The sequence below is a fragment of the Mastigoproctus giganteus genome, chromosome 14 (assembly GCF_048544385.1).
Source record: "Mastigoproctus giganteus isolate SK-2022 chromosome 14, ASM4854438v1, whole genome shotgun sequence".
In the NCBI taxonomy this organism is placed as follows: Eukaryota; Metazoa; Arthropoda; class Arachnida; order Uropygi; family Thelyphonidae; genus Mastigoproctus; species Mastigoproctus giganteus.
In genome coordinates, this window is record NC_143588.1 from 14,331,681 (window position 1) to 15,485,113 (window position 1,153,433).

The 1,153,433-nt window shown below is 38.1% G+C and overlaps 5 protein-coding genes across 8 annotated transcripts in view; 1 reads left to right on the top strand and 4 right to left on the bottom strand.

The window, feature by feature from the left end:
* Positions 1-72,009, bottom strand: part of Mical (Molecule interacting with CasL) — a 624,164-nt gene extending 552,155 nt beyond the window's left edge. Inside the window, exons 1-2 of the mRNA XM_090389022.1 lie at positions 71,963-72,009; positions 62,896-63,247 (exon numbers count right to left, since the gene is read on the bottom strand). Coding sequence (XP_090245148.1) covers positions 62,896-63,207 — 312 coding nt within the window. The 5' untranslated portion in view covers positions 63,208-63,247; positions 71,963-72,009. The remainder of the gene's footprint in view (positions 1-62,895; positions 63,248-71,962) is intronic.
* A 44,251-nt stretch (positions 72,010-116,260) lies between these two features.
* Positions 116,261-161,382, bottom strand: LOC150074987 (synaptotagmin-12-like). Of its 2 annotated transcripts, none has more exons than XM_090388727.1 (10): positions 161,154-161,382; positions 154,129-154,215; positions 140,151-140,375; positions 138,546-138,756; positions 138,243-138,381; positions 133,643-133,772; positions 131,469-131,678; positions 120,345-120,465; positions 119,999-120,132; positions 116,261-116,842 (listed from the first exon to the last, which is right to left on the bottom strand). In XM_090388727.1, the coding sequence occupies exons 3-10, from the start codon at positions 140,328-140,330 to the stop codon at positions 116,663-116,665; spliced, it is 1,305 nt and encodes a 434-aa protein (XP_090244853.1). In that variant the 5' UTR covers positions 140,331-140,375; positions 154,129-154,215; positions 161,154-161,382; the 3' UTR covers positions 116,261-116,662. The 2 variants fall into 2 exon arrangements, with proteins under 2 accessions (XP_090244853.1, XP_090244854.1); XM_090388728.1 differs by having other exon boundaries at positions 140,151-140,423.
* A 23,280-nt stretch (positions 161,383-184,662) lies between these two features.
* Sytbeta (Synaptotagmin beta) lies at positions 184,663-369,091 on the bottom strand. The gene is made up of 7 exons (XM_090389319.1): positions 368,991-369,091; positions 282,189-282,393; positions 238,290-238,851; positions 219,472-219,618; positions 209,664-209,974; positions 206,282-206,402; positions 184,663-186,016 (listed from the first exon to the last, which is right to left on the bottom strand). Coding segments are annotated over exons 1-7 (1,650 nt in total). The 5' UTR covers positions 368,993-369,091; the 3' UTR covers positions 184,663-185,714.
* A 50,725-nt stretch (positions 369,092-419,816) lies between these two features.
* Positions 419,817-906,450, top strand: LOC150074989 (ubiquitin carboxyl-terminal hydrolase 47-like). Of its 3 annotated transcripts, none has more exons than XM_090388947.1 (36): positions 419,817-420,124; positions 469,415-469,477; positions 470,759-470,890; positions 512,212-512,331; positions 556,536-556,713; positions 563,274-563,370; positions 568,640-568,718; positions 573,199-573,265; positions 601,301-601,440; positions 617,300-617,389; positions 621,512-621,705; positions 630,689-630,743; positions 639,931-640,158; positions 642,921-643,000; positions 672,851-672,902; positions 679,268-679,341; positions 691,010-691,065; positions 723,478-723,590; positions 742,240-742,344; positions 761,964-762,171; positions 772,489-772,604; positions 789,085-789,204; positions 805,768-805,894; positions 814,427-814,534; positions 816,166-816,861; positions 838,885-838,976; positions 851,284-851,367; positions 856,342-856,422; positions 866,841-866,956; positions 874,076-874,191; positions 887,631-887,761; positions 889,177-889,224; positions 893,526-893,656; positions 898,307-898,378; positions 898,783-898,940; positions 906,230-906,450. In XM_090388947.1, exons 1-35 carry the CDS (start codon positions 420,086-420,088, stop codon positions 898,931-898,933), a joined length of 4,359 nt encoding a protein of 1,452 aa, XP_090245073.1. In that variant the 5' UTR covers positions 419,817-420,085; the 3' UTR covers positions 898,934-898,940; positions 906,230-906,450. The 3 variants fall into 3 exon arrangements, with proteins under 3 accessions (XP_090245073.1, XP_090245071.1, XP_090245072.1); XM_090388945.1 differs by having other exon boundaries at positions 470,753-470,890; positions 906,230-906,449; XM_090388946.1 differs by having other exon boundaries at positions 470,753-470,890; positions 816,169-816,861; positions 906,230-906,449.
* A 38,196-nt stretch (positions 906,451-944,646) lies between these two features.
* LOC150074990 (neuromedin-U receptor 2-like) lies at positions 944,647-1,041,803 on the bottom strand. The gene is made up of 4 exons (XM_090388859.1): positions 1,041,172-1,041,803; positions 960,402-960,953; positions 948,594-948,728; positions 944,647-945,739 (listed from the first exon to the last, which is right to left on the bottom strand). Exons 1-4 carry the CDS (start codon positions 1,041,482-1,041,484, stop codon positions 945,024-945,026), a joined length of 1,716 nt encoding a protein of 571 aa, XP_090244985.1. The 5' UTR covers positions 1,041,485-1,041,803; the 3' UTR covers positions 944,647-945,023.
* Positions 1,041,804-1,153,433: the final 111,630 nt, after the last annotated feature.

Genomic DNA, 1,153,433 nt, shown 5'->3' on the forward strand with positions numbered 1-1,153,433 from the left:
AAGCCAATTACGATATGCAAAATTCTTCTCTTGGACAGCCTTAGCACATTTATTGGAAAACCAAGGTTTAGATAAAGGACGAGATTTTAAAGTGGAGTGTGGGATAAAGGATTCCATTCCTGCAAGAATAATTTCACTGACACGATCTGAGCAAACGTTGACATCAGAAGTTTTGAAACAGTAATCAGACCAGGGAAAAGAAGAAAAGAAGTCTCGCAGGTCATCCCATTTTGCATTCTTGTAATGCCAAACAATACGAGGTTGGGAATAGCCATGAGATAAAGGTTCCATTGGAGAAGAGACAATCACCAAGTTGTGATCTGAAGTGCCTAAAGGACCTCTCACTTCAACCTTGTACTTAGAAGGGTTGTTAGTGAGAAAAAGATCAAGCGTATTGGCTGTATGATTAGGATTGTCCGGTATTCTTGTAGGTAAATGAACAATCTGTGCTAGGTCATTAGTAATTGCAAAAGCCTCAGCATCTCGACCTGCTGGGTCGGTGTGACTAGAAAACGGAAGCCAGCTGGAGTTGTGAACGTTAAAATCACCAAGGAAAATTACCTCACTGTTAGGAAAGTTGGACTGGAGAAAGTCAAGTTGCAAAGAGAGGAAGTCAAAGAGCTCCAAGTGATTAGTGGAGTTGGGAGAACGGTAAAGACAACAGATGAATTTTACACAATGAGGTAGAGAGATTTTAAGCCAGAGAAGATCAAAGAGAGGAGATTCCAAATTGCCAAGTCTCTGACAGGGAATATCAGAACGGACATATGCACAAGTACCACCTTTGAGGCGAAAGGAATCATACAGCAAATAATTTGGACATCTGAGATGAGCAGTAGTTGAATCAACTGATAACTGAGATTCAGTCAGAAAAAGTACATGGGGTTTGGAAGACTGCAAGTGGAAATGGACATCGTTGAGATTAGAATTGAGACCACGTATATTTGTGAAATGAATTAGGAAGTCCTTGGGAGGTTTAGATCTTTTCTGCTCTCAAACATTAAATAGAGGGGCCACTCAAGCACCCAGCACAATGCTAAAGACTACGCTCAGGCAACACAACAAGATCCTTCATTTCAGAATGGGCTGGTCCCAGAGGCCATAGCTGTTGTTAATGGCTCTGCTTTGTAAAAAGGACAGGCAAAATAGGACCAAGGTACATGTGCCTGGAACAAAAATTGATGACACTGAAGACAGTGATCATCTTTTATGGATTTAAAAAAAGAAAAAAAAATGATATTATTTACACACAGGCCGAATAAAATATGTACCTTTATTCAGTATCAGACTGAGCCACATTTGTTTCGAACAACAACAAGTACTGTATGTAGCACAGCATGGATTCTATAAGTTGTTTTAGTGCATTTTGGTCTAATTGTAACCATTCTTCCAGCAAAATATTGCATAGTTGTAACAAAGTTGAAGGAAAAGGACGTTGTTGCTGAATAGCTCTCTCCAACATATTCCATACATTCTCAATAGATTGAGATCAGGTGAATGTGGGGACCAGGGAAGATGGTGGAAATCTTGTCATGTTTTCTGAACTATTTTTGCATGATTCTGGCACGATGTTCTGTTGCATTGCCATTCATAAAGTGGCCATCACCTTTGGAATAAAAGTGTAACATTGCAGGACACAGTAAATCTGATACAAAATTCAGGTACTGCCTGGATGACATTGGACTTTCCACTGGTAGCAGCTAAACCAGTCTGTGTTGTTAGCATTAGCATAGGCACATGATGCAAGAAAGCAAGCTTATATAGCATCAGCCAAAAAAAAAAAAAAAACCCCTTATTTCACCCATCCACTCGCTCAAAATGTTTGTCAAGTTCTGCTTTGAATCTATTTAAGCTATCAACTTCTATAAAGTATTTAAGGGCAAAGGCCTCATGCTACGAGGTAGAATGACTAACATGCAGGTTAGTGCAAATGCATCATTTTAACATAGCTATCTACCAAAGTAGTTAAATTAATTAATTAAATTGGATTGTTTTGGTTATATCTCATATTGTGACTGCCTTCACAATGAGTTGCCATGGTACTGTACTACCTCGAATAAATAACACTTCACCAGTGGGGAAGACTATTGTCATTTATTCTCAGCGGATATCACCACCTAGATGGCACCGTTTTGAAATATGGTATGGTATGGGATAAAGTTCTTGGTTATCCTCATACTATCCCTATTAGACTTAGAAAAGAGATAAAGATGTAGAAACGGCACTGTTTTAAAGCTTGTTGGCTTCTCTTCGGTGGGTGGGCAGTTACCCTAGTGTTGCAATAGTGACAACCCAGTTATGAAGTATAACTTCACAATATGAGCGATGCCTGATGGTGTGTAGTGATATAGACTATAAAGTATTTAAGGGCAAAGGCCTCATGCTACGAGGAAGAATGACTAATATGTAAGTTAGTGCAAATGCATTATTTTAGTATAGCTATCTACCAAAATAGTTAAATGCCATACCATGTATGGTATTTAACTACTTTGGTACCTTCAAGAGTTGCCATGGTAGTACAATACCATGGCAACTCGTTGTGAAGGCAGTCACAATATGAGATATAACCAAAACGATGCCAATTTAATTAATTAATTTAACTAGTACTTCACATTTGTTAATGTTAAACTTCATTTGCCACCTCTCAGCCCATCTGCTCAACTTTTCTAGATCTTGTTGCAGCAATGTACTGTCATTAGTGTCATTAACAACCCTGCCAACCTTCTTATCGTCTGCAAACTTGGACGTTAAGCTTGATATACAATCATCAATATCATTTATAAATACAGAAAACAACAATGGACAAAACACTGAACTCTGAGGGTCTCCACTAATAAGAGTAGTCCACAATGAGCAATGTCCACTGATTACGACTCTCTGTCTTCTCCCACTCAACCATCCCTTTATCCATAGCAGCAATTTGCCTCCAATGCCACACTGCTCCAATTTGTGCAGCACTCGTCCATGTGCAACGGTATCAAAGGCTTTTCTAAGATCGAAATATATGATATCAAAGTTATTTTTGCATCCAGTTCCTTTGTGACTACATCATAGTATCCAATCAAATTAGTCAGACAAGACTTCCCCTTAACAAACCCATGTCCGAGCTATAACTGAAGTCTTGTCTAGATGATCCTGCAATGCTTCTTTAACCAGTACCTCAATTAATTTCCCTGGAACAGAAGTTAAACTAACAAGTCTGTAATTACCCGTGTCTCCCTTTGATCCTCCTTTGTGGATTGGGGTCACATTTGCACATCTCCAGTCCATGGGTACCTCCTCTGAGTCCAGGGAAGCTCTCATAATTATGGCTAAGGGTTTGCTTAATTCCTTTGCCACCTCCTTTAACATAACTGGATAGATTCCGTCCACCCCACGTGCCTTTCTTGTGTTTATCTTCAACAATTTCTCCTCCACTTTACTCTCAGTTATTACAAGATTATCTAGCTTACTGCCAGAGTTCAATACACCTCTGGCATTCCCTTCCCTGAATAACTCCTCAAGTATGAATGTCGATGCAAAATATTCATTTAGTTTGTTAGCTACCGGAGCAGGATCAACAACAGTTGAACCATCGATATCAAGTGGACCAATCTGATTCATCCCCTTCCTTCTAGAGTTTACATAAGTTAAGAGCTCTTTGCTGTTTTTCTTTGCATCCCTTGCCAAAGATTTCTTGTAATCTGCCTTTGCCTGCCTAACCTCCTTTGTAACTTGGTTACAGACCAGCTTATATCTATCACAGACTTCTATGTCACATGTTAATTTATATATATCCCATGCATTTTTCTTCTCTGTCACACGTCTAATTAGTTCATCTGACATCCATTTAGGCCTAAATCTTGAACAATATTTCTTTGTTGATATGAAAATCATCAGTTGGTTCCACCGTACAGAATTTAAATACTGTCTCGGACCACCGTAGTCACCTTTACGAGAGCAAAAATCCTTCCCTTTACCCCTGATGATAGTTACATCTTTGTGTAAATCCCACTTCAGCACACTGTGATCACTGCCACCTAGTGGTTCCTTTATCTGCAGATTCTTGATGCATGAAGAATCACTACTGATAATCAGATCAAGAATATTACTCCCTCTAGTTGCCTCCCAAGCATGCTGCTGTAGAAAACAATCATCCAAGAAATCCACAAAAGCCTTGCTAGTGTGTAAGTGACCAACCAACAAATTCCAGTCAATATCCGGGAAATTAAAATTCCCCATTATGTTGTTGAGTTTTAGCAGCATTGGCAACTAATGCCAAGTTGCTAAGTGTGCTCTGAGGTCAATTTTCCATTTTTTCTGGACGAAAAACCAGAGTTTGGGAGAAAAAACCATGCTACCCTTGCCTGAGACCGACTAACTCAGCCACATTGTGAAAAAGACCCATAAAAATTCCTCTTGTCATTGACGGATTTGAACTCAGGTCTTTTCAACCCAGTGTGAGGAGGATGGCGATCCTACCAACTGTGCTATCCACGAGGGCAAAGTCCGTGCCAAAAAACATTGCCCCATACCATGATACCACCTGCAGATGTTTGTATTTTCTTAACACGGCAAGCAGGCGCCACCATTTCGTGAGGTTCTCTCCACACTCTCTACCTACAATTAGTGCAAAACAAAGTGTATCATGATTTGTCTGATCACATGACTTTCAATGTTCCACTGTCTAATCATGAGATTCTCAGCACACTACAAACAGGTTTTCTGCTTTTCTCTGAAAAAAAAAGTGATGTCCAAATAGGCAGGAGACTACCAATACTCCATTTCCTCAATTCTCTGTACATGGTATGGTTGAAATAGGGCAGTTCTGGGGCTTGCTTGAATTCAGATATTTGCTGCACACTGGATGTGCTATTTTTCCATACAGTTCTTCTTAGAGTAAAAAGGCCTCGTTACTGAAGTATTGTTTTTCTGCCACCTTTGAGATGTGGAAGAACCACTTACTTTCCAGTCATTACAAACCTTTAAGATGGGTGCTTTTGAGTAACCAGTTATATCTTTTGTTTATTGAATCGTGGCTCATGCTAAATGTGCACCACAATGACCTTTTCAAAGTCTGATAGATCATGCTTTTCCCCATTCTAACTTCAGATTATTGCAACCAAACAGCCTATGCAGTCTCTATACTCAATGAGGTAACATGTCACCACCTCACAACACAGTTCTATGCATTTATTCTGTCTTAATACAGAGATTTATATATTTTTTGGGATATCGTAGGTATGTCTATATTAAGAGTAGATCTGAAGGTTTACTCAACAAGAAAAAGCAAGGTTGTGAAAAAGTGCCTCAAGTCAGGAATAATTTGAAAGCGTGTGTCTCCAACTCTGCTCTATAAAATAGGAAGGAGTACATGATGAAACCCTTATCAATTGATTCAACCTGGAGACACTGGATAAGGCTCATGGGATAGAATTTTTCTCAACATGGTCTGTGCTTATTAACAGGAGATTATTTTTACAGGGATGGGATACACTTAAATAGGAATGCAAGAATATTTGCTGATACAGTTTAACCCCAGGGGCTCATATCTGGTGAGTATGGGCTTGGTACACCCAGGGTCCTGAGCTGGATATCATCATTCTTCTCTTTCTTGGTGATTCCCATCTACTTTTCTCTCTCGCTCTCTCTCAGGGTAACTCGGGAATTTTTTTTTTTTTTTTGGTTGGTGCAGCATAAGCCTCAGGCTTCCTTGCACCACATAGCTAATAATAATACAATACAATACAATTTATTTTTATCAAGAGAATTTGTTTACAATAAATGAACTTGTTAAGAAAAGTAAATTTCTTGACAAGTTGTAATTCTTCATTTACAACAGTTTTTGCATACAAATTTGTTATCTAACAGAAAAGATAATGAAATCACAACATATAGTACATTCCACACTGCAAACAGAGGTAGCAATTTATCTGAATAACAATTCTAATATACTGTATCATTGAGTATCAAAACTTTTCTTGTTAAGAATTTTAATTTGGAGCTAGAATAACTTCTCCTGAACCTGAAACCTACACTAGCCAACAAGTTGTTTATTATATTCATTGTGTGCCTATCTCCAAATCTATTTAGTACCCTAGAGTGAGGCAAAACAATTGCTTTTGGGTTCCTTAAATTATGTGAGACATTCCTTTGCAGATTCGACTCTTCAAAAATAGTGTTAAGATTTTTCAAGATTAAATTTAACTTCAGTTTTTGAACTGGATAAAGTATTTTATATTTCAACAAAAATTGCCTTCTCTTATTCAGGTCATTCCAAGAGTTTGTCCCCATTAAAAGTTTCAAAATCCTGTTAATAAGTTGTTTATTACCCTTATTTCAATTATGTTTGCTCGTGCCCATACATTTACTAAATAATTGAGTTGGGAGTCCACTAATATAAGGTAACTTTTGTTCTAAGATTTAACTTATTCTTAATGTAGTAAAAAAAGTACACAAGATTTAATTTTATTGTATAAATTTGTTATATGCATTGCCCAACTTAAACTGTAGTCAATCCATAACCCAAGGTAACAATGATTTGAAACTTCCTCCACAGTTGGACATTTGCAATTCTGATCATGCAGGCATTCATGTTTATGTAATTTAATAAGGGATGAATGTCCAAGGTTTGATGAGGAGGTCTAATTTCCAAAAATTTTGTTTTTTCAAAGCTGAGTGCTAATTTATTATCATGCAACCAAGTTTGTAAATGTATTACATCCTGCTGTAAATCTTTAGCTGTTTTTGTCAGGTTCTTTCCAATTGTATATAAGATTATATCATCTGCATAAATTTTTATAAAGGAGTTCTTTATTACTTCTAATATGTCATTTATATAGATGTTGAATATTACTGGCCCTGCATGAGTGCCCTGAGGTACTCCTCTCTTTACATTATGTGATTTCGCCTTTGTATTTTCTACTTCACAACTGTTATTTTTCTTTCGGTTAAATAACATGCTAAGAGATGATTGATTCTTCCCCTTATACCATATTTCAGTAATTTTTGTTGCAATATTGGGATATCAATTAAGTCATATGCTTTGGTCAAATCTATAAATAAAATCATTATGAAGTTATTGTTTAAATGTAAGTTAAAAGTCTACTAAATCCTCTAATAATGTCTGTGTGCTCTTGCATATAATAATAATACAATACAATACAATACATTACAGATAATAATCTCATCTAATACAAAGTTCAATGTGAAATTTTAGGTCCTAAATTTTCACATTTCGTAATAACGTGGTTTGTAGTAACAAGGTTCCCCGACAGCGTCAAAAGTATACCTTTTTTTTTTTTTTTTTTGGCACATACCATATATCTAAGAATAATAATAAATAATAATAATAATATCAAAAAAATTAATAAAATAATAAAAACAAAATCCTTGTGTAACAATACACTAATAGGAATAACACACTTTTTAAAGATTTTATTTTATTTTATTTGTAAGATAAACTAAGAGAAAAGCAATTAACAGAAATGAAAATATTATACAGTATATATTATGATATATGCAATATTTAATATCACAGTAAAAAGGATTAATCTTAATATAAAAGGAGACATACAATCCATTAACTTTTTGATAAATTAATCTAATTTAAAGAAAGAATCCAATGTTCTTTGCACAGTTTTTGTCCTATATGCATTTTTAACTACAGCACAGACATTATCAAATACAATAGTTGTTTCTTTATCAACGTTACTGCAGGGAAACACATTCTCTATTATGTTCAATGCATTTTGGGCATCTTTTTTAGATGGCAATGCTTGTGCTTCTTCACTTTTGCTCTCGCTGGTAACAAAAACATCATTGTTTTACTTGGTGCTTAGCAGTTCTTCTGGTGTTGCATTGCTGTGGTAGAAACTACATCATGTACCTTCACAAACTCTTCAAATTTGCCAACAAAATCCACATGCTCCTCCAAATTCCCCAGTTTCTCAATTTTGCTATCACATTTGTCTGCTGGACCATGTTTTCAATGATATTCTCTCCAAAGCCACTCTCTCTAAAGCAGCTGATTATTACACTTGATGTAATACTGTCCTAAGCAATAACAAGATTATGTATAGCATCCAAGACATTCCAATTAAGCCACAAATTGGGTCCTCTCTTCTATGTTGAGGATCAAGTACCTTATCAGACAGGCTCTATATGTTCTCTTGTGGTTATAAATAATGCCTTGATTTAGTGGCTGCATAAAACTGGTGGTAATGGGAGGTTAAAAACAAGAACCTTATATTTGTAAACTTAAGTGTCTCAGTAGAATGTGCTGTATAGTGATCTAGAATCATCAAAATGTTCCTTTTTTCTGAAGCCATTTTTCTGTCAACTTTTGATAACCAGGATTGAAATATTTTGACCGTAAGCCAAGCACTTCTATTGGCCACATAATCACAGGGAAGTTGGTTAACTTCTTTAAAACATCTTGTCCTGGAAAACTTGCAATCACTCATGGGGATAGTTTTGTACTGCCATTTGAACTGCAGCATAACAGAACAGTGAGTCTTTGTTGATTTAATTTTCTACCATGAAAAGACTCCTTGAATGCCAAATGTTTTTTTTTTTGGCAGCAAATTATAAAATAAACCTATGTTGTCAAGATTAAAAATATCCTTTGCTTCATATTTTGCAAGAAAGGACCATACAGAACACAACAAGTCTGTAGCCTTTTCTTTGTCAACTAACCAAGACTCACTGCAAACATTTTGCGAAACCAAGCTATTCCTCTCTTTAAATCTTTGGACCAGCCACTGCAACATTTGAAGTCGCTAATTCCATTGCTGAGTTAGATAATTTGCCTTTTCTTGCAAAATCCGAACCTAATATTGGCAAATTACACCGAAAGGAGAGAATTCATGGGATACCTGGTTCCTGGGCAATGCGATGCTGTCACCCCTCTCGCTAGGGAATGAACCCACCACTTAGCAGGTATATAGGTACACTGCATCACTGCATTCACATAGATGGTAATTCAATGTCAGTATGGATAAACATCATGAGTTAACTGACTTGGAAAGAGGGATGATAATGAGTGCTTGACGCATGGGTCACTATCGTGGAGGCAGTACAGAAACAATGTTATTAGTGGAGTCCCACATAATCACAGGGAAGTTGGTTAACTTCTTGTTGGTTAACAAGAAGTTAACCAACCTTCGGTTGGTTAACCAACCGAACCCACAGGGTTCGGTTGGATCCACTGTTGTTTTGTATATTTATCAATGATATTGATGAAGGTATATCAGGCTTAGTATCAAAGTTTGCAGATGATACAAAGGTTGGCAGGGTTGTTAATGACAGTACTGGCAGTGTGTTACTGCAACAGGATCTAGATAATTTGAGCAGATGGGCTGAGAAGTGGCAACTGAAGTTTAACATTGAAAAATGCAAAGTACTGCATATGGGTAGAAGTAACCTCAGAGAAACATACCAACTGTGTAGTACTACACTTAAGGAGGTAGAAAATGAAAAAGACCTGGGAGTAATTGTGCAGTCAGATATGAAGTTTTCTGAGCAATGCAGGCAGGCTGCCAGGGCAGATCATGGGGTGTTGTGAATAATATACAGTAATTTTGTTAGCAGGGAAAAGGAGGTGATTGTCCCTCTGTATAAGGCAATGGTCAGGCCACGCCTTGAGTACTGCGTGCAGGTCTTGAGGCCTCATTTTAGGAAGAATGTAGATTTGCTTGAGCGTGTACAGAGAAGGGCAACAAGATTGGTGAGGGGAAAGAAAACATCCTCTTACCAGGAGAGGCTTAAGTTCTGCAAATTGCAGCAGCTGGAGACTAGGCACCTGCGAGGTGATCTGATTGAGGTGTATAAGGCCTTGAATGGGTTGAGAACGCTGAATTCTGATTGGATTCTTCCACTTGTACAGATTACAAACATAAGGGGGCATAAATTGAAATTGAGTAAGGACAGATCTGTCGTTGTGGAAGTTGATAGATTAAATAAATTTAAGGAGGAACTGGACAAATATTTAGAGGGGTTTCTTTTGTAATTTTTTTTTTTGGCTGATGCTGAAAAAACTCATACGCTTGCTTTCTTGCATCACATGCCACTACTACTACCTTGGAAATCGTCATCCTACGAAACTGTAACATTGCAAAATCGTTACAAAATCCTACAAGCAAGCTCAGAGGAATTACCACCAAGTGATACAGAGATATATAAAAGAATAAAGCCTCTATAAGCTGTTGAATAAAAAAATCCACTTGGTGATGGTTTTGCTTCTGTGAAAAACTGGTGATGACCAAGACACTATGTCCGGTGCATGTATACAGGTGCATGTATACCTGCATGTACACCAATGCTAGGAGTTTGGTAAATAAATTTGATGAATTTGAGGTATTGCTCAAAACATCAAAGGCAGATATTGTTGGGATATCAGAGACGTGGTGTCACACAGATATAAGTAATGCGGAACTGGAATTTGGGGAATACAATGTATATAGAAAGGATAGACAGGACAGGAGGGGAGGAGGGGTTATGCTATTAATTAAGAAACACATAAAGTCAAAGGAAGTGAAGCCAGTTGACATCGATGGACAGGGCAGTGTCGAGTCAGTTTGGTGTGACATAAGCATAGGGAAATCAAAATTGAGAGTAGGAGTGTGCTATAGGCCTAATGACTCTGATGAGTATAATAATATATTGTACAGGGAAATAGAGTGGGCCAGTAAATCAGAGAGTCTTATAATGGGGGATTTTAATTTCCCAGATATTGACTGGAATTTGTGGGTTGGTCACTCGCACACTAGCAAGGCTTTTGTGGATTTATTGGATGATTGTTTTCTACATCAGCATGTTCGTGAGGCAACAAGAGGGAGCAATACTCTTGATCTGATTATCAGTAGTGATTCTTCATGCATTAAGAACCTGCAGATAAATGAACCACTAGGTGGCAGTGATCACAGTGTGTTGAAGTGGGATTTACTCAAGGAGGTAACTACCATCAGAGGTAAAGGGAAGGGTTTTTGTTTTCGTAAAGGCGACTATGATGGTCTGAGACAGTATTTAAATTCTATACAGTGGGACCAACTGATGATGTTACCAACAGCAAACTCAAAATGGGAAGCATTCAAGGAACTAATCTTGGTGGCTACCAGGCTTTACATACCAACTAAGAAATATTGTTCAAGGTTTAGGCCTAAATGGTTGTCAGATGGACTAATGAGACATGTGGCAGAGAAGAAAAATGCATGGGATACATACAAATCAATGGGTGACATGGAAGCCTATGATAGATATAAGTTGGTCTGTAACCAAGTCACAAAGGAGATTAGGCAGGCAAAGGCAGACTACGAAAAATCCTTGGCAAAGGATGCAAAGAAAAACAGAAAGGAGTTCTTTACATACTTGAACTCGAGAAGGAAAGGGATGAATCAGATTGGTCCACTGGATATTGATGGTTCAACAGTTGAGGATCCTGCTCAGGTGGCTAACAATCTAAACGAGTATTTTGCATCTACATTCACGCATGAGGTGTTATTCAGGAAGGAGAATGATGTAGGTAAAGTAAACATTGGCAGTGAGCTGGATGATTTTGTAATAACTGAGAGGAAAGTGGAGCAGAGATTGTTGAGGATAAACATAAAAAAGGCACCTGGGGTGGATGGGATCTATCCAGTTATATTAAAGGAGGCAGCAAAGGAAGTATGCAAACCCCTAGCCATAATTATGAGAGCTTCTTTGGACTCAGGGGAGGTACCCATAGACTGGAGATGTGCAAATGTAACCCCAATTCACAAAGGAGGATCAAAGGCTGACACAAGTAATTATAGACCTGTTAGTTTAACTTCTGTTCCAGGTAAATTAATGGAGGCACTGGTTAAAGAAGCACTGCAGGATCATCTAGACAAGAATTCAGTTATAGCTCAGACGCAGCATGGTTTTGTTAAGGGCAGGTCTTGCCTGACCAATTTGATTGGATACTATGATGTAGTCACAAAAGAACTGGATGCAGGGAATAACTTTGATATTATATATTTGGATCTTAGAAAGGCTTTTGATACTGTTGCACATGGAAGACTGCTGCACAAATTGGAGCAGTGTGGCATTGGAGGCAAATTGCTGCTATGGATAAGGGGATGGTTGAGTGGCAGAAGACAGAGAGTGGTAATCAATGGACACTGCTCAACGTGGACTAATGTTATTAGTGGAGTTCCTCAAGGTTCAGTGTTGGGTCCATTGTTGTTTTCGGTGTTTATGAATGATATTGATGATGGGATATCAAGTTTAATGTCTAAGTTTGCAGATGATACAAAGGTTGGCAGGGTCGTTAAGGACACTACTGACGCTATGCTGCTGCAACAGGATCTGGAAAGGTTGAACAGATGGGCTGAGAGGTGGCAAATGAAGTTTAACATTGACAAATGTAAAGTACTACATATGGGTAACAGTAACCCCAGAGCAATGTATCAACTCTGCGGTACTACACTGACAGTGGTGGAGAATGAAAAGGACCTGGGGGTAATTGTGCAGGCAGATATGAAGTTCTCTGAACAGTGCAGACGAGCTGCAAGAGTAGCTCATGGTGTCTTGTCAATGATATACAGGAATTTTTCTAGCAGGGATAAGGAGGTGATTATTCCCTTGTATAAGGCAATGGTTAGGCCACATCTTGAGTACTGTATACAGGTCTGGAGGCCTCATTTCAAGAAGGATGTAGAGCTGCTGGAACGGGTACAGAGAAGGGCAACAAGATTAGTAAATGGAACAAAGGGTTGCTCTTACGAAGAAAGGCTTAAGTTTTGCAAATTACAGAGTCTGGAGACTAGGCACCGGCGAGGTGATCTGATAGAGGTGTATAAGGCTTTGAATGGTTTGAGCATGCTCAATGCCAATGGGATTCTTCATCTTTCTCAGAATAATCACCTCAGAGGGCATAAATTCAAATTGAAGAAGGACGGATGTCGGATAGATGTGCGGAAATTTGCCTTTGGCCCGCGGGTGGTTGGTTGGTGGAACCGACTTCCATCACTTGTTGTTGAAGTTGATAGCCTAAACAAATTTAAAGCTCAACTGGACAGGTATTTCAAACGAACGGAGGGGTGAAATGGGAGAGGGTTTTTTTTTTTTTTTTTTTGGCTGATGCTGAATAAGCTTGCTTTCTTGCATCATATGCCTCTACTAATGCTAATGCTAATGCCACTACTACTACCTTGGAAATCGTCATCCTACAAAACTGTAACGTTGCAAAATCGTTACAAAATCCTACAAGCAAGCTCAGAGGAATTACCACCAAGTGATACAGAGATATATAAAAGAATAAAGCCTCTATAAGCTGTTGAATAAAAAAATCCACTTGGTGATGGTTTTGCTTCTGTGAAAAACTGGTGATGACCAAGACACTATGTCCTGGGTTCCTACCATGAACAGAATTCTAGATGTTATCATGAATCAGGAAGAAGGTTGTATTCATCCAAACAAATCGAACTAAAGAGAGGCAATGCTACTTATATATAATCCGATGAAGAACTACCTTTTACAATACAGGAAAGTTATTGTCATTTGTTATTTGGTTTTTTTAGGAACATTAGCAACTAAGGCCATATTGCCCCGGGGATATGCGGTGGTCATTCCCTGCCCTTTCCACATCCTCCGTATTTGGTGGGCACGGGCTCGAACGCCTTGCCTAGTCTCCAGCTGCTGCAATTTGCAGAATCAAGAAGCGAGTGCTACGCACTCGCTTCTTGATTCGAGTGCTACGCACTGCTGCTCCTGCCCACCTGGCTATGGAGGCGCCCACAATATAGAAAAGTGACTTAGCTATTAAGTCCATGTGCTCAGGCAAATGTCCGGGTTTTGACAGTATTGAAGAGATAGTTCTAAGAAGAGTTTGGGAAATCATCCCTAATGTCATATTAACTTTATTTAATTCCTGTCTTTTTCAAGGTATCTTTACCAGAGTATAGAAGATTGTCAACTTAAAAATCTTACTGAAACATCCAGAAAAGTCTGTCTCAGATCCTTATTCTTACAAACCTATTGCCTTGCTCCGTTCTGGGCAAGGCATTAGAAAAGTCATTGCAAGCAGACTCTTAATTGCTTATACTTCATCTTCAACAGAACAATTTGGATTTACATGTGGTAGAAGAACTGAAGGTGCCATTGCCTCTCGTCTAGCATCGTAGAGGGAAACCAAGACTATCTACTCGGCCTCTTTGTGGATTTCGAAGTGGCCTTTGACACGCTTTGGAGGCTGAGGTTTCCAGTACCAGTTATTTCTCTCAGCAGTCTTTGGTTGTGAAAAGTGGAACATTGCAAGTGTCTAGAAATGTTACTAGAGGTTGTCTGCAAGAGTGCATATTGGGGCCCCCTTGTGCCGGAACCCTAGTTTTTGATCCTTGGTTATATAAACAATTTGAAGCCATCTATGGTCACTTATGCAAATGACCTGACCATTTTGGTTCAGGGTGATTCTAAGAAGTCCACTGAGGACACTGCAAATAATATTTTACTTGAGTTCTCTGAGTGGGCAGATGTACATATGCTTCATGTTAGACAATTAAGACTTCGCAGATGTTGCTTAAAGGTATAGGTCGTCCACCCTTTAGCATTAGTAGAGGCATTTGATGCAAGAAAGCAAGCTTATGCAGCATCAACCAAAAAAAAAAAAAAAAAAAAAAACACCCCACTTCCACTTCACCCCTCTGTTCGTTCGAAATACCTGTCCAGCTGAGCCTTAAACTTATTTAGGCTATCAACCTCCACTACAAGGGATGGAAGTCTGTTCCACCAAACAACCACCCGCTGGCTAAAGGCACATTTCCGCACGTCTATCCTACATCTGTCTTTCCTCAATTTGAATTTATGCCCTCTCAGGTGATTATTCTGAGCTAGAGGAAGAATCCCATCAGCATTGAGCATGCTTAAACCATTCAAGGCTTTATACACCTCTATCAGATCACCTCGCTGGTGCCTAGTCTCCAGACACTGTAATTTGCAAAACTTAAGCCTTTCTTCGTAAGAGCACCCCCTTGTTCCATTCACTAATCTTGTTGCCCTTCTCTGTACTCGTTCCAGCAGCTCTACATCCTTCTTGAAATGAGGCCTCCAGACCTGTATACAGGTCTGGAGGCATCAGCCAAAAAATAAATAAATTATGCAGCATCAGCCAAAAAATAAATAAATAAATAAATAAAAAATAACCACTTCCACTTCACCCCTCTGTTCGTTCAAAATACCTGTCCAGCTCAGCCTTAAACTTATTCAGGCTATCAACCTCCACGACAAGGGATGGAAGTCTGTTCCACCAACCAACCAACCACCCGCTGGCTAAAGGCAAATTTCCTCACGTCTATCCTACATCTGTCTTTCCTCAATTTGAATTTATGCCCTCTCAGGTGATTATTCTGAGCAAGAGGAAGAATCCCATCAGCATTGAGCATGCTCAAACCATTCAAGGCTTTATACACCTCTATCAGATCACCTCGCTGGTGCCTAGTCTCCAGACACTGTAATTTGCAAAACTTACGCCTTTCTTCGTAAAAGCACTTCTTTGTTCCATTCACCAATCTTGTTGCCCTACTCTGTACTCGTTCCAGCATCTCTACATCCTTCTTGAAATGAGGCCTCCAGACCTGTATACAGTACTCCAGGTGTGGCCTGACCATTGCCTTATACAAGGGAATAATCACCTCCTTATCCCTGCTAGAAAAATTCCTATATACCATCGACAATACACCATGAGCTACTCTTGCAGCCTGTCTGCACTGCTCAGAAAACTTCATATCTGCCTGCACAACCACCCCCAGGTCCCTTTCATTCTCTACCACTGTCAGTGTAGTACTATAGAGTTGATACGTTGCTCTGGGGTTGCTGTTTCCCATATGTAGTACTTTACATTGGTCAATGTTAAACTTCATTTGCCACCTCTCAGCTCATCTGCTCAACCTTTCCAGATCCTGTTGCAGTAGCATAGTGTCAGTAGTGTCCTTGACAACCTTCGTATCGTTTGCAAACTTGGACATTAAGCTTGATATACCATCATCAATATCATTTATAAATACAGAAAACAATAATGGACCCAATACTGAACCCTGAGGGATTCCACTGATAACATTAGTCCACGATGAGCAGTGTCCATTGATTACCACTCTCTGTCTTCTCCCCCTCAACCACCCCTTTATCCATAGCAGCAATTTGCCTCCAATGCACACTGCTCCAATTTGTGCAGCAGTCCTCCATGTGCAACAGTATCAAAAGCCTTTCTAAGATCCAAGTATATAATATCAAAGTTATTCCTTGAATCCAGTTCCTTTGTGACTGCATCATAGTATCCAATCAAATTGGTCAGGCAAGACTTCCCCTTAACAAAACCATGCTGTGTCTGAGCTCTAACTGAAGTCCTGTCTAGATGATCCTGCAGTGCTTCTTTAACCAGTGCCTCCATTAATTTTCCGGGAACAGAAGTTAAACTAACAGGTCTATAATTACCTGTGTCGCCCTTTGATCCTCCTTTGTGAATTGGGGCCACATTTGCACATCTCCAGTCCATGGGTACTTCCCCTGAGTCCAAGGAAGATCTCATAATTATGGCTAAGGGTTTGCTTACTTCCTTTGCTGCATCCTTTAATATAACTGGATAGATCCCATCCACCCCAGGTGCCTTTCTTGTGTTTATCTTCAACAATTCCACCTCCACTTTACTCTCAGTTATTACAAGATTCTCTAGCTTACTGCCAGAGTTGAATACACCTCTGCCATTTTTTTTTTTTACTTCATTATACAATTCTTTGCTACTTTTATTTGCTTTCTTATCAAAAGTAAGGATGTCACATGAACTAATGAGTCTTGTGGCAAAGAAGAAAAATGAAAGCATATGGTAATGAAACCATGAGTCAGCCATGCGTGTACAAATGACACAAATGGTTCAGAGAGGAATAGGAAGATGTCAACAACAGGAAGATCAAACTTCAGAGACAGAAGAGAATGTTGAAAAAAGTTGAGATGAGCATTCGACTAATTGCAGATAGTTACACAATAACAGAAACAGTAAGAACAATTTTGACATTGAGGTTGGGCATGAGAAAGATACGCATGAGTGCACCATGTCCTGACAGACGATCAGAAGCAGAAATGTGTAGAAGTTTAGAGTGCAAATTTGGAAAATATTTGTGAAACTGCCAACATTTTGGATCTAGTGATAAGAGGAGATGAATTTGGGGTCTTTCGGTATGATCCACAAACCAAGCATCCATGCATACAGTGGCAAACTCCCTCTTCTCCCTGTTTAAAGAAAGCAAGAATGTCTTGATGTTATCAAACAGTCATTAGAAACAGTATATATTCTGAGAGAGCGTTCAAGAACTAACGCTGCAGGGAAAGCTCTGTCCATGCCTGTCATTTTGATTGTTGTAGCGTTGTTCATTATGAATATGACTGGGCAAATCAAACACTCTATATTGAGACTTTAGGAAGACTTCGTGAAAAAATTCAAAAGACGCAGTCCAATTTATGGCTGGACAAATGATTTTTGCATCATGACAATGTGCTCTCTCATTGCTTTGTCACAGTGAGCAAGTTTGTAACAAAATACTTTCTTACTGCAACAAATTGTTCCCAAAAATTAAAATCAACCACAAAGGAAAACGATTTGAGGACTTAGCACACATTCAGAAGAAAACAATGCAGAAATTAAAGGCAGTATCTTATGAAGACTTTTTCTGTAATATTAGACCTGGAAATCGTGAATGGAGAGTACTTTGAAGGGGATAAAGAATGAAATTGTTATATATATAAAATATATAACTGATTTAAAAAATATTTTGTTACTTTTTAGCCACACCTTATATATAAATATTTATAAATAGAAATACATAATTTTTTTAAAATTGTTAATTGTAAACTTAAATTTCAGAAAACTAAAATTCAGATTCTTGGCTATTTCAAATATATCTTTTACATTAAAAACTGGAATTCTGCAGATGATTTAGAGACAACCTTCCATACAATTTAGATTAGATATACACTGAACTATTGGAAGCTATCAAAGAAAAGATAAAAAATTACATCACTATGTTAGCATGCTTTACCCCCAAGGACTGGAGTCTTAAAGGACCAACTCAACACCTTCTATACTCAGCAGTATTTATACCAATTGTCACATATGGAGCTGCAGTATGGTACCACCGAATGACTTTAGTGCATGCTCAACGTAAAATTGAACAAATTCAATGACTTATGCTACTACAAATGACCCGCGCATGTAGAAAGACATCAACTGCCGCCCTACAGCTACTAACAGGCTGCCTCCCCTTGGACCTCCACATCGCTTTTATCGGACTCTCTCATGCCATCAAGAAGAATAAGGAAGCTGAATTCCTCGCTATTCAAACCTGTACTGATACCAACATCAAACAGGAACATAAACGTGTGGCTAGAATTGATAAATCTATGGCAAACCTGCTGGAATAGCTCCACAACAGGTGCAACTACTAAACTTTTCCTCCCCGAGGTAACCTATCTCAACAAACAACGTTCCACTTGGTTCTTCCCAAATGTCTATGCTTCCTTCCTTTTAACTGGCCACAGGTCCTTCAAAAGACGCCTTCTAGAGTTCGGCCTAGTCGAGGATGCCCTCTGTACCTGCGGAGAACCTGAAGACTGGGATCACGTGATGCACTCATGCACCATATACTTAGACCTAAGAATCCAACTACTCCTAGACCTCCACACTACATCACTTTGGCCAGAAACCAAGTTACTGGAATCTAACGATGCTTTCCATGCACTAACCACTTATGCCAACAAGGTCTTTCGTCGTCGCTGGCATCACCTGCAACTCCCGAACACTACTCCTGGATAACCTCCTCCACACAGCAACTAATACCCAGCACCAGAAATTTCCAGTCATGAAATTGAAAATTGAGGCCAGCCCTACCAACGCCACTCCGTGATTCTCCATTGTGACGATCCTGGACTCTAATTTGAACTTTACTTGTTCTCTTCTTCCTACCCACAGTCCTCCGGGACTCCCACAACTGCACCTAGCACTCTTCCTGCTCCTTTTCGCCTGGGAGGATGCCTACGCTCTGTCATCCCCCACTATCTTACCTGTCTTCCACTTTTCTGTCTCTTTTCTGCTTTTTCCTTGGCCTTCCCCACTTTCACTCCTGCAGGAGTGTGGACGACCCGCCAGATGTCTTTTACTCCCTGGTCCGGCTCCTTGTGCCAGTGGACGGATGCTGGGAGGCTCCTTCCTGGTGATCCCAGTAATGAAGAGGCCAGTCACACATAATCCACACACTACTCACACATAATCCACACTGACTGGCTTTGCTATGTTAACAGAGTACTTAACGTGGATTTGTGGGAAACCACAGGAACTGCATAACAATAACACTATGTGCACTATGAACTATTGGAACCATTTTTCTTATAAAACTGATATGCTGAATGATATCAATTTGTTCTTAGTGCCCTCAAAGATATCCATATGCCAATGCTTTAAAATAGTACTGCCTTTCCAGTTCAATTTTGCATCCCTTAATACATTCAAAACAATTAAACCATCTACTGAACAGTAGCAAAAATAAAAATTGATTTTCATGAAATTAAAAACACTACTATTCCACACTGAAGCGATAGTTGCAAATGTTAACTGCATATACAATTAAATGAAAATTAAAATAACAATTTTAAAAAAAAATAAAAAATAATAAAAATGGGAATATTACAGAATTTCCACAGACCCAATGTCTCTTGAAAAGTGGTCACCGTGGTTCCCCTAAACTTTTTTTTAAGGATTATTTTCTCTAGCAGGGTCTATATTCACCCATGGATCAGACAGAGTGGAGGTTTTCCAAAGCTTGTTTCTAGTAGCACTTACACCAACTTTAAGAAAGAAAAAAAACTTTGCTGCTTTAAGTTGGGTGTCTGGACCTATCAAGGCCCAGGTTTTCTGATTTATTTATTTCTGAAATGTTTCCAATTCTTATTTTAAAATTCTTCTAATTCTAATTTTCGGTTATATACAGGTAGCAACCGGCACCTCATCTTAATAACTGGTTACAAGTGTAACTAACTCAAATGTGATAAAATCATTTTTAATTTCAAAAAAAATTAATTGATTACACCAGGTTTGTTTTCAACATTTAATAAAAATATCTGCAGGCTAAGTACAATAACTTACAGGGATTTTATCATTTCACAGATTTGAGAAACACAATTTTAAGAATACAAAGAGGGAACTGATGGACTATTACAATAGGTAAATATTCTAATTTTAAAAAATTAGTAAATTGTATTTTACTAAATTAAAAATGAGTTCTACCAATCACCAAAGTAAAATAACATAATTTCATTAATGTTATGGTATTTTACGGTAACATTAGCACATAGCCTTGGTGCTAAGCCATATTGTTCCTTCTACATAAAGAATATGTTTAAAATAATTAATATTGAATAGACTAAGATTTTAATCTGAAACTGCATCTCTGCACATTAATGAGACTATAAATAACACATACTCTGGAGCAACAATATCCATTCAAAGCCTTAAACAATTCAATCAGATCTTGAAAGTGCCTACTCTCCAGATACTGCAATTTCAGAACTGATCTTTGCAGAACTTGGTGAGGGAATCAAAAGGGTGCTCCTTTTGGAGCAACTTTTGATTCCCTCACTAATATTCTCTGCACCCACAGTGGCAGATCCAAATCTTTCCTACAATGAGGCCTCCAGATCTGTATGCAGTACTCGATGCAGCCTCACCACTGTCCTATACAATGGGATAATCACCACCTTATCCTTGCTAACAAAATTCCAAAATTTCATTAACAAATCCCAATGAGCTGTCCCAGTAGCTTGTCTACACTGCTCAGAGAGCTTCATATCTGACTGCACAATATTGTCTCCAAGTCTTTTTCACTTTCCATTACCCTGTAATATCACACAGCACATTAATCTGATTAAGTATAAAGGTCAATCAATTAAATATAACTCAATGACTAGGTATTTGGGAATAATACTAGATGATGCTTTAAGCTTTATTCCAGACGCAAAGCATGTTAAGAATCAGATTAAGGAGTGGGGTTTGAAGGGACACTCCTTAAGATTGTACGATAATTGTGTATTCCTTTCTATCATCACACATGGTTCTGCCACTTGGAGTTAGAGGGCTACCAAGAAAGCTATAATTAAACAGCTGCAACAGGCTCAGCAGCAGCCCTCTTAATGATGTAGAGGACCTGTAGGACCACTTTAATGGTGGCCTTGCAGGTACTGACTGGAAAAATGCCTACACAGTACGAAGTCCAGTTTCATTACTTGAAGTATCGTATCATATGAAAAAAGCACTTCCTGTCTCCCTAGAACAGTGGTTCCTAAACTACTGAGATTTACGGACTCCTTCAAAAATCAAAAATTTGCGGACCTCTTCAAAATTCAAAACATGTTGCGGACCCCTACATATATGCACGTATGTGTGTGCTTATTAGGTTTTCTGAAAGGAAACATTAAACATTAAAGACAAAGAAAAGAAACATTTCAACATTGGTTTTCTGAAAAGAAAATTCAAAGTTTTATTTGTGAAAAAACTCAACTTTATTCTTATTTATCATCAATTTGCTATACATAGAATGAATAATTTTAAATATGTATATTTAAAATTATTCAATATGATTATATACACTAATTGTATTGAAAATAAGTAATGTTCTAAAATGAAATTCGTTGCGATTCTATCAGTATAATTTTTAATAAAATAAACACATATTACTTGATACCTTCTGAATGTTTCGCAGACTTCTGGAACTGGTCTACGGACTCCCAGGGGTCCGCAAAACTCAGTTTGGGAAACGCTGCCCTAGAAGATGTACAACTAGATTTAAGTGTTTCCATTACATCGGAGAAGAAGTAACTTCATTCCAGTTATATAAGTAAATGGCAAACTGACTGGAATGCTTCGGATTCAGGAAAGCTGACAAAAGAATTTCTTCCTGCTATTAGAGTTTAGGAAGAGAAATATATGTATTTACTGCCCGGTAATGGCAGTATTAACAGTAAATTATATAAGCTGGATCTTTCACCTACTCCAAATGCCTGTGCGGTTATATCAAAGACGTGGACCATATCCTTCTGCATTGTAATTTTTACATAGACTTGAGGAATGAACTTCAGTTAATAACTGGAAATTTCTCTAGAGAAAACAAATCACTACTAATTCAAACTCAAACTGTATTTAATGCTCTTAATACTTTGTTGAGCACATAGAGGTCATCACTGAGAGGTCATTGCCCCAAAAGCCTTCAAGCAGGGAGAGGAATCCAGATCTATTTTGCTGGGTTTAGATCACCACTAGGCACAGCTCTCTTCTATGTTCACAGAATTCTAGCCAGTGATTAATCTTTAATATTATTATGCCATTAGAAATGACCTCTTGTTCCTCATAAGATGATGACTTTATTCTTTTGTGGTGATTTGGATTGACTTAAAGTTGCCTCATTGTGATAACTTTCTCAGTGATGATACCTATGTTTTTAATGACACCTTGTGACTTCCTCGCATGATGGCTTCATTATTTTCTGTGATGACTTTGATTGATTTAAAGTTACTACCTCATTGTGGTAACTTCTACGAACTTATGACTTAATGACACCGAGAAAGTTACCACAATGATGTGGTAACTTTCTCGGTGATGACCTCTATGCGCTCAACAACTTAATATTATCTTTTATGATGACTTCTTTGAGGATAGCTACTCATATTTTGTTCTGGCTTTTACTGTACAAGTGGATTGTTTTTCTGTTTTATGTATGATTACTACACTGGTTCTTCAATTTTGTTTGCTAGGAATCCTTCACATTGTGTCATGAACAGTATTTGAGACAATGTGCTTAAGGAAGATAATCGCTGAATAATACAGTTGTAACTTTGGAATAGTGCAATTGTCTACTACTAAATCGAATACGGAAAAAACTTTTGTATATAGTGTATATAATTGTTTTATAAATCTTGCAGATCTAGTAAATTATGGTAGTTAATTAACCTAAGGCTACTGGTTCGAGTCTAGGCTATTAAATGCCGATGAGACAACAATTTGTTGGGGGACTAATAGAATCAACTGGAAAGTTGGTTTTAAATGTTTTGGACATTTGATTCATAAAATATAAAGAAAATTATTTAGCATAGATTCTGACAAATTATGGAGTCTTCTTTCGAGATGATGGACAGTATTATGATGACTTTATTTGTCTTTCTGGATATCAATAGGCTACGAGTCTCCTTTGGGTTGATGGATTTGTTCAAGGGTTTTGATCTCTGCTGATCCCGTATTGGGAGTGAGTGACTGAATTAACATCAAGCTGATGTTTCTATTGAAGAAGAACTTCAATACTTGCTGATTCATGGGACAAATTAGTCTCATGGCTGAAGACAATTTTCCACTTCTTTCTTCTTTACCTTAATACTTTTATATTTCCAAGGTGGGTCCATCAATCTGACTCCCCCTCTTTACTGCCCATCCTAAACTATTCCTACTTATTCCCCTTCCTTTTCCTTAGTTTGTCTGCTTCAAGGCCTTGTCTTGGCACAGGCTTGAAAAATGATTCCAGATCCTGGCATGCCTCCACATGGATGAGGGGTGGGATGTGGTCACCAGGTGTTGCTACTTCCCACCTGCTAAGTTGCCAGGTGCCGGTCATACAACATAACACCACATAATTCTATCTTGTCAATGATATACAGGAATTTTTATATCAGGGATAAGGAGGTGTTGTATGTGTACAGGTCTGGAGGCCTCATTTCAAGAAGGATATAGAGCTGCTGGAACGAGTACAGAGAAGGGCAACAAGATTAGTGAATGGCACAAAGTGTTGCTCTTACGAAGAAAGGCTTAAGTTTTGCAAATTACAGTGTCTGGAGACTAGACACCGGCGAGGTAATCTGATAGAGGTGTATAAAGCCTTGAATAGTTTGAGTATGCTCAATGCAGATGGGATTCTGCCTCTTGCTCAGAATAATCACCTGAGAGGGCATAAATTCAAATTGAGGAAAGACAGATGTAGGATAGATGTGCGGAAATTTGCCTTTAGCCAGCGGGTAGTTGGTTGGTGGAACAGACTTCCATCCCTTGTTGTGGAAGTTGATAGCCTAAATAAATTTAAGGCTCAGCTGGACAGATATTTCAAACGAACAGAGGGGTGAAATGGAAATGGGTTTTTTTTTTTTTTTTTTGGCTGATGCTGTATAAGCTTGCTCTCTTGCATCATATGCCTCTACTAATGCTAACACAATATATATAACATACATACAACTGGATATGGCGCAAGCCTCAGCCAGTTGTATGTATTCCAGGTCCTCATCCAGAGTCCGCACCAAATACGCAAAGAATACTTGTCCTTTCTGTACACAATTCTACTCCGCAAAATTCAAATTCTGCATTCCTTATATCTTTGTGACACCACATATCTGATATCCCAATAATATCTGCCTCTGATGTCTTGACCAGCAGTTCAAATCATCGAATTTTACTATACTCCTAGCATTAGTGTACATGCAAGTATACATGCACCTGTTCTTACTCTTAGTTACCAGAATACAGCCCATGTATTTACTGAAGATGTTATGAAGAATGTCTGAAGTGCTACAAAGGGTGGTCTATTTTCAAAAAATAATTTATTTTAAATGGATTTTTCACTGTTGCATTCAAAATAGATAGTAAATAAATGTGTCATTCAAAAGTGAACAATTCTGAATATATCTTGCTAACTTTTAATGGGATAACTTTTTTCCAATTTATAGCCATTTAACTGAGTGCACAAATGATATCTAAAAAAAAAAAAAAAAAAAAAAAGCACAAACAATTATATAATCGCAAAGATTTTTTTTTTACTTGTTAACTAAAATAGAACAAGGGGACCAGTAATTAAACTGTTGATCCAAAGAAAAGATAAAAATAAAATGATACTCATCATTAATGTGAACCATTAAGAAAGGAATTTAAATGAAAAACAGAAGGAATAGGAGATTATAAAAAAAAAAAATCATGATCTACCAGTATTATTAGTATTAAAAATTGGCTAAAAGATGCAAGGAAGTAGGCTTTTTTTGCATCTACTAAAAAATAACATCTATTATTCTCATCTTCTCTCAGAACATAAAAGATTAAGGTAGAAACAATGATAAAGCAATTAACAATCAGGAGAATCGTACATGAAATGATGCAGAAATTTAAAAATCTAATATGGATATGATTAAGTATGATGCAAAAGGTGCCCAAACATCATACCACTCTAATCAAAGAAAGTCAAATTAACTTTATAATGTTTAAAACAAATGACAAATTCTTAACCAATCCCAGAAGCTTGGGGTTCTTAAAAGAGAATTAATACAAGAAGGAAGTCAGAGCAGATGTTGACTGATTGTTTAAGGTTTCTGGAGCACCAACTACTTTAATTCTAATGTACCAGCCCATATGACATGCTAATTTCCACATTCTTTATTGAATGTACAGTATGTCTGTAGGGTTGCATATTTATAGGCCCACAGACATGCAGTACAAAAAAAAAAAAATTATTTGTATCTTTAAAAGGCCATCTGTGTGTCAAAGCAGCTGATCATTCCTAAATTCTTGATAAAGCTTGTATTCTAGATGGATGAATTATCTATGAAGTAAACAATGAAAAATGATGGCCTGAGCATATGATAAGGGAAAAAAAAATTGTAATAATTACATATACACTATTCAGTCAAAACATTATGACCACCTACCTAATAGTGGGTATGTCCTCTTACACCAGTACTGCTTCCACAGGGACTACATAAGACCTAGAACCTTCAAAATGTTTGCTGTATCATGTTGTCACAACTGCTATTGCTGGATCAGTTGGTCCATGTAATCCCAGATGTGTTCTTTGGGAATCATATCCAGTGAATTCGTCAGCCAAGATAGCACACCACTTGCAAACAACACTGGCAACGAGGCAGGGTGAATTATCCTGAAGGAACACATCTATGCCATCTGGGAAGATAGCTACCATGAAGGGGTCTGTGAAGGCCTGATCAGTCACAATGGATAGGCAGTTTTAAGCATTTGAAGTGAAGTCTAGGGGTGTGAGGGCTCCAAGGGGTTCTCAGGAAAACATCCTCCAAACCAAAACACTGCTGCTACCCACCTGCCTGTTTCTGTTGGACCAAGACATTGAAGTGATTCTTTGCTGCAGTTTTCCATCTACCATACACATGGCATAGCTGGAATTTATCATAAAAGGCAACTTTCAAATCATCAATAGTCCAATTATGCCGCTTAGATGTAAACTTTAGGCAATGTGTGATGAGTGGCCATAAGTATAGCTACCGTGATTGGTCACCTACTCCAGTAGCCGATACAGGAGAGGGTTCACTGGATCGTGGTCTTAGAAACACTACTGTTGTCCCCTTGTTAAAGTCCATGGACACCCATTCCACTTCATCTTTTGGCTCACACAAGGCGTGACAGCCCACATACATGGCGAGCACCGATGATATCGATGAGGCATAGGTTCCCGCCACTGGCTGGGTAACTGTCGCTCTGTCCACTATCCATCCACTATAGGAACACCTTAATTACAGTTAAGGTGTACATCGAGTGGATGGTTAGAGATCTTAGAGTGGAGTGCAGTCGTTGTCATATACCCTCCACGTGGCATAGCTGGAAACCTGATGTATCAAAAAAAAGCAACTTTTTTTTTTTTTCAGTCGTCAGTATTCCAATTATGCTGCTTAGGCACTGTGCAACGGGTGACTATAAGCGTGAGTATCCTGACTGGGCATCTACTCCGGTAACCCGTACAGGAGAGGGTTCACTGGATCATAGTCTTGGAAATCCTCCCCAGTTGTCTGCTGGGGAAGATTTTATGATAAATCGGCATTCTACATACATACCAGGCACTCATGACCATCGATGAGGCAAGGGTGCCCGCCACTGTCCTGCCGATTTATCATAAAATATCTGCTCTGCCCACTATCCATCCACTCTAGGAAGACCTTAACTATAGAACTCCCCAAATAGACTACAAGATTCAGTCTTTGCAATACTGCCCTTTCAGTCAATACCTGACAATCACTCCTTTTTCAAGTCCATTATGTCATGTCCCTTGCCCATGTTCATCAAATACTTTGTATGGACCACATGCCATGAAACTTCAGTATCACATTTACTGATTCTCACCATGATGTGTGCCACCAGCAGAGTTATAGCCACCACCTAGCAATTGGCTAGGTGGTGGCTATAATGTTTTGATTGGATAGTGTACATATCTGGAATGATTTAAAGGCCAAAATTCTGTGCTTCTAGAGGATGAACCAATGACTGTATCAATCTCAATCAACATAAACTTGCTACTCGACACTAAAAGACTATAACCGAAAATTGTTAAGATTAGCATTAGCACAACATTAGCATTAGTAGGGGCATATGATGCAAGAAAGCAAGCTTATATAGCATCAGCAAAAAAAAAAAAAAAAACACACCCTTCCCATTTCACCCATCCATTCACTCCAAATGTTTGTCTAGTTCTTATATCCGTAGCCAAGTGGGCAGGAGCAGCAGTGCATAGCACACGCTTCTTGATTAGACCGGGGTTCGAGCCCGTGACCACCAAATATGGAGGATGCGGAAAGGTCAGGGAATGACCACCACATATACCCGGAGCAATATGGCCTTAGTTGTTAATGCTCCTAAAAACCAAAATAACAATAACAAGATCTGGTTGAACTTATTTAAGTTACTGACCTCCACTATGGAGGTTTGTTCTATCAACCATCCGCTGGTTAAGGGCAAATTTCTGCACATCCATTCTACAATTGTCTTTCCTCAATTTGAATTTATGCCCTCTCAGGTGAGTAATCTGAGCAAGAGGAAGAATCCCATTAGCATTGAGCTTGCTCGATCCATTCAAGGCCTTATACCTCAATTAGATCACCTTGCAGGTGCCTAGTCTCCAGAAGCTGCAACCTGCAGAATTTAAGCCTTTCTTGGTAACACCAACCCTTTGTTCCCATCACCAATGCCATTGCCCTTCTCTATACTTGTTCCAGCAGCTCTACATCTTTCCTAAAATGAGGCCTCCAGACCTGTATACTGTACTCATGGTGTGGCATGGCCATTGCCTTACACAAGGGGACAATCACCTCCTTATCCCTGCTAACGAAATTTCTGTATATCATTGAAAAGACACCATGAGCTACTCTTGCAGCCTTTTTGGACTGCTCAGAAAACTTCAAATCTGACTGCACAATTACCCCCAGGTCCTTTTCGTTCTCCACTACCCTCAGAGCCAAACGGGCTAGCTAGGTGGATAAAATGCCTGCTTGGCAACCCAAAGGTCACGGGTTCGAATCCTGCCTCGAGCTTGGATCAGAGTAAAATGCAAAAACTTTGGGAGGTTTATTATGGCCACAGAAGCCGACGCACCAACAAAAAAAAAAAAAAAAAAAAAAAAACTATCCTCAGTCTAGTACCACCCAGTTGATACATTACTCTTAGGTTACTATTACCCATATGCAGTACTTTACATTTGTCAATTACTAAACAACTACTAAACAATGCATTCAATTAAGGGAATGTACATATCATAAAAAAATCACTGTCAACAATGATATCTGTTTACTTATTATTAATGATAGTACATATATAGTGATTAAACAAAAATTAGAGAGAAAAGATTTAGTATTAGTAATGGTACAAGGAAGTTTAAGGCTTATGCTGCATTAGCCAAAAAAAAAAAAAAAAAAAGAGTAAAATAATAATAATAAACACTTTAAACAAAATAAATAAAAGAAAAAGAAATAGACAATCTATGTGTTTACCTCTTACCATAGGTAAATATCCAGCTGACCTTTGAATTTTCTCAAACCGTCAGCCTCTACCACCCATGTAGGTAACTTATTCTAGTAATTTATAACTCGCTGGCTAAAATAAAACTTCCTGTAATCCAGTCTAACCATCTCCCCATAACTTGAATTTATGACCTTTGTTCCAGAATCATTTATAACAGTGAAAATTTCATCCTCAATCATTTTACTTTTGCCTCTCACAGCCATAAACACCTCAATCAAGTTTCCTCTAAGGCATCTAGTTTCCAAGCAACTTTCCAGTTCTTTCTGTTTTGTGCAATGGCTATTCATTTACTACCCACAAACTCGTGAAGTTCATCTGTCCATCTCTATCGTTGTCTTGCAAGTTTTCTTCTAGCTCCTCTTGGGTACCATTCTGTTATTTTCATAGTCTATCTGTTGCTATGTTGTCCATCTATATGTCCTGCCCAAGACCATTTTAGTTCTTTAGTTTTGATAAGAATGTCCTTTACTTGGGTTTGCTGCCTAATCCATGTGTTTCTCTTCTTATCTAACAGTATGGTTGGTTGGTTTAAATGGAAGTTTATTGGCACAAGGGCAACTGAGGCCAAATTGTGCCTGTCACAGTAATTGTGCAAATGATTTTTTTTTTTCCAGTCATATGTCAGATTAGTTCGTATAAATGAATTTGTTTTAAAAAAGTAAATAAATCAGATAGATTTGCGTCATCACTGATTATATGGTTCATCTGTAATGGATTGTTTTGGGTTAAAACCGATTTAAAATTTGTTAATCTAGCAGCATGATTGTAAGGACACTCGAGGAGAATGTGCTTCACTGTAAGTAGGGCGGAACAATGACGACAGTGAGGAGGTTCATCCCCTGTCAACAAATGGAGGTGGGTGAGATAGGAATGACCAATGCGTGTCCTTGCAAGGACAACCTCTTCTCGTCTGTTTAATCGTGAACTAGATTTCCAATACTGTGGCTTTTTCTTTATTTGGAAAAGTTTATTTTGGGTCTGTTGTTGCCATACTGATGTCCATTGGTCAATACATAACTGTTTTATGATAAGTCTACAGTCCATATAAGGAATCAAGGCAAGTGAAGATAGGGGGTTGACTGGATTTTTTGCTGCTTGATCTGCTTTCTCATTTCCCTGGATTCCAGCATGCCCAGGAATCCAGCAGAACCTTACCTCTGTGTTATATTTTGCGAGATTGATTAGCTGAGCTCTGATTTCTTTCAGAATAGGATGAGAGTTCGGACATTTACGTTGTATAGAAGTCACTGCACTCAAGGAATCGGTATAGATTATAATTTCTTCGTTAGACCTGTTATTGACGTGTTTGATAGCCATTTGTATTGCATAGAGTTCAGCGGTGTAAATACTGCAACTTGGGAAAAGTTTTTCGGAGATTACACAAGTGGGAAGGACTACTGCAGCACCTACATCTGTATCAGATTTGGATCCATCAGTATATATTTGAAGACAGTGAGTGTTTGCTGATGCATGAGTTGAATGTAGCTGCTATATTATGATGGTCCAACGCCTGTTTTCCCCACTTTTGAAAGTATTCATCGGATAAAGGTTTGAAAGTGGACCATGGAGGCTCAATTTCTCCAGTGTCGGGGTGGATATTGTCTAGTGGGACACTCCAATTCTGTGTAACATCCTTCAATCTGATTCCAGCAGGTTTATTTTCATTTGGTTTATTTCTGTATAAATTTTGGAAAGACGGAGTAAACATGGAAGACCAGATGGGATGTGAGGGCATACTCCAAAGTTTGGCAGCATACGTAAGCAGCAGCATCTGTCTCCGAAACGATAATGGAGGTTCATGTGCATCAATGTAAAGACTCTGGACTGGTGACGTTCGGAAGGCACCTAGAGCTATTCTAAGTGCATTATGTTGAATGGTATTTAGGGACTGTAATGCTGATTTTCTAGCTGAGTCATATACAGGTGCACCATAGTCTAGTCTGGATCGGATTATAGTTTTATACAGGTGAAGAAGAGAGAGTCGATCAGCTCCCCATGACATCGCAGAAAGCACTCTAAGAATATTCATTTTCTTCAAACAAATAGTTCGTACATGCTGAATGTGTTTCAGGAAGTTTAATTTCTTGTCCAATATTAAACCTAGGAATTTAATATTGTCATTGACTGGAATAGCATGATTTCCCAGTCGCAATTCAGGATCAGGGTGCAGTTTTCGCTTCTTGCAGAAGTGTATAGCGACAGTTTTCTCTGCTGACAGTCTGTAACCATTTTGTGACATCCACGTTTGTATTTTATTTATTGATAGTTGGAGTTTCCTTTCAATAGAGTACATATTTTGTGAGTGACTGGATATAGTGAGGTCATCGGCATAAAGATAAGTTTCTACTGAATTCGGTATGATTGTTGTTAGAGTGTGTATTCTAACTGCGAAGAGTGTGGCACTGAGGACTGACCCTTGTGGGACTCCTTCCTCCTGTTTGTAGATTTTGGAGAGAGTACCTCGATAACAGACCTGTAGAGTTCGATATTCGAGAAAGCTCTGAATTAATGCTGGTAAATGTCCTTTTAATCCTAGGGCATGTAGGTCACGAAGGATGCCATGACGCCACGTAGTTTCAAAGGCTTTCTCTATATCTAAGCTCACCATAACCAAATGTTCGTTTTTTATGAATGTATTTCGCACATTTGCCTCAGCCTTTATCATAAGGTCTAAGGTAGATCTGTTTTTACGAAAACCAAACTGATCGTTGTTCACAGTAGTTTGAGTTTCCAGATACCAGGTAAGGCGATGATGTACCATTTTTTCCAGAGTCTTACCTAAGCAACTAGTAAGTGAAATTGGTCTATAATTGTGCGGGTCTGATTGGTCTTTTCCTGGTTTTGGAATGGGTAGAACTACAGAATGGCGCCAGGATAGGGGAAAGTAATTTGCGACAAATATTCGGTTGAAAAGTTTTAGGAGAGAGTGATGAGTTCTCTCATTTAGATTTTTTAACATTAAGTAGTATATGCCGTCTGAACCAGGTGCACTATTGGCTGATTTTTTTAAAGATTCTTCTAATTCATATATGGTAAATGGTTCATTATAAGAGAGGGCTGACTTCGTTCTGAATTTTATTTTATATTTTTCAGCTACTGATTTGGCTTTTAGGAAAGTTGGATCATATGAGGTTGAAGCAGAATGGTGAACAAAAGATTCTGCGAGGATGTTTGCAATATTCTCGGGAAGGGTTACCTCTTGTCCTTTATACACGATGATTGAGGAAGGAATTGATGGAGACTTTCCGGTAAGGCATCTTATTTTCCGCCATATCAGTCCTGCGCTTGAGTCTTTAGTGACAGACGAAGCAAAACGAATCCAAGACTCTTTTTTAGCTTTTCGCCGGATAAATCGGGCCTGGGCTTTAAGTTTCTTGTAGATAATCAGATTGGCAGTGGTTGGATTTTTTCGGAACTGATTCCATGCCTTGTTCTTTTCCCTCTTAGCAGCGTTACATGCCGAATTCCACCAGTAATTTTTGTGTTTGGATCCTTTAATTGTAGTTTTAGGAATGGTAGTAGCAGCTGCCGCCAACATTTGTTCTGTGATGTGTTTAACGGCGTCATCTATAGAGTGATGATGGATAATATCATCATCTAGTGTAACGCTTGATGCATATTTATTCCAGTCAGCTTTTGAGAATTTCCACTTAGTTCGACCACTTACTGGTAAGTTTCTTCTTGTGCAGAGCTTACAGATTATAGGAAAATGGTCACTGTTTAATGGATTTTCTAAAACTCTCCAATCGAAGTCTGGAAACAACATTGGTGAGCATAATGACAGATCTATGGCAGAAGTTGAGCCTGTTGGAAAATGGACATAGGTGTCGGAGCCTGTGTTCAGCAGTGTGATGTTATGCTTTATAAGAAAAGCCTCTATCGTGCGTCCCCGGTTGTCTGTATGTAAAGATCCCCATAATTGGTGATGGGCATTAAAATCGCCCAATATGCAGAAAGGAGAAGGTAGTTGTAAGATAAGATCATCTAGATCAGCTATCGAGCAGTTCTGATTTGGTGAGATATATATGGATACAAGAGTAAGCATTTTGCCAAGCGCGAGGCGTACTGCAACTACTTCTAAAGTGGTTTGTACAGGAATGCATCTGGATGGGATTTTACTGTCAATCATTATCGCTACACCACCATGTGACCCATGGGCAGAGATCCTGTCTTGCCTGAACAATGTATAGTTTTTAACTGAAAGTGTCACTTGTGGAGAGAGATTTGTTTCTTGTAGGCAGATGCCTACTGGATGATGCTGATTTATCAAGTCATGAATATCGTCTATGTTGCTACGGAGGCCTCTACAATTCCATTGAATCAACTGATCCATTATTTAGCTTTTGAAGTAGAAGGTATTTCTGACAGTTTTTTAGAGCCAATCTGTTTATGGCGGTCCAGTTTTATTTTATCTTTTTTCGGGAAAACGGGTCGTGCAGTATCCATGTCTTCCTCAGCATGTATTTCTAAGACGGTTTCATCATTGTTGGGGGTGTTATCGGTTTCCATATCAGCGGTTAAAGTATTTTGAAGTTTCAGATTTCTCAGACTTTCAGTATCTGAACGTGATGGAGTAATAGTTGGTGGTACGGTGACTGGAGTATTATTTGCTTGGTCTTTTACTTGTTCTTTAGGGGACTCCTGCGGATTCGCTAGAACAGCCCGAGCCCAGCTGGAAATGGATGTAGCTGGTGGTATGGACACTTCAGTTTGGGTTCCTTCTGATTTGTATTTTTGTGTTGCAGCTGCATATGAGAGTTTCGGTATTGTGGGCAAAACTTGTTTCCTTGCTTCTTGATAAGTCACTTTGTTTTCTATTTTGTATTTCTGTATCTTCTTTCCAATTTTCCAGGTTTCACAAACTTTTGAGTAAGCTGGATGGCTACCGTTACAGTTTGGACATACTGGTGTTTGTGCTGGGGAGTCTGTCTGAGTGTGTTCCTTGGATCCACAGTTGGGGCACACAGAAACCCCTCTACACACTGTTTGAGCATGGCCAAATTTTTGGCACTTGAAGCACCTGAGAGGGTTAGGGATATAAGGTCGGATATGACAGTTCAGATATCCAGCCTTAACTGTGGCTGGAAGGATTGGCATTGAAAAGGTCAGTATAACACTACGTGTCGGAACCAGTTCACCATCTTTCTTGATTTTAATTCGCTTTGCCTGTATAACTTTTTGATCTTGTAGCTCTTGGACTAACTCCTCTTCAGTAACATTTAATAAGTCCCACTCAGAGAGCACTCCTTTGGATGAGTTTAGGGTGGCATGTGGAGTTACTGTGACAGGAATATTCGCAAATTTTGGGATTCTTAGTAGGGCTTCAGAGTGCCTACTATTCATAGTCTCTATAAGTAGATCTCCGGAACGGAGTCTTTTCACCATTTTAGGTGGTCCGGCAGCATTCTCGAGACATTTCTGGATAAGAAATGGAGAAAGTGCACCTATTGGTTGACTTGTTTGGGAATGTATTATAAGAAACAGAGGTGATTCCTTTTTGGAAACTTCTGTTCTTTGTCTCTTAGGATGGGAGGTGTCAAAATCAGTTTGATCTGTCCTTGGACAGGTTGAGGCACGAGGCTCAACAGATGGATAACTATCTTTGAGATCCATGTCAGCTCCTTTTAGCCCCTGGCAGAGAGCCTTTTCTGCCAAGGTTACCGGCCCCGCCACGGGGAGGCAGGAGCAGTGCCGCTAGAGTGACCAAGCGGTGTAAGTTAGTTTGTTAGTTTAAGGAAAGAAAAAAGAAAGGTGGTTTTCCTTTCTGTAACTTACTTACAATTCGTAAGAGTAAGTTAACAATAAATAGCTTTAAACGTAAGAAAAACTTTCCAAATTAACAAAAACTGTCGCAGTAAGAAAACGCTTTGTAAATAGCTCAGAGAATCGCTCGATCACAATAACGCTTGGCACCCGGGGCCATCTAACAGTATGATTCCTAATATAATTCATTCCATTCTTCACTGTGTAGTTCTGAGCTTTTCTTCCATTCTTTTGGTGAGTGCTCAAGTTTCACTTCCATAAGTCATGGTGGGGAGTATACATTAGTTCATCATTTTACGTTTCAGACAAATTGGTATATTGCTCTTCAATATGCGACCAGTGGTGAGCTATAGTGGGCTCGCATGGGCTTCCAAGAGACCATTGTTATTTTTTTTTGAAAATTTGTGAGCCCATCGTTGAGATGATCATTTATTTCACAAATAAAATCCTGAATCCAATTATTGAGTATCTAGAGCTAAAACTATGGTGGTGTGAGGGAGAGCCCCATTCCCAGCATTTTAATGGCACAATCGATCAGTTATGTATTTTAAAATTGCTGCATTTTTGATTTAATTACAGTCTGACCTCTGTTTAACGAACTTCTTTATAGCGAATTTTTTTGATTCCCCTTGGTACTTACATTTAAAATAGTTTCTGTTGAACAAAGAAAATTTCCATGTAACGAATGGATTAGGAGAGACAATTGTGTATGCCTTGTTCTCACCTGTAGCCTCTAGGCAATTTAGGTAATTAGAAAGTGCAAATTAAGGATAAAAGGGATTACCATTTCACAATGTTAGTGGTGTCCATAAAACCTAAGCAATCACATACCTAGAAGTCGCGCTAGTCAATATGCTTTCCATAGCCAGTCAGAGGATTAAGGAGATTCCTGACAAGGATTATAGCCTCTGGCCAACCTGTGTTGTGGTTCCCCTTTACTGTGACAAAAGGGCATATTTTTTTTGGAAAAGTGAGTAATCCACGCCTTCCAGTAAATTTCTCCTCTCTGTTTACATGGTCACAGCATCTGAATATCTGTGTGATTCTGCCATTTTGCACAGTATTCAAAGAACTAGTGACTGTAGCAATGGAGTGGGGGGGGGGGGATTGAGGCAACTAAGATATTATATAAACTTTACGAAGGTGAAATGTTGGCAGATTTTGAAACTTTGTCGAGCATTACACTGCATAGAAAATGTTCTAAAATATAATGGCATACAGGCAATAATTTAAAAAAAACAAAAAAAAAAAAAAAACTGTATTACCAATCTCCAAAAACGTAGTGCGAATTAAGGATGATTGCTAAAAAACTTGATGGGAAAACTATAAAAATCGGTCGTGTGTTCGGGCCACGACGAGCAGCTTATAGCTTGTGGACAGCAATTGTGGGTTGGAGGAATTATCCCACTTTGTGCAAACATTTTGAACCAGAAGTTAAATATGCCGGATTATTAAATCGACTTTTAAATTTGCAACCATTTAGCATCAATGATCGATGTCCTGCAGGAGCTCTCTTACCTTTCAGAAGCTTTACAGAATCACAATGGTAAAAGCATATAAATTAATTATTCGAACTATCACTGCTATTGCTAATTTTAAAAATTCTGAAGGAAATTATGAAGCGAAAATTGAGAGCATGTTGAAGTGGAAAGAATTTGAAGGAATCAAAATCGAAAGTAAAAAAATTACCTTGTGACAAGTTATTAAATGCATTGTTTTATCCTTAAAGGATTAGTTATTAATGCAACAGGGTGATTTTAAATTAAATAAAGAAAATAACGATACCATTGAAAGAAATTTTAAACATACACTACCCAAAACCGTGGAATATGAAATAACTTTCGTCTCGGTGGCAAGACAGCGAAAACTGAATAAGAAATTTAAGTTTTCTGATAAAATATGAAATAAAAATTAATGATTTTAGAGATTTTGTCGAAGACAGTTTATCTTTAAAATCGAGTGAAATTACCTTTTCAATTCAGAAAGCCAGAAAATATCTTTGAAACCATTGCAATTAGCAATGGTTTCAAAGAAGGCTGAGTGAGCTTTCAGCGTAATGAATAATATTGTGACGATTAAACACATTGCAGATTATGATAACCATACATCTAAATAGAAAACCATTGCTTCAATTTGATCCGGATCGTTACGTCAAATCATTCCTCTGTAATCATCGCTCAGCTATTGAGCAAAGCAGAAGATTGACAACAAATATTAATAAAGAAGTAAATTCTATATGGCAATTTTTACAATCAAGTTTTCTTGAATATTTGTGAAATAATTTTTTTTCATGTAATCTGTGAATTTTTTGTGTACTTCTTCTAGAAAGTTTGTATTTTACGTAATATTTGTTTTTATATTGTGGAATGTTTTGTGATAGTTTTTATGTTATTTGTGATATGGGAAATATTTAATGTAATCTTTTATTCGCAATATTAAAATTTTATTATGAAAAAAATGTATCCATTATATTTCCAAAGTTGTTAAAAAAAAGACAAATAAAAAAGTTGCACTTGTGCCAAGCACGCACGGTAAATGGTTTACGCAAAACATCCTTTGCATTTTTTTTTTTTTTTTTTTTTTTTTTTTTTTTTTAGGTATTTTGCTTGTATATATCGATTACGAAAAAAAAAGAGCTTTTTAATTGTAAATATTTTATTGATCATTCACAGATTTTCTTAATTTTTGGAAGATAAGATACAATGAATTTATGACAACTAAAGTAAGAGAAGTATACTTGCGAGTGCAACGTATCTAAATATCTCTGTAAAATAGCACCAATTGATGTACTGATCTTGCAGCTGAAACGACATATGCAGCTGTTATATGTTATATAGCGAAAATGCGAGATGAAAAAAGATGCCTCGCCTTACAGTTATCATTGTAAGGCGAGGCATGATAACCAGGATAAGTTTTTATTTTGTTTTTAGATAGACCTAGGTACGTTTTACACATTCACTTATATGCATGGTTAAGGGGTCGCATCTGTTCACCCCCTAAATCCGCCCCTGACTTGAGATATCATAACAGTCACGAAAAATGCGTAACACGCTCTAATCACACTACTAGTAGTGCAAGTGTGGGAAGCACCTCTAGCGGAAGCCCCAGATGATGTCACTTCCGTGACAAATCAGATTTACTCGGTATAAAGCCGGAAAAACTGCGAGCCCATTGTTAAAATATTCACAGCTCACCACTGTATGCGACCATATTTCCTGAATGTTATCCATATAAAATTTATTCTTCTCTTGACTTCCAGCCATTTATCATTATTACAGCTAATGACTTGTCCCAGATAAGTATATGAATCCACCTTTTCAATTACTGCTCCTTCAATGATTATATCCCTTTCTGTGGCTACTTGTTCATCATTACTTTTGTTTTAGCCATATTAATCTTTAGTCCGATATCCTTGCTAACTCTGAATAACTAACTAATAGACACGGACTAATAGATTAACAGTAGCTGCTGGCAAAGGTGAAAGTGATTCTTGCACTGCTTCTATTGAAATGCAATTGAGCAGATGCCTGGAAAGCAAGACAATGGGAATTTCCAGGACTGCTGGGAGTCATAATGATACAAGTAAATACATGGGCTGTGTTAGGGTAACTAAGAGCAGAAACAGGTGCATGTATACTTGCATGTACACCAATGCTAGGAGTATAGTTAATAAATTCAATGAGCTTGAAGTGCTAGCCAAAACATCAAAGGCAGATATTGTTGGGATATCAGAGACATCGTGTCACACAGAAATAAGCAGTACAGAATTGGAATTTGGGAAGTACAATGTGTACAGCAAGGATAGATAGGACAGGAAGGGAGGAAGGGTTATGATGTTAGTTAAGAAACACAAAATCTAAGGAAGTGCATTCAAATGATGTTGGTGGACAATGCAATGTTGAGTCTATTTGGTGTGACATAAGCACTGGGAAAGGAAAAATGAGAGTAGGTGTGTGTTATAGGCCTAATGAATCTGATGAGTATAATGAGCAAATGTGCAGAGCAATAGAGTGGACCAGTAAATCAGAGTGTCTTATAATGGGAGATTTTATATATTTGGATCTTAGAAAGGCTTTTGATACTGTTGCACATGGAAGACTGCTGCACAAATTGGAGCAGTGTGGCATTGGAGGCAAATTGCTGCTATGGATAAGGGGATGGTTGAGTGGCAGAAGACAGAGAGTGGTAATCAATGGACACTGCTCAACTTGGACTAATGTTATTAGTGGAGTTCCTCAAGGTTCAGTGTTGGGTCCGTTGTTGTTTTCGGTGTTTATGAATGATATTGATGATGGGATATAAAGTTTAATGTCCAAGTTTGCAGATGATACAAAGGTTGGCAGGGTCGTTAAGGACAATACTGACGCTATGCTGCTGCAACAGGATCTGGAAAGGTTGAACAGATGGGCTGAGAGGTGGCAAATGAGGTTTAACATCGACAAATGTAAAGTGCTGCATATGGGAAACAGTAACCCCAGAGCAACGTATCAACTCTGCGGTACTACACTGACAGTGGTGGAGAATGAAAAGGACCTGGGGGTAATTGTGCAGGCAGATATGAAGTTCTCTGAGCAGTGCAGACGAGCTGCAAGAGTAGCTCATGGTGTCTTGTCAATGATATACAGGAATTTTTCTAGCAGGGATAAGGAGGTGATTATTCCCTTGTATAAGGCAATGGTAAGGCCACATCTTGAGTACTGTATACAGGTCTGGAGGCCTCATTTCAAGAAGGATGTAGAGCTGCTGGAACGGGTACAGAGAAGGGCAACAAGATTAGTAAATGGAACAAAGGGTTGCTCTTACGAAGAAAGGGTTGCTCTTACGAAGAAAGGCTTAAGTTTTGCAAATTACAGAGTTTGGAGACTAGGCACCGGCGAGGTGATCTGATAGAGGTGTATAAGGCTTTGAATGGTTTGAGCATGCTCAATGCCAATGGGATTCTTCATCTTTCTCAGAATAATCACCTCAGAGGGCATAAATTCAAATTGAGGAAGGACGGATGTCGGATAGATGTGCGGAAATTTGCCTTTGGCCAGCGGGTGGTTGGTTGGTGGAACCGACTTCCATCACTTGTTGTTGAAGTTGATAGCCTAAACAAATTTAAAGCTCAACTGGACAGGTATTTCGAACAAACGGAGGGGTGAAATGGGAGTGGGTTTTTTTTTTTTTTTTTTTGGCTGATGCTGAATAAGCTTGCTTTCTTGCTTCATATGCCTCTGCTAATGCTAATGCTAATGCTAATTTTAATTAAGCAGAGAATGACTGGAATTTGTGGTTTGGTCACTCGCACACTACCAAGGCTTTTGTGGATTTATTGATGATTATTTTCTATAGCAACTAGAGGGAGTAATATTCTTGATCTGATAATCAGTAGTGATTCTTCATGCATTAAGCATCTGCAGATAAAGGAACCACTAGGTGGCAGTGATCACAGTGTGCTGAAGTGGGATTTACTGAAAGAGGTAACTACCATCAAGGGTAAACGGAATGGTTTTTGCTTTAGTAAAGTTGATTACGGTGCTCTGAGACAGTATTTCAAATCTATATGTCGAAACTAACTCATAATGTTAGCAACAGAAAATTCAAAATGGGAAGCATTCAAAGAATTAATCTTGGAAGCTACTAAGCTTTTCATACCAATTAAGAAATATAGTATACAATTTAGGCCTAAATGAATGTCAGATGAAATAATTACACATGTGACAGAGAAGAAAAATGCATGGGATACGTATAAAATAACAGGTGACACAGAAGCCTATGATAGATATAAGCTGGTCTGTAACAAGTCACAAAGGAGGTTAGGCAGGCGAAGGCAGATTATGAGAAATCTTTGACAAAGGATGCAAAGAAAAACAGCAAAGAGTTCTTTATTTATGTAAACTCTAGAAGGAATCAGATTGGTCCACTTGATATTGATAGTTGAACTGTTGATGATTCTGCTAAGGTAGCTAACAAACTAAATGAATATTTTGCATCTACATTCACACATGAGGGGTTATTCAGGGAGGGGAATGCCAGTTGTGTAATAAACTCTGGCAATAAGCTAGGTAATTAATACATAATTAATTAAATACTATTAAATTAAATTAAATATATTAAATTAAAATAATAAATTAAATTAAATTAAATACTAGACAAATAATTAATACATAACTTGATATGGAAGTTATATAAAGGGAACTCGTAGATAACACTCAATATTGAAAAATAAATATAGCGTTATAACTGTGTTAGGATACAAGTTTAAGGTTTTAATTTTGTTCTGAAATTGTAATTTTATTGACATTAAATCGAAATCATGACTCAAACCAGAGCAGCAAAGCAAAAGGCTCAAGCTAATGGGAGTGCTGTGGCTCGGGGGAGAACTGAGGGGGGCAGTTGCCCTCTGAATCACAGCCTTTTAAGATGCACTGTTTGCTTGATGTTTGCGGAGCATTCGGGTACGGGACATGATATTGCCATGGGGGATGTCTTTGTGTGTGCACGATGCAAGGAGTGCAAGGAAATTAGGCGACAACTCAGCATTGTTATGTGCCTTTATGAGACCTTGAAGGACAGGGTGGATGCCCTCGAAGGAAATAAATTGAGGGGCCCATCAAGCTCTCAGCTGCCCACATCAACGCCAGAGATTGCACTTGGTCATCTTGCAACACAGAGGCAGCCCCCAAGGCAGAATGCGCTGGTCCCACAGGAACTAGTAGTTGTTGGTAACTCTATTGTCAGGGAAACGAGGAACATGCTTTGTAAAAAGGATAGGTGGAATAGGACCAGGGTATGTCTGCCAGGGGCAAGGGTTGATGACGTTGTAGAGCGGATATCATCTGTTAAGGGCACAAAAGGTGATATAGTTGTACACATTGGCACTAATGATATTACGAGTAGGAGACCAGCGGAATTACTTAACAAGTACAGGTCACTGTTGAAAAAAAGCCGTGAAGTAGGGTTGAATTTGAAAGTGTTTGCAATTCTGCCCAGACACGATAGGAGGGAGTATATGATGAGAGCCTTGTCGATCAATTCGGCCCTGGAAAGATTGTGCAAGGCTCAAGGGGTAGAATTTTTTTCAGCCTGGACTGTACTTGTTAACAGGAGAGATTGCTTCTACAGGGATGGGATACACTTAAATAGAAAGGGTGCAAGAATATTTGCTGATGCTATCGAGGCAGTGTTAGGTGGGTCGGAAAACTGCTAGCTTGGGAGGAGACAAAGACAAATAGATTAACAGTAGCCACTTGCAGAGGTGAAAGAGATTCTTGCACTGCTTCTATTGGAATGAGCAGAAGCCTGAAAAACAATATGCAGGATATTTCAGAGACTGCTGGAAGTCATTGCGGTACAAGTAAACACATGGGTTGTGTTAGGGTAACTAAGAATAGAAACAGGTGCATGTATACTTGCGTGTACACCAATGCTAGGAGTTTAGTAAATAAATTTGATGAATTTGAGGTTTTGCTCAAAACATCAAAGGCAGATATTGTTGGGATATCAGAGACGTGGTGCCACACAGATATAAGGAATGCAGAACTGGAATTTGGGGAGTACAACGTCTACAGAAAGGATAGACAGGATAGGAAGGGAGGAGGGGTTATGCTATTAGTTAAAAAAACACATAAAATCGAAGGAAGTGAAGCCAGTCGACATTGATGGACAGGGCAGTGTCGAGTCAGTTTGGTGACATAAGCATGGGTAAATCAAAATTGAGAGTAGGAGTGTGCTATAGGCCTAATGACTCTGATGAGTATAATAAGATACTATACAGGGAAATAGAATGGGCCAGTAAATCAGAGAGTCTTATAATGGGGGATTTTAATTTCCCAGATATTGACTGGAATTTGTGGGTTGGTCACTCACACACTAGCAAGGCTTTTGTGGATTTATTGGATGATTGTTTTCTACACCAGCATGTTCGGGAGGCAACTAGAGGGAGTAATACTCTTGATCTGATTATCAGTAGTGATTCTTCATACATTAAGAATCTGCAGATAAAGGAACCACTAGGTGGCAGTGATCACAGTGTGCTGAAGTGGGATTTACTCAAGGAGGTAACTACCATTGTTCAAGGTTCAGGCCTAAATGGTTGTCAGATGAACTAATGAGACATATGGCAGAGAAGAAAAATGCATGGGATATATACAAATTAATGGGTGACATGGAAGCCTATGATAGATATAAGTTGGTCTGTAACCAAGTCACAAAGGAGATTAGGCAGGCAAAGGATGCAAAGAAAAACAGAAAAGAGTTCTTTACCTATTTAAACTCAAGAAGGAAAGGGATGAATCAGATTGGTCCACTGGATGTTGATGGTTCAACAGTTGAGAATCCTGCTCACGTGGCTAGCAATCTAAACGAGTATTTTGCATCTACATTCACACATGAGGAGTTATTCAAGAAGGGGAATGTCGTAGGTGAAGTAAACATTGGCAGTGAGCTAGATGATTTTCTAATAACTGAGAGGAAAGTGGAGGAGAAATTGTTGAGGATAAACATAAAAAAGGCACCCGGGGTGGATGGGATCTATCCAGTTATATTAAAGGAGGCAGCAAAGGAAGTAAGCAAACCCCTAGCCATAATTATGAGAGCTTCTTTGGACTCAGGGAAGGTACCCATAAACTGGAGATGTGCAAATGTAACCCCAATTCACAAAGGAGGATCAAAGGCTGACACAAGTAATTATAGACCTGTTAGTTTAACTTCGGTTCCAGGAAAATTAATGGAGACATTGGTTAAAGAAGCACTGCAGGATCATCTGGACAAGAATTCAGTTATAGCTCAGACACAGCATGGTTTTGTTAAGGGCAGGTCTTGTCTGACCAATTTGATTGGATACTATGATGTAGTCACAAAAGAACTGGATGCAGGGAATAACTTTGATATTATATATTTGGATCTTAGAAAGGCTTTTGATACTGTTGAGCATGGAAGACTGCTGCACAAATTGGAGCAGTGTAGCATTGGAGGCAAATTGCTGCTATGGATAAAGGGATGGTTGAGTGGCAGAAGACAGAGTGGTAATCAATGGACACTGCTCAACGTGGACTAATGTTATTAGTGGAGTTCCTCAGGGTTCAGTGTTGGGTCCATTGTTGTTTTCTGTATTTATTAATGATTTATCAAGCTTAATGTCCAAGTTTGCAGACGATACAAAGGTTGGCAGGGTTGTTAAGGACACTACTGATGCTATGCTGCTGCAACAGGATCTGGAAAGGTTGAGCAGATGGGCTGAGAGGTGGCAAATGAAGTTTAACATTGACAAATGTAAAGTACTACATATGGGAAACAGTAACCCCAGATCAACGTATCAACTCTGTGGTACTACACTGACAGTGGTAGAGAATGAAAAGGACCTGAGGGTAATTGTGCAGGCAGATATGAAGTTCTCTGAGCAGTGCAGACGAGCTGCAAGAATAGCTCATGGTGTCTTGTCAATGATATACAGGAATTTTTCTAGTAGGGATAGGGATGTGATTATTCCCTTGTATAAGGCATTGGTCAGGCCACACCTTGAGTACTGTATACAGGTCTGGAGACCTCATTTCAAGAAGGATGTAGAGCTGCTGGAACGAGTACAGAGGAGGGCAACAAGATTAGTAAATGGAACAAAGGGTTGCTCTTACGAAGAAAGGCTTAAGTTTTGCAAATTACAGTCTGGAGACTAGGCATCGGCGAGGTGATCTGATAGAGGTGTACAAGGTTTTAAATGGCTTGAGCATGCTCAATGCCGATGGGATTCTTTCTCTTGCTCAGAATAATCACCTGAGAGAGCATAAATTCAAATTGAGGAAGGACGGATGTCGGATAGATGTGCGGAAATTTGCCTTTAGCCAGCAGGCAGTTGGTTTGTGGAATAGACTTCCATCACTTGTTGTTGAAGTTGATAGCCTAAACAAATTTAAGGCTCAGCTGGACAGGTATTTTGAACGAACGGAGGGGTGAAATGGGAGTAGTGGTTGTGCTTTTTTTTTTTTTTTTTTGGCTGATGCTGAATAAGCTTGCTTTCTTGCATCGTATACCTCTACTAATGCTAATGATCTTGTAATAACTGAGAGTAAAGTGGAGGAGAAATTTTTGAAGAAAAACGTAAGAGAGGCACCTGGGGTTGATGGAATCTATCCAGTTATATTAAAGGAGTGAGAAATTGGACTCAAGGGAGGTACCCTTGGACTGGAGATGGTCAAATGTGACTCCAATCCACAAAGGAGGATCAAAGGGAGACATAGGTAGTTACAGACCTGCTAGTTTAACTTCTTTTTGAGGGAAATTAATGGAGGCACTGGTTAAAGAAGCATTGCAAGATCATCTAGACAAGATTTCAGTTATAGCTCGGACACAGCATGGGTTTGTTAAGGGGAAGTCTTGTCTGACCAATTTGATTGGATACTATGATGTAGTCGCAAAGGAACTGGATGCAAGCAATAATTTTGATATCATATATTTGGAACTTAGAAAGGCCTTTGATACTGTTGCACATGGAAGACTGCTGCACAAATTGGAGCAGTGTGGCATTGGAGGCAAATTGCTACTATGGATAAAGGGATGGTTGAGTGGGAGAAAACAGAGTGGTAATCAATGGACACTGCTCTTCGTGGACTAATGTTATTAATGGAGTCCCTCAGGGTTCAGTGTTGGGTCCATGTTGTTTTATGTATTTAGAAATGATAGTATATCAAGCTTAATGTCCAAGTTTGCAGAAGATACAAAAGTTGGCAGGGTTGTTAATGACACTAATGAGAGTACTCTGCTGCAACAGGATCTAGAAAAGTTGAGCAGATGGGCTGAGAGGTGGCAAATGAGTTTAAACAAAAAAGTTTATTGACAAATGTAAAGTACTACATATGGGAAGCAGTAACCCCAGAGTAAGGTATCAACTCTGTGGTACTACACTAGACTAGTACACTGTGGTACTACTAGTGGTAGAGAATGAAAAGGACCTGAGGGTAATTGTGCAGGTAGATAGTAAGTTTTCTGAGCAGTGCAGACGGTCTGCAAGAGTAGCTCATGGGGTCTTGTCAATGATATACAGGAATTTTTCAAGCAGGGATAAGGAGGTGATTATCCCCTTGTACAAGGCAATGGTGAGGCCACACCTTGGATACTGTATACAGGTCTGGAGGCCTCATTTTAAGAAGGATGTAGAGCTGTTGGAACAAGTACAGAGAAAGGCAACAAGATTAGTGAATGGAACGAAGTGTTGCCCTTACGAAGAAACGCTTAAGTTTTGCAAATTACTGTGTCTGGATACTAGGCACCTGCGAGGGGATCTGATTAAGGTACATAAAGCCTCGAATGGTTTGAGCATGCTGAATGCTGATGGGATTTTTCCTCTTGCTCAAAATAATCGCCTGAGAGGGCAGCGGCAATCTCCAATGCATCACAATCTAAAAAAATGTGCAGCTTGTGAAATGTTTGCCGAACTCTCTGGAACAGAACATGATATAGCCAAGGAGGATGTCTTTGTGTGTGTGCCAGGTGCAGAGAGTGTCTAGAAACTGAGCATTCTACTGGGCATCTATGAGAGCTTGAGGTGTACGGTAGATGCCCTCAAAGAAATTAATATGAGGGGCCCGTCAAGCTCTCAGCTGCCCAACTCTACGCATAGCTCACTCCTGGGCATCAGGCAACACAGCGGCAATCTCCAAGGCAGAATGCGCTGGTCCCAAAGGAACTAGTTATTGTTGGCGACTCTATTGTCAGGGAGACGGGGCATATATATTGTGTAAAAAGGATAGATGGAACAGGACCAGGGGCAAAAGTTGATGTTATTGTAAAGCTTATATCATCTTTTAAGGGCACAAAAGGTGATATTGTTGTACATGTTGGCACCAATGACATTAAGAGTAGGAGATCTGCAGATTTACTTAACAAGTACAGGTCAATGTTGCAAAAAAGTCGAATCAGGGTTAAATTTGAAAGTGTCTGCAATTCTGCACAGACACGATAGGAGGGAATACATGATGAGAGCCTTGTCAATCAATTCGGCCCTGGGGGGAATGTGCAAGGCTCAAGTGGTAGAATTTTTTTTTTAACATGGTTTGTGCTTGTTAACAGGAGAGACTGCTTCTACAGGGATGGGATATACTTAAATAGAAAGGGTGCAAGAATATTTGCTGATGCTATCGAGGCAGTGTTGGGTAGGTCGGAAAACTGCTAGCTTGGGGGGGATTCATAGACAAAAAGGTTAAAAGTAGCCGCAGGCAGAGGTGAAGGTGATTCTTGCACAACTTCTACTAGAAAAAGTAGCGACCTGGAGCGAGGGGTGCTGAGGGATTCAGGGGCTGATGGAAGTCATCGTGAAACAGGTGGGTATGTGGGATGTGTTAGGGTAACTAATAATAAGGATAGGTACATGTACACTTGCATGTATACCAATGCTAGAAGTATAGTAAATAAATTTGATGAATTTCAAGTATTGGTCAAGACATCAAAGGCAGATATTGTTGGGATAGCAGAGACGTGGTGTCACACAGATATAAGGAATGCTGAACTGGAATTTGGGGAGTACAATGTGTACAGAAAGGATAGACAGGATAGGAAGGGAGGAGGTGCTGTTAATAAAGAAAAACATAAAATCAAAAGAAGTACATCCAGTTGATATAGATGAACAGTGCACTGTTGAGCCAGTTTGGTGTGACATAAGCACTGCGAAAGCAAAAATAAGAGTACGAGTGTGTTATAGGCCTAATGACTCGAATGAGTACAATTAACAATTATATAGAGAAATAGAGTGGGCTAGTAAATCAGAATGTCATATAATGGGGGATTTTAACTTCCCACTGGAACTTGTGGATTGGTCACTCATACACTAATAAGACTTTTGTGGATTTATTGGATGATTATTTTTTGCAGCAGCATATTCGATAGGCAACCAAAGAGGGTAATACTATTGATCTGGTTATCAGCAGTGATCATTTGTGTATTAAGAATTTGCAGATAAAGGAACTACTAGGTGGCAGTGATCACAGTGCACTGATGTGGGATTTACTTAAAGATATAATTACCATCAGGGGTAAAGGAAAGGGTTTTTGCTTCCGTAAAGGTGAGCACAGTGGTCTCAGAAAATTTTTAAATTCTGTACAGTGGGATCAACTGACGATGTTACTAAATTCTAACTGACGATGTTATTAAATTCTAAGTGGAAAGCATTCAAGGAATTAATCGTGGATGCTACTAAAAGTTTTATACCTATTAAGAAATACTGTTCAAGGTTTAGGCCTAAATGTTTATCAAATGAACTAATGAAACTCGTGACAGAGAAGAAAAATGCATGGGACGCACATAAATTATCAAACAACTCAGAAGCCTATGGCAGATATAAGCTAGTCTGTAATCAGGTCACAAAGGAGGGTAGGCAGATTACGAGAAATCCTTGGCAAAAGATGCTAAGAAAAACAGCAAGGATTTCTTTACTTAAACTCTAAAGGGAAGGGGATGAATCTGATTGGTTCACTTGATATCGATGGTTCGACTGTTAATGATCCTGCTCAGATAGCAAACAAACTGAACGAGTATTTTTCATCTACATTCACACATAAGGAGTTATTAAGGTTTGAAAATGGCAGGTTATCAAATTGTAGCAGGGTACTTAATGATTTTGTAATAACTGAGAGCAAAGTGGAGGAGAAATTGTTGAAGTTAAACATAAGAAAGGCACCTGCGGTGGATGTGATCTATCCAGTTATATTAAAGGAGGCAGCAAAGCAACTAAGCAAACCCTTAGCCATAATTATGAGAGCATCCTTGGACTCAGGGGAGGTCCCCACGGACTGGAGATGTGCAAATGTATCCCCAATTCACAAAGGGGGAATGAAGGGTGACACGAGTAATTACAGACCAGTTAGTTTAACTTCTGTTCCGGGTAAAATAATGGAGTCACTGGTTAAAGATGCATTGCAGGATCATCTAGAAAAGACTGCAGCAATAAATTAATAGGTGGTAGATGACTTTCATCAACCAATGAAATACCACCACTTTGCTTATTGGAGGCTTGAAGTGGTGAAACCCATGTTTAGTCTCTAGAGCAAAGTTTCCGGCATCCCCCTCCCCCCAAACTTCTCCTTCAACCCATGCATGGTACAAAAGTACTATAGGTTTTGATACCTTTCGTGTTTGGAGTTTTCATAAAAAAAAAAATAATAAAAAAAAAATAATTCAGACACAGAATGGGTTTGATAAGGGAAAGTCTTGTCTGACAAATTTGATAGGATATTATGATGTGGTTACAAAGGAACTGGATGCAAAAAATAATTTTGATTCATATATCGGATTTCAGGAAATCTTTTGACACTGTTGCACATGGAAGACTATTGTACAAATTGGAGTAGAATGGTATTAAGGGTAAGTTGCTACAATGGATAAAAGGATGGTTGAGTGGAAGAAGACAGAGGGTGGTAATTAATGGGTGCTGCTCTTCGTGGACTAATGTTATTGGTGGAGTCCCACAGGGTTCGGTATTGGGTCCTCTGTTGTTTTGTATATATATTTATCAATGATATTGATGAAGGTATATGAGGCTTAGTGTCGAAGTTTGCAGTTGATACAAAGGTTGGCAGGGTTGTTGGCAGTGATGGCAGTGTGCTACTGCAACAGGATCTAGATAATTTGGACAGATGGGCTAAGAAGTGGCAACTGAAGTTTAACCTTGACAAATGCAAAGCACTGCATATGGGTAGAAGTAACCCCAGAAAAACGTACCAACTGTGTGATACTACACTTAAGGTGATAGAAAATGAAAAAGACCTGGGAGTAATTGTGCAGTCAGATATGAAGTTTTCTGAGCAATGCATACAGGCGGCCAGGGCAGGTCAGGGGCTTTTGTCAATGATATATAGGAATTTTGGCAGCAGGGAGAAGGAGGTGATTGTCCCTCTGTATAAAGCAATGGTCAGGCCACGCCTTGGGTACTGCGTACAGGTCTGGAGGCCTCATTTTAGGAAGGATGTAGATTTGCTTGAGTGTGTACAGAGAAGGGCAACAAGATTGGTAAGGAGAATGAAGGGATCCTCTTACCAAGAGAGGCAAGTTCTGCAAACTGCACTGGCTGGAGACTAGTCACCTGCACAGTGATCTGATTGAAATGTATAAGGCCTTGGATTGGTTGAGCACACTAAATTCTGATGGGATCCTTCCACTTATTCAGATTACGAACCTATGGGGGCATAAATTCAAATTAAGAAAAGACAGATGTAGAATAGATGTGTGGAAATTTGCCTTTAGCCAGCGGGTGGTTAATTTCTGGAACAAACTTCCGTCTGTCGTAGTGGAAGTTGATAGGTTGAATAGATTTAAGGAGCTGGGCAGGCATTTGGAGGGAAATGTGTGATTTTTTTTTTTTTTTTTTTTGGCTGATGCTGCATAAGCTCGTACACTTGCTTTCTTGCATCACACGCCACTACTACTACTACTACTAAATTCAAATTGAGGAAAGACAGTTTTAGGATAGATGTGCGGAAGTTTGCCTTTAGCTAGCGGGTGGTTGATTGCTGGAACAAACGTCCATCTGCTGTTGTAGAAGTTGATAGCTTAAATAGATTCAAGGCAGAACTTTAAAAACATTTGGAGCAAGTGGATGGGTGAAATAAGGGTGTTTTTTTTTTCTTGGCTGATGCTATATAAGCTTGCTTTCTTGCATCATGTGCCTTTGCTAATGCTAAATGATTAAGATTTTCCTCTAATTCTTCGTGATCATGGCTTATGATCACAATGCCATCTGAAAATCATAAATGGTTTAGGAACTCTCCATTCCCATTAACTCTTTTCTGTGACCTGTCAAATCTTCTGAAAGCTTCTTCAAGGGCAGCCATAAATAATTTCAGAGATATTGTGCCTCCATGTTGAACTCCTTTCTCAATATTAAATTTACTACTGTCTTTGTCTAGTCTAATAAAGGAGGTAACGTTCTCATATATTTTCTTCAAAAGCACAATGAATGAGATGTCTACGTTTTGTCTTTGCAGTGCCCGAAACATTGTCTTACATTATATGGAGTCAAATATCTCTTCATAAGCCAACCGGGCTAGCAGGGTGGTTAAAGTGTCTGCCTGGCAACCCAAAGGTCGTGGGTTTGAATCCCGCTTCGGGCTTGGATCAAAGTACTGCAAAAACCTTGGGAGGTGCATTATGGCCACAGAAGCAGAACTACCAGAAAAAAAAAAAAAAAAATCTCTTCATAATCCACAAATGCCAGGAATAAAATGGTGTTTTATATTCATTTGCTTTCTCCATTAGCTGTGATATTACGTGTAGGTAATCTATAGTTGAGAATCCTGTCCTAAAGCCAGCTTGTTCTTTCAGTTGATTTTCATCAAGTATTCTTTCTAATCTATTAGTAATGACCCTTCTGAACAACTTGTAGATAGGGGGTAACAAGCTAATTGGTCTATTATTTCCAATTTCTGATTTATCTCCTTTCTTATGCAGCAAATTTATGATTGCATTATTCCACTCCACAAAATAACAAATTACTTCAAAAAATACATTGGGAAAGGCTTCACACACCTTTCCCAATGTATTTTGTGAAGTCTTGCCAGTTTCGTGTCATGTCTCTAGTTTCTAATTTTAACAACTGTACAGTAACTTTATCTTCACCCGTGGCTTTTTGATTCTTCATTTTCTTCAATGCATGGTCTACCTCATCAGGAAGGATATCGGGTGTGTTGTATCTGGCATCCTTCCCTCGCTCCTTTTATAAATCTTTATAGTAGTCTTCTGCTATTTGAATTATGCCTTCTCTGCTATTTTTAAGTACACCATCACTATTCTTCAATTTCAGTATCATTTGTCTTTCTGTATTACTGCTCATAGCTACTGATTGAAGTCCTTTGTTTTTCCCTTAATGCTTGTTCTACGTTTCTTGTGTTAAACCTTCTTATGTCCTCTCTGTTTGTTTGTTTGTTATTTGGTTTTTAGGAGCATTAGCAACTAAGGCCATATTGCTCCGGGATATGCGGTGGTCATTCCTTGACCTTTCTGCATCCTCCATATTTGGTGGTGACGGGCTCGAACCCCGGTCTAATCAAGAAGTGTGTACTACGCACTGCTACTCCTTCCCACCTGGATACGGAGGCGCCATGTCCTCTCTGAGTCACTTTCTAATGGCTTTACATAACTCAGGATACTCAATTTTATCCTTGTCAGTGTTAATCTTGCTCTTCATTTGTCATCTTTGGTTCATCATGACAAGTGTTTCTTGACTAACTTTTTCTTTTTTGGATTTCTTTTTACCTATAGGTTTCTTAGGCTTTATCACTTTCAGAAAGTTGTAGTATTCCTCGTCGATACCTTGGTCCTGAACAGTCTGCAGAAGCTCAAACTTGTTCTTAAGTTGCAGTACGTACTGCTTTTTCTCCTCTTCTGTTATCTCAAAGACCTTCGTATTATTTACTAGAGTCAGTTTTTTCCTTTCTTTTCTTACATCTATATCAAGTGTGCATCTTACCATTTCATGATTGCTTCCAACATTTACCCTGTTTAGAATGGTAACATCATTCACGATATATCTTCTGTTAGTGAAGATGAAGTCGATTTCATCAGTTGTTAATCCATTTGGGCTCTTCCATTTCCACTTGCTGTTCACCCTTTTCTTGAAAAAAAGTGTTCATTACTGACTTTCCTCGAGAATCTGCAAATTCCACAAGTCTTTCACCAATTCTAAAATTTCCTATAGTTTCCCTTTCTGTGCTGTTTTGTCTCTTTCCAAACTTAGCATTGAAGTCCCCAATTCATCATCAATGCTCAATATTGTTGAATATATCATTATAACCTTTAGCTTATACCTCTTAGAAATCCTGAGTAGTAGTCTTGAAACCCGTGGTGATGTACTTCTGAATTCCAAAATGTTGTTTTTTTACATCTTTATGGACCAGAAAGCAAATTCCACCTTCGTTCTTTTCACTTTTTCCATTGGTGTACAGCAGATTTCCACTTGATAAACTTAAAAGTGATTTATTTCTCCTTGTTTCAGTCAAACCAATGATATTCCAATTCATATTTTATAATTTCTTCTAATATCCTATCTTCACCGATGAGCGATCTTACGTTGTAACAGGCCAAATTCAGTTTCCGTGCATGGCAGCCTGGTTGCACCCAGAGATTCTTAGCACCCTCTACTTCCACTCTGATCCTCTTGTTGCTGTAAGAGGAGGGGGGTGAAAGCTGCTGGGGACTGAGGGCCATTTGTTTCATTGTGTTGTCATGTGCTGGAGGGTTTGGTCTTTTCCTCTTCACGCTGACCAGCAGGCATCTTGAAGAGGTTGGTTGGTTGGTTTAATGGAAGTTTATTGGCACAAGGGCAACTAAGGCCAAATTGTGCCTGTCACAGTAATTCTGCAAATGATATATATATATATATATATTTTTTTTTTTTTCAGTCATATATCAGATAAGTTCATATAAATGAATTTGTTTTAAAAATTTAAATAAATCGGATAAATTTGCATCATCACTGAGAATATGGTTCATCTCTAATGAATTGTTTTGAGTTAAAACTGATTTAAAATTTGTTAGTCGAGCAGCATGATTGTAGGGACACTCGAGGAGAATGTGTTTCACTGCAAGTAGGGCGGAACAATGACGACAGTGAGGAGGTTTATCCCCTGTCAACAAATGGAGGTGGGTCAGATGGGAATGGCCAATGCGTGTCCTTGCAAGGACAACCTCTTCTCGTCTGTTTAATCGCGAACTAGATTTCCAGTATTGTGGCTTTTGCTTTATTTGGAAAAGTTTGTTATGGGTCTGTTGCTGCCATACTGATGTCCATTGGTCAATACATAACTGTTTTATGATGCGTTTACAGTCCATATAAACGAGAATATAAAGGAATCGAGGCAAGTGAAGACACTGGACTGATTGGATTTTTTGCTGCTTGATCTGCTTTTTCATTTCCCTGGATTCCAGCATGCCCGGGAATCCAGCAGAATCTTACGTCTGTGTTATGCTCTGTGAGATTAATTAACTCTGCTCTGATTTCTTTCAGGATAGGGTGAGAGTTCGGACATTTATGTTGTAAAGAGGTTACTGCACTTAAGGAATCGGTATAGATTATTATCTCTTCATTAGACCTGTTTTTGACGTCTTCGATAGCCATTTTTATTGCATGAAGTTCAGCGGTGTAAATACTGCAACTTGGGAAAAGTTTTTGAGAGATTTCACAAGTGGGAAGAACTACTGCAGCACCCACATCTGTATCAGATTTGGATCCATCAGTATATATTTGCAGACAGTGTTTGTTCGCTGATGCATGAGATAAATGTAGCTGCTGTATATTTTCATTGTTCAGCGCCTGTTTTCCCCATTTTGAAAAAAGTCATCACATAAAGTTTTAAAAGTAGACCATGGAGGCTCTATTTCTCCGGTATCTTGGTGGATATTATCGAGTGGGACACTCCAATACTGAGCAACATACTTCAATCTGATTCCAGCAGGTTTATTTTCATTTGGTTTATTCCTGTAGAAATTTATGAAAGACGGGTTAAAGAGGTAAGGACAGATAGGATGTGAGGGCATACTCCGAAGTTTTGCAGCGTACGTAAGCAGCAGCATCTGTCTCCTTAAGGATAATGGAGGTTCATGTGCGTCAATATATAGACTATGCACTGGAGATGTTCGGAAGGCACCTAGGGCTATTCTAAGTGCATTATGTTGAATGGTATTTAGGGACTGTAATGCTGACTTTCTAGCCGAGTCATATACAGGGTCTTGAAGAGAACCACTCTACACATTCGTTGCCACCTAAGTGACGTAACAGGGCTTACCATCGAGAAGATGCGTATGAGTGGATTTTAGGGAGGCAGGCCAACCGGACTTCTCCTAAATCCTCTGAAATAGAAAGATATTGGATCCATCAGTGTTTTAGACTCAGTGTCTAATAACACACAGAATGCCTGTTCCCCTCTAAGCCCCCCCCTTCCCCATATGGATGCCCTTTGCTGATCCCACCAGGCAAGTTACCGTCTTTGGGCCCTTTCAAGAAGCTCGATGTCTTTTCTTAGGTGCAGTCTCCATAACTGAACACAGTATTCCCAGTGTGATCTAACAATAGCCTTGTATAACAGGATTATCCATTATATAAATTTCTATACTAAATTATGGGATAATTTAGTACAGAACTTTTTTCTTGCTTGAATGCAGAAAGACATTGTTTCAAAACCTGCTTCCCAACGAGGTTAAAAAAATAACTACGATACTCACCACATCGTAAGCTTCAAAGAGTTGGATATAAATATCAAATACGAAGAAGTACCCCACACACAATTGTTGTTATGAAAGGTTTTTTTTTTTTTTTAATAACTACTGCCATTGCAAAGGTGACATTTTATTTGAATTACTAATACAGTAATAATATTCACTATGTGGTTTTCAGCTGTGCCTGTTCAATCTTGTGTATCCTGAGGTCTTGAAGGGGCAAAATACATATTTTGACGAGACTCATTATATAGTGATTAATGAAAGCTATGGAACATATTATTCAAATATGTTTACTTACCTAAAATAACTATAATAGTTTGATTTCAATACTGTGACACACAGTTTGATTGCATGATCAGAGCATTACAAAATCTAGGTGTCAACATCAACAAAGAAACCCACATAGATGCCCAACTTTTTTGTACACTCAGCCTCTGTAAGTACTGCAGCTTTTGGAAAAATTGTTGACTGAATATGGATACCCTGTTTGTTTTTTCATCATGACTGGGTCAATATGCAATCAAATTGTGTCATATGAACATAAAAATGGAAGTAATGAACTTCTGAGTGCATTTCTTTGCAACTTTAGCGGCAATTTGGAAACACCACATTATTTTCAAAAAATTTAACAAATTTTGCTAACTAACCTCAAAAATATTATGTGCTTGACAAACATGCAATCAAGAAATGCACAGCATGCACACAAAAGGTAAATTACTATTCATTTCATGTTTATATGTTTTATAAATATGAAATGATTAGCTCACTTTTATGTTTATATGAGGTAGATAATATGAACCAGAGCTGTAATGCTCAATATGTTCTACGTTGATATCAATATTTGTAAAATAAGAAGAGAATTTTATCTCAATATAGTACGCAGAACACGTCTGTATGATACTCTCCAGAAATTAAAACGAAAAAATCGAAAAACTTACATTAGAGTAACAAATAATTTAAAAAATAATTAAAAAACTCAATTTAACACAATTAAAAATAAGAAAATTAATTAAAAGAATTTAACGAAAAAAAAAAAAAAAATACCGATAAAGATTACTGATAGTAGTACTATCCAAGACATTTTACATTTGTTTAATAATATTCATTCTAGGCTCAAATTTACATTGGAAAGGGAGGATACGGATACAAAGTCATTAAATTTTCTAAATTTCTCAGGACTCAAATAAAATCCAATTTAACATCTATCGAAAACCTACAAACATCGGTATGCTTCCACATTATAACAGCTATCACCCGTTCACTTACAAAAGATTGATTATCTTTAATCAATTTCTAAATGTCTACAAATATTCAACGACAGAATCTGCTTTGGGCTCAGAAATACAAATATTAACCAGCAGATTCTTAAACAGGGGTTATCCCCTTGCTACAATAAATCGAATTAGGGTACATGCTAAGGATAGGATACAAAATACTACACCAACCAACAACAGTAATATCAAAAAATACTTTTATTTCTCTCCCATATGTTGAACAGTGGCACAAACAGCTTAACAGATTCTTTAAAGATACTGAATTTAAAATTGTGGCCAGGCCAATACGGATATTACACACTATACTGAACAATCGCTCAGTCCTTTCCTCATTCACAACACAAATTAATGACCTGGTATACATTTCTTGCGGTGATTGCGACTCGTCTTACCACAGTGCGACGCATTTTCCTTTGAATATTTCTGTTAGTCAACATGTGGCCTCAGTTCGTGCTTCTCGTTCAGCAGCGTCAGAATTAGCCTTTCATGCCGTTAAAGAAAAACACTTTTTTTTATTTAACGAGGCCAAAATACTTAGTGTCCAACGTAATTATATGCGACTATTAACTGCAGAAACCGTAGAAATTAAATTACGAAAATTCTGTTAATGTTCATCGGCCATATCTCATCACCGATTTGTGGGCTTTTATGCACATGTGCGAAGACAAATAATCCCTATTTAAGTTTCATACTCAGGGGAACAGGTATCCTGTGTGTTATCAGACACTCAGCCTAAAACACTGATGGATCCAATATCTCTCTAATACAGAAGATTTAGGAGAAGTCCGGTTGGCCTGCCTCCCTAAAATCCACTCATGCACACCTTCTCGATGGTAAGCCCTGTTACGTCACTTAGGTGGCAACGAACGTGTAGAGTGGTTCTCTTCAAGACGCCTGGTCAGCGTGAAGAGGAAAAGACCAAACCCTCCAGCAATGAGAGCACAACAGTACAAATGGCCCTCAAGTCCCCAGCAGCTTTCACTCTCCCTCTTACGGCAGCGAGAGGATCAGAGTGGAAGCAGAGGGTGCTAAGAATCTCTGGGTACGACCAGGCTGCCATGCACGGAAATTGAACTTGGCCTGTTATAACGTACGATCACTCATCGGTGAAGACAGGATATTAGAGCTGGAAAAGGAATTAGAAAATGTGAATTGGAATATCATCGGTTTGGCTGAAACAAGAAGAAGAAATGAATCACTTATAAGTTTATCAAGTGGAAATCTGCTGTACACCAATGGAAATAGTGAAAGGAGTGAAGGTGGAGTTGGCTTTCTGGTCCATAAAGATATAAAAAACAACATTTTGGAATTCAAAAGTGCATCACCAAGGGTGTCAAGACTAATATTCAAGATTTCTAAGAGGTATAAGCTAAAGATTATAATGATTTATGCACCAACATCAAGCCATGATGATGAAGAGGTTGAAGAAATGTACACTGAAATTGAGAGTCTTCTAGATGAGCAGAAAACCCACTACACTATTATTATGGGGGACTTCAATGCTAAGGTTGGAAAAAGGCAAAACAGCGCAGAAAGAGGAACTATAGGAAATTTTGGAATTGGTGAAAGAAATAAAAGAGGTGAAAGACTTGTGGAATTTGCAGAATCTCAAGGACTGTCAGTAATGAACACTTTTTTCAAGAAAAGGGCGAACAGAAAGTGGACATGGAAGAGTCCAAATGGATTAACAACTAATGAAATCGACTTCATCCTCACTAACAGAAGATATATTGTGAATGATGTTACCGTCCTGAATAAGGTAAATGTTGGAAGTGATCACAGAATGGTAAGATGTACACTTGATATAGATGTAGGAAAGGAAAGGAAAAAACTGACTCGAGTAAATAATACAAAGGTCTTTGAAATAACAGAGGAGGAGAAAAAGCAGTATGTACTGGAACTTAAGAACAAGTTTGAGCTTCTGCAGACTGCTCAGGACCAAGATATCGACGAGGAATATTACAACTTTCTGAAAGTGATAAAGCCCAAGAAACCTATAGGGAAACAGAAATCCAAAGAAGAAAAAATTAGTTAAGAAACACTTGTCATGATGAACCAAAGACGACAAATGAAGAGCAAGAAAAACACTGACAGGGAGAAAATTGAGTATACTGAGTTATGCAAAGCCATTAGAAAGAGACTCAGAGAGGACATAAGATGATTTAACACAAGAAAAGTAGAACAAGCATTAAGGGAAAACAAAGGATTTCAATCAGCAGCCATGAGCAGTAATACAGAAAGACAAATGATACTGAAACTGAAGAATAGCGATGGTGTACTTATAAACAGCAGAGAAGGCATAATTCAAATAGCAGAAGACTACTATAGAGAATTATACAAGGAGCGAGGGAATGATACCAGCAGTGGGGAACATGGATTGCAAAGTAGCAACACATACGACATACCCGATATTCTTCCTGATGAGGTAGAACATGCATTGAAGAAAATGAAGAATCGGAAAGCCCCGGGGGAAGATGAAGTTACTGTAGAGTTGTTAAAATTGGGAGGAAGAGACATAACACAAAAACTGGCAAGGCTCTTCACAAAGTGCATTAGAAAAGGTGTGATGCCTAAGCAGTGGAATAATGCAATCATAGTTTTGCTGCATAAGAAAGGAGATAAATCAGAAATTGGAAATTATAGACCAATTAGCTTGTTATCCCATATCTACAAGTTGTTCACAAGGGTCATTACTAACAGATTAGAAAGAATACTTGATGAGAATCAACCAAAAGAGCAAGCTGGCTTTAGGACAGGATTCTCAACTATGGATCACCTTCACGTAATATCACAGCTAATGGAGAAAGCGAATGAATATAAAACACCATTATGCCTGGCATTTGTGGATTATGAAAAGGCATTTGACTCCATACAGCATAAGGCAATGTTTCGGGCACTGGAAAGACAAGGCATAGATACTCCATATATTATGATTTTGAAGAAAATATATGAGAGTGCTACCTCCTTTATTAGACTAGACAAAGACAGTAGCAAATTTAAAATCGAGAAAGGAGTTCGACAAGGAGACACAATATCTCCGAAGCTGTTTACTGCTGCCCTTGAGGAAGCTTTCAGAAGATTAGACTGGTCGCAGAAAGGAGTCAATGTGAACGGAGAGTACCTAAACCATTTACGATTTGCAGATGACATTGTGGTCATAAGCCACGATCCCAAAGAATTAGAGGAAAATCTTAACCAGTTATGCACAGTTAGTAAGGATTTTGGACTAAAGATGAATATGGCTAAAACAAAAGTAATGATGAACAAGTATGCCACGGAAAGGGAAATAATGATTGAAAGAGCAGTAATTGAAAAGGTGGAGTCATATACTTATCTGGGACAAGTTATTAGCTGTAATAATGATAAATGGCTGGAAGTCAAGAGAAGAATAAATTTTGGATGGATAGCATTCAGGAAATATAGTCACATACTGAAGAGCAATATCCCAGTTTGTCTGAAACGTAAAATAATGAATCAATGTATACTCCCCACCATGACTTATGGAAGTGAAACTTGGGCACTCACCAAAAGAATGGAAGAGAAGCTAAGAACTACACAGCGAAGAATGGAACGAATTATATTGGGAATCAGACTGTTAGATAAGAAGAGAAACACATGGATTAGGCAGCAAACTCAAGTAAAGGACATTCTTATCAAAACTAAAGAACTAAAATGGTCTTGGGCAGGACACATAGCTCGAAGACATGATGACAGATGGACTAAGAAAATAACAGAATGGTACCCAAGAGGAGCTAGAAGAAAACCTGGAAGACAAAGGCGGAGGTGGATAGATGAAATTCATGAGTTTTTGAGTAGTAAATGGATGGCCAGTGCTCAAAACAGAAGGAACTGGAAAGTTGCTGGAGAGGCCTTCATCCTGCAGTGGATTGAAAATGGCTGATGATGATGATGATGATGACTCACCCCTATTTGGTAATTTTCATTCCTGTGATCACGACATACGGTCGAAAAGCGTTGTCAGCTTCAGGAAGGATAATCGTTTTGCAATTTTTTTTCGTTAATTCTTTTAATTAATTTTCTTATTTTTAATTGCATTAAATTGATTTTTTAATTATTTTTCAAATTATTTGTTACTCTAATTATATAGTATGAATCAGAGCTGTACTACTCAATATGGTCTACGTTGATAATAATATTAGTAAAATAATAAGAGGAGTTTACCTCAATATAGTGCGTAGAACACTTCCGTACGATACCCTCCAGAAATTAAAACGGAAAAAACAAAAAAATCAACAACTTACCGGTACATTAGAGTAAAATATAAATACTTAAATAATCAATATAACACAATTCAAATCAATTTAAAACAATTAAAAATCAAATTAACGCAATTAAAAGAATCTAACGAAAATATTCAAAAACGATTTTCCTTCCTGAAGCTGACAACGCTTTTCGACCGTATGTCGTGATCACAGGAATGAAAATTACCGAATCGGGTTAAACCTGATACTTAAATAGAGATTATTTGTCTTCGCGCATGTGCGTAAAGGTCCACACATCAGAGATCAAATATGGCCGCCGAACATTAACAGAATTCTCGTTTAATTTAATTTCAACGGTTTCTGCAATTAATAGTTGTGTATAATTACGTTGAACGTTAAGTATTTTGGCCTCATTAAATAAAAAAGTATGTTTTTCGTTAATGGCATGAAAGGCTAATTCTGACGCTGCTGAACAAGAAGCACGAACTGAGGCTTCATGTTGATTTACACGAATATTAAGAAAAAATCGGGTCGAACCTTGATAAGACGAGTTGCAATCACTGCAAGAAATGTTGTATACCAGATCATTAATTTGTGTTCCGAACGTTGAAAGAACCGAGCGACTGTTCAGTGTAGTGTGTAACTTCCGTATTGGCCTAGCTACAATTTTAAATTCGGTATCTTTAAAGAATCTGTTAAGCTGTTTGTGCCACTGTTCAACATATGGGACAGAAATAAAGTATTTTTTGATATTACTATTGTTGATTGGTGTAGTATTTTGTATCTTATCCTTAGTTTGTACCCTAATTCGGTTTATTGTGGTAATGGAATAACCCCTGTTTAAAATCTGCTAGTTAATATTTGTATTTCTGAGTCCAAAGCAGATTCCGACGTTGAATATTTGTAGGCATTAAGAATTTGATTAAAGATAATCGATCTTTTATAGGTGAACGGGTGATAGCTATTATAATGTAGAAGCATACCGGTGTTTGTAGGTTTTCGATAGATGCTAAATTGTATTTTATTCGAATCCCGGGTAAGCGTGAAATTTAGAAAGTTTAATGACTTTGTATCCGTATACTCCCTTTCCAATGTAAATTTGAGTCTAGAATGAATATTATTAAATGAATGTAAAATGTCTTGGATAGTATTACTATCGGTAATTACTAGAACATTGTCTAAATTACTAGAACATCGTTCGAAAAGGTGTCAAATGTATCTGTTCAATCGTTGAGAGATAGATCTCTGACATTAAGCCACTCAGGCTCAAACCCATTGGTAATCCAAAAATTTGTTTGTACACCTTGTCTCGAAAGGTGATGTAGTTAGCCTCAACTAACAGTTTAATTAAGTGAAAAATTTCCTTAATAGGTAGCTTCGTATAATTAATCGGTGTCGAGTTTTTATTTAACATATCCCAAATAATATCTAATGTGTATTCAACGTTTACATTCGTATATAATGAGGTAACATCTAGTGAGAATAAATTGTCATTGTCGCCGAGTCTACAATCTTTAAAGCTTGTTAAATAATGTATCGAAGTTCTTAATCCCAAATTGTATTACCTGTCTAAAGGGTTTTATAATGTAATATATATGTGTGGCTAAGGATGAAAATGCCGAGTTCCTGTAGGAAACAATAGGTCGAATAGGAAACCCAGTCTTGTGTAATTTTACCTGACCGAAAAGTGCAGGAATGTTGTATGTTCTGGACTTCAATTCCTTTAACTGAACCATAGTGATGTAGTCGTTTCTTCGATACGTGGTTAACGTTTTATTGTATTGATTGACCAAATTGGTAAACAATGCCAGGTCTACTTCATGATAAGTGGAGGTACCTGACACAACGGAATCTGGAGGGTATCGTACGGAAGTGTTCTACGCACTATATTGAGGTAAACTCCTCTTATGATTTTATTAATTGTTACTCTAATGCAAGTTTTTTGATTTTTTCATTTTAATTTCTGGAGAGTATCATGCAGAAGTGTTCTACGTACTATATTGAGGTAAATTTCTCATATTATTTTACAAATGTTTATATGAGGTACAATAACAATAATCATTATTGTAATTTCAATATACAGAAATGCAAAAAATTGAAAGTTACCCTTCATGACCTTAAATCCGGGGGTTAACATGACTATGGGTATGTAACCATCAATCATAATTAATGATCAAACATTAATGACACCCAAGTAAAGAGAAACATGACACAGTTTGTCTATCATGATGTTTCTCCATACTGACTAATCACACAATCAGCAACAAAGTTCCCTGAAGCTTTAAATAAATGCTTTCTATGGAAAGCATTTATACAATTCTGACAGTGATTCTTAAGCAACTGTGACAACAATTAGTGATAAATTATTAATTTTCTCTTTAATTATGGAATATGTAGCAACAAACCTGAAATTATAAAAGAAATTATCTTTGGTGTTAAACTTCTTTGATACACACTGTTTGTTCAATCTGAGGTTTCATTAAAATCTGAAGGCCTCTCCACATACCAAAAATTAAGTGAAATCAAATTACTTCATTCAAAATGTTTTAAGTTTAATACTTAAAATTAATACAACAGATTCAAATTCTCTATAAATATTAAGTTCTATATGAATTAATCTTCATAAAAATAAATTCCTAGTTACCCTTGCATTTGAACATGCTTTGCCTCTATTGTAACATTTATGGCTTGCTCGCTTGTCCAATTTGGTCCATAGTGATGCTGCCTTCCACGAATGAAGTTTAGCCTTCAATCTTGGATAAAAACTAGGAAATGTACTTGGCTTCAGTCTGAGCACCTCACATAACTGCCTAAAAGTGAACAGTACTGCTTTAAATGTTCCTGCTGAAACAAACTGATCAAACAGCTCGGAAGCCATAGCACTTTCAGGGCTAGCTGTTGAATTAACTGCAGTTGTTTTTCCATGTGTTACTGTGTCTAATGTAACAGTGAACATGATCTTTAAAAAGACACCACACACACATAGGCAAGTGAATCTAAATAAAGAAAAAATGCAAAATTCAGTTGAACTTTCATGGATAACAATTAAATTAAAATTAATATTTATATAAGCACAGTATACTCTAAATAACTCTACTCTCATGTAATTTTTAGTTTTAAATGTTCTGGTTTTATAAAAATTTACATCCCCAAACTGTTTAGAAAACTAAGAAAGAAAATATATATTGTATATATATTTCTGGAATTTACTCCTTTATCAGGCCAATTACATATACTCCTCCAAAAGGAGGAGTATATGTAATTGACTCCAAAATGATAGTTCAGCTAATAAATCTCAAGAAAAGCAATTTTCCCCTTTGTATGGAGGGGTAGATAAGGCTAACATTTTATGCATTCATATCATAATACACTATACTTGTATGAACAGGAATCCTTTATACTTGTCCTTCACCAATTCAGATGCAAACCATATCTGAGTATAAATCTATCAATGAAAATAACCTCCTGAGTTCTCTGTTTCTCCTCAAATTAACAAATTTTACATTATATATGTATTGTATATGTGATAAACATGTGGACATGTGCTTTGTCTAATGCAGGGTGGCTCCTGAGCATCAATTCAACTCTGCCGTAGTATACTGATAAAAATAAATGTGTAAAATGATGAGAAATGCCGTGCTTGTGTGCACGTGTATGTGTGTAAAGTTGTTTCTTGCCACTTTGCTACCAGAAAGGCTGCTACCAGTACCCATACAGAACACAAAGAAGTCCATAAGTGTACACATACTGTCCTTATTGGATTATATCCCATGGACAGTAGCCCCATGGGTGCAAGCAATCCCACACCACTGGGTCCCAAATCAATTCAATGGTACCAACAAAACATCCACCCCTTTGCAACTGAATTAGCAGGATTCAAAAAAAAAAAAAAATACATATATATATATTTTTTAATTGAGTCCCACACATGCCAGGCTAGTCCCAGCAGAAAAAAAGTTTTCTCACACTAGCAAGCCAGTCCAGTAACACAAATAGTGCATAGACACAAATAGTGCATAGTGTTTAGTGTCAAGCAGCACCAGTGGTTTTCTGCAACTCTGCAATCTTTCTCTTGTGTTGAATGATGTGGTATACAGTTTGTGTGGGGCTATGTTATTCATCTGGCCTTTTTCTAGGGGCCATGAATTACCACCGACCTCTAGTTACCATATCAGGCATGGAGAGATGGGCCAAGTAGTAGAAATTATATGCTCTGACAGGGCAAACCCTGACATTGCCTGAACATACCAGAGAGAGGGCTCAAAAAAAAAAATAAATAAATAAATAGTTTTTGTTGGAAGGGTGGATGGAGGAGAGTGTGAGTTAAAGAATATCAGTGAAGGTAGAGATGATGGATGACAGAAAGACCACCAAGAATTTATAAATCAAGAGTATAGAGCAGTGGTTCCCAAATGGTGTGTGTGCCATGAGATTAGGAAAAATTCCATTCAGTTCATTGGCAATCACTATTTCGATGTGTCGTTAATTAACTTAAAGTGTGACTTGAGTTACAAAAGATTGGGAATCACTGGTATACAGAGACATCCCAGTGGAGGCAACCAACCCTGCCAGGGTTGGTACGTCTGCCAGGGGCAAAGGCTGATGACGTTGTAGAGCTTTTTTTTTTTTTTTTTTTTTTTTTTTTTTTTTTGGTAGTTGTTGGCGCATCGGCTTCTGTGGCCATAATGCACCTCCCAAGGTTTTTGCAGTACTTTGATCCAAGCCCGAGGCGGGATTCGAACCCGCTACCATTGGGTTGCTAGGCAGGTACTTTACCCACCCAGCTAGCCCAGTCGGCAACGTTGTAGAGCAGATATCTTTTAAGGGCACAAAGGGTGATATGGTTGTACACGTTGGCACTAATGATATTAAGAGTAGGAGACCGGCAGAATTACTTAACAAGTACAAGACAATGCTGAAAAAAAGCCGAGTTAGGGTTGATGAAAGTGTCTGCAATTCTGCCCAGACACAATAGGAGGAAATGATGAGAGCCTTGTAGATCAATTTGGCCCTGGAGGGGCTCAAGGGGTAGAATTTTTCTCAGCCTGGTCTGTGCTTGTTAACAGGAGAGACTGCTTCTACAGGGATGGGATACACTTAAATAGAAAGGGTGCAAGAATATTTGCAGATGCTATCGAGGCAGAGTTAGGTGGGTCGGAAAATTGCTAGACTGGGGGGGAGACACACGGACTAACTGATTAACAGTAGCCGCTGGCAGAGGTGAAAGTGACTCTTGCACTACTGCTATTGAAATGCAATTGAGCAGCAGCCTGGAAAGTAATGGGGATTTCCAGGACTGATGGGAGTCAGTGATACAAGTAAATACATGGGCTGTGTTAGGGTAACAAAGAGTAGAAACAGGTGTATGTATACTTGTGTGTACACCAAAGCTAGGAGCATAGTTAATAAATTTGATGAGCTTGAAGTGCTAGTCAAGACAACAAAGGCAGATATTGTTGGGATGTCATAGATGTGGTGTCACACAGACATAAGCAGTACAGAATTGGAATTTGGGGAGTACAATGTGTACAGAAAGGATGGACAGAACAGGAAGGGAGGAGGGGTTATGCTGTTAGTTAAGAAATACAATCTAAGGAAGTGCATCCAATTGATGTTGGTGGACAATGCAATGTTGAGTCAGTTTGGTGTGACATAAGCACTGGGAAAGGAAAAATGAGAGTAGGTGTGTGTTATAGGCCTAATGAATCTGATGAGTATAATGAGCAATTGTGCAGAGAAATAGAGTGAGACTGTAAATCAGTGTCTTACAATGGGGGATTTTAATTTTCCAGAAATTGACTGGAATTAGTGGGTTGGTCACTCACACACTAGCAAGGCTTTTGTGGATTTATTTAATGATTGTTTTCTATAGCAGCATGTTCGAGAGGCAACTAGAGGGAGTAATACTCTTGATCTGATTATCAGTAGTGATTCTTCATGCATTAAGAATCTGCAGATAAAGGAACCACTAGGTGGCAGTGATCAGTGTGCTGAAGTGGGATTTACTCAACGAGGTAACTACCATCAGGGGTTAAGCGAAAGGTTCTTGCTTTCGTAAAGTAACTATGGTGGTCTAAGACAGTATTTAAATTCTATTCAGTGGGACCAATTGATGATGTTACCAACAGCAAATTCAAAATGGGAAGCATTCGAAGAAATAATCTTGGAAGCTACTAGGCTTAACGTACCAACTAAGAAATATTGTTCAAGATTTAGGCCTAAATGGATGTCAGATGAACTAATCACACATGTGACAGAGAAGAAAAATCCATGGGATACATATAAATTAATGGGAGTCATGGAAGCCTATGATAGATACAAGCTGGTCTGTAACCAAGTCACAATGGAGGTCAGGCAGGCAAAGGCAAATTACGAGAAATCTTTGGCAAAGGATGCAAAGAAAAACAGCAAAGAGTTCTTTATTTATGTAAACTCTAGAAGGAATCAGATTGGTCCACTTGATATTGATAGTTCAACTGTTGATGATCCTGCTCAGGTAGCTAACAAACTAAATGAATATTTTGCATCTACATTTACACATGAGGAGTTATTCAGGGAGGGGAATGCCAGAGGTGTAATAAACTCTGGCAGTAAGCTAGATAATCTTGTAATTATTGACAGTAAAGTGGAGGAGAAATTGTTGAAGATAAACATAAGAAAGACACCTGTGGTGGATGGAATCTATCCAGTTATATTAAAGGAGGCAGCAAAGAAAGTAAGCAAACCCTTAGCCATAATCAGGACAGCTTCTTTGGACTAAGGGTACCCATGGACTGCAAATATGCAAATGTGACTCCAATCCACAAAGGAGGATCAAAGGGAGACAGGTAATTACAGACCTTTTAGTTTAACTTCTGTTCGAGGGAAATTAATGGAGGCACTGGTAAAACAAGCATTGCAGGATCATCTAGACAAGACTTCAGTTATAGTTTGGACACAATAGTTTTGTTAAGGGAAAGACTTGTCTGACCAATTTGATTGGATACTATGATGTAATATCCAATCAAATGATACTACATAGCATCCAATTGCAAAGAATGAATGCAAAGATTAATCTTTGCATTCAGGTCACAAAGTAATTGAATGCAAAGATTAATCTTTGCATTCAGGTCACAAAGTAATTGAATGCAAAGATTAATCTTTGCATTCAGGTTACAAAGTAATTGAATGCAAAGAATAATTTTGATATCATATATTTGGATCTTAGAAAGGCTTTTGATACTGTTGCACATGGAAGACTGCTGCACAAATTGGGGCAGTGTAGCATTGGAGGCAAATTGCTGCTATGGATAAAGGGATGGTCGAGTGGGAGAAGACAGTGGCAATCAATGGACACTGCTCTTTGTGGACTAATGTTATTAGTGGTGTCTCCCAGGGTTCAGTGTTGGGTTCATTGTTGTTTTCTGTATTCATTAATGATATTGATGATGGTATATCAGGCTTAATGTCCAAATCTGCAGACAATATGAAGGTCGGCAGGGTTGTTAATGACAGTATGCTGCTGCAACAGGATCTCGAAAAGTTGAGTAGATGGGCTGAGAGGTGATAACTGAAGTTTGACATTGACAAATGTAAAGTACTGCATATGAGGAGCAGTAACCCCGAGTAACATATCACCTGTGTGATACTACACTGACAGAGGTAGAGAGTGAGAAGGACCTGGGGATAACTGTGAAAGCAGATATGAAGTTTTCTGAGCAGTGCAGACAGTCTAGGAGAGATAAGGAGGAGATTATCCCCTTAAGTACTGGAGTATTCAGGTCTGGAGGCCTCATTTTAAGAAGGATGTAGAGCTGTTGGAACGAGTACAGAGAAGGGCAACAAGATTAGTGACAAGATAAGCTTGCTTTCTTGCATCATGTGCCCTTGCTAATGCTAAAGCTAACCTTCCACAGGGGGATTGGACTGTTAAGAATAGCAAAAGTATTAGGGCGGTAGGGCCCACCCGGTGAAGTATTTGGGAGGGCAGTGTGTGTGGGGGGGGTGTTATAAGTCCATCTGAACATCGAAAAATCGACCACTGGCCAGACCAGTCAGAACACAAAAACACATCAGTCAGGTCATAACACCTGTCATATGTGTATGTAACACTTTTTTTTTTTTTTTTTTGTTATAACCTTGATATAACATAGGTGTCAGGCAACAGCTTTAATACCCACATTATAAGTGAAGTGCGCTATAGCCAAAAAAATTTTTACAATTTTTTCTTATTTTGTTTTTAAATAAATATACTTCACTCAGTAAATAAATACTGTTATGTACTAATATTTTAGTATTATTAGAGAAATATGATGCAAAAAAGCAAGCTTATACAGCATCATCCAAAAAAAAAAAAAAAAACCCTCCCATTTCACCTATCCATTCGCTCCAAAAGTTTGTCAAATTCTTCCTTGAATTTATTCAAGCCATAAACATTTAGCTTACTCAATCCATTAAAAACCTCAAGCAGATGTCGCCACAGGAGCCTAACCTCAACATTATGCAAATTTTCAGAAATCAAGTCATTCTAGGTAACAGCAACACTTTTTTTCCCTTCACCATTCCAGCAGATCTACATCCATCCTAAAGTGAGGCCCCCAGACCAGTAGATAGTACTCAATATGGGGCCTAACTATGGCCCCTTATACAAAGGGATAATTACCTCCTTATCCCTGCTAGAAACTTTCTGTATTTTTTTTTTTTTTTTTTTTTCTGTATATCATTGACAAAACCACATGAGCTGTCTTTGCAACATGTCTGCACTGCTCAGAGAATTTCATGTCTGACTGCACAATTACCCCAGGTCTTTTTCATTCTCTACTACCCTGAGTTTAGTACAACACAGTTGATAAGTTACCCTGGGGTTACTGCTACCCATATGCAGTACCTTGCATTTGTCAACGTTGAACCTGACCTGCCATTTTTCAACCTAATTTTCCTAGATCTCCTTGCAGTAGTTCATCCTGATGAATCTTGTTAACCACTCTGCCAACCTTTGCATTATCTGCAAATTTAGACATTAAGCCTGATATACCTTCATCAATATCATTGATAAATATTGAAAATAACAATGGGCCCAGCACTGAACCTCTGGGGAATCCACCAATGAGTCCAAGAGAAGTACCCATTGATAACCACTCTTTGTTTTATCTTATCCAGGCATCCATAGCTGTAACTTGCCCTTAATGCTGCATAACTTCAATTTATACAACTGTCTTTTATGTGCAACAGTATCAAAAGCCTTCATGAAATCCAAGCATATGATGTCAAAATTATTTCTTACATCCAGTTCCTTGATCACTGCATCATAGTAACCTATCAGATTGGTTAGTGAAGATCGCCCCTTAGCAAATTGATGCTATGAAAATGATACTGCAGGCAAGATAGTACTGCAACTTCTTTAACCAATGATTCCATTATTTTTCCTCAAATATATGTTAAATTAACAGGTCTGTAATTACTCACGTCACATTTTGATTCCCTTTATAATTTGGGAATACATTTCCCCATCTCCAGTCCACAGGGCCCTCCCCTGAATCTAAGATGATCTGATAATTACAGCTAAGGCTAAGGGTTTGCTTACTTCCTTTGCTGCCTCCCTTAAAATAATTAGATTCCATCCAACCCAGGTACCTTTTTTTTTATGTCCATCTTCAACAATTTCTCCTTCACTTTCCTTTCAGTTATCACAAATGTCATTTAGCCCCTTGTTAGGGTTTCATAAACTTCCTGGCATCCCCTTCCCTAAAGAATTCCTCATGTGTGAATGTAAATACAAAATACCTGTTCAATTTGTCTGCAACCTGAGTAGGGTTGTCAACAGTTAACCCACAGACCTGAAATGTTCCAATGTGATTTCTTCTACTATTAATATAACAATAGATCTCTTTACCATTTTTCTATGCATTCTTTGGCAGAGATTTCTCATAATCTGCCTTCAGTTGCATAACCTCCTTTGTGACTTGATTACAGACTAATTTACATCTACTATAGGCTTCTGTATCACTTGATAACTTACATGCATACCATGCAATTTTTCTTTTCTGCCCTGGGTCTCAATAATTCATCTGACACCCATTTAAATCTAAACCTTGAACAGTATTTCTTCGTTGGTATAAAAAGCCTAGTAGCACCTTTGATTACTTCTCTGAATTCTTCCAATTTGCTGTTGATAACGTCATCAGGTGGTCCCACTATATAGAATTTAAAAACTGTCTGAGACCACTGTAGTGACCATTATGAAAGAAAAACCCTTCTTTTAGCCTTTTAGATAGTTACGTCTTTAAGTAAATACCACATCAAGACACTAATCACTGACACCTAGTTGTTTCTTTATCTTCAAATTCTTAATATATGAATAATCACTGCTGGTAGTCAGATCAAGGGTATTACTGTCTCTTGTTGCCTCTATAATATGCTGCTGTAGAAAACAGTCATCCAATAAATCCACGAAAGTCTTGCTAGTGTGCAATTAACCAAACCACAAGTTCCAGTCAATATCTGAAAAGTTAAAATCCCCGATTATAAGACAATCGATTTGCCGGCCCACTCAATTTCTCTGCACAGTGGCTAATTGTGCACTTCAATATCATTAGGCCTATAACACATTCCTCTTATTTTTGCTTTCTCAATGCTTATGTCACACTAAACTAACTCAACATCGCACTGGTCACACATTTCAACTGGATGCACTGCCTTAGAGTTTAAGTGCTTCTTAACTAAGAGCATAATCCCCCCCCTCCTATCTTGTTTGTCTTTTCTTTACATATGGTAATCCCCATATTCAAATTCTGATAAAGCTTTTCTTGGTAAGAGCACCTCTTTATTCTCCTCACCAATCACATATAAATTTTTGAATAGATGTCAGAAAAATTTCCTTTAGTCTAAGGGTGGTTAGCTGCTGAGTTAACTCCCTGGAGGAGGATGTTAACCTCCTCCTACATGAAGTTAACCACTCTCTTGTGGAGGTGAAATCCTTATCTAAATTCAAAAAGGTAATGCACTTTCCGTGAATCCACATTAAAGAAATATGAAAATTAAAAAGAGGGAAGGAAACTTTTTTTGGTTAATTCTACATAAGCTTGCTTCCTCATATCGTTTTGCCAATATTAATAACCCCCCCCCCACACACAACAGATCCACCCTTAATTGCAGCTGATATAATTTTTTTGGTAGGCAACAACAGATTAGATCCAGACCACCTGCTATCTAATGATATCATAAAATAAGTAGGTTGCCAAAGCATTTTTCACCTTTTATATAACTGACACTTACCTTTCATTTATTTAAAAATGCTATTACTCTATGTAAGCAAATCACAGGCTTTCCCTACATATTGTAGTTTGTTTAGCACAAGTAAGAAGACCAGTACAATATTCATTGCATTTTGGGGGTGCCGACAGAAAAACACAAAACCAAAACAGCAAAAGTTTTTTTCGTGTCAAAAACTATTTCATTTAATTAAAAGTTTTATTTCTGAATGTATTAACTTAACTTGAAGTTTTGTTATTTCGGATTGCGGTAACTTATGACAAGAATCACCACACCCTATTAAAAAATAAAATAATACCCATAAGAACAATTATTACAATTTGAGACACGACAAATCGCTTGTCAGTTTGTCAATGATCAAGCAATGCATGTTGCTTAACTCTTACTTTTAGATGACTCTTACTTTTAGATGTAAACAAATAATCAACCGCAAATCGCTGCTAATTAAAACGCATTCATACCTGTCATCCCAATTATGTGCATTTCATCTGTCTATACATATTTAAAAACATATTAATCAGGGCAAAAATACCATAAACGTGAAAATCACACAGGGGAAAACAAACTATCAAAACACACACACAAAGTATAGAAACATAACTCCCCAGTTAGCCACTCTTGAACTTCACGACTTCAAGAAATAACTCAGCATTGATTCATATGCCAGCCACCTAGTGGCACAACACTAAAACATTCACTGTATCAATTTTTTAGTACAAGATAATGTTGGAGGTTTTGGCACAAGGGGCTACAATAACACATTTGTGCATTTCATTATTATATATACAGGGTGATTCACTACCAGTGCGACAAACTTGCAGGAGGTGTATGGGACACAAAGACGAATCGGAATCACATAGCATTGCAGGGTCCGAAATGCCTTCGTCATGCGGTAGAGGACGAGCCAGGGGCTCACATCTGGTGAGTTTGGGCTTGGCACACACAGGATCCTGAGCAGGATATCATCATTCTTCTCTTTCTTGGTGATTCCCTTCTCTCTCTCTCTCATCTTAAAGATGCATTGCAGGATCATCTAGACAAGACTGCAGCAATAATTCAGACACAGCATGGGTTTGTTAAGGGAAAGTCTTGTCTGACAAATTTGATTGGTTATTATGATGTGGTCACAAAGGAACTGGATGCAAAAAATAATTTTGATATCATATACTTGGATTTCAGGAAAGCTTTTGACACTGTTGCGCATGGAAGACTACTGTACAAATTGGAGCAGAATGGTATTAAGGGTAAGTTGCTACAATGGATAAAAGGATGGTTAAGTGGGAGAAGACAGAGGGTGGTAATCAATGGGTGCTGCTCTTCGTGGACTAATGTTATCAGTGGAGTCCCACAGGGTTCGGTGTTGGGTCCACTGTTGTTTTGTATATTTATCAATGATATTGATGAAGGTATATCAGGCTTAATGTCGAAGTTTGCAGATGACACGAAGGTTGGCAGGGTTGTTAATGACAGTCATGGCAGTGTGCTACTGCAACAGGATCTAGATAATTTGGGCAGATGGGCTAAGAAGTGGCAACTGAAGTTTAACCTTGACAAATGCAAAGTACTGCATATACGTAGAAGTAACCCCAGAGAAACGTACCAACTGTGTGCTACTATACTTAAGGTGGTAGAAAATGAAAAAGACCTGGGAGTAATTGCGCAGTCGGATATGAAGTTTCAGATATGGCCAGGGCAGGTCATGGGGTTTTGTCAATGATATATAGGAATTTTGCTAGCAGGGAAAAGGAGGTGATTGTCCCTCTGTATAAGGCAATGGTCAGGCCACGCCTTGAGTACTGCGTACAGGTCTGGAGGCCTCATTTTAGGAAGGATGTAGATTTGCTTGAGCGTGTACAGAGAAGAGCAACACGATTGGTGAGGGGAATGAAGGGATCCTCTTACCAAGAGAGGCTTAAGTTCTGCAAATTGCAGTGGCTGGAGACTAGGCACCTGCGCGGTGATCTGATTGAGGTCTATAAGGCCTTGAATGGGTTGACCATGCTGAATTCTGATGGGATCCTCCCATTTGTTCAGAATACGAACCTACGGGGACATAAGTTCAAATTAAGAAAGGATAGATGTAGAATAGATGTGCGGAAATTTGCCTTTAGCCAGCGGGTGGTTAATTGCTGGAACAAACTTCCATCTGTCGTTGTGGAAGTTGATAGGTTAAATAAATTTAAGGAGGAACTGGACAGGCATTTGGAGGGTATGGTGTGATTTTTTTTTTTTTTTTTTGGCTTATGCTGCATAAGCTCCTACACTTGCTTTCTTGCATCAAGTGCCACTACTACTACTACTACTACTACTACTACTACTACTACTACTCTCTCTCTCTCTCTCTCTCTCTCTCAGGGTAACTCGGGATTTTTTTTTTTTTTTTTTTTGCTGGTGCAGCATAAGCCTCAGGCTTCCTTGCACCATATAGCTAATAATAATAATAATAATAATAATAATAATAATAATAATAATAATAAGTCGCGCGAACAGCGATCCCGCTGGAAGTCAGCATTTGCGAACCGGTTCCCGAGGCAGTAGGATGGACGAGTATTCAAGCGTTGAACTGGCCGACATGCACCTCGCGTATGGAGCTGCGGACTGTAACGGGCGCGCCGCTCTGCGCTTGTACCAGGAACGATTCCCGCACAGGCGTGCTTCTCATCATACGATTTTCGCACGTGTGCCCAGAAGGTTACGTGAGACTGGTTGTTTCACGAGAGGTACCATGGATCGAGAGCGAACGACGAGGACGCCAGACAATGAGGAGAATGTCCTACGTCTTGCAGAAGGTAATCCGAGTACGAGTACTCGACCGATAGGCCAACGATTGGGTATTTCCCAATCCACTGTATGGAGGATACTATCAACAAACCAAATGAGTTCATACCATCTGCAACGCGTCCAATCATTGGAGCCTGAGGATTATCCACTCCGGAGGACTTTTGCTACTTGGTTTCTTCAACAGAGTGCGGCAGACAGTGCATTTGCTGCGTCCATATTGTTCACGGATGAGGCAAGTTTCACAAGAGAGGGAACCTTCAATCAACATAACGCCCATTTGTGGGCTTTGGAGAACCCCCATGGTACGCGAACACGTGCAACTCAACGCCGTTTCTCTGTCAATGTTTGGGCCGGCATTGTTGGAGACCACCTCATTGAACCGTACCTTCTGCCCCCTCGTCTGGACGGTAGGGCATACATGATCTTTCTACAGCAAGTCCTGCCAGAACTTATTGTATGTATGTATTTAACTGTCGAAGGGTGGCACCCGGACATACATCCATCTCCACCAATTTATCATATAACATATTCTCATAATGGCCTGTTAGTGTAAGTGTGTGTGCATGTGTGTGTAATGTGTTATAAGTCAATCAGGCTACTCTGCCACCAGGTGATAGTCCATTGGGGAATTACCACCTGGTGCCCATCCCTGGCACGAGGAGCTATGCCTGGATCTATTAGCTCTGGCTGTGCATATTGCACCTAAATCCCGCACCCACCAGTAAGGGTGCAAGAGTGGTGGGTGCCAGCAGTCCCGCTCCTGTGGTGCCCACACCCAAGAGCCAGAAAAAAAAAAAAAAAAAAAAAGCACCAACTAGGAGAATACATCTTACTAGTGAGTGCAACAATCCCGCCTCATGGTCATTCCACAAGGCCAGCCAAAAAAAAAAAAAAAAAAAAAAAATTTTCTCCCCGCCTCCAAGACAGAATGCCTATCCATCCAGAGGAAGGGAAAAAAAAAAAAAAAAAAAAAACAGGTCTTTAGTCAGTATTAGTAACAACATGTATACTCCTCCTTTTATTAAATGTCAACCTGCAAAACCGTTGAAATTCTACAAAATTCCTTTCATTAGACAGCCAAATTAATTCAGAACCTCTAATAAAATTAGGTACCAAATTAAATAAGTCTAATCTAAATTCATCATACAAATTGCATTCATATAAGATATGATCCCATGTTTCCAACCTTCCACAAACACAGTAAGGATCTTCCACTAAACTAAACTGATGCAACTTACTTTTTAAAGAACCATGCCCCGTAATCAAATATGAGCATTCCATACTTGGATAAAACCAGCGATGCAATTTGTTATTAAAATTAAATTCAACACTAGGTATAAATAAATAAGTTACTCTACCAGTACTACTGGAATCCCAACGGTCCTGCAATAATTTAATTAATTTCACCAAAATTTCTTTCTTCTGTTTGCTGACTGCAGAAGAAACTTCATTAGTAATCCCCAGAAATGTAATTTGTATTCCTTTTCTTATAAAATAACAAAAAGCTCTATACACGACTGTTAAATCCAAAGGCAATACCCCCGCAATCACCTGTAGAGCATTAGTCGAAACAGTCTTACAAACACGCAAAATAGTTAACAACATTATTCTTTGTATTGATAATAGTTTTTGTTTAAATTTTACATTGACAGTACGAACATACCAAATTGATGCAGCATACGACACAATCGGAATAAAAATAGCTTTATAATATAGATACAAAATGCGTTTACCTAATCCCCAATCTTTTCTGGTAACCCTAACTATAGAAGCAGTGTAATTTTTTATTTTCCTACTTAAATAATTCAAATGTTGGGAAAATAATAACTTGTCATCCAAGATAACCCCTAAATATTTTACCTGGGAAACAAGAGGAATTTGTTTACTGTTTACTAATAATCGAGGTGGTCTGTTGTAGTCTAATTTTCCTTTTAATAACATCATGACAGTTTTAGAAGATGAAATTTTTAGTTTATTTAATGTAGCCCAATCAGTCAAATCCTGAACAATAACCTCCATTCTACTTTCTAATACTGCTCTAGATCTTCCTGTCACGCACAAAACCAAATCATCAGCATAAGCCACCTTATAACAATTAGGGACTGTTCTACTTAACCACTGGTTTAAGACCAGATTCCATAAAATAGAACCCAACACAGATCCTTGTGGACAACCGCGATCAATAATTCTATTAAAAGTTAAATGTTGGGATCTTATAATAATCTGTCTATCCATTAAATAACTTTTAATAATTTGGTATAACAAATTGGGACAATTTAATTCTCTTAATGAAAAAAGCACACTTTGATACCATACAGTATCAAATGCTCCTTCAAAATCTATGAATAATGCTAACACATATTTCTCACCAGAATTTACACTAAAATTAATCAAATCGTGTAGGGCATCCTCTGTTGAACTATTTCTCTTAAAACCATATTGATATTTAAAATGAAGATTTTGTTCGTTGAACAATTTCTCTAGCCTTAACAACAACAATCTTTCCAATATTTTACCCAAATTTGCTAACAAAGAAATGGGTCTATAACCCCTAGGATCAGTCAACAATTTGCCAGGTTTTTGTAATAATTTTAACACAGCAATTTTCCAAAATCCTGGAAAAACTCCTTTCAATAAACACTTATTATACATATTAACCATTATTTCTGGACACAAGTCAACAAACTTTTTAACACAATTATTTTCAATAAGTCCAAACCTGGTGTTTTATTATCCCCAACCTTAGAACATACAAATTTCACTTCATCAATATTAAACAATTCCATCTCAGATGATCCAGTGTATTGTTCATTCCCCTGTCTAATTTGTCGCTGCTGTACACTATCTTCCCCACAATTGTCATTCAAAAATAAAGTGCTAGTAATAGTAGCAATTGTAGAATACCAATCAGTAGACTCAGCATCATTTGAATACACAGTATTAATTAAATTATACTGTGTATTCAAATTAAATCAAGTTAAATTAACATTCAACTTGTTTCTAGTTAATTTAAACAACAATCCCCATGGCTCACTATTTCCAGTAGTACAAATCAATTCTTTCCATGCATTAAATTTGTGTTCAGAGATTGCCTTATGGTATTCTCTCCTCTTAATTTTATACATTTCTTTATACCTTAATGCTTCATTATTACTTCTACTCCTAACCCTCTGAAAAAGCTTCCTCATTCTAAACACTTCCCTCCTTAATACTGATAGCTCCAAAGACCACCAAGGTACTTTATGACCTCTCTGTTTTCTTCTCTTAGCAGCCAAATTTAAAGCATTAAAAATAGAGGATTGAACAAAAAATGCATATTCAGAAGCAGTTAATGAATTTAAATTTTCCCTAGTATAAATTGAAAAACTATCCAACACAGCACCTTTAAATTTATCCCACTTAATATTTTTATAATTAAATCTCAAAGTATCATCTGTTGACATATCTGTATTGCAAATTTCAGATAAATTTATAATTATTACAATAGCTCTGTGATCACTGTTAGTCATATTTGTAACAACATCCCAAGAAATGACTCTTCTATTTTATTGATTATTTACTAAGGTGATATCAATATTGGAAACACCATGAATGTTATCAAAAGTATATGGTTTAAAAGGTTCATTCAAAACACTTAAATTATGACATAAAATGAATTCCTCTAATTGAACACCTCTATAATCAACCATATCACTATACTACAAATGTGATTTTGCATTAGCATCCATTGCTAAAATAAGATTACTAGAAGCTACAAAATTCATTACATTTTCTAAGTATTGCACTGAAATATCAATATTAAATGAAGGTGGACAGTACAGAGATACTAAATAAAATGATATCACATTAGTTGAAACATGAATACAAGTAGCATGTTCAGAGCAAAGACTAGATATAACAGTGATATTAAAACTCTTATTAAAAACTACAATAGCAGTTTTAGGTTTATTTATTAGGTTTAGGCCAGAACTTATTGAAGAAGCACATGTTCCTCAGTCGTTGCGCTGCTCAATGTGGTTCCAGCATGATGGGGCTCCCCCACATTAGACCAATGACGTCCGCCAACACCTAACCGTTACATTTGGACAGCATGGGATAGGTCGTGGTGGTCCGGTTCATTGGCCTGCTAGATCGCCGGACCTATCATGCCTGGACTTCTTCTGCTGGGGTCAAATGAAGACATTGGTGTACGAGACCCCCGTTGATTCAGTTGAAGACCTCGTCGCTCGCATCTCTGTAGCTGCCGGGGAGATTCGAGCTTCCAGAACGTTAGGGATTCCATGCGGCGGCGCTGTGAAGCCTGTGTGACTGCTTCTGGTCGAACTTTCGAACACCTTCTGTAGCATGGCTTTTTGCCAATGTAAAACTTGTCATTAAAATGATTTCTGTTACACTAACCAGTTGCTGTTTCTGTTCTTTTTCCTTTGCTTCTTTGTTCACGCGACCTCCCGCATGACGAAGGTATTTCGGACCCTGCAATGCTATGTTACCCCCAGGGGCTCACATCTGGTGAGTATGGGATTGGCACACCCAGGGTCCTGAGCTGGATATCATCATTCTTCTCTTTCTTGGTGATTCCTTTCTGCTTCTCTCTCTCTCTCTCTCTCTCTCTCTCTCTCTCAGGGTAACTTGGGAATTTTTTTTTGGCTGGTGCAGCTTAAGCCTCAAGCGTCCTTGCACCATATGGCTAATAATAATAATAATAATAAAATGATTCCGATTGGTGTTTGTGCACCCTACACCTCCTGCAAGTTTGTCGCACTGGTAGTGATCACCCTGAATATGCATATATATATTTTTTTTTTTTTCAAATAAGCATGCCAATCAGAAGTGATAGAACATATTTATCTACAAAGGGAAAGGATTCATCTTTATTTTATTCATTATCCAGGACATGTTTCAGTGTTATAGATCTCTGAAAGATAAAATCGTTTCTGATCTTCCCTGCTGATAATAGGCGCAGTCAAATAAAATGTTTCAGTATAACAAAAGTATGACAAGGAGCACAACTGAGAGTGGTATTAAATATAATAATAATCTTAATACAACACAGAAGTTATGGTATCAATAAATTTGAGTGGAAATGTAACTTCTGAGAAAGTAAAAATGAGTATACGATTGGGCCCAAAGCATACTTCTGCTCTTAATTTCCTGGGATTGTCTTAATTTTCAAAATTAAGATTCATCCGGGTTCGAATCCCGTGAATGACGTGAGGAACTTTAATGGACTTTTTTGCACTCTGTGGCTAAGTTAGTCGGTCTCAATGTTTTTCCCCCAGAAACTGTGATTTTTTCCTCCAGCAAAACAGGAAAATCGGCCGGAGAACACACGCAATTTACAGACACAAATACGGGTTTATGTAATCAATTACGGGTAATCCTAATATAATAATTTGATTTTTTTTCTGTTGTTGTTGTTGTTGTAGTAGAGCATGGTAGATAGCGAGTGAAGTGCTAAACAGAACCACGGCGAGCTCAGGGCATCTCCCTGAAAAATTTCTCTCCTGGTTGGGATTGATCTGGTTGTGGTATTCTTGACTTTTTGGAGCTACTCAATTTCGCTACGGTTATATCAGCAGGGTGTATCCACTCTCCCTGGCATGGCTATCTCTCGGATTATACACCACATTTCTACTGACTGGGCATGGCTCCTTTAGAAGAAAGCTACACGAATTTGGTCTCACAGACACCTCATAATGTGCCAGTAGACAAGAAGAATTCTGGAAGCATCTTCCTCCATGAGTGTGACCTCTAAGAGGACCTGCGTGGACAACTATACATGACTATCCACTCACTACTCAGTAATGACGAGCATGTCATTTTACAGGAACAGGACAACTACAGGGCCTTCACCCACTTTGCCCAGCTGCTGTTTACAAGACGAAGAACCCTTTTACCTTCCTAAAGAAAATGAACATCATAATAGGAGTAGGACTTGTTCCCCTTCCCCCCCGCCTCTCCCATTTTCCTTCTGGTGGGGCATGGGCATGCTCCACCCTGCTTGCAGGGACCATCTACTCTATCGACCCCTTACTTCCTTTTCCTCCCCCAACTTACAGTCTCCCTACCCTTCTTCCACTTCACACCGATACCGTCACTCGATACGTCTTCCCCACACGTCCAAATTTATTTAACACCAAAATTCTTGCCCTACCTATTAGGCCTCAAAACTTGATATTTCCAGTGCATAACCCCATCTAGAGAAATATCTAAAGTTATTGGCAGAATAGACCGCGTTCATCTTTTACTTCTTAGGTCCTAGCCACTGAAATCTCAGGAAAGTAGGTGGTAGGACCTACAAGAGTAGATTTGTCTTAATGGTACACCCGGTCGGCCTTCCCGTGGCTGGGTAAGGTAACGCTGGGTCCCACCAGGGGCTCGGCAGCTAACAGACCGGATGAACAATGGACACAACACACTACATATCACATGATCCATACGCTTTTAAAATCTCTGGCTTTGACAGGGTTCTGTCACTCGATACGTAGAAAATACGCGGAGATGGGAGAAATCCCAGGAGCCGTTAGATCCTCAACATACCTATACCTATACCTATTTCGGGACGGTTGCTTCCAGAACGTTTGCCACTGTCGGATTACAGTATTTTGTAAATCTTCAGCGTCTCTATTAGCCAGCTTTGAGGCACGGAGTTGAAGGTCTTGCAGTAATCGATGCAGGCCGTGTAAAGTTTGCAGCGCTTCTTGTAGGCTGCTCTATAACTGCGGAATCAATGGTTAATTGCTTCTTGCATCCATTGCTGACCTGCTTTCGCCTTTTATGCTGTTCAGCCATGATCGACGAGTCTTCATGATGCCCTCTATTGTCCAAATTATGAAGACATTAGATTAGAGTTAGTAAGAAACAGTTTTATTTTTAATGAGGATTCTCTTCCAGAGTTCTTTTTGGATAAAATTTTATATAAATTATTTTATGAGTTAAAACATTATTAAATTACTGTATATTATTAATACAGTATATTAAAACATTATTAAATTATATTATTAATATATTAAAACATTATTAAATTATATTGTTAATATATTAAAACGTTATTTAAAAGTTAAACATTATTAAATAATATTTTTAAAAGATTTTATCTATGAATGGCATACCTCCGCGAGGTCTGGGACGGTAATTGAACGCCTGGGACAGTGCAATGCCTGTTCATTGCCATAGCTCTTCTTTGCTGCTCATGATATGCACTTCATGTTTCAATATTATTATGTAGTTCAGATGGATAGGTTTTATAGTGAATTTTATTCAAAATTTTATTTTTAAATTGAATTATGTATGTTTCATTCAATTTGATTCCATTCAGAAGAGGGCAGTTAGGTTAATTAATGATTCATCTCTAACAGAGTCTCTCCACTCGCTTTCTCATAGACGTACTGTTTCTGCTGGATGCCTTTTCCACAGATACTTCCATGGGCACTGTTCTTCTGAATTGGCTTCTATAATTCCCGCTCTCTCTTTCAAAACAGTCCGAACACGTGCGGCCACCAGCCAACATCCATTTACTGTCCAACTTCAAACCCACAGAACCAACTTTTCATCTTCCTCATTTATTCATTCAACTGCCGTTTTCTGGAACACGGCAGTTCTACAGAAGTTCAAGTCCAATGTCAACAAATATCTTCTTTCGTCTTCTCAACCTCCAACCCAAGCACTGTACTAAGTACTATAGGTTCTAATACCTCTCGTGTTTGGGGTTTACATAAAAAAAAAAAACGATTATGAATGTATGTTATGGCGGGGCAAGAGACTCTCAGAAAACTGGACTTGAGGAAAAGCTTTTTTTATCACAATTTGTTATTTTTGTTATTTTGTATTGGTTTTCCTTTCAAGTCAATGTTATCTGCTATGAGTACTTTTTTTTTTTTTTTATTATATAATTTGCTTATAATTAATCTTTACAATTCCTTTATTATCTCTGCCGTTTGTTAACCCCTGGCATGGTGCCGTGAAGGGTATTGTATGGTTGTGGTACCTGCGTGTACCGGTGAACTGTACAATAAAGATCTTATTTATTTATTTATTTAAATGTTAATAATGTATATAGTTTTTATAATATAAATATTATTTATTATTTTATATATAAAAAAATTTAGTTGCCCCATATATTTCGGTGTGAAACAAAAATTAAACGTGAATATAATTAGCGCATATGGACTTCGGTCTAGGAGGCGCATTTTAGTTAAGTGTCGAACATGAACATGGTCAGCCATGATGTTCTGGCTGTCCAGGTGGTCAGCCAGATCCCGACTAGCTGCATAACCCTTCTTGGTTAAGCAGCTAGTCAGGATCTTGTACATTATTGAGAGACAGGTGATCGGTCTGTATTTTGCTGGGTTTCTTGTATCTTTGTCCTCAGATATGTGATTCCTTGAGTAAGAAACTCTGGGACTGTCTCTGGTTGACTTATAATTTGGGTTAACTGCTCTGCCAGGTATTTGTGTGCAAGTGAGCTTCTTGTACCAGTGGTTGTGGACATTGTCTATTCCTGGGGTGCACTAGTTATGGAACCTCCTAATCGACCGTCGTACTTATTCTTTTTCGATCTCCCATTCTCTCATCTCTTGTACATACTTAGTTTTTTCCGTTCTAGCTCTATGCAGATGGCTCAGCTGTTATTTCTTATTTCAGTTATCCTATGTTGCCCATAGAACTCCTCAATCATCTTCTACTCGAGTGGTCACTTTCCATCTTTCCCATCGATGATTCGGTTGTTTATTTTCCTCTGGGAACTCTCTTTGTATCAGCGTAGGCTCTTGCTGTGTTGTACTTCGATGTGTCTAAGTTTGAGGTTGTACTTCGGTCTGTCTAAGTATTCTCCTATTCACTGATTTTTGGGCTCGTGTTTGCTGTGCACGTTGCCTCTCTTGAGGTATTGACGATGCTCTTCACATTTCCAATCAATTTCTTACTCCTATTACCTCGTTGGTATTGGGTCAATTGGCCATCTTGAATCTTAGTTCTTCCATCTTCTGCTGAAGTCTTCTTTCCCAAACTGGCAGGTTTTTTTTTTTTTTTTGTTGTTGTTGTTGTTCTGCTGCTGCTGGTCTCTATTTTCTCTTCATAACTCCTAGTGGCTGTTATGGCGCACAGTATACATTTGTGTGGATGATGTTTCCACTGTTACACCATTGTTGTCGAGGTAAATCTGGTATTATTTGACGATTGAGGTGGTCCACGATTTTCCACAGGATTCTATTGGATCTCTGCTTCGGTATTATATGGATCTTTGTGGGGTCCATTCCTTCATATTTTATTACGGCCTTCTTCCCCTTGTCTTCTAATCTGGATATCATGGATATCATAACCTCGTCTCTTTCCACTTCACCTGCTCTGTGTTGTACTGTATTTCTTTTTTGCTCTTCCTCCTCTGGTCACATGTCATTATTATTATTAATCGTGATGTTTATTATTATTATTATTATTATTATTATTTTATTCTTTTCTTAATTTATTGCTATTGTTATTATTGTACCGGTCTCCCAGCATGATGGAAACATGCTCACTTCCGGGAAAGTAGGACTCGAGCCCGATTACAACAGGCTAATAGTCCAGTGATGTAACTTCTGGACCTTCGCAATGGCTCATTGTTTGTGGACAATAACAACAATAATAATTATTATTATTATTGCTTTTATATTATTTTTCCCTGACTGGAGGGTTCCACCCCATGACGGGTATTGCTACCAAATACACAGAGTGGTTGTTATGTTTGGTATTACTGTTGGTTAAGAAGCTCTCTGATTATCCTACAGGTGTTCAGGATTGCGAATTTCTGGCGTTCCATGTAGGTGTTCGCTAGGAAACCTATTGCTGCTAGGCTATTATTTAGATCTTTGGCACTGTACTGGTGGTTGACACGGTGATCGGGATGGTCGTTACTTGTTGCATATGCCACATCTGTTTAATCTCTTGTTTTAGATTCATGTACTTCCTGATCTTTTCCTCAAGTGTTTTCTGGAGGTTGCCAGTGTTGGGCACTGCTATGTCAATCAGATAGGTAGCCTTTTCCATCTTTTATGTCCAGTCTGTTGTTTGGGATTCCCTTTTCCGTTATTATGGCTCTGTCAAAGTACAGCTTGTGGGTTGGGGTTTCTCGTACTGCCTGCAGGTCGTACTTTAACGCTGAACAACTGGCTTTCTTTGCAACTGGCTTTATTATTATTATTATTGTTGCTCTTATATTATGTCTCCCTGATTGGGGGTCCACTTCGTGCCGGGTATGGCTACCAAGTATACAGGGTGGTTGTTGTTATGTCTGGTGTTACCGTTGGTCGAGAAACTCTCTGATTATCCTACAGGTGTTCAGGATTGCAACTTTCTGAAGTTCCTTGCAAGTGTTCGCTGGGAGACCTAATGCTGCTAAGCTGTTATGAAGGGTCTTTGGAAAAATACCGGTGGCTGACACGATGATCGCGATGGTGGTTATTTGCTGCATAGTCCACATCTCTTTGATATCCAGTCTTAGGTTCATGTACTTCCTGATTTTTTCCCGCATGGATTTTCTCCAGGTTGCCAGTGTTGGGCAGGGCCGCCGCAAGTGAGTAGGCGAAGTAAGCATCGCTTACGGGCGCCAGTTAAAAAGGGCGCCGAAATTTTTTTTGATATTGTTTTCTGATTGGTAAACGTCTATCAGTATTCAGCATTGAGGGCGGCAAATTTTATTTTGCTTACTGGCGGCACAAAGGAATGTGGCGCTACTTGTGTTGGGTACCACTATATCAATCAGATAGGTAGCCTTTTACTTCTTGTCCACAAGGGTTGTCGATCAATTCGGCCCTGGAAAGATTGTGCAAGGCTCAAGGGGTAGAATTTTTTTCAGCCTGGACTGTACTTGTTAACAGGAGAGATTGCTTCTACAGGGATGGGATACACTTAAATAGAAAGGGTGCAAGAATATTTGCTGATGCTATCGAGGCAGTGTTAGGTGGGTCGGAAAACTGCTAGCTTGGGGGGAGACAAAGACCAATAGATTGACAGTAGCCACTGGCAGAGGTGAAAGAGATTCTTGCACTGCTTCTATTAGAATGAGCAGAAGCCTGAAAAACAAGATGCATGGTATTTCAGAGACTGCTGGGAGCCATTGCGGTACAAGTAAACACATGGGTTGTGTTAGGGTAGCTAAGAATAGAAACAGGTGCAGGTATACTTGCGTGTACACCAATGCTAGGAGTTTAGTAAATAAATTTGATGAATTTGAGGTATTGCTCAAAACATCAAAGGCAGATATTGTTGGGATATCAGAGACGTGGTGTCACACAGATATAAGGGATGCAGAACTGCAATTTGGGGAGTACAACGTCTACAGAAAGGATAGACAGGATAGGAAGGGGGGAGGGGTTATGCTATTAGTTAAGAAACACATAAAAACCAAGGAAGTGAAGCCAGTCGATATCGCTGGACAGTGCAGTGTTGAGTCAGTTTGGTGTGACATAAGCATTGGAAGATCAAAATTGAGAGTAGGAGTGTGCGATAGGCCTAATGACTCTGATGAGTATAAGAAGAAACTGTACAGGGATATAGAGTGGGCTAGTAAATCAGAGAGTCTTATAATGGGAGATTTTAATTTCCCAGATATTGACTGGAATTTGGGGGCTGGTTACTCACACACTAGCAGGGGTTTTGTGGATTTATTGGATGATTGTTTTCTACATCAGCATGTTCGGGAGGCAACTAGAGGGAGTAATACTCTTGATTTGATTATCAGCAGTGATTCTTCATGCATTAAGAATCTGCAGATAAATGAACCACTAGGTGGCAGTGATCACAGTGTGCTGAAGTGGGATTTACTGAAAGACGTAACTACCATTAGGGGTAAAGGGAAGGGTTACTGCTTCCGTAAAGGCGACTACGATGGACTGAGACAGTATTTAAATTCTATACAGTGGGACCAACTGATGATGTTACCAACAGCAAATTCAAAATGGGAAGCATTCAAAGAACTTATCTTGGAAGCTACTAGGCTTTACATACCAACTAAGAAATATTGTTCAAGGTTTAGGCCAAAATGGATGTCAGATGAACTAATGAGGCATATGGCAGAGAAGAAAAATGCATGGGATACTTACAAATTAACACATGACACAGAAGCCTATGATAGATACAAGTTGATATGCAACCAAGTTACAAAGGAGGTTAAGCAGGCGAAGGCAGATTACGAGAAATCCTTGGCAAGGGATGCAAAGAAAAACAGCAAAGAGTTCTTTACTTATGTAAACTCTAGAAGGAAGGGGATGAATCAGATTGGTCCACTTGATATTGATGGGTCAACTGTTGATGATCTTGCTCAGGTAGGTAACAAACTAAATGAATATTTTGCATCGACATTCACACATGAGGAGTTATTCAGCAAGGGGAATGCCAGAGGTGTATTCAACTCTAGCAGTAAGCTACAGAATCTTGAAATAACTGGGAGTAAAGTGGAGGAGAAACTGTTGAAAATAAACACAAGAAAGGCACCCGGGGTGGATGGGATCTATCCAGTTATATTAAAGGAGGCAGCAAAGGAAGTAAGCAAACCCTTAGCCATAATTATGAGAGCTTCCTTGGACTCAGGGGAGGCACCCATAGACTGGAAATGTGCAAATGTGATCCCAATTCACAAAGGAGGATCAAAGGCTGACACAAGTAATTATAGACCTGTGAGCTTAACTTCTGTTCCAGGAAAATTAATGGAGGCACTGGTTAAAGAAGCACTGCAGGATCATTTAGACAAGACTTCAGTTATAGCTCAGACACAGCATGGTTTTGTTAAGGGGAAGTCTTGCCTGACCAACTTGATTGGATACTATGATGCAGTCACAAAAGAACTGGAAGCAGGGAATAACTTTGATATTATATACTTGGATATTAGAAAGGCTTTTGATACTGTTGAACATGGAAGACTGCTACACAAATTGGAACAGTGTGACATTGGAGGCAAATTGCTGCTATGGATAAAGGGGTGGTTGAGGGGGAAAAGACAGAGAGTGGTAATCAATGGACACTGCTCATCGTGGACTAATGTTATTAGTGGAGTCCCTCAGGGCTCAGTGTTGGGTCCATTATTGTTTTCTGTATTTATAAATGATATTGATGATGGTATATCAAGCTTAATGTCCAAGTTTTCAGATGATACAAAGGTTGGCAGGGTTGTCAAGGACAGTACTGACACTATGCTGCTGCAACAGGATCTGGAAAGGTTGAGCAGATGGGCTGAGAGGTGGCAAATGAAGTTTAACATTGACAAATGTAAAGTACTACACATGGGAAACAGCAACCCCAGAGCAACGTATCAACTCTGTGGTACTACACTGACAGTGGTAGAGAATGAAAGGGACTTGGGGGTGATTGTGCAGGCAGATATGAAGTTCTCTGAGCAGTGCAGACGGGCTGCAAGAGTAGCTCATGGAGTATTGTCAATGATATACAGGAATTTTTCCAGCAGGGATAAGGAGGTGATTATTCCATTGTATAAGGCAATGGTCAGGCCACACCTAGAGTACTGTATACAGGTCTGGGGGCCTCATTTCAAGAAGGATGTAGAGCTGCTGGAACGAGTACAGAGAAGGGCAACAAGATTAGTGAATGGAACGAAGGGGTGCTCTTACGAAGAATGGCTTAAGTTTTGCAAATTACAGTGTCTGGAGACTAGGCACCAGCGAGGTGATCTGATAGAGGTGTATAAAGCCTTGAATGGTTTAAGCATGCTCAATGCTGATGGGATTCTTCCTCTAGCTCAGAAAAATCACCTGAGAGGGCATAAATTCAAATTGAGGAAAGACAGATGTAGGATAGACGTGCGGAAATTTGCCTTTAGCCAGCGGGTGGTTGGTTGGTGGAACAGACTGCCATCCCTTGTGGTGGAGGTTGATAGCCTAAATAAGTTTAAGGCTCAGCTGGACAGGTATTTTGAACGAACAGAGGGGTGAAGTGGAAGTGGGTTTTTTTTTTTTTTTTTTTTTTGGCTGATGCTGCATAAGCTTGCTTTCTTGCATCAAATGCCTCTACTAATGCTAATGCTAATGATGTCTATGAGGCCCCTTCCTCCTTTTCAGGCAATTGTCAATCTCTCCAAGGCAGATTTCGGGTGGTGTTGGCAGCTCTTTGTCATCATTGTTCTTGTCTTTCTCATGATATCCTCCAGCTCGGTGTTAGTCATCATTATTCCACTTCAGCTGTTGTGGGTTGTATGTCTTCCTGCTCTTCCTTCTCTGGTTCCGCATTCTTTATCCTTTGTAGTTGATCGCTCACCTCCTGCTTGATTTTTTCCAAGATTGCAGGAGCTATCAGGTTCTTCGTGACGATGGGCATTCTCTGGTCCGCTATTCGCTGTTCGGTGACTTGAATATCCGGGAATCGTTCCGGCCACTTTCTGTTAGTCTCGCCCTGTAAGTTGACACATCGGTCTCCAGCTTCGTTATTTCGTAGTATGCTTGCATGATGTACGTATTCATTTCTTTGCTCCACTTCATGCGTTGGCGTTTTCTCCCTTCCTGGGTGGTCACTATCGCAGGAAGGACTTCCATTTGGCTGGATGGTCTTGCCCTTCTCTTGTGGTAGCCATACGGGGTACAGCGCCATTCTCTCTACTGTCTTCCTCGGGAGACCGTCTCTGATTTTTTCGAACCGACCCCTCTGCCTAAGGCCTGAACGCGAGTGACATTATCCTGCACCACACTCGATGCAGTATGATTAATATTTCTCTGCGACGTCATCCGTCTATGGAGGTGGACCTGTTTAGCTTCGCCTTATGTGTAGTGGTAGTTCTCGGGAGTGACGTCAGATGGTGCCACAATCTTCCTTAGCAGCCACTGCAACCTTGGGGTAGGTAGGTCCCTTGGAGCAACTTTCACCACGTTTATTTATTTATTATTATTATTATTTTATTACTATTAATTTATTTATTAATATTATTCTAATTTATTACTATTATTATACCGGTCTCCCAGAGTGATGGAACTGCGTTCGCTTCTGCCAAGGCGGTACTCGAACCCGGATCCATCAGGCTGGTAGTCCAGTGTCGTAAGTGTCGGTAGTCCAGGCTGGTAGTCCAGTGTATTATTATTATTATTTCTCCCTGATTGGGGGATTCTACTCCGTGACGGGTACTGCTACCAAGTACACAGGGTGGTTGTAATGTCTGGTGTTACTGTTGGTCGAGGAAATCTCTGACTATCCTACAGGTGTTAAGGATTGCGACTTTCTGGAGATCCTTGTAGGTGTTCTCTGGGTGACCTATTGCTGATAGGCTGCTATGTACAGTCTTTAGCAGAGTACCGGTGGTTGACACGATGATCGGGATGATCGATACTTCTTGCATATGCCACATCTCCTTGACCTCGTGTCTCAGGTTCGTGTACTTCCTAATTTTTTCCTCAAGGGTTTCTTCTTCTTCTTCTTCTTCTTCTTCTTATAATAATAATAATAATAATAATAATAATAATAATAATAATAATAATAATAATAATAATAATATCGGTGTCTAGATTCGTTATTTTGTAGTATGTTCGCATGATCTACATATTCATTTCGATGCTCCACTTCATGTGTTGGCGTTTTCTTCCTTCCTGGGTGGTCACCAGTAGAGTGTAGTGTGTGTTTAGTGTCAAACGGCAGCAGGGGTTCCCCTCCCCTCTCCGCGTAGTATATGTCAATCATATGTAGCCTTTTTCTCCTTGTCAACAAGGGTTACGATCTATCTGTTGTGTGGCATTGTCTTGTACGTTATCATTGTAGGTATGAAACAGAACACTGTCAATGCCAGAGGTTTAAAGGTTATGGATTTTGTTTATGTGTACAGTTGTTCCTCTGGTCCTTTAGCCGCTAGGCCCCTAAAGGACCATGCAAGGGAGCGTGGCTAGGAAAGCCTAATGGCAGCAGCTGAGCTGTGCTGGTGGTGTCACACCTGGGACAAAGATCCCATCTTGGCTAGTGTCATCCCACACCATGCCGGCTATGAACAGCGTGGTGGCAGTATGGATGACCTTGGGGTCCATAAGGTTCCCATGGCCATCCGTCTATCTGGTGGAGAGACTGATTAGAATAGGCAAGTAATATCATTCGCTCACACACTATTTTTTTATTCATTTCATATTTTCTAGTTTTTTTGCCGTACATTTCAAGGCCACGTTTTATAATTTCTACATTTAACAAGTTTTTTATACGTTTTCCTTTGTTCCATTCATCTATCATCCTCATTCAACCTAGGGGGTATGCTGTCAATTTAAAAAAAAGCAATAATTAAACAAGTAAATAATTTAAAGGAAGTTTACACTAATTTAAATGACACGCAAATAATCAAATTTACGAGAATATTTATCTACTTATCTAATTGAACAATGAAACAAAAAACACACATTTATATAACAATTATACTAATACTAAAAAAATTGAACTAACTTCATATCATACTTTTACTTTCTGCCTTCGACATTCAACACACACACACTCACTATTCATCGTATTCATTCACTCATCCAGGCACACACTTTTTCACCCTTACATTCACACAGCCCATTCCATTCTTACTCCACGGTCATTCGCTCGACAACACACTCGCACCGATCCTTTACTTTCACACAACTAATGTCACTCAATTTCCACATTTACTCTTTCAGCACTGGTGTTGAAAGAGTAAATTGGGTGGTGTTGCCGGCTCTTTGTCATCATTGTCCTTGTCTTTTTCATGATATCCTTCAACTCGGTGTTAATCCAATCTATGATCCCGAAGGAGTATATTAGCACTGGGATTGCATAGATTGTGTTTGTGGCCTGAACTGCGTTCCCTCCGTTAAGCTTTGCTTTCAGCAGGCAATTGAGTCTCCGATGGTATTTTCGGTCAGGCAGGCCTTGATATCCTTGTGCTGTAACTTCTGAGTCTGCATCATCCCCAGATGTTTGTAGGTCTCTCCCTCTGTCATGGCTTCGATGCCTTTACTAGTCTGCACCTGGTAGTTTTGGCAGATTAATTTCCCCTGATGCAATCCGTGGGTCTTGAATTTGTCTTTTTCTTGCACTTAATAATAATATTATTATTAATGAGTCAAATTGAAAGTATATATCCGGTAATTCCCAGTTCGGGTCTGAGCGAGTTACCCCTGGAATTTGGGAATCGTTACGACCGAGCTAGACACTCAGACACTTCATCCCGTCACGTCTTAGCGTTTTCTCCCTGGCGTTTAGGTATGTGTTCTCTCAAATTTTTGTTCTTCGTCGTATCTTACTCGGTTTTTGTCTGAATAATCGGTTTTACATTTCTATAAACATCTTGCCAGCTTAATCGTTATGGATGCCAATCTGTTCTTCTGCTGTTAAAAACGTCCTGTGCAAATCGATTGAGGGAATTGTACTGTATTCTTATTCTGTGTCTAAAAGGTGATGCTTTTGATTTTTGGCAGATATTTTATCCTGCTCATTAGTTCTTCTTTGTTCTTCGTAGCATTCAAAGTCGGGCATCATATGTTGCCAGGTTTCACATTCCCTGCAGGTGCATGAGGCCTCCCTAGTTATTCTGAGTGCATTGAACTTCACCTTAAAATGACTATGGCCCCTCAGAAGGAAAGTTGTGTTTAGCTCCAGGTAAAACCACGAGGAGGGCTCTTGGGTATGTTTTGGCAACCAGTGGTATGACTCTCCGTGTAATCCATTCAGCCCATCTGTCCTGCCACATCTGCAACATACGAGCTACGATTCTTTGCTTCTCAGTCTTACAGTTGTTGGTTAGATCGAGAGTTAAGCCGTAGTTGGTGGCTGGTGTTCCCTTCGACAGTAGGTACATCAGATCGCAGGGGTCACGTCAAGGTCTAGTGAAGAACGCCTGCCAGGACTTGAAGGGCATGTGTGCTTACCATGTTGCAGTCACGAGTGGTGTAACCTTGGATTGTTTCCAATAGTCTTCTGTTAACGGCGGTTCCCACTTTTTAATAGCATATTAATGATCCGTATGTGATCGCCGGGATTAAAATTGTTTTGTAATGCAGGGACAGGCAGGGTTTCTCCTATTTAGTCCCCAATCCCTGTGTGACACTCTTGCTGCAAGTACTGCATAGTTTCTCAGTTTTTCTTTCAGGTAGGTAAGGTGTGATTTGAAAGATAGGTTGCAGTCGACAATAATGCCAAGGTACCTTATTTGCTTTGCTAATTTATAGACGTTCCTGCTATTTTTATCTGCAGAGTGGCCGTCTAATGTTAGTAAAACAGAGTTAGTTTTTGTTGGTGAGATCTTTAGTGTATGCAACTTCACCCAAGTGGGGGGGATACTATTTATTAGGGTCACCCAGATTGTTAATTAAACTACCCATGTGTATTGTGTCTGTAAATTGCGTGCGTTCTCTGTTTTGCTGGACGAAAACCCCCAGTTTCTGGGGGGGGGGAAACCTCGCTACTGCACCTGAGATGGCAAGTCGGGGCACAGTGTAAAGTATTCATTGTCCCCGATCTCCGCGTTGTATACTCTGTTTGTGTATCACGATACTCTGTGTAGGCCAGAGATTTTAGCCATTGGGCTCTTAGTGGGGCCCGCCGTTGACCACCATTTTGCCACCAGGAAGCAGGTCAGGCACCCAGTAGAGAGTTTAAGTATTCTAGCAGGCCCTGCCATCAAGTTTCCGAAGATTTCAGTGGCAAGGGCCTATATGCTAAAAAAAAAATTCGTTGGCGTTGGGAATAAAGTTACAGCCGAATTTGCCTTTAAGCTGAAGTTTCAGCTTAATAGTGTGAATAGCAGTAAAGCTTAATAGACGGTACTCACCTTGATTGATCTGCTTAGTTACATGCAATTAGGGTGGAAATATAGTTTCGATTGAAGTTGAAAATAAATTAAAATAAGTTGATTGAATGAATACGGAATTGTTAAAATTTTGCTCAAGGAAGTAGAAGTGCACTACCTCGTCCCTGGTTGTCATTTGAAAAATTGAAATTTAAAATAATATGAAGCAAGCAAGGCCAATAGTCACAACGAGTGACTTTGTGTTAAACGTCTTCGGTTGGTAGTGATAAGACAGAAAGAAATCGTGTATTTAAAGAATTTCTATGTGATTCGAAATGTAGATATTTTCCCGTGTGTATTTTTCCTATAGATGTTGGTTCCTAGTTTGGTACCTATTTTATATATTGTGAGGTTAAGAAAGTTGATTTTATTATCGATTTCTATTTCAAGTGTGTATTTTAATCTTTCGTGTATTGTATTGAATTTAATAAAGAGACTGACATTAAAGACATTAAAGAAGCTATATTTTTAAGAGACTCTAGTAAGTTTCAGATGCTCCAGGTATTTGCTAAAGAAGTGTTTGAACTAAGGAAAAGTATGATTCCAGTGATACGAGGTTGATCAAATCCATCTGGCTGGAGGCACAGAAGTGTTTTTATGCTGCCGTTCTTACTGGCTGCAGAACTGGAAGAACTGCAGAACTTTTTGATATATATACGTATGCATGTCAGCGTATATATGCTAAAAACCAATATATATATACTTAGTATATATATATATATATTTTTTTTTCTCTATTTATTTATTTCCTTTTTTTTTTATTAATATTATTATTTTGTTATCTTAGTTAATTATTTTTATTAATTTCTTTCTCTTCCTTTCGGGTTTTTTTTTTTTCCCTCTGGAGTGGGCCCCAGAGAAGGAGAAAAGAAAATAATAATAAAAATAAAAATTTTTTTATTTTTTATTTTTTTTATATATTTTTTATTTTTTATTTTTTTTTTAATTTTATTATTATTATTTTTTTATTTTATTATTATTATTTTATTTATTATTTTTTTTGTCTCATACTCTGAGACCATAAGTGTCCCATCTACTGGAACTGGCCCACCTTCCCGTGGTGTGGACGAGTACCCAGAATCATCTATCCAGGTGACCGATGCTTCTGGGTAGCCAAGCGGTCAGAACATAACAACAGAACACACACATAATACACACAAACCTACGTCACACACACACATCTGGCCCATTTGTAGTGATACTGTTCTTCACAGAGATACGAGGCGGAGTTGAACTGACATTCTAGGAGCCGCCCCTTACATAAACACATGTCCACATGTCCACATATTCTTACACTTTATATCATTAACTATGTACATCAAAGGATACATGGGGCAAGCAGCCACCATGAAACTGCTGTCCCAAAAAAAAAAAAAAAATTGGAGATTTTCGTCTTTGTTAGCAAAGATCAACTAGTCAGTTACCTGTGTGAGGAGGGAAACATAATTCTTATCTACTTGTTTTTTTTTGTCAGTGCAGCAAAAGCCTGTGGCTCCCTTGCACTTAATGGCGAATACCATTACTATTTTATTTTCCGTATTTATATTCTAAGTTCTTTAACTACTTACCTCCTCATTTTTTATGAATGTGTCGTGTTCTTGGACAGAATTATTTTAATGTAGGATTTTGTGGAAAATATTCTGAACTTTATTAATTCTTCTGCTAACAGAATACCAAGTGTGATCCCATAAGGGTTATGTGCATGTATTCCATGAATGGAATACATGCACATACATAGTTTGTCGTTATTATTACCTTTTATAAGAGGTCATTATAATGTTGAAAAAAAGAACAAATAATAAATAAGTAAAAATAGGAAATATAGTATTAAAGATCAGTACATTTTGTGACATCATTTTACAATCCAGACTGGCAGCGCGCAAACTTACAAACGACACATGATAATTAGAGTAAGGAGAAAAACAATTGGCTGCTGAAGGTCATTCACTAGATTTATCTTGCTTACCCATTCATGAAATTGATATGGCTAGTGAATAACTTTGAACTGCCAGTTTTTTATCGTTTTACTTTAGTATGATAACTTCCTTTATATTGGTTATATTCATGAAAAATGAGAAAACCGGTAGACTGGCACATTTTTTTACAATTTTGTGCCCCTTTATTAAAAATTTTGCTTTATTTTTCATAGTTTCAATTGTTTAAGAAAACAGTTTGAATGTAATAACCAACACCTGTACTATAGTTGGTTATAAACTACCTCGGAGTTAAATGTAACGCACGTGGGGTAGGTCGTAACATATATGAATTAACAGCACAGAACATATGTTCATTTTTAAAGACACTACACTACACTAATTCAGTACACCCTGGATTTAACAGCCGTTGATTTAATGGACTTAAGAAATAACGGACAGCGTCCGTACGCGTTTCCGTAACGTAAATGTTTCCCTCAGACACTATTTACCATCATTGATAATATTTTCACAGTAAAGCAGAGTGCCAGACAGCCAGAATTTCTCACCGCCACCTTCAGAAGGTTGTCGAATAGGTCTGACATCAGCGAGGAGTCATCTGAAGCTCCAACTAAAGGACACGAGAGCTCTCCAGACTGAGATATTGAGCACGCTTTATTCAGAGCGATCTCTGCTACCATGGCAAAATATCAAGCTTTTTCTACTCCACGCAACCGGTAAGTGCATAAAAATACAGCGCGCACACATTTAATGTTATTATATTTTATTTCACGGTACAACATTTTTTCTTAAATTCAGAAACCATACTTCTTTCTTTCTTTAAAGTTTAATTGACAATTGGATATCACAGTTAGATCCCCCCTCCCCCCGTTAAACTCGTTAAATCGAAAGATTTTACTGTATTGTATTCAGTGGCTTGGTCAGGGTAGGGTCAGCAGGTACATTGTACCCCTGATACCAAAATCTGGTATTGTAGTTCATTTTTAGAAAAGTAATACTACAATATACATTGTATAACTACTCAAGTATTTATTCAATGTTTTTTTTTTTTAAATATTAACTTTTATATCTATCATCATCAGCCATTTTCAATCCACTGCAGGATGAAGCCCTCTCCAGCAACTTTCCAGTTTCTTCTGTTTTGTGTAATGGCCATCCAGTTACCACCCACGAACTATTGAATTTCATCTGTTCATCTCTGTTGTTGTCTTCCAGGTTTTCTTTTAACTCCTCTTGGGTACTATTCTGTTATTGCTTTAGTCCATCTATCATCATATCTTCGAGCTATGTGTTCTGCCCAAGTCCATTTCAGCTCTTTAGTTTTGATAACAATGTCCTTTACTTGAGTTTTCTGCCTAAACCATGTGTTTCTCTTCTTATTCAACAGTCTGATTCCTAATATAATTCGTTCCATATTTCGCTGTGTAGTTTTCAGCTTCTCATCCATTCTTTTAGTGGGGGGCCCAAGTTTCATTTCCCTAAGTCATGGTGGGGAGTATAGATTGATTCATTATTTTACGTTTCAGACAAATTGGGATATTACTCCTCAGAATGCGATTATATTTCCCATATTTATTTATATTTTATATTGCTCCTCAGTATGTGATTATATTTTATATTGCTCCTCAATATGTGACTACATTTCCTGAATGCTCTCCATCCGAGATTTATTCTTCCAGCCATTTATCATTATTACAGCTAATAACTTGTCCAAGATAAGTATATGAATCCACCTTTTGAAATTCTGCTCCTTCAATGATTATATCCCTTTCTGTGGCATACTTGTTCATCATTACTTTTGTTTTAGCCATATTAATCTTTAATCCGAAATTCTTACTAACCCTTAATAACTGATTAAGATTTGCCTCTAATTCTTCGGGATCGTGGCTTATGATCACAATGCCATCTGAAAATCATAAATGGTTTAGGAACTCTTCATTCCCATTGCTCTTTTCTGCGACCAGTCTAATCTTCTGAAAGCTTCCTCAATGGTAGCAGTATACAACTTCGGAGATATTGTGTCTCCTTGTCGAACTACTTTCTCGATTTTAAATTTCCTGCTGTCGTTGTCTTTGTCTTTGTCTACTAAAGGAGGTAGCACCCTCATATATTTTCTTCAAAATCATAATATATGGGATATCTATGCCTTGTCTTTCCAGTGCCCGAAACATTGCCTTATGCTGTATGGAGTCAAATGCCTTTTCATAATCCACAAATGCCAGGCATAATGGTGTTTTATATTCATTTGCTTTCTCCATTAGCTGTGATATTACGTGAAGGTGATCCATAGTTGAGAATCCTGTCCTAAAGCCAGCTTGCTCTTTCAGTAATGATTGCATTATTCCACTCCTTAGGCGTCACGCTTTCCTAATGTATTTTGTGAAGAGTCTTGCCAGTTTCTGTGTCATCTCTTGCTTCTAATTTTAATAACTGTACAGTAACTTCATCTTCACCTGTGGCTTTTTGATTCTTCATTTTCTTCAATGCATGGTCTACTTCATTAGGAAGGATATCTGGCGTGTCGTATGTTTGCTAATTTGTGATCCATCTTCCCTACTGCTGGCATCATTCCCTTGCTCCGTATATAATACTTATAGTAATCTTATGCTATTTGAATTATGCCTTCTTTGCTAATCAGCAGTCATATTCTACCTTTCTTGTGTTAAATCTTATGTCCTCTCTGAGTCTCTTTCTAATGGTTTTGCATAATTCAGTATACTCAATTTTTCCTTGTCAGTGTTTATCTTGCTCTTCTCTTGCTTTGTTTGTCGTCTTCGGTTTATCATGGCAAGTGTTTTCTTTACTATTTTTTCCTTTGGATTTCTTTTTACTTATAGGTTTCTTGTGCTTTATCACTTTTAGAAAGTTTTTATATTTTATATTTCTTGTCGATATCTTAGTCCTGAAAGGTCTGCAGAAGCTCAAACCTTCTTGAAAAAATGTGTTCTTTACTAATATTCCTCGAGATTCTGCAAATTACACAAGTCTTCCACCTCTTTTATTTCTTTCTTCAATTCCAAAATTTCCTATAGTTTTCATTTCTGTGCTGCTTTGTCTCTTTCTTACCTTAGCATTGAAGTCACCCATAATGATGGTGTAGTGAGTTTTCTATCCATCTAGAAGTCTCTCAATTTTGGTGTGCATTTCTTCAATATCTATCATCATCATGGCTCAATGTTGGTGCATATATCATTATAATCTTTAGTTTGTACCTCTTAGAAATCCTGAGTAGTAGTCTTGACACCCTTCGTGATGTACAGTATTTTTGAATTCTAAAATGTTTTTAATATCTTTATGGACCAAAAAGCCAACTCCACATCCGACTTTTAACTATTTCCATTGGTGTACAGCCGATTTCCATTTGATAAACTTGTGATTCATTTCTTCTTCTTTCAGCCAAGCTGACGATATTCCAATTCACATTTTCTAATTCCTTTTCCAGCTCTAATATCCTAGATGATGAGCGATCTTGCATTGCAGTAGGCCAAATTCGGTTTCCGTGCATGGCAGCCTGGTCGTACCCAGAAATTCTTTGTATCATCTGCTTCCACTCTGGTCCTCTCGCTGCCGTAAGAGGGAGAGTGAAAGCCGCTGGCGACTGAGGGTCATTTGTTTTGTCGTATTGTCATATTTAATAAAGTGCTGGAAGGTTTGGTCTTTTACTCTTCACGCTGGCCAAGCTTCTTGAAGAGAACTACTTCCACGTTCGTCGCCACCAAAGTGACTAACAGGGCTTATCATCGAGAAGATGTGCATGAGTAGATCTTCTAAAATATAAAGATATTGGGTCCATCAGTGTTTTAGACTGAATGTTCGATAGCGCACTGATGCCTGTTCCTCTCTAAACCCTTTTATATCTATACTTTATCGTTAATGTACCAGTTTGTATTTTTTTTGTTTCACATGTTTATTTTCATAATTATATAGATATTGCTTATATTTTATAGATATATGTATGTAATAATTTTATTATTATTATTAGCCATATGGTGCAAGGAAACTTGAGGCTTATGCTCAGGACCCTTTTTATTAAAAAAAACTTAACGTCCTTTTTAAATATATTAATAAAATAATATTTTATAAAATAGCTTGTCGTTATTATTTACATGCTTAATATAATTCTTTCGTAATACAGATATTCAGGTATCTCTTATTTAAAACCAAAATAATAGATAGGTTAGCATTAGGCAATTGGGGTCCTTTTTGTGAATGTACCCACTGACAAAAAATCCTGGCTGCGCTACTGATTGTGTTTAAAATTAAGATTATATTAAAAAGAACTACAACTCTATTATTATGTATATTAAAATCTATAGCCTCTTTAAATTAATACGATCGTCCTTTATTTATAATTTATTTGATTACTCGAGCGTATCTAATCTAATCAGTTATCCATTAAACGTAATTGTAGTTCGAAATTAAATTAAGCGATCCACTCAATCCTACAGGGGGCCAGAAGATATTCACTAGGCAACCAGTTTCAGACATGGCATTTGTGTAACAGTCACTGATCGGTACATACGTACGTGTTCTTTAGTTTGATTCTGTTATTTTTATGCACCTTTATACCAGTAAACGATTAAATCAATCCTCACAATGTATAAATCATATACTGTATTTAGAAGTTCGCGGCAAATGTGAAATTCCTACGTGTGCCATTATCATTATTATTCGGCCTACGTTAAACTGGTATAAAGTGTAGAAACAGCACTATTATCTGAATATTAGAGTAATACTGCCTGCCCAGCAACGGCTTGTACTATTCTCATATTTGCGCTGATGGTGCTGCGCCTAATAATTGTGCAGAGTTAGTAATTGGATTTTTTATAAATTTTTCATTTCTATGACGTTGTTTATATTATTGTGTCTCATTAACTATTCCCTTCCACTTTAGAATGACGAGGGAAGTATTTTTTCCCCTCTCGGCTGATGCTGTATAAGCGTATTTCCTCGCTTCATTTTCTATTACTAATACTACTCATACCACAATTATAATTACCACACACCCACACACAGTTATTTCTGATTGTTCTTTAATCGCCAAACAACGAAAGCTGAGGCGCTGGCATTGTGTCTGTAGTTAGATGTACTCTAGTTTATTTGCCTGTTTTCTGAAAAATTCCAGTTTGCGGGAGTAAAAACCATGTAGCCCTGTCCTGAGACCAATACTCAGCCATTGTGGAAAAAAACACATTTTTCTCGCGTCATTGACGGGATTTGAACCCGAACCTATTCCACCCAGTGCGGAGAGGAACGTATCGGTAATTATCTTTTATTGATATAGCAAAAGGTATTTATTTAATAAAGTGTTCAGTTTCGCAGCCAGTTGGTTCTCTATAATCACTTACTGTAAGCCGGCTAGGGAGGAACAAGCGGGAAACTTGCCCAACCTTAGTTTCCTAAACCAGGGCATCTAAACCAGGGACACAAAAACTTAGGATTTAAAAGTAATATCATGGTATAATGTTAACTCAGATATACTGCAAAATCAGCGAGTACGACTTCATTTTTCAATATTTCATTATTAATGTATATGTTTATTAATGAAGAGATAGAGGATACAAAATTTTTATTTTTCCCAGAGATCAGAAATATCTAGTTACGGCTCTGGTGGGCAATGGTAGATGTCTCTCTATGATTACCATGAAATGGGTCGCCGCTGACCCTTATCACTGCTCCAACAAGAAGTTGTTGTAGTAGGGTTTTAGGAGCATCAGCAACGAAGGCCATTTTGCTCTGTGTATATTATCTGCAACTGCGTGTGTTCTGAGGTCGATTTTCTGTTTTCTGGACAAAAATCCCAATTTCAGGGAGAAAAAAAAAACCATGCCACCCTCGCCTGAGACCGACTAATTCAGCCACGTTTTGAAAAAGGCCCATAAAAATTCCTCCCGTCATCGACTGGACTTGAACGCGGGTCTTTTCCACACGGTGTGGGAAGAATGACATTCCTATCGACTGTGCTACGCACGAGGGCCAACAAAGGGGTGGAAATGGAATTAACAAGGTGTTGAAAAGTGACAAAAAGAAGATTGTTAGACCATTCACTTAACAAAATTGCCCTGAATTCGTAGTTTGACGGTTTGGAGTACAGAGGGAAGGGACATAGAGTGAGCTAGCCCTGACGGATGGTTGAAGCCAACGTTGTGTTCCTCTTTCATATATATGGAGAGGCGAATGTTTGGATTATCCCCTTTAAACTATTCCTGCCACACACGGGGAGAAACATGCAACATTGCTGGGGTAACTGATCGTCATAAATGTCGAGGTATTCTGTGGCATTCAGCGCCCTCCAGCGAGATTGGAGAACCCAAAAGTATGTCACAAAAGTATGGATCACACCAATATACCTCCTCCAGCAGACTATTCTGCCAATATACAACAGGATGATTTCAGTTCCCTCGGATGGTTTCCTCCAGATGAGCACTCCTCCATTGATATTGAGGCTGAAAAGCATAAATTGGGATTTCTGGACATGTATTTTCGGGTTGTGGCTGAGATCAGTGACTTCCGTTAAGTCCTCCTGTACCTGTAGTGCAATCATTGTAGGGTTCGTTGTTTGTTGCAGATGTTGATACCCTGTGATGGTTCTGCCTTAAATACAGAGATCACGCTGGTCTGCATAGATTTTGATATTTAAATTTATGGTGTTTCTGGGTATACTTTTATGTACAGGCAGATGAGATCGTTCTCATCTGCCTGTACATAAAAGTATATATGTACAGGCAGATGAGATCGTTCTCGGATGGCTCTACTATTATAGCTTTTTTGCTCCTCCCCATAAAGTATGCCCTACATGTGTGGAGGGCTTTGCGATTGTGGAAATATGATAAAAAAGAAAGCCGGACATTTGCCATTCCTATGGTACGGAGGGCTCGTAAGGATTGCACAAACGTAACACTACACACATTTCTGGCCTTTTACAGAGATCTGTAATCATCACAGTGCACCAAGGAGGAGTTGAGCTGACATTCAGGTGCCGCCCTACATAAGATACTATACATGTCTACATGCTACTTTTGTTCCGTAAATATAGCAAGTTACATCGCAATAAACAAGCAGTGCATTGTGCACCCCAAGAACATTACTTCAGCCGTAAAGCCAGTTCCCCACAGACTTGAATTACCGTTACAACCTCCTCAGTTCTTTTTAAACTTATGCCATCGAATCGCAGGCCTGACATTTGTGATCCAGAGGATGATATAAACTATTGTGACAAAAAAAAAAAAAAAAAAAAAAAAATCACATTTCTAGACCACAGTTAACTTCACAAAGTGAACTCGACGATCTCGTAAGAGATTTAAATTTATCCAAGGGACCTGCAGAGCTTTTAGGGTCCAAACTGAAATCCAAGAATCTGATAGCCCCGGGAACATCCTTTTCACGGTATAGACATCGTGACAAAGAATTGGTTTCCCATTTTTCCGAAAAAAAGGCTCAATGATATATAGCAACAACATTCCTGTAGTTATGAACTTTTCTTGGGGGGGGGGGGATATTTCCTACCAATCAACAGAGGTATTTATTGATTCATAGAAGCAAGGTCTCAAATGAATTCTTCTTCATAATGGAAACAAGTATGCATCCATTTCTGTAGCACATTCAAAACTACGAAAATGTTAAGCTTCTTTTGGCAAAAACTCAGTACAAGTTCTGCTACTCGGCTCACAACTTGGTTACACAGCAATGCCTTGCTCTCTGTGAGAGTCGAATAGTCGAGCAAGAAGTGAACCCTGGGAAAGGAAGTGAATTGAAAATTCTGAAAGGAAAGTGTTGGCCAGAAAGACAGTTTCGGACACCAGGTTCAAAGAACATTAAAGACTAATCACTAGTAAAATGAAACAATGTAATATTTCTGTTTACTAGTGATTACCTCCTCTGCATAGAAAACTAGGTTTAACGAAACAGTTCGTACAAGTCCTAAATAAAGAAGGAAATTGTTTCAAGTATGCTTGCACTAAATTCCCATCGCTTACCTATGAAAAAAAAAAAAGAAGGAATTCTTGTAGGACCTCAAATCTGCAAGCTGCTAGACTCCGTATCTGATGTACCCATGAATCAAACTGAGAAATACTTGGATTAACTTTAAAAATATAATATCCAATTTTTTGGGAGACAATAAACATCCATATCATGAGACAATTGTGAATGACGTGATGGAGAAATTCAGAGAGCTAAGCTCCAATATGAGTGTTAAGGTGCATTCCTTGCACTGTTATCCTAACTATTTTCCAAAATTCAGTTTAAGTGAAGAGCAGGAAAACGATTCCATCAGGATATAAAAGAATTGGAACAAAAGGTGCTAGAGAGAGATGTAATACCAAATGACGGCCGACTACTGCTGAATGCTAGAAAGGGGGAACAGCCACTGAAACTAACTAACTGACTGAGGAAGTCAGAAAGACACAAGTTTAACCCAATCTAGTAGAATAAATCTAGTTTTCAGCCATTTGCTTGACAGGAGGACCTAGCCTTTAATATTTCTGTTTGCATGTATTTTTTTTATAAAAATAACCTATTTGTAAAATTGTAAAAATACAAAATAAACTAGAAGCACTTCCACCAATATCTGCCGTTTGGCGAAGATTACACTTGATAATCCGCTGTAGACATCCGCATTTCCCTCTATCACCTTACAATTTTGTAATTTTGTAAGGTGACAGAGGGAGATGCTGTGTAGATGGTTGCATCTGTTCAAGAATGCACAGTCTGCGCAGTGGTTGTACTAATCTTTGTCCTCCGATACTGGCTGGAAGAGGTCCGCTTTCGAACACCGTCAATGATGCGAGGAATTTTTATGGACTTTTTTTCATAACGTGGCTGGGTTAGTCAGTCTCAGGCGAGGGAGTGCATGACTCTCTCTTACTAGAAACTCTGGTTTTCGTCCAACGAACAGCAAAACTGCAGAAGAACACACACACACACACACACACACACACACACACACACACACACACACACACACACACACACACACACACAGTTACAGGCATAATATACTGACGCCTCATAGCCACAGTTGCTTTAGCACCCGGATACATCACTAACCACGTGACCTTAGATTCATATATTTTTGCATAGATTAGTCAGGCCATTTAGAGCCTGTATAAAAACGCAATATGACGAGAATAAAGAATAATATAGTCGGATGTTAGGCCTCTTTGTTTACCTGAAATGGATGTTCTTTTAATTAAATTTTTTTTAATAATAAAAGTAGAAATTTTTTAAACGAAGAATTCACATGACGGTGCACAGAGAAAAATCACTACTTTTTGTTGTTGAAATACACGTTTATTTCTGAATACACAAGTGTATGGGAAAACAATACACTTAAGGCAATATTACAGCTCTTACTAATTCTCTGCAGCCACAATGAACATGACAATATGTACGATGAATTTGAGATACTTGAGCAAACAAAATAAAACCACTGTTTTCATTTAGTTGTTTATCGAATTACACCGAGTATGTTAACAGATTTTTTTCTTAAAACAACAGCAATTACAACAAAACACACAATGAACACTCGACCTTTTTGTATTTCTTTCATTTGATTGGAGAAATGCTTTTTATTTGTCTTAAATGTTTACATATACTTTTTTGTACCAGTGTTTTACCCAATTTTGTTGCACACATTTATTCTATACAGTGATATAAATTTACCCGTCATCCACATGCTGCAGAACTCAGAACAGTTATGTTTGCATAAGTGAATTTATCACAATATCCAAGAACTAACATCGAAAATATAGCAAAAGCTCAGTTTCGTTTACTATAGCTCACATTTTTCAAATTTGTATCAAATTTACAATTAAAAAAGAGGGGGAAACTATACTGGATCGCTCTCCTTGGTGAGTAATCCACGGTTAGTGGATTGCAATCGATACAGTCACAATTCCAAAAAATTCCAGTTTTCCTGTAATGAAATATCACAATTTTACCCCTGATGACAACCATCTGACCTTGATTTCACTCTACATGTAAAGACTTTTGCAGATGAATGTAAGCAATCAATTAAACTATATTCTCCTTTATTTATCGTGCAAGTTATGAATTCTTAAATTCGCAGAATATGAAAGTTCACGTAATAAGTAATAACGATTTTGAGTTCCCTCTAACTACTTTATAATTATTTTTATTTGATAATATTATATTTGATCTAATGTAAAGTAAAATATCTCTGTACGTTACATCTTATATTTTTTCCTCTGTATTGTATTAATAACTTTGTATAAGGAGTTAAACTGCAGAATACAATGTTGATATTTTTGGTGTTATTAATACTCAATGTATTATAGTTTTATGAAAGGTCGAAATAAAAATCAAAAGGCGCAGGGTAAAATAATAATTATGAGAAAAAACTGAGTGTGGCTATACGCATTACGGTAGCTAGAATGATAAAAAAAATCCTTACTGAATCACTACACTTTTTTTGGGAGAAGTTTAAAAGTTAAAGTGATATCAAAATACTATAGGAAATATCTCTCTAAAAACTTAAAAGAAAATAAAGTTTTCTATTTCTTATGGACGAGGTACAAATACATAGTCCTGTCACGGGGAAGTTAACAGAAAGACAGGGATGGAAAACTATATGGCAGTCATGACAAACGTTGCACGCTATAAAATTTTGTTCACCAGCTAAAAGTTTGAGGGAATTTTTGAAATGGTCATATTGGCATGAACTCGCAACTAACATCACTCATATAAGTAATCTATTCTGAATATTCTATTTTGTTTTTGTATATTATATTTATGTATTAATAATATATCTGCCTCAACTACTCGTGGCTTTTCCTTGATGAGTCGAAAGACATTACTGTTTCTATGCACTCTCTACCTAAAATTTGTTTTACATTATGGCAAACTGCGTGATGCTTTAGTCACACCAAAAACAAAGGAAGTGGCTTGCAATTCTTCATCTGGTTTTTAATGAAGTTAATATTATAAAATCTTAATAAAATGATGAATCTGTGTAGGTCACATTTAGCCACTAGCAATATAATCTTGTACATTGATTCGTACAAAACTGAAAAGACAAAAACTAACTATTGCAAATATAATGGAACCTAACTTCATTCGTACTTGAATTAATGATAATCTGACTTAAAAGTCTTTATATATAGCCTCTTTCAACAATTTCACACGTTGAATAATGTACAGGTTGTCAAAATATGTCAATGATAATTCCACAAATGGGAAAACAAAAATGGAAAATATGTCTCATATCTCTATGATTAATCCACAAAATAGAAAAAAAAGTTTGGTCAAACAGGGATTCCATGGAATATTTGTAATTATAAATTAAGACAGCCTGTGATGAGCGTTTTTTTTTAATGATGTCGCTGTTTAACTACATCAAAGCGGGGTTTTTTTTTTTTTTTGGTATTTAATGACCCGATGTTTTGGTATTTAATTTTTAGTTTAAAGAATTTCATAAAAAGAGGCGTATAACAAGAGGTTAAATACTTCTTGTATATGCTATTATTGAAGGAAAAAGTAAGCAAAATTTTTAAATTTAATTTTGAACTCAGTCCTTACAATGTTGAGTTCAAAACGTGAATCATTGAAAAGAGGTTCCCAAAGAGGCTAATACCTTGCGTCTCCCCTTAAAATATTTCATAAAATTTCATTGCCCCTTTCCAGAACAAGTACAATAAACAGATTTAACATGAAATTTAGCTATGGGTATACATACTTTTATAAATTAATATATACTCCAATCTCAAGGATTGAATTAAAATTAAAGAATTACGAAAAAAAGGAAATAAAATTGAAATAAATAAAACCAAGGGCCCGCTAGGTGAACTCGCCCCTCACTTTGTGAACCTCTGATATAGAGGAAAGAGTGTGAACCATTACTGTGAAAGATTACAGAAGTTAATATACGTTTTTAGTTTAAATGGCACCTTTATATCCATATCAGTTTATAGTTTAAAATTTATCAACTTGTAAAATATAAAATTTATCAATCTGATTTTAGTGAGTTGGCCATTACTTAATCTGTAAAGCCAAATTAAAACCAAATAAAAAAAAAAGCTTTAAATCTGTAAAGAAATTTTAACCTATTTTTTATAGATTTCGTAGCCATGATTTTATTATATAGGAATTTATTTTTTAATCAATTTGGATCATCGTTTCATCATTGAACAGCAAGGTGCTAGCAGAGTTTACATCATTACAGGTCAATTTATGACGATGTAGGAGTGATTTGTATTTCGTTGAAATTTTACTTTTCTTTAAGTTCTCCAGAATTGGTGACTTCATTCAGTTACTTTTTCATCTTGTGACCTGGTAAATTTAGTAATTCAAAAGGAGTTTTCATCTAGCTCTGCAGAGTGTTCACGTTTAATATACGTATATGGTTTTGAAATTCTACAGTCAAGTGCGATCTGCTAGTTAGAAAATTAGGTGTTAATTCTTATTCACTCATGAAAATTGAACATTAGACTTTCTGCATTCGACAAGCACTTTCTACAAGAGACTTCAAAAATATATGATATCATTTTGAAATTCTGTTTTTAAAAACAGTTTATATTACATGCATTTTCCAAATTTTATATGCAGCCTTAAGACTGCATATAAAATTTGGAATATAAAATTCGCTTTATTTGGAATATAACACTATAAATCTTTCCGAAGAAGTAACCTGCTGTCACGATGACTTTAACATTTAAATATCGTATAAAACTTATAACAAGTATCTGGTTTTATTATAATGTTACACTGATCGTTATCAATTCAAATACGTGTTTCCGATTAACGTAAATACAGTTTAAATTAACGAATGGCGATTTTAAGACTATGCCTTTCACATTTATTTATTTTTTCTTGAAGCACTCCTGCTTTCCTGTTAGTCCCTGGCTTCCTGCCGTAAAGGACATAATGTGCCTTTTCAATCGTTACCTATAGGCTATAGTGAATTCAGTATAGACGTAATTATTTATTTATACTTAACTTCATATGCACTTTCTTATCGCTTATAATAATTCATTGGCAAAAGGCTAAAGTACGTTGCATACACGTGTGTATATCTTTCACATACGAAGACATTGTTCTGTTCTGTTCATGTTTCAATTTGAACAATTTCACTTGTTATTAAGATATAATAAATACGATAGGAATTAATCTAACATGTCGCATTATTTTGAGGCATGAACTCAAACTTTTAAAACGCTCCTCCACTCTTTTCAACCGTTAAAAAAAATTTATTCATTTTCATTCATCCATACCACCCCTTAAATTATACTTAAACATATACTTGAATAATATATAATAGCGCAAAGCATAAAATGCTAATGGTTTTTAACCACAAGAACAAAAAGGCACGACATCAGTAATTCAACGTATACTTATGGTTCTTTTGTACTTCAGGAATTAGCAAAGTACTGTACAATTTCCGAATGCTTTAACTGGATAACTTAAATTAATATTAACGCAGTAGTCGCCATTCTTTTCTTTCTCGAATAACTCTATACATAATAAGTAATATCAATGGTCGCTCAAACTTCATTCATTCTTTCCACTTCTTTCTTTCTTTCTTTTATAAAGGAGTCAAAAACCACGTACACAAGGATTTATTATTAATTATGATAAGTTATTTTACAGTAATCAATGTGGGACGAGCAACTAGTTAAATTAGGTGCTAATTGGTGTCTTATTCATAATAATTTAGACACTAATTAGGTGCTACTTAATGTCTAAATTATTATGAATATTTTGAATTTGATTTTTTATGAAAACAGTTATAAATATTAAATATTATTATACATTATAATTAATAACATTAAAAAAATATTATAGTTCTGATGGGAGTTTAGCGACTGACAAAATGCGAGTACTAGAGTAAGTTTAAGAACGTCGTCCAAGAATCGGGTCTACACGCTATTCTTGTGAAGTTTGCAAATTTCGTGGTACCTTGTTTTTCCAACGAATCTAAAGGTTCCTCAGACCAGCTTGGAGACCGTTGCGTTAGGGAACAGAGGAAACAATCATACAAAACTATCTTTTATTTTTCTTAGTGATTTATAATTAAAACAAAATAAGATTATAATAATTTTCAGGTCATACCACCGTAAATCGAAATTAGGTTTTGTAAGAAATGCTTTCAAGATAGTCTAGCCTTTTTTTTTTTTTTTTTTTGTATAATGATTTTCTGCATTTCACATATTGTATTTATCAAATAAAAGCTAAATTTATTATTAAAATATAAACTGTTACGTAATCATAAAGTTAGTAAGTTTATGATTTATTTTCCTCAATGTTGTTTCGTGTGTATAACGATTATTTAAAGGGATAAAGAAACCGGTCTTTTGGGTGAAATAAGAATAAGCCTCTACTGCCCAATTGAAAGGAAGATACTTTCAATTACGTGGATTTCTTTGAAATTGTTTTATTTCCAGGGAAGTAATGGCATCACCAACTATGAAACAAGAATCCCTCAGATCATGGAACATCAACAATCTGCGTTGTAAAAATAAATGATCGGTGTTAATACACAGAAGTTTCGCTGATGCAAAATTTCTGATTATCTTCGTAAGGGGAAATAATTAAAATTAAGCGGCTATTATCACGGTTGTACGTAAAATGGGCATAGTCTACAATCCTATCATTGAGCAAGGACTGAGGATTCAGGCTATAAGCATTTGTATAGAAAACTACGACAGCGCCCAGTACAGGCATTCATTATGATTCAATAGAAATGGCATTTATTAAAAATGCTATTGTAGTTTTAAAAATCTTTTATTAAAAATGCTACTGTTATTGTAGTTTATCTTAATTATTCATATCAAAGAAGCTGATATGGAATTTTTAATCATCGAAACATCTATTTACTTTCGACTATTTGTTGCCAGTATTTTTTTCTAAGGTGTTTTTAATAGTTGACATTGTCAACTTTATGCTACCTCACTGAGCTTCGTTTGTTCAAATTTGATGGCTCCGTTCTCTCACAAGAAATAAAAACATTTCAACAAGCCCAAGCTTCCTTTCACTTACTATAGATACTCAAGTACGAGTCGACGTCTAGAAATCTTGTACTACCTGTGTGTTGCCATTTGTGAGTATGTTATCAATTACAATGGCCGATTTGTGAAACGTTATTGTGTATTGTTCAGGAACTAATTAGAATGTTTTGAATTCTTAAATATTTCTGGCAAAGTAATAAAATATAAAATAAATCTGGTAGGTTTTAATGCTCATTTATGCATATAAACCTGTAAACAGTAGGTTTATAAGTTTCAGCATAGTAGGATAATCTGAGGAAAAAAAAACTGTGGGAAAAGAAGCCGCGGAAAGAAAATCTCGGATATGAAAATAGGCTGAGGTAAGAAAAGTTGAAACTGAAAATAAAATATCATCACGCCGTCAGCTGAGAAAATAATAGCATTATATTATCGTGCTCTTATTTAAATATCGGAAAAGTGAATGAACCGTTAATGTGGAACAATTTTGAAATTGTCGTGACTTCCTTTACGGACTGTTACATAACAACTTTGTTTGCGCTTATTGGGGACTTCTTTTTGTGGAGGACACGGGTTGTATTGCATCGCTGAGTATTTGAGAAAATATTGTTTTCGAGTTTCGAAAGTATGCAGCTTTTAGTGTGCCAAAAAAAAAAAAAAAAAATTAGGAGAATCACACTTTACTATAGCATTATTTTATTTCGTAATTAAATCTCCATTTGATCCATTCGAGAGAAGTGATAGAACTGTATTCGTAAAACTTTCATTAAAAGTTAGTTATATTGGCTTTTATTATTTAAAATGTTTTATGTATTGCGATCATATATTTAAAAACAGAATATTTTCTTATTTATGGTTTGTAAATATTTATTTTTGTTCCGCAGTTTTTTTCCCTTAGTTACCTCCCGGTATTCAAACTACGTTCAGGGATGGCAAAGAGTTTTTATTATTTTTTCAGTTACACAAAAAAAATAATAATACAAACTTTATTTCCAATAAAAAGGTAGCGTTACCCTTTAAGCAGATCAACAAGTTATCCTTTGCTAAATAACACAGAGTTTAAATAATTGAATCAGTTGCTTCTTCCTACAAAACACATATGCAACATAGGGCAGGAACAGCACAATATTGTAATTCAGTGACATTCCTCGTGAAATGAAGGACAAGCCAATATTATTTCTTATTTTTTGTCATGTAGAGTTAAAAGCCTAATCAAGGTAATTTCTAGATAATTAACCTTCCGAAAAAAAAAAATGTAGCTTCAGAGTACGCGGAGTTTCTTCGTACACCGGGCGTATAGAAAAAGCAAAGAATGGACAGAGTTTCTGTTCATCCTTTACTTCATCTTGCGACCAGGCACGTGATAGGAAACACAGTATCATAAAAATATTTGGATGTAGCAACAGGACACCGTTATCAGAGCTCTTGTACATTGGTTCCACTAAACTACAACCATTAGATAGTCACAATTTGGCTCTGTCAGCCCTTGTGTCGTTAATCCATATAACTACAATCACAAAACTGCACCACTGCAATATCTGCTTATAACCTGGCTTGTTAGTTTTTACAAGCTTCATACATTTGCTACAGACATTTATACTATTATTTTTGAATTTGGATTACAGGATTCCTATTTCTTCCAAATCAGTACGAACCCATGCATCGCCCAGCATCCATCCCTTGGCAGTCTAGAGCAAATTTACTGTTCACTTTTTATTTTTTGGTAGACACTATCTGTAAATGTATCACCTAAAAACTACAACCTACATTAATTCAAGTTGCGTGTTGACGAGTAGTTATGTCAACCGCACACCCTTTCTGCTCAGACCGACTAACTCAGTCATGGGGTCAAAATTTCCAAAATGCTAAAAGGAAGTATTCCTTGGGTTGGTGAGAGAGACAGAGTCCACTTCATTACCGGAAAGGGCTTCTTGAAATCATCATTAAAAAAATGGCTTGTGAAACGAATGGAGAGGGGTCACTCAATAAAATGATATATAGCTCCAGGTATTCTACACGTTTATTTTAGATTATCTCTATATTTAATAATAATAAAATGGCTTTATATTTTATTCCATATAAACATTAAGCATACAAATGGTACATTTTCTTTTCCTGGCGGTTTTCGACTTAACCAAAGAAAAAGAAAGTTTTAAAAATATACATGATAAATGTGAAATTTAAAATGTATGCAACATATTAAAATAGTGTATTTATTTATTTGCTTGAAATCCTTTAGATGATGCATTGCTGAAAGTTATTTGATATTTGGTTATATACCAAACTCTGAATAGTAATCAGAATCGCTCATCTGTTCGATAACGATGTTAAACGTGCAACATGAATTTTTTTCTTCATCATCGCAACGTTTTATCGTTCCAATAAAATTTTACAGCGTGCCCAGTTTGATACGCGTATCTGTTTGCCATCCCTGAAAGAGATTCTGTGTTTGGTTGCGAGTTAGTCCAAGGTACTCGGGGTAGTCGTAAAACATTGTACAGTAGTAGTAAAAGTCTTTGACACCACGTATCTAGTAAACATAAATTTACATTAGTTGCGTTTATGGCCAGAGGAAAGAAAGAGCGAATAGCTAGTGAATGCTTTCAATTAATGTTTTTAAATTCTTTTGAATAAGTACTTATGGCCAGAACTTTGCCACTTTCCCACGTTTGATTGAATTTCCGAAATCAAGCGCATGATGTACGTGAATAGAAATAGTGAATTGGACAAAAACGATGACCGCGTATGGAATTAAAGTGCCGATGCGTTTGGAAATATCGTGTCATATCAGCGGCATATTAGTGACTGTCGTATTTGGCGTGCCAAGCTAGCTGAACACTAGCACTAAAAAATAGCAAAAAAGACTTTTAAAAATTAAAATAAGCATTCCATTTACATGATCAGCTGAGCAGAAGGTAAAGTCCACTTACAATAGTGAAAGAAAAGTCGACCAAAAACTTGTAATCCGAAATTACGTTATCCACCGGCAAATTATAATCCAACTAACACATTTCAAACTGAAACAATAATTGTAAGATATATCAAATCAAAACCAAAAATAAATTAACATTAGACAACTACATTTCCTAATATTAGGAAAAATGAACATGACGATCTGCACAAATGCTTAAGCCTACATGATCCGGCTATTGCATGCTATTACATGATCCGGCGTGCGCAGAACGCCTAAAATTCAGATCTGGTTGTTTTACGGACATATTTCTCAAATTCCAACAAAATTCAGGACTTTTTTTTTTTTTTTTTTTTGCGGCGTTTTGCGCGTGCTGTGGCGGCCGTTGCTGGGTTAACATAAATGACACCAAACTAACGCTGACACAGGATCGGTGCGAAAATAGAAAAATGTACTCTGAATGCCGTCTTCTTAGACATTTAAAAGTACATCCATTAGAAATGGGAGGACACCTCTGAGAAAAAACTGTCTTAAAGGTCAAGGAGGTGAAGCAGCAGAATTATTAATACTGACTGTTGCTACTCACAGTTTGGTCAATCAGCACAATAATTAACTTCCAGAAAATTCTATTCGTGTCTTAAATAGCCAATGGATAACAAGTTTCTGGAGAGGGAAATACTGTATATTAATACGAAATGATCACATATAGCGTACATACACCTATATATATCTATATATCTATCTATATATATATATATATATATATATATATATATTAAACAGTTAGTTTTATGAAATTAATGGAAGACTTTGCACTCTTATCTGTTTACCACTTGATTTTACCTTTATTTCTTTTTCTTGCTTAGCGTTTGCTTACAAAAGTTTTATACAAGGTAAATTGCATTATATATAACATTAGAGAGTTTTATAAAATGCTGTTGGCTCAATAAAAACTTGTGGCAATATTATGGCAGACAACAAATAAGCCTTTTTCACTTGCAATGTTAATGTATGTGTTTTCAAATTTAGACTTTGGTTCATACCTTTGTTATGAATAAGTGTAAACTAAATCATTCTTAATAAATAAAAATCCCCCCATATTGTTCATCTTAGGTTATTTTTCGCAAGTACAATTTGATCATAGTAACAATATGTGTTATAATTTTAAGAAAAACTTTAAAATAAGGAACTACTCACATTTTTAGGAGACTGCAATATGCCGAACGAAACTGAAACTGTTTTAACTGTGCATCTTTACAGATGTATATTAAACTGTACATCCGCTATTCACATGGGCTATTCACATCATCTAAACATTGAAATATTTGCCACTCCAAACAGTTATTGACGCCTTTATTGACGTGAACACCTTTCGAAGTTAATATTTGTTTCATATTTGTACATCTTTATAAGGTCTTTTGCATTATTTTAACCAACATTCAAAATTTCGAAAGTTCTAAAAGTGAACCGATAAACAGAAGAGTCACCTTTGTACATAGATAAATTAAATTTTTACCTACATGGGAAAAGTAATATTCTACTTATTTGTCTATTTTCTTTGTAACTTATCTATTTAATTCACTAATTTTCTTATACTTAATGTTATTTAAATATACTAAGAACCGATAATCGGTTATGGCGGACTGAAAGCAATAGGTTAATATTACATTTCAAAATATAAATGAATTCATCTGGCATTTTAACTATCAGTGGTCTTGTTGAATCGATGGTCGCTATTTATATGGGGTTTAAGGGCTCAACAGGCTGTTATCTTCAGCAAGTACAGTACGTCTTTAATGTAATAAAAGTAGGGCTGACATAACCAGTGTTACGATGTTAAATGTATATATTTTCGCTGCTGAATAAGTTTCGCTTAATGACAGAAGTTGTTTTTAAACATGTACGTGCAAAACATAAAAAATATTTTCCTATTCTTCTTAAGTTCAAATAATTTAAAACAACTTATACGGATTTACTGCTGTAACTCATAATAAAAGAAACTTTTATTATGCAATAAACTTTTATTGCAAAATTTCGAAATGAAAAAGGCGTGAAGAGGGAGGGAAGGTTATAGTTGAATGTAGTTATTTCAGTGACCTGCACTCGTAATATCTTGTATAATTGATAGTTGGGAATCGTGGATTATCCTTCTTTAGGGAAATAAGGAATTTTAACACCTAGCCATTAAACGCGTAAAAAGAAATATTCGAGAAATGAAGCTACTTGCAAAAAGCTATTTATACAAGGTAATTTAAGATTGAGGGGTCGCGTTAATGGTATTTTTATTTCAAAGGAGTATTTTGTGTTTGGATTTTTCTAACGCAACAATTACGCGCAGAAAGAGGGTATAATTTTACAGCACCATTCTGTTATTTCAGCACACATTTCACAATATTTTTCATAGTTGTCTTGTACTATGCATACTGTTGCAATTCTCAGTCTACAAATCCTGATTACTTAAACTCATCAAAAATTCAGTGAGGCTGCATATCGTTCGTATTGTTTTCAGAATTGTTCGAAACTTCAATTAGCCTTGGAAAATATTTGACGTCACTCACAGTGGAATTGAAGAAAAACAAATCCTCAAAATCCTCTCCTCCAATAAGGTGCAGTTAGATACGAAGTTCATAAATGTAAATAACTGATACAGTCATACATAGTTCCCGTGTAAATTTTAGAAAAGCTACCTATAATTTCTCTCTCAATCTAAGTCGTATACAGTTTTCAAAAATCCCAGTAATATGTACTGTTGGGATTTTTGTCCAGAGAACTGGGGAGGAATCTATATATAGTTTCCCAAGAAATAAATATCTAGTTCCCTTGAAATGCATGAATTTTCTATTAGATTACGCTGACTCTAAGAAAGGAAAAGTTTATTCATTAAACAACAATATGTAAAATATTTTCAGGCTAAAAACCCGACTAATGTTAAAAAAATAGAGCAGTTGAAAAAAACGATAAAGTAATAATAAGTGTTGCATTCTTCAGTTTATAAAAATTTCGATGTTAACATATCACGCTTTGCACACTCCACTTCTCTTTTCTGGTCATTTACTCGAGTAGTTATTCTTACAGGTTTGGTGTATCAGGACTCTGTGAAGTCTACATATTTCAGTTCATAGAAGTGAGCGCAGTGTAAAATACCAATTGCGCTTTGTGTAAGCTACCACCGTTTTCGTACACTATCACAGTTTAAATTAGAACAGTACCCTGTTTTAATTACAAACGTATAGTGTTTTTTTATTACTATTTCTTTGCGAGTAAGAACTACATATGCCGAAGATCATTATCGTAACGCTTCTGTCTTTGTTTCATTTATCAGTATGCATTTAGACGTAGAAGAAAGATAGAAAATCTTTTTCCCCTGTAAGGGAACTAGGAAACTAAGATATTTGTCTGAGTGTAGAAATAGTTTTAGTAGGAATCTGCATTCAGCATATCACAGATGACTTATCACTGTGATGAATATCGAAACTAACGTGGTTTGACTAAAGTAATGATATGTGGACGATTTGTGTTAAGGAAGTGGCAAAGATGACTGATATTTAAGGCAACAATATCGTGGAATCTTGTTTTTTTTCCTAAAATGTGTAGCAGTCTTATCCGCTGATTAGAAAAGAAAGCTTAAATGTTGGTTACTTTTTACATCGTGAATTAGACCAATTTGCGTAGAAAGCCTGTTTAGATCATCTCCGTTTTTGCGTTTCACTTTTTTTTTTTGCTAACAGTAGTCTTCAAATTTTAGCAGTATTTTTAGGGGTTGCAGGTGGAGCACAGTTAACAGCAGACTTGATGTCGGCCTGAAGATTTAATTATTAGTCAGATTTTTTTCGTAAAGGATGCCACATTGCAATCGGCTTCCTCAAGGAAGACATCATTTGGTTCCAGTGAGATAAAGATTTCCCTTTACATTGCGGTCCAACAAACACATGACCTATAGATGGAACTTTATCGTCCTCTTGGTGTTCAGCCACAGTCAGGCGTAGCTGGATATTCTGCCAAAGGAAAATAAATTCTTACAAAACCTTTATATTATATTAAGAACTACATCAAATATATACATTGGGTGAGCATTATATTAGGAATACCACCCTAGTTTTACTCAAAGTGTATCGACCCCATAAGATAACAGCAATCTTCTTTCAGAAATGAGCTCAGTGTAAAATAAGATATTCAGCCGTATAGGCTGGGTAGTGTCCCTCACTTCCTGCACAGAAGATGAAAGTCGAAAAGGCCATTTACTTATGGCCTTTATGACTTCCTTAATGTTCTGTTGCTCTGCAACTGCGTTAATCAGGAAAAAAAGTTAGCATATTGCGTTAGTATATTGGCATCAGTGTCATAGCAAGGACAGTGCGACGATGTCCATACACAGGATGGAGTTGACAAGAGGGCACACATAGCGTTGTTTAGCCTCCTCTATTACTGTTACATTTAATCAGCTGGAGATGAGGGAGCGAGATGAGATATTCGATACACGCACTGAGGTGAAAAATTGACTTGTTATAGATCTGTTGAGAATCACTCCACTCCTGCATAATGCGCACCCAATGTACAACGCATTATCCTACTGGAAAGAGTCATTACCAGGAGTTTATCAGTATGGGATGCATCGTCTTTGCGACGATGTTTCGATAGGCTGTACCGTCCAGAAGCTGGTCCAGGACTATTAAACGTTTCATCTTCTTCCACTTATTTACAGTTCCGCTATAGGAGCTGGCAATTTTGACATTAAGCGTTGATTCATTGGTGCTGTTTTCTTCATATCGTAGCTTTGTAATCTATGATGCAAATATCCTGGATTCATCGGACAAGACAGTAATTTTCTAATTTCCAAGTTTCTGGGTCCCATAATCCTTGATCCATCACAGACACTGGCATTTTATTTTATCTTTCGATACTTGAAACTGTAATGGTGTATGTCAAGTCTTCAGCTTCTGTGGTTCAGCTGGACAATGTCCGATGCTGGATGCATCGAACATTGTCTGATGGAACAGCTCATGCTATAGACATATTGCAGTGCAGTTGGTGTATAGCTGCAATTAAATGTAATTTTGAGCTCACCTGGTCTGTGCATCCGTACATCCTGCTCATTATCTGATGCTGGAGAGTGCCGCCTACTAGTTTCTGGATGCTCTTTTTGCGATGCTTATTTGTTTTCTCTACTCTGGGCCTTTCCTAGCGCATTCTTAATACTGTTGCGTCAACGGTCTGCCAGGAACCTTCTGAGTGAACACAGGGTTCTGAGTAAGCGCCATTGAATGACACCCTTCCATTAGGTCTCTATTATGTATGACCAAAAATCAGTTTTATGATATCATGTCGTTCGCCCATTTTTGCCATTGTAAATCTACTGTAAACGATTGCCAGGCATATCTATTAGCTAAAATATCAGGCCACGCGACAACACTAACACAGCAACGCATTCCATTTTCCTGAGAGGAAATGGTGTTTCTAATAAACTGTCTCCATTAAATGTATAAATGTACTGTATTTATTTTTTCACTTTCTATTTGCCTCTGTTTCCAAATATTTGATTACTCGGAATAACATTACATCATCACCAAGGTTCGGTTTATCCTTGAAGGAAGCCACCGTTGATAAGTTTAATTTTCTTCAACCAAAGTAAAGCGCTGAGTAAAATAAACAAATGTATATATGTTTATTGGTACTACTGTATTAGTCAGCTTAATTAGTACTACTGTATTAGTCAGCTTAATTATGAGCAACGTTTGAGAGTTTTAAAAATTTTCGGTTAGAATTTGCACAATTAGACTAATTATATGAAATGCGCCGCATTCTACAGACGCTTGGGTTTACCTCATTGAATCGTAAATCTTACAAAAAAACTTAGCACGTGATAAATCTTGAAGACTAGTTTGTCCTCAGTCATCTTCCATGTATGTGCATATTTGTCTGTTCTTGTTTGCCTAGAGTATTTTGTCCCATCCTCAGGCTTCTCTGTGTCTAAGCTTGAAACTGATGAACTTGGCCACGGTACGAAAAATCCATTGGAAGTAGTATCGAATCTGGTGCCACTTAAACAAACTGAAAAATGCATAAATGTTTAGAAGACGATGCAATTATCCGATCAAAGGAAAGCCTAGATCTCATCTAGGCTTTCCTAGATGTAATCACAAAGCCAGACGCTTTGTGATTAGACCGAATCCAATTCTTTGATCTATCTTTTCGCTTCTCGGAAATTCCTACTGTCTATTTATATTAATTCTTAACTTGTAAATAGCTCTTTTCAAAGGAACCACGGAACAGTCCTTCTTTCATAAGACGGTTTTTACCATCTTGCTATGTATGTTAATTTAGTAACATTAATTATTGTCTTACATTTTTCTCAAAGATATTTATTATCCTAACCAGAAACAAAACTTTTGATTTAATTTCAGGAATAAGCACTTTCTGCGCATCTTAGACGAGAGGTTAATCGATATCAATAATTAGCATTACTAGTTATGCGCATGGACCCTGCTAGAGGTCTTATTTTAAACTGCATTTGTCAGTAGGATGGCACATGTCCTATCGAAGGCTTAAATCATCACTGCTTTGTCTTGCAGCAGCAAATCTGAAGAGTCACAGCACAGAAGGGACGTTGAGACCACATCATGAATGAAGAATGATATGCTTCTCTTTAGGGAAACTCCTTTTATCCGTAATGCAGGGAATAACTCCTTTGACTTTCCATGTGCACAACATGTGGCTTTATGACTTCGTTTTTCTTTTCTGTTTTTTTTTTTTGGCAGGATGCGCGACTATCAAAACTTACTGCGTCCTGAATGTCACATGACGAACACGAGAACAACTCTTGTGTTTCTAAACGTTTCCCGAAAGACTTACGTGCAGGTGGGAAATTCAACTATAGATAACTATTAGAATGACCCGAAGCAATGGACACTTTAACTCCACGTAAAGTTTGAACTTAAATTGAAAATTTATTGGGCACTAAGTCCTGTTCGCTATCAAGTCTTTATGTTGGCCCTTTAGTTCGCGGTTAGCAACGTTTCGGGTAGTGCTGTTTTATTTATTTTCGGTATTTATATTTAATTCATTTTTCATGAACGCTTTTCAGATGAAGATTCCTCGCATACTTAAAAAAAAAAAAAAAAAAAAAAGGGAGGAGGGTGCAAGCGGTTCCCTACCTGTAAGGCATTAGATGGCACTGAAAATATCATCGCTTCATTGAAGATGGGATGCCTTTCGTCTTTTTTCACCGAGGTTTTCTTCTTTGCTATCTTCTTTCCGTTTTTAAGCACGTATACTTTCACAAACGGATCTGACAAATAAATACAATATCAAAAATATTAAAAATAATCATTATGTTATCGAATAATTCAGTAAATTTCTGCGCAGAAGGCGGATTCAGATAAACGGATTTGAACACATAAGAACACGTAGAAAACTATTTTCAAGAAATCTGAACCAGTTGCCAATTGGACAGAAAAACATTAATACAGTTCAATTTGTTAAGAAGAATATATAACTTACCTCCAGTTTCTTTGCTTCCTTTCCACTTAAGGTTCCTTGCTTTGACCACCACTACAGTAAGTCTCTCAGCAGTTGGCAGGTAACTTAGAGAAAACATGATATCGCCAAGGTCTGCTGGGCCCTGAAGAGAAAAAAAGTAGAAGGCTTTTAAAATGTCAATAATAAAATGAACTCGTCACAAAAATTATATCTAATTAAGACAACAAGAACCTCTATTTGGATATTTTAGGACGTATTTGTCCTGTGCGCAATATGTAAATATTGCGCCAGGAAAATTACGAATTGTTCTTCCTGTGGAAACACGAATGACGGTGTGTAGTGTTGACATAAGACAGTAATAATGTTCGAAGCATGATCAAAAATTTCGGGGACTGAAATGATATTGGAAATGATGAACTTGATTAGTTGATCGGATGGAACTCAATCGAAGTTCTCTTTGACACTGCATACACCGATTCTAACACTTCTGTAATTTCTGGAAGCATTAGACTTCTTTTAGAATTGATAAAGGTTCCTATGTCACGGTTTGAAAATTCCTCAGTTCCTTGCAAATCTGTAAGGGAGCTTATGAAACAAAAAAATTAAAAAAAATTATAGTTTTTATAGTTTTCAAAATATGGTGAGCGGTGGATGGAGAATTCAGTGATGAAGTGCTCAAGAAATTCTTGGATGGAAAGAGCCGAGTGTACAGGAAAGAGTTGTCACGATGCAAGCAAATTCAGCGAAGCATACTTCTCCGGCATTTTCCTTCGAACAGCATCGTCCAATCGCTGTAGAACTGTTTTGTAGTATTCCTGGTTCCCTATTTTACAATGCGGAACACATTCATAATAAACAATGCCCTGTGAGTAAAAAAATAATAGGGCATTTGTTTCCGTATCATAGACATGCTCCCATGATTTGTCACCAGCAATGATAGAAGAAATAGTGTCGGTCAGCAGCAGTAGCATTTGACAAAGATCCTGACATGCGAGAACTCGACGCTCTGTGATCATCAGTGAGGATGTGAAGAACAAACTTAGCCGAAACTCGTTCATTTCCAAAACTGAAATTGATTAAAATTGATTGACGTGTCCCATAAGAAACACCACTAATTTCACTAACAACTTTGCGGATAGGTACACGTCGATGACTCCTGATCGTATGAATATGGGCGATTGAATCATTGGATTTTGAAGTTGAAGGGGGCCAGAGAAAGGTTCATCCTCGATGAACAGGCAGCCTCCCCTCTCTTAAACTTTGTGGTCCAAAAAAGTCTTCAAACGACATATGGCATTTCTCTGAATGTTGTTTTTAAAATTTCTGTTTCCCAGTTTCTTAATTTTGAAACAAAATTTGATGCAAATTCGCTGCTCAGTGAAATCTCGTTTTCTTCAGGTAAAAAAAAAAGTTGAAGCATCTCCTCCTGTAAGATGATCTTTATGAATTGTTTCACAAGGATAACGGAAATAACAGTGATATCTGCAGGAAGTCGACATTGACATACAGATCCCGCTGTAAGACCCATTTTTAGGCTGTCCAGTTCAAATTTCCTGAAAAGGTGTGCTGGAAATTGAGTCCTCCGTGACAGAATAGTGGTTTCGTCACTTGCCATTCGTTTGGATAGGTCTGGGTTCGAGTCCTGCTATAACCTGTAAGAATTTCTAAAGACACCTTTAATCGGAGCTGCGCCTTCGTGAGTAACGCAGTTCCTGTTTCTATCACACCCGGTAGAAAGAACAGAGTTCGAATTTTTAGGGCTTTTTCACAACGTGGCTGAATTAGTCGGTCTCAGGTGAAGGTAGCATGGTTTTTTTCTCCCAGAAACTCGAGTTTTTCGTTCAAAAATCAATCATGGAACGTACGTAATTTATAGCCATACAGCATTCTATATGGCCAATATGGTCTAAGTCGCTGATAAAATCCCTACAACAACAACAGTCAGAGCTGCAGTTAGCTGATCTCAGGCCAAGGGAACAGGGATTCCTCCCGCACGAGTTATTTAATTTATTCTGGGTATTTCGGTACTAAAAACATGCAAATCAGCTCGTGAACAAAGACTTTAAAAGATGCATAAAGTCGCTGATGCGCCTAAAACACAACAGCAATGTGTTGGAAATTGGTTGGAATTAACATCGTGATCAATCAAATCAAATTAAATGAGCACACGCAATAGCATCCACTCGCTCTCTGCAACCATTTCTGCCAAGAATATCATGGTGCTGATCCTCCTATTCTATTTCAGAAAGTTTAGTATTCTGCGTGTTTTCTTTTTTATGTCCTAAAATTTAAATTCTCACGAACCTTGTCCATTAATCTATCGTTAAAAATAGGCAAAAAAATTCAGGGAAGTATTATAGGGTCCAAAATAAGAAAAAAAAAAAGGTCTTATAAACATATGTCCATTATTTCTGAGTTGTTTCTGAGATGGTTGATTGTTGATTAACAACAATCAACCATTTTTAACCTGCAACGAAGGGAATAAAGGTGTGAATGTGTCAAAATAATGAAATCTCAAAATGAGGGGGAAACATTATACTGCTTTATTTTTTCTTCTCCTTCACTCTCTAAGAGACCACACATTCCTCTACGTTTCCTCCCTATATCGTGATCAAAGCAATGATTCATTTTCCAACACTGAACACGTAGATATGCATCCCATGTATGGTCGCGCTGGAAGAAATTCACTTGAATCAAGGCGGTTATACCAAGAAAACTAACAGAAGATTGCCAATTATCAAGCATTTGCAAAAACTTGAATATTTGAAGGAAAGCAGTATATTTCTTTCGCTGAAAATCGTCAGGGAGATCGCAATCCTACACAAGACGTCGAAGATGACATTTTTGACATGGTACAAGAAGATCCACGGATAAGTACCCAAAGAATTGGCGCTACTCTATGGCTTCCCCACATATCTGTTTGGAGTATTTTTCGGCGACAGCAATTATATCATCTGCAGTGCAATAACTTTCATCTTTCATATACACTCTACACCACTTTTCTGCTCATAGGGCACGGATCTTTCAATGCAAAATTGGCTGCGTTCGGTATTAAAGAATTACCACTATGCCACTGCGGTGAGGAGCAAACATGCAAGCATTTAATGCACGATTGCCCCCTCTATGAAGACCTCCGTTGCCATCTCATCACGAATATCCATTTAAACCCAAAGGATCGGGAGCACCTCATACTGCTGGAGGAGGACCATTACCGGGCTTTCTCACAATTTGTCCAAGGGATGTTTATAATATTAAGGACCCTACCTCGACCACCCTAGAGCCTACTGTTTAACCCTGAAAAAAGCAAACAGGCACAAGACAAACCACCTGTTATCCACTAGTGAATTTCAAACACCACCAACTCGCAGGACCGAAAACACTGCATCTAACCACACTCACTAATGACTATAAAAGGAACTAAAAAGAAAACACCTACATCAAGAACAAGAAGAACTGGACTAGAAGACAACATCCCAAACTTAGACCTGCATCTCAAGCATGAAAAAATACTGGACTGGACCATGAATGACAGTACAGCTACGCTGCCCAACGCTACTATTGGCGATCTGAACCGGACTCTCCTTGTTGTCTGGTTCCCCTTTTAACTTCCCCTGCCGTCCCCTCCTTTCGCCTGGTGAGGCATGGGCCTGCCTCACTGACTCTCTGGGGTCGCCTTCTCAATCATCCCCGTATTTCTACCTCTTCCCCCACTCTATCTGTATGCCAGCGAACACCCTATACGTCTAAATTTAACTATACCCAAATTGCTTCGCCCACAAAACTTTCGGCCCATCAAATTCTAGCACTGTCCCTACCGCGATCACTCCACGTGTGTGTGTGTGTGCGCGCGCGCTTTTTTTTTTTTTTTGAAGGTCCTAGCCACTGAAATCTCAGGAAATTAGGTGGCAGGACCTGCCAAAATAATCTTAACCTACTCGTGTACGTGGTATACCTCCACGAGGCGAAGTGTGGGCAAGGTCGGACCTCAGCAGGGGTCTGGCAGCTAAATGGCCAGAGGAACAACTGTACACAACACTATATGTAAACAATACCCATGTACTTGTCTGCGTGGTAGCACAGTGGTATCGTCACCGTCCTCCCCACACTTGGTAGAAAAGGCCCGGGTTCGAATCTCGTCGATAACGCGAAGAACTTTAATGGTTTTTTTTTTTTTCACTCCGTGGTTGAGTTAGTCGGTCCCAGGCGTAGATAGCAAGGTGTTTTTTTTTTTCCCTGAGAAACTGGGGTTTTTTCGTCCAGAAAAACAGGCAAATCGACCAGAGAACACAAGCAATTTACAGACATAATACATAAACGGCTATATATGTAATTATTTACGGGAGACCCTAATATAATAATTTGAATACCCATATACTTTTAAATCTCTGGCCTTTACAGTATTTTGTATCACAAGACAATGTATACCACACGGAGAACAGAGAAACCCCTGGTGCCGTTTGACCCTAAACACACTTTACACTTTCATATACAGTGCAATAATTGTAGATGAAAGGGATATAATTGTTACTTCCGTCTTCAAGCCCAAGATCCTTATTTTGTGATTCGAATACTGATGAAGAGAGCTTTCAATGGATTTCCGTTGGTCACAATACACATAACTGCCTATCTTAATGAAAGAACTGAAATATTGAACATTACAACAATGGCAAAACGTGATCCGGAGAGTTCTGGCAATAGCTGTACGCGCCTGGGCGTCATGTGTGTCCATCATCAACAGTGACGTTCGGGTGGAAATGTGATGAAATGGGACTATCTTACGTGGCCTGGGGTTATCGAGGTATGGGCTTACTTTAGACGGTCTGGAGGTATCCAGGAATCTATCTTGTGGAATTCTGGTCAAGTTTTCCTTACCTCATTGTGACAAATCTTTGGAGAGAGAGAGGTAATATGGCAATGCTCCGTATGATAAAGCCTCGATACAACAATAGTTTGAGGAGAGTGAACCTGCCAATTTTAGCCTGGAGCCAGTTCTAAATCCAGGCGAACACCTTTGGGACGATCTGGGAGGACAGTTGACAAAAAACCAAATTATGATATTAGGGTCACCCGTAAAATTACATCTACTCATATATGTATTGTCTGTAAATTGCGTGTGTTCTCTGGTCGTTTTACCTGTTTTTCTGGACGAAAAAACTCCAGTTTCTGGGGGGGGGGGAACCTTGCTGTCTACGCCTGAGACCGACTAACTCAGCTACGGAGTGAAAAAAGCCCATTAAAGTTCCTGGTGTCGTCGACGGGATTCGAACCCGGGCCTTTTCCACCCGGTGTGGGGAGGACGGTGACGATCCCACTATGGTATCCACGCAGACAGAGGAGAGTTGACAGTCGGAACAAGACTTTCTATTTCAAGAAGGGAGCATGTTGTTTTTAGGGTTTTTGGGCGCATCAGCGACTTATACCATATTGCGCGTATATGTTATGTCAGTAAATTGCGTGTGCTCTGTAGTCGCTTGCTGTAGTACAGACCACATTTGCTGTACGAAAAAACTAGTCTGGTCGGGTAGCACAGTGGTATCGTCACCATTCTCCCCCACACTGGGTGGAAAAGGCCCAGGTTCGAATCCCGTCGATGACGCGAGGAACTTTAATGGACTTTTTTCACTCCGTGGCTGAGTTAGTCGGTCTCAGGCGTAGGTAACAAGATTTTTTCCCCAGAAACTATTTTTTTTGTCCAGCAAAACAACAGACAAATCAACCAGAGAACACACGCAATTTACAGACAGAAATACGGGTTTATATATTAACCCTAATATAATAATAATATTTTTTTTTTGTACGAAAAACCAAGCGCAAACAGGAAAACTTATAAAAGTAACAAAATGCTCTTGGGACATTAAACCTTCCACTTTGCGGCGGTATTATAAATGTATTATACCTGTGGTGTGCTATGCAGCGGGCGCATGGGGCCCCATGCATTAATAAATATATTGTTAATAAGTACATAACTCAGGCTCAAAGATTTTTTCTCCTAGCCACCTCGAGATCTTGTCGTACAATCTCAACTGGGGCTCTACAAGTTATTTCAGGTAAAATACCTATAAAATATGAAGTCATTTTTAATTATCTTCAACACTTCAGAAGGCAGGGTGTGCCAAAAAACCTTTGGACACTTCGTTAATCTTGATGTACCTACTAAGAATGACCTAACAAGACTCAGAAATAAATTCATTTTGCCAATCACAGGATAACATTTGGATTTTTGCCTAGGGTAGGTAAATTTGATGAGCATTCCCTTTGGTTTAATCCAGGGCTAAATTTAACCTTTTTTTTTTTTTTTTTTTGCTTTCTGGACACGGCAGTCTAAATTCAAAGTTGCATACTCTGGGTTTGGCTGCCTCTCCGATATGTAAATGTGGTTCTCCAGAGAATATTTGAGTGTAATCACTACGTTGATTATAGGTATGAATTACAGATGTTAACGTATGTTTATGACGAATTTGATCTCCCGTTGAAAATAAAAAAAATTTTGGGGCCCTGGAAAACTTTGCTGAAATGTATTCTATAGAAGGAGGAAGATAATAAATGTTATCTGATTGCTATTTCTAGATTAACGGTTAAATAATTTTCTCATTATAGTAGAATACTTTGGTGTTGACTGCCTACTTTTGTTTTCTCACTTAACAACATCATTAAATTGCTATTTGTACTTATGTTTAATATTTTTTTTGATCTGATGATCTTACAGATTTTATCATCACTCTTTACTGTAAATATTGTGAATAGGTCGAACTTGCCTTTTAGGGTGCATAAAAATTCTGTGTTGCTCCTTGTTCTGGGTCTTGAACAAATTTATTATAATATATTTGATTACTAATTTATTACTTCGTGAACTTGTTCTGCTTGATTTTTTCCTGTCCTAAAAGATTTTAGGCAGAAGTATTTTATTGTGCCAACATAGATTGGAATATTGATATCACTCTTTTGATTGTCTTCATGTGTTAGATCCTCTCTTTGGGATTTGTATACTTGGTATTCTGCATTGAATACTGTAATACTGTAGCATTAGAGTTATACACTGTCCTACCATCAATATCAATGGATGCCCTTCCATGGATGGGAAAACAGGTCCTATGCATGCAATACGTCACCTGCTATAAATATGCACACTGGGCTTCGAACAGACAATTGCAAAAGAGGGCATGCAACATGACACGTAAACAGAATTACCTCAACAGTTCAACAGAATTGATCACCTCAACAAATGCTAGACACCGATTAACGTGGTGTAAGGAGCCCAAATCCTGGACTGTAGAGAAGTGGAAAACAGTCCTATGGACAGACGAGTCGAGGTTCGTACTCTACAATCTGATGGCCGTTACTGGATGTGGTGAATGCCAGGTGAACAGTTCCTTCCTAATTGCATCCTCTCAACTATGAAGTTTGGTGGAGGCAGTGTCATGGTATGGGGCTCCTTTTATGGTTTAGCTTGAGCCCCTTAGTCGTTATCGACAAAACCATGAATGCTGTGCAATACCAGGATAGCCTGGTCAATTATACACTTTTGGCTATGTTTGGCTATGTGTGAGGACCATAAGTATGAACCTCTCTCTTAGAACCTGTTTACTTGATGTACACAATTCCACGTAGGTGTGTAAGTATGACACCTATACTTACACACCTACATACATACACTTGCCAGCCTTGGCCTTTTGCCTTTTCAGAAGCGGTATATAGGAGGAATCATGGAGACCGCAATTAAACAAATACACCTTGGCCTTGTACGAAAAACCAAGGCAGTACAGAACGTGGTTATAATTGCAGGCTTACAGGAAAAGTGGAGCAAGGCTCCAGTCTCCATATACTTCCTTCCAGGAGATATATATAGACTTGATCATCAAATCCTACGGGAGACAGGATTATACTCAATATCGAAAATATATTTTTTCTAACGAAATTTTATTTAGTGTTTTAATACATGCTGGAAGATATAAACAGTCTTGATTCATTAAATAATCAAATATTTTTTTTATTGGCCAATGGCCAGAAAACGTATTCCAGCGTGGTTATAACAGCTCCCCCGTCCCCCAGTCAGTTACAACGGTGTAAGTTTCGTGGTTCATTTAATTTGCATTGTGTATGTGATGTCACGCATAATTATACTTTGTACGTGCATATGTGAATTGTTCTAATTTCCTCCTCCACCTACCTACCCACTCAGGATTCTGTGTTCTGTGTATTAGTTGTGGCGGCAGTTTCGAAGGTGGGTGTCGAGGTCTCATTAAACTGTGTTTCCTACTCTAATTTTTCCACGAAGTAATAGTGCAGCTATTTGTGAATCAGTATTCCGTTTTCGGTGTGTGACAGCAAGTGTCATCGTTGTAATTTTGGAAATCGTTTCAGGGAAAGGCTTGGAGTAGTTGCTGAACTCTTGTGATTAATTTTCCGATGAACTTTTATTTTGTCTCTTATCATAAGCGTTCTATGAAGACCGGAAGTGCTATATCTTTCAGAGGTAAGACAGGTATAATTTTCACTCCTCATTCTCTCGGAGCTTTAATAGAATTGCTAGTGCTTAGTGCTTTTTTCCCCCCATTTTGAATTGAAGTGTAATCTTGCCTTAGTACGCTTTATATGGCTGCGTTAAGAAACGGCCATGCCTTTGGCGAGTCACGATTATTTCGTTCAAATGACAGGTCATCTTTTTACGAGTATATTATGAAAGTTTTGGATGCGATTTGAAATATTGGTAAAAGTGACGTTGATTTTTCTGGCAAAAGTATTTCCTTTTAAAATGAAGTTGAAATGTTTAGAATAATGCACGTGTTGTATAAGATTCAGTTTGCTGTTGTATTTGCATGTTTCGGCTATGTGAACTTCGTCAGATGCATACAAGTGTTAGGGTTTTGGAAAGCAATTGGCTGCAAGGCTCTCCCCTTTGCCTTATTTAACGTCTTCTGGGAGGGCGTTTGATAAGTCCCCTATCAAAAGCCCCTTTAGAAGATTCGTGACTGTTTAAAGTATGCGCGGAACGAAAAGTGGATTATCCCAAGAACTATTTCAACTTTGTGCATGCTCAATAAGTTTATCACAGTCGTACTTCGTGAAATTGTTTATGAATATATTTAAGGGGAAAATGTATTGAAGGGGAAGGAAATTATCTCAAACGCAGATACATCTAAATACACTGAAGCGCTGTATTTGTACAACAGTCATTTGCAAGTCGTTATTTCGTGTTGAGATCTTGTTTGATATAAGGGCTGATACGTTTAAATTTAAAACACTTGTACAGCAAAGATAGGCAAGGAGGGAGGGTGGAATTATTCTTCTTAACGGAAGCTGACTAAATACGGCAAGATTTGGGACAATCTAGGGAAAGCATTGGATCTGTGGGCAGTAGCGCTAAGACCCTATGTGCCACTAGTAGGAGACAAATAAAATTAGCCGCTCTAAATGATGAATACTAATAAACGTCAATCAATTAGAAAGCAATATTAAAAAAAATAGTTTGCACTCTCCTGAACTACCTGTCTGTGCAGGTGTCAAATGGTCAGTTGCAAAGGCCATTTGGGGATTGGGATGTGGTAGAGACCGCATGATGATAACGATCAGTATTATGAATCTCTGTGATGTCATAGGAGTTAGCGACGATTGACCAAGGTGTCTTAAAGTATACAATTACAAGGCAGATTTCGATAATCAAGGACAACGGTTTTCATTGCAAGAAAGGGATTGCTGCGGACTAATGAGTTTCTTAGGCTTAATCAAGTGGAGCAAAATAGAAGGAAAGTCCAATTGAATTATGAGGAACTTTAAAAGCAATCGTCATAGAAGCCACTCGCGCATTTAATTCCATTTAGGTGTAGCGCACAAGGAGAAAGCCAAGTTGGATGAGAAGGAATTTAACTAGATTGATAGGACAGAAGGAGGCAGAGCAGGACAATTACAGAGTGATATAAGTTGTAGTAGGATTTTAGGAGTATTAGCGACTAAGGCCATCTTACTCCGTGTATATTGTCTGTAAATTTCGTGTGCAGGCCCGGCGCTAGGGGTGCGCAATTGAGGCTTTCCATAGGCGCCGCCTAAAATAGGGATGCTAGATAGATTTTCTGTTCGCTGGACGAAAAACCCGACTTTCCGTGAGAAAAACCATGCTACCCTCGCCTGAGACCTACTACCTCAGCCACGTAAAAATTCTTCACGCATGTCATCTACCGGACTCGAACTAAGATCTTTTACACCCGGTATGGAGGAAGCAGCGATTCTACCAACTGTGCTACCCACGAGGGCAGCGAAAGAAGACTAATTGGAAGTTTGTTTAAAAAATAGACAGGCAGCGGCCAATGAATGTGAGAAATCACCAGTCATGAGAGCTAAGAATGAGGAAAGGGAGTCAGCAAACGAAATGAGGTATATTGAGGGTCTAGCGGCTCCTGGGATTTCTCCCATCTCCGCGAATGTTCTATGTATCTCTGGGTTTGACAGTACCCTGTCAAAGCCAGAGATTTAGAAGTGTGTGGGTCATGAGTAGTGTTATGTTGTGCCTATTGTATACACCTGAATCACATAAAGGAGAGAAATTTTTACATTATGATACGGATCAAAATTATTTAATGATACTGGAGCTTGTCGTTCATACCAATGCATGTTGTCTATCATGATCCGATTTGCACTTTGTGTGAAAAAAAATCTGAATATCTGACGGGGAACGCTACTCTCTCCTCCTGAGATCGGCTAATTGTAGCTTTGATTGAAGAGGGCTTTGGAAATTTATTCCAGTCATCGACAAGAATTAAACCCAGATCTCTCAAAGCGAATGACTAATGCCACTGAGGATAGGCGTGAGGAGATAATCAGGTAGGATTATTACCATTATTTAAAAAAAAATTTCCTTATTTTTTAAATACAGAAATAAACTTAAATCACGGCTAATGAATTTTCCAGTTCCTTAGCTGAAAAGTTCAAAGGATAAAAAGGTTTATTTTTTTCAAGGAGATAAGGGACGTGTGATAACCCAATCACAGTTTTATTTATTGGCTGAAATTCTAATGTGTCGATCTAATACACAATGTACGAAGTAATTACACCAATAAAAGCAACTTCAGTCAAAGGAAGACAAAATATCTTTTGAAGCATGAACGTTTTATGAGATTTTTGTTCCAATTTAATGATTGCTGCTTTTTTTACCTGATTTGTGTCGATGACGGGGACCCAAGTCACATGCGGGCCGCGCAAATCGACGTCACAAAGTTTAATTTCTGCTTCCCCGATCATTGTATTGGTGTACTTATCGCATGTGTACACAGTACATAAGACTGATCTTTGCGGAAGTTCCTTCCTGTCGACACCAAAAAGAAACCTTTCCTTGAAAACGGGATCATTACTGCGCCTTTGTATCTGGAATGAAATAACAGAATTAACATCAGTGAAGAATTCGAGGTGAAGTTTTTTTATGGATAACATTTAATGATTGTATTCCTGCTATGAAAAAAATGCTATTAGAAAACGAAATGTGCGTATTTTACCTAGTGTGGCAAAAGATTATACAGAATCAATGTAGGTGTATAGACTGTCTCAAGATTGTAGCAGCAAATTCACTTCAAACGACAGTTCCTTCAAGGTGTCAAGTAATCTTAACGTCATTATCCTTCAGAGTTTCTTTCAAGGTACCAAGATGCTTACTATATCTATGGTAAGCATACGAAGAAAGAAATCAGCCCCAGTTTCTTCAACGAAATCCCCTCACAAATCTCGTAGTTAATCGCTTGTTATATATTGCAGTAATACATCTGCACTGAACCCGCCCTGGACACTAGAACCTTTATTTCGGCCGCAAGTATTGTAATATGAGGTTTAGCACTTTCGTGCTAACACCACTTTATTGTATACTATCAGTATCCTGTTATAAAGCTTCCATTCACCATGTTTCATACATTTAGTAGTTTAAATAATCCATCCTACCAAAAATAATGGGACAGTTATGATCGAAACAAGTACAGATTTGATCAAAAAGTTTGGCGATTTAAAAAATAATTTTTATTCAATTATAAATATTTTCATTATTAATATTCTAATGACGTAAACGATGGGACAAGTGTACGGTTACTTTTGCAACCGTACACTTGTCCCATCGCAACTGCTACTGATCAAAGCATTTTTGGAAGTCGTCTTTCGTGAATATTTTTAGGCAGTCTGTTTGATTGGATTTTTTGAATCGACTCAAATCGTTTTCCATTCGTGTCTTGTTTTAATTTTGAGAATAGCCAAAAGTCATCACGTGGAGCCAAACAGAAGAATAAGATAGGCGCGTCACGACGGAACTGTTTTAACCGGTCAAAAACTGTCAGACGGTGATTTGGATTTTTCGGTCTTATTTATTCTTGAGGTCACAGAGACCTCAAGAATAAATAAGACCCGCACTTTTAGTACAAATCCAGTGGTATTGTACTCCACTCTTTCTCTAAAGCAGCCGTAAGTTACCCAAACCAAGAGTTTGAATTTGTGATCCTGCACATCTCAAAGATGTTGGATTGAGGTCGTGGGTTTGTGCTGGCCACTGCAGTGTTCCGATGTTATTCTCTTCAAGCTGATGCATTAAGATGCATCAGCTTCTGTCAGCTAGTACTTTACACCCTTGTGTTCGTAAACCTTGGATGCTGGTGCATAACGGTCTCAGCTGCCCATGCACCATAAAATTTCAACCAACATACTCGTGGTTGATTCTTGAGTTGAGTGTAATTAGTGGACCTCATTTTCTTCAGTTGTCAGTTTGTCTAATATATGTCTAATTTCAGAGAATATGCAGACAGACGACAACCAACTAGCGTTCCCTCGAAACCCTGTTATCTACTGAAATGAATTTTGAGCTAAGTTGCTGATCACATTTATAGGGCAAAATATTTTCACATTTCGTAAATTTTAAATAGCTGTGGGTAGTTCTCATCGGCGGTGTAGCAACTACTAGAACTTAAATGTTTATTTCAGGCTCTATACCAGTGGACAGTTCTTCGATCCTCACTGATGGCTGAGAATTCTTTTTAAGACATTTTTCCGATCACCATTGAGGAAAAAATTATCCACTGTCATAAACAGAGCGCGGACCCTAAATAATTCAGACAAAGCTGAGAATTTCAAAGTATAATATAGTAAAATATATATTAAATTAGGATTAATAAAACAGAGTAAAAGGAATTTCTTATAAATCAATAAGAGTCTAGAATACTGCAAACAAAAAGAACTTTTTGCAATTATCAGTTAACCTATATGGATATAGCATAAAAAATATTTGAATGCTTTTCAGAAGCAGTCAGAATTTTTGAACATGAAGTATACACGTTGATGAGGATAGAAAAAGAGCTTACCCGAGTCTGCATGTTTGTGGTTTTATCTGGGAGAAGAAATACTCGAACATAACTGTCCACAGGAACGTTTGCATCGATCCCAATTAATTCTTTTGCTTTGTTGACTATCACAATCAAATCTTCTGATTCGCTGTAAGAATGCAGAATAATACACAGAAACTGGTTAAAATTCTAAGAAAGGATAATTATGCAAATGATTTAAGGCATTTTCCGCGGGGTGGAAGGTAACTTAAATCATTTTAGTTTTACAGGGAAAACGTTACCAGAGTGATAATATTCGCATACATTATATAAACTGAGATTAACGCTGTTCTGTTCAAAGGATCTTGAGAATTTGGATTATTTTGAATTAATTAATTAATTAGCATTTGCGGAAGATCTGACAAATTCACGATAGGAGCCAACTAGGACCCGAGGTATTCATTTCATTTCACCTAGTACTTCCAGTGGCATATGCAAACAAAATATTGATAAAAGTAATCAAAATTGGCATCGAAAAAATTGCTATTAATTAGCAAAAAATGAACATACACTGAGTTCTCAAAAGAACCATTCTATAGCAGACCATTTGAGGCTTCCATGGTCAACTAGGATGGAGCGATTGATGTCGCGAAAATATGGAAGATCAGCTGTGAATCGTACCATCGGAACTTCATATGTCAAGAGTGTTATATGCATTGTCCACATAGTATCCACTCATACATTGTCCATAGTAGTTTCACTGGCTTGGATTGGGGGGTAGCTGAGCTCAAAGACTATATTAATGAATGCTAACATGATTTAATGTACGCTAACTGTGACTGCTGTACGTGGGGCAAAGGAAAGAAGTTTTACACAGCGACGATGTTTAGATCTTACAGTAAATTTTAGGTTTTCAGAATTATATCCTTGTGGCTTGAATGGGACATCAGAATGGTCGTAATACTGTGAATCTTCAATGTAATTGTACATATACTTGTACAACTCTATCTACCAATTTTATGAGAGGGAGCTTTTTATGTTCCAACAAAATGCATTCATCATTGATTCTTTAATTCATATTTCCCAGCCATTCCTTCCAAGACTATGGAAGCCTTTGAGAATTACGATGATTCCAAAACAAACTAGTAGTAATAACCGTACAGGCTATCGTCCAATTTCTGTTTCGCCAACAATCACTAAAATTATTGATAAGATCATGCTGCCATATTTTCAGAATGCAGTCTTCGTTAATGCACCTATCAACATGGATTTAGTGCCCAGAGGGTGCTCCACAACAACAAGCCTAGCTGATACCATTGTGGCCATCCAAACTGTGTTTCAAGATAAAGCACAATGCGATGTCTTTTACTTAGACATAAAAGATGATTTCAACAACATTGATCATAAGAAAGCCATTGAAATACTAAAAAATCATTTCCTCATTGACACAATGGTTATATCCTATCTACAAATACAGCCTACATAACAGACATCTCCTCTTCCCAACTAATACCGATAATATTCTCGACACAACCACAACAGGCATTCCTCAAGGATTTTCTCTCTCCAGTACTATATTTTCAGCATCTCTACAACCACTTCTACAAGAAAATTCATATCTGCTGGCTTATTCCGATGATTTAAAGTTGTTTATTATTTCCAAAGTCTGTGATGATATTTGCAAGGTCATGATGCGAATTTACAGATGTGCGGAATCAATTATCTGAAGAATCTCAATCTGACTATAAATGCAAACAAATCTTCTCAAATAACTTATTCCTTACAGAAACAACTGACCCACATGGAAATTAAAAATGCAGATGTTCCAATTCCAAATGTATATGCTCACAAAGACCTAGGAGTTGTTTTTGGCAAAAATGAGTGCAATGAAGTGTGCAGATTTCCCAGGGGGAAGAGGTGATATTTATTAAGAGATTAGTTACAATTGTGAGTGGTCCGCTATCGATAAGTTTGGGGGTTGTTCGTTGGAGGGGTGGCAGATAGCATTTATGCGATACCCACTTCAAGAACTAGTACTCTGATACGAAGGTAGGTTTTTTTTTTTTTAAGGGAGGTGATGCATGCATGTCATGCTCTAATTTCTGATGCATACAATTCATTGGTAGGATATATTACAGTCTGAATTGTGGTCTTGTGGTCCTGAGCTGGAGAGCCAAGCGAGGCTTTCTTTATGTCCATGAACTCATTTATGGACATAAAGAAAGCCTTGCTTGGCTCTCCAGCTCAGGCTCTTGAACACATTAACATGAAAGTGAAAATGCATTGGGTCAGTATGATTCCCAGATCTTTGTTTTTCGATGATGGGGATTAGGCTTTCCTGGCAAGAGCTGAATCTTCTTGGCGCAATTTTTAGAGAAACAATTAGCCACTACGCTGGATAATTTATCCCTGATGTGATAAACAATATTTTTGCAGGTTCAGAACAGGTGGGCCGGTTGTTCAGAGTAGATTTTCAGCATACATGAGGATATCAACCACAGCTGCGAATAATGGCTCAGTAAAACGACACATGAATCCGTCGTGTGTAGTTCCTTTTATTTTTTACACATCTTGAGGTGCACAGTGGTCACCGGCAGAGATTTGAGAGAGGCTAACAGTTCTCCTTCGATACTGAAAAAAATTCAAATAATAATAAAAGGGCATTCTTATCGACGCTATCAAATTCCGCTTCCAGATCCATCCATACAAAAGAGACCTCAGCTCTGACGTCAAGCGCCTTTATTTTGAATTTATCCCTCAGAAGATTTGCTAGAATTGAGTGATGTGGGAAAGCATAAAAATGGTAAGATGGCAATCTTCAAGCACTTAGGCAGAGCCCATAGGCCTAAAGTGTTTTTAGGTAGTGTACAAGTTTGCATTTTTACAGGGGCTTATCATTTATTTATTCCACGGGAAGAAATATTAGAAGAATATTGAGTTGGAGTGATATGAAGGCTAAGTATGCCATTCAAAGCTATTTACCAAATGTGCAAATCTTTAGCTTTTAGTTTAGATACAGACAAATAGTATGGCAAATTTAAATTCTTCCACATACGTTGAAAAAGAAGTCCAGTTTCTAACTTAAAGTCATCCCTGAAACTTTCTATACTTTCGTGTTTCATATTATCAGAAAGTAGCGGCTCGATTACTTTCTTTTAATCCGCCTAGAATTGCATAATATACTCTTATTATACAGGGTGTCTCAAAAATACATGGCATAACTTCAGGAATGAGTTCCTCATATGTAGACAATAAAAATATTTTATATCAACATAGCTCCGGAAATGCTTGGTTTCCGAATTTTGAAGGTCTGTCTATGACATTTAACTGTTCACATCACCTCATAGTAATTGTTCAAAATGTCCACCTTCTGCTGAATACAGGTCTCACATCGACGTCTAATGGACTCGCGAAGACGATACCAAATTCTTGGCATGTTTCTTATTGTCTCACAACCTGCCACAATTCGATTGCGGAGAGTTTCCACATCAGCTACCGGAGTCGAATACACCAATGACTTTAAATGGCCCCACAAGAAGAAATCTAGTGGGTTTAAATCAGTGAGCGTGGAGGCCAGGCAGTTGGTCCACCTCTACCAACCAGGAAACCTTCGATTCAGGTGATTGCAAGCTAGGTGGCTGAAATGTGCGAGAGCGCCATCGTGCATGAAGTGTTCTTGTTGATGTGATCAGTGGCGTGTCATTCAAGAAATCAGGCATGCTGTTTTCCAGAAAGTTTCTGTACGCCTGCCCTGTGAGTTTGTTTGGAAGTACATGGGACCCAAATAACTTATCACCAAAACCTCCCGCCAAGATGTTGAGGATGAACCACTGTTGGTGATGTGATGTGATGGAAGAATTACATGTGGATTTTCCTCAGCCCATACATGCTGATTGTGAAAGTTTTGAATTCCGTCTCGTGTGAATTGTGCTTCATCTGTGAATATCACTAAGGCAGGAAAGTGAGGAGTTGAACCACTGGCAGAACATTACCCGTGCAGGGTAATCTGCTGGTGACAAGGCCTGTACCCGTTGCAGATGGTAAGGATACAGTTGGTGTTCTCGCAACACTCTCCAAATAGTCGAACGTTGAACAGCCAGTTGCATTGCTATTCTGCGTGTGCTGATTCCAGGAATGGCATGCACAACATCCAAAATCTCCTCCTCTACTTCAGGAGTCGTAGATCTTGGTCGTCCTCTGTCGGCAGAACGAGGTGTAAAGATCCCATGTTCCCAAAGGTGGCGATGGATACCTTCAAACGTTTTCCTGTCTGGACATCTTCATTCTGGGAACCTTTCATGGTACAAACGACGAGCCTCCAGAGCATTCCCATCGCCAAGTACATAAAGTGCATATCCGCTTGCTCCTGATTTGAGTACATGGTCGGAATGGAAAACCACCAGATTCTGTCAGTACCTTGTGATGAAGAAAATCACCTACGGGAGATAACTCGGGAACCAATCATTTTCGGAACTATGTTGATATAAAATATTTTTATTGTCTACATATGAGGAACTCATTCCTGAAGTTATGCCGTGTATTTTTGAGACACCATGTATAATTGATTTATTTTATGTTTTAATATATAAAATAAATTGTTTTATATATTAAATATTTTATATAACAAAATATTACTCACTTATCATATTCCAAGCCCACTTCCAGCTCCCCATTATGATGAGGCGAATCAAGAGTATCTAAAACTACTGAGGTATCGGAGCTCACACTCTCACAAGATAAAGCTCTTCGGAGAATTGAACTTCCTGAGTTATCAAATACTGAAAAAAAAAAGAAAAGAAAATGGTACGATAGTAATAACACTTTGAATAACGTTTATTCATTTTTTAAAGAATAAAACTCAATCGGTGTATTTTCAATTGAGAAATCTGAGAGGAGCTCAGAAAACTGGAAAGGGATTGAAAAAAAAAAAATCAAGTCTTACATAATGCATCCGGTAGATCAGTGGAAAGGTCTTCCCTGGAGAGTTGTTTCTTAACAGGCGCTGCTGATACAGATTTGGTCACAGGCGGGCAGTTGTGGTTAGTTGAATCCAACTGCTTCGTTTCTTGAACTAGCCTTACGTCAGTACCAACATTATCGTAATGCCTGTAGTTGCCGCTCACATTTAACCCTATGTCGGATTCCGAATTTACCTAGAATGTTAAAGAAGAAATCGGTCAGTATTTTAAGCTCTCCCATATAGTAAGGCAACAAAAATAAGAAAACAACTTAAAAAATTTTAAAAAGAATACACATTGGTTACCATAAAAGGAAGAAGCTTTGAACGATGACAATCTCCCTGGACAAGCTCACACAGCACTGATCTCAGAAGAAAATGTTGTCTAAGCAGATAGAAACGTCTGCAATGGGAATGCGGTCTCTTACGCAATATTGAAGAAGGAAATAACTTCTTGGATCGTGTTGTGACTGTAGATGAATCAGGTTGTAGGCAGAAATGGAAGGCAAATGACTCGGTATGCTTATCATTTATTTGTTCCACGGGAAGAAATATAAGAAGAATATTGAGTTGGAGTGATATGAAGGCTAAGTGTGAAGGCTAAGATATGAAGGCTAAAAAAATTAGTCATCACCATACGGCCGAAGAAATTCGAGGCTTTGGAATGCATTGAGAAGTTCTACTGACGTTCTTCTATTCGTAGGAACTTCTGTTGTGTTGTTTCATGTGTGGAGTCGATTCTCAAAATTACGCACGAATCTTCAAAAGTGATCAGCAATGTGCTATCAAAAACAAGATCCAGACAGGCGATTTGATGGTGCTTTTTTTTTTCATAACATTGGCGACCACACTCGGCTGAACGCACTGCGGCAACCATCTCGAAAAGTACATTGGCTATCGTCAAAATCTGGATTTTGTCACCTTGCAAATTTCATGATTTTGGAAGATTGAAAGCTGATCTTGCTGGACATCGATTCCACATGTACTATGATTTGAAAAAGCTATCAAACGGTGGTGTAAATAAACCTTAACCAAAAGAATACATCAATAAGCAGGTAACAAAAAATCTGGCGCCTCCGTAGCCAGGAGCAGCAGTGCGTAGCACACGCATCTTGATTAGACCGGGGTTCGAGCCCGTGCCCACCAAATATGGAGGATGCGGAAAGGTCAGGGAATGACCACCGCATATCCTCGGAGCAATATGGCCTTAGTTGCTAATGCTCCTAAAAACCAAACAACAACAACAAATCTTGCGTACAGATGGAATGTGCCTGAACTGCGCTGATGTTTTTGAAAAATAAAATGTCAGTTATGGTTAAAAAAATTCTCTCATTCATTTGACTCACCCCTTACTATTATTAATATTTAAAGTGATTTAATTTAAAAATACAGGGCGTCAATTTTATACTATTTTAACACATTATTTAGGTCCTTCCCTTAATTAGATTAATTGGTTTGTAATTAGCGTCCCGCTAATTAGAAAACCAATATCTTTGACAATGCATGAAAAAAAAAATAACTTTCCATATTTTTACCAAAGGAAAAGGGGATCACAATTCTGAAAACCTTCAGGGTTTCGGTGTAACTTACCATATAGCCATTAGCAGCGAACTGCCCTGTCTTGGTGAGCTGAGCCGTCTCTTCCTTGTTCCCCGCCATCCAGGCACACATCCATGTCCATCCTCCTAACAGTCGACATAAACACAGTAATACGGCTGCTACGAACACGCTGGATCCGATTAGTGTCAGTGCCACAGCCCATTCGTTCATCTCTAAACTTGGGCGAGCTCACCGATTGCCTTGGAGATCCACTTCCTGCGAAGAAGCAACGAAAACTGTTATCTCTTCACTTCTTGCGTACATCTACAAAATAAGTTTAAGATAAAAACCTCTTGTTAGTGAATATTAATTTGTTATTAGTAAACTTAGTACAAATGCAATACTCACCTTGTATTTAAATGGTCCAAATGTACGTAAAATTACACATTTTAACCCAGGGATTCAAAAGGAGGAATTCTTAGGTTAAAGGATTCAAAACTTGAAGTAAAAGAACTAAATAGAATCGAGCACTGATCTTCGTTTAATAGAAACTTCTTCGTCTGAGAAAAGGTATGATAATCATAAAGGTTGAATACTAGGAAGGTTTACTACTAGGAAGCAAAAGTGGGTGAAAACGCACTGATTTAGTAATGGACAGTTTTAGGTGTAGGAATTAAAATAGTGGCTAAATGGAAACCAGTAATTTCGAATAATGTAAGAGAGCTAACAGGGACAGTAGGACTAGGTAGAGGGTGCGATTTGAGAACAGGCGTGAAAGGGTTACTGAAGGCAAGAACAATAGGACCGTAAAATGGGATTATGAAGCCTCCTCTCTTTTGATCTAAGCCACCGTTAGGGAGTAAACAGAAAAAAAGTGGACCTCCAGTGTTCGCGTCAAAAGAAAACGGCGTCAGGGTGGCTGATATTTTGGTAAGCTGGGCATATTTTGAGAGAAAGTGTGAACACGAAACTGGGTGTTTTGGAGGTGACCGGCAAACATGAAAGGGTCATACTGTCTTGTGAAAAAATATAAAAAATTTCTAGAGAAGGGTTGGTTTGTGCGCTAGGGAGACGGCTGTGGTGAGCTGTTTTAGCAAATAGGAAGGAATGAAAAAATTAAATAGTATAAGTTGGTTGGAGTCCTTGGGGAGGCGTTACAAACTTGAGGGAAAGATTAAAGTTCGGGGGGGGGAGTAATTTGAGCAAGTGTCCACTCTGCATCCGACTTCTCTGTGATCTTGGGGAGAAAGTCGTGAGTGCGGGTTGAAGTAAAAGTAGATTTTTTTGTGGTCAGAGTTCACATCTCGTGGTAGCAAGATGAAAAAGAAAAAAAAAAAACGCGCAAGAAAACGCCTTGTCCGGCATCGGAAGGCAGTGGTTAAGTTTAAGGTTAATGTAAACATACAAGAAGAAAGAAAGCCTGGTCTGGCATAGGAAGGCAGTGTACCCAAGAAATGGAAGAAAGCCTGTCTGCCACGAAGGAAGCCTGAACGCAAGAAATTTGGAAGTAGCGGCCAATTCGGAACGTAAGTCTGTTCCTGTTTTTTTTTTTTTTTTCTTTTTTAAACCTCTTACTCAATCTAAACCCTGTAAGAAATTTATTTAGTTCTTTCTAACGAAAATTAAATTTGGAATAGGCAAGTTAGTTACGAAGGTTGAGATAATTGATTTTTAGGGATGGAGTACACTCTGTACTTATTCCATTGGGGTGGGAAATAATGCTTAGTGAGGCATCTATGGAAGCTTACGAATGGCATTCAAGACAGAATCGCCTTTTCCCGCGCCAGAGCCCACTTTAATCGAAAGAAAGCTGTTGCAATCCAAGTAAATCTTAACCGCACTCTGAGAAAGGAAAGTCATTCTATGCTGCCCCACATGATGGATTCAATCACATGCTTGATCCTCAAGAATGGCTCAAATACATCGCCAGGTTTTCACATACAACCACAGTCCCATCTACAGTTAGCCAGCCTGACTATGAAAACCCTTCAGATGTCCTAGGGACTATCCAGATCACGAAACAGGAGCTCATACGTGCCATCAATTCCCTTCCCACAACAGCCACTGTTGGGGAGGATAGAATTCCGCAATTTAAGATCCAATGCTTGAGCACATTCATCATAGAATCTCTTCTCTCAATCTACAATAGATGCCTCACTGAGCATTATTTCCCACCCCAGTGGAATAAGTACAGAGTGTACCCCATCCCTAAAAATCGATTCGCCACAAACGTCAGCCAGTTCAGACCCATATCAGTTGCCTCTTGTCTGTTAAAAACTCTTGAAAAGGCTTTGCTACCCACAATCACTGAACAAATCCTCCAGACGAAACCACCTGAAATCCACTATGCCATCGCAGGAAAATCATCAATCACTAACTTGGCAGCCACCACAGAACGCATCCTCTCAGCATTCGAACAAAGAGATGAGCTAGCAACCACGTATCTCGACATAAGCGCAGCCTTTGATGCCGTGTCGATCCCGGCCTTGCTCCTCCTACTTAAGGAGAAATTTCACATTCGAGATGATATGTTGTGCTTTTTGGAATCTCTTCTCTGTCACAGGGTACTTATTCTCCATCGGCAACAACACACCCTATCCTGCGACATTACTGCTGGTGTACCGCAGGGGGGTATCCTGTTCACAGCTATCATCGTGCCCATTATTGCCTCAACGAATGGTCTCCTATGCTATGCCGATGACCTCAAACTGCTGACTCAAATTAACCCTGGCGACAACCCCGTTCAGCTCAGCAACAGGATCAATTCCCAACTTAAGGATCTGGAATTGTACCTGGCAAACTTCAATCTAAAAATCAACCTACTGAAGTCTGCTCAGGTTATATTCTCCCTTAAATCCATGCCGACAGTACTCAAGGTTTCACTCGCAGGGGTCCGAATACCAAACGTACCTTCGCCCACAGACCTTGGCGTTCTGTTTGACCAAAGATGTCCTTTGTCAACGAGATCGACAAAATCAGTACCAAATTCTCTCGTCTACGGTGGATCTCAAAGCAGCAGCTGCTACACGTCCGACATCTTGTCACTGTTAAAAGGTTCATCACCTCCACCGTCTACCCCGCCATTCTGTATGGTGCAGAAATATGGGCCTCTGCTGCACCTACAAACCTCAAGCGGGTGTACACCGCTGAATACTGGTTACTGAAATGGGCCAATAACAAGCTTCGGCTACCTCCCGCTACCACAACTACCATGATGGCACAAGCACTCGACATCCCGAGGATGAGGTTCCTGGTCGTGGAAAAGAGGCTGGTCTTCACAGCCAAACTCATCACAGGCCAGATATCATTTCCAAATATTTGGAACGCTTGCTCTTGGAGGATTCCACAGCCAAGCCTAAGGTCGGTACCAGCACTCGTGGCTCACCACAACAGGCTTCTACTCACTGACAGATTTCTTCCCAAGCAGATGCTCGCCGCCCTCAACCGTGTGGACGACGACATCGACAGCATAATAAGTAAGAAGAAGGACAGACATAACTTTATCAAAGCCCTTGAACCCTGATATATTGCCAAGTTGTATTTATTTCTGTATTTGTGTCTAGCTCTGTGTTTTTATGCTGTATTTGTATTTCTTTAATGTTCTGCTAACACCCACTTTACACATTCCAGAATTTTCTGTGAATTGCAGTCAGATTTGCGTTTTGTAGGTTTGAGACCTCAGTAGGGTTTAAAATCGAAATTAAATCAAACAAAACAAAAATTAAAACAAAACCCCCACACCGTACACTTATCACTTACTGCTCTTACAGTTTGCGCCGTCTTGAAAGGCAGAACCAGTTATTCTCAAGGTGATGGCAGCTTCTTTTAATTAAATACAAATATATATCTGTTATAGGAAATGCGATACCTGAAGAACTCGTTGAGAAGATGGGCACGCAGGAGGAGAGGCAAAACTAAGACCGCATATTTAAAGGATTCTGTAGTATTCGCAGCCAAGAATCAAATGCTAAAATTGCCCAAAATCCAGAGTTTCACTTTGCCATTAACCTATATTTATTATTTTTTGTAATTGTACCGTTAAATAGTTGAATAAATAGTCGAATTTATTCAATTATTCTTCATAGTTGAATAAATTGAGCAACGCGAATGAGCTGGAAGGAAGGAAGGAAGAAAGAGAATATGAACTAGAGGAAATGAGAATTTCACTTTCTCAACTTCTGCCTTTCGAACTTAAAAGCGATTATCCTGGTTCCGTTAGGTTTTTCGCAATTTCTTGTTAATAGGAAGGGGGACAGTCATTTCGCGTTGCATACTTTAAAATCGAATATATGAAGCTGGGGTGGCGTCAGTTTTTCAGGAGCTTTAGCATATATGAGTCACGCGTCTATTGTTCTTCCCTATTCATCTGCGTGTAATAACTCGGCTTCTATTGGATGGATTTTCCTGAAATTTTATATTCAGCTGTATTAGAAATATTTTTATAGCCATCCAAAATTTCATTAAAATCCAACTAATATAAACCGGGAAATTTATTTATTTCGTGCGCATCGCATAGGCTAACTTATACCGTATATTACAGTAAGGCACTTTATATTGAGTTTGTTGCCACGCACTGATTGGAAGAATGAATGAACAATATGGCGGATGCTACATTGATCATTCAATCTATTTTTTATATGTAAATCATTAATTATTATCGTTTATCATGCCCGAATTGTAACGCACTGCTTATGTTAACCTGCGCTTGTTCTTTGACTCCAACTCACAAATGTGTCCATTGTAGACGATCGCCTAGTTGTCCTAGAGGGACACAGTCGCCTCAATGTCCATTTTAATTATGGTCTTTTTTTTTTTTTTTTTTTTTTTTTTGATTTGGTAGTTGTTGGCGCATCGGCTTCTGTGGCCATATTGCACCTCCCAAGGTTTTTTTTGCAGTACTTTGATCCAAGCCCGAGGCGGGAATCGAACCCGCGACCTTTGGGTTGCCGGGCAGGTACTTTACCCACTCGGCTAGCCCGGTCGGCTTAATTATGGTCTGCAGGAGGTAATACAATTCTAGAGGAAACTTACTTTATATTCCTTTTAAAATAAACAAATTAACTTTAAGACTCAGTTTACAGATGCGGTACAAGATGCTAAAGGAGCAAAACAAAGGAGAAATCTCCAAATGAAATGACTCTCCGAACCAGAAACAATATAATTAAACGTATGTCAAGAAATTTGTAATGACGCGATTCCAATTTTAGCCGAGAGGCTTATTGTCGCTTGTCTACTTGTTTCTTTAGTGTGTCTGACGTCAACGCGAACCTTCTAGATAGTGTCGTAAGAGAGGTGCAGTTGATCGATAGACTCCACAAAGGCAGTTACCACTAGTTCTTTGGTGGGTGTTCAGTGCGATTGGCGAATGAGAGCAACTGCAAACACATCTTAGAACCGTTTTACAGAGCTTTCCATTAGGGACCGGGCACAATGCCGCTCGCTCTGAAAAGAAAACGTGCTAGTACGCGGTGTAGCATTTAAAAAACGTGACATCGAGTGCAGAGAGTACAAGCAGCTCATTATAAGGCAGTGAATTAATGACACGAAACTTTAAAGGGTGTTTAGTTCTAAAAGGCACCTTTGCTGAAGCGGCTTGGAAAGAAGTCGTATCAATGGTGGTAAGAATGAGCACTTTTAACACGGCGAGACTTGGGGACAAAACACACTCTGGTAAAAAACGAATGTGGTTTGCCTTACTGAAAGTGCAGCAACAATATTTCAATGGCTGAACCCCAAGCACTGGATCTCTTGACAATCATCTGTTAATGGAACACGAAACGGGTTCTGTTTTAAGCAGCATAAATTACATTTCCGTTTGGATTAAAATTACGAAGATTAGCGAGGAATCTCCTAGGCAAGGAAAATTCCTCTTTATACTTTCAAAACTTCGGGAAATACTAGATGCTTGAGGTTAAATATCTTTAATATTAGTTTTAATTAGTAAGGCCGAATGATGGAAGGAGGCAGATTTTTTTGCATTAGCCAAAAATAAATAAATACAATAATTTAAAAATTCAAATACAACAGAACATTCACAGTATTTTTCAAATTCTACTTAGTGGGTAAGTTACAGGTATGACCAATATGGTAAGTTACCACGAATAAACATATGCTAGGAACGAACACATGATCTTGAATATTCCATTCTTGTCGAGATGGTCATGAATGACATCCTTAACCACAGACGAATTCAGTGCCGTTCGCGTTAATGTCCTTAACAGGTTGATGCATTCGTATGCAGCCTTTTATAATTACAGCTGAATGTATACCATCCTCCCCTGGTGCCTTACCCTCCTTTAAACTCAGGTTTTCTAACAAACGCTTGTCTGAGATTATTATATTGTCATTTTCATAAAGGAAACTGGTTCCAAACAAATCCAATACACACGAGAATGCAATTTCAATTTAGTGAATAAAATAAACATTTCTCTCTCTCTCTCTAGGTATTCCAGCTCAAATAGAACTTGTAATAAAACTGTTTGAAATCAGAATGGAATTATCGAGTTCAGTTCAGTCGGTCATTTTTGTCTTCTGCCTTCTATTCTCTATGGAATGGTCAATATGAATACGTGCTGGGCTGTAAATAGTTAAAAATTACCATTTACAATCATAGGGCTGGGATCAGAGGAGCTCCACTTTTGATTCCAGTCCTGCTGCTTCATCGTCATCTAAAGATAATAGCATTCTACTTTTCCTCTAACTCTTGCATCAATGAATTTAATAAATCGCCTTCTACTGCATAAAATGCATTCCACTCGATGTCTTCCAAAAGGACCTTAGAATCCTCATTAATCTTGGTGCCAAGGAGTCTCCAGATCTTCATAGCATATCTGAAAACTGCTTCAGAACTTCTGCTGTTTGTTGTCGCCTTTTTACACTTTCTTATTCCATTGGTGTTTTCCTTCTGGATGGACATTTGGATTATATTCAACCATTTCCTGAAAGGATGAGAAAACTTTCCATTTTTTTCACGAGCCATTTTGGGAACTCATTAGGTATTTGCGCAACTGCAATTTTAGATCGAAATTTCTTTCCTACTTTTGTGCATAATTTGGAGTGATGTCTCACGATAGTTTGTTATAATTTAATTGGCGTTCATTTTCCTTCGTTTACATTTCAATTACTTAAAATACCTTATTTGTGAAGACATGTACACCGCTTTAAATATGCCACAGCGCTTGATAATTACTCGACAAAAGCAGATTAAGTATTTGAAAAAAATTACAGCGTGTGAAACAATTCTTTGATAATTAATTTCTGCGATGTATACTTTTCTTTCTTCTCCAAATCATGACTGACAACTCTTATCAATCAATCTGCACGTCACATAGACGTTTTAACCCAAACCATTTTCTTAAACCTTTTAGAATGTGACGCCATCGCTAAGGACATACAGTAAGGGGAAGCAGAGTTCAGTGCCCTTGACAACCAGAAATTCTTAGGGATGACAGAGCGTGGAAATAAACAGTCCATTCGAATGTTGTCTGCAGCTGTTTATAGGCTTGTTCATTAAGGGCTGGCCTTGGCTGAAAAGAGTCGTGCGCAGCTAAGCTTAGAATTCAGAAACACAGTACAAATTTAACGCATTTATGTTTTGCGAGAATTCAATTTAATTGATTAATTTGTGTTTAGTTTCTGTATCCTTTGTAATACATTAAGCTGGAAATTGCAATTGTATAAAACTTTCTATAATTATAGTTAATTCATTTGATCTAATCCTTAAAACGTACACGCATTAAACTTATTTGTAGTATCTGTTGTTCTAATTCTAAGATTAGTTAGCTGTTCCTACGTGATGTCGTTAAGAAGGAATATCAGATCGAGCTCAGTCCAATTAACGTGTCTGGCGACTCTATTATAATACTGCACGCTTGTTAGTCCTAAATTAGTGCGAGAGGACATAGATAACAGACGGCTGGCCCTTAACACGGCCTTGATGAGCAATTAAATTTTACAAAGACAGCGGAAGGGGGATCTGTTGCCCCACCGGCGTAATTTCTTTTTCGTTCTAATAAAGAATAATATCAGTGTTATTAATGATTCACGCGTCACAGTTTGTTACCAATTTTAATTATTTAAATATTTTGAGAAATTTTATTGAAGGAGATTTTATTACTTGCCAATACAACACGAATATTGGAAATTATAGACCAATTAGCTTGTTATCCCACATCTACAAGTTGTTCACAAGGGTCATTACTAACAGATTAGAAAGAATACTTGATGAGAATCAACCGAAAAAGCAAGCTGGCTTTAGGACAGGATTCTCAACTATGGATCACCTTCACGTAATATCACAGCTAACTGAGAAAGTAAATGAATATAAAACACCATTATGCCTGGCATTTGTGGATTATGAAAGGGCATTTGACTCCATACAGCATAAGGCAATGTTTCAGGCACTGGAAAGACAAGGCATAGATACTCCATATATTATGATTTTGAAGAAAATATATGAGAGTGCTACCTCCTTTATTAGACTAGACAAAAACAGCAGGAAATTTAAAATCGAGAAAGGAGTTCGACAAGGAGACACAATATCTCCGAAGCTGTTTACTGCTGCCCTTGAGGAAGCTTTCTGAAGATTAGACTGGTCGCAGAAAGGAGTCAATGTGAACGGAGAGTACCTAAACCATTTACGATTTGCAGATGACATTGTGGTCATAAGCCACAATCCCAAAGGATTAGATGAAAATCTTAATCAGTTATGCACAGTTAGTAAGGATTTTGGACTAAAGATGAATATGGCTAAAACAAAAGTAATGATGAACAAGTATGCCACAGAAAGGGAAATAATGATTGAAGGAGCAGTAATTGAAAAGGTGGAGTCATATACTTATCTGGGACAAGTTATTAGCTGTAATAATGAGAAATGGCTGGAAGTCAAGAGAAGAATAAATTTTGGATTGATAGCATTCAGGAAATATAGTCACATACTGAAGAGCAATATCCCAGTTTGTCTGAAACGTAAAAAAATGAACCAATGTATATTCCCCACCATGACTTATGGAAGTGAAACTTGGGCACTCACCAAAATAATGGAAGAGAAGCTGAGAACTACACAGCGAAGAATGGAACGAATCATATTGGGAATTAGATAAGAAGAGAAACACATGGATTAGGCAGCAAACTCAAGTAAAGGACATTCTTATCAAAACTAAAGAACTAAAATGGTCTTGGGCAGGACACATAGCTCGAAGACATGATGACAGATGGACTAAGAAAATAACAGAATGGTATCCAAGAGGAGCTAGAAGAAAACCTGGAAGACAAAGGCGGAGATGGATAGATGAAATTCATGAGTTTGTGGGTAGTAAATGGATGGCCAGTGCTCAAAAGAGAAGGAACTGGAAAGTTGCTGGAGAGGCCTTCATCCTGCAGTGGATTGAAAATGGCTGATGATGATGCATACAGCACGAATATGCGTGAGGGAAAATTCAAAATGTTTTTACAAAGTATTTCAGCAATATGAATTGTTTGGTAATAAATTCTCTGGAATTTATGTAATCTAGCTATTTGTTATCCAAAATATTTTAAATTAAAGTTTTCTGTGAAGGCAATGGCAAATTTATTAGTTAACTACATTATACAAAATTAACCAAAAGATGGGACCATCCAATCAGTGTTAGTCGTGTTGATATAAATCTGTTGATATAAATTTATATTTATACCAATTGTGTTTTCTGTTACTGGAGTATATAAATTTGTTTTTTTATTGCAACAGTTAGGAATAAAATCACCTTTTATTTTTTGTATTCTTATTTAAAAATGTCGTCTTCTTGGTCTTTGTTTAAAAATCGCTGCTTAGTTCTTCAAGGTCCACTCTGGCGGCTTTTTGTGTTCAATAGATCAATATTATTTGATATACTTTTCTTTCTATAATGTTGAAAAAACAAATAATCGGGACGGAGCCGTGCCTCCTTCATCGGGCCTTCATGGACCATTACGCTTTGCTAATTCTCACATCGTGATAACCTCGCCTCTGTCACATAAACGTAAGAAATTATATAATTAATTTCCAGTGAGAATATACCCCTCCCTCATGGCGTTATACTCCTAAATAAAATCCCCGGAGTCTCGATTAAGGCGTATAAGCAGTTGCTAAGCTTTGCACACTACAGAGAGCTTAGCAACTTGCCACCTGTTTATGCTGCATGTTGAACTTCCTCGCTTTCTGTATTGCAGTATTTCTCATCCTGGGCATCTTTTAATTCCTCTCTGTACATATAATGCCAGATTTGTTGCCCACAACCTTAGCTGCTTTGGCTTCAGCATCTTCATAAACACAATCATCTCTGCGCCATACATTTATACGGAAAACGCTAAAAGGCTTTCCAATATATGGAAACGGTGTGTTAGCCTTATTTGCTCAAATTCTGTTTTGGCATAGCAGTAAAACGTCCCTTAAGATGAGGTTTGAATCACGTGGACTCCAGTAAATTACTTTAGAATTCAACTGGCTGAGACAGTATCAGTTTCTGCCGCGAACTCCTTAGAAATGCAGAACAGAAACAAGCTTTATTGCATGTTTATGGATAGTTTTATGTGAGAGCAGTAATGCAACCATGCCTGCCTCACCTGTGGGAATTTGTAATTCTCCAGGGAAGAATATACTACAGGAAAAGTAGTCGAGCAATGCTTTCTAATACAAAGTTTTTATGCCCGCTGAGGGGAAATGCTTGTTTCCAAGGAGAGGAGAGAATTTCCCACGGGCACTACCCTCAATTCCAAACAGTGAACGAGAGAGAGAGACCAGCTAAACATTCTTAGCAAAACAACAGACTTACCAGCCATTTCTTTTGTGCTGTGAACATTTCATGAATAATCTGTAAGACAGGATGCAAATCCCGGTGTCTGCGATAGTTTCTTTCCATCAACTAGCTTAATCCCCCCCCTAACGTAGCTGCCTTATTCTATGCATCGAATTCCAAAAAATAGCATCCCCGTAGAACCAGAACACTTCAGACCATTTCTTGAAGATTTTCTTTCTTTCTACGGGAATATTTAAACATTCCTATTTAACAGAAAGATGGTGTAGTTCTTCTTAAGCCTGTTTCAATAGGAGTATATCGGGATGGTATCTCATCTTTCCTACTTTCTTCTGTTTATCACTCTCCCACTCTTGGTTCAAAGAATACCTCTTATCGCATTGCTGAGAACTCAATATCTGGTCTGTTCACAAGTCCTTTAGTGGGAGTCATCAATAATAACAATTCAATTTATTTTCATTACGAAAAGATCCTTTCCATCCATCCTTAACAATGTAATTATTCTCAGGATCTCCAATCATTAACATCTAGGACTGGCTTATCAACCAAAGATGATTGATCAACCAAAGCGTCGCTACCACAAATAAGAATATAACTTTTACAGTGGTACATACAATTTTGTATTCTTGAGAATAAATTGAAAAAGCAATTTCTGAAAGAAAGAAAAACTATTTGCTTCCTAAATTAATTTTTAAAATTTTCTTTTCTTAATGCTGATTACTAACCCATCAGACAGTGACCGGTTGTCTAGACATTCTTGTCCTTATGAATTTGTCTGTATTCCATGTCTTACAATCAAGCAATTTTTTAAGACGAGGAAAACAGAAAAAGGTTCCTTTTTTTTTTTTTTTTTTTTTTAAATAAATTCGGCTATCATAAAATTCTTGAACTCGTTATAATTTGCAATATTAAACGCAATGAAATGTTCCTGGCAAAATTTATTGTTAAAACCGAGGTCTGCGCAAAATTTTAATGATGCGGCAAATATGTTCTGATATTTGAAAAGTCAAAGTAAATTTATCTCTGTTGCTCTGCTCTTCAGCTTGCGTCATCCACTGCCATTAAAATTCTTTTGTATTCCCTTTCCGTTCTTACGTCTTCATCGCGGTTGAAAAATGATTACCTTATTTCAAAGGTCACAGAATATCGAGAGCATTTTTCTGCTTTCGGGGGGCGACTCTGGCCAAAACTCTTTAAGCTTCGTGTTCTATCATCACTCATCTGAAATTAAATAACCTTCGGCTCTCTCGCCTCGAGGAACTGCTCTGCGATGCCTTACATCTTTGTCCATATTATGAGGACGCTACGCGCCATTCCAACACCTACTTCTGCATAGTTGCTCGTAATGATTCTCCTCATTAACGCGCATGTTCAGTTGAACAGATGCAATAATTAAACTATTTAAGAACAGAATAAAACGCTACAAATCTTATTTACAAACAGCAGAATAATTAACGAATTAATTATTTAAAAACAAAATTAAAATACGCATTAGTAGCTAGTGCCATCTTTGTTTTTAATCCCTGTGTGTATTAGATTACGGTTTGTGCTAGGATATTTTTAATTCCTCTTGTGCAGGCATTGGTCCGAAAATAAGGACGGCTCTGCTCATGAGATTACACATACGTGCATGCAAATCGCAAGATTGAGCTCGTCACTGCCACACAAAAACAATATGGCCTATAGTTCGTGCAAACCAAACTGTAAGGGTTAATTTATCGCCGACAATTCTGTAATTTAATTTTAACTGCTATAATAGCAGCACTTGACATCCGCAGATCAATAAACAGTTGTCATACATTCGCTTTCAGTCACAACCAGTATTTTATTTGTAATGGACACAACACGCCATTATTCCAACGCAGCCACGTGGACCAACATTTTCCTAATGGGACAAAAAACAAAACAAAACATTTGTTAGTAAAAACGTCATTCAAACTTTTCAATAGAAGAAACTTCACGATCAGAAATGCCTACCCTAACTTCATTATACTGGAAATGATACTTCACTGCATATCTCTGAAGTAGAGCAATGAAGCCATCATTTGGACAAATTTATATTGATACATTTGGAACAGACCTTAATAATCGCCCTTGCAGGCCATCACTCGAACTTCAATATTGTAGGTTGTTTCCATCTTTCTTATAATTTAATACATCTTCCAAGAGGAGAGCAGAACGCTGAGAATTTAGTGCATTTTGGATTAGCAGAGGGTTCCAGCACCACCGAAAGTGGCAAGATTATTTCTACATCACACTTTTCGATTTTCAAATAAGGATCTGTAATGTATCAAAATGTATCAAATAAGAATCCAAATGTTCCAAATGTATCAAATAAGAATCCCCTATTTTTTTGAACTACTTCGTTGACGCATAACCATGAAATCGCGATAATTTGAGTCTTCCTATTTTTAGGCAAGGTCATATCGAAGATATTTCTTTGGCAAATAGATTTCATTATGCTTGATTGGAGCCAGGTCGTAAAAGACCCTCATATATTCCGTACATTATAGAGCGACGATATCATCTAATAATTTAAGAGAGTTATATTCCATCACAGACTTGTCAGACACTTGAGGGGGATAGGTAGTGGCTTTGTCGGACCTCCCACTTTTATTACCATGAACTCCAGATTCAAAGACTTGTTATTTGCATAGTTTGTTATTAATTAATAAATATACATAAAGAAAAAAAAATATAATAATAGTACAGGAAACAAGCGAAGATGAAGAAAATGGAATATCGTTTTTTTGTTAATTTTTTTTTGTAGATCAGCTGATTTTGAACTACCACCACATCTTTTCTTATTTTTGATTTTTTTGAAATATTATAGAAAACTTATCAGTTATTAACTAACTTAAGGATCCACGAGACTCTTTTTCTGGAAACTTAATGTAGGTTTGAAATAAATACCGGAAGCTCTCATTAATTTTTATGAACAGCTTCAACAGACACCTTCATTAGTCTCAGTTTACTTTTTATCAATAATTTAAACATTGATAAAACGCATACTGGGACTAACATTTTTATCAACATTGATTAGAAGTCTTTAAGTTGTGGTTTACAAGTGTAAACTCTTTTAATTTTTGGTCCATTCAGTTTGAGTTTATCTTTCTCACGCACACAAATTCGTATTTATAATTCTTAGAGTTTGAAAGGAACTCCACAACTTTAAATGGTTCCAAATTGTTCTTTGAACAATATTGGCAGCAGAAAATTATTCAGAACAGTTAAATGTTTTTATACATAAAAACACTTACCTTAGTGGTACAGTAGAGACCATCGGTGATTTGATTTGCGGGTCTAGTCTATTTCATTCCCTTTTTTGTGGAGAGTTGAATTTTCTACTGTAAAAGCAAATTAATAACGTATTATTCTCCGCATACTTTTAAATATTAATTATGTGGTCTAATTTTTTAAACCTTATTTATGGGGGCGGTTCAAATATGAAGGAGGTATTTTATTATGAGCTTATTGAGAACTGGGGTTTCGCGTGAACTTTAAAGTATATAAGAACATACAATTTTAACCAATAGAGAAGTTTATCTGAAAGTGAAGATTCCAGACTTTGTGAGCATCCATTTCACCGTGACCTAGAAAAACTATTAATGGGCTTAAAAATAGGAATTAAATGTCTACCACAAAGTGGAGAAAACCCATTTCGATAATAATTCGAATGTTTCTTCTTCAGAAAGTCAATAGCTAGTGTTTTATGATATTAAGTGTCATCTTCACCGATTTTTCTTAGAACGGAAGATTATTAATGAAGGTTACTATTGAAAGTTGTTGCAGGATGAGACAAAGTTATAAATATCGTAAAAAGAATAAATGTATTAGCAACAAACCAATGCACTGATATCTTGGAATCACCCGAGAAGTGTGACGTCCTCTGAGTACTTATTTTTGTGGTGCTACCAGAAGAGGTGAAAGTCTATGGGCACTAAGTTTAGTGAGAAGGAAATGGGTAGTAGCGCTTCAAACAGAATCTCCTGTCATCTCCAGTTTAGAAAAATAAGTACGAGGGCATGCTTTCGATGACGTTTTTCCTTTGATCTTAGACCTGCCATTGACAAAATCCAAAGTTTCCACACTGAACTGAAATTCTAACACCTGCTGGGTTTATTCCTTTCAAACTCAACGAGAAAATAATTAAAAATTATATCCCAGTCGTCAAATGACTGCGGTGAAATCATCACCTTGCACGCATGCTTCTCAAAGATGACATCAGTGGACGGAGCAGCACATGCGCTCAGTGTTGGTTGCAGATCTTAAGAAAACAATGCGCTATTATTTCTTAAAAGATGCATCCTCTTTTGTATTTGCTATAATTTAAAGCGGCCTTGAAGTTTCCGCTTGAATTACTCTCCTCTCTGATGCGCAAGTTAAAGTTACAGACATTTTTTTTAACTTTCTTCTCGTTGAAACATTATCTTCAATGAATTATACTTGGGGCTTTGTTTTCAGTTCTTCATTTGTCTGCCAAGCTGAAAGTTTCTTGAGGAACGATAAATAAATGTTAGGTTAAAAGGATTATACAAAAAATGTATCTAAATTTTTCTAAAAAGGATGTCAGTTGCGGATGAAAATAGTTTTGCTTTCATCAGATACAGAACGATGCTAAGAAATGTGCCATATCCTAAATTCTCACCATTTTGTTTATGCGTGGAATCTCTATGGGCCTATGTTAGCACATTGCCAAATTAGAGTCGTCACTGCCAAGTTTGGTCTCCCTTTTACAACTTTATCTTCGTTGATTTAAATGATATCTTCACCCATTTAGCAGACCGAACTATTACGATGTAGGGTTAATTTTTAAATATATATGTAAGGGGGGAAACTACCTGTACGTGAAAGAATATAGTGTAATTACCTCAAGGACTAAAAGTACATAAATTCTTATTTTAACTGTAATCGAAAGAGAAGAATGATTACTGTGTACGAAATTTAATCAGCTCAAGTTCAAAATGGAATTGAGGGCTTATCTTTCACCACTTTCTTAAAACATTACATTTCTGCTCGCTTATTGCTGAAACAAAAAACGGGAAGCATGTATTTAAAAATAAAACAGATTATTTGTCTTTGCAAAATGTCGATTATCTGAAACTGTGCCAAAAACACGCAGTTAATTCAAGGCAAATCCACGCCAAAACGTATTCATCTAAATGCGTTTTTAGGTCAGGATGTTTCTACGTCTGGGGATGGAGGGAGAAGGTAGTAGGGAAAGAAAAAGAAGTACGCTGTCGTAGCCAAACATAAATTTTAATGCCCAACTAGCTTTGGGATATTTCCTGAAAGCGAAAATAAAATTCCAGTTTAATTTATGTTCTTGTTTTAAACCCAAGAAATTATGGCAAAGCATTCAATGCAATTTTGTTTCATATTTCTGACTTTTAAATGCTGTTTGGTATTTAATATATATTATAATATGTTTTAATTGGTATATCATTTTATTTTTAGCTGCTTAGGTTTAGGGGAAATCACATCCGAATAAGGGATAACCGAAGGTCTTATCTTCACCCCATCGCTTAAAAGGAATCCCTAAATCTGTAAATATTGTGAAAAAACTTTAAATATAAAACTCGTGATTTGCGAGTCAGTTAAATTTACTTCGAAATGGTAGTGATAGGGAATTTTTGGATCTGCAGTTATTTTGGTGGCCAGTGGCAATTCGTTGACATCCAAGATGCCAATTCCACAGCTAACAATATGAATATTCCTGGCCATGATGAGCTGTTTCCAATGGTGGGTGGCATTGAGATTAGAACAGATGATGGACTTGTAAATAGTGAATGGATTCAGTCTGATCCTAATGTGAAACTCTCATTGAACTGATTCATAACTCCCAAATAGTCCTGTGTTATACTTTTGTCCCAAGTACAAGTCGTCCTTCTTGCAGCCTTAATTGAATGCACAACATCTCCAGTAGGATGCCGTAATTTGTTAACACAGAGTTTACATACCAATCCCAGGAATTGTTTCCGTCTTGTTTGCCTCTATTCATTTTCAAAGGCTTGAGTTTCATTCCCTCCCGTACACCTCTCATATTGATGATTCTGTTCAGTTTGCTAACTACATTACAACTACATAACTATTTTCCATTTACATTTCCCCGTGAAGAATTTAGGAATACTTAACAGTATAGTGGTTTCACCAGTTGGCACTCGCTTAAAGAGGACTGGATTCGACTCCCGTAAATGGCTGTAGGAATTTATAAAGGTCTATTAAATTGGGCAGGCTGTATTTAGCCGATCTCAAGAGAAGTACTGTATTTTAGAGAGCACTCTCCCTCTGTGGCACACAAGAGGTATGCAACTTTTGGTAACAGGAAGTCTCTGGGTCAATATATGCCACTCAGAATCAACAAGAGGATGCTTCTAATGTTAAAGTTACTTTTCAGAATCAGAGTGGAATAGAGGCAGTTAAAGGCTAATTTTAATATCGAGAAATATTATGGTAAGCTGATATTTTGTATGAAACGCTGTTGGAGTTTAAACGAGTGGGAGTTTTTAGGAAGTTAGTAACTATTGATCAATTTTGGATAACTATTTGAGTTAAGCAGGTTGATGACTGAAGCCGTCTTGGACAATGCTTGGAAGGAGAGCTGTCAAAGTTCGTAAGGTGAGAACATCCGATTGAAATTGGTCTCTTGAACTGTTAGGACCTTTGGGGGATGATTTTACATAATATTGGCTCAGATGGACAGGAAGTCATAGTTTAGCATATGTTTAAACAGGAGTTAAGATAGGAAGCACCTCCTGGGTCCACTGTAGACTTTTTTTTTATTTGGCCAACCGTTATCAATTCAACAAATCTAGAATTGTTCCAATTGATTATAGAACTGGTTCTCTGGACGCACAAAATGGAAAGAAGCCAAGCCAATATCTCTACCCATTCGTCCATTTCGTCAAGACTACGCTGCTTTTCCAGGATATTTTAAGATCGTTTCGGTTTGATAAATTTGGAAGTGCTATGACGTAAGGTGCGTTTCTTTTCAATCGGAACTGGCTTCTTTTAGGTCAGGAAGTTAGTTTTCTTATCTGAGACATTTCTTGGTTTGTTTCTTAATGGAGGCTACCTTGGCATCATTTGCGGAACCATGGGTTTATCATGGGACAAATTCGAATTTTCTCAAACTATTGTAGATGTGTTTAGCCTGCTTGAAAGGAATTTCTTACAGGAATTTTTTTGCGTCGATTTGGAGTTGAAACAGTTCCAACTTGGTGATTAAGTACTTTCAAGTAAGAATGATATCAGGTTTTAGAAATTTGTTTCAATAACCATAGGAAGCGTCTACTTAGAACCCGAAGTGAATTTGATAGGGTGTGTAGCTCAGAATCCTGGAAAGCAGCGTAGTCTTGACAAAATCGACGAATGGGTAGAGATATTGGCTTCTTTCCATTATTCTGTGCGTCCCAAATACCAGTTCTAGAATCAATTGAAATAATTCTAGATTTATTGAATTGATAACGGTTAGCCAAATAAGTCTACAGCGGACCCAGAGGTGCGTCCTATGGAAACATTATGCCCGTAGGTACCAGTATGGTTGCTTAGATTATGTCTTGAATCTTAAAGGATGCCCATTAGGCCATACTGGTTGTAGCATATCTAAGATAAGACATATTGAAGTCCCCGATAGTTATCACAGGATTAATTGGCCTGAGATGGAAGGCAAGAACGAAAGTGATTATAGCACCACTTCTTCTGTGAACTCTGATACAAACGACAAAAAACTGGAATCAGTAACTGAGATTTAATTGTTGCTTATATGCAACAATTAGGATTCACTCAATAAAAACAGATCGAAGTGGATGTTTGCGATACTCCATAAATTTTGGTTGAAGGTGGCGATTTTCTGTAAAAAACCCCTAATGTAGTAATTGAATTTCGCAGTCAGTGCCAGTTTTGAGCTGTTTATTCGTAGGTTATACTTCCAATCACACGTGTGCGGCAGCATACCATTTGACCATCAAATTCCACTGATAGTTTGTCTTCTTAGATAAACTAGTGAGTTCACTGTGGTTAGAACAATTATTTTACCCACGAACAAGCTCATAGGTAAATGAACTTGGCTGCTGAAAACATAAATGAAGCGAAGAGGTATGTTGAAACACTCAACTTAAATCTTTGCGAGGAGCATTCAGTGTTTCTTCCAGTAAGCATAAATATACTTTGATTAATGTAAATTCACTGGCGCTAATTAGTGTTCCTCCGAATGCATTACTGCTTTAAAAAAATCAGTAATGCATTTTAATTGACCTGCAGGAACGGCTTCCTTTGAAAGGTACTTGTTGCTGTTCTTTGAGAAGGCCCATGTACAATGTACGCTCTCAATAACTTCAAGCTCAGTTCTATGAACTTTCACGTTCATATTGAGAATATTTATGTTCTGTATACAAGATTAGGTGAGGCCATTAAACAGCATGATATGTGTACATTGGTAGATGTAAATATTGTAACGTCCCTCTTTTTGAATGCCATCAGCTGAGCACGAACAAATGTCGCTGTAAGACAAGAACTTCGGAAGAAATTTAGGCAGTTTAGAAAACCAGATACGGAATGAAATTAACTAAGAAAAGAAGAGCAGCTTACTGATAAAAACTCATTGTTTACTGGATGAAAAACAGAGTTTTTCATCCAGTAAATTGGAAAACATTCGCTATTTAGAGAATACTGTGCCTCGTGGCTTTGGCATAAATCTAAAGCTACAACACCACCGGATGAACTATATATATATTTGAAGAATAGATTTATAAGATACATGGAATGTATCTTATAAATATAAAAGATTGTTTTTGGATATTCAAGTTTAAAAAATATTAATTGACTAATGTAATTATTCTAGAGGCAGCGTGATTAGCAATACGAATAATTATGTATTTAATAGTTTCTCATTTTTTGTAGATAAACTTTTATCATAAAATTATTTTTGATAAATGCAAAGGTTTAGAAAATTCAGAACCGCGTTTTCTTTCCTTTCCAACTTTGTGTTTTAGTGCGCTATCTATTATCTCTTATTAAATTTTGTAAGAACGCTATTTATAGCTTCAGCTGCCAGCAGTAAAGGCGATACCGTGCCCTTATCCGTCTAGATCAGCGGTAATCCGTTAAATTTCGTGTATGCCTCCACGGCATTAATCTGAGGTGAACTCAGATAACGTGACCACTTCTTTTTTAATTTTTGTTTGAAGAAAGGAATGTACTTGACACAAAGAACAAAGTTTTCGAAATTTCTGAAATTATAAATAAAAATATGACAATTTAACAATTATAACAATATAAAAACATAACAATTATAATAAACAAAAATATGACAATTTAACAATTATAAAAATATAACAATCATAATAAATAAAAATATGACAATAAATATATAACAATTTTTAAACAAATATATAACAATTTGTTTATAACTTAAATATAAGAAATAGTTGTGGGTTAATAAAATATATGAAATTCAAACATCCGCTTATAAAGTGTTTTCTTTTTTCGTTGGGTTTATCCTCCAGTAATTAAGAAGATTGGTTTGTGGATGAAATAGGAGATTTAACGTACCACGCGATATTTAGTCTGCTTCTACTATTTTTGTGAACCACAATCTACTTGTTTCAGTACAGATAATACGATTTTGGGGCCTCTTTGATATTGTAGTAAATATATGTTGTACTGTACGTTGCCTACGTCAAACAGATACAACATTTTGCCATAACTAGCTTTACAGTAAAGCGGGGAGAAAGTAATGAGCAAAGCAGGAATGCGATCGATATTGGCTCGAAAAGCGCCCACAGCGAACTTTTCTTTTTTTTTTTTTTCACGAAAGAAGCCTCATGTTTTCTTTCATTGGTTCCCGAATTACTGTTGCCTACATTCAAGATTACAACAGCGCGTTATTTACGAATTTATCGAAAAGTCCTCTCTTAATAATGTGTTCAAGAGACCAAGGATTTCGTTTGATTAAAAACAGCTTATCCAGAGAATAATTCAATATTATGGACCCAGTTAGGTTTACAATGAACGTTCGAAAATATTCACTCTGGAGATGGTGTAGAGAGAATTTAAGTAATATCTCAACAACCATTCTGAAGTGCTCTACGAAGTAGTTAACGGATTGGATGAAGCCAATGTTATGGTCAATACAAAGTGATGAAAAGCTGCTGGCTCGAGGTAATTACTATTACGAAGAAAGGCCGAACGGCGGAGAATAATCGCCTGCATTGTGCGTTCCATTATGCGAATCAAAAGCGAAACAAATAAGAAAGTAATATCACGTGATAACGTGGGTGCTTACCTTACGGCGGCGACTGTGGATATTTTCCCAGCAGGAAGCCACGCCGATGAAGCGATTCGTATCCAACTAAGTCTTATATCATGCAGCGAGTGTGCGGGCCATTTTGTCAAGGTGACAGCGTCCCAACATCTTAGCTTGATTGAAACAGCAAGATAGGAAAACCGAGGGCTGCCGTGTTCACTTTAGCGGTCTTTCTAGTCGGCACTCCCATTGCCGTCCATTCCGCGTTCGTGACGCTCAACAAGGCTCTCGACGTGCTCGTTCGGCAATCGATCCAGGCAAGCTACCCTCCAGACTGTAGCACATTCACGCATCACCGTGCAAGTGAAAACATGGCTGCTGCAGACGGACTCGTTCGGAGAGATTCCTCGCTCTGCGGCGAGATATTCCCTCCTGAAATTAAACATCGTTTGAGAGAACACGGCTCTTTGTATGAGTCCACCATTCTTGCTTACAGCAATCGAGGAAGAACACAGTTTACTAGGTACAGGTATATGTGCTAGCTATACAGGTACTCGCTGCAAGGCTACGCATCTATTACGTCTGGGTCAACGAATTTGCACTTCTCTTTGTTTTGATATCTTCGTGCATGTACAATGGACTGAAGGGCTTCTTGGTATTACGAATATTTTGCTTTTCAAACCGATCATCTTAATTTTTATCTTTTCTTTCGCAGTAGATGTTTGGTTTTGTTCAATGAACCACGGAAAATTTTTCTGGGAACTACAAATATTAATTTTAAGACGAGTATACTTCCGTTTGTGTATATCCAGGTTGGGCAAATGTACGGAAATATTCAAAAGACCTCCCTTTTAATTGATTGCATTAATATTTATCAAATGCGGCTTTCTTCCATAAAACTGACTCTATAAACCAATGGTTTTAGTTTTTTTTTTCGTATTTTATTATTATTGTTTTATATTTATGAGCGTTAAGAAAAATAAGTAACGGGGATCGCGTTGTTATTGATTACATTTCATCTCCATAACGTGTGTTAGTCGGGAAATTCTCTCTGCAGAGCAGTTTGTGGTCTCGTGAAGATAAAAATGTAATATGTCCCGTTTCTTTTCAACGTGGACCTGCGGAAATAGCAGTGGTGGAAGATTGACGTTAATGCTGTACATTGACCATTCTGCACAACTTGAAGAACGGTATCCTCACATCAAAGACAACAAGTTAAAGAAATGTTGATTGTTGTCTTTGAGTGTGACAATACCGTTCTTCAAGTTGTGCAGAATGGTCAATCTTCCACCATTGCTATTTCCTTCAGCACCGTCTGCAATGAGGTAGTCCTTGTCAAGCCACCTCTGAACTGGCATGAGTCTATGCGACTTCGACGACATTTTCCCTAAATGATAAAATATCTCATTTTGAGAACAGATGGACGATATTATATAGAAGGAATGCAATCAACGAAAATGAGACAATAAATTGTACTGGCTTCCGTTATCTGGTTTTCACTCCTTTACTCAACCCTCGTATATCAACTTGTTGGTGCTATCAGAACGACTTTGATAATAAATGCACTAAAGTTGACGTTGTTCAGCACTTTCCGCAACCGGATTATGGTTCTTCAAGGCACCTCGGAGATTTCATTCAATAAACCAGACAAACCCACCACGCGCTAGTCTACATTGGATTTCAACTGGAAGGAGCATTACACTCCAAGAAGTTCATTTTGGCTTAATGTCTTAATTTTAAGACTGGCTCATCTTGCTATTTATGACGGAAGAAGTTTACCAAATTATCAGCGATCAAGTTTTGAATTATATTGAAACAATACAGCCGAAGTACTCGTATTTCAGTCAGCATGGACAACTTTTATAGAATTTTCTAGCAGAGTTCAGACAAGTCAGTGACTAACTCTCAATTTAAAGTCAGAGAGATTTTAAATTCTAATCAGTTAACGACTCTGCATTTTAACCGCTTGAATATTTGTCTGATTCAATATCAATAAGTCATCCACCTTTTCCAGACTTTCAAAAAAAACTTGAAATACGGTTACGACTCTTCGCAATTTTTTTTTTAATGGCTCGAACAGAAGTTTCTTTGATAATTGATTAGGACTTTGAAGAAATTGACAGAAGTGCATCAGCAAGAAGCGAGATTATGTAGAAAAGTTAGATGCTGATCTTTCTTACTTTCTGCTTTTAAATATACGTTTTCGATCATCCTTCTTATAAGTAGATGTTCGATCATCCCTTTAAAATATGTAGGTAGCCTACACCATAAACTCAGCACGAATATTTTAATCAATATTATTATTGATATAAATCGGAGGAATTAGTAAATTAATAAGAGGAGTTTACCTCAATATAGTACGTGGAACACTTCCGTATGATACCCTCCAGAAATTAAAACGGAAAAAACGAAAAAATCGACAACTTACCGGTACATTAAAGTAAAATATAAATAATTAAAGTAAATTATAAATAATTAAATAATCAATTTAACACAATTCAAAATCAATTCAAAACAATTAAAATTCAAATTAACGCAATTAAAAGAATCTAACGAAAATATTCAAAACGATTTTCCTTCCTGAAGCTGACAATGCTTTTCGACCGACTGTCGTGATCACAGGAATGAAAATTCAGAAGATCAGAGGAATGAAAATGAAAAATCGGAGGAATATAAGGCAGGCTTCCTGATGGAATTTGCATCTGCTTCTCCTGACACACGATCGGAGCTCTGAACTGTCCAGTCACATCAATAGCAAACACTTAAACAATCCTGGATACGTTTCGGAAACTTACTATTTCCTGGAACAAACTTCATACGTATTTCCTGAAAATTACAATTCACAGAAGTTCAAGTCTAACGTCAACAAGTATCTTCTTTCATCTTTTCACCATCCAACCCATGCAAAATAGGTTTTAATACCTCTCGTGTTTGGGGTTTTTATAAAAAAAATAATAATTCTTTAAGGGTAATTTGATAATATTCGACATAAATGAGTCTTATTTACAATACGTAGTAAGTAATATCTATATCCAATTTACAATAATTACAATATTTTTACCAAAAACATCCATATTAGTTTTCCCAAAACCTAAACCAATGTTGTCGGAAATACTGGATGTCATCAACCTTTTTTTTAGGACAACCCTATTTCACCTACAATGGATTTCTCCTTCGTGCAGATTTCAGGTCTCAGCATGGGCAACTCCCTATCAGCCTTCCTGGCAGAAACCTTTATTGGACCCATTGAAAAAACCTTTCTGGACCAAAAACCCGTTACACGGAATATGTGGATCAGATACGCAGATGACATCCTCTTCCTTTGGAACCAAGGTGTAGACCTCCTCTTCAACTTCCATCATAACCTCAACAGCTTCCACCACAAAATAAAATTTAATACAGAAACTGAAGAAGACAAACAACTCCCGTTCCTGGATATCGTCATTAGAAGAACCTCCAATAATCTGGAAAAGACTGTATATAAGAAGCCCACAGATACAAGATACTTCCTAAACTTCTCAATTAAGAATTTGCAACCAGAATTCCTTCAACCTTCAACAGGCTTTGCAATCATAAAAGTTATAGCTCTGAAGAACCAATATCCTCCAACAACTCTCAAAAATAGTTACAATCCCCGCAGAAGAAATAAGAAAAACCAAAGAACCAGCTCACCATACCATATATTTCAGCAATCAGCAGTATTATAGCAAAAGCAGCAAAACATATATCCTTACATATATCCTATACAGGGACCCAATCCCTAAAAACAAAAGCTTTCGAAGAATCAGCATCGCCCATCCAACTCCAGAGGCTCGATATTATATCCTGTGCTCCTGAAATTCAACTTACTTCTGCGAATCACATAGAATACCAAAGAAAAGGATACGGGAACACAAGAAAGACGACCAACATGGCGGAATCCACAAATCCGAAACGGCCAGCCACGCCTCTTTCCTGTAGGACACTTGGAACTTTACAACACCTTAGTAATTTCGACAGATTTATCATACTCCAGAAGAACATTTAAGAAAGCCTACTTCATAAAATGTTTCAGAAACTCAGCAATAAACAAGAAGTCGCCTTCTGCAGAGCGCTTATTATAATTAATTCGACTCAGAAATCCTGAAAAAGATCACAGTCAAAGAAAGTTCCAACAACCCTAAACAACTAAATCCATAGATTACTCTCATACCTTAACCTCGTCACCAGCCCACCCAGTGGATAAAGATCTCCCGTAATATATCCCGGTGACCAAAAACAGTCTCATAGAAAAATCTCATTGGCCACGCTAAAATCAGCCCTAACTCTTCAAGTACTTTCCAAAAAACTCCATTCCAGGAGTTTTTTTCCCAGAAAATCCTGGAATGGAGTTATATTGTTGATATTAAATTATATCAACAATAACTTAAACCTCTTCAAAACCAGATGGATTATCACCTTTAACAACAAATTCACTACTCATGCATAATCACAAAGAAACCAACCACCCACAAAGCCGCTAATCACACGCACACCACCGACTAACCTACTGCGGCCAACGGCGAAACAGCATTCCAACAAGTACCCCCGCATAGTTTTAGGGTCGGGCTGTGAAGAAATACAGTACTACTGCAAATGCCAGAAAAGTGTTGGGTTCTGTTTGTTGTGTTCTGGAATTTGGCCACAGGGCCCTTGGTGGGACGCCACCAAGGGCGGGCCATCCCGAGGGTGAAAGGAGTGCACTGCACCAGGGCGCCAACGTTCAAGGGGGCCTGAAATCCTAAAACTCATACATATGAAGAAAATTTTAAAGATGAGCGCCAAATTTCGAGTGTCACCCGGGCGCCACATACCTTTGGAACGCCACGTCGTACATACACACACACCGCTAGGAGGTAACCAGGCTGCCCATTGCTCCGTCAGGGTTGCCTGAGCTTCTTTAACGGAGACAAAGGAAAAAATAGCATGTGAGGAGAGAGAATGTACAAAGCAGGTTAGGGTAAAGTGGGAAGTGTCAGAGGATGGCATCCTCTGAAATGAAACTGGTGGTTCCCACCTATAGGCGAGCATGGGAAGGGAGGAAGACCCTCTAGAGGGTGGAAGAAAAATCACACGCAAAAGGGAGACATGTGAGATCGCCATTTGGCGGCGTGTAATTTGTACTGCTACCAAAGCTTGCTCACCTGTAGAATTCTCACCCTAAGAATCAGATTCAGCATCCAGTCCCAGGCAGGCTTGGGACAGCAGAGTACGCAGAAATGCTGTGGGGCAGGCCAGAAGACAATCAGAACTAGTAAGATAGTGAAGAGTGAAGTACCCCTACATTCAATCCTTCAGTCTTTAATTTAAGCAATAGAACCCTCTCATCCACAGAACAAAACCTTTTAGAAAAAAGTCTTCAAAGCCATTGCCACCTCAATCCCAATCTCAGATTTTTTTGGCATACCTCCGCGACAGCCTCAAGAAAATCCCTATCCCTGAAGCCAGAGACCACATCAACATTACGGTCATCAACACTCAAGCAGTTCACGTACCAGGAGAAAATCCAAGAAAGCTCCAACATCTCAAAAAAGAAGCAGCAGCCATCAATGTGATATCTCTATCAATATAGCAAAAATAGACAAGCGTAACGCACAGTCGTTATAAACCAAGAAGACTATCATAAGAAAATCCTAAAGCACCTATCAGACCACGAAACCTACAAGCCCATCAACAAAGATCCCACAAGTTCACTACAAATAAAGATAAAGAAGAAACTCGCCTCCCCAGAAGAACAAGAGAAGATAGAACAGGTCCTCTTCGAACATTCAACCCCAACAACTCAAAAGCTCCCTCGCTCCTCTCACATATCACTGTTCACAAACCAGGGTTCCCCATCAGAACCATTATAAACAGAAGCCTCCACCCTGGAAAACAAATTAGTCTGGCTACTCAGGAACATGTAACCTAGAAGTATCCACAGTCCAAAACTCAGACGAATCCATTCGGAGATTACAACTGTCTAGAGAACCGGAAGACTTTAGTTTCGTCCGATGTAGAATCTATGTACACCACCATTCCGCTCCAAGAAACCAAATCCATCATATACAGTAATCTGGACAAAAACATGGATTGGTTTTCCCAAGCCAATAACGTCGTTGGGCATATTGGAACAAATCGACCTCTCTGCAGGAAAATCCTATTTCTCTTCATCCAGATTTCAGGTCTCAACATGGGCAACTCCCTATCTTCCGTCATGGCACTAATAGTTGTTGTAGGAAGTTTTTTTTAGCGACTAAGGCCATATTGCTCCCTATACAGTATATTTCTGTAAACTTGCACGTGTTCTGTGGTCGATTTTTCTATCTGCTGGACGAAAAATCCGAGTATGTGGGAGAGAAAACCATGCCACTCTCGCGTGCGACCGATTAACGTAGCCACATTATGAAAATGCCCATAAAAATTCCTCGCCCCATTGGTGGGATTCGAAATCGGGTCTTTTCCACCCGGTGTGGGAGGTCGGTGATTATACCAACTGTTCTATCATTAGATGGCATAGTTGGTACAAAAATAGAGGATAGAACAGTTGGTACAACAACGAAGGCGCCTTTTGGATAGAGTATTCTTTATCCAAAAGATAGAGAATTCTCTATCCAAAAGCTAATTCAGCTAAGTCAAGCTTCATTTCTTCCGTATATTTCTGTTCACGGAACAGGGGTCCTCGTTATGTACTCTTAAAGATTTCAAACTTATAATGAATTTAAACGAATTTCTTTTGACTTAAATTCATTTGCAGAAACGGGGGTAATATTTCTTCGCTAAACTAATCAGTTCAGCGAAAATGTAGAATGGTAATTCTACTTTTCCGCCTCTGCCGTTGAAGTGGAGGTTTCCATGCTGCAGGTAAGCCCAATTTTAGGAGAAGTGTGACTTGCGTGACGCCAGGAACGTTGCATTTACAGAATCCAACAATTAGATTCTTTCATCAAAGTAATAACAACCTCAAGAAAGAAAATAAGACAAGCTGGTGGAGAAATGACAGAGTAGGCGGCTAGTAACCCTCTTGCCCATAACCTCAATGAAAGACCATCGTTTACGCCTGAACTATGCACCAACTCATAGGCCACGAGTTTCTCAACAGGAAGTTCTTCAGCATTGCATCATTGACAAATACCATGGCATATGTCAAATGAATGGAGGCTAAGGAGCTCTAACTACAGTTAAAGCTCCTTAGTCCCAAGGTCTTTGTGTGATTTGACCTTTTGCAGCAGTGACTGTCGACCTTAATTTAATTTTTAATCCCCCTTTCTGGTTTAGTTGAATGTTTTCTTTAATCCGTCCATATTAAAGTCTAATATGTTTATATTACACTTTAATGTTATCTTTTGACTTTCTGGAAATGTTTTAATAAATTTCAAGGTGCTCAAATTCTTTTTTCTTTTAAGAAGAATGAAAAAAGTAATCCTTCTGATAGCTGACCTGTCTGTCTTCTTAGAATCTGGGGACAACGATTGATGATCAGACTTGAACATTTTTTCATTGTTAATATATTTTCTGCTTACCATGGATTTGTCCAGAAAGCTCAAGTTTCTTAAATAGAAGAACTCTTTATTGCGTACAAAAGGCACACGCGTACCCTTCTCGGCTACAAGCCAGGGGTTGTAGCCGTGAAAGGTAAATCTACTTTTTTCAGTTGGATTTTATGAAGACCTTAAAGTCCAACAAACCCATCTTATAAATGTCAGAAGATGGGTTGTTGGGGGATAATTATACATTGTTTTATTCTCACATACACGTTCGCAGTCGGCACGCTGGTTCAAAATATTGAGCACGTTGTACGGGAACATCCTTTGGAGAAGTAGGTTTTCACCTAGGAAGAATGGCGAGACGCTGTTTTGTTGGGATTTGTGTGGGATTGAATTATTTCCAGCCGATGGGAGACTAGCCTTGCCTTGCCAGAGTGAAGAGTGTCTTCTTGAGTAAAATTTGCTGGGGCGTCCATCTACGGACGTGTATAGAATACTTTTTTGATTTGGTCAAGGGCCTTCCTAGGGAGCGATTTAGCCAGCAGAGGATCCAGTACTCGATCTCTAGAAAATCGAGTACTGGATCCAGGACTACAGGGGGTGGCAATGTACTGCGTGAGGAGCAATCGATGGTATGAACTCCTGTTTGGTTCATCACTCCTGCGCCTCGCGTTTCCTTTTGGCTGTGGCAATATGCGGTCCGAAGGTTAGTTTGTTGTCTCAAACTACCCCAAGTCGAGATGTTGCTGGACATGTTTTAATAACATGTCCCCTCCAGGAGACTGATGTTTTTCTTCAGCCATTTCTTAGCGAAAGCTATTTGTATTGTCTTTGTTGGGTCAGGTCCACTGCAATAATTTCAGGACCTTGCTAAATTCGAAATGTGGCGTCCGTGAATAATTTTAAAGGTATTTATTGAGTGTTTGAAGTAGGTGAGCACCTTCAAGTCAAACTCAAGTTCTTCGAGTCATCTTTAAGCTTACAGATCCAACTTTTCTTCTTCCTCATTTATTCCTTTAACCTCCGTTTTCTGAAAAAAGCTCCCTTCACATATATTTTCTGAAAATTAAAATCTAAAGAAATTCAAGTTTAATATCAATAAGTATCTTATTTCATCTTTTGTGGAGCACGATACTAAGTACTGTTGTTCTAATACCTTTCGTGTTTTCATATAAAAAAAAACATTAGAAATAAAGTCAATATGCAGGGATATGAAGAGAGCGTCAAGGATAGAAGCGAAGACAAAGGAGGACGGTACCTCATTCTATAGGACGTCCTGTTTAGGCTAATACAGAAAGAATTTAAAAGAATAATAAATAGTTCGGTAGAATGGTCAGAAGACTAGTCTCTGAGCTCCTATTAGAGACTAGTCTTCTCTGATAGGAGCTCGGAAGATGGCTCTGTAGTAGATTTTCAGAATGAACAAGGGGAACCCTTCTAGCCATGTGTTCACTTTATTGGAAGTCGTTTAACTGCTAGGACTGTCCCTTGTTTGATGAGTTTTATGGTGGACAGAGCAGAGCAGGTATTACTTGTGGAGCACTGAATGGAGAGATCGTTATCCAGGCCGTGGAAGGTTTGTTGGGTCCGGTGAACATTGTTGGAAGGAAGAGGGAGGTGTCCTTTTTGAAGAAGCTAGCTTTAGAAGTATAATGTTGTGTAGTGCTTGAGTCTTAACTCAAAGACAGCCCTTACTTTTTATAATTGATTATGTTTTCCGTGTTGTCTACCTCTTATACGCCTTGAATGGTCTTTCTTGGCGTTGAAAAGTGGATTGATCCCTAGTAAGCCTATATATGCCGCTGAATATAACCACTATTTTGTCCAGTGGTACATGTGAACTGGTTGGGCCTTGTGCAGAAGTTTCTCCAAAATGACGGGAGATAACGCAAATGGCTTCTAAGGGACGAGCCTATGGAAGGATACCCCAATCGATGGTCCTGAGTTACTCAAGGAAAGAACTTTCTGGGATGGCTGTAGCTCTTTGAGAATACTGTTCTGGCTAAATATGGAGGAAATTTCTGATATAAGTGGTTGCTGATCAGAAAATTGCATCACAACAATAGAGAGGCCTGTACATTGCGTTAATTTGATGCTTCTAGTATTATGGAAAATAGTCTAAATGTTGAATTCCGTATCCTTTGCCTAAACCCATGGGATGTAAACAGTTGGGCGAACGAAAGGTTTTTTTTTTTTTTTTTTTGCATATCCGCTGGTGTTATATTCACCTGTGATGATCGTTGGGAATCCTTGATGTCCAGTACGAAGGTCGTTCTTTGAATCTGGAGTATTATGTGGTGGGACTTAGATAGCAGCGAGTTATAGATCTGTTTATCTTAGTTTTAGATTTTGGGTATTTGCCATCTAAACCTCTCTTGTCTCACTCGTGCTTAAATTTCTTAATTTGAAGTTGGAATACAGCTGAATGTTACCTTTTAGACTTTACGATTTACACCTTAAAACTTTGCTTAATCAGTTTTTTTTTGTCAATGGAAAAGTTGTTCTCAATCATCTGCTTACTCTAAAAACATTATTGGTGGAACTGTAAAACTAATGCAAACCAATTTCATTCAAGGATGAAACAAAAGAAACCATCTTCTGTACAAAAGCTGGCTTTTATATACAGGATGGTTTCTTTTATTTGGCGAAAAGTTCTTTGGCACTGGTGTGACCTGTGTGAACACTTTTCTAAATGGAATTTAGAACAGTTTCACCAAATCCCCTTTTTTAAAGTAAGTAATGGCGCTATTTTGGGTACGAATAACAAAGTACAGATATACCTCGCTTTTGGGTTAGGTTCCTCGAAAATAAGTCGTTCGGAGAATGGAAATTTTTCCATATACTGTCATGTAACAATGATAGATGCGTTCCTTGAAAAACAAAATAGCATAAGGATGTTATCGTCCTGTGCATCTACGTACTCTTCTTCTCTTTGCACAGGACGATAACATCCTTATGCTATTTTATGTCCCCATTCGTTCCACTGCTCCTTTATATCTTCACCCTTCTATCAGGAGCCGGGGGTTCCAATGCAAGGTAATTTTGGGCACTGGCCATGGTTTACTCCAAGCTCCAGTCACAGTTTATGTCTCTACTATGACTGGAGTCACAGTCGAGACATCAACTTTGGTTCACATTGAACCAAAGGAACCTTACTTGTAATTTTCAAGCGTTGTCATAATGGTTATGATGAAATATGATTGACCTGTATTATGTAAAGGATTGTCAAAGAATATGCACTGTGACCTGTAATTAAAAACTTTCCGAAGTTGCCATTTACCCTACGGATGTACATTATGTCTCTTTGGTAGAGAATGCGTGAGTAATGTCTAATAACATTTACAGATCTGAAGAATAATTTTGTTAGTGAGCGGTAAGTTTATTAAATCATGAAGCAACCATGTTTATGGGCATCAAGTTCTCGGAATGACAGCTGTACACAAAACTTGACAAAACTTCAATATACTTTATTTTTTCAATATCTTTTGATGATTCCATTCGTACATTTTTACACTCCAATCAAAACACTCATGTCTCTAACTCGCTAAAGTCAGACATATGAAAAGGTTTTCGCTCTTGCAAATATTTTAGGAATATGAGAGATCCTGATACCTGTTTAATCTGTACATTCTTACAACATACATATACAAACATTGTAAACCATAACGGCGACATAGAGCACAAAGACTCACAGAGTCATTAAGACTGAGTTAACATCAGTGTAACAATATTTCTTATCAATCTCATATACATTAACAACTGCCATACATAAAAATATATACTTCTTTCCGCTTCCATCAAAAATCTTAGCACACACGGCATATCTTACAGAAGAGTGATTTGGAGGACAACCATTAGGTTAAAAAAATAAACAATGATTACAATGATTTTTAGTAACTTTTAGTGACTACCCTTCTTTGGAGTGTTTTTGTGGCGTAGAAACGTGAGTTAAAAAAATAGGACTGTGTAGCTTATCAGCTTCTGGAGTGGTCGAGGGAATAAAACACACAGATGAAAACACCGCATTCTTTTTGTAGGCAGGAGTTGAATATTCGAAAATCGTATTGGCTACTTTGAATTCTGAAACAAAGGATCGGAATCGAGTGCGAAATGGAGAAAGTTTAGGAATATCGCAATGACTTCAGGATTTCTGAAAAATTACGAAATATTTGTACTTTAAAAAATGCGTTTCATTTTTGAGAAATGACATCACGATGTCGAACTCTTTTCAGGTGTGCAGATTCGTATCGTGACTCTTCCCTTCTCCAACCTTACAGAATCTGTGGAAATGCATATTGATGTCATTCACTTTTAACTGCTCAACTGGCTAAAATGGCAGTCGGAAGAACTTAAATGAAGAAAAAAATAAAAGGCCCATTCTTTGAGAGCGAGGTTAAAAATCTTTTTAAATTCCTTTTAGCGAAGTAATATGTCCGCAAAAGGAAACTGTAAACTCATAATTGAATACAGAAGTGAAATAAACCAATTTATTTTCTCTAAGCAGAATTCGCGGTTTGCGAATTCTGCTTGGAGAAAATTAAATTGTTATAGTAACTTCATACATTCAGCCGAATACTCGAAATATGTTGCATGTTTAGAGACAGAAATACTTACCGAAGTCAAAATATGATTAAAATGGCTTAATAGTTTTGGATTATATCGAAATGTTCTGAACTATTGAAGTAGAAGTGAAATACGGCAGGAACTGTACTTTGAAAGGGTGATTTTTGTTTGAGCAACGTAGCTTGATGAAGCGTGTGCTACTTCCTCAATGGAAAAGGGGATGCTGAAAGAAGAGTTGCGCTGGAAAACAGATGTAAGGTACTCAAAAACAGTACTTTATTCCCCCCTCTTCGAAAAGAACATTGGAATTATAGAACTCAAAGCAAAACAGTTATTCGGCAGTCGAATCTTTTTGCAGTTTAAGCGAGCTTTAAACATTGTCAAATTGTCTAAAACAGCTTCTCAGTGCTGTTGAATGTTTAACTTTTAGCCAGTTAAAGACTAAAATCTGTCTTTTGGTAAATAAAAAAAAAAGATTATTATAATTATGCCACATTAATTTTTTTCATAGGAATACTTATTGTTACTTGGTTTATTTTATGAATCCTGTTTGCCCACAATGGCTGGCCAAGAAGTGGGAATTTCTTGCAGGCTATGCTCATTGAACTCAATAAGAATTGAATTATAGACATTACAAACGGATAATATGCCTAATTTAATGATGTATATACCAATTCTTATGTATATTTCAAATATGTTTAGCCCTTTTCTGGTATTGTAGTAAATGAGGTATAATAAACCTGCCTTTTAGAACCGACAGGTTTATTACACTTATGGATATGGGACATCATATCCATACTATAACATACTGCACTACTTCCATGTTTATCGTACTAGTTCATACTTATACGTGATACATGAGCCTGTATAATATCTTCTCTTGCGATATACCTACCAGTTTATAACTCAAAGTTTTAAAACTGTATTGCAATTTACCTTATCTTACGGTACTTTCAATATAATTTTTTTTTTCAAAGAACATTTGGGAACAAAGAATAAATAACAAAAAATTGTGCATTCCTCATTGCTTAAAAACTGCACCATTACAGGTATAGGATTTGTCTAGCACATATGCGAGATAAATCCGATATCCTCACGGTTGTGGCTTAATTTGGTTAACTAATAATTTTTTTATAAATTATATAGGTGTATTGTCCCATTGACCTTTTATTCGAAGGTAAAGCTTATTTAAATCTCTTGTCCCTTTATATTAAATACCCAATCATTCTTAAGCTGCTTATTATTCTAGAATGGACTGAATTTCATATAAATTCTTAATATCAGAGCCAAAGTTTGTCTAAGGAAACATTGCTGCGGATAAAAAAAAAATAAAGTAACGTAATACGTTTCTTTAAATTTAAGGAAGAAGTTCAATAAGTAGAAAAACTAAGATTTCACAATTACAAGATCAAAAGTGTTGCACTTTCTCCCTATATTATCAACACATATTCAGTCTTAGTTTTCCAGGAATTTTAAGTTGTTTGGTTATCTGATTACCCGGCAGTGTTTACAGATATAGGATTGTCCTCAGTTTTGTTACGTACCACGGCGAAAACAAATAAGAGAAAGCATTAAAGGGAAATTAGCTTTTAGGCGACCTGAATTAAACTCAATATCTGAGAATGAAGTTGTAGAACGAGACAGGGGATGGTTGTTCGTTAAGAAAGTCGTGGAGAATGCAAGCTGAGAAATTTTTTTCTAGGACCTGAAACAAAAAGACGAATTTCGTACCCTTGGTGGATAACTTCGGAGTAGGCAGAAAAGTTACGATATCGTATTAGAGAAGTAACCACTGAAAATGAGGCAAACTCGTGTGATACCGAAGGTGCTGTCAACTTCTGGTTAATTGCAATCAGGCATTGAAAAGTGAACGTGCTGTGATAAGCTTCGAAATGTCAACGAAGCTAACCTGTTTCACAATATGTTATTTATCACGTCTTTGTTAAATCAGCTCCGAACAAAGGAAACCTTGAATTAAGTAAGAACAGAGTCAACGTTTTTCTTTTTAAACAAAGTGAAAATCCTAGTTGTGGGTAAATGATAAGCTGTCATCATTTTTTACCAAGAAAAATAAGAGAGTGAAATATTAAATCGTAAATCTAAAATGCCTATAATGCCTGGGTTGGCCGACTTTCTTGACAGTTTGTTCCGTCTACGGCAGCGCTAGCATTTTCAGAGAAACACCGAGAAAAAAGGCATTTTAGATAATTATCCAGCTGAGAACCTCGTATCCAATGATGAGAAGATAAGAAGTGAGTCTCATAAAAAATACTACAGCATCTAATCTAGTCCCTTGATTGAGGAAAACGCTTTTAAAATAGTTCCAGCAGAATAGAACTATTGTTAACAGTCTATGGAAAGTGAGGTTTACCCCCTTCCCCCACACCAGTAAACTACTAGGAAAATGTGATTTATCATGAAACTAGATGAAGAAGAGAACATTCGAGAGGCAGAAGGTGGCCTTTTTTTCAGTGATAACGGATTTCGAACTTCAAACCAAGGCTTTCCTCATCACGGAAGTAGTGGGTCTGATACCCACAACTAGGAATCGGCGTGCATAATGTTGGCTGGCAGAAATATTGTTAAATATATCTACAAGGAGGTGCCAGAGGGAAGAAACCTATTGGTCACTTCCTTCGATACCTTGTCGATTATTTGAGGATTAATGTGGGGAAGTAACATAAAAGGAGCTATGAATGAAAGGACGTATTCATCGACTAAATACGAAATTAACGGATTTTGCTAATAACATACCCCGCTTCTGAAAAATCAGAAGCCGTGATATTTATATAGCAGTGATTAGTGGAGCTACTGGAGTATCCGATTTTTATGTAGTCTGCTTGATGTTTCATCAGCTGACAGCCTATATGATGTCCGTAGGCTGCCTTTTGATAACAACTAAACGCCGATGCCCGCATTCTACTGATACTGTACGCAGTTTAATTTAGACAAGCCCACTCCTTATTTTTTTAAGATACAACAGCGGTTCCATTTTATATCGTACTGTATAATTTTTGCATTATTTGAACTTAAATTGTCTTTGTTTCGGTAACTATTTAAAATATTGAAATAAGTGAAGAGTAGTAAAGCAGTAACTTGCTCATGAAAAAAGTCTTATGGATGAGATTCGAAAAAGTTTTAAATGTTTACTGTTTTCTTACACTTCACAAAAGTGAACCCAGCAACTAGTGTGAGGTTCGTTTGGGTCATTATCCACCAGAAATGAGGTTTTGAGAACCTCAAAGAAGTTTTGGATTTAATGGATTCTTCAGGAACAATGTCCTTTTCAGTTTTAGGTGCTGCTGAGCATACTGCAAGCAACAGAGCTGAAGGTTCGAATAGAACAGCACAGAGATCGATTTTAAATGAAAGCACATAAATTTTTAAATCAATTAACTTACAGACAGAAGCACTGGGTGATGATTGCTGTTTTGCTGTATAGCTGCATGGAAATCAGATTTAATTACCAGATTTATTTTGAACACAATGTAATACAACACAACTTTCTTTTTTTAAACTGTTTATTACAGTTTTACTAGCTGCCGACTTTGACACAGGAAGAGATATTCGCTGGATGGATTTAAGATCTACTGGGAAGGTGAAACGTTGTTCCGAAGTAAGCATTGCGAACTGCAACAACACAGCACCTGATGCTATAAGAAAAGTATTTGTGGTAAAGAAGGTAAGAGTTCTCCTTCAATAATACTATTTCCAATCGTCGCTAAATCACTCTCTTCATGCACTTCCTCGCCAAAGTTTTGAACCAAAGACGGAAACGTAGGTCAAGGAACTTGATCTGTACAAAGCTTTGTACGATTTCAGAATGCAGATACCCTTTTGTAACGATGTAGTGAATTCTCCGCTTTTCATCCGTTTGAAAAACGACTATGGTTCGATTCTTGTCGAAGACCGGAGGAATTCTCTAAAAAGTATTTTTTCAGTTGTGGGTGTAGTTATCTGGTTTGAAGGAGGGTGCTTCATACCGCTCGAAACTTTCGCATACACGTTATACTGATAAAGGTTATACTGATTCCTAATGTCCTTAGTTATCTCGAAACAAAATTCTGCTCAATAAAGCTTAATTCGAACGAAGAGTTCAGAACCACATCTATACCAAAATAAAAGAAAGAGATAAATACATTTTTTCTTAATTTCCTCCAAGTCTGGAAAAAAGACCGTAGTTGAAAATCACTTCATGCAAGTCACTAGCCAAGTTGACATTTTGTGATCCGAATTAGGAAATATTCACTATCAGCCAACAAAGATCAAAATGGATTAAAGTAAACTTTGCTAACTGAAAACAAAAGTACGGTATATTCTAAGAGCGACAAAGAAAAAAAAATCGGCAAAACACTCAGCACTGTGTATTTGCGTTCTGGAGACTATATTAAGGTGATATTGTTCTGACTGTATATTGTGAAAAAATGTGAAATATGAAAAGTACAGAGTTAAAAAGTAAGAATAATATATTAATACAAAACTGTGCTGATATGAGATAATGCAATTACATGTGATCTTTAGACAAAAGAGTTGCCATGTGTTATACTCGCACCATTTTCCCTCAAAGTGAACAGAGCTAAAATATGTAGTCATTTATTTCTCTCTCTCTCTCTCTCTCTCTCTCTCTCTCTCTCTCTCTCTCTCTCTCTCTCTCTCTCATCATGCGCACTGGTGGATTACTGCCTAACCAGTACGATCTACAAACAAGGTAAAAATGAAGGTATATGTGCTTGAACACTTCTCAGTAAAGGATAATAAAATCAAAGCAAACTGTGCAAGATTCATTTATAAACAAAAATAGCATTGTGAAAGCCATCTGATGAACATGAGTAGATGTCTAACCATAGTTATGCTCAGGTGATTGTGAAAGCAAAAAAAAATCCCAAGGTCTCCACATTCTCCAGTAAATACCTGTGATGTGAAGCTGCATCAGATTTCACTAATTCCACACAGAGTTATTCAAGAAGAAAACTCGGACCTCCAGTCCCACTCATAACTCCTACTGGGTTTACTTTAACAGCTTCTATAAAATCATCTTCGATAATACGACCAATCACTTAGTGTGAAATTTAAGGATCTTATTCTTGGCGAACGACAGAGGAGGCGCATCACGAATTTTCCTTCATCATTGCTATATTATTTACAATGATGGAAATCATTAGGTGCAGTAATCGAAAGGGAACCGAGTCAGCCTGACCACAGCCTAACTGAAATGCGGGAATGGCTGGAAGGAGAGAATTATCCATAGATTGCCATGTAAAATTTTTCAAATATGGAATAAGAGGATCATGGATCATCTTGGTGGAAACAGAACACAAGTTAGACTCCTTAACTTTATGATTGTGATAAAAAGCGTAAAACACACACACACACACACACACACACACACACACACACACACACACACACACACACACACACACACACACACACACACTTTTTACAGGTAAGATAGCTTCATTGGTATTACTCCTTACAAAAACAACAGGCTCAGACTAACGTTTAACATAAACTCACAAAGATACTACTTATTGGTGGAATTTGTGTGAAGTAGACAAATGGTGCCAACAAATCTAAAAAAAACCCTGAGCTACCACCATTAACTTCCAAAAAACTACTCGCTAATAGTTATGAATAGAAGTAAACATAAATCTCTGGTTTAAAACCCGAGTAAACATCCATATATATATATATATATAATGAACGAATAACATCCGAATATTCGTACTCAAATTCTTATGATACAAAAAATTAAAAGCGTACAGAAAATCCACGCAGCTAAACTCCAAGAACACACTACAGCAATACGACAAACTCCGAGATGTGAAAGTAATAATGAAAAAAGGCACCTAGAAACAGTGCCGCACTAATCACATACCTCCCAAAGGAAGAACCTCTAAGTCTCAAAACTTACCCTTTTGAGCTTGCAAAAATGATGCAAACTCAAAAGTCCAGTAGGAGCATGAAGTGGAACACAAACACTTTTCGTGAGACAGGGAGTGTCGACGATAAAACCGATCATCCAGCCAACTATCAGTGCTCAGTAATAAAGTACTGGACAACGTTCATTAAAATTTCTTGAATTGCAAAAAATTACTGGAAAAAAAAACTAATTTAAAAAGCTATTAAAAGTTGCACCCAGAAAATACCAGAGGAGCGTAATTTAGTAATGTGCAATGACAGTGACATTGTTGTAACAGAAAAAAAAAAAAAAGGAGTATGGTTAAATCCAAGATAAAAAAAAAAGCCGTAAATTTATAGAAGCTCAACATAACAGTGGGGCAAGTCATGCCTACATTCCAAATCTGTGTACAAATGGATAAACAACAGAATTGACTGAACCAACGATTGAGCTGAACTGTAGAAACAACTGAGCCGAAAGTCGGACTGTTATACGGTGATCATAAGTCGTATTACCATATTTAATATGGATCATTCCGCATCCAGATGTAATTCAACAAAGCATCTGTGGGGTATTAGTCATCCTCATTTAGCCAGGGTAACCATCACACGTTTGTTGAAATGAGAGGTCGTGATTTGTAATAAATGAAATAAATCGCACACGTACTATCCAAAGTTTAAACTTATTTCTTTGTAACAACCATCTGTTTGGACCTGGCATATTCTTGGAGACGAACTTAGATGACGAAGTGAAGGCGGTGTTCCTGGTCCAGACAGACCGTTGTCACGAAGAAATAAGTTTCTAAATAACGCTTCAGACCCCTGAATTGCGTTTCAAAGATCAATGTGAATAATATATTTTGACTTGTAATGCGTGTGGGGGCACGTAGGGTATATCATAATTGTACGAATAGTGAGTCAGCAGCGGTTTTCTCACAGAACATTTACGTGCCGATATTGCCAACTGCTCGCAGACCACCCTTTTAATTCATATAACATGTAGACTTCGTAAATTTCAATGGATTCCTTGTTCGAAGAATGTTACTGCATGTACAGTAACTTTAGAAGAAAGGGTTAGTGTTATTCACAATTTTTAATTGTTAATAAAAATAATTAATACAGGAATTAAATTTATTATGAAATTAAACAAAGAATTTTAAAACTGACTCGCCATATTGAACATACAGATATAAGAATGGCCAAATCTGATATCGGTAGCGTCATCCATTGGAGGATAGTGATGGAGGTCCTCCGTAACAGTTTGAATTCGGCACTTATCACTAGTTCAGAGCGATTTTATTTGAAGCCCGTTCATGACTGAAAGAATTCTAGGCTGTAATTACGCGATCTTCACTGGAAGGAGAAGGTTTCACTATGAGCTATTCCGAGTTTAAGTAATCGCAAAATACAAAGTAGGCGGTTGGACACAACACGCAATAAATCATATGAACTGATGTAGCACGTAAAGTGGCACACTGTGAAATGATTAATCCGGTTCTACAAGTCTGCATGTTATGCCGAAGAATTGCGGAATAACTGTTAACTCACAAAAGACATTTTTCGCTCATATTCAGAAAAATGGTAAAAAGTGAAGCGGTGCTATGTAAACAGTCGAAAGCATATTGCGTAAAGGAGTTCTTTCTCAACAAGTAAAAGAAAGGAATGTATTCTATCTTTGCGCTGGTTATTTTTTAATGGTCAATTCTGAAAATCCGTGATTCTGAAAAGCATACTGAGAAATCTTTCGTAATGCTTCCTAGATAATATTCGGGTGTTTTGCTCTCAGCGAAGCATCGCGACCGTGAGCATTTTTTGGACTGCTGAACCTTGAACATGCTGCATAACACTGGCCGTGAAAAGAGCGATGACACGCTTAATGGGCATTGCCTTAAAAAACCCATTACGGGAAACTGAAGACACTCCAATTCAAAACAGTAGAATAAAACCAAACGTGGCCTTAAACTTTTTAGTGAAACTAAAAATAAATATATATATTCTTTTTTTCTTTCACAAAGGTAACTGGATTTAATTAGTCGAAATTAATTGCAATCATAGTTCCAGTAGTTTATGAGAAAATGAGATAAGAACTAAAGATATTTTTCCCTGTTACGGCCATCGGCCTTTTTGTATGATAGAATATGCACGCTTATTCTATTATAGAGTAGAATTATATATTAATTAAGTTAACTGGGCAAAATATTTATAACATTTCTAATAATTTAGGTGCTCAGTTTTTTCAACACAGGCTGAAATGATAAAATACTGGAGTATTCCACTCTTTGTATAATGGCTTAAGATAAGAATAGCAAACGTACAGATGCATTGCTGTCTAACCGTTAGAATAACTGGACACGCAGTTTGTTTTAATCTTTTATTTTAAAAGCGTATTTGCCCGTTACCGTTTTGGCAGAAGGCAACTGTTAAGGGATTAAGATAATGCCAGGAAGTTATCGCAACTATACTGCTAGCTGTTAAAATGGAAAAAGGTTTTGAAAAAAAAATTATATTCGTAAAAATAAACACTAATTAAAATAACAGCGTTCTACGATGGATTTATGGATTTGCTTATACAAGAGCGGGTTGTGATATTTTTGTTATTGCTATACTTTTAATAAGAAAAAGGAGGTGACGGAGGACCTAACTTATCTAACAGTATAGCAGTAACAAAAGTAACAGGACCGACTCTTGCATAATGGCTTTAGGCCCTCCGTTTCAGAGTAGTGATTTCGGCATTAAATTCAGAGTGATAGGTGAAATTAGGATAAATTTGTTCAGTTAGGACTACGTCAGACACTTCAGAATATTTCAAAACGTAGCGACAGCTAAAACAACAACCAACTGTGTAATCCGTTGTCATGCCAACCCTGCACGTTTTATTTAGTATCTAATATCGAGGTTTGCATCTGCGCGTTTATGGATGTTTTTATTGACTTTCGGATTTCCTTTAGATTCACCCGCTGACAAATTATGCGTAATTTGATCGGTGGTGATCGTACTTTCAACAGGGAGGGAGGGACGGACGGCGATGAGTTGTTTTTCTATTGTGTCGTTCGTTAAGTTTATTTTGCTATATTATTATTCAGAATGCACGCACACACGCCATCAGCCTTGGATAATAGAGATCTCTATAGTTACACCTGTTGATTACTTAAGGGCCGAATGAGCAATCCACCGAATTTAGAAGCGACCAGAAATTATGAAAAATGTGGGAGGTTCAGCAAGTGAAATCTTAACTTAAAAGTAAGAAGAGTGGCGATCGGATGAGCATGGTCGATGAATGAGCTAGAAAAGAATCGGTTAGGAAGAAGTAACTATATTTAATTTATTGTAATCTGCACTGGTGTCTCATGTTTTGGCATCAAAAGGAACCCCAAAAAGAACTGGAAGATTTCCTTGACATTCTTAGTGGGCGCAGAAAGCTAAAATTAAGCAAAAATATACCAACCCATATACTTTTTCCGAGGATTTACAACTTTGAGAATGTCTCGCTCATAAAAGTGTGAAAATTGGATCGAGAACCAAGTCTATGCTAAAAAATAAATAAATAAATAAATAAAAGCTTAATCATCATTGACGGAATGTCGTCCCTACAAAACATCCTCAGTGGAGGAGTGCATTGTAATATTATCTAACAGTGCTACAGCACCTAGAAACTGGGAGAACATTTCTCTCCCAAAGAGACTTTCTACTGTCTTATGTACAAACATCCAAAATTCGTACCACGTATGCAATGATACAAAAATTTGTTGCAGAAAACGTTTCGGCTTTCTATAATCCATTCTAAGTGAATTACCGTAAGAAAACGACTTTTTTAATCTCTCTCGTTAAGCTACATATTCTGTGCGCAGGATTTCAGTTCGTGAATTGGCATCCTCAACCATAGTTTCAACAACATACTTAGATGTGTTCACGTGACGAACGTAACAGTGATTCTGTTTATGTCTTCTTTTGGAGTCGATAAACGCTTTCCCATTTGCCCCGATGACGAGGTTGACCCTTGTTTATCGCTCAAGTGCCAATAAATACGGGAAAATTGTCTACAACTGTTATTACGGCGCTGTAGATAAGCGAACAATTTTTGAGTGCTTAAGAGGTCATTGTCTTGTTGGGATAAAACGTAAGAAGTGGAAAAATGTAGTTGCACGTCGCCGCAGATTTAGCAGGTAAATATAGCATTTCAAGATTCAATGAGAAGTACCAAGAGATTCATGGGCGGCCCTTCAGGACATAATTCGTGCATTTCATGAATTTCGAATTGCACTCGAATCTTAATTGTGTAATGGTAGGAGAACACGTGTGTGTGCATAGAGCTGACGTCCGGGATATACTGAATGAGTGCAATTAAAATTATTTATGAACTGTGTACACGAGAACGAAAAAAATTCCATCTGATATAAGTTCTCTCACTTAAAGATGGATTTTTTGCTGAAAATTAGTTCGGCCTTGCGGAATATCCCAGTCCTAATCCAAGATCACCCTTTCTTGATATATTTCCGCATAACCCCTATAGGGTTAGACTACTTGGAGCCATTTCCGCGTCTCCAGGGGTAGGGGTGGGTTTAAGGTTCCTGGCTGAGCAACGTCTTTTAAAGTCACTCCACACACAATTTGAAACAATTGAAGATTTTCATTACTTCTCGACTTTCTGGAAGGCAATTTCGTGCATAATACAATTAAAGTTTATAAATAATAAAAAACTGAAATGTCCAAACTGCTCGATTACCTCTTAATCTTTGCAGGAAATTTTACCTCACACTCTTGTATAAAACTCCGGAACTGCCTTTTCCGGTCTTCGCTGAAATGCATTTTTATAACTTTGTTTAAATTTAGCTGCATTTGGAATCAGAAGTCAAACTGTGCAAATGCGTATTTGCGTTTGTCTTGCACTTTAAATGGCTTATTCCGACTTTCAGATCTTTTCATCTGTCCAAACAGCGCCATTTTGTGAGGAAAAACCTGTTAAATATCTGCCAGGATTTGCGTGTTCATTCCTAATAACTGGGAAACATTGTCATTAGCCATGAAATATAAAAATCTTCTTCATAATTTTAAAACTTAATGAACGATTTCTTGCGGATTTTTAAAACCTGTTGACATTACGAAAGTCGAAGATTACTTTCTGTACGCATCCTCTATAAAGTTTGTTTGTACATAAATAAGAAGTTCGTACTCCAAAATGAATAGTGGCAAATGGGAGTTGGCTTAATCGTGTAGAATAATGTGAAATTTCATATTATTATAATTTATACAACTTAAGTAAACATTCCCATCGTGCAGTTCACATGAAAAGAGCGTGCGGATAAAAATGCACTTTCAAAATTACGATCAGCAGCTTCTTAATGATTTGAATTTCGATATAACGTCATTTTAGGGGCCATGTTTCAGGAATGCGCGAGCGAAAAATGGTTTTACAAATGTATATAAAAATCCTGCGTATGGTTGTTTGGAATTTGTCCTCTTCGTGTTAGAGATTCGTACCCTGCATAGATTTAATTAGAAATTACGTCATTAGAAATAGGTATCGAAATTTGATTTATCCAGTAATTGATAAACTCTGCTAGAAAGATCTCAGCTCGTGCTTCGCATACTTGATTGTTCGGACAATTTCAAATATATGCTGTTAATCGCTTAATTTTAAGGCAATTTAAAGGCTAATTTTAAGATTTCTCAGCTGTTAAGGCCTTACGTTAAAAAGGCTAATGATATGTGCGAGTTATGTGATAAGGATGAAGAATCCGTAGTTTTGAATGATTTTAGGCCGGTGCACTCGGCTAATTTAAGAAATACTTTGAGCCGGTTAGTTGCAATTGTGAGGAGAAATCGAAAAATAGGTGCCGCTTAACTGTCAACTGCATAAGACCTTTAGCTATAAAAACAACGGAACTTTTGTTTTCTGCTTCGTTAAAAATGTTATCCAAGTCTGGCAAGGAACGACGAGAGATGAAACAAAATACTTTCGAAAAAAGTATTTCAGTATCAAAACATTATGAGAAAGTACAGCCGCGTTACTTTATAAACTGTTAACACACTGTATAGTAAAGTGGAAGGTTAAGAAATTGAAAGCGGAACAACAGTGCATAGCATCCCTGCAATATTCGGCGTAAAAGATGCCACAGTAAAAGGTGCATTGCCAAGAAAACGCTAAATTTTACCGATAAACTGACGGTGTTTATCACGAGTAGGACTACGAGGTGGAATAATTCGGTGGGGTTGCGAGTGAGGCAAACGGGTACCTTATACGGCGCGTTGGAATTATGTACTATCTATCGCTTTTTGCATTCATATATATAGAGAGAGATTTCGGTCGAAAAGACAACTCAGAATTACTTCTGTGATGTACTGTAGAAACGGAAATTAATCGACAGAATAGGACACGGTCATTTGAAAAGGAAGGGGTCATCATGAGGTACAAAATCTGTAAAAAAGGTTAAGACGCACGGACAGAATCAAAAATGTGAATAACGATAGCTAGTGTAGAAGTGGAAAATCACGGCAAAATGTCGACATATCTACCCAAGACGTAAGCCACACATTGGTATCTTGGCCTCGACACCAGTGCATCGCCAGAATGACGTCACTGACACACGAGTCGAAAGAATTCTCGCAGCTGTTAGCCGTGACCTAACGATACTTGCAGGAGATGCCGCTCTTGTCAGATACGCAATGGGTGCCACATGGCTATAGATTTTCTGGGGTTGTTCATCATGTCGTGCCAGTGGGCGGCCTCTTCGCCGGGGCCTTTCGTTCCCAACACGCATGTTCCGAGGACTGGCGTGTTTCCATGGTGACAATTTACAACGCTAATCACGAGGTGACAGTGCTTCAAATCTTCCTGCGATAAGTCGAAACTTAGCGCTTCGTTCCACACGGGATTGTTGGACGACTTTTTGGTGCTCGTTTTCTTCTTTTTCACTTTTTTGTCTCCATAAGACAGGTACACCTTCACGTAAGGATCTGAAAAGAAGTAAAAAAGCTGCTGTAATATTGTTTGACGTTTACATTATATACTCTATAATTTGTTATAAGAATAATTTTTAAAATGGTAATGTCTAACTTAACTATTAACTAATAATAACTTCGGTGGACCCTCCTGATCGATACCCGATCTCTTGAAAGTGCAGTACTCATCCAAATTACGAAGTATGTACTTAAACACGATAGGGCCGCCGACAGATGAAGCTAAATTCTTAAGACGCCGCTGCGAAAGGCACCCGAACATTCAGCGCTTAATCATAATGAAATTCAGTACATAAAACGAGTGTCATTTCCATGTCTGCCCTCAGACTGCAAAAGTCTATCTTGCATTTGATACCTCAGTAATCTGATGTATCAAATGCCAGTATAAATTTCAACACTCGCTTTGTGTCCAATTCAATTATTTTACGTACCAAGAAAGAACCAAGTTTTCCTTGTGTTTGAAAGAAAATGTTCACGAATTGGTTCTTATATATATATATATTTTTTTTTTTTCTTTATTAAAACGCTGTTACGAATTTATTACATTCTTATTTATAAAGTTTATCGAAGGCCATAAAAATTAACATGCATCGACAATTATTACATTACAATGAGTAGTATAAGCACCTTCAAGAAAGTGGATTTGTGTTTTTTATATAGTTTCTCGATATTAGTAAATTAATAAGAGAAGTATACCTCAATATAGTACGTAGAACACTTCCGTATGATACCCTCCTCTGGGTATCATACGGAAGTGTTCTATGTACTATATTGAGGTATACTCCTCTTATTAATTTACTAATATTATTATCAACGTAGAACATATTGAGTATTACAGCTCTGATTCATACTATATAGTTTCTCGATGTAGTTCATTTCTCGGGTTGCAACTCTTTCATGAGAAGTTCCCTCATGCTGTGTTATATATAAATTGGCCTTCTAATAATTATATTTGCCGTTGTTATTTGTAGATTTTGGGCAACAAGATTTGTGGAGGAAACGAAAGGGTACTCTTACCAAGAAAGGCTTGAGTTCTGCAAATTGTAGCTTCTGGAGACTTGACACCTGTGAGGTGATCTAATTGAGGTGTTTAAGGCCGCGAATGGATTGAGCAAGCTCAGTCCATTCACGGTAAAAAAAAAAAAAAAAAAACACACCAGCATTGAGCAAGCTCAATGATGATGGTTTTTTTCCCCTCTTGCTCAAACAGCACACATGAAGTTGGGGAGGGCATAAATTAAAATTGAGGAAGGATGGTTGTAGAATAGATGTGCGAAGATTTATCTTCCACCAGCGGGTGATTAATTGTTGCAACAAACTTCTATTGTTGTGGAGGTGGGCAGTTTTAATAAATTCAAGGAAGAACTGCCCAAATTATTGGAGGGTATGGACAAGAAGGGTTTTTTTTTTTTTTTTGTTGTTGGCTGATGCTATGTAAACTTGTTTCCTTGCGCTGTTTTCCCACTACTAATACTGTACTAAAAAGTAGGCGTTAATGCTAACTTTTAAACGTTAGCCAATTTCTAATTTCTACCAGTCCGATATGAAACAGTCCACTCTTCCGACTTGAATCTGCGAAACTGAAATCGCATTATTTTAAACTGCTATTGAATAGACCAGCTGTACTAGCAAAATAGGTTCGACAAGTGTTTTATGAACAGTTTTACAATAATTAATAAGCAAAGTGCAGCCATCGAATGATACCTAAAACTAAACTGCAACTGCGAATCCAGTGTTCTTTTAAAATATGTAATAATCGAAATATATTCAAGGAAACTGATATTGCTTTGCACGCACTGTTGAAAATCATTTCGTCTTAAGGTTAAGTAGCATGATGAGATATGCTTGAGAGGGAGTTCGCTATGAAGAAAAAATGTGTCTCAGCTTTCCAAAATTTATCCTTCGTACAACAGACCAATTAAATATAAACAGCAAGGAGTGAAAATACTCGGGTTCAAACTACAGTTTGAATATCATATAATTATTACTAACAAAATATTTCCAGCGCCAGCTGCAGTTTTAAGAAGAAATAACAAACTAATTTATTCAGTAGACGTCTGTAAAGAAGAGATTCATTGATTATGTCACCGCATTTTTTAAAGCTACTATAATTTATTAAGGCTCTCTCTTGTTTTTGGTTTTCTAAATTCTTCTGGCGCACTATGGCCACAGATGCCGATGCGCCTAATACACCCCCAAACAAACAATCTGACTTCTTCAGAACTGTTAAAGTAACTGTTATTGGATAGTTCTTTAGCTGCTTGTGAACTATACCACGAAGTACAGTATGTCGTAATGCTTCGAGTATGCAAAATCCAGTGTCATCTTGGGTCACTAGCCTGTTTCTCTGTCTGGTCTTCATAACGCTAATTAATTAAAGTGTGTTCGCTTAACACCAGACTTGGAATGAGGCAGGGACATTTAAGATCACCGTATTTTCCTTCCTAATTCTCCCACACCTTATCAAGATTCTGTAATTTGTCTACATTTAATAAATTTTGGAAGTTATCAGTTGGAGCAGCGACAGAGGGAAATCCCATTTCCTTTCTGGGTATTGCTTTCACGATGACCAATATTATGGTATTAATAACTGTAGTATGCTAATAGTTTTAGTGACAAGTTTTACACTCAAATGGACATCACTTAAATGTGCGAAATGTTGAATTTTACGACCTAACTGACAAAATAATGTTTTTTGTTTTTTGCATCATGCAAAGTATATTTTTTGAATCGTAGCGAGGGTAAGTTTGGGAGTTCTGTGCGCATAAATTGTGTTCCGACGCCAATTGTGTCATTTAAATCTAGCTTTTGATGAATGATCCCATTGTTCATTCCTGGTTAGTTCAGACTTTCTAAACTGGAATTACACAATACGATGCAAGGCTAACATCCCGCTTACTTTCTTGCAGCTATCCTTTGAATGCTAAAGTATTCCTAAGCATACTGGATCTGTCGGTCATATCAACTGACTATGCTAATAACATCGGGAAAATCACTCTTTTAATATACCTTTTATAACGCATTTTGATATACATTTAATAAGGTCAAAAATATTTTAAACTCCAAATTCATCAAAGTTCTAATGGCGAAATCTACTTCAAATGTATCCTTGGAATTTTCATTATCTCCCTCTCCAAACCGCCATGAGCATGCTTTTTCAGTGGACGAGTTCCATTATCAAAACTGCAATGTCTAAGATTTTTGTAAACCCACACCATTCCAAACTATGGCTGAATAATCAGCTCTCAGATGTTTTTATGGAAAAACTAATTTGTTTGTCGAACTTACAAACGTATCAGTACTTTCATTGAGTTCGTTGAACTCCTATATAGACAAGAATGTTAAACAAGGAAACAGAATTTTTTCAGCTGCTCCATAGTGCAGCCAATGGAATTGGTAGACCACATCCAAAGATTCTCCTCCTCGCACGAAGTAGTGTTAGATTCACCATGGGACGATGGCTCTGTTAATAAGCGGGGGCCTTAATAGGATCAATAATTTCAAGCAAGTAACTAAAATAATCAGTTATCAAACTGTTCTGTCCCTGGGCAGGCCAAGTTACTAGTTATTATTGTACTGACGTCGACTTCTTGGTCTTAATCAATGGAATGTTTTGGATTTTTCCTCCTTGATTTGAATACCGCTAGCGGTGACATTTGCCCAAAAACTGACCCTCAGGCATCACACTCTGATAAGGTTCAGGTTTAAGTGGATCGGCGGGTTAACAAAAATCAAGTGACTAGCGTCCGTGATCCCAACATGGTGACTGTATATTCTATCTTGTATATATTCAGTCATTATTTATGGTGTTGAAACCTGGCATTTGCAGCCCCCAACTGATGTTAAGCGAATCTATACAACAGAATATTGTTTCTTGAGATGGGCCTCATATAAGCTCCGATTTCCCACTGACAATATGACGACACAGATGGCAAATGCACTAAAAATAAGACTACCATCCTTAGTCAAAGAAAAAAAGACGGTGCTGATCACTATTTCAATAAGTTTGTCTTATCTGACCGATCCCCGCCCAACTAAAACACTAACTTGACTACAGAGCATTAATTGTGACTTGAAATTTGCCACCAGTAACAAGTATAAAAGCAACCTGCTTAACCCTTCACCTGCGAGAATGCCTTAAGAACATCGGATGTCATTTGAAAGTATCAAGTAGATGAGCTACACCAACTGAGCAATCTTGAAGCCTCGAAACCTAAGGACAGTGACGAGTTCCGTATCAATAAAGTCCTGTTGTCCTACTTTTAACTAAATGAAATGTATTACTTTCACGTAATTAGTTATATCCGTGTTCCCTTAAAATTGCGTCCTATCTAACGAACGTATATAACCCCTGGCACTGTTGCCTGATAGTCATTGTTATATATACGTTAACCTGTATAATAAAGATTGTTTATTTACAAAGCAATTACCATACCGAAAACATGAAATCCCCCAGTGAGTCCATCGGATTTCAATCTCTTCAAGCCCAAGTGATTATGCCACCTGTGGATAGCGCAGTTTGTATAATCACTGCAGTTTGTATAATCACTGTCTTTCCACACCGGGTGGAAAAACCAGAGTTCGAATCCCGTCCGAGGAATTTTTTCGAAAATGTTTTCACAACGTTGCCGAGGTAGTCGGTCTCAGACGAAGGTAGCACGGTTTTTCTCCGGGAAACTCGGTTTTCTTCCACCAAACACATATCGACCACAGAACACATGCAATTTAGAGACATATTATACGCGGCGCGATATGACCTAAGTGCTAATGCGCCTAAAATCCAACAACAACAATCTCTTCACTCTGATTTAAATTAGAAAAAAAAGTTTTCGTTAATTATCAGCCCATATCTTTAATGAAAAACCAATGCCATTATGGAATGAGAAAGCTGTCTACAATAACATTAGTCAAATTCTAAAAATGTTTCAATCAGATGGGTGTTCATGCCTTGGAATATCGGCCCAAATTGATTCGGTTTCATTTAATTCCAGATTTCTCTACTTTCAACAAGTTCTTTCTAATCAAAGAGCACGTGTTATCTTTTATCAAGATGATTCCTTCAAAGAGAGTACTTCATTTGAAATTTAAGGATCAATTTTTAACTAAGAAGTGAAATTTTCTAAAACGCAAAATATATATATCACTTTTCTCTTCCATTTCTTGTCTAAGGCCCACCTATAAGTGCAGGTGGGCGTTAATTTGTTTCTTGGAATCTTTTTAGACTTCAAACTCTAGACTTTAGACTTCAAAAACTAACGTAGAGCATCTTAGTAAAAGAATGAGAAAAGATTTCTGGCTAGTGAGATTAGAACTCATAAAAATGATGATTATTTTAAAATATATATGTATATATATTCTGGAATTATGCTACCAACCTCTGGACAGCACTGTTGTCTCTAACCTGAAACGCCTCCGATGCTTCTCACCAGGATATGCCGTTTCTGTGTAGTGCAATACCGAGGCACTACATAGAAACAGCATTTTGATATTACGCTGACGCCTAATGAGAGTTAACATCACTTCGCAAAACACGCTTGTTCTCTAACTGAAGCTTCGGGGTGAGAATATTTATAACAAAACGATGCGCGTCCTGTTCCTATTAATATGCTTTCTTGGAAAGATAAATACGTAGACATTTTTCGCACTTATTTTAAAGTTCATCGATGGCACCGTTTATGTCCTAGATACTAGTGGCGCCATCTAACGACTCTCTCGAAATTTACTCTGTCAGCTGCATGCGAAGAAATCTGAAGCTGATAAAAAAAAAAAAAAAAAAAACTGTTCAAAAATTGTAGATTAACATAATGAACAGTGGTGGACATTAGAATAAGAATGAATAATTAATAACGGTATAAATAGATCCAGAGAGGGCATAATCACTTAACAAGCTTCATTAGATACACAACATGATGTGGGGGCAGTCTTGGGTATTGACTTAGCACGTAAAACTAACAAAGCTCAAATAATTACAGAGTACTCTCCTCTTTACTGCATTGTGGATTAATTTATTGCGAACATGAAAGAAAACAAAAGCTAACATAAATTGAAGTTCCCTCAAAAATAAAATGCGCACTTTCCAAATTGAGGTTTCTCATTCGTGATGAAGAAAGATGATGAGAGTAAAATAATATGAACCCAGCAGCTTGAACAAAAATGAGCTTTTGGCATTAGTTACGTGTATTTCAATCGATCAGATTACAGGGTGGAAACCGGGGCAAAACTAATTCTGAAAACGAAGAAATCTAGTCAAAACGCACTCCACAGAAAGAAAATCGGGACACTGTGGGACTCGTATATAAAACCGCGAGTAAAGTAATTTCAATCTTTCTAACTTTTTCAAACACTCCAGTATTAGCAACGCTAATGTTATTTCATAAAGCAGCGCGCGAAAGAGAGTAATTTTAATTTTGGCTCAGTTAAAATTAATCAGATTACTGTAAGAGCAGAAAAATTCTAATCCAGTTAAAATTATTTTATAAATAATAACTAAATGTTCCAGCACGAAAACAGATTAAAAACAATTTTGTAAGGATTTTGATATATTGTCATTAACCGTATTGAGCAAACATGGTCAACTGAAATGCGTGTACTGCTACATTCTCGAATAATCCACCCGGCTTTTTTTATTTTTAACGAAAACACCAAACACAGGTATTAGAAACTATAGAACTTGATACCATGCACAGGTTGAAGGTTGAGAAAACAGAAAATCAGATTTGAATTTCTGTAGCTTGTAATTTTCGGGAAGTACGTGTGAAGGACGGTCGTTCCAGAAAACATGTTGAATGGGAAAGAGAAGTCGAAAGGACAAGCAAGAAGACGAAAATTTAGTTTGGAGTTGGACAGTGAATGAATGTTGACTGATTTTGGGACGTTTTCGGACTAGTTTGGGAGAGACATGGAGGATTAAAGCAAATTCGGGAGGACTGCCCGTGAAAGTATCAATTGAAAAGGCAAGCAGGGGAAACTGAAAGTTTATGAAACAGAGAGTGAATAGACTTGAGATGTGTCATTAAATAGCCCGATTTCCCTCTTTTCAATGGCGTCTAGAAGTTTGGGAGAGATTTTTGGGGCACCTACCCCAGATGTTAGAACAACATCTGGGGTAGGTGCCTCAAACCTGATAGAACAACCCTGATAGGATGGATTTGAGATTTGATTTTACAGAATGAATATTTATTTAGAAAAAAATAAGGCATCAGCATGTGATTTTGTCTAAAATTCGTGTCATTGAAGAAAGGGCAAAGGAACGATAAGCGCTTTTTTCGGACTAAACACACCTTCCGAACATAATGAGATCAGTAGTAACTACCCATCAGTAGTACCGCGCATCAGTAGTAACTACCCAATCTGCCCAGATCGAAAAAGCCATCCCACCAGACTCCAGCGGAAGTTCCACGCCAGAAACTACCAATCAGCAAGTACAAATCACCGAGCCGACAATCATTTCCCCCATAAATGATGGCATAACCTGCACTTTTTCTGTTGCAAGTAGATTCAACTCACATTGAAGGAATCATACATGACGTGGCTACCTCGACCACAAAGTGTCGCCAAAGGATGACAGCTTTGATGGGTGTGGAAAACTTCTCGCAGGTAATCAAACCAGATAACTGAATACTCTTATTAATGTGATTAAACAAATTTAAAGCAAAAAGACTCAAAGAAATACAACTCGAGGCAGATAGAACAGAGCCGTCAAAATGGCCAAGGAGATATCTCAAAAGAATATAGGGTATCAGCATATCTTCATGTTCAAAAAAATCTAAAGCAACTCACTAAATTTCAACCCAGCTATATTAAAGAGAAACAATCTTCCACTAACAGGAAACACAGCAACCAGTCCCCACCTCGATATGACTTATTTTCCTGTATCAGAGGACCCTTGTGAACCAAAATATATCTAAAGCACTCTGATAATCTGGCTTCTCAAATTACTCCCTAACTAGACTTCAGAGTAAGTTCTGATACCAATGACAGTCCTATTTATGTACATATTTGTCTCATAGCAGTCATCTTTCCGACAACAGCGACCTAAATCCCATTTTGATGGGACATCAAATAAAGATAGTGTTGTAAATACAAATGCCCAGATGGCTATTCCCACTCAAGAAACATCCTCGAAGCCAAAACAGTCGATCAATCCAACATACTGGAGACCATATATAACTTAATATCCATCCAAACAATGTCGAGAATATTCATATCGAGACAATCCGCAATATCTAAATTCATTGAGGAACAAATAGGGATCAAGGTGGCTGTGAAACCTTTGAAAACAAATTGTCCCCTATTATGCCTCATTCCTTGTGGCAAACGTGAACTGAAATTATTGGATACCAGAACCTGGCCCAGGAATACTAATAAACATGTATCATTCATAATATAAAAATGAAGAGACCTCATCTTCTTCCTATTGCCTGAGATCGACTACAGTACACGAATAGCAATGAATATCAACTAATGTTCATCTCCTTGACCGAAATCTGGTTATCACATGGAAGGCAACTGGATGTAATAGGTCAGCCTCATGCTTACCCCAGTCTCCATAATTCTGGGGATAGCGGATGCGGCAGAGGTGTTAGTATTAGCATTAGTAGAGGCATATGATGCAAAAAAGCAAACTCATGCAGCATCAGCCAAAGAAAAAAAAAAAAAAAACACGCTCCCATTTCACCCCTTCGTTCGTTCCAAGTACCTGTCCAGCTGAGCCTTAAATTTATTTAGGCTATCAATTTCCACAACAAAGGATAGAAGTCTGTTCCACCAACCAACCACCCGCTTGTTAAAGGCAAATGTGTTAGCATTAGCATTAGCATTAGTAGAGGCATTTGATGCAAGAAAGCAAGCTTATGCAGCATCAGCCAAAAAAAAAAAAAAAAAAAAAAAGTAACATAAATAAATAAAAATAACCACTTCCACTTCACCCCTCTGTTCGTTCGAAATACCTGTCCAGCTGAGCCTTAAACTTATTTAGGCTATCAACTTCCACGACAAGGGATGGAAGTCTGTTCCACCCACCAACCACCCGCTGGCTAAAGGCAAATTTCCGCACATCTATCCTACATCTGTCTTTCCTCAATTTGAATTTATGCCCTCTCAGGTGATTTTTCTGAGCTAGAGGAAGAATCCCATCAGCATTGAGCATGCTCAAACCATTCAAGGCTTTGTACACCTCTATCAGATCACCCCGCTGGTGCCTAGTTTCCAGACACTGTAATTTGCAAAACTTAAGCCTTTCTTCGTAAGAGAACCCCTTTGTCCCATTCACCAATCTAGTTGCCCTTCTCTGTACTCGTTCCAGCAGCTCTACATCCTTCCTGAAATGAGGCCTCCAGGCCTGTATACAGTACTCTAGGTGTGGCCTGACCATTGCCTTATACAAGGGAATAATCACCTCCTTATCCCTGCTAGAAAAATTCCTATATATCATTGACAATACACCATGAGCTACTCTTGCAGCTCGTCTGCACTGCTCAGAGAACTTCATATCTGCCTGCACCACCACCCCCAGGTCCCTTTCATTCTCTACCACTGTCAGTGTAGTACCACAGAGTTGATACGTTGCTCTGGGGTTGCTGTTTCCCATATGTAGTACTTTACATTTGTCAATGTTAAACTTCATTTGCCACCTCGAAGCCCATCTGCTCAACCTTTCCAAATCCTGTTGCAGCAGCATAGTGTCAGTAGTGTCCTTGACAACCCTGCCAACCTTCGTATCGTCTGCAAACTTGGACATTAAGCCTGATATACCATCATCAATATCATTTATAAATACAGAAAACAATAAAGGCCCCAATACTGAACCCTGAGGGACTCCACTAATAACATTAGTCCACGATGAGCAGTGTCCATTGATTACCACTCTCTGTCTTCTCCCCCTCAACCACCCCTTTATCCATAGCAGCAACTTGCCTCCAATGCCACACTGCTCCAATTTGTGCAGCAGTCTTCCATGTGCAACAGTATCAAAAGCCTTTCTAAGATCCAAGTATATAATATCAAAGTTATTCCCTGCATCCAGTTCTTTTGTGACTGCATCATAGTATCCAATCAAATTGGTCAGGCAAGACTTCCCCTTAACAAAACCATGCTGTGTCCTAGCTATAACTGAAGTCTTGTCTAGATGATCCTGCAGTGCTTCTTTCACCAGTGCCTCCATTAATTTTCCGGGAACAGAAGTTAAACTCACAGGTCTATAATTACTTGTGTCAGCCTTTGATCCCCCTTTGTGAATTGGGGTCACATTTGCACATCTCCAGTCAATGGGTACCTCCCCTGAGTCCAAGGAAGCTCTCATAATTATGGCTAAGGGTTTGCTTACCTCCTTTGCTGCCTCCTTTAATATAACTGGATAGATCCCATCCACCCCAGGTGCCTTTCTTGTGTTTATCTTCAACAATTTCTCCTCCACTTTGCTCTCAGTTATTACAAGATTCTCTAGCTTACTGCTAGAGTTGAATACACCTCTGGCATTCCCCTCGCTGAATAACTCCTCATGTGTGAATGTCGATGCAAAATATTCATTTAGTTTGTTAGCTACCCGAGCAGGGTCATCAACAGTTGACCCATCGATCTCAAGTGGACCAATCTGATTCATCCCCTTCCTTCTAGAGTTTACATAAGTAAAGAACTCTTTGCTGTTTTTCTTCGCATCCCTTGGCAAGGATCTCTCGTAATCTGCCTTCGCCTGCCTAACCTCCTTTGTAACTTGGTTACAGATCAACTTGTATCTATCATAGGCGTCCGTGTCACGTGTTAATTTGTATGTATCCCATGCATTTTTCTTCTCTGCCATATGCCTCATTAGTTCATCTGACAACCATTTAGGCCTAAACCTTGAACAATATTTCTTAGTTGGTATGTAAAGCCTAGTAGCTTCCACGATAAGTTCTTTGAATGCTTCCCATTTTGAATTTGCTGTTGGCAATATCATCAGTTGATCCCACTGTATAGAATTTAAATACTGTCTCAGTCCATTGTAGTCGCCTTTACGAAAGCAATACCCCTTCCCTTTACCCCTAATGGTAGTTACCTCTTTGAGTAACTCCCACTTCAGCACACTGTGATCACTGCCACCAAGTGGTTCATTTATCTGCAGATTCTTAATGCATGAAGAATCACTACTGATAATCAAATCAAGAGTATTACTCCCTCTAGTTGCCTCCCGAACATGCTGATGTAGAAAACAATCATCCAATAAATCCACAAAAGCCTTGCTACTGTGTGAGTGACCAGCCCCCAAATTCCAGTCAATATCTGGGAAATTAAAATCCCCCATTATAAGACTCTCTGATTTACTGGCCCACTCTATTTCTCCGAACAGTTTCTTATTATACTCATCAGAGTCATTAGGCCTATAGCACACTCCTACTCTCAATTTTGATCTCCCAATGCTTATGTCACACCAAACTGACTCGACACTGCACTGTCCAGCGATGTCGACTGGCTTCACTTCCTTGGATTTTATGTGTTTTTTAACTAATAGCATAACCCCTCCTCCCTTCCTATCCTGTCTATCCTTTCTGTAGACATTGTACTCCCCAAATTCCAGTTCTGCATTTCTTATATCTGTGTGACACCACGTCTCTGAAATCCCCACAATATCTGCCTTTGATGTTTTGAGCAATGTGTTAATGTTAATGTACTCATCCAGTTACGAACAATCCAGATTCCTGGTGACCAAACCAGATAACCTTGAAGCCCTATGCGTCAAATTCAGAAGAGATGCCATACAACTCCAAATTTGTCTTGTATATCTACCCCCGACCATACAGAAGATTTACGGAGCGAACTCATAGCATGGATAGGAGTTCGCTCCATGAATCAGCCAACCTAACCCCCAATACGCCGACGTTCATTATAGGCGATTTTAACATGCCTACACCGAAGCATGAGGAGGCCACTGAATATCGCATAACAGTTACTAGCTTAGTCCAGCAGATCACACCTCCTACCAGGGGGGAACCAGATGCTGGATCTTCTATTCCACATTCTCCCACACCTTAGTCTGACTGAACATCACAGGTTCCCTTCTGATCACTCTTCCATCTCGATTAAGTTCAACGTTACTAACAATTGAAACGCAGGCGAAGCATTCGGGAATGAAGAAGTGATGACCAAAACAGTATACTCCATAAAGTACTTAACCCAGAAATCATCCTTGCACGTCTCACAAAAGTGAATTGGAAGGTTCAACAACATGAATCAATATACATCGTCACATGCAAACTAGCAAACCAACTAGCTGAAGTTGCCACCCAAGAAGCTTCTAAGCAAATAAAATTCTCTCGAAGATCTAACACATGGTTCAATGCTGAAGTCAGAGAAGCATTCAAGAGGACACAAACTTTCCGAAAAATGGAACAACTATTATAACTCAACTGACTACTACATGTAAAGAAAGAGCGAGCCACCTTCCTTAAATGTAAACGAAATTTCCCTGTTCACGTGTCCTTCTTCATTTCCATGAATAAATAATTCTATTATTAAAGGCAATCCGGAAACTGGTACTCAACTGAATAAACCACTACAAACGTATAACATTCAAATGGAACAAGGATTTTCACATGGAAGAGAACGTATTTGAGGAATGAGCATCTTTGACTTTCATCAGACCAAAGAACCCCCAAACTAGATATGAATAACAGCAAGGTTACTACTTTCAGCCTGTTTAAAATTTTAGTTTGAACTGATTAATAACTGGTTTATACTTGTTGCGAGTTTTCGTGTAGGTAGAAAATAAACCTGGAAATTTGGACACAAGTGAATTGTGATATGCAACGTATGCCCAAGGTTTTGACCATGTAACATCTTTGTTTTTGGTTTAGTCTCCCAAGAATTTATGATTATTTAGCACCATGTATTCTCTGGGGGGGAGGAATATTGGTATGCACCTAGTAAATCTAAATTTTACCTTCGTGACACGAGAATACGCAGAAATCTTCAAGGTTGGGCTTGTTAGAATACGTAGCGAAATACGAGGCTGGCTTCGTAAATCGCTGCCACACCCCAATATTTTGTAATTGTATTATTACAAATTTTCTCAACAGCGCACCTTAATCTAATCTAAGCTGAAACAGTTTTAGGTTAAGTCAGGGGAAAAACATTAACAATATAATCTAAAATACAGTAGGATATATAAGCAGGGCGTATCATAACATATGGGACCCATTTCATGGATGAATTTAGAGCTTTGCTTCCAAGTTACAACCATTTTTGTGTTACAGCAACTATCTGCTTATGTTTACAGAAATGCTCAAAATGACCACCGTGCGGTTGAATACAAACCTGCAAATAGACTTCCTCACCCCTCAAAATTTCTAGGTGTCTGTCGGATTTGCTGTTCTGCTGTGATAGATCCATTACCATCTAAAACCTCCTTTTTCTAAATTAACTAGTTTCCGCAACTCGTTCATCACTCTCTGAATGGGATCTTATTTGGAACATGGTGATTAGGAAAGTTTTCTGCAAACAGACGTCATGCATCGGCTGCCTCACATCCAGCGAGTTCACACATGAGATGCTCTGCCATATCTCGATTTGAATAAGCCTCTATTATCACAGAAAATGCGCAGTGCGAAAATATTAACTAAATGTAGTGCTCTGACAAGGGCACTACATTTAGAGCTTGTTAATATTTTCGTACAAAACAATTTATTTATATAAGTTACATAATTCAGAACAAAACAATTTATTTCCATATGCAGAGTCCATTTATTTCCGTTTGTGAATAACGTGAGGAATAAAGTATGGTCCTACTTGAAGCACAGAAGGAACTTTTCATCATGGCCAACATTGACTTGCCTTGACTTATACTTCGCAGTATATAAGACTTTTTTTGCACTTTGGCTGAAATGAAACTAGACAGCCAAAAACTGCTGTGAAACTGGCTTAAAGTAGAATGTCAAAAATGTAAAGTTGCATTACGTTTATTTCCAATAAGTACAAAGGGTACTAGGAAAGTTTTGCAATACAGCTTTGTTTATTTAATTTTTTCAAAGTAATTTCCTCTACATTCAATACACCTCTCCATCCTCCGAAACCAATCTTTAAACCAGTTCTGCCAAGTTTCACTAGGGAGTAAAGCACACTCGTTGTCCCAAGCCCGTAGAAGGTCCTCATCACTGGAAAACCGCCTCCCTTTTAGCTTCATTTTCACATGCGGGAACAGTGCAAAGTCGCAGGGAGCAAGGTCTGGACTGTAGGGAGGGTTCTCGAGAAGTTTCAGTCCTGTCGTGGTCAAATATTCGGTGCAGGCTTTGGCGCGGTGAGCTGGAGCATTATCGTGATGGAGGTACCAGGTGTCCATTCTTGACTTTGGCCGCAGGTTCTTCATAGATCCAATGACTTTAGGCAGGCATTGTTCAGTATACCACTTAGCTGTGACTGTCTTCTGCGTGTCCAAAAATGACACGTTCCAGAATTCCACTCGATTTGAAAAATACAGCTATCATTTTCTTCTTTACAAATCGGGATTTTCTGACAATTACGGGTGTGTCGTCGTCATCATCAAAGACCCAAACTTTGTTTTGAGCCTTTGTCGGCAGATCGTAATAGTACAGCCAAGTCTCATCACCTGTCACGATGTTGTTCACATACCGAGATTGTCCCTTATCAAACTTTTTTAACATCTCCCGGCACCAAGTCACATGTCGTGTCATCTGGTCTTCAGTCAGTTGATGCGGCACCCAGAGAGAACAAAGTTTCTTCACGTGCAAATGATCTTGCAGAATCGAACGAATTGCTGGTGCATTTAGGCCCAAAGTATCCTCTATCTGTTGGTAGGTCACTCGCCTGTTTTCGTCAAGCATTTTCCTCACAGCAGTAACGTTTTCCTCCGTAACTGACGTTCGTGGCCTTCCCGGCCTCTCAGAATCCTCCAGAGTGAAATTTCCCCTTTGGAATTCTCTATACTACCTGAATATCGTTGTACGATGTGGACAATCATCATCTAGTGCAAGAGTCTTTTCTTCTAAGCCCTGGTCTATGGTTAAACCACGCACAAAATTATACCGCAAAACTGTCCTTATCTCATTTCGTGACCACGATGCCATCACAAACACTTTACACGCTCACTACTAATGAATAACGGAGCCCATCGACTTGGCGCAGCGGCTACTATGCACGTATGAACATGTCTCAACATGCAGCAACAAGCAGCTTCCTGTGATTCATTGTTGCGTCATATTGCAAAACTTTCCTAGTACCCTTTGTAGAAGAAGTATTTCAACATTATGCTTAGCCTTAATTATTGCCTTTAAGTAGAAATTAGTTGACATCTACTGGTTTGCCTTGAATCATGCTACAATCTGAAGTGCACATGTTATCTTTACGTTATTTCTGGGAATTCGGCTTTAATTTTTGAACAGTTTTATGCGAAATTTATTATTATTATTTATTCATGTTTGAGTAATGCGTAGTGAAGCAATTTGTAAGCAGCACAAAGGTACAAGATTCTCTCCTTGTACAGTATAATACACTATAGGAGGGGGGGATGGCGGATTATAATAAAATAAATCATAAAAATCTATACTAAAATGTTCACAGTTTTAATGGCAATTTGCAACTGCATTCAAAAGAACGTGATGTGGAGAGACCTTTGTAATCATCATTGGTACAAAAGTTAATTTGTGAATACAATTAGCGGATGGAGACTTCATTGGTCGGTTCTGCAGCAAAGGAAGGTTTATTTTAATTGACTCGACATATTTTCATTGGCGGCTGCCACTATATGGGTTGGAGTTAAGTATTTCTTGTTGAAAGACAGCAGTCAGTTCAATAGGCCTTATCAGAGCATAATTATGAAATCGGTTTATGATTTCAGTTATATTTGACAGAAACATCCTGTTTAGACTTTTCAAAGAGGTCAGGTTGAAGCGTAGTGGCCCTATTTGCATACCTCCGGAACGTCTCTGACTTCGTGGAAGTGAGTTTATGGCGGAAGGTATTGATTCATCATATATGGATGTCAGTAACTTGGCCAAAATATTTGTTCTAATGGCAAAAAACTTCCACGATATCCATTCCATGTTCGCGTATAAAATTCTTCTTGATTTTATGAAGGGAAACTGAATACCTTATTTGACCAACTAAGTAGACAATATTCTGTGCTTCAAAAGGTTTTCACGTGTTTCCACAGCAGATGACCAAATCACGATGCGACCGGGAAAACTCACCTAAGAATCACTAGATTAGCATCATATACTTCAGCCAGTTCTTGTTTAGAGCTCCAGATGGTGGCTAAACGGCCTCCGTAGCCGAGTGGGCAGGAGCGGGGGTGCAGTAGCACACGCTCTTTGAGTAGACCGGGGTTCAAGCCCCTGACTGCTGAATACGGTCGATCTGCCAACCCGCACTGGACCAGCGTGGCAGATTATGGTCCATTTCCCTCAGCATGAATTGTTGAGGAGGCTTCCATCCTGCAGTGGGTTGATAATGGCTGCACTTTACTTTTTTTACTTTTATGGTGGCTAAAATTTTATTCCTAGTGATGATGAAATCATCTGTGAAGGACAGCTTGTCGTCCCAGGTTACCCCCAGGTCCTTGTGATGTTTGACTTCCAGGGCAGGCTGACCATTGAGGAGTACGGTGATTTCAAATTTCTTTCGCCTTCTGGAGAACGATCTGGGCAGTTTTCAGAGGATGGATTTAATTTAACACCAAACGAACCAAGGAAGTCAGCAATATCGGTTATCTACTCCTCTCTTGTAGGGCAACCTTTTGCCATCAGCATTAGTATTTGACGGAAAGAACATTTTATGGTCACCGCGCAGGAAGGAATGCTATTAGGTTAAAACTGATATTAAAATCTTTAGATTCACAATTCTATGCCCCTCTGTTAATAATTTCTATAGTAGAGAGTAAGTTTCCCGTAATGCGATTGTGAGACTCCAGGATACGGATAAGTGGTTGAATATAAGTATCCTGTCATATAAGTGGCTTGGATGCACAGGAACATCTTTGGAATCTATTTTTACTTTTCCTGTTTAAGGCAGTTTGGATCCTGCAATTTGTCTCTAAAATGTTTATTAGTTATAGTTTATCTGTTTTCTATAGCTGAGTGAAGGTGGAATGGGCGATGACCAAAACGTTGATTATTTATTTGCTTGATGATTGATTTCTCGAAAATTCTTGATAAGTTAGATCCTACGGAAATAAGCCTATAGTATTTCCAGGTTTCGAGTCTGTTAATTTTATTTTACAACGGTCTCTCCACATCACGTTCTTTTGAATGCAGTTGCAAAGTGCCATTAAAACTGTGAACATAATATTATGAAGTGTTTTTATGATTTATCTTTTTTAGATATCGGTTGTACGTTTTCCAGGCTTCGGAGATAGTGGTAGTCTCTATGATTCTATTGAAAGTATGCGATAGGAAGTCTAGCTGGTAAGGATTTCATACCTTAATAATGAAAAGTGGGAATTTCTTTGGGCCAGTGGTGCACTTGTTAAGGAAGCCACTGATGATGGCGGCTAATTCCTTGCTAGAGATAGCTTCTTCTAGAGGAAGGTCCAATGTGTTACCAGGCTTGAAGGTCTTCCGGATCATACGGAAACTTTTTTCTTAGTTGTTAAATAATCTTGCAAGTTTCTCGTAGATCATCTTGTTATGGATGTGTTGAAATAGCTCTTTTCCTCTTGTATGAGACATGGGATTTTGCGATTTCTATTCTTCACCATTCTCAACAAGCTGTCTGCTTGTCGTTGAAGTAGATATTCATTTGACTGGAGAACCAGGGCCTCGTCACTCTCACAGATTTTTCTTTTTGCTGCTCCTGTTTGAGCAATAGTTCAGAGATAATCTACGATGCAGACAATTGCTTGAGGTGGGGGTAGTTTATAGATGTTGTTCCAGTTGATTGATTTCGGTTCTTGAGAATTACTTCTTTCTGAATAAACTTCGCTGAGAAGGAGAGTTTTGTCGTTGATTGTTGCTTTAATCCTGGTTACTGCTTGTAATCGAAGGGCAGTGATGGCAAAAACTATATTCCATAATCCAGTAGGGCAACATTAGTTATATTCAGGCAGATAAGATCCAGTCCTTGTAGATGGGGTCTGTAGAGGGTAAATATCTAATGATGCAAGAAGGTTATTCAATTCTGCTTTTGCCTCTGTATATCGTGGGAGGGCATATTAAGGTCCCCTGTGATAGTGGGGAGGGTTTGTTTTTAATGCAGGATCAGCCACGAGAAAAGTTCTCTCCTTAAATTTATGTTATATTTAGGGGAAGATAAACTTGCATCCATAGACTTGGATGCTTGAAAAATCGTTGCAATAAGTGACATCCACACCTTCGAAGTTGGTAGAGTCACTTCTAAGGGTATGCGATGTGCAGATTTTTGTTCGTTCGAACGAACGTAACCTCCCCCCCCCTCGTTTGTGGGCACACTCTTTTGAAGTGATGTGATTAGCGCTGTTCCCATTGGGAAAGTTCAGTTGCTTGTCGTTGTTAAGCTAGGTTTCCGTAACTCTTCGAAAGTCAAGAAATTCTGTATCTTGTGCAATTTATTGGCGAAGCTTCGGACATTTTACACGAAGAGGGTAAGGGGATCAAAGATCTCGGTACATGAGATGTTTCTTGGTATGCTTTACGATTTGGGCGTAGTCGACAAAGATCTTAACTTTCGCACTTAGAGGCCAGATGTTTGGGTGATCCCAGTTTTATCCTTGATCAATTCTGCTCCGTAGTGGGGAATAGACTAGACTACTATTGTAGTGTAGTTTAGCAGCAAAGAGTCTCAGCTTTCCTAGTGCTGCTTTTATGCAACTTCCTGCATCTGTTCCAATGATTAACTTTGTCTGGACTGTATTTCACTCCGGTGATTTTATGACTTTTCTTGGAGCGTGCATGTGGTTTGACTGAAAGTATCTGTTCTCACAGGGTCGAGGAGCTCGATGCTTACGTTGCATTAAACAATTGGAATGACTTGTGGGGACTGCATCATGCTCATTGTCAGTGGTATTATCATAGGGCAGTTTATATTCGCGTTTATTTCTGACATGAGCGGTACCGTTCACACAAGAGACGGCTACTGATTGCTGACGATTGTGTCCACGACTCATGTTCGTAGAGGGGGGGTATCACTAGTGTAGCTTCATATTAGGAGTAAGATTCTTTCCGACAACTTTGGATACCGGGTTATTACCACCTGCTTTAAGGGTTGTCGTCTTATATTGTGAAACCAGGATACCATGCCTTCTCCCGGAGGGTAGCCTGATTCTAGTAGCAGGGGGGAGGGTTAGGGATGGATTCTAGGTTCGGCAGATTAGGGGTATACTTCCTATCAATCCGATCGTCTGTCAGGTTCTCGAGAAGGTGGCATGCTTCAGTTCTGTTTCCTCCACAAAGTGGCTGTGGATCTTGTTTCTTTCCTGTTGGTTCTCCTTTCTCGGCTGAGCAGTCTTCTGTTTAGAGGCCTGGTGCAACTGAGGCGGTTTGGTTTCAAGTAGAGGCATGCATTGGCTACCTGATGAGGTTGCCTTATCCAGGTAGGTTGGTTCGCTTTGAAAATGATATGTGCCTTACCTTGGTTGGTGTATTTGATTGTTTTTATATCTGCTTCACTTCTGCTCGGCTTGAATTCGATAAAGAATTCACTGTAGCGATCCACCTGGCTGTTTGGACAATAATCGTACGTTGTGGCCTTAAGCCTCCAACTTAGAACACCACAAACATTTTCTGCTGGAGTGCAACACAGTCCTAAAATATACACGTAAACTGTCAGAACAGATACGTGTCAATCGAATGTTTCATCAGGATCTCCAGCTATTTCCAAGTAAACGCTAACTTGACACATTGCAACTTACGAGATCGCATTTTTCTGCTGTCAAGACCATTGCTATTTCTAAACATGCCGTAAGGTTCTGACAAGATGCAAGTTGAGCTGTAATCGATTTATTTTCACAAGTTCAGCTAAAATCTAATTTCAAGTTGTCTATTTTTTAATGCGCAATTGAAAACACTAGCCGACACTAGTGGAATTGAAAACACTAGCCGACACAGCAGTGTTCTGATGTGTGGCATCATTAACTTGGCCACAGTGGCAGACACTGTGGCCAAGTTAATGATGAGCATCAGATGAAGGTCAGATTACATAAATGATTTTGCAGTTTCGCCAAGCAAATAAATCTTTGAATTCGATTTTATATTTAAATTCAACCTGAATCTTGCCGCGTATCTCACAATATATTTAAGTTCCCTGTCAAACCAGCTTGTAGAATAATTGACGGTCGCCCCGTATTAAGGATCTGTGACTTACCAGGTATGTCTTTTGTCTCAGGAGGCATGAGGTTTGAAGCTTTAAGGATTACTACGGTAAGTCTGCCGGCAGAGGGCAGATAACTCAGCGATAGAAGGATTTCTGGGCGATCATGCACAGCCTAGAAGTAATGGAAGATCATCAATGATGTATCATTATTAAAAAAAAAAAAGGCAATTTTTAGTACAGGAAGTCCCCACGTTAAACTCGTTTGCTTTTTTTTTATTTTGGTATTTCTGCAATGCACTGTAATAAAAAAAAAAAAAAAAAAATCCTCCGCAATTTTCAGCCAGTTTCGTTGTAAAAAATAATTGAAAAATTTAAAGAAAAAATACTTATTTGAAAATAAGAAAAATAATGTATCTATCGCTGCATTCTGTACAAATATCTGTATTTTATTTTATTTTATACGCTATTAAATTTCCGAAAATAAATATTTTATTAGCCCTCTACTTGAAACGTATCGATCATTTGCGTTATCCGCGATTTTCCAGGAACACGTCAAGAGCGTTAAGGCGGGGACTTCCGACAGTTATTCAGTCCGGTTAGGTGCTTTCAAATCAATAAATACACTTATATTTTTTTGGAAATGGCTTTCTCCAAAGTACACTACAAAAAGAGTACTTAGAAGTGACCCCACTTATTAAAAGTAAGTGTGGTCTTAGTAACTTTTTTTAAAATTATTATTTTCTTATTAAATTAGACTGGTCACTTTCTCAGGCCCAGCACGTAAAGACAATAATAAATACAAGTGTAAAATATTACTTAAGTACAACAGATAAGAGTACATTTTAAGCTTAGGATAAAGGTGATTGGCAAATCAAGTTATTTAAAAATGGAAATTTTCGGCAAAAAACTGTAAATTAATGTCAAAAGAGATGCAGTCTCTTTAATCATGTCGTTAAACATGACGTTCCACATACCTGTCAAAACGAAAATATGTAAATTAACTTTTATTTTCATTAAAAATGTTTGAAACACCTTTTGGTTCTATAACTTGATAATGTCATTTTATAAAGTCGCGATACATAGCTTTCTGAAGTTACTGTATAGCTGTTTCCTTTCTTCTTAAATAAATAGGCTTTTAATAAACTGAATACATAATCGAATACAGCCGTTAAATACCATTACATATTTGACTGCTTTTTGCCAGAACAAGTTCGAGTTCTTCGCTCTCTCTCGAAATTATACTCTTTCCACGAAAGCCGAACAAAAGGTATCGAGAGAGAGAGAGAGAGAGATTGCATTAGTGCGAAAGCACTCTTATACATCCTCACGGATAAGAAGTATAGTTTTTTGGTGCAAGCAGAGATGTGTAGTGAAATAACCCTGATGAAACAACCAGCGCTTTAGTTGCGAGATGTCAAAGCATCTTCTCCTCTTTAAACGCAGTTCGCTCGATAACTATTCTGTCGCTAACTTTAAAAAAATTAAAGAAACACGACACGAGATCATGGATATTATACCCAATAAAAACTCGCATAGATCCATTGACAACCAAAGCATATTTTAATTTTACAGTGACACAAGCTACACCGTTTTTTCTTTTATATTTATAAACTACGTTTCATTAGTACGAGAAAGATGATCAGACTCATTAAGATCATTCCGAAAGGTGCGATATGCATAAAACTCTCGAAGGAATCGACTTGCGCCATTGAAGTTTTGATGAGAAAGCGCAGATTTTCTTTAAAAAATAGTTGCAAATGACTGAGCAGATTGCCCGCACGGCAAGCGCAGTAGTTACGATCTTGCCCTTCTACACAGTGTGAAAACATTCGAGTTCCGTCTCCACGAGAGGAATTTTAATGGATAATGTTTACACCATGGCCGAGTTAGTCGATTGTTGATGAAGAGTGCACAAGAAGTTTTCAAACACAATACACCTCATAGATTTGGTTGCCTTGACAGAAAATCAAACCAGACAGCCTAAGCGGGCAGAAAAAAAATTACTGTACTTGTTAAAATTCCAGGTGCACGTACAGTGGCAGGGATTAGCTAATTCAAAAATTACTTGAGTCAAATCCAGTTGCTGCAGTTAAGCGCAGAACCAACATCCATATTAACGCTACAGGGAGGTTGGTTCTGCGCTTAACTGCAGCAACTGGATTTGAGCGCAGAACCAACATCCATATTAACGCTACAGGGAGGTCAAAAATCAAATATCCTGCTTCCCCAGGGTATTTAATAATGCAATGCGCTTGGGCCAGCCAGGCAACTTTTTTTTTTTTTTTTCCTTTGAATCACACTCGCAATCAAGCCTCTCCTATACCATTTAAATATTACTCAAAGTCATAACCATTTGAATTAGGCCTTGTATTCTGTTCTGCTTCCGTTCGTTCGTTCTCAATGACATTATAGCGAGTTCGCCAATTGTCATTTGCTTGGAGAAGTCTAGGTTCCAGTTCACTCAACGACTGGAGAAATTGTTAAAGTCCTCTTCAATCGGGGTGTAAGTTAACCAATCTCCGGTAGAGGGAGTAGGCTCCTCTCTGTGACTGTTCAGGGATTTTCAGTTCGCACAACATTCATATCAACTGCACAGGCCAAAATACCGATAAGGCTCGCAACAGAAAACGATGGAACCAAAACAGCCAACCAGTCAAGGAATTTTTGAACAAGCAATGTTCTCTCCTCTTGTATTCCCAGCATAAAAGTGGTAGGAGGCTGTATCTAATTTATTCTATTTAACTGTTAGTTTCTGTCTAATTAATTAAACTTCTGCGATCCTTCTATATAAATTTTCAGGCAAATAATTGGCATTTTCGCCACCTTTTTTCTAAAAGGTGGCGAAAATGCCAATTGCGTTCGAATTCTTGGGTGGCGAGCGTTTATGTAGTGTAAATTAGAAAGTAGAATTTGGAGTTTTCTATGTACTGAGTAATTATTTCATTCGAAAGAGCAAAGTCGTACAGTCTTAGGGAGACAAGTAACAAACCGAAGTTTGTTGAAAGAAAAGACAAAAGTTCTTTTGGTGATCTCTTCTGTATATATTGTGTAATGAATACGTTAAGCTTTCTTAATTATTAATTTGATTCATTTTCTGTGGATAAACAGTTTTTATTCAATTAGGGGAGAGAGAGAGAGAGAGAGGAGAGAGAGAGAGAGAGAGAGATTCATTCCTCCTGCAAAATTTCGATTAAGTAATTTAGGACAATAACACTGAACCTTACTTTCGTTCAGTTTCTATAATTTATTCACATAAATTTAAAGAAAGTGCTAACAGTAGGGCTTGTTTTCAAAAGCAAGTCTGTTTATCAGCACTAGCGTTATACAATTACAGTCGAATAACGACCGACTAGTTGATCAGTCTTGAAGAAAAGTATGTCTCTTCCGATTGTAATGTTAACTAGTAGCAACACTTTCTGCATTGTATACTGACCTTTTCACTTTTGATTATTTCGCTCCAAACTTCGATTTCTGTGGTTACATCTACTTCACTCATCTGAACCCTAACTTCGCCAGTGACGTCATTCCTCGAGAATCTGTCGTAGTCGAACACTTGGAGAATGAGGCTTTTCTCCAACAGATCATCATACGTGACAGGAAACTTGAAGATTTCATTGAAAAACGGATCGGTGCAATTTCTACGAATATCAGTTTGCCTCTGCTTCGTATCTACTTCAGGCAACAGGGCGATCTTCACGTAGGGGTCATTGAATCCACTTTCTGACAGCGTCCCCAGATCCAGAGCTGCAAAACAACACGAGTATCTTATTTCTTGTAATCTGATATATTATGTCAATACGTGAGTATTTTAAATGTGAATTAAAGGATATCACTGCATGGAAACTACGCTCTCATCATACTGATACGAGATTTACAAAATGATAAAAATTCCACAGTTTTTCAACACCCCTTTTTTTAAAAAACAGTCTGGAATATGTTTATATGATCGTGGCTGAAAGCAGTTAATCTTTTAAACTGTGAGGGCTTTGAAAACGTAATCTTCACCCTACCGAGTAAACACCGAATTGTATAACAGAAGGGGGTAAAATCAGTCAGTCAGGATGGCGTGCACCGACTACCGATGAATCAGACGGTAACAGCCGTGAACGAGTTTGAGACAGCGAAGTCTTCAAGTGTACTTAAAAGTGTAAACTTTCAACCACACGCAACTTAGAGCTCGGAAAGGCGTCAAGGATTGTGGTTATCAGGAGACTGACCTAAAACTTCGCAATAAGTTGGTCTTGTGGGAGTGATCCAAACACCCCTCAGAAAAACATGCAGTGAATCACGACAGTATTTATCGATCGCCTGGCAACTGCGTGGGTCTCTCAGAGCCAGTTCTTAGCAGAACGGAGGCGAAATGTCCGCTAAAATGAGTTCAAGGGCAGTCACATAAAACAGCTGGCGCACTGTGGCCAAAGCTGCGAATGCGCTGTAAAATAAATAAAAAAAAAATAATAATAATAAAATAAATAAATAAACAGCTGTCATCGTGTAGCCACTAACTTAAATTTAGGAGAAAAATGACCCATCGTTCATATGCGGAGAGTTAACAGACTGAAAAAATCGTTAAGGCGAAGGAAGAAAGACCTCCGGTACAGGCTCATGAAAGAGAATGTTTTGGTAGGGAACGTTATCGAATTGTACAACCGATGTGCCAATAAGCTGGATTCAGTCATAGGTCTCTGTCTGTACCAGCATCTGTGGCAGACAGCAGTACAAGAAAGTTTGTCGAAGTGGTATGAATGGTGGACCTTTGGCATGGGATTGCACTTAGAATGAAGCGAGGGCAATTACTTCTACGATCGCAACACTGATTGTGCGATAGAAACGTGATGCAGACACTTTAAACCAGAGAGCAATGGACGCAGCATACAGTGGAGATATCATTCGTAAATAAATAATCTAATCATTTATTGGCAAAATTTGAGGGCAAGCACATCATAAGCGTGTAGCGACAGGCATTAATAAAAAATTTCGCACTTGTTATATGGAACAATTGGAGTGTAAATAAACAGCGGCTGGGAAGCCATGTGGCTATTTCCCTTTTCTAGTTGGAAAAAGAGGCGCCATTGTCCCTCTTTACAAGGCGACGGTGATTCGCATTTGGAACAATGTAATCAGGTCTGAAGACAATACCTAAAAATACCTTACCTTAATTTTTTATATTATTATAAAAAATATAAATATAATAAACAAAATTCATCATCATCATCATCATCATCAGCCATTTTCAGTCCACTGCAGGATGAAGGCCTCTCCAGCAACTTTCCAGTTCCTTCTGTTTTGAGCACTGGCCATCCATTTACTACCCACAAACTCATGAATTTCATCTATCCATCTCCGCCTTTGTCTTCCAGGTTTTCTTCTAGCTCCTCTTGGGTACCATTCTGTTATTTTCTTAGTCCATCTGTCATCATGTCTTCGAGCTATGTGTCCTGCCCAAGACCATTTTAGTTCTTTAGTTTTGATAAGAATGTCCTTTACTTGAGTTTGCTGCCTAATCCATGTGTTTCTCTTCTTATCTAACAGTCTGATTCCCAATATAATTCGTTCCATTCTTCGCTGTATATTTCTCAGCTTCTCTTCCATTCTTTTAGTGAGTACCCAAGTTTCACTTCCATGTGTCATGGTGGGGAGTATACATTGGTTCATTATTTTACGTTTCAGACAAACTGGGATATTGCTCTTCAGTATGTGACTATATTTCCTGAATGCTATCCATCTAAAATTTATTCTTCTCTTGACTTCCAGCCATTTATCATTATTACAGCTAATAACTTGTCCCAGATAAGTATATGACTCCACCTTTTCAATTACTGCTCCTTCAATCATTATTTCCCTTTCCGTGGCATACTTGTTCATCATTACTTTTGTTTTAGCCATATTCATCTTTAGTCCAAAATCCTTACTAACTGTGCATAACTGATTAAGATTTTCCTCTAATTCTTTGGGATCGTAGCTTATGACCACAATGTCATCTGCAAATCGTAAATGGTTTAGGTACTCTCCGTTCACATTGACTCCTTTCTGCGACCAGTCTAATCTTCTGAAAGCTTCCTCAAGGGCAGCAGTAAACAGCTTCGGAGATATTGTGTCTCCTTGTCGAACTCCTTTCTCGATTTTAAATTTCCTGCTGTTTTTGTCTAGTCTAATAAAGGAGGTAGCACTCTCATATATTTTCTTCAAAATCATAATATATGGAGTATCTATGCCTTGTCTTTCCAGTGCCCGAAACATTGCCTTATGCTGTATGGAGTGAAATGCCTTTTCATAATCCTCAAATGCCAGGCATAATGGTGTTTTATATTCATTTGCTTTCTCCATTAGCTGTGATATTACGTGAAGGTGATCCATAGTTGAGAATCCTGTCCCAAAGCCAGCTTGCTCTTTCGGTTGAATCTCATCAAGTATTCTTTCTAATCTGTTAGTAATGACCCTTGTGAACAACTTGTAGATGTGGGATAACAAGCTAATTGGTCTATAATTTCCAATTTCTGATTTATCTCCTTTCTTATGCAGCAAAACTATGATTGCATTATTCCACTGCTTAGGCATCACACCTTTTCTAATGCACTTTGTGAAGAGCCTTGCCAGATTTTGTGTTATGTCTCTTCCTCCCAATTTTAACAACTTTACAGTAACTTCATCTTCCCCTGGGGCTTTCCGATTCTTCATTTTCTTCAATGCATGTTCTACCTCATCAAGAAGAATATCGGGTATGTCGTATGTGTTGCTACTTTGCAATCCATCTTCCCCACTGCTGGTATCATTCCCTCGCTCCTTGTATAATTCTCTATAGTAGTCTTCTGCTATTTGAATTATGCCTTCTCTGCTGTTTATAACTACACCATCACTATTCAGTCCCTATATGCATTCATCCCCCAATCTTAACAACTTTTACATATGTAATTCTTAATAGCAGCAAATAGATCGATTAATTAAAGTATAATTATGTTTACTGGCAAACATGATAATTAGACTAGAGGGCGCGCACAACGATCTGTATAATCGGAACGTTGAGCTGCCCTAAGGCTTTTTTTACCGATCAGAGTCCACAAAGGTTACAGGTAAATGCGTATCGCATTTTATATTGATGCATACCCGTTGGGCTTTGGGTCCCAATCCCAATTTACTGTTAACACCAAATATTTTGGATTTCAGAAATTAAAAATATACTTATAATCCGGATACCTAAAACTAAAAACTTAATATGATAAAGATCTAGTAAATCTGTTATTGGGACTACAGAAATGGGTATGCATGAGACATTCATTTAATATTGAATAGCGCAGAGATGACCATGTGAAAGAATGTAATTTTGTTTCCTAACACTCCCTTAATCTTTTTCCTTAAATCACCTTAATTTCTCCTAACTTTCCCTTATTATTATTTCCACTAACCTATTATTGTCTTGTAATAATTCTTTTAGCAATTTAAATTCAACACGAAACAATAGGCTAACCGACAATTGCTAGGTAGACAGTTAAGCCTTAATGACGGAAATGCCTTCCGCCCTAAATAAAAACCATAAATCAAATAAAATTTATGCACTGTATATATATATTATTTATATTATTTTTTATTTATTTATTTTTTTATTGGAAATGTAAATCCTGTTATTTGCATTTTAGTCATTTTAGGACTCTGTTCTCGAGTGAGGGGAAATTTTCTGTGTGGCTTGAGGGACAACAGGCCATATTTCTGCTCCATAAGTAAGGGTCGGATAGATTGTTATCAGGGCCACCCAAATCCGAACTTATACGCCCATGTACATTATGTTCATAACTTGGCGTGTTGTCTCGTTGAATTTGCCTGTTTTGCTGGACGAAAAACGACACCTTCCAAGGGGAAATGCCCTTGTTATCCATGCTTGAGACCGACTAACCCAGCCACAGAGTGAAAAAAGCCCATAAGTTCCTTGTGTCACTGTCAGGATTCAAACCCGAGCCTTTTCAATTCGGTGTGCGAGGACGGTAGTTATAACCACTGTGCTACTGAGTAGGTAGTAAAGGTATATATAGATACAGGAATAGATACATCACTGTATCGACAAAATCCACGCATTTCGAAAGCACAGAGAAGATTATTTTTGATATATTTCTTCGACTCACAAGAGACTGCTACGCATGTGATAGATGGATGTATCACACGAGTAGCGGTGAAACAATCAACTCACAAAATTACGGACGAATCCTAAAAGTTGACCAGCGACTTGCCATCAAAAACTACAAAACCAGGACGGGTGACGGATGATGTGATTTTGTTACACGGCAGTGCTAGGCCATGTCTTGTCACCTCGCGATGTTAATGTTTTTGGAATAGTGAAAAACGATCTTGCGGGGCATCGATTCCACACGGATGGTGAAGTGAAGGCAGCTGTCAAATAAGGGTGCCGACTTAACCAAAACACTTTCGTGAGCAGGCTGTAAAAAATCGGGCGTAGAGATGGGTTAAATATCTTGACTCAGAATGTGCGGTATTTCAGGCCTTTGTATGCATGCAAAACGAAAAACAGGCTCCGGCCCGTCCTATTGTTGAAAAAGAATTCCGCACGATAATACCACTAGTGATGGTTTCCAGTGTCAAGGAATGCATCGGTATATATGAAGTCTGAAATTAGTGTCACGTGAGCTGCTTATCTAAAAAAAAGGTGATTGAGGTCCAGTGCAGTCCTCTTCATCAATTTACATCACCAATGAGATGTCTGCTGAATGGGTACGAATTTCTGAGCTGCAATATCAGTCTGTCCCACAGATGGGAGAACTTAGTGCATCAATAGCGTGAAATTAAAGGTGTCCTTTGTCAGATTATATAAATTTTGTTTTAAAATAAATGGAAGGCTATATGTCAGTTTAAAATGCAGTTTTACTGAGAATTAAATTACTAAAAAAGTTTGAAAGTCAAGGGGTTGCCATTAACATATCCAAGGCCAGATAAGCTTACTAAAACCTTTTTTTGCCAAACACCAACTTACGATTGTGTTTGTTATACACATCTTCTAATCAAGCCCTCCCAGCTTATGGACTGCCAACTGTATTTTTGCAAGTGGATAGCCATTTTTCTCTCTTACTGTAGGTGATGGTCGGCTGCTCTCTTTCTAATAACTTCTCCACTAATGAGGCCCTCGTAGGGTAGCGCAGTGAATATAATCATCGTTCTCCCCACACCGGGTGGTAAAGACCTTCACTGGAATCTCGTCAATGATGGGAGAAATTTTTGTGGCCTTTTTTTTTCATAACATATAATAAATATATTAGTAGCATTCACCAAGTAGATAAGAAAACGCAAATGGTATGCTTCCCTCCTCACACACATAAGTATCCAGTTGACCTTTGAATTTATTCAAACTGTCAATCACAACTATCTGCCAGGCAACTTGTTCCAGCTGTCAACCCCTTTCTGGCTAAAAGAAAACTTCCTGCAATCTAATCTAAATCTCAAGCCCTGTAATTTTAATTTTTGACCCATAGTTTAGAATCTTTAGAACAGTGAGAATTCCTCAATCATGTCACCTCTGAGATCCCTGGTTGCCAAGCTCTGTAGCCCACGTAATCAGAGTCTTTCCTCATATGGTCGTCCTTCCGATCCCACCATTCGTCTTTGGACCCTTCCAAGAAGTTCAATCTCTTCTCTTTTTTTTTTTTTTTTTTTCAGATGAGGTCTCCACAATTGAACATAGTGTTCCAAATATGGTCTTACGATTGCCTTATACAGTAGGATTACGACCTCCCTATTTCTACAGGATACCGTTCGATAAATCATCTGTAGGACACCATGGATTTTCCTGGCTGCCTGTTTACACTGTTCAGAAAACTTCATATCTGTCCGTATTGTAACTCCCAGATCTCTTTCCTTCTCCACTGTTTCTAATTCAATCCCACCAAGTGTATAATTTATTTCTGGGTTGCTATTCTCCAACCTTGCATTTAGCAGCATTAAACATAGCTGCCACTTCTCCCATGGTTTCTCCCGGGAATTCGGGAGAAACTGAATAACCGAAATTTACAGATATAACATACTAAACCCTCATAGCCTTAGATTTGGCGTTTATCGTAACACACAGTCGCACACATTCGACTAATGTTAGGTTCCTCAAGGATCATTTTTCCCCTCCCACTCTTCGTCTTGCATATTAATGAACATGGCTTCTCGGCCATTTGGCTAAGATCAAAGTGCACATTAATTCGTAGTCTTCCACAGACTGCGAATTCTGTCTATAGTTTTACTGATGAGTGTTATCATCGGCAAAACCATCTTCCAGTTAGAGAAACCTTGCCCTGCACAAACAGTTTCAACATATCCAAAATCTGCCACCAATTGTTAAAACGCCAATTTGCAGTGAAGTGAAGAAAATTTAGTTAACTTCAATAATCTTAAAACTCACTCGCTTCTTCTTTTCACAAAAAAATCGTGAACCGCTGCTACGTTCATCTTCGATGATACTCAGATTTCTAAATTTACAGATAAGTTTCCACTCATCTGTAAATTTAGTCATAATCATAAAGTATCTGGAAGATCTCAATGTGGCTATGCAAAATGCAAACAAATCTGCTCAAATAACTTATTCCTTACAGACGTAACCAAACCACATAGAAATTAAAAATGCATATGTCTCAATTCCAAATGTCTATGACTCTATGCTCACAACGACCTAGGAGTTGTCCTTGACAAGAATCTTTCCTTTAATTCCCACTATTTATGTTGCTCAAATAATTCAAAAAGCAAAATAGCTAATCAAACAAGAAACAGCAGCGATTCGAGAAAAAAAAACTCATGAATCATGCTCAAAGATGCATGGATCTTTCTCATTCTATTTTATGCCTCCGAAATGTGGTCTTGTGATCCTCAAGTAACTGTCATGAAATTCCTTGCACTAGAGTATTGGGTTCTTAGATGGCTGAATAGTAAACTTCGTATTTCCCAAAGAATTTTCGGGCAACAGCTTTATGAAAACTTGAACACAAAGCCTGTGCAACAGATGATTAACGAGTCTGAAGTCATGCTTCTTGCAAAGTTAATTACTTCTGCAAGCGATTCCCCAACATAATAGCTGCTCCCAACAGAGAAAATTCAAGAAACCAACAACAATTCATATCCAACCTCTCCAGGCTCAAACAAGTGGGCAGAATATTCCATGTTCCCTTCACCTCATTAATCATCATAACATTAATTGCAAAAGGATACTCAACTCTAAAGCCTACACAAGCCACATTTCCAATCAGACGAAGATAAATAAAACAGCAGCCTCCTTCCAATGTAAGTAATTGCAACTGTGCCAATTTTTTTAAAATTCATTGTTTAATTCCTATTCTTGTTAATGTATATATGAATTCCGCGATGTATTTCCTTTGTGCCAATTTCTGCTGTTAGCTATGAGCTGTGAGGGGGCTTGCTTGATGTTTTTTTTAAATAAATATTTATTTATTTATTTATTAAACAAGATCTCTGTTACCCTGACTTCAAATCTCTCTCTCTCTCTCTCTCTCTCTCTCTCTCTTGGAGTAAGCGCTTCTTAAACATTTGCTTCTGCTGCATCAAAAATAACTAGGGTTTCCCTTTAGGAAGTCTCTCTTTTCCCCATTGATTCAGTTTCTACTGTATGCCTTTTGTATATTGGTACATCCAATATTAAACTCTATTGAATATTTTAAATGAAACAGAACAGCCAGGCCCAATTTTTGCCACAACAGCCCTTGTACCACTCAACCATCATAACAACATCTTCCATGGGCAATGTTCTTCGAATTACCATCTGTAATTCGCCGCTGTCTTCCAAATAAACCCGAACATGTGCATCTACTAGTAGTATCATTCGCTGTCCAACACACAGTACTAACTTTTCCTCTTTATCCTAGCTGAATAGCTTTCCTCCACGTTTTTCTTAAAATTACAACTTAATTGGATAGTATGAATCAGAGCCGTAATACTCAATATGTTCTACGTTGATAATAATATTGTTTTAAATTAATTTGAATTGTGTTAAATTGATTATTTAATTATTTATATTTTACTCTAATGTACCGGTAAGTTGTCGATTTTTTCGTTTTTTCCGTTTTAATTTCTGGAGGGTATCATACGGAAGTGTTCTACGTACTATACTGAGGTAAACTTCTCTTATTATTTTACTAATATTAAAATTACAACCTACAGAAATTCAAGCCAGCCATGCGTGGTAGTAAGCACTGTAGGTTCTACCTTTCCTAATTCATATTTTCATAAAAAATAATAATAAATACAACAATAAAACGACTTCAAGATTTAAATTGCGCGAATTATTTCTTGGTAAACTAACGTACTGCCCACACTTATTATACTGAATTTGCTATGTAAAATTCAATTTATATAAAGTTAAATCCGACAAAATATTAATTCATAATAACAGTAAACGTTATCACAGAAAATTAGCTTCCGAATTTTGGGATTTTGCAGCATATTAATTTATAGATCAACAGGAGAAACTCTAATCCAGTTTATTATAAGTTATTCGGTTTCAGGTTAACTAGTTTGAAGAGCGTTCCTTTAATGAAAACTAAGGCTTTTGTTAATCATATAAGAGCGTTCTGCTGCATTGAGATCCAGTCTACGGACAATTTCGGTACATTTTGGAAGTTGATGAAAATGCTTAGTCCTGAGCGAGGGAGGTGGGGGGAGAAACACGTTCAACTTTTCTGCGTGCAAAAGTAATGCGGGCGGCCACACTACTACCATAACTCAATCTTGAGAGCAACCCCATGTTTTATCATTAACTTAATTATATAATTTACAACTACATTTTTCAAATAATAAAGATTATATGAGATGCCTAACTTGGTACTGTTTATCATCACTCCTACGCAAATAGGCACCTGAATCCCAAACTCCTCAAGAATATCGTGGGAAAAGCCTTTGCAGTTATGTGGGATTATGCTGCAGTGAGTTGACTTATTTTACATACAGAAATGTGAATCGATTTGGACCGCGTCGTAGGCATGACACAGACCAAATTGTTTTACATTAAACTTAGAAATAATAAATTATAATTTATAACACATTCACGCATCAACTGCTAAATACGGTGCTGTTCGTGTGTTCTCTCTAATTTGTAAACCTCTCTGATCGTAGTGTGCCCGTTCCGGAGCATAAAACAGAAAAAAATGTATTATTTATTACATCGAGAATAGATCTTTTTATTTTGTTTTTCTTTTATTGCCTTCATTTTACTGACAGTAACACACTGACACTGCTAGTTCTATCTTTACCTTCTATGATATGTACTATGAAATCAGACCTGTCGAAGTCATATTTCAGCCGAAAATGTAGACGGCCACTTTTATTCCCATCTTGGCTGTCAGAAGACTGGAAAAACACCATATCTTTCTTTTTGTACAGGTCCGGTTGGATTGCCCCTGAAATTGAAATGTTTAAAATTAATCGCAGCCACTTTAATGAAATAATGTAAATACATTAGCAGTAAATCCTAAAGAAGTAATCGTATTTTCAGCTTATCAATATACTCTTATTATACTTGCAAATGAATAAATATGAAAGTACAGTTACTAGTGACCAAAAGCTAAGGGCAGAGTCGAATTTGCATAGTTTACCTTTGTAAATCGAACTGATATTGTGCACAAGGATTAAGAAATAGTGTAAAATTATGGAGGTCCTAAAGTCTTGAAACTTTAGACAGTTGGGCAGACAACTTGAGTAGTCGAGGCCCGCTAATTTAGCGGGTCTAGACTACTCAAGTTGTCTGCCCAACGGATTAAGAAATTGATGCAAATAAACACGTGCGTGAATGCTGACTGCGCGCATCACTCATTTCGATTACGTATGGATACCAAACATGTGTGAGCGATGTTTCATAGTCAAATGGTACAGACATCATATGAGCCATTCATTGCGCTGAAAGCAGGCCAATCACAGGTAGAAATAGTGGTACCCCTGAATATTCACCCAAATTTGATATCTCCGGTTACGGCAGCAAATGACCTATATCTGGCACCTTATTTTAGGCGACTTAGGGAGATGAGGAACAGCAATGCCCTTTCAAGTTTGCAGCTGCCTCGGTGCGACTGTGCTCTACAACCTCTCTCGGTTCTTGAGCTCAGGGAGGCATTACCATTGATGACGACTAGCCCCGGGTCAGATGATGTAACACCAGTTTTCTTGCATAATGTTCCTAATGCGATTCTCCAAACTCTACTGCATCTTTTCTTGTGGATGGACTGTCTCCCGTCAGTCTTGTACGACGCTTATACCATCTTTATTCAGAAGAAAATGCAAGTGAACCATCGGAATTCAGGCCTATAACTGTTGCGTCAGTTATATTAAGGTATTCCACAAGGTTTTAGACGCCTCCGTAGCCAGGTGGGCAGGAGCAGCAGTGCGTAGCACATGCTTCTTGATTAGACCGGGATTCGAGCCCGTGACCACCAAATACGGAGGATGCGGAAAGGTCAGGGAATGACCACCGCATATCTCCGGAGCAATATGGCCTTAGTTGCTAATGCTCCTAAAAACCAAATAACAACAACCACAAGGTTTTATTAAAAAATTTTCCAAAGTTATGACTATTGATCCTCGACAAAGAGCTTTTTGTTACTGGTGGATGGTGTCGCCGAAGATATATTTATCTTGGAGTCGCTTCTTCTAAGTAATCTAAGACTTGAAAATTTTAGATCTTGCCTCCATCAGTTTAAAGAAAGCATTTGACTCTGTATCATTCAAGGCAGTCCATGAGACTCTTGTAAGGAAGCACATTCCTATGTCATTCATTAATTATATTATTTCTATGCATAATAATTGTAGCTCTATGATGATCTATGGGCGAATGCCAGGTAATCAAGCCTCGGAACGGTGTGCGACAGCAAGATCCATTGTCCCCAATATTGTTTAATCTAATGTTATATATGCTGATTAAGGATCTCCCGGCTTACATTGGTTTTGATCTTGGTTCTGTCATGGTTAATTTATTGAATGTTGGCATTCCTGATGATTTCATCCTAGCGGCGTCAACGTCCTCCGGACTTCAGAGTTTATTAATAAATAAATAATAAATAAATATTCATTTATTGCAACTACAGCAAGCCCATCACAGCACTAGGCTAGGGGCATAAATTCAGTACAAAGGAGACAAATATAAAAGCAAAATACATAGCATATTCTATATATATACATTAACAACGAATATGAATTATAATGATCAAAAATATATATTGCAGAACATCACATTTGGCTCTCAGATGCAGTTACTGGGTTGCAGGCAGGCAGCTGTTTGTATTTCTCATAATTTGATTGGAAATGAGACTCCTGTAAGCTTCAGAGTTGAGAAACCTCCTACAATAAATGTGATTTACATTTATTGTAGGAGGTTGCTGTTGCCTGGATATTGTACGGGGAAAACGAAGTTTATTGTTCAGCCATCTAAGAACCCAGTACTCTAGGGCAAGGAATTTTTTTACGTTAACTTGAGGAGCACCAGACCAGATTTCGGAGGCATAAGACAGAATGGGAAAAATGCATCTCTAAACATGGTTTATTGACTGTTTTTCTATCTTGAATCGCTGCTGTTTCATGCTTGATCAGCCATTTTGATTTTTGAATTTTTTTTAGCAACATATACATAGTGAGAATTAAATGAAAGAATTTTGTCAAAAACAACTCCTAGGTCTTTGTGAGCATATAGGTTTGGAATTGAAGCATCTGCAATTTTAATTTCTATGTGGTTTGGTTGTTTCTGTAAGAAGTAAGTTATTTGAGCAGATTTGTTTGCATTTATAGTTAGATTGAGATTCTTCAGATACTTGATGATTCCGCATATCTGTAAATTCGCATCATGACTAACCTTGGAAATAATAAACAACTTTAAATCATCGGCATAAGCCAGCAGATCTGGATTATCTTGTAGAAGTGGTTGTAGAGATGCTGAAAATATAGTACTGGAGAGAACACCTCCTTGAGGAATGCCTGTTGTGGTTGTGACGAGAATATTATCGGTAGTAGTGGGAAAGATGAGATTTCTATGATTTAGGCTGTACTGAAGATAGGATATAACCATTGTGTCAAAGAGGAAATGATTTTTCAGTATTTCAATGGCTTTCTTGTGATCAATGTTGTGGAAAGCACCTTTGATGTCTAAGTAAAAGACATCGCATTGTGCTTTATCCTGAAACGCAGTTTGGATGCGCACAATGGTGTCAGCTAGGCTTGTTGTTGTGGAGCGCCCTGTAGGACCAAAATGCATGTTGACAAGTGCATTAGCGAAGATCGCATCCTGAAGATATGGCAGCATGATCTTATTAATAATTTTAGCGATTATTGACGATACAGCAATTGGACGATAGCTTATATGGTTATTACTACTAGCCTGTTTTGGAATCAGGGTAATTCTAAAAGTCTTCCATAGTCTTGAAAGGAATGGCTGGGAGATGCATCTGGAAATAATATGAACTAAAGAATCAATGATGAATGCACTGGACATTTTAATAATAAAACTAGGGATGCAGTCAGGGCCTTCACTGCTATCAATTCGTAATTGGTTAATAATTTTCTAAACTGTATTCTAATGAGACTCCTGTAAGCTTCAGAGTTGAGAAACCTCCTACAATAAATGTGATTTACATTTATTTATTAATGTTTACAAGTTGGTTGACTAGCAGGGCTTGACTAGGAAACATTTCATGTTAGATCGTTAAGTAGCGCCATTTCCAAATTATAGTTCAAGTTTCTGAAAGCAGTATCTTTATAGAATCCTTCTCTGATCTGTATTTGGGCAAAAAGGTAATTGGGAGATAAAAGCAAGTTACCATTACTCATTCTAAGCATCCTAAATTGGGTTACTGGCAATTTTTCTCGTTAAATCCGTAAAACCAAATTGTTAAAACGTTGTTTAATAATATTTCATACATAGTGGGTCTAAAAGCACACTACTTAATCAGCTAAACGAAATTATCTATAAAAGAGTTTGTTAATCTTGAACAATGGGTTAATGATGTCTGAGTATTTAAATCCCCTCCTTAAATCCCTCCCCCCCTAAAACATTATCCAAATGGTGTATGCAAATACTGTGTCTATCTATAAGGGCACCTCTGATTTCACTTGATGCCTAACTAAAATTATTCCAGTTTAAGTTTCAAACTTCTGCTTTTAAAAAGTAAAGCTTTAACAGTATTTTTTTTTAATAGTTACTATTTTTCATGTACTAAAAATATAGCACCTGATAAATACCTCCAGAGAATTCTACACAGATAAATAAATAGTAATAAAATTAAATTAAACAAGCCAGCTTTACAAAAACTGTTTATTGACAGACCAAATTCGTTTCATTAATGGCTATTATGGAAATTCGACAATCGCAAATCCTCTTCCTCATTACTGGCACTGCTAGCTAAACCGAAAATGTTACATAACGAAGTGCAACTCGATATGATATTTATTGATTTATTCATGTCGCTTAATGTAATAAACGAAGGCAAGCGTATTAAACTTCAGAGGAATTGTCTAAGCGACAGCGAAAGTCTTATGAAATTAATGCAGGTGTTTTACTTCAGCAAACCTTTTTTTTTTTTTTTTTTTGAAACAGATACTTTTCATTTGCAAAACGCCATCAGCGTCCTTATACGCCTTTTTATTGAATTCTAACTCAAATGCATTCTAGCTCACTATTTTATAATAAATCCGTAATAATTTGCCCATTTTCCCTTAAAATTATCGACTGTGAAAAACAAGCTGAAGGATAACAGCTTAGCTTGAAGGATCTAAACTTACCTCAAAATACAAAACTTCCAAGTTTACATCCTTCAAATGAAGCTGTATCCTTCAAGTAAGTAATATGTTCTAGACTTGTGGCTCGGCCCTAAGCACATATAAATACTCTGAAAGTAACAAAACAAACTTCTTCAATTTCTAGATAGAATGGTTGGACAAAAAGAATTAGAACTGCAGCTGAGGGATCAGCGTGTAGATACATAATTACTCACAAAGCCCTCCTTCCCAGAGTATAAACAGAAAATTTATTATAAAGATGCTTTTGAAAGTTACAGATACACGATCCTGATTATAAAATTCCACTATACTCATATATATATATATGAAATGCCAAATATAAACAAGACGTGTCAGTTGATAGATAAAAATAAGGATGCTAGGATTATATGACAGATGCACCTGAACGCGCAAAGCAGCAGTAAAAGATGCAAAAGTATATATATGGATGGAGGAATTAATGGGTCTGATAAATGTTCAGGGATGGAAGTGAAATTTACACAAAATTCCAGAAACTAATAGGGGAAGGATAGCAGAAATAAGAAAAATTGTAGGTGTGAAAAAGAAGGAAAGAATGTGAATATCCAGGGTCCTGAGATGGATATCGTCATAGGAATTTTTTTTTGGCTGGTGCAGCATAAGCCTCAGGCTTCCTTGTACCATACAGCTATTAATAATAATAATATCCTATATGTTATAATGAATTAAGAGAATTATAGGCTGAATTGAAAAGCCAAATTAGAGAGGAGGAAACTTTAAAGTAAAATAATTCATACAAAGTGATTAAACAAATCAAAGATGAACTAGCCAGCATCAGAAATGGTGGTTAAATGTAGGTATAGGTCGAAAAAAGGGATAAAAAAAAATCTAATGTTAGCTATCATAAATATTGATACATGGTCAGATGTTTCATCAGGGAACTACACCTGATCATATACCAAGGACTGTGTTTCTATACCTGTCCATATCAGCGGAAGAGAAGCAAATTAAAGAATAAAACTAAGCGGGATAAAGCAGCAACACTCTCACAAAATATGGACAAGGTAGTACCAACGCAGTGTAAGTTATATAAAAATTAAGGTAAATTAAGATAAAGCTGAAATCAAATTAAAATATACATTAGTGTTTTCAGAGTAGAAAAAAAAAATATCCTGTAATGTAATTTAGAATAAATATTAGCATTGGAATTTAGTGGAAAAAGTACATAAATTTGATAAAAATTTATAGCGATCAAATGGTATAAGGCAAGGGGATTAATTGAGGATAGGGAAGGGATAAAGGTGTAATTAAATAGAGACGAAGATAGCCAGAGATTAAGGATAGTTGAAACGTTCGTATCACCCTCGTATTGCGCTAATATCTTTACGAGCGGGAAAAAGTAGAAGTAGAAAGATAAAAAGTAAAGAAAAAGATATTACACGTACTAGGCTAGCTGGGGTTGTAAAACCCAACCGTTTAGTAAGAGCCCAGACTTTGAAAGTGTGTTAGTATATAAAAAAGGACCAATTCCAAATGCTTGTGAAGAAGAAAGCAAAAATCAAGAGCCAAAAAATATAAGTCGAAACAGAAACCAAAAGTATAATGAGAAAATAAAGTATAAAATCGATACCTGGAATTTTCAAGTTATGCGTAGTGAAAGGAAGCAGGCGAGAAAAATATATACTGCGAATATATTCGGATGAGTTGATAAATATATCTAAAGCCGTACCACATTAAAGACTGTTGTGCTTCAGGCTAAGAATTATTTATAGTAAAAGAACCTACTTAATAGGGAGATGTGAAAAAAAAGAAGTTAGTGACTTCTATAGTCGTTTTGATAAAATATGTGCCTTAGAGATGCATAAGTGGAGCGTTGGCAAAGAGAAAGTATATCTATAACGATAATTATAACGTAAATATGTGGTTAGAACAACTGAATTATGTAGACAAAAAGGCAAAAAATAAACATAGATTAGTCTATAAATAAAAAAAATATATACATAATGAACACAGTAGTGTCTAGTCGAGTAAATCAGAAAGTAAAAAAATGGCTGTTATGGGTAGTGGCAAAAGGTATATAGAATGAATGTAGGTCAGAATTAATAGAAAGTCGACCAAATGGTATGGCTACTATACATCTAAAAAACTTTGGATGTTGTATAAGTAAAGCCTTGTAAAATATATAAAGAAATTTTACAAACCCAGGTATTATTGTTCACATATTAAAATATTTAAATCCAAGATAGGATTGTTAACATGTCAGCATATAAAGTTAGCAACATGCAATAAATAACATGATATCCTAAGATGAAGAAGATAGAAAAGATCTAAGGGATGAATATAGGTCAAGAATAATAGTCTGTAGTCCAAAATGATTATTAAAGATTCCAGGAAGAATTATTTAACTAATTGGAGGTGAACAGATAATGAAGAAAATTTCAGTAATAATAAATAAATCCAATAGTGTAGCATCCAGATGTGAATCCAAAAGCGAACAGGTACTGAAGATAATTACAGTAATAATAATTAAATATATCCAATGGTGAACGAGTGTATTAAAAATCCACAGTTGTCTTGGTGAGGAAATCCGGTGTAAATAATAAAGGCAATATTTAGTTGATTGAAGAAAAATGGTTGACTGAAAAAGTACATATTTATGTACTTTTTACGCTAAATTCCAATACCAATATTTATTCATAATTACATTATAATTTTTTTCTACTCTGAAAATACTTATGTATATTTTAATTTTATTTCACCTTTATCTTAATTTACCTTAATTTTTATAAAACTTACACTGCGTTGGGACTACCTCGTCCATATTTTGCGAGAATGTTTCTGCTTTATCCCACTTAGTTTTATTCTTTAATTTGCTTCTCTTCTGCTGATATGGACAAGTGTAGAAACGCAGTCCTTGATACATTATCAGGTGTAGTCCCCTGATGAACCTGATCATGTATCAATATTTACGTTAGCTGACATCAGATTTTTGCTAACTCCTTTTTTGGACTTATAACTAAATTTGCCCACCCAACTGGCAATCCTCAAGTGGTTAGGATTGCCAATTAATTATTGATTTCATTACTTGATTTCATTTATGACTTCCTTCTTCAGTATCACCACCGCCAATTACGTTATTTGAAATTATGTTACATGACAGAACGTTATTCACACTTAGAACAATTATTAATGTTATGGAATAATCACACGGCCAAATATTTCGAATTGTTGAAGTTTGAACCGCCATTGAAGTTTTTCATTTTTTAGGGAAAATTAAAGAATAACGTTTCTCTAGTTGGAGAAACGCTAAAAATAGCGTGCTTTCTTGGAATGTGACCTTTACAAACGATGCATAGATAATTTCCGTCGCAGCCAGAAACGGCGAGAGGGAAAAGACTACTGGCCTGCCATCGGCCCAATGAGCCTATTGTGATGTCACGTAACGCTGCAAGGTAGGGATGGGGGAGAGCACGTGTCTCATTTTCGCTGTCCTCGCTGTATGCGATGTCAAACATACATCTGGCCGTGGGCGGTAGAAGTGCGAGTAGTTGTCAGCCATGACTACATCAGTCATGCGATCGCTCTTTTCTAAGAACAAAATGAGTAGTGAGAGTGAGATTAAAAGGTGACAAACAGTGTGCGAGGCTGTCATGGTCGTACTAACTATAAGGACATTACAGTTTACAGGTATACACAGAACTATACAATTTCCATGGCCTCTCATATTAATCTGTACACGCAGCAAAAATTTTATTTCGAAATTCACAAAAAATGCGGCAAGAAACCACCCTGGTATTATTCCAGCGAGGCCTTTACAATCGGATTTCCCACATTTCGACAAGAATAAACTTCAAAGAGAAGACTTTTTCAGTGTCTACCTGTAAACTGATCCACAAAAGAAAGACAAACTGAAGTAATAGTTTCCTTAGCCTGCATTTTTTATTCCAATCTGGTTTGTGTTCGTATAAATTCTAACTACATTTTAAACAAATCGGATATTTCAGACTAAGAAAATATCCTTAATACGCTGTGGCGTGAGCCTATTCTCTACAACTCGTAACAGCATCAAAGTAAAAGGCTGAATTTTTTTTTTTTTTTTTTTTTGTGAGTGTGAGAGAGCCGCTAGACGAAGATATTGCACTTCATCTATTTAGGAAAAAAGGTTCATTGATGTCTGATTTCTTACCATTACAGACTATCTTCCTCGCTGTTCCAACTTAGGGTTGGGTCAGGTGAATCAAAGCCTTCCATCTTTTTCTATCTTTCCAAATCTTATCTTCCGTCATTCTCTCCCACTAAATTCCCTTCGTTTCCACATCTTCCCTAATCTGATCTCCCCATCTTTTTTTCTGGGTCTTCCTCTCGGCCTCTTGTCCATTTTCATCTCAAGCATTCTTCTTGGTATTCTGTTCGAGTTCATTCTCTTCATGTGTCCAAACCATCTCAAACGTGATGCAGTTATCTTCTCCGTCAAACTTTCTATTCCCAAGTTCATTCCAATGTCAATATTTCTAATTTTGTCTCTTCTACTTTTAGCTAGCAGTCCTTAAACACCTTCATTTCCATTGCTTGGATTCTGCTGGTATCCTTTTTATTCATCCTCCACGTCTCAGCAGCATCGGTCAATATAGGGACAAAATATATGCTCTATTTATCACCTTTTTACACTTCACTGGAACTTCCCTAACCCATAACATGCTCTTAAGTTACAGAAGAAACTCTGACTAGCTGCCATTCTTCTTGTTATTTCCATATCTAGGCTGCCATCCTTTGTTAATACACTCCCTAGGTGCTTTTTGTTTACCACTTCCAACATTTCATTCCCTAACTTTATCCCTTTTACCCTCGCTTCTCCCACTCTGTCCATCACCATCTCTTTGCTTTTTTGACTACTTATTTTTGGACCATACTCACTGAATACACTTTCCCAATCTGTTAGTTCCTCTTAAAGTCTTCCTCCTTGTTTGCCCAGAGGACAACATCTGCAAACACAGCTGTTTCACTTTTTTTTTTATCATCCAGCGCTACAAGGATATTTTCCGCGACAATAATAAAAAGTAATGGTAACAATACACTGCCCTGTCGAAGTCCATTGGACAATGGAAACCAATCTGAGTCCCCAAATCTTGTCCTCACACAACTTTCACACTTTGAATACCGGTACATATTTTTAATCATCACATCACATCCTAGCGGGTCTCCTCCCTGTCTATTACCATTTTCTCCAGACTTTCCCACATTTTTTTCTCTTTGCACACTATCATATGCTTTTCAAGGTCTGAAAATAACAGAAAGAGGCTCTCGGCAAACTCCCAATGTCTTTCTAGCAATTACCATTCGAGACTATCGCAACGAACTGTTGCTCGAATGATTCACTGTAAATAGAACAGTGAAATTTTAATTAATTGTAACATGCAAATGAAAAATAAATAAATAAATAGAAATATTAAGACGATGCAAATGCATCAACTATTTTTTCACAGAAACAATCATCGTGTTAGATCCATATAAACCTAAAGTAAAGCTACAGTTCGCAGTAAAAATCCTTACTTGTTAGCATAAAATTTTTATAAACTGAACGGTATAATCAAACCAGCTGAAAGTACATTTTTATATTTAAATTTCTTTTCCTGGTAATGTATTCTACTATGACAATGATCTAAAAAGCCATAATTTTCATCACTTGAAATGCAGGCATTCTGTCATCCATTCCACAAGTAAATAGAGTTCTCATGGCAACACAAAATTCAATACGCATTTAGAAATTAAGTATTCCTTCAGTATCTCGCATGACATCATTAAAAATACTAAAAAATCCAACCGCTTTCACCAACGAATAAACTACAGTACATTCAAGCATTGCACTATTTTTCAGATTACGTAACTTAGCGTTTATTAAAAATAAATATTTCCTTTTAAGCTAAAATAACCATATAAAATATAGTAATAAATCATCGAACTCCAGAGTATTTATCCTCATTCATAAAACGAATACCACTGCTGACGTATTTCATTCAATATAAAAGTTTAAAAAATTAAATAAAACATATTTTTCGTAATTAAAAGACGAGTAACGTACTTACGCTGATAGAAAATGAAATGCATATACTTTTACGTTTCACGAGTGGCGATTATAAAATTTAAATGCGTGTACCAAAAGTGTAAGTAAATCAAATTCGTAATATTTACTTCTTGACTCGTGTAAAGGCTTAAGAGTCGAATAAGAAGTGGAAGCAATATAAATCTATCAAAATGTCAGAGCTTAATTACGAACTCACTCACTCACTCTGAATAAATGTATGGTAAGTGTTCCAAATCGTCGCGTGAGGGCGCTTTAATTTTAATGAAAGCGTCTTCACGTGCCCACAAATGTTTAAAATGTAATTATCAGCGTACCAGTTTTAATAATTGCTCTATTTATTTAATAGCATATTAATCTTTTGAATTTAAACGAGTAAAGTAATAACATTTTGAATTATACGAATTACTTTCCCTGTTTCCTGTTTAACGTTAATTTGCTCAATTACATGCTTTTATTTACATCACTAGTAATATGCTTCGGTTTGCGAAAAAAATGGCATTGGAAAAAGATCATTATAAACGGTTTTTAAACCTGTTCTTAGATCTAAGAACAGGTATGAAATTTAATTGAATTTTGATCCAACCTCCCCTCTTCTGATCCTGTTACTCTGACACTGATACCGTTACTGATGTATGCCTAGTCGTACATCCGAAACAGTGACTCAAGATTATATGAAATACACGTTAACATAAGCGAGCACATATGCGGAAAAAGGGCTGTTGCTCAAAGTTTATATATATAAGAAATACCTTAATGGGTTAAAAATACTTTTTAAGTATTTTTATAATGCATACTTCTCTAAAGCTCATTCATCTTTTGTTCTCCAGCACCCCAGGGACTCACATCTAGTGAGTATGGTCTTGGCACACCCAGGTGTGTCAAGCTCATACTCACCAGATGTGAGTGATATCCAGAAAAATGAATTTATCTGCATATCATCCTAAGCTTGGATATCAATGAAAATGATATCTAGCTTAGGGTCTTGAGCTGGATATCATCATCATCTCTCTCTCTCTCTCTCTCTCTCTCTCTCTCTCTCTCTCTCTCTCAGCATTAACTACTCTTCCTCTTGAATACCATTCAGCTCTGGATCCTACAAGCATTGCCACCTAACCGAAGAATTTCAATAGTGTTCACACATTTATAATGCTTATCACTATTGGACCATCTTTGAATTTATTCACCCCCCTGTCTTCCTTGGGTTTATTACTAGTGGAATTATCTTCTATACCTGTCCACTCTCAATATTCAATACAATTCTTACTTACTGTAGTGAGTCCTCCTTTTTTGCTTCCTTCTTATCCTTTCCATTGAGGATTTTGTTGCTCATTACATGTTATAAATTAGTCACTTTGATTTATGTGAACAATTCTAATTTGGATTTTTAAATTTGTTTGTGTACTTTAATCAGGCTGTACTTATATAGCCTCCAAAAGTTTATTAACAATTCACTTTGATATATAAAATGTCATGGTATCTTATAAGGTTTTACTTATGTATTCTCAAAAGTTTTTTTTGTGAACTATAATCTTCACTCAATTAAATACTGTTTTCACCCAACTTTTACTTTGGATTTATTCACTACTCTATCACCTTTGGATTTATTTATTTATTATTACTGGAATTATCCTATGTACCTTTTCACTTCCAATTAGTTAAAAAATTATATTTGGAATCTTCAATATGACTTTTATTTACTGTAGTAAGGCCTCGCTTATATCGTCTTCATAGCTTTCGTTGCAAATAACCCTACCAATTGGAGTACAGACCATTATTCTTGGCCAACGTTTAACACCTAGGTCTTTTCTATCCTTTCCATTTAAGGATTTCATTTATTCATTACATGTTACAAACTGTTCACTTTGATAGATGTGAAACAATTCTAACTTGGATTTTAAATATTTTTGTATACTTTAATAAGGCTGTACAAATGTACAGCCTCCAAAGTGTTTTGATGCATGGTGGCCCTGCCATTTGGTCTTCAGCCTATTAATACTGGCCTATATATATTCTATATGCACATTTTTTATATGCCCGATACCCTTGACAGCCATTTTGTTACTTCTTTATCTCATAAACTTGTCATTACTGTTTCAATTACATATATGGGACATGTATTTTCATTGCCTTTTTCTACTGTTCTAGTTTTATTTTCCATATATCCTTCTACAAAATATATTTATTCCCAAATATATCTTCCAGCCAACTATGTGCATTATTATTTCTTCCTCGCCAACGGTTCGCTATGCTCATGTATTATCAAAAAACGACTCAAGGAGTCGCTAATCTCTTCTTTCCACAGCTCTCTTTTTTCTTCTCTATTCACACTATAAATTATTATGAGTCCAAAGCACTGACTGTAGTATGTTACTGCTTTTGCTACACTAATCAGTTCAACCGAATATTTTCTCACTTTTTTTTTTCTCTCGCCTTTTCTTTCTACTACGCAATACATGTACTTGAATATGTGGGTTGCAGAGTTTGGAAACTAGACACCTTAGAGGAGATTTGATTGAGGTGTTTAAGGCTCAGAGGCATCAGTAAAATGAATGAGGACGAAATTTTCAAGATTATAAATGATGCTAGAACTAGGGGACATAAATTCAAGTTACGGGGGGAAATGTTTAGATTGGACTGCAGGAAGTTTTATTTTAGTCAGCGAGTTATAAATTACTGGAATAAGTAGCCTACATGGGTGGTAGAGGCTGACAGTTTGGGAAAATTCAAAGGTCATCTGGATAGTACCTTCGGGTCATGGAAGCGCATAGGATGATAGGTTTAATTTCTTTTTCTTTTATTAATTTTTATTTTATTTATTTATTTTATTTTATTTTATTTTTGGCTGGTGCAGTATAAGCCATAGGATTTCTTGCACCATGCGGCTAATACTTTTTTTTTTTTTTTTTTTTTTTGATTTGGTAGTTGTTGGCGCATCGGCTTCTGTGGCCATATTGCACCTCCAAAGGTTTTTGCAGTACAGTGGGCGCCTCCGTAGCCAGGTGGGAAGGAGCAGCAGTGCGTAGCACACGTTTCTTGATTAGACCGGGGTTCCAGCCCGTCACCACCAAATACGGACGATGCGGAAAGGTCAGGGAATGACAACCGCATATTCCCGGAGCAATATGGCCTTAGTTGCTAATGCTCCTAAAAAAAAAACCAAACAAACCAAGCAGTACAGTGATCCAAGCCCGAGGCGGGAATCGAACCCGGGACCTTTGGGTTGCCGGGCAGGTACTTTACCCACTCGGCTAGCCCGGTCGGCGCGGCCAATACTAATACTATTTATAATATTACCCGTCTGCAGTGATTTTTCCAAATTCTTATGACCTCAATCCAATTGAATACCTGTGAGATATTTTGGAACGGGAAGTGAAGCGTATGGACACCCAACCATCGTCTATTCCGACACTGTGGAAAGACTTGCAGGCAGCATGGCTGCACATTCCTACGGACGTCTTTAGAGGTCAGTAGGGTTATTGGGGGAGTCAATGTCTACGCTAATAACGGCTATTATCCGTGAAATCGGTGGCCCAACATGGCATTAGTTAGGCGGTCATAATTCAGCGATCACTCAGTGCTAAATATATATGCATGTTTTGTTCAGTTAATTATTTTATTTATTTTATTTTATTTTTTTTTTTTTGGCGGGTGCAGCAAAGGCAATTGGATTGAGGTCAGGAGATTTTGGAAATCACTCAAGACGGGTAAATCTTCATTATATTCCTTCAACCACTTTTGCACAGTGCGGGCTGATGACACGGGGCGTTATCGTCTTGGAAGATCCGGTTTCTCTTGGATTAAAATATGCAACATGGCAGGGTGCATATTCGTTCTAGTTCTTGTCAACAAAACATGCTCCATATTAAGCAATTCTCACCACCTCTTTGGACAGTGGGCACGATGGATACATGGACTTGTGTTGCTTGAGCCACATACAAAAGCGTCCGTTGGCGTGTTCCACGTATTTGTATTCATCAGATGAGCACACTCGTTTCCAGTCCTCCAATGTCCAACCCAACCAGCGTGTTGACACCACAGAATTGGCCATCAACGATTATCAGCGGTTCGGAGAGTGTCTCTCTCTCTCGGGTCGTCGGCTGTGGAAACCAACCTTACGTCTCAGTGTGCAGCCCATCGTCATTTGGGATATTGTTCTTGCATTCTCCTTTATTGTATTGCGATGCCAAGTGTCACACAGTAACCTGCAGTTCAGCTCCTACACTGAAAGGACAGAAATCATGGGAACCTGGTTCCTGGGCAATGCAACCGCGCTGTCACCCGTCTCACTAGTGGACAACCCCACCTCTTGGCAGGTATATAGGTACACTGTACTCACGTAGACGGTAATTCGATGTCAGTATGGATAAACGTCTTGAGTTAACAGACTTTGAAAGAGGGATGATAGTGGGTGCCCGAAGCATAGGTCACTCTATTGGGGAAGTGGTAAAGAAATTGCATTATTCCCGTTCGATAGTATCAAGAGTGTATAGGGAATGCGCCATTTCCGGAATAACTTTTCATCGTGGACAGTGCTGTGGGCGGAGAAAGGTGGTGGATGAATGTGGTCGCCTGTCTCGCATTGTTACTGTCTACCTAAGTAGGAGGAATAAGTAGGGAAGGCCAGTCTAGTTAGCTGAGTGATTTTTGTCCTCTGTCATTTTGTCTCTAAAACAGTGATTTATCGGAATCTGCCAAACTGTCAATGTTCTTCTTCAGCAGTAGTCCAGAGTCCTGAGAAGCTAATAAGATGTTTTTGGATACAAGACTCCAGAGATAAGTATTTTAATTTAAATTTTTTTCTAACTCGCGTGCATAATATATACTCAATGTGTCGCTTCGACTACTACCTGCCGTCGCAACAAGGTGATCGCTGACCGTTGGTCTCTTTGACTGCCTAAGGGCTTTCAAGTATCCTAGAGTCTAAACTATTGTTCTCCTCCTGCTATAAAGTCCCTGCTACCCCTAGCCTTTTGTTTCAAATCCTCGGGAGACACAGCGAAAGCAAAAGCTGACGTTTTTCGCCCAGGAGAAAACAATAAAACCGTATTTCTTGACCTGAATTTTAACTCACACAAAATGCACTGCCTATATCTTAAGAACGACAAGTGTGCACGTCATTTTACTTCTTGCAGTTGGTAAAAAGAAACTGAAATCTGCCCGCTTATCCGAAGTGCCTGTAAATCCGTACTTGTCCATCTATCAAAACTGACAATCTCCACCATGTCAAACAGCGAACCGGAAAATGAGGAAAGAACATTGACTGTCCCCCTAACAATATCCCCGGGTGACTCTGCACTAAATGAATCTGTGGAAGATCAAGAAGAAAATAGACCTGAACTTGCCTGCAAGAAATGCAATGGGGAAACTGCAGCCAAAGCGGATGGCGTTCCCACGATGCCATTAGAGAATAGAGTTTCCACAGATATGACAGCCATATAAAATACCGATAAAACTTACCAATACAATCGTGAATCTGAACACCTGTATGCAGAAACTGTAACTGACGAAGTTTTTTCCCTTAGATCCGGCTTGGAAGCTCTCATGGCCAAGCCGACAAACCGGATTATGTCTGCGACTCGCGGAGATGGAACGCATCCTTTTTGACCTTCACGTCAACAACCAGCGGCCCAAAGCCAAAGTGGAAACCTACCAGGAAGAGCGTGGAAATGAAATGCTACAGTGCACCCGCTCTTATGCAGATGCGCTAAGGAATCCTTCAAAAAAGATTACTGAAGCACAGAAGCCAACTCAGATAAAGAAAACGCTACTAAAGGAGCAACATCTGGTTGTATTAAAACCAACAGAAGACAGCCCTATGGAATCGAGTGAAGCCGTCAAGACGGCCGTTGTACAAAAATTAGCAAGCGACTTAAAGAACACCCGTATCAAATCAATAAGAAAAACCAGGAACATCGGAGTAATAATCGAGACTGCAACGCGACACGAAGCCCAGATAATACTGGACAACCCAAAAATTTCCACCATGGGACTCACAGCTGAGACTCCCAAAAAGAAAGGCCCAGCAATTATTGTTTTAGGCATCAATAAAAACCTCAAACCGGAACAAGTGGCTGAATAAATCTATTGTAGAAACCTTTAAGGTGAAAGCGAATTTACCAGCATCGAAGATGCAATACAACCAAAGTACCAGACCAAAGGAAAATCCTCCCAGAATGTGAACTGGGTCATTGACCTCTCGGCACAAGCTTGGCAAGTAATTAAGCAGCAGGACAGGGTGTACCTCGAGTGGACCAGCCATAGGTTCAAAGAACACTTAGTCGTCCCAAAGTGCTTTCGCTGTTGCAGGTTCGGCCATACTACACACACACACACACACACACACACGTACACAGGTCGATTCCACGTGCGGGCACTGTACCCAGAAAGGGCATTACTTTAACATCTGCCCTAACAAAACTGAAGAACCGGTTTACGCCAACTGAAAACTAGCAAAAATGGATTACAAGCATTCGATAAGGGATAACAAGTGCCCTGTTTATCTGAAAGCAAGAAGCACACAACAACAAAGAATCAACTATGGCCCCATATAAGACATATAACTGTACAATCATGAAATTTATGCAGCTAAATGCTCAGCGACCGCGTGCTGTCGTGGACCAAATAAGAATAAAGGCTGACGAAGACAATACAGACGTCCTGTTCATCCAAGTGCCCTATACAAATGCAAGAAAAGTCTGGGGATATATAATTGTTGGCGCTTACGTACAATAATTTTGTACGTAAGCGCCAACCGAAGAACGACAAATCACCGCCGATTTCAACAAGGGAGCTGCCAGAAACGTCTCCACCAAGACCATCAGGAGATCATGAGCCGCCGACCCGCCAGAGTCCCATTGCTAACACCACGAACACAGGACTCTAAGCCTTAACTGGGCGAAAGCACATCGGCACTGAACATTGGGTGATTGGAGACGGGTCTCCTGGTCCGATGAGTCCAGTTTTTCGAGTGGACGGGAGGGTGTGTATCTGGCGGAAACCGCAGAAAGCTATGCACCCGTCATCAACAAGGAACTGTTCAGGCAGGTGGACGGTCGATAATAGTCTGGAGCCTGTTCAACTGCCACACGTTGGGACCTTTGGTACGTCTAGACGCATCTCTGAACGGTCCAGGTTACGAGTCCATCCTTGCAGACAATCTGCATCCGTTCATGGTCATCGTGCACCCACAGAGTAATGGACTCTTCCAGCAGAACAATATCTCCCCCCACAGAGCCCTAGACTAGAACATGGTTCGAAGAGCATTCCGCATATTTTACCATAATGGAATGGCCTCCCCGTTCACCGGACATGAACCTTGTAGAGCATCTTTGGGATGCTGTCGAAAGGTCTGTTCAAGCTTTGGATCCCACCCACGAATGCGACGGAATTACAGACAGCGGTGCGCAAGCATGGATGGAAATACCTGAGGAACGCTTTCGTGAATTAGTGGACTCAATGCCTTGTCCTTTGACTGCCCTTAGCAGGACGAAAGGTGGTCCCACCCGTTACTAGGTAGGTATACCATGATTTCTCTCCGCTCAGTGTACAATGCGCTGCATCCTTCGCTCACCGTGAATACGCGTAATTTTACATTTTTCTCGGCAGGAAATAGTTTAACCTGTTCCCCACCATTCTTTGAACTATAGTATATAGCTAATACTATAATTAGCTAGATTTGGATGTAATTTTAATGCCTTATTTAGGGAACCTCAGTGTATTATCATGTAAGCTGCTGTTTATAATTCGAATTCTCATCTTTCTGAATACGTGATGTTTAAAACGTTTTTAATTAACACACATTTTAGGACGCAACTTATCAGGCACACCATGAATAGAGTTCAAGTGCCAATTTTATTGGAAGCTGCTAGCATTTCTATAGTGCGACTAATCGTAAAACTGGATTAGTTTAGGAATTAATAACATCACAGAAATGTTGTCTTGAGACAGCATTTATTACCATTTCATAACATTTAAGTTATTTATTTTTGTACGGACATTATGTACTCTACGTCTATAATCATATCGCAGCAAAAAGCTTCTTTGCACCATATGGATCATACTAATTGGAACGCTACGCGAAAATGAATCGATGTATTGTCAATTATACCCAAATCCAGCAACAAACCACAATTCCACACTCCAGCTCTGCCATTTCTAAAGATTTAAGACCAAGCTAGGGCAGGTAGACTCTAACAAAATAGCGTGTCCTATAAATATTAGCTACATTAGAACATAAAAATCAAACAGACTTACCTATTGGACTCGCGGCTCCTGGACTGATGCCACAATCAGATGCCTGAGAGCAAGCTGGAGACAAGAGAGGAGAGAGGGGTGACAGTGACCGTGGTCTTCCTCCCAGAACGGGAGAGGTCGGTCGGTTGGCTAGATCAGGTAGTGGAGGAGTCTCTGGCGAAGGAATACGCAAAAATGGCGACATAGGACTGCGGGTTTCATTACTGGAGCCGGATTGACTGTCTGAGCGGTTGCAGATGGAGAGTCGTGGCATGTGGGGCATTGCCCGCGCATCCATTGAGCGAGCTCGACTCACAACTGGTGATCGTCGTCGCATTGTGGGTAAGGAGTAACTGGAGTGTGACGGGGAGACTTTGTCGTCTGGCAGGTGAACATCTGGGAGGGACAAGCGCACGTGAAGGTGTTCCAGGTTTTGGGTGGATGGGCAGGAGGTGGACGACATTGTCTTGGCGGAGCTTCGAACTACAACGTTTCTGGAAGAAGCAGCTGGTTCTACAACGGGGGGGACAAATGCCGAGGCAGGATGAGTTCGAGGGGGCTGCTCTCTAAAGATGCTGAAGTTCTGAAATTATAATTTTTATATTATTTAAAATGTTATAAAAATTATAATTTTTATAACATTTTTATATTATTTTCTAAGTAAAAAAATGGATTTGTTAATTGTCACTTAGTAGAGAAAAATGAATTAAGGGACTTTTGTGATAACTCTTTACTTTCAGTGTTTCTGCTTTCAAGTTTAGGACAGTCCAAAACAGGAATCGGCAAATGTTCGATAATGGTGCGTGCAAATGAAAATGCAATATAATTTTCAGAAGAATTGGTTTTCTTCGTTTGTGTACCGTGGCCAAAAGGCCAGTCTGTGTTGATGTTAGCTGTGTACCCATTACTAGATAAATTTAAATCACTTCAGAAACGGCTGCATACCATATAGACAAATAAAAGGGACTCAAGTGTCTAGTGACTTACCATGAGCGATCTGACTCGTCCCCCAAAGCAGAACAGTCTCTGCTTCAAGAGGATTTAGTTTTATTAGGAAATTCTATTGTCAGGAAAATGGGTAATATTTTTTGTAATAACCAGATCTATCCTACAACTGTCTTTCCTCAATTTCAGTTTATTCCTCTTCAGGTTGGTAATCCGGACAAGACGAAGGATCTTATCAGCATTGAGCTTGCTCAACTCATTCCAGGCCTTGTACACCTCAATCAGATCATCTTGCAGGTGCCTAGTCTCCAGACGCTGCAATTTGCAGAACTTAAGCCTTTCTTCGTAAGACTAGTGTCTTGTTGCCCTTCTCTTTACTTGTTCTAGCAACTCTATATCTTTCCTAAAATGAGCTCACCAGAACTGTTTACAGTATTCAAGGTATGGCCTGACCATTGCCTTATACAAGAGGATAATCACCTCCTTATCCCTGCTAACAAAATTCCTGTATATCACTGACAAGAGCCCATGACCTGCTCTTGCAGTGTCTGCACTGTCAGAAAACGTCACATCTGCCTGCACAATTACCTCCAGGTCCTTTTCATTCTCTAGCACTGTCAGTGTAGTACTACACAGTTGGTACGTTCCTCTGAGGTTACTTCTACCCATATGCAGTACTTTGAGAAATGCAATGTTAAACCTCAGTTGCCACTTCTCAGCCCATCTACCCAACTTTTCCAGATCGTGTCCACAGCATACTGTCATTATTATTATTAACAGCCCTGCCAACCTTTGTATAATCTGCAAACTTCGACATTAAGCCTGATAGACCGTGATCAATATCATTGATAAATATACAAAACAATGGGTCCAACACCAAACGCTGAGGGACTCCACTAATAGCATTAATACATGAAGAGCAGTCTCCATTGATTACCACTCTGTCTTCTCCAACTCAACCTTCCCGTTATCCATTGTAATAACTTGCCCGAAATGCCATGGAACACTGCTGTACAAATTGGACTGCTCCAATTTGTTCAGCAGTGTTCCATGTGCAACAGTATCAGAAGCTTTCCTGAAATCCATGTATACGATATCAAAATTATTTTTGCATCCAGTTGGTTTGTGAGCACATTGTAGTATCCAATCAAATTAGTCAGACAAGACTTCCCCTTAACAAACCCATGCTGTGTCTGAATTATTACTGCAGTCCTGTCTAGATGATTCTGTAATGCTTAACGAGTGATTCTATTACAGTGGCAGCTCGTGACTGATGTTTGGGGGTGCTGCATCTTAAAGTTACATTAAATTGCCTTGGTTATGAAACATATAGATGGTTATAATAATAATAAACAAGTTAAAAATACTACAAAACATTAACTGAACACTTACCAGTAACATACTTGGGTAATCTTGGAATTTTATTTAAAAATAAAATCCATTCTTCGATTTTTATTTGTTGAAAATGGATTAATAACTTTTTCATTCAAGTTTGGTGCACTGTTCAAATCGGCACTGCTCGCTCCACAGTTCGTTTGACTCATTTTGTCAACTCTAAAAAAAATGCATATTGGCAAATAGGCATTGACTGAATCACCATCGAGAGCAAAATGTGGAACTGTATAGCGCGCAGTTCCGTCTACGGTTAAACTTTAAAGTTGAAAACGATTTCTTGTTGTTATTAATTTATGTCTGTAACATAATTATTGTCTATATGACATGTCTGTAAATTGCGTCTGTTCTGTGGTCGATTTGCTGAGCAGGACGAAAACCCGAGTTTCCGGGAGAAAAAAACCATGCTATTCTTGCCTGAGACCAACTGACTCAACCACGTAGGGAAAAAGACCCATAACAATCCCTTGCGTCATCAACGGGATTCGAACTCAGAGCTTTTCCACCCGGTGTGTGGAGGACCGTGATTATACCAACTGTACTACCACGAGGGCTTGACGTCACAGGCTCACGGTACAGAAACCATTAGAAGGACGGATCAAGCACTCCTCAGTTGGTAGATAAAGGTTTAAACTTCTTCCATAATACATTACAATTATGGAAGAAGTTTAAAGCAGTAGTTGCAGAAATCATGAATGCATACATATCATTAAGAAAAAAGCGTGAGGAGGATGCCAAGATGAATGAATAAATATAGAGCTAATGAGTAAAATATGGTATGGGAAAGGTCACGACATGAGATATTACAAGAACGATGAAAAGTACTAAAGCTAATCTGTAAAAAGCTGATCTATAATAATACCACAGGAAAGTTTAGGTTGACAAAGGCAGAGTATGAGAAACCAGCGTCTAAGAGAGCAAAGAACGGGCATGAGTTTTTCATACATGTAAATAGAAAGAAGAATAAAAGGAATCATACCGAACCCTTGCGTTGTGGGTGTGGAAAGGTCAAGTTAACCCGGCGTTGTTGCAGTGAACCGAACAGATACTTCAAATTGATCTTTACAGAGGAAAGACCCTTCGTATTGAGAAGAAGGTGAGTGTAGAATTAGTGATAATAATATTACAGATGATTGTTTATTAGGAAAACTTTCGAGACTAAAGGCAAGCAAGGCTCCTGGAGCTGATAACATATACCCAGTAATTTTAAAGGAAACAGCGAACCAGGATTATTGAACAATGGAGGTTAATTATGAAGGCATCACGGGAAAGATTTCTGTGGATTGGAAAAGTGTTGAAGTGGAACACTTCGGCAGTGTATCGTCAATACATAAAGGCGGTCAGTCTGACTTCAGTGGTAGGTAAAATCATGGAGTAATGATAGTGTAATCCAGCGACATTTAAATGGAGTTTTGTAGGAGACACATTGACTGTGAAGACAAATCATGTTCAGCTAACCTATTTTGCTAGTTTGACACAGATACTTCATGAAATGAGTTGTGTGTGTCAAACTAGCGAACCATTGCTAATATCCAAATAAACAATGTCCAAATAATTTCGAAATTGTTTATTATGAAGAAGTTACTATATAAGCTGTATCAGGTTCGAATCGTGCGGTAAGAGGCAAGAGGACATAATGATTAATGGTTCCTCTTCAAATTGGTCAACTTCACCAAAAGGATTGGTTCAAAACCTAGTTATCCTAGAACGTCCCAAAAGGACTGGTTCTAGGACAACTATTGTTTCTGATTTTCAAAAATGACATTGATGGAGGAAAGGTGTGATGTAAAAATTTACAGCTGAAGAATGGACGCTGTTTCCCCTCCACAGGCCTGGGTAAGGGGAAGTGAGTTTCCGAAACGTGGCCATAAATAGTTTGTGTTTAGCATTGAGGTAGTTCAATTCCTTTAAATCGTATCATTTCGATAATAAATTACTTCACCTGCCACCCTGATATAGTGTAATGTCTATCTTTATGTTTTTACTAAATACGCAATATATATGCATAGGGTTTACAACTTACAACTAGCGAAAGATTTCCAGTTAAAAGCTATCTCTGTGCACATCAACACATAGGACTAGATTACTTTGGAAAATACATCGTGCGGATCCTTGTTTTTGTGTCAGATTCATTGCGTTGGCAAAATCAAATACACCATAAAAACTGCTTCTATTTCAACTCTGAGAAAATTACGTAGTATTGAAAATGATATTTCAATAAAGAATATTGAAACGTCGGTATGGATTCAAAAGGAAAAGTACTAGTGCGCATTACTAGAAGAAATTGAGTCAGTGGAGGAACGGATGCTTGCCTAGAAACAAATGTGTGGGAACCCGTCCTGGACTCAAATATCTCGTGACCGACCAAGTGATGCACCCCAGATTCGGGTCCAACAACAGAACAGTCAAATGCATGCCGCTCTGGTTAAAGTTGATTTAGTTTCATTGAGAGATTTTGTCAGGGAACGGGTAACTTTTTTTGAAACAAAGATAGATGGACCAAACCAAGATGTGTTTGCAGGAGGCAACAATTGATGAAGCTCCAGCAGAATGTCAGATTTCAAGAAGGGGGTGGTAAAAAGAACATTATTATTCATGTGGGGACTAACGATATTAAACGAACACGACCTGACCATTTATTGGATGAACGATGATAGGACCATGCTGAAAAAATGCTGCGAGTTAAGTCAGCATGTGTATGTGTCTGCAACTTTGCCTGGACACAATATGTGGGATTAAATGCTGAAAGCCTTGTGGATTAACTCAAGACTTGAGGGACTCTGCATAGCTCTAGCAGGGGAAATTTTATCAGCGTGGCCAGCACTTGCAGGAAGAAGGAATCTATTTTGAAGAGTCAGTATTCATTTGAACAAAGGTGGTGCAAGGGTTTATTCCAGTATCATTGAAGATACCTTCTAGTGTTCAGGGAAACTGCTAGTTGGTGGGGAAGAAGAGTAATATAGATCCGCGTTTATATATGGGTCAAAGTAATGCCAACACACACACACACACACACATCTCAACAGTTCTTGTTTATTGCCACAAAAGCCGATGTTTGCAAGACGTTCTGAGGATGGCAACGTTTCAAATTAGTGGGAACATAAAACTACGGGAAACAAACCTAAATAACTTCAAAGGATGGGTCAGGGTAGTAAACTATAGAAGATTTAGTCTTAGCTGTCTACAATAATTAGTTCAGTAGTGATTACGCAGTCGTTTGATGGAAGATGAAGAAAGATGTAGTACGAGTAGTTAAACACGGTTTTAATTTCAGAAGAGGGGACTTTGACAGTTTAGGCTCTATATGGCATCTTATAATTGGGAGGATCTGGTTCATATCAAAATTCTTCCTGGTTGAAATGGTTTATCTTTGTTGATACTAAACTCGAGGCATCTTTGTAGATACTAAACTCGAATCTAAAATTACTTCTCATTTAGCATTTGTGTTTTTGAAAAACATCGCTCTAAAAACAATTTAAATGTTTAAGACTGTTGTAATCGCCTTTACGAAAACTAAATCCCTTCCCTTTACCTTTGACATTTTGCATCTGCAGATGCAAAATGTCAAAGGTAAAAGAAATTTTAGGTGAGAAATACTGAATAACAGTTAAATTACTTTATGATAACCTGAAGGAACTTGCAAGAGAAATTGTTCCAGCTAAAACCAAACAAGGCACCCAGGCCGATGGAATCGTCACTTATGGTAAAAGAAGCAACAAAAGATATAACGAATCTTCAGCTATAATGATGAGAATATCCTTGGATTTTGGGAGAAGTTCTTACAGATTGAAGATGTCCAATGTACCTCCTGGTCAAAAAGATGCTATAACCTGATTCATACAGTGAATAATTCTGACACCATATACTTAGATTTCAGAAAAGCGTTTGATAATGTTGCCCATGAAAGCCTGCTGTACAAATTGCAGCAGTGTTGGGATTACGGGTAAGTTATGGAGTGGAAGAAGACAGAGGGTTGTTATAAATGGATACTGCTGTTCGTGGCTAATGTTATGTGTGAGATAGAATGGGGTTCAGTATTGGACTCCTTACTGTTTAACATTCATTAATGATATTGATGTATATACTGTATATTTTCAGTGTCTTGCCTAAGTTTCTGATGATACAAAAGTGGGCAAGATGGTCAATTACATTATTCAGGATATTACTCTTCAAGGTCTAGATTTCACTTGGCATATAGGCTGACAAATGGCAATTCAGGTATAATATAGTGCTAAGTACTGAAGTTGGGAATCCCACAGTAGCATATCATTTTCGAAACATCACCCTCAAAGTAGTCGATAATGATGAACACTTGGAGGTAATTTTACAGTTCAGCATAAAGTTCTCAATGCACACGGGCTGTCAGGGCAATTTTCGTGGGTACCATACTTGATATATCACCATCCTCCCCACACCAGGTGGCAAAGATCGGAGTTGTAATCCTGCCGATAACGTGAGGAATTTTGGGTCTTTTTCACAACGTGGCTAAATTAGTCTGCCTCTAACGAAGGTGGCAATGTTTTTTTTTTTTACCTTCCCAGAAACTGTGTTTTTTGTCCAGCAAACAGTAAATCGACCACAGAACACAGGCATACTATTTTCTGCGCAGTATAGCCTACTGATGCGCCTCAAATTTTACGACAAAGAACCAACCATGGCAGCTCATGGGATGCTGTGTCATACTGCAACATTGCTAACAAGTAGAAAGAGATGATTAATCCGACTGTATTTGGCAATTAAGTATGAGAAATTAGAGATTAAATTCAAGAGGTCCTTTAATGTACAGTCCATAAAAAGTGGCCTGCAGAAATGGCAGATCAGTTGAACAGATATTTGTGACCGATATTTATCGAAAGAAAACTCTAATCTGCAGGGAATGTTAAGGAGTTAATTTCCCTAAAATAAGTGATATAATGATCTCAGAAGTGTTTGCTAGAACAGCTATCGAGAGTGGAGGAGGGCTAGGCTCTGGGGGAGAATGGCATGTATTCAATTATAATAAAATGACTGCAGTCAGTGTATCAAACCATTCGGAATGTTAATGAGAGCCTCATTAAATTACGGGATGATTCTCCCCCTAGGCTGGAGAAGTGCTAATATCTCCATAAAGTGGAACCGGGTAACTAAGTATTCTTGAATTCTGCAGGGGAGAAGATCACGTAGCTAAGCACATGATTCAGGACCATCTTAACAAGAATGGTATCTTGAAGAGATTCCTGCACGGATTCGTTAAGGGGAAGTCATGCCATCTGGTAAAGAATTCTTATAATAACCAGATCCCTTTCTTCTCCTACGGTTTTTAATCAACATCACCAAGTGTACTATTTACTTAGGGGTTGCTATTCCACGAATAGTAGTGGAATAATATTAGTAATAGCCACATGATGCAAGGAAGTCTATGGCTTATGCTGCACCAGCCAAAAAAAAATATATATATATATATATAACTATATAAAATAATAAGAAGAAAATTTAAAAAAATAATAATTAACTAGGTAATTATCCCGGTGACCTTGAATTTCCCCAAACTGTCAGGCTCTACCATCCATGTAGATAACTTATTCCAGTATATAACTCACTGGTTTAAATAAAACTTCCTGCAATCCAGTCTAACCATCTTCCCCCGTAACTTGAAATTATGGCCCCTTGTTCTAGAATCATTTATAACCGTGAAAATTTCGTCCTTATTCATTTTGTTTATGCTTCTCAGAGCCTTAAACACCTGAATCAAGTCTCCTCTAAAGTGCCACGTTTCCAAGCTCTGCAATCCACATATTCGAAGCCTTGTCTCCCTCATATGGACGCCCTTTTGCCTATCTCGCCAGGCAAGTTACCCATCTGTGGACCCTTTCAAGAAGAACAATGTCTTTCTTTAGGTGCGGTCTCCATACCTGAAAACAATATTCCAAGTGTGGTTTAACAATATAATGGGATTATGACGTCCTTATCTCTGATAGTAATTGTTCGATAAATCATCGATAAGATGGTTTCCTTGCAACCATGGTCCATACAATGCTCGGAGAACTTCATATCTAACCGTATGTAACACCCAAGTCCTTTTTCTCCACTACTGGCTTTAGTTCAACTCCATCAAGTGTATAAGCTATTTTGGGGTTACTGTTCCCCAGGTGCAATACCTTACATTTTGCTGGATTAAAGCATAGCTGCCATTTTTCTGACCATCCCTGAAGTTTCTCTAAATCTTTCTGAAGAAGCTCTGCTTGGCAGCAATCATTAACTACTCTACCAATCTTTACACCATCTCCAAATTTAGACATCGCGCCCTCTATCCCTTCATCGATATCATTTATGAAAATCAAAAACAACAGTGGTCCTAATACTGATCCTTGGGGAACCCCATTTCTTACATCAACCCAATTTGAGGAATAACCATTTACCACAACCCTCTGCCTCCTGCTAGCTATCTATCTATCTATCTAAGGATTTCCCTGTGATTCCAACCTGTTCCTGGGCGCCTCTGTAGCCAGATAGGAAGGAGCAGCAGTGCGTAGCACACGTTTCTTGATTAGACCGGAGTTCGAGCCCGTCACCACCAAATACGGAGGATGCGGAAAGGTCAGGGAATGACCACCGCATATCCCGGAGCAATATGGCCTTGGTTGCTAATGCTCCTAAAAACCAAAAACAACAACAAACAAACCAACCTGTTCCAGCTTATAAAGTAACCACTCATGTGGGACTGAGTCAAATACTTTGCTGAAATCCAAATAAACAACGTCGAACTTATTCCCTAAATCGAGCTAACAAGTGACTCTGTCGAAATGGCTAACCAGGTTAGTTACCCATGATTTTCCCTTTACAGACCAATGCTGAGTATCCTTCAGAATTTCGTTTCTATCCAAATGACCCTGAATTGCACCCTTGATCATTGCCTCCACGATTTTCCTTACTATTAAAGTTAGACTCCTATTCTTTACATTTGGATATGTGAAGAATTCCTTATCCCCACTCTTTGCTCTCTTTGCCAGTCTAACCTTTTCAGTGCCACTATTAGAGATCAACTGCCACCCATGCGGAGTTTCCTTCCCATTTGCTCCAATCAATTAGAGGCAAATTAAAATCACCCACAGTATTTAGGGTAAGGTGCCACCGGTGGTTTCCTACATATGCGCGCTGATCCCCGAATGCAAGACATTTTTCCACTTTTCTGACTGTTCTTGAAGCCTGTTCAAGTCATCCTGAAGAAGCGCGTGTTGTCACTGATCATTAACGACTCTCCCAATCTATCTTTACGTCATCTGAAAATTTTAATATCACGCCCTCCATCCCTTCGTCGATGTTATTTATGAAAATCAGAAACAACGGTGGTCCAAGAACCAATATTGGGAGACCCCACTTCTGTTGTTACAACAAACTGAAGAATATCCATTAGTCACAATCCTCTGCTTTCTGCTCTGCAGCCACTGTGCGATCCATCTTAGAAACTTACCAGAATAATCCCAAATGTTCCCAACTAATACAGTACTCTCTAATGACTGCGCCATATGCTTTATTAAAATCCAAATAAACTCTTATGAAATTGTTCCCTTTCTACACCCATTGTACTCCACAAATTCCAATTCTGCACTGCTTATATCAGGGTGACACCACGTCTCTGATATCCTTTGATTATCTTGACCAACACTTCAAATTCATAAGACTTATTTACTATACTCCTAGTATTGGTGTACATGCAAGTGTACATTCACCTATTCTTATTCTTAGTTACCCTAACACAGCCCATTTATTTATTTGTTTCACTATGACTCCCAGCAACACCTCACTTTCCAGGCTGCTGCTCATTCCAACAGAAGCAGTGCAAGAATCACTTCCACCTCTGCCTATGGCCACTGTTTAGCATTTAAGTGCAGTTGTTGCTGACCCAAGGGTTCTCTCCATTAGCCGCTCTTATACTCCTTGTGGTTGAGGCTTGCGCCAAATCAGGCCATGTGCGCGTAGCGTTTTGTGTGTAAATTGTGCTCTGTTTTATTATGTTTTGTGATCGGCGCCTGGTATCAGGATCAGCAAACAAAGAAAGCTCGTCGGGGACATTCCTGTCTTCTTTAAGGAAAGAGTCCAAATATCATGAACCAATTTTTACTTTATTAATAGGGCAAGATTCAGTATTAACGAAGTACACACTGTACAATCAATAGCAAGTCCAAGTTGGCTTCAACAGTTCATCAGACAATACAAGTCCAAAAGGAAAATCCACTGGAGTATCAAGGATCAAATAGAAGAATCTTTAGAGGCAGTAGAAATCTCAAAGTAGTTTTAATATATCATCCACCGGAGTTCTACGGTGGATGATGACGAGAGAGTGTAAGATCTGAAAATCTTACAAAAATAAAATATTTTTTTTGACTTCTGAAGTTAATTTTCCTTTTTGGATTCTTGCCGTTGGGAGAAATGTTAATAGCGTCAGTTCAATAAACAAGAATTATCCAGTAAGGATTGTAAAACTTAAAAGGTAGGAAGAACGAAAAACAGAAAATTAGCTTTACATCCGTCAAAAACAGAAAACTGACCGAAAATACTATAGCAAGCCCAGCAGGTGGTACGGCGCAACAAGTTTATGAGGGGTCACGCACCGGAAACGCATACGGCAAAACGCACACACTAGTTTCTAAAAATAGACGCTATAGTAGCTAGTGTCACAATTTGTGGTTTGTCTGTAGTGCTATGGAGACAAGCTGTGATGACACAGAAGGAGTTGTTTTGATGCATTCGGCCTACATGAAAGAGCTCAACGGATGTCAACAGGTAGGAAATAAAAAAGGAGAGGGGTATTGTGAATCACGTGCCACAGGGCTGGCTGACCTGCCAACTAATGAAAGGATAAAAATGAAGATAGGAAGGAGGAGATTGGTAGAACACTGTGGAGAGGCGTGACAGACTGGTAAGAAAAATTTGTGGATGGAGACGGACAAAAAAGAGTGTCAGTGAGTTGGGCAATAAGATGAGAGTGGGTCAGTGTCAGTGAGTGGGGCAGTAAGATGAGAGTTGGAGAAGAAAAGAAAGGAATGAGTTTTTTTTAGATAGAGTAGCCGGTGGAGAAAAGTGGCTAAGTTCTAATGTGTAGTGAGTATGAGGGGTAGATAAGCTTTAAGTGAACAGTTAAGTCAGTGATCTAAATAGTTAGTGAGAGAAGCAGTCGAGTAAGTGGGAAGATGAAGTTGGAGCGCAGAAGTCGGTCAGACAGTCAGTCAAAAGTAGACTGAGTTTCGAAGTGAGTGATGAACACGTGCCATAGAAAGGAGGGAAAATTTTTCAAGATCCTTAAAGTAGATGAGAAGGAGTCAATTCCAGTATGAAGGAACGAGATTGCCTGATATTCTGAGAGCAAGTACGCTGGAGCTGATGAAATCCGAAGCCGGACAAAAAGAGTACAGCCATTCTGATCAGATGAAATTAATGCGTCCATAAAGAAATAAAAAGGTACCCAGGAAGGAATCCAGTATCTTATATCGAACTCCCCCAGTGATTGTGAGATGCGACCCAGATAGAAAGAATCCCCTAGTCGCTTAGAGAAGGATGTACCGTGAAGTCTGCCAAGTTATGTAAGTAAGTGATTAGTTTGCTTAAGTACTCTCAACATCACACCGACTATAGGCACTCGATAACCAATTTATCAGAACTTTTGATTGAACACATATGTATAAGTAGTACTTTATTGTAATGAATAAGTTAGTGAATGTTATGGACTGAAGGACATTACCCAGGGCAAGTCAATATACATATAGATAAATTTTGGAAGGGAATAGATATAAAATTTTTGATGTGATTGATACTTGTTAATATTTGGTTAAATAAGTGAATGACTAAGTATGAATTTTGGAAGGGGATAGACGGATGTCAGTAACCCCCGAATGTGCAAGTAGTTAATTGTAGAAATTTGATAGTAATAATAATTACCTAGATTAGAGAAGGTTGTAGGCTATAATCTGTTAGAAAACAGAGTAATGATTTATACTGAAATTAAGAGTATCGGAGCTTTATCAATTTGGAGTAGGAATTGTTTTGTAATGAAAGAAGAATGTTAATAGATTCTTTTGAAAGTCAATTGAACTCAGGAGTAAGGAAGTAGAAACATTTTGTTAGTTTAAAAGAGGAGATAGTTGTTTATGATTTATGTAAAGGAAATAGCCCTCCTTGAGTTTGCTCAATAGGCAAATTACTTTGCTCATTTACATTCTGTTATAAGAAGATGAAATTAAATCTATTTGGTCATGAGTTTAATAAATTTCTTTTGTTTGATGTATCTATGTAAAAGTGTCCAATAAACTGTATTTTATTATACCACATTTGTGTGTCTCTTGTTATTCTGAGAAAAAGCCTATCCAAAGGGAATTAAACACATCAAGGAGATTTTCCCCTAGAACTTGGAATTTTCTGTAAAGAAATTGTCAGATGCGCAAGTGGGGAGTTATTATAAAGGGGAGTTGTTAATAGGGGAAATAATAAAAATATATATAAAATAACATTTTCTAAAATAACCCCCCCCCACAAGAGGTAGCAAAAGGAAAAGGAATGGGTTTTAATTTCAGAAAAGGGAATTACGATGCCTTAAGGTACTACATGGCCTCTATTAACTGGGTAGATATCGTGCAGAGAATGAATACATTTGAACTGTGGTACGCTTTTAAAACATTAATCACAGATGCCTTGAATGCGTAATTACGATTAAAAATACTCCACGAGGAGGGTTCCAAGTTGGATGAATAGTGAAGTTGCCACATTACTTGAGCAGAAAAAGGTGGCATGGAAAGGTTACAGAGCAATAAAAAGTACTGAAGCCTATAACAGCTACAAGGTGATGTGTAATAGAGCCACAGAAAAGGTTCGACAGGCAAAGGCAGTTTATGAGAAATCACTAGCAAACAGAGCAAAGGAGGGGGATAAAGAATTCTTCACATATATAAATGCCAAGAAGAGCAGGACAAACCAGATCGGACCTTTACGTAAGGGAAAGGGGATAGTAATAAATACACCAGCTGCCGTTGCAGATGAACTCAACAGTTATTTTGCATCGATATTTAAAAATGAAAAACCTTTTGTGGCAATGGGAAATTGTGGGAGAGAAAAGTTGAAAAATATGTAATTAATGATATTGAAATTTCGCGAGATTATTTAATGAAAAAACTTTCGAGCCTACAGACCAGTAAGGCTCCTGGATTTGATGGAATATACCCTATAATCTTAAGGGAGGCGGCAAGTGAGTGCATTGAACCATTGAGGCTAATTATGCGAGCATCACTAGACTTTGGGGACATTCCCTTGGATTGGAAAAGTGCCAATGCATCTCCTATACATAAGGGTGGTTCTAAGAGTGAAGTTGGAAATTATCGACCTGTCAGTCTGACTTCAGTGGTAGGGAAAATTATGGAGGCAATGATCAAGGGTGGAATTCAGGATCATTTGGATCGAATTGAAATTCTCAAGGATACTCAGCATGGTTTTGTAAAGGGAAAATCATGTTTAACAAATCTGGTTCGCTATTTTGAAAGGGTCACTCACGAGCTGGATTTATGGAATAATTTCGACATTGTTTATTTAGATTTCAGCAAAACTTTTGACTCAGTCCCACATGAGCGGTTGCTTTATAAGCTGGAACAGGTTGGAATCACTGGGAAAATCCTTAGAAGGATGGCTTCAGGGCAGGAGGCAGAGGGTTGTGATAAATGGCTATTCCTCAGATTGGGTTGATGTAAGAAGTGGGGTTCCCCAAGGATCAGTATTAGGACCACTGTTGTTTTTAATTTTCAAGATTATAAATGATGCTAGAACTAGGGGACATAAATTCAAATTACGGGGGGGAAATGTTTAGATTGGACTGCAGGAAGTTTTATTTTAGCCAGCGAGTTATAAATTACTGGAATAAGTTGCCTACTTTGTTTGGGGAAATTCAAAGGTCATCTGGATATAGTACCTTCGGGTGAGGGAAACGCATAGCATGATAAGTTTAATTTTCTTTTCTCTTATTAATTATTAGTTTGTTTTTTTTTTATCATTGTTTTAGTCGGTTTTTTTTTTTTTTTTTTTTTGGCTGGTGCAGCATAAGCCATAGGCTTTCTTGCACCATGCGGCCATTACTAATACTAAAAGATATTCCCATAGAGATCACCTGCATTCGGTCATGGTGAAAAGCGGGGAGATATATGACCAGCAGGAAAAATACATAATAAATTGGTACAAATATTGGCAGACATGATGGAATAATTCTGGTAAAGAAAGGGGAATCCTCGTATTTTTACCCTCCCACTTGACTGTAAACTATAAGTTAGGATCTTGGCTGCAGTTTGGGTTGTATGCATGCTTTCTACTAATGGGACATGGCTTAAATCCAGGTTGAGTCAGCCCAACTTGATACAATCTTGCCCATATTCGTCGAGTTCTTCGTATGGACTGAATTCCACGAACCTACAGTAATACATTTATCGGTTCTCACCGCATAATGGTCATAATGTTTTTTTGTAGTAGTTTATTCTTCTAGTAACACAATCTAGGCGGTGGTGTGCGCAAATGATATTCAAACCCAATTGTAGATAAAATCCACGTAACTTCCTCATCCACTAAACGGGACAAATATATTTCTGAAAATGAACTGATCCTAAATCCAATCAAATAATTCGTGGTTTTCAAGACATTGAACAAAAACATAGACTTTGACTGCAAATTGAATATAATAGCAATGAACTGGAGGACGCCAGACTGATTCAGTTACATCAGCCTATGGCATTCTGCCATAGAGAACCACAAGCCAAATGAATCAATACTATCTCTAATCGATGTACCCAAGCTATTCTGGGATTTCTTGGAATACATCGGTTAGCATAAATTTCAGTGGGTCAAGGATCCTAAATATACACCAGATGCTACAGAAACCCGAAGCAGTGTTTGTACGCAGCATCACAACAGCTTTGATTTTTCGAAAATGTTCAGGAGTTTCGAAAATGTAAAGCAAAGTAACTTACAACCGGAGAAAAGAAGAGAATCCAAAGATTCAATTGTAAGAAAATCTATGGATAACAAAAGCTTTTAAATTTCGGGAAAGTTTCCTGTTCATATGTTGTTCTCTGGTGGACTAAGAAGATACATTTGTGAAATAAGTCTATTTAAAATTCCCCCTAAGTTGGGACTTTGTTTAAGCTTCAAATGCAAGTCCATTCGAAACTGCAAATGACAAAAATATTAAAGAAAAGTTATACATTTAGTGTTGCTAAATAAACTGAAATAAGACTTATGAAACAAATTTATAAATTAAGAAAATTCATGGGCCTACTCAGGGAATTTCCTTTTCTGTTATTTCTTGTCCAATTATTTAAAGGTAGTATTGAGAAAAAGCAAGGATAAATATATAACGTGGAATTGTTTGTTTGCTACTTCTGAAGACGAAGAGTCTTCCAACATGCCTTCATTGAATTTTTCAATGAAAGCGTTATTTTCGAGTCTCAACTTTCAAATGGGAAGAGTGCAAAGGCAAAAGGGAAAAGAGTGGACAGGAAAAGGCTAGGGTGCAATGCATATGTTGATGTTAACCGCGTGCAGAAAACGCTTAATTTCAAATAAAGTCATTCGCAATCACTTAGCTTAAAATTCAGATAATAGCAGTAAGACAGCATTTATACTCCAAGATTCAAGTTGTTTTTAATGAAACAATTTCTTCTTCTATAATAAATAATGCTCTCTATTTGCATCGTGCCTTAAGAGCTTAGAAATTTGAACGGATCCTTTTTTCTCAAAAGATGATGCACGTTCAACACTTCCACCGTGTTACTGGGTTTTATCAAGAAAATTTCAACAACTGCCCACTGTGGATTCGCTTCCAGAAAGGTTTTGGTGTGCCTTATTCCCAGCAATTTCTGGTCTACCCAGTGCCATGAACAGCTTAATTGAGATTCAGCACTGGAAACCTCGGTGGAGAATATCTCCGTCTTTGTAAGACCTCTTGGGGAGCATAGTGGATAAATAACAGCCCCTCCACACCCGGTACGGAAGGACTGTTATTTTATTCACTTTTTAAGCTTTTAAATTCTACTTAATTTGCTGGAAGAAAGTTATTCGGGTATAAACTAATAAGTAAACAGTTATTCGTGCTGAATGATTTCTTTAACGACTTTCTGTCTTTAATGGTCGATGTAAGATCACATCGACCATTTCGGTTTTTGTTTCTTATGCGTCCTTAATGTAGGTCATCACGCAGGTAACTTACTTTGTTCTTAACGACTCTTCTCCCCTATCTTCATAAAAGAACGGAGAAAGAGAGGGGTAGTTGGATGTCTCCTTGACCTTGAGCAGTTCTTGTACTCAAATACTCCTGTACCCACGGAATATTGAGACTACCTAATGGACTCCTTGTTCATATTATCATAATTAAACACGATATAAGAAATACGTTGGGGTGCCTATTCGAATGAACTTTGAGATTATAGATTTTATTTTTGTTTGTTTTTAATTCCTTATGTAAATCCGGTTGTTTTAGAATATACACCCTGGCACCCTTATAACTGTTTTAACGCGAAGTTAGCAACTTCGAATGAATTAGATAAAAAAAAAAAAAAAAAACAAGTTATTTAATGTGCTCAGTGGGTTGCATTTGAGGCTCGTTAACAAGTAGTAGTAATTCATTAATAATAGATGATGTCATCTATCTAAGGAATAGATGATGGTTACGTGTCCATACGCCTCACACCTCACAGGTGTTCATTTGGATTTAGATCAGGCGAATTTGGAAGTCCAATCAAGATGTGTGGGCACGATGGAAGCCATGGACTCGTGTTGTTGCGCCACTACTGAAGGTGTCCATTGGCATGTTTGACCAGGTATTTGGACTCATTTTTCATGTCCAGTGTCCAACCAGCATGTTTATGATTGGTTGGCTGGGGATTGTTTTTGGCGCATCAGCATCTATGGCCATAGTGTGCCAAGCATGTTGATAACACCATACCATTTTCCTCATATGTCTGAGTGTGCGGCGCATTATGTCATTTTGGATATTGTTTGCCATATTATATTGTGATGTCAACTGTTGCAGACTGACCATGCCGTTGAGCCCATACAATGCACCGCACCCTACATTCACCACCTTGTGCAATCCTTTACAGTTCTACCTCCCTGGGAGGTGGTTTGACTCGTTCAACACTGTCATTTGAACACTTTAACTACAGTGAGCCGTGAACAACCATCAAGACATGTTGTGTCCGACATGGAAGCACCGACGCAGAACCTCACACAATCATGCCCTTTTGAAACTCCTTGATATCATTACGACATCCTATAACTGCTACTTTGTCACTTTGACTTGCAGGACCAGAGTCAAATTACCACTGCTCTAGCATACAAAGCTGTTCAACTTTTTATACTGCAAGCTTTGCGGCATAGTCCATTACAGATGGGGTGGTCACAATTCAGTGATCACTGGATATATATATTCAGAAATCAGGGTAGTTGATTGTGGCAACCAGCATTTTAACAGTAGTTGAAGTTCTCCTTATGCAGATAGCTTGAAGCAGAAGTGGGATTTCAAGTTGAGTGGCACTGCGGTGGTCCATTGTTGGGAAGGAAGGCAATGTTTGCGAGTAGCCCACCTCAGTATTCAGTGTAAGTGGTTGATTCATAGAGAAAATCGTAATTACAGCTTTTTCAGGGTTGGGTTTTAGATTAATATGTTGAAGAGAGAGAGAGAGAGTGTTGTGGGCTTGTTGCTGATGACATTGTGATTTCTCCTGTGTCAGATGATGTCGGTATTTCCGTTAAGAGTTTTATAACATCAGCATAGGTAATTACACTGAGTGGACAGAAATCATGGTATACCTACTTAGTAACGGGTAGTCCCACCTTTCACCCGGATAAGGGCAGTCACACGGCGAGGCATTGAGTCTACTAGTTCATGAAAGCGTTGCACAGGTATTTCCATCCATGCTTGCTGTACCTCTGTCCATAATTCTGTCGCATTCCTGAGTGGAGGATCCAAAGCTCGAACGAACCTTTCCACAGCATCCCAAAAATGCTCCACAAGGTTCATGACCGGTGAACGGGGAGGCCATTGCACGGTGGTAAAATTTGCGGAATGCTTTTTGAACCATGTTGTAGTCACCACGGCTCTGTGGGGGAGACGCATTATCCTGCTGGACGAGTTCGTGGCCCTGTGGGTGCACGATGACAATGAAGGGATGCAGATGGTCTGCAAGGATGGACACGTAACTTGGACAGTTCACATGCATCTAGACGTACCAGAGGTCTCAACTTGTGCCAGTTGAACACGTCCCAGACCATTACCAACCGTCCACCTGCCTGAACAGTTCCTTGTTCACATGATGGTGCATTGCTTCGTGCCTTTACCGCCAAATTCGCACCCACCCTTCCATCCGCTCGAAATAACGGGAAAGGGGACTCATCGGACCAGGAAACCCATCTTCAATTATCCAAGATCCAGTGCCGATGTTTTTTCGCCTAGTTGAAGTCCTGTGTCGTGGTGTTAGCAATGGGACTCTGATGATCGCGGCTCCCATAACCTATTGCTGCTAATGATCGCCTGATGGTCTTGGTGGAGCCATTTCTGGCACCTCCCTCGTCGAAGTCGGCAATGATTTGTGCCATTTTCGCTCCGGTTGGCTGAAACAATGCAAGACAGACATCGTTCTTTCTCCACCACAGCACTGTCCACAATGAGATATTATTCCGGAAATGGGGTATTCCCGATACACTCTTGATACTGTCGAACGAGAGAGAGCAATTTCTGTACCGCCTCTGCGATAGAGTGACCCATGCGTCGGGCACCCCCTATCATTCCTCTTTCCAAGTCTGTTAACTCACGGCGTTTACCCATACTGACATTGAATTACTGTGTACGTGAATGCAGTGTACCTATATACCTGCAAAGCTGTGGGTTCGTCCACTAGCGAAAGGGGTGACAGTGTCGCGTTGCCCAGGAAACAGTTGTCCAATGAATTCTGTACTTTGTGTAGTGTGCAGCTATCTAATTATGTCAAAATCATGGTCTGCGTCGCCAGTTTCAAGACCTCCCCAGGGAATGTGTATGGGGTATCTACTTCAAGGTACTTGTTTGGTTCGATAAGGTAGAAGAGATGATGACCTTCGTTTTCACAGCATTTATTTTCATTGGAGACAAAAGTTGAATTTTGGAAGTTGCAATAGGTGGAGAAGGGGCCGTGCAAAATGAGTTTCCTGTTTGGCATCGAAACTAAAGGAACCAGACAACAGTATGAGGGCACAGCGATTACGACCTCTTCTTGGGCCATAATTTGTGACTCTCAGACCACTAAATGCAATATTGCACTTAATGGCCTCAGTGCAGTATTGGCCATTAGCGACTTGTGGAGATTTTTTGGAGACTTGGTGGTAAGTTAATCTCCATAGATGTACTGGGCCTATTTATTAACTAGGATGTATTATCATTGATTGTCTGATTCCGAGCAGTAGTATTGGAGGTATATAGACTGCAACAAGGTCTAATAAGCGGAGTTAGTTTATCTTGAGCGTTATAATTGTGGAGATATCACCCCCACGTTGGTAGTGAGGGTGCGAAGTAAAGAATGATTTGAAATCATATGCTATGGCAGAGGGAGGTTCAGTTTTGAGGGAGGTTTCAGACAAGCAAATGACAACAGTCATTTGGGACAAGAGCTACTACTCAAGTGCCTCAAGCTTATGTCGCATTTGGGACAAGAGTTACTGCTCAAGTGCCTCAAGCTTATGTAGCATACTGTAAACATTTTGGTTAAAAATCTTGAGTATACGGTGACCTTCAGCAGTGCTGATTTGTAACTGGATTATTTAGGCTTTGTAACACGGTTGGTTATTATTGTTAGCATCAGTTGTGAAGGTGGGGATTATTGTTGAAAATATGACGTTGAGAGGTCGGTCAGAGATTTCATCTGCAAGGTATATATGTAGCTTATTAGTGGGCAGCTTTATTGGTTCCTGGGGTTGGGGCATCTTAGAATGGAGGTGCTAGTCCTGGAGTCATGCTAGGACGGTTGAGTAGCCATGAGTGGACATGGATTGACCTTGGATTTAGTTTCATAGTCAGGCCTAATTAGTGATCCAGACAGCCAAAGAGAGGTGGCCGATATAGAGCTGAAATGCTGGCATCGCACTCGACTCAAAGATGAATGGTGAACTGCTTCCTTAAGGAGTGAGTCAGACACGTTAAGCTGAAGATCTTGCTTTAAGTTGTTCAATTTAGTATAAGCTGGAATTGTATGTGGGGCGAGTCTGGATACAACTAGGCTTCGAAGACGGTGAGCTGACAGTTGCATCACTTGCAGTTTAGACGTGGCCTACGCCCCCATTTTAAATGATCGTCGTCTCTTGGGTGCGATTAGATGCCCCGAATACCTGAGACTTGCGACGGCAATTCTGGGCCCCTGGATGAGAAGATGACGAGACAATCACCGCCCATATGGCGGCATTGTTAGCAGTGAAGAGCCGCATCTGTTTATATCTGGATCCTTCATTTCGATTTTTATAAATATTAGCGGTTTTTTCCTAAAGGAAAATATTTTTGATTTAACTCTCGAATGGATGACATGAAGGGACAAGAGAAAGATTATCATTAAGCAGCAGTTGATCCAATATATTATTTATGGAGTCTGTTCGTATAAGAGTTTCCATGCTGTTCGAGGTAATGGAGTTAAAAATTTCGCCTAAGATGATCCTATTTTCGAAAATTTTATAAATGAACCTCAAGGATTATTATTCGCAGAGGTATGGACCAAATTATGCCAGTTGCATTTTGCTTCAAGAAATCAATTTTACGTATTTTCTTTTGCGAGTTTTATGTTTATCATGTGATCTGTTAACTTCTTAAGCCAAGTACGTTTTTTTTTCCAAGTTTTTCTTTTTAATTTATGCTATTTTCTTCTTTTTTCATTTTCTGCTGTCCTATCTCCAGAGTGAAAGGAAATAATTGTGTGCGCTGGTTGCCGGCACGAGATTCTTTTGACTGGGAACTTGCTTTGGACATTCAATATCTAATAGTCGAGGTTAGTCACGGTACATTTGTAGTTGTGGTCCACCTTTTCGTGGTGCAAACGGGCACTGGACCGACTTTCTAGGTGATCGTCTTCTTGGTGGCAAAGTGTCCAGAAACACCGAATAACAGAACCACTCGCATACTTCACAAACATAACATTACACACATTTCTGTATTCTTCATCGCAGGGTATCAGGGCGAAGTTGAACTGACGTTTTGGGTGCCACCCTCTATAACAAGCTCTACATGTCAAGTCTCAGCGGTGCCAGTCATGAAATGGTGACAAGATGTTGATCTGGTAGACAAGTCGGATGTAATTATAACCACCTGGTTTCCTCTTCTTGGACTATTCATTAAGTTAGAGGCGTGAGTAAGCAGGTCGTACAACAACTTGGGAGATTGGTCATGAGTCTGGAACACTCCACAGCAGGCCATGTCTGGATAAAGGATATATTGGCGCCTTGGGATTATGTTCCGACTGCACCACGGAGTAGACAGATACAGGTGTTAGGAATGCTGGGTCTTGAGCAGGTGGGTTGTGCTGAATGCTGTGAAACACTTTGCTAGTAATGTCTTGCGCAATAGCAACCAAGTTATGGGCAGTGAATGAAGCGACGCGGTCAATAAAAATCAAGAAGAGCTGTTTCTTTATTATGTCGCGAAGTATTTCACTTTTCGCATTCTGTGCTGCATCACACAAAACATTGTGTGGTGTGGTACAGAATGCGATATCCAGTGGAACCTCTTGTGGTCGATTCTGTGACTATGTATTAGTTGTGTCATGATTGCATCGTTGCCTAAGTTAGGAACATCCGGCACGCTTGTGGAATGTGCCTGCTCCGCTTCTTTGGGTGTGAAAATATTGACCTCATATTGCTTACAGTAAATTTTATTGCGGAAAGAATATGATGTCTTTGATAAACGTGAAGTGCTTGAACAGCCAAAGCAGAAAGAACACATGTACCTTTTGCATCTCGCAGTAGCAGCAGCAATCTGTTGGCAGCGACTGGACTTCTGTCTCTGGAGGATCACTAATATCTTGGAGTGAAAGTTATCTTCAAGGTAGACTACAATGTTATGGAGTACGTCCATACATGTTTCATTCGTGGATCCTTTACTTTTCACAGTTCATGTTAATGAAATCCCATTGGTATATATTAATGAGCAGGTAAAATGTCTGATCCATGTGACGAATATCTTTATTTTCAACCGTCATTGGTGTTAACCATTCTAAACGATGCATCTACCATCCGGAATCCATATTTCTCTGCACTAGCGGAAAATGTCAGAAAAGTCTCTAAGGAGATTCATCAAATACCTTTGTTTGAAAACATGCGATATCTTCAAACTCGACTCTCGTTAAAACAGCAGAAAATATATCGACTTATATTTTCTTTACAAACTTATTAACACCAGGGTGAATCGTTCTGAAACACTTGACGCATCAGTTTTAATGCCTCTCACCAGGTACTCGAGATTTCTCAACGATACAGTCCCCAAACTCGTATGATGTAGAGTTTAGCTTCGAAGGTGACGCTTCCTTTTTCAAAGGAAGCCTCAAGTACACAAATATTTTATGGCGCCTCCATAGCCAGGTGGGAAGGAGCAACAGTGCGTAGCACATGCTTCTTGATTAGACCGGAGTTCGAGCCCGTCACCACCAAATACGGAGAATGCAGTAAGGTCAGGGAATGACCACCGCATATTCCCGGAGCAATATGGCCTTAGTTGCTAATGCTCCTAAAATTCAAAGAACAAGAACAAATATTTTATATTATTATTGCCATTTATTAATAGTAATTTTATTCCAAATTCTATATTTGTAATAATTTAATATATATCACGAATGCTCATATTTAAAACCCCATAAAAATCCGTCGCGTCGTTGCCAGGATTCAAACTCTGACCTTTTCTGTCAACATGAGAGGGCGGTGATTATGTATACTTCCACAACGAGAAAATGCGATCTGTTTGAAATGAAACTCAAAGTAAAAACGTGGATGATGATGTATAATGGCTCGATTCAGAATATTATTGAAATTCTGCTTAATAAATTAATTATTGCATCGGATGATCAATATTTCTTTTGCATACTTGCTGAATATGCAGCATTTACTCATATGTTTATAATATGCCAGATGTAAACATGAAATTAACTGATACAAACAAAAAAAAGTATTTTATTATAGATATATGTTGCCCCATTACCATCGAACAACGCTGAAGTCTGCTAAGTTTGTCTGAAATACCATGAAGTTTCTTCGACGAGTGTCTTATCATGAGCACACCTAATTCTAAGAATTAGTAAAAATTCTCCAGAATCTCCAACGCCACTCTAAAGTTGATGTTGCAAACACGTACCGTATACGCGTTTGCAACGTCGAAGGGTACGTGCGGAACAACTTTAAGGGCAACCAGAACAACGAAGACTATTCTGCGCGTGCGCTAATATGGACCGAATTCGAGTATTTCCAATGCGTAACCTAGTATTACGAACTGTAAATCGTATTTGGGTCAGAATAAAACTTACCCGAAGAACTACGTCTTTCCACTTCGCCATCCCATCGCTGGTCGGAGGAGGAGGCGCCATATCTTCGTCTTCATTTGCTACCTTGGCGTCACACTTTACATCCTCGGTTTGTGCAGAACTATCCCATAGCGCGTAGTGGCGGGTGGACTGCGAAGGACGACGGAAACCTTAACCAACGTTCGACACTAGAAGTGGCCGCACCTTTTCCGCCCGCTGCATCATACGGTGATATTTGCGTCCGCACGGCCAGAGGGAGAAGAAGCACCTTGACTGGAAAGAGCCGTTCCCTTTCAGCACACCATTCGGAGCTACCTTCGACCTTACGCAGGTGCGGTGCCGTAAGCCATCGCCAATCGACTAACCTATCAGTTGTGGTGGCCTGATGGACGCGGCAATAGAAGCTAAATATGAGAACGGGGCTCCAGGAGTGATAAGATGAACGAGCAGAACATCGCACTATCCCTTTAAATGTGGACTCGGAGGCTGCTTGGGCGCCTCCCTTTAAATCCGTAGCCACTCCGTCTTCTCGACTGGACGAAACGAATGTTGCACTGCGAGCGCGCGAACTTAGACTAGTGAGAAAAATGAATTCCACTTCGCGAGTAAATAAAAGTTGGAAGACAGAATAACTGGAACGAAAACAAAGCGTTTAAAATGTCTCCTTAAGTTTTGGTCACGTTTAGTCTTAAAATTTTCATACTTCAAATACACGCCTAAAAATTAATCGAATAATTTTTGGGCGTTTAAATTTTAATAAATAAATCGAACAACTTTTAACCGATTTCACGTTTCACCAAAAGTGTAAATTCGATTTCACGAGACCCGATCCAATTCCACTGGTTGCACGTGTTTACCGTTCGCGCTGATCCATTAAAATCGGCAAAAGAAAGCCGATTAATGTTTAAAGTGATGATGAAACTGCAAAGGAAGGAGACTTGCCATTTAGGTTCATCTCACTTAATTTATTATCATCCGCGCAACATAGGATAGTTGAAAAATCGATAAATTGATCGCAAACACGCTCTAAATAGAAAATCATGCCTACGAAAAGGAACTCAGTAAGTAGAAGATGGTTTTGTTGAATACAAACATCACATATTTGATGCGAATCAGTGCTGGAGATGATATAAACAAGGATTTGTAGAAACACGTTCCAAAACCATTCTTTAAAATGTGGTTCCCGACTTCGACCAAGTGTTATTGAAAATGTTTGAAAACATTAAACAGAATAAAAAATACTATTAAATTAATACTACTTTTTCCAACGGAATTAAATTAATTTAATTGAATTCAAATAATTATTATCATGACTGATCTGTTTTAATAAAAGGTATCGTTGAAGTATCATGAGACATAAGGTTTAAATCATGCATGTTTTCCAGACAATTCTATATCATTACTTTACAAAAATTCAAATTTCAGTAACATTTCTCAATCTAACCCCTGTATTTTATATTGAACGTGGTGGGAAAAAGGCCGCAACATTGCTATTCACTTTGATAAATTTCTTTGGTTAAACATTTCTTAGTTTTTTTTGTAGGCTCAGTTCTAAAATGAAAGATCCATCGGAACAAAATGAGAACTCTTTACAAGACCACGTCTATCAAACCATCTGTTAGATAAATATCACGCCAGGTTCACCGAAGAATACTGAAGAGCTGGCCTGCACAAAGATCACTTCAGAAAATAAGCTAAATTTCCAAGTACAGCGATATCTTACAGAATTCATATCTTGTAAAATGAAAGACCAAACAACTACGATAAAATTCCTCTAACCTCTTGGTTTCGGCAAATTCCATCCTTCGATGAGTCCTCTGGATAAAACCTCCTGCACGTGGTGCGAATCCAACTATTCCATTTTCGAAATTTTCTGTACAGAACAGTAAGTTGGTCAAAACACACATGCTGTTGGATTTCTTAGCACTCTATAGACAGACCTTTCTTCAAAATCTAGAGCATGTAGGTGATTGCTTAGATACTGCCGAACTGTAGACTGCTCAAAATCTACTTTGCCTAAAATGGCAAAGTAGATCGCTGATTTCGCAAGGTATTTCAGTTTGTGTGTAATCAAACTTTGGTTTATCTATCCATATTACTTGGGTAGCTAAGAAGCTCGTTGGTAGGGAGATTTTTTATTTTGCTGCAGTGGTCAGTTTCTGGCAGTACCGCCTTACCCTGAGGTTCGCTTTATATCTCCGTCTGACATGCGGTGAACATATCAGACGGAAATACAAAGCAAATTTCCTAGAGAGGGCAATCAGTCGAGTTTGTTAACGTTGTTACATATGGACATTGAGCAAAAACTTCTCACTTCTGATATTTAGGGCATATTGTTGTCATATTAGGGTTACCCGAAAACAATCTCATCGACCCATGTGTACTTTTGTCCCATAAATTTCCTGTATACTCTACTCGGGTTTCTGGAGGGAAAATCCGAATTTCCTGGAGAAAAAACATTAGAGTGAAAAACGGCCATAAAATTTCTTTTTCCATCCGATGTGAGGAGGACGGTGACTCTGCTAACTGCGAAGACGGTATTTAAAACATATCATAGAATGAACACATGTATCATACGTGTATGGTCCTTGAGGTTGTCACAGACGTTCTCTCAGATATGCCAGACAAGCTATACTTGCTACCTGTGAGTCTAAAACGCTGATCGAACTGATATTCGGGTAACACTCAAGTCAAGTGGACCCAATTTCGGCGAGGTCCGGACGGTCTGTGACAGCCAAATCCTCTGCTTGCACCTTCACGATGGTGGAACTTTTGTAATCCTGGGTATAACCTCCATGCACAAGTACATGGCGGGTGACCATCCAGGTGTGAACCAACGTAAGCAGGGGTCGAGGTGTGGCCCCCAAACCACATGGAGGAACGCCGCCCCTCTATGTTACCAGGCAGTACTAGGTGGTAGATGACTCTCATCAACCGGTGCAATACCACCACTTTGCTTATTGGAGGCTTGAAGTAGTGGAACCCATGTTTAGTCTCTAGAGCTAAGTTCCGGTCAACCCTTCCCCATCTCTTCCATCATGCAGTATGATTGATGACTTTTGAGGTTATGATGAACATCGTGGTGAAATCCAATATTCCTTACATTTCGAGGGTACAGCTCTAAAACGGTGTTCGCAGGTCGGCCGCTAGTTAGTACACCAGACCGAACCTATTGGTAACTCTCTAGGAGGATTCCGGATCAGTTAGTGTATAATCCCGTTACCTCTACTCTGCCAGATAGTGACTGGAGGGAGTCCGAGTACTGTGTATGCGGGGAGCATGGGCGAGGCCACGTTATGTCAATGATCTGAGTATATTCTTAATGTGTGTACGCCTTATCCAAAAATTTCATTACTTCATACAGCATGTCCCACCCACTTTTTCTTACTATTGAATACACCATGAATTGTCAAACTAATAGAGCAAGCTTATCTGCGAAAAGATCTAAACCTCCCAAGCACTTCCTAATTCATTTCACAAATATACGTGGTCTCAATTCTAATCTCAACGATGTCCATTTCCACTTGCAGTCTTCCAAACCCCATGTACTTTTTCTGACAGAATCTCAGTTATCGACTACTCTCAGTTATTCAACTACTGCTCATCTCAGATGCCCAAATTATTTGCTGTATGATTCTTTTCGCCTCAAAGGTGGTACTTGTGCATATGTCCGTTCTGATGTTCCCTGTCAGATACTTGGCAATTTGGAATCTCCTCTCTTTGATCTTCTCTGGCTTAAAATCTCTCTACCTCATTGTGCCAAATTCATCTGTTGTCTCTATCGTTCTCCCAACTCCACTAATCACTTGGAGCTCTTTGACGTCCTCTCTTTGCAACTTGACTTTCTAACAGTGAGGTAATTTTCCTTGGTGATTTTGATGTTCACAACTCCAGCCAGCTTCCGTTTTCTAGTCACACCGACCCAGCTGGTCGAGATGCTGAGGCTTTTGCAATTACTAATGATCTTGCACAGATTGTTCATTTACCTACAAGAATACCGGACAATCCTAATCATACAGCCAATACGCTTGATCTTTTTCTCACAAACAACTCTTCTAAGTACACGGTCGAAGTGAGAGGTCCTTTAGGCACTTCAGATCACAACTTGGTGATTGTCTCTTCTCCAATAGAACCTTTATCTCATGGCTATTCCCAACCTCGTGTTGTTCGGCATTACAAGAATGCAAAATGGGATGACCTGCGAGTCTTCTTTTCCTTGGTCGGATTACTGTTTCAAAAGTTCTGATGTCAACGTTTGCTCAGATCGTGTCAGTGAAATTATTCTTGCAGGAATGGAATCCTTTATCCCACACTCCACTTTAAAATCTCCTCCTTTATCTAAACCTTGGTTTTCCAATAAGTGTGCTAAGGCTGTTCAAGAGAAGAATGTTGCATATCGTAATTGGCTTGTTTCTAATTCTTCAGTTTCATTTTCTGCCTACACCAAAACTCGCAACAATTGTAAAGCAATTATTAACCAGTCCAAACAAGAGTTTGAACAGGCTAAGAGTAGAAAACTTGCTTCTTGCCCTAATGGTAGCCGAGCATTCTGGTCTCTTTGGCAAAGCTATTGGCCGCAACTTTTGCCCATCTCTGCTCCCACCTCCAAACCAGACGGTTCTGTTTTTACTTCAGCCAAGGATAAAGCTGACCTGCTAGCATCCCATTTTTCTTTCAACTCATGCATTAACGATCTTGGTAAAACACCTCCCACTATTCCCAGCACGCTCCATTCAATACCTCCTGTGGCCTTCCGTCAAAAGGATGTCAGAAGGATTTTGACGAATCTTGATGCTAAGAAAGCTCCAGGTCCCGATGGTATTTCTCCACTTGTTCTCAAAACCTGTGCTCCTGAACTTACTCCTATTCTTTGCCGCCTTTTTTCATTTTATTATTCCAAAGGTGTTTTTCCTTCTGCTTGGAAATTTGCTCATATCCGGCGAGTTCCTAAAAAGGGTGACAAATCCCTCCCATCCAATTATCGTCCCATTGCAATTACTTCTACTCTTTCTAAAGTAATGGAGAAATCAATTAACCGCCAACTCTTAAACTACCTAGAAACCTTCCGTCTGATCAACGATCGCCAGTATGGATTCCGTTAGTGTCGATCCACTGGTGATATTCTGGCTTATGTTGCCCATTTATGGACTAATTCAATGGAAATGTTCGGTGAAACACAAGTAGTTGCTCTTGACATATCAAAGGCTTTCGTCGTGTTTGGCATAAAGGTCGTCTAAACAAGCTTCTATCTTATAGTTTGCCGGCTATTTTTAGTAATTGGTTATCCAGTTTTCTTTCTGATCGCTCACTGAGGGTGATGGTAGATGGCTCTCTGTCTTATAACTTCTGCACTAATGCCGGTGTCCCCCAAGGTTCAGTTCTTTTCCTCTTGTAAATTAATGACCTTCTTTCATTGACTGGAAATCCTATCCATAGTTTTGCCGATCATAGCCCATTGCATTCCATTTTGAGAAACCTTGTCCTGTTCCATCAGCTTCAACGTCTCGAAAATCTGCTACCAATTCTTTAAATGCCGATCTTCAGGTAATTCTCCAGTGGGGCAAAGACAACTTAGTTGATTTCAACCCTTCTAAAACTCAGTCTTGTCTTATATCTCGCAAAAATGATTCTTCTGCTCCTATGCTTATCTTTAGTGACACTCCGATTTCTAGGCAAAATGATATATCTCTTTTGGGAATTACCCTGACTTCTAATCTCTCTTAGCACAAGCACATTACAAATATTGCTTCCTCTGCATCTAAAAAACTTGGTTTTCTCTTTCGCTCTCAGCGTTACTTTTCTTCCAAACAGCTGCTCACTCTGTATAAATCGCAAATCCGCTCTGGCATGGAATATTGTTCCCATATCTGGTGTGGTGCCCCCAAAACCTCTCTCAGGCTTCTTGATTCCATTCAGAAGAGGGCAGTTAGGTTAATTAATGACTCATCTCTAACATAGTCTCTGCACTCGTTGTCTCATAGACGTACTGTTTCTGCTGCATGCCTCTTCTACAGATACTTCCATGGTCACTGTTCTTCTGAATTAGCTTCTATAATTTCTGCTCTCTCTTTCAAAACAGTCCGAACATGTGCCGCCACCAGCCAACCTCCATTTACTGTCCAACTTCAAACTCACAGAACCAACTTTTCATCTTCCTCATTTATTGTCAACTGCCGTTTTCTGGAACAACCTTCCTTCATACGTATTTCTTGAAAATTACAGTCTACAGAAGTTCAAGTCCAATGTCAACAAATATCTTCTTTCGTCTTCTCAACCTCCAACCCAAGCACAGGCGCCTCCATTGCCAGGTGGAAAGGAACAGAAGTGCGTAGCACACGATTCTTGATTAGATCGGGTTCCAGCCCGTGACCACCAAATACGGAGGATGTGGAAAGGTCAGGGAATGACCACCGCATATCCGGAGCAATATGGCCTTAGTTGCTAATGCTCCCAAATAACAAAAACAAAAAAAAAAAAAAAAAAAAACCCAAGTACTATAGGTTCTAACACCTCTCGTGTTTGGGGTTTACATAAAAAAAAAAAAAAAAAAAAATCTTATGTGCTTGTTTGGTTACAGTGAGTATAAAATATACCGTTTCAGGGTACACCAGCTGTGCCTGAAGAAGCAAAGATTTCTACCACGATATACATATATATAAAGAGTGATGCATTGGACGTCTTGTTAAAGAAGTAACTGAATTTGATGGTGTTGAAATAGAAATCAGCGGTAGAATTGGTTAAAAGTTTCTGATTGTGATTGGCGATGAATATTGTGTCTAGTTAAGGAAAAACGATTTCGAATAAGACAAAACAAGAACTGTTGCAAACAGTTAAGTAAGGACGTCTCCCCGCGAATTTCTGAGAGAACAGTTCGGCGAGAATTGCATAACATGAATATCTTGAGTAGGGTTCCCTTGAAAAAGATCAATGTTAATAGCTGCGCTTGAAAAATACTGGCTAAAATGCATAAAAATTGGATTGTTGATGATGGGAAAGCTGTGATGTGGTATTACGGGACTACCTTGATGGAAAATGAAAACGCAACATCCATAAAACATGAATGAACTGCGGGCTCAATTGTTTTCAGAATGATCTAATATTGATATAAAATATTTTAGAGATCTTGTTGAATCCATAAAACAATAATTCATGAAGTAATTCGTAATAACGGATTACACATTACTAACTGAAAAATTACACAGCGATTAATTCTTTATCTGTTACTTGCATTTGGCGTTGCAAGGTTATTCCAGCACTTTTATGAATCCAAATGGAATCGAGACTGGTCTAAACAGACTCAAAACTGTCGAATTCAAGATGTGGTTGAACTAGATATCTGTTCCATTGGAGTGGAAAACAGAGATTATCAACGCATTAAATACATTGAACAGCAATGATTTTTTTTAAGTTGTGGTGTCAAGTTTTTAGATCGTTTTGCGGTGGTCAGTCTCCTGCTGTTTCTAAACTCTTCTACGCCCAAAACTGAGGTTAATTTTATGTGTTCGTCTGATATGCAGAGAGTCAGTCACTGAAGTTTTTAACTCAAACTCTGGTATACTGCTGACTTGCACACTTATAACTCGCTTTACAAACTATGAAGACACACACGTTAGCACGATTAAACTCGTGCTCCTTTTATAGTTTTTGTTGCCAACTACAGTTGAACGCGCTTTAAAATGTCGGTGCGTTAATTCACAGCTTTAATTGCCTGTGGTGATTACACAATTAAATATCACAGACAGCCTGTAATGCTCCTATTAAAGAAATTATATGAAATTTAGTTTTGCTGCAAATTAGAGGTGAGCCAGACCGAAAGTGGGCTTGTCGTATAAACTGCAGCCGTTATCAACCCACTGCAGGATGGAAGCCTCCTCAACAATTCATGCTGAAGGAAATAGACCATAATCTGCCACGCTGGTCCAGTGAGGGTTGGCAGATCGATTGTATTTAGCAGTCAGGGGCTTGAACCCCGGTCTACTTAAGGAGCTTATGCTACTGCACTCCCGCTCCTGACTACTCGGCTACGGAGGCTTGTCGTATATGCTGCACTAATTGGTTCGAGTCTCGGAGTGTGATTAAAAAAATAAATGTAAATTTCTTCCATGGTGAAGAATGGGTAATTTTGATGATTCACTTTAGTATTAGTAAGGCTGAGTGATGAAAGAAAAAAGCGAACGTTTTCTGCATCAGCCACACATAAAACAGAAAATTCATACTATTCCCATTCTATCTAATTTTGTTTTAAATTTAGTCAGAATCATGCCTTCATCACATTCAGTGGCAATTTATTCAAATATTCGACAACCCGCTGACCACAGATGAACTTCGCGAGATCCAATCTTCTGTTATTCCATGGGGTTTTATATTTCTCTTCTAGTTCTTGTCTCAGCTAGGAGGAAGAAAAGACCTTCCTTATTCATTTTACTCAATCCCTTCATTGCTTCAACTCAGCCAGATATTTCCCTTAGATGTCCGGTTGTCAAACTCTGCAGTCCATACTTTCTAAGCGATTCTTCACTGTTCATCGCTTTGCACTCGTCACCCTTCTCTGAACTCTCTCAAGAAATACTATGCCTTTTCTTAAGTGCGGCCTCCAGATCTGAATACAATATTCCAAATCCTTCTCCCTACTAGTAAAGGCCCTGTAAGTCATAGAGAAGACGCCATATACCTTCCTAGCCGACTGTTTACAGTGCATGGATAATTTCATGTCAGATTGAATCGTAACATCTAAGTCTTTCCTTTATTGAATCCAACTCAACTAAAAATAACTTATTCCTCAGGGACTTATTTGTTATGCTGGTCCACCTTGAAGAATGATCATTTATGAGAAATCTTTGTCTCCTATCTTATGGAATCCATCGTAGAATCTTAGTAGTAACTCCAACTGCTTCCGGTTTATATAGCAGCCTTCCATGAGGGAAGGACCATATCAAAAGCGTTACTAAAGTCTAGATATACAATGTCAACATTTTTCGTGCGTCCAGCTGCTTAATGACTACGTCATAATAATTTACCATACTGGTAAAAGCAGGACCTTACCTTAATGGACCCATTGGGATCTATTCAAGATATTATTCTTGTCTAGACAGTCCTGAACGGTCATCATGTAGTAATCACTCCAATTAATCGAGCCCAAGTCTGGTCGTATTCCATTGTAGTCCTCTCTCTTGAAATTGAATCTCTCTCCTTTACCTTTAACTGCATAAAATTTTGACACAGTTCCTTGAGTGGGCACTGATAGCTATTAGTTTCACCACTGTTAAGTTTTTCATGCAATTAGGGCGCTTAAGGAGAACTAAATTTAGGATATTTGAGCCCCTTGTACACACTTGAATATGTTGGTATCCAGGTTGTTGAGAAACCTGTTACCAGGTTTCTCAACACGTATTTCTGGTACACGTATTCCAGTCTATAAAAGCTAGTTTAAAGCCACTCATAATGTTGACAGCCGCTAGCCCATTTCATTTAAATTGCCTAAAGATCAAAAACTGAAATTTATTTCACAACCCGATACACCCCTTACAGTTAATTAAAAGTGTTTTTCCATTCGATCTTCGAAAAGGCAAAGTAAAGTGTAATTGGATTTTGTCCTATTACACTTTACTTTTTCAGTGTTTTCTTTTCATACAACCACTCTCAGAAAGGGTGCAAATATAATTTTGTCCCTCACCACTGGTTCCTGCTTCGCGAGACGTTTTCAACGTGACCTTATATTTTACTGAATTCATCAGTTTGTTTACGTTTTAATTCATTAGTCCCTACTTGTATTACCATACACCCACAAGTTCCATTAAAAGCTAATAAACTGTTTGCTACATCGTCAATTTTGGCTTCTGGTAGTCAAAATCTGGTTCTGTGCCATCTGTCTTTCTTATAGAATATATTCTCTAACTCTGTAAAAATTTAGTCTTTCATTAAAACTACCTCTTTGGAACCTAGCGCATTATAGCCTTAGTTGCTAATGCGCCAATAAAACCCAAACAACCAACCAACCTCTTAGAACCAATGCATTCTGCAGCCGATTGATACATTCGTGAGGCTAGAGATATCTTCAGTTTCTGACGAGTTCCCCCCCACCTCGAGACTGACTTTTCTCTAGGGCATCAACTCGCTTAATCAGCAATTCAATCACTCCTGACAGTCTGTTTATTTCTGAATTTAATTTGTTGCACTCCTGGTATCTTGCGCAAAGAAATATCTCTCCATCAGCCAGCGAAAGCTCGGCATACATACCACGGTTAAATTTTTTTCTTGTTTATACTCCGGCACGACAACCAAGTCAGTAGAGTTTACAATAAATCGTCAATACAAATATTTATCGTATTTAGTAGTCACGGGCTTGAACCCCGGTCCACTCAAGGAACGCGTGCTGTGCACTCGCGCTCCTGACCACTGGGCTACGTCAGGCCTAATGCAAAAAAAAAAAAAAAAAGGTGGGGGGGAGGCCCCCGCTACGAAATCGTTTGGCAATATAAATAAATAGACTTGCAATATACCTTCCGGAGCAGCTTTTGAGAGAAGGATATCACAAAACAAAAATATATCACCCACTTTTCTGGACGAATCCACAATTTCCTGTAATTTAAAATTACAAAATATTTTGCTATGAATTATTCAGAAACTATTTACACTGAGGGATCAGAGTAGAGTGTAGAGTGTGTTTAGTGTCAAACGGCACCAGGGGTTTCCCCCATCTCCGCGTGCTATACATTGTGGGTGTGAAACAGAACACTGTCAATGCCAGAGGTTTAAAAGTGTATGGATTTTGTACATGTGTAGTGTCGTGTACCGTTGTTCCTCTGGTCATTTAGCCGCTGGGCCCCTAATGGGACCCAACGTTGCCCCACTCCGCCCCGTGGAGGCAGACCAGGTACACTACTTAGTTATTTACTCTGGCAGGTCCTGCCACCTAATTTCCTGAGATTTCAGTGGCAAGGACCTAAAAAAAAAAAAAAAAAAAAACACGCTATAGATAGGGGTCAGCCAAAACACAAAGGGAGTACTAGTCGGGCGATTTGATGTTGTTAAGTTTTTGGATGTAGGGCTCAAACAATTTGGAGTTGATTCAAACACTAGTTGAAAGTTAGAGAAGGGGAGGGAGACTGAAGACTGGGGGGAAAAGACAGAGTTACGGGGTCCATAGGGAAGATGACCCCAAGTCAGTGGAGCAGGCCCATGCCCCACCAGAGTGAAAAAGAGGGGTGGCGAGGGGGAAGGACACCAGGGATGAACTCCCCCTCCCGCCAGGGAGTGGAAGCAAAGGACCACGCAAGGGAGCGTGGCTAGGGAGGCCTAAAGGCAGCAGCTGAGCTGTGCTGGTGTAGGTTCTGTCACTCCTGGGACGAAGGAAGGAAGGAGTTTTTTTTTTTTTTTTTTCCCTTCTCCTGAGAGGACTGTCATATCCAGGAAGTTTCTTACTTTGATCCTCAATGGGTGCTGTTTGGGTGCCTAACCCGTCTAGCAGTGAAGACAGACTGCGCAAACTCTGTAAAGGCGGCGTAGCGCTGCTCGTCCATCATAATCAGGTGTTCACAATTCCGGGGATTTTCTTGCATTTTAGTGGCAAACCTTAGCCGGAACTCGTCATATTCATGGCAATCATACATCACGTGATCCCACGTTTCTTCAGCCCCGCAGTGACACAGCGGATCTTCTTCTATGCCTAGGGATGTTAGCTTCGCTTTAAAGGGTCCGTGGCCTGTAAATAGAAATGTAGTATGGAGGCCTGGTGAGTACCAGGGAGGAGGCTTTGGACTGATGAGGTTCACAGAGGGGATGAACTTTTTGGTTATCAATCCTTTGTTGGTGGTGTCCCATGTCTCTTGCCAGGTCCTGTACATAATTTCAGAGATTCTCTTCCTTTCCTGTTTGGGGTTGTTATCAAGGTTAAGAGTGATGCCTGCTGTTTCGGTGGGAATACTCTTCTTCAATCGTTGATATAATCCTCTTCTTATTACCTCTAGGTGTAGGGGTATACATCCAGCTAGCACCTGCAGAGCTGGGGTGCTTACTGTACGGCACGCCCTTGTTACGGCAAGGAGCATAGAACGCTGTATGGAGTCTAGTTTACGGCGATTTCGGTCGAGGGAGGCCCTAGTACACCATATTGAGGCTCCATAGCAAGCTATTGGCACAAATATGGCATTATAGATGAGGGCCAGAGCCCGGCGCTTTAGGCCCCAGTCTGCACGGCTTATACGGATGATCATGGCCGAGTATTTTTTTATTTTCTGTGACATATATTTCAAGTGAGGATGGAAATTTAGCTTCATATCTAAGACGATTCCTAAATACTTGATTTCAGGGTATAATTTTATGGAGGTGTTGTCAATTTTGATAACCGGTGGTCTTCGTAGTTGGAGCGTTCCCTTGAGCAATATAGATTTGGTTTTCTCTCCCGAGATCTTTAGTCGGTGAATGGCTGTCCAATCCTGGAGCTTAGTTAGTGCACAATTTGCTCTCTCCTCTAAATCAGCTCTTGTGTCACCATGCACCATCAAAACCAAATCGTCAGCAAACGCAAGGGGTTGAGTCATCCCCAAGTCCATCCCAAGGAACTCGTCCAGGACGATGGACCAAAAGAAAGGCCCCAGGACCGAGCCCTGGGGACAGCCTCGGGAGACCTGGCTAGTGACAGACTTGTACCTGGTACTAACATGGACAGTGCGGTGTCTCAGGTACTCCTTGACACAGCTATAAAGGTTGAGCGGTGCTTTGGCTTGTCGGAGTCTTCTGAGAATACTTGGCCACCACAGCCGATCAAACGCTCCAGCAAAGTCAACTGTGATGGCTAGCACATACTTGCCTTGAGTGCTTGAAACCGTAGATATTAATTTCAGAAGAGCATCTTCAGTGCTGCAACCAGCTTTGAAACCGTACTGAAGTGGAGAAATGAGGTTTTCTTTAGAGTAGCATTTTGACAACCTGCTGAGGAGAAGCCTTTCTAAAAGTTTGCCTAGGACTGGCAAGAGAGCAATTGGCCTGTAAGATTTTGGCTCTTCAGGTGGTTTGTCTGGGTTCTTCAAGATGAGTTTAAGGCATGCCTCCTTCCAGATAGCAGGAAAGTGGCCTTCCATTAGGCATCTGTTGAAAGTGGAGTTCAAAGACTGCCCTAAAAGGGAGGAACCAGCAGCTTGTGCAAACTGCAAACGGTCTAAAATACCCCACCTGCACTCCGTCAGGGATGCAAACTGCCCTGTATATATAAAATTTAAGGGAATATACCAAGACAGAACCAATTATGGATAGACGGTCCACCCAACCACCAACACAGAAGAAGCTGAATTTCTTGCAGATTAATGCACAGCATGCCAGAGCAGTGGTTGAACAAATTAAATTAAAAACAGAGGAAGAAAATATTGACATAATTATGCTCCAGGAGCCTTATGCCTACAAGGGTAAGGTCACAGGTTATCCAGCTTCATACAAAATCATTCAAGGTACTACAGATGCACCACGGGCCGCAATCCTAGTCAGTAACACTGAAATCTCTGTAACTAAAGTAGCTCCACTTTGTACATCCTTTAGTGCCTGTGCTCAAGTCCTTACTGCCATGGGATCCTTACATCTGCTCTCACTCTATAGCAGACCTGGTGAAGACATCTCAATTGCGATCGCCATAATACAAACAGCACTTGACCTTCTACCAGGGGGTAAGCTACTCATAGCCATGGACGCGAATTGTCGCTCCCCCCTGTGGCATAGTCAAACACCTGATCGTACGGTCACTCGAAATGGGGAGGAACTTGAAAACTTCATCCTTGCCTCCAGACTACAAGTACTCAACCAGCCTGGAAATCTCCCCACATACAGTAGCACCCTCTGGGAAAGTACCATCGACATCACCCTGACCACGCCGACTATTTCTGGAAAGTTCAGCAAGTGGAAGGTTAATGAAGCATGGACCACTTCTGACCACAGAGCAATCACCTATTCTCTTGGCCGCTCCGTGGATCGTATTCCCCCAATACCAAGGGATGTAGTGCGATTCTGCACAAAGAAAGCTGACTGGCCACGCTTTCAAGCCGAACTTGTAAGAAGACTTCATGAAGATTCTTCACAACTGAATCACATCACCTCTGAGGACTGTGCAGTTTCCCTCTCCAAGACCATTAAAGAGGCCTGTGCTATGGCAATCCCCAAGAGAAGGCCCTTCAAAAACGCAGTCCCTTGGTGGAATGCTGAACTACAAGATATGAGGAAGAGAGTCCACCAAGCTCGTAAAACTTTTCAGAGAGCCCGTGCTCACCTCCCACCCTTAGAGGTCGAAGCCGCAAAAGACAGTTACCGATTCTTAAGGAACAGTTACACTACCATGATTAGACGCTGCAAAAAAGCCTCATGGCAGAATTTGGTCTCGATCACTGGAAATGATAACCCCTGGGGAGTTGTCTATCGTATCGTTGTGAACAAACTCCCTAGAGGTGAAGTCCTCGGTACAACTGTAAAGCCTGATGGTTCTTCCACCTTCACGTGGGAGGACTCTGTCCATAACATGCTAAATGCCCTCTTTCCAACACTGAGGGATCACTGAATTATGACCACCCCTATGAAAACTGCAGACGACCCCTACGGCATTCTCTCCTAACCAAGGTTCATCGGGGTAAAAGACTCGCCTGGTGCAAAGAGCATGCAAGTTGGACATTAGAAGACTGCAAGAAGGTGTGCTGGTCGGATGAGTCACGTTATTTAGTCCACACCGTGGGGTAAATAACGTGAGCTTTGCTAATGCACACAAGAAAAACAAACTTAATTTTTCTTATTGTATCAACAACAAGGCAATCAAAAAAGTTAGTACAGCCAAAAATTTAGGTATCTTTATTAAAGAATCATTTTCCTTTGATGTCCATGTCTCTAACATTGTGAAGGCAGCTAGCAAAATAACTAGGTTTCCTGAAAAGAATTAACCGACACTTCAATCAGTTAGCACTTTTCATCTTTCTTTACAAAATCTATGTTAGACCAGCCCTAGAATTTGCCTCACAGGTCTGGTCCCCACATGTTGCTTACCAAAAATTAGAAATTGAAAATATTCAAAAGAGAGCAATCCAGTACGTTTGCTTTAAAAGTGGCCTTGAATACAATGAGAAATCCTACCAAGAGTTGTGTGTATTCTTTGGACTCAAAACGCTGGAAAAAAGAAGTGATAAAGCTGACTTACTTCTTCTTAACCAGCTGTTAAATGGTACCCTGAATTGCCCTCATCTTGTCTCACAAATAAATTTCAACGCACCGACAAGAGCTTTAAGAAACCATCCACTGCTGAAACCATCCTATGCGACAACAAATTATGGATACAACTTCTACAACAGGACTGCAAGATCAATGAACAAAGCAAATATGGGGATATTTGACACCCCGGACACTTCAAGAGGCAACTGAAATTGCTAACCTCATCCGTTACCTGACTTAAAATGGACTCTTCTTGCAAGTTCTAAGACAATGATTGTGTAATGTGTGTGAAGAAATACCAGTGCTCTGCCTTACTCCTACCTGTTCACTTAAATAGGACGGATGAGTCCTAATTTTATTTATTTAGTTTTATTTTATCTGTACATTTCAATTCAGTAGTCTTCTTATGTACATTTACTTTTCTCTTTACTTTGGGAAATGTATACTCCAAGCTTCTGCTTTGAAGCTGTGTAATAATGCTTTGTAGCTGCACCCTCAGGCACGTTTGTTTGCTGTTTTGTAGCTGTTAACAACAATAATAATAATAACACGACCATCCACGGTAACGACCGTGGATGGTCGTGTACGGATTTGGCGTCAACAACATGAAGCGCTTGATCCATCATGCACGGTATCAAAAATGCAGGCTGGTGGTGGCGGTTGTATGGTGTGGGGCATGTTTCATTGGCAAGAACTTGGACCCCAGGTGCGTATGGAACAACGTATCAGTGGTCTCCGCTATCGTCAACTGCTTGCTGACTGTGTACACCCCGCTACGTTACACTTTTTCCCGAATGGCGATGGTGTCTTCCAAGATGACAATGCGCCGAGCCATCGGACACTTGTTGTGCAGGAATGGTTTGAGGAACACATTCTGACTTCCAGCAAATCGATTGGCCTCCGAACTCCACCATTATCAATCCCACAGAGCACTTGTGGGACACTATAGAAAGGCATATCAGGCGTATGGATACACCAATAACTTCCATACCTGCATTGCTGGCCGCATTATACACAACTTGTTTGGCCATAACCCTCGAAAGCTTCCGACGTCTTGTTCAATCAATGCCACGTCTGATAGCTGCTGTGCTGAGGGAAAAAGGAGGACTTAAAAGTATTCGGTAGGTGGTCATAATTCAGTGATCACGCAGTGTATTTATTACACTTAGAACACTACAAACCTAGGCTTGGAGTATACATTTCCAAAGTAAAGAGAGAAGTAAATGTACATAAGAAGACTACTCAATTGAAATGTACAGATAAAATAAAACTAAATAAATAAAAGTAGGACTCATCCGTCCTATTTAAGTGACCATCCACGGTCGCTATTAGTTTAGCAAACTATAACTGACTGTTACAGTTTGCTAAACTAATTTTCTAGTCTCAAGTCATGAGGTTTCTGACAAAATAGCGATAACAAAGGCTATCAATATCAGAGCATCATCTGATTTATACCGGAAAAATGGAGGCTTTTCATCAGCTTTTTGAAATTAAGTCTAAAAGCTGTTCCACTCCAGAATGGATACAAATACCGATTGGTATACATCTATACCATTCGGTCGTGCTGTCCACATGAAATAATTCTATGAGAACATGAAACCTCTCATAAGAACCCTGGTAGTACGATAAATACAAATGGCACATCTGTGGAGATTTAAAAATTATCGGGATTCTTTCTAAAAGAGTACAATCTGTTTATATGAAATATTGTTTCTTTTAATGCGAATGGAGCAGTCCAGCTATTTAAGGTCCTCATGGGCAACACAGTTGGTATAATCACTGTTCTCCACACACCTGGTGGAAAAGACCAAAGTTTGAATCCCATGAAGGATGCGAGAAATTTTTATGGGTCTTTTTCACAACGTAACAATTTTTTCTTCCTGAAACTCGGGGCTTTCGTCCAGCAAACAGCAAATCGACCTCAGAACACTCAATTCATTAGTATGTACGACGTAAAATGGCCTAAGTTTCTGCTGCGCCTAAACCCTTCAACAAACAAACAAACAACCAACCAACCATTCATTAAGAAACTAAGATTTCGTACCATCACATGAATCGTCTATAAACCACCAGTTGATTGAACAAACATTTTTACCATTACTTCGTAAAACGTTAGGTCTAAGAAAAAATCCGTAAATGCTTTCAATGCTTACAACTAAAGTTTCCATGCATTGGTAATGTCAAAGATAAATTTCTGCCAGCAGATCAGGAAGTCACTGAAAGACAAACATTTGCAACTAGAAACCTTTGCAATATTAATCTTTTGCAACTAGAAACTTAGAAATCTTTCAAGAAAGTTTGTGAATATTTCTGGCCAACAACTAGGGCTCAGAATGGACCGAAGCGAATCTGATCGCCGTTAATGTTCCTCACCGGCATTGACAATTTCATGTACTTGATTATTTAAAAGATAATTTATTAAAAGAGTTTTCGAAAACTTTTCCATTTCTATCCATGGGGGCAACAAAGCAGACAGCTAATCTTGGTTGCAAGGCTCGACATACCTGAGTGGTCAAACGCGAAAATGCAGTAACACACGCGTTTGAGTAGACCATGGTTCAGGTTCGCGTGGCCACTAAATACAGTTAACTAATAATTACCTTCATTATCAAATTTTATATCTCTAAAAACACACTTTCTGCGCTTCCATTTAGACTTTTTCCTGATAAACTTGGATATGATATTGATATTTTTAAACGTAATAATAATTTCAATCAGCTCAATTTAAAATGAACTGATTGAAATTAAAAGTGAAAAATTTCACTTTTAATTTCAATCAGTTTAATTTGGCGTAAAAGTGAAAAGTATTGTCTGCTACACATTTTTGCACACTGCCGTATGTTTTTTCAGTGACGCACAAAACAAAAGGGATCTAGTTTTCCAAAAGCTTCGTGATTACACTTTTTTTTTTTTTTTTTTTTTTTTCAATATACAGTTTCTGCCACATGAAATCTTTTGATTCTTTCTAAACTACTTATTTTTCAATTTTGAAGACCTAAGCAGATTTCCTCTTTCATCTGTTATATTTTCAATTTTATAAGATGTAGCGTAAACAAATGTAAAGAGGAAATGTTTTTCGGATGTGGGGAGAATGAGAACATACGCAGCCAAAGCAAAGCATATAAAATATCCACTGAACCCTGATGCGAACAAGTCAGAAGTTACAACTGTAACTTCTGACTTGTTCCCCGACCACCGCATATCCCCGGATAATGCTCCTAAAAACTAAATAACAACAACAGAAAAGTACAAAAGACTCGACTGTCAGGTATCAGTTACACTGGCCTTAGAACACACGCAATGTGCAAACACTATGAACTGACGCTTCACGGCATGTTTGGTCCATTCTAAGTTGGCATGCGAGATCGTATATTCATGAATAAAAAATATACGCCATTAGAATAAAACATTTGTTCACGCAAACTCCTCCAGATAAAATGGTTTGATAAATTCCAGGCAGAATCATCGAGACATTGATAACTGTCCAAAATTGGTTAAATGAAATTAGTGAACGGCGCATTATTTCTACCACAACGAAACGAATATTGTATTTTACACTTACCGCCTTTTTTATGACGCTGAAGTAGAGCAATAAAATTCTAACGCACCACCCAAAATAATAACAGGGGCAATAATAACGTAATGGCTGCCACAGATTGAAGAATCCCGAGCATCGGCGCTTAACCTCTTAAATATTTGACAGCGATGAACGCGATAGTTAAACGAAGTCAAAAATTCCATTATTTCAATTTATATGAAATGAGATTGATAATGAATTATTTATTATGGCGAATAAATAGAGTACACGCGAAACAAATTGATTGGTCTGAAATGCAGTTGCTGCCACGCGCTGCAATTAAAATGAGCCAAAATAAACAGCGCGTTGGATTAACTATTTTTTGCCATATTGGGGCTCCACCTACTTCGTGATTTATTCATTTATTATTTCTTTTTGATTATTCTTATTTATTCGCTAATATACGTTGCTTTAATAAAAAAACGAAAAGGGTTTGCAAAACAAATGTGAGCCATTTGCGTTATTAAATAAGAAGGTATTTTGAAGATATTTGATGAGAGGAAACGAAGTAATAACGTGTGTTGGAAGTGCGAGTAATTACGAACAACTTTCGACGCGTAATTAGTATTCATTTTGCAATTAAGAATAAAAGCTTTATAATCTTCAGCTCCTTACCTTTGTCTTTCTTGTGTGCGTTTGCTTGGAAGGAGCGGGGAGGGGTTGGGGATGGAAAACCATAATCGGCCACTGCACTTACGGCGAATGTCAAATATGACGCCAATGAAACGAGTTTAGATAAAGCTGGAGTCTCTCGAGAAAACTGTACACACGCAAACCAACCATAAGCATATTATAATACGTTTAATAGGGGAATTACACAAAAGGCTAAATGCAAAGCAAATATTTGTCTTACAAAGAGAACACTAATGCAATACAAGACCCGAATGATACATGCGCCGAGATGCCGATTGCACCAAAGACGCGAATTTCCTGCAGCAAACTGCTCTCTTAGCGATGGTTGCCATAGTCACGGGATGCACTTTGGAAGGATGTTCGTGGCAGCTACAAGATTTTAACGTTAGGCCAGGTGGCGGCCATAAAGGGAACGTCCGCTCCCAAATTATAATGTGCACGTGCATTGAGCGTGAAATATTTATACTCATCTTAGACGAGCTAAGGTCGGGGTTGCCTCTAACCCGCTCTTCTTTCTTCCGCACATTCTCTTGGGGGTGAACACTGTAAGCAATAAAAGTGTCAGGCGACACGAAACAAGAAGGGAGAAAAAGAAGAAGGAAATGGCGAATATATTAGAACATTAGTACTCACATATAAACATGCGTCCATCCGCCCACACATTCGCACACGTACCTGTTGCGGTAATAGTGACATCGCCGCACTTGTCTCCTTCATCACCTGGACCTTGTTGCGCCTGTTGTACCTACTGCTGCTAGATGGCACTGCCAGTTCATCTTTTCTCTGCCTCGTGTAGTAACGATAGATGACGACAGATACTGCAATCACGAGGGCCACACCAACTCCGGTAGCAGCTCCGAGGACAGGAGGTGAAACCATCCTGGAATATTGAGGGAAAAAAATTACCACCAATCGCATCACTTATTTTCTGAACCACTGGTTTTTTATCCCGACTGACGAGCAACAGATGCAACCATAAAATTTATCTATCGGGATTGTTAATTCTAAAAATTCCCTTTAATTTATGGAATCGGGTTAAATATAATTAAAGTTACGCGTGTGTCAAACATAGAAAATAGTGCAGAAGCAGGTTTGCTTCTGCACTATTTTGAAAATGAAGCGACCACATCGAAACTACTCAAACAGCAAAACTGTTTCTTTCCAGTACATTTATGGCTTGTTTTCACCTCGTAAAAAATCTCATTTATTTATTTAGTCCTTCAACAACACAAAGGTTATCAGAAACATAGAATTTTCTAACTGTGTAGTTTCAATCATTATATTAAGAGTTATTTTTAAGAACACTTTTGTATTGCTTTCCTTAAGATATGGATACCATAAACTTCTTAATGGAATAAGAAGTTTACGGTAAGAGACCTGAACTCCACGCCATTTACTGGAGCTTAATTGGGGTTTATCTGAGATATGCACTTATGTTCAAAAGTTAAGAGACAATCGGAGATGTCAAGGAAAAGTATGGTCCTTAGACTGAGTCTGAAGAGAATTTCCTTTGTTTTTGTGAATCATGAGATGATTATTCAGAATTTGAGGGGCTAGTCCTCCATAATCACTCCAACAGCCAAAGAACTGTATGGGCGAGCTCTGCAATTGTCTATAAGGCTATTGAGAATGCCTTGTGGTAAATCTTACTCTTCTAGATGGGCACAACTTAATACACACTTAAGGATATCGATGCTCCCTAATTCGGCAGTGAGTCTAAAGTAACCCAAGTACGCCCACTCACATGTAGGCCAGAATTGACATGCCTGGGATGATGCATCTAGGATGATTCCAACCCCTTCCTCCATCCAAATAATAATATCCTCATTTTGCAGAAGCATTCTAGGAAGCATGTTCCATTAGCTCCATGTGTAAACGCAACAAGAATCAGTTGAGTCTCGATGCAACTGTGAAAAGTACATTGGCAACTTTTCTCAGAAACCGTATTCTGTATTTATACAAGCTCTTATGTAGGAGGGAATAGGCAAAGACAAACCATAGCACATTTCCATGGAATCCCTCTTTCTAGTTTTCTTTGGCAGTTTGCCACGAAACTGTCGTTCCTATAACCTGAGATCTCGAAAGATAATCATCTTCCTTTGGCATATAACTATAGGGACAGACAATGGTCATCGTGGAATGTCCTCCGTGAGAGTATAATGGTCTCTCCGCCTGTCACTTGTTTGGAGAGGTCTGGTCCCCGTGAGTTATTGTGGGGTTTTCACCCCGCGCGACTTACAAATCGGCACTTGAACAGTTGTACAAAAAATACCCAACCACGCAACATGGATTGAGCCACTGGTGTCCTGAAACCACCATAATCACAACATCATGTGATACTGTAGCACTTGGTCGATAATATCAAAAATCTGAGATCGTTAAAATAGAGCGGTTTTTGAATGTATTTGAAATATTTTTATGCACAAAAGGAATCCTTTTACCAGTACTCTTCTTTTTGATTAAGTTAATTCAATAGTTAATTGAATTAAAATGGAATTAAGTTAATTACATTTTACCTTTATTGTTTACATTTTAATAAACGATTTCCGTAGTCAAATTTTTAATCGGTTTTCTGAATGAGAACCACTTCGAAGTTACCAGATTTCACATTATTTTTAATAGAGTACATTAATCAAATTTTAAATTAAAAAATATTTGTTAATAAGCCGTTTGGGACCGCTGAGATCAAAAAATTTTGATCTCAGCGAAATTTTGATGCAAGAAGTTTTATGTACAGGTGTACTATTGTTTTGTATCGTTTGTATTTTCTGTATGACTTTTAATGTACTATATTCGATCATATTTAGTGTCATCGATGACGAGATAGAGAAATATCATGGAACGCTTGGCTTTTTTAAATTTAAACTTGATACGCAGCGCTCCAACTTCCTCTGCAATAAATTTCTTCTTAGCTGAAGAATGCAGCGAAGTGCGTTTTATTCAGATCTTAGTTACTCGAGTTTACTACGCCTTTTAACGTCTGTATGAGGGGGTCTGCGTGTTTTGCATACTTTGAGAAAGTGTAATGAAAGCGAATTAACATATTTTGTCCATTATTTACCTGCCGGTCTGGCGAAGTTAAAGAATCGTATTTCGTCTACGGACTACTCATAATGACGTTGTGGTTGGCTTGCCAACTACGCGTTAGTGGCTTAATCTTCTAAATAGTGCGCGGCTTTTCACGCCAAAGAATCGTGCGCTCTGCTCTGAAACTTAATTGCAAAACACCCTCGAAGAAGAAAAAAAAATCACGATTAACAAGAAGTACTGCGAGATAATTCATTACTTTCCAGAATAAGCTCACATAATTACATCACTCAAGATGTCGCATGTGCTCGTGGTCTGCGCTAACCGCTCGGAAAGAAACAGCCTGCGAAATAAGAACACGCCGCAAATAGTCGCGTTATTAAGACAGATTAATGACTTCCAACTTGCATTTGTACGCACGTGCACAAATTATGCAAAAACTTGCAAATTCTTTCTCTAGAAATGCTCATATGGGAAATCTCACAAAAGGCCTTTTTTTTTTTTTTTCTTTTTTGCGCGCGCTAGTTGTGAGGTTGTGGAGAGGGGTTGAAGCGAATAAAACGACCGTTTTTCCAGCGACTGTTACATTTCCATACACCGCACGTGACAATATTCCGCAGTTGTCAAAATAGAACGATAATACGTAATCGATGACACTTTCAACATGCGGGCATTTTTATTTCCATAGTTTATACGTACGTAATAGAAGTCTGTATTAACATCAATCTAAAACCCTGAAACTTTACACGCATACTGTGGAAACCCGCGGAGTTCATCCGGGGTTATTAGTTAAACGTAATTAACACGAGTTATTGAAAATTTCTATTTTTTTTTATTTATTAGTACTAACAGACATCGTGAGGTAAATGTTGTTTTTTTTAATAAATGAAAATAAACCTTAATTATCTTAATAAATAAATCATAAAAGCGCCTATTAATAAAATTTAAATAAATTCATATCGATGTAATTTTTAACTATCGTTTGAAATCAAAAGAACTAAATAAAACTGCTTGCATATTTTGAGATATCAGTTGTTTTTTGTATATATAACGTACGTATTATAAATGATAGAGGGCGCTATTTTCAATTGACACGAACAAATGTTCCTTGTATATATTCGCCATTTTATTAAAAAAGTAAGTGAAAACTTTAAAATGATTTGCTTGTAAATTTTGAAATATTATTCAGAGCAGTTGCCGCTACTTTAAATAGTAATAAACACATACAGGGCGAGTAGAAATTATGCATAAACAGTGATAGGTTGTATCTTAGAAAGTTTGAGTAAAGATGAACTAAAAAGGGCGTGAATGTTTCGCATACACATAAATAGGATGAATTACGGGAGTTACGTCAGATGTTCAATGTGTCTGCCACACGCACACATACATGAACGGCATCGTTTCTCAACAGCCGACTTATGGGGACGGACCAATCAGCTTAATTTTGCTCGCTTCCTGTGTGTGTGCCTTTATGATTTGCGAGTACATACTGTACTTTATTTTTTACTTATCCCCATGCAATAAAATCGTATAACTGATCAAATTTCACATCAGAATCCACATACATTTGTAGCGATGGTAAAAATTCTGTGCGTGTATACACCGAGTGGACAGAAATCATGGGATACCTACCTAGTAGCGGGTAGGCCCACCTTTCGCCCAGATACGGGCAGTCACACGGCGAGGTATTGAGTTCACTTGTTCACGAAAGCATTCCACAGGTATTTCCATCCATGCACCGCTGTTCATAATTCCGTCGCATTCCTGGGTGGAGGATCAAAGCTCGAACTTTCCACAGCATCCCATAAATGCTCCACAGGGTTCATGTCTGGTAAACGGGAGGCCATTCCATGATGGTAAAATCTTCAGAATGCTCTTCGAACCATGTTCTAGTCACCACAGCTCTGTAGGGGAGGCGTATTGTCCTGCTGGAAGAGTCCATTGCCCTGTTGGTGCACGATGACTATGAAGGGATGCAGATGGTCTCCAAGGATGGACACGTAGCCTGGACCGTTCAGAGATGCGTCTAGACGTACCAGAGGTCCCAATGTGTGCCAGTTGAAATCTCAATGTGTGCCCCAGACCATTACCGACCGTCCTTAACATTTCCTTGTTAAAAACAGTGCATAGCTTCGTGCGGTTTCCGCAAGATACGCACCCTCCCATCCGCTCTAAATAACTGGAAAGGGGGCTCATCGGACCAGGAGACCCGTCTCCAATCTATTTTTTGATATTATATACTTGGATCTTAGAAAGGCTTTTGATACTGTTGCACATGGAAGACTGCTACACAAATTGGAGCAGTGTGACATTGGAGGCAAATTGCTGCTATGGATAAAGGGGTGGTTGAGGGGGAGAAGACAGAGAGTGGTAATCAATGGACACTGCTCATCGTGGACTAATGTTATTAGTGGAGTCCCTCAGGGCTCAGTGTTGGATCCATTATTGTTTTCTGTATTTATAAATGATATTGATGATGGTATATCAAGCTTAATGTCCAAGTTTGCAGACGATACAAAGGTTGGCAGGGTTGCCAAGGACACTACTGACACTATGCTGCTGCAACAGGATCTGGAAAGGTTGAGCAGATGGGCTGAGAGATGGCAAATGAAGTTTAACATTGACAAATGTAAAGTACTACACATGGGAAACAGCAACCCCGGAGCAACGTATCAACTCTGTGGTACTACACTGACAGTGGTAGAGAATGAAAGGGACTTGGGGGTGATTGTACAGGCAGATATGAAGTTCTCTGAGCAGTGCAGACGGGCTGCAAGAGTAGCTCATGGAGTATTGTCAATGATATACAGGAATTTTTCCAGCAGGGATAAGGAGGTGATTATTCCATTGTATAAAACAATGGTCAGGCCACACCTAGAGTACTGTATACAGGTCTGGAGGCCTCATTTCAAGAAGGATGTAGAGCTGCTGGAACGAGTACAGAGAAGGGCAACAAGATTAGTGAATGGAACAAAGGGGTGCTCTTACGAAGACAGGCTTAAGTTTTGCAAATTACAGTGTCTGGAGACTAGGCACCAGCGAGGTGATCTGATAGAGGTGTATAAAGCCTTGAATGGTTTAAGCATGCTCAATGCTGATGGGATTCTTCCTCTAGCTCAGAAAAATCACCTGAGAGGGCATAAATTCAAATTGAGGAAAGAGAGATGTAGGATAGACGTGCGGAAATTTGCCTTTAGCCAGCGGGTGGTTGGTTGGTGGAACAGACTTCCATCCCTTGTGGTGGAGGTTGATAGCCTAAATAAGTTTAAGGCTCATCTGGACAGGCATTTTGAACGAACAGAGGGGTGAAGTGCAAGTGTTTTTTTTTTTTTTTTTTTTTTGGCTGATGCTGCATAAGCTTGCTTTCTTGCATCAAATGCCTCTAGTTTGTACTAATGCTAATGCTAATCATCCAAGGTCTAGTGCCGATGTTCTTTCGCCCAGTTGAGGCGTACAGTCCTATGTCGTAGTATTAGCAATGGGACTATGGTGGGTGGGTGGATCCCATAACCTATTGCCGCTGATGATCTTGGTAGAGATGTTTCTGGCACCTCCCTCGTTGAAGTTGGAGGTGATTTATGCCACCGTCGCTCTCCGGATGGTTGAACAATGCGAGACAGATGTTGACTGCCGCGTTCATCCACTACCTTTCTCCGTCCACAGCGCAGTCCACAATGAGATTTTATTCCGGAAATGGCGTATTCCCGGTACACACACATATATATATATATATTTTTTTTTTCAGAATTATTTATAATATATTTATTTCACTTCTTATATTGTACAAAAGAGTCGAGGCCACGTTGTGTCAAGGAACGGAGTATTTTCTTTCCGTGCTTACGCCACATATATTTATTTATTACTCCGTACATGATGTTCTCCCAAACTTTCGGCGCCTCCGTAGCCAGGTGAGAAGGAGCAGCAGTGCGTAGCACACGCTTCTTGATTAGACCGGGGTTCGAGCCCGTCACCACCAAATACGGAAGATGCGGAAAGGTCAGGGAATGACCACCGTATATCCCGGAGCAATATGGCCTTAGTTGCTAATGCTCCTAAAAATCAAATAACGAACGAACGAACCCAAACTTTCTTATTAGTGAATACATCGTGAATAGTCAAACTAATAGAAAACTTATCTACGAAAAGTTCTAAACCTCTCAAACATATTCTTGTTCACAGCACTATACGTTTTCTCAGTTCCAATTCAATGTCCATTTCTAATTAATCTGGCAAAAGAATCCCAATTATCGTTGATTCAATCACTGATCTACCGTCAGCACTGGTTGAATCAACCTATTTTTCCAATAAAAGTACTAAGGCTGTTCAAGAGAAGAATGTTGCATATCACAGTTGCATCGAAATGTCCAGGTTTATTTTCTGCCTACACCAAATATTGCAACAATTGTAAAAGCAGTTATTAATCAAACCAAACTAGATTTTTAACAGGCTAAAAGTAGAAAACTTGCTTCTTGTCCAAACAGTAGTCGAGCATTCTATTCTCTTGTCAGCGCTATTGGTCGCAACTTTTGCCCATCCGTACTCCTACTTCTGTTAAAACCTGAGGTTCTATATTTACATCTGGGCTAAGGGTAAAGCTGACCCGCTTCCGTTCTACTTTTCTTCTAACTCTTGTATTTGATGATCTTCGCAAACCACTTTCTACCAGTCCCAGCGTACACTCTACTCAATGTCCTTGTAGTCTTCCATCAAAAGGATATCAGAAGAATTTTAAACAACCTTGATGCTAAGAAAGCTATAGATCCTGATGGTATTTCTCCACTTGTTCTCAAAACCCTGCTCCTGAGCTAACTGCTATTCTGTGTCGCCCTTTTACCCTTTCTTATTTCACTGGCGCTTTTCTTTCTTGTTGGACATTTTCTCATATGCAGCCAGCTCCTAAAAAGGGCGACAAATCCCTCCCATCCAATTATCGTCTCATTGTACTTGTACTGTTCCTAAAATATTGGAGACATCTGTTAATTGCCAACTCATAAACTATCTAGAAAACTTTTAAATATGTATATGATCAAATATCGCCAATACGGATTCTGTGTGTCTATGGACAAATTCAATAGAAAAGTTTGGTGAAACTCAATGCGAGACAGCCACGTTAATAATACTTCTGTGCTTATCTTCGATGGTACTTTTATTTCTTGACAAGATCACATATCTTTATTACGGATTACCTTTGGATTGACTTATAATCTCTCTTAGCATCTCATATATTGCTTCATCTGCATCTAAAAAATTGGAGTTTCTCTTTCGGTCTCAGCGTTACTTTTCTTCTAAACAGGTATTTCATAGGTGTTCACTGAATATAAATCTCGAATCCGCCCTGCTATGGAATATTGTTCCCATATCTTGGGCAGTGGCCCCATAACCTATCTCAGACTTCTAGACTCAGTTCAAAAGAGGGCAATTAGGTTGGTTAATTAATGACCCATCTCTTACAAAATCTGTCCAGTCTCTGTATTATAGACGTTCTGTTTCGAAAATCTACTTCAGAACACGACATTTACAAACAATAATGGCCCAATATTGAAATTTGTCTGGTCCAACAGTGGCCTTATTGGGCCAACAGTGGCCCAATAAGGCCACTGTTGGACCAGACAAATTTCCAATGTTCATCCTTAAAATAAGTAGCCCATTTATAATAGATCTATTACTGCACATCTATCAGGAAATCATTAGGTCAGGAGCTTTCCCACAAGCCTTGAAAAATTACATTGTAACCCCAATACCAAAGATTAAACACCCAAAATCGGCTAAGGATTACAGACCAATTTCTGTCAGTTGCACCCTACAGAAGGTATTCGAAAAAGCACTGCTTCCCACCATCAATCAACACTGCTTCAGCCATAGACCACCACATTTGCACTCAGTTATTTCGGGTAGATCAACAATAACAAACTTACTGGAAACCCTTTTTCGCGTGCAGAAAGCACTAAATGAGAAAAAGCAAATTGATATTATTTTTTTGGATATCTCCGCAGCCTACGACAACGTCTCAATTCCAGCGCTCATTGCGATTTTAAAGAATTATTTTAATGTAAGAGGAAATTTGTTAACTATAATAACCAGCCTGCTAGAACATAGAAAACTTATTGTTAAGCACCAAAAGCTACAACCTTGCTTTACCATCTTGCGAGGAGTGCCACAAGGGGGAGTTCTTTCGGCTACTCTCTTCGCGGCCGCCCTAGAGCCGTTTCTTGCACGGTACTACAATTTTATAACATATGCTGACGATGTAAAATTCTTCATCACTTCCAAAGACTATGAATCAGCAGAAGGTATTTGTCAGATGGCAAATAGCACAATCAGAGAATTTGAGAGCTACCTGGATTGCATCGGGCTCCGTATTAATGCGCAGAAGTCTGCCCAAATGACCATAACTTGCAAGCAGAATAAAAATGACATCTCGATCTCTGTGAACGGGTCTAATGTGGTAAAAGTGCACTCTCACCTGGACCTGGGTCTTAAGTGGGATGACAGACTCACCTTTGCTCAACACTTCGCCCATATGAAGACAAAAATATTCGCCGCTTTATGGGCTACCAGACAGGAACTGGTAGGAATTAGGGATCCTCAGCTAGCGACCAAGTACATTTTAATGTGTGTCCTGCCAATTGCAATGTATGCCTCGCAAATCTGGTCTTCAGCTCCAGATTCACATTATAAGTCCGTCCTTGGGATCGAGTACTGGTTCTTGCGATGGCTTAACAGAGTTGCTGGCCACCCTTTTACTATCTCAAGGGCCATTCTCTACTCAAACCTTAACATCACACCCTGGATGCAGCGGACAATTAACAGGAACATACACACTCTCGCACAAATGCTCACAGGCAGAGTGGATGCTCCAGTCCTGGATAATATTCTAGTCAAACCGCGTGCCACTGGTAGACGTTGCGGAGAAGTAAATAATCCACTGCGTTCAGTCCTGAACAATCTTAGTAGCCTGCAAAGATTCTTCCCATCAAATGCAGCGAAAATATTTAACTCACTACACATAGATGCTGAAAACCTGTGTAAGGATGCAACATACCGGAAAGAGATCTTCCAGAATTCGTACAGACTTACCGAAATATGAATCGGCTGCAAAGTACCAAAGAATTTAGAGTAAAAGAGAAACTTTCTGCTTTAAGAACAATAATAATGTGTTGACTGTAAAAATATACCTTCTGTAACAGTTATGTTAATATGTAATTTATAGATGGAATTATTAGTGAATTGTAAATATATCAGTTGTATAATGTATGTACAGAATCATCAATGTGTAAATACTGTATATATTAAACATAAAATGTGTATATAATATTTCGGGACGAGACTACGTGTTCAGTATATGTAACCCACTGCACGTAGTATCTCGTACCCTGATATGTACTTAGCACCCTCCTGGCACTTTGCCGTCCTGGGGTGGTTTCCTTATGGAAATAAACGGATAATAATAATAATAATAATATGTACGGATCAACATGGCCTTAGTCGCCGATGCTTCTAAAACCCAATAACAACTTTCTGTTTCTGCTGCATGCCTTTTCTATAGATACTTCCATTGGCGCTGTTCTTGTGAATTGTCTTCTATAATTCTCTAAATCTCCCTCCGAAACCAGTCCGAACACGTGCCGCAACCAGTCAATATCCTTTTACTCTCAAACTTCAAACTCACAGTACCAAAATTTTCTTCCTCATTTATTTCTTTGACTTCTGTTTTCTGGAACAATCTCGCTTCGCACGTATTTTATTAAAATTATAATCTACAGATAATTGAAGTCTAATGTTACAAGTATCTTCTTTCATCTTCTCAACTTCCTACTCATGCACGGTACAAAGGCACACGATAGCCTTAGATGCTGATGCGCCATTAAACTTCCAATAACCAACTAACCACGGTACAAAGTACTAGTTTATAGTACCCTTCGTGTTTGGGGTTTCATAAAAAAAATGAAATAAAATAAACCGAAAGCAGCTAGTGAGAATTTAGAAAAGGTGAAATGAAAAGGAGAGAATTAAAATATGGAAGAGAAGAACGATTTGATTTATCCTAGTGTATTAGCTGAAAAGATGGTAGCTCCAAAATATTGAAACCCATTGCCTTTCAACAAATAGGACGTTAATATATAAAGGGCCTTTTATGCGCTGAAACGACAGAATTCATGGGATAACTGTAACCTGGGAAACGCGACGCTGTCACCCCCTCTCGCTAGTGCATGAACCCACCACTTCGCAGATATATAAGTACATTGCATCACTGCATTCACGTAGATAGTAATTCGATGTCAGTATGGATAAACGTCGTGAGTTAACCGACTTCGAAAGAAGGATGATAGTGTGTGCCCGACGCATGGGTCACTCTATCGTGGAAGTGGTACAGATTGCACTATCCCCGTTCGACAGTATCAAGAGTGTATGGGAATACGGCATTTCCGGAATAACATCTAAATTAAAATTTCATCTGCTATTTAGCCTTTGTCTCATCTTTTAAATAAATGGAAGATTTTTGTGATGTCATTTTTTAGAAAGTAGTTCAGTTATAGGTGGTAGATGACTTTCATCAACCGGTGAAATACCACCACTTTGCTTATTGGAGGCTTGAAGTGGTGAAACCCATGTTTAGTTTCTAGGGCAAAGTTTCCGGCATCCCCCCTCCCCCCATACTTCTCCTTCAACCCATGCACGGTACTAAGTACTATAGGTTTTGATACCTTTCGTGTTTGGGGTTGTCATAAAAAAAAAAAAAAAACATCTCGTCGTGGATAGCACTGTGGGCGGAGAAAAGTGGTGGATGAACGTGACCGTCGACGTCTGTCTCGCATTGTTTCAGCCAATCAGAGAGAGACAGTGGCACAAATCACCGCCCACTTCAACGAGGGAGGTGCCAGAAACGTCTCCACCAAGACCATCAGGCGATCATTAGTCGTAATAGGTTATTGGAGCCGCCCATAACCTATTGCGCACCCACAAAGTTCCATTGCTAACACCGCGACACAGGACTCTACCTCCACTGGGCAAAAGAACATCGACACTGGATCTTGGATGATTGGAGACCGGTCTCCTGGTCCGATGAACCCCGTTTCCAGTTATTTCGAGCGGATGAGAGAATGCGTATCTGGAGGAAACCGCACGAAGCTCTGTACCTGTCATGTCAACAAGGAACTGTTCAGTCAGGTGGACAGTCTGTTATAGTCTGGGGCGTGTTTGTTCAACTGGCACATATTGGGACCTCTGGCGCGTTCTGAACGGTCCAAGTTACGTGTTCATCCTTGCAAACCATCAGCAGCCTTTCGTGGTCATCGTGCACCCACAGGGCAATGGAATCTTCCAGCAAGCTAATGCGCCTCCCTACAGAGTCGTGGTGATTAGAACATGGTTCGAAGAGCATTCCGCATATATACCACCATGGAATGGCCTCCTCGTTCACCGGACTTGGACCCTGTGGAGCATCATTGGATGCTGTGGAAAGGTCCGTTTGAACTTTGGGTCTTCTACCCAGGAATGAGACGGAATTATGGAGAGCGGTGCAGCAAGCATGGATGGAAATACCTGTGGAACGCTTTCGTGAACTAGTGGATTCAATGCCTCACCGTGTGACTGTCCTTATGCGGGTGAAAGGTGGAGACTTACCCGTTAACGGATACCTGCCCATTACTAGGTAGGTATCCCATGATTTCTGACAACTTAGCGTACGTTATCTGTGGCTGAATGGACTGTAATAACTGAAGTTCGTTCGCAAAATATTGTTTTTGAATGAAGTTTAGAAGACAATTCATGTTGAAATTTCATCAGTATTTTATTAAAACGAAATTGTTGCATTTACAGCAGCACTTTATTTATTTATCGCACATTTTCCATTTTAAATGTGAGGAAACGTGTCAAAATAAAAATGTACAATACTTGAAGAAAATATTCGTCTTTTACGAAACCGAACGGTCTCTGTCTTACTCCGTGAAGTCGCGTTCAACCTTTTTTAATATGCAAATCGGATAAAAAGATAAAGGTATAAAAAGTCTGTTCTGTTGCAATTTTCTTGAAATATTTCAGGAAACGTACGAGAAAAACAAACTTGTAGGACAAATCATATTTCGTGATTTCATTTCAGATACTTTAGTTCCCTTAACCGCTTACTCTCAGCTTTCACTGAATTGTGACCACCCCATCCATAATGGAGTGTGCCGCACAGCTCGAAGTATAAAAAGCAGAATAATTCGTACGCTAGAGCACTGGTAATTTGCATCTGGTCGTGCAAGTCAGAGTGATAAAGTAGCAGTTATGGGACGTAGTAAAGATATCACGGAGTTTCAAAAGGGCATGATTGTGGGAGCTTGTGCGTCGGGTGCTTCCATAAGGGAAACGGCATGTGTTGTTGGTTGCCCACAGATCACAGTGATTAAGGTAACCAAAGTATGGTGTCCAACAGGTAAAACAACCTCCCGCCGACAGAAATTACAGGATTACACAAGGTGGATGTTCGTAGTGAGCTAAGGGTGCCGCGCGCGTTGTATCGGCCCCAATGATAAGTTACGCTACGACAGTTGACATCGCAATACAATATGGGAATGCAAAAACAATTTCCGAAATGACGATGCGCCGCATACTCAGTTGTATGGGGTTCCATGGTACACGACCCAAGAGACACCCTCTCCTCACTGCTGATATAATCGACGGTGAGTGCCGTGGTGTCTACAACGTGCTGATTGGACGCTGGAGAACTGGAAATGAGTGTGCTGGTTGGTTGAGTTTAAATACCTGGTGCAATACGCCGAGGATGTCTTCGCGTATGGTGCATTGGGAATGGTGCCCACCGTCCAGGCAGGTGGTGGTGGCTGTTAATATGGAGCATTATTTGCTAGTAAGAACCAGAACCCTCGATGCGAATGAACCAACGCTTCACTGGTGAATACTGGCAGCCATGTCCACCCGCATGTTGCCTTTTTTTCTCCGACAGTAACGAGATCTTACAAGATGATAATGTCCGTATCATCGGGCCCGCGCTGTGCGCGATTGGTTCGAGGAATACAGTGAAGATATAGCCGTCTTGACTGGCCTCTAAATTCGCCTGATCTCAATCCATTTGAACACCTCTGTGATGTTTTGGAACTGGATTGAGGCGTGTGCCTTGCTTCCAGCATGGTCTCAGATCCCTACAGACTTTTTCAGACATCTACAGAAGTCAATACCGAGGCGAAAAGCGACTGTTGTCCGTGCGAACTGTGGATCAACACAGTATTAGGTAGGTGGTCATTATTCAGTGATCACTAAGTGTATTTATATCTGTAATTCGCGTTTATCCTATGGAATCACTGTCAATGGACATACAGATATCCATGTGTTTTACTGAGGAACCCTGCCGACTGTAAGTTATCTACATGAAGAGCAAGAATTTCAAGTACACAATTTGCACTCAAGAGGTGATAATTTCAAATCACGATTTGCCCAAAAATGTTACTCAGACTTGATTGCCCACTACACTTTGTACAGATACTGAATTTGCTCTCACAGAAAACATAACATAAAGTTTTCAGGTGAATCAATACCATCAGAGGAAGATAAGTTTATCTTCCTCTGATGGTATTGATTCATGCGTTTAAGCATAGCAGTGGGATCCCAGACCTCTGTCCAATAGTGAATATCCAGGCTGCTCTAGCGAGGAGAATTGCTAGTTACAGCTTCCGTTTTAGAAACCTCACTGAGCGTGCGCCACCCCTTTAGCAAGACTCGGAATTATTAATTAACGGCTTTGTTCTCTGTACGAGGAATCAATTTCAAGTCTGTATTATATTACCCACTGTGAGATCACTCACTTTATTGAGATTTCCTGGATTTACTGACATTCAATTTTGGACTCTTGTGACTTCATTTGCATAATTTTCTAATTTCGATCAAAATTTTTATAGTATTTGTGGAAATTAGGCTCGAGTGATACCACAAATATTACGGATAGATAGCAATTAATGACCGCAGTATCCTAAAGTAGGATGACAAAAAAGATTTGGGTAGTTATGGTAATGGAAAGAGTTACAGTGCTTCAAAAACTGCTAATGCGCCAACAAAATTCAAATTGAAACAAAAAACTTTTTCTATAAATTCCTCTGACTCCAAGTAGATTTAGTAAAGACCCTTTACCATGTAAGGAATTTTAATTAGTTTATTGGAAAATAAACTAATTAAAGTTTATTTAATTAGTTTATTAAATAAACCATGAGAGGACCATGATTATAATAGACCCAAGCAATCTCAGCAAGCAAATAAATTTGCTATGTTTCGGATTTCTCTGTTTAAATCCGATTTGGGGCTGCCTGGATTATTAGTTTAGGATGAGTTAATGACTCATCCTAAACTAATAATTCTACCTAAACTAAACCTTCATCCTAATGACTCATCCTAAACTAAATCTTCAGAATTATGCTCCTATCAGAAGCTTTAATTTGTTAGACCTCATATTTGCAAAACAGAACCATCGCCTTTGACAGTCAGCCTGAAACAGTATTCATGTCAGACCATGTACCGATAGCCTTTTCACTTATAGTCACATACAAGGCCAACATCATAAACCGGTCAAGAAAACTATGATAACACCTTCACTTCTCAATCTACAGAAATGTTGTTTGCAGCATCCATTTCCCATTGGAAAGCCCTGAATCACTGCTACCCACAGATCGGGCTGCATTTCCCTGCATTACCTGCTTGATGAATTCCATCGATCGAAATGCAGCTTCAAAAACTGTCACAATCTCTATCCAGAGCGAAGCATTGTGGACCAACCACTCAGCCTGGAGTTTCAGAATAAGAAAAGGCTTCAATGAAACTGGAAAGCCTCATCAGACCCACTAGACATGATCTCATACTGAAGGGCTCGTGCTGAGTTCAAGCGCTACTAGCAATCCTAAATGTCACCTTCCCCACTCGAAGCTTCCCAACAGCGTGGAATCAATATAATGCAACCCATTCCCAAAACACAAGGAGCTACCTCAACGGCACAGTTCAGAACAGTAATGAAAGCCTCATGTATCTTCAAAATAGTCTGCGTGGGTAGACAGTGGTATCGTCACCGTCCTCCCCACACCGGGTGGAAAAGGCCCGAGTTCGAATCTCGTCGATAACGCGAGGAACTTTAATGAACTTTTTCCACTCCGTGGCTGAGTTTAGTCGGTCTCAGGCGTAGATAGCAAGGGTTTCCCCCCTCCCCCCAGAAACTGGGAATTTTTCGTCCAGCAAAACAGGAAAATTGACCAAAGAACACACTCAATTCACAGACATATTACATAAACGGGTATATGTAAGAAATTACGGGTGGCCCTAATATAATAATTTGAATTTGTATCTTCAAAATCATGGAGAAGTGCCTACTAATCTACTGGCATTCATTCTTAGAAGTTCCTCAAGGTAGGACTGAGTTAGCAGCTGTTTACCTCGATATCAAGTTCGCATTTGACTGCATTGATGTCCGTTATCTCCTTCAGATGTGCCAGATCAAGGGTGATATTCTTGAATTCTTAAAGTTGCTGTTTACGACTAGGGCTCTCTACCTGACTGGATAAGAAATCCTTCACACGAACAGTTAACGTAGGTGTTCCACAAGGCGGAGTTCTATCTAGTTCCTCTTTACTGCGGCCATCTATATATCCTGTGCCAGAAAACTAGCTATGCTGATGATGTGAAGCTCCTCTACGCGAGATCAACAGACCAGACTAGACCAGACATCGCATCCCAGTCTATTGTCAACGCAATCTAATATCATACCTCACTAATGATGTTCTCTCCAAAATCACATCCAACTTAGCTGAACCTTGAAATCAATGGAACGCCCATCACACTAGTCATCAAGCATAGAGATCTCTGGGTAGTTTTTGACTTTAAACTCAGCTTCAAACACCATGTTAGAGATATCCATAACAAGGTGTGCAGATCCATATGGCTTGCCAAGCAACATCTTCATGTCACCGAGTATAAGAACGCACTTTAGTATGCATACCGGTTTGTTTAAGCCGTCATCACCTATGGGGCTGAAATATAGGCGTCAGCGACGAAAATCGCGCTAAAAACTATTTATTCTTATGAGTTGATTGTGCACAGGATCCTGTACTTCTTCATTGGATCCTGTAAAGGCATGAACTTCCGCCTTCACACACGTCAGAAATAACGGAACTACCCAAATTTGGAAAGGTTTCGGAGTGAATCTTGGCCCTCCACTTACTCGCAACGATAAAAATGACAACGGGCGAAATAAATAGATTCGGAAGCTGTATCAATGTAGAATCCCTTGATATCCTTAAGAGCCCTCCCATCTCTTCACTCTGTGACATGGAGGCTCAGAAAAGTTGACAGGTTCCTGCCCATGGAAATGCTCCAGAACGTTTATAAGATTTATCGATGCGGACTTCAAGAAGTTTGTTGAGAACAAAACCTACAGAAGACGTGTCATCAGGGAACAATTCTCATCCTAAACTGATTGGTTGCTGCTGTTATTGTTGTTGTAGGGTTTTAGGAGCATTAGCGACTAAAACCCTAAAACCCGAGGGTCCGTGAAGAAAAACCATGGTACGCTCGCCTGACACCGACTAACTTAGCCAAAGTGAAAACGCCCTATAAAATTCCTCACGTCATCGACGAGACTTATTGAACTTTTCCACCCAGAGTGGGGAGGACGGAGATTCTACGAACTGTGCTAACCACGACGGCGAGTTGCTGCTATGCGTTACCAAGAGCAGTGATCCGGCAAAAATAACATCTGATGGCCATCACAGTTAAAAAAAAAAAAATTTATGTAAATAACTATAATGTGTAAAAATAAGAACTCTTGATTGTATACAGAAGGCACATTGCTGTATACAATTCCCTTCTCGGCTACAAGCCAGGGATTTACATGAAAGAAATTATACAACATAATAAACAAAGATGAAAAAAAAAAAAAAAAACATTGACTCCAGAAGAAAGGTTTGAACTCTGGAGCGATGGATCCATGGCAGTGATAGACAGGTCTCGGGAGCATGTTCTAATGTCCTGTGACGTGGTCCTGAGAAGGACTTGGATGGAGTATGTTCTGTCTATATTTCTTATAGACTGCGAACTTGTAGAGGTCGCTGTGGAAGGAGTGTATATCCTGCAGCATTTACACGGGTAAGAACCGATCAGATAACTTTAACCGGTTTGGAATGGCCCTAAAGCTTGAGACCGAGATCCTACATCGGCAGTTAGCCCAGCAATCTGGTACTGAAATAATGCTAACCATCATTTTGATGGCAAAGACGAGTCTTCTCTCGTGAATGATGGCAGGAAGACGTCTAATGTTGAGTTCTGCCGCCATCTGGGTGGTCCTTCCTGCAGGGAGAAGCCGAAATTTCCATATGGCCCACTTCAATAGTCAGAATTCCCCGGCGAAAATCCATCTCAGATGCGTTGTAACAGTTGAAGTCCAGACTTCGACGCCGTAGAGTATGACCGGATAAACACATATCTTAATGTATCTACACCCAACATCCTGGGTAAATAACTTTCTTTGTAATTATCTTTTCAATTTAACGATATGTTAAACCCCTAGCATTTTTGCTGTTATGCGTATTGCATCAATCCTTTGTATAATCCATTCTATTCACTGATATATGCCATGGAAGACCAAAGTGAGCTGCAGGAGATACCAGCTATAGTATCTCCTGCAGCACAGGGTTTTTAGTACCACTAGAGATCCTGTTGCCCTACAGGGTCTCTAGACCCAGCTACGTAATTCTTATGAACCTCAGTATAAATTAAAATCATATTAGCTAACTCGTCAAAAGGAAACACGTTTGTATTGTCACCCATCAGCTTAAGAAATGGAGAAAATAAAGAGGCAATCGTCGTGAAACTCAAGTTAGGTTCATACCAATTGCTCAGTTCTGAGTAATTTCCCGTTTAAAGCCCGTTTGACACAGTTATATTTTTACGACATAAATTTGAACAAAAATGTTTTGTCGTTTTGCGTGAATTTTAAATTTATGATCAATGTTTTAAAAAAATGTAAATGTTAAATTGTAATGTTTTTAAATTAGCAATTAATATATGATGGTATATAGGCTTTTCAGATATGTGTATAGGATAGCAATTTTTCTTATTTTTTATAACATTTGAGTGTAAAAATGTTGTTGTCAAAAAACTTCAAATTTATTTTTGTTAATTACGGTAAGAGGCGAAAAATGTGCTTGTTTTATTGAGCATAACTCTACCACATCGGCAATGGCTTCATCACGAGCTGGTGGGGCCTTGGTGCAATGGAATTTATGTGTAACTTCCTAATTTTCCTTTCGTTCCCCGAGCTGAGGGACCGGGTATGCCACTGCATCGAAATAAGTTTGTTTAATCAGACTCATGTTGAAATTTGTTTCTGCATTTTTTTTTAAGGATATAGTTTTGTGGAGTTGTGAATGTTAAGAGACAAAAAAGATTTCAAAGCTCTCAAATTCAAAATAAGCGTTTAGAATTATAATTTTTTAAAATTTTTAATCATAAATTACTAATTAGTGATAAAATTATTTAAAACTAGTTTAAATGAATTCTTGCATCAAAAAAAACAAAAAAAAAAAAAACATTAATAATCCGACGCATCCGGATTCGAGGTAATGGAACTCCAATCCAACCCCAAACCATCAAACCACTAATAAATAACTACGAGCGAAAGGGGACATTTTGTCAATTTTTAAAACCGAGTGAAACGATTTCGAAAATGTTGATAAAATTTCGATAAAATTTTCTTAACTTCCCAGAATTAAAATTTTACTTATTATATTCAATCATAAATTACGCAAATTTTCTTTCTAGTGGCCATTGGACATCACTACCACCTCTTCTTCATGATAATCTCATCTACGATGCGAAAATGAGATCAACGAGAAAGTTAAAAGTTGAGGTTTAATCTTATGTTTTAACCATTCTTGCCATAAGTGTAAACAACTTATTAATAAATCCAAACTAGATTTTGAAAAGACCAAGAGGAAACTTGCCTCTGTCGGATTTCTAGTCCTTTTACTAAAGACAGTAGGGAAACTTCTCTGCATTATCTACTTTTATCTTTTTTTTACCTTGATGGTTTTGTTTCATCTTCATCAAAAGATAAAGCTGATCGAATAATATACCATTCTCTAATTTTTAGTGGGCAATCTTGTCTGGTTGCTTGAGGAGTTCCTTGTTACTTGCTCACAGTGCGTTTGTTTCTTTAGTACTATATTTCATCCTTACTATTATGTCATGTCCATAATAGTGTGTTAACCAATTGATCTGCATGTTGTGTGGATTCAAAAACTAGAAATAACGCGCAGAAAAGAATATACTCCTTTCTGCTAACTACAGGGTGTTTCAGTTAAACGTTTCAGAACTTCTAAGAGGGGTAGGGTACATCCTGACAACTCGAAATCATATAGCAATGTGGGGTCCGAAATGCTTTCCTGAAGCGGTGTTGTACACAGAAGCACCATAAAGAAAAGAGACCGTAAGTGAGAAATCGTTTTAATAATACATGAAAAGAAGCAAAAGGTACATGGATTAAAGTAAGTGTTCGAAGTTTCTTCCACGGGCTACAATGCACGCCTCACATCTCCGACACATGGACATCCGAACATTCTGGAATACTCCAGGCGAATTTCGAATTTCTTGAACAAGAACGCCAAGTTAGTAGGATGGATGATTACACGAACGCAGAGTTAGCCGATATGCATTTGGCGTACGGGGCTGCAAATTGTAGTGGACCAGCCGCACAGCGTTTGTACGCGGAACGATATCCGACGAGGCGTATTCCCAGTCATAATTTCTTTGCAAGACTGCACCAGAGGTTAGCTGAGAAAGGTTCATTTGAAAGAGCTGACAGGGACAGGGTAAGAACAGCACGGACTCCAGCCGTCGAACAGAATGTGCTGCAGCATGTACAGGGGAATCCAAGAACGAGTACACGAAGTCTAGCAAACGCAGTCGGGGTTTCCCATTGCAGCGTCTGGAGGATTCTCCGAGAACAAGACATGCATCCGTTTCACGTGCAGCGTGTCCAGACACAGCAACCGGAGGATTATGCACCTCGTATTGCTTTCGCACAGTGGTACCTTGGAAAATGTGCTACAAATCCCCTTTTTCCTGCTGAAGTGTTGTTTTCCGATGAGGCATCCTTCACAAGGGAAGGAATTTTCAACACGCATAACGACCATATCTGGGCGGTCGAGAACCCGCATGCAATACGACGTCGTGCAGCACAGATTCGATTTTCGGTCAATGTATGGGCCGGTATTATGGGAGATCACCTCATCGGACCTTACCTGTTACCGTGTCGTCTAACCGGACCTATCTACTTGATCTTTCTGCAGCAAGTATTGCCACAACCTTTGAGAGATGAACAGATTTCTGCATCGACGCAACAGACAATGTGGTTACAACACGATGGAGCCCCTGCCCATCATAGCGGAGATGTTCGTAACTACCTGGATGTCACATTTGGTCAACAGTGGATCGGACGTGGTGGTCCCGTGCGTTGGCCTGCTCGGTCACCCGACCTATCATGTCTTGATTTTTATTTCTGGGGTCATATGAAATCGCTAGTTTATGACACCCCTGTTGACAATGCTGAGGAGCTGGTTGCAAGAATCGCAGTAGCTGCCCAAGAAATTCGAAATTCGCCTGGAGTATTCCAGAATGTTCGGATGTCCATGCGTCGGAGATGTGAGGCGTGCATTGTAGCCCGTGGAAGAAACTTCGAACACTTACTTTAATCCATGTACCTTTTGCTTCTTTTCATGTATTATTAAAACGATTTCTCACTTACGGTCTCTTTTCTTTTTATGGTGCTTCTGTGTACAACACCGCTTCAGGAAAGCATTTCCGACCCCACATTGCTATATGATTTCGAGTTGTCAGGATGTACCCTACCCCTCTTAGAAGTTCTGAAACGTTTAACTGAAACACCCTGTATAGTCCCCAATTGAAGAGCGAGTCGAAATAAAACAGAACTCGGCGGCTGAATTGTAGTCGAAAGGCTGTTACTGTATGCTTCAAAACAGGTAGTTCCAGTGCGCTCAGACATACTTGAGATGGTTGACGGTGAGATTCTACTGAAATTTATGAATTATAACCTTTTGTTTATACCAGACAGTTTAGAAGCATTTTTCATGTTTAGCATGGACACATTGAGAGTAACGTTTCTTCCAATGATCTATCATTTGCTTTTATCCAGTTGGTGGGGGGAAGGCACTCGCCCTTATGGCCGTATGACGGAGGCTCCGTGCCTTCCATCTTCCGTTGGTATTTCCTAAAGTTCTTTAGTCTACATTTTAGGATCCGTAGTCTAGTGGACGTTAAACGGAGCCTTGCACGGCTCTCACCTGCAAGTCGCTTCTCCCCCAAGACTTTAATCGCTCCTCGAGGAAGAAGTCGGAGTTACTTCTCTCATTCACAAAAACTGGAAAGACTCAAATAGACAACGTTTTCTTTAGTTCCTCAGTTTTAGGCCAAGCTGGGGTACTAAACATTTGAGATACTACACTAACGACCATTCGTGACTACGGGCCCTTCATGCTGAGTGACCGGCACTCAGTAGTTGACCAATTTATTTTTTTCTGTTATACATCACTGATTAGAAATTCTGTCTACTTTGGTGATGATAAGTATACTATCTTTCGCTTTCCCATTTGAACAAATTTGCTTTACAAAAAAATCTTAGAAGATCCACCCAAATTTCTTAAATGCTGATCTCCAGGTTTTTCCAATGGGACATGGTGGAGCGGAAACTTTGTCTTGTATATTCCGCAGAAAAGAATTCTAGAAATAAGCACAAATTTCTAGATAAGAGCCTCCGCAGGGTCCTATGAAATGAGGACCCTGAATATTTTGATTCTTAACAAGTAATAGGTCTAAAGCTGAAAGATGGGAATTAATAGAAGATTCAGTATACAAAAAGTATCTAAAACAGTTAAAGGAACATTTGTTGAAACGAATAAAAAAATAAATGAAATCAAGAAAAACGAATTCTAAATATTCATCCCCTAAAGTAAATATCACTGGCTTTCTATTGCCATGCTCCCCCCCTTTGTCCCTCATTCTGTCAAATAAAAAAATGAATATAAAAAACTACAGTATTTAGAATATTGTCGTTTAAGGACTTCATATTTAAGCTGCTTAAGTTTAGAAATAAAGTTTTTTTTTTTTTTTTTAATTTAATTTCAAAATGTTTGTGGGAAAAATAGAATAAAACAAATGTTTTAAGAAATATTGTTTATATAATGGAATTTCTTAACCGGTAACACTGATGTTTTTTTTTTTAATTTATGGAAGGAATTTTTCACAATTTTTATTAATGGAGATCAACTTTTATATTTTCTCATCGTACGTACTTTTTAGTTTGACCGTTACTGCCATCTATGAGACGTTGTTGGAAATGCAGTGTTTATTCAAATACTTATACTAACACCCCCCCCCCCCCACAATAATTATTTATGACAATCGTACTTGAACGCCGAAATTATTCTGAAATAGAGAAGAAGAAATGTGAATGAACGAATGGCCAGAGGACCAATCTTAAAGGAAATAGTTTCAAAATGGTTTCTCATTGGTGGAAACTCGGGAACAATAAAATGCAATAAATAATACTAAAAAATAAAATTCAGTAATGATATTTTAAAACTAATAAATTCCAGAATTCATGATATGCCAGCAGTGTTAATTGAACTAGAAAAAGATCAACGGTAAATTAGCGCCATGCATTTCTATACACTCGAAAAATATTGGCTATCAAAAGCACAAAATATGTTAAAAGTGCATTCTACACTTCTACGAATAACGAGCTGCTTTGAGGTATTTGAACGCTCGCGTTCATACAAAAGCATGGTGCGCCATCTCGCGACTAAAATATGGATATGCACTTTAAGATAACATATTGTTTGATTGGGTGAAAATGGATCGTACCTTATCACTTTCAACTTAAATTTTGTTTTCGACTCTTGTAAATGAGTTAATAAAAGTTATGAAAGACTGTGCACTCATTAAACTTCCAAATCAACTATAATTTGGATTTTAATGAATGCACCGTGAAAGTTTAGATTTCTTTGTTGCTCCCAGTAAACAAAACTAGCGTGATCCCATCTGTGGGATAGGATCCACTTCGGTTTCCATAATAAGATTATCGCTAACGAAATTAATCCCAGTTCATCTCTAATTCTAAGGCCCTCGTGTACAATAACGTCCAATCAACTTAATCCCAGTTAATCTCGAACTAGTCTTAGAAGATCTTGTACTGATAAAGTAATATGATATACTATATTTAAATAATTGAAGTTTATAATTTAATAATAATGGTTGCTTTAAGTTTGTAACTGAAATATCTTTCAGAGAGGGGTCGCTGTTTGAAACTCATAAAATGGTTGGATTACTTTAAAATAAGAAAATTATTAAATTTTTATATACAGAGAGATACAAACGAACAAAAACGTCATTTTATCGATGAAAGAACTAATCACGCAAACATTACAGAGGTATTTAGTTCACAAACTAAAAAAAATTTAATCCGGTGAATAAAATACAAGCGCGCGCGCCATATTGGAACAAAATAGTTCACCAGATGGCAGCACATCATTAGAAACTGTTTCGGAGAGAAAGTTCTTGGAGCATTACGTCATTTGGTTACTATCCATGTAAGGTGTAGGGTTGTGTCAAAACCCTAATTTAGGTTTCTAATTTAGGATCTGTGTTACCATTTTGTAAGCACATCTACAGTTATATTTGGAATACGTGAATAGTACAGTTTCCATCGCAAAAAGCAGATATTTTGCGAATGATTATATTAGTGGTTTCAAAACCGATTTGCAAATATTTTTAGGGCCAACTGTGACTGATAAGCACGAAAATAAAACTGTTTCGTTACGATTGCGTGTTATTGTACATAGTGGAGTTTTGCGTAACCCTTCATTTGCCAGTTAAGTGAAAGCGATTTTTTTTTTTTTTTATGAATAGTGTCGTTGTGAAAAACCGAATATGTATCAAACTGAGTTTATTTTTAATTTCTCCACATATCTTACATTTTAAGTACACAATCGCACGTAATATTTTCTGTTCGTATAATGTTTCTTGTTTAGTAATTTTAATATATTCTTTTGATTATGTTTAGTATTTTTAATAAATTCTTCTGTTACCAAAATAAAAGAAACATTTCTTTAGAAAGAATAAAATAAAAGCTCATTTGTAACAACAATTTGTTATAAAACTGTAAATGTCTGGCCATCTATATTTCTCTTCAAGCTGCTATATATTATCTGGCTCCAAATTATGATACCAAAATCTCATATATATCAAATATCTTATCCAAAAGCAAAAAGAAAACTTTGGCTCCTTGAAAGCTATGAGTATGATAAATCCCTCTCTCACGTGAATAAATGCAGTGTGACCCTCCAAAATCGGAACTAGGGCGTCGCGAACGAGGTCATTTACCCCAGCTTCCAGCTCAAGGGGATGCCAAAATCATAAGAACATTTGATTATAAAATGTCTCGTTAAAAGAAAATCTTTATTTTTTGTTTAGCGGAATAATTAATACTAAAACCATTCAGCAGTTGTTACACAAATTTTTGAGATTTCTACAAAGCAAATGCCATCAGAATAGCATTTTAAAATCTATTTAAAATACTGTTCTGATTGTTCCGGTGTTCTCTTAAATAAATATTGATAATATCCGCTATGTATCCCATATAATGGTTTTATATTTTCAGTTAGACAGAATTCATATAACTGAAATAACTAGTTCCTGCCCCGAAACATTTTTATGTATTTTAATTACCACCGAAATGAAGAATATGGGTTTATTTATTATTATTATTTAATTTAATTATTTATTATTTAATTTAATTATTTAATAAACTTTTTCAAATAAACTTAAATATAAAAATAAATTAAATTTCGTATAGTTAATTAATAATTTCATACGTTTTAAATTCTCTGTCACATTCTCCACACAGCAGTAATTTTGAAGAGGATCGAGTGGCTGTACGTTTACTGTATTAAGTTTATAAAGCGCATGCGTATATGACTTTTGCAAAACTTTATCATAGCAAAATTTTAGCACGCGGTTCAAAATAAATCCATTTGTCACCTAACGAAAGTGACTCAGTCAAACTAGTTTACTGCTTAAAGAAAAAGGAATACAGTTTCGATTTTTTTTTTGGAATGATGGGCATGCAAAGCAATAAAGAAGGAAGGGTTGCTCGGAATACAAAGTACCAGTTGGCAGGGATTATATGCGCGAGAGAAACATCGCAAATATTTAAAACAGTCCAAATACATTCTCGTAAATAAACGCAATACGAGTAAAGCTTAGTTAACCGAGTAGCAGTAGTAATAATGAGTTCAAAATTGTATAAAAAAAATGTATACAAGTACTTATAAAATCAATTTAAAAATAATTGGCAAACTAGTGTTTTTTTTTTTGTTATTATTTTTTTTTTTATCGAATGAAAAGGCTTGACAGGATTTAGTGGTAGGAATGTGTTTAGGTTTAATTTTCAGACATTACAGAATACATTTTTTTACATATTCCACCTATTTTAATTTTTATTGAAATATTAGAAATAATCGTAATTTATTATTATGTAAAAAGTTAAATGTACCAGTATTTCAGATGCGTTAGATTTATTTTTTTTTTCTAAAATTGTCTTTTTTTTTTCATTTTATGTGATTAATAGAAGTGAAAAATAAATGTAGTTATCTCCTTATTTATTAATTAATTACTAAGATTATAATTTTATAGAACGCTTAATAAATCTTTATAGTTTTAACTCTCGAAACACTATTTAATCTTACAACTGTATAAGATTTTTTTATGGGAGAAAAAATGCTGGATTTCTGTTATTTTTAAATTACCCAATATAAATTTCAGAAAAAGCTGATTTGTCCAATAGCAGTCCCTCTGTTACATGTGGGCGGACGGACGGACATGGGAAAGGCAATAGGCGCATATGGAGTCTACACTGCCCTACCACTAATATCTGGACACCTGCTTTTAGACAAAAAAAAAAAAAAAAAAAGCTTTATTATTGTGGCATTAACCTTTAACTCAGCCACCAGTTCTGCCTTGTTCTTTGGGCTATCTTGACGTGCACGTACCCCACGATCCAATACATCCCAAAGACGCTCGAGAGGGTTCAGATCAGTACTCTGGGCTGGCCAATCCAACTTTTCCACCACCCATGTCCTCAAACCACTCTGTTACGACCCGAGCAGTGCGGCATGGCGTGTTTTCTTGCTGACACAAGTATGGGCCTTCCCCGAAGTATTGCCATAATGTTGGAAGTGCATAATTGTCCAGCATGTCCTGGTATTGCCCAGCATTCATGGTTTTGTCGATAACGACTAATGGGCCTAAGCCAAACCATGAAAGGAGCCCCATACCATGACATTGCCTCCACCAAACTTCATTGTTGAGAGGATACAATCAGGAAGGAACTGTTCCCCTGGCATTCACCACACTCAGGAACGGCCAACAAACTGGTAGAGTGCGAAACTCGACTCGTCTGTCCATAGGACTGTTTTCCACTGCCATACAGTCCAAAATTCGCGCTCCTTACACCGCACATCATCTTAAACGGCGTCTAGCATTTGTTGAGGTGATCAATCCTGTTGAACGTGTCATCTTGGATACCCAAGACAATTTGCAATTGTCTGTTCGAAGCCCAGTGTGCATATTTATAGCAGGTTCTGTGATTTGTTGCATGCATAAGACCTGTTTCCCCATCCATGGAGGGGGTGTCCGGATATTAATGGTAGGGCAGTGTATACACTTTAAACAAATAAATACTTTAAAAAAATAAATAATAAAATAAAAGTAGGCTCAGGTCAGTGATCTCTGGTCAATATACAGATGACCTGATAAGTGCTCTCGGACCGCAGTTTGGAAACGCTTCTGAAACAGACTGTACTGTACATCTATGCAGTCCCTTTGACAGATATAAAGCGTACAGCATAACGCTGCTTTTTGTTCGAAAGTAGTTAAACTGACTATTGCCATATTTGTACAAAGTGCGAACCTCCATTATGAAAGTTACAGATTTCTGATGGTACTACATGGTAACCATACAACCGCAGTTCTGTTTCATTATGTAGTCACATCCTACTTCCATATTAGGCGACTAATCCTAATACAGGGCTCGTGTTTTTTTGCCTGTACAACATCATGGGCCAATTGAAATAAATCACGAGAATTTCCTGTTTGAGATCAGCCAGCTAAAGCCCCGATTGATCATTCTTAAAGAATCCTCTAGTTATAGATGGGAACTGAACCCTGGCCTCTCCAAATGAGTGGCAGACGGCGATATGTCGTACTGACTAAGCTGCCCCGGATGACCATTTGTGATACTTGAAACCATTTGAAACTGGAACATGCAACTTCAGTGAAAGAAGATTGTCCGCATTACCACAGCGATTAGGATTGATTGTGGGTCTGCTGGCACTCTTTTGGGGTGGGGCGGCAGGGGAAGGAAGCATCCTTGCTTGAACGACCTCTAACCAGCTAGGGATGACTCACTGATTTATTGAAAAATTAAATAACGCCACTCGTCGAATATTGTTCAAAAGGTTTGAGCAATACTGGAGGGCTACATGATATTGGGTTTGGCTGTAGGATACACAAAAACAGAATGCTGAGCGTGTTCTGTCTTGAGAAATGACAGCAAGGTGTTGGATCGTATTTTCGTTACCTCGGAAAGAGGTGACTCGAGCTCTCTGCAACATCAAAATTAAGAGAGCTTGAAAAATTGTTTAGAGAATCCCACTGGTAAAATGTATCGTTCGAGTTTTGCAATTCTGAAAATGGGAAAGCTTACAATCGTCTAATAAATTAAGAGAGCACAGATCGGGAAATAAAAAATCGAGTATATAAGCACTTGAAATTTTAAGAAGACAGAGAAGGGAATTTTACCTGTTTCAGATTTATTTCTAAAGGGATGGATCATATGAATTTTTGATGATTTCCGTAGCCTATGAAATTTAAAGGGTTTATTGGGGAAATTCTAGCTTTGAACTTGGAAATTTAGTGAGCCAGCCATCAAAAGCTAAAAGAAAAGACACAAAGTACTGGGTAAAGGCAAGGTCTGAGGGCATATTCAAGTTAATAAGGTTTGCGGACAAAGTTTTTTTTTTTTTTTTTTAACTCTGTGAAGATGGCTTGAGAGAATGTTGGATTGTCTTGAGTGGGCAAGGGTTTTATTTAAGTCCTGTAACGTTATCGTTTAAATTTGATTAATCTGGAGAGATTGGAGGGGGGGGATTATGATCTGTATGGGTTGTTTGACATTAAAATAAAGAGGTTTTGAAATGGTATCATGGTCCAAATCGAAACAGACAGTTAAAAGGATATAACAACTATCTCTGACATTAGCGCAAACTTGATTATATATGGATGTTAATTCGTCTAGGGGGAGTAGGCGACTTATTTTTAAAGCTTATTTTCTGATGGAAATCTTTGGTTTGTAACCCTGATGGGATTTGCATTCTGGCATTTACAAACGTTTTGTGTGTTCAATAGAGTTGTTCCAGATAGTCTAGGTTTTTATGGATAAAAGCAAGTTTATTCCACTGAAAAGTCCTAAGATATTCATGAGTGGAATTAGGTAAAATCAATTGTCCACAGATTATAACGGAATTCTAATTATTTAGCGCAGAGATATAATACAGTTGGGTTAGAAAGGATACACACTCAACAACGTCCATAAAATTTTGTTTTTATTTTTAGAAGGACATCAATTTTCACTTACAATTTCAGTGAAGGATTTCTTAAAAATAGAAATCCTCCACCACCTTTCAATTCTTCCACCAGAGTCTGAAACGAAAACTTCTATGTAAGCTGTTGATTTGGCACGATGAAATCTTGCTTCTCTTTTAAAATCAAAGGTTCTCTGAGAAAAATATGGTGAAAGGTTTGTATAACTCCAATTGTTTAGAGGGTCTTTGACCTGTTTTCCTAATGTGTCAGGGTTTTAAAGAAATAAGGAAGGATTATGGAGTGATTTTTCCTGTTGAAGGCAAGTTAAATTCACGAAATAATCTTGGTTAAAAAGGAGACGTTTTCGAATCCAATTTGGGATTCCGTTCAAATATGAATGATGTGCGTTCTTTAGCGATTATATCCTTTTACCATCGACTACAAACAGATGTTTTAAAACTATTATGTGGTACTGCATCTGAAGGAAAATTGGAATAAAATCAGTCCCTGTATCAGGTCTTGGTGGATTTATTTTGACACCTTTTTCCTTCTTTTGAAGATTAATACATCGGGGTATTTTCCCACACGTGATTGTTCAAATATGAATGAAATGTGTTTTACTTTTTTTACGAAAACGTGAATCAGCCAAAAAGAGGGCAGTGGTCCTCAAAAACACTCGCAAAGAAGCAGTTCTGAAATCCCCGATTGTTCTTCTCCCAATTTTTTGTTCTCGTATAGGTTTCCGAATTCGAAAAATAGTTACATTTTAGCATTCGCTTGATCGATGGGGCTAGAGCTTGTGGATTACATGACTGGGCAAACGCAGCAAGAAGATACTGTTTTCAATGGCTTCTTTGCTTCGAGCTGAGATGTTAAAAACATCTCGGCTCGCTCAGTGAATGGGGTCCTGTAATAACTGGAAGGACTGGATTATCTAGCAATAACTGGAAGTGTACTGGATGATATATTTTGCTGCACATTTGCAAATTTCATGATGCTAAACGATCCTGCATTTCATTATGTTTCTTGACATCAAAGATGGAAGTCGTTTCGCCACAGAAACACGAATATACAACATAGGGTATGTGTGTGATTTTAGAAGAAAAATTTCTGATTCTTCTAGACGTTGGATGCATTTTTTAATTTCTTTTATATCCTCCAAGATATCCCAAAGGTTCAAACCCTCTAATTAAATTGCATTTTTTAAAAAAATGTTTTAATTAAATTACATTTTAGTAAAATCTTCAGCTGCTTTCCCAAAGTCGTACTGCGTCCACCAGCTTAGCATTTCTGCTAAAATAAATAACAACATAAGACTAAGTCAGAAATGGCGTTAAGTAAAGTTGAAATATAAAAACGTATTAAAAACTGTTTAATTAAATTTCCATCGAAACGTGAAAAATTGGAAGCATTAATTAAATACTCATTAAATATAAAATAAGTGTGTCGTTGTGTTTAATTAAAGGTGGATCCAATTAAGCATGCGCGACTGGTGCATTGCCACTGGACTAGCGCAATCAAATTGCGTATGATTTTATTTTTGCTAGATTTTTTGATTGAGTCCACCGTCATATTTCTTCTCTTTAAGGCTGTAGCAGGAAAATGTCATAACATCAAATTCACCATAAAAATCAAGGGAAGTGCGGGATTTCATTAAAAAAGCTATTTTGGGCCTCTCGCCTGCACTGGTGAGAGATGCGCATGTGACCGTTGGTAAGTAAAAACAGTCAGTTTTTAAATTATTAATGGTGCAGGGTGTTCATAAGCAACTTAACTTACAAATATTTAAATGTCGTAAACAAATTAATCTGCATACGAGGAAAAATATAATAATAATAACAAGTTTTATTACGGGCTTCAAAGTAAAGGATAAATGTACAAATAACGAACAAATCGATAAATATTATGCAAATTAATGTATGCTTCTCTTACTAAAAGCGCTCCATCAAAGGCTAGATTATATATGAAGAAAGAATGGTAGGGGGAAATCGTAAGTACAAATTTATGCTATCTTTTGAAAAAAAGGCATGTCCGCGCTACCTCTTAATGCCTATAGAAGAGAAAGGATCCTTGCTCAATGGAGATCCACTTAATGTTATAAAATATATCCTACGTAATCGAATATCTTTGTCCATTCAATGTTTGAAAACGTTGTCATTCTGAACTTGAAATCGAGAAGGTGTCGATAGAAGTTTTGAAACAAAGTGGTCACCCGTAGTTCATATTTGAACCCTTCCGGTTGTTGGTTGTGAGTTATCTAAAAGGCTGTCGACAGATATATCCCAGAGATACCTGTAAACTAAAGTAGCGATCCAAATAGAGATTATAAGATCAGAATTTAATTACTCGAATTGGAGCTAATATTGTCTCGGATGGAAGGCATTTAATAATATTTTAGTCACGTAAATTGAGTTTCCCCACTTCAATAAAACCTGGTTATTACGCTTCCTTTTGTGAAAGGTAAAACAAAATAATCAAGTTAAAACAAATTTAAAACTAAACGTAGTATGCGAGTGGCGTTTTGTGATCATTATATTTTGAAGTATCAATGGGTAAAATAATTTTTTTATAGCTTGCTGTCTTTCAATCAATTAATTCAATCTGTTCAAATAAAAATGGTTTCTTCCATCTATTTTGGGCGATTATCTTGAAATAAATGTGGCGGCGTACATGTTCTTTTCTCTTCTGGAAGAAAAGCAATTAGTTGCCATCAGTTGTGCTGCCATCTAATTGTATACAACGAAATTATGGCCGCTGTAGCATCTTTTGCCATTTGATGTCTTCTTCCGACTTGCTATATATATAAAGTTTATAAATATATAAATTATAACCGATGCGAACTTCCACATCCACAGGTTTGTTAAAACTCATTAAAATTACATTTTTGTCATTCGAAAGCTTCATACAAGCAATCGATCTTATAACATTCTATTTTTTATTAAATGCTTGATGTATAAAATCTAAAGCACTAATAAATGAGGTTATATTGCGTGTACTTAATAAAAATCAGGTAGGATAATTGACGCTTTTAGCTACACTCATAAAATTGAGCCGTCTTCAGAGAAAAAATATATAATATAGTACATCTAATTAACGCACGCTATTTCTGTAATTAGGCTTCAACTGAATAGATTTAAAGTGACTACGGACTCTGCACACCCTTCATCAGAAGGAAGAAATGGCGAATTAGTTCGGCATTTAGATAGCTTTCGACAGTGAGTGAGCGTGATAAACGAGATGAATGATGGGCTAAAGAGGATCACTTGATAATTTAAAAATCAAAACCACTTCGCTACCCGTCAGCAGTCTTGAAGAGATGTGAGTCTTAATAGCTGAAGTCGGCCAATACATTCGAGAATGATATTTGCTCGTCAGTTTAGCGTTTCTTCTCAACACTGACTGAAAATATTTACTCAAGGTGTTTTCGGTATCATCAGTCACGTACTAAAAAGCAATACTCCATAAAGGGACTAAAAATAAAAGAGAATCCAAATGAAAGAAACAACTAAGATGATCAAAGAGAGTTTGAGAACTAATTTTACTACATAAAATGTATCACGCCACCCATTAATATCCGGACATCTGCATATCTACAAATAACCTTTATTTATAAGAAATCTAATAAAGTGTGATGGAACATTTTAGCCTTTACGACAGCCTCTGGTCTTCATGGGAAACTCTCCACCAATTTTTTATAGAACCAGTCGATATATTCCACCACTGCCTTCAAAGCAGCAACCAGTTCAGTTGTTTTTTTCTCCTCACACTCACTGGATGATTCGGCTCATTCTAGAGGTTCTCTGTAGGACTCTGATTACCCTAACCATCACAAAGCAAGTAGTATTAAATGGAGCGTTATCCTGTTGATACTGGTATGGGTCTTCCCCGATGTTCTGCTCCAGCGCTTTATTTTCCAAAACGTCTAGATAGACCGCAGCATTCATGGTTCTGAATGCTGACGTCTATGTAGGACCAGGCCAAACCATGATAATAAATAGTCCCAGACAACCATGCTGCCTCCACCAAAAACTCCATTGTCGGGACGATACAGTGCAAACAAAGATACTATACGCACAAAGGAAATGATGAACGGCGAGCCAATAGGAAATTCAAAGTCTGTGTCCTACTGAAGAATACACTAACACAAGAACTTCTACGTAAAGCTTATGGGAAACATTCTGCATCCAGATCCACTGAATGCTGATATTACAATCAATTCAAAGATGGAAGAACCAAAAGCATAAGGACTCTATCTCAGGACGCACGTCAATTTCAATAAATGATTGGTACAGCGTCTGCTGTGGTCCTCGAAGACAAATAAATTACAAGCGGAAAACTTGCAGCGCCTTTGGGAATCAGTGGTGTAATGAACAGTATTCATTTCAACAGTGCAGGATGTTTGGAGAATTAAAAAATTCAGAGAAATGTAGAGTTAAAGTTAGAAAATAATAAATTAGAATAAACAGACAAAATGCATACTAAATAAAATGTTTATTTACAATAGGTGTACCTACTCGTTTTTAATTTTGTTGTGTTAGATAAGGTTGAATTTAGTATTAATGCTAAATTCGTATTAATGTTGAATTTCAGTTAGGTTTGTGTATAACTTCACCTTTTAATAAATTCAAGCTATTCATTTAATTATTACATTTTTCATAAGCGTAGTTTACAAACTACTTAAAGCTACTTGAAACTACAGCTATATAGAACCACAAACAATATGCAACGTTGGTTGATGGATAAACAATATTCCAGTAGAGCAGTTGATGTTAAGAAACTCCTCATTCGCAAAGGAGGGAAGAGTGCTGAAAGGACAAATTGCGATGCACGGTTGTTCTATGGATAAAAGAAAACTACGCTAAACATTCAAGCTTGAAGGGTTTGGCGAAACAAACCAAAAGGATGAAATTTCAAAGAGAAAAAAGTTTACTTTAATAGCAGTGCGTGGTACAGTTGAGGTAACTGCCAAGCGTTCATAAAAGCAAGTGCTGTCAAAGTATTGATAGAAGTAAGTGAATGCCAAGAATGTTATGAGTAGTTCAAGACATGACTAATGGCGGGTTTTGCAAAATCAGAACAAAGAACAGCTTGATGAGTGCCGTTTCAAAGAAGAAAAGATGTTATAAAGGGAAAATTGTTACTTTAGCCCTTTTAAAAGAGAATATTTTTCAAATATGTACAAATTTCAGACTAAAATATGCACGTAATGCCAAATGCCATATGTCGTAACTTAACCAACGGGATGGTGACAGGTTTGGTGGTTGTGTTTCTAGCTAATAAATCGTACTTCTGAGAATTGACATTTAGGTAATAATTATGAAGTTTATTTACGAGATCGCAGAGTTTTTGCTTTAAAATAGAGATCAATAGAAGTTTTGAGAAAGTTCATGTAAACAGCAGAGATGTAAACAGTAACCCGGAATGGATACCACCTAGGAGAAACTCCAGTTGTGATTTACACTACCCTACAAAAAGTATTTGGATAATATCACGTTTTCAGAACATTTTTTTAATGAAAACCCCAAAAACGAATGGTATTAGAACCCATAGTACTTAGTACTGTACTCGGGTTGAAGGTTGAGAAGATTAAAGGAAATACTTGTTGACACTGGACTTGAATTTCTGTAGATTGTAATTTTCAGGAAATACGTGAGAAAGAAGGTTGATCCAGAAAATGGAAGTTGAAGGGAAAAATTAGGAAAAAGAAAAGTTGGTTCTGTGAGTTTGCACTTGGATAATAAAAGGATGATGACTGGTTGAGGCACGAGTTTTGACTGGTTTCGAAGCGAAAAAGAATTATAGAAACCAATTCAGAAGAACAGTGTGCATGGAAGTATCTATAGAAGAGACATGCAGCAGAAACAGAACGTCTACAAGACAAAGTGAAGAGAGAGAGAGAGAGAGAGAGAGAGAGACTTTCCAAGGGATGGGTCATTAATTAACTTAACTGCTGTCTTTCGAAGGGAATCTAAAAGTTTGAGACAGGTTAAGGGGGGGCACCGCTCCAGATGTGGAAACAATATTTCATGGTTGGGCAGATTTGAGATTTGTAACGCTGTAAAGAAACAAAATTGTAAATAAAAGTAACGCTTAGAGCGAAAGAGAAAATCCAGTTTTTTTTTGTGATGTGCTTATGCCAGCAGAGAGAGAGAGATTAGAAGTCAGGGTAATCCCTAATAGAGATATCTGATCTTGTCTAAAAATGTAACTATCCTAGAAGACATAGAAGCAAAAGAATCCTTTTTTCAAGATTCGAGACAGGACTTGCCATCTGAAAACTATGGATAGGATTTCCTGTATATAGAAAGCCATTAATGTACCAGAGGAAAAGAGTGGGAGAAAGAATTGAACCTTGGGGAACACCAACTATAGTGGAGAAGTTAAAAGACAGAGCATCACTAGCAGTGAGCGGTCAGAGAGAAAACTGGATACTCAATTGCAAAAAAAAAAAAAAAAAAAAAACAGTTGGCAAACGATAAGGTGGAAGCTTATTTATAAGACCTTTATGCCAAATATGATTAAAGGTCTTTGAAATTTCAAGAGTATCTGCTTGAGTTTCACCAAACTTTTCCATTGAATTTTTAAATTTTGAATTAAAAATATTTAATTAATTAATTAAATATTTTTCCTTCCTTCCAGCAGACGTTATTTAGAAAAGTAATGTTGGAATCTGTGCACGAGTCCTTGCGCACATTTCAGTTCCTCCCACAGTAGTTCTATTAAGTTCTAAGCATGTTCACTACTATCAAATAATTCTCACATTTTGCAATTTGTGACAGGGGCAATGTTTAAAAACATAAGATCCTGCATCAATAATTGTGGATGCCAAATATCGTGCCACGTGTCGCCCATGACAACCATCAGCATATGGACACATATTGCAATAAAATGGGCTCAGAACTATCTGACTGGCCCCACAGTACTACTTATTATAGTTGGTGCTGTTATGGTTCTACTCGAAACATTCTTCTGGTTGGAACCTTTGAGAAGAAATGCCAAGGAACGTAGAACTGGAGTCTGATTTTCCACCTTATCAACTAAAGAGTTAAATGACTATATCAATCGCAAATCGCGAATATGTTGCAATCGATATTTGAATTTTCGGTTGAAATAAGAAAGAATTATTATTATTATTATTATTATTAACGTAAATAAAAACAACCATTATGGTTGCCTCTTTCTCCCTCCTTTTTTTTTTTTCTGGAAATCCTTAATAATCTGCTTGCCCTGTATGGAGCAGGCTAAGGCTGTTGTAATTCATTTCCCAATTCCAGAATCCTTAAGACACTTACAGCAAGACACAGGAGGTATTTCTGTGTGGGGATGGAAGAGGTGCGAAACTTCTTTTTCATACATCGCATCTAAGATTGGCGTTAAGTAGTGCCGAGTCCAGTTCTCCCTAAAAAAGGCAATTAACGCTATCGTGGCAAAAAGAATTTCTCTGCAAAGCATATGATTCCATTACTCTGTTGCCATGGTCACAAGGTGTCCTCTACGTGCTCGCGTCAACAGCGTATACGTTTAAAGTATTTCTTTGAGCGAACCACAGAAATAAGAACTAAAATTGATATTGTGACCTTTTTGCAATAAACCTCGGTCTAGTTAAGGCGCAAGACTTCCCTCTGCGTGAGTGGGATTGACTTATTTTCAATTTTTTGGAAGGAACTACTCCAATTTTTTGTATTAGCCACAATTAACAAAGACTGGAGTCGTATACGGAATAGTTTCAAGGTCACTACCCAGCAACTTGACTCAGCAGCCGTAGAAAAAGAGCAAGTTTTTGTTGAGCGAAGCTTTAGTAATGCCGCAAGAACGTGCCTACTTTCTGAAGAAAACTGTGAGAGGACAAATGCGCTCTACATTCTGGGAACGAGAAGAGAGCTAGTCGGGGATCTCATGTGATGGAGGCCATTATTTGAATAATTTTCATAGAAAATGATTCGGAACTCCAGGCACTTTATGCGGCGAACAACAGTAATAAAGAAATTCAAAATTTCCTCTCTAAATAGCCTTCGTAGCTATAATTCCCGATCTTCAGCACAGTGAGGCAAAGGCCTGGGTTCGATTTCCCACTGGATTGGGGTAAACTTTTATGGTTATTCATTTATTTCCACATTGGACAAGGTCTTGTGTTGCGGCAGCATGGTTTCTTCTCCCATAGCCTTCGATTTTTCATCCAGGAAAAAAGTAAACCTTCTGGAACACGCGCAATTTACAGTCATAACATTCTGATGCTGCATGTCCTTTACTGTCTTGACGTAAAAAATTAACATGTCTATTCTTATCGAATTACGAATTATCCGATTCTCAGAAATTTCGAATAACCCAGACATCATTAAAGCATAGTCAGTTCCCCTGATAACATTAAAAAATGCAAACATTCCAGAGAAACTTTAGCGATAAAGTTTAACTGTAATCTACAACTTTGGTTTCTCAAAAGAGCTCTTGGTTTTCCTCCAGCTTTCTCACATCTAAAACATATCCTTGAAACACATCTAACGATATAAAAATCACCGTGCTTTTGAAAAGAAGTACAATTTAGTCTTCTTTACAACAGGTACACATTGATGAATGGACCTCTTGTCACCATAATGCTGGATGAAGCCAATGCGTTATCAATTGGAGAACGTGGTACTAAAATTATAGGGAGGCTTTCGGGTGATTGATTGATTCACCAGCGTCATTCTGAGAATAACCTCCAGCAGTCTTCTGATCAACTCTTTCCGGGAGACGGTTCAAACATCGTTATGTTCGGAAGTTTCGCCGTAGTATGAATGGCGTTATTGATAGAGCCTTGACAAGAGTTAATGATAAAGGCATGGTTACCCATAATGACTGCGTCCGTCGATGCTAAAGCAGTCAAGAGAAGGAAATTGTCAATTTTATTAGCTACACCCTAACTAGATTTTTCTGTTTAATATTTTAATAGAAGAGAAGAGTTTATTTTGCGTTTAATAGAGAAATTACATAACAGGGAATGTCTATGCTGCTGTCCAAAAATTAAATAATAAACGGAGTAAAATTTGAATTTGAACTGCCAATCAAAAAAAAAAAAAAACAGCTGACGAGTGTGGTTTCTACTGCCTATAAAATAAGTCCCTCTTTTTAAACAGGACAGAGAGATAAACGCGTCATTGGCTTAAAGTCCAGAACACGTATTTGTGGCATAGTCCACGCTGCAACAGACAGCTTCTAAAATTTCCTTACTCTCATCCTTATAATGAAGTCGAAGTTGACCAGCGAGTTCCTGGAGTAGCATTGCACAAATTGTGGGTGGAAGATATTATTATTATTATTATTATCATCAGTTTATTTCTCTTAGGAGAACACCCGGTTACAGCTACTGGCTAGAGGGTGAAAATACATATACAACTATGTTACAAAAATACATCTATGTTACAATTATAAAATACATAATATCTGATTTATAACTACATTTTATCTGGAAAATACACTATTTCAGTTATTAATTATTCGCAAATACCGTGACAATTGAAGCAAACCTTCTGCTTAAACACACACAAGTGGGAGTTTTACCATATTTACATAAACACAAATATTTACAGCAGCCAAAACGACGTACAGCATATGAAACAACACGAATGACCGTGATACGGCAAAATAAAAATTTTAAAGTTCAATTTTCCAGCAGTCTTCTTCTTCTGTGGGGATTAGAGTTGTGTAGGTAGGTCAATCCTTATGAGGTCGGGTTTCCTAAAGCCCAGTGGCTTGTGCCTGGCCTAACAAGGTGCTGAAACTGTATCCTCACATCTGTATTTGCAAGTAAGAGTTTCTGAGAACTTCCTTTCTGTAGGATTTGCAAGTGCAGAGCTTTTCAGGATTGATGTTGAGGTTGTTGAATAGCTGTATGGTGTTTGCTGGAAAGAATCTTCCGAGGCTATCCAACTGCGTAAATGCCGCTTTCAGTTGTGGTTCTTTATCTGCAACTCGTCTTGATTTTTCGCCGGGTATTTCTATCCACTCTCGGGCTTTCGGTGCATCCAGTCGTCCCGTTAAAAGCTGAGCGACGGTCATTATGTTCCTTGACGTGATTATTTGTCTCCAGGGTGTGACCTCTAAATTGGAGTATAGTATAGCTCTTGAGATGGTAAAAGGTTTAGCTGAAATTCTGTTCAGCCATCTCAAGAGCCAGTATTCGAGTCCTAGAAAGGCTTTGATACTGCATTCGGGAGCTGAAGACCAGATCTGTGCCGCGTATAGGGGAATAGGAGTAACACATCTGTTGATGTATTGCTTCATCAGACCGGGGTCTCTAATACCGGTGAGCTCTTGCCTGGTTGCCCAAAGCGCCGCGTATGTTTTGTTGCGGATGTATGCGAAGTGCGGGCGAAAGGTCAGGCCTTCATCCCACTTGAGACCAAGATCAACGTGTGTCTGTGCCTTTTGGACGAGGATGCCGTTCACAAATATTTCCATTTTGTTTGGCTTTATTTTATTTGTGAAAGTCATATGTGCCGTCTTTTTTCCATTCAACTGCAGCCCGATACAATCTAGGTACTCTTGAAGTTCTTTTATTTTAGTATTAGCCACTTGGTTGTGGTAGTCAGCTGATTTCTGATCTCCTGAGGTAATAAAAAATTTTATATCATCGGCGTATGTGATGAAGTGCTTCTTGTTCTGGGCTAAGAAGGGTTCGAGGGCTATGGCAAAAAGTGTGGCAGACAAAACTCCGCCTTGCGGGACCCCTTTATCCACCTCATACATTGCGCACATGTTTTCGTTTGTCACCGCAATTTGTCTTCGCCGAAGAGTGCTCTTTAATAAATGGAGGACATTTCCTGCAATGTGAAAGTAGTCCCGCAGAATGACTATGAGAGCTGGGATGGATATGTTATCATAGGCGGATGCCACATCTAAAAAGACTACGTCCACCTGCTGCTTGCCGTTTAGTGCTTGTTGGATCCTTAGCAGTGTCCCCATGAGGTTGGTGATGGTCGATCTCTGTGGGAGTACTGAGTGCAGGTATTCTGGCCTGTGCTTGAAGCAATGCTCGATAATTGTGTGCAGGATTGTTTTTTCAAAGATTTTTTGCAGAGAGCATCCGATAGCGATTGGTCCGAAGTCTTTTACAGATTTTGGATTTTTTATTTTGGGGATAGGTTTTACAAAGTAGCTTTTCCACAGCGTCGGGAAGCTCTCCTCCATCAAAATTCTCTGGAAAATGTGTAGTAGTACATCGATGATGTAACAGCTACAGATTTTGATCATAAATAGTGGGAAATTATCTGGCCCAATCGTTGCTTTATTTGGGAGGCTGTTGATTGCACTTTTTAGGTTGTCTCTGCTAATACTGATTTCCTTTAGATGTTCATTGTTAGTGACAATCCGATTACTATTGTTAGATTCCTTATTCTATAGAAATAATAGTTACCTGTATGCTTCAGTCTTCTGTTGGTACCTGTTTCAGAAGCTGGAGAAGAGAGCTACCCACTGATACCAAAACTTTATGTACTGTACGTATCGTATTCCCAGCAAAAACCACTAGGCCTAACTGTCAACAATGCGTGTGTGACTACAGCAAAGCGTTAGCAGAATGCTAAGCCTAAAGGGATTAGGTAGATGACGAGAGAGTACAGACCAGATAACCCTCGTAATAACAAAAATTTTTTACCCACTTAATCCACTTGCGAAGTTCTTTTAGCTGGCACACTTTTCCAGTGGAAGAAAATACTTTAAACACTTTAATATAACTCAACATTCAGGAGCTCCAGAACACGTGGCTACACTGAATGACTGCCATATTACCTTTTTTCTGATTTTTGAGATTGAGATATGTTTGAGGAGTTTAGAATAAATTGTGCTGCCAAAGTGAAGAAGGATATACCACACATTTCTTTTTTTACTTTGTTTTTCCTGTTCTCAAAGGATTAATGTTCTACGATATACTCTAAGAATAAATATATAATCTTTATTCTCCTGAACGAAAGTTACCAGGGGTTTACAAAGAAATGGATATTTCATAGAGAAAATGATACCTGTAGAAAAATAGTACGTAAGAAAAGCAAAACAAAATAACGTATCTTGTAATGAATTTGCATGCAGTGGAAGATTTAAAAGTCCTATGGCGTGCTGTGACAGATGCAGATAGCCATCTCGAGATTATATTTTCTACAGATCTCAAGCTTCAGCTGGAGGTGTTGAAATCAGATGAAAAGCGCCAATTGTCGAATGGATCAGTCCACACATGATGACGAGCTAGCTGGGGAGCTTGCGGTGAGAAGCACGTGATGCCTATCAGCTGCGTTTGTTCTTGGCTAATAGATAGAAGACAGCAACAGTCCGATAAGGCATTTTTGTTGAAAAGAAGAAAATAGCCAATCGGTTGGTAGTAGAAGCGAAAATTAAGAATGGGAAAGGAAATGTGCGCCTATTAATAGTAAATTGGACTGAAAGCGATCAGCGGAATCGTGGATGGTCTTTAAAGACTTGAGAAAACAGAATAAACACAACTCTGGTTTGAAATTAATACCTTTGAAAGACTGGATGAAGTACTATGAAGGACTTTTAAAATAAGATCGGGAAGGGTTGAAGACGGTGGAGGATTTCGGGCTTAAAAGTTTCTGTTAGGGAAGTGGAACTCCTGCTAAAGGAAAGAATGGCAAATCACCTGGACTTGGAGGAACTTCTGAAATATGGAGGAAGAGGAGTGGCTGTTCTGATACAAAAACTGTTAAATGGTATACTGAGAGGAGAATAAATACCGAAAGAAATGACAATAGGATTTATTACATCAATTTATAAGAAGGGGAGATCGGAAAAGCTGTTCAAATCACAGAGGAATGTGTCCTGAACCCGCTATTAAAGATTCTTGGAAAATGAATCAGGAACTATTTAGAAGCCCGAATCGAGGTGTTAAAAGAACAAAGTGGTTTTTCAGCCGGGAAGTCATGTATAGGCCATATCTCAACAGTACGACAGGTCCTTGAAAAATGCCAATCGAAAGGAAAAGAAATCTTTATGATTTTCATTGACCTTGAAAAGGCATATGACAGTGTTCCAAGAAAACTCTTATGGGAAGCACTGAAAGGCAAATATTGATGGACAACTGATTAACGTTATTAAGACAATTTACATGAATAATAGATGCAGAATTAAAGTGAGATCAGCTTTGTCACCTGAATTCCACACTTCAAAAGGTTTATTACAAGGCTATTGCATGTCAGCAACACTTTTCAAAATTTATATCGACATCTGCCTAAGATCCTGGTAAAAAAAATGTAATAAAATGGGATTGCCGATTAATAAGAACACCTATATTCACAATTTACTTTTTGCAGATGATCAGGTGGTGATAGCACAAGACTTAGAAGATGCAAAGTATGCATGTCGTCAATTGTTTGAGGAATGTAAACGATGGGGTCTAAAAATCAATTTTAGCAAAACTGAAATGTCTTCAGGATCAGGACACATTCTAAATATGACAGGTTTTAAAATCGAACAAGTCGATAAATTCAAATATTGGGATCAATTTTACAAAGTGATGGATCATCCCAAGAAGAGATCAATAAGAGAATTGCAGACGGCAAAAATGCTATCGGCATGTTAAATTCTGTTCTATGGAGCAGAAATGTCCTATGTAAAACAAAGAAACTTATTTTAAACGCTTGTACAAAGTCTTCTATTGTATGAAGCAGAAACCTGGACGTTGAATAAACGAGGGGAAAACAAATTGCTCTCCACAGAAATGGATTTTTGGAGACGCTCAGCAAGAACTTCTACAAGAGACAGAAAATAGAATGAAGACATGAGAGAAAACGGAAGTGAAAAAGAATTATTGGCACTATCAAAGAAAAGTGTTTAACATGGTATGGACATGTAAAACGGATGCAAGAAAGCAGATATCCAAAGGCTGTCCTGGAATGGATACCTCCTGTAAGAAGAAGAGGAAGACCTAAGAGGACATGGATGAATGGAGTACGGGAGTGCATTACAGCTCGAGGCTTAACCGACCAAGACACCCGGAACCGCACTTTATGGTGTAAAAAAATTCTTACCAAAAAATAACTTGTAGGCTGAGGAAACCCATTGTAAATGGAAACACTCCTCTTGAAGATTGAAGAAGAAGCTAGGTAGCTACAGCCTGTGTTGGATTATTTTTCAGTGAGAAGATAATGTGGGCCGATTTATATGCGTTAATGGAGAGCCTGAAACACTTAAGATAGTTTTTCGAGGTCGGAGATTTTCAATGATGTTAGCGCTGTCTCTCTATCTCGCTATCACCTTGTCTCCTGGATTGATTCGGGATAAATTATCGGCATAGCATATGGCGTTCGGGCTGTTCTTAATGAAGGGTATGATGATGGCTGTGAATAAAATTCCAGAAAGTACCTCCACCCCTGTGGCACTCCTGCGGTAATGCTTCTTGAGATCGTTAACCGTAAGTATGAATACTGTTAAAATTGCTAAATTAATCGTTAACAATTATGAAAGAAGAGAGAAACATTCTTTTTCGCGCGGCTTATTTGTACAAGTTTAGTCAGTTCTTGCACTTCCTTGCGCCTTCACGACGACACTACAATTACCAACAAAAGTTGTAGATTCGTGACGTTTCAGAATTTTTGCCGAATCCTGTCTTCAGACCATAACAGGGATTGAGGACAAGGGAATGGTGTTCTTGGTGATTCACTAATAGACGATACACTCCTGGCCAAAAGTATTGCACGTTGCTATTCATGTATGTGTTCCTTGTCTATGTTGGCCCCAGACCGATATCCATCTCCACCTATCTGTAATGATTTACAGAACCTCTGTAAACGGGCCTCACGTGTTATGTAGATGTAGGTTTGTGTGTGTGTGTGTACTGTAGTGTTCTATATGTAAGGACAACTGCTTCATGGTGCCTATCCCCCGGAACGTGGAGTCGGGCCTGCGTCCCTGTCTTTTGCAGCGTCCACTGGAGGTAGTGCTAAACCAGTGGATCCTAAATCCCCTGTGAGAAAGTGCCCGTGGATATGGGACAAAACAAAAAATGTTGACCGGTGGACTCGCACTGTCAGTACTAAATACAAAATTAATAAAATTTCACAATATTTTATTACGCCATCGACATGCATATTGCACGTTATTGCATCACCCTTACTTTTGAACTATAAATAGCAGGTTATTAGGCAGCGAAAGTCAGTATTAATGATAAAAGTTTGCAGTAATTCCTGTTCAAATATGAATTAACACCAAGAAAGCGTAAAGCTGTTATAATGATGCACAATGAGGGCATTACTAATGCCCTCAGTGCTAAAATAGCTAACCAATGCCAGTGTTCGGAAGCTACCATTTTCAGATTGTTGAAAACGATTTAGGGAAGAAGGAACCATAAAAAGGAAGGCTAGAAGTGGCCGGCCTAGGATTTCTTCTGTTCAGGAGGACAGAATTCCAAAAAGGTTATGTTATAAGGATCGTTTTCCTACCTGGTCGTTTTGTTACAGCACTTTCAAGTGGTTGGAAATAGTGCACTTCAGTTGATGCAAACAGCAGGACTGTTCGCCGATATAAGTGGGATATAAGAAGAAGAAGGCTCTTTTGTCTAAAGCTATGATGAAAAAACGTCTAAGTTGGGCGAAACACCACAAAAACTAGTCTGTTGATCAATGGAGAAAAGTTATTTTCAGTGAGGAAAATCGCTTTTCTCTGCAGTCGGACGCATCGCAAAAGCAATGACTTTACAATATCTTGTTTCGACCCAAAAACATCCCATTTGAATAATGATACGGAGGCTGTTCGTCACACAAAGGAAGAGGAAGGCTTCATTTTGTTCCAAATACAATGAATGCAAAACAGTACATTGAAGTCCTGAACAGTCAGCTTCTCCATACTGCAAATAACCATATCCCATCATCAGAATGGATTTTCCAGCAAGGCTTAGCATCATACCACACAGCTAAAAAGGTAATTTATCATATTCCTGTTAGCTGTTTTTAATTTTAATCAACATGTCTATAAACAAATTAATATTAGGTAAAGAAGAAATGACAAAAAAATGGCATTACAGTCCTTGGATTCAATCCAGGGGAGAATAAACGCCATTATTACAGCTAAAGGTGGCCTAATAAACTACCAATGTCCAGTTTATAACTTAAATGCATTTCACTTTGATTTTTGTCGTATTCTTACAGTAATGTAGTTTTTTGTATTAATTATCCATTGTGCAATATACTGAGAAGTATAATATTCTTATTTGGTACAATATACGCTCTAAAATGTTATAAAAATTCGCTGTAAGGATAATTCTAAATTTTATAAAATGCATTTTGTATTGCTTCTACCAATTAAAATTTATGATATCTACGCAATTTTACATGAATAATGTTGAGTGAGTACCCTAAAAATAGCTAGAATACTTAATATTTGCCATCTTTCAATATATTTGGGCAGAGGAGTAGGTTGCTATTTCTTGCTCTTAGTCCTCTCCCCTTTATGGTCTCGAGATAGGATTCGGCAAGGTAACTGGGATATATGCTCACAAACGTTTCCAGAGAATTTGAATTCTTTATGGTTTTATTTATTGAAGAGTTTTTGCGTTAAATTATCTTTACCATAATGAATTGTCACTCACTTTAAACGAAAGCCCGCGCACGCAAGCGCGTGCACACACACACACACACACATACGACTTGTTCCACTCGCGCCCGCGCGCACAACATTAAATTCGAAGTATGGAGTTGTGATAAATACCAGCTAATTTTGGATTGTGATATTAAAAGGTTTCTTTCCTGCTGTCCCAGAACAGCTTAGATCGTAATTAACAGGATTAACGCGGTCCCCCTCCACGCAGACCAATCGGTACTTATTATAAACCTTACTCTGCAGATATTGATCTGCCAGGCGACCTCGTTGTGGTATTATATTAAAGATGTTAAATATCTTTAATGTAGATATTAAAGTCAGAAACATTTGCAAACAGGTGATTGACCTATGTCCACCTTTTTTTTGCCAGTGTGTTTCGGGCTTTATGGTTCCAGGTTCTCATCCACATTCGCAAATTTCGAATTATATAAAGGAATCGTCGTCATTGTCCTGTTTGACGAAGTTGGAATGCAATTGAAGTGTCTCTTTCCTAGAAATGACGTGCTCCCTCTCAGGGTAATGGTCCATTAAGAATCAATTTGTATTTTTAGTGTCCATACGTGTGCAAAGAGCATGTGGTTACGTTTGTTGGCATCTAAAATCAGGCACTCCAGTTCAATCAGGCTATCCTTAGCTGAAGATTACCTCCACTCTCTCCAACACCAGGACCTTTTAACGATCAAAGAAACAGAATTAAGAAAATGTGTTGCATTAACCTTACACATTACTAAATTATTGTGAATTGAAGAAATGTTCCCTACATTTGTCCGGATGATTTTAGCAATTAAGCACCAGAGTTGCATTAAGGAAGAATAATCTCGCGCGAGAGAAAAGTAAGCGATGGCACTGTTATAATCAGCTAAGACAGTAATTTTGATTTTCAGAATAAAAGCTAATTGGGCATTTTGTTTAAAAGAAAGAAAGACATGGTTCCAGCTAATTAGAAATAAATTACAAGAATTTTTTGAAAATGAATCTTCTCAATTTTTATTTCTTTATAATTAATAAACACAATTGTGATCGACTTCGAGGTCAAAACAACAAACGTATCCTAAAAACAACAACAGCTCTTCTTCCTTCCTTCCCCTGATTTAGTGAATAGAGCGCTACTGGTTTGGTTAACACACGCACTTTGTTTTCCCTAGAGCAGCTAAGGAATTAATCCGTTCTTGAAGGCGCATGATTACTTTAGAGAATGCCGACACGTTTCGCCAAAACACGTTTGATTCATCCAGATATTTCTTCCCCTTGAGATACAGAATAATGATGACAACAGCAAGAAGGTCATCTCTGACTGTGGAAGCTACGCAGATAAGGAAATACAAAGCTTCTAACCTTACTGCTTCTGTTGCGATATGCAACAGCCTGAAAAGCAAAGCTTGGGCTCTGTTAGGGTTAGCGAGAGATAAGAGTATAGTACATCAATTTGAAGAATTTGAAATATTGGAGTCATCAAGTTTGAAATCATCAGATATAGGAGATGCTTCTTATTCAAGAATCTAATGTGATACGTGATATACTCGGTTGATGTGGGTAGCCAGTTTAATGGTGAAGCTGTTTGGTGTGGTGTAAAACCCTTCCCCTTGACTCCATGGCAAAGGTAAGAAAATGGAGTTTGCTTTCGTAAAGTTGACCATAATGGTCTGCGAGAGTTTTAAATTCTTTAAATTGGGATCGACAGATAATGTCACCAACTACAAATTCTAAATGGGAGATTTTCAGAAAAGTAATCTTAGAAGGTACTAGGATTTTTATACAAACTAAGAGATACTGTTCAAGGTTTAGACCTAAATGGTTGTCAGAAGACCTGAACTGATTAAATTCGCAGCAGAGAAGAAAAACGCACGAGTTGATTACTGTATAACTTATCAAAGGACACAGAAACCTACGCTCAGTACAAACTAGTCTGCACCATCACAAAAGGGGTCAGGAAATCTAAGTGAGATTAAGAGAAATTTTTGGCTAAGAACGCAAAGAAAATTAGTAACTTATTTTTTGTTTATATTAACACTAAAAGGACAGGGATGTGAACCACATTGGTCCCCCAGATATGAATAGCATAACTAATGATAAACCTGTTCAGATTGCTGAGAAACTACATAAATAATTTGCATCTACATTCATTCATGCATGAAAACATTTTTAGGATTGAAGATACCAGAAGTATACCAAATTATAACTGGAAGCTAAAAATGATTTTTAAATAACGGAGATGACAGTGGAAGCGAAATTGTTGAGGCAGTCTATCGCAATCTAAGCCCTGTGGCTGAAGAAGTCTGTCGAATTATATTAAACGAAGCACCAGGAGAGGTAAACAAAAATCTATTAGCCGTCAATGTAAGAATCATCATTGAGCTCCGGAAATGGTCGCTACACACTGGAACGTGATCAAAGAGTGACATGAGTAATTACCTACCCGTAAGCTTGACTTTTTGTTCCAGGGATTATAATGGAATCATTGGCTAAAGACGTAATGCAGGATCATCCTGAGAGGAATGCAGTTATACAGAAATCACAGCATGGAATTATTAAGGAGATGGATAGTATCGTTCTCTTTCTTTGACAACACAATAAGTTGACATAAATTGAAAAAGGATGACTACAGGATACATGCCCGAACTTTTTCTTTTAGCCAGAGATTTACTGATGTTGGTGGTGTGAAAGTGAATAGTTTCAATTAATTTAGGAAGGTATTCGAGAAATTATTAAAAGGACAGGTAGGTTATGTGCTGTTCGTTTGGTTGATGCATCATTTGTTACTACTAATACCAAAGAAATTCTAGATAAAACGCGCTTAGGTAAAATTTTTCTATTATATGTAAAAGAGCTAGCGTAATGCTTCTAATCAGCGTATGTCCACGTACAATGGCAGAAAAAAATTGGATCACCTTAAAAAAAGTAACGTTTGTAGTGAAACATAAGTTATCGTTTTATTACAGTCATTTTGTTTATCGCAAAGCAAAGGTATTGCGTCAGATAACGCCTATATTGCATCAGACAGTAATTGCAAAGTATTGCATCAGCCATTTCTATAAATACGGCGTTGGAAGGGTATACGCGGTCATTAGTATCCTGTTTTTCGGAGGTGTAAGCATGGCTCCATATGTTCAGTTGACACCAAGAAAAAAATGTAGCTGTTGCTCTGTCTCAGGAAGGACTTTCTACACTTACTATCCCTGATAAAATAGGCTGTCACCAGTCAACAGTATCCCGGGTGCAGAAATTAAAGCGTGAAACCGGGGTTGTGAAGAGAAGATCTGGATCAGGCCGTAAGAGAGTGATTACGCCTTCCCAAATCGATATTTGAAAGGACTATGCCTTCGTAATCGCCATGCTAGTGTTCCTGATCTAAAACTGGACTTTGAGATGGCCTCTGGTGTTGAAACAAGTGCACGAACTATCCAAAGACGGAATGTGGTCTGCATACCTATTGGCCAAAGAAGCCTTCTTGGGCCGATAGGCATATTGATCCAACAAATGAGGAAGAAGTGACTTGCTTGGGCTAAAACGCATGTTTCATGGACAAAAGAGCAATGGGGCACCGTCATCTTTTCGGACGAAATGAAATTCGACCTGCATGGCTCGGAAGGGAAGCGATACGTCAGGAGGCGAAAATCGGAGACATGTCATCTTGACTGCATAACACCGACTGTAAAGCTCCCCGCCCGCCGGTCAGATGGTCTGGGGATGCATAACAAGCAAAGGGGTGGGGAGAATTAAGTTTATTAACGGAACGGTGACTGCGGAAACCTACAGTGCTATCTTGGAGGAGTGCCTGAAACCCGTTATTAGGGATCACCATTCAGACGTCCAAAACCGCATTTTTCAACAGGACTCAACATCTTGTCACACAGCAAAATTGGAAAGTTTTATGCTAATAAGATTTAATGATGAGTTTTCTTCTTGTCTAACAACGCTTAAAACATACTTACACCAATGTTTTCCCTCGTTTTTCTCCCTTAAGGTGCAGTCATACCTCAGAAATGCTGGCATTACAATATTGGACTGGCCCGGCAACAGTGAAGATTTGAACCGTATTGAAAATTGCTGGTACATAACGTCGTCTGAAATTGCTCAGAAGAAGCCAATACGCAAGATTCCGCTGCATTGTAAGGATGTGGTACCACGAAATTGGGCAACCGTATATCCAGAAGTTGATTAACTCCATGCCAGATCGTTGCAAGGCTGTAATTGCAGCTCGAGGAGGAACAACAAAATATTAAGGACTTATTTTGCTGATTTATAGTACATATTACGTTAATTTTTCATTTCAGTTTGTAGACCTAAATGCAATAAAATGAATGTTTGTTTGTCATGATTGCCATTTGCATGATTTCTCATATTTCCATCAATTACGCATTTTACCCTTTGGGAAGATATTTATGGCAATTAGGTATATCAGGTGGAGTCTTTTCATTTGATTGTATTCTCAGAGATGTATATATCCCATTGTGGGTTGCAGAAATGCATTTGGAACATTTCTGCAACCCACAATGCAGCGAAAACACATTATTTGCAAAATTCACATGTGATGCAGTTTTTTTTTTTTTTTTGTCTCTCACTGTATGTTTGGCGGTTTTAATGTCTCATGAAAGAAACTGTTCAAAATTTTAACAGTTTGTTTTCTGATCCGGGACTGAAAATATATCAGAAAAATATTCTACAAACGTACACATCATCGTAAGACATAAAAGTCATTTTTAAAATATCACGAAATAGGTATCGTAGTTTTCTATTTCACCCAGTAAAAAGAAATCTGTCGCTTTTTACCAATGTTCACTAATATTAAATGCCCTGAAGTCACCCTACCAGCACAGTAATAATTTTTGGAGTATCCAAATTTATAATATGAACTTAAACACATCAATTGCTTTCACAAATTCAAATTGTTCTTACCAAAATTTTCTATTTGGTTTGCTATACATTATCTGTTTTATATTTCCTCCCTATATCCTTAAAATATTGGTAGTATAATGTATGTTTAGGGAACTGGGGTGGACTGTAAATTAGAAATGTTAAGAGCCAAGTTTGGAATCGCCCATTCCAGCCAATAATTTGTCCAAACCCTTAAATTTATTCAAACTAGCCACTTCCACACAACTAGATGAAAATTTATTCCCACAATCATTTGCTCTTTGGCTGAATAGACATTTCTGTCCATCTGTTTTACAACCAATCTTTCTCGATTTAAATTTATGGCCGCTTGTGCGTGTCATCTCAAGAAAGAGTAAAAATGACATCGATATTTATTTTATTTAACCCTAATTTCGACCTTAAATATGATGATGGCAAATAATGAATTCTTGCTCTTATTAAATAATAATATTTATTTCCATTTCGATTTAATTTAATTCGTTAGGCTTTTAAGTTATCAGTTGGCTTTTCTGGTAATGTTAGTATAACTTACAGAATTTCCAGCATTCTAGTCAATCTGTCCAGTAGATCTATCTGTCTAATCTATATAAGTACCAGATACGGACTTTTGATACTTGCTAATTGTAAATAAATTTACAGCACGTTTGAACACTTTTCTAGACGTATTTGAACCATATCCCTACAAAATCTTCTCACAAAAACTTAAATACTGAAGAACACTTAATAAAAGATTTAAATTTGGAATTTTTCTTTCTTATATTTCGCAGGGGGCGTGTAAGTTTACATTTGAAAGCTTTCGTGTCTTTTGCCATTTGTTGAATAATGCAATTAACAAATTAACTGTTATGTTTAAATGTTAAAATTTAACTTTTTAACAGACTTCGACATATTTTAATTGAAAATTAATGTTTTCCCCGCTTCTATTAAATTTCATTGCATTCTAACAAAGTCTGTAAATCAGAAAAAAAATATTTAAATTAATTGTAATTTGTAGTTCCCCTTTTATTGAATATAATCTGTTTTGTTCATCAGTCCACAAATTTTTCATGATTAAAAGTTCCCTTTCCGTATTGTCATTGCTAATAGGGACTGATAATATGTAAATTTTCAGTATATTAATTAAGTCTCCCTCTTTTTTTTTTTAATAACCAATCCAGATTTATCAACAGGAAAATTAAGGATGATTAAAAACTATCTATTGCTACCCAAAGTTCATATGGACGCTTGTAACCGAGACAGGAATAAACCGGGGGCGAAGCCTTTACTGTCACATTAGTTGTTCACAATTTTCTATTGGGAAACACAGAAATGTGATCACAAGCGGACATTTTGAGAATAAATTTATTATTCAAACAAACTAAAGGCGACAGCGGTCCTTTGGTCTCGTGAGCTGTTTTACTTGCGGCGGTGGCTGCATTCCCCTTTCTCCCGCGATCTTACGCTTTGTTGCTCCAACTCAGTCAGATCCTTATTAGGTCAGCTGGGCATAATACACTTCCATCATCTCCGCCACCCTACTTATTACTCGAATATCCAAATCTCGTTTGCCAATTCCACAATCCGTAATTGAATTTTGGAGACTGGCGAGTTTGTGACTACCGTGATCCACATCGCAGCCCGAATGGCTTTCTCTCATGATGTCTACTCTTTTGCTGTTACCTCTCGGTCAGTCGGTTGGAACAAAGAGTTTCTGCTTGTCGGCACGAAAATGACTTGCATCATGTCATTCAGATCTTCGGTGTTGTGAGCAGGATGGCCAGGCATATTTCCAAAAACAAGCCAGTCCCTGTTGTTGAGTTTTGCTCTTTAAATACGTTTGGTTTTTTTTTGAAGAAGGGTGATGAAAAAGCAAAATTTCGTAATCTAGAATTTAAAATTTTTGTTTTCCAAAGAGACTGCTTGTATTCAGTTTCCTATCAAATGTTGATACAAGTAGTTTGATTGACAGGAACTGTTAATCAAACTACACATCGTATAGACGTTAAAACCAAAGCTTTATATAGTGATGTCATTCACGTGACACTAATTTTAAAACGCCAACTTTCAAAATTGAACATAATCTTTTACAAACAAATGTAGTGCTATTAAATACTCCGAAGAATACCTGTTTGTAAAATAAAATTCAGTACCTAAATTTGAGAGTATTGGTTTATTAAAATTCAGCAATACGTAAGTACCAAAAAAGTTGTATGTTTTGTTAATATAAATACAAAAAAGTTACGAATTAAAAAAAGGCACAGGAGTCTTGTCTTATTTTTAGGTTTAGGCCTTTTTCAATCGGACCTTTTCATCGTATTTGGGCCTGAAATTTTTGAATTTGTTTTTAAAATTGCAGTAAATATCATTTCGATTTCACATTTCTAAATCTAAACTTAGAAATCTTGAAATCTAAACGGGTTCAATTTTTACAATAAATTCAAAAATTTCAGCCCAAATTTAAAAAAAAAGAGAACTGCAAAAGATGAATAGCCTAACCTAAAATTAAGTCAGACAGACCCTGGTGATGCTTTTTTGTAGAAATACCGTGTATAAAAGAAATATCGATGGGTTTCTTTGCTGCTTTCTTCGCGTCAATATTAGACTAGAAATTTATATTCAATCATATGCCACAGTATTATTACATTAGACCAGGTTGGGGAATTTTTTTAAGTGTCTAATATGACGTACACTTTGAATGAATCATCCAATAACATCTTAACATGATTTTTATTGATATCGGCATTAAGAAATGCAAACTTAAGATCGATAAGAAACATATACCCTTAGCTGCGACTAAAGAATCCAATCTAAATTAACCCAATACAGTCCAACTCACTCTTCTCTCTTTATCCCCATCTTCGATGAGTGATTTATCGAATCTTGTCGACTGAATTACTAATAACACACCCAGAGTGATAAATTGTAGCGAATGAACCACACAAACTTTAGCCTTAGATGAAAGAGTAGATTTTTCCCCTTCAGTTATTCAGGGTTTTGAACATTCACAAAACTGGGTTGTTTTATTTAATTATTATTTACACATTTTGCAGTAATTTTCTTTTTGAAAAATGTTAAAAATCATTCTTCAAAATGCTCAAGTGTATAAAGCTCGTAGTTTGAGATTATTGCGTTAATAAAATCTATTACAGGGCACCATTTCTGGAATCGACTGCTTCGAATTGTAATAAGCCTCAGAAACACGTCGTTGTACACCCTACAACAGAAAGCGGACCGAGCATCCTCCTTCCGATTTGTTAGCGCAAGGGTGAGTAACATCTAACCCAATGACCTATAAAGCTTGTTCTTGGCACTGGCGACTGACTTCGCCTGGGGAACTCGGGTTCTCTCTCGTTGAAAAAGCTCTGTTTTCGATGCGTATTTTTAGTCCTCTTAAAATATTCAATTGTTCTACATTTTCTGGTCGGCGAAGAACAACAAAAGGGGCCACGCTGTCCCTAATATTTAACAAAATTAAGTATAATTCGTAATAATATTCATAATACTTGTAGTCGGAGGACAGTTAAGGTGCTAATATTTGTACTAATATATAGGTAATATCTGTACTAATCGATTGAGGGTATACTAACAAATATCGATTTTCTATACAAAGTGCTAGAATTTAAATAGCATCGCAAAGAGCCGCAGAACGCTGTTTACGAGTTGGACACCACCCCGTTAGAATATAAAATTCTTGCTGTCCTGTAAACAATTTATAGAATTTTTAAAACCTTCGAGTGCCAAGCGAGCGATTTCTAAGTGATTTACAAGCGATTTTCTTAGAAAGCGGTTGATAATTATGGTGTTATTCTTCATTTTTTCCAGAGTTATTTAATTTTGCTCTTCTAAAGTAAAGAAGTTAGCGTGCTTAACAGAAAGGAAAGACACCTTTCTTCTTGTCCATAGGACTACCTTACTAACGCACTAACAAATAACCTGACTTTATCGCTTGGTCACTGGTGGCGCCGCTACTGCCTCCACGCGGCGGGGCTGGAAACCTGGGAGAAGAAAGCCACCCTCCCAGGGCTTAAAGGAGCAACGATGGACAAAAATAAACAGTTTCATATAAGTGTCCATCGGTTGTTATCTCTCCTCAGTCGTATTATTTAACAATCTCCTTCAGAGCCTAATATAACTCGAAATTCCCCCTCCCGAGATGTCTACTTGTCAAGCTCTGCAGACTACAATTTTCAAGCCGTTCTTCATAAGGACATCGATTAGAATCCCTCACCAATCTGGTCGCCTTTGTTTGAACTCTCTTCAGAAGACTCGTTTTATTTAGGAGTGGTCTCCAGACCTGAAAACAATATTCCAAATGCGTCTCACCACCGTCTTACCAAAATGACACTGATCCACCGGTACAAGACGATGTGTCCTTCTCTCTATTTGCAAAACCATGTTAATCATATACAGAACGCCATGTTTCTTCTTATCCGCCTGTTTACAATGCCTGGTAAATTTCAAGTCTGATTGTAGCCAACCCTAAGGGTTTTTCTTCATATTGTGAACCACTTTGAACTCCTCCTGACTGAACTAGTTCCTGGATCTCCGTCTAAACAGAATATAAGTCACATATAGCCTAAGTTGTTTTGGATCAAAGATGAACAGAAACAACGTACAGCAAAACAGTATTATTTTGACTGCAACTTGACCAGGGATGGGGCATAGCACTCTGTGGGATTATATTTTAAAATCCTTCGATACAACTTCGATTAATCATAAGTAGCTTTAATAATAAACCTGTCTCTTAAACAATATTTCTCCAACGAAGGCTTGCTATTATAAAAATGCTTTATAGCCATAATCGCCTTTCGCTTATACCTGGAACCATAACACGCAAAGACCACAGTCAGCCCAATGGAATCACAAATTCTGGCCTTCGAGATTGCCTATTGCTATTTTTCCTTTTCCATTTGATTTAACTTCACTTTTTCCCCATCTTTCTTTTACTGACTGAACTCCTACCATTAACTACTGATACTACCTTTCTTTTCTTTACTTGAGGCAAAAGGTCGAACTGGCCTGCATTAGACATGATATGCATACTTTTAAAATTACATCTTCCTGTTCAAAATCAGCCCAAGTCTCTATTTTCGTGGGCAAATTTGCATATAAATATATATAATTTATCTATCGAATATCAAACTCCTTACAAATCGTTCGGGAACTGTCATTACAGATCGGCTGCCCTTTCCTATTCGTCTAAACCTGCAACTTTATGAATATTCACACATTTCTTTGTTTACTGCGTGTTTTGTTTACAGCGGTGTGTGTTAGAAGAGCTGCAGAATGCAGAAGCCTTTGTCATCATAAACTGCCGAAAAATTGTGAGGTTTCGAAATGGATAGAAAGATCATGCCGATGCTGTTATCGTGTTATACGTTGCTCTGTTATTTCTTATTCCAGTCACGTTCGATTCAATACGAAAATCTTCTTCAGACAACCTCACTTCGGAGCATTCTTATAGAACCGTCCGCTGGGAGATGGCCGACCATCGTCCACCTGAACGTTAACTTCCACGTTTTTAGGAACTTAGAATTCAAATTAATCTTTCAGGAAGTCGGCTTCAGACAGACGACCGCTCTTGTTCCTCAAGAGCGCGTGCAGGCAGCAACCGAAATACTTTTACGACCAGGGCATAAAAGAGAGAGAGAGAGAGAGAGAGAGAGAGAGAGAAGTTGTTAAATGTTTACGATGAATACTTGCTGACAATGTACCACAGTTGGGAAAGAAAATAAATCTCGTTTTCATTTTACTGCTGTCGTATTATTTATTTAAATTACAGCGTTTCCTATGGCACGTGCTAGCTCTGCCAGTATCGACATTGTGATTGCTAAAATATTTGCACGAAATTGCGTCGAATTGTAGCAGTACGAAAGCACTGTTGAAGTACATGTGATAATTCACGAAATGTAATGAGTTGCCTCCTTTCTGCACCGAAATAAATAGCACTTCTTTATAAAGGAAAGCGTGATACTGGTTATTTCCAACGAGGGCCATCATTCAGATCATTTTGGGGATTGTTATCTCTCGATTGGTGGAAAACTAACCACCCCTCGATGTAACTTCTCTTGAGGATGTTTTTTTGTGGCAAAATTTGTTCGTGGGGAGATACCGTGATTCTGTAGCATCAACAGTGCTCTGCAGCTAAACTTACCTTCGGTACTTTAATGAAGAAACTGTTTGCTCTTTTTTTGTTCTTCGGAAAGACATTTGAAAATTCCCCGGTAATGCAAATATTTGCGAAGAATATTCTCCGTGTGTGCTCTACAAACTTCCTTGCAGAAGATTTCATGCCAAGTGAATATAAAATGAAGTAAAAAATCGAAGAAAGAACAGTGCTGGAGTACAATACGGTATTTTCACAACGCGTTTGTTAGGGTCTGTTTATTCACCCACTGGTGGATTTGTCGTTGAGTCATTTTGCTTCATAATTAATTAACCGACGTTCTATTATAAATTTTGGTCGCTTTTAACCCCTAGAGCGCTCAACAAAAAAAAAAAAAAGGGAAAAATATAGATCGTAGTGGTCTTACCTGACTTGATGTAGATGTGACCAACAACCCTAATGTCCTTGCGCATGCGCTTAGTGTTTAGAGCAATTTAAGTAAATCACAGGGTAGACAAAATAATGGAAACGCCTCATATGAAATTTAGTTTTTGTAATGGCTGCAAATTTGGCATTAAGTGAGCCATGACCAAAAAAGTGGAGAGGGTAGACCGTAGAATCATTTCTGAGCGGACTCTAACATTTGAAGGTGACGTTAGGGATATACTTAAAAGTAATAAGTTCCTTAGAGGTAGCGGACCAACGCTGCATCAAAAGATTCCAACAGCCTGTTTTTCTTCGCCTTGGAATGAGAAATGACATTGAGAGTAATATCCAGGAAGGTCACAGGGACACCATGTACAGACACAAACCTCGGTATAAAAGGAAGAGATGGAGGGGCAGACAGCCGTTAAGGATCTGCAGGGCAAGCGTAGACATAGTCCTGCAGGCCCTGCACATTGCCAAAAAGCATTTGATGTTGAATGCCATGAAGTTTAGTCTGAACTGAAACCTTCTTAATATTCCAGAACCATGCGGCCGCATCATAGGAACAAATTGGAAAAAATACAGCTTTATAATACAACCACAAGGAGCGAGAATTAAGACCAAGTCTCTTTGGAGCGTCACAGAATTGAGAAAGTAAATTAAATTTTTTGATTTTCTCTTAAAGATGTTCCAAGTGTTTAGTGAATATAGCTTACTATTAATGATCAAACCAAGAAATTTTAGAGAAGAAACCATGACAATGATTTCCTTTGGAGTTCTACAACAGGTGGCTGTTAAATATTAAGCGAACCCTTAACCAACATCATCTTAGTTTTTAGGGGGATTTGGATAATTTATTTATCGTGGACTATTGATAGAGATCTGACAAAATACTAAATTGGCAGTAGTGTCACGAGAGGCACTGGAATTGCCCTAGGTGAGCAGAGTGAGAACATCCCCATAAGCCACTTTGGAAGTAGAAGGAAAAGTTTAAGGAACAGCCATTCGTCAACAATGGTTTAGGCAGCAATGTCTTGTATTCTTTAGGTCCTATCATCACCCTGACCGGGCAAATTACCTCGATCTTTTGAGTTATCAGTTTCCACAAACGATGCCTTTTTCAAGATAATAATGCTCCAACACACACACATGAACGGCCATATGTGTCCAATCTTGGTTTGAGAAGCATAAAACCGAGTCTGAGCATCTTCCATGACCTGCACAATCAGCAAATTGATCCACTGTGGGCATATTTGGACAGGAGAGTGAGAAACACCTTCATCACTCAAGGAGCTTAAACGTTCCTCCATGAAGAATGGTCCAATATTCCTCTTAAGACAGTTCAAGATTTATTTGAATCTATTTCACGTCGAATTCAAACCGTTTTAAAAGCAAAGAGTGGTTAACACCACATTCGTGCATACCTGTAATCCTTATTACAGGTGTTTCTATTATTTTGTCCACAGTTTTGTAACGTGCCACAGGCATTCAAATAGAAGAATAAATACAAAATAATTTTTAAAAAATCCATAAACTGTTATTAGAACGAAAATGGTAGCCGAAAAGTGAAGACGCCTTCAAGTTTTGGTTGTATGGATATTTTTAGGTGCAGTAGAGGCCATAAATTGGTCCCGAAAGAATTCTGATTGTGGCCTTGCTTGTTCTGTTTTCAGTCGTGTTAACTGGGCTTAGACGCAACCGCAAAAATTTTAGTATTTTGAATTCAGGCAGACATTATTGATTTGATATTGTAAGGCTACTGTGGGAACTGTAAGAGAAAGGATCAAAATCTCTAAGAAAAACAGTCGTTTTGAAGATCGTTGAGGGGACAGATACAACTAAGTTACTTCTGTAATTGGGTCTGTTGTACTCCGAGAGTGGTTTTATATCCTCGACCCACTAACACTGACACACGGTATGGACATAAAACGCCCCTAGTTCTTCCACATCTCGATTAAAAAATATCTTTCGCGAGAGCAAATCCGTTTTCATTTACACAGCTCCTAAAAATTTAAATCTACAGAAATTCATGTCCAGGGTCAGAAAACTGAAGGAACGCTGCATTTCATGAAATGGGTCAGTGTACCTAATAAAGTGACGACACAGTGTAAGTAACACTCAGCCACAAGTTCCCTTCTTCATTGAACCTAATATCGATTTTCCATCCGATTCTGCGGCGACATTTTTTAAATTGAAGATGTTTTATTTTGTTGTTGGATTGTCTGTAGTATACTCCCCACACCGGGTAGAAGAGACCTGAGTTCGAATTCCGTCAATGACGCAAGGAATTTTTATGGGCTTTTTTTGCTACGTGGCTCAGTTAGTCTGTCTAAGGCGATGATAGCTGGGTTTTTCATCCAGAAAATTGATTTTCACGCAATTTACAGCTATTACACACAGTGCAGTATGGCCGAAGTTGCTGACGCCTAAAATGTATGTCCTTTTATCTGTCTTGTAAGTGTTGCTGGACGAAAGATTCGCGTTTCCTGGAGACAGAGAGAGACCTTGCTGTCCTAGCATGAGACCAATAACTCAGCCACATAGTAAAAAACACAAAAAACCCATAAAAGTTCCTCATGTCCCACGTAATTGACGGGGTTCGAACCCTGCGTCTTCTCAACGGCAAGAAGGGAGTATCATGATGTGAGCCTGCTTCGCAAGGTTTGTATTGGATCTAAGATCATTGGGCATCAACTAGAGTCACTTTTTTTGGGGTCATCTGCAACTCCCACGTCTATAAAGCACAAAAAAACATCTCTGTAGTGATACGAGCATATTAAAGGAAGGTGTGAACAAAATATGAGCTATTAATTACCATGAATTGGCATAAAATATTTCTATTTCCATCATTATAAGACTGGCCACTTGGAAAGGTGTAAGTAGACTTACACCTTTCCGAGTAAATATTTTCTTAACGTAATCTTTTTCTAATGTTTTGAAAATATTGTATTTAGAATTCAGATCTGTCCAAATATTTGTTGTCGGGTTGGATTGGATTGGGTTGGGTTTTAGGAGCACCAACGACTAAAGCCATATTGCTCCGTGTATATTGATGCAAGTTGAGTGGGTTCTGAGGTCGGCTTTCTGTTTGCTGGATGAAAAACCCGAGTTTGCGGGAGAAAAAAACACGCTGTGCCTCATCTGAGATGCACTAACTCTAGCACATTGTAAAAAGGCCCATAAAAATTCCTCACGTCATTAACGGGACTCGAACTCAGCTCTTTTCCAACCGGCGTGGGGAGGACTGCGATCCTACCAACTGTGGCTACCCACGAGGGCGTCCAGATCTTTCTGAAGACAGCTATATTCGCCCCTCCTCTTCTCATAAGAATGGACTAATCCATGTGGTGTTCTTTTTTGACGCAGCAGTTCTGTATTGGCTATTCCTCTATTAATTTTCCAAGTTTGAACCCGTGAGGAATGTCCGATGATTTGCGAAATAATACGTACATTCTTTAAAATCTGACACTCAGGGGTTGAGAGGTGCGGAATTTTGAAGGGGTGTACGAAGTGGTGAAGCAGTTTTGGAGAAGCACATTTCAGTGAATATTAAACAGAAAAAATTGAACTTATTTACATTTGTAAATATCTATAACTCATACAAGTATAACAAATGAAAGGACTGTCTTATCCTTTCATTTGGTTTGTGGGTAGTTGGATTTAAAGTGCATGAATAATGGTCTTAATTTTCACAGCAGAATAAACTTACCTTTGTAAAGAGTTGCCCCGGTATTGCACTGTTTTGACAGAGAGCTTCAGGTATATTACAACCTTAAAATTAAGTTTAGTACACAGGCTAACCATGGAACGTGCTTTCCCTGTTATATCTGCTATCTGATAAGGGACCAGTTGGTCCTGAAACAGGCTATTATGGCAGTCTTATCTTTTAAACAAATGGCTAATTATCTTTTAGACATGGTATCTGGGAAGTTCTTGTTATGCGTATTTATTTATAAAATAATAAAAAATAAATAATTACGAAGAGCTCGTTGGACTTTTGGAGTTTTTACCAGATCTAAACTAAAGGCTTAAAAGTTTTTAATAAAATAACAAAGTTTCGCTTAGCCTTTTCTGGAAAAAAAAATACTGAGCTTTTAAAAAAAAGGGTCATTTTGTCGGTTCCAACTTCGCTACTTTGCAGACATTCCCATTTCAAAGAATATCCTCTATTCCATTTACTATATCCGCCCACACTTCTTTTTCCCCCGCGTATTGACTTCTGTAAAATCCGAGACGAAAACTTGCTCTTCATTCATTTAATCAATAAAAAACAAAAATGTCAACTGAGCATTGGTGCCCAGCGAGGCAGTTTTGGTTTTTAGATGTGTACAAAGTGAGGTTTATCGGACAGTTTTCAGAGATGCGGTCCATAAAGTTTCATTAAGTGCATTTGAAGCGTCTGTGTGGCTTTCATTGATCCTGCGTGGAATAATTTTTCCTAGTTAGTGTGACAGACATCCAGAGAATGTCTTCTTCAAGCTTCGTGTTGCGGGCGACCTAAGTGAAAAGGTATGTCTGCGAATAACGAGAGGTTTAGCGGCAATTTGGCCGAGCAACTTGGATTAGACTGTTTCGATTAAATGGCTTCACGCGCCCCTTTCGATTTTTAAGATCTGAATAAATTTTAGCTTATTATACTTACTTCGTATAACGAGATAATCATACATCTAGTGATATATACGGTAATTGAAATTTAATATCATACTTTACAAGTAAATTATGAAAATTAAATGCTTCTAAATAGTTGCCGTAAGATTTCGGGGCCATCTTTCCCGAAACTCCGTCTTCTCACCCTGTGTTTTAGTAATTATAGGAGAAGTGCAAGGCTTTCTGACACACACACATACGTGCAAGGTGGGACAGATGCAATTTACAAACATAAACTGTCATCTGTTGATCTTAACGAGTCCAGTCCGAAAATTATGCATTTTTATTTTCAACTGAAATTCGACACTTCACTGAGCAGAAAATTAGAAACTTTCATTATATATAGCGGCCGTTTTTGCCAGAATTACAGTTATATATCTCGTGGCACGGATTCCAGTAGGTATCTAAGGAGGCTAGCTCCAGATTTGATCATTCTTCCATCAAGATATTTGTAGTCGTTATAGAACTGCGAAAATGGGCTGCCTTTTACAGCATAACCCAGAAATTCTTAATTGGATTCTTGGAGAATTAGGCAGTCAGGGTGGATATTGGAAATCATGCGAATGTTCCTCGAAGTATTCAGGTATAATTTTTGCACGATGGATAGTTGCGTTGTCTTCTTGACAGTATCCATTGCAAATCAGGGTGAAAATGAAGTATTGCAGGGTGAAGCTGGTTCGACATTCATTGGAGGTAACACAACCTTTTGAGGTTATGAGCAGATCTAGTCCCAAAAGAACAGAGCATATCGCATACCATGATACCACCTCCAGCCACCTGACTGCTGGACACTAGACAGTCTGGATGCACGTGGTCATAGGATTCACGCCACGCTTTCACTCTGTAATTGAGTTTAAAAAGTTTAAATCGAGACTAGTCAGACCACATGATCTTTTTCCACCGTTCCACAATGCACTTTCCGCATTGACAACACCACTCCAGTCGAATCTTTGAATTTGTTACAGAACTTTCTTATAACCACACGACAACCAATCGATTTTAACCCCCCCCCCCCTAAAATGAGTATTTCCTGCCTAAATTGAAATTTATTCTGGTGTACAATTCGCTTTGAATTCCTTCGGTTTCGTTCTTGGAATACCGACTTCCTGTATTACTGCATTTCTTCCTTTTAAGCAGCATTCTCCTTTCATCTTCCACTCATTCTGTATACTTTTGGGATGGCTGCTTTCGACACACCAGTGATTTCATTTGTTTTTCCCAATGTGTCTCCTGCCAAACGTGCAGTGTTTATCTGATATCAAGGAGCTTGTGATCATACCATATGTTTAATTATCTGTTTCCATTTGGCCATTGAGTGTATTTTCATTTAATTAACTCACTAAATGGCTGTTTATTTTTTAAATATTTGTTAAAATTGGTATTAAAAAACCAAAATCATTACTGGATATCAGAAGAAGAGAAACCTGATTTTACCATAGTGTCTGCCGTTCTCTGAATTAAATGAAGGAAGACAGACAAAAAAAGAAATAATTTCCAAAAATATAGTTAATCCCAAGGCGATCATGTGTAGAGCTCGTCTGAGTTTACGAAAAAGTAATCTAGCGTATTTTTCTTAGCTTAAAGATACCGAGTGCTTGAAAAATGTGTTAGAATAACACAAAGATTTAATCTTATTATAAACTCTAAGTTTATCATTTTTTGCAACTTTGGGCGCTGGCACAGTACACAAGGCAACAGAATACTTTGTGAAAGTCTCGCATTTCATGCTCCCAATTTTCTCTTTTTTTCTTTTCCGGCATCTTAAGTATCTCTTTTGCTCATGAATATACATTATTAAAATATATATGAAATTATTGAAATACATGCATATATTGAAATTGCATTTATTATTTGTTGCTTGCAGGTAATCATAAACATGCGTACCTCTTCTTTTTATGCCAGAGCAACTAATGCTAGCGGATCGGTTGTATTGTCTTTTGCAGGATGAAAAACCTAGTTTCCTATGGGGGTATGCATCCCTTACTGTAACACTGGCTAACCCAGCTACGGCTGGAAAAAAAGTAGTATATTCCCTTTCGTCTTAAGGGATTGGAACCCAGGCCTTTTCTTTGTACTTTTTCCATCTCCACAGCTATTTTTAGTCTTCCAAGAAATTGCACGGCTTTGACTTAAACAGAATTTCAACTGTGTTTGTTTTCTCCTCAATCCTGGTATCGCTGGTGGAAGCAGACACTTTCTTCTTCCACTGAGCGCTTAGGTTACGTGGAAAAATTTCTCTTCTCCCTTCAGTGGCATTTTTATTTGCTGGTTATTATTATTATTTTTTCAGTACTGTGATGTTTCCTCTTCCAACTTGAACAAAATGAAATGCGCGAACTTTGGAAAATACTCTCCAATAGTAGCTATTTGCAGCATTGAAATCGGCATCTTCGGATTCCAGTTCCTTGCCTTTAGCGCACTGTGGTGTGTCTACTACACCATCGCGAAATAAAATGAAATAAATTGAAGGATATTGGTTAGGTCTCCACCATATCTAAAGATAACACAAAGGATGAAAGACAGTATAAATGAAAAAAGAAAGATACAACTTTAAATATGTTTCTGTGCGTCAGTACTTTGTTAAAGCTTAAAAATACCTGGTATGTACGTTTTCGGATAAAACTTAAATGTAATAGGATGGCTGAAAGTTGTTCATTGAGGAAACAAGCATCGTAAAAAAAATAAAACTATGAAAAGTGTTAAAATACTTGTAGTGTGGCGATATCACTCGTGGTCTTATATGACGCCATAGTGGGGTCGCCATCGTGATTCAAATCAGGTCAAATCTGGAGGAATTCTTACAAAAGGTTTCAGTGAAGATGTGTGAATATTACCGAGCAAAATAAACAAGCAGGGACACTAAGTTGCCTCCCGACTGGCTGAAGGAGTCAGTTGAAAGCGGATTTGATGGTTACTTTACGGAATGGAAACCAGTGTGAATATTACGTTTTATTTTATTTAATATTATTGTTGATTTATTTTTATTGGACTGATTCGGAAAAAGTTCTCTTCCTTTCATCATTTGGCCTTTTGTAATACTAACAATTTTCCTCGTAACGTGTCTTTTAATATAACGAACTCCAAGGTCGTTTTCTGGAAATTCTTTCCAGAAAACGACCTTGGAGTACGAGGTCGTGTGAAGTTAATAAAAAGATACGTGGCTAATTTCAAAGGCCTCCTTCTTCAGCACCGCAGAGTACAAAGTTGAAAATATAATATCCCGTTGCCACGGTGAACGTTACGAAGTGGGGCACGTCTATGAAAACCGAGTAGGAGAATATCCTACTCAATTACTGTGCCTCTTCACTAATAGTTTTATTGGTATTTCCTGCGTAATATTAATTAAATGCTTAACTCAACCGACGTCTTTTATGAAATATGGCTTCATTTTATTAAAATTTTTGTACAATCCTTGGTGTATTGTAATAGTAACAAGGTATACATGGGTTCCACGATAAAAAATATTGTTATTTTATTATTTTTATTACAAAAATAATATTAAATTATCCGTATATCAGCGTATACGGATAAAAACAAGTTTTATTGGTAATTTAAGAGAATAATGAAACCATACAAGCTTTTCGACAAAATGTCAGCAATTTACATATATAGAATAAAGGTTCTGCGGATAACTGGAATAAGGACTTATGCGATTGACATTCTCGCTGAAATAGTTAATAGCGTATTGACTTTGACTTTTCGACGGGGTGAATAGAATTTATTTTATCAGCTGTCCATTAAGCTGGTTTCATCACGAACTCGCAAACAGAAACGGGAAAACAAGAGCGAATTTAAAATAATCTCCTTAGAAATGTTTTCCGTAGTCTTGAAAAGAATTGTGTGGCTCCTAACGACTTTCAGCCGCGCAGATTCGCTCTCCCCATGAGGTCTGAAAACTTTCTCTCTAATTCTCTCCGTCAGTCAGTAATTAGTCTTTGTTCAAAAGCAGTCTTGAACAGCAAAAACTGACGCTCACTGCTTTTCACATGTCGAGAGAGAGAGAGAGAGATCTGCAATGCAGCCTTCTAATTTCTTGACGGTCGGTTAATATTATCCTTCATTTAAAGAACTTTCTTTCAGTTTTAGAAAATATTTACATTCGGCTTACTTAGATAATTAACGTATCCAGCTAATATTGATCGGACAGTTAAAAAAAAGTGTGCATACCAATTCCAGTTGCTAATCAATTTGGGACTTAGGAATTCATAAAAGGGCGAACAAATTTCATCCAATACTCTTCGTAATTAAGTTTTAAGTTTCAAAATTACACGAAGCGATAAATGATGGGAAAACATCCAGAGCGGCCTATCGATGGTTAAATTTAAACGCAACTGCATTGGGCAACACGACTAACTCTTACCAGCGCATATCTGAAGAAATTTCGCAACTCCTGTAAGCTTGCCTTCGTATTAGACAGCCTGACCTGCAATCTTCGCATCACGTAACAAGATCAAACATCCTACGGCATTGTACACGAACATGCACGAGTATATTGCTGAACGAAAATAACACCGAACTGCTGATAAGTTCTATGAATGGTTGTGTCATAAAATAATAGACCACTTTATCATATGACAGATTATATTTGTAAAACATTAAACAACAAAGCATTCAGTGAATTTATGGTCAAACTTCCACGGAGAGAAACACTAGATATGGAGAAAGAGCCCGCTTACCTTGTGGCCCCATAATTTTTTTTCCACGGAACTTGTCATACGTCTGCAATTTGTTATAGATGGTTGACACTAGTATAATATTGAAGAACGGTTAGTGGTAAGCATCTGGAAGTGGAAATGGAACTGGAGTAGCGAGTAAACACAGCGAGACGTGAAAATTTCAAAATATGTGCAAACCTCTTTTGGTGATAGAGTCTTTGTTCAATTGGTTTTCTATCCCGAAACCGAGAGCTTATCACGAATCTCTGTTTATATAAAATATTTCATTCTAATCTCAATTTTCTATCTTACATTTACCTGTCCCAGGATTTCAATGTCACTACTAATAGCGGCTATGATATCTTTATACCGCCTCGGCTTTTAAAAGATAACTATTACTTTGCAATACTTTTTAGATCTCGGGTACCTGTTGAATTATCAGCATATATTGCAATCACTCGTTAGTGATTTGCAGCTTTCCTCACATTGATTTATTTTACCTCATCACTCTGTTTCATAACCCTCAACTTTGTTATTAATAGAAATATTTTTCTATTCTTGAAGTTTGTCAAAAAATTTAATTGTTTTGTTTATACTCCAGCACGACTACTAAAGTATGTTTGGAATGTGTCTTGTTAAAACATATTTATTTTGTTAGGTTAGGTAATGTTATGTAATAAATAAACATCTAAATATGAAGGTATAGCGATGAGATCGCACGCTTTTTTTTCAGAAAATATTTTGGAGAGACAATGGCTGGGACTCTTTCAAAGCAATACAAATTGTGTACAGAAGTCGCAGCAAAAATTTGCTGACAAAGTTATTCTACAAAGGTCAGTATTTCCAAAATAGTGATGATACCATGAAGATTACTGATCTTCGATTGAAGGTCATCAGGAAGCCTGTGTTTATTGGACAATCACGATATGCAAAAGGAAGATACTAAAGATATTTAATATCTTCAGCAAACACCAGGACTTTGGTGTGAAAAGTACTTTGCGAGATATTCTGTTCAAAAGTAAGTTTAGCCATTTGGTGGGCATTCCTCTACAGCAGTGTGGATTTGTGTCCTTCCCCAAATTCAGTGGTGTCCAGCCTACTGCCCGCGGGCCTATCCATCCCGTGAATAGTTTTTATACGGCCCGCGCGGAAAGTGGATTAAAACAGCATTTTAGAGCCACACCACTGAGTGTTCACGTATGTAAGCCTCGATCTGGATCTTATCAAACGTGTACATGTAGTCCAGTACAGTCATATGTACGTTAAATATGTTATGTACGTAGCAATCTTTTCATGTGAAATTCTACTTTTTGTTATAACTTCTTCATTGTATTTAATTATTACTAATTTTTATTGAATTAAAAAAATCATCTTTAAAAATGTTCTGAAAGAGGAAAGTCGATTTGACTACTTCTTCACCGAATACGACGAAAAAGCAGTGTTTTATGTGTAAGGAGACTGTGACAGTTTTTAAAGAATACAAAATAATTTACAACGACACTATGATTCCAAGCATAAATCTTATGATCAATACAAAGGAGTGTTGCGAAAAGAAAATTGTTCAAAGTTACAAAATTAATTAAGAAAACAACAAAACACTTTTAAAATGTATCGGTCAAGAAATTTATCCGCTGCATCGCTTTTGAAAGTAAACGGTTCGGTGATGGTAAATTTGTTAAAAGTTGTGGAAGGAATTTGTCCGGAGAAACGAAAACTGATACAAGACATTAATTTGTCTCAACAAACAATTATGCGAAGAGTAGAAAATATTGGAAAGAATTTGTTCCAATAACTTTTGGAAAACAAAACAAATTAAATATTTGTTTTTATGTTTTTGTGGCATGTAATAAATAAACATATAAGTTCTAATGTAAATGACACAGCCCAACTCTATCTTCATACGTGGAATTAATGATAATTTTGTACCAGTTGAAGATTTCGCATGATCTACAGAGCATGCATGGAACAATTGCGGGTGAAAACTTCTTTGAAAATTTTTGCCAATCTATTGAAAAGTTAGGATTAAATATTAAAAACCTTGTAGGAGTCGCAGCTGACAGTGCAAAAGTGTGATTGGTAAAAACATTGGGCTTATGGTAGAATAACCAAGAAAATGATAGATATTGGAGCTGAACCTCCGATTGGAATTCACTGCATTGTGCATTAAGAAGCTCTCTGTGGTAAAGTATTGGATCTCCAACATCTTATGAATGTGATTGTTTTAATTGTAAATTTTTTAAGATCACATGGCCTTAATCAGTTTGTTTCACGGTTTCTCTCAGAAATTAAAGCTGAATACGAATATGTAATTTTACAGAGTGTGGTGAAATCGCTTAGTGGTGGAAAAATGTTATATCATGTCTTTAAACTGCGTCATGAAATTGAAATTTTTATGGCAGAACAAGAGAAACCAACAAGAACAAATAGCGAATGGCTGTTTGATCCTGCAACTCTTTCAGACATTTCTAGTCATTTAAATGCTCTTAATTTAAAACTACAAGGGAAAGGAAAATTGGTCTCATATTTGTATGGTGACATCAAATCGTTTCAGAATAAGTTACTATTTAAATTCCAAATTTAGCGAGACAATTTAGTTCACTTTGAGTGTTGTACCGAGCTAAAGGAGAAGCATAAAGTATTTCCAAAGAATCATTACCTCTCGATATTACAATTACCTTTTGACGAGTTTGAAAGTCGATTTGCTGATATAAGATCCCATGAGAAAGACAAGCTTGTTTTGAGAATCCATTTACTTCTATGGCTGAAAACTACAATCCCAGCTTGCAACTTGAAATTATTGATCTTTAAGCCAAAACCTAGTTCAAAAATAAGCATACGGACTGCAGAAAAAAACTATTCGAATTCTATAATGCTCTCTCATCTGAAGATTTTCCGCTAATAAAAGACAATGCTATCAAAATGGGTACTTTGTTTGGATCAACATATGATTGCGAGCAAATAAATATTTAAGAAACAGAATAATAAGTGAGCATCTTCATTCTGTATTGAGAATTGGCGTCAAAAATTTTCAACCACAATTTGAACAATTATCTAAAAATATCCAGCCTGAATCATCTCGTTAAATGTTAAGTTTTGTTCAGTAATTATTGTGTATTGCACTTAATACTGTTGAAAAAGCACACATCTAATGGTTAAATATATATTTTGTTGTTTTTCTGGAATGATACCTTTGTCAGTCCTTTTACCTGTTAAAGTTTCTTTAATAAAGTTTTCATCTTTCTAATCTGAACAAGAAACAGCCAAATCCATAGAATAAACACCCAGTTCTTGACGTGAGCAGGTCATATTGACCAGAGGAACTTGCATCTGATGGCGTATTCTTTTCAATTCTTGATTTTCTTTCTTCCGTAAAAAATCAAAGAAATTGAAAATAATACTCCACCAATTACTTACAAACAATATATAACTATATAATTTATATAAGTATACTTTATTAATAATATTATAATAATTATAATATTATAAAATAATTTATACAATTATATTTTTTATAATTGTATAAAAAATGGGTTGAATCATTGACTGAACCGTTGCATGAGTACTTTTCCTTACAAAAGCTTAAAGCTCTCCCAGAAATAATTTCCTGTTTTTTTTTTTTTTTTCGAATTCCTTCTTCACCAGCTATATCTTGAGACAGCTGGTGAAGATGGAATTCGAAAAAAATTGTTTTCTCTTTTAAAGAGAAACTGATCTAAAAGCTTGAATGGTATCTACTTCTTCTTGAAATTCGATTAAGTCGTATTGCGGTTTGATTACATCAAATAAGAATGGCGAACTCCTAATCTTCTTTTTCCATTATTTGAAATTTTGTTTCAACTTTTCTCATAATTTACATATATATTTGTGGGATTAATTGTCGAGCTGAAAAGAAATTGAAAATAAACGAATTCTATTTGAAAAAATTTTAAATTATTAATTTGAAAAGAACTTGGCAGCTGCATCGCATCTGAGTCCAGTGCCAAAGGCAAGACTATATTTTATGTTTTGCCAAAATAAAGAAGAATAGTTTTCAAAATTAGAGATTACCAAACAAAATAGTCGTAGTTATTAAAACTGCTTCAGTAGCGAACATAAATAAAAGAAATTGTTCACCTTCTGATTTTTCTTTCTTTTTTTTTTTTGTGCTTTTGACAGTCAGTGTACAATTGGCGCTGTTAGGGAATTTTCAACAAACAAATTTAGTGGTTTTGGTTAAAATATCTCGTGAAACTTTTCAGGCTTAAAGCTCTGAGGGACATCACAATGAACCTTGATAAGATATGAAGGCGTTACAAATCATATAATTTGCACTTTTCTAACCACAGTAAAGTAGCATTTTCCGAGTAATATGCTAGTTAGAGGAGTGCGCTCAATAAAAATAAATATGAAATTGCAAGAGTGCGTGTTTGTGGAAAAGACTTTAGCAGCGGGAACATTGGCTGTGTTGCGCAAAATATCCCACAGGACATGGCGTTGGATTATCCTGTGCGGACAACATGACCGTGTTCACTTTGACATTCAGAACTCTTGAGAATTCTCAATGTTCAATGTCCTTATGCTTGTAACAAATAGCTCGTATATTAAAACGGTAGACCAAATGATGTTGCTGAAAGCTCTTTTACAAAAGCTGAATAATACAGTTGAATAATAAATGTTACATCGTACTGTATAAGTATTATTATAGACGTATTCATGTTCGTTAGTTTATTTTTTAATTTAGCCTGAGATTTTGTAGGTTACTATTCAATATAGGTGGAGCCTTGTATCGTTTGAATCTTGCGGCCATTGTTACAGTTATAGAGTAAGTAGTACGGAATTCTAGTTTTTTAATTGCATTAAATAGAAAGCTTAGAATAGAAAGTTCGAATCACTGAGCTTGGCGTTAGTTGGATAATTTTGTTATATTTTATAATCAACTTACACCTTTCAAGTTTAACGGTATAGCCTAATACATATAACGCAAACTTTGTAGTACTATTGCTACGTAACTGGTGAACTGGAGTAAGGATATTATTGCATTTAACTTTTCATTTAGAATTAGAAGTGTAGGTTACCATCCCTGGATCATAAGAAAAGAGTACAGCACAGTACAGATCAGGGAAAGGGAAGGGGGAGCGGTAATTTCGAATAAAAAATGTAGAACATAATTTTTATTAGCGAAAATATTAAATTTTTATTAGTATTACAAAAATCAAATTATATCACAAATTAAAGTACTTAAATATCTACATTGCAAATTCTTTTGGCAATAAATAACTATCAAAGAGATCAATACTTAAGAGCTTTAACAAAATCTATAATATAAATATAAAGTTTTAATTGAATGAATATTTTGCCTTACTTCGAACTTCGGCTAACATTTTTTGGTTCCCCGTACAATTATTGTAAAATTGTAAGCAATCAAATACTTTGAAATTATACTGAACTATTAACAAATTTTTCACATCTATTTCTTTCACCGGTTCATTGAGCGTTCATCATGCTAAAGACTTTCAACATCGTGCTGTCTTTCAGCCTTAGCATTGTGGCTTGGTATTACAAAAACGAAAGAACATATTTTTAAAAACTTCGAACTCGCAGGTTTATTCACGTTTTTGAAGTAATCTAACCATTTTATCCGATGATTTTTTCATAGAAAATTCGGCATTGGTGTTCACATTATCCAAAAATTTATTTAAGTTAGAAAATTGGTCGGAATAGTAAAGCATCATCGATTTCTATAGTTTTCGATTTTAAATATCTTCTACGCTTTCTAAAATGTCCATGATTTCTATTAAATTATTTTTTTCATTTTCAGTCTTCTCAATATTGCAATTAAAAACGTTCATGAGCGAGTGAACGAACCATAAATAACTTTCGTTTAGCGGATTTTCAAAAAAATAATTTTATTAACACTGGTGGATGTTCCTGCGACAGAAAGTAGCTATGAATTGCCGGGTACATTTGCAACACTCTGTGTATGCGAGTAAATAATGACAGCCCCTGGTCTGGGCATGAGAAAGCAGTTCGATATTCTACCTCAACAAAATCACAGAAGTATTTTAGAGCCTCAGTTCGGATTGATAAATGAAAAATTGATAAATTTTCATGATCAAAGATTCAATATCGATTGGTAGACCATCAAAAGCGTGTTGTACACAGTTGTGCAAGATATGAGCTGGGCATCCAACTGCAATCAATTCTTTTTTAATGGAATTTTGTAGACGGAAGAAAACATGTAATATATGAGGTTGAAGAAAAAAAATGTGATTTTTTTTTTTTTATAATTTAAAAGTTTCAAAAAGAGTACATTCGGCTTTGATAAATGAAAAGTAAGAGTGCGCTGTTTTACCACCCGAAAAAGAGTACGGATGGTAACCCTAAGCGTAGTTATTATTTGTGATTCTCTGATTACGTTGGTGAATGAGTTTGTTGCTTATCGTTTACAATTGCTTAAGGAACTGCATTCGACTTCTACCCTCATTTTTGTATCCATAACAACATTCCAATTTTAATTTTATATAATTAATAACGTAAACTTCATAGCATAACCGGTGCATAGTATTATTATTACTGCATTAGATATGTTAACTTTCAGATTCAATATAATTTTTCAATATAATGAATTTGAACGAAAATCATGCCTCGGAAAACAGCAGCAAAGCAAAGGACTCAAGGTAGTGGGAGTGCAATGGCTCTGGGAAAAAACTGAGGAGGAGGGGGGGGAAGATTGTCCTCCGAATCAGGGTTTATGAAATATTCTGCTTATTTGATGTTTGCAGATCTATCTGGAACAAGAAATGATATTGCCAAGGGGGAGGACTTTGTGTGCATGATGTAAGGAGTGTTAGGATATTACGTGCCAACTCAGCGTTGTTATGGGCCTTTGTGAGAGCATGAGAAATCCATTGGATGCCTTCGAAGGTAGTAAAATTGCGGACCCCGTCAAGCTCTCAGCTGCCCAATTTAAAGCTAGACCTCACACTTGAGTATCAGGCAGCGCAGCAGCAACCCCCCAATGCAGAATTCGCTGGTCCCACACGAGGTAGTTGTTTTTAGTGACTCTATTGTCAGGGATATGAGAGATATATTGCGCAAAAAGGGTAAGTGGAATAGGATCAGAATATGTCTGCCAGGGGGGAAAAGTTGATGACGTTGTAGAACAGATATCTATTTTAATATCACAAAAGTTGATATTGCTGTACACGTTGGTACTAATGACATTAAGAGTAGGAGACCTGCGGTCTTGCTTAACAATAAAGTTCAGTTTTTTTTAAAAAAGAGGTGCGAGTTAGAGCTAAATTTGAAAGTGTCTGCAGTTCTGCCCTGAAAGGAGGAAGTATAGGATGAGAGCCTTGTCAATCAGTTCAGCTCTGGAGAAATTGTGCAAGGCTCGTGGGGGTACAATTTTTTCTCGGCGTGGTCTGTGCTTGTTAACAGGAGAGACTGCTTCTACAGGAATGGGGTACACTTAAATATAAAGGGTGCAATAATATTTGCGATGCCATCGAGGCAATGTTAAGTAGGTCGGAAAACTGCTAGCTTGAGGGATTCACCGACTAAAAGATTAACAATAGCCACAGGCAGATGTGAAACTGATTCTTGCACTGCTTCTATTGGAACGAGAAGCAGCCTTGAAAGCAAGGTGCTGGGGATTTCCAGGATTGCTAAGAGTCATCATAGAACAAATAAATACATGGGGTGTGTTAGGGTAGCGAAGAATAAGAACAGGTGCATGTATACTTACATGTACATAAAAGCTAGAAGTTTAGTAAATAAATTTGATGAATTTTAAGTGCTGGTCAAGACATAAAATGCAAACGTTGGTGGGATACTCTGATAAGTATAATGACCAATTTTGCAGAGAAATAGGGTGGGGCAGTAAATCAGAATGTCTTATAATGGGAGATTTTAACTTTAATCCTGATGGAAGAATGGTCAAATAATAATTGTAGCCCGTGCATGCCACAGACAGGCAGGAAAAAAGGTGGGTCTTTTGATATTAATAAAAGGTTTTCACTGTTTTTTGCCGGTATGTATGTACATTAATTAGGTATATTTGCCATACCATATTTTGGTAAAAACAGCATAAAACGTAGAAGCGAAATGGTTCGGTCGTCGGCTTCGATAGCCCTATTACGAGTTGTGCGTTCTGAAATGCCTCTTTGGTTATTTCTGTTGCAGTGGGGTGCTATTCGACTGACTGTAGCTGGCTGTTTGGTTATTGGACCAATCTCGAGACACAGTCGAAGTCAATTTTCTTTACACCAGCAGGATTGCTTTTCCAAGATACTCATACTGGCGCGTTTGGTGCAGGTTGCATTCAAAGTCACTTAAAGCTTTCCTCTTGCCCATTCTCGCACTGATTTGCAAACGTACAACAGCTTTCATATCTGTCCACCTGTTTTTTATCGCATGGTCAGAAAAAATGTCTCTGACTATCCGCTCCAAAGTGGTTTGCTTTCAAGAGTGTCGTGTTCATATGGTTCATATTTTTAGTGTGCGTGTTGCTCAGTCTCCGAAGAGTATTTAGTGGCCTAAATTTAATTCAGTTATTATAGAGTATTTGGTAGTAAGTTACTAATTAACTTGTTATAAATTCTAATAACTTTCATAATATTGTTAGGCCAAACTGTGGAATCACCGATGGCCTTTAACGGTTACGTGGGTATTCTTCAGCCGATCTCTCAACTAAGCTTTACTGATATTTAACTGATATTACGCAATTTTATTTTTTAGTAAATAGCTCGGTATAAATACAAGACATATTTAGTCAATCAAGCTCATAGCATCTGTCTTCTTACTATTTATTTCTTTGAATAACATTCTTCTTCTTTGTCCTCGCCTTCTTCCCACGTTCATATGGGGTCGGCATTCCCTTCCCTAATTCTCTTCCTCCATTCGTCTAACCAGGGCTTCCTCTCTCCTCCATCCTCTCTCTTTCAAATCCTCTGCCACCTTGTCCTTCCATCTCAACTTAGGTCTCCCACTCTTCCTCTTCCCTATCACCTTCAGCTTTTCACACCTCTTCCCTACATACTCCTCACTTCTTCGTTTCTTTGAATAACATTACGCTTTATAAATGGAGCTGCAGATCTGCATTATCTTTGACTTTATGAGAAATTAATACCTATCTTGCAGCATTATTTCTTACTTCTACTGTTTTAGCTGCGTTCCAACCAGTCACGTTGCCTAGAAGATCCGTAACCTTTGAGAGTGTGGAGGCTTCCTCTCATCACTATATCTTCAACTTACTCTTCTAATTTTTGTTCATTAATACCGATATTACTTCGAATGTCAGTTCTAAAACAGGTGTATGTAGTCAGTCGCTTAGATGATCTGAAGCTAGTCTTTAATGAACTGAATTCCGTCGAGAATGTTGTAACACTGTCAACACTGCATCCAGTAAACAGTTCCAGAGCTTACCAGATCATCTGTTAAAATGTCATCAGAAATGGTATCTGCAACTGTATTATCTAAACTTCCATTGAAGCCTAGAAAGGCGGAACTGGGAAACATCTTTGGATTTCCCATGGCTGATTACACTGTTCAACACACATTTGATCATCACATGAATGTCTATTGCTAATTCGTATGTATTTTCTCTTGCTGAATTCAAAAACGAAAACAAAATTTCGTTTTTGAATTCAGCAAGATCGCATTCAAAGTCACTTAAAGCTTTCCTCTTGCCCATTCTCGCACTGATTTGCAAACGTACAACAGCTTTCATATCTGTCCACCTGTTTTTTAAGGCATGGTCAGAAAAAATGTCTCTGACGATCCGCTCCAAAGTGGTTTGCTTTCAAGAGTGTCGCGTTCATATGGTTCATATTTTTAGTGTGCGTGTTGCTCAGTCTCCGAAGAGTATTTAGTGGCCTAAATTTAATTCAGTTATTATAGAGTATTTAGTAGTAAGTTACTAATTAACTTATTCCAGGAGAAAAATGTTGCAAACGAATCATTGGTTACTCCTGATAAACTTTTATTACCACTATTGCATATTAAACTTGGTTGTTGTTGTAGGGTTATAGGAACATCAGAGAATAAGGCCATATTGCTCTGTGTATACTGTCTGTAAAAATTGTTTTATGGTCGATTTTCTGTTTGCTGGACGAAAACCCAGGGAGAAAAAACCATACTACTATCGCCTCAGACCGATTAACTCAGCCACGTTGTAAAAAAGACCCATAAAAGTTCCTCACGTCATTGACGGGACTCAAATTCAGGTCTTTTCCAGCCGGTGTGGGGAGGATGGTGATCCTGGCAACTGTGCTACCCACGAGGTCTTAAACTTGGTTTAATAAAAATTTTATCTCAACGTAATGGATCGAAATGGAGCAGGGCTTTTTTGTGGGACCCCAAAGAAAAAAAAATTGAAGAACAGTTAAGGTTGTTTTTGGAAAATTTCAAGGCTGAAAATAACCAAGATATAATCAAAACGCTTCTCAAGGCCTACGAAGTTATAGGATATAATACGTCCCTAAAGATCCGTTTCTTGGATTCACACTTGGACTCCTTCCCAGAAATTCTAGAAGCTGCCAGTGGTGAGTACGAAGAACATTTCCATCAAACTGTTTGCACAGCGGAAAAGAGGTACCAGTGCAAATTGGGCCCAAGAATGCTGGCTGATTACCGTTGCACGCTGAGGAGGGATATTCCAAAGGTGAAAATAACAAGAAATCATTAGGAGCTTCAGTTAAAGATAACAAGTTCATCTTTAAAAAAAGTGTTCTAGTGTCACTTACTTTAATATTTGTATAAAACTGAAATCACGTTAAAACTATGGGTGATGGACAAAAACTGATTTAATATTTGAAATCAAAAAATATTTTCAGATTCAAATTTGATATGTGTGGCAGAAACAAAGGTACTCTTTTGTTTATCGGTGTTATCAGTGCGATGCTGATTTTGCCTACTGACGAAGATATAAACTTCAAATGCTAATTAATAAACTGATATTGCTATCATGGTCTAGTAACCAGTATTCGTTGGTCGATGTTTCTAAATGTCAGAGCAGTCGCTTGTATTTCGGTTACGTTTTCAAGTCACATTCTCCTCCTCCAATAAATCATGGAGGCTTCGTTCTTCGCTCTCTCCTGCTTCAGCAAATCCACCAATCGAATTATGTTCACGAGGCCACAACGGCATACTTCTTTTCGAATGGCACCGTTCGGCGTTGTGGTTTTTTCCTTGGCTGTTGTTTTCGTATTCATTCCACGTTGTGAAATTAATATTGGAAAACAGTAAACCTACGTCAGGTTTACTGTTTTCCAATATTGACGTAGCCCAGTGGTTGACGTAGCCCAGTGGTCAGGAGCGAGAGTGCATAGCACGCGTTCCTTGAGTGGACCGGGGTTCAAGCCCGTGACTACTAAATACGATAAATATTTGTATTGACGATTTATTGTAAACTCTACTGACTTGGTTGTCGTGCCGGAGTATAAACAGAAAATTTATTTAAACAACACATTGCTGCATTGCGTATATTAATAGTATCGAACGATAACAAGTGTTACTAAAACTACACGTGATTCTAGTAGTTTGGTACTGAGAAACACTGATTCTCAAAAAGTAAGCAGAAATGTTTTGAAATTCTATCCTTTCCTCCGTAGGTGACAAAATCTTTTAATTGCTGAAATGCTCTTAACTTCAAGTTATCTTTTTGATATTATTTTAATATTAATCGCAATTTTATTTAAGGTTTTTAGCATTCACAGTTTCTTACTTAGCCTGCAGTGCAACACTCGTCTTGCTTGTTGTCCAGAAAGCATTCACGGTTTCTTTTCAAGATATCTTCGGCATACTTTTGAGAATTTCACATCTTAATCTTTGTCTAGGTGCCAATTGCCTATTAACAATCACCTGCGTAGTAGCATATACAATCTATCAATATGTTGTTTACTTTTCCACTTATTAATTTCTTATGAGGTCATTCCTTTTACAGGACACAAATTAAGAAATATTATTCAAGGTTTAGGCCTAAATGGTTGTCAAATGAACTAATGAGACTCATAACAGAGAAGAAAAATGGATGGGATGCATATAAATGGGATGCATATAAATTATCAAGCGACTCAGAAGCCTGTGGCAGATATATGCTAGTCTATAATCAGGTCACAAAGGAGGTTAGGCAGGCGAAGGCAGATTACGAGAAATCTTTGTCAAAAGATGCTAAGAAAAACAGCAAAGATTACTTTACTTATATAAACTCTAAAAGGAAGCGGGTGAATCTGATTGGTCCACTTGACATCGATGATTTGACTATTGATGATCCTGTTCAGATAGCAAACAAACTGAATGAGTATTTTGCATCGACATTCACACATGAGGAATTATTAAGGTTTGAAAATGGCAGAAGGTTATCAAATTGTATCAGGGTGCTTAATGATTTTGTAATAACTGAGACCAAAGTGGAGGAGAAATGGTTGAAGTTAAACATAAGAAAGGCACCTGGGGTGGATGGGATCTATCCAGTTATATTAAAGGATGAGGGAAAGAAACTAAGCAAACCCTTAGCCATAATTATGACAGCATCCTTGGACTCAGAGTAGGTCCCCACGGACTGGAGATGTGCAAATGTATCCTCAATTCACAAAGGGGGATCGAAGGGTGACACGAGTAATTACAGACCAGTTAGTTTAACTTCTGTTCCGAGTAAAATAATGGAGTCACTGGTTAAAGATGCATTGCAGGATCATCTAGACAGGACTGCAGCAATAATTCAGACACAGCATGGGTTTGTTAAGAGAAAGTCTTGTCTGACAAATTTGATAGGATATTATGATGTGGTTACAAAGGAACTGGATGCAAAAAATAATTTTGATATCATATATTTGGATTTCAGGAAAGCTTTTGACACTGTTGCGCGTGGAAGACTATTGAACAAATTGGAGCAGAATGTTATTAAGGGTAAGTTGCTACAATGGATAAAAGGATGGTTGAGTGGGAGAAGACAGAGGGTGGTAATCAATGGGTGCTGCTCTTCGTGTACTAATGTTATTAGTGGAGTCCCACGGGGTTCGGTGTTGGGTCTTCTGTTGTTTTGTATATTTATCAATGATATTGATGAAGGTAAATCAGGCTTAGTGTCGAAGTTTGCAGATGATACAAAGGTTGGCAGGGTTGTTAATGACAGTAATGGCAGTGTGCTACTGCAACAGGATCTAGATAATTTGGGCAGATGGGCTAAGAAGTGAAGTTTAACCTTGAAAAATGCAAAGTACTACATACGGGTAGAAGTTACCCCAGAGAAACGAACCAACTGTGTGGTACTACACTTAAGGTGGTAGAAAATGAAAAAGACCTGGGAGTAATTGTGCAGTCAGATATGAAGTTTTCTGAGCAATGCAGACAGGCTGCCAGGGTAGGTCATGGGGTTTTGTCAATGATATATAGGAATTTTGCTAGTAGGGAAAAGGAGGTGATTGTCCCTCTGTATAAGGCAATGGTCAGCCCACACCTTGAGTGCTGCGTATAGGTCTGGAGGCCTCATTTTTAGGAAGGATGTAGATTTGCTTGAGCGTGTACAGAGAAGGGCAACAAGATTGGTGAGGGGAATGAAGGGATCCTCTTACCAAGAGAGGCTTAAGTTCTGCAAATTGTAGTGGCTGGAGACTAGGCACCTGCGCGGTGATCTGATTGAGGTATATAAGGCCTTGAATGGGTTGAGCACGCTGAATTCTGATGGGATCCTTCCACTTGTTCAGATTACGAACCTAAGGGGGCATAAATTCAAATTAAGAAAAGACAGATGTAGAATAGATGTGCGGAAATTTGCCTTTAGCCAGCGGGTGGTTAATTGCTGGAACAAACTTCCATCTGTCGTTGTGGAAGTTGATAGGTTGAATAAATTTAAGGAGGAACTGGACAGGCATTTGGAGGGAATGGTGTGATTTTTTTTTTTTTTTTTCTAGTTGGCTGATGCTGCATAAGCTCATACACATGCTTTCTTGCATCACATGCCACTACTACTACTCCTCTTACCAAGAGAGGCTTAAGTACAGTAAAGTGTGTTAGTTGTCTGATGGCACCAGGGGTTTCCCCCATCACCGTGTTGTATTTTTTCTGAGTGACTCTGTGGACGCCAGAGATTTAGAAAGTGTGTGGGGAGTGGTCTGTTGTGTAGCGTTATGTTCTGTTGTTTCTCTGACCATTTAGCCGTTAGGCCCCTATTGGGACCCACCGTTGCCCACACTTCTCCACGAGGAGGCAGGTCAGGCACCCAGTAGATTGTTCGAGCCCGTGACCACCAAATACGGAGGATGTGGAAAGGTCAGGGAATGACCACCTCATATCCCCGGAGCAATATGGCCTTAGTTGCTAATGCTCCTAAGAACCAAATAACAACAACAGCATCCCAGTAGATTATTTTAGTACTCTGGCAGGCTCCACCACCTAATTTCCAAGGATTTCAGTGGCAAGGCCTATATTAAAAAAAAAAAAAAAAAAAAGTGGGGGTGAATACTAGAATTTGGCCGAAAAAAGATTTACAAGGAAGTAGTAGATTTTAGACGTTGATTAGAATTTAGCGGCATTGTTATGGGATGTACTCGGTCGATTTAGTCAGGGTTGGGGAAGGGAAGAGAGACTGGAGAGAAACAGGTAGAAGGATGGGGCCGATACAGTAGGTATCCACAAAGAGGTCAGTGGGGACGACCTCCACCAGGCGAAGTATGGGGAGACAGGTAGGGGAGGAGACAGAGACCCGTCTCCTCCCTTCCCTGCCTGGGGATAGGGTTTTAAAGGGAACCGGGTTAGAGTACCCAATTCAGATCGCCAATGGCGTGTCGGCAGCAAAGCGGCAGTATGTCTTCGTTGGTGATGGTTGTCAGGTCCATGTCTTGTTAAATCGGATAAGAAGGTCAAACTGCCCATCCTGCTCTGGAGGTGAGACATGTTAGCTGGCAGTGGGGAACCCACCAGACGAAAGGGTGGGAGAGACTCACATTTACTTCATTCATAATCTGCATTCTCAATCTACTTGCATTCTATTTTTATACTTTTTTCTTATATTTAATAATTTTCCCCCGTTATATATATATTTTTTCGCTCACTCATTCATCTTTTTCACACACACCAGCGGGGGATGCAATGATGTGTAGTGTAAATTTAAATACTAATTAAAACTTGGGCTTACAGGACAATGAGAAATCAGTACGAAAATAATTGTAATGTGAACAACTTTGACATGAAGGATGGATGACATTCAAAAATCAACCAGCAAGCCGCTGTTGGTCACATGATGATAGCAGATATTTCTGGCCTGAGCGCTCCACAATAGATAATCAAACTCGAATAATCGAATACTGATAAAACTCTAGAACCAAGCATTGAGAATGACGCCATTACTACCATGTATTTTCCGCTAACCGCTACCAGGGAAACTTATAAAGTTCTTATTGACCTTCTGTTTAGCGAAGTTACTCGTGCGTAAGTTTTTGGACTCTGAACTTTAAAATCGCCTAAGGGGTTCTATATCCGAAAATCCCGGGCTAAAAAGGGACCCCTCAATCAATAGAAAGAAACTCCTCCTTGCTGTAGTTTTCCCAAACATTTCTCCCACTCGGTCCTCCCCAATTCCCCCGAACTCCTCGGAATGAGTGTGGGAGATAAAGTTATAGTGATATCCGAAATTGAGAAGCCAGAAAAGAAGGCTGCTATCCTGAATTTATTTTGGTCAGATCAGTGATCCATGCAATTTGTAAAATAAGCAGAAGGTCACCTCACTGATTCGTCTTTTACAAATTGCTTTACAAAATCGATCATTTATTCGACGATGCGTAGGATAGATGATTGATTTCTTTGTTTGAATAATCATTGTGAGTTACAGGACTTTTTATTATTGATTAAGAGTTTGTATTTATCGGATATACTTGTGTAGATTACGATACCTTGATTATGGAAAAAGGCGTTCCCAGTTCAGAACAGTCGAAGTTTTGGAACAGAACCCGTTTCAAAGTTTCGTTGCGAACAAAGGATTATGTCGCGTTTCACATTTGCAAAATTTCTGAATAATCAAAAATCCATACAGTTGCCATTTATAAGATCCAAGACCGTGTCATTGAACATCAAGATCAGACAGACAAGGACCACCAAGTGGTGATCCTTGTGGGACACCTGAGGTGAGGTGTAAAAGAGAAGAGCTCATTAACAATAACACTGGCGAACGTAGCAGTAAAGAAAGATAAGGGTTAGCAGGAGAAAGAAAATACCATAATGTTTTAGCTTATGAATTCAAACTGAAAATGGCACCATCATTTTCACGTCCCTTCGCACTGGGGAGTAATCTATACCCAAGAACTCGATATCTGCCATTCTGGGCAGGTTCACATTAAATGTTAGTGCCGATTTCTTTTCTCAGTCCGTCATCGGTTGGTATGCAAATAAATCGTTTGTGAAATGCAAAAAAACATTTTTCAGAATTCGCTGCCCTCGTGGATAGCACGATAGGTAGAATTGTCTTCCCCACACCGGGTGGAAAACACCTCAGTTGGAGTTCTGTCGATGACGTGAGGAATTTTTATGGGCCTTTTCCTCAATGTGGCTCAGTCAGTCGATCTCAGACGAGGGTAGTGTGTTTTTTCTCCCGGAAAGTCAGAACTCACAGTTTACAGACAGTATATACGGAGAAATATGGCCTTAGTCGCTGGTGTTCCTAAAAACTCTGCTACAACAACTACACTAACAAAATTTGCTCTGATATTAATTTTTGGTTTAATATTAATTTGCTTTAATATTAATTTTTGCGTTATCAAGGCACCATTTCGTCAAGCGTTATTTTCGCTGTTATATGGAAGCGTATTGATAATCCGAGTATTCGAGTAGTTATCAGATGTCCTTTATGAGATCTGGATCAGAAAAAGAGGGTGGGTGACCCCTTTCGTCAGTCGCAGCCTGCGCGATCTGCTATGACAAAAAATGAGTATAAATGAAGAAGCTCCGTCCTCATTCCAAATAACTTGGCCTTCTTTCTTTCTTGAATTTTCTCCTTAAGGACGGTAATGCAATGCTGTCCAATCATGATCCAATATTCATCGAGTGGTAATTTATATTTTGAATCGCTTCTCATGCAGCTTATTGTTTTGCAGTTTTGAAAACTTTCCGGTCATTAACGATATTCTACGACAACAACGGGGCCATTTGTTTCGCTTAAATGTTTCTTAATGAGCGATAGATGAATGCCCGAGCCACAAGACATTCTTCCTTTTTGTCCAACCTCTTCAGTAATGCGTTTGATTTCCCGAACATTTTTCTTTTTTTTTTCATTCTTCTGCCTAACGAGGTTGCTTGGAACTACCGGTTGCTATGGCAAAAGGTGGTTGAAATATTTCTGTATAGGAATACCATTCCGGCTTCCTGACACGCAACAGCGAAGCAATTTTGTTTACAGTTTTTCAGAAAGTTTATACAGTTAACAAGAGCGGGTACAAGAAAGCTACGCCGGAAGTTTTCACTTCGTTTTTTGTCAGTTTAAAACTAACTATTCAGTCACGTGCTCTTCTCCTAAATTTTTCTTCTTCTGTTTGTTCAGTTCATGAAAATTGCCTGCAATGTGCACCTTCATTAGGCGGGGATATTCCAGAACGCAAGGTTTTCAAGTTTGTTCAGCGAGAGAAGTCACTGAAGATTTGTTAAATTTGGATTCATTTCTAATTTATTTCAATTTAAAGCCGTTAAATATTATTAAGAAATTATTAAGAAATAATGGATGTACAATGACAACCCACCTTTGTATTCGGAGATTAAAATTATATTATTTTGATGAATAAATGTTTTCAACTTGCTGTTTTAATGGTTTACTAGTTTTGAAGGACATAAAATACAAGTTGCCCAAGCAGTCACATATTGACAACATACGATCAATACATGACCATTAGCAGATGGATACATTTGCAGCCATGAAGGTATGCACCCGGCTGGAAAAACGTCCACGTACTCTGTGGCATCCACATGTTTCTTCATTTGTATTAAGGGCACAGTGTGCAGCACACCATAATAACACTACCGCCAACTTGCATTACTGGTACCTGGAAAGATGGGTCCATGGACTCACACTGTTTTCGCCATATTCTTGTCTTTAGACTGAGATTGGCTGAAGCCCCAATTGAAGAGACCTTGAAAAACATTAAAGCGAATGTCAGGGGCTAAAACTCTTGAAATTATGTCTTAGAGTCATTCCTAAGTCCATTAAATTCTAAGGCCCCGCTTATACTTAATCCACTTCCAAATAATAGAATTACTCCTTAGTCCTTTGATTGTTCACATAGGTAACTCTGTTATTTGGAAACCCCTAGAAACGGATCGGCAAATACATCGTAATGCATGACAGGAACATCAAAAGCAAGCGAACGGACAGACGTTAAAAAATAACAGACTACGCAGAGGCCTGTTGAAATCGATGGGTTCGTCGACCCATCATCAGTGCGAAGATGCCTCCAGATACCACTACCATCGTACATTACTGTTTATTTATTTATGTAAATGGTGGAGTTCAGGCGAACCCTACTAATCAGCCACCAGACTGTTTACATATATAGGTGTATAGAGAATAGTTACAGTCAAGCACAGAACAGTATCATAAATACTTCTGTATATATCTATATATGTATGTGTAAATAGTTCTGATGGCTGATTAGTGGGTTTCACCTGTACGGACGTTCATAAATAAAGGAGTACTGTAATCTTCAAGGAAATCAAACTGCACGGAATTCTTTCCACATCATGCGAAGGGACTGTCGTTCATTATTAGTTCTCTATATACTTGGAAGAATTGGACCAACGGAATCTGTAGTACCAGAGTGAGTGACATTAAAATTTAGAGCTTCAAGATTTGCTGAACAATCCACCCTGGACTTCATAAATTTGTAAAGAAAATGTAAGTCGATGTATTTTCTTCTGTTGTGGTGGAAATTGAGTTTGTAGACATCGCATATGTTTGTATAATCTTCAGTATGTTATGTGATCTAGTTCCTGTAACAAAGGTGCTTGATGAATAACCTTTGACACTTTTCGATATTTCCCACTAGCGGAAAGATGTGGATGCCAGATATAAGAGTAAGAAAGTGTGCCTTTTCTCGTGTAAATTTGGATCGATGTCCCATAATAAAACCTGCCATTCTGTAAGCCGAATTAGAAATGCTTCACATATGTTCATGGAATGACCCACTAGATTCCAAGGGTTTTTATTATGGCGTGAATTCAAAAGAACAATGCAAAATGTTGCAGTGTGAACAGAATCCATAATCGATAAAGCTTGATTTTTTTTTATATCGACTGATCAATAAATACAAGATCTTGTATTTATTGATCAATCGATACAAAAAGAATCAAGCTAATGATATTCCTTGTTAGGTAAGAGCATATTTGTTCTACATTATGCCCGAACGTAAAGTTCAGCAAGTTTAAACGTTATCGGTGTGTGTATGTTATAAATAAGCACACAAACCGATAGATATTTAATTATATTCTCGTAATATTCTAAATGTTACTCTTCTGCTGCTTTGAAACTTGGTTTTAGCCCCAATTTAACATTTTGCAGTATCCTGGTTTTTGAATTTTTGATTAATATTTTTCCACGAACACTGAGGGTTAGCAAACCTGATAGATACTCTCCATGATCTCTCTCTCTTGCGCGCACGTACGCACAGACGCCCACACAGTAGATATAATCTGGGGACACAGATCGCAAGATCCTTTGATGTGTGTTCCCTTATTAAAGATGCAAACGGAGACCTGCCCTCCACCTCGCAGGTAAACACTGACCCGAGTCTGGTGAAGACTACATCGAGCACTAGGAATTCTTCTGACCATCGGTAAACATCAGCAGCGTCTAACACACCCTCACTATTCAACTTGTTTATTTCCATCCTGTGTGGGTGTCATTTGATGTATCTCCTGTGTACACACGTCCACGAGCAAGACGCTGATGTTGTTGTAGGATATTTCTCCGTCTCTAACTGAATCCGAAATGAGCAAAGATGATTAATGACACATCGGTCAAATTGTATGTAGAAAAATTGGTTGCGCTACTGAAGTTTAAAAACTGCCAGAAGGATGGATAACGCTGTTTTTCTCTAAAAATATTACTTCTCTTTTATAGTACACAAAATCATAATTTAACTGCAAAGACTCCATTTCGCTGTTATTTAATGGGTTTATAATTTACTTTTAAGTATCAGTCATAGGCATCATTTATCTCGATATTTCAATTCTTGACTCAATACTCCATTGTTTTTGTATTCTCTAAGAAATAGCGTAATCTACTACCCAGAAAGACCGAATGCTCTTTCGATATTAATTAAGAATTTTTATTGCTTGAAGTTGAGTCATCTTCTGGGGAGGGGAGGAGTTGTTTGAAAGACTTAAAAAAAAGTAAAACTTCTTAGCACTTTAACCATTTGAAGAATCCATGCCATGGTAACTTATATTCCATTTTATACGGATACATCTGTTATGTTCTTAATAAGCGTTTATTAACAGCATTTATTAATTAAAATTGCCATAAAATAAACTTACATGACTGCTAGAAGAATGTGCTCCGCTTCCAGGGGGTGGCAAGCGCCGGCGTAGCGACTACAAGAGATCCACGTGTCTCGAATTCGCACCAGATTATCGCTGGATAATTTAAATAAATATCACACCCTAAAAGCAAGTTTCGAACTTTGAAATTCGCTCTGTGAAGCGGTCACATCTGCTACCACCTCGTTAAGTGGAAAAGCATCTTCGCCTTACAGCCGTACGATTGCGTAACCACCTGTTGTTCCGAGCCGAATCTGCTTTTCACGAACATCTCCCATGTTATGCGCTGTCCAAGACCGACTTATCGGATAAATCTCTGGATTTCTGATACACAGACAACGGGAAAGGTCACTCCCACACGACGACCATTCATTCCACGCCTTGGTCGTCTTCTGCAGCCAACGCCGAAAGCGCGAGACACTTTATTTCCGCGGTATTTCTGCGCGTGGACTGCGCAGCCGCCGTGCTTCTTTTGCCGAAAACAGATTAGCCGAAAAGGTAAGTGGTTCCGCGTAAAACATCGCAGTTGTCTCCTCCAAACTATAATATTCACGACAGGGATCCTGTCGAGGAGTTTTCGAAGTGAACAGAACTCTAACCGCCATAACTATATTGCGGACGCGTAGATAAGCGTCTTATTTGGTGTTGTACAACGGCGATAGTTAACAGATGGGAGAAAATTGTAGTCTAATGTTTTCTGAATAGGCAATGAGTCTGTTGTAAACAGAAAGGACAGTTGTTCAATTGACAGGTTTCGGTAAATCTAAAGGCGCATGAAAATTAATGCCGGGATGAAAAACATTAATCACTCGCCTTTGCATCTTAATCAGACTCCAAATTTACAACACTTCGCGTATCTTTTTATATATTTTATGTAATATCAGTCCCAGGGGTTGTTCTGGAAGAGATTTCATTAAAGGGGTTGCGTATAACATTGTACAATAAGATCTCATTGTCTAGGTAGTACTCCAAAAATCCTTTTCATAAATTGGGTTTTCTCCACTGTAACCACATTTATTTCTCGATTGTGTGATTTATTGCGGCATGCATCTTGGGAAACTTCTTCCCTTCAATCCATTAAATGTACTTCCATCAGAAAACGATATTTTTTATTTCTTCGTAATATACTTTCAGAAAGTAAATGAAGGTGAAAGCTCAGAGTCGTGTTCAGAGAAAACAACACGATTTTCTGTTTACATTTTGTTTTGGCGGTTGCCATGCGCGTTGTGGTTTGAAGGACGAAAGAGTTTTTCGTAAAAGTAGTCGTAGAAGAGACCCGATGTAGGAGGGGTAGAGAAAAACGCCGATATCATCGGTTTATTTCTATTTTGGTTTCGGATTCGTGCGATCTAATTTTTCCGTAAAACGAATAACTCGTTCTGGTTTAAGCAGCGATGTTTACACTACGTGCAGAAAGGAAAAGTCAATTCGATATTACCGTACAGTTAATTATGCAAACTCGGGGTTATTTGATTAACGCAACAGAATAATATTTTCTAATGTAATTATTTCTTTTTTTACTTTCATCTCACTACGAATTCAGAAATCCAATTTGGCGTGTATGCAGAACCTCATTTCCAGTTGTTGGTTTTGTTGTCTTAAGGGTACGGTTAAAAAACAGTCTCTTCTGGTGAAACTAAGAGAAGAGACTGTTCCACAGCAAATACAATGAAGGTTGTCTCGTGTCTTTTCTTGTTCCATTAATTTTAGAGAATGTGTCTATCTGATGACCAGATTCTTCCGCTGCACACCATCAAGGATTCCGCTGATGGTGTCTTCACGTCTCTAACATTCTCACACACTCGTCTCAGATAAGGTCATTGCGTTCGTTGGCAAAGGTGCCAGCCATATTCTTTCTTTCTCTCGAGTCAGTAACCGTCTGATTTCATCCGATCACAAGATAATCTCCCATCATTTCGCTCTCGCGTCACCAAAAATCACCAAGCCGCATTTTGTGTCTGTTTTATCTGCGTTAGATGTTGGCAGTACTGAACTCGAGACCTCCTCATTTTTAAATTAAAATTTTATTTAATTTTAAAACGCATATTTAAAAATCATTTTTTACGAACGCTTTGAATCATTTTGGAAATAATTTGAGAACCAATGTATTGCTAAAATATTTTGCAGTTTAAAACATATTTTCGATGGAAACTAGAGTGGAAAGATTGGTGAATCGGTAGGCATAAAATGTGACTCTGAAAGTCAAAATATTAGATCCAAATGTAGTATTGAAAGATTTCCTTTTTCTTTTGGATGGAAAAGGAGGTCATTCAAAATTTTGTTGTAATAACTTCAAAGACGCCTCTAGTTTATTATACACTACTCGACAAAATTAACAAAACAAAATGTTTTTCATGAATATTTAATGTGAACAGTGTCGCCCAAGGCAAATATTTGATATTATAGGCATCCTAACATGTAAATTCTGAGTATCCAATAGAAATCGATTTACCACCTTACAGAGCCACAAATTATTCATGCCTATAAAAACACGGGTTGCGACCACATCACTTCATTCCCTTATTTTTTATTTATTTTTATTTTTTTTTTTGCTTCCTCAGTGGGATAGCCACGTCTCCAGTACACAGGATGGCAAGTTGTCATTTAGATGATTCTTTGAGATGGCGGGCCGTTGGACGACCACAAGCCGTGCAATACCAGGCGGAGGTTGCACGCTGGCTTAATGTGTCACACAGTGTCACCTCGCCACTATGGAAGCAATTTCAAGAGAACGAACTGTTAAAGAAGAGGCTAGCCAAGGTCCGTACATCAACCAAGGGCTACGTCAACCTGAACAGACTGCCGTCTTGGTCTAACAGCTAGATGTCCTGTCATAAACTGACTCTTGAGGTTGCTGCGGCCACAGATGAAAACATTTCCAACCGGACTTTGTTAAGATTCAAGTGGCCTCTACGTAAGGAGGCCAGTGGTTTGTATCCCATTAACCACAAACCGCCGCAGAGCTCGTCGAAACTGGTGGCATGAACGTGTGACTTGGAGCCCTGACAAATGGGGTATAGTTTTGTTCTCTGACTCCAACATCAGACAAAGGAATATTTACGGTGGAGGTGATGTTCTCGTGTGGGACGGAATAATGATTAACGGCCGCACCCCTCTTGATAATTTTGATAGGGCACCGTAACTACCACTGAGAACTAGGGTTTCCGTAACTACCACCGAGAACAGATCCTCGAACCCTATTTGCGACTTTTTAGGAGCGTATGACAACGCCGCTGCACGTAGAGCTCAAGTGGTGGAGGAATATCTTTAAACTGAAGATATCCAACGACTGCCATGGGCAGCACGATCACGAACTTAAATCCGATCGAACATGCGTGGGACGCCATTGAGTGCCGCATTGCACGCCGACATCCAGTTCCTTGGTGACCTGAGGTCTGCGCTGGTGGAAGAATAGGATTTGTTGACACAGAATCTTATAGACACCTTTATATCGAGCATGGTTCTCCGCTGTCCTGTTGGAGGGGATCATACGCCGTACTGATGACCATATTTCTATAATTTCGAGTATCTTGTATCGACTTCTTTAATTTGACTTTTTTTGGAAATTCTTATACAACCCCTATAAATGTCCCATATACCTGTCCGAAGTTTCTCGCTGTCTCTTCATTTCATTTTTATTCTATCGTCCACCACCATTCCAAACGTTGTCTTGCTTTATCGCAAGCTGTATCAGTTACACCACGTTTTCCTACGTGTTCTGTTAATTTTGTAGATCAGTATAGTTCATGATCATTCCGGATTTTAAATGTTTGTATAACGTACTAAGAGCACATACATCAAGAGTAGAGACGAGTCCTGTTACTGGATTATTTAATAAGTATTCACTGGTGAAAAACATATATCTTTTCATTCCCAATCTAATTCGTTGAGATATCCTTGAAATTGACGTAGTAAGTCCCCAATATTGCATGAGGTTTAAGTGTTTTCACCATAGTGCTCATAACTGAATCAAATTTTCATGGGTGTTAATGAGGTGAAAAGCGAACAGGGAACAGCCAGTGTTTGATTTCATCAACGCTCAGTAAAGGGTTAGATGCCTATGAGATGATACATTAGATGCCTCGTATTTTAGCTCCTATTATCGCCTGTTTTCTCTTAGCGGGGATCAACATACTTCATAATCTGTGTGACCGAGAAAAGCACCTGGAAGCAGAGGGGGGGGGGGATTTGAATTGCAAAAATCTCGAACGTTGATAGCGCATTACTGATACCTTTCTCTCCCAAGTTTATGTATTCTCTGCCTTCGTAATGATTCATAAACCCGAAAATGTTTCTGATAATACGCCAATAATACGCTACTGTCTGGCGTATTATTGGTAAATCAAAATTCCCTCAAAAGTGGTGTGATTTATCACACCACTGCGGCTTCCTTTTAAAATGAAAGGGAATTTCTTTCCTTTCCGAATTGAAATGAAGCAAGAAAAACTATTATATTCACTGCATTCTTCTTTGACCATGACTTATTGGCAAAAAGCAGTGATGTGCTAAAGAGATGGTTCTGTAGTACCATTCATCTGCGTTATGAATCCGATGATGCCGGGATCATCGTGTTACATCATTAAAGGGTTTAGAAAGTGGCCATTCTGATAAACGTTTGGCAAAATCGCCTTTTTCAGTAATGGTGCGATCCCCGAACAAGGATGTAGTTCGAAATGCAACTGAATGTGTTTTTAAGAAATTTCAAAACCGATTTGAAATGAAATCAGAGATGAGCTCCGATTGTGTTTCTACAACCGAAACACCTTAATATCTACAGGAACCGTTGTTGAAAACCACGAATTTCCTTCTTTAATGTGTCTGAACGTACGTCTAGACATACGTAGAAGGGAGAACGTAATTAAACCTTTGGTTGGAGGAGACACCTCAAAGTTTCCCCCTAAGCGATTAACGCCGTCTGTGAATGGAATATATCATCGATACTGTCTCGGAGCAGAAGTAGAAAAGGAATAATTCACGTGTAACTGCAGGCAGAAAGTTGAAAGAGAACATTCACAATACTTGGCTAATCAATTTTTTTTGATAGCGCCTAATACAAGACGACAGCCTTCTCCTCGTATATTCTCTTTAATTGTACGTACTGTCCCCCTCATTATGGGAACGATAATATCCCTAAAACAAAATAATCAGCTGCAGAACACCTGCTTGCACTGCCGCGTTGCTGTCCCTACAAACTTCTTCTAACTCTCCTAAAAGATGGAGATCTGAAGAACTAGATGGAGAACTAGAATCTCCAAGCACAGTGTGCTGAATGTTTTGATAATCTTATTATCAGAATGCTAGTCAAGAATTACCATAGGTGATGGTACAGTGACTGCGGTATTCACATCTTGTAAAATTTCATCCACAGAAATGCGGCGGTTTTGCAGAATATGCTTCTCAACTTATTTACAATATAAATGATAATTAGTGATTTCTTAGTCACATGTGAATGTCCCTTCCATCTAAAATGAATTAATTTGAAACAGAATAGATTAGTTGCTGTATAAAGATTCCAGCTTGACGTTGGCGAGTCTTCAGCGCAAGAGTGAAGCACCGGGGGAGTTAAATAAGTTATCCGTCTTGACCATATGCTTGATATATAAAAACCTGTTTTTTTATCATACTCTCATAAATGTCTGAATCTTATTTGCGCGGAACCGGCTCAAAACACGGATCCATGAAATTAGAGCATCGAGCCCGTCATCAATTTTTTGGCACAAGGAAATGGACCAAAAATTATCAATAAACGCACGAACGCTCTATATGATGATCTACCTCTTTTGAATATCAGATAAAATTTTACTCTAGGCAATTTAAAGAAGTTTGAGAAATAAGGTTAATCCCTACTCGAAAAACCAAGAGAAGTGGCAATTTATGATAGAGGATTCACTCTGATCGAATTATTGAGAATTTTTCCCTTTTTTTGGCAGAAAAGAAAAAGTACACATCCTTGCATAATTAACTAACTCCACAAATATGCCAAAAACTGAAGACCTGGCCATGCAGGACAGACACATTAAAGTGTCTATGACTACCAGAAAATGTAACATTTCTAAGGAGTAAGTACTGACCATCCTCCATGAACACTAGATCATTTAAAAGATCACTTCTTTTGGGATGTGGAAGAAATTCTCTTAGTATTAGTGTTGGCAATATGATAGTAAAAAAATACAATAGTAAAAAAAATACGCTTGATATTTCCATGCCTTCCAAGAATTTGTCCAAGCTTTACTCAAATTAATCAGAACTACCAACAACATTAGGTGGAAGTTTATTCCAACTGATTACTCTTTGCCTGAATACGAATTCCAGACAGCTATTCTGAAACTTTCCTTTCAGTTATATCCACACAGATAACTATTTTCCAGAGATCCATCTTGATTGGCAAGAATATCCTTTTATGGCCCCAATGATGGTAAAATCTGCGGATGCTCTTCGAACCATGTTCTAGTCACCTTCATAGTCATCGTGCGTGCACGATGACTATGAAGGGATGCAGATGGTCAGCAAGAATCGACACGTAACCTGGATCGTTCAGAGATGCGCCTAGACGTACCAGAGGTCCCAATGTGTGGCAACTGAACACGCCCTAGACCATTACCGACAGTTCCTTGTTGACACGACGGGTGCGTAGCTTCGAGCGGTTTCTGTCAGATATATATCTTCCAGACCGCTCGAAATAACTAGAAACGGGACTTATCGTACCAGGAGACCCGTGTCCAATCATCTAAGGTGCAGTGCCGATGTCCAGTGCTAATGACCGCCTGATGGTCTTGGTGGAGACGTTTCTGGCACCTCTCTCGATGAAATCGGTGGTGATTTGTGCCACTGTCTTTCTCCGGTTGGTGAAACAATGCGAGACAGACGTCGACGGCCACGTTCATCCACCACCTTTCTCTACCCAGAAAGGTGGTGGATGAACGTGGCTGTCCACGATAAGATGTTATTCCGGAAATGACGTATTCCCGATACACTTTTGATACTGTCGAACGTGGATAGTGCAATTTCTAGACCACCTCCGCGATGGAGTGACCCATGTGTCTGGCACCCACTATCATCCCTCTTTAAAAAGTCGGTTAATTCACAACGTTTACCCATACTGGCATCGAATTACCATCTACGTGAAGCAGTGTACCTATATACCTGTCAAGTGGGGTTGTCCACTAGTGAGAACGGGTAAGTGCGTCGCGTTGCCCAGGAACCAAGTATCCCATGAATTCTGTCCTTTCAATGTACATAACTCAAAGTAATGTAATCCTTAGAAATTGGGCGTGTCTGACAATTTCCTTTTCCGTTCTAAATAATAAATCTGATCTTTTCTTTTTAAGAACAATTACTCCTCACCCTATAGAAGAGTTTTTTAAAGCATAGATGATGCTGCCATGGAATACAGTAGTGTAGTCCAGAGAAGCAAACAAACACTTTCTGCTGTTTTGACCGCTTACGTACTGCATGGTTGTTTTACGGCGCTACGTCGGTGCATTGCAGAGAAGTGACATGTCTCGTTCAAGTCAGCTATTGCTTAGGAATAGTTTCTCTTTTTTTAATTACGGATTTATACCAGGCGCTCATTGGTCGTGTACCCACTTACTCTTGTTGTTATGGCACTAGTTTGCAAGAATAATTTGTACACATGCATACAGAAAAAAAAAAAAAAAAAAAAGCATGCGATGTGATCACATTGACTTCCATGTAGCATGGAATCTATTTTCTTAAAACATTTATACTAGGGAGTGATCATTTAATTCGCGCACTGGTACAAGAGTATGTTTATCGCGCGAACTTTCCAAAACTGACTCCATCAAGACAATTCCAGATCTCATAAGGCTAATATTGTGCAGGCAGTGATCACTGCCATAGGTTTCGAGGTTCTACCGCATCCCCCTTATTTACCGGACTTAGCCCCGTGCGATTTCTTCCTGTTTCCTCGTCTGAAGAAAGCTCTGAAGGGCAAGCGTTTCGCGTCTGACACAACGATGCTCGCAGAGCCACAACAATACACAAGATACAAGTCTTACATGCAGGTTAGCTGTTGTTGTCTATAAAAGATGAAACAAATCTAAAATAAAGATATAACAAAAGAAATGACTGTTAAATCAGCAGAGCAATATTCTTACTACAATATAATGGCGAGAGTTTTATATATAATCTTGTGATTCGTTTTTGAAAATTTTTTTTTGTGGGAATTGTGCAAAGAACTGCAAAAAATGTGTCGAAATGAATGGGAATAACATTCTTTATGCTTCAGTAATACAGATTTTTACATAAATCTCTCAGGATGTTTAGCATATGAATTGAAAAAGTGTAGAATGGAGAGAAGTGATTCAAACTGAGGAAAGTTCTCCATCATTACATTTTTATCGGATAAAATGCTTGCTGAAATTGAAATGATAAGTTCTGATTGAAATGCAGAAACTGAAATACGCAAATAGAAGAATATGAATACAGAGGAATAATTTCACACAACTAGCTAGATACTAAAACACTATAATCATATACAGACAATATAGACTTTCTGGAAAAATAGTTACTGATGGTAATGAAGAACTGAAGAGAAGTTTGCGAGTTAATCCAATAATAGGGACAGCAAACACCAGTAGAAGAGTTAAATAAAATTATAAAGAGAGAGAGAGAGAGAGGGGGGTATTAGAAAGTTGGATTTTCCTTTATTCGATTTTAATGAAATTTAAAATTTCTTCACAAATCAATTCTACAAAAGCCAAATATAAAATGCCATTAAAATAAATTAAAATCGTGGTGTTAAACAGGGGGTCGGACATGTTGAAGCGAACAGGCGCTTTGCTCATTCGTGAACATTCGTAAAAATAAGCTCCAATTTTGCTGAGTGAAAAGAAGAGTATTAAAGGGAGGAGTAGCGTCTTACAACAACACAAATGGAAATTCTAATTCTGGAGTCGACCAGAAAAAACAAATTAAAGTCGAACATATTCGAAAAAACACATATCGGAGCGTAGCAACAAAGTTTATCTTAGTGTGCATCTAAAATTTATTTGTTTTGCAGTCGTTGATCGCAAAACAAATTAGCAACGAAGACGCCTTCGAGAAACAGTATTGTATTGCACGTGCATGACTCGGTCTTGTAACATCGCTCGCGCTTATTGCCGACAGAATGCAGAAGTAAGAAAGAGAAAACGAATGAGACAGAGAGAGATAGAAAGTAAGAACATAAATAAGAAATAGAAAACACAAGACGTTATCTACATTTAAATTTCATAACACAGATTAATTCAAAGTTAGAAGCACATCTTTAAAAGTTTGTAAATGTGTTCACTGCATACTGTGGATTTTAGTGTTTTGCACCAACCTTGCGTAGAAATAAAAACACAAAGGAAACTGGACTTTTAATAACTGTGTTTATAATAAATTATAATAACCTGTATTTACAATAAATTTAACTTTACGATAAACTATACATATAAAATATATTAAAATCTGCTACATTATAAACAATAAAATGCATTAAAATATACTAAGTTAAAAGCGATAAAAAACCATAGCTTTCAAAGGCTCCAGCCTTCTTCTTCAGCAGTATTTTCTTATTCTGCAGTACATCTTTAAATATCAGCAGGTTTATGGTACTCATCACGTGTTTCATTCTCACGTATTCCGTTCTCTTGCGTTGTGGAACCGGAAGTGGCTTGAGCGGGAGTCATACGGAATGCAATTACAATGTTACAGCTAATGAAATTCGAGTAAAAGTAGCAGCTATCCTCAGTCAAGCTAAAAATGCCCCCTCCAATCTTAATGTGAAGCAAAAATTAGCGCTAAGAAGCCTTAAACAAGATGATAGCATTGTAGTCCTACCTGCGGACAAAGGCAGAGCAACTGTGGTTCTTGATAAGGAAGCATATAGAAATAAAGCGTTAGATTTATTGGAAGATCAGATAACTTATAAAGTTATTCAGAAAAGTCCACTTCTTAGTTTGGAACGACAAGTGAACAGAATGGTAAAGGGTTGGCTTAAGTCTAACAAAATTTCTAAGGAACAATATTGGATGCTGCATGCTACAGGTAGCCAAATGCCAAGATTTTATGGCTTGCCACTTAGACCCATAGTCTCATTTATAGGCAGTCCAACCTATGCACTTTCTGGTTTCTTAGCCAAATTATTATCTCCACTAGTGGGACTTTCCGATTATACTATTAAGGATAGTAAAGACTTTGTGCATTTTATTAGAAGCCAACGCATAGAAGAGAATGAAATCATGATATCTTTCGACGTGAAATCGCTATTTACATGTATTCCGATTGACCATGGGGTGTGGTGTGCACACATGGCATTACGGAGGGACACCACCCTAAATACTAGAACACAGCTAAAGCTAGAGGATGTTGGGGAAGGAATAGAGTTATGCCTCTCAAGCACCACTATGGTGTTTAACAATACTATGTATAAGCAGGTTAATGGTACAGCCATGGGCTCCCCCATTAGCGCAATTATAGCTAATTTAGCTATGGAGGAGCTCGAGGCCATAATATTTAATGTTAGTGTTCTCCCTATGCGCCCCTGGAAAAGGTACGTAGATGATACGTTTTCAATTATTCGGAAGGGGAGTGAAGATCAGGTGTTGAACATCTTAAATGGCTTCTCCCCATTCATACAGTTTACATCGGAGGCAGAAGAAGGAGGAGTTTTGCCGTTCCTAGATGTGTTGGTCTGTAGGGAAGACCGACAGCTAAAGACTAAGGTATATAGGAAATCCATGTGTAAAGGGCAGTATTCGCACTACAGTTCAGCTCAGACCAACCATCATAGGAACAGTGTGATAAGAACTTTAGTCGATAGAGCTAAATCACATTGCAGTACCTCCGATGATAGGAAGTTAGAGTATGAACGTGTCACGACGGATCTTGCAAAATGTGGCTACCCCCAGAGGATTATAGAAAAATATGTTAAAGGAAACCAGAGGAGAGGCGAGTCTTTTACACCAACATCCACTGCATACATTCCCTATTATCCGGGTCTGACTGATCATATAGCTAGAATACTAAGAAAGTACCAGACGCGTTGTGTGCAGCTTCCGGGGCGGAGGCTGCACACAATCGTGTCTCAGGTTAAGGACCCCATTCAAAAAGAGAACACAAGTGGGGTCGTATATAGCATTAGATGCCCGGATTGTGGGGAATGTTATGTAGGGGAAACAAAACGCCGTCTCAAAGATCGTCTGGGGGAACACACTAAGGCAATAAGAAATGCGGAATATGGAAAGTCCGCCGTGGCCGAGCATTTTTGGGAGAAGCAGCACCAGATCTCCCCGGACGAGGCTGTCATCACCGATCGGGCGCATAAGTTCTGGGACCGTAAGTGGCTCGAGAGTTTGCGGATCTGTTCTACAATCAACATTAATAGAGATAGAGGTACGCGGATTCATCTCCTCTTTGAGGCCACTATCCTCAGAAGGGATGAACGGTTCCGTATGACTCCCGCTCGAGCCACTTCCGGTTCCACAACGCAAGAGAACGGAACACGTGAGAATGAAACACGTGATGAGTACCATAAACCTGCTGATATTTAAAGATGTACTGCAGAATAAGAAAATACCGCTGAAGAAGAAGGCTGGAGCCTTTGAAAGCTATGGTTTTTTTATCGCTTTTAACTTAGTATATTTTAATGCATTTTATTGTTCATAATGTAGCAGATTTTAATATATTTTATATGCATAGTTTATCGTAAAGTTAAATTTATTGTAAATACAGGTTATTATAATTTATTATAAACACAGTTATTAAAAGTCCAGTTTCCTTTGTGTTTTTATTTCTACGCAAGGTTGGTGCAAAACACTAAAATCCACAGTATGAATATACCCAACCTCAGAGGCCTGTTTGAGGAAGTGTTCACTGCAGTTAATTTTATTTTCCGCTGACATTAGTAAAATACGTATAAAGTGAGAGTTTTCTTCATTTTTATTGATTAATGAAGTAGCTGCCTGCGGCGGTTCTGTAGTGTAAGCAGAAATAACAATTATACTGGCGCAGAAAGAGCACAGTTCATATTTTTTGGATGAGAGAAGATAGACATCCTGCTGGCTCCCACTCTGCGAAATTCAAACTTACAGAGAAATTACTGCTTTCAATTTTTGCTGGGATACCAGTTCAAGTATCGCCCCATGCTAGCCTAAATACATCCAAATGTGTAATATCTAGCTGAGATCTGTTGGACGTGACGGGGGAAGAAATAACTCAAGAGCTTCAAGATCAAAATGTCGTTGCAGCAAAAAAGAATCATGATCAAAAAAAGACAATAACCTTACACCTACCAGGAATATTATCCTTACGTTTAATTCCCCAAACTTACCGTCATTGGTAAAAGCTGGTTATTTACTTTGCCGTGTTCGTCCCTATATTCCCAATTTCTTGAGATATTACAAGTGCCAAAAGTATGGCCACTCTCAGATGAAATGCAGAGGAGACCCAATTTGTTCCAATTGTGGATCTTCTGATCATACTCAATCTGAATGTTTAACGACAGAAAAGACTTGTCCCAACTGCAAAGGCAGCCATCCTGCGTGTTCCAAAACTTCTGGCAGATGGCAAATTGAGAAAAAAATTGTTAAATATAAGGTTGAGAACAAGGTAAGTTATCAAGAAGCCAGGAAAATAATTGCTCCTAATATGCCCAAACGTACCTACACCAGTATTACACAAAAACAACAAACAGTGTCCACCCAAACTGATATTACCGTCCTCTCAAACATATTAATCCAGCTGTCCTCTTTCAGCAACAGTCCAATATCCCTAAGCACTCAGACCAGGCAACTAACACTCCTCTTACAATACCAGCGATATCACCTTCCCCACCAGTGATTACTTCGGCATCACATAGTTAAAGTTCCAATTCAAAAAAGAATATCCGAGACACCTCCATGGATACTGATTACTCATCCAACCAGGAAGATCCAATTCTAGAAATGTATGTGGAGAAAGAAATGGACACTGGTCGGCTGCGGCTTATATTTCCAAAAAACGACAAACAGAAACCTGACCGACATAAAACTGCAGTACTGAAAACGCAGTCAGATACAGCTCCTTTTACTCATCTCAAGTAATGCCTTATATTTTAAAGTGGAATTGTAAAGGACTTCGCAGCAGTATCGATGATATTCATGACCTTATTCATCGCTACTCTCCAGTGGGTTTCTGCTTGAAAATACCTATTTAACTTCCAAATTTCCACTTCAATAAAGAACTACTCTATATATCGAAAAGATCGCTATACATTAAATGCTGCCTGTGGTGGTGTGGCCATCTTGATCAATTCACAGATCTCAGCGAAGCAAATTGTTCTTCAAACAGAAATTGAAGCTTTTGCTGTACATTTCATCACTCAGATTGCGATAACGCTTGTTTCAATCTATCTTCCACCAAATCATACCTTCTATTATAAAGATCTTGAAGACCTTCTAATACAGTTACCTTCCCCTATCTGTCTATTAGATTTCAATGGATACCACCTCTTATGGGGATCTTCTACATTAGATAGATATGGGCGACTAATTGAAACCTTTCTGGATAAGCAAAACCTTACCATTCTAAATAATCCTTGAGAGGAAGTTAAATTTCTTTGAGCACATTAAATACGCTCTTACTACTGCCTCAAAAAGCTGAACATACTAAGAGCTTTATCTGCCCTGTCCTTTGGAGCAGACCGTACATGTTTGTTTCTCTTATATAAAGCGTTGACCAGATCCCGTTTGGATTATGGTTCTCCACTCTATGATTCTGCCCGAAAGAGTACACTACGGTGGCTGGATCCCATAGTACATTGAGGATTGCACTTGGTGCTTTCAGGACATCTCCAATTCATAGTTTTTATATTGAAGCTCATGAGTCCCCTCTTTCTGTCCAATAAAAGAACACCACTTTTTAATTATGCACCCAGAATAAAAAGTTGCTGTCAGCATCCTAGTGAGCCATACCTCTTTAATCCACTACTGCAAAATCGCTATAGAAATAAACCCAGTAAAATAAAACCAGCAGGCTTACGCCTTATTGAATTAATTTAGAGTTAGAATGTTCTCAACCACCTTGGACTCTCCCTCCTCAATTAACCTGCGATACTTATCTTCATAAATGGGGAAAGAATCTTCTACCGAGACTCAATGTGAAACAACTCCATGCAAGCCATATTCAGAAATATGCTGATTTTTTCCCAGTATACACTGATGGCTCGCAATCACATTTAGCAGTTGGAGCAGTGGCAGTATTTCCTTCTACCATCATTTCGGCTGCCCTTCCTCCTGAGTATAGCGGCTTCTCAGCAGAACTCCATGCAATAACATTAGCTTTTGAAAACCTGAATCTCTACCCATCTGCAAAATACATACTATACACGGATTCTCTCAGCTCAATTACAGCAATGCAAACTCTTCTTAAGGCTCACAAGGCTCACCCTGTGTTAAATCAAATCAGAAGTCTCCTATTGCAAATTGAAGAACGTCATCAGTCAATGAACTTTTGCTGGATCCCTGCACATTCAGAGATAAAGGGAAACGAACTCGCTGCCAAAAATCCAACAACTTTGGAGTTAACCTCCGCCACAGTCCCACCCTCCTGACTGGAGGGTGGAAGTGTGGTGGGACTGTCGCCTTGGCATTGACGGAACCGAACATTTGACATTACGACATATTATTGGCGAGGATGCAAACATCAATGAATTTTTCTCTTTTCTAAAAAAAAATGGACTTTATCATAAATTCTAAAAGATCTTGGTAATAAAAAATGAAGGGGTTAACATCTGAACTCGGTTTTTAGTTTTTCCTATGAATAGGCGCACTATAACCCCAGCAGCTTATGCACACTTAAACCCCAATAACTACCACACACACACACTCGTAATTTAATAGATTACATGGATCTGGAAGAAGCGCAGGAACAATTGAGGGTGTTAAATTCAACTGGATCAAGTTCACCCATCACATTAAACTGAGTTATTGAGGTCACACCCGCCAGAAGAAGAATAGAATTTTTCTCTTACAAAACAGGATATTTATTAGCTGGGGCTTTCAAGTTCAAGGATTTCGCACCTGCGCTACAACTGACTTAGTTACAGATATTTGAAGAAGGGTTTGAATAAGATGCTTTAAGAAGAGCCCGGTCTGCGGTAACTGTAGCGAGGAAGGACATCTTTATAAAGATTGCAACAGCAAGGACCTTCCTCCACAATGTGCCAACTACAGAAGCGCGAAGAGATTGCACAACTACTCAGTTAGGGACGATGCATGTCCTGCATATCGCTCAGCAGCCGAAAAATAACCAACTATAGGTTCTAGCAGCAGTACCACTCAGTAGTGCAGGTCAATGCCCAAAAAAAAGCAATGGCAGTAGCGAACCAATTGTACCGAGTGTTAGAGGAACATAATATATACATGCTTCTCTTTCAGGCAGGATTCAGCCACTTTACCCCCAGTACAGGAAGATTCAAACACCTACTGGAAATAGTTTTGCCTCTGTCATAACCAGAAACCTATATATCGTAGTCACGAGGCTGCTTTACTTGAATTTCTGTTGTTATCAACTTCTTGTTGCCCAATTTCGCGGTTCCACACTTTTACAATGATCTCCTGTAGCTGAATCTTACTTGTTGACTTCTTCTGAGCAATTTTAGACGACATTATGTACCAGCAATTTTCAATAGGGTTCAAATGTGGACTGTTGCCGGGCCAGTCCAACACTGTAACGCAGCATTTCTGAGGTACGACTGCACCTTAAAGGAGAAAAACGAGGGAAAACATTGGTGTAAGTATGTTTAAGTCTTGTGAGACAAGAAGACAAACTCATCATTAAATCTAAATGGCATAAAAGTTACCAATTTTGTTGTGTGGCAAGGTGCTGAGCCCTGCTGAAAAATGCAGTTTTGGACGTCTGTATGGTAATCCCTAAGGCCAAGGGAGGTTTATGTAAGCTTGGTTTAAATTTAGACGTTATTAATTGATAAGTTGTGTGAGGTGTACACTGCGAGATAGACAGAGTAGGGGGGAGCTGAAGGCTGGGGGGAAAGACAGAGGTATGGGAACGATAAAGAAAGCGATCCCAGAGAGTCAGGCCCAGGCCTCACTAGGTGGAAGAAGGGGGTACAAGGGGGAAGGAGACAGGGACCAATCTCCTCCCCCCCCGGCCGAGGAGGAAAGTAAAAGAAAACCAGGTTAGAGTGCTCGATTTTATCGCCAATGTGGCTTGTGGCAGAAAAGCTGCTGGTGTCTTCAATGTCTGGAGTCTTCAGTGGGATCGGGTACTGGTAGATCTTGCCTGCAGATTCAGTTGCAGATATCAGCCCGATGGAACTTGGATGAAGGAAGTGAATTTCAGTTAAATTGAACTTCGAAGAGGTTGGCGGTGGATACTACTGGAGAAGGGTGTCCAGAATCTGTCTTAAGTTATTGATTTTGGTGGTTTAGGCTCCTTAGTGTTCTTCGTCTGTTGAAGACATCCTGTGCAAAAGTGGTGAAGTACCGTATTTATAATTGTCGTGGGTATGAATTAGTATATATATTCTTGGTCCTTTGGCAAATTAATAATCTTTGTGATCAGAATAGATCTCAAGTCTTCATAGTTAGGACAGTCATACATTATATGGTGCCAAGTGTCAGTGCCACGTGGCAGCGTGGATCATCTGTGATGCCCAGAGACGTTAATTGTTCTTGTATCGACACATGGCCTGTGAGGAGGTACGTTATATACAGGCCAGGAGAAAACCAGCTTGGGACTTTTGGGAACGTAAACGTTACTTCATGGATGAATTTCTTTGTAATTGCTCCCTTAATGGATGTCGTCCATCTGTCCTGCCAGGCCTGCTGCAAGTGTGCGAGAAAGCGCCTTTTTTCTGTCTTGCGATTGATTGCTGGGTTGATGGTGAATCCAATGGTGGTAGTGGAGATTCCTTTGGACAGATGATACAACATGCCACATCTAATTATTTTAAGGTCCAGGGGAAGACTTGGAGAGCAGGAGTGCTCAGGTGATAGTAAATAGTATTGCTCTTTGAATAGTGGCTAATTTCTTCTGATTTGTAACAATGGTTGCCGGTGATACCAGACCCCTGAAGCATATGAGGTGGCTGGAATAAAGACTGCTTTGTAAAAACAGGGCTAGGGTACGTCGGTTTAGACCCCAGTCCCTGCGGGTGTGTAATTTCTTATCTTCTTTTGGATATACCGTAGGTGTGGGAAGAAGGACAGTTTTGAGTCTAGGATTACACCAACGTACTTAAGCTGGGTGCGGCGCTTGATGGTTGTGGCATCGATCTTAATTTGTGGTGATCGTTGAGCTTAGGTTCCCATTCAGGAGGATACTGGAGGTTTTCTCAGCCGAGATTGTCAGGTTGTGCCGGGTAGCCCACTCCTGGAGAAGGCAGAGTGCTCGGTTAGCAGAAATTTCAAGCTGAGCTCTTGAGCTGTCAGGCACGGAAAGGATCAAATCGTCTGCATAGGCTTGGGACTTTGCATGCCCAAGATCTTGATTTAGGAACTCGTCCAGGACCATGTTCCAGAAAGTTGGTCCTAGGCTCGAGCCCTTTGGATCTTTCTGATCACCCTGGCATAGGGAGTCTCTACACTGACAGATCTGTCACATAGGTAGCTTTTAAAGCAGGAGTAGAGATTTTGAGGAATCTGTGCTTGCCTGAGCCTGCCAAGGACGCTAGCCAACCAAAGTGAGTCGAAGGCCCGGCGAAGTCGACTGCAATTACAAGGAAGTATTTTTCAGGTGTGGATTGAGCAGATGTTATCAGGTTATTTAGTGCGTCTACTGTCGAGCACCCCTGAAGGAATCCACACTGGTTGTCAGCCTGTAGGTTTGTGTTTGTATAATACCTGTGAATTCTGAAGAAGATGAGTCTCTCAAAGAGTTTGCTGAGAACAGTTAGGAGGACGATTGGTCTATATGATGTTGGCTGCTGTGTCGGTTTATTCGGATTCTTGAGGAGAAGTCGAAGATTAGCTGTCTTCCAATCAAGTGGAAAAGATCCTTTTGCCAGATAGTGGTTGAAAAGTTCAGCTATGGCTTGTGGTCTGCTACTCTTCTGACAATCTGGGACTCCAGAACCTGGGCATTTCCTGTCCTTCAGTTTCAATACTGCTCGAAGAAGTTCCTCCAGGGTGAAGGGCTCTTCGGTTTCCTGCGTGGTGTAGCACTCATTGGAGGCACACAGTTGGGTTTGCATTTAATGTGAGGTCAGAGATTGGTAGCTATAAAATGGTATTCGGTATATTATTAATTGACTTCTCCCAGGTAGTGGTTATTGTGCCTTGTGGTGGGAGAGTGGTTGTCAGAATCTCACCCCTGGGGAGTTTGGTGGTAATTTTATATACTGGGAACACCGACCCCTAAGGCTCGGTATTCCCAGTCTATGCCACCAGACGTTCCCAAGATGTCCTTTTCCTTTTTGCAGATTAGAGCCGTATAGGTGTTCCTGGCTATTCTATATTGTTGTCTCAAGACCTCCACCTCTGGCTGCGGCCATGACCTCCTTGCTCTTTCGAAAGCTTTCCTTTTACTATTTACCTCTCTGCGGAGGCGCTGCAGCTCTGGAGACCACCAGGGAACAGCGGTGGGGAGCAGATTTTTTCGTTTAAAGTTTGTAATGACCCTGGTAACAGTTCTCAGGTGCACTTCTGGATCCAGCAAGTTACAGTCCCCCGCCGGGTGTTGCATGACAGAGATGTCCAGAGCTGCTATGAAGTTGTCCCAGTTAGCATTTTATATTTTAAATCTGTTCAGTGTCAGTTTGGGATTCAGTGGTTGCTGTTGGATTCTAGACATTTGGAAGGTTATGACCCAGTGGTCCGAGATGGTCCAGGCCTCCTGGACACACCAGCCAGATATCTAGCTAGCCATCTGTCTGCTAGCCAGGGTAATATCAATATTGGATTCCCAGAGAGTGGATGAAAATGTTGGCAAATTGTGTTGCCTATTTAATATGGTAAGCTGTGAATTGGAGATAAACTCTTCCAATAGCTGCCCATTGCAGGTGCCACTGTGGTCATCAGACCCCGAAAACCAAGCAGGAGAGCGGCAGTTTACATCCGCCCCCACGATAATTTTCATGCCGTTTTTGGATTGTTCGTGTACTTGTTTCAACAACAGAGGCCATCTCAAAGTCCAGTTTTAGATCAGGAGCAATAGTGGCGATTGCGAAGGCTTAGCCATTTCAAATATCGATCATGGGAAGGCGTAGTCACTCTCTTACGGCCTGATCCAGGTCTTCTCTTCACATCAATTAAAGGTTTCGCGCTTTAATTTAAGCACCCCGCATACTACTGACTGGTGGCAGCCTATTTTATCAGCGATGGGACGCGTAGAAAGCCCTTCCTGGGACAGAACAACAACTACACTTTTTTTTTCTTGGTGTCAACTGAACATATGGAGCCATGCTTATACCCCCGCAAAACAGGACTAATGAGCGTGTATACTCTTCCAACGCCGTATTTATAGAAATGGCTGATGCAATACCTTGCAGTTACTGTCTAATTCAATAGACGCTTTATCTGACTCAATACCTTTGCTTTTCCAGGATTTTCTTACATCTCACGATGCCCTTCTCGTTAATAGGCCAAACCAGCCGACCACTTTCTGTTCCACCATGGGGCAGTCCAACGGTTATATTATCGTGACTGCGGCTTCCCTGGCTTGACACATCCACAACTGGACAGTACATGCCATTTGACAAGTGATCAAAGTATAATCACCTTTTCTATCTCTGGTGGTATGTCTAATCCACAGACAACGCAGCGAATTTTGGATCCTATTCAGAAATACAACCTTATTACCAGACTATTACAGAAAGCGACTCTAAAAAAGTGACCAGCTGGAACTTGCCGCAGCATTCGGAGAACAATTTAAGATGCATATACGACAATATGACTGTGCTATTTACCATCAAAAACAAAGACTGTGGAGACTACTGGTACAGAATGAAGGCAATTATGACACTGGGGACTTATTCACAAACTTAACAGGCAAAGATTAAGCACCCCTGACATTATCAACTCGATTTTTGAAGATGGATCAGTGGAGTCGACTAACTGGCGAGACAGAACGCATCATACTAAACCAACTTATCATGGAGGACAATCCTGAACGAAACTCTCCAGAACAAGTTTCAATAGCAGAAGACAATGATCGATACCTTCCATCGGACAGTGAAGACAACTTCTCCCTGGAAGAAATTGGTAGCGCCATCCAAAAAATAAAGCCTAGTAGAGGTCAGGGGGTCGTACTTGATGTGCCCATTCGAACGAATGTGGACTGTTTCCCCTGGATAAAATGAAAGATCTATACAATGCATGTCTCTATGAAGGAATCATCCCGAGTGGGTGGAAGCACAGTAATCTAAGGTTACTTACAAAGGTCTCTAAAATCGTTCCTGCCCCTATAGCATTCTGTTCCTTATACTATTTCTCATTCTGGGTTAAGTTCTGGAGTGACTTCTGAAAAGAAATCACTCCAGAAAAGATTACAAACCAATTACCAGAACAAAGGGCTAACTGCGCCTAATTGGTATGGATTTATAGCTTGAAAATCAACTACAAAGGCAATTCTGTACATCACCAGAATAGCAGAAGAATTTACCACAAACTATATTGTTGGAATCTTTATAGATTTAAAAATCGCCCTTGACTCTGTCTTCGCCTAGCGTTATCAGACTAGTCAGACATGTAGGATGTTCTCAGAAGTTTTACAGAAGTATAACTGATTATTTTACAAACAGGAAACTAACCATCCGCAGTAATTTCCACAGTATCACTAGGAAAACATTCAGAGGCTGCGCCTAGGGTTCTACCCTAGGCCCATTCGTGTTGAATATGATGTTAACGAGTGGCTGTCCCTGAGCTTCCAACTACTACTACTATTGTTTCATACACTGGTGACCTGGTCCTCTTGATTGGAAGACCAACGTGGGGCGGCAGGCAAACTCAGTTCTTTCCATTTTCTGACTGGGCCAAAATTCATAAGCTCGCGGTCATAAAAGAAATCAAGGTTGGTTGGTTAGCAACTAAGGCTATAATGCGCCAAGACCAAAAAAATCAAGGTGTTGCTAATCAAGAGCTCACGTGATCCCCACAGACCCCCGTCCTCATCAAGTTCAACAATGAATCCTTGAAAAGTCAAGCTTCACTTAAATATGGAAAATTATACTAGATCAGAAATGGACTTTCCTACTACATCTTAGCTACGTTAAAGAAAATTTCAAAGCATAGACCTTAATGTGTAATCAGGACTGACTGTAGTCTCAAAAGGAATGTTCTTTGGCCGATGTATAAAGCAGTGTTCCTCTCTGTAATCTCTTATGGGGGCCCAACTCCCTGCGCATTACCAAAGTGAAATTCACTGTCATACTGAACCAAATACAGCACTAGTTCCTTCTTCGGATGACGAGCGCGTGTAGAACGATAGCGACCCCAGCACTGCAAATAATTTCCTTATGCCTCCCACTAGATTTGTATATAACCTTCTGTGAGCTAACATATTACATCACAATAAATAGAGAAACTGAACCCTTGGATATTGCCACCAGACAAGATATTAAAACCGAAAGAAAGGGCTATGGACCGACGTTTATCTCCTCTCGCAAACAAGATGAACATGCGAAACAAAAGGGAAACCTTTTCATACCGAAATTCTTCACAGACGTCAGCTTCATCTCCAAAAACGCCCTAAACTGGCTCACTAAATCTGGAATTGACATAACTAATCACCAAACATAGAGCCATCAAAGCGAATGTGGAGGAGCTCAGTTTAACAGAAACGACCAATGCCTCTTCAATGAAAAAGAAGACTGGATACACCTGATGAGAGACTGTGACATCTATATGGACTCTAGACAAAACCTACTATTAGACAGTAATCATCCATCTCTCATGTCTTTCAGTTATCTTAATTCCATAAAATATCTTTTGAAGTTCTCCATTATATCACCAACCTGTTTATGTGGGTGAGATGCCTCCTGGTTGCTGCCCCTTAGGAATTGCAGGCACTAACAGATTAATTGCTACTAACGTGCAGTGTGACACTTCATTTACCATGCACAGATGGTCGCTTCTAGGTATCGGATCTTATTCTGACTTGGGTTTCACACCCATGTCCGTTGTAGGATATTTTTGAGCTCCCTTGACGGCTCATTCTCTCTCTTCCTCTTGATTTCGGCAACTGGTCTCTCACATTCTTGACTCCTACCTTCCTTGCCTGATCGGACTCCCCGCGCCGTGGACAAATGCTGGGAGGTCGCTTCCTGGTGATCGTGCCTCCTTTTAACTAAGTGACCACCTTAACAAAGACATTGTCCATGATGTCCTCTATGTGTGTTAGGGGAATGAAAAACACAATATAATTTTGGAACACATCCGATCCCCAAGTTCACCCATTTTGAGCTGCAAGTTGCAGAAAGGTGTACAGCCCTTTCTTCTTTATGGAAAGAATAATCACAGGTACTGTGTATACTGAGAAATTTTCTGAATATTCTCACTGAATTTGACTGTATTCCTGGGATATTCTGGGGAATTATCTAATATAAATTACTCGGGATTGGCGCACTATGGCCATTGATGCCGATGCGCCTAATAAACCCCAAACAAACATACTCAGGATGATCACGGAAGCAATATGCTCTTCCAAAAAAAAAAGATGGCGTACTTCCCTATTTCCATCGACTGTTTCGATCTCCGTCATCCAGCTCGATGGGTAGAGCTCACAGGTCCAATTCTGTGTCCAGTTCACTCAGCAAATCTCACACTACTGGACTTCTTTTGTGTGGTTATACCACATGAACAAGAGGTGTCGTTGTGTGTGTGTGTGTGTGTGTGTGTGTGTGTGTGTATGCGCGCGCTATAGCCTCAAAGCAACTCATACTATAAGGCGATAGTACATTGTGTCTGTAATTGCGTGTATTATTCTGTCAATTGGCTACAGATCGACTTGAGACCAACTAACTCAGCCATGTTGCGAAAAAAGCCCATAAAAATTCCTCGCGAAGGCGATGTACAAGTTTGGCTTACCAAATTGATGTGAATGATTAAGGAGACGGATCACTGTAGGTGGACACAATTACACCAGACACCTTACAGCACGTCCGGCACGAGGCTTGTTTTACCATTAGGATATTTTCTGCATTACTGCTGCAAATAACTTCGAAACTTAACTGTTACTTCCAGTTCAACATTGGGTTTGTGCTAATTTTTTCGAGTATATATGTCTAATTCTGTGTTGAACATAGTTTTTAAAAAGTTATTAAGCGAAAAATGTGTAAATCTACTTTTGGCCTACCCTGTATTTCCAGGCTGTTCCTAAACAGGCTGTAAAATTACGAGTACGTGTATGTTGATGCTAGTTAATGTTTAAAATTAAACAACGTATTTTCGGGAGAAATCCATGTTACACCTCGAACTAATAAATGATTTATCCTGCGAAGAATACAGTAAATTACACAATTTATTTTATTACAGATTTTAAATTACAAAATTTCCTTTATTCACTGTATACAGAAAATTACCGACTTAAGTTAAGTGCCGTGGCGCTTAACATACACAATAACAAAAAACAAAAACAAATTGAAGAACAAAAAAAACAAATGAAGAATCAAATTGATTCTTCATTTAAGAAATATAATAAATTTATTATATTTCTTAAATGAAGGGATCCGTGCTAATAATCTTTCCATAATAATAAATAGATATTATAGCATATTATAACTCTAATTAAGCTTCTAATTCCATCCCACTTGAGGACATTTGATTGGCTGATTAATTGCGCCAAACTTGGTCCTTGAGACTATCGCAGACATTCTCTCAGATATGCCAGAAAAGCTGTATTGCTACTTGGGAGTCTCAAAGATTGATGGATTCGGGTGACACTCAAGTCATGTGACCCAATTTCGCCGAAGCCCGGATGGTCTGTAACAGACAAATCATCTGCTTGCACCTTCACGATGGTGGGACTGTTAGTAATCCTGGGTATAACCTCCATGCACAAGTACATGGTGGGTGACCACCCAGATGTGAACCAACGTAAGCAGGGGTCGAGGTGTGGCACCCATACCACATGAAGGAATGCTGCCCCTTTGTGTTACCAGGCAATATTAGGTGGTAGATGACTCTCATCAACCGGTGCATTACCACCACTTTGCTTATTGCAGGCTTGACGTGGTGGAACCCATGTTTAGTCTCCATAGCTAAGTTCCGATCAACCCTTCCCCATCTCTTCCATCATGCAATATGATTGTCTTTTGAGGTTATGGCGATATCCAAACTTCCTTACATTTCAAGGGTACAGCCCTGAAATGGTGATCGTAGGACGGCTGCTAGTTAGTACGCCGGACCGAACCGATTGCTAACTCTCTAGGAGACTTCCGGACCAGTTAATGTATAATCTTGCTACCTCTACGCTGAGAGATAGTGACTGGAGGTAATTCAATATGCGAGGGGCATTGTCGAGACCAGGTTATGTCAAGGATCTAGGTATATTCTTACCATGTGAACGCCGTATCCAAAAATTTCATTACTTCATACAGCATGCCCCCCCCCCCCCCCCACTTTTTCTTACTATTGAATACACCATGATTTGTCAAACTAATAGAGCAAGCTTATCGGCGAAAAGATCTAAACCTCCCAAGGACTTCCTAATTCATTTCACAAATATACGTGGTCTCAGTTCTCACCTCAACGATGTCCATTTCCACTTGCAGTCTGCCAAACCCCGTGTACTTTTTTGACAGAATCTCAGTTATCAGTTGACTCAACTACTGCTCATCTCATTTGCCAAAATTATTCGCTGTATGATTCCTTTCGCCTAAAAGGTTCCGATATTCCCTATCAGAGAACTGTAAATTGGAATCTCTTCTTTTCGATCTTCTCTGGCTTAAAATCTCTCTACCTCATTGTGTCAAATTCATCTGTTGTCTCTACCGTTCTCCCAACTCCACTAATCACTTTGAGCTCTTTGACTTTCTCCCTCTGCAACTTGACTTTCTCCAGTCCAACTATCCTAACAGTGAGGTAATTTTCCTTGGTGATTTTAATTTTCACAATTCCAGCTGACTTCCGTTTTCTAGTCACACAGATCCAGCTGGTCGACTTTTGCAGTTACTAATCACCTTGCACAGATTGTTCATTCACCTACCAGAATACCGAACAATCCTAACCATACAGCCAACACGCTTGATCGTTTTCTCACAAACAACTCTTCTAAGTACACGGTCGAAGTGAGAGGTCCTTTAGGCACTTCAGATCACAATTTGGTGATTGTCTCTTCTCCAATGGAACCTTTATCTCATGGCTATTCCCAACCTCGTGTTGTTTGGCATTACAAGAATGCAAAATGGGATGACCTTCGAGACTTCTTTTCTTCTTTTCCTTGGTCGGATTACTGTTTCAAAACTTCTGATGTCAACGTTTGCTCAGATCGTGTCAGTGAAATTATTCTTGCAGGAATGGAATTCTTTATCCCACACTCCACTTTAAAATCTCGTCCTTTATCTAAACCTTGGTTTTCCAATAAATGTGCTAAGGCTGATCATGAGAAAAATGTTCCAAATCGTAATTGACTTGTTTCCAATTCTTCAGTTTCATATTCTGCCTAGACCTAAGCTCACAACAGTTGTAAAGCAGTTATTGATCAATCCAAACTACGATAAGAATGAGAAGTATGGGGATTGGAAGAGATGGGAAAGTTGGAAAGATGATAAGGGGAAGAAGAGACAGAGACTCATATATTTTGAACAGGCTAAAAGTATAAAACTTGCTTCTTGACCTAATCGTAGCAAAGCATTCTGGTCTCTTTGCCAAAGCTATTGGACGCAACTTTTGCCCATCTCTGCTCCCACCTCTGTCAGAATTAGATGGTTCTATTGTCACTTCAGCCAAGGATAAAGCTGACCTGCTAGCATCCCATTTTTCTTCCACCTCATGTATTAATGGTAAAAAACTTCCCATCATTCAATGCCTCCTGTGATCTTCCGTCAAAAGGATGTCAGAAGGATATTGACGAATCTTGATGCTATGAAAGCTCCAGGTCCTGATGGTATTTCTCCACTTGTTCCTAAATCCTGTGCTCCTGAACTTACTCCTGTTCTTTTCCGCCTTTTTTCACTTTCTTATTCCAAAGGGTTTTTCCTTCTGCTTGGAAACTTGCTCATATCCAGCCAATTCCTAAAAAGTGAAACAAATCCCTCCCATCTATTTATTGTCACATTGCTTTGTTTGTTTGTTTCTTTGTTTTTTGGTTTTTAGGAGCATTAGCAACTAAGGCCATATTGGTCCGGGGATATGAGGCGATCATTCCCTGACCTTTCCGCATTCTCCGTATTTGGTGGTCACAGGTTCGAACCCCGGTCTAATCAAGAAGCGTGTGCTACGCACTGCTGCTCCTGCCCACCTGGATACGGAGGCGCCCGTCACATTGCAATTACTTCCCTCTTTCTAAAGTAATGGAGAAATCAATTAACCGCCAACTCTTAAACTACCTAGAAACCTTCCGTCTGATCAACGGTCACCAGTATGGATTCCGTCAGTGTCGATCCACTGGTGATATTCTGGCTTATGTTACCCATCTATGGACAAATTCAGTGGAAAAGTTCGGTGAAACACAAGTAGTTGCTCTTGACATCTCAAATGCTTTCGATCGTGTTTGGCATAAAGGTCTTCTAAAGAGGCTTCCATCTTATGGTTTGCCAACTGTGTTTTTTTTGTAATTGGTTATCCAGTTTTCTCTCTGATCGCTCACTGAAGGTGATGTTAGATGGCTCTCTTGGTTCTAACTTTTCCAAGGTTCAGTTCTTTTCCCCAACTCTTTTCCTCTTGTATATTAATGATATTCCATTGACCGGAAATCCTATCCATAGCTTTGCTGATGATGGCACATTGCATTCCACTTTCCAGTTTGAGAAAGCTTGCCCTGCTCAATCAGCTTCTACTTCTCGAATATCCGTTACCAATTCCGTAAATGCCGATCTCCAGGTAATTCTCCAGTGGGGCAAAGACAACTTAGTTGATTTCAATCCTTCTAATGACACTGCGATTTCTAGGGAAGTTGATATATCTCTTTTGGGAATTACCTTGACTTCTAATCTCTCTTGGCACAGGCACATTACAAATATTGCTTCCTCTGCATCTAAAAAACTTGGTTTTCTCTTTCGCTCTCGGCCTTACTTTTCTTCCAAACAGCTGTTCACTCTTTAAAAATCGCAAATCCACCCTGCCATGGAATATTGTTCCCACATCTGGGGTGGTGCCCCCAAAACCTCTCTCAGGCTTCTTGATTCCATTCAGAAGAGGGCAGTTAGGTTAATTAATGATTCATCTCTTACAGAGTCTCTCCACTCGCTGTCTCATAGACGTACTGTTTCTGCTGCCTGCCTCTTCTACAGATACTTCCATGGGCACTGTTCTTCTGAATTGGCTTCTATAATTCCTGCTCTCTCTCCTTCAAAACTGTTCGAACATGTGCAGCCACCAGCCAACATCCATTTACTGTCCAACTTCAAACTCACAGAACCAACTTTTCATCTTCCTCGTTTATTCATTCAACTGCCGTTTTCTGGAACAACCTTCCTTCGTACGTATTTCTTGAAAATTACAGTCTGCAGATGTTCAAGTCTAATATCAACAAATATCTACTTTCAACCTTCTCAACCTCCAGTCCATGCAGGGTACTAAGTACTATAGGTTCTAATACTTCTCGTGATTGGGGTTTTTCTAAAAAAAAAAAAAAACCGACTAAGGAGTCAATATATTGCGTGTATAAAAATTTTGTTTATTTTCTATGTTCAATATTTCTCTTTTGTTGGATGAAAAATCTTTTCTGCACATTTTGTTTCTTTTTACGGTGATTCTGTCTCTTGCCATCTTTACCTCTTTTTCCACTGGATGAGGATCATGAATGGTCCTCAGATGCACAGGCCATACAACCCAGCCAACTTCCGGAATGAAGACGTCGATTGCACCTTTATCACGGCTTCGCGGTCTCAGCGATGTATTTCTCCGTTTTTTTCGAAAAATAAAAACGTTTGCTCACTTTCCAAAAAATTAGAAACCATTATTCAATATTTGGTAGGACCAGCTTTTTCCCAAACGTTGTGGCATGGATTCCACTCCGTGTCTCAAGGAGTATACCTCCAGATTTGACCATTCTTACATCAGGATTTTTGTCAGCTTCTGTATTGTCGATGGTAGAGAACTGAGAATCAGAACTGTCCTTTCAGCATGTTCCAAACATTCTCAATTGGATTCAGATCTGTAGAATTAGGCAATCAGGGTAGGTTTGAAATGTCGGAATGTTCCTCGAACCATTCAAATTCAATGTTTGCACAATGGTTTGTTGCGTTTTCGTCTTGAAAGAATCCATTGTAGTCCGTGTAGAAATGAAGCACTGTAGATTCCACAGTCCAGGCTTGGCGTTGGTGGCACTACTCCAGTCGAATCTTTTACAGAAAGAAGCGGCTTTAATATAGACACACGACTACCAAATCCTTGACTCTTCAACTCCCACCCCATAGTTCGGTTGCAAATGAGCCTTTATTTATCGAAATTGAATTTTTCAGTTATTTGCTGCACACTGGACCGTCTACTCAGACACAATTTGCTTTAAGTTCGGTGGTCGATTTCTTGAAGTACAGACTTTCATCCAATTTTCTTCCTTTCATACTGCATTCTTTATTTTCACGGGGTACAAAGGAGTACTGTTACCAAGAAAGGCTTAAGTTCTGCAAATTGCAGTGTCTGGAGAATCAGCACCTGCAAGGTGATCTGATTGAGGTGTATAAGGCCTTGAATGGTTTGCGTAAGCTCAATATTGATGGGACTCTTCCTCTTGCTCAGATTACGCACTTGAGGGGGCATAAATTCAAGTTCGGGAAGGATGGTTGCAGAATAGACGTGCGGAAGTTTGCCTTTAGCCAGCGGGTGATTGACTGCTGCAGCAAACTTCCATCTGTCGTTTTGGAAGTTGATAGCTTAGATTCAATGGGTGAAATGGGACTTTTTTTTTTTTGCTGATACTGTATATGTTTGCTTTCTTGCATCGTATGCCTCTCCTAATGCTATTCTGATTCCAGAAAAAAATTACCGACTTGCAGATACAGATAAACTTGATTAAATATACATTTAACGTTACATTTGAAGGTTCTCCAAACTGGAAAAATATAGGTACGGTATTAAAAAAAATTAAGCGATTTTGTTTTGTTTTGTGTGCCTTTTGAAGGTACTTAATGCCTGACGATGCGCGTAAGTTTGTTACTCCCTCCGATCATGTAGGAAGATATTGAGTGCGCGTGTAATTTTCCTATTAATGGTGTTCAGCTATAAGTCATAAAGATATAAACGAATTTTAAAAAATTGTTTGGTAATTCCAAAATTGGAGCTAGATGGCGACACTCCCTGCGTTTTTCGTCAGAAGATAACAGATGTGAAGGCAACGTAAGTGCATAAATCTGAAATTTGGCATTGGGTTCTTTTAGCCGAAAGGGTTACTTTTTTTTTAAATTATTGTTAAAGAGATTAATTTGAAGAGCTAAGAATATTAATCGTTAATTTTGTCACCGTAAGTGCTGGAAATTAAAAAAACAAATAAACTAAATAAACTTGAATGTGGCCATTCTCAACTTATTTGTTAACACGATCGTGATTATAATCGTAATATTTGTTATTTAAAACGTTCCTCCTAAATTTAAAAATTAGTGAACGATAACGCGTATACGATTATTGTGACCTATTTTCATGCTGAATAAACTTCGTTTTTTTAAAATAAGAAATAAAGGTTGTTCTTTCGTTGTAATAATCTATTATTAAAAAAATAGTTTGAAAATTTATGGTGAAGCTGAAATATAAGTTTATTTGTAGGAAACAAGTGTCCTCTGTAAAAATACAGCGGGTTCTCTGTGACAGTAAGCTAGGTTCGTCACTGGTGTCGGTTTTCGGTTTGAATCTAGTGTCTGACGTTCTGCTTCAAAATTTAAGTAGGTCCAAAAAGACATTACTCCCAGGGGCTCACATCTGGTGAGTATGGGCTTGGCACACCCAGGGTCCTGAGCTGGATATCATCATTCTTCTCTTTCTTGGTGATTCCTTTCTACTTCTCTCTCTCTCTCTCACTCTCAGGATAATAGGGAAATTTTTTTTTGGCTGGTGCAGCATAAGCCTCAAGCTTCCTTGCACCATATAGCTAATAATAATAATAATAATTCTCTCCGGTACGAAAGAATGTGTGTGACAAGGTAGAAAGCAGGGATTACTATCTGGGAGTCTAAAACGCTAATGGAACCTATATTCGAGTGACAGTTCAGTCAAATGGACCGAATTTGACTAAAGTGTCACTTGAATATAGCAAAGTCCGTTCGTTCCGCGACACTCAGATGCTCTCCTTCACGATGGTAGGACTGTTAGTAACCTTAGGTTTAAGCTCCACATGCAAGTCCTGAAATGCGGCACATATTATACTGGAGGTGATAACTCAGGCATGAATCAAAGTAAGTAGGGATCGAGGTATGGTATCCACAGCGTGGAAATGCTGTCTCTCTATATTACAGATAGATGACTCTCATCAATCGGTTCAATACCACCGCTTCGCTTACTGGAGGCTTGAAGTGGTGTAACACATGTTTAATTTCCAGAGCAGAACAAAAACCCTCACCCATTTCATCCATCATGCGTTACGATTGATGTCTTTTTTAGTTTATGATGGGCATCATGGCGAGATCTAATCTTACTTGCATTTCGAAGGTACAGCTTTGAAACGGTTTTTGAATGATGACCACCAGATAGTTCACCAAACCAAACCTATTGGAAACTCTCTCTCTAAGAGTAATCCAGATCATCTGTTGTATAATCTCGCCGCCTCTACTCTGCCAAGTAGTGATTGGAAGGAGTCGGATCGTGTTTATGGGAGAGCACATTGTCGAGGCCACATTATGTCAAGGAATTGGATATATTCTTGCTGTGTGTACGCCATATGCCAAAATTTTATTACTTCATATACAACAGTCCTTCCCCCCACCTTTACTTTACTGCTGAATACATCATGAATAGTCAAACTAATATAACAAACATATCTGCGAAATGATCTAAACCTCCCAAAAACTTCCTTCTCTGTCTCGTACGTTCTACTTCCGCTGCGTGCCTTTTCTGTAGATAATTCCATAGGCAATGCTCTTCCGAACTGGCATTTATAATTCCCCTCTTCTCTTCATATCCAGTCCAAACAGGTGCCATTGCCGTTACTTCTACACCCTCGTGAGTAGCACAGTTGGTAGAATCGCCGTTATCCCCCCATAACTAGTGAAAGAGATCTGAGTTGGAATCTCGTTAAGGAATTTCTATGGGTCTTTGACAATGTTTGAGTTGGATATACATACAGGAACTCCCCTACTTACGGAAATTCGACTTTACCTAAGTTTTTGCCGGCCGGTGCAAACTTCAAAAATCGTGGAAATATCGTAATCTGAACCCAATAACACTTTTTTTTTTTTTTTTTTAAGTAATTCGTTCCAAGTGTTGGAAGTTGAAAATTTCGCTGTATTACTGAGCTATTTGCCTTTCTAAAAGGTCATATTTACAGTGGCAATCGCACTACTCTTTCATCGTTATCATATGTCAAATCAAAACCTATGCTCCTGAACTTACTCCTATTCTTTGCCGCCTTTTTTCACTCTCTTATTCCAAAGGTGTTTTTCCTTCTGCTTGTAAATCGTGTTTATGCGATTTACAATGCTCATATCGAGCCAGTCCCTAAAAAGGGTGACAAATCCCTCCCATCCAATTATCGTCCCATTGCAATTACTTCTACTCTTTCTAAAGTAATGGAGAAATCAATTAACCGCCAACTCTTAAACTACCTAGAAACCTTCCATCTGATCAAAGATCGCCAGTATGGATTCCGTCAGTGTCGATCCACTGGTGATATTCTGGCTTATGTTACCCATTTATGGACTAATTCAATGGAAAGGTTCGGTGAAACACAAGTTCGGCGCATGGAAGAAAATATGCCCACTGCACGTAAAAGGCTTGAAAGGATTTGAAAAAGAAGAATTATATGAAGAGGTTACAGACAAGGTTGTAAAGGTTGCAGTTGGAGGTTGTTGCCAAAGACGTGGAGGAGTTAATAGATGATGAACTGCAAGCACTTATTGACTGCAATAATTGACGCTGCCTGCAAGAACTTATTGACTTGCAGGCAGCGATAGTGAAAAACGAAAATGCTGACGAAGTTCAAGATGAACCAAATGAGGAGCCGAAACGTATCATCACCAGAGAGATGGCAATGGCATTTCGTGAGATTGCATCGGCAATGGCGAGGTTTGAGAAGACGGATCCTGACAGGGAACGATTCTTAAAAGTTAACAGAGGGGTGAATGGTATACTTGTTTGCTACAAAGAAATCTAGGATGAAAAGAAAAAAGCCACCGTCCAGTCATTCATTAATATGTTCTTTCGTAAGGTTGAGTGGCCGATCCCTTCTAAATCTCCACAGCCCTCAACCTCCGCAACGGCGTACTTTATCAGCTGAAGACGTCGATTCTTGCAACGATGCTCGAGAAGTAAAACTTACTGACGTTATTCCTGCCTCCTCTCTTTTTTTTTTTTGTAATTTTATAATTTTGAAATTTTTTTAAATTGCACGCTTTTGGAATTTTTCCTGTGCATGAGATAAAACATTCAATAAGTACAATAAATAATTCTATTTACATGTTCGTCGAACATTTATTTTTTGATTCAATCAATTCAGCGAGCACAGTTGCGAGTGCTGCACAAGCAAGGGGGGAAATTCCCCGACTTACGTAGCGTTCCGCGGAACGCAACTCTTACGTATGTCGGAGAGTTCCTGTATTTACTGATTTTCACATATATACCTGGAATTACTTAAGTTTATTTTTTGTCATCCAATAGTTCGTTGGGGTTAATTTGCAGATTGTTGAAATGTTCCATAATGTTTGCTGGGAACATACACTGTGCTGCCACTTTATTAGGTACACCCCTGCTGTGCATCACAAATGGTTTATCCCAAAACGTTTCAAGTCACATGACTACAGTTGTGGATATAAATGCAGCAGAACAACCTTTCTAGTATCAGTTAAGCGTACAAACCGCAGCAAGAATGGGAAAAAGGAGTGAGCTAACGGACTTCGAATGGCATGGTAGTAGGTGCAAGACATGCTGGACAAAGCATCTCCACAGTTTCAAGGGTGTATCGAGAATGGTGCAACGAACAGAAAACATCCTCTCAACAACACTCCTGTGGAAGAAAATCGCTTGTTGATGAGAGAGGTCAGAGGAGGATGGCTAGAACTGTGCAAGCAAACAGATGAGCCACAATGTCGCACATCACGTCAGAATACAACCTTGGTGCGCAGGACAAAATATCGCAACGGACCACTAGACGCACTTTGTCGCGAATGGGCTACAACAGCCGACGGCCACGTCGCGTACCTTTGTTATCAATGAAGAACAAGAGAGCACGCGTCCTGTGGGCACAGCAACACCAGCACTGGACTATCGAGGATTGGAAAACAGTTGTTGGTCTGACGAGTCGAAGTTCCTGAGGCATCATGTGGATGGAAGGCTCAGAATTTGGCGAAAACAACATGAAGGGCCCGTCATGTGATGACTACTGTGCGTGGTGCTGGGGGCAATGTTATGGTGCCCCCCAGAACACCATAACATCCGCGTGACATTGATACCCATAGATTCACGTCTGAATGCAATATCGTACCTAAACATCTCGGCCTTCGTAGCCGAGTGGTCAGGAGCGGGAGTGCAGTAGCACACGCTCTTTGAGTAGACTGGGGTTCAAGCCCCTGACTGCTGAATACGGTCGATCTGCCAACCCACACTGGACCAGCGTGGCAGATAATGGTCCATTTCCCTCAGCATGAATTGTTAATAATGGTTGATAATGGCTGCACTTTACCTAAACATCGTTGCTGACCAAGTGCATCCGTTCATGTTGACAGTTTATCCTCAGTCAGATGGTTACTTTCAGCAGGACAATGCGCCAGTGCACAAAGCCCGAATCACTATGGAATGGTTCGAGGAACATGACAATGATTTTTCTTTGCTGCAGTGGCCCGCGGATCTCAATCCTATTGAATATCTTTGGGATGATCTGGAAAGGGCTGCTCGCCGCAGGTCTCGCCTCCATCGAATCTCAAGGAACTGCGTGACACACTCATGTCTGCATGGTACTCCATTCCTGCACAACGTTTTCAGCATCTTGTTCAATCCATGCCTAGACGAATTCAGGCTGTTTTGAAGGCTAAAGGAGTCGACTATACCGTTGTTTATGTCGCTCTCTTGGATCGTTGTGCTTGAAGCTAAGATTATTTCTTGTACGTTGGGAGAATCAATCTTATTAGTTAAAAGTTTGGCAAGAGTGAAGAGGTTCTTTTCCAGAATTTTGATTTTCCACGGTGTCATGTTCATGATTGCATGTTGAATAGACCTAGAGATGGTGAAGGTTCCCATGGATCCTGTTCAACCACCTCAGAACCCAATATTCAATTGCCAGGTATTTTTTTACAATACTTGATGAGGCTGTGGACCATAACTCAGACACTTATAAAGCGATGGGCGTGAGACACCTTTCAATATATTTTCATATTAGGGACGTATTTTGGCAGCCAACAAGCTCTTGCCTGATCGCTCGGAAAGCTGCATATGTTTTCCTTTTTATGTATATGAAATGGTCCTGGAAAGTAAGGCCCAGGTGAGACCAAGATCCGTGTGACATGAAACTTTTTTGACCTTATTCTAAAGTGATAGAGAAATCCATTTAACTGCCAAAACCTAGATAGTTTTATCTAGAAATCTTTTGTCTGCTCAATGCTTTGGATTCCATAAGTGTCAATCCACTTGTAATATACTGGTTTATGTTAGCCATCTACAGACAAATTCAGTGGAAAAATTTAATTAAACTGAAGCAGTTGCTCTTGACATTTCAAAGGCTTTTGATCATTTTTGGCATAAAGGCCTTCTGAATAAGTTTCCATATTATGGTTGGTTTTCTAACTGTTTTTTATAATTGCGTATCCAGTTTTCTCTCTGATAACTCATGTATCTGATGGTAGATGGCTTTCTGTGTCTTCTAACTTCTCGACTGACGCTGGTGTTCCCAAAGGTTCAGTTTTTTCCTCTTGTACATTAATGACCTTCTTCCATTGACTGAAAATCCTATCCATAGCACATTGCATTCCACCTTCCAGTTTTAGAAACCTTGGCTTGGCCAGAGAGCTTAAATTTCTAGAATATCCATCGCCAATTCCTTAAATACTGTTCTCCAGGAAGTTCTCCGATGCGACAAAGATAGCTTATTTAATTTCATTCCTTCTAATACTCGATCGATTCGATACTGTTTTATATCTCGCAATAATGATTATTCTACTCCTATGCTTACCTTCGAGGACGCTGAGATTTCTAGGTAAAATCACATATTTCTATTAAGAATTATCTTGACTTCTACGCTCTCTTGGTATAAGCACATCACAAATATCTCTTCCTCTTCATCTAAAATCTGGGTTTTCTCTTTTGCTCTGGGTATTACTTTTCTTCTAAACAGCCGACCTCTCTACACAAAACTCAAATCCGTCCTACCATGGAACATTAATCCCACATCTTGGGCTGTGTCCCCATAACGTCTTCGGGATTCTAGACCATTCAAAAGAGGGTAGTTAGGTTGATTAATGGCCTATCTCTCCACTCTCTGGTTCTGTTTCTGTTGTATACACTTTCTGTAGACACTTTCACGGGTATCATTCTTTTTCTTCAGAACTCTCTTATAATTCCTCCCTTTGTCTTCCAAACCAGTCCGAACACGTTCCGGAACCATTCGACATCCATTTACTGTCCCACATATATTCCATCGGATTTAAGTCTGGTGATCGTGCTGGCCAGGCCAGTCGTTGGATATCTTCAGTTTGAAGATGTTCCTCCATCACTTGAACTCTATGTGCAGTGGTATTGTCGTGCCTGAAAAATAAAATCTGGGCCAACCGCATTGCTGAAAAAGTTGCACATAGGGTTCGACGATCTGTTCTCGGAACCTCTGCGCACTTACTGTATCCCTCTCAAAAACATAGAGGGGGCGCAGCCGTTGATCATTATTCCGCCCCACATGAGAACAACGCCTGCATCGCGTGTTGTTTTCTCTGATGTTGGAAGGATGGTACAGCATTTCCCTTTGTTTCCAGATGAAATAGGGGCTGGAATCTGTTTGTAGGCTAAAACAGAACTCGCCAGAGAACAGAACTGTATCCCTCTTGTCTGGGCTCCAGGTCACATGTTCATGGTACCTGCTTTGACGAACTCTCCGGTGATTTGTGATTAATGGGATAAAATCCATTGGCTTCATTGTGTCGAGTCCATTTGAAATGAGCCTTCTTAACACAGTCCGATTGGAAATATTTTAGCCTGTGGCTGCAGCAACCTCAAGAGACAGTTGATGACTGGGCATTCTCTTGCCGTTAGAGCGGGATAGCAGTCTGTTCCGGTTGACGTAGCCCTCGGGCGACCTTGGCCAGCTCTTCTTGTAATTGTTTTTGTCTCTTGAAACTGCTTTCGTTGTGCCGAGAACACTGCCTGACACATTTAAGCCAACGTGCCACCACCGCCTGCGACTGCCCGGCTTCAAGTCGTCCAACAGCCCACCATCTCAAAGAATCATCTAAACAATTATGACTTGCCATCCTGAGTACTGGAGATGTGGCTATCCTACTGAGGAAGCCAAAAAAAAAAAAAAAAAAAAAAAAAAAACCGGGAATGTATTGATGTGGTGGGAAACCGTGTTTTTATAAGCATGAATGATATGCATAATCTGTAGCTCTGTAAGGGATCTCGGAATTTGCATGCCAGGATGCTTATTATATCAAATATTCGCCTTCTGCGACACTGTTGACTATAAAATATTCACGAAAAACATTTTCTGTTAATTTTGTCGAGCATTGTAGATTCACTTCAGAAACCAGAGGCCCCAGGTGCCAAGCGATTTATTAGTGACTAAGCGATTCCCAGCGATTTATAGAGTTAGAAAAAAAATATATCCGTTTCTTTAATTTTCATCGTTAACTTACTTTCATTTTTTTGCGAAACAGCTCTTTGTCTTACAAGCAGTAAGTGAAGACACAGGAAGGAAACTCACCTTTCTTATTTTTTCTCTTAATCTCACTTTACTAACCTAACACAGTAGCCGCTTGGTCACTAAGTGGCACTGCTCTTGCCTCCACGTGGCGGGGCTGGTAACCTGGGAGAGGAAAGTAACACTCCCAGGGCCAAAAGAGCAAACATGAGTAGTAAAATAACTACTGATACTACAGGGCTTCAAGAGAAAGCCCTACCAAGTAGAGATACAGAAAAGACAAAGGCAAAGAGACAGAGGACTGATATGGACCCACCAAAAATACCGACATACATTGTTATACATGCGACAGGAGATCAGACATTAGGACGTATGTCTCCCTTCGTAATTCAAAAAACGTTAGAGGGTCTAGTAGGATCTCCCAAGTCTGTTCGACGCCTGAGATCCGGGGACATACTAGTAGAAACAGAAAGTCCTAATCACTCCCAGAAGTTGCTAGCTACGACAATCTTTGGAGGATTACCAGTAGTTGTAACACCACACAACACGCTGAATTCTTCCAGAGGAGTGATCTCCGAGTGGGACCTCTTAAATGTGTCAGAAGAAGAGCTCATAGAAGAATTAAGAAGCCAAGGGATAACAGCAGTGAAGAGAATCAATATCCGAAGGGATGGAAATATAATTCCAACAAGAACTCTAATCATAACCTTTAATACTCCGAAACCTCCAGCAACAGTAAAAGCAGGGTATCTGAACTGCCAAGTAAGACAATACATTCCAAATACACTGCGATGTTACAAATGTCAGAAATTTGGACATTCGCAAATGGCATGCAGAAACTCGGCTACCTGTGCAAAATGTGGTTCTAAAGAACACGAGACTACAGATTGCTCTGCTAACACCTTGATATGTACAAACTGTAAAGGGGAACATCCAGCCTACTCAAAAACATGTGAAAAATGGAAACAAGAGAAACTAATTCAGAAATACAAAACAGAACACAACACAACGTACCAAGAAGCAAGAAGAATAATAAAGCCATGGCCTACAAACAAGCCATCATATGCACAAGCAGTGATCCAATACAAATCAGTAGAAGTGCAAACCGAAATTTCCATGCTGCCAAAAGAATCACTTAATGAAATGAAGGCACAAAAACAGGAGAAAATAGTGAGTACTCAAATTTCTATTCACACAGAACAAATACCAACAAATCAGCACCACAACAAAGACCGAGGTAAACCTACAAACACCAAAACAACCGAACAGATGGATATAGGAAAAATAAACACAACGGAAGAACCAGTATTAGAAATTTTCACAGAAGAAGATATGGACATGGACAGGCCTCAATACCCTAAAAAAGATAAGACAAAATATAAGAATGTTCCATTTCGGAAACAACCCGAAAGCCCTAGAAAAACCAAATAATGGATCAGTTCATCCAGTGGAACTGTAGAGGACTACGGACCAATTACAACGATGTCCAGTATCTAATTACACACCATACGCCAATATGCTTCTGTCTTCAAGAGACATACCTTAGACAACAAGAAACTCTTTCAGTAAAAAATTATACAATGTATAGGAAAGACAGAATAAGAGATGGGCCAACACATGGAGGAGTAGCCATCTTGGTTCATAACCACATCCCAACTGACCACATTCCTTTAAACAGCAACCTCGAAGCGATAGCTGTAAGAATAACACTAAGATTTAAGTTAACCATCTGTTCAGTGTACCTTCCACCAGGATCAGATATAACTTTTGAAGAAATAGACCAACTAATCTCCGAACTCAAATCACCTTTCTGTATAATGGGAGATATGAATGGGCATAGTCATCTGTGGGGAAACACTGACATCAACAGACGAGGACGAATAATAGAAAGAATAATAGATCACCATAATCTTTCTCTACTTAACAACGGTAAACATACTTATTTTCACTTTCCTAGTCGTACGACCTCAGCAATAGACCTAACCATATGCACCCCTTCACTCCTACCAGAGTTAAAGTGGCAAGTAATAGAAAACCCATACAGCAGTGACCACTACCCAGTAATCACCACACTGATCAGAAATACTCCCTGTCATCCCAGCAGACCACCCCGCTGGAAAATAGAAAAAGACAACTGGGAAAAATTTAGAGAACTCGCAATATTTAATTCACAAAGCATTCAAGAAAAATCAGTCGATGAAGCTGTGAAACACGTCACAGATACCTTAATACAAGCAGCTGAGCAAACAATACCCATAACTTCAACTCGTTTCCCGCTACATCCAAAATCCTGGTGGAATGAGGAATGTATGACAAAAAAAAGACAACAAAACAAAGCATGGAATAAGTTCCGGAGATGTCCTACAACGGAAAATCTGATAAAATTTAAGCAAGCACGAGCGCTAGCCAGGTACACAAGGAAACAAGCCAAAAAAAATTCCTGGATCCAGTTTACTTCCTCAATAAATAGAACAACAAATACACAGACAATATGGAATAAAATACGGAAAATGAACGGGAAATACAAAAACCAACCATCCTTAGTATTACACTGGAATGGCGAAAGCATTACTGAACCTTCAGAGACAGCTAATATACTAGGAGAAATATTTGCCAGAGTATCGTCAAAACAATCATATCGTGAAGAATTTTTGACCTATAAAGAGAAAACTGAAAAAAACAGAATTAATTTTAACACCAAACATATTGACTCCTATAACCAACCAATTACATTGCATGAATTACGTGAAGCATTATCAAAAACAAAATCAAGTGCAGTTGGACCAGACAACATACATTATGATATGCTTAAACATCTGAAGCAAAAAGAAATAGAAAACCTTCTTAAACTGTACAATCGCATTTTTCAAGAAGAGCAATATCCTGAAGCTTGGCATCATGCAATAGTATTAGCTTTCCAAAAACCGAATAAAGATCAGAAGGACCCAAACAACTATCGACCGATAGCGCTCACTAGCTGCTTGAGCAAAGTTTTGGAGAAAATTATCAACAAACGATTAATCTGGTTTTTAGAAACAACCAACTGGTTAAGCAGTATGCAATGCGGGTTTAGAGGTAATAGATCCACCTTAGATCACCTCGTAAGAATAAAAACAGACATAAGAGATACATTTATAAGTTCAAAACATATGGTTACCATATTTTTTGATATAGAAAAGGCATATGATACAGCTTGGAGATACGGTATACTACAAGACATCCACGATACAGGCCTCAGAGGACATTTACCGCACTTCATTCAAAACTTTATGAAAAACAGAACATTTCAGGTCAGAGTACAGAACACCATGTCAAAAATATATAAACAAGAAGAAGGAGGCCCCCAGGGGTCTGTCCTCAGTGCTATACTATTCGTCATAAAAATAAATGGCATCACAAAACAACTTCCATCCACGGTGTCGCATGCACTATATGTAGATGACTTCAGTATATCGTATCAAGCACAGAATATGGGAACAATAGAAAGGCAAATGCAATGCGCAATTAACAAAATCACTAGTTGGGCCCAGAAAAACGGATTTAGAATTTCACAACAAAAAACAGTCTGCGTACACTTCTGCAGGAAAAGAAATTTATATCCCGACCCTGAACTAACAATAGAAGGTCACAAAATACCCGTCAAACAAAGCGTAAAATTCCTTGGACTCACTTTAGACAACAAGTTAACCTTCGTAGAACATATAAAGCAATTACGAATACAATGTATGAGACGGCTTAATATCCTTAAATCTTGGGGAGCAGACCGTTATACCCTGCTCAATCTGTACAAAACACTAGTAAGATCAAAAATAGATTACGGAGCACCTGTTTATGCTTCCGCCAAAAAGAGCGCCCTCAAATGGTTAGACCCAATTCACCATAGTGCACTACGAATAGCAACAGGAGCATTCCGCACATCACCTTCATACAGTCTTTATACAGAAGCGAATGAACTACCATTGTTCCTCAGGAGACAAAAGCTGGCCCTACTCTATGCATACAAGATAAGATCCACAAGAAATCATCCGACTTGGGCATCATTATTCTCACCAAAATTTGAAAACATATATAGGAATCGCAAAAGTGCAAACAAGCCTCTAGGAATCAGACTGCAAGAGCTACTGACAACATATGATCTTAACGTAGATAATGTTGCAAATCTTGAAAGGCACATAATACCACCATGGATAAACCACTCCGCAACTTGTGAACTCTCCACGCAAACCTGGAATAAAAATAACTTATCAGACATTAACTTTCAACAACTGCATGCAGCACATAGAACTAAATATCCCAATCATTTACCAATATATACAGATGGATCAAAAGCAGAGAACCATGTAGGAGCATCGGCAGTATTCCCAGACACTACACTGGCACGCCAACTTCCAAAAGAATGCAGCGTCTACACTGCAGAATTAGTAGCAGTTCAGATAGCCCTGGAGTACTTCAGAACCACATATCATTTGAGAACAATAATATACTCTGATTCATTAAGTGCAATACAAGCCATTCAAACCACGACCAATACAACCCATCCAGTTCTAGTGCAAATTAAACAGATATTAACGGATTTAACAAAAGAAAAACAAGAAATACTTTTCTGCTGGATACCAGGACACAAAGGGATAAAAGGAAACGAAGAAGCTGATAGATTTGCAAAATCAACAACTAACCTTCAGAAACAACCTTTCCCAGTTCCGTATCAGGATTATAAACCAATCATTCAAAACCGCTCTCTGACACAATGGCAAGAACTCTGGCAAAAACAAACTTCAAATAAATTATATAAAATAAAACCAAAAGTTGAACATTGGAAAACAAGCACAAGAAAATCAAGGAGAGAGGAAGTTGTTCTGACTAGACTACGAATTGGACATACACACCTCACACATGGCTATTTACTACGTGCAGAAGAACCTCCAAGATGCCAAACATGCAATACTACCCAAACAATCAGACATATACTCATAGAATGCCCAACCTATGAAAATGATCGACGAAAGATTTTCTCATCATTATATAAAAGAAATCAAGACATCACCCTCAGAGATATCCTAGGTGACGAGGGACGGGTATCAGACATTTTCAGATTCATGCAGACAATCAACATCTACCATCTACTATAAATAATGATAGAGTATATAATCACAGAAAATATTTAACTCCAGTTAATACGACAAGATATAGAGAATCAATATACATACAAAGACATAATATAACAAATGAACTGGCGCATTATGATCTCCGTTGTCAATGTGCCAATAAACAACAAAACAACCAACCAATCAGAAACCAGACCTCTGCAACAGAGGTCTGAGAGGTCTAACAACAGAGAAAGAAAGCTCAAATGTGATGCCATATTTACCAGTACAAATTATTTCACTTAAAAACCGAACAATAGGTCAATCGGTCTGAATTGTTTTCATTTAAAGACTGTGGATTTAAAGATAGTGAAAAGAATTGACGTATATGTATCAATAATATTCACCGCTTTTATATTAGATAATATTCCAATCTATGCGCTTATAAATAGTCTAACTTAAACTATACTTGTGCTGCAATATTGTTAGTATAATAGTGATAGCCTCTGGATGTATTGTGATGGAAATTTATCGAATCAGTGCGAAATCCGTTTCGATTTGTTCAAATCGATACAAATAATTTCAGTGACCAGTGCAACGAGAAGTGGAATCATTTATCTGGCTGACTAACCTTTAAGACGTCAATATCTGAAATACGTATTAAAATATCTCAATTATAAGACATTCCAATTTACTAGCTCACTCTGTTTATCTGCATAGTTGTTAAATATACCCATTACATCCATTTTTCTTTTAACATGCTCCTATTTTGGTTTGTTTTACCAGTACGAATTATTTAGTACTAGTAATGGCCACATGGTGGAAGGAAGCCTATGGCTTATGCTGCACCAGCTAAAAATAAAAAATAAAATAATAATAATAATAATAAATAAAATAAAAATTAATAAATAATAATAAAATAAATAAATAAAATAAAAATTAATAAATAATAATAAAATAACAAAATATATGTATATATATTTATATAAATGACGGATAGTATCATCATAATATATCTTATCAAATGTTGACATTTGATAAGATATATTACGTTGTTTCTATCCTGAATATTATACGTATATGTTTCTTTATACCTGTTAAATAATATACCTGTAAATTTACAACGTCATAAAATATTGTTAAGCGGAAGATATGGAAACAGAATTACAATATTAAATTAATGCCTTTACAAAAAGGAAATACCCAATTCAATAAATACATTATACCATTTCAGAAGCAAAATATAGAATAAATAATCGTTGTACTTTGAAAGAGTTAAAAAATAATGATAAAAAAAAAAAGCGTTAAAGTTATACTTCCATACCATAGTCAGTTTATCGAATGGGGCTTCGTGACATATTTTCTGCTACTGACATAGTTTTAATTCTGTCTTCATGTAACAGACCAGGTATTTTATTTAATAGATGTAAAGAAGCATATACATGCAACATTCAGGATATAAACAACATAATATATCTTATCAAATGTCAGCACGACTGTAACCCATGCTGTATAGGCAGACCAAAACTAAAAATATTAGAGCCTATTATCATAGAAATAGCCTTCATTCCAATTATTCTGCAATAGAACTTAGCCAACATGCACAGTCACATAACCGTCGCCCTCAAATTGACACACACACACACACACACACACACACACACACACACACACACACACACACACACACACACACACACACACACACACACACACACACACACACACACACATTTAATGATAATTTATATGGGATGCATATAAATTATCAGGTGACGCAGAAGCCTGTGACAGATATAAGCTAGTCTGTAATCAAGTCACAAAAGAGGTTCGACAGGCGAAGGCGGATTACAAGAAATCTTTGGCAAAAGATGCTAAGAATAACAGCAAGGATTTCTTTACTTATATAAACTCTAAAAGGAAGGGGATGAATATGATTGGTCCACTTGACATCGATGGTTCGACTGTTGATGATCCTGCTCAGATAGCAAACAAACTGAATCAGTATTTTGCATCTACATTCACACGTGAGGAATTATTACAATTTGAAAATGGAAGAAGGTTATCAAATTGTAGCAGTGTGCTTAATGATTTTGTAATAACTGAGAGCAAAGTGGAGGAGAAATTGTTGAAGTTAAACATAAGAAAGGCACCTGGGGTGGATGGGATCTATCCAGTTATTTTAAAGGAGGCGGCAAAGCAACTAAGCAAACCCTTAGCCATAATTATGAGAGCATCCTTGGACTCAGGGGAGGTTCCCACGGACTGGAGATGTGCAAATGTGTCCCCAATTCACAAAGGGGGATCGAAGGGTGACACGAGTAATTACAGACCAGTTAGTTTAACTTCTGTTCCGGGTAAAATAATGGAGTCGCTGGTTAAAGATGCATTGCAGGATCATCTAGACAAGACTGCATCAATAATTCAAACACAGCATGGGTTTGTTAAGGGAAAGTCTTGTCTGACAAATTTGATTGGTTATTATGATGTGGTCACAAAGGAACTGGATGCAAAAAATAATTTTGATATCATATACTTGGATTTCAGGAAAGCTTTTGACACTGTTGCGCATGGAAGATTACTGTACAAATTGGAGCAGAATGGTATTAAGGGTAAGTTGCTACAATGGATAAAAGGATGGTTAAGTGGGAGAAGACAGAGGGTGGTAATCAATGGGTGCTGCTCTTCGTGGACTAATGTTATTAGTGGAGTCCCACAGGGTTCGGTGTTGGGTCCACTGTTGTTTTGTGTATTTATCAATGATATTGATGAAGGTATATCAGGCTTAATGTCGAAGTTTGCAGATGACACAAAGGTTGGCAGGGTTGTTAATGACAGTAATGGCAGTGTGCTACTGCAACAGGATCTAGATAATTTGGGCAGATGGGCTAAGAAGTGGCAACTGAAGTTCAACCTTGACAAATGCAAAGTACTGCATATGGGTAGAAGTAACCCCAGAGAAACGTACCAACTGTGTGGTACTAGACTTAAGGTGGTAGAAAATGAAAAAGACCTGGGAGTAATTGTGCAGTCAGATATGAAGTTTTCTGAGCAGTGCAGACAGGCTGCTAGGGCGGGTAATGGGGTTTTGTTAATGATATATAGGAATTTTGCTAGCAGGGAAAAGGAGGTGATTGTCCCTCTGTATAAGGCAATGGTCAGACCACGCCTTGAGTACTGCGTACAGGTCTGGAGGCCTCATTTTAGGAAGGATGTAGATTTGCTTGAGCGTGTACAGAGAAGAGCAACACGATTGGTGAGGGGAATGAAGGGATTCTCTTACCAAGAGAGGCTTAAGTTCTGCAAATTGCAGTGGCTGGAGACTAGGCACCTGCGCGGTGATCTGATTGAGGTCTATAAGGCCTTGAATGGGTTGAGCACGCTGAATTCTGATGGGATCCTTCCACTTGTTCAGATTACCAACCTACGGGGACATAAGTTCAAATTAAGAAAGGACAGATGTAGAATAGATGTGCGGAAATTTGCCTTTAGCCAGCGGGTGGTTAATTGCTGGAACAAACTTCCATCTGTCGTTGTAGAAGTTGATAGGTTAAATAAATTTAAGGAGGAACTGGACAGGCATTTGGAGGGAATGGTGTGATTTTTTTTTTTTTTTTTTGGCTGATGCTGCATAAGCTCCTACACTTGCTTTCTTGCATCATGTGCCACTACTACTACTACTACACACACACACCTTACTTGAAATAGCCAACTGACGACTTCTACGAAAGTTTCCTGTTAAGACTCTTGGTTACTCGGTTCACATCACAACACAATTTTAATTAAGTATGAAAACCTAAGTAAAGAGAAGTGCATTCCTTTTTCCTTGGGGAATTTTTAAATTTGGTTTTCACTTTAAAATTTTTTGTCTTCGAACCATACGGATTAAGAGGCGCGTAACGTAAAAGGCAGAAACCCTTGCTAAAACTTAATGGTTAACTAGGGGGTTTCGCCAACCCCCACGCCGCTTTTCTATGTAAAATGTAGAGGTATAACGGAGTAAGTCATACCTAGAAGTATGACGGAGGCCAGACGTAGCCGAGTGGTCAGGAGCGAGACTGCATAGCACGCGTTCCTTGAGTGACCGGGGTTCAAGCCTGTGACTACTAAATACGATTAATATTTGTATTGACGATTTATTGTAAATTCTACTGACATGGTTGTCGTGCCGGAGTATAAACAGAAAATTTATTATTATTATAAGTAAAAGACGCCTGTTAAAACGCACTGATCGATATCTATCCAGGAAATGACCTATGTAATTATTTACCTGTGCATTTGTAGTGATGTAATTGCCCTACCTTTTACCTTACCACGTGACTCGAATCCCTCTTCTTCCATTGATTACCCTCACTGCCCACCACGCCGCATTCTCAAGGTCGAATAAATATAACTATGTAATTATTTTCCTACGTTTACAGAGGTCACTCAGTAAAAGGCCTTTTACTTTGGCTTCCATAATGAATGAGGAATATTAAGAGCAACAATATTCCAACTAAATTATTTAACTGAAATATTTACGAACTATAGAAATATTTAAAACATTCACGAAATACTAAAATATTTACAAATATACAAATTATATCGGCACGATGATTCCCTTCATCAGTTGATATTAATATATAAAAAACGTTACAATGGAACATCAAATGGTACCAGGCGTGGTTATGTATTAGACAGTGAAGCATGTGCACGAAGTTGGTGAACGTTATGGAAGCAGTAGTCTTGCAATGCGGCGAACGTTGACATGCATTCCACGTAAGCAAACTATATTGTCAATAGCAAGAATTCTTCCCCCACTGACTCATTTGTGTGCCTTCCATTTAACGTTCACCAACCTCGTACACATGCTTCATTGTCTAGTACATGACCACGCCCATCATCAGTTGATGTCCCATTGTAACGTTTTTTGTATATTAATGTCAGCTGATGAAGGAACCAATCGTCCCTGTATAGTAGAGATATGATTGTAAATAGGTTAGTATTTTGTAAATATTTTAGTTTTTTTTTAAATATTTGTATAGTTTTGTTATTATTTGTATAATAATGACATTATACTAACATTATAACGCACTGATCGAAATCTAACCTGTGCATTTGTAGTGACGTAATTTGTAGTGGCTCGAATAAATATCACTAAGGAGGAAAACTTTTGTAATGTATAGATAGATAATGGTTTTACCAGTACAGTACTCATTTCACATGAAACCGACTCAACATTACAATGGCTACGCCAACCATTTGCATTTGCCTCTATTTGTGCTTTTTGACCACCACAAATTCACTGTTCTACTCAGTCAAGTTCCACCACGAAGCCTTTAAGGACTGCTGTGAAATTACTGTTTCACAGAAATTATCAAGTTTTATTAGACATTCAGATAGCGTTTTTTTCCCAAAACCTGGGGATTTTCGTCCAGCAAAATAGGCAAATTGAAAAGAGAACACAAACAATTTACAGACACAATACACATGGGTATATGAATTAGCTTTCCGGACGAAAAACTCCCTAGTTTCTGGGGGAAAACCTTGCTATTTGGTTTTGTTATTCGAAGCCGAAGTCGCCCGATTTTAATTTTGTATCCCCTGTGTCCTATTGGTGCCTTGTTGCGATATTCGCTGGGTCTGCATTAGAACTTATCCAACACTTCAACGAATTCACGAAATCCATTTACTATATTTCTTGCATGAGTGTAGAAGCAAACATATGTGCCCCTGTTTTTTGCTCTTCGCAACCCTAACATAGCCTATATAATTCCTTCAGTTACTCCCTAGATGACAGGAGTACCTGAAGGAATGTAAACTCATGTAAACCCACAGTAGGCCTTGTAATCCTCACATTTTGTTTTCCAGGATGCTGCATATTCCAGTAGAAGCATCACAAGAATCAGTTTCTCATTTCTCTGTTGTTGTTAAACTATTAGTCTCTGTACTACCCCTTCCCCCACCCCCAATTCCTATAAGTGCAGTCTGTCCAGTTAACAAGCCAAAATTACAAATGCTTACAAATTGACTTGCTTGGAATAAAATTGTAATTAAGCAAAAAAATTTCTAAACAAAACAGGATTGGGTGCAGTTCACCAGTAATAATAAGATTTGGAATTTTTTTTATGAAATAATATTATTTCATAAAAATTTATCATTATTTCATTTCACTTCAGATTTCGTTGAAAATGTTAGGGTGCCTAGAACAGTCAGGAATGCAAAATTACATTGTTCTAGCTTTTTTAAATGGATCCCAGCACATTCATACAGTTGTTCTAGGAGAGGCGAATAAAGGATGATGATGTGTATGTGATTGACAGTAACTGAGAGTTAAACTCAAAGTATTTTCTGCAGTTTATCCAGGTTCTGGGTAAGAATCGTCCCATTCTGATCCTGCCGCTGTCCAGCAGTGTTCCGATTTTCTTTGTTAAAATTGGTTTGCCATAGTTGCTAATGGGTACACGGCTTTTGTCAATCTCGCGGAAGAGTTAGATCACCCCTGTACAGACATTATATAGGAGGGTGGCTAATATAGACATCCTACAACAAATTGAAAATCAGAAAATACATAAGAATAAATAAATCAATAAATACATAAGAATAAATACATCTACAGTCACTTGACACAAAAATCGTTCATTACAGATGATCAAGAGTTCACAGGCACAAATTCCACAGAAATGTACACTCTCCTCTTCATTAAATTTGTATTGTGGTATGCAAGTCTGCTGCTATCATAAACTTGGGGAATCCCTCAGGGATTCCCCAAGTGAGGTTGTATTCTGCACGGAATTCTTGGTGTTGTACAATTACGTTTCTTGGCTTCAAAATGGTCTTGATAATCTGTAATAGTTTGTCTTCAATGCGGAAGTAAACCGACAAAATATTTTCAAGGGCAGATAAGGAAACATTATCAAAAGTTGCCTTAATGTCAAGGAATATGATATCAATTTGGGCCTTTTCATTTAAAGCTTGTACTCTGAAGAGTCTCCAACAAATTAGTAATAGTGGATCTTCTTTGTACTACAGTATGGAGGTGGGATGGCTTGTGTGCAAAACATTGTTGGATTAAAGCAGGGAGGATGGCTTTTTCAAAGAGTTTTAAAAGCGATCAACTGATCGATATGGGCCGAAAGTCTGAAGGATCTTTAGGGTTCTTCTTTTTTGGTACCGGCCTCACATAGTAGTGATTCCATCTCTGGGGGACAACTCCATCTTTCAGGATGTTTCGGAATATGTTCAACAACACATCAACAATATAGGCGCTACAAATTTTTAAAATAAAAATTGGCAACCTGTCGGGGCCGATTGTAGATTTGTAAGGCAAGGAATTAATAGCATTGATGAGATTTTCTCTAGAAACAGTGATATCGGATAATGCATTCACAAAACACTGCCCATTTGCCAAAAAATGTTGTGCCATGTCCTCAGACCGGTATTCTTGATAATTTGTAACGTTCACTTCACCTGGTAGCCTTTCAAAGTATTCTTTAGCCCAGTGTCTGAATGTAGTTTCATCCATTTCAAAGTTAGTAGCCTTTTATGCTGACAATTCGTTTTGAATGTCGTAGTTTTCTTAGAATCTCTCCGTAGTGAGCAAGTCGTTTCTTTTTCAAGAAGATGGCTCTTTTTTTCTTATAGTCCGTGAGATTTTCATTAAATCCGTAATTTCTCCATTTCCGATAAGCCTTTTGCTTGGCCACGAACGTATTTTTAAAACCTTGTTGAACCACGATTTGTTTTTGTCTGTGATTCTTACCTCCTTCAAGGCACCCAGGTTAGAAATCAATAAGAGCTGTTCCCCAATCAAATTGGTAGCTTCTTCCACCGTTTATTATAGAGAGTATCCCAGTTGTAGGTCCTAAGATGTTCTAAAATAATTTCATGTTTTACAAACTTCACGGAGTATATTTTCTTAGTTTGACTTGTTTGCTCATCGATTTGTTGCACACCTGCTCTATTGGATGAGGAAATTTCGCAGCGTAATGGCCAGTGATCTGACTGGAATTTAGTTTGAGGGGTGACATTTTTTATCGTATTCAGATTATGATACAATATGTCCAAATACTGTTCTCCCCTAGTCAATTTTTCACAACATGGCTGAGTTAATCGGTCTCAGGAGAGAGTAGCATGGTTTTTTATCCCGGAAACTGGTTTTCCTTCCAGAAAACAAAAAATCCACATCAGAACAAACGCAAATTGCGCCAATAGACGAGGAGCAATGTGGCCTTAGTCGCAGATGCTTCTAAAACCCAACAACAACAACAACAACAACATTATACGCATAATGTTGTTGGGTGGAACAAACTTCCATCTGTCGTTGTGGAAGTTGATAGGTTAAATAAATTTAAGGACGAACTGGACAGACATTTAGAGGGAATTGTTTTGTAAATTTTTTTTTTTTTTTTGGGTCATGCTGCATAAGCTCTATGAATTTGCTTTCTTGCATCACATGCCGCTACTACTACTATTTTCCAATTTCATTTGTATTCGAAATATAATCGTTATGATTTTTGATGCGCTAAAACATCGACATAACGTATGATTTTATATTTCAACAACCTTTCACCGCATTATTTTTTCATTCAAGCCATTATTCTTTTTTATGGTATATTTTTTTCATAATAAATGAAGTGGCGACGTAGTTTATTCTCTGTTGATCAGTATATTAAACATCCTGAAGTTGGCAAGCTGGATTGAAATTGCGGGATTTAAAATTGTTCCGATATCAAGAAATTTTTCTTGGAATGTGTCTGATGATGTGATTGGCTCTGGTGTCAAATTTCAAGCGCGTAGACGATGGCATGCAACCAAAGAGAGACAGTGTTCCATATAATCGTGAAGGAAATGAGTTTCTGTCGTCTGCGCTAAACGGGCTTCGCACTCGTGGTTAGGTGTTGACTGCTCTACGCGTGGATTATTCAAGATTCGTCCACTCACTGGTTGTGTGATATTTCAAAAATGGTACCGGGTGAAAACACCCAGATGGTACCTTTGGAGGTAAAACAATCTTTTTAAAGATGTAATCTGATTGACAGTATTTTATTTCCACTATTTGTATGACGTTCAGAGGGCAGTTCGTTGACAGCCATGTTACAGTAAATTCAGCTCTACATTAAAAGCAGACACCGAAATATCCAAGTTCAGCTTTTCTTTTAAGTGGAAAGTTTAAAAATGAATGGTCTCTTTCACAGAAATCATTACAGCGACATTAACACCACATTCACTTAATTTTATTTTTTATTATGAAGATAGTAATATACGTGATATGAGGATGTTTAAAGGGCAGTGTTGTTTTTGCTTTGATTGCGCTTTAGTCACATGGTCACTTTGGGGGACAAAATAAAAAGCACGATAACATTGATGTAAACGTTAGTCCCTGTGCATTTTAAAGTATAACGAGAGTACCAGTGTTTATGACATATTAATAAAAATACATACGTCAGAAATTAATAATATGTCCAAAGCCTTATATAAATATGTTTGCTAGACAGAAATGAAAAGAATTGACGCTGCCGAATTAACTGATGGTTAAGTAAATACATTAATTTTCGAATACGAACATTGATTTTTGCCTATGGTCATCAGTGCTAAAATCAGTAGAATGAGAAGTTGAAAAGTAAACCTAATGAAAGGAAAAAGTGTTTTAGATTTCTGCTGGAAGCCATATGCCCATTCCTGTACAATATATAATTGCCTCTTTACTCAAGGATATTACAAATAGTTACTTTCCTGTGCCTATTTGTCGTGAAACTTCTTAGGAAAAAAAATTGGGAAATTAAAGCATAAACAACTTAATAGTGGAATATTTTGAGCTAACCTATCTTGAGTTAATTGCTTTGTGTATCCATTATTTTTTTTTATTACTCCCACAACACAATATAAAAGTTTCCAATTTTTGCACTGAAAAAGTATCATATAAAGAAGATCTATTAAAAAAATTGACATTAATTAATTTACATGCCTTATACTTTTCAACTTTATTAAAATATAGTATTACAAATGAATATTGTGAACATTAAATTAATGTTGTGGTTATTAAAATGTGTGGTTCTTGATCCCCGGAGTCGCAAGCAACTTGAGAAGTCACAAAAAGTTTTATTTTATAATGTTGCAGTCTGCTTTCAGTTTATATATATATAGAGAGAGATTAAAATTTAATTATTAAAAATAAGTAGCATATTTCTTTCTTTCTGAACTCTTACCCAAATAAAATCCTTCATTTTATTCACTGCTGGAACGCTGAGATTTACACACCTTAATTTTAGGAGGTCAGAGTGTCACAAAGTTTGAGAACACCTGACATAAAGGAGCGATTGTTTCAAAAGTAGGGGTAAGAAAATTGGGTTGATGTTACTGATTGAGACTGACAACTGAGATTAAAGGAACTGACAAGCTTAGTTCATTTATAGCACCATTGACCAGTTCGTTTTAAAAATTAAAGTGGTGCTGCCCCTCTATCCTTCAGTGTTAACAGTTTGCAATAAAAGCACCATTCATAATGTTTCCTTTATTTTTTCTATCCTTTATTTGGCCCTATAACACAAACATATAATATTTCTGAACATGTTCTACTTTTTATTTAAGCCTACACTTCATAAGGACTGGATCTCAGATATATACTCAGGAATAGGACAATGGGACACCATTGTCCCACCATTTTGATGAGTACTCCAAATTCAGAGAATAAAACAAAATCATTTTGATTGATAAGCTCTCCAATTTATTTTATTATTATTATTTTTTTTTGGCTGGTGCTATATAAGCTTTCTTTCTTACATCATTTGCCGTTACTACTGCTACTAATGTTAATTGAGAAAATATTCTCTTAATCAGTCCTAAAGAAGCAGACTTAATAGGGAACTGAGTACTTGAACTGTTTTAGTGATTCTCATTAAATGAATTAAGTGACATTAGTATTCAAATAGTGGCTTTTTGCAGTAATCAGGATCTTTGTCGTAGTATAGCAGTTTTGTATCCCAAATTCGCAAAGGGGATCAAAGGGTGACAAGTGATTACCAACCTGTTAGTTTAACATCTGTTCCAGCAAATTAATGGAGTCACCGGTTAAAGAATTAATGCAGGATCATCTAGACAAGCTTGCAGTTATAGTTCAGACACAGCATGGGTTTCTTAAGGGAAAATCTTGTCTGACCAATTTCATTGGATACTACGATTTGGTCACAAAGGAACTGGTTGCAAAACATAATTTTGATATCATATACTTGGATTTCTGGAAAGCTTTTGATACTGTTGCATATAAAAGACTGCTGTAGAAATTGGAGCAGTATTGGTATTAAGGACAAATTGCTGCTATGGATAAAGGGATGGTTGAGTGAGAGAAGACAGAGTGGTAATCAGTGGACACTGCTCTTTGTGTATTCATGTTAATAGTGAAGTCCCCCATTGTTGTTTTCTGTATTTATCAGTGATATTGATGAAGGTATATCAGGCTTATTAATGTCCATGTTTGCAGATGAGACAAAGGTTGCCAGGGTTGCTAATGACAATAATGACAATATGCTACTGTAACAGGATCAATAAACGTTGGGCAGATGTTCTAAGAAGTGACAAGGGTAGCAAGTATATGGGTAGCAGTAATCCCAGAGTAACATACCAACTGTGTGTTACTACACTCAGGGTAGTGGAGAATGAAAAAGACCTCGGGTAATTGTGCAGTCAGATATGAAGTTCTCTGAGCAGTTTAGACAGGCTGCCAACAGAGCTCATGTGGTTTTGTCAATGATATGCAGGAATTTTGCTAGCAGTGATAAGGAGGTGATTATCCCTTTGTATAAGGCAATGGTCCCTTTGTATAAGGCAATGGTCAGGCCACACCTTGAGTACTGCATACTGGTCTGGAGGCCTCATTTTAGGAAAGATGTACAGCTGCTGGAATGAGTACAGAGAAGGGTAACTGGATTAGGCAGCCCTGAGTTGAACTGATTGAGGTGTTTAAGACTTTGTATGGTTTGGGCAAGCTCAGTGCTGATGAGATTCTTCCTCTTTCTGAGATTACACATTGAGGGTGTATAAATAAAGCAACTTGAGGTAGGCAATGGGAAGGATTCGGCTAAGAATGCAAAGAAAAGTAGCAGAAAATTAATTGCTTCCTTTAACAATAGAAGGAAAGGGATGAGTCAGATTAGCCCACTAGATGTGAATGGCATAACTATTGATGATCCTGTTCAAGTTGCTAACAAACTAAATAAATATTTTGATCTATATTCACATGCATAAGCCTCAAGCTTCCTTGTACTATGTGGCTAATAATAATAATAATTTGAAGTCATTTTTAGGAATGGAGCTGAACGGTTTTGTGACTGAGTAGAAAACGGATGAGAAATTGTCTAAGGTAAAAGTAAATAGGGCACCCAGGGCTCATGAGATCTGATACTTATCTAATTATAGTAAAAGCAGCCATAAGAAGTAAGCATACATTTAGCTCTAATTATGAGAGCATCTTTCGATTCACGGGAGGTCCCTGCAGATTGCAGATTTGCCTTTGTTTCCCCAATTCCCAATAGTGGGGGGGATAAAAGTGAAATGAATAATTGCAGACGTGTAATCAATGGGCGCTGCTCGCTCTTGGACTAGCGTTATTAGTGGAGTCCCCAAGTATTCAGTGCTAGGCTCGTTGTTTTCATTGTTCTGCATGAGTGATCAGCTTGTTTTAAACATTTAAATGATTAGTTACTTCAAAACCTGATATTCGTTTCTGATTAAATTAGAAATTTCTTCATTTTCATCTTTGTGAGCCTGTCTTTCACATGATATTCGTCTACGCCTTCCAACAACTGAAGGTGTAGATAAATTTTAAATATATATGCAAGACAATTTTCATATATCATATATTTTTCTTGAAATATATTTAAAACTTTTTCTTCTGTGATGATCAGCTATGAACTTAAGATGTGAAGATTTAAGCAGATCTGTCAAAACCAGCTACATTTTCCACTGACATTTTGAAAATGTTACATTGCATTTTTTACATTTAGTTTGAAAATGTAACTGTTAGTTTGTGAAAAAACTGTTTTTTCACAAACTAATAGTTACATTTGTCCCTCAATCCTGCTAAATGTTAAGTGATACCTTTGACATATATATTTCTGGGATTCAGGCATGCTATCGTTAACAGGAGATACTGCTTCTACAGGGATGGTATACATAGAAAGGGTGCAAGAATATTTGCTGATGCTATCAAGGCAGTATTATGTGGGTCAGAAGACTGCTAGCTTGGGAGGATTCACCAACTAATAGATTAACAGTAGTTGCAGGCAGAGGTGAAAGGGCAGCAGCCTGGAAAGCAAGTTGCTGGGGATTGAAGAATTGCTGGGAGTCATCATGGAACAAGTAAATACATGGGCTATGTTAGGGTAACTAAGAGTAAAAATAGGTACATGTATATTTGCATGTACACCAATGCTACGAGTATAGTAAATAAATTTGAAGTGCTGGTCAAAACATCAAAGGCAGATGTTGGGATATCAGAGATGTGGTGTCACACAGATATAAGGAATCCAGAATTGGAATTTGGGGAGTACAATGTGCATAGACAGGATAGGAAGAGAGGAGGGTTTATGCTGTTAGTTAAGAAACACAAATCTAAGGCAGTGCATCCAGTTGACTTGTGGACAGTGCAATATTGAGTCAGTTTGGTGTGATATACACTGTGAAAGCAGAAATGAGGGTAAGGGTGTGTTTTAGTTCTGATGACTCTGATGAGTACAACGAACAATTGTACAGAGAAATAGTGGGCCAGTAAATCAGAATGTTTTATAATGGGGGATTTTAACTTCCCAGATATTGACTGGAACTTGTGGGGTGGTCACTCGCACATTAGCAAGACCTTTGTGAATTTATTGTATGATTGCTTTCTACAGTAGCATGTTGGAGAGGCAACCAGAGGAAGTAATACTCTTGATCTTATTATCAGCAGTGATTATTCATGCATAAAGAATTTGGAGATAAATTTTTTGAAAGATAGGGTACATTACATGGAAAAGTACAGTAAATATTGGACCGTAAAGTAAATATATAGGATTGTGAAATAAATTATTTCTGAGACAATTACAAAAGAGAAACGCTATTATACTACATAACCAATGGCAATTCACACCTTGGCAACTATACAAGATATAGTTGCCAAGGTGTGAATTTTACTACTTCAGTATGTTCAATTTAATAAACAAAACCAAATGCATTTTATTAGTTTCATTCGGAAAATGAATTTTATGATTATTTTATTTTAATTATTAAGGTCATAGCTATTTTGCTAGTTTTGAGTGGTGCTAAATACATTAAAATTGTTTGACTTTGGAACCTGTGTGTGTGTGGGGGTGGTAGATTAATGTTTTTTCTATGGTAGCCTTGAAGACATTGCCACATTCTGTCTTTGTAATAAAATTACTACAACTTCCAAAATATATACATATATTGTGTATGGTATATTATTTACCTTTTCCACATATGGTATATTATTATTTACTTCTGTATATGAATACTGAGAAGTTTATTTCTCTGACTTCTGGACTTTTCTTTTAGTCAGCCTGTAACAGTTATAATTGGATAAAAGTTACTATGTTGATTACAAAATGATAGTGTAACAGTTCTAAAACATTCAGTAAGCATTAACGAAGTTAATTTCTTATATGAATTGTGTAACTCAAAGAAAGTAATAGTGGTAGAGGCATGTGATGCAAGAAAACAAGCTTATTCAGCATCAGCCAAAAAAAAAAACAAAAAAAACCATTTCACACATCCATTCCCTGTCCAGCTCATCCTTGAATTTATTTAAGCTATCAACTTCCATAACAAAAGATGGAAGTTTGTTCCAGCAATCAACTACCCGCTGGCTAAAGGCAAATTTCCACACATTTATCCAACAACAGTCTTTCCTCAATTTGAATTTATGCCCCCTTGGGTTTATAATCTGAGCAAGAGGAAGAATCCCATCAGAATTGTGCCTGCTCAACCCATTCAAGGCCTTATACACCTCAATCAAGATCACCTTGCAGGGACCTAGTCTTCAAATGCTGCGATTTGCAGAACTTAAGCCTTTCGTGGTAAAACCACCCTTTTATTTCCCCTCACCAATCTTGTTGCCCTTCTCTGTACTCGCTCAAGTAACTCTACATCCTTCCTACAATGATGCCTCTAGACCTGTATGCAGTATTCAAGGTGTGGCCTTATACAAAGAGATAATCACCTCCTTTTTTCCTACTAGCAAAATTCCTGTATATCACTGACAATATCCCATGACCTGCTCTGGCAGCCTGTCTCCACTGCTCAGAAAATTTCATATCTTGCTGCACAATTACTCCCAGGTCTCTTTTTCATTTTCTGCCACCCTAAGTGTAGTACCACATAGTTGGTACATTTCTCTGGGGTTACTTCTACCCATATGCAGTACTTTGTGTTTGTCAATGTTAGATTTCAGTTGCCACTTCTCAGCCCATCTGCCCAACTTTTCTAGATCCTGTTGCACATTGCCATTGCTGTCATTAATAACCCTGCCAACCTTTGTATCATCTGCAAACTTTGATATTAAGCCTGATATACCTTCATCAATATCATTAATAAAGATACAAAACAACAGTGGACCCAATGCCAAAACCTGGGGGACTCCATTAATAACATTAGTCCACAAAGAGCAGCATCCATTGATTACCACTCTCTGTCTTCTTTCACTCAACCACACTTTTATCCATTGTAACAACTACAATACTTACCCTTAAAACCATACTGCTCCAATTTGTACAGTAGTCTTCCATGTGCAACGGTGTCAAAAGCTTTCCTGAAATTCAAGTACCGGGTGATTATAAAATAAGTTTTCACTTATTTCACTTCACTACCATCGTCAATAACCATTATGGCTCTTACAAAAAAGGAACATGCTCTTTTAGTAAAACTGTTCTACCAGAATAATAGTAATGCTAATTCAGCACTACGTGAACTTAAACTTCGTAAACTTAAAGGTTTTCATAAAGGATCTTCGATGTCAGTGTGGCTTTGAAAACTAATAAAGAATTTTGAAGCGACTGTGGAGTTAGGTGTAATTCCAGGCAGGGGTGCCCATGTATTGTACGTGGGCATCCAATGTGGGCGATGTGGCAGTTGCAATGATCAGAATGCAAAACACTACCAGTCTTGTAGTGCCAGAGGTGTGTCAAGAGACTTGAATCTTCCTTGGTCTACTGTGCTTAAAGTGCTTTGAATAATTTTATGCTGGTTCCCATACAAGATTCACATCTTGTGATCAGCAACAACAAATAGACTGATATACGGTTTCTGGCTTGCATGGAACCTGACAATACATGGGCTCAAATAACCTTGTGGTCTGATGAGGTACATTTCGCTCTTCATGGGGCTGTAAATGAACAAACTGCCGAATATGGGGAACTTCTTGTCCATCTGCTGTGCATGAAAGACTACTACAAAGTCCTTACATTAGAGTATGGTGTGGATTCACAGCAGAGTTTATAATCGGACCATTTTTCTTTGAATAGTCTAAATCTCATGGCCCCGTAAGGTGTGCGGTAACTGGTGCACGGTACTGCACTCTTCTAAGAGATCACATTATTCCCCCTCTGCAAGAAAGGCAATGCTTAGAGAGTATTGCCTCCAAGCATTGCCTTGCTTGTAGAGCATAGATAGTATTCATGCAAGATGGTTCCCCTCCTCACATTGGTCAACAAGTGAAGGAACTGCTCTGTTCAACATTTGGAAATGATTGCATCATTTCTAGAGACTTTCTGTAGTTCTGACCAGCCCAATCTGCAGATCTCAATCCCTGTGATTTCTGGCTATGGGGATACCTGAAAGACAGAGTTTACTGTGATGCACACAGATGCTTGTCAATTTGAAAGCAAGCATTAAACAGCATGTAGCCAACATCCCTAATGAGATGCTTTGCGAAACTGTGTCGCACAAGTCCTCCGTTTTCAGATTGTCATCTCAAGTGAAGAAAAGCACATAGAACAATATCTGTAGATTTCTAAGTTCTGATATTAAAATCTAATCCTAAGTTAGGTATTCCTTCTCATGTTTACAGTGCCAATTTCATCAGTTGATCCTACTGTATACTTTCTTCCCTGGTGGCAGAAATTTGAACTAATTTTTTTTCTTCCCCAGATCGCTTCCTCATACCCTAAAATGACATACCCAGAATTTCCACAGCTCTATCTCTAACCGTTTTGACACTTCGGTCTCCTGAATAGGGAAACACATTTTACAACCACCTGGTATATGATATCAAAATTATTTTTTGCCTTCAGGTCCTTTGTAACCACATCATAGTATCTAATCAAATTTGTCAGACAAGGCTTTCCTTTAACAAACCCCGTGCTGTGTCTCAATTATTACTTCAGTCTTGTCTAGATGATTCTGCAATGCATCTTTAACCAGTGACTCCATTATTTTCCGGAAAAGAAGTTTTATTTATTTATTTTTTTATGTAAACCCCAAACGCGAGAGGTATTAGAACCTATAGTACTTAGTACCGTGCTTAGGTTGGAGGTTTAGAAGATGAAAGAAGATATTTGTTGACATTAGATTTGAACTTCTGTAGACTGTAATTTTCAGGAAATATGTGAGAAGGAAGGTTGCTCCACAAAACAGCAGTTGAATGAATAAATGAGGAAGATGAAAAGTTGGTTCTGTGAGTTTGAAGTTGGACAGTAAATGAAAGTTGGCTGGTTCAGGCACATGTTCAGACTGTTTTGAAAGAGAGAGAGAGCGGGAATTATAGAAGCAAATTCAGAAGAACAGTGCTCATGGAAATATCTGTAGAAGTGGCATGCAGCAGAAACAGTACGTCTATGAGACTGAGTGGAGAGACTCTGTTAGAGACGAATCATTAATTAACCTAACTGCCCTCTTCTGAATGGAATCAAGAAGCCCGGGAGAGAGGTTTTGGGAGCACCACCCCAGATGTGGAAACAATATTCCATGGTAGGGCAGATTTGCGATTTGTACAGAGTGAATAGCTGTTTGGAAGAAAAGTAACGCTGAGAGCGAAAGAGAAAACCAAGTTTTTTAGTGCAGAGGAAGCAATATTTGTATGTGCTTGTGCCAAGAAAGATTAGAAGTCAGGGTAATCACAAAAGAGATATATCATTTTGCCTAGAAATCGGAGTGTCACCAAAAAAGATAAGCATAGCAGCAGAAAAATCCTTTTTGTGAGATATAAGACAAGACTGAGTTTTAGAAGGATTGAAATCAACTAAGTTGTCTTTGCCCCACTGGAGAAATACCTGGAGATCGGCATTTAAGGAATTGGTAGCAGGTTTTCGAGAAGTTGAAGCTGATTGAGCAGGACAAGGTTTCTCAAAATGGAAAGTGGAATGCAATGTGCTATCATCGGTAGAACTATGGATAGGATTTCCAGTCAATGGAAGAAGGTCATTAATATACAAGAGGAAAAGAACTGAACTTTGGGGGACACCAACATTAGTGGAGAAGTTAGAAGACAGAGAGCCATCTACCGTCACCCTCAGTGAGCGATCAGAGAAGAAAACTGGATAACCAATTACAAAAAACAGTTGGCAAACCGTAAGATGGAAGCTTGTTTAGAAGACCTTTATGCCAAACACGATCGAAAGCCTTTGAGATGTCAAGAGCAACTGCTTATGTTTCACCGAACTTTTCCATTGAATTAGACCATAAATGGGTAACATAAGCTAGAATATCACCAGTGGAACGATACTGACGGAATCCATACTGGCGATCGTTGATCAGACGGAAGGTTTCTAGGTAGTTTAAGAGTTGGCGGTTAATTGATTTCACCATTACTTTAGAAAGAGTAGAAGTAATTGGATGGGAGGGATTTGTCACCCTTTTTTTAAGAGCTAGCTGGATATGAGGAAATTTCCAAGCAGAAGGAAAAACACCTTTGTAATAAGAAAGTTAAAAAAGGCGGCAAAGAACAGTAGTAAGTTCAGGAGCACAGGTTTTGAGAACAAGTGGTGAAATATCATCGGGACTGGAGCTCTCTTAGCATCAAGATTCATCAAAATCCTTCTCACATCCTTTTAAACTAACTGGTCTGTAATTACTCGTGTCACCCTTAGATCTCCCTTTGTGAATTGGGGATATATTTGCACTTCTCCAGTCCGTGGGGAATTCCTCTGCGTCCAAGAATTCCCTCATAATTATGGCTAAAGGTTTGTTTAATTCCTTTGCTGCCTCCTTTAATATAACTGAACAGTTCCCATATACCCCAGGTGCCTTTCTTATTTTTAACTTCAACAATTTCTCCTCCACTTTGCTCTCAGTTATTACAAAATCATTAAGCACCCTGTTACAGTTTGATAAACCTCTGGCATTTTCCTCCCTTAATAACTCCTCATGTGTGAATGTAGATGCAAAATACTCATTCAGATTGTCAGCTGTCTAGCAGGATCATGAACAGTTGAACCATCAATATCAAGTATACCAATCTGATTCCGCCCCTTCCTTCTAGAGTTTATATAACTAAAGAAGTCCTTGCTGGTTTTTTTAGCATCTTTTGGGAAAAGATTTCTTGTAATCTGCCTTTACTTGCCTAACTTCCTTTGTGACTTGATGCTTATATCTATCATAGGCTTCTGCATCTCATGCATTTTTCTTCTCTGCCACGAGTCTCATTAGTTTATCTGACATCCATTTAGGCCTAAACCGTATACAGTATTTCTTTGTTGATATGGTAGCTTCCAAGATGATTTCCTTGAATGCTTCCCATTTGGAATTTGCTGTTGGTAACATCATCAGTTGGTCCCACTGTATACAATTTAAAAACTATCTGAGACAACTGTAGTTACCTTTACGAAAGCGAAAACCCTTCCCTTTATCCCTGATGGTAGTTATATCTTAAAGAAAATCCCACATCAGTACACTGTGATCACTACCACTTAGTGGTTCCTTTATCTGCAAATTCTTAATGCACGAATACTCACTGCTGATAATCAGATCAAGAGTATTAATCCGTCTGGTTGCCTCTCGAACATGCTGCTGCAGAAAACAATCATCCATTAAATCCACAAAAGTCTTGCTAGTGTGCGAGTGACCTACCCACAAGTTCTAGTCAATATCTTGCAAGTTAAAATCCCGAATTATTAGACAGTCTGAATTACTGGCCCACTCTATTTCTCTGTACAGTTATTCGTTGTACTGATCAAATTCATTAGGTCTATAACACACTACTACTCCATTTTTGCTTTCCCAGTGCTTACATCACCCCAAACTGACTTGACATTACACTGACCATCTATGTCAACTGGATGCATTTCCTTAGATTTTGTTTCTTAACTAACAGCATAACTCCTCCTCCTTTCCTATCCTTTTTGTACGCATTGTACTCCCCAAATTCCAATTCTGCACTGCTTATATCAGTGTGATACCATGTCTCTGATATCCCAACAATATCAGCCTTTGATGTCTTGACCAGCACTTCAAATTCATCAAATTTATTTACCAAACTTGTAGCATTGGTATACATGCACCTGTTCTTATTCTTAGTTATCCTAACACAGCCCATGTATTTATGTTTCATGATGACTCCCACCAGTTCCCGAAAACCCCAGCACCCTGCCGTCCAATCTAATAGAAGCCGTGCAATAATCACTTGCACCTCTGCCTGCAGCTACTGTTAATATTTTAGTCTGTGAATCCTCCCAATCTAGCAGTTTTTCGACCCACCTAACGCTGCCTCAATATCATCAGCAAATATTCTTACATTCCTTCTATTTAAGTGTATCCCATCCCTGTAGAAGCAGTCTCTTCTGTTAACAAGCACAGACCATGCTGTGAAAAATTCCATCCCATGAGCCTTGCACAATCTCTCCAGGGCTGAATTGATTGACAAGGCTTTCATCAAGTACTCCCTCCTATTGTGTCTTAACTGAATTGCAGACACTTTTAAATTTAACCCTAACTGACGACTTTTTTTTAATATTGATATATATTTGTTAAGTAATCTGCAGATCATGTACTCTTAAAGTCATTGGTGCCGATGCATACAACAGTATCACCTTTGTGTCCTTAAAAGATGATATAAGTAATCCATCACTCATGATCAGTGAGTCATGTGTTGTGTTCACGATTAGTAATTAGACAACTCTGCAACCAAAGAAATTAAGTCATTTGAGCATGGTAAAAACTTATGGCTTTAAGGTGAAATCTTGACTCTGCATGATTAGCTCTAACATGCTACTATTTTTGCTGGATTCACCAATTTTTCTTAAACATAGCTGGAAAATGGGAAGTGCTAGTAGTTTGCTGGAATTGGGAAGCTTGACTGTACAAGCAATGAAGCCTTGATTTGTATAATTACCTTTAGCAATCACACTTTACACATTCCTTGAGCCAAGGCATCCCATTGCTCTTAGCCATTTGCCTTCTTACCTAGTCAGAGGTATAATTTTTGTTTAAAAATTAAATTAAAACTACAGCCTTGCAGTTCAGGACTACAATAATACCATAGTACTATTGTTGTAATGCAATAATTTTGCACTGTTCACAGTTATCATAGTAAACACGTCTTACGTTAAATTTGTATAATTACTTGTACATTCAGAGAATTTATATAAAAAATAATAAATAATTGTGCTTATATCTAGTATTGATTGATATGAAATTGGAGTCTAAATTTCCAGCTGTACTTCTAATATAAAAAATCTAATCAAAATTTGGATGATTAAAAGATAAATATGCCTACTTAATCAGATCATTGCAAACAGTAAATTTATCTCAAATTTTAAACAGAAAGATAATGGAACAACTAAACTTTTCACAGAAATGAAACCACTTAGTAAATTTAGAGAGAGAGAGAGAGAGAGAGAGAGAGAGAGGGGGGGGGGGTGTTCAAGGCTCAAATTGCATCACTTGAAATTATATGGAACCCTTGTATTGAGCCCCTCATATGGAACTTATTTTTTGGAGGATTGGATGAGAAGAATGTTTGATAATGTGGCCATGGTGGCATAATTGGATGTTTATATAAGCCATAATATAAATACTCCCAAGGCAGCAGCTTGACAGTGGCAGGGCTGTACTGTACTGTGGGGACAGCAGATCTTGTTGCACTGTTCACAGAATTTGTCTTCAATACAAAATCAAAAATTATGATGTTGAAGAAATCAGAGACCACTGCTTGTTCATTATAATAGTGTGTCTCCTATCAGGGAAGAAACTTAAGTATTTAGGGTTGTTGTTTGACTGTAAAGAGTCGTTTGGGCCAACCTTCACTACATGAGTTTGATTCAAGAGATTTGTGACCATGATTCCCTGAATAATGCAAGCGTATTGGGACATCAAGGGTAAGGCACTGAATCTTCTTTATGAGTGCATCATCTTGCCTGTGTTGTTATATGGATCATTGGTATTGTTTAAAATTGTAGAGAAACAAGCTGTAGTGAGAAAGCCATACTCTCTTCAGAGAATGATCCTGTTGGCTTGTATCACTATATCCAGCACAGCCCTTCAGGTCCTTACTGGCTGCTAAGATGACCTTGCATCTTCATCTAGTCCATTGAGGTCTGGGTCTGCTAAGTTTACCATGGGAATATATGAAGACATTGCTGCAAGGGTTTTGAGAGGAGGTAAAAGAGGATGTGGGGTATGCTGCCTACTCTTTGGTAGGACAGGTGGAATGCATCAAATAAAGGTGTAACCAGAAAGTTTTTTTCTGTGTGAAGACTGTGAGAGAAACAAAAGGAGCTCTTGCAAGGGGAAACTTCGGTTCTGCAAATTGCAACATCTGAAGACTAGACACCTACAAGACATTGTGATTGAGGCATGCATTCAGAGGCGGGCCGTCCCGAGGTTGCAAGGGGTGCGCTGCACCTGGGCGCCTGAAAACCTGAAACTTACATACACATATTAAGAAAATTTTAAAAGGGGGGGCACCAAATTTCAATTAGCACCCGGGCGCAAAATTGCTGTTGCTACCCAGGTGCCACATACCCTAGGAATGTCCCTGAATGCATTTTAAGGCATTGGATGGATTGAGTAAGTGCAGTGCTGTTGAATTGAAGAAGAAGAAGAATAGTTGCAGGTTAGATGTGTGGATGTTTTCATTTAGTGGGTTGATAGTTAGAACAAATTCCATTTGGTATTGTAAAAGTGTATAGTTTGAATAAATTCAAGGCCAGGCTATTAGAGAGCGAATGGAGAGGTGATGTGATATGGGAAGGATTTATATATATATGTATTTTTTTTTTGCCTGATATTATATAAGCTTGCTTTCTTGCATTGTGGGCTAATATTAAATTCTGTTAAACTCTTATTAAGATTAGTTTTAGATATCAAACTGAATTTTCAAAAATACACAATTTGTGGCTCATATATATATATATATATATATATAGATAAAAATATATATTTTTTTATATTTTATATAAAATATATATATTTTTGGCTGATGCTATATAAGCCTGCTTTGATGCATTGTTTGCTAATATTAAATTCTGTTAGATTTTTATTAAGATTAGTTTTAGGCACCAGACTGAATTTGAATTTTCAAAAACATGTAAGGTGGCTATTAAATAAGACTGTGTGCACAGCCACTATATACTGGGCCCACCTGGGAAAAAATGGCACAGCAGTTGACCTTGAACCTTTCTTTAGTTGTCTGCCAAGTTACTTCCAACACACTCATTTGCTCTGAAGTAAGAGACAGGGTTTTATTACCTTGTATTTGCAGTTTCTCAGAAAAATGAGAGACAAAAGAATCAAATAATGAATCAACCTCAGAATTTTAACAAAACTAAAGGAAACACCAACTGAAAGTTATGAGTTGTTACATCGTTTATGGGGAAGACCCTGTGCCAAGAGCTTGCATGCTTGAATAGCACAAAAGATTTTTAGAAGGAAGTGAGGATGTGGAAGGCTATGAATCATAAGTCCTTCTGGTATCCATGAAAACTAATGAAAATGTGGACTGGGTAAGGACATTGATTAGAAGTGAGAAGTACCAAAAATTTTGAATGAAGAACAAAGAATGAGGACTCCAAGTTTGTGAATTCTTTGGACCTTCTCCAATTTTTGATAAAAATTGAAGATCCAGGACTTTCTGAGCACTTTAATTACTTGTAATGAAAGTTAGCTCTTCCAATATGAACCAGACTCTAAAAGGCAGCCAGTGCAATAGAAGACAAAACAATCTCCCAGACCACAAAAGCAAGAATGTCAAAATCAAAAATGAAAACCATGCTTTTTGTTTTCCAATATTAAAGGAATTATTATGGCTGAATATATCCCACCAAATTAGACTATAAGTCAAACATACTAGACTGAAGTTGTGAAAGGTGAAAAAATTTGCTGGAAGCATGGTTGGATACTCCATCAAATAATAATCCAGCACACAGTTGTTTCCAGCAGACAGAGTTAGTTGTCTGACAGCACCAGGGGTTTCCCCCATCTCTGCATTCTATACGCTATTTGTATGACACAGAACGCTGCAGAGGCCAAAAATTTAAAAAGTGCATGTGGAGTGGTTTGTTCTGTAGTGTTATGCCTGTTGTTTCTCTGACCATTTAGCCGTTGGGCCCCTATTGGGACCCATCGTTGCAGACACTTTGCCATGAGGAGGCAGGTCAGGCACCCAGTAGATTATTTAAGTACGCTGGCAGGCGCTGCTATCTATTTTCTGAGAATTTCAGTGGCTAGACCTATAAAAAGGGGAGGGGCGAACAGTAGAATTTGGAAAGGCCAGAAGAGGTTTTCGAGAAAGCAGTTGAATTTTTAGACATTGATTAGAATTTGATGGCATTGTTAGGGGCATACTCGGTCGGTTTAGTTAGAGTGGGGGGGACTGTGGACGATAGAGTAGGCATCCCCAAAGGTCAGTGGGAATGAGCCCACCAGATGAAGTATAGGGAAGGCAGGGAGGAGAGGAGACAGAAACCTGTCTCCTTCCTCCCTTGGTGCCTCCGTAGCCAGGTGGGAAGGAGCAGCAGTGCTAGCACACGCTTCTTGATTAGACCGGAGTTCGAGCCCGTCACCACCAAATACAGAGGATGCGGAAAGGTCAGGGAATGACTACCGCATATCCCGGAGCAATATGGCCTTAGTTGCTAATGCTCCTAAAAACCAAACAAACAACAACAACCTCCCTCCCTCCCCTGCCTGATGATGAGGTTTTAAAGGGAACCAAGTTTGAGTACTCAGTTCAGATTGCCAATTGGCGGGTCAGCAGCAAAGCCGCAGCACATCCTTGCTGGCGACAGCTGCCAGGTCCTTGCAGTGTTGAACCTGTCAGGAGGGTCATACTGCCACTGCCAGCTAACATATCCTGGGGGTGGGATATGTTAGCTGGCAGTGGGGAACCCACCAGGCGAAGCGGGGGGAGACACACACACGTTTGCTTCTTTCATAAGCCGCGTTCTCACTCTAGCATTAGCATTAGTAGAGGCATATGATACAAGAAAGCAAGCTTATGCAGCATCAGCCAAAAAAAAAAAAAAACACTCCCATTTCACCCCTCTGTTTGTTTGAAATACCTGTCCAGCTGAGCCTTAAATTTATTTAGGCTATCAACTTCCACAACAAGGGATGGGAGTCTGTTCCACCAACTAACTACCTGCTGGCTAAATGCAAATTTTCGCACATCTATCCTACATCTGTCTTTCCTCAATTTGAATTTATGCCCTCTCAAGTGATTATTCTGAGCAAGAGGAAGAATCCCATCAGCATTGAGCATGCGCAAACCATTCAAGGCTTTATACTTTATACACCTCTATCAGATCACCTCGCTGGTGCCTAGTCTCTAGACACTGTAATTTGCAAAACTTAAGCCTTTCTTCGTAAGAGCTCTCCATTCACTAATGTTATTTGGTTTTTAGGAACATTAGCAACTAAGGCCATATTGCTCCGGGATATGCGGTGGTCATTCCCTGACCTTTCCGCATCCTCCGTATTTGGTGGTGACGGGCTCGAACCCCGGTCTAATCAAGAAGCGTGTGCTACGCACTGCCGCTCCTTCCCACCTGGCTACGAAGGCGCCCATTCACTAATCTTGTTGTCCTTCTCTGTACTGATTCCAACAGCTGTACATCCTTCTTGAAATGAGTCCTCCAGACATGTATACAGTACTTAAGGTGTGGCCTGACCATTGCCTTATACAAGGGAATAATCACCTTCTTATCCCTGCTACAAAAATTTCTGTATATCATTGACAAGACACCATGAGCTACTCTTGCAGCCCGTTTGCACTGCTCAGAAAACTTCATATCTGCCTGCACAATTACCCCCAGGTCCTTTTCGTTCTCTACCACTGTCATTGTAGTACCACAGAGTTGATATGTTACTCTGAGGTTACTGTTTCCCATATGTAGTACTTTACATTTGTCAATGTTAAACTTCATTTGCCACCTCTCAGCCCATCTACTCAACCTTTCCAGATCCTGTTGCAGCAGCAGCATACTATCAGTAGTGTCCTTAACAACCCTGCCAACCTTTGTATCATCTGCAAACTTGGACATTAAGCTTGATATACCATCATCAATATCATTTATAAATACAGAAAACTACAATGGATCCTGAGGGACTCCACTAATAACATTAGTCCACAGTGAGCAGTGTCCATTGATTACCACTCTTTGTCGTCTCCCCCTCAACCATCCCTTTATCCATAGCAGCAATTTGCCTCCAGTGCCACACTGCTCCAATTTGTGCAGCAGTCTTCCATGTACTACAGTATCAAAAGCCTTTCTAAGATCCAAATATATAATATCAAAGTTATTCCCTGCATCATAGTATCCAATCAAATTGGTCAGGCAAGACTTTCCCTTAACAAATTCATGCTGTGTCTGAACTATAACTGAAGTCTTTTCTAGATGATCCTGCAGTGCTTCTTTAACCAGTGCCTCCATTAATTTACTCGGAACAGAAATTAAACTCACAGGTCTATAATTACTTGTGTCAGCCTTTATCCTCCTTTATGAATTGGGGTCACATTTGCACATCTCCAGTCCATGGAAACCTCCTCCCGAATCCAAGGAAGCTCTCATAATTACGGCTAAGGGTTTGCTTAATTCCTTTGCTGCCTCCTTAAATATAACTGGGTAGATCCCATCCACCTCAGATGCCTTTCTTATGTTTATCTTCAACAGTTTCTCTTCCAGTTTGCTCTGAGTTATTACAGAATCATTTAGCTTACTGCCAGAGTGTAATACACCTCTGCATCCCCCCAACTGAATAACTCCTCATGTGTAAATGTAGTTGCAAAATACTCATTCAGTTTGTTGGCTACCTGATCAGAATCATCAACAATTGAACCATCAATATCAAGTGGACCAACTGATTAGTTCCCTTCCTTCTAGAGTTTACATAAGTATAGAACTCTTTGCTGTTTTTCTTTGCATTCTTTGCCAAAGATTTTTCATAATCTGCTTTTGTCTGCCTGCTGAACCTCCTTTGTGACTTGATTACAGACTAGCTTATATCCATGATAGGCTTCTGTGTCACCTGTTAATTTATATATATCCCATGCATTTTTCTTCTCTGCCATATGTCTCATTAGTTTATCTGACATCCATTGAAGCCTAAACATTGAACAATATTTCTTAGTTGGTATGAAATCATACAATAGCCAATGTCCTGTACACTAACTATAGACATTATTAAAAGAGCAAATAAGGATAAATTGGATCTATTATAAAGTAATCAGTTACAGAAAACTGCACGAAAGAAAATCTAATGTAATCATGCATTGAAATCATGCTTTTAGTATCCTATTTCATCTGTTGAAATTAATCCCACCTTTGAAAATTGTTCAGATGTTACAATCACTTATTGGCAAATGAAAATCTCTCTCTCTCTCTCTCTCTCTGTAATTTATATGATGTTCAGCTTGTAGTAAAACATACTAGGTGTTTTCTAGAAGAACTCAAGTGTTGAAGTACTGGCTAAGTCATCAAATGTGGATGTAGTAGGGTTATCAGAAACATGGCTCCAGTCAGCCATATGGGATTATAGAATTTGAATATGGTGAGAAAAAAATGTACACAAAGGACTGGCCAAATGTTGTGTATAGTGTTTACTGTTCTATATCACCAGGGGTCTCCTCCAACTCTACATGGTATACTCTGTGCCACAGTAAAAACTCTGTAAAGGCCAGAGTTAGTGTAAGGTATTGTGTAGTCTGCATAGTGTAGTGTGGGGTTATGTTTCTCAGGCCACTTAGCTGCAGGATTCCTGGAAACTGGTGATCTCCCATTTCCCATTCATCAGCATAAGGAGGTAGGCCAGGTCATAGTGAAAGGTTCTCTGGCTGCAGTAAATCCTGGCATCACCAAAGCTTGCCAGGAAGCACCCCTTAAAAAAAACAAATTTTCATTGGAAAGGAGTATTGGAAAGACAGTTTGAGTAGAGGGTGTATAGTTGAAAGTAAAAGTAGATGATAGAGAGACTTCCATCTGGAAACAGAAGTTAAAAGGATAGAGCGGCATCCCTGTGGTGGGAGCTCATCCTCTAGGGTGGGATAGGACTGTTAAGAACAGAAAGATTTGTGGTGGTAGGAACAATTGGTTGGGCACAATCTTGCTCAACCCCCCCAAAAAGGCTCTTTTGGTGGGGGTGGGAGAATATTGTGGTAAGATAGATATCCCACATAGGCCAGCTGAAACCAGTTTCAGTATATTCTGCACCGTGACTAACAAGTGTAAGTGGGACTGACGTCAGGAAGACAAGAAGGGAAGTTCTGAAGTAGTTTGCCCTCCTGCATTCTAATTGCAGAGACTGTCAGAGAAAGTTGCATTCCAAATGTACTCTGATCACTCACCTGTAATACTTATGCAAATATTTAGTATTCCGTTTTCTTTTACCTAACGTATATTTGTATTAATAGTGGCAAATAATGCAAGGGCTTATGCAACATCAGCCAAAAAAAAAAAAAAAAAAAGCCTTCCTATTTCACCCATCCATCCCCCTCCAATAATTTTAGTTCTTCCTTAAATTTATTCAAACCATCTATTCCACAACAACAGATGAAGCTTGTGCAAGCAATCAACCCCCTGTTAGCTAAAGGAAAACTTCTACACGTCTGTTCTGGAACCATCCTTTCTCAATTTGAATTTGTTTCCTCATGTGCATATAGTCTGAGCAAGAGGAAGAATCCCATCAGCATTGAGTTTGCTCAAGCCATTCAAAGCCTTAAACATATCATTCATATCACCTCCAGATATTGCAATTTGTAGAACTGAAGCCTTTCTTGCTAAGCGCACCTATTTGTTCCCCTCACCAACGTCGTTTACCTTCTCTGTACCTATACCAGTAGTCCTACAGCCTTCTTAAAATGAAGCATCTAGAACTGTGGGCATTACTCAAGGTGTGGCCTGACCATTGCCTTATACCAGCAGTTCTCATCCTTTTTTGACTCACAAACCCCTTTCAACGTAATATTTTTAATGCAAAACACTAAGCTTATATTCTTTGAAATCGTATAATTTTTCTGAATTTTTATTATAAAATATTTCCAATACAATGTTTTTATAAGCGACGTTGCATAATAATAAAAATTATTATTAAGTATTATGTATACTTTGCAAAGCAGTTATTATTCAATCCAAACTAGATTTCAAACAGACTATGAGTAAAAACTTGCTTCTTGTCCAAATGGTAGCTGAGCATTCTTTTCTCTTGCCAAAGCTATTGGCCCCAATTTTTTCCCATCTCTGTTCTCACCTCTGTCAAAACCAGATGGTTCTGTTGCCACATCAGCCAAAGATAAAGCTGACCTACTAGCATCCTATTTTCCTTCCAACTCATGTATTGATGATCTTGGTAAATCACCTCATACCATTCCCAGTACACTCCATTCAGAGCCTACTGTGATCTTCTGTCAAAAGGATGTCAGAAAGATTTTGATGAATCTGATGGTAAGAAAGCTCCAGGTCCTGGTGGTATTTCTCCACTTGTTCTCAAGACCTGTGCCCCTGAGCCTTCTCCTGTTTTGTGTCGTCTTTTTTGACTTTCTTATCCACAGGTGTTTTTCTTCCTTCTTGGAAATTTGCTCATATCCAGCCAGTTCCTAAAAAGGGTGATAAATCCCTTCCATCCAGTTATCATTCCATTATGATTACTTCTACTCTTTGTAAAGTAATAGAGAAATCGATTAACTACCAACTCTTAAACTATCTGGAAATCTTTCATCTGATCAACGATCACCAGTATAGATTCTGTCAGTGTCATTCCACTGGTGATATTCTGGACACCCCTCCATGGGGAAACAGGTCCTATGCAACATGTCACAGAAACGTGCTATAAATATGCACACTAGGCTTTGAACAGACAATTGCAAAGGTGGGCATGCAAAATGACACATTCAACAGAATTACCTCAATAGTTCAACAGAATTGATCACCTCAACAAATGCTAGATGCTGATTAACATGGTGTAAGGAGCGCAAATCCTGGCTGTAGAGACGTGGAAAACAGTTCTATGGACATACGAGTCGAGGTTCGTACTGTACCAGTCTGTTGGTCATTCCTAGGTGTGGCGAATGCCAGGGGAACAGTTTCTGATTGTATCCTCCCAGTGAAGGTTGGTGGCGGTAGTGTTATGGTATGGGGCTCTTTTCATGGTTTGGCTTGTGCCCATTAGTCATTATCGACAAAACCATGAATGCTATGCAATACCAGGACAGCTTGGACAATTATGCACTTCCAACATTATGGCAATACTTTGGGGAAGGCCCATAACTGTATCGGCAAAGATGCTCGGTTCATGACAGAGTAGTTTGAGGACATGGGTGTGGAAAAGTTAGATTGGCCAGTCTAGAGTCTTGATCTCAGCTCTATTGAGCATCTTTGGAATGCATTGGATCATTGGGTATGTGCACATCAAGATTTCCCAAAGATTAGAGTGCCCAAAGATTAAAAAGCTGGTTGAGAGTATGCCACAAAGATTGCAGGCCGTCATAAAAGCAAAAGGTTTCAGCACAAAATATTAAATGATACAATAAAGGCTCTTTTTTTTGTCTAAAGGCAGATGTTCAGATATTCATGATAGAGCAGTTTATATTACCCATCTATGGACAAATTTAATAGAAATGTTTGGTGAAACTCTTTCAAAGGCTTTTTGTGTTTGGCATAAAGATGTTCTAAATAAGCTTCCATCATTTGGTGTGCCACTGTTCTTTGTAATTGCATATCCAGTTTTCTCTTTGACTGTTCGCTGTAGGTGATGGCAGACATCTCTCTTGTCTTCTAGCTTCCCCACAAATGCTAGTGTTCCCCAACATTCAGTTCTTTCTCCCACTCTTTTCCTCTTGTATATATTAATGACCTTCTTCCATTGACCAGAAATCCTACTCATTGTTTTGCTAAAGATAGCACATTGCATTCGACCTTCCAGTTTGAGAAAGCTTGCCCTGCTGAAACAGCTTCAACTTCTCGAGTATCCACTGCCAAATCCTTAAATGCTAATCTCCAGGTAATTCTCCAGTGGGGCAAAGATAACTTAATTTCAATCCTTCTAAAACTCAGTCCTGTCTTATATCTCATAAAAAGGATTCTTCTGCTCTTATGCTTGTCTCTGATGATGCTTTGATTTCTATGCAAGATCTTGGGGATTACCCTGACTTCTAATCTCTATTGGAATAAAGTATATTACAAATACGGTTTCCTCTGCATCTAAAAAACTGGGTTTTCTTTTTCACTCTTGGCGTTACTTTTCTTCCAAACAGTTGACTCTGTAGAAATCGCAAATCCGGCCTACCATGGATTATTGTTCCCACATCTGGGGCGGTACCCCCAAAACCTCTCTCTGGCTTCTAGATTCCATTCAAAAGAGGGCAGTTTTGTTAATTAGTGTTTCATCTCTAACAGAGTCTCTTCACTATCTGTCTCATAGACACAGATTTCTGTTTCTGCTGCATGCCTTTTTTATAGATACTTGCATGGGCACTGTTCTTCTGAATTGGCTTCTATAATTCCCGCTCTCTCTTTCAAACACATGTGCCGCCACCAGTCAACATTCTTTTACTGTCCAAGTTCAAACTCACAGAACCAACTTTTCTTCTTACTCATTTATTCATTCAACTTCTGTTTTCTGGAACAACCTTCCTTCATACTCCTGAAAATTACAATCTACAGAAGTTTAAGTCTAATATCAATTCATCTTATTTCATCTTTTCAACCTTCAACCCATGCATGGTACAAAGTACTATATGTTCTAAAAAAAAAAAACTATACATAGCAATTGTCTTGAGAATGAAAAAAAAAATTTAGTATGGAAAACATATTTATTTAACATGTATACTATAAGATAGTAAACTAATTATAAGGAATTATGGGAGATGTGGTTTCTTTCTGTGGCAGTTCTTTACTTTTTATTTAATTTTATTTTACTTTATTGTTTATTATTAGTTATATTTTGTAATTATACAATAATATACCTATGTAAATCTAAGCAGACGCCATTATAGAATTTTTAGTGTGAACTGCTGCCTTATACAATGGGATAATCAGCTCCTTGCTAGCAAAATTTCTGAATATCATTGACAAAACTCCATGAACTGGCCTGGCAACCTGTTTGCACCTTAGAGAACTTCATATGCGACTTCACAATTATGGACCTTTCATTTTCCACTACCCTGAGTGATACGCACAGTTGATAGCTTTATTCTGGGATTACTGCTGCCCATATGTCAATGTTAAACTTCAATTTCCATTTCTCAGCCCATCTGCCTAATTTTTTTAGATTTTTTTGCAGCAGTATACCTTCATTACTGTCATTAATTACCCTGCCAACCTTAGTGTCATCTGCTAACTTAGACATTAACCCTGCTATACCCTCATCAGTATCATTAATAAATACAGAAAATAACAATGGGCCCAGCACAGAACCCTGTGGTATGCCACTAACAACATTAGTCCACAAAGAGCAGTGTCCATTGATAACCATGTTTTTTCCAACTCAACCATCCCTTTATCCACAGCATCAACTTTCCTTTAATGTAAAGTGACCAGATCCTTAGTATTCCAATGCTGGACATCTATATACGTATACTGTTTTAAGGGAAGGATTTTACAGCCCCCCCCCCCGGTAGAAACAGTATACACATGTATATTTTTTATTTATAAAAAAGAAAGAAGGGGGATAAAGAATAAAAAAGAGACAGAAGAAGAAAGAAGAAAAGTTTTCTTCTGACTTGGGAATGTAGTGTGGGTCTGTATCGGAGTCGTTGATTAGATCATCTTCCCTGACCAATGATGTTGGCTAGATGCTAGAAAGAAAATTTTTAATTTGACTCATGTGCAAATATTAACAGCAATTTTGACAGCAGAATGTCAAACTTGACAGAATGAGTTACTGTTACTTACTTCATTATTGGGCTTGTTGTTTTGGCAGTTGTCTGAAACAAAGGTGGCAGCAGCCATATTGAATTTTGAATAGGTAAAAACAGAAGCGTCGAAATTCAATTCACTAGTTACACGTGAAGCCATTTTATTTTCCTGAACACTCAAAGCAAGATCAAGCATTACTTTTCCCTTGCTGCTAAGTGATTTATTAACGTCACTGACTTGTTCTTTTCTATGCTCATTATGAAAATCAAACAGACACACTTGGTACAAGAAAAATCTGCTTTAGTTGCACGTCTAATCTCAGTGAAACAAAACAGACAATTGAATCAAAGAAAACATCTAGTGAAATTAGAAACAGGCAAGTCAACACATGCTGAATGACCCTTGATCCGTGGAACCCTTGCCAGTGGGATTAATGTCAAAGGATGTCAACTATAGATAGCATCTTTTTCTGCTAGTTTGTGGTCAAAATGTTGAGGGTCAAAAAACTATATGTATGCGTTAAAGTCATTTGACATTTTCAAAGTTTATGGGAAATGTGCTTACAGCCCAAGCTAACTTGTAAAGTTCTAATAAGAGAGATACAGCTCTTTGACATGATATGCATTGTTATTTGTTTAAAGTAAGACAAAATTTATCTCAAAAATACAATTTTGTAGTTAACGTTGTTTGACACCAAACCCTCAAATTGGACATTCTCATACACTCCCAATTTCCGCACATTTACGCATTTATTCTACTTGGTCGAATACCTTGACTAGGACAGGGATAAACATTTTTTTCGTTACAGGTTAAAAGTGGACTCATTTCCCACTCTGCACAAACATTCAAATGAACATATATATGGGAATCACCAAGAAAAAGAAGAATGATGATATCCAACCCAGGTTCCTGACCTGGATATCATCATTCTTCTTTTTCTTGGTGATTCCCTTCTACTTCTGACTCTTGTTCTCTCTCTCTCTCTCATTTTTTTTGGCTGGTGCAGCATAAGCCTCAGGCTTCCTTGCACCATATGGCTAATAATAATAATAATGTGCACTCGTGCACATTTATACTTATATTCACACACCCACATACACATGTGGGCACTAGTACACTTTAATTCATGCACGCACACACATACCATGCCTTCATATGTAAATACTCATGTACATACATATGCTCTAGTGCTCAGGCATATATAAGCATATCAGGACACATTCATTCACATTAATGTTTATACACATATGTATGCATAAGTGTGAACATACCTGGAAACAAAGATACATTTATACTTTAAATTATTGACATTTACACATTTATCACATTGAGGTATAGGGACACTATAATTTTAGGGGGAGGGATTATACAGTCTCACTGGTGAAATCATCTATACCTGAACACTGAGGGCACTGACTCTCTTTAAAAATTACAGCTGTGAATTACAGGCTCCGAAAAAGCGATGTGTTTGCCTTTTTATTTACCTAATTGTTATTTTATACTGTACTTTATACGTAGTCTTATAGTTATAGTTACGCTGGTTATTTTTATTTTTAATTTACATAGAGTTTTTGTAGATTACTACTTAATATACGTAAAACCGTTATTTCATTTAAATCTTTTCAGCCATTATTTTTGTGTAGAGTAGTAGGGAATTCAAATTTTTAATTGTGGTAACTAGGTAGCTCTAACGTATAATTTTATAGCATAATACGCATCACTGCATTTAGAATTCTCTTAGACAGCGTAGTATTGACAATTAATTAATTAAATTTATTGATCTTATTAATTTAAAATATCGTGCCCCAGACTAGAGCAGCAAAGCAACGCGTGCAAAGTGGCAGGAGTGCTGTGACTCGGGGGAGAACTGGGGGGGGGGCAATTCTCCAATGCATCACAGCCTAAAAAAATGTGCAACTTGTGAAATGTTTGCCAAACTCTCTGGAACAGAACATGATCTAGCCAAGGAGGATGTCTTTGTGTGTGTCAGGTGTAGAGTGTCTAGAAATTCGGCATCAACTCGGTGTTCTACTGGGCATCTATGAGAGCTTGAGGTGTAGGGTAGAAAGAAATTAATATGAGGGGCCTGTCAAGTTCTCATCTGCCCAACTCAATGCCAGAGCTCACTCCTGGACATCAGGCAACACAGCGGCAATCTCCAAGGCAGAATGCGCTAGTCCCAAAGGAACTAGTTATTGTTGGTGACTCTATTGTCAGGGAGACGGGGAATATATTATGTAAAAAGGATAGATGGAACAGGACCAGGGTATGTCTGCTAGGGGCAAAAGTTGATGACGTTGTAAAGCATATATCATCTTTTAAGGGCACAAAAGGTGATATTGTTGTACACGTTGGCACCAATGACATTAAGAGTAGGAGATCTTCAGTTATACTTAACAAGTACAGGTCACTGTTGCAAAAAAGTCGTGAGTTAGGGTTAAATTTGAAAATGTCTGCAATTCTACCCAGACACGATAGGAGGGATTACATGATGAGAGCCTTGTCAATCAATTTGGCCCTGGAGGGAATTTGCAGGGCTCAAGGGGTAGAATTTTTTTCAGCGTGCGTGGTCTGTGCTTGTTGACAGGAGAGACTGCTTCTACAGGGATGGGATACGCTTAAATAGAAAAGGTGCAAGAATATTTGCTGATGCTATCGAGGCAGTGTTAGGTGGGTTGGAAAACTGCTAGCTTGGGGGGATTCACAGACTAAAAGGTCTGTGACAACTTCTTGCACGACTTCTATTAGAATAAGTAGCGACCTAGAGCGAGGGGTGCTGGGGGTTTCAGGGACTGATGGCAGTCATCATAAAACAGGTGGGTTTGTGTAATGTGTTAGGGTAACTAGGAATAGGTGCATATATGCTTTCATGTATACCAATGCTAGAAGTATAGTAAATAAATTTGATGAATTTGAAGTGTTGGTCAAGATATCCAAGGCGAATATTGTTGGGATATCAGAGACGTGGTGTCACGCTGATATTAGGAATGCAGAATTGGAATTTGGGGAGTACAATGTGTACAGAAAGGATAGACAGGTTAGGAAGGGAGGAGGTGTCATGCTGTTAATTAATAAAAACGTAAAATCAAAAGAAGTGCATCCAGTTGATATAGATGAACAGTGCACTGTTGAGTCAGTTTGGTGTGACATAAGCACTGCGAAAGCAAAAATAAGAGTAGGAATGTGTTATAGGCCTAATGACTCGAATGAGTATAATGAACAATTGTACAGAGAAATAGAGTGGGCTAGTAAATCAGAATGTCTTATAATGGAGGATTTTAACTTCCCAGATATTGACTGGAACTTGTCGGTTGGTGACTCACACACTAGTAAGACTTTTGTGGATTTATTGGATGATTCTTTTCTGTAGCAGCATGTTCGAGAGGCAACCAAAGAGAGTAATACTCTTGATCTGGTTATCAGCAGTGATCATTCATGTATTAAGAATTTGCAGATAAAGGAACCACTAGGTGGCAGTGATCACTGTGTACTGATGTGGGATTTACTTAAAGATATAATTACCATCAGGGGTAAAGGGAAGGGTTTTTGCTTCCGTGAAGGTGAGTACAGTGGTTTCAGACAGTTTTTAAATTCTGTACAGTGGGATCAACTGACAATGTTACCAACAATAAATTCTAAGTGGGAAGCAAGCAAGGAATTAATCATGGAAGCTACTAAAAGTTTCATACCTATTAAGAAATATTGTTCAAGGTTTAGGCCTAAATGGTTATCAAATGAAATCCATAGTCCGTAATCAGGTCACAAAGGAGGTTAGGCAGGCAAAGGCAGATTATGAGAAATCTTTGGCAAAGGATGCTAAGAAAAACAGCAAAGATTTCTTTACTTATATATAACCCCAGGGGCTCACATCTGGGGAGTATGGGCTTGGCACACCCATGGTCCTGAGCTGGATATCATCATTTTTCACCCTTTTGTTGATTCCCTCCTCTCTCTCTTTCAGGGTACTCAAATTTTTTTTTGCCTGGTGCAGCATAAGCCTCAGGCTTCCTTGCACTATATGGCTAATAACAATAATAATAATAATAAACTCTAAAAGGAAGGGTATGAATCTGATTGGTCCACTTGGTATTGATGGTTCGACTGTTGATGATCCTGCTCAGATAGCAAACAAACTGAATGAGTATTTTGCATCTACATTCACACATGAGGAGTTATTAAGGTTTGAAAATGGCAGAAGGTTATCAAATTGTAGCAGGGTACTTAATGATTTTGTAATAACTGAGAGCAAATTGTTGAAGTTAAACATAAGAAAGGCACCTGGGGTGGATGGGATCTATCCAGTTATATTAAAGGAGGCGGCAAAGCAACTAAGCAAATTCTTAGCCATAATTATGAGAGCATCCTTGGATTCAGGGGAGGTCCCTACGGACTGGAGATGTGCAAATGTATCCCAAATTCACAAAGGGGGATTGAAGGGTGACATGAGTAATTGCAGACCAGTTAGTTTAACTTCTGTTCCGAGTAAAATAATGGAGTCACTGGTTAAAGATGCATTGCAGGATCATCTAGACAAGACAGCAGCAATAATTCAGACACAGCATGAGTTTGTTAAGGGAAAGTCTTGTCTGACAAATTTGATAGGATATTATGATGTGGTTACAAAGGTACTGGATGCAAAAAAATAATTTTGATATCATATATTTGGATTTCAGGAAAGCTTTTGACACTGTTGTGCATGGAAGACTATTGTACAAACTGGAGCAGAATGGTATTAAGGGTAAGTTGCTACAGTGGATAAAAGGATGGTTCAGTGGGAGAAGACAGAGCGTGGTAATCAATGGGTGCTGCTCTTCGTGGACTAATGTTATTAGTGGAGTCTCACAGGGTTCAGTGTTGGGTCCTCTGTTGTTTTGTATATTTATCAATGATATTGATGAAGGTATATCAGGCTTAGTGTCGAAGTTTGCAGATGATACAAAGGTTGGCAGGGTTGTTAATGACAGTAATGGCAGTGTGCTACTGTAACAGGATCTAGATAATTTGGGCAGATGGGCTAAGAAGTGGCAATTGAAGTTTAACCTTGACGAATGCAAAGTACTGAATATGGGTAGAAGTAACCCCAGAGAAACGTACCAACTGTGTGTTACTATACTTAAGGTGGTAGAAAATGAAAAAGACCTGGGAGTAATTGCGCAGTCAGATATGAAGTTTCAGATATGGCCAGGGCAGGTCATGGGGTTTTGTCAATGATATATAGGAATTTTGCTAGCAGGGAAAAGGAGGTGATTATCCCTCTGTATAAGGCAATGGTCAGGCCACGCCTTGAGTACTGCGTACAGGTCTGGAGGCCTCATTTTAGGAAGGATGTAGATTTTCTTGAGCGTGTACAGAGAAGGGCAACAAGATTGGTGAAGGGAATGAAGGGATCCTCTTACCAAGAGAGGCTTATGTTCTGCAAACTGCAGTGGCTGGAGACTAGGCACCTACGTTATGATCTGAGTGAGGTGTATAAGGCCTTGAATGGGTTGAACATGCTGAATTTTGATGGGATCCTTCCACTTGTTCAGATTACGAACCTAAGGGGGCATAAATTCAAATTAAGAAAAGACAGATATAGAATAGATGTGTGGAAATTTGCCTTTAGCCAGCGGGTGGTTAATTGTTGGAACAAACTTCCATCTGTCCTTGTGGAAGTTGATAGGTTAAATAAATTTAAGGAGGAACTGCACAGGCATTTGGAGGGAATGGTGTGATTTTTTTTTTTTTTTTTGGCTGATACTGCATTAGCTCATACACTTGTTTTCTTGCATCACATGCCACTACTACTACTACAGTGTGGAAACACAAGCTTCTCACTTTCATCCAACAACACAGACGTGAGTGACAGTTTCATACTACCTGGCATCCATTATTTATGCATTTTTTTTTGTTACAGGTTAAAAAGTGGACTCATTTTCCACTCTGCACATAAACATTCAAATGAACATATATATGGGAACCTGGCATCCATTATTTACGCATTTTTTTTTGTTACAGGTTAAAAAGTGGACTCATTTTCCACTCTGCACATAAACATTCAAATGAACATATATATGGGAATCACCAAGAAAAAGAATGATGATGATATCCAACCCTATGTCCCTAGATGAGTTCACTGGAGCATACCCAGAACAAATGTACACTCAATGTATCCAAAAACATACACATTATGCTTACAGTTTCCATGGACATACGTATTACATTTAACATATATATAATTACTATCACGGATATTCTAACTGGGTGGGAAGTACATTCTGATAGGGCCAATTGTATTTAGGTTTATCTGTATTGAGAATTTCATGGGCCAGGTGGTCATGATTGTTTAAGTTGGGGGTTGATATTCATCTCCATGATTTATTAGGCGCCTCCGTAGCCAGGTGGGAAGGAGCAGCAGTGCTTAGCACACACACACTTCTTGATTAGACCGGGGTTCGAGCCCGTCACCATCAAATACGGAGGATGCGGAAAGGTCAGGGAATGACCACTGCATATCCCGGAGCAATATGGTCTTAGTTGCTAATGCTCCTAAAAACTAAAATAACAAACAAACAAACCATGATTTATTGGTCCTATCTTTGACATTAGTATACATCTCTGGGGATGGTAGTTAGGACAGTCATAGGGAATATCTACTCCACAGGTACATTTAGGATTTTGGGCAAGTCCTAGTTTACATAGTTTTGCATTCGGGTAACCATGCCCTATAAGCACAAAGGTTGAACATAAGGTTGAAGTATTCTGGGGGGGGGGGAGAGAGAGAGAGAGAGAGAGAGAGAGAGAGCACTAGAAAATCTTTGTTTTAAAATTGGGTCACTAGCATGACTATCAACTGTTTAAAGAATATTTTGGTTGAGAAATTTTCTATTTGGAATGTGTTAATGGGTTTTATAGTTAGCTTAAGTACTGAAATCAGAGGAAAATACCCATCACATTAATCTTGGATTACTGGTACCCATGTGCAGAACCTTACATTTGTCAATATTAAATTTCAGTAACCACTCCTGACACCATCTACCTAATTTTTCTAGATCTTGTTGCAATCATATCCTAGTTACTGTTGAGTTTCACTGAGACGATTAGTTATGCAATTTTTAACAGTTTCTGGAAACTTGCTGCCTGTTTATATGAGATAGCCATGCAAAATATGAAAACATTCAAATTTATTCCATTTCACGTGTTCGGTGCAGGCTTTAAGTTTCAGTTTTGTTGAACAATTTGTTCCTAACAGTAAGGACAATTATAATGCTACCCTGTATTGAAGGTTGAGGCAGCTCAATTTATTAAAAAATATCCATGATTCCACCAGCTGCTGTAACCAAGCAGTATCTATGAAATATTTTGCCAATGATGAATGTCTTTCTTCAAAAAAATTGCAATTTCTCATTTCAACTGTGAAATAATGACATCAGTACCTTGCCATATGAAAGCCAACAACTTAAACAGTCATGACCAACTGGCCCATGAAATTCCCAATCAGTAGTAGCAAATGATGGAAGAAAGCAAGCTTATAAGCATCTGCCAAAAAAAAAATAATAAAATAAAAATAAATGCTTTTCCGTATCACCTGGCCATCCTTTCCAATTTTAGTTTTTTCCATGAATTTATTGAAACTATCCATTTCAACAGATGGAAAGTTGTTCCAACAATCATCCACTCACTGGCTGATGGCGGCAAAATTCCTCAAATCTATCCTTCAACCATCCTTTTTCAATTTGAATGTATGCTTGCTCAATCCATTCAAAGTCTTAAACACCTCAATCAGATCATCTCGCAAATGCCAAGTCTACAGAAACTGCAATTTTCAGAAGTGAAGCCTTTCTTGGTGTGACCATACTTTTGTTCTGTTAACCATCTCATTGCCCTTCTCTGCACCTGTTCCAGCAGATCTACATTCTTCCTAAAATGAGGCCTCCAGACCTGTATGGAGTACTCAAGATGCATCCTCACCATTGCCTTGTACAATGGAGCAATCATCTCCTTATCCTTGCTAGTAAAGTTTTTGAATATCATTGACAAAACCCCATGAGCTGCCCTGGCAACATGTCTGCACTGCTCAGAGAATTTCATATCTGACTGCACAGTTACATTTATTAACTTGAGTGTAGTACTGTTGGTACATTGAACTGGGATTACTGCTACCCATGTGCAGAACCTTATATTTTCAATGCTAAACTTCAGTAACCACTCCTGACTCAATCTGCCTAATTTTTCTAGATCTTGTTGCAGTCACATACCCTGGTTAATGTCATTAACCAACCTTCTCAACCTGTATATGTGCAAACTTAGACATTAAGATTGATATGCCTTCATCAATATCATTAATAAATATAGAAAACAATGGGACTGGGCACTGAACTGTGGAGAACTACACTAATAACATTAGTCGATGAAGAGCAGCGTCCATTAATAACCTCTCTGCCTTTTCCCACTCAATTATCCCTTTAATAATAGCAGTAACTGAAATCCAAGTGTGTGATATCAGAATTATTTTTTGCATCCATTCCTTTGTTACTGCATCATAGTATCCAATCAGATTGGTCAGATTTCCCCTTAAGAAATCCATGCTGTGACTGCAGCACAATTGCATTCCTGTGTAGATGGTCCTGCATTATTCTATGATTCCATTATTTCCCCTGGAACAGTATTTAAGTAAACAGTTCTGTAATTACTCAATTTTACCCTCCTTTATGAATTCGGGATAAATTTGCACATCTCCAGTACTTAAGTATCTCCCCTGAATCCAAGGATACCCTCATAATTATGTCTAATGTTTGCTTAGCTCCTTTGCTGCCTCCCTTGATATAATTAGATAGATTCCATCTACCCAAATTCCTTTTTTTATATGTTTAGGTTCAAAAAAAATTCTCTTCCACTTTCCTCTCAGTTATCAGACAATCATATAGTTCCCTGTTAAAGTTTGATAAGTTTCCAGCATCCCCTTACCTAAAAGAATTCCTCTTGTGAATGTAGATGAAAAATGTACACACTAATTTATATCTACCATAAGCGTCTTTGTCACCTGATAATTTATATGCATCCCATGCATTTTTCTTCTCTGCTACAAGTCATCATCTAGACAAGGCTGCAATCATTATGCTTTAGATACAGCATGGTTTTTTAAGGGGAAATCTTGTCTGACCAATTTGCCTGGATTATGCGGTCACCAGGGAACTGGATGTAAAAAATAATTTTGATATATAATGCACCAGCCATTATCAATCCACTGCACGATGGAAGCCTCCTCAAACAATTCATGCTGAGAGAAATGGACCATTATCTGCCACGCTGGTCCAGTGCGGTTTGGCAGATCGACCGTATTTAGCAGTTAGGGGCTTGAACCCAGGTCTACTCAAAGAGCGTGGAGCTTGTACTACCGCAATCCCGCTCATGACCACTCGGCTACGGAGGCCTACAGTACTTTAATTTCAGGAAGGCTTTTGATACTATTGCACATAAAAGACTTCTGTACAAATTAGAGTAGTGTGGCATTAAGGAAAAGTTACTGCTATGGAGAAAGGGATGGTTGAGTGGAAGAAGACAGAGAGTGGTAATCGTACAGTCAAGTAGTGGAAAATGGAAATGACCTGTGCTTAATGTGCAGTCAGATGTGAAGTTCTCTGAGCAGTGCAGACATTCTTTCACTGTTATATTTTAAGTGCTTTTTCATAACAATAAATCTTCCAAAAATTGAACTGCTTAAACATATTGGAAAAAAAAAAAAAAAAAAAACAGAATGGCAAGATTAACAACATCACTACTCTTGCCCATTTGAATTGTAAAGAATTCTCATAACCTCAGCCTTCCAACTAATTCCTCAAGTAGATCATTCTTTGGACTATATTATTGGACGTTGGCTTTAATTGTATTTTATTTACAATTTGTGCATCTAGCATAGATGGTACCAAATCACTAACACTGCTCAGCAGCCCCCCCCCAAATTGTATTGTATTCTCTTTTAAAGGAAGCCATAAGTGAATTTTCAGTTTCTAATTTAAGTTTTTTTATATGTACTTTTTTTTGTTAATGATTGGTTATTTAATATGCAGTGATAAGAGCTGAAAGGCTAACTTTTATGTTCATTACATCTTGCTTCTAAAGGATGTTTGTTTGTTTGTTAGTTATTTGGCTTTTAGGAGCATTAGCAACTAAGGCCACATTGCTTCAGGGATGTGCGGTGGTCGTTCCCTGACCTTTCCGTATTTTTTTGTTTCTTGTTTTGTAACCATAAATCCATTATAATTTGTTATTAGAGTAACTTGTTTTTAATAATCACATATTAATATTTATTTTTATTAACTAGTAAAAAATTCAGAGCTACAGGGCTCAATAACTTCAACGATTTTTTAATATATTAAAAAGTAAGAGATTACCTCAATTTTTTGTGGAATGCTTCCAGTGAATTCTCTCTCATATGTGACGAATAAAATAAGATGAAAAAAGTGAAAAAATGAATTAATGAATTTCTTCACTCATAGAGATATGATTCCGTATCTCTCTCTATGAGTGAGGGAATCTCTATGAGTGATAGGCTTTCGATTCCGTTGCGCATCGGATTTGGTCGTATCTCTATGAATGAGGGAATTCATTAATTCTCTTTTTCACTTTTTTCATCTTATTTTATTCGTCACATATGAGAGAGAATTCACTGGAAGCATTCCACAAAAAATTGAGGTAATCTCTTACTTTTTAATATTTTTATTAACACACACAAACTTATTAACATAAATAATTTTAAATATTTCACAAACCAAAAATTGCACTGCTTTTCATCTTTTATCAGTAGAATATGTGTGTCCCAGTGATAAGAAAATTGTTGTTGATGTGCACGTTCACATATTTTCATCTTATAGCCAGCCACTTTTTAATAGAAACTATTTACAGCACTCTCAGATTGCATATAAATGTTCATCCAGAACTAATGCTTTGTAATATGACATACATACTATCACAATTAGTGCATCTTTAAAACTGCATGACTATAAAAGCAAAGACTGAGGAAAGCAGGCTGGTTACATCATAAAACTGATTGCAGCTACATCAGCTATTCATTTTTCTTGAATGTCTCACTGGTATATGATTTCACTATTTTATTGTATGTTTCCACCAAATAATAATAATATTGTTCTGTTTAAAATAAATAAAATGTTATTAGTATGTTATTTAAATAATAGTTTCACAAGTTTCATAAACATAAAAAAAAATTGAAGTTTTACCAACATTTCACAGAATCCCTGGGTTCTGCGGAAGACAGTTGAAAACCTCTAAACCACTTTGCAAATCATTAACCTCAATATGACATTATCAGTAATTTCATTAACTTTTGCCTCCGGCAAGTTTGTATACTGGTCCAATTCCACGTATTCTTATTGTATAAAATATTTGCTGTTTCCTTGTCAGTAAAACCAACAGAATAATCACCTCCTTTGGGACTGGCACCCTCACCCTGGATCACTCTTGGTGATCCTACCATTCAGGCCAAATGCATGAGGTAATGTTGAGTACCTGATGGGTCCCCTGACTTAATTCTTTCCAGAGCAATGGTTTTTTTTTTTTTAAAAACTGAGATTTGTCCATCAAAATGCTAAAATTCTGCTACATCTCTCTCTCTCTCTCTCTCTCCCCCCTTATCTAACACACACACACACACACACACACACACACACACACACACACACACACACACACACACACACACACACACACACACACACACACCTGTCATTATGTCCATCTACAATCAGTTATGCATACATGCCACACACAAAGTCCATATGGTTAGGCCTTGATTCATAGGAGAACTGCCTTAGGCAATTTCTCACTCTGGATCAATGTATCCATATTGCTCTTGACCAGATACTTGATTTGCGCGCTCTCTCTCTCTCTCTCTCTCTCTCTCTCCCTCCCCCCCCCCCAAGGCATAATTTTAGTTAAAATATTAAATTAGACCAATAGCACTATATCACAATATTGTGCTCTGTAACCTTATGGAAGTACAGCAATACCTCGCTTAGCACGGTTTCAAACAGCACGGGTTTCATTATAACATGGTTTTCAATTAAGTTAAAGTCATATTTACTGTACACATTAAAACTCATTCAATAGCCTAGACATATACTCTATATATATTCTGCGTTGTCGTAGCCTAGGTACGGCACAATATGCTGTGGTGCCAGCTCTGTTGTCTCACATGCGCATGTGACAATAGCTCCCCTCGGGCAGTCAGCTGCAACGTGCAACAGTGTTCAGTATTCTTAATTTCATCTTGTTTTTGAGATGACATGACAGCTTTTCAAACTTTTCATTTCACATTTTTTACCCCTTTAAATACGATTGAATATATATCTGCATCTTGGCTAGAAATCACTGCCAACAACATGCATTCTTTTGGCAGCATGTTTTGCCCCATTTGGTAAATGATTTCACTGGTTTTGAATCGCAAGTTCAGACAACTGCTGAAGACATTGTGAAGATCGGAAAAGACTTGGGATTCGAAACTTTTGGACACTGTCAATATATGTGACTGCATTGATTCACATGCAACTTAGATGGTGCATCTCTCCTTGAAATTGATGAGCAAACTGCATATGAAGAAGAGGAAAACAATTCTGAAGTGGCACCAAAAGTATTTTCAACAGAAGATTAGAGAAAGTTTTTCGGGGGGGTTGACATGGCCTGCGAGGCAATCATGAATGGAGACCCGAATGTTGAACATAGTATCATGATATGTCAAATTTTACAAGATTGGATTCGACGCTACAAAGTCATGAACGCCAAGAAAAAGAAAAGACAACTTCACCAGACTTCATTATTGAAATACCTAAATAAACAACCTCCTTTTTTAAAGCTTTTTTTCTCGTCTCTCATGATGTTACCTTTTCATTAAAAAAATTTTTGCAGTAGTTTTTTTTTATTTAAAATTCTTTTAATTGGCTATCAAGTGCAAATTGTTTATAGATTTATTATAATTTGTTTATAGACTGTTTCTCTGGTATGCATTCAATTAAAACCCATTATAATTATACCTCAATCAGCACGGTTTCACATAACACGGAACAGTTTCGGTACCAATTATCAGTGCTATGCGGGGTATTGCTGTACAATATAATAACACTACTATTTTAACTGCAACAGCAATAGGTATACATTTTAAGTAAAATTATAGAACACTTATTAATTATAAATCTACATAAATATAATTCTTGAATAATTTATTTTATCTGTAGTTTTGTTTACAAATCTCTCTACTTCTGTAGCTAGTCTCTTGAACTGTTATAATTGTGAGGTTGCCCTCTAAAATTACGAAACCTGCACAATTAAGGCACTTCTTGAATGTATCTTAAAAGGTTATAAATTTTATAAAATAAAATTATTTTTATTTTTATATATAGCAATTTTGTTATTTTCACACAAAATTGCATGTTAGAATGACCTCGGAATGTGAGATTCTCCATTGAAGGTACAATTTTTGTTGACACCTGATGTTATTCTAGCCTTCCAATTTCCTTTGCTCTTTGGAAAAAAAAAATAATGAAAAAAAAAAAAAAAAAAAAATATATATATATATATATATATATATATATATATATAGTTAAATTTGAATAATGTCGAATATGAAATTTTACTTAATAAAATAAAATAAAAGAGGGCAAAGCACACATCAAAGGCAGCTAAAAGCACATTCCCCTGCATGATGCTTGAAACATAGTCATATTAATTAACATAAGATCTAAAATAATAAAGTTATACAATGCCAGCAATACGGCAAGGCAAGAGCGAAGAAACAAAAATAAAAATAAACCAATTTCAATTTTAACTGGGAGGGAAAAAGAAAAGGTAACAAGAATAAAAATATTGCAACGGAAACTCTAAATTAATTTAGAAGGTCTAATTATACGAATAATAATTCATTGAAATTTAAAGCCAATAAAATAAAATTTAGCGGCGCCCCCTCGAAAGGCGCCAGATCCAAATTTATGTGAAATATCACCAAACAGAGAATTCAAACCATTCGCAATAAAACAAAACGAAACCAAAAGTAAAAAATTCTCTGTTTGGTGATATTTCACATAAATTTGGATCTGGCGCCTTTCGAGGGGGCGCCGCTAAATTTTATTTTATTGGCTTTAAATTTCAATGAATTATTATTCGTATAATTAGACCTTCTAAATTAATTTAGAGTTTCCGTTGCAATATTTTTATTCTTGTTACCTTTTCTTTTTCCCTCCCAGTTAAAATTGAAATTGGTTTATTTTTATTTTTGTTTCTTCGCTCTTGCCTTGCCGTATTGCTGGCATTGTATAACTTTATTATTTTAGATCTTATGTTAATTAATATGACTATATATATATATATATATATATTTTTTTTTTTTTTTAAATGCACTTGAATCTATTACCTTACTTACATTTAGATTCATAGTATTTCTCATCTGGACCTTCCCTATCATCAGCGTACATCTGAAACTAACATAAATTGATTTTATTTGAAGAAGGTAAAAAAAAAAATCCCATTTCACCCATCCATTCTGGCTAAAGGCAAACTTCCACATATCTATTCTACAACTGTACTCAATTTGAATTTATGCCACCTCAGGTTCGTAATCTGAGCAAGAGTAGGAATCACATCAGCATTGAGCAGGCTCAAACCATTCAAGGTCTTGTACACCTCGCAGGTTCGTAATCTCCAGATGCTGCAATTTGCATAATTTAAGCCTTTCTTGGTAAGAGGATCCCTTCATTCCCCGCACCAATCTTGTTGCCATTCTCTGTACTTGTTCTAGCAACTCTACATCCTTCCTAAAATGAGGCCTCCAGACCTGTACGCAATGCTCAAGGTGTGGCCTGACCATTGCCTTGTACAATGTCCCTGTCCCTACTAGCATAATTCCTTTATATCATTAATAAGACTCCATGACCTGCCCTGGCAGCCCGTCTGCACTGCTCAGCAAACTTCATATCTGACTGTACAATTACCCCCAGGTTTTTTCACTTTCCATTTCTGAGTGTAGTACCACACAGTTGTTATATTTCTCTTCGGTTATTGCTACCCATATGCAGTACTTTGCATTTGCCAATGTTAAACTTCAGTTGCCATTTCTCAGCCCATTTGCCCAACTTGTTTAGATCCAGTTGGATTAGCATACTCTCTTTACTGGCAGGGTTGTTTACTGTCGTTAGGAGCAGCAGTGCGTAGCACACGCTTCTTGATTAGACCGGGGTTCGAGCCCGTCACCACCAAATACGGAAGATACAGAAAGGTCAGGGAATGACCACCGCATATCCCGGAGCAATATGGCCTTAGTTGCTAATGCTCCTAAAACACCAAATAACAACAATAACATAACTTGGACATTAAGCCTGATATACCTCCATCAATATCATTGATGACTACACAAAACAACGAGCCCAGCACTGAACCCTGGAGAACTCCACTAATAATATTCGTCCAAGAAAAGCAGTGTCCATTGATTGCCACTCTGTCGTCTTCCACTCAACCAAGCTGTTATGAACAGCACTGTCAACACTTTCTGGTACCACTGCTGCGGTACAGGATTCAATTTTTTAATTTATTTATTGTTCTTCCTGGCATCATTGCTACTGATGTGGAATTGCTGTCTCTCACTTCTTATATGATATATATATATATATATATATATATATATTTTATTATAATCGTTTATTTTTTTACACATCTGATTTCTTTACTCAGGCAAGGTGATATCAAGCTTTCTTGATTGCTGCTTTCTGATTGCAAGTAGCCATTCAAACAGCAGAACACACACACACACACACACACACACACACACACACACACACACACACACACACACACACACACACACACACACACACACACACACACAGAGCGTGCGCTGGCTAGACAGAGATGCTCTGCCACATTGCAACAAGGCTGATTTGAGTTAGTGCTGCAACCACCACAACATAGATACATAATACACGTGTATGTATACATGTAATATGAATAGAGGTAATATAAACTGCCCTCGTATAGCCAGTTCTATATAGCTGAGGAGTGAACATCACAATCAGCTGTTGTTTCTTATGCTTAAACCAAAATTTTATTTAAAAATAGTAAAATATAAATGGTAACACAATTCACTTTTAATATCAAATTCAAAAATTTCAGTGCAAATATAATATAAAACTAATAGCATAAGAAACTAATAGCAGAAGACTAATAGCATAAGAAAATAATAGCATAAAAAAAGCAAGTTAGATTGCTTTTAATTTAAAATTTAAGTCGAATGTTTCTTACTTTGCACATGGGAATATACCCTGGGTCAAATTAATAGTCAAACTATTGTGACGGTGCATGCGGAAAATACTAATAGAATATCTATTCCATTAGTATTTTAGAGCTCAAGGTAGTTCTAGCTGTTATACCCAGAAGAATGTCTGTGACAAGCCTCAGAAAACAAATTAAAGAAAATTGAGGACCAAATTTCTCAACTGCTTTTTCACAGGACATTTTGGAAAAGCAGTGTTCTAACAAAAAAAATAATAATGAATAAATGTTTTTTTTTTTACTTTGATACTATCGATTGAAATCACCAGATGACTCTGCTGTATACAGGTAACAGTGGTTCCTTTCAGCCAAAACTTGAAATAGTATAGCAGTACCTTCATATGGTAAAATATAAAAAAATTAAATTATTTTATTTCATTTTAATAAACTTATAATAATACTATGTAAGTTCTTGTATGATTTAAGTTTGGGAGATTATGTGTAGAGTGGCTTACAAAAAGTGCTAGGTAGCAAGTCGATGTTTCTCCTGTGCTTTATATGATCTCAGACATTGTATGCTCATTTATTCTAATGGTATTTTATGGTGTGTGTTTTTTATTTTTTCAAAATATTCTAAAGAACCAGGATACCATTTAAATGCAGGTATTGAAATAGTTTCAGAAGATAACATTACATTGCAGCTTGGGTTAAGCTCTTTAGAAAAGACTATTTATCCACACTTTGATAAAGGAATTGATGTTTTTTTTAATCAAATACCATCACTCGGTAGACGAATGTGGTATTCACTAAAAACTTGAAGGCATCATTGTGACTGGTTTTGGATTCAGGTCACTCAGACAACAGGTTAATTCAGTTAACTTCTTTTTTAATGGTCAGCAAATGTTCTGTGAGTGTTAAGGAAGAAAAATTTTCCATTCAAAAATGTAACGTTCATTACATGTATAATATATAACCTCTTTAGCAGGCATTGGACTAATGCTGCAGTTTGAAGTAGGATACAATTTCAGTGCATGCTGCATTATTTTCTCAAACTATTTGAATACCTGCATTGAAATACTACCCCACTGCTTTAGTAATTGCTGCATTTAAAAAAAATGCAACAATATGTACATTTGTTCCAGTGGTATATTATGATGTGTGTGTTTTTATTTTTTTTATTTTTTTGTTTTTTTTTCAAAATATTGTAAAGAACCAGGGTACTATTTCAGTGCAGGTATTTCCAGCATCATTGAGGATATCTTAAAAGTTCAGGAAAACTGCTAATTAGGGGAGAGAAGGGTAATGTTGATCCATGTTTATCTGATGATATGGGTCAAAGTAATGCTTGCACTCACCTCAAGAATTCTTGTTTGGTGCCACAACAGCATTGGCAAGATGTTCTGAGAGTAGCAACATTTCAAATGAGTGGGAAAGTAAAGCTATGGAAACAAGCCTAAATAACTTCAAGAATTGTGTCAAGGTAGTAGACTATAGAAAAATACGTAACTGTGTCTACAGTAATGTCAAGAGTGTTATCAATAAATGGCTGAATTTGAACTTCTGGTTAAGACAACTAATGCTGACATAATAGGGCTAACAGAAATGTGGTGCCACCTGGAAATTGGGGATGACAAGTTCCACTACAGTATGTATAATGTTTTTAGGGAATATAGAAGGGGTGGCAAGCTCATTCTTCTCATCAAAAGCAACTTGAATGCGAAAAGAGCTTTTGCTGAGTCTGAAGTTATGTCTGCCAACATAGAATCTGTGTGGTGTGAGCTAGTTGGAAGGAAAGGTATAATGAGAGTGGGAATAATCTACAGACAAGAAGATTGTGAAGAGTATGACAAGAGTCTCTACATGCAGATGGAATGGGCAAGCAAGCATGAATGTCTTATTATGGGTGACTTCAATTTGCCCCAGATTGATTGGAATAAGTGGGTGGGAAATTTGTCATAGGGAAATTTTTTTTAAAATAAACTAGATGATGAACAAGTTAGTGCAAAGCATCATTTTAGGCCATAGTAAATCACCGAAGTTGGTGAAATAGCATCGTTTTTGTTAAATCTCATAATATGAATGCCTCCATTGGCTGTTGTTGCACTACTTCAAATAAGCAACACTTCTCCATTAGAGAAGTCTAATGTTACTTATTCTTGGCAGAATCCACCATCCAGACAGCACCATTTCAAAGGTTGTTGGCCTCCCATCAGTAAGCAAGTAGGTACCCCGGTGATACAATGAGTGACAACCGAGTTATTTTAATTTCACAATACGAGAGATGCCAGATGGTGTGCAATAGTGAAGTACTAAAAAAGGTTTAGGGCTGAAAGCTTCAGACTGCAGGAAATTTTCTAGATGTATCGGTGGTGGTGGATTTTAAGTTTTATGATGTTATGGTTATTTTCATTTATGTATGTATTTGGATCTGCTAAGATGGATTCTAATTTTTTGGTGTACGTATCTTTATCTATTATAACAAACGTGTCTCCTTTATCAGCTTTTTGAATAATAATGTTAGAAGTTTTACTGAGTTTATGAGTTGACAATAATAAAACAAACATCCGCATAGTCCTCCCTTACCACAATGAACTCTTAGGATAGTTCCGCCGTCTATTTAACGACACTGATATCTCCCTTGTTTTTTCAACCTACAACAAATTAGGATCCTTCTTCAGCACATATAAAGACACACAAATATCCTACAAGCAACCTCAATAATGGCCTCCGTAGCCAAGTGGTCAGGAGCAGGAGTGCAGTAGCACACGCTCTTTGAGTAGACCGGGGTTCAGGCCCCTGACTGCTGAATACGGTCAATCTGCCAACCCGCACTGGGCCAGCGTGGCAGATTATGGTCCATTTCCCTCAGCATGAATTGTTGAGGAGGCTTCCATCCTGCAGTGGGTTGATAATGGCTGCACTTTACAAATAATATAATATACCTCATTAATTGTCAACCAAACTGTAACACATGTTACATCGGAAGTATTACTACCAAATTTGGCTATCAAAAACATCCAACAGTGGTGGTATCCACCAAGAATAAGTAACATTAGTCTTCTCTACTGGGGAAGCATTGCTTATTTGAGGTAGTTCAATCACAGACAACTCGTTGTGAAGGGGTTCACAAAATTGATGCCATTTCACCTACTTTGGTGATTTCTATGAACTAAAATGATGTTTGTACTAACTTGTTCATCTAGCAAATTTCCTGTAGTGTGCAACTTCAGCCCTAAACCTTTTTTAGTACTTTACTGTCACATGCCATCTGGCATCTCTCATAGTGTGAAATTAAACTTCATAACCCAGTTGTTACTCATTGTATCACTGGGGTACCTACTCATCCACTGATGACAGGCCATCAATGTTTGAAATGGTGCCATCTGGGTGGTGGTATCCACCTAGAATAAGTAAAATTAGTCTTCTTTACTGAGAAAGCATTGCTTATTCGAGGTAGTGCAATAACAGCAACTAGTTGTTACAATGATATGTAACAAAAATGATGCCACTTCACCTACTTTGGCTAAAATGATGCTTTTCATTAACTTGTTTGTCTAGTAAATTTCCCATAGTGTGAGGCTTTCAGCCCTAAACCCTTTTTAGTAATACAGTAGATGATTATTATTATTTGTATCACCATGTTAGAGAAAATACTAGAAGTGTCAATTTTCTTGACCTCATCATTACTCACGAATCAGATGACATCACAGGGCTTAAAGTACAGGTACCATTATCAGGTAGTGATCATGCAGTCATCAGTTGGAAGATATAAAGAAAGATGTTGCAGTAGGTAAAGGTGCAGGTTTTAATTTCGCTGGAGGGGACTTTGACAGTTTAAAGTGCTATATGTCCTCTATTAATTGTATGGATTGTAGAATGAGGGCCGAATACATTTCAGTTATGGAATATCTTTAAACCAAAAATTACAGAAGCTATGAACACATACGTGCAATTAAGAAAACGTTGCAGGAGGAAGGTGCTGAAATGGATGAATACAGAACTAGCCGGTCAAATAAAGCAGAAAAAGGTAGCATGGGATAGTTACATAGTGACGAAAAGTACTGAAGCCTGCAACAAATACAAGCTGATATGTAATAGTACCACAAATAAGCTTAGGAAGGCAAAGGCTGCATATGAGAAAACACTGGCTAAGAGTGAAAAGTGGGGAAAAGGAATTTTTCATGTATGGTGAATACAAAGGAGAAGGCAAATCAGATAGGACAATGGGTGTGGGAAAGTCTTAGATAACCAAGCTGATATTGCGAATGAATTGAATAAGTATGTTGCAGCTGTCTTTACTGACAAAAGGCCCCTTTGCCGAGAAGGGGGCTGTGCAAGTGAGGCTGAGAACACCATTCGAAATTACAGATGACTGTTTATTAGAAAAACTTTTGAGCATAAATTATCATTATTATTAATGATAATTTGTGTTATATGGTCCTAAGCTATATGGTGCAAGGAAGCCTGAGGCTTTTGTTGCACCAGCAAAAAAAAAAAAAAAAAAATCCTGATTTACCGAGAGAGAGAGCCAGACGTAGAAGGGAATCACCAAGAAAGAAAAGAATGATGATATCCAGCTTAGGATCCTGGGTGTGCCAAGCCCATACTCACTAGATGTAAAGGCAAGTAAGGCTCCCAGAGTTAATGGCATATACCCAGTAATTTTGAGGATGGCTGCCAGGGAGTTTTGAACAGTTGAGGTTAATTATGAGGGCATATTTGGATTCTGGGGAGATTCTTTTTAGATTGGAGAAGTGCTGATGTGTTGTCAGTACATAAAAGTGGTTCTAAGAATGAAGTTGGTAACAACAGACCAGTTAATCTAATCTAACTTCAGTGGTAGAAAAAAATCTTAGCGGCAATGATTAAGAGTGCAATCCAGGGACATTTAGATAGATATGGCATTTTAAAGTACACACAACATGGTGTTTTGTTAAAAGAAAATCATGTTTAACTTACTTAGAAAATGACTTTAACTTACATAAAAGTGGTTCTAAGAATGAAGTTGGTAACAACAGACCAGTTAATCTAATCTGACTTCAGTGGTAGAAAAAATCTTAGAGGCAATGATTAAGAGTGCAATCCAGGGACATTTAGATAGATATGGCATTTTAAAGTACACACAACATGGTGTTTTGTTAAAAGAAAATCATGTTTAACTTACTTTGACACAGTTACTCATGAGCTGGATGTAGGGAACAATTTCGACATAGTGTATTTGGATTTTAGCAAAGTGTTTGACTCAGTCCCTCATCAGCAGTTACTGTATAAGCTGGAACATGTTTGAATTACTGGAAAGGTTCTAAGATAGATGCTGGGTGGCTGCAGAGCAGAAGGCAGAGGGTTTTGCTTAATGGATATTCTTCAGGTTGGTGTAATGTCAAGAGTAATTCCCCCAAGGATTAGTTCTTGGATCACTGTTGTTTCTGATTTTCATAAATGACATTGACAAAGGGTCTAGAAGGCATGATGACAAAATTTTCAGATGACGTAAAGATTGGCACAATTGTTAATGACTTGAAAAGACTTTGAAGATGGTCAGAAAAATAGTAGCTATGTTTTAATGTGGAAAAATGCAAGGTTTTACACTTGAGGAATAGCAACCCCAAAATAAATTATACACTTGGTGTGGTTGCGATACAGGCAGATGTGAAGTGAGCAGTGTAAAACTAGCAGCCAAGATATGGTGTCTTATTGATGATTTATCAGACATCCTGTACAAATAGGGTGGTCATAATTCCACTGTATAAGGCAATTGTAAGACCACTGTAATACTGTGTTCAAGTATGGAGACCTGATCTGAAAAAAAGACACTGAGCTTTTTTGAAAGGGTCCAAAGATGGGCAGCTCACATGGTGAAATCGCCAAAAGGGCAGTCCGATTGAGATTTATAAGGCTTTGAGAGGGAGGTTAGTAAAATGAAAATGAAGGTGGAATTATCATTGTTTTAAAGAATTCCAGAACTAGGGTCCATAAATTCAAATTACAGGGGAAGAGGTTTAGACTAGATAGTAGGAACTTTTCTTTTAGCTAACAAGTTGATTGCTGGAACAAGTTGCCTTTGCAGGTAATTGAGGCTGACAGTTTGAATAAATTAAAAGGAAGCACATTTTTATTTTCTTATCTACTTTTTTTTTTACCTGTGCAGCAAAAGCCTACGGCTTCCTTGCACTACATGGTGATTACTATTTGGCCAATTCAGCTTACTTACTACATTTTTGAATGGCAAGTTTTTTTATACACACTGCTTGGCTCCCATTTAGATCTGTTCACCACTGAACACAAAGTCACTATTTGAGGATATCTACTGGAAAATAGGTCTGAAACCAGTCACAACAGTTCTTTTAAATTTTTAATGAATAATGGATTCGCCTACCGGGAGAAGTTGTGATAAAAAATTATGTTAGATTCTTTTATGTCTCAGAAAAACATAGTCATTTCTGAAGAGTTTAAGACTAAGCTCTGTCGCTGGAAGGACACAAGTGTCTCCAGGCTGCACAATTTACCCTGGATAGATCCCATCCAGGGTGGATGGGATCTATCCAGTTACTGAATACGGTGCTGTTTCTTGTATTCGTTCTATCATGTGAACTCATCTGACCGTTTTGTCATCCCGGAGTATAAACAGAAAATTTATTTATTTATATTAAAGGAGGTGGCAAAGGAAGTAAGCAAACTCTTAGCCATAATTATGAGAGCATCCTTGGACTCGGGAGGTCCCCACGGACTGGAGATGTGAAAATGTATCCCCAATTCACAAAGTAGGATCGAAGGGTGACACAAGTAATTACAGACCAGTTAGTTTAACTTCTGTTCCAGGTAAAATAATGGAGTCACTGGTTAAAGATGCATTGCAGGATCATCTAGACAAGACTGCAGCAATAATTCAGACACAGCAAGGGTTTGTTAAGGGAAAGTCTTGTCTGACAAACATCAAAATATGATGTGGTTACAAAGGAACTGGATGCAAAAAATTATGTTGATACCATATACTTGAATTTCAGGAAAGCTTTTGACACTGTTGCACATGGAAGACTATACAAATTGGAGCAGAATGGTATTAAGAGTAAATTGCTACAATGGATAAAAGGATGGTTGAGTGGGAGAAGACAGAGGGTGGTAATCAGTGGGTGCTGCTCTTCGTGGACTAATGTTATTAGTGGAGTCCCACAGGGTTCGGTATTGGGTCCACTCTTGTTTTGTATATTTATCAATGATATTGATGAAGGTATATCAGGCTTAGTGTCGAAGTTTGCAGTGATACAAAGGGTGACAGGGTTGTTAATGACAGTGTGCTACTGCAACAGGATCTAGAAAATTTGGGCAGATGGGCTGAGAAGTGGCAACTGAAGTTTAACCTTGACAAATGCAAAGTACTGCATATGGGTAGAAGTAACCCCAGAGAAACGTACCAACTGTGTGGTACTACACTTAAGGTGGTAGAAAATGAAAAAGACCTGGGAGTAATTGTGCAGTCAGATATGAAGTTTTCTGAGCAATGCAGACAGGCTGCTAGGGCAGGCCATGGGGTTTTGTCAATGATATATAGGAATTTTGCTAGCAGGGAAAAGGAGGTGATTGTCCCTCTGTATAAGGCAATGGTCAGGCCACGCCTTGAGTACTGCGTACAGGTCTGGAGGCCTCATTTTAGGAAGGATGTAGATTTGCTTGAGCACGTATACAGAAGGGCAACAAGATTGGTGAGGGAAATGAAGGGATCCACTTACCAAGAGAGGCTTAAGTTCTGCAAATTGGAGACTAGGCACCTGTGTGGTGATCTGATTGAGGTGTATAAGGCCTTGAATGGGTTGAGCATGCTGAATTCTGATGGGATTCTTCCACTTGTTCGGGTTACAAACCTAAGGGGGCATAAATTCAAATTAAGGTTTGTTTGTTTGTTTCGGGATTTATCGGGCGCATAGGCAACTATGACCATAGTGCGCCATACATATAATAATTATGCATGCCATTTCTTCTTAAATAAAGAAAATTGAAAAAAGGAACCAGAAAGTAATTATTATTATTATTATTATTTTTTTTAAGCTAACTAAAGGAGGTGATATACTTTAATCATCTTGAGAAAGTTATATATGCTTGAAACATTTGTTTCATTATTTAAAAGTGAGGTAAGTGTAGGATCTTTTGTTGTGGCTGAAGTGCAAAAATTCTGGCGTTCTCTTGTATATTTTGTGCATTCAAACAGAATATGTTTCACTGAGAGCATTGTATTACAGTGATGAAATTGAGGGGGGGTATCTCTCCTCTTAAAAGATAACCATGAGTGATATTTGTGTGACCTATTTGCAGACGAACCAATATTACCTCCTGATGTCGGATTGAACTAAAGCTGGAAGGCCATCACTCAAGGTAGAATAGATGTGCGGAAATTTGCCTTTAGCCAGCATGTGATTAATTGCCGGAACAAACTTCCATCTGTTGTTGTGGAAGTTGATAGGTTAAATAAATTTAAGGTGGAACTGGACAAACATTTAGAGGGAATGGTTGTGTGAATTTTTTTTTTTTTTTGGCTGATGCTGCATAAGCTCATGCACTGCTTTCTTGCCTCATATGCCACTACTACTACTACCACAACAGAAAAACATAATACAGTGTTACATTATTTATCAAATTTAAAATTGAATTTTCCTTAAAGTAAATGTAAAATTTTGCTATCATTCATTAGTCACGTGTTAAAATATTTACTTAATTTGCTTTAGTTAGTTAGTTAATAATATTGAACAATTTACATGAAATTAATTGTTTATTCAATTTTTAGGGAATATGTAATACAGATGAGCCACATGCCTTGTGCATTATTCGAGATATGACAACTGCTCAGGTAACAGGTGCTTCTGTTTTCTTTTAATATATTTAACAATATTCCAAAGTTGATTTAATATTCAGTTAATCATTCAGTGCTTTTGGTGAGTATGCCATGCTTTAAACAAGTTAAGTAAACCTGAAGAAAACCTTTCAGCACTTGCAGATTTTGGTAGCAAAATATTCTGTTATAGTATTTACCTTATAAAATTAATTGTTAAATGTTGAGTAATGAATTTTAATGACTGAGTTTTAATTAGTAAAGGCCTATACAGCCATATAATAGTGCCACCACTGGAGAAAGACATAGTGACCTACTCCAGTAATTTTCATCTGAAAAATTTTATGAACAAGCTGAAGAATAAATCAATAATGCTAGTAAAGGTCTGTAGAACAAGGAGAAGAGATCGGCAAAGAACATGCTGGCTTGACACCATCAAGAGTGACACTGGCATGAGCATGAAGAACTTGAAAGAAACTGTTGAAGACCAGACAGCATGGAGGCAGCTAGCCCCATAAAGTTGGTTGCAACTGAACAAATGAAAACAACAACAATGAAGTGAGCAAACTAAGTGCTTATGACATCCTTACTCATTCTCAGGCAGCACACGTAAGGGGACATAAATTAGAAAGAATAGTTGCAGGACAGATATGCACAATGTTTTCAGCTGGAGAGTAATTGATTGTTGTATAAACTTTCTTCTGGTGTTGTGGAAGTTGGTAGTTTGAATAAATTTAAGTAATGATTAGTCAAGTTATTAAAAGGGAATGAACAGATGAGGTGGGGAGCAGATGCTGTATAAGCTTGCTTCCTTTCATCATTTGCCACTAATACTCAAAAATATTTCTGAATTGTGTTTTTTGTTTTTTTTCTGTTAGTTGTTGGTGCATCGGCTTCTGTGGCCACAATGCACTTCCCAAAGTTTTTGCATTTACTCTGATCCAAGCCCGAGGCGAGATTCAAACCCGCGACCTTTGGGTTGCCAGGCAGGCACTTTACCCACTTAGCTAGCCCGGTCGGCAACTGTGTTTGTACTCGCTGAAATAAAAAGTGGGTAACTGAGTTTGAATATCATGAGAAACTTAGTTGAGGAGTTAATTTTTACATTTAGGCTATTTTTAAAGTTGGCAACATCAGATAGGTTGCTATTTAAACAAATTTTAGAAATCAACTGCTATTAACTTTAAATACAGTTACTACTAGAATCTCAGGTAGTACTACTGTTTGAATTGTTGAATAATATTCATTAGAACTGTCGTTGTGTTTCTTATATTCATTCTATTCTTACTCTAGTGGCAGAATGCAAAGATTACATTAATGTTACCTTCATCAACAACTGCTGTTAAGTTAATAGAAGAAGTGGGAAAAAAATGTTGTTATCATCCAGAGTCTTTTGAATTGGTTCTGCAAAGAATGCCGGATGGAGAATCTGTAAGTTATGTTTTTAATGTCTGGTAGAATCTCATTAATACAAATTCACTTTATACAAAATTCTCATTTATACAAAGTGCATATTGTTCCCCTGCTGTACAATAGGTTTCTCTGTGTGAACATTTGTTTATTACAAAAATTTTGGTTAATATGTATTACAAAGTCCACTCTTATGCCATGAGAAATAAATTGTTACATTATATGCTTAATACAAAACTTGGTATAGTCCTGTTATTGCCCACCAGCATGTGTGCCACCACCCTGTTCTGCATTTTCCAGAAAGATATCACTGACTCATTAGAATTTTTATTTTATGTAATCAAAGCCACAGAGTAGTTTATAGTAGCTAAAGCATAAAAATACTCCAAAAAAAAGTCAGTTGCAGTTATTATATTGTATTATTTTTAAAATAATACAATGTAATTAAAATTATTTTTATTAAAATATTTAGCATCTTAAAATTATTTTTATTATTTTATTAAAGTTCAAAATACTTAAATTTGTGTATTTTTGGTCATTAATTTAAAGTTTGTGTATATTAAATCCTACATAGTAATTATGGCTAAGAGAGCGAATGACTCAATTCCATCACTCAAGGCCACTATTCCCAATGGAATGTGAGGTATAGGTTTGTGAGCATAGGGATTGAAATCTAGTTCAACCAGAAACATCATCCTTATCTTTAAATTTCTAACCTTGCCTAACCTACAGGCACTTATCTTCATTGCACAGTAAGGCCATACGTACCAAATCCAGCCCAATTCTAAATGTCATAAATCTTAAATATTCTTAGTGGTGTGGTGCACAGGTATATCAGGAGCTGTAAATTGGCAAAATAATGACCACTTGAACCTGCTTAAAGTGTAATCTGCCTTTAATTAGATAAATAATTAGGTTATTCTCAGACATTTCATGGTACATCCTGTTGATGTACCACGAAATGTCTTTCGTGGTGAACTCTTATAATGCTGTCCTTCGGTGAACTCCTATAATGCTGTCCTTACGAGAACATCAGTCTCGTGTACCACTGATGTCATTGTAAGGACAGCATTAGAGGAGTTCACTGAAGAAGTGGTACAGGAGGTAAGAGGTACTAAAAAACACCTGAGAATAATGTAGTAGTAGTGGCATGTGATGCAACAAAGCAGTGTATGCAGCATCAGCCAAAAAAAAAAATTAAATGTGCAATTCTTTAAGAAATTAAATGCAGATTACACTCCACACAGGTTTAAATGCTCATTATGTCACCCATTTCCAATGTCAGAAATATAAAAATTTGCATGGTGGCTTGTTGTGGAGCTCCTGTCTCTGCTTTATGTGGTGCCAAAGACCATGAGAACAAGGCACGTTCAACCACGAACAGAACTGTGTCAATCATCAAGAGGGAAGCATGTCAGCAGTGGAAAGAAGAAAAATAAATCCAGAGTATAAGTACAAAAAATAAATACAAAGTATAATTTAACACTTGCATCAGGAAGTGAGAAAAAGTTTTAAAGCTGCCAACTATCGAGAAACTTGCCACTCAGAAGGTTGCATTTCTGTTGGAACACAGACAAAAATGATCTTACCCCTTTGTCTTTCAGTCCCATTGCACACTATGTATTTAGTTCTCAGAAGCCAGTACAAAGCTCTGTCAGTTGCTGCTCACATTTCAAATCATACTGCTCCACCTCTGCAAAAGCAAAGTGGTAGAGGAAATTCACCAAAGTTACCATCATGTGCTAGCCAAGAGCAAATCAAATGGATGCAGAAGTTAAAAAAGAAGCATCTGATGAGTCAATCCTAGAAATTTTTGTTGATGAAAATCCAGACACAAGCTAACACTTACTTCCAAAAAGGAAAATAAGGCGAAGTCAGAGGAAGCAAGGGTGCCCCTAAAGTTAAATGACAGATCCACAAAACTTAAATAAATAATGGCAAAATTTATTCAGTGAAATTGCCATGGACTTCACCAGAATTTTAATAAGGTCAAGACTCTTCTGTTTAAACATGAATCAGTTTGCTCTGTTTGCAGAGGTTTATTTAAAGTCAACAGTGAACCCAGTTCTATACAGTCATTCATGAAGGATGATCCTGCATGTGGAGGAGTTGCCATTTTTGTGGGTAATCTACCTGCCATTCAGCAAAATCTGCTTGCTACTATCTTTGAAGCAATTGCAGTTCGTATTGCTGCAGGATTTCTCCTAGCTGTCTGTTCTATCTAGGACTGACATCACTTAGGAATCGCAGATCTGAGGAATTTATCTCACATCTACAATTCCCTGTTCTCATTTTGAGTGATTTTAATGATCACAGTATATTGTGGGACAGTGCCAATAGTAACGGACATGGTTGGATAATAGAACATATGCTGCCCCATATTGACCCTCAGTATTAAACTAAGGGATCAATGCATACTTTTCTCAACTAACAAATTATGATTTTGCTGCCATCGATTTGTCTATTTGTTCCCCTCTCTTCCTCCCATTATTTACATGGAAAGTAGCTGAAAACCTTCTTTGGAGTGATCACTTCCCTGTGATATCCACCTTGGTTAATTCACAACTTATCCTGTTGGGAAACCAAGGTGGAAGATGACTGGAATGCCTAAAGCCAGCTGGCACTCTGTAGTGTGCGCACTGATTAAAACTTGGCTTCAGTCAGCCGGGTTTTAATCAATGATTTATTAGCATAGTCACAAGATATATAGTACAGGCATTGATGCATATAATTCCACAAAAGTCTGCACAATTTCGATCTTTCCCAAAATCACAGTGGACCTTTGGATTGCATGGTAGCTAGGTGCACTAATATAGTCGTGTTTATTTGCTTCCTCTAAAACAAAACCAAAACATTGAAAGGCATGGTGCAAATACCAGGTTCTACATACAAGCATGAGTAAGTCAATTTTTGAACTGAAATATCTGGTCAAACTTCTATTGGCATGTCAATCAAGTAGTTAATCACCTATTTGTTGGACTGTTTCAAAAACAACCAACTAGTTTGATGGTTATCATTCAGTTGTGCTGCATTACTTGGTGTGCAGAGTTGTGTCAGTAGTATGCCTGCTATTTACCTAATGCCCAGAACAACACTACAACCCTTTTTTTTTTTCTTTTCTCCCCCAATAATTTCATTTGTTCACTAGATAGAATCATTCATTTACATAAAGTTACTTGTCATTTCACTCGGATGAGGTTGAGGATTGAATCTCTTTCCTTTGAGGACAGTTTTCACCTTAGGAAAGAGGAAGACGTCTGCTGATGCTAGATCAGAAGAGTAGGATGATAGTTGATCTGTACAATGTTGTGTTTCTTTCGAAATGTCTTCACAAGTGTGGAATGAGCAGGGCATTGTTTTATAACAAGAACCAACTGCCTTTCTTTCGAAATTGTGGCCTCACCTAGAAAATGCGCTTCAGTAATCTCTGAAGCACCTGTACCTAGAATGCAGCATTTGCTCTCACTTCTTCGGATACAATTATTAGGAATCACACCCTGTGTATAGAAAAACATGACCAGCATCGTTTTGATCCTGGACATACCACTTCCATTTATTTTCTGTAATTGAAACTTTTTGGGCCTTGGCAATGATTTTTGAAGTCTACCGCATAATCTGATGCTTTTGGTTGTGCTGAAACACCAACACTCATCTCCAGTGAGTGTTGGTGGAAATCAGAATTGTCGGAAGTTTGAGGAAATTAGAATTGTCTTGACAAGTCCGGATGAAGTCTTTGTATGATGACAATCTTCATTGCTTCTGCTGATCCGTGAAGTTGTGCAACAGAAATTTTGCACAGACCCTCCTTTTCCCTAAATCTTCATGCAGAATGTGAAAAAGTGGCTCCTTATTCATATCTAACTCATAAGCCATCATTCTGTGGGTCAAACGATGATCTCTTGCCACATTTTCCTAAACTTTTGTGAATCCTCGTTTCAAGAGGTTAATGGACGCCCATTTCTTGGATCATCATGAACATCCTCATTTTCCCACTTTAAAGCAAACTTTGATATTCGCTCATTGCTCTGTTGCAAAATCATGACATGGAATGTTAACACTACTAACAAAACTAGTTGTTGCTTGCGACCTATTGGTCTACTGGACAGTCTCTGTATGACCATCTGTTAGAGGAAGTTTGAAGTACAACCTACCACTTCCATTTGTTTTCAAATTCACCAAACATGACCGCAATAGCACTTGTCCTTGGACTTTATTGCCAGGAACTAGTTGTTGTCATTGACTCTATTGTCAGGGAAACGGGGAATATATTGTGCAAAGAGGATAGGTAGAACTGAACCAAGGTATATCTGCCAGGGGCAAAGGTTGATGACATTGTAGAGCAGATATCATCTTTTAAGGGCACAAAAGGTGATATTGTTGTGCACGTTGCCACTAATGATATTAAGAGTAGGAGACTGGCAGAATTACTTAACAAGTACAAGTCAATGTTGAAAAAACGCCATGAGTTAGGGTTGAATTTGAGTGTCTGCAATTCTGTCCAGACACGATAGGAGGGAGTATATAATGAGAGCCTTGTTGATCAATTTGGTTCTGGAGAGATTGTGCAAGGCTCAAGGGATAGAATTTTTCTCAGCCTAGAGAAGCAATGTAGAAGCAGGAGAGACTGCTTCTACAGAAATGGGATACACTTAAATAGAAAGGGTGCAAGTTTTTTTTGCTGATGCTATTGAGGCAGTGTTAGGTGGGTTGAAAACTGCTAGCTTGGAGGTATACACAGACTAATACACTGGTGTATCCCTCCAAGCGATTCTGGACGTCAGCTAATCTGGCAAGAGGTTGGCACAAGGTATCACCCCGCAAACATAAAGCAATCAATATGGCGGTCGAGGTATTATCGTCTGGGGAGGCATTATCTTGGATGGACACACACAACTCCAGATACTGGAAGGCGGTACTGTAGCCAGTGCACGCTACTGTACTGAGGTAATCCTTCCCCATGTGGGTCTGTTCCAAGGTGCCATTGGCCCAGAGTTCATATTTATAAATAAATAAATAAATAAATTTTCTGTTTATACTCCAGGACGACCAAAATGGTCAGAGGAGTTCACAAGATAGACTGAATACAAAAAACAGCACCATATTCAGCAGTCACGGACTTGAACCCCTGTCACTCAAGGCATGTGTACGTATGCACCTGCACACCTGACCACTTGGTTATGGCCACCACACTCTATTGCACTGCAGCTGTTGATATGCTTTTGGAAAGGGAGGATATTGTTCGTATGGATTGATTGGCCTGCCCGTTCCCCCCCCGATCTAAATCCCATTGAACACATATGGAACGCTTTGGGGAGATGCCTAGTGGCATGTCCACACTAACCAGAAAATATTCACCAGCTGAAGATGGCGTTGACAGAGGAATGGATGATGTTACTGCAAGAACTTATCAATAACATTGTTCTAGGTATGGAAAGGTGGTGCAAAGCTTGCATCGACATTAGGGGTGGCCATATCTCCTATTGAGGACCACCTCTTTGTTCCATCTTTGGCAGTGATGTCTGTATCATGGCAGTTAGTGCTATGTTGCCATTTTTGAATAAAATTCCTCTGTACTATTTTGTTTCAGTTGTTGTACAGGTGTTGTTTTCCTTCATTTATGTACCTCACGAGGTTCCTTTGGTATGCTTTTCCCATATCCAGGCCACTCCTATGAGAAGCTACAGGTGAAAACCTGACTAGTCCTTAAAGTTTGCACGCCAGTATAGATTAAGAGTAGCCACTGACAGAGGTGAAAATAATTCTTGCACTGCTTCAATTGGAATGAGCAGCAGCCTGGAAAACAAGGTGCGGGGGATTTCAGAGACTGCTGGGAGTCATTGCGGAACAAGTAAATACATGGGCTGTGTTAGGGTAGCTAAGAATAGGAACAGGTGTATGTATACATGCATGTACATCAATGCTAGGAGTTTGGTAAATAAATTTGATGAATTTCAGGTGTTGTTTAAAACATCAAAGGCAGATATTGTTGGGATATCACAGACTTGGTGTCACACAGATATAAGGAATGCAGAAATGGAATTTGGGGAGTACAGTTGGTAGAGGAAGGTTAGACAAGATATAAAGGGAAGAGGAGGTTATGCTATTAGTTAAGAAACACATAAAATCCAAGGAAGTGCAGCCATTCGACATGGGTGGACAAAGCAGTGTCGAGTCAGTTTGGTGTGACATAAGCACTGGGAAAGCAAAATTGCGAGAGGAGTGTTTTATAGGCCTAATGACTCTGATGAGTATGGTAAACAACTGTGAGAAAAAGAGTGGGCCAGTAAGTCAGATTGTCTTATAATGGGGGATTTTAATTTCCTAGATATTGACTGGAATTTGTGGGTTGGTCACTCACTTACTAGCAAGGCTTTTTTGTATTTATTTGATGATTGTTTTCTACAGCAGCATGATCGGGATGCAACTAGAGTAATACCCTTGATCTGATTATCAGTAGTGATTCTTCATGCATTAAGAATCTGCAGATAAAGGAACCATTAGGTGGCAGTGATCACAGTTTGCTAAAGTGGGATTTACTCAAAGAGGTAACTACCATCAGGGGTAAAGGGAAGGGTTTTGCTTTCGTAAAGGCGACTACGGTGGTCTTAGACAGTTTTTAAATTCTATAAGGTGGGACCAACTGATGATGTTACCAACAGCAAATTCAAAATGGGAAGCATTCACATTCAAAGAATTAATCTTGGAAGCTACTAGGCTTTACATACCAACTAAGAAATATTGTTCAAGGTTTAGGCCAAAATGGATGTCAGATGAACTAATGAGGCATATGGCAGAGAAGAAAAATGCATGGGATACATATAAATTAACAGGTTACATAGAAGCCTATGATTGATATACAAAGGATACTAGGAACGTTTTGCAATATGACGCAACAATGAATCACAGGAAGCTGCTTGTTGCTGCATGTTGAGACATGTTCATACGTGCATAGTAGCCGCTGCGCCAAGTCAATGGGCTCAGTTATTCATTAGTAGTGAGAGTGTAAAGTGCTTGCGGTGGCATCGTGGTCACGAAATGAGATAAGGACAGTTTTGCGGTATAATTTCGTGCGTGGTTTAACCATAGACCAGTGCTTAGAAGAAATGACTCTTGTACTAGATGATGATTGTCCACATTGTACAACGATATTCAGGTGGTATAGAGAATTCCAAAGGGGAAATTTCACTCTGGAGGATTCTGAGAGGCCGGGAAGGCCACGAACGTCAGTTACGGAGGAAAGCGTTACTGCTGTGAGGAAAATGCTTGACGAAAACAGACGAGTGACCTACCAACAGATAGAGGATACTTTGGGCCTAAATGCACCAGCAATTCGTTCGATTCTGCAAGATCATTTGCATGTGAAGAAACTTTGTTCTCTCTGGGTGCCGCATCAACTGACTGAGGAGCAGATGACACGACGTGTGACTTGGTGCCGGGAGATGTTAAAAAAGTTTGATAAGGGACAATCTCGGTATGTGAACAACATCGTGACAGGTGACGAGACTTGGCTGTACTATTACGATCTGCCGACCAAGGCTCAAAACAAAGTTTGGGTCTTTGATGATGACGACACACCCGTAATTGTCAGAAAATCCCGATCTGTAAAGAAGAAAATGATAGCTGTATTTTTCAAATCGAGTGGAATTGTGGAACGTGTCGTTTTGGACGTGCAGAAGACAGTCACAGCTAAGTGGTATACTGAACAATGATTGCCTAAAGTCATTGGATCTATGAAGAACCTGCGGCCAAAGTCAAGAATGGACACCTGGTACCTCCATCACGATAATGCTCCAGCTCACCGCGCCAAAGCCTGCACCGAATATTTGACCACGACAGGACTGAAACTTCTCGAGCACCTTCCCTACAGTCCAGACCTTGCTCCCTGCGACTTTGCACTGTTCCCGCATGTGAAAATGAAGCTAAAAGGGAGGCGGTTTTCCAGTGATGAGGACCTTCTACGGGCTTGGGACAACGAGTGTGCTTTACTCCCTAGTGAAACTTGGCAGAACTGGTTTAAAGATTGGTTTCGGAGGATGGAGAGGTGTATTGAATGTAGAGGAAATTACTTTGAAAAAATTAAATAAACAAAGCTGTATTGCAAAACTTTCCTAGTACCCTTTGTAAGATGGTCTGTAACCAAGTCACAAAGGTGGTTAGGCAGGCAAAGGCAGATTATGAGAAATATTTGGAAATGGATGCAAAGAAAAACAGCAAAGAGTTCTTTACTTAAGTAAATTTAGAATGAATGTAATGAATCAGATTGGTCCAGTTGGTATTGATGTTCAACTATTGATGATCCTGCTCAGGTGGCTAACAAACAAAATGATTATTTTGTATCTGGATAGATCCCATTGCACATGATGAGTTATTCAGGGAAGGGAATCCCAGAGGTGTATTCAACTCTGGCAGTGAGCTAGATGATTTTGTAATAACTGAGAGCAAAGTGGAGGAGAAATTGTTGAAGATAAACATAAGAAAGGCACCTGGGGTGGATGTTATCTATCCAGTTATATTAAAGGAGGTAGCAAAGGAAGTTAAGCAAACCCTTGGCCATAATTATGATCTTCCTTGGACTCAGGGGAGGTACCCATAGACTGGAGATGTGCAAATGTGACCCCAATTCACAAAGGAGGATCAAAGGCTGACGCAAGTAATTATAGACCTGTGAGTTTAACTTCTGTTCCAGGAAAATTAATGGAGGCACTGGTTAAAGAAGCACTGCAGGATCATTTAGGCAAGACTTCAGTTATAGCTCGAACACAGCATGGTTTTGTTAAGGGGAAGTGTTGCGTTACCAATTTGATTGGATACTATGATGTGGTCACAAAGGAACTGGATGCAAAGAATAAGTTTGATATCATATACAGGTGACCCCCGCTTAACGCTGATAATTCATTCCAGAAAAACAGAGCTCTGAGGGAATCCGCGCTAAACAAGCGCCGCATTCCCATAAGGTAACATATGTATTTGTGAGTTGCGGTAGATGCCATAGGATATTTCCTAATCAATAATAAACGGTAGTGAAAAGAAGCACAAATGTCATTAAAAATATTTAATATTCAAATATTTGTACATATATAAAATAGTCTGCATTACATACGTATATAATTATGTGGTAACTACTTACGTATCAAAATTAAACTTAAAATTCCAATTAAAATCATGAATTTAATTGATCTAATTTAATTGATGAATTGATATAATTTAATTGATAATCGTGAAAAATGTGTCGATTTTGGGTTGTACTTTGGCCCTCTTCCTGATAAACTAAAAGGGGTTTTAATTTTAAATCCCCCGCAGCGTTACCACCCAACAAAGTCAACTGATCCTTCGCCGCTTTGAAACCTGGCATGTTTTTTACTTCTTTCAATATGAAACTTCTTTTAGGCCTTGGTTTCCAAAAAAGTCCTGCTTCTTCTATATTAAAAAATTATTGAGAACTATAACACATAATACCCCTCTTCAATAATTTTAACAAGTTCTTTTTTGAGAGTTTCAGCTCCTTGATTTTAAATCTATTAAATGGTTCCACATTTTTTTTTTTTTAATAATTGAATTTTTTTTTTTTTTTTTAATAACTTAATTGAATTCTGCATTGGATATTATCTTCAATAAAATTAGTTAAAATCTCTCCATTTCAATCCTAATAGCTGGCTTAGCCCTAGTTGCTTGCAGTGGAACAGCTGTCTTTCCCGCTGCTAAAATCAATTCTTTATTTTTTAATTGTTCTTACAGTTAAACTTGCCAGTACTAAATTATGACACACATCCTCCTGTCGTTGACCGGAATTGATTCACTTCAAAACGTCAATTAATTTTCAAATTCGGTCTTTTTCTTACATTTGTAGCCTTCTTACTGCATCCAGATGTTGTTGTTTTTTCATTCTTATCCGCCATTATTAACTCTTCAAAAATGCAACTTCGTTGGTTGCATTAATTATGATACAATGTTCGAGTAAACTGTCCGTTACGCACAATGTCTAATACTGTACTGAGTGATAACTAGACTTCGGATAAATGCATATAATGCAAATATTACAAGCAATATACTTGATCATTTTTTAAAATGTTGATCTTGGAACTACGTAACAAGTCACTGTATTGCAATTAAATTAGCGTGCAAAAAATTTTACTGAGCATGGGAAAATTTCTCAATTCGGAGTGGGAAACGTTTTAATGCTGTCTTGCTATTCATTTTCAAGCTGTTGACTCCATCAAATGAAACGATTTCGTTAAATATGCCAAAAATTCAATCTGTAAAAGAACATTATAGTGATTTGTGAGAGCATTATAGTCAGATACGGGTTATAATATAAGAACAGCGTTATAGCGAATCAGCGTAAAGCGAACCGCATTATAACAAGGGCCTACTGTATTTGGATCTTAGAAAGGCTTCTGATACTGTTGCACTTGGAAGACTGCTACACAAATTGGAGGCAAATTTCTGTTATGGATAAAGGAATGGTTGAGTGGGAGAAGAAAGAGTGGTAATCAATGGACACTGCTCTTTGTGGACTAATTTATGCCCTCTCACTAATGTTATTTGTGAAGTCAGCCCAGTGTTCAGTGTTGGGGCCATTCTTGTTTTCTGTATTTATTAATGATATTGATGATAGTATATCAGGCTTAATGTCTAGGTTTGCAGACGATACAAAAGGTTTGCAGGGTTTGTAATGACACTAATGACAATATGCTACTACAACAGGATCTAGAAAAGTTGAGCAGATGGGGGGAGAGGTGGCAACTGAAATTTAACATTGACAAATGTAAAGTACTACATATGGGAAGCAGTAACCCCAGAGTAACGTATCAACTGTATGGTACTACACTGATGGTGGTAGAGAACGAAAAGGACCTGGGGATATTGTGTGCAGTCAGATGTGAGGTTTCTGAGCAGTGCAGATGGTCTGCAAGAGTAGCTCATGGTGTCTTGTCAATGATATACAGGAATTTTCTATCAGGGATAAGGAGGTGATTATCTCCTTGTATAGGGCAATGGTCAGGCCACACCTTGAGTACTGCATACAGGTCTGGAGGCCACATTTTAAGATGGATGTAGAGCTGCTGGAACAAGTACAGAGAAGGGCAACAAGATTAGTGAATGGAAGAAAGGGTTACTCTTACGAAGAAAGGCTAAAAGTTTTACAAATTACAGTGTCTGGAGACTAGGCATCTGCGAGGTGATCTGATTGAGTTGTATAAGGCCTTGAATGGTTTGAGCATGCTCAGTGCTGATGGGATTCTTCCTCTTGCTCAGAATAATCTCCTGAGAGGCATAAATTGAAATTGAGGAAAGACTGTTGTAGGATAGATGGGTTGAAGTTTGCCTTTAGCCAGTGGGTGGTTGATTGCTGGAACAAACTCATCTATCATTGTAGAAGTTGATAGCTTAAAGAGATTCAAGGCAGAACTAGACATACATTTGGAGCAAGTGGATGGGTGAAATGAGAAAGGTTTTTTTTTTTTTTTTTTTTGGCTGATGCTGTATAAGTTGCTTTCTTGCATCATATGCATTTACTAATGCTAATGCATTAGTAAATGCATCCTTTTATGTTATTGATAACACTTATATATTCCATAAGAAACTCATTTATTCATTAATCGCTATAAGTATTATGAATTTAAGCTCAGATTCTTAAAAAATATTCTTATTTTAACATGTGTTCTTCAACATGTTCTTCATTTTTAACTTTTACTTGTGTTGCTAGCAGGGAGGTTCTTTTGCTCAGAACCATATGACCTGAACTATGAACCATTTGTTCATAGTCTGGGTCAAATGAAAATGGGACTTCAGTGAAATTTGATCCCCTTGAGTCAAGCTGACTGAAATTTGGGGAAGTTTGTTCATTCTGTGGCATTTGAAACCATCTGCATGCAGCTACATGGTAGTGGTACTGTTATTAATCGTGGGTAAATCCCCCAGTGTGCAAGTTCCGAAACACTGCACTTACTACACTACAATTGACCATCCAGTGTGAACTAATGTCAGCAATGGTTGAGATGTGTGTCCACACCAAACAGGAATGCCACTTCTCTCTCTGTCACCAGGCAATACTAGGTGCCCAACTCTCATCAGCCAGTGCAATACCACCATTGAGGTTATAATGGTCGTTGTGGCAAAGTCCAATCTTCCTTGCATTTCAACAATACAGCTCTAAAACGGTATTTGCAGACTGGCCTCTCAATAGTCCACGGGACCAAACCTATTGGTAATGCTAGGAGGCATCTGGATCAGCTAGTTTAGTCTTGTTGCCCCTAATCTACCAGGTAGCAACTGGAGGGAGTCCAAGTAGTGTGTATGCAGAGGCACATTGTCAAAGCCACATTATATTAGCATTAGTATTAGTAGAGGCGTTTGATGCAAGAAAGCAAGCTTATGCAGCATCAGCCAAAAAAATAAATAAATAAATAAAAAATAACCACTTCATCCCTCTGTTCGTTCGAAATACCTGTCCAGCTGAGCCTTAAACTTATTTAGGCTATCAACTTCCACAACAAGGGATGGAAGTCTATTCCACCAACCAACCACCCGCTGGCGAAAGGCAAATTTCCTCACGTCTATCCTACATCTGTCTTTTCTCAATTTGAATTTATGCCCTCTCAGGTGATTATTCTGAGCAAAAGGAAGAATCCCATCAGCATTGAGCATGCTCAAACCATTCAAGTCTTTATACACCTCTATCAGATCACCTCGCTGGTGCCTAGTCCCCAGACACTGTAATTTGCAAAACTTAAGCCTTTCTTCGTAAGAGCACCCCTTTGTTCCATTCACTAATCTTGTTGCCCTTCTCTGTACTCGTTCCAGCATCTCTACATCCTTCTTGAAATGATTCCTCCAGACCTGTATACAGTACTCTAGGTGTGGCCTGACCATTGCCTTATACAAGGGAATAATCACCTCCTTATCCCTGCTAGAAAAATTCCTATATATCATCGACAATACACCATGAGCTACTCTTGCAGCCTGTCTGCACTGCTCAGAAAACTTCATATCTGCCTGCACAACCACCCCCAAGTCCCTTTCATTCTCTACCACTGTCAGAGTAGTACCACAGAGTTGATACGTTGCTCTGGGGTTGCTGTTTCCCATATGTAATACTTTACATTTGTCAATGTTAAACTTCATTTGCCACCTCTCAGCCCATCTGGTCAACCTTTCCAGATCCTGTTGCAGTAGCATAGCATCAGTAGTGTCCTTGATCGTCTGCAAACTTGGACATTAAGCTTGATATACCATCATCAATATCATTTATAAATACAGAAAACAATAATGGACCCAATACTGCACCCCGAGGGACTCCACTAATAACATTAGTCCACGATGAGCAGTGTCCATTGATTACCACTCTGTCTTCTCCCCCTCAACCACCCCTTTATCCATAGCAGCAATTTGCCTACAATGCCACACTGCTCCAATTTGTGCAGCAGTCTTCCATGTGCAACAGTATCAAAAGCCTTTCTAAGATCCAAGTATATAATATCAAAGTTATTCCCTGCATCCAGTTCTTTTGTGACTGCATCATAGTATCCAATCAAATTGGTCAGGCAAGACTTCCCCTTAACAAAACCATGCTGTGTCTGAGCTATAACTGAAGTCTTGTCTAGATGATCCTGCAGTGCTTCTTTAACCAATGCCTCCATTAATTTTCCAGGAACAGAAGTTAAACTAACAGGTCTATAATTACTTGTGTCGGCCTTTGAGCCTCCTTTGTGAATTGGGGTCACATTTGCACATCTCCAGTCCATGGGTACTTCCCCTGAGTCCAAGGAAGCTCTCATAATTATGGCTAAGGGTTTGCTTACTTCCTTTGCTGCCTCCTTTAATATAACTGGATAGATCCCATCCACCCCAGGTGCCTTTCTTGTATTTATCTTCAACAATTTCTCCTCCACTTTACTCTCAGTTATTACAAGATTCTCTAGCTTACTGCCAGAGTTGAATACACCTCTGGCATTCCCCTCGCTGAATAACTCCTCATGTGTGAATGTCGATGCAAAATATTCATTCAGTTTGTTAGCTACCTGAGCAGGATCATCAACAGTTGACCCATCAATATCCAGTGGACCAATCTGATTCATCCCCTTCCTTCTAGAGTTTACATAAGTAAAGAACTCTTTGCTGTTTTTCTTTGCATCCCTTGCCAAAGATTTCTCATAATCTGCCTTCGCCTGCCTAACCTCCTTTGTAACTTGGTTACAGATCAATTTGTATCTATCATAGGCTTCTGTGTTACCTGTTAATTGGTATGTATCCCATGCATTTTTCTTCTCTGCCATATGTCTCATTAGTTCATCTGACATCCACTTAGGCCTAAACCTTGAACAATATTTCTTAGTTGGTATGTAAAGCCTAGTAGCTTCCAAGATAAGTTCTTTGAATGCTTCCCATTTTGAATTTGCTGTTGGTAACATCATCAGTTGGTCCCACTGTATAGAATTTAAATACTGTCTCAGTCCATCATAGTTGCCTTTACGAAAGCAATAACCGTTCCCAATATCATGGAGCTGGGTATATTCTCACTGTGTATATGCTTTATCCAAAAATTTGATTACTTCATGTAAAATGTCCCTCCCCCCCTCTCTCTATATTTTGTTTACTTTGTCTTCTGAATGCATCATAAATAGGCAAATTGGTAGAACAAGCTTATCTGCAAAAATATCTAAACTTCCTCATTCATTACACAAATATATGAGGTCTCAGTTTCAACCTGAGTGATGTCTATTTCCACTTGGCTACCAAGCCCCATGTTTTCTGACAGAATCTCAGTTATCAGTATTCCTCAACCACTATTCATATCTGTTGTTGTAATTATTTGCCACACATTTTGTGTTGCTTCAAAAGTGGTATGGTATGTGTGCACATTTCCACTCAGATATTTCCTGTCAAAGACTGTAATTTGGAATATCTTCTTTTTGATATCGTCTGGCTAAAAATCTTTCTACCCCATTCTATCAAATTCATCCATTGCCTCTGCCCTTCTCATAACTCTACTGATAAACTTGGAATGGAATGCTTTTAACTTCCTTTCTCTGAAACTTTACTTTCTCCAGTCCAACTTTCCTAACAGTAAAGCAATTTTTCTTTGCAGTTTTAATGTTCACAACTCCAGCTGTCTTCAATTTTATAGCTACACAGATCCAGCTGGTCTGGATGCTGAGGCTTTAGCAATTACTAATAACCTCACGCAGATTGTTTATTTACCTGCTAGAATACCAGAGAATCCTTACTGCACACCCGGCACTCTTCACCTTTTTTTTTTTCATGAACAATCCTTCAAAGTACATGGTGGAGGTGAGTGATTCTCAAGGAACCTCAGACCACAACCTGGTGATGGGCTCTTCTCTAATGGAGCTTTTTTCCTTGTGGCCATTCACAGCCTTGTTATTTGGCATTACAAGAATGCAAAATTGGATGATCTGAAGATTTCTATCCTTCTTTTCTTTGCTTGGATTACTGTTTTAAATCTTCTGATATCAATGTTTGCTCAGATCGTGTCAGTGAAATTATTCTTCTAGGGATGAAATCTTTTATTCCACGCACCACCTTAAAATCTCATCCTTTATCTAAACCTTAGGTTTCCAATAAATGTACTAAGGCTGTTCAAGATAAGAGTATTATATATCGCAGTTGACTCACATCCAAATCTCCCAGTGCATTTCCTGCATACAGTAAAGTAATAATTGCAAGGCAGTAATTAATTGGTCAAATCTATTGTGAACAGGTTAACAATAGAAAACTTGCACCTTGTCCAAATGGTAGGTGAGCATTCTTGTCTCTTGCCTATTGGCTGAAACTTTTGGCCATCTATACTGACCTCTGTTAAAATGTGATGGTTGTATGGACTTATCAGCTAAAGATAAAGCTGACTTTCTAGCATCCTACTTTTCTTTTAACTCTTGTATTGATAGTCTTGGAAAACTACCTCATACAAATACCAGTATGAGGTAGTTTTCCACTCAATGCCTCCTGTGGTCTTCCATCTGAAGGATGTCAGAAACATTTTGAACAATTTTGATGCCAAGGGATTTCCAGGTCCTTATGGCATTTCTGTACTCATTCACAAAACCTGTGCTCCTGAGCTTGCTTTAGCTCTCTGTCACCTTTCACTCTGTTATTCCACTGGAATCTTTCCTTTTTGGAAATTTGCTCTCATCCAACCAGTTCCTAATAAGTGACAAATCCCTCCCATCCAGTTATCATCCCAATGCACTTACCTGCTCTTTTCACAATAATGGAGAAAACCAACTCGTAAGCTGTCTTGAAACCTTCCATCCGATCAGTGATCACCAATATAAATTTCATCAGTGTTGATTTATGTCATGTATTGGCTTATATTAATAATATGTGGAAAAGTTAAACAAGCTTCCATTTTATGGATTGGCAACTGTTTTTTGCAATTGGGTATCCAATGTCTGCTCTGAGTGCTCCCTATGAGTGATGTTAGGTGATTGATGCCCTCCCTCTTCTAACTTTTCTACTAATGCAGTGCTCTTCCCCAGGGGTTCAGCTCTTTCTTCCACTCTTTTTTTCTCATGTATATTAATGACCTTCCACTGACTGTAAATCCTATCCATAGTTTTGCCAGTGATAGCTCATTGCATTCCACCTTCCAGTTTGAGAAACCTTGCCCTGTTCATCTTCTCAAATAGCCAAGAGTTCATTAAATTCTGATTGCCTGTTACTTCTCCAATGGGGCAAAGATAACTTAGTAAATTTTAACCCTTCTAAAACTCAGTCCTGTCTTATATCTCTCAAAAAAGGAGACTACTGCTCTTATGCTTATCAGTGACACAGGTTGCTTGACAAGATTGCATATCTCTATTGGGGATTATCCTCATAGAGATATGTGATTATGCCAGGATCTATCCTGGCATAATTACGAATATTACTACTTCTGCATCTAAAAAAGTGGGTTTTCTCTTTTGCTTTTAGCGTCATTTTTTCTCCTAAATAACTACTCACTTTGTACAAATCTGAAATCCACCTCACTTGGAATGCTTTTCCCACAACTGGGGTAGTACATCAAAAACCTCTTTGGCTTCTAGACTCCTTTAAAAAGAGGTCACTCAGGTTAATTAATGGTCTATCTCTCCACTCTGTCTCATAGACCTGTTTTTTTGCTATATACCTTTTCTTTATATACTTCCATGGGCACTGTTCTTCAAATTGGCATCTGTAATTTACTCATTCTCTTTCAAACCAGTTTCTTCTTTGTTTATCTGTTCAGCTTCTATTTTCTGAACAACCATCCTTCATATGTATTTCCTGAAAATTGCAAACTACAAAATTTCAAGTCTAATATCAAAAAAATATCTTCTGTCTTCTCATCCTTCAATCCATGCACAGTACCAAGTACTGTAGGTTCTAATACCTTTCTTGTTTGAGGTTTCAAAAAAAAAAAAAAAAAAAATTGGTGGACTTTGAAATTTTCTGGAAAAGTAATGCTGACCTTGTATGGGTATTCACATATCTTTACACAGCCTTCCTCTTCATGATCCTGGGATAAACAAAGTATGTATTTCTTTCAGGTGCCCAGTAAGTTTCAGAAGAAGCCTGAAACCTTTTCTATGCAGCAGTTACATTCTTTGTTTTGGTGAAGGTCACTTTGGTACCTTGCTTGATTTTGAGACATGACCTCTGCTATTTTGCTTACTGCCAGTATCATGTGGGATTCACAAGCTTGGAAATGAGTATAACTTATTGCACCTCTATATCAAATTTTCCAGGAATTACTATAGGCTTCTGTCAATTTAAAAAAAAAAAAAAAAAAATATATATATATATATATATATATATATAGATATAGTTCAGTTTTAATTTATGTTACAAATGTGTCAACATTTCATGCACTAACCTAATCTTAAAAATTAGTCAATAACTGTGGAATATAACCAAGTCTCACTTTAATAATATTGCTAATGTTAAAGTTAAATACACTACCACATCAAAAGAATTCATTTCTACTAAACTACAAATTGCATTTCTCTCCTGCTTGTTTAATTGGATTACCACAAATATTGTATAGGATCAGCAGCCATGCACTGGAAATGTTCTGTTATTATTAACAAGGCATATGCAAAAATTGTGTAAAAGAATTGGCACATACATTTTGACTAATATTTTGGATTTTTGAAGTGTATTATCATATTTTATAATTGATTGTGAGATATCTCAATCTGTGTCATTAGGTTCAAAATTAATTAAGTTACTGTAGATCACGTCATTAATATTGAAAAAAGGCAGTTATAGGTTATTAGTGACTGCTAAGAAATATAGATCTGTCCAAAGAGGAGAGGTAAAAAGATTTTCAAGTACAGGCAATTGCTCTACTTTTCTCTTTTATCTTCTATATAATAAGAGACACCTGTTTAGGCTATTTGCCTAAATAGGTGTCTCTTATGAAATATTAAATCTTAATATCATTATTATACAGGAGTGGTGCAAAAATGTAAGAGTATTAAAACAGAGAAAAAAGAATTCTGCTGTATGTTATGTTTTTATTCTTTACTGTCTAGGGACACTGTCATTGCCCCAGTGACAGATTTTGAGAAATGTGGTTTAGAAAAAGCAGATAATGTAGCTTTTTCTAAATCTGCCATAGATAATGAAATTTTTCTGATAACTTCTTTCTTCTACTACCCCATTAGTACTGGGTTAGTTGGCTTTGACTCTTAGCTCTTCTATCCTCTCCTGAAGCTTGCTTTTCCATGCTGGTGGTTTCTTATTTTTGCGTTTTGCTGGTTTTTGGTTGTTGTTTGTTTGTTATTTGGTTTTTAGGAGCATTAGCAACTAAGGCCATATTGCTCCGGGGATATGTAGTGGTCATTCACTGACTTTTCCGCACCCTCCATATTTGGTGGTCATGGGCTCGAACCCCGGTCTAATCAAGAAGTGTGTGCGATGCACTGCTGCTCCTGCTCACCTGACTACAGAGGTGCCACTGGTTTTTGGTTTCTCTTCCATTGATCCTTATGGTTGCTATGGCAGTGCAAAAGATTACTGTGCAGGTGACATCCATCATTACTTCCTTGTTGCTGAGGTAATCAGATAATATTTGTTGATTGAAATGATCTGTGACATGCTACTGGATTCTGTTGGGTCTCTGCTTTAGTATGGTGTAGGGCTTTGTGGGACCCATTGCCTTGAATTCTACAAGGGTTTTCTTCCACTCATCTGTTCTGGATATTGCAATCTCATCTGTTCCTACTTCAGTTGCCTTTGGTTGTGCTGCTTCTTGCTCTTCCTCCTCCTCTGCTCTCAGTTGTACTCCTTGCTCTTCCTACAATGCTAGAAAATATCAAGTTTTTCATGATGATGATCCATCTCCAGCCTGCTATTTTCTGTTCAGTTACCTAAACAATCGGGAACCATACTGACCACTCGGTGTACAGTTTGCTCTATACATTGCCATATTAGTCTCCATCTTGGTTGCTAATAGTATGTTTGAGGAATTTATTGTAGCTTAAACACAGAGCGTACAGATAAAGCAGAAATATATGAGCTTTCGGCTATATGGTAGCCTTCATCAGAATTAAAATACATGAATGGCAGTTGGAATGAAGATGTGCACTGCCAGGTGCGTGAGACGCGAGGTTTAATTGTTTGTTGACGTCTGTGGTTGGGACGCATGATGACGTGGCCAGCGCTTGTCCAATGACAGAACTACTGACTCTGTGATCGGGTTGACTTGGCAACCACTGTTCCTGTTTAAGGATTTATCCGAAGATCTTATATTTAACGATTCCAACCAGGTACGCTTTAGGTAATGGTGGGATCTGTCTACCACCACGACATCGCGGTGTGGGTCGATGTCGTGGTGGGTTGTCCAGACATGTTCGGCGATAGCTGAGTGTTCTATATCCGCTAAACGGATCGCTCTTTTGTGCTCCGAGAGACATTTCTCGAGTCGACGTCCAGTCTCTCCGAAGTAGCAGCTAGTGCAGTCACGGCAAGAGATGCGGTAGACTAAACCGCTCTGCAGAAGGGTGGGGACAGGTGTTTTCACGTTGGAAATGAAAGAACGCAGTTTCCTGCCTGGGAGCTGGATGCACTTTATTCCGTGCGTTCTCAGGATTCTACCGATCTGTTGTGACAGGTTGGGGTAGTATGGGATGAATGCCCTTGTGGATGGCTCGTCACTGTTGGTGTTGTAGCTGGTCGTCACGATGTCACGTGTCTGTAGATCACACCTGTCGAGGACGTCAATGGGGTAGCCACACCTCGTAAGGTCTACTTTGACCCTAGTGACCTCTTTGCGTCTTTCATCAGCGGAGCTGGAGTGTGTCCAGGCGCGAGTAAGCAAGGTTCGGGCCGTGGAGAGGAGGTGGCCTCGCGCGTGTGCTGACCGGAAGTTGGTAAACTGGCCAGCACACATGGGCTTACGATAAACTGTAGTCCTCAGGTATGTGCCTTCACGTCGGACAAGTGTGTCTAAGTATGGTAAAGAGTTGTTCGACTCCAGCTCAATCGTGAATTTTATGAAGGGGGATAGTGAGTTGAGGTATGATAGAAGTCGCTGACCTGAGTCTCTAGGGATGACCACGAACACATCGTCAACATAGCGACACCAAAAGGCGATGTGATCAGGTGCGTGTGCAAACGCACGTCCCTCTAACTCCTCCATCACGATGTTTGCTGTGACTGAGCTGACCGGGGAACCCATGGCCGTGCCATGTATCTGCTGGTAGACTGAGTCATTAAATATGATCGCACCCCCTGTTAAGCACAGTCTGAGGGCGGTGGAAATGTCATCGGGTGTGAGACCAGTTCTTTCGTTGAGGGTTCTATCATTGTCCAAGAGTTGTTTTGCACAAGAAATGGCAAGTTCCACAGGGATGGAGGTAAAGAGCGATATGACGTCGAACGATGCCATAACTTGATTCTGCGAGATGGATACAGTGCGAATCCTCTTTATGAATTCAACACTGTTGGAAACGGTGTGGGTGGTCTTGCCAACCAGAGGAGAAAGAAGTCTCGAGACAAATTTAGACAGCTCGTAAGTCGGTGATCCACAGCAGGATACAATTGGTCTCAGTGGTGTGTCTTCTTTGTGCACTTTCGGTAGGCCGTAAAACCGTGGGGCCACCTCCTCTCCACGGCCCGAACCTTGCTTACTCGCGCCTGGACACACTCCAGCTCCGCTGATGAAAGACGCAAAGAGGTCACTAGGGTCAAAGTAGACCTTACGAGGTGTGGCTACCCCATTGACGTCCTCGACAGGTGTGATCTACAGACACGTGACATCGTGACGACCAGCTACAACACCAACAGTGACGAGCCATCCACAAGGGCATTCATCCCATACTACCCCAACCTGTCACAACAGATCGGTAGAATCCTGAGAACGCACGGAATAAAGTGCATCCAGCTCCCAGGCAGGAAACTGCGTTCTTTCATTTCCAACGTGAAAACACCTGTCCCCACCCTTCTGCAGAGCGGTTTAGTCTACCGCATCTCTTGCCGTGACTGCACTAGCTGCTACTTCGGAGAGACTGGACGTCGACTCGAGAAACGTCTCTCGGAGCACAAAAGAGCGATCCGTTTAGCGGATATAGAACACTCAGCTATCGCCGAACATGTCTGGACAACCCACCACGACATCGACCCACACCGCGATGTCGTGGTGGTAGACAGATCCCACCATTACCTAAAGCGTACCTGGTTGGAATCGTTAAATATAAGATCTTCGGATAAATCCTTAAACAGGAACAGTGGTTGCCAAGTCAACCCGATCACAGAGTCAGTAGTTCTGTCATTGGACAAGCGCTGGCCACGTCATCATGCGTCCCAGCCACAGACGTCAACAAACAATTAAACCTCGCGTCTCACGCACCTGGCAGTGCACATCTTCATTCCAACTGCCATTCATGTATTTTAATTCTGATGAAGGCTACCATATAGCCGAAAGCTCATATATTTCTGCTTTATCTGTACGCTCTGTGTTTAAGCTACAATAAATTCCTCAATGAATCCAGAGCGCGTAGGCCTGTTTCGTTATAATAGTATGTTTGCATGATGAGCATATTCATTTTGATGCTACACTTCATGTATTGGCATTTCGTCCCATCTTGACTGGTCACTAACACAGTTGTACTGGAAGCACTTCCAGTTGGTTGGACTGGATCGTTTGCCCTTTCCTTGTGATAGCCATATGGGGAGAATGCGCCACTTGTTTCACTGTTTTCTTAGGGAGACTTGCTGTCTTTTTGAACTGGCCCTCTGCCAAAGGCGATGACTTTATCCTGTGTGACGCTCAGTGCAGCATATTGAGTACTTCTATTCAACATCTCCATCTGGCTGGTGTTGGTGTAATTATTGGGAGTGTCACCAGATGGCACCACTTACAGCCTCAGTCATCACTGCAACCTTTGGTGGGTAGATCTGATGAAGCAGTTTTCACAATGCTGCTTCTCTAATCGCTGTTCCTAATTCTAGATTAATGAGAAAATGAATAAAATATTATAATACCAACACTAATTTTATAAAACAAAATATTGGTTAAATACATAAATGGTGAAAGTATTTCATGCTAATTTATTTTACTTTCAGAAGGTACGTACTACATAGTTGCCAGATTTCAGCAAATGTTTATAAGATTGAGATTCTGAATTCATAAATCAAATATGAGACATCAAAAAATAAGATTTTTGAGTATTTGTAAAGTTGAAAATCTAACATATGCAAAACATGCTTACTTGCTTGCAATTTAAAGTGTAAAGTAGACATCATTATTCGTTTATTTATTTTTTATAAAAAGTGGGAAAATTAATTGGATTTTATAGATGCAAAGTGCCTTTTTATTCTATTTTTGGTAAAAACATTGTCAAATTAACAGAACAAACTGATCAGCAAAAAAAGATCTAAACCTCCCAAATGCTTCCTTGTTCATTTCACAAATATACATGGTCTCAGTTCTAATCTCAGTGATGTCCGTTTCCACTTACAGTCTTCCAAATCCCGTGTATTTTTTTCTGGCAGAATCCCAGTTATCAGTTATTTCAATCACTACTCATCTCAGTTGCCTGAATTATTCACTGTATGATTCCTTTTGTTTCAAAGGTGGTACTTTGTGCATATGTCCATTCTGTTATTCCCTGTCAGCGATTTAGCAATTTGGAATCTCCTCTTTTCGATCTTCTCTGGCTTAAAATCTCTCTGCCACATTCTGCTAAATTCATCTGCTGCCTCTGTTGTTCTGCCAACTCCACCAATCACTTGGAACTCTTTGACTTCCTCTCTTTGAAACTTGACTTTCACCAATCTAACTTTCCTAACTGTGAGATAATTTGGCTATCTTCCATTTTCTAATCACACTGACCCGGCTGATTGAGATGCTGAGGCTTTTGAAATTACTAATTACCTCACACAGATTGTTCATTTACCTACCAGAATGCCAGACAACCTAAGTGATATTCCTAAACACGCAGCCAACACACTTGATTCTTTTCTCACAAACAACCCTTGTAAGTACAGTCGAGGTGAGTGGTCCTCTAGGTACCTCAGATCACAATTTGGTGATGGTCTCTTCTCCAATAGAGCCTTTTTCTCTTGTGGCCATTCTCAATCTCGTGTTGTTTGGCATTACAAGAATTCCTTGGTTGGATTACTGTTTCAATTCTTCTGATGTCAATATTTGCTCAGATTGTGTCAGTGAAATTATCCTTGTAGGGATGAAATCTTTCATTCCACACTCCACCTTAAAATCTCATCCTTTATCTAAACCTCGGTTTTCCAATAAATGTGCTAATGCTGTTCAGTATAAGAATGTTGCATATTACAATTGGCTTGTATCCAAATCTCCAGGCTCATTTTCTGCCTACACCAAAGCCCACAACAATTGTAAAGCAGTTATTAATCAGTCAAAACTAGATTTCAAACAGGCAAAGAGTAGAAAACTTGTTTTTTGCAAAATGGTAGTTAAGCATTCTAGTCTCTTGCAAAATCTATTGGCCTCAACTTTTGACCATCTCTATTCCCACTATCTCTCAAAACCTGATGGTTCTATTGCCAATTTAGCAAAAGATAAAGCTGACCTACTAGCATCCTATTTTTCTTCTAACTCATGTATTGATGATCTTGGTAAAACTGCTTCCTACAATTCCAGTACAGTCCATTCAATGCCTCCTGTGATCTTTCTTCAAAAGGATGTCAGAAGGATTTTGAACAATCTCAATTTTAAGAAAGCTTCAGGTTCTGATGGTGTTTCTCTACTTATTCTCAAAACCTGTGCTCCTAAATTTACTCCTGTTCGGTGTTTCCTTTTCTCTCTTTCTCATTCCAGTGGTGTTTTCTCTTCTGCTTGGAAATTGCTCATATCCAGCCAGTTCCTAAAATGGTGACATATCCCTACCATCCAATTATCGTCCCATTGCACTTACTTCTACTCTTTCTAAAGTAATGGAGATATCAATTAACTGCCAACTCTTAAACTATCTAGAAATCTTCCATCTGATGAGTGATCACCAATATTGATTCTGTCAGTGTCAATCCACTCGTGATATTCTTGCTTATGTTACCTATCTGTGGACATTCAGTGGAAAATTTAGTAAAACTCAAGCAGTTGCTTTTGACATTTTAAAAGCCTTTGATCGTGTTTGGCATAAAGGTCTTTTAAATAAGCTTCCATCTTATGGTGTCCCAACGGTTTTTTTTTTTTTTTTTTTTTGTAATTGAGTATCCAGTTTTTTCTGACTGCCCACTGCAGGTGATGATAGATGGCTCTGTCTTCTAACTTCTCCACTAATGCTGGTGTTTTCCCAAGGTTCAGTTCTTTCTCCCATTCCTTTCCTCGTGTATAATATTGAATGGAAATCCTATTGACCGGAATCATATTTCATTGACCTGAAATCCTATGCATAGTTTTGTTGATGATAGTATATTGCATTTCAACTTCTCGAATAGCCACCACTAATTCCTTAAATGCTGATCTCCAAATAATTCTGCAGTGGGCCAAAGGTAACTGAGTTGATTTCAATCCCTGTAAAACTCAATCATGTCTTATATCTCACAAAAAGGATTCCTCTCTTCCTATGCTTATTTTTGATGACATACCGATTTTAAGACAAGATCATACATCTCTGTTGAAGATTACCCTGACTTCTAATCTCTTTTGGCATAAGCACATTTCAAATATTGCTTCCTTCATCTAAAAAACTGTGTTTTCTCTTTCGCTCTTGATAATCTTACTTTTCTTCCAAACAGCTGTTCTGATATTTGGGGCAGTTCCCCCAAAACCTCTCTCTCTCTCTCTCTCTCTCTCTCTCTCTCTCTCTCTCTCTCTCTCTCTCTCTCTCTCTCTCTCTCTCTCACAGGCTTCTAGATTCCATTCAAAAGAGGGCAGTTTGGTTAATTAACGACTCATCTCTAACAGGGTCACTTCACTCTCTGTCTCATAGACATCCTGTTTCTGCTGCATGCCTCTATAGATACTTTCAAGGGCACTGTTCTTCTGAATTGGTTTCTATAATTCTTGCTCTCTCTTCCAAAGCAGTCCAAACTTGTGCCACAATCAGTCAACATCCTTTTTTTATGTCCGTGTTTAAACTCACATAACCAACCTTTCTTCTTCCTCATTTATTCATTCAACTTCCGTTTTTTGGAACAATCATCAGTCTACAAATTAGTCTGAAAATTACAGTCTACAATAATTCATGTCTAATGTCAGCAAGTATCTTCAGTACCTCTCATGTTTGGGGTTTACATAAAAAAAAATATATATATATGTATATATCGATAGCATTAGTGGAGGCATATGATGCAAGAAAGAAAGCTGATATAGCATCAACAAAAAAAAAAAAAAAAAAAAAATTCCCATTTCACCTATCCAACCACTTCAAATATTTATCTAGTTCTGCCTTGAACTTATTTAAGTTGTTGACCTCCACTACAACAGATGGAAGTTTATTCCAACTATCAACCACCCACTGGCTAAAGGCAAATTTCTCACATCTATTCTACAACTGTCTTTCCTCAATTTGAATTTATCTCCCCACAGGTGAGTAATCTGAGCAAGAGGAAGAATCCCATTAGCATTGAGCTTGCGCAAACAATTCAAGGCCTTATACACCTCAATTAGATAATCTTGCAGGTGTCTAGTCTCCTGAAGCTGCAACGCAAAACTTAAGCCTTTCTTGGTAACACTAACCCTTTGTTCCATTCACCAATCTTGTCCTTCTCTGTACTCATTCCAGCAGCTCTACATCCTTCCTAAAATGAGGCCTCCATACCTGTATACAGTACTCAAGGTGTGGCCTCACCACTGTCTTATAAAAGGGAACAATCATCCCCTTATCCTTGCTAGCAAAATTCCTGTATATCATTGACAAGACACCATGAGCTACTCTAGCCGCCTGTCTGCACTGCTCAGAAAACTTCATATCTGACTGCACAATTACCCCCAGGTCCTTTTCATTCTCCACTATCCTGTGTGTAGTACCACACAGTTGATACTTTACTCTGGGGTTACTGCCACCCACATGCAGTACTTTACATTTGTTTATGTTAAACTTCAGTTGTCACCTCTCGTCCCCATCTGCTCAACTTTTCCAGATCCTCTTGCAGTAGCATACTATCGTTACTGTCATTAACAACCCTGCCAACCTTGGTATCTTCTGCAACTCTGATATACCTTCATTAATGTCATTTATAAATACTGAAAACAGCAATGGGCCCAACACCGAACGCTGGGGTGCTCCACTAATAACATTAGTCCACGAAGAGCAGTGTCTATTGATAACGTTCTGTCTTCTCCCCCTCAACCATCCTTTTATCCATTGTAGCAACTTTCTCTTAATGCCCTACTGCTCCAATTTGTACAGTAGTCTTCCATGTGCTACAGTATCAAAAGCTTTCCTAAAATCCAAGTATATGATATCAAAATTATTTTTGGCATCCAGTTCCTTTGTGATCATATCATAGTATCCAGTCAGGTTTGTCAGACAAGACTTCCCCTTAACAAATCCATGCTGTGTCTGAACTATAACTTGCAGCCTTGTCTAGATGATCCTGCATTGCTTCCTTAACCAGTGACTCCATTATTTTTCCTGGATCAGAAGTTAGACTAACAGGTCTGTAATTTCTTATGCCACACTATGAACCCCCATTTGTGAATTGGGGACACATTTCCACATCTCCAGTCCATGAGGACCTTTCCTGAGTCCAAGGAAGCTTTCATAATTATGTCTAAGGGTTTGCTTACTTCCTTTGCTGCTTCCTTTAACATAACTTAGTCCTTGAGGTTGTCACAGACATTCTCTCAGATAAGCCAGACAAGCTGTACTTGCTACCTGGGAGTCTAAAATGCTGATGGAACTGATATTCGGGTGACACTCAAGTCAAGTGAACCCAATTTCGGCGAAGTCCGGACAGTCTGTTAAAGCCAAATCCTCTGCTTGCACCTTCACAATGGTGGGGCTGTTAGTAATCCTGGGTATAACCCCCATGCACAAGCACACTGGATGACCACCCAGGTGTGAACCAATGCAAGCAGCGGTCAAGGTGTGGCTTTCTGATCTTTTGGCAAAGCTATTGGCTGCAACTTTTGCCCATCTCTGCTCCCACCTCTGTCAAAACCAGATGGTTCTGTTGTCACTTCAGCCAAGGATAAAGCTTTCCTGCTCATGTATTAATGATCTTGGTAGAACACCTCCCACCATTCCCAACATGCTGCATTCAATGCCTCGTTTGGTCTTCCGTCAAAAGTTGCTTTTGACGTCAACGTGACTGCAAACGTCAACTGTTTGCTTGATGTTTGCAGAGCAATCGGGTACGGGACATGATACTGCCATGGGGGATGTCTTTGTGTGTGCGCGATGCAAGGAGTGTATCAATATCAGGCAACAACTCAGCGTTCTTGTGGGCCTATATGAGAGCTTGAAGGACAGGGTGGATGCCCTCGAAGAAACTAAATTGAGGGGCCCATCAAGCTCTCAGCTGCCCACATCAACGCCAGAGCTTGCACTTGGGCATCGCGTGACACAGAGGCAACCCCCAAGGCAGAATGTGCTGGTCCCGAAGGAACTAGTAGTTGTTGGTGACTCTATTGTCAGGGAAACGGGGAACATGCTTTGTAAAAAAGATAGGTGGAACAGGACCAGGGTATGTCTGCCAGGGGCAAAGGTTGATGACGTAGAGCGAATATCATCTTTAAAAGGGCACAAAAGGTGATATAGTTGTACACGTTGGCACTAATAATATTAAGAGTAGGAGACCGGCAGAATTACTTAACAAGTACAGGTCACTGCTGAACAAAAGCCGAGAATTAGGGTTGAATTTGAAAGTGTCTGCAATTCTGCCCAGACACGATAGGAGGGAGTATATGATGAGAGCCTTGTCGATCAATTCGGCCCTGGAAAGATTGTGCAAGGCTCAAGGGGTAGAATTTTTTTCAGCCTGGACTGTACTTGTTAACAGGAGAGATTGCTTCTACAGGGATGGGATACACTTAAATAGAAAGGGTGCAAGAATATTTGCTGATGCTATCGAGGCAGTGTTAGGTGGGTCGGAAAACTGCTAGCTTGGGGGGAGACAAAGACCAATAGATTGACAGTAGCCACTGGCAGACGTGAAAGAGTTTCTTGCACTGCTTCTATTAGAATGAGCAGAAGCCTCAAAAACAAGATGCATGGTATTCCAGAGACTGCTGGGAGCCATTGCGGTACAAGTAAACACATGGGTTGTGTTAGGGTAGCTAAGAATAGAAACAGGTCCAGGTATACTTGTGTGTACACCAATGCTAGGAGTTTAGTAAATAAATTTGATGAATTTGAGGTATTTCTCAAAACATCAAAGGCAGATATTGTTGGGATATCAGAGACGTGGTGTCACACAGATATAAGAGTTGCAGAACTGCAATTTGGGGAGTACAACGTCTACAGAAAGGATAGACAGGATAGGAAGGGGGGAGGGGTTATGCTATTAGTTAAGAAACACATAAAAACCAAGGAAGTGAAGCCAGTCGACATCGCTGGACAGTGCAGCGTTCAGTCAGTTTGGTGTGACATAAGCATTGGGAGATCAAAATTGAGAGTAGGAGTGTGCTATAGGCCTAATGACTGATGAGTATAATAAGGAACTGTACAGGGAAATAGAGTGGGCCAGTAAATCAGAGAGTCTTATAATGGGAGATTTTAATTTCCCAGATATTGACTGGAATTTGGGGGCTGGTTACTCACGCACTAGCAGGGCTTTTGTGGATTTATTGGATGATTGTTTTCTACATCAGCACGTTCGGGAGGCAACTAGAGGGAGTAATACTCTTGATTTGATTATCAGCAGTGATTCTTCATGCATTAAGAATCTGCAGATAAATGAACCACTAGGTGGCAGTGATCACAGTGTGCTGAAGTGGGATTTACTCAAAGAGGTAACTACCATTAGGGGTAAAGGGAAGGGTTATTGCTTCCGTAAAGGCGACTACGATGGACTGAGACAGTATTTGAATTTGTTGGTAACAAATTCAAGAATGCTTCCCATTTTGAATTTGTTACCAACAAATTCAAAATGGGAAGCATTCAAAGAACTTATCTTGGAAGCTACTAGGCTTTACATACCAACTAAGAAATATTGTTCAAGGTTTAGGCCAAAATGGATGTCAGATGAACTAATGAGGCATATGGCAGAGAAGAAAAATGCATGGGATACTTACAAATTAACACATGACACAGAAGCCTATGATAGATACAAGTTGATATGCAACCAAGTTACAAAGGAGGTTAGGCAGGCGAAGGCAGATTACGAGAAATCCTTGGCAAGGGATGCAAAGAAAAACAGCAAAGAGTTCTTTACTTATGTAAACTCTAGAAGGAAGGGGATGAATCAGATTGGTCCACTTGATATTGATGGGTCAACTGTTGATGATCCTGCTCAGGTAGCTAACAAACTAAATGAATATTTTGCATCGACATTCATACATGAGGAGTTATTCAGCAAGGGGAATGCCAGAGGTGTATTCAACTCTAGCAGTAAGCTACAGAATCTTGAAATAACTGGGAGTAAAGTGGAGGAGAAACTGTTGAAGATAAACACAAGAAAGGCACCCGGGGTGGATGGGATCTATCCAGTTATATTAAAGGAGGCAGCAAAGGAAGTAAGCAAACCCTTAGCCATAATTATGAGAGCTTCCTTGGACTCAGGGGAGGTACCCATAGACTGGAAATGTGCAAATGTGACCCCAGTTCACAAAGGAGGATCAAAGGCTGACACAAGTAATTATAGACCTGTGAGCTTAACTTCTGTTCCAGGAAAATTAATGGAGGCACTGGTTAAAGAAGCACTGCAGGATCATTTAGACAAGACTTCAGTTATAGCTCAGACACAGCATGGTTTTGTTAAGGGGAAGTCTTGCCTGACCAACTTGATTGGATACTATGATGCAGTCACAAAAGAACTGGATGTAGGGAATAACTTTGATATTATATACTTGGATCTTAGAAAGGCTTTTGATACTGTTGCACATGGAAGACTGCTACACAAATTGGAGCAGTGTGACATTGGAGGCAAATTGCTGCTATGGATAAAGGGGTGGTTGAGGGGGAGAAGACAGAGAGTGGTAATCAATGGACACTGCTCATCGTGGACTAATGTTATTAGTGGAGTCCCTCAGGGCTCAGTGTTGGGTCCATTATTGTTTTCTGTATTTATAAATGATATTGATGATGGTATATCAAGCTTAATGTCCAAGTTTGCAGACGATACAAAGGTTGGCAGGGTTGTCAAGGACACTACTGACACTATGCTGCTGCAACAGGATCTGGAAAGGTTGAGCAGATGGGCTGAGAGGTGGCAAATGAAGTTTAATATTGACAAATGTAAAGTACTACACATGGGAAACAGCAACCCCAGAGCAACGTATCAACTCTGGTACTACACTGACAGTGGTAGAGAATGAAAGGGACTTGGGGGTGGTTGTGCAGGCAGATATGAAGTTCTCTGAGCAGTGCAGACGGGCTGCAAGAGTAGCTCATGGAGTATTGTCAATGATATACAGGAATTTTTTCAGCAGGGATAAGGAGGTGATTATTCCCTTGTATAAGGCAATGGTCAGGCCACACCTAGAGTACTGTATACAGGTCTGGAGGCCTCATTTCAAGAAGGATGTAGGGCTGCTGGAACGAGTACAGAGAAGGGCAACAAGATTAGTGAATGGAACAAAGGGGTGCTCTTACGAAGAAAGGCTTAAGTTTTGCAAATTACAGTGTCTGGAGACTAGGCACCAGCGAGTGATCTGATAGAGGTGTATAAAGCCTTGAATGGTTTAAGCATGCTCAGTGCTGATGGGATTCTTCCTCTAGCTCAGAAAAATCACCTGAGAGGGCATAAATTCAAATTGAGGAAAGACAGATGTAGGATAGACGTGCGGAAATTTGCCTTTAGCCAGCGGGTGGTTGGTTGGTGGAACAGACTTCCATCCCTTGTGGTGGAGGTTGATAGCCTAAATAAGTTTAAGGCTCAGCTGGACAGGTATTTTGAACGAACAGAGGGGTGAAGTGGAAGTGGTTTTTTTTTTTTTTTTTTTTGGCTGATGCTGCATAAGCTTGCTTTCTTGCATCAAATGCCTCTACTAATGCTAATGCTAATGCTAAAAAAGGATGTCAGAAGAATTTTGACGAATCTTGATGCTAAGAAAGCTCCAGGTCCTGATGGTATTTCTCCACTTGTTCTCAACACCTGTTCTCCTGAACTTACTCGTGTTCTTTGCTTCCTTTTTTCATTTTCTTATTCCAAAGGTGTTTTTCCTTCTACTTGGAAATTTGCTCATATCCAGCCAATTCCTAAAGAGGGTGACAAATACCTCCCATCCAATTATTGTCCCATTGCAATTACTTCTACTCTTTCTAAAGTAATGGAGAATCAATTAACTGCCAACTTTTAAACTACTTAGAAACCTTCCATCTGATCAACGATCGCCAGTATGGATTCCGTCATTGTCGATCCACTGGTGATATTCTGGCTTTATGTTACCCATTTATGGACAAATTTAATGGAAAAGTTTGGGGAAACACAAGCAGTTACTCTTGACATCTTAAAGGCTTTTGCTCGTCTTTAGCATAAAGGTCTTCTAAACAAGCTTCCATCTTATGGTTTAACAACTGCTTTTTTGTAATTGGTTATCCAGTTTTCTCTCTTGTTGCTCACTGAGAGTAATGGTAGATGGCGCTCTGTCTTCTAACTTCCCCACTAATGCTGGTGTACCCCAAGGTTCAGTTCTTTCCCCAAATCTTTTCCTCTTGTATATTAATGAGCTTCTTCCATTGATTGGAAATCCTATCCACTGTTTTGCTGATGATAGCACATTGCATTCCACTTTCCATTTTGAGAAACCTTGCCCTGCTGAGTCAGCTTAAACTTCTCGAATATCTGGTACCAATTCTTCAAATGCTGGTCTCCAGGTAATTCTCCAGTGGGGCAAAGACAACTTAGTTGATTTCAATCCTTCTAAAACTCAGTCTTGTCTTATATCTCGCAAAAAGGATTCTTCTGCTCCTATGCTTATCTTTGGTGCCACTCCAATTTCTAGGCAAGATGATATATCTCTTTTGGGGATTACTTTGACTTCTAATCTCTCTTGGCACAAGCACATTACAATATTGCTTCCTCTGCATCTAAAAAACTTGGTTTTCTCTTTCGCTCTCGGCGTTACTTTTCTTCCAAACAGCTGCTCACTCTATAAATCACAAATCCGTCCTGCCATGGAATATTGTTCCCACATCTGTGGTGGTGCCCCCAAAACCTCTTTCAGGTTTCTAGATTACATTCAGAAGAGGGCAGTTAGGTTAATTAATGATTCCTCTCTAACAGAGTCTGTCCACTCGCTGTCTCATAGACGTACTGTTTCTGCTGCATGCCTTTTCTATAGATACTTCCATGGGCACTGTTCTTCTAAATTGGCTTCTATAATTCCCACTCTTTCAAAACAGTCTGAACACATGCCGCCACCAGCCAACATCCATTTACTATACTACTGCAAACTCACAGAACCAACTTTTCATCTTCCTCGTTTATTCATTCAACTGCCATTTTCTGGAACAGCCTTCTTCCATCTGTATTTCCTGAAAATTACAGTCTACAGAAGTTCAAGTCTAATGTCAACAAATATCTTCTTTCGTCTTCTCAACCTCCAACCCAAGCATGGTACTAAGTACTATAGGTTCTAATACCTCTAGTGTTTGGGATTTTCAGAAAAAAAACAATTAGTAAAATAATAAGAGCAGTTTACCTCAATATAGTATGTAGAACACTTCCGTATGAATACCCTCCAGAAATTAAAACGGAAAAACCGAAAAAATCGACAACTTACCGGTACATTAGAGTAAAATATAAATAATTATATAATCAATTTAACACAGTTCAAATCAATTTAGTAAATTTAGTAAATTTAACACAGTAAAAATCAAATTAACGCAATTAAAAGAATCTAACAAAAAATATTCAAAACGATTTTCTATTTAATTTTTATAATTTTCTATTTAATTATTTATATTTTACTCTAATGTACCGGTAAGTTGTCGATTTTTTCGGTTTTTCCGTTTTAATTTCTGGAGGGTATCATACGGAAGTGTTCTACGTACTATATTGAGGTAAACTCCTCTTATTATTTTACTAAGATTATTATCAACGTAGAACATATTGAGTATTACAGTTCTGATTCATACTATCTAAGAAAAAAAACAATATATATATATATATATGATCCCATGCATTCTTCTTTGCTACGAGTCATTAGGTCAATCTGATATCCATTTATGCCTAAACCTTTAACAGTATTTCTTAGTTGGTATGAAAAGTCTTGTATCTTCCAAAGAATATACATGTTGTTTTCAGCAACATGTACAAAGGGTACTAGGAAAGTTTTGCAATACAGCTTTGTTTATTTAATTTTTTCAAAGTAATTTCCTCTACATTCAATACACCTCTCCATCCTCCGAAACCAATCTTTAAACCAGTTCTGCCGAGTTTCACTAGGGAGTAAAGCACATTCGTTGTCCCAAGCCCGTAGAAAGTCCTCATCACTGGAAAACCGCCTCCCTTTTAGCTTCATTTTCACATGCGGGAACAGTGCAAAGTTGCAGGGAGCAAGGTCTGGACTGTAGGGAGGGTGCTCGAGAAGTTTCAGTCCTGTCGTGGTCAAATATTCGGTGCAGGCTTTGGCGCGGTGAGCTGGAGCATTTTCGTGATGGAGGTACCAGGTGTCCATTCTTGACTTTGGCCGCAGGTTCTTCATAGATCCAATGACTTTAGGCAGGCATTGTTCAGTATACCACTTAGCTGTGACTGTCTTCTGCGTGTCCAAAATGACATGTTCCACAATTCCACTCGATTTGAAAAATACAGCTATCATTTTCTTCTTTACAGATCGGGATTTTCTGACAATTACGGGTGTGTCGTCATCATCAAAGACCCAAACTTTGTTTTGAGCCTTGGTGGGCAGATCGTAATAGTACAGCCAAGTCTCGTCACCTGTCACGATGTTGTTCACATACCGAGATTGTCCCTTATCAAACTTTTTTTAACATCTCCCTGCACCAAGTCACATGTCGTGTCATCTGGTCTTCAGTCAGTTGATGCGGCACCCAGAGAGAACAAAGTTTCTTCACGTGCAAATGATCTTGCAGAATCGAACGAATTGCTGGTGCATTTAGGCCCAAAGTATCCTCTATCTGTTGGTAGGTCACTCGTCTGTTTTCGTCAAGCATTTTCCTCACAGCAGTAACGTTTTCCTCCGTAACTGACGTTCGTGGCCTTCCCGGCCTCTCAGAATCCTCCAGAGTGAAATTTCCCCTTTGGAATTCTCTATACCACCTGAATATCGTTGTACGATGTGGACAATCATCATCTAGTACAAGAGTCATTTCTTCTAAGCACTGGTCTATGGTTAAACCACGCACGAAATTATACCGCAAAACTGTCCTCATCTCATTTCGTGACCACGATGCCATCGCAAGCACTTTATACTCTCACTACTAATGAATAACTGAGCTCATCGACTTGGCGCGGCGGCTACTATGCACGTATGAACATGTCTCAACATGCAGCAACAAGCAGCTTCCTGTGATTCAATGTTGCGTCATATTGCAAAACTTTCCTAGTACCCTTTGTATATTCATAAAACATAAAGATATATATTTAATTTTATTATTTATTTTTGTAAATAAATAAATAATTTTTGCCGTTCTGCAAATCATAATTCTATGTAATTTTCTGTAATATAACTGTTGTTGTTGTTGTTGTTATTGTTATTTTTGGCGCAAGGGCTGCTTAGACCATATTGCGCCTATCAGTGATATGAAAGTTATCAATGGTGACTGTTATGGAAACAGTCAGAGACGATCATATAGTTTTATTCGTTTAAGAAAACAGAATAACTCCAAGGGATTAGCATCGTTGCCTATGATGTGAGAGAGTTTTAGAGGTTCTTTTAGATTTGGAAGGAAGCTGAATGAACATTGCCGAGCATGTTTGTACAGAGTGCATTCAACAAGAATGTGCTTCATTGTTAGCTGACAGTTGCATTGAGAACATTGTGGAGGATCATTTCCTGTAAGGAGAAATAGGTGAGTAAACTGGCTGTGGCCGATTCGTGCTCTGGTTAAGATGACTTCTTCCTTTCTGTTAGTACGAAAACTAGAGGTCCATAACTGTGGTTCTGATTTTATTTCCAATAGCTTATTACCCGTTTGAGCTTGCCATAGAAGTGTCCATTGTTCCTTACATGTCCTTCGTATCATAGGTTTGTAATCAACATATGGAACACAAAAGTCTGAAGATAATGGGTTAGATGGATGTTTTGCAGCATGGTCTGCGCATTCGTTTCCTGGGATCCCAGTGTGACCTGGGATCCAGCAGAAGATGACTACTTGTTGGCGTTCCTGAATAAGAATCATCTTACTTCTTATGGTTTGTATTAAAGGATTGGTTGGTGAGGAGATGTTTTGTAGGGCTACTAGTGTACTCTGCGAGTCGGTATATATTATACTTTTTTTAATGGAGCAATGAATAATATTTTCTAGGGCAAGTTTAATGGCGAATAACTCAGCTGTATAACTGCTGCATTCAGTAGGCAGAGATACAGAGATGGTGTTAAAAGGGAAGACTGCTGCAGCACCTACTCCACTATCAGACTTTGATCCATCTGTGTATATTTTCATGAAATGCGGATAATTTTGTGTGTGAGAAGTATGAAGTTGTCGCACGTTAATATTTGCAAGGGAATCTTTTCCCCAGTTCAGGAAGTAATTGTCACAGGATGGATTAACCCAGGACCATGGGGGAACTGAAGTGTTTGGATCTTGGAGGACTTTTTCAAGGTGCACATTCCAGCTTTCAGATAGAGCCTGCAATCTGATGGCAGTAGGTTGGACTGCTCTGGGTTTATTTCTGTAGAACATTTTAAACTGTGGATCACTAAGTATAGGCCAAATTGGATGGGTAGGCATGCTTTGAATTTTAGCGGCATAATTCAAAAGTAACATCTTCCTTCTGAGGCAGAGTGGAATTTCATGGGCTTCGGCGTAGAGACTTTGTACTGGCGATGTTCTATAAGCACCTGTAGCAATCCTAAGGGCAGAATGTTGAACAGGAGCAAGCCGTACTAGCACACTCTCCCTAGCAGAGTCATACACCGGGGCTCCATAATCCAGACGAGATCTAATTAGAGTTCTATACAGGTGAAGTAAGGTGTAACGGTCAGCACCCCATGTTGTAGAAGAAAGAACTCTGAGAATGTTCATTTTTTTCTGGCAGGTTGTCCGGAGATATTTGATATGTTCTAAAAAATTAAGTTTCCTATCAAAAATTAGACCGAGGAGGCGAATGCTACTCATAACTGAGATAGGATGATTTGTTAGGTGTAGCTCTGGGTCAGGATGCATCCCTCGTTTGTTACAAAAGTGAATGGCACTCGATTTTTGATGAGATAGTCTGTAACCATTCTGTGTCATCCATAGTTCAATATTGTTTAGTGAGATTTGTAGTTGCCTTTCAATGAAGTTCATATTCGGCGAACTGCAGGAAACAGTCAGATCATCAGCATAGAGATATGAGTTCACAGTCTTGGGAATACATTTGGTAATATGATTTATTCTCAATGCAAATAAAGTAGCACTGAGAACTGAGCCCTGTGGTACTCCTTGCTCTTGTATATAGATTTGTGAGAAGACTTCTCTATAGCGAACTTGAAAAGATCTATACTGAAGGAAGTTTTGTATGTAGCATGGTAAGTGACCTCTCAGGTCAAGGGAATGAAGATCTTTTAAGATACCAAAACGCCAGGTGGTGTCAAAGGCCTTCTCTATGTCAAGGCAGACCATGACAAGATGTTCATTTCGTATAAATGCATTCCTGATATTTGTTTCAGCTTTAACCATAAGATCTAGGGATGAGCGATTTTTTCTGAAACCAAACTGGTTATCAGAGATTAGATGTTTTGAATCCAGATACCATGTTAATCGGCGGTGTATAATTTTTTCTAATGTTTTACTCAAACAACTGGTAAGAGAGATGGGTCTATAATTGTGAGGGATAGAATGATCTTTGCCTGGTTTGGGAATTGCCACTACATAGGAGTGATGCCAGCGAGTGGGGTATGAATGTTCAATGAATATACGGTTGTAAAAGGTCAGCAGCAATGACAGTGATTTATTGTCTAAGTGTTGAAGCATTATGTAATATACTCCGTCTGGACCAGCAGCACTGTTCTTTGAGGAATATATAGCTTTTTGAAGTTCAATCATAGTAAGTGTCTGATTGTATGGTAGAGAAGCAGCGGTTTTGAAGTTAAGTTTTGATTTTTCGGCTGAGGCTTTGATCTTCTGAAATGACGGATCATACGAGTTCGAGGCAGACAACTGGGAGAATATTGTCCCTAGAGTATTCGCAATTTCTGCAGGACTAGAGAGCTCCTGTCCATTCCAGTTGAATATTGGCGAGGATAATGGAGGAAATTTGCCATTTAGCTGTCTTATTTTTTTCCATATTGTTCTTACATCAGTATTTTTATTTACTGAAGTCGCAAATCGGATCCAAGAGTTTTTTTTAGCTTCCTTTCTGATGTGTCGGGCTTTGGCTCTTAGTTTCTTATAATTTATAAGGTTGTTGGTAGTAGGGTATTTGCGAAATATATTCCACGCTCGGTTTTTTTCTTTTTTGGCATTCTTACATTCATCGTTCCACCAATAATTTATGGGTCTGTAGGTGACTGATTGTGATTGTGGGATGGCAATGGATGCAGCTGCTAGAATTTCTTTGGTGATATGATCAGTGGCTGTGTCAATTGGGAAGGATTCAATGATCTGTTTATCAAATGAAACATGAGAGGTATACTTGGCCCAATCTGCCTTGGTAAATTTCCATTTTATTTGGTTTTTTGCAGTTGAAGAGCGTGATGTTTGGATCTTACAGATTAATGGGTAGTGGTCACTGTTTAGTGGATCATCTAGAGCTGTCCACTCAATATTAGGAAAGAGGATCGGAGAGCATATTGAGAGATCTATTGCAGACACTGTTCCTGTTGGGAGATGGATGTAAGTGGGTGAACCAGTATTTAGGATGGTTAAGTTTTGTCTGTCAATGAGCATTTCAATGAGTTGCCCTCGTCCATCTGCATTGGGAGAACCCCACAATGGATGGTGTCCATTGAAGTCGCCCAATAAACAGAAAGGGGTTGGCAACTGCATTATAAGATTTTCAAGTTCGTGAATAGTACACGGATGATTGGGTGGTAGATAGATCGAAACAAGAGTCAGAGTGATGCCAATTGCTATTCGGGTAGCAACGGCTTCTATAGAGGTTTGTAAAGAAATGCGTCTGCATGGGACTCGCGAATCTATGAGTATGGCTACTCCACCACGAGCATTATTTGCAATAGGTCTATCTTGTCTGAAAAGAGTATAGTTTTTTATCAAAGGAGATACCTGAGGAGTCAGATATGTCTCCTGTAGGCAGATGCCCACTGGTTTATGCTGCTTAATTATGTCGTATATGTCATCAATGTTGCTCCTAAAGCCTCTACAATTCCATTGGACAACGTTGTTCATTATTTCAATTTAGATGAAGGAACTGAATCTGACTGCTTTTTGGAAGTCTGTTTGGCACGGTCAATTTTAATCCTTTCTCTTTTTGAGAAAACCGGTCTTTGGTCTATTTCATCCTCTGGATGGATCTCCAGAATGGTTTCGGTATCATCTTGATTGGAAATTTCATTAGTATCCATAAGGGAGGAGTCAAATGTCTGTTTTCGATTAGAATCTGCGTTATCTGCTTGGACGGATCTTACGGGATCTGCACCGGCAGAAGGTGGTATCGTGACTGGTGTATTGTTAGCTCTAGTAGAAATCTGTTGCTTTGAAGGTTGAGGTGCAGAAATGAGCAGGGAACGAGCCCATTCTGAAATAGAGGTATTTGGAGGTATTGATGTATCAGTCTGCACCGATACTGAATGAAACTTTGTAGCGGCTTCAGCATACGTGCGTCTAGGCGTGATTAGTTGTATTTGCTTTCTGGCTTCTGGGAATGAAACTTTCTTTTCTATTTTATATTTCTGAATTTTTTTCTCATATTTCCATTGTTCGCAATTTTTAGAAAAGGCTGGATGGTTACCTTTACAATTGGCGCAGAGTGGAGCCTGGGCTTTACAGTCAGCCTGGGAATGATCTTTTGAACCACAGTTAGGACATACGGGGTCTCCTCGACAGACTGTTTGTGAGTGTCCGAATTTCTGACACTTGTAACATCTTATTGGGTTCGGGATATATGGGCGAATGCGACAATGCAAATACCCTGCTTTTACGGATGAAGGTAAATTAGGTGAGCTGAATGTCAAAATTATGCTACGAGTTGGAAGGAGTTCTCCATCTTTTTTCATCATAATTCGTTTTGCCTGTGTGACTTTCTGGTCCTGCAGTTCCTGAACAATTTCTTCTTCTGATACATTCATTAGGTCCCATTCAGAAATAACGCCTTTGGATGAATTAAGTGTGGCATGTGGGGACACTTTAACTGAAACTCCACCAAATGAGGTGAGTCTGAGTAGAGACTCAGAGTGTTTTGAGTTGGTGGTCTCAACAAGCAGGTCACCAGATTTCAGTCGTCGTACCATTTTAGGGGAGCCAGCTACGCTCTCAAGACATTTTTGAATGAGGAATGGTGATAAACTACCCAACGATTGGTTAGTTAGCGAATGCAGAATCAGAAAACTTGGGTTTTCCATTCGGGGAGCATCCGTCCTCAGTCTCTTTGGATTGGATAAGTCATTATCGGGTGTGTGCAAATCCAGTGTATTTGGATTTGCATTCCTAATCGGTGGAAAATTGTCACAGTCCATGTTTTGCTCCTTTTGGCCCTGGGGGTTGGTTTTACCACCCAGATTTCCGGCCCCGCCACGGGGAGGCAGGAGCAGTGCCACAAGGTGACCAAGCGGCTAAGTTAGTTAGTTAGTATTATTAGAAATAAAAAACAGAAAGGTAACTTTCCTTTCTGGGCCTTTGCCTACTTCTTCTAGTGCAAAAGAGCTACACTAATTAATAAATAAAGAAAACGGTTGTTGAAACAAAATATAATCTATCACTTGAAGGCTCTTTAGAGATAACGCTTTGAGATACGCAAAGAAATCGCTTGGTCACGGAACGCTTGGCACCCGGGGCCGTAATATAACTGTTACATACTTTGTACAATGGCATGTATTACACAACAAATTATTGTTGCCACAAAATGTACAGTCCATTGTTAACGGGACACTGTATTGGCTGCCATGAAAAAATTAGAAAGAAATTTTAAACTTCAGTTGACACAATGTGGCTGTACCTTAGTATAAAACAGCTTTTTTTTTTTTTTTTTTAATATTAACATCTCTCGAATATTGTTGGAGGTCTAGAAAAATATGCAGAACATTAAAAATGTTCATAAGTGAGTTTCTTGCATACCCTTCAGATATCCCCCACCAAACTGGCATTAACTTCACTCCTTGAATAATGTAAAGTTCTTAAAATTATCATTAATATATTTATTTTAAATTGTTTCTTGAAACCAAAAGTCAAATTTTAATCTATCTGGAATAGCCATGTTGTTATGGCTATTTATGTATAGCCATGGCACATAGTAATCTCCTTTCAATAACAGAAATTTTATTAGAAGTGAGTATACAAAGATTTTTTTTTTTTCTGTTTATTGTGTACTTCAGTTATGATGAGAATTTTTAATTAGTATATTTTCTCCATTTTTTTTTTTTTTTTTCAACTCTAATTATATTGACCCTCTCTATAAGATTTAAAATATAGAATGAACACAACTGTAAACAAATCATTTAGTTGAGCTTAAAACTTACTGAATTAATATTTCTGTATTAATTAAAGGTAGTAATTAGTGAACAGGGTGATCAAACTCTTGAGGAACTTGGATTTCGATGTGAAGGAAATGCTAGAAATATTCTAATAATTGGAGATAAGAATGGTGAACCACCACGAAAAGCTGAGGTAATTTTTTTAAAATTATTTTTGATTAACTTGTTTGATTGAGAATAAGACTGTTCACAGCCTTATGTTTGCTATAGATAACAAAGATATATTGCATTTGTGGGGACAATTTTTGAGATGCAAGTGTTCCTCAATATTTGAGCATTCATTATCCCAGTCCCCACAGTTATGAGGGTATGAAAATGAAAGAATTAAAGGAAGCCCTTGAGAAAATTGATCCAGCACTTGAATATTTTTGGGAGAATGACCCTCTTAATGATCGTGCAGGAAAGATTAAGCGTGAAGTTAAAGACATAACTAAATGCTACGACACAATTTTATATGAAAAAATATTGCAAGAAAAACAACTCTGGATTTGTTCTTTATTCTGAAAACTGAAATATAGTGTAACTTTAGTAAACTTTACTTAACCTTACATTGTTCAACATATAATAAAAAATGTTTAATAAAATAATTGTCTTATTAAGTTAAGAGGCCTCTGTTCTCAAAGTTCATGATGATAATAAGGTTCAGTTTTACTGAGAAAATAAGGAAACAGTTTTATTAAAATACTTTTAACAGAAAACACATAAGTAAAAATAAGTTAAAAATAAACATGCATCAATAGCTTTGGGGCATAGGTTTCCCTTCATCAGTTGGAAAGCATTAATACACAAAACTGAAAAGAATGCCCAGTCATGGAAGGTGAACTGCACGACACAGGTGCAGACAACAATTAGCAGTTGGAAGTAGAGGCTTGTGGTTGTGACTGCAAAGCTTGGGTTTGGTGCATGTGCCAACGTCTATCATTCAGAAGGATGGTTGCTTCAATGATGGGATGGATGTGACCTTTGTTCCAGTTAAAAGAATCACAACAGCATGAAATGTGAAGTGACTCTAATCAGACACTGTGACAGTACTGACGAGAGTGGTTGATAATCTTGATTTCACGGCATGGGTCGATGTCGTGCTGAATTGACCAAAAGTGTTCAACGATCGCTGGGTACTCTAAATCAGCCGAGTGGATACCTCTCTCATGCTCCGAGACTTGACCTTTGAGCCTTCTTCCAGATTCACCCATGTAGCAGCCAGTGCAGTCACAGCAGGAAATGCAGTACACCAAACCACTCCACAAGATTGGAGGAATCGGTGTCTTTACCCTCAAGATGAGGGACTGCAGTTTCCTGCCAGGAAACTGCAAGCACTTTATCCTATAACTCCATAAGACCTTTGAGAATTGTTGTGACAGGTTCGGGTAGTATGGGATAAAGGTAGTCGAGGTGGGGGTCATTGTTATGTGTGGACCTGGGATTTGCCGCCCAGTCACGGGGTTTGTAGGTCGCATTTATCTAAGGCACTGGTAGGGCATGCACCATACCAAGAAGTTGACTGTGAGCATGCGCTGACCAATAGACCAATAGTTGGTGAATTTGCCAGCACACATTGGTTTGCGATGGACTGAGGTCCTTAGACTAACTTGTGCCTGCACCCACTCCATTTCTGCGGATGAGAGGTGTGCTGAGATCACCAGAGTGAAGGCAGATCTGGCTAACTGCGACCTACAAACCGGTGACCAAGCAGCAAACCCCAGGTCCACACCTAATGATGACCCCACCTCGACAGCCTTTATCCCATACTACCTGAACCTGTCGCAAAAACTCTCAAAGGCCTTACAGAGTTGGCCCCGAGTGCCAAGCGTTTCTAGTGATCAGGCGATTTCTGTGCAATTATAAAGCGATTCATAAAGTGAAAGAGTGTTAGATATATCAAGAGTTTAAAGTTAATTCTCTTCTGTAAATATATATAGTTACTGAAAAGTATCAGTGCAAAGGTTCCTAAGAAAGGAAAGTCACCTTTCTTTTATATATATTCTAGTCCTACTAACCACTAATCTACGTCCGCTTGGTCACTAGGTGGCACCGCTCCTGCCTCCCCGTGGCGGGGCCGGAAACCTGGGAGGAAAAGCTCTCACTCCCAGGGCTAAAAGGAGCAAACATGAATGACTCAAACATTACCACGAATCCCAAAGATCTGACTCCTTTGAGTCGGAAAAATGAGGACAATGTGACTACTGCAACCAAAAGGCAAAAAAAGGAAATAGCATCACTTAATGCACCTACCTTTATTGTCTTTAATTCTACGACAGAACAGCCATTAGGAAAATTGTCGCCATTCGTCATCCAGAAATGTTTAGAAAGTGTGGCTGGAACACCAAAAAATGTTAAGCGACTAAAATCAGGCGACATTCTAGTCGAGACAGCAAATGCCAAACACGCAGAAAGACTGCTTCAAATGAAAACATTTGGTGGGATCCCAGTAAAGGTCTCTCCCCATAATACGCTAAATACATCGAAAGGAGTAATTTCTGAGTGGGACCTTATCAGCGTCTCCGAAGAAGAAATTAAAAATGAACTTGAAAATCAAGGCGTTATAGCTGTGAGAAGGATTAAAATTACAAGAGATGGGACACTTATCCCAACCAGAACTATCATACTGACGTTCAACACTCCTAAACCACCTACAACTGTGAAGGCCGGATATCTAAATTGTAACATCAGACCATACATTCCAAATCCTCTCCGCTGCTTTAAATGCCAAAAGTATGGTCATTCACAAATGGCATGCCGTGGTGTAGCTATCTGTTCCAACTGCGGGTCCCAGGATCACAGCAATCAGAACTGTTCATCCGAGAAACCGAAATGTCCAAACTGCAAGGGAGACCATTCTGCCTATTCCAAGAATTGTGAATATTGGAAAAGAGAAAAGCAGATTCAGCGGTATAAAGTGGAACATTCTGTCACATACCAAGAAGCTAAGAGAACTATACACCCGACTATCTTAAACAGACCTTCCTACGCGCAGGTCATAACGAATCGTCGTACAATAGAAACCCAAACAGATTTTACAATTCCTCCAAAGAAATCTATCTCAGACTGGGCACGAGCACTACTCACAATTTCCCAGCCAAAACATCAAGAGAAACTCACCAACACACCACTTTCCGTGCCTCCCGATAAAAAACACTCAGAATCGAAAGCACCTCAAGGAAAACATAATGTCATAAGTCAGAAGGGAACCGAACAAATGGAGACAGAAGCAACCAACCAAGCAGATGAACCAGTATTAGAGATTTTCGCGGAAGACGATATGGACACCGGAAAACCATATTTTCCGAAAAAGGAAAAACCAACGTGTGAAAGACTTAAAACAGCATCTAGGAAACAGACCGAAAACCTCTCCAAAATCAAATAATGAAAACCATAATCCAGTGGAATTGTAGAGGACTCCGCACTAACATAGGTGATATATATGACCTGATTACACAGTATGCACCATTATGTCTTTGCCTACAAGAAACCTACCTCAGACCTCAAGACTCTACCTTAATAAAGAACTATACAGCATACCGAAAGGACAGAGTAACAGGTGGCACAACCCATGGTGGTGTGGCAATACTAATAAATTCTCGCATTCCTTCCCAGATTGTCCTGCTAAACACAACCCTTGAAGCGATTGCAGTACGCATAGCCGCTAGATCCCTCATAACAGTAATAACAATTTATGTTCCACCAAACCAAAATTTATTACAACAGGACTTAGAAGACATTGTAAGGCAGTTGCCAACCCCCTTCTGTATACTAGGCGACCTCAATGGGCATAGCCCTGTGTGGGGTAACACAACCACAGATCGGAGAGGAAAACAAATTGAAAAATGGATAGACGAGAATGATTTAACTTTGTTGAACGACGGCGCACATACTTATACACATCTTCCATCAGGAAATACTACAGCTATAGACCTGTCTATATGTTCTCCAATACTATTTCCAAGACTTGATTGGTCAGTGCACAGTGATCCTCTCAGCAGTGATCACTATCCAATAATCATCACCATGGTATTAGGAACCACATGCAAGTCACGCAAAACTCCCAGATGGAAAATAAATGAAGCAGATTGGGAAACTTATAAATCATTAGCAAAACTAAATGTTGATACCATCAAGCAAAAACCGTTAGATGCAGCAGTACAATATATAACAAATAAAATAATTCAAGCTGCTGAACACTCTATCCCAAAAACATCGTCTCACTTTCCAACACATCCAAAATCATGGTGGAATGCAGAATGTACGCAGACTAAGAAAGAGCGAAACAAAACCTGGAATACTTTCCGCAGATATCCAACTTTAGAGAACCTCATATTGTTCAAGAAGGCACGGGCAAGAGCCAGATATATTAGGCGGGCCAGTAGGAAAGAATCCTGGATAAAATTTGCATCTACATTAACAAGTTCCACACCATCTAAAACTGTCTGGAATAAAATTAACAAAATGAGTGGCAGATACCCGATTACTCCAACTCCGATCCTAAACTGGAATGGACAAGTCACTGCAGAGCCATCAGAAATAGCCAATCCACTGGGCGAAACCTTCGCCAGAATATCAGCGACCACTTCATATACTCCCAGTTTTCAAATATACAAGGCAAGAATGGAAAGACATAAACTGAATTTTTCCACAAGAAATAATGAAGAGTACAACCTACCCTTAACATTCTACGAATTGAAACACGCTCTATCCCAGACAAAGCAAAGTGCTGTAGGTCCAGACCAAATCCACTATATGATGTTAAAACAACTCGATGATCAATCCCAAATGGCATTACTAGAACTATTTAACAGAATCTTCCTAGAAAACCAATTTCCAGACAGTTGGCGTCATGCAATAATTCTTGCTTTCCCAAAATCGGGAAAAGACCTCTCTGACCCACGCAACTACCGTCCAATTGCTCTAACCAGTTGCCTGGGAAAAGTTATGGAGAAAATTATCAATGCTCGTCTAACATGGTTTTTGAACAGAAATAACCTTCTCAATCCAGCACAGCATGGTTTCAGAAAAAATCGTTCAACACTAGATTTACTGATCAAATTAGAAAACAGTGTGTGGAATGCCTTTATCCGAAAAGAGCACCACGTAATGATATGTTTTGACATAGAAAAAGCTTACGATACTGCGTGGCGTTATGGAATTATTCAAAACCTATACCACCTTGGATTACGTGGACATCTTCCTAAATATATTCAAAATTTCTTACTCCACAGGTCATTTCAAGTTAGATTGCAGAATACTCTTTCAAAAGTTTTCACCCAAGAAGAGGGTGTACCTCAGGGGTCTGTGCTTAGCACAACCCTCTTTGCTATCAAAATAAACTCCATAACTGAGCATATACCAAAACCTATTGATACCGCTTTATACGTTGATGATTTCAGTATGTCCTATCATTCTCAGAGTATGCGAACTATAGAACGGCAGTTACAGGGAGCAATAAATAAAATAAGTCAATGGGCACAAACAAATGGCTTCCGGTTTTCCACACAGAAAACTGCATGTATACACTTCTGTAGGAAACGAAACCTACACCCAGATCCTGAACTTAAGCTAGATGGATATATGATCCCAGTCGTACCAAACATAAGATTCTTAGGACTTCTCTTAGATAAAAAACTGACATTCCTTGAACATATTAAGCAACTAAGACATTCTTGCATCAAGAAGTTAAATCTACTCAAAGTTCTCTCCGCAACAACTTGGGGTGCAGATCGACATACACTACTTAAACTTTATCGAGCAATAGTGCGTTCCAAGCTGGACTATGGAGCACCAGTTTACGACTCTGCAAGACCAAGTGCACTGAGATGGTTAGATCCCATACACCACAGTGCACTCCGTATAGCACTTGGAGCTTTTCGCACTTCGCCTGTACAAAGCCTATATGCAGAAGCCCATGAACCTTCACTACAACTTAGACGACAGAACTTATTATTACACTATGCTGCAAAGATAAAATCCATCACCGATCATCCAAATAGAGAGGTTCTGTTTTCATCGTACTTGGAAAATGTATACCAAGCCCATCCACGAATAAACCGCCCTTCCAACATCCGACTAAAAGATTTACTGTTATGCCGAGAGCTTAATTATGATAGCATAGCTACCACGACTACACACATTATTCCACCATGGATCATAATTCAACCTGTGTGTGACCTGCATTTCCAATCTTGGGGGAAAACAAATCTCCCGAGAACAAACTACCAGCAACTACATGCAGCATACAAAGAAAAATATGAACATTCAACTTTCATATACACAGATGGCTCAAAAACAGAAACTTGTGTAGGAGCTGCGATTCACTCTGAAGACTGTACTCTCATCCAACAACTTCCAAAAGAATGCAGCATCTTTACAGCAGAATTACAAGCCATTTTGATGGCCGTAAACAAAATTAAACGTGAACAGATAGCAGACAGTATAATTTTCACTGACTCGCTTAGCTCTGTCATTGCTTTACAGAATGCCAATACTAAAGCACACCCAGTTTTACAACAGGTACAATATACAGTATCTAAGCTATTGCAAAATAATCACAAGATCAGTTTCTGTTGGATTCCAGGCCACACAGGAATAACTGGGAATGAAAGAGCAGATAAAGCAGCAAGAGAAGCTGCTACCTCTTACTATGCATTCTGCTCAATACCATATACCGATTACAAGTCGTTAATCCACCAAAGCAGTTTAAAACAATGGCAACAACATTGGAAAGATCAAAGTAACAACAAACTTCGTGTAATTAAACAAACACTCCGACCATGGCCTTCCAGTTGCCGATCCAACAGACACGAAGAAGTGATCCTTGCTCGATTGCGAATTGGGCATACCCATATAACCCATTCTTACCTACTCAGAGGTGAAGACCCTCCTCAGTGCCAAAACTGTCAAGTTCCACTCACTGTACATCACTTCATGGTGAACTGTCCAAGATTTACTTCAGAACGTATAAAAGCCTTTCAAATAACCACGAACGCACAAAACAACCTAACGCTCAAAACAATTTTAGATAACCGGCCAAATATTACCGACGTTTTCTTTTTCCTTAAGTTAATCGGATACTACCAAAACATATAAAAATAAATAGTGTAACATTTACCAAAACGTTACGTAATTATAAAATAAAATCTTGGCTTCCCATCTGAACAACATAATAAAAAATGTCGAAATATGAAACTCTAACCTAGATTAGGCGCATTATAGCCTAAGCTGCTCTTGCGCCAATAGCTCTCAAACAACAACAACAACAACAGCCTTACAGAGTTATCGGATAAAAGGTAGGATATTTGAATGGCAAAATTTCATCAAAGGTGGATCCAATATATCATTGACAATGTTTCATAGTGTAAGAGAACTTGCATAACAACAAATTATGAACTTGTCTTCTGCTTTAGAAGCATTATTCGGCCAATTGTCACATAAGAATTGAAGAGTAGCCTTTCAAGTTTCATTCATGTAGTTGCCCAGTCATTATATCAGATATTTTAATCATAAAAAGATTCTTTGTTTCTAAGTTTAACTGTAGGTCAGATATAAACAAGAGTTTCAACTTGTAATCATTATCCAAAGCCTCTATAAGAATAGTGACAGGAGAAAATATGTAGTGGTATTTTTATGACTCACAGGCAGAACATCAATTCCCTGAATGGAAGTTTATCTAGAATTATTTTTTGACTATAAATGCATGATTGATTATGAATTTATACCAGGCAGATCATACAGTTAATGAGACTGTGTACTTTGAAATCATTAAGCACTTAAAAGATGTGATGAGAAGGAAGAAACATGGTCGGATGGCAAGGAAAAATTGGAAATCCCTGCATTCTTCCTCATGAAGTCATAATTTCTGAATGCCTTTCCAAATGTTCTGTAACTGTCTTAGAGTACCTTAGTTACCTGACCATTCAAATATAACATGTGAAGAACAAATGGAGAATTGAGTTCCTTTTGCTCTCTTAAGTTGATAAGGGGTTCTATTTTAATATGCTGCAATATAGCACTTTGCTAAGAATATCCCTAATTGTATTAAGATTTTTTTCTTCGTAAATATTTCTTTTTCACAATAGCCCCAAAGAAATAACTACATTGTTTAATTATGATAAAGTTACTCTTAATATAGACAACCCCACCCTTTTCTTTAATTTTTCTACATCATTTCTCCCATTTTTTATTTAGTTTTAATTCTCATGAGCACTCCTTGCTTTATTTACAAAGTTTTAATTTATTCTGTTCATTCGTTAGTGTTAATTAATTGATTCAAATTTATTTATTGATGTTAATTCTGCTTATTATAATATGGTTCAATTTTTATTTTCACATTTGTATTATTTTAGACCTGTTTTTTGGCTGGGTCAATGAAATTTATATTTTGTTTGCTTTTTTTTTTTTTTTTTTTTATCTGTTTGGTGGTGTCCATGGCAATCATAGATTTAATTTTTTTTATTTCTTTTAATGTTTGACCATTGACATTTGGCTGGGTAATAGTAATAGAGGCATGTGATGCAAGAAAGCAGTATAAGCTTATGTAACATCAACCAAAGAAAAAAAAAAAAAATTCACATAACCATTCCCTCTAAACGTTTGTCCAGTTCCTCCTTGAATTTATTTAAGCTATCAACTTCCACAATGACAGATGGAAGTTTTTTCCAGCAATTAACCACCCGCTGGCTAAAGGCAAACTTCTGCACATCCATTCTACAACTGTCTTTCCTCAATTTGAATTTATGCCCCCCTTAGGTTCGTAATCTGAGCAAGTGGAAGAATCCCATCAGAATTCAGCGTGCTTAACCCATCAAGGTCTTATACACCTCAATCAGATTACCTCGCAGGTGCCTAGTCTCCAGCCTCTGCAATTTGCAGAACTTAAGCCTCCCTTAGTAAGAGAACCACTTCATTTCCCTCACCAATTTTGTTGATCTCTGTACATGCTCAAGCAAATCTACATCCTTCCTAAAATGAGGCCTCCAGACCTGTATGCAGTACTTAATGCTTGGCCTGACCATTGTCTTATATAAAGGGATAATCACCTCCTTTTTCCTGCGAGCAAAATTCCTGTATATCATTGACAAAACCCCATGACCTACTCTTACAGCCTATTTGCATTGCTCAGAAAACTTCATATCTGACTGGGCAATTACTCCCATTTCTTTTTCATTTTCTACCATCATAAGTGTAGTACCACACAGTTGGTACGTTCCTCTGTGTTTACTTCTACTCATATGTAGTACTTTGTATTTGTCAATGTTAAACTTCAGTTGCCACTTCTCAGCCCATCTACCTAAATTTGTTAGATCCTGTTGCAGTAGCACACTGCCATTACTGTCATTAACAATCCTGCCAACCTTTGTATCATCTGCAAACTTCAACACTAAGCCTGATATACCTTCTTCCATATCATTGATAAATACTGAAAACAGCAATGGGCCCAACACCGAACCCTGGGGTACTCCACTTTAATTTTAATTTAACTTTAATAACATTAGTACACAAAGAGCAGCGTCCATTGATAACCAATTTCTGTCTTCTCCCCCTCAACCATCCTTTTATCCATTGTACAACTTGCTCTTAATGCTATACTGCTCCAATTTGTACAGTAGTCTTCCATGTGCTACAGTATCAAAAGCTTTGCTGAAACCCAAGTATACGATATCAAAATTATTTTTATTGTGAAGTGGCACTCATACTTTAATGGTTGTAAGGGTTTGTCTCTTTGGGTTGGAAGAGGGATTCAATACATGTTGAGTGTGTGTCACTTTCTTATTTTATGAGTTTATTTTATTTTAATGCAGGGGTGTCTTGTTATGCAGGTAGAGATATAGCATCTTTGTAAGAATAACCCTAATCATAGCATAGGTAAAGTGTTTCTTTTTCATAATAGTTGTTAATACATAAGCTGTTGAGACATTCTGGAAAAAGGAGATTATAACATGAAACTGAAAACTAAAGTACAGTATGTACTGTACAGTATTGTATAATTTTTAATATAATAAGAATTTATCTTTATGCCTTGTGTTACTGCTCTGGTGGAATGGTAAGGCCATGGCTGAGTTGAATTGAAAACATTTGATCAGTAACTGTTTTACTGTCTTCTTGATATCTTTATATATTTCTGAATATGGCAACATATGACTCTTGAATCAGTTTATAACAGTATACTGGTTTGCTACTTGTCATTATTGGGAGAGGTCTGGATTTGAGTTCTATCATGGACTAGAGCAGTATTTCTCAATCTTTTTTTAATTATCGCCCCATAAAGGGCTTTTTTTTTTTAGACAATTTTTTTTTCCAAATTGCCCACACAAAATTTTAAAAAAGAAAATACTCTATATTTACTCTTTATTCAATGGGATCCCTGATCCTGATGCTTCTTAGCTAAAAACTCAATGTGCAATATGATGTTATTAAGTTTAATTCTGATGTCTCCTCTTGGACATATATAAATTCTGTTTCTTTCCTTTGTTAATATTTTATTTACTGAACTAAAACTACTTTCAACCATATAAGATTAGAAAACAAAGAAGTACTTTGGCCATTTTAGACCATATTGTTGGTTTAGCTGTTTTTGATCCCCACAACTCACCCATTCCACCTTTTTTGAATTTATATTTGCATTCTTCATTACATTTTTAATTCAATGAGTTCTTCTTGAATTTCTTCACTAGCAAACCTGGCATCGCATCCATTTGGATCCAACATCATTGACTTCACTTCAGAAAAAAATAAATCCGAAAATCTATTTTTCATTTCACCTTTTAAAGAACACAAATGATCTGAATAATTCTTAAGATCATTCTCAGTGAGAGATTCATTGATTTCAGCTAACCATACAATGAAATTGATTTCTCATTAAATTGATTTCAATATTTCCAGTTTTTCAGTGAAGGCTTTTAATACGTTTGCAGTCTATCGCTGTAATTAATTTCCCTTGAAGTTGAAGTGATACTTCATTAAGTTTTCGAAAAATCCAAGTAATATAGTATATATTGTTTTTGTGTTTGCTGAACTCTTTTGCTAAATCTGTGTCTCCTTCGCTTTCTAAAAAACTAATTATCATATGAAAAGATTTACAAATCTTGTTACAGTTTCCTGACTTCTGTATGTAAAAGAAACCTCACATACTGTTCTTCATTATCAACACAAAATTTTCTGAAAAGTTTATCATATTTGCAATGTGACTTTATTTTATTGATGGTTTTAACTATACTGAGAGATTGATAAAGAACTGGACTAATATTTTTTGCAACCAGATGATGTGGGAACACAATGCAGTGTTTTTGCAATTCCAATGTTTTTTCCCGAAGTTCTTGCATATTGCAAGAACTTCGGGAAAAAATAGAAGGGCCTTATTGTCAGTAACCGTGGATTCATCAATCTGAATAGAAAATTTTCTCATTTTTAGTTTGTCAATTAGCTGCTCTACAATGTTAATTGACATCTCATCGATCCATCTTCGAATTGAATAGAATGCTCAATGGCAATGCTATTAAAATACTGGAAAGATTTTTATGCATCACCATTGAAATTACAGTCTCTAATGTGGGTCGTATAGCAGTCTCAGTAACTGTGAGGCACTACCAGTTTTGCAATGATTTCTGAAATTTTATAAGCAGTCATTCCATCATCATTTGTTTGTATATCCTTCTTAAATAAGGAAGTAACAGTGTTATGTTGCTCAAAATTCTGTTTTAATTTTTTAAAATATTTGACATGTTTACCAAATTTATCAGGATGTATCCTTTTTAAGTGATCTAAAAAAGTCTCTTGATGGTTTCATAGCCTCATTTGAAAAAGAACTATTACACATAAGACACATAGGCTGTCTTCAGTCGAATGAACTTTCAGTAAAACCATAAGCTAGATATTCATCTAGATGCTGTCAACACTTTTTACACTTTTTCTCTTCAGCACTTGATATGATTGATGATGTGTTTGAATAACTACAAAGAATTAAATAATAAAATGTAAACAATTTTTATTTAACTTCATAGCCATGTCACTTGCAAAAGCACTGTGGATCAAAAATAAACAACTTCCACAAGGAAACAATAAATCAGTACTAATTGTCCCTTTAAAAAAGTAGATACAATAGACCGAAACATTTTCTCATGCCATCCATGCCTCATATATTGACCAATGAAACAAAATAATAAATAAATAAACCACACCAGGCCGCCGCCAAGGTCACAGCTGTCAGAAAGGCGCAAACGTCAAGGATTGCATAGACATTACTTCTGAAAGCTTAGGCATTTAATGCCTATGAAAAGCAAATATGGTTGAATTAAATCACTCTCACTGGCTTCCTTTTATCAAATTTTCACTCATTTCTAATATAATATACCTATATGTTTTAGGTATATTATATTAGAAATATAAAGAAAACCCAGTGAGAGAAATTAAATATTAAGGAATAACATGTCATCGGGTAGGGTTGAGCTTTGGAGGGCCACAAATCATTGTAATAACCATGAATTTTTTGCCCCCCTCCAAAAACCAATTTTCACCCCATTGAGAATCCCTGGACTAGTGGAATTTCTAAGGACTTCTTCAGTCAGGCTGTTCTCAGGCAGAGAGGTATTAAGGTTTGCCCTGTGAATTATTCCAAGTTTTTCTCCTTGAACAACATGCATATCTGCCTATGAACACTTTTACAAACATAATTTGCAATGGCACATAATATGATTCTTTATTCTTCTCTGTATTTTCATACTTCTTTCCAGAGATGAATCATAATCAAAACTGGAATTAACAGTTTCTTAATGGCCAGGAGCACTCCGACATATTTTGGATTTAAAATGCTTTTCTCTTCCTCCTTATTGCTTTTACCTTCTCACCTGGTAGTTCCTTCAAGTTCAGTTGTATTCTTTAGCAAATTCTGCACCGTTAGAATTAACTAATTCACTCTCTTCTTTAAAGTCATCAAGGCCTTTACTTTGTATTTGACAAGCCAGTATGACAGTCTTCATCTTTCACCTGTAGATGTAAGCTTTTCAAGTAATTCCTTGGTGGTGCATTCAACAACATTATATAATTATAACAACATTATAACAATATCTTTCCAGTATTGCCAGACATCAAGGTTGCCATCTTCAACCACCATTGCCTTACAAATCCTTCTAAAAGTATGCATGTAATGTGCTTTAAAGGTGCCAGTCTTGATCGAGCAGCTGAATGAGGGAAATGGCATTGGAGGGAGGACAAGAATACCACTTTGACAACAGGATTTGACAAAGAGAACATATGAAGATATTTTACCAAATCTTATAATAGAGCAGTTATGGAACCAATCCATAAATATTGTTGCGATTACCCAAGCTATATTATTGGATTTATAGTAGATGGGCAACAAGAGAATTTCTTTGCTTCTAGTACCAAAGGTTTCACTACGCAGTAGAACATAAGTTTTTCTGTGAAACCTGCAGCATTACTATAAAATCAGTTACTTAGTCTTAAAGATTTAAACCTGGATGACGTATTTTCATCTTTGGAGTTAGAAGTCCATATCAGCATCCTTTCCAACCTTAATGCCATTTCATCAACTTTGAATATTTGCTCAGAGTTTTAACTCTTTTGCTTTATCAATCGAAGGAAAATTTCCAGTTATACCTCTGCTGTCACAGCATCAGCAGATTCAGCCTTTTCCTTAGGTTTTGCATTATGCACTGCAAATCTTTTCTTCAACATTTCAAATTAGCCATTCTAGAATAAAATATTTGTTGCCTTCCACCAGTAGTAGAACCCTTTGCACCTCCATTTATAAAAGCAACTTTTTTTTTTTTTTGGCAAACCACATTTTGATCAACAATGCTGTTCATATAGCTAATTTTTTTTGTACATAAAACCATAATTGTTCCATTTGTATGAGGGATCTGTCACATACAACATGCAATGCTTAAGCACATAATGAGAATTTTTGTGCAATGCACTCTGATTTATTTTTCTTATAACACATTGTGGACTTGTTCAGGCCAAAAAAAAGTCTATCCACACCTGAAATGCTCATAGCAGTTTGGGAATTTATCAAGAACTTCTTGTTAGGATTTTTCACAAGAGTGAAATGACCTTCTTTTTTGTGATTCTTCAGGTTTGCTCTTGGCTTATGCCAAGCATCTATGGACAAATCAATAGAAAAATTTGGTGAAACTCAAACCAGTTGCTCTTAAAATTTCTAAGGCTTTTTATTGTATTTAGCATACAAGTCTTCTAAACAAGATCCCATCCTTTGGCCTGCCAGCTAATTTTTCTCTCTAGCCATTCACAACCAGTTTTCTCTCTAGCCATTCACTACAGTAATGGTAGACAGTTCTCTGTCTTGTGACTTCTGCACAAAGCTAGTATTCCCGTGTGTTAAGTTCTTTCTTTGATTTCTCCAATGAATATTCCAGAAATCTATGTTGTACAAATAGGAAAAATTCACGGATTTTGTTAAACCTAAATAAATTGCATGTGTTGATTGGAATCTGCTGCAGTTATTGATGATAGCTGGTTTTACTTGTTTGTTATTTGGTTTTTAGGAGCATTAGCAACTAAAGTCATATTGCTCCGGGGATATGCGGTGGTCATTCCCTGACCTTTCCGCATCCTCCGTATTTGGTGGGCATGGGCTCGAACCCCGGTCTAATCAAGAAGGTGAGCAGGAGCAGCAGTGCTACGCACTGCTGCTCCTGCTCACCTGGCTACGGAGGCGCCGCTGGCTTTACTGCCATATGCATCCCTCTGATTGGTAAGTCTCTGACTCCATAACATTGAAAACTTATTACTGACAGGCTGGTATCCAATCATAGCTGTTCATTGAAGAGCACTGTTCTTAAATTTGTAGTTTGCTCATTGACAGCATTAGCATTAGTAAAGGCACATGATGCAAGAAAGCAAGCTTATATAGTATCAACCAAAAAAAAAAAAAAAACCTTATTTCACCCATCCACTCACTCTAAATGTTTGTCAAGTTCTGTCTTGAATCTATTTAAGCTATCGACCTCTACAACGACTGATGGAAGTTTGTTTCAGCAATCAACCACACGCTGGCTAAAGGCAGACTTCTACACATCTATCCTACAACTGTCTTTCCTCAATTTGAATTTATGCCATCTCATGCGATTATTCTGAGCAAGATGAAGAATCCCATCTGCATTGAGCATGCTCAAACCATTCAAGGCTTTATACACCTCAATCAGATCACCTCACAGGTGCCTAGTCTCCAGACACTGTAATTTGCAAAATTTAACCCTTTCTTTGTCAGAGCAACCCTTTGTTCCATTCACTAATCTTGTTGCCCATCTCTGCACTTGCTCCAGCAGCTCTACATCCTTCCTAAAATGAGGCCTCCAGACCTTTATACAGTATTCAAGGTGTGGCCTGACCATTGCCTTATACAAGAGGATAATCACCTCCTTATCCCTGCTAGAAAAGTTCCTGTATATCATTGACAAGACACTATGAGCTACTCTTGCAGTAGTCTGCACTGCTCAGAAAACTTCACCTTCACATCTGCCTGCACAATTACCCCAGGTCCTTTTCATTCTCTATCACTGTCAGTGTAGTACCGCACAGTTGATATGTTACTCTGGGGTTACTGCTTCCCATATGCAGTACTTTAATGTTAAACTTCAGTTGCCACCTCTCAGCCCATGTGCTAAACTTTTCTAGATCTTGTTCCAGCAGCATACTGTCATTAGTGTCATTAAAAAACCTGCCAACCTTCGTATCATCTGCAGCTTGAACATTAACCCTGAAATACCATCATCAGTATCATTAATAAATACAGAAAACAACAATGGACCAACACTTAATCCTGAGGGACTCCACTAATAACATTAGTCCACAAAGAGCAGTGTCCATTGATTACCACTCTCTGTCTTCTCCCACTCAATCATCCCTTTATCCATAGCAGCAATTTGTCTCCAATTTGTGCAGCAGTCTTCCATGTGCAATAGTATCAAAAGCCTTTCTAAGATCCAAATATATGATATCAAAGTTATTCCCTGCATCCAGTTCCTTTGTGACCACATCATAGTATCCAATCAAATTGGCCAGACAAGACTTCCCTTTAACAAAACCATGCTGTGTCCGAGCTATAACTGAAGTCTTTTCTAGATGATCCTGCAGTGATTCTTTAACCAGTGCCTCCATTAATTTCCCTTGAACAGAAGTTAAACTAACAGGTCTGTTATTACTTGTGTCGCCCTTTGTGAATTGGGGTGACATTTGCACATCTCCAGTCCATGGGTACCTCCCCTGAGTCCAAGAAAGCTCTCATAATTATGGCTAAGGGTTTGCTTACTTCCTTTGCTGCCTCCTTTAATATAACTGGAGAGATCTCATCCACTCCAGATGCCTTTCTTATGTTTATCTTCAACAATTTCTCCTCAACTTTGCTCTCAATTATTACAAAATCATCTAGCTCACTGCCAGAGTTTAATTCACCTCTGGCATTCCCCTCCCTGAATAACTCCTCATGTGTGAATATAGATGCAAAATACTGACAGGTCTAAAGGGAATCTTAATTTTAAAAATTAATTTACAATATATGTAGCACCTCCGTAGCCAGGTGGGCAGGAGCAGCAGTGAGTAGCACACGCTTCTTGATTAGACCAGGGTTCGAACCCGTGCCCACCAAATACGGAGGATGTGGAAAGGTCAGAGAATGACCACCGTATATCCCTGGAGCAATATGGCCGTAGTTGGTAATGTTTCTAAAAACCAAATAACAAACAAACAAACAATATATGCTTTTAATATAAAGAATGGAATTTACATAGTTGCACTCAGAAAAGATTGTAAATAGAGATGACATCAAAAAAAGTGAACTTTTTTTTAAAAAAATTTTGTGATTTTTTAAACATAGCCAGTGTGGGTTCTAAATGACCCCGTGCAATTAGTGAAAGAAAAATTCTTGTCACATATGCTGACAGGTTAGTGACCTTATTCTACTGACTAGAAATCCTGTCCATACCTTTTCTAAGGAGGCTTAGAGGGGAACAGGCATTCTGCATGTTTATCAGACACTCAGTCTAAAACACTGATGGATCCTATATCTTTCTATTTTAAAAGATTTAGGAGTTCAGTTGGCCTGCCTCCCTAAATTCCACTTGTGCACTCCTTCTTGATGGTAAGCCCTGTTACGTCACTTTGGTGGCAACAAATGTGTAGAATAGTTCTCTTCAAGGTGCCTGGTCAGTGTGAAGAAGAAAAGATCAAACCCTCCAGCACATGACAACACAATGAAACAAATGGCCCTCAGTCCCCAGCAGCTTTCACTCTCTCTCTCTCTCATGAAAGCAGAGAGTGCTAAGAATCTCTGGGTACGACTAGGCTGCCATGTATGGAAACTGAACTTGGCCTTTTACAATGTAAGATCGCTCATCGGCGAAGATAGGACATTAGAACTAGAAAAGGAATTAGAAAATGTGAATTGGAATATCATTGACTTGGCTGAAACAAGAAGAACTGAATTACTTATAAGTTTATCAAATTTAAATCTGCTGTACACCAATGGAAAAAGTGAAAAGAGCGAAGGTGGAGTTGGCTTTCTGGTCTATAAAGATATAAAAAACAACATTTTGGAATTCAAAAGTTCACCAAGGGTTTCAAGACTACTACTCAGGATTTCTAAGAGGTATAAACTAAAGGTTATAATGATATATGCACCAATATCGAGCCATGATGTTGAAGAGGTTGAAGAAGTGTACACCAAAATTGAAAGACTTAGATGAACAGAAAATTCACCACACCATTATTATTGGGGACTTCAATGCTAAGTTTGGAAAGAGACAAAACAGCACAGAAAGGGCAACTATAGGAAATTTTGGAATTGGTGAAAGACTTTGTGGAATTTGCAGAATCTCAAGGAATGTTAGTAATAAACCCTTTTCAAGAAAAGGGTGAACGTGGAAGAGCCCAAATGGATTAACAATTAATGAAATCGACTTCATCCTCACTAACAGAAGATTTGTGAACAATGTTACTGTCCTGAACAAGGTAAATGTTGGATGTGATCACAGAACGGTAAGATGCACACTTGATATCGATGTAACAAAAGAAAGGAAAAAAAACTGACTTGAATAAATAATACAAAGGTTTTTGAGATAACAGAAGATGAGAAAAGGCAGTATGTAACTGGAACTTAAGAACAAGGTTGAGCTTCTGAAGACCTTTCAGCACCAAGGTGTCGATGAGGAATACAACAATGATCTGAAAGAGATAAAGCCTGAGAAACCTATAGGTAAAAAAGAAATCCAAAGAAGAAAAAATTAGCCAAGAAACACTTGTCATGATGAACAGAGGACAACAAATAAAGATGTTGTTGTTTGTTATTAGGAGCATTGTTGGTTTTTAGGAGCATTAGTAACTAAGGCCATATTGCTCCGGGATATGCGGTGGTCATTCCCTGACCTTTCCGCATCCTCCGTATTTGGTGGTCACGGGCTCAAACCCCGGTCTAATCAAGAAGCGTGTGCTATGCACTGCTGCTCCTGCCCACCTGGCTACGGAGGCGCCTACAAATAAAGAGCAAGATAAACACTGACAAGGGCAAAATTGAGTATATTGAGTTATGCAAAGCCATTAGAAAGAGACTGAGAGAGGACATACGAAGATTTAACAGAATAAAAGTAGAACAGGCATTAAGGGAAAACAAAGGACTTAAATCAGCAGTAATACAGAAAGACAAATGATACTGAAACTGAAGAATAGTGATGGTGTACTTATAAATAACAGAGAAGGCAAAATTCAAATAGCAGAAGACTATTATAAAGAATTATATAAGGAACAAGGGAATGATGTCAGAAGATGGATCACAAATTAGTAACCCATACGACATATCCATTGTCCTCCCGGTGAGGTAGAACATGTATTAAAGAAAATGAAGAATCAGAAAGCTCCGGGTGAAGATGAAGTTACTGTAAAGTTGTTAAAATTAGAAGGAAGAGACATGACACAGAAACTGGCAAGACTGTTCACAAAATACATTAGGAAAGGTGTGACATCTGAGGAGTGGAATAATGCATCATAATTTTGCTGCATTAGAAAGGAAATAAATTGGAAATTATTGACAAATTTGCTTGTTGTCCTACATCTACAAGTTGTTCACAACGGTCGTTGCTATCGTTACTAACAGATTAGAAAGAAAGAAAGAAAGAATACTTAATGAGAATCAACCGAAAGAGCAAGCTGGCTTTAGGACAGGAATTCTCAACTCTGGATCACCTTCATGTTATTATATGAAGAATAATGGAGAAAGCATATGAATATAAAACACAATTATGCCTGGAATTTTTGGATTATGGAAAGGCATTTGATTCCATACAGCATAACGCAATGTTTTGGTCACTGGAAAGACATGGCATAGACAACCCCATACATTATGATTTTGAAGAAAATATATGAGAACGCTACCTCCTTTATTAGACTAGATGCCGACCGGGCTAGCCAGGTGAGTAAAGTGCCTTCCTTGCAACCCAAAGGTTGTGGGTTCGAATCCCGCCTCGGGCTTGGATCACAGTAAAATGCAAAAACTTTGGGAGGTGCATTATGGCCACAGAAGCTGATGCGCAAACAACTAACAAAAAAAAAAAAAAAAAAGGATTAAAAAATTAGACTAGACAAAGATAGTAGCAAATTTAAAATTTTGAAAGGAGTTCAACATGGAGATACAGTGTCTCCGAAGTTGTTTACTGCTGCCCTTGAAGAAGCTTTCAGAAGATTGGACTATTGCATTTACAATTTGCAGATGACATTGTGATCATAAGCCACGATCCCAAAGAATTAGAAGAAAATCTTAATCACTTATGCAGAGTTAGTAAGGATTTCTGACTAAAGATGAATATGGCTAAAACAAGAGTAATGATGAACAATGGACCAAAGGGATATAATCATTGAAGAAGCAGTAATTGAAAAGGTGGACTCACTTACTTATCTTGGACAAGTCATTAGCTGTAATAATGATAAATGGCTGGAAGTCAAGAGAAGAATAAATTTTGGGTGGATAGCATTTAGGAAATATAGTCACATACTGTGGAGCAATATCCCAATTTGTCTGAAACGTAAAATAATGAACCAATGTATACTTCCCACAATGACTATGGAAGTGAAACTTGACACTCACCAAAAGAATGGAAGAGAATCTGAAAACCACACAACAAAGAATGGAACGGATTATATTAGGAATCAGATTGTTAATAAGAAGAGAAACACATGGATTAGGCAAAAAACACAAGTAAAGGACATTCTTATCAAAACTAAAGAACTGAAATGGTCTTGGATTGGACACAGCTCAAAGACATGATGACAGATGGACTAAGAAAATAACAGAATGGTACCCAAGAGGAGCTAAAAGAAAACCCAGAAGACAACAATGGAGATGGACAGATGAAATTAAGGAGTTTGTGAGTAGTAAATGTGGGTAGCCATTGCACAAAACAGAAGGAACTGGAAAGTTGCTGGTAAAGCCTTCATCCTTCAGTGGATTAAAAATGGATGATGATGACCTTTTCTAAAAACAGCACACACTACATTCTACCTTCCAGTTTGAGCAACTTTGAGAGAAGAATGATGATATCCCCTGGGCAAAGATTATTATTTTTGAAACTTTTGATTTAAATTTAGTACTATGGGGTTATTATTTGTGCGTCTCTGTCTCTCTCTCTTGATTAAGTTGGTGAATTTCTTCGTTACTTGCCCTTTGAAGTTTTTAAAAAACCAAAGTCAGCTTCTGCCGCCATTGACTATGGAAGTGAAACTATAGTATTAATGAAGTGAAAATACAGTATTGATATAAACATCAAGGCTCGTAGAGTGAAATTTTCTCTGGTCTGTGTTCATTAAGGGAGACTGCTTTTATAGGAATGGAATACACTTAAATAGAAGGGGGGTGGTGCAAGAATATGTTTCCTTTTTTTTTTTGCACAACCTTATTGCACTGGTGTGTTTCTCTTTCTGCTTAGACATTCCTTCCAGGGCATACTCTTGTTTTTCAAATCTTCATTCATTCTTATATGAATACAATGACAGCATAAGTAAACCACTTTTTTTATATAAGCCCATCAGAACACTGAATTGGCACTTAATCCCTTACATGAACGCATACAAATCCCTTTTAATCGTATAGTCTCCCAATTTAGATAACTGCAAAAAGATGGCAAGAAGCACATCATAGGTAGCTTTGATTCAAAAGAGAACAGCTTGACAGTTCTCTCCCAAGCCAGAGCATTCCATCTGTTTTGAGCTTCTCTTTATTGATTGTCACAGGAGTAATTTAGCATTATTCCTGTGACAGCAGTACATAATGTATGTACTGCAATCACTGGAATAATGCTAAATTTATTATTATTACATGCTATTACATTTCTGAATAATGCTATTGACTTTCTAAATGTTTAGCTAAATGCAAAAATAAGCTAACCTATGTGATTAGGACCTTTTATTTACTACATTTTAAAACACTGTAATAAACTACTACACGTCAGATAGTTTAATTTACTAGTTACAAGATATGATGTGCCAAAATTGCTGATAACAAGAGCTTTATGAATATCACCAATAAGACAAATTACTGATAAAGAAAAAGGCTCTTTATTAGTAATTTGTATTATCAACTCTTTATCTTATTAAGTTATAACTTATGGAATCTGTAGCTAAATTCGAAAATAAGCTAACATAATTAAAACAATTTAACTTTAATAAATGCATTAAATTCATTAATACATTAATAAAATAAAATTAATAAATTTTAATAAAATTTAATTTAATAAAATTAATAAAAAACTTCATTACTACATTAACTCATGCCACACATCTGTGGCATAAGATTTTTAATCCATTTGGAAGGAAAATCACTTGACTTCATAACCTTTTTCTTCTGATTTGATGGAATAAAAACTGGATATTTTGTCAAACAACCTAAATTTTTGAGTATCTTATCTGTTTTTAGGAGTGGGAATTTTTGCAGTAGCAAAAATTCCCACTCCTAAAAACAGATAAGATAGCAGTAGATGTAACTACCTTTACAGGTAAAGGAAAGGGCTTTTGCTTTTGTATAGGTGACTACAGCGGTCTCAGACAGTTGTTAAATTCTGTACAGTGGGATCAACTAATGATGTTACCAATGGTGAATTCTAAATGAGAAGCCTTCTGGGACTTGGAGGCTGCTAGGCTTTTCATACCAACTAAGAAATACTGTTCAAGTTTTAGGACAGAAGAAAAATGCGTGGGATGCATATAAATTTTCAGGTATGGCAGATATAAGCTAGTCTAATCAAGTCACAAATGAGGTTAGGCAGGCAAAGGCAGATTACGAGAAATCTTTAGCAAACGATGCAAAGAAAAACAGCAAAGAGCTCTTTACTTATGTAAACTCTAGAAGGAAAGGGATGAATCATGTTGATCCAATAAACATAAATGGTTTGACTATTAATGATCATGCTCAGGTAGCTGATAAACTGAATGAGTATTTTGCATATACATTCACACATGATGAGTTATTCAAGGAGGGAAACCCCAGAAGTTTCTCAAACTCTAAACAGGGTGCTAAGTGATTTTTTAATAACTGTGAGCCAAGTGGAGTAGAAATTGAAGTTAAACATAAGGAAAGCACCTGGGCTGGATGGGATTTATCCAGTTATATTAAAGGAGGCAGCAAAGGGTGTAAGCAAACCTTTAACCGTGTTTATGAGAGCTTCCTTGGACTTAGGGAAGTCCCCATGGAATGGAGATGTGTGCAAATGTATTCCCAATTCACAAAGAGGGTTCAAAAGGTGACACAAGTAACTATAGACCTGTTAGTTTATACTTGTGTTCCAGGGAAAATAACGGAGTCGCTGGTTAAAGAAGCATTGCAGGATCATCTAGACAAGAATGCAGTAATAGTTGAGACACAGCATGGGTTTGTTAAAGAGAGAGGTCTTGGTAACCAATTTGATTGGATGTTGTGATGTTTTTTTTTTTTTTTTTCTTTTTACGAAAACCACAAACACGAGAGGCATTAGAACCTATAGTGATTAGTACCGTGCTTGGGCTGGAGGTTGAGAAGATGAAGAAGATATTTGTTGACATTAGACTTGAACTTCTGTAGACTAATTTTCAGGAAATATGTACAAAGGAAGGTTGTTCCAGAAAACAACAGTTGAATGAATAAACTAGGAAGATGAAAAGTTGGTTCTGTGAGTTTGCAGTAGGATAGTAAATGGATGTTGGCTGGCGGTGGCATGTGTTCGGACTGTTTTGAAAGAGGGAGTGGGAATTATAGAAGACAATTCAGAAGAACAGTGCCCATGGAAGTATCTGTAGAAAAGACATGCAGTGGAAACAGTATGTCTATGAGACAGCGAGTGGAGAGACTCCCTTAGAGAGGAGTCATTAATTAACCTAACTGCCCTCTTTTGAATGGAATCTAGAAGCTACATCTGGGGGCACCACCCCAGATGTGGGAACAATATTCCATGGTAGGGCGGATTTACGATTTGTACAGAATGAACAGCTGTTCATTCTGTACAAATCTGCATCTAAAAAACTTGGTTTTTTAGATGCAGAGGAAGCAATATTTGTAGTATGCTTGTGCCAAGAGAGAGATTAGAAGTCAGGGTAATCCCCAAAAGAGATATCATTTTGTCTAGAAATCGGAGTGTCACCAAAGATAAGCATAGGAGCAGAAGAATCCTTTTTGCGAGATATAAGACAAGACTGAGTTTTAGAAGGATTGAAATCAACTAAGTTGTCTTTGCCCCACTGGAGAATTAATGGGAGATTGGCATTTAAGGAATTGGTAGCGGATATTTGAGAAATTAAAGCTGATTGAGCAGGGCAAGGTTTCTCAAAATGGAAAGTGGAATGCAATGTGCTATCATCAGCAAAACAATGGATAGGATTTCTAGTCAATGGAAGAAGGTCATTAATAAAAAGAGGAAAGAGTGGGAGAAAGAACTGAACCTTGGGGAACACTGTCATTAGTGGAGAAGTTAGAAGACAGAGAGCCATCTACCATCACCCTCAATGAGCGATCAGAGAGAAAACTGGATAACCAATTACAAAAACAGTTGGCAAACCATAAGATGGAAGGTTGTGTAGAAGACCTTTATGCCAAACACGACCGAAAGTCTTTGATATGTCAAGAGCAACTGCTTGTGTTACACCGAACTTTTCCATTGAATTTGTCCATAAATGGGTAACATAAGCCAGAATATCACCAGTGGATCGACACTGACGGAATCCATACTGGCGATCGTTGATCAGACGGAAGGTTTCTGGGTAGTTTAAAAGTTGGTGGTTAATTCGTTTCTCCATTACTTTAGAAAGAGTAGAAGTAATTGCAATGGAACGATAATTGGATGGGAGAGATTTGTCAACGTTTTTTGGAACTGGCTGGATATGGGCAAATTGATAAGCAAAAAGAAAAACATCTTTGGAATAAGAAAGTGAAAAAAGGCGACAAAGAACAAGAGTAAGTTCAGGAGCACAGGTTTTGAGAACAAGTGGAGAAACACCATCAGGACCTGGAGCTTTCTCAGCATCAAGATTCTTCAAAATCCTTCTGACATCCTTTTGACAGAAGACCACAGGAAGCATTGAATGGAGCATGTCTGGGAATGATGGGAAGTGTTTTACTAAGATCATAAATACAGGAGTTGGAAGAAAAGTGGGATGCTAGCAGGTCAGCTTTATCCTTGCCTGAAGTGATAACAGAACCATTGGGTTTTGACAGAGGTGGGAGCAGAGATGGGCAGTAGTTGTGGCCAATAGCTTTGGCAAGAGACCAGAATGCTCATCTACCATTAGGACAAGAAGCAAGTTTTCTACTCTTAGCCTGTTCAAAATCTAGTTTGGACTAATTAATAACTGATTTACAATTGTTGCGAGCTTTGGTGTAGACAGAAAATGAAACTGAAGAACTGGAAACAAGCCAATTATGATATGCAATGTTCTTTTCTTGAACAGCCTTAGCACATTTATTGGAAATCCAAGGTTTAGATAAAGTACAAGATTTTAAAGTGGAGTGTGGAATAAAGGATTCCGTTCCTACACGAATAATTTCACTGACACAAACTGAGCAAACATTGGCATCAGAAGTTTTGAAACAGTAATCCGACCAAGGAAAGGAAGAAAAGAAATCTCCCAGGTAATCCCATTTTGCATTCCTGTAATGCCATACAATAAGAGGTTGGGAATAGGATGAGGATGAGATAAAGGATGAGATAAAGGCTCCATTCGAGAAGAGACAATCACGAAGTTGTGATCTGAGGTGCCTAAAGGACCCCTCACTTCGACCTTGTACTTAGAAAGGTTGTTTGTGAGAAAAAGATCAAGCGTGTTGGCTGTATAGTTAGGAATGTCCGGTATTCTTGTAGGTAAATGAACAATCTGTGCAAGGTCATTAGTAATTCCAAAAGCCTCAGCATCTCGACCAGCTGGATCGGTGTGACTAGAAAATGGAAGCCAGCTGGAGTTGTGAACATTAAAATCACCAAGGAAAATTACCTCACTTTTAGGAAAGTTTGACTGGAGAAAGTCAAGCTGCAAAGAGAGGAAGTCAAAGAGCTCCAAGTGATTAGTGGAGTTGGGAGAACGGTAGAGACAACAGATGAATTTGACACAATGAGTTAGAGAGATTTTGAGCCAGAGAAGATTGAAAAGAGGAGATTCCAAATTACAAAGTCTCCGACAAGGAATATCGGAACAGACATAAGCACAAGTACTACCTTTCAGGCAAAAGGAATCATACAGTGAATAATTTGGGCAACTGAGATGAGCAGTAGTTGAATCAACTAATAACTGAGATTCTGTCAGAAAAAATATATGGGCTTTGGCAGACTGCAAGTGGAAATGGACATCGTTGAGATTGTAATTGAGACCACGTATATTTGTGAAATGAACTAGAAGTGTTTGGGAGGTTTAGATCTTTTTGCAGATAAGCTTACTCTTAGTTTGACAATTCATAGTGTATTCAATGGTAAGAAAAAGTTGGGGGGGGGGGAAACATGCTGTGTGAAGTAATGAAATTTTTGGATATGGCATACATATGGTAAGAATATACCCTAATATATGATGTGGTCATAAAGGAACTGTATGCAACTTTCCGGAAAGCTTTTGATACTGTTGCACATGGAAAGCTGCTGTACAAATTGGAGTGGTATGGCATTAAGGGCAAGTTACTAAAATGGATGGTTGAGTGGGAGACGACTGAGTGGTAATCAATGGACACTGATCTTCATGGACTAATGCTTATTAGTGGAGTTCCCCAGGGTTCAGTGCTGGGTCCATTGTTGTTTTGTGTATTCATCAATGATATTGATGAAGGTATATCAGGCTTAATGTCTAAGTTTGCAGATGATGCAAAGGTTGGCAGAGTTGTTAACAACAGTGAAGACTGTATGCTGCTGCTGTAAATGGATCTAGATGAGTTGGGCAAATGGGCTGAGAAGTGGCAACTGAAGTTTAACATTGACAAATGCAAAGTACTGCATATGGGTAGCAGTAATCCAAGAAAAATGTACCAACGGTGTGGTACTACACTCAAGGAATTGGAGCATGAAAAACACCCTGGGGTAATTGTGCAGTCAGATATGAAGTTTGCTGAGCAGTGCAGACCAGCTGCCAGAGCAGATCATAGAGTCTTATCAATGATGTATAGGAATTTTGTTAGCATGGACAATGTTGCTAGAACGAGTAAAAAGATGGGCAATAAGATTGGTGAGGGGGAACACAGGGGTGCTCTTACCGAGGAAGGCTTAAGTTCTGCAAATTACAGCTCCTGGTACACTACACTTGGAAGTCAAGAGTGAAAAACACCTGGGGTAATTCTGCAGTCAGAGATGAAGTTCGCTGAGCAGTGCAGATGAGCTGCCAAAGCAGGTCATGGAATCTTATCAATGGTAGATAGGAATTTTGCTTGCATGGACAAGTAGGTGATTATAGCATTGTACAAGGCAATGGTCAGGCTACACCTTGAGCACTGTGTACAAGTCTGGAGGCCTCTTTTTATAAGGATGTAGAGTTGCTAGAACGAGTACAAAAAAGGGCAGCAAAGCTGGTGAGGGGAACAAAGGGCTGCTCCTGGAGATGGGCATTAGCATTAGTTGAGGCATATGGTGCAAGAAAGGAAATTGATACAGCATCAGCCGGAAAAAAAAAAAAAAAAACAAACCTTAAAGACTTCAGTAATTTTGACATCATTAGATGTCAAAATTATTAATATAGTTAAGAAATGGACACAATGCTAGTACTTGTGTAGCATCCATAATTCCCCAAAAAAGATAAAAACGAAGACTGCAAAAAGTAATCCCTCACCACCTCTGAAGCCACGTGATGGACCCAGCAAGCTAAAATAATGGCTAAATTCCTACAGTATGATGGCTGTGGATTCCATCAAAAATACCGATACCATTAAAGCTCTCCTACACAAGTACTAGCCAGTGTGCTTTTTCTTGCAGGAAACCTATTTCAAGCCCATTGAAAATCCATCCTTTCATAATACTAGTATCATACTTAAGGATAGAACTAGGGATGGACCTACCCATAGAGGAGTTGCCATCCTTGTTTGCAACCAGACCCCTTTCCACTAACTTAGTAGCAGTTTGCCTAACTTTTGGTTTTCTGTTAAGTCTGTTCGGTTTACTTGCCAGGTGGGGCTGACATCTCCCAGTGCAACATTAATGATCTCATTATGTCATTGTGCAGCTGCCTTCCGAGTCCTAATTCTCAGGGATTTCAATGGGGTAGTGCTGACATTAATGGAAGGAGACGTGTCGTAGAGCATATGCTCACTGACAAAAACCTCTCCCTTCTAAATGTGGGAACTAACATATTCTTCCACATGCCTACCTGTACATGTTCTGCTATTGATCTTTCTATCTCCTCTCCTCTTTTCACTTAGCATCTCCTCTTTTCACTTAGCATTAGGAGGTCACATGATGCAAGAAAGCAAGCTTATATAGCATCAGCCAAAAAAAAACAAACCCTTATTTCACCCATCCCTTCACTCCACATGTTTGTCAAGGTCTGCCTTGAATCTGTTTAAACTATCAACTTCTACAGCGACAGATGGAAGTTTGTTCCAGCAATCAACCACCCACTGGCTAAAGGCAAACTTCCGTGCATCTATCCTACAATTGTCTCTCTCTCTCTCTCTCTCTCTCTCTCTCTCTCTCTCTCTATATATTTGAATTATGCCCTCTCAGACGATTATTCTGAGCAAGAGGAAAATCCCATCAGCACTGAGCATGCTCAAACCATTCAAGGCTTTATACACCTCAGTCAGATCACCTCACAGGTGCCTAGTCTCTAGACACTGTAATTTGCAAAACTTAAGCCTTTCTTCATCAGAGAAACCCTTTGTTCTGTTCACTAATCTTGTTGCACTTCTCTGTACTCATTCCAACAGCTCTACATCCTTCTTAAAATGAGGCCTCCAGACCTGTATACAGTACTCAAGGTGTGGCCTGATCATTGCCTTATACAAGGGGATAATCACCTCCTTATCCTACTAGAAAAATTCCTGTATATCATTAAGAAGACACCATGAGCTACTCTTGCAGACCATATGCACTGCTCAGAAAACTTCATATCTGCCTGCAGAATTACCGCCAGTTCCTTTTCATTCTCTACCATTGTCAGTATAGTAGCACAGAGTTGATACGTTACTCTGGGGTTACTGTTTCCTGTATGTAGTACTTTACATTTGTCAATGTTAAACTTTGTTTGCCACCTCTCAGCCCATCTGCTCAACTTATCTAGATCCTATTGCAGCAGTGTACTGTCATTAACAACCTGCCAACCTTTGTATTGTCTGCAAACTTGGACATTAAGCCTGATATACCATCATCATTATCATTTATAAATACAGAAAACAACAATGGACCCAACACTGAACCGTGAGGTACTCGACTAATGGCATTAGTCCATGAAGACAGTGTCCATTGATTACCACTCTCTGTCTTCTTCCACTCAACCAACCCTTTATCCATAGCAGCAATTTGCCTCCAATGCCACACTGCTCCAATTTGTGCAGCAGTCTTCCATGTGCAACAGTATCAAAGGCCTTTCTAAGATCCAAATATATGATATCAAAGTTATTCTTTGCATCCAGTTCCTTTGTGACTACCTCATAGTATCCAATCAAATTAGTCAGACAAGACTTCTCCTTAACAAACCCATGCTGTATCAGAGCTATAACTGAAGTCTTGTCTAGATGATCCTGGAATGCTTCTTTAACCAGTGCCTCCATTAATTTCCCTGGAACAGAAGTTAAACTAATAGGTCTGTAATTACCTGTCTCCCTCTTTGTAGATTGGGGTCACATTTGCGCATCTCCAGTCCATAGGTACCTCCTCTGAGTCCAGGGAATCTCTCATAATTATGGCTAAGGGTTTGCTTACTTCCTTTGCTACCTCCTTTAATATAACTGGATAGATTCCATCCACACCATGTGCCTTTCTTATGTTTATCTTCAACAATTTCTCCTCCACTTCACTCTCAGTTATTACAAGATTATCTAGCTTACTGCCAGAGTTGAATACACCTCTGGCATTCCTCTCCCTGAATAACTCCTCATGTGTGAATGTATATGAAAAAATATTCATTTAGTTTGTTAGCTACCTGAGCAGGATCATCAACAGTTTACCATTGATATCAAGTGGACCAATCTGATTCATCCCCTTCCTTCTAGAGTTTACATAAGTAAAGAACTCTTTGCTGTTTTTCTTTGCATCCTTTGCCAAAGATTTCTCGTAATCTGCCTTTGCCTGCCTAACCTCCTTTGTAACTTGGTTACAGACCAGCTTATATCTATCATAGACTTCTGTGTCACATGTTAAGTTATACGTATCCTATGCATTTTTCTTCTCTGTCACTTGTCTAATTAGTTCATCTGACATCCATCATTAGGCTATCCAGTGATCACTTCCCTGCGATAATCACACTAAGCCTTAAATTCATCCGCCTTGCATCTCTGCAACATTTTATTCCCTAGAATTCCTGGTCTTGAAACAGAAAAGTGAGAAATGGGTACTTAATTTCACATCAAAGGGCCTCTATCTCTATAACTGGCTGTTCACTGTGCAGGAGTTAAAGAGCTTTATCCCTTTCTAAGGCAAGTGCTGTTGGACCAAAAAAGCATCCATTATGAAATGATTAAGCACCTTTCTCAAATATCTGTAGATCACCTGCTCATTCTGTTTAACAGAATCTTTATTGATGAGCACTTCCAGATGCCTGGCACAAGGCAACCATTCTTGCTTTTGCCAAACCAGGAAAGGATCCTAAACTTCCTACCAACTATTGACCTATCACTCTGACCAGCTGTTTGTGCAAAATCTTGAATAGAATAGTTAATGCCTGCCTTATATGGTATTTAGAATCAAATGATCTTCTCTCCAACATGCAGTTTGACTTTAGAAAAAACATGTCCACTCGTTATGTTTTTTGCCATCGAAGTAAATTCAGTTGTAGAACAACTGCACACTCATATGTCGCACTCATATGTCGTTGGTGCACACTCATATGTCTGAGTGTGCACCAACTGTAAACAGCAACCTCTATGTTGGTGACTTTAGCATATTTTCTCAGTCATGCAGCATGAGGGTTATTGAAAAACAAATGCAACAAGCCATTGGTTGCCTTAATTCCTAGGTACTTGCTAATTGATTCAGGTTCTCACCACAGAAGACTGCTTACATTTTTTTCTGTAAGCATAATCTTCATCCTGAACTTGAATTGAGGCTTAGCCATAATACCATCCCCATACAATAGACCCAAAATTCTCTGGGATTCGTATTTGATAAAAAGTTGAAATTTCTAGCACACATCCGTCAATTCTGTACAAAGTGCACGAGAAGCTTAAACATTCTCCATGCTCTGTCCTCTACATCTTGAGGTGTGGACAGGTGCATCTTATTACACGTTTACCGTGCACTTGTGCAATCTAAACTTGATTACGGGTTCCAGGTATATGCATAAGCCAGAAGCAGTGTACTTTGATGGCTAGACCCTATCCATCATTAGGCTATCCAAATTGCTACTGGAGCATATTGAACATCTCCTGTCCAGAGCCTATTCATGAAACCAAATGAGTCACTGCTATCGCTTTGACATAAGTAGTTGCTTCTAAAGTATGCTTTAAAATTGAAATCCCTGCCAGACCATCCTACGTGGGCATCTGATTTTGAGCCACATTGGAAAAATTTGTACAACACTCATCAGACTGCCAATCGTCCTTTTGGTATCCATGTTATTCATGGCATGCTTATATTCCATCATGTGACTTTTCCTTTAAGAATTGGATAAAGTCTGATACTTCATCTGTCTACCTGCAGCTCTATTCAGCACACTGAGCTGATCATTCTGACTTCTTGCTAGTTTTTACTGATGGCTTGAAGTAGGAATCATATCTATAATATGATTTTATTGATTGTCAGATTTTATAATGATTTTATATTGTCAGATTTTATCTGACAATGACGTGTTGGCTGTTTTTAAATTTTTACACCATGTTAATTTATATAAATGTATATAAAATTCTGAATATATATATATATTTTTAATACATATACTGCTTTTTACCATTATTACCATTATTTAGCATATTACAGGCTTTATTCACTTTGAAAAACAATTCTCATCCTGTTCTTTGTCATGTCTAGTAGAAGATACACTCTCTTTGTGAGCATAAATTTGATATCCGCTTCTGCTGGATTCCTAGCCACATTGGAATTAGTGGAAATGGTTCAGCTGATGCCACAGTGAAATCAGTAACTTCCACTAATAATCATTGCATATCAATACACTCCCAATGGCAGGATTCATGGAATAGGGAGACTACCAATAAATTAATTCAAATAAAGCCTGTAGTCGAATTGTGGCTGTCTAATCTGCATAGGGATCGTAAAGAGGAAGTTGTTCTCGCTCGGCTCCGCATAGGACATCGTCATTTGACAACATTCATTTTTTCTGAGGGCCAGTGACATGCCCATGTGTGGTCCTGTGACATTGTTTTATCTATTAGATATATTTTAACTTGACTATCCATATTTTAGCAACACTTGTTTTACCACTTTTAACCATCCAACCGAGCCTTATGCACTCAGATTTTATCTGACAATGACGTGTTGGCTGTTTTTAAATTTTTACACCATGCTAATTTATATAAATGTATATAAAATTCTGAATATATATATTTTTAATACATATACCGCTTTTTACCATTATATGTCTTATGACGAGGTAACCTTTTTCAAAGGTTACCAGAATTTATTTACATAACATGCATAATTATGCCTTGGTGCATAATAGCCTTAATGCTAATGTGCCAATAAAATAAAAATCCTGATCCTAATCCTGCAAAGCATGTCAGAGAAAATCATCTGAACCTTCAGCAAGAGTACTTAAGAGTTTTGCACACTCAGGAACAAGGTTTATTATTAGCCATATGGTGCAGGAAAGCCTGAAACTTATGCTGCACCAGCCAAACACACACACACACACACACACACACACACACACACACACACACACACACACAGAGAGAGAGAGAGAGAGAGAGAGAGAGAGAGAGAGAGAGAGAGAGAGAGAGAGAGAGAGAGAGAGAGAGAGAGAGAGAGAGAGAGAAGAATGATGATATCCAGCTCAGGACCCTGGGTGTGCCCAGTCCATACTCACCAGATGTGAGCCCCTGGGGTTGAATATAGTCAGCATTTCCACTGAACCACTATATGAATGCCAAAATTCAAGATTTCAAGCTGTTATACCCTGCACAACTGATAATTTACAGTAAACTTAAAATAGTTAACATTTTTTCTTCATAATACAACACTTTCATAATATTCTTTCAAGTTTAACATCTGTTATCATCAATAAAGCCAGGTGTGTGTGTGTGTGTGTGTGTGTGTGTGTGTGTGTGTGTGTGTGTGTGTGTGTGTGTGTGTGTGTGTGTTATAGTTAAAAGTCATTGTCTGGTGAAATTAGGAAGGCAATTGGGATAGAAATACACACTCCTGCCCTCGTATTACATTAATAACTCAGAGTATGGAAAAACTTTAATTGTAGGAAAGTAGATCAGTCCCCATGGATCTCTGTTACCTGATCACTAACATTTTCCCATTTATTGACATAAAAGGGAATCGTGGGAAAATATTGTTAGTGATCATGGTAACAGAGATCCATGGGGACTGATCTGTAAATTGATTAATAACAGAATTGCTCCTGGTGAAGTGTTAACTTTGATCAAACTTGGTACTGATATGGAAACGCTCTCCTGGGCTGACTCACTTAACAAAATCTTGGATATAATAATTCATCAAGATGAAGGTATAGTTAATGACCCGGAACAACAAGATATTATAGTAAGGCACCCTGAATATTCTGGCCTTCCTCATGAGCCTCCCTTTTCTACAGAGGAGGTTGGACATGCAATTCATTCCTTGTGATCAGGTAAATGCCCTGGTTTCGATAGACTTGAAATTGGGGTCTTGAAGCAGGCACGGAAAATTATCCCATGGACAATTGCTACAATGTTCAATTCATGCCTTTGTGCAGGTCTGTTCCCTAAGATGTGGAAAAGGGCTCTCTTAAATACTTTTGAAAGGACCAGAAAAACCAGCCAATGACCCCCCTCTCCTACAGAGCTGTTGCCCTGCTGCCCGTAATGGGCAAGGTCTTCGAAAAATTGATTGGTAGACTTACTAAGCCATATAACTCGAGAGGTCTTTCATCCCCCTGTCAATTTTTTGTGAAAGGGCGTGGGACAGAGGATGCTGTTCACGAATTACTTGCGTGTTGTGACAACACAGACACAAAATATATACTGGGTCTCTTTGTGAAATTCAAAGGGGCCTTTGACACACTTTGGTGGCAAAGTGCCCTGGAGAGGTTCTGGGAGGCCCAGGTGTCTGCACCTCTCTATAATGTCTTAAGAAGTTACTTCTCCTATCACTTTATAAGTGTTAGAAATGAATTTGAAGAAATTACAAGTTCTGTCTCAAGAGGATGTCCACAGGGGTCCATTTTGGGTCTCCTGTGTTGGAATATGGTTTTCAATATATGGCTGGGAAAGAGTTTTCAAGGTGTAAGTATGATTGCTTATGCAGATGACCTTGTATTTCTGATTAAAGGTAACTTGAGGAAAATAGAGGATACTGCAAATCTTGTACTAGTTGATTTACAGCACTGGACAAAAATTCACAAGCTTCAGGTCTCTATTATGAAGACGCAGCAAATGCTTCTAAAGGGAAAGTTGGATCCTGGACATCCTCTTGTCATTAAATATAACGAGCAGGTAATCAAATATAGTGCTACAGTAAAATATTTAGGCATACTATTGGATGATCGAAGGAATTTCTTACTGCATGTAAGATATGTCAAGGACAAATGCAAAGTTCTTTTGGCTAAATTACAACAAATCACGCGTAAAGAATGGGGTTTGAAGAGCAGAACCTTAAGGTTATATCATAACTGTATATTTTTGGCAATTTTAACCTATGGGACTGGTGCCTGGGGATAAAGTGATAATAATTAAGCAATTGCAACAAGCTCAGAGAGCAGCCATGCTCCTGATGTCCAGAGCTTGCAAAACCACTTCTACAGCAGCTCTTCAAGTGCTCCTTGGTAAACTTCCAATACAGTAAAGGTGCAATTTAGATATTTTGTTTATCATCATAGGAGACAAATTCCTGCGACAATTGGTGGCATCAGTCTGAACTTGGAGAATAGCCAAACCCAAGAAAAGAAAAGGCTTCGCATGCTTTTTGTCAATAAATGGCAATCGGATTAAACTGCAACTGATGTCTGTATAATCACTAAAGGTTTTTACAGTTGTTAAGGAGTTTGTCAAGAAAGATTTCTTCTGGAATCTTCCTTTCTGAGCCTTCATACCACGTTTTTAATTACCAGTCATGGTGGTTTAAACAGCAAACTATATAAATTTAAACTGGCAAATTTGCTATTATGTCATTGTAGTAAAAAAGAAACTGGATCACATTTTGTATCTCTGTTCATCTTACAGTGACCTGCGGATGGATGTAGAGGATCGTGTTGATGACTTTTCTCACGGCAATAAAATGGTGTTGGTTGCTTCTCAAACTGTCTTTGTAAAATTCAATACATTTGTCAGTCGTTGTTTCAAAAGAAGAGAGCATTTGCAACAAGCTTCTTGATATGCATATGGTGAATTGTTTATGAAGAATTTCAACCTTGGAATTACGCGAAAATTTTCTTAATGTTTCTTGAATTATTTTGAAAGGCATCACTTACATATGTGGCTACTATACTGATCTGGTGAATCTCAAGTGCGCATGAACTTACATGATTACTGGAAGTCATTGCTGCTGCCTACTATATTAGTGCTGAATGTACTGGTACTCATCTTCCTCTCCAAGTTTCATATGTGGAAGTCGATTATAAGACTTTTGATGAGTTTTATGAATTATTGAATTGATCCTTCTAGATCTTGTGATACCTTGTTACTGTATGTATATTATGTATTTATATTGTTAATTAAGGGTCTTTATAACAATTCTAACTCAGGTTTATATGAACTTTCACCTACTGGAAGTTATGGGAAATTGGCGACCTTTCGAACTTTCACTTTGGAAGCCGAGGGTATTTTGCTATGTGTTATACAGATGATATATTTGCTATGTGTTACAATCAGTTTTTCTTTAGTTGTTTTTGGCAAATGTTTTTGATTTAATATTATTAAATTGATCATGATGCTAAGAATGGCTGGGCTAATCGTTGGACCACAATTGGTCTTGTGTGAGGTATTAATAGAATTTATATGATGTTTGTTAGCTAAACCTCTTTATTACCTTGAGTTAATTAACTACTATATGTTAATTACTTGCATCTGAAGTTTATTGATGTAACTGAATTGTCTATTTAACTTGTTGTTTTTGTAGTCTTATTGGTGTCAGTTTGATGTTTTGTTTTTTACTAGAAATTACTTAGTAATGGTAAATGTTATATTTGCTGTAAATTATGTTGTAAATTATTGGTTTTCTTCAAAGCTTGAAGATGTGACTGGAAACGAACTCCTGATGTTATATACACTGGTGTTCAAAGAAAGTGCAACACCTAGAAAATTCATATTTCTAACCCTTTTTCACGATGGTATGTTACTTTAATGACTAGCATAAATAAACAAAAGATATTTATTAATAGTTAAGGCAAAGCTAAGTGATGTTTGACAGAAGCTCTCAAAATATTCCAAAATGAGCATTTACAACCTTTATAGAAAAGTTTTGGTAAACACGACAATTATGGCTGAAGAATTGTTATCAGAAGCCCTCAATTTGCTTCAGTTTATCATTTTAAATGGAAAACAATGAAAAGTTCACCAGGTGCAAACTAATATTTAGTTGACCCGCCTTTGGCCCTAATGGCAGCAGAACACATTCCAGGCATTGACAAGATCAATTTCTGAAGATAATCAACTGATAGTTCATGGTTCCAAATGCAAATTATGGCTTCCTGAAGTTCACGAAGGGTCTTTGGTTTCTTTCTGACAACTGCAGATTCCACACGATGCCAACAGTTCTCTATAGGATTCAGGTCCGGGCTGTTTCCTGGCCAGCCAAGAGTTGTAATGGACCCTTCTTTCAACCATTTTTTCACCTGTAACAAATGTAAATACATTACTGTCAAACCTCTAATGCAGAAATGGAGCTAAAGAACTACAGAAGTGCCTACTTACACTTTTCGCCCAATGACAAGGAGCAGAGTCATCCTGAAAGATGCAGTTACTTGGCAGCTTGAAATGGTCTCTAATGGTTATATTGCCTTCCAATACAGCCAGTATCCATTGGCATTTACGGAACCTTTTATAAACTGCAGGTAACCTACTCAGTGATACAAAATGCACCCTTCATATCAGTTGGCTGGTAGGGAATTTCACTGTAGACACCATACAGTCTGGATGGTATTCTTCAACACATCTAAGCCAAATCTTTTGTCTCCCCTCAGAGCCATGCAGGTTGAATTTCTTCTCATCCGAGAAAATAACTGACTTCCACTGCTCAGGGGTCCATTTGACATGCTCCTTACACCAAATTAATTGGGCATTTTTTGTGAGGAGGGACTTCTTCTTAGGATGACGGGCTACAAGTCCATTTTTTAAGAGGCGTCGTCTGACTGTTACTGCACTTGCTATCACTCCTGTATGTTCTTCCCATTCTCTTTTCAGCTGAGATGAAGAAGCTTTACAGCTTTTAAGGCATAAGCGCGGTCCTGTTTTGGCATAGAGATTGTTTGCATCCGGTTCCTTTTTCCTATCAGCAGAACCTGTATTCTTAAGTTTGAAAAGAAATCTACTCACTGTCGATTGATTACAAGACACTATAAGCAGTATGATGGGAAGAACATCCTTCCTCACGTAAAGCAGCAATAGCACTCTTCCTTTGTGGCGTCAACTGCACTTAACTTGCCATCCTGACACAAGAAAGGAATAACTGCAACTCTTGCTGAGCATGCTTATATAGCTAAAAGTAACAGTTGATGCAATATTACAATATCACATACACATGTCAATCTTATCTGATGAAATCTGTAAGAAACGTTGCCATATATTTATGGTATTTGGACGACAAATTACAATTTTAAGGTATGATGCACTTTCTTTGAACACCAGTGTATACTGTTTTCATACAATGTAAATAGTTGCAACTTTTCATGTTGTAAATAATTGCATCTCTTCAAGAATTAAAGATATGTTTGAAGATGACTCCTGCTTTTAATTGATGTAATTATATGCTGTACATTACTTCATTTCTTCAGAGTTTGTGGAGGTGACAGGTAACAATCGACTATCTCCACTCTCTTTGATTTTGCTGTTTTATATGATGTAAATATACACTGCAAACAATTTCATTTCTCCACAATTTGAAGAAGTGATAGGAAGAAAACTTCCAATTTCTATACTACTACTTTTCTTTTTTCATTCTACTAACTTCTATTTCATGGTGGGTTCTTCTGTGATCCTTCTCTTTTCTACTCTATTTACCCAATCCCATCCATTACCCATACTTTACCTAGCTTGTATATATACTTGACTAGTAGAGCATTTCTATTTCTTCTCAATTGCACCTACAGGGACTTGACCTCTGTAAGCATGGCAAGTTGTAAGTCGATCCTGGCTGCCTTGAATGGCCAACATTTGCGTTGGCCTCACCACAAGATGTTTGCAGTGTAATAATAATATGTAATACAGTGGTTCTCAAAGTGGATGCTGCAACGTCAAATTAGCATCAGCTTACATCGTGGCTGTTGCTACAAAAGGTCATCGATTTTCATGCAACCATGTAAATTAGAGTCGTCATGAAATAATTACCAACCGCATGCAGTGTTTATGTACATACACCTACATTATACGGAACAGCCGAGCCAAGCAGTCAATCACAAACACTGAAACAGCACAGCGCCGCTGCAAACGGTCATACTCGCTTAGTGGATTGTAGCCCTTAGCTTGCATTCCTCCTTTGGCGTATCAGCGTGCCTCGTTGTGCATATAGTCGAGCATGTTTTGCACGTTAAAGTTTTAGTTAATATTTCTATTTCAAATACTTTAAAACAGTGGCCATAGAAAACATTATTATTAAAAAGAGAAAAAATCAAGATAGTAATGAACATTTTGAATCAAGAAATAGTGGCATACAATGAAGATACTTCACAGAGCAGCAGAAAAACTGAAGCAAGCACTTATTTTAGCTATAAAAAAGAAAAATCTTGTATGTATCAAGACAGTTACTTAGAAATGGAGTTTACATGGTGTGGTGATAGTTTTGCACCTAATCCTATGGGTATTGTTTATGGAATAATATTAGCAAATGATGCTATGAATCCAGCAAATTATTGCGACATTTCACTTCAAAACATAGTAACCTTTCTAATTAGACACCAGATTACTTCAAAAGATTATTAAAATCACAAAATATTTGGCAAACCTTACAAAATATTCTGCCAGCGCCCATGCACCCAGGGCTGGGGGGGGGTGCCTGGAATTTTTTCATAATGGATTTAGGGTGTCTTCACATTAAACAGTTTGAGAACCACTGATGTAATATAAGGGAAAGTAAACTGTATATGATTGAAGAAAATAAAGCTGTTGCTCGGGTTATCCGGGAGTTCAATTTCCTATCCATGTTACCTTCCTAATTTTGTAATCTTAATTCCTTCCTAAATTACTTATTAAATTAATTACTTCCTAATTTTGCCCTCCTGTTAGCTAAACAGCCAGACAATGAGTATTAACTATAATACACAACAATATACACAAAAATATATATATACTTACTAGCTCTATCTATGCAGCCATTCGCAAGATAGGTGAGTAGTTTTTTTGCAAATAATTTTACAAAAACCTGACAAATAATATATATAAATATATATATACAGGGTTGTTAAAATTAAAGTATCCCTATGTAGAGGGCTCTGGAACGAGTTCTAAGGCTCATACTGAAGAGAAATTTGGACAATAGGTACAATCAGAGCCGGATCAGGGGGGGGGGTGCAAATGGTGCGAGCGCACAAGGCCCCATGCCGCTGAGTGATTTTGCAAAATAAAAATGGTTTAATTTTTTTTTTTTTTTTGTTTTAATACTGTCGCAAAATCTAGCGACATCGCCATAAAATGGCCATATTTTTCATATACATAAGAAATAAAATGTCAATAATCGTGTTAACATTATCTGAAAGCCTGCCAAGAATTCTCCAAAGAACACGAAAAAATATATTTTCTTTCAAATATATTTAAAATATCTCTCCTTACAAATAAAAATAATAATTATATAATAATTTATTGGAGTTTCATTTGAAATTATTGAATAAATATTCCCCTCAAATACGAATATATATTATATATATATATATATATATATGACAGCTGATCGTACATCGAACGTTTTTATCGCGATTCGCGAGGTGTGAAAATAACTAACATATTCGTATCTATTTCGCAACATGACTAGTAGAGACAGAGATGCATGAATAAAGTATGTGTGGCTCTGATAAATTGAAGAAAAAAAGAGAAGAAATTACAGAAAAACAGAGGAACTCCCTTGCAAAATTTTTAAAAACCGAAAATGTGCAACAAACTGAAGAAATGCATAATTCACAGTTACTGGAAGATCAAACTCGTGGAAATGAAATTATGCCATGCGACACCACGAAAACGATCCTGATCATCATAAAGCCAGCTCTCGTCCTAATGAAGAGGAAAGTGATAAGAAAACTGTAGAACAGGAAGATAATCATGAAGCAGAGGGAAACGTACAGACGGAGGATTTTTTGTCAGCATCGAACAAAGAACAAGATGAATTATTCCGAGGACCGCAGCTTCAAAAGAATCAACAAAGCGACAAAGACGAAAATGTCGATATCAATGATCCTGGTACTTGGGCCTGAAATTATAACTGATAAATTTAGAATGGCTATCATACAAAATGGCGTGACACAAGTAAAAAACTAAGATTTTTCCGAAAGATAAAAATAACAGAAGTTTTTTTGAAAATTATTATTTAAGAAAATTAACGAATGGGGAACGTCAAGAACGAAGGTGGTTACTCTACTCAAAGTACAAAGATGCCACATTGTGTTATGCGTGTAAGTTATTCTCTTCAAATACCACTTCTCTGTGTTTAACTGGACTTAACGATTGGGTACATTTAAGTTCGCGATTACAAAGTCATGAAAGATCAGAATATCATATACAAGCTATGTACAAATTGTTACAACTTGAAAAGAATTTGAAACTTGGAAACACTATTGACAAAGAACATGAAAAAATAATTAAAAACGAAACAGCGTTTAAAATGTGTTTGTGAACAAATAGTGGCTGCAATTTTATATTTATCAGAGCATAATTTGGCATTCAGTGGCAGTAGGGATGCTTTATATAAACCTCACAACGGTAATTTCTTAGGTCTCATAGAATTACTTGCAAGATTTGACCCAATCATGAAACAACATTTGGATCGGTGCGTAGAATCAGCATCGCGTTCCTATTTATCTCATAGAATACAAGATGAAATGATTTCTGCTTTGGCTAAAAAAGTTAGAAAGGAAATAATAAATACAGTTAAGAAAGCTAAGTATTTCACAATTTTATTAGATTGCACTCCAGACATAAGCCATCAAGAACAATTATCTGTTATTTTAAGATATGTTAATGTAGATAACTCTGAAAGTGATGTGAGTATACGAGAGCGATTTATTTGTTTTGAAACAGTAAAAGACTCGACAGGAAAAGGGTTATCAGCCAAAATTGAAAGCATATTAGAAATGGAGGAATTAGATTTAGGGAACTGTCGAGGACAGGGCTACGATAACAGAGCTCATATGAGAGGTTTATATAAAGGCGTGCTTATCCTGCAAATGAATTCCAAAGCACAGTATATGCCCTGCAGAAGTCATAATTTGAATTTAGTTCTTGGAGACATTTCAAAATCATCTTCTCTTGCAAATTCATTTTTTGGGACTTTACAAAGCATATATAATATTTTTGCAAGTTCTGCGATACGCTGGGATATATTAAAAGAGCACATCAAACATCTTACTCCAAAACCACTGTCAGAAACAAGGTGGGAATGTCGCCTCGAAAGTGTGAAATCTGTGAGATACCAAGTACCACAATTTTCTCTAGCTTTGAAATACCTTTATGAACATACCAGTGACATGAAAACAAAATCCAAAATAAACTTACTTCATTTGAATTTTTATTAAGTTTGTTCATTTGGTATGACATACTGAATGAAGTAAATATTGTGAGCAAGATATTTCAAAATTCACATATTGATATCGGTACTGCAAATTCACGTTTAAAAGGCCTTTTAAATTTTTTTTGAACAGTATCGTGAATCGGGATTCAAATCTTCTTTAATAACTGCAAAGGAAATAGCTGAAAAATTACAAGTGACATCTGAATTTAAGAATCAAAGAACTGGATGAAAACCAAAGCAATTTTGTTATGAAGGAACCGATCAGCATATTTCATCAGGCAAAGAATATTTCAGAATTCAATATTTTCTAGTCATAATCGATAGTGTGATTATTTCTTTTAAGCAAAGATTTGAAATTTATCACGAACATGAGACGTCATATGGTTTTTTATATAATTCGGATAATATTCAAAAACTGACTGAAAACAATCTGCTTAAATACGACCTTGCAAGACGATATCGATTGCATTGATTTATTTAATGAAATCAAAATTTGTCGTCGAGTTTTGCCTTCCAGGATCACAATATTACAATATTTACCTGAATTGTATCCAAATTTTGTTACTATTCTGAAAATTATATTAACCTTACCAATTACCGTTGCATCTGCAGAAAGATCTTTCTCAAGAAAATAATAAAAAATTACTTGAGATCTAGCATTAGTCAAGAACGATTTACCTCCTTAACCAAAAAACTAAATTATGATATTATCAACGAAATAATAAAATGAAACGAATTAAAAAAATGAAACAAAAATCACATATTGTGACCTTATACGATTACGTCGCATAAGGTCACAATATGTGATTATTGTGACCTTATAAATCAAATAAAAATAATTGCAATTATTTTTATTTGATTTATTAAAGATTTTTTTGTGATTGAAATGTTAATTTTATTAAAATAATTTAATTATTTATCATTTTCATGTAATCCTTACTAAACCAATTTGTGCAATGTAATAAATATCAAAATGCAATAAATTATTTTGTTGTACGAAATTTGTATCAAGGTCCCGCAAGTCAACTTTGCACCAGGGCCCTGTTTTTGTTCGGGCCGGCCCTGGGTACAATAAAGAATGCACTCGTCATTTATTTGGGGAAAAAAAATTAGTTATAAAATTTGTCACTGTATGGCACGTAACTATCTTAGTTATGATTATGCAAATAACGCAAGTTATTTGCATAATTGTAAGTTATTGCCACAATGCCACTATTCAACTATACTGTACTGTATAAAAGCAAAGCAGTCTCTTCAAAATCATACAGTACAGTAGGTGTTTGCCTGCACTACAGCAGCAATTCCAACAAAATTGCAGGAAAAGGTGCTATTAGTGCTATTTCGCAAAATGATTGTGAAATTTGAAGTGACAGGACATCTTGGTGTTCAACCAGGTAGAGGTTGAAAACAAGTGGATCCCTCTCGTGTTGAAGATGTGGCTATGACTGTCATGGATTTATCAAGTCAATCTCCATGTGGTAGCTCAAGTGTGCCAGCTGTTTCTTGTGAATTGGACATGCTGTATTCCACTGTATGGCTAGTAATGCGTCAGGTGTTGCGGTACTATCCTTACAAGATGCATATGCTAAAGCATGGTGATGCAGATATTCGTTTCACATACGCACTTCAGTTTCTGATGCAAATGACACTTGGCCATGGAACAAACATCCTTTGGAGTGATGAAGCCCACTTCTGCTTAAATGGACAAGTGAATACACACAACTGTCACATTTCAGCAACAGAAAACCCTAGAGTTATCCAAGGGGTCCCATTGCATTCTCCAAAAGTGACAGTGTGGTGTGGATTTACGGCCATATTCGTGATTGGGCCATATTTTTTTGAACAGGTAACACCGACTGGACCCCGCACCTGTTCCGTCACTGAACTACCATATTATGAAATGTTGGTAAATTTTTCAATACCAGAGCTGCAACAACGTGGGTGCCTTCAGGATACCTTATTCATGCAAGATAGTGTGCCAGCCTGCATCCACCGTTGTGTCCAAAGATTGCTAAGGCAACACTTTACAGACGAACGGGTCATCAAATGCTGTTTCCAGAGATCTTGGCCACCCCAATCACCAGACCTAACAGCATGCGACTTCTGGTTGTGGGGTTTTTTGAAGAACCAGGTGTATCAGGAAGGATGTCAAACTCTGGCAGATCTAAAGGACAGCATTAGACGTTATGTGCTGGCTATTCCAGTTGACATGTTACATTCTGCTGTAGAAAATGCTGTTCTTCGAATGGAAACTGTTGTTGACCAAAATGGAGGACACATTGAACAATGATAGTGCTGTTCAAGTGATTTGTATTGCCACAGCACCATATAGTGACAGATTTTGTAACAATTTTTTTTTTTTCCCCCCAGTAAATGGCGAGCACATTCTTTATTGTACCTGTTGTCCAAATTTCTCTTCAGTACGAGCCTTAAAACTCGCTCCAGAGTCCTTTACTTAGGGATACTTTAATTTTAACAACCTTGTGTGTGTGTGTGTGTGTGTGTGTGTGTGTATTTTTTTTTTTTTTTTGTATTGACTTTTAAGGGGTATTCTAATTGTTTGAATATAATTAAATTATTAATTATAAGTGTTTGGTAATTGTATGTGATGTTTCTAGTTTTGTTTTTGCTACATTTTATTTTTTCTAATGTTTAGATTAATGAAGAAAGAAAATTGGTATTAGATGATGTTATTATTAAAACACAAAATGCTCACGTTGCTGCAGATACAGCCAGTACTTATGTTCCACCAGCACCACCTCCTTATAGTCCTGGGCTCTCTGATTATTCATATGGATATAATTTCAGCACCCTTGGTATTCGACAAGAAACAGGTATAATAAGCCTTCTTGAGTTTAACCTGTTGGCAGGAGTACAGGAGACATTTTGACCCCCTAGTTTTTTTTTTTTTTGCTCTGTTGCACTTCTTTATCTAGCTGTTTACAGACCTATCCACAAAATTAAAAATTAACCCCATACCAAATTTTCATACACCTGCCAACAAGTCAGAAATATTAGAAGACATTTTCGGAATATTATTATTTACTTTATAAGAATGAAGAAAGAAGCATTGTCTTTTTGGGAAGAATTTGCAGTATATTTTTAAATCCTTTTTTTTCCTACTTCATCGCTTTTTTTTTTTTGTAATAAATAGTAAGGAGTAAATCGTGCAGATCCTAACTGCACAAATCATAGACTCAACTAAAATTTTAATTTCAGAAAAGGAGTTGACCTGTAAGCAGGGATCGAAGTGTGGCACCCAACACCACATCGAAGAATGCTGCCTCTCTGTGTTACCAGGCAATACTAGGTGGTAGATGACTCATCAACCTGTACAATACCACTACTTTGCTTATTGGAGGCTTAAAGTGGTGAACCCCATGTTTATTCTCCAGAGCTAAGCTCTGGTAAACCCTCCCTCATCTCTTCCATCATTTCTACTAACTAGCGGTCAAAGTCTAGTGTACTAACTAGTGGCCGCTAGTTAATACACTAGACCAAATCTATTGGTAACTTTCTAGGAGGCTTCCGGATTAGTTAGTGTATAACTTTGCTGCTTCTGCTCTGTCAGATAATGATTGGAGGGAGTTCAAGTAGTGTGTATGTGGGGGGGGGGGGCATTGTTGAGGCCACATTATGAAAGGATCTGGGTATATTCTTACGCTGTGTATGCCATATCCAAAAATTTTACTACCTCATACATCCCCCCATGCAAAAAGATCTAAACCTCCCAAACACTTCCTCGTCCATTTCACAAATATACATGATCTCAATTCTAATCTCAATGATGTCCATTCCACTTGTAGTCTGCCAGACCCCATGTACTTTTTTTGACAGAATCTCAGTTATTGGTTGATTCAACCACTGCTCATCTCAGTTGTCCAGATTATTCACTGCATAATTCTTTTCGCCTCAAAGGTGGTACTTGTGCATATGTCCATTCTGATATTATCTGTCAGAGACTCGGTAATTTGGAACTTCCTCTTTTCGATCTTCTCTGGCTTAAAATCTTTTTACCTCATTCTGTCAAATTCATCAGTTGCCCTCATCGTTCTCCCAACTTCACTAATCACTTGGAACTCCTTGAGTTCCTCTCTTTGAAACTTGACTTTCTCCAGCCCAACTTTCCTAATGATGAAGTAATTTTCCTTGGGATTTTAATGTTCATAACTCCAGCTGGCTTTCCGTTTTCTAGTCGCACGGACCCAACTGGTCAATATGCTGAGGCTTTTACAATTACTAACAACCTCACACAGATTGTCATTTACCTACCATAGACGATCCTAACCACACAGCCAACGTACTCTATCTTTTTCTCTTTTTCTCACAACAACCCTTCTATGTAGACAGTCAAAGTGAGTGGTCCTGTAGGCACCTCAGATCACAACCTAGTGATGGTCTCATCTCCAATGGAGCTTCTATCTCATGGCTATTCCCAACCTTGCATTGTTTGGCATTACAAGAATGCAAAATGGGATGGCCTGCAAGATTTCTTTTCTTCTTTTCTTTGGTCGGATTACTGTTTCAAAATTCTGATGTCATTGTTTGCTCAGATCGTATTAGTGAAATTATTCTTGTAGGGATGGAATCCTTTATTCCACACTCCACCTTAAAATCTCATCCTTTATCAAACCTTGATTTTCCAATATAAATCAGTCCCAACTAGATTTTGAATAGGCTAAGAGTAGAAAACTTGCTTCTTGCCCTAAGAATAGCTGAGCATTCTGGTCTCTTTAAAAAGCTGTTAGCCACAACTTTTGCCCATCTCTGCTCCCATGTCTGTCAAAACGAAATGGTTCTATTTCCCTTCAGCCAAGGATAAAGCTAACCTGCTAGCATTCTATTTTCCTTCCAACTCGTGTATTAATGATCCTGGTAAAACACATCCCAGCACTCTCTGTTCAATGCCTCCTGTGGTCTTCCATCAAAAGGGTGTCAGAAGGATTTTGATGAATTTGATGATAAGAAAGCTCCAGGTCCTGATGGTATTTCTTCACTTGTTCTCAAAACCTGCATTCCTGAATTTACTCCTGTTCAATGCCACCTTATTTCACTTCTTATTCCAAAGGGTGTTTTTCCTTCTGCTTAGCAATTTGGTCATATCCACGGTGTTCCTAGAAAGGGTGGCAAATCCCTCCCATCCAATTATCATTCCATTACAATTACTTCTACTCTTTATAAAGTAATGGAGAAATTAATTAACCACCACTCATAAATTATCTAGAAACCTTCCGTCTGATCATTGATTGCCAGTATGAATTCTGTCAGTGTCAATCCACTGGTGATATTTGGGCTTATGTTACCCATTTATGGACAAATTCAATGGAAAAGTTCAGTGAAATACAAACAGTTGCTGTTGACATTTCAAAGGCTTTTGATTGTGTTTAGCATAAAGGTCTTCTAAATAAGCTTCCATCTTATGGTTTGATAACTGTTTTTTGTAATTGAGTATCCAGTTTTCTCTCTGACCGCTCACTGAGGGTGATGGTATACAGTGGTATATCCAGGTATCATCATAAATTTCAAATTTTTGGTTGGGGGTATATGCTCTCTCTGCCCACCTCTGAATACACCCCTGATGGTGGATGGCTCTCTGTCTTGTATCCTCCAAGGTTCTTTCTCCCACTCTTTTCCTCTTATATATTAATGACCGTCTTCCATTGATTGGAAATCCTATCCATAGTTTTATCGATGATAAGACATTGCATTCCACTTTCCTGTTTGAGAAACTTGGTTCTGCTCAATCAGCTTCAACTGCTCAAATATTCGCTACCAATTCCTTAAATGCAGATCTCTATGTAATTCTCCAGTGGGGCAAAGACAACTTAGTTGATTTCAATCCTTCTAAAACTCAGTCTTGTCTTATATCTTACAAAAAGATATAAGCTTCTGCTCCTTATGCTTATCTTTGGTGACACTCCGATTTCTCGGCAAGATGATATATCTTTTTTGGGGATTACCGTGACTTCTAATCTCTCTTGGCACAAGTACATTACAAATATTGTTTCCTCTGCGTCTAAAAAACTTGGTTTTCTCTTTCGCTCTTGGTGTTAATTTTCTTCCAAACAGCTGTTCACTCTGTACAAATCACAAATCTGCCCTACCATGGAATATTGTTCCCACATCTGGGGCGGTGCCCCCAAAACCTCTCTCAGGCTTCTAGATTCCATTCAGCAGAGGGCTGTTAGGTTAATTAATGACTCATCGCTAACAGAGTTTCCCCACTCGCTGTCTCATAGACATACTGTTTCTGTTGCATGCCTCTTCTACAGATACTTGGGCACTGTTCTTCTGAATTGGCTTCTATAATTCCCACTCTCTCTCTCTCTTTCAAAACCACCAAATACAGCGGATTGGGAAAGGTCAGGGAATTACCACACCATATCCCCGGAACAATATGGCCTTAGTTGTTAATGCTCCTAAAAGCCAAATACAAACAAACTCTTTCAAAACAGTACGAACACGTGCCCACCAGCCAACATTCGTTTACTGTCCAACATCAAACTCACAGAACCAACTTTTCATCTTCCTCGTTTATTCATTTTCTGGACAACTTTCCTTCATACGTATTTCCTGAAAATTACAGTCTAGAGAAGTTCAAGTCTAATGTCAACAAATATCGTCTTTTGTCTTTTGAACCTCCAATCCAAGCATGGATTGGAGGTTCAAAAGACAAAAGTACTATAGGTTCTAATATTGAGGTTTTCATTAAAAAAAAAAAAAAAAAGTTTATGAAGCTGACCCATAAACTCAATTTTAGTACTAACCATAATTTTTGGTGCCATCCATTGTAACTGCTAATAGCAAATCCCAATTCAAATTGAGGCCGTCAATTGCTTCTGATACACTCAAAAATATATTTTCATCTGTTGTATCTTTCAAGCTTTTTAATGCAACTAGCTCTTCAGTTACTGCAAAATTTTGATTTACACCTCGGGTATAAATTAGTAATTGAACTCTATGGCTTATATCTTCACTCTCATCAATTACCGTTGAAAATGTGTGAATTCACATGCTTTTTCTACGAGTTGATTTTGATCATTGGCTCCTAAATCTTCGATTCTTCGCATTACAGTTGATGAAGATAAACTTTCAGAAGCAAAATTCTTTACTTTCTCAGGATATATTTCTGCAATTGCCAAACAAATCTGTTTTACAAATTCTCCATTCGTAAAGGCCCTTTCTTGTTTGGCAATGATTTGGGATGCTTGAAAACTAGGATGCTCTAACTGCATCTTCTGTTCTGATCTTCTGTCATTGACTTTGAAAAATTTGCATTAATTCTTAGTTTTTTCTGCAGCAATGCTCCTTGAAATTTATAATTTGAGGCGTGTTTTGTGGTGTAGTGATGTTTAACATTATATTCCTTGAACACCTACAAGGCTTCATTGCAAATAAGACATTTGCAAATAAGACATTTGCAAGTATCATTCAGCAGTGCAAAAAAGTAATTGACCATCCCTCATTGAAAACGCAACACTCAGCATCAACTTTTTTTTTTTCAACATCAACTTTGACATGATTTTTATGGGGTCACTGAAATTAAAAAAAAAATACTTGTGAATATTGAAGTAAGCACCGACATATCTTAAAATTTTATTAAATATTTTAACATAAAGATTATTATATTCATATCACTCTTATATCATGTGAAATTAATAATATAGTTTATTAGGCTGTTTGCCTAATAAACTATATTATTATATTATACCCTAATAAATTACATTATTATAATATAAAGCTTATAGTTTGACTATCAGGGTTCGTGTGCAGGCTGATTCAGTATCTTACCAATACCAATCATCAGACCATGCTGCTGGTGCTAGGTTTTATCCTAGATCCAGGATCCTTTTCTTCCATACGCTGTACATCAGGGTTGGTGTGCAGGCTGGCAAGGGATTAGAAAATCCCTAATTACTGTCTCTGACTATTGCTATTTAATGACAGGGTCAAGATTAATGGATTATTTTAATCATGTTTCAAAGAATAGCTTTGAGTGGAAATAACAAAATTAATATCTAACAAGACTAAGCTGATGACACAGAGGCGTGAACACTGTTAATCAACCGATAAATGTTAAAATAATCTGTAAAATGTATTTTTCATAAATTTTATTGTGATCTAATATAAACATTAATTTTTGTGATCTAATTGAAATATCTGTAGACCAGATAAAATTTTTTTGCTGGCCGGATCCAGCCTGTGGGCCATAGTTTGGGGACCCCTGATCTAGACAAGACTGCAGTTATAGTTCAGACACAGCATGGGTCTGTTAAGTGGAAGTCTTTTGTGACCAGTTTTATTGGATACTATGATGTGGTTACAAAGGAGCTGAATGCAATAATAATTTTGATGTCATATACTTGGATTTCAGGAAAGTCTTTGATTCTGTCGCACATGGAAAACTGTTGTACATTTGGAGCTGTATGGCATCAAGGGCAAGTTGCTGCTATGGATAAAGGAATGGTTGAGTGATAATTAATGGACACTGCTCTTTGTGGACTAATGTTATTAGTGGAGTTCCCCAGGGTTCGGTGTTGGACCCATTGTTGTTTTCTATATTTATCAATGCTATTGATGAAAGTATATCAGGCTCGACTTCCAAGTTTGCAGATGATATGAAATTGGCAGGGTTGTTAATGATGCTGTATAAGCTTGCTTTCTTGCATCATATGCTAATGCTAAGGTTGAATTACCTCTGTAAGATCCTCCATGACAGTACAGTGGTTTTGCCACTTGTAAATGATTTGGATAAATGTAGGTTTGAAACATGTTAGAATTCTTAAGGGCCTTTACCAATCTGGATTGCCCCCCCCTTCTAAGTTACTCTGGGTCTCTCACTTCCTACAACATGCAAATTTTCCTGTACATTGTACAGAATGTCACATTGGCATAATATGTCCTAAGATGCTAATATTTTGAATCACTGCTGCAATCTTATAAATTAAAAAAAAAAAAAAAAAATCTTTATACTCTGGCATGACCACCAGGTAAGAAAATTTACAATAAATCATGAATACAATCATTAATTGTATTTAGAAGTCAAGGGCTTGAACCAACCATAATCCACCCAAAGAGCATGTGCTACTGCACTCTTACTCCTGACCAATTCACTGTCATCCCTGTTAGCCTTATCAATTTCTTTATTTTTATTACATTAATTTTTGTTTATTTGCTATTTTATTCTATTTTAACATAAAATTTTACTGTTAGCCTGTATAAATAGTATAATTTAATAAAATCTTCATTTTATTTTAATTTATCTTTATTTATCTATACATATTGAAATTCATATTAGAATTTCAATATGTTAGTATTTTTTGATAAGTTGAATGTTATACTATTTATAATTTCTGAAACATTTAAAATTGAATTTGAATTCTTTTCTTTAAAGGGTATGTTGGTTTGGTAAACCAAGCCATGACCTGTTACCTTAACAGCTTGCTTCAAACTCTTTACATGACTCCTGAGTTTAGAAATGCAATGTACAGGTAAATATCATTTATATATGTATATGAAATGTATTTATTTTTTTCAGTGATTAGAATTGAGATTGAAATCATTTTTGCCATATTTTCATAATTTGTTAGATGTAATAATTTTTAATTAATGATTACTAATTTAAAACCTCCTCTATTCTTTGTTCCAGAGCATCCAATAAGTAAATGGAGAATCAGGGTGGGTGGGTGTGTGTGTGCACGTGCGCACATGCATGCTTGTGAGAAAAGCCTGAAACTGAAGTCTTGCTTAGTGAATTAAATAATCTTATTTTAAGAAATTTAATTGCAAAAACATAAAATCCATAAAAAGAATACTCTTATTTCAAATTTATATATTCATTCCATTTAGAAATGTTCCGCAAGTCATTTTTTTTTTCTCCAGATCCCAAGTAGCTCAAGTAGCACATGAAACTTCTGTGGAAAATTCAAATTTTCCTTAGAGTTTCATGTGCAATTAGTTTTGAGATGGTTTTATGAATGTCTTTTATAACATGCTAAATTTGAAGGAGTGATTAAGTACATTATGAATTTATAAGTAATATTAGCCTGATACAGTTGATAAATTTGTCAAGTGGCAGCATAGGGGGACTGGAAAGCATTCATAAGCATAAATTTACAGAATGGCCAGGAACTTCTGAGGAAACTTTTGTACATTCTTACACAGGTCCTAAGGAGTCAACTACTCATGCAAATTACAGTGGCATTCCTTAGTCTGTAGTTTGTTTGGTGCTTCCAAAACAGTTCCTGTACAAGCCCTATAAGGCTTGGCATAACTGCCATGATAGGAATTGTAAAGCACATTTATAATGAAGATTTATTTTTTATTACTGGGGAATTATACTAAAGTCTTATCATTTGGTAAATGATATAATGATACAATATATAGCAGCAGTGGCAAGCCCTTTCTGGCCTGCATATCAAAAATCATCATCATTTTTTTGGCTAGAGACTGTGGCTAGATAGTAGAGGCCCACCTCCTAGCGGGCCTCTACTATCTAGCCAAAGTCTCCTCTTAAAAAACAAATATACATATTTATTAAAATAGGAAAACATCTGCCTGTCCTTGAATAGGGTCCAAAGAGTCTCTTTCTCCAGTGTGCCTGGAAACATTTGTAGCTTATGCCTTAAATCCACATAATTTATGCAGTCATCATCCTTTCGAGGATTTAGGCCAGATGGCCTGTTCCAGTCTCAGTCCATCTTTTCTTCAGATGTCCTGGATCGCTTCTTCCAATTGTCTGATATTTCATAATCTTCTTTGGTAATCTTGCTGGATGCATCCTCTCCAAATTATTAATCCATTTTCCTCTGTATTTGTGTATTCTATCTATTATTGGATCAATAGCTAATTCTTTACGAATCTCAGAGCTTTTCTTATCCAATAATCTATAGCCACTGGTTCGGCGAATAAATTTCATTTCATTACTTTCAATCCTTTTCTCATCTTTTAATTTAATTGTCCAAATTTCACTTCCATAGAGTAAAGTGGGTCTTGCTATCACCTTATAAGCTTTTATCCTTGTATGCTTTTGAACTTTATTCGGTTTTAGGATATTATCAATTAAACTTGTAACTTTTAGAAAATTAGAAAGTTTTAATTCTATATCTTTAATTCAAAAAATATCAAAAATAAGCCAGCAAAATATCTTTGTTCATATTATAAAAGCTAACTATATTTGAAAGTTTTAAGAAAATTAACAGCCTCGTTGCTGTATAATTTTAGCATTAGCATTAGTAGAGGCACCTGATGCAAGGAAGTAAGCTTATACAGCATCAGCTAAAAAAAACCAATACATTCATTACAATCAATACATTCACTGATACATTCATTCCAAATGTTTGTCTAGTTCAGCCTTAAATCTATTTAAGCTATCAACTTCCACACCAACAGATGGAAGTCTGTTCCAGCAATCAACTACCTGCTGGCTAAAGGCAAACTTCTGCACATCTATTCTTCAACTATCTTTCCTCAATTTGAATCTATGCCCCCCCTCAGATTTGTAATCTGAGCAAGACGAAGAATCCCATCAGCGTTAAACCTGCTCAATCCATTCAAGGCCTTATATACCTCAATCGATTGCCTCGCAGGTGCCTAGTCTCCATAAGCTGCAATTTGCAGAACATAACTTTTTTTTTTTTTTTTTTTTTAAGAGCACCCCTTTGTTTCCTTCACCAGTCTTGTTGCCCTTCTCTGTACTCATTCTAGCAACTCTACATCCTTCCTAAAATGAGGCTTCCAAACCTGTACGCAGTACTCAAGGTGTGGCTTGACCATTGCCTTATACAAGGGGATAATCACCTCCTTATCCCTGCTCGCAAAATTCCTGTACATCATTCGTATGCAGTTACCCCTATGCTTTTCATTGCTAGATATAGATGATAAAATAAAATTTGTCTTTAGACAGCAAATGCTTTTATAATATAAATTATTTATACCATTCACTATTTATAGCTATTATTCCTGCCATTCTTGGGACACAATGCTTTGCCATTGCAGTATTAAGAAAACTTTGCTTTACAAACCCCACCTTTGGGTAATTAGTTATGATATTGATGTGTAAAATCAAGAATGATGATGTAGTATATAATTAGTTCCTTATTATTTAAAAAAAAAAAAAAAAAAAACACTTAATTTTTCAGCTGATTTAATGCAGGTAGAGAAATTAGTACATTTATACAATAATAACAGAGAAGAACACACATATGAAACCTCTTTCTAGGTCTTAAAGAACCAATAAAGGGTTCTTTGTAGATTCTTAGTTGAAGAATAGATGTGCAGAAGTTTGCCTTTAGCCAGCAGGTAGTTGATTGCTGGAACAGACTTCCATCTGTTGGTGTGGAAGTTGATAGCTTAAATGGATTTAAGACCTATAAAGGGTTCTTTAAGAGTGGAAGGCACTGATAGCCCTAAAAACTGGACAAGAATCCCCCATTGCAAAAGCAGATAAGGAATAGTCCTCGTAGACAAGGCTTTTATGTTATGTTAATATGAGTAGAAAATGGCTAACCACCAAAATCTGGTGAAATGGCTTCTTATGAAGAAACTGTCTTCTTCACAGATCATGAAGTGTCTACATTTCTGTTAAGAACTTAGATGATCTCTTTTACAGTGTAATTTCACACCAGTTTGCACAGATTCTGTATCTACTAAGATTAGAATCTTAATGTGGATGAAGGTACAATTAGATTCTATCTTGTTAGTGGTTCCTCCATAATTGACCTTTGGGGGAAGCACAGAGCACAATTCAGCGCATAAATCAAATTTTTCACACATGGGGGGGGGGACTCCATTTAAGTCTCATTCGAGCCATTCTGTAGGCTGAAGCCTATCCATGGATTTGGTCTTGAAGGGAATTTATATCAGAGTCTTAAGAATTCAAATCAATTTAAATTAAAAAGAATTTTAACTCAACACATTGAACCATTAAATTTTTGAACGGCCGCTTATCCTCTCATAAGAAAGATCTTATCTAGACTTTAGTCCATAGATATTAATAATGAAAGTTACTGACCCTGCTGCTAGGAGGCAGGCCTCTACTATCTTGCTGAAGTCTCCTCCTAAAAAACAAATTACATATTTATTAAAATATGAAAACATCTGCCTGTCGAATAGGGTCCAAAGAGTCTCTTTCTCCAGAGTGCCCGGAGATATTCGTAGCTTATGCCTTAAATCCACATAATTTATGCAATCAAGCATAATATGCTTTGATGTTTCTTGGCAACCACAATAACACGTCACTATCTTGAAGCCCCAATTGGTAAAACCTCATGGCAAGTCCGTGTCCAGTCAATAGAAATGTGGCATGCAGTCCAAACTGCAGCCACCCCCTTCTTTTTATTCATTATTTCCACCTTCAGCAGAAATTTATGTTTGTCAACCTTTATCTGTATTATCCCAATTATCCTGCACTTTATCATAATTTCTGGTAATATTCTTACCTTTTCTAATTTTACATCCACTTTATTATAATCTTTATTTATATCAGGGCAGAAGTTATACCCATATAGGTTTTTCTTATATTCCTTTTAGTTAAATATAACAAGCCAGAAAGCAAAACTACATACTGAACAGGAACCCTACCAGAGACCATCTGTAAGGCCTCTGAGGAGACAGTTTAACACACTCTTGTGATACCCAATAGTGCAAACCTTTGTGCCTGAATTAAATATTTTTGTATTATTACCATAGGTGCCTCCGTAGCCAGGTGGGAAGGAGCAGCAGTGCGTAGCACACGCTTCTTGAGTAGACCGGGGTTCGAGCCCGTCACCACCAAATACGGAGGTTGCGGAAAGGTCAGGGAATGACCACCGCATATCCCGGAGCAATATGGCCTTAGTTGTTAATGCTCCTAAAAACCAAATAATAACATTATTACCATGGACACTCTGTGCACCCAAACTCCGATTGCATAAGTCACTATGGGGATAAATAAACATTCATATAGGTTTATAGATCGACCTTTTATTCCCCAATCTGCCCTTACAACCCTCTGAAGCTTTGCATAGTGTCCTTGTTTTCTCTTTTAAGTAATGCACATGTTCAGTGAAAAATAAACATTCTTCAATTTTTAGGCCTAAATATTTTGTCACCTTCGCTTGGGGGGGGGGGACTTTTTTATTTATTTTTATTTATTAGTTAAAGCGGTCCCAGCCAACCAGTGGCAACCCTGCTTCACACGAGGGAACCAGGAAATATCCATGAGTACTCGACTCTCCTCCAATACTGGCAGAGGAGTATATCACTGATGTTGAGACCAAACCATAGAGGCAGCCACTGAAACCAACCACATAATTACACTGTGTAAATAATGTACTAATAATATGTCAGCAAGAGAAAATCATCTCTTCTACAACCCATTCCTCATTAATCGAGGCCATACCATCCAGTTCATTTGCAATATCAAGTCCATATCATACCAATGAAATTATTTTCACTCCAGTTCACCCAGATTCTGTATACATGAGCAATAGTTGTTGCAGATACTTCCATGGAAAAATGGAAATTTATTTTGTTTATTGCATATTTCATTTTTGACATGCAAGAAGAAGATTTCTCATGTATGTTTTAAACAAATGCTACTGCTATGTAAAGTAGTAAAGGTTGAATTTTATTTAAGTTCTTAATTTTCCATATGAGATTATATTTGGAATATTATGTTTGATTTGGTTTGCATTTATTAGTTAGAAAGTTTGTGTTTCATGTATTAGTTATATAATTGATTTTTGTACATAATATTTATCTCTATATGTTAATTTATAGGTGGGAGTTTAGTGGCACAGAAGAAGAAGGAATCAAAAGTATTCCATATCAATTACAGAGGTTGTTTTTACAGTTGCAAGTAAGGATTGCCATTTTGCACTATCACAGTTATTAAAACATAACTTATTTTAAAATATGTAACACATGGTTGGAAACCATATGTTTCCCATATATATATATATATATCAACTTTATTTGTCAAGGAATCAGTGTGTATGTAGCACTTACCTGGAATTATATGTAGGTTAGAAGAGTTTATATTTACAGAGGAAAAAAATAAATAAAGTTATGTAATACCATTCTGATGAAGTCATTTAGATGTTTTTCCAATTTGATCAGATGTGAAGTGCATGAAGACTTCGTGTCTCTCTTGTATAAAATTTAATAGCTAAATTTTATAACAGAAATGTGACATCTTCTAATAGAAAAATGTTTAATTATTTAGTGATTCATTACAGACATTATGATTAAAACAGTAACACAACATGTAAGAACTGAGTTAACGGTTACTATAGCTTAATTAGTGGCAGTGCAATTTAACATGAATTTTTAATATCTGTGCCAAGTTTAATAAAATATAATTATATTCATTGATCAGTAAATAATAGGATTACTGCCAGTTGAAGCAAAAATTTTAACATTAGAAGGTCAAAAAGATGCAAGGAAGCTAAACTTTGGCTGCACTAAAAAAACTTAACATGAATATGTCGGAAAAAGTGACTGTTTATAGTGAAAAAGTGACGCTATATAGTGCAAGGAAGCCACAGGCTTTTGTTGCACTGGCAAAAAAAAAAAAAAACCAAGTAGATAAGAAAATACAAATTATATGCTTCTTTCCTCATACAGGTAACTATCCAGTTGACCTCTGAATTTATTCAAACTGTCAGCTTCAACTACCTGTGAGGGCAACTTGCTCCAGCAATCAATGACTCACTAGCCAAAAGAAACTTCCTACAATATAATCTAAACCTCAACCCTTGTAATTTGGATTCATGACCCTTGTTCTGGAATTCTTTATAACAGTCAGAATTCCACCTTCATTCATTTTACTAAAGCCTCTCAAAGCCTTATAAACCTCAATCAGGTCACCTCCAAGGTGCCTGGTTGCCAAGCTCTTTAGTCGCATAATCAGAGCTTTCTTCATTTCTTCATATGGTCGTCCTTCTGCCGATTTCACCATTCGAGTTGCCTGTCTTTGGACCCTTTTAAGAAGCTTGATGTCTTTTTTTCAGATGAGGTCTCCATACTTGAACACAGTATTTCAAATGTTTTCTTACAATTGCCTTATACAGTGGAATTATGACCTCCCTATCTTTACAGGATAACGTTCAATAAATCATCGATAGGACATGTGGACTTTCCTGGCTGCCTGTTTACACTGTTCAGAAAACTTCATCTTTGCCCATTTTGTAATGCCCAAATCCCTTTCCTCCTCCACTATTTTTAATTCAACCCCACCAAGTGTATTAATTTATTTGTGGATTACTTATTCCCCAAGTGTAAAACCTTGCATTTAGCAATATTAAAACATAGCTGCCACTTCTTTGACCACCTTTGAAGTCTGTTCAAGTCATCCTGAAGGAGCACTATGGGCACCGATCATTAACAATGCTACCAATCTGTACATTGTCTGCAAATTTTGACATCACACCTATCTCTTCAATGTCATTTATGAAAATGACAAACAGTGGTCCAAGAACCGATCCTTGAGCGACCCCACTCCTGACGTTACACCAATCTGAGGCCCCAGGTGCCAAGCGTTCCGTGGCCAAGCAATTATAGTGCGTTTCATAAAGCGATCTTTTCAAAGAGCTTTTGCGCTATAGAGATTCTTTTTTGTTCCTCATTTTCTACTTGAGTAGCTCTTTGACACTACAGGAAGTAGGCAAAGGCCCAGAAAGGAAAGACACCTTTCTGTTTCTTTTTCATATCTCTCACTAAACAACTGACATCCGCTTGGTCACCTCGTGGCACTGCTCCAGCCTTCCCATGGTGGGGCCGGTAACTTGGGTGGTAAAGCCAAACCCCCAGGGCCAAAAGGAGCCATCATGGATAAAAATTGTTATCCACCCTTAGAGCCTACGAGCTCAAGACCTGAAACTTACATTGACTATAACACTAATCATGACTTAGGTAATGACAATCCAAACAGACAGAAGACCAATCAGATGTAGCAACCCTGCCAATCATTTTTAATTTTCCGCTCACTCACTGGTCAGTCTATGAGCAAAACTGTCTTCCTTCGTTATACAAAAACATCTGGAAGGTATTGCTTGATCTCCTAATACTGTTAAAAGACTCCAATCAGGAAACTTAGTAGTGGAAACTATGAACCACAGGCATTCAGAGAAACTTTTGCAGCTTACAAACTTTGCTGGCATTCCAGTAAAAAAATCTCCTCATGCAACCCTAAATTCATTTAAGGGTATCATATCCAGTTGGGACCTTTTAAATGTCACAGAGGAGGAATAACCCAAGAACTGCAGGGACAAAATGTAGTACAAGCAAAATGTATAATTACTAAAAAAGATAATCAACTTATACCAACCAGAAATATTATTCTCACCTTCAATACACCCAACTTGCCCTCCTCTGTAAAAACAGGTTATTTACTTTGCCGCATCCACCCCTACATTCCCAATCCTTGACAATGCTACAAATGCCAAAAGTATGGCTGCTCACAAACTGTATACAGAGGAGTTCCTGTCTGCCCTAACTGTGGGTCCTCAGATCACATACAAAGTGACTGTACGACTACAAAAATGACGCCGACCGGGCTAGCCGAGTGGGTAAAGTACCTGCCCGGCAACCCAAAGGTCACGGGTTCGATTCCCGCCTCGGGCTTGGATCAAAGTACTGCAAAAACCTTGGGAGGTGCAATATGGCCACAGAAGCCGATGCGCCAACAACTACCAAATCAAGCAAGCAAACAAAAATGACTTGCCCAAATTGCAAAGGTGATCATCCTGCATATTCCAATACATGTGAAAAATGGAAAACTGAGAAAACAATAGTAAAATACAAGGTTGAGAACAAAGTAAGTTACCAAGAAGCGAGAAAACTAGTTGTACCTCCTATAAACAAAAATATAACCTGTGCCCATGCCATAAAAAAGTATCAAACAGGCTCCACTCAAACCGATGTCACAGTTCCCACTAATAAATCAATTTCTGATTGGGCAAGAAATATCTTCTTTGAACAACAACCCAAATTCTTAGATCAGGCAAATAATACTCCTCTGACAATACTAATGACATCTCCTCCAAAGAGTGCTACCACATCCCATATTTGAGTTTGTAATATGGGATGTGGTAGCACATCCCATATTACAAACTCAAATGCAATGAAAAATATCCAGGACACAACCATGGACACAGATGGCACATCAATACAGGAAAATCCTGTTTTAGAAATCTATGCTAAAGAAGAAATGGACATTGGCCAGCCAGTTTTCTCCAAAAAAAAAAAAACAAAAACTGGAATGTAATACGCCAGTCACTTTCAAAAAGCAGTCAGATACAGCTCCATCAATTAAACTTGTATTTTACAATGGAACTGCAGAGGTTTTCGTTGCAACACAGATGACATCCATGATCTAATTAACCGAAATTCTCCAGTTGCCCTTAGTCTTCAGGAAACTTACCTAACCTTGCAAATTTCTCCTTCGATAAAGAACTATTGCCTTTATTGAAGAGATCGTAATACAGCTAATGCTACCCATGGTGGTGTGGCAATCCTAATAAATTTAAAAATCCGAACTAGCCTGCGAGATGGCCTGCGAGGCGAATAAATTATGAATGGAGATCCGGATGTTGAATGCAGTATCAAGATACAGCAAATATTACAAAATGGGATTCGATGCTACAAAGACTTGTACACTGAGAAAAAGAAGAGACAACTTCACCAGATTATTATTGAAATACCTAAATAAATAATAAAGCTTTTTTCTCATCTCTCATGATGTTACCTTTTCATTAATAAAATTTTCGCAATATTTTTAATTTCAAATCCTTTTAATTGACTATCAAGTGCAAATTGTTTATAGATTTATTATAATTTGTTTATAGACTTTCTCTGATACACATTCAATTAAAACCCACTATAATTAGGTGCCTCTGTAGCCAGGTGGGAAGGAGCAGCAGTGCGTAGCACATGCTTCTTGATTAGACCGGGGTTCGAGCCCGTCACCACCAAATACGGAGGATGCGGAAAGGTCAGGAATGACCACCGCATATTCACGGAGCAATATGGCCCTAGTTGCTAATGCTCCTAAAAACCAAATAACAAACAAAAACAAACCCACTATAATTATACCTCAGTTAGCACAGTTTCACATAACACGGAACAGTTTCAGTACCAATTATCAGTGCTATGTGGTGTATTGCTGTATTGTGCAGTAGACTACATTTTAGTGGCCTGTTTGTGGGGGGGGGGGAATTATACAGAATATTCAGGATCATTTTATGAACAGGAAGACAGTTCAGATATATTTGTTTATAATATTAAATGTTCTTATTTGTTTTGTTATAGAAAGTTGTCTTTATTGGTAAATTTTTTAGACTAGTACAAAGCCAGCTGTGGGTACTACTGAGTTGACGACAAGTTTTGGATGGGACAGCAGTGAAGGTAAGTTTTTATTGTTCTAATATTTAATCTCCAGCTGTCATATATATAAATATATATATATACAGTAAGACCCCCGTATCCGCAGGGGGATACATTCCAAGACCTACCGTGGATATAAGCGAACACCTGCTGACCCCATATATAATTCGATTTTCTTGTACATACATACATACGTATAATAAAGTTTAATTGATAAATTAAACACACAGCAAGACATTACCAACATTAAATACGGTAATAATAAAGTACAGCAGACTCTTAGTCACTGCAAAAGGAAATATTTTGTTTTGTTATTTATGTCAGGGATGTCTGATTTTTTTTTTTTTTTTTGTTTAGAAATCAAAATTATGGGCAAACGCCAGAGTTGTGCTTTCAAATTAAACAAAAACTTCAAATTATTCAAAAGTTTGAAAACGGTGCATTCATTAAATCTCTAAAAAACCATTATAAATGTTGGCGATCAAACTATATGTGACATTGTAAAAAATAAAGGGAAACATTGCATTGGACACGCGAGTAGTAAGTGTTAAGTTTTTCGTTTTTTTCCTGTGGTTAACTGCGGGTAACTGAATCAGCGGATATGGGGACACAACTTATGTATATTATTTAATTAATAGTTAACAGCTGCAAAGGCTCAATATATTCTTGTAGAACACTTCAGTGCTGATACTCTTCATTGTTGAATCAACTGAATCAATTAAATTGAAATGGATGTGAAAGTTACACGAGGTGCCAGTATCTATAAGGGTGAGGAAAGTAGAAAAAGAAGAGTAGTAGATTAGTGAAAGATGAAAGAATGTTAATATCCTAGTGGTTATGATGAATTAAGTAAATTATGGGCTGAATTGCCAGGCCAATATAAAGTGGGAGAACTGTAAAGTAAAATTAGTATAACAAAATATTAATAAAATGCAAATAAAAATAAAATGAAAATGGTATAGCTGTCATCAGATATGGGGGGGAAACAATTTTAGTAAAAGGTCTAATATAGGTAATGCAAAAAATTGCTTGATCTGATGTCAGCAGAAATAAATATTGATACTTGATCAGGTATTTCATCAGGGGACTACACCTGTCCATGTATCAGGAACCGCATTTCTATGCTTGTCCATAGTAGTAGAAGAAAAATGAAAGATCAAAAAGGAATGAACTAAAATTAGCCCTTTTTAATACAATATGGACCAGGTTAGTCCCAATGCAGTGTTATATATTTAGGTAAAAATAAGTATTGAGTTAGGATAAAAATGGTATAATATCAATATGTTTAATATAAATATGTGGAAGTTAGTGTAGGATTTAATTTTTGTATAGATAAGAAATCAGTGTATTTTAAAAGTAAATTTGGAACAAGCAAATGGTATAAGGGCGAGGTATTAAATTGAGGATGGGGAAGGGAAAAGGAGTATTTTAAATAAATACAAAACGAAAAATAGCAATAGAAGTAGGATAGTAGGAACGTTAGTTTCACCCTCGTATTGCACTAATAGTTTAACAAACGAGAAGAAATTTAGAATTAGACAGCAGAAAGATAAAAAAGCATAGAGAAAGTTATTAAACATAAAAGGGAGCTAATACCAAATGCTTGTATTGAAAGAAAAATGTGTCGAGACACCAAGAAACGAATCTAAAATGAAATGGAAAGTATGATACCTGGAGTATTTCAAGAATTGTGAGAGAAAATGAGCTGGCAGGAAAAATAAAGGCAGGAAGCTGAGAAGCACAAATTCAGTAGCGTAGATGTATGCAGGCTTAAACCAAATGAGCAATATATCTACATGAGAAAGCAATTTATAGCAGCGAAACAAACTTAATAAATTTTTAAATATACAGATATACAGATATATAAATATACAGACTTAATAGTAAGCTGTGAAGAGATTCAAAATAGCGGGAAAATAGAGACCTCTATAGTCGTATTTAGAATACAAGTACATGGAGCGAATTTATAATTAGTGTTGAAAAAAGGAAAAGAAAAAATAAACGTGGTTGAAATAGTATGGCTTTACAGTGATACAGTCATACAAAATTAAACATTACCGTGTGTGTGCGTGCGCACGCATACACACACTGCTGTTCAAAGAAAGTGCATCACCTAAGAATTTCACATTTCTAACCCTTTTTTGCAATGGTATGTTACATTAATGACTAGCATCACAAATAGAAATAGAAACAAAAGATATTTATTAATAGTTAAGGCAAAGCTAAGTAATATTTGACAGGTGCTCTCAAAATATTCCAAAATGAGCTTTTGCAACTTTTATACAACAGTTTTGATAAACACGACAATTATGGCTGAAATGTTATCAGAAGCCCTCAATTTGCTTCAGTGTATCATTTTAAATGGAAAACAAAATGAAAAGTTCACCACGTGCAAACTAATATTTAGTTGAACTGCCACTGGCCTTGATGACAGCAGCATACCCTCAAAGCATTGACAAGATCAATTGCTGAAGATAATCAACTGATAGTTTGTGGTTCCAAACACGAATTATGGCTTCCTGAAGTTCACGAAGGGTCTTTGGTTTCTTTCTGACAACTGCAGATTCCACACAATGCCAACAGTTCTCTATAGGATTCAGGTCTGAGCTGTTTCCTGGCTAGCTAAGAGTTGTAATGGACCATTCTTCCAACCATTTTTTCACCTGTAACAAATGTAAACACATTACTGTCAAACCTCTAATGCAGAAATTAAGCTAAAGTAACTACAGAAGTGCCTAGTGACAAATGGGCCTGGAGTACTGGGGTCCATAGTTTAATAATTTTCAAATAGATATTTACAGTATACCCAGTATAAAAATAAAATATAAGTACAAATTCAGTAGCTTTCGGAACACGTGTCCCTTTATCAACTGACAAATTTGAATACATTACAAGCAAAGTGTGGCACGTTACTCATGCGTCATTGTTGTAGCACGGACGTGTGCTGCCTTACGCCAGTGATCATCCATCAATAAAACGGTTGTCTCTAGGATGGGATGTATACGCATGCCTTTCTGGCGATTTAATGCCTTAGGGTTGTTTATTATGTTTAGTGACTCTAGCCATAGGCGGTGGCGAAAGTGTCGCGCGTGGTCCACTATCTCAAAGTCGCGCTTGGGGTCATATGGTGCGGTCAATTCACCAACTACGGGTCTGGCCACGCTCCAAGCCATCTCAATAGCACTGCCCGCACCCTGTTCTCCAGGGCCTGGAGCCATTCCAGCACCGACACAATTAGACGTAACGAGATCTCCCGTGTGAAGGCGGACCTAACCAGATGCGGTTATCCATCCCATGTACTAAACAGATGCTTGTTACAGGCACAAGAACTTACTTCCAACCCAAGACCTCCGAAGCAAGTCGGCATATCATCCGCCTACATTCCGTACTATCCAGGAGTGTCAGGACGTATCTCGAAGATCCTGAGAAGTTACAACATCAAATGTGTGCAATTACCAGGTAGGAACCTACGTTCACTTGTCTCCAGTGTGAAGACCCCTGTCACACCTGTCTTACGCAGCAATGTAGTGTACCGTATCACCTGTAGGGCCTGTAACAGTTGCTACGTAGGTGAGACATCGAGACGTCTCCAGGATCGCCTCACGGAACACGACAGAGCAATCCGGCTTGCCGAAACTGACCAGTCCGCGCTTGCAGAACATTTTTGGGCTACCAACCACGATCTTGACCCCAAGCGCGACTTTGAGATAGTGGACCACGCGCGACACTTTCGCCACCGCCTATGGCTAGAGTCACTAAACATAATAAACAACCCTAAGGCATTAAATCGCCAGAAAGGCATGCGTATACATCCCATCCTAGAGACAACCGTTTTATTGATGGATGATCACTGGCGTAAGGCAGCACACGTCCGTGCTACAACAATGACGCATGAGTAACGTGCCACACTTTGCTTGTAATGTATTCAAATTTGTCAGTTGATAAAGGGACACGTGTTCCGAAAGCTACTGAATTTGTACTTATATTTTATTTTTATACTGGGTATACTGTAAATATCTATTTGAAAATTACAGAAGTGCCTACTTACACTTTTAGCCCCCAGTGAAAGGAGCAGAGTCATCCTGAAAGATGCAGTTAATTGGCAGGTTGAAATCGTCTCTAATGGTTGGCAGCAATTTGCCTTCCAATATAGCCAGGTATCCATTGGCATTTACAGAACCTTTTATAAACTGCAGGTGACCTACTCTGCGATACGAAATGTACCCCCATATCATTTGGCTGGTAGGGAATTTCACTGTAGAAACCATACAGTCTGGATGGTATTCTTCACCATGTCTATGGCGAATCATTTGTCTCCCATCAGAGCTATATGCAGGTTGAATTTCTTCTCATCCGAGAAAACAACTGACTTCCACTGCTCAGAAATCCATTTGGCATGCTCCTTACACCAAATTAATTGGGCATTTTTGTGTGAGGAGGGGTTTCTTCTTAGGATGATGGGCTACAAGTCCATTTTTTGAAGAGGCATCTTCTGACTGTTACTGCACTTGCTACCTGTATGTTCTTCCCATTCTCTTTTCAGCTCAGACGAAGAAGCTTTACAGTTTTTAGGGCATAAGTGCTTCAAAATACGGTCCTGTTTTGGCGTAGAGGCACTGTTGCATCCAATTCCTTTTTTCCTATCAGCAGAACCAGTATTCTTGAGTTTGGAAAGAAATCTACTCACTGTTGACTGATTACAAGACACTCTGTAAGCAGTATGGCTGGAAGAACATTCTTCCTCACGTAAAGCAACAATAGCACTCTTTCTTCATGGCGTCAACTGCACGTAACTCGCCAGTATTCTTGAGTTTGAAAAGAAATCTACTCACTGTTGACTGATTACGAGACACTCTGTAAGCAGTATGGCTGGAAGAACATTCTTCCTCACGTAAAGCAACAATAGCACTCTTTCTTCATGGCGTCAACTGCACGTAACTCGCCAGTATTCTTGAGTTTGGAAAGAAATCTACTCACTGTTGACTGATTACAAGACACTCTGTAAGCAGTATGGCTGGAAGAACATTCTTCCTCACGTAAAGCAACAATAGCACTCTTTCTTCATGGTGTCAACTGCACGTAACTCGCCATCCTGACACAAGCAGGGAATGACTGCAACTCTTAGAGAGCATGCTTATATAGCTCAAAGCAACAGCTGATGCAATATTATGTCATCACCAACGCATGTCAATCTTATATGATGCAATCTGTAAGAAATATTGCCTCATATACTTACGTTATTTGGACGACAATTACGTTAAGGGGTGATGCACTTTCTTTGAACACGTGCGTGTGTGCGCGCGCGTGCGTTTGTCATACCTGACTCGTTAATCTTTCATTTACTGAAACCATTTCATCAACTGAATACCTTTTTATCCTATGTAACTTTATAAACATTACCTTTATGGGGTTACATTTAATATTCCTTTATATACATATATTTTATTATAGCCTTAGTAAAATAGGTACATACTATTTAATCGGATATTATGTTAGTTATATTGGTAGAGGCCGAAAATGTAAAAGGATTGTATTACATTATATAAAATATTTATAAATTGCTCCTATTATTGATATATATAGACAAATGTTTATATTCAGTGTATAAGGAAGGGACGTTGACCTGTCAATTTTTTTTTTTTTTTATGAAAACCCGAAACACGAAGGTATCAAAACGTATAGTACTTAGTACCATATGTGGGTTGAAAGAGAAGTATGGGGGGGGGATTGCCGGAAACTTTGCTCTAAAGACTAAACATGGGTTTCACCACTTCAAGCCTCCAATAAGCAAAGTGGTGGTATTGCACCGGTTGATGAGTCATCTACCACCTGCAGTTTGTAATTACCATGGAAAAATTGAGAAGGCCAGTAAGGTGAAGATAACCTGAAATAAATTGATTAATATAAAAATAGAAATAATAATGAAGATAACAATCTTACCTAAAGTAGTGGGTCCTAAAGCTTTAACTACTTCTCCATAGGGTCGGCAGCTGAAACCGTAGGAGCCACAACGATAAACAAGGTTTCTGTTATGATGTATACATGCGAAATGTATAAATCATAGCCGACCTGATAGAGACCAAAAAGAAAATATTAAAAAAAAAAAATTTTTTTTTTAAAGTCAAAAGAATTACAAAAATTACTTCAACTTACTGTGTGTTTTGAATGGAATCTGTGAAATAGTTGCCTGTGCTGTTTACAAAGTAACGTTGGAGAACCAAGGATAACGACGATAGATTGCTGTCCAGAGTGTTTATATCAGTTGAAGCAACCACGTGTTAGCAGAAGGGAGTGGAGTCATCAAAGTGAAATGTCCAGTGTTAAAATGAGGCACAGTGCCAGCATAGGGAGATTATGCCTGGTGCTGTGCCTCATTTGTTTATTTACCTACTTCCCCATAACACTGGACATTTCACTTTGATGGCTCCACTCTCTTCCGCTAACACATGGTTGCTTCAACTGATATAAACACTCTGGACAGCGCTCTATCGTCGTTACCCTTGGTTCTCCAACGTTAATTTGTAAACACCACAGGCAACTATTTCACAGATTCCATTCCAAACACAGTAAGTTGGAGTAATTTTTGAATTCCTTTTGACTTTAAAAAAAAAATTTTTTTTTTTTTTTTTAATCTTTTCTTTTTGGTCTCTGTCGGATCGGCTGTGATTTATACATTTCGCATGTATACATCATAACAGAAACAGAAAACCTTGCTTATTGTTGTGGCTCCTATGGTTTCGGCTGCCGACCCTTTGGAGAAGTAGATAAAGCTTTAGGACCCACTACTTTAGGTAACATTGTTATCTTCATTATTATTTCTATTTTATATTAATCAATTTATTTCAGGTTATCTCCACCTTACTGACCTTCTCAATTTTTCCGTGGTAATTACAATTTACAGGTCAACATCCCTTCCTTATACACTGAATATAAACATTTGTCTATATTTCATTATGGTTGCCAGGTCTCTCTCTCTACTGTAATTAGTAGTACCCAGATCCGTAACACAGTTTAATATTTTTGATTTAACACTTTTTCTTTCTTTGTCATTCTGTAAATTAATTATTATTTTTATCAATATGATATATATATATATAAGGTGACTTAAGCTGTGTTATTTATACATGTTTAATCATTATGTATAAATATGAGGTACATTCAAAACTTCTTGGATAGGAATTATATTAGTTGTTTTTAGTATGCATTTATTTGTAAGAAGTTCTGGCATGATCAGAACTTGATAGGTGGTTACTAGTTAGTATCCATCTATGCAAGATGGTAGGTTATATTCTAGTTTTAAAGCATGGTAATAGCAAAATACCAGTAATTGAGCTGTATAATAACGTCAGATTTTGGATGCTGTTAAAAATATCTGAATTTAAAATGCTTACATTTGTTTTCGTAAGCATATTGAAGATTTGATGAAAGTTGTTGTTTTTTGCACTTCACTTCATCAGTTATTGATGATATGCAACCTTATTATGAGCAAAAAACTGAAGATAGCAGCATAAAACAGATTTGCAGGATCGTTTATAGATGTGTTGGCTGCTCAAGGACCTTACTTTGAAAGAAATGTCTCATGCTCTAAATGTGCATACCTCAGAGATATGCATATTTTTTTGTTAAAAAACCATTCTGGAAAATATTTCAGTGTAACTTGAATTGTATTAGGTGTTTCTTGTCACTTCTCAGTAGTGTATACTTTCTAATGAAGCCAAACCATACAGAGTAGACCTTTTTTTGGTAAGAGTAGTTTTAAGAAATATGAGATAGACTGTCAAACCCTAAATGAATTTGGACATATCAGAAATCCATCCAGCATTGTGAAGATTTGTGTGTGTCTGTTTTAACCAGACAGTGGTGGGACAGCATCTCACATACATACACCCTTGAAAATAATATTCCCACTTTAACTATTACTCCGTTATTAAAATTCTAAATTTTTTTTTCCCCTACCCTTCCTAAATGTAGTCAGCCTTTTACTACGCTAGTTTCTCAAGTGATTTTCATAGTTTTTCTATAGGAATTGAGCATGAGAACCTGTCAGTTTCCCTGCCACCATACAAGCACAAGGAAATCAAGGAGAGAGGAAGTCGTTCTGACCAGACTACAAATTGGACATGCACACATCACACATGGCTATTTACTGCATACCGAAGAACCTCCAAGATGCCAAACATGAAATACTACCCAAACAATCAAACATATACTGATAGAGAATGCCCAAACTATGAAAATGATCGACAAAAGAATTTCTCATCATTATATAAAGGAAATCAAAACATCACCCTCAAAGATATCCTAGGTGACAAGGAACATGTATCAGACATTTTCAGATTCATTGCAGACAATCAACGTCTACCATCTACTGTAAATAAAGATACAGTTTATATGATCACAGAAAATATTTAACTCCCATGTATTCGATCAAGATTTAGAGAATGAATATGCATACAGAGAACATAAGATATAGAGAATGAATATGCATACAGAGAACATAAGATATAGAGAATGAATATGCATACAGAGAACATAAGATATAGAGAATGAATATGCATATAAAGTTCATAATAAAACAAATGAACTGGCGCACTATGATCTCCATTGTCAATGTGCCAATAAACACCAAAACAACCAACCCTGCCACCATTTTTGCAACTATTTGGATTTTGCTTGAAGCATGGCATCGTACCAAAGAAGTGCTGATGCTGTGTTTGTTTAAAGCTCCATGTTACTTGTTTTTCCTTTCCCATTAGTTTGATTATGACCAGGACGATAACACGGAACCTGTATTCTCTCATACATGGTTTTGAATTTCATGTTTTCAAATTTGGCACCCTTAATGGGGTGCCAAATGTGAAATAAATATTGAAATAAGCCTGAAAATGGAAGTAACTAATAGTATCCAATTTACCTATTTTTTTTTAAATAATATTTGTATACATAATAAGCAGAAATATGTGTATGCACACTTTGAAATTTTACATACTTAAAACTTTTAAATTGGAAATTGGAAGAGACTAAGTCTGTTTACATGGACATAAAATAGAAACTAATGTTTTTTTGAGAAACAGTGTGTATTAAAAATTTTAATATATTTTTAAAACTTAAAAAGTTACAGTAAGTACTGCAATCCATTAAGAAAAGATGGCATATTGGCATTTTTCAAGCAGAATTCAAAAAAAAAATCCCAAAATGCTTTCCAAAAATTTAAAAGAAATGTGCATCTTTTGGATGCCTGCCACGGGGAACAATCTGGGTTAAGGACAGGTAATTCAAACCATGTTATTTGACTGATTTTTATGCAAGTATGTGCTGTGCATCTGTGCCAACTGTCCATTGAATTTTGATTTCCCTTATGTTCTGCTGCTGCTTGTTTGAAATCCCAAAATTTAGCCATAAATATATTTTTGTATATGTATATAGCAATCCAAGATAACACGTGGCCAGTACTACTAAAGATATTTGTTCTTATTATCTAAAATAGTGTCAGAATTAATAATAAAAATTTTAAAATGCTCTTAAACAATATCTTGCCTTTTTCTCCAAAATTGGTACTGTAATTTTTTTTTTTTTCCCCAAACCATAGACTAGATGAATAAAATTACCATTATAAAGTAAAATAACCTTTATTGTACAGTGCACAATGAAGATCGTTTTATGACATTATGACTACATAAAGTGCCTACGGAGAAAAAATAATAATAATAAGAAACAAAGCAAGCTTTAAAAAAAGTGATATCTTTAATGTACGTTGGGATACTGAATGAAATGATATGGTTATAAAAAAAAAAAATTAATAATCAATTGTGATACCCATGGAATAAAAAAATGTGATACCCAACATCGTGGAACACTTTCTACAAGTTTTTGGTGTGTAGAGATTGGAATCTTTTTGCACTCCTCACTTAAAGCTGTGGCTAGTTCTCTGCCTGAATGGAGTGGCATGAGGATGACTAGATGTCTCTCGTTGTGGCTCTCTCATGTGGACTGAAAACATATGCGTAAGCACCGATAGTCTTTATCATGTCTGCCTGTCCTCATGTAACAGCTCAACTCCCACTGGATGGATTTTGCCAGGTTTGCTGCATTATTTTCCTCAAACTGCTGTTGTACTTACTGCTTTTTGACATAGTGTGTCATCATGCTAATACAAATAATATCCATCTCTGAAGAATTGCCACAATATGAGATACCATAATGCACAGCAGCATTTGTGATTGTGACTGATCAGAATATGGTTTCTCCTAAATACATTTATTTGTGCGAAATGCGAAATCATTCTTTCAGCATTGGCTGAATTTGAGTGCATCCATCTTATGGGTGGACTGAGTATTGTGTTCATCATTATACATCACATTCTACCACTGCTATAATGTCTAATGTTTGCATTCTCTGCTTCAGAATAGTCCCTGAACGCCATCCAACACAGTGCCCTTCAATCTGCACTACGTGCCTACAGAACCTCGCCAGTTCAGAGCTTGTATGTGGAAGCACATGAACCCTCTCTGCATATTAGAAGACAACTCCTTCTCTGCCAATACACTGCCAAAATAAGAAGCTCTCCATCTCATCCTTGTTGGTATACCTAAACCAACCTCTTTGACAAAGACTCTACGAATCCAAGCCTAATGAACCCAGGCCTCCTGGGATACACCTCCAAGAAATAATACAGAAATGGGAAATTGATCTCAACAAAATTGAGGAAGTTGAAGTATGCCATATCATGTCTCTCCATGGGAAAGACATGGTGTGGACATTGATCTGTACTTTGCTCAGTGGTCAAAAAACACCATATCCACCTTTAACATCCAACAGCTACATGCCAACCATACTTTGGAATACACGGGGAAACTCGTAATCTACATGGATGGCTCTAAGTCGCACTCTCACATAGGTGCAGCAGCTGTATTCCCTTCGCAAAATCTCTTCAACTTGAAGAAATTTTGAAGAGGTTTTAAAATCTCTTCCATTTGAATACAGCATACTTTCTGCAGAATTATATGACATCCAACTTGCATTAAGTGAAATATGTCAACAGTCATCACTTTCTGTCCTAATATATCCTGACTCGCTCAGTGCTATATCAACCATACAGGGTAAACATCATTCTCATCATCCTGTCCTACTAGAAATTGAGGCTCTAATCAACCTCTGTCAAAATAACTCTCTGCTGGATCCCAGGACACTCTGGAATAAAAGGCAATGAAAAAGCAGATAATGCAACAGTCAGCTTCTAAACTGCCAACCAATACAAAGATAGTTTCATACTCTGATTTTAGACTAACTATTATTAGAAGCATGTGAAGATGAATGGACCCAGATATGGACAAATCAAATGAAAAATAAACTGCAGGAAATAAAACAAAATCCACAAACATGGGAATCAAGCATCAGGAAAAGTTGCAGAGAAGTAGTAATGCTTGCCAGACTAAGAATTGGCCACACTCATCTTACACATTATCATTTACTAGCTAATAAAAATCCTCCTCTCTGTTTTCAATGCCAAGTTCAGCTTACAGTAAAACATATCCTTTTGGTATACCCACGCTTCAGAAATTCCAGATTCCTTTGCTTCCAGAGTTTATGCAGTAATCAGAATATACTTGCCCTTCAACAGATATTAGACAACTCTGAAAATCTAGATGAACTGTTTAATTTTATTCAGCAAATCCAATTTGACAAAAAAATCTGAAAAAAATTGATTTACATAAAAAAAAAAAAAAAAAAAACCTAGAATGGACACATCTCACATCTTGGCCTTTGATGCCCTTGTGTCTTAAAACCCTTAAACAACAACAACAGCTCCAGAATAGACAGTGAGATGCATTGCTGGGAGGCAGCTTCAGCCTGCAGTCTAAACTAGACCTTCACATTCTGTGAAGTGTTTTAGAAGAGGAAGAATTCTTTATTGCACATAAAGCATACTGCCATGTGAATTCCCTTCAGAGCTACAAGCCAAGGATTTGCATAAAAAAATATGATTAAACAAAAAGTTTAATAATGGTAATAAACACTTAAATTAAGTGATAAAATATTAGAAAATAGTATAATTAAGGTTAGAAAACAATATGATTAAAATATTAGAACAAATTCACAAATTGACATATGACTAGACAATGCGTTGGAAATAAAATGATCGTACAGCTATTGGTTTTGATACAAATCATCCTTAGTGCAGGACCTGATCAAGAAGTCTTATTGAGTGGTAAGAGTTCAATTCTATAATCCATCAATTTTTAGCCACATTAGTCTTCACCATGTCTGTCCTTCCTCAGGTAACAGCTTAACTCCCAGTGGATGGATTTTAATAAAATTTTATGTTTGATTTGTATAGAAAGGTTTGTCCAGCCATCTCAAATTTCATTAAAATCAGACAAATAGAAATCCAGCAATTAGTATTTCTGTTTTCTGTACAGTTTGTATGGAAAAAAGGAATTTGTAGATTAACTGTAGTTTTAATGCAACATTGTTAGCATTGGACATATGTTGCACTTTTTGTGTGTAAGACGATTGAACATGGTGTTGCTTGTGAAGATATATATATATATATTCTAGATATGATAGAATATGGTAGAGTAAAAATATATCAGATTAGCAATGAGGTAGCAGGTTGAGTGAGATATAGTGCAGTCTGCAGAAGACCTGTGCGTCAAAAACGCCCAAGTAACGTGCAAAGGCCAATGCCGGCACTGTGGCAAAACCTAGAAGGACAATATGTAATATAAGGTGAGAGTAAAACAAAATGAGATAAAACAAAGCAAAAAGAGATAAAAGTAAATGGTAGTAACGTAAATTGAAATATGATAGAGCAAAATTATAAAATAATAAGGCAAAATTATAAAATGTGTTAATTATGGGTTAGTAGATATATTGAAAGGGACTTTATCTAGGAATAACCCTCTACTGATCTCATTAACAATCTTAAGTTATCTATAATGTTGAAATTTACAAATAATTCTTCGCCTAATATGGATATCCAGGCTTTGGTGCCATAGAGAATGGCAGAGCAAACCAGATCTTAATGTGTTTCTGCACCCAACAGCTTTGTCTTGCACATGTAAAAGTTATGGTTCAGAAACCATCTGAGTCACAGAACTTAAATTGCATATGATTCATGTATGGAAGAAGGAGAGCTTCTGATCAAAAACAATACCCAGACCAGTGTGTTGCAGTGGTTATTGTGGAAATGGTACACAAGCTTATATAGCATCAGCCATTTATCCATAGCAGTAACTTGCCCTTGATGCCACATTGCCCCAGTTTACACAGTAGTCTCTTATGTGCAAGAGTGTCATCAGAAGCCTTCCTGAAATCCAAGTACAGTACACTGTCGAAATAATGGCACATTGAGATCGGATGTATACATACAGTGCAGATATCTTGCAGTGCCGAAAAAAGAAATTGTCAAGTCACGCGATTACTGCATTTGTTTACGTTCGACATTTTCAAAGTAAATTCTGTACTGATGTCACAGATTATACCATTTATACATTTATTTGCTTTACATTTATTTCAAATTAAAAACCCCTCACTATGGCTCCTAAAGTTAATAAAACTCATGCAGAGAAGAAAAGAACAACATTAAAGCTTAATGGCAAACTTGATAAAATCCAAACTATTACATTAGGGTCACTTCATATACCTATGTGAATTGTGTCTGCAAATTACGTGTGTTCTCCACTCGTTTTGCCTGTTTTGCCGGATGAAAAACCCCAGTTTCTGGGTGGAAAACTTGCTATCTATGCCCAAGACCCACTAACTGAGTCACGGAATGAAAAAAAGGCCTATAAAAGTTCCTCACATCATCAACTGGATTCGAACCCTGGCCTTTTCCACCTGGTCTGGGGAGGAGAGTGATGATACCACTGTGCTACCCATGCAGACTGAACTTGATATACCATATTTCTTTGATTCTAAGATGCACTTTTTTTCCCCCCCCTATAAACCTCTCTAAAAACGGGGTGCATCTTAGAATCAATGGTGTCTTACAATTGCAATTTTGTTTTTTTTTTTTTTTGAATTTTCTTATGCTTTGCACACAGCACCACACGTTTTGTTTTTACCTGGAAACCCCGCCTCTAAGTTTGACCATTATCGCATTCTCCAATTCCATTGGAGAATAAATTGGTGTAGGTGATTTCACACGCTTTTGAAATGTGAAGCCACCGTTATTTCATTATAGTGGAGCTTTGTTTGTATCTTTGAAAGTATGTAAGAAGTGGAGTTACCTGTATTTTGTTAATTTTGATCCCTTATTGCACATTAAAATGTCAAAAAGATTGCACTACAAAGCTGCATTGAAACAAAAAGTTATTGCGTATGCAAAAGAACATGGAAATAAAGCTGCAGGTCGACATTTTGACATTAGTGAAGTAAATGTTCGTCGTTGGAGAAATGATCCCAATTCCATATTTTCGTGCAAAGCAACAACCAAGTGCTTTACAGGACCTAAGAAAGTAAGATTTCCACAAGTCAACGATGCTGTGATATGTTTTGTAACGGAGACACATGCAAAAGGATTACCCATCACTCGACAAGCCATGCAATTGAAAGCTGGAGAAATTGCCAAGTCCCTCGGAATAGAGAAAATAATTTTTAAAGGCAGTCGCAGCTGGTGCAATAGACTCATGCGTCGTAGCGGATTATCGTTAAGGCACCGAACAAACATCTATCTGTCAAAAAATTTCTGCAGACTTTCAACAGAAGCTGATTAACTTTCAGCAACAGGTGATGAAATTAAGGAAAAAAAGAAATTATGAGATTAGTTAAATTGAAAATGTTGATGAATCCTGGTCTTCTTCAATATGTCTCGAAATTACACCGTCAGCGCTAAAGAAATCTCGAAATTACACCGTCAACACTAAAGAAATCAAGATTATAAGCACATGCTTCAAAGAGCAGCATATCACTATGATGCTATGGATCAACACTGATGGTCGAAAGTTGCCACCATATTTAATTTTAAATCGAAAAAGCATACCGAAGAATGAAATGTTCCCCAAAGATGTTATTATGCATGCACAAAAAAATGCATGGATATCGGCAGAGCTTACAAAAGACTGGCTAAATGTTGTGTGGAATAGACATCTTGGAAGTCTTTGTAACCCACCTAGAATGCTAGTACTTGATGCATTTTGTGGATATTTGTCCGAACAGGTCAAAAATAAAATCGTGCAAAACCGTGGTGACTTGGTTCTGATTCCTGGTGGCATGACTAGCCAAGTGCAGCCACTCAATGTTTCAGTCAACAAACCATTTAAGGATTACTTGAGAAAGGAATATGAATCCTGGCTGTTGACTGACAACCTTCTGCTGACACCTTCTGGAAAAATTAAGAAGGTGCCAGCATCAAAATTGGCAGAATGGGTATCAACAGCTTGGAAGCTAATCCCAGAAAGAATAGTGCAGCGCTCATTTAAAAAATGTTGCATCACCAACACTCTCAATGGTTCAGAAGACAATATATTATGGGATAATGAAGATAAATACGGCTCAGAAGAATCAGACTCTGAATGCGATGTACACTCTGACATTGATTTAGATGCAGATATCGATGGCTCAGAAGGAAGTAATGAATAACATACCTACTGATAAATACTATTGTTGTTAGTAAACTGAATTCTATTATAATAAAATATTTGTTAGATATATTTTAGTGTTTTATTTTATTTATTTTTTTCTTAGAATCAAAGCTTTTTTTTCTGTTGGTGGTACTGAAATTAAGGTGCGTCTTACAATTGATGGCATCTTAGAATGGCAGAATATAACACTAGATCGTCAACATGTTTGTATTTTTATGTGCAGTTAATAAAATTGCATTCTTAATCTCTATTTCTTAATTTCTCTATTTCCTCATTATTTTAGCATTAAATACTTAAAAAAAAAAAACTTTCTAGATAACGGAAAAATCAAAATAATGGCACCTTGAATCCCTGAAGGTGCCGTTATTTCGAAAATATGATTTACATCATATAATTTTTATATGATTATAAAAATTATTTTTTGCATCCAGTTCCTTGGTCACTGCATCATAATATCCAATCAGATTTGGTTAGACAAGACCACCCCTTAACAAATCCATTCAGTATAATTCATGCCACATGGTGACTTATGCTGCACCAGCCAAAAAATAAAATAATAATAATAATAATAATAAAATAATAAGAGAAAAGGAAATAGACAACATATGCGTTCCCCCCTCCTGTAGGTAATTATCCAACTGACCTTTGAATTTCCCCAAACTGTCAGCCTCTACCACCCATGTAGGTATGTAGGTAACTTATTCCAGTGATTTATAACTTGCAGGCTAAAATAAAACTTCCTGCTGCTGTTCTTTGAATTCTTTGCCAGAGACATCTCATAATCTGCCTTAGCTTGCCTAACTTCCTTTGTCACTTGATTACAGACTACCTTATACACTGTGCTGCCACTTTATTAGTTACACCCCTGCTGCGTACACAGGTCTGTGTGCACAGCAGGGGTGTAACTAATGTGGTGTGTAACAGGGGTGTAACTGTGGGACAGACCCCACACCAAAGCAGGGGTGTGGGGTCTGTCCCACAACGTTGTTAGTCACATGACCACAGTTGTGGATATAAATGCAGTAGAACAACCTTTCTAGTATCAATTAAGTGTACAAACCGTAGCACGAATGGAGAAAAGGAGTGACCTAACGGACTTCGAACATGGCATGGTAGTAGGTGCAAAATGTGCTGGACAAAACATCTCCGAAACGGCAGTTCTTGTGAACTTTTCACGCACCACAGTTTCAAGGGTGTATCGAGAATAGTGCAACGAACAGAAAACATCCTTTCGATGGCACCCCTCTGGAAGAAAATAACTTGCTGATGAGAGAGATCAGAGGAAGATGGCTAGAATTATGCAAGCAAACAGAAGGGCAACAATGTCGCACATCATGTCAGAATTCATTCTTGGTGCACAGAACAAAATATCACAACGGACCACTAGTCACACTTTGTCGCAAATGGGCTACAACAGCCGATGGCCACATTGCATACCTTTGTTATCAATGAAGACCAAGAGAGCACACCTCCTGTGGGCACAGCAGCACCAGCACTGGACTATCGAGGATTGGAAAATAGTTGCGTGGTCTAACAAGTTGAAGTTCCTGGTGCATCATGTTCATGGAATTTGGCAAAAACATGAATCCATGGACCCATCATAACACTGCCCCCCCACCACTGTGCAAGGTGGTGGGGCAGTGTTATGTTGTGGGAAATGTTTTCTTGGCACACGTTGGGTCTATTGATACCTATAGATTCACGTCTGAATGCCACATTGTACCTAAACATTGTTGCTGACCAAGTGCATCCATTCATGTTGACAGTTTATCCTCAGTCAGATGGTTACTTCCAGCAGGATAATGTGCCAGTACACAAAGCCCGAATCAGTATGGAATGGTTCCAGGAATGTGACAATGACTTTTCTTTGCTGCAGTGGTCCGCTCAGTCCATGGATCTCAATCCGTGGACTGAGCGGACCACTGCAGCAAAGAAAATAAAGCAAAGAACATCTTTGGAAAGGGCTGTTCGCTGCACCTACACCTCTGTCGAATCTCAAGGATCTGCGTAACACACTCATGTCTGCATGGTACTCCATTCCTGTGCAACATTTTCAGCATCTTATTCAATCCATGCCAAGATGAATTGAGGCCGTTTTGAAGACTAAAGGAAGCTCACCACGCTACTAGGTAGGCATACCTAATAAAGTGGCAGCACAGTGTATATACAATAGGCTTCTGTATCACCTGATAATTTATATGCATCCCATGCATATTTCTCCTCTGTCACATCTCAGTAGTTCATCTGACATCCATTTAAGTTTAAGCCTTGAACAGTATTTCTTCGTTGGTATAAAAAGCCAAATAGCCTATATGATTACTTGCCTGATGCTTTCCATTTGAATTTGCTGTTGATAACATCATCAGTTGGTCCCACTTCATAAAATTTAAAACTGTCTGAAACCACTGTAGTCACTCTTATACGAGCAAGTGCCTTTATCATTGACAGTTTTTATGTCTTTAAATTCCACATTAGTACACTATTGATCACTGCCACCCAGTGGGTCCTTTACTGCAGATTCTTAATGCATGAAAAATCATTGCTGATAACCAGATCAAAGGTATTGCTTCCTCTTGTTGCCTCTCTAATATGCTATTGTAGAAACATTCATCCAATAAATTTACAAAAGTCTTGCTAGTTTGTGCATGTGATCAACCCACAAATTGCTGTCAACATCTTGAAAGTTAATCCTCCATTATCAGAAATTTTTCCATTATAAGACATTCTGATTTACTGGCCCACCGTTTCTCTGTATAGCTGTTTGGTATACTCATTACAGTCATTGGCCTAATAACACATTCCTACTCTCAGTTTTGTTTCCCCAGTGCTTATATTACACCAAACTGATTCAGCATTGCACTGTCATCCATGTTTACTGGATGCACTGCCTTAGATTTAAACTATCACTTATGTCTGAGTGACAACCTGTGTCCGCTATTTCTACAGTACAGTAAACCCTCGATTTAACGGATTAATGGGGTAGAAGGGGTGTCTGTTAATGCCGAAAGTCGGTTAAATCAAATGTAACCTGGGGTGGCATTTTTTATTGTTCTTAATGTAAAAAAAAAAAAAAAAAAAAGCTTTAATACAATGTACAGTACTGTACAATATAAAATTACATTGGAATTTGGCCTTTGATTTACGGATATCAGAAACAGTTTGTTTTTTTACGCCATAAATTTCACAAACACATGCTACTGAGATGCCTTGTTCTAATCTCTCAATTAGCTCTAATTTCTGTGCCACATTTAAGTTCACATGCTTTATTTTAACTCCTCTATCACTTGATGCCATTTTAAGTTGTAAGGATTGCAAAATTATTTAATAAATAAAGTCACAATTCGGAAATCACAGAAACACTGTATACAACCTGACCGCATGATAGCTTGAGGCAGACTGAGACCCAAACAAAGTGAGTCAGTAGACCTGCAGTTTAGTGTCCCGAGTCATGTTCAACTCGCAAGTCACCGCCTGCTCTTATCTGTAATCAGGGAAAACATCTATTTGAACACGTTTTCAGAAAGAATAAAAAAACAATTTGCTGACTACAATTTCCTGAATTTGATTATAAAAATAACAGTAGATAATTATCAAAACAATAATGGAAATAGGTAATTACTATTAATTTTAATTAATAACACTGAAGTTTTGTATAACCTAAAAAAAATAATATGGGCGAGATTAATACGTACATTACTGTATTATTATTCGACTGGTCCGTTAAATCCGAAATCTGTTATATTGGGGTCCGTTAAATCGAGAGTTGACTGTATCTGCATTTGGTGACTTAATCAGTACTTCAAATTCATTAAATTTATTTACAGTGCTCCTAGCATTAGTGTGCATGCAAGTATGCATACATATATTTGTACTCTTAGTTAGCCTAATGCAGCTTATGTATTTACCTGTTCCATGATGACCCACAGCAGGTCTTGAAATTACCAACACCTTGCTTTCCAGCCAGCTACATGCTCCAATAGAAGCAGTGCATGAATCACTTTCACGTCTACCTGTGGATCCTGTTAGTGTATTAGTCCAGGTATTCCCCAAAGCTAGTAGTTTTCCATCTACCAATCACTGTCTCAATAGCATCAGCTAATATTCTTACTCTCCTTCTGTTTCCTTGAGGTTGTCACAGGCATTCTCCCAGATTTGCCAGACAAGCTGTACTTGCTACCTGGGAGTCTAAAATGCTGATGGAACTGATATTCAGGTGACATTCAAGTCAAGTGGACCCAATTTTGGCGAAGTCCGGACGGTCTGACAGCCAAATCCTCTGCTTGCACTTTCATGATGGTGGGACTTTTTTTTTTTTTTTATGAAAACCCCAAGCACAAAAGGTATCAAAACCTATAGTACTTAGTACCGTGCATGGGTTGAAGGAGAAGTATGGGGGGGGGGATGCCGGAAACTTTGCTCTAGAGACTAAACATGGGTTTCACCACTTCAAGCCTCCAATAAGCAAAGTGGTGGTATTTCACAGGTTGATGAAAGTCATCTACCACCTACTTTCTGTTAGTGATCCTGGGTATAATCTCCAAGAACTGTGGGTGACCACCCAGGTGTGATCCCAACCTGGGTGGTCACCCACAGTGGATCGAGGTGTGGCGCCAACACCACATGGAGGAATGCCACCCATCTGTGTTACCAGGCAATACTAAGTGGTAGATGACTCTCATCAACCAGTGCAATACCACCACTTTGCTTATTGGAGGTTTGAAGTGATGGAACCCATGTTTAGTCTCCAGAGCTAAGTTCCGGTCAACCCTTTCCCATCTCTTCCATCATGCAGTATGACTAATGACTTTTGAGGTTATAATGAACATCATGGCTAGATACAATCTTCCTTACATTTTAAGGGTACAGCTCTAAAACGGTGTTCGCAGGACGGCCACTAGTTAGTACACCGGACTGAACCTATTGGTAACTCTTTAGGAGGCTTCCAGAACAGTTGGTGTATAATCTTGCTACCTCTACTCTGCAAGATAGTGACTGGGAAGGAGTCCGAGTAGTGTGTATGTGGGGGGGGGGGCATTGTCAAGGCCTTCATATGTCAAGGATCTGGGTATATTCTTACCATGTGTACGCCATTTCCAAAAATTTCATTACTTCATACAGCATGTCTCACTCACTTTTTCTTACTATTGAATACACATAAATTGCCAAACTAATAGAGTAAGCTTATCTTCGAAAAGATCTAAACCTCCCAAACACTTCCTAGTCCATTTCACAAATATACATGGTCTCAATTCTAATCTCAATGACATCCATTTCCACTTACAGTCTCCCATGCCCCACATACTTTTTCTGACAGAATCTCAGTTATCGGTTGATTCAACCACTGCTCATCTCAGTTGCCCAAATTATTCGCTGTATGATTGCTTTTGCCTTAAAGATGGTGCTTGTGCATATGTCCATTCCGATATTCCCTGTCAGAGACTCTGTAATTTGGAATCTCCTCTCTTCGATCTTCTCTGGCGTAAAATCTCTCTACCTCATTGTGTCAAATTCATCTGTTGTCTCTACCGTTCTCCCAACTCCACTAATCACTTGGAGCTCTTTGACTTCCTCTCGTTGCAACTTAACTTTTTCCAGTCCAACTTTCCTAACAGTGAGGTAATTTTCCTTGGTGACTTTAATGTTCACAACTCCAGCTGGCTTCCGTTTTCTAGTCACACTGACCCAGCTGATTGAGATGCTGAGGCTTTTGCAATTTCTAATGACCTTGCACAGATTGTTCATTTACCTACAAGAATACCGGACATTCCTAACCATACAGCCAACATGCTCGTTTTTTTTCTCACAAACAACCCTTCTAAGTCGAAGTGAGTGGTCCTTTAGGCACCTTAGACCACAACTTGATGATTGTCTCTTCTCCAATGGAGCCATTATCTCATGGCTATTTCCAACCTCATATTGTTTGGCATTACAAGAATGCAAAATGGGATGACCTACGAGATTTCTTTTCTTCTTTTCCTTGGTCGGATTACTGTTTCAAAACTTCTGATGTCAGCATTTGCTCAGATTGTGTCAGTGAAATTATTCTTGTAGGAATGAAATCCTTTATTCCACAGTCCACGTTAAAATCTCATCCTTTATCTAAATCTTGGTTTTCCAATAAATGTGCTAAGGCTGTTCAGGAGAAGAACGTTGCATATCATAATTGGCTTGTTTGCAATTCTTCAGTTTCATTTTCTGCCTACACCAAAGCTCACAACAATTGTAAAGCAGTTATTAATCAGTCCAAACTAGATTTTGAACAGGCTAAGAGTAAAAAACTTGCTTCTTGCCCTAATTGGAGCCGAGTATTCTGGTCTCTTGCCAAAGCTATTGGCCACAACTTTTGCCCATCTTCACTCCCACCTCTTTCAAAACCAGATGGTTCTGTTGTCACGTCAGCCAAGGATAAAGCTGACCTGCTAGCATCCCATTTTTCTTCCAACTTGTGTATTAATGATCTTGGTAAAACACCTCCCACCATTCCGAACACACTCCATTCAATGCCTCCTGTGGTCTTCCGTCAAAAGGATGTCAGAAGGATTTTGACGAATCTTGATGCTAAGAAATTAAAGGTCTTGATGGTATTTCTCCACTTGTTCTCAAAACCTGTGCTCCTGAACTTACTCCTGTTCTTTGCCACCTTTTTCACTTTCTTATTCCAAAGGTTTTTTCCTTCTGCATGGAAATTTACTCATATCTAGCCAGTTCCTAAAAAGGGTGACAAATCCCTCCCATCCAATTATCGTCCCATTGCAATTACTTTTACTCTTTCTAAAGTAATGGAGAAATCACTTAACCGCCAATTCTTAAACTACCTAGAAACCTTATGTGTGATCAGTGAATGCCAGTATGGATTCTGTCAGTGTCGATCCACTGGTGATATTGTGGCTTATGTTACCCATTTAAGGATAAATTCAATGGAAACTTTTCCATAGGCGAAACACAAGTAGTTGCTCTTGACATCTCGAAGGCTTTGGATCGTGTTTGGCATAAAGTTCTTCTAAACAAGCTTCCCATCTTACGGTTTGCCAACTCTTTTTTGTAATTGTTTATCCAGTTTTCTCTCTGATCGCTCCCTGAGTGTGATGGTAGTTGGTTCTCTGTCTTCTAACTTCTCCAGTAATACTGGTCTCCTCCAAGGTTCATTTCTTTCCCAAACTTTTTTCCTCTTGTATAATAATGACCTTCTTCCATTGACTGGAAATCCTATCCATAGTTTTGCCGATGATAGCACATTGCATTCCACTTTCCATTTTGAGAAACCTTGGCCTGCTCAATCAGCTTCAACTTCTCGAATATCTGCTACCAATTCCTTAAATGCCGATCTCCAATGGGGCAAACTTCTCGAATATCTGCTACGAATTCCTTAAATGCCGATCTCCAACGGGGCAAAGACTACTTAGTTGATATCAATCCTTCTAAAACTTCTTATCTTATATCTCGCAAAAAGGATTCTTCTGCTCCTATGCTTACATTTGATGACACTCCAATTTCTAGGCAATTTGATATATCTCTTTTGGGGATTACTCCGACGTCTAACCTCTCTTGGCACAAGAACATTACAAATATTGCTTCCTCTGCATCTAAAAAACTTGGTTTTCTCTTTCGCTCTTGCCGTTACTTTTCTTCCAAACAGCTGTTCACTCTGTAGAAATAGCAAATCTACCCTACCATGGAATATTGTTCCCACATCTGGGTGGTGCCCCCAAAACCTCTCTCAAGCTTCTAGATTCCATTCAGAAAAGGGCAGTTAGGTTAATTAATGACTCCTCTCTAAGAGAGTCTCTCCACTCGTTGTCTCATAGATGTAATGTTTCTGCTGCATGCCTTATCTACAGATACTGTCATGGGCACTGTTCTTTTGAATTGGCTTCTATTATTGCCGCTCTCTCTTTCAAAACAGTCTGAACACGTGCTGCCACCAGCCAACCTCCATTTACTGTGCAACTTCAATCTCACAGAACAAACTTTTCATCTTCCTTGTTTATTCATTCAACTGCTGTTTTCTGGAACAATCTTCCTTTGTGTATTTCCTGAAATTACAGTCTACAGAAGTTCAAGTCTAATGTCAACAAATACTTTCTTTCGTCTTCTCAACCTCTAACCCAAGCACGGTACCAAGTACTATAGGTTCTAATACCTCTCGTGTTTGGGGTTTTCATTAAAAAAAAAAAAAAAAAAAAAAATTAAGTGTATTCCATCCCTATAAAAACACTCTCTCCTGTTAACAAACATAGACCACGTTGAGAAAAATTCATTCCCTCAAGCTTTGCAACTTGATTGACAAGGCTCTCAACATGTACACATACACTCTCTCTTTCTCTCACATTGTGTCTGGGTAGAATTGCAGATACTTTCAAATTCAGTTCTAACTTGTGACTTTTTCCCAATATTGATTGCCCTGTGCTTGTTAAGTAAGTACTCATATCTTCTACTCTTAATATCTTTAATGCCAACGTGTCCTACCTTATCACCTTTTGTGCCCTTTTAAATGATTATATATGCGGTAAAAGTAGATGATGCACAACATCATCTACTTTTACCGCTGTTGGAAAAGGACCATGTATGTCTACCGCTGGTAGCCATACATGGTCCTTTTCCAACTATCTTTCTTACACAACATATTTCCGGTTTCCCTGATAGAGTCACTGACATAAGATTGTAGATCCTCTTAAAGTAAATTTTACCATCATTGCATTGTGCTTGAGTGCGAAAATCTGTTTTCACTTAGCAGGATTAATGCAGAAGCCTACTTGTTTGAAAATCTAATTCAGACAACTAGACTTCAAGGCCTATCTAGTATTAGTAGAGGCATATGGTGCAAGAAAGCAAGCTTTTGCAGCATCAGCCAAAAAAAAAAAAAAAAAAAAAAAAAACCACTCCCATTTCACCCCTCCATTCGTTCAAAATACCTGTCCAGCTGATCCTTAAATTTATTTAAGCTATCAACTTCCACAACAAGGGATGGAAGTCTGTTCCACCAACCAACTACCCGCTGGCTAAAATCAAATTTCCGCACATCTATTCTACATCTGTCTTTCCTCAATTTGAATTTATGCCCTCTCAGGTGATTATTCTGAGTAAGAGGAAGAATCCCATCAGCATTGAGCATGCTCAAACCATTCAAACCATACACCTCTATTAAATCACCTCGGCGGTGCCTAGTCTCCAGACACTGTAATTTGTAAAATTTAATCCTTTCTTTGTAAGAGCAACCCTTTGTTCCAATCACTAATCTTGCCCTTCTCTGTACTGGTTCCAGCAGCTCTACATCCTTCTTGAAATGAGGCCTCCAGACCTGTATATAGTACTCAAGGTGTGGCCTGACCATTGCCTTATAAAAGGGAATAATCACCTCCTTATCCCTGCTAGAAAAATTCCTTCGTGTATCGTGGCCGGGATATCCAACCAACCGGTTGGTTCGGCACCAGCCCGAGGCGGGAATCGAACCCGCGACCTTTGGGTTGCCAGGCAGGCGCTTTACCTACCCGGCTAGCCCGGTCGGCGATTCTCCCAATGCTTATGCCACACCAAACTGACTCGACATTGCACTGTCCAGCGATGTCGATTGTCTTCACTTCCTTGGATTTTGTGTTTCTTAACTAATAGCATAACCCCACCTCCCTTCTTATCCTGTCTATCCTTTCTGTACACATTGTACTCCCCAAATTCCAGTTCTGCATTCCTTATATCTGTGCATTCCCTGAACTATGAATCTTGTCCTTGAGCATTGTCTGAATAAATCATAGTATGTCTCATCACTAGATACATGTGTGCCCAGTTGGGATTGAAGTATCTAGTAACCTTCTAAGCGATACTCCTCCCCTTCTTGATTCAGGACCCCATTCAGAACAGAATAATTTGGAGTACACCGCTCTGGTTAAAAAAGATTTAGGCTTATTAGGAGATTTCATTGTCATGAAATTGGTGACATTTTTTGTAATAAGAGTTGTTGTTTAAGAGCTATTGGTGCAAGAACAGCTTAGGCTATAATGCGCCTAGCTTAGGTGTAATAAGAGTAAATGGACTAGAACCAGGTTATGTCTGACTAAAAAGCAACAAATTGTCAGATTTTTATGAGAAGGAAATAAAGAGAGTATTATTATTATTCATACGAGGACTAATGATATTAATGATATTAAGTGCACATGAACTGGCACTTTGTTGGATAAATATAAGACCATGCTGAAAAAACATAAACATTTGGACATATATGTCTGCAAATCTGTCTGGATGATAAGAGGGACTGTGTTGAAAGCCCTGTGGATTACTCAAGACCTGAAGCACTCTGTGAGACTTCTGGGAGGAAATATTTGTCAGCATGGTGCACACTTATAAGCATAAAAAATCTATTCTATAGAAACTAAATGCATTTGACAGAATACAATTTTCTTGTGTGATGAGTCACTGTCATGACTTGATGATAGCATTAATAAAGGCACATGATGCAAGAAAGCAAGCTTATATAGCAATAGCCAAAAAAAAAAAAAAAAAAAATCTAATTTCACCCATCCACTTACTCCAAATATCTGTCTAGTTCTGCCTTGAATCATTTAAGCTATCAACTCCTACAACGACAGATGGAAGTTTGTTCCAGCAATCAATCACCCGCTGGCTAAAGGCAAACTTCTGCACATCTATCCTACACCTTTCTTTCCTCAGTTTGAATTTATGCCCTCTCAGGCGATTATTCTGAGCAAGAGGAAGAATCCCATCAGCATTGACCATGCTGAACCCATTCAAGGCTTTATACTCCTCAATCAGATCACCTCGCAGGTGCCTGGTATCCAGACACTGTAATTTGCAAAACTTAAGCCTTTCTTTGTAAGAGCAATCCTTTGTTCCATTCACTAATCTTGTTGCCCTTCTCTGTACTCGTTCCAACAGCTCTACATCCTTCTTAAAATGAGTCTTCCTGACTTGTATGCAGTACTCAAGATGTGGCCTGACCATTTCCTTATACAAGGGAATAATCACCTCCTTATCCCTGCTTGAAAAATTCCTGTATATCACTGACAAGACACCATGAGCTACCCTTGCAGACCATCTGCACTGCTCAGAAAACTTCATATCTGCCTACACAATTAACCCTGAACCTTGCACAATCTCTCCAGGGCCAAATTGATCGACAAGGCTCTCATCATATATGCCCTCCTATCATGTCTGGGCAGAATTGTAGATACTCTCAAATTCAACCCTAACTCACGGCTTTTTTTTCAACATTGACCTGTACTTTTTAAGTAATTCCGCCGGTTTCTTGCTCTTAATATTATTAGTGCCAACATGTACAACAATATCACTTTTGTGCCCTTAAAAGATTATATCTGCTGTACAACATCATCAATCTTTGCCCCTGCCAGACATTTTCATCTTCATTTCTAAATCAGTTTTGTTTAATTTCCTGGCACTGTCAGCACTTGCACTTTCCATTGGTCCCTTTCCCTTCATCATTGTAATACGTAAATAGGAATGAAGGGAAGTTTCTGAAAATTTGTTTTTTATGTGATTGAAGATTTCAGTAAAGGCAAACACATTTCACCATAATACTGTAATATAAAAATCCACAGAATTCTTTTTATCAGGATTATCGCAAATGTAATAAGATGGAGTTTACTAACCATTTATAATAGATTGCGCTAACAGAAAAGTCCAATAAACTGGAAAGTGAAAATTGTTTTTGTTGTTTGATCCAGAAACATGCTTTAAAAAAAATATCACAAAAGCTTTCAAAATTGATTCTTATAATGGGAACATATGATAATGAAGAAAGTGCAGCACAATATCCATTATAAATATGACCTTTTAGAGAGATGAATAGCTTAGTAATATAGTGAAATTTTCAACTTCGGACTTGGAACAAATTACAAAAGGAAAAAAAAAAAAAAAAAAAAAACGATATTTACATTGTTCACATTACGATATTTCATAATACCTTCTTTTATCCCTACAGATGAAAAATACGTTTCCATATTTTTTTCAGTTTGCGCCAGCCGGAAAAAACGTGAAGTCTAATTTGCGTAAGTTGGGGAGTTCCTGTAGTTACATCTGTTCTCATTCAGCTCCAATATATTTACATAGCAGAGAGAGAGAGCTGTTTATTTGATCTTCTTTGCGAGTGCTACTCTTTTTCCAAAATGAGGTCCTGCACTCCCCCTTTGGAATGACAGTATTCTTTTAGCTACATGGCTGACAGAGGTCTGCATAATTTTGTAACTTGTTGAATATTTAAAGGAATTCCGATATTAAAAAATATATATATATATATATAATAGTTAATGTTGGAGTTTTTTAATTTCTGTATGATAAAATTACATATGATAATTTTGCTGTTATCTTCATCTGTATATCCTGAATTCTGTTCCTATTGTATCTGCTTTAAATAAATTGATAATTTCTGTAAAAGTATAATTGAACTGAAATTAAAGGTAAGTGTTTAGTTCGGTACATAAAAATTTTATTTTATTTTTCATAGCATGGCAACAGCATGATGTACAAGAACTGTGTAGAGTTATGTTTGATGCTCTGGAACAAACATTCAAAAATACCGATCAAGCAGATCTTATTAGTAGGTTATATGAAGGGAAACTAAAAGATTATGTTAAATGTCTACAGGTAAATATTATAATCTTATTGTTATCTTATTACTTTACTATTAGTAGTGGCAAAATAATGCAAGGAAGCAAGCATATACCAGTTGGACCTCTATATAATGAAATCAATCATTCAAAAAAATTCATTAAACAGAAATTTCATTATAAAGAAATATGACCTTTTCAACAATAAAAAATACTGAAATTCAACATTTAAAGTAAAAGGTGGGAAAAAAATCAGAAATAAGTGAGAATGAATAAATTTTCTAACATTTTAAAAACATTGGTTTATTAATACATACATTAGCATTATTAAAGGCACATAATGCAAGAAAGCAAGCTTATATAGCATCAGTCAAAAAAAAAAATCTTCTAATTTCACCCATCCACTCACTCCAAATGTTTGTCTAGTTCTGCCTTGAATCTATTTAAGCTATCAACTACGACAGATGGAAGTTTGTTCCAGCAATCAACTATACACTGGCTAAAGGCAAACTTCTGCACATCTGTCCTAAAACTGTCTTTCCTCAATTTGAATTTATACCCTCTCGGGCGATTATTCTGAGCAAGAGGAAGAATCCATCAGCATCTCAAATCATTCAAGGCTTTATACACCTCAATCAGATCACCTCGCAGGTGTCTGGTCACCAGACACTGTAATTTGCAAAACTTAAGCATTTCTTCATAAGAGCAACCCTTTATTCCATTCACATCTTGTTGTGCTTCTCTGCACTTGCTCCAGTAGCTCTACATCCTTCCTAAAATGAGGCCTCCAGACCTGTATACAATACTCAAGGTGTGGCTTGACCATTGCCTTATACAAAGGATAATCACCCCCTTATCCCTGCTAGAAAAATTCCTGTATATCATTGACCAGACACCATGAGCTACTCTTGCAGACCGTCTACACTGCTCAGATATTAAGAAATGACTACTTACTTGAGGCACACAATATATTAGTACACTTTTAAGAATTATTTCATAAAATATTTGGTTATTTTTTGTTATACACTGGATTTTATTGAACATTATTCGTAAAAATTATCGCATTTGTTTAAAAAGTCAAATATATTTTCTTCACACTGAAGGCCTCGACAAAGTTTCAAATGCTGCTAGCATATCATGTTTGGAATGTTTATTATTGCCCTCATTTTCATCCAACTCATTATTGATATTGTCACTAGTTCTTTGAATACTCTCCAAAATGTTGGAGTCACTCAGACATTCATCTACTATGACATCATTATCAACTCTTAAAAATTTCTCCATTGATCAAACCTCTCGCTTGGAGTTCTTCCCAGGATTGCTCAATATCTTGGGATAATTCATCCCTCTCATCACTGTTAATTGGCGTTTAAGCAAAACCTGCTTTTACAAAACAATTTTTGTTTCCTTCACATTCTGACTCTACACTTTCACCAATTCTGATATACACATCTGCAAATCTATAGGTTGGTGGTTTCTATTCTCAGTATAATTTTTTTCAGTAGTGCATTTTCAAATGCTTGATAATGCCTTAGTCCAGTGGTTCCCAAACTACTGAGATCTGTGGACCCCTTCAAAAATGAAAAAACATTCACCGACCCCTCTATATATGCATATGTTTCTGTGTGTGTGTATATATATATATATATGTGTATGAAGACTGGGTTTTCTGAAAAGAAAATTCAAAGTTTTATGTTTAAAACAACTCAACTGTATTCTTATTTTTGCATAAATATATAATAATAAATTTAATTATCATCAATTTGATATACATAGAACAAATAATTTGACCTGTTCCAGAGGGTCGTTTTGTGGACCCCACAGGAACTGGTCTATGGACCACCCAGAGGTCCACTGGCCCCAGTTTGGGAACCGCTGCCTTAGTCCATTGGACCAAGTATTCGGAGGGAAGAAAACATGCTTCACATTTGTAAGTTTCGAAATTACAGAGTGAAGGCCACTTTTCGACAGTCAGCGTGATTTTTCTTTCGTCATATTTCTGTTAAAATTTCACTTGTCATACAAGTTTTTTGTTGTAGTTGTAGTCCAACTGTAACGACTTTACTCCTTTGAAACATCATTGTTGTTTACTTTTTCCTGTTACCAGAAGCTTCAGTTTTTCATTACCAGCCATATTTGTACCAATCAGGACAACTATAATTCTCTCCATACTATTTTTACCACCTAAACATTTATCACCTTTAAAAGTCAATGTTTTGTTTGGCAAACATTTAAAAAAAAATAGACCTGTTTCATCAACGTTGAATACGTCTTTGGGCTCATAGTCCTCCATAATTTTTTTTCAAAACTGTTTCTTTCCATTGGGTATAACGTTTTTGAGTAAGTCATGGCGCTTTTTAAATTTGGCTTGGAATGTTTTATGCTCCAGAAAAAATGTATACTCCATAGCCTTTTCTATTATTAATGGCCCTGACATCAGCATGCTTTGGTCTCGAATCATTTTCACCTACTTAAAACAGCTTCGTCTACACATCTTCATGCAGGCATAATTTCGCACGCTTCTGACTGAATCCCAAACAGGGACAGGGAATATTCATGTGATGTTGTGACGAACCCCATTAGCTGCTGTTCTACATCTTGTGAAGAAGCTTGTGCCAAAGCCAGCCATTTTCATGTAAAATGTGTTGAGTATGTAAGTGTAATGATATGTTATGTTATGTTGTGTTGTCGGCCGGCCCAAACAGGAACAGTTGAAACACAGTTTTTCAGAATGATTGATATACACACACATTGCTGGCAGTTATACCAAATTTTAAAGCAATTTCTTTTCTTTTTTTTTTTATGTCCCAACCTACACTATCCACTTTTTTCACTACACTCAAGGATTTTTTCTTAGACATTGTAAGGTTGGTTTCACAGCAACTAAAACAAAACTGATTTGGAGACCAATGCACCTAAATTTCACCTGTCCATGTAAACAGTGACAGTTGAAATTTAGTGAAAGTGTCAGTGACTTATTTCCGCGAAGCAACACATGAATTTCTGAGATAAAGGAAAATCACTCTCTCCTAATTCTCTAATAGGGTGCTTACAATAGAAAACAGGTTGACTAGAGTCAATGTCGGCATCAGGAATATGCCTTAATCTTTGCCAATGGCTGTGGACACATGGATAGCAGTTGACCAGCACAACTTCTCAATAGTAGAGGCAGCTATGTGGGTTTTATGGACACCACTAAATTGTGGAATGTTTTAGCTTTTAATTCATGTTCTTAAGAATTAATTCCTTTAGCTCTTAATTTGTGCTTTCTATGACATCAGCTCTATTGCCTGAAGACCAGAGGTACAAACAGTGCTTACCCAGGTTTCTCAAAATCATTTTGTTATATGGAAATTTTCTTTGTTATACTGAAACTATGTTCAATGTAATGATCAAGGGAAAATTTAAAAAATTCACTAAATAGAAAAATTTGCTATATAGAAATTTAACTTTATAATATCGATATAGATACACCATAGTTTACCCATAAATTAAACTAGGTATGTAGTGTAAAGGCATTACCTCCATAGCCAGGTTGGAAGGAGCAGCAGTGCGTAGCACACACTTCTTGATTAGACCGGGGTTCAAGCCTGTCACCACCAAATACGGAGGATGCAGAAAGGTCAGGGAATAACCACCGCATATCCCAGAGCAATATGGCCTTAGTTGCTAATGCTCCTAAAAACCAAATAACAAACAACAACAAACATTCACATTATCAGAGTACCTGCCCACCCACCGATGATAGGCCAATAGCTTTGAAATCGTGCCATCTGGGTGGTGGTATCCACTGAGAATAAATAAAATGTTTTTTCTTCTAGAGAAGCATTACTTATTTGAAGTAGCTCTTCTCTAGTAGAGAAGTAAGCTATCTCATGAAAGTAGCCACAATATGAGATACAATTAAAAACAATGCCTTTACACTACATACCTAGTTTAATTTATGGATAAACTATGGTGTATCTACGCCAATATTATATAATTATTTAAATCCATATGCTATTATGACCTGTGCATTTCATCTTTAGAAATTTGTTAAAGAGAGGTCCAACTCTCTTCTAAATAATCTGTGCAATCTTTTAAATTTATTCAAAATATCCACTTCTACAACAAGTGATGCATGATTGTTGGAAGTTTATTCAAATAGTCATGCATCGGGCAGCGCAATGGTATGTCCAAAGGAAGAAGGTACCACAGAAACGAGCTGTTATCAATAACTTTAGTCAGGGATACAGGAAATATGTTATTATTTTGTTTAACTGTTATTCTTGTTTCCACTCCAGCACAACCACTAGGTTAGAGGAATTTACAATAAATTTGAATACAATCATTAATCTTATTTAACATTCATACACGCTTGAATCGTGGTCCACTCAAAGAACTAGTGCTACTGCACTCTTTCTCTTAACGACTCAGCTATGTCAATCCTAAAAGTGTTGTATGTATTGGTACCACTGATATTAAACCCCTCAACATATACACTATATGGGGTGGAGGGACTTCCCATTTATGCTGCTGGTTTTTCAGATTAGCATAGTTTTAAGTTCACAAAAACCCACAGAAAGAAGACCATTTTGTGGGTTTTTGTGAGGAACTGCCCCCTCCTATATCTGTACACAGTACAGATATAGGAAGGGGGGGGGGCAGCTGATTTTAACATGTTTAAATGTTTAAATCAGTTTATACAGTGCAGAAACTGGAAAACAAGACTGATTCTAGAAAAATAATAATGATCCCATATATGAGTAAACCAGCTTTGCAGGACGTGAGAAGAAGTTACTTCTTCTCACGTCCACATACTGCATGCAATGATCGTGGAACGACTGGTGAAAGGATGTGACTGGTATACTGTTCAATTCTTGTCACAGCTCTTTGAATGGTGTCGGCATCATAAAAATAATAGCATTTCAGTGGTGCCTTGAGCTTTAGGAACAAAAAGAAGTTGCACATGGCTTAAGTCTGGTGAATACGATGTGTGTCACAGTAGGCAACTTTTTTACCAGCCAGAAACTCCTGAACAATGAGTGCCTTGTGGCTCGGTGCGTTGTCATGCAAGAGGAATCAATTGCTGTCTTCTCCATATTGAGGCTGCACATGATGGATTCTCTGCAACAAACATTTCAAAACATCCAGATATTGGGCACTATTAACAATCTAGCCATTGGGCACGACCTCTTTGTGCACAATTCCCTTGCTATTGTAGAAAGTGGTGATCATGATTTCGATTTTTAACTTTCCTTGACAAACTTTTTTTGGCTTTGGGAGAGTTTGCCAACTCAGCTCCTTACTTTGTTGCTTCGTTGCATGGTCATACTGAAAACACCACATCTTGTCAACCATAAAGATCAAATTTAGGAAGTTGGATTTCCTTTTAGCATCCTAAATGAGTTCTCTGCAATGTTCAACTTGCACCTGTCATTGACTGTCTGTTACTGAATGTGGAACAAACAGCACAGACTTTCATTTTCAGGTGTCTCCGTAGCCAGGTGGGAAGGAGCAGCAGTGCGTAGCACATGCTTCTTGATTAGACCGGGGTTCGAGCCCATCACCACCAAATACGGACGCGGAAAGGTCAGGGAATGATCACCGCATATTCCCAGAGCAATATGGCCTTAGTTGCTAATGCTCCTAAAAAAAACCAAACCAAACCAAACTTTCATTTTCTTCAAATCTTGGGTTTATTATTTGTCAAATTGTTCTCTTATTAACCCATGAATCGTCTGAAATCATTTGGAGAATTTAACATCAGTGTGGGAAATCATTACCAGTGATTTCCCACACCTTTTCAATCAACTTTGGCATTTGAAACATTTATGCCACTCAAACACATGTGCACAAGACAGACAATTCTCTCCATACACTTGCTTCATAATTTGAAATGCTTCCCTGATACTTTTGCCCATTCCCAATTTTAATTTATGCACCCTCATGTGAGTAGTCTGAGCAAGAGGAAGAATTCCATCAGCATTGATCTTGCTCAATCCAATCTAAGCTCTAAAGACATTGAGATCTTCACAGTTGCCAAGTCTTAAAATGCTGCAATTTGCTAACTGAAGCCTGCCTTGATAAGAACACCCTTTCATTCTCTTCAACAATCTCATTGTCCTTCTCTGCACCCAGTCCAGCAGATCCACATCCTTCTTAAGATGAGACCTCCAGACCTGTATGCATTACTCAAGGTGTGGCCTATCCATTGCCTTATACAACAGGATAATCACTTCCTTGTCCTTGCTAGCAGGGTTCCTGTATATCGTAGGCAAAACTCCATAAGCTGTCCTGGTGGCCTGTCTGCATCTCAGAGAACTTCATATCTGAATGAGCAACTACCCCAGGTCTCTTTCATTTTCCACTGCCCTGAGTGAAGTATCACTGTTAATCTGGAATTGCTGCTATCCATTTATCAATATTATAGGCTTCAACTGCTATTTCTCAGTCCATCAGCCTAATTTGTTTAGATTTTGTTGCAGCAGCTTATCTAGATTACTGTTATTAACCATCTGGCCAACCTTTGTGTCATCTGCGAAGTCAGACATTAAGCCTGATATACCTTCATCAATATCATTAATAAATATAGAAAACAACAGTGGGCCCAGCACTGAGCCCTGAGAAAATCCACTAATAACATTAGTCCATGAAGAGCAGTGTCCATTCATAACCACTCTGTCTTTTCCCACAGATTAATGTACGAACTTAGATATGAAATTCCCTGAGCAGTGCAGCAAGGTTGCCCGGGTCTTTTCTATAATATACAGGTTAAGGAGTAATAAGCAGTAATCCTAGATGAATGTAACAACTGTGTGAGTATTTCACTGAGGGCAGTGGAAAATGAAAAAAGATATTGTGCAGGCCGATATGAAGTTCTCTGAGAAATGCAAACAGCCCCAGGATAACTTGTGTAGTTTTTTTTTTTTTTTTTATGATATACAGGAATTTTGCTAGCAGGGACAAGAAAGTGATCCACCCATTATATGGAGAAGTCTCCTTATGTGGTCCCAGTATTCCGAGTGTGGTCTTTTTCAAGTGCCTTGTACAGATTATGACCTCTCTTCCTATTCAGGGTTATTGTTCAATAAATCATCAGTAGGACACTTTGAGCTTTCCAGGCTACATGTGTACTCTGCTCAAAGAATTTCATCACCCTGTATCACAATTTCCAAATCCCTATCTTCCTCTGCTGTTTTCAGTTCAGCCTCCACCAGTTGTGTTTTGCTCAATTAAAACATAGCTACCACTTTTCTGACCATCCTTTAAGCCTGTCTAAATCATCCAGAAGTAGTGCTGTTGACACTGATCATTATCCACTCTCCCAACCTTTACATTATCTGCAAATTTTGATGTCATTGTCCTCTGTCCTCTCGTTCATGTCATTTATGAAAATCACAGAAATGCCAATAACCGAAGAACTGATTCTTGGGGGACCCTACTTCTCACATTACATCAATCTGAAGAGTATCCATTATTCATAGTACGCTGTCTCTGCCCCACAGCCACTCTGCAATCCATCAGACAATCTTGCTCATCATCCCAATATGTTCCATCTTATAGTGTAACCTCTCATAAGGGACTGAGTCAAATGTCTTGCTAAAATCCAAATAAACTATGCTGAAATTATTCCCTACATCAGCTCATGAGTAGCTGTGTCAAATTAGGTAACCGGGGTAGTTAAACATGATTTTCCCTTAACAAAACCATTAGCATTAGTAGAGGCATATGATGCAAGAAAGCAAGATTATGCAGCATCAGCCAAAAAAAAAAAAAAAAAAAAACACCTCCTCCCATTTCCTCTCCATTCATTCCAAATGCCTGTCCAGCTCAGCCTTAAATTTAATTAGGCTATCAACTTCCACAGCAAAAGATGGAAGTCTGTTCCACCAATCAACTACCCACTGGCTTAAGGCAAATTACTGCACATCTATTCTACAACTGTCTTCCCTCAATTTGAATCTATGCCCCTTCAGGTTCTTAATCTGAGCAAGAGAAGAATCTCATCAGCATTCAGCTTGCCCAAATCATTCAAGGCCTTATACACCCCAAACAGATCACCTCATATGTGCCTACTCTCCAGGTGCTGCAATTGGCAGAACTTAAGCTCTTTCTTGGTAAGAGTACCCCTTTGTTCTCCTCACCAATCTTGTTGCCTTTCTTTGTACTCAAATCTACATCCTTCTTAAAATGAGGCCTCCACACCTGTACACAGTACTCAAGGTGTGGCCTGACCATTGCCTTGTACAATGGGATAATCATCTCCTTGTCCCTGCTAGCAGAATTCCTATATATCATTAATAAGACTCCATGACCTGCCCAGGCAGCCCATCTTCTCTGCTCAGCAAACTTCATACTGACTGTACAATTACCCCCAGGTTTTTTCACTTTCCATTTCCCTGAGTGTAGTACCACATGATTGGTACATTTCTCTTCAGTTATTGCTACCCACATGCAGTACTTTGCATTTGCTAATTTAAACTTCAGTTGCCATTTCTCAGCCCATTTGCCCAACTTATCTAGATCCATTTGGATTAGCATACTGTCTTTACTATCGTTAACAACCCTGTCAAACTTTGTATCATCTGCAAACTTGGACATTAAGCCTGATATACCTTCATCAATATCATTGATGACTACACAAAACAACAATGAGCTCAGCACTGAACCCTGGAGAACTCCACTAATATCATTTGTCCAAGAAAAGCAGTGTCCCTTGATTGCCACTGTCGTCTCCCACTCACCATCCCTTTATCCATTGTAGCAACTTACCCTTAATGCAATACTGCTCCAATTTCTACGGCAGTCTTCCGTGTGCAACAGTATCAAAAGCTTTCCTGAAATCCAAGTATATGCTATCAAAATTATTTTTTGCATCCAGTTCCTTTGTGACCACATCATAGTATCCAATCAAATTGGCAGACAAAACCTCCCTTTAACAAACCCATGCTTTGTCTTAACCATTACTGCAGTCTTGTCTAGATGATCCTGCAATGTTTCTTTAACCAGTGACTCCATTATTTTTCCCCTGAACATAAGTTAAACTAACAGTTTAACTTGTGTTTAAAGAATCATTTGCACACCTCCAGTCCATGAGGACCTCCCCTGAGTCCAAGGAAGCTCTCATAATTATGGCTAAGGGTTTGCTTGCTTCCTTTGCTGCCTCCTTTAATATAACCTGATAGATTCCTGTCCACCCCAGGTGCCTTCCTTATGTTTATCTTCAACAGTTTCTCCTCCACTTGGCTCTCAGTTATTCCAAAATCACTTAGCTCCCTTTTTGGGTTTGATAAACCTCTGGCATTCCCCTCCTTGAAGAAATCCTCATATGTGAATGTAGATGCAAAATACTCATTCAGTTTATCTGCTACCTGAGCATGACCATCAATGTTAAGTGGTCCAATCTGATTCATCCATTTCCTTCTAGAGTTCACATAAGTAAAGAACTCTTTGCTGTTTTTCACTCCCTTCCTGAAATTAAAACTTTTGCCTTTATCCTTAAAAATGATTTTCTCTGAAATTCTGTACAAATAATAATAATCTAGTTTATTTTAAAATTTTGTACTTCCTGGTGAGTTTCACTCCCACTTACTCCAATCATTTTGGGGAAAATTGAAATTGCCATTAATAACACTCACACTTGCTTGCTCCTTAAATTTCCACATAGATACTCTTGTCATAGTCTTGATAGTCATTTGTACTGTAGATTACTTCCACTCTCATTATACCTTTGCTTTCAACCTCACACCACACAGATTCTCTCCTGGCATGCATAGCTTTGTGGCTTTTGAATTTGCAAAAGCTCTTTTCATGTTCAGGTTTTGATAAGAACATGACCCCTCCCCCCATTTTCTCTCTCTCTCTCTCTCTCTCTCTCTCTCTCTCTCTCTCTCTCTCTCTTTCCAGTTTTGTTTAAGATATCTGTTAAATGGTAAATCCTCATCTCCTATTTTTAATACCATTAATTCAGTAATATCATCTTTTTTGTGCCCTTAACAGATACCTGCTCTTGATCATTATCATTTATCCATTACCCCCCTGGTAGACATATCCTGGTCCTATTCCGCCAATCCATTTTTAAACTGTATATTTTCTGTTTCCCTGACAGTAGAGCCACAAGCAGTAGCTGTTTTGTGTGGAACATTTGCTGTCTACTATTGAGAATGTCATGTTGCCTGATGCTTGAGTGTAAGCTCTAGCATCGAGCTGTTTGATGGGTCCCTCATTTTAATACTTTTGAGGACATCAACCCTATTCAAGTTCTCATCCATCTGAATGCTGAATTTGTGCCTAATCTCCTCACACTGCTTGCAGTGAATATACACATAATGGCATCCCTTTTGGCTATATCATGTCATGTTACAAATAGTTTTGCAGACATCTCAAATAGTGCATTATAAAGCCCTGATTCTTAAGAGAACTGATATTGGCAGTTCTCTTTTGCACCAAAGCCTTCCTGCTAATTGACCCTTTTGCTTTGCTGCTGATTTTAGAGTAATTTTAATATACAGTAAACCCTTGCTATTTGCGGGGGTTACATACCTAAGAAATGCCGCGAATACTGAGTTATGGCTCACATAATAATAAAGGGGTTCCATTCCAAAGTATGAAATATATAAGAAAAACTAGTCTAAAATTTTGTCTATGTATGTATTATATGTACCTTCATAATATGACTATGTACATAGACAGTACATAGTGAAATGCAAGCAAGCATAGGGCATCGAAATGAAAATAAGAAACAATTTAATATTAAATGTAATATTTATTAGAAATTTCAAACCAGCGCCTTTGCTAGCTAAAAAACTTATCCTGCCAGTGCTATCACCAGTTTCGCTAAAGCGTTGATAAAAGAGTTTTGCCTTTTCACGAATGATGAGTGAACTTAACGGAATTTTATTTTGAGTTCAGTCTTCTATCCACAGATTTAAAGCTTTTTCCATTTTTTCTAATTTAACATCACGAGTTACAGAGCAAATTTTTGAAGCAATTAGCGCGTTTTCACGGCTCGTAGTGTCCGTGGATTTTTTCTTCTGATTTTTTGATTGATCGTACCCTTGACTCATTGATTTTATAATGTTTTGCCACTGAAGAGACACTTTCACCATTAGAAATTTGTCTAATAACTCAATTTTATTCGCTAATGTCATCACCTTTGATCTTTTCACATTTCCCTTGTTATTCGTAGCCATATTTTTGTACGGGTTAGAAAGAACTTGTCCACAATAAAGTCACTTTCTTCTGTTAACACACTCGAAAAAGTCTGTTTTACACTGCAAAATGATAGATTTATCACTTTTGTAAGCATATCAATTTATAAATTTATTCAATTTATAAGCATATAAATTAAAAGCAAACAATGAAACCTTCCATGACAAGTGCATAACACATACTGAACAAGGATTAGCCAGAAACATCTACGCTCGCGATTTTGTCACCCCTCTCCCCCCACCTACTGAGCGCTGTTTTGACCGGGAAAGATAATTTTAGCCATGCCCATGTTTTTTTTATGGCGGAAAATGTTCACGGTGCTTTAAAATTCACATTTTTTCAGGTTTCATTTTATATTAAATCAGCGACCGCGAATACAGATACCGCGAAAAGCGGGGGTTTACTGTACCACGAAATGCTGTGATATATACCATGATTTTAATTTAAATTAAATTTAAAAATACCACACAAAACTAAGACGTGAGTATGACATAGCTACAGTATTTTCAGATTATGCGATCACAGTATTAACTATGCTATTTTAAGTTATGTTATGTAATATAGTTACATTATAAAATCACATTTGTATTATTATAAACGTATAGTTTATAGACTTCATAAAAATACTTCTAATATTAATTACTCCTACAGAATTTTATAGAATACTAAATAGCATATATATTGTTCTAATGTCATCACACTAAACAGTGGTGGCAGAATTATTTTCCTCCTTCGACTTTGGATTTTTAAGAAATTTTGAAGGCAGAGTAAGAAACAGTTTTACCTGCTTCATCAAAAAAACACAAGTAATAACTGCACTAATAATTTTCCACAAGGCCTCGGTATGAAAGAGTAATGGTACAGTGTTAAAATTTTTTTACTTAATGTATAACGTTTCAAATAGTAACTCACTGAGTTTCTTGCAGTTCATTACCATATTTTTTTAGTTAATTTTTAATCTTGAAGTTAACAAAGTTGTGTAAATGAGAATAGATGGACAAAATTGGTTATTTGGGAAAAAGGGACTCATGTTAAAGGCAATTCATGAGTATATGGTTAAAACATTGGGGGAGGGTGCCCCTTCTATCCTATGGTTAATGAGTAGACAGCAGAATTTAAACAAGGTAGGGAGAGCTTGGAAAATGACCTACACTGTGGAAGACCTGTAATATCCATCACTCCAGAAGCTGTTGACAGTGTGGATGATCTGGTGATGAGTGATTGATGAGTGACAGTTTAGTACATTGCCACCATCTTGGGCATCTCATCTGACTGTGTGTATCACATAATAACAGAGATTCTCACTGTGTAAAAGGTGTTAGCATAATAGGTCCCGAAAGTTGTTGGCAGCTGATCAAAAATGCACAAGAGTTGACGTATTGTGAACCTTTGCATTGTTTTCAAGTAGATCCAGCAATTTCTTTGCAAGGTTTATGACCATGGATGAGACGTAGGCCAGAGACAAAGGGCCAATGCACCATTAACACCAAACCAACCAACCAGAGACCTTTGTCTCTGGTTGGTTGGTTTGGTGATGGAATCACCAAATCAGCTCCCCCTCCCCTCCAAAGAAAGCCAATGTGATCCTTTCTACTGGCAAGGTGATGGAATCAGTTTTTGGGATGCTGATGGGTTGTTGTCAGTGGATTACCTTCAGAAAGGGCAGGCAGTCATGGGAGCATATTATGCAGACCTTATGAGGCATGCGCATGAAAACATCAAAGACAAATGCCAAGGAAAACTCAGCAATGGAGTCTTGTTCTTGTGAGTATGCCTACTCATAAGTCTGTCATTACCATAGCTGCACTGCATAAGTGCAACTATGAAATCTTGGACCATCCCCAGTTCACCAGATCTAGCACCATTAGACTTTCAGCTGTTTCCTAATTTTAAAAATTACCTAGATGGCATCCATTTCCCCACAATCAGTGACATTATTGCTGCTGTGGATTCATTCCTGTAGGCCCAAGAGAAAACCTTCTTTGCAGCTGGAATCAATACATTGCAGCATCAGTGGCAAAAAATGTTATTGACTCCAAAGGGAACTATTTTGAAAAATAACATGCTACCAGCTCCTGAAATAAACTCTTTGTACTCAGGTTACATATTTTCAAGCACTCCTTGTAATATGAAGTCCCCTGCCCCATATTCTTAGTGAGAGAAAATTCTTAGAGGGTTTCGACACAGAGTAAACATAATAATTTGGATAGAAACAGAAAAAGAGCCACTTATTCATTCTTACCGGATAGCTTTTTCCTCATAATGACATAAATCATAACTGCCTTCATTCTTCCCCACCCATATAGGTCAGTTCATATGTATTATGTAATTATTTAAAAGATTGAGAAATACTGGTGTAGGCATTAATCCCTTTCCTAAGTGATTTTTCCTCATACAAATATTATGTTAAATTTGCATCTGTGATTTTGATTACATTAAGCCTATAATAGCTACAAGGTAATGTGTAATAGAGCCACAGAAAAGGTTCGACAGGCAAAGGCCTCCCATACATAAGGGTGGCTCTAAAAGTGAAGTTGGAAATTATCGACCTGTCAGTCTGACTTCAGTATGAGAAATCACTAGCAAACAGAGCAAAGAGGGGGGGGTGGGGATAAAGAATTCTTCACATATATAAATGCCAAGAAGAGCAGGAAAACCAGATTGGACCTTTACGTAAGGGAAAGGGGATAGTAATAAATACACCAGCTGCCGTTGCAGATGAATTCAACAGTTATTTTGCATCGATATTTACAAATGAAAAGCCTTTTGTGGCAATGGGAAATTGTGGGAGCGAAGTTAAAAAATATGTAATTAATGATATTGAAATTTCGCAAGATTATTTATTGAAAAAACTTTCGAGCCTACAGACCAGTAAGGCTCCTGGAGTTGATGGAATATACCCTATAATCTTAAGAGAGGCGACAAGCGAGTGCATTGAACCATTGAGGCTAATTATGCGAGCATCACTAGACTCTGGGGAGATTCCCTTGAATTGGAAAAGTGCAAATATCTCCCATACATAAGGGTGGCTCTAAAAGTGAAGTTGGAAATTATCGACCTGTCAGTCTGACTTCAGTAGCAGGGAAAATCATGGAGGCAATGATCAAGGGTGGAATTCAGGATCATTTGGATCGAATTGATAATTGAAATTCTCAAGGATACTCAGCATGGTTTTGTAAAGGGAAAATCATGTTTAACAAATCTGGTTCGCTATTTCGAATGGGTCACTCACAAGCTGGATTTAGGGAATAATTTCGACATTGTTTATTTAGATTTCAGCAAAGCTTTATAAGCTGGAACAGGTTGGAATCACTGGGAAAATCCTTAGATGGATAGAAGGAATGGCTTCAGGGCAGGAGGCAGAGGGTTGTGATAAATGGCTATTCCTCAGATTGGGTTGATGTAAGAAGTGGGGTTCCCCAAGGATCAGTATTAGGACCACTGTTGTTTTTAATTTTCATAAACGACACTGATGAAGGGATAGAGGGCGTGATGTCTAAATTTGCAGATGATGTTAAAATTGGTAGAGTAGTTAATGATCACTGTCAAGCTGAGCTTCTTCAGAGAGACCTAGATAGACTTCAGGAATGGTCAGAAAAATGGCAGCAGTGCTTGAATCCAACAAAGTGTAAGGTATTACACCTGGGAAACAGTAATCCCAAAAAAACTTATTCACTTGGTGGAGTTCAACTAAACCCAGTACTGGCGGAAAGGGACTTGGGTGTTACGATACGGTCAGATATGAAATTCTCTGAGCATTGTAAACAGGTTGCAAGGAAGGCCCATGGTGTCCTATCGATGATCTATCCAACTTTTGCAAGTAGAGATAGGGACGTGATAATCCCATTATATAAGGCTTATGTTAGACCACACTTGGAATAATGTGTTCAAGTATGGAGACCGCACCTAAAGAAAAACATCGAGCTTCTTGAAAGGGTGCAAAGAAGGGTAACTCGCCTGGTGAGATCGGCTAAAGGGCGTCCTTATGAAGAAAGACTTCGAATATGTGGGTTGTAGAGTTTGGAAACTAGACACCTTAGAGGAGATTTGATTGAGGTGTTTAAGGCTCTGAGAGGCATCAGTAAAATGAATGAGGACAAAATTTTCCAGATTATTCCAGATAATGATGTTAGAACTAGGGGACATAAATTCAAGTTACGGGGGGGGGGGAGGAAATGTTTAGATTGGACTGCAGGAAGTTTTATTTTAGCCAGCGAGTTATAAATTACTGGATAGTACTTTCGGGTAAGGGAAGCGCATAGGATGATAGGTTTAATTTTTTTTTTATTTATTAATTATTATTATTTAGTTATTTATTTTTATATATATATCTTTTTTATCATTGTTTTGTTCGGATTTTTTTTTTTTTTGGCTGGTGCAGCATAAGTCATAGGCTTTCTTGCACCATGCGGCCATTACTAATACTAATACTAAATACTAATTTAAACCCCTTATTTTAATTGAGTAAATGCTTAAAGCACAAATTGAACCACCTCTTCATAATTTAACTGAATTTACTAGGAAACTTAAATAAGATTTCAGATATTATTTTTTGTTGATATGTGCTTTATTGCTTGAATTTAATGTAATTTTTAATAATTAGTATTTATAGTAATAAATCATTAATTATTAAAAATATTGAACATTTCTATTTCCACCAATATTATTGTGTACTTTGTAAAATTGCATTCCAATTTTTTTAGTGTGGCAATGAAAGTGCTCGAGAAGATACTTTTCTCGATGTTCCACTAGTAGTAAGGCCGTTTGGTTCCAATCAGTCATATGGAAGTGTGGTGAGTTAAGAACTCAGACCTTATTTTATTATAAATAACTACTAAGTGTTACACATAAATTGCACATCTAAGCCTATATTAAAATACCATAATATTTTTGCTTCATTTTATTCCATTGGTGATATGTTTTAAAGGTTTCAGAGTTACAACTAATACTCTATGGCCTCAGAAAAACGTTTTGGGGGACTGTCTAGTGTTTTTTTTTTTTTTTTTTTGCAGCAAGCAGGATTTAAACTGCTTTAGTTAGTGCAATGGTCTTAGTGCTCACAGCAAAACAAACTTTTCCTTTGTGATGATTTTTTAGAAAGTAGCTTAGTACCAAGGTGCGGGTTCGATTCCCGCCTCGGGCTTGGATCAAAGTACTGCAAAAACCTTGGGAGGTGCAATATGGCCACAGAAGCCGATGCGCCAACAACTACCAAATCAAAAAAAAAAAAAAAAAAAAAAAAAAAAAGTACCAAGGTAATTTGTGATGGCAAATTTTTTTCTGTTGTTAGCATTAAAGCTATTACATTAACTAAGCAGTTTAAATCCTACTTGTTGCAAAATAACATGAAAGGGCAAGATATTCTTCCAAACTATTTAATTATAATTTTGATGCTGACTTCATAAGCCCTAGATGCTAAGAATTTACTAGTTCTGCTACATTTTTACTTTTATAAAATTTTCTTATTTAATAGCAGCCCCTGCTTCAAGAAATGTTTGAAGAGGACAAGAAAGGGATGTCACCTTTATATATTATTTCAAGGTTGCAAACCTGTGAGAAAAAATCGCACTCCCAGATCAAAGGAGAGCATACTTCAGTAGTAGAGTAGTAGTAGAGGGGACTTGTAGGGACTCAAAAAGAAGTAAAATGTTTCCAGTCTGGAGGTGTAGTAGTAGCAAATGTGAAACAGTCAGAAAAACCGTTAATGTCATCTAGCTTCGGAGAAATATCAGTAGTAATAACCCCACAATACTTAAAACTCATCCAGAAGAATATGAAATTATAGTTGGCATATGTGATGATCGGCATTTCAGTGTCTGTAAGGAGAAATGAGTTAGCACACCAGAACTGGAACACTTAACCATGTTGATAACAGCCAACATTAAGGGGAAGTCTTGCCTGACCAATTTGATTGGATACTATGATGCAGTCACAAAAGAACTGGATGCAGGGAATAACTTTGATATTATATACTTGGATCTTAGAAAGGCTTTTGATACTGTTGCACATGGAAGACTGCTCCACAAATTGGCACAGTGTGGCATTGGAGGCAAATTGCTGCTATGGATAAAGGGGTGGTTGAGGAGGAGAAGACAGAGAGTGGTAATCAATGGACACTGCTCATCGTGGACTAATGTTATTAGTGGAGTCCCTCAGGGTTCAGTATTTGGTCCATTATTGTTTTCTGTATTTCTAAATGATATTGATGATGGTATATCAAGCTTAATGTCCAGGTTTGCAGACGATACGAAGGTTGGCAGTGTTGTCAAGGACACTACTGACACTATGCTACTGCAACAGGATCTGGAAAGGTTGAGCAGATGGGCTGAGAGGTGGCAAATGAAGTTTAACAAATGTAAAGTACTACATATGGGAAACAGCAACCCCAGAGCAACGTATCAACTCTGTGGTACTACACTGACAGTGGTAGAGAATGAAAGGGACCCGGGGGTGGTTGTGCAGGCAGATATGAAGTTTTCTGAGCAGTGCAGATGGGCTGCAAGAGTAGCTCATGGTGTATTGTTGATGATATATAGGAATTTTTCTAGCAGGGATAAGGAGGTGATTATTCCCTTGTATAAGGCAATGGTCAGGCCACACCTAGAATACTGTATACAGGTCTGGAGGCCTCATTTCAAGAAGGATGTAGAGAGCTGGAATGAGTACAGAGAAGGGCAACAAGATTGGTGAATGAAACAAAGGGGTGCTCTTACGAAGCAAGGCTTAAGTTTTGCAAATTACAGTGTCTGGAGACTAGGCACCAGCGAGGTGATCTGATAGAGGTGTATAAAGCCTTGAATGGTTTGAGCATGCTCAATGCTGATGGGATTCTTCCTCTTGCTCAGAATAATCACCTGAGAGGGCATAAATTCAAATTGAGGAAAGACAGATGTAGGATAGACGTGAGGAAATTTGCCTTTAGCCAGCGGGTGGTTGGTTGGTGCAACAGACTTCCATCCCTTGTCATGGAAGTTGATAGCCTAAATAAGTTTAAGGCTCAGCTGGACAGGTATTTCGAATGAACAGAGGGGTGAAGTGGAAGTGGTTATTTTTTTTTATTTTTTTTTATTATATTTTTTTTTTGGCTGATGCTGCATAAGCTTGCTTTCTTGCATCAAATGCCTCTACTAATGCTAATGCTAAACATGGTTAAGTGCTCAAGTTCTGTTGTGTCACGAATCTACTGTGACAAACTCAGTAGCAGTCAAACAACCAGCCAAACGACACACAAGACAGCCACAGGCGGTTGATTCCCATGGTGAGCATAGGCGCCTCCGTAGCCAGGTGGGAAGGAGCAGCAGTGCGTAGCACACGCTTCTTGATTAGACCGGGGTTCGAGCCTGTCACCACCAAATACGGAGGATGCGGAAAGGTCAGGGAATGACCACCGCATATCCCGGAGCAATATGGCCTTAGTTGCTACTGCTCCTAAAAACCAAAAACAACAACATGGTGATCATACTGTGTCTTATCTTGTAATGCAGGATGACGTAACACAGTGGTCCAGCTAACCACCCAGTACAACGTAGCAATAGCAAGACTCATATCCACATGGACTGTGCCAACGAACCAACCCTCAGGATGGACCAGTGTAGTAAGTGGAGCCCCTTAGGAATCAGCGTGGGGCACACTTCTGTTTTTTGTCTTCCTTAATGACATTGAAGAGAAAGTGTGCAGGGAAGTTAGTATTAATAGTGGCAAATTATGCAAGGAAACAAGCTTATACAGCATCAGCAAAAAAAAAAAAAAAAAACACTTGCTGAAGGTGTAACCTGTCCATTCACTCTAATAATTTGTATAGTTTCCTTAAATTTATCCAAACTACCAGACTGCACAACACCAGATGGAAGTTTGTTGATGTAGTTGATCTTTGGAACAAAATGAAGTCTTTTATAGTATGAGTCATCGTTTTTCCCTTCACTAATCTTGTTGCTCGTTTCTGCACTTTTTCCAGACCTTGCAGTATTCAAGATGTGGCTCTGCCTTTGTCTTATGCTGTGGGATAATTACTTTCCTCCTGGTAAAATTCCTATACATCATTGACAAAAGCCCATGAGTTGCCATAGCAGTCCATCTACACTGCTCAGAGAACTGTCTTAACTGCACAATTATTCCCAGGGCTTTATCATTCTTTACTGCCTTCAGTGTGGTACCACACAGTTGGTATATTCTGAGATTACTACTACCCATATGCACTATCTTGCATTTTTGTCAATGTTAAACTTCAATTGCCACTTCTCAGCCTATCTGCCTAATTTTTCCAGATCTTGTTGCAGTAGCATTGATTACTGTTACTAACCGCCCTGCCAACATTTATATCATTGCTTCACTGTATATAACAGTCCTAAAACCTCTCAGATGAATACTTGGTATAACTGTTTTCTTATTTACTAGCTTTATTAACCAGAACTGATTTTTAATTTTTTAACTGATTTTAAAAAAAAAAAAAAGAAAAAAATCAGTTATCTTTAATTCAGTCTTGTTTTTAAATTTGGACCAGCATTACATTATTATACATTTTGTTTCTTTCCCTGTTTATTTCATCATTAATTTTATGTATTACTATCTTCTTCTTCCGGTCACATAGTTCCCTGAGGGGCTGTTGTGGCCACCAACAAATTCCTTCAACTGCATCGATCATGTTGATATACGAGCAGCATCACAAAATGCCACACCCAAAAGTTCACTGATCCCATCCTTCCACTTAGTTGCAGGTCTTCCTTTAACGGCAGTTTTTGGAGTTGATTTTGTTATGATCTCTGTGGCATTAGAAAATGTGGTGGTATGCCATTGCCTATCACATGGCCGATTTTGAAAGGGGCCAGCTTTAATCATCATGTATCACTATATAATTTATTTAAATTTGTATGTGTAAATTTATTTATTATTATTTATTTTATTTTATTTTTTGATAGGAAGAAGCACTGCATGCATTTGTAACTCCAGAAACACTGGAAGGATCAAATCAGTACTTCTGTGAACAGTGCAACAAAAAATGTGATGCTCATAAAGGTTTAAAATTTATCAAGTTTCCTTATTTACTCACGCTTCAACTGAAACGCTTTGATTTTGATCCATCAACGATGCATAGAATTAAATTAAATGATAAGTAAGCTATTTTTATATTTACCTTTAGTAATTAATTTTATTTGCTGGTGTACTAAGTTTTTTTGGAAAATAAGAGATACGGTCAGGTTTTCAAATTTTGCATATGTTATTCTGTTAGTTCAGTAGTTTATATTTAGGTATAAACCATTCATTAACTGTTCAGAATATATATACGTAAAATATGAAAACCTGACAATTTTTCTTTTATTCTGTTGGTATGAAATTGGAATGAATAAAAATAATTTCTTATTAATAACACCCGTTTAAACCAGAATTTTTTTTTTCTATAATGCTGATAAAAAATGATCTGCAATAATACTTGCAAAAAGACTTAGAAATGCTGATTAGCTTATTTTTATCAGTTAGAATTTCAAAATGTCAATATGCATTGTGTGATTCACTAAAATGCTATATGATTTTAACAGAGGCCAAAAACAAATGCTGACTGTTATCTAGGATAACTATTTCATCATAGAATGGTTTCCTCCCCTCAATGAATAGTATCACACAGTTGAATGAGAAGTATTTCATATTTCTGAAGTACAGTTTGAAACCAACCATTAGAATCAAAAAGCACATGTTGCTGTGGATTGTATTGCAAACACAGTAATATACTATTCTACATTACACTGATACAACCCACTTCACTGATACATGATGCATTATTGTGTTTGCAACACAATAATGCACCATGTGCCATTCCACCTGTTTTGTGCCAGTGAAGTGGGGGGCAAATGTAATGTTGGATCAGTTTGGCTTGATATCAGCACTGAATAAACAAAAACTTAGGAAAGGAGTATGTTATATGCCAAATAACTGCAATCAGTATAATGAATAAATAAACAGACAAATAGAGTTGTCTATAAAATCAGAATGTCTATTATAGGGGACTTTAATTTTCCAGTTATTGATTGGAACTTCTGGGCTGGTCACTCACACACTAGCAGAACCTTTCTGCTTTTATTGGATGACTGATTTTTAACCAGCATGTTAGAGAGGCAACAAGGGAAAAAAATACGCTTTATATGATTATCAGCAGTGATTCTCCATGAATTAAGAATCAGCAGATAAAAGAACCACATAATGGTTCTTTTCATCTTTACATAAATCCCACACTAATACACTGTAATCACTGCAAATATAAGAACCACTTAATTGTTCTTTTATCTGCAGACCATTGATGTGGGATTTATGTAAAGTGGGCTAATAAATTAGTCCACTGTAAAGGATAAAAGGGAGGGACTTTGCTTTCATAAAGGTGACTGCAGTGATTTTAGACAGTTTATAAATTATCTGTAAAAGCAAGCTTATACTGATAATGTTACCAACTTTATACCGTCACCACCAAATACGGAGGATGCGGAAAGGTCAGGGAATGACCACCGCATATCCCCGAGCAATATGGCCTTAGTTGCTAATGCTCCTAAAAACCAAATAACAAACAAACAAACAACCAACTTTATATTCTAAATGGGAAGCATTCAAGGAAGTACTTGTGGAAGCTACCAAGGTTTTCATATAAACTAAGAAATACTGTTCAAGATTTAGATGTAAATGGAAGGAAATGAACTGATGACACTAGTAAAAGAGAAATAAAATGCATGGAATGATTATAAATTATCACCAGACACAGAAATGTAGTAAGTGCACACAATTATAACAATGGGATTAAGGCAGATTATGAGAGGTCATTGGCTAAGAATGGGAAAAATGTAGCAAAAGATTATTTGTTTATGTTAACACTAGAAGGAAAGGTATGAACGGCATTAGTCCACTAGATATGAATGGCATAACTATTGAATATTCCTATTCTGGTTGCTGACCAACTCAGTAAATATTTTACATCTGTATTCATGCAGGAAGAAAGGAAATACACTATCTTATAACTGGCAACTAAATGATTTTGTAATATCTGAGAGGAAAGTGAAAAAGAAATTGAGACTAAGAATAAATAAGGCACCTGGAGCTGAAGGAATCTATCCAATTATATTAAAGAAGCAGCAAATGCAGTAACTTTTAGCCATAATTTTGAGAGTATCTTTGGATTCGGGGAAAGCCCTTATGGATTGGAGATGTGCAAATGTCTTCCCCATTCATAAAGGGGATCAGAAGGAGAATGAATAATTATACACCTGTAAGTTTGAGTTCTGTTCCGGTGAAAATGATAGATTAGTGATCTGAGAAGTAATGCAGGAGCATCTTGACAGGAATGCAGTTATACAGCAATAACAACTTAGTGTCTTTAGGGGAGGATCTTTTCTGACCAATCTGGTTGGCATTATGACTTAGTAACACAGGAACTGGATGCAAAATTTAAGTTTGATATTGTATACCTAGATTTCAGTACTGCTTTTTGATACCGTTCCACATAAGACTGCTGTACAAGTTTCAGTAGAGTGTCATTGTAGGGGAGCGGAGGTTAAGTTACTGCTATGGATAAAGGGATGATTTGGCAGATTGGGAAGGCTGAGAGTGGTTATTAGTGGGGACTGCTTTTTGTGGAACTAATGTTATTGGTGGAGTTCTTTGGGGTTCAGTGTTGGGCCCTTTATTGTTTTAAATATTTATCAACAATTTTAATGAAGGCATAAGTTTATTATCAAAATTTTGGATAATATGAATGACAGAACTCAGGGTATGACGCCAGACCAAGTCCTAGAAAAATTAGCTACATATGCAGAGAAATGGCAGTTGAAGTGTAACATTGGGATTTGTAACATACGGATTACAGAATTCCATATTGTAAGATATTGCAATGAAAGCATAACATGCCAGTTTGGTAGTACAGAATGAAAAAACATGGGAGTAATTGTACAGTCTGATATGAAGTTTTTCGAGAACTGTAGAGAAGCTGCAAGGACAGTTCATGATATTTTATCAGTGATATATAGGATTTTTGCCAGCAGGTACAAGTAGGTGATTATCCTGTTATATACAAGAGTGGTTAGGATAGATCTTGAGTACTGCATACAAGTCTGGAAGCATCATTTTAGGAAGGATGTGTTGATCTGTTAGAACAGGTGCAGAGAAGTGCAACAAGATTAGTCAAGGACACAAAATGGTACTCTTTATCATAAAAGGCTTCAGTTATGTGAATAATTGTAGCATGTAAAACTAGCCCTCTCCTTTGGGGTCTTAATTGATGTGTTTAAGTCATTAAAGTGGATTGAGTGAAATAAATGTAGATGGCATTTTAATTATTGCTTGAAGAATGCACATCAAGAGAGAGAAATTTAAATTTAAAAAGGATGTTTAGAGGATAGTTATGTGCAAATTTGCTTTCAGCCAGAGAATGATTGAATTGATTGTTGGAATAAGCTGGTGTTGTGGAGGTGGGGTAGTTTGAATAAATTTTAGAAAGAATTAGACAAATTATTAGAGGGAATGGGCAGATGAGGTAGGAAAGTTTTTTTTTTTTTTTTTTTTTTTTTTTTGCTGATACTGTATGAGCTTTGCTTCCTTACATCATTTGTCACTACTAATACTAATGCTAAATGCAACGTCCTTCATAATGGCAATAATCCCTAAATAACGTTCCAGTTGGTTGGCACCACACTTATGAAGGTGGAGAACAAAAGTGACTGATGGTAATTGTACAGTCAGAGATAAATTTCTCTGATTAGTACAGACAGGCAGCTCATTGGGTTCTGTCAGTGGTATACAGGGATTTTGCCAACAAGAAGGGATTATTCTTTTTTATTAAAACAATGTTACATCTTAGGTTGCATCTTGAATACTGCATACAGGTCTGGAATATTTATTTTAGGAAGGATGTATAACTGTTGGAACCATTCAGGGACAGAAAAGGTTCCTCTTATAATGAAGGATTTCAGTTCTGCAAATTGCACAGCAGGGAAACTAGGTGCCTGCACAGAGATTTGGTTGATATCTCTAAGGATTTAAATGGATTGAGTAAACTAAATGCTGCTGGCATCCTTACTCTTTCTTGCACGATGCATGTAAGGTGATGTAAATCTAAACTGAAAAGGGATAATAGGATATATGTGCAAAAATTTGCTTTTAGCCAGAGAGTAATTGATTGTTGGAAGGAACTTCCAGCTTGAATAAATTTAAGTAAGGATTAAATAAATTGTTTAAATTATTAAAGGACAGATCCACATTGGATTTTTTTTTTTTTTTTTTGCTGATGCTGTATAACTTACTTCCCTGCATTATTTGACAATAATACTAACTAGAAAGAATGTGCTGACTGTTTACTAGCCTATGCATAGTGATAGATTTCTCATATCCTCACTCTTCACGTAGTGAAGAGCAAATGGTGTGAACAGTGAGCGGTGGTGCATATTTCTGAAGAACAGTTTGAAATCACCCATTAGAAATAAATGGAGCACACTAATGCGTAAGTTTGTGCAATGGCATCATGTCTATACGTAGCCAACTACTAAGTAGTTACAAAATGGCATAATTTAAGTATATCTCATATTGTGAATACTTTCACTGTGAGTTACCATGATATTGCACTACCTCAAATAAGTAATGCTTCACCAATGGAGAAAACTAATCTTACTTATTCTCAGTGGATACCACCACCCAGACTACACCGTTTCAAGGCTTGTTGGCCTCTGGGCGGGTGTTGGTGTTTCAATAGTGACAACCCAATTATGAAGTATAACTCCTGTACAAGTTAGTGCAATTGCATCATTTCAGGACATGGCCAACTACTTAAATAGTTATAAATTACCATCGTTAGTATATCTTATATTGTTGAATACCTTCACAATGAGTTGCCATGATATTGCACTACCTTGAATAAGTAACACTTCACCGTAGGAGAAGACTATTGTTACTTATTCTCAGCGGATACCATCACCCATACAGTAGCATTTCGGAGCTTATTGGCTCTTCATCAGTGGGTAGGCAGGTACCCTGGTATTGCAATGATGACAACCCAGTTGTGAAGTATAAATTCACAATATGAGAGATGCCTGATGGTGTGGAGTAATTTAGATTACAATATAGTTTAGGCTAAAGCCTCAGGTTATGTAGAGTTTTTAACTAATGCACAAGGTAGTGAAATTGCGTCATTTCAGTACATAACCAACTACTTGAATAACAAAGTATAACTCCACAATATGAGAGATGCCTGATGGTGTACAGTAGTGTAGACTAAGCCAATTTTTTTTTACTAGAGCCTGAATTTATGCTTCCTACGTGGAAGTTTCAGTAGTGAACAGGTTACTGCCATTGCAAAATATTTGTACATAGTGAACTACCAAAGTAGATAAATTGGTATCATTTTAATTATATCTCATATTGTAAAAACCTTCACAATGCATTGCCATGATATTGCACTACTTCAAATAAGTAATGCTTCACCAATAGATAAGCCTAATGTTACTTATTTTTGGCAGATACTGACACTCAGATGGCACTGTTTCAAGGCTCGTTGGCCTCTTTTCGGTGGGTGAGTTCCTTTGTATTGCAATAGTGACAGCCCCGTTATGAAGTATAACTCCACAATATGAGAGATGCCTGATAGTGTGCAATAGTATAGACTTAAGGCAATTTTTTTGGCTAGAGCAACCAACGTGGAAGTTTTGCTAGTGGACAGATTAATGCCATTGCATCATATTTGTACATAGTGAACTTACTGAAGTAGATAAATTGGCATTGTTATAATTATATCTCATATTGTGAAAACCTTCACAATGAGTTGCCATGATATTGCACTACTTTGAATATGTAACAGTTTACCAATGGAGAAGACTAATATCTCAGTGTAGTGGAGAATGAAAAAGACCTAGGGGTAATTGTGCAGCTGAATGTTAAATTTTCAAAGCAGTGCAGATAAGCTGCCAGAGCAGCTCATGGGGTTTGCTAGAAGGGATAAGGAGGTGATTATTCCTTTGTATAAGGGATAATCACCTCCAGGTCAGGCCACACCTTGAGTATTGCATACAGGTCTGGATGTCTTATTTTAGGAAGAATGTAGAGCTTCTGCAACAAATACAGAGAAGGGCAACAAGATTGGTGAGGGGGAACAAAGGAGTGCTCTTACCAAGAAAGGCTTAAATTCTACAAATTGTGGTCTGGAGATGAGTCACTTGTGAGGTGATCTGATTGAGGTGTATAAGGCTTTGAATGGTTTGAGCAAGCTCAGTGCTGATATGATCCTTCCTCTTGCTCAGATTACACACTTGAGGGAGTATAAATTCAAATTGAGAAAAGGCAGTTGCTAAATAGATGTGTGGAAATTTGCCTTTAGCCAGCAAGTGGTTGATTGCTGAAACAAAGTTCCATCTGTCATTGTGGAAGTTGATAGCTTAAATAGATTCAAGGAAGCTGGATAAACTTGTGGAGCGAATGGATAGGTGAAATGGGAAGGGCTTTTTTTTTTTTTTTTTCTGTATAAGCTTGCTTTCTTGCATCATATGCCACTACTAATGCTAATTTCAGCATAGTGGCATATGATGACACAGGAGATGTCATTTTTGGAAAGGGGCATGTGGTTAGGGAGCGATATTAGTAAACATGGACACTACATTGTGACTTGCCAAAACATCATTAAGGTGTAAAAGGGTATGTTTTAGTCTGTCTAAGACAGGCCTGGCCAACCCAAATCATTCTGCGGGCCTTGACGAACTACAATTTAATCCCAAGTGGGCCACACATAAAACAATCTTTTAAAAATAAAAAATCAAATGCCATAAAAATTTATTTTATTCATTTTTATTATATATCTTCATCAGTGAGATATTTGCTTTTCTTTGTGATCACTCAATTCTTTTAAATCTACTTCGATATTGGTATTTGCACATCTTAATTGATTTTCCAGATTTTCATCTGTTATTGAAGCTTGAGATTTACTTTTAATACATTTAATTTTTGAAAAGAAAGTTTCACAAATGTATGTGGCTCTGAGGGTGCTCACAATTTTTGTGCAAAAAATCTTAATTTAGGATACTTTTCCATTGTCACATAAATGTTGTAAAAGTTGATTTTTGATGTTGTGGCATGAATGTGTTTTAATTCATTGTTGCACTGTAAATCAATTACTTCCATCTGCACAGTTTCTGGGACAGTGGAAATGTCAATGTGAAATGGAGAACAAAATATCTCAAATACTTTATCATATTTTGAGAGTTTTGAGAATGACGATCAAATGCTGCTGAAAGTTTTTTTTTGTTTCATCAGCGTACTTCAACAAGTTAAGAAGAAGTCGTTATTTATCATGCCTAATGCAGCTAGTGAATGATTTCTCACTGATGTAGTCAGTAGTATAAAAATCATCTAGCTGGCTGCAAAAAATAATGTGGTAGGCCACAGGTTGGCCAGGCCTGGTCTAAGAGGTTGTTGAAGTTATTAAAGAGAAAGAGGATAGGGGAAAATGGCATGTTTAGTCTCGGGAGCTTTGCTCCAGAGCAAAGCTCCCGAGCAATATGGGAGCTTTGCTCCAGTAAATATGGGTTTCACCACTTCAAGCCTCCATTAAGCAAAGTGGTGCTGTTTCACTTGCTGATGAGAGTCATTTACCACTTAGTATTAAGTGGTAGATATGCTTGGTAACACATAGAGGTAGGATTCCTCTGTGTATTGTGGATACACACCTCGACCCCTGCTTACATTGGTTCACACCTAGGTGGTTACCTGCAGTATACTAGGTGCCATATTTCAGGACTTGCACACGGGAGTTATACCCAGTGTTATTAACAGTTCCACCATTATGGTCCTTGTGGGTAGCACACTTGGTATAATCACCATCCTCCCCACACTGGATGGAAAAAATCCAGGTACAAATCCTGTCAATGATGCAAGAATTTTTATGGTTCTTTTTCATAGCATGGCTGAATTAGTCGGTCTCAGGCAAGGGTAGCATGGCTTTTTCTCCTGAAAACTTAAGTTTTTTGTCCATACAGTAAGTCAACCACAGAACATGCAGTTTACAGATATATATATATATATATATATATATACATGTGGTGCAATATTGCGTAAGTTGCTGATGTGCCTAAAACCAATAAAAACAACAACCACCATTATGAAGGCGCAAGCAGAGGATTTGGTTGTTGTGGAATGACCGTACTTTGCTGAAATTTGGTTCACTCATTTCATGTAGCACCCGAAATACGTTCCATCAGTAGTTTAGACACCAAGATAGGAAGCCGAGCTTATCATACCTGAGATAATGTCTGTGATAGCCAAAAGGGAAAAATAAAAATACATTTTTTGAGTTAGTAAAATTTAATTATCCAATATAATGAAATATAACATTTAATACTGTGCTAAGTTGTACAGATTACTATCCATGAAAAAATATTAATTCTCAGAATTTGGCTTAACTAGAAATATCTGAGCAGAAGTAAATAGAGAATGCATTGTCAGTCAGCTACCCACTTTTTTGTCAGTTTCTCAAATTGATTAAGTTTATTTCTATATGCAGGATGTGTTGACACTAACAATGTGGGAAGAAACTTGGGATTAAGAAATATGGGCAAAATATAATTGCTATATGACAAATAATAATCACCAGAACTTAGTTAATTTTTATTTGTTTTTAATAGAACATTATTAAAGTAACTTTGTCTGTAATTGATCAACAAATTCATTGTGCCTGGCTTTCCCATTGTGGTGGTCTTTTATATTTTTTTCCAAATTTTCACCAATGACCAAAAAGGATAGTAGGGTAAATAGGTAAAAAATAATATAGTTAATAAATTTAATTAATAGTAAGTTAATCATATAGGAAAATTTGAAAAAAGTTGACACTCAGTGGGGTGAACTGAATAAGTTAAATAGCATTTCTGCTTTTTGATGAACAGGTTCATCAGAAATACATCATATTTATGTTTAATTTGTCATTTCATGCTTCTTTAGATTTATTGTTCAAAAACTGGCAATCACCAGGTCCTGAAGTTGCCAGTTTTTGGATGTTCTGTATGTATTTCCTCAAAGATTTGTTTTTATCAAGTTATATTAATATTTTAAGATGGATATTAACTTACTAATTTACTTTTCTCTCTCAGGGTCACATTTCCTGAAATTCTTAACTTAAATGAATTTGTGAAGATGGATATTGAAGTGAGAACTTTTTTTAATATTTAAATTTGATTAAAATTTCATATTTATATGAAATATTTCATTTTATTAATATTGTTATTAGGTTATGAGGTAAGGGGAAGAGATGATGATGGTGGGGGCAAATGAGAATTAATTTTGCTGTTATTATTATTGTATTTTCCCTTAAATTCATATTTTGGCATTTCGGTAGGGATGGATTTGTAGTTTTGAAGAAAGAAAACCACTATTTTCTTCATTCTCTTTCTTCTCCCTTCCCCCCACTTCTCAACTCATTGGTTTCACAAAACTATGCAGTGGACTCTCAGTATCTGTTGATTCCTCATTCATGTTTCACATATCTTTTGTGCAATATTTAACTCCAGCCTCTTTGCACCTGTCTCTGGTTCTCTTATCTATTATCATGTCACCTGTCTAAGCTTGGTGGGAAGTTATCAAACAAATTCTCTGCTGACTGTGTCTAATTTACAAGGTTTGACAATTAAATTCCAGTATTGTATCCATTAAATGCATGACAAGCATGTAGAGTCATGATGCAGCATGCTGTTGCAATTGATTTATGTGAATGCTTCCCTCTACAAGTTTACATGCAGTCATGTGAGAATTGTTGAGTTGTTATTGTGTTAAGTGATTGAACAAAGAGCAAACATTAAATTTCATTGAAGTTGGGGAAAAGTGCAGCTGAAACCTGTTTAAAACAAACATATGGTAATGATATGTCATGTTCTCCACTGGTTTGTAAAATTTCAGAGTGGCTGAGAAGGTCCAGAAGATAAGGATTATGAATGTCCAACCAACAGTACTTTGTATGCCAGAACAGCTGAAAAAGTTCACACATTGTGTCTGACAGTTGGACAGACAACTTGAGTAGTCAAGACCCGCTGATTTTCGTAAAATCGGACAAATGTTAATAATTTATTGTAATTTTTCCTTATAGAGGATCTGCAATTTCATTATGGATTTAAAATAAACTTTGTGGATTTTTTGAAAAGGGTAGATAGGCTATTTTTGGAAATTTTAAAGGAATATTGAATTTTAAGAATATTATATATTTTATTTTAAGGCAGAAGAATACTCTTACTTGGGGTTTTCTTCAGGGATGGCTGCATCCGGGAGAGGTGTAATTCAGGTGTTGAAATTGCAATTATATGGAAGGAGGACAAAGGAAAAAGCCAGCTTTTGTCCTAAATGTCCTTGCATGGGGAGTAATTTTAGGCATAAAGGGAGATGATGTCCTTCAAAGGACATCATCTCCCTTTATGCCTAAAATTGTCTGTCCAACTGTCTAATAAAGTTTCGAGACTTTAGGACCTCCATGTATTTTTTTACTCTATGACATTTTGTCTGATTGTTGAATGGTTCCCTCAGTGACAAACAACTTCACATTAACAGAGAAATAATTCATGTAATTCTGACAGAATATTTGTGTTATCCAGATCTCTGTGTACAACTCTTCACAAATTTTAATCACAACAAACCTTCATACAGATCTGTGCTATTTGACTGATGAACAAAGCTGCTCAGTCCCAAAACATGCAAACAGCCCATTTTAGCTGTTGATATTCATGTTTCAAATATGATCCAAGACAAATATACAAAAATATCCTCAGATATTTCATTTCATGTTTGTAATAAGTATGACAATTGATTTATGCAAATAATTAAAAAAAAAAAAAAAATTTGTGGCAAACTGCATCTAGTTCTTCCTTGAATTTATTCAAACTACCCACTTCCACAACCGATTAAAGTTTTCCAACAGTCAACCAGCCACTGACTAAAAGCAAACTTTCACACATCTCTCCTGCAACCATCCTTCCTCAGTTTTAACTCATGTCCCCTCATGTGTGTAGTCTCAGCAATAGGAAGAATACTATTGACATTGAGCTTTTTCAATCCATTGGATTGAATTGGAGTGGATTACATGTCTTCTGTACATGTTACCGTAGTGTGAAATAGTTACAATGCTATTTGCATGTTTTGATTTTTGTTCTGTTAACAATGTTAATACTGTAAGTAGTAATTGATATATATAGGTGTTTTTTGTGGTAAATTTATTTTGAAGAAAGTGGAAGTCTTATTTTTTTATTCCCAGATAATGAAAGAGTTAAATAAGAACAAGAGGATTTCTTATACCTCGGACTATATTGCTTGTAGTAGCTTATGCAGAGATACATGGCAATAGAGCAGCTCCACATCATTTCCAGCTCCTACCAACCAAAAAAAATTATTAGAATTTGGCATCAACAAAAAGATGTCTACAAGGCAAAGAGGCACAGTGGATGGCAGTAAAAGCAGTTATTTTGGATTGGGGTTTAAACCACTGTAAAAATGGAATAGCAATTTCTACTAAGATGACACAAATACAAGCCCAGGAATTTGCCTTAACCCATGGTATCTTAGGCTTCAAAAGTGGACCATCTTGGTGCCACCATTAAATGAAGAGAAATAGGCTTTCCGTGAGGACTCGAACAAAGTTGGCTCAAAAAATGTCCCCAGAATTTGAAGAAAAAATCATTTATTTTCACAAATACAGATTTGTGAAATTTTCTGTCAAGTGGAGACAGAAAAAAATTATCGAAATAGGCCATATTGCTAATATGGGTGAAACACCAATAACCTTTGTTTCCAACAAATAAAACAGTGAATTGGTGAAGAGTCAATTTGCATAAAAACTAGCGGGCATGAAAAAACTAGATTAACAGTGGTGTTGTCGTGTTGTGCCGATGAAACAAAACTGCAGCCCTTTCTAATATTTAAGAAAAAAACACCTATAAAAGAAAAAACACCACTTGGAATAATTCTACATATTCATGAAAATGGATGGATGCATTTTTTTTTTTTTTTTTTTATGTAAACCCCAAACACAAGAGGTATCAGAACCTATAGTACTTAGTACTGTGCTTGGGGTTGGAGGTTGAGAAGACGAAAGAAGATATTTGTTGACATTGGACTTGAACTTCTGTAGACTGTTTCAGGAAATAGGTATGAAGGAAGGTTGTTCCAGAAAAGGGCAATTGAATGAATAAACGAGAAAGATGAAAAGTTGGTTCTATGAGTTTGAAGTTGGACAGTAAATGGATGTTGTCTGGTGGTGGCACGTTTTCGGACTGTTTTGAAAGAGAGAGCGGGAATTATAGAAGCCAATTCAAAAGAACAGTGCCTATGGAAGTATATGTAGAAAAGGCATGGAGCAGAAACAGTATGTCTATGAGACAGCGAGTGGAGAGACTCTGTTACAGATGAATCATTAATTAACCTAACTGCCCTCTTCTGAATGGAATCAAGAAGCCTGAGAGAGGTTTTGGCGACACCACCCCAGATGTGGGAACAATATTCCATGGCAGGGTGGATTTGCGATTTATACAGAGTGAGCAGCTGTTTGGAAGAAAAGTAACGCCGAGAGCGAAAGAGAAAACCAAGTTTTTTAGATGCAGAGGAAGCAATATTTGTAATGTGCTTGTGCCAAGTGTCAGGGTAATCCCCAAAAGAGATATATCATTTTGCCTAGAAATCGGAGTGTCACTAAAGATAAGCATAGGTGCAGAAGAATCCTTTTTGCGAGATATAAGTCAATACTGAGTTTTAGAAGGGTTGAAATCAACTAAGTTGTCTTTGCCCCACTGGAGATCCGAATTTAAGGAATTGGTAGCAGATTTTCGAGAAGTTAAAGCTGATTGAGCAGGGCAAGGTTTCTCAAAATGGAAAGTGGAATGCAATGTGCTATCATCGGCAAACCAATGGATAGGATTTCCAGTCAATGGAAGAAGGTCATTAATATAAAAGAGGAAAAGAGTGGGGGAAAGAACTGAACCTTGGGGAACACCGGCATTAGTGGAGAAGTTAGAAGACAGAGAACCAACACCCTCAGTGAGCGATCAGAGAGAAAACTGGATAACCAATTACTAAAAACAGTTGGCAAACCATAAGATGGAAGCTTGTTTAGAAGACCTTTATGCCAAACACGATCGAAAGCCCTTGAGATGTCAAGAGCAGCTACTTGTGTTTCACTGAACCTTTCCATTGAATTACTCCATAAATGGGTAACATAAGCCAGAATATCATCAGTGGATGACACTAACGGAATCCATTCTGGCGATCGTTGATCAGACGGAAGGTTTCCAGGTATTTTAAGATTTGGCAGTTAATTGATTTCTTCCTTACTTTAGAAAGAGTAGAAGTAATTGCAATAGGACGAATAATTGGATGGGAGGGATTTGTCACTCTTTTTAGGAACTGGCTGGATATGAGTAAATTTCCAATTTGGAATAAGAAAGTGAAAAAAGGCGGTAAAGAATAGGAGTAAGTTCAGGAGCACAGGTGGAGAAATACCATCTGGATCTCTAGCTTTCTTAGCATCAAGATTCGTCAAATTCCTTCTAACATCCTTTTGATGGAAGATCACAGGAGGCATTGAATGGAGCATGTTCGGAATGGTGGGAGGTGTTTTACAAAGATCATTAATGTCTGAGTTTGAAGAAAAATGGGATGCTAGCAGGTCAGCTTTATCCTTGGCTGAAGCGAAAACAGAACCATCTGGTTTGGACAGAAATGGGCAAAAGTTGCGGCCAATAGCTTTGGCAAGAGACCAGAATGTTCGGCCACCATTAGGGCAAGAAGCAAGTTTTCTACTCTTAGCCTGTTCATACTCTGGTTTGGACTGATTAATAACTGCTTTACAATTGGTGCGAGCTTTGGTGTAGGCAGAAAAAAACTGAAGAATTAGAAACAAGCCAATTACAATATGCAACATTCTTCTCTGACACAATCTGAGCAGACGTTGACATCAGAAGTTTTGAAACAGTAATCCAACCAAGGAAAAAAAGAAAAGAAATCTTGCAGGTCATCCCATTTGGCATTCTTGTAATGCCAAACAACACGAGGCTGAGAATAGCCATGAGATAAAGGCTCCATTGGAGAAGAGACAATTACCAAGTTGTGATCTGAAGTGCCTAAAGGACCTCTCACTTCGACCATGTACTTAGAAGGGTTGTTTGTGAGGGAAAGATCAAGCATGTTGGCTGTATGATTAAGATTGTCCGGTATTCTTGTAGGTAAATGAACAATCTGTGCAAGGTCATTAGTAATTGCAAAAGCCTCAGCATCTCGACCAGCTGGGTCAGTGTGACTAGAAAATGGAAGCCAGCTGGAATTGTGAACATTAAAATCACCAAGGAAAATTACCTCACTGTTAGGAAAGATGGACTGGAGAAAGTCAAGTTGCAAACAGAGGAAGTCAAAGAGCTCCAAGTGATTAGTGGAGTTGGAAGAATGGTAGAGACAACAGATGAATTTGACACAATGAGGTAGAGAGATTTTAAGCCAGAGAAAATCAAAGAGAGGAGATTCCAAATTGCCAAGTCTCTGACAGGGAATATCAGAACGGACATGTGCACAAGTACCACCTTTGAGGCAAAAGGAATCATACAGCGAATAATTTGGGCATCTGAGATGAGCAGTAGTTGAATCAACCGATAACTGAGATTCTGTCAGAAAAAGTACATGGGGTTTGGCAGACTGTAAGTGGAAATGGACATCGTTGAGATTAGAATTGAGACCACGTATATTTGTGAAATGAATTAGGAAGTGCTTGGGAGGTTTACATCTTTTCGTAGATAAGCTTACTCTATTAGTTTGACAATTCATGGTGTATTCAATAGTAAGAAAAAGTGGGTGGGACATGCTGTATGAAGTAATGAAATTTTTGGATATGGCATACACATGGTAAGAATATACCCAGATCCTTGACATAACGTGGCCTCGACAATGCTCCCCGCATACACACTACTCGGACTCCCTCCAATCACTATCTGGCAGAGTAGAGGTAGTAAGATTATACACTAGCTGATCCGGAAGCCTCCTAGAGAGTTACCAATAGGTTAGGTCCAGTGTACTAATTAGCGGCTGGCCTGCGAACACTGTTTTAGAGCTGTACCCTCAAAATGTAAGGAATATTGGATCTCGCCATGATGTTCATCATAACCTTAAAAGTCATCAATCATACTGCATGATGGAAGAGATAGGGAAGGGTTGACTGGAACTTAGCTCTAGATACTTAACATGGGTTCCACCACTTCAAGCCTCCAATAAGCAAAGTGGTGGTATTGCACCGGTTGATGAGAGTCATCTACCACCTAGTACTGCCTGGTAACATAGAGGGTCAGCATTCCTCCATGTGGTGTGGGCGCCACACCTCGACCCCTACTTACGTTGGTTCACACCTGGGTGGTCACCCACCATGTACTTGTGCATGGAGGTTATACCCAGGATTACTAACAGTCCCACCATCGTGATGGTACAAGCAGAATATTTGGCTGTCACAGACCGTCTGGGCTTTGCCGAAATTGGGTCCACTTGACTTGAGTGTCACCGAAATATCAGTTCCATCAGCATTTTAGACTCCCAGGTAGCAAGTACAGCTTGTCTGGCATATCTGAGAGAATGTCTTTGACACCCTCAAGGACCAAGGTGGAATGTGAAGGATGAAGGTGGAATGAAGAAATGTTTAGAAAAAGGTGTGGAACCAAAGAAATGGAGCATTGATGGAAAAAAATTCGCTTTTGGTGTTGGATCACTTAAAATCACACATCACAAATTTAATTTTTAAAAAAACTTAAAGAAGCCAACACAGAATTAACTGTAATTCCAGGAGGCCTGACTTCTGAGGCCTCCAGGACCACTTGATGTATCTCTCAACAAACCCTTTAAAAAATATACATGGGAGTACTGAAACGGTCAAGCATTGCACAGGTGTGTCAGTGGGTTAAGGATTCCTGGGACAAAGTAAAGAATGAAATAGTACAGAACTCTTTAAAAAGTGTGAAATCAGCAATTCGTTAGATGGGACTGAAGACAATTTTTTGTATGAACATTTGGATGATGAAGATGAAGAATAGAATGACAGTGAAATTAATTTTGGTAGTGAGAATGAAAGTGAACATTCTGGATTTTAATTGATAATGGCTCTTGGATTCAATTTTACATTATTAAAATTCTTATAGTCATGATTCTTGTAATTCTTAAATGTTTAAATATAGTTATATGAAAAAATAAATTTTTATTTATTTCCATATTTTATTATTAAAAATTTGGGGTGCGTCTTATATACCAGGAAATATGGTATTTTCTAATATTCGCTTCATTTCAAAAAAACTCAACAGATTCGTGGATATTATAGATTTAACAATATGTTTATATCATAACTACAGAAGAATCATTGATTAAGGAAATAAAAGTTTATAGTATATGTATTTATAATATAAATTCAAAATTTTATATAATATATTTGTCTTAAATAAGCAATTTTAATGAGATCTCTGAGATTCAGCTAGTTTACAAATGTTGAATTCTGTTGAATTTCTGAATTTAGAATTGAACATTGAAAACCACTGCCTTAACATTTTAAATGTGATACTGGTGATCATTACGATAAATTGTTATATGTGCCTTATTTGTTATTGGAACTGATATGTCCATGATTGAAAAATATAAGCAAACCACAGAAAATTTTTAACAATGGCCCAACAAGATTCCTCATATTTAGAGACAAAAATTAAAGGCACCTGTTTTTAATTGACGACTTTTGTTATTTTATTTCTATTTATGAGGGTCATTGGTTAGAATCTTGAAATGAGGTCAGAATTGAGAAACACAACAAGTTTACCAAAATAATTACTAGCAAAACTATATGATGCAATGTGATGTAAAGTTTGATACAGTCAACAAACAATCTAGATCGCAAAGTTTGATTATTGATAAAGCATCATCATAATGTAGCATGAATTTAATTGATATTGGAGTAACATGCATCAGAAAAGTTTCCTGTAGCTGCATGTAATTAACAATTACTTTTGAAACTTCATTAAAGTACTGTAATTATCACAACTAGAATGGGTTTAAAAAGTATTTTTGATCATTTTATTTGATTTTTATAGCCTAGTTGTATTGTATTTTAATAATAATATAATAATGATGATGTTTATACTCTAGCATGACCGCTAAATCATTTAGAATTAATCATTTAGATGATTGATGATTTTTGTTGTTTTATTTTTGTTTATGGGTTCCCTGGGTTAAAATTCAAAAATGAGAAGATCACAATTGATAAACGTATGTACAGCAAGGTTGCCAAAATGATTACTGACAGTGAATACAATCATTAGCCATATTTTGCACTCACATAGCCTTACACGATGGTCCACTCAAACGCGTGCATTACTGCAATCCCACATCTGACCACTAAGCTATGCTGGGCCATGCATATGTATGTAGTTTTATTATCAATCTTCAATGCAGTAGAACCTCAAATCTGGTAACATCCATATCTTGACAGAGGTGCACTTTACTAGCACATCCTGGTAGTAAATTACACCAGTCAAGTCAACTACTGTGGAAAGATTATAATATCTTTCCACAGTATTTGATGCAGTGGTGAAGCAGTGTCACTTCACCAAAATTATGCAGCATACCTGTCACTTCAAGAAACATTTTGGAGGATTACATTCTAAGCTTTCAGTAAAAAAAAAATATTATATTTATATCATTGCTTGTTCCATGTCTTGAATGGTAGCTACTGCAACATAGACATATAATCTCCTTTTTTTTATTAATATATTTTTATAGTAATTTTTCTATTTAAGACTTGCAACATAATTGCTCAGAAAGCTTACCAAGATGTCCAATAAGCTTAATTTCCAAGCACATAATAAAGAAAAGAATGCCCAATTTCATACTTTTTTAAACTGGACAGTGAATGCCTAGTTTAAAAAACAGTTATTTCAGCATCACATTTAAATATAAATCAAAAACAAAACCTGCTCACTATCCAATGATATTCATTTTACAGTAGATATCAGTCAGTTAGGAATGGCACTCATCACAGGCTTTTATTTATTTATTTTTTTCTATGTATTAGCTTACAAACACTACTTTGTAAGCTGCTACAAAGTTTTTACAGTAGCTTACTTGAAAAACAAGACTTTTTAGTGTTTTCTTTATTTATATATTTATTTTTAATTTTCAAAATGTATCATTTTTGAATGATAGATTTAAAAGGTTTCACTGTATAGTAATATTTATTAAGTTGTAAAACACTGTGTGTGCTGTATTTTCTTTCTAATGTATGTATATAATTGCTTTATTATTTTTGAATCTATAAAGCAAAAAAATATATAATAATAATAATAATTTCCAGTATTTCAATGATGATGGAGATACAACAGATAGTGGTTCAGCATTAGATGATGACGGCTTATCTTATGTGGGTTCAGGGAAACTTGGATCTTCCCTCTCTCCTGATATCTCCACTGATAATGCTGATTTAGCAGATGACGATGAAGGTATAGATGTAGGATCCACTGGTCAGTCTAGTACTCAAGAATCTTCTACTAATGAGAGGAATCTTCTAAAATCTATGGAAAAGGTAATAATGATTTATTTATGCAACACATTAACACAGAAAAAAAAAAACTTAAAAGGCATTTTGAAAAATTGAAATAACTTTTACAAAACAGTAATGAATTCTGCTCTTTTGTTCTCACAGAAAGGTTATGCACATTGTTCAAATTAACTTTATGGTAAGAAATTATATTTATTACATAGGTCTTTCCGCTTTCTTTCTTTTTTTTCTCCTACATTGTATAAATTAGCAATAGAGCCTGTCTTGCCCTTCTGGATATTTAACTGCCAGCATTGTTATCTTATTCAAGATTAATTTCATACTTAAAAATCATTTTAATGTGTTTGAAAGTGGTGTTTTATAAAGAATAGGATTTTTAACCCTTTCAGGGTATGCACATATACAATTGCTGCTCCAAAATGAGTGCCTCCAAACTTCTTTTGCCCTCTTCTGTGATATTACAAACAAAATGTAACAATGTCAGGTGAAAATGTAAATGTTACCGCCAACATCCAAAATTTTGGTACTACACACCAATTGTCATGGCTGTAGAAGTAGTACATGAAAACAGAGGATGACATTGACATGAGAGTTGATATAAGCAGAGTTTGGCAGTAGATTAGGTGGTAGGCATTTCAGTGGCAGTATATGTTTCAGTAATGGCGATAATGGTTTGAAGGGACTGCCAAAGTCAGGCCATCTTTATGCTGCAGTAACAGTCAAAATGAAGAGAGGAGACACTCTGATTCATGAAAACTGATGCATTAAGATGAGAAATCTGTGCAAGAGTGGTTCTGAATAGGCTTTCAATGCATTGAAAGTGTGCCAGATGGGTTCCATTGAGTATCAATGCCAGATTACAAGGAGCAGAGAGTGCAAGCTTGTGCCAATCTTCTGACTGCTTCAGAAGATTGGCACAAGCCCACCCTGGGTGCCAAGTATTTGCATGGCCGAACAACTTTATAAAGTGATTTCCACTGCGATTTAGTTTTCTATATTTTCTCTGCCAATTAAAAATCTTTCTTTTAAGTAGCTCTTCTTTCTTCAAAGCAGTAAGAAGAGAGCTCAGGAAAGTCCCCTTTTTTATTTTATTAAAATTTTCTTTTAACTGTTATTAACCTCTATGCTTGGTCACCAAGCAGCATTGCTCCTGCCTCCCCGTGGCAGGGCCAGTAACCTGGGAGAAGATGATCTCCCCATGGCTAAAAGGAGTAAACATGGACCTTGCTGCTTTTTCTCTTCTGATCTGGATGGAATATCCCACTAATTTAATGGAAAATGCCTTAGCTGAAACTTTTTCCCATCTGCAATTACTTCATATGATTCATTTTTCCAACAAATCAAAGCAACAGCTGAAAAGTATAAATTAAATTTTAACATTATCTCTTACAATACGAAATTTTTAGAAATCTTCAAGTACCGTGTTAATAGACTAGAAAAGAATAGCGAAAGCTTAAAAAACGGTACTCACCTTGAAATTAATCTGCGATGGTTTACTTAGGTAGCGTGGTTAATGTTTACGTTGAATTGTTAAATTGAAAAATTAAAAAGGGAGGGAAGTAAGTAAAGGTTGACTGAGTTAAATGGGCACAAGGAAACAGAAGTGTACACATCCAATCCTTGGTTGTCATCGAAATAAAAAAAAAAAAATAAAAAAAGAAGAATAATTAAAAACTATGTAAGTGAATCCGGTGAAGCCAATAGTCTTTACGAGGACTTTCGTTAGTTAAAGAACGTCTTCAGTTGGCAATGTCATTGACAATGATCCTCCGCATACACACTACTCGGACTCCCTCCAGTCACATTCTGGCAGAGTAGATGTAGCAAGATTATACACTAGCTGATCCGGAAGCCTCCTAAAGAGTTGCCAATGGGTTTGGTCCGGTGTACTAACTAGCAGCTGGGCGCCGAACAGTTTTATAGCTGCACCCTCGAAATGTAAGGAATATTGGATCTCGCCATGATGTTCTCATAATCTCAGAAGTCATCAGTCATAGTGCATGATGGAAGAAATAGGGAAGGGTTGACCGGAACTAACTCTAGATACTAAACATGGGTTCCACCACTTCAAGCCTCCAATAAGCAAAGTGGTGGTATTTCCCCGGTTGATGAGCGTCATCTAAACCAGAGGAGATTCCAAATTATCAAGTCTTTGCCACAGAGTGTGGCATTCCTCTGTGTGGTGTGGATGCCATACCTCGGCCTCTGCTTACTTTGGTTCACACGTGGGTGGTCACCCACAGTCACCCAAAATATACATCAAGAGATATTTTTCAGAGAAAAATATCTTAAAAAAACCAGTTGAAGAAGAATCAATTCCTGGTATTAGCCTTACAAAAAAGCAAGATGTAAATTTTGTCCCTTAAAATATGACAATAAAATTAATATAATATGTTAAATAACATGAGTAGCAAATTTTATATTTTATTTATGAAATGTATGTTTATGCTATTTTATCTTTAATGGCATATTTTGATGTGTTAGTTTTTGATTTTTTAATGTGTGTACTCAGTTTTGTCTACTGAAATATTGTTTTTATATATATATATATATATATATAATACAAGAAATCACACTTTCATTTGATTTTAATTTATAACTCATATCTACAGATATTGGGTCCTTGACCCAGAGGACTACAAGTGTCTGGTGAAATGAAGAACAGTGGGTTTAAATCAAAATAAACAGTGAGGTGATCATAAACATTGCAAGCTGATTTGCTTTATTAGTAATAAGATTTGACATCTATTTATTATTATTATTTTTTTTCCGTTTGCTTTTTTCAGGGTCCATATATATATGAATTGTTTTCTATAATGGTGCATTCTGGTAGTGCTAATGGTGGTCACTATTATGCATATATCAAGTAAGTGGAATCTTTTTTTTTTTTATTATGTTCCTGCTCAACTTAAATTAACGAAAATCTATTACTGAAATTTTTATAAGAAAAATAACAAAGATCTTCTGAATTAACTAAGGCAGTGGTTCTCAACCCGGTGTGCCACAAAACTTTTCCAAGTGTATTATGAGATAAATTAAAAGGACAAATTTTAAAATATGTAAGAAAAATAACGCAAATATATACAATGCGCTATCACCTGTTTGTCAGGAGTTAGTGCCAGCAAAGTATAATAGAGAATTAATTATATGGAGATAGAATTAATCTTTTGTGCATGGTCCCAACATGAGTCTTAGGAATTCCCACCAGAATGTCCTTTTAGTGACAGTGTTGGGATTCGTTTATATCCTCCTAGCTGTCTACTTGCTTTTCCATAATGCTTTCCATAATCCAAATGGATTTCGCTAACTATTGAATTGTAAAAATACCTATAAATGTATTTCGAAGATGGCTAAAACTCCAGCTGAGTGAAATCGAGAGAAGTTTGCAAGAATAAAAGTTTCAAAGCCACCGAAGAAGTTTCCCCATGTCGACAAAAGAATGAACTCAAAAACATAGAGAACGAAAAAAAAATACAGAATTTAATAAAATCTGCTGCTCAAGATTTTGATCAATATCAACCTTCTACATCGACTTCTCATAAAAAAGCTGGACCGTCAACATCACATAATTATATTCAAGAACTTCCTGAAGATTTCAATCTAGAAGATTTGAGTTCAAATGAATTACCTGAAGATTTTCAATTGTTTCCTGAACTGATTCCTGAAAAGAGAGATGGCTACTCTTCGTTTACCTTTTCGAAGTGAAGAATGAGGAAATACTATCTGAAATGAAATTTCCCGCTTTGTGTGTTGAACCCAAACAAGTTATTTTAGAACGTCATAAAAATTATGAATCTGATTTAGATATTCACAAAACTATGGAGATCTGTCATGAAATATACCATACTGACATAGCAGATGCGGCCGTCATCGGTGATATGCAAAACTTTGCAATGTTGATTCGTGAAGACGCTGATCCATTTAAAGATTTCTACAAATATCCAGAGAGTGAAATGAATAGTGATCTTTGACTAGCAACTTTAAATCAGCTTGGTGCAATAGCAAATAAACGACAAATTTTAATGCTAAAAGCTAATTTAAAACAGGAAGGAATTTTATTGCATGTCATTTATTTTATACTTTACTTCAACCTAATCGTCAACCTATCCAAATATTCCTTACTGGACTTCTTTGGCTGTGGCAAGATGTTCATGATTTGATTATTGATGGAAGTTTGTAATTATTTTACTAGCACTGATAATTTCTGTAATGCTTATATAATGTGTTTCTGCTGAAAAAGCTGCTGTAGCTATTAATGGTACTACCTTGCACACCACATTGAAAATTTTGATATCAAAGAATTTACCTGTCTTATAAAGTTGCTCAAAAATATCATACTCTTTTCAAATATGTACGTGTTTTAATTATTGATGAAGTTAGTATGATTGGAGCTGAACTTTTATCTTGGATAGATGTTTGCCTGTGACAAATTACAGGCCGTGTAGATCATAATTTCAGTGGATTAGACATTTTTTTGATTGGTGATTTGCGACAGCAGCCCTCGTATGAGATTTGTGAGCATAGAAGAAGTGGATAATTTGTGTTCTGATGGTGCTCGTCTGTAGTTGAAAAATAAATCTTTGAATGATTATAACAATTTTGTGTTAAATTCGTCTTCGGATACCGTTATGTTGATTGCTCAAGGCATATTTGTCTGGTGCATAGATGCAGAATAACAGGCTCATGTGCGACAAAAACTTCATAAAATGGCAGTATTAGGCACCAGCGGATTACCATATGAACTTCCTTTACTTATTGGCAAACCATACTTGATAACCACTAATATGACATGTCCGATGGTCTGGCTAACAGAGCTTTAGAAAAATTGGCATGAATTGAATATGATGAAGAGACTAATTGTGTTAAACATCTTTGGTTGAAATTTCCAGGATCACCTGCTGTGGGTCAACTTGCTAGACCAAAGGCTTGTCGGTTTGCTATGACTAGAGAAATTGATTTAGAAGCCATACTGATCACAAGAAGAAGAAGTACAGGTGTTTTGTTGAATAATAACAGAACGATCTTGGCTAAATGAAATCATTTTCCACTAATACTGGCTTGTGCTATTACCATCCATAAATCTCAGGGAAGTACTTTTGATTCCGTAGTTTATGAATACGAGAAATATCACGAACAACAACTAGTTTATGTTGCATTATCTTGAGTTACCATTATCAATGGCGCCTCCGTAGCCAGGTGGGAAGGAGCAGCAGTGCATAGCACACGCTTCTTGATTAGACCGGGGTTCGAGCCCGTCGCCACCAAATATGAAGGATGCGGAAAGGTCAGGGAATGACCACCGCATATCCCGGAGCAATATGGCCTTAGTTGCTAATGCTCCTAAAAACCAAACAACAAACAAACAAACAAACCATTATCAATGATCTTTACATTATTGCTGCAAATGGAGAAAATAAACTTTATCATGGACTGGTAAATGCTGCATCCACTGTTACACTTCAAGCTGAAATGACCAGATTGTCGAGTAATCCTGAATTTACCATGCAAAGTACTTTATACGAGTTCATTAGTAAACAACAAGATCTTTACATTCTAACGTTAAATTGTTAAAGTTTACTTTCTCACAATGCTGATTTCACTGATGCAGTCACACAACGATCCAATTTCTGAAACGTGGCTAAATTACAAAGAAGTAAGCATACCTAACTTCAATTGTAGCATTTGAATACGAGAAGATCAACAAGCTGGCAATGTAGCAGTTTATCATAAGAGAAAAAATGAAGTGACAACATACTTATGTTGTTACTTCTCATATGGAAGTCATTTATCATCAAACTTGGAAATTCTGTGAGTGTTGTGAGTGTTAGACCTGTTGGGAGAGACTTATGCAGCTGAATGCCTTCTTCCTGATGAGCGGCCTAATATCGGAGATCTACCTCTCAACAATTTAATGTATACATTTGATGCCTTTTCTACCCTGCATCACATATTATGGGAGGTATTTAGACAATGTTCTAGTCATTACCGATAGTAGCACTATCTAAGACATTTTACATTCATTTAATAATATTCATTCTAGACTCAAATTTACATTGGGGAGGAAGAATACGGATACTAAGTCATTAAATTTTCTAAATTTCACGCTTACTCGGGACACAAATAAAATCCAATTTAACATCTAACATTTAACAGCCAATATGGAAATTACACACTATACTGAACAATTGCTCAGTCCTTTCCTCGTTCACAACACAGATAAATGACCTAGTATACAATATTTCTTGCAGTGATTGCGACTCGTCTTATCAGGGTTCTATGCAGTTTCCTCTGAATTTTCGTGTTAATCAACACGCGGCCTCAGTTCGTGCTTCTCATTCAGCAGCGTCAGAATTACGCCTTTCCTGCCTTTAATGAAAAACATCCTTTTTTGTTTAATCAGGCCAAAATACTTAGTGTCCAACGTAATTATACGAGACTATTAATTGCAGAAACTGTCGAAATTAAATTACATGAGAATTTTGTTAATGTTCCCTGGCCATATCTAATCTTCGACTTGTGGGTCCTTTGCGCACATGTGCGAAGACAAATAATCCCTATTTAAATTCCATGCTTACCCCTATTTGGTAATTTTCATTCCTGTGATCACAACACACGATTGAAAAGCATCGTCCGCTTCAGAAAGGAAAATCGTTATGCATTTTTTTCATTAAATTAATTTTTAATTGCATTAAATTTGTTTTTTAATTGTGTTCATTTGATTTTTAATTATTGTTAATTATTTCTTACTGTAATGTAAGATTTTTGATTTTTTAATTGTTTTCGTTTTAATTTCTGGAGAGTATCATACGGAAGTGTTCTACGTATAATATTGAGGTAAACTTCTCTTATTCTTTTACAATTATTTAAAAAGGAAAATTAAAATTCAGTCCCTTCAATAGGAGTGAGGTCTGATAACACGTGTGAAGATAGATTAGTAACTTGTTTATATGTCGACTCATCGTCCATTTACTTATAAAAGGTCCATAATATTTAACCAGTTCCTTAACACTCACAAATATTCTACTTCTGAACACACCTTAGATTTAGAAATCGATATAATATATATGTTTTTAAATAGGGGCTATCCACTTTCCATTATTAATCAAATCAGATTACAAGCCAAAAATAAGTCAGAAAATACAATGCCTATTAATGAAACCAATAAAAAATACTTTATTTCTGTTCTGTATGTGGAACAATGGTATAGGCAACTCAATAAACTCTTTAAAGATACAGAATTCAAAATTGTAGCCCATGTAGAAGCTCCATAATATATTTTGAAATCGCACAGTTCTTCCTTCTCTCTCGATAAAAGTAAATGATCTTGTATACAATATTTCTTGTAGTCAGTGCGATTCACCGTATCAATGGTCAAGTTGGTGCACTCTTGACTTACGTGTGAAACAACACGTGCTTCAGTCCGCACACAAACGTGTCGGAATTGACATTTCATGCCATCGGTGAAGGCTACTTATTCTTATTTAATGAAGTGGAAATCTTACACATACAACATAATTACATTAAATTATTGATCGCCGAGACCCTTGAAATGAAACTTCACTCAAATTCTATCAACATGCACCGTCCTACCCTAATTTTGGATTTCTGGTGTTTCTTACACATGCGCCAAATACAAATAATCTCTCCATTTTAAGAACTTAACACACTTTGCATTATTTCCAACCTGTGATCAAGACGAATAGTCGAAAAGCATTGTCTGTTTAAGGAATTTCAGTGAATTTCATTTAATTTGTATGTCAATGTGTTTATCCAAATTTTATAATCGTGATTTTAATTATTTATTCTTGTATACGGTTTTCCAACTTTTATCTATTTTAATTTTTCTGAAAGAATGTCTTCTCGCACTTATGGTTTTTCCTGAGTTAGTTTGATGTATTTCAGGGTCGGGTTGGAGCTCTCGTCTATCAATTGTGTTGTGCAATTCTGTTAGTTTAACTTCTGTTCCGGGGAAATTAATGGAATTGCAGTATAGTAGTATAAAGAAGCATTGCAGGATCAGCTAGACAAGACTGCAGTAATAGTTAAGACAGCATTGGTTTGTTAAAGGGAGATCTTGTCTGACCAATTTGATTGGATACTACGATGTGGTCACAAAGGATCTGAATGCCAAAAATAATTTTAATATTATATACTTGGATTTCAAGAAAGCTTTTTTTGTTTAATCGAAGAAGGGCAATTTGTACAGCAGTCACATGTAAGACTGCTGTACAAATTGGAGAGGTATTGCATTAAGAGTAAGTTGCTATAATGGATAAAGGAATGGTTGAGTGGGAGACGACAGAGAGTGCTAATCAATGGACACTGCTCTTCATGGTCAAATGTTATTAGTGAAGTTCCCCAGGGTTCAGTGATGTGCCCATTGTTGTTTTGTATATTATATTTATCAATGATATTGATGAAAGTATATCAGGTTTAAAGACAGAGTTGTTAAAGACAGTAAAGACAGTATGCTATTCCAACTGGTTCTAGATAAGTTGGGCAAATGGGCTGAGAAGTGACAACTGAAGTTACATCGACAAATCCAAAAATACTGTATATGGGTAGAAATAACCCAAGAGAAACGTACGAACTGTGTGGTACTACGCTCAGGGAAGTGGAAAGTGAAAAAGACCTGGACATAATTGTGCAATCAAATATGAAGTTCGCTGACAGTGTAGACAAGTGCCAGGGCGAGTTGTCGAATCTTGTCAATGATATATAGGAATTTTGCTAGTATAGACAGGGAGGTGATTATCCCATTATACTAGGCAATGGTTAGGCCACACCTCATCCAGACCTGTACTGTGTACAGGTCTGGATGAGGATCTACATCCTCATTTTAGGAAGGATATAGAGTTGCTAGAACAAGTTTTTTTTTCTGCAAATTGCAGCACCTGGAGAGTAGGCACCTGGGAGGTGATCAGATTGAGGTGTAAGGCCTTGAATGGGATGAGCAAGCTAAATACTGATAGATGGGATTCTTCCTCTTGCTCAGATTAAGAACGTGAGGGGGCATAGATTCAAATCGAGGAAAGACAGTTGTAGAATAGATGTGCAGAAATTTACCTGTAGCTAGTGGGTAGTTGATTGGTGGAACAGACTTCCATCTTTTGTTGTGGAAGTTAATAGCCTAAATAAGTTTAAGGCTGAGCTGGACAGGCATTTGGAATGAATGGAGGGGTGAAATGGGAGCTGATGTTGCATAAGCTCGCTTTCTTGCATCCTATACCTCTACTAATTCTAATTTTGTTACAACGTAGAAATTATTAAGCCTAGTAGCTCTGTGTTTTTTTACAAATAATCATTCGTTGTACCCATCAGAGTCATTAGGCCTATAACAAACTCCTTCCTTCCTCTCATTTGTGCTTTCCCAGTGCTTATATCACCAAACTGACTCAATTGCACTGTCCATCTAGGTCAACTGGATGCACTTCCTTAGATTTTGTGTTTCTTAACTAATAGCATAACTCCTCCTTCTTTCCTATCCTTTCTGTACATATTGTACTCCCCAAATTTCAATTCTGTATTCCTTATATCTGTGTGACACCACATCTCTGATATCCCAACAATATCTGCTTTTTGATGTCTTGACCAGCACTTCAAATTCATCAAATTTATTTACTATACTCCTAGCATTGGAGTATAGTACATATGCACCTGTTCTTACTCTTAGTTACTCTAACACAGCATATGTATTTACTTGTTTCATGACTCCCACCAGTTCCTGAAATCCCCAGCAACTTTCTTTCCGGGCTGCTATTCATTCCAGTAGAAGCAGTGGAAGAATCGCTTTCACCTATGCCTGTGGCTCTGATTAATCTATTAGTCTGTGTCTCCCCCCCAAAACTAGCAGTTTTCTGATCCATTCTTGCACCCTTTCTGTTTAAGTGTATTCCATCCCTGTAGAAGCACTCTCTCCTGTTAAGAAGCACAAACCATGGAAAAAAAATTCTACCCCATGAGCCTTGCACAATCTCTACAGGGCCGAATTGATTGACAAGGCTTTCATCATATACTCCCTCCTATCGTGTCTGGGCAGGAATACAGACACTTTCAAATTTAACCCTAATTCGCACCTTTTTTTAAACATTGACCTGTATTTGTTAAGTAAATCTGCAGATTACCTACACTTATTCATTAGTTCCAACATGTACAATGATATCACCCTTTTTGCCCATAAAGGATGATATCTGCTTTACAACGTCATGAACTTTTGCCCCTTGCAGACATACGCCTAGTTGTATTCCACCTATTCCTTTGAATCACCAACCATGGCTCCTGTGGGACCAGCACATTCTACCCTGAAGATTGCAGGTGTTGACTGGTAGACAAGAGTGAGCTGTGGCGTTGAGTTGGGCAGCTGAGAGCTTGATGGGCCCCCAATTTAATTCCTTCACGAGTGCCATCTACCCGACTCTTCAAACTCTCATGGACACCCATCAGAATGTTGAGACCACATCTTGATTACTGCATACTAGAGATCTGCACGGGCTTAAATGTTTTATTTTTACCCAGCCCGAGCTCGAATTTTTTTTTTCAAAGAACCGATTTTTATACCGCCACCATTTGAAACTTTTTATTTAAATAAAATTGCTATCATTAGTTTGAAGTTCCATAATTATAAAAAAAATAAACTTTCAGATTCAAAATTCAATAATAATAATTACATAACAATAATAATTATCAATATTAATCATATAAAAAGAAAAATGTAATACATTTTCAATTTACCATATTTATTATAATTCCAAAACGAATATCAAATGATGTTTAACCATTCCCGTTATCTGTATTTCTAAGTTATTGGTCAGTGTTGGATATAAGAAAGAAGTGGTTAGAAAGTGTTACGAGTGAATATTCTTAGAATTGAAAGTGGGTCAACCCAAAATCTTGTTTGGGTCAACCCAAAATCTAGGAATTAACTGTATCACACTTTTAATAAATACTATTTAAAAAAGGAACCCATTGCCAGGGGACATAATGATTCATATACCCTTGATATAATGTAAATTGCAACTATGCCCACTTAAGGGTAAAGGCTACTTAAATGAGCAAAAATACAGACCGGGTCATTTCCACAAAAGAGTACAAATTTCGGTAAATTTTGGAGACGTTGACCTTATTGGTCAAGTAAAAGTGTCAACAGACAACTATTACACATTTTTTTCTAAAAAACCTTTAAGAATTTAAATGCATAACAAAATATTTAAAAAATATATATGTGTGTAGGAAATAGTCTGAAACGTTTGAAAATAACAATTCATTACGATTATTTGTACCCGAACCAAACCTCATATTACCTGGTCCAAGGGCCGGGTTGGGCCTGTGCAGACCTCTACTGCATACAGGTCTGGAAGTCTCATTTTAGAAAGCACATGTATCTGTTGGAATGGATGCAGAAAGAGCAACAAGATGGCTGAAGAAAGCAAAAGGGTGCTTTTACCAGGAAAGGCTTCAATTATGCAAATTGCAGTTTAGAGACAATAGGCCCCTGCAAGGAGATTCCATCAGTGCTGATGAAATCCTTCCTCTTGCTCCGACTACACATGAGGGGATGTAAATTTAAATTGCAGAAGAATGGTTGCAGATTGGAGGAAGGAACAAGTAGACTTTGCTACCAAGAATGCCAGCCTCATACTGTCAGATATCCAGATACTTTACACTGATTACAAATACATCATACAATACGTAGAGAAAAAAATAGCTATCTGTTTGGCAGGAGAAAAAAGGAATAAATTGTTCCAGATTAAAAATGATCACAATCAGTGGCTGCCAAGCCTAAGATTGAATAGGAAAGAAGTCATTCTTGCAAGATTACACATTTGGTATTCTCACCTAACTCAGCTAGCTGCTCTCACTGGATAATCCTTCACTATGTAACAATTGTCAAATCCAACTCACTGTAAAACATCTCATCATCAAATGTCCATTATACCAAAGAGAAAGACAAATAATTGTCTTCTCATCTGTGTTCCTCTAATCAACTAACACAGCAGATTTTTTCAACAGCAGACCAAAAAGACATTATGATCTTTTGCCTTTCCTAAAAATGATAAACAAATACCATCTTTAGCATTAGCATTAGTAGAGCCATTTGATGCAAGAAAGCAAGCTTATGCAGCATCAACCAAAAAAAAAATAATAATAAATAAATAAAAAAATAAAAAATAACCACTTCCACTTCACCCCTCTGTTCGTTCGAAATACCTGTCCAGCTGAACCTTAAACTTATTTAGGCTATCAACTTCCACAACAAGGGATGGAAGTCTGTTCCACCAACCAACCACCCGCTGGCTAAAGGCAAATTTCCGCACATCTATCCTTCATCTGTCTTTCCTCAATTTGAATTTATGCCCTCTCAGGTGATAATTCTGAGCAAGAGGCAGAATCTCATCAGCATTGAGTATGCCCAAACCATTCAACGCTTTATACACCTCTATCAGATCACCTCGCTGGTGCCTAGTCTCCAGACACTGTAATTTGCAAAACTTAAGCCTTTCTTCGTAAGAGCACCCCTTTGTTCCATTCACCAATCTTTTTGCCCTTCTCTGTACTCGTTCCAGCTCTCTACATCCTTCTTGAAATGAGGCCTCCAGACCTGTATACAGTACTCTAGGTGTGGCCTGACCATTGCCTTATACAAGGGAATAATCACCTCCTTATCCCTGCTAGAAAAATTCCTATATATCATCGACAATACACCATGAGCTACTCAGAAAACTTCATATCTGCCTGCACAACCACCCCCAGGTCCCTTTCATTCTCTACCACTATCAGTGTAGTACCACAGAGTTGATACGTTGCTCTGGGGTTGCTGTTTCCCATATGTAGTACTTTACATTTGTCAACGTTAAACTTCATTTGCCACCTCTCAGCCCATCTGCTCAACCTTTCGAGATCCTGTTGCAGTAGCATAGTGTCAGTAGTGTTCTTGACAACCCTGCCAACCTTCGTATCGTCTGCAAACTTGGACATTAAGCTTGATATACCATCATCAATATCATTTATAAATAAAGAAAACAATAATATACCCAACACTGAACCCTGAGGGACTCCACTGATAACATTAGTCCACGATGAGTAGTGTCCATTGATTACCACTCTGTCCTCTTCCCCTCAACCACCCCTTTATCCATAGCAGCAGTCTTCCATGTGCAACAGTATCAAAAGCCTTTCTAAGATCCAAGTATATAATATCAAGTATATAAAATTCCCTGCATCCAGTTCTTTTGTGACTGCATCATAGTATCCAATCAAATTGGTCAGGCAAGACTTCCCCTTAACAAAACCATGCTGTGTCCGAGCTATAACTGAAGTCTTGCCTAGATGATTCTGCAGTCCTTCTTTAACCAGTGCCTCCATTAATTTTCAGGGAACAGAAGTTAAACTCACAGGTCTATAATTACTTGTGTCAGCCTTTATCCTCCTTTGTGAATTGGGGTTACATTTGCACCTATCCAGTCCATGGGTACCTCCCCTGAGTCCAAGGAAGCTCTCATAATTATGGCTAAGGGTTTGCTTACTCCCTTTTCTGCCTCCTTTAATATAACTGGATAGATCCCATCCACCCCAGGTGCCTTTCTTGTGTTTATCTTCAACAATTTCTCCTCCACTTTACTCTCAGTTATTACAAGATTCTCTAGCTTACTGCCAGAGTTGAATACACCTCTGGCACTCCCTTTGCTGAATAACTCCTCATGTGTGAATGCCGATGCAAAACATTCATTTAGTTTGTTAGCTACCTGAGCAGGATCATCAACAGTTGGCCCATCGATATCAAGCGGACCAACCCAACTCATCCCCTTCCTTCTAGAGTTTACATAAGTAAAGAACTCTTTGCTGTTTTTCTTTGCATCCCTTGCCAAAGATTTCTCGTAATCTGACTTTGCCTGCCTAACCTCCTTTGTAACTTGGTTACAGATCAACTTGTATCTATCATTGGCTTCTGTGTCGCTTGTTAATTTGTATGTATCACATGCATTTTTCTTCTCTGCCATGTCTCATTAGTTCCTCTGACATCCATTTAGGCCTAAACCTTGAACAATATTTCTTAGTTGGTATGTATAGCCTAGTAGCTTCCAAGATAAGTTCTTTGAATGCTTCCCATTTTGAATTTGCTGTTGGTAACATCATCAGTTGGTCCCACTGTATAGAATTTAAATACTGTCTCAGTCCATCGTAGTCACCTTTATGAAAGCAATAACCCTTCCCTTTACCCCTAATGGTAGTTACCTCTTTGAGTAAATCCCACTTCAGCACAGTGTGATCACTGCCACCTAGTGGTTCATTTATCTGCCGATTCTTAATGCATGAAGAATCACTACTGATAATGAAATCAAGAGTATTACTCTCTCTAGTTGCCTCTCGCACATGCTAATGTAGAAAACAATCATCGAATAAATCCACAAAAGCCTTGCTAGTGTGTGAGTAACCAGCCCCCAAATTCCACTCAATATCTGGGAAATTAAAATCCCCCATTATAAGACACTGATTTACTGGCCCACTCTATTTCCCTGTACAGTTTCTTATTATACTCATCAGAGTCATTAGGCCTATAGCACACTCCTACTCTCAATTTTGCTCTCCCAATGCTTATGTTACACCAAACTGACTCGACACTGCACTGTCCAGCGATGTCGACTGGCTTCACTTCGTTGGATTTTATGTATTTCTTAACTAATAGCATAACCCCTCCTCCCTTCCTATCCTGTCTATCCTTTCTGTAGACATTGTACTCCCCAAATTCCAGTTCTGCATTCCTTATATCTGTGTGACACCACATCTCTGAAATCCCAACAATATCTGCCTTTGATGTTTTGAGCAATACCTCAAATTCATCAAATTTATTTACTAAACTCCTACACACAAGTATACATGCACCTGTTGCATGTACACACAAGTATACACACAGGTGCATGTACACACAAGTATACATGCACCTGTTCTTTTTCTTAGCTACCCTAACACAACCTATGTGTTTATTTGTACCCCAGTGATTCCCAGCAGTCTCTGAAATATCCTGCATCTTATTTTCCAGGCTGCAGCTCATTCTAATAGAAGCAGTGCAAGAATCACTTTCACCTCTGCCAGTGGCTACTGTTAATCTATTAGTACTTGTATCCCCCCAATCTAGCAGTTTTCCGACCCACCTAACACTGCCTCGATAGCATCAGCAATCATTCTTGCACCCTTTCTATTTAGGAGAGACTGCTTCTACATCCCTGTAGAAGCAGTCTCTCCTGTTAACAAGTACAGACCAGGCTGAAAAAAATTCTACCCCTTGAGCCTTGCACAATCTTTCCAGGGCCGAATTGATCGACAGGGCTCTCATCATATACTCCCTCCTATCGTGTCAGGGCAATGCTGGATTCGTCTTATATGAATCCACCTGTTTAATAGACCAAACCCTCACCATCTAAGATTGTTATGAGTGCATTATGGCCTTAGTTACTATTGTATCTTTTCCTATCAAACAACAACAACAGTTCTTTTGCTACTATATCTTAGTAAACAGTCAGATTTAGTATTAGCAGCGGCAAATGATGCAAGAAAGCAAGCTTATACAGCATCAGAAAAAAAAAAAAAAAAACACGACACCTCCCATTTCACTTATTCATTCCCTCCAATAGTTTCTCTAGTTCTTCTTGAATTTATTTAAGCTATTAACTTCCACAACCAGAGATGTGGAAGTTAGTTCCACCAATCAACCACATGCTGACTAATCCACAAATCTATTCTGCAACCATCCATCATCAATTTGAATTTCTTGTTGTCATTTTGTTTTTAGGAGCATTAGCAACTAAGGCCATATTGCTCCGGGATATGCGGTGATCATTTCCTGACCTTTCCGCATCCTCTGTATTTGGTGGTCATGGGCTCGAACCCCGGTCTAATCAAGAAGCATGTGCTACGCACTGCTGCTCCTGTCTCCCTGGCTATGGAGGTGCCATTTGAATTTGTGCCCGTGTGTGTGTGTGTGTGTGTGTGTGTGTGTGTGTGTGTGTGTGTGTGTGTGTGTGTGTGTGTGTGTGAGAGAGAGAGAGAGAGAGAGAGAGAGAGAGAGAGAGAGAGAGAGAGAGAGAGCAAAGCAAGAATCCCATCAGCATTGAGCTTTCTCAATTCATTCAAAGCCTTAAAGACCTCAGTCAGATAGCCTAGTCTCCAGACACTGCAATTTGAGGGGAACAAAGGGGTGCTCTTGGTAAGAGCACACCTCTGTTCCCCTCACTAATCTCATTGCCCTTCCCTGTACCCATTCCAGCAGCTTCACATCTGTCCTAAAATGTGGGCCGACCGGGCTAGCCGAGTGGGTAAAGTACCTGCCCGGCAACCCAAAGGTCGCGGGTTCGATTCCCGCCTCGGGCTTGGATCAAAGTACTGCAAAAACCTTGGGAGGTGCAATATGGCCACAGCAGCCGATGCGCCAACAACTACCAAATCAAATCAAACCTAAAATGTGGCCTCCAGACCTGTATCAATGTGTGGCCTGTCCATTGCCTTATACAATGGGATAATCACCTCCTTATCCCTGCTAGCAATATTCTTGTATATCATTGACAAAATTGCATGAGCTGTCCTGGCAGCCTGTCTGCATTGCTTAGAGAACTTTGTATCTGACTGCACAATTACCCTCAAATCTTTTCTGTTTTCCACTCTCTGATTGTAGTACCACACAATTGATACATTTCTTTTGGGTTACTGCTACCCATATGCAGTACGTTGCATTTGCCAATGTTAAACTTCAGTTGCCACTTCTCAGAGCATCTGCCCAGCTTTTCTAGATCCTGTTGCAGTAGCATACTATCATTCTCATATCCCCAGTCTGTGGGGACCACATGAATCCAAGGATGCTCTAATAATTATGACTAAGGGTTGCCTTACTTCCTCTTAACATAACTGGATAGATCCAATCCACCCCAGGTGTCTTTCTTATATTTAACTTCAATTTCTCAGAGAAGGTCTTCCCTTAACAAATCAGGTGTTGTGGTTAACCTGTAATTGTGTTCATGTCAAGATGCTTTTGCATTACTAAATTGATCACTGACTCTATTTATTTTTCCAGGAAGGGAAGTCAAGCTTACAGGTTAAAAAATACTTACCTTTCCTGTGATTTCCCCTTTATGAATAGGAGGAAGCCTGCTGAACAATTCTTGTTGAGAGAAATTGACCATAATCTGCTACGCTGGTCCAGTGAGTTGACAGATTGACCGTATTAAGCAGTCAGGGGTTTGAACCCCAGTCTACTCAGAGCTTGTGCTACTGCGCTTTTTCTCATGGCCACTTGGCTTTGGGGTCCTATCATGAATAGGAGAGATTTCCAATCCATAGAAACCTTCCTGAATCAAAGGATGTTCCCATAATTATGGCTAAAGGTTTACTTATGTGCTACACTGTAAAAACTACTCATTTTAATGTGCAGCAAAACGCATGAAGGCCTTCTATGCAACGTGTGTTAAATTAAACTGACTACAGTAAACAAGTGGTTCATGTATTATTATGTCTAGATGATCAACAGGTTGTAATCACATACACTGTCAAACATAGTCAATATTGGAACCTTTTGATTGTTACACCCAGTATGTTTATAATAAATGGGATAATATATTGTAATTATAATGTTTAGCTAAAATAGTTCAGTATTTAATATTTTAAATTAATTAATATTTAATATTTTAAATTAATTAATATTTAATATTTTGAATTAATTAATATTTAATATTTTAAATTTTAATTTTTTAATATTTTAAATTTTAATTTTTTAATATTTAAAATGTTTAATATTTTAAATTTTAATTTTTTAATATTTTAATATTTAAAATATTTAATATTTTAAATTAATTAAACCTTCTTTTATTAGAACTTTGCAAAAAAGTGTAGTAAAAATAGAATTGGCGATGTTAGGTGACAAGTTATACTTTTCCCTCTCCCTCCCTCCCTCCCTACTGACTGTTGAACATTGAACAAGTGACCTTTGGGGAAACCACCATACTGTCCTGGAGGACTCTGATATATGCAATCTAAGATAAAAAAAAAATCAAAAAAAAGTTGTCTAAAATAAAATAGAGATGAATAATCTGTACTGAATTGGTGAATTTTAGGAAATATTAGTTGATCTATATGCAGAACATTTGATATTTATTCTTCACAAATGAAAAAGACATTTTAATTATCTTTTAAAGAGATCAATTTTAATTATCTTTTAAAGAGATCAATATATTGTACCCTGTCCTAAATTATTTTTCCATTTCTCCACTTTTCTTTTAGATGCTCCATTTGTTTATTATTATATATATATATATTTTTTTTTTTCATTCTTAATATTTGAAGAAGGTAGTAGAAACTGTTCTTTCTTCCTTAATTATTGCTAACAGGCATCATGTATTGTGAATACTTATTGCAGAAACCTTAGGCAATGTGGAATATAACTCTATATTCAATTATTTGGTTTAAAAAAAATTATATATATAATATAATTAAAAATAATAGGTTGCAGTGATACTACAGAAAGTCTAAAAAAGAACGAAAAAATAATAATGCAGTGGATTCCGGTTATTTGAGCCACCGGTTAATCGGGGCAGCTGTTTATTTGGGGCAAATCTTAAAAAACAGAACCCAATCGAGAAAATAGCCAGGGTTTACTTCACTTAATTGGGACAACATGGTGTTTAATTGGGGCAGGAGACAGCAGACAGCAGCACTGGAGATTACCCTACGATTGTCTCCGACCATACAACGTGATTCGGTTGGATTTCTTAAAGTCACAACCATAAAACAATTAGCAGTCACCTGTTTATTGGGCTTTTCTGTTAGTGCAATCTATCATAAACGGAAAGTAAACTCGATCTTATTGAATTTGCGATAATACCGACAGTTGGAATTCTGTGGGTTATTATGGTGAAATGTGTTTACCCTTTCATGGAATCTTCAATCATATAAAAAAAATCAATTTTCAGAATCTTCTCTTCATTCCTATTTTTAAAGCTTTGTAACTTGTTTAAATTTTAGCCCCTACCCACAAATGTCAGTGAACAGAAATGTCAACTAGTTAGTATATATGGCGAAAGTAAAGAATGCCTGCACGAGAAGCACGCAAAAGTTCAATGAAATTTACCGGTAAAAGTACTTTGCCGTAACAGTATTTGTATTGTTGCTCACTCAGTAAACATACAGTGGGTGTTATCGGTCAGGAATAGAAATTGAATCCAATAGGAGATTGAAACCCTCCCGAAGTTGACCAAGTAACCTGACCTTTTTTCTTTAGAATCACTGGTGGACTAGTGGATAAATTGTTTATTAAGAAAAAAAAAAAAAAAGGCAAAGGAAGCCCACACAAGAAGCACAGCAAACTTCCAAAAGATTTACCAGTGAAACTACGTTACAAACATTTTTTACAGTGCCAGAACTTCCAATATGACTCTGTTTGTGATTCAGTTAGTGATTATAAAGAAAACAGGTCAGGTTACCCCCCCCTCCCCTCCACTTCAAGAGGGTTTCAAGCTCCCGTGGGATTCAACTTCTACTCCAGACTGATAACACCCACCATCTGTTTACCGAGCGAGCAACAATACAAATACCGTTACGGCAAAGTACTTTTACCGGTAATTTCATCGAACTTTTGCATTCTTCTCATGCAGGCTTTCTTTACCTTAGCCATGTGTACATATTAATTGTTCCGATTACCATGTATATTCTTCTGATTTTCATGTATCATTTAATTTTTTAATTGGTAAAGTAATAAGGGGTAAATGTATGCTTAATATATCTTTACTGTTTAATAGAATCCAAATTCGATTCACAAAAGTGATCACAATGACCGGTGCTTACTACACATCGTACAGTGAACGGTACTTTATTATGGTGACTCCATCGTAACATGATTTGATTATACAGTAAACTAATTGTAAAGCGGGGAGCCATTGTATTTTTAACTTTTTTTATGTGAAACTTTGGATAATTGGGCCAGACACTTAATTGGGCCAAAATGCACTAGTCGAGGTTTGTCCCAAATAACCGGAATCGACTGTAATACCTTAAATGGATTATGGATCTGGGTCACAACTAGTAATAGCAGAAATGCCCAGCAACCATAATGAAATAAAGGCAAATAGATTGGATAAATATATGGGTAGGGGTGCTAACCTGACAAGTGTTGCAGCAATGGAAAAATTAAAAGTGCCTGAAAAATAAAAGCAGATTGCATAACAAATTAGTATAATAAAATAAAATGACAATATTTAAATGATACTTACTGCTGTATGTCCCAAGATTTTAACTACATCATCATGGGCTGGCAGCCAAAATCAAAGGATGCACAGCAATAAGCAAGATCTCTGTTTCTGTTATGATGTATATATGGCAGACAGAAAAAGTGAACAGATGTACATATCATATCCAACCTGACAGCAAAGGAATAAAAACAAAACCAAAATAATACAAAAATAAAGAGTAAAATACAAAATTATGCTAAAATTAAAACCAATTGATTCTAGTTAAACAAAAAATGAAAGATAGTAGACAGTTTATGTGAATTTTAAAAATAAAAGAGTAATTTCAGAACGACAAAAAATAGTCAGGAAATGACAATTCACTGACGAACTGAGGGAAGCGAAAACAACAAAGCTGTAACGGAGAACAAAGAAGTTTAGCATTAGCATTAGTAGAGGCATATGATGCAAGAAAGCAAGCTTATTCAGCATCAGCCAAAAAAAAAAAAAAAAAAAAACTCCACTCCCATTTCACCCCTCCGTTCGTTCGAAATACCTGTCCAGTTGAGCTTTAAATTTGTTTAGGCTATCAACTTCAACAACAAGTGATGGAAGTCGGTTCCACCAACCAACCACCCGCTGGCCAAAGGCAAATTTCCGCACATCTGTCCGACATCCGTCCTTCCTCAATTTGAATTTATGCCCTCTGAGGTGATTATTCTGAGCAAGATGAAGAATCCCATTGGCATTGAGCATGCCCAAACCATTCAAAGCCTTATACACCTCTATCAGATCACCTCGCCGGTGCCTAGTCTCCAGACTCTGTAATTTGCAAAACTTAAGCCTTTCTTCGTAAGAGCAACCCTTTGTTCCATTCACTAATCTTGTTGCCCTTCTCTGTACCCGTTCCAGAAGCTCTACATCCTTCTTGAAATGAGGCCTCCAGACCTGTATACAGTACTCAAGATGTGGCCTAACCATTGCCTTATACAAGGGAATAATCACCTCCTTATCCCTGCTAGAAAAATTCCTGTATATCATTGACAAGACACCATGAGCTACTCTTGCAGCTCGTCTGCACTGCTCAGAGAACTTCATATCTGCCTGCACAATTACCCCCAGGTCCTTTTCATTCTCCACCACTGTCAGTGTAGTACCGCAGAGTTGATACGTTGCTCTGGGGTTACTGTTTCCGATATGTAGTACTTTACATTTGTCAATGTTAAACTTCATTTGCCACCTCTCAGCCCATCTGTTCAACCTTTCCAGATCCTGTTGCAGCAGCATAGCGTCAGTAGTGTCCTTAACGACCCTGCCAACCTTTGTATCATCTGCAAACTTGGACATTAAACTTGATATCCTATCATCAATATCATTCATAAACACCGAAAACAACAATGGACCCAACACTGAACCTTGAGGAACTCCACTAATAACATTAGTCCACGTTGAGCAGTGTCCATTGGTTACCACTCTCTGTCTTCTGCCACTCAACCATCCCCTTATCCATAGCAGCAATTTGCCTCCAATGCCACACTGCTCCAATTTGTGCAGCAGTCTTACATGTGCAACAGTATCAAAAGCCTTTCTAAGATCCAAATATATAATATCAAAGTTATTCCCTGCATCCAGTTCTTTTGTGACTACATCATAGTATCCAATCAAATTGGTCAGGCAAGACCTGCCCTTAACAAAACCATGCTGCGTCTGAGCTATAACTGAATTCTTGTCTAGATGTTCCTGCAGTGCTTCTTTAACCAGTGCCTCCATTAATTTACCTGAAACAGAAGTTAAACTAACAGGTCTATAATTACTTGTGTCAGCCTTTGATCCTCCTTTGTGAATTGGGGTTACATTTGCACATCTCCAGTCTATGGGTACCTCCCCTGAGTCCAAAGAAGCTCTCATAATAATGGCTAAGGGTTTGCTTACTTCCTTTGCTGCCTCCTTTAATATAACTGGATAGATCCCATCCACCCCAGGTGCCTTTTTTATGTTTATCGTCAACAATCTCTCCTCCACTTTCCTCTCAGTTATTACAAAATCATCCAGCTCACTGCCAATGTTTACTTTACCTACATCATTCTCCTTCCTGAATAACTCCTCATGCGTGAATGTAGATGCAAAATACTCGTTTAGATTGTTAGCCACGTGAGCAGGATCCTCAACTGTTGAACCATCAATATCCAGTGGACCAATCTGATTCATCCCTTTCCTTCTCGAGTTCAAATATGTAAAGAACTCTTTTCTGTTCTTCTTTGCATCCTTTGCCAAGGATTTTTCGTAGTCTGCCTTTGCCTGCCTAATCTCCTTTGTGACTTGATTACAGACCAACTTATATCTATCATAGGCTTTCATGTCACCCATTAATTTGTATGTATCCCATGCATTTTTCTTCTCTGCCACATGTCTCATTAGTTCATCTGACAACCATTTAGGCCTAAACCTTGAACAATATTTCTTTGTTGGTATGTAAAGCCTGGTAGCCTCCAAGATTAGTTCCTTGAATGCTTCCCATTTTGAGTTTGCTGTTGGTAACATCATCAGTTCGTCCCACTGTATAGAATTTAAATACTGTCTCAGACCATCATAGTCGCCTTTACGAAAACAAAAACCCTTCCCTTTACCTCTGATGGTAGTTACCTCCTTGAGTAAATCCCACTTCAACACACTGTGATCGCTGCCACCTAGTGGTTCATTTATCTGCAGATTCTTAATGCATGAAGAATCACTACTGATAATCAGATCAAGAGTATTGCTCCCTCTTGTTGCCTCACGAACATGCTGATGTAGAAAACAATCATCCAATAAATCCACAAAAGCCTTGCTAGTGTGCGAGTGACCAACCCACAAATTCCAGTCAATATCTGGGAAATTAAAATCCCCCATTATAAGACTCTCTGATTTACTGGCCCACTCTATTTCTCTGTACAATATCTTATTATACTCATCAGAGTCATTAGGCCTATAGCACACTCCTACTCTCAATTTTGATTTCCCTATGCTTATGTCACACCAAACTGACTCGATACTGCCCTGTCCATCGATGTCGACTGGCTTCACTTCCTTGGACTTTGTGTTTCTTAATTAATAGCATAACCCCTCCTCCCCTCCTGTCCTGTCTATCCTTTCTATACACATTGTATTCCCCAAATTCCAGTTCCGCATTACTTATATCTGTGTGACACCACGTCTCTGATATCCCAACAATATCTGCCTTTGATGTTTTGAGCAATACCTCAAATTCATCAAATTTATTTACCAAACTCCTAGCATTGGTGTACACGCAGGTATACATGCACCTGTTTCTATTCTTAGCTACCCTAACACAACCCATGTGTTTACTTGTACCGCAATGACTACCAGCAGTCTCTGAAATATCCTGCATCTTGTTTTTCAGGTTCCTGCTCATTTCAATAGAAGCAGTGCAAGAATCACTTCCACCTCTGCCAGTGGCTACTGTTAATCTATTAGTCCTTGTATCCCCCCCAACTAGCAGTTTTCCGACCCACCTAACACTGCCTCAACAGCATCAGCAAAAATTCTTGCACCCTTTCTATTTAAGCGTATCCCATCCCTGTAGAAGTAATCTGAGAGTTCCCGGTGAAATTATAACAACTGAAGTAACCTCGAATGTGTGTGTGTGGGGAAGTTGGCAATTGAACAAATGAGGCAAATGAACTAGATATGGGAGAAATCAACACTAACAAAGTAGTGTTGAAAAGACTACGCTTTGCTTTAGAAGAAAAATTGTTGGAATATCAGAAACATGGTGTCACACAGATATAAGGAAAGCAGAACTGGAATTTGGGGAGTACAATGTGTACGGGAAGGGAGGAGGAGTTATGCTATTAGTTAAGAAACACATGAAATCCAAGGAGCTGCAGCCAGTTGACATCACTGGACAGTGCAGTGTCGAGCCAGTTTGGTGTGACATAAGCACTGGGAGATCAAAATTGAGAGTAGGAGTGTGTTATAGGCCTAATGACTATGATGAGTATAATAAAAACTGTACAGGGAAATAGAGTGGGCCAGTAAATCAGAGAGTCTCTTATAATGAGGGATTTTAATTTCCCAGATATTGATTAGAATTTGTGTGTTGGCCACTCACACACTAGCAGGGCTTTTGCGGATTTATTGGATGATTGTTTTTTACAGCAGCATGTTCAGGAGGCAACTAGAGCAATACCCTTCACCTGATTATCAGTAGTGATTCTTCATACATTAAGAATCTGCAGATAAAGGAACCACTAGGTGGCAGTGATCACTGTGTGCTCAAGTGGGATTTACTCAAAGCGGTAACTACCATCAGGAGAAAAGGGAAGGGTTTTTGCTTTCGCAAAGGCAACTACGGAGGCTTGAGACAGTATTTAAATTCTGTACGGTGGGACCAACTGATGATGTTGCCAACAGCAAATTCAAAATGGAAAGCATTCAAAGAATGCTTTCTTGGAATCTACTGGGCTTTTCATACCAACCAAAAAATATTGTTCACGGTTTAAGTCTAAATGGATGTCAGATGAACTAATGAGACACGTGGCAGAGAACAAAAATGCATGGGATACACATAAATTAATGAGTGACACGGAAGCCTATGATAGATATAAGCTGGTCTGTAACCAAGTCACAAAGGAGATAGGCAGGCAAAGGCAGATTATGAGAAATCTTTGGCAAAGGATGAAAAAAAAAAACAGCAAAGAGTTCTTTACTTATGTAAACTCTAGAAGGAGATGAATCGGATTGGTCCACTTGATATCGATGGTTCACCTGTTGATGATCCTGCTCATGAAGCTAATAAACTAAATGAGTATTTTCCATCTACATTCAGACATGGTGGAGAATGCCAGATGTGAATTAAACTGTGGCAGTGAGCTAGATGATTTTTTAATAACTGAAGGAAAGTGGAGGAGAAATTGTTGAAGATAAACATAAAAAAGGCACCCGGGGTGGATGGGATCTATCCAGTTATATTAAAGGAGGCAGCAAAGGAGTAAGCAAATCCTTAGCCATAATTATGAGAACTTCTTTGGACTCAGGGGATGTGCAAATGTGACCCCAATTCACAAAGGAGGGACTCCACTAATAAGAAAGGGCGACACAAGTGATTATAGACCTGTTAGTTTAACTTCTGTTCCAGGGAAATTAATGTAGGCACTGGTTAAAGAAGCACTGCAGGATCATCTAGACAAGACTTCAGTTATAGCTCGGACACAGCATGGGTTTGTTAAGGGGAAGTCTTGTCTGACCAATTTGATTGAATACTATGATGTGGTCACAAAGGAACTGGATGCAGGGAATAACTTTGATATCATATATTTGGATCTTAGAAAGGCATTTGATACTGTTGCACATGGAAGACTGCTGCACAGATTGGAGCAGTGTTGGCATTGGAGGCAAATTGCTGCTATGGATAAAGGGATGGTTGAGTGGGAGAAGACAGTGGTAATCATTGGACACTGCTCTTTGTGGACTATTGTTATTAGTGGAGTCCCTCAGTGTTCAGTGTTGGGTCCATTGTTGTTTTCTGTATTTATATACCCTTGTAGATTCCAAGAAAGCATTCAAAGAATGCTTTCTTGGAATCTACTGGGCTTTTCATACCAACTAAAAAATATTGTTCAAGGTTTAGGCCTAAATGGATGTCAGATGAACTAATTAGACATATGGCAGAGAAGAAAAATGCATGGGATACATATAAATTAACATGTGACACAGAAGCCTATGATAGATATAAGCTGGTCTGTAACCAAGTCACAAAGGAGATTAGGCAGGTAAAGGCAGATTATGAGAAATCTTTATGCAAAGAAAAACAGAAAAGAGTTCTTTACCTATGTAAACTCTAGAAGGAAAGTGATGAAACAGATTGGTCCACTGGATATTGATGGTTCAACTGTTGATGATCCTGGTCAGGTGGCTAACAAACTAAACAAGTATTTTGCATCTACATTCACACATCAGGAGTTATTCAGGAAGGGGAATGCCAGAGGTGTAGTGAACACTGGCAGTGAGCTAGATAATTTTGTAATAACTGAGAGGAAAGTGGAGGAGAAATTATTGAGGATAAACGTAAAAAAGGCACCCAGGATGGATAGGATCTATCCAGTTATATTGAAGAAGGCAGCAAAGAAGAAAGCAAATCCTTAGCCATAATTATGAGAGCTTCTTTGGACTCAGGAGAGGTACCCATAGACTGGAGATGTGCATATGTGACCCCACAAAGCAGGATCAAAGGCTGACACAAGTAATTATAGACCTGTGAGTTTAACTTCTGTTCCAGGAAAATTAATGGAAGCACAGGTTAAAAAAGCACTGCAGGATCATCTAGACAAGACTTCAGTTATAGCTCAGACACAGCATGGTTTTGTTAAGGGAAAGTCTTGCCTGACCAACTTGATTGGATACTACGATGCAGTCACAAAAGAAGTGGATGCAGGGAATAACATTGATATTATATATTTGGATCTTAGAAAGGCTTTTGATACTGTTGCACATGTAAGACTGCTGCACAAATTGGAGCAGTGTGGCATTGGAGGCAAATTGCTGCTATGGATAAAGGGATGGTTGAGTGGGAGAAGACAGTGTTAATCATTGGACACTGCTCTTCGTGGACTATTGTTATGAGTGGAGTCCCTCAGGGTTCAGTGTTGTGTCCATTGTTGTTTTCTGTATTTATAAATGATATGATGATCATGATGCATTAAGCCTGATGATCGCATATCAGGCTTAATGTCCAAGTTTGCAGATGATACGAAGGTTGGCAGGGTTGTTAAGGACACTAATGACAGTACACTGCTGCAACAGGATCTAGAAAAGTTGAGCAGGTGGGCTGAGAGGTGGCAAATGAAGTTTAACATTGACAAATGTAATTTACTACATATGGGAAGCAGTAACCCCAGAGTAACGTCTCAACTCTGTGCTACTACACTGACAATGGTAGAGAATGAAAAGGATATGGGGGTAATTGTGCAGACAGATATGAAGTTTTCTGAGCAGTACAGACAGTCTGAAAGAGTAGCTCGTGGTGTCTTGTCAATGATATACAGGAATTTTTCTAGCAAGGATAAGGAGGTGATTATCCCCTTCTATAAGGCAATGGTCAGGCCATACCTTGAGTACTGTGTACAGGTCTGGAGACCTCATTTTAAGAAGGATGAAGAGCTTTTGGAACAAGTACAGAGAAGGACAACAAGATTAGTGACTGGAACGAAGGGTTGCTCTTATGAAGAAAGGCTTACGTTTTGCAGATTACAGTGTCTGGAGACTAGGCACTTGCGAGGTGATCTATTTGAGGTGTATACAGCCTTGAATGGTTTGAACATGCTCAATGCTGATGGAAATCTTCCTCTTGCTCAGAATAATCACTTAAGACGTCATAAATTTAAATTGAGGAAAGACAGTTGTAGGATAGATCTGTGGAAGTTTGCCTTTGGCCAGCGGGTAGTTGATTGGTGGAACAGACTTCCATCTTTTGTTGTGGAAGTTGATAACCTAAATATAAGGCTTAGCTGGACAGGTATTTGGAACGAACGGAGGGGTGAAATGGGAGCGTTTTTTTTTTTTTGGCTGAGTTGCATGAGCTTGCCTTCTCGCATCGTATGCTAATGCTAAAAAGGAGAATCTCCATTTTTATACTATCACTCCTTTTTTCTTCTAAAGCAAAGTTTTGAGTCTTTTCAACACTACTTCATTTGCCTCATTAGTTTAATTGCTGACTTCCCCTTCACACAGGTACGGTTCACTCTGACCAATTTACACCCCCCCCCCACACACACACTCACACACTCGGGGTTACTTCATTTGTTATAAATTCGCTGGGAACTTTCGGCTTACTTCTTTAGTCTCCATTACAGCTTTGTTGCTTTCGCTTCCCTCAGTTCGTCAGTAAGTTTTCATTTCCTGACTATTTTCTTTCGTCCTGAAATTACTCTTTTTTTTTGTTAAAATTCACATAGGTTGTTTGCTGTCTTTCATTTTTTTCTTTAACTGGAATCAATTGGTTTTAATTTTAGCATAATTTTGCATTTTACTTTTACATTTTACTTTTTATTTATTTTAGTATTATATTGATTTTGTTTTTATTGCTTTGCTGTTGTGTCCGCTATGATGTATACATCTGCTTGCTTTTCTGTCTGCCATGTATAAATCATAACAGAAACAGAGACCTTGCTCATTGCTGTGCATCCTTTGGTTTTGGTGGCTGGCCCATGATGACATAGTTAAAATCTTGGGACATACAGCATTAAGTACCATTTATATATTTTCATTTAATTTAATTATATTAATTTGTTATTTAATCGGCTTTTATTTCAGTCACTTAATTTTTCCATTGTTGCCACACCTGTCAGGTCAGCACCTCTACCCATACATTTATCTTATCTAATCTATTTGCCTATATATATATATATATATATATATAGGCGCAAATGGAACCCTCTATATAAGGCATATTCGGGTCAAACGGCAAGGACCTTAAAAAAAAAAAAGGTTGACGTGATCGCAGTTGATTTAGGGAAGATTTTGTTAAACAGTGCTGCGTGGGGTTGTACGCTGAAAGGACGAGTTCTAGGAGCCTAAAAGGTCAGGCAGAATTTTGTTGTAATTTAAGTTTGTATATATGGGAAAGTATTGGGAGGAGAAACTGAAGACTGGGGGATTGAAGTAGGTAGAAGGGATCGATAGTGAAGGTGACCCCCGTTTTTTTTTTTTTTTTTTTTTTTTCTTCTTCTTCAGTGGTGCATGCCCATGCCCCACCAGAGTGAAAAATTGGGGTGGAAAGAAGAGGGGAACCTCTCCTTCCGCCCGGGGGAATTGGAAGAAAAGATCTTCTTCTGTTAATCCCATTGTTATTAACTTTCTACTGTTGGCCCCATGCCCAGTGAGTAGGTATGAGGACAGTAGGCCTGGGGAAAGCCAGACCAGCATTTCTGGATGAGCTTTTCTGAGGTCTGGAATGAATTTTTTGGTAATGGTGCCCTTTGTGCTGTCATTCCAGCATTGCTGCCAGAGATCATGTAAGTATTCGGTCAAATGTCGGGTTTCCATTTTGTGGTTGTTTGCTGTGTTTGAGGTGAAGTCTCTGAAGGTGTTAGCCTTTCCTCTGGTCAGGTTGGTTAAGATGCCAGACTGCACTACCTCCAGGTCCAGGGGGAGAGCCCCCCCTGAGGCCTGCAGGGCGTGGGTGCTGACCGTGCAGCGGGCTCGAGAAGTTGTCAGTAATATTGTCCTCTGGATAGTTTCTAGCTTCCGTTGATTGGAGACCATTATGGTTTTGTTGTACCAGACTTGGATTGGCATATGCAATAGCCGGTAGAAAGACTGTCTTGTAGAATAGACTGAGGGTTCTCATTTGAGCCCCCAGTCTTTCCTGGTAATCCTGGTAAACAGTGAAGCATAGTTTTTAATTTTCCTCTGCAGGTACTTGAGGTGTGCATGACCCGACAGAGAACGTAATTTAATGATTACAATAAGATTAAATATATATAATACATACTACATATTTACTGTATCCAGGACATAATATTGTAACGATAATAGTTGTCAAGATAATGTGTGGTGCCCTGTATGTGATGGATATGGTAAAAATAAATAATTAATTAATTAACCAATCAAATTTAAGTTAACGCAAAGAGAAACATGCAGATAGTAAGAAGAAAAACTAAAGGAGTAGGAATAATAGAACCTGAACTCCATAAAGGCGAAAAATAGTGGTATAGATAAGAAATAGTTTCTCCTACATCCTCGGATTGCCCTAATAATTTTGGAGAAATAAAAATAGAGTGTAGGACAGCTTAAAGACAATACAAGATATAAGTTGAGGCTCGGGTATACCCGCCGACCGGGCTAGCCGAGTGGGTAAAGTACCTGCCCGGCGACCCAAAGGTCGCGGGTTCGATTCCCGCCTCGGGCTTGGATCAAAGTACTGCAAAAACCTTGGGAGGTGCAATATGGCCACAGAAGCCGATGCGCCAACAACTACCAAATCAAAAAAAAAAAAAAAAAAAATCGGGTATACCCGGGATCGCAAACCCATTCCTATAGTAGGCCCTGAGCTGAATTTGCATGTTAACTCAGCGTGAACTTAAGTAAACTTAAATGAATTTAACTATGTAATAAAAAAATTTTAAAAAATGATACACTGTAATTTGCAAGCCGGTGGGTACAAGTTTTCTACGCCGTAAGACACCAAGAAAGCAAAGTGTATCCTATGTACATATATACATGCCACTAAATATGACAATTAATTATGCTTATCGCTTTCCTTGAAGTGGTATTTCAGGTAAGCGATGGGGAAACTATTATTAATCAACTTGTTGTACAATGCTATTATGTTTGCTGAACAGTTTTTATTATTATTGCAGATATAAGCAATCCTCAGACATTGGGATAAAATGATATTAGCATGTACTGATTTTGATATATTAGATCTTCAGTTTGTAAGGCCGACTACATTGAAATTAAATGCGTCTCTTTTATTATATATTTCTATATGAAGATCCAGGTAATTTGCTGTAGTATCAGAACTATTAGTTTTTTCTAATACAAGTTCTTCTGGATATAATTTACTGTAATCCTGAACAAAATGTGGACAATTAAACACACATAATTATCTATGTATCTGAATATAAGTAGGTTATCTTGGAATGCTCTTTCTGTATAATATAGATGAAGGTTTGCAATTAAGCTTGATGCTGGACTTCCCATAGGGGTGCCATTCACTTGCAAGTATAACGATGTTCCGTAATATACATAATTATTAAAGGTGCATAAATTTATTAGAGTATCCCAATAGGTTAAATCAACCTTTATAGGCCTCCCAGGCTAAAGCTAGTTTACATATGCTAACTTGGTATCCTGGTCCATATACACCTAATTCCCTACAGATAAATACCATTTAATTAAATAAAATCGACCAATATAATTTCATGCACGTATAATGTCTAATTGCCCTATTACAATAGCATTAACGTTGCACAACTGACAAATACCTAATACTGTAAACTTAACCAGATATCATTATCATAATCTTCAATAAGAACACTATATATATATATATATATATATATATTATGTGAGATAAAAGTTAGGCAAAAGTAATAAAAATAAATAAATATGGCTATGTAGCTATCATTAGAGGCAGCAAATGCACATCCTCCACATGATGCTTAATTATATCTGATAATTAAAATAAATATGATATTTAAAATAAAAACATCAGCCAGTAGTACGGCAATAATGCAGAGCGAAACGAAACGCAAAATAATATAAAATAAACAAACAGGGAAGGGAAAGTAGAGATAATAGGACAAAAAGGTAGTCGATAATCCCCTGTAAAATTTAGTCAATTAAGTCATTAAACCCAATTAATAAAAAATGTAAATTTAAAATAATGCCAATTATAAATAATTTAGCGGTACCCCCCTCGAAGGTACCAGTTCCAAGCTAAATTATTCATAATTGGCATTATTTTAAATTTACATTTTTTATTAATTGGGTTTAATGACTTAATTGATTAAATTTTACAGGGGATTATCGACTACCTTTTTGTCCTATTATCTCTACTTTCCCTTCCCTGTTTGTTTATTTTATATTATTTTGCGTTTCTTTTCGCTCTGCATTATTGCCGTACTACTGGCTGATGTTTTTATTTTAAATATCATATTTATTTTAATTATCAGATATAATTAAGCATCATGTGGAGGATGTGCATTTGCTGCCTCTAATGATAGCTACATAGCCATATTTATTTATTTTTATTACTTTTGCCTAACTTTTATCTCACATAATATAAATTAGTGGTAGTAGTGGGTTGATATGCTAAATAAGCAGCGCCTGTGCTGCCATCTATTCTTTTCCTTTCTATTATATAAGCTTGCATTATGTCAGTGGTGTGGCTCTGATCAAGAGTGCTGTCTGTTCTATAGTTTATTTTTCGCTGCATAAGGACCATGCAAATCCTCTGCATTGGTTGATCTATCGGAGAATGGAGGTGTTTTGGTTCTTCGATATTTCTGCCTTTGCGATGATTTGTATGACGATTGAAATGCAGCGATTCCATGACCATTATTGGCCTCGTGGTCCTCTGTCGATATGGGGCATGATGGTCAGTCTATCATTTTGATATTTTAGTTTTTTGGTAGTTTCTTTAACCCTTTTTGGTGATATTTCACGTTTTTTGGAACTGGTACCTTCGAGGGGGGTACCGCTAAATTATTTATAATTGGCATTATTTTAAATTTACATTTTTTATTAATTGGGTTTAATGACTTAATTGACTAAATTTTACAGGGGATTATCGACTACCTTTTTGTCCTATTATCTCTACTTTCCCTTCCCTGTTTGTTTATTTTATATTATTTTTCGTTTCGTTTTGCTCTGCATTATTGCCGTACTACTGGCTGATGTTTTTATTTTAAATATCATATTTATTTTAATTATCAGATATATATATATATATATATATATATATATATATCTTTCTGCATTTTTCTGATTCATAAATTTGTATTCTTTAGGTCTTTTCAAGATGGACAGTGGTACTGTTTCAATGATGCACAGGTTACACAGGTTTGTATTAGTAAAAATTTTCCATTTCCATACACTGTTCTTTTTCGTACATTATAAAAAATGCAATTAAAATTTTATTTTGCTGTCAACAGTGTTTATGGATATGATACCTACAGGATATTTCAAAAGTTTAAAAAAATTCTGGCACGTTTTCTAGTGTCCAAAATAAAAAATTAAAAAAAAGAAGTATAAACATGTGTCTGATTTGGAATAGCTACAGAGCTGTTGCTGTTCAATTTTTTTTTTCAAATTTGAACAGCAAATAGACTCCCCATGTGAGCAAGATGTGTGCAAATTAAAGTTTGCAATAATTATTTTTAGATACCTGTATTTTTTTTGTATATGAATCCAAATTCAGATACACGCAGATTGTATTAAAAAATCACCACATGTAATCAGGGTTAAAAATTGTCCACATAATGTAAATGATCACATGCCACTCTTTCAAAATATGTAATAACTAGTCGTATAGTCAGTTCTGCTATAACGTTCATTTTCACAACATGAATTTGCTCCAATGTGACAGATATATTAGGGAACAAAGCAAGTATAACACGATTTTCACTTTGGCTCATGCATGATTTCATCTGCAAGTCATCAATGTCAGCCGTTATCAATCCACTACAGGATGAAAGCCTCTCCAGAAACTTTCCAGTTCCTTCTGTTTTGTGCAATAGCCATCCATTTGCTACCCACAAACTCACGAATTTCATCTGTCCATCTCCGTCATTGTCTTCAAGGTTTTCTTCTAGCTTCTCTTGGGTACCATTCTGTTATTCTCTTAGTCCATCTGTCATCATGTCTTCGAGTTATGTGTCCTGCCCAAGACCATTTTAGTTCTTTAGTTTTGATAACAGTGTGCTGCCTAATCCATGTGTTTCTCTTCTTATCTAACAGTCTGATTCCCAATATAATTTGTTCCATTCTTCACTCTATCGTTCTCAGCTTCTCTTCCATTCTTTTGGTGAGTGCCCAAGTTTCACTTCCGTATGTCATGGTGGGTAGTGTACATTGGTTCATTATTTTATGTTTCAGACAAATTGGGATATTACTCCTCAGTATGTGACTATATTTCTTGAATGCTATCCATCCAAAATTTATTCTTCTTTTGACTTCTAGCCATTTATCATTATTACAGCTGATACCTTGTCCCAGATAAGTATATTACTCCACCTTTCAATTACTGCTCCTTCAATCATTATATCCCTTTCTATGGCATACTTGTTCGTCGTAACTTTTGTTTTAGCCATATTCATCTTTAGTCCAAAATCCTTACTAACTCTGCATAACTGATTAAGATTTTCATCTAATTCATCTAATTCTTTGGGATTGTGGCTTATGACAACGTTATCTTAAAATTGTAAATGGTTTATTTCCTCTCCATTCATATTGACTCCTTTCTGTGACCAGTCTAATCTTCTGAAAGCTTCCTCGAGGGCAGCAGTAAACTACAGAGATATTGTGTCTCCTTGTTGAACTCCATTCTCAATTTTAAATTTACTACTGTCTTTTGTCTAGTCTAATAAAGGAGGTAGCATTCTCATGTATTTTCTTCAAAATCATAATATAAGGAGTATCTATGCCTTGTCTTTTCAGTGCCCAAAACATTGCCTTTTGCTGTATGGAGTCAAATGACTTTTCATAATCCACAAATGCCAGTCATAATGGTGTTTTATATTCATTTGCTTTCTCCATTAGCTGTGATGTTACGTGAAGGTGATCCATAGTTGAGAATTCTGTCCTAAAGCAAGCTTGCTCTTTTGGTTGATTCCCATCAAGTATTCTTTCTCATTTGTTAGTAATGACCCTTGTGAACAACTTGTAGATGTGGGATAACTAACTAATTGGTCTATAATTTCCAATTTCTGATTTATCTCCTTTCTTATGCAGCAAACTATGTTTGCATTATTCCACTCGTTAGGCATCACACCTTTTCTAATGCATTTTGTGAAGAGACTTGCCAGCTTTTGTGCCATGTCTCTTCCTCCCAATTTTAACAACTCTACAGTAACTTCATCTTCCCCCGGAGCTTTCCGATTCTCTGTTTTCTTCAACACATGGTCTACCTCATCAGGAAGGATATCTAATTTGCAATCCATCTTCCCCACTGCTGGCATCATTCCTTCGCTCCTTGTATAATTCTCTATAGTAGTCTTCTGCTATTTGAATTATGCCTTCTGTGCTATTTATAAGTACACCATCGCTATTCTTCAGTTTTTTTTTTTTTTTTATGTAAACCCCAAACACGAGAGGTATTAGAACCTATAGTACTTAGTACCGTGCTTGGCTGGGAGGTTGAGAAGGCGAAAGAAGATATTTGTCGACATTGGACTTGAACTTCTGTAGACTGTAATTTTCAGGAAATATGTATGAAGGAAGGTTGGTCCAGAAAACGGCAATTGAATGAATAAACGAGGAAAATGAAAAGTTGGTTCTATGAGTTTGAAGTTGGACAGTAAATGGATATTGGCTAGTGGCTGCATGTGTTCGGTCTGTTTTGAAAGAGAGAGCAGGAATTATAGAAGCCAATTCAGAAGAACAGTGCTCATGGAAATATCTGTAGAAGAGGCATGCAGTAGAAACAGTATATCTATGAGGCAGCGAGTGGAGAGACTCTGTTAGAGATGAATCATTAATTAACCTAACTGCCCTCTTCTGAATGGAATCAAGAAGCCTGAGAGAGGTTTTGGGGGGCACCACTTCAGATGTGGGAACAATATTCCATGTTAGGGCGGATTTGCGATTTGTACAGAGTGAACAGCTGTGTAGAAGAATAGTAACGCCGAGAGCGAAAGAGAAAAACCAAGTTTTTTTAGATGCAGAGGAAGCAATATTTGTAATGTGCTTGTGCCAAGAGAGATTAGAAGTCAGGGTAATCCCCAAAAGTGATATATCATTTTGCCTATAAATCGGAGTGTCACTAAAGATAAGCATAGGAGCAGAAGAATCGTTTTTGCGAGATATAAGACAAGACTGAGCTGGGCCTGAAAGGCAAGTCATACCAGTCCGAGTTAACTCATATGCAGCATCCTTGGCCAGATCACCAAATTATGTTATTTTTTTAAAAAATAAATAAATAAATTTTCTGTTTATACTCCGGGACGACCAAACAGTCAGAGGAGTTAACAAGAAAAACAGAATACAAGAAACAGCACCGTATTCAGCAGTCACGGGGTTGAACCCCGGTCACTCAAGGCACGTGTACTTATGCACCTGTGTGCCTGACCACTAGGCTACGGCGTTCTTTTAGTTGTTGGCGCATCGGCTTCTGTGGCCATAATGCACCTCCCAAGGTTTTTTTTGCAATACTTTGATCCAAGCCCGAGGTGGGATTCGAACCCGCGACCTTTTGGGTTGCCAGGCAGGTACTTTACCCACCTGGCTAGCCCAGTCGGCAGATCACCAAATACAACTTAACTCATACTTGGCAGTCAACATGTTAAATGATGCCAATTTTAACTACTTTAGTATATTGCTGCATGCCAAAATGATGCATTTGCACTAACTTGTACATCATTAAAGTAAATATAAAAAAAAAAAAAAAGTAACTAATGGGAACACCAGCAATATAATAAATTGGACAGGTCAGCACCATTATAAATAACTTGATAATGAGGAGAGGAGATGTAATTATATTAGTTTTATAATTATGTGTAATTATTGTTAGCTGTGTAAGCTGTATATATTGTTTGCTGTGTTACAGTCATATGGTTTTATTTTATAAAGCATGATTTACTTATTTAGTCTTTATTCTATTTTCTTGCTGCTTTAATTCTGCAGTGGTGGTCATTCCCCCCCCCCCCCCCCGCAATTGTAACAAACAGTGGTGTGGTGCCTGATAGGTGACAAATTTCTTTTAATTTATGGAAGCATTTTCGATTTTTCCTAATTCTGCTTGGAGTATCATCTTTTTGATTTTAATAAACACCATCTTTATTTAATAATAAATTTTTATATAAAACCTTTTATTTAAAAAACATTAATTCTATTTAAAATAAAAAATATAGGCTTAAAATAAAAGAAAAAACAATTAATCACTTTCATTTTCTAGTTTAAAAACCATTAAGCATGCAAAATTTCAAACATGCATGTGTATATATATTTTTATTTATTATATGTATAAATATTATATGTATTATATCTTAAAAAAATTTTGAAAATAAAACAAAAAAATATATACACTGGTGTTCAAAGAAAGTGCATCACCTAGGAATTTCACATTTCTAACCCTTTTTCGCAATGGTATGTTACATTAATGACTAGTATCACAAATAGAAATATAAACAAAAGATATTTATTAATAGTTAAGGCAAAGCTAAGTAATATTTGACAGGTGCTCTCAAAATATTCCAAAATGATCATTTGCAACCTTTATATAACAGTTTTGGTAAACATGAATTATGGCTGAAATGTTATTAGAAGCCCTCAATTTGCTTGAGTTTATCATTTTAAATGTAAAACAAAATGAAAAATTCACCAGGTGAAAACTAATATTTAGTTGAACCGCCTCTGGCCCTGATGACAGCAGCACACCGTCAAGGCATTGGCAAGATCAATTTCTGAATATAATCAGCTGATAGTTCGTGGTTCCAAACACAAATTATGGCTTCCTGAAGTTCACGAAGGGTCTTTGGTTTCTTTCTGGTAACTGCAGGTTTCACATGATGCCAACAGTTCTCTATAGGATTCAGTTCCGGACTCTTTCCTGGTCAGCTAACAGTTGTAATGGACCATTCTTCCAACCATTTTTTCACATGTAACAAATGTAAACACGTTACTGTTGAACCTCTAATGCAGAAATGAAGCTAAAGTAACTACAGAAGTGCCCATTTACACTTTTCGCCCAATGATAAGGAGCAGAATCATCTCTAATGGTTGGCAGCAGTTTGCCTTCCAATATAGCCAGGTATCCATTGGCATTTACGGAACCTTTTATAAACTGCGGGTGAACTCTCCACGATATGAAATGAACCCCCATATCATTTGGCTGGTAGGGAATTTCACTGTATGCACCATACAGTCTGGATGGTATTCTTCAACACATCTATGGCAAATTGTTCATCTCCCATCAGGACCATGCAGATTGAATTTCTTCTCATCTGAGAAAACTGACTTCTACTGCTTGTGGGTCCATTTAACATGCTCCTTACACCAAATTAATTAGGCCTTTTTCATTTTTTGTTTAAGGAGGGGCTTCTTCTTAGGATGACAGGCTACGAGTCCATTTTTGAAGAGGTGTCTTCTGACTGTTACTGCACTTGCTACCACTCCTGTATGTTCTTTCCATTCTCTGTTCAGCTCAGACGAAGAAGCTTTGCGGTTTTTAAGGCATAAATGCTTCAAAGTGCGGTCCTGTTTTGGCGTAGAGACTCATTTACGTCCAGTTCCTTTTTCCTATCAGCAGAACCTGTATTCTTGAGTTTGGAAAGAAATCTACTCACTGTCGACTGATTACAAGACACTCTATAAGCAATATGACTGGAAGAACATTCTTACTCACGTAAAGCAACAGTAGCAGTCTTTCTTCGTGGCGTCAACTGCACGTAACTTTTATTTAAAAATCCTGACACAAGCAAGGAATGACTGCAACTCTTGCAGAGTGTGCTTATATAGCTAATAGTAACAGCTGATGCAGTATTATGTCATCACCTAAGATTGCATCAATCTTATTTGATGCAATCTGTAAGAAATATTGCCATATACTTCATTATTCGGGCGACAATTACAATACTAAGGGGTAATGTACTTTCTTTGAACAGCAATGTATATATATATATATTAGATATTATTATTCACTTCAGGTTTTTCAAAATTTTTAAAAATTTATGTTAAATTTGATGCACTCTTACATATGCAAACTTTAAATATTATACAAATTGCTCTCTATCCCGAGTGATTATCACCTTCTGTATTTTCATATTTATTGTGCAAAAAGAATGACATGAAAGAATAATCTTTCAAAAACAACTTATCTAAGGCTGTTAATAGAACACATGAGTTCTATAAATAAATACACTCAGTCTAAAAGCAAGTAAACTTGAACTAGGAACAAACACCCAATTTCAAGTTTCATGACATCAGTACCAGTTAGGTCCCATGCAACCATGAGTTAAAAATCCTAACAAAAATGGTGGCATAGCACACATTAGATTCTCCCATGCCATTAAATTGTAAAAATTACTTTTGCCAATGAGAAAATTAGATTTTTACTTTCAACCAATGGTTAATTGGGAATGCTGTTTTCACAAAGAACCTCACAGATCCAGCCCCTCCACTGCAGGACTAAATGAATTATAAGCATTTTTCATTGCAGTTATTTGCATACCATAACTATGACTTCTTAATATGCTTAAAAATATTCTTAGATTACCTATGATGATATTAGGAAAACCTATGGAGGCGGACCTACTAGAGGATATTATTCCAGTGCATATTGTAGGCAAGTAAATTTTTTAATAATATTTAGAAATGTTTAATTATTTTAATAACATTTACATAACTTGAATTAAAGATGCTTAATTGTTGCAATAAAAATTTCAGTTATTATTATTTTAGCTATTTGGTGATGCGTTATGTCAAGAAGAACAGTTTTATACTAGCCAAACTAGTTGTAAAATATAGTGATGAAAATTCAAGTGTGTATGGGGCACGGGGGGGGGTGGGGGAGAACAAAAGAAAAAATGCAAAGAAGCAGTAGAAGTGGAATGGTTATATGGCCTTCGGAAATTTATATCAGATTAGATAAAAAATAACAATTGGGGGAAACTGAAGGTAAGTGAAATTACTGAAGAAATAGCTACATAAAGAGAAGAAAAAAAAATGGAAAAGAATATTGACAGGACAGATGGCCTAAAATTGCAATAGACTATAATTCATTTGTATAGAGAACAAGGAAATGGTCGATGCTTTTTTCAGTTTTTTTATTTTGTTAACCTACTGTAAGATATATTGGTTTTCATAATACGATTAGGTGTAAAAAAATTATGGAGGTCCTAAAGTCTCAAAACTTTATCAGACAGTTGGACAGACTTGAGTAGTCAAGACCTGCTAATTTAATTAAATGGGGACTTTTTGTTAATACCATCTTCAAAGGAGGGTGAATACGTGTCATAGGCTGTCTTTTATAGCCTGGGCACATTCCATTACTGTATTTCAAAAGCGTGGTGGGGGTTGTTTGAGTAGTTGAAAAGAGGAAAAGTAGAGTAGAAGGAAAATTTTCCCGGCCCATCATATTATACTTATAGTTTGGGAATTTGAAAATTGTAGATTTAGAACAGCTTACAGGTTTTTTTTTTTTTTTTGGGGGGGGGGGGGAAGAAAAGAGGAAAGGGAAAGAAAGGTTTCACTCAGAAATCCATGTGCGTGACTATCCACCCCTGTTAGTAGAGGTCCTGGATTGGTTAAATGGGGACTTTTCGTTGATATCGTGTTAATATCTTTTTGAGACCCGCTAAAATTAGTGGTACAGTTCTATAAATAAGTTGGGTTTTTTTGGCATGTTTTACACCTCGACTTTTATAAGATCAATAGTGCAAAAATAAACAAATATTTAAATACAAGTTTTAATTAATGCTAACACAATAGAAAGAGTATATATATATGAACTTATAAGATCAATATCATATCTTTATCGTAGGAAATCTTGACCCGACGCTCACATCAAACTAATCCGATTAATGTAATATAAAATCTTTGAGTATTAAAATCTTTAAAACTGCGAACATATCCCTATTGAGTTTGTTGAATTATATGATATTATATAAAAGTAATACAATCCTTCAATAGGGATATGCTCGTGGTTTTAAAGATTTTAATATACATTAATTGGATTAGTTTGATGTGAGCATCGGGTCAAGATTTCCTACTATAAAGGTATGATATCGATCTTATATTTAAACAAGAGTACTTAAAGTAGGAAAAACTGAGCTTCATTGCTCTTACATTTTGAAATATATGAACTTAAAAAAACAAAAAAAAAAAAAATTTTACAACAACTGTTCAATATGGCTGTCATTTTGGTCTTTACAAAATTGAAGACTTCTGGGTGCAGAGCAACAAGGCAAGGCACACTTCCTCAGAAATGTTCTCGAATTCTCTAACTAGTGGCTGCTGGAGCTCTAGCAGAAACCTGTGCTTATTACTAAATGCTTCATCCATTAAAAATCCCCATAAAAAGTAATCACAGGACATTAAATCTGGAGAGTGGTGCAATCATTTAATACAACTCCATTGACCTGGGAACTTTCCATCTAAGAATTCATGTACAGTGCTCCATCCTACATAATACTGATAATTGATTTTGGACTGCATTAACAGAATGAGTTTTGTCTTTTAGCATTCTCAGGTAGTTTTCTCCCATCACAGTTCCCTCTAAGAAAGGTCAAGCTGGAGTATTTAAATCCTTGTTAAAGAATAAGGGGAGGGGGGGTTTAAGAAAGTAATAAACACAATTATGACGATCAACAGCTCTATTTAGTTTGAATGTGGCTTCATCAATCCAGAAATCATTGTCAAAAATATCTGGGGTTGTAATCATGGCCGGAAACCTTACACCAAATTCTAATCTTCTATCTGGGTCATCCTCATTCAAATTTTGTAGCAGTATTGGATGCTAAACTTTATTTATCATCCAGTAAGGATGCTAAATAAAGGAACTATTTAATTTCCTTTATGATTTTGTTAAGATTGTTTTAGGTATTTTAAGTTCCAAACTTCACTTTTTGAGATTTTTTTCAGAATTCTTTCAAATTCTCTCTTACAAGTCCCAAATTGGCAGATGCCTTTGAAATACAAGGTCTGCCAAGATTTACTCAATTAAGAACCGTTCCCACTTCATCGAACTTCTTCACAATTTGCTTTATGGCTCTACTGTGTGTGTGTGTGTGCGTGCGTGCGTGCATGGTTTACGTCCAGAAACACTTCTTGAATCAGCATGCAACTTCTGTAGCATTTTCATATTTTGCATGCCACTTTACAATTTCAGTCCTCCCCTTCGTTTTAAAGCTCATGGTACTTTTCCTCTGTTCAAATTATTCTTAAACAAAAAAAAAAAAAAAGAAAATTAAAAACTATTTTTCAAATAACTTTTACATCAAAAATTATTCAAAATAGCTTCCTTACTTGTGAACTACTATGTATAGTAAACCCCCGCTATTCGTGGGGGTTACGTTCCTGAGAAATGTCGCGAATACTGAGTTATGGCTCCCATAGTAATAAAGGGGTTCCGTTCCAAAGTATGAAATATATAAGAAAAACTAGTCTAAAATGTTGTCTATTTATGTATTATATGTACCTTCATAATATGACTATGTACATAGACAGTACATAGTGAAATGCAAGCATATGGCATCGAAATGAAAATAAGAAACAATTTAATATTAAATGTAATATTTATTAGAAATTTCAAACCAGCGCCTTTGCTAGCTAAAAAACTTATCCCGCCAGTGCTATCACCAGTTTCGCTAAAGTGTTGATAAAGGAGTTTTGCCTTTTCACGAATAATGAGTGAACTTAATGGAATTTTATTTTGAGTTCGGTCTTCTCTCCACAGATTTAAAGCTTTTTCCATTTTTTCTAATTTAACATCACGAGTTACAGAGCAAATTTTTGAAACAATTAGCGCGTTTTCACGGACACTACGGCAGATTTTTTCTTCCGATTTCTTGATTGATCGTACTGTTGACTCATTGATTTTATAATGTTTTGCCACTGAGGAGACACTTTCACCATTAGAAATTTTGTCTAATAACTCAATTTTATTCACTAATGTCATCACCTTCTTTCTTATTTTTACATTTCTCTTGTTATTCGTAGCCATATTTTTGTACAGATTAGAAAGAACTTGTCCACAATAAAGTCACTTTCTTCCGTTAACACACTCGAAAAAGCCTATTTTACACTTCAAAATGGTAGATTTATCACTTTTGTAAGCATATCAATTTATAAATTTATTCAATTTTTAAGCATATAAATTAAAAGCAAATGACGAAACCTTCCACGACAAGCGCATAACACATACTGAACAAGGATTAGCGAGAAATATCTACAATCGCGATTTTGTCACCCCTCTCCCCCCACCCACTGAGTGTTGTTTTGACCCAGAAAGATAATTTTAGCCACGCTCATGTTTTTTTATGGCGGAAAATGTTCGCGGCGCTTTAAAATTCACATTTTTTTAGGTTTCATTTTACATTAAATCAGCGACCACGAATAGCAGGGGTTAACTGTATATCATATTTTATTTATTTATTTATTTCATATGATGTGAGCAATACACTAAGGAACCAGTTTTTTTCCTGCTTCCCTCGTGTATCATGGCTGTGAAATCCAACCGTAACCGGAGGTGCGGCACCATCGTGATATCCAAGCCCGAGGCGGGATTCGAACCCACGACCTTTGGGTTGCCAGGCAGGCAGGCACTTAACCCACCTGGCTAGCCCGGTCGGCTATATCATATTCATATCTACATTAGTTATCTTAATAAAATTTTTAAATTTATTTTATTTAATTACCATTCTAAAAAAAAAAAAAGTCATTATTATTGTTGTCATTGCAACTATAAAATTTCAAGTTCATAGTTATAATAGCTATTTCTTTAAGAATTTTTTTTCAAAATCACTGCATTTCATTTTTTAACAAAATTAATTTGGTACCCTTTTGGTGAGCCTTGTGAAGTTACGTAACATAACCGATAAACGATCAATTAAAAACTGTTAGTATGTAGATGTTTTTACTCGTTTAAATTTGTGTTAAAATTAATATGTTGCAATGAGCCACTGCTCTCTGTGGGAGCATGAAAGGAAAAGATTCAAGAAAAGAAATAAATGGTTAGATTGCATCATACAAAAAGGTAAAGGTTTAAATTTATATGTTAAAATCCATATGAGCTTCCTGCTCTCCTCTCTGTGGGAGTATGAAAGGAGAAGATTCAAAGAAAAGTGAACACTGCTATGTGAATAGCTTAACTGTTTTTCGAAAATGGCTTATCACAATTGTAATGTTAATGGCTCTCAAACGAATTTGAGAATTATAAATAATGGCTTCTTTCAAACCTGCTAGGAATAATAGAATCTTGATGATTTTTAACTGTGTTTCGCTACATAATGTGTTAGATAAAGAGATGGTAGCATTATCAAAAAATTTACCATAGTTTTACTTGAAAATACACAGCTAGTCTTGGTCAAAATGGTGGTGAAAAAAAAAAAGCATATGTATACCCTGTATGCATGAAAGATGTTTTATGTGAAAATATTTTGACAAAAATCAGAACCGTTTTAAAATCAGACTGAAGTTATGAATGATGTAGATGTTTTTTTAATCATGCCCACTACTTACTCTACTGAATCACCATTAGTGACTGAGTTAGCATCATTTAGGAAGTAGCGGGTGTGAGCTTATGCTCACACCTGCTACTTCCTAATTGCTACTTATGTTCACACCTGCTACGTCGGTTTAACTTCAGTCCAAAATAACAATGTAGTGTTTTATGCTTACATCCGCTACTTACTCTACCAAATCAACATTAGTGATTGCATTAGCATCATTTAGGAAGTGGCATATTTGCTTCATTTCCGAGTCACATTTTTGTGACCAATTGGTTTTACTTCATTCTGAAATTTAGTAGGTGCTGCCACAGATGTTTTCACATCAAAAATTTTTCTGCGTTTTCAGAAATGTGGTATGGTATCGAGTTTCTACTTTGAAATGAAGCGGTCCATCTGACCATCTTCAAAGTAGAAAGCCTGACCCGTCTACAGAGATGGATCAGTCTTTCTACTTTGTCAAAAGCATAACCCTAATGCTGCAAATTAGGGTTATATTTGGCATGTAGTTTTGATACCCTAATAATCAAAGTAAAATAAAATCATAAAAAAAAAGAAGGCAGAGCAACACTCACCCACAACAATGCATATGCTGTGTGGGTGAGTGTTGCTTGGGCTTCTTTCCTGAGGAGATGAAGCCCACTAAGGTAAGAGTATCACTTTCATAATAAATTTAAAAAATCAAAAGAGGAACTTATAGCACCACCATCACCACCACTTCAGGGAGGGAGGGGTTATCAGCACTTGTGAACTCTTAAAAGGCTCGTATTTCATTTGTTGACCACTATCCAGCTAGATGTCAATATGTCAACATATATCCCTATTCATTCTGAACACAAAAGTAAAGTAATGAACAAACTAGACTCAAAGGTTCTTAGCATTCAGAAGTGCTGATGCCCACTTAAAGAGTATTGCTTATAGGTGTCCTGTCTTTGTTTCATTTATTTATTATGAAAATGGCACTAATATCTTGGTATTTGCGAGGGTGCATCTCACGGGCAGAGAGTGTACATTTGTATTGCTGGAGTGGGTGTTCCCTTTATCTTTTTATTATTTTTATGATTTTATTTTGTTTATTAAAATATCTTAGGACTCAAGTAGCAGAATCACACATTGCCAAGTGTAGCATTAATTGTACAAACTGTAATTTTTAAAATTACAGTTTGTGTTTTCAGAATTCTAGACTGCAGCAGAAAGCATTTGGTGATTGCCTGCTTTACAGAAAATTTTCTGTTACAGTATGGTGTTTCACTACTTATTACTCTTTCAGAGAAGTTTGGGCTCAATCCTATAAGACTGGAGAAATTCTTAAACTGGCAGTGGTTGTGCATTGCCTGACAGTTAGTGTTGTAGCTTTTTTTTTTTTTTTTATATATAGATATATATATATATATGAAAACCTCAAACATGAGAAATAATTGAACCTATAGTACATAGTATTGCACGTGGGCTGAAGGTTAAGAAGATGAAAGAAGGCAAGTTCTTAGAATTAATGTCCCTTCACTATCCCTTAATTAATGATTACAAATCCAAAATTTTTTCTAGCTTCTTAAATATAGACAAACTTTTTTACTCCAATATATTTTTCGAAGTTTAGAACTGTTAAAAATTGTTAGAACCTGCCAAGTGACCCATTGCCACGTTTACAACTATTTAGTTTTTTGCTTGGAGCATGGCATCAAACCAGACATATAGACGTCACTGCTGTTATAGAATGCTAAATTGTGGCTGTGTTTATTAGTTCAAGAAGCTTGCTTTCCCTTTCACACTGCTTAACATTTACGGTCTTTCATGAGTAGTTTTATTTAGAGTGATTTATTATTATTTTTATATAATAAAAAGGAGAAACCAAATTGAAAATTTACTCAAGGTACCTGCTACCCTTTGGGTGTCTAAGTACATATGAAGTTTTAAATGGTTTGTTTATAAGTCAGTGTTACTTGCTTTCCCTCTAGTTCTATACATATCTACAGTTTTACAGGAGTTGTTTTTTGAAAGATTTATTGTTTTGACAAAAATGGTGAAAACATGAAATGCAGCATTCACTTGAGTAGTCATCATCTTGAGTTATTGACCACTTGGAAGGTAGAAACATATGTAATTTTCAAATATCATACATAACGAAATTTGAAATAAATTTTGAAATCTGAAAGTAGAAGAACTAATAGCAATGAATATGTGAGAGTGTGTGTTTTAAATTGTTTTAATAATATTTATATATGTAATAAGCAGAAATATATCACATTATTATTATTATTATTATTATTATTATTATTCTTATATTATTTCTCCCTGATTGGGGGTTCCACAGTGATCGGTATTGCTACAAAGTACACAGGGTGGTTGTTGTTATGTCTGGTTTTACTGTTGGTCGAGGAACTCTCTGACTATCCTACAGGTGTTCAGGATTGCTACTTTCTGGAGTTCCTTGTAGGTGTTCGCTGGGAGACCTATTGCTGCTAGGCTGTTATGTAGGGTCTTTGGCACCGTACCTGTGGTTGACAATGATCGGGATGGTCTTTACTTGTTGCATATGCCACATCTCTTTGATCTCCTCTCTTATATAGGTTTGTGTACTTCCTGGTTTTTTCCCCATGGGTTTTCTGCAGGTTGCCAGTGTTGGGTACCATTATGTCAATCAGATAGGTAGCCTTTTCCTTCTTGTCCACAAGGGTTATGTCTGGTCTGTTGTGCGGGATTGTCCTATCTGTTATTATGGCGCAGTTCCAGTACAGCTTGTGGGTTGGGGTCTCTAGTACTGCCTGGGGTTTGTACTTGTAGTATGGTACACTTTCTTTGACCAACTGGCATTTCCTTGCTAGCTTCTGATGTATTATCCTGGCTACCTGGTCATGTCTATGAATGTACTCAGTCTGGGTGATCACCTTGCATCCTGCAGTGATGTGTTGGATTGTTTCTGAGACCAGGTGGCATAGTCAACATGTGTCATCTGACACTCCGGCTTCCTTGGCAATGTATTTTCTATAGTTCCTGATGTTGATTACCTGGTCTTGAATGGCGAGCATGAATCCTTCAGTCTCGGGGAAGAGTGTCCCACTCGTGAGCCATGCATTGGAAACAATTTTATCTATTGTAGTGTCTTCTCTGCTCATCTTTCTAGCTTCATTTGTACCTCCTGGTTGGGGTGGGGGGGACTCCTCGCTTAGGTTGAGTGGGGTATACTGCTTATCTATCTTCCTTATGGCCTGATGGAGTGCTGCTGTGGGTTTCTGGAAGTAATCCTTCAGGTTAACTATTGCTGTCTTCTGCTTATTATTATTATTATTAGCCATATGGTGCAGGGAAGCCTGAGGCTTATGCTGCACCAGCCAAAAAAAAAAAAAAAAAAAAAAAATTTCATTACCCTGAGAGAAAGAGTCAGAAATAGAAGGGAATCACCAAGAAAGCAAGAAAGAGAAGAATGATGATGATGATATCCAGCTCAGGACCCTGGGTTTGCCAAGCCCATACTCACCAGATGTGAGCCCCTGGGGTAAAATTCACATGTGCATATAGACCGATTAAGAAAAGAGGAGATATTGGTATTGTCAAAGCAGGATTTCAAAAAATGTCCTTAACTGTGGAGGAAATTTGTTTGTTTATGGCCCATTGTAAGAACCAAAATTCAGCAGCAAGAAGTGGCCTGTTTACCTATCAGCAGCAGATGCCCATACCTCTGCAACATATTAAAACATATTTTCTGGTTGTTGTGATTTCTGAAAATGCCATTTGGCAATCTATTGTGGAGTTACGCTGTCCGGGTGAACAGCTTATCCGTGTGGTTACTGAAGCAGAGCTTATGGTCCTAAACAACCCCAAGATCAGTATTGCCTGAATATAGGAAGATGATTTTCTGTAAGGAGAATATCATAAATTCAGACTTTTCTGAATTTATGATATTCTGAATTTATTTTTAGTCCAAACTGGTTGGGGTAGTTTGCAAATTGCAGGAGTGTATTATTAATTGATGCTTGTTATCACAAGAAGATCATCATATAATCAGCATAAAATAAAGTATCATGCGTGGACTCAACAAAGGGGGAGATAAGTGCCGTAAACAAGAGCCCAGATAAGACACTTGCGTATGGCATGCCTGAAGAAATACATCACTTGTATTCACCCATGGACAGTAAGCTGAATTATTGTATTTTGAAGGAGTGATGTGAGAAACTGTAGTGTCTCCCTTGATCTGATATGATCATTCATACAGCTATGAACTTGTGCTTAGGGGTCTTTTAAACTGTAAAAGGGAAGAAACTAGTATATTCATATTGATATTTTATGCATAAAATGTTTTTAAAATTTCAGTAAATATATTTTGTTTTGTTTTTTAAATAAAAGGTGTAAAGCATGGCATTTTTTTAAATATTTATTTTTTGTTAAAAAATAAATGTTTAAAGATTTCTGTATCCCCCTCATAATTTATATGCCTTCCATATATTTTTCTTCTCTGCATAAACCATTCATTAAGTCTAAGCCTGTATCCATTCTATTTTTAAAATAAAGACTGATGTTGATGATGTCCATTTCCGTATTTCTTGTCAATATGATGCCAATGCAGTTTGTATGCTGTGCTCCCTCTGGTGTTGAGCCCTGTAATTAATGAAAGTCACACTCAAGCAAGAGCACCTCTGTGTAAATGAACTAATGGTTCTTTTCATTAAAAAAAAAATATTTAAAAATGTGTCCAGTATAACGTATTATTTTGTATCTGCTGTAGTGTTTCCATGTAGGATGATTTTGCATAGTGAATATTTTCAACTATTTCTTGCCTATTTCATTGTTATTAAATGAACCACTTAATGCAAAGGCCTCCAGAGTATGAAATAGGCACTTCTGCTCATTGGGTAAAGTAGATTTTCATTTGATATGCAAGATACATCATGTGGATTAGACAGAATGACTCTTACCAAAGTTTAGCATTACCATTAGCAGAAGCATATAATGCAGCAAGAAAGCAAGCTTATGCAGCATCAGCCAAAAAAAAAAAAAAAAAACCTCTCATTTCACTCATCTTGTTCACTCCAAATGCTTGTCCAGCTCAGCCTTGAATTTATTTAAGCTATCAACTTTCACAACAACAGATGGAAGTCTGTTCCAGCAATCAACTACCCACTGGCTAAAGGCAAATTTCGGCACATCTGTTCTACAACTGTCTTTCCTCAGTTTGAATCTATGCCACCTCAAGTTCTTAATCTGAGCAAGAGGAAGAATACCATCAGCATTCAGCTTTCTCATCCCATTCAAGGCCTTATACACCTCAATCAGATCACCTCGCATGTGCCTAGTCTCCAGGCACTGCAATTTTCAGAACTTAAGCCTATCTTGGTAAGAGACCCCTATGTTCCCCTCACCAATCTTGTTGCCCTTCTTTGTACTCATTCTAGCAACTCTACATAATTCCGAAAATCAACACAGTATTCAAGCTGTGGCTTGACCATTGTCTTGTACAATGGGTTAATCACCTCCTTGTCTCTGATAGCAAAATTCCTATATATCATTGACAAGACTCCATGACCTGCTCTGGCAGGCCATCTGCACTGCTCAGTGAACTTCATATCTGACTGCACATTTACCACCAGCTCTTTTCACTCTTCACTTCCCTGAGTGTAGTACCACACAGTTGGCATGCTTCGCTTGGATTACTGCTACCCATATGTAACACTTTACATTTGCCAATGTTAAACTTCAGTAGCATGCTGTATTTACTGTCATTAACAATCCTGCCAACCTTTGTATCATCTGCAAACTTGGACATTAAGCCTGATATACCCTCATCAATATCATTGATACACAAAACAGCAATGGGCCCAGCACTGACCCCTGGGGAACACCACTAATAGCATTAGTCTATGAAGAGCAGTGTCCATTGATTACCACTCTCTGTCATCTCCCACTCAACTATCCCTTTATCCATTGAAGCAACTTGCCCCTAATGCCATACTGCTCCAATTTGTATAGCAGTCTTCCATGTGATTTTACTCAATTTATTTATTGAATTTGCTACCATTGACAAAGAAATGTAGATCACAAAGTGGGTGCTGAAAGATTTCAGAAATCACAGTATTGATTCTGAAAGTGAAGTTTCAGTTGTGGTGGACTCAGTTGATGACTAGACAAATTATTAATTCGGTATGATGTTGAAAGGATTATCTTTAGTTGAAAGAAATATTGTTTGTTATTATCTTTATTGTGCTAAAAGTACAATAAGGGTAATGAGTGATTTAAGTTTTCTGTAGACTGGTCTTGTCCAAAACAGTGAAGAAGAAAGGTATACTGGAAAACAGGCCTTGTGCTTCAGGTTGCATATCATTCAATTTATTTTAACCAGTTAGTCAGTCATCGCTATAAACTAAGAAAAGGTATACTGGTTGTACATGGTGATGAACTCTGGCTTAGCACTTATTTTAATTGGGTGATACATCCTTTATGATTTCAGACAAAACTTAACTGGTTCGACAAAATTAAACTAACTTGAGGGCTAATTGCTGCCCACTAATGTAGAGTTTATCAGAAGTAACTCAAAAATTCATCCTGTTCAACTCTTACTCTAAAAATATGGAGAAATAAACTGAATAAGACTCAAGGAATTAAGATTGAGCAATATTAAGATTTTTCCATGTGAAAGAGCTTTAAAATGCCATTTTCACTAATTGTGTATATCCTGGAAATTAAAGTGTCAGATAATAATATTATATTGAATCATTTATGATATTAAAAGAAATCATTTTTAATACTTATATTTCTATACAAAAAACTATTGACATAATGTTTTCTTTTTTTTAGTTCAACTAATGCATATATGCTGATGTTTAGACAAATTGACAAAGAAAAAAACTGTGGTATGTAGTGATTTTATTGTTATATCCTGAATTATAGTATGTGATATTAATATTAATTAACTTCTACCTTAGATATATTTGTTATCAGCATGTAAATATAAAATCAATTTTGTCTCAACAAATAACTTACTTTAATCATCTTTAGTATTAGCCTTATGGTGCAAGGGATGCCCATACTTTTGCTGCACCAGCCAAAAAAAAATAAATATATATATATATATTTTATTCTTCACCTGGGTATCCATCCACTTGACCTTTGAATTTCTCAAGATGTCAGCTTCAACTGCCCATGCCAATAACTCATACCAGTAATTAAAAGCTCATTGGCTAAAAGAAAACTTCCCACAATCCAGTTTATACTTTCTCTTTCCCATCTTAGCCTTTGAATTTATGGCCCCTAGTTATAGTATCATCAATAACCATGAAAACATGAAGTGATACTGTGATCTATCTTACCAATGAACCTGGTTTATTCCAACTTATATAGTAACCTCTCATTCTAGAATGAGTAAGATTAGCATTAGTAGAGGCACATGATGCAAGAAAGCAAGCTTATACAGCGTCAGCCAAAAAAAACAAAAACAAAAAACCCCTTCCCATTTCACTGATCCATTTGTTCCAAATGTTTGTCTAGTTCTGCCTTGAATTTATTTAAGCTATCAACTTCCACAACAACAGATGGAAGTTTGTTCCAGCAACTGCCCACTGGCTAAAGGCAAACTTCTGCACATCTATTCTTCTTTGAATCTATGCCCCCTCAGATTTGTCGTCTGAGCAAAAGGAAGAATCTCATCAGCATTGAGCCTGCTCAATCCACTCAAGGCCTTATACACCTCAATCAGATTGCCTCGCAGGTGCCTAGTCTCCAGATGCTGTTACTTGCAGAACTTAAGCCTTTCTTCATAACCACACCCCTTTGTTCCTCTCACCAATCTTGTTGCCCTTCTCTGTACTTGTTCTAGCAACTCTACATCATTCCTAAAATGAGACTTCCAGACCTGTACGCAGTACTCAAGGTGTGACGTGACCATTGCCTTATACGAGGGGATAACCACCTCCTTGTCACTGCTCACAAATTCCTATATATCATTTACAAGACCCCATGACCTATTCTGGCAGTCTGTCTGCACTACTCTAAAACTTCATATCTGACTGCACAATTACCTCCAGATCTCTTTTATTCTCCACTACCTGAGTTGTCATTGTTGTTACATTTCTCTGGGGTTACTGCTACCCATATGCAGTATTTTGCATTTGTCAATGTTAAACTTCAGTTGCCACTTCTCAGCCCATCTACTCAACTTTTCCAGATCCTCTTGCAGCTGCATACTGTCATTATTGTTATTAACAAACCTGACAACCTTTGTATTATCTGCAGACTTTGACATTAAGCTTTCTATACCTTCATCAATCATTGATTGATATACAAAACAACAATGGGCCCAACACCGAACCCTGAGGGATGCCACTAATAACATTAGTCCACATAGAGCAATGAGTATTGCTCTACGTGGAATAATGTTATTCATTGTTGCAACCCTCCTTTTATTCATTGTTGCAACTTGCCCTTAATGCCATACTGCTCCAATTTATACAGTAGTCTTCCACGTGCAACAGTGTTAAAAGCTTTCCTGAAATCCAAGTATATGATATCAAAATTATTTTTTGCATCCAGTTCCTTTGTGACTACATCATAGTATCCACTGAAATTGGTCAGACAAAACTTGCTGTTTACAAACCCATGCTGTGTCTGAATTATTACTGCTGTCTTGTCTAGATGATCCTGCAGTGCTTCTTTAACCAGTGACTCCATTACCTTCCCTGGAACAGAAGTCAAACTAACAGGTCTGTAATTACTCATGTTATCCCCCATTGTGAATTGGAGACACATTCAAACATCTCCAGTCCATGAGGCCTTCCCCAACTCTAAGGATGCTCTCATAATTATGGCTAAGGGTTTGCTTACTTCCTTTGCTACCTCCTTTAATATAACTGGAGAGATCCCATCTACCCCAGGTGCCTTTCTTATGTTTAACTTCAACAACTTCTCCTCCACTCTGCTCTCAGTTATTACATAATCATTTAACTTCCTATTAGGGTTTGATAAACATCTAGCCCTCTCCTCCTTGAATAACTTCTCATGTGTGAATGTAGATGCAAAATACTCAGTTTGGTAGCTATCTGAGAATGATCGTCCACTACATTGATATCAAGTGGACCAATCTGATTCGTCCCCTTCCTTTTAGAGTTTATATAAGTATAGAAGTCTTTGCTGTTTTTCTTTGCATCCTTTGCCAAAGATTTTTCATAATCTGCCTTTGCTTGCCTAACCTCTTTTGTGACTTGATTACAGACTATCTTGTATCTACCATAGGCTTCTGTGTCGTCTTAAAATTTATGTGCATCCCATGCATTTTTCTTCTCTGCTATGAGTCTCATTAGTTCATCTGACATCCATTTGGGCCTAAACCTAGAGTAGTATTTCTTAGTTGGAAAAAAAGCCTAGTAGCTTTCAAAATCACTTCCTTGAATGCTTCCCATTTAGAATTTGCTTTTGGTAACTGATTTACTGGTCCACTATATTTCTCTGTATAATTGTTCATTGTACTCATCAGAATCATTAGACCTGTAACAAACTCCTACCCTCATTTTACTTTCTCAGTGCTTATGTCATGCCAAACTGGCTCAACATTCCACTGGTGATCCATGTCAACTGGATGCACTTCATTAGATTTTATGTTTCTTAACTAACAGCATAATCACTCCTCCCTTCCTATCTTGTCTGTCCTTTCTGCACACATTGTACTCCCCAAATTACAGTTCTGCATCCCTTATATCTGAGTGGCACCACATCTCTGATATCCCAATAATATCCACCTTGGATGTCTTAACCATCACTTCAAATACTTTCATTATAGTATAGTAAAATGTATTTACTATACTTCTAGCGTTGGTGTACCTGCAAGTATACATGCACCTGTTCTTACTCTTAGGTACTCTAACACAGCCCATGTATTTATTTGTTTCATGACCCCCCAGCAACTGGCTTTCCGGGCTACTGCTCATTCCAATAGAAGCAGTGCAAAAATCATTTCCACCTCTGACTGTGGCTACTGTTAATCTATTAGCCTGTGAATGCTAGCAGTTTTCCAACCCACCTAACATTGCCTCGATAGTATCAGCAAATATTCTTGCACCCGTTTTCAGGGAAATGTATTCCATCCCTGTAGAAGCAGTCTCTCCTGTTAACAAGCACAGACCACACTGAGAAAAATTCTACACTGTGAGTTCTGCACAATATCTCCAGGGCTGAATTGATTGACAAGGCTCTCATCATATACTCCCTTCTATTGTTTCTGGGCAGGATTGCAGACACTTTCAAATTTAACCCTAACTCACAACTTTTTTGCAGCAGTGACTTGAACTTGCTTAGTAAATTTGCAGATCTCCTACACTTTAATGTCATTAGTGCCAACATGTGCAACGATATCACCTTTTGTGCCCTTAAAAAATGATATCTGCTCTACAACATCATCAACTTTTTCTACTGGAGATATATCCTGGTCCTATTCCACCTATCAAATTTTTGTTGAAAATTATTTGTTGATTATTTGTTAAAATCCCAATGAACAATGTAAAAATTACTTCTTGCATCCAGCTCATGAGAGCTCTGTCACAATAGGTAACGAGATTAAATAAGATTTTCCCTTAAAACCACGTTGGGTTTTCAGAATGCCATTTCTCTCTAATGTCCCTGTATTGCACTCTTCATCATTGCCTCTGTGGTTTTTCTCTACCACTGGCATCCGACCACAGGGTTTGTAGTTATCTAATTCACTCTTAAGACTGCTTTTATATATTGGCACTTCTTTAATTCAAAGGAATCTCTACTGAATAAAGTGACACCATAATTAATTAAAACAGGTTACCAGAGTGCATTGCACCATTAAGATTACTTTAAGATTACTTAATGGTGCAGTGCATTCTGGTAACCTGTGTATAAGTTAACAGGCACATGTTATTTTTATTATGACTTGGCACATTATGGTCTAAGCCAGCATTTCCCAAACTGGGATCCGTAGACCAGTTCCATAGGGGCCACGAAATGGATCCTCTTAAACTGGTAAAATTATTCATTCAGTGTCTAGCAAATTGATTATGAATAAAGTTATTATTACATATTTATGTAAAAATAAAAATAAAGTTGAGTTGCTTTAAATATAAAACTGAATTTTCTTTTCAGAAGACCCTTTGTTCATGCATATATACACACACAAAGAAACACACTGAAATATATATATATATATATATATATATATATATATATAAACTTAAGTGAGAATAATGATTAGAAAATGATTCCCTGACCATTATTGGCCTTCTAGTCCTCTGTTGAGATGGGGCATAATTTGGACCTGGTGCCCATCAGAGGGGGAGCTGTTAAATTTCATTTAATTAGCTATTCAAAATTTAATTGATTATATTTTATTATCTTTCTATTTAGACTTTCTAAATTATCTTAGAGTTTCTGCTGCAATAATTTTATTCTCTTCCCTCCCTGTTGGTTTGATTGTTATATATAATTTCACAATTTTTGCTCTTCTGTCTTGCCATGCTGCTGGCATTTTTATTTATTTTTTTTTTAATCATTATTCTCACTTAAGTTTATATCTCAGGCGTCATATAGAGGAAAATGCTTTTTGCTGCCTCTGATGTATGCTTTACCCCTTTTTTATGTAAGATTCAGTTTTCAGTTATTTCCAACATTATTCAAATATAAGTGTGTGTGTGTGGGGGGGGGGGGGATCCGCAAAATTGTTTTGATTTTTGAAGGGATCTGTAAACTTTTTTTTTTATTATTATTTTTGAAAGGGTCCATAGATCTCAGTAGTTTGGGAACACTAGTCTAAGCTATCAATGTGCCAAACGACCAACCAGCAAACAGACTGTGGCTCTCAAATTACTGGGTATGTACCATCAGTTCCATGAGCCTTGCTTGCCTTTAGACTTAAAATTTATTTCTGATAAATATCCTTCTGTAACTGCAATATCACTACTTTCATACTACTCAACTGACTTGTCCAATTTCTCCTTGCCACAAAGTGTCTTTGATCTGTAAAGATTGATGTGATATACTCACTCATTCATCAGCAGTATTGGCTGGATTATCTACGACTTTCCTATACCTATTATATAATGGTGTGATCTGATTCATTCTTTTCTTCATATTTACTTACATGAAAAGCCAGTGATTTAGTCAGTTCATTATCATAAACTTTATATCATATCATATCCTTTTCCAGCCTGAGCCTAACCATTTCTGTGATATTATCACAGATCAGTCTATAGCATTGGTACTTTACTGCACTCTATAATTGACCCATGCTGTCTCTTTTTGCTCTGTTGAACTGCCCAGCTCATTATTCATCTTGGCATCCTCCTCTCACTATATTTTTGTAATAGTATTATATCCATTTATGGCTTTTGTGACTATTTCTTTAAATTTATTGTGTAATTCTCCTGTATTTTCCCTCTATATAATATCTATATGGTTGAAGCTATCTCTCCTTTCCTGAAATTACAATCCATTCTAAGGCACCTCTGTAGCCAGGTGGGCAGGAGCAGCAGTGTGTAGCACACGCTTCTTGATTAGACCGGGGTTCGAGCCCGTGACCACCAAATACAGAGGATGCGGAAAGGTCAGGGAATGACCACCGCATATCCCCGGAGCAATATGGCCTTAGTTGCTAATGTTCCTAAAAACCAAATAATAACAACAACAATCCATTCCTTTGTCTTTAACAGCTCTTACCACTCTACTCATTGTCCAACTTAGAACTCTGCTTTAAAAAAAAAAAATAAATAAAACTCAAATCTGCTTGATAAAAGACTTGTATGGGCTTTCTAAAACAAATTTGTAGCTGTAAAACATGAAATCGGAGTTGGAATGTAAATTTGTGATTAATATGCCATTTTGTATTATTTTTATGTATATATAGTATTTGAAAATTGTATACTCTGTTTCTGAGTAAGTTTCTTGGTTATATTGTCTAATTTTACTATACCATGGTTTCCTATGGGCCTCGGTATCTCTGCCCCTTTATCCGAAATCTACCTCGCTTCTATTGAAGAAAAAATACTTCAACCTTTTCCCCCAGTTATTAAATTATATATGAGATACGGTATTAAATTATATATGGGGTTGTGGACATGGAATACATTTACATAATGCCAGCTCTCTGAATTAATGATAGAGAATCTATCTTTTTTTTTTTTTTACTTAATTTGGCCTGTCTCTACTCACTGTCATAGTATAGTTGGTGACAAAGAGTTTCTCCATCTTGCAAGCACTCAGTTTTTCTCATTCTTTTTATTTTCACAAAAAGTAATAAAGCAATATTAAAATTCAATTGTTTTTAAATTTTGCAAATTTCTGTTTATTTTCATTAATGAATGGGCTGTAAGATGTTCTTTGGTGCTCTGTGTTGTAAAATAGAATGCACAATAGTAGTGTTGTTCCCTTTTGTTCTACAATTTCATAGTATTTGTGTAGTGTGAAGTAATTGACATTGTCTTTTAGTAAGATACCAAGGGAAAAGTATGTAATGCTGAAGACATATATGCAAAATTTTCCATAGGTTTGTAAAATCTGAAAAAGTTTATGCATTTGCCTTACATAGATGTGATTTTTTGATGCAAGAAAAGTGATATAATCAGAAATTTACTAACAAATAAGCATAATGGGGGCTTAGAGGGGAACAGGCATTTTGTGTGTTATCAGACACTCAGTCTAAAACACTGATGGATATCCAATATCTTTCTATTCCAGAAGATTTAGGAGAAGTCCGGTTGGCCTGCCTCCCTAAAATCCACTTGTGCACACCTTCTCGATGGTAAGCCCTGTTACGTCACTTAGGTGAAAATGAACGATTAGAGTGGTTCTCTTCGAGACGCCTGGTCAATGTGAAGAGGAAAAGACCAAACCCTCCAGCACATGACAGTAAAATGAAACAAATTACCCTCACTCTGCAGGCTTTCATTCTCCCCTCTTACGGCAGCAAGAGGATCAGAGTGAAAGAAGAGGATGCTAAAAATCTCGGGGAAAGACCAGGCTGCCATGCACGGAAACTGAACTTGGCCTGTTACAACGTAAGATCACTCATCAGTGAAGACAGGATATTAGAGCTGGAAAAGGTTTTAGAAAATGTGAATTGGAATATCATCGGTTTGGCTGAAACAAGAAGAACAAATGAATCACAGCTCTCACCTTAAGTTTATCAAGTGGAAATCTGCTGTACACCAATGGAAACAGTGAAAGGAGCAAAGGTGGAGTTGGCTTTCTGGTCCATAAAGATATAAAAAACATTTTGGAATTCAAAAGTACATCACCAAGGGTGTCAAGACTACTGCTCAGGATTTCTAAGAGGTATAAACTAAAGATTATAATGACTTATGCACCAACATCGAGCCATGATGATGAAGAGGTTGAAGAAATGTACACCGAAATTGAGAGTCTTCTAGATGAACAGAAAACCCACTACCCTACACTATCATTATGGGGAACTTCAATGCTAAGGTTGGAAAGAGACAAAACAGTGCAGAAAGAGAACTATAGGAAATTTTGGAATTGGTGAAAGAAATGAGAGGTGAAAGATGTGGAATTTGCCGAATCTTGAGGAATGTCAGTAATGAACACTTTTTTCAAGAAAAGAGTGAACAAAAAGTGGACATGGAAGAGCCCAAATGGATTAACAACTAATGAAATCGACTTTATCCTCACAAACAGAAGATATATCGTGAATGATGTTACTGTCCTGAACAAGGTAAACGTTGGAAGTAATCACAGAATGGTAAGATGCACACTTCGATATAGATGTAAGAAAAGAAAGGAAAAAACTCTCGTACGAAGGTCTTTGAGATAACAGAAGAGGAGAAAAGGCAGTATGTACTGGAACTTAAGAACAAGTTTGAGCTTCTTCAGACTGCTCAGGACCAAGATATCGATGGGAATATTACAACTTTCTGAAAGTGATAAAGCCCAAGAAACCTATAGGTAAAAAGAAATCCAAAGAAGAAAAAATTAGTCAAGAAACACTTGTCATAATGAACCAAAGATGACAAATGAAGAGCAAAAAAACACTGACAAGGAGAAAATTGAGTATACTGAGTTATGCAAAGCCATTAGAAAGAGACTCGGAGAAGACATAAGAAAATTTAACACAAGAAAAGTAGCACAAGCATTAAGGGAAAACAAAGGATTTAAATCAGCAGCCATGAGCAGTAATGTAGAAAGACAAATGATATACTGAAACTGAAGAATAGTGATGGTGTACAGGTAGGACCCGTTTTACGACACGGTTAGGTTCCAGCAAAACAGGGTCGTAAAATGAAAAGTCGTAAAAGAAGACCAAATTATAATGTAATTAAATGAGATAGGTTCTAAAATTCCCAAAATTTTTCTATGTATGCACTAATATTTCTATTCTTTATAAATAATTAAATATTTTAAACATTTAATGCACATGTTTTATTTATACTTATATATAAAATAATTAATAAAATAAAATTTTACTTTGGTCCTGTGGAGTTGTTGTTGTTATTTGGTTTTTAGGAGCATTAGCAACTAAGGCCATATTGCTCCGGGGATATGCGGTGGTCATTCCCTGACTTTTCCACATCCTCCATATTTGGTGGCTCACGGGCTCAAACCCCGGTCTAATCAAAAAGCATGTGCTACGCACTGCTGCTCCTGCCCACCTGGCTACGGAGGTGCTCCTGTGGAGTCATCACTCGAGTACGTATTTACTCAAGTGATGACTCCACTACCTGTTTCATCCACATTAAAAACTAAATCAGGGTGGTAGTTGCCTTTGTCTATTAAGGGTTTAAATTTGGAAGTTTAAAGTTTAAACTCTTCCACCACTGCAACGTCAGCACTAGCAGCCTCACCTCTGGTGAGGCTGCTAGTGCTGACGTTGACGTTGGCTTGACGTTGCAGTGGTGGAAGCAGCCTCACCTTTCACATTGTGAATTTTACAACAGTTTTTAAACTGATGAAACCACCCTTTGCTGGGCTGTAAATGTTTCAGTGCTACCAGACTCCCCACATATTTCGTCAAATGAAGACTTTGCCTTGTCCAGAATTACCGCCTGTGTAACAGGAATGTTATTTTGGTTCATATCATCAACCCACAACACTTAACAATTTCTCCATTTTTCCATTGTCTCACTGCATGGATAAGTTGTTCTGGAGGATGACACACTTGTTATCCCTGTGTGTGGGTGCGTGCACGTGCTGTATTTTATCAACATTGTTCATAATTGTTGATACAGTAGAAGGTGCTAAACTCAACATCTTACACACATCTGACCGATGCTCACCAGACTCCATGTGACGATCACATCCATTTTCTTCTTAATTGTTAGTGTTTTACACTCTTTATGGCCCCTTCAGAAACTGTCCTATGCTTAGAGCTCATGGTTACACAAAAATTATTATTAATGAGAAAAACATGTAACCCATTAACAATTGAGGGAAAATTCACAATGAAACGAACATGGCACACTGAATGTAAACAAAGAACCCTGGGCTCACATCTGGTGAGTATGGGCTTGACACACCCAGGATCCTGAGCTGGATATCATCATTCTTCTCTTTCTTGGTGATTCCCTTACTTTTGACTCTCTCTCTCAGGGTAACTTGGGAATTTTTTTTTTTTTTTTTCCTGTTGCAGCATAAGCCTTGCACCCTGTGGCTATTAATAATAACTGTTGGCGTAGCTATCATTCCACCCACAATGCACCACGAAAAACAAAAGAAACGCCTAGTGTGTGTGTTTGGACTTGCAGGTGTTGCTGCAACGCGTTCTCTGAGTTGTGATTTTTTTGTTTTGTTTTTTTCAATTTTTTCAGGTAATATTTTGAAATAGTCGTTAATGTGAAAAGTCGTAAAATGGACCATCGTAAAACAGGACCTACCTGTTCTTATAAATAGCAGAGAAGGCATAATTCAAATAGCAGAAGACTACTATAGAGAATTCTACAAGGAGCGAGGGAATGATGCCAGCAGTGGGGAAGATGGATCACAAATTAGTAACACATACAACATACTTGATATCCTTCCTGATGAGGTAGAACATGCATTGAAGAAAATGAAGAATCAGAAAGTGGCGGGGAAGATGAAGTTACTGTACAGTTGTTAAAATTTGGAGGAAGAGACATGGCACAAAAATTGGCAAGACTCTTCACAAAATGCATTAGAAAAGTTGTGAAGCCTAAGGAGTGGAATAATGCAATCATAGTTTTGTTGCATAAGAAAGGAGATAAATCAGAAATTGGAAATTATAGACCAATTAGCTTGTTCGTAGCCGAGTGGGCAGGAGCGGGAGTGCAGTAGCACACGCTCTTTGAGTAGACCGGGGTTCAAGCCCCTGACTGCTGAATACGGTCGATCTGCCAACTCGCACTGAACCAGCGTGGCAGATTATGGTCCATTTCCCTCAGCATGAATTGTTGAGGAGGCTTCCATCCTGCAGTGGGTTGATAATGGCTGCACTTTACATTCTACTTTAGCTTGTTATCCCATATCTACAAGTTGTTCACAAGGGTCATTACTAACAGATTAGAAAGAATACTTGATGAGAATCAACCAAAAGAGCAAGCTGGCTTTAGAACAGAATTCTCAACTATGGATCACCTTCATGTAATATCACAACTAATGGAGAAGGCAAATGAATATAAAACACTATTATGCCTGGCATTTGTGGATTATGAAAAGGCATTTGACTCTATACAGCATAAGGCAATGTTTCGGGCACTGGAAAGACAAGGCATAGACACCCCATACATTATGATTTTGAAGAAAATATATGAGAATGCTACCTCCTTTATTAGACTAGACAAAGACAGTAGTAAATTTAAAATTGAGAAAGGGATTCAACGAGGAGACACAATATCTCCGAAGTTGTTTACTGCTGCCCTTGAGGAATCTTTCAGAAGATTAGACGGGTCACAGAAAAGAGCCAATGTGAATGGAGAGTACCTAAACCATTTACGATTTGCAGATGATATTGTGGTCATAAGCCAGAATCCCAAAGAATTAGAGGAAAATCTTTGTCAGTTATGCAGAGTTAGTAAGGATTTTGGACAAAAGATGAATATGGCTAAAACAAAAGTAATGATGAACAAGTATGCCACAGAAAGGGATATAATGATTGAAGGAGCAGTAATTGAAAAGGTGGAGTCATACTTATCTGGGATCTAAGTCATCTAATCTTAGATAACTTATCTAAGATAACTTATCTAAGTCATCAGCTGTAATAATGATAAATGGCTGGAAGTCAAGAGAAGAATAAATTTTGGATGGATAGCATTCAGGAAATATAGTCACATACTGAGGAGCAATATCCCAATTTGTCTGAAACAAAATAATGAACCAATGTATACTCCCCACTATGACTTATGGGAGTGAAACTTGGGCACTTACCAAAAGAATGGAAGAGAAGCTGAGAACTACACAGCGAAGAATGGAACAAATTATATTGGGAATCAGACTGTTAGGTAAGAAGAGAAACACATGGATTAGGCCGTAAACTCAAGTAAAGAACATTCTTATCAAAACTAAAGAACTAAAATGGTCTTGGGCAGAACACGTAGCTCGAAGACATGATGACAGATGGACTAAGAATAAGAAAATAACAGAATGGTACCCAAGAGGAGCGTGAAGAAATCCTGGAAGACAACGGAGATGGACGGATGAAATTCATGAATTTGTGGGTAGTAAATAGATGGCCGTTGCACAAAACAGAAGCAACTGGAAAGTTGCTGGAGAGGCCTTCATCCTGCAGTGGATTGAAAATGGCTGATGATGATGAAGCATAATGATGATGTGTCTATTGCATAGAAAGAAATGCAGTAAAAGATATCCTTCCTGTCAAATGTTTATTTGTCTTTTGTTATAGAACATAACCTTCATCTGAGTTTTGAATGCCAGCACAACTCAGAGAAAATTAAGAAATAAGACAGTTGAAGTGGAGGCTCCCATTCAGTTCAGGGTTTTCAGTCCACACAATACGTCAACAGTAACAGCATCACAAGCCATTATTGTAAATAATATATATATAATATTACAAATAATATTAGTATTTTAAGCTATATTATCTTGCATTTTCTTGAACATTTATTATATTATGTTTTATTGGATAATTTATATATTTAAAGTATAAATGTTTCTGCTCATTTAATGCTACATTTAATATTGTTATATAGAGAAATTGTGCCTTAATTAAAATCATCCAGAAAAGAGCACAAACTGGGGGATGCTTTGTATAGTGATGAAAACCACTAATTGAGAGAAGGTTCAAAATGCATTGATGAATATAGAAATTCTTAAAGGCCTCAGTAGTTACCTTATCTCATTTGGATGGAATGAGCTTTCCCATGAATTATTCAGGGTTTTCAGCCCACATAATATGTAATTGGCTTTTTAGCATGTGGAACTGAGGTTTTATTCTTAGCTTCAAGTTTAAAAAATTCCCTCATTTATTCTGTTTTCGAATTTTATTTTATTTAATTCATTTGAACTCATTTTATCCTATTTGAATTTTCATAAATTCTGTCATTGCTTCATAATTTTAACATTCAGAACTTTTATTTGGCCAGTAGTGAAGCCTTTTAAGCTATTAAAAGAAATTAAAAACTTACATAAATTTATGGCCCAAATGTTTTCTATGTATCTAGCATTGTACTGTAGTAAATTTGTGATTGTCATATACATACTTAATATAAGTTTGTTTTTTAAACAAAAAAAAAAAAAAAGTATGACCAAAACTCAATTATACAGAGCACAGTTCTCTTGCAAATTACATTATCAGCACTCACATGAATGCAGATAATGTTAAACTTGAATTTTAGAGGTCTTAATGAAACATAGTTATGAGAAGTTATGTTAACAGGGAGAAAACAGAAGTATTATTGACTCAAAATGGGAAGCATAGTTTTGTTTGAAAACATATATATCAGGATGACAAGAAGAAAACTGTTGTACAGGATGTTTAAGAACATGTGGGCCATATTTTCAGATAGAATCAAGACCTTCAAACAATGAAAAATATTCGGATAAACATATGTCTGATTCTGAACAGTTAGAGCTATGATTTTGAGTTTTAAAAAATGACTTGTGAAGTTTTCAGTGATAAAAAAATAAATAAGAATAAGCAAACATATACCTGTATGAATAAAGGTTTTATTAGGTATGTATGTGTGCCTGCTTATTCTTATTTATTATTTTTATTAATATTTGAAATTAAACTCCATAATATAATTCAAAATCGTTACTCCATATGAATCATTCCACATAAACCAATCTAAATTGGACACATTTTTATAGACTCTTCATTGTTTTTCAGGTCCTGAAATGATCTCAACAGTACAGTGGCGAACAAAAAAATTGCATCACTTGTGAATTTTGCAAATGTATTTTGTGCTGCATTGTGGTTGCAGAAATGTTCGAAATGCATTTGTTAGGTGGGATATATATATCTCTGTGAATGAAATCCAATAAAAGACTCCACCCGATATACCTAATTGCCATAAATATCTTCCCAAAGGGTAAATTGCATCATTAATGGAAATATGAGAAATCGTGCAAATGGCAATCATGACAACCAAACATACATTTTATTGCATTTACATGTACAAACTGAGGCAAGTTAACATAATAGAATTATGTTAGATAATAGAATGTAAATCAGCAAAATAAGTCCTCAGTTAATCCCAGGGGCTCACACCCGGTTAGTATGAGCTTGGCACACCCAGGGTCCTGAGCTGGATATCATCATTCTTCTCTTTCTTGATAATTCCTTTCTACTTCTCTCTCTCTCTCTCTCTCTCTCTCTCTCTCTCTCTCTCTCTCTCTCTCTCTCTCTCTCTCTCTCTCTCTCTCTCAGGATAATTCAGGAATGTTTTTGACTGGTGCAGCAAAAGCCTCTGGCTTCCTTGCACTGTGTGGCTAATAATAATAATATTTTGTTGTTCCTCCTCGAGCTGCAATTACAGCCCTGCAGCGATATGGCATAGAATTAATAAACTTCTGCATATACGGTTGCCCAATTTCGTGGTACCACTCCCTTACAATGCTCTCTTGCAGCTGAATCTTACTTGATGGCTTCTTCTGAGCAATTTTAGATGACATTATATATATCAGCAATTTTCAATAGGGTTCAAATCTGGACCAACACTAATGCCAGCAGTTCTGAGGTATGCACCTTAAAGAAGAAAAATGAGGGAAAACATTGGTGTAAGTATATTTTAAGCCTTGTGAGACAAGAAGACAAACTCATCATTAAATCTAAATAGCATAGAACTTACCAATTTTGCTGTGTCGCAAGGTGCTGAGTCCTGTTGAAAAATGCTGTGGATGTCTTGGATGTCTGTGTGGTGATCCCTAATAATGGGATTATGTTAGATAATAGAATGTAAACCTACATTGCTATCTTGGCACTCCTCCAAGATAGCAATGTAGGTTTCTGTATTCACCATTCCATTAATAAACTTAATTTTCCCCACCCCTTTTCTTGTTATGCATTCCCAGACCGTCTGGCTGGTAGGAAACTTAACAGTCGGTGTTATGCAGTCAGGATGGTATGCCTCCAATTTTCGTCTTCTGACATAACGCTTCCCATCTGAGCCATGCAGGTTGAATTTTGATTTGCCAGAAAATATGACAGTGTCCCATTGCTCTTTTGTCTATGAAACATGCATTTTAACCAAGCAAGTTTGCTTCCTCATTTGTTGGGTCAACAAAGACTTCTTCTTGGGCCAATAGGCATGCAGACAACATTCCTTTCAAGCTGTCTTTGGATAGTTCATGCACTTGTTTTAAAACCAGAGGCCATCTCAAAGTTCAGTTTTAGATCAGGAGCACTAGCATGGAAATTACGAAGGCATAGCTGTTTCAAATACTGATCTTGGGAAGGCTTAGTCACTCTCTTACGGCGTGATTCAGGCCTTTTCTTCACATCACCAGTAGGCACCTCCTTAGCCAGGTGGGAAGGAGCAGTAGTGCGTAGCACATGCTTCTTGATTAGACCAGGGTTCGAGCCCGTCACCACCAAATACGGAGGATGCGGAAAGGTCAGGGAATGACCACCGCATATCCCAGAGCAATATGGCCTTAGTTGCTAATGCTCCTAAAAAAAAAAACAAATAACAATAACATCACCAGTTTCATGCTTTAATTTTAGCACCCGGGACGCTGTTGACTGGTGGCAGCCTATTTTATCAGCGATATGCACTAATAGAAAGTCCTTCCTGGTACAGAGCAACAGCTACGCTTTTTTTTCTTGGTGTCAGCTGAACATATGGAGCCCTGCTTACACCTCCACAAAACAGGATACTAATGAGCGTGTATGCCCTTCCAACATCATATTTGTAGAAGTGGCTGATGCAATACCTTGCAGTTACTGTCTGATGCAATACCTTTTGCTTTTCCACAAACAAAATGACTGTAATCAAACAATATCTTATATGTTTCACTAGAAATGTTACTTTTTTTTAAGGTGATGCAGTTTTTTTGTCTGCCACTGTATAACCCACTTGTTACCAGTAAAGTGTATATACTTTGTCAGCAGAAGATAAATTTTATTTTTAGTGCTGCTTATTTCTTTATGCAATAAAGAACCAGATATAACTATTTTTCATCACTTATTCTGCTGTGTACTTGATTGTGGTCTGTCAGCAATACTTCGATTGTTCTGTTTAACACTTTCACTGTGTTGTGACACAAATATATGGCATGAGATTTTTAGCTGACTTGGAGGAGGAACCACCTGACTTTTTGGATTTTTTTCTTCCAATTTGATAGAATAAAAACCAAATATTTTTGTCAAGCAACCTTCATCAGAGGCTCAATATTCAGTCATAGTGGAAGAAAGCCCAAAAATGTTGCTGTCCCACCCAATCAAAATTGCCTTAGTCCTGTGGTGTTCAGTCCCAGGTCAAAAAGGTCATCAGAAATGCCAGTAGCAAAAGTATTAAAGAAGCAAATTCTTTACATTACAGTGAATAAAAATTCATAAGTACATGCTATGTGTAAAAAAAAAAAAAAAAAAAAGTGCAAAGTGCCAACACCTCAAAAGCTTTACAGACCATTAATATATTTGGACATTACCTTAAATTTGAGACCCACTAACAAATGTATAAATAGGAATACTAAATGACCCAGGCTATGAAATGATGATTATTGATCCAATACAGAAAACATATGCCGCTCTCCATACAGCTGTATTGAATATTATATCCTCTTCAATGAGGAGCTAGGCAGAACAAAACACCCAAAATGAAAGTAAACTGATGCCTCTTATTTAGACAAACTGGGTATGACCATTTTTAAAACCAGGTAAAATATAAGTCATATAAGTACAAAGTCATAAAAGTCAGTCATATAAGTAAGTAACTGGGGGGGAGGGGGAATAAAAATACATTGAACTTAAATAACAGAAACCAAGAAAATCGTCATATTAAATGAACCAAATCATACAAATCAAATTAAAAGCTAACTACTACTCTTTTCTGATATTTTTTTACTAATATTTTTTTTATTTTATTTTAGAACAGTTAATATTTTTTTCTGATTTTTTTGAAAATTGCAAGTGATGAAAAAAAAACAAAAAGAAAAAAAAAAACACTGTTCTTAAAAATTTATTATTTGTTAAAAAATACCATCATAATTAAACAGACAGTTAATTAAGTTAATACACCTGACTTTGTAATACTAAATTAATATACCTTAATAAAACCTTAAACTGGTAGTGGCACAGCACCTGACAGATGCCATTCAAAAATAGCTCTCCCATATTGTTGCCCTTTAATTAATGATTAGAAATCTGAATTATTTCTAGCTTCCTATATATATAGTCAAACTTTTACTGCAATAGTTCCTGATTTTTTTCCCCTGCAGTTTTTGCATAGTAATCGAATGCAGGCACCTGAGTGTTGTACAATTTGTGCAGCAGTTTTTCTATTTGTAAAAAAGTACCACAGGAACTAATTTTGCTAAAAGTTTTGAAGTCTGATTGTTTAATATTCAAGGTTAATTTCCTGCACAAATTAAGTACAGTCACGTAGAATTTGTTTTCGAAAGGTTTTGTTATTGTTTTCATGCGCCAATTTTCTGATTTTTTTTTTTTTTTTTTTTTTTTTTGAAAATAACAAGTGATAATAAAAAACACTGTTTAAAAATTTATTATTTGTTAAAAAATAAAAGAATTAATACAATAAGCATTGCAGTCTTTTAAGAAAAATAGAAATATTAGTGTAATCTAAAAATGCAGAAATGTGACATGATATTCAGTCAAGATGGATACTGCAGTAGAAGATAAGTAGATATCACATGTCATGCATTGTGAAACATTCAAAATGAACAAGTGAAGTGTAGAATGTCTAATATATATACCTATATTTTTAAAAATGTTTTTAGTAGTATTTGTACATGCAATATACAGAAATATGTGTATGTGAACATTTAAAGTTTTGTACACTTAAAACAGTCTTTTCAACTGGAAAATCGATCAGAATAATAATTTTTTTTAATTTTAGAATAGTTAATTTTTTTTCTGATTTTTTTTTTTAAATAAGTGATAAAAAATAAAAAAAATAGTAGTAGTGGCATGTGATGCAAGAAAGCATATTAACCACGTTTTAATTTTTATTCACTTAAGCTTGTTGACTGAAGTACTATGTTTATTGATGAAATCTTATAACAATATAAGATAATGCTGCATGAATTTATTTTCTTGTTATCATAGATATTTTCATATTTTTTTGTGTTTATACAAATAATATTTATTTACAGAATATACTCATTTATTTTTTAAATTGGTATTCTCATTGTGTTATTCTTATTGGTTATAATTGCAATAATTCCTCATTTCATATAATATTGAAACTATATGGTAATGCATGGCTGTGAATTCCATGCTTTTTTAGACATGTCAGCATATATGCATAAAGCTCTTATCTTCATCATGTCTATCCATCTGCCTGTAATAACTTTGATCCCAGTGGATGGATTTTCATAAAATTTTGTATTTAGCTCTTTTAGAAAAGTTTGGTGAACTATCCCAAATTTCACTAAATCAGGGGGGGGGAGTAAAGTTATATCAATCAACCTGTAGCATAGATAGGGAAATGTAAACACCCTTAGATAGTAAGAACAACAATAAAAATACCTGCTTTTTATTGTAAAATTAAGAGGCACAATAATGTATTTAACAATGACACCATTTGACACCACTCCCCCAGAGAATTTACAGATAAAGTTAAAGGCACCTAAGTGGGCAGGAACAGCAGCAGTGCATAGCACATGCTTCTTGATGAGACCAGGGTTCGAGCCCGTGCCCACCAAATACGGAGGATGCGGAAAGGTCAGGGAATGACCACCGCATATCCCTGGAGCAATATGGCCTTAGTTGCTAATGCTCCTAAAAAAAAAAACCACAAAACAAACAAAAAACAAAACAAAAGATAAAGTTAAATGGACTCCACAAATACAAATAGGAACTGGCACAGTATGTCCTGGGTTGAAATTCACTATAACAAAAAACACAAACAGAACACTTCTGATTTACCTCCACTGATGTAATTACAGAGCTTTCTGAAAGAAAAATGTCTGTGCGATCAGAAACTTATGATAATGCATGAATAGCTGAGTAGATTGTATTATCAAATTGTATGCCACCTTAAATGTTGCAACATGGGAAAAAAATAAAAATAGTTTGACTAAACATTTTTCAAAACGTTTCATTTTTTTATGACCAGTTGTAGTTTTACACAAAGTAAACAGGAATAAAAACTATTTTCCTTGATTAAGCCATTCTAAATTAAAGGAATAAGGCATTCATATATTATATCAAATAAATAGTTGAATGCTTGATATTTTTAGAATTATTTTTCTACCTTTGTAGCTGATTATTTGTTATAATTGCTATTCTAAACTGTGTGGAATTCCAGGCCTTTTTATACATGTTAGCATACATATGTAATGCACTTATTGTCTTCATCATGTCTGTCAATCTGCCTGACTCCCATTGGATGGATTTTCACGAAATTTTATATTTGACTCTGTTAGAAATTTGTCGAACTATCCCAAATTTCATTAAAATTCGGCCAATAGAAACTAGCAAATATTGATTATTTTTCACACACACAGTGTTTTATGTTGAACAGTATCAAATGTTCTCTGAAATCTAAGTGTATGATATCAAAATTATTTTTTGCATCCGTTTCCTTTGTTATTATCGTAGTATCCAAATCAGATTGGTCAGACAAGACTGCCCCTTAACAAATCATATCTGTGAATGCAGTATAACTACATTCCTGTCTAGATGGTACTGCATTACTTGTGTAACTTGTGACTCCATTATTTTCCCTGAACAGAAGTCAAGCTAACACTCCTGTGATTACTCGTGTCACCTTTTGATCAAGCTTTGTATATAAGTTCAATATCATGATCTGCATACTGTACCTTTTAGCAAATATTACTTTTTGCGGTATGTACAATGAAGTGAAAACAATTGCTTTTATGTATTATTAGTTAACAGATAGTAATTAAATGGTAACAACATCACATTATTAACACTTCTTTTAATCACAGTTAAAGAAAAAAAATAAAAATTTAACATTCATGAAGTTTGATGCACAGTGTACAATAATTAAGTTGTTTAACATCATGGTTCAGTTAATCAATCTCAAGCAAGAATGCCATGATTTTTATCTCCCAGAAATCCAAACGTAAACCTTTTAGCAGAAACCCAAATTTTTCATCCCAAAAAAGCAGGTGGCCACAGGCCACAGCAGCAGACACAATTTACTGTCATCTCAAGGACTTAGTAGTCTCAGCACAAATACTGAATAATCCTCTTTTCAGTTCCATGAAGTTTTTAGTATTATTAATATTAGTAAATATTACTAATACTAAAGACTAGTAAGAATATTACTAGTGACAACAATGCAGTTAAAGCAAGCTTAAACAACATCAGTCAAAAAAAGGAAAAAAACATGTCCCACCTCACCGATCCACACCTCTAATAGTGTGCCTAGTTCCTCCTTGAATTTATTCAAACTATCTGCTTCAGCAACTGACGTAAGTTTGTTTCAGCAATCAACTAGCTGCAGCTGAAGGCGAATTTCCACACATCGATTCTGCAACCTCAATCCTCAACTTGAATTTATGAACCCTCGTGTGTATAGGCTGAGTAAGAGGAAGGATGCCATCAGCATTGAACTTACACAACCCATTCAGAACTTTAAACACCTAATTTGGATCTTCCAGGAGCTACAGTTTGCAGATCTGAAGAGCTACAAATGCTGCAGCCCTCGGTAATAGCATCCTTTTGTTCACATCACTAATCTTGCTGCTTCCAGACCTCTGTGGAGTACCCAAGAGGTGGCCTAACCATTGACTTATACAACAAAATTCCTATATATCATCAGAAAACCTCATGAGCTGTCCTAATAGCCTGTTGGAACTGCTCAGTTACACCCGGATCCATTTCATTCTCTGCTAACCTAAGCATGGTACTGCCCAGTTTGTACGTTAATGTGGGATTACTGCCACCCTTACATTTATCAATTTTAAACTTTAATTAGATAATAGATAAGAAATTAAAAAATCATCTTGCAGGAGTAAATATAGAAGATAACTGGAGCCACCTTGGCAAAACCTTAGAAGACTCAGCAGAGGCAGTACTGGGTGTGAAAAAACTGGCGGAGAAAACGGGCTGTGACAGTGAGATGCGGAAATCAGCACTATAAATCTGGAGAAAATTAATGCATATAAAAAATGGATAATCACAAAAAAAGTAGAAAATTAAGTGGAATATAAACGAAAAAGAGCCACAGACAAAGGAGAAACACCAAAAAGACAGAAATAAATGGAACAATTTTGTCACCAACTTAGAAAAATACATTAATAAGCCACGTACAGGTTTCATTCTCTACCACTGTCAAAGTAATAAGACAAATGAACAAAAACCTCAAAGAAACAGTCAAAATCAACACAATACCATTAGAAGATTGATTTAACTTTTATAAAAACTTATGGACCACATAAGTTTTTATAAAAGTTAAATCATCCTTTAGTTCATCCTTCCCTGACTAAAACAATATCTAACAATAATATAATAGAAGCCTTCACTAATGAAGAACTGGAAACAGTGCTTAAAAACAGAAAAAATCAATCCAGGCAACAATGGAATTAACATACAGCTTAGCATTAGTAAAGGCACATGATGTAAGAAAGCAAGCTTATATAGCATCAGCAGGAAAAAAAAAAAAAAAAACCCTTATTTCACCCATCCACTCACTCCAAATGTTTGTCAAGAACTGCCTTGAATCTATTTAAGCTATCAACTTCTGCAACGACAGATGGAAGTTTGTTCCAACAATCAACCACCCGCTGCTTAAAGGCAAACTTCCGCGCATCTATCCTACAATTGTCTCTCTCCCTCTATTTGAATTATGCCCTCTCAGACGATTATTCGTAGCAAGAGAAAGAATCCCATCAGCACTGAGCATGCTAAAACAATTCAAGGCTTTATACACCTCAATCAGATCACCTCGCAGGTGCCTAGTCTCCAGACACTGAAATTTGCAAAAATTTAGCCTTTCTTTCCATTCACTAATCTTGTTGCACTTCTCTGTACTAATTCCGACAGCTCTTCATCCTTCTTAAAATGAGGCCTCCGGACCTGTGTACAGTACTCAAGGTGTGACCTGACCATTGCCTTATACAAAAGGATAATCACCTCCTTATCCCTGCTAGAAAAATTCCTGTATATCATTGACAAGACACCATGAGCTACTTTTGCAGTCCGTCTGCACTGCTCAGAAAACTTCATATCTGTCTGCACAATTACCCCCAAGTCCTTTTCATTCTCTACCACTGTCAGTGTAGTACCATAACCGGCTAGCCTCCACGTGGCAAGGTATGGGCAACGTCGGGCCCCACTAGGGGCCTGGTGGCCAATAAGCAGGACAAACAATGGGCAAAACATATCACACTGCACACTGCCCACACACTTTCAAATCTCTGGCTTGACAGTGTACTGTCCTCGATACAGCGAAACACACGCAGAGATTGGAGAAATCCCAGGTGCCATCTGACACGAACATACCTTGTCAGTGAAGTACCACAGAGTTGATACGTTACTCTGGTGTTACTGCTTCCCATATGCAGTACATTTGTCAATATTAAGCTTCATTTGCCACCTCTCAGCCCATCTGCTCAACTTTTCTATATCCTGCTGCAGCAGTGTACTGTCATTAGTACCATTAACAACCCTGCCGACCTTCATATAGTCTGCAAACTTGGGCATTAAGCTTGATATACAATGATTAATGAATACAGAAAACAACGGTGGACCCAACACTGAACCCTGAGGGACTTCACTAATAACATTAGTCCACGAAAAGCAGTGTCCATTGATTACCACTCTCTGTCTTCTCCCACTCAACCATCCCTTTATGGGCGCCTCCGTAGCCAGGTGGGAAGGAGCAGCAGTGCGTAGCACACGTTTCTTGATTAGACTGGGGTTTGAGCCCGTCACCACCAAATACGGAGGATGCGGAAAGGTCAGGGAATGACCACCGCATATCCCGGAGCAATATGGCCTTAGTTGCTAATGCTCCTAAAAAAAAAAAAAAACCAACCAAAACCAAACCATCCCTTTATCCATAGCAGCAATTTTCCTCCAATGCCACACTGCTCCAATTTGTGCCGCAACCACAGGGGCTCACATCTGGTGCGTATGTGCTTGACACACCAATGTCCTGAGCTGGATATCATCATTCTTCTCTTTCTTGGTGATTCCTTTCAACTTCTGACTCTCACTCTCTCAGGGTAACTCAAAAATTTTTTTTGCCTGTTGAGCATAAGCTTCAGGCTTCCTTGCACCATATGGCTAATAATAATAATGTGCAACAGTATCAAAAGCCTTTCTAAGATCCAAATATATGATATCAAAATTATTCTTTCCATACAGTTCCTTTGTGACCACATCATAGTATCCAGTCAAATTGGTCAGACAAGACTTTCCCCTTAACATTAGCATTAGTAGAGACATAGGATGCAAGAAAGCAAGCTTATGCAACAACAACAAAAAAAAAAAAAAAAAAAACATGCTCCCATTTCATCCCTCTGTTCGTTCCAAGTACCTGTCGAGCTCAGCCTTAAATTTATTTAGGCTATCAACTTCCACAACAGAGGATGGAAGTCTGTTCCACCAACCAACCAACCACCCTGGCTAAAGGCAACTTCCATACATATATCTTATATCTGTCTTTTCTCAATTTGAATTTATGCCCTCAAACGTAATTATTCTGAGCAAGAGGAAAGATTCCATCAGCATTGAGCATGCTCAAACCATTCAAGGCTTTATACACCTCAATCAGATCATCTCACAGGTGCCTAGTCTCCAGACACTGTAATTTGCAAAATTTAAGCCTTTCTTCGTAAGAGCAACCCTTTGTTCCATTCATTAATCTTGTTGCCCTTCTCTGTACTCGTTCCAGTAGCTCTACATCCTTCTTAAAACGAGGCCTCCAGACCTGTATACATTACTGAAGGTGTGGCCTGACCATTTCCTTATATATAAGGGGATAATCACCTCCTTATCCCTGCTAGAAAAATTCCTGTATATCATTGACAAGACGTTTTATTCTGACGTAATTGACGACACTATGGGCAACTCTTGCAGGCCGTCTTCACTGCTCAGAAAACTTCATATCTGCCTGCACAATTACCCCAGGTCCTTTTTTTTCTCTACCACTGTCAGTGTAGTATCACACAGTTGATACGTCACTCTTGGATTGCTGCTTCCCTTATGTAGTACTTTACATTTGTCAATGTTAAACTTCATTTGCCACCTCTCAGCCCATGTGCTCAACTTTTTTAGATCCTTTTGCAGCAGCGTACTGTCATTAGTGTCCTTAACAACCCTGCTAACCTTCGAATAATCAGCAAACTTGGACATTAAGCTTGATATACCATCATCAATATCATTTATAAATACAGAAAACAACAATGGACCCAATACTGAACCCTGAGAGACTCCACTAATAACATTAGTCCACGATGAACAGTGTCCATTGATTACCACTCTCTGTCTTCTCCCACTCAACCATCCCTTTATCCATAGCATCAATTTGCCTTCAATACCACACTGCTCCAATTTGTGCAGCAGTCTTCCATGTGCAACAGTATCAAAAGCCTTTCTAAGATCCAAATATATGATATCAAAGTTATTCCCTGCATCCAGTTCCTTTGTGACTACATCATAGTATGCAATCAAATTGGTCAGGCAAGACTTTCCCTTAACAAACCCATGCTGTGTCCGAGCTATAACTGAAGTCTTGTCTAGATGATCCTGCAGTGCTTCTTTAACCAGTGCCTTCATTAATTTCTCTAGAACAGAAGTTAAACTAACAGGTCTGTTATTACTTGTGCTGCCGACCGGGCTAGCCGGGTGGGTAAAGTGCCTGCCTGGCAACCCAAAGGTCGCAGGTTCGATTCCCGCCTCGGGCTTGGATCAAAGTACTGTAAAAATCTTGGGAGGTGCATTATGGCCACAGAAGCCTATGCGCCAACAACTACCAAAAAAAAAAATTACTTGTGCTGCCGTTTGTGAATTGGGGTGACATTTGCACATCTCCAGTCCATGGGTACCTCCCCTGAGTCCAAGGAAGCTCTCATAATAATGGCTAAGGGTTTGCTTACTTCCTTTGCTGCCTCCTTTAATATAACTGGATAGATCCCATCCACCCCAGGTGCCTTTCTTATGTTTATCTTCAACAATTTCTTGTTCACTTTGCTCTCAGTTATTACAAAACCATCTAGCCTACTGCCAGAGTTTAATTCACATCTGGCATTCTCTTCCTTGAATAACTCTTCATGTGTGAATGTATATGAAAGATACTCATTTAGTTTATTAGCTTCATGAGCAGGATCATCAACAGGTGAACCATCGATATCAAGTGGACCAATCTGATTCATCTCCTTCTAGAGTTTACATAAGTAAAACTCTTTGCTGTTTTTTTTTTTTCATCCTTTGCCAAAGATTTCTTGTAATCTGCCTTTGCCTGCCTAACCTCCTTTTTGACTTGCTTACAGACCAGCTTATATCTATCATAGGCTTCTGTGCATCCATTAATTTATATGTATCCCATGCATTTTTCTTCTCTGCCACATGTCTCATTAGTTCATCTCACATCCATTTAGGCCTAAACCTTGAAAAATATTTCTTAGTTGGTATGTAAAGCCTAGTAGCTTCCAAGATAAATTCTTTGAATGCTTCCAATTTTGAATTTGCTGTTGGTAACATCATCAGTTGATCCCACCGTATAGAATTTAAATACTGTCTCAGACCACAGTAGTCGCCTTTACAAAAGCAAAAACCCTTCCCTTTACCCGATGGTAGTTACCTCTTTGAGTAAATCCCACTTCAGCACACTGTGATCACTGGCACCTAGTGGTACCTTTATCTGCAGATTCTTAATGCATGAAGAATCACTACTGATAATCAGATCAAGAGTATTACTCCCTCTAGTTGCCTCCCGAACATGCTGATGTAGAAAACAATCATCCAAAAAATTCACAAAAGCCTTGCTAGTGTGTTGAGTGACCAACCCACAAATTCCAGTCAATATCCAGGAAATTAAAATCCCCCATTATAAGAGTCTGATTTACTGGCCTACTCTATTTCCCTGTACAGTTTTTTTATTATACTCATCAGTCATTAGGCCTATAACACACTCCTACTCTCAATTTTAATTTCCCAGTGCTTATGTCACACCAAACTGACTTCACACTGCACTGTCCAGTTATGTTGACTGGCTGTACCTCCTTGGATTTTATATGTTTCTTAACTAATAGCCTAACCTCTCCTCCCTTTCTATCCCTTTTGTACACATTGTACTCCTTAAATTCCAGTTCTGCATTCCCTATATCTGTATCACACCATGTCTCTCATATCCCAACAATATTCCCCTTTGATATTTTCACCAACACCTCAAATTCATCAAATTTATTTACCAAACTACTAGCATTGCTGTGTATGCAAGTATACATGCACCTGTTCCTATTCTTAGCTAGCTGGCGCCTCCGTAGCCAGGTGGGAAGGAGCAGCAGTGCGTAGCACACGCTTCTTGATTAGACCGGAGTTCGAGCCCGTCACCACCAAATATGGAGGATGCGGAAAGGTCAGGGAATGACCACCGCATATCCCGGAGCAATATGGCCTTAGTTGCTAATGCTCCTAAAAATCAAAATAACAATAACAACAACAACAATATTCTTAGCTACCCTAACACAGTCCATGTAATTACTTGTTCTGCAATGACTCCCAGCAGTCTCTGAAATCCCCTGCACCTTGTTTTCAAGGCTGCTGCTCATTCCAATAGAAACAGTGCAAGAATCACTTTCACCTCTGCCAGCTGCTACTGTTAATCTATTAGTCCTTGTATCCCCCCAAGCTAGCAATTTTCCAACTCACCTAACACTGCCTTGATAGCATCAGCAAATATTCTTGCAGCCCATCAAATACTCAGGTAAAAATTTTGAAATTAAGCTACTTGAACTGGTGAATATGATTTTTGTGAGCCACCCGCCATCAAAATAGCTTGCAAAATGCTCTGGTAGTGCCAATTTTCAAAAAAGGCAATATAAACGATTGCAGTAACTGCCAAGGAATCAGTCTCCTAAACTCAGGATACAAAATATACTCAACCAGTGGCGTAGCTACCATGTAGGCAGGCAAGGCAATTGCCTCCAGGCCTGGGCTCTTTAGAGGCACGGCATCTTTGGCTGTCTACTGTTTTTGCAATTTTCATTAATTAAGTAGGGGCCTGAACATGTTCTTTTCCTCCGGGCTCGAAAAAGGGTAGCTACCCTAGTGTACTCAATCCTCTTAAACTGAAACTTAGTAAATACTACAAAAACATCCTTAGAGAAGAACAAAAATGGGTTCAGGAGGGGAAGATCATGTGCTGATGCTTACTTCACACTCAAGCTCCTGGTAGAAAAATAGAGGAGAGTTTAATTTGGAAACCCATCTCTTATTCATAGATTACAAAAAAGCCTTTGACAAAGTGAACTGAACAAAATTATTTGAAATCTTAAAAGAAGACAATATACCAAACCAGTTGATCGAGACCATCCTCAATATCTATAAAAATAATAGAATAAAAATTAAGATTCAATCGCAAACAACTGAATTGGAGACAATAAATACAGAGGTGCGACAGGGATGTGGACTGTCCCTGCTTCTATTCAACATATATGTAAATCATATTATAAGAAAATGGAGAAAAAAAAATCTCCAAGAGATGCATCGAAATTAGCCGAAAGACAAGAATGGACACACTGCTTTTTTGCTGATGACCAGGTCCTAATTGAAGACAATGAGAACTCATTGCAGAAAGCCATCTTCTCATTAAACAAAATAGTAAAATCATTTAATATGGAAATCCCATCTTCAAAGACAAATGTGATGGCATTTAAAGGAAGCGATCCAATAAGAAGCAAGATCTGTATTGACAATAATATTATCAAACAAGTTAACACTTTCAAATACCTAGGATACCCCTGTCATATGAAAAAGAAACTAACATATTGAGCAAAAAATACATAATTACATAGGAAGTACTAAAACTATGAACCATATTTTCAAATCTAATCTAGTGCATAAGAAAACAAGAACATGGACACCCTTGCCAGACCTAGCCTATGGCTCTGAGGGGTGGACAATGAACAAAGGGGATAGGAGGAGGAGGTTGACTGGTATAGAAATGCATTTTATGTGTAGAACCACAGGCTGTACCAAGACTTTAGCAGTAAGTTGAGGCATATGATTCAAGGAGAGCAAGCTTATACAGCATCAGCCAAAAAAAAACCACCTTCCTATTTCACCCATTCGGCCACTCAAAATGTTTGTCTAGTTCAGCCTTAAATTTATGTTTAAAGCTTAAACTGGGGAAGTTTAAGCTTTAAACTTCCCCAGCAACAGATAGATGTCTGTTCCAGCAATCAATCTCCCGCTGGCTAAAGGCAAACTTCCGCACAACTGTCTTTCCTCAATTTGAATCTATCCCCCCCCCCCAGGTTCTTAATCCAAGCAAGGGGAAGTATCCCATCAGCATTGAGCAGGCTCAATGCTGATGTGATTTAATACTGCTCAATGCATAAAAATGTTTCCTGAAATCCAAGTATATAATAAATTATTTTTTGAATCCAGTTCCTTTGTGACCACATCGTAGTATCCAATCAGATTGGTCAGATAAGATTTCCCCTTAACAAACCCATGCTGTGTCTGAACTATTACTGCAGTCTTGTCTAGATGATCATGTATCACCTCTTTAACCAGTGATTCCATTATTTTCCCTGGAATAGAAGTTAAACTAACAGGTTTATGATTATTTCTGTCACCTTTTGTCTTCTACTAATAACCACTTTCTGTCTTCTACCACCCTTTGTGAATTGGAGATACCTTTGCACATCTCCAGCCCATGGGGACCACCTGAATCTAAGGATGCTCTCATAATTTTGGTTAAGGGTATGCTTACTTCCCTTGCTGCCTCCTTCAATATAACTGGATAGATTCCATCTTGCTCAGGTGCCTTTTTTATGTTTAAACAATTTCTCCTCTACTTTGCTCTCAGTTATATCACTTTTACTCCTACTTGACTTGACAGGAAAAGAAATCAAGTCATTCTGTCAGAACTGCAGACAACCTCAGTACTGAATTATATCAACTCATACGGAAACAGATGGATTCAGCATGTAGAGAGAATGCAGGACGGAAGCTATCCAAAAGGGATACTAAACTACAAACCCCAGGGAAAGAGAGACAGAGGCAGACCCATGCAAAGGTAGAGAGAGGGACCGTAGAAGACCACTAGGCCTAATACTAGTAGTCTGCTACTAATTTTTCCAGATCATGTTGTGGCAGCATACCCTAATTACTGTTATTAACCTAACTACCTACCTTCATATCATCGGTATACTTAAACCTGATATGCCTTTGTTAATATCTTTAATAAACTTAGAAAACAACAATGGAACCAGTACTGAACCCTGAGGGACTCCACTAATAACATTGGTCTACAAAGAGCAGTGTCCATTAATAACCACTTTCTGTCTGCTACCACTCAACCATCCCTTTATCCATGGCAGTAACTTGCTATTAATACCCAATTGTGCCAGTTTGTATATCAGTCTTTTATGTTGAACAGTATCAAAAGTTTTTCTGAAATCTAAGTGTATGATGTCAAAATTATCTTTTGCATCCATTTCCTTTGTTATTGCATCATAGTATCGAAATCAGATTGGTCAGACAAGACTGCCCCTTAACAACAACTGAGAGCAAAGTGAAGGAGAAATTGTTGAAGTTAACCATAAGAAAGGCACCTGGAGTGGATGGGATCTATCCAGTTATATTAGAGGTGGCAAAGGAAGTATGCCATAGCCATAATTATGAGCGCATCCTTGGACTCTGGAAGTCCCCACAGACTGGAAATGTGTAAATGTATTGCCAATTCACAAAGGGGGATCTAAGGGTGACACGAGTAATTAGACCAGTTAGTTTAACTTCTGTTCGAGGAAAAATAATGGAGTCACTGGTTAAAGATGCATTGCAGGATCATCTAGACAAGCCTGCAGTAATAATTCAGACACAGTATGGGTTTGTTAAGGGAAAGTCTTGTCTGACAAATTTGATTGGATACTATGATGTGGTTACAAAGAAACTGGATGCAAAAAATAATTTTGATATCATATACTTGAATTTCCCGAAAGCTTTTTATACTATTGTGGATGGAGGACTACTGTACAAATTGGAGCAGTATGGTATTAAGGGCAAATTGCTACAATGGATAAAAGGGTGGTAGAGTGGGAGAAGACAGAGAGTGGTAATCAATGGATGCTGGTCTTCATCGACTAATGTTATTAGTGGAGGCCCCCAGGTTTAGGTGTTGGGCCTTCTGTTGTTTTGTATATTTATCAATAATATTGCCAAAGGTATATCAGGCTTAATGTCCAAGTTTGCAGATGATGCAAAGGTTGGCTGGGTTAGTAATGGCAGTGTGCTACTGCAACAGGATCTAGAAAAGTTGGGCAGATGGGCTGAGAAGTGGCAACTGAAGTTTTACCTTGACAAATGCAAAGTACTGTATATGAAATTTTCAGAGCAGTGCAGAGAGGCTGCCAGAGCAAGTCATGGAGTATTGTCAGTGATATACTGGAATTTTGCTAGTAGGGATAAGTAGTTGATTATTCCTTTGTATAACGCAATATCAGGCCACACCTTGAATACTGCATAGAGGTCTGGAAGCCCCATTTTAGGAAGGATGTAGAGTTGCTTTACCTGGTATCGTTTGATATGCTTCCTGCACAATCCTCTCTGCTGTTAGTCTCATCTGTATATCTTGCAAATATTTAGGTCTGAAGTGCAACAAAATTAGTGAGGGGAACGAAGGGATGGTCTTACCAAGAAAGGCTTAAGTTCTGCAAATTTCAGCACCTGGAGACTAGGCATCTGTGCTGTATAAGGCCTTAAATGGGTTGAGCAGGCTCAATTCTGATGGGATTCTTCCTTGCTCAGATTACGAACCCAAGGGGGCATAAATTCAGATTGAGGAATGGAAATTGTAGAATAGATGTATGGAAATTTGCTCTTAGTCAGCAGGTAGTTGGTTGCTGTAACAAACTTCCATCTGTCGTGGAAGTTGGTAGCTTAAATAACTTCAAGGAGGAACTGGACAAACCTTTAGAGGGAATGGATCTGTGAAATGTTTTTTTTTTTGTGATGCTAGATAAGCTTGTTTTCTTGCATCACATGGCTCTACTACTACTGCAAATCATATCTGTGAGTGCAATATAACTGCATTACTTGTGTAACTTGTGACTTCATTTTTTTTCCCTGAACAGAAGTCAAACTATGTCTTTTGACACCAATCATGTCACCCATTGATCTCCCTTTTTAAATCAGGGACATGCTCATACGTCTCCTGTCCATAAAAATCTCCCAGAATCCAAGGATTCTCCCATAATCATGGCTAAAGGTTTGCTTAGAAGTTTTCCTGTCTTGTTTAATATAACTAATAGATCTCAAGTGCCTATTTAAGGTAAGCTTGAAAAATTTCTTTTCCACTTTCCTCTCAGGTATCACAAAATCATTCAGTTCCCAGTTACAATTTGACACACTTCTGGCATCTCCATTCTTAAAAAATGCCTCCTGTGTGAATGTAGATGCAAAATACCTATTCCATTTTCAGCAACCTGAGCAGGATCATCAGCAGTTAAATTATTCATATCTAGTGGCTCAGTATGATTCATCCCTTCCTTCTGTGGAAGGGATGAATCATAGTAAATCATAATAAATCCTTCATAGTAAATCACCGAAATGATTTACTATGAACTAAAATTATGCTACATGCTAACTTGTTCGATTAGTCAAATTTTTCCATACTCTGATGCCTTCATCCTTAAAGCCTTTTTAGTATAAAAATTTTGATATAATGGAAATGACATATTGCAATTGGTTTCATCTATATCCATAATTGGATAGCTTCAAGCACGTGAAGCATTAGATGTTAAGTTCTGATTTTTCTGATCAGTTCTGAATTACTTAGTGGATTATTCTCTGTCTTATTGTAATTGCAACCTTTTAAGGTATGTTTAAACTCTAAAGGAGCTCATCCTTCCAACTTGGTAATGAGTTTAAAACAGAATGTTAAGCAATTAGAAATCCTCAGTTTAAAATGTTTCCCATAGGCAGAGTAAAATATTTATAAATTCTGAAATAGTACTTCAAAATCATCTTTAACTTATGTATGGTGCATCTTTTCATTTTTATTTGTGTAGTTAATATTTCATACCCTTAGGTCATTTTCCCTTCTAAGAAGTTTTCCCATGTAAGAAGTTCTAAACCTCCAGTCCCTTGGAAAACTTCTTATCCGGGTTCTACTGTATGTATTTTATTCCCAACTTCACAAAGGGGTCTCATCGTTTTTTCTCCTCTGTATATTTTTTCAGTACAATTGAATACAAAATCTAAACTTTTGTTATCTACTCATAGCTCACCCCTGAATTTTACCCATATTATTACTTACTGCAGGCTCTCTCTCTCTCCCTCACACACTCATGGCAGTCTGAATTTTTTTAAAATTGTTTTTTTAAAAACCCTTCTTTCGCAAGATTAGAGTTGAAATGATGTGAATGAAATGAAAGTTATTGAAAACTTATCTGCTCAAATTAGTCTCTTTTTTTTTTTTTTTTTGTTTGTTTGTTTGTTTGTTTTAATTCAAATACAGAAATTTAGTCTCCTTAGGCATATTTGGTAATTGTACAATAAATTACTTTAGAATCAATAGCTGCATCTGAATTTCCTGAACATATAAGAAATTTGCTTCAGAGAATGCAAGAACAAGATGAAAGGGAACGACTACAGAGAGAAATAGATCGCTGTATGTGTAAGGTATGCAAAACATCAATTTTATTTGTTTTATTTTATTTTTTATAAAATATAAGATTATATTATTAAAAAACAAACTTGTCTGGTCTGTATGGTAAGGCACATTTCAGTAATTTTTCTATTGAAAAATAAGTATCTGATATAAGTAATAACAGGGTAGCAGATCAGATTCTACCTTAGCAGATCAGATTCTACCACGTTCCTATCACTTAAGTAGGTACTAGTTTGCATCTGGTCATTTTTTATCCTTTTTAGTAGAGATTTCTTGAATTTTTTGTAGAGAATTGAAGCAAATTTTTTTTTTGGAGGGTATTATGCTGGATTATCCATACTGCTTCAGTGTTCTTGCACTGATGTGCGATGTGTGGTTTTTTTTTTTTTTTTTTTGGTGCATTGTTCATAGTACTGTCTTTTTAGTGACAAAAAAATGAAATTGGGAGAAATTTATTTTAAATGGAAGTTGTGTAGAGGTTTTTAATGTTTATAGGATCATAGATGTGAAATTCAGCTCTAATTTTATTTTGTGCTTAGTTAAATATGCAAAGTGTGTAATTTAAAGAGATGAAAATATAAGCAGTTAATTTAATGTGTACAGTTTGTTTTTTTTTTTCCTCTCTCTTTACAATTGCTACTGAGCAGCTGATTAACTTTTAAATAGACGGTATTCAGAGTTTCTTCAAAAGGGAGGTTGTTATCTACTGGCAGTCTGGATCAAACACAAAACATAGCCAAATTATGGTTTATCATAGGGATGTTTTAAAAATCTTTTCTTTAAGAATAATCATTTTGAATGAAAGATCATACAAATTGTAAAGCTATTGAAAATCAGATGTAAGAGCGAATTTTATTTGTTTCAAATTTGCAAGAAGTGGATAAAACTTTAATTGAACTTTGATCACCTGCATAATGGAATTTATAAATGCTTGTTAAGATATTTGCTTGACTCAAATTAAACTGTATTGCATAATCAGAGAAGTAGTTTCTTGCCTTGCATTTCAAAAAGTGACTGGAGAATTAGATTATACTACTACTAAATCAAGAATATGTAGAGCTGTGATAACTAAATAAATATAGCGACCTAGTTTTTACAAATGTAACATTATAAATTAATAGATAAGTTGACAGGGGATAAGAAAGTCATATAACATAACTCTGAGATAATATTCAATACCGAAATACATATATATATAGTATTATAACTGCATTGGGATATAGGTTTAGGGTTATATTTTGTATTGGAATTTTATTGAACTTGAATAGAAATCATGACTCAGACCAGAGCAGCAAAGCAAAAGGCTCAAACTAGTGGAAGTGCTGTGGCTCAGGGGAGAACTGAGGTGGGGGTGGTTGTCCTCTGAATCACAGTCTATTGAAATTCAATGCTTGTTTGATGTTTGTGGAGCAATCAGGAATGGGACATGATATTGCCAAGGATAATGTCTTTGTGTGTGTGCAATGTAAGAAGTGCGAGGAAATCAGGCGCCAACTCGGCATTGTTATGGGCTTATATGACAGCTTGAAGGACAGGGTGGATGCCCTTGAAGGATTTAAATTGAGGGCCCATCAAGCTCTCAGCTGCCCACATCAATGCCAGAGCTTGCACTTGAACATCGCGCAACACAGTGGCAACCCCCAAGGGAGAATGCGCTGGTCCCAAACGAACTAGTTGTTGTAAGTGACTCTATTGTCAGGGAAACGGGAAACATATTGTGCAGAAAGGATAGATGGAACAGGACCTGGGAATGTCTGCCGAGGGCAAAGGTTGATGACATTGTAGGGCAATATCACCCTTTAAGGGCACAAAAGGTAATATTGTTGTACACATTGGCACTAATGATATTAAGAGTAGGAGACCGGCAGAATTACTTAACAAGTACAAGACAATGCTGAAAAAAAGCCGAGTAATGGTTGAATTTGAAAGTATCTGCAATTCTGCCCAGACATGATAGGAGGAAATGATGAGAGCCTTGTAGATCAATTTGGCCCTGGAGAGATTGTGCAAGGCTAAAGGGGTAGAATTTTTCTCAGCCTGGTCTGTGTTTTTTAACATGAGAGACTGCTTCTACAGGGATGGGATTCACTTAAATAGAAAGGGCGCAAGAATATTTGCTGATGCTATAGAGGCAGAGTTAGGTGGGTCGGAAAACTGCTAGCTTGGTGGGGTACATAGACTAATAGATTAACAGTAGCCACTGGCAGAGGTAAAAGTGATTCTTGCACTACTTCTATTGAAGTGCATCCAATTGATGTTGGTGGACAATGCAATGTTGAGTCTGTTTGGTGGGACATATGCACTGGGAAAGGAAAAATGAGAGTAGGTGTGTGTTATAGGCCTAATGAATCTGATGAGTATAATGAGCAATTGTGCAGAGAAATAGAGTGGGCCAGTAAATTAGAGTATCTTACAAAAGCCTTGCTAGTGTGTGAGTGAACAACCCACAAATTCCAGTCAATCTCTGGGAAATTAAAATCCCCCAGAGATTGACTGGAATTTGTGGGTTGGTCACTCACACACTAGCAAGGCTTTTGTGGATTTATTAGATGATTGTTTTCTACAGCAGCATGTTCAGGAGGCAAATAGAGGGAGTAATACTCTTGACATGATTATCAGTAGTGATTCTTAATGCATCAAAAATCTTCACATAAAGGAACCACTAGGTGGCAATGATCACAGTGTGCTCAAGTGGGATTTACTCAAAGAGGTAACTACCATCAAGGGTAAAGGGAAGGGTTTTTGCTTTCGTAAAGGAGACCATGGTGGTCTGAGACAGTATTTAAATTCTATACAGTGGGACCAACTGATGATGTTACAAACAGCAAATTCAAAATGGGAAGCATTCAAAGAATTAATCTTGGAAGCTACTAGGCTTTTCATACCAACAAAGAAATATTGTTCTAGATTTAGGCCTAAATGGATGTCAGATGAACTAATTAGACATGTGACAGAGAAGAAAAATGCATGGGATACATATAAATTAACATGTGACACAGAAGTCTATGATAGATATAAGCTGGTCTGTAACCAAGTTACAAAGGAGGTTAGGCAGGCAAAGGCAGATTACGAGAAATCTTTGGCAAAGGATGCAAAGAAAAACAGCAAAGAGTTCTTTACTTATGTAAACTCTAGAAGGAAGGAGTTGAATCAGATTGGTCCACTTGATATCGATGGTTCAACTGTTGATGATTCTGCTCAGGTAGCTAACAAACTAAATGAATATTTTGTATCTACATTACACGAGGAGTTATTCAGGGAGAGGAATGCCAGAGGTGTATTGAACTCTGGCAGTAAGCTAGATAATCTTGTAATAGCTGAGAGTAGAGGAAAAATTGTTGAAGATAAACATAAGAAAGGCACCTGGGATGAATGGAATCTATCCAGTTATATTAAAGGAGGCAGCAAAGGAAGTAAGAAAACCCTTAGCCATAATTATAAGAGCTTCCTTGGACTCAGGGGATGTGCAAATGTGACCCCAATTCACAAAGGAGGATCATAGGGCGACACAAGTAATTATATACTTGTTAGTTTAACTTCTGTTCCAGGGAAATTAATGGAGGTACTGGTTAAAGAAGCACTGCAGGATCATCTAGACGAGACTTCAGTTATAGCTCGCGCACAGCATGGTTTTGTGCCGACCGGGCTAGCCGAGTGGGTAAAGTACCTACCCGGCAACCCAAAGGTCGCGGGTTCGATTCCCGCCTCGGGCTTGGATCAAAGTACTGCAAAAACCTTGGGAGGTGCAATATGGCCACAGAAGCCGATGCGCCAACAACTACCAAATCAAAAAAAAAAAAAAAAAAACAGCATGGTTTTGTTAAGGAGAAGTCTTGTCTGTCCAATATGATTGAATACTATGATGTGGTCGCAAAGGAACTGGATGCAGGGAATAACTTTGATATCATATATTTGGATCTTAGAAAGGCCTTTGATACATGGAAGACTGCTGCACAAATTGGAGCAGTGTGGCATTGGAGGCAAATTGATGCTGTGGAGAAAGGGATGGTTGAGTGGGAGAAGACAGAGAGTGGTAATTGATGGACGCTGCTCTTCGTGGACTAATGTTATTAGTGGAGTACCTCAGGGTTCAGTGTTGTGTTCATTGGTGGTTTCTGTATTTATAAATGATATTGATGATGGTATATCAGGCTTAATGTCCAAGTTTGCAGACGATACGAAGGGTGGCAGGGTTGTTAAGGACACTACTGACGCTATGCTGCTGCAACAGGATCTGGAAAGGTTGAGCAGATGGGCTGAGAGGTGGCAAATGAAGTTTAACATTGACAAATGTAAAGGACTACATATGGGAAACAGCAACCCCAGAGCAACGTATCAACTTCGTGGTATTACACTGACAGTGGTAGAGAATGAAAAGGACTGGGGGTAATTGTGGGGGTAAAATAATTTCTTCATATCAATTGGGGGTAATTGATATGAAGTTCTCTGAGCAGTGCAGATGGGCTGCAAGAGTAGCTCATGGTGTCTTGTCAATGATATACAGGAATTTTTCTAGCAGGGATAAGGAGGTGATTATTCCCTTGTATAAGGCAACGGTCTGGAGGCCTCATTTCAAGAAGGATGTAGAGCTGCTGGAACGAGTACAGGGAAGGGCAACAAGATGGAACAAAGGGAATTTTGTTCCCTTTGTTCCATCGAATGGAACAAAGGGTTGCTCTTATGAAGAAAGACTTAAGTTTTGTAAATAAGTGCCTGGAGACTAGGCACATGCGAGATGATCTGATTGAGGTGTATAAAGCCTTGAATGGTTTGAGCATGCTCAATGCTGATGGGATTCTTTCTTTTGCTCAGAATAATCACCTGAGAGGGCATAAATTCAAATTGAGGAAAGACAATTGTAGGATAGGTGTGTGGAAGTTTGCCTTTAGCCAGCGGGTGGTTGATTGCTGGAACAAACTTCCATCTGTCGTTGCAGAAGTTGATAGCTTAAATAGATTCAAGGCAGTTCTTGACAAACATTTGGAGTGAGTGGATGGGTGAAATAAGGGTTTTTTTTTTTTTTTTTCTGCTGATGCTATATAAGCTTGCTTTCTTGCATCATGTGCCTTTGCTAATGCTAATTTTAGAAATTATTAAATCTTCAATAGTTAGGAGTTTTGGCACAGTCAGTAACAGAAGAACCAGAACTTATAATAAAAAGTAATAGGAAGAAAACTGTTCAATGTATTTCCAGTGTTATTCTTTCAGTGATTTTGCTTTTTCTAAATACGTTTTTGGTGAGAAGGAATGATCATATTGTCTAATAAATATAATGAACACAGCAGAAGTAAAAAAGGTTGTTTTGGTAAGTGGTATTAAAGCTTAACAGCTTAACTAACAATTTCATAAAGATAAATTTCAGAAATTAGTAGGAACACCTGTGTAAATCCAAAACACTCTTCAGTGTAGTCTTTAATACAGCAGAAATAAATTTTCCTTGGAAATAAATTTAGTAAACTGTCTTTTCCTTCTGTATGTGTACTGGCCAGCATACTTTCAACTTCCATAAGTAAGCACTCAAAAACAAGTTGTTCAGCCATTATCAGTCTACTCCGGGATGGAAGCCTCCTCAACACCTCACTTTCAGGGAAATGAACCATAAGCTGACATGCTGGTCCAGTGTGGGTTGGCAGATTGGGCCTATATGAGAGCTTGAAGGGCAAGGTGGATGCCCTCGAAAGATCTAAATTGAGGGGCCCATCAAGCTCTCAGCTGCCCACATCGATGCCAGAGCTTGCACTTGGTCATCACGCAACACAGCGGCAAAAGAAGAGATCACAGTGAAATGTACAGAAAAAGACATCAGAAGTAAAACAGATTTATTATTAAAGTAAAAGCACTGCTGCGTAAAATTTAAAGTACTGTCTTGTGATGATTTAATTCACTAAAAATTTTTTATAAAAGTCAATTGTATTTAAAGATATTTGAGAATGCTTGTTATAAATGTAAAGAGTTAGTGTGATTCATATTTAGTATATCTGTATAACGCACATTAAATCATAAATTGCTGCTTTAGTGTACATTTAGACCATATAGAAGAAAGCATAGTAATATTACCCATCACAGCCTGAATAATTGTGACCATGGATTAAAAAAAAATTCTCAGTTTGTACTCTGTCATGACCACATAGGTCAATGGAATTTACAACTAATCATTTTACCAAGAATGCAATTCTTAACTGTATTTAGCAGTCATTTTAGTTTCCTGGGAGAAATTTCAGATTCTGTGATTGACAGTTTGAGATTCAGGTGGATTTTAGAATGCTGAAGAAGTTGGTTATAAAAGTAAAAAATAAATTTTAAGGGCACAAAAGGTGATATAGTTGTACACGTTGGCACTAATGATATTAAGAGTAGGAGACCGGTGGAATTACTTAACAAGTACAAGTCACTGATGAAAAAAAGCCGTGAATTAGGGTTGAATTTGAAAGTGTCTGCAATTCTGCCCAGACACGATAGGAGGGAGTATATGATGAGAGCCCTGTCGATCAATTCGGCCCTGGAAAGATTGAGCAGGGCTCAAGGGGTAGAATTTTTTTAAGCCTGGTCTGTACTTGTTAACAGGAGAGACTGCTTCTACAGGGATGGGATACACTTAAATAGAAAGGGTGCAAGAATGTTTGCTGATGCTATCGAGGCAGTGTTAGGTGGGTCGGAAAACTGCTAGATTGGGGGGATACAAGGACTAATAGATTAACAGTAGCCACTGGCAGAGGAGAAAGTGATTCTTGCACTGCTTCTATTCGAATGAGCAGCAGCCTGCAAAATAAGATGCAGGATGTTACAGAGACTGCTAGGAATCATGGGGGTACAAGTAAACACATGGGTTGTGTTAGGGTGGCTAAGAGGAAGAGCAGGTGCATGTATACTTGCGTGTACACCAATGCTAGGAGTTTAGTAAATAAATTTGATGAATTTGAGTTATTGCTCAAAACATCAAAGACAGATATTGTTGGGATTTTTAGAGACGTGGTGTCACACAGATATAAGGAAAGCAGAACTGGAATTTGGGGAGTACAATGTCTACAGAAAATATAGACAGGATAGGAAGGGAGGAGGGGTTATGCTATTAGTTAAGAAACATATAAAATTCAAGGAAGTGAAGCCAGTCGACATCGCTGGACAGTGCAGTGTCGAGTCAGTTTGGTGTGACATAAGCATTGGGAGATCAAAATTGAGAGTAGGAGTGTGCTATAGGCCTAATGACTGATGAATATAATAAGAAACTGTACAGAGAAATAGAGTGGGCCAGTAAATCAGAGAGTCTTATAATGGGGGATTTTAATTTCCCAGATATTGACTGGAATTTGGGGGCTGGTCACTCACACACTAGCAAGGCTTTTGTGGATTTATTGGATGATTGTTTTCTACATCAGCATGTTCGGGAGGCAACTAGAGGGAGTAATACTCTTGATTTGATTATCAGTAGTGATTCTTCATGCATTAAGAATCTGCAGATAAATGAACCAATAGGTGGCAGTGATCACAGTGTTCTGAAGTGGGATTTACTCAAAGAGGTAACTACCATTAGGGGTAAAGGGAAGGGGTATTGCTTTCGTAAAGACGACTACGGTGGTCTGAGACAGTATTTAAATTCTATATGGTGGGACCATCTGATGATGTTACCAACAGCAAATTCAAAATTTGAAGCATCAAAGAATTTATCTTGGAATACCAACTAAGAAGTATTGTTCAAGTTTACATACCAACTAAGAAGTATTGTTCAAGGTTTAGGCCTAAAATAATATCAGATGAACTAATGAGACATATGGCAGAGAAGAAAAATGCATGCGATACATATAAATTAATGGGTGACATGGAAGCCTATGATAGATATAAACTGGTCTATAACCAAGTCCCAAAGGAGATTAGGCAGGCAAAGGCAGATTATGAGAAATCTTTGGCAAAGGATGCAAAGCAAAACAGCAAAGAGTTCTTTACCTATGTAAACTGTAGAAGGAAAGGGATGAATCAGATTGGTCCACTTAATATCGATGGGTCAACTGTTGATGACCCTGCTCAGGTAGCTAACAAGCTAAATGAATATTTTGCATCGACATTCACCAATGAGGAGTTATTCAGCCAGGGGAATGCCAGAGGTGTATTCAACTCTAGCAGTAAGCTAGAGAATCTTGTAATAACTGAGAGTAAAGTTGAGGAGAAATTGTTGAAGATAAACACAAGAAAGGCACCTGGGGTGGATGAGATCTATCCAGTTATATTAAAGGAGGCAGCAAAGGAAGTAAGCAAACCCTTAGCCATAATTATGAGAGCTTCCTTGGACTCTGGGAGGTACCCATGGACTAGAGATGTGCAAATGTGACCCCAATTCACAAGGGAGGATCAAAGGCTGACACATGTAGTTATAGACCTGTGAGTTTAACTTCTGTTCCCGGAAAATTAATGGGGGCACTGGTTAAAGAAGCACTGCAGGATCATCTAGACAAGACTTCAGTTATAGCTCAGACACAGCATGGTTTTGTTAAGGGGAAGTCTTGCCTGACCAATTTGATTGGATACTATGATGTAGTCACAAAAGAACTGGATGCAGGGAATAACTTTGATATTATATACTTGGATCTTAGAAAGGCTTTTGATACTGTTGCACATGGAAGACTGCTGCACAAATTGGAGCAGTGTGGCATTGGAGGCAAATTGCTGCTATGGATAAAGAGGTGGTTGAGGGGGAGAAGACAGAGAGTGGTAATCAATGGACACTGCTCATCGTGGACTAATGTTATTAGTGGAGTCCCTCGGGGTTCAGTATTGGGTCCTTTATTGTTCTCTGTATTTATAAATGATATTGATGATGGGATATCAAGCTTAATGTCCAAGTTTGCAGACGATACGAAGGTTGGCAGGGTTGTCAAGGACACTACTGACACTATGCTGCTGCAACAGGATCTGGAAAGGTTGAGCAGATGGGCTGAGAGGTGGCAAATGAAGTTTAACATTGACAAATGTAAAGTACTACATATGGGAAACAGCAACCCCAGAGCAACGTATCAACTCTGTGGTACTACACTGACAGTGGTAGAGAATGAAAGGGACCTGGGGGTGATTGTGCAGGCAGATATGAAGTTCTCTGAGCAGTGCAGATGGGCTGCAAGAGTAGCTCATGGTGTATTGTCAATGATATATAGGAATTTTTCTAGCAGGGATAAGGAGGTGATTATTCCCTTGAATGGCAATGGTCAGGCCACACCTAGAGTACTGTATACAGGCCTGGAGGCCTCATTTCAAGAAGGATGTAGAGCTGCTGGAACAAGTACAGAGAAGGGCAACAAGATTGGTGAATGGAACAAAGGGGTACTCTTACGAAGAAAGGCTTAAGTTATGCAAATTACAGTGTCTGGAGACTAGGCACCAGCGAGGTGATCTGATAGAGGTGTATAAAGCCTTGAATGGTTTGAGCATGCTCAATGCTGATGGGATTGTTCCTCTTGCTCAGAATAATCACCTGAGAAGGCATAAGTTCAAATTGAGGAAAGACAGATGTAGGATAGATGTGCGGAAATTTGCCTTTAGCCAGCGGGTGGTTGGTTGGTGCAACAGACTTCCATCCCTTGTCGTGGAAGTTGATAGCCTAAATAAGTTTAAGGCTCAGCTGGACAGGTATTTCGAACGAACAGAGGGGTTAAGTGGAAGTGGTTATTTTTTATTTATTTATTTTACTTTATTTTTTTTTTGGCTGATGCTGCATAAGCTTGCTTTCTTGCATCAAATGCCTATGCTAATGCTAACCCCCAAGGTAGAATGTGCTGGTCCCACAGGAACTAGTAGTTGTTGGTGACTGTATTGTCAGGGAAATGGGGAACATGCTTTGTAAAAAGGATAGTTGGAACAGGACCAGGGTATGTCTGCCAGGGGCAAAGTTTGATGATGTTGTAGAGCGGATATCATCTTTTAAGAGCACAAGAATAATCACCTGAGAGGGCATAAATTCAAATTGAGGAAAGACAGATGTACGATATATGTGTGGAAATTTGCCTTTAACCAGCGGGTAGTTGGTTGGTGCAACAGACTTCCATCCCTTGTTGTGGAAATTAATAGCCTAAATAAATTTAAGGCTCAGCTGGACAGGTATTTCGAATGAACGGAAGGGTGAAGTGGAAGTGTTGTTTTTTTTTTTTTTTTTGTTTTTTGACTGATGCTGCATAAGCTTGATTTCTTGCATCATATGCCTCTATTAATGCTAAGATTGGCCATATTTAGCAGTCAGGGGCTTGAAACAACAGCCTAGGCCATCATAGTTGAGGGGCCAGGAGCACTCCCGCTCCTGGCCCCTCAGCTATGATGGCCTAGGCTGTTGTGGCAGAGTCTTAAATTTAGAATAGATGTTCTGTGCTATTTGCTTAAAACTCAATGAACTCTGCACATCCATGAGTTGACTTAAGTCAACTCATGGATGTGCAGAGTTCATTGAGTATGAGTAGAAGAGCATAGTGCTAATTTATATCACTGTAAACTCATTTAGACCACCAGTCATATGCTGTAAATGGACAAGACAGCCATCAGTATACTAAATTTATTTCTAAAGTAATATTTCTTCTGTTGTATGAAAACTCAATGTAGCTTTTAATATCTTTTTCAGTGTTTGTTTTTATAAAGCAACAACTAACTATTTGAGCCAATTTTTTATTCACTGTATATGTTTGCTGGATTTTATTATTTATTTTTCTAACAAAAAAAAATGGTCCTGCAGTGCAAAAATTTTTGTTAGTCAATGCTAAGCTATTGAATAAAATTGGTTGTGGGGAGGTGATTAAAAGCTCTTCTAGAGCTAAACATGAAACAGGTAAGTTTAAAGTATTGTTTACTGCTTTCCACTGTGACATACGTTGAGAGAGAGGGGGGGGGGGAGTTTATGGATCTATTATATGTAGGAAACATCAAATCTATATGGAATAAAATATATTAATTTTAAGATAAGTTAAAAGTATTGTTTACTGCTTTCCACTGTGACATACGTTGAGAGAGAGAGGGGGGGGGGTACTTTATGGTACTATTATATGTAGGAAACATTAAATCTATATGGAATAAAATATATTAATTTTAAGATATGTATATAGAATCCAACTAAATATTTCATTGGCTTTATGCTACATTTTCACATTCACTTTTTAGCCATATCAGCAGGCTAAACAAATTCAAATCTCTTAAATTAATGGAATGTCAAATGTCATAATTAAGATAGGTATGTAGAACCCAACTAATTATTTCATTGGCTTTCTGTTACATTATCACCTTCGCTATTTAACCCTGTCATGGGGCTAAGTGTTGGAATTCAAATCTCTTAAATTAATACAAAATCAGTTAGATTCCTATGTTCAAGCATTCTTGTAAAAATTTTAAACATATTATTAATTCTGCTAAGATTGTTTATTAAATTTTAATAATAATACTGAACACAAATGTATGAAAACACATTAAATAATATATCACTTTAAGATTGAAACTAAAGTAATTTACAAAAAGATATATTTTGTACAATGAATATAATTATTATTATTATTAATATTAATGTATATTAGTGATCAGTTTATTCATTGCTGGAATATAAAGGCTTAGCAGAAATGTGCTTCTAATTCGTATTTAGATACAAATCATCAGAATGGTTGGAAAAAGGAGAGACCTTACCTTAACTTAATCTTGATAATCATGTAAACTCTGGTTACAAGATTAAGTTAAGAAGTAATGTGCTGATTATGAAATTATCAAGAAGACTGCTTAGAAGACTATTAAATTCTCTTATTTTATTCCATGCTGAGAAATAAGTTGACGTGATCCTCTTCTGGATGTGGTATACATGATGTTTAATATTAAAACTGGAAAATGATGAAAGAAAACTAGTCTTTTGCTACAACTGCCAAAAAAAATAAAATAAAATAAACTCCCCTTTCCTGTCACGTGCTACTCTGCACTAGTTCGTACTCCTCCATGTCCTCCATAAACTTTTCTAAGCTTCTCTTTGGTGGTCCTGAATATTTCAGATAACCAGAAAATGAGAAGATAGAACTGAAATTCTGAAGTTAGATGGGAAAAAAATTAAGTGCGGCAAAGGAAGATAATCCTGATATCTTCCAAAATTACTGGCTGCCAGCAACAAGCTGAATAAATATGAAATTCTACTAAAATAAAAAAAATAATAATAATTTTAATAAATATATTCTCTAAAATATAATAGAAATAATTGCTGACACAATGTGACAATAGACCTGTTGAAGCATTTTTGCTTTTCTTAACCAGTATATGCATAGGGAAACTTGAAATAAAGGTGCAAAATGAAGTGATCAGTATGGAGAGTAAAAGGAAGAGGTGTATTTTAAAAGTCTATGTGTGAGTTACAAATAAAATATAAACAAACTGCTGTGAATTTCGAGTCTATTTTCTCTTGCTCAAAAACTCTAAGAAGTACAAATTTAATTCCGATATGGAATGTGAGAAAATAACAGATTATCTGTGAAAATTTTATTGAGATTAATATAGAGAAAATATTGCTGTTCTGTGCCAGTTGGTTTTGCTGAGGCTTGTTTCTGCCAAGAGGCATATCAGTAAATATGGGGGATTGGAAAATTTGGAACCTTCCAAACTTTGCCCCTGTTAAGTCCAAAAACTATATAAAATATATTTGTTAAAGGTTAAAATTAGCAAAATTACACATCTTCTCAATTTAAGTTGCAGTGTATTGAGACTGGGAAAGATAATTTTTAAAGACACTTAATAAAAGTACATTACAGCTTGCTGAAACAGGTCTTGCTTCCTCTTCATGAGTGCTTTCTGAGATTGCTGGATTTATGAAATAAAGAAAAGAGATCAAGAATAGAATGCAACAGTAATGAATACAACAAGAGTTGACTGCAGTAAAAGGTGCCTCCGTAGCCAGGTGGGCAGGAGCAGCTGTGCGTAGCACACGCTTCTTGATTAGACCGGGGTTCAAGCCCGTGACCACCAAATACGGAGGATGCAGAAAGGTCAGGGAATGACCATCGCATATCCCCAGAGCAATATGGCCTTAGTTGCTAATGCTCCTAAAAACCAAATAACAACTGTAGTAAAAACAATTTCTTTGGAAACCACATGGCCACAGAATCCGAAAATGTAGAGAAACATACATTGCCAAATCCCTGGATTTACAGTGAAGACTTCTTTTTTACCCATTCTTCAGAACACAGTCTTTACATCCAGGGGCAGGCTGTCCCAAGGGTGCAAGGGGTGCACTGCATCCAAGTGCTAACTTTCAGGGGGTGCCTGAAAACCTGAAAATTACATACACATATGTAGAAAATTTTAAAGGGGGCTGCTAAATTCCAATTGGCACCCAGGCACCACATACCCTATGAATGCCCCTGTTTATATCCATACATAGTTTTTCTCTCCCTTTTCGCAAAAAAGAAAATACAAACTGTAACTTTCTCATTAAATTAGGAATTTGCAAAAAAAAAAAGCAAATTTGTATATAAAATTTTATTCTTCGTTTCTAATTAATAAATTAGCTTTGAAGTCTGCTAATCTATGTAGATATACTGTAACATGGAAATCATACTTTCGTTGAACTTTGTGAAAAGCTAATTTAGTAATATCCTTCAACGCAATGTAAAGTAATTATAACAGTGTTTATAATATGCAGAAGACCCAAGACCTTTTGCACTTTATAAAGTCTGGAAAAGGCATGAGATGCAGTAATACAGGTGCATTTGAGTGACCCTTGGTTCAAGCCTTTGTGACTGCTAAATACAGTTAATGATTTTATTCATTGTCAAAATAATTGCTTGTAAACTCCCCTGACCTAGTTGTTCATGCCAGATTATAAATAAGAAATGTGATTTGAATAAATAGACATTTCCTACTATACAAGCAATCGTAAGAGCAATGTGCAGTGCATATAAAAATATGTGAAAAAAAAATAGTTGTGTTATATACACTGCCTTACCATTAATATTCTGATACCCCTCTTAATAGTTTGTCACATCCTATCCAAGCACAATGTGTTAGACACAACTCTAAATATGTTGATAGGTCTTCAAGAAGAGAGTAGTACAATTGTGAATGCAAGGTTCCATGATCAGTGGAATTAAACTTTCTGTGCAGTATAATAAAATCATATTATTATTATAATAGAGTGATTCTAGTAGCCCTCTCATATCAACCCTAATCAGATTTCCTCTAAGATATCTAATTACCAATCTCTGTAGCCTGCATATGTGTAATCTCTCCTAATATGGTTGTCCTTTTGCCACTCTCACTAGACACATTGCCATCTTTCAACCCATTCGAGAAACTGAGTCTTTTTTGTGGTATAGTCTCAGTACTTTTTTTAGATGCATTAGTATATATGCATAAAGCACATTTTATCTTTGTGTGGCCATCTATCTGTATGTAATAACTCAAATCCTAGTGGGTGGATTTTATTAAATTTTATATTTAGCTCATTTATAAAAATTTGTTAGAGCCATCCAAAATTTCATAAAAATTAGATCAACAGAAATCTGGCAACTATTATTTCTTTGTTTGTATGTCCACCTGTAATAACTCAACACTCGCAGAACTTTCATGAAATTTTATATTTCGCTCTTTTAGAAAAATTTGCCTTCCTTTCCAAATTTCATTAAAATTGTACTAATAGAAATCCAGCAACTTTTTTTCTTCACATAGATTATCCATAGACCATATATCGTAGCTGAAGCACTGAATGTTATGTTTATACACTCATTGGAGGAATGAATAAGCAATATGAATGGAATAGGTGCAGGAATGAAATGCTCTTATTTCATCCTTAAAAGTCATTGCCCTTTGCTCAATTTTTTTGTTATAAAAAATGAATTATACCATTTGTTAACACACTTGAAATGCAACTCACTGCATACATTAAGTAACTTTTTTTTCCTCGTGATAATCACAAACATAAAAGGTATTAGAATCTATATAACTTTTGTAACCGAGTGGTCAGGAGCAGGAGTGCAGTAGCACATGCTCCTTGAGTAGACCGGGGTTCAAGCCGCTGACTGCTAAATACGGTCGATCTGCCAACCTGCACTGGACCAGCATGGCAGATTATGGTCCATTTCCCTCAGCATGAATTGTTGAGGAGGCTTCTATGCTGCAGTGGGTTAATAATGGCTGCACTTTACCTTTTATGGGTTGAAGATAAGAAGGCAGAAATACTTGTTGACATTAGACTTGAATTTTTGTAGATCATAATTTTTGGGAAATACATGTGAAGGAAACTTGTTCCAGAGCACAGAAGCGGAGGGGCTAATGAGGAAGAGAAAAAAACTGATTCTATAATTTTGGGGTTGGATGTGGACCTGCTGCAGTATATGTTCATACTGCAGCAGGGACGGGGGAATTACAGATGGGGATAGGGGAATTACAGATGCCCTTTCTGAAGAATGCTGCCATAAAAGTACCTATAGAAAAGGAATGAAGCATAAATTGAATTTCAAGAAGACAGAAAATAGAAATATTTTGTAAGTGGTGGGTGATTAATTAATCTGACTACTCTCTTTTGAATAGAGTTGAGAAACTTAAGAGAGAGATTTTGGGATACTTACTCGGTTTTTTGGCAGGGTAAGCTTCCTTGAACTCACCCTGTGATTTTTATCCCTAAAATAGAATGTGGTATGCAAAACTATGAACTGGATTTTTTGATCAGAGAAAGAAGGTTATTAATATAAAAGAGGTAGAGAATGAAGTAAACTATGGGGTGGGGACAAGAGAATTAGATGAGATATTAGAAAATAGAGAGCTATCAGCCACACTTGGTGGTTAAAGAGAAAATTAGATATTCATTTGAGAAAAACAGATGGCAATCCATAAGATGGAATCTTGTTTAGAAGATTGTTATGCCAAACACAATCATCAAAGGCCTCAGAAATGTCAAGTGCAGCTGTCTGATTTTCACTGAACTATTCCATCAAATTTCGCCCAGCAGCATCAGCCAAAAAAAAAAAAAAAACCACTTCCACTTCTCCCCTCTGTTCGTTCAAAATACCTGTCCAGCTGAGCCTTAAACTTATTAAGTTGTTTGGACCTAACCACTAAACGGAATTGTTAGGTATTTCTTCTGGTCTAGGTGCGCCGTAAAAAAATTACTGAGACACTAAGTGCATCGTGAACCGAGAAAGTTTGGGAACCTCTGACATAAAATACACAATGAAGAAATGACTGTTGCAGAAATATTTGAACAGTGTTGACTTGCTCTTTTCATCAATCAATTTCCGATAGCCGACAATCTTCTCTGGGTCCTGGCAAAATAAATACCGCAGAGAACCTCACACCTTTTGTTTGAGGTTCTCTGCGATATGAAAGATTTCATCTAGTTCTTTTACCGTTATCTCCTGCGCGGTAACATTTTCATCTGGCTCATTTAAAAATTAGAATTTTTAAATGCAAGTCTGCATTGACTTATATTAGCGGATGGAACACACCAAGGCAGGCAGCAGGCAAACGTTTGTTTATTGCCCGTCCGACGCGCGATTCAAATCTTTTTCAACTATCGCATAAAAAAAAAAATTGCATTAACTGGAAATTTGAATCGTGTAAAGTGAAAAGTGGTATAATTTTTTCAAATAGCGGTAACTGAAACATGCGTTAATCGAACTCGCGTTATGCGAGGCCTGGCTGTTTACTCAATTTTATCTGGCACCTCCATAGCCAGGTGGGCAGGAGCAGCAGTGCATAGCACATGCTTCTTGATTAAACCAGGGTTCGAGCCTGTGACCACCAAATACGGAGGATGCGGAAAGGTCAAGGAATGACCGCCGCATATCCCTGGAGCAATATGGCCTTAGTTGCTAATGCTCTAAAAACCAAATAACAATCAATTTTATCCTTGTCAGTGTTTATATTTCTCTTCATTTGTCTTCTTGAGTTCATCATCACAAGTGGTTTTTTTTTTTTTTTTTTTCTTCTTTTTCTTTTTATTTTTTTTTATCACTTTCAGAAAGTTGTAGTAGACCTCGTTGATATCTTGATCCCGAACAACCTGCAGAAGCTCAAACTTGTTCTTAAGTTCCAGTACATACTGCTTTTTCTCCTCTTCTGTTATCTCAAAGACCTTCATATTATTTACTGGAGTCAGTTTTTTCCTTTCTTTTCTTACATCTATCTCAAAGCCGACCGGGCTAGCCGGGTAGTAAAGTGCCTGCCTGGCAACCCAAAGGTTGCAGGTTCGATTCCCGCCTCTGGCTGGATATCACAATGGTGCTGAACCAACCAGTTGGTTGGATATCCCGGCCATGATACACGAAGGATGCAAGAAAAAACTGGTTCCTTCGTGTATTGATCACATCATACGAAATAAATAAAATCTATCTCAAATGTGCATCTTACCATTCTGTGATCACTTCCAACATTTACCTTGTTTAGGACTGTAATGTCATTCACAATATATCTTCTGTTAGTGAGATGAAGTCGATTTCATTAGTTGTTAATCCATTTGGGCTCTGCCATGTCCACTTTCTGTTCACCTTTTTCTTGAAAAAAGTGTTCATTATTGACATTCCTCAAGATTCTGCAAATTCTACAAGTCTTTCACCTCTTTCATTTCTTTCACAAATTCCAAAATTTCCTATAGTTCCCCTTTCTGTGCTGTTTTGTCTCTTTCCAAACTTAGCGTCGAAATCCACCATAATGATAGTGTAGCTTAAGTTCAGTGACACTATTTAAAGAAACAGTCACTGAAAGGCAATTTCGGCTTTTATTTGAAAGTTATCAGAGTCACTATTTTAGACTACTCAATAACTAATGAGAGACCAATAAGTCTATCATTAGGTAGTGGTGACATGGGTTACATGCAGCTACCTGGAACCTTTCATTCATGTACTTCAGATGTACATTATTTGAGGGAATCTCATCAAGGCTGTAGACCAATTACCAGAATGCATAACTTCTATATGCACCACCAAGTGGTCTGTCATTTATGGTATAAGTGTCATTATTCTAATCATTAATGGATTCTGTAAGTGATAAGAATCAATTCTGTATATGATATATGTAAGAATGGCATGTGTAAATGTACTAAATAGAGATGATCGCATTCATCTCTCTGCATAAATAGAGATGATTACGTTCTAATGTCACATACACGTGACATTAGAAGCCATATAACATGGTTAAAAATGGCAGAATTTTAGTAATGACAGCTTAATTTCTGGTAGCACAGCTTCACAGGAAACATCTCTATACTCTGAACTGTAGTTTTGCGTGATAAGTTCATGTCTATAAACGTATCTTGTTGTGTTTCCTTTTCATGTAGTCTAACTAAAGAAGGGAAGATGTCTTCTTGAAATCTTTAGATATTTATGTAGTTTTAATTCCTTATACAATTTAAGCACTATTTACTTAATTTAATTTGATTAGATTAGATTTCTTTAGTATTTAATTAATTTTATTATTTTCTCTGGTTTTAGTATTCACTGATATTGAATAGATTTTAATCCCCTTTTATTAGTTTAATAGGCTAATTTTTCCAAGAATATTTAAGAACTGTAACCATTCACCAAGAACATTTTTACATTAATATAATGTTTATTATATTAATTTATCATTCAGAATTGCTTCAGTAGAATGGAGAAAACTTTTTTATTTATTGAAATTACTTTGTCAGTTTTATACTAGTATTTTGAAAAGTTACATTAATATTTTTATATATTATAGATAAAATTATTCTGTCATCATCCACTACAAAATAGAATGATAGAAATGAGGCTTAAAGTTCACAAAGATGATACTTTGGCTGAAGCAACAGCTGCTGCACACAAAGTAAGACTGGATTAAATTCTTTAAAATGTACTCATAATATGCATGTTAAAATGAATGAAAATATTTAAGTAACTTTTACTTTTTATGTAAATATTAATAAAGTTTGGCTCTGTAAATCACAAAAACGAAATAGTAATTTTGGCTATTGCCAAACATTTTTTTTTTCCAGAATCAAGCCATCCATGCACAATTCTTGCCTTGTGCACATTAGGATGGTCTTAAAATATTCAGTTCCAGCAAAACATCAGCAATGCAGGAAGAACTTAGTTTGCAGTGTGGCCGTGGTATAGAAATTTTTACCCGAAAATAAAATGCTGCCTACTTAGGATAACTAAATGGCATCCGTAAATATAATACACTAAATAAGATGACTGTCACCTGAGTTAATCATCCCTTTAAATTGCACAGCAGCTCTCAGGAAGGTGGCACCAACCACTGCAGTGTTTTATTTAATCATTCCAACAAATCATTATTACCACAAAGACAGATGGGCATAACTGTGTTCTGATGTAAATTCCAAGTGAATCTTCCTAAATGCATTTCAACCCCTTAAAGCCTCTCTTGGTAAGAGCATCTCATTGTTCCTCTCACCAGTCTTGTTGCCCTTCTCTATACTCGTTTTAACAACTCTACATCTTTCCTAAAATGAGGCTTCCAGATCTGTACACGGTACTCAAGGTGTGGCCTGACCATTGCCCTTTTACAAAGGGATAATCATCTTGTCTCTGCTAGCAAAATTCCTATATATCATTGACAGCTGACCGGGCTAGCTGGGTGGGTAAAGTGCCTGCCTGGCAACCCAAAGGTTGCGGGTTCGAATCCCGCCTCGGGCTTGGATCAAAGTACTGCAAAAACCTTGGGAGGTGCATTATGGCCACAGAAGCCGATGCTTCTGTGGCCATAATGCACCTCCCAATGAACTACCAAAAAAAAAAAAATATATATATATATATATCATTGACAAGACTCCATGACCAGCTGTGGCAGCCCATCTGCACTGCTCAGAAAACTTCATTACCATCCCAGGTCTTTTTGATTCTCCACTTCCCTGGATGTAGTACCACACAGTTGGTACATTTCTCTTGGGTTACTACTACCCATATGTTGTCTTTACTGTCATTAACAACCCTGCCAACCTTTGTATCATCAGGAAACTTGGACATTAAGCCTGATATATATCTGCAAAGAAAAGCAGAAAATATTCCTTTGCTTATATTAAAAGTAGAAAGAAAGGGCTGAATATATTGGACTACTTTATGTCAGTGAGTTAACTGTTGATGACACTCCTCATGCTACTGACAAATTGAATATGTATTATAGGTATTTCTACTGTAAAGAATGCAGAGCTGTTCTTTGCACTCTTTTCAGTGGAAGGAGGAAGTTGCACTCTTAAAAGTAGAAGGAAGGGATTGAATCACATTGGCCACTTGATGTTAAATGGGTTAACTGTTGATGACACTCAGGTCAGGTTGCTGAGCAATTGAATTGGTATTTTACATTCACACATGAGAAATTCTTTAGGAGAGGAAATGCCAGAGGTTTATCAAACTCTAATGGGGAGCTAAATAATTTCGTGAGAACTGAAAGGAGAGTGGAAGAGGAATTGTTGAAGCCAAACAAAAAAAAGGTGCCTGTGGTGGATTGAATTTATCCAGTTGTATTAAGGGAGGCAGCAAAGGAGGTAAGTAAACCCTTAGCCTTAATATGAGACTATTCTGGGATTCAGGAGAGGTTCTTGTGGACTGAAGGTGCAAATGTGTCCCCAATTTTTTTTTTTTTTTTTTGACTGATTCTATATAAGCTTGCTTTGTTGCATCATTTGCTCCCACTACTACTACAAGTACTGTAAGAGCTGCAGTGTATGTGAGAAGTCCTGCACTTGTATTGACCAACAAGTGCAGGAAATCAAAAATGTAACTCATATGCTTTCTTAATCACTGGAATAAATATTGTGTATTTGCAATTTTAGGCAAAATCCTCCACATATATAAATCTGAAGTTTGCTAACCCATTTATTAGATAAGTTGATAAATATTCAAATAGATAGAAACAATCAGCAATTCTAGTAGCAGAAGGCTACACATTCTAGTAGTGCAATTCAAGTAACTCAGACAAAAATGAAGAAGCGGCAGTGGTATGCCTTGGGATACCCAAAGTGCTTATACTTCTTCTATTCTTTATATGTATTTTAAAAATCTCCTTTAATATCATGTGTTCTTATAATAATAAATTTTGAATATTTTAGGTTATAATGGCAATCTTTGCATGTTAATTACTGACTTTGATATTTTACTGAAATTTGTATTTATTATTTCCCCAAAATAGAACATTAATGTATAGAGCTACTGACTTTGAGATTTTACTGAAACTTATATAAGTTTCAGTAAGTAAAATATTACTGAAATATAACATAAGTTTATGTTATATCAAGCAACACAGCGGCAACCCCCAAAGCAGAATGCCTTGTTCCCAAAGAAACTAGTTGTTGTAAGTGACTCATTTGTTAGGGAAACAGAGAACATATTGTGCAAAAAGGATAAATGGAACAGAACCAGGGTATGTCTGCCAGGGGGAAAAGGTTGATGATGATGTTGTAGGGCAGATATCATCCTTTAAGGGCACAAAGGGTGATATTGTTGTACACATTGGCACTAATGATATTAAGAGTAGGAGAGCGGCAGAATTACTTAAAAAGAGAGACTGCTTCTACAGGGATGGGATACACTTAAATAGAAAGGGTGCAAGAATATTAGCTGATGCAAATATTCTTCAGTTAGGTGGGTCAGAAAACTGCTAGCTTGGCCCCACAAGCTAGCAGATACAAGAACTAATAGATTAACAGCAGCTGCTGGCAGAGGTAAAAGAGATTCTTGCACTACTTCTATTGAAATGCAATTGAGCAGCAGCCTGGAAAGCAAAGCAATTGGAATTTCCAAGACTGCTGGGAGTAATAGTGGAACAAATAAATACATGTGCTGTGTTAGGGTAACTAAGAGTAAAAACAGGTGCATGTATACTTGCAGGTACACCAATGCTAGGAGTATAGTTAATAAATTCAATGAGCTTGAAGTGCTAGTCAAGACATCAAATGCAGATATTGTTGGGATATCAGAGACGTGGTGTCACACAGACATAAGCAGTGCAGAATTGGAATTTGGGGAGTACAATGTGTACAGAAAGAATAGACAGGACAGTAAGGGAGGTGGGTTATGCTGTTAGTTAAGAAACACATAAAATCTAAGGAAGTGCATCCAATTGATGTTGGTGTACAATGCAATGTTGAGTCTGAATAACATAAGCACTGGGAAAGGAAAAATGAGAGTGTGTGTGTTATAGGCCTAATGAATCTGATGAGTATAATGACCAATTGTGCAGAGAAATAGAGTGGGCCAGTAAATTAGTGTCTTATAATGGGGGATTTTAATTTCCCAGATATTGATTGGAATTTATGGGTTGGTCACTCACACACTAGCAAGTCTTTTGTGGATTTATTGGATGATTGTTTTCTACAGCAGCATGTTCGGGAGGCAACTAGAGGGAGTAATACTCTTGACATGATTATCAATAGTGATTCTTCATGCATCAAAAATCTTCACATAAAGGAACCACCAGGTGGCAGTGATCACAGTGTGCTCAAGTGGGATTTACTCAAAGAGGTAACTACCATCAAGGGTAAAGGGAAGGGTTTTTGCTTTCGTAAAGGAGACTACGGTGGTCTGAGACAGTATTTAAATTCTATACGGTGGGACCAACTGATGATGTTACCAACAGCAAATTCAAATTGGAAAGCATTCAAAGAATTAATCTTGGAAGCTACTAGGCTTTTCATACCAACAAAGAAATATTGTTCAAGATTTAGGCCTAAATGGATGTCAGATGAACTAATTAGACATTATTATTATTATTATAATTAGCCATATGGTGCAAGAAAGCCTGAGGCTTTTGCTGCACCAGCCAAAAAAAAAAAAAATTCTGAATTACCCCTGAGAGAGAGAGAGAGAGAGAGAGAGAGAGAGAGAGAGAGAGAGAGAGAGAGAAGGGGGGGGGTCAGAAATAGAAGGGAATCACCAAGAAAGAGAACAATGATGATATCCAGCTCAGGACCCTAAGTGTGCCAAGCCCATACTCACCAGATGTGAGCCCCTGGGGGTACATGTGACAGAAGAAAAATGCATGGGATACCTATAAATTAACATGTGACACAGAAGCCTGTGATAGATATAAGCTGGTCTGTAACCAAGTTGCAAAGGAGGTTAGGCAGGCGAAGGCAGATTACGAGAAATCTTTGGCAAAGAATGCAAAGAAAAACAGCAAAGAATTCTTTACTTATGTAAACTGCAGAAGGAAGGGGATGAATCAGATTGGTCCACTTGATATTGATGGTTCAACTGTTGATGATCCTGCTCAGGTAGCCAACAAACTAAATGAATATTTTGTATCTACATTCACACATGGTGGAGTTATTCAGGGAGGGGAATGCCAGAGATGTATTCAATTCTGACAGTAAGCTAGATAATCTTGTAATAACTGAGAGTAAAGAGAAGGGGAAATTGTTGAAGGTAAACACAAGAAAGGCACCTATGGTGGATGGAATCTATCCAGTTATATTAAAGAAGGTAGCAAAGGAAGTAAGCAAACCATTAGCCATAATTACGAGAGCTTCCCTGAACTCAGGGGAGATACCCATGGACTGGAGATGTGCAAATGTGACCCCAATCCACAAAGGAGGATCAAAGGGAGACAGATAATTACAAACCTGTTAGTTTAACTTCTGTTCCAGGGAAATTAATGGATGCACTGGTTAAAGAAACATTGCAGGATCATCTAGACAAGACTTCAGTTATTGCTCGCACACGGCATGGATTTGTTAAGGGGAAGTCTTGTTTGACTAATTTGATTGGATACTATGATGTAGTCACAAAGGAACTGGATGCAAAAAATAACTTTGATATCGTATATTTGGATCTTAGAAAAGCCTTTGATATTGTTGCACATGGAAGACTGCTGCACAAATTGGAGCAGCTTGGCATTGGTGGCAAATTGCTGCTATGGATAAAGGGATGGTTGACTGGGAGAAGACAGAGTAGCAATCAATGAACACTGCTCTTTGTGGACTAATGTTATTAGTGGAGTCCCTCAAGGTTCAGTATTGGATCCATAGTTGTTTTCTATATTCATAAATGATATTGATGATGGTATATCAGTCTTAATGTCCAAGTTTGCAGACAAAAGAAAAGTTGGCAGGGTTGTTAATGACACTAATGACAGTACAGTGCTGCAACAGGATATAGAAAAGTTGAGCAGATGGGCTGAGAGGTGGCAAATAAAGTTTAACCTTGGCAGGTGTAAAGTACTACATATGCGAAGCAGTAATCCCAAAGTAACTTATCAACTCTGTGGTACCACACTGACAGTGGTAGAGAATGAATAAGAACCTGGGGGTAATTGTGCAGGCAGATATGAAGTTTTCTGAGCAGTACAAACAGTCTGCAAGAGTAGCTCATGGTGTCTTATCAATGATATACAGTAATTTTTCTAGCAGGAATAAGGAGGTAATTATCCCCTTGTATAAGGCAATGTCAGGCCACACCTTGAGTACTGTATACAGGTCCGTAGGCCTCATTTCAAGAAGGATGTAGAGCTGCTGGAATGAGTTCAGAGAAGGGCAATGAATGGAACAAAGGGTTGCTCTTACAAAGAAAGGCTTAAGTTTTGAATTACAATGTCTGGAGACTAGGCACCTGCGAGGTGATCTGATTGAGGTGTATAAAGCCTTGAATGGTTTGAGCATGCTCAATGTAGATGGGATTATTCCTCTTGCTCAGAATAATCGTCTGAGAGGGCATAATTCAAATAGAGAGAGAAATAGACAATTGTATGATAGATGCACGGAAGTTTGCCTTTAGGCAGCGGGTGGTTGATTGCTGAAGCAAACTTCCATCTGTCGTAAAAGGTGATAGCTTAAATAGATTCAAGGCAGAACTAGACAAACATTTGGACAAGTGGATGGGTGAAATGAGAATTTTTTTTTTTTGTTTTTTTTTTTTTTTGGCTGATGCTATATAAGCTTGCTTTCTTGCATCATGTGCCTTTACTAATAATAATAATATGGGGTTCTGATTAGATGATTTTCACTCCACCATGTGGAGAATTTTAAAGAAACCCTAACTGTGCACCATTAATGAGATAAAATGTTCATCACATTAAGATATCCTACCAACATATATTACAGTGTTGCATATATTCACTTGACATTAAAAAAACACCTAATATACATAATTCATTCAAAACATTGAAGGAATAAATGAGGAAAGAGAAAAGTTGGTTCTATGATTTGGAAAGTTGGACAGGAAAAGGATGCTGACTGGTTGCAAAATTGCATTCAGACTGGTTTGGAGGGGGGTGGTGTTGGATTATAGGATTATAGAACCCAATTCAGAAGAACAGTACCCAAGGAAGTATCTAACAAAAAGGAAAGCAGTGGAGTCTAGAAGCTTAGATGTCCATGGTAGGATGGATTTGAGATTTGTACAGCGTGAGTAGCTGTTTAGGAGAAAAGTAATGCCTGAGCAAAAAAGAGAACCCAATTTTTATGATGCAGAGGAAGTAATATTTGTGATGTGATCTTGTCTAGAAATCTGAGTGATATCTGTCTTCAAAGATAAGCATAGGAGCAGAAGAATGCTTTTTGTGAGATATAAGATAGATTTAAGTTTTAGAAATATTGAAATTAACTAAATTGTTTTCGTCCTAAGGGGGAATTAACTGGAGATCAGAATTTAAGAAATTGGTAGTGGATATTCGAGAAAGTGAAGCTGTTTGTGTAGAGCAAGGTTTCTCAAACTGGAAGGTGGAATGCAATGTGCTGTCATCAGCAAAACTGTGGAGAGGATTTCTGGTCAATGTAAGAAGTTCATTAATATACAAAAGGAAAAGAGTAGGAAAGAACTGAACCTTCGGAAACACCAGCATTAGTGGAGAAGTTAGAAGACAGAGAGCCGTCTACCATCACCCTCAGCAAACAGTCAGAGAGAAAACTGTACCCCATTATAAAAACCACTTGGCAAACCATAAAATGGAAGCTTATTTAGAAGACCTTTATGCCAAACATGATCAAAAGCCTTTTGAGAACAAGTGGAGAAATACTATAAGGACCTGGAGCTTTCTTAGTATCAAGATTCGTCAAAATCCTTCTGACATCCTTTTTACAGAAGACCACAGGAGGCATTGAATGGGGTGTACTGGGAATGGTGGGAGGTGTTTTACCAAGATCATTAATACATGAGTTGGAAGAAAAATGGGAAGCTAGCAGGTCAGCTTTATCCTTGGCTGAAGTGATAACAGAACCATCCGGTTTGGACAGAGGTGGGAGCAGAGATGGGCAAAAGTTGTGGCCAATAGCTTTAGCAAAAGACTAGAATGCTCGGCTATCATTAGGGCAAGAAGCAAGTTTTCTACTCTTAGCCTGTTCAAACTCTAGTTTGGACTGATTAATAACTGCTTTACAATCGTTGCGAGCTTTGGTGTAGGCAGAAAATGAAACTGAAGAATTAGAAACAAGCCAATTACGATATGCAACATTCTTCTCTTGAACAGCCGTAGCACATTTACTGAAAAACCAAGGTTTAGATAAAGGACAAGATTTTAAAGTGGAGTGTGGGATAAAGGATTCCATTCCTGCAAGAATAATTTCGCTGACATGATCTGAGCAGACGTTGACATCAGAAGTTTTGAAACAGTAATCTGACCAAGGAAAAGAAGAAAAGAAATCTTGCAGGTCATCCCATTTTGCCTTCTTGTAATGCCAGACAACACGAGGTTGGGAATAGCCATGAGATAAAGGCTCCATTGGAGAAGAGACAATCACCAAGTTGTGATCTGAAGTGCCTAAAGGACCTCTCATTTCAACCATGTACTTAGAAGGGTTGTTTGTGAGAAAAAGATCAAGCTGTATGTTGGCTGTATGGTTAGGATTGCCCGGTATTCTTGTAGGTAAACGAATAATCTGTGCAAGGTCATTGGTAATTGCAAAAGCCTCAGCATTTCGACCAGCTGGGTCGGTGTGACTAGAAAATGGAAGCCAGCTGGGTCAGTGTGACTAGAAAATGGAAGCCAGCTGGAGTTGTATACATTAAAATCACCAAGGAAAATTACCTCACTGTTAGGAAAGTTGGACTGGAGAAAGTAAAGTTGCAAAGAGAGGAAGTCAAAGAGCTCCAAGTGATTAGTGGAGTTGGGAGAACAGTAGAGACAACAGATGAATTTGACACAATGAGGTAGAGAGATTTTAAGAAAGAGAAGATCAAAGAGAGGAGATTCCAAATTGCCAAGTCTCTGACAGGGAATATCGGAACGGACGTATGCACAAGTACCACTTTTGAGGCGAAAGGAATCATACAGCGAATAATTTGGGCATCTGAGATAAGCAGTAGTTGAATCAACTGATAACTGAGATTCTGTCAGAAAAAGTACATGGGGTTTGGCAGACTGCAAGTGGAAATGGACATCTTTGAGATTAGAATTGAGACCACGTATATTTCTGAAATGAATTAGGAAGTCCTTGGGAGGTTTAGATCTTTTCGCAGATAAGCTTGCTCTATTAGTTTGACAATTCATGCTGTAATATATAGCTAGCCCTAGATCACTTCCATTAATATACCCAAAGAAGTCTCCTGAACACAGAGCAGTGAAAAAAACACACAAACAATATCAGCCAAGTGCGCGCGCGCGCGCACACACACACACACACACACACACACACACACACAATGAATAGAGCAAGTTTTTTTTTTTTTTTCTTCACCGCCATAGAATGAGACCCAGGTTTTAATAACATATATGTTATTAAAACATCACCATTTCACATTGACACCTTTCTGTGACCTGTCTAATCTTCTGAAAACTTCCTCAAGGGCAGCATTAAACAACTTCGAAGATGTTTTGTCTCCTTGTCAAACTCCTTTTTCAATTTTAAATTTGCTACTGTCTTTGTCTAGTCTAATAAAGGAGGTAGCGTTCTCATATATTTTCTTCAAAATCATAATGTATGGGGTGTCTGTGCCTTGTCTTTCCAATGTCTGAAATATTGCCTTATTTCAGATCCATAGTTGAGAATCCTGTCCTAAAGCCAGCTTGCTCTTTCGGTTGATTTTCATCAAGTATACTTTCTACTCTGTTCGTAATTGACCCTTGTGAACAACTTGTAGATGTGGGACAACAAGCTAATTGGTCTATAATTTCCAATTTTTGATTTATCTCCTTTCTTATGCAGCAAAATTATGTTTGCATTATTCCACTTCTTAGACGTGACGCCTTTCCTATTGGGTGCTCTTACCAAACTTCCATTCTACAAATTGCAGTACTCAAAAACTAGTCATATGCGAGAAGACCTGATTACAGTGTTTAATGCTTTTACACATTCATTGCTACTTATATTAGTGAGGGTCCTTTCTGTGTGCATTTAGTCTAGCTTATAATTTTTTTTTTTTTTTTTTTTAGATTTTGATTCAATATCATTCTGCAATTAGATTTTTTCTCTAGGGTGCCGTAGCAAGTAGTTACTATCACTGTTTCCTAGAGTGATGATTCTTCAGATAAAATCACTTCCATATTACATGGAAGTGATTTTATCTGAAGAATCATCAATCTAGGAAACACCAGCATCTGTTGTGACACAAGTAATTATCTGACATCTGACACAAGTAATTATACACCTGTGAGTTCAACTTCTGTTCCAGGAAAATTAATGGAGGCACTGATTAAAGAAGCATTGCGGGATCATCTAGACAAGACTTCAGTTATAGCTCGGACACAGCATGGTTTTGTTAAGGGAAAGTCTTGCCTGACCAATTTGATTGGATACTATGATGCAGTCACAAAAGAACTGGATGCAGGGAATAACTTTGATATTATATATTTGGATCTTAGAAAGGCTTTTGATACTGTTGCACATGGAAGACTGCTGCACAAATCGGAGCAGTGTGGCATTGGAGGAAAATTGCTGCTATGGATAAAGGGATGGTTGAGTGGGAGAAGACAGAGAGTGGTAATCAATGGACACTGCTCATCATGGACTAATGTTATTAGTGGTGTCCCTCAGGGTTCAGTGTTGGGTCCATTATTGTTTTCTGTATTTATAAATGATATTGATGATGGTATATCAAGCTTAATGTCCAAGTTTGCAGATGATACAAAGGTTGGCAGGGTTGTTAAGGACACTAATGATAGTACGCTGCTGCAACAGGATCTGGAATGATTGAGCAGAGGCCCCGAGTGCCAAGCGTTTCTAGTGATCAGGCGATATCTCTGCGATTATAAAGCGATTTCTAAAGTGATAGTGATACACGTTTATAGAGTTTAAAGAAAATTCTCTATTGTACATATATATATATAGTTGCTGAAAAGTACCAGCACAAAGAATCCTAAGAAAGGAAAGACACCTTTCTTTTATTTATTTTCTAGTTTACTAACTACTAATCAACTTCCGCTTGGTCACTAGGTGGCACCGCTCCTGCCTCCCCGTGGCGGGGCCGGAAACCTGGGAGGAAAAGCTCTCACTCCCAGGGCTAAAAGGAGCAAACATGAATGATCCAAACATCACAACCACAGATCCCAAAGATCCGACTCCTTTGAGTCGGAAAAATGAGGATAATGAGACAAATGTTACCAAAAGACAAAAAAAGGAGATAACATCGCTTCATGCACCTACCTTTCTAGTCCTCCACTCAACATCAGAACAGCCATTGGGAAAACTGTCGCCATTTGTAATACAAAAATGCCTAGAAAGTGTAGCTGGAACACCAAAAAATGTCAAGAGACTGAAATCAGGCGACATTTTAGTCGAGACAGCCAGTGCCAAACATGCAGAAAGACTGCTTCAGATGAGAACTTTTGGAGGGATCCCAGTAGCAGTCTCTCCCCATAACAGCCTAAACACATCAAAAGGAGTAATTTCTGAATGGGACCTTATTAGTGTCTCAGAAGAAGAAATTAAAAATGAGCTAGAAGATCAAGGCGTCATTGCGGTGAGAAGGATTAATGTTACTAGAGATGGTATACTTACTCCAACTAGAAATTTGATACTGACCTTTAACACTCCCAAACCACCTACATCGGTAAAGGCCGGGTACCTAAATTGTAACATCAGACCATACATTCCGAATCCTCTCCGCTGCTTTAAATGCCAAAAGTATGGTCATTCACAAATGGCATGCCGTGGAGTCCCTATCTGTTCCAACTGTGGATCTCAAGATCATACCAATCAGAACTGTCCAGCCGAGCAACCAAAGTGTCCAAATTGTAAGGGGGATCATTCCGCCTATTCTAAGAACTGCGAATTCTGGAAAAGAGAAAAGCAGATTCAACGATATAAAGTAGAACACTCCGTAACATACCAAGAAGCTAAGAGAACTGTACTCCCGACTATTTTAAACAGACCTTCCTATGCACAGGTCATAAAGAAATGGCGTACAATAGAGACGCAAACAGATTTCACGATTCCCCCAAAGAAGTCTATTTCAGACTGGGCACGAGGTCTACTTCTCACATCCCAGCCAAAACAAAAAGAGAAAGTCACAAACACACCACTATCTGTACCTCCGAATGCAAAACACACAGAAACAAAAGCCACAGAAAAACGTAATGTCATAAGCCAGAAGCCAACAGAACAAATGGATACAGAATTGACCAATCAAGCAGAGGAATCAGTACTAGAGATTTTTGCGGAAGAAGAGATGGATACCGGCAAACCATATTTTCCAAAGGAAAAACATAAACTTGAAAAGCTTAAAGCAACAGCTAAGAAACAGTCTGACACTTTCTCGAAAACCAAATAATGGGGATTATAATCCAATGGAACTGCAGAGGTTTCCGCACTAATATACATGATATATATGATCTGATTGCACAGCATACCCCGCTGTGTCTTTGCCTGCAAGAAACGTATCTCAGACCTCAAGACTCTCCCACAGTAAAGAACTATATCACATACCGTAAAGACAGAGTAACAGGTGGCACGACCCATGGTGGTGTGGCAATTTTGGTAAAATCACACATTCCTTCCCAAGTTCTTCCACTAAACACAACCCTTGAGGCGGTTGCAGTACGCATAGCCATTAAATCTCTCATAACCATTATAACAATTTACGTTCCCCCAAACCAAGAATTACAACAACAAGACTTGGAAGATATATTAACTCAGTTACCTCCACCCTACTGTATACTGGGAGACCTCAATGGACACAGTCCTATGTGGGGAAACACAGCCATAGACCGGAGAGGAAAACAGATCGAAAAATGGATAGAACAGAATGACTTAACCCTGTTGAATGATGGCACACATACATACATGCATCTTCCATCGGGAAACAGCACAGCTATTGACCTATCATTATGCTCTCCAACATTATTTCCAATACTTGATTGGTCTGTACACAGAGATCCTCTCAGCAGCGATCACTATCCAATAATCATTTCCATGATATCAGGAACCACATGTCAGTCACGTAGAAATCCCAAATGGAAAGTAAATGAAGCAGATTGGGAACAGTATAAATCCATTGTAAAATTAGATGCAGATATTATCAAGCAAAAGCCTTTAGATGCAGCAGTACAATATGTAACAAATAAACTAATCCAAGCTGCTGAGCAGACTATTCCAAAAACATCACCACACCTTCCAAGACATCCAAAACCATGGTGGAATGAAGAATGTTCACACGCTAAAAGAGAGAGAATTAAAACCTGGAATAATTTCCGAAGATGTCCCACTACAGAGAACCTAGTATTATTCAAAAAGGCACGAGCGCGAGCCAGGTACGTTAGAAGAGCCAGTAGCAAAGCATCCTGGATAAAATTTGCATCCACTTTAACAAGTCCCACACCATCTCAAACTGTCTGGAATAAAATCAGAAAAATGAATGGCAGATACCAGATTAATCCACCCCCAATCCTAAACTGGAATGGACAAATCACCGCACAGCCTTCAGAAATAGCCAATGCACTGGGTGAAACCTTTGCCAAAACATCAGCAACCACATCATATACTCCTAATTTTCAAACATACAAGGCAAGAATAGAAAAACACAAACTGAATTTTTCCACAAGAAATGACGAACAGTACAACCTTCCGTTAACTTTCCATGAATTAAAAACAGCTCTGTCGCAGACAAAGCAAAGCGCTGTAGGACCAGACCAAATTCACTACATGATGATAAAGGAACTTGACCACCAATCCCAAATGGCATTACTTGAACTGTTCAACAAAATCTTTCTAGAAAACCAGTTTCCACATAGTTGGCATCATGCAATAATTCTGGCCTTCCCAAAACCGGGAAAGGATCTTTCCAATCCACGCAACTACCGTCCAATTGCTTTAACAAGTTGCCTAGGCAAAGTTATGGAAAAAATCATCAACGCTCGTTTAATGTGGTATCTGAACAGTAATAATCTTCTCGACCCGGCACAGCATGGTTTCAGGAAAAATCGCTCAACACTAGACCTACTTATAAAACTAGAAAACAGTATACGGAATGCCTTCATCCGCAAGGAACATCACGTCATGATCTGCTTTGATATAGAAAAAGCTTACGATACGGCATGGCGTTATGGAATCCTACAAAACCTACACCTCCTTGGTTTACGTGGACATCTTCCTAAATATATCCAAAATTTCTTGCAACACAGGACATTCCAAGTTAGGCTGCAGACAATCCTTTCAAAGGTTTTCATCCAAGAAGAAGGAGTGCCTCAGGGGTCTGTGCTTAGCACTACCCTGTTCGCTATTAAAATAAATACAATAACCGAGCACATTCCAAGAATCGTTGACGCTGCTTTATACGTTGACGATTTCAGCATTTCCTATCACTCTCAGAATATGCGAAGTATAGAACGTCAGCTACAAGGAACAATAAACAAAATAAGCAAATGGGCTCAAACAAATGGCTTCCGGATTTCCACACAAAAAACTGCGTGTATACACTTCTGTAGAAAACGAAACCTACACCCTGATCCCGAATTGAAACTTGACGGACATATTATCCCAGTAATACCAAGCATAAGATTCTTAGGACTTCTTTTGGATAAGAAACTAACATTCCTTGATCACATTAAACAACTCAGGCTTTCTTGCTTAAAGAAATTAAACATTCTCAAAGTTCTTTCCGCAACAACTTGGGGAGCAGATCGATATACACTTCTCAAACTTTATCGATCTATAGTTCGTGCTAAACTAGATTATGGAGCAGCTGTTTACGACTCGGCTAAACCAAGTGCTTTGAGATGGTTAGACCCCATACACCACAGTGCACTCCGTATAGCACTCGGCGCTTTTCGAACTTCACCTGTACAAAGCCTTTATGCAGAAGCCCATGAACCTTCATTACAGCTTAGACGACAGAACTTGTTATTGCACTATGCCGTCAAGATAAAATCTATCAGTGATCATCCAAATAGAGACTTTCTGTTTTCATATAACTGGGAAAACATATACCAAGCCCATCCACGGATGAATCGACCTGCCAACATCCGTCTGAAAGATTTACTGCTAAGCCGAGAGCTTGATTATGACAACGTGGCTACTGCAATTGCACAGACCATTCCACCATGGTGCATAGTTCAACCCATATATGATATGTATTTTCAAACCTGGGGGAAAAACACTCTATCCAGAAAAAACTACCAGCAGTTATATGCAGCATACAAAGAACAATATCCAAATCACACTTTCATATATACAGATGGGTCTAAATCAGAGACTTGTGCAGGAGCTGCAATTCATTTTGAGGATCGTACCTTCATCCAACAACTCCCAAAAGAATGCAGTATTTTTACTGCTGAATTACAAGCCATTTCAATGGCTATAAACCACATCAAACATAAACAGATAGCAAACAGCATTATTTTCACGGACTCGCTTAGCTCTGTTACTGCCTTGCAGAACGCAAATACCAAAGGACATCCAATCCTACAACATATCCAATTTTCAGTATCAAAGGTATTACAAAGAAAGCACAATATCAGATTCTGCTGGATCCCAGGCCACACAGGAATAACTGGAAACGAAAGAGCAGACAAAGCAGCAAAAGAAGCTTCCACATCTGATTATGCCTTTCATACAATGCCATATACAGATTACAAATCCTTGATCCACCAAAGCAGTATAAAACAATGGCAAAAACACTGGCTAGATCAGACTAACAACAAACTTCGCCTAATAAAAGAAACACTTCGACCATGGTCTACTAGCTTCCGATCGAATAGACAGGAAGAAGTGATCCTCGCTCGATTGCGAATCGGGCATACACATATGACACACTGTTACCTACTCAGAGGTGAAGATCCCCCTCAATGCCAAAACTGTCAAGTTCCGCTGACTATACATCACTTCATGGTGAACTGCCCAAAATTTCATAGAGAACGTCAAAGAGCCTTTCAATCAATAATGAATAAACAAAACAATCTCATGCTTAAAACAATTTTAGATGACCGGCCAAATATAACCGAAGTTTTCTCCTTCCTCAAGTTAACTGGATACTTTCAAAACATATAAAATTAAAAGTACACCTTTTATAGAGAAACTACACAATATATATAGCAAAGTCTTGGTTCTGCCATAAACCACAAGTAAAGTGAAAAAATGCTGATATACAAAACTCTCCTACCTAGGCTAGGCGCATTATAGCCTAAGCTGCTCTTGCGCCAATAGCTTTCAAATAACAACAACGATTGAGCAGATGGGCTGAGAGGTGGCAAATGAAGTTTAACATTGACAAATGTTAAGTACTACGTATGGCAACCAGCAACCCCAGAGCAACGTATCAACTCTGTGGTACTACACTGACAGTGGTAGAGAATGAAAAAGGACCTGGGAGTAATTGTGGAGGCAGATATGAAGTTCTCTGAGCAGTGCAGACAGGCTGCAAGAGTAGCTCATGGTGTCTTGTCAATGATATACAGGAATTTTTCTAGCAGGGATAAGGAGGTGATTATTCCCTTGTATAAGGCAACGGTCAGGCCACACCTTGAGTACTGTATACAGGTCTGGAGGCCTCATTTCAAGAAGGATGTAGAGCTGCTGGAACGAGTACAGAGAAGGGCAGCAAAATTAGTGATTGGAATAAAGGGTTGCTCTTATGAAGAAAGACTTAAGTTCTGTAAATTACAGTGTCTGGAGACTAGGCACTGGCGAGGTGATCTGATAGATGGTAAAAGCCTTGAATGGTTTGAGCATGCTCAATGCCGATGGGATTCTTCCTCTTGCTCAGAATAATCACCTGAGAGGGCATAAATTCAGATTGAGGAAAGACAGATGTAGGATAGATGTGTGGAAATTTGCCTTTTGCCAGCAAGTAGTTGGTTGGTGGAACAGACTTCCGTCCCTTGTTGTGGAAATTGATAGCCTAAATAAATTTTAGGCTCAGCTGGACAGGTATTTCGAACGAACGGAGCGGTGAAATAGAAGTGTTTTTTTTTTTTTTTTTTGTTTTTTTTTTTTTGGCTAATGCATAAACTTGCTTTCTTGCATCATATGCCTCTACTAATGCTAATGCTAATATGATTCAGAATCAGCATCACTTGAATAGAATTCTGTTTCAATAACAATGACATATTATAAAGAGTTGATTCAATGTTATCAGCTTTGATATATCGTCCATCCTTGTTCCTTTTCAGTTCTGATATCCCAGGCTATGGGTTCATTATAACGTTTTAGGGTGAAATTTTTTAGGAAAACATTTTTTGCACTAAATTTTATCAATAGACCCACACACTACGGATGATATTTTGTTTTTCACAAACTAAGAATTAAAATTCAGCAAGCATCATCTTCAAAATATTTTGTCTTTTCTTCTTTTGGAAAATACTAAACTAGATAAAATAACTTCAACATAAGCAAAGAACCTATGAAACTGTGAACCTAGTATACAGCTTTTATAAAGTTCTCTATACAGTGATTAATGTAAAACAAAATCTGAGCCGTGATGCAAATATAGTCCATGGTTCAAGTGGTGTGCAAATATTGGGCAGTTGTTCATTTCATGTGTTTTTCCTTTTACAGCACTCGTTTATTGACTGCAATTGAATGGATATGTACTTGTATTAAAGCACAACTTTTACAGTTCATTTTGACACAGGTTTGCTTTCTGACAGCAAACATGTTAAATTAATTGAATAAACTAAATGATGATGACATTCTTACTCTTTCTCAGACAACATACACTGTAAGGACATAATTCATGGGATACCTGGTTCCTGGGCAACGTGATGCTGTCACCCCTCTCGCTAGCAGACGAACCCACCACTTGGCAGGTATATAGATACACTGCATTCACTAGACAGTAATTCGATGTCAGTATGGATAAACATCATGAGTTAACCAACTTTGAAAGATGGATGATAGTGGGTGCCTGACGCATGGGTCACTCTATCACAGAGGTGGTACAGAAATTGCACTATCCCTATTCGACAGTATCAAGAGGGTATCGGGCACCTCCGCAGCCAGGTGGGAAGGAGCAGCAGTGCGTAGCACGTTTCTTGATTAGACCGGGTTTCGAGCCTGTCACCACCATATACGGAAGATGTGGAAAGGTCAAGGGAATGACCACTGCATATTCCCAGAGCAATATGGCCTTAGTTGCTAATGCTCCTAAAAAAACCAAATAACAAACAAACAAGAGGGTATCGGGGAAAATGGCATTTTTGGAATAACATCTCATTGTCGACAGCGCTGTAGGCAGAGAAAGGTGTTGGGTGGATGTGGCTGTCACCATCTGTCTCGCATTGTTTCAGCCAACCAGAGAACAACAGTGGCACAAATCACTGCCGACTTCAATGAGGGTGCCAGAAACATTTCCCCCTATCCCATCAAGCAATCATTAGTCACAGTAGGTTATGGGAGCTGCCAGCCCACCAGATTCCCATTGCTAACACCACAATGCAGGACTCTACACCTCAGCTGGGCAAAAGAACATCGGCACCAGAACTAGTGGACTCAACGCCTTGCCGTGTGACTGCCCTTATCCAGGTGAAAGGTGGGCCTACTCATTACTAGGTAGATATCCCATGATTTCCTTCCACTCAGTGTACATCAAGTACATAGTACATAATTATGAGATCATCCTTGGACTCGGGGGAGGTTCCCACGGACTGGAGATGTGCAAATGTATCCCCAATTCACAAAGGGTGACACGAGTAATTACAGACCAGTTAGTTTAACTTCTGTTCTGGGTAAAATAATGGAGTCACTGGTTAAAGATGCATTGCAGGATCATCTAGAAGTGGCAACTGAAGTTTAACCTTGACAAATGCAAAGTACTGCATATGGGTAGAAGTAACCCCAGAGAAACGTACCAACTGTGTGGTACTACACTTAAGGTGGTAGAAAACGAAAAAGACCTGAGAGTAATTGTGCAGGCAGATATGAAGTTTTCAGAGCAATGCAAACAGGCTGCCAGGGCAGGTCATGGGGTTTTGTCAATGATATATAGGAATTTTGCTAGCAGGGAAAAGGAGGTGATTATCCCTCTGTATAAGGCAATGGTCAGGCCACGCCTTGAGTACTGCATACAGGTCTGGAGGCCTCATTTTAGGAAGCATGTCGATTTGCTTGAGCGTGTACAGAGAAGGGCAACAAGATTGGTGAGGGGAATGAAGGGATCCTCTTCCCAAGAGAGGCTTAAGTTCTGCAAATTGCAGTGGCTGGAGACTAGGCACCTGCGCGGTGATCTGGTTTGAGGTGTATAAGGCCTTGAATGGGTTGAGCACGCTGAATTCTGATGGGATCCTTCCACTTGTTCAGATTACGAACCTAAGGGGGCATAAATTCAAATTAAGAAAATACAGATGTAGAATAGATGTGTGGAAATTTGCCTTTAGCCAGCGGGTGGTTAATTGCTGGAACAAACTTCCATCTGTCGTTGTGGAAGTTGATAGGTTGAATAAATTTAAGGAGGAACTGGACCGGCATTTGGAGGGAATGGTGTGTGTTTTTTTTTTTTTTTTTTTTTTTTGGCTGATGCTACACGTGCTTTCTTGCATCGCATGCTACTACTACTACATCAGTGAACATAAACTTAAATTGAAAAGGCATGGCTGCAGGATAGATAGGTTAAAATTTGTTTTCATCTGGAGAGTAATTGATTGTTGGAACAAAGCACCATCTTGTTTTGAAAGTGGTTAATTTGAATAAATTTAAGAAAAAATTCGACAAATTACTAGGGGCCAGATTGAGTAAGTTTTTTTTTTTTTTTCTGGTTGATTCTGTATAATCTCGCTTTCTTGTATCATTTTTCACTATATAGTAATGCTAGGAGATTGAATTTATCGAGATGTAAATTACTGAACACGATTTGAACAGTTAATTTAAATGTCTTAAATAATGGGCACGAAATTAACTAAGATTTTAATAATGCATTAACTTCATTGTGTACTGACACGTGCGCGCGTGTTTGTGTATGTGTCAGAATATAAATTATAAGGCTAAAACTTTTGAATACTTGTATCAAGCAAGTTTTGCTTTTGTTATATATATAAAACGAAAGTAAACAAAAGTAAATGCAAAAATACTTAAATTACAGGAAGCTTACCATATTGCTGTATTGTTAATAAGTTGTTTAACCTTGTAGATAATGGGCCTTGAGGGTTTTGTACCCCTTGAATGTTGTCGATTAGTGAAGTATGATGAATTCCATGATTCCTTAGATTGTTCCTATGAAGATATTGATGACCAGCCAATGGGCGAGTTGCTGGGTGGTGTGAAATCCAGCTACAAATTTGATCTGTTATTGGAGACAAAAAAGCTTGAAGAAAAATTTCAAGTTTATAGACCAGGTGGTAAGTCAAGTTTAAATTTAATAATGATGAAGTTTGTAAAGAAAGTTTTAAAGCAGTTACTTAAGTAACAGAATTTTGGGGTTACTTTTAATTTCTAAAGGTTTTTCTTTTGGTGTTGGATTAGTCAAATAGAAGCATTCAGATTTCATCCCCAGAGACTTAAGTTGTCCATCCCACAAAATTGTTGAACCAACCTTAAAACAAAAGTTACGGACACAGTTTACTTTGATTTAATATGAAAATCAAAACAGCCCAACTCATAAAATTACAAAATATTGGAACTTGACTAAACTGTTAATTATAACATAACCCTCCCTCACACACACACACACACACACACACACACACACACACACACACACACACACACACACACACACACACACACACAAACACACACTTAAAATACCTAGGGGTGAGAAGGAATATAGGATAAGCAAATGGAAAAATAAAATGGGCATGACTACAGCCAAGGATTCAGGATGAAAGTTCAGAGTTACCCATGCCGCACGCACATTCAGATCCATGAAATACAGTATAACTCTTGTCTCTCTTGTAAACCCTTCTGACTTTATGGCAATTATAAAGGAAAAATTAATTTACTTAATGTTTTGTTTTTTCTAATGATAGTCTCAAGCATGAACAATAAGTATTGGAACCTTAGACGTTAGAGTTCAGAATTCATGAAAAAATTCTTTTAGCTTTTCATTCGGTATATGTGTTAATTCATCATTTAATTCTTCTTACATTTCTCTACATTTTGATATAACGTTACATTTCAGCTAAATTCTTTCCAATGGACTTTGCCCTTATCTTTCAATTTTCAATTTTCAATTGTAAACTAATACTCATAGGAGCTTATAATTATAAACAAAAACAAGGTTGCAAATTTATTATTTAATTTTAATAAGTAACAAGTCAGAAGGTCTCTTCGCTCCCTTCTGCCTTGTGTCACACAATTGTTTTTATTGGGGGAAACCCCCCACACCCCATTCTTTAGCATTTTTGATTCGTTTTCTGTTAATACAAAGAGATTTTTAAGCTGCCTTCAATTGTCCATGCGAAAAACATGGTGGTATTAAGTCAACCCCAACCTTAGATAATGTTTGCCCTTGACTTTTGTTATTGTCATTCTAAAAGCCAATTTCACAGGAAACTGTGTTCATTGAAAATTGAAGTTGTATTCCCTTTTGTTTGAATACATATAAATCTGGGGAATATATGCTTTCGATCTAGCTCTGTCACCTGTGATGTGTTTACTAAACAAACATTTCTCCCTTATTTCCACTACACGTAGTCTTGTGATATAAAAGTAGTCTTTCATTTTTCTTATCTTTCCTTTCTTAATTGTGAAGCCTTTAACTTATTATTTTCATATTTTTCAATAATCGCTTTGTTTTCTTCGATATCAGGATTTTTAAGTGCTGCTTCATACTCAAGATCTTTTCTTTTCTTCTCAGCCTTTCTGATATGATCTTTCTGTTTTCTATTACTGCCATTATTAACAACATTGCTAATATCTTAAGAAACTTTTGAAAAAATTGAATCATTGCATTGAGACAAATAGAATTCTAAAAATTAAAAGCACTATAAATATTCTTTTATATATAGAAAAATTTAAAGACTAAAAAATTAAAAGTTAGTAAAAGCATCTTTGAGAGAGTGATTGACCTGTCAGTCACTTTGTTGTAGTATGATGCAATAGCAGTTAGCCCAGCTTTGCAGAAAGCAAAAAGTGTGCCCGTGAAAAAAAGCAAAATATTCTTTTATTTAATAAATAACGGTATTAATAAGTATTAATAGTAGCAGTATTAATAAGTAACAGCATTTATTGATTTGTTTTCTGTTAATATAAAGATATTTTTAGCTGCCTTGTTGGCCATGCGAAAAACATGGTGATATTAAGTCGACCCCAACCTTAGATAATCGTTACCCTCGACCTTTGTTTATTGTGCACGTGAAAAAGCAAAATATTCTTTTATTTAATAAGTAACAGTATTAGCCATCTTATACTGGGTACTTGCTTAATTGCTAATGTGGCAAATGCTACTTGAGGAAAGATGGTTGCGAATGGGAAGTATTGGTTGTTTTTTTTTCTCTGATGCATATAAGCTTTGATTTCCAGCTGTGATCACAGCTGAAAACTTGATATATAAATATTTAAACATGCTAGTGACACTTTGGCTGCTTGATTGTGGTGGTAGGGGGAACAACATAGGCCAATAGTAGTACTACTACTACTCATGTGGAAATCATGTCAGAAAGCAAGCTTATATGCATCAGAGATAAAACAACTAATACTTCCCATTAGCAACCATCCTTCCTCAATTTCAATTTATGCCCCCTTTTGTGTAGTCTGAACAAGAGAAGGATTCCATCAGCTTACTATCATTGAGCTTACTCAATCCATTAAAGGCCTTAAAATTCTTGATCAGATCTCTTTGCAGGTGCCTAGTCTCCAGCCACTGCATTTTAAAAAACTGAAGCCTTTCTTGGTGAGAACATCCTTTTGCTTCCCTCACTAATCTTGTTACTCTTCTCTACACCCATTCAAATAGATCCATATCCTTCCAAAACAAGGCATCCCAACCTATATGCATATTCAAAATGTGGCCTAACCATTGTTTTATACAATGGGATAATCACTTCCCTATCCCTTCTGACAAAATGCCTGTATATCATTGGAAAAACTCCATAAGCTATCCTGGCAGCTTGTCTGCACTGCTCAGTCATATCTGAATGCACGATTAACCCCAGGTCTTTTTCATTTTCTACTGTTCTGAGTGTGGTACAACACAGCTATATTGACCTGGGATTACTGCTCCCCCATATGAATTACCATGCATTTGTCAATATTAAACTTCAATTGCCACTTCTCAGCCCATCTGCCTAAATTAACTTGTTCAATTTCATACCCTGATTACTGGCATTAACTACTCTACCAACAATCATATCATCTGCAGACTTAGACATTAAGCCTGATATGCCTTCATCAATATCATTAAATAAATATAGAAACGACAATGGGCACAGCACTGAGCCCTGAGAGGGGAGGACTCTGTAAAAAGATTTGTCCAAGAAGAGCTATGCTAGTTGATGACCACTCTGTCTTCTCCCACTCGAGCAACTCTTTATCCATATCATTTACTTGCCCTTAATGCCAGACTGCTCCAATCTATATAGCAGTGTTTTACATGCAACTATATCAAAAGCTTTTCTAAAATCTAAGTATATGATGTCAAAATTACTTTTTGCATCTGGTTCCTTTTCTACTGTGTCATAGTATGCAATCTGATTGGTCAGTCAAGATGACCTGCATTACTTCTTTAGTGAGTGACTCCATTATTTTCCCTGGAACAGGTCAGAAGTCAAACTAGCAGGTTTGCTATTACTCGTGTCTCCCTTTTGAATTGGGGATAAATTTACACACCTCCTGTCTATAGGGATCTCTCCTGAATCCAAGGATGTTCTCTAATCATGGCTAATGGTTTGCTTATCTCTTTTGTCACCTCCTTTAATATAACTGGACAGCTTCCATCCATCCCAGGTGCCTTTCTTTTTTTTTTTACATTTATCTTCAACAATTTCTCCTTAACTTTCCCCTCAGTTATCACAAAATCATTCAGCTCCCCACCAGAATTAGAATCTGTTCTGATATCTCCATTCCCAAAAAATTCCTCATATATGAATTTAAATGCAACATATCCATTCAGTTTGTCTGCAGCCTTAGCAGGATTATCAGCACTTAATCCATTCATATCTAGTGGACCAATGTGATTCAACCCCTTTCTTCTACTATTTAAAAAAATAAAGAAACTTTGATTGCCTAACCTCCTTTGTGACTTGATTGTAGACTGAAATAATGATAACAAAGTAATTATAAATACTTTGTAGCTTTTGAGACAATCATGTCTCTTTCTCAACAAATTTGAACTTAACGGATACAGTTATGCGTGCAGTAAGGTGTGTGAAGGCACGATATTGATTAAACTGGTGTTCATTGTTGCTGCACGGACATGCGCAGTTTTCCTCCAGTGCTTGTCGAGGCATAAAACGGTTGTCTCTAAGATGGGGTGCAGTCTCATGCCTTTGCAGCGGTTCATGGCTCTCGAATTGCTCAATATATTGAGTGGCCCATTTGTCGTTGATTGTAGACTGTTTTATATCTAATATGGTCATCTGTATCACCTGATAATTTATATTCATCCCATGCATTTTTCTTCACTGCTATGAGTCATCAGTTCGTGTGTCATCCATTTAGGTCTATGCTTTGATCTGTGCCTTGATCTCTTGGTATAAAAACCCTAGCAGCTTCTATGAAAACAACCCTGAATGTTTCCAATTAACAGTTTGCTGTTGGTCACTTCATCAGTTAATCCCACTGCATAGAATTTAAAAACTAAGGCTGCTGTAGTCACCCTTATGAAAGAAAAGCCATTTCCCTTGCACTTCAGAATAGTTACACCTTTAAATAAATCCTACATCAGTACATTGTCATCACTGCCACTAGTTAGTTTTTTCTCTGCAGATTGCTAATGCATGAAAGGTCACTGTTAATAATCAGACAAGAGTATTGCTTTCTCAGGTTGCTTCTCTCACCTGCTGGTTTAGGAAATAATCATCCCATAAATTCACAAAAATCTTGATACTCTGTGAGTGACTAGCTCACAAGGTCCTATCAATATTGGGAAAGTTAGGCTTCCATTATAAGACATTTTGAGTTATTGGACACTATATATGTGTGTAGAGTTGTTCATTATTCTCTTTGCAGTCATTAGGCCTATAATACAGACTCCTATTCTCATTTTTGTTTTCTTGGTGACTGAACTGACTGAACATTGCACTGGCTGCCCATGTCCCCTGTGTGCAATGCTTTAGAATTTGTGCTTCATAACAGAGCATAACCCCCCCATCTCCTTCCCTGGCTGGTTTTTCTGTACACATTGAATTCCCTATATTCAAATTTTGAATTCCTTATATCTGAGGGTGCCTCCGTAGCCAGGTGGGAAGAAGCAGTAGTGCGTATCACATGCTTCTTGATTAGACCAGGTTCGAGCCCGTCACCACCAAATATGGAAGATGCGGAAAGGTCAGGGAATGACCACCGCATATCCCAGAGCAATATGGCCTTAGTTGCTAATGCTCCTAAAAACCAAAACAACCTTATACCTGAATAGTAACATGTCTCTGGTATCCCTACAATGTCTGTATTTGATGATTCCTAGAATTAGTATATATACAAGTATACCTGCAACTGTTTTTACCCCTAGCCCTGTGTTAGCCTTGTTACAGTCCATGTATTTACTTATGTTCTAATAGAATCACTTTCACCTCTGCCTGCAGCTACTGTTAATCTATTAGCCAGTGAACCCCCACTCCAAAATTAGCATTTTCTTTCCACCTAGCACTTCTTCAACAGTATCAACAAATATTCTTGCACCCCTTCTATTTCAGTGTATTCTATCCCTATAAAAATCTTCTGTGAACATGCACAGACCACTGAGAAAAATCTTACCATGGAGAGCCTTGCACAGTCTCTCCAGGCTCAAATTGATTGATAAATTTCTCAGTATGTTCACCTTCCTATTGTGTCTGGGAAAAATCTTAGAGGCTTTCAATTTTAATCCTAATTCATGATTTTTTCTCAACATTATACCTTTTAACGTTAAAAAGTATAATGTTATGCTCTGTATACTTTTTATTCAGATCCTCATCTCCTATCATAATATCATTAGTACCACTGTACAACAGTATTACTTTTTTGTGCCCTTAAAAGACAATAGCTGCTCTACATCATCTACTTTACTCCTACCGATTTACCCATTTCCTATTCCAGCTGTCCTTCTGCAAATTATATTTCCACTTCCCTGACAACTGAGTCACCCACTATAGCTGCTTCCTGTGGAGCATGGGCTCAAGCATTGGACTGGAAGCTGAGAGCACTCTTTTAATTCCTTCCAGGGCATCAAACATTTTCTTCAAGCCCTCATAATCCCATCAAAATGCCAAGTTTTTGCTCATTTTCCTCCTGTTCTTTGCAGTGAATGCACACAAAGGCATCCCTTATGGCTGTTTCATGTCCTGCTACAGTAGCTTTGCAAAAAGAGCACAAGGAACAGACACACACATAACATAATCCTGATTTGTTGGAGAACTGCATTCACAAGTTCTCTCCTGAACCAAAGCATTCCTGGTACTTTGAGCCCTTTGCTTTGCTGCTCTAGTCTGAGTCATGAAGTTAGTGTAAATTTAATTTAAAAACAACACACAAAACTAAGCGATCAAAAAGAACAACACTGCACTAATTTCACTAATTTAATGGCAGTACAAACTTCTTTCTTTTGGATTATGTTACATACTATGTAATAAAGCCACATTATTAAAACATGTTTGATATAAATTATACTTTATAGGCCTATTCTCATACTGATTGCACTCTTACAGAACTACACAAAAAACCTCCAAGTATCACCTATTTCAATACTATGACAATGGCAGCAGAATTTTAATGTTGTTATTGATGCAACATAATGACAGAAAATGTCCAAGTGTGATTTTTAAGCAATTACAAAGGACAAGTAATGAACAAATTCACTAACTTAATCAGTGAATCACAAATAATAACTATTAAGTCAAAAGTTTAAAAAAAAAAAAAAATTAAGCATTAAAGGAAGTTCCTCTCTATTACTCCCAAAAAAGCTGCTCATCCAGACTGAAAATAAAATGAGAACCATAATTTAACTCGAGACAACGAGCACTCTCAGCATGCACCATATCATCAGTTCTCTGATAAAATATAATTGAAAAATTATCTGATTTCTAATTGAATTAAAAATGTATCTGATATTTTTAATTGAATTACCAATTTATTTAAATGGCATATTAATCATAAGTACATCATATATCAGTAGAATCAAGCAAATATAATGGAAATGTGCACCACTAATAGATAATTTCATTTGATCACAATACGTGGTGATCATATCTTTCGATTACTTTGTATTCTTATATCTGGCGCACTATGGCCAGCCGACCGGGCTAGCCAGGTGGGTAAAGTGCCTGCCTGGCGACCCAAAGGTTGCGGGTTCGAATCCTGCCTCAGGCTTGGATCACAGTAAAATGCAAAAACCTTGGGAGGTGCATTATGGCCACAGAAGCTGATGCGCCAACAACTAACAAAAAAAAAAAAAAAGAAAGAAAGAAAAAAAAGCACTATGGCCATAGTTGCCGATGCGCCAAATAAATCCCGAAACAAACAAACAGTATTCTTATATAAAAAAATAAATAATAAATTAGATGAATTTTAGTTTTGTTTATAATGTAGGCACTGAAGTTATCACTTAACTTTTTTTTTTTTTTTGTTCCAAACTTTTTTAGTTGTATTCAGGTTGTACATTTTGTTTAATTTTATCTGTTTGTTGTTTTTTTGTTATTTTGGTTTTTAGGAGCATTAGCAACTAAGGCCATATTGCTCCGGGGATATGCGGTGGTCATTCTCTGACCTTTCCGCATCCTCCGTATTTGGTGGTCACGGCCTCGAACCCTGGTCTAATCAAGAAGCGTGTGCTATGCACTGCTGCTCCTGCCCACCTGGCTACGGAGGCACCTAATTTTATCTGATATCAGCTTAATGTAGTACAGATTTCAAGATGCCACAATCATAATTCTATGAAGATAGTAATGGAAGTGTGTTTTTCTAGGGATATAAAAATCAGGATTATAAAATATTTCATAAGAAATTTGTTGGAGCTGTTAACATGTGGAATGTTAATTTGAAATTATAACTGAAATTTAATTTTTAAATCTCGGCGAAATAAGCCCATATTTCACATTAGAAGAAACAAAAAAAAAAAAGTTTGGGTTTTGGAGGGACTGGGTATGCTGTTCACATTTTCATATAATTGTCAAGTTGACTGAAGAGTTACCAGCCATTCTTTTTTATTATTTGCTCTTGTATTATTTCTCCCTGATTGGGGGATTCCACTCCATGACGGGTACTGCTACCAAGTACACAGGGTGGATGTAATGTCTGGTGATATTGTTGGTCAAGGAACTCTCTGCAGGTGTTCAGGATTGTGACTTTCTAGAGTTCCTTATAGGTGTTCTCTGGGAGACCTATTGCTGCTAGGCTGCTATGTAGTGTCTTTGGCACCATACTGGTGGTTGACACGATGATCGGGATGGTCGTTACTTCTTGCATATGCCACATCTCCTTGACCTCACGTCTCAGGTTCGTGTACTTCCTAATTTTTTCCTCATGGGTTTTCTGGACATTGCTAGTGTTGGGCACCGCTATGGCAATCAGGTAGGTAGCCTTTTCCACCTTGTCCACAAGGGTTATGTCCGGTCTGTTGTGCAGGATGGTCTTATCTGTTATTATGGTGCGGTCCCAGTATAACTTGTGGGTTGGGGTCTCTAGTACTGCCTGGGGTTCATACTTGTAGTATGGTACACTTTCTTTGTTCAGCTTGTGATCCATATTTCCTCGCTGTCTTCTGATGTATTATCCTGGCTACATGGTCTTGTCTATGAGTGTACTCAGTCTGGGTGATCACTTTGCACCCTGTGATGATGTGTTGGATCATTTCTGAGGCCAGGTGGCATCGTTGCCATGTGTCATCTGACATTCCTGGCTCCTTTGCAATGTATTTGTGATATATTATTATTATTATCTTATTTACACTCAATCTACTGGATGTCATTGACTGGATTTGATCCTTTAACTATTGGACCCTTTCCAAGGGTCTAAGATAAATCAAAGGTATCGTCATAAAATATGTGCTGTTCCAAGTAGTACTGCTTTTTGTAATTGGTGAATTGAAATTTTATCTGCACCTGTGACGTTCTAGGCCTTTTGGAATAGCCCCAAGGGCACCAACGATTATGTGCAATACTGTTGTTTTTCTTTCCCAGAATCATTGCATTTCGATCTGTAGGTCTTCATACTTTATCTTTTTCAGCTGTTTCTCTTCGACTCTGCTGTCTCTAGGTATTGTGATATCGATTATCCATGCCTGCTTCTTTTCAATCGCTGTCAAGTTGGGGAATTATTATTATTGTTATTCTTTTATTATTTCTCTCTGATTGGGGAGGTTCCACCCTGTGACAGGTACTGCTACCAAGTACACAGGGTGGTTATTATTATTATTAAATTAATAATTAAATAAATAAAATAATTAGAAATATTATTATTCAGTGTATGAACCTTGATTCTTTAATGTGACTGATTTCTGATAAATTCACCTTAAACTACTATAACACAACAATTTTATAAAAAAAAATTTCTGAAATATTTTTACTTATTTCTTACACGCAAAAAATGTGAGTGAGTGAGTGATATTTATAGTATTCTACACATGTCCATAAAGTCTTCACCCATTCAACACTGATATGGCATACTTACTTGATATTTTGAAAATCAAAATATAGTTCATGCATTCAGTGTGTTTGTAGTCTGGATGCCATTAAACTGATTCTTTTTCCAGGTTCTTTGAGGCATTTTCCTAAAAATCAGTAAGTTCCAGCATGAAATTAACAGAGGCATCAGGCTCTTCCACTACATATTACTTGTGATCCATATTTTGCTTATTATGAAACTTTTTATATATTCAAATTCTCTCTTGTTATTAGAAAATAATTGTCTAGGACTTGGCTGAAATGTTGCATCCTCACTGATACCACGGATATTATATTTATACTACATTTGTGGTATGAGCAGAATTTTGTGGTGCTGCATGTAATTGTGTCAATTTACAGATCTCATAAAGACTGTGATCCATAATATCATGAGTTATTAATTCATTACAGTAACTTTTCCTTTTTTTTTTTATTGGTACCTGAACAAATTTTCCTTGCTTATGTATGTGTCATAATGCAGTTGAAATTAACATTACTTAATATTAAACAAATTGAATATTTTTCTGCTTATGTAGTTGCATGTAATAATAGTCTACAGACTGTTGCGAATTCATCACTTTCCAAAGCTGAATTATTTCAGTTTAGCCTAATTAATAGGCTACCAGGTTCTTTACAGACCCTGTTAGAAACAGTTTATATCCTGATTTGCAAAAGGAGTCATTTTAAACTACTTAAATGGTTGAATTGCATCAATACTGCTAGTGGTTCTTTATTATTAGATTAATTGTGCAATTCTCTGTGCTTTTTTCAGCAGTAGTAGCATTGTTATTTTAGACTATTGAACATTTTCACTCAGTAAGAAAACAAAAAAGTAAAGGAAAAAATCACTGTTACTGAGGTGACAAGACTTTATGGCATCCTTCATATGTAAGTTTATAGTAAATTTAGAATATTTTCTAGGTACTACAGTGAAGGTGCATGTAGTTGATTTAGAAAGTGAAGAAATTTCTCTTCCTTTTACTGTTCGTGGTCATCTTAGTCAGACAGTAGAGGAATTCAAACTACAGATTGCACAGGTATACTATATTTTTATAACTAAGAGGATTATTGAAAAGTTTTGTAACTCTATTCTATTAAATATACACACAGATGTACAGCATTCATAACTTAAACTTGCGTAATGTATATGTAGTGCCATTAAAAAAAAAACTCTAAGTTTCCCATTATTTATTTAAACATTTAAATTTGAATAATTACTTTAGTGTCACAGAGCATTCTGTAAGTAGTTGTACAGAAGGTGTTACAGTTAATGTTTGCAAGCAGATACCCCTTCTGATTGATCATTGCGAGTAGCAGTGATTGACATGCCTAACCTGCTACGGTTAGTCTTAGGGTGTTTATACTTCCCCTGTTTGTTAGTCTTAGGGTATTTATCCTTGCTACTGATTTTAAAATAGCAGCATAGGGGAGGGATAAACACCCTAACTAAGACTAACCATAGAGGGCTAGGCATGTCAACCACTGCTACTCGTAATGATCAATTAGAAGGGGTACCCACCCTTTGAACATTAATCAGTGTTACAAACTAAAAAGTAATGTGTTTTATGTGAAAAAAGGTTGTACCACTAAAACAAAAATTTATTAGTTACAATATAGGACTATATGTTATAAAATATAAAATATCTGTTAAAAGATAGAACTTTGAATAAGATTTGACAGCAGAGAATGGGCTCACATCTGGTGAGTATGGACTTGGCACACCCAGGGTCCTGAGCTGGATATCATCATTCCTCTTTTAGCTTGGTGATCCCCTTCTACTTCTCCACCTCCCCCTATCTCTCGGGATAATTCAGAAAAATTTTTTTTGGCTGGTGTAGCATAAGCCTCAGGTTTCCTTGCACCATATAGCTAATAATAATAATAATAACAAGTGGAACAGAAATTAGCCCTTTGTAGCCCAGCATTATTTTCACTGTTTTCCTCACACAAGTAATTATAGACCTGTTAGTTTAACTTCTGTTCCAGGTAAATTAATGGAGGCACTGGTTAAAGAAGCACTGCAGGATCATCTAGACAAGAATTCAGTTATAGCTCAGACGCAGCATGGTTTTGTTAAGGGCAGGTCTTGCTTGACCAATTTGATTGGATACTATGATGTAGTCACAAAAGAACTGGATGCAGGGAATAACTTTGATATTATATATTTGGATCTTAGAAAGGCTTTTGATACTGTTGCACATGGAAGACTGCTGCACAAATTGGAGCAGTGTGGCATTGGAGGCAAATTGCTGCTATGGATAAGGGGATGGTTGAGTGGCAGAAGACAGAGAGTGGTAATCAATGGACACTGCTCAACGTGGACTAATGTTATTAGTGGAGTTCCTCAGGGTTCAGTGTTGGGTCCGTTGTTGTTTTCGGTGTTTATGAATGATATTGATGATGGGATATCAAGTTTAATGTCCAAGTTTGCAGATGATACAAAGGTTGGCAGGGTTGTTAAGGACACTACTGACGCTATGCTGCTGCAACAGGATCTGGAAAGGTTGAACAGATGGGCTGAGAGGTGGCAAATGAAGTTTAACATTGACAAATGTAAAGTACTACATATGGGAAACAGTAACCCCAGAGCAACGTATCAACTCTGCGGTACTACACTGACAGTGGTGGAGAATGAAAAGGACCTGGGGGTAATTGTGCAGGCAGATATGAAGTTCTCTGAGCAGTGCAGACGAACTGCAAGAGTAGCTCATGGTGTCTTGTCAATGATATACAGGAATTTTTCTAGCAGGGATAAGGAGGTAATTATTCCCTTGTATAAGGCGATGGTTAGGCCACATCTTGAGTACTGTATACAGGTCTGGAGGCCTCATTTCAAGAAGGATGTAGAGCTGCTGGAACGGGTACAGAGAAGGGCAACAAGATTAGTGAATGGAACAAAGGGTTGCTCTTACGAAGAAAGGCTTAAGTTTTGCAAATTACAGAGTCTGGAGACTAGGCACCGGCGAGGTGATCTGATAGAGGTGTATAAGGCTTTGAATGGTTTGAGCATGCTCAATGCCAATGGGATTCTTCATCTTGCTCAGAATAATCACCTCAGAGAGCATAAATTCAAATTGAGGAAGGACGGATGTCGGATAGATGTGCGGAAATTTGCCTTTGGCCAGCGGGTGGTTGGTTGGTGGAACCGACTTCCATCACTTGTTGTTGAAGTTGATAGCCTAAACAAATTTAAAGCTCAACTGGACAGGTATTTCGAACGAATGGAGGGGTGAAAAGGGAGTGGTGTGGGTTTTTTTTTTTTTTTTTTTTTGGCTGATGCTGAATAAGCTTGCTTTCTTGCATCATATGCCTCTACTAATTCTAATGCTAAAAAAATGACTAGTTGAAATCTGATGCTCAAAAATTATTTATTTTTTGGTTTACATGAGCTAATATATAAAACAGCATAAGAAAACAGTTTAAAAGCTCTAATGCAATATTTCTTCTTGAAAGAAAATATTCACAAAACCTTCCATCTGGATAATTGACAATGTTTTTTTACTTTAGAGCCCCTACTTTGAATTCCCTGTTTTTCCTTTTGTGGATGGGCAGAGAAGCAGCATCCAAAATATCTGCAGATGTCTCTTCCTGCTAAATACAGTCTTGAAAAATTTAATTTTGTCTGTCCACTCTTCAGACATTATTTCTTTATATCAGTTTTTTTCATTTAGTCGCATTTTGATAATAACTCCAAAAATTTTATTTAATTCATTTAGTGAAACTAAACCCATTAACACCATATGGAGCAGTCAGAAACTGTCATATTTGTAAGAGTTTCTTCTTTTTTTTCCCTCAGTTTCTTCAGAAAGGTCTAACAATTTCTGAATTTCACCATCAGAAAGGCCTTTACTAGATCTTGATGGCATGTCTAAATACTTTCTTCTAACACAGATTAAGTTACTTTGCGACTCCTGCATTGAAAAAACAATGCTGCCTGCCAGTAACAGTCGAATATAAACATCAGTGAACATTACTTAGTTTTTCAGATCGTTTTTATAAAGTATAGTATAAATGATGGCAATACAACAGAAAAACAAATTTTATAGTCAGAAATGCTGAAATTATCAATAAAGTAAGCATTAAGGAATGCTAATTTCTTAATGCTTACTTTATTGATAATATGGGTTTTCCCTACTTTTTTAAATGATATATGTCAATAGTAAAATTTTTAGTAAGAAATTGGACATATGTCAGTGAGTTCAATAAAATATAAAATAAATTTTATATATTATATATATAAATATATAAAAAAATAAATATATATAAAAAGTTTTATAGAAATAGATTTTAAATAATATAAATATTTTTAAATCATAACAGCCATAATTGTCGTTGGTTGAAGACTGGAAACAAAGAAAAACAATGTTAAAAGATGTTAATAAGAAGCAGCAAAATCTTCCAGCAAATTCAACTCAAGGTGACCAAGAAATTAGTAAAATGCATTTAACTGATCAATATTCTCAAATAGCACATAAAATGTTCAACTTATTGATATAAAGATGAACATTGAAAAGAGAAAATATAATGAAGATTACATTAAATTTGGTTTTTATATCTTGGAGATGATGAGTATCTATGCCCACAACGTGTCATTTGTGGAGAAGTGCTCAAAAATAGCAGCTTGAAACATTCTCTTTTGTCTCAACATTTATAATCTAAACATGAAAACTATGTTGATAAATTCATTTAATTTTTTAAATGGAAATGGCAAGAATTAAAAACACTTAATATTGATTCATACATTTCTCTCAATAATCAAGTATGCAAAAAAGCAATTGAAGCTTCATATTTAATAAGACCAAATTGCAAAGGCTGGGGAAGCTGATACTTTTGCAGAAGAACTGATTTTTCCATGTTCAAAAGCAGATGCCAAGTGTATATTTGGAAATGTTCGGTCAAGAAGAGTTAGAGATGATACTCTTTTCTAATAGCACAGTATCTCACCAAATACATAAGTCTGATGATGTTGAACCAGTTATTGTAGAAAGAGTTTGAAAAAGTGCAATTTCTGCATCGCAGTTAGATGAGGCCACTGAAGTTTCTAATCTAGCAATTTTAATTGTATTTATAAGTTACCTGAATGATAGTAAAGTGGAGGAAAATCTATTTTGTTGCCTTTTAATAGAACCTACAACTGGTGAAGGTATTTTTAATCTAATGATTCGTATTTGAAGAAAAATAAATTGGGCCTTTTATTTTGGGATTTGCACAGATGCAGCAAACTTGATGACAGGAAAATTTGTAGGTTTAGTTACTCGCATAAAAAACATTAATGCAAATATATTATAGACCCATTGCAGCATACTTTGGCATCGAGACGAATGCCTCAACAGCTGAAAAGTGTGTTAGGTCAGTGCTGCTTACCAGTGCGTGACGATTCATCTGTTACCAGTCCACGACAATTTGTATTTTACAAAAGTATCAGTCTGCAGTGGATTGAAATAAAAGAAACTGGTCCTTCACCGCAGATAGTTTGGAAAGCACTGTGTTAGATGATGCTGTCAAAATGGTTAATAGTTAGTTTGCCTTTCTCGTGGAAAAGTAATTACCCATTTATTCAAGTTGAGAAAAAAACTTTGTAGTTTTCTTCACTGATCATCCTTTTCACCTTAGTGATAGTACAACATATTACAAATGGCTACAAAGATTAGCATATTTTGCAAATATCTTTTCAAAAATAAACTTAATTAATTTATCATTACAAGGTTCAAATAACCATTTTCAATGTTAAAGATAAGGTCGAACATATGATAAAGAAATAAAAATTTTGGAACAACACAATTGAGTTGAGTACGGAGTGCTTTAGTATATTATAAAATTTTTTGATAGAAAATGAACTAACTATGGACCAAATTGTCAAAAAAGATATCAATAAGCATCACAAATTTTTAGAAGTGACTTTTAGGGATTATTTTCCCCAAATGCTAATAAATTAAATTGGATTTGTAATCCAGTCAGTGCATACTCGTCATTGGCTGATGACTAAACTATGGATGAAAAAGAAAATCCCATTTTCTATTTCAACCAGTTTTGGACTACAAACATTATTCAACAATAAAAATCTTATCAATTTTTGGCTTGGATTAAAAAATTAATATCCATCACTTAGTGACAAGTTTGCAGAATCTCTGTAACTATTAATATTATATGTTATGCACAATTATTTAACTTCTTTCATTTTTATATAGATTACAGTTTTTACGTAATGTTATAGATTTGCAAAATAAATATATTTTTCCATGATATACTGATTTTTAATTCTTAAAAAAAGACCCACTATTACCTATTGATAATTATTTTATTATTAGATATTAATGTTCTAAATTTTAGCAGTGAAAGAGAAGCAATTTTTCAGAAACAAACCATAGTTATTTTAAGCTTAATGATTTAAATCTAAAACTACTTTAGAGAATATTAATTGCCCGTGGTGTTCATGATATAAATTTTGTGTTGAAAGGCATTTTCAAAACAAAACAGGTTAGGAACTGCTGATATAGTGTAATGTAGAGTTATGTTGCTCACCTAGCCTCTTAGACCAGTTACTGTACCAGGCATGGGGATCCGAGCTAGGTATAAGGTATGATGCCCTGGCAGGGACAACCCCAAAGTCACCTGGGCTTTCCAGGGGGGAGCTTAAAAATAATAAAATAAAATCTCTTTATGAAATAAGCACAAGGGATGTGTAAAAAAATGTATAGGAGAAATGGAAAGTGGGCAAAAGAGGAGAATGCCCATCTATGGGTTTGGCAAAATAAAGGGGAAGCTCATGGTGCCCACAGAGAAGAGAAAGGCGGCTGGGCCCTCCCTGGAAGCCCTGTCATTCACCATGGTGATCCTGCACTTAAAAGTGCTAGTATGAAGATCCCATGCTGAGCAGGAAAACAACGTAAGACCAGATCGAGAAATCCAGCCCAATAGGAGCTGTCCAAAATCAAAGGTGATGGAATTGCTGGGTCAGAGAGAAAGTCCTGTCCGTCCCAGAAAAAAGATCCCATGTCAAGCAAGTCAGCAGCATCAGCAGTTGATACTATGTGACTACGTTGGATGAGTGACTCCATTAGTGGAAAACTGATAAATGCATTAGTATTAGTTGAGGCATATGATGCAAGAAAGCAAACTAATGCAGCATCAGCCAAACAAAAAAAAACCTCCCTTTTCACCCATCCGTTCACTCCAAATGCCTGTCAAGCTAGCCTTAAGTTTATGACAAGAAATATGCATTTAGTCAAAGCTTAATAAAGAGACGGCACACACCTCAATAATCCGTTGTGGTTATATGGATCATAAAACAGCAGTGTGAGAAATCATTGGTTAAACTAAAAACAGTGTTTAAAAATCGCAGTAAGAAAAGCGTGGTTTAAAAAGAGTAATTGAAAAAACTTAGGCTAGAGGAGGAAGGATGCACCATATTGTCCTCTAGTTGTCTGAAATTAAAATTAAAAAAGGATTAAGGCCAATAGTCGAGAATGATGGACTTTCGATAGGTTCACCTTCTTCAGTTGGCGATAAAAAGAAGAGCGAAAGGGTTGCTGCAGATCTTAAGTCCCCGAAATGTTATGCTGGACACGTGTTAATTTAATTCGCATGAGATTCCAAATGGTAGACAAGGTAGGTTTCTTTATATTTATTAAAAGGGGCACCTAGCTTATTATAGGTAGAAAAAATTATAGAGATATCAGTGTTATTGAAGATAAGACGTAATCGTAAGGGAAAACAACGCAAATGTTGGACAGGTTGGATTTTTTTATAACTGGGTTTGGAAACACTTAAACTACTAATCTTACTTTTAACAGTTGGATTAGTTTCATGGGATATTTCCTGGCTATAAATTTGTCAGTTTATTTAAGTTATCAATTTCCACAACAAGAGATGGAAGTCTGTTCCAGCAGTCAATTACCTGCTGGCTAAAGGCAAATTTCCGCACATGTCTTTCCTCAATTTGAATCTATGCCCCCTCAGTTCGTAATCTGAGCAAGAGGAAGAATCCCATCAGCATTGAGCTTGCTCAACCCATTCAAGGCCTTACACACCTCAATCAGGTCACCTCGCAGGTGCCTAGTCTCCAGGTGCTGCAATTTGCAGAACTTAAGCCTTTCTTCGTAAGCGCACTGCTTTGTTCCCCTCACCAATCTTATGAAATAATGATAAAGTATATATCCAGTAAAAATCTTTCATTATAAATAAATAAATACTTTGGAGCTTTCAAGGCTGAATGTGCCTCTTTATCAACAAATAGAATGGAAACTTTAGAGATAAAAATTATTTAACAGATACAGAGGTAGGCCATTCAACCATTAAACTGGTGTTCATTGTTGCTCCATGGACATGCGTAGTTTTGCCTCCAGCACTTATCTAACTTAAAACAGTTGCCTCTAAGATGGGTGTAGTCTCATGCCTTTGCATGAGACTACACCCATGCAGCGGATTACACAATATATTAAGTGACTCTAACCAGAGGCTATGGCGAAAGTGTCAGGACTGATCAATTACTTCGTAGTCCCACTTGGGATTGAGGTCGTGGTGGGTGGACCAGAAGTGTTCTACGATTGCGGACTGGTCGGTCTCAGCAAGGCGAATCGATCTGTCGTGTTCTGCAAGGCAGTCTTGAAGCTGCCTCGAGGTCTCTCCTATGTAGCAGCTGTCACAGTCTTTGCAGGCTATGCAGTATACTACACTGCTGCGTAAGAGAGGGGTGACTGGAGTCTTTGTTGGAAACTAGAGAATGTAAGTTTCTACCAGGCAGCTGCACACATTTTATGTGGTATTCTCAGAGGATTTTTGAGATCCGGCCCGACATGCCTGGATAGTAGGGAATGTAGGCGGTAGGTTCATTGTCCTGAGTCAATGGCGGTCTCGGGTGGACTGTGAGCTCCTGCACTTGTAATAAACACTTGTCCAATATGTGGGTTGGGTAGCCACAATTGATCAAGTCTGTCCTCACTGGAAATCTTGTTGCGCCTAGCTTCATCTGTGCTGTTGAGATGGCTAGGGGCATGGCTGGATCTGTAGTTTGTGAACTGTCTGCACCACATTGGCTTACAGTATACTGAGGTTTCTAGATGTGGGCCCATGCGTTTTACGAGGACATCCAAGAATGGGAGACGGATCTCTCCGTCTCCCATTCTTGTGTGCAGCTGCCTTCCAGAGTCCCTGTCTATCAGAGTTTATCCAGTTCACTCTAGAGTGAACTGGATGAACACTGATAGACAGGGAATTGAGATATTCTAGCAATGTTGCTTCAGAGCCATGTGGGATGATGATGATGATGAAGATGTCATCAACATATCTGCACCATGTTGTAATAGGTACAGATGGGTTCAGGAATATCTATTCTTCCATGGTGAAGTTGGCCACAACGGAACTAACTGCTGCAATGCACCTACATATGAACTATCCTAATATATTGCACATCATCATTCTTCTCTTTCTAGGTGATTCTCTTCTACTTTTGTGTGTCTCTCTCTCTCTCGCAGGGTAACTTGGGAATTTTTTTTTTTTTTTTTTGGCTGGTGCAGCATAAGCTTCGGTCTTCCTTGCACTATATAGCTAATAATAATAAATAATAATAAATTCCTTACATTTCTTGTAGGAAATACTATCCACACTGTCACTAACAGTGGCGAGTTCATTCACCTTATTAAAGGGCTCCCAATTTCTGACAACGAGGTCATGGCATCATTTGATGTAGTGTCCCTATTTACATCAATCCCAGTCCAGCGGTCCGTGAACTGCACCAAGAGGCTTCTAGAGAATGACTCACCTACCAAACAGAACATCACTGTCCACTGACGACATGACATCTGTACTGCCCTCAACCTTGCTTGTCAGGCAGCATCTTTACCTTTGAGGATTCCTTATACCAGCAGGTACATGGCACTGCCATAGGTGACCCCTGTTAGTTCCGTTGTGGCCAACATCACCATGGAAGAACAGATATTCCTGAACCCACCAGTACCTATTACAACATGGTGCACATACGTCAATGACATCTTTACTGTCATCCCACTTGGCTCTGAAACAACATTGCTAGAATATCACAATTCCCTGTCAGTGTTCATCTAGTTCACTCTAGAGTTAGAAGTAGATGGATCTCTCCCATTCTTGGATGTCCTGGTAAAACACATGGGCCCACATCTAGAAACATCAGTATACCATAAGCCAATGTGGTGCGGACAGTTCACAAACTACAGATCCAGCCATGCCCCTAGCCATATCAACAGCACTGCCTGCACTCTATTATCCAGGGCTTGGAGCCACTCCAGCACAGATGAAGCTAGATGCAACGAGATTTCCAGAGTGAGGATAGACTTGTTCAATTGTGACTACCCAACACACATATTGGACAAGTGTTTATTACAAGTGCAGGAGCTCACAGTCCACCCGAGACCGCCATTGACTCAGGACAATGTACCTACCGCCTACATTCCCTACTATCCAGGCATATTGGGCCGGATCTCAAAAATCCTCCGAGAATACCACATAAAATGTGTGCAGCTGCCTGGTAGAAACTTAAGTTCTCTAGTTTCCAATGTAAAGACTCCAGTCATCCCTCTCTTACGCAGCAGTGTAGTATACCACATAGCCTGCAAAGACTGTGACAGCTGTTACATAGGAGAGACCTCAAGGCAGCTTCAAGACCACCTTACAGAACACAACAGATCGATTTGCCTTGCTGAGACCGACCAGTCCGCAATCTTGGAACACTTCTGGTCCACCCACCACGACCTCAATTCCAAGCAGGACTACAAAGTAATTGACCAGTCCCGACACATTCGCCACCGCCTCTGGTTAGAGTCACTTAATATATTGTGTAATTCGAGAGCCATGAAACGCTGCAAAGGCATAAGACTACACCCCATCTTAGAGGCAACTGTTTTAAGTCTAGATAAGCACTGAAGGGAGGCAAAACTATGCACATCTATCCAGCAACAATGAACACCAGTTTAATGGTTGAATGGCCTACCTCGTGCCCTCGCACACTTCACTGCACACACAATTCTGTGTCCGTTAAATAATTTTTATCTCTAAAGTTTCCATTCTATTTGTTGATAAAGAGGCACATTCAGCCTTCAAAGCTCAAAAGTATTTTATTTATTTATAATTAAAGATTTTTACTGGATATACACTTTATCATTATTTCATATCACTATGGATTCCAGTACAACAGGCCCATTTATCCTCACCAATCTTGTTGCCCTTCTTTGTACTCATTCTAGCAACTCTACATCCTTTCTAAAATGAGGCCTCCAGACCTGTACACAGTACTCAAGGTGTGGCATGATCATTGCCTAGCATTCACGAAGTTTTGCCATGACCAGGAGAAGGGCGATATGTCTGTATGAGTTGGGGATTTTTGGAGTTTTTTTAAGTATTAAGTGCACATTGGCAATGTCTTTCCACTGGATCATTCCTAGTCTTCTGGGAAAGATTTCTTATAAACTGCTAGTAGAAGTTTAGGAAAAAATAAAAGGTAAAATGCAGCCATTATCAATCCACTGCAGGATGGAAGCCTCCTCGACAATTCATGCTGAGGGAAATGGACCATAATCTGCCACGCTGGGCCAGTGCGTGTTGGCAGATCGACCATATTCAGCAGTCAGGGGCTTGAACCCCGATCTACTCAGAGCATGTGCTACTGCACTCCCGCTCCTGACCACTTGGCTACGGAGGCTGCAAACTTTTTAATTATTTCAGCTTCAAGCCTGTTGAGACCGAGTACACTGAGCCAGTACAGCAGGAAACCAAATTTCAAATTCAAAAATGCTGACAGGTGCACTGGATGTGACATTGAACTGGAAGTGGAATTTTACAATGTCACGGTGGGTCCGAAATCGGATATTTTTTGTTAAAACAATATTTACAGTATATTTTTTCAGTAAAGTAAAGCAAGATTACTAATGACAAATGCATTTCTTTGTTTATTTAGCAAACATTATGGGAACAAAGGGGTGCTCTTACCAAGAAAGACTTCAGTTCTGCAAACTAGGTGCCTGCAAGGCAGTCTGATTGAGGTGTTTATGGCTGTGAATGGATTGAGCAAGCTCAGTGCTGATGGGAGGATTTTTTCCTCATTTTCAGGCTACACATATGAGGGGGGCATAAATTAAAATTGAGGAAAGATGGTTGCAGAATTGATGTGCCTTTAAGCAATGGGTGGTTGATTGCTGGAACAAACTTCCATCTGATGTTTGGAAGTGGGTAGCTTAAATAAATTCAAGAGAAAAAAATAGACAAACTGTTGGAGGGATGGATAGGTGAAATGGGAGGGTTTTTTTTTTTTCTTGCATCAATTGCCACTATTAATATCCTGGACATTTTCAGTCAGTTAGTTCTAGCCAGTGTACTTGGCAGATTTAAATCTATTTGTTTATTTCTTATGGGAATTTCCCAGACACTATGTAGAGAAATCATCCACATTTGTTTGAAAATTGAAAATTAAAACTTACCATGGAGAGCATCTTTTATGACTCACTTTTTTTTCTTTTTTTTTTTTTTTTTTAATTTCAGCAGAAATATATTTTGTTTTTTAAAACACATTAAAAAAGTTGTTTTAAATATTTAAAATTTTTATTAAAAATTAAAAAAGTTACATACAGTAACTACTTCAATCTATTAAGAAAATATTATATATTTTTGGGGTCATGACACTGCCAAGTTGAATGTATTCAAACTATTCAATGCCAAATGAATGTTTGTTTCAGCAGTCAATTACCGCCTGGCTAAAAGCCAGGCAATAATTGATACCTCTCTGATGACAATCTGTTTTACATTTGTCCCTTTGTATGCATTGTCTAAGAAAGGGTTAGAGTGCAATCAGTGTTTAGTTTATTCAATCCAAATGCAATCTATGACACATTACTCCAAAGCACAGCTTTGGAATGATCTGATGCATCAGCTCTAAGTCAATCAACTCTGCTTCTCGAACAGAGTGATCTACCAGTCAGACAGTCATGGCTAGCTCTGGTGAGAGCCCAGAGAAAGTTATCAGCCCAACTGTATCATCACAACATTCAAGTTTGGTGGAGACAGCATGATGGTCGGTGGCCATTTTTCATGATTTGGCGTGGGACCATTGGTTGTTCTGTACAAAACCAAAATGCTGAGGTGTAGCTAGAAGTCCTTGACAATAATACCTTACCTATAGTGTGACTATTTCGGAGAAGGTCTATACCTCTATCAGCAGAACAATGCTCCATGTCATACTGCTTACATTGCATCATAGTAACCTATCAGATTGGTTAGACAAGCCGCCCCTTAACAAATCCATGCTGTATTTGCAGTATAATTGCATACCTGTCCAGATTGTCCTGCATTACTTCCTTAAGCAGTGATTCCATAATTTTCCCTGGAACAGACGTTAAGCTAATAGATCTGTAATTATTCATGTTGCCTTTTGATCCCCCTTTATGAATTGGGGACACATTTGTAAATCTCCAGCAGTCCATGGTGACCTAACCTGAATCCAATGATGCTCTCATAATTATGGTGAAGGATTTGCTTACCTCCTTTGATGCTTCCCTTAATATAATTGGATAGATTCCATCCACCCCAGATGACTTTTTTTTATGTCCATCTTCAGCAATTCCTTCTCCACTTTCCTTTCAATTATCATAAAGTTATTTAGCTCCTTGTTAGAGTTTGATAAACTGTTGGCATCCCCTTGCCTAAAGAATTCCTCATGTACGGATGTAGACGCAAAATACCTATTCAGTTTGTCTGCAACCTGAGCAGGTTCATCAACAGTGTTAACCCATAGACATCCAGTGGCCCAGTGTGATTCAACTGCTTTCTTCTACTGTTAATATAAAAATAGAGGTCTTTGCATTCTCTGCCAGAGACTTCTCATAATCTGCCTTAGTTCGTGATTTGATTACAGACTAATTTATATCTACCATAGTCTTCTGTATCACTTGATAATTTATGTGAATCCCATACACTTTTCTTCTCTGCCACATGTCTCAATAGTTCATCTGGCATCTATTTAAGTTGAATGCAAGAAAACTGGTGGAGAAGTATTCCATGGAGACTAGTGACTATCATAAAGGCTAAAGGTTTTTTCAGCACGTTATTACTTTTCCTTTAAATAAAGGTTATTTGTAGATATGCAGGTGTCAGGATATTTAGGGCAGTTATACGTATATGAATTTGTATCCAAACTTACAATCCCACCAGTTAGTGCCTATTTTAGCACTAACTAATTTCAGACATGCTGGAATTTGCTAATGATCCTGCAATTCCTTACTGACATGCAACAGTCACACTCATTACATTCATTTTGCTTCTTTTTTTTTTTTTTTTTTTCATTTTGCCAAATTAATTAAAAAAATAAGGTTTTTATTTATGAAAATCATAAGGTTTCTATTTGGAAAAAGTAAAGTTTATAATAGCAACAGTAAATTAGCAGGATAGAATTCTTTTACCAGATTTACAGGAAGATTTTTATATATATTAGAAATATTAAACTATAAAATTATAAGAAGTATTAAGGAAATATTAATCTTCAAAATATACATGATTTAATCTGGTGTCGAATGAGAAACATAACTAAAATAGCCTATGCAGGATGATTGCTTATCAGCTTTCTTGTTCCCCATCTGTACTGAATTAATTTTTTAAAAAAATAGAGTAACAATTATAATTTGACCAAATTTTTTTTCAGATATTCGTACAGCAGACTCTCGATTTACTGGGATCAGATTAATCACTTCAAGGTTTCAAATTAAAAAAAAAAAAAAAATCAACCGGAAATCATAAATTTCAAGTAATAACTAGAATAGGTATAAACAGATGTTTTGCAAGTCTTAAATCAGTGACAAGAAGCGTGTTATACGTCGTCATTGTGAGATTAATGTACCCATTATCTTGCAACCTCCGCTGTCTTCACAACTGCCGCTCAAAAAAAAAAAAAAAAAAACCCCCAAATGTTTAGTTTGTTTTAGTGTGCTGTGCCGATTGTTGTGTTCTGTCGCACTGCAAAAGGCAAAATTTTGTTTCTTTATGCATGTCAGGGATGTCGGAATTTTTTTTTTTTATAATAACTTTTTTTTTTTTTTTTTTGTTGTTGTTGTTTAGAAATCGCGAAAATGATGGACAAACGCAAGAGTTGTGCTTTCAATTAAACAAAAACTTGAAATTATTCAACAAAAGTTTGAAAACGGTGCATCTGTTAAATCTCTATTGAACCATTATAATGTTGGTGACCAAACCATACACGACATTGTAAAAAATAAAGGGAAGCTATTAGATTTAAAATTGACATCGTAAAAAATAAACAGAAGCATCGTATTGGACATGCGAGTAGTGCCTGGTAAGTTTTTTTGTTTTTTATCTATTGCCATACTTTTTACACAGCAACCTGAAAAATGTTCAGGTTGCTGAACATTTTTCGATACAGTAAGTCCCTGACTTACATTATGTTATTTATAATTTTTTTATATGACTGAAGATTTCAATGAAGGGGACACACACATTTCACTATAATAACGTAAAAACCCACAGAATTCCAGCTATCGGTATTATCGCAAATGCAAAAAGATAGAGTTTACTACCCATTTATAATTAATTGAACTAACAGAAAAGCCCAATAACCTGGAAAGTGCAAATTGTTTTCATTGTTTTATGGCAGTGACCATCAGAAATCTGCTTTAATAAAATGTGAGCTCAAAGGATGTATGAAAATGGCCAAACATCAACAAGTATCGCGTGGAATTCAGATTTGTCGGTGTCAACAGTGAACACAATAAAGGAGGAAGACAGAATACGAAAAGCAGTCGGCACCAATAAAGGTCAACTACAAAGGGTACTAGGAAAGTTTTGCAATACAGCTTTGTTTATTTAATTTTTTCAAAGTAATTTCCTCTACATTCAATACACCTCTCCATCCTCCGAAACCAATCTTTAAACCAGTTCTGCCAAGTTTCACTAGGGAGTAAAGCACACTCGTTGTCCCAAGCCCGTAGAAGGTCCTCATCTCTGGAAAACCGCCTCCCTTTTAGCTTCATTTTCACATGCGGGAACAGTGCAAAGTCGCAGGGAGCAAGGTCTGGACTGTAGGGAGGGTGCTCGAGAAGTTTCAGTCCTGTCGTGGTCAAATATTCGGTGCAGGCTTTGGCACGGTGAGCTGGAGCATTTTCGTGATGGAGGTACCAGGTGTCCATTCTTGACTTTGGCCACAGGTTCTTCATAGATCCAATGACTTTAGGCAGGCATTGTTCAGTATACCACTTAGCTGTGACTGTCTTCTGCGTGTCCAAAGCGACACGTTCCACAATTCCACTCGATTTGAAAAATACAGCTATCATTTTCTTCTTTACAGATCGGGATTTTCTGACAATTACGGGTGTGTCGTCATCATCAAAGACCCAAACTTTGATTTGAGCCTTGGTCGGCAGATCGTAATAGTACAGCCAAGTCTCGTCACCTGTCACGATGTTGTTCACATACCGAGATTGTCCCTTATCAAACTTTTTTAACATCTCCCGGCACCAAGTCACACGTCGTGTCATCTGCTCTTCAGTCAGTTGATGCGGCACCCAGAGAGAACAAAGTTTCTTCATGTGCAAATGATCTTGCAGAATCGAACGAATTGCTGGTGCATTTAGGCCCAAAGTATCCTCTATCTGTTGGTAGGTCACTCGCCTGTTTTCGTCAAGCATTTTCCTCACAGCAGTAACGTTTTCCTCCGTAACTGACGTTCGTGGCCTTCCCAGCCTCTCAGAATCCTCCAGAGTGAAATTTCTCCTTTGGAATTCTCTATACCACCTGAATATCGTTCTACGATGTGGACAATCATCATCTAGTGCAAGAGTCATTTCTTCTAAGCACTGGTCTATGGTTAAACCACGCACGAAATTATACCGCAAAACTGTCCTTATCCCATTTCGTGACCACGATGCCATCGCAAGCACTTTACACTCTCACAACTAATGAATAACTGAGCCCATCGACTTGGCACGGCGGCTACTATGCACGTATGAACATGTCTCAACATGCAGCAACAAGCAGCTTCCTGTGATTCATTGTTGCGTCATATTGCAAAACTTTCCTAGTACCCTTTGTATAATAACCAAGGCTACAAAATACATACCAGCTTTTACAGTACAGTAACATGCGTTTTTTGTTCCTTAGGTTTTAATTGAACTAATTAAAAATATATAACTATTTTTCTATATTTATAACTAATATATAAAAAATATATAAATAATTAATTGAAAAACATATAACTATTTTTCTTCATTCTTCTGAGAATATTATGTGATTTTTATAATTTTGGCATATCAGGGATATAGTAGCAATATTTTATTAGTCATTTCCAAGTTATGTAAAACTCGACTTACATAAGAAGTCCTGGAACATATCTCTTATGTATGTCAGAGACTTGCTCTATTTTGGATTATCCGGGAATATTTTTTTACCATCTATCCCGGAAAATCAAGAGTCTGCTGTATATTACTCTCATATGATTACAATTTCTTATCTTATGTTTTTTTTTGCTGTTGTTGTTTCTCTTTATTTTAGACTTTAGGCATACCATCTTTACATATGCGTATTGTTCTCGAAAGATATACAAATGATCTGCGATTACTGAATTCACCCAGTAAAACATTGAAGTCTGAGGGGTTTTATAGAAGTAATAAGGTAAGTATGATAAAAACAGTCTCCTTTCTTGTTATACATTTAGTCTGATATAATGTAAACTTAAGATAATTTTTTTTTTTTTTGATAATATTATCTACAAAATTAAAATAAAATTATTGTTAGGGTTTGGACAAATTGTGTTCAATATTTTTTTAGCATAAGGCATGCTTGTGAATTTTAAGTGTTATATTACATGGGAAATAAATCACCTATATGTTACAATTAAATTAAAATATTTTTCAATTTTGTATTTCTAATATATGTCATAACTTGCATAATGTGGATATTATGGCTTTAAGACTGTTTGAATTTGTCCCAAGTGTTACAGTGATCAAGTAGCTCCTTGTGCTATTTAAATGCAAAGTAACTTTTGCACATACCTCAAGAGTTCTTATCTGTTACCCCAACTGGATATATTATCTAGAGTTCTGGGAGCAGAAACGTTTCAAGTGAGCGGTTAGCTAATGCCAGGGAAGAGAGCCTAAAAAACTTCAAGGGTTGTGTTAGGGTAGTTAAATATACAAGAACAGTAAGTCTTAATTTATATAGTAATGTAACGATGTAATGTAATGTAACAAAGTGTCGTCAATAAAATGAGCGAATTCGAACTGCTGGTTAAAACAAGTAACACGGACATAATATGGCTTACGGAGACGTGGTGCCACCCGGAAATTGGGGATGATGAGTTTCACTACAGCTTGTATAATGTATTTAGGAAGGATAGGGTAGATAGAAGGGCTGGTGGGGTAATGCTTCTTATTAGAAGCAGCCTGAGTGCAACGATAGCTTTCCCGGATTCAGGCATTTCACATGCTAGTATAGAATCTGTATGGTGTGAGATAGTTGGAAACAAAGGTATAATGTAAGTAGGAATAATCTACAGACCAGGTGATTGTGAAGGTTATGACGAAAGCCTCTACATGCAAATGGAATGGGCAAGTAAGCGTCAATGTCTTATTATGGGTGATTTCAATTTGCCTCTAATTTATTGGAGTAAAAGGGAAGGAAACTCGACATGGGGAACAATTTTTAAATCAACTAGATGACTGTTATTTGTATCAACATATCAGGGAAAGTACTGGAGAAAAGAATATCCTAGACCTCATCATCACCACCACCCATGAATCAGATGACATAACAGGGCTGACAGTAGAGGAACCAGTAGCAGGAAGTGATCACGGAGTTCTACGGTGGATGATGATGAGAGAGAGGTAGCAGTGGTAAAAGACAAAGGAATGGGTTTTAATTTCAGAAAAGGAAATTACGCTGCCTTAAGGTACTACATGGCCTCTATTAACTGGGTAGATATCGCACAGAGAATGAATACAATTGAACTGTGGTATGCTTTTAAAACATTAATCACAGATGCCCTGAATAGAGCGAAGTTGAAAAATATGTAATTAATGATATTGAAATTTCGCAAGATTATTTAATGAAAAAACTTTCGAGCCTACAGGCCAAGTAAGGCTCCTGGAGTTGATGGAATATACCCTATAATCTTAAGGGAGGTGGCAAGTGAGTACTGGAGAAAAGAATATCCTAGACCTCATCATCACCCATGAATCAGATGACATAACAGGGCTGACAGTAGAGGAACCAGTAGCAGGAAGTGATCACGGAGTTCTACGGTGAATGATGATGAGAGAGAGAGGTAGCAGTGGTAAAAGGCAAAGGAATGGGTTTTAATTTCAGAAAAGGAAATTACGCTGCCTTAAGGCTTGAGGCTAATTATGCGAGCATCACTAGACTCTGGAGAGATTCCTTTGGATTGGAAAAGTGCCAATGTATCTCCCATACATAAGGGTGGCTCTAAGAGTGAAGTGGGAAATTATCGACCTGTCAGTCTGACTTCAGTGGGAGGGAAAATCATGGAGGCAATGATCAAGGGTGGAATTCAGGATCATTTGGATCGAATTGAAATTCTCAAGGATACTCAGCATGGTTTTATAAAGGGAAAATCATGTTTAACAAATCTGGTTCGCTATTTTGAAAGGGTGACTCACGAGCTGAACATATCAGGCAGAGCTGAACATATCAGGAGAAAAGAAAAACAGTGAAACCAATAAATGCAAACAAACTTGCCTACGCTCAGAAAGTAGCAGAGAGATGTTCCATCAGAGCTCAGACCAAAATGCCCATCCCACCAAAAAAGTCATTCACTCCCATCACATGCTACCTGTTAAGCTCAATAAAACCCACATAGAAGGATCAATCAGCTGCCACTCCTATATCCATACCTCCTAATGCTCAACTAGTAACAAAAGAAATTGTTGGAAAAAAAGATAAGAAACCCAAAGTACATTCTAGCTCTCAAGAAAAAAATGGATGCCACGGAGGTGGAGATGGACACAGGACAACATCCATACTTCTCCAAAAGAGATAAATCCAAGACTAAGAAAAGTAAGCCCTCAGCATTTTGGAAACTGCCTGATGTATCCACCAAGCCAAAATAATGGCTAAATTCCTACAGTGTAATTTTCATGGATTCTGGCAAAATACTGATGACATCAAGCCCCCCCCCCCCTTCTGCAGAAGCACAAGCCACTTTGCTCTTGCTTGTAGGGGACATATTTCAAGGTAAATAAACTCTTCCTTTCCTAATACTACTACTACTACTATCATATGTAAGGACAGAATTGGGGTTTGGACCTGCCCATGGAGGAGTTACCATCCTTGTGAATGACCAGACCCCATTCCAACCTGTGCTTCCTTCCGCTAACTCAAAACCAATAACAATCTGCCTTACGGTAGGGTTTCTATTAACAGTTTTTTCGATTTATCTGCTATCTGGGGCTGACATCTCCCAGACAGACTTTGATGATCTCATTGTGCAGCTGCCAAACCCTGTGGGATAGCACTGACATTAATGGAAGAGGATGTATCATAGAGCATCTGCTCACTGACAATAACCTCTCTCTTCTAAATGTGGGAACTAACACCTTTTTCCACATGCATACCCATACATTTACTGCCATTGATCTTTCTGTCTGCTGCCCTTCTCGCCTCTCTTCACTAAAATGGTAGATGGCAGAGAACATTTATGGAAGTGATCACTTCTTGGTGATAACCACTCTAATTAATGAAAGGAACCTAAAGGAAGACCGTGTCTTCCTTTTCCGTTATCATAATGGAAGTTTGATCAGGCTGCTGCAACTGTCATATCAAAAACATCTACCCAGTTTCCACCTTTTCTCAAATCCTGGCGGAATTCAGAAAATACATAGCAACAAAAGAGGCGCAAAACAAAGCTTGGGAGATATTCCAATGATATCCTACCACGGCCAATATAATAAACAGCATCCAGAGCATGCTACATTTGCCATTGGAGTCAAAAGATCCATTTCATATCATCAATTCCTGGATCCGTTTCACATCAATTACCCAGTCCACCAGCACTAAGGTGGCCTGGGATAAAATCCAGAAAATGATGGGAAAATATACTTCTCATCCTTCATCAATCCTAGAGCATAATGGATGCACTATTGCAGAGCCAACTGCAATAGTTGAAATGATTAAGCACCTTTCTTCAAAAGTATGCATCACCTGCTCCTTCTGTATAACAATATCTTTACTAAAGAGCAGCCGCCTGATGCTTGCTGGTATGGCAACCAGTCTTGCCTTTGCAAAGCCTGAAAAGGATCCTAAAATTCCTACCAACTGTTGACCCTGACTAGATGTTTGTGAAAAATCCTGGAGAGAATAGTTAATTTTCATTTAATGTGGTATTTAGAATCAAATGACCTTCTCTCCAGCATCCAGTGTGGCTTTCGAAGAAACAGATCTACTCAGAACCATTTAATCAGACCAGAAACATCCATTCAGGATGCTTTCCTAAAATAAGAACATCTGTTGTCAGTATTTTTTGATATGGAAAAAGCATATGACACAACTTGGAGATTTGGCGATTTATATAGCCTCAGTCTTAGAGGCCACCTCCTCATTTTTATTAAGAACTTTCCAAGTCCATGTAGGATCCACCCTCTCTCGTCCGTTTTGCCAAGAGGAAAGAGTAATGCAAGGATCAGCTTTAAGTGTTACACTTTTTTCCATCAAAGAAACAACTTCCTCCAACTATAAACAGTGCCCTCTATGTTGATGACTTTAGTATATTTTCTCAGTGAGGGTTATTGAAAGATGACTGCAACAAGCCCTTGATTGTCTTAATTCTTGGGTACTTGCTAATGGATTCAGCTTCTCACTGCAAAAGACCATTAGTGTACATTTTTGTTATAAGTGTAATCTTCATCCTGAACCTGAATTGAGGCTTGGACAAAATGCTATTCCAGTAGTGAAAGATACAAAATTCTTGTGACTTGTATTTGATAAAAAGTTTCTCAGACATATCCGTCAACTCTATACAAAGTGCATGAGAGGCTTGAGTATTCTCCTTGCTCTCTCTCCCCTACATTTTGGAGTTCAGACCAATGCACTTGTGTAGTCTGAACTTGATTACAGGTCCTAGGTATATGCCTCAGCCATGGGGCACCATAGCCTTAGTCACTTTTGTGCCAGTAAATTCCAAATCCAATCTAGTCCAATCCTGGTTTTGGTGCATTATTGCCTTAGTTGCTAATATGCCAATAAATACCCAAACCAAACAACCAATTCTTGCCACCTCACCAAAACGAGTTAAATGAAAGCAGAAAGCTCAGGCAGTCGTGATATTTTTTTTTATCCATTCTGGGCACAACCATTTAACTGAAAGTAAACCAGAAATTCTAGCAATATAAGAGATAGGAAGAAAAAATTTTAATTTTTTTATTTTAAATTTTAAAATGAATTAAATGTTATTAAATAAATATAACCAGAAACTAATACAATGGTCAAACCTAACATAATAAAGAAAAAAATCAGACATGTTGTAATAAAAAATTAAACCATTCATAATGAAAAAAAAAAAAAAAAAACAAGATATTGTGACAACCTTGTGTGAAACTTGTATCACCCCTTCACTAATGAGGTGACAAGAATTGCCAAAATGCTGTCTGAAGAATGGCTTTTGTAATCATAATGTGATTAATACCCATTATTTTTTTAATGGTTTGTGTGGATTTCCAGAAAAAAAAAAATTTCCACGACTTCTGCAAAATAGTGGACAGTCAGCTTAAACTATTTTATATTGCTTCATTTTAATGTTTTCTTTCTATCCACTTCTACATTTTTATGTATAGATTTCCCTTCTGCATCAGTAAACAATGCTGAATGTTAGTTTATCAATTAAGCTCTGTCGTGAAGTGATCACAATAAGCAGTGTCCATTCTATATGTGATTTTTCTCTTATAACAAAATTTCAAGACAAATTTTCCATTGTCAGCTCCATTTTCCATTGTCAAATTTTCCATTGTGTGCATTATAAACTTCTGAAAATTGGTATTACTTTGACACTTGTCTCAGTACACTTTCCTCCCTCGTATACCATTCCTGAACTCAAAGATCTTATTCTGTAGTTCCCTTGATGATCCACCAACTGGAAATAATACCTGCTAATATGTCGAATTCAAACAGTATGCTCCATAACCTCAGAAGTCTACCTTTAAAAATTTCAATTTTATTCAGGTTTCTGAGGTTATGGAGCATATTATTTGAATTTGACATATTAGCAGGTATTATCTCCACTGAATATAACTTGACTATTCATAATGTGATACTGCCACTTATCACATTATGAATGAAACACTACCAGTTGCATCTACTGTCATTATGCAATCTCAAGTAAGTGATCATAGACATATAAATCATTGCTGCAACGAAAAGACTGTAACAATCCAAAAAAGAGAAAAATCAAGCATGGAACCTATCTTGCGAACATGGAAGGATACCTTACTACCAGTCATAAATTATAAGAGACTTATAGCCAAAATCTACAATATCAGCAGCAAAAAATGCTAAAAATAAACTCCTGGATTTGATTTTAACCTCACTTAATAAAAATACCAATATCAGAATAATCTAGATAAAAATAAAGGAATTAAATTGCATTACCAATGCCGATTCCACCATTATCCTTTCCACTTCTTACATGTGAGCAGGGGCTCTCTACCCATGCAGAAGTTTAATGCCTTAAGAGCCATGTTCTTTCAACTGTCTACCATAATTGCATATGATCCATTATTTCAAAAGATAAAAGCTGTAGTCAAGAAATCCCAACTGAACTTCAGAGCTGTGTGCCCTTTACCTTATAATCATCCACTTACAATGCTCAAGCCAACCGGGCTAGCCGGGTGGGTAAAGTGCCTGCCTGGCAACCCAAAGGTCACGGGTTCGAATCCTGCCTGGGGCTTGGATCAAAGTACTGCAAAAACCTTGGGAAGTGCATTATGGCCACAGAAGCCGATGCACCAACAACTACCAAAAAAAAAAAAAAAAAAAAAAAAAAAACAAACAAACAATGCTCAAGAAGCTGTAACTACCTCGAGGAACAATACTGCTAGCCCTAACAGAACTTTTTCAATCAGATTTTCACTGAATGCATTCCCCAACTCCTGGCACTATTCCATTTACTGACAATTTCCAAACCAGAAAATATAACTCTTTTCCTCACAACTCCAGAGCAATTTTTCATAACCAGCTGCTTGAGTGTAACCCTAAAAAAAATTATACACCATTAACTGATGTTTAGTACAGTGATAATCAGTTAGGCTTCCTGAAAAACTAATCTCATTTAATTTTGTGGTTAAAGTCGAATTGAACATCAGAATATGTTTATCCAAAATGAACATCTCATCACAATATTTCTTGACATGGAGAAATCTTTCAACTCACAAGATCTTGCAAGATGGATGTGAAATCCTTCGCATCCATCTTGCGAGATCTTATATGCTAAATTTTCCACACCTGATTGCCATATTGAGATTTGTGAATGGTTTAAAGTGAAGATGGATAAGGATGCAAGATTTTCAGATGAGTTTGTTTGATTGGAAGAAGCTCAGTGGTACAGTGAACCAACATAATTTGTGCGTGTGCGCAAACAACATTTAAAATAATTATGTTGTGGGCAAAAATTTATCCAAACATTTGTAGAAAGAGCAGTGAATTTATCCAGCATTACAGTCTGCTATGTTGTTTCATCCAGAATTGTTGGAACATATTTTTTTGAAAGGAAATATTTGCCAGTGATATATGCCTCCACATGATTAGGGGTCTAAGCAACCTTAACCTATTCTCAAACTTTATATAGCCAGAGAAGTCTGGCTAACTTGACACGAATCGCAGTCAAAAGGATGTGAGGGCCCAGTGGGCCACTTTTAGTAAGCAGATCTGGCACTATGGGATGAACCAAGCTCAGATTATGGCCACCTGGACTTCCATCCATATGCCACTTTTCCATGTTGTGTCTATTTCTTGATATTCATGGTCAGTTTTTATCACAACAATAAGTTGACTTTGACAAAATAACATAACTTAAATAATGACCTTTGGCCTCATGGCAGGGACGGCTTCCCCACCTCCACCACGAGTTACCATCGCCACCACAAGGAGGTAGGTCGCCCCATCTTGGAAATAACATCTGACAAATGACAAAATAATGATAAACAAAATAAGTGACTATTTTGATTGCTAATCAAGTTTATCATAATCACAATTCAAATCTTGACATTAAATCATACATGAATGCACATGAGCGACAACCCACCAGCACATAATGCAAGCATCACCATCTGCATCAAAGCATATGAGTTATTTGTGGACGAGGCCTAAATCTGATCGTTCCTTAGGAAAGCACCCCAAATAAACTCAGCAGTCATGACTAACTACTGTAGTCAGTTCTTCAACGAAGGATATCTACTGCCCTAGAATGGTCAGGGCAGATTTTATCAACTGCCAAGTGTTCTGAAGGGCACTTTCTATGCCAGCAGTTAATGCACTTAGGTACATCTGCCTTCGTTATACAATTCTTGTAAGTGTGGCCTCGTCCAGCACAATGGCCACAGAACTCATCTGCATTACAGTATCTTGCAATGTGTCCAAACAGCATACATTTATAGCATTGCATCGGCATTAGCAGGTCATACACTCGGTGCGAATCCCAGTTGATATACGCTCGTGTCCAAGTCACGAGAATCCTTCTTATGACTCCATGAACTTAAACTATAGTCAGACAAAGCCAGAGGTCCCCTGGCTTTGTCTAGACACTACAGTTACATCAGAAAATACATGTTCTTTAGGGATTCCATACACCAATAGATTCTGCTGCCACAATTCTTAAAGTTACAAAGGAACAAGTGTTCCTTTGTGACTTTAGAGTCAGTGTCAAAAATCACTAACTGTGGTTGCTTACAGAGGGTTCATTTAAACTCGAAGCCCAGATTAGGATCTTGTACACACTCCAAAATCTTCAGAATATCTCTATTGGCAGCAGCTTCAACAGCCACCCTCCTATCAGAGATAGGAGGATGGCTTTTGAGGTCTTAGACAAGAATACATTGCACATTAGAGATTTATTGTACACAAAGAGTAAGGGAATTCCTGAGAAGGTTGCTAACAAGATTATGATCTGTTGGGACCAGGGTGATACAAGAACTGAGGGTAGATAATATAAGTTTGAAGGCAAAGCTTCAAACTGAAGCTAAATCTGAGCGGCTGGTCCCTTCAGAGAATACTTATGCAGAAGTGGCAAGAACTTTACCAGGGGAAAGACCTGCTACAAAGACCATCATTATAAAAGCTAAGTCAGAGCAATTTTTGACTAGCGATCAACTGAAGGCAGGGCTGATTGATAAGATAGCCTCAGCCCCTGCCTTGACGTTAGGCAGAGCTGGGGCAAGGTGAAATGATTGCCACCCATTTCGCTCAGCATCAGTCATTTTGTTCCATTCTTCCAGTTCTTTTGAAGTTAACAGCTTCTTAGCTTGTGGACCAATAACTGCCGCCTTTCACCTTTTGCGCCAGACAAGTTTTTTGGAAACATGGATTGTGTATGTGATTGTGTGATCAAAAGGTTCAGAGACTGACTTTATAGCCTGAAATTGTGCTATAACAGGTTGTAACATTGCATCATGTTTAGTTTCCTCAAGGTACTGAAACACATGGATTGCCAGTGTATCTGCAGTCAGTCTGAAACAGCACACATTGAATAGAAAGTGTGTTATGTGATTTTCCACGTCTGGGAATGAGTGATTTTACTGAGCAGAAAATTTATGTAAAATTTTATTTCTGATTAAACAAAAATTTAGCAGAAACCCATAAAATATTAGCATTGGCATTAGTAGAGGCATTCAATGCAAAAAAGCAAGCTTATGCAGCATCAGCCAAAAAAAAATAAAAAAATCCTCCCATTTCACCCCTCCATTCATTCCAAAAGCTTGTCCAGCTCAGCCTTAAATTTATTTTGGCTATTAGCTTCCATAGTAAAAGATGGAAGCCTGTTCCACCAATCAACTACCCGCTGGCTGAAGGCAAATTTCCGCACATCTATTCTACAACTATCTTTCCTCAATTTGAAACTGTGCCCCCTCAGGTTCTTAGTCTGAGCTCGAGGAAGAATCCCATCAGCATTCAGCTTGTTCAACCCATTCGAGGCCTTGATCACCTCGCAGGTTCCTACTCTCCAGGCGCTGCAATTTGCAAAACTTAAACCTTTCTTGGTAAGAGCACCCCTTTTTTCCCCTCACCAAGCTTATTGCCCTTCTTTGTACTCGTTCTAACAACTCTACATCCTTCCTAAAATGAAGCCCCCAGACCTGTACAAAGTACTCTAGGTTTGGCTTGACCATTGCCTTGTATAATGGGATAATCACCTCCCTGTCCCTGCTAGCAAAATTTCTATATATCATTGACAAGACTCCATGACCTGTCCTGGCAGCCCGTCTGCACTGCTCAGCGAACTTCATATTTTACTGCTTAATAACCCCCAGGTCTTTTTCACTTTCCACTTCCCTGAGTGTAGTACCACACAGTTGGTACGTTTCTCTTCGGTTGGCGCCTCCGTAGCCGGGTGGGCAGGAGCAGTAGTGCATAGCATATGCTTCTTGATTAGACCGGGGTTCGAGCCCGTGACCACTAAATACGGAGGATGCGGAAAGGTCAGGGAATGACCACCGCATATCCCGGAGCAGTATGGCCTTAGTTGCTAATGCTCCTAAAAACCAAATAACAAACAAACAATCTCTTCGGTTATTGCTACCCATATGCAGTATCTTGCATTTGTCAATGTTATACTTCAGTTGCCACTTCTCAGCCCATTTCCCCAACTTATCTAGATCCAGTTTTAGTAGCATACTGTCTACTGTTGTTAACAACCCTGCCAACTTTGTATCATCTGCAAACTTGGACATTAAATCTGATATACCTTCATCAATATCATTGATAAATATACAAAACAACAATGGGCCCATCACGGAACCCTGGGGAACTTCACTAACAACATTTGTCCACGAAGAGCAGTGTCTGTTGATTACCACTCTCTGTCGTCTCCCACTCAACCCACGCCTCCGTAGCCAGGTGGGCAGGAGCAGCAGTGCGTAGCACACGCTTCTTGATTAGACTGGGGTTCGAGTCTGTGACTACCAAATATGGAGGATATGGAAAGGTCAGGGAATGACCACCGCATATCCCGGAGCAATATGGTCTTAGTTGCTAATGCTCCTAAAAACCAAAATAACAAAAAATCCACTCAACTATCCCTTTATCCATTGTAGCAACTTACCCTTTATTCCATACCTCTCCAATTTGTACAGCAGTCTTCCATGTGCAACAGTATCAAAAGCTTTCCTGAATTCCAAGTATATGATATCAAAATTATTTTCGCATTCAGTTCCTTTGTGACCACATCATAGTATCCAATCAAATTGGTCAGACAAGACTTCCCTTTAACAAACCCATGCTGTGTCAACTATTACTACAGCCTTGTCTAGATGATCCTGCAATGCTTCTTTAACCAGTGATTCCATTATTTTCCCTGGAACACAAGTTAAACTAATAGGTCTGTAGTTACTTGTGTCACCTTTTGAACATTCTTTGTGAATTGGTGATACATTTGAACACCTCCAGTCCATGGGGACTTCCCCTGAGTCCCCGTGGACTGGAGCTTTCATAATTATGGCTAAGGGTTTGCTTACTTCCTTTGTTGGTGCACTTTGGCCATAGTTGCCGATGTGCATAATAAATCTCTAAACCACGAGCAACAACAACAACAATACTTATTTCGCTGCCTCTTTTAATATAACTGGTTAGATCCCGTCCACCCCAAGAGCATTCCTTATGTTTAACTTCAACAATTTATCCTTCACTTTGCTCCCAGTTTTTACAAAATCAATTAGCTCCCTGTTAGTATTTGATAAACTTCTGGCACTCTCCTCATTGAATGACTCCTCATGTGTGAATGTTGATGCAAAATATTCATTCAGTTTATCATCTACCTGAGCATGTTCATCAGTAGTCAACCCATCTATGTTAATTGGTCCAATCTGATTCATCCCTTTCCTTCTAGAGTTTACATAAGTAAAGAACTCTTTGCTGTTTTTCTTTGCATCCTTTGCCAAAAATTTCTCGTAATCTTCCTAACCTCCTTTGTGACTTGATTACAGACTAGCTTATATCTGCCACAGGTTTCTGTGTCAACTGATAATTTATATGCATCCCCTGAATTTTTCTTCTCTGCCATGAGTCTCATTAGTTCATTGACAACCATTTAGGCCTAAACCTTGAACAATATTTCTTAATAGGTATGAAACTTTTAGTAGCTTCCATGATTAATTCCTTGAATGCTTCCCACTTAGAATTTGCTGTTGGTGACATCATCAGTTGGTCCCACTGTACAGAATTTAAAAACTGTCTGAGACCACTGTAGTCACCTTTATGGAAGCAAAAACCCTTTCCTTTACCCGTGATGGTAAGTATATCTTTAAGTAAATCCCACATCAGTACACTGTGGTCACTGTCACCCAGTGGTTCCTTTATCTGCAAATTCTTAATGCATGAATAATCACTGCTGATAATCAGATCAAGAGTATTACTCCCTCTGGATGCCTCTCGAACATGTTGCTGTAGAAAAGTCATCCAATAAATCCTGAAAAGTCTTGCTAGTGTGCGAGTGACCAACCCACAAGTTCCAGTCATTATCTAGAAGGTTAAAATGACCCATTATATGACATTCTGATTTACTGGCCTACTCTATTTCTCTGCACAATTCCTTATTAGGCATATAACACACCAAACAGACTCAACACTGCATTGTCCACCAACATCAATTGCATGCACTTCCTTAGATTTTATGTGTTTCTTAACTAACTGCATAACCCCCTCCTCCCTTCCTGTCCTGTCTATCCTTCCTGTACACATTGTATTCCCCAAATTCCAATTCTGCCCTGCTAATATCTGTGTGACACCGCATCTCTGATATCCCAACAATATATGCCTTTAATGTCTTGACTAGCACTTCAAGCTCATCAAATTTATTAACTATACTCCTAGCATTGGTGTACATGCAAGTATACATGCACCTGTTCCTACTCTTAGTTACCCTAAAATTACTTGTATTTACTTGTTCCACTATGACTCCCAACAGTCCTGGAAATCTCCATTACCTTGCTTTCCAGGCTGCTGCTGCTGCTAATTCTAATAGAAGCAGTGCAAGAATCACTTTTGCCTCTGCCTGCAGCCACTGTTAACCTTTTAGTCTGTGTATCCCCCCCAAAACTAACAGTTTTATGACCCAATTAACTTTGCCTTGATAGCATCAGCAAATATTCTTGCATCCTTTCTATTTAAATATACCCCATCCCTGTAGAAGTAGTCTCTCCTGTCAACAAGCACAGACTAGGCTGAAAAAAATTCTACCCCTTGATCCTTGCACAATCTCTCCAGGGCCGAATTGATTGACAAAGCTCTCATCATATTCTCCCTCCTATTAGGAACATCATTCAGAAAAGAAGCTGTTTGTTCTAAGTGTTTTGAAAACTTCACAAAGTTTAAAGAGGACAGTTGTCTGTCCATGCTCTGGCATGAATTAACTTTGACAGACATTAATATTATAAATTTAATTTTGATACTTTCTGTGATATTTTGTAAAGTTAACAATGATTAATACAAGATCCATATTGAATACATTGTCTGATGATAAACATGACTCAAAAGGAAATGGCCATAGGTGATTTTTGTATGAGTCACTAGTTAATCGCTTGCACATCTGTGGCATGTATTCAGAGGTCAGTCTAACTGCTAATTATAGCTCAACTGATTCTTTTTTCTTTTTCCTTTTTTTTTTTTTTTTGTTGTTTTCTCAATTTAATCAGTGTGCCAATCTCAAATGAAAATTGGCGCAATATTAGAAGAATTTGAGTTACTAAAAAATAAGATCCACTATGTGCTCCTCAGGAACTCAAATATCTAGTAACCTACCAGATGTACTCCCACTTTTCACTGCACAACAGAATAATCAAGTGCATGTTGCTCTGGTTCAAAGGATTTTTGAGTAAAATGAGAGCCATAGTGAAAATTGTAACTGGAAGTCCATCGTGGACTCAAATATCTAGTTACGCGATGAGGATGATAGTTCACCAGACTGAACCTATTAGTAACTCTAGGAGGCTTCCGGATCAGCTAGTGTATGATCTCGCCTCCACTACTCTACCAGATAGTGACTGGAGGAAGTCCAAGTAATGTGTATGGAGGGTGCATTATCGAGGCTGCAATATGTCAAGGAGGCATATGATGCAAGAAAGCAAGCATATATATAACATCAGCCAAAAAAAAAAAACCTTCCCATTTCGCCCATTCATTAACTCCAAATGTTTGTTTAGTTCTGCCTTGAATTTATTTAAGCTGTCAATTTCTATAACGACAGATGGAAGCTTGTTCCAGCAATCAACCACCTGCTGGTTAAAGGCAAATTTCCGCACATCTTTTCTTCAACTGTCTTTCCTCAATTTGAATTTATGCGACTAATCTGGGCAAGAGGATGAATCCCATCAGCATTGAGCTTGCTCAAACCATTCAACGCCTTATACACCTCAATTGGATCACCTCGCAGGTGCCTAGTCTCCAGAGACTGCAGTTTGTAGAATTAAGCACCTTTCTTTATAAGAGCAACCCTTTGTTCCATTCACCTATTTCATTGCCCTTTTCTGTACTTGTTCCAGCAGCTCTGCATCCTTCCTAAAAGGAGGCCTCCAGACCTGTATACAGTACTCAAGGTGTGGCCTGACCATTGCCTTATACAAGGGGATAATCACCTCCTTATCTCTGCTAGAAAAATTCCTGTATATCATTGACATGACACCATGAGCTACTCTTGCAGACCGTCTGCACTGCTCAGAAAACTTTACATCTGACTGCACAATTATCCCCAGTTCTTTTTCATTTTATATCACCCTGAGTGTAGTACTACACAGTTGATACATTACTATGGGATTACTGCTACTCATATGCAGTACTTTACATTTGTCAATGTTAAACTTCATTTGCCACCTCTCAACCCATCTGCCTAACTTTTCTAGATCCTGTTTCAGTAGATTACTGTCATTAACAACCCTGCCAACCTTTGTATCATCTGCAAACTTGGACATTAAGCCTGATATACCTTCATCAATATCATTAATAAATACAGAAAACAACAGTGAACCCAACACGAAACCTTGGGGTGATTCCAGTAATAACATTAGTCCACAAAGAGCAGTGTCCGTTGATTACCACTGTCTTCTCCCACTTAACCATCCCTTTATCCATAGCAGCAATTTGCTCTTAATGTCATACTCCTCCAATTTGTACAGTAGTCTTCCATGTGCAACAGTATCAAAAGATTTCCTAAAATCCAAGTATATGATATCAAAATTATTTTTTGCATCCAGTTCCTTTGTTACCACATCATAGTATACAATCAAATTGGTCAGACAAGACCGCCCCTTAACAAACCCATGCTTTTTCTGAACTGTAACTGCAGTCTTGTCTAGATAATCCTGCAATGCTTCTTTAACCAGTACATATACAAAGAAGACAAAAAACAAAAATATGTATACAACTGCCTAGATACCTTTCAGAAAGTACTGAGGCCATATAAATAAACCAGTTTTATTACCTTGGTATAATTGTGTGGATAATTCACTTTCTCTTGATGGAATAATCCATAAAGGCAATGTCTTGTTCAAAAAACATGGTTTAGGAATTATTATTGTTAAAAACAGTAACACTATAATCTATGTTTGAAACAAGTGATTTGTCATATTTAGGGTTAACTTACTATAGCTAAAACAAAACCTGTTATTTTGACTATAGCGAAAAGGAATAAAGTAAAATCAGTATAGTTCATACTTGAGTGACCTTACATAATTATTTATAATGCTCTGTATGCACCATCAGAATAGATAAGGCATTTGATGTGTTTAGCAAAGTTCAGAATGTTTCATATCATTGTTACCTCAGTCAGCCAAATACATTTTATGAGGAATTTTCATGGCAGTCTGGGCTCAGTTAAAAGAACCATTCTAATCAAATAATCTTGAATATTAAGGATCAAAAGATTGCTGTCACCTTTAACTATTATAATATGAACAGTGATTAAGTGAGGTATAACATCACAGCTTTTGCCATGTTGTATCATTATACATTAATGAAAAACTGTTTTAATTAGTATAAGTTAAAAAAATTAATTGCTAATTTTATTTCTTTTGACTAGAAAATAACCTGCTGAAATAAATAAAGAAAAAAAAAAAAAAAAAAAAGTCTCTCTCTCTCTCACACACACAAAAACCAAAGAAGTGAGATTATTAGTTTCCACTATGCAGCCTTTATCAAATACATTAGACTCCTAATTATCCAAGGCAAACTGGAGATAAATTTTATCAGATAATTGAAACCCCAGATAAGCCACAAAATGAAATAAAAACTTGTGAATGTGAAAAAACAAATTTATTTTCATAAATACTGTATTTTTATTTATAAAAGCATATTAAACATGAGGAGATTTAAAACAAAATTTAATACAGAGATCCTGCTTTTTTTAAAAAGGAAAGCAGTGAAGTTCACTTTATCTCTTAATTTACCTTCCTGTAAGTGATTATTACATGAATTTCAAAGCACAGTCATTCAATAAATTTCAAAGCCCACAATCAATGTCTTGCTGTTCTGTGTAGTCAAGAGTGACAGGAACAGATTGGGCCAGGTGACAATCATTGCCTTGGCCAAAACTAGCTAGTACAACCTTTAGTAAAAGTACTGAAGTGAGCTTGTTAAAGTTGGCACTTTAGCACCTTTTCATGTTTATTGATGAACTGCAGTTATTTGTTCAATCAAAAGAACAACCCTTTTCCATTTTAAAGATGGACATATATGTGCAATTAAAATTTTTTTTTTTTTTAAATAAAAAAAAAAACTGGAAAGAATGCTAAAATTAATCATACAGTAGTCAAAGTTACATTACAAAATATAAACTAGCAACACCTCTAATAGATTACAGGTATTACTTTTTATTATCCAACTTAGACCATTAATCAAATTTTAATCAGAACTAAAATATTGAGATTGGGTTCCATGTTAAAAAAATCTTTTTTTTTTTTTTTTTTTTTTGTGAATAAGCTATAAATCAACTTTACTGACACATTCTGAAACATTTTATCAAAATTTTAATAGGTTTTTATTGAATATAAAGATGCAGTTGATGCAGATAAGCCATTCTTGCACTCCAAATTTCATCAAATTCTAGATCGCTATGAGTACACTATATGTATTCACATTGCTCTTCCAAAGATAAACAAAGGTATGTAGAATGATGTTAAAACAATATGAAGAACTTAATTTGTAAATGTAGTGTGAAACAGTTTCCTTTTTCACATAAATATTGCAAAGAATTCAAAATAATAATTATCAATTAAAAAATAAAAATTTATTGTTAAATGTTTTTGTTACTTGTAATTTTTTTTTTAAATTGATATATAATTTGTATGCTTATTATTAACACACTGTATACTGCTATTTAGGATACTGCTTTGTGTCATTGCCAAAGATGATCTTCATTTTGTGGAAGTTAAAGCTAGTTACATTTTGTATTTACAATTTACAAAAAAAAAAAAAAATATGTGAAATTGTTGAAATAGTTTTTGCCCATCTTTTTACAACAATTGTGGATTCTTTGTTTTTTTTCCTTGATGTGCTCAGATTCTTTGTTTAGGCAAGTATCAATTTCCACAGTAACTTTAAAGCATTTCTGTGTCAGTTGCTTTAAAAAAATATATCTCATCCTGCACCCATAATCTATGATCTAGAGCAGTGCTTCTCAAACTATCTGTGATGAAGGACCAGTTCCTTTTATTTCCAATCCGTCGCAGACCAATACTTCTGGAAAATACAATTGTCACAGACCCGTAGCATCCATGACAAATTTCCAATTCATCGCAGACCAGTAACAAACAGTTCACGGACCACACTGAGCAGCACTGATCTAAAGCAGTGGTTCTCAGACTTTTTTTTGCTCATGGCAGAGTATTCTTTGCTGTGAGGAATCGCAGCATACTGAACATTTAAGTTGGCAATGCTATGGAGAGTTGGGATACTTGCACATTCACAGTTTCCTTTCAATAAGAGCAGCCATTTTTGTTGAATTCTTTACAAGTGTGTCTGTGTAATTAGTGAGTTTTATGTATTTATTTTTATTTTATTTTATTATTTTTTTTTTTCAATAAAATTTTAGAATTAATTAAAAAGTATTACATTTAATATGGATAAGTTTCTGATTAGACAGGAAAAAAAAAAAAGGTGAATGATGGGGCATTGGCAGAAAGAAACAATAACAAAAATGAGAGAAAACCAATTGCAAGTGTAAATTTCGATGATTTCTTAAGAAAACCATTGAGTTAAAACGCTTCAGTTTCTTAAGTGAAAAGAAGTAGCTTCAAATGTTTCCACTTACTTCTGAAGTAGATCCACATGGGGAAGTGAAATCTAGATTGATTTTAAATCACCTCTTAGCTCTTGAAGATAAAATGAAAAAATGCTTTTCCTTCCTCACTGTAAATGAGAATAAGTGGGTGCACAATCCTTATGCTGTGTCACCCAATGCTATGACCCACCTACCTTGAAGAAACAAGAACAACTCACAGAACTTCAGTCAGACCGCATGCTGCAAATGAAATAAAATGAACTATCACTACTGAAGTTATGGATATTGGCAGAGGGGAGAGCACCCAGCAACATCAAAAGAAGCAATAAGTATTCTGTTACCCTTTTCAACCACTTACTCTGTGCAAACTGGGTTTTTCAGCACTAACAAATGTAAAGAACAATAAATGTAAGAGACTTCTCCAAGTTAAACAGGAAATGCAGGTGTATTTGTTGTCTGTTCACCTGCAAATAGAAATTTTCTGTAAGAAACAAAAGTTTCTCATTAATTACTCAAATGTTTGATTTTAAGCCGTATAATTTTCTGTTTAAATGAGCAAAAATAAATATCATAAAACATTGAACATTTTTCTCTTTTATTTCCTTTTAAAAACTAATCGGTGAGTACCAGCAGAATACTTACCCAGCAGTGAAGCATAATTTCCTACAAATATACCTAAATAATCATTCCCAAAGGGTAACTAAAAATGGATTCTTCGAACCCCTGGGGTGCTAAACATGGAGATCCATTAAAAAACAGAGGACAATTATTTTGCAAATACTGCAGTTGCCCATTACTATGTGTTCTGGGTAAGTAAATTTATATTAAACAAAGTTATTTATAAATTTTCTTTTATCTGCAATAATATAACATCCAAAATTTTGTGGCACACCTAGTGAAACTCATGGCGCATCCTTTAAGAACCACTGATACAGAAATTACAACCATGTGTTTTCCATAATTTGCCTCCATCCTACTAAACAGCTATCAGAACTAAATTGGAAGAAGTCCATTTTGGTCGCAATTCAATCTGACATTCCTATTTGTCTCATGTGATCTGCAGTGCATACTCATCCATATTCTATTCTTTCTTTGTATGTTGACCATCTACCTTCATATCTCATATTCACATAACTTTTGTTCATTTGACCTTGACTGTCTGATTTAGTATTGGCAACATGATGCAAGGAAGCAAAGCTTATATAGCACCAGCCAAAAAAAAAAATATAGATGCATATATATGAAAAATATAATACAGGTGACCCCCGCTTAACGCTGATCATTCGTTCCGGAAAAACAGAGCGCTAAGTGAATCCGCGCTAAGCGAGCGCCGCTTTCCCATAAGGTAACATATGTATTTGTGAGCTGCGGTCGGTGCCATAGGATATTTCCTAATTAATAATAAACGGTAATGAAAAGATGCACAAATGTCGGTCAAAATATTTAATATTCAAACATTTTCACATATAAAATATTCTGCATTACATACGTATAATTATGTGGTAACTACTTGCGTCTCAAAAGTAAACAAAATTCCAATTAAAATAATGAATTTTATTGATTTAATTTAATGGATGAATTTAATCATGAAAAATGTGTGGATTTTGAGTTGAACTTTGGCCCTCTTCCAAATAAACTAAAAGGGGTATTAATTTTAAATGGCCCGCAGCGTTACCACCCAACAATAAAGTCAACCGATCCTTCGCCGCTTTGAAACTTGGCATGTTTTTTGTTCTTTCAATATGAAATTTCTTTTAGGCATTCGTTTCCACAAAAGTCCTGCTTCATCTATGTTAAAAACTTGTTGAGAAGTATAACACATAATACCCCTCTTCAATAATTTTAACAAGTTCTTTTTTGAAAGTTTCGGCTCCTTAATCTGCACTAGCGGCTTCTCTCGGGATTTTAAATCTATTCTACCAGTTTTAAATGGTTCCACATTTTTTTTTTAGGCGAGTTTTCTTCAGATCATCGTATTGGCTAATCTCTTTCTCTCTCTCTCTCTCTTTTTTTAATATTTAACTTAACTGAATTCTGCATTGGAATATTATCTTCAAAAAAATTAGTCTTTCCATTTCAATCCTAATAGCCGGTCTAGTCCTAGTTGCTTGCAGTGGAACAGCTATCTTTCCCGCTGCTAAAATTAATTCTTTATTTTTTCATAATTGTTCTTACAGTTAAATTTGCGAGTCCTAAATTATGGCACACATCCGCTTGTCGTTGACCGGAATCGATTCGCTTCAAAACGTCTAATTTAATTTTCAAATTCAGTCTTTTTCTTACATTTATAGTCTTCATACTGCGCCCAGACGTTGTTGCATTTTCATTCCTGTCGGTCATTATTAGCTCTTCGAAAATATAACTGCGTTGGTTGAATTAATTATGATACAATGTTCAAGTAAACTGTCCGTTACGCACGATGTCTAATACTGTACTGAGTGATGACTAACTAGACTTCGGATAAATGCATATAACGAAAATATTACAAGCAATATATTTGATCATTTTTTAAAATGTTGATCTCGGAACTACGTAACAAGTGACTGTACTTAAATTAGCGTGAGAGAAAATTTCACTGAGCGTGGGAAAATTGCTCAAGTCGACGTGGGAAACATTTTAATGCTGTTTTGCTATTCATTTTCAAGATATCGACTCCATCAAATGAAACGATTTCATTAAATATGTCAAAAATGTAATCTGTAAAAGAGCGTTATAGTGATCTGTGACAGCGTTATAGTCAGATACGGGTTATAATATAAGAACAGCGTTATAGCGAATCAGCGTAAAGCGAACCGCGTTATAACGGGGGCCTGCTGTATAGAAAAAGAGGATGGGTGAAAGTGCAATAAAAAGAGTTTCACGGACTAGGGCCACTGATAGTGACAAAGAACCCAATGACCATAATGAATTAATAAATTATTGAAACGAGTACAGAGAAGGGCAACAAGATTAGTGAATAGATTGAAGGGTTGCTCTTACGAAGAAAGGCTTAAGTTTTGCAGGTTACAGTGTCTGGAGACTAGGCACCAGCGAGATGATCTAATAGAGGTGTATAAAGCCTTGAATGGTTTGAACATGCTCAATGCTGATGGGATTCTTCCTCTTGCTCAGAATAATCACCTGAGAGGGCATAAATTCAAATTGAGGAAAGACAGTGTAGGATAGATCTGTGAAAGTTTGCCTTTGGCCAGCGGGTAGTTGATTGGTGGAACAGACTTCCATCTTTTGTTGTGGAAGTTGATAGCCTAAATAAATTTAAGCCTGAGCTGGACAGGTATTTGTAACGAACGGAGGGATGAAATGGGAGCGGTTTTTTTGGCTGATGCTACACAAGCTTGCTTTCTTGCATCATATGCCTTTGCTAATGCTAATGAATATAAGTTAAAAGAGTGAAGAGAAATAGAAAAGAAATACATGGCAAAGAGTAAAGGAATGAAAGTAATTGTATAAAAAAAATACAATACATAAAAAAAATTTACATATAAAATATACAAATAAAAATATGTAAGGATATTGCCATATAACGCAAAACCCTGATGTCATTATCAAAAGACAATCACCAAAATTTCACAAAAAGATAACAATATCTAGTGCCTGTTCCTGATGCACGCACATACCAGGAAATAATGATAAAACAAAGGATCAAGAAATTAGTGAATTTAGAATGAATTTAACGAATTCATATAGGCAGGGAGAATATGATCATTAGGTATATAAACCAGATGCCTACTGATTGTAATCACGTGGACTTCATAGTGTCCGACATGCCACCAATGGGCAAGCTTGAATGAGCCATAACAGCCCACACCTTCAGAGTACTTCCTCCCAACTCTGGTTTATTTTGATGACCATGATATTAGGCTAATGCATAACTCCCAATAGATGGTTGACGTGCTAATGGATATTGGTCTCTTGAACCTGCTTCTTGGTGTTTTCCACAGACAGCATGCATGGGGCATATATGCTGTTTTGTGGTTTCTGGAAAAAATTACTGTGAGTTTGTGAGGCTTCAACAATTTTTTTTCTTTGATATATTGTCTATGATCTTCTATTCTGAATAAGATCCACCACACACGATTTTGGGATGTTCAGAGAATTTACAGTTATATGCATAGCAAAATTACTGATATGACACCCAGCCATCTTTCTTCCATGACCTGTACTGGTTTCTAGCATGCTACTGCTGTACAGGCAGGTCCATAAGATTTATATTGATATGTCCGAGCTAATAGACATGCATGGGGAACTTCTGGCATATTACACACAATAGGTGGGAATGTCCAAATAATTTTGGGCACATTGTATATATGTGCCCAAAATTATTTGGACTTTTATTTATTAAGAATGGTAGATTTGCTGTCAATGGTTCAACAGGAGTCAGTCAGTAAATGTTCACAGTGCAATACACAATTATCAGTACAAATTTGGGAATGTTATTCATCATCCCCAGATAGTGTTAGACCAGTACAGTCCCCTAAACATTAGAATACCTTATTCGTATACATAGTATATATTAGGAGGAGAATGCCTTGTAATTCGGTTAATATAGTTCATTTATAAAAGCTTAAAATAGTCTATATTTTAGTTCATACTAAGAACTATGTTTATAGGTGCTTTGAAATTTTCCTCATGCTTCAAAACTAAAGATTGGAATTCAGTCCGCTGAGGAGATTTAGGATGCCTGGTTACCCTAAATGATTGGCTAACTACAGTTTATACTGTAGTTAACCAATCATTTCAGGCAGAGGGAGTGGTTGCCCACCCCCCATGAGTTAGGCTGAGTTTTTCAGCCTGCAAACACACTTCAACAGGGCGCCTCCGTAGCCAGGTGGGCAGGAGCAGCAGTGCATAGCACATGCCTCTTGATTAGACCGGGGTTCAAGCCCGTGATCACCAAATACGGAAGATGGGAAAGGTTAGGGAATGACCACTGCATATCCCGGAGCAATATGGCCTTAGTTGCTAATGCTCCTAAAAACCAAATAACAAACACACACTTCAACAGACAAAACTGCACTAATATGGATATGAGCAAAGGCTCCAGTGCCATTAAAATAATAATTTATAGTTTGTAATTTACTTGGCTGGTGTTAAATGCAATATTTAAGATCTTGTGATTTAGTTTATGTAGGTTTTTTTTTTGTTTTTTTTAATAGCAGTTAGAATTCTATATATATATATATATATATATATATATTTTTTTTTTTTTTTTTTTTTTTTTCATTGAGCTCTGAATTTAAACTATGCAAAGAAGTTTTAAAATAAGTTGCTTTGGCAAATTAGTTTCTCATTCCTCTTTTTAAAATGCAGGTAAAATTTTTTTAAAATAAAAAGAGGGTTATTCAGAAAGTAATGGCAACGTGATTGTAACCAAAAGCCAACCTTTATTTACAAGTATATGATGGGTGTATTCTCTAAGTGTAATCTCTAGTCTCTTGTACAACTAGGGTTCAGATGTGTCGAAGGCATCAGATGCCATAAAAGAAGTAGCTAAACCTTTGGCTATAATAATCAAAGCATCCTTGATTCAGGGAACATACTTATCCCCTGTTCACAAGAGTGGTTGGCGCCTCCGTAGCCAGGTGGGAAGGAGCGGCAGTGCGTAGAACACGCTTCTTGATTAGACCGGGGTTCGAGCCCGTCACCACCAAATACGGAGGATGCGGAAAGGTCAGGGAATGACCACCGCATATCCCGGAGCAATATGGCCTTAGTTGCTAATGCTCCTAAAAACCAAATAACAAACAAACAAGAGTGGTTCAAAGAGTAAAGTGGGTAAATATATACCTGTTGATTTAACCTCTGTGTCAGGGAAAATAATGGAATCGTTAGTTAAAGAAGCAGTGCATGATCATCTTGATAGGAGTCAAGCCATAAGGCAGTCATATCACACCCATGCTGATTGCCTTAGAAAAGGGAGATCATGCCTTACAAGCTTGATTATCTAATATAATGTTATCACAAAGGACTGGATGCAAAGAGTAGTTTTGATATCATCTACTTAGATTTCAATGAAGCCTTTAATGTTCATTAAAGATATCAGTGTAGATATTTTTAGTTTGATGTCTTAAGTTTGCTGATGATATAAAGATGGGCACAGTGGCTAATGATAGTTATCAGGATAACTGTATCATTAGCCACTTATTATGCTAAATCAAGAGAATCTAGATAAATTAGAAAGACTGGGGTTCTGTAAATTTGTGTCTCCAGAAACTATGCATCTGTGGGGGGTAACCTAATGTGTATAAGGCTTTAAAAGGATTAAGTAAGCTGAATGCTGATCGAATCTTAACCATTTCTGAGTTTAAACGTGCAAGGGACATAAATTTTTGGAAAACAATAGCAGCATAATATATGTGTAAAAATTTTCATTCAGCCAAAGAGTAATCAATTGTTGGAATAAACTTCCATATAGTGTTCTCGAGGTGGGTAGTTTGAATACATTTGACAAAAGTTTGGACAATTAGTGGAAGGAATGGGAAAATGAAGGAATTGTTTTTGGCTGGTGTTGTATAAGCCTTGTTTCCATGCATTATAATTCCAATACTAAAATACTAATACCAACATCCTGGTTTAGCTGAAGAACAGCAAAGGATCTGCTGCTCACTGTACTGTTTTGTGAAACATGTAATTACACTGGTTGAAACTGTGATTGATCTTTTGAGCCAGAAGCCTAAAAGAATGCCACCATTCTGCTTCATGCTCTTCCACAAGCCAAACCTGCGAAAGAATTTGTGCAATGTAATATAAGTGCTACCCTTTCCTGGAGACAGTGTTCAGCAGTGTATGGTGCTGTGGTATAAATGTGCTTCTGTGGTTGCAGTGCCTAATCCTTGAACACCCATTTTTTTGTGCTGGAGTCTTTTGACTAATTTGTTTCACAAGGATGAAGAAGCCAATCAGAGATCAACACTTTCAGAAAGAAAGCAAGATATGCTCTGAGCGCTGAATCACTCCTCCATCACTCTTCAACTGAAACATGCGGGGAGTATCTGATACCGTAAGTATCAGCTACCCCCCTGCATGTTTAGGATAGAATTGTGTGAGAGACCAGAGCTTACCTGAAAGGAATGTAACCTTCAGACACTGTAAATAAAACTAATTTTTTTATAACTCCCATGTTGCTACTACTTTTTTGAATAATCTGATTTCTTCACCATATTTCTGAATCACAAGAAACAAGGCTAAAAGCTTTGTTGCTATGTTTTTGAATGCTTTTACATTCTAAGAGGATAAGTACTTTCTTCATGGTTTTGAAACATAGTCTTAATTTCCACAATGTAGTATTAGTATATTGCAGTTGAATTTTCAGTATCTGAGTAACTCATGAACTTCGGTTAAATTTAGTAGCTAGTTGAGAATTTGTATGTTATCTGATATTTATGAAAAAGTATATATAGGTATGTTTTTCAGAAATTCTAGAAAGGCTCTGCATTTCTACAGCTGAAGATTGTAATGGCCAGGATTCACCAGAAGATTCCAACAGTGATACTGACTATGATGAAATGCAGTTACAATCAAGTAAGATATGATTTATGTTTATTATATGAAATCTGTATTGAAATAATGAGTTTAGAATTTTGAAGGCAAATCTGTACATTACAAAACTTAATTTTTACAATGTAGTATTAGTTTCTGATTTTCAACAATTCTTTGCAGTTTGTTCCATAAAAATGATTGGTGAATTCCATACAGCAATATGCTCACTGCTGTGACTTTAAAATTATGCTAGCAAAAGAGTTATGATCTGAGTTGAAGACTACTCTCAATATGGCAGGAAAAATATAGCTTTCTCTAAGTGGTCCTTAATGCACCATGCAGTTGAGGTGCCAGTAAAGGCATTGTAACATTACACTATAAAAAAATGTATTTACCATGTAGTATTATAGAATATGCAAACTTAATTTCTAGATAACTGATTTGTACCTTTGTAGTTTAATTTGCCTGTACAGCTATTCAGATAGTACAGTCGAACTTGGTTATAACAAGCATCAGGGGACCGACAAAATTTCCTTGTTATAACCATTACTCAATATATCAGTGATGAGTTAAATCTACCTCCTATTTTTTTTTAATTCTCAATAACTTGATAAAAAGATAGATTCAAAAACAAAAGAAAAAAATTAGAGAAAAAAAATAATATGCTTGTATTCGTTTTTTAAATCAATCTTGCATCCGTTGTTACATACAAAATCATCTTGTCCAAATTGTTTAGCAAGTTTTTCCTCTTGAGCCTTCAAGATCGGACCGTCTATTGAAAATCCAGAACTTCTTTGTGTAGTGAAGCATTGATGTTTGTAACCTTGCACTTTCTATTTTTTTTTTTTTTTTTTTTTTGTCATGTTCTTTTCCAGTGCTGATATGTAAATATGTTTATTCTTCCACAATGTCGATACTGTTGAAGAGGACAAAGAAAACTTTTTGCACCATGTTCTAACTCATAAATAATTTCGGCTTTTTCGCAGATCGAGAGACACTTTCTTTAGTAGACATGTTTCCTAAGGAAGGATTCATTTCTAACTGATTTTACTTTAAAATAACAGTAAAGTGATCTGCGTAGTTCTTAGAAGTCCCATTTCCAAAATTCTTAGAAGTTCCGAAATAAATTTATGGTTCAGTGAATACAAGACAATCTGTAAATAGGGTAATGTGACAAGAAGAACGCCAATGCACTATTGTATAGCCCCTGTCCCCAAAAGGACAAGGTCATAAACCAACTGCTAATCCTATGTGGGTGGTCATAAAAGCTGTCACCCTTTTCATTCTTGTCTATTCCAAGAATTGGATTTTTTCAACTACCCAAGCAATTAAGAATGTTTGCATAGTTACCAAAATTTATACAGTATATCTGTTTGTTTGTTTGTTATTTGGTTTTTAGGAACATTAGCAACTGATGCCATATTGCTCTGGCAGTATATCTGTGTAGTATACTCATTGTAACAGTGAGCAATTGTATGGGAATACACGTAAATTAAAATCATTATGGCTTTTTGCTCATTACAGCTGTGATCTTGTTATTTCCATGCTCATTATAACTAAGTTCAACTGTATTTGATGTAGTCATTTAATTATTAATATGAAATTATTAAATAAAATACAGTTGTCATATATGCTTCTCTTTAGATATAAAAACTTTTCTTTTATCCTTTCAGCAGCTAAAACTGAATGTTCCAAAGAAAAGATTGCCTTAAATGTGAAAGGTGGATCCAGTGATAATACTTCAACTGAACTTTTGAAAACTTGTGGAAAATGTGATGTAAGTGAAAAAGGTTTTACAAATTCTGTTTATCAGGATAACATTAAAAATAATCAGACTGTTAGTGTTGTTGATTCCTCACAAGACTATGATGAAAGTTTAGCAGATAGTGAGGTTTGTGACTCATCAAATGGATATAGTGCTCAAGCTGTTCATAGTGATCAGTCTGAAGACAGCAGTTTAACAGATAGTGAGAGAACATTAATTGGTGATGAGTTATCACCACGAAATAACTCTCCTGATATAGGAGCAGAAATGGATCATGATTCTGACTTACAGGAAGCAGGAGAAAGTAGATTAACCAGTTGTAATATTGGTTCTTCTTCAAAATTAAGTTCTGACTGTCTTGCCATAAATTCTAATAAAACCTCTCTTCCATATGTGCCATATAATGATGAAACAAATATGTCTGTTCAAGAGGAAAATAATAAAGGATTAAAACAGTGTACTGAAGAATCAATTTCCTGCCATGACAATAGTAAAGGTGATAGTGGTGATACAGAAAATACTACTGACTTGGTTCAATCCCAAGATGAAATAAAATGCTATTTTAGAGCATATCCATATACTGATCTTGAAACTGGAGAGCGAAGTAAGTTTGTTTATTTTTTTCTCATTTATTTATAGTTTAAATTTTTGATGTATAGACATGAATAAACCTTTTTCTTTCATAGTAACTCCTGTCCATGACTTCAATTAAGAAACTCATAAATCCGTTACACCCAGTCAAAATTCATATGACCTTAATTTTTTTTTCTTTGTTTTTTGGGGGTGGTTTTTCTTGTGAATATGCATTTTGTTTTAAAAAATGCATATTCACAAGAAAATGGCTGTTATGCCAGTTAGCATATTCCACTGAAATATGCTAACTGGCATAAACAGCTATTCTTTTTCAATAATCATTGATTTAAAATCATTTACTATACCGATATACAGGAAAGATGACATGTAGGTGTTGCTTTAAATTACAATTTCAGAGAAACAAATATGTCTGTTCAAGAGGAAAATAATAAAGGATCAAAACAGTGTACTAAAGGATCAATTTCCTGCCGTGAAAATAGTAAAGGTGATAGTGGTGATAAGCTGACTTGGTTCAACCCCAAGATGAAATAAAATGCTATTTTAGAGCATATCCATATACTGATCTTGAAACTGGAGAGCTAAATTTTTAAAACCATGGGCTTTTGCCACCAAAAAATTAAATAAAAATAAAATATATAAAAAAATAAAAAATATAATAAACTTATGTTTCCCTCCTCATATGAGTAACTATCCACTTTTGAATTTCCACAATCTCTCTCAGCTTCAACTGTGCACAATAGTAACTTATCCAGTAATTAACAACACTGTGACTAAAAGAAAACTTCCTACAATGTGGTCTAAACTTCTTTCTCTGTAATTTGAATTTATTAACCCTAGTTCTGGAATCATTTATAACAGTGAAAATTTCACCTTTATTCATTTTACTATACTCTCTGAGAGCATTATAAACCTCAATCAGGTCCCCTCTTAGACGCCTGGTTACCAAGTTTCATAGTCTTTCCTTGTATGGACACCACTTTGCAGATCTCACTGGTTGCTCATCCTTGGACCCTCTCAAGCAGCTCAATGTCTTTTTTAAGTACATTCTCCATGCTTTGCTACAGTTACCTCATATGAATTGTGATCAGAGTGAGCAAGGATGGACTTTGTATAAAAGATTTTGTGAACAGCTTGAAATTGAAGGCAGCAAGTGGTCACTTGTTGCAGTCAGTCCAAATTAGTACATTTTGATTTCGAGGTGTTTTGCCAAATTTTAAAATTTCATGAAATTTGCTTAGCAACAAATTTTTACATGAAATTTTGTTTTAAATTAGTGGGCAAGTGAAACAGACACCCATTCCTCTTGTATAGTAATGATCTTTTTCCACTGACTAGAATTCCTATCCATTTTGCTGATGATAGCACACTGCATTCCACCATCCAATTGGAGAAACCTTGCTCTACACAAACAGCCTCAACTTCTTTAATATCAACAACCAATTTCTTAAATGCTAATTTCCAGAAAATTCTCCAGTGGGGCAAAGAAAATTTAGTTAACCTCAATCCTGCTAAAATTAAGCCCTGTCTTTCTCACCAAAAATGATCTATTATTTCTGTGCTCATCTTTGATAGCATTCAGAGATCTAGACATATATCTCTCTTGGAATAAACACATCCACTGTATCACAAAAAAAAAAAACAAAACTGCATCACGGGAAAAAAACAAAACAAAACCGGGTTTTCTTTTTTGCTCTTGGTATTACTTTTCTTCTAAACAACTACTCACTCTGTACAAATCTCAAATCTCTCCTCCACCACACCAATGAAATGTGCTTCCTATGTCTGTAATAGTGCCCCAAAACCTTTCTGAAACTTCTGGATTCTGTTCAAAAGAGAGCACTCAGGTTGATAAATAACCCCTCTCTCTCTCACAAAGTCTCTCTACTCTGTCTCATAGACATTCAATATCTGCTGCATGCCTTTTCTATAGATAGTCCCATGAGTGCTGTTCTTCTGAAACAGCAACTGTAATTCTTCCACTCTCTTACAAACTAATCCGAACACATGCCTCAACCATTCAGCATCTATTCACTGTCCAACTCCAAACTCACAAAACCAACTTTTTCTCCTCCTCATTTATTCCTTCTACTTCTTGGGCTGCACATTGTTAATGTACTGAGTACCATTATTCTAACACCTTTTGTGTTTAGGAGTTTCATAAAAAATAAAAAATAAAAAAACAAGTTTAAAACAAACTTTCTGAGAAGGTGCTATGTGTCATTCAATCACTTTTCAGTTGTTTGCAAAGTTTAAAGAGGGCCCTCTTTAAACTTTGACTGTGGTCACCCTCAACTTCTTAAAACCCAGTAATTCAGTTACTTGTGTTCTTGACCTGATCAGGAGTGATTGACATTATTATTATTCACAAAGTTCCTAGAGAAATTGATATTTCTTTTGGGAAATGTCAGTTTTGTGAATTTGATTTGTTTCAGCATATCAGGATCTTCGTCAACATGCTGATGCTCACCAACATTTTGTTTCTTCCATCATTACTGGTGACAAACCACAGATGTATGGCTATGACCAAGAATCTGTCATAACCATCTGGGTCTTTTCCAAGGTCCAAAAAAGAAAGCACAATATTCTCAATCAAATGTGAAGATCATGCTTATTGTATTTTTTGATTTCACAGCAATTGTTCATTATGATTTTCACCAGCATGGTCACAGTGAGCCAAATATACAATAGAAACAGTGATAGCAAAATTCCTGCTGCCTATAAGTGATTGTACAATGCTCTTTGGAAAAAATGGCTAGAAAAGTGGCCTTCTAGTTGGTACTTGCATCATTACAACAACTCTGCACACTAGGTACTTTCTATGCAAGAATTTCTTGCATAGAAAGTACTCCTTGTGAAGTACTCCATCACTATGGGTCCCCATGCACCATACTCACTTGATTTAGCACCCTATTTTTTTTTTTTTTTTTGTTAAAGCCCAAAGACTCATGGAAAGGTCACAGATTTGCAATGACTGAGGAAATTAGTATTGTTATTAGTATTAATATCAAGTAATAAGTTTAGTATTAAGGCCAAATGATGCAAGGAAGCAAGCTTTTTGCTGCATCAGCCAAAAATAAATAAATAAAATAATAAAAATAAAACTTCAAGTAAAACAGAATATTCATACTATTTCCATTCCCACAAAATAAACATGCAATTCTGCTTTAAACTTAATTAGACTTGCTGCCTCCACCACCTTGTGTGAAAACTTATTCCAGTGTTTAACAACCTGCTGCCTATAGGGGAACTTCATGAGATCCAGTCTTCTGTTATTCACTGAGATTTTATATTTGTGTCCTCTGGTTTGTCTCTCACCCATAGGGGAGAACAAACCTGCCTCATTCACTTCACTCAACCCCTTGAGTGCCTTATACACCTTAGTTAGACCCTCCCCTTAGGTGAGATGTTAAACTTTCCAGTCCACACCTTCTTCATATGAGAGCAGTCTACCATCACGTGCAACGATGACAGAGAAAACTGGATATACAGTGAATTTCAAATCCCATTGAATTTGAAATTCACTCTATATCCAGTTTCCTCTCTCATATGAAGATGGTTCTCATATATTTAAGAATCCATAAGTGTTGGAATCCCTATCACCATCCATTACCTATTAGATTGATCTCAGGAAAGATAATTAATATCACCATCATCACTTGATCAGATTTCATTGGCACATTGCAATTATGTGGCATACATTAATCAGTAATTTCTTTCACAAAGTGATTATGAAACCATTTTGAAAGAATTTTGGAATTGTATCATTAAATTCTTGTCTATTGTTAGCATTAGCAAGAAAGCAAGCTTATATAGCATCAGCCAAAAAATAAAATAAAAAACTTACCACTTGCCCATCCCCTCGAATAGTTTGTGTAGTTCTTCCTGTAATTTATTCAAACCATCCACTTCCACAACAACAATTGGACATTTGTTCCAACAATCAACCACCTGGCCAACAAAACTTCACCCATCTATTCTGCAACAATTCCACACATCAATTGTAACTCACTTTGAATCAATGCTCCCCCATATGTATAGTCTGAGCAAGAGGAAGAATGCCATTGGCATTGAGCTTGCTCAGTCAATTCAAAGCCTTGAACACCTCAATCAGATCACCTCCCAAGTAATAGTCTGCAGACACAGAGGTTTGCAGAACCTCTGTTGGTAAGAGCAACCTTTTGTTATCCCTCTCCAGTCTTGTTGCACTTCTCTGCACTCGTTTTGTCACAGACATTCTCTCAAATATGTATAGTCTGAGCAAGAGGAAGAATGCCATTGGCATTGAGCTTGCTCCCCCATATGTATAGTCTGAGCAAGAGGAAGAATGCCATTGGCATTGAGCTTGCTCAGTCAATTCAAAGCCTTGAGCACCTCAATCAGATCACCTCCCAAGTAATAGTCTGTAGACACAGAGGTTTGCAGAACCTCTGTTGGTAAGAGCAACCTTTTGTTATCCCTCTCCAGTCTTGTTGCACTTCTCTGCACTCGTTTTGTCACAGACATTCTCTCAAATATGCCAGACAAGCTGTGCTTGCTACCTGGGAGTCTGAAACGTTGATGGAGCTGATTTCGGGTGACACTCAAGTCAAATGACCCAATTTCGGCAAAGTCCAGACGGTCTGGATGGTGTAACTGTTAGTAATCCTGGGTATAACCCCCCATGCGCAAGCACACTATGGGTGACCACCCAGGTGTGAACTAACGTAAGAAGGGGTCGAGGTGTGGTGCCCATGCCACACAGAGGAATGCGCTCTTCTGTGTTACCAGACAATACTAGGTGGTAGATAACTCTCATCAACTGGTGCAATAACACCACTTTACTTATTGGAGGCTTGAAGTGTTGAAACCCATGTTTAGTCTCCAGACTTCCAGTCAACCCTCCTCCATCTCTTCCATCATGCAGTATGGTTGATGTCTTTTGATGTTATGATGAACACCATGGCAAGATCCAAACTTCCTTACATTTCGAGGGTGCAGCTATAAAACGGTGTTTTCAGGCCGGCCACTAGGTACACCTGACTGAACCTATTGGTAACTCTCTAGGAGACTTCCGAATGAGCTTGTGTATAATCTTTCTGCCTCTACTCTGCCATTGGAGGGAGTCCAAGTGGTGGGGGCTTTGTCAAAGCCATGTTATGTCAAGCATCTGGGTATCCTCTTAACATGTGTACGCCATATCCAAAAAAAATTTCATTACTTCATTCAGCATGAAACCCCCCCCCACACACACACACACACACACTTTTTCTTACTATTGAATACACCATGAATTGTCAAACTAACAGAGAAAACTTATCTGTGAAAAGATCTAAACCTCCCAAACACTTCTTAGTTCATTTCACAAATATATGTGGTCTCAGTTCTAATCTCAATGATATCCATTTCCTCTTACAGTATGTCAAACCTCATGTACTTTTTCTGACAGATTCTCAGTTATCGGTTGATTCAACCACTGCTCATTTCAGTTGCCCAAATTATTTGCTGTATGATTCCTTTTGCCTAAAAGGTAGTACTTGTGCATATGTCCATTCCAATATTCCCTATCAGAGACTTGGTCATTTGGAATTTCCTCTTTTCGATCTTCTCTGGCTTTAAAATCTCTCTACCTCATTCTGTCAAATTCATCTGTTGTCTCTACCTTTCTCCCAACTGCACCAATCACTTGGAACTCTTTTGCTTCCTCTCTTTGCAACGTGACTTTCTCCAGTCCAAGTTTCCTAACAAGTGAGGTAATTTTCCTTGGTGATTTTAATGTTCACAACTCCAGCTGGCTTCTGTTTTCTAGTTACACAGACCCAGCTGGCCAATATGCTGAGGCTTTTGCAAATGAACTCATTTGCTAATGAATTCACAGAAGATTGTTCATTTATCTACCAGAATCCTGATCATACAGCCAACACGCTTGATCTTTTTCTCACAAACACCCCTTCTAAGTACACAGTCGAAGTGAGTGGTCCTTTAGGCACCTCAGATCACACCTTGGTGATTGTCTATTCTCCAATGGATCCTTTATCTCACAGCTATATCCCAACCTTGTGTTGTTTAGCATTACAAAAATGCAAAATGGGATGACCTGCGAGATTTCTTTTCTTCTTTTCCTTGATCGGATTACTGTTTCAAAACTTCTGGTGTCAACATTTGCTCAGATCGTGTCAGTGAAATTATTCTTGTAGGAATGGAATCCTTTATTCCACATTCCACCTTAAAATCTTGTCCTTATGTAAACCTTAGTTTTCCAATAAATGTGCTAAGGCTGTTCAAGAGAAGAACGTTGCATATCATAATTGGCTTGTTTCCAATTCTTCAGTTTCATTTTCTGCCTACACCAGAGCTTGCAACAATTGTAAAGCAGTTATTAATCCATCCAAACTAGATTTTGAACAGGCTAAGTGTAGAAGACTTGCTTCTTGCCCTAATGGTAGTCGAGCATTCTGGTCTCTTGCCAGAGCTATTGGCCACAACTTTTGCCCATCTCTGCTCCCACCTTTGTCAAAACCTGGTGATTCTATTGTCACTTCAGCCCAGGATAAAGCTTACCTGCTAGCATCCCATTTTTCTTCCAACTCATGTATTAATGATCTTGGTAAAACACCTCCCACCATTCCCAGCACACCCTATTCAATGCCTCCTGTGGTCTTCCATCAAAAGGATGTCAGAAAGATTTTGATGAATCTTGATGCTAAGAAATCAAAGGTCCTGATGGTATTTCTCCACTTGTTCTCAAAACCTGCACTCCTGAACTTACTGCTAGCATCCCATTTTTCTTCCAACTCATGTATTAATCTTGGTAAAACACCTCCCACCATTCCCAGCACACCCCATTCAATGCCTCCTGTGCTCTTCCGTCGAAAGGATGTCAGAAGGATTTTGACGAATCTTGATGCTAAGAAAGCTCCAGGTCCTGATGGTATTTCTACACTTGTTCTCAAAACCTGCGCTCCTGAACTTACTTCTGTTCTTTGCCGCCTTTTTTCACTTTCTTATTCCAACGGTGTTTTTACTTCTGCTTGGAAATTTTCTCCTATCCAACCAGTTCCTAAAAAGGGTGATAAATTCCTCACATCCAATTATCGTCCCATTGCAATTACTTGTACTCTTTCTAAAGTAATGGAGGAATCAATTAACCACCAATTCTTAAACTATCTAGAAACCTTCCATCTGATCAACAATTGCAATATGGATTCCATCAGTATCGATTTTCAATGGAAAAGTTTGGTGAAACACAAGCAGTTGCTCTTGACATCTCAAAGGCTTTTGGTCATGGTGACATAAGTCTTCTCAACATGTTTCTTTGTGTCCTCCAAGGTTCAGTTCTTTAACTCACTCTTTTCCTATTGTATATTAATGACCTTCTTTCATTGACCACAAATCCTATCCATAGTTTTGCTGATGATAACACTTTGCATTCCACTTTCCAGTTTGAGAAACCTTGCCCTGCTCAAACAGTTTCAACTTCTCGAATATCCACTACAAGTTCCTCAAATGCTGATCTCCATGTAATTCTCCAGTGCGGCAAAGACAATTTAGTTGATTTCAGTCCTTCCTAAACTCAGTCCTGCCTTATATCTTGCAAAAAGGATTCTTCTGCTCCTATGTTTATCTTTGGTGACATTCCGATTTTTAGGCAAAAGAGATGCCAAAAAAATTTTAGGCATCTCTTTTGGGGATCACCCTGACTTCTAATCTCTCTTGGCACAAGCATGTTACGAATATTGCTTCCTCTGCATCTAAAAAACTTGGTTTTCTCTTTCTCTCTCGGCATTACTTTTCTGCCAAACAGCTGTTCACTCATTACAAATTGCAAATATTCCCTACCATGGAATATTTTTCCCACATTGGGGCGGTGCTTCCAAAATTTCTCTCAGGCTTTTAGATTCCATTCAGAAGAGAGCAGTTAGGTTAATTAATGACTCATCTCTAACAGAGTCTGTCCACTCTCTGTCTCATTGGCATACTGTTTCTGCTGCATGCCTTTTCTACAGATATTCCCATGGGCACTGTTCTTCTGAATTAGTCCTAACATGTGCCACCACCAGCCAACATCCATTTACTGTCCATCTTCAAACTCACAGAACCACCTTTTCAACTTCCTTGTTTATTTATTTAACTGCCATTTTCTGGATCAACCTTCCTTCGTACGTATTTCCTAAAAATTATAGTCTACAGAAGTTCAAGACTAACGTCAACAAATATCTCCTTTTGTCTTCTTAACCTCAAACCAATGCATGATACTAAGTACTATAGGTTCTGATACCTCTCGTGTTTGAGGTTTTCATAAAAAAAAAAAAAAAAAAAAAAACCTGATGGGTTGTCCTGCAGCCTGACTGCACTGCACTGCATAGAGAACTTCATATCTGACTCCACAATTACCACCAGGTCTTTTTCATTTTCTACTAAACTGAGTGTAGTGCCACACAGAATTATGAGAGTTACCATTAACAAAGTGCGCAGTACCTTGAATTTGTCAATGTTAAAATTCGAGTGCCATTTCTCAGCCAATCTGCCTAATTTTTCTAGATCTTTTTGCAGTAGCATACTTGCTTACTGTCATTAAACATCTTACAGACTTCTGCATCATCTAAAAACTTGCTATAAGTTATCATATAGCAAGGGTTCTGGATTTCAGGACGATCACGATCACCGGCATCCATGGGCAGCATACATCCTGGTGATGCTGTATACTTTCGATGAAACAGCCACTTTCGACATATACGATCAGGGTTTCTTGATTCCCTAAACAGCTTCGTTACAACCTGACAATTCTCTCCTTATAGGCAGATATTTACCATTATCCTTCCACTCTAATGCTCTTTATCATTTTGTTAGGGCCTTGATTATACCAAAAGAAACTCCCTTTCTCCATAACTGTTTTTACTACCGTACTCCTTACCAAAACTTTCCCCGACTGTACTCTTTGCTAAAACTCCTTTTAGACTGCTGCCTTTTCCCTCTCTTCTCCTTTTTTTGAAGCTTTCTACCAAGCAGAGGACTTATCGCAAAATTCTCCATACCATTTTTTTTTTTTTTTGTAATTTGATCCCCCTTTTCCTCTAAGAATTACTCTCCCTTTCACATTCCTAATTAGTTACACTCTATATTAGGAATTGATCGACAATGTATTTGATGGATAACTTCACCAGCGTACTGCGCTGCCTGGTGTATGAATCAGCATACCTTCAGGCGTGACAAAGATTATCTTTCCCATTAGCTCGGATTTTGTTGCTTTTGTGTGATACACTAACAATTAAAATGATTTGCATTAATTTGCTTATTTAATTCAATTATTATCTTTATCACTCTTTAATTTTTTTTATTTCGTTAATTTTACATAGGTCATACTGCAATTGTATATAAATTCAATTGTTCAATATGTAAGTTCAATATCTTGCATACGTCATCGCTTCCCCCAAAAAATTCAAATATATACATATATATTAAAATTTTTTCTTCACATGATACCTACCAATCTTAGGAGTTTCATAAAAAATAAAAAAAAATAAAAACAAGTTTAAAACAAACTTTCTGGGAAGGTGCTATGTGTCATTCAATCACTTTTCAGTTGTTCACTGTTTTCACCCTATTCACTATGTTTTATATATATAGCTTTATTTTGCCCCTTTTAGCATTATTTATACATATATACATTCTATATACCTAAAGCCCTGCTAAACTATTCCCTTTCTATGTGGTCATCAGTTAAGCCTCCCTCCAGGTACATCTGTTGTAATCTGTTTTCTGACCTCAGGTTATTTGCTGCTTCCACTTCCGAAACCATAATTCTTACTTTTCACCATCCTTGGATGCTATACCATTCTGCCACTTCATTTAAAGGTTTGCTGTCTTCATATCTCTCTTACTTTAGGGACATTTTCTGTCCAGAATTTACCTTAACTGTCTCTCTTATTTCTAAAACTCCCACGTGTGGTATTTTTCCATTTTCCTGGTATCTTCTCTCATTATCCTCTTTAATTTTGTTCCTTCTTTTCTTGTCCCTTAATTTCTCTTGCGCAATCAGAACTTTATCAACAGTCTTTTTCTTTTGCAGTGACTTTTGACTTGTTCTTTGCTTTTGTTTCTCTTTGTCTTTCTTTACGCTCTGGGTCTCTTCCTCTATTGAATCCGATCTCTTATATTTGGCATCTTGTACAGTCCTCAGATAACCAACCCTGATCCTGTTGGAACTATTATTGCTTTCTCTTGGCCGAGAATTCCTCATTTTCGAGTGCCTTGGATAAAACCGACCTCTCTTCAGCTTCCATAACTTACTAGGGTCGCCAATCTCATACTCTGGCTTCTGCTCTACTCTGCCTGCGCAACAAAAACTTGCTATATGCCCATAGTTATAACATCTGTAGCACCTTACCTGACAATGATAATTTCTACTATTATTCCGCGTGACCCGAAATGCTTGTTGACTGCCTTAACCTTATCTCCCTGATTGCTGTATTTACCCCAATTCCAGCCTGATCTATCTCTATCTACAAAAAATGGCTTATTCTTAGCCTGCCTAAAATCTATAGAGTTAACACTTGTGCTGTCTGATTTTTGCCTGTCTCCTTCTGGTACCCACTCTCTTAGGGAGAGTTCTGTTTTCGCCTCCACTACAGGTGTAATGTTCCCCGTTGCCTCGCATCCCCCCTTTTTTGTGGGTGAGATAGCTATCCCTCTCGGTCCATATGTTCCGGTATTTACATTCTCTGGCTACATGTCTTCCTCGTCCACATGCATAGCACTTTATTTCCTTCCAGTCGGGTACATCAGTTTTGACATCATTCCTCCATCTTCTTGTATTACTCCATTCTCCTCTGACAACTTCTCGCTGTTGTGAATCATCACTCTGTCTTCCGTTATCATTTAATGTGTCTTCTCTGCTCCTAATTTCCCCTAGTACTTTCTCAAGCTTGTTCTCAATCTCTTCTAATTGCCTTTCCAAATTCTCTATCCTTTTATCTCCTCTTATCATCTTAATCTTGCCGTCTTCTGTATCTTTTTCCGTCGTTATTGTATTTATTTCTCTCCTAATGCTTCCTCGGTGATGGTTCTCCAACCTTTCTTCTTCTTCTTCTTTGGCCAATTCCAAGGCTTCATTTGGTGTTCTTGGATTCCTCCTCAATATTTCCTTTCGATACTTGTCCTTGATTCCTACCAAGAGTTGTCCCATTAGGATTCTGTCGAATACTTCTCTCTCTCTCCCTCAGATGTCTCGGATAATTTAACTTGGATGAATCTTTTATGGTAGTCTTCTATACTTTTATGATTTGTTTGTACATAATTGCTTAACAAATTGATTTCTTCAATTTGTTAAGCAATTCCTTCAAATTCGGAGAGAACAATTTCCTCATTACGTTACTGAATTGCTCTAGGGTTTCCACTTCTAGTGACTGAGTGGCTTCCAGAAATTTCATTTGGGCTATGCCCTCGAGCTTAAATTCAGCCATTGTGACTACTTCTAGGTCTGACAACCCTTCTTTTTTTTTTTGATCATCATTAGTTTGCATAGAAAGTAGTCTACGCTTTCTGATGACTCTCCTTTAAAGACTTTCAGATATTCACTCAGTTTCAGGGATCCATTAAGGCTGTTCCCTGCACTGGAATTTGTTTCTAAGGATCTCTCCCTTTCATTGCTATTCTCTCTACCACTTTGTGATCTGAGTGTCATCATGATTTCTCTCCCCTATATTTTGTGTTATTTCAATCGAAAAGAATTTTTTTTTCTTATGCAACCCTTTTTTATTATAGATTCTAAGATCTCTTAGTGTACTACCTAGTCGTTAGTAATTTATTATGAACAAGATACCAGATAATTTACCTTGATTTACTTGAGGACGATTACGATCATTGGCATCTATGGGCGGCGTACATCCTGGCGACACTATACTTTTGAAGAAATGGCCACTTTTGGCATATACAATCAGGGTTTTTTGATTCCCTAAACAGCTTCGTTACAACCTAATGATTCTCTCCTTATAGTCATCATCATGATGATTTCTCTCACCTATATTTTGTGTTATTTCAATCGAAAAGAATTTTTTTTTCTTATACAACTCTTTTTTATTATAGATTCTAAGATCTCTTAGTGTATACTACCTAGTCGTTAGTAATTTATTATGAACAAGATACTAGATAATTTACCTTGAGTGTCATCATGATTACCATTATCCTTCCACTCTAATGCTCTTTATCATTTTGTTAGGGCCTTGATTATACCAAAAGAAACTCCCTTTCTCCATAACTGTTTTTACTACCATACTCCTTACCAAAACTTTCCCCGACTGTACTCTTTGCTAAAACTCCTTTTAGACTGTCGCCTGTTTTTTTGAAGCTTTCTACCAAGCAGAGGACTTATCGCAAAATTCTCCATACCATTTTTTTTTTTTTTTGTAATTTGATCCCCCTTTTCCTCTAAGAATTACTCTCCCTTTCACATTCCTAATTAGTTACGCTCTATATTAGGAATTGATCAACAATGTATTTGATGGATAACTTCACCAGCGTACTGCATTGCTGCATTCCTGGTATATGAATCAGCATACCCTCAGGCGTGACCAAGATTATCTTTCCCATTAGCTCGGATTTTGTTGCTTTTGTGTGATACACTAACAATTAAAATGATTTGCATTAATTTGCTTATTTAATTCAATTATTATCTTTATCACTCTTTAATATTTTTTTATTTCGTTAATTTTACATAGGTCATACTGCAATTGTATAAAAATTCTCCCCCTCCCCCTTTTTCATAGTCCTTTATATGTAAGTTCAATATCTTACACATCCCATGCATTTTTCTTCTCTGCACACGAGCCTTATTGATTCATCTGACATTTATGTAGGCCTAAACCTTGAAGAGTATTTCTTAGTTGGTATGAGAAGCCTAGTAGCCTCCAAGATTAAGTCCCTGAAGGCTTCCCATTTAGAATTCACCATAACATCATCAGTTGATTCCACTGTATAGAATTTAAAAACTGTCTGAGACCACTGTAATCACCTTTATGAAAGCAAAATCCCTTCCCTTTACCCTTGATGGTAGTTGCATCTTTAAGTAAATCCGACATCAGTACACTGTGATCACTGTCACCCAGTGGTTCCTTTATCTGCAAATTCCTTATGCATGAATAATCACTGCTGATAATCATCAGTGGCCAAAGTTACCCTCTGTAACTATCCAATGTCAACTTTTTCTGCTCAGACTTGCTAGCTCAGTATTCATCCATCTTGGCATCCTCTGGATGTATTTTCTCAGTGGTATATATGTATTCATAACATCTGTGACTATTGTTTTAAAGTTGTTCCATAATTCTGTTGTCTTCATCTTTCCTCCCTCCCTGTGCTTCTCTGCACAATTGATTGATGCATGTAGCAGTTTAAACTATCAGTCCCCTTTTCTGAAATTAAAACCTATGCCTTTACCTTTAATAACTGCAACATCGTTCCTCATCTTCCAACTAACAGCTGTATGATCACTTCCTACCAAGGGTTCCTGTACTGTAAGCTCTATTTGTAAAATAATAAGAGAAGTTGACCTCAATATAGTACATAGAACACTTCCGTATGATACTCTCCAGAAAATAAAACGAAAAAATCGAAAAACTTACATTAGAGTAAGAAATAATTTAAATAATAATTAAAAATCAAATTAACACAATAAAACTGAATTTAACACAATTAAAAATAAGAAAATTAATTAAAAGAATTTAACGAAAAAAATTTCAAAACGATTTTCCTTCCTGAAGCTGGCTACGCTTTTCGACCATATGTCGTGATCACAGGAATGAAACTTAAATAGGGATTATTTGTCTTTCTTCGTGCATGCACGTAAAAGCCCACAAATCGGAGTTGAGATTTGGCCGATGAACATTAACAGAATTTTTGTGTAATTTAATTTCTACGGTTTCTGCAATTAATAGTCCCGTATAATTACGTTCAACACTAAGTATTTTGGCCTTGTTAAATAAAAAAGTATGTTTTTCGTTAACAGCGTGAAAGGCTAATTCTGATGCTGCTCAATGAGAAGCATGAACTGAGGCCGCACGTTGATTAACACAAATATTCAAAGGAAAACGCTTTGAACCCTGGTAAGACGAGTCACAATCACCGCAAGAAATGTTGTATACCAGGTCATTAATTTGTGTTATGAACGAGGGAAGGACTGAGCGATTGTTCAGTCATGTGTGTGTAATTTCCGTATTGGCCTGGCCACAATTTTAAATTCGGTATCTTTAAAGAATCTGTTAAGCTGTTTGTGCCACTGTTCAACATATGGGACAGAAATAAAGTATTTTTTGATATTATTACTGTTGGTTGGTATAGTATTTTGTATCCTATCCTTAGCTTGTACCCTAATTCGGTTTATTTTAACAAGGGGATAATCCCTGTTTAAGAATCTGCTGGTTAGTATTTGTATTGCTGAGCACAAAGCAGATTCTGTAGTTGAATATTTGTAGGCATTTGGAAATTAATCAAGGATAATCGATCTTTTGTAGGTGAACGGGTGGTAGCTGTTATAAGGTAAAACCATACCAGTGTTTATAGGTTTTCGATAGATGTTAAATTGGATTTTATTCGAGTCCCGAGTAAGTGTGAAATTTAGAAAATTTAATGACTTTGTATCCGTATCCTCCCTTTCCAATGTAAATTTAAGCCTAGAATGAATATTATTAAATGAATGTAAAAAAGTCTTGGATAGTACTACTATCAGTAATAACTAGAACATCATCTAAGTATGGGCTTGGCACACCCAGGATCTTGAGCTGGATATCATCATTCTTCTCTTTCTTGGTGATTCCTTTCTACTTCTCTCTCTCTCTCTCTCTCTCTCAGGATAATAGGGAAATTTTTTTTTTTTTTGGCCATTGCAGCATAAGCTTCAGACTTCCTTGCACCATATGGCTGATAATAATAATAATAATAATAATAATAAATACCTCCCAATAGTATGTGAAATGGGGTCGAAAAGGCATCAAATTTATATGCGCAATTGTTGAGAGATAGATCTCCGATGTTAAGCTGCTCAGGCTCAATCCCATTGGCAAACCAAAGTTTGTTTTGTACTCTTTGTCTCGAGAGGTGTTATAGTTTGCCTCAACTAACAGTTTAATTAAGTGAAAAATTTCCTTAATAGGAAGCTTCGTATAATTAATCGGTATCGAGTTATTATTTAACATATCCCAAATAATATCTAATGTTGTTGTTATTTGGTTTTTAGGGGCATTAGCAACTAAGGCCATATTGCTCTGGGGATTTGCGGTGGTCATTCCCTGACCTTTCCGCATCCTCCGTGGCCCCAAGTGCCAAGCGATTCTGTGATCAAGTGACTTTTTGCTCTAAATTAGTGCTCTTTTTTGAAGTAGAAATCGTTTCCTTATTTAAAGCATTTATTAACACACAATTAAATAATCCCTAGTAAAGAAAGCAACTTTACTATATTAAGAAGGAAAGCAACCTTCTCATTCCCTTTTATTTTCTGTTATATCTTAATTACTAACCTCCTAGTGCTTGGTCACAGGGTGGCACTGCTCCTGCCTCCATGTGGCTGGGCCAGTAACCTGGAAGGGAAAAGCTCTCCCTTCCAGGGCGAAATGGAGCGAACTGACTCCAATACCCAGGAATCCACTGGGTCAACGGACCCGAATAGAACTGATCCAAGATATGAGAAATCTAGTTCTTTCGGAGACACCTCTAAGGCAATCAGAAAAGGCGATAGAAATGACTCTCTCCACAAAGAGATTAAAAACTGACATTCAAGTTTTAATTTCTCGAACATATATTATTATACACTCAAATACTGAGAAAGCGGTAGGACAATTGTCACCCTTTCTCATACAAAAGACTCTTGATAGTTATGTCGGCCCACCAAAACAAGTTAAAAGACTAAAATCAATTTTTGGTAGAAACGGCCAATGCTAAACACTCCGAAAAATTATTACAAATGACAACCTTTGCAGGAATACCAGTAATAGTATCCCCACACAATACATTAAATACTTCAAAAGTTGTCATTACGGAATGGGACCTTCTAAATGTGCCCTAAGAGGAAATTCAAATGGAACTTCAGGAACAAGGAGTCATCAGTGTTAAAAGAATTACAATTAAAAAAGAAGGGATAATCACCCCCACCAGGAATCTGATACTCACTTTCAACACTCCTAAATCAGATCAGTAAAAGCTGGATATCTACACTGCAGTATCCCGAATCCTCTCCGTTGTTTCAACTGTCAGAAGTTTGGTCACTCACAGACAGTATGTAGAGGAAAATTAACATGTGCAAACTGTGGTTCGCAAGAACATGCCACTTCTACTTGCACAGCTGGAAACCATAAATGCGTAAATTGTAAAGGGGAACATACTGCATATTCAAGTGTGAAATTTGGAAGAAGGAAAAAATGATACAAAAATACAAAGCAGAAAATGGAGTTTCATATCAGGAAGCTAAAAAGGTGATTACAATAAATATAGTAAACAAACCTTCTTATATGCAGATTACCACAATCAAAAAGGCTCCGGAAATTAAATTACCCAATTCAAAATGTTGTGGCACACAAACAGATGTTATAATCCCCCCCCCCAGGAGAATCCATCTCAGAATGGGTTTGTCAGTTTTACAAACCATCTCCATCACAAAAGCAAGAAAAGATTATCAATACTCCTTTATCTTTCCCACCAGATAATTCAGAAAATGTAAGAAGAAAAGCAAACAAAGAAAAGATAGGTAGTACAGGAAAAAAGATTGCAGAACAAATGGACACTGATGCAAGAAACCAAGGAGAGGAATCAGTTCTCGAAATCTTTGCTGAAGAAGAAATGGATACGGGTAGACCATATTTTTCAAAGAAAGACAAAACCAAGGTAGACAAAGTTAAATCAGCCCCAAGGAAGCAATCCGAGGGAACATCTAACCCCAAATGACAGATACGATTATCCAATGGAACTGTCGAGGTTTTCGCTCAAACACTAATGATGTTATAGACCTCATCACCCAGTACCACCCACTAAGTATCTGCCTACAAGAAACCTATTTAAAACCACAGGACAATAGTATAATCAAAAATTATATCACATATAGAAAAGATCGCATAACGAATGGAACAATGAGAGGAGGAGTTGCAATACTAGTTAACAGACATGTACCTTCCCAAACAATACCATTGAACACACCATTAGAAGCAGTTGCAGCCCGTCTAGCAATAGGCTTCAATATTACCATAGCCTCAATATATCTACCCCCAATCAAGAATTCCGATTTAAGGATTTCGAAGAGCTGATCACTCAACTACCACCTCCTTTCTGCATCTTAGGTGACCTAAATGGGGCGATCACAAAATAGACCAGATGGGTAAGCAAATAGAAAAATTCGTTGTCGAGAACAACTAATGATTTTAAACGACGGCACACACACACACACACATATTTCCACCTTCCATCAAAAAAGCAGTTCTGCAATAGACTTATCAATCTGTTCCCCAACACTGTTCCCTATGACTAAATGGAGTGTGCACAAGACTCCATTGAGCAGCGACCACTACCCCATTATTTTGAAAATCATGAAAAAAACGCCATGCCAAGCCAGTAGGCACCCCAGATGGAAAATATATGATGCAGATTGGGAAACATTCAGGATACTAGCCAAGTTAGACTGCAACATTATTAAAAGAGAATCAGTACAAACATCAGTAGCCTATGTTACTGATAGTATGCTTCAAGCTGCGGAAAAGACAATACCTAAAACATCTTCTAACATTAGAATATATCCAAAACCATGGTGGAACAAAGAGTACCGGGAAGCTAAAAAAGAGAGAAATAGAGCCTGGAACTTTTTTCGCAAAAATCCAACAACAAACAATCTGATACAATTCAAGAGAGCCAGAGCTAAGGTCAGGAAAGTGCAAAAAATAAGCAAAAAAGAAATTTGCATCCACTATAACTATTTCCACACCAGCTACACTTATCTGGAAAAAGATCAGAAGGATGACAAACAATTCTTTCTCAATTAAACCCTTTCCATTGCTAAATTGGAAGGGACAGTTGGTTACAAATACCTTGGATTTAGTCAATGTGCTTGGTGAAAATTTTTCGAATACATCTGCTAATTGTGCATACCCCACTGCTTTCAAAACGTACAAGAAAGAGGCCGAAAAAATAAAACTAAACTTTTCTATCAATCAGTGTGAACAATACAACTTGCCCCTCACAGCAGCAGAACTAAAACAAACTCTGCTACAGGTGAAACACAGCGCAGTCAGTCCTGATGAAATCCATTATGCAGTGATACAACAATTAGATGAACAGTCTCAATTAGCCCTGTTAGATCTATACAACAAAATATACCTTGAAAATTCTTTCCCAAACAAATGGCACCACGCAATAATACTAGCTCTCCCAAAACAGGGAAAAGATCTATCAGACCCACAGAACTATCGTCCCATAGCTTTGACTAGCTGCTTAGGCAAGATCTTAGAAAAAATGGTCAACGATAGACTAACATGGTATCTAGAAAATAATGATCTTCTCAACTCAGAACAATTTGGCTTTAGAAAAAATCGTTGTACCTTGGATGTACTTATACAACGGGAAAATCAAGTAAGAAATGCTTTTCTCAGGAAACAACACCAAGTCATGGTTAATTTTGATATCCAAAAGGCATGTGATCCCACGTGGCGATATGGTATACTTAAAAGGTTACATCAACTTGGCCTTAGAGGACATCTACCCCTCTACATATACAATTTTCTTAAGAATCGGACCTTCCAAGTTCGAATGAACAATACACTTTCCAATATATTTTATCAAGAAGGAGGGGTCCCTCAAGGATCTGTACTTAGTGCCACACTTTTTTGCAGTCCACTTCAGCACAATAATAGAACAAATCCCAAACAATATCTTTACAACTGTTTATGCTGATGATTTCAGCATTTCTTATCAAGCGTAGCATATGAGGACAGTAGAACGGCAATTGCAAGTAGCCATTAACAGAGTCATAAAATGGACAGAAAGAAATGGATATAGAATATCGGTACAAAAGACTGCATGTATACATTTCTGCAGGAAAATTAATCTCCATCCTGACCCAGAACTCAGGCTGAAAGAACAGATCATCCCACTTAAAAATAGTGTCCGTTTCTTAGGATTAGTTTTTGACAAAAAACTGACTTCGCTAGAGCATATCAGTCACATAAGAGTCCACTGTTTGAAGAAAATGAACGTCTTGAAGGTCCTATCCGCTATATCCTGGGGAGCAAACAGGACAATCCTACTACGTTTATATCGCCTTCTCATTCGGTCTAAGCTAGACTACGGTGCCCCAGTCTATGACTCGGCAAGACCTAGTGCCCTGAGATGGCTCGACCCGGTACATCACTGCGCACTCCGTTTAGCCCTTGGAGCTTTCCGTACCTCACCCGTGCAGAGCCTGTACGCCGAAGCTCAAGAACCTCCTCTGCAAATCAGAAGACAAAATCAATTACTCTCTTATGCAGCTAAAATAAAATCCTTACCAGACCACCCTCTACAGAAAACTCTTTTTGCTTCTGAATGGGAACAACATTATCAGCAACAACAAAGAATCAATAAACCTGGGAATGTGAGATTAAAAACCTTCTTCTCAGTAGAGAGCTTAACCTAGATAACATAATTCTGCTGACAAAGCAGTCTACTCCACCATGGATAATCAGACAATCTTTATGTGACTTCTCCTTCCACATTTCGAGCAAACAAACCCTTTCTCATATAAACCATCAACAGCTGCATGCTGCTTATAAAGCACAATTTTCAGATCATTGCTTTCTATATACAGATGGATCCAAAACTGATTCTCATGTGGGAGCGGCAGTTTACTTTTCTGACATCACATTGGCCCAAAAACTCCCAAAAGACTGTATCATTTATACTGCAGAACTACAAGCCATTATGTTAGCACTAAACGAAATCGAACATTCAAGTTTTTCAAAACAGCATAATTTTTACTGACTCCTGTAGTTCCATGATGGCAATACAAAATATTAGTTCTAACAAACATCCACTACAACAGCAGATTCAATACAAAATATCAAAACTCCTTGAACAACGTCGTAACATTTAGATTTTGCTGGATCCCAAGTCATGTCGGAATACATGATAACGAGCAAACAGACAGAGCTGCCAAAGAAGCCAACAACAATATTTCTGCATCAGAATATATCCGTTTCTCAGACTACAAACACGTTATTGATCACAGTGGGATACATCACTGGCAGCAGCAATGGCAAGTACTTACCACTAACAAATTGCATCAGATTAAAAGATTACTCCAACCATGGAAATCCAGCATTCAGAAAAATAGACGCGATGAAGTGATACTTGCTAGGTTAAGGATAGGACACATGTATTTCAGTCACTCTTATCTTTTGCGAGGAGAGGATCCCCCCATGCCCTATCTGTCACACACAACAAACAGTAGAACATGTACTGATTACTTGTCCAGCTTTTGCAGATGACCGCCGAAACTCCTTCAAAGAGCTAAACAAACATCACTCCCTCACTCTCAAAACCATACTGGAAGATAGAAAAAATATAGCAGATGTTTTTCAGTTCCTCAAGAAAATAAATTACTATAATCAAATATAAAACTAAATATCTCTAAAGCAAGCTATAGTCATTCTCTGTTACTCTTGGAAATTATTAGCAGCAATATACGAATTAGAACAAAACCGTTATATAAAATCTTACAGATGCATTTTAGCTGCAGTAGCTCTTGCGCCAAGAATTCTTAAATCAAATTAAATCCATAGATTTGCGACAGGAAGCACTTGGTCCAAGCCTACGACAATGTGTCGAATTTATATGAACGTGTCTTGATCCTCCCGACAATGTTTGTAATTTGTTAACGTGTCTGTTTTTTATATCTGAGGCCTGTGCTTCCTGTCGCAAATCTATGGAGGTCTTCAATACAGACCAATCGTTAGGATGTAGATAATTTTTTAATTTATCGTGAAGCTTCCTAACCTGGGAAAGGTATTTTTGTTTATTAGTATATCGAGATTTTAAGGCAAGTTTAATGATATTACGCAATGTGGCAATTGCTAGTTGTTTTATGCCCGAAATGTTTTGATTTAAATTGACCCTAGCAAACTTCGAAACAATGTTGTTTTGAAGGCAATATTTTAGAAACGAAATATGATAACTTTGGGCCGAGTATCTTAGTGTTAATTTAACCTGATTTTGCACCAAGCTGTTCAAAAAATCCCCCATAATTATGTGTATCGATAGGTTATATCTGAAGAGAAAGGAAGTGAATGAAATAGTCATAAGAGTTTAAAAAATGAATTAGATAGTATGAACCAGAGCTGTAACTCACTACGTTCTACGTTGATATCAATATTTGTAAAATAATAAGAGAAGTTTACCTCAATATAGTACATAGAAAACTTCCATATGATACTCTCCAGAAATTAAAACGAAAAAATCAAAAAACTTACATTAGAGTAACAAATAATTTAAAAAATAATTAAAAAGCAAATTTTTTCGTTAAAGTCTTTTAATTAATTTTATTTTTAATTTGCATTAAATTGATTTTTAATTGTTTTAAATTGAGTTTTATTGTGTTAAATTGATTTTTAATTATTTTTTTAAATTATTTGTTACTCTAATGTAAGTTTTTCGATTTTTTTCATTTTAATTTCTGGAGAGTATCGTACAGAAGTGTTCTACGTACTATATTGAGGTAACCTTTTCTCTTATTATTTTACAAATATTGATATCAATGTAGAATGTATTGAGCATTACAGCTCTGGTTCATACTAGCTATGTTAGCTCTATTGTATCGTCTGATTTATTAGTAATTATCAAGTCTAGAATATTCATACATCTAGTATTTTCTCTAACTTGTTTATGTACTATATTGACCTATTCTGGTAATTTTCTTACTATTGCAGTTATCCATTTTAATGTAACATTAAGTTTCTTTTATTCTTCTAATACTATAAATTTTAATTAATTCTTAAAAGTATGAATTTGATATTCCAGCAGAAATTATTTTCATTGGTATTTTTTTCTTTTTGTTTAGTGCTAAGAGCATATCTTGATAAAAGAATTACTCTAGGAGCACTGAAAAGAGAACTTCAACCCTGGATTGGTATTAATATTGATTGTTTCAAGGTAGATAAATTATTCCTGTTCAAAATTTTCGTACATTGACCAGTTTTTTATAGTTAATGTTATAGTTATAAAATAATTAGTATATATTTTGATGTCCTTTATTAATAGAAATTATTATATTATTATAAAAAAAATTTTTCCTTTATAGGAGTTTTTCTTAGCCCTGTGATGGGTAATGGTACGAAGTGCATGGGGTGGTTTGTTATATCTGGTTACTATTATTATTGTTATTACTGTAGGTCCAGGAACTCTCTTACTATCCTACAAATATCATCCTTCAGATGATATTGCCACCTCTCTCAGACTGTGCTTAACTGGTGGCACAATCATGTTCAATGACTCCATTTACCAACAGATGCATGGCATAGCCATGGGTTCCCCAGTTAGTTCAGTCACAGCAAACATTGTAGTGGAAGAATTAGAGTGTCATGCATTTACAAGTATACCACATCCCATTACCTTTTGGTGTCGCTACGTGGATGATGTGTTTGTAGTTATTCCCAGAGATTCGGGTGACCTTCTCTTAGACCACCTTAACTCTATCACCTTTCATAAAATTCACAATCGAAGTAGAGTCGGGCAATACCCTACCATACTTTGACACCCTAGTCCGATACGAGGGCACATGCCTGAGAACAACAGTCTATCACAAGCCAGTGTGTGCTGGCCAATTTACCAACTACCGATCAGCACACACCCCCAGCCATCTTCTCGGCACTGTGCGGACCTTGTTGGCTCATGCCTGGACCCACTCTAGTTCTGCAGCTGAGAGACACACTGAGATTGCTAGAGGCAAGACAGATCTTACGAGATATGGCTATCTCACCAGTACCCTATATAGGCGTGATTTATTGTGTCTGGTTTATTGTGTGGGATCATCTTGTCCATTATTATGGCATGATCCCAGTATAGTTTGTGAATAGAGGTCTCTAGTAAAGCCTGAGGTTCATACTTTTAATACAGTACACTTTCTTTAATCAACTGGTATTTTTGGGCTAGCTGCTGATGTATTATCCTGGCCACCTAGTCATGTCTGTGAGTGTACTACGTCTGGGTGATCACCCTGCATCCTGTGGTGGTGTGCTGGATTGTTTCTGGGCCAGGTGGCATCACCAACATGTGTCATCTGTCACTCTGGGGGTCATTGGCGATGTATTTCCTTTAGTTTCTGGTGTTGGTTACCTGGTTTTGGATGGCGAGCATGAATCCCTCATTCTCTGGGAAGAGCTTCCTGTTTGTGAGCCATGTGCTGGAAGCTATCTTATCTATGTAGTGTCTACCATGGAGTGCCTTCTTCTTCTCCCACCTTTCTGTCTTTGTTTCTTCTGTGTGAATAGGATCTCCTTGTTAAGGTTGATTGTTCTGAGTGCTGTTTGACTATTATGGCTTGGTAGATTGGTGCTGTGTTTTCTTGGGAGTAATCCCGCAGGTTCTTAATCACCATCTTCTCTTGATCAGTGAGATCAGTCAGTCCCCTCCATCCTTCCGGGCTATGGTCAATCTCAATGGCCGACTTCGGATGGTGTTGACAACTCTTTGTCATCATTATCCTTGTTGATCTCTATCTCCTCCAGCTCAGTGTTGGTGCAATCTGTAATTTCGAAGGAGTGCATTAGTACCGGTACTGCGTAAATGTTTGTCATGGTGATCATGTTCCTGCCAATCAGCTTTGATTTTATCAGGCTTCTCAGTCTCTGTTGGTATTTCTCAGTCACACGGGCTTTAATCACCTTGTGTTCTAACTGGTGAGCCTGCATCATCCCCAGATATCTGTCCTGTCATGGCCTCAATCTCTTCAACTGGTAGTTTCATCCAACTGGACATCCTTGATGCAATCAATGGGTCTTGCATTTGTGTAGGCTAAATTGCTTTCTGATGTAGTAGTAGTAGTAGTGGTGGTGGCATGTGATGCAAGAAAGCAAGTGTATGAGCTTATGCAGCATCAGCCAAAAAAAAAAAAAAAAAAAAAATCACACCATTCCCTCCAAATGCCTGTCCAGTTCCTCCTTAAATTTATTGAAGCTATCAACTTCCACAACGACAGATGGAAGTTTGTTCCAGCAATTAACCACCCGCTGGGAAAGGCAAATTTCCGCACATCTATTCTACATCTGTCTTTTCTTAATTTGAATTTATGCCCCCTTAGGTTCGTAATCTGAACAAGTGGAAGGATCCCATCAGAATTCAGCGTGCTCAACCCATTCAAGGCCTTATACACCTCAACCAGATCACCGCACTGGTGCCTAGTCTCCAGCCACTGCAGTTTGCAGAACTTAAGCCTCTCTTGGTAAGAGGATCCATTCATTCCCCTCACCAATCTTGTTGCCCTTCTCTGTACACACTCAAGCAAATCTACATCTTCCTAAAATGAGGCCTCCGGACCTGTACGCAGTACTCAAGGCATGGCCTGACCATTGCCTTATACAGAGGGACAATCACCTCCTTTTCCCTGCTAGCAAAATTCCTATATATCATTGACAAAACCCCATGACCTGCCCTGGCAGCCAGTCTGCATTGCTCAGAAAACTTCATATCTGCCTGCACAATTACTCTCAGATCTTTTTCGTTTTCTACCACCTTAAGTGTAGTACCACACAGTTGGTACGTTTCTCTGGGGTTACTTCTACCCATATGCAGTACTTTGCATTTGTCAAGGTTAAACTTCAATTGCCACTTCCTAGCCCATCTGCCCAAATTATCTAGATCCTGCTGCAGTAGCACACTGCCATTGCTGTCATTAACAACCCTGCCAACCTTTGTATCATCTGCAAACTTCGACATTAAGCCTGATATACCTTCATCAATATCATTGATAAATATACAAAACAACAGTGGACCCAACACCGAACCCTGTGGGACTCCACTAATAACATTAGTCCACGAAGAGCAGCACCCATTGATTACCATCCTCTGTCTTCTCGCACTTAACCATCCTTTTATCCATTGTAGCAACTTACCCTTAATACCATTCTGTTCCAATTTGTACAATAGTCTTCCATGCACAACAGTGTCAAAAGCTTTCCTGAAATCCAAATATATGATATCAAAATTATTTTTTGCATCCAGTTCCTTTGTGACCACATCATAATATCCTATCAAATTTGTCAGACAAGACTTTCCCTTAACAAACCCATGCTGTGTCTGAATTTTGCTGCAGTCTTGTCTAGATGATCCTGCAATGCATCTTTAATCAGTGACTCCGTTATTTTACCCCGAACAGAAGTTAAACTAACTGGTCTGTAATTACTCGTGTCACCCTTCGATCCCCTTTTGTGAATTGGGGATACATTTGCACATCTCCAGTCCGTGGGAACCTCCCCTGAGTCCAAGGATACTCTCATAATTATGACCAAGGGTTTGCTTAGTTGCTTTGCCGCCTCCTTTAATATAACTGGATAGATCCCATCCACCCCAGGTGCTTTTCTTACGTTTAACTTCAACAATTTCTCCTCCACTTTGCTCTCAGTTATTACAAAATCATTAAGTATCCTGCTACAATTTGATAACCTTCTGCCATTTCCAAACCTTAATAACTCCTCATGTGTGAATGTAGATGCAAAATACTCATTCAGTTTGTTTGCTATCTGGGCAGGATCATCAACAGTTGATCCATCGATATCAAGTGGACCAATCAGATTCATCCCCTTCCTTTTAGAGTTTATATAAGTAAAGAAATTCTTGCTGTTTTTCTTAGCATCTTTTGCCAAGGATTTCTCGTAATCTGCCTTCACCTGCCTAACCTCCTTTGTGACCTGATTACAGACTAGCTTATATCTGCCATAGGCTTCTGAGTCGCTTCATAATTTATATGCATCCCATGCATTTTTCTTCTCTGTTATGAGTCTCATTAGTTCATTTGATAACCATTTAGGCCTAAACCTTGAACAGTATTTCTTAATAGGTATGAAACTTTTAGTAGCTTCCACAATTAATTCCTTGAATGCTTCCCACTTAGAATTTACTGTTGGTAACATCGTCAGTTTATCCCACTGTACAGAATTTAAAAACTTTCTGAGACCACTGTACTCACCTTTACGGAAGCCAAAACCCTTTTCTTTACCCCTGATGGTAATTATATCTTTAAGTAAATCCCACATCAGTACACTGTGATCACTGCCACCTAGTGGTTTCTTTATCTGCAAATTCTTAATACACGAATGATCACTGCTGATAACCAGATCAAGAGTATTACTCTCTTGGTATATGATGATGGTATATCAAGCTTAATGTCCAAGTTTGCAGACTATACGAAGCTTGACAGGGTTGTTAAGGACACTAATGACAGTACGCTGCTGCAACAGGTTCTAGAAGAGTTGAGCAGATGGGCTGAGAGGTGGCAAATGAAGTTTAACATTGACAAATGTAAAGTACACATATGGGAAGCAGCAACCCCAGAGTGCCGTATCAACTCTGTGGTACTACACTGACAGTGGTAGAGAACGAAAAGGACCTGGGGGTAATTGTGCAGGCAGATATGAAGTTTTCTGAGCAGTGCAGATGGTCTGCAAGAGTAGCTCATAGTGTCTTGTCAATGATATACAGGAATTTTTCTAGCAGGGATAAGGAGGTGATTATCTCCTTATATAAGGCAATGGTCAGGCCACACCTTGAGTACTGTATACAGGTCTGGAGGCCTCATTTTATGAAGGAGCTGTTGAAACAAGTACAGAGAAGGGCAAGATTAGTGAATGGAATAAAGGGTTGCTCTTACGAAGAAAGGCTTAAATTTTGCAAATTACAGTGTCTGGAGACTAGGCACCTGCGAGGTGTATAAAGCCTTGAATGGTTTGAGCATGCTCAATACTGATGGAATTCTTACTCTTGCTCAGAATAATCATTTGAGAGGGCGTAAATTCAAATTGAGAAAAGACAGATGTAGGATAGATGTTTGCCTTTAGCCAGTTGGTTTAGGTGGTTGGTTGGTGGAACAGACTTCCATCCTTTGTTGTGGAAGTTGATAGCCTAAATAAATTTAAGGCTGAGCTGGAAAGGTAGTTGGAATGAACAGAGAGGTGAAATGGGAGCGTGTTTTTTTTGGCTGATGCTGCATAAGCTTGCTTTCTTGCATCATATGCCTCTGCTAATGCTAAAGTAGAATTTGTTTCCATGTTGATCATGTGGGATGAGATTTTGCAATAGTTTCATAGAGCCAGTCATGTTCTGCAAAGTGAAGCTGTGAACTTAAAAACAATGCAGATCTGCATAGGTAATTAGCTGACCAACTATGTTCTTTAAGAGATTACTTTGAAAGATTTGAAGCCCTGTAAAGGAAATACTACCATATGTTGATTACAAGGCCGTTCAAACTCGCAAACGTATCAGAAAGACGGTACCCAATGAAGGAGATAACCAGAAGTAGATTTGAATGCCAGAGATAAATTTCGTATCACCACCTTTTACCCAATTATTGACAAACTAGAAACTAAGATAAGAACAGGAGAGGTATACACTGTGCTGTCACTTTATTAGGTACATCTACCTAGTAGTGTGTTGAGCCTGGCAGACATACCCTTGTCCCGTTCGAGCTATCCTTTTTGCACAATATGTTCCCCGTTTCTCTGACAATAGAGTTACCGACAACTACTAGTTCCTGTGGGACCAGCGCATTCTGCCTTCAGTATTGCGGCTGTGTTGCGTGATATTCAAGTGCAAGCTCTGGCATTGATGTCAGCAGCTGAGAGCTTGATGGGCCCTCAGTTTAGATCCTTCGAGATCATCCACCCTGTCCTTCAATCTCTGATATAGGCCATAACAACGTTGAGTTGTCACCTGATGTCCTCACACTCCTTACATCATGCACACACAAAGACATTCCCCTTAGCAATATCATGTCCCATCCCTGATTGCTCCACAAACATCAAACAAGCAGTATATTTTAAAAGGCTGTGATTTAGAGGACACCCCCCCCCTCAGTTCTTCCTTGAGCCATAGCACTCCCATTAGCTTGAGCCTTTTGCTTTGCTACCCTGGTCTGAGTCATGATTTCGATTCAATTTCAAATAAAATTTCAAGTTCAATACAAAATCAACACTATATATATACGCTGTGCTGTCACTTTATTGGGTACACCTACCTAGTAGCGTGTTGAGCCTCCTTTAGCCTTCAAAACAGCCTGAATTCATCTAGGCATGGATTGAACAAGATGCTGAAAATGTTGTGCATACATGAGTGTGTCACGCAGTTCCTTGAGATTCAATGAAGGTGTAGGCCTGCAGCGGACAGCCCTTTCCAGCTCATCCCAAAGATAAAGATTCATAGACAGTCGTATTATTGCTGGAACAAGAGAAAATCATCACTTCATTCCTATTGATGCATCCTTGTGGAGCAGCTTGCTCATTTCCCTGGCCTGCTAGACAAGATATCTGCTGGATTCCTGAACAACAAATTATTATTATTAATATCAATTTATTTCTGAAGAAATGTCCCTTTACAGAAGGGGTTCTTAACCTTCTTAGTTCCACGGATCCCTTTGCCAGTCAGGTGAATGCCACGGGCTCCTTCTCAGAATAATGTTTTTAAATGCATAAAATAAAATTACAAAAAAACCATTTTAATGAAACAGTTACCAAAATTAAAAAAAAAAAACATTATACAGTAATATGTGTTTCTCTCTTAATAGTTTTAATAATAAAACAATACATTTAAAATATAGGAAAGTTGAAGTTAAAATTTTATTTTTTAAGGACATATCAGTGTGAAGACTGTTGTTGTTTATCTTGAATAAGAACATTAAACTGTGGTGTGGTATTCGACAAGCAATATGCATGTCATGTTTGACATCTAATTGATTTTGATTTTTTTTTTTTTTTTTTTTTTCATTGTTACAAGTGCTGAAAATCCCGATTCGCACAGATATATTGTTGCAAATGGTACAAGACGCTATCCTGAGAGTGTTCCCTGAGAGAAGCTATCCTCGCTTTACAAGACGAGGATAGCTTCTCTCAGGGAACACCAGAATTCTCCAAGGCTTTTTGAGGTAAACTCCAATCGTAGTAAGTTTTTTGACTTCAGATCAATGAATTCATCTTTGGTTAAGTCAACATCTTCGATACAGTTTATATCAGAAAGAAAAGGATTTCGGATCCATGGTTCAATTTTCATGCCATCAAGATAGAAATAACTTTTAAAAGAGTTCTGTAATGTTTCCAAGTGTTCGCAGATATCTCTTTTCAAAAAATTGAGAGAGAAGTTTGCATTTCAACTACATCTTGGTAAAGCACTTCCTGCAACTGTGGAAAGTTTGCAAGAATGTCGGTCTCTACTCTCTTCTTCCATATTGGTAACTGAGCCAGGAAAGCTTGTAATATTTAAGTTGCATCCATAATGGTGACTTCATGACCTTGAATGGAAAGATTTATCTCATTCATATGGTGAAAAATATCTGCCAGGTAAGCCAACCCATGGATAAAATCCTTCCTTTCAAAATATTCCAAGAGTGGGTTTTCTCTTTCTTCCAGAAAAAGTGGAACTTCTGCTCTTAGTTCGAACAAGCGCTTCAAGACTTGTTCTCTTGAAAGTCGGCGGACTTCTGTGTGGTAGAGCACTTCATATTCTGCTCCCATTTCTTGACAAAATCTTTTAAAAATACGATGATTCAGAGAACTTCTTTTGATAAAGTTGATAACTTTTATGGCTGTCAACAGCCATAAAATAAAAGCTTCTTTTAGGGTTGTTGGAAGAGTCTTTGTTGCCAGTGCATGTCTGTGTAAAAAGCAATGAGTGACGACGACTTGAGGAGCTTCTTTTTCACTAAAGTAGCAAAACCAGATATATTACCAAGCATCACAGGAGCTCCATCAGTGCAAAGAGAATGAAGTTTTCCTTTCCATTCAAAGTTTCGTTTGTAAAAAAAACTTTTTACCATTTCGAAAATGTCGACGGCCTTTGTAGTTTCCGAAAGAGACTCACAAAATAAGAATTCTTCTTTGATGGCGTCAGCATGCACACAGCGAACAAAAACAAGGAGCTGGCTACATTGAGAAATGTCTGTAGTTTCATCCAATTGCATACTGAAGGGGAATGGCGAGGCTGCCATTTCCTCGATGACCTGCTTCAAAATATTAAAAGACATCAACTGTTCTAGAATGTATTACATCATTTGACAAGGGAACAGCTTCCAGTTTTTTTCTCTGTTCCAGTCCACAGACCAATTCGACCATTTCCAGTGCACATGGCTTTACTAAAGTCTCTCCAATAGTGTGGGGCTTCTTTTGCTTGGCAATCTGGTAAGCAACTTTATAGGATGTTTCAAGAAAAGGTTTTTGTGAAATGGCAAATCCAAGTTTTGGAAGTGTCCCTGCTTTTTCAAATTTAGATTTTTTTTTTCGCATGAAAAAAACCAGCATCTTTAGATGCATTTTCAGTATGGACAGACTTGACATGGTCTTGCGATTGGAAGTATGCTGGCTTCATACTTCCGTTCGCAAGAATTTTTCCGCACAAAAAACACTGCGATGTTTGAGTACCGTCGAGTTCATTAATGCAAGTGAAACCAAATAATACATAGTTTTCATTGTACTTCCTTTTCTTCGACATTTCAACTTAAATTTGGTCTGTAACAAATGTTAAATAATTAATGCAATTATTAGCAACTAAGAAAGACATATACGAAGACTGTATGCATTGACAGACACATGCTGTAGCACTGCAGGGGCCCTCCACCGTTGGACCGGTATACACGCACATAGCAGCGAAAAGGTTAAATTACACACTTCAACTGTTATCTAAACTGTAGGACGTGTTTGAGCATACCTGGTTTACACTCGTAGCCAGCATGTCTATGTTAAAAGTAGCCTACTAGGTGCTGATTTGCCGGATAGTTTGCCAACTACGTTGCATGATAGTCTGTCCACAGCAGGACAGCAATCAAGTGCGATCTAGCGGCAGGTCTAATAACTGCCGTAATTTCAAAGTAACAATGAGTGTAAGTGATTTTTCGAGATATGCAATAACTATAATATGATATGAAAATATCTGTTATTTCTATTGGTGACTACAGATACAGCTAATACAATTGTAATTTATTACATACATTCATAAGTGAAGGAAATTAATGAGTTGATTTTTTTCTCATCCAAGCCACGGACCCCCTGAAATCCTTCCACGGACCCCTCGGGGGTCCATGGAACCTGGTTAAGAAACCCTGCTTTACAGCTATGTAGCTAGAGGACATGAGTTACATATATAGATAAAACAGACAAATTCATTGTATACAGAGCCTAGATACAATATACGGCCTTAAACAGCCATGGTGAAGATACAAAAACATAAAGATACAGCAAATAAAAGTGCATATGGATACATCGGAGTGTGGATAGTGCAGCATGACAGAGTTCACCTAGAGCATGACGAGGGCATACATGTCTGCAAGAATGGAAGATCTGTATGTTCTGTCCTTGCAGAGCTTCTCAACGTCTATGGCTAATCTATTCAATATTTGGAAGGAGTTATGTGGTACCATGTTGTCCAGGGAGGACATGCTACGCAGCTTCGATCTGTATGGGAATGTGTTGGACTGGCATCTTCTCCTGTCTGACGGTCTGGTGATGATATCCCATATCACCCCAGGGGCTCACACTGGTAAGTATGGGCTTGACAAACCCAGGGTTCTGAGCTGGATATCATTCTTCCCCTTCTACTTTTTCTCCCCTCCCCCCTCTCTCACTCTCTGAGTAATGTGGAATTTTTTTTTTTTTTTTTTTGGCTGGTGCAGCATAAGCCTCAGGCTTCCTTGCACCATATGGCTAATAATAATAATAATAATATTCAATAGGTTTGAGATCCGTGGACTGAGTGGGCCACTGCAGTAAAGAAAAGTCATTGTCGTGTTCCTGGAACCATTCCATAGTGATTCAGGCTTTGTGCACTGGCGCATTATCCTGCTGGAAGTAACCATCTGACTGAGGATAAACTGTCAACATGAACTGATGCACTTGGTCAGCAACGATGTTTAGGTATGATGTGGCATTCAGATGCGAATCTATCGGTATCAATGGACCCAAGGTGTGCCAAGAAAATATTCCCCACACCATAACACTGCCCCCACCACCACCTTGTACATTTATTGTGCAAGGTGGTGGGGTGGTTGTCAGACATGACAGGTCAATGAATTCATGTTGTTTTCACCAAATTCTGAGCGTTCCATTAACATGATGCACCAGGAACTTCAACTCGTCAGACCAAGCAACTGTTTTCCAATCCTCGATAGGCCAGTGTTGGTGTTGCTTTGCCCACAGGAGGCATGCTCTCTTGTTTTTCATTGATAACATAAAGGTACGGCGATGTGGCCGTCGGCTGTTGTAGCCCATTCGCAACAAAGTGTGACTAATGGTCCATTGTGATATTTTGTTCTGTGCACCAAGGATATATTCTGATGTGATGTGACATTGTGGCCTTTCTGTTTGCTTGCACAATCCTAGCCATCCTCCTCTGACCTCTCTCATCAGCAAGTGATTTTCTTCCACAGGAGTGCTGTTGAGAGGGTGTTTTCTGTTCGTTGCACCATTTTCAATATACCCTTGAAACTGTGGTGCATGAAAAGTTCAGAAAAACTGCCATTTCAGAGATGCTTTGTCCAGCTTGGCCTGCACCTACCACCATGCCACATTCGAAGTCCGTTAGATCACTCCTTTTCCCCATTCTTGCTACGGTTTGTATGCTTAACTTATACTAGAAAGGTTGTTCTGCTGCATTTATATCCACAACTGTGGTCATGTGACTTGCAACATTGTAGGACGAACCATTTGTGTGCACAACAGGGGTGTACCTAATAAAGTGGCAGCACAGTGTGCATTTCTAAGTGATGTGCCAAATAATGTCACCTCATTTGCTGAAATTGAAAGGTACTCTCACTGCTCTCAAAAACTAATTGATGCTTACCCAGAAGACTTGGACAACAATATCTCTCTGCTGAGTTTCAGCAGTTTGACGCATATGCCATAGGTTCAGTGCAACAAAAAGTGTAAAAACCAGATTCAGTCATGCTAAACTATAAAATAATTGTAGAATTGATTGTGCATTTCCAAATGTAGATATTGCCTTGCATATTTTTTTTACATTAATGGTCATAAATTGCACAGATGAGCATTTAACTAAAGCACATTAAAAATCCCAAGAGAATAGCAATGTGACAAGACAGATTGGATGCCTTGTCTCTGCTAAGTATAGAAGCAAATTTGTTACACCAGATTAGTTTTGAAGACTTGATCAAAGACTTTTGCAATAAAAAATCTAGAAGAAACGTTTCAAAAAGTAAATAAATATAAACCTATAGGTAAATCTTTGCTTATATTTTACTGCTATTTACTGTTTTTGTTAAGTAAAAAAAATTTAAAAATCAAGTTTTTATTTAATATAATTTTCAAACTTTTATTTCATGTTCAGCACTTATTGAGTCTTAATGTCTTGTAAGTTAAGCAATGGAGAAGCTGAAACCAAGGGAGCACCATTGTTGGGCTGTGCTTAGGGCATCACTTGGCCTTAATTCGGCACTGTTCCCACCTCTGCTGTTGGTGTAGCACTGATGTCTGAGAGTGTGTACTTGTCATAACAATATTCAGAGATAAGAGAAAAATAGAAATACAAAATATGGATTAAAGTACTAATTTAGTTTGTCAGTAAAAGTTGGTGAAGATTAACTTGATGATAATATTTACTTACTTTTTTAAATACATTATAAAAGGTATTAATTTTAAGATAGTGGTCATCTTAGTCTTAGAAGGATCATTATTGTAGAAACATGGGTTAAGTTGAATGTTTGTAATTCATCAGAACCCATTCTTTGAACAATATAGTTAACTTTGTTTTTCTAGAAAAAAAAAGCTTGTGATTTCAACAAATTACAAAACTTTTGAAGGTGATTTAAAGATCGCCTTCTAAAGTAATAAAAGACCTATTGTACAAAACTAAATATGATATAAGTATCAGATGTAGTTCTGTATAATTGAATTTGTGAATTTGAAAGAAAATAGGGACAATATAGAACTAGTGACAAGCTCTGCATTTTTTTGAGGGTGGGAACACAGGGTTGAATTTTATTTAGATAATGCAGAGTGAGTTTTTCTGGGTTAGGATTAGAGAAAATGGAATTTTTGATTATCAACAAATGCTGCTGTAGAGAATGTGTTTTATTAAGTGGCGTTTATATAGTTTTAGCATGAACAAAGTGTGAAGGTATCTGAAAAGTCAACAGAATATTTATATATTATAATATTTACTTAATAATTTACTTAATATTTCATATTGATATAACTGAGAATAGTAATAAATATATTATAAACACAACATTCATATCACTTTATGCTTTCAGATATGTAGAATATATTCTAACAATCAAGAATTTGAGTGCACACGACTTAATGAAAATCTGATGTCATATGATGAAGATACAAGGGTAAGTTTATTGCCTAATAGTATTTTTTAATAAATTAGCCATAAACATTGCTAGATTAATTACAGTATGAGCCACAAATAAACAACGCCATTTACCCAACCAATCTAATAATTTGTCCAACCCTCCTTTAAATTCATTCAAACTACCCACTTCCACAATAACAGGCAAGAATTTATTCAAACAGTGAAGTCAACCCCCACTCCTTCCCTCTCTCCCTCCAACCATGTTTTCCAATTTGAATTTATGTTCCTCGTGTATGTCACTGAGAAAGAATACATGGTGTGGCTGTTACAATAAAATAAATATAATGAAATAGTTTGTACCTTATAACTTATCCCCTTCAAAATAATTGCCTTGGGCTTGCACACACACATTTCTTTCAAGCACAGAAACATTTTTGGAAATCATCTTCTATAAGCCCTTTTAACTTTTCAGTTAAAAGGGCTCATAGAATGTCTTTTTTTGAATGTCTTCAAGGACTAAAATGGGTTCCCTTAAGTACACTTTTCAGTTTAGGGAAGAGAAAAAAGTCACAAGGGATAGGTCTAATGAGTAGGATACGTGTTCACACAAAGAGATTTGTTTTTGGCCGGAAACTGGCAAACAGAGATCCTGTTATGTGCTGGAGATTGTCTTGATGGCATATACACTGTCCTTCCATAATTCAGGTCTCTTCAAAATTTTTCATGCAGCTTTGTCAGAACTTCAATGTAATATGTTTAATTGACAGTCTGATTTTGTGGGACATAATCAGCCATAATAATTCCTATAACATCAAAGAAAACAAAAAAGCATGGTTTTCATTTTTGATTTTGACATTCTTGCTTTTTTTGGTCTAGGGGATTATTTTATCATCCATTGTATTGACTGTCTTTTAGTTTCTCGGTCATTCTGGGAAGCCAACTTTCATCACAAGTAATTATAATACTCAGAAAATAATTCAGTTTTTTTCAAAAACATCTTCACAAACTTGGAGTATTCCCATTCTTTGATCTTCATTCAAAATTTTTGGCACCATCTTGGCATGCACACACACACACTTTTCTTATGCCTAAATTTCTTTCTTTGTCCATAGTGAGTTCTTATGCAGCAAACACTTCTAATCAGTGTCATTAACTTGTCCACATTTTCATCAGTTTTAATGGATAGAATTAGAATTTAGGGTTGAATTTGAAAGTGTCTGCAATTCTGCCCAGACACGATAGGAGGGAGTATATGATGAGAGCCCCGTCGATCAACTCAGCCCTAGAAAGATTGTGCAGGGCTCGAGGGGTAGAATTTTTTTCAGCCTGGTCTGTACTTGTTAACAGGAGAGACTGCTTCTACAGGGATGGGATACACTTAAATAGAAAGGGCGCAAGAATGTTTGCTGATGCTATCGAGGCAGTGTTAGGTGGGTCAGAAAACTGCTAGATTGGGGGGATACAAGGACTAATAGATTAACAGTAGCCACTGGCAGAGGAGAAAGTGATTCTTGCACTGCTTCTATTGGAATGAGCAGCAGCCTGGAAAATAAGATGCAGGATATTGCAGAGACTGCTGGGAATCATGGGGGTACAAGTAAACACATGGGTTGTGTTAGAGTGGCTAAGAGGAAGAGCAGATGCATGTATACTTGCGTGTACACCAATGCTAGGAGTTTAGTAAATAAATTTGATGAATTTGAGTTATTGCTCAAAACATCAAAGGCAGATATTGTTGGGATTTCAGAGACGTGGTGTCACACAGATATAAGGAATGCAGAACTGGAATTTGGGGAGTACAATGTCTACAGAAAGGATAGACAGGATAGGAAGGGAGGAGGGGTTATGCTATTAGTTAAGAAACACATAAAATCCAAGGAAGTGAAGCCAGTCGACATTGCTGGACAGTGCAGTGTCGAGTCAGTTTGGTGTGACATAAGCATTGGGAGATCAAAATTGAGAGTAGGAGTGTGCTATAGGCCTAATGACTCTGATGAGTATAATAAGAAACTGTACAGAGAAATAGAGTGGGCCAGTAAATCAGAGAGTCTTATAATGGGGGATTTTAATTTCCCAGATATTGACTGGAATTTGGGGGCTGGTCACTCACACACTAGCAAGGCTTTTGTGGATTTATTGGATGATTGTTTTCTACATCAGCATGTTCGGGAGGCAACTAGAGGGAGTAATACTCTTTATTCGATTATCAGTAGTGATTCTTCATGCATTAAGAATCTGCAGATAAATGAACCACTAGGTGGCAGTGATCACAGTGTTCTGAAGTGGGAGTTACTCAAAGAGGTAACTACCATTAGGGGTAAAGGGAAAGGGGGTATTGCTTTCGTAAAGGCAACTACGATGGACTGAGACAGTATTTAAATTCTATACAGTGGGATCAACTGATGATGTTACCAACAGCAAATTCAAAATGGGAAGCATTCAAAGAACTTATCTTGCAAGCTACTAGGCTTTACATACCAACTAAGAAATATTGTTCAAGGTTTAGGCCTAAATGGATGTCAGATGAACTAATGAGGCATATGGAAGAGAAGAAAAATGCATGGGATACATACAAATTAACACGTGACACAGAAGCCTATGATAGATACAAGTTGATCTGTAACCAAGTTACAAAGGAGGTTAGGCAAGCGAAGGCAGATTACGAGAGATCCTTGGCAAGGGATGCGAAGAAAAACAGCAAAGAATTCTTTACTTATGTAAACTCTAGAAGGAAGGGGATGAATCAGATTGGTCCACTTGATATCGATGGGTCAACTGTTGATGACCCTGCTCAGGTAGCTAACAAACTAAATGAATATTTTGCATCGACATTCACACATGAGGAGTTATTCAGCGAGGGGAATGCCAGAGGTGTATTCAACTCTAGCAGTAAGCTAGAGAATCTTGTAATAACTGAGAGTAAAGTGGAGGAGAAATTGTTGAAGATAAACACAAGAAAGGCACCTGGGGTGGATGGGATCTATCCAGTTATATTAAAGGAGGCAGCAAAGGAAGTAAGCAAACCCTTAGCCATAATTATGAGAGCTTCCTTGGACTCAGGTGAGGTACCCACGGACTGGAGATCTGCAAATGTGACCCCAATTCACAAGGGAGGATCAAAGGCTGACACAAGTAATTATAGACCTGTGAGTTTAACTTCTGTTCCCCGAAAATTAATGGAGGCACTGGTTAAAGAAGCACTGCAGGATCATCTAGACAAGACTTCAGTTATAGCTCGGACACAGCATGGTTTTGTTAAGGGGGAAGTCTTGCCTGACCAATTTGATTGGATACTATGATGCAGTCACAAAAGAACTGGATGCAGGGAATAACTTTGATATTATGTACTTGGATCTTAGAAAGGCTTTTGATACTGTTGCACATGGAAGACTGCTGCACAAATTGGAGCAGTGTGGCATTGGAGGCGGGTTGCTGCTATGGATAAAGGGGTGGTTGAGGGGGAGAAGACAGAGAGTGGTAATCAATGGACACTGCTCATCGTGGACTAATGTTATTAGTGGAGTCCCTCAGGGTTCAGTATTGGGTCCTTTATTGTTCTCTGTATGTATTGATGATGGTATATCAAGCTTAATGTCCAAGTTTGCAGACGATACGAAGGTTGGCAGGGTTGTCAAGGACACTACTGACAGTATGCTGCTGCAACAGGATCTGGAAAGGTTGAGCAGCTGAGAGGTGGCAAATGAAGTTTAACATTGACAAATGTAAAGTACTACATATGGGAAACAGCAACCTCAGAGCAACGTATCAAATCTTTGGTACTACACTGACAGTGGTAGAGAATGAAAGGGACCTGGGGGTGGTTGTGCAGGCAGATGTGAAGTCTGAGCAGTGCAGACGGGCTGCAAGAGTAGCTCATGGTATATTGTCAATGATATATAGGAATTTTTCTAGCATTGATAAGGAGGTGATTATTCCCTTGTATAAGGCAATGGTAAGGCCACACCTAGAGTACTGTATACAGGCCTGGAGGCCTCATTTCAAGAAGGATGTAGAGCTGCTGGAACGAGTATAGAGAAGAGCAACAAGATTAGTGAATGGAACAAAGGGGTGCTCTTACGAAGAAAGGCTTAAGTTTTGCCAATTACAGTGTCTGGAGACTAGGCACCAGCGAGGTGATCTGATAGAGGTGTACAAAGCCTTGAATGGTTTGAGCATGCTCAATGCTGATGGGATTCTTCCTCTTGCTCAGATTAATCACCTGAGAGGGCATAAGTTCAAATTGAGGAAAGACAGATGTAGGATAGACGTGAGGAAATTTGCCTTTAGCCAGCGGGCGGTTGGTTGGAACAGACTTCCATCCCTTGTCGTGGAAGTTGATAGCCTAAATAAGTTTAAGGCTCAGCTGGACAGGTATTTCGAACGAACAGAGGGGTGAAGTGGAAGTGGTTATTTTCTATTTATTTTTTTACTTTATTTTTTTTTTTTTTTGGCTGATGCTGCATAAGCTTGCTTTCTTGCATCAAAGGCCTCTACTAATGCTAATATCATATGGCCTGGTTATTCATTGTCTTCCATATTCTCTTTTCCTTCTAAAAATCTTTTATGCCATTCAAACATGCAAGCATTTGACATAGCATCTTTTCCATAAACTTGACGTAACAACTCATAACATTCAGTTTGTGTTTTCTTCAATTATTTGAGGTTGATTCATTTGATTCTTTTTCTGTCATTTTTTCCAAACTGCAAAAACACAAGGTAATGAAAACCTGGCTCACTGCAAAGCAAATGAGCATGTTGGAATGTGACTTAGTTATTTTAGTTATTTTAAGTTTTCCATTAAGTAAATGAATTGGAGAGGATAAAAAATAGGTGCTTGTTGTTTTGTTTCATGTTTAAAGACATTTCTGTCCTCCTCCACATGAATTAAAATAGGGTTGTAATTAAATTAATTTTTATTATTTTTATTTGTATTTTTAGATTCCTGTGGTATTTATGGTATACATTATATATTATGATAAAATAATATACTGTTCTCTTTCTTATCATAAAGCTGACAGTAAAATTAGGAAGAGCTCTTCGAAAGGGAGAATATAGAGTAAAAGTATACCAACTGTTGCTGAATGATCCTGAGGTAAAATATCAAATTTTTGCTATTGTTGATTTCTTAGTTTGCTTTATTTTTCTAATTTTTGCATAACACCACATTTGCATAACACCACATTTTCTCACTAATGATAATCCACAAATATAATCTCATCTCAAAGATTTTTTCAAGTTTCTTATGTTATGTTTTTTTACAAAGTTTAGTTTTAATAAAAACTGTTTTTGGGATACCTATTAGAAATGGCAAATTTAGTTTTAAAAAATTACATATAATAATGAAATTGTGCATTTCTCAGCTTATAATTTCATTTTAAATATTAAAATGAAATTATCATTTTAAGAAACCTACATAATGGACTCACCTAATGTTTCAATTCACATTGACAATATCCAGAAAGAATGGACAGATTTACTTGAATATTTGTATACTATGATATGGACATAAATGGGAATTGAAAAAGGATATCTGCAAGGTGGATTTGCTTTCGGCCCGAGAGTGATAGATTGTTGAAACAAACTACCATCTGTTTAGGAGATTGAGTAGTTTGAATAAATTTAAGGAGGAATTAGGCATATTATTAGGAAAGTTGGACAGCTGAAGAGGTGGGTAGTGTTTTTTTTTTTTTTTTTTTTTTCATTGATGCTGTATAACCTTTCTTCCTTGCATCTTCCACTGCTGCTAATAATAATAAATAATAATAATACTGAATGATTAGCATGTCAAGCTGATCAGCTTGACATGCTAAAGTAGAAATACCACCATATAAATCTGAAAATGTTATTAAATGTTAGCTTACAAATAAAACAATGTATAAATGACCATTTAAAGGTGTGTAATATCTCTAACACATATAAGATAACATTATGCACAGCTGACAAACTTTAAAAGGGGTCAGATCATTGGGTTGTCAAAAACTAGATGGTTAGCATGGCAAATTGTTGCTTATGTGGTTATGCCTGAATGGTCAGATAGCATTAGCAATGGTGGTTATAGGAAGGTATTCTGACTCGGCATGTGCTCTGATGACATCAGAATAGGAGGATCAGTAGATGTGTAGACTAGCAGTAGGAAACCTATGTCACAATTCACCAGATTTCCAATGTCATAATGCCATCCATGGCTGGAGTGTCATTATCATACTTATCAAGCTCATTCATCTGCCTAAATGCTCTCTGATAGGAAGCATGATTAAACAGACAAATGCAAGAATAGGCTACATTCTTTCCATCCATTACTGTTGTTGCTTTCCCATTATCATCAACATCTACAATAGTTTAGGGAGAGAACTACCTGGGAACAAAAATAGAATGTCATTTGGGGTGACAAATCATGTTTCTCTTTGGGATCCAGTGATAGCCATATGTGCACCTAGTAGTAGTAGTAGTAGTGGCATGTGATGCAAGAAAGCAAATGTATGAGCTTATGCAGCATCAGCCAAAAAAAAAAAAAAAATCACACCATTCCCTCCAAATGCCTGTCCAGTTCCTCCTTAAATTTATTGAAGCTATCAACTTCCACAACGACAGATGGAAGTTTGTTCCAGCAATTAACCACCCGCTGGCTAAAGGCAAATTTCTGCACATCTATTCTACATCTGTCTTTTCTTAATTTGAATTTATGCCCCCTTAGGTTCGTAATCTGAACAAGTGGAAGGATCCCATCAGAATTCAGCGTGCTCAATCCATTCAAGGCCATATATACCTCAATCAGATCACCTCGCAGGGATGCCTAGTCTCCAGCCACTGCAATTTGCAGAACTTAAGCCTCTCTTGGTAAGAGGATCCATTCATTCCCCTCACCAATCTTGTTGCCCTTCTCTGTACCCGCTCAAGTAAATCTACATCCTTCCTAAAATGAGGTCTCCAGACCTGTACGCAGTACTCAAGGCGTGGCCTGACCATTGCCTTATACAGTGGGATAATCACCTCCTTTTCCCTGCTAGCAAAATTCCTATATATCATTGACCCCATGACCTGCCCTGGCAGCCTGTCTGCATTGCTCAGAGAACTTCATATCTGACTGCACAATTACTCCCAGGTCTTTTTCATTTTCTACCACCTTAAGTGTAGTACCACACAGTTGGTACATTTCTCTGGGGTTACTTCTACCCATATGCAGTACTTTGCATTTGTCAAGGTTAAACTTCAGTTGCCACTTCTTAGCCCATCTGCCCAAATTATCTAGATCCTGTTGCAGTAGCACACTGCCATTACTGTCATTAACAACCCTGCCAACCTTTGTATCATCTGCAAACTTCAACATTAAGCCTGATATACCTTCATCAATATCATTGATAAATATACAAAACAACAGTGGACCTAACACTGAACCCTGTGGGACTCCACTAATAACATTAGTCCAAGAAGAGCAGCACCCATTGATTACCATCCTCTGTCTTCTCGCACTTAACCATCCTTTTATCCATTGTAGCAACTTACCCTTAATACCATTCTGCTCCAATTTGTACAATAGTCTTCCATGTGCAACAGTGTCAAAAGCTTTCCTGAAATTTAAAAATATATGATATCAAAATTATTTTTTGCATCCAGTTCCTTTGTGACCACATCATAATATCCTATCAAATTTGTCAGACAAGACTTTCCTTTAACAAACCCATGCTGTGTCTGAATTATTGTTGCAGTCTTGTCTAGATGATCCTGCAATGCATCTTTAACCAGCGACTCCATTATTTTACCCGGAACAGAAGTTAAACTAACTGGTCTGTAATTACTCCTGTCACCCTTCGATCCCCCTTTGTGAATTGGGGATACATTTGCACATCTCCAGTCCGTGGGAACCTCCCCTGAGTCCAAGGATGCTCTCATAATTATGGCTAAGAGTTTGCTTAGTTGCTTTGCCGCCTCCTTTAATATAACTGGATAGATCCCATCAACCCCAGGTGCTTTTCTTACGTTTAACTTCAACAATTTCTCTTCCACTTTGCTCTCAGTTATTACGAGATCATTAAGCACCCTGCTACAATTTGATAACCTTCTGCCATTTTCAAACCTTAATAATTCCTCACGTGTGAATGTAGATGCAAAATACTCATTCAGTTTGTTTGCTATCTGAGCAGGATCATCAACAGTCGAACCATCGATGTCAAGTGAACCAATCAGATTCACCCCCTTCCTTTTAGAGTTTATATAAGTAAAGAAATCCTTGCTATTTTTCTTAGCATCTTTTGCCAAGGATTTCTCATAATCTGCCTTCGCCTGCCAAACCTCCTTTGTGACCTGATTACAGATTAACTTATATCTGCCATAGGCTTCTGAGTCGCTTGATAATTTATATGCATCCCATGCATTTTTCTTCTCTGTTACGAGTCTCATTAGTTCATTTGACAACCATTTAGGCCTAAACCTTGAACAATATTTCTTAATAGGTATGAAACTTTTAGTAGCTTCCACGATTAATTCCTTGAATGCTTCCCACTTAGAATTTACTGTTGGTAACATCGTCAGTTGATCCCTCTGTACAGAATTCAAAAACTGTCGGAGACCAATGTACTCGCCTTTACGGAAGCAAAAACCCTTTCCTTTACCCCTGATGGTAATTAAATCTTTAAGTAAATCCCACGTCAGTACACTGTGATCACTGCCACCTAGTGGTTCTTTTATCTGCAAATTCCTAATACATGAATGATCACTGCTGATAACCAGATCAAGAGTATTACTTTCTCTGGTTGCCTCTTGAACATGCTGCTGCAGAAAACAATCATCCAATAAATCCACAAAATTCTGACTAGTGTGTGAGTGCCCAACCCACAAGTTCCAGTCAATATCTGGGAAGTTAAAATCCCCCATTATAAGACATTCCGATTTACTAGCCCACTCTATTTCTCTGTACAATTGTTCATTGTACTCCTTCGAGTCATTAGGCCTATAACACACTCCTACTCTAATTTTTGCTTTCGCAGTGCTTATGTCACACCAAACTGATTCAACAGTGCACTGTTCATCTATATCAACTGGATGCACTTCTCTTGATTTTATGTTTTTCTTTATTAACAGCATAACACCTCCTCCCTTCCTATCCTGTCTATCCTTTCTGTACACATTGTACTCCCCAAATTCCAGTTCGGCATTCCTTATATCTGTGTGACACCACGTCTCTGATATCCCAACAATATCCGCCTTTGATGTCTTGACCAAAACTTCAAATTCATCAAATTTATTTACTATACTTCTAGCATTGGTATACATGCAAGTATACATGCACCTATTCCTATTCCCAGCCACTCTAACACATCCCATATACCCACCCGTTTCACGATGACTGACATCTGTCCCTGAAACCCCCAACACCCCTCGCTCCAGGTTGCTACTTATTCTAATAGAAGTTGTGCAAGAATCACCTTCACCTCTGCCTACGGCTACTGTTAAACTATTAGTCCTTGTACCCCCCAAGCTATCAGTTTTCCGACCCACCTAACACTGCCTCGATAGCATCAGCAAATATTCTTGCACTCTTTCTATTTAAGTGTATCCCATCCCTGTAGAAGCAATCTCTCCTGTTAACAAGTACAGTCCAGGCTGAAAAAAATTCTACCACTTGAGCCTTGCACAATCTTTCCAGGGCCGAATTGATCGACAAGGCTCTCATCATATACTCCCTCCTATCGTGTCTGGGCAGAATTGCAGACACTTTCAAATTCAACCGTAATTCATGGCTTTTTTTCATCAGTGACCTGTACTTGTTAAGTAATTCTGCCGGTCTCCTACTCTTAATATCATTAGTGCCAACGTGTACAACTATATCACCTTTTGTGCTCTTAAAAGATGACATCTGCTCTACAACGTCATCAACCTTTGCCCCTGGCAGACATACCCTGGTCCTGTTCCATCTATCCTTTCTACAAAGGATGTTTCCCATTTCCCTGACAATAGAGTCACCAACAACTACTAGTTCCTTTGGGACCAGCGCAATCTGCCTTGGGGGTTGCCGCTGTGTTGCGTGATGTTCAAGTGCAAGCTCTGGCATTGATGTGGGCAGCTGAGAGCCTGATGGGCCCCTCAATTTAGATCTTTCGAGGGCATCCACCCTGTCCTTCAAACTCTCATATAGGCCCATAACAACGCTGAGTTGTCGCCTGATTTCCTTACACTCCTTACATGGTGCACACACAAAGACATCCCCCATGGCAATATCATTTTCCGTTCCAGATAGTTCGGCAAACATTTCACAAGTATTTCCTGAGTTATTGCCCATATTCGCCCATATTCAGAATTCTTCATAGAGATGTGCCTCATCACATCTCTATGAAATTTCACATGTTTATTAAATAAACATATGAAATTTCAACATCATTAATTATAATTAATGATGTTGAAATTATTAATGATGAATACATTAACTGCATTTTTTTCAACTTCACTCTCATAATTTCTCATTGACGTAAAGGGTTTTTCTTCTGCCAGTTCTTTTGGCATTAACAATTAAATTAATCAGGGATCCTCTGATAACTTGCCACAAATCATTTGCAATAATTCTACAAGCTCAGGTCACACCTAGAAGAACAAATAAGTGTGTTAATATAAGATGTCTCCTGTCTATAACATTTTTGGTTTTTATTCTCCATCCTCCACAAGCATATTATCATGGAAACAAATATGCACTTTCATAACAGGTCAAGGGCTTTTCCCTTTATGTCCCATTTGACCCTTACTAATCTTCTGAATTTAACATACAGCATTTTTACTTTATTCTTTAAATACTTTGCATGAGAGTTTATAAAGCAGTAAATATTTATTTTTAATGAAAATAAATGTACTGGATGGCAATTCCTATTAGCCTTTTGTGAAAACACATCCTCCTGTCATAAATTATTAAAGACCAGTAAGAGACAAGTACAGAGATATGTTAAACATCCCATACTGAACCACTAAATATGTTCATTACAGTCTAAACATCTCCCCCCTTACCTTGAAATTATGGCCCCTTATTCTAGAATCATTTATAACCGTGAAAATTTCATCCTCATTCATTTTGCTTATGCCTCTCAGAGCCTTAAACACCTCAATCAAGTCTCCTCTAAGGTGCTAGTTTCCAAGCTGTGCAACCCACAGATCCGAAGTCTTTCCTCATATGGACGCCCTTTTGCCAATCTCACCAGGCAAGTTACTCATCTCTGGACCCTTTCAAGGAGCACAATATCTTTCTTTAGGTGCAGTCTCCATACCTGAACACAGTATTCCAAATGTGGTCTAACAATAGCCTTATAAAATGGGATTATGATGTCCTTATCTCTACTAGCAATTGTTCAATACATCATCGATAGGACACCATGGACCTTCCTTGCAACCTGTGTACAATGCTCAGAGAACTTAGTCTGACCGTATCGTAACACCCAAGTCCCTTTTCTCCACTACTGGCTTTAATTCAACTCTGCCAAGTGTATAAGTTATTTTGGGGTTACTGTTCCCCAGCAATATCTTACACTTTGTTGGATTAAAGCATAGCTGCCATTTTTCTGACCATCCCTGAAGTCTGTCTAGGTCATTCTGAAGAAGCCCTGCTTGGCAGCGATCATTAACTACTCTACCAATCTTTACATCATCATCTGCAAATTTAGACATCATGCCCTCTATCCCTTCATCAATGTCATTTATGAAAATCAAAAACAACAGTGGTCCTAATACTGATCCTTGGGGAACCCCACTTCTTACATCAACCCAACCCGAGGAATAACCATTTATCACAACCCTCTGCTTCCTGCCCTGAAGCTATCCAGCTATCCATTTAAGGATTTTCTCTGTGATTCCAACTTGTTCCAACTTATAAAATAACCTCTGATGTTAGACTGAGTAAAATGCTTTGCTGAAATCCAAATAAACAATGTCAAAATTATTCCCAAAGTCCAGCTCCTGAGTGACCTTGAATGTCTTGAGTGACCCTATCAAAATTGCTAACCAGATAAGTTACACATGATTTTCCCTTTACAGAACCATGCTGAGTATTCTTCAGAATTCCATTTCTATCTAAATGATCCCTAATTCCAACTTTGATCATTGTCTCCATGATTTTCTCTACTACTGAAGTTAGATTAACCAGCCAGTAATTTCCAACTTCATTCTTAGAACTGCCCTTATGTATTGCAGACACATTGGCACTTTTTTCCAATCCAACGGAATCACTCCCAAGTAGAATGATGCTGCCGTAATTAGCCTCAATGGTTCAATGCACTCACTTGCCGACTCCCTTAAGATTATAGGGTATATGCCATCAATCCCAGGAGCCTTACTGGCCTGTAGGCCCACTTTTTTTATTAAATAAACATGTGAAATTTCAACATCATTAATTATAATTAATGATGTTGAAATTATTAATGATGAATACATTTTTTTCAACTTCACTCTCATAATTTCTCATTGATGTAAAGTGTTTTTCTTCTGTAAATATTGATGCAAAGTAACTATTAAGTTCATCTGCAACTTCAGCCGGGGTATCTAATACTATCCCACGTCCATTGCATAAGGGTCCAATCTGGTTTGTTCTTCTGTTCTTTGCATTTATATATGTGAAGAATTCCTTATTCCCCCCCCTCCCTTTGCTCTCTCTTTGCCAGCAATTTCTCATAATCAGCCTTTGCCAGCCTAACCTTTTCTGTGGCACTATTACAGATCAATTTGTAGCTGTTATACGCTTCTGTACTTTTTGTTCTGTTACTTTTCCATGCTATGTTTTTCTGCTCAAGTAATCTGGCAACTTCATTATTCATCCAACTTGGAATCCTCCTCGTGGAGTATTTTTTTAATGGTATATATGCATTCAAGGCTTCTGTGATTAATGTTTTAAAGGTATACCATAGTTCAATTGTATTCGCTCTCTGCGAGATATCTACCCAGTTAATAGAAGCCATGTAGCACCTTAAGCCGTTGTAATTTCCTTTCCTGAAGTTATAACCCATTCCTTTGCCTTTAACTACTGCTACCTCTCTCTCTCTCTCTCTCTCTCTCTCTCTCTCTCTCTCTCTCTCTCTCTCTCTCTCTCTCTCTTTTCATCGTCCACCGTAGAACTCCATGATCACTTCTTGCTACTGGTTCCTGTACTGTCAGCCCTATTATGTCATCTGGTTCATGGGTGATGATGAGGTCTGGAGTATTTTTTTCCCTAGTACTTTCCCTGACATGTTGATACAAATAGCAATCATCTAGTTGATTTAAAAATTTTGTCCCCCATGTGGAGTTTCCCTCCCATTTGCCCAATCAATTAGAGGCAATTAAAATCACCCATAATGAGACATTCACACTTATTTGCCCATTCCATTTGCATGTAGAGGCTCTCATCATAATCTTCACAATCACCAAGTCTGTAGATTACTGCCTCTCTCGTTATACCTTTGTTTCCAACTATCTCACACCATACGGATTCTATATTGGCATGCAAAATGTCTGAATCCAGGAAGGCTTTCGTCTCACTCAGGCTGCTTTTGATAAGAAGAATGACCCCACCACCCCTTCTATCTTACCTATCCTTCCTAAATACATTATACATGCCATACTGAAATTCATCATTCCCTATCCCTGGGTGGCACTACTTTTCCCTAAGCCCTATTATGTCAGCGTTACTTGTCCTAATGAGCAGTTCAAATTCACTCATTTTATTGACGACACTTGCTGACATTACTGTACAAACAATTAAAACATATTGTTCTTGTATAGTTAACTACCCTGACACACCCCTTAAAGTTATTTAAGCTCACTTCCCTGCCATTTGCTGCCCACTCATTTGAAACGCTTTTGCCCTCAGAACATCCTGCTAAATACTCTTGAGGTATGCGCAAGCATTAATTTGACCATTATTGTCAGATAAACGCATGTTCTTGTCCCCCCCCAAACTAGCAGTTTCCCTGAACCTTTAATGTACCCTCAGTAATACTGGAGGCGCCTCCGTAGCCAGGTGGGAAGGAGCAGCAGTGCGTAGCACACGCTTCTTGATTAGACAGGGGTTCGAGCCCGTCACCACCAAATACGGAGGATGCGGAAAGGTCAGGGAATGACCACCGCATATCCTGGAGCAATATGGCCTTAGTTGCTAATGCTCCTAAAAACCAAATAACAAACAAACAAACAGTAATACTGACAAAAACTCTTGCGTCACCTTTGTTTAAATGTATCCTGTCTCTACAAAACAGATTCCTTCTACCTGCAAGTGCAGGTACAAGTCCCCACATGAAACAATAATATTCTATTTACCCCCTTTAAAATCTGACAATCTGTTAGAGACATCATTAATAGTTGCACCTGGCAGACATATGATGAAAGCCTTAATCCACAAGGCTTTCATCATATAATCCCTCCTATCATGCCTGGGCAGAATTGCAGACACATAAACATTGTGACCTAACTCATGGTAGCGTCTCCATAGCCAGGTGGTTAGGAGCAGCAGTACCTAGCACACACTTCTTGATTAGACCGGGATTCGAGCCCGTGACCACAAAATATGGAGGATGTGGAAAGGTCAGGGAATGACCACCGCATATCCCTGGAGAAATATGTACTTAGTTGCTAATGCTCCTAAAAACCAAATAATAACAACAACAACTAACTCACGGCATTTCTTCAGCATGGTCCTATATTTATCTCACAAATCATCAGATCGTGTATGCTTAATATCATTAGTCCCCACATGAAACAATAATATTCTATTTACCCCCTTTAAAATCTGACAATCTGTTGGAGACATCATTAATAGTTGCTCCTGGCAGACATAGCCCTGGTTCTAGTCCACCTATCCTTATTACAAAAAATATTTCATGTTTCCCTGACAATGGAATCCCCTAATAAAACTAAGTCCTTTCGAACCAGAGTAGTTTGCACCTGGTTATTCTGTTCTGGGGCCCGAATCAGGAGTGCATCGCCGACCGGGCTAGCCGAGTGGGTAAAGTACCTGCCCGGCAACCCAAAGGTCGTGGGTTCGATTCCCGCCTCGGGCTTGGATCAAAGTACTGCAAAAACCTTGGGAGGTGCAATATGGCCACAGAAGCCGATGCGCCAACAACTTCCAAATCAAAAAAAAAAAAAAAAAAAAAAGGAGTGCATCACTTGGTATGTTGCTAGAGTCTTGAGTCCCTGACGAGTTCCCAGTTACATTTTCTAGGAATATAAGGTGTTCTGCGAGCACAACCTTTTAGAACTTGCAGTCTTTACAGTCCACTGCCAACCAAATTTACAGTTTCCACAGGTGCCTTAAATTTGTGAATTCTTGAAACAAACATTATCCTAATTGAAATAAACTTCATTAATTATATTTAAAAATTCTTATTTAAATTTGTAGTAATAATCACTGCAAATTTAAAGAATTATTTAAATGATCAATGGTAATTAAACTAATGATTACCAGTTTAGTTCTAGTTACAGTGTAAACTGCAGTTAATAAGATTACTTAAATTATGTTATTCTGCCTAAGCAAAGATGGATTCTGTTTTATTGTATTTTTATTAGCCTTGTCGATTCCTTATTGATTGGATATTTTCAAAAGAAATGACAGTTTTGGAAGCAAAGAAGGAAATTATTCCAGAAATAATGAGGAAATATAATTTGGAAATTCCTTTGAATTGGTAAGTTCTTTAGCCATCTGATAACCTATGATAGATTATTTTGTACAAATATTCATTCGGTTGTTTTGACATCTGAAAATTTCTTTTCTACTTCAAAATTTTCAAATTTCAGAATTTGATAGTTTCCTTGATTTTATTCTGACTTATTTGTATGCCATATGATTTTAAATACTCAGCCATCTTATGCATAAAAATTGTTGCTTAAGGTATAAGCCATTCAATGGAATAGAATGCAAAGGTCGAGAAATACATACAAGTAATCTAAATAGTTTAGACCAGGGATCACTAATTTTATTGAGCATTGGTCACATTGTGTAAATAGCCAAATGTTATTTAAGGATTGCACCCTTGAATTAAAATATGAATATGCTTAGTTATCTATCACCACATGGGTAAGTTATTTTAAAAAACCAAATTAAGTGCTGATGACAATAATCAAGTTTAGTTATATGTTGCCATGAATGTAAAGATAAAAAGGTAAAAATGATGTAAATATTTAGTAAAAAATCTTTAAGTAACTCACCTCTGAAAGTCTGCTTTTTTAAAATTCTTAAGAATCAAAAATTAAAAAAAATAGAAAAACAAGGGCTAGGTAGTATTAAACATTATACAAAAAAAACTACGTTTCTGAAATGCATTTTAGCATATCTTTTCAACGCGAAAACATCTGAAGTAGAGCATAAAAAGTAAAGCTCTAGGCAAGGAGAAATTTTTTTTTCTTTAACATTTTCAATTGCTATTCGATATGGCAATGTGGCGCTGTTGGCACCAGCTTAATTTTAATAGTGCGCTATTAAAATTAATTAATAAAGAAGGTTTTTGGAGTGTTGCTCAAAAAGAAGTTATATTTTAGATAAAATAAGTGTGGGTGAATGATAGGTTAAGATTTGGGACCTAAAGGTGGTTTTATTTTTCAGACTGTGAAATTTTTTAAAATGGCTATCATATGTTCGGACATAGGAAAACATAGGAAATTTCAAGGTCATTAAATTTTTAAGGAACTATAATCAGTCACTGGGAATTCTTAGTAGAATAGTTGTGCTACCTGATAGCTTTGATGTAGAAGTTTTCAGGATACCAAACTGTATTTAAAAATACTCACGTGTTGCTGAGTTATACATTATTGGTATTTTCAAGGTCACAGTAATTCTACCGAGTCAGCCATTTGGATGTTTCCAGGAGATAAAAGAACTACAGCAGTGCCACCTGCTTGTTCAGTGGTAACTAGAAATTCGGCATAAATTGCATAAAATTATTAAATTGTGACATCGCAAGAAGCTTCATCACTGAATAAGAACTACTCCATTTATATGGCTGCGGCAGGTTTAGTAGATCGACAGCTTAAATCCCAAGCCCAGATAAATGGTGAGGGTTGACGTTAGGAAGGGCATCCGGTTGTAAAAACTATGCCAAAACCAATAGATGTGTTCCGGTTAAGAAGTTAATCCAACTAGAGGAGAAGAGGATGTAAAGTGTGAATTGGGAACATTGAATGCCGACCCCATATAACGTGGGAAAAGGCGAAGACAAAGAAGAATTGCTATTCGATATATTCAGAAGATGCTGGCAAGGTGCTGAACTGTCACTCATCACCTGATCATGCACACAGTCAACAACTTTAGTGATGGAACTTTCAGGTATTCCACAGCATGGGTCATCTCCTGAGCTCTCCTTCCCTTGTTTAAACACTGCTTCCCACTTCTTAACTATTGAATAGGAAGAGGACATCCTCCCCCAATATTTGAACCATATTTTCATGAATTCATTTGGTATTAGCTTCTTTTTATTCCAAATATTGGATTACTGCATGGTGACTGATTTTGTCCTTATTTTCTCATTCACTTAGCTTTGTTGACTTCAGAATCTGTAATTAAAAAAAAGACATTATTGAAACTACGTGAAATTTTTGTGAGTTACTATTTGAAATGTTATACATGAAGTACAGAAATTTTTAGCCTGCATTGTACCCTTTCATGTTCAGGCCACAAACTTTTCGAACACCCCTCATATATATGTCTAAACTGGATAATGATTATAAATTACACAAGATGGAAGCATTTTCCATAACTAAATTCAAATTAGAAGACTGACACACTTTGAATGCTTGGCTCCCATCAAATTCTTGGGAGTTTGATATTTACACAAAGTGATTTCCCTGCAACCAACCAGAGACAAGTTCTTCAGTCACATGGCCTTTATAATACTTTTAATCTTTAGCAGTTTTCTCTTTCACACATTCCTTTTGCATGAAAATTTAAATTAAGACTTTCAAAAGTAATTACAAAATTGAAGAAGTTTTTCTAAAATTAAATATATCTTTATGACACTGCAGATACAGTAAATAATTGCCTACAGGGTAAATGTTGCTCTGAGAAGAGACTAACTCGCTATTTCATGAAAAGTAACTGCTACTTCTAGGGTTTTTTTTTTTTTTTTTTTATTTCACCCCTCAGATAAGTTTAGGGCAAGAGAACCTACAGAACATTTCAAATAAATAACAATATACCCCTTCCTATTAAATAATGGCTTTTGGCTAAGGTAAAGAAAGCATGCAAAAGTTTGATGAAATTTACTGGTAAAAGTACTTTGCCGTAACGGCATTTGCATTGTTGCTCGCTCGGTAAACAGACGGTGGGTGTTATCGGTCTGGAATAGAAGTTGAAACCCTCCCAAAGTGGAGGGGGGTAACCAGACCCTGTTTCTTTAAAATCACTAATTGAATTAACTAAATGAATCATGAACAGAGTCATATTGAAGTTCTGGCGTCGTAAAAAATGTTCGTAACGTAACCGATAAACTTTTTCGAAGTTTGCTGTGCTTCTCGTGTGGGCTTCCTGTGCCTTTTTTTTTTTTTTTTTTTCCTTAATAAACAATTTATCCACTAGTCCACTAGTAATTCTAAAGAAAAAAGGTCAGGTTACTCCCTCTACTTCAGGAGGGTTGCAATCTCCCATGGGATTCAACTTCTACTCCTGACCGATAACACCCACTGTATGTTCACTGAGCGAGCACCAATACAAATGCCGTTACGGCAAAGTACTTTTACTGGTAAATTTCATCGAACTTTTGCGTGCTTCTCATGCAGGCTTTCTCTTCACCTGGCTTTTATATCTACACACGCTCGCGCAAACACACACACACACACACGCACACACATACAGTTTGGTATTTGGACAAAGCGAATTCCCTGCAGCCAATCAGAGACAAGTTTCTCATGTGCGTGCATGCGTGTGTGTGGGTTTGGGTGTGTGGTAATATTACTACTATTCACCACTACTTCACTTCCAGTTTCTACTATGCCTTAAACTTCTCTTAGTTCAGGCACTTTGTGTATTTTTTCATTTCCATTTTCACAGACACTTTATTTATGTTACAAACCACACATTAATTATATATACATACATATATATATGTATATATTCACACACAACTTCTGGAAAAAAATTCTCTGCAATATGAGATTGCAGTGTAGTGTATCTTTCCTTTGTAGAAGTACATTAGCATTAATAGAGGCATATGATGTAAGAAAGCAATCACATTTTTTGGCATCAGCCAAAAAAAACCTCCCATTTCACCCATCCATTCACTCCAAATGTTTGTCTAGTTCTACCTTGAACTTATTTAAGTTGTTGACCTCCACTACAACATGTTTGTTCCAACTACCAATCACCCACTGGCTAAAGGTGAATTTGTGCACATCTATTCTACAATTGTCTTTCCTTAATTTGAATTTGTCCCCTCAGGTAAGTAATCTGAGCAAAAGGTAGAATCCCATTAGCATTGAGCTTGCTCAAACCATTCAAGGCCTTATACACCTCAATTAGATCACCTCACAGGTGCCTAGTCTCCAGAAGCTGCAATTTGCAGAACTTAAGCCTTTCTTGGTAACACCAACCCTTTGTTCCACTCACCAATCTCGCTGCCCTTCTCTGTACTCATTCCAGCAGCTATACATCTTTCCTAAAATGAGGCCTCCAGACCTGTATACAGTACTCAAGGTGAAGCCTAACCGCTGCTTTATACAAGGGAACAATTACCCCCTTATCCCTGTTAGCAAAATTCCTGTATATCATTAACAAGACATCATGAGCTACTCTTGCAGCCTTTTTGCACTGCTCAGAAAACTTCATATCTGACTGTACAATTACCCCAGGTCCTTTTTATTCTCCACTACCCTGAGTGTAGTGCCACCCAGTTGATACATTACTCTGGAGTTACTCCTACTCATATGTAGTACTTTACATTTGTGAATGTTAAACTTCAGTTGCCACCTCTCAGCCCATCTGCTCAACTTTTCTAGATCCTGTTGCATGTATTGCTGGTCTCCCTCCCCATTTAAAAAAAAGCACTACTCCAAATGGAGAAATATACATACATCCCATGCCTGATGCAATACTGAGGCAACTCATGATGAAATATCTCCCATGATATGAGGTTGATGTGATGTGTTATTAGCAAATCTACTGTCTGTTTCAGGTAAATACACAAAGAAATTTTTTTACTGCCTTGTATGATATTTCAACGTACAAAAAATAATGCAATAATATTGATAGAATTTAATATGGTATAAATTTTAATACTTTTCAATGAAAGAAATGGCATATGAAACATTATACAATTTTTCTATTAATTTTATTCTATATCTGGCCTCATGCAAAAACACATTGAAATTAAAAAGGCAGTGCAGCAGCCTAAATTTGTAACTGTGAGTAAATCAAGTTTTCTGTGATATACATTCATCTCGTATTGTAGAGGCACTTCACCACAGGTTGCTTAAATAATACATTACACACACACACACTGCAAATAAAAAAATAGCAAGTGCCACTTCCATAAGAAGAGGTATATTGCTATTTATTTGAAAAGTATGCCATTGCTCAGCAGGCCAGTAACCTCAGTTTATATGTAGTAGCTATGAACAAACTAAATTAGCTAGGAAATGCATCAGTGGTAGAGATACTTTAACTATAGCTTGCCTTGGTATTGCACTGTGTACTAGAAATTGTCATTCTGAATTTTTATATTTACTGCTTTTATATTCATTTATATATTGTTGTTACTAATTTATACCCTTATTAGTGTTTTATTCATATTAATGTACTAAGTATATTAATTCATTATATATAATTCATTACATTTTTTTTATCTCGGTTTGAGTGTTTTTGTGCTTGATATTTTATAATGTTTTGTAAAATGTGTTTTATGATTTATCCTCATGCATTGTAATTGGGAACCTTCCTGTACTGTATGAAATTAACATAAAACAAAATAAAAAAATAATAAAAACTACTGTATATTTCCAATAATATTTCTGAATAACAATATTCCTGTTGCTCCATGTAGAGCAGTGATTTTTATTTGAAGTGTGTAGTGTAACTCATGATGTGCCTGCACAATATGAGATTGATGCATTTCATAGCAAACCTGGCACATCTCATATTATGCAAAATTTCATGTTGCTCCAACTGCAGAAAGAATGTCAGTTGCTGTTTTCTGGGATAGTGATAAAATAATCCTTACAAATTGTGTTTCCAAAGCCCTACAGTGACAGGAAACTCATATGAAGAATTTTGAAAAAAAAATTTCTGCCAAAGGAATGTCAATACAGACTGAGAAAAATAAAATTTAACCATTTAAATAAAACTATTTAATTTTAATCTTATTATTATTATTTTATTTAATAATAGGAATAGGAATAATTATATTTAATTTTATAATTATATTTAATTTTATAATTATATTTAATATATAATTATATTTAATTTTATATATAATTTTATTTAATAATAGGAATAGGAACAAATAGGAATAATATATAATTTTCTGTTATCTCTCACTGTGGATGCCCTTTTGTATTCCATGCATTGATTCCACATTTTATTTTTATTTTTTTAAGATTTGAATCATGAAACATTATCATTTTGCCAGCTTACAAATTTCATTGCTCATTTTATTTTTTCATGCATTGTAATTATAATAATACATGGAGAAATAAAAAAATACAATGCGTACATTGTAAATACATTATAATAAGTCATTAAAGAACATGAATGATAAAAAACAAGTTTAAACTGAAAAATTAAATATAAACATTTTTTTTTTATATTTAAATTAACCACAGTGACATTTACACACAGGCATACTAGGTGCATGCCTACGGGCTGCCAACATTTGATGCACCATGAGGCACCAAAAAGTTGAAATGCACATAGAAATACACAAAATATTATAGTAGCAAAATCAAGAAACATGATTTTAGACACTTCATCACTTATAAAATCTGCTATGTATTAAGTGATTTTCTGTACCTCTTTCAAGAAAAATATCTCAATTGTAGCTGAAGTTGTAGCTATGCAAAATAGCTACAGCTTCAGCTCCAAGTGAGAGCTTTAGCTTTGGACTAATTTAAAAAACCTGAGATAAGTTATTGTTTTCTTTCTGTCAATTTAGTAGATTTCCATGTCTTGACAAAAGGGAATAATAATTAAATAAAGTTCTACTACAGTAGGGCTAGATGCTCTGCAATTTTATATTTGAACAATATATCCCATAGTAGAATCAATTTCTGCCAAATTGATTAGATTTCTTTGTAAATTTAAAAGCTTGATGGTATTAATCTGGTCATTTTGTTGTAATTGAATTGCTAATATATCAGTTGACAATATCATGAAAAGCGAATAGATGGTTCTAGCTTATCTCAATGAGCTAAGCTATAACCATCTAATTATCCCAAGTCAGTCGAGCTGGATGACTTCAGTCACTCACTGAATAGCCATCTCTGCCAAATGGTATTTTTTGTAGGTGCATTATGTAAACCAAACTCTGTTCACAATTTTCTCTATACTTTTACCAGAATTATTATTTTTGTAGCACTGTTTCAAAGTAAATACTTTCTACTATTTTCTACTAGGATATTGTGGTTAAAATGGCATAACTCCAAATATGTACACAGAACCTTTTAAATTTCCAGTTTTGGCCTGCAGATCTAAAAAAATTAATGCAACTGAAATGGTTTAATGAATAAAAATCATCCCTATAATGTATTGTACATATTGTATTGCCTTACCTTGCCTTGTAGTGTAATTTTTTTTTTTTTTTTTTTTTTATTTCTCTCTTCAGTTGCCGGCTTAGGAAAAAAAGCTGGAAAAGTCCAGGAACAATATATTTAGATAATCAGCGTTTCGAAGAAGATATTATCTCTCCTAATTGGGAAGTATTTCTTGAAGTGTTGAAGGGTAAGGCATTGTATATTTTACCTGTGCACCAACTATCCGATTACTTACTATTTGAAGTACCCAGCTTTGCATTGATTTCAGTAATCACAATTACTAAATTTCTGTATACATGTTTAGTAATTATCTATTTTATTTTTGTGATATAGCCCTGAAAACCTGAGTTCCTTTTATGAAAGTTATAAACATTTAAATGTATTAAAAAACTTAATTACAAAGGATTTCTATGCTTTCTTCTGTTAGCATTAGCAATAGTAGTGGCATATGATGCAAGAATTTCACCCATCCATTCCCAATAAAAGTTTGTCTAATTCTTCCTTGAATTTATTTAAGGTATCAGCTTCCACAATGGCAGATGAAAGTTTGTTCCAGTAATCTACCCCTTGCTGGCTAAAGCCACAAGTCTATTCTGCAACCGTCTTTTCTTAGTTTAAATTTATTCCCCCTCAAGTGTGTAATCTGAGCAAGAGAAGGAATCCAATCAGCATTCAAAGTCCTAACACCTCAGTCCTATCACATCACAAATCGCTAGTCTCCAAATGCTGCAATTTGCAGAACTGAAGCTTTTCTTGCTAAGAGCATCCATCCCCTTTGTCCCTCCCCCTACCAATCTCATTGCCCTTTTCTGTACCCATTCCAGCAGCTCTACATCCTTCCTAAAATGAGGCCTCCACACCTGAATTCAGTTCTCAAGATGTGGCCTGCCCATTGCCTTATACAATAGTCAGGCCACATCTGACCGGACCATTGCGTTATACAATGAGATAATCACCTCCTTATCTCTGCTAGCAAAATTCCTATATATCATTGACAAACCTGGCAGCCTATCTGCATTTCTCAGAGAACTTCATATTAGACTGCACAATTACCCCAGTTCTTTTTCACCTTCCATTACCCTGAGTATAGTACCACACAGGCTAATCTATATTTGCTTTACATTTATTGCTATATTTGAATTGTTTGTTTGTTTGTTATTTTGTTTTTAGGAGCATTAGCAACTAAGGCCATATTGCTCCGGGATATGCAGTGGTCATTCCCTGACCTTTCCGCATCCTCTGTATTTGGTGGTGATGGGCTCGAACCCCGGTCTAATCAAGAAGCGTGTGCTACGCACTGCTGCTCCTTCCCACCTGGCTATGGAGGCGCCGTATATTTGAATTGAAATTGTCATGAAAGTAATGACATATTGTGGAAATGTCAAAAGTTTCTCTTTATTAATTCATGCTGAGTTAATTCGGCTTGCACAATTTTTTATCCCTTTCATGCTCATCAACTGCCTGTTCACTCAGCTGGAACTTAGCCTAGCTTCAGAGAAAAATGTTTCCTTTTATTTCTTTATTAAAAATTCAATAAATTGCCATTACTTGTTAAACAAACAGGAAAAATGCAATTTCAAGTGTGAATCATTCCATTAAGACCTAACTCTTAGTATAGTAGAGTTTTACAATTCTGACCAAAAAAAAAATGGAAAAAAAGATGTTGCATATTGCAGATGATTTCATTTGACTCTTTACAAAATAATAATAATAATATTAAAAAATTACGATGTGTATGTGTTTGTACACTTTCTACTGAAAAAGCATTAGTTTTTTTGTGCAACACATTACCATTCTAATTTTCATACTTGCTATTTTATCCTGTCTTTTGTTGTTTCAGGTTTGCTACAGTTTTTGTTGTTGTTGTTGTGTATGCAAAGATATTTTGAATTTTAGTGCTGAGTAGCATTATCCGAGGGTGATGAATGTGATTTCTCTAAAGAATTAAAGCATAACATTTGAAGCGCCTCCGTAGCCAGGTGGGAAGGAGCAGCAGTGTGTAACACATGCTTCTTGATTAGACTGGGGTTCGAGCCCATCACCACCAAATACGGAGGATGCGGAAAGGTTAAGGGAATGACCACCACATATCCCAGAACAATATGGCCTTAGTTGCTAATGCTCCTAAAAACCAAATAACAAACAACAAACAATAACATTTGAATAAAATGTGATAAAGAAAAATCACAAAAAAAAAAAAAAACTGTTAGTGTCCATTTTATATTGCATGCAAAATAAAAAATAAAACGTTCCACTCGTAACACACTGTTTTTTAAAATCATATTATCATATCTTCTTGGATTTCCATTTGTTTTTGTGTGTGTGTGTACACTGAGTGATCACTGAATTATGACCACCACTATGTAAACTGAATATATCTTGTTGACCACGTGAGGTATGAGAGTGTGGAGTTAGTTGACCTACGTAGCATAGATAAAGTGTCAGTGGTTCAATAGGTAGTAAAATTCCAAGCATGATGGGTAAAAGGAAGGATTTATTGGACTTTGATAAAGGACAGATTGTGGTTGCTCGACGAGCTGGTGCCTTGATTTTCCAAATGGCTGAACTGGTGGAGTGTTCAAGAGCTGCCGTAGTTAAAGTGTACCAGGACTGGTGTCAAAATGGTCAAACAACCACCCGACGGCAAAACTGCAAAGGTCACCAAAAGGTTGATGTTAGAGGTGAGCACTAGGTCCGACCACTCATACAGGCAAACAAGCGCAGCACTGTTGAAGAGTTGACTACCCAATACAACATAGGCCAACCTGGAACAATATCTGGTATGACCATGCATTGCACGCTCGCACATATAGGCTATACCAGCAAACAACCCCTGTGGCATCCTCTCCTAACCAAGGGCCGACCGGGCTAGCCGGGTGGGTAAAGTACCTGCCCGGAAACCCAAAGGTCGCGGGTTCGATTCCCGCCTCGGGCTTGGATCAAAGTACTGCAAAAACCTTGGGAGGTGCAATATGGCCACAGAAGCCGATGCGCGAATAACTACCAAATCAATCAAATCAAAAATCCTAACCAAGGTTTATCAGCATAAAAGACTCGCCTGGTGCAAAGAGCATGCAAGTTGGATGTTAGTATTAGTATTAGTAACGGCCGTATGGTGTGCAAGAAAGCCTATGGCTTATGCTGCACCAGCCAAAAAAAAAAAAATAAAAAAAAATCCGAACAAAACAATGATAAAAACAAAAATTAAATAAATAAATAATAATAATTAATAAATAAATAAAAATAATAAAATGAAATTAAAAATTAAATAAAAAGGAAATTAATCCTATCATCCTATGCGCTTCCCTTACCCGAAAGTACTATCCAGATGACCTTTGAATTTCCCCAAACTGTCGGCCTCTACCACCCATGAAGGCAACTTATTCCAGTAATTTATAACTCGCTGGCTAAAATAAAACTTCCTGCAGTCCAATCTAAACATTTCCCCGCGTAACTTGAATTTATGTCCCCTAGTTCTAGCATCATTTATAATCTTGAAAATTTTGTCCTCATTCATTTTACTGATGCCTCTCAGAGCCTTAAACACCTCAATCAAATCTCCTCTAAGGTGTCTAGTTTCCAAACTCTGCAACCCACATATTCGAAGTCTTTCTTCATAAGGACGCCCTTTTGCCGATCTCACCAGGCGAGTTACCCTTCTTTGCACCCTTTCAAGAAGCTCGATGTCTTTCTTTAGGTGCGGTCTCCATACTTGAACACAGTATTCCAAGTGTGGTCTAACATAGGCCTTATATAATGGGATTATCACGTCCCTATCTCTACTTGCAAAAGTTCGATAGATCATCGATAGGACACCATGGGCCTTCCTTGCAACCTGTTTACAATGCTCAGAGAATTTCATGTCTGACCGTATCGTAACACCCAAGTCCCTTTCCTCCAGTACTGGGTTTAGTTGAGCTCCACCAAGTGAATAAGTTATTTTGGGATTACTGTTTCCCAGGTGTAATACCTTACACTTTGTTGGATTAAAGCACAGCTGCCATTTTTCTGACCATTCTTGAAGTCTATCTAGGTCTCTCTGAAGAAGCTCAGCTTGACAGTGATCATTAACTACTCTACCAATTTTAACATCATCTGTTAGAAGACTGGAAGAAGGTGTGTTGGTCAGATGAATCATGTTATTTACTCCACACCGTGGATAGTCGTGTACAGATTTGGCATCAACAATATGAGGCTCTTGATCCATCATGTATGGTGTGAGGCATGTTTCACTGGCAGGGACTTGGACCCCTGGTGCATGTGGAACAACGTATCAGTGGTCTCCGCTATCTTCAACTGCTTGCTCACTGTGTACACCCACTATGTTACACTTTTTTCCCAAATTGCGATGGTGTCTTCCAAGATGACAGTGCGTCAAGCCATTGGGCACGTTGTGCAGGGTTTGAGGAACACAGTTCTGACCTCCAGCATATTGATTGGCTTCCAAACTCCCCCGATATCAATCCCATAGAGCACTTGTGGGACACTATGGAAAGCATATCAGGCGTCTGGATACACCAATCACCTCCATACCTGCATTGCTGACCGCATTACACACAGCTTGGTTGGCCATACCTCCCGAACGCTTCCGACATCTTGTTGAATCAATACCATGTCGGATAGCTGCTGTACTGAGGGCACAAGGAGGACCTATGAAGTATTAGGTAGGTGGTCATAATTCAGTTATCATTCAGCATGTAATATATATATATATATATATTAGAATAATGAAATAGTTGGAAAAGGTAGTAAAAAATTAAGAAAATTTAAGAAATTAAGCAATCATCAGAGGCAGCAAAATGCACATTCCTCTACATAATGCCCGAAATATAACTAATATTAAATATAAAATCAAAACTAATGCCAGTAGCATGGCAAAACTATTGAGCGAAAATAATAAATTAAACATAATAATTAAATCAACAGGGAGGGAGAAGAAAAAGTAACAAGACTAAAAATTGTAGCAGAAGTTCTCCAAATAATTTAGAAAATCCAATTAAGAATCATAAAAATTCATTTAATTTTAGGGCCAATTACATAAAAATTTAACAATGTCACTTGTAAAGTGCCAGTTCCAAATTGCGTGAAATATCACAATGTGATATTGTTTGATGTGCTAATGCTGCATCCATACCATCATCTATAGTACTTTATTTGTCTATATAAGCTGGTTTAACTTGCATTGTGTCAGTGGTGTGGCTCTGCTCTGGAGTGCTAGTCTGTTCTATATTTTTATTTTTCGCTTCATAAGGACCACCGTTATTCAAAATCCTGTGCATTGGCGATTCGATCGGGGGATCGGATGGTGGACTGATACTTTGATTGTTGCGGAAATTTGTCTAATGATTGAAATGCAGCGATTCCCTGACCATTATTGGCCTTGGTCCACTGTCAATATGGGGCATAATGGTCAGTCTCATTTTGTTAATTTGGTTTTATTTTATTGTAGTTAGTATAGTCTCTATTTGTGATATTTCAGAAAATTTAGAACTGGCACATTGCAAAGATGACACCATTAAATTTTTATTTGTAAAATAATAAGAGAAGTTTACCTCAGTATAGTACGTAGAACATTTCCGTATGATACTCTCCAGAAATTAAAACGAAAAAATCGAAAAACTTACATTAGAGTAACGAATAATTTAAAAAAATAATTAAAAATCAATTTAACGCAATTAAAAATAAGAAAATTAATTGAAAGAATTTAATGAAAAAAATTGCAAAACGATTTTCCTTCCTGAAGCTAACAACGCTTTTTGACCGTTATGTCGTGATCACAGGAATGAAAATTACCGAATAGGAGTGAGTATGAAACTTAAATAGAGATTATTTGCCTTCGCGCATGTGCATAAAAGCCCAAGAATCGGAGATGAGATATGGCCGACGAACATTAATAGAATTTTCGTGTAATTTAATTTCTACGGTTTCTGCAATTAATAGTCGCGTATAATTACGTTCAAAACTAAGTATTTTGGCCTTGTTAAATAAAAAAGTATGTTTTTCATTAACAGCGTGAAAGGCTAATTCTGATGCTGCTGAATGAGAAGCAAGAACTGAGACCGCATGTTGATTAACACAAATATTCAACGGAAAACGCGTTGAACCCTGGTAAGACGAGTCACAATCACCGCAAGAAATGTTGTATACCAGGTCATTAATTTGTGTTGTGAACGAGGAAAGGACTGAGCAATTATTCAGTATAGTGTGTAATTTCCATATTGGCCTGGCCACAATTTTAAATTTGGTATCTTTAAAGAATCTGTTAAGCTGTTTGTGCCGCTGTTCAACATATGGGACAGAAATAAAGTATTTTTTGATATTACTATTGTTGGTTGGTGTAGTATTTTGTATCCTATCCTTAGCCGGTACCCTAATTCGGTTTATTGTAGCAAGGGGATAACCCCTGTTTAAGAATCTACTGGTTAATATTTATATTTCTGAGCCCAAAGCAGATTCCGTCGTTGAATATTTGTAGGCATTTAGAAATTGATTAAAGATAATCAATCTTTTGTAGGTGAATGGGTGATAGCTGCTATAATGTAGAAGCATACCCGTGTTTGTAGGTTTTCGATAGGTGTTAAATTGGATTTTATTCGAGTCCCGAGTAAGCGTGAAATTTAGAAAATTTAATGACTTTGTATCCGTATCCTCCCTTTCCAATGTAAATTTGAGCCTAGAATGAATTAATGAACTAGAATGAATTAAACGAATGTAAAATGTCTTGGATAGTACTACTATCATTAATAACTAGAACATCGTCTAAATACCTCCCATAGTATGTGATACAGGGTCGAAAAGGCATCAAATGTATATGCTCAATCGTTGAGAGATAGATCTCCGATATTAAGCCACTCGGGCTCAATCCCATTGGCAAACCAAAAATTTGTTTGTACACTTTGTCTCGAAAGGTGATATAATTGGCCTCAACTAACAGTTTAATTAAGTGAAAAATTTCCTTAATAGGAAGCTTCGTATAATTAATCGGTATCGAGTTATTATTTAACATATCCCAAATAATATCTGTTTATTCAACATTTACATTTGTGTATAATGATGTAACATCTAGTGAGAATAAATTGTCATTGTCGCCAAGTCTACAATCCTTAAGTTTGTTAAATAATGTATCATAGTTCTTAATCCCAAATTGTATAATCTGTCTAAAGGGTTTTATAATGCTATATACATGTGTAGCTAAGGTAGAAAATGCCCAGTTTCTGTAGGAAACCATAGGCCGAATAGCAAATCCAGTCTTGTGTAATTTTACCTGACTGAAAAATGCAGGAATAAGAAAGAGAAGAATGATGATATCCAGCTCAGGACACCCAGGGTCCTGAGCTGGATATCATCATTCTTCTCTTTCTTGGTGATTCCCTTCTACTTTTGACACTCTCTCTCTCTCTCTCTCTGGGTAAGGGAACTTTTTTTTTTCCTGGTGCAGCATAAGCCTCAGGCTTCCTTGCACCATATGGCTATTAATAGTAATTAATAATAATGTTCTGGCTTCAATTCCTTTAACTGAGCCATATGTAGTTGGTTTTTCGATACAGGGTTAACGGTTTATTGTATTGATTGACTAAATTGGTAAATAGTGCCGGGTCTACTTCGAGATAAGTGGAGGTATCTGAAACAACTGATTCTAACTTATTAATATAATCAGGTTTATCGAGTATTACCACTGTATCTCCTTTATCTGCCCTCTGTATAATAATGTCTTTATTTTCCCGAAGTTCAAGTAAAGCTGAACTGTAATGTGTATTCAGTTTAGAAAGTTGTTTCTTTTATGTTATTCACCACTTGGTTAACTTGTTGAATAAATAAATCTTTTTGTGGAACATTATGAAGTCCAAATTCAATATCAATTACGCACTGTTTTTAGGTAGTTTTCGAGGTGGTAAATTATAATTTAATCCTTTGGTTAAAAGTGAAATCTGGTCCTGCGATAGTATATGAGGACAAATTTGTAACCTGTTGATACGTCGGTTCATTGAATGCTGGGGAGGGGTGTTCGCAAGCTAGCTGACGTATTCTGTGGTAGCACGTTGTGTGTATGCGGGGGGGTCACCCAACTTGTATGCACTTGGTCGCATCCAGCGACAATGAGTTAGAATTCGTATGAACATGTCTTAACCCTCCCAATAATGTTTGTAATTTGTTAACATGTCTGTTTTTTATATCTGTAGCCTGTGCGTAAGACACTATTTTATTCTTTATCTAAATTTATCAATTCAGCTTGTAATATCTTTAAGTTGGCAAAGGAGATATACCTTGTCACTAACATTTTGGAGTTTTTCACATTTAAAATTCTTCTTTCATTCTTTGTACTTTAATACTTTATATATATATATATATAGATCGACTTTTTTATTTCCATAAATCAGCATTTAGTTGTGAATACTCTAATATATCATGTGATCATATATATTTCTATCAGAAATTTGCTAATCTTGCACATCATGGTGCAAGATTAGCAAATATTGCATCAACAGCCTTAGCTGTTGATGCAAACCTAACAAGCCATAAACATTTAAGGGGGGGTGACATCTAAGATGTTATTATATGTTACTTCAAATTCAGACTGGAATATTTGTTTTATAACCATGTCCATAGTGCAGAAGGGAAAAAGAGTTTATGTATATAGGAAATTAATGATATTAGGAATAGGAGACCGGTGGAATTACTTAACAAGTACAGGTCACTGTTGGAAAAAAGCCGTGAATTAGGGTTGAATTTAAAAGTGTCTGCAATTCTGCCCAGACATGATAGGAGGGAGTATATGATGAGAGCCTTGTCAATGAATTCAGCCATGGAAAGATTGTGCAAGGCTTAAGGGGTAGAATTTTTTTCAGCCAGGTCTGTGCTTGTTAACAGGAGACACTGCTTCTACAGGGATGGGATACGCTTAAATAGAAAGGGTGCAAGAATATTTGCTGATGCTATCGAGGCAGTGTTAGGTGGGTCAGAAAACTGCTAGCTTGGGGGGGGGTTATAAGGGCTAATAGATTAACAATAGCCACTGGCAGAGGTGAAAGTGATTCTTGCACTGCTTCTATTGGAATGAGCACCAGCCTGGAAAACAAGATGCAGGGTATTTCAGAGACTGCTGGGAGTCATTGCAGTACAAGTTAAAACATGGGTTGTGTTAGGGTAGCTAAGAATAGGAACAGGTGCATGTATACTTGCGTATACACCAATGCTATGAGTTTGGTAAATAAATTTGATGAATTTGAGGTATTGCTCAAAACATCAAAGGCAGATATTGTGGGGATATCAGAGACGTGGTGTCACTCAGATATAAGGAATGCAGAACTGGAATTTGGGGAGTACAATGTGTACAGGAAGGATAGACAGGATAGTAAGGGAAGAGAGGTTATGCTATTAGTTAAGAAACACAAAATCCAAGGAAGTGAAGTCAGTCGACATCTCTGGACAGTGCAGTGTCGAGTCAGTTTGTGTAACATAAGCATTGGGAAATCAAAATTGAGAGTAGTGTGTTATAGGCCTAATGACTCTGAGTATAATAAGAAAATGTGCAGGGAAATAGAGTGGGCCAGAGAGTCATATAATGGAGGATTTTAATTTCCCGGATATCAAGTGGAATTTGTGGGTTGGTCACTCACAAACTAGCAAGGCTTTTGTGGATTTATTGGATGATTGTTTTCTACATCAACATGTTCAGGAGGCAAATAGAGGGAATAATACTCTTGGTCTGATTATCAGTAGTGATTCTTCATTCAAGGGTTTTTGTTTTCGTAAAGGCGACTACTGTGGTCTGAGACAGTATTTAAATTCTATATGGTGGGACCAACTGATGATGGTACCAACAGCAAATTCAAAATGGGAGGCATTTAAAGAATTTATCTTGGAAGCTACTAGGCTTTACATACCAACTAAGAAATATTGTTCAAGGTTTAGGCCTAACTGGATGTCAGATGAACTAATGAGACATATGGCAGAGAAGAAAAATGCATGGAATACATATAAATTAATGGGTGACATGGAAGCCTATGATAGATATAAGCTGGTCTGTAACCAAGTCACAAAGGAGATTAGGCAGGCAAGGGCAGATTATGAGAAATCTTTGGCAAAGGATGCAAAGAGTTCTTTTGATATGTAAACACTAGAAGGAAAGGGATGAATCAGATTAGTCCATGGATATTGATGGTTCAACTGTTGATGATCCTGCTCAGGTGGCTAACAAACTAAATGAGTATTTTGCATCTACATTCACACATGAGGAGTTATTCAGGGAGGGGAATGCCAGAAGTGAATTAAACTCTGCAGGGAGCTAGATGATTTTGTAATAACTGAGAGGAAAGTGGAGGAGAAATTGTTAAAGATAAACATAAAAAAGGCACCTGGGGTGGATGGGATCTATCCAGTTATATTAAAGGAGACAGCAAAGGAAGTAAGCAAACCCTTAGTCATAATTATTCACAAAGGAGGATTAAAGGCTGACACAAGTAATTATAGACGTGTGAGTTTAACTTCTGTTCCAGGAAAATTAATGGCGGCACTGGTTAAAGAAGCACTGCAGGATCATCTAGACAAGACTTCAGTTATAGCTCGGACACTGCATTTTTTTTTTTTTTTTTTTTTTTTTATGAAAACCCCAAACACGAAAGGTATCAAAACCTATAATACTTAGTACCGTGCATGGGTTTAAGGAGAAGTATGGGGGGGGGGGTTGCCGGAAACTTTGCTCTAGAGACTAAACATGGGTTTCACCACTTCAAGCCTCCAAAAAGCAAAGTGGTGGTATTTCAGGGAAAGTCTTTCCTGACCAATTTGATTGGATACTATGGTGTGGTCACAAAGGAACTGGATGCAGGGAATAACTTTGATATCATATATTTGGATCTTAGAAAGGCATTTGATACTGTTGCACATGGAAAACTGCTGCACAAATTGGAGCAGTGTAGCATTGGAGGCAAATTGCTGCTATGGAAAAAGGGATGGTTAAGTGGGAGAAGACAGAGAGTGGTAATCAATGGACACTGCTGACTGTGGACTAATGTTATTAGTGGAGTCCCTCAGGGTTCAGTGTTGGGTCCATTGTTGTTTTCTGTATTTATAAATGATATTGGTGATGGTATATCAAGATTAATGTCCAAGTTTGCAGATGATACGAAGGTTGGCAGGGTTGTTAAGGACACTAATGATAGTACGCTGCTGCAACAGGATCTAGAAAAGTTGAGCAGAAAGGCTGAGAGGTGGCAAATGAAATTTAAAGTTGAGAAATATAAAGTACTACATATGGGAAGCAGTAACCCCAGAGTAACGTATCAACTGGTACTACATTGACAGTGGTAGAGATGAAAAAGACATGGGGGTAATTGTGCAGGCAGATATGAAGTTTTCTGAGCAGTCAGACGGTTTGCAAGAGTAGCTCATGGTCAATGATATATAGGAATTTTTCTAGCAGGGATAAGGAGGTGATTATCCCCTTGTATAAGGCAATGATGTCCACAACTTCAGTACTGTATACAGGTCTGGAGGCCTCATTTTAAGAAGGATGTAGAGCTGTTGGAACGATTACAGAGAAGGGCAACAAGATTAGTGAATAGAACAAAGGGTTGCTCTTATGAAGAAAGACTTAAGTTTTGCAAATTACAGTGTCTGGAGACTAGACACCTGCGAGGTGATCTGATTGAGGTGTATAAAGCCTTGAATGGTTTGAGCATGCTGAATGCTGATGGGATTCTTCCCTTTGCTTAGAATAATCACCTGAGAGGGCATAAATTCAAATTGAGGAAAGACAATTGTAGGATAAATATGCGGAAGTTTGTCTTTAGCCAGCGGGTAGTTGGTTGGTGGAACAGACTTCCATCCTTTGTTGTGGAAGTTGATAGCCTAAATAAATTTAAGGCTGAGTTGGACAGGTATTTGGAACAAACGGAGGGGTGAAAATGGAGCTTTTTTTTTTTTTTTTCTTCTGGCTGATGCTGCATAAGCTTGCTTTCTTGCATCATATGCCTCTACTAATGCTAATGCTAAATGCTAATTTAAGTGATACTTGAAATAAGGTTAATTTTTGCTGAAAGTTTCATTTGGTAGATACAAAATTCTGTTTTCACTTAAATTTTATATTAACTTTGTAATTCCTCTAAGCTTGTTATTTGAATCAGTTGTATTATATCTGTTTGCAGCTAATAAAGAAATATTATTATTACCTGAAATCAAATCTGTCTGCCTGCAACTCTATTCAGCTTACCATGCTGAACATTCTGACTTTGAATTCTTGCCAGCCTATGCAGATGGTTAAAAGTCGGAACTGTCTGTAGGATCTGCCACCGTCTTTCCAGATGTTATGATATCTGAACAAATTCCCTCTGAATGCAGCATGTGTCACTGAATCAGTTTGAACCACTGCAGAGTTGCATGTACAGAGCAGAAGATCACATACAAACTTACCAGATGCAAATATAGAACTTTTACTCTATTTGACCTGTACAGAAGCATATAAGTCAACACCTATAATGATATGCTGCTTGCAAATAAATCATGAAGACATAATTTGGCCTCATAGCCCTTGTGTTGTTAAACCCAGTAACAACAATAACAAACCTACCATCATCAAAAATATATATACAGTAGAACATCGAAAATCTGAATGTCAAAATTCGAAACTTCAATAATCCGAACAAGCCAGCATTTATTTATTTTTTTATGCTGGTGTCATAAAATAATTACAGTAAGTGGCAGTTATTGTGATCATGTTTACGAATTGAATTTTAATTCTATTAAGCGACAATTCTAATAATCAAAAATCGGAAGAATTTTATCCACCAGTCATAAAAATGAAGATATAACACACAAATTTATACTTTTATTATTTTACCAATTAACAAAATTAAATGATATGTGGAAATCAACAAACTGAATGCTATCCAACTCTCTTGCTGAAGAGAGAGAGAGATCTGGCAGCAAAGAAAAGTTCAGAAATGAGTGCAGCAAAAAGTAATTATTTTTGTTAAAGGCCTATAGATATGTTATTGTGGCTGAAAGTTCCATTTGTTTTGTTACCTATGAATAAAAATACTTAAGTACAACTTAGTGTTTTTAATTCTGAACTTACTAAACTTTTTTTTTTTTTTGTTTCCAGAACAGTATTTTTGATAAGTTCAATGACTTGCTTATAACTATCAACGAATGCCATGTATGTGTTTTAGTACTCTTTTAACTATCTGACTGAGCCTTATACACTCGGATTTTATATGACAAAGGCAACTTTTCTGAAAATTTCTAATTTTTGCATGCTATAAAGTTATACATATGTAAATGTATTTTATTATTTACCATACATACATACAGTTATTCTGTACTTGTTTTTATAAATAATTAGTAACCCTTTTTTTTATATATATTTTGACATGGCAACAATTTTTTGATTTCCTGTAACTTTTAGCATATTTCATTTTTGACTTTGCACATTGAAAATTGAAATCAAATCTGAATTTTGTGCCATAAAAGCCTTTCTTGTGTATGTATGCATATGTGTGGAGAGAGAGAGAGATTATGCCTTCCCCAAGTTTTATATAAACTTTTTTGATTTTACATCCTTGTTGCACAGATATATTACATTATATTATCTTTATACGTTTAGATAAATGTGCATTTTAATTTCAGAGCCTGAAACTGTTATATCTGTTAACCAGTTAGCATTGTTTGTAAGGAGGTGGCATCCTTCAACTTATGAATTAGATCCTTTTCAAGAAATAATTTTAGAAAAAACAACTGTTGAAGAACTAAAAACCAAGGTATGTTCACATGAGTTTAATGGTGACATACCAATTATTTTTAAGTTTAATTTATTTCAAGCAGTGAATAATGGTAACATTTTAAGTACCGCATGTAAAACAAATTATAATATTTATTAAAACAAATTAAAACATTTATTTCTACTCCATCTTCTATATTTGTTTTTATTTTAGTTGATGACAACTGCAGATATACATAAATAAATTTTCTATTTGTATACTCCGGGATGGCCATGTGTACATATGGTCAGAGGAGTTTCCAAAATAAAGTATACAAGGTATCACAGGTTTCAAACATGCAATGTGTGAAATTCTAAAGTTGCATGCTAATCAATATGATGTTTTGTTGCCAACAAACGGCTGTTTATTATTACATTATTAAAGTTAATCCTTTGTATATATTCATTTTTATATCATTATTTTTTGTTTAGTCATCATTATTACAAAGATATAGAAATTTTGATTATAATCCTGGAATCCAACTGTTGAAATGTAAACCATAATAAAACTATTTAGCATAGCTAAATTTTGCATTAACTATGAAAATATTTAATGGCTGTAAAAAACCATTGAAAATTTCATGTTTCTATTTAAATTCATTAAAATAAATGAAATAGTCCTTTAAAAATGTTATATAGATCTTCAGATTTTATAAAAGTGATAGGATTAATGTGAAATGGTTAATTAGTTTACAAATTTAGTATTAGTAGTGGCAAATAATGCAAAGAAGCAAGCTTATACAGCATTAGCCAAAAAAAAAAATAAAAAATACTCACCCCCATCTTTCTCTCTGGTAATTTGTCTAATGCTTTCTTAATTTTTTAATATTGATTTTAACCCTGGGATAGGAGCGTATCATTAAATGTAAATAAAAATTTATTCGGTGTGCTGTAATTTTCAGAATATTGAGAAATAACATTCTGAAAATTTGTATGGTTTATAAATAAAAGTCACGAGTGGAAAAGCATAAGTCGTAAGTAAAAGTAGAATTCATAGCCAAACATTTACTTTTGGGCTGAGTTGTAAATCAGAACAAAACTCAAAATTTTATCAAAAATTTATTCTATGTATACATAAACTAACCTCAATACAAGCAGAAAAGAAGTGTATCAAGCTATTAAAAAAAAAAAAAAAAAAAAAAACAATCACTGATGCTAATGCCCAGAGTTCAATCAGTGTGCTGACAGCATAGTGCAGTTTATTTCATGTGGCATGTTGGATGCTGTGTGCCATAATGCTTGTGTACATTATGGCACTGCACTTGGGGACCATTGAATGCTTGTAAGCATCAGATGCAGCAAACATATTAAAAAATATTTTTTATTATGATTTATGTTTATTTTATATTATTTTTATATTTACTATGCAAGGAATACTGACCATCTGTCTGACTTATAACATTACTATAATTTCAGCTTTCAGAAATAAGTGGAATACCATTTGAATTTGTTGAATTTGCAAAAGTAAGTGTTTTCTTATATTAATAATGTGATTATTATTTACTCATTATCATTAAATGTTAAACCCTTTTTTGTGTATTCTCCTACTTTATCGTACTGATAAATTTTCTAAATGAATTAAAAGATTGACTATCATTAAAATGTATCCATTAGTACAATTTCTTTTTCAGAGTTCACTAAAATTCAAACACTATTTATATGGCATTTTTTATATATGTGTTTATATGCATACTTTATTGTGCAAATACTGGGCAATTGAATCATTGTATGAATAGGTAACTTGAAATAACCATCGTCATTAATATGGAAATTTTTTTTAAATATTAGGAAGATAAAAGAAATTGTGCTGTTAAAGCAAAAAAATAAAATAAAAAATTAAAAGTTGTAGCAGCCATTTTCCTTTATTTTGATATCTGTTTTTCTCTCTAAATAACCACTATTATACCATGTGAGTTTTTAAAAGTTAATTTATTTAGCCTTATTGACTAAATATGCTATACAATTAGGTAACATTTTGAGAACCTTGCGAAACACATCATCAGACCATACTGGGCTGTACTAAAGGACAGAAAAACAAATAGTTACAATTAATTATTAATTGCACATTACTGCAAACATCCAGTTATCTATAATTTATAAATTTTTATGCAAATAAAGTTAAAAGTAAAAATACCTAATAAGCATGCCTACAGCCTCCTGCTTGCTGAATGACTGCTTTCTTCATTCAGTCAAGGGGAGCAGTTAACAGCTAATTTTATACCTGTGTTGGGTCTGGCCTGGTTGCCAGATCAGTTATCCTAGAGCCCAATGCTTCTTGTAGTTCAAATATGACTCAGAGTTGATTTTTCAGAATGGGTAGTTAAGCCTCACTCACAAAAACTTCCTAGGTTGAAATTTCGCTGATATTCAATACCTTGTGTTCTCTTTATAGAGTTGACCCTGAAAATTTTTATAAAGAATAATTCTTTAAATCTTTATCTATTATACTGTTGATCTGTTGAAATGACTGTGGGGGGGGGGGGGGAGTTGTTAAATTACCAAATACCTTCATACAAGAATGCGGGAAAGACAGTGTATGATTTCTTTATTCTTCCATGTTGGATATCTTTTTTGTGTTCTTTTAGAATATAACAAGAATATTTTTAAAAAAGATGTCCAGTACTGGAGAATTGTACAATGCCATGTTTTGTCAGAAACATCTTCACAAGTGCAGAATGGGCAGGGACATTGTCGTACAACAAAAACCAGCTGCCTTTCTCTCAAAATTGCTTCCTTACCCTAAAAATGCACTTCAATAGTCTTTGAAGTACCTGTAAATAAACACAATGACTCTCTCCCACCCTCTTGGTTGAAAAACTTGATCAGCATCGTCTTGACCTTGGACTTCTATGAACCATGTTTTTTGAGCCCTCGGTGATGATTTTGAAGTCCTGCATCCTCTGACACTTTGCCTTTGGGTCATACTGAAATACAATGCTCACCTCCTGTGACAATACAGTCTAGGAAATTAGAATTGTGTTGGCAAGTCTGAATGATGTCTTCACATGTTGATACTCTTATGCTCATCCATGAGGCTCTGCAGCACAAAGTTTGCACAGACTTTCCTTTTCCTTAAATCTTCTTGCAGAATTTAACGAAGAATCATCTTATTGATATCCAACTTACTAATCATCATTCTGAGGATCAAAAGATGATTTCTTGCCACAGTTTCCAAAATTTTGCAACTCTTCCCTCATTTTGAGAGGTTAATGAACCTCCACTTCTTGGGTCATCCTCACATCTGTCTTTAAACCACTTATTCCATTCAAACATACTGGTATGAATTAACATTTCATCACCACAAACAGTTTTTAACATTTCATACATTTCTGTTGTAGATTTTCCCAGTTTAAAACAAAATTTGATATTCCTTCGTTGCTCTATTGCAAAACATGAAACAGAACATTAATACTAATAACAAAATTGGTTGTTACTTGCAACCTGTCTGCCTACTTATTGTCAAACCAAACTGACTCACTCTTACACTGGCATCCTACATCAACAATGCACTGCCTTAAATTCTATATTCTTCTTTTAAACAGGCACGTAACACTCTTTCTGCCCTATCTCTCCTTTCTATATATGTTTTACTCACCATAATTCTAATTGTTTTACTCACCATAATTCAAAAAATACTTTACAATTCTTAAACTCCATTGAATAAAAAACATACAAAAAACATTAAAAAAAGATACATAATATTCAATATTAATATTAACTTAACTGAAAGAATCATAATTTTCAGAGTCAGAAACAACTGTCATATGGAGGGAGAGGTGTTAATTCCTTGCTGGTAGAGGATTCTGGTGAAACAGGATGAAGTGGTCTTGAAGAAATCAAACTTCAGTTCCCTTATACCTTGGTGCTGCTTCCTCATTACTGTAGATCGAAATTCTCTAAAATGTTCATAATAAGGAAGCACATCAGGGTCTGATGATGATTCAATATAACGTATGATGTCATCCATAAGTTGTCTCATAACAGGCAATTTAGGAGATTATGTGCAACTAATTCTTCGTCATCATCATCATCCTCTTGTTCTCCATGAAGAACATTTTCCACAATCTCTCCCTCAGAAAAAAATTGATAGCCTGGATCACCTTCATTTTCGAGCCACTGTTCCACATCATTCTCAGTCACATTTTTGTTTCCAGCCCTCGGAAGAGTGTCCCGAGAATTAGACGCCTCAACTCCCTCAAAGTCCATTTCAAGTTCTACGTCATGTAACAACCTCTTCCAAGCATTGACCAAGGTAGTAATCTTCATAGCTTTCTACGCAGCTGCTAAGTTTGAAGATAGCAGATCTGATGTTGTATGCATGCATGTAAATTTTGCAGTGTCCTGATGCCTCTGTTATCTTTTTCTGCATCTTCTCTTGCTTCCAAAACAACCATCACCCCTTCCTAAAACTTATTCTTATACAACTCTTATACATTTCTCTTGCAATCAACAATTAGACCCTGATCTATCGGCTGTATCAGTGAAGTGTCATTAGGAGGCAGAAAAACACATTTAATTCTCCCATTCCAGCTAACCAACCTCTCAGCATTAGGGTGAGCAGGTGCATTATCTAGCAGTAAAACAGCCTTTATTTCATTAGAAGGAATTTTCAGCACATTTGTCTGATAGCTTCGCACATCAGACAGATGTGCAATGCTATCAAGTATAAATAGGTTCTAAATTTTTCCTTTTAGACAAATTTTTTGCCCATTAAATCCTAAGTCTGTTAAATTGGGGGCCTACTGTATTAGTATACAAACAAATATATGTCAGGCTGTTTTTACTCTTAATATTCCTAACACAGCTCATATATATTTGATTGTTGCAAGAGAACCCCCCAACAGGCCTTGTAATCCTCTACTTCTTGCTTTCCAGTTTTCTACATGCCCCAGTAGAAGTACTGCAAGAATCAGTTTCACCTCCATTTACAGCTGCTGTTAAACTATTAATCTATGTATCACACTGGAAGTGGTGAAACCCATGTTTAGTCTCTAGAGCAAAGTTTCCAGCACCCCCCCCTCCCCCCATACTTCTCATTCAACCCAAGCACGGTACTAAGTACTATAGGTTTTGATACCTTTCGTGTTTCGGGGTTTTCATAAAAAAAAAAAAAAAAAAAAAAAAACTAAACTAGCAGTTCTCAACCCATTGAACACTGCCTTGATAGCATCAGCAAATATTTTTTAAACACTTTTTCTTAAATGTATCCCATTCCTGTAAAATCCCTCTCTCTCTCTCCTGTTAAATTCTTCCCCATGGGCCCTGCACAGTTCATCCTGACTAAATTGATTGAAAAAGCTCCCATCATGTACTCCCTCCTACCATGTCTGGGTCACATTTCAGATACTTTTCTCAACTTTCGCTATACTTCTTAAGTAAATTCTCAGTGTGCCTATATTTTATACCTTTAGAATGCTTAATATTAGGTAGAATGGAGGAGGGAAAACTTTAAAAATTTCATATCTACTCAATTAGCAGCAGAATATAGCTGCTGCCAGATTAACAATTTAATTTAATACTTGTTTCCATCATATATAATTAACTGGAAGTACTTATGAATGATTTAATGAAATTACAATTGTAATTATTGTCTAAGTGTGTACTAATTTTATGTCTAGAAGACTCAAGAGGTTTCAAAAAGCAACCAATGAATAAAACAGAAGTCAAGCTTTAATATTTAAAATATGTTGTCATATTGGTTCACACACTGTTCAGCTATAGTATTTAATTATTTAATTGTTATATGTATTCTTATATAATTCTAGGGTCAGGGAACCTTTCCATGTGAAACTTCACTAGTGTCCATCCATTCTGACTTAGACTGGCATTTACAGCTCACATCTTTAAATATGTGGCCATTGTACATAAGTGATGATGGGCATGTAATTTATTTCAGGTAATTATTAAAATATGATTTAATATATTTTTTTATTAATTGATTTCACCCTAAGGCAATTGTGTACAGAGAATGAAACCTGCTTCACTATTTCTTACAAAATAATTAAAATAATTATTAAATAAACAATAACTATATATAATAATTATAAATATAATTATATTTTTACTATATGTAGTATATATATATATATATATATATGCAGTTTATCATCAAAGGTGATTTTATTAATAGTTTTCTTTATACTACATGCTAACTCAAATTAAGATCACACTGGGGAAGACATAAATTTTGCTGCCTTTATACCAGGCTGCTTTAAATTAATATAAAATTTCACAAATAAATTATGAAAATTAATAATAAATATAGATATACACTTCAAATAGTGTGAATGCATGACTCCCTGTACACGAGGTGCCTCTGTAGCCGGGTGGGCAGGAGCAGCAGTGCATAGCACACGCTTTTTGATTAGACCGGGGTTCGAGCCCATGACCACCAAATACAAAGGATGCGGAAAGGTCAGGGAATGACAACCGCATATCCCCGGAGCAATATGGCCTTAGTTGCTAATGCTCCTAAAAACCAAAACAACAACAAACCTGTACACAAAAACATACATAGTATAATAATGTTCATATCAACAAAGCCCTGAAGCTGTAATTACTTTTTTTTTTTTTTTTTTAATTCTGTGAATTTATGGTCAGCCTCTTGCTTTCTGTGTTCTCTTATTCTATGCGCTGTTTAACACATCTGTCCTAATGATTTTCCATTATAATCGACTTTTTTACAAATTATATTCATCTGTTTTGTTTATTATGATTTATTACATTTAGTTTAGGTTTGTTGATTGCTTGTAGTCAGCATCACAGTTTGCATTTTGTTATTTACAAGGTGTGGCAATAAAGTGATGGTCATGTTCGATGAATTTTAAAATAACCGAAAATGTATGTTGTAGTTAAAATTTCCTCCAAAAGATAGTGATACAGTGATTGTCCAGTAGGCTGACAGGTTGCAAGTAACAACCAGTTTCACTAATAGCATTAATGTTCCATATCAGGATTTTATAATGGAGCAATGTAAGAACATCAAATTTTGCTTTAAAGTGGGAAAATCTTCAGTGTAAACATATGAAATGTTAAAAATTGTTTATGGTGATGAAATGATAAGTCGCATCAGTGTGTTTGAATAGTATAAGCAGTTCAGAGACAGACATGAGGATACTCACGATGACCCAAAAAGTGGGTGTCCATTAACCTCTCAAAATGAGGATAGAGTTGCAAAAGTTCAAGAAATTGTAATAAGAGATTGTTTAATGCTCAGAATAACAGCTGATGAATTAGATATGACGGAGATGATTCATCAAATTCTTCATGAAAATTTAGGGAAAAGGAAGATCTGTGCAAATTTTTTGCTGCACAGCCTTATGGATGAGCAAGAAGAGTGTCATCATGTGAAGGCTTCATCCAGACTTGTCAAGACAATCCTAATTTCTTCAACTCTATTGTCACTGGAGATGAGCATTGGGTGTTTCAGTACAATCCAGAGACAAAGCATTAGAACATGCAGTGAACTTAAAAGAATCGATACTCTTCTACATACAGGTGGTTGACTTGCCGCATTATAGCCATAGATGCTAATGCATGTAAAATCCTAAAACAACCAACATGCAGGTGCTGCAGAGACTATTGAAGTGAATTTCTTCCTGGATGAGGCTGAAATTTCGAGAAAGAGACAGCTGATCCTTGTTGCACAACAATGCCCCACCTATTCTGCACTTACTGTGAAGTCATTTCTGATGAAACGGCATTGTGCAGATCGACCATCTACCCTACTCTTCGTATCTTGCATCACAGACTTCTTCCTTTTTCCTAAGATGAAAACTGCCTTCAAAATAAAAATATTTCAGAATAAAAAATATAAAAATATACTTCAAAATAAAAAATATTGTCTTCAACATCCTTAAAAAATAAGGATGTTGAAGACAAAGAAAAATGTCATTTCTTTGGATGCTTTTGCTAACCTTTTCTGAATGTTGTATTAAGTGCATTCAAGATAGTGATGCTCAAATAATGATAAAAAAAAAAAAAATTTTAGCTCCTTCACTTTTTGTGTTTTTTTTTTAATTATACTATTCTGAGAACTTTATTGCCACACCTCATGTATTAATTTATTTTAACTATAGAGGGAAATGGCATATATTTTACTTTCCATAGTTAACTTTCATTTTTTTTGTATCAGATTGCATAGGAAGATCTATCTGATCCTCTCACTTTTGAAGGTACTAAGAGTTTCAGTATCTCTCAGTACTCTCAGTACAGATACTGAGAGTTTCATCTATGTGGACCAAGTAAACAAAGAATATAAGATCACTGAAATTTATGTAGTGTCTCAAAGACCTGCTACATGTCCTCCAGGTTAATAGTTTCCCATTTCCATCCTCAGTTACATTCTGGCTTAGTCTGCAGCAGTGGCAGGACATCTCACAAGTGCCCATCAAAAATAACATTCCCATTTTTTACTACCTTTCTAAATACAATCAAACTTTTACCGCAATAGCTTCTCAACTGATTTTCTTGTGATTTTTGTATAGAAATTGTGGGTGTGAGAATCTGCCAAGTGTCTCACCATCAATTATGCAATATATGGATTTTGCTTAAAGAATAGCATGGTACGTTTGTTTGAAATTTCAGGTTACTTTTTTTTTTCTCTCCTGCTAGTCAATAAACATCTATCGTCTTACCCCAGTTGTTTTTGAAAGATTTGTTTTTCAAGCATAAAGAACCCAGTATTCTCTCAAAATGGGAAACATTGTGGGAAAAAGTATATATAATTTCAAATTTCACACACACTATGAAGGGAGCCAAATTTGAAATAAATGTTAATATAACCCTGAAAATGGAAGTAACTACTAATATTGAATATAAATAATAAGCAGAAATATGTGCATACACACTTTCAAATTTCACACACTTAATGATCTTTTAAATTGAAAAATAGAGATACTAAGAGACTGACGCTTATTTTATGTCCAATATGTTTTTTGTAATTTTTTGAAAAAAAAACAGCTTATTTTAAAATTTTTAATATTTTTAAAAACTTAGTTACAATATACAATATTATGACTTATATTATAATAAGTTCTATTATAACCCATTTAGAAAAGGTGAAATATCAGCATTGTTTAAACAGAACCAATAAAAAACCTAAAACATTTTCAAAAAATTAAAAAGAAAATGGGCATTTGTCCGGTGCCCTACCTTCATTTTTGGTAAAGATGGGGATGCCATCATTGGCAGGTTAAATTGATTGTTTTAAAAACTGCACCTTTTCAAACATTAAATCATATCTTCCTGGGTTTTTTTTTTTTTGGTTTTTTTTCCCTCATCCTCTTTTTGTTTTTATTATACTTGGGATATTTCCCTCTTCTATATTTGCATTCAATCTCTCTTATTGTTTATACTATAACCCATAGCACTAGCTAGAGCTAGTGCTATGTTTTTTATATAGTTTTTTTAGCACTAGCTCCTTTCTTTTATCCTATTACTTTGCTGTTTACTTCCCAGATAATTTTATTTAAAGTGTCTTGAGAAAATTTCACTAACGTAATTAGGAGTGGTCACTGGATTATCTGGGGCAGTCTGAAACAGTGTTCCTGGAAATCATTAAGCAAGCTTTAATCATCATGTGGCAGAAAATAATGTGTGAAACCATTCACACATTTTCACCATAAATTGGAGGAGGGGACTGTAACCTCTTTAGTCTTTGCCTGTGACTGCCACTGAACCTAAACCAAAATGGAAATTTACATTTGTAAAGTAACATAACTTACATGCAGCATCAGTCTTTAACAGTGATAGTAATTGCCATACACGAGTATGTTGCTGCAGTATGTCATTTAGTAAGTAAGTACTGCATTAGGCATCAGCATCATTATTTGCATAATGAAACAAACAGGCTTTACATACTTCTTCAAAACTTTAATAAAATTTCATTTATTTTGTGCAAGCCAACAGATAACAGTTTGTTACTAATCATACATCAATGAGTTCTGACATTTGAGGCAGCTGGAAAATAAATGACATGGTAAGTATTATTTTTTGGGTTTTTTTTTTTTTTTTTTATATATATATATATTTTTCCTTATTTTTTCTCGGGTATACAAACCAAATGCTAATAATGACACTGAAGCTTATTTGGAAGTTCCAAAACAAATTATTTAAGTTGTGGCATCTCTCTCTCTCTCTCTCTCTCTCTCTCTCTCTTGAAACAAGAAGCAAATAACAATGATCTTTCCCTCTAAATATGACTTCAAAATTAATGCCTGTAGGAGCATAATTTGCCTTTTGTGAGATACCAGTGGTCAGCTTTTTCCTGAAAATTGCAGTTTCTGTAATTCATAACATCTCTTATAAAACAAGAAACAAATAACAGACTTTAGAGGACCTTCAGAATTAACAGACTTTAGTTCAACTTTAGAGGGTCCTTCCCTCTAAAGTTGAACTTAATTAATTACTGTGAAACCATTCACAGTAATTAAGCACTATAAATTTACTGTCTTTTGTGTTTTACATTGCCATAAAAAGAGGAAAAATAGAGCTAGCAATTTAATTCAGTTAATGATATTTGACTGTTTTTTTTTTGTACTTTCAGAGATAGGAGAGAAGAACTCAAGGCATTATCAGAAGATGAAAAGAGAGAAATATCCAATAAAGAAGATTCTAGGTAAAATTTACTTACCTTTTATCCTCCTCACTAAATCCAAAAAAATTTTCATGAAAATAAAGTTTTTTTCAGTTACGGAAAACTTTCACCAATTTACATCAGTAAAGGCAAAGTGTTTTGTTCCTGTAACTGTGTTTGCAAATCTTGAATGTAGATTTTATATTTCTAACCTAACATAAATAGAAACACTGCTATTGAGATATTTTTTATCATTAATTTTATTGTATATTTTCTATAAAGACACAACAAACAAATATCAGAGGGTAAATAGATTTAAATAGGTGTGTAGCATCCTTTAGTTTTCATCCGTAAAATCTTTAGTTTCTTCAAAATTTAATGATCCATTCTTTTCATTTCCCATTAAGTGACAGTGAATTAGAAGTTCTGTATTCTGTTTATTCTAGACTGAAGAAATTACTAAAAGGTACTTATTCTCCTCGCAAAGAAAAAGCATTAAAAATCTATACAGATAATGCTCCTAAGAATGTAAATTGTACCACCAGTATATCTTTAAATACCAAAAGCGATTCTGATGCACTTCCTGACCTTGACTGATGTGCAGGTAAGCATTTCTTCTGATATTTTTTTTATTTTTTATTGGAATTTACACATTCATTAGTTTGTGTGATTTCATTATTTTCAATAATGAAGCTATGAATATGTCATACTAATCTCAAGACCTCATTGTTGAAAATCAGTGGGTTCTGTGTTGCATTGCATTATTTATACATCCATAGACTGCATGCACATTATAGCCTTAGTCGCTAATGCGCCAATAAAACCCCCCATAGACTGCATGCCTGCATCGACTATTGAAAATAGTTTGTTCAATACTGCATTTAAATTATATAGTATGATAGCATACCATATCATTATTAACATTGCTGATTTAGCATAAATAATGCATAATGGGAGTGTGACTGACAATTGACATTATATTTGTTGTTAGCATGTTTTGCTTGTATACATAAACAATAAATACACTATGGAGCAAATGCATCATTCCTATATAATTGTCAGTAATTTACCAACTCTATTACTCCCATCCCCTCTGTTCACCCTCCTTCCAATGTTATACCCCTCCCTCCCCTTTATTTTTAACTCTCTAATTTAATACATACAATCAATATTTCTCATCTGGTTGTTAGTAGCTGAATGTCTTGAAGTTCTAGGAGTCATAGTAATCAACTTGATTAAAGTTATATAGATTTAACCTGGTTTTTATCATTTATTATGCATCCATTTCTCTTATCCTTCTACAATTATTAAAAAAATAAATTTAATTTTTCAAGTGATAAGCTTTTATGATAAGACCTTTGTTAAAACCTTTTCAGTTTAAGACATTCCAGTTTTCTTTTAAGTGTGTTGAATGAGCTGCAGAAATGGATGAGTACTGGTTCCATTTAAGAAGAACTACTTTGAAGCTTTGTTTTGATCAGTTAATAAATAGTTTCCACTCTGACATTTGTATGGTAGAAAATTCCAAAAAAGTTCTTAGCTTCAGGAATGCAGTACATCATTTAGCCATTCTTCAGAAAAACAGGGAACCTTTTCTATACCATGAAAAGACTACCTGCCACCAACCAACTACCTGCTAGCCAGTGGGTAGTTGTTTGGTGGAACAGACTTCCATCCCTTGTTGTGGAAGTTGATAGCCTAAATAAATTTAAGGCTCAGCTGGACAGGTATTTCGAACGAACGGAGGGATGAAATGGAAGTGTTTTTTTTTTTTTTTTGGGCTGATGCTGCATAAGCTTGCTTTCTTGCATCATATGCCTCTACTAATGCTAATGCTAAGACTGGTCCTCGGGGGCCAGCAGATTCTTGGATTTCAGATTTTGATGCTGAAAGCTTTGCAGACCCTTTAGATAGATTTAAATCTACAAAATCATCAAGTTCACTTGATGTTCATTTCACAAATATACGTGGTCTCAATTCTAATCTCAACAATGTCCATTTCCACTTGCAATCTGCCAAACTCCATGTACTTTTTCTGACAGAATCTCAGTTATCAGTTGATTCAACTACTGCTCATCTCACTTGCCCTAATTATTCGCTGTATGATTCCTTTCACCTCAAAGGTGGTATGTCTGCATATGCCCGTTCTGATATTCCCTGTCAGAGACTTGGTAATTTGGAACCTCCTCTTTTCGATCTTCTCTGGCTTAAAATCTCCCTGCCTCATTATATCAAATTCATCTGTTCTCTCTACTGTTCCCTACTTTGAGCTCTTTGACTTCCTCTCTTTGCAATTTGACTTTCTCCAGTCCAACTTTCCTTACATTGAGGTAATTTTCCTTGGTGATTTTAATGTTCACAACTCCAGCTGGCTTCTGTTTTCTAGTCACACCGACCCAGCTGGTCGAGATGCTGAGGCTTTTGCAATTACTAATGACCTTGCACAGATTGTTCATTTACCTACAAGAATACCGGACAATCCTAATCATACAGCCAACACGCTTGATCTTTTTCTCACAAACAACCCTTCTAAGTACACGGTCGAAGTGAGAAGTCCTTTAAGCACTTCAGATCACAACTTGGTGATTGTCTCTTCTCCAATGGAGCCTTTATCTCATGGCTATTCCCAACCTTGTGTTGTTTGGCATTACAAGAATGCAAAATAGGATGACCTGCGAGATTTCTTTTCCTTGGTCGGATTACTGTTTCAAAACTTGTGATGTCAACGTTTGCTCAGATAATGTCAGTGAAATTATTCTTGCAGTAATGGAATCCTTTATCCCATACTACACATTAAAATCTCATCCTTTATCTAAACCTTGGTTTTCCGATAAATGTGCTAAGGCTGTTCAAGAGAAGAATGTTGCATATCGTAATTGGCTTGGTTCCAATTCTTCAGTTTCATTTTCTGCCTACACCAAAGCTCGCAACAATTGTAAAGCAGTTATTAATCAGTCCCAACTAGATTATGAACAGGCTAAGAGTAGAAAACTTGCATCTTGCCCTAATAGTAGCTGAGCATTCTGGTCTCTTTCCAAAGCTATTGGCTGCAACTTTTGCCCATCTCTGCTTCCACCTCTGTTAAAACCAGATGGTTCTGTTGTCACTTCAGCCAAGGATAAAGCTGACCTGCCAGTATCCCATTTTTCTTCCAAATTAGGTGTTAATGATCTTGGTAAAACACCTCCCACCATTCCCAACACTCTCCATTCAATGCCACCCGTCACCACCAAATACAGATGATGCGGAAAGGTCAGGGAATGACCACCACATATTCCCGGAGCAATATGGCTTTAGTTGCTAATGCTCCTAAAAACCAAATAACAACAACAACAACCATTCAATGACTCCTGTGGTCTTCCGTCAAAAGGATGTCAGAAGGATTTTGACAAATCTTGATGCTAAGAAAGCTTCAGATGCTGATGTTATTTCTCCACTTGTTCCCAAAACCTCCTGAACTTACTCCTGTTCTTTGCCACCTTTTTCATTTTGTTATTCCAAAGGTGTTTTTCCTTCTGCTTAGAAATGTGCTCATTCCAGCCAGTTCCTAAAAAGGGTGACAAATCCCTCCCATCGAGTTATCCATTGCAATTACTTCTACTCTTTCTAAAGTAATGGAGAAATCAATTAACCGCCAACTCTTAAACTACCTAGAAAACTTCCGTCTGATCAACAATCACCAGTATGGACTCTGTCAATGTCGATCCAATGGTGGATTCTGGCTTATGTTACCCATTTATGGACAAATTCAATGGAAAAATTCGGTGTGAAAAATTCTCTTCACATCTCAAAGGCTTTCGACCATGTTTGGCATAAAGGTCTTATAAACAAGCTTGAATCTTATGGTTTGCCAACTTTTTTTTATTGGTTATCCAGTTTTCTCACTGATCGCTCACTGAGAGTGATGGTATATGGCTCTCTGTCTTCTAACTTCTTCACTAATGCAGGTGTCCCCCCAAAGTTCAGTTCTTTCCCCCACTCTTTTCCTCTTGTATATTAATGACCTTCTTCCATTGACTGGAAATCCTATCCATAGTTTTTCCGATGATAGCACATTGCATTCCACTTTCCATTTTGAGAAACCTTGCCATGCTCAATCAGCTTCAACTTCTCAAATATCCGCTACCATTAGCATTTGGCATTAGTAGAAAAAAAAAACAAAACACTCCCATTTCACCCCTCCGTTCATTTCAAATACCTGTCCAGCTCAGCCTTAAATTTAATTAGGCTATCAACTTCCACAACAAAGGATGGGAGTCTGTTCCACCAACCAACTACTCACTGGCTAAAGGCAAACTATTCCGCACACCTATACTACATCTGTCTTTCCTCAATTTGAATTTAATCATCTCTCAGAATAATCACCCTCTCAGGTGATAATTCTGAACAAGAGGAAGAATACCATCAGCATTGAGCATGCTCAAACAATCAAGGCTTTATGCACCTCAATCAGATCGCCTCGCAGGTGACTAGTCTCCAGACACTGTAATTTTCAAAACTTAAGCCTTTCTTCGTAAGAGCAACCCTTTGTTCCATTCACTAATCTCGTTGCCCTTCTCTGTACTTGTTCCAACAGCTCTACATCCTTCTTAAAATGAGCCCTCCAGACCTGTGTACAGTACTCAAGTTGTGGCCTGACCATTGCCTTATACAAGGGGATAATCACCTCCTTATTCCTGCTAGAAAAATTCCTGTATATCATTGACAAGACACCATGAGCTACTCTTGCAGACCATCTGCACTGCTCAGAAAACTTCATATCTGCCTGCACAATTACCCCCAGGTCCTTTTCGTTCTCTACCACTGTCAGTGTGGTACCACAGAGTTGATACATTACTCTGGGATTACTGCTTCCCATATGTAGTACTTTACATTTGTCAATGTTAAATTTCATTTGCCACCTCCCAGCCCATCTGTTCAAATTTTCTAGATCCTGTTGCAGCAGCGTATTGTCATTAGTGTCCTTAACAACCCTGGCAACCTTTGTATCTTCTGCAAACTTGGACATTAACTTGACATACGGTCATCAATATCATTTATAAATACAGAAAACAATGGACCCAACACTGAACCCTGAGGGACTCCACTAATAACATTAGTCTATGATGAGCAGTGTCCACTGATACCCACTCTCTGTCTTCTCCCACTCAACCATCCCTTTATCCATAGCAGCAATTTGCCTCCAATGCCACACTGCTCCAATTTGTTCAGCAGTCTTCCATGTACGACAGTATCAAAAGTTTTTCTAAGATCCAATTCCTTAACAAATTGGGCGCTTCTGTAGCCCCAGGTGGGCAGGAGCAGCAGTGCATAGCACACGCTTCTTGATTAGACCTGGGTTTGAGCCCATGATCCACCAAATACGGAGGATGCGGAAAGGTCAGAAAATGACCACCCCATATCCCCGGAATAAAATGGCCTTAGTTGCTAATGCTCTTAAAAACCAAATAACCACAACTACACCAACCTTAACCAATTCCTTAAATGCCGATCTCCAAGTAATTCTCCAGTGGGGCAAAGACAACTTAGTTGATTTCAATCCTTCTAAAACTCAATCTTGTCTTATATCTCGCAAAAAAGATTCTTCTGTTCCTATGCTTATCTTTGGTTACACTCTGATTTCTAGGCAAGATGATATATCTCTTTTAGGGATTACATTGACTTCTAATCTGTCTTGGCATAAGTGCATTACAAATATTGCTTCCTCTGCATCTAAAAAACTTGGTTTTCTTTTTCGTAATGCTCTCTGTGTTACTTTTCTGCCAAACAGCTGTTCACTCTGTACAAATCGCAAATCTGCCCTACCATGGATTATTGTTCCCACATTTGGGGCAGTTACCCCAGATGTGGGAACTGCCCCAGACTTCTCTCAGACTTCTAGATTCCATTCAGAAGAGGGCAGTTAGGTTAATTAATGACCATCTCTAACAGTCTGTCCACTCGCTGTCTCATAGACTTACTGTTTCTGCTGCATGCCTTTTCTACAGATACCTCCATGGGCACTGTTCTTCTGAATTGGCTTCTATAATTCCCATTCTCTCTTTCAAAACAGTCTGAACACGTGCTGCCACCAGCCAACATTCCTTTACTGTCCAACTTCAAACTCACAGAACCAACTTTCCATCTTCCTCATTTATTCATTCAACTGCCGTTTTCTGGAACAATCTTCCTTCATACGTATTTCCTGAAAACCACAGTCTACAGAAGTTCAAATCTAATGTCAACAAATATCTTCTTTCATCTTCTCACCCTCCAACCCAACCACGGTACTAAGTACTATAGGTTAGTGTTTGGGGTATGTGTATGTGGTATGGGGTATGTGTAGGTATGTGTTTGGGGTTTTCATTAAAAAAATAAAAAAATGTAGACAGCTGTTGTCCAGAGTTGTGAATTTCTTCATCACATCACAATATCATCCTCTAGATCACAAATGTCAGATTCGGAATCTGATGGTATGTGTTCAAGAACAACTGGCGAAGGTGTTCCTGGTACTTCAGCTCCATGGTGTTCCTGGTACTTCAGCTCCATGGTGTACTGGCCTCAGAACTGAAGTAGCATTTTTTGGGGTGTACAGTGCTCTGCTTGTTCTTTGCGTGATAACCTGCTAAATTTATGGAATAAACGTAGCAGTTATGAAAAAACATCTTGGATTTCTTTTTACTGCATTTCCACAATCAAAGCCCTCCACACATAAATGGCACACTTTATGTGGGTTCAGCTTTTATCATGGTTACTTAATTTAATTCCAAAATAAGAGGGATATATGTTTTTCACAAGTGATATTATATCCTGCCTTTGTTTTGTCTCAACATAGTTATCACAAATGTAACAAAATATATTTAGATTGCTCACATAGCCATGAGTTGCCATTGTTAAAGACACAGAATATGAAAATCACATGAGATGCATATACTAGTTAGCATGAATGCAGAAGAAACACTGCAAGTTTATATAGCTACTGACTTTCAGGTTCCAACATGTCTGGACACATCTATACATGCTGGTAACAAAGGAAGTATTAAGTATCATGTGCAAACAATTTTTTTTTTTTTTTTTTTTTTTTTTACTGTTTTTAAAGAAAATCTGTATGTGATAAATAAAACAGGTTTATCACTGAATGTGCACTCAGCAACACCATGTATTGTAAAAACATTAAAATCCGTGCAGACTTGTGTTATTGTTTAGTGGGTCACCTGTCAGATGCTCAATGTTCTGGTTTCAGTATCACATAAACAACATTTTATTGAAACTGAAATTAGCATATTGACTGACACATCTGCTACAGAAATTAGATGCTCTTTGTTTTATGTTTAATTATTGCACAAAATTTGTTTATTTCAATTATTATTATTATTTGTCTTTATTTCTTAATTTTTTGACAGAATATTAATATGTGCACATGCATACATTTAAACTTTCACGTTCTGAACAGTTTTCTGGATATGGAAATGGCTGTGGTTTTTTTTTTTTTTTTACAAAACTAATAAAACTTTTTTCATTGCAAATAACATAAAAAAAACTGCACATTTTAAATTTACAATTTTTTTATTTAAAAATGAAAAATCACATTTTATTCAGCTTCATTAATAAAAGATCAAGCATTAGTGTACTTCAAGCAGAATTCAAGAAAGCCAAAAACTTTTTCCTAAATAAAAAAAGCAAAGTTGGGCAAAATTATATTCATAATGGTGAATTTAAAAGATCAATTATTCTAAATATAATTTTGCCATTTATGAAGGTAAGTAATCTTATGTGTACATAATTGTTGAATAAAGTACAAATCTTTCTGCAAATTATATTAATGTTTTAGCCATTAATAACAAAAATCTACTTTGTTTCCTTTAATTTTTTTAACGATTTTATTAACTTTAATAATATTTTTCTGTATTTCAGGTGGAAACCAAGTGATAAAGTCAAACGATTAGTGATGTACAGTATATGAAACTTAAGAAGTATTTATTTATTTTTATTGCTCTGTTTCTAATCTCTGTAATTTGTTTTCTTTGAAAACAGGACTTGTTCATCAGAGTTATAGCATGTTCTATAGTTTCTTGTTAAATATTTATGTTAATTATTTAAAGCCATCTGTTGAAAAAGGTTTGTAGTTGAAGTGTTTGCTTCGTAGTAATTTTTATTGAGGTTGCTTTAGTATAAATATAAATTAATGTAACTATTCATAATTGTTAAGTCTACCCGCTTCTGTTATAACCTTGAAAATAAATTGTCTAAAAATTAAATATTTACCTAAGTTATTTCTTTATCTTGTATAGTATATATTTAAATGGTAAACATATTTTATTATAGTCAGTTGGTTACTTTTCTTTGCAGATTAAAATTACAAAAACTGCCATCGTGCTCTATAATTTTGTAAAGCCAATGTTTTATATATGTTGTATATAATGGGATTGAGAATTTTGTAGTAGGCTGAAATTATGTCAGAGTTAATAGAACTTCAGAATTGGAGTCCTTGCCACAACCTTAAAAAAAGACTGTGGACATTGAATGTGATACTCAGGCATAGTTTATTTAAACTGTACATTTTTGTATTAAAAGGAAAAAATCCATTAGCATTAGACACATGGAGAAAAATGTGATTTCAAAAAAAAAAAAAAAAACTAATATTCATTTCTAATAAGTGCAGTAGGCTGTCATACATTTCAAAAAAAAAAGAAGAAGAAGAAGAAGAAAGTTCAAACTACTCATGTTTTTCTAATGTTGTATTTGTTGTTATGTATAGATACAATGGACACAGCAGTGCCCCTTTTAAGGGGAACATTTTGTAAAGCCATTTTCAAGCAACATGCTCATTATTTAGCATGCTATGTCCTTTAAAAGTTTGTGAAATAAAGGATATAACATTGTCTCAGCTCTGGTCTTGTATATATGAAATTCTATACAATATTATTACACAGATACATTTACTTTTTTTTTTTATGAAAATTACTTTATGACTAATTACTTCTTTAAGTTGTATCTTATACTTTAAAGCAGATATGTTGTTGGATGTAATTTATTTTTGTTTAATATTATTTTAGATACAAAAATCACCTAACAAGATTAGAACTGTACAAAATATCGAGTATATATTTATCACAATACAAATGTTCTGTCTACTATCACATGGTTTGATCAGCGCTCAGTGCTGTACACCTTTAGTTAACACATCTGCAAGCACTTAAGATTTGAGAGGCCCATTGAAAATTCTCTTTGCTTCTCTTCCAACAAATTTTAAAATCAAACTGTTAACTCACCATGCCCTACAAGATATCTCTATTAAAAATTCCAATAATTAGTGAATAACCAGCTGAATCTTAGGCCAAACTGAATACTGTCAGGTCTAACTGTTTTGAAATAGTTGTACATTAATTTATGGCATGAGAAAATTTAGAAAACTCTGTTATAGACCAAAAGGAATGCCTTTGTGTGTGTTCATTCCCAAGGGCATGAGGATATTAAGCACAAATTCAGTGTTATGATGGAATTATATGAGGGCTTGAAGAATAGGGCTGATGCCCTCAAAAGATTAAACAAGGGGGATGCCTGGAAACCTATAATTTTTTATCAGTTGTTTGTTACACTCATCCCAATCATTACAATGTAACACACTCCTACTCTTTTGTTTTCCCACTGCTTATGTCATGCCAAACTGACTCGACATTGTTATGGCTACCAGCATCCACTAGATGCACTACCTTTAATTTTATGTGCTTCTAAACTAAGAGCATGCATAACTCTCGCTCCTGTCCTGTCTATCCTTTCTATACATGTTGTACTCCCCATATTCAAATTCTGCATCCCTTATGTTTCAGTGAACCATGTCCCCAATATCTCTTCAATGCCTGCATTTGATGACTTAACTAGTACTTTGAATTCAACAAATTTATTTATTGTGTTCCTAGAATTAGCGTACATGCAAGTATACATGCACCTATTCTTATTCTTAGTTATTTATCCCAACACAGTCCATGTTCCATGTACTTGTTCCATGATGACTCCCAGCAGTCCTTGAATCCCCAACACCTTGCCTTAAAGGCTGCTACTCATTCCAATAGAAGCAGTTCAAGAATCACTTTCACCTCTGCCTGCAGCTACTGTTAATCTTTTAGTCTATGTATCTGCCCCCCGGCATGCAGTTGTGTATCCCATCCCTGTAAACAAATACAAACCATGTTGACAAAATTCTTCATCAAGAGCCTTGCATAGTCTCTCCAGGGAGCCAAATTGATTGACAAGATTGTTGTTATATACACCCTCCTGTCATGTCTGGGCAAAATTCCAGATACTTTCAATTTCACTACTAACTCGCAACTTCGTCTCAACATTTTCCTGTGCTTATTAATTAAACCTTCAGGTCTTTTAGCAGTGTTTCCCAAAGTATGGTACCCCCAGGGTTACACGAAAGGGTTTTTAAGTGTACACAGCAGAATTTTTTATTTTACTTTGTCATAGTATTTTTAGCTGCAGAAAACAATTCATTAAAAAATGTAATACAGAGCATTCCACTTATAGGAATTCTTGGTTAACTGAATTAGCTGCTTTATTAAATCAAAACTTGAAAACCCAAACCCTTTTTATGTCACAGTATGTAAAACTCTTTCTTATTAGAATCAGAATTTCAGTTTATTGAATCGTAAAAGATGATGGAGATCAGTGTTTTCTGGGTTCTCTTTTCTTTCCCCTTTCTTCTAATTTTATTGGATTACAAGCTTAAATGATCTGGTATATGTGTATTAGCTCTCTCTCTCTCTCTCTCTCTCTCTCTCTCTCTCTCTGTGTGTGTGTGTGTGTGTGTGTGTGTGTGTGTGTGTGTGTGTGTGTGTGTGTGTGTGTGTGTGTGTGTTGTTTACATGTAGTGAACCAAGCAACGTGTTTTACTGGACATCTGTATGAAGTAATCACTTGATAATTATGCCATTTGTTTCTGCTTGTTGTCTCCCCTTTCTCTGTGTGTGTGTGTGTATGAACAGTAATTAGGCTAATTTTAGAATGCCGGTGACAGTATTCTTTTCAATAAATTTTGTTAAATTTTGACTAATCCTTTATTACTCAGTGAATATTGTAAGTTGTTGTGTAAAACATTAAGAAAAATGCTTGGCACGTAACAATTTAAACTTCATTTAAATTTATACATTTTAATACCAATTTCAATTTCAGTACCAAAGTAGTAAGTATTAAAAATGTGCTTTTTTTCACTAGGTAACATGCATAATTTCAGACTGGTACAAATCCACAATATGTATCTATACTGTCCTGTGTAATTTTAAAATAGTAATTTTTATTACTACGCCCATTTTTTTAATTATTATTTCTATATATAACATATATGTATAACTTTTATTATATATCAATAAATGTATTGTACTGTATTTGCTCTAGTCTAGATAAAATAGTATTATTAAAACTACTATTTTCAAATTATCTTCACCCAAGAAGAGGTACACTGGTAAGGGTAAATCCCAAAAGGGAAATGTGATTATTGTAAGTTTGAGAAATACTGTCCTGGAGATATGAGAATTTAAGATGAGACTTAAGCAGAGAAGAAAAATGCATGAGATGCATATAAATTATCAGGTGATACAGATGCTCACAGTAGATATAAACTAGTCTGCAATCAAAACACAAAAGAGGTTAAGCAAGATTACGAGATGTCTCTGACAAAGAATTCAAAGAAAAGCAGCAAACACTTCTTTGCTTATGTATACACAAAGGAAGAGGAGGAATTGCATTGGTCCACTAGGTATGAATGGTTTAACTGTTAATTATCCTGTTCAGGTTGCTAAAAAATGGACTAAATGCTGTTCATCTACATTCACACATGAGGAATTTTTTAGGTGTAGGGATGCCAGAAGTATGTTAAATTCTAACAGAGAGCTGAGTAATTTTGTGATAACTGAGAGGAAAGTGGAGGAGAAATTCATTCAACTGCTCTATTGCATATGGCCATAATGAAGATAAATATAAAAAAAGCATCTCTCCTAATACAACTATAAATATCCAGTTATATTAGGAGAGGCAGCAAAAAAAGGTAAGCAAACTTTTAACCATGATTATGAGAGCATCAGGCAAGGATTCGGTGGAGGACTGAAGATGTGCAAATGTATCCCCAATTCATGAGGGGGTGGAATCAAAGGGTGATATGAGTAATTACTGGACTGTTAGCTTAACTTTGTTCCAGGGAAAATAATGAGGTCGCTGGTTAAATAAGTAATGCAGAACCATCTAGATAGGAAAGCGTTTATACGGCAGTCACAGCATAGATTTGTTAAGGGGCAATCTTCTCTGACCAATCTGACTGGTTACTATGACAAAGTAACAAAAGAAATGGAAACAAAATAATTTTGACATCATATACCTAGACAAGAAAAAACTTTTGATACTGTTGCACATAAAATATTGTTAAACAGATTGGAGCAGTGTAACATTAAGGGAAAGCTACTGCTTTCGGTAGAGGGGTTGAGTTGGAGAAGACAGAGAGTGCTTATTAATGGGCACTTCTCTGGTACCAGTATTATTAGCAAAGTTCCCCGGGTTTCAGTTTTGTGCCATTGTTGTTTTCTCTGTTTATTAATTATATTGATGAAGGCATATCAGGCTTAATGTCTAAATTTGCAGATGATATTAATGTTGGCAGGTGGTTAGTGATGGCAGTCAAGATGGGCTGAGAATTGGCAATTTAAGTCTAATATCAAGGTATTTCATGGGCCTTCATGTATTTTATTGATCCCAGACTAAGGTACCATAATCAGGAGACTGGAGAACAAAAAAGACCTGTGGCTAATTGTGCAGTCAGATATGAGGTTCTCTGAGCAGTGCAGACAGGCTGCCAGGACAGCTCAAGGGGTTTTCTCAATATTATACAGGAATTTTTGCTAAGAGGTATTAAATAGATAGTATATAACAGAGCTGTGGTGCTCAATGCATTTTACATTGATATCAATGTTTGTAGAAGAATAAGAGGAATTTATCTCAGTATGATACATAGAACACTTCCATATGATACTCTCCAGAAATTAAAACGAATAAAAGATTAATACAAAGTGATTACAGTAAAAAACAATTCAAAATTAATTAAAGTTAAGCATAAATTTGGAAAACGATTTTCCTTCCTCTTCATTTCATTTTGCGTTAATCTTTTATTCATACGGTAGTATTCTGTGTATCATATTGAGGTAAATTTCTCTTATTCTTCTACAAGAGGTATAAGTAGGTAGTTATTCCATTGTACAAGGCAATGGTTAGGCTGCATCTTTAGTACTGCATATCTAGATGCCTCATTTTAGAAGGGATGTAGATCTGCTAGAAAGTTGTTGTTTGTTATTTGGTTTTTAGGAACATTAGCAACTAAGACCATATTTCTCCGGGGATATGCGGTGGTCGTTCCCTGACCTTTCTGCATCCTCCGTATTTGGTGGTCACGGGGCTCAAACCCCGGTCTAATCAAGAAGCGTGTGCTACGCACTGCTGCTCCTGCTAGAAAGGGTGCAGAGAAGGGCAACAAAATTGGTGAAGCGAACAAAGGGGTGCATATACCAAGAAAGGCTTCAGTTCTGCAAATTGCAGCATCTGGAGGCTAGAAACTTGCAAAGAGATCCGACTGCAGTTCAATTGCAGTTACCTCAATATTGATGGTATTTCTCCTGAGGAATTTATTGTAGCTTAAACACAGAGCGTACAGATAAAGCAGAAATATATGAGCTTTCGGCTATATGGTAGCCTTCGTCAGAATTAAAATACATGAATGGCAGTTGGAATGAAGATGTGCACTGCCAGGTGCGTGAGACGCGAGGTTTAATTGTTTGTTGACGTCTGTGGCTGTGACGCATGATGACGTGGCCAGCGCTTGTCCAATGACAGAACTACTGACTCTGTGATCGGGTTGACTTGGTAACCACTGTTCCTGTTTAAGGATTTATCCGAAGATTTTATATTTAATGATTCCAACCAGGTACGCTTTAGGTAATGGTGGGATCTGTCTACCACCACGACATCGCGGTGTGGGTCGATGTCGTGGTGGGTTGTCCAGACATGTTCGGCGATAGCTGAGTGTTCTATATCCGCTAAACGGATCGCTCTTTTGTGCTCCGAGAGACGTTTCTCGAGTCGACGTCCAGTCTCTCCGAAGTAGCAGCTAGTGCAGTCACGGCAAGAGATGCGGTAGACTAAACCGCTCTGCAGAAGGGTGGGGACAGGTGTTTTCACGTTGGAAATGAAAGAACGCAGTTTCCTGCCTGGGAGCTGGATGCACTTTATTCCGTGCGTTCTCAGGATTCTGCCGATCTGTTGTGACAGGTTGGGGTAGTATGGGATGAATGCCCTTGTGGATGGCTCGTCACTGTTGGTGTTGTAGCTGGTCGTCACGATGTCACGTGTCTGTAGATCACACCTGTCGAGGACGTCAATGGGGTAGCCACACCTCGTAAGGTCTACTTTGACCCTAGTGACCTCTTTGCGTCTTTCATCAGCGGAGCTGGAGTGTGTCCAGGCGCGAGTAAGCAAGGTTCGGGCCGTGGAGAGGAGGTGGCCTCGCGCGTGTGCTGACCGGAAGTTGGTAAACTGGCCAGCACACATGGGCTTACGATAAACTGTAGTCCTCAGGTATGTGCCTTCACGTCGGACAAGTGTGTCTAAGTATGGTAAAGAGTTGTTCGACTCCAGCTCAATCGTGAATTTTATGAAGGGCGATAGTGAGTTGAGGTATGATAGAAGTCGCTGACCTGAGTCTCTAGGGATGACCACGAACACATCGTCAACATAGCGACACCAAAAGGGCGATGTGATCAGGTGCGTGTGCAAACGCACGTCCCTCTAACTCCTCCATCACGATGTTTGCTGTGACTGAGCTGACCGGGGAACCCATGGCCGTGCCATGTATCTGCTGGTAGACTGAGTCATTAAATATGATCGCACCCCCTGTTAAGCACAGTCTGAGGGCGGTGGAAATGTCATCGGGTGTGAGACCAGTTCTTTCGTTGAGAGGTTCTATCATTGTCCAAGAGTTGTTTTGCACAAGAAATGGCAAGTTCCACAGGGATGGAGGTAAAGAGCGATATGACGTCGAACGATGCCATAACTTGATTCTGCGAGATGGATACAGTGTGAATCCTCTTCCTCTTTATGAATTCAACACTGTTGGAAACGGTGTGGGTGGTCTTGCCAACCAGAGGAGAAAGAAGTCTCGAGACAAATTTAGACAGCTCGTAAGTCGGTGATCCACAGCAGGATACAATTGGTCTCAGTGGTGTGTCTTCTTTGTGCACTTTCGGTAGGCCGTAAAACCGTGTGAACTTGCCATTTCTTGTGCAAAACAACTCTTGGACAATGATAGAACCCTCAACGAAAGAACTGGTCTCACACCCGATGACATTTCCACCGCCCTCAGACTGTGCTTAACAGGGGTTGCGATCATATTTAATGACTCAGTCTACCAGCAGATACATGGCACGGCCATGGGTTCCCCGGTCAGCTCAGTCACAGCAAACATCGTGATGGAGGAGTTAGAGGGACGTGCGTTTGCACACGCACCTGATCACATCGCCTTTTGGTGTCGCTATGTTGACGATGTGTTCGTGGTCATCCCTAGAGACTCAGGTCAGCGACTTCTATCATACCTCAACTCACTATCGCCCTTCATAAAATTCACGATTGAGCTGGAGTCGAACAACTCTTTACCATACTTAGACACACTTGTCCGACGTGAAGGCACATACCTGAGGACTACAGTTTATCGTAAGCCCATGTGTGCTGGCCAGTTTACCAACTTCCGGTCAGCACACGCGCGAGGCCACCTCCTCTCCACGGCCCGAACCTTGCTTACTCGCGCCTGGACACACTCCAGCTCCGCTGATGAAAGACGCAAAGAGGTCACTAGGGTCAAAGTAGACCTTACGAGGTGTGGCTACCCCATTGACGTCCTCGACAGGTGTGATCTACAGACACGTGACATCGTGACGACCAGCTACAACACCAACAGTGACGAGCCATCCACAAGGGCATTCATCCCATACTACCCCAACCTGTCACAACAGATCGGCAGAATCCTGAGAACGCACGGAATAAAGTGCATCCAGCTCCCAGGCAGGAAACTGCGTTCTTTCATTTCCAACGTGAAAACACCTGTCCCCACCCTTCTGCAGAGCGGTTTAGTCTACCGCATCTCTTGCCGTGACTGCACTAGCTGCTACTTCGGAGAGACTGGACGTCGACTCGAGAAACGTCTCTCGGAGCACAAAAGAGCGATCCGTTTAGCGGATATAGAACACTCAGCTATCGCCGAACATGTCTGGACAACCCACCACGACATCGACCCACACCGCGATGTCGTGGTGGTAGACAGATCCCACCATTACCTAAAGCGTACCTGGTTGGAATCATTAAATATAAAATCTTCGGATAAATCCTTAAACAGGAACAGTGGTTACCAAGTCAACCCGATCACAGAGTCAGTAGTTCTGTCATTGGACAAGCGCTGGCCACGTCATCATGCGTCACAGCCACAGACGTCAACAAACAATTAAACCTCGCGTCTCACGCACCTGGCAGTGCACATCTTCATTCCAACTGCCATTCATGTATTTTAATTCTGACGAAGGCTACCATATAGCCGAAAGCTCATATATTTCTGCTTTATCTGTACGCTCTGTGTTTAAGCTACAATAAATTCCTCAATGAATCCAGAGCGCGTAGGCCTGTTTCGTTATGGTATTTCTCCTGTTGTCCAGACTACACACGAGGGGGCATAAATTTAAAATGAGGGAGGATGGTTGCATGGCAGATATGTGGAGGTTTTCCTTCAGCCAACAGCTAAACAATTGTTGGAACAAACTGTTAAAATGTATGGACAAGTGATAAGGGAAGTGTTGGCTGTTTTTTTTTTTTTTGCCTGATACTATGTAAGCTTGCTTTCTTGCATCATTTGCCACTCTTAATACTAATACTACAGTTTTTTTTTTTTATCTTTGAAAATAATTTGCATCTCTTGTACAGTATCTCTGTGTAATAGTACAAGAACTCCCCTGTTGTTTTGACTTATTGAAATCTTACCAAAGTTTTTTCCAGATAAGTCCACTTATCTGGAAAAAGATTGGGCACTAAATAGCAAATATCTACCTCCTTCTGCTCCCATCTTAACTAAGAATAGACAGGAAATATCTTCTCAAGAAATAGCTAACACCCTTATAGAGATTTTCTCCCAAACATCTCCTACTTCAGCATATGACTATTCTTTTCTTCAAATCAAAGCTACAAGATAAACTTCCATACTGTCCAATATCTTGCCAATAATCAATAATTTAACCTATTTGAACTGCAAACAGCATTAAATAGATCACCCAACAGTGCATCTGGAACAACAGTGCATTACATAATGTTGAAACAGCTAAACAGTACACCCTTGAATTTACTATTATTGTTCTAACAGCATATTTTCCTTGAAGGTACACATCTCCCTTCCTGGCATCACTTCATTATTTTAACCTTTCCTAAACCAGAAAAAGATCAGTCACTCCCACAAAATTACCCGACCCCTTCACCAGCTGCTAAGTAAAACTCTAGAAAAATGATACACAGATGGCTGACCTGGGTTCTTGAAAGTAAAACACTGATGAATAACAATCAGTTTGGATTCCGACAAAATTAATCCATTTTGGATCTAATAGTGAGACTAATATCCGTAGTGCTTACATCAAAAATGAACATCTTTAATGGTAAGTCTTGATATTGAAAAGGCTTTCAACACTACCTAGAGGTATGGCATATTTAGAGAACATTTTTCCGTAGGATTACAAGAGCACTTACCAGAATTCATTAGAAAGTTTCTTCAACGCAAGCTATCAATCTGTATTTTCTCCGTCCTACACTCAAGAAGGTGTCCCACAAGGATCAGTACTTTGTTCTACCCTTTTTTTATTTAGACTGAACACCAGAACATCCCCAGTACTGTAGAACTATATATGTACACTGATCTTACTATATCTTGCCATTCACAAAATATTCATAACATGGAAAGACAGCTGCAACTTACCATAAATAAAGTTAGAGACATGGGCACTGCAGAATGGATATCGTTTATCAGAACAAAAAACAATTGCAGTTCACTTATGCGAAACATGTAAGCTACACCCAGAACCGGAACTCAGATTAATAAACCATCTGATTCCTCATTCTCACCAGTAATCTTCTTTTCCTAGGTTTAATGTTGGACACCAAACTTAACTTTGTTTCACTTATAACACACCTGAACTGTTTGTTTAAAGAAACAATATACTTGGGTCCATTTGTGCTATGATATGGGAGGGTTGATTTTGTGCTCTTATCAGGTCTCGTTTAGATTATGGTGCTCTTGTCTATGACTCAGCTAGGAAAAGCGCACTAACCAGGCTATACCAACCAAAACCGTGCCCTTCATACTGCTCTAAGCATGTTTAGAACATCCCCTGTCCAGAGTTTTTATATAGAGGAAAATGAACCTCCACTTCACCTTAGAAGGAAAATGCTGCTTCCGAATTATGCAAAAAAAATTGAAAGTCTTCCAGCCCATCCCGTTTGACTATTACTTTTCAACCCTGAATGGACAGCTTTCTGCAACAGCAAACAGACTGAAAATATACCCACTGGTATTTGACTAAAAGATTTATTACACACCCGGAACTTTCAATTTGATGATATACTTCAAGAGACTGTTGTAACTTGATCCACTCTGGCCTGTAAATCTCCCTCACTGTGATAACTATTTTTAGCAATGGGGAAAGAAATCCCTGGCCAGATAAAAATTTTAAACATCTACATAAAGGACATTCCCTCAACCATACTGAAAGCTGGCTAATATATACAGATGATTTGAAAACAGGTTCTGCCATTGGTGCTGTGACTGTCTTTTCTTCTTTTGCAGTCTCCATATCACTACTAGTTGAATGTAACAGTTATACTGCAGAATTATATGCAATTAAATTACCTTAGAGAATATTAACACTTTCCACAATGCCAGTAGTGTAATATACACCAATTGCATTAGTGCAGTGTCTGCATTGGGCAATAAATTTTCAGTATTGCATCCCATCATAAAAGAAATCCTCTCCTGTTTAAACCATGTATGGAATAAAAATCATTCAGTGAAGTTTTGCCGGATTCCAGGGCATTCTGGTATCACAGGTAATGAGAGAGCAGATCAGGTAACCGAACAGCACAATGCCAGCAGTTTACCAAGTACCATACATGGATTATTTGAAGCATATTAAAAAAGTTTGTACATTTCAGTGGTCAGAAATATAGAAGTTGTAAAGTAGTAGTAGTAGTGGCATGTGATGCAAGAAAGCAGTGTTTATGCAGTATCAGCCAAAAAAAAATTTACACAACCATTCCCTCTAAATGTTTGTCCAGTTCCTCCTTAAATTCATTTAACCTATAGCAAAGGAATAACATTACATTGCTCCAAACCAAAGAGGAACCAGCATTATGGATTTCCATCTTCAGATAAAACAGACAGGAAGAAGTTCTACTAGCAAGACATATGCACCTAGCCCGTATGTGTCTTCTCATGGGGCATTACCAACCTCGATGCACGCATTGTACATTACCACTTTCAGTCAAACATATACTCTTAGATTGTAGCACTATTTCCACTTCAGAAAAAATACTTCCACTCTCAGTCACAATTACAAGAACCTTTATCACTTACCCACATCATTGGAAATAGTACTGATTTAGCCGAACTACATACCTTCTTTAAATAAATAAACATATATGAAATTCCTCTGATGCCAAACTGGACAAAATTTCTGTACAGTTGAAGAATGTTTTTATTAATGTATAAGTTGCTTTTAACCTGTTCTCCCATTCATTAATTACTCATCTGGTGTAATGCTGATAAGTTTTAATGGAAACTTCAAAAGTTATATAAAATTTTGTTCTATTGCATAAGAACTTTTTGCAAAAAAAATAAATAATAGAAAATATTCTGGTTTATTTGTTTTTTTTTTACAGATTTTACAAATAGGTTCTTTTTATATAAAAATACCAATAAACATATGTAAAAACAAATATCTATGGCAACATCCTCCCATCAAACATAGATGGCTACAGATCTGGATCTTTTTATACACCATACTGGGTTAAATGTGCACTTTTTTGGCTTACTCAGTTAGTTTCAGTGGTTTTCTCTTTTTTAGCATCCAATAGGTACTCTGCCTTCATTATTGCCATTCCAGTACCTTTCAGTACCAATACTCAGTATCAATATCTCTTGATCCCTTTTTATATCCTGATGGAATCTTTTCCTCTGTTCTTCACTTAAAGTACCTTAACTTTCTGGGAAATAGTTGGCATGGGGATGCGAAATTGTTACTGCCATGTTACTCAGATCGTCTTTTAATCTGGGTGTTTATTGTTTCCCAAAAATGTTGTTTACTACAGTCAGTGTCTCTCAGTATGATCATTAATTCTTGAAATACAGTCTAGCAAGCCGCTAGACTTGGGGTCCAAAAAAATTTACTGCTTTGATTTTTTTTTTTTTTTTTTTGGTGTCTAAAACAGTTTCCTTCTTTATTCTGGACTTAGATGAACTGTATCATTAAACCTAGATTTATGTGCAGATGAATTTATGCAAATTATTCATGCCTATAAAAATACAGGTTGCGATCACATCACTTCATTCTCGTTTTTCGGCTTGCTCAGTGGAACAGCCACATCTGCAGTACTCAGCATGGCAAGTCATCGTCCTTTAGATGATTCTTTGAGATGGTGGGCCATTGGATGACTTGAAGCCAGGCAGTGGTGGCACATTTACTTAATGTGTCAAGCAGTGTTATCTCGGCACTGTTTTCTTGCTGTCTCCTCATTTCATCTTTACTCTATGGTACACCACCATACTAAATTTTGTACAGCTTCGTCAGAAGCTGCACGAGTTACTCTACATTTTCTAAGTGTTCTGTTATTTTTGTCAAGCAGTATAGTTGCTACTGCTCAAGGATATGTATGATGTTTCCCCCATCTTAGTAATCACTTTTCGCTCCCCATGCTCCCATGTGGCAACCTTGGGGTTTAAGTTTGCCACGCTGAATGTCGGGGCTGAATTCTACAGTTTTGGATTAGGGATGGCAACAAAAAAATTAATAAATTGATATGTCAATCATATGACATTGATATGTACTAGCAATATATCTCAACGGTATATCATTATTTAATATATTTTTTTTATATTGGTATTTTGTAAATTTAATATTATACCATCTATATTGTACTAGTAGAACTTAAGTGGGCCACTTAATTTGCTTGGGCATGTGTCCCCTAACTTAATAATGTATTCATTAACAAACTTGACTGCCTTTTTGAGCATGTATGACAGGTTTTCATAAGGAAGGCTTAATTACCACACTAATTGGTTTCTGTTTATAATGCTCTCATTTTATGGCTAAAGCAGGCTATACACACCCAAACCAATAGTCCAGTTTGTGACAATCACAGTGCACACACTAAATGACCTTGTCAGTCCATCAAGGATGCTAACACACTTTATTATACACGCCTTGATGCATTAGTATGTGGTTGTGGATACTTGACGAATAATATATGTATTAGGTGTAATCAAAAAGTTCAGAGGCTCAACTAATATTTGGGAAATGATAAAGCTTACAAACTGTTAGACTAATTCCAATCCTGAAATTCTGGAATCATTCCATTCCTGAAAGAGCTTTAAGCTTGAAAAATAAAATCTCAGGATGCTAAATCCAGAGAGTATGGCAGATTGGGGTGTGCTTTGCAGAGTGATGGAGTGGTTACAAGAAATTCTTGAATGGAAAATGTGAGTATACAGGAGTCTTGTCATTATACAAGCATGAATTTTCTGAAGCCCACTCTATTCTAGCTTTTTTTTCTGAACAGCATTATGCAATCACCATAGGACTGTCTTGTAGTATTTCTGGTTTTTCACCATATGGAATCAAAAAATATGATATGCACGAACACATTTGGGAATCTAAAATGCTGATGGAACTGATATTCAGGTGATACTTGTAGTAAGGTGATTTTCAGTGAAGTCTGGTTGTGCAACAACCAAATCCTCTGGTGGGACTGCTAGTATGGTTATACCCATACTAGCAGTCCCACCAAATGCTGGTGGGACTGCTAGTATGGGTATAACCCCTGTGTAAAGGTCCAGAAATACTGCAACTGAGGTGTGGCATCCTTACCATACGCGGGAATGCCATTACTTTTTACCAGGCAATACCAGGTGGTAGACTCATCAACTGGTGCAATTATCTTCACTTTGTTTATTGGGAGCTTGAAGTGGTGAAACCAATGTTTAGTCTCAGGGTAAAGCTCCAACAGTCCTCCATCTCTTCCACTGTGCAGTATGTTTGATGTCTTTTGAGTTTATGATGGGCATGATGGTGAGATCCAATCTTCCTTACATTTTTAGGTACACTCTAAAACAGCGTTCCCAGACTGCCTAGATAGTCCAATGGACAAGCTATTTGTAACCCTAGGAGGCATATGGATCAATAAGTGTATAATCTTACTGCTTCTATTCTGCTAGACAGTGATTGGACGGAGTCCAAGTAGTGTGTAGAATGGAAAATTGTCAAGGAGCTAGGTGGTTCTTGAAATAAGAACACCATATACAAAAATTTTGTTCTTTCATACATGACCCTTCTCGCCTTTTCTTTACTACTGAATACTTCATGAACAGTGAAATAATAGGAAAAATCTTATCTGCAAAAAAGATCTAAACCTCCCAAACAGATCCTCATACCTTTCACAAATGTGCATGGTCTCATTTCTAATCTCAATGATGACCATTAACACAACTCTACCAGTCCCACTTACTTTTTCTTTCAAATTATCAGTTGATTCAACCACTGCTCATCTCATTTCTTCTAATTATTAACTGTAGAATTACCGTTTGCTTCAAAGGTGGAATGGCATATGTATGCTCTGATATTCCCTCAGAGACTTTATAATTTAGAATCTCCTCATTTTGATCTTCTTTGGCTTACCCTTTTCCATCCCAAACCATCAATTTCATCTGTTGCCTCTATCGATCTCCCTATTCGACTAATCACTTGGAACTCTGAGTTCCTTTCTTTGAAATCGACCTTCTCTGGTCCAACTTCCCTAACAGTCAGGCAATTTTCCTTGGTGGGTTTAATGTTCTCAACTCCAGCTGGTCAAGATGCTGAGGCTTTTGCAATTTTTTTTAATTAAATTCCAAACACGAGAGGTATTAGAACCTACAGTACTTAGTACTGTGCGTGAGTTGAAGGTTGAGGTGATAGAAGATATTTGTTGACATTAGACTTGAACTTCTGTAGATTGTAATTTTCAGGAAATATGTATGAACGAAGATTGTTGTTTCCATTCCCTCCCACTCCTTCCTCTTGTATATTAATGACTGTCTTCCACTGAGTGGAACGCCTATTCATAGTTTGCTGATGATAGCACATTGCATTCCACCCCTTCTAAAACTCAGTCCTGGCTTATGCTTCTTTAACCAGTGCCTCCATTAATTTCCCTGGAACAGAAGTTAAACTAACAGATCTATAATTACTTGTCGCCCTTTAATACTCCTTTGTGAATTGGTGTCACATTTGCACATCTCCAGTCCATGGGTACCACCCCTAAGTCCAAGGAAGCTCTCATAATTATGGCTAAGGGTTTGCTTACTTCCTTTGCTGCCTCCTTTAATAAAACTGGATAGATCCCATCCACTCATTTGCGCCTCCATAGCCAGGTGGGCAGGAGCAGCAGTGCGTAGCACACGCTTCTTGATTAGACCGGGGTTCAAGCCCGTAACCATCAAATACGGAGGATGCAGAAAGGTCGGAGAATGACCACCGCATATCCCGGAGCAATATGGCCTTAGTTGTTAATGCTCCTAAAAATCAAATAACAAACAAACATCCCATCCACCCCAGGTGCCTTTCTTATGTTTATCTTCGACAATTTCTCCTCCACTTTGCTCTCATTCAAAATCATCTAGCTCACTGCCAGAGTTTAATTCACCTCTGCTCTGGCATTCCCCTCCCTGAATAACTCCTCATGTGTGAATGTTGATGCAAAATACTCATTTAGTTTGTTAGCTACCTTAGGTAGGATCATCAGCAGTTGAACCATCAATATCCAGTGAACCCATGTGATTCATCCCCTTCCTTCTAGAGTTTATATAAGTAAAGAACTCTGCTATTTTTCTTTGCATCCTTTGCCAAAGATTTCTCATAATCTGCCTTTGCCTGCCTAATCTCTTTTGTGACTTGGTTACAGACCAGCTTATATCTATCATAGGCTTCCATGTCACCCATTAATTTATATGTATTCCATGCATTTTTCTTCTCTGACATATGTCTCATTAGTTCATCTGACATCCATTTAGGCCTAAACCTTGAACAATATTTCTTAGTATGTAAAGCCTAGTAGCTTCCGATTAATTCTTTGAATGCTTCACATTTTGAATTTCCTGTTGGTAATATCATCAGTTGGTCCCACCGTATAGAATTTAAATACTGTCTCAGACCTCCGTAGTCGCCTTTAAGAAAGCAAAAGCCCTTCCCTTTGCCCTTGATGGTAGTTACCTCTGAGTAAATCTCACTTGAGCACACTGTGATCACTGCCACCTAGTGGTTCTTTTATCTGCAGATTCTTAATGCATGAAAGATCACTACTGATAATCAAGAGTATTACACTCTCTAGTTGCTTCCCGAACATGCTGCTATAGAAAAGTCATCCACAAAAGCCGTGTGAGTGTGTGTGACCAACCCACAAATTCCATTCAATATCTGAGATATTAAAATCCCCCATTATAAGACTGATTTACTGGCCCACTATTTCTCTGTACAATTGTTTATTATACTCATCAGAGTCATTGGGCCTATAACACACTCCTCTCAATTTTGGTTATCCAGTGCTTATGTCACACCAAACTGACTCGACACTGCACTGTCCAACCATGTCGACTGGCTGTATTTCCTTGGTATGTTTCTTAACTAATAACATAACCCTACCTATACACATTGTACTCCCCAAATTCCTTTTCTGTATTCCTTATATCTGTGTGACACCTCGTCTTTGATATCCGAACAGTACCAACACCTCAAATTCATCAAATTTATTTACTAAACTCCTAGCAGTGGTGTGCACGCACGTATACATGCACCTGTTCCTATTCTTAGCTACCCTAACACAGCCCATGTACCGCAATCACTTCCAGCAGTCACTGAATATCATTGAAAAGATATTCAGATCACTGCTGCTCATTCCAATAGAAGCAGTACAAGAATCACTTTCCCCTCTGCCAGCGGCTACTGTTAATCTATTAGTCCGTGTATCCCACCCCCATGCTAGCAGATTTCCACCTCAACTTACACTGCCTCGATAGCATCAGCAAATAGCCTTGCACCCTTTCTATTTAAGTGTATCCCATTCCTATAGACGCAGTCTCTCCTGTTAATCAGCACAGACCAGGCTTAGAAAAATTCTACCCCTTCAGCCTTGTACAATTTCTCCAGGGCCGAATTTATTGACAAGGCTCTCATCAGCTCTCATCATATACTCCCTCCTATCGTTTCTGGGCAGAATTGCAGACATTTTCAAATTCAACCCTAACTCATGGCTTTTTTGCTACACTGTGACCTGTACAAGTTAACAACTGTAACAAGTGACCTGTACTTGTTAAGCAGTTCCGTCAGTCTCCCACTCTTAATGTCATTAGTGCCAATGTGTACAACACCTTTTGTGGCCTTAAAAGAAGATATCTGCTCTACAACCATTGCACCTGGCGGACATACCCTGGTCCTGTTCCCAGGAGCGCATTAAGGTCCGTTGAAGCTCCGGGCGCAGGAGAAAATATTGGGCCTCTTAAAAAAAGAGAGAGACAGGGAAAATAAAAATTCATTTTAACCAATTTTTTAAATAAAAAATATTATTGACTATTAATGTTTTATTTCCAATAAAATTTGAATATAATATATGTATAATATAATTAATAATAGCATAATAATAATCACAAAATTTTGAACTAATAGTTGAACATATTAGTTGAACTAATATGTTCAACTAATTTGTTGGGGTTTTGCGTGGGCCCTTCAGAATCGGAGCCCAGGGCGCGCGCCTGGTGCGCCTACCGTTAAATCCGCCTCTGCCTGTTCCAGCTATCTTTTTTGCACAATATGCTCCCCATTTCCCTGGCAATAGAGTCACCAACAACTACTAGTTCCTGTGGGACCAGCACATTCTGTCTTGGGGGTTGCTGCTGCGTTGCGTGATGTTCAAGTGCAAGCTCTGGTGTTGATGTGGGCAGCTGAGAGCTTGATGGGCCCCTCAATTTAGATCCTTCGAGGTCATCCACCCTGTCCTTCAAGCTCTGATATAGGCCCATAACGTTGAGTTGTCGCCTGATATCCTCACACTCCTTACACCGTGCACACACAGACCCCTTGGCAATATCATGTCCCATCCCTGATTGCTCCACAAACATCAAACAAGCAGTACATTTTAAAAAGCTGTGATTTAGAGGACAACCCCCTCCTCAGTTCTCACTTGAGCCATAGCACCCATTAACTTGAGGCTTTTGCTTTGCTACTCTAGTTTGAATCATCATTTCGATTCAATTTCAAATAAAATTTCAAGTTCAATACAAAATTATAACCCTAGACTTATATCCCAATGTAGTTATAACACTATATATATATATACAGGGTTATTCACTACCAGTGTGACAAACTTGCAGGAGGTGTAGGGGACACAAAGACGAATCGGAATCACATAGCATTGCAGGGTCCAAAATGCCTTCGTCAAGTGGTAGAGGACATTGAACGGGAGGTCGCGTGAACAGCGATCTCACTAGAAGTCAGCATTTGCGAACTATTTCTATTGAAGAAACCTAGTAGCAAAATCCTCCGAAGTGGATAATCCACAGGCTCCAATGATTGGACGTGTTGCACATGGTATGAACTCATTTGGTTTGTTGACAGTATCCTCCATACAGTGGATTGGGAAATACCCAATCGTTGGCCTATCGCTCGAGTACTCGTACTCGGATTGCCTTCTGCAAGACGTAGGACATTCTCCTCATTGTCTGGCGTCCTCGTCGTTCGCTCTCGATTCATGGTACCTCTTGTGAAACAACCAGTATAACGTAACCTTCTGTGCACACGTGCGAAAATCGTATGATGAGGAGCACGCCTGTGCGGGAAACGTTCCTGGTAGAAGCGCAGAGCGGCGCGCCCGTTACAGTACACAGCTCCATACGCGAGGTGCATGTCGGCCAGTTCAATGTTTGAATATTGTCCATCCTACTGCCTCGGGAGCCGGTTCGCAAATGCTGACTTCCAGCGGGATCGCTGTTCGCGCGACCTCTCGTTCAACGTCCTCATGACAAAAGCATTTCGGACCCTGCAATACTATGTGGTTCCGATTCGTCTTTGTGTCCCTACACCTCCTGCAAGTCTGTCGCACTGGTAGTGAATCACCCTGTATATAGAATATATATATATATATATATATAGTCGAAAACGCTGATGGAACTGATATTAGGGTGACACTCAACCCATGTGTGAACCAACGTAAGCAGCGTTTGAGGTATGGCACCCATACCACATGGAAGAATGCCGCCCTTCTCTGTTACTAGGGGGTAGATGATTCTGATCAACTGGTAACCCTTCCCCATCTCTTCCATCTTGCAGTATGATTGGTGACTTTTGAGGTTATGATGAACATCGTGGCGAGATCCAATCTTCCTTACATTTCGAGGGTACAGCTCTAAAACGGTGTTCGCAGGCCGGCCGCTAGTTAGTACACTGGACCAAACCTATTATAATCTTACTACCTCTACTCTGCCAGATAGTGACTGGAGGGAATCTGAGTAGTGTGTATGCGCTGGGCATTGTCGAGGCCACGTTATGTCAAAGATCTGGGTATATTCTTACCATGTGTGCGCCATATCCAAAAATTTCATTACATCATACAGCATGTCCCACCCACTTTCTTATTATTGAATACACAATGAATTGTCAAACTAATAGAGTAAGCTTATTTGCAATAAAGATCTAAACCTCCCAAACACTTCCTAATTCATTTCAGAAATATACGTGGTCTCAATTCTAATCTCAACGATGTCCATTTCCACTTGCAGTCTGCCAAACCCCATGTACTTTTTCTGACAGAATCTCAGTTATCCGTTGATTCAACTACTGCTCATCTTACTTGCCCAAATTATTCGTTGTATGATTCCTTCCGCCTCAAAGCTGGTACCAGAGGCGGATTTAACGGCAGGCGCACCGGGTGTGCGCCCTGGGCCCCGACTTCTGAAGGGCCCCTCAAAACCCGAACTTTACACTTTTTTCTAATGACACCGAGTTTGGTTTCATATGTGCAATTTTAATTGCGTACAAGTTTACAATCGGCGTTAAACCCGATAGTATGTTTATATTCGCTTATTTTCATAATTTTATTACTACGCTGCACGCGGCTGCGCTACCGCTCATCAGAGGAATAGAATCGTATTTGCTGCTTTGTACTTACAAAGGTTCTCCTGCAGTGCAGACTTACGATATACGCAAATACGCGTATATCGTATATTGTTGAAATTATATTAAGATAAAATTAATTCCTGTTGTTACATCAGCGCCTGGATTTTCGTAGTTTACGAATAATCTTTAAATTTTAATTAATCATTAATTTATTGCACTATAACGAAAAATCTCTTCTTTAGTATTCTAATCATCAGACTATTAAATTTTATATTTTTCTTTTCATTGGTAGGCTACCAATGGTAGCTAGAAAAATGAAACGACATCTATCAGGGGCTGAAAAAAGACAAATTAAAAAAAGACGCGAATTGATAATATAATACATATTATGTAATCAATTTTTATTGGAAATAAAACATTAATAGTGCATAATATTTTTTATTTATTTAAAAAAATGGTTAACATGTATTTTTATTTTCCCTGTCTCTCTCTTTTTTAAGGGTCCCAATATTTTTTCTGCGCCCGGGGCCTCAGCCGACCTTAATATGCTTCTGGTTGGTACTTGTGCATATGTCCGTTCCGATATTCCCTGTCAGCGACATGGTAATTTGGAATTTCCTCTTTTCGATCTTCTCTAGATTAAACTCTCTCTACCTCATTCTATCAAATTCATCTGTTGTCTCTACTGTTCTCCCAATTCCGTTAATTACTTGGAGCTCTTTGACTTACTCTCTTTACAACTTGACTTTCTCCAGTCCAACTTTCTTAACAGTTAGGTAATTTTCCTTGGTGATTTTATTCTTCACAACTCCAGCTGGCTTCTGTATCCTAGTCACACCGACCCAGCTGGTCAATATGCTGAGGCTTTTACAATTACTAATGACCTTGCACAGTTTGTTCATTTACCTACAAGAATACCGGACAATCCTAACAATACAGCCAACACGCTTGATCTTTTTCTCACAAACAACCCTTCTAGGTACACGGTCGAAGTGAGTGGTCCTTTAGGCACCTCAGATCACAACTTGGTGATTGTCTCTTCTCCAATGGAACCTTTATCTCATGGCTGTTCCCAACCTCATATTGTTCGGCATTAAAAAAATGCAAATTGGGATGATCTGCCAGATTTCTTTTCTTCTTTTCCTTGGTCGGATTACTGTTTCAAAACGTCTGATGTCAACATTTGCCTAGATCGTGTCAGTGAAATTATTCTTGTAGGAATGGAATCCTTTATCCCACACTCCACTTTAAAATCTCGTCCTTTATCTAAACCTCGGTTTTCCAATAAATGTACTAAGGCTGTTCAAGAGAAGAATTTTGCATATCGTAATTGGCTTGTTTCTAATTCTTCAGTTTCATTTTCTGCCTATACCAAAGCTCGCAACAATTGTAAAGCAATTATTAAACAGTCCAAACTAGAGTTTGAACAGGCTAAGAGTAGAAAACTTGCTTCTTGCCCTAATGGTAGCCGAGCATTCCGGTCTCTTGCCAAAGCTTATGGACGCAACTTTTGCCCATCTCTGCTCCCACCTCTGTCCAAACCAGGTGGTTCTATTGTCACTTCAGCCAAGGATAAAGCTGACCCGCTGGCATCCAATTTTTCTTCCAACTCGTGTATTAATTGACCTTGGAAAAACACCTTCCACATTCCCAACGCTCCATTCAATGACTCCTGTGGTCTTCCGTCAAAAGGGTGTCAGAAGGATTTTGACGAATATTTACGCTGAGAAAGCTCCAGGTGCCGATGGTATTTCTCCACTTGTTCTCAAAATCTGTGCTCCTGAACTCACTCCTATTCTTTGCCGCCTTTTTCACTTTCTGATTCCAAAGGTGTTTTTACTTCTGCTTGGAAATTTGCTTATATCTAGCTAGTTCCTAAAAAGAATGGCAAGTCCCTCCAATTCAATTATCGTCCCATCAATTACTTCCACTCTTTCTAAAGTAATGGAGAAATCAATTAACTGCTAACTCTTTAAACTACTTAGAAACCTTCCGTCTGATCAACGATCAATAGTATGGATTCTGTCGATGTCGATCCAATGGTGATATTCTGGCTTATGTTACCCATTTGTGGACTAATTGAATGGAAAAGTTCGTTGAAACACAAGCAGTTGCTCTTGACATCTCAAAGGCTTTCGATCGTGTTCGGCATAAAGGTCTTCTAAACAAGCTTCCATCTTATGGTTTGCCAACTATTTTTTGTAATTGATTATCCAATTTTCTCTCTGATCGCTCACTGAGGGTGATGGTACATGGCTCTTTGTCTTCTAACTTCCCCACTAATGCTGGTGTTCTCCAAGGTTCTTTCTCCCACTGTTTTCCTCTTGTATATTAATGATCTTCTTCCATTGACTGGAAATCCTATCCATAGTTTTGCCGATGACAGTACATTGCATTCCACTTTCCATTTTGAGAAACCTTGCCCTGCTCAATCAGCTTCAACTTCTCGAAAATCTGCTACCAATTCCTTAAATGCCGATCTTCAGGTAATTCTCCAGTGGGGCAAAGACAACTTAGTTGATTCAAATCCTTCTAAAACTCAGTTCTGTCTTATATCTCGCAAAAGGATTCTTCTGCTCCTATGCTTACCTTTGGTGACACTCCGATTTCTAGGCAAAATGATATATCTCTTTTGGGGATTTCCCTGACTTCTAAACTCTCTTGGAACAAGCACATTACAAATATTGCTTCCTCTGCATCTGAAAAACTTTGTTCTCTCTTTCGCTCTCGGCGTTACTTTTCTTCCAAACATCTGCTCACTCTGTATAAATCGCAAATCCGCCCTACCATGAAATATTGTTCCCAAATCTGGAGTGATGCCCCCAAAACCTCTCTCAGGCTTCTTGATTCCATTCAGAAGAGGGCAGTTAGGTTAATTAATGATTCGTCTCTAACAGAGTCTCTCCACTCAGTCTCATAGACGTACTGTTTCTGCTGCATGCCTCTTCTACAGATACTTCCATGGGCACTGTTCTTCTGAATTGGGTTCTATAATTCCCGCTCTCTCTTTCAAAACAGTCCGAACACGTGCAGCCACCAGCCAAAATCCATTTACTGTCTAACTTCAAACTCACAGAACCAACTTTTCATCTTCCTCGTTTATTCATTCAACTGCTGTTTTCTGGAACAACCTTCCTTCATACGTATTTTCTAAAAATTTCAGAAGTTCAAGTCCAATATCAACAAATATCTTCTTTCGTCTTCTGAACCTCCAACCCAAGCCCGGTACTATGTACTGTAGGTTCTAATACCGCTCGTGTTTGGGGTTTACATAAAAAAAATATATATATATACATTTGTATATATTTTTTTTTTCAGTGTCGAGTATTATCTCCGAGTTTCGTTATATAACTTCGCTATCCCTATCATGTTGTATGCATTAATTAATAATGTTACGTTTGTATAATCTAAGTCGTTATATGTGTTTAGTTAAAAAAAGTACAATTTAAATGACAATGAAGTTTAACATGATTATTAAATTTTACTGATTAAGTGTTGATGCTATACTATACTAAGCTAACAGATTTCTAATACTATGCTACATGTTTCGTTATTTATACTGTTGTGCAAAATTTAAGGACCAGTCAGGTTTTTACCTGTAGCTTCTCATAGGAGTGGCCTGGATATGGGAAAAACATACCAAAGGTACAGAAATGATGAAGGAAACAACAACGGAAACAAAACGGTCCAGAGGGACTTTATTCAAAATGGCAACATAGCACTGACTGCCATGATACAGATGCATCACTGCCAAAGATGGAACAAAGGGAAGAGGTTGTCTTCAGTAGGAGATATATAGCCACCCCTAATGTCGATGTAGGCTTTGCACCCGCCTGTCCATACTTAGAACAATGTTGTTGATAAGTTCTTGCGGTAACATCGTCCATTCCTCTGTCAGCGCCATCTTCAACTGGTGAACATTTTCTAGTGGGTATGGATGTGCCGCTAGGCGTCTCCCGAGAGCATCCCATATGTGTTCGATGGGATTTAGATCGCGGAACGGGCAGGCCAATCCATACAAACAGTGCGATGGTGTGTGGCGTTATCATCCATAAACACGAACTCGGGGCCAATGGCCCTTCGGATCAGACGCACAGGGGGAAGGATTAGCTCAGTACAGTACCAGCATTCCAGTATCTGGAGTTGTGTATGTGCATCCAAGGTAACACCTCCCCAAATCAGCTGACGTCCAGAATCGCTGCTAACACTGAATCTACTCTCATCAGTAAAGAGTACCTTAAGTAAAGATTTTGTGGTTTTGTAACCTTTAGAAATAATGTTGGTCCTTAAGTTTTGTACACCAGTGTAGTTTTACGGTAAACCTTACCGCTACCTAGTTCAGGATATCCGTTGTATCGTGTAACAATGGCGGCAACGAACGGTAAATACGACACTAAATATTAATTAACTTTCAAAATAGCGCTATTTAAATTCAAAATAAACCAAGCAGCTTGACTCAATCTATAAGCTACTTAAAGAAAATAATTTAATATAACAGTTAAGTCAATAAAACGGCTAAATATAAATGAAAAATTAGCGTTCGCCGGAGCTGCAAAAATTTGTAAAACACGTGGATTGGATACCCTCACCGATATTAAGTAATAACCTACAAAATCTCTGTCGAAGTTCAAATTAAACTAAGTATCGTAACTAGGAATATAAAGTACTTCTAGAAAATTTATGCCAGTTTAAGCCAATAAAACAGCAAAATAAATTTTAAGAAAACTTCTCTATTAGCCGGACCCATAAAAACTTCGCCTGCGCAGAAACTTTTCTAAATTCGAGATTTTTTTAGTTTCGGACAGTTTTACAGCGAGGTGAATTGTGTTGGATGGATACACCTCGTTAAGAAAGGTCAGATGATCAGCACCATCGAGAGGACGTATGATTGCGCTGGCCCACATTTATTCGAGGGGACCACTTGAAACTTTAATATTACATTTGAAATTCATAATAATAATTGGGGAAAAAATCTACAAACGAAAAACAGGGTTTTTGATTTTATTATTATTATTTTTTTTTTATTTATACTTTGAAATGTTTTTTTAACCTTCACATCGACACGCCGGTATGCACTTTCCACCGGGGAGGGCCCGCGGTAGATCTTGAATTCTCTGATAACGATCAGATTACGATTAAAAATCAACGTTGCAGAGCGCTTCCACTAACACTCGACAAAATTAACAAAAACAAAATGTTTTTCACGAATATTTTATTGTGAACAGTGTTGCCAAGGGCGAATATTTCATGTAATAGGCATCAGGGCATGCAAATTGCGAGGATCCAATAGAAATCGATCTATCAGCTTACAGAGCCACACATTATGCAAATGCAAATTATTCATGCCTATAAAAAACGGGTTGCGACCAGATCATTTCATTTCTGTTTTTTGGCTTGCTCAATGTGACAGATTTCCAGTACTCAAGATGGTAAGTCATCGTCGTTTAGATGATTTTTTTCAGATGGCGGGCCCGTGGACGACCTGCAGTCGCAGGCGGAGGTGACATGTTGGCTTAATGTATCGGGCAATGTTGTCTCGGCACCTTGGAAGCAGTTTCTGCAGACAGAAACCATTATAAGAGCTGCCCAAGTTCTCCCGAGAGCTAACAGCAAGGGTCTGCTGTTGATGATAGGACCCTATGATGTCGTGTCATTAACTGTCTCTTGAGGTTGTTGCGTTCATAGGTGAAAACATTTCCAAGTAGACTGTGTTAAGAAGGCTCAATTCAAGTGGACTCTAAGCAAGGAAACCAGTGGTTTGTATTCCATTAACTTACAATTCCATTAACCCCAAACCACTGCACAGTTCGTCGAAACTGGTGACATGAACATGTAGCCCTAACAAATGTGGTACAGTTCTGTTCTCTGATGAGTCCCATTTTAGCCTACAAACAGATTCTAGATATTATTTCATCTTAAGACAATGAGGAACGTGGTACCATCCTTCCTTCATCAGAGAAAGGGACAGTTACGATGGAGGCGGTGTTCTCGTGTGGGGCAGAATAATGTTAAACAGCTACACTCCTTTTATGTTTTTGATAAAGTAAAAAAAAAAAGTAAAGTGCAGCCATTATCAACCCACTGCAGGATGGAAGCCTCCTCAACAATTCATGTTAAGGGAAATGGACCATAATCTGCCACGCTGGTCCAGTGCGGGTTGGCAGATCGACCGTATTCAGCAGTCAGGGGCTTGAACCCCGGTCTACTCAAAGAGCGTGTGCTACTGCACTCCCGCTCCTGCCCATTCGGCTACGGAGGCCTTTGATAGGGGTGCCGTAACTGCGCAGAGGTACCGGGAACAGATCTTTGAACCTTATGTGCGACTTTTTAAGTGATGAATATCTTGAAACTAAAGATATCCAATGACTGCCATGTCCAGCACGATCACAGACTTAAATCCGATCGAACATGTGGGATGCCTTTGGGCGCCGCATTGCACACCAACAGCCAACTCTTTGGTCATTTGGTGAGCTGAGGTTTGAGCTGGTGGAAGAATGGGATTTGTTGTCACGGAACCTTATAAACACCATTATATCGAGCATGGTTCACCGTTGTCAGACCTATCGTTGTATGGGATCATACGCTACTAGTGTCATGTGACCATATTTTCGAGCACTTCTGCAATGTGGCTTTTTTTGATAATTCTTATACAACTCCTATAAATATCCCTTATACCTGTCCAATGTTTCTCGCTGCCTCCTCATTTCATCATTATTTTATGGCAAACCTCCATACCAAATTTTGTCGCGCTTCATCGCAAGCGGCCCCAGTTATACGTTTTCTACGTGTTCTGTTAATTTTGACGAGCAGTGTATTACACTCTCTACCGGTCACCTGGGAAAAAAAAAAAAAAGTGGAAATTGTCATTGAAAGAAAAAATTGGATTTAAAAAATGGCAGAAAGAAAAGATAAAACCGAAAATAAAATTCCCTGCTAATTATATCTACACGTGTAGATATAACTTAAAGTTATAATAATTAATAATTTAATTGGTAATAATTAATTAAATTAATCATAATTTAATTAATAAACTAATAATAATTAAGAGTTAATTTTAAATTATAATAATAATTTTAAAGTTATAATAATAATTTTAAAGTTATAATAATTTAAAGTTGTAGATATAATTTAGATTTAAAGTCGGATTTTGAATGAGTCCTTAATGTGGAATAATTTGAACCTTTTTAAACATTTTTGAATAATTTTGCTTCCCGTTCCGATTGCTACTAGGGTTTTCTATTGTTATTATTTATGTTTATTATTTTTATAAACCTATTTGAAAGCAAAAGAAAAATTCAAAGCTTTCCGTATTAAATGAAGTGTTTTTCATCGTTCATACCATTATCTTACAGCTCTTCGATAAAAAATGTATAATAAAGGTAAGACAAATAATACGTTCGTGTCATCACAGCATACGGGTAACTTGCTTTCAGTCCCCTGGTGGCGTTCAGCTCAGCGAAATATTGCAAAACGTCATTGATTTGAAAGACGCTACAAATTTCTGAGCTGCTTAACAACTCAAACTGTATTTGCCAATAAAAACTTACAAGCCAGCATGTAACGAGGCTTTCCGTACTTTTTATTTAATTTTTTTTTTTAAGAATTCAGAAGATGATGAAAATAAAGCTGTTAAAGTTCTTTACTGTACTAAATTAAAATATAAATGCAATATGAAAAATAATAATGATAAAATAATCTTTTACCATATAGTAAGAAATTTATATTAATTTTCTCATTGAGTCAATCACCGCGATTGCGAAGCTTATTTTCACATGGGGGTGATTGACGTTTGATACGATTACGTCATGCGTATTCTGCTCGTACCCGATAATAAAAGATACTGTACCCCTATTTTCTCCTCATTCAATGTGATCACTTTATTAGGTACACCCACCTTTTGAGTGAAATGTAGCTTCCCTTAAGTAACAACATCACGTGTTTGTACAATGCAGTAAAAAGCTGGTGGGCAGATGCTTAGGGATGCTGTGTGTCCAATTGAGTGCGAGAATGGGCAAGATGAAAGTTGGTTGGTTGTTGTAGGGTTTTAGGCGCATCAGTCACTTATGCCATATTGCGAAGTATATAATATCTCTCTAAACTCCGTGTGTTCTGAGGTCGATTTGCTGTTCGCTGGACAAAAAACCAGAGTTTCCGGGAGAAAAAACCAAGGCAGAAAAGATGGACACAGTTTGATTGCAGCCCATTTTCATATATGTAGAACTGACTTCATAGAGATAAATTCTCAAAGGCATGTCGACAAGAAACGTTTTTAAAACTTATGTTTTCTGGACACCGATCAGTATAATAAATGAATAATAAATTTCGATTTTTATATCAGCTGCGACTTCTCGTACTCAAAAATTAAATTTACCGAGCACTGCCAGGTATGGCGCTCGTGGGTAGCACAGTTGGTAGGATTGCCATTCTCTCCACACCGAGTGGAAAAGACCTGAGTTCGAGTCCCGTGAGGAATTTTTATGGGATTTTTTTCACAGCGTGGATGAGTTAGTCGTTCACAGGAGAGGATAGCATGGTTTTTCTCCAGAAAAATCGAGTTTTTCTTCCAGCGAACCGAAAATCGACCTCGGAACACACGCAATTTATAGACAATATACGCGGAGCGATATGGCCTTAGTTGCTGATGCTCCTGAAACCCTACTACTGCAAGGAATCTACAAGCATCTGAATGTTGCTGGAGGTACCATGTCGGTGGGATTGTGGCCCATCGATCTCCGATAATCCGTGGTGTAGGATCCGAACGCCAATCCACGTAATCCTAGAGATGTTCCATGGGATTCACATCCGGCGAATTCAGCGGTAAACGTAGCATCTGAAAGTCACTATTCGTTTTCGGCGCACCACTCTTGAATAGTACCGGCAACTTGTTAGGGCTGATTATCCTGCTGAAACACGCCTGTGTCAGACAGTCACCATAAGGGATGTACCTGATCAGCCACAATGGATAGGTGGTTTTTGGCATTCAGGGCGCAGTTTTGGGAGTGTGGCGGCTTCAAGAGATTCCCGGGAAAACATCCCCCATACCAAAGCACTGTCGCCCCTTGCCTGCTTCTGTGATCAGGAGATCGGAGTAATTTCTCTCCGCAGGCTATCGCCGTAACCCCAGCTACATCCCCCCCACAGCAGGAAATGTGATTCATCACAAAAAAGACATCAGTGGTCAATGATGGCGTCAGATGCAAACCTTAGCCGCCTTTGGCGATGGGTGACCATAAGATAGGTAAGATAAGCTGGGTGCCTACTATGGGGAGGGGTCATACAGAAGAAGGTTAGTTGATTCTTGGAAACACCTCTGGTCGTCCTCTGGTTAAAGTTCATGATCAGCCGTTCAACTTTTCCGTCTATCAGTTCTCACAAGGTACAACAGCATATTCACCACAACCATCGATGAGGATGAGCGCCCTCTATTGGGCCGGCGACTGCTACTTTCTCCACTATCTGTCCACTCTTGGAACACTTTAACTACAGCACTCTCTGCGAACAGCTCCCTCCCCCCCCCAACTTCTGCAGTTTCCATGATACTCGGCCTTTTGGCTAAGATCATAGTGTAGTTTCCATAATACTGCCACCACCACACGTATCCGATAATTGTCTCTTTTTCGAAGTCCACCAAATTACATTATGGGCCGCATGCCCCTAACTTATATTTACCAGTTCTCACAGCGACACGTGTGCCACCAGACTTTGGGGGTGGGACGCCGATTGCTACAACACAAGGATGGTCATAATGTTTTCACTGGACAGTGTGGATTGAACAAATCATTACAATGTGGATCAGAAGCATTGGTTACTCTCCCGAAAAAATCCTTTGAAGAACAGAGGCGGACCAGCACAGGCGTCTTGGAGGCCATCGCCACAGGGTCAACAGCAAATTTAAATGATCTTGACATGATAAGTGATACAGATGAGGCCAAATTTGTTTGGCCTCCTCTGTATAACTTATCATGTCAAGCTGCTGCGGCCAAAACCTATCAATTCGGCCCTGGTCAAGAATTACTAATTGCCCTATAATTTCTTGTTTCTGAAAATTGGTATGGACTTTTTCCGAAATTGTGTTAATTTTTTCGCTTATTTTAGGTGAAACGGAATGTATTTTCCCCTAAAATAGCATCATTTGGTTCGTCTTCTCAGAATTTCCTTCGCTAATATGTGCTGAGCCCTTTAGGCAAAGCTGGCCATCGCCACTGAAAAATGCTCTCCTTAAACACAAAAAAATTTAAAAAAAGACGATCAGAATTTATTAGGTTTCATTCAAGGTGCTTTCAACATTTGTGTTAAAGGCAAACAGGGTCGTGCTGGTAGGTTTTTGCTCCAACGGTCCCAGTAGTTTTGGTCCCATCCCAATCACTTATCATGTCGTGGCAATTAGTGGATAACCTATTCGCCCCGGTGGCGATCGTGGCTGAGTAGCCTGAATGCGAAAGTAAATTTTACTAATTATACTTTACATTTACAAATCCGACATCAGATCAAGAGATTTTGTAGAAGATGGTCTTCAATGTTGCACAATCGGCAATCAGCAAAAATGCTGATTCATGGACTGTTTTCATGTTGTGCAACTGAAAAATTGATAATAACCCTTGGCAGGGTGGGGGCACTCTCTCCGCCTGATATCAGCTACCCACTACTACTGCCCTTTTGACATTTTAGTACTCAGTTGGTTATTTTTTAGCCACCCACACGAGCATCTTATCATTAATCACACCGACATGAACTCGACTGGAAGGCTCTTACCAGATTAACATAGATTCGATTTACAACTGAATCCAGAATTAGCGTTGTGATGTTCTGAGGAAGCGATATCGATTAAAGTGAAAAGTTTCTTTTGGAATCTCTTAGATATATTTATGTCGGATACTTCAACAACGAGTCGTCTGCAGGCGCCAGCGCTCTAAACGTTGATTGATTTCTGCAGACTTCTCACTGGCACAGAATGTGGAAGGCCATCTGCAGTGACCCGATTTTAAGCTTTCACGAAATAACATAAAAATTAAAATCAGCGTGAATGATTTCTGTCTTTCACGCTTTTGTGGTTTTGTGTTCCAAAAGCGAAAGTTCTGTCTCCACTTTTGCGATTAATTTTTTGACATATTTTGCTTGTGGATGCAATAAATAGTTAAGAAAATAAATCGTGATTCAGTCTACGATAGTGGTTACTTGGCATTCGTTTTAGACAATGAAAACATATATTATAAAAGAGCCATTAAAGGAATTAATAATCTTATAAAAGGTGAACAGTAGTTGTTTATTACGCAGTCTGTCTTTTAGTAAAATGGATGCGCAGTACTTGTAAAGTATGCCCAGTAAAATGGTGCTAAAGTCCCTTGAACCTGCGGAAAAACGTAAAGAGGGACCCAAGAAGATTTGATTATCTAATTACATTAAACTTTGCATTTTTATTTTCTGCCACGAGTCTCGTCATTTCATCTGACGTCCATTCTTAATACTTTTTATCTGATTAGGACGAAATCTTTTCCTGTTGTACGCATTCACAGAAATAAATAAACAGAGCCACTAATGGATCGAAAATACTCGAAGTAAAATTGTAAAGCGATGATTTTAAAGCAAGAACGACACGCAGATTTCTCCAATTTCTAGAACGAAAGTTTAAAATGTTTACAATAACAACGAGATAATAATCTCGAATACTTTGTAACCTTTTAGACAGAGTTGTTTACAATGGAGTTCTGAAACATAAATTACAGAGCCGTGTTGTTTTAGAATTCGTAGCAAATGAATTTCTCTTTGAAACAAAATGCCAAACTTGTATTTAGGTCGTATATTTTTGAAACAACGGACTTTATTTTAAACTCAGCTTATTATTGCGTTATCAAAAATATTCGGAAACTAATGATTTGAGCGCTTATCTTTTGTGTATATTAGTAACAGATTAACAGATTTCTGAGAAAGATAATCTCCCAATTTCTCTTCGTTTATTCCTCACCCTCCCTTCAGATTTTATCATTTTTAACATATCTACTCACAGCGCTCCTAGTGGCCATGTCCAACAACGTTTAATGACGTAATGCTTCATAAAATTAAAATAATTCGTTATAGATAATGGTAAACTATGATAATGAAGCATTCTTTTAAATGAATTATCGTTACAATAACAACGTAACTCGGGGTGAGCATTTAGCTAAGTTATTGCAATAGTTTAGTAATTATATTTAAATTAACATTTTTAAAATGGTAAAACTGGGGTTGTCTCTTCAAAAGTAACTATTTCGTTCATTATTTGGACAAAGCTATTACTGCGCGCAATGTGTACAAGTATCAAGTTGGATGTCGGCGATTTCTCACGTGGTCCACCCCTTCTAGTTTTCCGGAATTGACGTGCATCCACGAGCAAGTTATTGTGCAGTCTTCATCGGAAATCGATAAACAGTTATAGCAACATCGAGGTAAGTTTGAAGCAATATTTATTAAATAATAAATATGAATGGAAACCGCTTCGTTTAAATTAACGGGGGGATGTTGCTGATAAACATCTTTCGTTCGCAGATAACTTAAAAATAAGAAGAGTTGCGCGTCATATTTAAGAAATTGTTTTGCTAATATTGTTTTAAATGGAAAGTGGTTATTCAGAATCGCTTTTCCTTTGAAATGCTTTATAAATAAGTGTGCATTGCCTGAACCAGAGACCCATTTCGGTAAGTAATCATTTATCTGTGCAACTGCGTCCACCCTTCTCTTTGGCCGCGATGTAGATCCGTAACAACCGCAGTTATATTGTCGGAATGGATGTATCGACTGAAATCCTACCGTACGCCCTTTACATGACCGTGACACCGCGGTCAGCATGACCGGTCGTTAGCTGTTCACTCACTGCTACGTTTATCCAAGAAGAATAGAATGAGCGCCACTGCATTCTTGTTGTACAAGTTGTCCCCCCCCCCCTGTGTTTATGCAAATTCTTTCAGACGTGAACTGATGGTAAACTGCTATCAGTTCGAACTGCGCTTGCTGTTCATTGGCCGGGCGTGCTGTCCATCAAATACAATCTTAGACTTTTAGAAATTAAAAGGTTAAAAGTTGGGTATACGAATACATATGTTTTCACTCAGGTTGCAAAGATTAAAAAATGGAAACATTTGCACAGATTTAACCGGTAAACTATAGTGTTTTCTGTTGCATAGAATGCATTTTTTTTTTTCTTTTTTTTTTTGAAGTTGTGGATATGTACAGGGATGTGCAAAAATTTAATAATCTTTTCAATTTTATTATGTAAAAAATACGTTGTAATTAATGAATTGATCAAGAATATGTAGGGGCATTATCTGTCAATAAAAATGCGTTAATGTTTGCATTTAATTTTTCCTTTCGACTGATTTTACTTCTTAAACATGTCCATTGTTTTCGCTTAATATTCATGGTCAGGGAAAGTTTCTTTTATTTAATATAAATTGTTCAAACGTGAATCCATACAATGCCGCACACATTGTATAGATTCACATCTACACAAAAATAAATTGTAATATTTCTCCCGCATTTTACAAAGCACAGCACGAAAGGAAGTTTACAGAAATGGAGGTCTCGTTAACCAGTCAGTCGAGTCGAAATTTGCGCAGAAAGGTTTCGCACCAGTGGACTAGAGCCCGAGATTCAAGTAGGCGCTAATAGTTAATTCATAGCTATTTCAAGTAAGCTTAATGTAGATGCGCTAAACTTCGATTGATGATATTTAAATAAGTGCGCGTGTGATGAATGAGTTTATAAATACCAAGTACGCCATGTTTGTTTACATTCACACAACGGTGTGAATGTAAGCTTCGTGTTAGACACTATATTTATAGGCTTTTCTTCATTTCTTGGAAAAAATGAGGTTTTTCACCTGTTAGAGGTCACTGATGTGCATAAATTTACATACAGCGTCTTGACACAGATAATTATAATGACCTAACGATGCACATCCATCGGGAGGAATTATTGGACCCGATTGGATCTTCTCTCTGCCCATATGGTCTTTAAGTGGATATTGCCTTGTATCAGGTAAGTTTACTAAAGAAAACAATGACACTGAATTTTGAGATAACTTTATTTTAAACCCGTAAGAATTAAATTCTTCACATCTTTAACATTTATTTAATTAATAAATTTCCTTCCTTTAGGAAAAAAACTTCTTAAAATAAATAGAATTAAAACTTTTATACAAGAAAGCACCTTTTTGAATACATATAAAGTAAGGGGGTCAGTTTTTCTTTGTAGGTGATCTTCCGGTAGGATAGGATCACTTGACATTGGGTAATGATCACAGCAACACATTGTACTCAGCGAAATGGACGTTTACAATTTTTCACTTCGACATCGTCAGCAAAGAGCAACCGAAGCTTTAGAACTCGATAAATTGTACAAAGATTGTGTTTTACACCAAGCACTCTGACTAGTAAATATTAAGAGATAGAAAGGTAACAACGGGACCGTAACGTGTCCTCTCAACATAGGATTCACACATTTCAAAGACTTCCTTAAAGTTGCAACATTTCTAACGATAAAAATGTTTCCCGTGGAATTTTGTACATCTTTGGCAATTTTGTGCCTCATCCGGAGAAATATCTTCACATTCAGACAGCAACCTTTCGCTTACAGCAAAAGCGAAAACCATCTTGAGATTGGTCCTCCTGATTAATAAACTCCCACACCAATAAGTTATAGGTAAGAATTGGATCAGACCATGAAACCTCGGAATTCATTATTATGGAACATTTGACTAACTTTAAGCGAATGTTTAATACGTTGACCTATACAACATCATTTCTGTCGCTGTTCCTGACCTGCCCAATACTAAAAATGTTAATAACCCTGTTCTGAAATTCCCCTCTTGTATCATCTGATTCGTAGAGTTTTGAATGAAAAAATGTCAACTTAAGCTTTCTTTTTTATGACCACGATGTGGGAAAATGTTAAGATGAAGCGGTTGTCTTCTGAGCTCGCTGCCAACTTCGATCCGTTATCGAACCCACAGTGTGAAAACCCCTGGCTCGAAGCAATCGCATTATAAATTAAATTTAGTCATGATTTCAATTTAAAACTTGAGGTGGATTAGTAAAGTTATGTTGTCGGTAACCAAGAGCTGAGCGTACTAAAAGAAAAATCAATAAGAAATAGTTTAAGCCAACGAAATGTGAACTGTGGCGCTTTTTTTTGTTGTTGTAAACGAATTTCTGTATTCTCCACTTTTCAATGGTTTCTATTCGTAGCTCAAGATTTCGACCCACTCTTACTAACATGTAATGTCGAACACAACCTCTTTCTTTCACGCACAAATCCTTGTTTTCCATTTCTAGGGCAAGCACGTAGTACCATCCCTGAATTATTTATAGACCACATCTTACTCCTTGGGTTCTTGCAAAGAGTTCCAGGGAAGTTACAAAGACATCGCCAAGTCTTTGAATTTGCTGCTCTTAATGCGAATACGCTTTTAGGAATAGAGGCTTTCGCTGATTTTAGGCCATCTGCAAAGCATAGACGATTTGCCCTTCTTTTATTTAGAATAATAGGATCACACTTTTAGTCCATTTTCTATTTAAAAACTATTCAAGTATTATATTTTGGCGACGACCTGCTTCCAGTTAACATTCAAATACATTTTCTTCTACAAAATCGATTTAATAACTCTTCTCCATTCTGTCTGTTGATACATTACGTCCACGTTTCCTTTGAGCTGAGACCAATTGAGGTTGTCGTGAAAAGGGGCTGATTTAATTACTAATTCTAGAGGCAGTCTAATTAATGATATATTTACTTTACGCACTAACGAATTTTATCTTTTGAGCTGCCTATCGCACTGATTCTGAAGGACAACGGGGGAAGAGATTGATTTAATTACAAATTCCAGAAGCATCGCTTTAATATCTTGATTAATTATGGAAGGAAAATGTGTTTTGAAATCGAACCATCTGATTGGCTGCTTTTCATCACGTGCTCAGCAAAAGTACGCGTAACTCCTTCGTGGTGGCTCGTGCAAATTGTGAATCATATCCCCAAGTGGCAGTAGTGGAGCGATGACGTTGGCAGAAATCAACCGCGTATCCCAAGAATAAAATCTGTCGGCGACAGGTCTAATAAGCTTAGAGGTTGTTGGATAGAATATCACCTTAACTGAGTTGAGTCATACTTCCGGGAGCTTTTCGCTGACTAATGACACACGTGCAGGACGGCTACGTCATAAGCTATTTACCTACCTGACGTACATGAATTCAGAATGGCACAGAACATCGCACACCTCCCTGCCGTTCAATAATCTTACTGGGTTTCACCAGTTCAACACAGATCAACTTGTTGGGGAGTTGATCTATTCATACACGTCCTACTAAGAGATGATGTCCCGGGTTGACAGCGGTTTCATTTTGTACTCATAAGAAATTCTTTTGCTTTTTTCCTCCAGCCACATCACCTTTTCAGCAGCGGATGCAATTGTGACATTTTTTTTGATTTTTCTTATGATTTAATCTTACTATTCCCTTCCTGAGAGTGAAAACAGAGATGGATGTAGAACTTTAAGAAAAAAATTGGAGGCATTAACATCTTGGAAGCGTTGTTAGTTTTTATAATGCCAGAAAAGATACAATAAGTAGTTGCATTGTGTTTCATTCTTGACAGAATTATAGGATTAAAATGTTTCAGCCAAGAATTGTTTGGTAACTAATTTAGAAGTAGTTGAGATGAATCTTTAGCAGTTGTGGAATATGCGAACTTGGTACTTGCTTTAATTTTGGGGGTTGTTTTATATAAGACAGCTGTTTAGCTTACGAAAATGAAATTAAAATCATTGGCAACGTTGCCAGGGAAGTTGTTATTGGAAGTTCACAGACGTTGAAATTTCCCCTACCATGGAGTACTGTTCTCACGGGTATGGCCATCCCCTTAAAAGTGTAATAGTCTGACTGTGTCGAGAAGGGAGCAATAAAGTTAATCAAGTTTCTGCTGTATTCGTGGTTCTACAGGCATGTGTCCATGAGTGTTCTTCTAAACTGGAATCTGTAATTTTGCCTTTTTCTTCTCGACCAATCTGAACACACGGGTCGAACTATCCAGCATCCAATCACAACTCGCAAAACTGACTCGTTCTAATTTAACCCTCTCAACTAGAAACATATCTTATTTTGTGGAATACTTATAGATTCCTGAGATTATATTTTATATAAATAGGAAAAAATTTACTCAGAATGGCACGTATATCTTATTTCGTTAAGTTACTGTGACGTAATATGCTAGCTGTATACTTCTAAGAGAAAAATTTGTCCGCTACCTAATGTCTGCCATATGTCTAAGAAAACATAAAAGAGGGGCTACTGTGCGTAATGCTTGTTCAACTAACACATCTTATGCAGTATTCAATATATATGGCACAGTGTGTATTTGTTTGTTGCTTGTAACCAAGACATTGGATTGTCATAACAATCTTGTAATAAACCCCTTTCATCTATCACAGTGCTTTCACCCACTATGCTATTCGCGAGGAGTACCTCGCGAATAGCAGAGTGGCATGGCTTGTTTCTTAAGTCATGTCTAATTCCGGACGAACGTGAGGAATTTTGGGGAATATTTTTACATCGTGGCCGAGTTAGTCGGTCTCAGGAAAACCGACCATAAATATGATACGATATACTGGCATCTCGTGGCTTCAGCTTCACGATATGAGCATGTGTTTTCATAACTATGACTACATACAAGCGGTTTTAATCAGTGAACACATGGTTTAGGAAAGTCTTTCCTAAGCCTAGGAGAGCAATTATTCATCAAATCATAGGGATGGTAATGTGGTATTAAGAACGTAAATGTCCTAGAGAAATATGTTGCCAAGGGGTGGTGAAGGCATCTGGAAATCTTTTTTAACCAGGGCTGGATCTGGCGGTAACTCCAAGGAGCGTCGCATTCATGAAATCAAATAATGATCACTGAGTACTCGAGATAATTAAAGAGGGAATAAGTCAATCAATCTTATTAGAACTGAACTCTTTTACGCAAGGAACCAACCAGATATAATTATTTGGTTGGCTTTCATTCTCGCAAAATTTGGTGAAACAGAATAATTTGCGAGATTGGTGATCTTCCCGAATCTCTTTTTCAGTAACTGGCTTACGTGATTTGTACTAGACTGCATCGGACCCCGATCCACATCGTCAGTGTCCCGAAGCTGCTGATGTCGATGCCCAGTCCTTTACTTTGATCTCAAAGAATATCACGATTGTTGCGAGGAAATGACTGAAACGTCACACGTTAGATTCCATCACATCTGAACAGCGGGTGGAAAACTCCATCCGGGAAAGGTCAGAGGTAGAAGATCGGTGCACGCTCCTATATATGGCAGGTCTGTTGGATTTGGGAGGGAAAAGAAGCGTGCAGTCCGTACAGTTAACACAGCCTCCGTCGTTTTCGGCTAGCTTGGCTAGTTCTGGCTTGATTGCTTTGTCCAGCTCCTCGTCGAGTTCGCTCTTTTCGCAATCGCCATCTTTCTTCAAGAACAGTTCGGTGCTTCTTCTTTCTGTCGATCCGTAATCGACATTTATGTCGTCATTGTCACGGTGTATCAGTACGGTGAGATTGCTTCCAAACTTCCTGCCCGTCGACAGGGTCACTGTTCCGTAATGTGGATTTTTCATCCAGGTCAGAGTGGTGTCGAATGCTTGGTTGTTCAGATCCGTGTTTCGTAACCGCGGGAACGAATTGTTCAGCTTCATCTTACCGTTGGCGAGAGGGTAGCTGACATTGGATCGCACAGAACTTTGGGAATGAGAATTTCTGTAAATGGTGATGCGCTGGCTTCGACTGTCATAGTCCTTACCCCAGCAACAGAAGCAGCAACAGCAAAGACACCAGAAGGTAGGAGGGCCTGTGCACAGCTTCTCCCGGAAGGCCACACGAAATCTGTTGGACATAACGCTATACAGGATGGGATTGATAGTAGAATTGAAGTAGTAGAAACAGCCTGAAAGTATAGAAAGTGGGCATTACAACAAAGATAGTAACATTTAATTTCAGTTATACAATGCATAAATAATAGATAAGTTCAGCAGAAACTATTCAGGGCGTAGTGTTCTATAGAAGAATACTTGATTCCATTACATGTTTTCCCTCATCTGGGTAGGCAATGCTGTCAGTTGGTCTGTGCAGTCATTGATTTCCCATGAAAGTACATACAGGTCGGTGCATCCATAACTTCCAGATGAGTGTACGTCTTCTAGATGAGGGTACATCCATAACTTCCAGATGAGTGTACGTCTCGAGTCGCTCTAGAGAGAAAATCTGGAATGATCGGTGTGGCACTACACACACAGAAATACACACCAACAGTCTTCTGCAATAGATTATTGCAGAAGATTGGTAGTTGCGATGAAATACTTCTTTGAGCCAGAATTGATGGGATCCATCAAGAGGTGGAAAAATCCGCTTTCGCCTCGTGAGAAAAAAAAAAATCAGTGTAATATCCACATCCTAAATTCGATCCAGTGGCATTCGGTCTTCGCTGTTCACTCCAAGTGCTGAACCCCCCCCCCCCCCCGTGATTCTTCTGTAGGCCCATTACTTTTCAAATTTTATAGTCAGTAATTTGGCTCATCAATTGTCTCTGCAAACATTTCAACTCTTCTCCATTGCAATACTCTTAAGTTTCTTCTCGGATCGCTGCCCTTTATAACAGATAGGTCACGCAAAGCCGAAGGGTACTGTTAAATTTGTAACGCGGAGTAAGTCGCCATTTGCGATACGTTTTACCTTCACAGCCTTTCTTTGTCGATTTGTAGCGTGTTAAAGACTTTCGGGGAATTATTGAGAAACATCCGGTTGAAAGTCTTTAGGGTATTAAGACGCATCCGGAATGGATTGTTTTAAGATGTTTCTCAATTTTTAAGGTATTTCTCGGCGCAACTTGACATCCTAATTTTCATCATCTTGTTTAGCACTTTAAAAAGATAATTTGGAAAACGAGTTAAGAAAACAGCTCAATATTTAATAAAGACGCCTTCCACGAACACTCCTGTTTCTTAGCGGAAATGCCTATTTTCGTAGAGAATACTTAAGAAACTTATGCGTTCTTTAAAAAAATAAAATCAAAGGGGGAATGACAGAAAGAACTGCGCAATATTTCCATTAAAGTAATTAAAGAAACCGCGCGGGTTATTCGATCACGATTGAGGAGATTACCTGACACCGTCGAATATTGCGCACAATTGGAACATCAATTTACTTTTCGCCATTTTCCTTTCTCTTTTGTTATTATCGAGTGCCGTGTAATCTGATCGCGGCCTCTGCTTTGTCGAAACTGCTTAAAAATAACGGATAATTTCGAAACGCAACAGGCGTTGCGTTTGTCTCATTACTCCACCCTAACCGAGGGAGAGAAATGAGAATTTAAACGCGGCAATCTTCTGTCCACTCAATTCTCAAGAAGTGTTTTCGCGACTTATTAAATAATTTCTGTTAGCGGAAAAACTTCTTCTGTGTTACGCCGATGAGCCAAAACATTACGACCAGCGAGTCGTTATGCAAATCGAAGCAACTGCGGACGAACTACGGCGCGTGCGCAGGTCGGGACACGGTAGAAAACACCTGATACTGAGCTCCGTTAATCAGTGTTACTCTTGCTCTTCAGATGGGAAAGGCAGCGGACTTAAGCGAGTTTGACAAAGGCCAAATTGTAATGGCCAGACGACTGGGTCAGAGCATATCCGAAACGGCGCGGCTGGTGGGATGCTCACGGTCAGCCGTGGTTAGTAACTACCGAAAGTGGTCCGAGGAGGGAAAACCCACGAAGCGTCGGTGAGGTGTTGGACGACCACGGCTCATCAATGCTCGAGGTGAGCGAAGACTCTCCCGGATGGTACGTGGAAAAAGAAGGGCGACTGTGGCGCAACTCGCCGGTAATTGTAATGCTGGTGATGGGAGTAATGTGTCACCACACACAGTACATCGAACTCTGCTGAAAATGGGGCTGCGTAGCCGCAGGCTGCTCCTAGTGGCCTTGCTAGTGGTTAGCATGGGCACTCGGTTCACCGATGACAGCGGCTACAATGAGCACGCGAGCATCGAAATTGGACCTTCAGTGATCGGAAGAAGGTCGACTGGTTCGATGAATCACGTTTCCTGTTGCACCATGTGGACGGCCGGGTACGTGTGCGTCGTTTACCTGGGGGAAGCGATGGCGCCGGGATGCACTGTGGGACGAAAACAAGCCGGTGTCATGCTTTGGGTGGTGTTCTGCTGGGATACCCTGGGTCCAGTCATCAATGTGCCAGGCACTCTGACGTCTACCATCTACCTAAACGAAGATAGGGGAAACCCCTAGTGCCGTTTGATCCTAAATACACTTTACCTAAACATCATTGCTGACCAGGTACACCCTTTCATGGCAACGGTCTTTGGCAATGCCGTCTTTCAGCAGGATAATGTGCCAGGCTACACCTCCCGGATTGTTCGGGACTGGTTTGTGGAACATAAGGAAGTCTTCCAGGTAATGTCTAGGCCTCCAGATTTGCAGACATCGATCTCATCGAGCATCTGTGGTTTGTGTTGGAACAGCAACTCCGATCTGCGGCATTTCAACCACGGACCTTACAGGAGTTAAAGGATCTGCTGGTTACGTGTTGGTACCAGATACCACAAAGACATTTAGAAATCTTGTAGCGTCCATGCCTCGCCAGGTACGAGCTGTTTTGGCTGCACATGGAGGACCAGCATCATATTAGGTAAGTGGTCATAACGTTTTGGCTCCTAGGTGTATTTCGGCGTTCATTACTGAGACGAAATTTAAAAAAACAAAAAAAAAAAAAAAAAAACAATCTTACCAGCTAAGGAGAACAAGTCTTGATTCACCTTTCGCAACGTCTCTGACCACGTTCCGTAGAGGGTGACGTACAGGAACAGAAGTCTTTGGGCATGGAACGGGGCCCAACACACGAAAAATGCTATCACCACCGCAACTGGAAAAAAAGAAAAGAAAAAAAGATTACTCTGAGCTGTACAAACAGCGAGTAGTATAAAGGAAAAGATATAAATTTCTCCCATAATAACTAAGATTAAAAATTGTACGCTAATGTGCTTCAACTGATAATTATAACTCTTAGCAACGCTTTTAACAGTTGCACGAGCCCATAATTATGACCCTAGATAAATTCACCTTAGAGGTGTTATCTGACTGAGACAAACCGCGCGTGCAGTGAGCATTAGATGCATAGTAATAAGAGCGACATTTCGAATCCCAAGACCCTAGTGATGCTTACACAAGCTTGCGACATAAATCTTGTTTCTCTTTTTTTAAAGTTGCTTCTTTCTGATAAGCGTTTTTTCCATAATTCGGCTAATTTCAGTAATTTTTCCTTTCACTTTTCAAAATAATATAAAATGATAATGCATAATAATTATTACGCTTGTTTAAGGAAACAAAAAAACTTGCCAAAGAATACCAATGCGAAATGAATATTCATTCCTTCCGCAATTGACCACAGAACACATGGATCCATCCACAAGCATAATATTCGTACATACTAACCAAAATAAAAAAAAAAACCTTTATTCAGTATCGCATCGGGCCGCCTTTGTTTCAAATAACAGGAAGTGTGCGGCGGCGCAGCATGCATTCTGCAAGGGATTTTAGTGCAATTTTGTGGTCTAATTGCAACTGCTCCTTCAGTGAGATATCGCAGCTCCAACAAAGTTGAAGGAGGAGGAGTTCGTTGCCGATTAGCTCTCTCTCTCTCTCCAGCACATCCCACACATTGTCAATACGATTGAGATCAGGTGAATGTGGGGACGAGGAAAGATAGTGGAAATTCGTATCATGTTCTCCAACCGTTCTTGCACGATTCTGGCATGGTGCACTGTCATCAAAGTGACCATCACCTTCGGGATAAAAGTGCACGGTGTGGTAGATTTGATACAAAATTCAGGTGCTCCTCGGATGACATTCAACATTCCGTCGGTATCAACAGACCCAGTCTGTGCTAACAAAACATTCCTCATACATGATATCCCTTCCAGTTGTTTGGGTTGTCTTAACAAGGCAAGCAGGGTCCATCGCTTCGTGATGTTCTCGCCACACTCTCTGCCGGCCATCAGTACAAAACGTGTCGTAATTTGTCTGACTCATGACTCTATTCCGCTGTCCAATCACGACGTTCTCGGCATCATTGCAATCGGATTTTTCTTTTTTTTTCTCTGAAACAAGTGGGTTCCAAATATGCAGGCGACTGCCAATATCCAATTTCTTAAATTCTTCGCGCATGGCACAGGTTGAAATCTTGTTTAAATTCAGGCGTTATTTGCTGCACAGTCGATGTCTTATTTTTCTGTGCAGTCCTCCTTAGGGTACGACAGCTTCGCTCATGAAGCATTTTCTGCCACGTTTACACAACTGAGATGTGGAAGAATCTGTATGGTGTGAGATAGTTGGAAGCAAAGGTAGAGTGAGAGTAATCTACAGGCCAAGTGATTGTGAAGATTATGATGAGAGCTTCTACATGCAAATGAATGGGCAAGTATGCTTATACACCATTAAAAAATACTCCACGAGGAGGATTCCAAGTTGGATGAATAATGAAGTTGCCAGATTACTTGAGCAGAAAAAGACGGCAAGGAAAAGTTACAGAACAATAAGAAGTACAGCTCTGTAATGCTACAGAAAAGGTCAGGCTGGCAAAAGTAGATTATGAGAAATCGCTGGAAAAGAGAGAGAAGAGAGGGGAGTGATAAAGAATTCTTCGCATATATAAATGCAAAGAAGAGAAGGACAAACCAGATCGGATCCTTATGTAATGGGAGTGGGATGGCATTAGATACCCCAACTGAGGTTGCAGATGAAATCAACAGTTACTTTGCATCAATATTTACAGAAGAAAACTCTATGTCAATGACAAATTATGGGAGTGAAGTTGAAAATTATGTAATTGATAATATTGAAATTTCGCATCATTATTTAATGAAAAAACTTTTGAGCCTTAAGGAGAGTAAGGCTCCTGGTGTTGATGGCATATCCTGTAACTTTAAGGGAGGCGGCAAATGAGCGCATTGAACCGTTAAGGCTAATTAGGAGAGCATCACTGGCCTCAGGAGAGATTCTGTTGGATTGGAAAAGTGCCAATGTATCGCCAACACATAAAGGCGGCTCTAAGAGTGAAGTGGGAAATTACTGATTGGTCAGTCTAACTTCAGTAATAGGGAAAATCATGGAGGCAATGATCAAGGGTGGAATTCAGGATCATTTAGATAAAAAATGTGTGTGTAAGTAATGGGTATTTAATGGCGCACAAGCTGCACTGGCTATAGTGCGCCTGCATGGTTTTGTACAAGGAAAATCATCCTTAACAAATCTGATTAGCTACTTTGACAAGGTCACTCGGGAGCTGGATTTAGGGAATAATTTCGACATTTATTACTTATATTGAGCTAATGTAAGAAGTAGGGTTCCTCAAGGACCTCTTACACCTGGAGAACAGCAACCCCAAAATAACTTATACATTTGGTGGAGTCTAACTAAAGTCAGTAGTGGAGGAAAGGGACTTGGGTATTACGATGAAGTTCCCCGAACATTGTAGACAGGTTGCAAGGAAGGTCCATGGTGTCCTATCGATGGTTTATTGCACAATTGCTATCAGAGATAAGGACGTCATAATCCCATTATATAAGGCTATTGTTAGACCACACTTGGAATACTGTGTTCAAGTATGGAGACCACACCTAAAGAAAGACATTGTTCTTTTTGAAAGGGTCCAAAGACGGGTAACTCCCCTGGTGAGATCGGCAAAACGGGGTCCATATGATGAAAGACTTCGAGTATGTGGGCTCCAGAGCTTGGAAACTAGGCACCTTAAAGGAGACTTGATTGAGGTGTTTAAGGCTCTGAGAGGTGTTAAATAAAATTAATGAGGACCAAATTTTCACGGTTATAAATGATGCTAGAACTAGGGACCATAATTTCAGTTTGATGAAATTCAAAAGTCAGCTGGATAGTTACCTATGGGAGGAGGGAAATGCATGGGTTGTCTATTTCCTTTTCTTTTATTATTTATTTATTTTATTATTTTAGGGTTTTTTTTTTTTTTTTTTTTTTTTTTTTGGCTGGTGCAGCATAAGCTGCCTTGCACCATATGGCCATTAATACTATATCAGACATGTACATGTGGTTCAGTGAAGCTATATGTACGCAAAATACAGTTATGTATTTTGATATAGCTTGTTCATTGCATTGAATTAAAAAAAAATCATTCTTAAAAATGTTCCAAAAGGGGAAAATCGATTTGGAGTGTCGTGTTTTTGATCCAAGGTGGACTGAAGACTATTTCTTCATTGATTACCACGAAAAGGCAGTGTGTTTGGTGTGTCAGGAGACTGTGTGAGTTTTTAAAGAATATAATTTAAATTCCAATCTTATGATCAACATAAAGGAGTGCTGCGAAAAGGAAGTGTCCAAAGTTACAAAACGAATTAAGAAAACAACAAAACACACTGAAAACGTATCAGTTAAGAAATTTATCTGCTGTAAGTGCCATTTATCAGGGTGCACATTTGATCGCTTTTGAAAGTAAACCGTTCAGTGATGGTGAATTTGTTAAACGTTATTAAAAGTTGTGGAAGAAATTTGTCCGGAGAAACGAACAATGATACAAGACATTGGTTTGTCTCAACAAACAATTATGCGAAGAGTAGAAGATATTGGAAAGAATTTGTTTGAACAACTTTTGGAAAACATAAAACAAATGAAATATTTTAGTGTGGCACTGGATGACAATACTGATGTAAATGACACAGCCCAACTGAAGATTTAGCCGATCTACAGAGTATGCGCGGAACAACTACAGGTGAAAATCTTTGCCAATCTTTCGAAAAGTTGGGATTAAATATTAAAAACCTGGCAGGAGTCACAACTGGCGGTGCAAAAAATGATTGGTAAAATCATTGGGCTTATGGGTAGAATAACCAAGAAAATGATAGATATCGGAGCTGAAACTCCGATTGGAATTCACTGCATTGTGCATAAAGAAACAGCTCTTTATGGGAAAGTATTGGATCGCCAACACGTTATGAATGGAATCAAGAAGCCTGAGAGAGGTTTTGGGGGCACACCCCAGATGTGGGAACAATATTCCATGGCAGGGCGGATTTGCTATTTGTACAGAGTGAACAGCTGTTTGGAAGAAAAGTAACGCCGAGGGCGAAAGAGAAACCCAAGTTTTTAGATGCAGAGGAAGCAATATTTGTAATGTGCTTGTGCCAAGAGAGATTAGAAGTCAGGGTAATCCCCAAAAGAGACAGAAATCGGAGTGTCACTAAAGATAAGCATAGGAGCAGAAGAATCCTTTTGCGATATATAAGACAGAACTGAGTTTTAGAAGGGTTGAAATCAACTAAGTTGTCTTTGCTCCACTGGAGATCGGCATTAAAGGAATTGATTGCGGATATTTGAGAAGTTGAAGCTGATTGAGAAGGGCAAGGTGTCTCAAACTGGAAAGTGGAATGCAATGTGCTAGCATCAGCAAAACTATGGATAGGATTTCCGATCAATGAAAGAAGGTCATTAATAAACAAGAGGAAAAGAATGGAGGGAAAGAACTGAACCTTGGGGACACCAACATTAGCAGTGAAGTTAGAAGACAGAGAGCCATCTACCATCACCCTCAGTGAGTGATCACAGAGAAAACTGGATAACCAATTACTAAAAACAGTTGGCAAACCATAAGATGGAAGCTTGTTTAGAAGATCTTTATGCCAAACACGATCGAAAGCCCTTGAGATGTCAAGAGCAACTGCTTGTATTTCACTGAGCTTTTCCATTCAATTTGGCCATAAATTGGTAACACAAGTAAGAAAATCACCAGTGGATCGACACTGACGGAATCCATACTGGCGATCGTTAATCAGACTGAAGGTTTCTAGGTAGTTTAAGAGTTGACAGTTAAGTGATTTCTCCATTACTTTAGAAAGAGTAGAAGTAATTGGATCGGAGGGACTCGTCACCCCTTTTAGGAACTGGTTAGATATGATCAAATTTCCAAGCAGAAGGAAAAACACATTTGGAATAAGAAAGTGAATAAAGGTGGCATAGAACAGGAGTAAGTTCAGGAGCGCAGGTTTCGAGAACAATTGGAGAAATACCATCAGGACCTGGAGCTCCATCGAGAAATACCATCAGGACATAATCTTCATTATGTATTGAGTTTGGCGTCACAAATTTGCAACCAAATTTTGAACAATTGTTAAAAATATCCAGCCTCAATCATCTCATTAAATGTTAAGTATTGTGCGTTGTATTTAATAAAATTTTCGAATATTTCAATTTTAGGTTTATCATTATCTTCACTTATTCACCTTAATATTGAAAAGCAGTGATCGTTTTCAGGTTGTAAAATTATTTCTAAAATGAGCATTTAAAAGTAAAGTATTTAAAAAAAAAAATTAAGTCATATTTTTATAATTTTAATAAAATCTAAAAAATAAATCACTGACATGGTAAGAAAATTTGGGAATTGCAGGCAGTGAAATCTCTAAATATCCGGATTTTTAAGAAATTAAAGTTGCAGATTGCTACATTTTCAACTTTATCATTTAATCCCAGTTCAGGGATTGCTGCTTCTTGATGAGGAGGATTAATTCTCTCTAATTAGGAATAATAGATTATTCCTAATTAGCGGAAAACGATTTTTCTTTTAATATTAGGAAAGAAGTTGATAAATTGTGAGTCTCTTTTTCTAAAATAAGATGTTTATTGTCGCAAGCCATTAGCAAGTAACAAGACTCTTCTTTTATTTGTTTATCTTCAAGGATGGATAAATAAATATCCATCCTTGCTAAGACAACAGGGATTTAACACCAAAATGGAAAAAGACAGTTAAAATACGTTATGGGTGTGCACTATAACAATGTAGCTGGAGAACTCCATACCATCATTTAAGACCAGATATTTCTGTATGTTGTACAAAGATTTATTCGTGGTAGACAGTAGCAAACGAAATGACTTCCGAAGTGAGGTAATCACAAATATTACTTAATGGGCGTATTAGGTTACCACCCTACTTTTCCCTCGCCGCTTATCTCGGCTAATGCTCTGTCGAGGTGCTACTGTTTGCCCTAAGGGCCGTCTCCGTCGGTTTCATGAACCGTACATCCAGTAATGAGCGCTTCTTCCTTTGTTCCTCCTAACTGAGCTGGTGCAGACATGTTTTCTCCAGAGAAAACAATATTAACTTTATCTGTTCGACGACCTAAATACTTCCGAACACGAGCTACGAGGAAAGAATCCTGTACCGTATCAGTTGTTTGTGATTTATTAGCCCAGTGGATAATTTGATGATTCCTCTTTCGACTCCTGGCTTTATGCTAGAAGAAGTACACCGATTTTGTTTTTATGCTCGAGCAAAGAGAAGCCCTACATCAGAAGGTGTGCTGTTCCTTTATAAAACTCTCACTCTGTTTTGAAGATACCGGCAAAATAATAAAAGGGGACTTATGATAAACAAAGGGCGGAAAGTAGATGTGGTTTGGAGAAGTTTCGTGGAAGCTGAATTCTTGCATGAAGGAGTGGAAGAAGCCCTTTGGCTGTTGACAGGAACTGTGGAGAGAGAGAAAGAAATATGAACTGGGGCAGCGCTTTTATTTTTCGAACTTGTGAAAAAAAAAAGGAAGAAATGCAGCGTGAACTTAGTCCTCAAGGGACTTTGTAAGTGCTAGCTCAACTATACATTCTTTTGCCATGGAAACTTTCATCTTGCCGGTGAACTGGTTTTCAATTCAATAATCTAATTTCTAGCGATGCTAGAAATGAAATTATTGAAATCAGAAGCGCCTGAATTTCATGACAGTTAGCACAAAGCGGGCGGAAATATTTAGCATCTCAAAGGTGTTGATTTATAAAAAGAAGGTATTTGATCTCCGAAGTGAGAAAAAAAATGTAATTTACAAGTTGCCGTTTTAGAAGGGAAAAAAATATTTTGAGTGTTTTGTACGAAAGCAGATTACGCAGACACGGTGTCAGATAAAGTAGCGTTTATTTACTAAAAGCATAAGGTTGGGAGAGTCTCATGGAGGATAAATGATCTCCATAACTGTAGTCAAAGAACGTTTTAGAAAGCAGTGAGACTGACAAGACTGCTCATCACCACCCCGACACCGACATGTTTTAGCACTTACTGCTATCTCCGCAGGGAATGGGTTAAGTTCTACCTAATATCCACGGTAGTGTTCCTTCACCTTCCAGTCTTCTTATTAATGGCTCAATATTGCTTGTAATTCTGGCCCGAATTATAGACGAAAATGAAGGGGTCTTCTATACCTCTTCGAATGGCTCAGAAAGAAGCTTCACGATCTTTGTATCTGGTATCCGTTGGGCCTCTTATGTTCCTGATTTTTCTTTTATTTAGTTCCCTGTAAAACCCCAAGTCATTCTGCGATTTCCATCTGTTTGCTCCGCCGAAATAGCACTTAGGGGCGAAAAACTCAGGTCGAATGGTAAAAGAAGTGTTAGAGCTAAAGTGGTGTTGGCATTTCTTTGAAATGAAACAAATGCATTCTGAAAGAGGGAGGGAGAGAGGGAGCGAGGGTACTTTGAAAAGCGGATACATTTAATTATACAGCAAAGGCCCATACATCACTGACAAGACAACGTAACCACAACAAATTATTGCTGCTTATGTTGTAAAGTACTTCAAAGTGTTTTTAAAAATGTTTCTGTATGTCGTTTATTTTCTTTAAATACAGTTACTACTGCTCCATATACATTAGCAGCCATTAAGGAGCTGTAGAAAACCGCTTATTATATTCTAAAATCGACCGTTAACAGATGCTGCAGCGATGATGAATGAGATCTGTGGTCTGCTGAAATAGCGCCGCATAACGGTAATAAATATAATCCTCTAAGTGAGCACCCTTTATCGATCTGACCTAAGTCGGCGAATCACTAAAGAGGTCTGCAAAAAACACAAGTTTGAAAGTGAATTAGAAAATTGATCGTAAATATTGAGAGTGGATGCTTACCACCCTTCCAGGGTACTCAAGTTTTCCATCCCTTAAATAAACCAACCTTAGAACATACTAGAAATTTCTCCACGAAACACGCTGAGGATTTTTGGTCCCAGAATAACTTGCAATATCGATCGTCTGTTGGGGATTTCGTAGTTAAGCTGAGTATCAGAAGTTAACACAAAGAGCTTTTGATTTCATAAAACTTCTTTGTTCAAAGATATACACAAAAAAATCGCGTATTTTAAAGTTAATAGACGATGAATACCTTAGCCAATAGATGGCGCCAATTTGCCACCAGGAAAATCGGTGGAATCAAACCATGCTTCTACACACATCCACAGACAAGTAAGGTTAATTAATATCAATTTGTTTTTAAATTGGTTTTATAATTGAGGCATTGAAGAAAGACTGTCCTTATTTAAAATTGAATTTCCTACAATATCAGCAACACCCATCAATATTTATTTAAGTGTACGCCAATCATTGCAAGAATCTAGTCAGGAAACAGCCAGCAATATTTTCAGGTTCTGCTTTGGAGGAGATAAGGTCTTAGATCTATTGTTAGACCGCCGAGTTACCATCAATGAACTCTACATTGTCATTCTGTACTTAGAAACGTCTCTTTGGAATAGCCAGGAAGTCGCTGTTACTTTTCCTCAGCACTCGGGTGACAACTGCCAGTAAAATGGATATTTCTGTTATCTGTTAGCGGCTGGAACTTCGCCAGTAACTTGACGTTACCGAATGTTCACTTTTACGCGTTAAGTAGAGGCTAGTGTAGAAATAGTTGGGTGTGACCGCTTGACACTGTCATATTCTTTTGACAAAACTCCTCGCTGTCTGGCATCCACCTCCACTAGCGAATAAACGCGTGTCTGCATCTTTTTTCTTCTTCCTGGATCCAGAAGGTAGTTAACCGTTTGCACGTGTGTAATATATGATTAAAACATGTGGATTGTGTTAATCAGATTGTTGACTTGGACTCTATGCTTTGAGAGTTCCTTTTATAAATAACATTCGTTCACTTTTCACAAACAAAAATGAATTCCCAACTTGGACTATTCGTTATAAGGATCGCAGTTTCAAAGGTGGAGAAGTACTTTCTGGTTTAAGAAGCTTCTGGTCATTCACGTTGTTTGCAGTAGGAGAATAAGAATTCGTCAATTTTTTTTCTTTCTTTTTCTCTAGCACATAGATAGGATTTACCTGGAGTGAGGCCATTAACAGTTGAACATTTTAGCATCGGGAACCAAACAACTACTGTTCTTATGAGTTCGTGTCCTACTAAGGAGTGAACAAGGCTATTCAAGAGAAAGTTCCAGTACAGTCACCTACTGTATTGGAACTTTCTGCATGTATCGGTAGCTCAGTCTTCTCACTCGGACACAGAGTTTTTAGGATTTTAGTATTTTAAAAAGGTCATTTATAGTCTCGTGCTAAGTCCCTGGTATTAGAGCGTGACGGATATTGCATTATTAAGTGCTATCATTGATAAGTTCTTTACAATCTCAATCCATCCTACTAATTGCAATAACTTATTAACCCTTTCACGCAATCTTTGTGTGATTTGGAAAAAGCAAGCGAGAAACAGCCCACGGAAGTGCATGGTGATTGGAGAAAGCAATCATTACCTGAATCAATATCAGTCAAGTGACGTCAAGAAAGCGTAAGAGAATTCAGTCCTCCAGACACTGTTCCTTTTGACGTCAGCCGTTACGGTCGTACGTATTTTCATTTTGAATGAAGGAAAGCTCTTTTAGTAGATGGAAAAATAACTGAAGATACCCACCCCCTTCTAAGTTTTTGTTTCTCTCCTTGAAAATGGATAAACTTGAGTTAAAAGAACTTTAAAAACCATATTTATAATAAGAAGACAATTTCGAATAAAATTAGCAACTAGAAATGTTTGAGGGTGACATATAAAGGTAAACAACCATCTTTCTAATAATATTAAGAACCAAGAAATATTAGACTGTAAACATTTGGATATCTCCAGGTTCGTTGACACAGTTTTCTATCAATAGATCTCTTATAAGACCTGAGGCATTTTCCAAACACCCTTCCATCGATTGCTGTTAATGATGTTTACGAATATTCTTTGGCATTTATGAGTCTTCGATAGTTTCTTAATAAGGCAAAGATATTCGGATGAATAATTTTCTTCGAATTTATGCGTATTGCAATCTTCGGACTTAATAGATATTAATTTCCTGTGCAATAATTCTACAATATGTTTAGATCTTCAAAAATACTTTTACGTGCACGCTCCATCGCGAGACATGTCCCAGATCAATAGGTCTGAAAAATGGGAAAAGAAATCCAATTCTTGTGGAAAGGTCGTGAAGATCACGTAGAATTGCGTTGCCTAATCCGTTACAAACGACAGGTATTGGAGGGACACAGTGAGCATTAAATACCACCGGAAATCCAACGCTATATGCAACTCTTCGAGGAATTTCTCTCGAGAAGCAAATGCTTAGCGCGGTTGGGTGACTGATGGAAACCTTCAGCCTTGTCTGATTCTGAAGATTTCTTTCGAGATGATATATAATCGCGAGAGATTTTTCTGTTGATGCATATTTGGATACTTTCATTTTGTTAATCTAAATCTTGCTACAAAATTGTGCAAAAGACCCACAGTTTTCAGTGGGTTCGAGCCCTGTCTCGAAGAGTGGAATTTTATGGGTTATTCTCCAGGAAAGTGGCCGAGTTACTCAGTCTGGGACGAAAGTTGCGTGGTTTCCAGGTTCGGGTAAATGTTGGTTTTTCATCCCGAAAGCATGCAAATAATATCACGACAAATGTCACTGTGTAGTAATAATATAAGTTTGCAGCCTAACGCATTTAATGCCTCATAGCCTTAATTGCTCTGACTTGAAAACAGAATAACAACATCAGATGACTATGGCCTCCAGGAGAAGCGGACAGTGAAGTATTGAACACAAGTTAGAGTGAGAACGCACAAGGCCAAGGAATTGATAGTTTTGTTTTTGAAAAGACAACTTTCATTGAACTAACCTTAAGCGAAGAAAGGAAGTGGTATACGAAAAGTTTGCCAAAAATGGTCTGTTTCAAAGTTAGGATCTCGAAACATTTCAGTTTTTCCACAGGTTTAAGGAATTTAAGTTGTAAACTGTGGAACAGATCTGTGTATCATGCTTGTCACTGTGCGAGATTGGTGCAAGACCCTGACGTTGATTCATTATGTCATGGGTTACACACTAGTAGAAAAATATAAAGCTTGTTTTGTGAATTTTAGCAAAAAAAAACGTGGAGCATTTGCTGTCCTAACTTCGACCTCATTCAGCCATCACTGATTTAAATTCGCACTTAGTGCTCTGACTCCTTCTAGATGTACTGATTTTGTTTTAAACTTGCGAACATTGTTTTTCCTGCTTGGCGCATCGCCAGACTTCAGTAGACAGACCTTACGGCCCACATAAGAAAGCTAAGTTTGCATTCTATGTCTTAAGTTTTGTGAATAACGAGAAAAAGTACTGCCCTTCTCATAAATAGCGGTACCCGTTTTAATTTGGTAATAAAAGTACCGAAACAAAATTAGAGAAGATGTATCCCACCATTCACTGATCTCGCCCCCACCACCTCTTAAACACAAAGCGGAAACAGCCATCGGGTATACCTACCTAGCATTCTCACAACCACACGCCTTGACTGAGTCTTTGACCTCTCTCCGTCATTCCTCGTATTGGAATTACTCTCCGAAGTACATCTCTGGAGTGTGCTGGACTGTCGTAGGGTGACGGCGATGCGAATGTAGAGAACGATGATGAGGGTCATCGGAACAACGAAGAAAAGAAAGGTGGAGCACAGCATCAGCGTCTCCCAGTTGTAGTCGGGGCTGTTGAAGGGAAAACCGCACCACGCCGACTCCAGGATGGGACTTTGGTCGGTATTCACGAGGTAGTTAACACGCGTGAAGATGCCGTACGGTGTCGCTCCTGCCAGGGATATCAACCAGATGATCACAATGTTCCGAATGGCGTGCGATAACTTGGACTTGATCTGCTGCCGGATCGGGTGGCAGATGGCGATGTACCGTTCCGTGCTGAACGTGACGATGGTCAAAATGGAAGCGTACGCAGTAGCTTCCGGGACGATGGCTCGAAGTTCACACACGACATTCCCTAGTCCCCAAGGGTACTGCTGCCAGAGTGTATACAGTTCCAGTGGCATGGCTGTAAAGAGATAAAGAGGTTCGATTACACACATTAAAAAGCAAGTCAGACGTTTTGGGAGGGCAGTGTATACGTGGTATGAAATTCATCAGTTTTCGTAGAACGGGAAAATTTATTCAAAAAATGCTTCTTAATTGGAATTTCTATAAAAAATGTGCAGCCAGACGCAAGTAGTTGAAACAGAGAAGGAAAACATACTTTATAGCCTTATTCACGTTGATTGATTGGATTTTCCACATCAGAATTTTGATGCTGGGAGTTCATCTGATTTATTTGCATATTGCATAATGTTCCGATGCTTCAAATCCCAACAGTTTTTACATATTTAATAAAAGTTAAATGCAATTACGACAAATGTAGGAGCAATCTAAATTGGATTAGGGAATATTTTTGACTGGAAGTCACATATTTAACCTCAGATGGTGTTTTCTTCTTAAATGAAATGGAGTGTTCTTTTACGATATCGACATTTTTTTTGTTAGTATTTATTTAAGCTTAAAGAATTTCCTATTTGCATCTACTCAAGTTTGCATTAAAAATACAACAGGGTGAGTGAATTTCAGTAATTCTACTTTAAACAGATCGGAGAGGGGTCGCAAACTTCCTCGCTGTCAAATGAAAATTTGAGCAAAGAAAACTGAATATCTGATCTGCTTTCGGATTTATTCGACAAAGCGAAATGTAAATTAAATACATGCATGACCATAAAAGAAGTGAATGCTCTCAGACAGAAAAAATAAATATTTAATCAAGACAGCGACACGCTGTCTTGAATAAACATTTCTACGCTACCCACCAAATTTTATGGTTGGTAGAGTAGCGAAGTCTCTGCTTTCTCCCTCATTGTGTATAAAAGACCTGGATTCGACTCTCATCACGAAGTTAGAACCACTTCCCATCGAGACCTGGAAATCGAATCGATGACTTTAGAAATTATCGTCGATTACATCGATAAATTGAAATAACCTGACTTCAGGACCACTTTTTCAATGAAAAGATTATAGATTAAGGAACAGTTAGAAAAAAAACATTCTGGAGAGCTGAAGCTTTCTAAGGAGTATTGGGGTTATTGTACTTCTAGTGAAAAATATGTCTTTAAAAAGTTGAATTCAACTGCTTTTCACAACAACCTTAAAGCTCGATAAAGTTCGCTTTTTAAGAAGAATGGGGCAGGTTTAATGAGAAACTGCTGCTGGACAAATTCTTTTGTCATTTTCATCTACAGCTCATAGATTTCATTCATTAGTGGAAATTCAAGATGAAAAGATTTCAGTGCGAATAATTTGGTCCTTCACTTTTGAATGTACAAAAGGGATTCTCGACAGAATGGTTCTCCAAATTTAAGAGTTGTTAGTTAATGAAGTTAATGAGATCATTAGTTACCGCTATGCAGCCGAAGTAGTTCGCAAAAGTTGGGAGATGATTCTGTATCACGAGTACTTCAAAACTGCTTCAGGAAAGATATAATCTCAAGGAATATCGATGAATCTACACCAAAGTAAATTGCTTAATAAATGCCGATTACTTAGTATTATTTCGTTGTTTAGCAGTGGAGAGGAGATCGGACTGTAGTCGGTTCACCAGATAAAAGCAACCTCTTCTCGAAACCTCGGAATTTCAGGTTAATCGCTCGCACTATTGATTTCGAGTCACGGACGATGCTAAGGTCGAGAATGGGTCAGGAGGCAATGTCAAGCCAAAGTGTTCAGGTGGCTAGATGTGTCTCGCAGTCACCTCCTCGCAAGATGACCGTTATCTGGTTCAAATTGTCCAGTCTCTGTTAATTATTAAACACATTGATACGAATATCTGATTAATGTTTTGTCAATCTAATAAAAGTTTTTTGATTTATTTATTTTCTGTTCGGTCCCTTAGCTTTTGAGCATCGGTGTGAGTTTTTGAATGGAAAAATAATTTGTGGGAATTTTAGAGTCCCTAATTTAGTAATACTCATTGCCTGAATGATTTCATAAACAGTGCGGTGATCTTGGTCGATCGACCTTACATTGGCTCTTGAACCAGTGTGTTACCTGTAAATATTACCTTTGCTGTTGCTCTTAAGGATTTCCTCCCTCATCTCTTTGTAAATTTACCTATAGATAAATGAATTAAGGTTATCACTGAATATAAAATCCATCGTTGTACCAGCAGGAAATGGGGTGTTAAAAGTCATTCAGTACGGGTAGATCTTCTCTTCAGTCTATTATTTTATTCATCAGTTGATGAAACAGTATTTGAAACGTTGAGTGCAGACCTTGTCTTCAATCAGTCGAAGTGAAGACAGTAATTGGGCACATCCTCTGCGTTGGGAAGGAACGATGGAGATTTTCCTTCGTAGTCTAAATTTAGTCGAAGCCTGATTGGTCGGTTTCGTGGTAGTTGTACCACATCGTTACGAAGAATGAGACTCTCGCCTCAAAGTCGTTTTCACGCATGCGTGCTGTTTCGTGTCCATCTTCTATTAGGTGTAATTGCTTACTGGACTGCGCCCGCTCTTAATTAAGCGTTGACTGCCAACGGTCAGGTTCGTCGATCAAGGATTGCGTCAAGGCTTAAGTGAGGGTTGGCTTACACTCCGAGCAGATCTCGCGTCAAAGATTAACGAGTTTGTTATAATCGTTGACATAAATGCGATAGGCGAAGTACCAGATGGGACTTTTCGAATTTCGTCTTTAGAGGTAACGTAAGGGCAAACTGAGAACTCGCTAATGGCACAAGTGATTGGCCCGCTATATACGGGAAGTGCGTCATACAGAGACGTAGTTTCTTTGCGACCCACGTGTGAGTGCGTTAAGAGGTATGCTGCAAAGTGTTCTTCATAGCCAGACTCAACTCTGACTCTGTGTTTACGTTTGAGGCTATTTTCTTCCCCCCGCTTTATTTCGACCCTGCTGGAGTTTGTCTGTTTCTTTATCCCGGGTTTAAACTGCTCCGATTAGAGAATGAATGGTTTAAAAAGAAAAGCGCTACTATCTTAATCGCGGACAAATCAAGATTTCTTTAAGTTACCTCTACTTATCATGTGACCGACAGAAAGCGAACGTACACATACAGTCCCTATTTTCGTCCGCGGCACTTGCCAAAATTGTCTTCTAAATTTAGAGTGGTAATGGAAAAGAAAACTTTCTTTTCTCCATCACCTTCTTTTGCTTCTTTGTCGTGTCCGCTTATTTACACACCTGCATCCTTTTGACTAATAATATCCCTCCCCCCTTCTTATCTAGCAGTTGGTGACTTCCTTGGAAGTGAGAGCAATTATAATTCGCTTTTCGATCTATTAAAAACATCCAGTGGCTGGTTGGAACGGCATTTCGAATTAGACACAGGCAAACACGTGGTATTTATGTTGAATCCTCTTTGAATCTTCTTTGAGTTTATTTCTCGGGAACGCAACTCCCGGATTTTTGAAACCATATTCGGATTAGTTGCTTTAATGCTACGAATGCGGATCTTAGCGAGCTGGAAGGGGGGAAAAATTACGAAAGCGTTTGTTATTTCTTAAAGAAAATAATTACGTCAAGAGATAGCGACTTACAGCAAATTACCTCAAGGCCTCATTCATCACTGGTGGATACGTCACATGGAAAATGAAATTTGGAAACGTGGCAAACAGCCTCTGGATCAAATGGAAATGAAAATTACTTTTATTTAGCAGTAAAAGCACACGGAGCTGCTCTGAGAGCGCGCGCGTTGCCTTCCCTTGGTTATTCTTTTTGCATTTTCGTTTCCAGCTGTACTGGTTTCAACTCACTTTTTATATTCACAATTAATCCTGCATTAAATGAACGTCAGAAACACTTGGGAATTTCCAAAAAAACTACATTATCGTCAACTGGAATTTTATGTTTTCCAAAATTTAATTAAGAAACTCGAATTAAAAACTACGAGGGGAGTTTGAAAAGTTCGTGCCCTGAGTATGAAGCATTTATCTGAGGAGCCTGGCACACGTTAGTTTTCAACATGGACCCCGTTTGGAGCCAACTCGCCATTTGCCACCGATGCTGCATTGCGTTGATTCCAGCGAAGGAAGCCAGCCAGGAAGTTTTTTTTTTAAATTTAGCAAATAGGTGGAACTTTTACGGTGCTAGATCTGATGATTGGAGATGGTCCAAGATTTCAAAGCCTCACTCATGCAGTCAACTATGGAAATGACAGATTTGTGAGCCGGCGCGTTGCCCTGGTGGAGCATGACTCCTTTGCTTGGTTTTCCCCGGCTTTTGTCTTTGATGTTTCCACGCAAACGCCTGAGAAAGGTCTCCGTGATATGCCCCTGTACGGCTTTTCTGATAGTAGCTCACTAGCAACATTCCAACAGCATTTCCACTGTTTTGACTGCTGCTTTGTTTCTGGCTGAAAGTGATGGATCCATGTCCCATCTACGGTCGCAAATCTTGCAAGGAAATTTGCTGGATCTGCTTGAAAACGAGACAAATGTTCACTTGACAACTCCTCTTGTGCGTTTTTGATCTGTTGTCAACATCTTTGGGATCGATCGTGCCGACATCAATTTTCATAGCGAGAACCTCTGTTATCATGTGTTTACACATGTTCAGATGAGATGCTCATGCGCACTGTCAACAACCTCTGGCGTGATGGGCGTTGCGGGTCTTCCACAACATGGGTCATCTATCAGGATTTCCCTTCCTCGTTTAAATTCTGCCAGCATCTTGATCATGGAACAGGAAGAGGCAACCTCCCCAATGTTGTAACTTCGTGAATTGTCTTTGGCGTCGGTTCCTTTTTGACTGTGCAGGACTCTCTCATCTACTTTTCAGGCCTAACGCCGTGTGACTTTTAATTTTCGAAACTAGAGTTCACATTGAGGGGAGGAGAACTGACGCATCACAACAATCGCAGTTCAAAACCCACAATTTCTACAAATGCTTGTTTTGAAAATGTACATCGTAAGACTTCTGGTCTATCTCTCAAGGGCCGCTCCCTTAAGCTCAGATTTTCTCACAGATCTTGGCCCTCTCCAGCCATCGTTTAATAGCATCGTAGCCCGGCGAAGAATTACCGTATTAAATCCTGCAGTTGGAGTGGACGATCCTGGAAGCCTCAACTTATGTTTAAGATAAGGCGGTTAGCCTAATGAAACTTCTATTGACGCCTATCATAAAGGAGGCGAGAAAATCTCTCCGGACTCCAGCTTCCCTTTCGCGGTTATTGATTTCGTGGGTTCCATTCAGCACCACTTTCGCATTCGTTTATTGAGTCGAAGAACGTGCGAAATTGATTCTGGTGAACTTTGAACACATTGTGTGTGTTTTCTTCGCAGAATACGTTGCGTTATAATAAATACGAGCAACTGTTATTCATCACGGCTGCGTTCTGTCTCGCAGCTGAACATCGATTTTCTCCGGCAATCAATAGTTTACTTTGTTTCGATATGAGCGATACGCGCTTGACCTTTCGTTACGGCGGAATTCTTCTGGTCGATAAGTTTCTTGAACACTCCTAATCCTCGATGCCAATTCGCACGGGGCGGTTAAGATGCCGTTCTCTGGAGTGTAGACCTTTGTGCGTTTCATCGTGGAAATTATAATTCGTTGTCGTGTCGTAAGGGCAGATGTACGACTGCTAAGCTTTTCGTCTTACCTTCTAATCTGCGTCGATGCTCATCCACTTGTAATATCGATTGTAGACTTAACGGATTCATCCTAAAGTTGGAAGATTGGCCAATGTACCGTGAAAGATGTAAGCGTCATTAGTAGGGAAATTTCTGCTTTGGGTTGGACTGCTGACCGAATCGAGAGAGTTTTCCTCAATCTCGTGCGAATAGTTACAGCAATTGGATTTTTCTAAGCCGCGCGCAGCAACTGGTTTCGCTCGCTGCAATTGAGGGAAACACTGCCAGCCGATTTATTTACGATTATGCGAGACGAGGATGCTAAATATAATCGCGGGACCCTTGTCAACTGCATATGTGTCCGTGACTGTGGATAACCTTCGAGTATCCGCGTAAGCCTTACGTGGCTGATGAGTGATACGTTGTTCCCTCCCCCACTAATTTCGGCAATATGGCCTAAGTTACTAATGCGCCTACAACAACCAAACAACTAACATTTTCCCCGGTTATCAGACAGTTTTATAGGCTCAATTTGCTGCTTTCAAAATACCTCCACACTTTTAAACCTGCTTCTGAATTTGTGGGTTTGTCACCCGCGCACTAGCAAGACTTTTGTGGATTTCTTGGATGACTGTTTTCTAAAGCAGCATGTAAGAGAAGCAACAAGAGAAAACAATACTCTTTTATCTACTTATCAACAGTGATTTTTCATGCATTAAGAATCTGCAGATGAAAGAACCACGGGGTGTCAGTGATCACGTTGTACTAATTTGGAATTTAATTAAACATATAATTACTATCAAGGGTAAAGGGAAGGATTTTTGCTTTCCTCAAGTGGTCTACAGTGGTCTCAGACATTTTTTAAATTCTATACAGTGCGACAAACTGATGATGATGTTACCAACAGCAAATTGTAAATGGGAAGCATTCCAGGAATTAATCTTGAAAGCTACTAGGCTTTTATACCACTTAAGACATATTGTTCAAGGTTAAGGTCTAAATTGAATGTCAGATGAACTGATGAGACATGTGGCAGAGAAGAAAAATGCATGCGAAGCATATAAATTAACATGTAACACAGTAGCCTAGGATAGATATAAGCTAGTCTGTAATCAAGTCACAAAGGAGGTTAGGCAGGCAAAGGCAGATTATGAGAAATCTTTGGCAAAGGTTGCAAAGAAAAACAGCAAAGAGTCCTTTACCTATGTAAATTCTAGAAGGAAAGGGATGAATCAGATTGGTCCACTGGATATTGATGGTTCAACTGATGATGATCCTGCTCAGGTGGCTAACAAACTAAATGAGTATTTTGCATCTACATTCACACATGAGGAGTTATTCAGGGAGGGGAATGCCAGAAGTAAAGTAAACTCTGGCAGTGAGCTATATTTTGTAATAACTGAGAGGAAAGTGGAGGAGAAATTGTTGAAGATAAACATAAAAAAGGCACCCTGGGTGGATGGGATCTATCCAGTTATATTAAAGGAGGCAGCAAAGGAAGTAAGCAAACCCTTAGCCATAATTATGAGAGCTTCCTTGGACTCAGGGGAGGTACCCATAAACTGGAAATGTGCAAATGTGACCCCAATCCACAAAGGAGGATCAAAGGGAGACACAAGTAATTACAGACCTGTTAGTTTAACTTCTGTTCCATGGAAATTAATGGAGGCACTGGTTAAAGAAGCACTGCAGGATCATCTAGACAAGACTTCACTTATAGCTCAGACACAGCATGGTTTTGTTAAGGGAAAGTCTTGCCTGACCAATTTGATTGGATACTATGATGCAGTCACAAAAGAACTGGATGCAGGGAATAACTTTGATATTATATATTTGGATCTTAGAAAGGCTTTTGATACTGTTGCACATGGAAGACTGCTGCACAAATTGGAGCAGTGTGGCATTGGAGGCAAATTGCTGCTATGGATAAAGGGGTGGTTGAGGGGGAGAAGACAGAGAGTGGTAATCAATGGACACTGCTCATCGTGGACTAATGTTATTAGTGGAGTCCCTCAGGGTTCAGTGTTGGGTTCATTGTTGTTTTCTGTATTTATAAATGATATTGATGATGGTATATCAGGCTTAATGTCCAAGTTTTCAGACGATACGTAGGTCGGCAGGGTTGTTAATAACAGTACGGTGCTGCAACAGGATCTATAAAAGTTAAGCAGATGGGCTGAGAGGTGGTAAATGAAGTTTAATATTAACAAATGTAAAGTACTACGCTGGGAAGCAATAACCCCAGAGTAACGTATCAACTCTGTGGTACTACACTGACAGTTGTAGAGAATGAAAAGGAACTGTGGGTAATTGTGAAGGCAGATATGAAGTTTTCTGAACAGTGCAGACGGGCTGCAAGAGTAGCTCATGGTGTATTGTCGATGATATATAGGAATTTTTCTAGCAGGGATAAGGAGGTGATTATTCCCTTGTATAAGGCAATGGTCAGGCCACATTTTGAGTACTATATACATGTCTGGAAGCCTCATTTCATGAAGGATGTAGAGCTACTGGAACGAGTACAGAGAAGGGCAACAAGATTAGTGAATGGAACAAAGGGGTGCTCTTACGAAGAAAGGCTTAAGTTTTGCAAATTACAGTGTTTGGAGACTAGACACCTGCGAGGTGATCTGATTGAGGTGTATAAAGTCTTAAAAGGTTTGAGCGCGCTCACTGATGGGTTTCTTCCTCTTGCTCAGAATAATCACCTCAGAGAGCATAAATTCAAATTGAGGAAAGGCAGTTGTAGGATAGATGTGCAGAAGTTTGCCTTTAGCCAGCGGGTGGTTGATTGGTGGAATAGACTTCCATCCCTTGTCGTGGAAGTTGATAGCCTAAATAAATTTGAGGCTGAGCTGGACAGGTATTTGGAATGAACGGAGGGGTGAAATCCGAGAGTTTTTTTTTTTTTTTTTTTTTGGCTGATGCTGCATAAGCTTGCTTTCTTGCATCGTATGCCTCTACTAATGCTAATCTATTCAAATTTATCTCAATACTCAAATCTTAAAAATTCTCATATTCAAACTTAATATTCAAATTCTAATAATTCCCATATTCAAACTTATATTCAACCTTAATAATTCCCAATATTTTCTCACCTTCATGCATTTAAATTCAGAAAAAAAAATATTTCCATTATATTTGTAAGAGTGTACTCTTACAAGCTAAATGACTGAAAGAAAAGTGGAGGAGAAATTGTTGGGGATGGACATGAAAAAGGACCTGAGGCGGATGGAATCCATCCAGTTATATTAAGAGAGGCAGCAAAGGAGATAAGCAAACTCTTGGCCATAATTATGAGAGAATCCTTGGATTCGGGGGAGATCCCTATGGATTGGAGAAGTGTAAATATATCTCCAATTCATAAAGGAAAATCAAAAGGCAACGCGAGTATTCACAGACCAGTTAGTTTAACTTCTGTTCCAGTGAAAATAATGAAGTCACTGGTTAAAGAAGTAATGCAGGACCATTTGGACAGGCATGTAATTATACTGCAAACGCAGCTTGGATTTGTCAAGGGCGATCTCGTCTAACCAATCTGATGGGTTACTATGATACGGTGACCAAGGAACTGGAGGACAAAAATAATTTTGATATCATCATATACTTGGATTTCAGGAAGGCTTTTGATACAGTTGCATGGAAGAGTATTGTACAAATTGGAGCTGTATGGCATTAAGGGCAAGTTACTGCTAACGATAAATAGATGGTTAAATGGAAGACAGAGAGAAGTTAGCAATGAGCACTATTCTGCGTGGACTAATGTTATTATTGGAGTTCCCCAAGTCCATTTTTGTTTTTAACATTTATCAATGATATTGATGAAGGTACATCAGGCTTAATGTCTAAGTTTGCAGATGATACAAAGGTTGGCAGGGTGGTCAACGACAGTCATCAGGGTGAGCTACTGCAACAAGATCTAGGAAAACTGGGTCGATGGATTTGAAGTTTAATATTGAAAAATGCAAGGGACTGCATATGGGTAACAGCAATCCCGGAGTAACTTATCAACACAAAGTAGTGGAGAATGAAAAAGACCTGGAGTTAATTGTGCAGCGAGACATGAAATTCTCTGAGCAGTGTAGACATGCTGCCAGGACGGCTCATGGAATTTTTCAATGATATACAGAAACTTTGGGATAAGGTTTTCTTTCATCCATTGGGACTGGCTTCCGTCTGTTGTTGTGCAAGTAGGTGGGTTAAATAAATTCGAGAGAGAGAGAGAGAGAGAGAGAGAGAGAGAGAGAGAGAGAGAGAGAGAGAGAGAGAGAGAGAGAGAGAGAGAGAGAGAGAGAACTAAACAAATTCTTGAAAGGTATGGATGGGAGAACTGCGTGTGGGGGCGGGGTTATGGTTGATGCTATATAAGCTTGCTTTCCTGCATCATTTGCCATTACTACTGCTACTACTACTACTACTACTACTACTACTACTACTACTCCATAGTTATGGAAGAGGTGACACTTTGTAATAACAATAAGTGGACTAGGAATAGGGTGTGTCTGCCAAGACCAACCGTTGATGATGCAACAGATTGCCAGATTTTTAGAAGTGGGAGGTGGGTAAAGATAGCATTATTGTTTATGAGGGGACAATGTTTTAAATGAACATGAACTGATGGTTTGTTGGATTTATATAGGACCTTGTTGACAAAAAAAAAGCGGAGAGTTAGGCCAGAATGTGCATGTCTGAAGTTAAGGATACTCTAATGGTAAACTGCTAGTTTCGGGGTACACGGGTAATATTGACACGCGGTTATCTGATGTGTGTTGAAATAACGCTTGTACTCATCTCAGTAGTTCTTGTCTGTTGCACAACAACAGATAGTGGCAAGATCCACATTGAATAGTTCTGAGGGTAGCGACGTTTGAGACGAAAAGGAAGTTAATACTAGGGGGGGGATAAAATAACTTCATATTCGCTTAATAAGCAGAAAACAGGCGTGGGAAAGTTACAAAGCGATGAAAAGTACTGAATCCTATAATGTTGATCTGTAATAGTAACCCAGATCAGGTTACACTGACAAAGGCACATTACTAGAAATCGCTGTGTGAGAGAGCAAAGATCGGGGATAAAGCGTCTTTTACGTATATGAACACAAAGAAGAGAAAAACGAATCAGATCAGATCCTTGCATAATGGGTTGGGGAAAGTCTTAGATAATGTTGCTAATAAAATACTCACTCTGTACAAATCTCAAATCCATCTTACCATCGAATAATACTCGCACATAACCTTTCTTACGCTTCTAGACTCCATTCAAAAGTGGCAATACGGTTAATTAATTACCCATCTCTAACAAACTCTCTGCTCATAGATATTCTGTTTCTGCTGCACTTTTTCTATAGATACTTCCATGGGCACTTTTCTGAATTGGCTTTTATAATTCACGATCTCTCTTCCAAAGCAGTCTGAACGTGTCCCGAAACTAGTCAGCATCCTTTTAGTGTCCAACTTTAAACCCACCTTTCTGGGCTTAAAGTTGGACAAAACATTCTCACAGAACCAACCTTTCTTCTTCCTCATTTATTCATTCAACAATAGTTTTCTGGAACAACCTTCCTTCATACGTATTTTGTATTCCAATCTTCAGAAATTCATATCAAAAAGGATCTTCTTTCGTCATCTCGACCTTCAACTCACGTAGCATACAAAGTACTAGAGGTTCCAATAACTTCCGTGCTTGGGGTTTTCATTAAAAAATTGAAGAGTTACTTTTCATCGATTTTTAAAGATGAAAGACTCTTCACAGTGAGGAGAGGCTCTCCGATTGAAGCTGAGCAGTATGCAATTAGTGATATCGAAATTACAAATGATTGTTTATTAGTCGAGCCTAAAGGCAACTGGATATATAACCAGGAATTTTGAAGGATGCAGCAAGAGAGCGGATTGAACTAATAAGGCTAATTATTATGGCATCGTCGGATTAGAGAAGTGCCAATATATTGCCATTACATAAAGGCGCTTCCAAGAGTGAAGTGGGCAATTACCGACCTCAATCTAACTTTCTGGTAAGCAAACGCATGAAAGCTATGTTCAAGAGTGCAGGATAGAATCATTTAGACAGAAATGGAATTCTGAAGAAAACAGGGCTTGGTTTTGTAAAGTGAAAATCCTGTTTAGCTATTTGGACTCAGTTCCGAATAAATTGGAACATGACATCATAGGGGAAATCCCTAGATAGATCGCTTGGTAGCTGCAGGATAAGAAACAGATATTCGTGATTAATGGTTATGCTTCAGATTGAGCCAATGTAAGAAGTGAGATTGCCCAAGTATCGGTACTATGACCACTGCTTCTGATTTTTGTAAGTGATATCAATGAAGGGATAGAGGGCGTGATGTGAGAATTGCACATGGTTTCGAGATCGATAGAACAATTAATGATCAACACCAAGCAGCGCTTCTTCAGGATGACGTGGAGAGGTTTCAGTGATGGTCAGAAAAGAGGTAGCAACGTTTCAAAGAAGCAAAATCTTACACTTGGGGAGTAGCAACCCCACCTGGTAGAGTTGAATTAAAAACATTGAGGAAGAAAAGGATCTTATCTCTGAGAGTTACAATACGGTCGGACACGAAGTTCTCCGAGCAGTGTAGACAGGAGGCAAGGGAGGTCCATGGTGCCCTATCAATGATTTATCAAACATTTGCTCGTAGAGATAGGGAGGTCAAAAAGAGATTGAACTGCTTGAAATGATCCGAAGAAGGGCAACTGTCTTCGGATGGATGTGGGCTGAAGGGTTTGTAACCAGGCACTTCAGAGAAGACCTGATTACGAATAAGGATGAAATTTTTTCTGTTACAAATAATTGCAGAACTAGAGGTATTGATCGAAATTACGGGGAGAACAGGTTTGGACTGGATTGGAGGAAGTTTTCTTTTAACCAGGGAGCTGTTGATTTTTTTATGAATTAATTATTTTTCCCCTTTTGTTATGGCAAAAAAAAAAGTCCCAGGCTTTCTTGCACAGTACGGTTAATAGTAACACTTATACTATTTAACTATCAGTGAATCTGTCAAGGTTAGTTAACCGAGCAATATTCTATCCTACTTTTTCTCATACTGTAAACCGTCAAGTCGAAAACACATTTAAAGAACTTGAAACAGTAAATGCGTAGTTTGTAAGACCGAACACAATTACGCAAGCATCGGTGTCATCGTGGGATGATATTGACGCTTGAAACAGAAAAAAAAAACAGCATCATCATTGCTGAAGTTCTTTTCTTAGTCTCCACCGGATGTTTACTTCACTGGAAGCCTAGAAACAAATATTGAATGAAGAATTGTGTCGGGGATGTTACTCCTTTCAAACAAAAGGTCACTATCTGATTAATCCCACCCATTCTGTTTTTTTGTTTGTCCCCCTGCCTGGGTAAAATTACCACACAAAACAGTGTGCACGGGAAACTGATTAGAAGCAGTTGGCATCTTTTCAAACTGTACGCGTGTCATGTCAGCTTGATTCTTCGGAATTTCTCCAATACCATACAGTCAAAGAGCAAATAAATAGAATACACCCCACCTGCTCCATCGTTTGTCTAAAGGAGGGAGCAGGTGGGCTGTAATCCTTTTGGCAGTTTTAAGAGGTCAAAAATTAATCGCACTTTCGAAATTTTAAATCGATTAATGTGATCACGAAATAAATAAATCAGCTTATTGGTCTATAATCAACAAGAAATAAATAAATAAAATAAAAATAAGATGAGGAAGGAATTGCATAAACAAATTATGCAATTCCTTCCTCATGAAGGTCCAGTAGACCTTTTAAATTTATTCAAACTGTCAGCCTCAAATTACCTGCGGAGGCAACTTGTTCCAGCAATCGATGACTCTCTGGCTAAAAGAAAACTTCCTACAATCTAGTTTAAACTTCTTCTCCTGTAATTTTAGTTTATGGCCCTAGTTCTGGAATTCTCTATAACAGTGAAAATTCCTCCTTCGTTCATTTTACTAACTCTTCTCAGATCGATATAAACCTCAATCAGGTTACCTCTGAGATGCCTGGTTGCCAAGCTCTGTAGCTCATAATCGGAGTCTTTCCTCATACGATCGTCTTTCTGCCGATCTCACCATGCGAGTGGCCCATCTTTGGACCCTTTCAAGAAGTTCAGTGTACCTGCTTCACCCTTAGAACTGCCTTTATATATTGGGCTAAAATATTTTCAACCCCCCCGTACAAATAATGGAAGAGTTCCAATTTAAATTTCGATATGATACAGAAAGCCTGGTTTGGATACAGAAAACATCTTTGGATCTAGTCTCTCTTTGTCTACGAATGGATTCTTCCAACATAACGCGCCATATCAGAATTATACAGAAGTGGCTGTAGAACACAAGACTGAATTCTTCCATTGCGGTAGCCGTCCTGGTTAACAGATTTTAATCCAGTCAAGAACCAGTCGGATGAAATGGACCGAGAGCTTCACAATAGAGATCTGCGACCATCCAGTAACTGTGGGAAGCGGTTGAGTCAACACAGACCAGCATCCTGCCTTTGCACGATGCTGGTCTGAAATCTCGCTGAATCCATGCCGAGAGGAATCCTGACTATTCTCTGAGGGCTAAAGAAGTTTCTTATTTCCCATTAGGTCGGTGTGCCTACTAAAGTGGCCACTCAGTGTGAACTACCGACAGTAACTGATACGATTGGGCTATTAGACTACGCGATAAGAAAATACTCGTAGATATGGTATTCGCACTGTCTCATGTCTGCTCTCATCCAAATTATATGCGAAAACAAACCCTGCAAAGAATATTAATAAATTTCATTCATTCGTATTTTCATTCTTCGCTTCTGTGTGGAAGGGGTTTGGTGAATATTGCTATGGTCCCGTAGTTTCAACTGTATGCACAAGAAGACGATTGTTAGTAGGAAAATTCGGGTCATTGTCTTTGCAGTGAAGTCGAACAGTTCCTTCACTTGTGGATGTGTTGTCATAGCAATGGCAATTCTCTGGGGGCGTTAGCTTCGCGTGTGAAAATAGTGCCTGGAATTTGGAGAATACAACAATCCTAAAGACAATGGATCGTTGTAAGCGCAGTCTTCGTGTGAGCGGAAGACAGCCTCGGAGTGCGGCGAAATATGTGTTATTTTCATCCTCTTGTTTGTTTGTTTATTTGCCGTCCTACTGCCAGCACGAAAACGTAAAAAACAACACCCCACTTGCGTTCGGTTGAAAACCACGTGATTTTATGTAACGTCGAACAGAGGCACTGCCCATGCCGTGTGGAATCGGTACTTTTAGATTCGCCTGAAGAACATTACTCGTCAATGACTGTTATTTATGACACGGAAGGCCGCCTGTGGGCTGTGAATGATGGAACTCTGAGATAGGCTGTTGTGCTGCTCGTGCCTTGCGTGGAGCGTCATGATGATAGCATTAAAAGTTATTATTTGGTGCTCTTTTGCCGAATAAGATTGACAAGTCTCGTGTAGCTCCAGCCTAAAACTACAGATACACTGTAATTGCGTTGTTTTGTATTTTTGCACAGATGGAAGAACACCTTCCTAGAAGCCACTAAAGTGTTTCGTTTGCATGTTAAATGCGGTGTACATTAAACCTGAGGGTATACAACGAATCCACCCTCCCGTAAAATGTTCTCATGGCCGTGTTTTCATTCAGCCAAGAGTTTCCGGGCTTTTTTTTTTATATTCTAACTTTCGTAGAATTAAGACAAAACGTTTAGTTTTTTCCCTGTAATATTCATTTGGAGCTCTCATAATTCGTATACTCCATCTTCACAAATAGTTCTCTTGGTATTGCATTACTCTGAGCAGCACTTTCCTTTCCTCTCATTGTCCCATTAGGTCAATTTGCCATTGTCCCACTCAGTGATCACTGAATTGTGACCATCCCATACGTAATGGACTATGCCGCATAGTTCGCAGTATAAAACGCCAGCGCGTTGTACAGGTCACTGTGCGACAGTTGACATCGATATGGGAAATTCAAGAACATCCCAAATGAGGATGCACTGCAAACTCAGACGTATGGGCTCCACAGCAGACAATCTAAGAGTCACCTTTTACCCTTTCTTCACCGCCAATAATCGTCGACGGTGTATGCTGTGGTGTCAACAACATGCTGGTTGAATACTGAAGGACTGGAAAGGAGTATGCTGGTCGGATGAGTCCAAATACCTGGTGCAGCACGCCGAGGGACTCCTTCATATATGGCGCAAGCAACAGGAATCCATGGACCCATTGTGCATGGTCCTCACTATCCGTGCAGATGGCGATGGTTGCTTAATATCGGTTGTTTTGCTGGCACGAATTAGGACCTGTGGTGCGTATGGGCCAACGTTTCACTGGTGAGGTTTACCAGGTGCACCGTACTGTGTTGCATTTTTTTATTGCTGCGTGTCACTAATGGTTCTGTGGGAACTGAGGTTTTCTTTCTTTATTTATTTATCTAATTATTTAACGATATAAATATATACCCCTGTACTTTGGAACCCAACTAGGTAGTTGTTATAATTTTTCCAAAGGAGAACAACTAGTGCCTCACTCCTCCAAAGCCCACAAGCTATCTCACTGCTCAAACATTTTATTTTTAACCTTTTCTTGTATCAGAAGATTCTAGATTATTGAGGTTTTCTTTTATTTTCCCCAACTAGGATAATTCTCAATGCATTTTTCTTAGAGCTGTGTGAACCTCTCTTGAATAAATCTCTGTTATACATAACAGAGATTTATTTTCAATATCAAAATTTACACAATAATACAGAATTCTAAGTAAAATGTACAAATATCTTTACCACTTTCCTTCTCAAAACATGTGTACATAAATCACTACTTCAAGTAAAGAAAATCTAGCTCCTGTACCAAATATATTTTCAATCCTTCAACACACATATACACTGGTGTGCAAAATTTAAGGACCAGTCACCTGTAGCTTCTCATAGGAGTGGCCTGGATATGGGAAAAGCATACCAAAGGAACCTCGTGAGGTACAGAAATGATGAATGAAACAACACCGACACAACAATGGAAACAAAACGGTACAGAGAGACTTTTATTCAAAAATGGCAACGTAGCACTGGCTGCCATGATACAGATGCATCACTTCCACAGATGGAACAAAGGGAAGAGGTGGTCCTCAGTTGGAGATATGGCCACCCCTAATGTCGATGTAGGCTTTGCACCGCCTGTCCATACTTAGAACAATGTTGGTTGATAAGTTCTTGCGGTAACATCGTCCATTCCTCTGTCAGCGCCATCTTCAGCTGGTGAACATTTTCTAGTGGGTGTGGATGTGCCGCTAGTCGTCTCCCCAGAGCGTCCCATATGTGTTCGATGGGATTTAGATCGTTGGAACGGGCAGGCCAATCCACACGAACAATATCCTCACTTTCCAAAACATATCACAGCTGCAGTGCGATGGGGTGTGGCGTTATCATCCATAAACACGAACTCGGGGCCAATGTCACCTCGGAACAGAGGCACATAGGAAGGATTAGATCAGTACAGTGGCGTGCACCGGTTACAGTACCGCTTTCCAGTATCTGGAGTTGTGTATGGTCATCCAAGATAATGCCTCCCCAGACGAGAACACCTCGATCCCTTTCAGTGATGTTTGCGGGGTGATACCGTGTGCCAACCTCTCGCCAGATTAGCTGACGTCCAGAATCTCTGCTGAGACTGAACCTACTCTCATCAGTAAAGAGTACCTTAAGTAAAGATTTTGTGGTTGTAACCTTTAGAAATAGTGGTGGTCCTTAAGTCTATAAGTTAATATACATAATCTTTGTTACTTTACTGACCTTCTCTGTCTATATTAGTAATACTATCTGTCTCGTTGACTCCTAATTTCCTAGCTGAAGAATCATTTGTCCTCTTTATACACGTAATTTAATGAGCATTCTTTTAGACCTGAGCGTGCAATCCTCACGCACTCTGACATCTCTTAACAAATCATGAACAATACACTTTCCTAATGTAAGAGTTAATTAAACATGTACACATATACTTACATAACTTTAACCACGTCAATATTAACCTTGAACATAAATCCTACACTTTACCTAGGATTCCTTTCTGTAAACAAAGAGTTTCAAAACATTCGTTCTAACAATGCTTTTGAATCAAAGAAGGACAACACATTTTTTCTCTCTCTCTCTCTCTCTCTCTCTCTCTCTCTCTCTCTCTCTCTCATCACTCTTTCTTTCTAATTAACACAGTTTCTCTACCTCTTTTTTCTATTTTTAGTTAGTTATTTCTACAACGTTACCAAACTACTGCAATCTCTAGATGCAGTTAAGTCCGTCAGTCCTATTCAAACTTCAGTTTCTAAACAATCAATACTAGGAGAGTTACTTTTTTCTGCCTTTCTCTTTCCTCCAGTTGACGATTCTTCGCTTTTGATCTTTCCTACGCTTCTAAGAGGCTGCCTTCCTGGTCTTGTCTTCTAGGCGTACATCTCCGGAGTCGCTCTTGGATCCTAAGTTTAGGGAAATCGGGTAAGCTATTGCTGCATTCTTTACTGGTTTTCTCAATAAAACAAGGCTCTTGCTGGAACATTCCTCTGGCATTTAGACTCCGAACTTTACACCCAAGCACTTGCACTTCTCATAACATTTTCTTTTTAACGTTTCCCATCACTTTTACTTCTAATTACCCACTGAACTGGTCTGAAGCCCTTTCTCCCTCCCTTCCAAAATCTTTCCCCTCACTTCTTCTCATCACTGGAGCCTATCCAACCATGTGGGTGAGTTAGCAGGTAATCCTACCCTGGATGTTCCAGGGTTAGCAAGTCGATGCTGGTAAAACGGTCAAGTACAGATTTTTTATTTCCGATTTGAGCAAGTCCCTCACAGGTTAGCGGAACTGTTTCCATCGATTACTTTCCTTAATGGCCACTCTCTTAATCCATTAATCCTTTTTGCTACGCTCTTCGCCAGACCTAACCTCCCTTCTGCTTAAAACCGCATCGCAGGGTCGGTCATTTTGTACCTACACTAAGCTTAAGTTATCTTCCATTACCCTGACGTATAGACAATTTCTGGCTGGGCGTTCTCTCTCCGCGGTCAATTCTAAGCTATCCATCCTTTTATCTCTACCATACCACAATTTTTCCTAAGTCGGTACCTTTTTTCCTTTCCCAAAAAGATTTCCGATCGGCCATTGCCTGTGTACAGAACTATTATATTTACAAGTAAACAGAGCGGTCTCCCACACACCAATTGCTCCGTTCTTAGTCCGAACTACCCCCATTGACGACACTAATCAGCGCTCTACCTCAACGAAAACTTGTGGTAACTTTATGCACAAGCGATTAGCCTAACCCTATCTGTTTAAAATAATTAATTCCAAAGACTGAAATTTATTATTTTTCTAGACTTGTAAGAACTGTAAGGTATCTTACAGTTCCATGAACACAGTGCGCATATCACCCATCTTGATTGGCCTCCAAATTCGCCTGACCTCAATCCAACTGAACATCTGTGGGACGTTTTCGGATGGGAAGTGAGGCATATGGACATGCAACGGTCATCTATTCCAACGTTGTGGTAAGCTTTTCAGGAAGCATGGTTGCACGGTCGTCTTCAGACATCTAGTGGAGTCATCAACTGATTATAACAAAATATGGAGAATTATATATATTTATAATTTTGCAAATTATAAATAAAATTAAAAAACAGGCTAGGTTATACTGAAAAAAGGTACACGTTCCCGTCAATGACGTGGCGAATTTTTATGGGCTTTCTCACAACTTGGTTGAGTTAGTTAGCCTCAGGTGAGGGTAGCATGGCCTTTTTTTTTCTCTTCCAGAAACTCGGGTTTTTCGTCCACCAAACAGAAAATCGATCACAGAACACACGAAATTTACAGACAGCGGATCAATATGGCCTTAGTTGCCGATGCTCCTAAAATCGTATATTATTTCCTGTTCCCAGCATCCAGTCATTGACAGCCCACATCATAAAACGTTTTAAAAGGATCAAACATAGTTAGTTTGGTTTAGGTTCCACCCATCATTCAGCTAACTAGCGTCCTTCCATTTTTAATTTGTAAACTTTTGCGCAATTACCTTCTTTAGCAGAAAGAAGGTAATTGCGCAAACACCATAATCCTAGTTTTTCTGATAAAAATATTATATAAAACTAACGTATAACTTGGATTAATTTTTCCCATCATATAACGTTGGAAAAAATTAATGTTAGACCTTTTCTTCACGTTTCTAATTCCTTTGATCTTATGACGATATATACCGGCAAGTAGCCTGCTCCGAGCATCCACCACACAGGCACGACAGTATACCAGCCTGACTGTCGTGCCTGTGTGGTGGATGCTCGGAGTCACAGGCATATATACTGTAAGTCGTCACGCCAAAGCACAGCTTTCAGGCCTCTGATCCAAGGACTTCGGACCTTACACCAAAATTGAGGCGTCTGGCATTAATCAGACTCCATCAATGAGACCCAATCGTCTCACTGAGGGCTTGCGTGTGTGTTGCGAAAACATCGACCTGATTTTTGAATGGGCAATTCTTTCAAGGGCTTTCCTGTCTCGTTCCACCAGCTTCGGGGGTTCCCCGGCTCGTTTCATGTCAGTTTCGACACCAGTCCGCTTCCATTTACAATTCATATCACCAATCTGGAGATCTTTAGTGTCTCTGAAATGTCCCATGCAGATCGATTGCTTATGTAATACCCTGTTATAATTCGGTGCTGGAAGTCTATTAACTCCTTTGATTGGGGCATCTTGCATTCACAATCGTACTGCTGTCTCCTCGATGATGAAGGTGACATTTTACAGACCAGCATTAATAAAACGGGTTAATTTTCAAATGGTCTTCACATTATAGAAACAGACTGTTAATGTGACATGGAAAGCTTCAGTGTTACTTCAAATTGAGGTTAGTGTTCGATGATCCGCACAAGCATTTCTTTTTAAAACATTTTAGTGTCCAGTTACATCTTTTGGAATCCTCGTCTTTCAGACAGAGACATCGCTCTAACGGCCTCTCCCTGAGGGTAGCTGTGAAAAAGATTCACATTTCTTTAGATACTGCATTCCTAGAAGAAACAAGATTTTCTTTAAGTGAACTGAGAACGAATTCCTACACTTGTCTAAGAGGATATTATTGAACATCTTGGACATCTAGAATGACTACCAATAAAGTCTTCCGATCTGTTTTACATCGGTCTGCATCTGGGATTTTAATGTTAGCGGTCAGTCCGAGTAATGCTAATGGAAATTTCTCATTTGATGTCAACTTCGAAACTCCACTATGGGTGTTGCGATTGTCCAATATTTTTAAAATGGGTCACAAAAAGAATTGGTGTTTGGAAATTATTAAAGGAACATAATGCATAAATTTGTTAACCTTATTCTATTTACAAAAATGTTTATCTGATAACAAAACAGTTATTTTGTAGTTTTTTTGTCTTTTATAATCATCCATTGATATCTCTCGTACAAGATTCTAACAGTAGTCTGCCAACATATTTGGATTTCATTTTTCCTGGTATCTCTTTTCCATTTGAGAAATACCTTGGTGAAATCTTTCAGTGTTCATCGGAGACCGCTCCCAAATTTTCAGGAAAAAGGTCGAAATGGGAATGTAAGGAATGAAGCTGTAACGACTCGTTGAATCCCAACTTTCTGTACGTTAAAATTAGCTCGTCCACAATTTCACTGTAAATTTTGTGATCTCTCATTGCCTAAAAAATTCCGATAGACATTTTCGAATGCCTTCCAGGCTCTTATTTCTATAGCATTTAATTTTTTTGTGAATTCCTCGTCTTGGAATAGCAGTTTTGATTTGAGGAACAACAGAAATTTCCTGTTTTATCTTGGCCACACTGATTAGAGGAAACTTTTGCCTCCATCGCTTTCACAAATATTTTTTTATCAAACCAGCTTTATATGCAATGGAGGTATATGGATTTTTGACTACTCCACCAAAGGAGGATGTGCTAGATTTTTCTGCCTTGGGGTAGTTTCTGAACGGTCTGGCCATTTTTTATCCTGTAGTGGCAATCCTTTAGTCAGTGTCCCATTCGCATAAAAAGCAGAAATATTTAGTGCATCCACCTTGCAACCCAGTCAGCCAAGCTACCTCTTTTAGGTCGGCACAGATATTCCATTATATGAACTGCATGGCTCAATGGTATGGACGGATATTTATTTCCATTGTGGAGTAAAACTGCTTCCAAACTGACCTTAGATGAATCAATGAAAAGTCACCGCTGCTTGCGGACATGCTAATGTTGTAACTCTTTTATTAATTCCTAGACATTGTTACAATAAACCAAAGCACCATCCTTAGAATAATAGGTTGTTACGTTAGATTGCCTCTTCCTTTAAAAGGACACCTTGACACCCCTTTTCCAGAACTGCTGAATCCGTGATCTTAATAATTGAGCCTTGGTTTTGAAGAGTCCAAAACTCTGGCCAAATCGCTCAATTCTGCCTGAGTAATTGGATGCATATCAAGAGTTGAAAAGTCTGCATCTTCTGGAGACTCCTTTTTCCTACCCTGAATCAGTCAAGTCCATGGGTTTCTGGTGGCTTTAGCACTGACATTGTATCATCATGAGGAACCGGCCCTAGTGCAGAAGGTACGTTGGGAACTTGGGATACTCTACTTTATGTTTTCCCAGAAAACCAGAAATATTGTTCATGCAAAAGTAACAATCGTTCTTGTGGTCTCGAGGTTCCCGCCACATCACCCGAACAGCAAAAGGCATCGATTTATGACTACCTCTAAGCCAGCCTGTTAATATCCTTGAACATAAGTTTGGAGCCCATAATTTATCTTGATCTCCGACCTTATATCCAAGATGGAGTTCATAGGCTATTCTCCCAAGTTGTGACAATGGCTTTTTATTTCTCATTTAAACACAGTTCACGATTTATACTAATGCATGCAACACTTGTTTACAAACACTAATTGACTAAAACACTTGTTCACCACTCGCTCTCTGAAACACACTTTTTGAAATACAAAAATGCTTGCCACTCCTATATATACCGGTAGAAGTTTCTAGAAGACTCACAAGGTTTCTAGAGAATTCTGTCGAACGTCCTAAAACCTTGCAGAAACATTTCGACCTCTCTTCTGTACACAACGGTATTCTGGAACGTTCCAGGACATTCTCGAATGTTGTGGAAAGCTCCCGAATACTCTAGAAATCTCCCGAATGTTCTAGAGTAAAAAATTAAACAAAATAAATAGACAAAATAGATGGAAAAGATTATTAATCCAACTACAGGGCTTGGTTTTCGGTCATTAACCTACAATATTTGAAAACTGAGGGTGTTGAGAACTTTCAAAGCACATAGCTGAGTTTTTGAACAGGTTTCCTGCGAGAATCTGTCGAAATTATTTCACGGAGGAAATTGAAGCCGACCAGTAGAATTAATGAGAATATACTTAGTATAGAATCTGTATGGTGTGAGATATTTGGAAACAAAGGTATAATGCGAGTAGGAGTAATCTACAGACCAGGTGATTGTGAAGATTATGACGAAAGCCTCTACATGCAAATGGAATGGACAAGTAAGCGTCAATGTCTTATTATGGGTGATTTCAATTTGCCTCTAATTGATTGGACTAAATGGGAAGGAAACTCGACAGGGGGAACAAAATTTTTAAATCAACTAGATGACTGTTATTTGTATCAACATGTCAGGGAAAGTACTAGAGAAAAGAATATCCTAGACCTCATCATCACCCATGAATCAGATGACATAACAGGGCTGACATTAGAGGAACCAGTAGCAGGAAGTGATCATGGAGTTCTACGGTGGATGGTGACGAGAGAGGTAGCAGAAGTAAAAGGCAAAGGAATGGGTTTTAATTTCAGAAAAGGAAATTACGATGCCTTAAGGTAGGTACTACATGGCCTCTATTAACTGGGTAGATATCGCGCAGAAAATGAATACAATTGAACTGTGGTACGCTTTTAAAACATTAATCACAGATGGCTTGAATGCGTATATACCATTAAAAAAATACTCCACGAGAAGGGTTCCAAGTTGGATGAATAGTGAAGTTGCCACATTACTTGAGCAGAAAAAGGTGGCATGGAAAGGTTAGAGAGCAATAAAAAGTACTGAAGCCTATAACAGCTACAAGGTGATGTGTAATAGAGCCACAGAAAAGGGTCGACAGGCAAAGGCAGTTTATGAGAAATCACTAGCAAACAGAGAAAAGAGGGAGGGATAAGGAATTCTTCACATACATAAATGCCAAGAAGAGCAGGACAAACCAGATTGGACCTTTACGTAAGGGGAAGGGGATAGTAATAAATACACCAGCTGCCGTTGCAGATGAACTCAACAGTTATTTTGCATCGATATTTACAAATGAAAAGCCTTTTGTGGCAATGGGAAATTGTGGGAGCGAACTTAAAAAATATGTAATTAATGATATTGAAATTTCGCAAGATTATTTAATGAAAAAAAAAAAAAAAAAAACTTTCGAGCCTACAGACCAGTAAGGCTCCTGGAGTTGATGGAATATACCCTATAATCTTAAGAGAGGAGGCAAGCGAGTGCATTGAACCATTGAGGCTAATTATGCGAGCATCACTAGACTCTGGGGAGATTCCCTTGGATTGGAAAAGTGCAAATGTATCTCCCATACATAAGGGTGGCTCTAAAAGTGAAGTTGGAAATTATCGACCTGTCAGTCTGACTTCAGTAGTAGGGAAAATCACGGAGGCAATGATCAAGGGTGGAATTCAGGATCATTTGGATCGAATTGAAATTCTCAAGGATACTCAGCATGGTTTTGTAAAGGGAAAATCATGTTTAACAAATCTGGTTCGCTATTTCGAAAGGGTCACTCACGAGCTGGATTTAGGGAATAATTTCGACATTGTTTATTTAGATTTCAGCAAAGCTTTTGACTCAGTCCCACATGAGTGGTTGCTTTATAAGCTGGAATAGGTTGGAATCACTGGGAAATTCCATAGATGGATCACAGGATGGCTTCATGCTAGGAGGCAGAGGGTTGTTATAAATGGCTATTCCTCAGATTGGGTTGCTGTAAGAAGTGGGGTTCCCCAAGGATCAGTATTAGGACCACTGTTGTTTTTAATTTTCATAAACGACATCGATGAAGGGATAGAGGGCGTGATGTCTAAATTTGCAGATGATGTTAAAATTGGTAGAGTAGTTAATGATCACTGTCAAGCTAAGCTTCCTCAGAGAGACCTAGATAGACTCAGGAATGGTCAGAAAAATGGCAGCTATGCTGTAATCCAACAAAGTGTAAGGTATTACACCTGGGAAACAGTAATCCCAAAATAAATTATTCACTTGGTGGAGTTCAGCTAAACCCAGTACTGGAGGAAAGGGACTTGGGTGTTACGATACGGTCAGACATGAAATTCTCTGAGCATTGTACACAGGTTGCAAGGAAGGCCCATGGTGTCCTATCGATGATTTATCGAACTTTTGCAAGTAGAGATAGGGACGTGATAATCCCATTATATAAGGCTTATGTTAGACCACACTTGGAATACTGTGTTCAACTATGGAGACCACACCTAAAGAAAGACATCGAGCTTCTTGAAAGGGTGCAAAGAAGGGTAACTCGCCTGATGGGATCGGCAAAAGGGCGTCCTTATGAAGAAAGACTTCGAATATGTGGGTTGCAGAGTTTGGAAACTAGACACCTTAGAGGAGATTTGATTGAGGTGTTTAAGGCTCTGAGAGGCATCAGTAAAATGAATGAGGACGAAATTTTCAAGATTATAAATGATGCTAGAACTAGGGGACATAAATTCAAGTTACGGGGGGAAATGTTTAGATTGGACTGCAGGAAGTTTTATTTTAGCCAGCGAGTTATAAATTACTGGAATAAGTTGCCTTCATGGGTGGTAGAGGTTGACAGTTTGGGAAAATTCAAAGGTCATCTGGATAGTACCTTCGGGTGAGGGAAGTGCATAGGATAATATGTTTAATTTCATTTTTCTTTTATTAATTATTATTTATTTTTCTTTTTTTATCATTGTTTTATTCGGGGTTTTTTTTTTTTTTTTGGCTGGTGCAACATAAGTCATAGGCTTTCTTGCACCATGCGACCATTACTAATACTAATACTTCACATCCTTCTGAGAACAGTGCGTATCAACAACTAGACTACAGGTGGTCGATGCATGTGCTATTCATACAGTGTAGGGTTATCAAAGTCAGAAGTGGTCGTGGCCACACAAACTGTTCTGGTAGGGTGCGAGGCTCGGGAATCACTAGTATGGCCACTACACTAATGCCATTACTGAGTGGAATAGTTATAGAGAGAAAGGGATGGTTGCAAAGACAGAGGGTGCTTATAATAGGCACTATTTTCCGTTATTACTGAAGTTCGTCATGGTTCAGTGCTGGACCCTTACCTGTATTTATTAATGATACTGATGAACGGATATCAAGCTTATTGTCTGAGTTTGCAGATGATACAAAGATTAGCAGGGTGATTAATGACAGCAATTCCTATATACTACTACAGGAAGACCTAGATAAATTATGCTGATGAGGTGAGAAGTGGAATTTGGGATTTAACATTGCTAAATTCAAGGTACGGCATATGGATAGCAGTAATAAGAAGAACGTACCATTTAGTTGGTACCACATTCAAGGTGATGGAGAACGAAAGAGACCTAGAGATATTTGTATAGTCCCACACGAATTTCTCTGAGCAGTGCAGACAGGTTGCCAGAACAGTTCATGGGATTCTGTCAATGATATACAGGAACTTTGCCAACAAGGATAAGGAGGTGATTATCCTGTAAGGCGGTGGTCAGGCCACATCTTGAGTACAGCATACAGATCGGGAAGCCTCATCTTTGGAAGGATATGGATCTGTTGGGATGGATGCAGAGAGCAGCGACATTAGTAAAGTGAACAGAAGGTGCTGTTGCCCAGGACAGGTTTCAGTTGTGCAGGTTGCAGCGTCTGGAGACTAGGCATCTGCGAGGAGATCTGCTATTTAAGGCTTTGAATGGATTGAGTAAGCTCAATGCTGTTGACAACCTATCCGTTTCTCAAACAAGGGGACGTAAACTGAAATTGAAAAAGGATGTCTAGGATACATGTGTGAAAGTTTACTTTCAGCCAGGGAGTATTTGCTGTAACAAACTACCATGTGGTGCTGTTGAAGTGGGTATTTTGAATATTTTTAAAGAAGAATTAGATGTATTATTAGATGATGGACAGTGAAATGGGCACGTTTTTTTTTTCCTAGTGATGTGTATCATTTGCCGGTGCTATTACTACTAATAATAACATTTTCAGATTTGCTACTCTGCAGCGTCTGTTCTATCGCACTGCGCACTCCCCTCAACATTCCCCGCTTTCTACCGCAAGTTCCAGATTTTTAGATGTTATTAGATTTCAGGAGTTCGGGAATTCTTCAGCCAATTTGCAATATGAACGGTCACATTGCAGTAATATGCTGAAGTCATTGTACTCGAGTAATGCTAAGAAGATTAATCAATCCTCTTAGCATTACTCGAGTACAATTAAAACAATCCTCTTTTAACATCTGCATGTTAAGAGGATTGTTTTACTTATCATGACGTCACGTTTGCACTGTGACAGCTCGAATAGGATGGCTAATTCCTGTTGTTGCAAAGAGCTGGCGTAGTGCCAAGCGTGATGCACAAATTTATTCGGGCTTTTATGGTTAATAATACTTTCTAAAAAGTTGCAATTAGCAGTTAATATGCAGCGCCATACACCGGCTCTACTTTTTTCTGTAATGGAAGTTCCAACACGCTTAAAACCTACATTTGTTCATAAAAGTTTCGTTTAGCGACATAATTCATTTTCGTGGTTAGCACGGGGATCGTGATCACTGCGTGTAAATTCTTTTCGTTATAATGAACCACCCCCCTCCTCTGGACCTGTTTGTGCGTCAGCGACACGCTCCAGTCGATGGCTAATACAGAGCAGCATCATTATTTCTCCAACCATTTCGTTTGAATTAGTTTTTTTCCAACCAGCGTAATACTTTCCCCAAACCAAATCGGATGTCTTTCAGATATTTGTTAGTGAAGTCACGCGATACGAAGTACTGTATCTAAAAAGGCTGGCGTATCCACCGAGATTCTGATTCGTTAATTAAGCGAGGACCAGAAAAGGTTTGGTTTTTTCTTTGCACGTATCTAACGTGATCTCGCAATTAGAGCAGCATTTCTTTGTGGATTCATTAGTGAATATTGGCATCGCTTACTCACCTGCTAAAAATATCTTTATACGTTATTCTTCTGTCAGCGTGATCGATGATCTTTTGTAGCCGTGGTGCAAAGAGAAAAAGTCTCTCCAGAGTTCTAGAATTTTTTTTCTCTGCATTTTAATCCCTACTAATTAAGCTTAGCCTTTGGCTTATGAAATATTCATGACATCCGCGTTGTTTCTTCATTTTGTCGATTTCCGGCCCCAGTTATTTTCTTTTTTCAATAATAGCCCTAACGAAAACGATGATTGAACCTTTTAGGTGAGTGGGCACGTCTAGAGGAAGAACTAAGGACACTTACATTCCTCTCAAGATGTGTGAAGTAAGGTTATTTCAGAGAAAAGAAAGGGGTTGAGAAGTCTTCAACTTCGTGGCCCAGCGAAACTATTTTGTCAGGCAGCCGGCCGAAGATCAGCTGAGTGGTCATCAACCTTGAAAGTCAGCTGAATTCAAATATGTGACGAGAGCCGAACCTTTAACAGAAATAGAATATCTACAGGCATTGGACAAAAAAGGACCTTTGAAAACCCAGAACTACCCAAGAGCTCGAGCTATTTTCTACATGCTATGGCGATTAAAAGTATCGATAGCGATTAGGAACCACGTTAACTGGACCATCAGCAAAGGAAAGAGAATATACACAAAGCAGCTAACGGACAATTTTTTGCGCTCTGAACTTAACTGTAGTTGGACTTCATGGCTAGGTTTTCAACCGAAATGAAAATCACAAGTTATCATCCCCCTGAAATCCTAATCAAACGGAACCTCTACACTTTTCGAAGCAACTACTACTGAATCAGACGGAGTACCTAATTTATTGTGAGATGCGCGAGTCCTTTTATTCTGGACCCGTTAATTAAAATCTACAGTTGTCTCAAAACAGCTCTTCCCAAGGGCTTAGAACCATTATTTAATAAGACTCCCAACGAAGACGCAGGTATCTTCAGCACCCAAACATTTAATGTTAATCTTATCAGCTTCAACTCTTAAATGTACAGGAGAACACCATCCTCCCAGTCCTTACCAAGCCTGCCACTGTGTGGTGGTGGCAGGTCAGCGGTTATCAGCTTACTAGCGACAACTAATCCTCAAGGTATTTGAGAGGAAATAAGAAATGGCAATACTTTCGGACAGATGTGTCAATAACTGGCGTGTTATCCGGAATGTTAAGTGGCAATCGGATCAGTGAGGATTAGTTCTGTTGGTTTGCGCTGTACAGTACACTAAGATACCAGGCTGAACTAGTCGATAAGGTGCATTTAGTTTGACTAACAGGTATATGTCATAAATTATGAATGTTACTAATCAGGAAATAGGAGGAAGTTTGACGGGGCATATACAAATATTGAGAGGCGTAATATGGCCTAAGTAGCCCTTGCGCCAGAAAATACAACAACATGCAGAAATAATGAGTTATTATCATGTGCCGGTATGTCAACTGGAGTACCACGACGAGATAATCCATCCATAATAATCTACGATGTTCCTAAGGAATTATCTAAGGAAGATATCATAGAAGAGCTATATCATAAAAATTTAGTAGACCACCATTATACTTTAGGGGTAATAAAGCAGAGTGTGAGTTGTTACAAGAGATCAAAGTCATCAACGGAGTGTTCATTGAGTTATTAGTTTTTTACCAAGCATATAAGAAAGTTTTAAGACTCAGGATCGGATTTATCTAATGTGGAGTTCACCATTAAGTACCACCTTTTATAGCGCCTTCGTTGGTAGGATCGCCATCTTCCCCACACTGGGTGGAAAAGACTTGAGTTCGAGTCCCGTCGATGGCGTGAGAAATTTTTATGGGTATTTTTCACAACGTGGCTGAGTTAGTCGCTCTCAGGCAAGGGTAGCATGGTTTTTTCTCCCGGAAACTCGAGTTTTTCGTCTAGCAAATAGAAAATCGACCTCAGAACGCACGCAGTTTACAGACAGTATATACAGAGCAACGTGGCCAAATCGCCGATGCTGCTAAAATCTAATAACTACAACAACTTTTATAGCAGTACAGAGCAATCGAGTATAGACATGACACTTTTTACTGAAAATCTTCGTAGATCTATAATAAATGTTTATCCGATGGTGGTGGTGCCCAAGCATGGCAAGTTTCGTTAATTAAATTGATTAGGAAACCTCATAAACCAATTCTAGATTCCAAATAAATCGTATAGACCAATTGGGCTTTTAGCTAACCTGGTAAAAGTATTAGAGCGTTTCATGGCTCGAAGAACATAAAATTAAAATTATTAACTGAACGAAATATGATATCAGTACAGTTTTTCAAAGGGGAAGATCTTGTGAGGATGCCTTAGTCGATTTTGTTAGCCACATAAAAGTTCCGGGGCCAAATACGAGTTAGCTATTTTCATTGATTTTGAAGGGGCGTTTGAATCCCTCTGGTGGAAGTCTGCCCTACAGCTGAATGTCCTAAACAACATTTTTCTTTTATTCAGGAGCTATTTTTTCTTATAGATTGATACTGATTAGATGAAAACATCTTTTGTATGAGAAGCAAGTAACTAGGGGGGGGGGATGTTTGCAAGGCTCAGTCTTTAGTCCCTTGGTTTAGTAAACATGGTATTGTATAATTGGGTAAAGCGTAATTTTGAGAACTATAAGGTCGTTCCATTTGCCGATGATCTTACAATAATCATATCTGGCAGATCAACGGCATTACTGGAGTTTAAAGCTAACCTGACTTTACAATATTTATACCAGTGGACACTAGAAAATAAGTTTAAAATCAATCCCGGCAAAACTAAAATAATGGTTTTTAAGTCGCAGCTAGATGTAGGAGTGGTCCACCTTCACGTGGTGTGGACGAGTACCCAGAATCATCTCTCCATGTGACTGATGCTTCTGAGTAGCCAAGTGGCCAGAACAACAGACCACACATAATACTCACAAACCTACACCATTCACATACCTGGCCCTTTAGCAGTGATACCGTTCTTCACAGAAACACAAAGCGGAGTTGAACTGACGTTCTAGGAGCCGCCCCTTACAAAAATGCATTCCATATGACTCTACTCCTCTGGACAACCAATACTGTCTTTATTATAAATCTAATAAACAACAAGATCTTCAACAAGATACTCTACCTCCTCGCTGGTCTGAGGCAGGCGGTGGGGGGGGGGGCGATTCCCTGGACCGGCTAAACGGGTGAAGGGAGTAGTGAAGGAACAGAGGAAAATTGAATTTTGCATTTCCGTGCTCTTGCGAGCTGAGCTGCTGGGACCCTCACCAGTTAAACTTGGATTTCTGAGATACTTTAGTAATCCATTCAAAATTAAACTGTGAGATTGGGCTCTTCGATTCTTGATTTTGATAATTGTAAATATTGTATATAGAGTGATTTCTCGTTGTTGAGTCTTCACTTTTAGATTGTATATAGTTATTTTATTTTATACAAAATGGAGGAATCTACAGAGCCAGAAGAAGTTATAAATGAAGAAGAACTGTTGCAGTCCACATCTGATGTTACCGATGACGAATGTGAAATCAACAAGGAAATATTGTACCAAGCCCAGGAATTAACGGAGTTCGAGGTCTTTTCTGGGAGAACTCTTAATAGAACACTTTCAAGGCCTAGGTATTATCACTCTCTGGTCTGCCTAAGGGCTCTAGTAATTTAAAGAAAGCGAAAAAGCGAAAGGATAGGGCAAGCAATAGCAATAGGGCAAGCTGGCAAAAAGGACTCTGCTAGCGTTATCACTAGCAATTCATATCACTAGAAACAGGAGATGGACATAAAAAGAGGCATGATAAAAGCAAAGAAAAAAGATCAATCAAGAAGGGTTCCATATGTAGGGAGGCCCGAGAACGTTTAAGAAGCTTCCTATTTGATGTCCACAGCAACGCACCCACCGCTTCAATCCGAATGATTCTGGAATTTTGGGATACTCTTGAGTCAAAAGCTATGGATGTTTATATGGAACGTGTGCTTTTGAGAGATCGACTCGAAAAACGGAAAGAAAAGCCAGCAACGTATGCAAGCAAAGTCCAGGAAGCATATAACGATGTCAAGAAAGTGCCAAAGATGATATTGATAAAATCGGCTACCACCAAATTTCAAACGATTGAACAAGTAAAGAAAGAAGTGCTAAAAATCGAATGAGTTTACGGCTTGTTGCGAAATTATTGGCGCCTTGGGAAGGATATATGTGATGTCCATGTACTTCCACCATTTAGGTGGTATTGAACCATAAGTGAGTCATTTAGAGAGAATATGCCAGACACTCCTGCCACGTGACTTGTTGTTGCAATGGGCTCAAACTCGAATTCCTTGCTCTGGAGGAGTGAGGAGACCGATGAAAGAGGTTTTGGTGGAGCGGGAATTTAAGTGAGAAAAGAAAAGAATTAAGATATGTTAGAAAACAATTCCAGCATTATAAAATAATGGAAGATTCGTCGATGGTTAACATCTATAGGTGTGAATATAGAAAATTAAGAAAGGAGTACGTTAGCTATAGATACCGCTAAAAAGGCTTCTTGGCAACAATTTGTAAGCAACGATCGAGAGACACATGGTCTGTTTTTAAGATAATTACCGAAAAGGTCTGTTTTAACTCGGTAAATAGTACTGTAAGGAATGGAAATGTGGATACTTTAAATTGGGAACAGTCCACGGGTATGCTTCTGGACGAGTTGTTTCCTTTGATAGAAAATATTGACTTAACGCCTGCGCAGCAACATATGGTCAGAGACGATGTGGAGTATCGATCCAGCATTGAGGCCGTTTATTTACAAATGAAGAGGTCTATGATGTGATTGCACGGGCTGTGGATAATCGATCGCCGGGGCTAGACTGCATTGAGGTCAGAGTCCTAACGCAAGCATTTCGATTAAAGTCTGGTGTGTTTGTACAAATGTACAATAAATGCCTTGTGCGGGGTGTCTTCCCCGAAGTGTGGAGAGTGGCGCTATTGAAGTTAATAATAAAAAGCCCTAATAAATTGCCGCATGAGCCTGGATCATACAGACCCATAGCCTTGCTATCCGTGAGGCCAAAGCTTATGAAAGGCTATGCGTTAGCCGATTAATATTATGTACAATATGAATTGTATGTCCTCAGATAACCAATATGGTTATAGACAAGGAATATCAACTGAGGAAGCCATTTATCGAATGATGAAGTATGTACAGGAGTACAAGGGAAAGTATGTTCTGGGTATATTTGTAGATTATCATGGCGCCTTCGATATGCTTTGGTGGGAGGGCATCCGGTTGAGGATAAGACAGACAGGATGCTCGAATCAGTTTTTTTCAGTATTTAGACAATATTTTTCTGATATAAAGATAGTTGTGCAGACTGAGTTCACTGAGATAACAAGAAATATTCAAAGAGGATATCCTCAGGGCTCGGTTGTCGGTCCCCATGCTTGGTGCGTTGTTTTAAACGAATTCATAAATCAAAATTATGTTGGTATCGATATTATTGCCTATGCCGATGACCTGTTGCTGCTTATTTACGGAGATGCGAGATCTCAGTTAGAAGAAAGCGTCCCAGGTCTTGGGAGATCCGTTAGAGTGGTCGGAGCAGTATATGCTCCAGATCTGAAAAACTAAGGCTATGCGGATGTTCTTAAAGGGGCATTTTAGTATGAACACAAGTCCTCTGGTGAAGGCCAGGGGTATGTCAATCAAGTATGGGGCCGTTATGCGGTACCTGGGGGTGTATGTGTGGGAGAGCAGATGAACTTCTTGGAGCATCCCAAGGGCAAGATAAGGGTTAGGTACGCCAAGCTCAGGATTGTTAAGTACTGACTGGGGAATTGAAGGACGAGCGTTGAATTTATTATATAATTGCTTATTAGTCCCAATCATGACCAACGCCTCCGGGGCTTGGGTTCACAGAATAACCCATTCACAAACAAAAAGGCATATTTATCAAGCTCAGAGGTTCGGTCTCTTGTCCATCACCAGGGCCTGTCGCACGGTGTCCACCGATGCACTCCAGGTCATTGTTGGAAAATTACCAGTTGATTTACAGATAGTCCTGTCGGCCTTGACGTATTGTACATGAGTAAAAAACAAAAATTACGATTTTGGATATCACTCCATGTACTGAGGAGGGAAAGCACTACGCCAGGAATGACATAATGGAAGAAAAAAAGAGGATTACTGCTCAGTTAATGTTAATCTGGCAACAAAGATGAAACGATACAGATAAAGGGCAGACAACTCATCTATTTCTGCCGATAGTAGAAATACTTAGTGCCAGAAATAAATCTTGGCTTCAAATTGAGTTGAGTGCTGCCTTCCTAATAACGGGGCATGGACTTGCCAAAAGGCTATATAAGCTATGTTTAGCTCCTAATGGGTTATGTACATGTGGCGAAGAGGAGACTTCCGTTCATATGATATTAAGATGGATAAATTATATTGACCTAAGGAAATTTGCAGTTGGAAATTTTATAGGGAACTTGGAGCAACTTAATCCTGGAGCCATATTCGTGGATAAGAGCAAATTCTCTTATTTTAATAATTTTTTAGTTGCAGTGTTCAAGAAGAGAACACGTTTGCGTTCTAAGGTCCTATCTCCCTTGAGTGGGGCCAAGTGGTGATGTGCTCTCCTTAGTTTCTTTGTTATTAAGTTGTGTTATTTAGCAGTTTTATAAATTTGAAGTTTTAAGCACAGTTAATGTCAACAAATAGAGTTATGATCCACTTATAAACTTCGGTTTGGGTGGTGGATCAAGTTTATGGTATTTTTGAATGGAATGAATGGCCTCGATACTTTCGTTGGAACATTTGTGATGAGAGTTTTACGAGAATTGCCCCATCAGTGTGGTCTGAGCAATGGCTAGTGTTAGGAGACAAACACTAATTCGAGACAACTGGGACCAGATGCTGTGATTCATGGAGGTTTTTTTTTTTTTTTTTATCAGGCGATCCGAACAGAAACATTAAGGGAGGAACGCTATTCACTACATCGAAATAAGAAATGTGAGTGTTATTAAGAAGAACACAAGTGATTGAACTATTTTTGCAAAGAATCTGAAATTTAATTTTGGTGGCGGATATTTGAAAAGTTTCAACTGTTTGTGCAGAATGGAAACATAAGTAGAGGGTGTTTATCTTCATTAAATACGTGCAGAAGATTTCAGATTTGTGAAAGATGGACTTTAGGAAGGATCTTTGCTGAGATAACCAAACCAAACCTTGCTAAATATAACTAAATGATTTTGAAGTGTCAAGCCACTTCTTGGGTTTCTGTAACCCTTTCAACGGAATTTCTCCATATAGGCCAGTGGGTATTTGAATATTGAGCAAGTTCTGGTCATAATAAAACGAACCCCAGAAAACTGATTCTTAAATAAATATACTGTTTTCTGCCCAGGAGCCTATTAATCGAAATCACCTGAAGATAATAATAATAATTAATCCGCGTGAAAGATTTATTTGGAAATGTTAGAAGAACGGTGCCCAATTAAGAGAAGCAGTTCATATTCTGGTGAAAATCTGTCTTTAGTGAATTCTCCTGTTGGATATTAACTACCTCGTTTTCTCGGCTGAGCTTAATTTTTTCGCCAATTAATTAAATTGATCTCTGCTGTAGTTTACACACAATAATTGAATACAGCAAAAAGGAAAGCAGACTAGTCTAGCGATACAATCTGGTGCCGCTATTACCACTAATCATAATCGTAAAGTAAGATTAACTGAGAAGAACTGAAAATTCCAACCTTCCAAGCACATGAGAGCAGATGCGCCTTGGGTGTTTTAATTAGAACGTAGCATAGTGTACGATGACGAGCAATAACGCCTGCTTCTTTTAAAAAAAAAATCTTTAAAAAGGAAATATGCTCACTATTCATCACTCTGATTTTCCCAAAACATCTCTGTTTATTTTACCCTATTTTGAGTGAAAAAAGGGACACTGATAAGCGGGATGCCTCCTATTGGAAGTGAATTGTCGGAGCACTTATTGGAAAACAGGGGCCGCCTAATTGGCTGCGATAGTCTCCAAGGTCACTTGATTATTAAACATCATTATTGTCTAGGCAAACTGAGATTTCCTTAAGAGAAAATTGTACCTTTTACTAAGTCAGCCTCAAAGAGTAGTCACCAATCGATATCTCGCCCTGCGAATTAATCGCCACAGTTTTTCACAGTGATTTTTATTCGTGATTCATTTCATGCAATATCCACGATGAATTGGGCTCTCCAGTTCTTTTTGATGACTTCTTGCATTTCTTGTAAATGGTGTTTACAATCCTGGGCCTTTCAGTTACAATCCGTTTGAAACTTTCTTTTCACTTCAACTTCTGTGTTGGAAAGGCCGTCGTCCGATTTCATTCATAAAAGAGTGGCAGATAGGGCAGGGTACCCTTCCGCCTCTGCTCCTTCACTGGAGTTCAGATAATCCGGCTGTTACGGCTCAGAAATAAAGTTGTTCCGCATTAAGACACTTCATTATACAGATGCAACTGCCATCTATCAGATATGCCATTCTAGTGAGCTTTACTGCATGATGCCACATTTGGATCCGTGACATCTCTCTTTTCAAGACCATCGTGGATGCTTATATAACGAAGAATGAAACATTGGAAGCATTGTGGAAAGTGTCATCAAACAGTGAAACCTCGGTATTTAATTTGCATAATTCATTCGTCAGACGCAGTTAGAATGGGTTGCGATTTATTTAGTTGTCAACCTCGCTAATGTGTACTCTGCTGGAGATTAATTGAGCACGCACTTAAACTAATTATTACGGGGACATGCGAAGAGACGCGACTGTGAAAGAATCATTAATAGAAATCTCCCCGTTAACCAAGCTGGTTTCGAGATGGACTTAAGAATATAACTGAGGAGATTTGAAGGAAACTGCATGCCCACCATTTCTGCAACCAATGCTAGTAATTACAATTATACAGGCTGCAGCTTTAATTCAACTTCTTGAAGGAGCAATTTATTCGCTATACGTGATCATTGCAGCCTTGCTGAAATGTCTTTAATATTACTTCAATATATGTTGTTCTTCCTGATTTTTTTTAAGGTAACCATCGAGAACTCGAATATCGTGTGATGTAGCCAAAGTAATGTTGCTGCATTGTCCTGTTAATACAGATGTGGACCTTCCTTCATGTGCTGCCACCATTTAGATAATGTATTATTGTCCATGATGTTTAAATAGAGCTCAGAATTCATGGTTTTGTCCAAAACAACCAATGGTCCCAGGCCAAACCATGAAAAAACAGCCTCAGATCGTCACGCTTCTTCCACCAAATTTCACAGTCGGGTAGATAGCCTTCTCCAGGTATCGGCCACACCTAGACAAGATCGCCAAGCTGATAGACCATGTACCGTGACTCGTCATTCCAAAGCACAGCTTTCCGAACGGTGAGCCTTACACAAGTTGGACAGCATCTGGCATTAGTCGAGGTATTTAGTGGCTTGCGAACGGCTGTACGACGGTGGTAACTCATATCATGGAGGGCCCAGTGCACTGTCCACAAATTTTGGTTTTTCAATCTGATAATTCCTTTTTTTTTTTTCTTTGCAACGCTCAATGAAGTGAAGTGCCACAATGGATGAAGTAGAATACAGATCAGTGATTCGGTTCCTCTTTCTGCAACACACCCAAAACAATTCAAGAAGAAACTGTCGCTATGTATGGAGAAGACTATCTGGGTTACAGGTGTTGCAGATTACAATTCAAATGTGGAATAACCCAGTGCATGATGAAAAAATTCCGGACGCCCAACGACTGCTGTAACTGGAGAGTGTCGCAAAATTTGAGCATTTAATCCTGGAATATCGCCGTATTAGTGTCGAAGTACTAGTTGCAGAGCTCTAAATGAGTGTAGGCTTCAAATTTATGCCATCAAAAATACTGTGGAGAACATCATCCATCAAACAGGTGCATATGAGTAGTGTCTGCTAGAAGCGTTCTCATATTTCTGACCCCTTTCCAGAAGAATGAAAGGGTACAATATGCGCATGAAATGTCGATGAGCCAGGAAAAGCAAGAGCAGTTTGTGGTCACCATGGATGAAACTTGGATCCATCACTATGAACCAAAACTAAACAAATGTCAAAACATTGGACGCATGCAGAATCAACCCCCCCCCCAAAAAAAAAGGCAAAAGTGCAATAAAGTGCTGGCAAGGTTATGCTGTGTTATGCAAGGTTATGCATGGTGATTCAGTGAGGCATGCCCACGAACGTGGATTTGAAATATTGCTTTTGAATTATACACTAGTTGGGGTAGAATCAATGGGATCGACATAGGAAAATGACTTTCCTAAGCCCCCTGAAAGACGGGCCCTGCCGAGTTACCAAGCATAGTTTGTTATAATAAAGGCTAATGTTTATGTTAGTATGTATATATACACTGTCGAGTAAAAACATTATGATCACCTATTTAACAATGAGTATATCTTCTCTTGCCCACAATACCCCCGCCACACAGCAAGGGATGGACTCTATAAGGCCTCTAAACGTTGAGGAGGTAAGTTGTACCATGTGATTACCTCCCGTAGATCTGTGATAGTCAATGGTAGAAGATCAAAATGCTGGATTGGTCCATTCACATAATCCCATAGGTGTTCTAGGAGATGTCCGGCAAATTCAGCACCCAAGGAGCACCTGGAAGTCACTTTCATGTTTGGCGAATCGCTCTTTAACAATACCGGTAACGTTGCAAGTGCACATTATCCAACTGGAACACACCTGTGCGAACCGCGAAGACGGTCACCATGAAGGGGTGCCTGAGCAGCCACAATGGACAGTTAGTATTTAGCATTCAGTATGAGGCTAGGAGTAAGAGATTCCCAGGAAAAAATCTCCATACTAAAACACTGCCGTCACTTTCCTGTCTCTGTTGGACTTCGTCATCGGAAAAGGCAACTTTTTTCTCAGTCGTCAGTGCTCCTATGACTCTGTTCAGATGCAAACATTAGGCGTCTTTGGCGATGGATGGCCTTAAGCATGGGTACCTTAGCTGGGCGCCGATCACGGTCTTAGAAATACCGCTGGTCGTAGGCTGGTTAGTCCATGGTCAGCCGTTCACTGTTTCCGTCAATCGGCTCGCACAAGGCGGGATTGGGTTAGGCGCCCGCCATTGGCCGTGCGACTTCCGCTCTGTCCACACTCCGTTTAGTCTTTACTTTAACTACAGAAATCCACGAACAGCACAAAGATTCGCAGCTTCCTTAGTAATGGCACCGTTCAACCGGAACTCACAATCATCCCTCTTTCGAAGTCCATCAGATCAAGAACTTCATATGTACAGTATGCACGTCGTATCTGCAGGATCACATTTACCTCAACGCGTGTCCCACTAGACGGGGAGAATTGGCAGATTGTTAAACATGGGGGGGGGGTTGTCATAATTTTGAGTGGACAACGAATATAGCGATATGTTTATTTCTTGATCATTATAAGAAACCTGGCACATAAAGACACCTTATTTTTTGTTTCATTTTAATAAATGTAAAAAATGCTTCTTTGAAATATGTCTCTGATGTGTGGATCTTTGAATTTGCAGTTACACAGAAATGCCGCACACATAAATATCTGGTAGCTGGTTAGTAAAGTTCGCTGTACATCAGTGACGAGAGGAACTTTTATGGGTTTTCCTCGCTTCATGGCTCAGTTAGTCGGTCTCAGGCGAAGAAAGAAAGGTCCTTCATCCCGGAAGCTCGGGTTTTTCGAACAGAAAAACAGACCAGAGAAAACCCTCAATTTACAGAATACCACGGGTAGATGAGATAATTCGCGGGTGGCCCTAATATGATAGTATTTTTTTTTTAATATTAGTTATTTATTTATTTTTAATTCTTAATTTTTTTTCTATTTATTTTATTATTATTTTTTTATTTTATTTAGTATTTTTTAATTTTTTTTCTCTATTTATTATTTTTTGTTTTGTCGTTCCGCGTTCTACAGTAATATCACTTTTTTTTCCCCCCATCTCTGCGCGTTCTTCAGTGGCTGTCACGTGGTTCCCCCCCCCTCTTATTGTGTTCTTCAGGGTTGCTGTCACACTTATGTTTTTTTATTTATTTATTTATTTATTATTATTATTTTTATTTATATATTTTTTGTTGTTGTTTCTCATTCTACAGTGATATCACTTTTTTTTTTTTTTTGCCCCACGGGAAAATTACTTTTTTTTTTTTTTTTTTTTTTTTTTTTTCCTCCTTTGGAGTGGGCTCCTAGAGGAGTCTGGCCCACCTTTTGGCAACGTCAGGTGAACCAGAGTCTCGTATTGAGACTGTACGTGTTTTGCTGGGACTGGCCAGACACATCTGTCCAGGTGACTGATGCTTCTGGGTAGCCGAGAGGACAGAACATAACAACAGAACACATACACACAAACCTACGTCACACATATATCTGGCCCATTTGTAGTGATACTGTTCTTCACAGAGATACGAGGCGGAGTTGAACTAAAGTTCTAGGGGCCGCCACTTACAAAAACACATGTCCTTTTGTTTTGAGCACTGGCCATCCATTTACTATCCACAAACTCATGAATTTCATCTGTCCATCTTCATTGTTGTCTTCCAAGTTTTCTTCTAGCTCCTCTTGGGTACCATTCTGCTATTCTCTTAGTCCATCTGTCATCGTGTCTTCGAGCAATGTGTCCTGCCCAAGACCATTTTCGTTCTTTAGTTTTGATAAGAATGTCCTTTACTTGAGTTTGCTGTCTAATCCATGTGTTTCGCTTCTTATCTAATAGTCTGATTCCCAATATAATTCGTTCCTAGGCGCATTATAGCCAAAGCAGCTTATGCGCCATAAAACTCCACAACAACAACAACAACAATAATTCGTTCCATTCTTTGCTGTGTAGTTCTCAGCTTCTCTTCCATTCTTTTGGTGAGTGCCCAAGTTTCACTTCCATAAGTCATGGTGGTTCATTATTTTACGTTTCAGACAAACTGGGATATTGCTCTTCAGTATGTGACTATATTTCCTGAATGCTATCCATCCAAAATTTATTCTTCTCTTGACTTCCAGCCATTTATCATTATTACAGCTAATAACTTATCCCAGATAAGTATATGACTCCACCTTTTCAATTACTGCTCCTTCAATCATTATAGTAATGATAATGAACAAGTATGCCCTTTCTGTGGCATACTTGTTCATCATTACTTTTGTTTTAGACATAGAAGAAGAAGAAGAAATCTTTATTGTATACAAAATGCATATGCCGTACACAATACCCTTCACGGCTAGAAGCCAGGGGTTTACAGTAAAGGTTAACACAAGGTAAAAGTCTAATATAAAGGTTACAAAGGCTAATACACTGCAATAAACAAGGATGAGATAGGAGAAAAAATAATCTTATTACTAATTATACAAGTGTAATGAAATGAAAGCAAATGGAAAATTTACATATGAACGTAAATACACAACAGCATGTTATCATGCTAATTTATCCTCCAGGGAGCAATTCTCTTACAGTGTTGGAGTCATCTGAGCAGGCGCAGAAAGTTGGAGCAATGTAGTGAGGGATCCATGGGAGTGATGGACAGGTCCTTGGGAGCAGGTTCTAATGCCATGTGACATGGTCCTGAGAAGGAAGTCGATGGAGTAAGTTCTGCCTGTATTTTTTATCCAATGCGAACTTGTAGAGGTCGCCATCCAAGGAGTATACGTCCTGCAGCATTTGCACGGGTATGAAGCGATCGGATAACTTTAACCGGTTTGGGGTGGCCTGGAGGACTGAATTGGCCCGAAGGCTTGGGACCGGGATCCTCCAACCACAGTTGGCCCAGAAGTCTGGGTGCGAAATAATGCCAAACCATCATTTTTACAGAAAAGACGAGTCTTCTCTCATGGATAATGGCAGGAAGACGTCTGATGTTTAGAGATGCTGCCATCTGGGTGGTCCTTCGTGCAGGGGGAAGTCGGAATTTCCATATGGCCCACTTCAATAGCCAAAATTCGCCCGCAAAAATCCGTCTTAGATGCGTTGCGGCAGTTGAGGTCCAGACTTCTGCTCCATAAAGAATGACCGGATAGACACACGTCTTAATATACCTGCACCCAACGGCCTGGTCATGGACATGCATAAGTTGTTGCTTAAGCATCCACCGGAGTCGACAGAATTTTTTTTGCAGGTGGTCTATGTGTGGTATAAAGGAGAGCTTCTGGTCAAAAATAAAGATTAATAACATATTAATCTTTAGTCCAAAATCCTTACTAACTCTGCATAACTGATTAAGATTTTCCTCTAATTCTTGGGATCGTGGCTTATGACCACAATGTCATCTGCAAATCGTAAATGGTTTAGGTACTCTCCGTTCACATTGACTCCTTTCTGCGACTAGTCTAATCTTCCGAAAACTCCGTGCATATTGTCTGTAAATTGCGTGTGCTCTGAGGTCGATTTTCTGTTTGCTTGACGGAAAACTCCAGCTTCCGGGGAAAAAAACCATGCTGTCCTCGCCTGAGACCGACTAAATCGACCACGTTGTGAAAAAGATCCATAACAATTCCTCCAGTCATCGACGAGATTCGAACTAGAGTCTTTTCCAGCCGGTGTGGGGATGCGCTCAACTACCCATGAGGGCAAATAAAACAGTTTTTCTGTGTCTTGGAAAAATGACACAGCGAATTTGCTCATCTCTTCTAATAATTTGCCCAGTCCTTTAAATTTATTCAGACTTCCACAACATCAGATGGAAGCCTTTTCTAACAAGCACCCTCTCTTGCTGAAGAAAATTTCCTTTTGCAATTTAAATTTATATCTACTTGTGATGTCCGAGAAAGAGCAAGGATGCCATCAGCATTTAGTTTACTCAATCCATTTATATTCATAAGACATTTCCATCGAGTCTTCTCTCGTACCATTTTTTGAACGTAAGCAGTTTTGGTTCTGCTTTGTCATACTTTCCTCTGTTCTTTTCAAACAGTTCCCGTCGGACTTTTTTTTTCTTTTCCGAATAGATGAAATTTTCAATGAAAGGCCAAGATTGGGACTGTGGAATGAATGAGGAAATACTTTCCATCCACTCAAGTGCAGACGCTGATGGATATTTTATATCTGAAAATTGCATTTCTTGTGTTGTTTAATTGCAATCTGGATGGAAATCCGCAATTTCCGGGGAGAAGTCAAGCAACACTCGTCCGAGATTGAGTAGTAGCCGCATAAAAATGAGTCCATAAGATCCTTCCATCTCAATAGGGGATTCAACCCAGCTCTTTTCCAGTGAATGGAAAGAATAGTTCACTGCATTGCTCATTGGGTTCGTCCATCTACAAAAGAACTTAGTTAATATCAAAGGCTGTTTAGTTTAACATGAAATTTTGCATGAAGGGTGGGTTGGCTCTCAAGTTTTTTTGAAACAAATTTTTGTTGAAAAAAGAAAATAGGAAACAAAGTTATTAAATGATCCCCATAAACTACGACAACCATAAGACTTTCAAAAGACCCACCAGGTGATCAACTCTATTTAAGTAACTCATTCATTCGAAAAAAAAAATTTATAACAGAGAACTTTGAATTTTATTGGCTTGTATTGTAATTTTATGATGGTTCTTAAACCACTTTTACGATTAGTCGCAACCATAAATACAGATGCGATCCAATATAAAATGAATACGCCAAAACTTACAAAAGGTTGATGTTGTCCATCATTCTGGTTTTTAATAAACTTTTATTTACGTGTCACTGTATAGTGATGTCATAAATTATACCTATTTCCACAGCGTTGGCATAGTTAATCAGTACCAGGTGTGGATTTATCTTCCAGAAAGTGGGGTTTTCATCCAGAAAAAAAAATGGCAAAGCAATCCAGTCACAGAATATAGCATGTTACAGAGAAATTTAAACAACAATTTCAACTCCCAAAGGCAAACGTTAAGTATACGATGGGTCTTTGCAATATCATCATTGATCCATCATGAAATGTAAATCACTGTTGCGTGAATATGTAAGGTTGGTATCAGTCACGTGAATTTTGGTGAACTGCAACTCGCTTGGATCGATGAGACTCTGGTGATAGTGACGAACCAACTAGCTCGTGGTACCAGCGAGAGGGGGGGGGACAGTTAGGTTTCTGTGAGCGATTGCCCGCATTCTGGGAGAAGATTAGATAAACCACGCGAATTTATTTGGCAGAGACATTACCTTGAACTGGCTTTTAGCATTGCTCACTTTTGGGAAAATATCGCAGATTGTTTTCGTGGTAATGCAGTCAAAACAGTATCTTCTACTAGAAAAGAGAGATAGTAATGAACCGAACTAAAATTCAGAACACGTATGATAAATAATGACTTAGGGACACACAGAATGTCGGACAGGTGCAATCTCTTTTTTTTTTTTCTTTCTTTGCAGAGGTTGTTAGTTATTCCAGGTTTGTTCATACGGCGAAGGACCTGGTCGTGCACGCCAGTGTTTTTGCAAAAAGGAAGAGGGAGTTGAAAAATTAATAGAAAAAAGACGCAGCACTGATGTGGGCAAGTCACGCCTTGCCTACTGGGGCTGTAAGGAACTTCACTTTGGCCCCAGTGTATCTTGTCTCAAACCGTACATCTCTTGGGTTTCAACTGGGTTATTCACAAGAACTAAATTAATAAAATAGTTATTAATTAAATTTAAATGACTTCATCGCTTGGGCTATAAAAAGGGATTGTCGGTACCCCCTTTTCTCGCGAAAGAAAGAAAACCTTTTAAGCCGCTGTCACTTATAACTAACAAAGAGGGAATTTAAAAGATATTTTATAAAAGGACTATCGATTTCTTTCTTGTTTGCTTGTTCTTGCAACCAAACAGAAGTGGCTCTTTGTAAATATTTCAAAGTAATGGACTTTATAAAGCAGGATCCATCATAAAATGTTTTCTCTGTTTGTAATCGCTTCTGGATAAATTATTATTACTTCTGGATAAATGTTTTAATGATGCTGTTTTTAAGTTTCTTCTTCCCAAACGAGCAGACCCACCTTCTTTTATCTTGTCTTTCAGACCACCGCCGCCATTGTCTTGTTTATTGACTACCCCGATCTAATACGCCCGTAAGAACCGATACTGTTTCTCAATGTCAGAAGGATATTCATTTGAGAGAATAACACGAACCGGTTCACATCACTGGTTACTGTTAGCTTGTAATGTCCACTTGGAAAACTTAATACCAGCCATTATTCTGCTGACAGGACATGCGCGGTTCAGACGAACGCTATCAAACAACAAGGCTTACTTTCAAGGATTTCAGAGAGCTTTTCCGAATATCATCTCACATGTTGGAAGTCTGTTTCGCAGTATAACGCGTCAGAAATGTTTAAAATGAGTTAAGAACTAACCAAACGTAATTGGAAGGCAGGGATTTGCTGCTCTTCTAAATTGACTTTTGAATTGGCTAGATGGGAACAAATTTTCGTGATGAATCAAAACACCAATGGACAAACGAGTAAAAGGGAGAAACGAAACTGGACATGGCTCTGTATCATAAGTTTTAGGAGTCCGTGGGAAAATGCCTTTCGTATGAGAGACTGCTGTCAAGAATATTCAAAGTTCATAGAGCTATTGACAAAAAAACATAGCTGTTGAGCAGATGTGCGCTATATGGCAAGTGGAGATTCACTGAGAAGTTCAGAATTACAGGAAAGCAGGATGGGTAAAATTTATTGCCGATGGCTGTGGGAAACGGAGCAGAAAGTCTGACTGCTACTTGGATAAGTGTAAAATCGGGGAGAAGAGATTGGGAAGGTAGAAGCGATCGTCAGTAATTAGAACTGTTTGGATTGCAGCTAAAATTAACTGGACACTTCGAAGCATTGCCGTTGATGAGATAGAAAACAAATAAGGAGACTAACTTCCAAAAAAAAGAGTGCAAAGAGCTGTTCCTCCTTTGGGGATTGGGATTGTTTAGAATTTTCTCCGAGGCAACCAGAGTCAATAGGCGTCCGTATACAGTTTCTTAATGGTGTGTGATCTACTTTCCGCATTGTTTTGCTGGATGAAAATCATATAATCCTCTCGCAAAACCGACTAACTCTGTCACAGTGTGTGGGGGATTACAAGGCATATAAAAGTTAAGCCCATTGATGAGATTAAGCCCATATAAAAGTTAAGCCCATTGATAAGCGAAATGCATTCCAACGGAATACATTTCGCAGATGCTGAGTTTTTCAAGAATATGATAAGGTAATTATAGGGATTCAATTGAATGTGTTTTCTGGTGGCCCTCGATAAATTTTAGTGAGTCAAGTAAAATTATTGAGATGGTTAAACGAATTACGTATGGCGTCTTTTAACTTTGGAGGTTGATATTCTCGTTCTCTATTATTAACAAGAGTAGTGATGCTAGATTAGATCCAAAGAGTCAGTGACGCACATCACGATAATCTAAAAATTATAGGACCTTCACGACTTCAGCAATGAATGGTTCATGAGTAATGTACAGTTCATCTCGGTGCAGTGAGGGCAGTAATTGCTCGGTATAAATTATGCGCACTAAGAATAACTCAAGGTTGGATAAATCGATCTCGTTCATGAAATATTTGAAGCTATTACAAATACACTTTCTATGTAAGGAAGACTTTAAAACTTTTGTGGATGAGCTGTCCTTAAACAACTGTCGAAGGGTGAAAAAAAAAATTATTGAATGTATAATCTTCACAACTTTAAGTACGCAGAGGGCAAGCAGCTACTGATTTCTGCGTTTCTGTTTCACAAATGGTACTTTAAATGCTCCAAAAATACCGTATTAGTCAGTGATGAGTTTACCACATAGGTGCACCAAGCGTGAGCCTAAAGTTGAAGTATAAACTGAAATACAAAATTTTGTCTCAGAGATTCTAAAATCCGAATTGGGGGGGGGGGCGCTAACAGTCCGTTCATTTTGATGACATAGATCGTCAGTCATTCACTGTGAAGCCAAGCGTCTGTTTGTTAGAATCAGTTTGGCTGTTCATATGCTTCCAAGGTATGGAGGGTGGCTGCTTTGTACTTTGAGTCGGAGATACAGATTTTCAGTTCAATTTGAAGCGTGTTTAATGTGTGCAGATTTGCACTTGGGTAACTCTTGATGATGGTCAGTCTCTTCATATTTGAATACAGAGTCGGAACTATGGAGGTCTCCAACTGGGATTTGCCAGTGTAAAATGAGATTGTAGTTGAGGTATGCACATTTGAGAATCCAGAACTCTAGACCTCAAATTTTCCTTAGAATGCTCTGTGGGACAACAGACTTTAGCTCTACAGCATAGCTCAGGAGATAAACCGAAGTAAGAGAGAGATAGTATATTTCCTAACGATGTCCCTGTTGTGCTTTACACAGAACTAGTATGATTTTCCAGAAAAAGCGTTGAAAGCGCTTCAGTGCTTTCAGTTTTAGGTACTGAATACTGGAGCTTTGAAAGATAAACTTGAGTCTAAAAAATTGCACCAAGACAACTTTACAGGATCTTGTCCTGCTAGGCACGAGTTTAGCGAATGGACACAGTCCAGTGTAACACTTCTACTTATTTTAAATATGATATAATTTGGCTTGTCTGGGTTGAGGAGTCCTCGCGGGTAGAAGAGTGGTTATAATCACCATCCTCCTTACCCCGGGTAGAAAATGCCAGGGTTCAAATCCCGTCAGTGGTGAAGAACTTTTTTCACTCTGTAGCTGAGCTAGTTGGGCTCAGGCGAGAATCCCCCCCCCCCATTTGAGACCTAAATATTTACTGCCTTTCTGATTTTTCATTACTTTGCAAGGAGCAAACAATGCATATGAGCATATGCAATAAACATAAACCCCGGTTGGGAATCCAGGAGAAGCATGAAGATTACGACAAAGAGCAAGAACGATGTGAACCTCCTCCCGAAATTCCCAATTCGACCTCTCTACCGACATTTTTATTGACTTGCTGTTACTGTACTTTTCAAGCAGTAGGGCAGGTGTGTCACATAACAGAGTCGAACGCTGCTTTTAGATCAATAAATACTGCATTCGTTACTTCGTTGGCATTCATGAGTGCAAGATTCGCCATGTGCGAATATCTGTTGTGAAATTTCTTAGAATATGAATTTTCTATGCATTTTAAGAAATAGGGACCCTACGAAATGAAACCTACTGAGGATTTTGATTTGAGCTTTGTGGCGAGTATTCCAACCCTGTAGCTGAGCAAGAACACAAGGGAAGCGCGTTGAAAAGTTGATTGAGCTCTTTGCTTATGGAATATGATGCAATTTTAAAACTGAACAGAGGTATTTAGGCGGATCCAAGCAGGTAGTTAATTACTTCTAGAACAAGTTAATAACATGTTCTAAAAGTTCTCTTTTGCTGACTGGGGGCGGTCGGCTTGTGAAGGGGCCCTCCCCTCATTGATTTCAGAGATAAATACACTAACGATTTGGATAGGCGGAAAGCTGATTCTTAATGATTACACCGAGTGGATAAAAATCATGGGACACCTACCTAGTAACAGGTAGACCAACCTTTCGCCCGGATAAGGGCAGTCACACGACGAGGCACTGAGTTCACGAACGCGTTCCACAGGTTTTCCATCCATGCTTGCTACACCGCTGTCCATAATTCCGTCGCATTCCTGGGTGGAGATTCCAAAGCTCGAACGGACCTTTCCACAGCATCCCAAAGAGTTCATGTCCAGTGAACGGGGAGGCCATTCCATAGTAAAATTTGTGGAATGCTCTTCAAACCATGTTCTATTTATCATGGCTCTGTGGGGAGGCGCATTGTCCTACTGGAAGAGTCCATTGCCCTGTGGGTGCACGATGACCATAAAGGGATGCAGATGGTCTGCAAGGATGGATACGTAACTTGGACAGTTCAGAGATGCGTTTAGACTTACCAGAGGTCTCAACACGTGCCAGTCGAACACGCCCTAGACCATTACCGACCGTCCACCTTCCTGAACAGTTCCTTATTGACATGACGGGTGCATAGCTTCGTGCGGTTTCCGCCAAATATGCACCCTCCCGTCCTCTCGAAATAACTGGAAACAGGACTCAATCGGACCAGGAGACCCGTCTCCAATCATCCAAGGTCCAGTGCCGATGTTCTTTCGCCCAGTTGAGGCGTAGAGTTCTGTGTCGTGGTGTTAGCAATGGGACTGTGGTCAGTCTGCGGCTCCCATAACCTATTGAAACCAATGATCGCCTGATGGTCTTGGTAGAGACATTTCTGGCATCTCCCTCGTTGAAGTCGGATGTGATTTATGCCACTGTTGCTCTCTGGTTGGGTTGGCTAAAACAGTGAGAGATAGACGTCGACGGCCACGTTCATCCATCACCTTTCTCCGCCCACAGCGCTGTCCACGATGAGATGTTATTCCGGAAATGGCGTATTCCCGATACACTCTTGATACTGTCGAACGGGGATAGTGCAATTTCTGTTGCACCTCCGCGATAGAGTGACCCATGCGTCGGGCACCCATTATTATCCTTCTTTCAAAGTCTGCTAACTCACGACGTTTATCCATACTAACATCGAATTACCGTCTACGTGAATGCATTGATGCAGCGTACTTATATACCTGCCACGTGTCGAGTTCGTCTACTACCGAGAGGGGTGACAGCGTCGCGTTGCCCAGGAAAAAGTTATCCCATCAATTCTGTTCTTTCAATGTATATTCATTGGAAACGAATATACATTTAAATCATTTATTTCGAAATGAAGCACAGAATTTGTAGACGGTAAATTACTATCCTGTGTGTATTTTGAAAGGCTGATTAAATTAAGAAAAAGATTATCTGTGATTAACACTGCGCAATCATAAATCTGTTTTAATCCGTGGAACGTAGAGCTGGGTAAGAAATAAGAAAACTGATCGCAATTAAAATCAATTTGGAAACACTCGCAAGGCCATTAGACATTAGGAAATAAGAAACACATTTGGGGTACAGTCAAAGATAAAGTGGCGTAAACTTAGTATGAAGTGGTGATGTATAATATGGGAGAAACGAGAGTAGCCAAACAGATATTCGAAGTAAGAATTAATCGTAAAAGCCCAGAGGCTGACCAGGAAGAGCAAGACGGATTGATGGTGTCAAGGAGTGTTAGGAGTAAAAATGGCTTACTCTAGGTGGAAGTAAAGATTTTACGAGAAATAGGATAGCATTGAAGGAATAGAAAATGGAAACCTGACAGTCCAGGATTCATTTGTAATGCTACAGTGAAATAAATAATCTTTTATTGCACGCAGCCAGATAGAGCGGACACCACAGCCTCCAGGACAAAAGTACAGCAACATACATTTGGTGGCATAAAAAGGAAATTAGTTGCTTTTGATAGTGGAACCGTTGGACGTTAGATGTAATCTGAAAGAGGTTAACAATTGCTTAAAAGAAGGTGAAGACAAATTATAGGTAAAAACTTCTCAGGAAGAAGAGTCTCGTCCAGGGTACCAAAAATACGATGTGGTTTTAGCAACTTGATTTAAATAACGCAGTGGATTATATAGTTACAGTCGATCAAATGTCTCTGTTATTTGGTGTTAGTACTGAAGTTGTCTTCTGACTTTGTTGCTAAAGAAGGAGTTAATACAAAGGGTTTGCCTAATTTAGTCTGCAAGCCACGTTTATGTTAATACGAATGAAGCTGGTTTATTTCCGTTTCTTCCTGCTCATTAACTTAGCTTGTTATTGTGGAATAATTGATGCCATCACGAACTCTGAAGACCATTTCCCCCTTTCAAAAAGTCCGCATACTCACATTCTCTGTCCAGAGGCGAAACGCTTCTAACAGTTTAGTGAGAGAGCAAAACCAGCTGTGCTGTTCGCTCTTAGTGTTTGGCGTCCAACGCAAATATTGATTTCTGTATTAGAACCCCATAGTGCCATTCTCTGAAAATGTACGAGCAAATAATGACGAATCCCCCCCATATTTCCCCAGATTATATTAATTTTTAATTGAACAGCCACTTCTCGTCTTGAATCATATTTTGAAATTCGCTGAATATTAATTTCACTGCCAAGAGGTTTTACATCCATAAAGACATATATCTATTTAAAGAAATATTTTCATTTTCTTTGTCATTGCATGGCTTAGTTTTAGTATTTTAATACCGAGATTTAACAGGTTTTATTTAAAACATATTACAAAAGAGATGAGGGTAACTCAAATAGGTCCCCTTAAATGGTTAAGTGGAAGGTCAGAAAGCCTAGCGAAGTGGTAGATGAGTTGAACTTCTCTCCGATATTTATAGTCGAAAGCAAGTTCGAATTTCTGGAGAATAAATAAATAAATCTTTATTTGTCCCACCAAATATAAACATAGTGGTACATTTGGGAAGAAAAAATTCCCTTCACGGCAGAAAATGCCAGAGGATTGACATATAATGAAATATAAAAGTAGCAAAAATACCATATAAAGAACAGCTTAGCACTACATTTCTGTCTGAGTCCTGGCAGTTGTTCAGCCTAACAACACATCCATGATATATACTCTATGCGAGATATACACTTCGCATACGGACACAATTGCAGACACAGTTGTTGACAAGAGTTCGGATCTTCTATAAGCCTTCCAAGGTCGATTCCCATAAGTGATAAGCTCTGAATTGACTCCAACACCCTGGCTGGTATAAACCTATTGGCCATCTTCAGTCTGTTGGCTTTCATCCTCAGAGATTTGGTGCCTCTTAAGCCAGATGACAGGATGTGCCACTCACATAGCTGCCAGAAGCATGGTAATGATATCACGCCAGTCATCTTTATTGTTGTCAATCGTTTCCAAGCAATGATGTGTAGTAAATGCTGTAGTTTAAGCTGTTCAGCAAGCTGCGTGGTCCTTAACTGATGGGGCAGGCTGTTTATTGTTTGCCCACTTCAGCAGCCAGAATTCAGTAGCATAAATTCCCCTAATATGGGTAGGGCTGACGCCCACAATTCAGCGCCATACAATATGGCCAAATACACAGTGGTACTTATATATCGTGTGTTGTTGTTTGTTTCACGTACAATAAGTGTTGTTAGGTTGTCCAACGTAAGTAGTTCATTCTCTTTACAAACAAGTAAATATGCGACGTGAATGTAAGTTTAGTGTCAAATGTTATTCCCAGATCTATACAAGTTTTGACAATTGGGATAGTTATGCCATTTAGTTTTGGTTGTATAAGCGTACGAGATCTTTTCAGAGAGTACACCGTCATTACAGTCTTCTGTGAATTTAGACATACGCCAATCTATCTAAGTACACGAATAACTCCAGAAGCTTAAGATTTACCTGGCCACACAATGGACAATTGGTCATGGACTGTTCGATGGTTGTTAGAATCTTAATATCGTCTGCGTAAGTGCATACATCATCCCTACCTTTGCAGAACGGGATCAGCATGACGGTAAAGAGGAGTCTGGATAAGACGCCACCTTGTGGAACTCCTGCATGGACTGGGCGCTAGAGGATCCGATTGTCTGTATGCAAGTAAATGGAACGACAGGTTAGTATGGACTGGAAGAATTTCAGCATCTTTCCTTTATTTGGAAGGTGTTTGTTGCAGGAGACGTAGTAGGGCATGTATTTTCAGACTATCGAAGTCTGCTTTTATATCAGCATATATTATTGCAACTTCGTTTCCAGCTTGTAAGACAGTCAGTGTCGCAGTTTGAACTGTGAGGAGGTTTGTAATTGTTGATCTATTAGTTATGCAAAACGTTGAGGCCAACTGGCCAGTATCTGATCCGTCAACTTTGGCAGTAGAGCTTTCTGCACTATTTTTAAGAGTGCAGACGCAGTAGATAAAGGCATGTAGTTCTCCATAAGGTTAGGCTTTGTGATTTTGCATTGGATTACTGCATACTTTTCCAGTTTTCAAGGAAAACTCAGTGAGCAAGGAATGGAGTTATAAATTGATTGGAGTGATTAAATTAGATATGGGCCGAAGTACTTTACCATGACGTGTGCAACCCGATCGACACCAGCTGTCTTAGTGACCCTGAGGGAGTTAATACTCTATATTAGTGCTTCCTTAGTGATAGTAATAGACTCCAGCTCATTGTGAACCAACGGAACCCACTCAAACTCCATGACTTTTGGCGGCCCATGATGTATGTCGGAGAATCTACTGATGTGTTCCATCCAAGCATCTTCACCCAATTCCTGATATGTGTCATATTTATGCCAGCAAACTGGTGGCTTACTCACTCCTGTCAAGTGTATCCTTCATGTACTGGTTGATTGCTCTAGGTTTTTTCGTATTAAATATTGCTATGGCCCTTGAATAGTTAATTCTGTTTTGTGTATCATTTGACAGTTTCCATTTTCTGTGCACTTTGCTTTTGTTTAAACAAAACAGGCTGGAATTCCGGTAGGCTTTCGATCTTACTACTTTAGAAGTCGCAAATTCTTCAGCAGAGTTGATCCAACCGGTTAAGAGAGTTGTTGCGAGTAAAGCATCACATGTGAGTAGGCATTCCCATGGGGATACAGCTGACAGCATGTATTCAGGTCCAGAAAGGCTGGCGAAGTCACAAGCTGGCCCTTACATTTGTCCTTGACGTTAAAGTCAATATAAGGTAGCATTATGAGGATTGCAATTGGACTGTTTTCACCTTCTGTGGTTGTTCGTTGATTAGCGAGACGTAGCATGTCTGTAGTCCATTCAACATGGTGTCCAGCAGGTTCTTCAGCTGTGGTGGAAAGTTAATCTCCACATACTATGTGGGTAACTGACACTTGTAATTTATTGAAAAGTCAGTCTACCACATTATTTATCATTTTTTGATGCGGGACAGGAGCCATACAGACGACTGCTATATCTAAGAATGCATTGTGGACTTTTAATGTACAAGTACTGCCTCATAAAGCTCTGAATCTGATATAGTAAGAGAAACCCAGATGATCTCAAATCACTTGTCACGCACAAACAGGGCGCTCCTCCTCCACCCCTCTTATTAATTCTCCATTTGAAGCAGGCCTTGTATCCGGCTGCGTAAAATAGCGACAAGTCTTTTGATGTGACTGAGAGAGGTCTCAGTAAGACAGATGATATCGACAAGAGCAAGAATGTTAATCTTAAATCTTTTGTCATTCCTAATTCTTTGCACTGAATTGTACACATACAGCATCCCTACGTATCTTCTTCACCTGCTTTATATCGCATAATACTAAAGGGACGCTCCCTATAATGAGGTGTATCTAGTGGAAACTCAATGTATAAGGTTGTGTATTTGGAGAAGAGAAATCATGGAGTCGTATTATAAACTAGAGAGATGGTAAAGGGGCTAGGCGGAGTTCAAGACTTAGGTATTATGATTCAATCTGATATGCAATTTTTTAGGCAGTGTAATTAGAGGATCTTTTGTATAGCGAGAAGGTCATTTTACAATATACGAGTGTATGCGCATTAATTTTTATAATTTATATTAATTTTTATAATTTATACTTGCAAATTTTAATAAATATTTGCATTTATAATTCAATTAGTGTGTGCATAATCAAAAGAATGGTTGCAAACTCTTATGCCCTTAACAGCTCCCACTCTATTGAGATCAAAATAAACTCATAATAATTATTACCGAAAAAATTGCTTTTTGCACTTTATAATTTTAAAAATATGCATAAAACGTAGAAAAGTTCTCCTTGCTGAAATGAGTTTATCCCTTTAGGGAAAAGTCTGAATTATTTCCCTTTAGTAATTTAAAACGCCAAAAATTGAATTATGTATTCCTAACCTTCCATGAATTTTATATCAACATTTGATTAGTATTTTATGTTTCTTTATTATCCCTTGTGACATTGCACATAATTTTTTCACAACCAGCAAACAATAAACTCGAAGAACAAAATTAAAAAAAAATTATCTGGCTGAAGTCGATTCTAGAAGAATCCAGGAGGCTGCTCTACAATGTTTCCAGCAGCAACAGAAATTTTCTAGAAGAATCCAGGAGGCTGCTCTACAACGTTTCCAGCAGCAACAGAAATTTTGTTTACAACCGAAATATAAAAGAAACAGGTTCCTGAAATGTTGGGAAGATTAGGTTGAGAAATGATAAATATGTCATGGGTAAGCAACTGACCCTTGTTCGAGGTGCCAGTGTGCAAAAGAAATTTTAGATGGGACACGGACCTTCTAAATCATTAATAAAATTTTGCGCAGTTCCACTTATTTTAAAAGGTGAAAAATCTTGTCACCGTAAGCTGAGTTTCGTTTCATAAGGTTGCTGCTTCCGTAGTAAACCGCCCACAGCCCTTGCTCCTCTTCAACGTAATCTAATTAAAGTAACTGGTTCTAGAAGATTGAAACGCCACGATAAGTCAGATGCTTTGGCAGAGACATCTCTTGATTTCATTTGCATAAGTAGCGAGCAGAGTCTGGTAAATATGCTCCTCGCAATTTCTGGTTAATAGGTGATGCTTAGAAACAAAATTAAAACCCTTCACGTGCTGCTAAAGTGCAGTTTTTGTATTTTAATTTTTAGGACCATCTACACAGCAATACAATTATACTGCAGTTACAGCGTGAATTTGTTAAGGGGCGATCTTATCCGACCAAGCTGATGGGGTACTATGATGCAGCAACAAAAACTGGACGAAAAAATAATTTTGATATCTTATACCTGTACTTTTTTTTAAAAATATCTCATTTTAGGAAGGATGTGATCTTTTGATAAAGGTGCAAAGAAGATCAATGATTCTAACGAGGAGAACAAAGTTGTTACCCTTACCAAGAAAGAAAGAATTCATTTCTGCAAATTGCGAACGCTTGGAAACTAACCACCTGCGAAGAGATCTAATTGAGGTGTTCAAGGCTTTAAATGGATTGGGTAAACTAAATGCTCGTGACAACACACATAAGGGGGCGTAAATTTAAATTGAGGAAGAATAGTTGTAGCATAGATGCACGGAAATGTGCTTTCAGAAAGAGAATAGTTGACTGTTGGAATAAGCTTCCGTCTAGTGTTATGGAAGTAGGTAGTTTGAATAAATTGAACGTGGAATTAGAAAGGTAGCTTTTTATTAATCAGTATAAATACATACACCGATGACCCGAAACATTATGACCAGCGAGTCGTTATGCAAATCGATGCAACTGCAGGTGAACTATGGCGCGTGCGCGGGTCGGGACACGGTATGAAAAACACCTGATACTGAGCTCCGTTAATCAGTGTTACTCTTGTTCTTCAGATGGGAAAGGCAACGGACTTAAGCTAGTTTGACAAAGGCCAAATTGTAATGGCCAGACGACTGGGTCAGAGCATATCCGAAACGGCATGGCTGGTGGGATGCTCACGGTCAGCCGTGGTCAGTAACTACCGAAAGTGGTCCGAGGAGGGGGAACCCTCGAACCGCAGGCGAGGTGTTGGACGACCACGGCTCATCGATGCTCGAGTTGAGAGAAGGCTCTCCCGGATGGTACGTGGCAACAGAAGGGAGACTGTGGCGCAACTCGCCGGTAATTGGAATGCTGGTGACGAGAGTAATGTGTCACAACACACATTACATCGAACCCTGCTAAAAATGGGGCTGCGTAGCCGCAAGCCGCTCCGAGTGCCCATGTTAACTGTGGCTCACCGGCGACAGCACCTACAATGGGTACGTGAGCATCGAAACTGGACCTTGAGTGATTGGAAGAAGGTCGTCTGGTCCGAATCACGTTTCCTGTTGCACCATGTGGACGGCCGGTACGTGTGTGTCGTTTACCTGGGGAAGTGGTCAGTTGATTACGTCAATTGATTACGAGTAGTCAACTGGTCTCCCCACTTGGTTGGGACAATACTAGCGGTGCAATTAAAGACAGGGTCTTGACATACCTTGACAAATTCCTCATCATTGAATCCTGGACCAACTTCTCCCCACCGGATGTGACAGCAAACAACCCCACGCTCTGTTAAAATTACAACCGTTGCTCAAGAAACAGCGATCATCTCATTCCCAAATCTGGTCCAAACCACTGAAATCCCAGGATGCTAGAGTACTCTGGTGGCAGGACCCGCCAGAGTACTCTGGCATCAGTGGTACACCCGGTCAGCCTCCCCGTGGCACAGTGTGGTAACTTCGGGTCCCATTAGGGGCTTGGCAGCTAATAGACCGGAGGAACAAAGGGCATAACACAATAATGGTGTGTGTGGGTCATGTGTTGTACACCTACAACACATGACCCCCACACACCTTCAAATTTCTGGGCTGATACAATGTACACCCGCGGAGATGGCAGAAATCCCAGGAGCCGTTGAACACTGACATACCTTACACCTTAATAAATGGAGGTATCGTGAAATTAGGTCTCGCTGCTTCAACAGTGAATACTATTTTAAAGGACGTTGCGCGTATAAAAGAGCATGTCAAAGGATCAGCGCACTTAAGAACAACAATGATCACAAAACAGCGTTCAGGTGTGATATCGAAGGTGCAACGACTGTTAATAATAAATGGAGGTATCGTGAAATTAGGTCTCGCTGCTTCAACAGTGAATACTATTTTAAAGGACGTTGCGCGTATAAAAGAGCATGTCAAAGGATCAGCGCACTTAAGAACAACAATGATCACAAAACAGCGTTCAGGTGTGATATCGAAGGTGCAACGACTGTTAATAATATGGATGGAAAATCAGATTGAGAAGCGAGTTCCCCTGAGTCTAATGACCATTCAAGCAAAAGCAACAAGTGTTTATAAAGATATTAAGGATAAGTATGGCGAACCCCAACCCAACTTCGTGGCAAGCAACGGGTGGTTTAATAGGTTCAAGCATCACGCTGGTTTCCACAACGTTAAAGTTTGCAATTCTGTAGCTGCAGAGAAATTTTGTGATGTGTTGGAGAAAATTATTGATGAAGGCGGCTATTGAACGCAGCAAATTTTTAACGTTGACGAGACTGCTCTGTATTGGAAAAAATGCTGGATCGAACGTACATTGCCAAAGAGGAAAATACAAGGCGTCAAAAGATAGGGCTACGCTATTGCTTGGGGCTAATGCAGCGGGAGATTAAAATCACTGCTTGTGTACCATTTTGGAAAGCCTAGTGCATTTAAGGGCATCAATAAAGCCACCCTACCCGTGCATTTCCGATCGAACCAGAGAGCATGGATAACAATATCTCTCTTTCAGGATTGCTTTAAATGCTGCTTCATTCCCGAGGTTGAAAAATATTGTAAAGACAATGATGTTCCTTTCAAGATTTTGCTTCTATTAGATAATGCTCCTGGACATCCTACGCATCTAGATGATTTCAATTCGAACGTCAGAGTCATATTTCTACAACCAAACACGACTTCACTCATCCAACCTAGGGATCAGGGTGTTATTTCGAATTTAAAAGCATACTTTTTTCGCACAACATTTGCTCAGGCATTGTCTTCAGTAGACGAGAAAAATTTTACGTTAAGAGACTTTTGGAAATTTTACAATATTTACCACGCCATCTTAAACATTAATAAGGCCTGGGCGGAAATTACTAAACGTTTTTGAAATAGCGCATGGAAGACAATATGCCCACCGCACGTAAAAGGCTTCGAAGGATTTGAAAAAGGCGAATCATTTGAAGAGGTTACAGATAAGATTGTAAAGGTTGCAGAGCTACTTCAGTTGGAGATTGATGCAAAAGACGTGGAGAAGTTAATAGAGGAAAAAGAGAAGGAATTATGTAACGAAGAACTTATTGACTAGCAGGCAGCGATAGTGAAAGAAGAAAATGCTAATGAAGCTCAAGATGAACTAAATGAGGAGCCGAGACAAACATTTCGGGAAATTGCATTGGCAATGGCGAGGTTTGAGATGGATCCTGACAGCGAACGATTCTTAAAAGTTAACAGAGGGGCGAATGGTATGCTTGCTTGCTACAAAGAAATCTACGATGAAAAGAAAAAAGCCACCGTCCATTAATATGTTCTTTCGTAAGGTTGAGCGCCCGACCCCTTCTAAATCTCCACAGCCCTCCACCCCCGCAGCCGCGTACTTATCAGCCGAAGACGTCGATTCTGGCAACGATGCTCGAGTGGCAAAACTTACTGACGTTATGTCTGTCTCTTTTTTTTTTTTTTTGTAATTTTATAATTTAAAATTTTTTTAAATTTAACGCTTTTGTAATTTTTCCTCCACATGGGATAAAAAATTGAATAAATAATTCTACTTACATGTTCGTCGAACATTTCTTTTTTGATTCAATCAATTCAGCGAGCACAGTTCCGAGAGCTGCACAAGCATGGGGGAAATTCCGACTTACGTAAGTCGAGGAGTTATTGTGTATGTATATATATATTTTTTTTTATTTTATTTTTTGCTCTGATATTAGGGCAGTAAGAGCTGGCAAACCAAGAGGGTTACATGCGTAGTTGCGGCCTACCTCGCCGTGGCGTAGACGGTTTCAGTCCTAGAGGTAGGAATGATAGCCTGTGGTCTATGATCACGCTCAAGACCCTGGCCTGCACGACCAGGGGGAGCTGGATACCATTAATTTTGACCAGGGGGGGGGGGCGCCCTTCTTATGTAAAGTTTGGTTTTGAAAATCATCATCTTTGTTTTGGTGGGATTAATCTGGAGTTTGTTGGTTGCCACCCCCTGGAGTTGAGACTATCAAGGACTTTCTGCGGCCTCAGTTCAAGGACCGATCTTGAATGACCTCAGATAATGACAGCCAAATTATCGGCAAATGCAATGACTTTAGTATGTTCAAACGATTTGAGTAGCCAGTTTTGAAGCACTATATTCCAGACGAGGGTTCACAGAACCGACCCCTGTAGACACCCCTGGTAAATAGGCCTGTGGATCTGTTGGTATTTAGCATTTACGATGATCGATCGCTCTGAAAAGTAGTTTCGAATTAGCCAATAGAGATTACGAGAGCATTTTGCCGATGTGAGGCGTTCCAGGCCCCCTCAAAATCAATGAACAAGGCCATTTCATACTTGTAACTTGATATCTCCAGATGCAGGACCAGGTCTGAGAGGGCTCCTCACAAGACCTACCTAGGGTAAATCCATATTGTGCAGGCGAGATCAGATTTCGAGAAAGAAACAGATTTGTAATGCTGAGAGCTATTAACCGTTCTAGGATTTTTCCCAAGTTGGCCAGAAGTGCTATGGGTCTGAAGGATCTCGGCTCTATAATTAGTTTATTGGGCTTAGCGATGAGGCAGAGTAGTGCAGTCTTCCAGATTTGTGGGAAACAAAAGTGAGAGAGACATTTGTTGTATAACAGTAGCAGGAGTTCAGGTTTAATTTATGTAGTGTAATGATGAAAGCATATTCCACCATGTACAGTCCTGGGAATTTTTTGATGTTAATCTTCTTAAGAACTGCTTCAAGTTCCAGTTTTGTGAATGGGTCAGTTTGCACTGACGCTTGGTATTTTTCATTGTCTTTTCTGATTGTACTGTATTCTGGAAGGTCTTCCAGGGGGTTATCGTCAGAAAAGAGTTTGTTGACAATGGCGTTGATTGAGTCAGTCCAGTTAGAGGTTTCCTGCTGACCAGATTTGATAGTTCCAAAGATGTCAGTTGCCAGAGTCTTGTGTCGTGCTGACATGTATAGTAATCCCCATGGATTCGCATTACCTGATTCATTTACAAAGTTGAAACCAGGTCTCTTTCTTTCTTTTTGCTATTTCCCTGGTATATGAAGTCTCTATAGAGCCGGGTGACATCAGGAGCTGGCCAGTCTCTGTGGGTCTGATATTGTTTTCGCGCTCTGTGATCATTTCTCCTTAGATTGGTCAATTCCGTTGTCCATCAAATAACAGGGTCTGGTGCAAACTTTCTTCTTACTTGCCCACCTATAGGATACCTTGGTTGTGGCGACTGTGATGGTTTCTGCCAATTCTTCAGGCGAAAGCACTGTGAGATGGGAGGACTCTGATTCCGGAAAGTCCTGTTTAATGGATTCTTTAAATGTTGCCCAATCTAGCTTTTTCATGGAGAATCGGACAAAGCCAGGCTGTTGTTCATGGAGAGGGACTGGCGGTTGGTTATTAGTAATGTGGAAATATATGACGTTGTGGTCACTAAGCTTCCAGTGTCTGGGATGGTTTTCCAGTTCTGTACGTGTGTTCGGAGATCATTGGTAGTAATGGTTACATCAATATTTGACTGTCCTCGAACTGTCCAGGGGGCGGACAGTAGAGGGGATATTAAGTAGAAGGGTATTGAGTGGTGCCTGATTTGAATGCAAGTTGCAAATCTCGTGCAGAGCCCATGAACCACCAGGACATCCAGTTTCTCGTTTAGAACAATTATACAAGTTTTTAGGTCTGTATTGGTTGGCTGTATGATTCTTGCTTTGGTTGAATACCCTGTGATTTTATGAGTATTGCTAGCGAGGAATTTGACTGCATATGGCTCCTGAATTAGTATTAGTATTAGTAACGGCCGTATGGTGCAAGAAAGCCTATGGCTTATGCTGCACCAGCCAAAAAAAAAAAAAAAAAAAAAAATCCGAACAAAATAATGATAAAAACAAAAATTAAATAAATAATAATTAATAAATAAATAAATAAATAAATAAATTACCATAATATCAATCTTATTATCTTCAGCTGCTTTTCGGATTTCATCCGCCACCACACGTGATCGTTGTCCATTAATTTGCATGACCCTAAGTGTTTGGGATATTCTGTTTAGATGGTTAGTTGGTTGATTGGTGAGCTGAATATCTGGAGTTTGATGGTCAGCCGACTGGGGACTTGGACAGAGGACTTCAGCCCTCTGCGGTCCTAAGTCGTGCCAGTTCTAGTGCTTTTTGTTATGCCGGGCAGGCTGCATCTATAACAAAATGATTACGGTCACGTCGTTTTCTTTTGCAATTAATCTTCTTTTCGAATGCCCGAGCTCATCCTTGCTCGGGCATTCGGCATGCACGTGACCGCTTCGGGCACAGTGACCACATGTTCGTGATGTGTGGGTGCAATGCACTGAAGTATGTCCCAATCCCCAGGCAAAGGAAACATTTTGTCACCACATTGAAGGGTCTCAATTTATGGGAGCTGCATTCAAGGAAAATCCTGTCAAGGGACATCACGCTCCGGAACAGGTTTGGCGGCAGTGTGATAACTCGGTGCGTTACTTATCCCAGTTTAGCTTTGATATTAAACCTGTGATTTCACTCCGAACCTTTTCAATGGTGTGTCCTAAATCGGCAAGATTCTTGAAGAACAGATCCTCCAACATTTCTTCATTGCTGAGGTCTCTCGGTATACCGTATAAAACAAAAGAGGGGTTAGCTAGTTTTGGGGAAGTCGATGAAATTCTTGAAGGCTGCTGGCTGCTGAGATGGTCATTTGACTTTCACAGTCTTAAAATCTGTCTTCAGAGTTTGTTGTACTAGATCTTTGATTTCTCCACCGGTCTTGAGTTCACATCCCTCCGAGGCTCGTAGGAGAAGAATATGCTGTGGTTTCGAGTTATCTCCTTTTGTTGGTTGCATTTGGTTGATGGGTCTAGGCTGTGGGATAAATTTTTTTGGGTCTTGCAGCACTTGCATAGGTTTTAACAGGAGCTGGGCTGGGACCAGGATCTTTCTCCAGTTCCACGTTTTCTTCTTGCGGTAGAAGAAGCCTAGAAAACGTTTCCAGAACTTTCTCAAGTATTGTCGTCCTTGACTTTAGCTCTTCATTTACTGCCTTGAGCTTCTCATTATCAATAAGGAGGGCAGTTGTGCTCGTCTCTATGCTGGCCCACAGCTTTTGTATATAATTTCCTGCAGCATTGGTGAATCTGTTATCATCATTGTTAAGAAACGTGATGATATTTTTATGGAGTACTGAAATAATCTGATGGATTGGTTGATCCGGTCACATTCCCTTGCACATTGGAGCATGGAAGAGCCAGAATTGCCAGCCTGCTAGTAGCAGGAATTCCTGAGGCAATTGTTTGATCAAGCGAGGATGGTGGTGGAAGGTAAGTTGGTGCATTGGAAGCAGATGTTATAGTTTGTATTGCCATAGGAGGCAAGACATCAGCCTAGGCAGTTGAGGAGGAGGGAAAGAAAACAGCTGTATGTGGAGGAGCTGGGAGTGGTGAGGAGGCAGCACAGGCAAATGATTCCAGGATGGAGGCTGCTACAGGGATTAAGATGCTGAAATCTAGTTTGGAGGAAATTGACTGGTCAGGATCCCCGGATGACGAATTGTTATGTTCACCAACTGAGGGATGGAGAGGAGCGTAGAGAACAATTCTTATATCTTCTCTTGTTCTTCTTTTTTCTGGGTGAAGTTCTGGTGATTGATTTAAGAGAGGGAAGGTTAGGATCCTTCGTTTCCTCCTCTGGAGAGGAACTAGAATCTTCTCTCGAGCTCAGAGTTGGCACCTTCATTATGTAATGTCCGATTAAAAAAAACAGCAATTTTAGAGACACAGACCAAAAAATGTTTACTGAAAACTTAGTTACAACTGCAGCTGGTATGGGTTCAAACTTCTGCCTCCAGGGGGTGCTGAAGGGACGAATTTGCATGTAGTGTTCTTGGGCGTCAGTAGTTCTGTGGCCTCAGCAAGTCGTCATGTGTATTTATGCACAGTAAAGAAAAAAAATCACTAAAAGCATTGACAGTTCATCGTGCAAAATAAATAATCATGTAGAAAATAAACTAAGCCATTCAGTTTAGCACAATCAGACAAAAATAACGCTCCATTTACAGCGAAATCGAGTTCTAAAATTAGAATAAAAACAATGGCAAGTCTTATATAGTGTCCTACTATGAACGATCAGAGAGAAGCAAGGCAAAGCAGGAAAATTTATCAGTCTTGCACTACTACTGATGGGTGCGGGATTGTGTGCTTACAGCGTAGAAGGTTTAGCAGACCCAGTTTCGGCTTTGCATGCCAGGAAGGGGCGCCAGGTAGCGGATGCCCTGGTGGCGTCTGCTCCCAGGTGGCTAAGTGGCCTGCCAAAAACACGAACATCACACTACGCTTACAGTGACACATTTACACTGCAGGCCTATATGTGAAAGATCCACTCAAATAAACAAGATACAAGGTGGAGATGGCATTAGTCCTGGTGCCCCCGAAGACAAGTTTGCATACGATACGATACCTAAACATCATTGCTGCAACGACCAAGTACACCCTTTCATGGCAACGGTCTTCCCCTCTGGCGGTGCCGTCTTTCAGCAGGATAATGCGCCATGCCACACCACCCGGATTGTTCGAGACTGGTTCGTGGAACGTGAGGAAAAATAAAATAAATCTTTATTTGTCCTACCAAATTTAAAATATAGGTGTACATTGGTAAGTGACAAATTCCCTTCACGGCATAAAATGCCAGGGGATTACCATAAAATGTGAATAAAAGAATGTCTAAAATATACAAGAAAGGTTAAATATATGTACACGAAAAGATGACATTTAATCTTCATTACATTTCTGTCTAGAGTCCTGGCAATTGTAATACAAAAGTTCATCTTAACATCACGTCCACTGATCAACTTGTGTGAGATGTACACTATTCAATTGCGTACACAGTTCTTGACAGAAATCCACACAACTACTAGGCAACAGTAGCCTCAGCGAGCCACACTGCGGTTTGTTTCCTATATTTCAGATCTTCAATGAGCCTTAGTAGGCCAATTCATGGACGGTTGGATGAGTGTTAGGATCTTAATATCATCTGCATAAGTGCATACATCATCTCTACCGTTGCAGAACGGGATCATCATGGCGGTAAAGGGGAGTCCTGATAAAACTCCACCCTGTAGAACTCCTGCATGGAGTTGGCGTTGGAGGATCTGACTATCTGTGCGGTAATAAATGGACCGACAAGTAAGTAGGGCCTGTAGGAACTTCAGCAAATTTCATTTTATTTGGAAGGCGTGTTGGAGCAGATGAAGTAAGGCATGTACATCCAGACTATCGAAAGCTGCTTTTATATCGGCATATATTATTGCAATTTCCTTTCTGGCTTGGAAAGCATTTAGTATCGCTGTGAGGAAGTTAGTTATTGTTGATCTTGCAGTTATTGAATAATGAATTTGTTGAGGCTGCCCAGCCAGTATATGATTCGACAACTTTGGCAATAGAGCTTTCTCCAGTACTTTTAACAGGGTAGATGCAGTAGATATTGGCCTATAGTGATCCACAAGGTTAGGGTTTGTAATTTTCGGCATTGGAATTACAGCGTACTTATTCCAGTTCTCAGGGAAAACTCGGCAAGCAAAGATAGAACTATAAATTGCTTGGAGTGGTTCAATTAGGTAAGGGCTGAGACACTTTACCATGAAGTGGGGGACTCCATCAACTCCAGCTGTGTTAGTTGGCCTGAGAGAGTTAATACTCTGTATTAGTGCTTCTTTAGTGATAAGAACAGACGCCATCTCATTGTCAACTAATTGATCCCACTCAAACTCCCTGACTTGAGACTCATAATATATGCTGGAGAATCTGCTGATGTGGTCCATCCACGCTTCTTTGTCAAGCCCCTGATTTGTGTCACTTTTATGTGTGCAACGAGGTAGCTTTCCCCTGTCAAGTGTGTCTTTCATGTAGCGGTTGATTGCTCTAGATTTTTCCCTATTAAATATTGCTCTGGCCCTCGGATTTTTCCCTATTAAATATTGCTCTGGCCCTCGAGTAGTTAATTCTATTTTGTGTGTCATTAGACAGTTTCCATTTTCTGTGCAGAGTTTGCTTTAGTTTAAACAATGCAGTTAAGCTAGAGTTCCACCAGGTTTTCGATTTTGATGATATCCTTACTACTTTGGAAGCCGCAAATTTTGTAATAGAGTTGATCCAACTGGTTAAGAGAGTTGTTACAAATAAGGCATCACATTTGAGTAGACATTCCCATGAGATACAGCTGGCAGCAAATAAGCATTTATTTGGGTCCAGAAAGGCTGGCGAAGTGACAAACTGGCTCTTAATTTTTTCCTTGACATTGAAGTCCACATACGGTAGCATTATGATCATTGCAATTCGGCTATGATCGGATGGAAAGAACATTTCGGGGGGTACATCAATTATAGATTTACCAGAAGACAGAATTAGGTCAAGTCTATTTTCACCTCTTGTAGGTTGGTCATTGATAAGAGAGATGGAGCATGGCTGTAGTTTATTTAACATGGTATCCAGTAGGTTATTGAGCTGTTGTGGAAGGTTGAAATCTCCACATACTATATGGGTGGCTGACACATGTAATTTGTTGAGAAGCCAGTCTACTACATTATTTATAATTTCAAGAGTAGGGGCAGGTAGAATGTAAACGACTGCTATATCTAAGAGTGCTGAGTGGACTTTTAAAGTGACAAGTGATGCCTCATAAAACTCCGAATCTGAGTAGGCGACCGAGATTATTTGAAGTGCTATGTCACGTACAAACAGGGCTACTCCTCCGCCCCTCGCTACAGATCTGGATTTGAAGTAGGCATTGTTTCAGGTATTGCTCTGGCCTCCAAATTCCTCAGACATAAATGCCATCGAGCATTTGTGGTTTTTGTTGGAACAGCACCTCCGATGTGCAGCGTCTCAACCACAGACCTTATAGGGGTTAAAGGATCTGTTGGTTACGTGTTGGTACCAGATACCACAAGACACATTTAGAAATCTTGTAGCGTCCATGCCTTTCCGGGTACGAGCTGTTTTGGTTGCATATGGAGGACCAACATCATATTAGGTAGGTGGTCAAAATGTTTTGGCTCATCGGTGTACTCTTTATTGTACAATGGTCAGGGGTTAAAAATAAAAGATAGAGCAATAGATTATAATAGGAAATAAACGAAAGTAAAATCGTAAAATACATTTTAAAGAATCAGTTCTAGATTTCTTTAAATGGTGTCTGAGCAGACCAAGAATCGTTTCATGATATTTTTTATCCATCACGAATCTGAGTCATTATGGATAAAAATTGATATCTTAGTGTAGCTCCAGAATTATGTGGAGAATTTGCATTGGTATTGACCTTTCCGTTATTCAGTCTGTTGCTGTGGAAGATCTGTGTAGAGGGTAGGAACGCCATGTACACTGTTTCCAGATGTTTGGATCGGAGATTGCGCGGACAAACATATTTTACTTTTTGTAGGAGCAGCAGAGGCCTAGATTGCTTTAGAAGATTACTGTTTGTGGAGAAATTGTGCTTTTTTGGAATCTGCGGGATCAATCTGATAAAACATTTTGTTGAAGGTACAGACGGAAAGTTAAAACTGGTGCTTCCATTGTGCGTCACCATCGTGTGAAAGATTTATTTGCATTTTATTGCTTCTAAGATGGCGTTTTCGTGCTCCAATGTATGACGTTCGCACCTGGAATTCCCTTCCTCTACAAAATTGTACTTTTAAATAACTTACGTTAAATTGGAATATAATGGTTGCAAGAGCATTGTGGTAAATTAGTGTTTTTGCGAAATAGTGATGTTGTCGAGCCCGATATTTTATGAATGTCGTCTGCGAACCAAAAATACGACGCCTGACTTTGAACAAAACGCTACACCAACATTTCGTACGTAATTTATTTTTTTACAGTGAGGCTCCCCGGTGAAAGATTTCGCACTGCACCTTTATGTGCAATGGAACATTTCGGCAAATAACAAAGCAGAGTAATTCTATTATGCATACGGAGTCGCTTTTTTGCAACCGACCTGAACGGCGCAATGCTCGCAGAATTTAAATTAGGCATCGCTGAAGTTGGGGGTTTCATGTTTATGCAGAGAACACTTTTCATAATTTCTTCTGCATGCATCGGCATATCATTAAAAGTCAAAAAAACCCATGATATAGTGTAAAAGCTGAACGAGAATATTTGAAGGGTTATTTGTTTGTACAAGAAGCCGTAAATACATTTTAACCAGGCAATTTATTAGACGAGGGCTGTTCAATAAATAATTGATCATAATTTTTCGTGAGCAACCGTACTGCTTGCTATTTCAAGATGAGCTGCAGAATTTAAGACCAAACCAAGCTGCTCCTGGCTACGGAGGCGCCTCTTTGAAAAGGACCATCAAAATGTGGATAATTAATAAAGATATTGTGTGAAAAAAAAATTATGATCACTCTTATTGAGCAACCGTCCTATTCTTTTTTTGTGAACTAAGGAAAATAAGACGATGGAAAACAATTTAAATTAACTGTCGCACTAATGTACCCGCTATTTAATGTCTTCCTCTGCATTTCCGGGTCGGACATTAAGGCGTAATCGCGATAATTGAATGTGGACTGATGGGCTCGCCATTAAAGAAATCTGTCAATTGTGCAACTCCTTCGACCTTTAAACACAGTTTATTCAGGAATGCCGTCAGTTCCTCACCCTCGCGACATTATGAATGCTGCCACGACGAAACAAATCGGATGGTGGTGTATCGTACAAAGGGAAGAACGCCCGACTGCCCATTCTCTCGCTCAGATATCGATCGGAAGGACTTGGCGAAGTCTGGAACGATACCGTGGCCAAGAATCCTGTCCCGTAAGAGATGAAAATGGAAGTCGGAGGATTATATAAGGCGGACAAAAGGGTGGGTAACTATTCCGTCCAAGTAAAATAGAGGATGGCGCTTTACCGAAGAGATGGGGAGATTTGGAAGACAGCTCCGTTTATGTATTAATGCATATGTTTATCGCTGACGAGGATTAGATGTCCCTTTCACGGAGAGGAACATTCACTTTCTTAGGAACAACGTCTTTCTTGCGATGTTATTTGCGAGCCGAAAGCCCTCTTTAGAAGAAGTGAGTGCAAGATGAGTACTGTATTTAAATGCTTGGGTCTCCTTTTCATATTCAAAAGCTCACGGAATTTGAGACCTAATATAAATATCCGATGGTGAAAATTCAAGATTAAGAGGATACTTTTATTCAGTTTGTCGTGGAGTTTTAAACTAGAACTCTTAAGCTTCCACTGAACACTTATCAGATGATCAGTTTTACAGAATTCTTCCAGTAAGGATAAACAATGAATACATTTTCTTGAGATTTACGAGCTTTACTAAGTCTAACGTTGTTTTAAAAAGATACTTAAACAATTGTTGGAAATCTACACTGCGTATTAAAAATATTGGTAAGACTTCGTTGTATTATTTAAGATAAGCGACGAGGCACTGAAACACTCGAACTTCATGGAAAAATAACTGTACTCCACCACAGTCAGACACGGTATAGCCAAAATTACCCAAAATTCCTTTCAAACCAACCGAAGCACTCACATAACACTACATACTGACGCCCAACAGTTTCTTTGGCTCTTAATGCACAATTAATGAAGTTTCTTAAGCCTTTTCACTCAGCCGTATGCCTTCCTCTGACTAATTTACTTTTCTTCATGTACTGATAAGATTCGTCTGAGAATGTGTGAACCTGATCTATTCTGACACAAAAATCTGATCACCACACAATTGGGAATCGAGTGCAGGATTGGCGTAACACATGCCCGCTTGTCCAACAACGTAGTAGTTATGCTGACCTTTAGAATATGTCCTGACAGTGATGTTAATTTGAAGCAAAAATTGATTTGAAGAGAATCTGCGAAATTTAATATCCTGTGGGATATTAAAAGGATATCTGGTCCTGTTGCATGTTTATATATTCCGATTTTATTGCGGCAACTATGAAATATCTGCAAATTCCATTCTACATCTAGCTGCCATCAAGTAAACATTGATGTTTTTGATTGGATAAAGAAACTGCTGCGCCGATGCTGTGCCAAAATGCAGAGTTTTACATTCGTATGAAACGGAGCTGATAATAATTTAAGCGGCATCTTCTACATCTTGAGTTTTTCTTCTGCTATGGGCGAGCAGGTTTGAATTTAACACCAGTCTCTATCCTTTTAACTTTTCTGTAGGACCACAGTTTGTAATATCCGCTCTTTAATGCACTCGTGCAACCATCGCCTCCACTAAATTGGACTATTCAGTGGATGCAGGGACGCATATCAATAGTGGTGCAAGGAAGCAGGCTCCATCGGCAAAAAAACTACCCACATCCCCTCTAATAAATTGCATAATTATTCATTAAATTTATTCAAACTACTTACTTCCACAACCCCGGATGGAAATTTGTTCCAACAATCAACAACCCGCTGGCTTTCTGAAACCATCCAACCCCAGTTTAAATTTTGGGCCCCTAACGTCTCAACAAAAGGAAGTATGTCATCGGCATCAAGTTTACTGAATTCTTTTTTTTTTTTTTTTTGATTTGGTAGTTGTTGGCGCATCGGCTTCTGTGGCCATATTGCACCTCCCAAGGTTTTGCAGTACTTTGATCCAAGCCCGAGGCGGGAATCGAACCCGCGACCTTTGGGTTGCCGGGCAGGTACTTTACCCACTCGGCTAGCCCGGTCGGCTTACTGAATTCGTTCAGAGCCTTAAACACATTAATCTGACTCCTTGCAGGTGCCTACTTTCGAGACAATACAATTCGCAAAACTGAAATCTTTCTTGGTCAGAAACCTTTTGTCCTCCTCACTAATCTCATTGCTCTTCTCTGCACCCGTTCCAACGGATCCAAATCCTTCCTATCGGACCTATATGCAGTACTGAAGGTGTGGTTAACGAGATAGTTGTTGTTGTTGTTGTTTGGTTTTGAGGAGCATTAGCAACTAAGGCCATATTGCTCCGGGAATATGCGGTGGTCATTCCCTGACCTTGCCGCATCCTCCGTATTTGGTGGTGACGGGCTCGAACCCAGGTCTAATCAAGAAGCGTGTGTTACGCACTGCTGCTCCTTCCCACCTGGCTACGGAGGCGCCTGGTTAACGAGATAATCACCTCCTTATATCTGCTGACAAAATTCCTTTGTATCATTATCAACCTGTCTCCACTACTCAGAAAACTTCATGTCAGACTGTACAGTTACTTCTAGATCTCTTTGAGTCACACCAACCTAATTGGTGTGTTGTTCTAGGATTACTGCCACACATACACGAGTGCAGTATCCTGCATTTATCAATGTTAAATCTCAATTTCCACTTCTCAGTCCATCTGCATAATTTTTCTAGGTCTTGTTGAAGCAGTAGGCCTCCATTACTGTCATTAACCGCCCTCCCAATTTTTGTATCACATGGAAACTTAGAAAATAAAAGACGAAATCTTTATTACAATAATAATAACAATCGATATATTGCAATATTGGCATTCACGGCCACGACACCAGGGGTTAACAGTGATAATTGAACATTAATACATCAAACGTAAGGAAATACATATGTGAACGCATAAAAGGAAGTACAGTTTAAGGAGTCTTAAGTCATAATACAGTTATATACATCACAATTTACAAAGAAGATATACATTGAGTGATCAATGAATTATGACCACTTCTATGAAAACTGAAGGCGACCACGTGAGGTACGAGAGTGCGCAGTTTGTCTACCTACGTAACGTAGATAAGGTGTCAGTGGTTCAGTAGGTAGTAAAATTCCGAGAGTGATAGGTAAAAGGAAGGATTTATCGGATTTTGATAAAGGACAGACTGTGGAAGCTTGCCGAGCTGGTACCTCGATTTCCCACACGCCTGAACTGGTGGGGTGTTCAAGAGCCGCCGTTGTTAAAGTGTACCAGGACTGGCGTCAAAATGGTCAAACAACGACCCAACGGCAAAACTGCAAAGGTCAGCTAGAGGTTTATGTTAGAGGTGAGCGCCGGGTCCGACGACTTGAACAGCTACAGCAATGGTGAAGAGTTGACTACCCAATACAACATGGGCCAACCCGGAACAAATCTGGCATGATCATGCGTCGCACGCTCGCACATGTGGACTATACCAGCAAACGACCCCTACGGCATCCTCTCCTAACCATGCATGATTGGATTGCTTTGAATGGTCTGGAGGTTAATCCTAGGAAAGTCAGCTCTATTTCCTTTGCAGCTTCAAGGAAAACTAAGGCTTTAGTTAATATTACATCAAGGAGATGCCGATTTCCAGAGTTGACGAAGTTAGGGTTCTGGGAGTTACTTTTACCGCTGCATGTGGGTTTGATAAACATGTTAGAAATATATTAAACCAAGTGAAAAAACAAATTGGCCTCATTAAACGGCAGACGTTCAGATTTCAAGATCCTCGGTTCTCTGTGCTCCTATTCAAAACAACTGTACTTCCTATACTGAAGTTTGCTTCTCCTATATGGAACCCACACTATACATACTTGATACAGCAAATAGAATCGCTCCAGATGAAATTTAAACACTATCTTTCCCAAACGTAACCCCATGTTTTACCACAGAATCTTCTACCGGAATCTCTGTTCCTACTTCAAGTTTCAATCTCTGGCAACTCGGCGAACTGTTGTGCCATATCTTCGCTGGTTCAACCTACCTGCCGGATCTTCCATGCCATATTGACCTTCACGCTCCAGCGGTGGCTACTAGACAGGCTACTATATTCCACATCGGTAACTCTAGATTAGAGATATCCAGGAACTTCTTCTTCAAAAGAACATTGGCACTCATGAACAAGTTTGACTTGGATATGGCTGTGAACAAGAAACAGAACTATTTGGTCGGTCACAGAACTATTTGGAGTAGGTTCACTAGTTGACGGATGAGTTCTGAGCTAAAGATGTCCTCATTAATTCGTGTGATGATGTCTCCTACAGCAACCTGCTCTCCGCTATCGCCAACTACTTGCTGACTGTGTACACCCCGCTATGTTACAATTTTTTCCAAAATGGCGATGGTGTCTTCCAAGATGACAATGCGCCGAGCCATCGGGCACTTGATGTGCAGGAATGGTTTGAGGAACACCGTTCTGACTTCCAGCATATCGATTGGCCTCAGAACTCCCCCGATATCAATCCCATAGAGCACTTGTGGGACACTATGGAAAGGCATATCAGGTGTCTGGATACACCAATCACCTTCGTACCTGCATTGATAGCCGCATTGTACACAGCTTGGTTGGCCATACCTCCTGAACGCTTCCGACTTCTTGTTGAATCAATGCCACGTCGAATAGCTGCTGTACTGAGGGCAAAAGGAAGACCTACGAAGTATTAGGTAGGTGGTCATAATTCAGTGATCACTCAGTGTATACAGTAATATAAAACAGGCAACGATGCTTGCACTGCACAAAACTGGCTAATTCATCATTGCTCACCGAAATACTGAAAAGTTAGTAAGCCATCATATCAGATGGTATTATTGGCTCATTGCATTAAGACGAGCTTCGAGGAGAAGGATCAGGGACAGCGAAGTACAATTCAAGGATACGGCGTCTGTATTCCCTGTCACAAGCAAACTTATTAAGGTCAGCATCCAAAGACTGGGCACATGACAGCAGCTGAAAGAGCAGAAACCTATCGGATAGTTGAAGACGACTAAGACGTATGCACAGAGCTGGAGTCGCTCTGAGGGAACTCTAAGGGACTCTCCAAGCGCACAAGTTCCAGAATGATGGTGCCGAAATCTTGCCAACGATCATTTTTAAAAGTCGTGGTAAGGTGTTTTACCCTAATCAGCGTGGGGGGCCTGTGAATTTGTATCAAACTGGCCATTTCCGTTGTCCTTAGCTGTGGAGTAAGTTTGTGTGTTTATGGCCCATTTTAAGAGCCAAAACTCAGCGGAAAAAAGTGGCCTGATTGTGCTAGGGGCAGCGGATGACGGTACCTCTGCTGCATATAAAAGTGGAGAGTATACTGTGGTTTTTATATATTTTCTAGTAGTTGTGACTTCATTAATATAATGTTGATTCTGTTTGGCAATCCATCGTAGTTGAGCTACCAGGGTGAGCAGCTTGTCTATGTGGTTACAGAAGGAGCCTAGGATCAAAAACAACCACCCCGAGATCAGTATGCTTATTGACGATGGGACAGAACAGTTACACAGCGTTGACTAAATAAGAAGGCGTTTTCTTTAAATATAAATTCAGACTTTTCTGAGTTTATTTTTAATCCGAACTGGTTGAGGTAGGTTGAAATCCACGAGTGTATTATTAATTGATGCTGTTATCACAAAGATCATCGTGTGGAGAAATCGGTGTGAGGCACTTGATAAACTTGATATAAGCTTGATAAACTTGATATTCTTCATAAATGTAGTTAATAAATATTGAAAACACTTTGGGGACCCAGCACTGAACACTTAGGTACTACGCTAATAAATGTCCAAAAAGAGTAGTGTCCATTAATAACTACTCTGTCTTCTACCGCTCAACCATCCCTTGATCAAGGGATGGTTAAGCTGTAGAAGAAATTATTAGAGAAGACAATTTCTTGTCTTTCCCCTCAAAAAAGGAAAAAAAGATCTTTCATATTGGAGAGTTGCACATCTCCAATTCTGTTGGAACCTCCTTTAAATCCAAGGTGCATAAAGTTTGACCAAAAGTTTGCTTACCTCTCTTGTTTTTTTTTTTTTTTTTTTTTTTTCGTTTAACTGGATAGATCCCATCAGCCCTAGGTGCCTTATTTAATTTTCTTCTCAATTATAAGAAAATCATTTAGATCCCAGTTAGTTTCAGGCCAAATATTTATCCTTCTAGCAATAACCTAAGTAAATAATTCTTTGTTGTTTTTCATTTTCAGAGACTTCTTAGCTTGCCTAATCCTCTTAGTGCTTAATTTAAGACTAGTTTGTACTTACTCTAGGTTTCCCTGTCTCCTGATAATTTATAATCTTCTTATGCATTTTTTCACTGCCGCTAATCTCATCAGTTCATTTGACGTCCATTTGAGTGTTGAACATTATCTCTTAGTTGCCATTTAGTAGCTTCACAATTACTTCCCTATACGTTTCCCAATTAGAATTTCCAGTTGGTAACACCATCAGCTAGTCCGACTGAAAATAATTTCAAAACTAAGGAGAATTTTTTCATCTTGAAGAAAACAAAATCCTTAAATCGTATACAGTATATACATTTTGATCAGGTTTATCTAGATTCTTAATGCATCAAGGATCGCTGCTTGTAACCAGCTTCCTCTCTAACATGCTGCTGTAGAAACAGTCATCCAAAAAAGCCACAGAAGTCTTTCTAGTGTGTTAATAATCAACCCATAAGTTCCAGTCAATATCTGGAAAGTTTAAATGCCCCATTACAAGACATTCTCATTTACTGGCCCACTATTTCCCCGTATGGTTGTTCACCATACTCATCAGGTCATTAACACACTCTCATTTTTGTCTTTACAGTACTTAATATCAAACTGAGTCCACACTGACCATCCACGTCTACTTGGTGCACTGCCTTATATTCCATGTGTTTCTAAACCAAGAGCATAGCACCACTATTTTCTGTCTATCGTTTCTGTTGGCATTGTACTCCCCATATTCAGATACCAGATTCTATGCGTCTGAGTGCACCATGTTTCTGATGTCCGCATTTGATGAGAACAAATATTTCAGATCCATCAAATTTAGTAGTAAAGCGTCAATTACTAATAATTGACGCTTTGCAGCATCATTATATTTTGTCCCTGATCCAACTGCCTATCCATTTTTCATAATATATTAATCCTGTGTGATCAGACCTTTTTGCCTTTGGGAATATGCTGTTTTGTCATACGTACGAGTGTAGCTCTATCGTTGAGCCGGACAGCTGAGTATAAGATGCTGCCCTCGTTTTAATCCCTCCGAAGACATCAACCGTGTTCTTCAAGCTCACATATTCGCCCATCAGAATGCTGGATTTAATCTCCTCATACTCTTCGCAATGAAAAAATACAAATGCATCCCCTTTGGCTGTATCATGCCTCACTACAGATGGATTTGCAAACATGCAATATGGAATATGGAATGCATTGTTATAAGATCCTGATTCATAGAAGAATTGTCCTGGTTAGTTACTGAGCCAGAGCATCCCACTACAGGTTCAAGGAGGCAAGGTAAAACATGGAAGATACCATGCTCACCTTTGGGCTTACCCCCCCCCTGGATACCCCACCAACCAGGGATAATCAGGTCCTTGACAGCGTCTTTCACAATTTCGAGAAAATTCAAATAATTCCAAGTTCAAGTAGGGGCCACATCCCAATTGCTTTTGAATCCGCACAGGCACTTGCAACCTCAGTCTCAGTGAGCAAATCCGCGAACCCGGTGCGCATTGTAACTATGTTCTCAACTGACCTGATCAAGCCAAATGTTATCCTCATTGAACTTAAAGCATTCAAGTGGAACAACCTCTACTCCAAACCTGTGGACGAAGCAATAAATGCTCTTTCTAACGAATTTAAACACATAGCTCTCATTGGTGCGTCGAGGGCATGTAAAATCTCGTCAAAAACCAAGCGGTGGTTCTGCCCTGAGGCAAAGCATACTTTCAATCTAAAACAAAAAGCCCACAGAACTTGGAAAAGGTCTGAATCCCTGCAAGACCACATCAATTACAGCAAACAAAGAGCGAATTTCCTGCGCGTAAGGAAGAGGACCCATCTTCAGTATATTCAGTATATTTAAAGAAGGCTCAGACATTCTAAACGCATCTCTACTACACGTGGACGTCAGATGGTAATGGATGAAGAAACCTTCAAATATCAGATACAGCCAGGACCTCACTTACATATTTTACGATCTTGCGAGATATGATAATGAAAGCAATTAACAGCCTACCCAACAAACCTACAGTTGGTCCCGACGGATTTCCGCTCTTTATTCTCAAGATTTGGAGTGTCTATGTGATCGACCTTTTGCATAACATATTCAACCGCATTCTACAGTCTGGTTTCACACCGACAATGTGGAATATCTATCACTCCCTACCAGTACCGAAAACTAACAAACCGAATGTCCTGAAAGACTACAGAGCAATCTTGATATCCTGCGGGATGCTAAAAGTCTTTGAAAAAACAATTCAGCCCATCTTAGTCGAAGACTGTTTCAGCGGACGACCACAGCATCTCTATACTGTTATTCCTGGAAGGTCCACACTGTCTAATCTCTTAATGACCAGCTGGATAATCCAAAATCCAAAAAGCCCTAAATTTGTAACGAGCTAAATTTTCACCAGCTCTCTTGCACAAGAGAGCTGGTGAAAATTTTTAAATGTTACTTCAGAATCGAAGCAAACCTACTTGTTATTCTAAACCAACTTCTTAACAACAAGAAAATTATTATCAAATATAACCTTACATTGGAGAGTACCGTCACGACCTCTGTCGGCATCTCACAAGGGGGAGTTCTTTCCCCATGGTTGTTTGCCACTGCTTTGGAGCCCTTCCTTGCGAAGCACCCAAACTTCCTCTCATATGCTGACGATCTCAAGATGCTCGTCACATTAGATGATCCAGCAAAAGTAGATGCAGTCGCCTTTAAAACACAGAACGTCCTGGTTGAACTCGAGGATTATCTACGATGTCTCGGACTAAAGTTGAACCCTCAGAAACCAACTCAAAAAGGAAGACAAAGAATGAAATTATCCTCAAAATCAACGGGACTATTAAAAGTCCGTTTAAAAGGTAAACTCTCACACCGATTTGGGGTTGAAGTGGGATGACAGACTAACCTTCAAAGACCACCTCAAAATGGCCAGGCAGAAAACGCTTGCTGCTCTATGGGTAATCCGACAGGAGCTGGTCGGTCTTGGGCTTCGAGAGTTCATCTTGGATTACGTCCAAAGAAATTTGATCCCAGTACCGCTCTGTGCTTTGGTCAGGGGCCTCTCCTGCTCAACTCAAGAGATTCCTTGGGACAGAGTATTGGCTTCTGAGATGGTTAAACAAGGTGATGGGCCACCCTTTTACCATCTCTCGGAGCCTGCTGTATGCAAACCTCGCCCTGAAACCATGGGAACCATATAATTCCCTGGGAATCGATGCCTCAGCTTTCTGCAGCTCCAAGCGCTACAGAAGGACACCCTGAAAGAACTGTAAAAAGTAGAACTATTGACTGTACCACCTTGTACACCCCCTCTAGCAGAACCAGGCTATTCCTGGGAACCCACTGATGTGGAAATAAAAAGATGTTAATAATAATAATAATGTTACTTTGAAGTCTTTGGTTTGGGCTGTAGTCTAAGGTGTGATTTTAACTTATATTTAAATTAAAAATACGTACTAAACCAAGAGAAACGTTGGTATAATAATAATAATACTTCTAATATTAATTATACTGTGTGATAAGAAGGAGAAACTCTCACCCTGTCTAGTTCTTAGCGCTGTAACTTTTTCTCCAATATTTTTCCACCGAAGAGACTGAAATGAAGACAGCACATCCAGATGTGCTACGCTACTCTTGGATGGGATGGTTACTTGCAGACAATTTCATTCTGCGTTGTCTTTAAGAGTAAATTCAAAGAACAGGACACGAAAATACACTGCAAGATGCAATTGGCGAATGTAAACCGTGTTTACTCGGTAAAACTCACGAAAACATTAGTCGCATAATTATTGTTTAAGTAAACATTCTGTCTGGCTTTCCTCATGAGACCACAAACCACCAGCACTTGTTCAACTTTGTCTGAAGACACAGAAAGGATCAGCAAGCAGCCTACGTGAGGCGGTGGCTGTAAACGAGATTTATTTAACGTTTAGCGAGGCTAAATCTCATTTATGGTGGCTGACTCTGCACGTTACACTTGTAAGTGGGCTGAACATAGTCTACTTTGACATTTCGGTACTGAATGAAAGTATGTCCGCCTTGTTGTTCGATAATATTCACGAGAACATCGATTACATAATTTCGTTAATTAAGACAATAAGCGATTAATGCCATCTGAAACTGGCAATGCCATAATAACCCTTTACGACAAAAGAAAAAATTCGCAGACGCGTCTAAATAGCAAAGTAGGGGAGTGTGGGAACGCTCTTCGACAGAAGGTGACATCATCCTCAATCAGGACTCCGTCTCCAACAGCTGACAGCTCACCTGGGGGCCTAAAGAATACGAGAAGGTAGTCTGTGAGAGCGAACATGTCTCTTTATCTCTTGTGTGCTCTTCTTCGGGTTACTTGCCAGTTCCTCTGACGTTCTGCCAAACACACTCTCCTGTAAAGAGCAAAGTAAATATCACCACGTCTCTCTCTCTGGGATTCTCTGAAATCGACAATCGCTAAATTATTTCCTAACTGTGTCGACAGTACTGGCCCTCAAGAGAGGAAACTTACGGGTTGTTGAACATCTTAAATCATCCTGGTGGCCTTGAACAATCTTGTATTGCCCAGATATATATGTACACCTTGATTCTGTTCTTCGGAAAACCGGGTCTTATCTCATTTGTTTTCGGTGGTTGATTTTTAAGAAATCGACCGCCGAAATGTCAATATTATGAACCTTGGTATGTTTAACAGTCATGTTCTTTTCTCGGAAGCCTAAGAAAGAGCACGCTTTGGTGGTGCTTGTGCAGAATGACACAGCTCCTTTCCGAAGATGTCGATACGATGTTTGTCTGGCCATGAAAATTTGTTCCTTGCACTGGTGCTTGTTATCCGCATCGATGCTTTATTTTGTTATGCCATTTTCAGCCACGTGGTGATCCTGAAGGTTCTTTTGATGATGGCGAAATGTCCATCCCTGTACCATTTTCAGCAGAGGCTATATATCTATGCTTCTTTTAATAAGATAATATTCTGCTAACGGCTGGAGGTTGAGATCTTCCCATTTCAGCGTCTACATATCGCAAATTTAAAGATGTCCAATTGATTATGAAATTTCGCCCCACCCCTCATCAAATCAGCATATGAAGAAAGGATGGCTACCTAAACAGAAGCAGTTATTAACTGCAGAAAATATTAAAGGTCGTGTATCATGTGCTGAAATAGGCGATCAAATCTCCTGAAGGCTTTTGGTAGTTCGATTGAGTCGTGTTTCCAAAGATTTTCTCCACTCATCGAAGGACGGGTATGAAGAAAATGGGGAAAGCATTAAAACTGCTCACTAACTTTTAAATACGGTGGCTATAAGATAAATAATGAACATTGATTTACTGGTTTGTTTACTTTTTTTTTAGAAAACATCGGTTATTGTTCATTTTAATTAAAAATTCGTCGGTCTTTTAACCAGATACACAACTAATGGACACTTCCGAGTGATAATTTTGATAAGTATTTCTGAAAATATCTCAGGAAGTCACTTCCACGAGATAAACTTCGTAAAATAATGATCCCCTGGGAAGAGCACGATGCGATTTACTCTCGTTAGATAAAGACCGTAAAAATAATGGATACTGGAACGATTCCATTTATTCTTGTTGCTAGAGTGATTCATTTCGAAGTAACCCATTTGTTATTATAGTTCAGTGTATATCTCTTTTTATTTAATAATCTTCTCAGTGGAGTTTTCAACGAAAATTGATTTTTCTTCTCACGCAACGTTACCTTGCATCGCAGTGGGAAGAGCGAATGTGTTTTTGGGGGGCCAGAAGCTACTCCCAAACAGTGAAATGTTTTTCCTGAATGAAATGAGGCATCGGTATGAGCGACATTATATTTTATTACTTAAATAATTCCACGAATTATTCGCGAATTTCTTTACGATAATTTTAAAATGAACAGATTAAAAATATACCCCAAAGATTATTAATAAGAAACTAATTAATAACGTCTTATTTTTCCGTAGTGTTCTAGAAAGTTGTTTATCTTACAAAAGCCAAGTGGGAAGAGGTACAGTAAGTATTCTGGAAAGAAAGAAAAAGAAATGTCATTGGCTTCCTCTGCAAGGTCACTTGGAACACTCTCTTTACTAGTGATCGTGAAAAATGGGCTTTGATTAGTTACGATACCTTAATTTTTAAGATCAAAACAACAGCAGAATATTTAGTTAAAGAAATGGTTGAAAATTCAACTTACCGCAAAGAAGGGTCAGCATGTCAGCTATGGCCAGGTTGAAAAGATAGCAGTTGGTGGCTGTTTGCATGTACTGGTTCCTCGCTATAACAAGACACGTGCAGATATTGCCCACTAATCCGGTGAGGAAGATAATCCCATACACTACTGTCAGTGGGATTAGCCAATTTAATGGTAATCTTTTCGGTCCCAGAGACGTCGTGATGTAATCTTCGAGATCCTTGGCGGTTAGAGCAACGGGACTGTCTGTGGTATTGGAGAACGTGGAGAGAGTTGTATTCCACACAAGCGAACTAAACGTTGATTTTCCCTCCATGTTCACTTTGACCAGTGAGTCGTCGTATCGGCGAGCGAAGGTTGAGCCCTACGGTGGATCTTTTTCCACCAAAGAACGGAAGAGAACTTAAAAGTATCACTACTTCTCTAACAGCAAAGTGAAGAGACTTTTTTCTTAAACGGGGCCAACATTACGTCCTGAACACGATCTCTTTGAAGTTACTGTGAACAAACACGGTGAACATGAAATGCACGGCGCATGCCCATTTAAGTCGAGTTCTTCTCCGTATTACGGACAATATGGGAAGACACATTTCTACCAAACCACAGTTGCAAAAAAAAAAAAGAAAAAGTCGGCCGAAGTATTCGCAATCACATCTGCGTTCGTACTTCGCTAGCGCTTGCACGATCCTTCCGGTTCCTTCTGCTCGGAGCAACTGCCGTCAGGGCAGAAGTATCGTAAGTGACGTGCACGGACCGGTCATGAATGGAGTGCAGAGCTTGCCTGATTGGTGGACGGGGTGGGGTATAACGGGAGGAGACGTGGCACGGCGCCCAGAGACAGGGTGTCAGCAGTCGGCAGTGCGGATCGAACGCGAGGAAGCGCATCCGTACGCCGAGAATGTTCGGATTATAAGGGCCGTCGCGTGGCGGAGGGGTTGTCAGTTAAATGACCGTCGGCGTAAATTTTTATCGCTACGAGGCAGGAAATTTATTGACATCTGGGGTGGCCCAAAGATCGCGTGCAACTTTCTCCTTCGACGGAAACGATTGCAGAGTCGTCCCCTTCGTGTAATGGCGGAGATCGATGGAAGAAAATTGCATTCATTCATGTGTGCGTCTATTTATATATATTCTCCGCTCGTACTTTTCTTGCTGCGTTTCATTGACCTAAATTTGGACTGTTCGCAAACTATATTTGGAAACGCTCGTGGTTTTATTATATAGCTCCTGCAGCAGTTGACACACGTTCCTCGCTTTCTTTCTTTCATACAAAAGGTTTGCGTTTTAAACTGCTTAAAATACTCGTACAAACTTCCCTGTGACCACTCTGCTTTGTATAATTGGTGAGACTGAATCCCACCATACTGCACTGCACAATATATGAGATCGCACCACGATGTTACATCAATTCTTTACTTATCCGGCCTGTGGAGTCTTAGGAAGTCTCTGGTCCCTTTGACATTAAACAGTGAGCACTACTGGTATAGCAGATAAGCTACAGTACAGGTGATACCAAATTATTGTAAGAAACTGTATATTTCTTATTTTTCTATAAATTGAAGGATGGTTGCAGGACATCTGTCCTGCAACCATCCTTCAATTTCTACTTATGCCTCTTCGTGTGTGCAGTCAGAGCAAGAGGAAGAATGCCATCAGAATTTAGTTGCTCAATCCATTCAAAGCCTTATAAAACTCAATCAGATCTCACAGTGCCTAGTCTCTGCAGACTGCAATTTTCAAAACTAAGACTTTCTTGGTAAGACCACTCTTTCGTTCCGTTCACCAATTTCTTTGCCCTTCTCTGCACCCGTTCCAGTTGATCGACATCCTTCTAAAAGTGGAGGCCTCCAGACCTATATGCAGTACTGAAGATGCGGTCAACCATCCCTTTATCCATAGCAGCGATTTGCCCTTAATGCCATACTACTCCAATTTGTACAGCAGTCTTCCATGCGCAACAGTGTCAAAAGCTTTCCTGAAATCCAAGTATATGATATAAAAATTATTTTTTGCGTCAGTTCCTCTGTAACCACATCATAGTAACCAATAAAATTGGTCAGACAAGACTGCCCCTTAACAAACCCATGCTGTGTCCGAATTATTACTGCAGTCTTGTCTAGATGATCCTGCAATGCTTCTTTAACCAGTGACTCTATTATTTTTTCCGGAACAGGTCTGTAATTACTCGTGTCACCCTTTGAATCCCCTTTGTGAATTGGGGATACATTCGCACATCTGCAGTAGGGGCCTCCCGTGAATCAAAAGATGCTTTCATAATTACCGCTAAGGGTTTGCTTATCTACTTTGCTGCCTCCCTTAATATAACTGGATAAATCGCATCCACCCCAAGGTGCCTTTTTCTGTTTAGCTTCAAAAATTTATTTTCCACTTTTCTCTCAGTTATCACAAAATCATTTGGTTCCCTCTTAGAGTTTGATAAATGTGTCTTCCATCTCTTTCCCTAAAGAACTCCTCACGCGTGAATGTACTGCAATATACCTATCCAGATTTTCAGCAACCTGAGCAGTATCATCAACAGTAAAACCATCGACATCAAGTGGCCCAATGTGATTCAACCCCGTCCTTCTACCGTTAATATAAATAAAGAAGTATTTGCTCTTTTTCTTAGCATTCTTTGCCACAGACCTCGTAATCTGCCTTCGCTTGCCGAACTTCCTTTATGACTTGATTACAGACTAGTTCATATAGATCGTGTACGATGGTTCGTGCTGAAAATCAGACCAAACTTCGTCTTATCGTTTAAAAACTTCTGTTGACTCAATCGTGGCTTTCCTTAATAAAGAATGTTCCATATTTTTTTATCATGCGTAGATTTGCACTTTTGGAAAGGTCTGACTGACACTAATGAAATTAACCAGATTTTAACCGGCATCCTAAGTTATGAGGGTTCAATGGAGCCCTCGTGCAGCTGAATATTGATTCTCCAATATTTAACAGGTTTTTCATTTTTGTTTTGGATGACTGACTGGGGAATACTGCAGGATCAATTCGCCCCTCCCACTGCGAAACAACCCTGCAGCTTATCTTCTGCGAAGTAGAGGAAACCAAAGTCACATCAAATAGCTTCTTCTCGTTGGTTCAGATTGGCCGTCAAGCAGTGATGAAATAGTCTCCAAAGTGCTGATGAACTGGAGGTTTCCGCTTTGGATCATGTCAGGTAGGGTTTTTCGGGATTCAGGATTTCATTCATTATGAGTTTGGTAAGCTAGTCTCTGATTTGATTGAAGAAAAAAGTGACGGCTATGGCGGAGAGATTTCTCTCTCTATTCAAGAATTTCTGGCCCAAAAACATTCTTGTAATACCACCACTCTCCTTATTCACGAGATCTTTCCCCGTATGATTTTTTCCTTTCGGAGTCGAAGGCTTGCTGAGATGCTCTCAGAAGAGGCAGTAACTCAGGGACACTTGCATCTCATTGAGGGAAAACCAATTTTTGGGTCAATAAAAATGTTGTAACGGTCCTAATTTATTTTGGAAAAATATAATCTTTAGAACTTTTTGGTCAGTCCTCGTTTATCATCACTGCATTCTCGGTACTTCAAAGCCTTTAAGAGAACTCTGGGTGGAAAGAGGGTTTTGTGTAAAACTCACAATAAAGGGAATCAAGGGAGCTTTTTCCATAAGTATCGCTATCTTAATTGACGATGCCAATAAACTGGAGTCTTATTTAAATAAGTTTATTAAGCACAATAGGGTTCATTTTGGATCGACGAATCACATCAATTTACCAGTAACTAATTAAGTACACTAACAGTAAGGAAAGAAACGTTTCGGAAGAATTTTTGAAATACTGCCAGGGAAGAGACTTTTAAGAAGTTTCCCAATCTTCTACGGGATCCGCCAGTATAGGGAAACGAGCGGATAATTGATTCTGCGGTAAACGTTGTAGCACCACCCAACCGAACAAAGCTGTGATTATATCATCCTGTGCAGTAAGTAGTTTGAAGTTCTGCAATCATTGAATGGATTGCATTCCAACGGCGGCAAGAAAACAACAGTGCCCTTTCCAACAGAAGTATTTGGTTTAAGATCCATCTGCTTATTCGGCGCAGTGTAAAGCAATAATCCTCTTGTGTCAAAGCTGGCTCGGGAATTTAGTCACAAGACAGCTTCAAAGTGGAAAGGGATTTATCACACTTTCTTGGCAAAGTGCACAAAGAATAGCTGGAAATTTTAATCAATACCTCTTTGAAAGTTATATAAAATAAGTGGCTTAGTTGGGGCTTAGCTTCCAAATAGCAAGGACGTAAAGTGCGTTTCCTCCAGATGGCTTTGTGTGTTTTACTTAAAAGTTTAATTTGTTCAGCTGCTCGAAATGCGATTTAAGCCACTATGAGCAGCGCATTGCTACCTTCTGGGGTGGTCTGCAGGATATATTATGCGCTGGTAGAAAACCCTATTAAAAAACGTTTCTCCCATCCGAATGAGAAAACGTTTTTCAGAAAGTGTTCTGTTTGAGAAAAAAGTTGCATAACAGGAAATACACGAAAGGGAAGGTTGCTCCAGTGAAAAGAAGGAATAAATGAGGAAGAGATCAAGCTGGTATAGTGGGTTTGAAGTTGAACTGTGAATAGATGCTGATAAGAGAGGTGGAATTGTAGGTGTTGCCATTGCAGAAGAACAGTACCCATGAACGTTATCTTTAGAAAAGGCATGCAGCAGATTAATTAACCTCTTTCCAATAGATTTAAGGAGTATTAATCCAGACTTGAAAACAATTTCCAATAAATTATGTTCGGTATGGTAGAGGGCAGATCTACCGAGATCTTGATTGAATTAAAGTAATATTATTTCATCTTTTTATTTCAGGCAAAGGTTTGTTACCCCTAGTACACAGCCGACCGGCTAGAAGGGTGTACAAAAAGGCATAATAACAATTATTCACAATAATATTCAAGAATTATTTACAATATTTTATAAAAATCGTGGTTAGACATTAATTTAACGTTACTTGATTTCGATAAGATTTCATTATTGGGAACACAGTAAACTGAGGAAAAATTCTTTAGGCAGGAGAGGTTGTTTATCACAGACCATAATGGTAGGTGGCAAGTACCAGAACTGAGTCAGGCACGTGGGTTAAAGATGAGGCCTTGAAGACTTGGGGCGTCAATCACTCCGGTACGCATTTGAGAAATTACGAGGAGGTTGTTCGATGCTATGCGAAGTCGCCAGAGAGTGATGTTTAGGTTTGTATATAATACTGCTTTGGAGATGGTGAATGGGTTTCCTATTACCCTATTCATCCATATCCAGTACTCGATTGCATAAATTTTCTTATTCGGTAAAGCAGAAGACCGAAATGGAGATGCTCCTGTCGGACTGCCCACATTGCAGAGTACGTTTTCTTTTTCATTATGGAGAAATGACTCTGAAAGCTGAGACCCTCATTCCATGTTAAACCAAGGTCGGTGTGATGGAGAGGTGGTTTATTTTTAACTAAATTCAATCTGCTGTATGTTATTTATTTATCCTATCATGTATTTATTACACTTCCGGCGAGATGATATCTCCGCCGCTTGTTAACCCCTGGCTTAGTACCGTGAAGGGTTTGTAAAGGTAGGGTACCTGTGTGTACCTAGGAATCTTACAATAAAGATCATATATATAAGATACAGGTTTAAGATACAGATACCTCTGTATCTGCGAACCGTTATGATATGCTTTGATGTCATTCTCGTTTTGGTAAAGGCGAGTTGAGCTGATCTGGATATATTAAACTCGCCTATAATTAACGTAAGAAGATTGGGGGTTAGGTTGGCTGCCGTCCATGCCAGGAGTTCACCCCTTAAATCTTCTGTATGATCTGGGGGTAGATACACAAGATAGATTTGGAGTTGTAGGGGCATTCTTTCTGAATGTGGCACACAGGGCTTCAAAAAGCCGATTTGCTTACCGTGTCTCCATTGTTTGTAACGACGAGTATAGTAAGGCAACACCTCCACCACGTCTGTTATTTCTGGAGTTATAGAGGCTGAAGTATGGACTCCTGTGTGATAACCAGGGTTCACTTAAGCGGATGAGAACTGATATTTGGATAGTAACGTGATGGCTAGTGTAGTAGGTGTAGTTTATTGTTGATGCTGCATATATTTTGTAAAAGGATTGAAGCGGAGTTGTTTGGACAGGTTGGCAAGGAGCAGCCACTGGTTGTTAATCTTTTCCTTGAGGTTGTCACATACATTCTCTCAGATATGCCAGACAAGCTGTACTTGCTACCTGGGAGTCTAAAACGCTGATGGAACTTATATTTGGGTGACACTCAAGTCAAGTGGACCCAATTTCGGCGAAGTCCGGACGGTGTGACAGCCAAATCCTCTGCTTGCACCTTCACGATGGTGGGTCTGTTAGTAATCCTGGGTATAACCTCCATGCACAAGTACATGGTGGGTGACCACCCAGGTGTGAACCAACGTAAGCAGGGGTCGAGGTGTGGCGCCCACACCACATGGAGGAATGCTGCCCCCTCTATGTTCCCAGGTAGTACTAGGTGGTAGATTACTCTCATCAACCGGTGCAATACCACCACTTTGCTTATTGGAGGTTTGAAGTGGTGGAACCCATGTTCTCTAGAGCCAAGATCCGGACAATCCGTTCTAAAACGATGTTCGCAGGCTGGCCGCTAGTTAGTACACCAGACCGAATCTATTGGTAACTCTCTAGGTGGCTTCCGGATCAGCTAGTGTATAATCTAGCTACCTCTACTCTGCCAGATAGTGAATGGAGGAAGTCCGAGTAGTGTGTATGCGGGGGGAGGGCATTTTCGAGGCCACGTTATGTCAAAGATCTGGGTATATTCTTACCATGTGAACGCCATATCCAAAAATTTCATTACCTCATACAGCATGTCCCACCCACTTTTTCTTACTATTGAATACACCATGAATTGTCAAACTAATAGAGCAAGCTTATCTGCGAAAAGACCTAAACCTCCCAAACACTTTCTAATTCATTTCGCAAATATACATGGTCTCAATTCCAAACTCAACGATGTCCATTTCCACTTGCAGTCTTCCAAACCCCATGTACTTTTTCTGACTGAATCTCAGTTATCGGTTGATTCAACTACTGCTCATCTCAGTTGCCCAAATTATTCGCTGTATGATTCCTTTCGCCTCAAAGGTGGTACTTGTGCATATGTCCGTTCTGATATTCCCTGTCAGAGACTTGGCAATTTGGAATCTGCTCTCTTTGATCTTCTCTGGCTTAAAATCTCTCTACCTCATTGTGTCAAATTCATCTGTTGTCTCTTCCGTTCTCCCAACTTCACTAATCACTTGGAGCTCTTTGACTTCCTCTCTTTGCAACTCGACTTTCTCCAGTCCACTTTCCTAACAGTGAGGTAATTTTCCTTGGTAATTTTAATGTTCACAACTCCATCTGGCTTCCGTTTTCTAGTCACACCTACCCAGCTGGTCGAGATGCTGAGGCTTTTGCAATTACTAATGACCTTGCACAGATTGTTCATTTACCTACAAGATTACCGGATATTCCTAACCATACAGCCAACACGCTCGATCTTTATCTCACAAACAACCCTTCTAAGTACACGGTCGAAGTGAGAGGTCCTTTAGGCACCTCAGACCACAACTTGATGATTGTCTCTTCTCCAATGGAGCCATTATCTCATGGCTATTCCCAACCTCATATTGTTTGGCATTACAAGAATTCAAAATGGTAGGACCTGCGAGATTTCTTTTCTTCTTTTCCTTGGTCGGATTACTGTTTCAAAACTTCTGATGTCAACGTTTGCCTAGATCGTGTCAGTGAAATTATTCTTGCAGGAATGGAATCCTTTATCCCCTCCCTTATCTAAACCTTGGTTATCCAATAAATGTGCTAAGGCTGTCAAGAGAAGAATGTTGCATATCGTAATTGGCTTGTTTCTAATTCTTGAGTTTCATTTTCTGCCTACACCAAAGCTCGCAACAATTGTAAAGCAGTTATTAATCAGTCCAAACTAGAGTTTGAACAGGCTAAGAGTAGAAAACTTTCTTCTTGCCCTAATGGTAACTCAGCATTCTGGTCTCTTGCCAAAGCCAATGGGCGCAACTTTTGCCCATCTCTGCTCCCAACGTTGTCCAAACCAGATGGTTCTGTTGTCACTTCAGCCAAGGATAAAGCTGACCTGCTAGCGTCCAATTTTTCTTCCAACTCATGTATTAATGATCTTGGTAAAACACCTCCCACCATTCCCAACACGCTCCGTTAAATGTCTCCTGTGGTCTTCCGTCAAAAGGATGTCAGAAGGATTTTGACTAATCTTGATGCTAAGAAAGCTCCAGGTCCCGATGGAGTTTCTCCACTTGTTCTCAAAACCTGTGCTCCTGAACTTACTCCTATTTTTTGCCGCCTTTTTTCACTTTCTTATTCCAAAGGTCTTTTTCTTTTTGCTTTGAAATTTGCTCATATCCAGCCAGTTCGTAAAAAGAATGACAAGTCCCTCCCATCCAATTATCGTCCCACTGCAATTACTTCTACTCTTTCTAAAGTAATGGAGAAATCAATTAACCGCCAACTCTTAAACTACCTAGAAACCTTCCGTCTGATCAACGATCGCCAGTATGGATTCCGTCAGTGTCGATCCACTGGTGATATTCTGGCTTATGTTACCCATTTATGGACTAATTCAAGGGAAATGTTCGGTAAAACACAAAGTTACTCTTGACATCTGAAAGGCTTTCGATCGTGTTTGGCATAAAGGTCTTCTAGACAAGCTTCCATCTTATGGTTTGCCAACTGTTTTTTGTGATTGGTTATCCAGTTTTCTCTCTGATCGCTCACCGAGGGTGATGGTAGATGGCTCTCTGTCTTCTAACTTCTCCACTAATGCCGGTGTCCCCCAAGGTTCAGTTCTTTCTCCCACTCTTTTCCTATTGTATATTAATAACCTTCTTCCACTGACTGGAAATCCCATCCATAGTTTTGTCGATGATAACACATTGCATTCCACTTTCCATTTTGAGAAACCTTGTTCTGCTCAATCAGCTTCAACTTCTCGAAAATCTGCTACCAATTCCTTAAATTCCGATCTTCAGGTAATTCTCCAATGGGGAAAAGACAACTTAGTTGATTTCAACCCTTCTAAAACTCAGTCTAGTCTATATCTCGCAAAAAAGGATTGTTCTGCTCCTATGCTTATCTTTGGTGACAATCCGACAAAAACTCCCTGAGGCTTGAGTTGTATTTTTTCGAGTAGTGTTCAATGTTTTACTTTAATATTTTTTATCTCAGAAATAAGAGATTGTTCAATTTATTGTTAATGAGCATCATATAATCCTCACTTATCTTTCCTTATTCGTTTTCAGAAGCCAAGGGTCGGTCTGAGCGGCCCTGCTAATTGAAGCAATGGATAACTCAAGTGGCTGGTGACTGCCGAATTCTGGTCTATTTTCACTTCCTGAGTTTTGAACGTCTGTTAGTTTATTTTCTAGCTCTGAGCTGTCATGGATATCCACACATTCTGTTACATTCGTCATTTCTTCTTTAGTTTCTTTGTAAAATGGACAAATGTATTTTTAACTTCGCTGCTTGTTGAATCGCTTTATATTGGATTTGGTACAGGCCACACAGTAAAATCGTCAACGTGACATGGATAAGCGCTTCCTGATCTGGTTTACAACGGAGACACGTGGGATGACTTGTTGTAATTTCTGATTCTGTCATACCTTTTCGTTGAAATTAATCCGATTACTTTACTTTTCTTCCCTGGAGTGGAATACAGGAATTAAAAACGCTTGTACTTTAAGTGCTCTTTGTGACGCTTTGGCTGTGGGAGCAGGGATAGGACCAGTTATACCTTTGTGTGCACTTTTGAGGATTAGGTATTTACTTCCGGGATTTATTTATTACAGCGTTGATATCAGGGCAGATATTGTATTTTTCTGATCAGACAGGAGTATTCAGAGCTGAAGGAGTAGGCAAGATCACCGTCTCCTGGGGAGTTATGTAGTGCAGGGCTTTGTAACTCTTCAAGGTTGACCACGTTGTCCCCATAAGCTTTTAGTGTAATAGAGTATTTGTTTGCTGTATGCGGGCTAGAGCTTATGTAATGGAAGTGTTCAGGCGTTAGCAGAAATATATAAATATATCTACTACTTGTTTGTTTTATGGCGTAGACTCTCATCCGTATTAGGTGAAGGAAGAGGAACCATTGTTCAATAAAGTATTGTGCCAAAGAGCAAAACGGAAAGAAAAGAACATAACAGGGCACAATACTTTATTTAATATGAATCCAGTGCACACAGGCCATTTTGCTTATATAAGGAACTATTAGTGCTTGAATCATCCTGCAGATTTAAGAAGTATCTATATCAGAAACATAAACGGACACGACATTCACCAAATCGAGCATGTGCACACACAACCATCAGAAACATGGACAAAGCACTTCAATATCTTCGGCCAGAGACTACAACGTTCAACCCTAGTTGGCAAAGAGCAAGTTTCCTTCTCTTTTCATGTTAAAAATCAAATCTACATTGATTAAGTTGCGTGAAACTGTTAAGAGTAGTACAGTTGACAGGCCACCTGCGATATGCTGTATTCTTAATTCTGAAGAGCATTAACAAATTTACTGAATGGCCGTGGTTTAGATAAAGGATGAGATTTCAGTGTGGGACAAGGAATAAAATGTTTTATCCCGAAGAATGATTTTACTGACAAGATCTAAGCAATCATTAGAAGATTTAAAGCGCTTCATCTTATTTCTTATTGGCATTTCTGCTATGAACGTTAGTTGTACATCGCTATTTGCGTACAATGACGGTTATTTAGTCCAACCAAGGAAAAGAAGATCAGAAATCATAGAGATCATTCCATTTCCATTTTGCATTGTTGTTATGTCAAAATATAGGACAACACTAGGAATCGGCATGGGGTAGAGTCTTTATTTGAGCAGAAACCAAGTTATGGTCGAAGGTACCCATCAAAGACCACTAAAAAGACTTTGAACCGAAATCATGGCTGAATTAGTATTAGAATGGTTAAATAATGCAAGATTTTTTTCTGCATTTTCCAATAAAAATTTTCCCAGCCAATCGTATTTTCCCCATCGCTTAAAAGTGACCGTCTAATACCGCTTTGAACTTTACCAAACTCTCCGCCTCGACTACAATGGTAACCTAGTCCTTCTAACCCATTGAAAATATACCTTCCCAGTTATTTTTACTGATCCCTTCAAAGCCTTAATAACTCAGCCATGTCCCGCTCTAACCGAAGATAATAAGTCACCTTGTTTAGTTACCAAGCGAACCACTAAAGACCTTTCCAAACTTTTTGGACGCCGACACACTGTGCTTGTCACAAAAATAATACGAAATAATGCCACCCAGAATATGGTAATTACTCGACACTGTGCCTCTTTCGTTCCCTACCTTTAAGTTAATGGTTAATGACTGTAAAAGAGTTAGCAAAAGCTTAAGATGCCGAAGTTCATGACAAGAAATATGCATTTAGTCAAAGCTTAATAGACGGCACTCACCTCAATAATCCGTTGTGGTTATATGAATCATGAAACAGTAGTGTGAGAAATCATTGGTTAAACTAAAAACGGAGTTTAAAGAAGTTTTGTGTTTAAGACGTCAAGATCGGTGTTGAGACGATACCATTCTATTACGAGGGTTTCGTATAGGAGAGTTTATAATTTGAATTTAATTTGACGATGGTTGTTGCGGCATCAACTGAGGGGTTGTGGTTATGAGTGTGTACATGTTGAGACAGTTCAGTATTTCCTTGCTGTGTCCAAAAACTATGGACGTGGTAGTAGGCGCGTCCAAATTTATTAGTAGTGCTCCCGATGTAACATGTCGGGTTGACATTTGATTAAATAAACTACGTTGTTGATATCTTTAGTGTCGTAAATGCGGGTTTCTTTATATTTATTAAAAGGGGCTCCTAATTGATTATGGGTAGAAAAAAATATAGAGACATCAGTGTTAGTGAAGATATGACGTAATCGTCTAGCGATTCGGCAGTGGTGAGGGAAAACAACGCGAATGTTGGACGGGTTGGATTTTTTATAACTTGGTTTAGAAACAAACTACTGATCTTATTTTTAACAGTTGAAATGATTAGTCGGATTAGTTTGATGGGATATTTCCTGGGTGTAAATTTTTCAGTGAGATATTTTAGCTCGAAAGATAGATCATCCTGTGATTGACAGTATTTGAAGGCATCAAAAACTTGGTTGTAAAGAACTGATTTCTTAACAGTAAGGGGGCGATGATGTGAGAGAAAATGTAGATATTGGCCTGTGTTGGTTTTCGGACTCCCTATGGGCCTAGGTATCTCAGCGCCCTTATCTAAAATGTACCTTGCCACGGTCGAATATCAGACCCTTCAACCTTTTCCGCCAAATATTAAACTTTACATCCGGTATGCAGAGGACGTTCTAATAATCGGAGACCAAAACACCATCAACAATCTTTTTACCAGTGTTAATTCAGTACACCCAAGATTAAAATACAAATTAGAACTAGAAACTAATAACGCAATCAATTTTCTTAATTTAACCATATATATATACAAAATAACAGGCTAAAGACGAAAATCTACAGGAAAAAAACCAACACAGGCCAATATTTCCTGGTTATCAGTGTCATCAAGGAAGATTATACACAGTATGGGGAAATATTGATTGCTAAGGGACTCACTCCACTTGCAACGTTAGTCCACCCAGATGAATGTCCATTTATGGCTACATTCTGTCTCCTATTTTTTTACGCATCCTCTGATCTAACGAAAGATCTTACCAGTAATTCAGATTTGCTCCAGTTTACTGCAAAAAGCCTTTACAAGAGTCAAGGTAAGTAACACGAAATTGTTTCTCACGTCCATCTAAATGTTAATCGATCTCAGGTGATGGCTTCACGGCATTTTTCTGCAAAAACTGGCACGCACATTATACAGATACAATAAACGAAAGCCTAATGAGGCTTTCGTTTATTGTATCTGTATAATGTGCGTGCCATTTTCTTGTGGAAGAAAGCTATTGCAATGGCAATAGCTTTCTTCCACAAGAAAAGAAGCTGTGTAAAGTCATTAATAACAGCAAAATACTGCGCGTATCTTCATCTGCTTGAGCATATCTGCCAACAATATTTGCAACTTGAACATTGAATGCAGCTGGCGGAACATTGAAATTACAAACGAAAACCTTTTTCTTAGGAGAACTGACCGAAGAAGAGCGTCGAAGAGAGAGAAATTCATAAATTTCCACGGTTTAAAAAATCTAGAGAAGCAACAGATGAATTTGATAGATTCGGGTGAAGAGATTTTAATCCAGAGAAATCTCCGACAAGGAGTATCAGACCGGACATATGCACAGGAATCGTCTCTGAAGTGAAAAAAATTGCGGAGTGAATAATTGGAGTGATGATATAAAGTGGTAGTTGGGGGAAACTGATAATAATTGGGATTCTATCAGAAAAAGTTGGCAGAATATAGCAAATAGACATCTCTGAGATTGAAACGTGTATTAGGAAATTTTTGGGAAGTTCGATTACGATCTGTTAAAACAGCTAGGAACTACAAGAACAGCGCTCCAGACGCTTGTTTGCTTTTAATTTTAAAAGAAGCACACTCTGATTTTCGGGAACTAACAGAAATGTCACAGGATCGCGCTGAATCTTTGTTATTTTCAGACCACGAAAGTATTTCTCACTGGCGGCCAATAAATTGAAGGATGCTTTACTGCATATCAGAAAGGTGGAAAGAGGAAGTCATCTTGGCCAGCCACGTGGGTTTATTATTTCGCTTCGTGTGGCATTGAACTACAATGCCACACGAAGCGAAATGACAATTTTGACAAATGAAAATTTCTGCTTAATTTTAACAAATTAAGATCTGTGGCTGACGCAAACAGATGTCATTGTAGATCTGTTGTAACTTAAGATTCAGTTTCCTACTGTGATAAAGAGAGCCTACAGTTTCTTTTATCAGCGTATTTCACATTAAGCTGTTGTAATCCGTGCGATGTACAGTTCCCTATATTGTGTGGCTTTCTTTTATCATACGCAATCACATCAAGAGTAGAATGAAAAAGACCATCAACAAAAGCAGTCATATTGTTATTTGGCACAAAACAAATCATCAAGAAGAATACAATTTGTGAGTGACCTGATTTTCTCTTTTGTTCAAACGAGGACGCATTCCTTAAAGGGGATGACGGCGTTTTTTCTGGGTTAACGACATAACTTTTATAAAATTATTTTACAAAAAAGACAGCTATGATAGTTCTCGGATATTGGGACACTTGATCACCCAAATTCCTTGTGCGCTTTCTCCATTAGAATAATTTCTAAAGATTCAAATGGCTTACGTTACATATCTAAAATTTCAATTTTGATACCAAAGTATTGTGTCAAAATATATGTGAAAACTAGGGGTTGAGACAAAAAAAGTTGTTCAAGCAACCGAGATACATTTCGGAAGATTAATGGATAAATTATTGGTGTCAACAACACGAGAAATAAAATGATATACGTTTATTACAAGATACGAGTAACTCTTTGACATTTGGGGATGTGCTGATAGGACAATGCTCAAAAATAAAACCTCGTAAACAGTGTCAGTATGGAAGCAACCGCTACACGGGCACTCCAGATCGATATTTGGATATCGTCCAGAAAATCTAGTTGCCCTGTTGGTTCGCTTGCTGGAACGAGCGCTCTGGTTCCTCTAGAAAATGAATGGCTGCCTCTCTCAACAAGACTTCAATAAATATTCGCTTCAATAGGAAAATTCAAAATATATTCCGCCTTTTCTTGCTCTTTTATTGGGTCGTAAAGTGATCATTAATTTTATCGTTGGCTGTTTTTGCTCATGAACATTTTAATGTCTTCTGTATATTTCTATAAAGAGAGAGAGGGCTTCAATTAATCAGATCTAAAGTAGATAAATACTGTGGCGGGAGACATCTCTGTGGAAAATTTTCGTCGGTTATTGTACGTAATGCGCATAAAATAAGAAAATACACAACATCAGGTGGAAAACATTTGTAATGTGTGTTTTTCTTATTTTTTTTTCAGGTGGAAAGCATTAGCTCTTACAATTACGTCTTTCTGGCAGTTCCTTCTGAAGCAAACATGTATAATCGGCTTTTAAGTTGTTTCGCATCGTATTCGCAATTCTTTTCAGCAATTAATTCATATTTTTAGAATAATTTTCTCTCTCCTAATGCTCTGTCCGAGAAAACGCTTGTTTATTTTTCCTGTAATCTCTTTTGGTTGTCAATTAACCCATTTGGCGTTCATATATTAAGCATTTGATAAAAGTATTATTTTGTGTGCAACGCGACCTTGTTGTTCACATGGGTATTTAATGCGATTATGGTCTCATTTTACTGGGCTTCAAATATAATCTCCTTTCAGCTATGCAGAGCTTCATTCCGGTTTGTAGGCCTTGTTCGACCGTGTTTTCATTTTATATATACAAATAATTGCACACCTCCTCGAGAATACTTTAGATTTTCAAAGGGGATTTAATTTTCCACTTTACAGACTAATTTTAGATGATAGACTAGCATCAAACTGAACTTCTCAGTAGTGTTCTACTATTATACGTATTTCTTCAAGGATCTTCAGCAGAATGTATTATAGCAGAACACTACTGATAGAGTGTAATGTTCTCTTTTCTCCTTTTTGGCACCACACTCCTAGGAGTTTTGAACAACAGCCCATAAAAGCAGTCGGCAGGAAGACTGAATAGCCAGGTGGAGTGGATGGTCAGGATGATAAAACTATTTGATGGGGCAAAAGAAAGACGGATGTAAGATTTATTCCATAAAACACAGGAAGAGGAAGTAATACTAGAAGACCGGAGAGAATTTTGCTGGTCTCTATAAACGAAAAAATACCCTCTGAAGAACACTCGGTGAAATCTTTACTGTAGTTCTGGAACAAGTAGCTGAGAGAACTGATAATATTGTGGTTAACTTCGTGCAAAAGAAAGATAAAACATCGCGAAAGAGATGCCAGAAGGGCACTTGGCAAATAATGAAGAATTATATCGGCTAATGCAATCTTTACGAAAATAAATTAGCGAAGATGATTATGGAGGCATAAATTATAGGAACATATGGAAATAATGTCAATATTTGGAAAAACAGCGTACCATGACACGATAGTAGCTTGGGCCATTTTTCTTTATTATCGTAAATGAAGAACTCGGTCATGGTAATAAACGGATAATATGAGCACATCGTCCAGGACATTATAACCATGAAAGAGGCTCGCGAACATATACTAAATATTAATGCTGGATAACCTGAAGCTATGCCGAGTGAAAGGACAATAAAACATTTCCGGTGAAAACAAAAATTCCATAGTTAAGTACCTGAATGTGCAGAAAGGTTATGTGGAAGTGGAACACTGAAAATAAGAAATCAATTTAATTAAAAAATAACTCGAGGTTATCCGCCATTTAAATAAGTAAACAAAATGTGTAAATAAGCTTGGTGACCGTAAGGGGTTTCATAATTAACTTTGATTAAAAAATACGGAGATTTTATACTATTTAATATAATAAAACCAAAATTAATTTCAACTTGTTCTGGTTAATGAATAAAACAATGCCTACTCTGACCAGATAGAAACAAACGAAAGAAAAATAAGAGAACCGAAATACGAATATGTGCATATACAGGGTTGTTAAAATTAAAGTATCCCTATGCGGAGGGCTCTGGAGCGAGTTCTAAGGCTCGTACTGAAGAGAAATTTGAACAGTGGTGGAGTAGTGGAGCTGTGGCAATAACTTACGATTATGCAAATAACGTAAGTTATTGCATAATCTTAGTTACGCGCCATACAGTGACACATTTTGTAACTATTTTTTTTTCCAATAAATGGCGAGCGCATTCTTTATTGTACTTGTTATCCAAATTTCTCTTCAGTACGATTCTTACAACTCGCCCCAGAGCCCTCTACTTAATTTTAACAACCCTGTACACACATAACTGTTCATGATCGTGCTCAGGTAGGTAATTTTTATGTATATTCGTACATTAGGAATTCTCTGGGGGGGGGAGGAATGTCATAACAAGGAGCTGAATGATTGTATGATAACTGAGAAGAAAGTGGAACAGAAATTGTCGAAGTTAAAAATAAAAAAGGTGCCTGGGTAGATGGGATCTTTCCAGTTATATTAAGGGAGGTAGCAAAAGAAGTAAGCAAACCCTTAGCAATAATTATGAGAGCATCCTTCGATTCAGGGGAGGTCCCCACGGACTGGAAATGTGCAAATGTTTCCCCAATTCACAAAGGGGGACGAAAGGTGACACGAATAATTACAGGCCTGTTAGCTCAACATCTTTTCCAGGGAAATTAATGGAGGCACTGGTTAAAGAAGTACTGCAGGATCACCTAGACAGGAATGCACTTATACTGCAGTCACAGCATGGATTTGCTAAGGGGCGATATTGTCTATCCAATCTCATTGGATACTGTAATGGCAGCGACCAAGGAACTGGATGCAAAAAATAATTTTGACATCATATACTTGGATTTCAGGAATGCTCGTTATACTGTTGCACATAAAAGACTGCTGTACAAATTGCAGCAGTATGTAATTAAGGACAAGTTGCTACTATGGATAAAGGGATGATTGAGCGGGAGAAGAAGACAGACAGTGGTTATGAATGGGCACTGCTCTTCATGGACTAATGTTATTAGTGGAGATCCACAGGGAGCGGTGTTGAGCCCACTGTTGTTTTCTGTATTTATTAAGGATATTGATGAAAGTATATCAGGTTTAATGTCCAAGTTAGCAGATGATACAAAGGTTGGCAGCATGGTTAACGACAGTAATCAAGGTAAGCTAATGCAACAAGATCTATACAAATTAGGCAAATTGCTGAGAAATGGCAATTGAAGTTTAAAATTGACAAATACTGCATGTGGGTGGCAATAATCCCAGAGTAGGGTATCAACTGTGTGGTACTCAGGGTAATGGAAAATGAAAAGGAGTTGGGGGTAATTTTGCAGTCTGATATGAGGTTCTCAGAGAAATGCAGACAGGCTACGAGGATAGCTCATGGGGTTGTCAACGATATACAGGAATTTTTTTAGCAAAGATAAGGAGATAATTATCCCGTTGTACAAAGCAATGGTCAGACTACATCTTGAATACGGCATAGGGAACTGGAGGCCTCATTTTAGGACGAATGAGTACAGAGAAGGGCAACGAGATTGGCGAGGGGAACAAAGCTTCAGTTCTGCAAATTGCAGCGTCTAGAGACTAGCTGCGAGGTGATCTGATTCAGATTTTTAAGGTTTTGAATGGATTGATCAAACTCAATGCTGATGGGATTTTTCCTCTTGCTCAGACTGTGCACATGAGAGGGCATGGATTCAAATTGAGGAAGGATGGTTGTAGAATAGATGTGCGGAAGTTTGCCTTCAGCGAATGGGCGATTGATTGTTGGATCAAGCCTTCGGGTGGTTGATTTCTGGGACAAGCTACCATCCGTTGTGTGGAAGTATATAGTTTGAATAAATTCAAGGAGAACTAGATAAACTATTGGAGGAGATGGATTGGTGAAATGAGAATTGTTTGTTTGGCTTATACAGTATAAATTGCTTTCTTGCAGTCTATTAAAACTAATACTAATACATCCACTGACACGTGACGTTAAAAAAAAAGAGATGTACAAATTCTATTTTAATACAGAAAAATATGGAAATGGTAACGTAGAATTGATGGAAATTCAGCGGCTGCAAAAGACGTGATATTAAATATTGTAGAACACGAAAATAGTTAACCACTAACAGAGAAAAATGAGACGGTTTTGTTAAATGAAAGGGCTGAGAAATCTCGGATAACTGTAACATATTCGAAGCTTTTAAGTAACTTCATAATCAGTTGAACTCAATGAATAGAAGTGTTTCATTTCTATAATCCCAAAGAAATTACATAGCTAGAGAATTTCTTCCTAATATAGTTTCTTAGAGAACTTTTTGACTCACTAATGATGCGATTCTTCTTTATCTTAATTTTAGCAACGAATTTTTCCTCCTAACTTCCTTTCGATCTATCGACGATATCGAATTTTACTTGAGAATTACTTGCTCAGTAACAGATAACCTTAGAAGTAGGTCAGAGTCATTCTAAAGTAGTTCTTTGGAACATTTGCTCAAGAAGTAGATATTTTATAGCTTGTGTGTTTTTAGTTTGCCTTTATTTAAGGCAACCTTTCCGCATTCCCAGAAAAAAACAAACACAGAATCTTAGGAACAAAATCCGTAATCACGCACTGGATGAAAAGTAAAGATAACGCACCAGACAGGGACGAAACAAACCAAATCCTTGTATTCTCGCCTTCCAGTTCCGCTTACAAAGGTTTTTGCTGAAAGAACATCAATATATCTCATTAGTATTATTCTTCTCCCAATCAAGATTAGATGTTTCGCCCAACTGTAAACAATAAACCGAATATCTCATGCTCACCGAGTAGAAAAAATATTCTGGGATTTAAATCTGCCAGACCTGTTGAATAAATTAAGGAACTCAGTACAAATCTCAGACTAAAGGCATTGTTGATTTTGTACCAAGGCCAAAATCCATAAAGCGTACGGTCGGTTTAGGTTTTCGAGATGAAAAATCTAAGAAAAAAATCACGCAACTCTCTATTTTGATCAGCTACAACCACAGCTTCAAAAAAAAGTACATAAAAGTTCCTCCGTCTACATGGGGAATGCCTGGGTCTTTTTAAAACAGTGCAAAAGATTACACAATGGAAAAGACCTTGCAGCAGTCGTAACCACCGTTCCAGCTGTGAGGGCCAGCCCAAAGATGTAAAATGAACCTAGTGCCGTATTTATCACTAAATTACAAACTCGTCACTCTTTAGGTGGTAACCTTTCCGGTTGGGCTTAGAAACTTCCGATACTTTGAATTCGGATGGTGAATAACAACTGGAAAGGAAGCTTCTCGAAGTCTCAGTGGAGACTTTGAAGAAGAAGAATTCTCTGTCTGTCGTGTCAGTTCAATTTAGTGAGTGAAGTTAACGGGGACGCCACGAAGGGAGGCGACAAACAGATTACGAGTGCAGCCACTGGCTGGCTCCGCTGATATTACGTAATTGAAAGCATCTTCTGGCGCCGAAGTATATATTTTTTTTTTAGTTCTGTTCTCGGCCTTATCAGACAAAATTGAAATTGTAACGTCTCTTGCAGTGATGCATGCTCCTTCGTGTTCCCGATATTGTATATTATCTTTGCAATACTTTTTTTATTGTATATCGAGAATGCTTAATGATAGCAGGGAGTGGCCGCAGTGTTTTCGGATAGCATCCTTCCTGCATGGAAAGTAACCTAATAATAAAGAATTCAAAGACAACTTCACTGGTGTTCTGTTCCTCTAACAACGCCAGCATTATTCCTTCCAGCACGGTTGTTATTAACCATACAAAGCTGCCACTTTGTGTTATTAAAATAAGATCGTAATTTTTACTTCTCGAAATCGTTAATTCGATTCGCTTGTTCTTCGCGCACTGTTCCTAATTACGTGTTTCCATTCAGACAACTGCAAATTTCTTCCAGCCTCTTTTTAATTATATGCGTAACCACCCATCGGCCTTGCAGAGTCTCGTCTGTTTTCCCTCTTTGTATCTCTGATGTTTAATTTTTCGCTTTAACATAACGACCTTTTTCTTCTTCCCTAATTGCAAAATTGCTGTTGTTAATGGTTCATCCGAGATTACTCGTAAAATTTGGCCTTTTTCTTTAAGAAATAGTTTCTTTCCTGTTGAGCAAAGGAACCTAAATGGGGAAAAATGTATATTTTCTTTTTATCCACCCTCCCACACACACACTGAGCTCCGATTTTTAGCCTTAAGCCTGAATCGAAATATATATGAATATATCCTAACTAGGTTTTTCAAAGTCGGGTGTTTTTATCGATTCTTTTCTGCTTTGAATGAGGCAATCGATCAACGCCAACTGAAGAACTGCATTTCTTCAAGAACCTAAGGTGCCTTGATCTTCCTTTTTCGCTTTTAGGTGTATCGAAAATGCCTGTTAACTTCGCCGTGTCTGTCCATAGGCATATAACTGTGGCTCTCTCGGTGGACATTTATGAAATTTAGTACGCGAGGTCCCTCAAATTCCATAGACCCTTTTCGGGTTTATTTATTACACTCTTGGATACAACTCCTATTGTAACATACAATTCATCTGTATCTTGTCTGTCCCCAGTTGATGTAATTTGGGATATTCAATATTTAGGAATAAAATTTAATCTTATTATTTATTTTTTTTCTCAAATGAATTAAAACAGTTCGTCTTATAGTGGTCAAGAAAGCAGTAAAATCAGTGACGAAACTACCACAGTGTAAGGTTTGCCAACGCGGGGCTCGGACTGTTGATTTCTCATGTTAAAAAAATCGACTACCTTTGATTTCTTTTCACTTGATTCTAACTTGGTGCTCTATGTATTGAGAACGTCGCAAACTTCCAAAAGAACATTTGAAGAATAGAGTGGATCGTGTGGTGGATAAATAGGCAAGATAATGGAGTCTGTGGGAGCACTCTGTGTAGGGCGTTGAGCTGAATTAACTTCAGAGCATAAGCTGAACCTGATGTAGCTTCGTTTCAACAGTTGAGAAAGCGTATGCTCTAAACTCTGTATCAGAAGGTGCCTTCGTATCACGGAGATTTTACGAATTAAGATTCTTGTTTATTCAAACTTTTCTCCATGGAACTGGCGCACGAACATTATGCCCACTCCATTCCATCACTACGCCGTGTTCTACATGTTATGCATATAACCACTCAGAATCAAAATGCTAATAAGGTACTGTATGCATTATACTCTTAACCAAAGAACTAGGATTGGCTTGCGAATACGACAAACAGATCGTAATATTTCTTGTATTTGTCGATGCCTGAAGGTTTTTAGAGTCTGATATTCCACGCTTTTGATTGTAATAAGACAAAAAGGAGGAGGAGGCCTCGTGTGGCAGCAGAAGTAAATTGCTTTTACGCAAATTCAAAGCTTAGAAAGTGACAAAGCCAACGCTGAAGAAACAAGACTTGAGGAGCTTTTTATTTCGGGTATCGCCAAAGCCGGGTTTAGCCTCCGAAAGAAAACAAGTTAATGTTACTCTGCAACACGATGAACCTGATGTAGCTTCGTTTCAACAGTTGAGAAAGCAAAAGTTGAGGAATGGGGCAAACGAAATGCATACCATGTCAAAAATAAATCCATAAACAGAGCGAGTCCTCTCACTTCAGCTGAAACCGATGCGAACACTGTCGGCATTGGGTGCACAACGGCGATGTCTTCGTTTCTAGGTTACGTCTGTGTTGGACGCAAAGCCCCTTCTCTACTTCACCTCCGTTCACGTTACGCCTGCAGCGGACAAGATGAAGGTGACACGAAGGATCACAAAGACTTAACAGACGTACTACGATGCAAAATGCAGCTCTGGAAGTGGATAATTGTCCGAGGGAAAAAAGAACAGTAGTAGAATTGCTTCAAAAACCGAAAAATACGGCGACACCCGTACAAGTTACTTTTCCTTTAAATTGCTCTGAAAGTTTTATAGCCAATAAAATGTGTTGCGATAGTTTTACGAGAACCAAAAAAAGGGAAAATATTTAATCGATACACTTTCGCAACTGCCTAATAGCTTCCCCTAAATTCAAATAAAATACCAAGAGTAACTTTTTACCATCTGATCTGATCTGCTTTCAAAAACCCATAACTTCTTTAGGTAGAAGATATGATCGCCAAATTAATAAATAAATATGATCTTTATTGTAAGGTGCAAAGATACACGCAGGTGCCCAGGTTTTACAAAGCCCTTCACCAGTTTTCTACAAATAAATGGCACTAGTGTACGATACTTTTAAAAATGCCTCGAAAAGGAATCAGTAAATTGGCAGCTGTAGAGACAAGTTTGTTTTTTTGTTTTGTTTTTGTTTTTATTGGCGCATTAGCTATGGAGGCTATAATGCGCCAAGACCAGTAGAGACAAGATGTCTGCTGTATAAAGGGATTATTAATTCAAAACTTTTAAGCACATTCTCCCAAGTTTTATGCATGTATTTATAAACTTTATTAAAAAGTTAAAAATAAATGCATTAGTAAAAACCATATCGTGCAAGGAAGCCACAACCTTTGGCTGCACCAGCCAAACTTAAATAACTTGTCTCCCAACGATGTACAAGATTCCAAACACGTGCATAGCCAAGATGTCAGACCACTTACAGAGCCTGAAGATCGTGAATGAACAGCAGAAGGGATACAAGCAAATGAGCAAAGCGTGCAATCAGCAATTGACCATCGATACTGCAGTTATCCATATCTGCCGTATCGATTGCTTTCTTTGAATGCCGAATCGGAGGCTTGTTGGAGCAAGCCTCCAACCTGTACACGGCGTACTTTGACTATCGCTAGGCTTTCGACTTTGCGTCCTATAACTAGCTGACAGACACGCTGATTATCTACAAATTTAACCCGACAGCGACAAACCTCCTAGAAGCGAATTCTCCTCCATGGCGAAATGGAGTAGCACCAAAGGTCGAGAACATCATGACCGACCGATCCCCATCAAGAGAGATAGGTAGGCCTCTGCATGGATTCCCAAGGAGATGCCCTGAGGCCACTCTAGCACTCAACCCGCTATGTTAAAAAACAGCAAGTACGAATACACTCTTAAAGAAGGAAGAAAGAACCTGTACACCCTTTCGCAATTAATGTACATAGATGACATCAAGCTCTACGCGGCAACCGAAAGGCAACTCCAACGGCTATTCCGAATCACTGTAGAGTTGAAAACATCGGGATAGAATTTAGGACTAAACACCCACGAACTGCACCAGGAAAAACGGGTCGACCGAAAGTACCAGCTGAGGAGATCGAAGCCATGATAGAGGCAGAGAGACCTGCAAATGCCTGGGGATGATGCAAGCTTCATAAACCTGCAAATGCCTGAGGATGATGAAACCATCATCCTCAGAAACCTGCTAAAAACAAAGCTAAAAGGGGAGAACACATAGTGTGCATAGTATTAGGGTCAGGCGCCCCCCCCCCCGTGGCTTCCCACATCTGCACCATATGTACACTGTGAAGAAATACAGAACTACTGTAAATGCCAGAAAAAGTGTTCTGTGTTGAATACGTAGTATTGTGTTGGGTATGCTGGCATTTGGCCGCAGGGCCCCTAGTGGAACCCCACGTTGCCCGCACACACCGCTAGGAGGTAGCCAGGCTGCCCATTATTCTCTGGCTAGTCTCTGCAGGGTCGCCTAAGCTTCCCGACAGAGATCAATGTAAAAAAAAAAAAAGGAGAGTTAGAGCGGGTGGGCATTAGAGTCAAGAAAAAGGGGGGATAGGTAGAAATATGGGGGATGAAGAAGAAGGCATCCCCCAGGTACAATGGAATACATCCATCAGGCAAAAGTAAGGGATGGAAGTGGGACAAAAGTTGCCGTTCAAGAAAGCACAAGCGTGATCGCCATTTGTCAGAATCTTCTTGCTCTTCTCATTCAGGTCCGGTCGTGATATCAATTTCAGTGATGATGTCATCAGGTGATCTGTGTCTAAGTTAGTAGGGATATAAATAGGAATGCATTTGGTTGTCCTATACTGGATCTTCTCAATTTCTGGTGGTGTAGTCTCATTTGCTGGTAGGCCTCTGCATTGATTCCCAAAATATAGGTGGTTGTCTTCTCTTGGTTTCGATGATGATCGGGATAGTGACTATATCCATGGTAGGGTCTTCCGTCGTGCGAATAAGTCCTGCGTAGCGCGTAAAGGCGACATAGTCTTCTTCTCTTTCGAGGATGTGCTGTTCTTCGTTTTTAGGAAGGTAATGTATCCTAGTCAGGAGGAGGCATCGCAAATCTTCATATATTTCGCACTCTTACGTCAGGTGGTCCCAACTTTCGAGGGAACCACAGAGGCATTGTGGGTCTTCGGTGATCCCGAGTGCAGTGAGCTTTCCTCTGATAGATCCATGGCCAGTAAAAAAAAGTGACGTATAGGCGAGGGGAGAACCACGTGGGAGATTTTGGGTATACTCTTGCTATTGTAGGAATGAATTTTCTGGTGACTTCTTCTTTTGCAGACTGTGTCCACCTAGACTGCCAGACCTGCTGCAAGTATGCAGTGAGGCGCTTCTTCTCGGCCTTGATGTTATTTGAGGGGTCGCTGGTAAAATCCAGACAGGAGATGGCTTTACCTGTTGGAAAGTATGTAAAGCAAACCACATTTGATTATTTCTAGATCTAGAGATAGCACGCTGGCCAACACTTGCAAGGCATGTGTGCTGACTGCTGCACAGTCAGCACACATGCCTTGCAAGTGTTGGCCAGGGTGATGGTGAGCACGATGACGCGCTGAATCGAGTCAAGCTTCCTCTTGTTAACTGTGGTGGTGGCCTTTGAAAACCAGATACCAGATGCATAAGTGATTATGGGGTGAACATAGCCTTATAGAAGAGGGTGAGCGCGCGTCGCTTCAATCCCCAGTCCCGACGTACGATTCTTGCCACCAGCGCAATATATTTTCGAATCTTGGTATGTAGATATTTCAGGTGTGGTGTGAAAGATAGGTTCCTATCCAAGATCACTCCAAGATATCTCATCTCAGTTGTTAACCGGATAGTTCTCCCTTAGATTTTGATTTGTGGTGGCCTCGTTACGTTCAGAGAGCCTTTAAGCAGGATAGAGTTTGTCTTTACTCGTGAGATTTCCAGGTGGTTGTGCCAGGCCCAGTTCTGTAAAGTTCCGAGTGTTCTATTTGCTGGGGCATCCAGTTGGGATCTAGTATCAGCGGCAAGAGTAAGGACGAAGTCGTCTGCATATGCTTGAGATTGGACATTCTGCAGGTCTATGTTCAGGAACTCATCAAGTACGATGTTCCATAGTTGGGGACCCAGGACAGAGCCCTGGGGACATCCTCTGTAGATTTGGCGAGTAACTTTGCTATATGGTGTCCTGACGGTTATGCTCCGCTGTGATAGATAATTTTTTATGCATTGGTACAGGTTGCTAGGGAGATTTGCTGTACGGAGTCTGCCGAGGACGCTTGGCCACCAAAGTGGGTCAAACGGCCCGCCAAAGTCCACTGAGATGGCTAAGAAATATTTTCTGTCCGTACTCTTTGCGCCTTCAATCATGTTCTCCAGTGCATCAACAATGGAACGACATTTTCTGAATCCATATTGATTTGGGGATAGTAAGTTAGCATTGTTGTAATATGTTTGTATTCTTTGTCTTAGAAAATTCTCAAACAACTTACTTATTACTGACAAGAGAGCGATAGGTCTATAGGGATCTGGTTGGTCATGGGGTTTGCTGGAATTTTTCAAAATTAGCCTGATGTTTGCCATTTTCCAGTCTGTTGGGAACCATCCACGCTGGAGACAATGGTTAAATAGATTAAGGAGAAGCTCTGGATTGTACTCCGCCACCTTTTTTACAATTTCCGGTTCTAGCAAGTCTAGTCCCGGTGATACTGAGTTCTTCGGCTGTGAATGGAGGCTCCTACTGTTGCGTGGTGTAACTTTTGTTGTTTTCACACAGTTGTATTTGCTGCGGAGTGGATGGAGCAGCTGGCTGTTTGAATATTACATCAAGTATGTTATTTATCGATGCGTGCCAACTCGTGGTTATAGTTCCAAGAGGGGTCTTTGTGGATGGAATCACTTCACCTCTGGGGAGCTTGTTGGTAATAATCTTGAAGACTTCCCTCCCCCCCCCCCCAAGGATATGAGTTGCCAAACGTAAAAACAAGGTCTTCCCACGATTTTCGTTTGCGCTTCCTAATTAATGCGGTGTAACTATTCCGGACTTCCCTGTACTGCTGCCTGAGGGCTTCTACCTCAGCCACTGGCCATGATCTGCGAGCGCGCTAGAAAGTTTTTCGTCTGTGATTTACTTCGCGTCTTAGGGAGAACAAAGAGTACAGAGTATTTTTGGGTCTAACGGCACCAGGGATTTACCCCATCTCCGCGTATGTTCTTTGTATCGAGGACAGTACGCTGTCAAGGCCAGAAGTTTAAAAGTGTGTGGATCATGTGTTGTGTAATATGTTGTGCCCCTTGTTCCTCTGGCTTGTTACCAACACAGTTCCAGTACTAATGTACTCCTTTGTGATCATATAGATCATTAGAATGATGACGAAGAGCCGCCAACACGATCTGAAAATGGACTGATCATAGCCCGGAAAGAAGGAGGAAGGGACTTGACAGACTTTATCGAACAACAGAATAAAACTATTGAAACACCTTTGTTTCAAATAACAGCAAGTATGCGGCGCGGCATGGATTCTCTAAGGTGCTTTAGGACGTTCTGGTATAATTGTAACTATTCTTCCAGCAAAATATTGAGCAGCTCCGACAAAGTTGTAGGAAGAGGACTTCCTCGCCCTCCAGCATGTCCCGCACATATCAGTAGGATTGAGATCAGGTTAATGTGTGGGGGGGTCAAGAACGATGGTGGAATCCATGTCACATTCCCCCACCTATCTTTGCACGATATCATCCAAAAAGTGGCCATCATCTTCGGGATAAAAGTGTAACATTGCGGAGTGCAGTAGATCTAGCACAAAATCCAGTTACTCTCTGGATAACATTCGAACCTCCTCCGGTATCAACGGACCCAGACCTTGCTAACAAAACATTCCCCATACCATGATACCACCTACAGATGCTTGGGTTGTCTTAATAAGGCAAGCAGGGTCCATCGCTTCTCGGGGCTTTCGTCACATTTTCTGCCTACCATCAGTGTACAACAAAGTGTATCGTGATTCGTCTGACCACATAACTTTCTTCCACCTTCAATCACGATGTTCTCTGTACCACTGCAAGCGGATTTTTCTGTTTTTCGATGAAACAAATGGTTTCCGAATAGGCAGGCGACTGCCAATACCCAATTTCTTCAGTTCCCTGCGCATGGCACAGGTTGAGATAGGGCAATTCTGAGCTTGGTTGAATTCAGATGTTATTTGCTTCACACGCGATGTCTTATTTTTCCCTCCAGCACTCCTCAGTGTGCGACCGCTTCATTCTTGAAGAATTGTTTTTCTTGCCACATTTACGAGATGTGGAAGAACCGCTTGCTTTCCAATAATTAAATTCCTTTGAGACACCAGTTATGTCTTTCCTTTCTTTAATTGCGGCTCCTGCTAAACGTGTACCCACGATAAGCGCTTTTCTTTGCATCTGTTTTGCATTCATTTGCATTTCTTCTGTCTGTGACTGTCTTAATAGAAAGGTTCGTAATTTTTTTGGCCAGTGCGTGTATAAATCCATACAGCAAAGAAAATAACATTTATTAATATAACAGAAATGCGGAATCAAAATACGTTGACAAATACGGTTGAAAAGCAACAAGTGTACTGAGGTTTATCACCTTAGTTTACTATGGCACGTGTACTAAGGTTTATCACCTTAATACACGTGCTGCTACGCCCCAGTGACTGTAAGGACTTGCAGCCGATGCTTTACCTCACGCCAGGCAGTCGACAACGTCAAGCGTCACACGATTTTCTGATATACTTGGAATGCAAGCAAGACGTTAGGAAGAGTCTAGAAAATAATAGGTTTTTGTTTACTGTCCTAGCCGAATGCAAGCCTAAAGGTAATGCATAGCCAGAGAGAGTTCGTTCTGTAGTAGAAAATGTGTTTGCTCAGGTAATGGTTTTGTCATCCTTCAGCATTGTCTTTATTTGCTGAATCCTGCAGTTTCATAAACTTCTGTATTCTTTCAATCGAGTCAATACGCTTTAGTGGACTGAATCCACGACACGTCGGAATTAATATATAATGAGTAGTGGTAATCTGTAACAGGATTAATTCGTAATCCATCTGAAACGTAATGGTGTTGAGAAATTGAGCATATAAAATCTATTGCAAAGCAATAACACCCTTCGTGGTCTGTAACCAGAAAGTTTTACATCGAAAAAAAAAACATTATTGCCAAAGGGTATTCCAAGAACAAGGGGAATTGATATAGCTTGTAATGATTTTTATTGAATTTACAGTTCCCCTCAGGCATTATTTAAATGCTTGAGGGGAACTGTAGCTTTGGTTCAAAGTTCAAATATCACTGCTAGATCTGTGATGTACTTTTAGCACATCACAGATCTAAAATACTATTAAAGTGCTTTTAATAATTATTGGAGGACACGGTTTGGGTAGGCTTTAGTGAGAAAATCATCATCGCGGTGTTTCTGGGATTTATTTATCTGTTTAAGAAATATTGAAATAGAGTATTGTTAAAATTTTAATATCATCTGTAGAGTAGAGAAGTCCATATGTGGAGACAATTGGGATGGCTCCGAAGAGTAAAGCAGAAATTATGCCACCTTTGTGGCTCCAATAATTACGAGTGAATGTGGACTTACCAAATTTACGGTGAAGGAATCTGTTGAACACAAGGGATCTTAAGGGAAGAAGGACGTGGTCCTTCTTCCCTTAAGATCCCTTAATTAGATAACATTTCTCACAGAGATGAAGTAACTAGAAATATTAACTATGTCAAAGGCTGCGTGTACATCTAGACAGATGACTGCGAGGTGGGCGTTTTCTTGGAAAGCATGTAGGACTTGGTTCCACTGCACATACTTTCTAATTTGGATTCAGGATCATAAAAGTATGACCAAGTTTTTATCACCAGTCACCAAACTGGATAAAAATCTATCTGGATTAGCAAGAATTAATTTTAAATTCTTTTAATGACCCCATCCTGTGATGTTTGTCACGAATGGAAAGGTTTCTGGGAACCCACCTTGGCACAAACTTTGGAAGCTGCATTATGGCCTTAGTAGCCCTTGCACCAATAAATCCAACAAACAACAACAGACTTTGGATATTCCCAGATGTTCCTGTATTATTGTTAAAATGCTTCCGTAGGAAATGTCATACTTTTTTTTAAGTTCGGACACTTCAATTATTCTGTTTTCTAATATTCGTTCGTGACTATGGCAATTTTTTCAAAATTTATTGTTTTAGGTGGCCGAACAAACCTTGGCTCCTCCTTAACTGACTCCTATCCTCTTTGTCCCCAAAACATTGTGTTCATTCTTTTATGGATTTCTTTAATATTTCTGCTCTCTTTGGTCCAAAATTTGATTATTGAATGGTGCTCGATTTGCTGGATATTCATTCTTCTTCCACGTACCAATTAAAAATTAAATGTTGGAAATTGCACAAGACATACAAACTTTCAGGTTATTTTTAAGACAATAAGCTAACAAAATAAACTATTCTATAATTTATTAATACATTTTTATACCCCGTTCTCAGAACTTTTTGAACACTCCTCGCAATCATCCTGCATCTCTGCTTTCTACGAATACCTGTACCCACTTGTAGAAGTTGCATGAACTAGATTCGGCACCTTCCCTTCTTGTTTCAATTTTTAAATCTGAACATTTTTCTAGTAAAACACGAATATTCGCTTAATGTTACCTATGTATTTATCTCTAAGGGTAACTCTCCCTGCACGAATACTGCCCAACGCCATTTTCGCCAGGGTGATTATTGTGACTGCGTGGACACTGCTTTTAACAAGCAGCCCCACTTGAAATAACAAGTTACTCGCACTTCGTAGATTATCAACAACTCGGAGTTCCTGCCGAGGCAATACTAACGATGTTTACTAGACGTGCCTTGATTCTTTGTAGAGAAGAAAATGTGCACTTGAAAACTGCCTCACGTTTAGTTATCACGCCAGCCAGAGAATATACGATTACGTCACTTAGGAAAACCGTTTCCAGTAACTCCACCACCAACAAACTGACAGTATTCTCCGCAGTGCATTATGTCATCGACTTAGTGGAAGTGGGGATTGTAATTACTCGAAGATTGCCTGTTCGATGCAGGTCAGTCACTCGTCCACACTTTACTTCGGTTTTCTTCAAATTGCTGAGCAGATTTCAGTAGGAGAGTTTCTCAGAAGACAGAACCGTCTTTCTAATGAACACTTGAGTGCTGGTTCTTCAGGCAGTCAACTGTACATGTGGTATAGAAAATTACTTGTGTTGGGAGCTAGTAATTTCTTCACAATCTTCTCAGTCTAGTTCATCTGAATTTCTCAAACTATCATTAGTTTGAGATTCTATCGCATTTTATAAGTCAATTTCATCAATTGCTGAAAACGATGAAAACATTTTCATTGGTGTTTACAGTCATCCACGTTTTTCAATAAGTTGTTGAAAAAAAATTTTCTACAATTCTCTATAATTTCATTGTCCATAACACTTTTCTCCTTTCATCTGCTAGGTTTTATTCGGCAGAGCTCCGTAAAACAAAGCTGTTTCGTCAGCGTTTGCAATGTCTTGAGAATTATAGTATTATTTCTTTTAACTTAAGCCAACTTTCAACCGCAGTTTTGTCAACATCATTCGCTTCCCACAAGAGAAATTAAATGTCGTGCCGTGTCTTTTCCTAAAACTTTGTAGCCACCCATTTAACGTAGAAAAACCACCCAGCTTAAGTGTTCCTCTCGTTTCTTTCGCTTTTTCTTTATTATTTCTACAAATAGGAGAAAGTTCTTTGCTCTTGCTGCTGAAAACTTCTCAAACGCAATGCGATTTAGCTCCGAGTACTTTATATCCCTTTCTTTCATCCTGGCCAAAACATTTTGACCGCTTAATATTTCCGTGGATAAAAAAACTGAAAACAAATACATACGCACTTAATTTTCCATAATTCTACAAAAAATTACGCTTTGAAACGAATGAAACTTGTACTGTAGCAGGTGTAAAACGAAAATTCAATGATCAGGCCCCAAGATGACACTAGCATGGACACCAAAACACTGGATGATGACGAGAGAGGTAGCAGAAGCAAAAGGCAAAGGAATGGGTTTTAATTTCAGAAAAGGAAATTACGATGCCTTAAGGTACTACATGGCCTCTATTAACTGGGTAGATATCGCGCAGAGAATGAATACATTTGAACTGTGGTACGCTTTTAAAACATTAATCACCGATGCCTTGAATGCGTATATACCATTAAAAAAAATACTCCACGAGAAGGGTTCCAAGTTGGATGAATAGTGAAATTGCCACATTACTTGAGCAGAAAAAGGTGGCATGGAAACGTTACAGAGCAATAAAAAGTACTGAAGCCTATAACAGCTACAAGGTGATGTGTAATAGAGCCACAGAAAAGGTTCGACAGGCAAAGGCAGTTTATGAGAAATCACTAGCAAACAGAGCAAAGAGGGGGGATAAAGAATTCTTCACATATATAAATGCCAAGAAGAGCAGGACAAACCAGATCGGACCTTTACGTAAGGGAAAGGGGATAGTAATAAATACACCAGCTGCCGTTGCAGATGAACTCAACAGTTATTTTGCATCGATATTTACAAATGAAAAGCCTTTTGTGGCAATGGGAAATTGTGGGAGCGAAGTTAAAAAATATGTAATTAATGATATTGAAATTTCGCAAGATTATTTAATGAAAAAACTTTCAAGCCTACAGACTAGTAAGACTCCTGGAGTTGATGGAATATACCCTATAATCTTGAGAGAGGCGGCAAGCGAGTGCATTGAACCACTGAGGCTGGTTATGCGAGCATCACTAGACTCTGGGGAGATTCCCTTGGATTGGAAAAGTGCAAATGTATCTCCCATACATAAGGGTGGCTCTAAAAGTGAAGTGGGAAATTATCGACCTGTCAGTCTGACTTCAGTAGTAGGGAAAATCATGGAGGCATTGATCAAGGGTGGAATTCAGGATCATTTGGATCGAATTGAAATTCTCAAGGATACTCAGCATGGTTTCGTAAAGGGAAAATCATGTTTAACAAATCTGGTTCGCTATTTCGAAAGGGTCACTCACGAGCTGGATTTAGGGAATAATTTCGACATTGTTTATTTAGATTTCAGCAAAGCTTTTGATTCAGTCCCACATGAGCGGTTGCTTTATAAGCTGGAACAGGTTGGAATCACTGGAAAAATCCTTAGATGGATAGAAGGATGGCTTCAGGGCAGGAGGCAGAGGGTTGTGATAAATGGCTATTCCTCAGATTGGGTTGATGTAAGAAGTGGGGTTCCCCAAGGATCAGTATTAGGACCACTGTTGTTTTTAATTTTCATAAACGACATTGATGAAGGGATAGAGGGCGTGATGTCTAAATTTGCAGATGATGTTAAAATTGGTAGAGTAGTTAATGATCACTGTCAAGCTGAGCTTCTTCAGAAAGACCTAGATAGACTTCAAGAATGGTCAGAAAAATGGCAGCTGTGCTTTAATCCAACAAAGTGTAAGGTATTACACCTGGGAAACAGTAATCCCAAAATAACTTATTCACTTGGTGGAGTTCAACTAAACCCAGTACTGGAGGAAAGGGACTTGGGTGTTACGATACGGTCAGACATGAAATTCTCTGAGCATTGTAAACAGGTTGCAAGGAAGGCCCATGGTGTCCTATCGATGATCTATCGAACTTTTGCAAGTAGAGATAGGGACGTGATAATTCCATTATATAAGGCCTATGTTAGACCACACTTGGAATACTGTGTTCAAGTATGGAGACCGCACCTAAAGAAAGACATCGAGCTTCTTGAAAGGGTGCAAAGAAGGGTAACTCGCCTGGTGAGATCGGCAAAAGGGCATCCGTATGAAGAAAGACTTCGAATATGTCGGTTGCAGAGTTTGGAAACTAGACACCTTAGGGGAGATTTGATTGAGGTGTTTAAGGCTCTGAGAGGCATCAGTAAAATGAATGAGGACAAAATTTTCAAGATTATAAATGATGCTAGAACTAGGGGACATAAATTCAAGTTACGCGGGGAAATGTTTAGATTGGACTGCAGGAAGTTTTATTTTAGCCAGCGAGTTATAAATTACTGGAATAAGTTGCCTTCATGGGTGGTAGAGGCCGACAGTTTGGGGAAATTCAAAGGTCATCTGGATAGTACTTTCGGGTAAGGGAAGCGCATAGGTTGATAGGATTAATTTCCTTTTTATTTAATTTTTAATTTCATTTTATTATTTTTATTTATTTATTAATTATTATTATTTATTTATTTATTTAATTTTTGTTTTTATCATTGTTTTGTTCGGATTTTTTTTTTTTTTTTTTTTTTTTGGCTGGTGCAGCATAAGCCATAGGCTTTCTTGCACCATACGGCCGTTACTAATACTAATAGTACTGGTTTCTTAAACGTTAAATCTTAAATTTGAATTTTAATACGGACTTCACTATCACCCAGTTAGTGGTTCCTTTCTCTATGCCATCAGAAAAGATCCTTGCCCCCTCTCTTGTTGAATTCCATCCTTACAGAACAAATCCATTCTAATAATTAAGGCAGGCCAAGTTGCCTGCTTATAAGCATAAGCCTTGCAAAGTCCATCGATTTTCAAATGAATCTACAAGGCATTTATCATATAGTCCTTGCTCTCGTGTCTGGGGATAACTGCGGACAAGACACAATAACATTTTGACCTATCTCGATCTCGCAGTGGCGTTTTTCAGCACGACTATATTTCTTGACTAAATTGTCTGTTCGTTTTTGGTTTTTTTTTTTTTTTTTGGATTTCGGATAACTGAAATTCTGATAAATTTTTAAAATATATTTATTTTTCTTTCAATTTTTCGAGCATGAATTGTTTCACTTTTCCGACTTTTAAGAAGAACATATGAGGGATATATCTCTCCCCAAAGGTCATTGTATCAGTCGGAAAAAGGGAAGTACAGTAATTATTAAAATTTATTGCGCTTTTTTTCGGATTACCATTCTAATAATTAAACAGGCTAATAAACATTAGATATCTTAAATAATTTACCCATGAATTTGTTTACTTAATTTTCCAAGGCAACTGTAAGTTCTGTTCCTGCAGGTGGCACCTTCACTCGTATATTCTTGCAGAAAACGTCACTGCCTGATTGAAAATAACCTAAGATGGCGAACTTATAACTGTCCTTGGCTAACCGCGAACTTCTATAATTAATAGGAATAAACTTATTGTGATTTAAAGAACTGTAATCTCCCTTTAATCCACTCTACAGAACTTTAATATTAGCACTGACTGGAATATTTAAATACAACCGTCTCCTTCCATTTTTAAATTGCACCCACTAACATCGTTGTGCGTAGCAACTGTCTCCATGTTTAGCGTGGCACGTGTCATTAACGCAGAAACTGTTGACGCTTAAACAAAATATAATTGCGCCATCTGTAATAATATTTCGGTGGTTTTTGTTCTTTTTCAATGCAAAGTTATATTCACCGTTTCCCAATAAATTAATACTTACAGTATTATTATATTTTTGGCCGTTCATTTTTATAAGGACGTTGTATTAATTCCAAAAAAAGACTAGACATGCTGTTAACCATAACCAGAAACAAATAATTCAGTAATTAAAACCAGGAAATTGGAATAATCAATAATATTTTAAAGTATTCTTTACGGGGTATCATTTATAAAGAGAAGAGGGTAAACCCCTAAGGAACGGGGCCTGGTTTTCACTTCTTGCCTTAGATACAGAAATACAAGTACAGTCAGTCAATGTACATTATGCCAAGGTACTATCAAAGGATTGGCACATTATAGACTTATTTGGGTTGTCATCATCTTCCTTACAAGTAAAGTGTAAACCCATCTGCACAGGAAAGGTGATGATAGGAAAAATGATGCCCTTTTACAAACGTAGTTTTTTGCCTTTAAGAGTGATGTAATCTATATACTCTTAAACCTATGATGCCTTGTTGCATCGAGTTTAACTTATACAGGAAAGGTGTATACTACTTCGTTTTAAAAATTTGTAATTTTCAATAAATTTTAAAAATTTTCAATAAATCATTGAAAAGGTAAAACTGATAATCCAACAGTTTTATCTTTCAGCAGAGTTCGAATCCTGTCAATGCCAGAGGATATTTTATGGGTCTTTTTCACGAAGTAGCTGAGTTAGTCAGTCTCTGACGACGGTAGCATTTTTTCCCGGAAACTCGAATTTTTCGTTCAGCAAACAGCAAATCAACCACAGAACACACGTAATTTACACACATATTATATACAGTGCAACATAGCCGAAGTTGCTGATGGGGCTAAACTCCAACAGCAGTCGGTTTGGGACGAAGGTTGTGTGTTTTATCAAAACAACTCGAGTTTTTCATCCGATAAAGTAAGCCGACCACAGTCCTGTGCGCATAAAACTATTTGAAGAATTTTCCAACAACCAAATTTTCTTTTGGTTGTTTCCTATCTTTCCTCCCCGTTCCCAAATACCAAATAATAACCAGTGAAACTAACTTTTCAGTTTCGTAATTATTTAGCGTATACACTTTTAATGAAAAAAAATTAAAAAGCGAAATGAATGCCTCAGAAAAGTAATTACTTTTGCCTATTTCCTGATCCTCGTAAATTTTAAATTAATGTAAACTTTTGTAGCATGAAGAAGAGTGCTAGAGCCCTTTTGTATTCATCTATCGATAGGTTAAAACAACTAATAAAATTGGCGAAATATTGTCAGAGAGAGAACGGGTGTTCTTCCCTCCATGATAAGATTACTTTATTCCACGTGCTCATTAGGCATGTAAAGTTGTCCACTTGAAAACTTTACATCCCAACGTGTGTGCATTTCTTTTAGTGTAGAAAAATGAGGGAAACTTTTAGCTATTTATTATAATATATCTATCTAGTTATTAGAATACCGCACACCTCTCTCTCTCTCTCTCTCTCTCTCTCTCTCTCTCTCTCTCTCTCTCTCTCCTTCCATGCTGTTTCAAAATAATTCACGGAAGAAATAGCCTTGCATGTAGCGCAATGGTCATAATCACGGTCTTCCCAACAGGGTGAAAAAGGCCTTGCGTCGAGCCTCGTGAATGACGCTATCAATTTTTACGAACTTTTTTTAAAACGTGTATGAGTTAACCAGTTTCAAGAAAAGGTTGCGTGATTTTTTTTCTCCCGGAAACCTCGGTTTTTCTTACAGAAAACCGAAAAATACAAAATATAGGCGCCTCCTTACGAAGGCAGAATTTAATGTGAAGTTTCATCGCGAATATAACAAAGGTTATTAACAACAAATTATAACCTTTTGCTTTCAAAATGAAGTTTGTATTAGAAAATAAAACGTTTTTCTCATAATTTCGTGATCTCTTACAATTATGAACTTGTTATTGGGTTTTAGCAACATCGGCCATGTTGCTCTGTGTATATTGTCTGTAAATTGCGTGTGTTCTGACGTCGATTTTCTGTTTGCTGGATGAAAAGCCCGAGTTTCCGGGAGAAAAAACCATGATACCCTCGCATGAGACCAACTAACTCTGCCACGTTGTAAAAAAGACCCACAAAAATTCCTCCCCTCATCGACGGGATTCTAACTCACGACTTTTCCACCCGGTGTGGGGAGGACAGCGATCCTACCAACTGTACTACGCACGAGGGCCAATTATTAACTAATATGTGGTAAGTTATAACTAAATAATTATATTTACCGTTAATTCCGAAGTTCCGATTGAACTGTGTGATTTCAGACGAATTATTTCTTTCTGCGGATAAGTTGTGAATGGGTTTGAACACAGAATTCCTGACCCACCGCAGTGATTTTAATTAAAAAGAGTATCTCGAACATATCTTCTTCGGTTGACAACTTATAAATTTTTCAACTTAAGAGATGAGAGGGATCTGTCGTTGACAGTTCAAATGAAGCGAAGCGGTGATAGTATTGAAGGCAGGTTTGGCTTCTATGCGAAGGTATAAAATAACTCGGTCAACGCTGTTTGTATTCCTTTGAACTTAGAAACACAATGAAATCCAAATTTGGAATTTCGGTAAGATAAATTAAAATTGCATAGTGTTTGCATCCTTTGTTCAATGGCTAAGGCGATGCCATTCTTCAAGGATAGATTAAAATTCTATCGTGGATATTGTAGAGTCTCTGGGGGTCCAGTATGGCAATCAATTTAGGAAATGTAACTTTAGCCTTGCTGAGCAACGTGTTTCTAGTACATTGCAGACCGTAAAAATTAATTTTACATTTGAATGCGCAGAAGTTAAAGAAGTGTCGCGCTTTCCAATTACGCGTACGTGTATGCAATATATGAATTTTTACGTGTTCTAGCAGAAAGTTTCAAAAAATTTACATAAAACCCTCGCCACATGCAGATTTAACTTGTATTCTTGAAACAGGCTTAAATGGTATTTTCCTTTTACTCGTGACAGGTGAGTGAACTCAATTATATAACTAATCCTTGGTGAAACCGAAAAAGTCATCTCTAAGCTATGGAAGTAATCCCACGTGACAGGAAGCTGCGGGCAAAGGTTGAACAGGGACATCTTCGAATGCTAATGTCTACATGATAACCTGAATAGAAGCACTCATCAGACTTATTCAAATCGAAAAGGTGTGCGCTAGATAGCAGTAGGAAAGCCTGCTTGAGATAAAAAATAGTCTACTTGTTGCTGAATACAGAGTAGTATCAGTATTAATGAAGCCAAATGATATAAGGCAGAAATTATTCTGTCAGCAAAAAAAATCACTGTGTCAATTACAGTTTTCTAATTTCTAAATGTAGTAATCAGTTCCTCTTTGAACTTTGACACTCTCTGTCTCAACTACAGAGTTCGACAAAATTAATAGAACACGTAGAAAACGCGGTGTAACTCGTACAGCTTGCGATGAAGCAGGACAAATTTTGGTGGTATACCACAGAATAACGATGAAATGTGGAGACAGCGAGGAACTTCGCACAGATATAATGGACGTTTATAAGGATTGTGTATTATTATCATCATGTCTACGGTGGCACGTAGACTTCCGTCTATCTCCTCCTGATAAACCGAATTTACGCAGAACTTCTGCAAAGCGGACCTGCATGGAAGAGGCCTCTACGCCACCGGGGAGCAACTGGTACCCGGATATTCCCCGGGCACACAGAACCGGGCCTGAGTCCACCATTCCGACAGTGCCTCATGCACTAAAGTCCTATAGTGGGTGCCAGAAATCCCGCTCCGTTGGAAAACAGTTGCACAAAATTCTTGTAATGCATCAGTTTTTGCCTGGTTGACAATATAATCACTTCCATTACCACTAATTAAATTATTAATCTTTAATTTTAACCTATCTCTATGTTCAATGTATAAACAACAATCATATGATATATCAGGGGTGGCCAACAAGTCGACCGTGCGTTTAATTTCGGTCGATCACGACGAATTTTAAATATATATAAAAGTAGATTAGTCAAAATCTAAATGTTATTATTATGTGCCCCAATGCATACGCTTATTACAAATCCGTCGAACCACATGACCACTCTTGTCTAGTGAGAATTCACGCAGTTCGTTGTGGAGAGCATAGTGTATATGTCCAATTCTTATTTAGCTTACTTAATATTAATAATTGGACAGTACTACTACTTCTTCTTCTTTAATGCTGCCGAATGGCGTTTGCGACTTCAATTTGATATTGTTCTCTGTCTAGCGCTGCGTGTAGAATTTGTGCTGTTGTCATGTGAAGCCAGGTGTTGATATTATCTAGCTATGCCATTTTCGGTTTGCCTGGGCGTTTCTTGCCTTCGATCTTTCCCTCCAGGATGAGTGGTAGTAGGTGATATTTTTGTTGGTTCCTAGCGATGTGACCTAGGTATTTGCATTTCCTGCTGATGATGGTTTTGAGCAGGTCCCGCTCCGTGTGCATGTCCTGCAGGACCTGTACGTTGGTTATCTTGGCTGTCCACGGGATTTTCAGCATTCTTCGGTAGAGCCACATTTCGAAGGCCTGCAGCTTTTTTGTAGTGGCTGATGTTAGAGTCCAGGTTTGTACACCGTAGAGCAGTATTGGCCAGATGTAACATTTCAATGTGCGTAATTTGAGCATGATGTTCAAGCTTCTGTCGGTGAGGAGGGTTTTCCACTTGGTGAATGCCTGCCTGGCTTGTTCAATTCTGCTTTTGATTTCGGCCTCATGGTTCAGCTGGTCATCAATGAGTATTCCGAGATACTTGAAGCAGTGTATTTGCTCTTATACAGTACTTATACGTTAATTTAATACCCTTTTATTTAAAATGAGTACTACGAAAAAGAGTAAAACGTATCATTTTCATCAAGTGTGGGAACTAGAATACTTTTTTGAAATGATAAAAGAAAAATGTTGTTATTTGATTTGCAATGCTTCTTCGTGGCTGTATCCAAAAAAAAGGAAATTTAGAAAGGCACTTCAACGCACTCCATGATTCAACGCATAAATACCAATCGAATTTTCCGCCTAATAGTGACCTTAGAAAAAAATAAATGGGGGTGGTGGGTGCAGGCAGATATGAAGTTCTCTGAGCAGTGCAGACGAGCTGCAAGAGTAGCTCATGGTGTATTGTCAATGATATATAGGAATTTTTCTAGCAGGGATAGGGAGGTGATTATTCCCTTGTATAAGGCAATGGTCAGGCCACACCTAGAGTACTGTATACAGGCCTGGAGGCCTCATTTCAGGAAGGATGTAGAGCTGCTGGAACGAGTACAGAGAAGGGCAACTAGATTGGTGAATGGGACAAAGGGGTTCTCTTACGAAGAAAGGCTTAAGTTTTGCAAATTACAGTGTCTGGAAACTAGGCACCAGCGGGGTGATCTGATAGAGGTGTACAAAGCCTTGAATGGTTTGAGCATGCTCAATGCTGATGGGATTCTTCCTCTAGCTCAGAAAAATCACCTGAGAGGGCATAAATTCAAATTGAGGAAAGACAGATGTAGGATAGATGTGCGGAAATTTGCCTTTAGCCAGCGGGTGGTTGGTGGGTGGAACAGACTTCCATCCCTTGTCGTGGAAGTTGATAGCCTAAATAAGTTTAAGGCTCAGCTGGACAGGTATTTCGAACGAACAGAGGGGTGAAGTTGAAGTGGTTATTTTTATTTATTTATGTTACTTTTTTTTTTTTTTTTTTGGCTGATGCTGCATAAGCTTGCTTTCTTGCATCAAATGCCTCTACTAATGCTAATGCTAATGCTAATGCTAAAAATTAAAAGAACTTAAATGCAGATTATTCGCGCAACAAAATTTCTTCGTGACACCTAATTTACAATCTAAAGCAGTAAATCATTTTTCATTCTAATTGATCAAAGACGCATTTTTAGAAATAACAGATTATCTTTTTGAAAATTTTAAGAACAAAAATTAAATTAAAAGTGCTCTTCGAGATCTGCAATTATCTCGAAATACTGTGATGCGACGCGTCGAAAAAATTAGTAAAAATGTGAGAAAACAATTGCGAGCTCATATTGCTAATTGTCTGTCCTTTTCTTTACAACTGGATGAATCTACAGACGTCAGTGGTACAGCTCAAATGCTCGTTTTTATTCGTATAGTTTTCGATGATTCTGCCACTAGAGAAGGTATCATTTCGTTAAGAGAAAGAACTAGAGGTCTTGATATATTTAACGCATTCAAAAATTTTATTGAAAAAAATTAAATTACCACTATTTAAGCTCGTATCAATAACAACAGGTGGAGCTAAAGCAATGACGGGGCATCTTAACGGATTCATTGCATTGTACCAAAAGGATGACGAATTCCCAGATTTTTTGAGTTACCACCGTATTATCCACCAACACGTGTAGCCAGTAAGAGATTAAATACTAAACGTGTTATGGACATAGCTTTCAAAGTCGTGAATTCCAGAGGACAATCTCTTCAAAGGAGGCTTTTCAAATGCACCTCGATGAAAATGAACCAAATCTGATATTATACGCAGATTTCGAAATTTGCTGAATGAAATTAAAAATTTGTTGATCAAAGGGGAGATTATCAGCAGCTACAAGATACGGTGTGGTTGTGTGAGCTGACTTTTTTGGAAGATTTTACTAGTAAATTAAGTGATCTGAATTTGGAATTACAAGGAAAAAAAAATGTGGGTGACATGATTAGTAGTATTTCTGCATATAAATATCAATTTTTGGCAATGGCTAAGGATCTCAAAGAAAAAAAATTCGATCATTTTGCAAATATGCAAGATCATTTGTAAAAATATCCTGTTTTTGAATTTAATAGTGAGAAATATGTTTCTGAAATTAAGAATGTTGTGGACGATTTTGAAGGCAGATTCAGTGATTTTAAAACAATTGAAGCCATTGTTCAATATACTGTATTTCTTATCCATTTAATGTCGACTTAGATACGAAACAAACTGAAGAAAAATCGCTGACATTTTTCACACTGAGAAAATATTACTTGAAAACAAAATTAAAACATTGCGAAACGATATCTTCCTAAAAGCGAGATCATCAGAAAAAGAATTTTATATGTTTGCCGAGAAAAAGTACTGTAAAAAATTCAGTGAACTTTTAAATTGCTGTTTTGGTTCCACATATCTATGTGAATCGGCCTTTTCGTATTTGAAACAAAAAAAGACGAAATGCGAACCCCCAGGGGTTCGCGAAAGTGTTCCAGGGGGGGTTCGCATTTAAAATTCTATAATGGCGCTGCTTAGATTTACAGTGTGCGCGGTAGCACACTGGTATCGTCACCGTCCTCCCCACACCGGGTGGAAAAGGTTCGGGTTCGAATCCCGTCGGTTTCAGACACAATAAATATATGGGTAGATGTAATTATTTACGGGTGACCCTAATATCATAATTTGTTGGGGTTTTTTTTATTAAAGATGAGACATTAATTAACCTAACTGCCCTCTTTTGAATGGAATCTAGAAGCCTGGGAGAGATTTTGGGGGCACCGCCCCAGATGTGGGAAGAATATTCCATGGTAGGCCGGATTTGCAATTTCTACAGAGTCAACAACAGTTTGGAAGAAATGTTTGCAAGAGAAAAAGAGAAAACCAAGTTTTTTAAATGCAGAGGAAACAATATATGTAATGTGCTTTATGCCAGGACAGATTAGAAGTCAGGGTAATCCCCAAGATCTTGCCTAGATCTTGGGGTTCTAGTAGAAATCGGAGCGTCATCGAAGATAAACATAGGAGCAGAAGAATTCTTTTTGCGAAATATAAGACAGGACTTAGTTTTAGAATGATTGAAATTAAGTTATCTTTGCCCCACTGGAGAATTACCTGGAGATCAGAATTTAAGGAAATGGATATTCCAGAAGTTGAAGCTGTTTCAGCATGGCAAGGGTTTCTCAAACTGGAAGGTGGAATGCAATGTGCTGTCGTTAGCAAAACTATGGAAGGATTTCCGGTCAATGGAAGAAGGTCATTAATATACAAGAGGAAAAGAGTGGGAGAAAGAACTAAATCTTGGGGGAACACCAGCATTAGTGGGAGAAGTTAGAAGACAGAGAGCCATCTACCATCACCCTCAGTGAGCAATCAGAGAGAAAACTGGTAAAAAATTACAAAAAACAGTTGGAAAACCATAAGATGGAAGCTTGTTTAGAAAACCTTTATGCCAAACACGATCGAAAGCCTTTGAGGTGTTAAGAGCAACTGCTTGTGTTTCACCAAACTTTTCCATTGAATTGTTCCATAAATGGATAACATATAAGCCAGAATATCACCAGTGGATCGACACTGACGGAATCCATACTGGTGATCGTTGATCAGACGGAATGTTTCTAGATAGTCTAACAGTTAGAGGTTTAATTGATTTCTCCATTACTTTAGAAAAAGTAGAAGTAATTACAATCGGACGATAATTGGATGGGAGTGATTTGTAACCTCCCATTTTTAGAAACTTGCTAGATATAAGCAAATTTCCGAGCAGAGAAGAAAAAACACCTTTGGAATAAGAAATTGAAAAAAGCGGCAAAGAACAGAAGTAAATTCAGGAGCTCAGGGTTTGAGAACAAGTGGAGAAATACCATCGGGGCCTGGAGCTTTCTTAGCATCAGATTCATCAAAATCCTTCTGACATCCTTTTGACGGAATACTCAAGAGGCATTCAAGAGGCATTGAATGGAGTGTACTGGGAACGGTTTGAGGTGATTTACCAAGATCATCAATACATGAATTTGTAGAAAATAGGATGCCAGCAGGTTAGCTTTATCTTTGGCTGATGTGGCAACAGAACTATCTGGATTTGACAGAAGTGGGAACGGATATGTGCAAAAATTGCAGCCAACAGTTTTGGCAAGAGACCAGAATGGTTGGCTACCATTAGGGCAAGAAGCAAGTTTTCTACTCTTAGCCTGTTCGAAATCTAGTTTGGTCTGATTAATAACTGCTTTACAAAGTATAAATGATACTTAATAATAAAAATTATTATTGTTATGCTAAGTCGCTTATAAAAACGTAGTACTGGAAATATTTTGTAATAAAAATTCAGAAATATTAAATGATTTCAGAGAATATAGACTTAGTGGTTCGGTTTAAAAATATTATGTTGAAAGTGGTTCGTGAGTCAAAAAAGGTTGGGAACCGCTGCACTAAACTATCTAAAACCTCGCCCACGTTTGCTTCTAGCACAGATCTGGATTTACCCGTTACACATAATTCCATATCATCAGCTTATGCACATTTTCCATTGATTGATCTTGTCATAAATTAAGCACCAAATTCCAAAAACGTGGGCCCAATACAGACCCCTGCGGGCACCCTCTCAAGAGCTTCCTTTCGAACTTTAAATTTCGAACTTAAGAATAATTTTCCTACCGGTTAGGTAGCTTTGTATCGGTCTGTACAAAAATGTTGGACACTGTATTCCCCTTAATGCAAACAAGATACTGTCATGCCATACCATGTCAAAAACTCCAGTAAAGTCTATAAAAATAACCAATGCATACCTATCCCTTGCCTGACCAGTAAATTTTATAAGTTCATTATGGCATCCTCCGTAGAATGCCTTCTCTTAAAGCCGTATTGATGATGAATCGTCAATCCAACTCGATCCATGAGTTGACCAAGTTTTAAAATTAGCAGCCTCTCAAACATTTTACCAAGATTTTGTCAACAACGAAATCGGCCTATATCCTCTTGGACCATTTAGTTGTTTACCTGGCTTAGATAACAATTTAATCAAACCAACTTTCCAGATTCCTGGAAAGGTACATTGAAGTAAACACTTATTATATAAATTAACCAAGATATGAGAAAAAATTTCAATAACTTGAGAATGGCAGCATTTTCAACTAAGTCAGGCCGCAGGGTTTTAGAAATATTTATTTGTTTAGAAACAGTTCTCAACTCATCGAAAGTAAATAATTCAGTATCATCAGACCCAAGGTAAAATAAATTAGACAGCCTAATACTCTCTTGCTCTGTTTCCCCCCCCCCCCGCGCTTACCTCATATGGAAACAACTCAGATGTTATTGCCTGCACTGTTGTTAGCCAATCAGTAGTTTCCACACCATTCACAGTCACAGTGTTTTATCATATCTCCAGATCTTAATTTATTCGTGTTTAATTTATACATTAACCCCCAGGGGTCTGTAGTGCCCACAGTAGCAACTAAATTTCTCCATGCCCTTAATTTGCTCTCATATATAGCCTTATAATAAACCTTATTTTTATTTTTATAGCAAGCATGATAAAATAAAGTCTCATCATGCCCCCATTGCCTATACCTCTGATATGCCTTCCTACAAGCAAAAACTTCGTTCCTTAACCTAGATAGTTCAACATTCCACCAACTAACAACACGGCTCTTAATTTGTTGTCTTTTGGAGGCACAACTCAAAGCTCTAAACAGTGAACACTGAACATAAAAAGCATATTCACCAGCATTTAAAGAATTTAAGTGAAACATGTTATCGTTAGAAAAATCCAAGAATAAGGACCTTGCAAAACTTGTCCAATTAATCTTCTTATAAGTAAATCTAATTAACTCTGAGTTTTCAAAATCTGTACTATCATTAAATCCTCTATTTTAATATGAAAACCTAAAGATCTGTGATCACCATACGGCATCTATACACATGCCAATAACAAATACGTCTGGATAGTCCTTGAGTCACTAAAGTCAAATCTATATTTAACCTGCCAAGAATATTATTGAAAGTATAAGGCTGTCCTGGTTTATTAACTACACACATATTGTTGGACAGAATAAAATCCTCCATCAAGTGACTTCTCTGGTCAACCATACCATTAAACCATAAATTTGACTTAGCAATAGCATTGCAACAATTAAATTACTATTGCCAATTACGCTTAAGACTGTTTCAATATAATGAATAGAATTAAATATCCTGACTTGGAGGGCAATAAAGGGATACCAAATTAAAATTCAACCTAGGAGTACTTATATTCACACATGTTGAATTCTTATTAAATAAGCCAGAAAGTACAGTAACATGTACAAGCCTGTTAAACACAACAATTGCTGTTTTTGGTTTTTCATTTGTGACACTTATAATTCTTGCTTCAAGAGGGAAACCAACAATTTTATGGGTTTGTGCAAAGGAACCAACGTACGGCTCCTGCATACACAAAATATCAATACATTCTTCCAAGGCAACCTTTCTAATTTCATCAGTCACCATACGGCATCTATGAGCATTAAGTTGTATTAGTTTGAATATTCTAGCTTCGGCGTGAGATTGATACCTCTCATTAATATTAAAGGTACTGAAATTATCCATCATAAGTACACGTACTTGCAATTTCAAGTGCCTTTTTATACTCAGGATATTCATTGCTTCTTAATAAATGATCATAAGTTTACACTTACAATTTACACAGCAAGGATCCTTATTCTTATTTGGGCAGTCCACAAAGAAGTGACCACCCTGAGCACAGTGACCACACGACATATCCTTGTGTGTGCAGTACTGCAGAGTGACCAAACCCCAGGCATTTGAAACATTTAGTCACTACTATAAAGCGCCTGAATTTGGGTGAAGTATATACAATCTATCATTAGTCATCAGTTTGTTCAACAAATGAGGAGCTACTCCAATAACCCAATTATTGAACCTAGCTTGGAACTGTTACTAAATCTAAATACAATCCCCTCTCTAACTTCTTTTTTCTCATTAAAACCAAAGTCCTGAAAATTCTTCTTATAAAGATCCATAAAATTTGTCCTCCTGAGTCAGTTCCTTTGGCACGTCATAAACTAAAATGGTGAGGTTTTTTAACCTAACTTTATCCTGCTTAATATCCTTATGAGAGAAAATCCGACTGTATCAACTTATTCAAATCCTTATCATTATCTGTCTCCATTAATACTCCTTTATTCCGAATTGTTCTCAAATTCCTAATTTTTTGCTCCCGGAAACCTTCCTTTAATGTATTAACAATAACCTCTTTAACATCCTGACTTGTCTTATACTGATCAGAAGACTCCTCAGCCCTGAAAATAACCTTATTATTCTGTCTTGCCACTTTACCCTGTTTCTCTGACTATTAACCACAGGAATTTCATTTAATATCACCTGCTCACCATGCTGACACGGACTAAAACCAACCTTAACTTTATCTGCATAGGTTTCCTGTTGTTCCACAGTATTAGGTAAGAAAGGATTGTATAAGAATTACCAAAAAAGGTCACATTACAGAAGTCGAAGCAAGATGCTCGAAGCTCCACACGAGAACACCGCCTCCACCATAAGTGTCCCTTGTCCCTTTCTCTGACGTTGGAGGGATGGTATCGCATTCTTCATTGTGTCCGGATGAAATAACGTCTAGAATCTGTAGGCTAAAAGGATTCATCAGAGAACAGAACTGTACCCCGTTTGTCAGGGCTCCAAGTCACATGTTCATGGCACCATTTTCGCCAGGCTCTGCGGAGATTTGGGGTTAATGGGATACAAACCAGTGGTTTCCTTGCGTACAATCCACTTTAATTGATTCTTCCTAACACAATCCGGTTTGAAATGTTTTTACCTGCGGTTGCAGCAACCTCAAGCGAGTTGATGACAACACAATCGTAGAGTTCCATCGCTGTAAGATCACATTAACCAGAACAGACCTGAAGTCAACCTGTGACTGTTCTGGTTGACGTGGCCCTCGGACGACCTTGGCCAGGTCTCCTTGCAATGATTCCCGTCTCCTGAAACTGCTTCTATAGTACCGAGATGACACTATAGAAGCAATGCTGTTTGTTTGATAATAGTTGTTTGTGGATTCTGAGAGTTATTGATCGTTCAAGCACTTTTCCCATGTCAGCAAGTAAAGCAGTCGGTCTGCACGTTTTTGGTTCAGAGAACAGTTTTTCATGTTTGTGGATTATACGCAGCAAAGCTGTTTTCCAAGGTACTGGGAAAATTCCCTCCGAAAGACATTTGTTAAACATTAGCAAAATAATGTTAGGAAATGTTTTTAAAACTCTGAAATATTTTCAATAAGGTTGCTACCAGGACATTTAGAAACATTAATCTTTTTAATGGCTGTTGTTTGTAATTCCTCCAATGAGAACGGAGGGGGCTAGTCTCCTCGGAATTGTAAGTAGAATTTTCTGATTTAATTCGAGCATGAAGATCATCAAATACGTAGGGTCGTCGGGAGGAAAGAACCTGTCTAGGCTAGTATTAAAAGTGTCAGGCCTGTTTTTAGTTTCGGTGTTACTGCAGCGTTAAAAATATCAGGAGTATATATTTTATTTTTGGTAAGTTTATACTATAATCTCCATGGATCAGAGTTACCTATAATATTTATAAGGTTTTGCCAGGACTCCCTTTTGGCAGTGGCAATAGCTTTATCAAAATTTCTTTCGGTATTCCACCTTCAGATCAACTTCTGCCCGAGGCCAATTTCCATGCCATTGATCTCGAAACCTGGCTTGATAGGCGTGGTATCTCGAGTTTGTCTGTTCCACAATACACATTTTTTGAGTATTTTTTCTTTTTAGTTAACAAATATCAATTCTTGAACATATTAACAGTTTCTTGAGCTTCCGATTGTTCCAAATGGCAAGTAGCATTTACAGATAAGTCATTTTGAAATCAAGAATCATTTTCAAAAAGACTTATCTCATTTAATATTCCGAACAGAAAAACGTGGTAACTCGGGAAGTATATTATCATCATGAATAGATTTAATTTGGAACAATATTCCACGATGGTCATTGGAACACCAAATCGACAAACCAGTCTGTAATATTATATAAAGTCATTATTGGATTCTGAAAAACTGCTGTAAGTAGAAAGTTATCCTGGACCGACCACATCAGGGTGTTTCATGTATACAATATTGGGCCGTTTGTCCGTAGCCTAAAAATTTCTAAGATCTTGAGAGTTTGCAGTTTCCAATATAATCCTCTTATTTCTGACAAGTCTTTCAGATTTAATCGTTGTTTTGAAATCTGTTTTCAGCGTATCGGTGCTATATTTCGAACTTCATGGTTAGATTTTATATCAGCTTTCTCGTGAGCTTTTAAAATTACTATATTTGGTTTTAAATTAGCTTCTTTTTCAAAAGATCTTTCTCTCCCCAATGGGGAAGAAAAAGATCTCATTTATATGAATCTTGAATGTAAATCTTGAGTGTTATTTTTGTTGGATAACGAATTAATGACTTTTTTTCAATATTTAGGTGCGTGCCTGAAATTCGGCGTTACTTACTCTGATTCGCTCGTTATCGATTAGTAGAACTGTAGCGATTGATCCAAGATTTAACCACATGTCAACGTTTACAGCTGCTTTCATGACTCTGCCTCGCATGTAAGGAACTTGACCACTTGAAGTTGTAAAGCTTCACAGATAGAGGAAACGTTCTGAGGTTCCTCTTTATCCGACAAGATTGATAGAGGCAGATATCCCGACAGCAATCTCCTGGTTTAAAGCAGAAGGTTGAGGCAATTTTTTAATTGTGAAGCCAAAGTGGAATCATCTAGTGTCGTTAACTTAGATCGAGGAACTGTCATTGCTAAGTGCTTAAGATTGCAATAAATTGCAGTGATATTCCGCGTTTAATGAGAAATAGCCAACACTTCCAAAAGAATTAACTTTTGCTGAAATAAGTTCATTTTTAAAATCATCTCTCTCTCTCCTCGTCAGGCCACTTCATTAGACAAATTTTGATATAATGGGGCTTTACAGAAATAAGCGTAGATGGGTTCCTAATCTGTAATTTGTATAAAATTGTATGCTATATATTTCAAAATATCTGTACATCCGCCTAGCCCACAGGCTATACAGGAGTGAATCTTTGGTGAATAAACTAATAATAATAATAATAACTTCAGAAAATCAATTCCAGTAAAAGAGCGTCTTGGTTTGACCTTAAGATTTTTAGCGACGGAAGATTCGTATCATTCCCTAACATTACCACTACCGCTACCAGATTTTAACGATGTGTCTTCTTTCACTGTACACGAGTGGTTCCAGGAAAACACTGAAGATATTACCCATCTTGATTGGCTTCCAAATTCGCCTCACCTCAATCCAATTGCACACCTGTGGGATGTTCTGGAACGGGAAGTGAGGCGTATGCACATGCAACCGTCATCTGTTCCAACACATTGGGAACCCTTGTAGGCAGTATGGCTACAGATCCCTAGGACACCTTCAGACATCTGGTGGAGTTAATGCCTAGGCGAATAGTGGTTGTTATCCGTGCGAACGTGGCCCAACACGGTATTAGGTAGGTCGTGACAATTCAGTGCGTGGCGCAATATGGTCTCAGTCACTGATGCGCCTAAAACTTTGCAACAACCAACCGCAGACTGAACAAAAATGGTTGATGAATCGTAGACAAAATCTTTTTCTTATGCTTGATGGCAGCCGTCACAATGATTACTGGAGATTTTATTAACCCAAACTCTCGAGAATATTGTAATGGGAAATCCTGCCACTTTCTTCTCTTCAACCGATAACGGTTGAAGTAACTTGTAGAAGAAAGCTTCTTCCAGCTGGATGCCTTTTGGAACTGTACTCACAATAAATTTTAAATGGTAATTAAGTAAATCTTTTCTTTTTTTTTTACCACCACTTGCATTTTATCCTCCTGTCCCTATATTTTTTGGCTGTGGTGAGGGTTGCATTGGTTTTTTGCCTTGAAACTTGGATTTTTCATCCCGTAAACTAGCAAACCAATCTGGCATTTAGGGACAATAGAGATGGATATAGCTGGAACTGTATCCATCTGTATCTGTATTGGAGCATATATAGTTCTGTTTGGTAACGAAACATGTAACAAGGATAAACACCTTACTTTTCCGAGTAAGTCTTTCTTTTTCGAAGTAAGAGAATTTTCTCCTTACGTACACTTTATAGCGCTTATTCGTATTGTTTTCTAGTACAGTTTGGCTGAAATGTTCCTGCATGAGTTCTAGATAGATCATCATAATCTTTTCGGCTCGTGTTCTCTGTCTCTCTTTGCAGATGGAAAGGAACTGCAAAGAACTGTTATTTAATCGCACTTTCAGTAAATATTACAACCCTTGTCAACTGTTTCTATGCTGTTTCCATCTCATTAGTGGTCTCATTAGTGGTCTCTTGAAGAAACACTTGTTTATAAAAGTACAGCATGGCAGATGTAAAATGGTAGTAGAAGCAAAGATTTCAAAATAAAAGAGAATAAGCTTACTAGGAAGGATATAATTTCGGACATTCTGAGAGGGCAATAATAATGTTGTTGAAGCTGAAAAACATACAGTGCTATTTTCGAAATTAAGCGGAAAAATATTTCAACTGGGGGAGAGGGGTAATCGATGCGAAACAGCATCTTACTGTTGCACACGTCAGTGTGAGCAGGGCTACGTTAGTGCTCGTGCCAGCTCCGCAGAAGGTACTGTGGTGCGCAGAACTTCGATTGCGTGTTCATCGGGGTATATTCGTAGAGGAAAGCACCGATGGATTAGTCGATACTTAAATGGCTTCGACGGTCTGGGGACACAGGGAGTTTTAAAAGTAAACTCACTCAGAAGGTAACGCTGAACACAACAGACAGAATTTTCATTAAGGCTTCAAAAGAAATCTGCAACTGGCCAATCTTCAATTGGACTTATTTTCTTTATGCAATCGAAATCGCTGTGTTCGTCTGACGTCTGTTCCGCCTGATGGTTGATTGCGACAACCAATCTAAATTGCATTAATCAATGTGGCTTGTGATCAGTTTCAAGAGAGAGAGAGAGATTCTTATAATGAGTTTATCAGTTCCTGAACATTTAGCAATCTACCACAAAAATTCCCGACTTTTCCCATTGCTTAAAAATTACCGTATTTGTTCCCGTAATTCTCATCTCTGCTCCCAGTAGAAATATATCTCCCCTCATTCATTTTACTTATGCACCTTAGTTTCTCCTATGGTGTCTAGTTGTCAAGCTTTGCAGTCCACATTTTCTAACCGTTCCTCGTGAAAACTGTTAGTATTCTTTACCAATCTGGTAAACCCTTCTTTGGTCTATCTTTTCTATAGGTGTAGCTAGTTTGAAACAGATCTGATCTTTATTTGCTCCGAGAGCATTTGTCTCAAAACACCAAATTCTTGTAAATTTTTAGCTATTCTGTGCTTTTTTCTTGCTCTGAATCTTGATCGTCCTGTGTGTGTGTGTGTTTTATTACACTAATTCATTAATTCATGCGCAAATTTCATTCTTGGTTCCAACATAATTCTAACTTATACTGTAAATTCCATAAACCTATTCAAATTCATTTATTTAATAACGTAAAATTTAAACTGAACTTAATTAACCAAAACTAATATAATTTAAACTAGAAATAAATTTATCATCATCAGCAAAGCTAACTATTACTGGAATTGGCTGTCCCTACCACGGAGTTTAAATCAATCGAATCAAATCCAGAATCTAGTGAAACCTCCATTTCGATTAAATAATTATAAGTTCATTTTACAATGACTTCCTCGACTTAAAGATCTTATTAACAAAAATAGAAAAACTCTTTAAATCTACCACTGTTTAATATAACTGGTTCTAATAATCTTCATCAAAAAGATCTGATATTCCTCTGTTCACTTCTTAAATCTACGAATAGAGAATGTTAGTCATTTCTTCACCACCAACGTAAATCGATATCCAGAGACTCGAGTTCCTGAACGCTAATTTTCGGTCTTAATATGGCTTTTTATTGAACTTTCAGAATTAAAACACCAACGTATTGATTGATTATAGCTGTACAAAATTCTGCGCTGATATTACATGCCATTTAATCTTAACTTGTTTGACTTCTTGACACCAAACTGAAATTCCGTACGTGATCATCGAGACAGAAACTGTCATTTGTCATATTCAAAGATCTCGTAATCCCCACCTAATGCGAATCACTTTCCTTATTTTCGTGAAGAGTTTCTTGGTGTTGCCCTTGACGTACTTCATCTTAATAATTCCTTGGCCTTACGGAGCAAGATTACATTCACAATATATTCGCATACATTCAGCACATATTCAGTACGTACATTCACAATGTTTAAAAGGATGCATGGTTTGAGCTCACAATACGTGGAGTGAAAAATTCAGTACACATCAGTATGAAATATGGTTTCCCTAAACAGCGATACAATCTGCCAAATCGTGGGGAATCTAGAAAGTGGCGAAGGTCATCTTGGGGATTATTGATCCATGATGCTTGCACTTTTTGATGTGAGTTGGATTACAGTGGTGGACAGCTAAAAAGCGGAGATCATTGAACATCCCATCACATTCCAAGTGTATTTGATGGGCAATCGCATCTGAAATGTGTTCGATTGGCAACAGATCTGTGAACGTGTAGGCCAAGACAATATGCTGATATGAGATCTAGTTTTTTTGGATCTATGTCTAAATTATATTAGAGAACCTAACGGTATTTGCTAGGAACAAAAAGAGTTCTCCCCAAAGAGTCTAACGGAGTCACACTTGAGTCTTGGTTCTTCCCCGTTTACCCGTTTATTCACCGTCCCCTCATCTGAGGATCATATTTTCAACTTAAGGCGCATCTAGTCACTCAGAGTTATTAAGTTTCTTGTAATGGTGATTTGCATCCAGGGTGTGATGTCAAGATTAGCATAAAAGACAGCTCTTGAAATGGTAAACGGTTTGCCGGCTATTCTATTTAACCATCTCACGAGCCAGTATTCCACGCCCAAGAAAGCCTTGATGTTGTTCTCAAAGGCCGATGACCAGGTAGTTGATGTGTGTTGTTGTATCTAGTGTCCCAGAGAGCTGCGTACGCATTCTTTCTAATATATATTCGAAGTGAGGTATGAAGGTTAGTCCTTCATCCCACTTAAGTATGAGAGCCGCATGCGGACGGGCATTATACTGCTGCCACTGATGTGATTGCGTTAAACGCCAAAGCAATAAGGCTGTGAGGCGTCAGAATGTTGTCTGTAAATTGCATATATACTGTGGTCAATATGCCTGTTTTACTGGATGAAAAACCCGAGTTTCTGAAAGGTAAAACCATGCAAACCTCGCGTGAGACGGACTAATTGAAGCGCGTTGTTAAAAAGAAGTGTCCCCGCCTCACTGACCGGATTGGAACCATGGTATTCTCCACTCAGTGTGGGACGGTGATCACATCTACTGTGTTACTTGCGCGAATGTGTGCTACTGAGAGATAGAATAAATAATTAAATATGAAGTGGAGTACAAAGCAAAAACTCAAAATATATAAATATAAATTGTAAGCAATTTGTGTAATCCATCATTAAATGTACTTAACTTTTCCAGTTTTACAAGAACGTGTTCCAGTAGCTAATTATTCTTTTGCTAAATGCGCTTTTGATCTGCAGTATCTTTTTCTTAAGAACTGAAGTAAACACCTCTTCCGCCCTTGTGGATTAAGCGACTTTTCAATGAATTAGAGTATGAAAATGATAAACACCTGTTTTTCTTCTTATCTTTTTTTATCGCCAGGTCCTTGGCGATTTGTTTTTTCAAAAAAATAATCAGTTTGAATAAGCACAGAGAATCTTTCTTCTTATATGCATACTAAAATAAAGATGCTCTGTGTTTATTCAAATTTATAATTAAGGTGTTCTACCTGAAAAGTCGGATTAAGAAAAGAAATACTTCAGGCAGTCACCTGGAAAATAGATTTCTTTACCTCCCCTAGATACCCAGTTTCTTTAGCCTTGAACCTTTAGATACAATGCAATTTTAAGACGAGTTTTTATAATAAAAGAAAGTGCTATACTCAGAATCTTATTTTATTTTCTCAAAGCAGGGAAGTGGATATATCAAATAAGCTTTGTCGGATTATGGCAGGGCTGGTATGGCAAACGTACCTGGGATTTACCAGGTGTAGCCTCTCATAGCATCATTTTCTCCCCTTCGCGTTCTTTGTGGAGGTATTGACGGCGATTAGGACAGATAATCCTCCTTTAATTACAAGATTAATGACCACAATGGCGCCCGAGTGTGTGAATGGTGTTACGTTGTTCAAGAAGTTTGTTTCTTTTGGACTAACTACTTCGATAAGCAAATTTATGTGCGTAGAGAAGCGGAATAAGCCTCACACAATCCTGGCCTCTGTTTAGGAGTCTTCGAAATATGTATTTTCACATATATAAACGTTGAACGCAAACGGTTCAAAATCTAAAAATCTAGATCACTGCAGATACACGTTAGGTTTTCTAATGTAGATTGGGAAAGATTTTCTTCATCACACTTGTGGGTGGGGAAAATAAGAGGTCTTTACTTTATTTCTTTTTTTATGATTAATTAAATATTCTTTGTTTAATATTCTTGTTTTGTTCCCTTTTATTTATATAGACCTTTTTTCTTATACCCCCACTTACACATCTGACTTAGACTTCACAGGAGAATTCCAGATTCAAGGGATCTTCTCAATTACGTATAATTCCCTTCGGAAAGGCTGAATGTTCAAGAATGACAAAAGTACACGTTAATTTATAACATAACATAGTTTACTTACATATATATATATATATATATATATATATATATATATATATATATAGATACAACATGAAAAAATGATCAAACTCAAGCACATACTAACATTATCCAAATTTGCCTATGTAGCATCAGATATATATGCAAATTAATACATTGGATTTACGCTAGAAGAGTTATTTTTCTTATTTTCTACACAACCAACTTAATATCTTTAAAAAACTGCTAGCTTCTTCTTCACACATGAACAATAATTACTTAAGAGGATTAGGTAACACTCTTTATATACAACTTATGTAAATCAAATTCTTACCTTATAAATTGATTTAGGAATTTCACTCTTAACTTCTGATTTAATTAATGCCCTTTTTGTTTTGTCTTGGGGAATATGATATCACAACTTTCCCTGATCAAGACAGATAGTACATTTGACACCAATTTCTGGACTAGTGCTTGTCCCAAAGGGTTCTACATTCAGAAGTTCTTTTTCTTTCTCTGTATTTCTCTACCCTTCCCTTCCAAAATATAGCATACATATATGTTAAACAATATCTAATAACAAATATCCAATTTCTCTCCTTTGCCTTTCTTACATATGTCTAATTATACATTAATCAAAACCCAAAACTATCATCTGACTTATCTCTATATTTATGTATATATTTATATCTTTGTATATCCTTCCCTTAACATCTTTCTAAACATTATACTAATCTGATATTAGAGTTCCTACAGCCCTTTATTTGTGAGGGAGAATACTATATAACTAGTCACTTACTACTTTTACGAATCGGACTTCTCCGTTTTGGGTCCTTCAGCTCCTTGTCTGGGAATGGCATCATCGTTGCCAAGGGCATTCATCTCAGGACTTCTAGTTTCTCAATGGGCTGTAGTCTACGTCTGGATAGGGCATCACTGTGTCTCTTAGGAATTTATGGGCTCGTCTTCGATACTGCTACTTAGCCTATGGTTCAGCTATTCTGGCGGGCTAGGGATTACAACTTTATCTTCTCAGCTCACTTATCTGCGCCTTGCCTTTATCACTGCCTTCCGAGGATGGACTAGGGTTATTGCTGGGAGCTGAAGTGCACCCCCTGTTGCTACTAGCCTTTGTCAAGCTTACCGCTCCCTTCTCTATTACCTTGTCTAATTAAATCCCTAGCGAGTTATCTCGCTAAGGATTTAATTATCCCTATCGAGATCCATTATCTTAGTAATATTTGTGACTGTTAATGTTTCGCTGCCCCATATTGCTATATCATAAGCTTTACTTTTAATAAATCTCATTCTTGTATAAAATATTTTACTTGTAAGATTTTATATCTTACACACTATAAATACGGTGGGAAACCTGCTGCTTTGGTAGAAGGTGTAAGTGGTTCACTTTTCAAGATTCGCTTTGTTTTGTTTATAGTCTCCGGCAGAAGTAAGTTGAGATCCCAACGCAAAGAAGAACTGTATTATTCACGAAGATGGCTCTCAGACTTCCTTCTTCATTATATTTGAACAAAATCTTTCTAAAATTTGCACCGAATTAACTATTAGCTGAGAGAGAAAGATAACGCTGAAGCCATACATAGAAGCCAGTTTCTGTTGCTTGTGGATCTAATTATACCGTGAGTAGTAATTAATGGGAAGCCCATAAAATTCCTTGATACATATTTAATTGGGTACGAAAAGGAAGTCTCCTTACAGATTAGTTCAATGATTAAATCTGTAAAATTTACTTTCACAGGATGTCAATTATTATTCTCAAAAGAGATAAATTATACGTCGAGTTGGATGATCAAAGAAAGCGCGCTTTCAAATTGGCGGCCATGACTATTGGAAACATTTTTAAATGAAATAGAATTGGCAGCAGCGCTGGTTGTAGCCAATTCTATATTGCCAGTATTTTTATTCAATAAATGCTGTACTTCCCAACCGCAATGGAGCGATCTAAAGGGTTACACTGTCCAGCCTGAAAACTGAAATTCCCTCAGGCGATAAAGGAAGAAACGTTGTGTCCCTACGGAGATATGAGCAGAGATCGCTCGATCACTGTTGATCGAGGACGAATGAACTGTCTGGAAATGGAATTCGTATCTTATTTATCTAGTAAAAGTTCACGAAGGACGAGAAGATCCGAAAACTACTGCTTTTCATGGATTGCTGCTGTCAAAATTAATGGTTAAAATCACCCAAAATGGGAAAGAACTACTTCTTACCTCAATCCATCTTATAGCTGTTGCAGTATGTTTTCTGCAATGTTGATATCAAAAAATAACGGGCATTTTGTTCCATCAATTCAGGATTTTTGGCAGTAGACATTCACTAGGCATCTTCCCCATCCACACTCGCCCATCTGATCGGATTAGGGTTCAGCGAGGTTGCTCCATATAATCGATTTCCATTGCTTTATCGACTAGTTATGGCCTTCGTTATACTATGCGAGACGAGACAGCTGTTTGCGGTTGGTGATATTTGGTTTATGCGCCGCCGCTCCTCGATTAACACCACCAACAAAAATATATCGTCTACTTTTCCGATTGTCCTCTGATGACAAGGAGCGTTCTCGGTCTTCCTTCTGCGTTTCTGACCAGTTCTGCAACTGTTTTTTTTTTTTTTTTTATAACACAGACGATCGACTCATTTTATTTTTTGAGATTTATACATCCGTTGGTAAATATGTTTCGAGGAATTTTACTGGAAAAAAGGCTGCAAAATCCTCATTGACGTGGATTATACCAACTGAGTTCTTCGCGAAGATAATCTCATATCGACATAACGGATACAAGCCTTCCTGTAGATCTGTCAAGTTCTGAAGTAAGTTCTGTCAGAAGAATCATCGAGGAAGTTTTGCTGTAAGACAAGTACATTAGAGATTTTTCTTAACGGCGACAGTTATGCCTCATTGCATCATTCAGCCTTGGACAGATTTCCTAAGAGCGATATTGATTTTCGGTATGACATTGTGATGCTTAACATTAGTCCACCGATTTACTTAAAAATTACGAAGGTGACCTACTTCTGTTTCCGTTGCGATTGCTGTAGTAGTAGCACATTGGCTGCAATTACAGCTCTTCCACATTGTGTGCAAAACTGCGTGGTTCGATTCTCTTGGAATCGGAAGGAACTCGAGTGATTTTCATCCTCTGACCAAATTGGTGAGTCTGGAGCGAATGCTTTGTGTTTGTTCTTAACCTCCGACAAACTCTAGTTTTTCATTCAGCAAACTGACCAGCGTATACACACAATTTACAAACGCCATTACTCCGAGGAACCCACCAGTGCGTACTACGAGTATTTATCGTAAATCTAAGACAAAAACTTGAAAAATAAAATAAAACACAGATGAAATGTAAAATATTTTGAATTTTCTTAATAGGTTCAATGCTTATTATATGTAATTTTTAAAATATTTAATAAAAAAATTAAATAATTACACGTTTTTTGCATCTTTTATTTTCGAAAAAAATAAAAATTCTACAGAAAATTAAGCAATGATCGTTACAGACAAAATATATAAACATTTAAATATTATAGCCTCTTCCATTTTCAAGTTTAAAGAATTTCAAGTGCGCGTGCGCATATATTTCCGCTTATTATGTGTATAAATAGTTGAAAAGACAAAATAAATCGATTTTTTTAAATTAAAAGTCCCCTTTTTCACTTATCGGCGCGTGCCCCAATTTTATTTTAATGCGTACACGAATTATTTTATTTTTACGTAAAATTGTAATCCGGGATTATTTATGTTATTTGGTTATTGTCATTAAATCGTTAAAGACGTTAAAGGTCAAACTGCCAAAAAATTAATCGCATTTACTTTCCGAAACATCCGTGCCACCAAACCACATTACAAACTTCGGTGAATCTCGTTAGGTACGATTTTACACCACACAAATACGAAAACAGTAAATAAAAATCTGAAAACATTAAAATACATAGCGAGGTTTCTCTGTTAGGATTCTGATTGGCCAATGTCATTACTTAACTCGGGTCATTAAAGTAGTCATTAGGTGTGTGTTGAAGAAATGCATTACCGAAAACATAAATTCTAGTTTTTTGACAGAAGTGGTTTTTTACCCTTTTGTAAAACAATCTGAGAACCCATTAAAACGTTCTCTTTAAAACGAAGTAAAGTTAGCCGTTTTCTTCCACTAATAAAATAAAAGAAGTTAGAAAAAGAAAAACTGCTGACATTGGCTGAATGTCTGAATTGCATTTTTGTGCCAGAGGCGAAAAAAAAATAATTAAAACACTCATAATTTTGCTATTACTGCTGCTCAACTTCAGCCCATAAAAAAAAAGCAAAATCGTATCTGAAATTTTGATCAAATCATGGTAAAAGATGCACTATACGACCAAATAGACAAAAGGCACGTTTAATTCAAAAATGGATCGATTTTAAAAAAATACTATGTATTTATACACATAACAAACAAAGTATATGCGCATGCGCATGTTTGAAATTTAACGCGCGATATTTTTTTAAAAACTGGAATAAACTAATGGTTTCATGTTTATATTTTATGTCCGGAGAATTATTTTTTTTTAAATATGCAAATGCCAGCAGAATTCAGAAGGAAAAATTTCCATTTTTATGAGAGTTTTACTAATTTTTAATTAATCTCATATTTAGTATGGCCAAAAATAAACTTTTTCTAATCTTAATTTGAGACCGAATGTTCTTTTTTACTTTTAATATATGATTGGTAATTACAGCAAACTGGGATTGGAACCTAAAACTCTAGAGGTGTGCATCAGATAATTCAAAAATTCATATATAGTTCAATAAAATACAGTATTTACCATATACAGTACCTCTGTTCTGTGGCAGCAGAACAGACAACGACACGACTTCCGGTCTACGGTTGATTATATTGCTTGCAAGGACGCCACCTGGCGAACTGTTACCCTGCTAATAATCTGGAAGATAATATTAATTTAAATTTAAATGTTGGTTACTCTAATTAAGAAACAGTAAGTAAATGGCAATTGTTTTGTTAATTTGTATGTTCTGATTACGAATATGGCAGTAAAAAGTTTCTATCAAGTCGAATTTTTTTAGAAAAATACAAAAACAGTAAAAAAACATAAAATACCTTCAAAATCAACGAAATCGTCCAACATCGCACTCTGCACCTTTCCCGGTCGAATTTATTGTAATAAAAGGGACATATCTGTGTTGTTTAATGGTATTCTAATACCTCTTTTTAGTTTTATGGTCCTGGGGAATGGCCACTCTGAGTTATATTGCTCTAATCCTTATTACGCGGTATTACGTTTGGACCCTACTATATTTCCGGCGACCAGGCGCCTCTATGAAGACAACTTGTTTACAAGCTATCTTTAGCCCTTAAATGTACATTTTTGAGGTTACTTTCGATTTGTAAGATCTAGTGGTAGGTATTTTTTATTAATTTGGTGGTTTCCGTTTTAGCCTCGTGAAATGGAGCGAAAACGCCGTGCGTGCATTAATTCGCCAAATAATTTTGCTATGTTTGTGGACAATTTACAGTGTAAATCTGACTAAATGATGAAGAGGAACAATTCTAAAATGCCTTTTGCTGTCTCGATGATCTGGCGAGAGCAAAGAAGTCACCTCGAAGATTGTTATTTCTGCCTCACAAATACTAAGGGTTTTCAAGAAAAATACAGTTAAAATAAAATAACCCAACCTCCCGTCTGCAATAAGACGAGTGCCACACACAGGAACTCCCTTTTTCTATTCCTCCATTTAGTTGTGAAGAAATCACTATTCCGGAAGTAGAGCAAGAGTGACTAGAACCCATACCTGCCCCCTCAATGTCTGCCGATCCTAGTTACAATCCTGAAAATTACAAAACCCCACATTTAATTGAGCAAAGTGAACTTAATGATTTGGTTAGAGATTTGAATCTTTACATTCTTTAAATTCAAAGTGCGGCAGTGCGTAGCACACGCTTCTTGATTAGACCGGGGTTCGAGCCCGTGACCACCAAATACGGAGGATGCGGAAAGGTCAGGGAATGACCACCGCATATCCCCGGAGCAATATGGCATTAGTTGCTAATGCTCCTAAAAACCAAATAACAACAACAGCAACAGTGGAATTTGCTGGCAAAACCACGAGGATTTGTGTGTTTAGAAACCGAAATGAAAAGTTTTGCGGGTTATTATCAGATTAGCATTAGTAGAGGCATTTGATGCAAGAAAGCAAGCTTATGCAGCATCAGCCAAAAAAAAAAAAAAAAAAAAAAAGCACTTCCACTTCACCCCTCTGTTCGTTCAAAATACCTGTCCAGCTGAGCCTTAAACCAATTTAGGCTATCAACTTCCACGACAAGGGATGGAAGTCTGTTCCACCAAACAACCACTCGCTGGCTAAAGGCAAATTTCCGCACGTCTATCCTACATCTGTCTTTCCTCAATTTGAATTTATGCCCTCTCAGGTGATTATTCTGAGCGAGAGGAAGAATCCCATCAGCATTGAGCATGCTCAAACCATTAAATGCTTTATACACCTCTATCAGATCACCTCGCTGGTGCCTAGTCTCCAGACACTGTAATTTGCAAAACTTAAGCCTTTCTTCGTAAGAGCACCCCTTTGTTCCATTCACTAATCCTGTTGCCCTTCTCTGTACTCGTTCCAGCAGCTCTACATCCTTCTTGAAATGAGGCCTCCAGACCTGTATACAGTACTCTAGGTGTGGCCTGACCATTGCCTTATCCAAGGGAATAATCACCTCCTTATCCCTGCTAGAAACATTCCTATATATCATTGACAATACACCATGAGCTACTCTTGCATCCCGTCTGCACTGCTCAGAGAACTTCATATCTGCCTGCACAACCACCCCCAGGTCCCTTTCATTCTCTACCACTGTCAGTGTAGTACCACAGAGTTGATACGTTGCTCTGGGGTTGCTGTTTCCCATATGTACTACTTTACATTTGTCAATGTTAAACTTCATTTGCCACCTCTCAGCCCATCTGCTCAACCTTTCCAGATCCTGTTGCAGCAGCATAGTGTCAGTAGTGTCCTTGACAACCCTGCCTACCTTTGTATCGTCTGCAAACTTGGACATTAAGCTTGATATACCATCATCAATATCATTAATGAATACAGAAAACAACAATGGACCCAATACTGAACCCTGAGGGACTCCACTAATAACATTAGTCCACGACGAGCAGTGTCCATTGATTACCACTCTCTGTCTTCTCCCCCTCAGCCACCCCTTTATCCACATCAGCAATTTGCCTCCAATGTCACACTGCTCCAATTTGTGCAGCAGTCTTCCATGTGCAACAGTATCAAAAGCCTTTCTAAGATCCAAGTATATAATATCAAAGTTATTCCCTGCATCCAGTTCCTTTGTGACTGCATCATAGTATCCAATCAAATTGGTCAGGCAAGACTTCCCCTTAACAAAACCATGCTGTGTCTGAGCTATAACTGAAGTCTTGTCTAAATGACCCTGCAGTGCTTCTTTAACCAGTGCCTCCATTAATTTTCCTGGAACAGAAGTTAAACTCACAGGTCTATAATTGCTTGTGTCATCCTTTGATCCTCCTTTGTGGATTGGGGTCACATTTGCACATCTCCAGTCTGTGTGTACCTCCCCTGAGTCCAAGGAAGCTCTCATAATTATGGCTAAGGGTTTGCTTACTTCCTTTGCTGCCTCCTTTAATATAACTGGATAGATCCCATCCACCCCGGGTGCCTTTCTTGTGTTTATCTTCAACAATTTCTCCTCCACTTTACTCTCAGTTATTACAAGATTCTCTAGCTTACTGCTAGAGTTAAATACACCTCTGGCTAAATAACTCCTCATGTGTGAATGTCGATGCAAAATATTCATTTAGTTTGTTAGCTACCTGAGCAGGATCATCAACAGTTGACCCATCAATATCAAGTGGACCAATCTGATTCATCCCCTTCCTTCTAGAGTTTACATAAGTAAAGAACTCTTTGCTGTTTTTCTTTGCATCCCTTGCCAAAGATTTCTCGTAATCTGCCTTCGCCTGCCTAACCTCCTTTGTAACTTGGTTACAGATCAACTTGTATCTATCATAGGCTTCTGTGTCATGTGTTAATTTGTATGTATCCCATGCATGTTTCTTCTCTGCCATATGCCTCATCAGTTCATCTGACATCCATGGAAGATGAACAGATGGAAGGTTCTCTTTGTGTCTGCAAAGATGCGAACAGATTGATGGAAGAACTAGGGTTTGAACACAATCCTGAAGAATTGAGATTATTCATCGATTCTTCTAAACTCAGTTTAAAAGCAGTTTTACTACCTAATGGTAATATCAAACCGTCGGTCCCAGTGGCTCATTCAGTGGCTGTGAAAGAAACCTATGATAACATCGCTATTAAATGCCTTAAACTATAAGAAATATTGTTGGAAAATCTGTGGCGATTTAAAAGTAATCGCTTTGTTGCTGGTACTACAGGGTGGTTTTACTAAGTATTGTATTTCCTGTGTTTATGGTATAGTCGAGCAGTAAAACATCATCATATTGTGAAGGAATGGCCCATCAGAGAAGAATACGTTCCCGGGAAACTCAACGTCAAATGCACGTCTTTAGTGAAACCTGAAATGGCGTTTCTCCCGCCTTTGCACGTTAAGCTGGGTCTCATGAAAAATTTTTTAAAAGTTCTGGACAAAAATAGTGAAGGTTTCAAGTTTTAACTTGGTTTGGGAAAACATGTACACTGAAAAGGGCTGATAATGTTGATTATTGTTGTAATGGGCTGAAATATCTGTTTTCTTCATATTTAGGGTACATTTTCTTGTGTTTAGGAAAAATGATTAAGTTACCGGCCCAATTGTTTTTAATTAAGAAATTTGTTTAATTCAGAAGGGGCGGACTTTGTACAGATAGTTTCAATAGTAACTGTAGTAACTTATATTACTTGCTACAGGGATTAAAGTTGTTGAAATTCCAGGCTACAATGCTGCCAGTCAAAGAGCCTTCTCTGAGCACATTAAACCGGGGGATAAAACCAATGGGGTATTCAGAGGCGTTCGGCGACCCAATTTCGATAAATGTCAAGGTGAAATTTATTCACTGTAGCTCTCATAGCCTCATTCATATAGCACTTAATGAATTTCATAGGCGTGTTATACAATTAAATTTTGATAATGCATGGAGCATATTTTCCCGGAGTATTACATGTGCTATATTTTATTGTGAACAGTGTTGCAGAAGGCGAATATTTGATATAATAGGCATCCTCGCATGCAAATTCCAATAAAGTACCCAATAGAAACCAATTTACCATCTTACAGAGCTGCATGATGCAACTTTTCATGCCTATAAAAACACGGGTTTCAGCTACATAACTTCATTCTCGTTTTTGGGCTTGTTCAGTGGAACAGCCACATCTCCAGTACTCAGGATGGCATGTCATCGTTGTTTAGATGATTTTTTGACAAGACGAGCCGTTGGATGACTTTAAGCATCGAAGTTGCGCACGGAGGTGGCACTTTGCTTAATGTGTCACGCGGTGTAATCTCGGCACTATGGACCTAGCTAACCCTTGTGTAGGACACCTCATCTGCATACCCTACTGGGGTAGATTCTTCTTGTTGGCACCCCCCCTAGAGCGCAGGGGGATGAGTAGAAACAACCTATCTTGCTAGTCCTCATTGGGGTAGGATTTTTCGACTTCGGGTGTGGGTTAACTTTGCACTTGTTCACCATAGGGTGGATCAGGTGCTACTGACACACTCAAGTGTAGAATGACAATGCCCCCCCTATACCGTAAAGTGGGTTAGGTCCCGCTGACACCTTCGGGTGTGGGATGCCAAATGGAGCTCCTCTTTGCAGGATTCTCTGCCCTGCAAACTTTCAATTTACCTGAGTTTCAGTGGGCTTCCCGGTCTAGGGGTGTCCAACCTTTCGTTCCTTTCCTGCCTGCCTCATCTGGAGGACGCCTTCTTTCCTCTTCCTCCCCGCTTTGACTCCCACTCTTCCACTATTATTCCACAATATTACCGTTGCTTACACTCTATTTTATTTTATTTATTTATTATTTTTTTTAACCCTGTCCAGGAAACTCAGGAGTCCCTGGCGGAGATCAGCCAAAGAATGATGAGCAGCCTGGCTCACACCTCTTAGTGGTGGTGTCGGGCAACTAAGGGCCCTGCGGCGAAAGTAGCCAGAGAAACAACAGAATCCAAAATACTATACCACACACACACACACACACACACCCTTCTGGCATTTACAGAGTTTTGTATACGTCACAAGAACACTTATGGCGCAATTATGGGGAACCACCGGCGCCTTATCCCCAAAACACTATGCCATTATGAAAGCAGTTTAGGAGACAAGAACTGTTTCATGAACAGCTCGCCAAGGTCGCTCGAGGGTTACATCAACCAGAACAGACCGCTGTCTGCCTCTAAAAGCAAGATGGAACTCTACAATGTCCTGTCATCAAATGTAAGATGGATTGTGTTAAGAAGGCTCAATTCAAGTGAACTCTACGCAAAGAAGCCAGTGGTTTGTATCCCATTAACCTCAAACCACCGCATAGCTCATCGAAACTAGTGCCAGGAACATGTGACTTGGAGCCCTGACAAATGCTGTACAGTTCCGTTCTCTGATGACTCTCGATTTAGCCTACAAACACATTCTAGACATTTCATCTGGAGACAACGAGGAACGCGGTATCATTCCATCAGAGAAAGGGATACTTACGGTGTGGGAGCGGTGTTTTCGTGTGCGGCGGAATAATGATCAATGACCGCACCCCTTTTCCTGTTTTTGATAGGGATACCGTAATTGCGCAGAGGTACCGAGAACAGATCCCCGAACCGTATGTGCTGCTTTTTAGAGGTGCGGTTGGCCCAGATTTTCTTTTCATGCACGACAACGCCACTGCACATAGAGCGCAAGTGGTGGAGGAACATCTTGAAAGTGAAGATATTCAACGACTGCTGTGGCCAAATGTGTGAGACGCCCTTGGGCGTCGCATTGCACGCCGACAGCAAACTCTTCGGTCACTTGGTGAGCTAAGGTGTGGGCTTGTGGAAGAATGGGATTTGTTGCCACAGAATCTTATAGACACCCTTATATCGAAAATGGTTCGCCGCTGGCAGGCTTGTTTAGCTATTGGAGGAGATCATGCGCCATACTGATGTCATGTGACCATATTTTCAAACATCTTGTATCGACTTCTGTAATGCGACCTTTTTGGTAATTCTCATACAACCCCTAAAATTTCCTTATAACTCTTCGAAGTTTCTCGCTGTCTCATTTCATCCTTACACCACCATACCAAATTTTGTCTTTCTTCTTCGCAAGCTGCACGAGTTGCACCAGTTTTTTTTAAATAAATGATATTGTTAAGCAGACATAAAGATACGAGATCGAACCAGTAGTGTTATTACAACCTAATTTCCCCTGAAACTCTTTGTAATAATATTTTACCATTTTTAGACTGTGCGAGATACTAGTGAATAAGTTTTTGAAGTGGATGGCATGTTCTTTCCTTATATTATTGTACTTTGCATTCTAAAACATTTGCGTTGTCGGAAATTAAATTAGTATTGGTGAGACTGGCGATAAGTTCAGTTTGCCTCCAGTTTTTTACCGGGGTTTTTAATGCAGCTCTTTCTACACGAAGTAATAAATTACTGCCTACTGGGACTTTGTGGAATTTTGGAATTCAATAAACGTATAGAAACTGTGTTATCAATTTTTAAGTTAACCTTTTTGTGTAGTGCCAAATGTTTTTTAGTCTTCCAGCATCGGGCAGAACCCAGAAAATTAATTAGTTGTATCTGAGTCGATACGCATGCGCTGAGGACTTCTGGAACGATACGGGAAGTTTGCAGACAAAGAAACCTACCATTAATGGAATCTCTGGATGGAGAATTTAATGCAGACTTCAGAAGGACGTTTATCTCAAAAGATCGAACAATTTACCATCGATTTTTGCGCAGAATATACCTCACATGTTGTAGCTACTTTTCAGTGAGTGATGCCTGCTGGCATAGCTTCACATCACACTTGGCAGCCCTAAGTTCGAGGGAAGGCAGAGTGATGAAATCTTGAAACGAGCAATATCTTAAAGTCCGGCCACTCTGCGGTAGCGAACATCGCAGCGAAGTGCTTCTTTACTTGTTTGACAGATTTAAGACTGCGAGAGCCAATGTAACGATTCGAGATCGCTCTTGGGGTGTTCGAGCCAGGGTGGGTAGCAGCTGCGCCAGCTTAATCACCACATTTTTCGACCGAATACCCGGGAGTAAAAAAAAACAGATGTGGCTGTTCGGTAAGGTGATGAGTGTTCTTGAGTAAGTGGTGTCTATCCATCCCTTGGGTCTATTCTACTATCGGACAGTGGCTCCTCTTGGACGGGTAACATGATGCAGTGAACGCATGCGGCTGCCATAGTAACCGGTTTCTGTAACAACGAAACACGAATCGCTTTGATAAGGCTGTTCATAAAGGCATTCGGATCCTGACACCTTACATAGTAATCTGATTGCTGCTTATTTTAAGTCTGCAGCTCCACCTAGTGGCGATGCCATTAACACATTTCGTTTTATTGTCTGTTTTGTTCCTTTGTTTGTTTGGAGTTTTACCTCACGAGGAAAGTCAGTGAACCATCGTAGGTGTCTGTAATTCCTGTAAGCTATTTATAGTAATGATCACATTACTGACTTCATCCTCTGGGACTTGATGGCCTTGTTTACCAGCGTTTTTCTCTTCTGGAAAAGTGGTAGCATACTCGTACATTAGCTGAACAGATAACTTTTATTGTTACCTTCTCTGGAGTAAATTAATCAGTACGTACGTACTCCTCTGGAATATTTTTATATTTCACTCGATGTGATGCATTATCATCTCTTATTTGGAAGCTGCTTTCCCCCGCTTGACATTTTGCTATAAACAGAGCGTGTTAAATTGATTCACTGCTTTCAGTTCACCACTATGTAATAAAACACTTTTTATTTTAAATATTTTAACCCTTACAAATCCAAAGAACTCTGACAACAGTCTCTCGTGCTTTTCACATGGTGCTTAAAAGGACCTTATGAAAATTGAAAAGGTCATGCAGAGTAAACCGAGTAAACCATGCAGATAAAAAGAGAAATACATTCCACCCCAACGAACAGAAGAAGACTTGCTACGCATGAGCAACCTTGCCTGTGAAATTCTCTTTTCTAACGGATGTAGGTCTGGTGCTCTCAAGTTCTGCTAAGAGCAACGATGGCAGTTGGGCAGATGATGACGCTGATTAGAATGGCAACTTGTTGATTGGTGAATAGAATTTCTTGCAGGGGTAAGGACCTCGAGGACTTCTCAGATATCTAATACCCGAAAATCGAACAGTTGTGGTGGATGTTAATCCAAAATAGGTTGGCTGGAGTATCTTGCTTGACTCTTGCGAGTCGAGTTCCTACTTGACCGGATTACTCTTTAACTTTCGAGTCTGAAATCTATTGTACCTTGAAAATACAGAAATATCATTGAGATGTGCTAGGTGACTACATCCGAATGTGTAAGCAACCAGATCCATCTTCTGGAATTCCCTGGAGATGCAGATCTGCTTTAAGGATTCTTTCTCTGGCGGAACTTGATTGCAGAAAATACTTATAAGGAAGTAGTATAATCCATATCGTTATAAGTAGGTTTCTGAAACAGATGCCATGTTGTGGCTTGTATTACGTTCAGTACTTTAACTTTTGTCCATCAATGTATAATTACTTGGTCGGGCTGTTATAGCAACTTCCTAAGTATTTTATATCTATTGCTTTAGTTATCCATTAAAGCCTGTTTGATCAGCGACGTTCTCCCCACGTGATGTCTCTGGAATGTGCGCAGGGAGGCAGACTGCCTTTATGGAATCTATCATTAAATATTAAATTGGAAATTGCATTTGTTTGATTAGGTCGAGATGAGGGCTGAGTTCTCTAACTCTTCTAGGATTCTGCTACTGGAAGGAAAATGTTATTAGTGAGTCTTTATTAAACAGAGACGCTTCAGGAAAAAAAAAATCCATTAAAATTCATTAGCTGCCTTGGTAAAGAAGCATTGATTATCGATTTGATATTCGATTTGTAAATCAACGCAAAAATATGCATATTTTTTGCATCGATCGTTGCTTTTAACGCTAGGCACATGGATCCGAATAAAGTGCGCAGGCCGAGTACCAGATCGTGATCGGATAAACGCAACGATGCCTCACGGCCTTATTTGCCTGGCGCAGATTCAATTAATTTAAAAATGTTACGAAAATTAATTCTTTCCTTATCGCTCCTCACCGACCAAGAGAATCTATATTCGTAAAGATCCCCCGAAGGAATTCTTCGGATGAATTACCAGAATATTTAACGACAACACAATAATAAAGCTATTTATCTTAGTTTTATTCTCCAAGAAAAACACATCGCGTCTTCCTCTTTTCGAGCTGTAACTACTTGTTGTAAGACGTCTGGAAACAAAGTCGATTAAGTGGAAACTCGCTGCGTGCCTTCTTACATATGCAACAGCAATTTAAGAACATCCCTGAATATCGGTGGACGTGTCAGAAATTTCTTATAAACGCTGTCATTCCTTCAGGGGATGTTTACATTCTTGGCGAACTAATTGCTTTCATTTCTTATGCATTTTTGCTTATTATAGAGATAGAACAAGAAGAGGGATGACAGTTTGATTTTTTTTCTTTTGTTTGATTTTGAGTGCCTTTCTTCCTGTCGAGCAGCTTCCAGCCTGATTAATAGCGAGGTAAATTGTTATTAACATAGGAAGAAATAAGTAAACTGCATTACAAAAGCTTTGACAGCATACTACGATCTGTTGCACATGTTGCTATTTATTTAACTTATTTCATCAGAGAGCGTGAAATTTGCGTTTCACGCGCTTCATCATAATGTATTACAAATCCTTGAGTTATATTATGTACGTGCATTGAAGTGAAACCATAATTTTTATACCTTAATAGATAATTAATTAGTACACTGCTCGAGAAAATTAATAGAACAAAATGTTTTCCATTAATAAAAAAATTGTGAACAGTGTCCCCGAAGGCAAATATTTAATATAATAGGCATCCTTACATGCAAATCCCGAGTATCCAATATAAATCAATCTGCCACCTTACAGAGCTGCACATTATGCAAATTATTCATGCCTATAAAAACAGGGGTTGCTACCACATCACTTCATTCACATCTTGAAGCCGGGCTGTCGTGGCACGTTGGCTGAATGTGTCACTGTGCTAGCCCAAAGCCTCCTTCCTTGTTTTCACCGGAACTGCAAGGTGATCTACCTGCTTACGGGTCATGGCACAAACTCACACACAAACACTTCAGCCACAAACTCACAGGTCGACCGGGCTAGCCGGGTGGGTAAAGTGCCTGCCTGGCAACCGAAAGGTCGCGGGTTCGAATTCCGCCTCGGGCTTGGTTCAAAGTACTGCAAAAACCTTGGGCCACAAAAGCCGATGCGCCAACAACTACCAAAAAAAAAAAAAAAAAAAACTCACAGCACTTGGTATCCAGCAAAACCCAAACTGAAACTGCGGAGAACTGGAAACGTGGGACCACGTTATGTATACTTGCCTATGTATGAGGAATTCCGACTCAGGATGATGGGGAAAATTCAGGACTTCCCCCTCCGTCAAGAACATGTTTTCCTTCAGGATGAACATCACTCCGCAGTGCTTTCGGAGCTCGCGCACTCAGTCATTCAACTTAGGCGAACAAGGCAAAGAAGAGATACCTACATCTCACATCGGGAAAAACTAAAATCCCCTGTCACCAACTTTTGGGTGTTTAAAGATTCTAGAACTCCTCTCACAATGGAATTCTACATAGGAAGCAACAACCCTTGACAACTGATCTCTGTGTTGGCACAATAGTGTGCGAGAATTCTCCCCACCTTGCAAACCCTTCCTGGAGTAGGAGTCTTGATGGCGGTGCTCGGCAGTGAGGGATTACAACCCTCAGCTGGAGTAAGTTTTTTCATATGCTGGCACTCCTAAGCTTGGGATTCTCCATCTAGCTAACCCTTGTGTGGGATACCTCATCTGCATATCCCATTTGGGTAGGTTCTTCTTGCTGGTACTCCCCTAGAATGCAGGGTGATGAGTAGGAACAACCTATTTTGCAAATCCTCACAAGGGTAGTATTTTTCGCCGACACCTTCACATGTGGGTTAACTTTGCACCTGTTCACCATAGTGTGGGTCAGGTGCCACTGACACCTTTGGGTGTGGGATGCCAATACTTTTCCTAGGCTTGATTGGGCTTCCTGGCTCAGGAATGTCCAACTCTTCGTTCCTTTCCTGCCTTCCTCATCCTTCCATCTTCCTCTCTGCTTTGACTCTCACTCTTTCACTCAGGCGACCCTGGCTGAGACCAGCCAGAGAATGATGGGCAGAGCCAGGCTGGCTCACCTCCTAGTGATGGTGGCTGGCAATGTAGGGTCCCAGTCCCACTAAGGCCCTGCAGCCAAGTAGCCAGAGAAACATTACAATAAAAGCTGGCCAAGGTCGCCCGAGGGCTATATCAGTCAGAACAGACTAATGATCAATGGCCACACCCCTCTTCATATTTTTGATAGGGATACTGTAAGTGCGCAGAGGTACCGAGAACAATCCTCGAACCGTATGTGCGATTTTTTAGGGGTGCGGTTGGCCCAGATTTTCTTTTCATGCACAATAATGCCACTGCACATAAAATTATGGAGTAATATCTTGAAACTGAAGATATCCAACGGCTGCCGTGGCCCGCATGGGCAGCGCATTGCACGCCGACGTTCATCTTATGGTCTGCGCTGGTGGAAGAATGAAATTTGTTGCCACAGAATCTTATAGACACCCTTATATGTAGTATGGTTCACCGCTATGAGTCCTGTTTAGCCCTTGGAAGGGATCATACGCAGTACTGATGTCATGTGACCATATTTTCGAGCATCTTCATTCGACTTCTGTAACGTGACCTTTTCGGTATAATTCTTATATAACCATTGTACCTGCGAAGTTTCGTTCTGTCTCTTCATTTCATCGTTATTCCATGGTACACCACAGTACCAAATATTGTAGCACTTAATCGCAAGTTGCACGAGTTACGCCATGTTTTCTACGTGTTCTGTTAATTTTGTCGAGCAGTGTAATTAATTGACAACAAGATTAAATGAAAACATAATAAGGGAACAGATTCATTTTTTTAAATCTGTAGTTTCTTCAGGAATGTCTTTTACAAAGTGGCGAGGTAATTAAGGATGCAATCTGTACAGCTGGTAGCGATGATAATCGTTAAACAGGCCAGAAGACAACACTCGTTTGAAAGAACAGGTATTTAAAGCGTACTGCATGAGAAGATGGCGCTTTGCATACAAGACAAACGATGTGTGTGTGTTTGCCCACACCAAGTTTGCTGCAGAGACGGTCAATAACCGTCCAAAGACCTCTTCCGCGTTGAAATATACCGCTTCGGGGAAATTACAATGGATAATTTCTCTTCGGGGAACTGTCTAATTTGCCATTTTATAAAGTGATAACACGTTTCCGCCTACGACAAACTTTGCTTCTGAAACATTCTGAAAAAGGGTTGCTTTTAGTACCACATCATTAACTGCACCCTGACGGCGGGTTCGCTTCTCTACTTCACCAGCGTCTCGATCCCAGCAAGCACTCAGTTTGCTCCGGGAGCGTCACTTTTAATAAAAGAACTACTGGGCGGAGCTTTGGCTGGAATTTTTCCAATAACCGTATTTACTCGCATATTCTTACTCTCTTTTCGAGAATTTTATGAACCCTTAGAGTAGCTCTTAAATTGGGAGGACGAAGCGAGAAATAATGTGATATTTTAGTATTTTGGAAAATGGTGGCATGCCTTGATGTAGTTCATACGTTCGGGCACGCCATGGCGACTGACCAACGTGATTGTTTCCCTTATTTGCATATTTAAATCATTCGCTTTCCAGTTGCGAAAAGGTAAGACTAATTTAAAGAAAACCATGTCTGGTTTGCTTTAAATTAGCTCAGTTGAGGGACTTAATTGTCAAACCTTGTAATTCAGTTATACCTGAATTTACACTAAGGACGAGATAAAATTTCATAAAATTATCCACCAACTCATCGCCTAAATTCTCCTTCAACATAATTCTGGGTTCTGATCCGGATACAGTATTCTGAATTCGAAGGCAAAGCGATAAATCTTATTTATTAACTTCAATTTTATTATTTTAATGTAACAAAGATTCCAGTAAATACGGTAAGTAGACTAAGCCATTCTCTTGAATAATCCCTCATAATTTTCAATCCCATTACTTAATTTTACGATTCTGTACATTCTTTAGCCAGCTTCGCGGAAGAATATTCTCTATCAGGTTTAACTTTAAAAGGGACTACATTTTTACCAGTTCGATAACTTAATTTCAGTAAAATCCATAGTAACTGGAGCGTGGAATATGAAATGTTCATAAATCTTAAATTCTTTTGCATCGTTATTCTTAGTAAGTCATCCTCTTGACCGTTCAAATTGGTTGCATCATCGGGAAAAAATAGTGCATTGTTCTTAAAAAAAAAGTGAGAAGGAACTGACGCTAAATACTAAATGTGACCATCCAAGAAAAAGGGATTCAGTATTCTCTTTATATTAAGCTATTCAAGGAAGGCATTACTGTCGCTGTTTTGAAAGCGCTTATAATAGGCTACATTCTTATCCTTAAGTACAGTGGAGAGAGAGAGAAAGTGATTGATGCGACTTCCAGGAAATCACTTTCGCCCTCGAACGTTGGCAAAGATACACAACGAAGGCTATTGAACTCTTACAAAGAAAAGACTCGTATTTTCAGCAGCATGCAGTTTGTTGACTTTTAGCCTAAATGGAAAAAAACTGACTGAGAAGTTCTGGGTGAGTAAGCAGTGGGTGGAGATTTGCAGTGAGAGGAGAAAGAACTTTTTAAGATGAGCAAAATCAGTTTTTTTTTTTAAGTTCTTGGTGGATTATTGGATGCGTTTATTGTATGGTACTGAGTGTCGCGTATTTGCAGAAACGGGGCTTTAATAGCAAGAGCTAATGGTTCTTGCTGTTGAGGGGTCCCTCATAAAGTTTCTTCGTAATTTGGATTTGAAAAACGGGGTTTTTTGGTTTGGCAGTTCCTTCCTGTGATCTTTATTCGGTACGAAACCTTTTATATAGTTTGATTTTAATTGCTATAGTTACCAAAGAACATTTCATTCCTTTGAACTGATTGCTTCTTGCTGTACACAGACTTAAATTGAAGCCAGTCATTTTTCATTGAAGAATTGAGTTCCCGAAAGCTACTTTACTTTAGAGCCATATCAAACATATTTGATCATGACTCCAAATCGTAGAAGGAAAATGGCCTCTCTTTGAAACAAATAGACGCAATCTTAGAATTTCAAGCTCTTTTCACATATATTTCAATGAGAACACCATCTTTCACACGATTGGAAAATATTTACTCGATCAAGTAGATAGGTTTGCAGTTCCCATAAGTCTTTTATGCGCAGTCCTTTAGACTGCGCATAAACGTTTTAACTCCAAGTAGATTTGCAATATTACTTCAAGTTTTCATTGAAAATGTTTGAAGTAGTAATAGTATTTTGCAAGAAGCTTTAGTTTTAACTTCAAAGTAATATATTCAGTGTTCAATAAAGCTACCAGCCTGGAGGCCACCAAGGTATTTTCGGTTTTAATTAGAGTCTATATTGATGGATAAAAAATCAGGTTATCTTGCTTCCAGTGAAAATGATTCGCTCCTGTTTTATTTTTCTATTCAACGTGCTCGATAGGTTATTCAATTTATTTGGTATTCTTTAATTTTTAAGGATGCCCTTACTGTTTTATACACTGTTAAAATTTCAACGTTTTTGTGTAGTGGAGATGTAGTAAAGGCATAATTACAAAAATCGAAAGTAATAATACAGTAATAGCTCAAAAACCCAATATTTATCTTTAATATATTTTAATATTGATCTTCCCATATTTCTATGAATAAGAGAAAACTATATTAAATTATATCGAAAATTAGATATTATATTTCTTAATCTGATTAATATATTCGCTTGAATATATATTAATATATATTCAAGCGAGTTAATAACTTAGATTCTTTCACCTCGGTTGCATTTGTTATAAGTTAAATGAATATATATTTGTTTATGATATTTTGCAGTGTTGATATCTGATTTGTAATTGTAGATGCACTACAATTACAAATCAGATATCATTCGAAAAGTCTTCAGCAGTAATCCAGTGTAGCCTATTAAATCACCTAATTAAATAACCGCCTCGTTTGCCAAGTTGCACAATTCGGCCACCGATTATTGTGGCGTGGCAGTAAATATCAATAGGATTATTATGAGTAACTTAGCAACGAGAACTGTATTTTGACGTGGAAAATAAATAACCTTCGTTATTGGTATGATTTCTAGAAACGAAGGAAGGAAATTTAAAATATTAATTTCAGTCTAATTATCAACCTTCTGTTTACCTATCAAATAAACATTTCAATTTTCTGTTTATTTTAATCTTTGAATAGAGGCGGCCTTAATATTTAGAGAATTTTATTTCTAAAATATTTTATTAAAAACTAAATTCCTCTGCCTGCAAAGATGACTCTTTCTGGCTTCAAAGAGAGTGAGAGAGCTATTTTGGAAATGCGATGTTTAATAACGTCTCTGTGATGTTTTTAATGAAGTCAAATATGCTTGATATAATCAAAGTAAACATAGCGTGGCTCTCTTTTTTTTTTTTTTTTAAATTTGCAGTGCCTTGGAGACTGTGTAAATTGGGTACGTAAATTGGAGTGTGTGTAATCTTGGGACTCTAAAGCAATTATCAACAAATTTTCCGACACACCAATTACTGCCTAGTTATATTTCCGCGTGGCTGAGATTTGCAAAATTAAGCGAAATCCCCATTTCCCTTTAACTCGAGAGCCAGCAAATCGGATAATACAATTTATATTGATTTTAAGTATTGCTTAATAAAGATAGGTTTATCTGTGAAACACATTTGACTGGTGTTTATTTAAAGCAACATGGAAGTTGAAGTCCCAAAAAAAGGCAGGTGAATTTTTAAAATTCAGACTTTGAATTTGAAATTAAATTTCGCTGATAATATGCACATATATTAAATTACAGCGATAGGACCGTTTGCCAGTATAGTACTTTCAATATTATGTATCCAGTATTTTTCGGATTGTTTTTGACTAAACACGCATTCTACTTTCTCTGCCATGCTTGGAAACATTGCTGTACATTATGTTATAAAAGTCCTTTCAGTGATGTTGACACATTGCTATAAATGTCTTTAACTTATTCAAAATGAGATCCTTTCCAGGAGTTTTTCTTCTCTGGAACCATGAGAAAATCCAAATGTGGGAGAAAATCCAAATGTGGGAGAAAAATGTTGGATATTCTACCGCTGTTCGTTTTTTTGCCAAAATTTGCCTTACCGAAAATTTAGTAATGCAGTATATAAAATCTTAGGTGGCAGCAGAAGTCTGAATCTCATAAAGTTTGTCTTCGGGGAGGAGGAAAAATTCAAGGCAAAAATAAAAAAGTGTTTCAGTTGACTTTCCAATGGAAGCATTTTTTAATTCGCATTTCAAGGTTTGAACTATAAAAAATATTACTTTGAAAAAATACAAAGTTTGAAAAATATTAAAAGCTTTCTTCTGACATCTGGTTTTCTTTAAATTATGACCCCTAGTTTTAGAATTCTCTATAATAGTGAGAATTCCGGCTTCGAATTTTTACTAACCCCTCTCACAGCCTTACAGAACTCAATCAGGTCCCTTTAAGGTGCCTGGTTGCCAAACTCTGTAACCCACATAACCGTGTACGCTCGCCCTTTTACCTCTCTCTCACCATGCGATTTGCCCATCTTTTGACCCTTTCAAGAAGCTCAGTGTATTTTATTAAGATCGGTTGCCTACTTGGACACAGCATTTCCAGAGCGGTATTAAAATTTCCTTATGCAGTGAGATTGTGACTTCCCTCTCTCTCTCTCTACAGACTATTGTTCGATAAATCATCGATAGGGCAGCACGGGCTTTCCTGCCCGCCAGTTTACATTGCCCATGGACCTTTGTATCTGCCGCCCTCGTGGGTACCACAGTTAGTAGAATTACTGTCCTCTCCACACTGAGCGGAAAAAGACCTTAACTATAAAATTCGAATTCCGTCAATGACGTGAGGAATTTTTATGGGGCTTTTTCACAACGTGTCTGAGTTAGTCGATGTCAAGCGAGGTAACATGGTTTTTCGTCGAGCAAACAGCAAATCGCCCACAGAATACACGCAGATTACAGACAGTGAATGCAGTATCGTAACTTCCAGATGTCTTTCTTCCTCTACTGTTGACCAGACTTTGCATTTTGCTGCATTAAAACATAGCCCACTTTTCTGACAATTCTTGAAGCCTATTCAAGTTATTCTGAAGGAGCGCTTGGAACTGATCATTAACGATTCTCTCAATCTTTACATTATTTGCAAATTTTCACGCACTCTATTCCTTCGTCGATGCCGTTTATGAAAATCAGAAACAACAGGTTCCAAAAACGGATCCTTAAGTGGGCCCCACTTAAGGATCCGTTACACCAATCTGAAGAATATCCATTAATCACAACCCTCTGCCTTCTGCTCTGCAGCCACCCTGCGATTTACCTTAGATTCTCTCCAGCAATCCCAGAATGTTTCACCTTATACATGACTTTCCCTTATACAGTAATCTTTCGTAAGGAACGAAGTCAAATTCCTTGGCTAAAATCTACAAAAACTGTGTACCGTACATCCAGCGCATGAGTAACTGTCAGAACAGCTTACTAAGTAAAATCTGTTCGACATATTTAATTTTTTAAAACAAATTCATTCATATGAACTTATTTGAGATATGACTTTAAAAAAATAATAATAAAATAAAAAGATTTCGTTTGCAGAACTACTGTGACAGGCACAATTAGTTGCCATTGTGCCAGTAAACCCCCATTAAAACCAACCAACCAGATTACTAAGTTGGATAAACATGATTTTCCCTTAAAAAAACTGTTATATGTCCTTCAGAATGCTTTTTCTATCTAAATGTCCTTAAATTTCAGTCCTAATCATTTCCTCTAAAATTTTCCCTATCACTGAAGTCAGACTAACCGGGCTGTAGTTACCGACACCACTGTTAGATCCGCCTCCACGCACTGGCGACACGTTGGCACCTCCAATCCAAAGGAAACTCCCGAGGCCAGATATGTCAGCATAATAAACCTCAATGTTTAAATGCTCTCTCTGGCTGCCTCCTTCAAAATCAGTTGGTATATGCCATCAACTCCAGTAGCCTTTAAGCCCGAAAGTTTTTCTAATAAACAGTGATCGGTAATTTCGAAATCACTAATTTTCATATGTTTCAGCCCACTCGCACAGCCTCTCTTCAGCACGAAAAGTATTTTGTCAGTAGAGACCGATGCGAAGTACCTATTCAATTCTTCAGCAACATCAACTGTGTTATCAAAGATTTTTCCATACGAAACAGATCGGACCAAGTACAAAAGGGTCCGAACTTTTTTTTTTTTTTTATGTAAGGGGCGGCTCCTAGAACGTCAGTTCAACTCCGCCTCGTATCTCTGTGAAGAACAGTATCACTACAAATGGGCCAGATATGTGTGTGATGTAGGTTTGTGTGTATTATATGTGTGTGCTGTTGTTGTGTCTGGCCACTTGGCTACCCAGAAACATCAGTCACCTGGACAGATGATTCCGGGTACTCGCTCCCACCATTGGAAGGTGGGCTAGTTCCAGTAGATGGGACACCTATGGTCTCAGAGTATGAGACAAAAAAGTTTCGTTATTTCCTAAGTTTTAGGCTTGGCCTAAAACTTAGGAAAACTAAAACTTCGTGCTCTTTCCAAAGGCGTAGCTATAGGCTGTCGACAGCAGCCCACTTGATGTGCAAACCCATGCAAAATTTCTAGTCAATAAGTTGAGTGATTCCAATAGGTTCCAATATTCAGGTACTGTGACCATGTAAACAGAGAAAGGGAAAATTTATGGAAAAATGTGGATAACGCACTTCCGCGAAACAACAGATGATTATTTGTGGGTGTAAAAGAAAATCAGGCTCTCCTAATTCTCGAATGGGGCGCTTACAGTTGATTCACAGCGGTGTCCAACCTACGGCCCGCCCGGAAAGTGAACTAAAACAGCATTTTAAATTTTGTTAATTATCAAAAAATTTCCAATTAAATGTTTTCCTTGATTGATCCACCTTGATCAGCTCACTGCAGACCAGCGCGACTTCTCCGTATGTGGGACGGGTGGTCGGATAGTTTTTACAAGGTACCACTAAATAAGGGTGTCCTCAAGGCTCCGTCTTGGGACCCCCCCCCTCACAACCTGTTTTCGTAGCTCGAAGTGCATGGACTTCACTAGCACATATCTATTTGAAAAGTAACCGTTGAAAAGCATATATAATTCCTTGGAACAGTCAGCGTTTCTTAACTGAGCCATCGCTGTTCCCACCAAACTGTATCAAGTGCCCCTTCGAAATCAATATAGATTGCTAATTCATATTTGGGTGTAGAATTCTCAATATGCGTTCGAAACGCTACTAGACAATCTTCACAGGATTTCCCAGGAGTGAACCCATATTGCTGAGGCGATATCATATCCTGCTGCACTGGCAGGTCGGTTACCTGTAATGCCATTAACCTTTCAAGAATTTTACCAAGGTTTGCCAAAAGAGCGATATGATTTAGGTTCAGATAGTGGCTTCCCAGGTTTTCTAACTAACTTCAATAATGCAATCTTTCACTGCGTTGGAAACAGCCCTTCTGTTAGACATTTGTTATACATTAATAAAAGGATATTAGGTAACGACTTATAGAACCTTGTTATATATATTTTCTCGACTAAATCAATTCCAGGACATTTTGTGAGATTAAGCTTCTTCAAAACTCCTGTAAGTTCATCCATCGTAAACTCCAAAGTATGTTCTCTAGCTACATAGAGCCGATTGTCTTTACATATACCAGCTTGATATTCAGTATCTTTCTGAGGATCTTCAGTTGGAAATAGCTTATTAAAATTATCTCAACGAAGTCCTTCCAACCAATAGTTTCACTGATATCCGTGGTTACAGTGTTAAATACTTCCCCATACCTGAATTTGTCGCGTGACAGTTTATATAGTAAAGCCCACGGGTTAGAATTTCCCGATTCTTTCACAAAAAGTGTCCATGTCGCTCATTTTTGATCAGCTACCTTCCTACTATAATTGTTTTTAAGGGCAAATAGTCCTCGTGCAGCCTTGCAACCTCGGAGGGGGACCAATGTCTGTGGCGTTGATATTGTCTTCTAGCCCTGTTTACTGCTTGCCTTAATACTGTTAACTCTGAAGTCCACCAAGGACAGGATTTCGATCTAGCAACTTTCTTCTTACCATCCTTGTACGTTGCTCTTACAATTGAATCCTGTATAAATACAGCAAGAGAGTCAGCCGAATACTATTAACTGACATTGCCTTATCACAGAGAAGTCCATAAGAATTGATGCATCGAACGCAGAACAATCAATTGTTTTCAGTGAGACCCGAACCAAACTTGGCACTCGATATTGACTGAAGTTGTAACATTTTTTACATAAAAGGAGATATCTCTATGGTCACTAGATATCCAATGTTGGACTGCCCCATAGGTCCAGAGAATGTAGCCGGCTGATTGGATATATTCATCACATATAAATTGTGATTAAATATAAATTCTTCAAGCAGACGACCTCTCCCATCTGTTGTAGAACTATGCCATAGACTTTTGATTTAACATTTGCATCAGTAGTGATTATTACGTGATTAGGCTTTAACATAAATAGTACATGTTCCAAGTAATCCAAAGAGCTATTAAAATCCATTGATGGAGGACAATATAATGAAATAAGATAAAATTGCAATGTTGTTATTGCAATCATCACGCATGCGGCACATTGATTACACAACCCGTGTATCACCACAACATCTAAATCGTTATTGGTTACCACGATTCCCGATTTGGGCTCTTCTTATACAGGCTGCAAAACTCGTGCACTCAGAGGATATCCCAGTATCTTAAAGCTTTGCTCCGATTGAATCCTCGCCCAATACGGTTCTTGTACGGATACTATATCGATCAAGTTTTCCTCCATTGACTTCCTAATTTCATCAGCCACCAGCCTAGAATGTTGGCCGTTTATCTGCACGATTTTAATTCCTGAAGAACCAAGAACTCTATCCACCACAGAATAATGTGCAAATCCTCTTGTGAGTTTATTAACTCCATTCGATTGTTGATTATTTCGATTATTCATTGGCCTTCCTGATTCGTACCAGTTCCATAGCCCTTAAATATTCCGGATAAAGAGAATCCCTGACCGAGTGTTGAAGTTCACGTTTCCTACGCTTACAGTTCACAAAATACGGTTCGTCGTCCTTATTGGGACACTCTGCCAGTACATGCTCGTCTCTTGAAATGGCCACAAGATGGGGAGGTTTGAGAGCAATATTTTTTCATAAGTCCATACCCAAGGCATAGGAAGCACTTAGAGACTATCGTAAACGACCTGTACCTGCTGGAAGTAAGCCAAGTAAATTCTATACAATGTAGAAGATCAGTTTATACAATTGTGGAGAGATACTAACTACCCAATGTCCTGTTATAGTGCTTCTGTACTTAGTTGTAGAGCTGAAGGTTATATCCCTCTTGACTTCATCCCATGTAATACCAAACATGGGATGAAGTCAAGTGACAATTCCTGATATAGCTAAAGAATCTGACGTTGAATTATTTATTAAATCAATTTCTGATACTCTTTCTAGTAAAACTTCCTTGTTACGAACTAATCTTAATGACTTAACTTTAATCGGCTTAAATTCAGTTTCACTGTATTCCCAGCTTCAGGTTCAATCATCACAAATCCTTTGTAGTGCCAGTTATAAAGCTCTTTTATATTCGAAGCAGTTGGGATCTTTAATAGAATGCTGGAAGTTTCTTTTGCGCCTTTTACAATTTATACAACGAGGGGATTCCTCTTTATTCGGACATTCTGCGTAGACATGACCACTCCGGGCACAATGCCCACAAGATGGAGATGTGTGGGTATAGTACTGAGCCGTATGTCCGTATCCCAAGCATAAAAAACACTTGGTGACAATCGTAAATGGCTGATGTCTATGCGAGCTATAGTCCAAGAAAATCCTGTCCATAGCTGAGATACATTTATAAAGTCGAGGAGTAAAACTGATTACCCAGTGAACATTCGATGAAGATCTCGATCTTATCGTAAATCTGAAAGTAGTTTCCTTTCTGACTTCCTCTAGTGAGAATCCGTTGTATAAATCCTCAACGATGTCATCTTTACTTAATTCCTTAGGTATGTCATATATCACGATTGCTGGATTGTCTTTCTTGAGAACCCCTGTAGATATGCCCACAGAAAACAGGGAATCTGAAGTAGATACGCTAACTAGGTCAGACTTGGAAGCAGTTTCTAGCACTACGCCTTTGTTACGCACTAATCTCAAGGATTTTATTTTTAAATTCTGAACTCTGACTTTAAAGTATTAGATACTAAATTTTTTACGTCGACACTAGTTTTCAGATTACTATTTTCAGAAGCTCGTAATATTATGACTTTTCACTTGATCTTACCGATTTTTCCTTCACCGAAGGTGCTTCGCGGGCAGAATTAGCATATGATCTCAGAGAAGAGACATCCTGCAACTGTGTTCCCTCATACACTGCTGTATTTGTTTCAGCAGTTTGATTAACTGATTCCTGGCTATGATCCATTTTGTTAATATTCCCTACTGAAAAAGTTTGTACAATTTTATCTAGTAAATTAGCCCGGATTTCGATTTCTTTATTAATAGCTCTTAATCTCTTTATCAATTAAGAGAGCTGTAATGGCAGTCTCAAGATTTGACCATTTTTCCATAATTGTATCTTTAGCCTTTTTAGGAACTTTGTTGGTCTCCCTCATGAGGAAGCTCATTATATCTTTTCTCATATTGGATATCTTGTCATGCATGAAGGATGGATCCTGTGTTTTATCCAGAATTTCTGTCTTATCATTTTCTCCAGAGCTTACAGAAGTTCCAACTCCTTGAGTTGAAATGGAACCTTCACTATTAGAGTTTTCTTGAGTTGACTGCGATAACGTTTCCTGATTCGGCTTTGGAGAACTGCTAACTCTACACTTTGAGCCAGTTACAGGTTTTCTTAATGAATTAGTCTTCCCTTCCATGTTAGATCTCATAATAATTCTCCGAACTGTTTCGTTTTTTACCGATGAGCCAAAACATTATGACCACCTACCTAATATGATGTTGGTCCGTCACGTGCTGTCAAAACAGCCCGGCGAGGCATGGATGCTACAGTATTTCTAAATGTGCCTTGTGGTATCTCGTACCAACACGTAATCATCAGATCCTTTAACTCCTATAAGGTCCGTGGTTGAGACACCGCAGATCGGAGTTGCTGTTCCAATACACAGATGCTTGATGGGATTGATGTCTGGAGAATTTGAAGGCCAGGGCAATACCTGGAAGTCTTCCTCATGTTCCGAGAACCAGTCTCAACAATCCAGGCGGTGTGGCAGAGTGCCCGGCACATGGATGACTGGATCCAGTATATCCCTGCAGAACATCGTCCAAAGCATGACACCGTCGCCACTGGCTTGTTTTTTCCCATGGTGCATCCAGGCGCCATCAGTTCCCCAGGTAAACGACGCACCGTACCCGCCCGTCCACGTGGTGCAACAGGAAACGTGATTCATCGGACCAGACGACCTTCTTCCAATCACTCAAGGTCCAGTTTCGATGCTTGCATGTCCATTGTAGGCGCTGTCGCCGGTGAACCGTGGTTAGCATGGGCACTCGGAACGGCCTGCGGCTCCATTTTCAGCAGGGTTCAATGTACTATGTGTTGTGACACATTACTCCCGTTACTAGCATTCCAATTACCGGCGAGTTGCGCCACAGTCGCCCTTCTGTTGCCACTTCCCATCGGGGAGAGCCTTCGCTCACCTCGAGCATCGATGAGCCGTGGTGGTCCAACACCTCGCCGGCTGTTCGTGGGTTATCCCTCCTCCAACCACTTTGCGCGCCTCCGTAGCCAGGTGGGAAGGAGCAGCAGCGAGTAGCACACGCTTCTTGATTAGACCGGGGTTCGAGCCCGTCACCACCAAATACGAAGAATGCGGAAAGGTCAGGAAATGACCACCGCATATCCCCGGAGCAATATGGCCTTAGTTGCTAATGCTCCTAAAAACCAAATAACAACCAACCACTTTGGGTAAATATCTAAATACTGGTGTACCTGGTCTGCCTCCACGAGGCATAGTGTGGACAACGTTGGGCCCCAGCAGGGGTCTAGCGGCTAAATGGTCAGAAGAACAACGGTACACAACATTACACATCTCAAGATGCATACACTTTTAAATCTCTGGCCTTTACAGTGAACTGTTACACCCACTATGAAAGCAACGCGGAGATGGGGGAAACCCCTGGTGCCGTTAGACACGAACACACTATACAGCCGTGTCATCGGGCCCGCACTGTGCACGAATGGTTCGAGAAACACAGTGAAGGGATCACCTGTCTTGATTGGCCTCCAAATTCGCATAACCTCAATCCAATTGAACACCTGTGGGATGTTTTGGAACGTGCAGTGAGGCGTATGGACACGCAACTGTCATCTGTTCCGACACTATGGAAAGGCTTTTTGATCCCAACCGACGTCTTCAGACACTGTGGAGTCAATGCCTTGGCGAATAGCGGCTGTTATCCGTGTGAATGATAGCAGAACACGGTATTAGGTAGGTGGTCATAAATCAGGGATAACTCAGTGTACGTTCGTGGCTTCTATGGTTATTCCTGTGAACATTCGATAATTCTAATGCATAGGCCCTCCCTTTGCAATCTGCCCAATTAATAGATGCACCTCTTTGACTCGTTTTCTGAAATTAGAACTGTGTATTTATCATTAACTACTGGAACATCTTTTTTTGTCTTCAAAGTAACGACTGCGTGATCATTTCCTATAATGTAAGTCCTATGACATCATCTGATTCATTAGTAAAGAATGATCTAATCTAGAATATTCTTTCCTAGTAATTTATCTAATATGCTGGTACAAATAATCTATTTTATTTAAAAATTTGGTTCCTCATGATGAGTTTTCTCTCACACGTTTTCCAGTCGAATTGGAGCAGTTTGAATCACCCAGAAAAAGATATTCATACTTGCTGGCCCATTCCATCTGCAGGTAGACACTCTCGTCGTACTCTTCCATTGCTCTGTAAATTACTCCCATTATCCCTTTTCTTCCAACGAAATCACACCACACAGCTTGCTGACGTAATTTCTGACTAAGCAAAAGCTCTTTTTGCGCTCAGGCTGCTTTTGATAAGTAGCATGCTCCCACTACTCTCTTCTGTCTTCCCTAAATACATTATACATACCATAGTGAAACTCGTCATTCCCAATTTCCGGGTGGAACCACATTGCTGTTAGCCCTATTATGTCAACGTTAGTTGTCCTAACCAGGAGTTAAATTCAGTCATTTTACTGACAGCACTCCTGACATTACAGAGTGAATACTAAGTATTCTTCTATAGTTACTACCCTGACACACCTTGAAATTATTTCAGGATTGTTTCCCTAGCTTTATTTGAAACGCTGGCAAGATGCGAGATGCCACCCGCAGAACATCTCACCAACATCGGCTGTTGTGGCAAAAAACAAGAGTTCTTGAAATTTATGCAAGAATTACTTGACCGATATCAACAGATAAACGCTTGTGGTTATTACTCTTCTTTCCCCTGACTAGCAGTTTCCCTGAGCGCCTTAGGTATCCTCAATGATACTGGCAAAAAACCTTTACACCACCTTTGTTCAAATCAATGCCATATTTACAAAATACAGTCATTCCACCTATACATTCCCTCAACAGCTTTACAAAGCCCCTCAGTTCTCGAGTTAATCCACAAGGCTTTCAGCATATAATCCCTCCTATCGCGTCTAGGCAAAATTGCTGACACATATACATTCTGCCCTAACGCGACATTTTTCAGCATAGTCCTATATTTATCCAACAAATGGTCAGGTCGTGTTCCTTTAATACCGTTAATCCCCACATGAATAATAATGCTCTCTTTATCCTCTTAAAATCTGACAATCTGTTGGTAACATCATGCGATGTTGCTCCCGGCAAAAACATTGTGGTCTGGTCCACCTATCTTTATTCCAAAAAATGTTACCCGTTTCTCTGCTGATAGTCTTCCAATAAAACTGAATTCCTTCAACCAGAGCATTACATTAGCTATTCTGTTTTCGGATGGAATCGGGAGTGCATCACTTGGTAGGTCACGAGAAACTTGAGTCCTTGACGAGCTCCAAGTTACATTTGTGTCTAGGGCAAACACACGTTCCTTCAGTGATCCAAATTCTTTTCGTAATGCACCAAGTTTTAATTTGAGATCGGTACACTCCTTAATATAGTAACTCAACTCTCATGGGATGGATTTTCTTGAACTTTTACATTTGGCTCGTTTAGAACGATTTGTCGAGCCTTTCCACAGTCCATGAAAATCTTAAGCTAAAAAATTGCTTCTTCAGATTAATTATCCGTCTAAAATTGTTTCAAATATTGGCCAGATTTATTTTTAAACTCCTCTCGATTTTAAATCTCTTCAATATCTCAAGAAACAGACAGCTCGAAAATCCGGCTGAATTTCAGATCCAAAGAGGAAATTTTTCTAAAAGTAGAACAAACCTAAATAACGACTTGCTTTCGGTACTGAAGAAAGATTTCGTGGTACAACAACACAAGCGTGCACAGAATTATCACCCAAGGTACAATTCTACCTTGAGACGAATGTATGTGCCACAGGGCTCCTCCCTGTGACCATTATTATTTCCAGTCTTCATTCGGCTTCATTGATATTCTCATGTTTGTCGATGATGTAAGTTTTTGCATTTTGTTGAGTCCTCTGGAGGTATAAACCGCCTTTAATCCCCCGAACAGATTTGTGCAGAGAACTGTTTCGAAATCAGTCAACGTTCTATCCAGACTGTAGACCAAAAGGGTCTATCTTTACCAGCTGCAAGTTCGACAACCACATCGCTAAAAATATGCAGGGAAGAACTTTAAAGTTTACTTAAGTGAACCACCGTATTATACAGTTTCTCCGGTGCCGAACAGACACGATGACACCCGAATACAGACAGCTTCCTCTGGGAAATAACATATGCTCATTGCACATTAAAATTTCACATCCTCCGTTTCTTTTCTTTCCCGTGACGTAATCACCGCGCGGATTCTAAATATGGCTTTCGCAAAGGCAAATTGCAGCTGGTCGATAGAGAAATAACCATTACTAACTATCGATTGCTTAGTAATGGCCGGTTTTAGAAGTAGTGTGGCCAGCTTATTAGTAAAATATAGAAGGCAAATAGTCGTTTCTCGTAGTTCTGGTTGTAATGGCCTGTCTAGAAATTAGTAGGAGGAGGGATTAAAATCTATAATTCGCTTTAAAACAAAACTAATACATATAATTACGATGTTGTTAAGACCGAATTGCCGAGAAAATTGTAAAAGTATGCCTGTTTAAAATAAGGAATTCTTAATCGCTGTTTTAAATAAACGGCACATTCTAATCACGAGCAAAACTTAACTACAGCTATTTTTGGAGGGAAGGAGTTATCCTCAACTTCCCTCGTAGATAGATATGATTCCGCACCCCCTGGCCAAAAAATTATAGACCTATATTCAATATCTAGTATGGAAATCTTTTGTCCGAATTACAGCCCTGAACACGTGCTGGCATGGATTCCAGGTGTCTGAGGAGTGGAGCTGCAGATATGACCATTCCTCCATTAGGATATTTCACTTGCTATTTTGTGGTCGGTAGAGGACTGGGAAACTGAACTGCATCCCAGGCATTTCAACTGGATTCTGATGTACAAAATTAGGCAGCCAGAGCAGATCTTCGGAATATTCCTGGGAATCATTCGAGTACAATTTTTGCAGGTGGATAGTTGCGTTGTCGTCATGAAAGAATTCATAGCAATACGTGTAAAAATAAAGCATTGCAAGATGCAGTGGTCCAATACTACAGAAGGTAATTCGATGGAAGTAACATGACCTTTTAATCGTATGAGAAGACCCAGTCCGTACCAACAGAATATACGCCACACCATAACGCTTCAGTGGTGGACACGAGACCGTCTGGTTGCATGGCTTCTTGAGTTTCAAGCCACACTTTAGCACTACCGTTGGTGTCAAAAAGTGTAAATAGACCACATGATTTGTTCCACAGTCCAGTCTTGGCTTTGGAATCACAAAGGAAATCACACCAGAGATTCCCTTTGCTTTCTATTTCAGTTGTGGCTCCTGCTAAACGTGCTCCAACCATCACACCTCTCTCTGAAAGATCACCTGTCTTCCCATGAACAGATCCCCTTCCTTCCACATGCTTCCAAAAATTTATTCAGGCGATCAATAAACAGTAAATCCCATTCCTGTGTTTCAGAGGACATTTTAGCTCATGTAGCCTTCTTGGGAATTGATGGTAACTTGTAATTTACCACACATGGTAAGTTAACACAATCATCTATAACTGCACAGAGGTACATGAAATACTTCTACATTTTAATAGTAAATAATAAAGTTTACCCTGTTATAAAGAGTAAAATGTGTCTCCTTACTGTAAGAGATGTTCCGAAGAATTTCTTTTATTTAAAACTCTATCAAAGGCAACAGTGCGATCCAATTCAAAACAGATCCTTGCCTGTAGGGTAGGATCGGATCAGAGAAAGGATTTCAAAGAGATGTTTTCAAAGCAATTCACGTAATGGAAGTAAATATTATGAAAATGCGCACTTAAGCAGTTCAACAAAATTGATCCCACAGTCCCTATCAAAAAGTTGCACACATATTAGCGTGTTTACATTACGCGTGAATTCGTAGAAAATGAGCCCATAGTAGAGTTCAAATTATTCTGTGAGGTGTATTAAAGCAAATACGCCGCTCTTCACGCTGTTTGCAGACGGGATCGCATTTAAGCTCACAATTGTCTCTTCGTCAGTTAAGTGGTCTGTTGAAGTAACGAAACCCACCGTGTTTAACCTGTTTTGTTTTTCCCTCAAGAATTTCTTTTGTTATCAGAAGTTACATTAGACCATAAACTATTGAAACATATAATGGCAAAGTGCTTCTTGATTCTAAATTAGAGAGAAATGTAAGGATTTAAACTGCATAAACATGTTTCCTTTGCCAACTACTCCATTAATGCGCTTTACATAGATGGTTTACTTCGGTACACGCTGTGCTATCAACATAGAAGTTTATATTCTCTAACGAGCTAGTCCTGACAGGAAAGAGTAGTAACAGGAAGCGGTCTTGCGTTTCATAAGATTATTTCTCTGGAAAATGAAGTATTTTATAACTCAGCACCACATTTTATTGATAACTGGAAATATCAGAGCCGAGCCAGAGAAAATATTCGTGACTCAGGGGAACACAGAAACCGCAGTTAATAAAATGAACTGCAGCTTCTGTGCCTAGCAGACGAAATGTTGCTAAGAACAGCAGATTTAATGAACAGGAATGTTTGAAATTTCTCCAGTCGACCACGGGAATCCAACCCACAAATAGTATTATTACTCGTATCGCAAACTCTTGTAAAGATAGATTTTGTAGAGTCTGAAGGAGTAGATCTTCATGTCTAGGAGATATGGTAGGAATTTCAGACTTCAGTTTCATTTCTGATGTCTTTATATAGATTACATTCATAGGGAAGGTGACTCCAGTTCTCTTTCGCACCACAATAGTAGAGATCAGTTGGATGGACACCAAATCTAAACAGTTTTTTTTTATATTATTTAGGGAGCCATGGCCTGTTACCAAAAATGAAGTTTCCAAACTTATAGAGAACTAAGATTTGACAGATTTAGTGAGCAAAAAATACACGTTGGAAAGAAACCGGCGCAGCACCAAAAAAGAAAGTATTCCACCTGGACTGCCAAACACAACAAATTCATTGAAACACCTAGTGTTTCAATGAATTTTGATACGGAATTTTGATCAGAATTTTCAATCTGATTTTTGATACGGAAACAGAGCCAACAAAAGATTATAAATAAAATAAGGTCCTTGAAATGACTTGCACGGCAACGGTGGAAACTGTTCTGCAAGTTCTGAATAGAGACAAAAGCATATCTCGTTGAGTGTAATTTAATTTGGTTTGCATTTTAGTTTCCTGCCTGATGGCATCATGCGCCAGCTGCATATGTGACCATGAGCAGGAACACGATATTATATTAGAGAAATAACGTCTTCCTAGAGAGACTCCAATCATTTCTGGAAGGACGTCTAATTGAACCATTAAACATTTTGACCTTGGAGCTGAGGTGAAGAAGATCTGGATAAAAACTGAATTTGTGCTCGATTATGACAATAGTAAGCTGCCTACCAAATATTTTGATTCGAAGATGCCGCCTGAGGTCGAGTTTTAATTTAAAAGTTTCATTTTAGTTTGGGACGGACTTATTTTAAGCTTATTGAGAAGAGACAAAGACCAGACATAATCCGATTATCATTTTCTTCTAAGGCCGCATGAGAGCTGCCGGAGACAACAATCGTTAATTCATCAGCAAAGGCAATCTGCAATTTTCAAAAGAACGAGCAAGCCAGTTTTGTAGAGCAACAGTCCATAAAAGGGACTCCAGAACTGATCCCTGGGGACACCCTCGAAAGATCTGCCTAGTAACATGAAAAAATGTGTACTTCACAACGCCAAACGATAAGAAAGGAAGCTTGGAATAATTTGAAAAGATAAAGAGGACACCGAGCTGAATGAAAACATTCTAGGGCACTGTACCACCTCAGTGTCAAAAGCTCCCTAGAAGTCGGCAAAGATGGCTCAAATTTAGAATTTCAGTTATCTATATGTGTAGTATGAAAGCAAACAACGCCTCCTCCCAAGAACGCCCAAGTGAGAAACCATATTTATACAGAGAAAGGAGATTCTGGAACTGAAATAAACTAGTGATTCATAGAGCTGTTTCCAAAATTTTCCCGAGATGGACTAGAAGCGCTATTGGTCTGTAACAGCGGGGATCACAAGAAGAAAGCTTATCGAGTTTTTGGATCTAACGTAACAGGGCAACTTTCCACGCACTGTAAAAAGGTCACTAATTCTGCTTTGAACTTAGCTAGACTAGCAATTTATTCCAGTGCTTTCGACAACCTTGCTCATAGGAGAATTTTTAATGAGTTCCAATCTTCTTATACTACTTGAGGTTTTATATTTTGGTCCCCTGTTTCATATCTCCACTACGAGAGAGAACAGACCTACCCCATTCATTTTACTCAATCCCTTCAGTGCCTTATATACACGTGAATTACACTGAGTGGATTATACTGAATTATGACCATCTACCTAATACTTCGTAGGTCCTCCTTTTGCCCTCAGTACAGCAGCTATCAGACGTGGCATTGATTCAACAAGATTTCGGGAGGTATGGGCAACCAAGCTGTGTGTAATGCGGCTAGCAATGCAGGTATGGAGGTGATTGTTGTATGCAGACGCCTTATATGCCTTTCCATAGTGTCCCACAAGTGCTCTATGGGATTGATATCGGTGGAGTTCGAAGGCCAATCGATATGCTGGAAGTCAGAACTGTGTTCCTTAAACCATTCCTGCACATCAAGTGCCCGATGACTCGGCGCATTGTCATCTTGGAAGACACCATCGCCATTCGGGATGGTGTCTTCCAAGATGACAATGCGGAAGACACCATCGCCATTCGGGAAAAAGTGTAACATAGTTGGGTGTACACAGTCAGCAAGCAGTTGACGATAGCAGAGACCAGTAATACAGTACGTTGTTCCCCATTCACCAGGGGTCCTGCCAGTGAAACATGCCCCACACCATACAACCGCCTCCACCGGCCTGCACTTTTGATACCATGCATGATGGATGAAGAACCTCACATTGTTCACGCCAAATCCGTACACGACCATCCACACGGTGTGGAGTAAATAACGTGACTCATCCGACCAGCGCACCTTCTTCCAGTCTTCTAACGTCCATCTTGCAGGCTCTTTGCACTAGCGAGCCTTTTACGCCGATGAACCCTGGTTATGAGAGGATGCTGAAGGGGTCATCTGCTAGTAGAGCCCATAAGTGCGAGCGTGTGACGCATGGTCATGCTAGATATTGTTCTGGGTTGGCCTATGTTGTATTGGGTAGTTAACTCAGTGCTGCGCCTGTTCGCCTGTATGAATCGTCAGACCCGGCGCTCACCTGTAACATCAACCTTTTGCTGACCTTTGCAGTTTTGCAATCGGGTCGTGTTTGACCATTTTGATCAAACTTTATCAAAGTCCGATAAATCCTTCCTTTTACCCATCACGCTCGGAAGTTTACTACCTACTGAACCACTGACACCGTATCTATGCTACGTAGGTCGACTAACAGCGCACACTGGTACCTTACGTGGTCAACAGGTCGCATTCAGTTTTTATAGGGGTGGTCATAATTCAGTGATCACTCAGTGTATGTGCCTGGGTGGTAGCACTGTTGATATAAGTACCATCTTCCTCAAACCGAATGGTAAAGAGCTGCGTTCGAATCCCGTCAGTAATGCCAAGAATTTTTAGGGGTTTAATGGAAAGTAGCAGTCATACAAGGCTATTAAAAGTTCTATTATTGAGAGCATTAAAATCTCAATCTAAGGACATCATTATAATCCAGCAAGTTCATGAAGGCGGCTTTCCGGTTTGACACCGAAGTTCAGCAGTGACCCCCGCTACTTCAGGATTTACCAATAATGGCTCGGCGTTATTATCCCTTAACTGTCTTCACGAGATTAGAAATAAGTTCGTTAGGCTAATAAGGGTATGTCCACAGGATTACAAGGGTTTTTTTTATATATCCCCTCGAAGGCGAGAAAATTACTGGCAAACAAGATATTCCGGCGTTAATGAACTTTATGAAGCAGGCTCCTTTTTGTATTTGATCAGCGAAATGAGTTTAGCTGATCCCATTGATCGCTGCCGATATGGCTTTATATAATTGTCGGTGGTACGGGAGAAATGTTGGGGTCTCTCATCTCGCCGTTGGAAGATGACTACTATCTTCGACAATATGAACTTAATTATGGGACGTCTAGACAGCAGTATTTCGTGACCACAGAGATCATTAAGCAGAATTGGTATGTGGGCGAAATGAAGTAAACATCGTCTGATGTTTATTTCATATCTTTCAAGACGTTGCTCTACCGTTAGATTGTTCTTATTAGAGTGTTGATAAAACTGAAATGATATAAGAAAACGAAACATACTTAGCATGAGCTTTGAAAAAGACTTCCCTTTCAAGTAACGCTACAACTGTTCCCTAAATGTGCATAAGGTCTCCAGATCTGCGAGATTATATCAGTAAAATTAAATTTACTTTTTGCCAGATTAGCTCTTCGCTCTGGCTATAAAGGAAAGGATTGCTCTATAACAGTGCATAGAAGGTTTCTTTTTTATCTTCTTTAATCTAGATGTATATCCTTTGGTTGTTTATCTGCAGGAGAAAAGTCTTTTCGCAATCACTACTTAATTCCCTGAAGCCTTTTAAATCTATAAACGCCCTATTCAAGTCCCACGCTCACGTCTGATCTCCGGGAATTGCAATTCACAAAACTGGGATCGCTCTTTCTCTGTACAAATCCGTGTGCACAGCCCTCTAAGGGTAGCACTGTTGTAAGATCGCCGTCTTCTCCACACACAACCAGGTGAAAAAGAACTGAGTTCAAGTCCCGTCGATGACATTAGGAACTTTTATGGGCCTTTTTCACAACGTGGCTGAGTTAGTCGGTCGCGAACGAGGATACCGTGGTTTTTCCTCCGGGAAACGCTGCTTTTTTCATTAAATCGACCTCAGAAACACACGTAATTTACAGACAATATACACGGAGCAATATGGTCGCTGATGCTCCTAAAACCAAACAACAAACAACCTTCTTTATATCAATAGGTAACATTTACTAACCGGAATATTACTAACCCATATATTTATTTTGTCTGTAAATTGAATGTGTTCTCTGATCGATTTACCTGTTTTTCTGGGGGAAAAAACCCCGCTATCTACGCCTGAGACCGACTAACTCAGCCACAGATTGAAAAAAGCCCACTAAAGTTCCTCGTGTCGTCGACGGGATTCGAACCGCGGCCTTTTCCATCCGGTGTGGGTAGGACGGTGACGATACCACTGTTCTACCGCGCAGAAAAAATAACGAGACAATAGTAGTAACGATAAATAACGTTCTATAGCTATCTACCTGACTGCTAAAAGTAAGGAAGGTATTAACGGAGTGGTAGAACTCCGCCACGCCCTCTGGGTGTGGTTTAGTTTCAACAGTTCATTCCTCCTTCGTGCAGTTACATTGGAATACATATTGCATGTTTCGTGAGGATATTCTGTTCTCTCTGAAAGGGCCTAATTGGACGTCCAGAGAATAAAACTGTCCGGAAGATAAAATTATCCACAGATTTACATTAGATACTTGTCCTAAAAAGTCCTTGTGGGTTCCAGTACAGCCAGACCCTGGCATAAAAGCGGGCGCCTAATCTTCTGTCTAAGCAATGAAAGGATGCCAATGTCCTGCAAAAGGTCAGTTTATCTGTGGAACAAAAGAGATCCCTTTGAAAAGGTCTTATCGATAAGTTTGAACCGAGTTCTTTTCCGTTATTCTTCTATTAATAGTGACACGCTATTGGGCAGCGGAAATGTTCTTCATTTTAATCAAAACAGTTCAACCCATTTTTGTGTAGATGGCAGCACTTCACAGACAAAATTCACTTATGCATAGATATGTCTTGTTATTTTATATTTCGCTGTTAATGATTGTCTAAGATTTATTTTGTACTTTGAAGCCTCGAAATAGTTATAAAACAGTGGAACAGTTCGCAACTCAGGCCGAAATCGTAAAAAGGGTGGGACGGTAGAGGGGGGGCGATTAAAGCCCCCCACTGCGCAGGGAACGTCAAATTTTTATTCGATTAATATATATTTATTAATTTCCCGAATACAAACAAATAAAACGTAAATTATGTAATTTGATTTATTTAAATTAATCTTACAAACGTAATATTAATTTAAATAATATTAATTTACAAAATCGGCATCAATGAAATAGCCGTGTCAGGAATATTTCTCATGCTACAATTAGCGCCATCTACAGGCCGAACATTGTTACACAGTTGTGTAATAACAATCAGAATATCTCCCGTTGTCTTTATTGCTTACCCTTTAATATGTCTCTTTGGGACATGGCTGTGCCCCGTTTTCATTATTGAAAAAAAAATTAATTTAAAATGATTTCATAAAATCATTCATTAATAAACGTGAAATATGTGAGCTGTACGTCATTTAACTTTTAGCAAACAAACAATGGCACGCTTTTAGATTCGTGGATTTACTAAACTGCTGAGAAACAAAAAATAAATGAATGTAAAAAGTAGCCTTTATATTTCCTACTTTTATGACGCTTTTCTTCCCATTTTATACCTTTATGACACTTTAACATAAAACAAATGTTAAAATACATTTAACATTAAATTTAACAGTTTAAATCCAATATGCGCATTGTTCAAATTTCGAAATGATTAGTACTGTGTAATCTTTTGAGCATGTGCAGTTGGTGCGCGCATGCTCAAAAGATTACAAGAATTATAACATCACTCGCCGAATTTTTCCAGCCAAGCCTTGTATTTTATCGTTTTTTATTATCAATTTGTCCTCAGAAAATAAATTTTAAAAGAGGAAGTATTCTCCCAGAAAGATTATTCTCCTTCCAACATAATCCAGCTTAGAGAGAGGAATGATGATATCCAGCTCAGGACCCTGGCTGTGGAAAGCCCATACTCACCAGATGTGAACCCCTGATGAAGGGGAATTATTATTAATATCGTCGAGGGCCAAGGATGGGCAACACAAGGCTTCAAGGGCCATGTATTGTTCATCCCTGTTCTAACAGTAACTGAAGACAATCAGTAAGGATCATGAAATCATCGGGAGACATCGAATACAAGTTCTTCCACTGCTAGCCATACGACGACTGTTGTAACAAAAATAATCGTTTGTAGCGTGCTGCCATCTATCCGTCGAAAACATATTTAATCTTTGTTGTAATATGCTGCCATCTATCTGTAATATCCTATTTAATTTTCATTATAATTATTTCTCCATCTATCCATACGCTTAATAATTTTAAATATTTGAGAAAATTGGCCCGAAATTAGCAGTTTGTGTCAAGCCTTTATAAAACACAAAAAATTTATTTTATAAAAAAGTATAAATATTTTCCTTACGCTACGTGGGTACAAGTCTCGATACACTTAGCTCATGCAAATACTGATACAAATTTATGTCGTTTTGAATTCTAAATACATTTTGTACAGAGGCATATGACGAGTGTGGCTCCACTAAATAACTGAATTTATGATTTATCTTAAAAATATGACAACCTATTATTTATCCATAATATACTATTTAATGTTATCTATATATAAAATAATATTATGGAAAATAGTGCTTTTTCACACTTTTTGCTTTCTGCAAGGCGGGACTAAGTGCTATTGCGTCATACTACAACAAAGTGATTGACAGATCTGTCTCTTGATAATAGAAAAGAAAAAGATCGTATCAGAAAGGCTGAGTACAAAAAAAAAAAGATCTTGCAGTATGAAGCAGCACTTAAAAATCGTGATATCGAAGAAAACAAAGCGATTATAATAAGTTAAAGGCAATTAAGTCACAATTAAGAAAGGAAAGATACGAAAAGAGAAAAAAAATGAATCAAACTCCAATCGTTGATTTAAAAAAATAATAATAAATAAATAAAGTGGTAAAAGACGAAAATGATCAAATAGAGAGTCCTGAAATATTCGGTAAATTTAATACATACAGTAAAAAAAAAATATGTGGAGGTCCTAAAGTCTCTAAACTTATTAGACAGTTGGACAGACAACTTGAGTAGTGGAGACCCGCTAATTTACATAAAATCGGACTAATGGTAATAATTTATTGTAATTTTTCCTTGTAGAGGATGTGCGATCTCATTGTGAATTTAAAATAAACGGATTTTTTTGAAAAGGGTAGTACGGGCTATTTTTGGAAATTTTAAAGGAATATTATATATTTTATTTTAAGGCAGAAGAATACTCTTACCTGGAGTTTTATTCAGGAACGGCGCATCCGAGTGAGGTGTAATTCAGAAGGTGTTGAAATTGCAATTATATGGAAGGAGGACGAAGGAAGAAGCAAGCTTTTGTCCAAAATCCTTGCATGGGGAGTAATTGTATGCATAAAGGGAGATGATGTCCTGAAGATTGATGGGAGCTTTTCGTTAATACCATCTTCAAAGGAGGGTGAATACGTGTCGAAGCCGTTTTTTATAGCCGGACATGTTCCATTGCTATATTTCAAAAGCGTGGTGGAAGGGTGTTGAGTAGTCGAAAGGAAGTAGGGTGGAGGAAAAATTTTCTCGTCTCACCGTATTACACTTATAGTTGGGAATTTGGGGGAAAAGAAAACCAAAGAGGGAAATCCGGGTGCGTGACTACCCGTCCCCTTTAGTAGAGGTCCTGGATTGGGAGGGGGGAGGTGTTATGTTCTGTTGTTAAAGTTGAATTAATAGGATATTTGTTTTAAGTCCCATTCTTCAGAGATTATTATTGGTCTATGTATGTTTATTGATCTGTTTGTTGATCTCATTGCTAGTGTCTCACTATTTCCAGCTGCTTTTAACATAATCAAAATTTCAGAACTTATTTTCCCTGCCTTTCTCTTTTCTTCCCACTGCTTCGATCGGGTTCCTGGCTTTTGATCTCTTTCAAGCGGTCGTCTTCCTTGGTCTGGCTTTTACTGGTTCACTAGGCGCACATCTCTGGACTGTGTTGTTTGTTGGTCCTCTCCATAATACAAAGGTTTTGTTTCTGGGACACTGTTCTAGCCATTCACTTAGACTTTCCTGCAACTATCTTCACTTCTCATATTATTTTCTTTCTTATTCTTTTCCCTCGCTCTACTATTATTAATACCCACTGATCTGTGCCGGTCCTGTTCTCACTCCCATTTTCAAAAATCTCCGTCCTCCAAAATCTCCCCACACACTTCCTGTGAAATTGGCTTTTAGTATGACAATAAACAAAAGTTAAGGGCCAACATTATCTAAGGTTGGTGTTGACTTTAATATCACCATGTTTTTGTACGTTGCATTAAGTAGAGTGAAGGACGACCGGTCTAGCCAAGTGAGTTCAAGTGCGTGCCTGGCAACCCAAAGGTGTATAGTGTATAGTGTATTTAGGGTATAACGGCACCAGTGTTTTCCCCATCTCAGCGTAGTATACATTGTGGTGTGATACATAACACTGTAGAGGCCAGAGGTTTAAAAGTGTATGGATATTGTGGTGTGCAATGTTTTGTACCGTTGTTCATCTGATCTTTTAGCCGTTGGGTCCCTAATGAGACCCACCGTTGCGCACACTATACCTCGTGGAGGCAGACCAGGTACACCAGTATTTTAGAGATTTACTCTGGCAGGTCTTACGACCTAATTTCCTGAGTTTCATTGGCTAGGACCTAAAAAAAAAAAAAAAAAGATGTCGGGGAAGAAACGCTAGAAATTGGGTCAGGCGAAAGAGATATAAGTTATGTGGGGGTAGAGTTTTATTTTACTTTTTTTTAGTGTGGGGCTTGTGTAGTTTTGACAAGGGTCAAACGCTAGTCGCAAGGTAGCTAGAGAGAGAAGGGAGACTGAAAGACAGGAAATATGGGGTCAATAGTAAAGATTACCCCAAAAGTCGGTGGGGGCAGGCCCATGCTTCACCAGGAGAAGATAGGGGGCGGCAGGGCGGAGGATACAGGGCAATCATCCCTCTGCCAATGGAAGGGATGGAAAGTGAACCCGGTTCAGATCGCCTAATGACGTTTCAGCAGCAAACTATACAATGTTGTTTTGGTTTTTAGGAGCATTAGCAACTAAAGCCATATTGCTGCGAGGATATGCGGTGGTCATTCCCTGACCTTTCCGCATCCTCCGTATTTGGTGATGACGGGCTCGAACCCTGGTCTAATCAAGAAACATGTGCTACGCACTGCTGCTTCAGCCCACCTGGCTACGGAGGCGCCCTGTACAATGTCTTTGTCGGGTCTTCCTATGCCATTCCTGGACATGTTGTCCCGTCCGTGTGAGTGGTCAAGTCCAGATAATGGCTCCAGTTTAAGCCAGTGGTCAGATCCAGGTTAAGTTAATGATTAGTTGTTCTTCAGATTGTAGCTGTTAGGTTTTTGTTTCGTTGACGCATCTAAGGATCTTTATTCTAGATGACGAGTGGTTGGTTTGTAGGAAATTTCCTGCTAAGGTTGTGGGTATGTCCTTCTTCAAGTAAAAAGATCCTGCGCAAACTGCGTTAAGGCTTTATAATTGTCTTCGCTCTCCAACAGATATTGTTTTTTGGTTTATTGGCGAAAAACGTATTCTGGTTATTAAGACTCAGTGGAGGTCTTCGGAGTTGGCAGTGGTGCATGAAGTGCTCCCACGTCTCTGGCTGTCCACAGTGGCAGAGAGCGGTGTCACTCAAACCGGAACTGGAGAGTTTTGCTCTTATTGCGCCGTGTCCCGTGAGTAGGTAAGATGTCAGCAGTCCCGGTGAAAACCAGTTTGGGCTTTTGGGAAACACTAGTTGATTATCCGGTACGAATCTTCGGGTGGCTTCCCCTTTTGTCGAAGTCGTCCAGCGGGTTTCCCAGGCCTGCTGTAGATGGGTCAGAAGGCGTTTTTTCTCGAGTTTACGATCGTTCGCCGGATCAGTTGTGTAGTCTAGGCAGGTGATTGCTCTGCCTTTGAATAGTTGATAAAGCAACCCACAGCGGACGATCTCCAGGTCCAGGAGGAGAGCGCCCTGGAGGGCGTGGGTGCTTACAGTACAGCAGGCTCTCGAGATTGTCAGTAGGACTGAACGTTGAATGGTCTCTAGCTTCCTTTTGTTTACTGCTGTTGCCGTCTTGTGGAACCAGACTCCTGGTGTGTATGTTATTGCTGGTAAGAAGACTGCCTTATAGAAGAGGGCTAAGGTCCTCTTCTTAAGCCCCCAGTCGCGGCGAGTGACTCTAGCTATAAGTGCGGAGTATTTTTTGATTTTGCTTCGGAGGTAAGTAAGATGGGGTGTGAAGGACAGATTTTTATCTATCAGAATACCAAGATATTTAAGTTCGGTGGAAAGCTTAATTGTTGTTTCCTGAATCTTTATCTGGGGAGGCCTTCTGATATTGAGAGCACCTTTAAGTAGGATGGAGCGGGTTTTTGTTGGGGATATTTTTAAGTGGTTTTGGGTGGCCCAGTGTTGTAGGATATTTATAGCACGGTTTGCAGGGATCTATAGTTGAGCTCTTGAGTCTGCCGCCAGCATCACGATCAGGTCATCCGCGTAGGCCTGTGACCTCACATCACCAAGGTCGAGGTTTAGAAAGCTGTCGAGCACCACGTTCCAGAGAAGTGGGCCAAGTATTGAGCCTTGTGGCATCTTCTATAGACTGGTCGTGTGACTGAGCAGTTTGGAGCACTGACGGTTACTGTTCTGTTTGCGAGATAAGTTTTTATACAATTGTACAAATTAGCTGGTAGTTTTGCTTTCCGGAGTCTGCCGAAGACGCTTGGCCACCAGAGAGAGTCAAACGCCCCAGCAAAATCTACTGAAATGACAAGGAAGTATTTATGATTGGTAGTGGTAGCTGCTTTGACGATATTCTCTAAGGCGTCCACCGTGGAGCATCCCCTTATAAAGCCGTATTGGTTGTCAGAGTGAAGGCCAGCCCCGGAGTAATAGTAATGAAATTCTATTCTATTGCTTAAAAGGTGTTCTAGGAGTTTGCTTAATATGGATAGAAGAGCGATTGGCCAGTATGACTCCGGAAGGTCTTGGGTTTTTGTCGGATTCTTGAGAATAAGCCTTAATTTTGCAGATCTCCATATTGCTGGGAAACGGCCTGCTTCAAGACAGTGGTTGAAGAGGTTTAAGATCTCATTTGGGATGGTTTCAACTGCCTTCTTTACGATCTCGGGCTCCAGCATATCTTCTCCTGGAGATTTCTTGTTTTTTTTAATTTTTGCTGCAGCGGTGTCCAGTTCTTCCTTGGTGAAGCGGTCTTCCACTTGGGGCGTGGTGTATGTGCTGTTTTCCACACATAGTATTTGATGCCATGTTGAAGGAACATGGCGTCAAGGATGTTATTTATAGATTCGGACCATGTCTTTGTATACGTGCCTTGTAGCATCTTGGTGGCTGGGATGATTTCTCTCCTGGGGAGTTTGTTTGTGATCACTCTATAGACCACTCCCCATGGAGCAGAATTTCCAACTTTAGACACTAGGTGCTCCCAGGAGTGCTTCTTCCTTTGTTTAATCAGGGCTGTGTGCCGTTCGGTACTGCTGCTTGAGATACTCTACTTCCGCTTCCGGCCATGTCCGTCTTACGCGTTGAAAATTTTTCCGTCGGGTGTAAACCTCCTGTCACAGTTGTTGGAGCTCTGGGCACCACCAAGGTACGGCTCCAAGAGAAGGTTTCTTCCTTTTAATAGAGTTATTTTAGGTTTCAGTGACTAGGCTTACAATTGCCTTTTGGTGCTGGTCCGGGTCCAGTCCAACTGTGCTGAGAGAGCGAGCGGCCATGATCAGTGAATCCTTAAATTGCTGCCAGTTTGCCTTGTCAGTTGTAAATCTATGGAGAGTTTGCCTTATAATCGGTTGTCAGCTTACTGATCGATGCAGTTGGATAGTTATTACACGGTGGTCCAGCTTTCTCTAACTGTCCAGGATGAAAGGTGTCATGCAACGGATCTTGTGGCCAGGGCTTCCCACATTGTACTAGAGAAGGTCGGTAAGTTATTTGGTTGGTTGAGAATTGAGAAACAACAGTTTCAGAGCTGCTCTTCCAGTCTTTGTCCGTTGTTTGTGCCTTGTCTATCTTGAGTTTCACTGAACCACGCTGGCGACTTGCAGTTTACGTCGGCAGCAACGATGATTTTCGCATTTGGGAATTCCAGCGAGATGCTTTGTAAGTATCTAATAATCAGGAGAATATCCTCCCCCTGCCGAGAGTAAAGGGAAACTGCGTAAAATTCCCCCAAAGGGGTGATGATATGGGCACAGGGTTCTGCTCAGGGTATTCTGCTCAGGGTTCCTGAGCAGAATAGCCGCCCATGGGGTCTCCCCGTCCACTTGAACGATCATATAAGTCAACGGATACCCTCTGACTGCTTTACTATGCGAGTATGGCTCTTGAAGAAAGAGGATATCGAGGTTCTCCTCGTCTGCCTTTTTCCTCAACTGTGCTGCAACTGCTTTAGCTTGTTGGACATTAATTTGTGCAAATTTTACAGTGGTAGTATTAAATGGTTCAAGGTAAGTTCCCATAATCGAGCCTTAGTTGGCATGTGCTCTTAGCTTTTGTGTAGACGGGACATTTATTGTCCCGGATGGAATGATCTGCCTGCATTTTCATTGATTTGCAGTTTGCGCAAGTGAGTGGGTCTTCTTTTTTAGGGCACGAGTTAAAGTCGTGGCCTCTCTCAGCACAGTGTCCACATGTGGGTTGAGCTTGGGTACACGTGTGTCGTGTGTCCAAAACGACAACCCTTGTAGCATTTGGGGACAGCCACATGCTCCTTGAAGCGGTGACTGCCCCAATTTATGAACACTCTATTTTGTTGACTTATTGTTCTTCAGGCTGCAGGGGAAAGCTCCACTACCCAGTTGGTAGAATTTCTCACTCTGGCATTTTTTTGAAATTTCGGGAAAACGAGGTCATTTGGTTCAACATCGGGATGGTCTTGCTGGAGGTTTCTTCTGTATAGTTCATCCTGGAGTGTTGCTGGGGTTAGGTCCTTTTCGGTGTTAAATTATTATGCTGGGCCTCTTTCTTTTCGGGGGTGCAGCCTGTAGGCCAAGTGTTTGTATTTTGGGGTTACTAATGATTTTGTTAGCTTCCTCTTTCGTTTCAGTTTCAATGATGACACCATTATTACGTGTCTTCCGCACAGATTTAATTTTTGTCATTTTCAAGTCTTCTGCTAAATTTGCGACCACTATATTTTTTACTTCCTCACTTCTCGGGTTCGAATCCCGCCTCGGGCTTGGATCACAGTAAAATGGAAAAACTTTGGGAGGTACATTATGGCCACAGAAGCCGATGCGACAACAACTCACCAAAAAAAAAAAAAAAAGTAGAGTGAGGGCAACTAAAACTCTTTGTATTAACGGCAAACAAATCAAAAACACAATAAAAAACAAAAAAGAAATTGGACAAGAAATGTTGTTTATAATTAAATACAAAGGGTACTAGGAAAGTTTTGCAATATGACGCAACAATGAATCACAGGAAGCTGCTTGTTGCTGCATGTTGAGACATGTTCATACGTGCATAGTAGCCGCCGCGCCAAGTCGATGGGCTCAGTTATTCATTAGTAGTGAGAGTGTAAAGTGCTTGCGATGGCATCGTGGTCACGAAATGAGATAAGGGCAGTTTTGCGGTATAATTTCGTGCGTGGTTTAACCATAGACCAGTGCTTAGAAGAAATGACTCTTGCACTAGATGATGATTGTCCACATCGTACAACGATATTCAGGTGGTATAGAGAATTCCAAAGGGTAAATTTCACTCTGGAGGATTCTGAGAGGCCAGGAAGGCCACGAACGTCAGTTACGGAGGAAAACGTTACTGCTGTGAGGAAAATGCTTGACGAAAACAGGCGAGTGACCTACCAACAGATAGAGGATACTTTGGGCCTAAATGCACCAGCAATTCGTTCGATTCTGCAAGATCATTTGCACGTGAAGAAACTTTGTTCTCTCTGGGTGCCGCATCAACTGACTGAAGAGCAGATGACACGACGTGTGACTTGGTGCCGGGAGATGTTAAAAAAGTTTGATAAGGGACAATCTCGGTATGTGAACAACATCGTGACAGGTGACGAGACTTGGCTGTACTATTACGATCTGCCGACCAAGGCTCAAAACAAAGTTTGGGTCTTTGACGATGACGACACACCCGTAATTGTCAGAAAATCCCGATCTGTAAAGAAGAAAATGATAGCTGTATTTTTCAAATCGAGTGGAATTGTGGAACGTGTCGTTTTGGACACGCAGAAGACAGTCACAGCTAAGTGGTATACTGAACAATGCCTGCCTTAAGTCATTGGATCTATGAAGAACCTGCGGCCAAAGTCAAGAATAGACACCTGGTACCTCCATCACGATAGTGCTCCAGCTAACCGCGCCAAAGCCTGCACCGAATATTTGACCACGACAGGACTGAAACTTCTCGAGCACCCTCCCTACAAACCAGACCTTGCTCCTTGCGACTTTGCACTGTTCCCGCATGTGAAAATGAAGCTAAGAGGAAGGCGGTTTTCCAGTGAATAGGACCTTCTACGGGCTTGGGACAACGAGTGTGCTTTACTCCCCAGTGAAACTTGGCAGAACTGGTTTAAAGATTAGTTTCGGAGGATGGAGAGGTGTATTGAATGTGGAGGAAATTACTTTGAAAAAATTAAATAAACAAAGCTGTATTGCAAAACTTTCCTAGTACCCTTTGTATATAAATGATGGTTTCGTTGTTAATTTGTTTTTTAGATAATAAAATAATATAATATAATTTTTGTACATCTATTGATTATTAGAAGGGGGGGTTCCCGTTCCCCACTAAAAAAATAAAATATTAAAAGGGGTGTGGGAGTTTTCCCCCCACAAAAAAAATTAAAATATAAAAACGTATAATTCAGGTTCTTGTGACACAAATCAGAGCGAACTTCTGGCTTGTAATATTAAATATATTAAAACTATTAATCAATTAATTCAGTTATTATGAGAGCCTCACATTTTTATAAAAATACTGTCTGGTGGATAATAATTTAATAATTATTTTATAACTTAATTAATATTATACTTCAAAAATGTTAATAAATTTGAAAATTCCTAGCTAAGCATCTGATTTTGTATATGGCTTATTTTACTCCTACATTTATACAGTTTGCGGTCCTTATGCTGATACAAGTTCTGATACTCCAACCGAAACAACTTGTATTGCGAAAGAATGGGAAATTACTCGCAATTAACTCAATTTAAGACACCGAACAGTACACGAGTTTGTGCTGCCATCTAGTGGTCCTGCATAAAATTATCTCATAATTAAAAAATGGATGGTTAAAATAAGGACTCATAAAAGTGTAATTTAAAAAGAAATAGATGCATTTAATTAATATTATAATTAAATTATTTAATAACTCGAAGACGCATCCACATCTGATATGTGGACCATAAATGTCAAAGTTCACAGTTAAGCTGCTGATTATGTATATCGTTTATTTTACTCCATTATATAGTTTGCGTTATTTATGTGAATATAAGTTCTTATACTTGCACACCCCTGACGTAAACAGCTTACGTAGAAAAGAAACGGTAAATTACTTGCAGTTACGTAACTCGAGACACGAAACAGTATGCGATTGTGCTGTCATCTGGTGGACCTTCAGAAAATTATCTCATCATCAAAAATGGTTAAAATGCTGCACAAAGTGCAATAAATTTTTTCCTCCGATTAAAAAATTATTCTTTCTACTGAACTTATGTCATCGCAGAGTAAACAAGTATCCTCGATATACCAGTTGACGATACAACTGTACTGCATTAGATAAATATACCACAAAATTGTTTACAAAACAAAATATTTATAATCAAGCAGATCTTTAAGATAATTTTTATAAAAATATTTGAATAATAATATTTAAGTTTATTTTATGTATTCACTAACCGTGTCGCTCATTTTAATAATTCTTAAAATGAAATTTATTCTTATACCTTTTCATTTTTTTTTTTTCTAAGACGGTATACGTATAAGGTATACCAATACGTTTTTATAGGTATACGCATTTTGATCTGTTTAAAACATTGAAGATGCGCAGTAGGAAAGTAATATTTCTAGAAAAAAAAAACTGCCAGGAACTCCATAAATTAAGTTTCTCGCTCGAGGTAAGAATCCCTAGTGATAAATCAAAATGAACCTGCCGAATAAAATAAATTAGTTTCGAAAATTTTATCCGATTTCAGTTTGCTAAAAGAAGAGTAAACATTCATATGCAAGCAGATGGAGTCCATTACCTTGTCTCCTAACTGGAATTGTTCGTACTTTCTGTAAAAGGGAAGAAGCACGAACCAGTGCCAACTATCATTAGGAACTTAAATGGCTTCCACTTCAGCTTCTAATGATACCAGACAAAGCAAAACACAAGTTATGTTCACCAAAATCATTCATTGTGGAAATGAATAAATGAAAGCCCATTAAGATATCATTAATCGGATTGTTATAAAAGTTCTTCAATTTCAGTGATCGACTTTCAACTGAAATCCTTCCTAACCTACTCCGAAGTCCAATATTCATTCTCATTGAACTTCCAATTCTTCGAGAGTGTCTCCAGAAATTTAGTTCGTTGGAGAAACATCTGAGATTTATTACCGTATTTACTGGAGCGCTGTACTTGTTTTTATATTGCGCCAAAGCAACTAAGGCTTTGAGGAAACGACTGGAAAAGAACCAAACGTTATTCGACAGAACTTGTTCATTACCATGCATTTAACCTTCTGTAATAACCCAAATATCCAACATTATTTATCCACTCATTGCATTACTTTAAGCCGATCGGATTACAGATTGTTAGTGTTAACACTTCCCATCTTTGACCGGGGTAATTAATTAAGGCCCTCCTTTAACAGTAACCTGTACTAGTGAGAAATTAACCTGGCGATTTACTGCTCCTTCCGATAGAATAGTTTCAGGTAACTAACGCTAACAAACTCATCTAGAAGTATTTTCTCAAAAGAGTAGAGATCCTGTCAGCTGAATATCCTTTAATTACGGAAACAGAATGGCGTATCATTCCAGCTGCCCTAAGCCGATGTTTACTGACTCGAGCACATTTCATAAAGGCTGGCGGATGATTTCTAGCCAAACTAAAACCAGTCTGATGCTTTGGCTGAAACTTGTTGTGTGTCAGGAGGAAATGCGTGGAAATAAGCTGATGACAGAGTGGCTTTTCTGCCCCACGTTGAGTCTTGCACTGGTTGAAAAGATTTCAGTTTACCAACTGATTATTTTTTCTCTATAGTGAGGTTAAACTGTTGAAGTTAAAGCAGAAGGTGTATTAAACATCTTGCAATTATTACGTTATATTGCTTAATGTAACTATTTTACGGTATACACAATGGAACCATATTTTCTCTTTTATAAATATCTCTCTTTCACTTTTAGAGTGCACATGACGTCGTATATTTTTTAAATTTGTTTTTGGAGTATTTTGGTCCAATTCACAAACGAATTACCAATCCGTGTGTGCGTTGTTACAAGAATTTACGACAACCAGCATTGCTTCAAACCAACTTCTACTTCGAAGGCTGACGTGAACTTCGGTTAGAGAAGAAGGCCAATTTATTTATTCTCTTCTGCTTTCACGCAGGGCAGAAAGCGCGGGTTCATTGTATAGCAGAGGAGTTCCCCCTTTTTGAACACAGAAAACCTTTTCAAGTTTAGAAACTTACGAAACTTTTTCAGAAAGAAACCTTTAGGACTCATTCCTTATAGATCTTATTTAAGGCTGTAGAAAATCCAAATCTATTTAAAGTTTATTTATTTTTCATTTAAACTGGATAATGATTTTTTCTCCTTTGGTTTGAAGGCCGCGCCGTTTAGTGTTTTATAAGTAATTTTATATTTCTTTCGGGTATCTTTTTGTTATTATAAAAGGCGCATGCGTTGGAATTCTCTGAATTGTAGGAAAGGTCGGAGACTTGCAGACATATTCCTGTCGTGTACTGCAGTTTAAAGCATTGAATACGGGACCAATGAGTACATTGCATGATGGAGAACAGACTTGAGACAATTCTTAATGATTTTTTGTGAGAAGGGCATGCAGGTGATACTTCTAAAATACAGAAATAGGGATAAATCATCTTTGACAACGGGGGCCCCCAGACGAGAGCCCTGAGGGACACCGTAAGTGACCACAAAATGATAAATGGCGGAAACTATGATAAATGCCGAAGAATGAATTGCTGCATTAAAGATCATATTGTGGAATATTTGAAACAAAGTGTTCACCTCCCAATCCGGATTTGAACCCTGCTAATTACTACTTGTGGGGTTATACAAAAGACTGCATCTGCAGACGTAACACAAAACATGTCGCGCAACTTCTTCAGAGTGACCTAGATAGACTTCAGGGATGGTCAGAAACATGGCAGCTATGCTTTAATCCAGCAAAATGTAAGGTATTACACCTGGGGAACAATAACCCCAAAATAACTTATACACTTGGTGGAGTTGAACTAAAGCCAGTACTGGAGGAAAGGGACTTGGTTGTTACGATACGGTCAGACATGAAGTTCTACGAACATTGTAGACAGGTTGCAAGGAAGGCCCATGGTGTCCTATCGATGATTTATCGAACATATGCTAGTAGAGATAAGGACGTCATAATCCCATTATATAAGACTATTGTTAGACCACACTTGGAATACTGTGTTCAAGTATGGAGACCGCACCTAAAGAAAGACAAGCTTCTTGAAAGGGTCCAAAACGGGTAACTTGCCTTGTGAGATCGGCAAAAGGACGTCAATATGAGGAACGAGTTCGAATATGTGAGTTGAAGAGCTTGGAAACTAGGCACCTTAGAGGAGATTTGATTGAGGTGTGTAAGGCTCTGAGAGGCAAAAGTAAAATGAATGAGAACGAAATTTTCACGGATTCTAGAACTAGGGGCCATAAATTCAAGTTACGGGGAGGGAAATGTTTAGAAAGGAAGGAGATGTTTAGGAAAATCGCAGGAAGTTTTATTTTAGCCAGCGAGTTATAAATTACTGGAATAAGTTACCTACATGGGTGATAGAGGCTGACAGTTTGGGGAAATTCCTTCTCCTCTAGTTACCTACGGGAGGAGGGAAACGCATAGATTGTCTATTCCCTTTTCTTTTTTTTTAATTATTATTATTTTTTTAATTTTCTTCTTATTACTATTTTATTCTTCTTTTTTTTTTTCTTTTCTTTTTCTTTTTTTTTTTTGGCTAGTGCAACATAAGCCATAGGCTTCCTTGCACCATGTAGCCGTTGCTAATATACTAATATTAACTAAAAAGAGCGTTTCAAATAGAACACAGGTAATAAATATATTCCGTGATCAGCTTTCAAATCAGAGTTAATTAATTCGGTAAAAGGACACTTTTAACAATATTTTTAGCCATATAAATTGATTTCTCCTCCACAATAAAACTTGCTTATTATATTCTAATGTATGTAAATTAATATGTTTACTTCAAAACAGTTACGTATTTAGGTTAAGTTGCTTTATGACCACCCTCTACATTAAAACAGTAATAAATCAGGGTATGTAGTAGCTTTATCTCTGATATGCGAAATGGTAACACAACTTCCTGCGAGTTAAGTATATTATTATTCAGTTGTGAACCTCGGGCGCTACCGAAGACGAAGAATAAGATAAATTTGGAGAGCGTTATAAATCCCGACAAAAGTCCTGGCAAATATATTCGCTGTCTGTGGATTATCTAAGGAACTGCATGAGAAAAAAAAGAATTAGAATCCTCTAAGAATTTCTAAACATCTTCAGAAAGGTTTAATGTTTGATCTGTGCACAAGTCATATTCAATGGATTTTGTGGAGTTGAAGTTTTTTTAAGTGATCGCTTTGTAAAGGACACTTAAGAAAGCTGGAGATGCAAAGATTTACTAGGAATTCTTAATTATCCAGCTGTAAAAAGCCGAGCGTAGAAAAAATGGATAACAAAAAAAAAGAAAAAAAAAAAACAGAATGAAAACGCCCTCTACAGAGTACTACTGTCTAACAAATTGGCACTTTCTTTTGTTACGTATTTTGTGTGTATAAAAACACTGAACAGAAATACAGAAAATTCTATGATAATATCTAATATTAAACTGTCTTTTTCACATGCGTGCACAGCGAAAAATAAAATTAAATAATAAAATTCGTTTATACAGCATTAGGTAAATCGGTTGCGCCTATTTAAGAAGATTTCTCTAGAATTTGAGCGTGTTTATCTGCTAAAAATACGCCAACAAAACATATTTTCATTGCACCTGGGATTACATCTATAATTCCAAGTGCTCTGTCCGATAATTACATCTGTAGGTGAGTGTGTATTTTTCCTCTCGGGACTGGTTTCCTCCATTACGGTGATATGGCATGCATTCCTCCAGAATGTATGCCATATCACCGTGTGTTGTTCGCCAGTGACTGCCAATGAGTCCCTCCCACCACCGGGATTTTGTGTGTGCGATGGTTAATAGACAAAGTAGCCAACGTTTGTGGAATACATTATGTATTTATAGAATGGCCAGATTTCTATGACTTTTTAATTATCTTTATGGTCACCCTTTTTGAGCTGAAAATACTGGTAAATACCATGCCTTAATATAAAAAAACAAATATAAAACGGATAGTTGTTTTAGAATCCATTTTTTTGGTATAAGAGGCAAACTCAGATTGGTCCGCTTTTAACTACAGAAAATCTGGCCAAGCTTCAGACTATCAGAGACCTCCCCATCCTAGTACACAATGGACTGACTCCCTTTTTTTTGAGAAAACAAAAACAGAAAAAACTATAGCTCTTCCCAGGCTGTCTTGGGCCCCTGGGCAAGTGCCCTGTGCACCCATGCATAAAACTAGTTTTGATGATCACGAGCAGTTCAAGAAACTGACGTCAGAAGTCACAACTTAAATATCAAAAATATGTACATTCTTGATCGCTGAGTAAACAGAAAAATCTTAATTTCTATATATTCCTGATTCTTGAGTACAAATATTCTTAATTTATGTATATATATATAACTTGATTCTTTCCCCTTGAAAAAACTTTAAAGGCGTAGTGAGTTTTTCGTTACTTACTGACAGTAAATGAATCTGTGAAAGGCTAAATTATGAGGATCCCCTTCCCCAGAAAACTTGCAGGTGCTTAACTGTAAAGTTCCTTGAATGCGGTTTTAGTCAAGAATAAGACTGAAAACCTAAAGAATTATTTCCTAGCAAAGTTCTTTAAAATAATCGTGTTTTATACATTTCATATTTTGCATTTCATACATCATAAATGTATTATGAAAATCTCATACGTTTGTGATTCAACGTAGATGTACGTTATGTACTGTATTGTAATCAGATTAGCTTATAATCTATGGTGGCTGCCATCTTGTTTTATATGATACATATAAACAAGATGTCGGCCACACAGATTATAAGTTAATTCATTTCCATTGTTAATTTAAATAAGAATACAAAGAAATCCACAGGCTGCTAAGTACTGTACATTTAATACCTTTTGTATTTGGGGTTTTCATTAAAAAAAAAAAAAAAGTGCTCGCTTACTACTGAAGTTTTTCTGCTTTAGCCATTTTCAAATTATTCTCATATATTATAATTTGTTTAGGTGGCTGTAATAAAATATTTAACCTGTAAAAGGTTAAACGTTTTAATCTTTAATTTTATCGTGTACAAAAGAGCAGTTGAGACAAGTTTCTCGTTCTAAAGAAAG

Bases quoted from the DNA above. Each gene is read 5' to 3' on its own strand.
- LOC150074987 (XM_090388727.1), bottom strand. From the start codon at position 140,330: ATGAACGAATGGGCTGTGGCACTGACACTAATCGGATCCAGCGTGTTC. The intron at 138,757-140,150 runs GTAAGTTACACC...TTAACATTCTAG, and splicing joins TCGCTGCTAATGGCTATATG to GTAAATTCGGAATCCGACAT. The intron at 131,679-133,642 runs GTAAGCTCTTTT...ATTTCATTCCAG, and splicing joins CCACAAACATGCAGACTCGG to ATACAAAGGCGCAGTAATGA.
- Sytbeta (XM_090389319.1), bottom strand. The intron at 206,403-209,663 runs GTCAGTATACAA...CATTACTTCTAG, and splicing joins AAATAATCAAAAGTGAAAAG to GCTGTGCATGATCGCCCAGA. The intron at 186,017-206,281 runs GTAAGTCACAGA...ACTTCTTTTCAG, and splicing joins TGAGACAAAAGACATACCTG to ATCCTTACGTGAAGGTGTAC.
- LOC150074989 (XM_090388945.1), top strand. From the start codon at position 420,086: ATGGTACCGGGTGAAAACACCCAGATGGTACCTTTGGAG. The intron at 568,719-573,198 runs GTAAGGATTGCC...TAAATTTTTTAG, and splicing joins GGTTGTTTTTACAGTTGCAA to ACTAGTACAAAGCCAGCTGT. The intron at 742,345-761,963 runs GTAAGACTGGAT...TTAACCTTGTAG, and splicing joins CAACAGCTGCTGCACACAAA to ATAATGGGCCTTGAGGGTTT.
- LOC150074990 (XM_090388859.1), bottom strand. From the start codon at position 1,041,484: ATGGAGGGAAAATCAACGTTTAGTTCGCTTGTGTGGAATACAACTCTC. The intron at 948,729-960,401 runs GTAGGTATACCC...CTTTTTTTCCAG, and splicing joins TGTGGTTGTGAGAATGCTAG to TTGCGGTGGTGATAGCATTT. The intron at 945,740-948,593 runs GTAAGATTGTTT...CTATACTTTCAG, and splicing joins AGACTTGTTCTCCTTAGCTG to GCTGTTTCTACTACTTCAAT.